The sequence below is a fragment of the Accipiter gentilis genome, chromosome 2 (assembly GCF_929443795.1).
Source record: "Accipiter gentilis chromosome 2, bAccGen1.1, whole genome shotgun sequence".
In the NCBI taxonomy this organism is placed as follows: domain Eukaryota; kingdom Metazoa; phylum Chordata; class Aves; order Accipitriformes; family Accipitridae; genus Astur; species Astur gentilis.
The window spans coordinates 49,601,798-50,755,230 of NC_064881.1; the positions used below are offsets into that span (position 1 = coordinate 49,601,798).

Consider the following 1,153,433-nt stretch of genomic DNA (forward strand, 5'->3'; position numbering starts at 1 on the left):
TGGCTGCTGCTCTGTATGTCCAAAGAGCACATCATAGCTATCTCTTCCCTGCTTGGTGAAAAGCAAGTTTGGGAGAGATCTTAGGCAACCTCAGCCCTCCTTTTTCCAAGCTTCCCGTCCATTCTTCTGACCTTGGCTCAGTACCCAAACTCCCCTCAAGCTCTGCACACAGCTTGGGGGACCACCCAAGGAAAGCAAGATTGCGTGAGTATAAAACCCAGCTCAAATTGATCTGCAGGGTTTTTTTCTGTGTGAACAAGAGCTTGGAAAGAGAAAATACAAAAGCTCTACCTCCAGCTAATGCTGTACCAGAGGCAAACACTACATGAGATGTCTTCATCCTTTTGCATGTAATAAATATTCAAGCCACATGTCTTTAAGGCACTAGGTTAAGATGCTTAACATTTGAGTACACATCATTGAAATTTAGTACTAACTCATCTCTATTTTTAGTCTTAACACAGCTATAACATCTCCAGAAGCCTGACCACCCTGCTGTGATTAAATATCATACTTGTACAGTGAACTGCTGCCTTGATTTTAAAGCAGGTACATTTATTTTAAATCTCTGATCAGCATAGTAAACCCTTATTTTTAGTCTAGGCTATTAAAACAGAAGAGCCATTCTTCTCCTTTTTCATATTTAACCATGCAAAGGAATTGTTAATGGTGATTTACATTTTTATTGGAATTAGTTAGGACTTATATAAAGTTAATTGGGAGTCTTCATGCCTGTCACATCATTGAAGGTTGCCTGGACAATAAGGAAAAGTAATTCTGAAGTCCTAAAATATTGTGAGAGGGAGAAGAGGAGTCTTCTAAAGATTTAAGATCTGAAATAGCCAGACACAAAAGACAGGTGATGAGCACTGGAAGGGGAACAGGGGATTGGAAAAGTATGCTTATGGCACAACGTGAAGTATTTTTATTTCTGAATATCTATATAAATATTTTAAGTATTAAAATACTTATTTATTATTTGTATTAAAGGAATTCATAGAAACCTCTGTATGGGACAAATGCTCTTTGCAAATACATAGCAGGAGATGGGATGGTCAGAAAGAACATTGTCCAAGTAGGCAGGACAGAACATTTTGACAGAAAGAAGTCTTGTTAGATATATTTTATAAGTGGGGGAAATGAAGCAGGGGAAGACTGGATGGGGCAGACCTCCACACTGAGGCCCTTAAACTGAGTTGTTAAGATGAAGGTTACTAAATGTCAGCAAGGTGCTCAAGCTCCCATTCCAGCAACTCAGTATTATAGTGTGTCCAGGGTTGTCTTCTGAGTCGCTTTGACCAGATCTCACCCTATTCTGTTGCCTAGGCACAGTAATCCAAATTAGATGCTCTTAGGTAACCTGTCTGTTCTTCACTTTCCTCTCAAGAAGCTAAACAACCTCCTCCAGCCCCTGTGTTATATCTGACAGCCACATACAGATGTCTGAGAGGCACCTCAAATATGTCTCAGAAGATACCAGCTAACTGTGGCTAGACAACTGAGTTCTACTCCTCCTGTGATTATCATGGAGGTTTCAACAGATATGTCGTCCACGTATAGATGTCTTAATTTGGAAATAAATTCTACCATTAGGGTTTCATTTGCAATTTTACATTTTGAAACTTGGTGTTTGTCACATTAAAGATCATGATGTACATATCATCTCCAGATTCACGTGTCTCACCATGTTCTGGCTGTTCTCTAACCACCACTAGGCAATCAAGTCTCCTAGCGATCCTGCAACATGTAAGTCAACTGTGCACAGAAGTCTTACATGCTATAGGGTACTTCAAGCAAGCAAAGGAATTATGCTGTGACTCAGTAATTTTGGGTAGAAAGTTCAGCTGCCCAAACACAGCCTCTGGAGTCACTGTGGACACTGTGGGTTATCCTGCTGCTGTTCCAGAACAGTGCAGTTCCTCTGCCAGTCAGATTTGGTACAACACATGTTTCCTGTCTGTAGTAAAAATCTGTCCATGCTCTTACCCCACAGTCATTTAACCAAACCTGGAATTTACCGAAGACAAAATGCAGTAAATTAAGAGGATGCACACAGACAGCAACCACAGCCCCAATGACTTGCAATAATTCATTATGCACTGCTAGATATGACCATCCCCATCTCCTCCAAAACAATGAAGTGATCCAGCCCAAATGGCTGGATCTCCTCAGCCTCTGCACTGAGTCTGGCCCCATCCACTCGCCAGTTTGGCAGAAATCCTACAAAATGGCAGGCTGTGAGAAAAAACTGTGTGTGGCTGGGAATTTCATGGCTATCACATCAGAGACTGCCTACGCAGTAAGCTGGGACTGGTGTGCTTTTTGCTACCAATGGACTAAAAACTGAGCACACAGCTGGTGTGTATTATTGCAGCTTGTTACAGCCAAAAGCTTTTCCTTTTCTCTTCCATCTAGTCCTCTTGTTTGTGTCAACCACCTTTTATGTCTCATCCGTCGAGAAAAAGGCATCTCAGAGTAGACACAATCATTTACTTTGTATTTGTACAATTGTCACGACTGCAGATGAGATGTCTGAACACTAACTCTCTTTATATACCAGTTATTACTGGTGGTTCCTCCAGGCACTGTCCAACCACAAGTATCTATATATTAATGCACACTGAGCAAAGTTTTAGGACAGGAAAAAGGACTTTAAACACTAGTTCTCCCTTTTTGTAGTTGCTCTGCCTAATCTGTCCTCCTTTGCTCTGAAACATTAAAATACAAGGCAGCTCCAGTCTTGGAGGGAGGGTGTTGTATGTGAAGAGAGTCCTCTTCTTTCCTTACTCTGTTGCAGATGTTCAGGTCAAATGTATAACCCAGAATGTTAGGGGGAGTTGGGAGGCCAAAACCAATCCAAAAAGTAGTAAAACCCTCTGATTATTCAGTTGCAAGATAGCAATCACAGTAAAATACTGGCCCAGTCATACTCGCTTGGCAGAAGCTTTTCCCCTAGCGTGTCTGCATTACAAGCAAATGGTTGGTAATGATTTGTGTGCATGCAACACTTCTAAATAATTAAAACAAACCTCTGTCTGCTGCAGAATGCAAATGTGCCAACAGACTAACCCAACCAAGCCAACTTTTTACAAGGACATGTAGTGGAGAGGGAATTATTAAACGGACATATAGTGATAGGACAAGGGGTAATGGCTTTAAACTGAGACAGGGTAGGTTTAGATTAGATGTAAGGCAGAAGTTCTTCACGATGAGGGTGGTGAGGCACTGGAACGGATTGCCCAGAGAGGTTGTAGATGCCCCCTCCCTGGAAGTGTTCAAGGCCAGGTTGGATGGGGCTTTGAGCAGCCTGGTCTAGTGGAAGGTGTCCCTGCCCGTGGCAGGGGGGTTGGATATAGGTGATCTTTAAGGTCCCTTCCAACCCAAAGCATGTTATGATTCTATGATTCTGTGAACTTTGTCTTGGCTCGGTAAATTCACTGCAGTGAATATTCCCTTGGAATGGCCAATTGCAAAGCAACAGCTCTAGGAAGCCAGCTGGACATCCTCTTCTTCAAAGACAAGTAACTGTCCTGCTGAGACAGCACTGTGTGTTGCCTACTGTAGCTTGAATGCTTGAAACATGTAGCATACTAAGGAGTTTTATACTAATTTTATACATCAACTATTGCTTGCAGAAGAAATGGAAATAGTGGCATGAGTTGATGTGGGAGCAGACCTTCATACACTGCTATTCAACTTCTTTACCTCTGAAAAGACAAAAGCCCCAAATTTTCTCCACTGAAAGAAACAGTGACATAGTTGAGACATCACTTGCGATGATCAGAACATGAAGTTTGTTATTTTTCACCTTCTTGGTGAGAAGGACCTACTTCTACTCTGAGGGACTGTATCCCTTCAGCTGGGACTATGTGCAGTTTGTGACAAAGCGAGGGCAACCAGGGAAGGCAATGGCAGATGTTTTCTTTGTTGACTTCTACCTAACACAAGAGGCAAACCACTGCTATTGGCATTTGCCTTGGGAGAGGGTAACAGCTGTTATCGGGCATTCAGCTATTGCCTAGAGATATCAGTCGTTCTTCCATTTGAGTAGTTTGGATAAGGTCCGTGTGGGAGGTAGAAAGACGTAATATTTCCCGGGTGAGGAGTATGACCCCTGGAAGAAGTGAAAGGACAAAGGGTGTGCATGTGTGTGCGTCTGCGACAGGTATTTTCAAAGTAACTTTGAACTGGCTTTTTGGACACAGCTAAGAAAAGAACCCTCACAGACAAACAACTCCCTGCAGAAATTAAATAGAAAGCTTTCATCTGCATGGCATGGCAGGAACAATATAATGTTTAATGATCTTTGCTAAGAATCACTGGTTCTTTATATAAGAAAGAAGCATTTTACTTTTCCTTGGTATTTGCTATTGATCTTGCCCCCTGTCTTTTTGCCCAATTTGGCACGCATTTGAAATTGTTCATTCATGTGTCTCACAAGCTTTGATGTCTGTATGGTTTTGAGGAAATTGCAAATTGATGTTGTAAGTGCATTTTCTGTATTATGGTAATTGCCTATAATATACGAAAGGACAATATTAAAGGAAAATATCCTGTGCGCAGTTGTAGAATTGTGCAGAACTCAGCACTCGGATTAGCATAAGAAAAGATTGGGGTTTTATAGTAAATGTGATAGACAACAGTTAGTTGGCCCAAAAATTAATTTCTTAAAATACATGTATAAGCTTCCATTTCTTCTAAGATCAAATGCAATCAAAAATTAGGTAGCAACAGCTTTGTAACTTTAAGAAACATTGACAGAAAATGAGAAGAGAATGATTTTCTTAACCTTAGATGCAATGTTCACCTTTCATCTCTTCCAACACACATCTCTAGCAGGCATTCTCTGATGAACATGCTGTCATTGTTAACTTGCTTCTATTGCCAAGGAAATCACTTGCAAGGGTAATTTAAATGCCAAATAGTCATCAAGGTTATTATAAAACTACAGGAATTAAGCTAAATCACTGTCCTTATTTTTCTCTCTGCAGCAGAATTTCTCACATCTCCCTCTATATCTCCCCATTTATTCACACGTTTTCCCTTAGATATGCCAAGATTTATTTCAACTAACTACAGACATCGAAAAGCTAGGCTTGGCTATCTAAGATTGCCTTTTAAACTCATGCTATTTTCAGCAGAGAAAGACTTAGAAAACGATAACTCACTTCAGAGCATAATTCATCCCCTGGTTTTATACGCTTCTGTTTTGGTGCGCTGAATTGCCCTTTGAAATTTCCTATTCCTCTGCGTTGTCTACAGGGTGAACATAGAAGACTCTCTTAAACCTTATATCTACCTCCTAAATGGTTAAATGAATTCTAATCTCTGGCTTTCTCTCTATTCAGGTCCCAACACAATGTGCTGCTTGGCTTATTCCCTCATCTCTCCACCAATTACCTACCCACTTAGGAACTGATCTCCTGGGTAATCAGTTCCCGTCCTCAATCATCACAGGAAGTCATGTCATATCACCCCAGTCATGCATTTATCAAACTCCCTCTTAAAAGTAGTTATGTGATCTGTACCCACTACTCCAAGTGAACAGCTGATCTGCATTAATCTTCTTCCTCTAAGGCTGCCTCTAATTCCCTGCCTAACCATATCTATGATTAGTTTATACCCCATTTGTCCTTTAGCATCTATCTCTTCCTGGAATTTACCTGCTTGTAGATATTTATAAGCAATAATTACATCCTCTGATAGCTTTCACTTTGCTAGGCTGAAGAAAGCAAGCTTTTAATTCCTTTTTTTTTTTTTTAATGGTAGTTACTCTGTTCTTCCATTCTAGTAACCCTGTTCTAATTTTAATACCTTTCTTGAATAATGCTAATGAGAGGTGTACGTTGTATTCCAGGTCTGTTACAACGGCATTAAAATTTCCCTCTTTATAATGAAAAATCCCACCTAAAACATCCCAGTGTGCTTTCTCCTGACAGCCTTGCTCTGGTGGGTCACAGCCATTATGAGCCAGCTATTACGTCTGTATCTTTCTTCTCTTTTGTTTTCTGCTGAGAAGACTTCATCTGATAACAGACCTTCAAAACTTCTAAACCTTCCTCCAAATTTCGAACTACGGCAGTTGTTCCAGTCTTTGTGGCCAGAAATTCCTTTTGTATGTTAACACTGTACTCCTCTACTTTGATAATGAATGCCAAATTTTTTGTCATCACTTACTTCTGCTGATATAGTCTTATTTTTGTGCCAATATCCTTAGTGAAAACAATAGATGACATGAGCTGCAAGAATTAGCTTTGAATAACTACAGAAATAATCTTCCTAATGTGATGATTCTCTTTTAATTATAAACAGTTTTCAAATTCCATTGCGGTAATTTCCTAGACTTTTTAGTTCCTTTGAAAATCTTCTTCTCCTCCATCTTCATAGTTTTCTATGCAGAATTATCAAATGTCTTACTGAGGGCTGAAGACATTCACTTCTGGAAAGAATGTGGCCTTTAAGAGTACCAAACCATGTTTGCTTTATAGATAAATCCATAGAAATGTTTTTGCAAAATTCTAAGTTAATTATATACTGAATTTTTAGGATGCGAACTTTAATGTGGAGCCTATAGCCACTTAGAAAGGGTATCTGGGCTTTTTAAATGACATGCTAGAGGAAAGAGTTCATATCTACAACATACAAACTCTCATCTTTCCAGTGTGTGACACATCTTAATTCATTTAGTTGAGAAGGGTTTTGTTGAAATGTTGCTGTGTTCTGATGACTAGAACAAGACAGAATGACTAAATTTTTCACTAGTCACCTAAAAGAAGATTGGATATATATCTTTTGGAGGCAAATAATAACAGTGTACTAATCTAGATCACACACTTGCCCTAACATTTCCCTTAGTTTCACCAAAAGACTTCCTGAACAAAAAGAACTACATTCACTTTATTTATTCATAATCCTACTGTTGCCTTCTTTGATCATCAATCAGTTGTCTCTGAATTCCACTAATTTTTAAATTCTCTTGACCAATTTAAACTTCATAATTCTCTTATTAATTTTAAATTATAAGAACCAAGACAATCCATTCAGGTCTTTTCTGGTGAAGAGCTGACTGCCTTCCTTTGCATTTTGGACAAAAGTTGCTAAATTCTTTCCTTCCAAAATAAGCCACGTAGGGAATCTAGTCTTGTTAACAACTTTGTGCTAGCACTAAATCTGTCCCAGTTGGCCTACAGAAAATAAAGTGTCACAGAATCACAGGATAATTTGGGTTGTGAGGGACCTTTGGAGGTCCCTAATCCAACCTCATAGGTGGTTAGACTAGACCAGGTTGCTCAGGGCCATGTCCAGTCAAGTTTTGAATGTATCCAAAGATCTTTTACCTATCGTGGCCATGGGATCTGTGAAATGCCCTATTCACTGGAACTCAAATAAAAGCATTGCCATTAGCTAAAAAAAACCCACAAAACAACACCACCACCACCCCCCCCCCAAGCTGTAGAAATTTAGAGAAAGCTAAGACAGAGAAAGCTCTGTCTAGCTGTCTACCTGAATATGACATATATATGTACATATCACACGTTATGTATATATGTATATAAAAGTTTAAGAAAGAGAGAAGAATCAGTGCTAAACATGAGGAAGAAAAAATGGAATCAGTGCTGTTCTGCATCTAAAACATATTTTGCAAACTTGACTGAGTTAAAGCAAATATGCCACAGAAACCAAATCCTAAATGTGCATGCACCAGAATCATGAATCTCTCTCCCTTGTGCTGCATTAAGTATGGACTTTTTTATGATCTATCTTTTTTTTTTAAGTCTTCATTTTACCTTTCATTAAACATTACAAAATGTGTTTCATCAGAAAGCATTGTTTTTTATGGCAACATTTCAAGCTCAGTAACTGAGGAGTCTATTCTGCATCTGAATATGATCTCCATTTTTCTTTTAATGAACTATTTTTATAGTGCAAGTGCATAAACAAATAAGAAAGTGAGCAGGCGAAGATGCTTAAGGTGCTTTCATAGGAACAAGCTTAATTAATATCCAGCTTTCAAGAGGAGCAATTTTGAATCTGTATAACTGTTTTATTTGCAGGCATTAAGAAGAAGCTATAGGGCAATTAACAAGACCTTGGTTCTGGAAAGCTAGTTTGAAGTCTATTGCATCAGTCTGAAATTTGAGCCTTCCATCAAATACTTCTTCCATGCAGCTGTTCGAGAGAAAGTTCATCAAAGTTTTAGCAGGAAGAGAAACACGGCTATACAACTCAAGAAGATGAGTGGTTCACTAAACAGTTTTGGCTGACCCTTGGGGGTTATTAAAACATAGTATCTCTGAGTGTTGGACTTGGGACTTGAGTCTTACACTTACATCAGACAGGCATAAAATTACCCAGTTTTGCAACAACAGCAACAAGGGGGGGGGGGGGGGGGGGTGGAGGGGGAAGGCAAACCCAGCTACAAAATCTGTCTGCTTAGTTTAAAGCTGATAATTCCACGTACCCCTGCTGTGTCTAGATGTACTGTCTTTTACGTGATTGTCTTGCCTTCCTCATGTGAGCAGACAGAGGAAAGAAGAGGGGGTCTACATTTTCTACCATCATTATAATCTTGACTGAGACTGAGTCGAGTCCCGCTTTGGCTAACAAAACCTGCTGTGGCTTTCTCCTGCATATCCCAACCTGGCTGTTAAGAGCCCTACAGACCACATCTATCTCCTATATAATTGCTAGTCCAAAGAAACTAGCTTGAAAAGGAAGGATTTTTTACTTTGTTTTGCAGAATTTCTCAGCTGTCAGCATCTGATTCAACTGTAACACATTCCTCTCTCTTAATAGGAAGGGTTTCTTTGAGTAACTCCCATTTGTTTCATTATGCTGTGGTGAAGGAGATTCATTAGTACTCCAAAGAGCAGCTTTGACTATGTTGTGGTCCTTAGCTTTTCTCCTCCAAGCACTGTTCATCATCAAGAACAGGGATTCCACTGAATTATTAGTTTCTGTTACACATAAGCTACTTCTACTTGGCATCAGAATATCTCTTTTTTTTTAGTAACTAAAAACTTAACTGATCAAATGAAAACACTGAGACATTTAAATTATTTGAAAAGAATAGCCAAAGATGCCTATAAAATCTGGGCTGTACCAATCAGATCATGATGCACGATGACTTCAAAGATATGACCGCATGAGCTTATATAGGAAGAAAATCTTTTCAAGCTTAATTACCAATACTTTTTAACAAACTTGGAAGTAAATCCAATTTTAACAATAACTAACTGCACAGTAATTAATCCTGGAACTTAAGCCAAATATGTCTTCCATACTGAGGACATCTGTGATTGTCTCCTTTGGAATTTGTTCTCTGTGCATCTTATATAAGTGTAGCAGAAATCTTCCAACTCTGATTCTTTTGTTTTATTTACAGCACATGAGAAAGCAGGCTTGGAAACCTGTCAACTAAAGTTTAGAGGGAACAGAGAAGGGGAAAAAATACATTTTAAAAATAGTTCTGATTAATTTGTTTCACTGAAAAAAAAAAAGCAATAGAAAAAAGAATAATCCTTGTAGTCTTCATTTGTACGTCCATAAAAGAGAAGACAGAAACATGCAGAATGTAGTCAGAGCAAAAAAGCACCTAAGAAGGATTTGTTTATTGTTGGATGCTCACTTTTGCTCAGAGCAATGGGAGTCTCCATTCTCTGCTCCCTGCAGCTAAAAGAAGCCCTTTCCCAAACTCCTGCTTCTTCCCCAAAGTTACACAAATCCTCTTCCACTTCCAAGGAAACCACTCCCAGCTCACGCCTCCCTTGAACACAACCCAGATCCTCAGTTATATATGTCAGCACCTACTGATCTATTTGGATATTTTAGTTCTGAAAAAGAAAAGCATCTTCTGATTTCATGCTGGCTTACCTTGCCCTCATCACGCTTGGCTTAATGGTGAAGTAAAGGAATATTTTTAGGTACTGTGGAAATAAATAGTGAGAGAATATGCAAGATTTCCACACTGTTCCTTCCTGAGTTAATGCTTAAATGCTTCTCAGAAGCCTGCATAGATCAAGGTTTCCCACTTACCCTTCTGCTTTTATATCTTCTATTTACTTGACTATATATAGTTATTGCCACTGAAAAAAGTGTGAGGCATCTAACTTCAAATGGTACCCTTAAATGGTGCTGACAGTGTACTTTACTTTACTTGCAAAACCCACAAAGCGGAACAAATAAAAAGAGCTGTTGTAAGACTAGCTAAAGATGTTCAGGTACTTGCCATAATCATTTTGCAGCTGGAGATAGGCCTGAAAGAACATTAAAGTTTCACAGCAGAGATGTGATGTGGAGCTGATCATGTCAAAAGGTTAAAAACATTTTTTTGCTTATGCTTCTGGAGAGCAGATTGTGCGATATGTATAAATCATTCATATTCTATTAAAATAGAGCTCTGATTCACTTTTTGAGAATTTCGACAGATTACCATACCAAAGTACACTTTCTGTCCAGCTTCCACTCCTCAGCTATCCGTCGTCTTTACTCTATTTCATCCTTTTCAATATGATCTCCACATCATTTTTGAAAGCTCAGCACTTTGCAATTCTCATTTTCTGGCACTGTCATTTCTTTCTTCTTTTCAAATAACTGTCAAAACATACTTCTTCACTTCTGAATGTCTTTCCCTTTTTTTGTGATAAAAATTCTATACAAACTGTTTTTGGTAAAAGAGTTCAAAAGTACTGCATAAATCAGATTCTTTTAATAATTTAATAATTTTAAAATTCTTCAAACAAACATATATTTGATCTCCCAGATTGTTGCTACTATGAAATTATAATGTCAAAAACATTCATGTAATTTACCAATGAAAATTAACAAAACTAGATTACATCATGGTAAGCTTTAAAAAATACTGATAATTTGAAATATTAAAACCCCATTTTTTAGATTGAGTTAGATTGGGAATTAATAACCTTGAGGAGGTAATATTTTAAAGAAATTCAGAGCATTATGTTGGAAAGTCAGGAACCTGGTTCCAATTCTGGTATTCTGGGAAACAGTTCTTGGGGAAAAGTTGGATCTGGTCAGGCTAATCTTTACATTATGTTAAAAATAGCTTAAGTCATCTGAGTAAAGACGCCCACATGTTTTATTGCCATTGGGCCTTGGGTCTTCAAGCACATTCATTTGTAAAGATTATTTTTGTGGTGTCACGTATTACAGTAATGAAAAATGCTAGTATTGTACATGGGCATAATATGAATGCAGAGAGAAATTCTATCGCATAAAGTGTCTGTCATTATTCATACTGAACATTGAAGTTATTTCTAGCGTGGGTCAGGCCTACCTTTTTAAATATTTTACTGCATACGTTTGACTAAGTAAAATATTCATGAATATATTTCAGAATAATCGAATCTAATTTAGATTCTAATTTAGAGCTTTTCTATTCAACAGGTCACACTCTTCATATTCTGCATACTTGTGAATTGGAGAACTGTTTCCCGCTCTGGAAAACATTTCTGAATGTTAAACAGATTGTACTGAAGAAGTACTACTCATTATTTTCCTATGAATGTATCTCAGGCATCCAAGCAGGATGCAAAAAAGCCAGGTCACGTGAGCTAACACATATGATGAGTAGTGATGATTTGAAATGAACAGTTTGCAAACAGTGCACAGATTGAAAAGTTTTCATCAACGGTATTTAGCAAAAGCTTATAAATAACACAGATATTCATGAAAGTCAGGAAACATTTCTGAATTAAAATGAGACTTAAACACATGAAGGTTTTGGGCTAGCATCTCCTCCTTAACAGATTGTACCTTTAACTCTGCTGGATCTCTTTTTCTCAAGATGGTGCTCAGTGTAGCGACTAAATTTAATAAATTCATGACAAAGGTTGAATTTCTTTTTATGTATAGTATGTGGGAAGTGAGAGTGATTGTATACCCCCGCATCCCGGTATCTAACACCACATTTCTTGTAATGGAAAGCACATGGACTTTCTAAGCCCCAACAAAAGCAAACAAATCAGAGAAAAGACCAATATGCATTACAGGTTGGTGTAGCCTGGCTTTTTTTCTAAGGCTCCATGAACTTGGAGGCAATGCTAGGTACCAGCCATGATAACGCTGCTACAGGCAGCAATTCTGGGTACGCGCGAGGCTCCTCTAATTTTAGGGATTGCTCCATTGCTTGAAACAGACCACTGAGATTGAAAAATAGATGAATGAAGGCAAGCAGGAACCTGAGATACCACAGGACAAGTGGTGGTGTCTCTTTTGTGTTTAATTCTGCTGCATTCCCCCCCGCCAGACCCGGTGCTGAGGAGGCAGGATCAGGCCAGTGCGCTGACTCTACCGTCATGGACACGCCAGGAGGCAATCAGGCACCATCCGAAAGCTGAAAAACCAGCTTGTTTCAGCAGTTTGCCAGCTTGACTTTCATTTCAAGGAGAAAGCAATGAATTGGGCTCTGTCAGAACTGACTTCAGTTTGGTCTCACAACAATGTGGGGACTGATGTGGCGATGGGAACACTAGCAATAAAACTGGTAAAGCGTTCAAGGACTTCTGAGGTTGTCAGAGCTTGCATCTAGAGCTGCAACTATTTCTTACTGTAAAGCTGATCAGAAAATCCTCCAATTTTTACGTAGATTTTGATACTATCACAAACTATAAATTTGTACTATCAGTTGTGCATACCTAAGCTTTTGTTATGTTTCTTTTTCTTTCTTTTTTTTTCTTTTGTTTGTTTGTTTGGTTTGTTTTTTTTAAGCCTGATTCATCTCTGAGTCTGACACAGTATTCGAGTTGGATGAAATGAAGGAGTTCCCCAGGAAGATATGAATAACACCCCTGCCTTCTCTCATTGTACAAGATCAGCAAGTATTTCTGCTGCGCCTCACTCAAAATGGTGCCAAGAAATGACAATTCAACCATCCATCCTCTGCAACAGGCATTTTGTAGAAATAGAAAATGGGGCTCTCCTCAAACATTACAGTAAAATAAATTGGATTGCCAATATGTATATCTGGACTGGGAAGATCCTGTCAACCACAGTGGAACAGAAGTATTCAGCATTTTAGCCATCCTAATCTGCCTCCCTAAATTTCTGTTACATTTTCACCTGGATAAAATATTTGCTTATGCAATCTCTGCTATGTGAGAAGGAGATCGAAGAGCAAAGTCCCATCTCAAGTTAATGTCTCAAATCCAACCAGTATGAGAGTTTTTGACCTCACGTGTGATGAACAGTACCTTATCACTCATGAATTTCTTCACAATGCAGTAAACTAACTCTAGAAAAGCTCAAAGTTTTAATCAATGTATGGAATTTGCCCAAGGTAACAGAAGCAGTCAGTGTCAAAGCTGGGATAAGAGTAAGGAAGCATATCTATGAAAAAATGACTAGAATGTTTTTTTTAACACAAATTTGCCATAAAAATTCTCCAAGCACTCAACAGGAAACTTTGAATGGATTCATTTCTCTGCAGTCTGGGGCAGAAACAGTCCAACAATGTTGCCATAAAATTGCCTTAATGCATTCTATAGACCTGCTTGTGGTTGTCTTTCTCTGCATGTGAGTATGTTTGTTTGCTTCAGGGTTTTTTATGTTACTGTTGACCTCATGTTCTTGAGGCTTCAAATCATTATTTATGAGATATCCTTCAATTTAAAATGAAAATTTGAAGAGCAAATCATACCCTTGATAAATACTTTCTGCTTCCAGAAACGCCTTCAAAAATTTTATGTGTATATATATATACACACACACACACACACACATTTACAGGTGGTAGGAATTAACCTGGCCTCTTCTAAACCGGTTAATTTAAAATGCATAAAACATCAAAGGAGCTCAGGAGAGAGCAAGCCAATGAATGTGGTGTTATATGCTCAGCTTCATTCTTCATCAATATTTATTTGCTTTCTCTACCCCACCTTCTATGACTAAAAGACTTTTAAAAGTCTTTCTTCATTTTAAAGATGACTCTGAACCAAACTCCCACTCCAAATGAGAGTCTACCCCTCTCTTTCCTGCATTTACCTCCAGAGTGCAGAAGTTGTTCATATCACTGCACTTAATTGCATAGAGGCAACGCAGTGAAATGTCTGTAGGAGACCTTCTAGTAATACCAATTTAGCTCATACAGAGTGGCCTGACAAATCAAATCTTCATTTATGGTGTCAAAGGATCCACCAGGAATTGTTTCTTTAATTTTGTTGCTATGGAAATACATGAACTTCTCCCCCTGAATTAGCAGACTTCATACTGCAATCATTTCTCATGTACATGGAATCTTCTCATCTTCAACACCAGTGACCTGCCTAGACCTGTCCCCTTCCTCTCCTCACCTACTTGAGGCACGGCCACCTCCACCTCTGTGTTTAGAAATAAGACATCCTTCAGGTTAAGAAGGTTGCATTGATACAACTGCAGTCAGATGCTGCAATTGCTGGTGCCGTTTCATGCTAGCCTAATTGAATTTTCCATGCCATTGCAAGCACCATAGTGCCTTATGTGAGAAGAGGTCCATGCATTTGTGATGATGCACATTTCCCTGGAACCTTTATGGCAACTTCCAGTTCAATGATTGGCTTATTTTTTCATGTCATTGCCACAGATTTGGGGGTCTGTGGTGAAATTCCTTTTGTGACAGTTTCCCATCAAGACAACTCAAGTTACAAGAACAGTTCTTATTGCTCTGTCCCATATAGGTTATGGCACTTGGTGGACTGAAGCTTCGGTTGCTTTCCCCACACAAAGTTGCACAAGGGCTGGTGTCTGCCAGCCTCGATTCATGTGCCCAAGCCCCCATGGGCCAAATCCAGGCTTTTAGATACCTCAAGCTGGTAGAAAACACTAAGTACAAGGGCTTAAGTGGGACCAAGAGCACATAAATCAGACCAGTGGCTTTCCAGACAGACGTTGAGAGGACGATATCTTTTGTTTCCTGACCCAGTGCCTGGGGAGGACCTTAATACCCAGCGTCTCCCTCTTCTTCTGGGAGCACACCAGGAAATTCCTAAGCTGAGAAACTTGGAGCATGCCCCAAGCAGGATACCCGCCCAAAGAGATAGGTGCTTTTCCAAGCAGCAATTAAATAACCCCTTTAGTCCATAAAAAGACATTTCCCTTCTATTTTGCTTATATTGCTCTCCAGTTCTTTTGCTGCTTATAGTTTCAGGTTTGTAAAAAGCTCCCTTGTCCTAGAAAAGGCTTCCCCAGCAGAGTGAAATCTTAGACTGAAAACAATTTTCAGATCTTTCCCCATTCAGTGATCTGGAGCATTCAGCAACATGGAACGTTAGTTTGTCAGAGGATTTATTAATTGACTTTTCTGACAAGGTTACCTAGTGGTTACAGCCACCTTTTAATGAAGGTGTCAGTTCTTACACTATGTAGAATAATGATAGACCCTTTTGAATGCCTGTTTCTGAATGAAGAAGGACAGTTTGACAGACCTTCACTCCAAGTAGCTTCAGGTTTATGAAGGGAGAGGTCATTCAGAGTCTGTCAAGGAACCAGCTGAACTTAAAGCTCTAGGATGCTGTCACTGTGAATTAACCAAGTTGTCTCAAGCAAAATCACACCATTTCCAGTGATCTATACCACAGAGAAGAAAATAGAGACAATCAACCCTGAAACAAACTACAAAACTTTCCCTTGTTTCATAGGTAAGCTTTTTAGTTCCAAGTTTTTAATCTTCTGTCCATCTTCAGAAGCTTAACAAAAAAACTTAACCAAAAAAAAAAAAAAAAAAAGTAAGTTTTCACTAAAAGATAAGTTCTTTCCACTGTTAAAATATTAAACACTTAACTGAAATAAAAGACTAATTTCTCCCATAGCGGCTGCTGTACAGCAATCCCTTTAAACAGTTTGAAATACATCAAGAAAAAAAGGAAAGAAAGGAAATTTAAAATACTTAGAGTGGAAAAGTCAAATGACTTTTCTTCTAGGAAAACTCTCCTTTATTCCTCTCACATGCACAGAGATCTTCAGAGGGAAGTCTTTTGTTTGAGTCACTTGCTAGCACCAGCAATATCTCTTAAGGCAAGAAAAAAAATCAATCCACTCTGGGATTTTAGGTCAAGAGATTTTTATTTTTTAAAAATGATTCCTAGGAGTTCTTTTGATGGAAACAAAGGAGCGAAGGGAAAAAAAAGTAAAAAAGAAGCCATACGAACTTTTGTCTGATCCTCACTCGTGCACTTGTGCCTCAGTTTAGCCTGCTATCTGACTGCCATGCCTTGATGCTAGTACTCCTGCTGGCACCAAGCTGTTTGGTTCTGGGTAACTTCCCAAGCACATTTGCCAGTTTTGTCCTTGAATTGGATTACTTCCAAAGCCAGATGAGACAGAGCCTGGAAACTGTCAGACACCTGTGAGCTGGAGCCCTTCTTCGTGGATTTTCTTTAAAGCTAATAAGGCTGGTCACACTTAGCTGCTTTACCTCCTCGGTCTGGTTTGTATCTTGAGTAGATGCAGAGCCCCGGGTGATACTTTACCCTTTCAAGAGGAAGGAAATGCCACCTTCTCTCGCGGCTAGGGCTCACAAATCTTCAGGCAATATTTAAAAGCACAAGAATGTCAATTTGTTCTGAATTCCTCGTGCTCTATCCACGGTGTCTCCAAGAACCCCACAAAAAGCAAACATCTCAGGTATTCACATTGGGAGGGTTATACAGGAGCAAAACTCCTCAGAGGGACTGAAACAGCCGTCGCTCCTGTCATTGCAATGCTGCAGCGGCCGGAAGAATTCACATATACTCTTCCTGATCAGACCTGCTGTTGCAGGTTGGTATCATCCAAACCCGGCTTTGCAATCTAGAGTATATGTATTTCGCCCAGGTCCTGGTTGTGTACATCACCGTCGCTTTACAAGTGGAGAGGAGAGGCCACTGGGGCTGAGTGAGGAACCAAAGTGGGACAACCCCTATTTTCCTCTCATTGCTTCAGCTGCACCTAGAGCCTACACCGCCACACTACCCTTTACCACTGAGGAGTCAGTCTCTATAACCTGCTCTGTAACTTTTTTCCCCAAGAAAACATCACCGTTATACTCTTAGAAAGGGCATTATGCTGGTGCCTGAACTAGTCCCAGATGTTATTTTTATGATACAGAAGTGGTGGGATGGAGGAAGAACACAAAAAGTTGAGCCATTGATAAGAAAATTTTCTTCTTCCAAAGATGAAGGCTAGTGAGCATTCCTGTAATCACCAGTAGGAGAGCTTTTCCTCCAGTTTTCTGAAAAAGAGATGAATGTGATATACTGGAGTCCACAGCTCCCTTCACTCCACTTTGCATTTCCCTTCCAGCCCTGTAAAACAAGCCATTTATTCTCTAAGATCATCAAATTTTTATTCTTTTAATAATCAAATTACCAGCAAAACTAAATGTGACAGGTCCATTTCCAACCCTTTTAATGATCCTCCCATTTTGCCATCCAGAGTTGCCTGCCTTTATCACTTTCTCCCTTGTGCCTTGGCTCTGACACCTATGAGCCCCAAAGGCTTTATTTACATTAATTAACAAGGAAGTTTCCTTCCAAGTGAATAGTCAGATTATCTGACTCTTGATTTAATGGCAGAGTCAGCTTTATACTGTGATTTACTGTTAAAAAATATGAACCAAGAGAAAACTGGCCTTTTGAAGTGCTCAAGCGAGCAGCAGTACCACTCCAAACTGGGGTATTTCAGCGCTGGCTGATGTCCCGCACTTGAACCAGGTACTGCAGTTTTGCAGTCACCCAGTTACTTTTTCCATTTATTTGCAGATTTCCTCTGCAGCCCCAGCTCCCTGCACAGGCCTGGTACAATTGCTCTCTTTGTGGCATTGCTCATTCTTTATCTCTGGGCAGCAACTTAAGGATGCAGCTTGCCCCAGAGACACTGCAAAACGAAGCTGTGCTGTAGGTGGTGAGGTGTGTTTGGAACAAAGGCAGAAGGGAGCTTGACAAAGTCAATTACACCGGATTTTATTATAGAGGGAGATTTTACAGATCTAGCAAAGCTTGCCTCTCTCATAGCCCAGCGTATTTGCTAGAGAAGCGTGTTACTTGCATGCATGCTTCAGAGGACTAGAGGTGGGGGAAGGATCGGAACACTCAGATGGGAGGCTCAGAAGTAGGTTGAAAGCTGAAGATACATATTTAAGGTCTCCACAAAAGCTCAACAGGCACAAATCCAGGCACTGCAATTAAGTCAGCATGCACAGTTACTCATCCATTAGTCACTCACTGGCTTCTCCAAATACATCGTGGCTGGAAGTCCCTCCATTCCCCTTATATAGGAAACTACCTATTACTGATGTATCTGCAAGAATTTTCTGCTGCCTTAACAGCTCAACCGTGTTAAACGACTTACTACTGGCACCCTTTTCATTAGGCGGGCCAATGAAGGTAGAGGTCGTTATTTGGTTGGAGCCATTTTTAGAACATGAGACCCTTCTTATTCGCGGACACATGTGTAACCCTGGCATTTCGTTCTCATCCTTCCATGTCTCCAACATAGGCAGCTGCTAGCCCTGAAAAATAGTTCATCGAATCATCTGTAGAAACAGCATCAATTAATATCAACAATTGGAAGTAAAGGTCTAGCAAATTAGGTAGGAACATTGTGAAGGTCAATGTGCCTGACAACATGTGTGCTCACTTCCCTCAACTTCCACCCCAGGACCAAAGCTATCTTGATGAATCTCCAGCACAGCATGAAAACTTGGGAGCAGGGTTCTCTGGTAATGAACACTGGTCAGAGATCCGATACATTCACGACTGCTTTTCACGATGCTGTTACAGACAGTATCATTGTCCCTTTTTCCCTTGCTCCGCTTGTATTCCTTCAAACATATATGGGAATTTCTAGAAGGGACGGTTTTGGAGCCATCATTGGTGTTAGGGAGTACAGGGGCCATTACAATGGAAACCATAATAAGTACTTACCAGAAGAGGTCTGCAAGAATACAGTATGTGCCCAGAAAATTCCAGCACGCACATCTGCAATGCATACTGGGAATGGGTGGAAAAGATAAAATATCAGAGGTATGGTTATCCTGAACATTGCTTGCTTAACTAACAGCTAACATTACCTTCAACCATAATATCTGCCTAGCAACAACAGAGCTTCCAGATTCTCCTAGAGCTAAATCTCAGCACAAGCTGTGCTTTTCTGGGTATCTCACAGAAAGGTCATTGCCAGTGGACACATAATGGGCATTAGCAATTCTGAACATTTTACCAACCTCTCTTAGAAGTGCTGCATAAGTCAAACAATGACCTGTTTAGCTGTGCTGTGCCCCTGAATGAGAAGAGCATCAACAAACTGGAGCATCAGTGCCTGGAATAACAGAATACCTTTTTAATGATTTATGATTTGAGCTAGCAAACTTACTAGCCAGATGGATCTGCAACTGAACAAACCAAGGCTGACCTGAGGCTACAGAACCTATGTCAGCACACTGCAGAAGTTTTACTGGAGATAGATCATATTATCTCATTGCCACATAATCACCTGGTTAATTTTTAAGACTTTTTTTTTTTTTTTCTAATTATTATCACTTAATCCAGACACTGTTCATTTTCTCACCTGGTGCTGATATATCAGTTTTCGGAGTACAAATCTTCTAATAACTTGCTGCAAGGTATTAAGCTTTATTATGTATTTTTGCTTCTGAGAACACCAGGTAAAATTTGCAAAGTCATGGGAGACAGATAGCAGACTGAAAAGGCAAATCATAGAATCAGGTTGGAAAAGACCTGTAAGGTCATTGAGTCCAACCGTTAACCTAACACTGCCATGTCCACCAGTAAACCATGTCCCTAAGCACCACATCTACACATCTAAATAACTCCAGAGATGGTGACTCAACCATTTCCCTGGGCAGCCTCTTCCAATGCTTGACAACCCTTTCAGTAAAGAAATGTTTCCTAATATCCAATCTAAACCTCCCCTGGTGCAACTTGAGGCCATTTCCTCTTGTCCTGTCACTTATTACTTGGGAAAAGAGACTGAGTCCCACTTTGCTACAACCTCCTTTCAGGTAGCTGCAGAGAGCGATAAGGTCTCCCCTCAGCCTCCTTTTCTCCAGGCTGAACAACCCCGGATCCCTCAGCCGTTCCTCATAAGACGTGTTCTCTAGACCCTTCACCAGCTTTGTTGCCCTTCTTTGGACAGGATCCAGCACCTCCATGTCTTTCTTGTAGTGAGGGGCCTGATGAGGAGCAATCTCCCTCTAACCAACTGGAATTGTACCCACAGCTTAGAAGATACATCGGATTATTTCAAAGTTGCTGTACCAACAGCTAATGGAGGAAGAAATGTAAATAAATTTATTTACATTTATTTATTCAGAGTAGTTAGCTTTTAATAGAATGTTAACTGGACTCTTTCTTGCAGAGCATATTTCTAACAAACAATTTTGTGTATAGAAAGAAGCAAACAAATTTCAAAACATCCACTTTTCCTTCTTCATTTTAACTTCTGAGACAGTATCTGAAGGCAACTTGCTATGAAGACATTCTCTATCTAAGGTTACATGTATGGACCAAAGAGTTCATATCCTTCCTCATCAGTTTGTCACCTGATAAATATGATGGGTTTTTGCTCATGGAATCTTTCAAATAAATGATTTTATTTCAGCATTACTCTGTTTATTCTTACTCTGCTTATAAGTTATATACTTTCATGTCTATGTAATGAAAATTTCAGATGAGCAAGTATCAAATGATGAATGCAATAAATTCGTCTGACTTTCTGGGCAAACATCCTGCTTTATTCACAAATCCTCTTTTGCTTTCAAGAATATGGTCTTCAAAATGAACCCCCTTTTAATCATTACTCACCAATAGTGTGTATTATAAGACCATGCTTTCAGGTAAACTGAGATTTACTGGAAAACCTGCAATCAGTTCTGCTGCCAGATTCAGGGTACAGAATCCCAGATACTCCTTCTGTCTGGTAATCACCGGACCACAAGGTGTCCACATCTTCTTGACTAGACAAAGGCTACGCTGTTTTGTTTCTGATGAATTGTGACACATTATCAAATTTTCAGGAACTTCAGCACTTTCTCTGAGTTCAGCTATTCAATTTTCCTCTCTTAAAACTGTCTTACTTGGAAATCCTTACCAAGAGGGATTTCCTCCTACTTGCTTTCCATTCCCCAATGTCCATCTAAGCTGTCCTTATCAAGGTCAGTTTTAATTAGTGAACTGAAGATTGAACAGTTTCATTAATGACCTAGAATTGGGAGCAAACATCATATTAATGCAGTGGATTGATGATACTGGAATGGAAGAGGACGCACCCAAGGGAGAAGGAGAATTCAGTGCTAAGGAGGACAAAAAAGTTATTTCTCTTCATCAAAAATATCCCTTTTTTTCGTCTTCCCCAGCCTTTCCTATCTTGTCTATGTCTCAGTTTGATTTTCTAATTCGATAGCTCCTTGTTAGACATACATCACACTTTATGTTTTATGCTAAAATACAACATTCGTAATCCTAAACCCTAAGTCTGGATTCAGCATGGGGTTTGTTGAGGACAGTAAAGCCAAAGGCAAGGTACTCCATGTAACCAACTAACATCTCCTAGAGGGAGGTTACAATGCATATTGGTGCAATATGGTGAAGCCACTTGTCTTATTTTACCCCATCTTTTATGCAGGTGCAAGGAAATATAAGGCCTATATAAAAAAATGGGCCCAACCCCAATCTGCAAGATCACTTGAAACCAAAGGTTTTGGAGCTTATCTTTGCTTTCCTTATTGTGAACTCATTCACACCAGTTTAAACCAGATGTAATACATTATCACACCTGTAATATGTTATCACATTCTTTTGTAGCTTTTCACATGGATCTTCCAGTGAAGAAGATGATGCCACAAACTGGAGAACAAGGAATAATGGAGTCCAATATATTTTGCATATCACCTGAAGATACAACCAACCTTCCCCATGCATACACACTTGGAATGAAATGTACATGGAAAATACTGCTACTACTACATTTACTCCTGCCTGTATTGCTGTTTCAACACAAGGTTTCTATGCATCACTATCACAACTAATTCTTTTCTATCAAGCCAAAGAGAAGCAAATAAATTAACTCCTTACTCTTCAAAGGAGGGCTTCTTTGAAGACCTTCTATATAACAGTGGACAGAGGAGGGGATGAAAGAATTTTTTGGCACAAACGGATGTGCAAGAACTGGTCAGGATTTTCTTAATGACATGCTTTGCACGATTACTATTCAATAAGGTTTCCCAGGTCTCAGCTGTCAATGAGTAAACACAAAGGTATCATATCAGGGTAGAAGCGAGACAAAAGGGAAACATTACCAGATAGCTAATTGCTTGGTAGGTAGGAAATTCACTGTGAATGTGTATGAAGCTGCAATTTGCTGCTATATCCAAGCTGATATGCCAAGATGCATCTCTTTCATATGTTCCTTTGAGAAAAATTTATAAAAAACTAATTTGAGAAAGACTAGAAAATAGAAAGCCAAGAGATTCTTGACACATTGTGAAGCATTATTTTTATTTTACAGCCAGACCTTCATTTCCCTCATACCCTTCCCTCATCACACTACATGACATCAAAATGATATTTGAGACAATGTATGCTGCAAGAGAGGAACATATATGATAACAACCAGTGCCTCAGCTGCCTCACTCCAGGTTTGCGTTAATAGCTATGTTTGGGGATAAGCAGGTTTGCCATTCAGCCCTTTGAAAGGCTCCTTTTCATGTCAAAAGCAGAGCATCTGAGTGCTACACTAGTAAGGATTTCAGAAATTCATCCAACAACCACAACAGCCTTATGACTGATGCTGTCCCACTTTTTCTCCCTGTCCATCCCTGTTTGGTGTAGTTGGAATGGCTTTCTGGCAGCAGCACCACTAAATATTTGAGAGGAGCCCCATTACTTCCACAGGATCTCCAGAAATCTTCCCTTTCATGCCTCGCTTAGACTCTCCAGGAGCTCCTCCAGGGAATATATCCATGTGTCTTACTTCAGTAAAAGCTGTTGCGTAACTTGGTAGTTTGAAAAATCTTTTCATTGATCCCAGATACTCTTTGCTTATCCAATTTCCTGCTCAACACCATGACCGTGGTGTGTGCTCTACCAGACTTCCTCTAATGAGACGCTTAAAGATTTGTTGGTCCCTGCAGCACTCCCAGCTGGAGGTAAGTTTGGTCTGCAATGAAAGACAATTAGTGAAGAGAGTTCCACCCAGCTTTACCGTAGGTGGTTGGATAAGAAAAATAAAAATGCTGCTGCAAAAGTGTTTCTAGTTTTTATTTTACTGGTTCATCACCTTAAACTTATTAAGGGGAGATGGATTCTTATTGTATTTACACAAAAAAATAACTGGTGCAACACCACAGCCACCAGTAGAGTGGCTCATGCGCTGCCTGAGAGAGGCACACAGAATCTGTCCCACCACAAACAGCTTAGACAGGAATACAGCAGAAATCCTTGAGACACAGTAACGCTGTGTATTACTTAGAGAAATATTCCAAAAATCTATTAATACAACTTGCCTTCAACGCACAATTCCTATATAAATGCACTCACACTCACCCCATTCTTCTCAACTGTGAGAAGTTTGGAATAAGCATTTGCTGGGTTTTTTTCCTGTTGGTGGTGGGTTTGTTTTATTTCCATACACCTTTGAAATTCTGGAACCTATGCTTATTCAATAAATATATCTGGCTGATGCCAGAAATGGGATAACAGAGCTTTCTGGAGAAAGCCCATGACCATGTGGTATCCTACTTGTACCTCCAAGATGCAAAGGCCAAGATTCACGTGTGGGTCCAGGGCAGAAACAAATTTCTGTAATGCTCCTCCTGCCTCTGTGTTATAACCACCCCTTGCATCTTGATTTACATCTAGTCTGTGAGCTCTTGATGGTGCAACCATTCTGGTCAGTAGTTGTACAGCACCCTTCCTAATAGCACCCTGATATAATTGGAGCACCTAAGGACTAACAGTATAAATATCTACTCATTTCTTTTCTAAGGTAGAATATACATTTAGCATTTGTATAATTAATAGCAAAAGGAGGTCTAGACATGATATTTCAGTGGCATTTTAACCCAGATCCATAGAATAGTTTTGCATGCAGCTGACCACTAAGCATATGCTTTTGCTGGAGAGAAAACCAGAAAGGAATAGGTATCCCAAGCTCACAAGGGACAGAGATGAACATCTAACATCAAGCATCAAAAATTCATCTTGGGCTACACATGATTTACGGGGAATTTGAGTTGACACTTTTATGGCCTTTTACAAATTTTGAAAACCCATATGCCTGAAGATGATATCTTTCTGAGTTACATGCTTTTGAGCATTATGAGATGCAATCAAGTCCTTAAAGCAAGAGCTAGTATTGTATGAACTTTTAATTTGATATTGTTGTTATTGTAGTTTAAAATGATAAGCCAAGCATAAATGAAAATAACATCCTCTGTTTGCTAGCTGGCACAGGATCAAAGCTAAACACTTTCCAGCCTGAGTCTTCAGAGAGTCTCTTCTTTTTTTTTTTTTTTTTCCTGAATGCTAAAAATCTTTATTCTCCTTTAAAATTTTTATTTGCATTGGAAAGATTAAATATGAGTTTTGATGTGCAACTGGATGATACAGAGACCCAACGGTTTTTGCTTTCCTGACATAAAATAAGGCTGTGGTTCATTTCATGTTTACTCTGCTTAGAAAGCACAACCTGGCAATTGAGGCACAGTCCTGGATGCCAGGTGGTAACCAGCTCTCCAGGACAGGCACATGCACTTCTCATCTTCCTAATGGCAATAAATGGGTGTCAGTTTTTCCTGTTCTATCATTCTTACCTGTTTCAAACTGTAACAGAAGACTGATTTACACAAAGGGAGGAGGAGGAGGATGCTCGTCCACTTACTGCTTGCATCTCCTTCCTCTTGTTCTTTGGAAACACTTGGGTGCTCCACTGACAGAAGAAAACTACTTAGAACCAAGATGCCAAAATTTTAGAGAAGCACAGTCCAGATCAACGCATGAGCATTATCTTTTCATTTTTCATTAGAACGTGAAATGTTGTAAAACTTAAACAGAGTTTCTGTGGGGAATAACATGACTGACTTTGCTGACAGTGACCTCAGTCTTGAAAGTGATATATTTGGAGCATTTTAAAGAACTTACTTCCCCCCCCCCCCCCCCCCCCCCCTCACATAACTGATTCTGGACCTTCATCCTACAGGACATGAGAATTCTGCTTTACTTCTCCCATTTCCCAGTATCCATATGGTTCTCTTCTGCACTTTCATCACTCAACAGTGGATGTCTTCAAGAGAAATGCTGTTACACAAATGTATATGCATACAAATCACTTAATTGCAATTCACAGTATTTAGGAAACAGGAGAATTAAGTAATCATAACTGTCTTTTCTAGCCTTAAAAATTGTGAATGAAGAAGTTTGCAAACTCCCAGTAAAATTCATAGTTGTGGCTGCTTTGGGGAGTCACAATAATTGCAATATTGGAATAAATACTGTATGCCTATATTTCAAATATTCCTTTACTCCAGCTCAGTACTAATCTTTCGCACCTGTAGAGATGGGTAGGAGTTGAACATATTCGTGGATAATGAGCTCTTCAATCATGTAGAAAAAAGTTATCGAAAAGCATCTGTAGTGGGACAACCAAACTAGACTGAGACACACAATTTTAGTGCAGAAAGATTGCAATAGCAATTGCAGAGCACTCTACAGCACTTGTACCCAAATCACAGTGAGCTGGAAACTATATCCTTTTGTTCTAACACAGGTAAAATCAGGGAGGTCCCCAGGTGTGTACTATGCAACAGGTCAGACTATCTGACTACAGTGGTTCCTTTGGATGTTTTAGTCCTGGAACCTGTGAGCTTGTAGTTGGTATTGTAACTCCAAGCATAAGTTTAGGTCCTTGCACAGCTACAGTAGATGGTTAAATCAGAAATTCCAGTTACGCTGCATGCAGCTGTGGTACTGGAAGGAAAGAAAACTCAGCCTGTGAGATTAGAAGCATGGTAAGATAAAAATGAAATGTTCTCAGCTACCAGGAATATCAATAACTGGAATTTACTCTGAGTATTTTGTTGATTATTTCACAACTTGAATTGCTTTTTTCCAAGAATACAAATGTGACTGGGGAAAAATTAAGTTAGGACCCCTCTAGGAGCAGCATATTGTCCTGCTCGCTTTCCTTGGTAAATTGACCTGACTCCAATTTGCAGTTGCATATTTGATATCCCTTTTTGTCCTGAAAGCTAAAGCCAACCTGAATTATTGTTTGACAGAATCACTACAATAGTGGCATGAATTTGTCTTCCACTGAGTATGAGGGACTGAAAAAATGAGCTGCCATTTACAGGGAGGATGTTACTGTATTTTAAATACAAATGATTATAATTGGTTACGCTATGATGTTATTACTTCAACAGCAACCCCCTGAAGTGTTAGAATTCCTTTTTTTCATCCAGTTTGATTAACCTGTTGGAAGAGGAATTTCTAGGACACAGACTCATAGAATTAATAACTTTGATGTATCATATTCAGAGGAACTGTTTCCACTTGAGGTATTCTCCAAGCATTTCTACACAGGCCTTACCAACATAGTCCCATAAAGGACACAAAACTTCAAGTTGTACAAAGCTTCATCTCCACCCCAGATAGTCAGTCTCTCCAAATGAAAATAATTTCATAAGATCAATGCCAAGGTGGTCTCCGTAATTAGATTAAAGTCCCCTCAGGCAGGAGAAATAAACGGTTCCTCTAACAAATGCTTCAAAACCACCATGGATGGAACATCTCTAAACAGTATACACTGTTGTCCTCTCCAACAGTGAAAATAAGATGATCACCAAACAACATGTAGACACACTGTGCACTGTGCTTGACAGGTTGGAGGCTATGTAGGGACAGTGGCTCATTAGAAGCTCAGTTGTTGGTCCTCTTTAACTCTGTTTTTCAATCAGTGCAAAGTTGTTTAGAAAGAGGAAAAATTTCTCATTAGTGACAACAACGAAAGCAGAACAAGTGGCCTTTTTTTGGCCTTTTGTCCTTCTTATAAGCGTAGGTGTCCCAAACGGCTTCCAACTAGTTTCAAAATATTTGTGAACACGTAACTCTCCCAGGGTCTACTTCTGCAATCTTTGACTCCGTGGAAAAATTAGCTGTATCCTGATTTCAGTATCTTTGTAGTTGAAGCTAATGCGGTGTTATGAAACGAAGACTGCTGTCAGTTTTGGGGAACTTCCAGATGACAATCTCCAGCGAGTAAGTGGTATCAACAAGTTCCTTTCCAAATGGCACATTTTATGCTCTTTGGTTTCTGAATAGTTATAAAAGGCAGGAAGGAATTTTGTAGAATGAGAAAGATATCTCTATAAAATATTACTGGGTAGCTGATGTGCAAATCATTAATATAAAAGATTACAGTTATAGGAATGTAAAGCCTTTCAACTAGGATATGAATAATTGCCAGAGAGTAGGATAGAGTTACAGAAAACTTTCCATCATCAAAAAGAAGCTATTATAGGTAAAATGATACAGAATATTGTTTGGAATTACAGTAAATTATACTGAAATCTTTAAATCATTTTCCTTTTACAATCAATTTATATCTTCTACTTTCAAATATGTAATTTTTGAAATTACAGCTTTTTGGAAAATAAGAGATTGCAAACTGAACAGGACTAAATTTTAAGAGGCGTGATATGTGCAAATATTTCATTTTAACTGGTGGCAGCTGTTTAAGGAAGTGAAAGGCTTATCAACTCTGTAATGGAAATAAAGCAGTCATTGAATACACCTCAGTGCCATGGCAGGAGGAGGGACAAAGCAAAAGCATCTGAGTTGAAGGAGCCTGAAGTGGCCCCTGCTGTAAACGTATAGTTAACCAAGCTGTATGAAACAGGGAACTATTCACTCATCTCATAATAGCAATAGTTAAGTGGACAGTAAGTGTGTTTATGTTTACAGAACTGTATCTTTCTCCTCCTGCAGAAATGTTCAGGGTTCCCGTTGAGCTGCCCTGCATCCGATCACTGTATTTCTGATTAGGACATTAACCTGCTGTTTCTACCGTACTCATGCGTGGCTTGCTTCAGGGGTCAGGAAGGACCTGGTGGGAGCAAACCCTGGGAGCCCTCTTTTTCACACCAAGAGGGAGTGCCTGAAGGGCACCGCATAACCATCCTTCTTCAGCCTCCTTTAACACCAATACACAAAACAAAGTTAGTAAAACCTCCAGACTAGACCCAAATGTGAAGCTAGCCTACACAATAGACGTTCTAGATAAAACCTAAACATTAAGGTAGGGGCCAGAACTGAAGTCACTGGTAGCTTTTGTGTGGACCTGAACTCACTTTCAGTTAGGACTTAATTGAAACATAAAATATTTAATCACAGTTCATTAAATGTCTTTGAACTCGTATTTGTCAGACATTCCAATGTTATGAATTTCCCACTTGTCATTGTTTAAAAACTTTCTTTTTCACCTGGTTGCCACAGAGAAAGATAAAAAATGACTAGCCCCGGAGCAGGATCCCAGAGTACACCGCATGCTGGGACTTTCACAATAAGTTTCTGCTCCAGGGATCATGGCAGACACAGTGAGCTGTAGAGCTTATTGATGGCATGTCTCTGCCTCCCATTATGTATTCCCTGTGTAGAGTTAGCGACAGATATTTGGCACCCTCCACCACCCCCACCTTGTTCTGTACTAACAGACAGGGCTTTCCACCCGCACAAAGATGATTGTCATGCTTGGCACCTGCTCCATACTGCTGTGGACCAACCAGATTTACTCATTTGGGGATCCAATTAAATCCCCTACTGCCTTATTGGATGAGTCATTTCATTTTTAATGACTTCTCCTAAGTTTCCTGCAGTTCCTTTTAACCCGGAGAGAAGAAAACAAAACAAAAAAACAACCACGGAAACCAAAGTCCTGGCACTGGGGCACTTAAGCTCCATCTGAGCAAGTGTCTTGCAGTCTGACCTCAGGGACACATTCTCTCAGCCTCGTCCCCTGAACTAACAATGGAGGTGACCACAAATCTCTTTTTAATGACTTTGAAGGCATGACCTAAAAATCTGTTGATCTAGTAGGAAGGCTCAGTCTGATTTTTCATTGGTTTGGACTGGGCCCAAAGGCAGCATGGAACAGCTAGATGAAGATCAACCGAGAAAAAAAGCCCAAAGACCTGACTAAGAGAAGGGTAAAGCAGTTCCAGTATAATTCCCACTGAAGTCTCAAATCAGTGTTGCTATGAGAAAAATAAGATGCAACTGAACGCCTGGGAACACCCCACTTCTCCTTGTAACTGTCATTGTAGATGTTTTTTTGGCAATGACCAACTGTGTTGACTTGGTTTGAACCATGTGCACAAAAAGTCTACAGACAGACTAATTCCATATCATCCAGAACTACTCTGGTGCTTCCAGTGTCTATTCACATTGTATAAATTTTAATCCTGTTTCTTTCCCAGCTTTCAGGTCTAGAAATCTATCATGAGCTTTTATGCATTTTCCTTGAAATGTACAAGTTCACTTGAGCTTCCTTTTTTGATGTTTAATTTCATTGCACCTCTCCATGTTGTATCATGAAGACCATCACTGTCCCTCTCAGAAAGTTACCTTAGACAATGTTTTCCTAACCTTCTCAGTAGCTTTTACTGTAACTGGACATTTCCATCTCAATCACTTCTTTTTAGAATTTAAAATCATTCACCCACTTGCCCCAGCAACCTTTTCATTCAGAGCCTTTCCTCCTCACTACAGTTTTGATTTCTGGAATACAATAGCTCTTTTCATTGCAGCAACCTGAACTTCCATAGACCTCTTCCACGTGTCCTCTGTGCGCTCTCATTTCAAACCTTAGCTGCGAATGCTTTCCGCCACTACTCTAAACTGCCCTATCTTTTACTTCTTTTTTTAATACCAGTTGGCTTCCCTTAAACCAGTAAAGCATTATGGGATATCATTTGTATAAAAGACGATTGTTTCTTTAAAGTTATGCCCAGTTTTAACTTGGTTCAGGATGGGGGTATTTTATGCCCAGGAGCTCATGATCTGAGGATGGATGTAGTTTAAAGGAGAGAAAGAGAACCAGGCACACAGCCAGTTTTAGCCTACTTTTGAGAGCAGGCAGCAGTACTTTATGCCAAGTTTTTGGACTAACTCCCCATCAAATATGAATAGGATCAGACTTTTCACTCTAGTGAATTTTAATGAGGTACATTTGCTACCAAATAATAAATACTTGCTGCACCTAATATCTCAGAAAGTTATCTACTTTGTCAGTCTTTGAAGCCTCTGCCTGGGCAGAGTATATTCAAATCAATTCATTTTAAGTAATACAGCACAAAGGAGTTTTTAAGATGTGTGTGGAAGTTGGGCCATTTATATAGAGGGCTGTATGTGGTAGGGCTCACGGGCAACAGTGGGAGTTGTTGATCAACAACTTGACAAAGCTAGAAGCATTGACAGAGCAAGAGCGGTCACGGGGGTGAGGAGGACTCAGAGTCGCGCAATGGGGGACAAGTAAAGAAGGGAAGAGTTATGCAGAGCTTTGAAGAGAGTGACAAGAAGGTTTAATGTGATGCACTGTTGAATCAGGAGCCAACAACCATCTTCTGCTGAATGGGGTTATATTGTACTTTCTCTCTGTTTTCAGCAACGGTTGTCACAGTTTATCCCTGCCACTGCAGTGCTATAAAAAGTTAAATATTGTTATCTAAACACAGAGGGAGGGAGGGAAGTTAGACAGGTTTAGAAATCCACTGTTATAAAACCAGCAGAAACTGTGCTGGAGAGAGAGCCTAAAGGGGAGATTGTTCCCAGCTCCCCCAAACCCTCCACCTGTGCCATTCTGTCCCACCTGGATGCTTTCTGCCCAGCTTAAACAGAGCCATTATAGGGTTATATATCACTCCAGTGCCTGCATCGAGAGGTTCATTTTGCTAGTGCTGCATCATCATCCTCATGTCAGCTGTTTAGTGGCACAGCGTATCAGTCAGATACATCATTGGAAGGGAGACGATTTGAGGATAATGTATGTAACAGATAACACAATTGCAAAGCTGTTGGGGCTTAATTACGGGATGCAAGCAACCACTGCATCTGCACCACAACCACCTGGGAACACAGAGAAATGAATTATTTTCCTTGTGCACGTCATATTGATGACTCTTTTCTATTGACACTCTTGATACTGGCAGTAAATTAGATTTTTCCCATTTCAGGCCATGCTAACTGAAAGGTAATTTTAAGTCTCTGCATATTTACTGAGTAAACTTCAACCTGGCAGCTTTGAACAAAAGAGAGAGAGGAGAGGAACGAAGGGGGTTTTTAAATGCCACTGGCTTCCTTGTGCAACAGACTGTTAAATCCTATTAGCAAAGTTTCCCCAGGAGTAGCTACAATAAGTGAGGGATGTGGTACTCTCGATTGCTGTGATGCTTAAATATCCAAACATTTGGTTTGAGGACAATGTTTTAACTTTGGGGGATAAAATCAGTGGGAAGACAAACTGTACTGCCCTTGGGGCCTCTGAATCCACCGAGTCAGCCCAAATCCTTCAGGAGAGTTTGGATGCTCTCACGATCTCAGAGCCTGATCCAAACATTAGAGATGTCAGAATAGTGCCACTTGAGCAGGCTTTCAACAAAGCTCTCCACACTTGAGTTGCCTCATTATTTAGCTTGCAGAGAGGTGGCAAGTCACTGACACAGGGATACCAGGTAAAGGGGGACTCTCTTTGCACAACGAATTATAATCCTGGTGTTGGTACATGAGCCAAGATATCCCGTCTCATTTCTGATTGCTTTTGCAGAGCTGGCATACACCGATATTTTTCAGGACTTTGTGTTTTGGAGGCCTTTTTACTTGTAAACAAGGAGTCACACAAGGAAACTTTTTTATTCAACTCTTGCCTTGTTTCAAGCATGACCTGAGCTGTTCTGTTTTAGTACAGATTTAAATTCAACATTTTTCAAAGGAACGGTTTGGCTTTAGCTCCATTTCAAGGGGAAAAGAAAAAAGAAAAAAAAAAAAAAAGGAACGAAAAAAACCCAACCACAACACAAAGTAATTCAGTTTCAAAAAAGATTTCATATTGACCAATTCAGTTCAGCTTCAGCTCAAGAAAAAACCATGTCTTTAAACCAGGTTTTCATTTGGGTTCAAGCTGAAGTCAAGTCTTTGCTTGTAAATTCCATTTATCTTAGGAGGGAGGCATTCATAAGGGGTAAATAAGAGAGAGTGCATAACAGTCACTCTAGACATAAAACTCCACTTCATCATTGTAGGGACAGTAACAGCTAACATATTTGTCAAATTGAGGATACTGAAAGCAGCTCGTAATTTTCCTGAAACTAAAAAGACTTCCTTCTATAAAAATGAACACAAAACAAAGACAACAAGGCATTGAGCATGATTATTTTCCAATAGCTATTAATTAAAAAAAAGCATGACATCTAATGGCATTGTGTTGGAAGAGCCAAACTAAATTGCTTGAAAAGATGAAGTGCTGCTTACTGAGTCAGATGTTATCTGGTGGTCTCTCATCTTGGTACTGATTTAGTTTGACCTTGCATAGTTTGGAAAAGCTGCCAAAACTCACAGCTTGGCAGTGGTATTACTGCAAGTGTTTGATAAATTCTGCTTCTTTTACCTTAGGCCTTCTGATTTACCATAACTGATTGATAATTTCTACCAATGTGGCTAGCTTAAAGAATTTCCAGTAATGGATGTGAAGGGAAAGAAAAGATCAAACACAGATTACCTGCAAATATAAAATAAACACTAGTCACACAAGGGCCTGAGGGAGAAGAGAGAGCAACTGTTCAGTTGTATTAGAAGAAACCTATATAATTTATGCAAACTGTATTTCATAGACTCATAGAATGGTTTGGGTTGGAAAGGACCATTAAAGATCATCTAGTCCAACCTCCCTGCTGTGGGTAAGGACATCTTTCACTAGATCAGGATGCTCAAAGCCCCATCCAACCTGACCTTGAGCACATTCAATGATGGGCATCCACAACTCTCAGCAACCTGTTCCAGTGTCTCACCACCCTCACTGTAAAAAATTTATTCCTTATATCTAGTCTAAATCTACACTCTTTAATTTAAAACCATTATCCCTTCTCCTGTTGCAACAGGCCCTACTAAAAAGCTTGTCCCCATCTTTCTTATAAGCCTCCTTTAACTACTGAGAGGCTGCAATGAGGTCTCCCCAGAGCCTTCTCTTCTCCAGGCTGAACGAATCCAACTCTCTCCACCTTTCTTCACAGCAGAGGTGTTCCAGCCCTCTGATCATTGTTGTGGCTTTCCACTCGATCTGCTCCAACAGGTCCATGTCTTTCTTGTGCTGAAAACCCCAGAACTGGACACAGTACTCCAGGTGGGGTCTCACGAGTGCGGAGCAGACGGGCAGAATGACCTCCCTTGACCTGCTGGCCACACTTCTCTGGATGCAGCCCAAGATACAATTGGCTTCCTGTTCTGCAAGCGCACATTGCCGGCTCATGTCCAGCTTCTCATCCACCAGTACACACAAGTCCTCCTTCGCAGGGCTGCGCTCAACCCAGTCATCCCCCAGGCTGTATTGATATTGGGGATTGCACCAATCCAGGTGCAGGACCCTGCGCTTGGCCTTTTTGAACCTCGTGAGGTTTGCATAGGCCCACTCCTCAAGCCTGTCCATGTCCCTCTGGGTGGCATCCTCTCCCTCAAGTGTATCAACTGCACCGCTCAGCCTTGTGTCACCTGCAAACTTGCTGAGGGTGCACTCAATCCCACTGTCTGTCATTGATGAAGATATAAAATAGCATCTGTCCCAGTATGGACCCCTGAAGGACACCTCTTTCTACTGGTTTCGACTTGGGCATTGAGCCATTGACTATAACCTTTTGGATGCCACCATCCAGCCAGTTCTTTATCCATCTAACAGTCCAGCCATCAAACCGATATCTCTCCAATTTAGAGGTATGAATGTTTTATTTCAATTCTACCTGTTTGGTTGCTGTATCACTGATTCTTCTACTCTTGTTTGATTTTTGGTTCCCAGACTGGCAAATTATACAAACCAGTTGTGTTCTTCCCATGACATTTATACTGCAAAGATTTTCTGCTCACTGCCTGCTCCATTCTGTTTTCTTGTTTAACACAACAGGTTTCAATATATGTTCTGATGTTGTTAGTTCCTTCTCCTTGCATCCTTACCTCTCTGTGGCTTGTCATGGCTGAAAACCCTAGAGTGCATCAAATCATCAAACAATAACAATGAAACTGTGGCAATATTTCAATATCTCGTTTGTTTTGAGAAAACACAGATCAAGATTCACCCTTTATCCTAACTTAGCCACTGAGTCTATGTGGCATGTCCACCTCAAAGATGAGTTGATGGATTATTTTTCTCAGGTCTATGATGATCAAAATTATGCCTAGCTTCTGTAGTACAGAGTCACAATAAAAATAACCATTTGCAGACATTGTTTTCCTATGTATGCTTTCATAAGTCTAGTTCTCAACCTACGTTTCCATTTATGACACTTTTCAGTATTTTATAGAGCCTAGTAGTGTGTTTGAACCCCGTTGCCCATTCAGAGTTTCCTTCACAGAGTACATTAATGTTAGCTGCAATTAGTAAATTTTGTTTACAGTCTGCCAGGAGTTCCATCTACTTGGCCATCTATACCCAAAGGACACCAGCACCTCTGAAGATAGGTATGTGCAGGAAAAACCCTTCAGAAGAAAAGTGAATGCATAATATCTCCATTATGTATCAGTTTTATGAGTGATAGAAAGTGCTCAAAGGGCAAGGTTTGAACTTGAGCAGAATCCCAAGCACAAAATGAGTCTCTAGGGAAATAGTTGTCTCCAAAGGCAAACAAGATCAAGACACCAGTCAATGACAGCAATTCCGAACACTAGAGCCTTGCTGAAGGATTTCATCACAGCTGGGAGACCTGAGCAAGTGAGCTGAAACAGAGTGAATCCCTTCAAAGTGAATAAATATACACAGTCATAGAAGGACACCTTCATTTCCTACATTGTTACTGTGTAAATTATGAATTGCATCAGTACATACATCCTCTACTTTACCATAATAGCTGTCTGGGTTTGAGTGCTTGCAAGAACCAAGCTAGCTGGAAGGAGTGTTCCAAATGGATCTGCAAAAATGGAAACAGGGATGAATCCTTCACCCCATACCAGATAAAGGGAAATCCAGAAGTCAGAGGTATACTCCTCCACTAGGCTGCATCCCAAATTCGGTGAGACCATATTAGCCAGGGCATGGAACAACCAGTACCAGAACGCCTCCAAATGTTGTGACAGTCCCTGTGTTTAAACAGCTATGCTTCAAATGTGTCTTTGTGAAGTCTTCAACGTAGCTTGGAGAGGTTACTTATTTTTTGTGTATGCCTCAGTTGAATTCTCATACTAGAAGACAGCAATAGTGAGAAAGCAAAATGTCTGCACTGTAACCTAGCTGGCAGCCCTCTGCCTTGTTACAGCCCTCAGGAGTTTCTGAGCATTGCAACCGGTCATCTTCTGGTGATTTTGTAACACTGGTAAATGCCTAGCAAGGACATGCTTCAGACAGTGAAGGTCTAGTAAATTAAGGCAGATTTGAAACACGTTCTCTAGAGCTTATAGGTTAGCGCTTTTTATTTTAAAAATACTATACGCTTCATCGCAGTCCTTCAATAACACACACAAAAACAAAATCAGGCAAATCAATCCCTAATGTGCTGGAATCATGCCAGTAATTAATCTGTTTAACTACTGGGACTGAAAGAACAGATGGGAAAATGCATCTCTTTTCACCTGAAATAGCAGTGCCGTATCTTCAGTTCACAAGTCTCTAATGGCTCTGTAATATTATTTTACAATTTAGTCATGACAGCTGTAACTCCAGTCACTGTAACTGACCTCTTCCATAACATATGATGATTCATTATGCTTAAGTCCTTCTGATATCTGGATCAAAAAAAGAGAGAAAAGAGAAAGGAGAAAGGAGAAGCAGAGACAGTTGTGACTGTTTAACCTGGAGAAGAGAAGGCTTCTTATTGATGTATATAAATACCTGAAGGAAGGGTGCAAGGAAGATGGAGCCAGGCTCTTTTCATGGGTGCCCAGTGCCAGACACAAGGGCAATGGGCACAAACTGAAACGCAGGAGGTTCCCTCTGAACATCAGGGAACACTTTTTTACTGTGAGGGTGACTGAGCACAGGTTGCCCAAGCACAGGTTGCCCAGGGAGGTTGGGGAGTCTCCATCCTCGGAGATACTCAAAAGCTGTCTGGACTTTTGCCATCCTGGGCAATTAGTTCTTGGTGGCCCTGCTTGAGCAGGGGAGTTGGACCAGATGACATCCAGAGGTCCCTTCCAACATTACTGATTCTGTGAGAAAAGAGAGGAAGGATAAAGTAGAAAGAGGAGAGAGAGAAAGAAAAAAAAACAAGAAAAAGAGAGGAAATAAGGAAATAACCAAGAAGAAGGAAGGAAGAAAGGAAGGAAGGGGGGAGGTGGGGAGGGAGGAAGAGAGAAAATGATTGAACATATCTGCTGAAGTAAAAAAACAAATATTACAATTAGGATCACCTGACCCCCATCTCATAGCAGGTAGTACATACAAACCATTAAAAACTCGGGCTGGTGCCTAGGCCAGCTGACCTCTGTCTCCCTTGTTCTCTCAGGAATTAAAGCTTACATCACGCAAACTAGACATTCATCACCTCCCATTTAAAACCTTATTACTTTATTCTGATTCATACTTGATCAATAAAATAAAAAGTACATTAACAATGAAAAAATACAGAAATATCTATTAACTTCCTATTAACCACAGTTCCTTTTTACCATCACTACTGTATGAAGGTACATCAAATTGCAGCCTACTCTTGATGAACAAAGTATTAGGAACACAAGAGAAATATAGCAGAGCACCTGATCATTAAACCATGACCATTAAGAACTATTAATGCCATAAGGAACCATCCTTCTTGGCATTAAAGAACAATATGTATGTTAATTCAACTATCTAAAGTTATTACGCTAAAAAGGTATGCATGGTTGAGTTCTTTATATAAGTAATAAGAAAAACCACTATTGGTTTTGGTGGATTTTGGAACGCTAGCTATGAAATCAGGACATTTTTAATCCATTGGTCCACATTTGTTGCCTTCAAGCTTCTCAGAAGAGATGTTTGGTCAGGTGATGTTCTATTTGTTTTCAAAATATATTAGAATACTAGGAAAATTCCAAGGAACTGGGGTAAAATGCATATGACCCATATTTAACAAAAAAACCATGGCTAATTACAGGACTAAATTTCTGTCTGACACTATCCTAGGAAAAAAATATAGCGTGCCTAATATAAGAACTGATTAATAAGGAATTAAAGATGGCAATATATAAATCAGAATTCAAGTGTAAGAACAGATCTTACTAAAATAATATAGTATATTTTTTCCTGAGACTGCAGGCTTGGATGAAAAAGACAATAATGTCAAAACAGTAGAAATCACTATGGTATTTGACTTTACACCAGAAACAACTTGTACAAGAACTAGGAGGATATGAAATGAATATGTAGATGTTGAACTTTTTACAATTGGTTGACTGATAGTCTTTGACGTGTAATTGCAAACAGAGTGTATATTTAGTTGGGTTTCTAAGCAGACAATATTGAAAAGGGAGGTCACTGAGACAGAGCTACCTAATAAGGTAAACAGAAAAAAAGTACGCTTTTATCAACTGTCAAGTTATACGTGAAAGAACAAAGAATAATGTATTAGACCCTTACCTCTTGGAAATTGGTGCCTTTGGAGATACATAAAGACTTCTGAGTGTAACATAGTCAGAAGGGCTAATATGACTCCTGGGTGCATAAATTTGAGGATTTCTGAGTGTAAGAACAGAAATTATACAGCCTCTCAATTTGAAAAGATATCACGGCTGTAAGATTACTCCTTCTAGTTCTGGTCTCTACACTTCAGAATGGGTATCAAAATATTAGGAAGATCACATGGGTAACTTAAGCTGCCCACCAGTTATCACATACAGAACTGAAAAGTGAATTAAACATTCCTCTATCTCACAGGCAATCACACAGAAAGATCTACCCTAGTCTAGACAAGCTCAGACAAGAAATAAGTCATGAACTTTCAACAGGCAAGGTAATTAACCATCAGAACAACTTACCAACAGATATGATGGATTTTCTATCACTGGAAAATTTTAAATCAATATTGGATGTTTTTCTGAGCGTTACATCACAACACAAGGAGAGATAATGGGCTTGAAAAAGGAATCAGTTAAAGCATGTCCTATGGCTTGGTCTATGCATTTCACACTGGATAATTACTATAGTTCCTTCTGGCTTTAAAAGCTGCTACGCTAGGGAAATAGCAACACATTGAGAGTCATAACTGGGCTTTGAGGATTAGCATGTAGCATTTTCCTGCTTAACACTTGAGTGGATGACTTGGGTGTCCTTGTGGTCAGACTACCTGATGAGACAGTGACTTGTAAATTCTGTCATTTTTACTGTTTCCAGTATATGTATATATATAGATATATCACTGTTTGAGCCAATTTTACATTTGCAACCCGATGTTGAAACCTTTGGAAAGGCTGGAAAGTAGAATCCTTAGTTTCACAGAGAATCTTGAGTATAATGTGAGGTCATGGTCCTTCAGCTTCTCATTGAAAGTTCTCCAAATGGGCTAGGGAAAGCTTAACCATCTGTTCAAGCTTTCTCTGTCATACATATTGACACTTGTTAAAGGCAGCTCTGCTTTTCCAGAACAGCTCCCTTCTGTGCGCTCATTACAGCTCCAAGCCAACCAAACCTTGTGAAACCCAGTTCCTTAACCAATCTTTACCACCTAATTTGGATCTCTTTCCCCAAGTATCCACTTCTCCTTTCGTTGTCTGAGACCTTGAGGAAAAGGTCATTGTATATCTTCTGCTACACATACCCAGCTGTTTATCTAAACTCATTTCACACTCCTTTTACCTGGTTATCTTCCCTGTTGAAGCAGTAAGGTCCTGGTTATAAAGACTAATTAATCAATAAACCAATGCAGAATATCTTATCATGAGGACCCTGGTTTAATTGTTGCTACAGTGCTATCAATAATTTAACAAAGAACTCAAGAATTTCACAGAACTCACACTGTGAGAGATAATGCAGAGCACATTAAAATATCTTTTTTTTCATATATTCATTTAAATCATATAAATCCACTCTGAAGCTTAAATTTTACTCTGTCAGAGGTCTTTTATTATGTTATTATGATCACATGTAGCAGCAAGAAATCAGTGATGGAAATCTACCCATAACACATGTTAGTTAATGGTTTTCTAAGTGCATTGAAAACTCAATCTTATTCCACAAGTTTATGGTGCCTCCACACTTAAGTCTTTATCAAAATATCCTTCCCATGGGCAGCTTCATGATGACCAGTCAGGCTTAGTTGCACTTTACTGTACATCTGCTCTACAGTGCTTAATATATTCTAAAAAGCCAAGAACATGACAAACAGTGATTATTAAACACCAGCCTAGGTGCAAAAAAAAAGCTTTATAGAGATTAATAAAACTACAAGGGTAATAAAGCAAGACCTTTCAACTCATGGAAGAGAATAATCCCTTTTATAAGATTTCTGATATTTAGGGCTATTGAGGCTGGAATGACTTTGTCTTAGATATTGATTTCCAAGTCTACGTGATTATTGCTCTTTAAACATTGCAGAGTCATACTGTGCTTTGCTGCAGACTCTAAACCAACAAGCAGTAGAAAGGCCACCTGAGTCCCAAAGCCAAGAAATACCATGTGAAGTCTTTTTTTCATCTTCAGCTGACAGATGAAACCTCTGTTTAGACCTCTTTCTTTGTCACAAGTAAAATTACATCCCACTTACCTCCCTTCCTCCCTCCAGCTTGTTATTCGGTGATTAGCAGCAGTCTTTGTAGACAACTATTTCTTCCTTTGTATTCATCAGTAGGAGCAGAGTGACTCACTCCACCACAGAACATGAAAGTCTTGCTAGGTCATCTGTCCTTTCCTGCACTGGAGCAGGAGATATAAGCTGATGCTCAATGCAATCAATGCTCAAATATCTCTACCTAGTCTTTTTTCAGCCTAATAGATAAGTTATCAGGGACGTTTCTCCTTAACTGGTGATTTAGAAGTTCTATTTTCACTTCACAATGTGTAGATGAAGAAGGAATCTGCCCAGTAAACATTTCAGGGAACCATGATTTCAAGTAGATGAAAACTACATTGTTGAAAGACCCTTCTGTACTGCCACAGTGGCCTACAGACAACTTTGGTCTGTCTTCTTAGCATAATGAGAGTCAGGCTTAGAAACCAAAAAATACCATGATGTCCATTAGCACCTGCTCCTTAAAAAGCCTGCGGCCCCAGCCTGGCATGCAGTGTAGCGTGAGGTAGGTGCCTGCCACGATGCCGATTGGGACCAGGGAGCTACACCAACATCCTACACACACACATCACACACACGGAGAACCTGCCACAGAGAGTGAAAGCTGCAAACTACCGTCAGTCACTTGCTTTTGTACAGAAAGCAAGAGTTTGCCATCTCCAAGACAAGACTGCATGAAATTCCAGCTGTGTTGTGCTCTGCACATCAACTCTCCCCATCGCCCTTGAAACTCGAGAAGAAAGGAGATTTTTCTTTGTTGTCCTTCAAGAGCTACTCTCTTGCTTAAACAGCTCTTTCACCCTCCCCTGAATGAGGCTGCACTCGCACAGCAGGCAAACGGAGATTGATTTTACAAGAATGCCTGTGAAAGCGAGACCCTTTGGCCATAAGGGGCATAGAAAGAGTGTAATAAGTATTATGGTCTTTTCAGTGGTCGTTACACAGATCCAGAGAAGAGAGGAAACTGTGTGGGATATTTAATGTGATAGAAAAAAAAACCCTAAGCCATTATTGATATCTTAATATCTGTGCAGTATTTAGCAGAGGAGTCTTACCACGCTTCACCCTCTCAGTCAGGAGAAATTACAATGCCATATGAATAATAGATGAAGTGCTATTTTGATGATGTAAATTAGTATTAATGCAGAAGATTATTTTAATAGTGTGCATAAATGGAATTTTCAGTGCTGAAAGGAACCCTAATTAAATCTGATTCTTTCAACCATTCACTGCTATGCCACTCAGCATTTTGGCAGGGGGGAGGCTGTTTGTTTTCTCTAACACTTATTTCTGTCTCCTCTTTAAATCATTTATTGTTATATTTAGTCACTACAATCAAAAAGTAAAATAAAAACCTAATGATGAGGTCAAACAAGAACCTTTTTAATAATGCAGAGCACGCTGCACTAGAAGGAAAACATGCCAGCACCTAGGGAGAGTCATACTGGGGACAGGCATGATTTAATGCTAGGAAGCTGGAGAAACTACTTTCCGTTCCTCTTGCTTGTTTTCCTGTAACAAAACCTCGGAATTTCATCAGCACAGAACAGCCAAGAACACTATTCCTGCAGAAAGCACAAGGGCTTTTGCTGCCTTGACCTTAGCTTTGCCTGTTGCGTACACACTTGTACAGTGATATGCATTCACCGTTACCATATAATTGGAGCACTGCGCTAGATCTGACTCAGGAAAATCAGGCAGTCATATAACATCTCTCAAGCATCTTTGTCCCACAGCAGCTTCCCATTCAGCATGCATCTACCTGAATCCCTGTTCGCGTAAGATTGACCATCTTATTTGGACTGTCCCTCTGCAAGCTCAAGCGCTTCTAAATTAAGTTTTCTAATCCACATGCAGGAAAAGAACTGCGTCAATGAGATCACCCAGGAATGCTTAGGATGGTGAAGAGCATGGCCAGCCTGTTTGCATTGCAGAAAATACAAAGCCAGGAAGATGTTATGATAATTTGATTACTCTTCTCATGCTCCATTTCTCCTCCTTCATAAGAGGTGTGGGATCAGAATGAATGAATAAAAGGTGTTTACTTACCTTAAAAGCAATTCTTTTGTTTGTTTTCTTTCCCTAGAATAAATGAGTGTGGGTCAACACTTCACCAGCTTCCAGGACAAGCCCAGGCAGCTCTACCTGCCTTCCTCTCTCTGAACAGGCAGAGCAGCTGAATCAGCCCTGCTGTGAAAAGGCCACATCAGTTATTGATAATGACAACAGCAGTAATGTTGTGTGTAGGCTATTTTCACTGCCGTTCTTTTGGGGCAGTGACTATATTTTAGTACATTCCTCATGAAATGGCTAATACATTCTGAGGTGTTGTACAGTACTAGATTACATGGAACCTCACCTTCCAACAACTGTAGATTGCTCTTCTTTGGAGAGAGATTATTCAGACAAAAGAGAAATCCTCCAGGTTATGTTCCCAGTGCTCAACTCTTCCAGACACTTCATGATAATAAAATATCCATTATTATATGTTCACCTTCTACAATGTGTCTTTTCTGCTATACTGTGAAGAAATACATTTGACCAATCCTGACCAAAAGCAACCAGCTGGCTCTACTCTCACAGAAAACTAGAACTGTAGTCAATGCTCCTTCTGTCCCTCTTTGAAAAACATCACAAGACATATTTTACCAGAGCTAGGATAATATTTTGGTTCTCCAGTGAGATTCTGATGTCTTGTGGCCAAGAGTAGGTCCACCAAAATCAATGGAAGGAGTAAGGGGGAAAAAAATGAAGGTCTAGAAGGAGAAATCCAGAAGCCAGAACAAATGTAAAAATCCAGGATAGTAATAAAAATAAGGGTTCCCTGTAGCTGCAAGAACAGTAGAGGTCCTTGAAATACATCAATCTCTTCAGCTCTGCATGTGCTAGATGTAGAGTGCAGTGGCTGGAGGCTACTCTACCTTATAGCAGGGGCCAGCCACGGTCCTCCACAGACCCTACTCAAAGGTGGTTTAAAGCTATGACTGCGTCTACATCCGCATGGAGGTAAGGTACGGTATTACTGTACCACCTCTCATGTGCTAGTCATTTCAGCAATATTTATAGCCATATATTGTGCTATGAAGCATAATAAACAATGACAAAATATCGATGGCATATTCATCTGAAGAATCATCATTTGCGTGTTTTACGATGGGGTTGTTTCATAATTTATTGCAAAATTTCTTTGTGCTGTAAAATGCATTATCCAATAGTTTCTAATGTATGGTCACAATACATTATTGCAGCACTGAGGTTAAGCTCAGGCGTTTATTACTGAGGCATTTTTAATCTGGCACAGCTCATAAAGGAGAAGTCAGGAGTGACTAACCCATTTTGGTAGAAATTTGAGTTAATGGAATACATTCATGAGAGCAATAGATGCTGTCAAACTGGAGGGGCCATTGACAACAGACTGTGGAGCCCTTGCATTCAGAAGAGAGAATTAGTTTTATTTCAAGCTGTTTTGCTTTTGTTCTGGTGATGTTGATACAGATATAAATGCCTATTTACAGAAAAAAAATAGATTTTTGAGTCACTCCCCTCAACAAAGAAGATCAGGAGGAGTTTAGGTTTTTGTTGTCTTCCTGGGGCCTTCAGTAACATCCTCACCCAGATACTGGTAGAGATTACCACCCCTGCAGGCTCAGGCATCCCCCTCCATAGATGCTACTGGTTCCTCAGACCTGTCAGCAGAGCGGACGGAATCAGTGCACCTCAACCTACCTAAGTAAAAAAGAGCTGGCTTAACAAAGACCTATTGTTCTGAAGAATTTAGAGAGCTACATCCCCAAGCCATGGAAAAAAGCAAAGGGCTACAGCCACTGTGTTCAAGCCATAGGTACTTGTACTGTCCACATCTACCCACCAATCAAGTCACATCTGTTTGTCCTCCTAAATTGCATTTTTCTACTAGAGAGAACATAACCTTGAAGTGTGCAGTCACTATTTCTGTCTCCTCTAGATCCCTCCCTCAAGACTCACCTTTTCAAAGATGTCCACAAAATGTACCACCCGACCACTGATGGCCAGCTCTAACAACTTGCTCCAGGGAGGCAGCATTTCTCACTCTACTGACACGTTACCTGCTCTCCACAGCACAGTTTTTTGGGGGGTTGGCGGGGGGGGGGGGGGGGGGGGGAGCGTTTCCCCATATTGATTGTATCCAAGCATAGAACTAGCCTAGGAGGATAAACATTTATTGACCAAGCGCCACCTACATGTTTCAGACCTGGGTGCAACTACAGCACACAATGAAGTGCAGAAAAAAGATCCTCAAGCAAGTCAGTAAGTTCACAAACCCCAGCATGGGTATATGGAAATGTCAGTTCAGGTCCAGCAGCAATAAATCTATTTCAACACCGATATCTGTGGATACCTCTAAATGTCTTCTATGACTTGCATTGTGTGGCTGGGGTGTGCCTCCACTGTGCTCGCCTTCAGGGCCAATGCCAGGGTGACATTTTTCAGTAAGACCTGCACTTTGTACAAAAATGGGAGGTTAAAATAATATGTAGCTAATAATTAACTCATTTTACATAATGTTAAATTTCTCATAACACTATATTAAAAAAATACAGTGCAGTCATAGACCTAAAGATATATTATTGGCATCAGTGTCATAAAAATTGCTCTCAGAGAAGCAATAATGAGAACTCCAGCATTGCATATTCTCAGCCAACTTTCAGGATATGTAATGTGTCACTGCTACTTGTCTGCAGTCATTAAAGAGGTCATCTGACAAGACAGACCTGAACTTGGACTTCAATATTTTCATCATGGAAATTTCAGCTTCACTCAGATGTGCTGACCTGAAACATGCACTTAATCAAAAGGGAGCTCCACTCAGAAAGAGAAAGCTGAGTTTTTTTCCAGTAATGGCTAAAAATATGGTTGATGTGGCTGCGCATTTAATTGCACATCTGTTTGCAAGGTTATAATTTCCATTCCAGGTCATTTACTTTCAAGACACTTCGAATCTGATTAGAAATTCTACGTATAAGTCTAGCAACCAAGAAGCTGGCGAAGAGGTGAGTATGTTGCAGCCGTAGACAGAAAGTCACATCTCAAAATCCTTCTTAGCATTTTCCAAATACTCTGACTACATCATCTTAGGAAAGTTTATTTCTTCTTTGACTTTCTTTTGAAAATGTAGAGAAAAGAAGTCTGGGTTGAACTAGGTTATCTATGCTTGAGCTTCATTCTGAAAGCCTTACTGATGAAATATTTTGTGTCAGTTTTCCCTTCACCTTGAATTTCAAGATTAAGGTCTTTAAGTTTGGATGTCAGCTCAACAGTGAAAGCCAAACTAGACAGCTGTGGAGGGCCACTGAGTTCTTCATACTGCTTACCTCTCTTATCCAAGAAGTTGCACATTTCTGGAAAAAGATTTTGAAATCTTTTCAGTGATTTTCCTTTTCTGTCGCACTATTGTGTGGAGAAGGTAGGCAGCTGTAATGTGCACTATTAAAAGATCATTTTAAAAATGTATGTAATGGAATCTGACAGGGGTGAAATTTGCTGTCCTCAGGATGGTCTGTGCTACCAAAGGACTCCTGTCAACCTTAGCAGGGACTTATGGGCTCTGGAAAGATAATTCTTTCCTGTGCAGTAGATTGGTATCATCGCTGAGGCAAAGGAAAACCACCAGCTGCCATTACTGAAACAAGTTGTGGAGTAAGCACTTCCAAGTCTTCCATCTACCTTACGAATAGCAGGAAAATGTTTCCTCCCAGTGTTTTCTTTTGTTAGAGTTTTAAACAGCTCTCCTTTGAAACTGTGCTATGTGAATATCATTCAAATGAGTACTGGCCTGTGTTGACAAGAGCGGCTGACTTGTTTAAGAGAAAAACAGTGAGCATGCATGCTTCTGAATTTTTCAGTTTCCCCTCAGATTTTCCTGTTACAACTTCAATTTTTCTTCCTGCCACACTCCTAGAAATCTGGATACTACACAGAACATTCAGAATATATATTTATTGTTATCAGAAAATAAGTCTGCACTTGCAAGGTGACCCTCTTCTACCAGCTCAACATCATTGCATTTCTTTTTGGAAAAGATTTCTGGTGCAAGACATAACTCTTGCAGCTTTAGGTTTAATTTCTAAACATATGAGTATGACCAACACCAACCGCAGACCTGGGGATATATCAGTTCTTCCACATTAGCTGGTCTCCTGGCTGTGCTGTTTAGAAGACTCAGCTGTGTTGAAAGGAAGGTTCTCTCGAGCCCTTGCTCTGTGCACATCACATTAGATGAAGTGTATGTAAACAGAGGTAGGACTAGGACCCCTTTGTTCAATTTCTGTTCCAACATTTCTTGTAACTTTGTCTGAATAGTAAACTAGTTTTATTAAAAGATATAATTAAGATTCTCTTTTCAGTGACGTGATATTTGAAGATGGGGAAGGCCTAGAGGCAACATGGACAGTGCTCTGGATGAGGTTCTGACCACTAGTTCATTACATGCACATTCATACATACACATTACATACACATTCATCAACAAGGCCAAGTGCTGGGTCCTGCACTTGGGTCACAACAACCCCATGCAGCGCTACAGGCTTGGGGAAGAGTGGCTGGAAAGCTGCCCGGCAGAGAAAGACCTGGGGGTGCTGGTCGACAGCCGGTTGAATAGAAGCCAGCAGTGTGCCCAGGTGGCCAAGAAGGCCAACGGCATCCTGGCCTGTATCAGAAATAGTGTGGCCAGCAGGAGCAGGGAGGTGATTGTCCCCCTGTACTCGGCACTGGTGAGGCCGCACCTCGAGTCCTGTGTTCAGTTTTGGGCCCCTCACTACAGGAAAGGCATGGAGGTGCTGAAGCGTGTCCAGAGAAGGGCAACCAAGTTGGTGAAGGGTCTAGAGAACAAGTCTTATGAGGAGCAGCTGAGGGAACTGGGGTTGTTTAGCCTGGAGAAAAGGCGTCTGAGGGGAGACCTTATTGCTTTCTACAACTACATTACAGGAGGTTGTGGTGAGGTGGGTGCTGGTCTCTTCTATCACGTAACTAGTGTTAGGATGAGAGGAAACGGCCTCAAGTTGTGGCAGGGGAGGTTTAGATTGGCTATTAGGAAAAAATTCCTTTATTGAGAGGGTTGTCAGGCATTGGAACAGGCTGCCCAGGGAAGTGGTTGAGTCACCATCCCTGGAGGCATTCAAAAAACACGTAGACAAGGCACTTCAGGACATGGTTTAATGGGCATGGTTGATGGTTGGACTCGATGATCTTAAAGGTCTTTTCCAACCTACATGATTCTATGACTCTATGATCATAGTGTCATCTTCAAAGAGAGAAAAACCTCCTCGCATTGCAACCTTTCCCTTAGCCAGGGACCCCAAGGGGATGGAGGCATCTAAGCTACATGCTTGATTCAGACATATGCACTCTACAGAGGGCACTTGAATACCCTCCTCTGCTCAAACACTACTTGGTTGTTTAATGCCAGGCTGTGTCTGACTGCCTGCCCCATGAAGTGATAACCTCTCCCCACTGAGTTTGCAGGGATCCTAGATGCCACACGCTTCCTTTTCCTCATCATGCAGGGTGGCAGGGCAGGGGGCACAGATATCCAGTTTTTCATCCTCTGACACCTAAATAGGAAATGCTTATGGTGTTTTTCCAAATCTTGGCCTTTGCCTTAATTTTTGCACCTACTGTCAGCAGAATGCTGAACAAGCCTCTGGAAAACCAAAAGGTGGGTATCCTCAACTAGGCACACCAATGGATACTTCAGAGATTACTTGGCCTTAGCTTTCTGCGTTTCTAAAATACAAATAACGAATGTAACTTACCTTGAGGGCATACTGGGAAGCTTAATTCATTAACTGCATTCATAAAGCAGAGCAGTATCTTCTGGCTCTTAATTTAAATTCAGTAGCCAATGTTAAGTTACTAAATCAATATCTAGAGATGTGAAAAAAAAAGATTTGTCTTTCAAAAGAGTTTGGGTCCATTCATTTCTCAGCAAGAGCTCTCGTACTCTCTCTACTTTTAATTGACTCAGTTGAGAATTGGGAACCAAACATCTGACCATTATGATCTAAATCTGTGTTTGTCAGAGCAAAAATCCAGCCTAAATAATGTGGCTATTATACTCCTCACAACAGCAGCTATCTATGATTAAAGTGTTATTCTCATTAACTTCATTATAAGCCTCTGCAATCAGAAGATACTTCACTGATGGGAACTTTCTGAGACTGTCTCTGCCCTGATTAAATGTCTTTGGTGCATTATTTGCAATTACATTTGAGCAAACATATATATACATATATGTGAACATTTCAAATATCCATACCATACTCTTACCTCTGTAGGGCCATGGAGTAGTTTTGTCTCCTCATATGCCACAGTATGTTGTGTTTTTCTTTCCTTTATTTCCTCCCTATTTCATGGAGCATCTGTCCGTAGCATACTTATATTATAGGAGGACTGGAAATGATCTGAACCTACATGTCAAATGTAGCTTTCCCCACCCCTCACCCCTCTCATCCTCTCATTTCTTTTTAGATGCCAACTTCATTCCTTTCAACTTCCTTTGAAGCAGTTGATGACTTCAGGTGATGCCATTGGTTTAACAAGGAAGCCTAAATCATTGAATATAATATCATTACCATTCTTTAGGGTTTCTGCCAGCTGCCTAGAGGGATGATGGAGGAACTGTTTCCTTCTTAGGTATATGTTGTCTCCTGGGATGCTTTAGAGGAAGATTTTACCTCTCTCTCGATCACTGCAGATTGCTACAGACAGGCATAGGTAATAAGTTGTCTCTTTGCTGGTGAGTCTCACTGACATGCTCACATCCTTGGGGGAGGGCATATGCCCCTCAGATCAGAGTGGTGGAGAGTGCTGGAGTTGGATTTTTGCCTTTGTCTGTAGCATTTTGCACTGCCTGCCTCGTATAAGAACTGCAGGATGTCATGGCAAAGCCCTTGGTCTTCTGTGCATGCTATACTATAGTGGTAGCATTTGATTTTTTGATTATCTGTCTTGGCACAGGCTGTTATAAATGGTTTATTGGCCTGTGAAGGCAGGTGGAATAAATGTTTTATAGACCTTTCTATACTACACATTTATGATATACTTGTTTATAATTGTAAGGAATAGAACTTGTTGAACCAAGTAGTCCAGTCCAGTGCTTGTATGTTCACTTTGGTGTGACCAGTTGTTTAATTAGCCAACCTCTTTCAATAGATTTTTCAGATCTCTGTGTGCAATTGATTTCTAATTATTGCTGCACTCCTTTGTGTGTAAAGATTACAGCAATCGAGACTAGTCCAAGTTCTAACCACTTGTTGAAGTGGTGAACTTGCAATACAGTCTGCATTTAGATAAGCCACTTGTGCCCAGTTAAGGAAACAATCCTATTTCAGGGAAGCATTTAAACCCATACTCAAGAATAATTGCTTGAGATGACTGGGATTATGATGGCTGGATTTGCAAGGATTTCCAAGACAAACAGGACACTGGGATAATGAAGTTAAGGCCTCCCCATGTTTACAGTTAACAGAGCACCAGGGAATGATGTGACTAGCACTTTGCTCAGATACATCAAAATGCAGGAAACTAATTAAGCAACCAGGCTTAGATTTACTGGGTGGGAAGGGGAAATTGCTGCCTTAGAAAGTATCCGTACTCCCGGCTGTTGTGCAACTCTAGGTGCTCATCTGACTTGCTGAATTTGTAGCACAGCTGTATCTGGCCTGGACCAGTGGTCACTTCCAGCTGCCTTTGTGGTTTTGGACTCATTCTGAGAGAAGATCTCTGAATTACTATGGGTTCCCTGCTGCTAAAGGTCCAACGGTTTGGAGAATGGCCTTACTTTTCCCCCATGTGTGATACCATGACAAGTCTCTTAGTCTCTTTCATTTATATTTTTCTCCACTATGCAATAGCCCATAACTCTACCCACCACTCAGCTGTGGTAAAAACAAACCCATTCATAAGAGTAAAAGCTACTTCTGTTTCTAAATACTCCCCCTCTTTCTAGATTGTGGAGAGGAAATGGTAATGAATATACCAGGAATCATCCTTGTTTCCTGCTTGGACTTTTACACTTGTTTTGACCCTTTCTGTTAAGATACTGGGTTAATACCCAGGCAATGCCTGGAGTCTCCAGTGGGAGGTTTGAATCCACAGCATTATTAAAATGAGCTGTAGTTCACTTTACCAGAAAACAGAAATTATTAAGGAGCAGACAGAGCATGAGGTTACACAAGCCAGTCTAACCTTTCTTATATTCTTTTAGTGTTAAAACCTTGTTCTCAGGAACATCTTTCTCATGCTCCTCTCTTGTCTTCCTCTTGGGAAGCCCAGAGTGCAAGTCAGGTGGTAAGAAGATTTCTCAGCAGGGTTTGAAGTCAACAAAGATCCAAAATCTCTAAAGCCAAAGCTGTGAAGACCTGCCAAATCTGCTCTTTAGCCTAGCTCTGCTAGAGGAAATTGTTACTTATCCTTACACCCGGCTTTCCATCTTACTTTCCTTTGTTTTCCTAAGCAAAAAAATCAAAAAGTTCTTCATTTACAACTGTGTAAGTGAGATGTCAGTGGCACTTTGAGCATTATACTGTATTAAGTACTCCATGCACTCCTCAACAAAATAGTTGAGAGAAAAGATCTTGAAAGGCTTTGTATTAAACAAGTGAAGACAAGAGGAACACAACACACTAGAGACACTGATAAACAAACAAAGGCCTTATCCAAACATATGTCTATAGCCATTTTCAAATGATTAAAGAATCACAATTTTTTTAGTTTGGAAGAATGAAGAAATAAGCGGTGTTTAAATCTTTAAAGAGTAAAACCTGTGGTCTCACCCTTTATTGATTCAGGTACTATTTATCTCCTTGTATATTTCACCGCAACTAAACAAAAATGGTTCCTATTATATTCTATTCCTTTTAGAAAAAATATCAAATGTATCCTGCCTGGGAGGAAAGCCAAAATGTTGAAAAGATATGATGAATGAGAGTAGACATTAGCTGAAGCAGGAACACTGAACAAAAAATGCAAGACATCGGCATGGTACTGCTTTTATTGTCACCAGTGAATCTGAAGGTTGACACTTATTAAAGAATAAGCACTTATTTTTTTCAACTTAATAGTTAATTCCATATAAACTGAATGGTGGCTATTTTTAATTAAACGTCCACCACTGCCACGAACAGTCCCCAGACAGACAGGCTGGAAACTGCAAAAGGTATCCGCAGAGACTGTTGTTGGTTGGTTCCTGAGATGCACAAGGGAGCTGCTCCATACTGGCTCCCAGAGCAGGAAGCCAGCAGTTTCTTCTTCCCCATGCAAGCAGAAATCTGTAGTCAAGAGAAGGATACAGAAACATTTTCCTCAGTGGAGAAATTTCCTGGGTCACAAATCCCCCAGTCATTTGAAAGTCAGCTCCCAAGCCCAGTGAAGTTTTTTGGTAATGTTTCCACAGACCTTAAGGTTTCATTTAGTTCTGCAAACATAATGAAATGCCTTACCATGTCCTAGACATCCACAGATATGACATGGGTCCCATGGAAGATTCATGACCAAACAGAGACCACGTGGGATGTGCCAAAGGTCTAAGATGGCGCTAAGTACTTAAGTTTACACAGTGGGCACTAAATGAATTACAAGCGGAGTTTTTCACCATCCTTTCACCTCCTAAAACTTGACCTAGACGATTTGCCAATCCAAATGAAACAGTTAGTCCCTCTCAGCATGCACCAGTAAACTGAATTTGCTCTGTCCTGCTCACAGTTATCTTGGCATGAATCAGTTTCCAGGCAAAGAGATGTAGCTGTGCTGGTGCAGTGCCACACCTAGGGTAGGAAAATCAGTCTTCCAAGAAAACCATTAGCATGCTCATAGATCCTAGATCTGGCACGTATATGGCCAGTTTGATGTCCAGGCAATGTGAGCTGGGCTGTCTGGACATTACTTCCTGATATTAACACCAGCCATTTCGTGTAAGAGATGCATGCCTGGAACTGGGATTAAATTCCTGCTCACCTTTAATCTCAGACCTTCAAGTCTGAACTTGGGTGATACCTGTTAAAATCAAGACTTCTGGAAGGACTTTTGTGGGTCTGTAGGCACCCAAATCTCTCAAGCTTGCCAAGAGCTCTTTCAGCAGCCTCTGTACCTCCACATCAACTACCAGCATGCTGGTAGTAGCCTGGGTACATTTCCTCGCTCTTGCCTTCTGCCCCATCTCCTTCAAGGAGCCGCTCCTTGCTATAATTTCATCTGCCGTCTTTGTGCAGCTAAGACATGCGGTTTCCACCTTGTGGGTGCTGGAAGGGTGAAAGGTTTCCCCTTTTTGAGGAGTGCCTGAACAGCACTATGCTTAGACAGGTTTCTGCAGGCAGGGTGTCCCCCCAGGGAAGTCTGTGGAGGAGCCCTCTCTTCAAGAACATTGAGAAACAGAACATCTAATGGGAATAAACAGCTAATTTTTTTTTTTTTTTAAGCATAAGCCCATGCTCAGAACGAAAGATTCATATGGATTATAGCTATAAACTGAGCTCTTCCTGAGCTTCTACATAGCTCAAGACAGCTCTGCCTCCTCCTTTGTGGTTCCCTCAAAACTGGTGGCAGCAGATCTATCTGCCCAAAGTGTCCTACCCAGACAGAAAGTGGGTAAATCTCTGCATCAAGTGGATAAATTAATCTTCTATCAGTCTGTTTTTATTAGCACTCTATCTAAAAAAAACACCCACCTGGTGCAGAACTTCCCTTAAGATCTAAACTAGCAACACATGGAGCTCAACACAAGCCAGCAAGAAAAAACATAGAGGGTTTAAGTTCCCTGGCTTCATCGAAAGCCGAGGAGTTGCTCCTGCATACCTGTACAGGCTTATTAATAGGGCCAACATCTGTGAGAGACGTTTTGGCTGATTCATTAGCTGCAGAATCATTGCCTGTCAAATCTGTGACCAATGTGGCCTGCGATAGCACACTCAGCCCAGGCACACTTAGCTCACTGTCTGGGACACATTTAAAGCTCTTTGTTTTCATTATGAGATGAGGATTTGCCAACTCTAGTACTTCTGTATACTGACAGCTTAACTGCTGATGTCAGATTTTGCTGAAAAATGAGTTAATTTATGATTGCATGAAATGTTTGTCAAAAAGACAAAACACTTGGATCTGTTGGCAGTATATAAAATTATAAATACTAGAGAATATAGTGACAGGAGCCAACATTTATTAAAATTATGTCCTGTAATGTTTTCAATAACCTCCTTCATTTGTTTGTTGTTATTATTTCGCATCAGGAGGTTTCTAAAACCATACAATGCAGGCAGCCAGAGCATGCCTAGAATACAGGTGGACAGCAAGCTTCAGCATGAAGGACTTGGGAAGGGGGACAAGTAGAGGTGGGAGAGAAGTCTGTCATTGCATTTAGTCATCCTCAGACTTCTCCACAGGTAAGTCCCACCACTCCTTCTGCCAGAGGTGCTGCTCCTTATCCAGTGACTTTCTGATGTCTTTACCATAGCTACTTGGATAGTAATCATGGAAGAGTAACACCAGGAAAGTAAAAAGTAAGCTGTGTCCCTCCTGACCTTCTGAAGACACTCTGGAGAAGTGAACCTCTTTGTTTTATTGCCAAGGGTCACAGTTGCATTTGGAGGCCCCAGACGACTCCTGATCCATGAGTCCATCAGGGATCTTGGTGAACTGAACAAGGTGGGGACCCTCTATAACCAGCTGTTCTTGACCACTCCCACCCACCTCCTGCTTGCTTTGGACCCTGGATTCCTCCAAGAGATAGGCTTCTCTTCAGATGTACTCCTTCTTTGCTCTTTATGTCACTGATCAGGACTCCACTGTGCCAGTCCTCATACATTTACACAAGAGGGGCCTTGCTGGAGTGAGCCTTATATCTAAAGGCTGGTAGATAAAGGGCAGAAAGGGAATTAGATGTCCAGAGAAAGCAAATAATTCACCTGAGGGTAAATTATGACTGAACTGGTGAGAGATCTTAGGTTTCCTGACACAAAGTTTAGCTCCGTGTCCACTAAACCTGCCCCTCTGTGGTTTTCTCCCTGCCCTAACCTGTCTTTCATCTTCATTCCTATCATATTCTCATGCATACTATTCCCCTTTTACCAATACCTTTCTCTCACTCTTAGGGGAATTTCCTGGACTTCATGCTCTTCTAACCTTGTTCTCTGCTTCACTAATGTTTTTTTTCCTGCTACAGGCTCCCAGTGAAAATAACACTGTGACTTTTGTTTCCTCACATTTTCTTTAGTGTTTGCATGTCTCAAGCTGCTCTCAGCCATGCTGGTCTAGAAAGCAACGAAGGGAAGAACCATGAGTATGAGATCAGCAGAATTCCAGACAGACAGCATGACAGAGTCACTCCACTGTCAATGCATGAGCCTTCCCACAGTGTTTGCTCCAATTTTCCATTTATCTTGGTTTTAAATAGATTGTCCAACCATTCCTCTAGGGGACTATAGCATATTGCTCAGCACTTAATCATTGTCATTTATTGGCAATGCTATGCCAAAGATGCAATCCCCTTTCCACGGAGCATGCAACCCCAATCAGGCTCCTCTCAAATCAGCCTCAAGTCAATGTCATGAAGATTTTTCCATGATTGAGATTGCTATGAATCCATGTATTTAGTAATACTAAACTCCTTTGTTAATCTGAACACTGGGAAAACCTGAAACCGTTATTTCTCTTTTTTTCTAAAATCTGGAGGTGGAAGCATGAGTTCTGGGGAAAGCCTGAGTGGAAGATATACACTTCTTTGCCATTTTGATTCCTTGCCCTCAAATCAGTTGCCCAAAAATAAGTGTGTAGTGACATCCAAGATGGCTACACAGGTATGGCACAGGACCTACAGGAAAGGCAGTTTTAGGCAGGATGCCTTAGGGACTGTGAAGTGGTCCTAGATGCCTTTAATCGGGCAACCAGATGGTGCCCGCTTTCCTGCTAAGTCCAAAACAGGAGTGTAGTAGGGAACAATTTCAAGCTTAGCTTATCACATTTCCCAGGCTGTTACCTCCTGCATAGCTAGCAAGGAACAAACTGGCATGACTGAGACTCCTCTGGTGCTTAGATTCCCACTTTCCTTTAACTTCTCCTGCTGAAGAGAAGGAGTAACAACTTAGTCTCTCAAAACATCATGTCTAATCCCTGTAGCCAGCTGGAGTGGAGACCTGAGCAAGGAAAACCATATATTCTGACAGAATGTTTTCTAGGTTTCTCAGGATAAACTGGCCATCACAGATCCTTTTTTGACTTGGAGGAAAAAACTAGGCAGATAAATGGCCAATATAAGGATGTAGTCCCTTGATCTTGAAAGTATGAGCAGTCAGGCAAGGAAACTGCTTTAGCAGAAAACAGAGATAGCTGCAGCAGTTAACGTATTCCAGTACTTAGAGGGTCACAGTAATGCTAAATACGCTTTCCTATTGGGACTATTGCCATGAAGGGGCACTCTGAAGACAACATACACAGTTTCTAACGTTTCCCACAGACAGTCACCTCAGCTGCTATTTGGGAAACTAAGTCATGGTATTCACCAGTGCTGCTCCCAATAGGTCCTCAGCAGTGTGTCAGTCACTTATGTTTTCAAAAGCATTTGTGATGCTGAGCATTTCTCATGAAGTCTAAATGTCTCTCCACACAAGCTGCTTTATGAGCGAACTTGCACTTTTCCAAGTGCCTTTACATTAATAGAGCAAAGATCTTCAGTCATTATGTCTTAAGACACTGTGGAGGCAGGGGTTTTTGCTGCCAACGTAAGAGTTGACACTGAGCAATTTTACTGGAGTTTTGCACATACAATACTAAGGAAAGATATTGTCTAATAAGCAAAGAAAATTAATAGATGCTTTTAATTACACGATGGATTTGTCATGATGTGGCAGGTTAGCCCTGGCTAAGGGCCAAAATTCCACCCAGTTGCTCTGTCATTCACTCTCCTCAACAGGACAGGGTGAGAAAATAGGGTAAAAAACCTCATGACTCAAGGTAAGGACAGGGACATCACTTACCAGTTACTGTCACAGGCAAAACCAGACTCAAACCAAGGAAACTTAATTGAATTCATTGACAATTAAAGTAAATTCAAATGGTGAAAAACAAAACCAACACGTTCCCCCCATATCTTTGCCCTTTCCCACCTTCACCCCTTCCCTCCCGACTCGTGTCCCCCCCGAGGGGCGGCGCCGGGGCTGGGGCCGGGGGTTGCGGTGGGTCCCCCCCAGCCCCTCTCGGCCGCTCCTCCCTCCTCACACGTCTCCCTGCTCCAGCGCGGGCCCTTCCCCGGGCTGCAGTCCTTCAGGGACAACCTGCTCCCACCCGGGCTCTCCACGGCCGCAGCTCCTGCAGGAAATATCCCCCTGCTGCGGCCCCTGTGGGGCCCTCCCCGGGCTGCAGGGTGGATCTCTGCTCCAGCGGGGTCTCTCCAGGGCTGCAGGGGATCCCTGCTGCCGGCCTGCACCGCCTCCTGCCCTCCTCCTCCTCCTCCTCCTCCTCCTCTGCCTGTGCCACCTTCGGCCCTTTCTGGAACCTGTTTTCCCCCATCTTGGCTGAGGGGCTCAGCTGTGTCCTGCGGTGGGGCCGTTGGAGCCGGCTGGGACCGGCTGGAACCGGCTGTGCCCGGCACGGGGCAGCCCCGGCCTCGCCTCACACAGGCCGCCCTGCAGCCCCGCTGCCAGCGCCTGGGCACGGGCACACAATACACATGAGAAGAAAAGTCTTAAACTTGTATGAAGGCATTTCAAGTTTAAGGAGAATTATAAATCTCTCCTAGCTTAAAAATCAATTATAAGAATATGATACTAGCTGAGCAAATTGAAGGAAAATTATATAATTAGAGGAAATTTACATTTCATGGATCTCACAGGACATTCATAACTTGGAATATTTGAAGACGTGTCTGTGGGGCCGGTTTAGTTTCACCTCTTCAAACTGTGGGCTCAGATAGATAAACTCTAGAGGTTCCTTGTTGAGTAGGTAGGTCAGAATCACAGAGCTCTTATGAATTTCAGCACGTTAAGGTCAGCAAAAGCTGTATGAGCCTAGGGCAAACATGAATAAGTACAAGTTTGCTTCTTAGCCAAGAAATAAGCCTGCTGCCCTTTGCTAACCCTCTGAAGCCCTCACATGGGTATGGCAATGAGGCAAGGCGGGTGACCACCACACAGCAAGTCCTCTTCTGCATGTGGACAAGGACTGCTTGAACTAAGCAGCAAGGATCACTCATAACAGCTCAGCTTGCTCCCCAGAGCAACTGTGAGTCAGATCCTTAATTTAGTTTACCCACTGGTTGGTTCCTGCTGTACTGCTAGGGTTCATTTGAGTTGGATGCATGGCAAGTTGCTAAGGTAGTTCTCAAGTGGAGAAAAAGCAAGTTTAACACACTTTGACAGTAGATTTTTGGTCCTCCTTGTACCTGGAAGCCTTGTTTGAAGAGAGGTAATAGATTGGCAGGACACTTTAATATCATAGTTTGACAAGCTGGGCATCATCAAGAAAGATCACAGATGCTAAAATCCCAAGGGAAGAAAAGCTAGAAATAAAGTAAATAACCCAGCAATGTCTCTTTCCTCCCTCACAGTTCTGACAACAAGGAAATTAGCTTTGATGGTTTTCAATACCACAACACAACAGAAACTCAAAGGAAACAACTCTCCTCTGAAATTTATCACAGTGCTCGCAAACTCCCCAACGTAGAAAGGGCAGGCTTCATCTGCCCGCTCTTTTATCTGTCTTCTGTGCAGCTGTAGATGTAAATTCTGCTTTAAAAAAAAAAAAAAAAAAAAGAGTTTGAGATCTTGTACCTCAGCCAAGATTCGATGTACTTTTCAACGTCAGCAAATTGGAAAATCTCAGTGTACGTTGGAACTTGAAATAAATGAGCTCTGAGATCTCTACCTCGGTGGGAGGATTTGTTTTGTCTTTTCTTCTTCTTGGCTGCTTGTGAGTATTATTCTTTTCTGATCTTTCTTGCCTCTTGCCTTACCATGTCACAAGAAAAATAAAAAAGCATTTGGTAGTGCAGTCTGTTAAGGAACACAGGAAAGAGGGCAAACTGACTGCCCAGCTGAAGGCATGACAAGCAGATACTTTCTAGTGAAAAAGGTGGGAAAGATACAGCTGCCTCTGCAGATGTCAGTGCCAAAGACCCATTTCCAGACACAGGAGCCTGGACTGCTTGCAGACAAACAGCTGCACTGTGAAGTGAAGTCAAGAGCAGGTATTAAATTATATAAGACAGGCCATAGGGAAAAGAAATGCCTCCCCTCACCCCTCATTGACCTTCTCTGTCCGGCCAAGACCGTCCCAAAGGTTCAGTCAGCCACTGTGTGGTTCGGGATGGCAAATCCTATTTTGGTGTGTGGTTTTATAGTAGAAACCTTGCACTTGGGAAAGTGTTCAGGGTCCCGGCAGAGGGGAAGGATTTTTCTGAAAAGGAGCTATAAAAGCCATGCGTGAAAGCTGAAAGCATCCATGCTAGGAAATAGGAAATGCTGAAGACAGATTAATCCCTCACTTCTTCAGGATCTAAGTGTCTTAGCGCAATATTCATTTAAACCCTCTCTTTAAGATAGGAGCTAGCGTTCGAAGAGACTGCTGGAAGTGCAAGGGTCTGCCTAGGATGTAGATGTGCAATCACATGTATGAAAACTCTGGGAATGCAAGCTGGGCCAGATCCTAGTCACTTTATTTCTCTGTCAGCCAGTTTTGCTCAATAAGATCTTGTCCCATAACTGTTCCCCTCTTATGCAAGGTTAGAAACCCTGCCTGGAGGAGCAGGATTATGGAGTTAACACCAAGCTGGGCAATGTCAAATTCTTATCAACTGTTTCAGCAATAAGAGGATGTTATTTTGAAACTGTGGGAAAAAACCACACATGAAAAACAAGCTATGGTAATGAATTTTAAGAAGTAATTTAATGCTGCTCATAACAGGGGAGCATAATCTCTCAGACTGATGAACAGTCTAATTAAGACTAATTTATGAATAATAATTCAATCTAAATAGCCTGTGCGTGTGTGCGTGTGTATGTGTGTTTGTGCAAATAGTGTGTCTGCCTCAGCACTTGGTAATCCTGTGAGTGTTTTGGCAAGGATGCTAATGAACCATAAAGTACAGAGATCTAGTTGTCTGACAAAGCTTCATAATAAGAACAGGAAATGAAGTGTAAAAAAGAGACTGGATATGAATGCATTAAATGATGCTGGTTTTTTATACTCATATTAAAAGAGTGAGCCACCAATGAATGGAATTGTACCAGGCAGCACCAGAGGTGTTTCAGATGCACTCTTTGATCATTCATACTCCTGAAGCAGAGAAGGTTTTGTTTGTCTTGCATTAGTTTTAAGAATCACACACCAAAACCCTTGTTGCAAGATTATTAAAAATATTTTTATCTGTCATAAAGCAAAAGCTATGAATTCCCTGAGAGGACAAATAAGGAAAAAAAAATTCCCCCTTATCATTTGTTGTAAAGCCATGGTTGCAGACCTGGCATCAAGTTTTTGTGTGTTTTGGTCTAACTGTTTCTAAGCAGGATTAGATTTATACTGCTGATAATGTGTAGAGCAATGTTTCTTGGCATATTGCAAAAGAAACCAAAAGAAGAAAATGTAGTGTTTTCCATTTCTTTGTTTCTTTGCAAGGAACACTCATTAAGAACTTTGCTGAGAGATTACATTGGTGTGATCAGTGTCCTTTTTTTTTTCACTCAGGCATAAGATGTATAAGCAGAAGAACATAAATAGCAGTAGGAGAGAAGAATTACCTACTTTTTACATAGAATGCTGGAGAAACCATTATGCAGTTCTCTGTGCAGTTTTCATGTCCACTTAAAAAAAAAAAAAAAAAAAAAAAATTTAAAAAATAGAAGGGATTTACTGGAGAGCTAAAAGATTTGTTTGGGGTCTGGCAATCATGTCTTCCTAAAAGATACCAGGGGTGTTTGATAGGAAGGTTAAGAGGCTATGAAGTCATTCCCTATGGGGGCATCTAACCTGACCTGTGGTGAACAGCGAGATCCCAAAATTGGCCAGCTCAGGAATCAGGATGGAGACTGTTGTGAAAACAAGTAATAAGGATTACCATTTGGAGCTGTGACTTCCATCCTTATTCCTTTAGAAACTCTAAGTGAAGAATCTCCTGCAGAATAAGAATGGGAAAACTGGACTTAATGCAGGGACAGAGGATGCTGGCTGCTTGCAACAGGGACATGCTTAGGAGTTGTTGGTTTAGCGCAGCTTTGGAAAGACACGCCAGTGGAAATCCAAACGCAATGTGATGAGACAGCACCAAGAAGTGCTAACAGCATGGTTCCTTTGTCCCCTGACATCTCAGGTGGGACTAAGTCCCAGTTGAGAAAGACGTGTCTACAGCTGTGTTTCAGGCCCAGACTCCCATTATAATCTAGTCCAATCTAGTCAGCACAGTGAATGGACTCTAAAGAGCAATTTGACTGACCAGTCAGTAAGTCGCTACTTTAGGATGAACTGAATTGCTCTTTTTGTCTAAGCAAGCAATTCAGTTGCCAAAAAGGAAGTGTGTAGAGCCACTTGAAGTATTTTAGGATAACCACACAAGGCTGACAGATATGACATGGAGAAACACTGCGAGAGCATGTCTAAGGTGGTGGTGGCAGTCAGGAGAGGCTTCTGTGCAGGTTAGATCAGGACTCATAATCCCTTCTTTCACCTCTGCTTCAGATCAAAATCTGCCACCTCCTTTTTGTAATAACTTGGGATCATCCAGTCCCACCTTCTTGCACACAAATAACTTGCACCCTCTGGTCATCCCAGACCTTCTGTCCTTCAGCCATCTGTCTTCTTCCAGCAATGTGAATTACCTATTCCCTCCCCAAAAAGGCTTTCATCCCACCTTCCTGCGAAGTAGCTTCTGGTCATACTCAGCACAGCCACACTCAAGTACCAGTCCAAAATCCAGCAAGGATTCCCTTGACCCCTCACTCTCCTGACCCCTTGTCCAGCCTCTCCTCAAGTCACACCTTCACAGCCATCACAGCACTTCTGCCAAGCTGAGCTTGCTCACAGCTGTGCAGGGGTAAAAGCATGTGAAAATGGGGAGTTATTATATTATTATTTATTATTATATTAAGCCCCAATAGGCAGCTGAGCACCACACAGGCCCTCACTCACTCCCTTCCAGTGGAATAGGGAGACAATCAAAAGGGTAAAAGTGAGAAAATTCATGGGTTGAGATAAATACAGCTTAACAGACAAACAGACAAAAGCTGTGTGCACAAGCAAAGCAAAATAAGGAACTCATTCACTAATTCCCATTGGCAGGCAGATTTTTAGCCGTTTCTAGGAAAGCAAGGCTTCATCATGCGTAATGGTGGCTTAGGAAAACAAATGCCGTAATTCCAAATGTCCCCCCTTCCTCCTTCTTCCCTCCAGGTTTTATTGCTGAGCATGACATCATGTGGTATGGGGTATCTCTTTGGTCAGTTGGGGTCAGCTGTCCCAGCAGTGTAATAGCTAAAACACCAGTGTGTTACCACCACTGTTTTCATCACAAATCCCAAACATAACACTGTAGCAGCTTCTATGAAGAAAATTAACTCCATCCCAGCCAAAACCAGTACAGAGTAAAATAAGGAGGTTTCAACCTATCTCCCCAAGTAACTGTCACAGCTATTTCATGGGTGTGGAAGAGGAAGAAGCTTTGAAGGAGGTAAACAGGAAAAAGGAGCAGTAAAAATACAAAAACCACATGAAATTTCATCAGTGAGTGCTCCTGCGAAAAGCCTTTATACATTTCATAGAGCACAAGGGGGACCAGGCCCTTTGCTTGTAACCTAATGCTTGAGAATCGTTAGGCTAAAAAAGCATCTATTAAGCTTTGGAGTTTTTTAAAGGGGTAATTAGGTTGCTTTTCAAGACCTTTTTTCAGCATTGTTTTCTATTATTTTGCTTGGGTTTTTTTCTTGCAATGTTTGAGACTTAGGCAGCTCTATAAAGAGATTCAGACAAATACAATACTCTTATAAAACTGACTTCTCTCTACTTAGTCCTCTAGCTAGGGAGTTACTTTCTTATATAAAATCAATTACAACTTTTTTGAAAAACTGATTGACTCTTCCAAGTAATCATAAAGTGAGTTACTCAGATTTACTTCATTTCAAGCCACATTCTTTTTTAGAGTTGCAGTGGAAAATGAAAAACAAGAGAAAGGCAATATAAATCAACCTGTAAAGCATTGTTCACATGCAGTAGCTCATGGTACTCAGCAGTAGCATCTAAAAATAGGCCACAAAATGGAGAGAGATATAAATACATAGACATATATAGAGGGAGATATATATATACCTTTAAAGTTTCAGCAAAAATTGTTCTGCCGTTTCAAACAATGAAGCTAGGGGGAAAAAAAAAAAGATGCACCTACATCATTTCCAGATTCAGACTTACCAAAAGCAGAGAACAGCTGGATGCTGAAGTGCTCGTTTTTTGAGGGAAGTGAGAAAGAGAAGTGACATGATGAGAAGATGTCATAGTAAGAGACTTCAGTGGCTGGTGACTGAATACCAGGTTGGAGTTATGGTAGGTAAAGTGAGAGCCAGCTCATACCATACTGGCCCCAGTACAGCACAAATACAGGGAATGCTCAGTATCAGCAATGCCCTGATGTTCTGCTTTTCCTAAAGGGCTGCTGTTATTACTGGCAGGATAAAACAGTTTATAGAAAGGAAATTATTCTGGGGAAATGCTGCTTGAAAGCATCTGCTGTTCTCATAGGGCATTGCTGCAAATAACTGCCTGCTTTATAACCAAGCAAAGGAATTTGGTGAATACAAGATTACAGAAAGTTTACAAAGGCATATTAAGATATGAGATAGGAACTCAGTATGATCTACAAAAGAGCCTAAGAAGGGAATTGTAGAGGATTAGGCACCCACCCTGCTTAGGTCCTTTTGCAAGTGCTGTGAGGCACCCTTATCCATCTCTGTATGCAGAAATCCCTTAGGAAACTCCCCAAGCTTTAATCATATCCCTTTAAATGAAGTTTGAACCTTGAATTTCAAGTTCCAAGCGCAGAAATGAATCATGAATGGAATTTTCCCTTCACTTTTCAGCTTCTCTCTGAGCCTTCCCTTCCCCCTCTCAGCATCTTCAGTGAGACACAGGCTGTACTTGCAGAGTACAAAAAGGCACTTTTTTTTGCTGGAGGAAAACAAGCAAAAGTGAGCCGTCAATGCAGGACTGCGTGTGTTCACTGATCTGACACATTTTGACTGATCTCTTTGTCCTCAACTTCCATTGAGATCAACAGAAAGTTTCTTATCACACCCTAACTGTTATTTACAAACAGCAAGCTTGGAGGTTGAAAGGCTTAAACATTTCCCTTAAATGTATATTTTGATTGTGGAAAAAGCAGGGTCCTTAGAAAATTTCACCAAAATTGCTTCTACTGTTTGAAGGAAAGAGGTAAAGGAAAGAAGCAGATTTAAAGTAACTTAAAGTAAATCTAGGGAAGTAAATCTTCCCTAGATTTAAAGTAATTATTTCACTGTTTTCATGATGATTCTCTCACACCTTCATGCTCACCACCACCCCTCACTTATCAGCACTGTCCCATCCACTCTCCCTATGCCTGATGAGCTGCCGTTTCAGCAGAATATGTTGCACAGAGTCCTTCTAAAAATCTCAGTCTAGCAAGCATGCTCCATCCCAGGTTTTGGGCCAAATTTTTCCTGATGGTGCTTCTTTTGGCTGGTAGAAACAGCTATGGGACTGAAAGCAAGGAGGCTGACACCAAGGCAGCCAAGAGGAGCAGAAGGGACAAGAACCAGGCTGTGAGTCAAAATGTGCTGAGAAGCCTGAGTACTGTAGGGTAGGGGAAGGGAACAGCACCGGGATGAGCAGCAGACAAGGTCAGGGCAGTGCCACAGTCCTGAGAACAGCAAATACAATTCCTTGAGCTATACCACTGCCCTGGGATCCTGCAGCTGCAAATGGGACACAAGGGAAAGCAGGCAGCCCACCTACCACAACATCACAAGCCCCCACAGAACTTGCACAGGCGGATGCCTGCTGGTCCTTTGCTATCCCACACTCCTAAGGTTGAATCTATCACCTCTCCTGTGAGACAGAGGACTACTGCAAGAAATATGGCCTGAGGGCTCCTGGCAAATTACAAATGAAGTTCTCAGATTGACAAGCTTAGCTAAGTCTGTAAGAGAGCCAGACACAGTCTTGTGCTGGGAGAGAATGGCAATAAAAAGCAATCTTGCTTTTATATTGCTGAGCAGAGGCAGTAAGCATTTAAAGAAATGCTCAGCCAGTAAACTGAAACAGTAACAGCAAAACACTATATTTTTGTCAAAATTCAAACCACCTCAAGAAGTAAATTAACACTAAACAGTTCTGAGTTCCTCACCCCACCAGAAATGATAGCATTGCCATATTTATTGTTTCAGTAAGCTTCAAATGCTGGAGCGAGGAGCCCTTAAAGCAAGCCAGGCAGTTTCAAGATGTGGTGGTTATAAGTGCATTAGTTGTGCAGATGGGTAGTTCTCTGCCTGAACTATTTTTAAAGACCATAAGAATTACTCATCTATGTTTAACACTGCTAGAAAAAATATCTGTCCAGTATATTTCAGACATCAAGACAGCAAAGGAAACTGGGGGCCATGGAGTAAGTACTGGGGACTATTTTGTATTCAGTTCTATATTCCAATCTAATATTTGATCCCACCTAGTTCAGTGATCAGTGAGAATAAATATTTCTTAGTTACACTTTGAAAGCTACTGTTATGTTATAATCTTTTTAAGAAAGTCTCAGCAGATAAGACAGGTAAGTTATGATAGCATTCATGATGGAGAAGGGCAAAAAGAAGCCCTGAGGAACAACAACTTCAATGCCAGAACTGAGAATAAGGATTGATGTCCAAGTCTTCTGTCTGCGGGTGAACCTCGATAACTCTGCCTTCAACATGCACTGTTGCCAAAAGAGCTGGTTTGGTCTTATTATCCCAAGAAGCACACATTTGCCTGAGTGCAGGTTTTGTGAAAAAAGGTCATTACGTTATGGGGAAAGTTTATACTGCCAGATAGCCAGAGTTACTGCAGGAAGAGCAAGTGCCCGCCTGGGTGCCTCTTTCACCTTTACCTCAATGGAGGAACCTGTTTCCTTCCAAGAAGCATATCAGCTTGGCATTCCTGATTTTAAAGAAATCTGGGGCATTTTTTAATCAATACATATAATACTTTATTTCCTTAGTGAGTGTACTGATTTGGGCTAGGATAGAGTTAATTTTCTTCATAGTAGCTCATGTGGTGATATGTTTTGGATTTATGATGAAACCAGTGTTGATAAAAACAAGGATATTTTAGCTATTGCTGAGCAGTGCTTACACAGCATCAAGGCTTTTTCTGCTTCCCACGCTGCCCCACTAGCAAGTAGGCTGGGCACGCACAAGATGCTGAGAGGAGACACAGCCGGGACAGCTGACCCCAACTGACCCAAGGGATATTCCATACCATACGACATCATGCTCAGCAATCAGCACTGGGGGGAAGAAGAAGGAAGGGAGGACACTGGGAATTATGCCATTTGTCTTCCCAAGGAACCATTACACATGATGAAGCCCTGCGTTCCTGGAAATGCCTTAAAATCTGCATGCCAATGGGAATTAGTGAATAAACTCCTTATACTGTTTTCCTTTTGTGCGCAGCTTTTGCTTTACCTATTAAACTGTCTTTATCTCAACCCATAAGTTTTTTCACGTTGGCCCTTCCAATTCTCTTCCCCATCCCACTGGAGGGGAGCAAGCAAGCGGCCGTGTGGTGCGCAGCTGCCTACTGGGCTTAACCCACCACAGTGAGTCAGGAAATCTTGCAAAATATTGATTGGGCATGAGCAGTCAAAAAAAACCTCAGTGAGATGCAACACACCATCTAGAACCTGATCTAGGTGGCCAAACTTTTCATCGCTCTGAAATAAAATAGTAGAGCCACTCCTTTGAACATGTTAAAGTAAGAAGATATGGCTTTTGAAATACTGCAGTTCACTCCTACCCCAAAATAAATAATTTTTTCAAGCAAATTCTTCTACTTATACCTAACATCCATTTTGGTGTCTGGGATCCTACCCTTTCCTACCTCATTTAGAAACTAGTAGGCCCTTGAGCAGGAGGCCAATAGGTGTGGGTCCCATGTCCTAAAGCTGCATTCCTGTGTGAATTCTGCTACCTCTAGCAGGAGCTACTGTGCCTACGAACTTTCTGTCAGAGCATTACTGGCATCTTTTATCCTATTCACATGGAAAATTGAGATCTGACATCTTAAACTTTCTTTTAGATTTGGTTGAAACTGGCCAGCAGGTTAAAACTTATAAGGGGTTAGGGGATACTGACTAACAAACAGCCAGCGTGTCCACACAACTACATTTCCTACCAATTTCAGTACGAGCTCTGACTAAAAATAAAATAAATGTGTCATGATTTCTACCCATTCTCCTCATTCTAATTTAGAGAAACTATTTTTGTCAGGAAAGTTAGGAGCTATCATCACTAATATCGAAGATCCCTGGGGTATCATTTAGAGATGAGTGACTGCAAACATCTGTATTCAGCTTCCCTGGAGGCTCAGACTCCCCTGAAAGTCGATATACAGCTCTCAACCTACATGAACATATTACTTGGTAGCAGTTAACCAAACAGCCAATCCATGGGTCTAATAAGCCATGACTACTGCCCCAGATTGTGTGGAGAGAACAGACATGGGACAGGCACTTCTATTTTTATTTCCAAACTTTTTCCAGATTAGGTGCATTTTGCCTTACAAAAAAAAGGCAAATTTGGTTTACTGTGGATGCATAGGGCAGTTGAATGAAGAAAGTATTAGGAGTTAGAGGCATCTAACCTGCTAGCAGTACTCCTCACAAAGAAATGAGTCTGTTCTCAGAAGATTATGAGCTTGGCTTACAATAACAGCTTTTATGAAATGCTGGCCTCTCTGCCCACAGGGGGACCTCCATTCATGCAAACTTTCCTTCATGACAGTGTGCTAGAATTATTTGATTTAATCTTCTCCTTTGTCTTTTCGAATGAAGGCTGAGAATTTCAAGTCTTGCTGTTGATTCTGGCAGCTGGGACTTGCTCTAAGAAAAACATCAACTATAATGTGACTCACAACTATGTCACAAAACTTCACAGGAATACCAGTGCCACCCTTCCAGCCTGCTTTGTTCAAGTAGCCATACCATTTTTTAAGACATTCAGAAGATGTCTTTTCTCCTGTGCCTCCATTTACAATAAATCAGACTAGAGCATGGACCAGATCGTGCTAGCCTGCATCCAGTCTTTATGATTTAGTCCTCAGGTTACCCCATAGCATGATTTTGATCCATACTAACTAACGTGGGCAGTGCCTGTGCCCACTTCATAGGACAGTGCAGCCTAACCACTAGGGTCAGGAGGTAGCATAGACTAGATGGTCCCAATACACAGCTGGACAAGAGGGCTTGGAAGATGATTTAATCATACGCATACAAGTTGTGCCATGCCAACTGCTCTCACAATCAGAGGCTGAAGCACTTTTCATTACCAGGGAAGACACAGCTCTCCAACCCAAATACAGAAAGTGCTCAAGAAGGGACTAAGCATCAGCTTCGCTAAAGCTTTTGATTAGGCAATACTCAGATTCACGATTTTCTTAATAAAAAGACCCATAAGTGTGTTCACTATCTTGTCAGAGAGCTGCCAGCCCAAATCTTTGCTTTCCTAGTCTTCTTGTATTGTGCAGGTCTTAAAAGCTTTCTGTCATATCACAACATTACAATTCACAAGATCTTTTGAGATTTTAAAAATGCATTGGTACTAATCTCTCTCTTTCCCACCCAGTCTCTCTCTCCCCTAACCTGTGTAGTTAGTCAGATGGTAGCTAAGGCAACCCTGGATTTATAGTGGGAAGTTCAGACCATAAAACGTCTTACAACTCTCTAACTCATAATATTTCTGTAAGAATCCGTGGCATAAACAAACCAGGAGTATAAGAACCACTCATAAATAATACAGCGGTCCTAAGCTTCACCATGAAGTCTTTAACGGGTTAAACAGAATCTCCAAATCTCCCTCCAGAAACCTTAAAGAGTGCCTATACTGTATTTTTGGTAATGGCACCTCATTTTGCCTTCAAACCCTGAACTAATTCTCCAGCTAGTTTATTTCCGAAATTCTAATTTAATAATGTCAAGCAAATGTCCTTGGAGGAATCAAATCTGCTTGCCATAAAAATTAAACCCCATAAAATTTGGGATTTTATCCCGCTCTTACCTAGTTATTGGACAAGACTTTCCCCAACAGCTAGTTTGAAGTCTGATGTCTTGCATGGCAGTAACACTAGAAAATAGAGGTGGGATCTGTGGGAGGTGAGGAAGCCATCCCTGTAGCGATTCATACAGTGGTGGAAAATATAGATAAAATGGATTTCACAAGCAGAATACGTTGTTCCCACGTCTTAAGGCAGCGGAGTATATACTCTGTTAATACCACAAGGGCAGTGCCCAAAGTAAAGGAAGACAAGTTCATTTCAGAAACCACTTGAGGCAAAAAACTTCATTCTGTTCCTGTCCTCCTCACTGCAGCTTTTTTGAGACCTGTTTCAGTATGTCTTGTGTGCCACAACCAGAGAAGCAGAAACAAAGCACGTTGTTTCCATTATGTGTCTGGACAGTGTCAGCCTAGAACTAGAAATGCTTGTCTTCTTTTCAGATTGCAAAAGAAAAGACTCAAAAGCAGGCAGAGAGCTGCCTGTGAAAGGTTATTCAAGGTTGTCCAGATTTGGAGAAGGGTATTGCTTTATAAGAAAATATTGCAATGCGTTCACAAGCTAATCCAGTGTGTATCTGAAGCCTAGGCACTCACTGAGCTAAACTCAGCAGTGTCTGCAGGTGACTGCACTCAATAATGTGATGGGACGCTGATCTCCTGCTGAGCTGGTCCTCATGCAGTCCAAGGCTGCCTGGACACAGCAAGGCACAGATTCAACCCAAATCTCCAGATCCACCTCAATCATTCTTCATCTGTATGCTCCTGCCTTATATTGCTCTCCCTCTGCTTTATATTTGCAGGATCTTTATAACTAGACACACTTGGTGTTGCCTTCTGATGCTAAACATTATTTTCTTTTCACAATACAGTCTTTGCATTTCCTTGCCCTAGAACAAATACTTTTGAGAACTGCAATCTATTCAGTGCTAGGGCATGGCTGTGTAGACAGACTTAGCCACAATTTATCTGCTGCCCCTCCAGATTCTTCCCAGGGTCACTGTTCTCATGACAGGAGCTTGTACGCCAGCAAGGGCCAGTTACCACCCCACCTGCAACATTTTCCCTCCCAAGGGCTGATGACAGCAAGAGCTGGTGCAGAGCATCAGGACACCAGCACACTGAGGTCATCTTCGAAATGCTTGCCCATTGTACTAACAACAGTGCACGTATGGAGGCCTGCACAACTCCCTTTAATGGATGAGAACACCATTTTGCAGAAAATACTGAAAAAAACCTGTAGTAGAAAAGCCTCCTGTTTTGATGACTGTGACAATACCCTTTCTATTCAAAAAACCCTTGGCTGAAGTTTGTTTGCAGAAACACCTGAGCTGGATAAGTCTTTGAACTCTGAGACATCGATGACACCAATGGTTTGATGACGAGGACTGCTGCTATGATGCTCTGTGAACCAGGGAAATAAAATTTCTGGGATCAGGCACAGAAACGAAGCTGTAGAAGTTGCTTGAGAAATGGAGCAGTCAGTGGTGTAATGACTTGAATGCTAGGGGATCATGCAAGTGGTGATGTCTGTGCTACACACAAGGAATTCAATCCCTTCTCCCAAATAAGGGGCCTTGACAGATTATAACACTACATTCTGGACAGAGAGATATTGTGTGTCTAATGCCTAAACTTTTATTGAAGTCCAGGATTATGAACTGTAAGTCATTTAGCCCACTTTAGATAAGTATCACTTTCAAATCGGATTATAATTTGCGAAGGCACAACATGTTCAGGGCAAAACTGTGTCAGACACCAAGATAAGGATTCCAGGAGGCTCCACTGCGTAGTAGCTTTTCAGACCAGAGTATTGGGAACATCGTAGTAACACATGCAATGACAATAGAGGCCTTTTTTAATTCAGCTTGAGACAAAGGTGATTTATCAGACATCCCAAGGCAAGAGCCACAGGGAACTGGGGAAGACTCTGCAACATGCAGCTCTTTCTGGTTGCTTGTGGTGCTTTGGCGCACACACACGTTATTAATGCAGCTATTGTTAAGTCTTATTTTCCCTCGTGTTGTGTGAAAAGCTACGGCATTCACCACTGCGCCAGTGACCATCCTTTGAACGTATTTTCATTTCTCACTTTTTCACGTGATGCATTTGTCTACGTCCAGTGAAACAAACAAACAGAAGAGCTGCCAGCCCTGACTCAGAGGGGTGCTGGATGCCACAGGCAGCCTCCCAGAGGAAGCGAGTGTGAAGGTTTCTCTAGCATGGCATGCAGACAGTCTCAGGCATGCTTTGCCAGCTTCACAGAAAATCCAGAATTTAAATGAAGGAAACTCAGGTGTCCCTCCTGCCCCTGCTTCTCTCAGAGACGTCGATGGAGTGAGTCAGTGATGAGCTGCTCTTGCTGCGTCATCACTGCAATCATTGGGGAGAAGCCCGAGTCACAGGGAGAAGCTTAAGCCATCGAGTTACTCCTCAACAGAGTGCTGAGGTGGGCAGGGGAGGATGACATTCAGCAGTGGGCTCAGAAGCAATTCCCTAGTAGGATTAGTCTGCTTTGAAGAAGAGGCGTCCCCTTCCCCTGGAGTCCCTTCCCTGCCAAGCTTTGCATTGACCTGCAAGAGGTTAAAGTCATCCACAGCCTGATAGGAGAGTTTTGGCTACGGTGTTTTAGTCTTTGATGCCATTGAAAAAAAGGATGAAAGTGCACAGACTCACAACTATGGTTCAGTTTTATGTCCAGCTAGGTGTGCAGACACAGGAAGATATTGGAAGATTTGGATCCAGTTATTGGCTCTGCCAGAGCTTTGAGTGAATTTGTTAAACCACTGACACCCAGTTTTTCTCCTATCCATGCAGGCACTTCAAGCCGTTGCTTAGGCATCATCAACATACCAAAAACCACTGATCAGGCCTCGCCTAACCTATGTGCCTTGGGAACATAAGTTTCCTTCAGAGACATGCTCAAAAAACCCCAGTATTTGTTTGCCAACTTGAGCTGATGAGCCATTCATTCATAGAGCTAGTCCAAAGCAAGACTATGGAGCAGGTGGCTGAGAGCAGACTGCCCTGCTTGTAGGTCTGAATTCTGAGTATGGCATTTGTGCTTTGAAAGTCCTACAGTACAGGAACACCGGTGAATGTTTAGGGGCTTGTGGTGTGTGGGAAAGAGCAGAGAAGAGGAACATATTGTTGGCATCATCTCTATCTTTCTAAACTCCACATAGTTATTCCGTGGAGCAGGAGACTCCAGGTGGTCTCGTGTATTCCTAAGAGGAAATTCTCAAGGGATTATTACCTGACTGAGTTTTTTCTTTATTTGAACCTGGATTGTTTCTCCTTGACCTGAGTTCTATGTTCTATTTTACTCTGGCACCTGCACTCAACTATTGAATTTTTCAAGGATCCACCATTTCTCTTGATTTATGAGATGAGACAGAGTGACAAGCCTGACTAATCACTATGTATCTCAGTCTATGACATCAAACTTTCAAAAAGGTCAAAGAGGAGCTGCCATGCAAGTCACGGTCCCTTACAAATAATTTTTACGTGGAAGCTGAATTTATATTAGCCAGCCCCACTCACAGCAGCATGAATTCCTGCCTATATTTGGAACGTGTGGGTATCACACCCTTCTGCTGCACCAGCAAGATCAGGGGCCAGAAGCACAGAGCCACAGTACCCAGTGTTTCTTCCTACTGTCCATGAATAAAAACCCCCTCCTGTTTGTTGTCTAAAGCCAGTTTCTTCTACAGGGAGCATCACAGTCCTGAAGTTTTCTGGGCCATTATAACTGGAGAACAAGACACAACAGGGCTGCTGTAGCCCAGTCTCCCCCTTCATGTAAGGGAAGCACTAATCCTTAGCCTGGGGGTAGCATGAGGATTCATTAACTCATGTTTACATAGTGTTAAGTATTAATTATTAAGTCAAGCTGCCACTGAAGGGAACAAAAGGCCTTGGCTTTCTGAATAATAGGGCAAGCTCTTCTTAGAAGACTCCCACAGCCTATTTGACAGATGCGCAGTGTGACATGGCATGTAGGAAACTGCAACCATGTTTTCCTTTAAGTCACATAACTAATTAAACTCATGAGTCGGTTCAAGCTTCACCAAATAGTGTAGTGCTTTGGAAGGAAAACTGCAAAGCTTTGTGAATAGCTGAAGCTCTGATGATGAAGATTTACAGATGAAAACTACTAAGACAACATCAGTAGTAATCAGATGGTGAGTATTTTTCTTTCGGCAGTTTTGTGTGTGTGTGTGTGTGTGTGTGTGTGTGTGTTAAAAGGAGAAGCACAAAGAAGTGAACGTTTTCCTTTTAAGAACAATTATTGTATCAACAATACTGCAGCATGCAAACCCCAAATAAAGTTAGGACTCCACTGAACAAGTTATTAAGCAGCAAAGTAAAAAGCCCCTATTCAGTGAGAAAGGTCAATGACTTCTACTCTGCAGCTGAGGAGAGCAGGGAGCACAGAGCATGGCTGCAGGTTTCCTTTTGCTTCACAGATGCTTGGTAACTTCATTGGTGGATGCAACCCTGTCATCACCAGGAATATGCCATTAGGCTAAAAGATAGTTTATTTTCTAAAGACCATCCCAAGTAACAGAAACAACTGAGACTGTGTCATACCAGTAGCCCAGTTTCTTTCTGCCCAGCCAGCCCTTTTTGCCCAGTTCTGGGGTTACCTCCTTTAAACTGAAAACAGTAAGTGTCAGGGGCCAGAGAAGATCTTGACCTGGCTGTTCTGTGTATACACCATGCCTCAGCACAATAGTTGACCCAGAATACTATAAAGGTCCATGTTTTACAGAAGAGGAGTATATTTCAACTTGGAAACACAGGGAGCAGCCACATATCTGGCTATATGGGCATCATTCTTGCTCTGAAAATTGTAAATGAGCTTCAGAGACATATCACACATCCATGTGAACACGACCATGGTCGCAATTTTATCACTGGACTAATAACATGCTTGTAATTGCTTATAGCCCCAACATAGCCTCTCCCACCAGCCTATTTATCTTCATATACCCACCCACCCCCTTCACCTCTCAGTTTAATGGCACCCCTGCAGCACACAGCAAAATTAGGCACAGTGTCAGCAAACTTAAAGAACACCAGCTCCAAAGTGACTCCCCGGGAAACTCCTGCACGCGTAAACTGCAGCTATCCAAGGTCAGATGGTAGCAGGGAGTCAGTCCTATTATTCTTAATCTTGCCAGGAAAGTTATAGGCCTCAGGAAGAGTGAGAGAAATGTCTTCATTATTATTATTCCTTGTTGCTTCTATCATTAGCAATAGCAAGTATGCTATACCACCTGCATTAATAATAGTATTAGCAGCAGCAATAACAATAGTAACAAGAGCATTATTCCTAGTAGCCATAGTCATGTGTTCAGCTTTACTCTTACCTGAAAAATAAATCCCTTAAAGCATCTCAGCTTAGTCGCACTGGCAAAACCAGTTAAGTCTGGGGAGGGAGGCTTGCTGGTGATGCATGTCTGCTTGAAACTAGTATGGCATCTCTAGCACATTTCCCATAGGTACCAATACACTATCAGATGGCAACAGCATTTAGTCAGAGCTAACCTGGCCAACACCAAGGATAGAAAACCAAAATGCACTCGAATGAGTGAGGGTGGAGCACAAGGAGATCTTCATTTGAAGCGTACAGGCTCCGCTCAGATTTACTGTCACCAGTTAACTGGTTCTGTAAGGCAACCACTTATGTGTAACTGATAGGTAGTAAAAAGAGTTATTTGATGATTATCCCATTGCCTTTCTATTACTGGCCTGACCTGATAAGAAGCAGCTCCCCTATCCATCACAGCTGTGACCGTTCTAACTGAACTCATTTTTCAGACCACTATCAGCCAGCCTTGGCTATTTTTACTCCTAGATTTATGGGGCAAATTCATCCCCTAAATTCAATTTTCTTTGATGAAAGCTTTTCAGAGGGGTTTTTTTTTTCATCCTTTCTCCATTGTCTGTGAGTTAAGCTTTACCTTCTCTGTCCCAGGTGTAAGTCCCAGAAGGTTATCTGCACCTGCAGGGAGATTGCATTGCCTTCCTATATTTCTTTTTAACTACTGAAGTTATTATTTTTCAGAAATAATGTTTTTCATTCAAATCTCACTGTAAGTTTCAGGAAGTCTTAAACCAAGGTAGAATCTATGTTTGTGTATGTAGGTGGGTTTTTTCCTCCTCCCCAATAGACCCTGGATCAGCTGGTGATCTGTGAGTTTCTGTAGAAGTGAGGACATCAGTCAATTACACACTGGAGGATGCTCACCATTCACTTGCATTACTGCTTCAATTATCCATTAATACCTGCAGCAGACTTGGATATTGCTATCTGTGTCAGGCACTTTGCATCAGTTTGAACAGCAGACTAAGACTGCAAGTGAAAAGGTAACTTCCACAGAAGGGAAGGGAGTCTTCAGGAAAAAAATTCAATTCCCCAATAACTCAAACACCTACTCAGTCAGATATGTCCTGTTCCCCCATCAGCCCTATGCAGTGATATTGCTGCAAGCCTATTTCCCAGAGCTGAGTTTGGCTCTTTGAGGGAAATTTAGTCACCTCCTATTGAAAAAGCTGAATACCTATCTTGCAGAAGGGAGATAAACAAGTTGCAAATGCACAAGTCTGAGTGAGAGACATGGTACTGATGACTCCTTGGACAATCCGTATTGCATTTGAAGAACTAGACTATGTCCTGGCTGTGTAAAAAATGCTTTCAAGGCCAAAAGCCCAGTCCTACCCGGAAAACACTCAGTGAGGGAGCAAAATCCAACATAGTCCAGACTTCTGCATCCCCAGACACCCAAAATCTGGCTTTGGATGTGAGGTCTTGGCTTTTGCTTGTCCTTGCTTACATTGCTGCTTGAATTATTAAACTAAATTGCTTTAATGATTCTGAGTTTCACATTTCACTCCTCTCAGGCACATAAACCTCAGTTGGTTTGGTAGGCTGGCAAGGCAAACACTGAAGGTCAAACCCTTCTCCAAACCCTCTTGGCACCACATAACAAGGCAGGGAAACTGAGAAGGGATAGTATCCAAAACTGCCAACCCTGACATTCAAAAGTCAGGAGCCAGCCCCTACCCCAGGGAACAGACTGCTGAATCTCCTCTGCCGTTTGCATGGGTGCAGGTGAATTGAAACAAAGGGCCAGATCAGAAGGTGTTAGTACTTGTAGAGACCTACAAAAATCATGTCAGACCTAGAATTTGTGACTTGGAAGTTTCCTGACATCAAAGTATGCCTCTTTCTCTTGAAGCTACAGCTAGTATTTAGGATGGATGGAGACCCTTCACTCAGCAGTGCTGGGTTAGGTACGAGGGAACACAAGCATTGCCTAAGCCCCAGGAGATCTGGCCTTGTCTTTTGCCTTCAGCAGAGTACAGACATTCAAAAGCAAAAGCCAAGGATCCCATGTGGTTTCAGGAGATGCCTGCAAAGGAGAGGTTTAATCCCTCAATTCTGAGTTTTCAACTCATTTATTTTTTCTAGCCTTTTTCTGCAAAGCAGTAGCTTTTGCCTTGATTTTAAACATCACGACTGCTTTTAAGGGAACAGATCTCAAAAAAAAAAACCCAAAGAAGTAATTATTATCTGCAGTAACCAGGTCACTTCTACTTTCATAGCAGTTCTCAATTCCTGTTTAGAAACTCATACCCTGGCCCTGAGTGGTGATCACCTGGCAGAAGAGAGCAGTAATGCACTGACCCACCACTCCAAACACCACTCCATTTATTATACTGTGGCTTTATAACATACTGCTGTGCTGAAACATTGTAATCCCCCACCCCCAAATCCCAGTAAGGGGATGGTCTTTGGGTCCTGGTACATCCCTCCCTTGTCTAACACACACACCGTTCATCACCTTGTGCACTGAGTCTCACCCACCACTCCCTGCATAAGGAGATACAGAGATGGTGCCCATCATTTCTTAACATCTCAGGTGCTCTGTTTCCCTGGGGGCTATTGCTCCAGTGAATTGATCTCTCTGCCAGGACATTCAGCTCACTGCAGGGCTAGTTAGCTGCACAACCCCTGAGGACCATGGGAATTGGTTTTACTATTCTGTAGTGTTGTGGACATTTGCTAGGACTAATCCTCTGCATTACACTGATCTGTTTCTCACTGAATAGGCTTTGACTGATTAAGGATGTAACTGTTTCTCACACTAGCACTAACTTTCTTAACCTTGGCATCAAGAAAAGTACCCAGACAGTCAGGGAAAGACCTAAAAACCCAGCAGCATATACCTCCATAATCAGACCCGATAGGCCCAGCTACTTTTGCTTTACTGGTAACAATATCTGCAACAAAACTGTATTATGAAAAAAGCAGGACTGTCTCTGTGGCAGGTGCTGCGCTCACTGATGCTGGTTCTCAGGCAAATTGAAATAAATGAACTGTAGCCTTCCCAAACCCAGACTATTCATGGGCTACACCCGTAATCCAAGCAGCTGGGCTCTGGGCCAAGCAATTCTTCCAGGGAGAGGACCATCTTCTTAGGACACAGTCTTAGTGGAACGAGTCTGTCCCTGCCATATCAGCCTGCTGCCTATGTCTCTGTAATGTTACTTTAGAGCCCTTGCAAATCCAGTAGTCTCAGCACAAAGCTCCTGGGTCTCCTGCACATCAAAGACCTTCTGGTTTAACAGTGGCCATGAGAAGATTCTCCTTCCTCCAAAGTACCATGCTGCCAGGCATCCTGTGGGGTGTGAGGGCACGTACATTCCCATTCTCTTGGGGTTTTCTGGGAATTGAGCGCTGTTGGAGTATCTCAGCAACTTCATTTTAAGGACTGGCACACCAAAAGGATGAAAAGATTTGGTATTAGCCTATTATCTCCACAACACTTTATTTCAGGCTGGGCTAAGGTAAGAGCAAATAATAGTAATACAAGATAGAATATGCAGTATAGGAATGGATAATACAGTTCACAGAGATGTTTCTATAAATAAGCTACTTTCTAGTCTGGCAGGTTTTAAAGTTTCTTTCACACTCTGTGATTCAGCTAATAAGCTGAAAGATGCTTCTCAGCCTTCTTATTCAAGGACTCACACAACCCATTCACCATCTGGCTGCCTCACAAAAGGCAACCCGTGCATAGAGCCCTTCACTCTTTTATAAATTAAGTTTGCAGTTTCTTCAGATCCAAAGATTTCCTACTCAATCAAGCAAAGTGTTGCAGCACCCTATCCCCACACCATGGCCCGGCCTCACTAGCATTCGAAAGAGTAATGTCTTCTGGATATAGCCTAGTGCAATTTCTGTTTGCCTAGATGGTCAATGAAGATATTTAATGAATATTCGTGTGGTCAGGGGATAAATTATTAAGTCACTGTAAAAGAAAAGGATCTTCCTCCCTGCAACAGCTATAGTCAAATGCCAGAGTGAAACCTCGTTATTCATCTTCAGATTCCACAGAGCCATGTAAATTGACAACCACGTTTTATCCAGCTAAATAAATGGTACTGATGCGTGTGGCCTACTGTTGGATTTTGATCAAGACTATACTGGGCTGTTAAGGAATTTGTGATTAAATGATCCATGAATTTTCGTTTTGAGGAAAACATCAGCAGAACCATGCTAGCCCCACCCTACCCCTAATCACACAGCACCCCAGTTGGTGAGGTTCTTTATGGCAAATATGAGAATGCCATTAGAAAAAAAATGGGGTCTGAAGAGAGACTCAGCCCCAGAGTCTAACTGGACAGAGACATTCAGTTCTTTGAACACTGAATGCAGAGCAGCCCATTACTGGCTCTGTGGGCATTATTCCTTCTTTGTTTGTCACATAATTTGCCAGTGGATAACTCATATGTCTCACTTCTTTTAAAGAGCCTTTTTTTCTCTAAAGTCTTGGAGTTTACCGTCCTTTCCCATTTTCAAAATCTCATTTGTTTAATTTGTCAATAGGACTGTGCATCAGCTAGAGGAGTTTGCTCAGGGCCGTGTCCATTCAGGTTTTGAATACCTCCAAGAATGGAGACTCCACAAAGTCTCTGGGTGACCTGTTCCAGAGTCTGCCCCCCCCCCCCGCATCTCCCCCCTTCCAATAGAAATGTTTTGTCTTATGTTTAAATGGAATTTCCTCTATTTCAATTTCTGTCATTTCCTTTTGTCCTGTCACTGGGCACCACCGAGGACATCTTGGACATCGCAAGATGGCTCCATCTTCTTTACTTCACCCCATCAGATACTTATACACAGGGATAAGATCCCGCTGAACCTTCTCTTCCTGAGGCTGAATAGTCCCAGCTCTCTCAGCCTCTCCTCGTATGTCAGATGCTCCAATACCTGAACCATCTTTGGGGCTCTTCACTGGACTTACTCCAGTATGCCCATGTCTCTCTTGTACTGAGGAGCCCAGCACTGGACACAGCACTCCTGATGGGTCTCACCAGTGCTGGATAGAGGTGAAGGATCACCTCCTTTGATCTGCTGATAACCTTCCACCTAATACAGCCCAAGAGGCTGCTGGCCTTTTTTTGCTACAAGGGCACATTGCCAACTCACGTGCAACTTGTTGTCCACCAGGACCATTAAGTCTTTTTCTACAAAGCTGCTTTCCAGCCACTTGCTCCCCAGCCTGTACTGGTGCCTGGAGTTATTCCTCCCCAGGAGTAGGACTTGGCATTACCCTTTGTTGAACTTCATGAAGTTCTGTCAGCCCATTTCTCCATCCTGTTGAGGTCCCTCTGAAAGGCAACACAATCCTCTGGTCTCTCAAATATACCTCACAGTTTTGTATCGTGTACATAATACAGGTCACCCAGAAATGTCATGCAGGACATCTAGTTCTACTCTTAGAGCCAGAATAGTGAAAATTAGATATCACAGAAAGTAACTTCAGGGGTCTAAGTTCCTTATTAGGTCTGGATCTGAGAACTGCTTTCCCTGTCATATCTTGTTTTTCTCCACTGCTCACTGAAAAGACCATATTTAAATATCACAGCCCTGGTGCATAGACTTTATTTCAGCCTTCCTGCATGCTAATATTATTAGTATTGATTTTCTGAGATTTTGCAGCAGAGATGGCAAAGGGGTCTTTCTGCCTCATGCTTTCTGCTCACACGTCATTGCTGTCGCAAATATGAAAGTTCCATCCCAGTTCTCCACATGCCACAAAAATTTACTAACAATGAACCTTGAAAAAAAGCCACCTTACAGCTCATGTCTTTTTTTTTTTTTTTTTAAACAGTTTGCTTGGTTTTCTATTTGTCTCATTGGCTTGACTTTGCTGATTGATGTTAATCTCTGCAAGGAGGCAGTGAGATTCTGCTTCTTCCCTTACAGCTGATCAGAGAAGGACAGCATGAGTGCAGATGAGCACTTTTGTGAATGTAGGGCACATTTCTCTTTTTCCTCTGCCCTTTGCAGGAGCTCCTCTAGAAGGACCTCATTAGGAATTCTTACTCGTGGCAGCTTCCAGCCATCTGTTGCTACAGAAGAAAGTGCTTGTTGAAAGCATTTCTTTTCCTAAATAGTTACTGAACAGTTGGTGCTGTCTGGTGTTTGTGGTACTCCTGTAGGGTGGTCAGTGTTCAAACAGGACCTGTCTAGACAAACACTTTCAGTCGTGCTTTTTGCTCAAGCACACCCAGCCTCAGGATCTGGCCAGATCCCAGTGGATGTCCATTGAATCTACAAATGCCTTTCCTGGAGTCGGAACGAGACTCGTGCTCTTTCTAAATTTCTTCTCAACAACTAAAGTGGTCTCGACCAAATGATTTGCAGAACTCAGACATTCCCAATGTCATGGATCGCTGCCCACCTCACAAGCTGTGGTTTCTTTTGCACTACAGAAGGTGGCGTTATTCCTATATTAGGAGATGGGGCTGTGCCAAGTGGGTTTCTGTCTCACTTTTCTGATGGGTTATTCTGCAAGCCAAGAATCTGTTTTGCACTCCCTGAGTGTTAGACCCATGGGGATCATTTAGCCCTTCCTGTGATGGGTTAAAAGGCTAGTAGGACCTGAGAGCCCATCTAGTGCCTTCCTCTCTCAGGAGGCAGGCTCAGATTATACTTAAACTATTCACTGTTGTCGTGGTTTAACCCCAGCCGGCAACTAAGCACCATGCAGCCACTCGCTCACCTCCCTCATAGTGGGATGGGGGAGAGAATCAGAAAAGTAAAAGTGAGAAAACTTGTGAGTTGCGATAAAACAGTTTAATAGGTAAAGCAAAAGCCACACACACAAGCAAAGCAAAACAAGGAATTCATTCATTACTTCCCATCAGCAGGCAGGTGTTCAGCCATCTCCAGGAAAGCAGGGCTCCGTCACATGTAACATGAACATCCCTGTTGGAGCGGTGGAGGAATGCACATAAGTCGACCCAATATGAGTGATAGAAGTGATTCCACTTTATTTGCACGGATAGCTCATATTTATACAGTTTGCGATAATTATGCCTACTAGTCCTAATATGATTGGTACATTGCTAATGTTTATTCATTACTAAAAGACACACACTTGTGGTTGGCAGCTACGCGTGTTCAGTAACTTTCTCATGAGAACTTCTTCAAAAGTTACTTGTGAAGTTATGCCAAGGTCACACCGTCCCTGTCTTTCTCCTGATAACAGCGAGACCAGCTGTTGTTTTTCTCCCGATATCAGTAAAGCCAGCTATTTTCAGCCAAGGCCTAGTCTTGCTGCTCAAACTGACATTCTTTCACACAGAACTCTGCTCGCACAACTTTTCCACAGGCCCATGTCCTTTTTCAGCAAGCCACTTCCCAACACATCCCCTCCTTCCTTCTTCTTCCCCCAGCTTTATATACTGAGCGTGACTTCATATGGTCTGGAACATCCCTCGGGACCGTTTGGGTCAGCTGTCCCAGCTGTGTCCCCTCCCAACTTCTTGTGCCCCCCCAGCCTCCTCGCTGGTGGGGTGGGGTGAGAAGCAGAAAAGACCTTGGCTCTGGGTAAGCCCTGCTCAGCAGTAACAAAAACACCTCCGCATTATCAACACTGTTTTCAGCACAAATCCAAAACATAGCCCCATACTAGCTACTAGGAAGAAAATTAACTCTATCCCAGCCAAAACCAGCACAACTATAATCAATGCCATTGTTTGTTTTAGTATCCCCTTCCAACAGAGAGCATTCACAGCCCTCTCTCTCAAACTTTAGATAGAACCACTGGGAAGGTGGTGAGCATCACAAGCTTTCTTCCAGAATTAACTAAAGAGGGAAAAAAGCTCAGTGATCAGTCACTGTTCAAAGCACAAACCAGTGGCTATTTCACAAGGGACTGATGGGAGAGGCACTGCACAGGACCTCTGTTAACAGAAGCGGTCTCAGGATGGCAGATAGAAGGGCTGGGAAAGAAAGAGAAGCAAAAGAAATACTGATGGTATGACCCTAAGAGAAACAAGGAGACATGTGGTATTGCAGTGGTTGCAAAGAGGTTATGAACTGAGCAAAAACACTGATACCTGCTGTGTTTGGAGAAGTGGTACATTGTATATTCATTAGGAAAATTCAGAAGCATCAATCAGTAATAAATATATCAATAAAATAAGACTGAATATAATAATAAAAACATGAAAGTAATAAATTAAGTACAGTAGGAACAAGAACAAAGGGATAGGAATACACCAGACTTCTTGGGCCCTGTAGCAGGACAGTCTTTGACTTGCAGAACTCAGAAACTCAGCTACTCTTCCTTTTGGTAGCCAGCTCAGAGTTATTACAGAAACTGGACTATCACTAAAGGTGAATTTGTAGGGGCTGAGTAAGGTCTGATCCACTGACTTTACAGTGAGGAAAGAGCTACAGATGCCTTTACAAAGTCCTGTGGAGATTTTCATTCATTCATTTGCCTCCACATTAACAGCAGAGACAGCGTTACTGAAATTTTGGTTACTTGAAATCTTGGCCCAACTTGGAAATGGGGAAAACCAGATATTCATGGGTATGACCCACTTAAAGAATAACCTTCAGGTTTACCACATGCAGACAGGGCAAAAAGGAGATCTCAATTTCTTTCCCATGTCACAGGCATCCCATTTCAGGCATGAGGCTGGACTAGATGTTCTCCTGAGGTCCCTTCCTAAGTGAATTATCATATGATCCTGTTATATTGTTGCAATTGGCTAATGATGCTTGGGCTACACGGTTTACCTGAAGAGGTGTCTGGTTGTCTGGCTGTTGTGGTATCAAAGGTCTCCAATTACTGAAGTAAACACTAAATACAGTGCTCAGTCAAGTGTACTGTGATATGTCAGCCAAGGGCAATACTAAAACTGAGAAGAAAGTAGCAGTGGGAAAAATTGGTCTACCTATTCACTATAAACAGAATCTATGAAATCGCAGAATCAGCTGCAAAAGGATGCAACAGAAGGAGAATCATTTCAGTTACCTTAAATACAGACTAGGCTGAATATACAGTGCAATAGGAAAAAGGAGGCTTCTTGAAGTGCTTGTGACAGGGAATCATAAAATAACAAAATAATTTAGGTAGGAAGTGGAACTTGATCACCTAACCTCTGAATAAAGCAGAGCCAACTTCAAAGTCAGATCAAGCTGCTAAAGAGTTTTTCCAATCAGGCTTTATTTCAAGGTTAGTACTGGGGCAAGCTGTTTCAGGGTTTGACCATTTTCATTGTGATTCATTTTTCCCTGGTACCTAATGGGAATTTTGCTTGCTGCAGCTTATGTCTGTTGCTGCTCACCCTTTTGCTGCACAGCTCCAACTACAGTCTGGCTCCATCTTCTCCATAACCACCCATATAATGTGGGAATGGCCCCATCTTTTTAGTGCTGGTACAGTTCTACTGAAAATCAATTGAGTTGCACTGGGCTAAAACAAAGGGACAAATCTAGCTAATCCTTCTGGGGATTCACAGAGTGTTGAAATTTTCTCACCCTCAGTGTAATAATTCCTCAATGTCCCTGCATCATTTCCCGACTTGCTTTTCTTTACACGTGGATCTCAGCATTGCCTTTCATGATGCAGAGAAAAAGAACTCTTTAATACCTCGTATCCCAGCATCTACTCTTGGTACCTCACTGGGATATTGCCATGGAAACAGGGAAAGTTTGAAATAAAGGCAAATACGCTTGCTCTTCTTATTTTTCAGTAGGGACTTCAAAATTTACTGTGGTATAAAACAAGCCATATACCATCTGCTTATTGAAAATTGAATGCAAATGTTTCTTTTCTTTCTTCTGGAGCTCTAAATCACTGCCACGGCATATCCCTTCAGAAGCATCCTCAGAAGTGGTGCGTGAGTTCATATAGTTTCTCGTCCAGAAGTTAAGTAGATGACAAATAGCATTGTCCTTCAGCCGCGGATGGCACAGATCAAGAACAGACTGAACCAAAATGGAAGGCAACATGTACTGGAGACAAGCAGAGCCATGAAATCAGCTGCTGGAAGAGAATGTAGGCTGTATAAGTCACACAGCCTCCCAGCTATATTTTGGGAAAGGTCAATTTTTCATGTGACAGGGGTGCGTAGGAGAGTCTTCACAAACATACCAGCATCATTTTTTCCCTCTGTGGTCACTTTCTCTGTGAATCAATTGAGTCAAGCACCACTGAACCAGAGAGTTGAGTCCTCTGTTTGCAGAGGCAGCAGCACGAGCCTCCCAGCTGATGTGACTGTGATTTATTCAAACTGCTTTCTAATAAAGAGCACCCGAGCATGGTTTTCGATAAAGTTGATGGAGATAAGTAGTTACAACATCTACCTCAGCTAACTGGAGGAGGCAAAGGATCTGTGCATGACTCCATTTCTCCCCAGTGCCTGCAGAGATCTGTAAAGGATCTCAGTCCCTCTTCAAGTTATATGCCACAGCAGAGACCTAAGTCCATCTTAGGAGGTGGCTAGAAGGAAGCTAACTTCTTTTCACAGCCCTCATCTCTCTCATTGTATTGAGATTTCCACTAAGGAAAACTTTTGGCATTCGTCTTGAACACTGCTTTTATGACCCAGACACTTGCCTCTCAACAAACTGTCTCTCTGAGGTGGGGTATTGCTCTCTGCACTAGTGTCAGTGTTGTGGTACACAGGGAAATTCTTCCTGACTTGAGGAGATAGATATTCCAGACCCACCACTAAGCCTCTGGCAGCTTTGCAGGGAACGCGCATGATGTGGCAACACTGATGAGTAGTTTCTTTGCCCCTGATTTCCCCAGCCCTTTCCCAAGTCAGCGGTCAAAGATCTTACATCTCTTTATGAATTTCCATGGAGTCAGGAGTCAGGTTGGCAAGGAGACTTTGACTTGCAACTGTCCTTACGTACAGGGTGCCCTCTTCCTCTAGAAGAAGAGGGAACAACCCAGCTCCTTCTGTCTTGCACTCTGCTCAGCATATAACACTGCTGAGCAGGTAACTCATGGGGCTGCAACCATTGCAGGGCCATCCATCTCCTGCATGACTTCACCTTTCCCTGATCTGTTACAGTAGAGAGGTGTTCAAGTAGAAGTTGCAACCAGATTGTGTTTTCTGTTGCTGTTTCTCTGGTAATCAGACAGTTACACTAATAATCATGTCCTTACAACCCTGGCTCCTGCTTATCACAGCCGCCTTTGAGAATGAAAGCACACTGTGCCCTGTTCACTCAGCCATCTGTCACTTTGCCGTCCTGAATGATTAATGTCTACCTACCAGAGCCTGCACACAGCTCTCCCTGGGAGGCAGTGAAGCTGCGTGTACAATGTTTTGGGGCTGGTGGAATCATGCCCGGTGGGGATAAATGTGTGATCATTACCAGGGAAGTCCAGGGTGCTACAAAAACTGTCCATGAGAGACTACGTTTTGCAGGAGATATATTTTAAGTGTACTTAGACTATGCTTCATTTAAGCTTCCTCCTAATTCATGGACATCAGGTCAAATCTTCATAGAATCCTTTAGGTTGGAAAAGACCTTTAAGATCATCAAGTCCAACTGTTAACCTAGAACTGCCAAGTCCACCACTAAACCATGGCCCTAAGAACCACATCTACATGTGTTTTAAATACCTCCAGGGATGGTCACTCAACCACTCCCCTGGGCAATCTGTTCCAATGCTTGACAACCCTTTTGGTGAAGAAATTTTCCTAATCTCCAAGGGATTAATTCTGCTCCCTGTCTCTGTCTTCCAGCTCAGGGGGCTGGGTACCTAGAGAACAACTGGTCTTACTATTAAAGACTGAGACAAGGGCGGCATTAAGCACCTCAGACTTTTCCTCATCCTTTGTCATATCCTTCCACTGCGTCCATTTGGAGCGACAGATCTATTGTCGCTGGAGAATTGTTGTTGATATTGAGAGACTATGCTTAAGTAGCCTTTGTGTCACTGCTGTTATATCTATGGGATATCTTGATTCCAGTGCCCCTTTGTGTTACACTGACTCAAATACAGAGCCACAGTCTTTTTCAGGCTGGGAGGGACCTCAGGAAGTCTCTAGCCCAACCTCCTGCTCCAAGTTGGGCCAATGCTAAATTCAGACCAAATTGTTTACAGCTTTTTCCACTCCAGCAGCACTGTGGTGGGCTAAGCTTGGCTAAAGGGCAAACTCCCACCCAGCTGCTCTCTCACTCCCCCTCCTCACCAGGACAGGAGGAGAAAATAGGATGAGAAACCTAATGATTCGAGGTGAAGACAGGGTGATTACTTACCCGTTACTGTCACAGGCAAAACAGACTCGAATCAGGACAAAATTAATTTAATTTCTTGACAATTAAAACAGATTCTGATAGTGAGAAATGAAGACAGAAAGATTAAAACAACACCTTCCCTCCACCTTCTTTCCCATTCCCACCTTCTCCCCTCCCTCCCGACTCGTGTCCCCCCCGAGGGGCGGCGCAGGGGCTGGGGCCGGGGGTTGCGGTGGGTCCCCCCCAGCCCCTCTCGGCCGCTCCTCCCTCCTCACACGTCTCCCTGCTCCAGCGCGGGCCCTTCCCCGGGCTGCAGTCCTTCAGGGACAACCTGCTCCCGCCCGGGCTCTCCACGGCCGCCGCTCTGAGCTGGCTGGAACCGGCTGCGTCCGGCACGGGGCAGCCCCGGCCTCTCCTCACAGAGGCCGCCCTGCAGGTCCTGCTGCTGGTGCCTGGGCATGGGCACACAATACAGGTGCTGACTCTTCACCTGCTGTGGACAATTGCTCTCCACCCACCCTTTTCATCCCTGTGGTGCCTTCCTTACATGCGCCTTCCCTTCTTGGAACAGATTTTGAATGACGATCTTCACCACAAACAGCCGTAAGGTGGTGTTCACTCCCTCTCTGACACAGCAGCAGCAGCAGTTACCTGCTTATGCTACTTGATGTACTGCAACAGTAGAATATGGGAGGGCTTTTTTCTCCATTAATTCATGATAACACTCCCAGGAGAGTGGTGCATATTAGCATATTAGGTTATAAACACTCTGGGGGAATAATTTGCCTCAGCATTGTCCCTGTACAATGCCAAGCTGAATGGCACCATTTTTGCTTGGCATTAAGAACAAAATAACATGTAATCATGAATATAAGACTAAAGTGAGAATAGAAGGCATTTTTCCCAGTCTGTCCGTGTCTGCCTTGAAGAGTCGTGTGTTTAAAACAACCTTAGAATCACAGAATATCTCAAGTTGGAAGGGACCCATAAGGATCATCAAGCCCAACTCCTTGCTCCTTGGATGACTACCTAAAATTAAACCATATTACTAAGAACACCATCCAGATGCTCTTTGAACTCTGACAAGCTTGATGCTGTGACCACTTCCCTGGGGAGCCTGTTCCAGTGACCAACCACCCTCTCAGTAAAGAACCTTTTCCTAATGTCCAATCTGAACTTCCCCTGATGCAGCTTCATTCCTTTTGCTTGTGTGCTATCACGGGTCACCAGAGAGAGGAGATCAGCACCTGCCTTTCTTCTGCCCCTTAATTCTTCTGTTTCCTTGGATGGTATTATTAACTGTCTTTGGGCATCCAAAACTTGCTAAGAGTTAGTAGCAGTTGAAATGGAAAGAGTGATCAGAATGAGGTTTGAGCTGGCTTCCCTATGTAAAGATCTTTGACTGGGTATAGGAGTACACCAGTTTCCTGCAGAGACTTAACTATAGCGGAGCAGTCCACACAGCTCCCCAGTAAACATGAGGTAGAATAAATGTCTCTATGTACTTGCCCAGAAACACACACTCCATCACAACTGACTGGAAAACTCCACGCAGCATGGCCATGGGCTGAGGAGAGACCCAAGGCCAGGTTTTACAGCTCACCTGATACGTAACAGCTTGTTAAGACATTAATTCCGTGATGGATGTGAACCCTAGTGCTATCTCTCTGACTGTGTGAAGAAGCTCTGGAGAGCTCAGGAACACCTCCAGAGCATTGCTTCCTTCAGACGTTCCACTAAATGTCCAGGCAAACAAAAGATGATGCTTTCTTTTTGCTGCAGCTCTAGACTACAGAATCCTTCTGTCTCTATAACTCATTCAGCCCTGGACCCTATCAGACTATCTCAAGGAGCATGGGAAAGTAATGGCAAGTTTGAAAACTCATCTGCTACAAGAAACTAGATGGTTACTCAATGGTGACATCTTTGCCCCTGATATCAACATGGCATGGATTTAAATGATCAAAGGCAGGCCAAAATCACCTTGAAATTATTCAGCTGTAATCACCACAGGCTGCATTTGGGATTCCATTTACCAAGTGGGCTCCCAGAGCCCTCCCTTTCACGAAAACAGCATCTGGTCACCTGTTGTTCTTCTTGTTAGTGGATCTGGCAGACTTGATTGACTTGTTTGTGTTCCGGAATCCTGACAAAACCACATCTTGCAAAGCCATATTGGCCTACAAGCTATTGCAAGGAGGTGGAGAATGTCCGCTCGACAACAAACACAGCATGATTTGTGTTCTAGATTTCTCTCTCTCTCTCTCTCCATCCCTCTTCCTCAGGGGGGCAGACACTAATCATTGCCTGTAACAGCACTGGGTGATTAATTTAAGTGATTTAGCACCTGGGGATTCACCTTCACACAGAGATCGATGGTTTGGATGTTTCCTACATTATCACCCTTACAGCAATTACCTCCCACAGACACTTGCTCTTGTGCTAATGAGCCAGAAGCTATTAGTATCCACATCTACCCTCTACATGTTTTATAGTTGCAGGAGGGCTCTTCTTTGGTGACCATATCTTCTGGGCAGGCAAATTTACAACATGAATGGAAGAGTCTTTTCTGCAGACATTTTGGGAAGGAGAAAATATAGGCAAGTTGTATTACCATTAGGAAGGGTATCATGAACATGAAATCAGAGCCAAGGAGAGCGGAATCAGGCTGTTGGTGACGTGAACAGTGCTGGGATGTACTTGCTCAGTGTGAGTAGCCCAGGCAGGAAGATCATACAGGTAGAACTAGCAAGGTGCTATAACTTGCACCAATTTGCTGAGTTGACTCAAATAAGCAAAGTTCAGCCCCACTATAGGCTATGCCTAGATTAAATTGATCAGTGCAATGCTGAAAAATTGAGGTAGGCTTTCTTATTAATTCTGACTAGTTAAATAATTCAGATTCTATTAATTGCTGCTTTAGCCCCTCCTTTCTTTTTCACAACATTTGCATTCAGCTGAGGTCTGTCTCAGTGATGTTGGGTTTTACACTACCACCAAACAGTTTGGGTCATTCCATCCCACAGGCTCTTGCACCAAAATACAGAGTAACTTAACCCATCAGTCCAAATAGTCCTCTTGTTTCCAGTAATATAAATTCAGTGAGCTGATTTAAGCTTTATTCTGAAATGCAGAGTCCATATCATGATAGTCAGAGCCCATGCACAGTGTGAGGAGAGACAGACTGGCACAGAAATACAAGCTGGGATCACTCGTACTGCACAGTGTTTCACAACGGCAACATGAGTCTAGAATGGAGGGAGGTTGCCTTCTTGCTCCATCTCTGCTCCTTGTTTCCTTTTGCTTCTTGGGAAAACTATTTCAACTCACATCTTCAAAGACAGAGACAGGGACAATATTCCCAAAGAAATCTTAGAGAAGCAGGGTGATTGCATGTCTTGGCAGCTCCCTTATTATACATGGAATTTCTTAGATTTTATGAAGTAGAAATAATGAAAGAAAGCACAGCAACAGCACTAAATGTGAACATCATCAAGAGTCATAACTCCTGGTTTGAGACCAAGGTCACTCACATTGTCAGTTGGCCTCTTTTCCTCTCACTTCTATGTACAACACAGCAAACCTCTGTCCTAAAACTCCACAGATGTGTCAGCATCTTGCAGTTTGTCCCTGCATCCTACTATTCAAAATGCAGCTGGTAGCACTCATCAGACACTACAACAGTGAAACGCAAGATAAAAGCTGTTGCTCGTGATGTGCAGCGCTGTGCAGCACAGGACAGCAGAGGATGGTGTAAACTGTTCTTCCTTGCTTGGAAAGTCAGCTGCTGGCTTTTGTCTAGAGAAGGACACCAGATTAAGCTTACTACAGTATGACACACTGAGGGGATGCTCTTCCTGTCCTATGGCACCAGCAATCTAGTGTCTCCTTTTTCACAGGTCCTCTCCAGCAGATTAAGTGCAAAGTAGATACAGGTCAAGGGTCAGGTCTGAAATTCCCTGTGATCAAGATGTACCGTATGTTCTCCTTTTATTCAAACCTAAGTTTAATGTCTCAGTTGTGGGTTGTTCTCTTTGGAAATACCAAGTTCTTTCATATGACCAGAACTTCCAGTGTGAAACTGGAGTCTGTTGTGGCACGAAACCATTAGTGTATGATGTATGTAGAAGCAATGTGGCTATCAAATGGGTTTTTTTCTTCCTCTCAACGTTGACTAGGAGGTAAAAGGGAAAGGTTAACCTCCAGGTAGAATCCATATAGTCTGAGGTAGTATAGGTCAGTAATTTCTATCTATCTCTGGCATTTCCACTCTCTTAGAAACCAAGCGACACACTCCCACCCCAGCCAGACCTGGAACAAATAACCGTAGTGCTAAGACAGGGCAGCTCACCTGAATCCATACCAAGTGTTAAAGCCAAGAGTTTCCATTAATAGCCACTATGTAAGTGGCACAGTACATTGACTTCATCTATAGGAACATTTTCTTCCTTTCCTTCAACAGTCAAAATTTCCCAGCAGTAAAATGCTGGAGCCAAGGACAGTCTGAATATAGGCAGCAACTAGTCTTTTATACCTCCTTCAGTGGTTGAACTTGGACCGATACACTGACTGCAGGTCTTCCAGAGCTTTTGTTTTCTGCCTTTTAATCAAATAATAGTTTTTTCCTGGCTCTGAATATCCTAGAAATATGCCTTTCTTTTTTTCCTAAAAAACATTTTTTTTTTTTTTTTAAATAACAGAAATAAAAATATTTCCTTCTCTCCATTCTAAATGTTTTGGTTTCTGTTTAATTGGGTATTGCTTTGTCCTGGGAGAGTGAGAAAGCACAACAGGGAAGAGCTCATTTACCTTTTCTGTACTGCTTATTATTTTGTACAATTCCAGTACAATTCCCTCATTTGTTCCCTCTCAAAAGTCACAGTTTTTACAATGGGCAAGCTGAACTGAAGACATTGCCTTAGGTGAGAAAGATGCAGAGATTTGGTCACAGCATGATTACAGACACAAACCCATTTTCAGCGACTGAAATATTTTGTTTGCTGTCAACCAAGCAGTTGATGTGTACTGAGCAGGCTCTTGCATTTGGCTGCAGGATGCTTAATTTCTTTCATCCTCTAAGAGAGGACCCAGGCACATGGCAGCAGCCAAACCCTGAACAATCAGGCATCTGTGACTTTGATTCAGATTTATAAAGATATTTATATGCCTATAGATGAAAGATTGGAGGGAGGGGGGGGTTCTGCCTTTTTTTTCCCCCCATCCCCTGAAGTCTAACATTCCTGTGGTTGTTAAGAAAAGTTCAGCACACAAAGTCTTCTTCAAATTCTCCTGGGCATGCTGCTGCACTACCTGCAGCCCTTTAAATTGTGGTCTTCTAGTCTATATTATTGATTGCTTAATTAATTACTCTAGAAGTTTTTTTGCTTGCAAAAGGCATGGATGGGGTTCAGTGACACTTTGGCTTGTCTGTGCATGCTGGATAAGTTGAGATGATAAAATATGTGGTCAAATGCCACTCCAAAAAAGAAGAAATTGTTTATCTTAATTGCTAATGGAGATGTTATCTCATGCAGCACAGAAAATACATGTGAGATTACTTGGGTATATTTATTTCTATTGTTAAAGCTGTTTTTCTCTTTTCTGTGCCATAAGAACTCCTGTCTTCACCATCAGAAAATGAAGTTTTTACAAGCATCTTTTGTTGTTGTTTTAATGTAGGCCAGGGACTACATATAGGGTGTGCATCACGCTGTGTCCCGACACACAGGATATGTTGGTTCTTCACTCATTTGTGAGTCTCATACACGGCAAGAACAGATGATGGCTATGATGACAAACGAATCTCACTCTCGTTATAACGCACAACAGTGACTTCTACCAAGTACTTTCTGCATTAAGGCAATGGTTTCTTCCTGTAAGAGTGCACAAGGTAGTTTGTCTCTGTTTTATCACTTCATGTCGTGGCAAATTTGCTGCAGTTTTTTATTCTAATGGTTAGCTATTCTCACTGTTCGTGTAGACATTTTCTTTCATCAAGGCTGCTGGAAGGAAATACAAAACCTCTCATTCTCTGTCACTTTGCAGCTGGGATCAGCTTCTGGCCACAGTATCATCAGAAAAAAAGAAGAGGGGATTCTTCCTATTGGTAAGATGTTTCGTAAATATGAAATACTAGCTCTGGAAACTTTTAGAATTCTTCCATGAGCAGCAGTGTGTAGAAATCACATTGTAAGGACAAAGCGAGGTCCTGTACCTGACTTCACTCGTGACTTACCTGGATAGCAACAACAGTACAAGTTGCCCAATGCTCCATCCCAAATGAGAAATCATGCTGGTGCCTCACACCAACACCTGCCAGCTGAAACCGGCACTGACACCCACTCCCCCTCTTTTTCTAGGAAGCACTGAATTAATAATTTTATGAGTGAAACACTGATCTCCCCAAGTCAGAAGTTAATGCTGTTCACTTTAGTATCCTAAGATCTTGGCCTTCAGCTCAACAAAGTTAAGGTGGGGGGACTCTCAACAGCTAATTCCAGGCCACCATGCACTGACTCCCACTTTTATGCCTCCCCTAAGTACTTTCCTTTTGCTTATTCTGTACTGTAGTCTTCTGGGAACAGCGTGGTTGGGTATTTGATGAAGGTTCATACTTCACTCTGCACGTACTTTTGTCAAAAAAGCTTTTATTGCAATGCAAAATATCTTCTGTATATGACATCTTTCTCCCCCACCCCCCCCCCCACCCCCCCAACCCCCTTAAATTTAATGAGTAATCCTTTCTGGGTTTGTACATTGTGATTCTGGTGTGTATGTATGAATATATATACATATCTATATATCTATCAATCTATAGATATTATATTAATACAATCATATATAAATCTGGACCTATACCATTTTATATATATACACATATCACTAGATATGTGTGTGTGCATATACATATATATACATTACATATACACTATATACACATATATGCACACACATACATATCGTATAATCATAAACATCTGTTGGTTGTCAAGGGACTTTTCTTTAACAAAATAAGTTCCATCAGTGGATTTTACTTCTGTAGTGCAATTTTACAGGAAGTTAACATTTCCACATTCAATATAAAAGAAACAATATACATTTGAAAACGTGCCATAGGATTTTTAATGAAAAAATTAGAAAAGTGCATTATTTTACAACACTACAGTAAATGATTCTTTTTTTTTTTTCTCTGTAAAGACATTGTAAAATATATACAGGGTTGCTTAGTGCATTCATTACAAAAGAAAGATGCAATCCCTTGCATAAATTACATATTGTACAGGGGTTCGCTGTCTACTTGGACTTGTAAACATTTGTGTGATACAGTTTTCATTCTTTATGTAAGCTGCAATACATCTTATTTTCATTTGACTGTTGTTGCATTCTAACTCCAGTACGGCATTCTAAGGCCATGTGTGAAGGCGTCCTCTCCCATTACGGAGAAGGCCAGAAAAAGAAATGAAAACACAAAAGAGTCTTTAATTTGGTTCTTTGTAAGTTATCACTGGTTTAACAAATTGCATCTTGATGCTTATGACCTGCTCTTTCTCTTTTGCTAGGACCAGCTCAACAACTATGTTGAAGTTAGAGGTCTGAAATGAGCAGAGAAAACAGCTTCCAGGAGGTAAATTCCCAGTGCAGTCTCCACAGCCAAGCAGCTCCTCTTTCTAGATGACCATGCTCCTAATACAACGTGTGCTGCACAGAAAATATATCAACGAGGGTAGAAATTTAGAGAGTTTTGCTCTATCTCAGGCTGTTGAGGGCCTTTAGAATGCCGTCAATACACCATCGGTAAGTCCGCATATGCACATTCAAAGAAGTACAAAAATGCACCAAAAAGTGTCAAGAGATCCAAAAGAGACATAGCATCAACACACACTCACAAACACACACATACACGCACGCTCCTGTCTGAGCAGGAAGGCTCAGTCTCCAAAGTAGGAATCACAATTTAATTTCAACATGTATGTGTGTTTGGAAGAAATCCAAGAATTTCCATATAAACTCCTTAGGTCCCAAATTGAACACTTTTATCCCTGTTTCTCATAGATGAACAGTTTGTTGAAGTAAGAAATTGCACCTTGAAGAGACAGTATCCACATTCTTTTGGCCTACTGGAAACAACTTTTAAGCCCCCCTCCCATTCCCCATGACCTATCCAGCTCCAAATAATTTCCTTTGCCGTCATATAACTAGGATCAAAAATTTTAGTCAATACTCTTCAATGGCAACAAACAGCCACACAAATCTTAACAAGTCAAGGGAAGAGGAAAAAGAAAACATTTTTTTCTTCCACAGTTCACTCCTGACCTTGCAAAAAAGGAACAGATGGATTATTGGTTGTATAGCATATTATAGGAAATTTACATTTTTAAAAGAAAGACAGATAAGGTTTGCATTCTAAAGAATGAGCAGTCTCTCATAATTTCTGCTTATTAATTAGTTGTTAAAAAGTTTTGTCATAGACAGGACTCTTTCTGAAGCATATACTAGTCCTTTTTTCATACAGGGTCAACCCAACAGTACTTACACACAAACTAACTTTGTGTGGATTAACCAAATTTGTTAAAGTCCAAAAAAGTGATGCTCAGAGTAGTACCCAGGAAATTACTTAATAAAGCCAACCCCTAGGTTAACAGAGTCTTAAACCTGTTGTAACCTGGACACTGGGATCCCTCTCTTGTTATGCAGGTAGTATACTTGTCCTCCAATATCTGAAGAATATTCCTGCACTAACAACTTATACAAAAAGTATCTGCCACAATGTAAATGCAGCTGAGCAGTCGAAAAGGAGGTAAACTGGCATGAGAAGATCACTAAGTTGTGTTGAGCATACCAGTTGTGTTGGTCAGTGGTGACCACACCAGACTCTGCTGTACTAATCTTCCTAGGAGAAGAAAAAGGGAACAGTATCAACAATGAAAAGGAATTTCCTACTGCTGCCTCTGACTGCAGTATCTCTCCACGTTGGGAATTGAAAAGATATGCCAAAAAGGAGCAATATAGCATCCATCTTTTCTGGAAAACATGTGTGACAGTAAGGAATTCTTCAAAGAAAAGAGAAGTCACATGGAAAGATAAGTCACCATAGAGCAACTAGGGCTTAGATGCTGAAGAACATGAAAGGAATCTACAGTGAAGATAAAAAAAATTACAACTAACTGTGAATTGCTAAAAGGATCTCTACATATATGTCTTTGCTCCTGTGATGCACTTGGCCAATCTTTTGGCAAAACAACAGCTACCAGAGCAACCAGAAGAATTTGTTGAGGTTCTGGTGGCCACAACCACGATGAATAGCTGATCCACAGATCCATTTGGATGAGTGGCACGAAGAAGATAATGAGATGTGCCCACTGCTGTGTGCTGAACAAGAAACTCCAATTCAGCCACATCACCGTTCAGAAGGGGGTCTCAGAAGAAGAGCTTCAAATCAGATTGATCAGAGAAATGTGCTAGGTACTTTAAAGGAAACATTAGAAGAAATTACTATGGAGCCATCTGAAAGCTCTGTCACTGAAGTTCCTTGTCTTAGTTGCTAAGGAGAATGCTGCCTTGAGCTCTTGCCCAGTGTGCAAGTTAGATATCAGCCCTGTCCTCCATCATCCTCACCCCGAGGCCAGGAAGAAATCCAGTCTTTTGCTCTGCCTTTTTTAAGCTTGCTCAGAGAAGGTTTGGGAGAAGGATATGCCATAGCATCAGTGTCCTCATCAATCCAGCTTGTGAACCAGAAACTCAGCTGTATCTTCCCCATTCCCCAGACGGTCCAGACAGGTTTGGACATGTATCCAGCAACCCTTCCTCCTAGAAGCATAATCTATCCCAGACGGCACAGCTGAGACACCTTGGCCATTGCACTACATGGGTACCAGAACCATGCTCCATCCTGAAGTACAGCCCCTCGCTCATCCATCTGCATCCTCCCATCTCTCTAAGACACAACACTGGTTCTTGGCTCTACAGGTGAGACAAAATCAGTTCCAAAGCCTATTTTCACAAAGACATTTAAGCACCTGTTTAGTTCAGTGGGAATTAAGAGCCTCACTGCATATATCCTAAAAGCTAAAATCCTTTCTTGCGATACTCCCATGACCAGCTCTAGTCAATATGCCAAGATGATGCCTGTCAATAGGACAACCATGGCATGTCCCCCACGTCAGCACTGATATTACCAAACAGACCTTTTGGAAATCATTTTGTAGACTTCTGATTTCAGACTCTGGGAGGCCAAAATCATTTACATACTCTACTTCAGCTAATCTAATTAAATACTGTTATCAGATTAATTAGCCTCTTAACAATAATGATGATTAAAGAGCTGCATACCCATGCTGTAGGGAGAGCCAGCAACAATGAATTCATGGTATTTCTCTAAAGGTCAATTTTGATTATGTTTTGACATGTAGAAACTGTCCAAACACAATCAATAGGAAGAGGCTTCTTTACTACACTGTGACCTCCTGAACCCATCTGGAGAAGCTTAGCATTTCCCACACATTTCTATGGCACAGCTCTGAGGAGATGCTCTCAAAGACAGGCAAGGTTACCGCAATCCAGGTCTTGCCGAGTGACAGTACGGATTTTCTGCAGGCAATAGGAGGGATGGTTTAATTGATGTCTTCCAAGGAATAGTAGAAGGAAGATGCTCTAGAAGACCAACTTTCCCTGATTCCTGCTTGACACCGACATCAGTAATATGGTCTCACCAAGGACAATCCACTCCACCATGAACCAGCCGTGGTCCATCCTTCCCACACCTCCTGCCACTCCTCCTTGGGAGGATGCTGGCAGGTGACTCGCAAACAGACTAAACCCAGACGACCCATGGCTCTTCCTTTATTTGAAGCCACGCCACAGACCACATGATCTACAGACAATGAGCTAAACCACTGTGTCTCTTTGCCTGCTCATGTGATTTGTGCTACCCTTTCTCCTGATGGTCTTCTCTCAAACAAACACGCTCCCAAATTCTCCTCACAGGCTAATGCACTGCATCCCAGCCAGGGAAGAAGTGGATCTCACCCATGCAGGTTTATGCACTTTGCATTTCCTATATGATTCCCTGCATACTGTTTTTAATCAATCTGTAGATTTCCTTTGTCAGTAGTAATTAGAGTGGAACATTTCCTTCCCCAGGGTGCAGTTCTGTAGCATAATGCTTTTCATTAATAGATGAGGGGGAAAGTACAGAATGTGGTGATCTTGGGTCTGAACATACGCCTATGAAATGGCAAGCTAATGAGTTAATGTCTGGGTAGGAAAGCAGGGAGGGCATATGGAGAAAGCCAGAGGGCCGCTGTCTGTGAAATGGATCTGTCTTCTAGCCTCAAGTATAGTGCTCTGGATACAGCAATTACTGCGAGCTGTTCCGCAGACCAGATAAACAATGAATCAAAGCCAGGCTAGTGGTATCAGAACTCATGCTTGAGGAAGATGCATTATAGAGCATAGTTTCAATTATTATATTTGCTAGCTCCACTTGTGAATTAGCCAGCTATGATAAATGTTATCATGCTGTTGTTTGCTCTGCATTTCTCAAAGTGAACTAAAAGACAACACAGCTTGGAACTGTGAATATTAACTACCAATAAAATTGCAGCATTAATCTTTCTTTTTCCCTTTTCTTTTTTTTCCCCCCAATCTGTTGTGGGTGTTAATGTATGGCAGCACTCCTTACACTGTCAGAATGCAAGGTGAGGGAGGGCTTTGGGATATTTATTCATTACAATTTTCACAGCAGGAGAGACAAATGAAGCCTGAAGGCTCCAGAGATAGTATTTCCAGTCTAAAATTAGCAGGCAGCTTTGGATTACTGGATTCCATGAAGCAAAATACAGTTGCATAAATTATACAGGTTGACTGTTGTCTTTACGTCTTTCTGCTCTCCATTAGGTTTAGGAAAGTTTGTTCATGGTAAACAGTAGTTGGAGACACTGATACAGTGTCTACCAGTAAATAGAAAAAGGCTCACATTCCAGTTTCACTAAAGGAGTATAAACCAGGACTCATTGCGTTGCACCCAAATCAGTTAGGTTACCAGATTGGAAATCTGTGTGAGAAAAAAAAATAGCCTTACAGCATTTTGATTTCTCTGTAGCTTACCAATTCACAGCAATATAAACCCACCAACTTCAGAAAATAGCCCAGCAAGAGCCAGCTCAGCAGCTGGAACATCCACCTAGGTTACGTGCAAACTCAACCATCAAGCATTTGCCATGTCCGCATTCTCCAGTGCACACAAGGAGGAACTTTGTGGAGCTCCCAGCGTAACCGGCACAGAAATGCTGAAAGCTCCTCAACTTGAAGATTCATGTTGGACTTTTCCCCCAAAGGGGTACTATTGTGTACATATACCTGACTTCGGAATTCGAGCAAAGGACAATAGTTTGACTGAGAATCAGTCAGGGGCTTTGGAGAAGCCTCTTTAGGGAAAAGGAAAAATAAGAATAACAATCACCATAAAATTTCCAATTAAATGAAAGACTTAGGGCCAGTCTGAACAAGTTTAGCTTCAGTAAAGCGTCCATGGGCTTCAGAAGAAGGTCGTGCCACCCCAGGCTTTAGAGAAGGAAAGAATTTGCTTATATCCTTGCATTTGCACTTGGGAGCACCAGTAAAGGAAATAGCATCACTAAAATAATATATCACCGGGACCAGCACTGCTCACTATGGGCTAGCTGAATAAAATCCTGGTTTCAATGAAGACAGCAGCAAAAGTCTGACTGAAGAATCAGGAACTCCACGAATCTCCTTATCAGCAGTAATCAGTGAAACACTGTGGTGTAAGACCTTGACTGAGCAGAGGACAGTCAGTCTCACAGAGTGATTCTACCTAGATCAAAGCACAACAGTCTTCACTATCACCTCACAGTAATTTCAACTAGAAATAACACAACCATTCCTTCTGTTGAGAACAATTTCTTTCTTTCAAACTTTCTTTTTGCCCTCCTACTACCTTTTTTGGGTGAAAGCTCCTTTGCCATGTTCATTATCTGCATCTTAAATAATTGAAAACTGCGTTTTGGCAAAGGGTACTATCAGTTTTTATGGTTTTAATTCAGCCTCTGCGCTCAGATTAACTAGCATAAGAGTCCCAGAGCACCTTCCATCTGTAATCAATTTCTCTGTGCCCAATGTCATTATTCCATTCATTTCAATTTTGGTGTATTGTTATGATGGCTAATCCTTTTCATACGCTTTATCTTGCTGAAGTTCCCAAAATAAAGTTTGATATTAAAGTTAGATGACAGGCAGGCTGGTCAGAAAGGCAATATTTCTTTTTCAGTTCTGTGAGTGTTAGGCATCTCTAGTTGATGAAAGTAGTGTGGTGTGATTCTCATTGTAATTTGTGCAATATTCCAGTCAATAATAGTGTCTTGTTGAAATATGCATTAAAAAGTCCATAACATTAGTGTAATGGACACACTCCAACACATCTCTCTGGTCTAGCTCCCTCATAAAGATTTTAAATGACTGCCTTAATTAGATCCTAATATTAACAGGAATATTACATAAAGCTGAATGAGGACATAAATTTCAGCTGAAAGCTACTTCCACCCAAGCCCCTGCCCTCTGGTCTGTACACACCAAATCGTTCTGGAACATTTTCATTCTCCATCGTGGTTCCACCGACTGCTCTTTTTTAAGCTTTTAGCAACAAATGATGCTTTTTTTCCATAACAAAAGCTTTCAAATCTGTCAGAGAAAACGAGGAATTACCTTGCTCCGGTTTGATTCACAATAATCTTGATTACTGCCCTGGCATTTCTTCGATCGAAGCACTAGGAAACTAATGAGACAAACTACATTACAGTAGATTAACTTGGTCACTTCCCTCTTTTCTTTTTTTTTATGATGTTGATTTTGTCCTAATGAGCTGTTACAGAAGAATCCAAACAGAAGTCTATTGATGAAGGTCACTGTACATCTTCTCCATTCATTAACAACCAAGAAGCTATTTTGGACCCTTGAAGTAACATCCAAACATCCCTTCTAGAGCTGTCTCCTTACAGTCATCTCTGTAAAGCGCATATATATATATATATATATACACACAAAATTCTGGCAAAGCAGCCCCTGTTAGATCAGTCGGGATCTTTCTTACACAGTAATGAAGACCAAGCGGACACTTGTGCCTGCATTGTTCTATTAAGTTTCCTCTTTCGTTTCCATATCACAGCATGCTCAGTCAAAGCTATTTTGGTGCTTCACTGATCAAACTGATTTTTCCCTTTGATGATAATATGAAATATGATAGGATAATAGGGTTGTTATATAATCAAAGTCGACAGCAGGGAGCTAAATTTGTGTTGTTTTGATGAAGAGCACATTAGTGTGACATAAATAGACTAATCTGATTTATTATTATTATTTCTAATGCTTAATAATAGGGAAGGGTAGGGGAAATGAGACTCTGGGGAATAAGAGTGCATCGCAAAGTGATAGCAGATGTCTGTGTGCTACGGAAACACAGGTTAGGTATTTTGGATATTAGGATGTCTTGTCACAAGCAGCACCACTACTACCTGCTTCTAGCTGAATTTCAAAAGCACGAGTGGTGAGAAAGAGAGGTTTTTCTGACAGAAATAATGTCTTAGTGGAATAAAACTAATAATGTACCAGAGAAAACATTCCGTGAAAAACAATGTTGTGGGAAGAAAACTGGTATTCACATAGGGCAATAAGAAGTCAGAGATAGAGCAGACAAAAATCAGCTCACCTTTCACTGACTGATTTTTCATGTGTAACTGAAAAGCTGGGATTAACCTTGGACAAAAGCTTCCCTGTCACGATACTGTCTGTTCCAGTTCCAGACAGCCCAAGTCATTATTCACACATCAGTCAAGAACCACAAAAACAATGAAGGAGAGAGGCATTTTGAGCTTGGTGTACTGAAGTGTACACGTGACAGTTCTTGTATTTGTGGCTGCTCACAAAGCAAAATCCTACAAGAGCTCATGCAAACAAACGTCTGAATGTGTGCAGGCTTGCAAAGGAAACATCTTGCCACTTTAAAATCTCGTGTGTTAACAAAAACATAGATTGGACAGAATTGTGGGTTCTTCAGGCAGAAAATAAAAATAAATAAACCTATTTTGAAATCCTAAGGAATGCAGATACATTTTAGAAAAACTCTTTCCAACATACACACTCATTACAGCTTTCAGACTTAAAAGTATCACTATGGGCATCTACTCTGGCTCCTTCATATCAACATACTAAAATTTCTTCAACCACGTCTATAAACTTCAACTAAGCTAAAGCAGAGCTTTTATAAAGCCACTGAGTTTTAATGCAAAGACTCTAAGTGGCAGATAGCCCATGACATGCCGAGGTAAGTTGCTCCCCTGGTTTAATACCCCATATATTAAAATTTACTCTTCATTTATGGTTCCAGAGGGAAGATTTAGTAACAAATCAGCTAGAGTATGTAACAGCTTTGAACTTCTGGGGTTCGACATGATTTATAGGACATTTAAAGATTATTTTTATATGCAGCAGAAATAGAATTTTCCTCTTTTTTTAAAGGAAAAAAAAGGAAAAAGCTAACCAATATTTTATATGATGTAACCTTTTTTCACAAAACTTTAAGATTTTTTTGCTAAAAGTCCTGCTACAGAAGTTCTCCTTTGCTAGGCAGAGAGAATTTCACTCGAGTTCTGCAAAATCCCAACCTTTTCCTGCTTTCCTCCAGCGTCAAATACACCCAGCAGGCGTACATGATACAGATGCATATATTGCAGGCATTCTTCTTCTTACCTCCTTAGGAGGAAAAGAAACCTACATTTACTTCCACTTCTGGGATACCACCAGCAGAGACGAAGAAAGCAAATTTTGACAGCACTGTGAACCCTATGGGCCAGCCTTGAGGAAACCAGCTTCTAGGTGGACACCACTGAGGTGGTTTAACACATCCCGAAACTGCTTTTCTAGGTATGCTTGCTTCAATACTTTTGCCATCAGCATTTGCCTCGGGACATGGTACCAGCAGCAGAGCATTAATGCACCCAGCATGCTCTCCTACTTTGTTGAAGGATGGTATCCCCACACATTAGGCTGAAAAAGTCCATCCTCGTCCATCCTCATTAAGAATCCTAAATTATTTCTTCACTAATCTTAATGGAGGTTTTCATGCCACAGCAATTTATAATCCCAAAGGAAGCTGCACAGGGGAGTCAGCCATGGACACTTGCTTTTCATTTACTTGCTGAAACACAGATATGGAAATTAGGAGAACATGAACATATTTGATATAGCTAATAACTTAAAGCCAGGGAGAAGAGAACAGAGGAGGAATGACATTCCTTATTTCTCCCTATTAATGCTCTTTATAGATGCCTCTTTGAAAGGATATCAATATCCATCAGCACACAGAGCTCAGAGCTGGGGCTTGTACAAAAACACGCTATCTAGTTTAAAAAAAAAAAAGGATTATTGCTTTTACACTGAGAGCACAAAATGGTAGAATCAGCAGGAGGTGATTAGTGCCAAAAAAAGATGGGTTTTGTATGGCGAATTAACACAGAAGGCGATTTAAAAGATAGGATTAAATCGGAGACAAAGGTGCAGGTTTATAAAACTCCCAGTCCTACCCGTGTCAAATCAAGGATAAATCTCCCAAAGCACTAAATCCCATGTAATCATTGCAAATTCCTATTGTTTTAAAAGGGAGCTGGATTAGGCCTCTAATTTGGTTCTGTAAAGTCTGTTTGGTCCAGATGAACAACCGAGAGATGGACAATCTCGAAGGAACAACTCTACGACATGGTCTCAACATCCTCCAGTACAACTTGCTAATGCAATCACTCCCAATGTTATCCTCCAAACACTGGAGTAAAACTGCTTTTGCCCATTACTGCTAAATGCATTTTGCCTTTCCGCCTAGCAAAAAAGCAGTATCACATCTAATCTCACAAGTTCCCAGTGAGCCAAACACAAGATACTGTCCCTTGAATTCTTCCTGAGACCAACAAAGGCTTTCCATTATTTACAAATCAAAAGCATTTAGAGACAATCATCTTTATGTTTTTTATTTAAAACAAGGAATGCCCTGTCACTATTATATAAGAAAAAATATACATCCACCTATTTATACCCATCCTAATCCAAGCATTCCAAAAAATATAATTCCTATTCATGCAGGTAATTGCTGCACAAAATAATAATAATAATAATAATAATAATTTTATAAATAAAATAAAAATAAAATACACTCTTTAGTTCCAACAATTGTCCCAATTTCTCTTAACAATTCTACTTGCAAATTGTTGGAACAGTTGAAAATGATAAAAGTAAATATAGTTAAATCAATAGGATTATTTGCTTTTGATTATTAATTCCATTGCTAGTTTTTCTTGTGTTTTTATTATGCATACCAGTTTTACAAAGTGCATGCTTTATTTTATTTTTTTTTTTAATTTTGAACTGGCAAGCTAAAATGATCCATCTTTTCCTGCCTTTTTTTAATGTTAATACAATCTAAAATCTAGCATTAAAAAATTTATCATGATACACCTGGTATATTGACTGCTTATGGCGCATGCGTGTCTTGGCAAAAAAAAAAACCCAACCAAATTGGCTCCCCTCCCTCCCTCCCCGTTCCTTTTGGAAGCAATCTAAAAGTTAAAAGCAGGCTGGAACACAATTGCTTCAAGGGAAAAAAAATGATACCTGATGCTTTAATTTTTGTCACATGGCACTAGTTGTGGAATTGCACGCGCGCACACACGCACACACACCCAACACACACACAAGCACGCACGCACGCTGCAACCTGCTCGTGAGGAAAATAGTTTATTAGGTCAGGAGTGCCAGTGGCACATGAAGGCTCCCAGCTGTGTGTGCAACTTTGGATTTGGTACCCACTTCACGTCACCTTGAATCCTCTGACATCCACCGAGGGGGTAATGTAAGGCATACTTTGCTGGAACAGTAATAATCCATGCTTCATGCTCAAGAGCTGAGTCTCAGAGGAGGACTGGCTTTCTCTACTCCCTTTGGCCTCGCTCCGTCTCACTCAAGGAACAAAAAAACCAAAACAACGGAGAAGAACTGGGGAAAACAAGGAAAGCAAAAGAAGACAAATCCCTTTAAATGGACTTTCGCCTTTTCATCAGCCTGTGGTTATCTGTAAAGCTGTGCAACCCAGGTGAGATGGAGCTGACAGGAGATGGGAAAAGGCTGTTTTTTAATGTGCTTGGCGAGATCTCCTCGATCTTGTAAGAGATGGAGTGAAAGTACTGGGGGTTCAGCTTAGAGCTGAACGAATTTTGGTGGGACACCACCCGGCTGGTGTACTCATGGGACCTGTAACACATGCAGGAACAAACTGACTGAAGGTCTGTTACTTCGGCCTTGTACCGCGGCCGACCACGCTGGGAGTCCTCTTGGATGTGGATAATCATGCTGTTGCGGTTCCCGGCCAGGGACGCCCGTTCCTCGGCGTCCCGCCTCTCGTCCTCGCTGTTCATGGTTAAGAACCTGAGAACAACCAGATTTAGAAATGCCCCAATGACTGTCAACCCCACTAGAATGTACATAAAGCTAAAAGCCACGTAGAGAGGCTTCTTTTGAAGGGCCCCTTTGGTCTGCAGGGCCACATAGTCTCCAAACCCTATCGTAGTCAACGTTATAAAGCAGTAATAGTAAGCATGGAAAAAGCTCCATTCCTCGTACTGGGAAAAGGCTGCTGCTCCAATGCAGAGTGTTCCCATGCAGGAGAAGAAACCCACAGTGACCATGTTTTCCATGGAGACCTCGGTGCTCCTCATCCCACAGCACTTTTTGATGCGTTTCAAGAGGTACTTGACAAAGGTGTTCATGCGCTCGCCCAAGCTCTGGAACATGACGAGTGTCAGTGGGATCCCCAGGACCGCATAGAACATGCAAAAGGCCTTCCCCGCATCCGTCCCTGGGGCAGCGTGTCCATAACCTGGGAGGGGGAATGAAAAGACAGGACAGTCAGTAAGGCAGGTGATGACCACAGCTTCCCCTTCATGCAAGCCACATGAATCGCAGAGACACTGATGCTGCAGCCAGATCCAAAGTCACAGGAACAATCTTCCTATCTCCTCGCTCACATCCTGTATCCGAAGCGAATAAGACACAGAACAACAAAGTTGTACACAGAGAAGTGGGAAAGATGAAAGAATGGGCAATCCATCCTACCTCAAATCACTGTGCAGACTCCTAAACAAGATCATATCACATTCATTCTCTAAAGAAATTTCACATCCATCCTGTACCACGTGCAATAGTGGTAACTTTGGAAGTAGGTGGACTTTTCCACAGTATTTTTGAGAGGAGTTTGTGTTGCCCTTCCCCAAAATGAGAGCACACTGATGGCATCCAAATTCTGTGTCTGCTGGCAGCATGGAGTTAACAACATCCACAGACCCACCAACCAAAGAAATTCCTTTTAAAACTCTTCCATACTGAACAAATCTTTCTACTGGACACCCTATGAAAGCTACTCACTGCTGGAACACCATAAGACTTTAGGGATTTAATGCCTGTTCTATCTTTAATTATTGAAGAATAAACAACTTGCTAGCTTTTTTTATTATTTTACAGCTTTTACAGCTAGTCTGGCAAAGGCAGTTTCATCAGGATGTTAAACTAATCCAGGACAGAGGATGTAGCATGTTTCACAGCATAGTTTACAGACAGTAAAGGCTAAGCCTTTATTCTAAATCAAACCGTAAGAGTGTGGGGCGCTGTTTTGAAAGTATAATTTCACTTTTTCACATCACACTGCTTTAAAAATGTACATTTCTTACAGCTGAGATTCTAAATGACAATACCAAAATCTCCAAAATAGGATGGCTGGGGACTCATCTGGCCATGGCGTGCGTTGACCATGTGGGTACCGCTATCTAGATGCCCCTTAAAGTCAATGAATAGAAATATGCACTTCACAAGTGCAGTTCCTCACATCTACACCTAGATGTCCAAAACAGGTCAGTGAGTTATTCTCAGGAGAAACCTACTCCTCTACAATCATTATAATAGAAATCTTGGGACAGAACTCAGTTCAAGATTAATATACCTAAAGTTTGGTATCTACGTGTGTGCTAGGTGTCCAAGCTCCCATTATAGTCAACAAAGATTTAGTGAAAACAGGCAGTAGTGAGTTATTTAACTGAACATCCCAAGTCTACCTTATGGCAAGATGAAATGACAGTCCCGACTGTTCCATTGACTGTATTCATTAGCTCCCCATTAGACGGACTAGACGTCTGTTGACTGCAGGAGAATTTAGACACCTACTGCACAGGCAGACAACTACACGCAAAGAGCCAAACGCAGGCATCTTAATCATGAGCAGAGCTCTACCTTCAGTGACTAGCTCCAATGTAGGTGCCTGCATTGTAGACACTGAGAGTTTATATCAGCTCTCCAGAAAGAGGCATCTAGCACCATTTGAGACCCTGAGATACCAGGATAACCATAGAGGGCTGGCAGATGAAACACGGGGCATACAGCAGACCCACACTCTTACAGATCAGAAGCTGGAGGCCAGACAGCACCTGAGATACTGCTGAGGCAGACCAGAAGTGCATGGCCATTCTCTCCAGACCATTGCGCTCATACTGCCTCAGCCTTGCCCATCACCTTTAGACTCAGGTCATGAACTTGCTGCTCTGAATTTGTCTGATCCTTTTTTTGAAACTGTTGACACTGCCCACCTCCTCAATTTCCTGTGACAACAGATTCCAGAAGTTCACTACCTGCTGTGTGAAAAGGCACTTAATAATTTCAAGCAAATCTTGTTTCAGCTAGTGCCCCTTAGCTCTAGTATTAAAGACCTACATCTACCTTATCTACCACCTTCATGACTTCAGCTAAAGACAGCTCTATCTCTGCTCTCAGTTTTCTCCTGTCTGAACTGAAGCCACAGCCTTTTTAGCTCATATAGCAGAAATCACATTCTCTTGATCATTTCAGTGTCCTTCTCTGGACCTTCTCTAGCTCTACCACATAATTTTTGAGGCGCAGAAACCAGAACTCTGCATAGCCCTCGGGGTGTGGGTGCACCACGGAGTCCGCAGTTTTGCTAGAACAAAAATATGATCACCGGGCAACCTTCAAAATGAAAAGCAACAGTGGACAAGGAAAATAAAATGAGAAAACCAGCAAGAATACCCTCGAGAAAGCAACAGATATTTCCTTAGCTCAGTTGCTAGTTGTTGGCAGATGGATAGGATGTAAAAACCAGTTTACAAAAGAAGCACGTAACTCAAAATAGGAAGTTCTTTTCAGGTTACAAAACAAAGAGATTCACCTGTTGTACTGGGCCAGGTAGTCTGTTCAACATAAAAAGCAGTTTCCAAATTACCTGGAAAGGGAAGTGTCTTCAATAGATTGATGCTGGATTTGTTCCACCTGACTGTCCCTCAATAAAGGCTATAATTGCCTCACATTACTAAGATCAGCTTTTGAACTACAGGGGTGTTAATTAAACTAGGGACATCTTACCATTTTATAGCTTTAGTTACAGCTGATAAAGAGAAGGAAAGCTTCAGAAAATGTGATTTTCCAGATGGTTGCAGAGATGGCAGTTGGTGGAAACAGCTTTCGCTTTTGGTTCTAAAGAAAATGGTTGGGGTGAAGAAAGATTTCTTTTGATATCACTATATCGCTCTCACTGAAGTTATCCACAGAGACAGTTTAGGGAGATTATAAAACATTAATATTATATGCTTACACACTATCTCACAATTGAATTTCTAAGATTTGTCACAGATTTGTAATTAACTCAGGACTCACAGCTTTCCCATAAGATAGGAAGATATCCATATCCCTGTTTTACAGATAGGAAAGCACAGGCACCGGCAGGCTATAATTTCTCTCCAATTCACACAGGTAGACAGAATATTCAGAAATTCTGATTTCTATTCTGCCCCATGTCATACTCACTTTCCACAATATCAGATAAATGTCTTTTACTGTATTTTCACCATGAAGTTGTGGTAAAGAAAGGACTTTATTCATGAAGCTGGAATAAGACTTTACAAATAGATTCATGTATAGGGGATTAGAGTCATATATTTCTCCAGTACAACATGGCTTTAAAGAATAGGCACCTTAATCATTGCCTTCAACACTCTGAAATGAGGGGTTTCAAAATACACCAAAGAAAGACTTAACTCTCCATTACTTTAGCATTACAGAATCTATCCAGCAATACACAGAACAGTGCATGAAAAACAAACTCCAGCAATGCATGTCCTCTGAAATTCAGTAAATCTCAAATTTAAAACAAGCCACTGTCTTCTTAACAACAGAGACTGCCTCCAGGAAAAATGAGAATGTCGGTAATTGCCAGAGGAAGAGGGGCACAGAGGATCATTAACATCAGGGAACAGCCCTCCGCAGTGCCCTCCGGGTCAGTCTCCAAGTAGTTGAGTTTTACTTGTGTCAAGTAAAGGCAAAAGCTGGAGCAACTGCCTTGGTAGCAGATTTCAGCTACCAAAATTCAGCCTAACTTCCTCTACATGAATGCCTCTGCCCTTTACCAGAGTATAAAGTGATGACTCCATGTGAACCATAGGAAACACAAGGCTTAAAGAGAAATAGAAAGGTTAAGCACGACATTGATATTTCTCACTCTTCTGTGGTGAAGAACAATCAAACAGAAGACCTTAAAATTAGGTATAGCAAATGCACCCCCTAACAAGCCATGGGGCTGAGGTAACAATGAGAAAGGTATAGATAGAGCTTTACATTAGACCACACCTAGGTGAATACCACCTGTACTACTCCAGTACACCAACCAGTTTGCTGAGGTCCCACAATACAGCAATATGACCACAGCAGGCAGGTTTGTCTTATATTTAATGAGATACAATTTAAATGATCAAGGACAGTCTAAATAACTTTCACCTTGATTGGAAGTGATGTCATTAGTACTCTCTCTCTTTTTATAATACCTCCCAGCTGCTTAGGCTTTCAAGACGGAGCTTATCTGGGTTGGCACCAAGAAGAATAGTTTGGCATGAAGAAATGTCATGTCTCAGAGTATTACTCCAATTCTGGACTGCAGAGCACCAATGCACTGCAAAAGCCGTCTCCTCCCAGTTATGGAGGGGCTGGGCTACAGATATCAAGCAGAACTGCAGGAAGGTGTAGGCAAGGGAGGCAAAGGGCTGACACCAAATGCGTACTCTGCTGAGGTCTTCCCTGCTTTTGATTTTTTCTAGGCCTTGTCCATTATCTGGTGGAAAAACTCTCAAAACCCATGTGCATATATATGTAATTCTAGAAAAAAAAGAGAATACTCTTTTCTTGTTTGCCAGAGTGTAGCTATGAAAGTCTGGGAAAAACCCACTCAGTCTCCTTCAAAGCTTATTTTTCCTTAGTGCTTTTCAGATGAGACACAGAAGGAAGCTCCTCATTACAATCTATGTGAGGTCCATTCAGGAGGACAACCCAAATACCTTTCTCTTGCTTCTAAAGGGATATTGTGCTGGGGTACCAGGCCACAAACAGTGTGTGCAGTGGAACACCATGCACAGCTACCCTGAATCCAACAGTGACCACAAGCGGATGGCTGGGGAAGAGTACAGGAATGGTATAATGATACATGACATGCCCCCCAAGTATTCACGTACCCAGCTTCATCATATGGAGCTCAGGGTTTTCCTAAGCCAGATACAGTTTCACTGGTTTTAGTAACACACAATGGATTTCTCTTCCATAAGCCTGGGCATTGTCCCTTGAATGTGTATAAACTTTTAGCACCTGCAACATCCTCTGGCAAGAGGGTCCATAGATCAACCATGTGTTCTTTAAAAAAATCACCATCACTTCTTTATTATGAACTTCTGTCCAATTACTATCATCTGATGTCCCCATCTTCTCCATGGAAGAGACCAGGAACAACCATTCCCTACTCCCCTTCTTTGTGTCACTCATGATTTTATAGACATTTTATCAACAAAAATGCCATGTCTGCATTCAGGCCCTAAGCAAGATCTCTGGCACTGTATAGCCTCATGTGGACAGACCAGCTTGCTTAGATCTACATCAGTAATCTTTGCACCATGCTCAGCTGCCGGGCATAGACAGCCCATGAAGTCTCTTGAATAACACTTTGCTTCTGGGGCAAAAAGGGTCTCAATAAAGAATTTCATGCTATTTCAACAATGCAGACTGCCCAGAATAAGTAAATCCATAACAAAAATAAAACTTCATGGGAAAAAATCCTGAATACTTTCAGTGTGTTGCATCTACGTAGTGACCACCTCCAAGACTGCAAGGTGATATCGACTCTAACATATTAAACTGGGACATGGGATGGATTCTACCACCCCAACCCATGATTGTCCACAGTGTTAAATCATTAGCCCAGCTCCTGACATGGCTTTACCCAACACCAACCAGCACTGTCCCAGGCAATTTGCATGCCTGGTCCACACATGGAGGTTAACGCTGGCCCGGGACCACTGCAGCTAAGCACCATTCTGGAGAAGTACATGTGTTTAGCTGTTAGCGGCATTCTCCATGCCATCTCTTCTGGCCTCTGTGTCTTAAAAAACACAGGTCCTGCTCTACTTAGAAGCACAGATGGAGACTGTGTGGTGCAAAGCACAGGGTGTTTTTCTACACTGGGCTCTGTCAGAGATTGGGAGAGGTTTGTCTCTAGATGTGCATTGGTACCAAGCCAAATACATGGTCAGTGTTAAAAAATAAAAATGAATTGTGGCAGTGGTAAGTTATTTATAGTTCACGTTCAGGCCAGTGTGTAGCTGCAGAGCAGCTAAGCCTCATTCACATTCACATTCAATATACAACAGGTTTTAGATGGCTTGAATCTCGAAGCAACATTCTGCGTTATTCATGAGGGATGCTTTATTTCTCTCAGGAGTAGGTTTCTCCCCTCATTCATCTACACATCATTCATTTCCGTGATGGACATTTGGGCCCGGTCGCCTCTGACAACAGCCTCCAGAAAGAAATTAACTACTCCATCCCCGTGACTCAAACCTTTCTTACTCATGCTGGCATCAGCCCTGGCCGTGAGATAATGAAAAGAGGATAACGGCACCTGTTACTCAGACGGGCAAACATAATTCAGATGAAAACATCTTCCTGATGTCACACACTTCACTTCAGAGGTTTATCTACGTCAGAGGAACTGCCACAAAGAACAGGGTGGCTCTCCGCTGGATTTGCTCCTCGTGTTTTCAGCGGGTTGAAGAAACAACATGGCCTTAGCGGTGCAGATGAAAAGAGGTTTCAGCAGGGATCAGGGAGATACTTCATCTAACTTACTGGTAGTAACTCATTTACCAGGACAAAGGCACTCTCCTGTAAGGAAATCAAGAGCATATCACAGACGCTGCTGTACCTGGATGAAAGCTGCTGTGTAACTCCACCAGCCTCCTGGCACATGAGCACCACTGACTGCTCCCTCTTCTCTCTCCCATGTCTGGAATCTCCCCAAATCCTGCTGCCTTTCTCCCCAAACACCTCCAGGACCCTCTTTTTCTTTCATTCCCTTGTCAGTTGATTTCACTACAGCACATCACCTGTATCACCTCTCTTATTCTGCACAGCTTTCCCTTCCATCCTTAAAGACGGGTGTCCCCTTCCATGCTCAAAAGACAGTCGCAAAGTCGGGCACATGGCTCCCTACAGGAACACCCAGCAATATGGGCTGATACCACCCCGTGTTGTGAAGACATGGACATCGTGTGAGAGAAGGAATGATGTGCCAACACCCACGTTCAACCTCAAATCCCAAATTCCTCAACATAGTTGGCATAGCCCCTCACCCTGGCTCTTCCCTGGTCTGGTATGATTGCTTCCACGTCCTGACTGCAGAGGTAAGGCCGTGCTACCTTGGAAATTACACTCTTCACTTGGCATTGCATCAAGACCTGCAGAAGACCTCCTGTTCTGGGCAGCAGGGACACAGTAGGCTTCCCTCACTTTATTCTCCCCACCACAAGCACAGACGTTTTTTCTTGTTGACCTTGGAACCAAACTTTCAAGATGTTCAGGGAAAACAGCTACAAAAGCAGCTCTGACCGCATAGGCAGGCACACACATATGCACAGGTGGTGTGTGACAAGGAAATGCGGAGGAGAAGAAATGGCTTCTCTCTGTGATCGGCTGACTGGCAGGTGAGGGCACAGCCAAAGCCAGCCTTCTTGCAGGTGGGAGGCCAGCCCTGACCCATGCGTATCTTGAGTCAGAACACAGACAACTGCTTCAGCCTCGGAAATTACCCCTGGCTCAGCGATTTCTGTAAGCTCAGCAGGCATGTTGAATCTACTGCCCGTCAGCAAACTCGGTATATGACAGCCCAGCAGCAGAGCTGCACGTCTTATCCAAAACAACTTATAAGACTGAAAAAAGAAAGAAAATTACTGCTGAGTCAGCACAATGCCAGCTTCCATGCCATTCATCCCTCCACCACATTTCCTCACTCCCTCCATTGGTTTGGTCTGCAGCCATCACACAATACCTCCTGCTTTATGAAATCCGAACCTCCTGCTCTGGTGCATTACTGATAGTAATTTTTTCCCTGTACCTTCTCTTCCAGCCACACCAAGTTGCAGTAGATACCAGCATGGTGAATGCTTTGCATTGCCCAGACTGCCTGTTGGCATCAATTCCCTCCCCTGAGCGTTAACCAGATGTTGTTAAACCATGTCCCATAAAAAGACAGAACCATAGTAAAACTATTACATCAAGCGTGCTTGGGCAACTGCTTAAGAACACAGCTCTGAATTCTTACAGCTATGATGGAGCAAGAACTGAGGCCATCACCTGTGACAGCCTTCAGGGTAGTCCTCCTGTGGGTCCAGCCTGGGAAGACAATATGTTTGTCACAGTACCTTAAATGATAGTGGTTCAAAGGCAGCAGTTTAATTTTGTGAAACACAGTCATGAACTGCCATCATCATTTCTGATTCAGGGTAGGACTTAGGACTTCAGGTTTGGCTGGTTTCATCTGAGGATCACATGCAATAGAGTCAGGCATTCCCCATAAGAAGTTGACCTTCTTGAGAAGACTTCTTTTGGACTCTTAGAGGATCCAGTCCCAGTAAGGCTCTCAGTAAGGTCACCTCCATGGGACATGTTGAAGAACTGTGTTTCAGAGGTTCTCAGACTGCTTAGACTGGGCTTTCCTCCTCCTTCCCTGCCTGGACTCCACCACCAGCAATACACAGGATGATCTTTCCTCTGTGCTGTTGGATGCCTACCTGGGGCAGTGAGGGACAAATCAGTTCCATTCATTGAGGCAGACTAGTTGGAAGTGCTGCTCATTCAGTTGTGTACCCATTGGAGGTGTGTACCTGGGCAGCTGCCACCTTCCCCACATCTGGAGAGACCTGGGGGCTTCTCTGTTTCCCCTGGAAAAGATCTTATATTCCTCCTGAACTTATACCCCTATGGGTCACAGCTCCCCTGTTTTGACAGATATTGCTTCTACCTATCGGAGAAGAACAGATTTAGTCACAACATTTGGCACTTTCAGATACCCACTGTGTTACTGCATGAAGGAGCAAGTTTACAAGTTTAAACGAAACCATAAGAAACTCTTCTTTCTCTAAATAGTAATGGGTTTATTCTAATTTTTTTATAAGGATGAGCCACCTATATCTATCTCTCTGCCCATCTGTCTTTCCTCCCCAATAGCTTTGAAGCTGCTCACCAATTTCCACCACTTAGAAGAAGCTGTAATGTGAACTTGATAATAATCTGTTCTGCTGGGCCTGCCATCTGGCAATCTGTGAATACACATAAAAGGGCCAAAAAATCAACACACACATAGTGCAGACTCAGCTGCAATGTGATCAGCTTTCTCTGGCCAGTTACAGGAAAGAAACAGGAGCTGGAGGTCCTGCAAGGTGGGGTGAGACATAGGGGCATGGGAGAGAACTCCAGGAATAGAGTGTCTCTGTCACCTTATAAGACCACCTGTGATGGAATACCTATCTGCCTATGAGGATGAGGGTGCAGATCAGAGTTCAAGAGAACTGGGGGATGTTTCAGAGTTCACAGGAAACGAGGCTTGACTACTGCTGCTGCTGCTGCTGCTGCTCAAGAAACGACTTGTTTCTAGCAAAAGACAAAACATGAAAATATTGCTTTAAAACCCAAAATATTTGAGAGTTCTGCATTTGTTTGTGTTTGTTGTTCTTTTTTTTCTTTTGCACATGAACCTTTTCCATGTTTTCCGTGTAAAATTTACACTATAAATGGACTTACTTAAAAAGTAAATGAGGCAAAGTGGAAATTTTCAAATGGCCACATGAAATCACTGACAATCTTCCTGCTCATCTCTGTGACACAGAAGACCTGATTATCTCAAACCTCCTCTTGTTGAACTTAGACAGCCTCTACTTTTACTGCTTAGATAAGAGATGTCTGCAATCACTGGCAATTCTTTTGAATGACAGACCATCTAAGGTAATTGCCACCTGGTGCACTACCCCCCAAGAAATCAAGGATGCCGACATCTGCTGGTTAATTTTGTCCAGACATGACAACGTTATCTCTACTCATCTCTGTGACCTCCTCTGCTTCAGAAAAGAGGCTGGGAAGAGGGAAGAGGTTCCTCTCCAGTTCTGTGAGCAGACTAGCATTGAAAACAGCAGTGATTTGGGTCATGTTTCTGGTATACCATTTCCCAACTCCTCCCAAAACCAACAACAGCTCTGTTCTGGATTTCCAGCTGGGTGGTAGTTGACAGTTGCCTGGACTGCAACAGAGCCTGGCCACCTTTCTGAAGAAATCAACAGCGGTACAAATCGGCAGCCAGGCACACCATCAGGAGAGCTTGTGTGCATCACAGGGACGCAGCAAGACAGCTCGGCCAACAAGCTGGATTCTTGTAACAGCAAGAAAAACAAACTTCCTAAGTCCAAGAAGAGGTAGGATGACCGTGACTCTTTGAGTTCATACATCTTGGGAGCTTGCTGGTAAGCACCAAATGATCAGGTTTTCTGGAGCCTGCACACAACCAGCTCAGCATAAAACCTTTGCATCGGGACTGGAGTGTGTTTTACATCTCTGCAGGCACTTAGATATGTGACTGCACAGAGCCCTGTAGCACTTCTGAGTCAACATTTTCCCATGCTCTTTATTTCTGACTGCCCCTGCATGCCTTTCCTCCACTTCCTCCTCTCCATTTTGTTCTCTGAAACAGAGGACTGACCTGAGGCTTAGATCACCCAAGACAAATCATGCCCAGAACAAGTTCTCAATCTGAAGAGAATCATAGCAACCACTAGGAAAAGACTTATCAGGTCATGTTATCCATTCCTGGGGGCTGGCATATGATTGTTCCCTACAATATATTCTCCAGGGCTTTGTCCAGTTTTGTTTAAATGATTGAAATAACAGGGTTTCTGCTCTCTCTCTCGGGAAATTATTCCCCTGTCTAGCAGATCCAGCTATTAGGAAGGGTTTTTTGATACACAGCCTGTATTTTTCTATGCTGTCTTTTATCACAGTGCTCTTTTATAGTCCTCAATCCCACACACCCCATTTCTCTCCATCATTTACACTTCTTGAAGATAGTCACAGCTTCATCCTTTAGTCAACATCAGCTATAAGTAGAGCTCCTTGGGGCAGAGTCCTGCAGCCATCAAAAGACAACATACCTAGACTGAGATTTTAAATGTCTCTTCAGAAGCAGCTCCTTATGGGGTCATTTTTATTGCACTTATTTGAGATCCCTCTTGCACTTCAGAAACTTTCAGGATCTTTGCTAGAGTTGTGCACAGTCCTCATAGATGCAGGACCATGGTAGCAGGGTTATCCGTTCCCCGGACAGCCCAATGTCCCCTTTGGGTATGTAGGTCTAACTGGACAACGCTGTAACATAATGATCCCATTGCATTGCAAACTTTTCCTGATGCTGTCATTTCTTTACACCCCAAAGGCTCCTTCTACCACACATACGTTATTGCAGTATTATTTTTCCCCAATCCCCTCTGTAAATGGCCTTCTTGGGCCATTTTAATCATTGTCTGTAACTGTGATTCTGGTTGCTCTCAGTTTATTGGCAATGATCTGAGACCTCTCCATGAGGGGGGAAGATGAAGGACTCGCCACCTGCAGGTTTGGCAGGATGATCCAAGCAGCAGTCTGAGGGATCAGGGAAATATACCTTAGGAAGAAGCATAGGGGCTCACATCTTAACAAGAGGCCAAAAATGAATGGGCTGCTTCTTCCTTTACTGTGCCATGATGACAGAAAAGGGGTTTGAGAAATCTCTGATTTCTCTTTGTTCAAAGGGTTAGTTCTTTTCAAACTAAAATCACATCAATTCTTAAGCATTCACAGGGTTAACAGGATTCTCCTCTCAGCCCTGCTGAATGCCTGAGACAGCTCTCAGTCTGACACTGCCAGGGCTCGAGAAGCTGGATCTCAACAAAAATCCTGTTAAACAAACATTACCGAAGGCTGGCAAGCAGCAGGGTGGCTCGAAACTTCAGGCACAAATCATTCCTGACGTAGTAATCATGTCCTCTGAACCTGTGATGTCATTATCCACTGCAGTCCAGAGAGTTCTGTTTGCAAATCAGTGTGACATCAAATGCTGTCAGAGCTGGTCTGGTAAAACACAGCACATCCAGTGAGAGATGTGGGGTGACAGTCAGGGAAGCAGTTCAGCTGTGTTTTATTTCATGCTGTATCTACTGCAGATTGTTCCCATGAGGAAGGAAAAAAAAAAGGATAGTTTTCAAACTTTTAAAATACAATAGACACATGGTATTTTGAGAAGATTCTCCTTTCTGGTGTTTGAGAAACCAGGGCCCCCCATCCAAAAGAGCAGCTAAAGGAATGGTTAGTGATTCCCACTGCGCTCAACTTCAGTTGAGCTAGAAAAACATGTCAGCAAATCAATTAGGAGACACGACTTCTACTAATACTGATAAAGTGGTACAAGCTCTGATCTAGACAAAATTATACAGAAACAAAAGCACTTCTTACAGGGTAGTCTCGGCAGGTGAACAGACTAGTGTGGGGGAACCATCAATTCCTCTTCCCTCTCCTTTGCTTTTCATTCTCTGTCCCTTCATGACCATGATAAGGAATTAGCCAGATGGACACAAGTTTTCATGCTTCTAGATCTTTGCAATTATAGACTTCTTTATATCAGTTACAGCATTTATTGTACCCTTTTCTGAAAAAAGCACTCCCAAACACGTCTTCTGACTCTGGCTGGCTGCAGTTTTGGCCAAGGCTCTTTTCCCTGCAGACACTCTAATTTTCCAGCAGCTTTATTAGCTGAAACCTGGCTTCAGTGATCTAACAGCCAAAGCAAGTGGAGTCCATCATAATTTCCCCCATTACATCACATACAGACCGAGCAGTGATTCAATTGGATTTATAGATAGAACTCATCAAAGGGGTACATGTATTTCATTTAAAAAAAAAAAAAAGGTTAAAAAAACAAAAAAAGAAAAACATTTTGTTCAAATGCTTTGGATTTTCTGTTGCTCTTATTCCCAAAACAGACTTATGTTTGAAAATACAAGCAAAGAGATATTTTTCAATTTTCCTTTACAAATTTTAAGTGTGTTCTGTCAATTGTCTTTGAAAGACTGAAATAATTCAACCAAAACACTTCTGTGAAGGACGAAGCTCAATTCTGACTGAGAAAGCATTTTTGGAAGTTGAAACCAAGAAAGTTAATGGAAATATATTGCCCAATTCTACTGTCCTGTACTAACTTTGAAGTACCTTTATCCTTGCACTTTGAAGACAGAAGAGCTGAGCTAAAAGCGAAGGTCAAAGTTTTGCAACATTGTTCAGGGTTCTTCATGGGAAGATTTGATGGAATTGTGGTATCAGGGTAATTACACCACTGGAGCTAGTTGGGTCTAACTCATTGGGTTGGCACTTTCATATGAAGCCACCTCATCGTTTTTTTCTCATAGCAACTTTTATCTCAAAGAAGCGAGCACACACCAGGAGCGTAGAGACTGCCAGTACCTTTCTCCACCAAGATGAAACCAGAGGCATTTCTCATGGGATGCTGTTTCAGCCAGCAGAAACTGTCCAGGGAAGTCAGGTGCTTTAGGAACTTGAGCCTAAGAGATATTAAACTCAGAACTTGCTTTCACATGCAATGAAAATCCCCTTCCTAAAAAGATGGAGCTCCGCCTCAGTTAGGGCTTCCGTCTCCACTAATGAAGCTGTAAGGCTGTCACTAAACTCATTGCTCTTACAGCTAAAAGTCTTCCTATTTTCAATCCAAACTTGTTCATGGTCTGTTTGTTCTCGTAAAAGTAAAGTCCTTAGCTCAAACAACAATCCTCCCTGTTTGTCTTCCCTACTCCCATAGATTAATAAAGATCAGCCATATCTTACCAGCCTGGGTGTTTTGGGTTTTTTTTCCTAGGATGAAAAAACCAGCCACTGCTAGTCTGTTGCATTAGACAGTTTCACAGCATTTTGCACCTTTCCAGCTTGAATTCCATTTTCTTGTACACCAACAATGCAGATACAGAAACACAGAAACTCAATGCTCCATTTACAGACTTTGAATAGTATTTCATACAATTTTAGACAGTTCTTGTAGACAGCACTGACACAAAACTTGAAATAAAGCACTGCATCTCAAACCTACCCGTCTTTGGTTCGCAGTACTAAAAATCCATGGGATCTTATTTTGTCTCACACTGATGAAAACAGAGTAATCTTTCTTGGTGACTATGAAGTCACAGCACTATAACTCAACTACACAAGAGTTCATGGTTTAACTAGAGACAAGAGTTTGAGCGAAGCTCCATGTTAGTATTGAACAGATGGATGCTAAAAAGAAAATTTCCATATACTGCAAGCATCTCTGCAACAAATGACCCATGAAAAGCAGGATGGGGTTTATGTGCGCTACTGAGTCTTGAAGCTGACAGGCATATCCCAATTAGTTATTCTAAAAGTGGCGTGGCATAATCTCCTCAACACATTTCCAGTTCCCAACAAATCCTTTTGCTGAGACCAATCTGAGATCTTTCACCTCCCCTTTTATTTCTTTATTGTTTACAGACATCTACCTTTTCCACGTCAGCCCTGATAAGCACACTGAGCAGGAAGATTGCAGGAGGCAGTAGAGTGAGACACCATTTAATGCACCTGACTAGGCATAATCAGAGCAATCCATCACTTCAGTTTTCTATTCCCAGCCAACAGGAATAGTCAAACTGAGTGGGAAGAAATGGGAAGCCACTTACCAAAATTTCTTCAAACCTCTACCCCTCACCATTTCTCTTTTGCTGGGTGGAAGACAGTGTACTACTATATTATTTTAATATCATAACCAAGTGGTTTTAATTTTATTTCATCCCTGAACTTCTCCATACAAGGTAGCTCGAAAAATCAGACCGACAAAATACTTCACGTGACATGTCTGAGCAGTCATAATCATAATTTGCACAATTTTTATACCTGAGAATCTCCATGGTGGTCCAAGACCCTACAGTGGCAGGGGCTATATAAAGGACACAGAGTAACACGAGATGGTCCCTGACTATTCACAATTCTCCTCTGACACTGGGAACTGCCATCTGCACTTTCCAGACATAGATACCAGAGAGGGAGAGGACCTAGTCATGAAGAATACAGGTCAGACCAAGAGCTTGACACCCCCTGAAAAAAGGCCATATAATGAGAAAAATTATTAATCTGTTCAACAAGGGCAAAAACCCACTAGGAGGATTATTTAAAACTGTTTTGGACAAAACCCTGGCTAACATCCTCCAGAACCATTCCTGTAGGGATTTAAGTCTCAGTTTCAGCTTCACTTGCAAGCTTTGAAGCTTATATAGATAAGGAGCAGCATTGCTGAGGGTCCACTAGAGTTTGTGTCTATGAGACATAACCACCCTCCATTGCACTACCCCTCCCATGTATGTCCTGTACTTCCAGTGTGGTATTATCTCACAGTCTTCAGTTTGGGACTGGAGTTGCAGACACACGCTCAAGTTTGGATTCTCAGTAAGGATCTTAGCACAGTTTTGTGGAAGTCAAGTTTCCTCAACTGCACATTTCAGGGAATCCATATATATCATCATGTGGTGGGTTGATCTTGGCTGGCTGCCAGGTGCCCACCAAGCCTGCCCCTCAGCTGGACAGGAGGAGAAACCAGGATAAAAAAACTTGTGGCTTGAGATAAGGACAGGGAGATCACTTACCAGTTACCATCACAGGCAAAAGAGACTCAGCTTGGGGAAGATTAATATAATTTATTGCCAATTAATAACAGAGTAGGATAGTGAGAAACAAAAGCAAAACTAAAAAACAGTTCCCCCAACCCTTCCCTTCTTCCCAAGCTCAACTTCACTCTTTCATTCCCAACTCTTCTATCTCCTCCTTCCCTCCCTATTCAGTGCAGAGGGATCGGGAATGGGGGTTCTGGTCGGTCCACAACACTTCATCTCTGCCACTCCTTCCTCCTCATGCTCTTCCACTGCTCCAGTGTGGGGTCACTCCCAAGGGATACGGTCCTTCATGAACTGCTCCAGCATGGGTCCTTCCCACAGGCTGCAATTCTTCAAGAACTGCTTCAGCATGGGTCCTTATCATGGGGTACAGTCCTTCAGGAGCACACTGCTCCAGCGTGGGTCCCCCATGGGGCCACAAGTCCTGCCAGAAAACCTGCTCCAGCGTGGGCTCCTCTCCATGGGCTGCAGTGTGGATATCTGTTTTGGCATGGTCCTGCCTGGGCTGCAGGGGGACAGCCAGCCTCACCAGGGTCTTCCCCAGGGGCTGCAGGGGAATCTCTGCTCCGGCGCCTGGAGCATCTCCTCCCCTCCTTCTGCACTGACCTGGGGGGCTGCAGGGCTGGTTCTCTCGCATGTTCTCACTCCTCTCTCCTGCTGCATTTTTTTTCCCCTTCTTAAATCTGTTCTCCCAGAGGCGCTACCACTGTTGCTGATGGGCTCGACCTTGGCCAGTGGTGGGTCTGTCTTGGAGCCGGCTGGCATTGGCTCCATCAGACACAGGGGAAGCTTCTAGCAGCTTCTCACAGGAGCCACCCCTGTAGCCCCTGGCTACCAAAACCTTGCTACATAAGCCCAATATAGATCAATAGCTATTTTTTATTTGCTTGCTTGGTTGCTTTTAAGTCTTGGAAGCAGTAACTCCACTTTCAGACTTGCTACCTCATTTGCTGCTGGGTGTCATTTGCTTTGCAAAACCATAACTGCTTTCACAGACCTGTTGTCACCAGCTTCAACTGCTCACACTGAGGCTGAAGCTGTTTCCGAGTCCTGAAGACCTCCTGACTTCCTGGGTATGTAACAGCAGCAGAATTATTAACCTGGGCTATGTTGTCTTTATATCCGCAGAGCACCGGCTCTCAGCCTGAAAGAACCTGTCCCAGGGAGAAGACTCCAACAAGCATCAGCACACCTACTGGGCAGCCAAGTTGCTTTCCTTACTAGGCAGATAGGTGGTACATGGCCTGAAGACAGAGCAGCTGAAAATATCCTTCAAAAGAAAAAATAATTCTTCTTTGACTACACTGAATCTCAGATAGAATTCTGTACCCACTGGTCTATCTCTCCTACCAGTTTCTTTCTACTTCTTTTCCATACCCTCTCCCTTCTTGTTGGCCATATCCATTCCTTTTCCTCCCCTGCTCCACCTACGTGTCACTCCCATGTTGTTCTCGTGCCTCTCCCCTACTTGTTTTCATTTGCTGTTGTCCCCTTATTTTCTTCTCCCATTTCAAACACCTCTCCTGCCCACTTTCATTCCCATCTGCCCTTTCTTCATTCTCCTCTGTCTTGACTATGGCAAACACCTGTCTCCTTAGGCAATGCACAACAGTTAAAAGAACTTCATAGCCTATAACCACCCTATACAACAGTTGTTCTATGACCATAATTGCCAACTATAAACCATCAGCCTTATCTCTGCAGTCAAGATTAATTGTGGCATGGTGCATTATAAAATTAGCCATCCTTGGCAAAGCTACTGGCCTTTAGTTTTCACAAGAACACAATTAAATGGCATTTGCACAGTCAAGCTAGAGCGAAGCTAAGAGGAGACAGACATCATGAAGTTATTAGATTAGGAAGTAAAACAACTACTCCTTGGTTAGATCAAGCGTTCAAACACATTATATAATGTTTCAGAGGGAATACAGGCTTGGGCACCTTCCCTCCTACCCCAGCCAAGCCGCAGGGAAATGCATTTAATAATAGCAAATAAGGAAAGTCGCTACCAGATCTTCAGACTTTGGGTTTGCTCATAAGGTAACTTGTGCCACACCAGCAAAAAGGTTAACTCGGTGGGGACTCCGGAGCAGGCACATAGCTTGCAGTCTTTCCTAATTAAACACACACGCACACATCATAATCAGAGCTGCTCCCTCACCCCAGGGCTGGATCTTCGGCTCGTATAAGTCAGCAGAATGCCCCAGAGGAGCTACTTTGATTTATGTTGGCTAAAAATCCAGTCCCAGAGCCTCTGTGTGTACATGAGGATGTGTTAGCATAACTGGTGAGTATCTGGGCTTAAAGAAGCCTTGCTCACACATAGATTGTCACCATGCAGTTAGACACTTGTATATGCATCAGTAGCAACTCAAGCCTCACTTCTTCTCCAAATCAGCTTTTGGTTAGTGATGGGCAATGCTCCAGAGATGGTGTCCACTAGCTCCATCCTGCTGGGGCAATCTCCCCCCCACTCAGGGATACAGTCCAAAAGCAAGCAAATTCGCTGAGCGTGCCCTACTTTGTCATCACAGAGGGCCCCCAAATCACCAATGATTGGCATGATTTTGGAAGAAAACTATAAAAAAACTGAACAGTTTCAACCCAACTTCCCCCCCCCCCCCCCCCGCCAACCTGCAACATGGTTTGCTCATGTAAATTGGAAAAGTTAAACATTTGTCCAGCCCCCTTTAAACACCTATGCAATGTCAAAAGGTGAGCATCAATTCCACTATTAGGAAACCAAGGATCCTAATGTGGTTCTTCTTTAGAGGAAGGGAGGTAAGAAACAGTGGCTTTAGGGGAAGATCTGTTGGAGTCTGTCAAGGCCAAGTGTCTCAGGCACTCAAATCATTACACAGTGATAACACGTTCCCTGGGAACTGGCTTCAACTTTTGATGACCCACACAAGTTTTAGTGTGAATCCTGTTCAGCACAGCTCTGTTCCTGCACCCACCCACAGCCAAAGGAGCAGACTGGCTTAATTTACTGCTGTTTAAAAACAGATGCTGGCCCTCAATTTATCTGCATCAACAGAAAAAATACCCCAGCTCCTCAAATGAAAAGCCCTGCAGGATTTTGCCTGCACAAATGTGAGATGGAGATTTGACAATAAAAAAGACATTTCATTTGTCTTATTAGTGGCTGACTACTGTGGAAGGTGTTCAATCAATTAGACTGATCTTGGACTCCTCAATTATTGATAGAGAGCGCTGGATTACACTCTCAAATGCTTTTAGCTTAATTGCCCAACCCATCACTGCTTCATTTTCCTTTTCTTATGTATATAATTTTTTGTTGTTGTTTTGGTTTTTAACTATAGCAGCTTGCCAGCAGCTGACCCCGTTACTTTGCTGCTGTTGCCAGTGCTGCTGATGCTGATCCAGGGAGCGAACGCTGAAGGCTCGGACGGGCAGCGTTCGTAGGGTGCAGCAGGCAGGCAATGCCAAAGTGGTGCCAGCATTCCCCAGAGCCCAACTGGGACTCAGGGTGTAGGGAGAACTATGAGAGAAACATGTATGGGGGATCGGGGTGCCCCACTTCCACCTCCAGCCCACTCTGTACTTTTTATAACTCTCAGTCCCTTTCCATGCCTTTCTCTTCAAACATTTGCTGCCCTTCACTTTGTGTCCCCTTTCCTTCCCTCTCCTCGCATGCAGAAACACAATACAGCACAGATTTGGAGCTCATCTTGGCCAGTATACCATCTCCAGCGTCATTTGGGTACCTAAATGGTCCTTCTTACCCCATCCTGACCAGCACAGTTCCCCCCAAACCCTCTTAACTTTCCTCTCTCCACCCTCAATACCTTCCAGCCTTTCTCAGCTCTTACACCCTCTCTCCCATTTTCCAGACTGGACCCATCCTCTCCCTCCTCCGCTTGCAGCCTGGAGTGGGCAGTTTGGTGTATAAATTAGCAGGATTTGGGAACACAAGCAAAACAGTTGAACGCAGCCAGCAGAGATAACAAGTGTCATTATGTGCAGGGCTTTAAGTAATCCAGTGTGCACACAAGCCCCGAACTGCACTGACCTTGACTGTTTAACTCTTGCTGACGTACTAGGACATTAGCAAAGACAGATTAACTGTATTCGAGCACGCTCCATATTTTATAGACTAAGCACATCTTAAATGTCTTTAGAGCATGGTTCCCTGCGACTCTTTTGCAGGCTAACCTAAAGCAGGGAGACAAGCGCAAATGGATTTATAAGGACATGGAGCTATTTCACAGCAAGAGAGAGGAAAGAGAAAGGAGGAAAGAAAGCAAAATGAGATGGGAAAAGGTATGAAAAAGAGATTAAATGAGCACAGAGGAGAGGTGAAAAAGAGAAAGGAGAATATGAAGAAAGAGAAAGGAGAGAGAACAAGACAAAGTGAGAAGGAAATAAAAATATGAGGAAAACTTGCCCACGGAAAATGGCAGATATGCAACGTGAATGCTTGGAAGAACAAGAACTCCTGGTGCCAGATGTGAAACGGTGTATTTCTGTGATAACAGGAACAAGATAGAATCAGTACATGGTACTGGGGGATATGATCTGAGAGAGAAATAAAAGCTGTAACAGCAAAACAGCAGTGCAGGCGAATAACACGGTAGCTCATAAGGATTTAAAAAATGAGGCCATGGTTATAACAGGATCCATCTGAATACAATTCATTTTCTGGGAAGCTGTTACAGATCTCTGCATTGGATCCAGACATGACAAGAGATCTCTGGGAAATTATTAGAAAGATAAATAATACTGGGAAATGTGTCATTTTGCAATTTTCTAGATGGCAAGTGGAGAATTACTGTTACTGGTGATACTTGAGCTCCATCCTTCCTGGATGTGATAGGCAATAGATTTTTTCCCCCTGAAATAGCACCGGAGCCAGTAAAAAGCAATTCTAATTTATACTTGGTTTAGATGAACAGTGAGGACACTATGGAAAGTGTTTGATCAAGTGTTCACAGTACTGTTTAAATTAAAAAGAAGGATAAGCAAAAGCAGGTATCCAAGTCCTTAATATCCGAAGCACAATGGTGAAAAATTAAAGGGATTAGTAAGTGAATCACTTGGTATGAAGAACACAGGGATGATAAAAAAGCAGCTTAAAATTTCTCCATGACAAATGCACAAAGAATATCAGGATTAGATTACAATACTTATTGCAATAGAACTTGCAACTTATTGCAATATTACAATAATATTTATTGCAAGGGAAGAACTGACAGGAATATTTAAAAGGAAAGGGAAAAGGACAAATCAACAAAACCATGTCTGCTAAGTTTCTATATGTGGGGGTAAGATGGGAACGGTGTGGTGAACATTACAACAAATAGAAGAGGGTTCTCTGGATGTGTAAGGAAAGAAGGCAGCTAGGGAACAAGGGTAGGATGAGAATGAGCCATATATAAGAAGAACACATTGCTTTAGTTTTCAGCAGAAAGGAGGCTACTTAATGCTCAGGCAAAGTCCAGATAGAGAGCAGCCACTGGGATAGGGAACTAGTAACAAGTCCTGAACAACTCCTCACATCCTCAAATGTAGAAACTAAATATCCCTGTATGAGAATTGATTAATTAATTAAATAAATAAAGTGCGGGGGAAAATTGCAGGTGTGTTTCTTGCTGCAAAAATTGCAGGTGTGTTTCTTGCTGCAATCTGGTGAGATAAATTAGTACACCCCAGAGGGAATCCCTCACGAAAATGAGGAATGCTGAAGAAGTAAATAAAAAATGTCAACACATTGTGTGGGATGGGAGAAGATCGGCCCAAAAAGAGTTAATGGCCATGTTTTATCACTGTGGTTAAAGAGATGTCTGTGGCAGCGTATGAGAAAAACAAGCTTTTAGTGCAATAACCGGTAAGCAAAGAAACGTCAGAGGAAGAAGCAGCTGAGGCAGGGGCAGAGATCCACAGATCTCAGCGGGCTGCAAACACGGGATGGTGGCCAGGCGACTGGCAGAGGCACCAAAGCCAAAGCCTTGCTGGAGAGAGGTCCCATCCCTGCAAGCACACGTGGGGCTCCTCACGGTGGGGTTGGTCTTAATCAATATTTCCATTTCTGGGACAGAAGTGGGATGCCAATGAACAGAATAGAATAGAACAGAATATTGCTGTTGGAAGGGACCTACGATGATCATCTAGTCCAACTGACCAAATTAGGGCTGACCAAGTTAAAGCAAGGTATTAAGGGCATTGTCCAAATGCCTCTTAAACACTGACAGGCTTGGGGCATCGACCAACGCTCTAGGAAGCCTGTTCCAGTATTTGACCACTCTCTCAGTAAAGAAATGCTTCCTAATGTCCAGTCTAAACCTCCCCTGGTACATCTTTGACCCATTCCCATGCATCCTATCACTGGATACCAGGGAGAAGAGATCGACAAAGTAGAGAAGCACAAAGTCCTTAGCTGCTCCTCACAGGACATTCCTTCCAGCCCTTTCACCAGCTTTGCTGCCAGCTAGCAAGTCATGAACACATCCGCAATAAAGGAAGCGTCACCAAAAACTAAAACGGGAACATCGGGAAGGTTTGCACGGTCACCAAGCACCCCTGACAATATAGCAGGCAAGGGTCTTTGAGGGCACAGGCTGCCAGCACCTTTCCAGGGGCCTGGGAAAGAGCTGAAACACAAGGAAAAGAGTGTCCTGGAAAGGTTTCCATCTCCCCAAACTCGGAGCACGGACCTGGCCGCGCTCACCTGTGCCACCCCAGCCCCCCCTGCCTCTCACACCCCCCAAGCGACCGGGCGAGCATAGCGGCGTGACTCTGCCTTGCAAGGCTGATCCCCGTTCTGCTGATGCGAAGGAGATCCGGAGCTGCCTTTGGACAGGTCAGTGCCGGCAGAGACAAACTGTACAGAAACCAGGAGATGCTTTGCTTACACCGAAGCACCTTGGAGAATGATTTAATTCACAATAAATCTCCTTTCTCAGAAGTGGCGATCGTAAGGGGCTGGGCTGTTCTTGCATTTAATTCCCCTGATTGACGTTAGTCCCAATTTACCGTGTTTCAAACACAGAACTCAGTCCAAATTTCCCTTGCTACTGCTTCACTATATCCTCCTAGTCAAACTTTTCTCCGCTTGAGTTTGCCACAGTGCTAGGACACATCCTGAGAGATTCAGTCTTATACTGCACTGTCCTTGGCCGCTGCCTTGGGCCAAGGAAAGTGCAGTCTCTTCACCACCAAGACACTTCCCCACTCTCCAGAAAGAGGTTCTACATAGCCCCAGTGAGGGGGAGCTGCTGAAAATATCTGGATCATCCCAGTCTGAGGATAAAGTCGCAGGTCCACCCCCTGGCAACACCACCAGATCTGGGTTGGCCTTGGTTTTTCACGGCCTCATTCCAGCCCAAGGGCCAGAACATTCTCTGCATTCTGGATTTGAGGTGCTCAGACAATAATTCAATAGGGGCACAGGTGTCTGTGGCATTAAAGCCATCTGAAATTATTTTGGCATAGTATATTAAGATAGTGACAAAGGAGAACCTGAACGAATAAATGCAAGTTTGGGTAAAAAAAAAAAAAAAAAAAAAAAAAAAAGTTTTGTTTTGTTTTTAAATTGAGCTTTTAAAAAAAAAATACCGGGTTGTTTTTTTGGTTTTTTTTTTAAATTGATCTTTTAAAAAAATGGACCACTTTCCCCAGAACATCTTTCAGAATTGAATACAGTTCCTGTCTTACTGGTTTGGGGTTGAATCATTTTGTATTACAGGCAAATCCACGCACAAACATACATCTTTTTAGCCTTTAACATGCAAACTGAAACTCTGATCTTGGCACAGCGCTCGAGGAGATGCCAGTAAAGGATCCCTCTGCAACTAGCAAAACCAGTTATAAGGCAGCTTGGTGTCACCACATGGCAGTGCAGCTCCCGACGCTATGACACCTCCTTATGGATGGAGTATTAGCACCCCAAACCCTCACATTCACACGCTTATCCTGAGAACCCGTGAAGAAGTAGCCTGATTGATACAGAGCAAATTCCTTGGCATTGTGCTCAAAATGTCAGTGCAGCCATGCAGGAGAGGTTTTCTTACACAGAGCTACTGCCAAGCATTTTCCAACACATTTCTTCATATTACTTAAGCTATTATGACCGTGACCCAAGGCATTTCCTGGGGACCAGAGAAGAGCTGAGAGTACCAAGCACACAGATTATTAACCCCAGACTGTTGTTACCTGCCAGCTTGAGCATCACAGCATACAAGGCCCCCGATATCCCTGGTCAGGGTCTCCAGCTGCTACCCCAGTGTAGATAAGTACTACGAAAGCTCATTTTGCACAAGCAGACACAGAAAAAAGGCAAAAAAAAGGAAAAGAAAAAAAAATTAGCACCCTCTGGCCCTTTTGGGGGATGTGAGGGATACCGAACGGACTGGGACAGAGGAAATGGTGCGAGGAGACAATCAGGGCTCTGGGGAAGGCCCAGGTTTCCTTTCAACACCTATCCTCTGCCCTCTCACACCCTCGTGCATTGCACTCCCGGGATGCCGGGGGAAGCAGGTTTGTGCCACGAACGGGAGCCACCTGGGACCGTGCTGTGCTCCTTCAGCTCGATAGTCCGTGTCGCTGCAATGCCTGGGATGAGAAAGCTGAGTGTGATAAAGTTGCAAGGGGTAGGGTGAGGTCTTCCACTGCCAGCCCTGGATTTTACACTCACCCTCAAACTAGGAGAGTGGAACTATTCGACAAGTGAATCTACTACCTGCACTGCTCAATGAGGCTTTTATGATATCCCCTGTCCCTCTCTAAGAGATGCTTAGTATACTCTGGGGTGTTGAGATACATTCATTTCCATTTCCAATTCTCTTTTATTCACCATCCATCTCCCAACTGCTGTACGCACACACTCTCTTCTTTCCACAAGCAAAGAGCCTTCCTCCCCAGCCCCGTCTTCATAAAAATGCCTCCCATTGACCTCCGACCAGCTGCTCTGAGCTTTGTTAGCACACATGGGGTAGGAGCGTACCTCTTCAGATTAGCCCTTCAGCTCCTCCATCACCTCAAACAACTTTGCACCTCCTTGTACTAGAGCACCTAGTGTCTCCAGTAAACACTGCTTTCAGCCCCCTTTTCAACAGAGACATGGTTTATTGTCCCCTAAGTAGCCCTTCACAGCTCCCCTTCTCAATCAGCACTGGGTAATGGTTTCCTGGGGACCATAATACTTAGCAGCACAGTAATTGAATGATATTATTAACAGCAGCAGCATCTGTGTTGTCTGTTTAATTAACTGGAGAGCAAATGAGGCCCTAAGAGTCATTAGTCTGATCCTTTATTGTTTTCCTAGTGATCTGCAGCTTCTCTTATTTGATTATTGGCTAAGGATCCCTTTTACCAAAAAATGCATTTTTAATAAAATAATAACAAAACAACTCTCTATACTCCTGAACGACGTATATTACTTCTCTCAAGCTGCAGATTAGCTAACTGTAAACTTCTGCTCTAAATATTCAAAATATGCCATCTCTACTGTTCCTTGAGTAGCATAACAGGAGACACTAGCCTACGTTTCAAGGAAAGAAGGAACAAAACTGCAATAAACATTTTATAGCTGTGGAGCTGGTAAGTGACGAAAGCAAAGCTCACCCCGCTATCAATCGTGGGAGGTCTGTAGGGGCTGGAGGAGGCAAGACCACCTGTAAAGACTGCTGGCCACCAAAGAAGAGCTACAACAACCCAGCACTGACGATCACAGCATTTCATTCCAAACAAAGAAGACATCGTCTCCATCCCCAGTTGGGCTGAATTTATGGGCAGTCCGATAGCAGCAGTTCCCATATCTCCACCTGGGAGCTTCTTGCATAGCTGGGACAGCCACTCCACAGCAGCCCAAGCCCACTGTGCAAGCAGTCATGCAACCCTGCAATCCTGTCATCACACAGAGGCAGGAATCGGATGTGGAGTCATCGCTCCTTCCATACCCATTTAGCAGCTGTCCTGGCTGGGTGTTTGGGCTGAGGTTCATTGCTTGACAGCTGGTTATTGGCTTCTCTGCAAGGGGCATATGGAAATTTCCATGAAGATGATCCCAACTGCAGTTACTTAGCTTATCAGGAAGCACAGGCAATTGGCATTAACCAATTTAGAAAAAAAATCCCATCTCAGACAGGAAGGAGATCTTTCTGTTTGCATGCCTAAGATACTTGCTCCTACGACGTCTGTAAGTTAAGTTAAGCACTAAAGGGTGTCAGATACGGTCATGTGCAGATCTGGGAACATACCACTATGTGTTATATATCCTCTTCAATGGCCAGTCCTGGAAGTCTTACCACTACACAGCTTTTCTTTAACCTAATATTGTGTAGCTGATTAAACTCCTGGACTGTTAGCCATGACGCCAACCACCAACGATCACAGTGCAGCAGGTATCTGTATGTATGTCAAAGCCTGTCTTTGCACCAGCGTCACACTAGCACCTTTGTATGCTCATGGACCTGGACGTGCTGTCTCTGCAGGTACTAACCTGGAGACCACTGTGTTCAGACATGGGCCTTAGGTAAGAGATACTGCCTCCTTTGTTGTCATCAATCAACACTACACACAGATTGAGAGGAAGGGCATGGCTCCATGGTTTTGTTCAGGTTTAGAGGTGTGGTGCTTGGGTAGTACTGTTTTACTGACATCTGCAGGTCTGGTAATCAACACGGGATCTTTGAACACCAAGTTCCATGCCGGCTGTTTTGTTCCAAGTCCCAAATGCATCTCGCTGCATAACATCATCGGTACCAAGAGGTCAAAGCATATGAACGTGACGCACTAGGACCAAGGCTGAGGCTTTGAGGAGAACTACGGAAGGAGAGCTGCCTGTAAGTCCATTATCTCAATGCAAAATCCTCCAGGAGTCATTGCGTACTTATCTGAATTGCCATTAAGGAGAAAAATAAACCCACTTCCTCTTGTGATGGCCTCATTCAGTTCAGTAGCATGTTTCATCAACCAACTTCTGCTTGCACATATTAAATGAATACAGAATGAAGAGTGAGCAGAACTGGATCCTAGGGCTTTACAGAGATTGGGAAAACAACCATGTCTTGTATGTGATGCTACGAATAAACAGGAAAATCAAATGAGCAGGGAAAGAAAAGAAAATGGAGTATCTCTTGTCACCACTGGACTTCTCTGTCTCAGGACAAATTCCCAACTGCTCCAAGATTTGCAGACTCAAAAGGGTTGTGGTTCTCTGGACATTTCTTTGGAGCTCCAGACTGATTCTTCACTAGAATAACTTCTTAGCTAGGGACCAGCTCCTTAACAATTACAGATGTCTCTGTCTCTGACTTGTTCACCTGGAAATTCTGCTACACTTCCAACCGAACAAGGGACTTATTTGTAATCCCTGATTTGCTGTCGTTCCCTCCCTCTCTGAATCCTGGTGCAACAGCTGTTGGCTGCCTCCTGCTCAGTGTATGGATGAAAAATAAATGAATGAACACATGAATTTTGTGGCTTCCTGTAAATTTAGAATATAGCAGCTCCTTCATACTGGGTATCACAACAGGCACTGTAAGAAGCCAAGAATGCTGCTGTTTCCTGATTGAAGTTGCCAGCATGATTGCTGAAAAGACCTTAGACATTTCTCCTTTTGGGTCTGGAGATCCCAAATATTTTTTAAAAGCATTTTAGAAAATTTCAAAAGTTGTGATGTAAATCTGACAGGTACAATCTTTCTTGTGATTCAGCTGGCAATTACCCCCCCCCCCACCCCCCCAAGACATAGCTTCCCAGCAGCGCTTTGGTACAGCAGGTTCCAGTATCGATTGGAAAAGGGAAAAAAAAAAAAGGTATGAGCTTCAGAGATGGTATGCTTCAGAGAAAAGCCTAAATGATAAGAAATAATTTTCTTTCAGGTCAGCTGCGAACCAACTAAGTGACCACAGAGAGTCTTGGCCTTCCAAGTCTTCTCTTTATGCCTCCATAAATTGGGAATAGTGGTGCTTGTCCATCAGTAAGTGAAAAAGGTTGTGGGATCTCTGAACAGCAAGCACTCGACATAAAAACGTTCCAATAAACCCTGCTGATTTGTGATTTTTCCCGTAAGAGTCTTCCTTGGGATAGCTGGTGGGAAGCCATCCCACTAGATTCTCCCAGCTCTTCTGTTCATATTATTTATGGGCAAAATAGCCATGAGTCCTCACAACACAGCTTCACATGCATTCATATCTCAACAGACCTGCTCACACATCACTCCTTTATCCAGATGCCCACTTGCCCTTATCCCTTCTGTGCACTTACCTAGTTACAAAATGCCAACTCAGTGCCATACATCTCCATGGGAGGTTGTTCTCTAAACTAACACATCTGACTGCAAATTTGTACTGTACTCAACCTGGATTTTAACCTTCCATAATTTCCCTCATTACTGCTAAGTGCTATGCCCTTTGACTAAGCCAAATCATTTTCCCTCCTTCTTCAGTTTTTACATCCATTAAATTTTTGTAGCTAGGTAGCGCAAGCCCTTTTACTCATCCCTTGGACAAGCTCTCCAGAGTTAACCCTCCACTAATATTTTGCATTGCCTTCCCACTGCTTTTTGTGCATTTCCTGGTAATCCACTTTTTTCTTTTTTTTTTTTTTTTGTAGTGCATAACAAGGTCTGAATATCTGCCCTTACTGAAGCTATGAGTGGGGGACTACCCTTTCTTAACAGGGTACAACACCTTCACTCTCTTCTTTTTGCTTGCAGGAAGTGTTGCACATTTTGTATCGTGGCACAAAGCCATCTATTCAGCTCCTAGCACCTACAGAGTATCTGGAGGTTATACCAAGAGTCCAGGGGGATTCACACGCAAGCTGCAAATCTCTAAGCTCATCTGCGTAGCATCTTTCCAGCTGCATTCTGCAGATTTGAAGACTGAACCATATAAAGAAAAGAGGAAAGAAGTAAACAGGGAAGAAATCCAGCTCTGTGGGAGGGATCCAGGACAGGCCCCTAGGAAGGTGCATACAAAGGATGCCCCAGCTTTCTACCAGATAATGAAACAGGTGGCCACGTCACACGCTGCTGAAGAGCCCAGCTATTGCCAACAGGCAATGCAGGGAACCAGAAATCTTGGCTCACGGTCTCTGCTCTCCATGTGAAGCCACTGAGCAAAACCACCTAATCCACTTAAGCACCAGTCTCATTTTATGATCTCTGGATGTAACAAGGTGGCAAGATCAATGGCCTCATTGCCCGTATTTGAAAGGTGCATGGGGAAGAGCTGCCTGACTTGGTTTTAAACGGTGTTCCTTGCTGTATTTGTTGAAAGTGGCCGTAATTAAAATGAGGAGAGAGCTATCCCCTACACACGAAATCCATCAGGCAATACAAACGCTATACTGGAATCTGCAGGACCTTACCCAGCTGGAGGTTGAATTTTAGGTAATTGATTTCAAGAAAACTTGTTCTTTGCCAAAATTACTATTTCACTGGCTTTTGTAGTCAAACGGTTTATTCAGCAGATATTTCTGGTACGTCTGTGGGAGGGGGGACCGGTAGAAAATAACTGCCCCACTGATGCAGAGCAGGGCTGAGCATATGCACGCACCATCCTCCTCCCTAACAGTGGTTGTGCCACTGGGTGTCACCTCCCATCACCACAGCTCTGCCTGACTGACAAATTAAGGACGGTGCTTCTCACATTTTCTTGTGTTTTGGCTGGAGAGCCATGTCACATTCATTTCTGCTCCTGGCCATGCAGGACATGGCCATCACAGCCTGTTAAGTCCTTCACACTCTGGCTCCTGGCAGTCTGATCTTCTCTGGCCCATCCGAGAGAGGGGTTGCAAACCAAGAGAGGACAAAGTCTGACTCAGGGAAGAGAAGGTCGGCCGGTGGCATGCTATGGCTGATGACACTGTCCTGGAGGCCCCTGGGATGACATGAAGTCAGTGAGTCTCCTGTTTTCTTTGTCTTTCCAGGGAGAAATGACTGGCAAGGAATCCCAGAGATGTTTTGATGGCTGGTCATGATCTCTGCTTCCTCCTGGCACATTCTGGCTAGCAGGTTTGGCCACCACTGTCTCCAAGTCTGTCTTGCACTTGTCCTATTTCTCTTCTCCCACCTGCCACTTTCTTTCCCATCTGTCCCTCCCTTTCCCTTCCCCTTTCCACAGCATACTCTGTGCTCCTAGAGAACTTTCCATGTGCATGAGGCATGCATGAATGACTTGGAGCTTCCTGAGGCTGTTGTGTGAAAGGTTTCAGCCCCTCCACGGCGCTGGTGAGCGGTGGCAGGAAGACTGGCCACTTCCAAAGACCAGTGCTGGCTCCTGCACCGCTGGGCTTTACCAGCCACTGGGGCTGCGTCAGGAAACCCAGAAACTCCCCACGTGTAGAACACTGACTCAGACACTTTGGCATAAAACCTGCTGGCAAATACTGCCTTTTGAGTGGGTGATTGATCTGTGTTCCCAACACAGGTCTGCCACATAGCAAGGGTATTTCAAAAGTGCCACCATTCCTCTAGATAATCGCAGTAAGCAGTTTCCTCTACCCAAGAGACCACCAACTCCTTGTTTTAAAATACTTTTTGCTATAAAGCAGACAGTCTCAGCTTTTGCTTTAGCCTGCTGGGGACAATGGTGCAGCTCCCTTCATCTTCTCTCTGTGGCCAGCCTGAGACATCAGGAGAGATCAGGGTGGAGAAGGCGAGAGTACAGCTACGCTCCTACCTTCCCTACCACCTCCTAAAAAGCACTTCCAAGTCTGTGATAGACAGAGGCAAGAATGACCGCGTTACAGCTACACATACATACATAGCTATATAAATACATATATATGCATATATAGCTATAGATACTGTAGGAACCAGCCTTGCTGCCAGCATCCCTCTGTCAACCAGGATCTGACTGTTTTTGCAATGAGCTCAAAGTCTTTAGCAAAACATTTTTCTCCCCATATGTCCACCCCTGTACTTCGGCAGCTCTGAAGCAGAAACAAGGTTGTGCAGTGGAGAGCATCAATAGCAAACGAAGGAGCCCGTGAGCCTGCGACAGAGTCAAGAGCAGAACCCCGATCCGACAGCTCTGCTGGCATTTAAATCACACAACTATCTCCTTCTGCTCAGCCACAGCCTAATTGTCTACTAAGCTGGTTAGCTTTGCTTTTTGCCCATGTCCTGACTCCATATGACTGTCTCTTGCATAAAGCAATATGTCCCATCTATTCAGCTTGCATTCAGATTGCCTCATCTCTGGTGTTTTTTAGGCTGCTCTCAACAACGACTCCTGATTTCACTCAGATTTACCAAATCGCTTCATAATGCTGAGTGCTCTTTGCTTGGTAACCTCGCAGCTGTCTCAGTAGGAACAGACTCAGGTCCTTAATCTTTGCTGATATATATAAAATATTTTTATAAGCCAGATGCAATGAACCCCAATGCGAGGTACTAGCCACCAGGTTCTTTGTAGTAGAAGAAATGTCTCTCCAGTAAAAAGCAATCAGTTTGCACATAAAGTCCCCCAAAAACTTTGCTGTATGTTACCACAGGGTAGATTTGGATTTCTAGTCTGTCTCTCCACTGGAAAAGCAGCAGTCCCATCTCTCCAGCTCTACCTACTTAGGTACTTGTTAGCACTTATCTGCACCACATAACACATCAAGGATGGCCATAAGGCAACCCTCAACGCTCAGCACCCTTGCCAAAATCTGCCAAATGTTGGTATTAACAGCCATGGAGGGCCATGGCATGTATGCTATAACTATTAATCATTTGTATAGCAATGGTCCCTAAAAGCCATGGGTATGAGCCAAGTCTCTTTAGGGCTGGGTTTTGGTAGGTGTTAGAGCATGGTATACTTTGGATTAAGTCACATAAGTTGTGACTGGCACACACAAACAGATGTTGGCAGATGAGGAAAGAAATTACTACTGTTTTCAAAGCAGGAAGTATCTTTTCCTGCTTTAAGAAAAGTTAGGCCAACTAATCTGGTCACCAAGGGCACCGACTGTGTGTGCAGAACTGTATGGTGAGTACACCCACTCTGATAGAAAACAGAACTTCTCTGGACAGGGAGGAGAGGAAAAAAAAACCCAAACCCTAGAGGCCATGGGTTGACAGTCGAACTGACCAATCCAACACACGTCAGGAACATGGAAGTGTTGACCTTTTGGCCAATGGGGGTTAAAATTACCACAGATCAGATTTGACAAGGGTATAAATGGGGCCCTGCCAGAGGACATTTTGAGTCAGTTCTCCTTGGAGCAGCGGGTCTGCAGTCAGGGACTCTCCCCTTGGGTCAGGATGCTGCCCTATGTAACTCCTTGAGGTTGAGAGCCCTCATCTTTTAGGTGAGTGATATGTGCATTTTGAGTCATCATTTCTAAGCCTTAAGAATTCTTAAGTCAGCCGTGTATTACTTCCCCTTACATCATTGAGCCTGTGGTTCACTATTGTTATCGGAGTTCTAACTAACTTTGTATTGAAGAATAAATCTGATTTTTAACACCTCTTGGATTTGATTGTGTGTGCCTCCATAAAAAGAACCCTTACCACAACCAGGATTAAAGATCTAAGAAGGGTTTGGAGAGCATTATCGTTGACTGGATGCTAAGCACGGGACTAAATTTGCCCTGGCTAACATTCCCAACACGTGGTTTTGGACTTTGATAAATGTTGTTACATGTCCACAGGGAAGGAGAGATTTGGTATTGACATAATAGCACAGAATTACATGACACGGAACCAGCGTCAAGCCCTGTAGGGGTGTAAAATGGGTGATCTCTCTTGAAGACTATGGAAGTCAAAATTTTGCAGAAAAAGGAAAAAAAGGCAGGTCTGCTTCCATATCATGCTTCTAGTAGCACCATTATTTGATGGTTCAAAGAAGCTCTCTTTATGTAAAAACACTTCCATAATGGGTAATCAATAGTTTGCCTGGCAGGGATGTCATCTTTCTTGATCTATGCAGAAAACATTTTGTGCTCTGAAATTCATAACCAGAAATGTTATTGCTGCCCTCAAAATTGGTCAGCTACAACTCTAAAAAGCTGGCCTCATCCACCGAGCAACAGGCTGCCTTGCACGCACATCAAAAGAGGTAACAGGAGGTAACAGACTGATTTCAGCACCTACCGTGACAGGAGAATAACATTTAATTTCCCTAGCCCCTGATGAGCCAGATTTCTTCCCCTGTCATATAATCTGCAATAAATAACCCATCAATATTTTCACCAGTTGGCTGGCTGCAGACCTGCTCAGTTTAACATATGCACTTTATTGTCCCCGTTGTATCGTTTGACATTAGTCCACATTTAAACCATATTTTCCATTGAAAATCTCACTCAGAAAAAAAGATGCACATCTCTCGCAATCTACATTAGCCACCATCACCAGTGACTCATCCCTTGCAGCAAACCGAAACAACTTGTCCTGGATAATCCCGTTTCATCTCCATTTCATCTCCATCTCTCTGTGCTCCCCTGCCTTTCTTTTTAACCATTTCACTGCTGCGCCTCTGGGTTAACTTTTGGGGTATTATACTGAGTAACCTCTGCATACTGACTGAAAGGTAGCATGATTCAAAATAGGGCAAATTTAGTATTTCAGGAGATGAAAGGAACATCACCACCATGCACCCACTAGCCCACTGTAGAAAGGGAGATGCTGGTCGTCTTCTGAAGCAGAGAATGTACCACTTTATCACTTGCACTTAGCAATCTAAAATCAGGAGTGCCAAGGGCAACGCAGGTCCCCTGCCAGGAAACACAGTGAATTTGCCTCTAAACACATCCTAATTTTATATCACAATTAAATGTGACTTGATCACCTTCACACCTGCAACAGACAAAGAGAAACTAGTGGCCAGCAGCTCTGCCTGCCACAGACACCTTCAGCAGATCACTTTTCTTATGCTGCATTAAAGAAGAAGAAGATGGCAAAGCACCCACATTTCCCTGCAGGCATCAGATGCCTCCACCAGCCTCTCGAGGCCCTCCCAGGGCAGAGCAAGGAGGCTGGGGAGGAGTGGGGAGATGTGCTCTTATTTTTGGAATGGGCATAAACTGAAAATAGCTTTCTGGTAGATGAGTACATTAGTGAAGCACGACTTACTAAGCAGGAGAAATGTTTCACTGAGACAAATCTATTGCCTCTGAAGTCTCCCTGAGAGTGAAGGAGCCAGCACCAGGAGAAGCTGTTCACACCGATATGTTTTCCACCTTTACCTCAGGTAACCTCTGGATCCTCACTGAATCTTGCTGGGGCTTTGAGAGGAGAGAGGACGTCAAGGCCAGGACCAGTACACTGTGCTCTACATGATTGATCAGAGACTTCCAGTTTGCTTAAAGTAGTAATTTGATGATAAAAATCCTAACAATATCCTGCTCCCTTCAACCTCAATACTCTATAATCTTATTTAACACACTGGGGGGAAAAAAAAAGAAATCTCGTAGTGAGCAGGCACCAGAGGGAATGTGGGCTAGAAAAGGATATTACAGTATCACTTCGGAGAGCACCATAAATAAATCTTTGCCTGAGATGGGTAGGCAGATCAGCGCAGCTCTCCACGCAAAATTGCGCTGTTCTACAAGACAGTGACTCATCAACTTCTCCACTTCTGATAATCAATCCAAGCGGGTTTTCATTACAACGAGGAAGAGAAGCCAGAGAAGGGAACCACTCCAAGCCTGGCTAGAAAACGTGGCCTTGCTGTCGGAGTGAGGAGTTGGGACACATGGGTCCAGATCCTGCCTCCCTTGATCATTTTCTGATGGATAATGTGGATGCTCTCCAAAGGATGGTGCTTGTAGCCTAGGCATCCAGTGCTGGGTTCCCCAATATAAGAGAGACATGGACCTACCGGAGTGAGTCCAGCAAAGGGCCACGAAGATGATTAAGGGATGGGAGTATTTGTCACACAAGAAGAGGCTGAGATAGCTGGGACTGTTCAGCTTGGAGAAGAGAAGGCTCAAGAGGATCTCATCCATGTGTATAAATATCTGATAGGAGAATGTAAAGAGAATGGAGCCAGACTCTTCTCAGTGGTGCCCACTGACAGGACAATGGGCACCAAGTGACATACAGGAAATGCCATTTAAACATAAGGAACTTATTTACTGAGAGTGGTCAACACCGGAACAGGTTGCTCAGAGAGGTTGTGGAGTCTCCTTGCTTGGAGATACTCAACCCCCAGCTGGATGTGGCCCTCAGCAACCCTGCTCTAGCTGACCCTGCTTGAGCTGGGGACTAGATGATCTCCAGAGGTCCCTTCAAACCTCCATGACTCTGTGATTCTGTGAGTCTCACCTCAGTTCACTGGCTCTTCAAGGATATTAATATCACCTACATAATGGATTTACCTCTTTAAAAGAAGATACACTTTAAATACCTGATGGGCCTCACTAAATGTAAAATCCAGAGTATTTACTCAGATGTCTATAAGTTTTTGAGACAACGTCTAGCCATGTGCCACCAAAGACCCTAGCTGCAGAGGTGGGGTGTTCAGAGCTCATTTTATCTCTTTTAAAGAATATAAAATCAACATATGAATTAAAGGTCTCCAGTGAAGACCCATTAGTCCCTGGAGGGGTAGCCCTCTGGAGGCTGTCCATCTGGCAAAGACCTCCTCTCAGACCACGCTCTCTCCCCACTGAATTACAAATTGTCAAGGTATCCATATGAACGCTTTTTGGAGTGCCCATCGCCATAGTAACCAGGCATTGTTCAGTATATCTCATGGACTACTCTGTTTTTCTACTGTAGTTAAAGGATGTCCCATATAGGATGCCCATCAAGATGGCTGATATGTGCAGACAGCCAGGTAGATTGAAGACTCCCAAGACAACCTGTCGGTCCTCAATTTATTGCCAGCTTGGGTTTGCTCCCTCCTGTATATACTCTCTAACAGATCTTTTCAGTTCTTTGACTCTACAATAGGAAGTTATTGGTTGCTTTTTATTTAGTCTCCTTTATGTTTTGGCTAATGATACCCACCATCTCCTTGTAGAACTGGAACTGGCTCCTCTGCTCCTTGCACTATTTTATGTTGCTTCTAAACTCAGGTTTGGGCAGGAATGCAACAGGCAGAAGCAAGACTTTAATCCTCATCCTTTGCAGACACCCTCATCTAATTGCCCTGAATGCATTACTTCATTTTTGTTTGTTTGTTTTAAAAATCATCTCCCTTAAGGCAAACATCACTATTTTGTCTCTCTATGAGCCTAGACAGGTAACTGCATCTCTGCAGAGCCCAGGATAAGTGTGCATTCTGCGGTTCTAAAGCCTGTTATCATTTTGCTTTCCTATTTCCATGATCTTCCCCTTGCTTAGAACAAAGAGACACTGAAGCCAGTTGGAGGCTTTCTATTGATTTCAAAGGCCACTGGGTTAGGCCTCCGATTCACAATAAACTCCGCACTCCAACTATTCACCTCCTCAGGCTGACGGCAAAATCCAATCATCCTTTCCCCATTTCTCTTTTCCAATTTTTTTCCCCCTAAGGTGGGAACTTTCTTCAATTAGCCTCCCAACACATAAGCCAGAAGAAGGGGACACCAGGCAACCGGCCCCTTCATCAGCAGCTTTTCTTCCTCAGAAGCACTATTGACTCTAAGGTTCAGGAGGCTGCTAGGGAGGAACCATGCCATGTGGATTAAAGGGAAAGCTACAACCAGGGCCAGCCGTGCTGTTAGTAAGCATTCACCAGCTTAATCCCAGCATCCCGGCAGGATACTAGCTGTGGCGAGTGAGTTTTGTGTTATTTCTGCTTCCCCTAAAACTTCCCTTGGATGCAGCACTCTGTACTCGTCACCTCGAGCCGATATGTGGGGCAGTTTATGGGAATTGGACAATAAACCAGAACTTCAGCTGGAATAAATCCTCAGAGCTTTGCTGAGGTCATGTAGTTATGCCACCCCACACCAGCTGAAGACACTGCTTAGATTTCAGGGTGCCCTTAGAAATAATTTATATACTGCACACCTGGGGAAATGATACCCCTGTGATGAGCTGGAGAGTTGTTAGGATAACACTGATGATTACAAGAACAGTGATACATGTGATGTTACCCCTCCACCATCTTATCTGGACACTTCCAAATGGCTACCACTGATTATTTTATTTTAAATCTTCCACACACTGTTTCCTTCTTTTTTTTTCCTCCAACACAATGTTTCTTCTTTCTTGCCCACTTGGACCTTCCACTAAATGGAGAAGGAAAATTTGACCAGACAGAAGTATGTAATACAAAAACTGCCACTCTGGGCCCTGGCCCATGCTCTTTGGCAGAAGAATAGGGCAATTCATACCCAGGGAAGGAGGGAGCTACATACAGCAATACATATCACTTGCTCTGGAAATCAGGTAGTTGATTTCAAAGGAGAAGCATTTATACATGCAGAACAGCTATTTAAGGATGTTCACAGAAGCTTTATGGCTGTCTCCAAGCTCTGGAGAGCTCAACTCATGATAAGTAAAGCACCTGGATTTGCAGGTGGGAGGATGCTAATCTAAACTTCATTTTAATACATTACAGCTCTCTATAATGTTTGCAGAACAGTTTCTCTGTGAGAGAGCATGTATAGAATGCATGTTAGAGGACGGGATAGGAAGAATTTGTCAGTAGACGTTTGCCTTCTACAATCCTAAGCCCCCATGCATTACTTTACCCATGACTCCCACAAAGAGCGTAATTCTCTCTTGCATTCTACAGGGCCACTTTGGGTCTTGCATGACATCCAAATCAGGTAGAGGATAATTTTCAATCAACTTACCCCACGAACTCTGCATAGATAAGGTCCTCTTCATCACAGGCAGGGTGAGAGCAGGAAGAGAGCAGACCCAGGTGGAGAAGCCACATGAAGCCCAGGGACTGCAATCCCAGGCAAGGGGAACAGAGCTGCAAGAGGACTGAGAGAAGAACAGGGCACTGCCCAAGAATGGTCTGTCCTATGATCTACACACTCTGTGCAGCATGGAGCAGCAAATGGAAAGCCAAGGAGCAGCTGCTCTTTAACTGCAGCAAACTACTGCAAAATCAGCTGGGTTATCCTAAAGGATATAGGGAAGGAGGATGATTATCCTGGTACACTGCTGTTGAAGGGGGGAGTTTCATATGACAACATCTCCAGAGGAAAATCCAGTTTAAAAGATTCCCATGCCCCCAACCACATGTTCCTCCCTGCCTGCCTTCATCCATATACACCACAGTTCATCTGTCCAGCACCCACGCTTTTAGAAGGATAAGTAAACAAATATGTTAAAAAAACCAAGTCAATCACATCAAGAGACTTCACCATAAGCTACTTACCTTTTCCTCACCTTTAAACACAGTGATATGAATTTTTTAAGCTAGCTACCACTTTCCTGTAGCTTATTTATCAAAGAATACCAGCTCCAGTGACCCAAGCACTGTCACCAACATCCAACCATCACTGGACAGGCTAGAAAGGCAGTAAGTGTCCCTATTCAGCTCTTGGTTTGCATGTTCACTTCCCTCGCTCCCCTTGACTTTGAATGCTGTCCATCTGAATCATCAGCTCTTCAGATGAGTGTTTTTTCCTTCACACCACTGTGAAACATGCTTAACCTTCAGTAGGGGCATAAAGGGAAGCTCAGATTTACATTTCTGGGTCTGTAACATGAGGCCATATCCCCCCTACCTACATAGTCTTCATGTAAGAGTGAACTATATAGTGACATAGAGCAAGAGTTCAAATCTAATGCTGCATCTCCCATGTAGAGATCTCACTGCTGTCTGTGGGACAACCTTGAAAACTGAGGGAAAAACCATGATCAGCTTCTTGTGCTAGGTATTTCGTGTAACAACGCTGCAGGAGCAGGAAGCTTTGCACCCTTGGCAATGGACTTCTGGCACTCCGGCACTGCATGTTGGGACAAGCTCTCAATTCCTGATGAAACGCATTCCTGAAAGGGATAAAGGTTTTCTGCTGTTAATTCCATCCCTTCTTGCTTCTGACTTATCAAAAATAAGTTTGTAAAATAACTACTGTGCCAGGTAGATAGGGCATCCTATAGGAGAAGTATGAATGAAAGTGCCAGGAACTCCTGAGGGTAACTCTGTCTTCCTGAAGACGGGACTGAGTGTTCACAACCACAGTGCTCACAAACTTGTCCCGTGGGCACATCAGTGGGGAACTGCATGAAATCGTGCCTCCCCACGCAGTGGGACAGCTGGCACGTTGGTGCACGCAGGCATTTTGAATATGCAGTTATCATATCATCTGCAGATCCACAAGCATCCGTGTTTTACCTTGATAGCCATTCTGCATTTCAAGCCATGATGATACGCATTAAACTCTCCTCCCTTGGTCTTTCCTTGTTGCAGCTCTAAGGAAACAATCTGCTTTTTTTCACCTAGACTGGCAGGACGAAAGAGTAGAAGGGCAGTAAGGAAAGGTCAATATTAGTTGAAAGCATTACATTCCTGACACCGACGGCATGTGCACATGTTCCACGTGTGTGACCGCCCGTATCTCTCCTGCCTGGCTCAGTTATGTCCCCTCTTAAAGTCCAAGCACTTCAAGGTAGACATCTCTAGCCAGGTGCCTCCTGGCATCCTTCCACCTACTCCACACACTGCCTCCAGGACAGCCTATGCACATGCACTTACTTCTAGGTTTATCCAGCAGGCCCACAGCAGCTTTATCCCCAATTAGCAAACAAGTATCAGTGCAGGGCAATGGGGCCTGGCTTTCTGATTTTGCTCAACTTCCTGCAGTTTAGAGTTGTCCTTCAGAGCTCCTCAAAGGCCAGGGGCATGATGAAAGTCACTGCCCAGGGTGTTTCTAGGATGCTCCGTGATGGGTACAAAATCACTGCTTCTTGGCTGGTTCCTGTAGCTTCCTCAGAAACCCCCCAAAGGCACTGCAGCATGGATTGAAAGGTGCAGTTTCAAAATGCCCCGTCTCCCGGTAACCTATCATCCATGGATCACTGACATGGCCATTAAGGCTTATCAAGTCAGTGCATGCCTAAGGAAGGCTCTGAGCCACACATCCACACACATGCATTACATCTGCAGATGAGAACCATCTTGATGTGATTAAGGCTGAACAGCAGTGACTGCTTTCGACCAGACCCTTCTTTTTTTCTAAGATTTTCAAATTAAACAGAACATTTCCAAAGGGGATTCATTAAAAGGAGAGACCGTTGCCTTTTAAAAACATATTGTAGTGACATTACAAAGTCCTTATCATTGCCAGTGCTCAGCACTAAGAGAATTATTCACTGGAGAGAAAAGAATGTGTTTGATTCATTTTAGAAATTACACATGATTAAGGATTACTATTTCTGGATCACTGTTGTTATAAATTTGCATAATAGCACTGAAGTGAGGCTCATTCCCCACAGAGCACCCCAGAAAGACCTGACCTGTCCATAGCACATGTGGATGCTAATGCTAAGCATGATGCAATAAGGCATGGTGAGAAACAGGCAGGAGCGGAGACGACAGCCTTGTTGAAGGGTCAAGCTTCTGCTTTCCACCCAGGGCTGGGATCCAGGAAAGCCAGAGTCAGTTGCTGGCACTGAATTTCTTCATGGTGTGGCCAGGATATTTTCTGTGTCTCAGCTCTCCGGTGATAATTGAAGGATGGAGCACTTCCCTGCCTTCTCAAGCAAAAGGGAGACGTGCTCCCTGTGTCACATTTGATCAGTGTCTTAAGTGCTTATTTAACATCCAGCTAGACCTTCCTTGTCCTTTTTGCTACCTTTGATGTTAACAGCAATAGCAACAGTGCTGCAGAGAAAGGAAGTGAGGCAAGAGGACAGCAGATGACTTCTCAGCACCAGCTGGAGGACTCCAGTTAGCCTAAGGCTGGGGCAGCAAGCACCCTTATGGGCAAAACAGATGTATCAGTACCTTGGGTGGTCACATCTTAACATGCAGGTCAAGTGGCTTCAGGAAAAAGAATAGACAGCCCATATTCAGTCCTCCAGCAGCCCATCCCCACCGATGGTGTGGGAGATCGACACCTCATTCACAGCAGGAGTCCTACCCATCAGCAAGCATCTCGCAGCTGCCTGGAGCTTGGTGTCCCTCCTATGCCAGCACATGCGTGCACAGCAGCAGTGTCCCAGCCTGTGTCAGCACACACGGGAGTGTCAGGTCACAGGAAATTTCTCAAGGCACTCTTCAGCTTTGGAGGGATTTCACTTTGCACCTCTTCAGGAAAATCAATCTGGAGCTTTGCTGCCTGAGAGCTGGGATGAACAGACCTGCCCGTGTTTCATTGCTGGGGTTCAAATGAGCTCAAAAACTGAGTCTGAGACTGAACCAAAACTGCTGGGTCTCTCCCAGCTGCAGTCACACACAGGCAAAGCCTCCCACCCCTGCCCAAGTCATTTCAGATTGGTCCAGGGCACCACACACTGGGCACAGGCAACTTTTAGATAGCTTACCTAGAGCCCCAAACTGCCATCAAATCTGAACCACTTGCAGTTTGGAAGGAGACAACCCACATCGCAATTGCTGCTGCGTGCAACGGATTTTGTGTATAGCAGTGCTTGTGAACAGGGTGGTATTTCCACGGTGTGACATCCCTTTTCATTCCCAGCTCAACATCAGTATGCACCTTGAATATTCACGGCCCAGGACATTTTCTTTCCTTTAGAGTACTGAAGTACTAGATCCTTAAAGTACTAGATCCTTAACTAGAAATATACATATAAGCACATACTACAAAAATATACAGCTACCTCCACAAAATTCTTTCACCACCAAGGTCCACAAACTGAAAATAGTTGTCATGCAGCCTCTGAACACTTCTCCTCTCTGAAACAAACTGACTTTAGCTTTCTTTGTACTTCTCTGTACCCATCACTTCATGAAAAGGATTAAAAGACAAAAAGCAAAACCAGAGAGTGGTAGATGAGCTCTTCCCTATGAGTATGAACCCTGTAGAATACATCCGTTCTAACTTACTCATCTTCTTTCCCTACAGATCAACCCCATCACTTTCTCTTCTCACCGTACAGAGGAACCACATGCTGCTGATGACTCTCATTTTTTTCCCTATTTGCGCTACCATTCCTCTTCTCACCAAAAGGGCGATCAGGACTCAATACAGCAGGTGGTACAGTTGAAGCATTAATTCATCAGATTATTATTAGCCACATCATTATTATTAGACACAGCTTCCTCCACCCATTCCTTAACTCAGCTGAGTGGTCTTTTCACCGCTGCAAGCCTCCACTGCGTACTGCCTGAATCCCTTCTTTCAGCTGTTGGCAATGATGTCTCGAGGTCTGAAGGGTTAAAACAAATGCAGAAATCATGAGCATGTAGGAAGTATTTAAATCAGTCCTCTTGAACAGCACTGCCTTGTGCTTGGCTACATTGAAATTCATGTTGGCAATTTTTGAGGTTTATTAGGCCTTTATGGAGTTGCTTTTATTCCTCGCTAGTCTTCACGAACATGATTCTGGGCGGACCTTGTTATTAACCTCTTCCCATGCTGAGAATTGAACTCTTAGCCCTCCTCTTTCTGTCCCTCTTCTTCACTGCTGAAGCTATGCCTCTGCACTCCTTCTCACTCTATAGTCACCAAATCCCATTAATAGCTTCTTGTAAGGCGCTTTTTCAAAAACATCTTGAAAATCTAAATTAACTGTATTTACCAGTCCTCCTTCATCTGCCCTGCTCTTAATCTTTCCAAAGAAATTGAGGGGTTATTAACATTAAAGACATAACTTATTATTTGTATTCAAGTGCTGCAGTGTTCAAAGACATCAGCAAAGATTAGGTGGCAATGTGCTAAGCTCTGTCTACACCAAGTGAAAGTCCCCATCTCTGTTTGTTCATGATCTTAGTAGATACAGAAATGCCAGCAAAAGGAACAATTTCTTACCTCGACTCTAGAAAATGTGAATGAAAGCATGCAGGATTTTACCCTTAAAATCCATGGAGTTTTGCTACTTTCAGTTTATACTTACCCTGGTGTTTTATTGCCTGTTTTTAAATTAATTTCTCAGTTATTCTTTCAGCAACTGAAGTAAGACTGAGAAGTATATAATTCTTTGGATCACCCATAGTTCCTATTAAATAGATGGATACATTGGCCTCTCTCCAGTCCTCCCTAGTCCAATTATTCATCATAAACAGTATTTATTATGAATAAAGCCCCATTTTGGTTAACAGAATGTTTGGGAACCATCCTGATTTTCCTTAAATGTATTGATTGTTTATAAGCACTTGGCAAATAGACTTTAAGTTATTTGCAAACAATTTTCTTTGACTCTTCACTTTTAATGGCTGGTTCCTAGTCGGTTCCCCATGTCCACGGTCTTTTGTAACTGCTTTATTAGAGAAGCCACACACTACACTGGAAAATCATTGATCAATGATAAATTGATTTATCCTCACTGGACTTTGGAGACTGGAAGATGCTTTCCCAAATCCTTTGGGGCTCTCAGTATACTTGCAAACAGCATGAAGTAAACTAAGCAAAGCATAGTGAAGTCAAGACCCCAGTCACAAACTCCCCAAACTTTTTTTTAATTGTGTTATAATTCTGTTTCTCCAGCTGGGTTTGATGCTAAACAGCATGGCTATGCATCTCCCATGTAATACTGAATTGCTTAGCTCTTTCAAGACATGTAAATTTTCCCCACTGCCCTTCTGGGACTTGGTCCCTAGGAACAAAACTTGCACCCAGCCAACTTCAGCAGGGTATAATAGAGATGTGCCCATGACGTGCTCCTTACTGCGCTACAGCCTTACAATGCCCATTTGTTCCAATGCCATGTTGATTTTGGCTCCCCCTCAGTCTCTTTGTTGCCCTCCCCCCTCTAATTACTCTATTGGCAAAGCATAAGCAAAGGAAAAAAAATCTCTAAAATGGGATCCTGGATTACCTGCAACCCCAGTATCAGGATAGTCTTTTAGTTGCTTTGATGTGATACGCTCACAGGGGAGACATTATGTCAGAAATACTCTGGCTCAGAGAGCTCTTCTTGTGGGAATAGTTCAATGGTACTCAGAAATTAAAACTCAGAAGAGGAAAGGGATTCCCTCCCACACATCTCTTCTCACCCTGCCGCCCAAACCCTTTCTGATTCAATATGAACACAGCTTTGGAGTGAAGATTGATGCAAACAAGTAATTGAACTCCTCTGCAGTCTGTTTATTGCCCATGATCGCCTCCCTTTCACCTTGACGGTCTAGTATTTAGAGTCATTGCAACTAGCCTGTAACTAGGAAGAAGGAGATGAATCAACTGTTTATTAACCCAAGCAGGAAATGAATTTGAAAATGATGCATCACTTGGAAGCCCACAAAGCTTTATGAGAAGCCTGATCACGTCTACATGAATGAAGCCAGTAGGAGGGGTCACCTCCTCTATGGAAAGCGGAGCTATAGTTTCTGGCTGCCTTGCTACAGAACTACAAGTCAGCAGTAGGAATGTTGTATTTCACATTCTTTTTTATATATGAATTCATCGATAAATTAGGGAGTATATTACCATCATTGATTTATTGTCATCATAAATTTTGTGTCTGCAGAATGGAAAAAAAAACAACAGTTGGGGACTTCATCTTAGGAAAAGTGATATTGTGCAATCTCCCTCAGTACTTCCTTATGGCAAAGCACAAAAGCTGAAAGGAGAGGGGGAGAGAAAGAGATATGGAAGCTGGGGAAATATTTGGTCTTGTTTCCAAGCTGTTCACTGCCCCACCAAATCCAAAAACCTTTAAGGCTCTGATTTATTACCATGTTATGTACCCAAGTTTTCCCCTGACTTCCAGCAGTAAAATCTTTGAGGTCTGCGGTCACATAGTTCAATGGAAGCCACGAAATCTGTGCTTTTATTAGCCGATACTCAATCAGCATGTGTTAGAAGACTTTTCAGCTGGCTATCTCACACCTATCTGTTTGATTTAGCCTGCAAGTAGATACTCCATCTTTCACAAGACAAACAGCTGCCTGACCACTACCAGGACTGCAGACCCTTAAGGAGACCCCAGCTGGCTTGGATTGTATCCTTTGCACCCATTTACTCCTCTGCCAAGCATCATGGACAAAATCTCCAGTCCGAGTGCCTTGCACACCAGCTGGAGACCACCACATTTTCAGTGCTGACAAGTATAAGTTGCCAGCTGATGGACCCCAAAGCATCAGCTGGATTTGTTTTTTTCTGTCATGGCTCAATGGTATACGGGTGAGACAGCGTGTGGTGGAAAGGGCTGCGCCTCAGAGAGGTAGAAACAACCTCTGTGTCCAAGAGCACATGAAGAGGTAGACCCAGAGATGTGGGACAAGGGACTCCCATTACAGCTACGTTCGTTCTATGGGGGAAAAAAAAGGCTCCCTACGCGCCGAGCTCTGAAGACCCTGCTCAGATTTTACTCTTTACTTGCACTGCCTTTAAACTGGAAATTTAAGTAGGTATGTATGGGGTCAACTCATCTCTCTCTCTCTGCTTTTGTATAAGCAAGTTTAAATCAGATTAGGCTTAAAATACGAGTGACATACCGTTGTCACTGGTGTTACAGCTCATGCAAGATGGCGGGTTGTTAAAGGAGTAAAATAGCACTCAGCCTTTCACTGGAGGATTTCCAACATTTTATAAACACCAGGCAATCAGACCTTCTGACACTGGCGAGACGGTGAGCCACTTTGGAGGGGGAGGAGAGTGCTTACACAACTGTCACAGCAAGTCAGGATCAGAACTGGGAGGAAGACATAGCTGAGTTAATTTTTAGCCTGGTCTTCCAACCAGTCTCTCCTCATTGGGACTGAGATGTTGGGAGATTCCTAGTTTTCCATCGGCCATGTCACCCAGGGCTTAGACAGGGCTCAAGGTATTAAATCTGTATCCTCAGAACAACGTATTCATCTAACGGAGCAGAGCTGGTGAGTCTTCCCTTCCTTCAGATGAAGAGAAGCATGCTCAGTAATTTTATGAAGAAGAAAAAGCATCAACGAAGAGAAAGAAATGTTAAGCAGTTACAGTGCCACTGCTATGCCAAAAAGATCCCTGCCTGATGTGGAATAGGAGATATTTAGGACCTTTCAGGATGAGATGTGTTCTTCATGTTTCCAGTGAAGCGCAAAGTTCAGCAGGTCCAGCACAGAGACCAGTTAGCCCCCACCTTCCTGCCAACCCTCCAGTGAGGCCTCAGCTCTGCAGTTTCAGAGCAAACGGCTCAGACATCCAGCCATATTCAGGATGACACCAAGTGGGACACAGAGATCAGCAGATCCTGGAAGAACGCTGCAGGGAAAGCAGACTGACCAGCAGCACCCGAACTTGCACTTCTGCAAAGGCTTGGCATCTCTTGGCTGGCAACTGAATGACGGGCTCGGGGGATTAAGGTCAACATTTTGCAGTCTGACAGGGGCTCAAGATGTTAGCTTGTGAATTTTTCATGGCCTAGACGCACCTCTATCAGAAACGCTTCACTGGCCTGGCCTGTATTAACCTCTTGATCTAGAAGGCATTTTTGTCTCATTGTTACCCTCCCTCCCATCAAAACTCATTTCCCATTATTCCGCTGCGCTACATGGTGCCAGTAGTTCAGACCTCTCCAGGAGACATCAGTGGGCTTGCAGATATTATTTAACCCCTGCTGGGTCACCTGCAACGTTGCTCGGTGTTTCAGCAGCATGAGGTGAGTCAGACACGTTGCGCTGCTGTTTCGGGTATGCTGCAAACCTCCCAGCAAGCCCACTTGGGACGGAGGTTGAGAGTTTGCAGCTTCACCCCTCGGATGAGGACACTGCCAGACCTGCTGGTTCTCCCACCACAGGGACCTCCCTTTGTCAAAACCCATTTACAGGAGCAAAGCACGGTGAAACGTCACTTCACAGAGCCCGTGTCTCAACACCAGCCCGCACATCCTTGTCCTGTAATCTGGGCTAGCTTCATGTTTCCAAGTGGAGCTCTAGAAACTGAGGTACCCTCTACTAGAAATTTCTCGAACAAAGATATTGGTATGGTCATACAGCTGCGGTTAGACAGATGTATTTCCTTCTTTACAGCGGGCGAGATCTGTTCTGGCAAGGGCTGCCACAGGTGTGAAACGTGCCCTCCTTCCCATTTGGAATAGCTAAAATCTGGGGTTTGGTGAAGTCTACATGTAACCCCAGAAAGGCCAGGCCAGGCTTTGGCTTTTGAGTAGCATGCAGGCTGAATAGTTCAAGAGCCACTCACATTTCAGGAAGAAGGCCAGGTGAGCCACAGCTTTCAGTAAATCAAACCCTTACATTTTACAAAGAATCACAGCATGGTGGGAAGGAACCTCTGGAAGTCATCTTACCCCACCCTCTTGCAGGGCCACCTAGAGCCAGTTGCCCATGACTGTGTCTGGATGGCTTTTGAACATCTCCAAGGATGGAGACCCTACAACCTCCCTGGGCAGCCTATGCCCAGTGCTTGGTCACACTCACAGTAAAAAAGTGTTTCCTGATGTTCAAATGGACCTTCCTCTGGTCCTGTCACAGGACACCACTGTAAAGAGTGTGGCTCTGTCCTCCTTGCAGAGTATGGCATCATATGATATGGAATATCCCTTTGGTCAGTTGGGGTCAGCTGTCCCAGCTGTGTCCCCTCCCAGCTTCTGGTGCACTCCCCAGCCTACTTGCTGGTGGGACAGTGTGAATAGCAGAAAAGCCCTTGACACTGTGCAAGCACTGCTCAGCAGTAATGAACACATCCCTGTGTTATCAACGTTGTTTTCGGGACAAATCCAAAACACAGCCCCATACTAGCTACTCTGAATAAAATTAACTCTATCCCAGCCAAAACCAGCACACCATCCCTTCAGGTATTTATACACATTAATAAGATGCCCCTTGAGCCTCCTCTTCTCCTGGCTAAACAGTCCCAGCTCTCTCAGCCTTTCCTCATAGGAGAAATGCTCCAGTCCCTTAATCACCCTTGTGGTCTTTCGCTGGACTCTCTCCAATAAGTCCATGTCTCTCATGTACTGGGGAGCCCAGAACTGGACACAGGACCCCTGAGACAACCCAGGACTCTTGAGACCAGCTCCATCAGACTACCCAGCAGAGCCAAACGAGTAACCGACCCTTGAGAAACGACCATTATTTCCCACTGTAAACTATTCCTGAATCTTCCCATCCCTTCATCTCCCAGGGACAACGATACATCACATGGCTCACAGGCTTTGCAGAACGATTTGGTCTGTGAGTCAGAGGATTAGGAAAATCTGTTGCCCCTATCCTGCAGCTTGATGAGAAGTTGAAGTTTCTGAGGCAGATTCAAGCATACTTGTGCTTTGTATTTACCAGTTGGTTAGAGTCACTTTAATTTTGCTGTCTGAGACCTTGGCTTTGTTGTGGGTACCAATTCTTGCGCAGATGCTTCTTTTAAATAAAAGGGCACCCAAGGCATTGGCAAGGCTATAATTCTGTCATCCAGCATTTAAATCAAAATCAATCTTTCCATCCCTTTGCTCATTAAACAAAATAAAACAGAAAAGAAAAGTCCTCAGGTTCTCCAGGTGTCTAACGTAGGTGGGAAAAGGAAAAATCATGAATGTCCTTGCTTTCATGAGTATCAGCTAACATTTTCCCCTCTAGTCCTGGCAAGCTTCCATCTACCCAAGGAGACAGAGATATGACTCTAATATTGAACCCATCCATGGCACTTCCCGGAGCCACATGCAAGGCTGAACATATGGACTGGATTCTGTTTTCACGCTAGCACACATGAGGATTAACCTCACCAAGGTCACAGAGAGCCTTAGCTCCAGCAATAAGCTACATGCAGTGTTATTTGATGCAGTGCCTAAATCACCAGGAAGAATTACAGCGCAACGGGACCCCGGATCTCCTACAGGAGAGGCAATCCCTTCCCAGTGCCATTTTAGCGTAAGAAGGGGTGAGGCATCCACAAGCTTCAGTCACGGCCACCAGCCTGTTCATTTTTGCACTACATTTGCTTCCAGTTTTGGTATGGATGAGGCTATGTCTGGTTTAGACTCTTTTCATTTTATCATGTCACACAAATGCAAAAGAATTAAGACCCATAACTGTGCACTGAAGTCCCACAGTCACAGGGAAAATTTGGTGTAGCCCCCATGATGCTTGCTTTCATTTTTATCTGTCCAGAAGGTTGGTAAAACACTACCAAAACCGATCACCTCTATGATTTATGTCACCTTTTCTGCCTGTGTAAATGATGGTACAAGGTGAGAACCAAGTTAGCATGCACTGATTTAGAAAGAATTCTCCATCAGTTGCACAAAAGATGGGAAGCTCTTCACAAACCTTGCACTAATCAGCACCCCTCAGATTTATTAGTGTCTCTGAAGGGTCTCTAATTTTGGCTCACCTTCCATTTCACATTTCCCTATTTCCTGGAATCATAAAGCCTCCAAGAATATTACCTATCACTCACCTCAAATCTATTTCCCCGTAATTCATGCCTAGTTCTGTGCTTTCCTGTAACCCCAGGTAGTTCAAGGTTGAATTCTGTAATAACTCTCTTCTAGTTTAAATACTTCTGGCACCCTAGTGTTGGTCTCGGGTCAGTTACATCTGAATGAAAATGTTTTCAGATATGTTACAAGAAGGGAGGATCTCTGGAAAAAAAATGAAAGATAAAGCCTTTAGGAAACTTGAATTTTGGGAATATGTTAATGAACTGATCTCATATCAGGAGACCTCTCTGAATTCCTGTTAAATCCATGGAAAGACTGTGTGATCGCAAAAATATCTTCTCAGCAAGCATTGCTCTATAGTAAGTAACAAAAAGCAGTGCCTTACAAATTCCCAAGTTTCATTCACATCAGTATCCTGCAGTTCTGATCCTTACTCAGACATCTGACCCTCTGATATTGCCAAAGAGCCCAAAAGGGACAGATTTTTTTAAAGGAGTTTTTCAGTATTTTTTTCCTCATTCAAAAAAACCTCAAAACAGATCCTAACCAAAACCATACGATTTTGCAGAACAACCCAAACTCTTCTGTTTACAGAGCACAGGCAAACCAAAGTCATAGAATCATAGAATATTTTGGGTTGGAAGGAACCTTTAAGGATCATCTAGTCCAACCCCTCTGCAATAAGCAGGGACATCTGGAACTAGATCAGATTGCTCAAAGGCCTATCCAAAAAAAAGTCTCCCCAGAGCCTTCTCTTCTCCAGGCTGAACAACCCCAACTCTCTCAGCCTGTCCTCATAGGAGAGGTGTTCCAGCCCTCTGGATCATTTTCATGGCCCTCCTCTGGACCCACTCCAACAGGTCCATGTCCTTCTTATGTTGGGGGCCCCAGAGCTGGACACAGTACTCTGGGTGGGGTCTCACCAGAGTGGAGTAGAGGCACAGAATCATCTCCCTCGATCTTCTGGCCATGCTTCTCTTGATGCAGCCCAGGATACATTTGGCTTTCTGGGCTGCGAGTGCACATTGCCGGGTTATGTCCAGTTTTTCATCCACCAGTAGCCCAAGTCCTCTGCAGAGCTGCTCTCAATCCCTTCATCCCCCAGCCTGTATTGATACCAGGGGGCTACCCCGACCCGGGTGAAGGACCTTGCACTTGGCTTTGTTGAACCTCATGAGGTTCACATGGGCCTGCTTCTCGAGCTTGTCCAGGTCCCTCTGGATAGCATCCTAACCCTCAGCCATGTCAACCACACCACTGAGCTTGGTGTCACCTGCAAACTTGCCAAGGGTGTCAGCTGATGATACTCCGCATAAAGATCCCCTTCCATAGAAGCACTTTTTGACATATCCCTAAAGATGTCACAGGGTGTCTCAGGCTCAGGACTAAAGCCGTTGTCCATCTCCAGAGGATCCCACACACCCAGCTTCCAGCAGTAGACTCCTGGCTGCTGAGGATGTCTTTGCCAAACCTACCAATAGCAACACAGGGCTAAAAGCATTTTTTAAAAGCCATTTTAAGAGGTGTTTACTGTGCAGAAATCTGGGGGAACTGATTCCAAGCAATCAGCATAAGATTAGTCCCTTAGGATCTCCAAATGTAATCCATACAGGGATGGACCAACTAGGTATCTTTGGGAGTAAGGAGGCTGAAAAATTGACCTGAGACTCAAAACATGCTAGAGGTTGAGTATTTATTTATTCAGCAGTAAAACCCATGAGGTCCTACAACAAATCTCCACAGTCTGCTCCAAAATTAATACACGTGTCATCCTTATATTACTAAGGAAAACAGATTAACTGTTCTCTCTTGGCCCATCTCTCCCACATACGCTGTTTCTTCTTACACGATTATAAGGAACAATCTTGCTATGACATTTCGACTCCATGATCATACTTCATGATCTCTAGCTACAGAGTAACAGCAATTAAAAATGGCAGTTCAGTTGCTCTGAATGTCTTTTTCACATGCTGAACAGAGAATAAATTAGTTTATTTGCTTGTGGGATGTAACTCCATCAGGGCAAACAGCCCCTTTCTCAGCACAAACTCTGCCCTGGACTGGGTCAGAACTGGTCCTGGGTCGGTACAACCAGCACACAGGGAAGGCAATCATCAGGAGAATTTCTTTATAGCAGACCTTGCTTTCCATTAGAAAAAGACTGAATCCAGCTTCGAGCCTTCCCTCAGAGCTCAATTAAATCTTCACAGCCTGAAGCAGCCAAACTGCTCCATTTGCCCATGAGTGTAGCTGTGACAACATCCTTAAAATCTTTTCAGCAACTGTTCTTGAAAGAAAAGACCACGTCTGGCCTCAGATTACCAGGGAGGATCAGACGTGGGCCTAATTCCTCTTTTTTACCAGCAGCTGGAGGGCTGAGATGGAGGAGGCCCCATCATATGGGTCATCTCAAATTGGCTTGAAAAAGCTGGTATGGACAAGCCCAACTGCGCAGGTTTCTCTGCTCAGAAGCCAAGCTGGAGCTCTTCAGAGTGAATGCCAAACTAAAAGCTGGGGGAAGATGGGGGTAGGAAGGAAGGTTTGGGGGGAGATGGCTACAGAGCAAGCGTGCTACTCCTACCCCATGCAAATGACAGAGGTGGTTGGGGAAGCAACTGGTGCTGATAAGTATGGTCGACCCCCAACCTCAGCCCTGTCCTCAAAGGACAATTAATCCCATCTTTAAGCTCAAACAACCTCTGAACATGCCTGTCACTGCTTATAGCCGTGCAGCACCGCCAGAGAAACGGGAGCCGGGGACAGGATGGCAAAGCCACTTAAATGGAGTAAAGTCCATTAAAATGCAACCGAAATAGTTGGCAGCCACCAAACAGGAGAGGCGTTCCCGCGGGGTAATTGGGCTTGGCTGCAACTTACAGTATTACACCCATCCTGTCTTGCTAATAGAGGCTTTGCTGATGCATATTCGATGGCTTCAGTGTGTAATACGTAACAATAAGCTGGGCTAATAATTCAATGGCTGATAAACCCAGCTAAGCAGGACCTTGGAGTGAATTGTTCTGAACATTAGCTAATTTGCCACTCGCCAATTCATCCAGAAAAAAAAATATGCATTATTGTGCACCACAGCACTTCATCACTTGAGTTAACAATTAGCACTTTTGGAGGTATTTCTACTCCCACAGAACTGTACCAACATTAACTAAATAATCCTCAGCAAGGATTCAGAAAGGCAGGCAGTGGGTACCGTTGCTGCTAGAGGAGGAAACTGAGGCAGCAAATTTAAGCCAGTCGCCCAGAATGACCCAACAAAACAAAGGAGAGAAGGAGCAAAACTAAGAGGATCTGCGCCCCAAATATACCCACTGAACTGGATTGTGAGGTCAGGGACTGACCTCTCAGGGAGGTTTGGCTGTCCCTCTAAATGCTCCTAGAGACAAAGATAAAGCCAGGACAACACCAGTGTGGCTACTCTGGTAGTTCTGACTTCTCATGTGGCTTCCAGGAGAAACCTTCTCCTTCCAGTTTTTGAGCACTACTTTAATTTTGCTGCAGGTACAGGAGGCTCTTGTTATAGGCAGGGGCAGATTTCCTGGAGCATAAAGCAGCTCTAGCTGCCCTCAGGCCCTTTCACTAGTCCTACAGTCATGAGAAAGGACCCCATGGTATGCAGCCATAAGGCCTGGGAGGCTTCCTGAGCTAGGCGGATAGTGCCAATAAATAAAGACTATAAGGTAAAAATGAATTAATCACACATTTGTCTTAGAAGCAGTGATTATTATACATATTAACTGGGGGAAGAGAGGCTGGAGAACAGCCCCATGGAAAGAGATCTGGGGGTTTGGGTTGATGGCAAGTTGAATGTGAGTCAACAGTGTGCCCTGGCAGCCAAAAGGGCCAACCGTGCCCTGGGGTGCATCAAGCCCAGCATAGCCTGCCAGTCCAGGGAGGTGACTGTCCCACTCTACACAGCACTGGTGCGGCCCCACCTCAAGTACTGTGTGCAGTTCTGGGCGCCTCAATACAAGACGGACATCAGACTATTAGAGTGTGTCCAGAGGAGGGCGACCAAGATGGCGAAAGGCCTCCAGGGCAAGACCTAGGAGGAGTGGCTGAGGTCACTTGATTTGTTCAGCTTGGAGAGGAGAAGACTGAGGGGTGACCTCATCGCAGTCTACAACTTCCTCAAGGGGAGCAGCGGAAGGGGAGGTGCTGATCTCTCTCTGGTGACCAATGATAAAACACGAGGAAATGGAATGAAGCTGCGTCAGGGGAAGTTCAGATTGGACATTAGGAAAAGGTTCTTTACTGAGAGGGTGGTTGGTCACTGGAACAGGCTCCCCGGGGAAGTGGTCATGGCACCAAGACTGTCAGAGTTCAAGAAGCATCTGGATGATGCTCTTAGTCGTATGGTTTAGTTTTAGGTAGTCCTGCAAAAAGCAGGGAGTTGGACTCAATGGTCCATGTGGGTCTTTTTCAACTTGAGATATTCTACGATTCTATTCTATGATTCTATGTCCGTGCAGGTACTTCTAGGACTATTCATCCCATGTGTGTGACTGGTTCGTACTGAGGGTTTGGAGGGGAAGTTAGGTCGTGGCTGACTGATACTCCTAATTGAAAGAGCAAACAGCAAGTATTGCTTCAATTTTAAACATCTGTGTCCTGGTTTCAGCTGGGATAGAGATGATTGTCTTCCTGGTAGCTAGTACAGTGCTATGTTTTGGGTTCAGTATGAGAAGAATGTTGATAACACACTGATGTTTTCAGTTGGTGCTGAGTAATGTTTAGTCTAAAGTCAAGGATTCTTCAGCTTCTCATGCCCAGCCAGCAAGAAGGCTGGAGGGGCACAAGAAGTTGGCACAAGACACAGCCAGGGCAGCTGGCCCAAACTGGCCAAAAGGGTATTCCATACCATGTGACATCACGTCTAGTATATAAACTGGGGGGAGTGGGGGTGGGGGGGAATCGCCACTCAGGAACTAACTGGACATCGTTTGGCAGGTGGTGAGCAATTGCATGTGCATCACTTGTATATTCCAAGCCTTTATGATTATTGTCATTTTATTATTATTGTTGTTATTATTATTACTAGTTTCTTCCTTTTTGTTCTATTAAACTGTTCTTATCCCAACCCAACTTTCTTTTCCAACTCTCTCCCCCATCCCAGTGGGTGGGGGGAGTGAGTGAGCAGCTGCATGGTGCTTAGTTGCTGGCCGGGGTTAAACCATGAAAATCTCGTAATTTTCACCTAAGATGTTAGTAGCACCTTCACTAGAAAAAGAAAAAAAAACACAAACAAAACCCCTTTGTCTTCGCTAGGATTCACTATTTCATTTCCTTTTTCCACCAAACACCGTTTTGCTGAAGATAGTAAAAATGTTCTCTTATGATTATGATAAAGTAGTGGCACTTCTGAATAGTCAAATCAAGGGAAGAAAGAAGAGAAATGAATCTGTTGATGAAAAGTTGAATGATTCAGACAAGGGAATTGATTATTTGAGTCAATTCCATCAGAATGTGAATGTTACTGTTGTTCTTCAATTTCACGTTCTTTTATTGAAACGTTATAGTCTGGAAAGTAAAATAAAATTCATTACCTTAACAAAATATCAACAGAGACCTAATTCTGCATCATTCCTGTGGAATTCTTTGATCATCTTGAACATGTTTTTTTTACTATATACTTAAAAGAAGTACTTTGGTGTACATTTTCTCATGACTCCTGGTACTAAAACCTCCTTGAGTTAGAAGCAGTGCATCTATGCAAAACACGGGTATTTTCCACAATGTTTTATGCTTTTTTATAGTTGTCGACATGAAAAGTACAAAAGCAGCACTTGCTTGTCCTGTTTTATCAAACATCTATTAACCGGAACATAATATGATTCATATTTACTTATTGACACATTCAATGAGGTACAGGGGGGTTTATTTTCTAGGTGTTTCATAGTCACTAAACAGGTCAAATTTAACCAGATACTGGCTAAGAAACAGCACATTTTGAATGTAGTATTTTATTATGAATGAGATCTACACATACTGGAAAGATTTTACATAGTATCATTGTCCTTTCAATCTAACACAGCATTACTACTCATGGCATTTGGCGGACTTAGCCATCAGTTATTTATTTCTTTTTTACACATCACTGCCTGAAAGCTTGTTAATTTTTTATCAGTTACCATAAATTTTGAAATTATACTTTAAAGAAAAAAAAGAAAGACACTCCAATTCCATCCCCACTGAACTTCATGGTTACAGAGAAGGAGGCATGTTTGGTGGTAAGAAATGTCAGACCAGCCAATTTCAGGTCAGGTCTGCTCTGGTAGATGTTTTATTGTAACAGGTGCCAAATCCTCTCTGATGTCCACCGCTAGGTATTATTATGCTGTCCAGTAGCTGCAGTGACCCCAGGGCACAACTCTTCAGGGGAGCTGAACTGACACCAAATGTAGTTGCTGAAGAACTTGCCCCAGTCTTTAGCACTCAAGCCATAAATCGATAAAAAATTCCTACATAAATCCCATTGATTAGAAAAGCATAATGTATAAAAATGTACATACTCTTTCCTCATGCTGATGGATAACCTCCTGACAGCACCTTAAGAGATTTACTTTGGGTGACACTCACAGCATGGAGCAGTCTCCACCACAAAAGATCCTCTTGCCACGTGAAACACGCAAGTATACTGAGAACATTTTCACTGACAGGGTTACTCAGGGCTTGAGCTCAGACATCCCAAATGGTCTCCTATTGGTTCCCACTCTGCCTCAAATCTGGAATAAAACAGTTTGCTATCAAGTGAAGAAACTCCTTACCGGACAAGAAGAAACCACCTCAAATGCTACTCCCTACCCATTACAAGCAGTTAAGTGACTTGAATCACATTGGGTGAGTGATTTCAAGCCTGTGCTCAAGCAGGACAGATACAGTCAGAGTGCATAAAATGAAGAGGGAAACACCAGAAAATAATCCTTGCTAAGTACATAGCCTATTGTAAAAATCTAGTCCAGGTGCCAAAAAGAAATCCAATAGAGAATCCATCAGTCTGTGCATGCCCCAGCTGAATACATAATAAATTTAGAAGGGGGAAAGACTATGTCTATGGAGTGTCAAGCAAAACAAATAGAAGCTGAGAAAGGATAGTCAAAAAGCCACCATGCTGAAATGGGAACTCTCTACAAATAAATTGGCATCCCCATAGCTCTCCAACTGCACTTTCCTTTTAGTTCACTGACTCACCAGGACTTGGCCAAGGCCTTGCTGACAATGAAAAGATTGCCGTCTTCTCCTCCTTCATCTCAGAGAGGCTAATGAGACCATCCAAATGTCACCATAATGTTAACAAAACAACATAAAACAGGCTTGGGCATGAGTACTGACAAAGCATTAGCATCTCCTCCTATAGTCACTTGCATGAAACTCATGTAACTGGAAGAACCCCTACAAAACACCAATTTAATGCCTGTATCATCCCTCTCCTCCACAGCACCCACTCACAAGGTTGACCAAAGAGTCCCCACACTGCAGTCTAACTGATGTTGCTGTCCTCTGCAGCTCATTTTTCTTTATCACAGTAACCCACCCTTCTGGGGAGGAAAGGAAGAGAAGTGGGATGGTAGGAGGAATTGATCCAAAATTCCCCAGCAAAATCAAAAGAAAAACACAAGCTTAATCAAGCACATCCCTCAAACTTGCAGTAGTCCTAACAACTCAGCCAGAAACAAGCGTTACCTAGAGACATAAGACTGCACTCCCAAAAAGTGGGAGTTTGGTTTGGCCAGGAATCCAGAATCAATAGAACATCCAATATGAGGATGTCCAAACACCACGTGAAGTGAAACCCAAGTACAACCACATCCTTCAAAGGACTATGCACAAGTGTGCCTTCTGCTTTCTATACCGTCTCTCCAATAATGGCATGTACTAAAACAGACAGCCTAAATGAGAAGTGTTTGTACACTCTCAGCCATCTGCAAATCTCTTTTAACCTGAAGTCTCTCCTAAAAAGCTAACACCAAAAATAAAGAAGTTAAAATTGTTTAAAATTATATTTGGAGAGTTTTCTTTCCTTTTCTGGGATTATTTTTTTTTTGTTATCCCAGAGTCCACAACAGGCTTAACGACTGATTGATCAGAGAGTACCTGGGGTTGCAGGGTTTTTTGCGTTGTGGATGGCGGTGGACACCTTATTCTAACAAACAAAATCCACCTAGGGAAAGGTAAACGGAGGGAGGGGGGCACATTCGCGCTGAAGATCAGAAATGCTTTACTTATCTACGGCTTCCTTGGGGAAAGAAATAAAAGGAAAAGAGGTGGAAAAATAAGAAAAAGAGTCTTTGAAACCCTGCCGAGGCTGGCGGGGAGCCGGGCGCCTGCGTGCCTCTGGGGGGAGCTCGGGAACCGCAGTTCGCCCCCCCCCGGGGCTGTCTCCATCTCCCTGTCTCTGCTGTGAAATGAGGAGAGGAGGGGAGAGCAGCCTTCTCTCCCCTTTGTCTCTCGTTTGAGAAACGTGCGTCCTCTTCCCCTGGAAATTCAGTTTGGAAACGCAGGTGTCTATTGCACAGCGTTTTGTCAGCTAGCTTGAAAATAAACAGAAAGACAAGGGCTGAGTAAACCCGTATCAGGCCCGGCAACGTTGTTCTCAACAACGGTCTCTTTGGGGTGCTATTAGTTGTACCTGTGTATGGGATCACACACAAAAGGGCTGGATCCCCAGCCAAGGCATCCCAGGCACTGCTGTGAGCACCAGCAGCGATCCTGAAGTTGGTTATCCACCAGCTCCTGTGTGATCTCTCAGAGCCTCAGGCATTTTGAACGGCTTCTGAATTAATTAATCTCAAAATCTTCTACCTTGGTCACTTGGCACCCGTCCCAGCTATTTCCATCAGTATTATCACTGAGGACTAGAGCAGTCTGTTCGTATGCCTCAGCGAAACACAGCTTCTTGAACACCTCTTGCTCAGAAAAGCCTACCGGGAATATACATTAAGCATCCCCTCACTCCATAGGGGAGGTGAACCTGTGACACTCCTGTCCCCATCCCCCTTGCCGGTGTGACTTTGGGCTTTTAGCTGTGATGGTCCTTGATGTTAGTTGAGCTGAGCTTGGGAAAAGCCATGTTTCTCAAGAGCAGAGGGAAATACGAAGGCAGCCGGTCAGCATGTTGCTCCTCCGTTGCAGCCTCAGTTATAGATGTGGCTTTCGGTTCCAGAAGTCCCCGGTTCAATGCGGTACTTGCTGACATAGTTGCACCACTCTTGCATTCACACTTTCATCAGGGAAGGCAAAATTAAAAACTAAAATCACTGATGAAATATAATTGATGTGAACGTTCTTGTGAAAAAAACAAGAGGTGAAAAGCTCACCTGTGACTGCTTCTCCACAGTACTCCCTGGCCCAGAAAGGGAGGATAACTAATTATACGAGTTAAAGAAATCCAAAGAAATGCACGAGAAATTATTTCAATGTTGGAAAGAACTGACCAACAAGGGGAGATTAAAACAGTCAAATAAATATATAGTTTGACTAAATATAACCTATGGTGAGGACTTTATAACAGTCTGTAAATACTGGAAGGATGCAAACACTTTACTTGAGCCAGTAAAACTAGCAAGAACTGAAGGAATTTATGAAACACAAAAAATTAGGACCTCACTGTAAATGCTGGGCCTATGCATCAGTGGAATAGTCTGTCAAGGAAAGTGATCTTTCCCAGAAAAAGCAAAGATTTTATTTACTACGGACATAGTCTCTCAGAACCGTCTGACATCTGCGAGGATTCAGCTGAAATCAGTGGAGGAACCTGCAGGCTCCAGCGTGCAGCCTCACACTAACTGCTTAACATAGCATGTTTGCAAATTGTAACGCTGCTGTTACAACTGATACTGTGCAATTTTTTAGCAGCTCTACACTAAGGGAGGAAAAAAACATCACTCTAGCTACAAAAGGAAGCAGCTCTGCTCTGCTCCTTGGTGAGAGATCCCTCGCTGAAGGTTTTCCATTCCTTTTTTCTAATATTCATCTAGATGGATACCCAGTCCCTTGCTGTCACCCCTATGATCCTCTGGAAGTGCAAGTGCTGGAAATAGTCATGAGAGGCCTGAACACCATCATGGCTGGTCAGGGAGCAGCTTTGCAGAAAAAGATCTGGGGGTCCTGGTGGACAAGCTGAAGAGGAGTCAGCGGTATGCCCTTGAAGCAACAAAGGCCAACCACACCAGGTTGCATTAGTAAAAGCAGAAGTGACGGGTCAAGAGAAGAGAGAGCTGTATACCCAGAGGTACATCGCAACATGAGAGTCAATGGTCACAAATTGCAGAGAGAGAAACCCAAGTTTCTGAGAGAGAGAAACTCAGGTTTAGGATAAAAATCTTTACAACAAACGCCCAACAGGGGCAGAGAAGTTGTGCGGCTGGTTAAAATTCTGCCTTGGAGATATCAAAACGCAACTGGACAAGGCTCCCTAACTCAGGACCGGGTCTGCTTTGAGGAGAGACTTGGACTGATGACCAACAGAGGTCCCTTCCAACCTAAGACATTCTGTGGTTCTATGCAAGAAGCTCACTTGAACCAAAATTGGGAGTGAAATCAGGAGCAAGAGCCCTCAGAAGCACAAAATGGATTTAGGACTGCATCAGAAACAACTCACAGAAATCATTCTTCTTCTTCCCCTCCTCATAACACCGTTGAAGACCCAAAACTGGCCCAGACATCCACCCAAAATCCCAGAGATACAAATGGAAATCTAATGCCACCTTTGCATGCTCCCCTCTGGGAATCACTCTCTGAGCTACTACTTTCAGGACACAGCACATCCCAACCTACAGATTCTGTAACATACAGGTTGGGAATCCAGATGATCCTCCGAAAAGAGGGAAAATAGGTACATACATGGGCTTTTCTTCTTCACCACAAAACAGGCACAGATGCATCAGCTTTTCACCACAGTAAACTTTAAATATAAGTGTGGGAACCAGGAAAATAAAGGTAGAAGTCCACAGTTACCACCATGTCGAAGTAAAAAGCAGCCCCTTCCTTCTCAAGGTGGCATGTCCCCAAATTAGGTCTTCTGATTTTGTTTAGAGCGACTGGTTTTTACTATTCGTAGCATGACAGGGTCACTGCGGTGGGGAATGAACTGGTATCTAAACTGGCTCACGTATCGCCAATAAAGCTGTTTCCATGTGCTGATTGCAGGATATTACTGGAGGCGAGAGTTGTGAGGGAGAAAGCACTGTTTGATTTCCAGAACCCAGCTGAGTTTATACAGTTGGCAGTAGGAAAAAAACCCCACAGTTGACTTGAAAATGAAGCAAACCCAGTCTAGAAGTCACTGAGAGGGAATAAACATGGAGTCCCAAGATGCCTTTTATAGAAGCACTTTACCATGGATAAACACACTTTGGAATGAGGCATTTTTCCAACTCCATCTTCTTTGTGTCGATGTTACGTTTCTACCAGGGGTTTTTTGTCAGTTAGATAAGAACTGGCTTTTGCTAAGTGCCCTCATCCCTACCTCACCAGGGACGTTTCTGAAGTCCTTACTACTTGAAAACCAACTAAGAGTAAATGACTCCGTATCATAACCCAGTCTCAACCCATCAGAAAGACGAACTGTCAGGCTCGTTCAGGTTGGCTGAGTCACAACATCATTGCTTTCGTCTCTGTGATGAATGTCAGGGATAAAAGAAAAAGCACTACAGTTACCTTATTCCTGCTCACAGGATATTGGAAAATGTATTAGATGACTTCGAATTGGCTGAAGCACAATACTGCGCTCCCTGAAGTCTTCAGTAACGAAGTTCCTACTTCAACAGCCATGGATATGTTCTGGGGGAACCCTTATCTGCCCATCAGGTCCCACCTGCCAGCTGCCTTCCTCACTGTCCAGGATCCCTACGACTGCATCCACAGCTTTTAAAATACCGTACAGTTTTCTTAGGCTGCTTTCACTGTTGCCTGGCTTACAAATGGCCAAAAAAGCTAATTTCCTCAAGCAGCCGTAATAATGTGACAGATATTTAGATTACCCTCTGGGGCTGCCCAGCAGTTACAACTCTTCCAGAGTGTGGGGAGCAGTCACTCTCCTGCCTACAACACATATCTGAAGGGAATTTGTATGGACAGACCTGTCCCTATCACTTGAGCCGAACAAGACATTCACTCTTCTCTCTTCCTCTCTGCCTGCTTAGATTTTACTAAAGGATGCAGATCTCAGGATGCACTTCTGAAGTTTCCATTGCATTTATAAGGACATATTAAGGACCCCGCACTCACTTTAGGAACAGAACTGATTGCACTGGGATTGTGCTCAACTTCAGCGCTGGAGAGAGGGTTGCTGCTTCTCCTGGGACACACACAGGACACCCAGCTGGATTCCTTTGCAGCAGTGAGGACAGATACTGAATATTCAGTAATTTTCCTGTATTTTTTATTAAAAGTGTCAATTCAGCCCTTGCCCCCCTGCTTGGGAATACACACTAAGAATGGCATACAGCATTTCTTAGGAGCAGGATGAAATTTCAGGCTGAAAAGCACCATCATTAGAGTGAGTGACGCAGCTTCATTCACGAAGGGCTTGAATCCTGGCATCCCACCATTAAGCTTCCAATAACACTATTTCCTTCATTCTCCCTTGGACTTACTCTTCTCTCTGCATCTTGCTGAGCCATTAGCAGAGCAGTAACATGAATCTAACCCAAGTCTACCAGACTAGTCCATCCACCTCTTGAATGCTTGCTCTCTTAGGAGCAATTACAAGGACAAAGAAGGACCACCCCAGAAAAAGAGACTGATTTGAAAACCAGGGGAAACCCACGCAAACACCATCACAACTGTGGTGGTAAACACAAGCAGCCACATTCTGCCACAGCACTATTACCGCACTGCCATGGTCTTCATTACTTGTGAATAAAAAGTCACAGGGCGAGCAAAACATTATCCTGTGCTAGGATTAAATACTCTCCGTTGCCTGTGAAACCTGAAGCCTACGTCTTTCTGGGAATGTTATGAATGTCTCAGGCTAGTGCCCAGTTTTGGAGGCTATTGAATAGCTCAAACAAGCATTATTTGGCACTTTTTAATAGCCATCACTGTTCACCTACCAGCAACAGTTCTGATACATAACAGCTGCCTGCTGTATAACTCTTCAGCATCAGACCCTGGGTAGATACTCCATGAACTAGACATAACATGGGCTAAGGATCAAAAAGAGAGTGAAGGAGCGGGGGATAGCTTGAGATATAGTAAAAGAAAAAAAAAAAAAAAAGAGTAATGCAAAGGGATTGAGCCTATCAGTGAATGCTAGAGCAAGAAAAAACGAGGGGATGATTTGGCAGCCTAAAAGTCTGCAGAGCATAAGGTTACTTTTTTCCCAAGATTGGCTCAGGCCAATTTATTTCTTACTCTACAAACTACAGCTTCTTTCCTTTCCCATTTGTCTAGCAGGATGCTTTTTATGTTGTTTTATTCCTGACCCACCAGCCAGCACTAATATTAACTGATTATAAGCTATCTTTTTGAGTATTCTGTAGTATGAGTTGGAGATTCTGTTAAATAAATGCCATTTATAGCCAGTTTGTGGCCACATAAGACAGCAGGCATTTCTCTGATATAGAAGACCTTCCACCATGCAGAAGACCACCGTTACCACATAGCACGCAATGGGGTATTTCTGATTCTACCTGATACCAATCAGCTCCACTATTACAAACCAGCTGCTTCCTCACAGCTCAAAGCACTTTGTAGCATAAGCAGCAACACAGTACAGCAATAACTTGAGAGGGTAATTTAGGCTGCTGCTCTTTCTTAAGTGTCTGGATTTTTACAGGCTGTCTACCTTAATTGTCTCTGCCCATTAAAACCTCTTTGGGGAGAATGAGCATGAATTCGTAAAAGAAAAAAAAATAATCCAGGAATTTGGAGAACAATAACAGGTGCAGACAGAAATTGAAATGACATATTAGTTCACTGGGTTTGAGTTGGGCTTTTAAAACCCCAGCCAAGCATCTATGTATTATGCACCACACAAATGTAGTAAAAGACAAGCAAAGCATTCTTTCTCAGTGTAGACCGCACATGTAGGGGAAGAAGGAGGCACTGTTATACCTATTTCACTTGTAGGAAACTGAGACACAGTCAAGTTAAGGGTAGGAGCAGTAAGGTCCTTGGGCACCCAGAACAGAGGTATAGCAATGTGTATGCTTTATGTGTCAAGTTCACAGAGTAAAATTCAAAACCTTGTCTCAGGAGCTTGGGAGATGTGGTTGTCACAGCTGCTAAAGTATTTTATTCAAATAAAAAATCCAGAATCAGTGCAGGGAACAAAAAACAGAGACAAAGAATTCCCCCTCATCTGATCACCATACTACAGCACCACTTGCTCCTACAGCACCACTTGCTCCCTCCCTTCTACTCGCTCTTGCTGGTTCCTTTTCTATAGAATAGATGATTTTTAACAGCACAGACAGAAAGTGCTCATTCCCTACCTCCTCTTGCTTCAAGCAACCTCTATTTATGATCCCTGGAATGCCTAAATATGTGTTAGGTGTTGAGATGATTAAGAGAGGGGTGGTTCTGCACACATGCAAAACTGCAACTCTTGTAACTGGAAGAGAGCTCAAAAATGCAAGGGGGGAAAAACCCAAAACAGCAGAAGCATCAGATTATAGGTTAGGTCACTGGAGCACCAAAGAGAGCTAGCCTGAGACATGAAGACATATCATCTACATCTCAAACCACCAGCAACTACAAGGCCGTGTTGATTTGGCTTTATGGCAGATGGGAGCTGGGAAAGGGAACTCACTGGGACATCCTCGTGTTTCTAGGGTCATATGCCCCGATTCTGAACCCAGGCTTCCAAGGAGCTGTGTCACCTTTTCGTGACTTATTCAATCCCCCAGGCTTGAATGAATATTGGATTATGCTGTTCCATCCACAGCATCTCCGAGTCTAGCAGAAGAGCAAGCACGCACCTTGCCAATGCCCTTCATGACTCCTGTAACTAATGCATTCCCTAAAGAGTCTCTTTTCCCTCTCCCCTTCGCATTTCCATTGCAGCTGGCTACTTGCCATAACAGAGAAAAGCAGCACAGACAGCACACCAAAGAAGCCCAGAGCCTGTGACAAAGCAGTGCAGAAGTTAACACAGCCCTGAGATGCCAGTCAGTTCTGCCATCTCCAGCCAAAAGCAATAAGGAAGCAAATCACCGAGATATTTCCATTCCACTTTTGAATTTGCCCTGGGTATTACTGACTTTTCACAGACTCACATAGATTGCTCTCTCCCTTATCAGCACCAAGACTCATCTTTCGGAGCTAGTCTGCCCGGTGTGCCTTTTTCGACAATAACACCACTAAAGCAATTAACATTTCCTTTTAAGTTTTTGAGTCAAGGTAAAAGCACTCAGCCTGCAGAGTGCCGCTTTCATCAGAAAGGGCTGTTGTGCTTTTCAAGGGGCACAAGACAATCATTAAACAGCTAAATACACCCAGGCACAGCAACAGCTTTGTAAGAAATAACTTGCACAGCGAGGTTTGGAAGGCAGCACATAAACAAGACCAGATTGAGCATCCTGGCAATGGACATCCTAAGAACAGATGAAGGAGGGCAGCAGCTAGCCATGGATTTTCCACCTAGGAGCTGAGAAGGAAATTGTAACCTCCAGGCAGCACGAAATAATCTTCTATTTCTGAGCTGCTAAATTTGTTGCAAGTCCTGAATCTTTTTGCCTGCAACAAAACAGAGCCACGGTATAGAAAAGGTGAAGAAGTACTGTCCTACCACACCCCAGATGACATCCATGCTCCTGATACATTTGGCACACCGGACCCAGGAGAGATGCATGTCACCATGTCCACCCCATGGCAGGGGACGTGCCATGGTCCTACCACAAGACAGCGCCGTGCCTTCTAGCTGGCCTCTTTTCAGCATGCTGAAAAGATGATGCCACGTGCCAGGCAAAACCAGTCATGGGGATGGCTAAAAGTGTCTGACACATGGGGATCGCAGGGAGCTATGTGCAAAGGATCAGCTGCACTGGGGGAGAGAGCAAGATGACAGCCAAGCCTACCCTCCACGTGCAGGGCTGACAGGCCAGCAGCATGTCTCAGCGCCAGCCCAGAAGGATCACAATCGAAAATAAGAAACACTTCATCTCTGCAGAAGGTGCTAAGGCAGGTGGGATCATACGAGGAAGAGATGAAGAGCTTGGCACGAGCCCTGGAGGGGGGCTGGGTGAGGGGGTGGCTTTGAGTGATGTGAAAACCTGGCTGCCAGAAGTTGGACTGAGATCCACCAACTCATTCCACACAGCTCCCCAAACAGACACACTTCCTTTTCTTAGAAGCACAGATGCCTATATATATTTAAATCACTGCTCTAGTCAGGGGTTGTACTAGCTGTAAATTTTGAAACTGGGGGGAGGGGGAAGGCACTGAAGATTCCAGTATGTAATTTTCTCTTTTTTGGCTTATTAGATTATACCCTTGTTTAAGAACTAACTGTTCTTTTACTTGGTGTCCTTTTGGCAACCATCTCTACCTAGCAATACGTGGGTGTGTGCACTCCCCCAAGTTCACTTGTACTTGCATAGCAAGTTCAAATGAAATACAGCTCAGAAATTGTACTCCCGCAGTCCAGGAGCAGGAGTATTTAGAGCAATTAATCACTAAAATGAAGAAAAGGCAATGACTGGCACTGTAGAGGAAGAGAAAAAAAATGTTAACTCAGAGCACTACTGAAACGTGCTCAAAATACACAATCCGGAGGGGAAGCAGCACGTCTGTCTCAGCATTACAATGACGGCAGCTGAGCATCACGGCAGCTTGGAGTTGTGTTGCTCACAATCAACATTCTTCTTCAGGGTGATGTGGCCAGGAGAGTGGATTTGGCCGGTTCCTTCTTCCCCGAGGTAATTTTGCTCTCTTCAGTCACACAAGTAATAACAACAATATTTAGTACTCCCAGAGCGTGGTTTAACCTAGAGAACAGCTCCAGGAAGGCTTACGTGGCCCTGCCTCCAGACTGAAAACAGAAGCATCAACGTATCTGCCACACATTTGCGATAGAGGCTTCCCTCCTTAGAGGTCTGTTTCAAGACACCCAAAGCTGGAAGGTGTCCACAAATCCAGCTGAAGTCATTAAGAAGTATCTGGGTTTGGAAAATTAGGATTGCAGATTATTGATTGACAACCTGGCTTCAATGCCGTAGGTCTAGCATTTCTACTCAGGCGTTGTCTAACCCTGCCGAGGTACAACTGTTTCCACAGCCAAATACCTCCACAGGTCAGAACAGTGGGAAGAGTTTTACAACTCTCCCACCAGAGTTTTAACCCCAAAGTTTGCTGAAAACTGTTGGTGACCATTAAAAAGAGCTGTGCTATTAATGAGGCTGATGCTAGGGTGCTAAACCTAGTGCAGAGAACACACAAAACCTGTAGATTCAGGCAATTCTGTGCTGGAATGCTTTAACCCTGCCCACGCTACAGCTTTGTGAGCTGTGTGAACCTCTTATGCTGTATTGGACCACATTACAGATAGCTGTGCAGTTCAAGTAACCTGGGAACGTATGGTAGTGCTTATCTCCGGAGGCTTAAAAAACAAAATACATAGCTTCAGATTCTTTCGGAAAGGACAGTGCATCCCGCATCCAGATCCCCATGACCACGCAAGGCATAAACAAAGCCCTCAGCCAAGTCCAATTACCACTAGCATCCCAGGGAAGGTCAATCAAGTCCTAACTGTTCTAAACAGCACTTCCATAAGCTGTGATGTTCTATACCTGCAGGCTACCCAACTCAGGTGGGATATCCTCACGTATCTTGAAAAAAAACATCAAAGGAAAGCAAGGTCAACACTTCTGAGCAGGACAATACCTCAAGAACTTCACCCTTCCCTCTCTATTGACTTCTCTTTTTCCCACATCTTCAAGCTTTTCATGACCACACAGCCCTGCTCCATGTTTCCCAGCTCCCATTTCTCATCACCCACTTCCCCATCTGCAATGCCATTTGTGCCAGCTGTGACTAGCATTTTTTGGCTTCTTCAAAAAATGTCTCCAGGCATTGTTCCTCACAGCATCTTGGACACAAAAGATGTCCCTGAACTACCCACAAGGCCAGTTATCTTTCTTGGGATAAATTCTTCAGCTAGTCAGTGATGGTGACAATTGAGAGCAATTAGCAGAACAGAACATATTATTTTCACTATTTCTTCTGCTTCCGTTCTCTTACTTGTTGCACTCATTTGTGTCTTGTTTCAAAGCAACAGAAATTTCTCTAAGGCAGTGACTTACTCCCATGTTTTACAGGTATTCATCAAGCTCCTGTGAATATCAACAAGAGTTGGTAGCTCATGAGTCAGCATGCAGAAAGAGCAGTTTTAACTTCTATGTACAAGCAGACCACCACCTACTGCAGGTTTCATTAATACTTCACATGGTGACTTACTCCCTCGGGAGTAACAGGAGAGGAAAATCTTCCAAGGGAAGTTTGTGTGACAGGTAGCTGAAGGGGTAGATTACCAGAGGACTTGGAGTTACCAGGCACCTGTACCCCTTTTTTTTAAACTGTCCTGAAAGGCATATTTTTCACTTGTTCTTCAATGAATTCACACCTCAACCAACCTGTTTTCTAAACCCATATTTGGCAGGTACGAGCTTACTTGGCTTGGAAACTAGCCTCCTAAGTGCAAAAGCTACTTTTGAAAATGGAGCTTTAGTTCTGTGGTCTTCTAGACACTTTTTTGAAATTACCCTGAATTTCATGCTGGTACAGAGCCCAGTGCAGCAGGGCTTGAATCCAAGGACAGGACCAATCATCATGACTGGCTCTAAGTTTCAGTGAGTAGCAAATCAGAAGAAAACCAACATCAAATCCAATTGCAGATATAGCTGTGCTATTGTCACTGCCAAGTGGTAAGGTACACAATTCACTACACAGAAATTCACCTTCTTCCCAGGTGGGTCTTACAATCTGTACTGAGTACCGCACCAGCAGCAACCCACTTAGGAAGGCTAAATCTAGCAGAGGTATAGCAGCATTAGGTTCTGATTTTGGAGCAGATGCACACCAGCATCTTGAAGGCTTCAGAAGATAGCACACAGGCACAAAGGGTAGGCTTGCATGTAAGGTAGGCACCTCCTCTGGGTTCCCCATATCAATGGCCCCCAGTCTCTTTGGAAGAACCCTCAATGATGCCAGATATGGTGTCTCTGCTTCACCTCTCCCATCCTATGCTAAACTCTAGTCCATGGCATCACTGCCTCCCTATCCTTTCCCAAAACTACTCTCTTCTTGTTACTTTAATGGACGAAAGCAAGGCCACTGCTGCCTGCCACTGCAACAGCCCTGGTGTTGGAGGTCTCACAGCTCAAGCTCAGCTGAAAAGAGAGATGGGTGAGAAAGAGGTGGGACTACATATGCAGCAGGGTAGAGGCTTCTGGCTACTCAGCCCTGACACAACCTTGCTACTGTTGTCATGGTCATGGCCACCAGCCAAACTGCAATAGCTGGCCCCTGACTCCAATTCCTGTTGCACTGGGACCAAAGAAGAACCGGCAGCAAAAGCTGCACCACCTCCACCTCCTGAGTGCTGCCACCTCTCCAACAGGCTTTTGTGCCCAGCAGAGCCTCCAGACACCTAGAGGAGACAAGCTCAAGCCTTGTGACTATGCTCACCTCCACTCATTCCAATCATAGAATCATAGAATGGTTTGGGTTGGAAGGGACCTTGAAGATCATGTAGCTCCAACCCCCCTGCCATGGGCAGGGACACCTTCCACTAGACCAGGTTGCTCCAAGCCCCATCCAACCTGGCCTTGAACACTGCCAGGGATGGGGCATCCACAGCCTCTCTGGGCAACCTGTTCCAGTGTCTCACCACCCTCACAGTAAAGAACTTCTGCCTTACATCTAGTCTCAATCTTCCCTCTTTCAGTTTAAAGCTGTTACCCCTTGTCCTATCACTACATGCCCTTGTAAAAAGTCCCTCTTCAGCTTTCTTGTAAGCCCCTTTAGGTACTGGAAGGCTGCTAGAAGGTGTCCCCGGAGCCTCCTCTTCTCCAGGCTGAACAACCCCAACTCTCTCAGCCTATCCTCATAGGAGAGCTGTTCCAGCCCTCTGATCATGTTTGTGGCCCTCCTCTGAACTCACTCCAACAGGTCCATGTCCTTCTTATGTTGGGGGCCCCAAAGCTGGATGCAGTACTCCAGGTGGGGTCTCACAAGAGCAGAGTAGAGGGGGAGAATCACCTCCCTCAACCTGCTGGCCACGCTTCTTTTGGTGCAGCCCAGGATACAGTTGGCTTTCTGGGCTGCAAATGCACATTGCCGGGTCACACTGAGCTTCTCGTCAACCAGCACCCCCAAGTCCTTCTCCTCAGTGCTGCTCTCAATCTACTCATTGCCCAGCCTGTATTTGTGCTTGGGATTGTCCTGACCCACATGGAGTACCTGGCACTTGGCCTTCTTGAACTTCATGAGGTTTGCACTCATGAGTTGAACTCATGAGGTTTCAAACATGTGCTTAGACTCTGTTACACTGACAATTATTACCTCCAAACTTAGGGAACGTTCTCAACAAAGTTTCCCAAATTAATGCCTTGCAGTCTCAGTGAACTGGTATCTTCTACCACAAAAAAAAATAAAATATTTCATCCCCAGACCTTCAACCAGCTCTGAAAAGGAGCTTTACTGATTTCAAAATGCATGTACTGCTTTCCAACTGGATATAGAGCAGGTTGATATTTGCACATGTGCTCCACCATTCTGCCCCTTGCTAAGACACGTATTTGGGATTAGTAAGTGGACCCAGTCATCAATCCATTCTCCCTGGCCCCTGCCTCGCTTCTTCAATTTCTTTTAATCCTCTGCTTTACTCCAACAAAGGAAGAAAGCGGAAATTTTCCACTACCCCAGTGTCTCGCCCTGAGCTTTCTGGTCCCTTCCTAGGGTGCTCTGCAGTAAATAAAGTTTGCACAGTGACATGGAGATTGGAGGATGTTTGCAGCTGAATAGAGATTGCTTTTCAAGCAAAGGTTGGTCCTTCATTAGATAAGCCCACGGGTGAAATGAAAGTGTGGTGACATTAGTGAACACCCTAGTAGAAGCAAAGAAAAGACTGCAGACCCACAGATGAGTCACGAAAGCTGTCTGTTCCAGTGCTCTAATTACATTGCTCATCCAAGAAAAGCCTCTTTTGGAGCCATGAGGTCAGAATCTGTTCTCCCCTAGCTGTAAATCCCTCATAACTCAGTGAAGTCAATCGATTCATATTGGTGTAAGCAAAATCAAGTGCAGTGCACTTGCACAGCCTTTGATCTTTGTGTCTCTCTCTGAACACAAGCTCACAGAATGCCATTAAAGAGACAAGAAACCTGGGCCCCCAGGTCTCACACACGCTGCAGGCACTCTGAGCAGCAAGATCGACATCAAGGACTGCAGCTGGGAAGTGAAGGAGAAGCCAGAGGAGAGACAAAGACTTCCGTCTCCCCTTCAAGATGAAAGGCTATGGACGTCCCAGAGGGCCTACGGACACTTGTAAAAGGGTTGGAGCATGTGACATTAAAAGGTTACATACAAAAGAAAATAAATTATCTATCTGTCTACCTATCAATCTACATTTCAGGTAGTACTATCTTTCTAATAGAAAAGCAAACACAGTGAAGCACAGGTCCTGTGGCTCTCCAGCAGACTCAGTGAGCATGCACACCTTTTCTGACAGACAGAATTAAAACACTAGAAGACTGAAGACCACCAAAACCAGACACTTCTGTTTCAGGAAATCACCTGAATGAAGGATTCCAAGCGATGGTCCATTTGTCCTAATAGATGTTTCCAGATTCTTCCTCTTCTTCAAAGTCTCTTACCAATGTGGTGTGCAGGAAAACTTGCCAGCCTCTCTTTGGCAAAGAGCTCTGCACTGTGAATGGAAGCAAAAGTCACCATTCAAAAGACACAGGATGTTCTCCCAATACCAAGTGTATTAGGCAAGCAACCAAAGATCGGCCCTGGGTCACAGGAGTATTTCCTGCTTTTAAATCTAACCCAACTTCCACCGAGACAGGTGATGACACAGTCTTCTGGTTGGGAAGATCACCAACTACATGCTTAGTCTGCAGTCCTGCATCTAGCTTCCTGGATCAATAGGGACATCAAGTTCTCAAAGGCAGAGGAGACGAGGTAGTGCCTTCAGCAGCCAAGAGCAGCTTGGCTTGAACAAATTCAATAGAGAAGCCTGCAAGAATAGCTTGAATATTACTGATTGTGTTGGAAGACGTGAAGAGTAAAGGAAGAAGGCCATGAGGTGTAGTCTGGAAAGCATAAGGACATTCCTCCGTCTAGGATTCCCTCCAAGCAGAAGAGCAGCTGAGGAATATAAAGCTTTTACAATGCAGCAAGCTGAAAGGCTGTCCCCTCTTGGACATCTTGAACCTAATGTTTGTTCTTACAGTCATTTTTTAAGTCAGTGGAGATGACTCAGGAAAAAAGAGCTTTTGAGGAGTTGTTTCTAATAACGTTGTAACACCCATGAATATATATCCATTTTGGATATTTATTTTTTTTTGGTTCAGTTAATGTTCTTTCAGGGGGTGGAAGAGGAAAACCTCTTCTGTTATTTTACATGACTCTGTCAGGCCTTCTGTCCCAAACCCTGCATTTAATATAACATCTCCAAGTTCTGAAATGAGGTTCTCTGGGTTATACATTTTCCACAGCACTGAAATGTGCACAGTATGATGGAGACAAAGACAGAGATATCTGTAATGGCTAATATGGAACTGTATTGATTTTGTTGGTTATATGATGTTTATTTACTTTTTTAAGCCCTGTTTGAGAACATTTTCTGTTCCTTTCAGGCTACTGCCACGTTTTCCATTTGCTACAGGAGCTAATACTGATGCTACACCGTGTGTGTGTGAATTTGTTGGGTGAGTAGGAGGGGATGCTTCCTTCAAAATACAGGCTCTCCAGACCAGATTCTGCACACATGCATCTCAGTTTAAAGCCAACAAATACACCGAAACAACCAAGTTCCACAGGACTTACAGAGAGCAACTGTGATCAGAATCTGTCCCAGTCTCTCAGGATCCACCATTTTTGTCTGTTGGGAAAGACGTAGGTGGTCTCTCCCACTCCCTGTTGATGGAAGGGGGTGGGAACACAATACCACATGAGAATAAAAAAGCAGCTTTACGGTGAACTGATATATGAACAGGAGTTAACAGGGTGGTGGGAAGGGAATGAATCAGCCAGTCCCAGTGAAGACAAAGAAATTTTTCAGACACTACCCTGGATCTCACCCACTCAGACACAGCATCTTTTCTTGGCCTCTGTGATACATCATGTCTTCCTCTCATAAAAAGCTAGTATTGCAGTATCAAGAAAACCTATAAAAATGACCCTGCCAGGAGCAGATCAACTGATCCTACACTCAAGCAGTGATGTACAGTCAGTCCATGGGTGCCAAGTGAGCCCAAGGCATCCAGAATTGTATGTGTGTATATGAAGCCCGGACCAACACTGAAGTCTAGAAATCATGGAACCCAACCAAAGTTTGGGCATCTGCACTTCCGGAATTAGGGAAGAATTCATCCAAGCTATGGAACAGGTAGAAATATATGGTCATAATCTCTCAGGTTATTTCAAGAACAGCATGTACCTATCTCACTCTCATGGTAAAAAACCCAGACTTGAAGTCTATGGAGGGGGAAGCAGGTTTTGGAATACAAAAATGGAGGCTATACAAAGGCTTAGAGGGCTCTTCTGGAAAAAAAGTGCATTTGGGCTTAAAATCTGTGTAGTAAATTATCTGTTCTCCCCTTGGTGCAGGCAAGTAATTCCTCTCACTTTAATGGACAATTTTATGGCTGCTAATAACATTTGTAGCTAAGATAATGACAAGGATAATCAAATCCCATGCTTGAGGGCATAAACTGATTGCTGCGGGGGTTAGCAACGAAATCACCATTGCCATATATTGCACAGGTGTATTATGGGATAGATTTCCTTCCTCCAAAGTAGAAAGGCATTGGTGTCTGCCAAGATAACAGATTGGATGATTGTCTGTGTTATGGAAATTGCTGGTTTGTATGCATGGGATTTAGGGAAAGAGGAGAAACCTTTTTGTTTCAGCATGACAGAATTTGTAACCCAAAATGCAAAATGAGTGGGGGTTGCAAGATGCATATGGATGCCTGTTCTAGCAGAACAGCTCTCTTAAAGGCAAGTTCAGCCTTGACCATAATGGAGTACACTGCCACATAGCAAATGTTGCTGTACATTTAGCATTGTACTCAGAAAGATCCATAGAGTGTATAATCCCAGAAGCTGAGGGCTGGGAGAAACCTCAATAAACTATTATTTGACCTATTTCAGGATGGTTAGATCCTCAGTCCATCACTTAGGGGTTACTCAACTCAACAGGCAGCTCCTGTATAGCAGCTATCAGCCATCCACTCCTAGGAATACACAGCTTGGAGGGACCTCAACAGGTAACCTAGTCCATGAGGCAGGCTGAAGTATACCAAGCCCATGCATGTTGGACAACTGTTTAACTTGTTCAGATAAATATCTTACTACTGGCACTTTGGAGGTTCCTTACAGATCACGTTACAGCTGTTTTCACAGCTGACAATGAACCCACATCTGCCATGCTGAAGAGTAAACCTTGGGTATACATGTAGAAAAAACTTACCACTGTCCTCTTTACAACAATCTTTCACATATTTGAAGACTTTTATTCTTCCTCCCTTCATATATTTCTTTTCCAGACTAACCATCTCTGTCCACTTCACACTGAATACAGGTCAGGTTTTCTCTTAGCATTTTGATTTTTCTCTTCCTTCTCAAAACATGGTGTGCCCAAAACTGGACCCAGTTTTCAAGCTGAAGCCTTACCAACAAAACAGAATTAACTACCTTCTGTAACTTACATCCAACTCTTGCCTTATTTGAACAATTCACACCATAGACTCATATTTAGACTGCAATCCACTTTATCAGCATGATGTTGCAGTACTTGCATCAAGTCAGTTCATATCATTTTTCTATGTGTACATTTGATGTCTCCTTCTGCAGTGTAGTACTTTGCACTTGTCTTTATTGAATTTCATCACATTGATTTCAGACCATTTATCAAAATCATTTCATATTATGCTCCCCCCCTCCAAAGTGCTAGCCACCTCTCTCACAATTCATATGTGTACTCTCTGTTCTATCAGCCAAGCCATTAATGGGAAAATTGAATAGTACCAACCACAAGACAGACCCTTGTAAGACTGTACATGTTATGTCCATCCAATTTGACAGAAAACTAATGACAAATATTTTTGCATTTTTTTTTTTTGTCCTCTTGTGAAGTTATATGGTGGCAGATTTAGCAGGGGTCAACTAGGTTTGTATTTTCTGCCCCACTTACAACCACCTGCACAGTCTATGTGCTTTTCACACGTGGTAAGTTCAGCCCCAGTGCAACCTCTAGTCCACAGTGCGTGTGCATCCAGACCTTGCACCCACCTGTGACAATTTAATCCAGTTTATGTTTTTCTACCGTAATTATGAGAACTCAATGCTATAATAATGCCACATACTTAATAAACATCACCATCTACTGCTCCCCCACTATCAGCTATCTGTTGAAAAAAAAACAACCCAGAGAAGTCCAATGTGAGTTACTCAAGAAAAATTTGTGTTTGTTCCAGCTTGTCCCTTGTTATCCCCTAGGTACTTTCACGCTGATTGTTTAACAGCTTGGTCAAATATCTTTCTGAGTATCAAATTAAGGTTGACTGAGCATTAACTCCCTATGTTCTCTCCTGTCCCTTTTTTAAAGATCGGCAGCATGTTTGTTTTTCCCTGCAACAGCCACTGGTAGGGCTGTTCAAACAGCAGCCATAAAAAACTGGTGACACTGCTGACAGTGAACAGTTGCTGCTTAGAGAAGAGGTTTGATTCTTATCCAGATATTCAGCTGGAGACAAAATTGTAGGATGCACTGATAAGCCCTCAGGGAAGCAGGAACCTTCAGCAAAAAAGGACAAGATAAACTTACATAGATACCAAGCAAGATCCAAGACAAACTTCAAACAGCCTGTGTGTGTACAGAACCATTAAAAATAAGGCAGGAGAAGGCTAGTCCATACCTTGCCGCGAGGCAGGACAGTATGGTATAGGTCATTCTTGATAGATGCTTGTCTATCCTGTTCTTCAAGACCTAGCAAAGAAGAGCCCACACCCTCCCCAGGCCATGTATTTCAGTGTCTCACTAGTATCATTGCTAGAAAGATTTTTTTCTTTGTAGCCACTAACGCTTCCTTGCTGTTGTTTCACAGCTTTTCTTATTCACCGTACCACACTCAAGTTCTTCAGGAACAGACCATAGCTTTGGTCAGATTTGAAAAGCTCCCCAGGCTGGATTCTTTTCAAAGAGATCATGGAAATTATTTTTTAACTGCTCACGACCCAACCTGCAGTCAAGTTTCAGCTAGTCAACCGAATCAGAACCACAGATGCTCAAGAGCCAGCAACTTCATTGTGATACCTATCATCAGATACTCAGAGCTAAGCTTGCAACCCATGCATCTACCGCTTCAGTACCACCAGCCTTTACCGTGGCCTATCCTGAGAAAAGAAAAACCTCCTGAAACCTTTAAAAAAGAAATCTATGTCATACCAAAATGCCAGCAGCTGACCTACCTACATCATAAGGACACTGACTTCAAACATCATACAACAACAGCAATGAAGTAAGACTGAGAATTTATGAACAATTCTTTCTGGTGCCAGTCCAAGTCAAATCAGAGCTAAAGGCAACCCATACAGATTAAGCTATAACAAGCATAGGAGCAGTATGAGGGTTTCTAAATGAAAATATAATTGGGGGTGGTTATTTGGGAAGAAAACAAAAATGAAGCCATTCTGAATCATACCTAGCACTTCTCAAGCATTAAAATAAACTCTTGGATGTGCAGTACATTCATGAACCGACTTGTAATACTGTTAATTTGCCTCTGCTGGCCTACATCAGTAGGTATCAGCTTATGCCGTTTCCTCTGACTGGCAGAGTGCGCTCATTAAGGCAAACACATTGCTACTAAAGTCCTAATTGTTTTGAAAACTGCCCTTTAAATAACAGGCCTTTTACTACTGGGCAGGATCTGTTTTAAGAGCAAATCAGGAGCTTAAGCTTTTGCTGCCAAAAGACTGGATGATCATGTATTTGTTTGTCAGACAAAAATACCAGAAAAGAATGCAAAAGCCGATAGGGCATCAGTACAGACTGAACAGCTACCATCTCCTTCCTCTTGGGATGTTCATTCCTACATGAAATAGCAAAGGAGGGGAGAAACTCTGAAGAAGAAAGTTTGAGAAGATCACAGAATTCTTAATATTATCAGTTGAAAGGTCAACTGAAGAATTCAAGTCAAATCACTGGGATTTCCAGGTGCTTCCAATGGCACAGATCCACTGTTGCTGTTTTAACTATCACTTGCCTAGAACTAGCTTTATCTCATTTCTAACACACCTAAGTAATACTGAAAAAAAAAACCAAACCTGCAATGATAACTCATATTTGGTGTCCAGGAGGAAACAAATAGTAGAACAGGGACTTTTATGGAGGATGTGTCAGAGTGATGCTGGGTAGATCCCTTCAAACTTTGGGAGAGACTCTCACTCCCCAAATGTTGGTCCCCAGACTTCCACATCCCAAAATATGCTTTTTTCCTCTTTGGTAGCCTAGGGCAATCCAGTTTTTTCAACAGCCTAGTATATGTAACGATCCTGAATAATGCTGAAAGGGCATCCTTCTACTGATTCTAGTCCTCAGCAGAAAATACTATATGCTTTATCCTGTAAGGAAGTCTTCTAAAACTCCTGGTCTACCTCTGGAAGCCCAAGAAGTTCCTGAAGGCCAGAAAAACTGTGGGGAAGCACTGAGACTTCAAGTCACCTCTGCAAGTATGAGGTGTTTCTCTGATGCAAGATTGTAATGGCGAGTTCAATCATCTTTATTTCATGAACAGTTTTAAAACATTTCAGATGCAGTATCTCCACATCCTTCTGGCTGCTGAAGTTCATTTTATTGCAGGTCCCCTAGTTTCCAGAGAAAAGGTAACCTAAGTACCACACTGCAGATTTTTTAAAATTATTACTTCCAGTAACACTACTTTCACTGAGTGAAGTCAGACCTGTTTCACCATACAGCCCAAACTATCAGCAGCTAACAGCAACTGTTCATTAGTTCAAGTAATGGAGGCCTAGACATTTGAAACAAGAGTATTCGACACCTTTTCCTACTGTGTCTAGTCCTGAAAAGTTCCAGATGGATGTGAAATGCAGCAAAGTGACAAGTCAAAACTCCAGGTGGTCACAGGTTTGTTACAATAGTTAATTTCTGATACAGTTCCCATAGCAATAGCCTATGATGGTTTAAACACATAGAAGGAGGACATCCTCTCCAGAGGACATCAAAATAAAAGAGAGTGGAAGAAGTAAAACATTCCATCTGCACCCAAAACATCTCTGTAATGAGTTAATGGTAGCGTGCATCAGAAATTGCTGACAGTGCCAATTGCCTTGGGAATAGATCTCTTTTATTTCTACCTTCCCTTCAATATGCCAAGAATATCCCTAAATTGGGAGTCTTCGAACACTTCCTCGCAGCTAATCTCCTGCACTATACAATTAGAGAGAGCTGCTGCAGGTTTCATTCATCAATCTCTGCCCTAAAGCTCTCTGTGAAATTTTCCTGTCTGAGAAGACTCACGCAGCTAGCAAAGGGAGCGATCCTCTTCTGTGACAGGAGAGCAAGGAGACAATCAACTTCCCATTAGATACCTTTTAACCCCGCTACTTGCCTGCTTTTCTCTGAAGCTCTTCTTTCTTGCTGGTGCAGGGAATTGAAAGGACAATATAGTCTATTCCCTCCTAATCATCCTAATAAGTAACAAATACATGAGCCCTTAACAGAGATATGTCTTTCACTGACATGCCCTAATCATCTCCATAATGAAAGCAGTTAAAACTGATACTGAACCCTTTAAACCAACTGATGACTGCATAAGCCTCTTGTGGCAATTGGCCAGACATTAAAAAAATGTTCACTTAACTCCTTAAAAAGAAAAAAAACTCCTAAGAAACTTACGAGGTTCTTCCCCCGAAACAGAAAAGGAAGCGTACATTACAGTTTACAAAAAAAAAAAAAAAGGCATCTCAGTGGATCAGTGGAGGTTGTTAACTGTCTGGCAGCAATGAAAGAAAGCAAAATAAATTAAAAAAAAAACACCAAAACAAATAAAAAGAATGAAAAGCATCAACATTCTTCATCAAGATTTCTCTTTGCTTGAAGTTTAAGGTATGCAGTGGGCATGTGGTTTAGCCTTTCACTTTCAACTGAAAAAATCAAAATCAGTATAAATGCCAAAGTCAACATACACTTTGACTCCATAAACTCTGTTTCCTTCATTATTAAAAAAAAAAATAAAAATCTTAAAACTGCTATTACAGGTATTTTCCAGGAGTTGGTTTTCTACAGAATACAGCTCCTTGCATTGTACAATTCATGTCAAATAATGGCCTGATTCAAAACTACTATGACTCAAAATGTTCTCTCCGTTATTTTCATCAGACTTTGGATCAGGCCTTAATTTCTGGGGTTTTTTTCCCTGATATCTCCTAATCCATTGTACTGGATTTGCATGACAAGGTTTTGGTAGTGGGTGGCTACAGGGGTGGCTTCTGTGAGAAGCTGCTAGAAGCTTCCCCTGTGTCTGACAGAGCCAATGCCAGCCGGCTCCAAGATGGACCCGCCACTGGCCAAGGCCGAGCCCATCAGCGACAGTGGTAGCGCCTCTGGGAGAACAGATTTAAGAAGGGGAAAAAAAATTCAGCGGGAGAGAGGGGTGAGAAAATGTGAGCGAAACAGCCCTGCAGCCCCCCAGGTCAGTGCAGAAGGAGGGGAGGAGATGCTCCAGGCACCGGAGCAGAGATTCCCCTGCAGCCCCTGGGGAAGACCCTGGTGAGGCAGGCTGTCCCCCTGCAGCCCAGGGAGGTCCACGGGGGAGCAGATCTCCACCTGCAGCCCGGGGAGGACCCCACTCTGGAGCAGGGGGATGCCCAGAGGAGGCTGTGACCCCATGGGAAGCCCACGCTGGAGCAGGCTCCTGGCAGGACCTGCGGACCCGTGGAGAGAGAAGCCCACATTGGAGCAGGATTTCTGGCAGGACTTGGGACCCCGTGGGGGACCCACGCTGGAGCAGTCTGCTCCTGAAGGACTGCAGCCTGTGGAAGGGACCCACGCTGGAGCAGTTCATGAAGAACTGCAGCCCATGGAAAGGGCTCATGTTGGAGAAGTTCATGGAGTACTGTCTCCCGTGGGAGGGACCCCACGCTGGAGCAGGGGAAGAGTGTGAGGAGTCCTGCCCCTGAAGAGGATGGAGCGGTAGAGACAACGTGTGATGAACTCACTGTAACTGCCATTCCCTGTCCCCCTGCACCGCTGTGGGGGGTACATAGAGAATTCAGGAGTGAAGATGTGCCTGGGAAGAAGGGAGGGGTGGGGAGAAGGTGGTTTTAAGATTTGGTTTTATTTCTTATTATCATACTCTGATTTTGATTGGTAATAAATTAAATTACTTTTTCCCAAGTCAAATCTGTTTTGCCCGTGATGGTAATTGGTGAGTGATCTCTCCCTGTCCTTACCTCGACCCACAAGCCTTTCATTATATTTCCTCTCCCCTGTCCAGCTGAGGAGGGGAGTGACAGAGCGGCTTTGGTGCGCCCCTAGCATCCATCCAGGGTCAACCCACCACATGCATAGACCCTCCCACTTTAATCAAAGAAACTGCCATAGCTACACCACGAACAATATCAACATTATTGTAGCTAATCAAGTCACAGACACCTGGTAGGGCATAGGTAACCCGGGGGAAGGACCTTATCCATACATTTTAACTTGAAGTCAGTAGATTCCATAGACTATAATCCACAGAAGGTAACAAATTCAAATTAATTTGCATTGCAGCAATCTACATATGTGAAATTTCGCAATTAGTCCATGGCTGCACTCAAAAATATCCATGAGCCAAAAAGAGATGAACAGGCCTTCTACACACAACAAACATCTGTTGCAAGTCCACAGTAACTTCTTAGTTCAACTTAGAAGCAGCAAGGACTCTTACTGATTAGTTCTGCATCACCAGCAAGTGTCCTTGCTAACATCTGTTACAGGGGAAGGGGATACTTCATGCGGCCTTTATCCGGATCCTGTCAAGGATCTTCAGTAAAATCCATAGAAACTGGGTACCTAAAAACCTAAAAGGCCTTTGACAGAAGACGCATAGTAATAACAGAGATAATTACTAAGAACTGTGTATGCTCCTTCATGTAATAAAGGTCTAGGTTCTGCTATTATTGCATGTCAGAAGACCTAAGCTGCAGGAGTTTTCTAAAATCACTTTGAATTCATTACAGATCTTTGCCTTTGGTTCATCTTCACTGTTTAATCTGGCTATAAACTAATGCCATGTGGTCTGAAAGACAGAGAAGTGAGCTGTTTGGCAATTAGAAATAGTTCCCAACCTGAATCTTCAGAAACTCATTTTATCTTCTTGTCTCTAAATTGAGGATAATTTTTACACAGAGGTGTTGTGAAGATGAATCACCTAATGTCAGTACAGCATTCTGAATATAAAGTGCTGTGTAACTACAGCTCAAAGCCATAAGCATGGCTTTCAGCATTTATGAAGGAATATGTCCTGGCAGTGAAGGAACTAAGCACCTCAGCTCAGATTGCCTTCAAGGGAAGACAACAGCATTCTGGTCCTTGCTTTATGCCAGACCAGCAGCATCTGTCCCAAAACCCATGGTGTCCAAAAGGCAAGGTGTCCATTAATAATTTTATCTTCAGAGCAGGCCTCAGAGTTCTGATGCTGTTCCCAGAGAAAGCAAAGGGGGTTTTATTCTTTATAGTTGAAGCAGGCATAAGCCCATAGCTATCAGCTAAACTTCTTCCCTTATTCTTAGTCTAGAACACCTCTTCTCCCTCCCAATTCCACCCTGTAAATTTCTGCTTGCCATCCTTGTATAAGCAAGATCATTTTCTTCTTCAGCTAACTTCTTTCCCATAAGACTCACCAACACCTCTAACTTGTAGCCTCGTTAGTGGGTAAACACTGATATTTCTATGTTGACACTTGCAAAGGTACATAAATGGTTTTACTGCATAGAAAAATAATCAGTAAGCAAAGACCATATAGTGGAGAAAATGGAATTTCAAAGATCTTCGGATTTCTATCTCAAGAAGAACAACATAGCCCAGGAACTATTAGAGCTCAAGACATGGAAAAAGGAAGATTCAGAAAATCATAGAACATACAGCTGATAAAGGCTTAAAGAGGTCAGCCAGTCCATCTTCTTCCCCAAAGGCAAAAGCAGCTGTAAATTCAACCACTCCTGACAGATTTTTGTCTAAACTCTTTTTAAAATGCTCCAACGATGGAGATTCCACAGTCTCCTTATGCAATCTCTTCCAGCACGCAACCACCGTGACAGGTGGAAAGAGTTTCCTCGTGCCTAATCTAAATCTCACTTGCCTCAGTTAAAGAAAGAAGTTATGAATAGTTAGGAGGAAATGAAAGAGCACCAGATCCTAAAAAAACTACAGGACAGTAATTTCTCAAGCCTGGTTACACTAAGGAAATCTGCTGACACCATCACCCAGCTGAGTAGCTAGAGGTTTCTCGATGCTTCCCCAAAACTGTTTTCAGACTTTTACTGGATATTGCATTTGCACTGCCAGTAAGCCATACAGTGGGAAGTAGCAGTTCAGCATCAGTCTGAGCTGTGTTTTTGCCTTGCTTATCAGTGATTTTTAAAAAAACTTTTGCTAATGTGCCTCTGGCAGGAATGTGAGGTATCATTGCAAAACCAGTTTTCAAGAACTCAAAAACTGTTTCTATGAACATGTGAGCAAAGTAGCCACAAAGTCCTCTCTGTTATAGCAGAACACTATTTTGGATATTTTATTTTTTTTAATCTCCATGAGACAAAGAATATAGTGTGAGAAGATCTTGCAGAATATTTTAGTTATGCAGGGGAGCAAAACCTTACACACAGTTCATTTTCACGCAGCTTGCTGAAGCTGACCTCCTACTTGCCTGGGAGATACCACCAACAGATATTCAAATCCTGATCATCCAGTATTCTCTGCTGAAGCTTCAGACCGTGTGAATGAATAGATTCATTACTTCAGTGCATCTACAAGCAATCTTGCTCTCTACTTTCATGTGAGTTTATTAATAATAGAGTGGCTTTCATCTACTTTGTGCTTGTTTGGTTTTGTGTATGAGATATGACCTTCATGACCCTGGAAAGTCATGAATGCAGCAGTTAATTGACCAAAGCATTGGTATCTTTATTCTCTAGCTTTCCCTTTTCATGTCTTGTTTTCTTCCTTTCTTTTTTTTTCTTTCCATTGCAAATTGTCCATCTGTCATGATTCCCTACTCAAAGCTTTTCAAAGGACTGCCTTTAAATATTACAATCCATCAAAACCCAAGAGCAGACTCAAAACAACAGAGGCTGGTCTTAAAGGAGGAGCAATACTGACAAAATAATTCACAGGTGAAAACACCTATGTCTTTTTCTAACTCAAATTAGAGACATCACAACACTACCAGCTTCGTATTTTTATACCCATTTTACAGAAGGGTAAAGTGATGCAGAGAAAGGATACGGAGACTTAACTACTGTCTTGGAATTGATTTAAGCATGTGTTTGCTTAGCTCATTAATGCAGGTTCAAACTCCCTGTCAGGCCACTGTCTGCCAAAAGTATGCAATCTCCTCATCTGGACATAGACAGTTCCTGAGTGTTTAGCTACTCAGTAGCCAAACAGCTGTCAACAGGTGGATATTCCATTCACCATTACAGGTATTGGACCACATTCTTAAAAAATACTTTGTCTGTGTTCACCAGGATAGTTCAGTCACTGCTTGTAGTAGCTTTGAAATTGAAAACAAAGGCCTAAAACTAGAAAAAGAGCCTAGCAATTGACAGTACAGTGTGTCTTAATTTTTCTCCCCTTACAGTCACTTCTCAGGAAAAAATAAATAAATAAAAATCCTCAATCTGTTTTTTGTTTCAGTTCATTTTAGGGTGACATAAACAGCTTTCAGTTCTTTACATTCTGCACAAGCCTCCAGAAATATTCAGTGTTTACTAGAGCTTGGTGGTGTTAAATCAAGTATGACTATCACCCTTTAAGGCCTAAATGATGGAGCGATATGAATACCAATAACACATTTTGACAGTGTTGACACCTGCTTATATAGAAGCAGTTTACTCACTCTTATAAACCTGTAGGAAAGGGCACTGAAACTTAGTAGGAATCCTAGGAATCACCTTTTATTTTCAAAAGTTGGTGTTTTCATCCATTGTATCCAGCCTCTTGATGAACTCTGTGGCGTACTCTACAGTGTATCTCATAAAAGACAAGTAGCTGGATGGAGAACTTGATTAAATCACTCTCTAACATCATTTTGGCTGTGTAACTGGAAATGGCTGTGTAACTGGAAATGGATAGGAAATGATACTAGCTAACTCTGGAGTGAGAACAATCCCGAAATAAACTTAGCAACTGTTGAGAGCCAAAACCAGCTTATTACTTCTTTTTGATCACCTAAAAACTTTCACAGAATTCAAATATGACCAAAACTTCGTGAAAGCCGAGTAATTTTCTTCCGCTAATGGATTTTAAGAGCAGACTCATCGAACGTTGTAGCACCTGTGGTTGTCAATTTTTTCTCGTTGGGTCAGGGTTTTTTTTTTAAAAAAAAAAAAAAGAAAAAAACCCCAACATTGCACCTGGGGAGTAGGAAAAAATGCTGTGTGGCAGGTGAAGAAAACTGTTTCCGTTTACTTGATCAGCCCTGGCTTCTTCGTTCAGTACTCAGCCTGACAAGCGAGCAGCAACCCCCCGCCACCCCCTCGTAACAGCCAAAAGCCGGAGAGCGGAGGAAACGTGAGAGCTGACCACATCTCAGCGCTTCGCCTCGCACGGGAGGCTTTCCGTTTCGCACCCTCCCTTCCAAACAGGTCTCCAACGAGGTGTTTCCACAGCAAGCACCGAGCCGCGGAGCTCGCCCGACGGCCGAGGGGAGGCCGGCGCTGGGCGGCGGGGAGGCGGCGGCCGGCGCGGCCGGCGGGAGCTGTCCCTTCAGCACCACCGCCCGCCCCGCCCGCCCCGCCCGGCCAGCGCCGCGCTCCCCGGCTCCGGCGGCCAAGAGGCGGTCTCCGCCGGGCTACCGGTGGCCGCCGGCTCGTGGTCCGTGGCCAGCGATAAACGCCTTCGATATAGGGAAAGCCACGGTAAGTTTCAAGCAACGCGGCGAAGAGGTAATCGCCTCAGACGCGTTGGCAGCGCGGCGATACCGGGGAGAGCAATTAAGTTGGACATAAAGGAGCCCGCTGTCGTATGCGTGTTGCTAGGCTTTGCGGTCCGCTGATTCCTGTCGTGCTCCTCTGAAGAGAAGTTTTGCGGAGAGAGGTGTACGACTCTAGATTAGGCAACGAAGGTTTTCGTCCACCCCGCTTTAAGAATCAGCCTGCGATGGTTAGTTAGACGCACTTTTGCAGGAGCACCTACTGACTACAGCACGCTCACTAACGCATAGACCCCCGCATGTGCTTCCTGAAGTCTGGCTGGAAGGTTTCAGCAGGAGAAGGAACTGTATGTGAGAGCGTACACACAGTCAGATAAAAAGTAGGAACCACCACAAAAGATTCATATGAACATTTAAGATCACTGCCCTGTGCAAGAAACACAGAGAAGAAATCTTCTCTTATCTTCCTGAGAAGTTAAACATAGAAAGTCATTTTTTCCCCCTGTGAACCAATTATAGGATAAATAAGAAACTGAAGAAAAACCTTCCATGCTCACTTTTACAGACTACCAGTAGATCAGATAACATCACAAAGCTACTTTAGTACTGAAGAGATGATAAGCAAAATAGAAGTGCGTTTGGCAAGATGCGGATAGTAACTATTAATAAACTTTTGAAAGATGGATCATATATCCTCCTGGAACAGAGTTTCCCAAATGAACAACCATTAAAGAATGTCTGTCTTTCTGCACCATTCTTTATTATCACTCTTCCTCCCAGTGGTTCCCCGTTGCTATACACATTTTAAATTTAAACAATTCTGACATCCCAAAGTGCCCCTGCCTACAGAAATGCATGCTATCCTCTGCACGCTGAGGTGCTCCCAGCTTCCTAAACAAATCCCAGCTCTTTGCAGGAGAAAATGCTGAAGCTTCCCAAGCAAGTTGTACTTGTTTCCAGGTAAAATACAATCAAAACAGCAAACTACTGTGAAAACAGCCCTTTCTACCTGTCACGACTGAGCTTAAGAACGCAGAAAGTATTGCAGCCACCTCTTGAGGCAGGAGTATAGGGCACCGTGAGTACACAGCCGTGTGTGTGGAAGCCTTGTTGTAATCCAGAGGGGCATGACAGTCTGGTATTCACTTTGTACACATAAATGACAAGAGACAGATCGAGGAAGAGAGGATCAGTGACCAAAGGAGGAAGGAGAGATCACAATGAACAGCAGGAAATCTACATCATCAGCCAAAGTTACATTCTACTTTATATTCTATAGCCTATTAATATATACATTTTATATAAATATATTTCATAACAGAAGAGGAAATTATCCCTTAAAAATCTTATCTTTGTAAGGGCAAATAGGCTTTATGCTGTCAGATGGTCTTTCAAAGGAAATTTTTTACTGCCCCAGATATAATATAGTCAAACATAAACATAAGTAGACACTGCTCAAAGGGCAGTGGACAGCACGTTCTGCTGAAAACTGTCAGCATCTTCAGGTGGCAATGTGCAAATTTCTTGTAACAAGCCCTAAATGGTAAAAAGATCGAGTCCTTCTGTCTTAGTAGGAGAGCTAGTCTTTTGTGTCCTGTTCAATATAATGCACTATCAAACCGCCACTGAGCTAGAGGGGTCTTTTCAGATCCCCCCAGATGTTGGGGGGAACATCTAGAAGTGCTGGGAGAAGAACGTTACCAACTGCCTCAGCAAATGCACCTTAATGAATACAAAACCAGGAAGAACAAACCTGCTCACCAAGCGAAAGCCAGAGTTGTAGCACAGTTCTGCGTGCACTCTGCAGCCTCTAGTTACCGTGGTATTTATTTTTATGGCAGGGAAGCAAACTTTATGTGAAACGCTTGGCTTTAGCTGCGGGAAGCAGAGAATTACAAAATGACAGCCTCTGGCTGTGTCCACTAACTGTCCCTCGACCGTCCTGGGAAATGGCACGGCCGAGAAGCTGGGCAGTGCGGCTGTGACAGTGGGCATCGTTTTGCCCGTCGGACCGTGTGCCCACAAAGAGGAGACGCAGCCTGTGACCTGTTGGCACATCAGACACTCCGGCCGCAATAAAAACTTCAGAAACGCGTCGGGAATGCCCAGGAGAGGCTCCGCGATGGGACCGCAGCTGTGGGAACCCCCACGACAGCCCTTGCCAATGCCGAAACAAAGTTTGCGAAAGCAGGACTACGCTTGGCTACATCAAGGGCTTTCCCAGCTGACCCAGTTCCTGTGCCCTCATCGTTTTCATTCTCATCCAACTGCCTTTTGCCTAAGTTTTCCCCAGGTCTCTTAAGCTAAGGTGCAAGGAGGACCACGGCAACGGGGCCTCCTTCTTCCTGAGGGGAACCCCAGGAGAGTGTCACCCCGCCTCTTCTCTTCTCCTCCTTGCCACCCAAGCCACAGCTCGATGGTAGCCACCTGGCCAGCACCAATCCCCCCACCAGGCCAGCCCCACTCCTCTCCAGTCCCACCCAGGGGACGCAGGCTCCATCTCCAGGGGAAGAGGTGCGGGACACGCCAAGTCCAACAAGTGCCCGTGAAGAGCAATGAATTACATAAGACGGGAGGAAAGCCAAAAAAACTCATGCAGCACTTAACCCTTTGCATGCCACACCCCCCCTTGCCCCGCTCCCTTTCCCCCAACCAGGGGGGCTTTTGCCTCGGTCCCGGCCCCGGCCCCGGAGGGCCTCCCCAAGGCGAGACACTCACCGATGGTCGTGATGACCGTGATGGCAAAGTAGAAGGAACCGGCGAATTTCCACTGGACGCCGGCCCGGTGCGGCTCGGACTGCATGATCACCAACTCCAGCTGCCGGTAGTCCTCGCTGGTGATGTTGTACTTTCCTTTGAGCCGGATCTCCTCGGCTTTGAGTTTCTCCTCCTCCCGCATCTCGTTGTCGGACTCCAGGGCATCAAAGACGGCGGCCCCGACCAGCAGGTAGGTGAACGTGCAGATGATGAGGGACAGGGTCCGCACGTTCTGCCTCTTCATGGCCGCCAGCAAGGGGCGAGTGAGGGGACCATGTCCCCCCCTGGCCGCCCGGGGATCCGACAGGCCGCAGCAGCCGCAGCAGGGGGGCAGCTGCCGGGGGGGCTGGCGGCGCCCGCCGCCGCCGCTGCCGCCGCTCCGGGGCAGCTTGCGCTGCGGCGGCGGCCGCTCTCCGCCCGCCTGCTCGGGCTCCTGGGAGGAGGAGAGGCACAGGAGGCTGCTGGAGCGCCGAGACCAGGTGCCCTGGAGCCGGGAAACTCTGCGCAGGACCTGCCCAAACCAAGCCGTCCCAGTGCGCAGGGCCATCCAGGGCACCCCAGCTCCTCCCCAGCACCGCGGCCAGGGGCTGGGGGTCCCCGCCGCGGGAAGGGGGCGCTGGGCGGCGGCGGCGGCGCCCCGCCGAGGGGCCGGCGGCCCCGGGCCGGAGTCCAGCGGCGGACGGGTCCCCCCGCGCACTTGGGGCGGCGGCGCGGGGAAGGCTCCCCCGCAGCCCGGGCGGGGCGCGGCGGGGAGGCGGAGGCCGCCGCCGTCCCAAGTTTCTTCAGGCGGCGCGGCGGGGCCGGGGGGGGCCGGGCGGCGGCAGCGCGGCCATCCGCGGGGAGGGCTAGGGGTGGGGGGACCGGCAGGGGAGGGCGCCCGGACCTCCGGCCCGTCGGGGGCGGCCCGCGGGGGCCCGACCCGCCCCGGCCCCGGCTGCCTCGGGGAGCGCCGGCCGGGCGGGTCGGGACGGGCTGGGCGCTTTTATTCCTTCCGCCGCGGTGCGAGGAGGGCGGCGGAGAGCCCGGCTGCTGCAGGTGGCCGCGGCGCGGGCAACGGAGCGGCGTCCGGCGCGGCGAGGGCGGCGGCGGCGGCGGCGGCGGCGGTGTCAGGCGGCGGGCGGGGAGTTGGGGGCAGCATCCCCGGGCGCGGCGGGCCGCGCCGCCGCTCCGGCGGGAGGCGGGGGCGCCGGGCCGGCGGCGTGGCCCTGGCGGCGGGGAGCCAGCGCCCCGCAGGAGCCGCCGCCGAGCGGGGAGGAGCGGCGCGGAGCCGCCCCGGCCGGCGGGCGGGCGGGCGGGGGAGGCGGGAGGGCAAGCGAGGAGGCGCCCGCCGGGCGAACCGGCAGCCGCCGAGCACCTGCCCGGGGCAGCGGCGGCGGGGCGGGACGGCGGCGGGAGCTGCCTGCGGCCTCGGGCTGCCGGGGAGGAGCGGAAAAAAAAGCCGGCGGCTTCCCCGGGGGAAGAGAGCGGCCCGGGAGCGCGGGGAGGGGGTGGGGGGGAGACTCGGCCCCAGGCGGACACAAAGGCAGAGATGAGGAGAAAAATTGGAGAGGAAAAAAAAAAAAGAAAAAAAAAAAGGGAAAAAAGGAAAAAAAAAAAAAAAGCTACTTTCACGGCTGCTCCCCCGGCGCTCGGGGCTGGGGCTGCTTTATTTAGGATGATTTTAGAACAAAGCCGTTAAGAAAAAGAGCAACCGTCCTCCTCCTTCTCCCAAGCTCTTGACATCATCTCGGGGAAAATCGAGCCCGCGCCCCTCAGCCATCGCCTGCGCGCGTGTGAGTGTGTGTGAGTGTGAATGTGTGTCTGCTCCGGCGCCGGCACGGGAGGCGGGAGCTCGGCCCGGCCCGCCGCGGGGAGCGGGTTAACCCCGTCGCCGCCGCCCTGTCAGGGAGAAGCCGCCGAGCTTCCCCCGGCGCGGTTCTTTCCCGCCTCCCCCGGGCTTGGCCACGCCTCGGCCGCCGAGCGGGGCCGGGCGGCGGCGGTGGTGGTGGTGGTGGCGGCGGCGGCGGCGGCGGGGCGGGGCGGGCTCTCGGCGTTCCCTCAGGGCCAGCCTGGAGCGGGGCGGGCGCCGGGCGTTCCCGCCCTCGGGCCGAGCGGCGGGTAACGGCCGGGGCAGGTGGGCTGCCCCTTCCACCATCCCCCTCCCGCCGCGCCCCGTTGCTGGGGGCGGCAGCGGGCGGGACGGCGCACAGGGCCGGGGCGGGCTGCGCCTCAGGTAGCGCTGCGCCCGCCCCGGGGGAGCGCGGCCCCACGCTGAGGTCTGCCTCACACAGCACAGCTCCACAGACCACCGCCCCCCTCCCCCAGCTCCGCGCACGCACGGCCATACACGCACCACAGCTTCACGCACCGCGGGCCCCACGCGCACACACAGCTACACGTACCACAGCTTCACATCGTGCCCTCACCGCTCCACACGGACTCAGCCCCACACACCACAGCTCCACACACCACAGCCCTCCCTCCACACACACGCAGCCACGCGCACCACAGCTTCGCATCATGACCCCCCCCTCCACACACACACAGAGCCCCCACACACTGACCTCCACACAGCTCACCACAGCCCCACACTCCACAGCCTTCCCTCCACACACACACCACAGCATCACATCATGACTTCCCCCTCCACACACACAGCCCCACACACTCTGACCTCCACACAGCTCACCACAGCCCCACACACCACAGCCCTCCCTCCACACACACACGCAGCCACGCACACCACAGCGTCACATCATGACCCTCCCCGCCTCCACACACAATGCAGCTTGACAGGCACACTGACCTCCACACACCACCCAGCTCACCACAGCCCCACACACCACAGCCCCACACACCACAGCTCCACACAAAACAGCCCTCCCTCCACATACACACGCAGCCACGCACTCCACAGCTTCACATCATGACTTCCCCCCTCCACACACACACAGAGCCCCACACACTGACCTCCACACAGCTCACCACAGCCCCCCCAGTCCGCGGCTAAACACACCACAGCATCACGCACACCAGAGCAGGCCGCGCAACAAATAGCCGCACGCATACTCCACAACCACACCACAGCCATCCGCACACAGCCCCTTCCCCAACGACGGCACAACCTCCCCAAGCACAGCACACACGCAGATCCTCACAGACGACACACACGCTGCCATGTTCCCAGTGGCTCAGAGGAGCCAGCCCTGCTCCGCACGGCCCAGCCCCCTGACTCCTGAGCTGCCACCCTGCTGAGGGGGCTGCAATCCCCACTGCTGGTGCTCCAGGCCCACTGTGAAGCCAAGGCTTCAGACCGGGGCCCCTCCCCACATCCTGCCCAGCTCCTCCTGGCACACCTCTCTCCCGCTTCACCATCAGATTTTCAGCAGCAGGCGTTGCCACAGAAGCCTGGGGCTGCTTTCGTGTACGCCTTGAGACAACACTGTCCCTTCTGGTGTCGCCTTGCCCCTGGTAACTGTAGGCCTCCTCCTGCATTAGAGCTGGATTTTCAACATTACTCAATGAAGGCTGAGCTGCTTCTGACTTCTCTGAGCCTCAGGTGATGTTCCCTCATTTTAGGTCTTTCTCAAATCCTAGAACCCCAGGGCTTGTTACTGTCATCCTCCATCGCTAAAAGCAACTCCATCCATTTCACTCCTGACTATGAATTTTCTAAGGCCTTTGGATGCGCTTCCTGAGATACAAGGGAGCAATGGGAACCCAGCGCCTTGCAAATGGATCAAATCTGCGGGCTGAGAAGGCAGTCTCCGAGGCTGAAGCCCTCTGAAAGGTGTACCTCAAGCTGAGCAGACAAAACAGGTCACAAAGCCCTTTGTGAAACTCTTGGACGCAGGGAGGAGGAGGAATTCATTAATTCAGCAAACAAGATTTCACCCAGGGCAAATTCTGCCTCACATCACCTCAGCATTACCAGAATCATTACAGCACCACGTGGAGCAGGAAGGTCTCGCCTGCTGAAGGAAGCCTGTACACAACAGCAACAGGGGGAAGGAGGGGAAAGAAGGAGAAAAAAGGAAATATCTGGTTTCGATCAACTCCTTAAAAATAGAAGTCTGATTACCGTTGCCCATTTCTGATTCCCCAAGGGAGAGCAGGAGAAGAAGAAGAATCTATAAATAGCTTGCAACACAGAGAATCCTATAGCAAAGTTGCTGGGAAAGATCAATAGCATGATTCAAGGAGGGCTCCAAATTACATCTCAGGGGAGGGAGGCGCTGAACGGAATTGATAAATGAGTTGCAAATGCTGTGTGTGTTGTGTGTATCTAATTAACGGAGGGTGACTGGGATCAATAGCAATGAAGGAGCTGGTCTAAAAATAGCGCTCGGGCAGGGATTGCAACCTGCGGGCAACAGCTTGGATGGAAATGTCCCCTGGAGTAATTAACCTTTAGCTAGAAAGTGGTGGTTAGCGTGGGATCAAAGTGGAGCCTGTGGGCAGCTGGGAAGGGATGAGGTCTCCGTGGGACTTCAGGGCACAGAGTAGCGTGACAGTCATGGAGGGTATAGGCATGGCCATGAGCTTGCAGCCTTCCTCTGATCAGGCTGCAGTGTCAAGCTGCGGATTGATGTAGTGGTTTCTGGAGAAATAATCTGAGTATTAGCATTTTGCTGGGGTTGCGGAACTGGAAGTATTTGTAGTTCTGTGTACTTGTAAAGGTTTCAACATTGCTTAGAGAAAAATCACAGTCATTTTTGAAACATCAATTTATATCTACAAGAATTTGGGTTTTTCTTCTTTTATGCTGACCTTGTTGCCAAGAAAGTATCCACCTCTGAGAACCAGTCTTTGCTCATCCAGACTCACCAACAGAAGTCCATATTTGAATCACAGAGCAAATAACGTCCAAAAAGACATGTCCTTCAATCCTTCCATCTACAGCAGAGCAGTCAAGCAAACTTCGGGGAGAAGTATTGACGTTGGACAGGATGATCTATGGCTCATCTCATGGGCTTTTCTGGAGCACCAGGCTGAGCTGGCATCACCCAAGTGAGAGGCAAAGACACATACATCCAGGAACAGAAAGTTCGTTGTCAGCCTGAGTGCAGGATTGGGACACAGGGTGTACGGCATGACTGAAAGAAAAGGAAACCATAAAGACGAAGAATCTAGAAAATATATCTTTGTAAAGCTGACATGGAAAGGATTAGAGGGGTAAGGGATGAGTGAAGAGCTTTTCTGTCTTTGATATAGATAGAGGTGGCTGAAAAGATCTTTCCGGGCCAAAAGTTTTCTCCATAAGGTTAAAAAAAAAAAAAAAAAAAAAGTCTTTTATTCTGTTGTTGATAGACCTACTGATTGTTGATAGACCTACTGAAGCAGCAAACCTTGTTTAGTCACCAAAAGGAAGGTTAACTCAAAGTGTCAACAGATTTCTTAGCTCCCCTCAGTTTAGTCTAACTTGAGGGAGAGCAAGCAGGCCGGAAAACAGCCCTGAGCTGTGTAGTGGTTGCCCTGGCTGCTGGCAGCTGTGCTAACCCAACATTTCACCTACTCTCTCCACAAAAAGTCAACGAGAGTTAGAAGTCCCACATTCAAGGTTTGTGGGTGCTGTTGTGTTACAGCAGCTCTCCTGTTTTACCTTGAGTTCACTCTGCAACGAAAGCAAGAGCTAGCTGCAAGGCAACTGGCTTCCAAGTTGCTTTTGTGGACCTCTCCAGTCGCTTCTGTTGACCTGTCGAGAAGTGCTTCTTGAGGGAGCTCTAATGTCCCTCTCTGCAAGAAGGGGCTGAGAGCTGCCAAACCACGAGCCATCTTCCAGCTGAACCACAGGAGTCCCAACAAACCAGATAAGGATAAAAAGCCCCCAAACCAGAAAAAAATAACAGAAAAACATGATCAAAACTAGAACTAACCTATTTATTTTTCTACACAGGTTATCAAGAAACCATTTTCTTGAAACAGTGGCACAAAGATGGTCAGAATGGCAGTTCTGGTTCAGGGCCAAGGTTCATTTAGCCCAGAAGTTTCTCTTCTGCAGAGGCTGTAGCAGACATGAGGGAGAAATGCAAACAGAACAAGTGTGTGTCATTCTTTTTCAGGTCCTTAAATACTCTCCCAACCTCAGGCTATTTTAATTCAGGGGATTTTCTGAGCCTCACTTAGTTGCTCTATTAAGTGACCCACGATGGATCTTTTTCCCAAGCACTTGTCCTCTCTCTTCCTGAATCCAGCTAAAATTTTTGCATCCTCAGCAAAAATTCTCATCCTCCACTAAGGAGGAGTTCAATGGATCTGTTCCTTAGAGCAGGAATAGCACTCCCTTTAATTTGTTCACACCAGGCTTCCTCCAATGGTCCCCAGCCCCTGTGCTGGAAGAGAGAGCAAACCGTGCAATTTATCCATGCCACTTATGGTTTGGTAGAGACTTTGAAGTTCAAGAAGGTAGACCCATTTTTGACCACTGTACCCCATGCAGGGGCCTAACATGACAGCTCTGTGTGGCTTCCCCATCTGTCTGCCACGGCAGTAGAGTAAGAGGCTCCTTGTATACAGGTGAGCAAGGCAGAGGTGTAGCCCTGGCTCACTTTGCCCTATAAAGTGTCTCTGGCCCTTTGGGGGGTTTCTTTGAATTACTATAATAAAAGATGCATGCGATGCATTGTCCTCAATGGGGCTGCATGCCCTAAGGAAGCAAAAGATACGTATCAGCACCTGATGGGTGCTGAAATTTGCTGTGGATATTCTTTTGAGTGACAATAGGCAATTATTCGTGGAAGGTGGTCCCACACAAGGAGTAGCTGTTGCCATGCTGTTCACTTGTCCACATGAGAGGAGTGCTTCAGATCTGTAGCAATTCCAGCACCCAGCGAGACTGGCAATGCATAAGAAAAACACTGCAATTTCAGTGATTAAGAATATCTCACCAGAGGTCCCCCATAAAACTTCATCCCTACAAGTCTACAAAACTCATTCATTAAATGATCTGACCATGAATGAAGACTGTCCTTCACAATGCAGCTGCAGCACCAAGGTAAATGTTGCAATTTTAAGAACTGGGAAGTGTCTCAGTTTAAAAATGCAATGCCTGACTCAAAGCCTATCATGGCCGTATGTATCAGCTCTGTTGGCCTTTGGATCAGGCTATTATCAAGAATGTGAGGATTATCACGACAAGTATTAGAGACTGGATTGTAAGGAGCCAAATTTCCCTTTAGCTTCACAAGCTTTCTTCACGTCCTTTGCTTCCACCAGCTGTGTGCATTTGCACAGTCACGGAAGTGTTTATGGACCATGGACTTACTTGGCTGACTGCGAGAGGAAGCCGAGCTCAGGTTACTAGGTGAATAGACCCGTGTCCTTAAAGCAGTAGCTCGGAAAAATGATGGAGGAGGGAACCTTCCCTGTGCAGCTGTCGTTTTATTCTTTGTACCTTTTTCCCATTGATGTTCAAAGGAGTGCAACCTCTGTTGGATACGCTGAGGCAGATATCAAATGATTCAATAGTGTTCCCTTCCTCAAGCAGTGTTTATGCAGAAGAAGGTAGAACAGGGGACAGATGCTTTAATTCTTCCCTCCATCCCCCCTGTGCCTGCAACATGACAGTCCTCCTGAAAGTAATCAGCAGTGACAGAAAACATGCACAAAAAGTCTCATTGACTTAGGGAGAGGGTGCTTGTGTGAAGCAAGTTCACACGTGGGAGAAAAAAGAACAGGATCAGACCTACGCTTTGTATTTTTCCCACACTCACTAATATTAAATCCACCTAGGTGGCAGGAATGTGAGCATCTGGTCCAACCTAAATAGTCTCTTCTGTTCTATTTTTATATTCATGTATAATTTTTATTCTGCAGAGCTTTTGCATGGCAGAAAGGGTGAGTTCACTTCTCAATATACAAGCCAAAGGTCTCTTCCAGAACTGCTGTGAAGGATTTGGAAGATGTTTCACTCAAACACAGAATTTATATATAGGCACAAAGCTTTCATTAAACATGAGCAGCTAAGGGGACAGCATCAGTCACTGATGGTAATGTATGCACGTCTTGTAGGCACACTATAGAGGAACAAGCTGCCTTGCAGAAATTAATACAGCAAAGGTGTTGATTATTGATGCATTTGTTACTGAATTGACTCCGCCTAAGTTTCCAGAGCCAATGTGACTTCCAGATCTATTTGTAGATTACCAAATGCTCACAGTGTGACTGTCGCTTTTGCATTTACTGCAGCAGATGCCTCAATGTAATATTTGATGAGTACTTTGGATGACTACCTTGTGTACCAAAACTGAATAACCCTGAATAAGAATAAGTCTTTGAGAACCTGGCAAAGTAGAAAGGAAAATCCCTGTACTGGTACAGCCTTCTCCATCATCACCAAAGGTAACGGAGCCACAAAGATCCAGAGCGCTGCGAGAGACGTCTACCTGTAGCAATGTGTACTGTGTTTTGATGCAACAAATTCTGAATGAATTTGTGGAAGTGTGCATTTTGTTAAAATTGCCACTGAAGAAGGAAATTAATTGTTTAGGGGGCTTCCTGGCTAGTGCAATAAGCTACAACTGTTACTAATGGAATGCTACTGTAAAGGGAAGATAGGAGCTATCATGAGTATTTGCTGTAGAATTGTCTTGTCCAGAAGAAAAGAGTCCATATTGCTTGGAATATTTAAAATAAGACTGAATAAAATGTGCTGATTTACCTTACTTCTCTGTGTTGACTGCGTAAGCAGCAGAACCTAGCTTTTATCTCCTTTGAAAAAATGGTTGATGTATACACATCCTTTTTATTTGAAAGAGATTGAGTGGGCTCTTCCACACCTCCTTCTGTTTTTTTCCTGTTTGAGGACACATGAATACACTCACCCTTCAGATACCTCCATAGTTTTCAGAGTGCATTTTGTTCTAACATTTTTCTGGCCTCTCTTCCCATCACGTATGACCTGACCAACTCCCAGTAATGCAAAAACTGTTTCCAGCCAACATTTTCCTCCTGAATAAACCATTTTTCAGGTAGGGAAGAGAGAGATTTACCAAAGCCATAGAGCAAGCTTCTGGCAGGTGGGGTATCCAGCTGCAGCCTTAGTCTAGATCTTCCACAAAGATGGACATCCTGTGGGGTGTCCCCACTGCTTCCACTGGCATCTCTTGCAAACCTATCTCAGTGGTCCAAGGCTTGAATACTCCAATTGTGGGTGCACCTTTGGAATGTACCTAAAACAGACTAGGGCCAAGCAAGCCAATCTGTTGTAGAGCAAGTGGAAGAACAGCATCATCCCTTGTTCTCCACAGACATGCTGGAAGTGTCAGCTTTATCTCACCAAAATCAGGCAGTGACTGGACTAACTAGTAATTAAGAAATTGATGCTAAATATTGTTATTACTGTGTCTGACTGTGTTGAAATGGAAGTAAGAGCATAACAATAGCTTAAACCCCAGCTAATTCAATTACATTTAGCTGTGCCAGAGCCTCTTACAGCTATTTTCCAAAATAAATTCCAACCTGTACATACGCACAAGGCTAAACTCTTTCTTTGAAAGGAAGATTATAGTTTTACTTGTAGAGATCAAGCAGGATATATACTCTAGTGAAAACCTTTCCTGAGAAACTCAGAGTCAGGGCAAAGGCAGTACCATCTCATGGAGAGAATTTCCCACCACTTCATATTATCACTTATTTTGAAACTGGAGGAGGGAGGGAAAATGAACCTTTAATAACTGCCCAGCTCTAAAATCAATTTCAGTGCTCAAGACAGCTTGTAAACACACAATATGCTTTGAAAAGGATTGATGCTGGGGAAAGTGAGGTGCGCATTTTCCTGCTGCTGAAGTCAAATAAAGCTTTTAAATAGCTTCCATTTTTGAGGGTGTGTAAATGGCTATAGTATTAACAGCCTTTCTCTGGTTGAAGATGAGGGATTTGATTCTCAGCTTTGTTACACACATTTAAATCAGGAGTAACCCACTGAGAATTGACCTGGTGTACATTTGTTATGAGAAAAGAATAGGACAAAGACTTGTATAAAAAATTTCTAACAAGGACATAAATTATGATGATTTACACTTTTGGGCCAGGAGTTGAGAGTCCTTTAAAACCACAATTGATTGATGAAGCCTCACAACATGCCTGTGATTCAGTAAGTACTGTACTCAGTTTGCAGGTGGTTGCTCTGAAGCACAGCATTGTTATATGGTTACAAGCTCAACAAATGAATTAGTGGCAGAGTATGAACCAAATGCAGGTTGCTATATCCTAACTGTCATACAGCAGTACTTTGGGACAGCATTTCTTCCTTGTGGTTGCTTAGTACAGGCCAGTCTGACTGACTGAATAAGGTTGTAATAATACCTAAACAGAATGAGACTTTCTGTGGTTTTGTCTCTCTTGGCTACTAAAACCGGTGAGTTAGGATTGTCACGGTGCTGCTGCCTTTATACCTGCATGGTGTCACATCAGTCCGAGACCCATAGGTTTGCTTAACAATCCATGCTCCATTTAAGTTGCTGAGGTAGGAGTTGAAAAACTGTGCTTACTAGTAGGTTTAGAGATGCCCGACTGCTCACCAGGTTCAGCAGGGCCACCTTGAAGGACCAGCCAAGACTAGGGATGGCTGCCACTGCTGCCTCACAATATACATGTGCGAAACAGAAAAGATCAGTGGTAGGGGCAGAATGCACAAAGAGAGCGAAGAGTATGACAGGGATGGTTGTGATGCAGCTGATCTAACCTAGATGGGGAGAAAAAGCAGACTGGAAAGAAGGTGCGGGGGACTGAGCAAGGAAGCGGACAGAGGAATTAGGAGCTGAGGATGTGGGGTTAGGAGGGAGATGGTTGGTGCAATCAGCCATTTGGCACTAGGCAGAAAAAAAATTGCAGTCAGAATTGCAGAAAATGTTTATCAGTGTCCACTTCAGCTGTGTCTGCAACTTTTCCAGCTGTCTGGAGATGCTGGCTGAATCGTCTTGGCATTTTTTCTTGAAGGCAACAACGTAGAGCAGGGAACAGATAGCACCCGCGTTTCAGTTTCCCCAGGAGAGCAGATAGTCTGTCATGCAGTGTTCAAAATCCAGGGGATTCTTGGGAAAAACACATTATGTTCAGTGAAGTTACCACTGTACTGGCAGAATAAAGTGGGCTCTCAGACCCGAATTGTGTTTCCAACAGGCATTGTGCCTTGAAGATTTCTGAGCTCATCTCTTGCTAAGGCTTTTTTCTTGCATGGACGTAACACTGCAGAGACTTTTGCTTGTTCTTGCACGTCAAGCTGATGATGTGAGGGAAAAAAAAGCCAGAGATCCACCAGCTCCACAGTTTTTTGATCCCTGCCTCCCTGAGTGCAGCTGGAGAATCCTTGTGTGTGCCGATAGCTGAGGGGCATTAACGCTAACACACCTCCCAAACAACCCTTCCCACCATTCTCCTGAAAAGACTGCTCAGCATACACTGTTCAGGAGGGGAAATTGCTGTTTAAATAGACTTTCCCCAGGATTAATTTTATGTCTACTCTAGATGCATTACCCTACTGCTAAACTAGAGTGGCAAAGCATCTTTGCAAGTATCCGCAGACGCCTGCCTGCAAAGCAGAGCTTTGCACAAGCTTAGTAGCTTTTCCCCATCAGCAAAACAAGCTGTCTGCTTGCAGCACACAGCTTTAGCCATATAACCGCACTGCTTTTAGGACTTGGTGCCAGCATAGCTAGACAGTCACGGTTCACACCTCCTCACACCCCCGGGCGATGTCGCTTGGCCAGCAAAAAGCTTGTGGTTAGCGTTGGCCAAGTAGCATGGCTGGAGCTGGCCTTGGCTCTCCAGCGTGTGAGCTCGGGGCAGTGCTGAGCTCTTCCTCGCTGAACCTGCTCTAAAGCTACATTAAATAGCAAGCAAGGTCACAGGTCAAAAGTCTGTGAGAAAATGGCAAATGGTATTTCTGGCCTGCTGAGTCAGGCAAAGGAGATGGGGAAGGAGGGGGTTGGGACTTTGTGATTTTCCCTGAAGATCATGTTTTGGCAAGGATAATAATTTCTGGCAGATTGAAAAGTCCCATTGGGCAGATTAGAAAGTCCTGAAAAGGCCTGTTTTGGGCAGATTGAAAAGGCAGAAATCTGAGCCCTGAATATGAAGCTGCTTGATAGCTTCATAAGACCACTTACTATCAATCTCATCCTCTTAGCAACTGTATGAACAGCAGGGCATATGATTGAATGTTTTTCATATAAACATTGTGAAATAAACCGCACTCCATTTCCTGCTGCAGGCTTCCTTCAACAGTAAATGTCAGGTGTGCAAGATAAAACAGGGGCTGAGATCCACTCCAGATCGTGGCATCTCCTGCATTTCAAATGTACGTAGAGCTGCCTTTCCACAAGCTACACAAGACTGAATTCATCACACTTTCCAGCACACTGCTAAGTAAAACAGAAGACTGATACACTACTAATAGTTGAGGCTTCTTATAGCAGCCTCATCTGTTATCACATCCTCCGCCATCGTCCAAATTCTACTCCCACCTTGCAGTTACTCTGGCCCTCATTCTCTGTTTATTTTGCTCTTCCTCTCCTGACTCCATACCTATTTCCATGCCTTTCACTTTCCTGGGTTCAGTTTGCCTGCTGACCCCCAATGCCACCAGCTCATGCAAGCCGTCAGTAAAAATCACTTCTGCCATGACACAAGCCAAAAGTTCTGGATGCCCTTCGTAGGATGCTGCCATAGGTCTGTGTTCCTGGCTCTGCACAGGTTGACTGTACGGCATGGTGCAACTCTCTGCACTCCTCTGGCCCTCAGTTTCTTCACATATGGGAAGAGGAGCCTATAACATGATGCCATAACCAAATATCACATAGGTCAGATGCTTGATTTTTTGTGTGCCTTGATGTCTAGTTAATCAAAAGTCTGGGTTTGGTGGAAATGGCTGGATTCACTAGGAGTTTGCATGAGCAGAGCCTGGGAATGAATGAAAAGATGTTTAGGATTTAGTCCAAAGCATCTATTATGAATATGTTATTAAATCCATCCTAGCACAACTTGTGTCGTTAAGGAATGGGACAGGAGCTCCAGACCTGACCTGGAGCATAGTCTGAGGGACCTAAGGATGGAGGGAGAATTTAATTCTATGTAAGATCACTATTAACTGCGACACTGTCACGATGCTTTACAGCAAAGGAGAGGGAATGATTACAGAGGGAGAGCAGGAGCCACAGAACAGCACTTTTATTTTTCAAAACCTTCCCATTCTTAGCAGAGCAAATGACAACAGAAGTTAAAACAGCACTTTCTGATTATCTATTCTTTATTTCCACATGATTCTTCTCTGGAACTGCAATTAGGATATTTATTTCCCTGTCTTGTACTTCTTCAACACAGAACATCAAATGATTTGGTAGCAGATAGAAAAACATGGCTCTTATCTCCGTATAAATATAAGAATGCATCCTTCTGCAGGGCTAGACACAGGTATTTGTGATGCTCGTAGCCACCATTACTCTATTACCTAAATGCCTCACATTAATGGATTTCTCCTTGCATCACTTGAGTGAGGAGAAATTCAGTGCAGAATTACTATCCTCATCTTACAGACAGAGAACTGCATCTTAGAGAAATTGCAGCATTGACTGGGAGCACGCAGGAAAACTGTGCAGATCAGAAACCTCAATCAAAAGCAATGTGGACATGAAGGCTATAAATAGGAGCCAAATCTGCCTCCCCATGTACCTCTGTCTAGTACCTATGGGGACCAGATTTCCCTGAGAATGCTCCCTGGCCAGGTGCACATAAACGAGATTTCAAACCACTGCATGATAATCTCAGTGCCATACTGAAATCTTTAGCTGACAGAAACTGGAGAAAATGCACAGCTTCAAAGCTGCCAACAATGTCAGTTTACACCTGGTGAGAATTTGGCCCGATTCATTCAATGTATCCAATTACACAGATAATAAACCACTAAAATTATCAGATATTATATATCTTTAATATAAGATCAAAGCCGTCTTCTAGACTGTAAGATCTCAGGGAATTTCTTTCTACTGGATTGGTAAGAACAGAAATTTTTAATGTGAGGCAAGGATTCTCTTTTTACAGTATTGCTACTAAATTTACAAGAAACAGGGAATTTCCTTTGTGAGGAAATGTGTTCTCATGAGAAATTACTTATGAAGAGACTTTCCTCCAGCTCTGTATTTCCATCAGATATCATATCGGATCTCCTGGTGAGCTTACTGATTAACAGCAACTTTCCCAGACCCATGTAAATTCTGGCTAGGGAATGACAGTACCAGGCTCCAGCTCTTAAGGTGATTTGACCTCTCAGCTCTTGGGCAAAGGTATTGACACAGCCCACTGAAATTATTCATGTCACAGATTTTCTTCTTGATAAAGACAAAAATGATTTAAAAAAAAAAAGCTTGGAAAATCTGGCTCTAGCATAAGGTATGTAAAGCAGGAGTTGATCAACCTTCAAACGTAGCCAGCGTTCCCATAGCACCATGTCCATCCAAGTGCTAAATGAACACCAAATAGTGAGTGACTAACATCCCTGCAAAGTCAGTAAATATTCTTACACCCCCTTTTCAAAATTGTATACCAGCACTTAGTCCCCCCGAGACACCAATGTTAAAATTCTCATTGATTTCAGCAGCACCATGAGTTCACTTAGGGAATTTAGATGATTCATGTGAAGTCCACTCACCTAATCAATGGCTAAAGCAAAAGAAGAACTCAACCTGTGTAGGAGGAGGTGCTTTGGTGCCAGAAGGGTTTGCAGTTGCAGTACGTTGGTAATTCTGCTCTGCTTCTGGTATTGAAGGGGTTGTGTAATCCCGTTTTTCTTTCTGTCTTAGAAACCTGTTTTCTGTTAACACTGTTGTTAGCCTGTTGTAGTTGTTAGCCTCTCACAATGAAAGTATGGCTTTATTTATTAAAAAAAAAAAAAAAGAGTCTGTGTGCCTCTTCTCTTCCTGTGGGAATTTGATCAAATTTAGCTTTACAAATGCAGAAATAATTCCATTCAGAAGAGAATCCAGATATATTGTTGTGTCTGTGATATCCAATGCTTTGTTTCAGAACTGCAGGAAATAGAGGCTCCATTTTCCAGCACCGAGACTCTTCTTCCCTAACTAAAGAAGCACATGAAACCTTTTCATAAAACCTCTCATCTTGTCCCAGCCTGAAGGCTTTTCCAGCCATCTCTGGCTCCAGGTCATGTCCTTCTAGTGTCTTGTCAGCTTTCAGATTGTCTCACCTTTTCATTCCTATTTTCCTTTGCACTTGCTCATTATCTCTCTCCTTCATTCTCAGCAATCTAGGCCTTGGTTTAGGTAAATGTCAACTTTTCTCTCTACTGGCATGAAATGATATTTTAACATTTATGCTCTTGCTTTGCCTCAACTCACAATTAAAATGATCAAATTAGCTATTTCATTAAAGTCAATGGCCAGACTGCTAACAGAACCCCTCTTTTAGTATAATTTAACATCAGCATACAGTGCAATGAAGGTGCCCAACACTTAACATAAGCCAGCATCAGCTGGAATAGATACCAGTTAGGTCTGAACCTAACTGAAATCATTTGACACCATTGAGCTGGAAAAGATTGTTTTACACCAGCTGCTGTAGTTTAAGTATCCAGGACCAAGTATTCTGGTACCTCCACTCAACAACATTACACAAATTGTCTTAGCTTCTGTTCCAGATGTCTGAATTCAGCACAACAGCCATTTGGTATGAATCAAGATTGCTTTAACCTACCTTTATACCCTCTTGGTCCTAGTGGTGGCCCTTAGTCTGTCTGCTCATGGTGGTGGTTAAAACAGATTCAAGATTGTCAATAGACATCCCACCATCCATGAATAGCCAGCAAGCAGCACTGCTCTGGCTATGACATCCTTTTCACCCATGAGACCTATCACGAGACCCCTAATATGAGCACTGGATAGAGCAGTTCATTTACAATTACTGTATTGACTCGGTGCCTCGGAGAGATCCATGAGGGTTATGGAAAGGCACTAAAACAGCTGTACTGTAATGAGAATGGGTCTGGCTACTGACAAACATGTGCCGAAAATTTCCTTGAAGGGCTAGGTTAGCACACACAGGAGAATAAGAGCTTTGGTATTTAACAGTTGTTTTATTCTTTGCCTTTGCAAAAATGAACCACTTGATACTGGTAAATTCTTTGCCTTGTCAGAAATGAACAAGTCAGTACTGATAACAATAACCAAACCACGCATGCCTTCTGAGGGATTTGGTATCCTTTTCTAAGTATGCCCTATAAAGAGTAAAGCTAATTTTATACAGACAAATCTGAATGTTAATAACCATACTGGGGTCTTGCTGTTCCCACTGCGGGAAAGGGGAGCTGAGACAGATTGCTGAGAAGTCCTTTGGACAGCTAAACTTGGTGTTCATACTGCCTTCAGGGGGTGGAAAACCACCACCCACATACCTTAAACCTGCATTAGTAAACTTTGTCCCTCAGGGCTCCAGCATCAACAAGTAGGCAGTGTGTAATAGTCAGGTGCTGTGCACCACTGGTACCATTGAAGGCCATAATACTGTAACTCTATATCCCCAATGTCTATGCTAATCTCATCTGAAAAATCCTCCCTGGCAATTACAATCATTACAGTGACTAGTGTAAACCACTGAATTTATCTTGCTATTACATTGCATATGGTATGGCCTATGGAGCAGATTTACTTCCAACAGAATAAATGCACTGCAGTTTCAATGGGACATGGTGGGTTTTTCCTCCTTTCCTTTGATGTTCTATATGGGAATCTTTCAATGCATTGGCAAATTGCAGAAAGTCATGCATACTTGAGACAGGTTATGTGAGCACTGAATGCACACACAAAAGTGGCAGTTAGAGTGAGGGCTGGGTATTTTGGAGGGGAGGAGAACTTTGCTGTAATAAGAAACATTACAGAGATAGAAACTATCCTATTCATTAAGTATGTCTCTGTTTACTTTCTTTACTTTTATGTTTTCATGTGTCCTATCTCAATGACATTTGTGCTGGTGAATTTTGCCATTAGAAGCTAGCATAATATCCCAATTATTAATTTTATAAGTAACTCAGCTTTGCACATAACCTTATACGGACAAGTATTGCTTCCAGCGTTTCATATTTGCCCTTATTAAAGCTGAAGACTTTAGTAACTCCTAGTGGGTGCTTATAGAAACAATGGAGCCAGATTCTTCTCAGGGGTGCACAATGAAAAGACAAGAAGCAACGGACACAGGTTGCAGTGAGGGAAATTTCAGCTGTTTGCAAGGAAACATTTCTCACAATGCAGATAGCTAAGCACTGGAACAGGTTACCCAGAGAGGCTGTGCTATCTCCATCCTTAGATATATTAAACTCAGCTGGGGGGAACCTCAAGCAAACTGATCCAACTTTGAAATTAGCCTTGCTTTGAGCGGGAGGTTGAACTAGAGACCTCCAGAGGTCCTTTCCAATCTATAGTAAACCCTGATTCTAAAATATATTTGCAAGAAAATGTTATTGTCTGGAGTGCTTAGGCAAAGAGCAATAGTGTTCATTTTAAATGGCATGAAAGACGGGCTTCTATACTTGAGCTCATGAGTTTCTTCAGCTTTTGAATTGAAGAGCTACCAGGTTCTTTGTGAATGACATCTTTTGGAAGGGAATGTGTAATGCACTTTGAAAAGCTTAAAAGAACAGCAAAATATAACTGAATCAATCAGCAGGCAGACTCAGAATTTGTTTTTACAGCTGTTTTTCCAGAAAGCTTTAGTCTGAGGTTTCCTGCCATGCAATGATGGAAAAGAAACAATCCATGTAACATATGTGTGTAGTCAAAGTTGCTTGACCTTTGTCAATCATACATTCATAGAAAAAGGTTCATAATAGATGGTGACACAGTGGCAGAAATTGTTCAGCACATAATTCCAATCATAGCCTATTCATGGACAGTTTGTGAACAGAAGAAAAAAAAAAAGAAAGCTAACATTTATCAGAGAAATTATCGATGGCAAATTACTGTCCCAACTCTGCCTGTTCCCTATCCTCCGTTAATGTTACCTTACCTCACAGATTGGAGGAAGGAAGGCTAATGTATTAGCCAGGGTACTGTATTAACTATCAATCAACAAATGAGCAAATCATTATATTTGCAAATTCTGCAAGCAAATCACTGTAAGCAATCTTCAGGAATATGCACATTGACTTCACTCTCATGTAACTCTTGGCATGTCTGTAAATAGAACTGGCATTTTCTAATTTAAAGTTTGATTTATCATCACTTCTGTGGTGGACACACATGTTTGGGTTTTTTTAAAAATAATAAGCTAAATTCTGTTCATTTAGCTTAAATCTGCACAAATATCTAGAATGTCATTAGACCACTAAGGCCTAAATTACAACTAAGTTCAGACCAAAACTATAAACAAGTGTGGTTTTATATTTTAGATGCATGTGTTCTATATAAGCCATGATTGCATGAGAACTTTAAATCTTACAAAAGCTCTTATTCCACCCTCCCCCAAAACTTGTTAATGACGCCAAAAAGCATGAAATTGTACTCTGGGATGCACAGGATGCACTGTGATCTAAAAGAGAGCTGCAAACTAACAAAAAAAAAGAAACTCAGGAAAGTTTCTTCATTGAATATATGGATCAAACAAACATCTGGATATGAGCCCCTTTCAACTGAATTTCCTCACAGGATCCTGGTTATTCCTGGGCTTCATGACATTATTGAACAGGGATGGGACTACCCACCATCTGAATATCAGGGTCTTTGATTATGCCTTTAGCTGAGCTCCAAAAATTGCAGCAAAATATTAATCTATTGGACTGTGTATTCACAACGTTGCAAAGAATTCTGAAGGGCTCTCAGTGCAGTTGGGGTTATGATATTGAATTCAAACAGAAGTAAGCAGCGCTCTGAGCCCCTACCTGGTACTCCTGAACTGCATTTCTCATCAGTGATTCATCATTGTCCTACGTTAGTTTCCTCTGCTCCACATTCCATGTTCAGCTTCTCTTTCTCACAGCTAGATCCCTGCACAAGTCCGCTTCTTTTCATGAGGCAACAGCTTTTCCAAGTGGCACCCAAATTTCCTTCAGCTCATTATACCATCCCTGACATTGGCCAGGAATGGATTCCTAAGAAAGAGAAAGAACTGAGTCAGCATGTGCTGATATTTGCCCAGCTTCTGTAAACTGACATCTAGGAATTCCTGACCCAGACATTGTGTCTATGTATTTAATAGTCCTGAGCAGATATTTTCTTCTATGAATTTGCCTAACCACTTCCTGAACCCATATAAACTTCTAGCATTTACAGCATCCCATGGGAAGGAATTTCACAGCCTAATTATACATTACACAAGGGACTGTATCCTCTTGCTTGCTCTTGACCTGCAATCTGCAGCCTGCTAGTTTCACTATTATCCCCTAGTCGTTGGACTGAAAGAGGACATGAATAAAACTCCTTTTTCATTTTCTCCATACCACTCAGGTTTTAAAAGGCCTCTTTAAATTCATCCTCTGCTGTTCCCTTTTGAGGGAGAAGAACCTTAGTCTTTTAATCATTCCTCACACAGTTATCCCTGACTGTGTCACCCTTTCCATGACTTTCAGTTCTACTGGACTTTTTTGAGACAGACAGGACACAACTCCATACAGTCATTAGGATGTGAGCAGTGTGGAGTTACACAGGTATGATGAGTTCTCTCTTATGCTGTCGGCTACTTTTTCCAACACCTGATTTGTATTTTTGACTCCTACAGAGCAGCACAGTTACATTTTCATGCAAAGTATTATTCTACCCTCAAAACTTTGCTCCTAAGTGATAATAAACAACTGCTCTGCCCATGCTTAGACATCTCTTAATCTCCATAGGCCAAGCATCTCCTGTCTAAGCTCCACAAAAGTTCTTTCATTTAGTTCACCTGCTCTTAACCTGGTGGTTATTCTTGCATGTTGATCCCACATAAAGTGGTAGATGCTATCTTCTGTCCACTATGGTAGAGGATTTCTGCCTTTTTTGCAGCTACAGAACTCTGATAGCTCTGTAGCTAGTGGAACATTTTGTTTGAATAGAAAAGATGTGAGAGCCTCCAGAGGGGCACAAAACTACTGGCACACTGTACTGGAAAGGACGAAGCAGCGCCTGCAAAACCCACACAGAAATGTTCACCTGTGTAAACCAGAAACTTTCACTATTGCTTTCTATTGAGCATGTATATAAATAAGGTTATTACACACCTTCCCCCACACAGACATGCACTTCTGAGAAGTGCAATTGCACGATCTGGAATGAAATGAAATATGGATTAATGATTCGGTTGCTGAGAAAATTTTGCATGGTTCATAATAGAGAGGGCAAAGACCAGCACCATCTGTGAATGAATCAGAAAAACAGTAGATGTGAAAGCACCTAACCAGAAGTAAGGCTGGGTCAGGTTTGTTCCTCTGATTGTCTCCTTGCCCACTGGTGGCAGTGGGAATAAAAACATACCTGAAAATTAAAAAATGCACAGGTTTTGAGAGAAAAAAACAGTAAGGCTGCCTAGGCTGAGTGAGCAGGTTGGAGCCCTGGGTCTTCTTGCACTGAGCTACATCTCCTGTCATTTTCTTCAGCTGTTCTGTTTAGTTCACGGCCCTGTTTTTGTGAAATGCTGTTAAAAAGAACATGTGATATAAGCAGCAATGGATTCACTGAACCACAAGGCAGGGCGACCACCTGAGAGCCCCTTCAGCTGCATGACAACAATTAATGTGGCATTATTCTAAAAGTCTTCTTTAAATGGATGCCACCACCTTCCTCACAGCTTCTCTGAGCCCTTCAATTTATGGAAAACAATCTTTTTATCATACTATAAAGATAGAATCCATGAAAGGTTACAGCTTAAGCTTATTATCCAGACAGATATTTCAATGTTTTGCAAAGGTATGCTATGTATAAGACTCACCTAAACTTAGTCCTATATATAAGACACAGAGTGAAGATTAATCTAAAATGGCTAGACCAAAAGTGGACGTTTCGGGTTTCTGTGGCAGGGTTTTTGGTAGCAGGGGAGGGGGGCTGCAGGGGTGTCTCCTGTAAGAAGCTGCTAGAAGCTTCCCCAGCTCCAAGTCAGACCTGTGTCTGGCCCAGGCTGAGCCCATCAGTGACGGTGGTAACACCTGTGGGAGAACAGATTTAAGAGGGGAACCTGCAGTGAGTGAGGGGAGTGGGATGTGAGAGGAACCCCTCTGCAGATCCTGAGGTCAGTGAGGAAGGTGGGGAGGAGGGGATGCCCCCACAGCCCGTGGGGAGACCAGATGGCAGGCTGTCCCCCCCCAGCCCACAGAGGGGACCGGGGGGAGCAGATGCCCACCTGCAGCCCAGGGAGAGAGGAGCCCATGCCGGAGCAGGGGGATGGATGCCCCACAAAATGGCTGCCGCTCCATGGGGAAGGCTGTGCTGGAGCAGGCTGGGACTGAAGATTGGCCTGGGGAAAGGACCCATGCCAGGGAAGTCTGTGAGGAACTGCAGCCTGTGGGAAGGACTCATGTTGGAGAAGTTCATGAAGGACTGTCTCCTGTGGGAGGGACCCCACGGTGGAGCAGGGGGATGGATGCCCCACAAGATGGCCGCCACTCCCTGGGGAAGCCCGTGCTGGAGCAGGCTGGGACTGAAGATCGGCCCGTGGGAAGGACCCACGCCAGGGAAGTTTGGGAGGAACTGCAGCCTGCGGAAAGCGCTGATGTTGGAGAAGTTCATGGAGGACTGTCTCCCATGGGAGGGACCCTATGCTGGAGCAGGGGACGAGTGAGGAGTCCTCCCCCTGAGGAGGAAGGAACAGCAGAGACAAGGTGTGAGGAACCAACCCCAACCCCCATTCCCTGTCCCCCTGTGCTGCCGGGGGGAGGAGGGAGAGAGAACCGGGAGTGGAGTTGAGTCAGGAAGGGGGGGGGGGGGGGGGGGGGGAAGGTGTTTTAAGATCTGGGGTTTACTTCTCATTATCCTTGTTTTGATTTGTTTGGTAGTAAATTAAACTGGTTTTGTTTCTTCCCCAAGTTGAGTCTGGGTTTTGCACACGCACATAAGTGGTGAGTGATCCCTCCCTGTCCCTGTCTTGGCCCACAGGCTTTTCTTTATATTTTCTCCTCCTCAACCCACTGGGGCCAGGGCAGGGAGAAGTCAGCGAGCAGCTTCGTGGTGCTTTGTTGCTGGCTGGGCTTAAACCACGACAGTGGGGCAAGAAATCTTCCTGAGCTCCTTGAGTACTTTCTGTACTGTTCTTCAAATCCAATTTATGCTGGAGCATACAGAGGTTATGATATAGCAGCCATCCTGGATAAAAATTTGCCTAAAAGTTTGGCCACTGACCATGGGAAGTATGACCATTCTGCAGGTGGCTCCAGCCTAGACTGTGTTGGCACTGGTAATTCTATGATCAGAAAATGGGCAAAGTAAATTCTCCAAATGCACATTTACCAAGGGATGCTTTTTCTCCTAATACTTTTGCAATACTTCATTTAGATCATGATTGTGGATAGCAGTGGGGAGGGTCATGAACCACAGTGTCACAGAGATTGCAGACCAGCCTTCTAGGCCTTTCAAAACACCTCAGATCCATAAAATATTTCAAAATGCTAGGCTTTTCTGTCTACATCTGCTGAATGGAGAGATGAATTTGGTGAGCTCAGAGAATAGGGGAGGAAAGTATGTGTCTGCCAAACCACTGAGCTGGCAAAGATTTTGCTGAGGACTTCAGCAACTTGCAGCTGGCCAAAGGCCTGTTATTTATCTAATTTACTGACAACAGTGTTATGTTATTTTCCTTCTTCAGGCATCAAGCTGAAGGGATATTGTAATGTACTTGGGCTGTAGCCCCATGAAAGACAGCAAAGATTTGATTGCTCATCCTATGTCTTCCCCAAAACTCTGGACAACAGTTTTCCACTTGCCCTAAAAGCTAATGGTTCTGGTAGATACAAATATGAGGTTAGCTTTTTTTATTGTATGCATTTAGGTTCCTTCACAGGTCATACAGGACATTGTGTCCTTGGGATTTCCACTGTGATCTGACTAGTAAAAGTACTCCAGAAAAATCTGAATTCTGTGAACTGGGCTTAGCTGGATATTAGCCAGTCAGAAGAAACTGAAGTCCTGGAAAACACAGGCAAGTATCTCATCCAACTATTCAGAGTGCTTACTGAAGGCTGGAAGTCTGTGTTCATTTCTCTTTTCTGTCTGAAAAGAAGGACACTGGAGCCCACATCTGCTATCCTTAAAAGCACCCTATCTCCTGCTGTCCATAAAGGCACCCTCCTGACTTCTACCCTTTGGGTAAGGTGAGGGACTGGCTCCATCCATCACCTCTGTTGAAGTTGTTCCACATTGCCATTAAAAAAAAAAAAAAAAAAAAAAAAAGAAGAAGAAAAAAACCCAACCCAGATTCACTCAGCATAGAGACAAGAATGAAAATGAAACACCAATTGAGTGATGAGTTAGGAGGGAAAGAGTTTGACGCTCCAGCTCCTCTTCAAAGGACTATGTGTTTTATATATTTGTGTGATGGACACTTCATCTTGCATCCCAAGGCTTCCCCACTCCAGCACTGCACCAATTACCTGCCAATCAGACTATCAGATTAGTACACACACTTTTTTTGGATGCCACCTCTGGTTTCCATAGAAACTGTTTTAAGCCTCATCCTCTCTCAATTAGAACTTTTTATAATTTCTCCACCCTTATGAAATCGTTTGTGGTTCCCATGGTAATCACTGAAAATTTGTTATCTCTCAAGTACTGCTTCTTAATCAGAGCCTTCACCAATAGCAATGTCCTGCTGGAGCAGTAAAAGGCAAAAGAAGGTTCTAAACCTCTTTTTGTGCAAGGAGTGTGTCCTTTACTCATCCATAAGGCCATGTACCACAAATCCATACTGAGCCTCCTAACTCTGACATCAAGGTTTTGGTCACTGTAGATTTCATTGTATTCACAGAACATGCTTCACTGTCCCCATTTTATTGATTGCAAAGATGATGCACACAGATTTACAGTGATTTTGACCAAGATGGTTCCATAGGTGAAGTTACCTCAACAAAGCTTGTAGAAAAATTCAGGTCCCCTTTGCTGAATTTAGCTCCTGTCCAGTTCCCTTTTCACTGGATCACAGCACCCTGCACTCTCATACAAAACAGGTTCCAATGGTCCGAACACCTCGTGTACATACATTTCATGTTCAGGTGTTTAAGACACCACGTAGTCAATGCAAACCAAATTTTTATATATATATATATACACACATATACATACACACACTACATTTATAACACATTTGATATACTTTCCTTCAAGCTTAGATAGTAATTTCCATCACTGTAAATATGCCAATGCATGATAATATGTCCTACTACAGTCCCAGACTTAGAAGGCTTGCTTTGACACTAAATGCTGATCTCAGCCCATTTTTTCCAAAAATCAGCCCACATTGCTGCTCCTCTATGACAGTTCTACTTTATGTCCTGCTCTGATCCTTTTATCAAGGTTCAGAAGCAAGGCTTGTAGATAGTATCCTCTGGCCTTTCTGACTCAACTCCAGCATTTCAGCAACTATCTTTATCCGTCTGTGATGCTACTGGACACCTTTCCATCAAAACTTCAGTTGTACTTCCCTCTTGCAGCTGATTCTGGAGTTCTTCCTGTACTGAGTGATACAAAAAAAATTAACTATGTTTAAAATTTTGACTTAATATAAAATACAGATATTTGCATGTATCTTCTGGATGTACAAGGCATCACTTGATGTGGTAAAATCCCATCCTCTCCTGTTCTAGTGAAGCCAGGACTTCACACAGGAGTTTCAAGTTGAGAGGGGACTACTGTAACCAGCTATCATGATTTCCAGCCACCAACTGCTGCACCGAGTTCCTTCTTCCTTGAACTAAGCAATATCTTTTGGAAAGACACCTACTCTTGACTGAAAAAACTAAAGTAAAAGAACACCATTTTTCCTCTACAGAACTGTCCCTAGTAGTTAGTTACTAGAGATACAGTTTTTGTTTGCAGTAAAATGTGTCACATGACACACATCAATCCTATAGAAATTACTATCTTGTGCATCCCTGTGTGTTCAATTCTCTTTTGCTCCTGCTCCCTCAGCACAATAAATCTTTACAACAGGACATCTCAGACACATCCTTTTTTTAGGAAGAATCTTATTGTGTTTCAAATGTGGAATTTCTTTCTCAAAGAAGTGACATTAATTCAGGGTCTGTGCTGGTAGGATATGATCTTGGATGTGCCTATATGAATATCATTATGTACTGGAGATTGCGTGTGTTGGGACCTCTCTAAAAAAGAGGAATGCCATCTGCAGCACTGCAGAAAGGGTTCACTGGTGGAGAAAATGACAGATAGTTAACAGCAACCTCGTGCAGAATTGCTCCGTTTGGTTCATCAGATCAGGTTATCTCCCATGCCCACAGAAACCCAAGGGTCATAGTCTGTTCATACCCCATGTCAGGAGTTGCTCTTTATGCTTCACAAGAAGATAAATTTTCAAGCTGGGATACTAGCTGCCTACCAGAAAGCTTCTTCAACATCCTGTTCTCTCCGTGCTTGGCTACAGTCAGAGATTTCCCATCAGAGGGAACTGTAATTATCTTAGTCTATACAGGTAGTAGGCTTTAGGAGCTGTTCATTAGTACTACGCAAGGTATCATTTTATTTTAAAGCCATATATAGCATTTAAAACAACAGAATCCTAGAGTTCAGACACATCAGAATTTAAAAGAAAGTTCTGTGGCCTTGTATTCAAAAAAGGAAGGCATCTTGAAGCATTTGACATTTTGGTGTGTCAAAAAGTTTGAATGAATACCTGATGATCACGTAACTGAACACTGACATCCATTTGATTACCAAGTAAAGGTATTTGGAACCTATAGCAGATCAAAGAGCAGCAAAAACATTTCATTTATATGTTGAAAAGCCAATGTGATGTCATATTCTTCAACAGCCTTGCGAACAAGACCTCAGAAGGAAACAAATTGCCATAAAGGCTTGTTATCAGCTTTATTAGACACAGACAGTAACCCCAGCTTGGAAAGAAAATAAGAATAATAAATAAAATAGAATTATTTTGGTGCTGCTCCAGAAAGTCAGTAACTCATCACAAAGAAAAATTCTTTTTTCCACAAAACGTCAAAGCTGCAAGTGGGTTTCAGCTGAGTCTAGTGTCTCCCCACAAACAACATGCTTTACAGAAAGAGCACATCTCTTAGAAAAAGGCATTAAGTGTCAAAAAATATCTCCCAAGCATTTTAAAGGCTCCCAAGGCCAAGCTATCAGAAGTAGGGAGTTCTAATAGATTTATTGGTATCATGCCCCTGGGCTCTGTATTAGACATGATGTATGTTTGTGTGTGTATGTGTTTTACAGTGAAACCAGAAGTACCTTTGCAATGGTGGTATGGAAAGCTTATGGTAGATCAAGGGTTTGCCTCCACTTTCCACATCTTAGGTACAGCTCTTGGAAAATCCCTATCAAAATGGACCTGTTTATACAAAGGGAGCTGTTTGGTGCCCACCATAGTGCAATGTGCATAGCTTGCTTCCATCAGCACAGCAGTCCTGCTTCCATCCCATCCCACGCTGCATTACTTATTTCTACCTCACCCAAACTCAGCTTTACCCCCTCAGAAGTACTCCCCAGCCTAATGCAAACAGAAAACAAAAAAGGAAATAAAGATTAGGAAATCAAACTTTTAATTAATGTCTCAAATGCCAATTGAGTGTTAGTTTCTTAAATTGCCTGTGTTTACCTGTGTAAGCGTTTTCTGGTCCCCCAGCAAGATTTGGAAATAAGAACTGACAGAGGTCAATGAAGCAGTAGAATATACACCTCATTGACATGAAAAAAAGGATATTGCAGCTATTGCTTACCTAGAGCTAAGTTTCTTCCAAGGCTGAATTAACAAAATGACAGTGCTCTGATTAGATTACCCTGTTAGTTTTGCACTAAGCTCACTTGTGGATCTCAGGTTTTTTCCGTGGAAAGGTGCAGGCACCATTATACCTGCCTGGTATGCAGGATCCTAGGCATTTAAGATCCAATACCCAGCAGACGGTGCTGATTGCCTCTAGCACTGCACAGGGAGATTGGGTTCCTCTGCATCCTTTTTTCATCCTTCCTTCACCTAGCATAGCAGAGTGGGAGGGTTCCTCCATCTTCTCACAACTGAAAGTCTTGAAGATCTCCAACCCTCCCTGAAGAAGCAACATAGGTCCATCCTCTGAAAGACAGGAGCAGGGGTTTCTTTGCATTTTAGAGCAATGCTGTACCACTCGCAGGTGTCATTTCTATGTTATTTACAGAGATGCTGGGACCTCTGTTCCCTCAAAGCAAGAAGTATAATCTCGCCCATGTCTGTAACTCCAAGCTTCAGAAGGACATGTCTCCACCCCTTGTGTCAAAAGAAGAAAGGAGCACAACCTTCATTGACCCATTGGGCAAAATCACGAGAGGGCTATGGTCTGCTCTGACTTCATGGGGAAAGGGAAGGTCGGGGTTCCTCTCACTGCTTTTGTGCCTGTTAAATGTGAAGTGTATGACCAGCCCCTGGAGGAAGATCATAACCTAATCTTGTGCTTCCCAGATAAGGCAAGGAATTAAGACTTTTTTCTGGATCCCAGACGGACTTTGGTGCAGATTCAAGCAGCAGAGAACAAGAACAGAGCAGAACTTCAAGAATCTGGAAAACATTGGTGTCAAATACTCCCTGATAGAAGATGTGTATGTTTCTAGCCAGAGTTGAACACAGGGGTTTAAGCTTGCAATTTTGGGCTTTGGTTCTTGCTTTTCATGTTTATATTCTTAACTACAGGAGACAACTACTCTTTTCACTCTCGAATAGTATCTTCTGAAGTCAGTGGGTTTGTTGAAAAGCAGATAACCTTTTTTCCAGATCAACATCTGAACTGGTCACCATGCAGCAGTCATGCAAGAGAGGGAGTAGGATTCCAATCACCAGTCTTAAGTCAGCTCAGGCTTCACAGGTCCTCTGAATTTCCCTGGCAGAAAGCCCATCTTCACCAGACTCTGCATTGTCTCAGCTGCAGCTGTAGCTAAAATCCCAGTATTGCAAAATCTGGGGTAAAATTCCAGTTCTGAGAATAAGTAAGTGCATATATACTTCCGTATAGCATGAGAGATTCTGCTCAAAATTACATGAGTGACTTTATTTACATCTGTGTCAGTGAGGTCAGAATCTCATCCAAAACATTCAGCTTTTTGTGTTGGCTAGCAAAAATGTTCACACTCTAACTAAATCTCTCTTATAAATCACCTTGACAGTCCTCATAATTCAACATAATAAGGTTCTTTGCAGAAAGAATTGTCTCTTAGCTGATGCAAAGGGATGGACAAGATAACCTAGGAGAGTTTTATGTCTATGAAAAATTCAATTCTTGACCCTTCTCTTATTCCTTTGTGACTCCACCCATTCAGGAGAAGTTATACCCTGAGCATTAAAGAGATTTCTCTCCATTAGCTCCCCAGATCTCTTTGCTAGTCAGTATGCTGCGGCATTCTCCTAGTTAACATATTGTCTCTTCATATTCTTTGCTTCAGGACTCATTATTCTACATTTATCTGCACCAAACTGAATTTGTCATCTTTTTGCCTAATTATTTAAATGATCTAAGACCTTTTGTGTCTAACTGTGTTGTTCTTCATTATTTACTTCTCCTCACCAATCCCTGTCACCTGGAAATCTTGCTTTCAATACTATCCAAGTCATGTCTATAAATAATAAAGCATTTAAAGAGCCATGGTATAAAACTCATAGTGAAATGCCTCTCACTTGAGACATGGAAAATAAACACAGTTTCTCTATGTTTTACACATATTAGTCTGATGCCTTCCTGTCACTCTCTGCTACCTGCAGCCTTCAAATGTAAAAGGCACACATTGAAGCTGCCAACGCAAACGTTAATTTATGAGCTGACTATCTCAGGGCCATAAATCAAAGGAATATTTTCCACCTAACTGGACTCCCTAGGTTGGAAAATAACCTTATGAGTACATTGATGGCTGTGAGACTTAGTAATTATGCAGATCCTTTCTGCCGACTCAATTGGCAGGGAACAGAAGAGATGTGGTGACTTTCTTCAGAGCTACAATTTCCCACCTAGCTGGAGAGGACCCCCTTCTCCTCACTGGTATGGTATCCTCTGGGATAAAGCCATGCTGGTCAGGTCAAGCTCTTCCTCATTCTCAGGGTAACATCTCTGTATAAAGCTTCTGAGGGATGATTTGGACTGCACCAAGTGCCAGAAAGAAATGTTCAGAAGTTTTTTCCAAAAAATGAAACTATATCACTGGTTTGGGCTACCTTAGCTGGACTATATTTAGCCACCCACCAACACCAGATCAGTGCAGAATCACTGCACTGGTCTTTAAGGGTATAAAAGACTAGCACAAACTTTGGACAAACAGCAATAAGCCACTAGGAAAACCAATCAAAAAGTGAAACATCTTCCATTACAGCATCTTTGCGTCTTAGTTTGTCCCTCCTCCCCTGCCTATAGGTATTCAATACAGAAAATCCTCTAACATGTTCATTCCTAATTTCCTGCTCCAAAAATTCCCTTTCACATGTAGGTTGGTGGGTAGGTGAGTCAGTCAGTAAAGCTACATCAGAAGATAACTTAGCTCCCAGTTCCATTCTGGATTCTGGTCCCTAGGTTGTTGACAAGGTATAAATAGAAGATCACTCCAAGCCAGGGCTCACCAAGATGAGAGACAGAGGAGGACCACTAGATCATGCCTTCCCATCAAAGTAATGGTAGATAGCTACAGGGAAGCTGAGAGCTCAGCATGTTTCCTCAGTAGCTCCCTTTGGCTGCTCCTGCCCTAGAAAGCAAGCAAGTGGGGTGAGCAACTCATCACTGGAAGCCTGTCTGTGTCCAGGTTATAGTTCATGAGAAGTTTGGAGCTTCTGCTTGACCTGAAGACTGGTATCAAGTCTCATAAAAACCTGATCTATGACCAGAAGCTCATCTAAGCAGGAAACACTGTTTTCTGGATAGAAAGAAAATCCATCAGGCGACAAGGCACCTGAATTTGAAAACAGAAGAGATACCTTTCTAATGTCTTTTCAAGGGAACCTGATTTACAGTCTTGAAAGACATACTCCAGCAAGTTCCATCTCCCTGGAATCTTCAGGACTGACATATAATATATTTTCCACTGCCTTTTATAGTAGAATTTTTAGTATTTCCCAGAGCTAAGTGGAGACTATCACCTTTCTACTAGAGTAGTTAAGACAGACATACTGGATTTGTCTACATTAGAGTTTTAGTTGAGATCAGGACTTGATTTGGAAGTTAATTTCTTAGTCATACTTGCTGCACCTTCCTTCTCAAAATGGAATTGCACATGAAATGTATTTAATTTTGGATTAAACTGAACCAAAAGATGTTCTCTGGGAATGCACCTAAGGCACTGGGAGCCCCAGATGGTGATCCATGAGATCAGTCTACAGATACGTTGATGTAAAACCCTCCACTCTTATACTGTGTAGGTTGTCAGGTATTCAGGCCAGGTTGCTCATTATTTTATTGCTATGCTAGCAATTTGGAGCTGATTTCTTATTACATTTTCCATGAAAACACACCTGCTTACACCTATAAGGTACTTGCCACCTCCTGCTGGTTTTCATACTGACATGTAAAATCCATGTCAGAAAAGACCAGAGAGGACATGGTGAAAGTGAAGAGTCTTGTGAACTTTGTGAAAGACTTGCGAGAGGAATTAGGGAAGCATGCTGCTAGTGGTGGTGGGAAATAAATAAAAAAGGATAAAGGAGTTGTAGGGAAATCCAAGGACACTGAAGGAGTGAAGAAAAGTTTGGATGCATGAGGGAGCCTGAAAGTGAGGAAAACAGTAGCAAGAGCTATGGGAAAGATCAAATGGCGGGTAGGGGAGCAAGTCCTCTTTTGGCAGCCAGAGAACAGGATACAATTTAAGGTAATTTCTGTTCCTTGTGAACAGACAAAAAGAGTTATTTTTACTTTCAAATGCACTGTCCTGTTCTGGGAGTGGACGGCACAGCCCTCCCATTTCAAAAGACAGGAAAAGACAGCCTGTCTTTCTTAGCCGACCTCATTAGTTTTTAATGCCTGTTTCACGAATGGAAAAGACTGAGCAACACACACAGACACACAGACACAAACACCAGACTAACTCACCACAAATTCTGGCCACTTCGACCCTCCTCCTATTCTTTGCTCTGCTCACACTGAGTGTCATAATTAAGTCAGGTTGCAAGGTCTTCCAGCGTAGAAGCTGTGTCATGACTATTAATTTTCTTTCCCTGAAACTCCTCAGCACATTTTGCAGTTTTACAAACAACAAATAAATAATCTTCACCTATACCTGTGAAGCCTGAGAGCAGGCAACAACTGCAGTAGAGAAGAGTAGATGTTGGAGATACATCCTTCAATTGTGGTGACCAATAAGTGATATCTTTCACCGTCTGCAGCAATCCATTTCAGTCTTGATTCCTCCTCAAGTTTCCAAGTATTTGATGCTACCAGTGAAGGGCACCTCCAAATAAAATGCATCAGCAGACAGTTTCCATTCCTTCCTTGATACCCTGCACAAACTCATCAAAGCCATGATGATCATTTACATCATTATCAGTAGCAATATTAGAATGACAATCATTATAAAGTTGCTAATGAATCTGTTGAGGCTGCTGGAAATGCCATGCCTAGAGCTGGCCAGTGCTACTGAATCATCAAGCCCTTCCACATGTTTTTTTAGGGCAATGTGTGGAAATACTGAAGGGACTGGCAGCCCCCAGGATCCACATGCAGCATCCATTCACAACTGAAGACTTCTTCACTCCTAACGCTCCTAATGGAAAAAGGAAGCAGGAGCAAAGCCCTACCCCTTTCTTCCCCTCCTCCCTTTTGCAGTTAGGGCTGGTAGAACACGCAGCAGAGACATGCTGTATCCCATTAAGGGTTGTAGCAGTAAACAGACTCTTCAGCAACACCAGGGATTGTCATGTTCTCGAGTGCAGTAGCTAACAAACAGCTGAGAAGTTTCTGGATGAGCAGTTCACAGAGGCTGCAAGAGAGGTTACCAATTTGGTCAGACTTCCCACTGTCTGTCGCCAGAGATTGCTTCTCCAAGGCTCTCACCACATTTCAGATGCTGCTCATTGAGAGTCCAGCTCCTACAGCATTAAAATGCAAACAGATGACAACTGAGAGACCAGGAGAGCACAAGGCATATATCAGGAGACCAGGGAATTTGCTGCTTGCGTATCTGCATCCTCAGTCTCTCACAAAATTACAGAACTTCCCATTCTTTACTGTCATCTGCAGCTGGTTTTAGGAAGTATCTCTGTGGATTGACTGTCCTTTCCTCTTTCATTGGCTCTTGGAAAGAAATGTCCAAGAACAGCTATTTCTTGTGCTGAGGGAGTAGATGTATGTCCGCCTCTAAAGGAATGGCATTTCTCTGCAAGCATTTCTTAGTCCAGCTTTTGCAGTGAAAGCAATTTCTTCTGGCATCTCTGCAGTTCTTGCTTTTCCTGTCTGTTGGAGAAGAGAGGATCATCCCCATGCTTGGCTCTTTCTGGAACTCATACAGGGGTCAGAAGCTGGGGAAGGAATTAAAATTAATTGAGCAAGCTTGGGAGAAAGGAGAATATAGAGTCTTGAGACACTGTTGGATCTTCACCAATTTCTTCTGGAGTGCCATTTTAGCTTCTTGAGCACTAGGTAATGGCCATCATGAAAGCAAATGGGGGAGGGAAGCTCAGTAGTGCATATGCAAAGAGTGACTACCTGCAGGCTTTCCTGCTGTTAAAGGCATATCCAAGCAATTTAACAAGCCTGTTAGACCAGAGCATCAGCAGAATTTGAGTCTAGGAAGTCCAGTCACAATATAAACTGATACTTGAATTTGCTGGTTGTATTCTGCCACCCGTTAGACATGTATTTTAACAGTAGACAATCCCACTTGAATTTATGTGAGTCCAGGTCTTATATTTCCTCCTAGAACTAATTTCCTTAATTATTCTCCAAATATTTAAAGTCCTTCCCCTTTTTTAAAACTACCTGTATTTGTTTGAGAGAGATTTCTTCTGTCACAGAAATACGAGTCTTTGTTTCAAAATGTCAGTTTAAATAGCATTGTTTCTTTTTCTCTTAATCCTTGCATAATAAAAATTTCCACTGGCGCCTCACTGCATCTGGCTAGCTTGATACTTGCATAGGTTTGCAGTTTCTTTCTTCTTTTTCTCATTCCATTAGAGAAGTTGGAATGGGCCTGAAATCCCTAGTAGCTTGAGTTAATTTGGGAAGAAATAGCATCAAAAATCCCACCCAGAAATGGTGGTAAACAAATGTTCAGGCAAGTAATTTCTCCCTCTAAATATTTCATTATGACAGATTCCCAGGATACATTACTGCTCAATCCCTACAGTACTGGACTAATCAGTTACTTCAGGCAAAATTCATCAGAAGTAAGTTTACCTGTCCGCAATGTAGATGTCTGCACCTGAGCTTTTAACCTCCCATGAAGAGCTAGTTGTGTTCCCATGGAGAGCTCAGAGTTCGGGATAGACCAAAGATATAATGAAATGTATCATATATGGAACTTCATTGACCATATGGATCAGCTCTGCCCTATCTATAAAGGAAGTGTCACTTTCTCAGATGGAGATGGCTGCATTGTAGGTTAACACATTTAGCCATATGTATTTTAGATAGTTGTACACCCAGTCCTGCCAACAAGGAGGTATAGTGAGGGAGTAGAGCACAGTCAGGGTGGGTGGCATTTTAGTAAAATGTAGCGTGCAGACTCCAATATAGCCCTTCTGAGTATGTGCAAACAGATATTTCAGCAGCTCATAACTAAAATTAATGGGGATGAATTTTAATACGAGTAGCAGAAGGCATATCCCTGGCACAAGGGGGACGTCATGTCTGCTGTGGAACATCTGGATGCTTGACTTCCCAACAAATCTTAGGACCTGGGCAAAAGAAGCAGTTTTTCCATTTCCTTGTAACATCTTAAAGCCAAAATATTTTTGCTGAAATTAAGGCATAGGTTTGGGGGGGGAAACTAATATTAAAAAAAAACACAAAACAAACCATCCAACCAAACAAAAAAACCCAACCCAAACCAGAAAGAAGTAGCTCAGAAATAGGAAGATGTAAATATTTCAGCCAATGCAGTTAAAGTTATTCCATGATTGTATGAAAGTCTGGCAAAACTTTTGAAAAGAGGGGTCATATAGAAGTGAAAGTGTTAGGTAGCTTTATAGGCTGCACTGTCAGCTCTGCCTGTGCTTGTTCTTGAATAAAGACCCAGCTAAGATTTAAAGCCTAACATTAAAACTACTTTCATTTGCTCCTTCATTTTGAGAGTGGTTTTTCCATAGACAAGAGGTTAATAATAAGGTACTGAAAAGGGTACAGAAGGTGATTGCATAGCTTAGATTAAACCAAGATTCACTGGTACACAATCGTTTGGTGCTGTAATTGCATTCAAGTATATCTATATTTGATTGCCCAGGTTTTCCTTTGCAGCACCTTTAAAAAGTTGTTTCACTATATGTGGTGAAGGTACCTATGAAATGAATGGGACTTGATATTTTAAAACGCTGTGTACTGAGCAAGCCGCTAACAAGGGAGATGCAATACTGTTTTATTATGTGTTTAATGGGATAAAGATCATCATAGGTCATCATAGTTAAGGACCTTTCTTAGCCTGAAAGAACATAGTTTAAAAAATAAATAAATAATTTTTACTGTGGTAAAGCCAGCTTCTTGAAAGTTTGTGGGAGACTTTACTTGCAATTGAACCCACCTAGGGAGCTGCTGTCTTTAGTTTTATTTAGTTCTGAAACAGCTTTTCATTTCAGGATGGGTAGGCAGGTGCTGTTCTCCAGCCCCAGGCATCTGACTACTGCTGACTGCTGTGGCATTTCCTTTTTCAGTGCCTGCCTAAACTTCCTCCAAGGCTTAACTGTTCCTTGATATTTCGTCGTTCAAGACTTTCTGAATTCTTAGTCCTAGTCTGACCAGAGGCTGTGCCTGTATACATTATGTACCCATCAGCTGGTGTCAGTAGGACCAATCTCATCTGTAGGACTGATCTTGTCTAGTAGGACCCATAGGCCTTTGATGCATGTGTAGTGGGGCCGTTGGGGGGACATATAGATAGGGTATCCAAAGATGTGGGTGAAGACCATAGCAAACTTTCCCTGCCAGAAAGAAATAAGAGGTCACCTCCATTTCTTTGAATCAATGCTTCATTAACCATGAATCTCATCACCTCCATGTCTTCAGTTTAGCCCCCATTCACCATCTCACTAACCTTGATTTTGAAAATGCTGGTAGGCTTTCCTGTGCCCCAAGATAAGCAGTCCTACCTAGTGTCCCATGCACATCTATTTGCTACAGGCCTTGCTGGTATCAAAATATGTAGGAGTGCAGGGATCCTGAGCCCTCTGTGCTACTCTGCATGGCATTTAGCTGCACAGATTCATCCCTCTTCATTGCACAGAACTCATGAAAGCAGACATGTCTGATTTACTTGGTTTTCCTCCAGGAGTGCATGTCTTTGTATGGGATGTTTGTTTATTGGCATCAGTCAGGAGGTTGCTGTCAGAAACAGTCAAGGACTTCAAGACAGTCTGGATTACCAACTGAGCCTGGGAAGTTGTTACCTGTCTCATAATTCTGTACCTAGTGATGTTTTCCAGAGTAATTAGTGAATAAAACTTTTTTTTTTTTTTTAAGGCTAATATTTTCAGAACTGAGAGACCCAAAACTTGGTATTTATCTATCAACATTCAGTTTGTACCTGAGACCAAGTGGACAGAGGTGTAGAAGGACATACAGAGCTGACAGATACACACCATTACATTGGGCACTAGCAGGTTGACTTGAGCCATGAGTGCAGTGTACCATGGAGGAATGCCAAAAGGATCTGCAGCATGCAACCAAATGGTTTATTTTCAATTTGGGGGGAAAAAAAAAAGTTATTATGGAGCTTCACAAGATCTGGGTGAGGTCTTGCCTTTTTAAAAAAGCTCTGTGATCTGGAAAGCTATGGTGGGAGCAAAGGGTTAAATGAATGGGCAACAGCAAGAAAAATGCAGCCTAAATAGATAAAAGGTAACACATGATGGAGGTGATTCTCCACTTTAAAAAGTTTAGCCCAAAATATGTCTTTGACTTTGTCAAACAATGTCACAGAGCCAGAAGTATTTTTCCCCTTTAACATTTTTCTTTTAGCTAAAATTATACTGCTACTGTATTATTTTATCACAATTGCTTTTTTCCTCTTTCCCTCTCTCTCCCTCTCTCTCTCTTGCGTGCACACACACAAAATCAATAGAAAGAAATATTGAAAATGCCCTATTTTCCCTCTTTTATTATAAAAAGGGGTTGCAGCATCCAGAGGTTGTGGGGTTTACGATTAACTGGCACTGCTAACTGGACCTAGACAGATAGGAACATGAAACGCAACAAAAGGTTGAAAATTATAACTAAATTTAGGGCTGTCTGAGCCTTGATTTTTCAATTCTGCACCCTTTTTTGAGTCTCTCATGGCCAGTGAAACAAGTTAATGGGGCTAGAAAATGAAAAGCCCTTTTTCTGTTTTGTCTTTTAATAATTTAAGGGCACCTCCAGCAACCAAAACAAATATATTTATCATCGCACACAAAGCCTTTAGGCGTGAACTCTAAAGAGGCACATTAGTGTCAATGCATCTGGTACACTGTCACTTTCCAGTTTAGCTTAACTCTTGCTTCTCCTTTTTTCCTAACACTTGTGTCTAAAGAGATGCTGTCTGCTGCTGCTTTTGTTTGCAGGAAAGAAAAAAAAAAAAATATACACCAATGCAGAAATCTCTTGGTAAAATTCAATAGTCTGGCTATGTAGAAGATCGGGTTCAACAATTATAATGGATGCACTTGATCTACGACCTATGAAATAACAGCACCCTTTCACTCCTCAGAAGTCTGTTTGCATGTGGGCAGGATGGTTTCATTCACTCTAAAGAAAAAATGATATAGATGCACAACACAATGTCCCCTTGAAGGAATTTTCTCAATTAAGTGAAAGTAATACATGAAGGATTAGAGCAGCAGCCGTGTTGTAGACAACAGGACTGCAAGCTTTAAGCTGAAAGGAGTGAAAAGATATAGCAGTGCATAAGTATCCTTGTGTTTGATATCTCTTCAGAAGTCATATTTCATGGTGGAATTATATTATGGGGCTCAGCTTGGGGCAATGTTTCTTTTGCATCATTACATCCAACAGCTCACTCTAGTTCATGAAGCAAGTCAAGTGAGCAGTAAACTGGAAAAATTACCGCTCTGCATGTTAGTAAACAGTCTTGGAAAGGTGGATTGCTGAGGATTCGTAAACCCATTTTTACAGATGGGAAAATAAAGGAAGAGCATCTGGGACAAGGTCATGTGGTAAGTCATTGCTCAAGGCAGACGGAGATGTCAGCACTTTTGGCTCCCAAAGCCGTGCTTTGACTAGTGAACCAAACCCTCCCATTCAGCAAGAAGTAAAATGTTAATGTCTGAAGAATGGGGTGAATTTGCCTTGATACATCCACAACACAGCAGGTTAGTCAGGGTAAAATCAGCACAAGTTGCATTCCCAGAAGCCAAAAGATGCTGAACTGCAACTGCGGTCTTATGAAAATCTGCAAGGGTCAGACAGTCCATCTGCCTTGGAGCATCAGGGGGACCTCTGCTAGCCTGTCCCAAAGTGGGTGGCCCACAGGGGAACAGCATATCAACATCCACAAGGAGGTCACTCTCCAAAACACAGGCTGATCTGCAGGGAAAAAAAAAATCACACCAAGCACATGTTTGTTTTCATCCAATAGACATCTGTGAGCAAACTCAACACAGTGCAGTCCTGGAGCCAGAACGTGCCTAGGAGGACTGATTTTACTGTCTTTAGCCCTAGTTTCCATAGTTGGTTCCCTTGGCTTCAGTGGCATCAGCCATTATTTACCTTATTGTCAAAGAGGCAGCAACACAGTTTCCCACCGGAGCTCTTTCTTGGACACCGTCTCACGGCCAGGCAGAATTATCAATCTCTTCTCCCGAAAGCTCTCTTCTCAGGGCTGGAAATCCTGAGATGCTGAAGGTCAGAAGATTTAAGGTACATTGGCAGAACTCTGTATCTCCATTGCATTATTCTGGGTTCTGGCCAATGCTATCAGTCTCTTGCCAAAAAGGAATAGCTATTATGGCATTGATTTTCTGCCACAAAAAAACAGGGAGAGTGACTTCTAGTTAAATACAACAGTAGAAAGTGCTCCAGCCTTTTACTGCAAAAAGGGCTGTGTCTGTGATGGCTGAGACTGGCACTAAAACCTTTTCAATACCATTTCTGCACACAGGAGTTAGAAAGAGCCAGTAGAAAAAAAACTATGCGAAGAGCAGATTTTAGAAGTTGTTACAGATTCATCCCAAATACCAGGGGCTCCCAGTGACAGCAAAAATGGTTAGAAAGCTAATAAATTGTGTTGGAATATTAACATTCAACAGTGGATTCAGTTCTGTAGACTGTATCCATCACAGATGGATAGAGCTGCACCACAGCAGTGATTTTTTTTCATTATGTCTCTATTGAAAAGAATTTTATCTGCTTATTAGCAAAAATAAGTCCAGTCCAGGCTGCCCCAAACACTTCACCTTTAAAAAAAATAAACAAACAAAGCCAATAGTGACAGTAAACATCAAACAGTCACTAAGTAATTCCTAAGCTTTGTTGACTATCCAGATCACTTGGCCTCTGAGAATATATTTTGTTACTGGATTTCTAGTACTCCCAGTCTGTTTTGTGTAAGAATCTATAAAATCCATGTTTTTGGTTTTGGCATGTTTTTTTTTGTAGTGCTTGGCCACAGTGCAGAGGAAGGAAAAGTAAGAAAGCACTGGAGAGAGAGACAGACTTGTCAGTGCAACAGAGGAGATAGCTAACCTGTTCTGAACCTTAAATAATCATCTACTTCAATTCAATTTGAGCCATTCAGGACGTGAAGGGTCATGTTTTATTCTTATTTCCACGGATTCAAAGAAGTCAGAGATAGCTTGAGCTCACATTCTCCAAGCTGAAACTGAACCTGAATTCATTGTATCCAAAAGCATCCTAACCCATTAAGAAAAGGAGATAATTCATTTCAAAATTCACAGTGATTTCTGCTGCTTGCGGTTTGCGAATAACATTGGACGTGTGCCACAGAACAGAGAAAACATGAACACAAACAGTGCTTAAATTCCCATCAGCCCCAGTTTAGGAGGGTGCTTCTGGGTGGCAGCGGAGGGGAGTTTAGCCTCTGTGGCCTGGCCAGTCCACGCCAGCAGCTGTCAAGGTACCATCTGCTGTGATTTTATTTTTAGTTTTAGTAGTATGCACATTTTCCCTCAAAGACTGAAACTAGTTAAATATTTGTTGCCGGTCCTGTGGCTCCTACAGAGGGTTTCTAGCATCACTGACCATGGCCAGCTGGGGACCAGTGACCAGGTCTCTGTGCATTAAATCCTGTCTATGTGGACCAAGGTACAGGTGCTGAGTCCCTCCTAACAGAGCAATTAGAGCATGCTGCCAAATGTCAGCATCACCCCAGCCTTCCCCGGTACATACGCTTCTTCCTTAAATCCATGGACACACTCTGGATCCAAATTATTTATAGAGATAATACAAGTAGAAAACTTGGCAAAGTTTTCCAAGAACAAATGCTGTCTAATACAGCATCTCTGTAGGGTGGCTTTGTCCAGGGCAAACAAAATAACCGTCTCTTAATTGCTGTTGTGCTTAAGTTGATCTACTCAGATAGTCAAGGCAAGCTGTGTTGCACAGCTCCTTTTCTCTTCCAAATAAAATTCAGTTTTGATTCAACCTGCTGCAATGCACGTATTTTCATACAGATATGGTTCCCATGTATTCCCTGGTGGTACTGGCAGCACTTGCACTGGAAAATGAATTGAGGTACTCAGGTGAAGGCTAACCCTTCTGAACGACTATCTGCAATGAAAGGTACACCTTCAAACCTTTTCATGCATCTAATATCAAATTTCCAGAAAGCTTAATAAAGGATGTGAGGAGTCGGTATCGCCAGCCCCAGCATCCCCACACACTTGGGCTCCCGGTGCCGTGAATGTGCCAGTGTTGGTGGAGGAGATGCAGAGCCAGTAACTCCCCTCTGCAAGGCAGAACCGGGGTGAGGCCAAGATCACCACCCAGCTCGACACAGAGGCCTCACATCTCCTTCATCCACAAGAGATGTGTTTCTCAGCCCCAGCTACAAAGGTTGATTCCTGAGCTCAGCCTGTGTGTATGACTCATGCTCTTAGCTCTAAAGGCTTTTAATTCAATCTCAGGTGTGCTAATCACTGGCCATCATCACCAATACACGCAAAACGGCTATATTAATCTAGTTACAACATGCGAAGGTAGAACAGAGTAATTTCTCAGTAATGAATCACAGTCATGGAGATTTGAACATGGGGTTGGAAAGGAAATTAAAGTTAGGTTTCCTGTATGGCTCATTCTCCAGCCCAGGGTAGACTTAGATGGGGAGACATTTCTTTTTGTTCATTCACGGTGGCAGATCAAGCACCCCTTCTTATTGACCATGCCCTGGCTTGGGCAGGGGTAACTAGATGATGCCATTCAAGATTGGTGCTGGAAGCTCCCCAGGTGCTGTTCTGCAGCGCCTATAGCACTCGTGTGTCTTTTGTCACACACATAAAGCATGTGCTACTGACTTTGGAAGTATTTAGACACAAACCTAAGGACTTTGGTAAACTAAAGGCTCATTACAAAACATGCAACTCTGAGAAGGAAGTTGCCATCTTAAATTAAACTTCATAGGTCCAGCCTGGCCATCACCGGGAGGGCTCTTCAGGAGCCCTGGTGCAGGAAGAATAAGGATATACCCAAGCAGCTAGTTACCTTTATAAGAACATAACAATTTATTGCTTTTTCTAGACCTCCAAATAATGAGCAACACAGTAATCTTATTAAAAAGGGCTTTAAGGGCATGACCAGCTGCCTTCAGTGTCAAGCATGACAGCCCTTGGAAGTGCTTAGTCACACTTTAACTCCTGTTATTATTTTCCAAGCCTGTATTTAAGTCAGACAGAAATGTGACTTTTCATCATCCAGCTCTATATGCCAGAATGTTTAACCATAACCATCCCACAACAGCAGAAGGGCAGGTATTGCATCTTCTTTCATAAATACAAAAGACACAGGCTCTCAAGATTTAACATTGTTGTTGCCTTCAAAACGTCTATTCCCAGGGCCAGCTTCTGCACTGATGTCCCTCGAATACATTAGGTGGAGAACTACCCTGAAAAGATTGCCTTTACAAACTATCACAGGACTCTGGAGCTACAGGGACCAATAATGCAGAGATATCTCTGGGGAGTAAACACAGGTTGAAGGCACAAAAGAAAGAGGAGAAACTCTTGAACATGCCACTGAAGGGTGACAATTCCTTTTCTGGATAGTGTCATTCAGCCCTAGCCAAGGGCTCTTCTTTTGATCTTACAAGGCTGAAGGAGGAGGAATGAAGCCAACAGCTCTGGGAAATTACAGTCCTAGAAAGGGGCAAGAAGATACTAGATTAACATACCCAAAAAGGAGGGGTAGGTATGAGAAGGGCTCGTATTATATTCATAGGTAATGGGCAAAACTTTGGTGTCACCATATGTTTAGAGTCTGTACTGGGTAAATCCCCTCTGCTCTGAAGGTTGTTGTTGCTCTAGCAACTAAAGGGAGGGAGACCAAAAAAAAGAGAGAAGGGGTGAAAAGAGATAGCCTAATTTATAGGAAAGTCCAGAAAATCAGAAAGGGGGAAAAGTAAACGGAAAGAACTACTGGAGTTTGGGGGGGGGGGGGGGGAATAAAAAAAATATAAATACATATATAAAATACAGCAGCAAGTTCTCAAAAATATAAAAAATAATAGCTTTCAAATTAGTGTTTTCACAGCTGCAGGCTACAGAGTTTATTGCTTGCAGTATGAAACCTAATGATGTGATAAAAAAAAATATCTGAAATCTCTTCTACCCAGCCCTAGACAGACTGACAGCCCTAGAGATCAATGTCCATTATTAACTTGCTGACTTCATGCACAGCAAGGCAGAGCATGAACTTCTCTGGTTCTCTTCAAATTTGGCTTAATTGGATCACCTGCAGGATGAGAGGATAATTTAGCATGCAGGTCCAGCCATATCTTCATTGCAACCCCGAGCCTAGAACAAAGGCTCTGGTTAGGAGGATGTGGACGTCTAAGGAGTGAGATGCCCTGAGACTATCTGTCCCTGTCTCAAAACCCTCTGATCACACAGGAGAGGGCAACCTATCCAGTCACCATTGATCTGAAGTGTCTCCAAGATTGTGGCTTAAAAGTGAAATGCCCATGTCAGACTTTTCAAAGGAATCCTAATGAGACATCAAAGGGAAAGGACCACGTGGGCCACACTTCTGCCTCCCAACCATTCTCCTTAGGGATTTAATCTAACCATACTGAAAGCAATGGGAGTTTTCCATAATTGCAGTTGGCACAGTATCAAATCTCTGTGGTCAGAGATGTGGTGGGGTCACAGACCACAGGTGATTCATTTCCCCCCCTGGTCATCACTCAGACTTGTCCTTGCACAGGCGCATCCTCCACCAAAGTCTCCTACTGGAGTTTCCCTCTAGAACATTAGCAAAGGCCTTGGTTTTCTTAACAAATTGGGTTTTTAAAAGAATTTAAGCCATCATATGAAATTTCACAGAATTCAGCTCGCTAAAGTAACTAGAAGAGCTATGAAGAGTTTAAACCATTATTTAGAGGGAATGAGACCATTCATAGTTTGGAAACTGGTTTCTTAAAGAAAGCAGCAGCTCTGTCACTTTGGCAGTGAGACAGCAGGGGGTATTTTTATCCCTTAACTGCAACACCCTCCACGCCCACCCCTGCCGTGGTTTTGGTCTCTGGCTGCCCAAACAGATCTGCTAGTACCAGTCTCCAGCCCAAGACCCCCGCATCAGTCAGTCCCTGCAGACCCTCTGGTCCCATCTCCGGCAGCTACTTGTTAGAACCTATTGAGCACAGTGTCAGAGTAATGAGGCAGGAGTTGTCCTTACTACCAACGACTCCATTATCTCGCACAATATCAGGGGTGAAAAAATGGCTGCTGGGTTTTTTAATGGTCTGGCAGAAGCCTTGTCGATAACAATTCTTTGCTTGGGTTTGCTGGAAATTACAGCCATCTCCTCTGTTCAACTCCATTTCTCAGGCTCTTGCAATTCTGCAGGAAATAGTTTTGAAACAGTTTCTCTGGCTTTAGGAAAAAAGAATAATGAAAAAAAAAAAAAGAAAATTTGTTGAACATGCCTTTCTTTTAAGAAGCAATAAATGAGACTCTCTCGTTTCTTATCTCTCACCCTCCTGTGTTAATATTTAGGAGTCAGTACTAGCAATACCGTCTCTGGTTCTCAGTTACAGCTTTGGATTTTTTCAACTGATCCCAGCACACTTCTGGATCCCTGACAGCAACTAACTTCACACATCTCGTCAGAACCCTGTGACACGGACTAATCTCAAAGAGCCAAGCAGCTGAAACCCTGCTTCTGTCATGTTTCCACTGAGCCGAAGTGTCGGCACATCCTGTTCCCCACAGTACCTTCCCCAGGTCCTACGCTAGGCCACACGATGCTCCTGAAGCCTCTTGGATCTCACACAAGATGCAATAATTGCCTAAAATCCCCTGCTGTAGCTGAACCTGTGCTGGTCCTTCCCTGCTGCAAGAGTTTTCTGTGCCACTGTTAACAGCTTTTTTCCCAATGTTATTCTGCTCTGTGAAAAAAAAAAAAAAAAAATCAGACACCCTGACTATGAACTGCTGGCTTGTTTAGTGCAAAACCAGTCTCAGCTGAAGCTCATATGAAGTCTCTCAGGGGCCAGAGACTCAGCTGGTTTGAATCTGAGCACTTCCTTTGACTTAAGTGGACCCATGCCACATTATACCAAGTGCAGCTGTGTTTTGGGGTATTTAACTCATTTCTCCTCCAGAAGTTGTGCTGGCCGTCTCCTGAGAAGAAGTTTTTCTTGCAACATTTCCCTTACTTTGTGCTTCAGGGTAAAGTAATGTCTGGCATCTATTATTTTAATGCTATCCAAAACTGTTGTGGGTGCTTCCCACCACAAATGGAAAGAGCTGGACTCTCTCTCACACACCTTAAAAGCTTCAGACAGGCAGTAAAAAAACCTGTCAGGCAAAGCTGTTACTGCAGGCAGTGCATCAGTGTGGTAGCTTAGTGTATTGGGTTTGCATGGCAAGGTTTTAGTAGTGGGGTGGCTTCTGTGAGAAGTTGCTAGAAGCTTCCCCTATGTCTAACAGGGCCAATGCCAGCCGGCTCCAAGACAGACCCACCGCTGGCCAAGGCCGAGCCCATCAGCGATGGTGGTAGTGCCTCTGGGATAACAGATTTAAGGAGGGAAAAAAATGTTGCTGGGGCACAAAAACTGCAGCCGGAGAGAGGAGTGAGAATATGTGAGAGAACCAGCCCTGCAGCCCCCCAGGTCAGTGCAGAAGGAGGGGAGGAGATGCTCCAGGCACCAGAGCAGAGATTCCCCTGCAGCCCGTGGGGAAGACCCTGGTGAGGCAGGCTGTCCCCCTGCAGCCCAGGCAGGACCCCACACCGGAGCAGGGGGATGCCCGATGGAGGCTGTGACCTCGTGGGAAGCCCACACTGGAGCAGGCTCCTGGCAGGACCTGTGGCCCCATGGGGGACCCACGCTGGAGCAGTCTGTGCCTGAAGGACTGCAGCCTGTGGAAGGGACCCACGCTGGAGCAGTCTGTGCCTGAAGGACTGCAGCCTGTGGAAGGGACCCACGCTGGAGCAGTTCATGGACGACTGTCTACCGCGGGAGGGACGCCACGCTGGAGCAGGGGAAGAGTGACGAGTTCTGCCCCTGAAGAGAACGGAGCAGCAGAGAGAAGGTATGATGGACTGACTTCAACCCCCATTCCCCATCCCCCTGCGGTGCTGGCCAGGAGGAGGTAAAGAATTTGGGAGTGAAGCTGTGCCTGGGAAGAAGTGAGAGGTGGGGGTGAATGTGTTTTAAGATTCGGTTTTATTTCTCAGTACCCTACTCTGGTTTGATTGGCAATAAATTAAGTTAATTTTCCCCAAGTAGAGTCTGTTTTGCCCGTGACAGTAATTGGTTGAGTGATCTCTCTCTGTCCTCATCTCAATCCACGAGTCTTTTGTTATATTTTGTCTCCCCTGTCCAGCTGAGGAGGGGAGTGATAGAGTGGCTGCATGGTGCTTTGTTGCTGGCTGGGGTTAAACCACAACTCTCTGTCAATTTGGTGAGGGCAAGGATCTGAGGGGGAGGGATGGCCAAACTCAAACATGGCATCTGTGTTGTGGGTTTAAGTTGTGTGAAGAACAGTGCTGCTTTAGACCTGGCAGAGAGAAGAAAAAATTCCTGCATCATCCATCTCAGCCAACAGTGCAGCATGAGATATTCTTTTATTCAAGAAGCAGCTATGAACCAGGAGGAGCAGTCTGAGAGTGGAATGCCTACAAAACGTCCACCTAGAAATGTTAATGCTATCCGTAGGATCCAGGGGAGTCACTGATTGGACATAATATGAGAAGAGGATGAATTTCTGTATGGCTCCAGTGAAAAATGGGAAATAGAGAAGGACAAAATGCATGCTGGTGGGATGGCCAGGAAAAGCAGGAGAGGACTGGCAGAGCAGTGTCTTTGGGAGGGCCTGGAGGCAAGGAGTATGGGACACATAAAGAAAGCTACTTGGAGAGAGGCATTGCATTGCAAAGGTCCTTAGCTGATGTTGTGTGTCTGCCATAGTGGGGAGAAGCATCCAAAAGGTGGCAAGGAGGGGAAGGTAGGAATGGGACCCCAGAAGAGGGCAAGGGAGCAGTGATGGGGAAGGGATTAAGCACGGAAAGCACAGATGGAGACACTTGTTCAGCAAGAAAATCTCAGCCAATGCTTAGGAAGCAAAGAGGAACCACTTTCAGGAGAAATACAGTTTAGAAAACAATGAAATAACTGAATCTGACAGTTATTTTAGCATTTTGAGTTTTTTGTATGATGCCATGATCACAGAATCATAGAATGGTTTGTGTTGGAAGGGGCCTTAAAGGTCACCTAGCTCCAACCCCCCTGCCATGGGCAGGGACACCTTCCACTAGACCAGGTTGCTCAAAGCCCCATCCAGCCTGGCCTTGAACACTTCCACGGGATGGGGCATCCACAGCCTCTCTGGGCAACCTGTTCCAGTGCCTCACCACCCTCACAGTGAAGAACTTCTGCCTTACATCTAGTCTAAATCTACCCTCTTTCAGTTTAAAGCCATTAACCCTTGTCCTATCACCACATGCCCTTGTAAAAAGTGCCTCTCCAGCTTTCCTGTAGGCCCTCTTTAAGTACTGGAAGGCTGCTAGAAGGTCTCCCCAGAGCCTTCTCTTCTCCAGGCCAAACAACCCCAGCTGTCTCAGCCTGTCTTTATAAGAGAGGTGTTCCAGCCCTCAGATCATGTTTTTGGCCCTCCTCTGGACTCACTCCAACAGGTCCGTGTCCTTCTTATGTTGGGGGCCCCAGAGCTGGACGCAGTACTCCAGGTGGGGACTCGTGAGAGCAGAGTAGAGCAGCAGAATCACCTCCCTTGACCTGCTGGCCACGCTTCTTTTGGTGCAGCCCAGGATATGGTTGGCTTTCTGGGCTGCAAGCGCATATTGCTGGGTCACGTTTTGCTTCTCGTCAACCAACAATCCAACTGCCTCCAAACGAAATAGCTTTCAGAGAGACTGTGACTGACAGGACTCAACAAAGGTTGATTTTCATATGAATAAGTTTACCTCGTTTTAAGCTCCCAGGCTAAAACACCAGCTACTTTCAAGGTCTGTCAAACCCTCTCTCCTGTCCTCCAGCTAGCAGGCTGAACACAATGTGTTTGAATGTCATTTCAGCCCACACAAAGCCAAAAAGAGCCAAAAACCATTTACTGTCTGTGAACCTCTGAACATTAACCATCTTTTAAGCTCGACAGAGTTAGTCTCTCTAATTTTAAAACTAGTTGCCACACAGCAGAGAAAAGTTGGGAATTCTTTGCCTCATCTTTTATTCTGTGTTTCTTCCTGAGTTGCTTCCTTAGACGGGGACAGACACCTCATGGGTGAAGTGTCCCATCAATTTCCAGGCATCATGTCTTGGATCCCAGTTCTCTTAACAGGGTTAAACTCAAACCATTATTAAGCAAACCAAATCCAACATGCACATGTTGCCAGACAAATTGAATTTGCTTTCACTCAGTTAATTAGGATAAGCTTCCATTCTCACATCAACTGTTTTGCATTCATGTGCAGGCACAGTCTCCTCTTCTGCTTCCTGCAATTGCCAGCAGAAGACTAGCAGATTTTCAGACATACACCTCATGGGTTTTTTTGTGGCTGATTCCGACCCAGATCCTGGTTCTCACAAGACTCTTTCTAGGCTTTGATATCTAACACCAGCCAGAGGGGGCATCACAGTTGTCATTGCCACATCTCAGTCCCTAAAAAAAACCCCTAAAACTCACAAACCCAACCAAACAAAAATCACCCAAGAAAGAAGAAAGGCAGAAAATTGTTGAAGAAGAAAACATCCTTCTTTTTTCACCTTGTCCCAAACAAACAGATAGCTTCAAACCTCTTGTAGGCCAGCACAGATTAGCTCAGGAAATCAGAAACAAGCCGTGGGCTAGAGAACATCCATCCTAGGACTTGGTGGTGCTGTGGTTGCTTGCTAATCAAAAGAGAAAGATTTTTCTGTGCTCTTGTACCCCCATCTCGGCAGCAGGGATAGTCACACATACCTGTCTTTCAATGTGCTTCATTATATGCTAATGCAAAAAGCCACATAAACATTATTATTTTATTATTATCTGAGGGTTTTTGTTTTCTGGATCCCGAGGCAGGCCCAAAGAGTGGTTATTCAAAGAGGGGAGCTCAGCTCAGAACGAACACCTTTCTTTTACAAATTTTAAACTTCATATCAATTCTTCACCTTTTTCTCCCCCTTCTCCCCTGCATGTTCTGTAGACCTGAAGTGCAATGTTATTTCTTTTAGCTGCAGAAAGGCCTGCAGAATAAGGCCATATTCCCTCATCTACCCTCACCAACTTAGCCCGCTTCTTTTAAGATAGATGCAAACACACAGGAGCCCAAAGCGCTGCAGAAGATGAATCTTAATTAGAGATATTTGGTTATACCAAGGTCCCAAGAACATCCTTACCTAGCGGCAACCTTTGTCTTTCAACTCCTTTTACATGTGTTTTCCTGTGAATCTGTTAAGTCCATGCAGCTGCTTAATCAAATCACCAAAAATGTGTTGAACAAAATAATCAGCTTGTGATTACATTTGAAGGGATAAATAACACATGACCAGCATTAATCACTCGATACACCCCGGGTGGGTGGCCGATTCCCAAGGACTTTCAATAAAATCTAGAAAGTGCTATGTTTTTCCTTGACCGCAGTTGCCTTCAACCGAATCAAATGGAATTTTTTTCTCATGTCTAATTTGTTAACACTGCAGATCTCAGAATAGAACTGACAATGCTACTAATAACAACATTTTAAAGTTATTATCCTCACTGAAGTCCTATAGGATTTTATTAGAGCTAATGCAATTCCCCAGACTCTAATGATAAAAGTGCACTTTTCAAATCATTTTACAGGCGTATCATTGCCATTGCTGTACTTATTGGTTTCCTTAAATACCAAAATATATCAAGGAGGAGAAAGAGATTGTTTTAGCAGTTACATTTCCCACAAACCATTGTATTGACCATGCTCTAGCATAACTCTAAGATTGATGGATTTAAATCTAGGGAGACAAAAGCAGGAAAGGTCAAGAGGTGGATTATTGCAAACTAGTTGGCAATCAATCCTGGCTGAAGACATGACTTCTTTTTAGTTCACATACTACAGAAAATCCCAGCCCCCATTGCATTTTTTTATGTTATGCTCACTGCTTGTCCTATTATGCAATGTAGTTTTAAGAAGTGCACCCTACAGATTGTGACTGCTTTACTAATATTCTCATCAAGCCAAAGTGTTCAGTTGTTGCAGCGCAGTGGGTGGAGGGGGGTTATAATTTTTAAAAATAGATCCTCAAGTCTTTTCTTAGATTGCAAAAAATGTCTTAAAAAAAAAAAAAGAAAGAAAGAAATCCAAGCTACCACACACTCCCCCGTTCATCTGAAAGTGATTTGTTGACAAGAATAGAAGTTTGGTTTCCAAGGTACAGTGAAAGAGCATAGAGACGGCCTGAGGTATTGGATAAATATGCCATATTTCTCAGTTACACAAGATGCTGTAGCTAAGGGGAGATGCAGAGGGGGTACCAGGATGAAGCTGATTGCCAAAAATGCCTGAGAGCATTTGTATGTAGTGCCTCGTGTTCGAAAGTGGAGTACAGGTGTGACTCACCCTGCCGAGACACGCACGCCAGCCTCTCTGCAGCGTATGGACAAGACACTGGGAGGCTAAGAAATCCTTTACGGCTTGCTCAGACAAAAGCTATGTGCCAGCTGCCCCTTGCATGGGGACAAGCTTCCTCCAGCTTTCACGGAGGGACTCAGTGGCACTTGCATTGTTCCTGATCCTTCAATGGAGCAGAAGCCTGAAGGAGTTTCTGGTAGCGCTAGTGCTTTTGCTGCAAAAATTGGTATTTAGAGAGCTGCAGTCCTGCAAGGCCTTTTCACCAGCCATTGTTTCTCATTGCCTGCAGAAATGCAGCCAAAGCTGCCAGATGGACCAAGGGACAGCCCTCAGCAGGGAGGGCTGCCATGCACACCCGAGGCTAGGGGAGGTTTGGTGAGAAGTTGGCTGTAGGTGAAAAACTCAGAGCCTTGGTGTGGCTGTGCCCTATAGAACCCCTTGCAAGAGAAGATGGATTTAATTACACTTTGCAGAGACCAAACCTGATGGCTCTGAGACTCCTGCTGAGCCTGGGGCAAAGCATTAGCAGTTATGAGAAAAGGGTTCGGATGAGCAGCCATTCCCCATACTGAGATGCTTTGTGGGGGTCACAGCCCATGGTGGATGGGTTTCACAAAGACAGGAGCCTTCTGAGAGCTGTTTTTCCATTGAGACACCTGTTCTGCTTAACCTGCAGACCAGAGGCTCTGAGATGGATGACAACCCCATTCTTCAGGTGCTGGGGTCAGGCCCTCTTGGTGTCCCTCTTGCAGCTTGGTCTTTGCCATTTCTCCATACAGGGTCCTCCTTTTTGCTCCTGTGGGCCCAGAGGGTCCTGGTAACCAACTGCAAAGGGGACATAGTCACTCCTGAGGGTAAGTGGAGCTAAACTAGATTGTGAATGAGCCAGAAAGGAGAAGTAAGAAAACAACACAAGGGCTGGAGAGAAGATAGCGGTGTCCTTCAGGCTACCATGCCTGGAGTAGACCTGAGAGGGCTCCAGCATGTGAAGTAAAGTCCAGATTAACTGTGTTGATCGGTATTTCTTGCATCACGGAGAGGTTCACTTTGTGAACCTGTAGATCAATTACCATTTGATCATCATTTGATGATTAATAAAACCCTTTTGTTTAACCCCATAATGATGACTTCTCTTAATAATTCACCTGTGACAGAAGTCTCAACTGCAAGTTGAGGGGACACGTTAAGCAGAGCAGCTATGGCACATTTAGCCCTAAACCCTCTAACTGTCCCCAAAGGTCACCATGCTGTTAGACCACATTCCCTATGGAGCAGGGCACTACTATCGGTCCTCCATTGAAGCTGAGCTGGAAATGTGAATGATTCACAACACAGATAGTATCTAACCATTGGGTTATTTTCCTTTAATAAACCTTTCCTGAACCGAACTATTTTTCCTTTCTGTGTCCCCACCCCTCATCCTGCTTCCGCAAATAAAGGCATTTCCTACTGCAGCCACGGGAACACTCCATCACTGCACCGAAATTTCCTACAGCCTTCCTGGCATTTGTCCTCTGAAATGCCTGAATATGTATGAAGGCTTTCATAAAGCTGAATTGCTCACTGAAAAACTAGGAGCAGAGATCAGCAAGATGTTGAAAAGTCAACCAACACATAGCTGGGTCGGGTTTTCTCCTTGTTTCCCGCCAGCATTTAGTGTAACCTCTGCAGGGTGGAGGGTGGGGAATGGAGAAGGAAAGGGGGGACAACGTGGTGTTAAAGCAATGGTCTGTCTCCCCCCACCCTCAGCAATCACAAGTTTCATAAGCTATGGGGTTTTGTTTGAAATCCCTAATTTCCATGGCATGTTTATTGATTTGTGCAGATAATGTATTGGGTAGGTCAATTAGTTTATTAACTTTCAGGAGAGTTACACTGCATCCTGATTATATAATTTAGATTTTTGTCACAGAACTATACTAGGTTTGGGTATTAAACTATCTATTTTCTTTTTGCTCTCCCCCCCCCCCCCCCCCCCCCCCCCCAATAGGTATGAACATGGGTTATCCCTGGGCGGAGGAATGTTATTGCTGCAAGCCCGGACTGTGCTCGCTATTTCACCCAGCGCATGGGGAAAGGCTGCAGCTCTGGTGACGTGGTAGGTGTTGTCACTTGTGTTTCACCCACTGGAAAGGTCCCACCCAAGCCCTGTTTGTACGGAGCGAGCGTGGGTCTCTGCTGTAAAGAGATAAGGGGGTAAAGGATGACACTGGGTGTTTTAGTGGTACCGCAGGGCTGGCAGTGCCCGCCTGGCCCATCAAAGAGCTGTGGGACCTGGCTGGAGGGATCACTGCAGGCGGCTTTCAGGCTGTGGTGTACAGCTCCTGGGGGAAGCAGCAGCACTGCACTTCAGTGGGATTTTTTTTTAATTTGATTTGACTTTTTCTTGCCCGTAAAAGATTGCTGCAAACACTGAGCTTTTAAATTAAAGGGAGTTAATGAAAGTGTACCTGTGATAACTATTACTGGATCCCTTGTACATTCAACAGTCGCATTAAGATGATTTCTTATTATCTCTAAATCCATTCCAGAGGCATGTTCTCGCTGTTACAGCCCTCCTGTGCACCATCGCAGGTGCGGGTTTGCTGCCCAGCATGGCAGATTAAAAAAAAGGCCAACTGTGTTGCTACAGCCCTGACTTGGCTTTTTTACTTTTTTTCCAAGACGGATGAGCTGGGGCTTACCAGGAACCCTGCTCAACATTTCCCTCGGATAAAGCATGTTCGTGTATCCACGTCCCCCGGGCATTCTTAATGCAAATGGAGACTTCACCTAAAATGAGAGGAGATCTTTCTTTTGTTATAAGAATAGCAATGCAGCTTTTGGCTTAGAGTGTGCCGCCTTGTATGAAACGGTATCAAACAAGACAAAAATGGAATATTGTGTTGGTGTAGCCAAGGCTGCTGCAACCACTTCAGTCCCCAGCATCACTTAGATAGAGTTTACTAGCAAGGCAGATCATCCAAAATATATTTGGTGCATTGTCAGTCACAGGTAGTCCATGGAATATGCATTTTCATACAGCAGCCACTTCATTTCAATTGAACCAGGCATTCATCCCTGAGTTCTCTCTGATAGAGCTGGTGGGTTTTGCCACTGTTTTGGTTTTGGCTTATTTATCTCCTATGTCCAGTTACCGGTAACAAGGTGGGTCACAAGCCAGAGGCCAGATTTGTGTCTCGCAACTTTGCTTTGTCATAGTTACAAATAAGTGGCTGCTAATTGTTCCTACTGTAGAGGAGATACTGAGGAGGTACAGAAAACCCTCCCCACTTCTTACTGCTACCATTTGCTATGGAGGGGGCAGCCTGACCCCAATTCATTGATTGTTGCCAATTTGCATTGCTTGGTTTCAGGGTGAGGGGGGATATTTCTTTACAGAGAGGGTGGTCAAACACTGCAACAGGCTTCCTAGAGAGGTGGTCGATGCCCCAAGCCTGTCAGTCTTTAAGGTGCATTTGGATAATGCCCTTTAATAAAATGCTCTAACTTTTGGTCAGCCCTGAAGTGGTCACGCAGTTGGACTAGATGATTGTTGTAGGTCCCTTACAACTGAAATATTCTATTCTGTTCTAATTTTATTCTATATTGGTTTTGTTGGATCCACAAGCACAAGGTGCACAAGGTGAGGGAATGACACGTGGCTGGGCAACGTGCTCCCTTGCTTGAGGATTGGGGTTGGTACACACTGCGGCCATCACTGCAGGATTGAACCGTATGTAGCTCCAGGACGTCCTCTCTTAATGTGAATTATAGTATCACCAAGACAGAGGCTTGAAAACAGTTAGGAGTCATCTTTGTATCTTCAGGTGGAAGTGAGAAATAAAGCTGCTGAAGTGTTTCCTCCTGGGAAAGAATGTGGAGTAAAAATAAACTTTGGGTTGAGCTAAGCAAGGCCGTGTCTACACATTTGTGAGGCAGTTGCCTCGGACTCATGGGCTCTGCAGGGTGGTCTGAGGAACACTGTCCTCCTAGGTACTCTGAATCTGCCCCCAGATGCCACCCACCTGGACACCAGCAATATTCAGGATGTCCCAAACAGGGCAGAGAGACCGAGACCATCACCACCGCTGCTTTGGCAAAGCACCACGCTGCCATGGAGCTGGGGAGGGCCTGTGCCAGTCTGCAGTGCTAGGACCTGATGTGCCCTTTAGTGTTTGGAAGGGGAGCTGGGAGCCACATGGCCAGCGCTGAGCAGGGAGATGTGGCATTTAGCAAAGCTTAACTTCTCGCTGCGTGGCAGCGCTTCGCATTCAATATTTTACATGTAGCACTGGGACTCCATATAAAGATGTTGTCACTAAGCAACAAAGCATGGATTTTGCAGGAGATGATAGTAAGGTGATACTAAATCTCCTTTCCTCTTCCCTCCTCTCCAATGCACTGAGGTCACCAGAAGCCAGAGCCTTGTCTGTGTGTTAGCTGGGAGCCGGTGGGAGGACTGATAAATAAGGGAAGAGAAGACAACAGTATCACAGGCTAACTCGTCAGATGTGTCAGGTCTGAAGGGAGAGCTCAGCCAAGCAGGGGTCTTATTCTTCTCCTAGTGCCTAACCTTGAAATAAAGCAGGCAGCAGAGCAGGGCAGGGGGTGGAAAAGCCTTGAGCAGGTGAAGGATGCACTTGAAAACAGAGGGGAGGACTTCAGTTGCAGCACACACCCCAGGACTCTCTCTGACCACTCCAAATCCAGAAACCAAGGGTTAGGTCAAAAGGACAAAATGGTAGGGTCTAGCTGCAGAAAAGTGGCACAAACAAGAGCAAGGTCTTACAAAATAAATAAATCTGATGTCAGAAAAAATACCCTGAAATGGAAAATCTAAGGAGGCAGGGGGAAAAAGAGGTTTGGAACCAAGCCTTACAACAGAGCCTTGAGCAGCAACAGCAGTAAGCAAGGCTGGTGCAGGGGCTTTTTCAGTTTTGATTGCAGACGTCTGCCTGGCCTGTGATCTGTGCCCAGCACTGTTGCTCTTTGCATTGCCACTGAAAGAACCAGCTGATGTCCCCAGCGCAATGAGCAGAGAGGCAAGCTAAACCCCGGTATTGGTGATGGGTGGCACATTTCCATTAACGTCCTATATATGCAAACAGATAGAGCATCACCTCCCAGCTGCCAAAACACTGCTGCCTTATCTACAGCGCAGCAACGGGCACGGGGAAAAGAGAGAGGGAAAATATGACCGTGGTCATTCGGTAACAGCTCAAAACGCCTCTCAGTCGAAAGTCTCATCAGAGCGGGTCCGCACAAAGCCAAGATAAAGCTGCAGCAGATTTCCCCCTTCCCCCGGACATTTTATATCAGCAATCCCCAGGAGACCTGTATTTCCCCATCATGTGGCTCCTCACTGGCACGTCGCGTGATGCCCTGCTTGCCTGGAAGGTCACTGCGCACCTGGCCGATGGTGTGCATAGCGAAAAGGAAAAATACTGGGAATGAGCCACAGTCCTGGTATTTGTAGCAGAGCAGCGCCGAAGAGCCCGCGTACAAACCTGGATCCCATGGATCTGCACCCTGGATGGGGACATAAAGGGGTTTAGTCTAGCCCACCTCCAAAGAAATAAGGCTCCTGTGCTCATGCTGTTTGCATGCAGAAGTGTCTCCCCGAGTCCTTTTAAACTTTAAAACACATTAGTTAACTTCATCTGTGTTTGACGGGACAGGGCAGGGGGATTTATCTCACCTGAATGCAGTGGTCTGCTAAGTGGGTGTCTCCATCTCGACTAGTCACCTTGGCCTCTCTTTATAGCCACTGGCCAAAAAAAGGCATTTCAGGGCAGAAACATGACTTTACTGATGCAGGGTGGGTGTTTCCTTACAGAGCCCCTTTCTCCCTGTGGATTTCCTGGGGAGCGCAGATGACTGCCCTGTAAATCACAACAGGTCATCATGTGCCTCCTGTTCATATCTAGTGGGTATAAATAAAGAGGCTTGTGTTAATAACATCACTGATACCTCATGTCGTTTCTCCCAACAGAGCTTGTGTGACCCCAAGCCCCCAATATGCACTGACCACAAGCTTTAGAGGATGTGATTTTATATTGAAACCAACAGCAGCAACATTTGGAGAGCTCTACAAAATGGAAAATCTGGTATATTTACCCAATATTTGTATTGAAAATAATATCCCAAAGCATTTGCATATATTTTGTCTTTTGTGCTAAATTTAAATGCTCATTATCCAAGGTCTTTGTTCTGCCACCACATGGAAACGGCTAATATCTAGATACAATTCAAATACTACAGACCTGGGCCAGGTTCCTGCAATGCCCTCCTCAAGAGATTTGTGAAGACACAGTCCTGGCCAGGACTTCAGCCAAGTGTGGAAAGACAGGAGCATCTTGTATCTCTTCCGCTAATAAAGAGAGTCTTGAAGGGCTCAGCAGTCCAAGGGAGCGAGAGCTGGGATGGGATGGGCAGGCTTTTTACACCTTTACACCTTCCTCCAGGTATTTGTTTACATTGCAGATGCCATGGTAGGGACGGAGAAACCTCTTACCTGGTCTGCCTTGTGCTGGGGGTCTGCAATGGTGGCATCTTCTCTGTTGGCATCTTCCGTGTAAGCAAATGCCCACAGCTGGCTCTAGGGTTTATTTCAATGAATTAAATTATCCTGTTCAAGTCTCATTTCACGGCTCTTCTGCTCTGCTGTTTACTTACTTTATACTCACATTACCTTTGCTTCTTGTGCTTTCTCCAGGGATCTGCAGGCTGGCAAGGTGACATACTTCTGCATCCCTGGAGCCCATACCCTCAACTGACACAAAACATATTTTCAGGCAGAGAGGAGCACATCCAAATGCCACACTTGTTCCATGAACCATCGTTAATTCTCAGGAGCCTGTGGCCTCTCTCAAGCCAGAGGTGAGGGAAAGCACAATCATTATTAAACTGGTGATTTAAGAGGTATTTTAATTTTTTTTTTTTAGAAAGAAAAAAAAATGAAAGGGGAAAAGTTCCCTGTTTCACATTTCTTAAGGTCACACTTCATATTAAGGTTCCATTTATAAAGAACACATAAATGCTTAATAGATGTTTAAGTGATTGATGAATCATTTATTGTATATTGCTATTGAACTGTTGGTCTCTCAAACTGTGACTTAACCATCTATATACCTGCAGCTGCCGTATATACAGCCATCGATAATGTTGGAACACAAAGTATTCATGTGCATAACGTGCTTACCATATCTAACATTTATGAATGCTTTATAAACAATTTATAAATGAAATCTTAATATACAGCGTAACCTATTTTTAGTGTCATGGCAGTTACATAACCCATTTGGCCTTGATTCATCTGTTAACTTTGGGCACCTCGCGGAGGTGTCTCTGGCTGTAGCCCTGTCCATTTCTCTCTGCATTTCTACCCTCCCTTCCTCCCACTACTTATTTACCCCTGTGCTGCCCCAAAGAGCGCTGCAAATGTGTCCGTCAGGGATGCTGCAACCTCACAGGCTTCAAGAGACTGTGCAGTGATTGAGCTGCACATCAATAACCCTCTCACACGTGTCTACACACACTAAAGGAAAACACTCCCCTGCCTTTTCTTTCCCCTTTTCAAGCCAAACCCATCGCACAGGTTCAGCCTGGGAGGCCACATGAAGGGGTCAATCAGGCAAAGGGATGGGGATGGAATGGCATCTGTGCTCTGGATCTGAGCTGTTGGGAAAGGAGGTGGTAGGCAGATGCCTAAACTGGACCATGGCATCACTTGAGCCATCGACCGGGACTGTTCTGGAAGAACATGGGCAGACTTTGGATACCAAAAGCCCCTGTTTCTGACACAAATTAGTGATGACATCCTCATAGCCATTAACAAGATGCTCATTGTCAAGCTGCTTCAATAGTTGGCCTGATTTCTTTCTGGCAGTGTCTACGTTGTTTTGTTCAAACTGAATACATGCTGAAAAGGGGCTGAAATCGCTCTTCTTCAGTCATGGTATCAGAGTACATTGGGCCATAATGAATTCTTCTCTTCAGAGGATCCAGTGCTCCCTCGTCACAGAAGTGGTCCTGTGCTTCCTCATTAACAAATGCCTTCCCTTATGCCAAGTAATTTCTGAACAGTTCCTGGGGAGATTCCCTATGGATGCAGAGATGGGGAGGCTGAGAGGACGAGGACATCAGCGCAGCCTGTGCTGGTACCAGCCCTTAGAAGAGGAACACTTGGAAGAAAAACTGCAAGCAGGAGGTAGATGAGCACTGGTCTCACCTAGTATGCAGCTACTGGGCACGGCCTTTGGATATAACATGATTTCTCAAGCAAGTCTATTTGTATGAGTTATGCCTCCAAAGTTCATTACTGTGGTTGATATAGATAGATATACACTGAGCACATACTGGCCTGGAAGGATCTTCTGCACTCTCAGACTCATTTTATGTATCTATCCCTCAGGTATTAAAATTACAGTGCCCGATTTTGGTGTCTCCTCCTTGTACCAGGGGTCCTGGGAGCAAGCGGTGATCCAAGAATAAGAAGGCCAATGCAATGTCATGAGACAGGGGCCTCAATCTCCACCTTTCAGGTTCAGGTGCAGATTGTGCATCTGGACACAGGTTTAGCAAGTTCCTCAGGCAGATGTGTGACTGAATTAGCTTCAATCACTGGGTCTATTAATGTGCTTAACATTAGGCACATGCTTAGATATCTTGCTAAATCAGGAACACATGGAAAATAAGTAATCAATACATGTTAAATGACATGTCACCTACATACAGCACAAGTCCCACTGGTGTTACGGAACTGATGCATCATGAATGTAGTAGGCTAAGTATCACTCCAACAAGCAACACCGGATGGTAATAAAATAGACAAGGTCCCATTCAACTGAAATATCTCGAGATGCTTTTAAGAGAGCATATGAGAAGCAATCTCCAGTTTAACAACTGAAATAGGGTTTGAAGCAATTTTTTCCCCCAGTAGATGACCAAAGTGTCAGGAGGGCTCTGGTAGAGATGCAGAGGAAAGAGACAGAAAAAGAAAGGGACATGTTGATCCTTTCTGTTGGAACCAACCAAAGACAAACAGAAGACCAGTGAGTGGTAGAGCTGGTGAGAAGGATGAGGTGAAAAAGAGAGATGAGAAACCAAGAGCTAAAATAGAAAGATGCTGGACAACCCAAGGACCCTGACCTAAGCCCCAGAATGGTCTAACCTGCAGAAGTAAACATGTATCATTGAACATTGGACATGAAAATTGTCCACATCTATGTGTCTTCTGTATTAAGAAAAGAGCATTAGTGTTTACAAACCTCTGCAAAGCAAGGATGGATGCATGGTCCCATTTCAGTGAGAGAGAAAGTGCCCACACCCAGGAAGGGAGCCAGAGGATCCAAGGAAGGGACAGTGCAGCTGGCTTTCACTAAGGAAAGCTTAAGAGCTTCTACGTTGGGAACCCAAACACAGGAGCCTCAGGACTGTTTGACAGAAGGAGCTCAAACAGGGTTGGACATGAGACGGTGCACACAAAACAAGTGGTTCCAATCAGTCTTCCCAGACATACCACCTCCATAAGTGGTCCTCCTTCCAGCCTTTGAGCTGTTTCTGTAGAGGATGGAAAGGATCACAGAACCATATAATCTTAGAATGGTTTGGGTTGGAAGGGACCATTAAAGGTCATCTAGTCCAACCCCCCCCCGCCCCCGCAATGAGCAGGGACACCTTCAACTAGATCAGGTTGCTCAGAGCCCCGTCCAACCTGACCTTGAACGTTTCCAGGGATGGGGCATCGACCACCTCTCTGGGCAACCTCTGCCAGTGTGTCACCACCCACATTGTCAGTATTAGGATATTGTGGCATAAGTAACCTTTCACGTGAGTGCACCTCTCTCCCCTCAGCTGACAGTTAATGGACACTGACATAGGAGCCACACTGTGAAGCATACATCTTTTACTAGCTCTGAGTTCATCTAGGAAGAGAAAGTTTGAGTGAAGCTGAAATTTCAGTTCCAGGGTCAAACACATTCTTTCAGAGACAGAATGCAGCATCAAGAGATATGTTATTATTACCAGTAAAAACACACAAGAACACTATCAAGAATTACAGACAGAAGAGACGGGCAGAGGTGTAAATAACACAAGATAAGTATTTATTCAGACAGTTAAATTTACACAACTTATGCCTCTCCAATGCATACATATATTGGACCAATGTCTGCTCTCAGCAATGGTGATTTAAATTAGGAATGATTTCATTCAACCAAGTGGGATCATATCAGATTTACATCTGTGTAACAATGCACAGTTTGGCTCATCATGTTCAAAATAATAGCTGGGTGGTTTGGAGAAATAAAAACAAGTTTTCAGTTCCAGAAAAGGAGAGCAGATCAGAAAAGTATCATCCTTTTTTCAAGCACTGCAAGGACCAAACTTGACAGCAATCCGAGTGAAAACTTCCATTAAAAAGAAAACTAAACCCAATGCAGTATTCTCATTTCAAGTACCTTCCCCTCACCCTTCTCTAAATTATGCTGACAAATATTCTTCTTCTGGACAAGTCACAAATGATCCCCAGAAGGAAGAATTTCTTGTGTTTCATCTCCCTCACCAAGACAAGTAGAAGTGTGAGAAAATTAGGAAAGATATCATAAATGCCAAAAGCAACTAAGCATCAAAGTTGACAAGGGACAGAGTGGTCTACTATATAATGAACAAATAGACCATTAAGGGTCAGCTCACACATAAGAACTTATATTTATGAGCACATATGGCAGATTTATAATGGCCTATTGGAAATATGCAGCTTGCCTTTGTTATAATAAAACCTGTTCCCATTCCAACAGCTTCAGCAGGCTGTGGATCAGGATCCTTTACAAGTAAAGGGCATGGGAGTGCTCCATCCCAGTACAGTCTTCACAGAACAATATCCTCTGTTCTCAGAGAATGCTCTCAAAAATAAGCTAGGAAATGATCCCTTAGCTGGGTAAGCTGAAGCATCCTGACTGCAACAGCATCTGCTTCACAATATTTTTGTTTCAAATGCAATGTGGTCCTTACAAAACCTTAGCTGTATTCCTAGCATCTGCAGATTACCTGCTGGGAATACTGAATAAAACCCAATTTGGATTTCACTGCAACAGTGTTGTGTAACATAGTACAGAGACACATGTCAAAAGCAAGCTTTTATGGAGAAGATTAACTGGTTCAATTCCTGCTCTCTTGGGATCTTATTCTTCTGTGTATATGCCTATGTAGTGACAGAGAATTCAGCCTCATGGCACAAACAGGTCATTCGAGCTCCACTAGCTCAAAAAACATTCCCAACTCAGCTGTGTGGACCCTCTTCCCTTGGGTGTGTCTGCCCAGAACCACCGTGCAAGTCTAAGGAACAGTTTTCTTACTCGACATTGCATGCTGGCAGGTGACAGAGCAGTACACCATTGCAAGTAAATCTTCAGTCAGTCTCAGATCTCCATCAGTTTAAGACTGAAGACTTCCACTCTGGCATTCAAAGCTGTATACAGAGCCACAGCTCAAGAGCAAACACTGATAACATTGCCACAATACAATTTTTTAGAGATAATACCCTGCATACACTGGAAATAGAGCTATCATGCTATAGCTATCGTTTCCTCAAATTAGAAATACATTTAGGATGCATACATTACAGTCATTTGCAAACATGCAATGAACTGAGTTTTGAGGACTGTCATTCCTACGGAAAACACCAGTCACACCTAAAAGTACAACTGGGGATGATGCAGAGAGCCAGAATGAGCTGGACGGACCAGGTCAGGCATGAAGTGGTGTGCCCACATTTGGATGAAGCCTAAACAAAATAAAAATCTGCAAAGAGGTTGTGTATCTAGATTTAGCACATATAGAGCTAACTGGAGCTAACTAGAGCACCCCTGCCACATCTTGGTGTATCCACCCCCGAAAGTATACTACCACCAAATTTAAGAGCTGCAGGCTGTAAATTTAAGAAAAGATTGAGACAGGTTTGAAACATATGGTCTGTGAAATAATATATTCATCGTACAGCTAAGACATCTCCCTGCTTTACATGGGGTAAATGTGGGTCTCTACACAAAAACATTATTCCGAAAGACAACAGGCTAAATTTTTAGTACATTCATCAACTACTTTTACGGTCAGGAATTCCATGGCCTTAATTGCCTAATAATTAAACTTCATCATTCTAAAAAAAGAAGGAAAAAAGCAACTTCATAATGAAGCCCAGTCTATGAGCATGAAAAATCTGATCAGAATAGTTTGTAAGAAGTCGTGCAAAGTGGTATTAATGACTAGCTGATTAATTTTCATGGCTCTTGAAGTGTCTGCAAATGTTTCAAGCGATTGTGATTGTATAAAACAGAACTGTGAAGCCCAAACTCAGAGGCAAGCCCTAGGCAACCCAAAAGTTGGCTTATTTCCTTTCTCAAGGACAAAACTCTTTAGCTCTTCATTGCCTTCTTTCATTTCTTGTTCATAGATCTACCAAACTAAAGGCAGAGACTTTACCAGGAGCAAATGACACTGGGCTCGGGGGAGGAAGAGAATAACTGGAGGCACATTTGCTATTCTTACTTTCAGTAACACAGGAAAAAGCATCACTACTGCTATTTACTACAAAAGACACCAAATACTCAGCAAACAAATGAACAAGAACAAGCCTGTGAACAAAACTAAGAGAGAACTATACCTCAAGGGTCCATGCCATGGGTCCAGCGTAAGCCAGGAGGAATTTCATACAGATATAAAACTCTTGTTGAAAAATGCTAAACCACAGTTATTCAGGTTGGAATTGAGACCTTCAAACACATGGTTAAATTCAGCCCTCTTAAATTCAGCCCTCACGACCTTTTCAAACCCACTGATATCAATAGCGTATATGAAAGTATAATGCATATATTAGCAGTTTCAAAGGCTTTTTGGAAACAGGAAAACTCTAGCATAGTTATAATCTCTCTCTCTCTCTCTTTCTCTCTCTGAAATTAGCTAAAGCAGCTGCCCAAATGACTATCAGCCAACTCAGAAAGTGTTCAGCTGTTCCTCCAAAGTAGGGACTGTGGCCTGGGGTTGGACAGAAACAAACTGGGGTCAAGCAGAGGATGTGCCAAGCATTTCTGTGCACTGTGGTTAATCAAATAGCACACAGTACATTTACAGCTTAGTTTGGACCGTAGGCTCCATAGCACGGATGTGGACACTAGGAAGGCAGAACCAGGAGAGAGGCAGCTCCCTGCTGCAGTTGTCTTCATGGAATTTGATATTCAGGTAGAAATCACCTGTGTAGAGAAAGAGAAGCGCTCCAAAGTACACAGAGTCTTTGGTCGGCTTCACCTGGAAAAGAGAACGTGAAAATCAGTATAATTAAATCATCAACAAAATAAAACAGTTGCACTTTGCAATTCAGTAGGTCTTTCAAATGATTTCAAAGCACTCTAGATTCACATCTCAGTATTGCCTTCACACAAAAAGGAGTAAAGATCTTGTCCCTATACTATTAATGGTAAAACTGGAGCACTGAAAATTAAATCCTGTAGTATTCTCTCATACAGCAAAGCTGTGGCATAGCTCAAACCAGAACACAGATCTTCAGGAGTCACTGATTCCAGAACAGAGTTGGTTTAAGACAGAGATGACCCAAAATCTATCCTTAGACTGCATTTATCAAGGTCTATATTAAAGGTCTGAATCATGTCTCTGAACTCATGTTAAACACACGGTGAAAAACCATTTAACAACTTAGCATTAACTAAATTCATCCCCACTTATTATTCAGACACAATCTGACTGCAAATTCTAATCAAGAATCTTTAATATTCACTATCATTGAAATAATTAAGTTTAGCAAGAAATATCCCACAAAAAGTAGCCACCCTGATTTAACTTGTCCGAATCAAATACAGTTCACACTGTTTCTACATTTATATTTCTCCCTTCATCACAAAACCATTTACAATCCATACCTTTACAACAAATAATATATTTCTGTCCATCATTTCAGCACGACACTTAAGTAATTTCTAGCTTTAACAATCCCATGACTGTTCATCTAATGATGTTTGAATTAACATCTGCTTCCGCAAGATGTTAAATCCAGTTTCAGGGTGCCTAGAATTGGGTTGAAGTTGCTGCAGATGCAAAACATGGAATCAGCACAAAGCCATTCCATTGGATGGAATTTATTCAAAAAATTGTGAAAAGGCGACTTCATCCCAGCAGAAATGACCCAATAAAGGGCACCTGATGTTCCTCAGTACTGGTCTTCCCTCAGCCAAGACCATCTTACCAGTTCCTTTCTGCTCTCTGGACCCTGAAACCATCAACTCAAGATATACTTATGGCACCATCCCTACTTTCACAGGTAGGTTTGTGCCCATGTATTTTCTTTTTACTTGAATACTGATTGGTAATAGGCCTTTCTTTGGTCATCTCCAAACACCTCAGTGTCCCTCATGTTACAGAGTCCAGTGTTGATTCCAAATGACAGCATGACACACCACTGGTCACCCAAGTTGACACCCAAGCCAAACAACAACAGAAACTCTGGCGTCGGATCCAGAAGCACTTAGCTGTCCAGATGTGCTGGACTTGATTGGATTCAGAGGGAGAAAACCTTTGCAAGGGACATCCCTAGGAACCCATGGGACATTACCACCTGGAACGGTGAAGGGATGAGGCTCTGAGACAGGTTATCAGGATTCTTGCCCGCTACAAAAAATTTGGTTATATGGTAAACTGGGCCATCAACAATGGGGTACTAACTGGGAAAGTTTCTATGGACACCCTTTGCTGAAGGGCATCTTGCCATTGCATAGGAAGACCAGAACAAGGATGGTGACTAGACCATGGTGGGGGAGAGGGGGAAGACAAAATGCTAGAAAAAGTTTCCAGGGGTGTGGTGCACCTCAAGAATATGCCAGAGAGCTGAAAATTGCCTGCCATCACCTCCAGTGAGGAAGGTTCTCCGTAGCTTTCAGATGTGAGGGGAATGAACTGTTTCCTTTTTCTCCTATTCTAGGTTTTTTTGGACCTTCATTGCTGGGTCCTTCAGCCAGCAGACATGCACCCTGTATAGTAGCCTAGGGTGTCACGCTACTTTGTTGAACCTCCCTAAACTGCTGCTCCTGCACAGGGGCCTGGCTGTTCACAAGCAGCAACATCATCAGAGCTGGCAGAGCCCAGGCTCCCTTTGGCTTTGGTGTTGAGCACTTCTGCTGACCTACAGCAAACTTGTAGCAGCATCGTATCATCCACGTGAGTGATCAGAGCAGCCACAGCTGTTCTCCTGACCCCTGTCCTTGGCATCTCCCCTCCTCGCTGGGTACAAGTTCTTGCCCTCTGGCATTGCGTCTGGACATGCAGAACAACATCAAGCAGTCTCCCCTCTTGCTTCCTTCCCCTCCTCCTGGGGCTGTCTGCCTTATTTCTGCCTCACTGGAACTGATGCGGACTTGCAGCCGGAGGAGGACAGAGGCAGGCACCAATGCCAGCAATGGGTAGAGGCAAACAGCAAATGAAGCCTCCTCAGGACTCATACCTTTTTCAAGCTCCCGGTCCATTTTTCCTAGTCTAGCTGCACCGTGAAGAAATATCTGTAACAGCATGGATCAGAGCCCTTGACAAACAGGAAGGTGGCTTCAGGCACATCGGCATCAAAACAGTCTTTTCACTCATTTGAAGTTCTGCCTACATGATTGCTTGTTCCTTCTGCCTTTACAGCACAAGTCTCTGCACCAGTCACGAGTTTCTTCATCATAAGTGAGAAGAGCCAGCGAGGCAGGTAGTGGTATGTGTCCTGTTCTGCCTGCAGCCCATCTCCCTGTGTGAAGTATGCACAGACCAGGCAACAACGTTCATGGTTTGGGGACTAGCCACATCTGTATGGCCACCTGTAGAACCACTACGGTAATCAACACTTGTGGTTTGGGGAAGAAACAGGGAAGCAAAAGTAGCTTGAAACCTTTGCACTGTTGAGATACAAGTGGCTCTGCAGAACTTCTTCCAAAATAGTAACTAACTTTGTAAGGTAAGGCTGCCTCTCTAGTGGAGCTGCCTACAAACATTCCCAGAAGACCACAAGCGGGAGCAGTCAGGTCAGTAGAGGGCCAGATCCAACCCAACTGGTATACCAGGCAGAGGACTAATTTTGAGGTTAAACCACCTACATTTAGGTGTCTCTCTGCACACTAGGCATCCAAGCTCCTACTACAGTAAGAAGACATCTTGTCAATGCATCCAGTGGAGCAAGCACAGAATGGTCTACCTAGCCAGCCTATAGAGTCAGGCTACACTTGCCTAAACATAGGCACCTCATGACATTTGGGATGACCTAAGGCACTGAGACATCTGCAGAGGGCTGGCAAGATTTACAGGATGATTTACAGGATTTCTGGCAGTAGGTGGAGGCCAGGTGGGATACACACAGCACCTAAATGATGGTAGACACCTACTTCTAGGCAACTGAATCTTACCCCTAGTGTCTATGTTAGTGTAAGCCAGGTTCTACTGGCTGCAGACTACATCTCCATTGACTAATTGGGAGCTTGGCTGGCCAGCGTCCATGGTAACACCTACTCATTCAGATGTCTCAGTCTGGAACCGAATACACCCAAATGTCTGTAAAGTGGATGTCCACATCTAAGCCAGCTGTTCAACACAAGGATTCACTGATCAAATGTAGAATAAGGTGAAATATCCCCACAACTCCATCAACCTTGATGACTTGCTTTCCACTGACTGTGAAGGGAACTCAGAGTGACTTGTTCAGATGTGTACACAACTCAGATGTTTCCTGCTGCATCTGACAGCACACACCATCCCACTGATTGCAATGCATGATCCAGCCAAGCTACGAGAAACACGAAGATCACATACTCGAGACCAAATTTGTATTGTCATTCGATCTAGCAGCACACAGGGCTGGTAGAGTCACCGCCTAGATATGTGCTTATATGTGTGCCAGTCTGGGATGCTGTTGAATAACTGAGTCAGAGTTGAAACAGATTTTACTAAAATTCCACCAAATTGTGGAAACCAAAGACGGGAAGCTTCTACCCCAGAAAAAAATGACTGAAGAATCAAGAAAAAATGCCCACATTACTCCTCTGCTCCACTGAGATAGAAGAAAAATTAAGTTTTTAGCTCCATCCTAATCCTTCCCTGACTCAGGCTACCATGTGGGACTGCGATTGCTTAGAACTAATTACTACTTATTTATACTGCTGTAGTACTTAGGGAGCTCAGTTGGAGATTAGGGCTAGTGCCAGCTCTGTTCGCTGCCCCAAAGAGTTTACAGTGTGAGTAAAACAGTGCCAAGAAAACTAATTTGTTCCAGATGGGCCACAGAGGACCTGCCAGAAGTGAACAAACGTTCATCGCAGCTTCTGAGCTGATTCAAAATGACCATCTACTGATGAATTTCTCCTCATCTCCCACTACCAATCACTTGAGCTAGTGTGTGATAACACATGCAGGAAAAAAACCTGCTTGAGAATAGTAATGGCAAAAGCAGGAACAACAAGGAAAGATGAATTGCTGGTAGTTACAGGAATCTCCATGGAAGATAATTTTGGGGGTTTTGATGTGGCAAGAAGCAAATCTGTCTGATCAACTACTTAGTAAAAAAAAGGCCATTGGTAAGAACAAAGATTTTTTAATAATATGTCTAAAGCTAAACTTCAGGTTGTGAAGTGAGATAAAAAAATAAATCAGTGCAATTTATTTTAATGGCTGGGGGTCCACCATGTTACCTCATGTTTCAAAACCCTGCACTGATCAAAAATGCCTACTATCTATATGATAACTGGTGAAGTAACTTTTTCTGTTAAATACAGACATAGAAAGGTAAGGTTAACCAAGTTACAAGGTGTGCTTAAAACCAAAGATTTTACTTAATTTAAAATGCATGGAAATCTCTCAATAGCCTTTAAAATTTTCAGTAAAAGAATTTGCTTTTTTGAAGTAGTATATCCCAGCAGACTCTTTGTGACACAAACGCAGACTGCTGCATTGAATTGAAGTAAGAGCACAAAAAGGTGAATAAGCACTCATTACGTTACTTCCATGATAAATCATCTAACCTGGTCTTAAAGCAACAAGAAAGAGAAATACGAAATCGTATGACTTTTACCCTTTAAACAATTTATATGCATACTGCAAAGCAGCATGTGCATGCTGAAAATTCCTGTACATAACCCCTGTCTTCCAGATAGCAGCAGAAACTGATTTGAAACTTTTTAGTCTGGAAACAAAAATAATTGTCATTTGCTGAGCATCAGGCTTAATATGAAACTAGCATTTAGGAAAGCAGAGGGGGGTTGGGTTTTGTTTGGTTTTTTTTCCCCAGAGAAATCTCATTCAGTTGAGCACCAATAATGTAGTTTCTGCATTGGCATGACAACAGACCACATTTGCAGGGTGTGAGAAGTATCTTCTCTTGCTGTAACACCTGATGCTCCCACTTGCTCTTGACCATACACTACTGATAAGCCAAACCATACGCTAGCTCTCCATCCTTCCTCCCACCCAGCTCAGCAGCGCAATAAATCATGTCACCACCTCCTTGCCAGTGTCAGTGTAAAGTCAGCCCAATTAGCTTAAACTGCTGACGAACGTAGTTTTTGCTAAACTGGCCAACTTTGAACGAAAACAAATGCTCAGACCATCTCTCCCACTGGGTCTGCTGGGGAAGAGAGGAGCATCTTCCCGCAGAGGGGCAGAAACAAGCAGCTGGGAAAAGGTAGCGTCTCAAGCCACCTCTGTTAAACAAGCCAAGTAATCGTGTGCCCACGACCTCAGTTTATAAACGCAATGGGCACATGTTTAATAGCTTCGACAGAGCAGCACTGAGTTACACTAGCAGGGAATCTGGTCCAGTGTCTTCAGCTTTCATTTACAAAGAAGAGAAACTCTAAATCTCTTTCATCTCACCCAACCATGAGCTACTTTGGTTTCTTAACCAGCAGCTGTGTGAATTTCTGCCAAACTCTGAGCATGAACACAATTCTGAGTATGTTTGTTCTCCCCTGAAGCATCAAATGCACAAATCAGGACTTTCTTCTTGTCCCAAAACCAGGTGTGGCTTTCTGAAATCTTTTTTCCATTGTTGAATTAGTTATTATGGGGGATGAAAGGGCCTCTGACAGCATTAGATACACTGTTTGAAGAATTTTCTTCCATGATCAGGGCTCTGTGCCTCAAAGAAATATGACTAAGCATTTTCTCTAGGAGCCTGTGTAGGACAAGTATCAATACTACATACCATGAAATATAACACTTCTTGTCTAAGAGTCGACATTTTCTTCATTTCACCTTTTTAGATGAAAAGGAGGACAAATAGCGGAAAACAACTCTATTTTTAACTTATCGGGGACTATGTTTACAGGAGAAATGTCACAATACTGAAAACGGGGCAAAAGCAGGGACCGTAACATATGAGAAGGCTGCCTGGGCCAGCACAAGAGATGTGACCTCCTGACTTTGTGCCCCGTAGGAGACTCAATCAGAAGGTAAGAATACATCATGCTGACATCTCCCTTTTCCCTCATTAGCCTGGAGGGTCAGGCCCTTCGGCAGCTGGGCACCCGAAGACTGCCACTCTGATTAAAAAATCCACGTTGTCAGATAGAGAGTCAAAGAAATCCATCTCTTGATTATTTCTGTTGACATATTTAAATAATTCAGCTAAGAATATAGTTAGCCCCCATTAAAATTCAAGCTGATGGTGTATTCCTCATTAGCTTTTTGAAATATTTTCTCCCCATGATGCGTAATTGAAAAATATGCCTGGTGACTATCCCTGTGGTTAACCTTTAATTTCTTTCTTACTAAGGTTCACTTATATATTCCGTTTTGACAGGTACATTTTATTAGCGATCCGAAGAGCTGACCTAAGCAAAGGTCCTAAGCACTATCCCAAAAACTCACTCTCTTCTTCATGTTTATTTTATAAGTTACCAGAAATACTGCTTATTCCACTCTGCAGTACTATCTGTATGTTTTTCACTCCTGGTTTTCTGTTGTTGCGGGTTTTGGGGGAAGGATGTGGAAGAGAGTAGTTTTATCTGTATTTTCAGTGTCTTGCCTTAGAAGCAAAAAGCTTCTAGTCTCGCATATTCTAAACAAGAAATTAAGACAAAAATCAAAATCTCATTTGTTCTAAAAAGGGACTTTTTTGTGTCATTTTAAGCACGTTTTCTATTTTTCTTTATGGTTTTATAAGAGTATGCTAAGAGACAAGGAAATGAACCAGCTCATCAGATCGGTCATTAATGTTTAGCATTTTCTTTCTGCAGTCTGTTGCATTTCCTCAGGACCTGACTAAAACTGATTTGCTGAGTTCCTTGGCTCAGCCTGGGGAATAGTTCTTATGGACTAAAAAGTTACTTAAAATCTATTACTGCAGGCTGCACTGGATGGCTCAAGGGACTGGCAATATGGTATTGAACCTTTTATCTAGGTTACCCATTCACATTTAGTCAGATCTGGAGTGACCAAAAGTTACTGTCTCTGATAGTTTACCAATCGTTTACATGATAGGAAATCACAGTTGTAAACCATTTCAGAAAGATGATTCTGTATCCCCAAACCTAGCAGCACCTTTAGCAATAGCTGCCATAATTTCCAAAAATTAATCTGCCTTAAAATGCACAATCAAATAATGAAGCCCTTTTCTACAAACGCACGTCTTCCGCAATCATGATACGTCTGATAGAAAGACTTACTGAATCGATGTAGAAGGTGTTGGATCCCACAAAGGTGATAGCATCTTGCAGCTCATAGTTGTGCACCCCATTTTGGTAGTCCTGGTAGGGCGTCATGGTGAGAGCGAAAGGCCCCACGCTGTGTTTGCTCCAGTTGGTCAGCTTCACCTCCAACGGGATGGGGTCTCCCACTTTGCAGTTCACCACGATATCACAGTCACAAAGCTTGCCGTCAACGAGGATATCTGCAAATCAAGAAAACAATTCCGCATTATGTTGGACTCCTGCTTTAGAAACTCTATTAATCTCGATAGGAAATTTAACAAGAAAAAGTAACCTCCATGAAACCAAGAGTACATGACAGTTAGCCCTAGGAAAGAAACCCCAATGTTGCAGTGTTGTGTAAGGTAGAGTTGCAGGGAAACCACTTGCAATAAACACTTCATGAAGGTCTGGTATCTGTTCACAGCTGTTGAAAGAGCTACGAAAAAACCAATTATGACCTATACACAGGTGCCAGAAGGGGGTTTTTTAACCTCCTCCCTTGAAGGCCAAAGCCATGGACAACTTCTCATGCTTCTCCTGCAAATCAACAGCATCAGGTGAAGGGAAATACAAACAGGAATCATCCATACAAATGGTAGCTAGACAGATCCAGGGCTGGATGCCCATGTTCACATGTTACAGCCAGAATAAATCCTCCTGTATGGAGGTGACCTTTTGGAGCAGGATAGACACTGCCAGAATTTGCAATGTAATACATATATTAAAGTCCAGATTATAAGGAAAAAAGGGATTTTAAAATTATACAGCAGTACTATGAGCTTGTTCACTCTTTGCGCTTTAATTCATTCTGGGATTTCTATTTTTAACTTTCTACTTTTCTTTCCCTTACTGGGATAGCAGAAAATATAAAGCCTCTAAATTGGTTACTGCTGGGACAATGACAGCCGGAGTAATGTGCCCACTAACCTTGTCCATTTGCTTATACAGAACCAAAATGTTTCATTACCAACACACTATGAAATTGCTAGTCCAATTCCCCAGTCTGAAAGGGTTCCCAGTTGTGCAGTATTACTGTATTTTTCAGATGAGGGTTATCTCTAATGCACTATTAATACAGGAACATTTCTATTTCACTGTGGGTTCATGTTCAGAGATAAGAGAAAGCCCTGGGCACATGTAAGAAAGCATCCTCTGTGTGAATACCTATCCCCACAATCTCATACACCCATGAGGCATTTCGATCACTCCAGCTTCTTCTCAGTTGCTTGCCTTATGACATACAGCATATTATTCCTCTGCCAACAGCATCAGATTTACATTAGTAATACCCCCTCTTCAAGAAAAGACACTGTTTTTATGCTTCAGGAGCTTTTACAGAAAAAAACATTTTACACCAAGGTGATTTTTTTTTTTCTTATTTTTGTTTTGTTGCCTTAGACAAAAAAACCTACAAAATAATGCATGTTCTTGTGATGCCCTTTAGCCTGGCGAACTGAACAAGCCTCAGTTTACCACCTTGAAAAAAAAAAAAAAAAAAAGCTAGTGCCAAAGAAGAAACAAGTTTGGAAAGGGACAGCCCCCATGCAAAAACTTTCCTTTCCAAAGGAGATGCGAAGTTTTTGACAACGAGAGCACTGGTGAGCCACACCTGAGTACTGTGTCCAGTTCTGGGCTCCTCAGTACAAGAGAGACATGGACATACTGGAGAGAGTCCAGTGAAGGGCCATGAAAAGGATTAAGGCACTGGAGCGTGTCTCCTACGAGGAAAGGCTGAGAGAGCTGGGACTGTTCAGCTTAGAGAAGAGAAGGCTCAAGGAGGATCTCATCAATATATGTAAATACCTGAAGGGAGGTTGCAAAGAGGACAGAGCCAGGCTCTTTCCAGTGGTGCCCAGTGCCAGGACCAGAAGCAATGGGCACAAACTGAAACACAGGAGGTTCCCTCTGAACATCAGGGAACACTTTTTTACTGCGAGGGTGACTGAGCACAGGTTGCGCAGGGAGGTTGTGGAGTCTCCATTCTTGGAGATACTCAAAAGCCGTCTGAACACGGTCCTGGGCAACTGGCTCTAGGTGGCCCTGCTTGAGTGGTGGGGTTGGACCAGAGGAGCTCCGGAGGTCCCTGCCAACCTCAACCATTCTGCGATTCTGTGATTCTGTGAAAGGAAGCTGTAATCACCATTGCATTTTAGGAAAGGGCCAGAAAACCTGTTTGACGTTGGATTTCTTTTGCAATAGCACACCCTAATGTTATGGGCTCTCCTGCCCAATATGATCAAAATGCTTCTTGCAGGATTGCCTGAAGATCATGGAGGTGAAGTAGTGGTTATAATGGTATCCCGTTATCTGGGATTAACTGACTTGCATTTTTCCAAACACAAAAATATGTGTGTGTGGACATTCTTTATATCAATTCATTACTTCATATCAGTTCATGTTTTCAAGCTTCTCCCTGAAAGGTAAGTGTTTTCATCTAAAAAAAAAAAAAAATTTAAAAAATCTTTTTTTTTGTGGTTCCTCCCGCCAGCAGGTCTTACAGCTGCATGAATGGTTAGCGCCCCAGCCCAGCATGAACTGGTCAGAAATACTCAGTAAGCTAAGTGGATGAATCTTTCCTTTCAAGCTGCTCATCAACTTCCCTTTTAGCTTTAAGATTCAATGCTCTGCTGTAGGAATTGTAAATGAACCCTTTGACCTCTGTCTCCACCTTTGTATCTAATAATAGCTCAGAGCATTGGTTCCAAATATCTTCATGTGAAAATACAAAATCCGAACAAGAGAGGCAATTAAGTCTGGCTCAACCAGATTAATTTTCCTTTGTATTCCTAAAAAAATTCAATTCATGTAGGATTGATTTAAGAGCGTGTGTGTGCACACGTGCTTGTGTACATATTGAGAGATTATTTCCTTCCCTCCCAGCACACCCTTCCCTCCTGCAGTACTGAAGCCAAGGATCTCAATGAGATGTCAGATGAGAAAACACACATGGCTGGCATGCAAAATACTATGGAAAGGAGTGTTTAAAAACAGTCCCCTTTCATCAGAGAGAACAGCTTGGTTTGACAGGCAGTTTTACTCACTTCCTGACACAGAAAACATCTCACGGACCATACGGATTTGCTTTAATATTTTCATCCATGAACAGAGGAAAAGCCATGTGTACAGGGTCCCATTTCTGCAGATTCAGCTCACTCACACAGATGGCATATAAAAGCTGAGACTGCTCACACCACTGCTGTGAGAGTGAATCATTATTGGCTTCAGTATACAGGAGCTCTGAATCAGAAGACACATTCACTAGGACAGAAGACAGTGGTGGCCCTATCTCCATCCTCCAAAGATTCAGATACAAGAGAAACAGTATTTCGGAAAATTGGAAGGACCAAGTTTAATGCAAACAGCATATAGAAATGACATTTAAAAGGTGGAAGCATAAACTGGCTGTCAGGGCAAAAAAACCACAAAGACCTAGAATTCTCCTTCTAATTAAAAATTAAATCCTTTTCAAAGTACTTTAATAAGCCAACAGAATGCTGCTTCCCCCCGCCCCCGCCACCTCGGTCCTTTCCTGCTCATTTACCTACACGTGTCCACTATGTTGGCATCCTTGGGTACCAACGTTACCCTGCAATGCTTGGTAGCCACAAAAAAAGGAATGACACGGTCTCTGCCATGCACCCATGAACAGGCACAGGACCACTCTATTTTATCTCTAAGACTTTCTCTAAGTGATTATTGTATCAAGGGAGAAAATGTTGTCCAACACATTTTGGAAAAGGCAGAGGATGGGGATGATACAAGCCACTGAGAAGGGTGATTGGAAAGCCTTGCTTTTTCACTGATGGCTTTAGCCGAGACTTTTAGGATCTCTGTGAATTAATCTTTTAGTTGGAAAAACTACTTCATGGTCCAGCTGATAGGTAATGCTTATTGACACCACAGTCAGTCTAGGAGACCACTATATGAAGATAATACATCAGAATTTTTATAGTGTCTTTCTTTCAGGATCTCAAACCTCTCAAAGAAAGGGGAATGAATGTTATTGACAGGAAGACAACCACTATTCCACAAGAAAAACATCATTTACCACCACCTGCCAGGTGCACGTCTGTCTACATCACCCCAAGGAGCAGCTTGGAAATGAATACCAAACATTATTAACATTTTGTGTTATTTACTCTGCTCATATTAACACACAGTAAGTTGTTCTTGCTACTTTGTCAAGTTTCCATGTAAGCACTCACAATTTATTGGCCCACCTGTATATGAAGAGTCCCAAGTCATGGCTAATTGCATTTCTGCACCCAACTCCCTATTTGCCATTGTGAAAGTTTAATTTTGGAAAGGCACAAACAAATACATGTTTAATCTCAGTGGAAACGCATATTTCAGCAATGTTTACTCTCCACGCTCAAGTTTGGGTTCATTTTAAAAAACAGGCTGCAGAGGAAGGCAGGGTGTTTGTGCTCATCTTTACAGTGGAGGATGGAGAAATTTCCATTGGATATTTGCTTTTAAACTGGATGTTGAATTCCCACATGATGCAGGTGCACTGGCCCCTGTCATTCAATGCAGCTGAGAACCTGGCTCAAGACTTTGAGCAAACATCTCACAGAGGCACGGCTTTGCACAAGTGAGTAGGTCAACAAAACTCAAGGCAAGAGATGCCCAAATGAGTAAATATGTCTCACATAAAAGGTAGAAGAGATCTTCAAGCCCAGAAAAGCAAGCCTTGCTTGGCTGTACTGTGATAGTTAAGGGAATTTTAGTCAGTCAACCATTTTTTATGCTGTTAGAACTGTTCCAAAATACCAGTTTTACTCATCTCAGTCTGTGAACCAGGAGAGCCGTGCTCTGAGGAAGGGAGTCAAGCAGCAACAACGCTGACATCTCTAGATAATGTCCATCAGGTACTTCGATGGAGGAAAGCCAAAGACCAAGAGACCAGGCCAGATTCGCTGCAGTGAAAGTCTCACAGAATGATTCAGTTTTTTTCCTGTGTTCACCAAATCTAAAGTGCTGATTAAAATGTCTGCCCGGGCCAGCTCTACTTCTAATTGACCTAAAAGAGCAAAGAAAGGGCCAGCCGTGCTGTCTGGAACAACTTTTTTCTTTTTTCCCGCCCTCTTCTGCAAGAATGTTTTTTTCAGAATTTTGCAAGGAACTTAACAATGCAAAGAGAATTCTTTTTTTTTTTTTACAAATTATTAATTTAGAAATAAGTTGAACAATTCTACTCATGTTTGATCTTACATATTATGCAGATGGTAGGAAGATCAGAATGGAGGAAAAAACCTGTACTACAGGCAAAATCTATGTATAGAGCAAGCTGATCCTGCTGTCTCCAAACAAGCAAGCTCTCTGTCCCTCCTCTCATGCTGCATATCAGGTCAGCAACAGTTTTAGCAACCTGTTATTTGGGGTTCAGTTGGCTGCTTAGAGAAGCTGGCAGGTAACATGTGGTTCTGTTGAGACAACAGGCTCCTCCAATTTTACTATGTATCTCCTCCAATATGTGAACGTAAACACTGTTTCTGTATCCCCTCGTCCCATTTGTTCTCCCTGGTGTAGATCAGTTGCCTTTCATTTTCTAAACCGTTCATGCAAATTATTTACACATAGAGATACAGCATTGGTTACATTTGTTTGTCCATTACAAGGTCCTGCAGTATTTTCAGAGCTGAATACATCCATACAAAAGATATTTCTATGAATATAAAAACTGTGCTTCCTGTCACTCTCATCATGAAAATGCTGAATGGTTTAACAACACAAGAGCCTCATAGCTATTTGCATAAAACCTTCTGTACGTGGTTTGGATCTGCTCCTCACACCAAACCTGAGCATCTTAACTTGGAATAACATCCTCATGTTCATTCACTGTTATACTGACACAATACTGAGCCAAATCCATCCCCTGCATAATTTCATTGCAGTCAATAGTGACAGAGCACAGAGGTATACAGATGTTTGTATTGTAACAGGTTCAAATTACACGAATATCTCACCTTGTCAACCACTGCTAGTCCTGTCCTAGAAAGTGCCCTTCTACTCAGAGCCTGCTGATCCAAAACCCCTATGGACCTGAAGAGTTCAGCTCCTCTTTGGGTCATGGCCCTTGGACAGGGATGAATAAAAAGTACAGGAAAAGATATGAACAAACTAGTGCAGCTTCCTGCAAGTACCAACAACCCAGAGACCTTCAGCTAACACAGGGGCACAAACCTGAAAACAGGAAAGTTGGCAGAGGATGGGATGACTGAACATGAATACAGGCTAGTGAAAGAGGCAACTGCTTGCAGAAGACCTCTGAGCTCCCCGATTCCTGGCAGACTTCCCATTCCCAAACATTTTACAATTGAATTAAGGACACTTTATTCGCTCCAAAAGCAATTAAAAAGAAAAACACATTTAAAATATAGTTCTAGCAACAATAAGCAATTAGTCTTTGATAATTGTCTGTGTCTTCCTATTTAATCACTCTTTTGCAGTGGGCAGTATACTGATGACAGATCCCGACTGGTTTGAGTATCATTCTTGCCAAATTGTTTTGAGTTTGTGTCTGTTCTTAACTCTGTGATGACAATGGACTGAGGATGCTGCACCATCCCCGTAGAACTCACTTGCGAAAGGATTTTTCAACCTTGTTCATTTGCACCGAGTAAGCTTTCTTCCTCCACATCAGTCTAATGTTTATGTCCAATTTTAATCTCTAAATCTATCCTTGGCAGACACGTGATCAGCATTCAATTTCAGTGCTACTTCATCTCAGCTGTAAACATTTAGATGTCGTACAACCTTCTTCGATTAACTCTAAATACCAGAATCACACTAGCTGAAAAGAAAAGCATGAACATGACTAGGGCTCTGGGGTTTGACTGCCTCCAACTTCTACTTGGGATCTTAAAACAGCAAACCTGAATGCACATCAATCACAGGTTTATTTAAGAAATCAGCTGTTCAGTTTAACCTCTCTGTTTTTGGTGAGAGTTATTTTATTTTGCACATGCCTTTTATGATAGACATTTCTCCTTCCCTGTGAAATTGCTGGCACACGGATGGCACCTGCTTGTCTCATTTCTCCTCTGGCAGCCAAGATAACCTGTCATTTGGTGATTTGTCCAATTTGCTATCAAAGCGAAAATCACTTCAGAGTTCATATTGCTTGTGTCCAGTCCTAATCTAAATGCTCAAAGGCAGACACCTAAAATTTCAAGTCTCAAAGCTCTGTGTTTTCCAGTGAGCCTGAGCTCTTTTTGACTTATTTTAAAATATTCCATGACATAGCCACAGCTTGCTTAAATAGTCTCATTTCTGAATGTGGGCCAACCCCTTTTTATCTATTCATCACAAGCAGGTTTGCAAAAGACTTCTTTTTATTATCTGCTACACAGCCAGAAGGTCAGGCTGGCATACAATGTATGACTGTGTTTTGAAATTTCACAATCCCAGGATTTGCATGTTATTTTAGGTTACTGGAAACTTTATTTCTATAGATTGTCTGTGGCAGAAGTACTTTCAGAGCATTCCTACCCTGCCTTTGGGGGGGGGGGGGGGCGCGGAGGGAAAAAACCAGCCCTATATTACATTTAAACAAAACTGATCCACACTAGGATATATCATATAACACTATTTTTGTATACTGGCAGCTTTGTGCAAAACTGCTGCAGGTCATGACTAACATGGCTTAACCTACAGCTTAGTGAAGGAAAATCACCTTATTCCTCACTGGTTGCATAATGAGACTTAAAATTTTCTTCTTCTTTCTGCCATTCTGCAATGACGGATGTGAGACAAACCTCTGCAGAAGAGATTTTTAAAGGTCTCATGCAAACTTTGTGGGAGTTTCTGACTTGTGACTGAAAAGTTAACAGTAAAAAAGGAGCCTGTATCCCTTACGTGCTGGTTTGGGAATCTGTCAGATCTCAAAGCAGTTTTAGTCTAGACACTACGTAGATTGCAGACCTCCAGGGAGTGTTACCCGCTCTAGAAATCAGTGATAAGGATGGAGATTGTGGCACATTCCCCATGGAGGTAGTAGTGAGCTAGCACATGGTCACAAAAGAAGTAATGCCTCCTTAACAGCAGAGACACAAACCTAGGCTCCTGTACTCAATTCTGGGCAGGCAAAGTCAATATATGGATTTCACCACACACTTGACTTACCTAAACTGTCACTGGCAATATGGAAGTGGAAACTATTTTTCTGGATTTTCTACTGTTTCAAGTGGAAACAGTATTTCCCACATTATCCATTCAACAGGCACACAGTGGTGCTCTGGACTCTCACATAGATAAGGGATCATACCTAACAGGTAGCTATTTTTTAAATTGCTAGTTAATCTCATCCTATGTGTAGTATAATTATCATATTTGAGGCCTGTATGATGAAATATGCGATGTACTGTCTGAAGCAGAAGGAACTCAAACACAGATGAGAAGAGAGATGAGAGTGCCGGTACCTCCATGCTTGTATGTATAGAGACACAGGGGCAGGATGCTTTAAGAAAGCAAAAAAGTGATACTGATTATTTAAAGAAAAATGATGGGTACGTTACCCATTTTCCATGCTTGTCTTAAAAAATAACTGTGAAATATTGCGTGCGATGTCCAGGCTGTAAGAATTTTTGTGTCCTTGTAGAGCAGTCAAAGCCTGGTACAAGATAATATATAACCCCCTATTAACAGGCAGGTAGATGATTTACCACATTTCAGTAACTGTGTAAATATGAGCACTAGGACACTGAGCCTCATGGGCCTCCTGTAGCCCAACCATGATTGAAACGCAATGAGCTGAGCTAAATGAGAGATATTAAACAACGCCAGGTACAAACACTGTATCGCAGCACTTTATGTACAGGGAAGGTGTGACGTGTGGTTACTAGACTACGTGTGGCTAATGTCTACAGACCAGAGTTGCTCAAAAGCAGAGGTGCACATTAAAATGGACATGTTCTTAATGAAGTTTCTTTGAATTTCAGTCACAGCATATGTCAGTCTAATGACTCTAAGTTGTTTTACTTACCAGTGGATTGAGTTAAATTTTTATTATTTTCCCTATGCAAGGTTAGTCTATTCTGCCACTTTTGTGTTAAGACATGAGACTGTAACCCAGGTTGATATGACTTGGAAAATATCAAGCCCTACTATGATGCTATGACTTCGCTATTATGATTGCATCTTTTTTCTACATCATGACCTGTCTCAAAATCCAATTTGAATCCACAAAAGAACTGCACTAATAGATACATGCAGATGGAAGTTTTCAGTCATCCTCTGTGACACAAATCCATATTCCTCCTTGTTAGATAGGATATGACACACAAAAACCAATCAAACTTACTGAAAACAAGAAATCTTTAAGCCTAGAGTCATCAACCCAAACAACTTTTGGCCTTTCTCTGAGATATTTCTGTTAATAATTTACTACTTGCTAAAACTGGACAAGCTCAAAACCTAGCTCCTGAATTTTTCATGAAGTCCTTTCCTTTCCATAACTGTCTTAATTTCAGAAATAAAATCAGACTCTTTCCTGCCAATCTTGGCTTTCTCTTGGACTTGATCTCCTCTAATGACTCACACCTCCAGTCTGTGATTAAATCCTGATGCCACTTTCTACAAAGCTCCAAATGTGACCTTTTTGCTGTGCGTACACTGCCAAACCCTTGTCTAAGATCTAATTGGATTATAAGCCTTAACAATTAAAATCTCTTCATCTCTGCTTTTGACACCTCCAACCTAGTTCCTTTCTATTCTACTGAAGACTTTGCTTCAAAGATCATCCTGTAGGTCTATTACACATGGCACCTTACATTGACATCATTGCCATCTTGTCTACTTTCTAGCTATAGCAGCAGAGCTCAGCCCAGGCTAAATCTCCACATACTGACACAAGTTTTCCCATTCAAGCTGAAACATGTTGCTGAGGTCATTCAGTAATACTCACAGAAACCTGCCGATTGCTACAGAGGTGGCAAGTTGTGCTCCCTGCTACCTACAGGCTACAACCTGCGTGCAAAACTACTTCTCTCCTATTAATCTGTTATACTATTTTCCCTATTCCTCTGCCCTGCTAACCTTTTATTTTTTCATATAACATATATACTTCTATAGCATATATATAGAATACTTACATATATACACATACATATGCATATATATAATACTAGACTATAAGCTCTTAGGGATAACAATACTCATGTTCCTAAGAGCTTAGCAGAACAACTTGTATGGCACCTAGAACTATGCAGATCTGTTTTCCTGAGATGTCCAGCCAGCACTGCTAGAGAACTAGAAACAATAAAAGAAATAGCCTTAAATAAATTAAAAATATCTGTATCTGTATATCTCAAATCTCAAGGCTATCTGGTGAGGCAAGGAAGTGAGCACTGTACCAGTTTTCCAAAAGGGGACACAGGTATTTTAGGAAGGAGTTAACCTGCCCTGTGAAGAGCAGTCAGGCAGTCAGGAGTTTTCACTGGGCAGAAGAGAATGCATAAGCTACCCAATAGAATTGAGAGGGGAAGGTGACTTCCGTAAGATAGAGAAAAACACCTTAATTGTAAGCTTTCAAAATCCCTATGCTGGCTCATCGAGGTACCAACTCCTTACAGGAATGTCTTACAATAAACTGAAGGTAAAACCTGAGGATTTACAGGACATGTAGGAAGGGAGAGAGAGGATAAAAGGAAACCCAACCATAACGAAAAGTAAATCAAAATAAAAATAAGGCTATTTAAAGGAGAATTCTTGGATAAAGGAGTTAAAGAGCCTAGAAACTGTTTCTTCCCCATCACCGTATTTTGAAGGAATGGATACTTCAGATATCAGCACAGTGAAATGCAGAGAAGATGAAAACTTTGCATTTAAATAAATCTACAAATTAAATATTGTGGGGGAGAGAAGAAAAGAGACACTAAGTTCAGCTAGAGAGAGTAAAAAATTAAATCCTCTTCATACCCAAGGCTGTGAGCCATGCCTTGGGCTTCAGCTGTCAAGTGCTACAAAGCATTCCTGCAAACCCCTCTCCTTTTAATTGGCCATTCCGGTGGCAAAAGCCTTCCTCACTCAAACCCTGCAACCCTGCTCCAGCCCGCCCAGCCGCTGGAAAAATGAGCAATGAGCAGGTGTCAAAGTCTGTCCTTTTATCTTCGACTTTTAAAAGACAGATACAATTATGTGCAAATCAGGGTAGTGTGGCAGCTGATTAGGTCTCTTTTCTAAGAATTATTTTCAGGAGGCTCTGTGTGCAGACTGGGCAGAGCTATCAGCTCATCTACAGAAACAGTTTTGTGTCTGCTCTACCTTCTAGAGACCCACAGATGCATAAGCAGAGAAGAGAAATTATTAACTCTTCACCCTCCGTGGCAGGCAAAGCAACACTGCATCTTCTGACAAGCTCTCACTGGTGCAATCTTTCAATGGTTTATGTCTTTCGAGATTACCTGCGTGTTCGATTTCCATCAATGGAATGCCTAAGAAACAAAGAGTTGTTGTAAAGCACAGGAAGTTGACAAAGTTGACAAAATTGAAGCTAAAAGTCTTCAAAATTCAATGTACAGAAAGACTTTATGGCTTCCTTAGTTGTACCTCTGAAGTCATGTATCAGTCTGTGGATTTACATGTGAAGCGATACTGACTGCACCTTGTTTCCTCCTACAAAACACGAACAAAAAATCCTCCCAAACCCCATCACCTCTGTACCTGCAGGGACCAGATTTTTAGCTTTATAAAAATCCCTGGCTTTATGTTACCTAGGGACCTGGCAAAAGGTATTTCATGGAGTTTTTATTTGGTGGTGCAGGAAAATATAGTTGTTTTTTAAAAAAACTTAAAATAAAAAGGAGGAAAGGAGAAAAATAGCTTTTGCTGTTTTGAACTAATCCAAGAAATGAAGCTACCCATTTTATATGCAAAGGCAACTTTCCTTGCATTCTTAATACACAGACTGAGGGCGCATGTCAAAGGGTCCCGGGTGCCACCCCAGTCCCAGAAGCAGTTCTGCCTAAGCAATAGCCCTGGGAGGGCAGTATTAAAAAATATCTCCTGCTGCCGTCTACATCATTACTACTGGTTGGATGAGTATAGCCTCCAAACTGTGGATAAGGGATATGCCCCTTAGTGCTAACTTATCATCCTTATATCCAAACCCGGAGAGGTTTTATATCTATCCCCATGACGTAAAACAGGAGAGAGGATCACTTCGTCCTGATCCTTTCTAAACTCCTAAAGAAGTAAGAATTTTCAGTGTAAGGGAATTTTGTTCCTGAAATTTTCAAGTCTCTAGCAAGAGTTTGGGCTATGCTTTTCCATAAATATTTTTGAAGTAAGAAAAGCTTATGAGTTGGTTGGGAAGTATGTAAAGCAAACAGTGACATATAATGGAAACTGTTCTCAAGAGCATTTGTGATTTCAGCAAGTACAGGGCATTGGGAGTTAACCACTCTATTATGTGGTTTGTCTTTTCCAGCATTAATTTGTGAAAAAGTCTATCTTTTACACACTTGCAATCCAAACAAAAGAACAAATTAAAAGAACTAAGCACACAAACCATGCAGGGCAATAGAGCATCACAGCCAAATGCTGCCAGTAATCTATATTCACATTGTATTACATGAACTGACCCAGAATTAACTATGGCTGCCCTCTCCTGGAAAACTCTCTAAAACAAATGAAGTTCTCTTTCATCCATTTCCATTAATGGCATTAGCATGCTTAGTGGCAAGACCACAGGAGAACATGACAACTGGATAAACAGCTACGAGGAAGCAGTAACAAGCGACAACAGAATTGAACTATTTCTTTTTCATAAAGGTCCTGAACAGATATTATAGTCCCCCTTGTAAACCAGGGTATACAGTTGAGCTCACTCAGAGAATACAAACTATGTGGTTCCTGGCTTAAAGTTTCAGAACGGATGTCAAATGTCAGGATGGGAATAAGAAGAAAATAACTTGCAGTCACTTCCTAGAAGATCTTCACATTCATAGACCTGACTGTGAGCTTTAGGAAACTTCACTCAGGAATCTTAGTTCCCTTGAGGTTGCCTGATTGAGCACTTGCAACTTGAGCCCGTGTGCTCCAAGAAAGGACTCAGTACTGGCACCAGGCTCGGCGGACCATAACACAAGAGCCTGCTGGTATGTGTCTGTGCACATCCAGAGAGCTCCTGCTTCACGCTTCAAATAAAGATGGTATTCCCAGATGATCTGAGAACAAATGAGAATGGGGTAAGGAGGAGGTAGCCACTTGCACTACGTGCTTGGGGAGAAGCAGAGGACATCCACCCTGACCTGGCATAGGTGATTCAAAAAGTTATGCTTTCAAGGAAGGGAAAAGTTGCATCCAATCTTCATAGATGTTAGTACGAGTCAATAAAATGTCCTGACCCATAGCCTCAGATGTTATCGCTGGAATACAGTATCAGTGCACGTGGCTTCAGCTTCCTGTCCATAGTTATATAGTCACCCATTAGCATACCATTCATAGGCCTTTTCTCTGAAGACATTTCTTGCTTGACCCCACTCAATGAGAATCTTAAAATCCTTCCTTGAGAAATGACAGAGCACATAAGATCGTAATTTGGTGTGTGTCTGTGACCTGGCTGGATGCCAGGTGCCCACCAAAGCCGCTCTATCACTCCCCTCCTCAGCTGGACAGGGGAGAGAAAATATAACAAAAGATTCATGGGTCGAGATAAGGACAGGGAGAGATCACTCAACCGATTACCGTCATGGGCAAACCACACTCGACTTAGGGAAACTTAATTTAATTTATTGCCAATCAAACCAGAGTAGGGTACTGAGAAATAAAACCAAATCTTAAAACACCTTCCCCCACGCATCCCTTCTTCCCCGGCACATCTTCACTCCTGAATTCTCTATGTACCCCCCACAGTGGCACAGGGGGACGGGGAATGGGGGGTTGGGGTCAGTTCATCACACATTGTCTCTGCAGCTCCATCCTCTTCAGGGGGAAGACTCTTCACACTCTTCCCCTGCTCCAGCATGGGGTCCCTCCCACGGGAGACAGTCCTCCATGAACTTCTCCAACCTGGGTCCTTCTCACAGGCTGCAGTTCTCCACAAACTGCTCCAGCGTGGGTCCCTCCCATGGGCTGCAGTCCTTCAGGCACAGACTGCTCCAGCGTGGGTCCCCCATGGGGTCACAAGTCCTGCCAGAAAACCTGCTCCAACGTAGGCTTCTCTCTCCACAGATCCACTGGTCCTGCCAGGAGCCTGCTCCCGCGCGGGCTTCCCACGGGGTCACAGCCTCCTTCGGGCATCCCCCTGCTCCGGCGTGGGGTCCTCCCCGGGCTGCAGGTGGAGATCTGCTCCCCCGTGGCCCTCCCTGGGCTGCAGGGGGACAGCCTGCCTCACCAGGGGCTTCCCCACGGGCTGCAGGGGAATCTCTGCTCTGCCTGGAGCATCTCCTCCCCTCCTTCACCAACTTTGCTGTCTGCAGAGTTGTTTCTCTCACATGTTCTCACTCCTCTCTTCTGACTGCAATTGTGCAGTTTGTTTGGGATTCCCCCCCCCCCCCCCCCCCCCCCTTAAATCTGTTCTCCCAGTCGCACTGCCACTGTCGCTGATGGGCTCGGCCTTGGCCAGTGGCGGGTCCGTCTTGGAGCCGGCTGGCATTGGCTCTGTCGGACATAGGGGAAGCTTCTAGCAGCTTCTCACAGAAGCCACCCTTGTAGCCCCCCGCTGCCAAAACCTTGTCACGCAAACCCAATGCATTTGGGAAGATCATTGGCCAAATCCAAGTTATTACTTCTCCCATAAAGGTATCACTGACTCACATCTAGTGATAAAAACGCACAGTTAACACGCTAATGTTGTAGAAGCACGATGAGATTTGGTGAGATTTAGATACCAAATTGATCAATAGAGTATCCCTGTTCAAAACAAACAAAACAAACATCAGAGGTGAAAAATTACTCACCTTCATGAGAGGTTTGACTTTGAAAGGGTTCTAAAAATAGTAACAATCTTAAACAGCTATCAGAGTAGGACAATTTGTTAAAGTGAAGCATCTCATTCAAAACTATGAAAAGCATTCAAAATCTATAAAGTTTGAGCATTTTAGAAGCTCAGTAGTAAATATTTACAGATGTAGAACTTTGCTATCTTTTCTTCACTGTTTTCCTCTCTCCACATTGCTCCTGACCATCTCTTAATGTCTCTTGCATTTGCCTCTGACAGCAGCTACAATGTACCAGGCACTCAATGAAAACAGGCAAAATCTCTGTCCTTAAATAATCACTTTGTCACATAATGACCAGTGAAATCTCCATGTATGCAAAGAGCCCTTTCAGATGCCACATTCAATTTGCCACAATGAAAAGTAGCTGTAAGAGAAAGCAGATGCTCCACAAGGAGTTTGCCAGCTGTTGAAGTGGTATGCAGATGCTGAGCACACTGAACGTCAAACATGCGACCTTTCAGTATAAAGGGAACTCGCTCCCCATCTTAAAAACGCTGAGCCAAGATCTTTGTTACCGTAAAATGCAGTAAGGTAACGCTACTCTTAGGTTTCTTACACAAGTACAGAAGCAACAAACCCACAAAACAAAAGACTGAAAGATTATAGAAAAATAGTGAAGAATTGTCTTTGACAGGAAAGATCAATTCCAGTTGTCTTTAATGAGCTGAATCATACAAACCCCAGCTGTAGCATCTATCCTCTTTTCTCCCAATTTTATTTGTAGCTAGGCTCCAGTTCTACATTCCAGAGCATGGCAGCCTCAAGTGAAAAATGCTTTGTGAGAGCAAAGGTCCATTTCCTCTGACACTTTTCTTTGAGATCTAATGTAAATGAATATCACTATCTTTTCTCTAAAAAGTAGGATAAAAACCTAATAAAATTGTTAATTACTTGAAAATCAGGCAAGCTTGACCTACTCTTACTTAATTTAAGTATTTGTCTAAGAAACGAAACCAGTATCTGCCACAGTGTGCCACACTTGTTATTAACAACAATCTGAAAATCAACTTCTTGAGGGGGTACGCTAGCTGGAATTGAATATTCTCTCACATCAGAGAACAACTACCAGTAAAGACCAACAGGAGATCTATTGGCACTTATAAGTTTTATTTATTTTTTAACATCTCAAAGTAATTCAGCAGAATGGACTGCTGTCTTTACCATCCCAAAGCGCCTCATTAAATGAGTTAATCAAGTATATTCTGCTAATGAGAAAACATGATTAAAAAAGTTCAGAGAAGTGGGAATGAGGAAAAAATTTAACAGAGCAGTCAACCTCTTTCCAGCCCTGGAACATGCCTCACATTCATAAAATGTAAGCTGTAGTTTGGTTAACAAAATATAAGCTGTAGTTACATCTTCTGTGAGTAAACAGTCATTACCCTGGTCAAAAATTCATAGGGATAATGTCTGTCCTGCCTACAGTTTGATGGTCTAGAAAGGAAGGGTCTTCCAGCTTTATGGCACATAAGATACTGCAATTAATATACATGACTGTATACCCTGATGGCTTTGGTGTTTGGGCCTCCTGCATTTCTTTGAATTTGGTATTAGGACCTTGCTGAACTCATGATATGTACAATAACCCATGTATATATCCACTAGGTTTATAGCGAAATACATGTAATCACTCACTCCAGGTATCAGGTTCATAGTTAAGATAGCTAATTAATTATTATTTGCTAGTAGCTATCTACACATACAGCTACATCACCCACTTTTTACCATGCTAGCTTCCTTTGCCCATTGACCCATACATGAGAGTTGCTGTAGCATTTCAAATCTTGGGCATTTTCATATATCCCTTGTCCATCCCTGTCTACAGCTCACTAAGTATAGAATTTTCTTCTAAATTATGCTTGTTCAGAAGGACTCCATCCTGTGCCAGTAACAGCTTTTCTACACCTAAAAGTACGAGGTCTAGTTATATCTGGAATATTTGTGCTTCACACTGAGATGGAAAAAAGGCTACGTTTGCTCAAACAACCTTCTGCAAATGCAGGAGTATTTCACGCACGTATTTACTCATGCATTGTGAATCCATGGAATCACCCCCCCCTCTCCCTCCCCCCAAATAAATCTAAATATTTGAAAGAAATCATGGCAAAATCACTTTGGAAAATCCATCTGAGATCAGCATGAGGTTCATTTTCTTGCAGTCCGCTGAAATATTTACACAAATCTGTTCTGTGATCTGATTTGCATGTTAGTAACACTAAGCAACAATTTACCTTACCTAGACTTATCATCCTATCAAAACAGTCCTAAATACTTGAATCCTGGATAAGAATATGCATTGTCTGGGACTGGGGACTGTAATGTTCTCTTGGATCATTTGCAAGCACAGCTCTTTATTGCTTGGCCATAGTATGAATTGCTATCAAATCCAGCAAACACCATTTCCCTCAATGCCCACTCACTGAGCCCTGGGTAGAATAAAAATATGACACAGACTGTATTGAGAGCCCTGGCAAACTATCTTTGGCTCTGACAGCTGAGCAGTTTCTGCTGGGCAGTCATATGAATGGCCTTTCTGTTGAGATTTCCAAGGGAGAACAATACAGCTGTTAATTAATGAAATAGCTCAAGTTTGTCTGCAGGTTGTTTATGCTAATAAGCAGAGCCAGTATTATGATAGTTGCTTTTCAAGTTACCGTGCTGCCTTGCAGAAAGAGACCTGTAGCAATGAAGATAACAGCGATTACATGAAATGAGTCCTAATACCTCTGAAATGGTTATTATTCAAAAAGATCACTCAAGTTAGGGGGTGACAAAAATTCCTTTCTTCTCCAGAGACTAAAAATTTGTTTACTTGCCTGATTGGTTTCTCTTATATTTCTCTCCTTTTTCTTCACTACATCACTGTCACAGGTCTGTTAAATTGGCAGCACCCAAACATGCCTCAGAAATGGTTCCCTACTTAAAGCTGGTATTGCATATCTAACATACCAAACCTCGGTGATCACTACACATTAGACGGTTAACGGGCTCAAAGAAAAAGACTCAAAAGAGCTTAACCAAAGTGGCAAAATAGCCTTGCTTTATTTCCTGGGCCATCATTCTGGTCATATAACACTTTCTTTGGATTCTGTCCCCAGCTGCCTATTGTCCACTGCAAAAAAAAAAATCACAGTTTCTACTTCTGATGGTCCTTAGAGAATGTGTCCCCATCTCCATCCATGACCACGGCCTTGTTCTTCCTCACACTCTGCCCTGCCACCAAGGTTGGTCTCAAATGTTCTCTCCTCTCCAACCTTCTCCTAAAATGCCGGTTGTACAGGTGATGGTCTCTCCCCATGAGACCACTAGGTAGCAATGCTACCTTACTTCCCACAGCAATTCCAGCACACCACTTTTGGGGACACTACTAGAAGATAATGGCCTGGGAGGTGACCAGAAGAAATTACCACTATTTCGCTTTCTGGCCATTGCATACACTTTCATAGCAGAGTTTTCCCAGACCTTTTGTCCCCAGGCTTGCAGATCGAGTGTTTTGTTCACTTGTTGCAGCTGCCTCAACTTCACTGGGGCAGCACAGATCTCTGCCATATGCACATGGAGTGCTGACGGTCACGGGTGCTCAGATCCCACTGCATCCAGGTTCTACCGCATGATACTTCCATCATCATAATACAAGTTCCCACTGAAAATCCAACTCAGCGCTTCAGAGAGAGACGTGTCTGAAATTAACTATCAAAGTCCACTTTTATCATATCATTGATGCCGTCATAGCCATTCAAGGAAGAGATCTCTTATTCTGCCTTTTTTTGTCTCAAAAATTTTATTAACAATGAAAACAACTAGTCTTACTAGTTCTTTGGGTAGCAAGGCAGAGAACAGTCATAGCACTCCTCTCCCCAGCAGGCAGAGATGGAGAAAAATCAGAGCTCTGGCGGCTTCTTGGCTCCACTGGAAAAAGCTACAGATGTCTTTTGCAGTACAGCTTTCTCCGGTAATCCTATATACAAATACAGCATAGTTTCTTCTCCATAAATTCTTTCCAGTCCCACTGAAGGAACTGGATAAAGCAAAGGAGGAGAAATAGTCAAAATTTAGATTGAAAATAAAGGTAATCTCCAATTGTAAGTAAGCCTATGATTGCTCCATGTATAGTAATTCTTCTAATTTATCCAGTCTAGTTGCAACTTCAAAATTATGAGACTTTCACAGTCTTCTGTAGGAAATACCTCCACAGTTCAATAAATCTTACTGTCAAGGCTCCCTAAGTCTCAGTCTAAATGTTCCCATCTTCATTTTATCCCATTATTCTTATAGCCTATATTCTAGCCTCAAAATAATTCCACTCCCACATTGTGCTAGTATCCTTCTAATATTTCCAGCCTCCACTACCCTCTGGCACAGGAAGACATTAGAAAATATACTAGAATAAATTAAAATTGTCAGAAAAACCAATGAATGCCAGATAATTTAAAAATAAATACAATTAGAGCAGTTAAAATTGGAGAAGGCCTATTAGATTACTGAATGCATCCCTGAATACAGAATGTCTTAAATTAATCTGATATTGAATGTGATCTAAGCCAAAAGGCCAAGAAGAATCTTGCTTATCTTCTTTAATTTAGAATTAATTGGCCTTTATACAATACGTCTCAAAATGCTAATACAGCAGCACCTGAAGATGTGTTAATTTATTTTTCAAAAATTGAGTGAATTTCTTTTTTTTTTAAAGAAAATGATGCGCTTTGTCTTACAGCAAACTTATCAACAATGTGAAGATCCTGGACAGGACTTAACTAAAGTTACCTGTCAAGCCTGTGCCTTCTTCAAACTGAGTGCAAAGGGAAATATCGCTGTGCCTGTCTGCAGTCAGGTAGAACTGCTGCATCCAACCTCATTTGAGCTGCAGTTCCAACAAACACACATGGGAATGCAGTACTGGAAGAATATTTGATTGTGTTTGTTTACCAACAGTGTTGATGCCAAGCAGCTTTGCCTGGCAAAAAAAAAAAAAAAAAGATGAAATTTGATTTTTAATAATACCACAACTCTGATAGGAACTGTGTTACAAGAAATACCATTTCAGGATATCAGAAGACAGATGGTCTAAACGAAACAGCAATACATCAAAATCTCAAATCTGTAAGTCTTGTGAAAGTTATTTTAAAGGGAACATAAACTTAAATACATATTCCAAAAGTCAAACCTTGGAGCATGACTGTGATCACCAGCAGCCCCACTTCAGTTAGGGTTTTTTTTCAGTTTTCTTTGTGTTTACACCTGAATTAGCTCAAGATACAAGTAATTTCATTTTTTTTCAGCAGAGGACCCTCAAGGAAGAACAGCAAAGTTGTTCCTAAAATTTAAAACCAACAAACCATAGTTAATCTCCAAAATTTCTAACAGGCTTCAGTCTGTTACAGTCTGTATTTACTTCTAAACATTTGTCTTAAAACCTGAAGAGCTGCTTTGAAAATATCAGACATCTCCATCTAGAATGAACTCCGTTTCTTTGAATGATCTTGATTCACAACTCTAGATGCAAGAAAGCATTTTCTTGTAACAAAACTCTTCATTGTTGGGTCAATTAAAAATAGATTCAAGAGCAAATAAGGTTCCTTAGCAACTTAAACAAAGCAGGAAAACCCACAGTCATTGCTAACCACTAGGGGAAAACCAAAGTGTCTCGTCTCTTTGCTAAATTACCTTGCTTTATTTTATTACCAGCCTCTTCAGGCCTGTTACACGAGAGACATTTACTGGCATATGTAAATGATTTCAGTAAGGATGCTCATTCTGCTCACAAGGCACAGAGAAAGCAAGGCTGAGTTCAGGTCTTCCCCTTTGCCTTGTTCCTGGAAAACTGGAGGCACGACGGGCTTCTAGTGCTGAGTCGGACCTTCTGTCTTCCTTTTTGTATAAGCGGCACATAAAAAGACATTTTGGTTTCTTTTCTAAATATTCCAAATGGGTGATGTAATGACTTCACCTGTCCTGAAAGACTAGGAGACATCCCACATCCAAACTACAATACAGTATCAATGATCTAGAGAAAATATCATTATGTTTTGCTTTGTGTTTCTTCAGCACCTGGTTTAAGATGGTCATTGCTTTGGTGTTCTGGTTTTAAGACACCAAGAACGGCAAGCACTTGAGTAACAATACTCTGCTTTTTAAAGAAAAACTAGTGTCTACAGCAACAATTGTGACACCTTTTACTTGGAGACTGTAATGAAAGAGATCTGATAGATTCTGAATAAAGAAAAATCCTTTTATTCATGATGATAAAAGCCTACAGTGTCCAGAATATCTTTTAAAAAATATAAAAGTTCTTTTTTTCAAGATATGCCTGACAGACTGTAGCTGGAAGCGTATGTCCCGAACACGAGTTCAAATGGTCACCAATCTTCAGAAAGTCAAAGGGATCAATTCAAATTTCCTGAATTTTAATGCAGGGCCAATTATTTTTAAAACAGGGTTGACTGGCACAATCTTGATAGCCATTCTAACTCTCTTGATTCTGATTTTGCAAACAGCGTCCTGAGTCATGGGCTGTGTTTAAGAAGCTGCATTCACTGTTGCCACACACTGCAGGAAAACATCCTAATTTTTTTGTTTTTTTTTTTTGTCACTACGAGTTAAGTGATTGTTATTTTCATATCAAGGTGAGAACTTAAAAGTCTCAAACATGTGTATGATCTTGCAGACTCTGGGGAGACTCTAACTGGCAAAAACAGTCGGGAGTGGCAAAGAGACCACAAAACACTGGGAAGAATCCAGCCACGAGTCTGGTTTATGACAATATATTTTAGAATCTTGCAAATATTTATCTTCTCTTCTGCTGGACAGCCAGGTTGAACCACGTTTTGTATTTTTTTTAATTATTTATGTGAATTCTATTTGGAGAAAGGGGGAAAAAAAAAAGCCCTGCTAATACGCAGAAGCTCTGCCATCCTGTATATCACAGTGGTTTCTGTCTGTGAGAAGAAGCATGTTTCTTGAATTTGTTCCTAATCTTTCTTAAGAGAGAAAGATGACTGAATCACATTGCCATCAGACCAAAGCAGAACTGTGCTGCTGATACATGTCTCTTCCTTGTGCAGCGTGCAACAGCTTTCCTCCATTATTATACTGAATACATAGCATCAGAGGGCTGAAATTTTGGTGAACAGAATGAATCGACTAAGCCCTGGAAACGACAGCAATGTTTTCCATCACCTGCTGGATAAAGAAAAGGTTACTTTGCTTCGGTGTCCTTCAGTAGCATTTTGTATCATTAAATGTTAGACTACAAGGACTGGTAGGAGAGAAGCAGATGGTTCATGCCTTTCTCCTATCTTTTTGCTTGTTTTCCAGGGGACGGTTGCCTTTTTGCTCTCCCCCTTAGCAAAATAACTAGTTGTGTTCAGCTTGTCTGCGGCTCAGGCTTCAGACTCATTTTTAGATGTTACCTGAAGGCACTTACACTAAGTAGCTCATCAAATGAAGGGTTTAATCACTACTATGAACAGGGTATCTAACTATCACTCCAGACTTAGAAGGCCAGCCTTTGTTTTTTTATCATCATAGCAGAAAAGTATAATCTGGTATAATTATTATTATTAAACACAGCTATTAACATAAAACTAAATTATCTTCTTTTCCTGACTAACCTGGGGGCTTCTTTTTCTCCAGCATTTTACCTGTGAATACATGAATACCACCACACACTTCACAGTCCCATTTTAAGTGATACTTTAAATTTTTAATAATTTCTTTTAAGGATTAAATTCATTTTTAGCCCTGTAGAGTTGAAAACTCAATAAGACTCACAAGCCAAGCTGCACGGGTCTGGCCATCACATAATGGGGAGAGCTCAAGGAAACATCATGCTGCAAAAAGGTGCCCTTCTTCCCCAGAAATGCCTGGGCACAGTGTTGCTGTGGGTTTTACATGGAAGACATGAATCCAAGAAGCTTATCAGCTGCAATTGTTTTCAAGAATCTACAATTAAAAGCACAATTTTCAAGAGAAACACGGAGTTGAGTGGTAGAAGATCTTTGGTCTACCTCAACTTTGAGCTGGATAAAGCAAGCTTCGCCCTCCCTCCTAATCTGCTTTGTAATGATGCTTGCACGGTGCAGAGAACTATTTAATCCTGCTCCAGCAGCCAGTGTGCCGAAATGGCATAGGAAACACGCAGCAGTCCCCCCCAGGTGCCCTGAGGGTTTGTTTCTGGATAAGCGTCCCGTTCCTATCTCCAGATAAACGTCCGTTCCTATCCGTTAAAAAAACAGGTGGAAGGGAGGTACTTTTAAGACAAATAGTAGGGCAAAGAGAATATTCTCCTACCAGCACAGCGTTAGATAAAGGGCAGTTTTCCCATTTCTCCCATCACTTCTGACATTTGCCATGAACATTAATCCTGTCGGTGGAACATCCTCACTGTTAGCGCTCTCAAATGCTCACCACCCTGTTGTACATTTTGACTAATAAAAATGAAAGCAAGCAGCACACCGAATGTATCCAGCAATTCTATATTGCTCACAAATTCCCCTGAATTAACATCTCATCTACAGTGCAATGATCTATAATTTTAAAGCCCTGTAGAAGCAAAATAAGGCACTATTTAGAACATTTTGTGAAGTTATTTCACATCAAAATAATGGTACATTTGCAAATGGGTTTTCAATCCCTAGATAAGTTTTATCCATCTGCCCCCAAAACCCATCTAAGTCTTCAATTATTTAGCTGATCCTCACCTATACAAAAGTATTTTAGCTCCAGTTTGCTATTTACAAAATGAGACCGTGATGAGAGAGAACCGAGCAGATTTCCATACCATGGCATATCTAAAGAAGAGGGGAAAAAATATTCCCATTACTTTACTTCCCCAATTAAGCTTTTTTTCTCTTTCTCTTTAAATACCACAATTCCCAACCCCCCTGGTGTGCTTCAAGAGCTGCAGGGAGAAACTCGGGTTGCACAAGCACGGGCTGTACAACTCAATTACCGAGACCTGAAGGAAACTCGTGTCCTCGGACAGTATCTCTGAGGTCTCACCATGAACACTGCCTGATCTGATTAGGAAACACTCAGCATCTTTGTGGCAATTACTAAAGAAAATAATTATGACATGACCACTGTCTTCCTTCAGATGGAAAAGCAGCAGAAAATGACAGGAAACAGAAGTCGGACAGGAGTTAATAAAACAGCCTTTGGCAAGAGAGGAGAGAAAAGCCGATTCCAGGAGAAGGTACAATTTTCTCAACTGGAAAACGAGGAATGAGTAGCACATTGCAAGCAAAGGACCAACAGGAAAAGAGTCCATTTAGTCATAAATGAGCCATAGACTCACCATAACAAAGCACAGCTTATGCTTGCAGACAGCTGCCTATCACCGTTTATTATAGGAAAAGAGCCTTTAATGGGTGCCACGATACGGTTCGTGGCTGCCCTACTGTTACACGTTTGCCCCCAAGAGATACCAGGTGACAATGCGTGAACAATCCTACACCTATTAATATTATGAATTAAATTTCCTTCAACACAGAAACCAATTTGAATCATTGAAAATACTCTGAAGTCCCCATAGGAGTTAGTCTGGCAGTTACAACAAGGAACTGGAAAGCGAAACTCTCTTAATTGCAGCCCCAATCTTAATCACTGATTTGCTGCAAGAATTTAATCATGCGACTTAACTGCCCTGCCTCAGTTTACTAATGTCTATAATATTAACAAGCGGCTCTGGAGTAATCAAAATATGGCAGACACTTTACAAAACAATGAAGGCGATCAGTATGGCACTTACGCAACACAGAGGTGCGAGTCTTAATTAATGTTTATAAAGTGCCTGAAGAACTTGAGAGAGCTGGTGCCGAGGGAATACAAAGTATCATTACATTTATTTTGCAAAGAGGTATGAATATGTGATTATAATTTTATTACCCACGCAGATTTATATGGAGGGTTTGAGCACAAAAGGAATTAAACTTTTTGACACTTTCTCTGCAGCGCAGGTTCATTATCAGAGCAGTGTATCAAATGTAAGGGATTTAATAACTTGCTCTTAAGATCAACTATGAAATCATACCCAAATCTTTACTATCTTCAAGCAATGTATAAGCAAAAAACTGTGTGTGACAAAAGTGTTTTAAAAGTCAGGATTGTTATGTGGATGTTATAGCATCGCACAATCTGAGTACTTTCAGAGCACTCATTTACTGTAGCAGCTGTAATTTCCCCTGTATTTTGATTATCTTGACATTTTCTAATCATGAGAGTTATAAATTTTAAAATGATATGGTAGGCTTGATAGGCTGCAGATTCACCCCTCAAATGAAGTTACTTTTTTTATTAAATGTTAAATTGCTTTTCTCCAGAAGGAGAATTGTATTTTGGTTAATTTTTGCTTTTTGAATGCTGCCACGGATTTCTTCTGATAATGCAGTGGTCTGAGTGACAGCAGAGATTTTTCTTTTCAATATTCCTGGATAAATATTGACCGAAGATGCGAGTTCTATCTTTCACCATTGAGATGAATTAGTTCAGGCACAATTACAGCAGATTTTTTTTAGTATAGTGTCTAGTATGACTCAAAAGTTTCTAAGCTGAGCTTAGAATTTGCACAGATTTTCTTCCTGAGCAGCTCTAGCATTTTCAGGCATTATAGCTAGGGTCTGAAATTTGGCTGGGGGTGTACAGTTGCCTGCATGTTAAGAATGATATTTTTCCTGCTCAACCCAAATTCCTGTAAATTATAAGCTTTGTAAAATAATGTATTTTGTATTCATAGTCAAGAATATTTATCCAGATACCCTTCATGTTCTCTTTACTGAGTAGTCCCATTTCCAGATATGGAAGGTTCTTCTCCTAAATTCCATGTGCAGCCTATTACCGCTGCAAGTGCTGTAGGTCAGAACAGCCCGGTTCCTCAGGAGTCCCCCAGCTACACCCAAAGCCACATGAGAAAGTTCAAATTAAGCGAGTTAAACACTCAGGAATGGTATAGTTATGGAAAACCATGGAGGTCTTCTCACGTCACTTAATTTGTGGGGGATGAGAGCCAAGAGAGGCTTTCAATAACTTTGTTAGCGAGATTTCTTGTTTCAGACCTTTGGTCAGACCGGTGCATGCACGTCCAAACCCTCCTCTCCTAGCAGATACACTTTTTACTAACAATCAAAAGCCAGAAGGAGCAGTGTTGTTCCTAACTCACCGTCTAGCAGCATTACATTCAATGCTGTTACTTCCATAAACAAGATAAGGGATACATTTTTTCAATCCAGCTTTCCCTAATTCTGAAACTTCAACATGCAAGTTTTGATGGTCTCTTGACTATTGTGTCCTTTCTTAAACTGCAAAAATAATATTTGCCAGAATAACTCAAGCAATGAGCTCACGAGATCTGTCCAACCCGAGGCAAGAAGAACAACCGACACTAACACTTCCAAGTTTTACAAAGGACATGTGTACACTTTCCAGCTATTATGTCTAATAGCTGTGAACCAACACAAGAGGCAGCTCTACAACTTCTTTGCTTTCAGACAGATTTATGGCACAACTGAAAGCAATTAATTAGCATGACCAGACTACATATCTCCTAACCTTCATTCTCTTTCGGAAACTAGTTGACTAATAATAATGGTCTATCACATGGTTTCGGTTATGAATTTTAACTTTTATTTTAACTTTTGACGAGAGAAAGCTATTTGGAGAGCATTAAGCCTCACTTCTTTACAGGTACCATTTGAAAGAATTTTCTTTTTTTTGTAATTATTTCATTGCTTAATACGTAGACATAAAGGATAAAAAAAGAAAACATTACTGCATGTCCTGGCAAGGAAACATCCGGATGTGGGATTGCAGTCCTCTGTCCTGGATCCACAACTCACACATTGGATAATCGTGTATAGGACTTCTCTGTTTTGACAGATACAATCTAAAGATGAAAACATATTCCAAGGCAGAAGGATTTGTAGCTTTTCAAATTATAAATGAGTTTTGGCTTTGAATCCCCTAACATCACAGGGAGGAATGTGACCACTATTAGCCCTAGTGGCATGACATGAATTTGGATTTGAAGCTCATTTTAACTCTCAGAAGGGTGTATTTGTGTACACTGAAGTCTTATTACCTCTGCTAAAATGGCAAATAAAGAAGGTGCAGACGTCGGGTGGATAACCAGGACTAAGATCTTCAACCATTATTCAGAAGACAATGCTTAGCAAATCTGCACTGAATACCAACTGACAGCTTAAGCTAAGAGTAACACACTGATTTCGATGCCGAGAGTCACGCAGGCCCTTTCAGCAAACACATCTGAAATATTCTTCCTTAGCCATCTTTTTCAAGAGATCCCAGGTTTAGTCAGGCTGACCTCCAACCCCTCCAGAAAGTCAATATACTGAGAAGCGTATTACTTCTACACATCCATATATCTCCCCAAGGACCTTCTAAAAAAAAGAGGTCGCATTGTGAAGTCTTCCTTGTTTGCGCAACTCATTCTTCCTGCATACATTTACAGTGACCAAGCTCTTTGTTTAGACACACACAGAGTTTCTCTCAAAATACTTTCTATCTCAGAAAGCAAACAGCAAGGCAGAAAAGGAAAACAGATTGTCAATGCTGTCTCTGCAGCAGAGCTGCTCTGAATGAATTCCCTAAAATACTTAACCCGCAGATAAAAGCTCTGATAGCAACATTGTCACCCAAGACCTTCAGAGAAACCAATGTGTGATGACCAAATGGTTATAAACACAAGGAGCTCAAAGTTAGATTGTCTTTGAAGTAATCAGATCACATCACTCTGTACTGTAATACAAATACAATGCCTTGGAGAAATAAAAGAAAAGGACTATTTTTCATTATTTTTTTGGTAGATGCTGGAGTGTCCTAGTAACAGAACCATATCCCTTAAACTAACTGCAAAGCTTATGGTGCTGAAGCCTCTGAAAGCCACCGCAACTACACATGTTTTATAGCACAGCAGAAATAACCTCCTCATTTTAAATTCTGTAAGAAGGGGAAGGTGGTTTAGAAATAAATCCATTTATGTACTCATTTCTATTCTTGGCAATTGAAAAAGCTCTACGCAGTGAAAAGAGGATGGTGGGTAATAGAAGAAATATCCTCTTATACATATGAAAAACCAGCAAGCAACATAAAGCATAGAAATATGCACTGGGCACCAACTCTAATTTATTTGGATTCTTAGGTCTTAATATTACAGCCATAATGCTTCATGCTGACTTTGGATATACGTGGATGTGTCCTCTTCTAAATTTTAAAAGAAGCCTTCCAGATAGTAGCTTTGTAAGAACAGCAAGGATACATACCTTTCATAGCTTGGTTCCTCGGTCAGACTGAAAAAGCTTTACAAAGGAAGGAAGTATCATTAGCCCTACTTAATAATGAGAAACAGGCACAGAGAGGTGAAACAATTTGTTTACAATTACACTATTTGCCAGATATATAGGTGGGAATAGGACCCCCAAACTCATCAGCCCTGTCCACTGTGATGCAGTCTCTAGCAACAAATTCGTTTCCCACACACATAAGAACTAATTATTTCCAAACTTCACAAAAGCAAAAGAACAACTTTACTTGCAGCTGGGCATAACAATTTTATTCAGTTTTCTGCAGAAGAATGTCATCTTTTGAGGTTTGTTTTCATTTCATTCATAGTTTATTCCCTTTCAGCTGAGGAACTAACAGACTCATCTCTCCTTTGAAGTTGCTTTCTTTTTCCCATACTGGTATTACCTACATAGACAATTCTTCTCTCCCCTTAAACAGGGAAGGGTGAATTGTAGCAGAGCTGTTTGGCATAGGTTTAGGATATTGTTTGCTACGTCTCTGTAAATAGCTGTAGTTCTGTAGTGTATCTATTTTTATAGCTAACTTTCAAAGCAACACAATAATAAATAATAATGGATTTTCTAGGAATCAACGGAGTGGAGACAAGGAAATATAGCCCTGTGCGAAGCAGACTTCGTGAAATGAGACTGACAAGAGGAAAAAGAGAAAGAGATGAAATCTTGACATCAAGGTCAAGAGAAGGAAGAGAGAGCGTGCAAGAGCGGAGACCCTGAAATTATCTTGCAAATGAAGGCCGAAGAGGCAGGTACAGAGACTAGAGGGAAAAAAGAAAGCGGTAAGTCTGTCAGTGACAGAGTAGTGGCAGAATGAAAAATAAGCAAGCAAAAAAGGAGACCTTGCTGGTCTTTGCATCAACATTGGCTAGATCTTGCAATTGGAGAAACACGAGGTAGGAGAGAGGCTGTAGGGATGAGTCACCGCTTGCACATAAGCAATTTGCACTATGTGCAAGAAGAGGGAACAGAGCAGGCATGCTGTTCAGTGAATAGCTATAGTATTGTGCAAACTGGCAGATGCCAACGGCACCCGCTAAAACTGCAATACACAATTGCACCCCGCTTCGTCGCTAGTGATCCCGAGCCGCAGAGGCAGAACATGGGAATGGACCTTCTCCTTTGGCACAGCAGAAGAGAACTGATCCTATTTATCTGTAAGGCAGCTCTGAAGCACTTGGCAACCACTTTTTTTATTACAGCTGCTCTGGTCAAATCTTTGGCCATCTAATCTACTACCCAACATGCTTCTGACTGACTGCAGGTAAGTTGGATGAATTTCTGGATCCAAAGAAACTTTATTTCCAGGGCCGTCTTCAGTCCAAAACATGCCTTTCTTCAGTTAACTAAGTTTACCATGTGACACTGACTTTCCCTGTGTTACCATTTCTGATTTAACCAGCTTCTTTTCCTACATTCCTTGAATGGTCTCTAAACCATTCCTGTAGGTGCTAAACCTACCTATCCTAAACTATGTTTAATCGCATACAATGTATGAATTACTGGAATTGAGCACTTGGCAACTGACCTATATTGAATATCATTTGCTGTTGAAATACACAATTTTGTTATTAATTTTATACTGCTCTCTTCAGAAGAGATGTTCAAAATCTCTTCAAAGTACTGTTTTAAGAGTAACACCAGCTATTCTCTGACTATGAGCCTGTGAAATCTTCTCCTTTGTCCAGCTTGAGCTGAAATCCAGACATTTGCTATCCAGCATCTGCCTGGTCATTCTCTTTTGGCTTTTCTTCCTTCACCCTGAAAGGACATCACATCACTTCATCTCTACCAACTGTACCAAAATCCTGTGGCCTATTCTGTCTTTGGAAGATTTCCAATTCTTTCAGAAAGCAGATTGCAGTGTACCACTAATTGCAGTTAAAAAGAATAGATAGCTCAAGTAGCTGCTATTTATTCATTTGACATTCTTAAACATACACTTAGAATACCTACAGAGTTTCAACAAAGCTTCAGTGAAGTCTAAACCTGCACTTAGTTTTTTATCCCTGTAATTTGCAGGTCAGCCTTGTGGTTTCTTTTATTGCCAATAATTAAGCAATTCAAGGCAGATTATTTCACTCATGAAAATTTACATTGCTCTAAGCAAATATGCTCTGGGAAAGCTGTGCTGCAAACCATTCACACTTGTTTTCTCTTCATGTAAACTCCAAGCACATCCCCAGAAATCAGGTACCTTGCTCCTCACTGCTGTGTGCTGCTTCGCTGATGTAAAGGAAAAGAAGGAATGTGGTTTCTCACAGACCTGCAGAATCACTGAGGCTGGTAGGGACCTCTGAGGATCAGCTAGTTCAACCTCTGCTCAAAGCAGGGTCAGCTACAGCGGGTTGCCCAGGGCCATGTCCAGCCAGGTTTGAAAAGCTGCAAGGATGGAGAGTCCGCAACCTCTCTGGGCAGCCAGTGCCAGTTTTCAGACGCCCTCACTGTAAAACAAGCTTTTGTATATTTAAATGGCTTTTCCTGAATTTCAACTTGCGCCCATCACCTCTTGGCCTTTCTCTGGATACCACTGAGAAGTCTGGCTCTGTCTCTACATCCTCTCATCAGATATTTATACACATGGATACAATCCCCTGAGCCTCATCTTCTCTGGGATGGCTTCTTCCCAGTATCTGAAGAAGGCCTTCCTCCTTATCTGGCATCTAATGGCAAACATCCACCACAGCATCACCTGCATTGGTCTGCTCTCTGAGCGTGACCCAGCAGCTCCCAGCTGGCTCATCGTCAGTCCCGAGGCAGAGCTCCATGAATTCCCCCTCCACTCTCATGTAAAGTGCAAAACCTGCCGTGGATCCTCACTGCCCTCCCCTGGCATTCCTATGATGTTTTTGCCCCACTTGGTCAGGCAGATCCTGTCTCTTTGTAGCCACCTTTGATCCCAAAAGAAGATCCCGTAGTCATAAAAGCCAGATCCTTCTTGTTGACACCAGCTGTGCAAATAGTTGCTGACCTACAGGGTCTGTCCACTCCTTCTCTAGCCCTTCCCCCTAAAGGAGAAAACCATCGGGGCCACATGTCCTCAACCACGATCTGTGAAACCGTGTAGCCATACTTGATATGCTCAGGGTTTCCTTGACTGTATCATTGATGCTCACGTGGAAGTGGGGAATAGCCCGAGGGCTGGACAGGCCTAAGCAGTCTGTCTACAACATCCCAGATCTGAGCCACCGGTAAGCAGAAAACATCCCTAAACAGCATGTCAGGCTGACAAATGGAGACTCCATCCCCCCAGGAGGGAGTCACCCACTACTATCAGCTTTTCTTCTCAGGCTCAGCTGGCTCAGACGCTTCACTGGACAGAGCTCCTGGCCCCTCATCTGCACCCAGAGAACTGAAGCTATTCCGTAGTTGCAGATGGAGCAGGAATCTTCCTCCCAAGGTCAGAAGTCACAAGCTTCTGCCTTTGTCACCATGGAAGTCTTCATTTCCCAACCTGATAAGCACAGGCTGCCAGCACATCCTTCAGTACAGTTGGGGGTTCAGGATTTTGTATCTTCACGGTCTTGGAGAAGAACCAGTCAATCTCTTTCTGGACCACTTCTGCACCAATTGCTGCATTTGGGAGCTGTGCTTTAAGGCCAGCTGCTATATAGGCTTCTGCATAGCACCTGCTGAAAAGGTGCTTGATCTTCCCTAACTGGGAGTCAGCTGGAAAAAAAGAAGCTCAAAGCACCTTGTGATCAGGAATAGCTGGCAGAGCTCAATAGAAGCTGCTAGAGCCTGCGGGAAGGCAGGATTCCTATAGCTATCCTTTCCCAACTGCAGCCAACACCCTGAAAATCCTTGAAGAATTCCCAGGAGTCCTCCAACAGCCCTAGAGATTCCCAGGAGATCTCAAAGGAAAGCACAGAAACTGCTCGTCTGTTGGCTGCCTCTTTTAGCTGCGCTCACCTCATGAGTTTACTACAATCCTGATGAATGCCGTGAACCACAGCGGCTTGTGTTCAAAGCATCCTTTTTTTGTGGAAGTACAGAGAATAGTACAACTTTACGGATAAACAATACACAAGCTACCAAGTGGAACTTCTTAGGCTGCAATGAGATGGAGTTGGTAAATCCTAGCCCATCGCTGGCCCAAACAATGTAAAATGACATTTAATGGGAAATACTGCAAATCTCTACCTTTCTTTTACATCATCCAGATTTCCTGATGCCTTGATTTTCCTGTGTAACCAAAGCTGTTACAAATCTTTATGAAAAAAATAAAATGGAAGTATTTTAATGATTTTCTTAAGGGAATGGGAGAAAGAGCAAAACAATAATAAGTTTGCAATTTTGAAATAATTTAAAACCCAGTTCTGAAATGCAAACTCACAAACATTAAGGGAGCACTATGGTAGATCAACGACGCATTACATAAACTCTGCAAATGAGGTACTGATTTGAAACTGCAGTAGAGAGGAGAGTATCTGAACTCTTCATGGAATACACAATAGTGGCAGACAAATGACTGATTTCTGTTGTTTAATGCTGACATAAGGTAAGATACTTTATCATTTGTTTGGAAAGAAAGCACTTGTAGTTCTCGTAGCAATAGTTGTTACCCTTCAAGGACTATAGGAAAAAATAGAGATCAATGCATTGCAGTGCTGTATTTACACATTTTTGCAGGAAGTGCAGAAATACCTAATTCTCATCCCTCTGTCTTCCCATTTATAAAAGAAAAAGTAATTCTGAGGATACTGTTTGCCTACAACTTCTTTTTCTTGTGGCTGATTGACTCAACATCAGCATGTTTTGTGAAGAGGAGGCTAAGGGCAATCTAATCTCAGCCAACCATTATACCAAGGGGGGTTGTAAAGATGATGGTGACAAATGCTTCTCAATCATGGGCGAATGGCCCCAAGTTGGAGGTTCAGACTGGATGTCAGGAAAAGATTCTTCACTTGCAGAATAGTGCAGTGCTGGAAATGGTCTTCCAGGGGAGCTGTCAAATCTCCAGCCTTAGAGGTAGTTGAGACTCAGCCCAGGCAAAGCTGAGCTGATGTAGTTTGGTGCTTTGAGCAGGAGGCCGGACTGGAGACCTCCAGCAGCCCCTTCCAAGGGGCATTTCGACCTTCTGTGATATGGGCTTGGTGGTGCCTGCAAAGATTTCTGCCCAGACTGCAGTATGCTCGTTAGTGCCTTTCCCTCATTCAAAGTCTCTCTCCTCTCCCCCAGATTTCACAGATTTTGCAGGAATTTCATTGTCACTGAGCTCTCTAGCCTTTTATCAAATTGTATAAAAAAATGGCAAACAAATTCAAAAGACGTTGGGGGGGATAGAGGGAGAAAAGAGAGACAGAAAGACAAAGATGCAAACACACTCGCTCTTTTTCTTTCCAGAAAGGAATGATCACACACTTATTTTTTGTTTTGCTCCCACAAAGTTATGCCACAGGGCAGATCACCACAGGCCAGTGCACGTGGGAATTCTTGTCCTTCTCAGTATGTCCTTAACACAGAGATATGAAGGCACAAAACCACCATTCATCTTCCCAACACATGTATGGTTATACGCTCCAGCACACTCCTCTTCCTGAGGCACATGGTGCCAACTCCGTCAGACATAATCCCAGACAAGGCAGACAACTGCTCCGACCTGGTATTGTTATTCCTGTGTTGTGGCTCCCATGTAACATTTCTGTCCATGACCCGATTTGCAAATCCAGCTGAGGATATAAGCCAGGACAGAGCAGATGCAACAGCATGTCATGACCTCTGAGTGGTATTTTTCCTAATGTTATTGACTGAGTTGAGAAAGCACGTTACAATGTCAGGCTCTCCAAGATGCTAAACAGAAATCAAAGTTAGCATATAAAACTGCTGAGTGAAAGATGTTCCTGTGCCTCACAAATACCAGCATTGTCAGCCAGTGAGTTCAGTGGGAAACATCTAGCTGCCCTTGTTGGGAAGTTGTCGAGGAGAGAATCTGGAAGTCTTACTTAATACTTCACGTATTTAATTGTTCTTTTCCACACGTAATGATAAACATAATGTGCACCCACACAGTGCAGGAACTGATGTCTCAAATACCAGCCATTACATCCACTGGACTGAGAAAAGATAATTTTGGCTTGCTTGGAAGAGATTAGCTGTCCATTTTATACTCCCAGGCAGGGATGCTGGCCCAATTGGTAAGGAAAAGACGACTTACAGGACTCCCGTGAGTCTTTTGAGCTCTGACTCCACCTATCATAAAATGTGTTTTATTTACCCCCACCTTTCACCAAAACCTCCCCAAACCTTCCATGTAAAATCAATACCAACAGTCCTTAGGGTTTCTTGACAACAACCTCTGTCTTGATAACAACCCAAAATGAGATGGACTGTTTGATCTTTCTTTGTTTCGCTATTTGACAAGGTTGTCTTTTTTCTGCCAGGAAAGTGAAAGCAGCAGCACTGTGAATGCCATTCATATAATTTCTTCTTCTGAAAGAAGTTCAGCACTATTTCTTAATGATGGTCAAGGCTTGGATACACACCATCTGCCCGCAGGCTCATTCCAGAAGCAGATCTCTATTGTCACAAATCCCTCACCCACAGCTGAACGTGTCCAGAGCTTCCACCTTAATCCTTCCATTTACAGTGGGAAGAATTCAGAAGTCTCGTTATGTTAAATCATTAAAAAACAGGCAGATCTTTTGTGCCTATCTGAAGCAATGTGAGATTGAGAGACTGACAGCATTCATTTTCTTGACCTCAGGGGCCCCACTCAAGGAAAAAAAAAACCTGATGATGTTTCCCCTGAGTTTGGCATAAGCTCAGGGACTAGCTCAGATGTAGCCACCCAACACTGGGCCAAGTGAATTCCAATGTAAACATTGCTTAATTCTTGGGCAGAGCAATCAGGTCCTCCCTGACGGATAACAACAGTACTTTGCTCATATTCTTGAAGACTCAGAGTATTAGTCAGCCAAAACCCACTGAGCCATTAGAAAAGCCACCCACTGACTTCCAATTTTTTTTTTTTTTTTTAATCAAGAGGCTAAAATAATCTTTGGCAGAGATATGCAAGAGAATTGTGTAATACAGGCTTTCTTCGACAATTTTCTTAGCTTTTCCTACACTTCTGGGTTGAAGCATCCTCATGTTCCCCCTTTTCCCTGTTCTTTGTCTCCTATTCTTATTTGCACAAGTTTTTTTATTCACCCATGAAATTCATTTGGCGTTATTGTACACAACTCTAAGCACTATGTACCAGATAAAGCAGGGAGGAAAAAAAAGAACAAGGAAGAGTGAACATAATGGACCCACATGGGACAACTAAAATCCATCTGTAATTATTATTAGCGCTAAAATTTTATAGCATGACAATGAGTTAAAACCAAAATACAACTACAAAAATGCAAAACAACGCAAAAGCACCTCGATAACAAGCAACCATATTAAAAAGATAAAGAGCAACAGTGAATATGTGGCTCCTGATAAATAAGTTCACAGGAATCACCATATCAGCTAAATACAATCCTACCTGCAATTACGTGGTCTTTTTTACTACAGGCTGCAGTGCTGCCCTGTTCATTGCACTTCTTCTGTTTTAAGGTTCGTCACTGAATACCTAGAATTTTCCCACTGTGCGTGACTAAATCCTTGCCCAAAATATGTAGGGGCATTGGAGAAACCACCATTATTTTTTATTCTCTCCTTATATTTTTTTCCCCTAAATTTTACCTTAAAGTAAACCAGATTTTCATGTTCCTCCATAGTTATTAAATTAGGAAATCAGAGCCAAGCAATATGTACACTTACATCCCTTTGGGTCCCCAGCTGTTTCAACAGCCTTCTTTAGTTAAACAGTGCAAGAACTTAGTTCCATACCTAAATTCAGGGCTGTATTCAGAATAATCTGCTCCCAGTAGCTAATTTAGGTATCATGACTGCTTTTCTCCACTGACAGTGCAGACAGCCGGGTCTGGCAGCGCTGGATTGTAGGTGGCCTGAATCACTGATCACTTTCTCAAATTCAGATGCTAAAGATAGGCTTCTGTAGAAAAACAGTCTGAATATGGCCCCACATCTCTGCCAATTTTTCTCCTATGATTTGTGTTTGCCCAGCTCTGAACCTCTCAAAATCTCATCAAAGATGTTGCAAGAAATGCGCAGTACTTCAGTGCCTCTTTCCTGGAACTTGTACCATAACCATGTCTCTGCTTCACAGTTTCTATCCTCCTTATTAGTACTTCCCTTGATTTGCATTAGGTAATCCCTGCTTGGAAATCATTTGTAGATCCTGTTCATATTCTATTTAATACAATTTACAAACTACTGCTTAGAACAGGGCTGGTGTTGCATTAAGTATTACTGACCATGTAATCCAAGCGCCCTCCAACATGACAAATGTGCTCTCTCATTCAAGCCATGGTCTCTACTTGCCTAAGACCTTTTTTTCTCTTAGCATCTCTTCAAACTTTCCTGCTTTAATTGAGTTCATTATTAATCCATATGCTTTCTATTTACCAGGCTTTGCTGCGGTCAGAGCAAACATAGTCAGCTGACTGACGAGAGATTTGGTCTGAAATACAAACGGCTGTGAGAATTTTAGCGCTTGATACTGCCAGCCTCTGTTCTAAGAAGTTATCCTTACTTATAAAAAGGGTCACCTTTGAATGCACAGCAACAATGCTGATAAGAATCTGCAGGACTGAACCTTATAAATGTAATTTTTTGCAGGTTATTTAGAGAGAACAAAACAAGCAGATGATCAGATTTAGCCATCTGTTTTAAAGGTAACTCTGCAAATTGTCTGGACACCAAAACAGATTATTAGCAGGAAATGGAGTTTTCTTAATATTGAATCTGATCCTGCCCTACTGAAAATCAATGGAATTTTGTCCCAGACTTCCATGGGAGAGGGATTTAACACGTTTATGCTCCCAAAGACCTGGCAACACATACAAAAGCAGAGCTACAGCAACTGTCAAGGAGAAAGCTCAATTTGGATAAACTTTGAATTTCAATATAAAAGCGTTCATGCTGGAGAAAGAAAGAGAAACATGGGAAGATAAAAATGTCAGATTAGAGTGGCATTGCTGAATGCACCAGTGGGAACATTCAGCTTTCTGCATGATCCGCGAAGTATAAAAACTAAGGGAAAGCAAAGAAAATCCAAAAGATTTGGGCCCACAAGAGTGTGGTTCCATGCAGAAATGTTCGCACGGAAAGAGTCGGTGCTTCTGTTAGCAATGCTGTGCTGGTTTTGCCTGGGACAGTTATTTTCTTCATAGTAGCTAGTATGGGGCTATGGTTTGGATTTGTGCTGAAAACAGGGTTGATAATACAGAGCTGGTTTTGTTATTGCTGAGCAGTTCTTACACAGCTTGAAGGTCTTTTCTGCTCCTCACCCCACCCCACCAGCGAGGAGGCTGGGGGGGCGCAAGAAGTTGGGAGGGGACACAGCTGGGACAGCTGACCCCGACTGACCCAAGGGATGTTCCGGACCATAGGACATCATGCTCAGCATATAAAGCTGGGGGAAGAAGGAGAAGGAAGGGAGGACATGTGGAATGTGGGCGTTTGTCTTCCCAAGGTACCGCCTGCCGACGGGAAGTAGTGAATGAATTCCTTGTTTTGCTTTGCGTGCATGCGTGGCTTTTGCTTTACTTATTAAACTGTCTGTATCTCAACCCATGAGTTTTCTCATTTTTACTCTTCTGATTCTCTGCCGCTTCCAACCAGGAGGGAGTGAGCGAGTGGCTGGGTGGTGCTTGGTTGCCAGCTGGGGTTAAACCACAACAAAATTTTCACTTTAGTGTCTTCAAACAAAAATACCAGAATATTTTACCACCGTCAATTAAGACTCAGAATTCTTCTGGGACACACATCCTTATTACACCCATTTTTACAGACTACAATGACACAGAGTTTGACTCATTAAAGGCCAGAAGATGAGTCAGCAAAGAAAAAGAACCCAAAAGCCCCAATCATCCATCGTTTGTGATAACCACTGAATAACCTCTCTCTCCTCCGTCATTAGTCAGCTTTGGGAATAAAGTCACTTATCTGAAACATAAAACTATTCCAAACTTGATGTTTGCCTTTTTTGAATGTTTGTTTTTCGCTATGATTGCCTCCTAACATTTCCCAGCCTCGCACACAGACTGATGCACTTAATTTTGACAGACACAAAATCCCTCTTAAATCTGCTGCAGTGTTTATACTGGGATGTATAAAAATGACTTTGTGAAACATAGTCTCGAAATAGAAAATGAGATTAAAAATATTTCGCACATGAAGACTTCTCTAGGCTATGAGAGAAAGAGAAGAATATTACAAACCTTATTCTCTTTCTCCTGATCGCCTAAAGGGGCCCCTACAGCAGAACTATTATCTTTAATCTTATGTTCTCTTTTCAGCATGTATTTTATTTTATTCTCTCTGCTAACAATACCCTGGCCTTTTAATAGCTCCTGAGTTCAGGTCCTAAAAAGATATTCCAGGAGAAGACTTCTCTATTAGATTTGCAAAGGTTTAGAAACAGCTTGTGTTCTCTCTGTGCTAACAAACACTTAGTGGTAAATGCCTTCTCAAAGAGAGTATTGCAGCAGTGATTTGGTCAGTGCATGAGCCAGTTTGCTTAACAAGCATGAACCTCCCTGGCCTGCCAGTATTACCGCAAAATAGAATCATTTTCCTAAATGGTTTCATTAAAGGGACATTGTGAGGCTGAATAGGAGATATTGAATGAAAATGGACAGAGTGAATTTTTAGTCATGCCAAACCAGTCTGTGGCATCAGTCACAAAGGTTTCACTGAAAAAAAAAGCTTCTATTGCTTTATTCAGAGATGAACACATTTGCAGTGATTCTGAAGGATTCGCTGCCACAGCCACTGTGGCCATACAGCGCTCATCAGCCATGATCGAGCCAATTTATCAGAAGAACCCAGAATGAGTTATTGTCTGACAATGCCAAGACTTACATTCGCTGTGGAAAATCATAATCATCCGTTGCTTCAAACAATTCCAGTTGAATTGCCTCCCCAAATTATTCATCCCATACCAAGCCATGATGGGAATATCAAGAAGGAAGAGCAAGCCGTGCAGAGCAACCGCAAGCCTCTCCTCGAAGGGGCGTCACACTGAGCAGCTTGGAAGGCAACAACAAATTCTGCATTTTAATGAAAATCGGGAAGAAGAGGGCCAGGAGAGCATCTTGTGGGACATCTGTTGCTATTTTTAGTGTACAATGATGCTCAGTAAGGGCATCCTTACTGAGCCTCCCATCCTTCGGGATTTCTTAATGTTCTCTGGAAGATGGGCGGATAGGGTCTCCTGAGGGAGCTTTACCTATACAATAATTTAACATGGGCCATGGGCACTAGGATTTTTCTTGCTTCTTTTTCAGCCTGAAGCCCACATTTGAATTTCTGGAAGACTGAAACATATGTCCCTAATGTCTTCAGGCTGGTAACAGTGTAGTTGAGTGACACTTAGCGGCCTGTGACAAAAAGAGTTGATGACCTGGCCTTAATTTTTAATGAATCTATATGTGCATTTCCACATAGGAGAGTTCTTTAGTCAGGTACAATATACTTCTTCCTCAGACCTGCCCCATAAAATAAGCACTATTACAATGTCTGTTACGTATAAGGCACGATAATGGTACTAATGTAATCATTCCCATCAAAAGGATTCATCTCCTCAAACTGCAGCCATGTACAAGCAAGATCCTCTGTAAGTTCATGGAAATAAATATGCTTCCAAAGGTGTCTCTACGTATCTTGGGCAGTTCTTGTAGGATGGGAAGAATTGCCCTGGGACTACTCATCTCACTCCACTGACAGTGGACAGAGCCCGGACTTTCAGGCAATTCAAATTAAGGGAGATAAATATCACCTATAGTATACAAGAGAGATAATTATGCACAAACTCCTACAGCCACAACTTTACAGTAATTCATTGGGATGCCTTTTTATTGTTATCAATATTTTGAAGGCATATTTCTAATGCCAAATCTGTTTTCAGATAGCATGGGCATAAAAACAGTTGAGAAACATGTGGGTGTTGCAAGTGTAGGTGGGCTTTCTGTAATTCATCTTGTTTCACATCCACTGTAAAGATAAATATCAACGCATGGCAATACTACTGGAAGTTTTTATCTTGCTGCTGATTTATGGCTCATTGGTCATTACGAGAAATCAATGACATGAACTTAGACTTCTGTGTAAGTAGTAAGTAATGCAAAAATATAACGAGGACAAGCAGATATAAACATTCAATGGCCGAGGGAAAATTAATAGTTTAGCAAATGCACGATGTTACACACAAACTCCTTTAAAAAAAAGAAAGAAAAAAAAGCAAGAGAGCAAAAAAAGAAAGAAAGAAAGAAAAAAGGCTGCCTTATTTCCCTGAACTCTCAGCCACCTTTCCTTCCAGCTTTCTCTACATTACAGATCCGACATGTATCTCTGTCAAGACAGCCTACGTGGTCGCGCTGTAAGGTACTGTCCTCCAAGCTGGGGCCTGAAACAAAACTGAGAGACCAATAAATCATGCTACAAAAGGGAACCTCAAAGACCACATAGTGGGCTCTTTTTTCCTTCCTCTTTTGATTTCCTAGTGCTTTGTTTTGGCTTTTTTTGCCTTATGTGATGCTTCTTGCAAAGGCATTTGGCACATCAAAAAAGCTCATAGACAAAGACAATTAATCCTCATCATCCTTAGTGTGACTTGCACTAACCAATTAAATTTAAAATAATTTTCTTCATGAAATGGGCTTGGATCAAACCCTAAGATTAGAAAGTGACTGAACTTTCAAGTTTACCAATAGTGAATTTTCCTGATATTAAGAGTTTCAGGATATGACCTCAAATCTATTGATGGGATCTCTTAATTCCATCCACTGATTAAATCTTCCAGTTACTGCGGTAGGGATGGCTTTTCTATAGGCTTGAGTCTGATGTTACTTGCACTAATAATATATTTGTGCAACTTCTTTACATCAGTGCAGTTTATGAATTAACAGAGCTGAATCAGGCCAGTCATTCACTATGTCTGCCTATCTAGAGACCAAATTTGATAATAGATTGTGCTCTTAGCAACGGGATGAGTGTTTTGAGGTGGATGTGTTATGGAAAAAACAACAAACAAGCTGGCAAGTGACTACAGCATAGCCAAGGGTAGAAGAAAGACTGACCCTTGGAGAGGATTTTAACTGAGCTAGGCACGAAGCTTTAGCTACACACAGGGCATATTCGTAAGGTATAGAAAAATAATACCTTGTGAAAATAAAAACAAATTGATATATCCTACCCAACGCTTCACTCCTGTTTTTAACAGATAAAGATCAATGCTAAAAATACATCAGAAAAAAGGCACTCTTGGTACCCAAAGGTTTCTCACTCTCTCACTGCCATAGGAAACCTTTCAGTGGAGTCTCTTTGCTGTGACGACAATCACATCTATAGAGGATTTAAATCTCCAAGGTTTTCAAGACAACAACCTTAACCAAGACTACATTTCTCACTGCCATGGCAATGCCAAATCATTGCCGCTGTGACAAAACCTAAACTTAGCTCTGGGCGAATATTCAAAACTTTCTGCTGTGACTTTTTTTTTCTTTATCTGACATGAGTTGTTGAGAGGCTGGTCAGAGCAGACAGTACCATGCTCCTTACTCCCAGTCCTGTGCTCTCAAATTTTAGAAGCAATTACTCCAGTCTGCACTCTGGAAGCGAGAGGAGAGACAGACAGAAAATCTCAGTAAAAACAAACTCAAAAGTGGGTGATACTTACAGAAAAACAATAATTTGACTAACATGTGGTTCTGAGGCAATTTCACACATTGCTTTCCAGGATCCAGGGGTCTCTGTAGCATGTTTTACGCAATTGCAGCTGAATGCCTTTTGTTCAGTGTGAACTGTCCAACTTAGTTCAAATGAGTTAGTTTGCCTCCTACATCAATACCTGCCAATGTTTTAGCATAAAAAGAAATGAGGATATTTGGGCTTTTTTTTTTTTCTTTTTTTTCCAGATGGCATCTGGTTGGCCATTGTGAAAATACTAGGGCAGTTGTTCACACCCATTTTGCATTTAGTCTAAATTAGCCTTTTAGATTTAAAAATACCCTAGATTTCCCCCATCTATAATTTTCTCCTTTGATACTATTTCTGAGCTGATGGAAATTTCAGTCAGAATGCTCTTAACCTCCAACAAATTAAATATTGGGAGAATATATTAAGCAGAACACAAAACCTAAATAGATTTTAGAAGAGTTGTATAAGGCAAGACGCAAACTGGAATAAAAGATGGAAGAAAAAATAAGATTGATATGTAAGACCAAAATCTGATTTAAGCCCAGCACTCGGAAAAGAGTACAGGATGCAGATCTTACAGTGTAACAAAAAAAAGGTAATGCTTAACATTAAAATAATAGTTTCCATTTCAACTTGTGTGGGCACAAGTAAATTTAAAAAATGTTATGCCTTCACAGTGGTAAATTAGTGCACTTTGCCCACACACATCTTTTTTTAAAAAAGACAGTGTGATCCAGAACACAATTTCCCTTTTGCAATGCCGAGTCACTGAGCCAGGTGTAAAGCTTTAAGGCTCTGGATTCTCAGTCCCGTGCTTAGACCCCAGAAATAAATTACATCACCTCTTTTTTCATTTTCTTAAACCCAACTTTAAAAACATCTACCGTCTCTAGGTGCCCTGTTTCATATTGTCACAGATACAAAATTTTTGTGGGTTACCTGCTTTTAAATCCTAGCTCTGAGCTCAAAGGGTGGCTGAAGCAGGTCTACAGAATAGGGCTGAACCAGAAAATAATTATTGATAATCAGAGAGTTTCCTGCTTCCACCTGGGATACAAGAACAGCAGTGACAGCCTTTTCCATGCCACTTCACTATCTACCTTTCCATTTGTGGCCTGAATCTGTATATATAACGCACATGAATTAAAGATAATAGAAAATCTAAATTCAAAGAGAGATTATTGAAAATCTGGTTTCTTTGCCAAAAATATTTCAGAATATTGCAAAGAGGTGAAACCCATGGTGGTGAGTCCTGAAGTCTAGCCAATATTTTCATTGACAATTTAAGTTGGGGGGGGGGGGGGGGCGGGGATAAATCTAAAAAATAAAGGAAAACCGACTCAAACTGGAAGGTGCTACCGATGATTGGGAGCACAGGAATTAAAATTCAACGGGATTTTGATAACAGCCCAAAGATCAGTAAAATGCAATTCACTGACGATGAGGACAGAATACTAATCTTCAGCAAGAGAATGTAAATGTAAATGTCTAGTGGCTAAAAAAAACCCACCCAAAAACCTGGCTTAGGGACCAGCAGCTCATGGAAGGCTCTCTGCTAGCAGATTGGCTAACCAGGCACGAGTGGCTTGTATAACAAAATACCACATTCCTCTGAGCTGTACTAACGTACGTGGGAAAGTCCGGGGGGGCATCGCTCTGTCGCAGGCAGCATTGCTGGCATTTCGACACGAACACCAGGTTTGGGTTTGGCCCACGCTTCGAGACTCAGAACAGGTCAGCGGGAAAAATGGTCAGAAGATGGCAACAAGAAAGGTAAGAAGCTTTCACCTTACCAAGGAAAAAGCTGGAGGGAGTGTGTTTACTTATGCTAGAAAACAGAAAAAGGCTGTGAGTCGGAAGCATGGTAACCAGCTCCTACGCAGAAAGGTTTCTAAACAGGATGGGATTGGAGACCTCAACAGGGCTCAAACATTCAACATGAATCTTGTGTTTATTACATCTTGAATGTCTGTTTCAGGTAGATTGTATTTAAATCTAAGTTCCCAGAGAGACATAAATTCCCGTTTCTCATATAAATTTTTAATGCACTTCCATTATTAAACCAAATTTCATTCCAAGAAGCTTTGCCTCTAAAATTAATCAAAAGATTTCTGTCGTACTCCAGATGAAGCAAACACAGAATTCCAGGAGCCTAACTCAGAAACCGGACTTCTAAAAATAGACTGTGCGGAGCCTGATTTGCTGTAAGTCGAGTGGGTAAGTCACATATCACATCTCTCTCGGCTGATCAGCATCGGTCAGGTGTTGCTTGAAAGGCAGCCCAAGAGGGAAAGCAAATAGATTGATTCAGCACAGAGCTCAGAAACATGCACTGATATGACAAGAGATAGCAGAAACTCCACAAAATAGAGTGATAACTCTATACATTTGAAAACAGAGTTTGACGTTGCTTTTGTTTTCCCTGCCTGTTTATCACTCTGCATCCAGATGCTAAAAATAAAACTTGTTAGTTATGAATAGGTGGGAGTTGGATCTCCATCCAAACTAAAAATATACCCTAAAATATCTCTCTGGTCTTCCCAATTTGGGCAAATTAATTCCTGTCAACAGCACAGTTATTTTGCATGAGCAAAAATAACAGCAGCTACAGCCAGGAACATAAAACCTCACAGCCCATGCTCAAGGTCTCTCCTCCGTGCTGGAGGCAAAGCTCAGCAGAAGACCATGGAAGGGCTTTCTGGTTTTGGAGACCCAGCGTCAAGGCAGAAATGTTCTGCACAACGGCACGCAGATGCTTCGACACAAGTCAACGAAGGGATAATGATCTCAGGGAGGTAACTGCGGGGCACAAAAGGTGTTTGCCGATACTGAGCAGTCATTTGCCTGTTCCTCCTGACTGTTTGTGGGTTACACAGAGCCACTGCTCACATTTGAGAGTCTCATGCTATGGAATTTGTTGAAAACAGGTTTAAAAATGTCACCCCAATCCTCTTTCACGATGCTAGTTTTGGTATGTGACAAATAGTGCAGAAATATCTAAATAAAGAGCAAGATACCTTTAGTGAGATCATCTCTGTCCCTGACAGAAGAAGGAATTTGGTCCAAAAATTAATCTTCTTATTAATTATTTGTATTAACAGAAATGCTGACACATCAAACAATTTCTTTGGCTTCTTATATGTTACCCTCAGGTGACAGCCTTCAGCACAGTGCCCAGCAGAATACTTCAAAGTTTTCAAAAAGGGGGTCAGATGCTGCTTTTGGGGTCCTGTCCCCAAGGCTACGGGGATGCGGCAGCTCCAGGCACCTGGCATTCAACCACTGAGCTTCACTCGCCACTCTCGCATCCTTTTCCTTCGACCATGCACTCGAAAAGGGCAGAATCATCCTTCAACACACTACTTCAGAAACAGAGAGGGGGGAAAAAAGAACATTCATAACCTTCACATTGAAGGTTTGTTCCACAGATGTTCTTTTGTAAGACCGCAAGTAAGAAGGAGAGTAAAAACGTCCATGTATGTTACTTTAATCTTACATCAGGAATATGTAACACCCTCTGTCTGACTCCATTTTGGCTAAACAAGACTGGCTTTCCTCAATGTATGAGACAGTATAGGAGTTAGATCACGTGCCTGGTTCAGTTCCAGCTTCAGTCCAAAGTTGCTCTTGACACAAAACCAGAGAAAACTTGGCAGTGTCACCTCTCGAGCTTGGGATCAGTCCCGAGCAAAATTCCAAATGAAACACAAGGTCCAAAATCTGCATGGAGCAAAACAAAGAAAACGCTGGCACCGACGCCGATGAAACAAGTGGCCAAGTTTTGCTGATATCCACACGGCGCTTCTCTTTCAGCTGTCCATAAAGAACTAATACTGCCTTGTGTGGGCTATTTGCCCTGTAACGGGTACCTAAAACCAATGAGAGGGATGTCAAGGAAAGGAAAACCGATGTCAGTTCTCGTAGCAGAGGTGTCCATGGGCCACCACCCCCCAGGCCACCGCACACAGAGGAGGTCGGAGCAAACCCGCACTGGGTAGTGCTGAAAATCCCAACAATGAGAAGTAAAAGGAAAATTTCAAGAATGACTAAATAGCTGATCACATCAAAGGAAACAGCTGAATTTTAGCTCATGAGGATGGGAGTGATCACTTCTCATATTGTCTCTAATTATGACATACGACTGGGGGCTAAGCTTTACTGAACATTCCCCGTGTGATTAGGTTAAAATCACTTAAACTGTGACGTCTTTGCTCACATCAGGTAGGATGTTTATGCACAGTGTGGCTACGCAGAGGTTGAAACAATGCTCCGAATGAGTAAGGATGCCAGAATTGCCTCTTGATGCTTTCCGTGATTCAGCCCTCGCTCCTCCCTGAGACGTAAGGCAGGACCTGTACCCACTAAAGTCAAAACAGCATCTTGCATGCCTAAGCGCCATGAAATCATTGCACGGGTGACACTGTAGGGATGCTAAATAAGCCTATGACAAGCTTTTTCCTCAAATACACATGCATTTTCATTAGTCTAAACTAAATGGTGACCAGGGGACAGAGTCAGACCTTTGCGGACAAGCACTCAGGAGGACAGTGCTGTCAACACACTGGCTTACAGATCGGGAGGAAATTTTTCATTCCCTAGAAGTGGGCAGAGAATCAATAGCTCATTTTTCATGTTACGGTTATTATGCCCAGTGCTCCACGGGTATTGTGTTATATACAGCCTCTATAGCAACGGCTTAGATTCCTCGCTCCTGTTTGCTCTGTCAGTGGCAATAATTGCAAAAATCCCCAGGGCTTGGGAGTGTTTAGCTCCGATTGGGAAATACAATAGTGGACCCAGTAAAAGTAAAATAATAGCCAAAGAGAGCACCATAGAAATATGAAAACAACTGTAGCACACCACCTTTCCAGTTCTCTTAGAGTGATTATCCCAGTGGCAACACAGCTCCTCAAAAAAGCATCCAGTAAATGGTTGTTTTTTTATTAAAAGTGCCTTTCACACCCACAAAAATTGCTCCTGAGCATTGTAGCAACATTACAATACTTCACACACCGCTGAGACTCCGCCTGTAGACATCCCCCACGTTCCTTGAGCAGCAGGTTTGGAAAAGCTGATGAGGACCTGGAGCATGACTCTCCCCTCCCAGGCCCACCTTCAGGCCAGGGCAGGAAAACCTCATCTCTATATCACAATTTTCAACTTCTGTCAATCTGCAAGTGCAAAATGGACATACTGTGAGTACAGAGCTGAGGGGAGGGAACGGGCTGGGATAAACTTGACAACACCCTCTACCTTAAACACATTTCTGTGCACCTGAAATAAAGCAGAGGACTTGCACTTTGCTCAAGGAAGGCCTGTGAATATGATTCTTGTGTATGCAAGAGTAAAATTTGGCTCCAAAATGTGTCATGATTACATGGAAATTGTAAAGTACAGTAAGGTACTTGCAGAGTCCACCTGACAAGTACAGCATCAGCATAAATATTAAAAATAATAGTAGTAATACTAACGGGGAATACAGAGCTATAGTGAAAAGCAGTACCTGAAGACTGGTGGCTGCAAGAACAAATATTGTCTGGCGATATACACCAAATTATGGATCCCCCAGACCACAGTACATAACAGAAAATTCTTTTTTTTGGTTTGCAAAAAGCCAGAGCCTCAGAACTGACAGCTAAGAGAAGCATACAGCAACAGCAGAGCCGAGAGCAGGCAGGCAATTAAATGCCCCCTGCAGTAGGGGGGTCTTTCAGGTAAGTGAAATGAGGCATTGAGTGTAAAATGGCTCGTTGGTGGCAAAGTCTTCAAGCCACGATGAGAATCATAGAATAGTTTAGGTTGGAAGGGACCTTTAAAGGTCATCTAGTTCAACACCCCTGCCATGAGCAGAGACATCTTCAACTAGATCAGGTTGCTCAGAGCCCCGTCCAACCTGACCTTGAATGCTTCCAGGGATGGGGCATCTACCACCTCTCTGGGCAACCTGTAAAAAAATTAATTACGAAAGCTTGTGTCAAGGGCTGATTCTCAATAGATCACAGTGAGGGACCTGCTCTGCTATGTACGAAACTCTGTCCCAGAACCAGGTTATCTATGAATGATTTAGCGCTGAGCGCCCCATAATTATGCAGTACGCAACGGGGGAGACACAGCGCCGCATCTGTCCACCCCTCTGGTCCCAAACACAAGCAGTGCCCTGCACCGGGCAGCCGGCTATCACGAGCCCACCGAGGTGCTGTCAGGGCTGCAGTATCGCTACGTCTAGGTGGGATTCTGACTGAGAGGCGTTCAGTCACAAGACTGCAGATGGTAGCCTTGTGCCAGTGGCTCCGCAGCCAAGAGCATGCACCAGGGGTCCAAAACTGCGGTTCCTCTCGTACTGAGCAGGATGACTATTGCAACAACACATCATCAGTAGGGTAAAACTAACCTGTCTCATGGTGGTCTAATCCCAGCTCATGTTCCCTATTAGTGGGTGAACAATCCCACGCTCAGTGAGTTCTGCTTCGCAATGATAGGAAGAGCCGACATCGAAGAATCAAAAAGCAAAGTCGCCATGAACGCTTGGCCGCCACAAGCCAATTATCCCTGTGGTAACTTTTCTGACACCTCCTGCTTGAAACCCAGAAAGCCAGAAGGGTCATGAGGCCCTGCTTTCATTGTCTGTATTCGTACTGAAAATCGCCATCAAGCGAGCTTTTGCCCTTCTGCTCTGCGGGAGGTTTCCGACCTCCCTGAGCTTGCCTTAGGACACTTGCGTTACGCTTTGATAGTGGTACCGCCCCAGTCAAACCCCCCACTTGCCGCTGTCCCCAAAATGGGTCACATATAGCACGTGCCAGGCATTTGGCAGCAGAAGCGAGAGCCCCCCTCGGGGCTCACCCCCCCCCCCCCGCCTCACCAGATAAGTGAAAAAATGATCAGAATGAGGGAGGCGGTTGAAGAAACACCACCTCCCAGCTTTCTTCGTGTTCAACGACTGACTGCCAACTTCTGTTCAGGGCTGATTTTCAGTACGGACTAGGGGATATATAGAGGAGAATCCTCTTCTAAGAGCTGCCCCGCAGAGACAATGACAGGATATACTGAGAGAGTATACCCCTTTGCCTTCCATTTCTAACCTCTACAAAAGTTCCTTTGAGAGCTTGCGTAGCAAATATGTTATTTGCAACACCTTAAATTAGCAACTGTAAAATTCCAAAATTTCTTATCTCTGCAAAACATACATATTCATCTATATTCTTTTATATACATAAATATACGTATCCATAAGTGTAAAGAAAATAAGAATATTTTATTTTCACCCAGATAAACAGTAGCAGGCTTGGAGCTAGACCTAACAAACCTTTGCAGCCTCAAAGAAATTTGCCTGGTTGTGTTTGCAGGAACGTAGAAAACTGTTTCATCAAATACCTTATAGAGGAGAAATGAAAAAACACTGGTGATTGAACAGCAGAAAAAAGAATGAGAAAGCTGGTGGGGTCTCATGTTCATTTTCTACTGACTATGTAAGCAAAAGATCTATCAATAAAACTAAAAGATAACAACTGCTAGGATAAAGCCGCACACACAGACTCTAATTCAATTAACCTGCAGAACTCCCTGCCAAGAGTTTCAAATCAAGGCTGATTTTCATGTGAATTAAGATCGTTTTCACCATATCACTCACTGGATTTGAAATGTCAGATTAGTTTATAGCACCAGAGAGTAAACTGATGGTTGCCTTTAGTCAAAAAACTGCAACAATGTTCTACCACCACTAAATGGTAATTGCCTTATACGTGTTTTCCCTCTGCTACAAACATTTAGCTATGGCCATTGCTGGAGCAATACCAATCTGGGCCTGAAAAGACGTTCTAGTATTTGCTTTATACACAGTGACTTAAAAAGGGGTATGCATATAAATAAAGGATATTAGAGGAAAGGTTTGCAGGCTCAGGAGCCAAATGGCCAGATTTACCACCAGCCTGTGCTGAAGTGGTAACACGTATGCTCAACCAGGTTGTGCTGCTGCAGTGTATATGGCAGGCAGTGAAGGGGGCTGAAACGCCAAATTTCATTTAAGATTCTCCAGCAGCTGCTGCAAAAGGAATTAGCATGAGAAGCAGAGCACAAAGCTATCAGAAGAACGCTGCACAACTGAATAGAAATTGAAGAAAAATGAGCTCCTTGTGAAATATTGCAATCACTTCTTTAAGCAATAAAGAGAGGGTTTGTTAAATAATAGACTAGAACAACTCCAATAAAATAAAAACTGTCAAAGTACCCTTTTTAAAGTTGCTACACAATCTTCCAATTTTGCTTTCATTACTAAACAGTAACAGATGATCAGATTTTATCATCATCTTGTCTGGACAATATCTTACCAGCATTTGAATACATTAGAAAATGAAAGAATACCGGAAGAAGAAAATTTAATATAATTACCACTTTCTGAAAATAGCTTGCGCATAACATTCACTTAATATAGCTCAAATAAAGTGAGAAAGAACTCAAGGATGGAGAAACTGTTTCCTATTTAAGACCAGATACAAACAGCTTGTCCTAACCATATCTTTGGCACCCACTTCCCTTCCCTGTGTGTTGAACCAAATGAGCAAAAATAATTGTGCCAAAAGATACGGCACGTTATTGCCCAACCAGGACCCTCAGCCTTAATTAGCCCAAGGATGATCTGGATTCACCGGCTACAAATCCTGAGTTAGATGAATCCTTTCCCGCAAACACCTTTTCCTTCACAGAAAAAGAATGAAAGGACAGAAACAGAGAAACTAAATTTGCACGGAATTGTGTCCCATTGCCACACAGCCCGAAGGCCTTAAATCTGTTCCCTCTCAGCTAACAGGTCCGCCCCTACGTCTTCAAAACCACAGCGCATCGTCAGGAAATCCATCCTTCTCACTCCCCCCCAAAAAAGGTCCCGATGCGATGTGCACCAGCAGCCATTGCCTTGTGTGGTGCTCTCCCACCTGTACACAAAGAATATGTTTTCCTGCAAGCAGGAGAAGGAAAAAATGCCCAATTTCCTGCAAAAGCTGTGCTCGTTGTCCCATGTCCTGTACCATCTCTCCTGCAATCACCCCAGCTCCCACCCAGTCTCTTGTGACCCCTCAAGGGTACAAGAAACCACCCCTGGCTCGTTGAGATCTTCACCTGTGCCAACCTGTAGGAACGTAATTATTTTTTGAGAATTCTGTCCTATTTCAAATACTGTTGAAATCAACCAATGTCTTAAAAAATGACTGGGGATGGGCATCTAGGTGGAAAGCATTGCAGACACTAATTTTCTTAGGAAATAAAGCTAAAAACCAGCTTCCTGCCTATACTGACAGAGAGAAGTCCCCCTTCCGTGCATCTCTAGCTCTATCTACAGCAATCCTAATTTATACCCAAGCTAAAGAAACAAGCCACAGCCTTAGCTACATCAATCATTAACATAGCAGCGGCTGATAACATAAGTGCACAACATATATGTATATCTGTTTGTCATTAGGACCGCAAACATCTTTTGGCCTTTTTTTAGTTCTCAATCAGCAGAGAAACAAGTCACAGTTTTGAGGAAAAGTTTACTACATTGGGGACTTTCTCAAAGCCTTTTACCACTGATTACAGAAAAGGTTTGTATCCTTTTCTCAACTAGTCTTGCTTCTGTTGGGCACAAACTGAAAGGCAGAATAGAAAAAAATGAAACAACACCTGGGTCACCGTATCTGCTCAGGGAACTGATATTAGAGTCTACTTTCATTTATTTGATATTGGAAAGGTGCTCCACTCTAGCAAAGGCAGAATGACATCCAGTGGTAGAGGTTTAACCTAGAGAAATTAGAATGGGAAATAAAAGATGAATCATAGGGGTGGTTGATTTTTAAAGGACGTGGACAATTCAAAGCAAAATCTGGTATCCTTTTGAAAATCTTGCAGTCCATCAAGCAGAATTTACTGGGTGTAGTGCAGATATTAAGAACTGAAGTAGTAGCATCTGTGATATTTAGGGACAGGATGACCACAGCGATTCTCTTTCAGACCTTTCAATCATCAGATCTGTGAAAAGGGAGTGAAAAGAATCGGGATGCCTTAAAGGAGAAAGCTATTCTGATGAAAGACTCTGGCACCAAGTTCTGCAAAGAGATTTCATATGCAGCTTGTATTTTTAGTATTTCCTTGATGTTTCTTAAAAATAAAAGACCAATTGCAGACCTCCCTGTGCCTTGGCACACGATGCCAGCAATACTATTGAGCACGCAGTGCCACAGCAGAACTCTGAAAACCTGCACTTGGTTTAGGGCTGTGCCACTGGTATGCTGGGCAAACTGGTGCCTCACTCCATGCTTTGGTTTCACCACCCATCAAGTATGAAGGATAACCCTGATGTCGTCTGTTTAGTACTTCAAGATCTATTGCCGAAAAATGTTCTACTAAAGTGATGTTCCTGTTAACCCAGGAAACTTTTTCACCAGTTAATTGTAAATCTTCAATACAAAAGATAACACTGTCATTTTTTCTAAAATAATAGGTTCACACTATAGCAGGTATCTGCTTTAGAAATGAAATACGGTACTCAAGTGAAGGCGAAACCCTTTGAAACGAGAACAAAACGCTCACTTTTTTTTTTGACTGCCAAATTCTTTCAACACTTTTCTTTTACTCCTCTGCTGAAATCCAGAATTTAAAAAATTCTAAATCACGTATCTCCAGTTTTATCAATGAGTGCTTTGGATTTTTGTTTGAAAGGTTGCTCACTTGCCACCCCCTGCTCCAAAGAGAATATAAAAGACTTCTGCTGCATTGATAATCTACATGTCAATTGTTAGGAATAAATTTCAGGCAAGGTTAGACGGCACATAACTTACTGGGTACCACTCTGCAGGATTGCAGGCAAGGTTACAGTAATGTCCTTTCAACAGGACAAATAACATATCCATTCACTACGAGCCAGTCCTGTCATGTTACCTCATTTTAATCAGCCCTTTTATGATATAATATTCATGTGGAAATCGGGCTAAAAATACCCCCTGCCAAGGTGACTGAAGACATCAAATTGAAAACTTTGGTTTGCATATTTTAAGATCAGGTTTTGTCCTGAAATAACGTAGCATATTAATTGAGTTTCATGTGGGGAAGAGAGAGAATTGAAAGCAAGGGGAGGGAAGGAGGAGAGAGGCCAGGAGCTATTGCCTCTCTGTCAATGATTAACCAGCCCAGGCTAAAGCTAACGTGATCTTCCTGCACTCCTCAGAAGCAGAGCACAATTATTTAGCACCTTCAGTTGCACTAAACCAGTGAAAATTAAAAAGCCAAATGTTGGGCTTGGATCCTGGAGCACAACTGCTCAGCAGCATTCACAAAAATACAGGCGGCCAAGTCCTTGAACTGGGTCCTGGGTGGGGAGGGGGACAGATGCGGCACACACACTTTCCCAGGAGAAGACAATATTGTTTGTGGGGATGAGCAAGGGGAGGAGGATTTCCTCTAGCTGTAACCCTCACCGCACAGCAAAAGTCAGCTGTCTAGGGAGGTGTCTTTAGGAAGGAGAAAAAGTCATCTTGGTCTATTTGAAAAAGATGTTTATAAAGGAAGGGGAGAAGCATTGACTCTGCGTATCAAAGCCATGCACGGCCACGGCATTATGTGGTCTCAGAGCTATTCCCCCAATGGGTCTCATTCTCAGCTTGCTCGGTTTACAAATCAAAACAAGATATTTCATGTTTGTTCAGCCTGCAACCACAGCCTGGTACACCAAAAGATCAGCCGGTGACCTTTCCCCACTAGCAGTCCACCCTCATCCCCACGCCGAGGAGCCCAGAGACACGACCGAGCTGGCAATCGCGCTGCTGATACGAGAAGCGGAGCAGGCACGCAGCTTGATCTTTCGTTCTCGTATTGGCTGCGCCACGCTGATGGCAATGAAAATTTGTATCTGTCAGTTTATTAAACTGATCTAAGCGAAAAGAATCACAGGGGACCGAGGCTCTGATAAGGACAGGGCAATCTCCAGACTGCAACCGCATGCTAAAGACAACCCCCTTCTTTTTCCACAAATCCTTCAACTAAGCGCACGTAACCTTTTGGTAATCAAACTCATCTGAGGTTCAGCGCGCTCATCTTCCACAGGCATAAGAATACATCAATATTATGCAGATCAGGACCAGTATTGGCAGTTCCATACCAGTGGTTACGTGAAGTTTTAAGCTGGTTTTCAAAAGGGCATTTTATCTAGAATAACTGCAGCAGTACTTGACTTTTTGCAGCTGAACTGAAATAGATGAGGGGCAATAGTAAGCATTGCATACAAAAAATTACAAGCATGATCCTTTTCTGCTTTTTTTATGTAACAATTCTAGTCTACTATGTTGCCATAAAAAACAGAAAAGAACATTTTCATTCAAAAAATACCCCTGCCATTTGGAACTGCACTTTCTCATTTCAAGGGAAAAATAGCCACTGCTTGTTATAGCCATTTTCCTTTTCCATGGGTAAAAAAAGAACTATCTGATCACAGAGTGCTGCTACTGAGCTTGAACTTTTCATAAGTGGCTACAAGGGAAGTTTCTCAGGGGTCAATACTGGAGCTGATACTGCTTCCCATCCTCACCTGGCTGACAGGATGCAATGCACCCTTAGCAAGTTTGCAGATGACCCCAAATTGGGGAGGGAGAGCTGTCAAGATGCTGGAGGATTTCGCCATTCAGAGAGACATCCAGAAGCTGGAAGAAGGAGCTGCCAGAAACTGCACAGCATCCTGTTATTTGGGAAGGAATAACATCAGTACAGGTGCCTAGACATCAATGACAGCTAAATGCACACCGGATTGCTTTCCTGAGAGCGCAGCCTGCAAGTCAATTGGAAGTGATTATTCCCCTCTACTCACCTGCCTCACCTGGGATATGATGTCCAGTTTGGGGACTCCCCCAGTACGAGACAGATGTTGACAAACTGGAATGAATTCATATGGTTGGGGGCTGGAGCACGCAGAGTGTGTGGAAAGACTGAACAAACTGGGAGAGGAGGCTCAGGGGGCTTCTCACCGTCAATATCCCTACATAAAGGGAGCTTACAGAGAAGACAGGGCCAGATTTTCTCAGAGATGCACAGCAGAAGAATAAGAGGCAATGGTTACAAGTTGTAGTGAAGGAAATCTTGATCAGAGACATGGGAAAAAAAATACCCATGCTAGGAGAAACTGTGGACTCCCCATCCTTGCAGAATTGCAAAATTTGCTGCAGGGAGCTTAGAGCAATCTGACCTAACTTTGAGGTCAGGCTTTCTTTGAGCAGGACGGGGGGGACTACATGACTTGCAGAAGTCCTTTCTAACCAAAAATTTCGTATAATGCTCAATATCTAGGTCTGTACTCATGCACGTTTTTGGGTGTTTTTTTTGTGATGGCTGTTACAGGAAAAGGCAGGCAAAGGGGACGACAGAGAGAGAGGGGTGCAACTTATACCTGGCACAACTTATCCACATCTTTAAGCGCTCCAGAAAAGGAGGGATGGGAGGAAACACAAAACCTACTGCTCATTAGAGAAGAGATGAGGTGGCCTCCCCCTTTTTCCTTTTTTTTAAGAGAAATAGCATCTTCAGCTTCCATGCAGCCAGGGGACCTCAGTATGACCAAAAGCAGCTGATTTGTTGAGACTGTCCCCAGTTTTCCCCCTGGGGGAACTGAGAAATAAATTACAGAGGGCAAGAGCAAGCACATAGAGAATTATAGACCTACTGTTCTTCATAATAGCAACTGTGCCTCTATTTCACTGTGTCATGCTTAGATCATTTTGAAAACTAGCACCCCTGCTATGTATCCTGCTGCACACTGTAAGCTTCTGTGCAGAAATACCGCTTTAGTAGCCGAAAGATTTTAGAAAATCACTCCTACTTTTCAAGTTGAAAAAACAGAGATCGAAGAACAAGGTGTTTTCGAGTGTATTGGGTTTGCATGGCAAGGTTTTGGTAGCAGGGAGACTACAGGGGTGGCTTCTGTGAGAAGCTGCTAGAAGCTTCCCCTATGTCCAACAGGGCCAATGCCAGCCGGCTCCCAGATGGACCCACCACTGGCCAAGGCCGAGCCCAGCAGCGACAGTGGTAGCGCCTCTGGGAGAACAGATTTAAGAAGGGAAAAAAAATGCAGTGAGAAAGACGAGTGAGAATATGTGAGAGAAACAGCCCTGCAGACAGCAAAGTTGGTGAAAAAGGAAGGGGAGGAGATGCTCCAGGCGCCGGAGCAGAGATTCCCCTGCAGCCCGTGGGGAAGCCCCTGGTGAGGCAGGCTGTCCCCCTGCAGCCCAGGGAGGTCCATGGGGGAGCAGATCTCCACCTGCAGCCCGGGGAGGACCCCACACCAGAGCAGGGGGATGCCCGAAGGAGGCTGTGACCCTGTGGGAAGCTGGTGCTGGAGCAGGCTCCTGGCAGGACCTGTGGCCCCGTGGAAAGAGGAGCCCACGCTGGAGCAGGTTTTCTGGCAGGACTTGGGACCCTGCAGGGGACCCACGCTGGAGCAGTCTGTGCCTGAAGGACTGCAGCCCGTGGGAGGGACCCATGCTGGAGGAGTTCGTGAAGAACTGCAGCCCGTGGGAAGGACCCACGTTGGAGAAGTTCATGGAGGACTCTCTCCCGTGGGAGGGACCCCATGCTGGAGCAGGGGAAGAGTGTGAAGAGTCTTCCCCCTGAAGAGGATGGAGCTGCAGAGACAACGTGTGATGAACTGACCCCAACCCCCATTCCCCATCCCCCTGCACTGCTGGCGGGGAGGAGGGAGAGAATTTGGGAGTAAAGTTAGGCCCGGGAAGAAGGGAGGGGTGGGGGGAAGGTGTTTTAAGATTTATTTCACATTATCCTACTCTGGTTTGATTTGTAATAAATTAAACTAATTTTTCCCCAAGTCAAGTCTGTTTTGCCCACGACAGTAATTGGCGAGTGATCTCTCCCTGTCCTTATCTTGACCCGTGAGCCTCTTGTATTTTCTCTCCCCTGTCCAGCTGAGGAGGGAAGTGATAGAACAGCTTTAGTGGGCACCTGGTGTCCAGCCAGGGTCAACCCACCCAATGGTGACGGATTCCAGAACTCACAGTTAGTGACAGAAGGCTTTAAGAAGAACAGCACATAGGTACAAACCTGATCACAAATACAAAGCAGTAGGCTAGTTTTATTTAGTTAGTCCAGATAATAATTTCACTACAGGCTACTCTGGGGAACAATGGCTCTAACTGTGCTGCAGTGAGACCTCCTATATTGTACTTTTACATGTAAGTAATTAAGCATCTGCACGCTTTGCTAAGTCAACAACCTTTTGACAAAGAGAAAGATTTACTCTAAGAGCAATAGAGCATGAAAAGGAAAAAATGTTTTTGCGATAATATCTTATTTTCAGTATTTTGCCTCAATAATACTGGTGTCTTAATGATCTCAAAAAAGGCTTAACAGAGAATTTACACATAGCAAAACTACAAAGTTTTCCTAAATTTAGACTATGTGGAGTTAGATTAATTACTTAAAATATTAAAGAGAAAAGCAAAATCATTGTGGAAATAGTCACTGATACAGTATGGGGAAGGACTGCACTCTGGCGATCAGGAAAGCCGAGTAACAAAGGAAAGGTAGCTCTTCAAGTCTTTGTTCCCCTTCTCCTGAGACTAACTGAGATAGTAATTTGGGTGGCAAAAGTAAAATTACTTTTCCTTTTTTTTCATCACAGAGTCATTCACATACCAGAAGAACAGCACTTATTTTATTTTGGGCTTTTAAGAAGTTCCTGAGGCATTAAGGTGATCTATGAAATACACATTCAGAAAGGAAAATTAAAAAAAACCAAACCAACAACAAACCCCAAAACAACAAACCAACAGTTTTATACCTTGCAGCATCCATCCTCAAAACTTGAAATGAAGTAAGAAGCAGCTGAATTCTGAGTTGGCCATTTCTTTGCAATACTTTCATTTTTTTTATGAAAGATATGTCCTTAGCAAAGAGGCATACCTAAATGTCTTTAATTTTTGATCCAAATTTAGCAACTGGAATTTTTACAGAATATATGATGCTATAAAGCACCATATATACAGGTCTTCCACACAGGGATCCCTAGTAAAAAGCTCCTAAAGAGCCAGTCTGAAAACAGCAATAAGGAAACAAACACAACTTCTTCATAATAACAGAGCACCTGAATGGCACCCCAAGGAATGCTATTTCTATATAGGTAGCAGAAAATGGAAAGAAAAATCAAAGTATAAAAATGAAATGAAAAGTTTCTGAGTTTTTTATTGCATGTATGCAAGCTATCATAACTCCTTCACTAATTTTAACTGGTGAGTCAGAGAAGTGCCATTGTTCTATTGACTAATCTGCTTGGACCATCAAAACAGCTTTAGTTCTGTTATTCACTTATTTTGTTAAGTGATTAATTAGTTGGGCTGTTGCATTCCTCTCCGCCTCCTCACCCTTTTTTTTTTTTTTTTAATTAAGGTGTCCAGGGACGCAAAGCTTTCACTCAAACCAGAGAAATTCTTTTGTTCTTTCATCTGTGGAAAGACATTTCCGATAACTCATCTCCCTAACAGTAATATCAAAGTGAGCTGGAAATTTAGGAAGAAAGATAACAGGAACATTTTCAATGACCTCTGTTAAAACTTTGAGACTAAAATTAGACATGCAGTTCTCAACAACTGATGCTGTAGCACCAATAATGTCTTGAAATTGCTTGGGTGAACTGAAACAATTAAAAAAAGGGCAAAAGCATGGATGCAATTCCTTCCCCGTGCGCTATTTTCTTTCCTGTACTCATACACAAAGAAGTGTGATGACCTTCATTTAAATTAAAGGATTAACACCACCATGGAACAAGTATTTGTTACTAAAGAGAAAGGATTTGTGAAGGCAAACCAGCCACCATCAATCTTAAAACTGTAGCCGACCCCAGCTACACATGCAGTCCTTGTTGAAACTCCTTTGTTTCAGCGTTAGAAGGACTCATCCTCTTTCTAACATGATCAGACAGGAAAGTTTATATCAAAGCTATAAAAAGTAATGACATTATAAGAAAACAGAGGCCTATTAATTTTTCCACAAGCTAAAATAGGCCTTTGAAGCACAATCCAAAATTAGACGCAGTAGGCACACTTTAATCCGTAGCACTCTGGGCTCCTACAACATACCCAGAATATTAAGAAAAGTATCCTAAATTCTTAAAAAACAGAGCAGTTACTAGCCATGCAGGGGAAAAAACTGGCAATGCTGGGTTCAAAAAAAGGGGGAGGGAAGGGGAGACGAGAAGAAAACCTCTTATTGCTGAAATGAAATTTTAGAAAGCAAATTTTTCTCTTCTATATTTCCTGCAGAATTAGCTCTTCAAAGGCCATCTTCTTGCTCTTTGGGTGACCTTTCCACTGTTACATTTCACTGCCTGCCCTGAAGGATATCTTTTTAATATCTTGTTAAATGGGAAGGGAAACGTGCAACGAGCAAAACACTCCAAAATGGAGGCACTTCTGCTTCAGTAAATACTTCGAGGATATATAAACTGCAAAAAAAGGGTCTCTTATTTCCAGAGGCCAAAGATATTTATAGAGTGCTTTCTATCAGTGTGGCGGGCAACTGGTTCCTATAGAGCAAAAGAAAACTAAACAAGTTTGGGTTTCATTGACTGCTGCACATGTTGTCAAAGAGAATATCATTATTAATACAATACCACTCTTTTAAAATACACCAATAGTGGCCAATCCCTTAAAGTCTTTGAACGCAGCCTGATATTTAATTAGGGATTCCAGAATGCAGTAGGAGAGGCTCCCCAATCAAGCATTAAATTAGACGATCGGTTGGAAACATCTTTTAGTATCACTATGAAATAATATGCTGATCCCATCCACCTATAATGAACAGAAAAACAACTTTTTCAAAAACATATAGAAGAAATTTTCTTTCTTATCCTCATTTTTCCTGCAGTGAGAATTTGGATATGCTTTTTCTCATTAACAATGGTTCCCTCAGTTCCTCCCCTTCCGTGGGACACAGCAAACTTGTAAGTCCCTTTTGTCTAAAAATTTCGTGCGGCATTTGCCGCAAAAGACACCAAATTAACTGTAATTAACTATTAAATAGTTAATTAATTAATTAAATGTAATTAACTCTTAGACTGCATTTCTCATGTATCGTATCTTTTGAAGAAGACCCTGGCTAAGATTAACAGGCAAGCAGAACACTGCTTATTATTTTAAAGGCATTTTAAGGGGAAAAAAATCAGGCTTTGATATTGGAACACTGCTTTAGTTAGAAAGTTTATTTAAAAAATAAATCATTGGGAAAAACAAGAATGCAAACCCCCAAGGTCTTTAACACACAGGATTTCTAACTCCGCGCTCGCATCTTTTCTGATATGTTCAGTAGCAGCAAGTGCCTTGTGTGGTCCCTTCTGCTCAAGTGTGCTTGACAGGAAGACTGTCAAGTTAAAAATTACTTTTCTGAAAAGATAACTTAAAAAATAATTAATTCCCACAAATCACCAGGACAGCAAGGGAAGAGAAGCAGGAAAGGAAAAGGGAAGAATTTACCACCTTGTGCACTCATAAAACGGATACTTAGAAACAGCAGGACAGTAAATTTCTCCAATTTCTTCACTCGTGTTGTTCCGTAGTATGGGAGTACCAAGCTCATGAAGCAAACCAGAGTTATGAACCCCGAGACCTCTGCAGCTCCTCTCCAGCACAGCCTGTCTGGCAATGTGGCTCCTCTAGTCTAAGACACACGTCAGCCTAAAAGCAATGCGGTACACCAGGCAATTCCCAGCCAGTATGCTGAGTCTTTACAAACCCATATTCCTCTTGAAATTGCAAAAGAGATGGCTGAGGTGAGGCAATACTGATAGAAAAAGCTCATCTTCCTCTTCCTCATGCTCCTACACACTTGGTGAACATTCAAGTGAAGAGCCTTGACTCACTAGAAATTTTATTGGCAAGCCTTTTGGCTTCAAATGACATTTCTTTCCCCTTCGTTAGATATGTCTATCAAGTAAAGCTTTATATTCCACCTAATGCCTTCATTCACTTGAACATTATCAGTTTAAGCTTTAGCTCCCAACCTTTTGACCAGACTGTAAAATAAACTTGTAAAGATTATTTCACTCTCCTCTAAATCAGTGCTGGAGTACGAGCTGGGTGAACGCAGCTTCCGACAGGAACTGCCTATGACAGCTTGTCAAATAATTGAGCATAAATGTAGTGGTACTCACCAAAAAAGTCACTTACTAACTTATTAAATTAATATTACTTTATTTATTAGTCACTCCTCAAGTATTTGTGAATGTAGCTACGAATAGTTTATTGAAAGACATTAAAATCCATGATAAATTATTCTCTTGAGTGACATGCCCATCCTACATATCTTAACATCTTTATGTTAACATTGTCACTGAACCTATATATCCTTTTGAAAATAAAACCATCTTCAGCTTTTAAGTCACAGGTCTCTGCACCTATGTGATTTTATACACAACCTTCAATAGTTTGAACTTAGGCTACAGATTTTAAGGTTTTCAATGTACGACATGACACGACATGACACACAGTTAATAAAATCTACATTTTTTGCTATCATCCTCGTTTCAAACACATACTGTACTTAAGCCACTGATGTACTGGCAAGCAAAAGCAAGAATCTTAGCACTTAGGAGAATATACTGCTAGTACAAAGAGACATTTGCTTGCAGTAAGAAATGATCTAATGTAAACTAAATGGTTTTTGAAGAGTTACACAGTTTAGGTTTCTAGCAAAACATAAGGCTCAGGTTTGCTCTCTGTGACAGAAGTGCCGTTCTACTAGATTTTGCTGCTGTAATATTTTGATGGGAATGTCACCCTGCACCCACACTGTGAATTATATGACCTACAGGCCTAGCTTTTGGATGTGCATCTGGATTGTGTCCTGGCTGATGGACACGGGTGCTCTGCTCCAGAGTCCTGGTCCCTGAAAACCTAAACCAGGGTCCTGTTGGAGTGCATCATGGCTCCTTCTCTTTTTGCAAACTTAACTGATTACTGAGAAACTTAGAATACAAATTTATGACAATCATAAGATTTTAAATTTTTATTAGTCAGGAAGCATTTTCAAAGGTGACAGTTTAAGCCTCCATTTAAAGATTAAATGTAGATACAGAGATTGTCAGGGCAGATTTGGGCATTTGGAGGTTTAGTAACGACAATATGCCGACTTTGATCTTTAAATGACCAACCTGAAATCACTATCAAGCACCTCTAGGACCCAGTATGAAAATGCTGAGATGTTTCCGCGCAGTTCTGTGTGAACCATCGTAGAAACAATTCTCACATACGGCCCTTCAGTATCACCTCAGCAGATGTGAAGGTGAAACCAAGAGAGGGATTATAGTGACTTCTTGGCTGTCTGGATTGTGAGGTCCCATCTATACCTAAACCTGTGCTGTCAGGCTTCCTTTACCTGCACCCTTCTCATAGTCCTGGATTTGCTTAAAATGAAAGCAACAATGACAATGATAAAAAAGAGTTTTCTGTTGTACTTGGCTTCCGAGGAAGAAAAGAAGCACAAAGAATGTGCACTTCCCTTATAACGCTGCGGGACTATCAGAAACCATTCACAGCGTGTGTAGATTGTACATCTCCACAGTCCATATCTTTAAAGCCCCATCTGGACAGTTTATTTTATCTTCATTTTTAGTGCAGTATAAAACCTTGTAAAAACCAATCCCCGGAATGGGGATCCGAGGAAGCAACACAAACCACCTGTGGATAACAAGACTTATTGTTTAGACTACAGAGAAAGGACAGAAATGGAAAACCATAAAAGTGATCCATGAGATTAAGTCTGCAAAAAAAACCTTATTCCTACAGGAAATCAGGCTTTCTTCACATACAATGTATTTCAGCATGTGTAATACCATTCTGAAAAAAAATTGGCTACGCTACTGAGCAATTTCAAGTGATTTTTTTGGGTCCAGTTGTACATCATTTCTGTTCATCATACAGATGTTGGAAACACAAGCAGCACCTACCCAATTTTTCAAAATGTCAGCTTTACTCTGATAATTCTTCCCATCAAACATACATGACTGCCACACAAATACACCTCCCCAGGTCATGAGCCTGAAAAGTGAAACCAGAGTTTTTAAAAAGATCTCACCACCATATTAATGACCTCTCCTCTCCCCAAAGGACCAATCCTCTACCACAAACAGGAGATCTGACGATTAGGGCATTCCTGAAGAAAGAAAAATTCTTACTTGTTCTTATTATTTGTGACCTCCAACTTAACTTTTAGCATATTAAGGGAAATGCAACACAGTGGAGGAACTAACTGTACATGCAAAATAAGCTCCTATGATTTACTGTAAAAATTTTGCCTTCCTTACCCCCAAATGGTACCCACTGTTAAAAAAATAATTATTATTTTATGAAGAAAAATAATATGTCATTCTTTCTACCTGGGGATACCCCAAAACTCAATGAAATTAATGGAGTTATGTGCAGAAAGCCAGAATGCACAAGAGTTTGCAGAGACCAGTTCAGAGATGAATGAGGAAGATTGCTTCAGTGCTCATTAATATGCTGCATTTTAGTTCATGTCTTTCTCTTTGGGTAGTCACAGGCACGGCATTCTCTTTCTTCTGACTTTATTAAATTCTACTGCTATCAGTTTTCCATTACTTTCCTCTCGGGCATACTCTTAAAGCCAACCAATACCGTCACATTCTAGCAAAACCAGACCAACATCAAAGAAGCCTATGTTTATGCCATATAGTCTATACAATCCAAACTTATCCTCCCAGTGATAGTATCACATCATCACACAGGGAGACAGAGGTTTGTTGAGCGAACGGGATGTCACAAGAGGATTTTAATTAGCCCACTGGAAAATCCATTCTCAAGTGGTTACAGAAAAGTGGAAAGATAATAGATATGAGACACTGGAGACGGATTATATCAGTTTTTCATGAAATTCATTCATATTTGAGTTCCTCTTTGCATTAAAACTGAACAGTCTTGCAAAATTTACTGTGACAGCTGTCCCCATTCACAGCAGTAGTCTCAGAGATGTCTCACCCAAATGCCCGTGCCAGGCCACAAGCACACAGAAGTAAGAGCAGCTTATGCTCATCTTTGTCATCACCCCTCTTCTCATCATTGTCAACAACTGGCGTCTCTTTTTTGGTGTTTAGATGATAGGTTCACTACATCTTCTCTGTTACACATGCATGCTGTGTCTACTACCATAAGGCTGGGAGCTCTACAATAATAGTATACCAGAAAAAATGTGTTCAAATGGGGCATCATAATTAAGACTTATAGTAAGCATTGCACTATAGCCCATAATTACTGCTAGCATAGGACTTTTGAGTATACAAACCCAAGTTTATGAAATGAAACACTGGGTTACCAAAATCATCTACAAGTGGTAGATGTTCGTTAGGTAGATACTACTCTTCCACTATGTATTTTCAAAATGTTAGGATAGAGATAGGAGAGTACTCAAAAGAAGAAACAAGTACTTACATAACTGATTCCATTTAGGAAGGAAACATATTCAGAGAGCACTGGGCAGAAGTTAGTTCATCCCCTGGCTGAATGGATAGAAGACTTCAGTTTCCTGATGTGTGTATATAATTGCCTTTATTTGCCACTATAAAAGTTATATTAAGATTCAGTTCAAATTTCTATTAAAATTCAACCAATCATGACGTCAAACACCACTGTCTGAATTTATATAGATGCCTAAAGGAACAGATAAAGGCTAAAAAGCATTATCTCCTCCAGTATTAGACAACAACAGTCCATCAGAGTCAGTTCACAAGTTTATCTCATAAAAAGTTCATCCCCTTGAAAAGGGCAGTTTAATATGTGAAGAGAGCAGAGGAAGAGAAACAACTCAATGTAAGAGGCCACAATAACTGACTGGGAACTTCTAAGGGGAAAAAAGGCAGGATTCTTCCCGTTTCCTCCACTGACTAAGCAATGGCTTACAGAAATACCATCACAAATCATCGGTGCAGCAGGGATTTACAGTAAGAGGAATCCTTCTAGGTTGGACACTATCCCTGTAGAAGTGTAGAATAAGCAGCAAAGTCTGTCATGGTTCCCCACATCACACATGTTACTGTATCTCCAAAACTTCTTACCTCTTACAGGACAATGAAAAAAGAAAACCGTAGACCTTCTGGAAATCCAAGAAGTTAATTTCTCCTCCAAGGAGAATTTATATAGTTCCCCTATTATATATTATATTACACAGTCTCACATACAGTTCCTCCCACCCATCCACAAACCACCACTCTAAAATCTAGCTGCTTTTATAAAATATGCCTGTGGCTACTGTTTCTTGAAGAAGATCCTAATGATGAGAGAATTTTAATACAAGGCATTGCAGAGAAAATACAGTGATATCAGGGAAAAAAGTCTGACTCTCTTCTCAGCCTCTCAGAATATTTTTATTCTAGATTTAAAGACACCAAGGTCAATGGCTTTAGCTGTACAGAGAAATTACTACATACTTGCAAAACAAAACAAAATTCTGATTAGTAAGGAAAGGAAGACAGGGCTAAAAATGCTGCCCTAATGCCAACTACAGAGGGATGGTAATGAAGAACTGGTCTCTGAGCATGCTGAGACACAGATCACCTTGCACAAAGTCCATCATTTGAAAATGTGCACTCATCAAACCTCCAGCACTGTGGTGCAGAGTGTACCATTGCTCTCAAAGCTGCCTTTGAAATACATCTTCCTATGAGGAGAAAAGAGCAGAAGTATCATCAGCTCTCTACACCTTACAGAGTTTCAGTATAAAACTGATGGTTCTGGGACTTTGAACTATAGTCTCAGCATTTCTCATGATAGAGGCTGGTAGCCAATTGCCCAAGTAATGTCTACAGAGAACAACCAGTAGTCCCCTGGAGATGGAGATATCGGAGAACTTCAGAAGACAAAACTGCTCTTCAAACTGGTGAGTAAGCCAGGACCGGGTCTGAAACTTGGGCCCAAACGTGGAATGGAAGAACTAGGAAGAACCTGCTGCTGGAAGGGCCCACCACAACAGACAACTATCGTATTATGAACTCATGCCTATACTGAAAGGAAGGAGTCTCTGAAGTTGATGTAACCCAGGGAAAATGGGAAGAACAAGAGTGCTGAAGCTCCCTGAGAAACATGTCAACTAAGATACATCTTAATCCGCTGCAGGTATGAAAGCCTGAGATACACTAAAGCTCTCAAAGTGCCCTTTTTATCATCCTTGTACATCTTTCAAGGAACAGACTCCCTGGATGGTGACGGAAGGAGAGAGGCTGCATAAGGAATGCCAAATGTGCTCCTGGATGGGTAGACTTGCTATGCAAACCCAAATACTGCTGCTCCCTTGATCTGTCAGGAGGCCTGGAGTGAGAGGAGAAAGAGTCCTTTAAGCCTGGACATCTTCTAGTCAGACCAAAGATATTATAGACGCAGATCTACATACCTGCACGGCCCAACTGTATCACCATGCAGCCAGCTTTTTCTCCATCCAGTTGACTGTGATTTGAGAAGCCCAAGTTGCCTGCCTAGAGCTGAAAGCAAACAACAGACTGGATAAAATGCAGAGGCCAGCTTGCCCATGGAGAGAGTGCAGCCTGGCAGAAAGAAAACCTGGAGAACCAATGACTTGCCCTGCTGCCTTGGAAGCGACAGCACATGAAAGCCCTTTGGCTGAGACCATAAAAGTAAATAAGAACTGAAAGGTCATTGCCTACCTCTTGTTTCCTCAGCTGGACACCCTTCCACCACAGGCACAGCGTATCTGGAGATTATTTTGCCTTACTACTGAAAGCTTCTACCTCTTCAACAGCCTGTACGCAAACTGGCAAGCAGACCACGACTGAGCTGCAGGTGCAGACTCCTGACGTTACGGATTATTAGGTTTCCTCCTGTTTGTTTTCCGTCTCAGCACTTTGTAATGCTACCAATTAAGGGCTAAATTTATAATGGGTGCATTTTTGTATAAGAAATTTACTCAACACTTCTCACTTGTAATGTGATTATTTTTTCTTACGGTGTCCTAAAGTGTTTTACAAAATTAAAAATTACAGCTAGCTCCAAGACGGGAATGAAATACTGAAACCTATTCTAAGCAGCATGGCATCAACCACCAATTACTGTAAAAAACTATTTATTTAATATGTCAAGGCTAATTGTGGTAGCCCACCCAACACTTCCAAATAAATAATTAACAGCTGAATTTAGGAGCATGAGGTAATCAAATTATCCACTGCTTATGAAATGTTAAAAAAAATATTGGTTTTATTTCAAAAGAGGAGAGCCTTTGCATAAAGAGCATGCTATTTCTGAGTATGAATGTATATGTATGTGACAGGAGAGGGAAAAGTTGGAGAAAGAATAATTCATTATTTACTTTTAGCCCTAATTTATAGAAATTTAGACAGACAGCTTATACAACAAGCATGCTACTTTTCCCCTCCCCCTGGTAAAACAGAACTTAAGGATCTAAGAGAAAAGTGGGAGAGCAAGTCTGAGTCTCTGTTACTACTCTGATATGCCTTTAGTTGCACCAAGGAAACTTTAAAACAGTTCCTGTGTGGTCCTATGGAGGAAACATTTTATACTATGAATAGTTAACTATGAATTTAATTCTCACAGCATCTATTTTTTCTGTGGAGTAACATACAAGTCTGTTCTCACTCTCAAATTGGCTTATGCTTTTGGATCAACAAACCAATTGGTTATTCCAACAATTCCATTTTTTTTTAAAAAAAAAGTCCTATTTTGATGTGCAGAGAAGATAAATCACCTTCTCAAAATCCCGAAGTCACTACTTGGGATAGTAGTGGTATCAAGTCCCATCACCCACCTGGATTGCCAATCTTCCTTATAAGAAGTCACATTAAAAAAAAAAAAAAAAAAAAAAAGACAAAAGGCAGGGCAGATTCATGAGATACTGCTGATGTAGCTCACGGTTAAATGATGCTTTTTGAAGTACACTAAATCTTTAGACATACAGCTCTGCAGATCCTGTGAGGTTTGTAAGTAATGACAGATCTAAGAGTGGTTTGTTGAAATACTGAACGTTGTGGTTTCACTCACAACAGCTCTACAAGTCAAGCTTGCATTTTACCACCCTTGCTAATACTGGTAAACCTTTGTCTTCCCCAAATATCAGCTACAAGTGTCTGAAAGGCTCATCTTCTCTCTTCACTCTGGCAGCGAGCTATGGTCAGGCTCTAGACAATTTTTCAGCATATTGCAGGGATTGTTCCAAGTTTCCACATATGTTTCTTCCAGGTTTTGCACAGGTTCTTAATAAAGGCACCTAGTCCTACTTGTATCAGGATTGTAACAAGAGGCAAACACAGCACAGAACCCGCATTACTCTTTGGTAACGTTCCTGTTCTCCTACTCACATGTATTGGAGTCAAAAGTCTGTTTAAGTGCATCTTCAGTGCTTCTGGATAAAGCAAATCCTGAAGGTGTCCCAGGAAGCACGGAGGTAACCAGCTGCCTTGTGAATGGGCAGTCTGATTCAGAAGAGATACAGTTCTCACATGGTTCCTAACTGCACTATTTTGAAATACAAAAACCTCAGACACATAAATAACATCCCAATTTGAAGAATAAATTCCATTAGAAGCAGCTGGGGAAAAAAGTTAGTTCTTCCTAACTTTTATGAGTAACTGAGAAGATACCTGAACTATTTTTAACATTCATTCTTTTCTCTTTTTTTTCCCACCACAGAAATTGTTGTCATTACCAGGTTAGGATGTCAACTCTTCAAGACTGCAAAAAACATGCTTCTCTCCAAATCTTTTCTCTAATTTCCTTATGTAATTTCTTGGGAAGGTGCATTCAGCATTACACTCTGAACGCTTTTAATGGACCAGTGCCAAGCAATTACTCATTATTTCCTAATGTTCCCCGTTTAATCAGATTTTTTTGTTGTAGTAGAATACAGAACCGAAATAACCTGATTTTCACTATAAGACTCTTTTCAAATATTTTGCAGGTTGGTTTCTTTCAAAGTATCACCGGCATCATGCTAAAAAACACACCACCACCCAAACCCTTTTATGCAATGCTGTTGGCTTGGAAGACGAAGCATATGGAACAGGCTACTCACTCGGGAGGTTGTCTTTGTGCCAGTGCATGATGCAGGCAAGAAGAGACAAGATTTGCTTTCAATTTTTTCCAACAAGAAGTTTGTAACTGATCCTCTCCACACAAGTCAGTATTTGCGGAGCTGCTCTTACCGTGTAAAAGTGAACCCTTGATATTTTACATGGATAAGAATGTATTTTAAGTATGCAAAATAAAAAAACTACAGCAACAGCATATCAGTGGATTAAGTTCACCTGAAGTCTTGGAGTTACATTGAAGACTTCCTAATCTGACTCCCTAAGAGAGGAAAATGAATAGAGTTTTTTGTAAGTATTACTTATAGCAATCCTTTACATTAAAAGACCTGCAAGAAAGCTCATCTTGAAAAGATCATAAATAGATTGATGTTATTTGGCTAATCCTGTTTAAGTATCTAAGATTGCAAGCTGGACTTAATTAGGTGACATTACTGTTACTGAGCCATAGTTACGGTCAACCTGTCTGGGAGAAGTATAAAGACCATCAAATGTCAGTTTTTAAAAGAGGCTCATGAAGAACATACTGCACAGAAATAACATTACAGCCCTTTTATTTCTTAGCAAGCACAGATATAATAATAAATAACGAGGACAGGGGAACTGATAAGGACAACACAGACCACTCAGAGCGCTGGGTTCATTCAAAAAAGCATTCTTGTGATACAAACCCATACAAATGAATACATCTGTATTTCTTCAAGTAGCAAGGGTTATTCTTAGAGAGTGGAAGACCTGCCATGAAAATCAGTAGTTTTTAAACTGATGTGGGAGGGTTATGATACAGATCCATAAAATCATGAGTGACATGCAGTAGGTGAGCAGGGAATGACTGTTCACAGCCTCTTCTATCAGAAGCGGTAGAGGAAGTCAAACAAAAGTAGCAGATGGCACACTGAAAACAAAGAAAGGATATGCCTCGCCACACAATCCACAGTTAAGCTTTAGAGTCTCTTGTAAGCTAAGTTATCAACGTAAAAGATTTCCTTGGGTTCAGAAAAACCTGGGCGGACACAAGGATTGGAAGAGAGAGTCATTGAGATCTCGTAAACACAGCACTGCTGCTTCTTGGGTGAGCCATAAACTGCTACGACAATCTCTATGAATTGCTGTGCTTACTTTATTCTTATGTCATTCCCTGGTATCTACCACTGGGTGCTGTCAGAGGCAGGATCCTGGACCAGATGCATCTTTAGTCTAACCCTGAAAGGCCATTTCTATGTCTCTGCATGTGAAGAGTCACAGGAAGTAATTAACTTCTGCTTCTAATGCCACGTTGCATTAAAAAAATTGCAAAATGCATAAACAGGCAACAAGCAGACAGAAAGAATTTACTTTTGTATTTGCCATTGGTAAGATTAACCCTATACCCAGAATGCTGTTCTGGTGGGCCTTTTTGAGACAGAATGCAGAACAATAGGGAGGCAGAAAAGATAAAAAAAATAACTGAAGGTTGGAGAAAATATTTTTCAGTGACAGCCTTAAAAAGCCTAATCTGTTTAGCTTGTCAAAAAGATTGAAAAAATTACTTGATTACTGTCTAAGTAGCTCTATGGAGAGAAAATGAAGAGCAATAAAGGACTCTCTAATTTAGTGGAGAAACACGTTACTGAAAGTAACGGCTGGAAGCTGGAGCAGGAGAAGTTCAAATTAGGCAGGGAACAGGGGGATTACTCCTATCCTGACCTCTTCACACGAAGACCAATGCCTTTCTACAATCAAATCTGTGTGTGGAGCACAATGGATTAGTAAGGAATGACAGATAAGCTCCCAGAACATGGGGGAGATCAGACTGAATGGTATCTTTTCGCTGAAGATGTTTATAAATCGCATGGACTTAAGGATATCCATTTGCAGCGGTGAGTGGGAGAGAAGGGAAAGACAGCAGCGAGCTGGGGCTTACTATGGGATAAGAGAGAGAAAGTCTCTTTTCAAAACTGAGGGAAGAGTCTGACAAAAAGGAGCACCAAGCAGACGGGAAGGGTGAAGCTCAAAAGCGTGGGTGGGAGGATGAGGAGTGAAGGATGTGAAGGGTGAATGCAAATAACTCCAACTAAAGCAATCCCTGAAGTGACCCAAGCAGTCAATGACGAGAGCGGCTTTAGCTGAGGCAGCTTGGGTAAGTAAGGGAATATGGGGAACTACTCCCTCACCTGAGATAGAGATGCAATCCCTTGTGATTTTCAGTATGTTCCTACTCCTCAGTCACTTTCTGAAGATAAACAGCGGGGGGAGGATAGGAGTCTGGGGTAACACATGCTCATAAAGATGTCCATGGAAGACAGAGAAGACAAAGACAAAGCATTAAGCCTAAAACAAGAGCAGAAATTATGGCTTTTCTAGACATCATAGATATAAAATAGATGACATCTGAGTTGTTTTGGAAAAACAGGAGCTCTCTGGCAGGGATCTAATTTTATTGGGTCAAAATAGCCATTAACAAAGAGTTGTCTACAGAAAAGGAGATAATTTCCCAAGGATTTTCCTTATATATAACGCTTTATAAAGGGACACCAAATATATATTGGCTTGTATTGAATGTAAAAGGGAGGAGACATCCAGTCAGAGATCTGCAAGAATTAGTTTTTCCATCTTCTCAGGCTCAGAGCTTTTCATAAAACTGATTCACTGCTCACTCTCTCACATATTTACTCATTTGGCAGACTAGTTTCCCCAGAAAGCTATTTCAATTCAACAATGCCTGTACAGCAGAGACAAAAGCTGGTAAACAGGGAACGATGGATGTTCGCTAATATAAGACACTGAGAATGGAATGGCAAACACCTCATCTAGACTTCTTCAAAACAAATACAAGAATATAAAAATATTCATTACCAACTAAGAAAGAAGGCAGCATCGAAAAACAAATGGGAGTTAAAGAAAGCCAGGGAGAGCAGTCTGAAGACAGAAGTGACGTGGAAGCAGAGACGGGTACGTCTGAACTTGCGCTACCACACAGAGATGCTGTCCCTCAGAAGTAAAAAGCAGTATGTTAATCTCTGTATCACGCAAGAGACAGAAGTCGAGAACAGTTTGCGGCTCTTGCAAGCAAAGCATGGGCCTGAAGGCATTGCTGCTGCCCCTGCTAAGCGAAAAGCGAAACTTAAATTACAACCTCTCATTCCATTACTGTGCTGTGTTTCCTATATCATTTTATGTCATTTTAAATAACTATCCCCAGTGGGTCTCCCAGCAGGCTGGTCCTTGGACCAAGAGATTTCACTAACAACTGTTTCCTTTGTTTTCCTATTCCAAATATAATCATATCGCGTAAAGTTATAGTTCCCCATGCAACTTTGAGGAATTTCTGTGAACAGCTCAGCAGTGGACGGGGTGAACTGGATAACATACAAGTCCTTCTCCAAATGGCTACCTTGACAGTGATTGGTAACCAAGAACAGACGCAGGGAAAGAGAGGACCATTAGGCTTTCTAAAGCTTTGTTATGTGAACTGCAGATTGTCAGGGCCTACGGCCCAGTCCACCTCACTGCCCAGTTCTCTAGTCCATACTTCATCAGTTCGTCTATGAGAATGTTATGGAAACAGTGTCAAAAACTGTTGTCCGGAAATCCAGGGTTGTGAATCTACTATTTTTTCTCGTCTCCTCAGGATCCTGAAGTCCACCATCCCATGGTCACTGCAGCCAAGGCTGCCCCTGACTTTCACATCCCTGACCAGTTCTTGTTTAAAGTGTCAGGTCCGGGCCAGTTGTGGCCACCCACCAGCTCCTCCATCAGCTGTGTCTGGAAGCTGTCACCAACGCACTCCAGAAGCCTCCTGAATTGTTTGGGCCCTGCTCTGTTGTACCTCTGGCAGTTTTTGGGGTGGTGAAGGTCCCCCATGAGGACCAGTGCCTGTCCATGTGAGGCTTCTCCCAGTCGTCTGAAGAAGGTCTCATCTCCCTGCACAGGCGATCTGTGTGGGGACACCCAGCACAGCGTGGCCTGCGTCGGTCTGCCCTCTGAACCTGACCCATCAGCTCCCAGCTGGCTCATCATCAGTTTGTGTTTACATCCTTCTGTCTAAACATTTTGCACTACTTACGGGTTTGTTTAATGTTTGGTACTAAAACAAGAGAGTGACAAAGTGCTCTGGTTTATCTCCCCTGTTTAGCTACGCTGCTGCTTCCTAACTGCAGTTGCAGGGACAATGTTTGACCTAAGTCAGCTTCAAATGGAAAATAAAAATAGAAATAAAAAAGGCTGCATTAAGAAAACCTTAAGAAAATACCTAGTAAGGAGTCACGGCTGGAAGTGTTTGTTGACCATTGATAGTTTGGAGTTTCCCTGACCCTACTAAAGTTCCTTCCTTTCTCCCAGGGCCATTCACTGTGAAATCAGCACGTTTTAAATTTGCATTTCTACAGCCATAACCATGCTTATAAACTCCCTTATTTTCCGTTGCTTTAGGAAATTCTGCAAATAAGTGTTGTTTTAACAGTTTGCATGAAAACATAGCAGTGACTAAGATCCATTACACTCCATTTCAAGCCCAGACACCTAGAGAATTAGCTAAATGTGCACAATTTACCTCCTACGTAAATGAAGATTATGGTTAACTCTGTTGAAGTCGAGTCAGTGTAAGGTAAGATAAACTGGAGTAAAGTCTAAAGCATTCATTTTAAAAAGTAGGAAAGACATAAAATAGAGTAAGCAGACCACAGGCTTTCTGCTAGAGAGCACTAACAACCACCTACATAAAGAAAAGTGGAGTAGGTGTGTGTTGGTTATTATTGATATAATTAGAATGTGGTTTTAAAAAAATACATTTTTGCATATGAAAAGTTACATATTAAAAATACATAACAGCAAGTTCTGTCATTTTTATTATATAATTGAAAATTAAGATCACACACCTGACATTTTTGCCGTAGATAAATCTCACAGGACACAGAAGTTGATTATTACAGAATTTGATGTTGCCTTTAAAGCTATAATTTCAATATTTGATACCTAAAAGTTGCAAAAAGATCAGAAGTTGATCTGAAACAAGAGACTGCTGAACCTTGCTTACCTTTTCTAAGGTGTTTTCACCTAAACAAGGTAAACTGAACAAAATAAGCCATTTCTTTCCCCAGTATCCACGTACATGAAAAAGTCTAGGATGAGCTCTGAGAGTCTTGTACTGCCAACACAAAGCAGAACTGGTAGGACGTAATGGAAAGGGCTGAAGGAGAGAAAGGTGGGGATTAATGGAGGTTAACAGATGAGTTCGGGGAGCAATGGCCAGCTGGCACTGAAGTGGACGTGGTAAAACGTGACAAGAGTGGCCTGCAACTGGTGCCAATTAAAAGAGATGAAAAACTGCTGGAAAAAGAATCAGGCATTAATTTAGGAAGCCTGACTGTGAAGTGAACATACACTGAGCAAGGAATGAAACTATGTCTGTGGTTAATAGAAAACACTGTAAATCTTATTAAGCAGGAAGTCTAAAGAGGCTTTTCTCTCGTTTTGTACCTAAGAGTCTGAAAATCATTGCGTTATTAGATTAGCTTACAGAAAGGTAGTCATTCAATATCCCAATCTTATCCACAGGGAAAAAAAATGTTGAAAAAGAAGATTTATAAGAACCATTGATGCCAAGGCCTATAATTGGAGAAAAAGGATAGTTTAGCCCAGAGTTGGGCTAACAAATGCTAGCCCAGGGAACTCAGACATTGAGTTCAATGGGGATTATAAAGCTTAAGAAAAGGTAGTACTAGTCAGCTATAGCTCAGTTTTTTCCAGAGTTGAGACAAGAAGTAGTTGGAAGTGCTGGCTGCAATTGTTCATACTTGCCGTACACTTGCTGTCTGCCCTTAATCAGTCGAGGAGTAAACGTTCATACCTAAAATCAGTTCTTACTCCTTCTTCCAAGTGGGACCAAGCAGCTGCACGAAAAGAAATGAATCAAGAAGGCGGTTCACACTTTCAAGATTTAGTGACATTGCTGTAGTCAAGGACTTGGGAGACCCAGGCTTCATTCCCTGCTCTGCCACAGTACTCTTGCACACCTTGAGGCATGCCATCAATTCTCTCCCCTTGCTTCTCAGCTGCACAGCAGAGATAAAAGTTCCTTCCTAATTTAGGAGAGCACTGTCAGCCAAAAACTTGGGGGTGCTCAGACATAACCACATTCTAAAAACTCACATCTTACAATTAAAAATTCAGGAAAGGACTTGTATTGAAAACAATGCTTAAACACAAGCTAAACTTACAGGTTTATTTAAACCACTATGGAATAATAAAAATTTAAGGGCACTTCAATTTCAGCACATTCTCATGCACTGTCCTGAACACAGATAAACTTCTTGAATACAGCCAAAGCATGTTCTCTAATTCCTGAAGACACACAGTTGTCAAAAGAAAAATTAGCTGAAAGGAGTCAGGAACTGAACTTCCAAATTAGTGGGATTTAGTTAGCATAGCAGAAACATGAACCTACCTGTAAAAAGGGGGTAAAAATAACTTGATTTCATACAATTTTGGTACCCAAATTCACATTGTTCTCTAAACTATAAATCAATTTACCACCTAAGTGTAATGAAAGCTAAGTATTTCATACTTAAAGCAAACCAAGCATAGTCTCAACTACTGTGACTCACTCGGATGAAACAGAAAAAAAGATCGTACACTTAGATTAAGTTTTCTAAAGCTTCAACATATCATAACCAATCTGCTTTTTTTCAGTTGTTGAAGGATAGCCTCAGCAACCAGATATCAAAATGGGAGGACAGTTAAATATTTTTCTATCTGCTCTTCACCACTGAAATTTAATCTCATATGCTACAAGCCAGCCATGAAGGTATTGGAGAGCTTCGTGTCCATCACTTTTTAATTGTATGTCTGTTGGACTTTTAACTTCTTGTAGTAAAAAAAAATAAAAATCCATTGAATTTATCTTAGCAATATTTTAGAGGTCTTTTGGCTATTTCCTATATATCAGCAAACATTCACTGCCAGGTTGTTTGTCTGATAGCCTCAATATCTTAACAGTTATTTTTATTCTTTTCAATGTTATGCTTTGCTTTTGGTTAGGAGTGCTGTTTTCTAAAGCTTTCTATAGCATCACACATGAACAAAACGGGGAAAAACACATGGACTTTCAACGATAAGCTAGCAAAAATGCCTTAACCAAATTGTTAGGCTGCTTGAATCCAAAGGGTTCACAGATTTTTTAAGCAAGTATCACAGCTCTGTATTAAGCTCTGCCCAATATCCTACATGCAGGCAGTACCTTCTAGCAGAGACATATAACATTTTACACTGCATTTACAGTACAGGATTTTTAATTGACTGCAAAAGATGCTAGTTCAAATGCAGGATGTCTGCACCAGTCTCAGTGGGGTTTTCTCTTGAAGACATCAGTACAAGGCACTGATAAAGTCAGAAGGCACCTCTGTGCCCCATTTACGATGCTACATTGTCGGCACTTGCTAAACAAGCTCCCGTAGTGTCAGGTTATGGAACAATGCTATATTTCTAGTATTTGAACATAAAACATCCTTCCTTATCTACGTACAAAATAGGAATAAAAAGGCCAATATGTAGTTTCCTTTTGGTAATACCATCCTTTTAAAGCAAAAATAATATCTTCTCAGTTGAGAAGTAGCAACAAGTTTTTGTTGTCTCCAATTTTTCTTCAAGTTCCTCTTATTTCTCGTTACCCACTCTTTGATGATATCATACTTATTGTGATTGATACAACTTAATAGGTTTTCTGCCAGTTCTGGTGAATTACCGACACACATGAACAATTTCTCTATACCATTAATGTCACAGATACTTGATTACAATTATTATGATATTTTAAAGGAGGCATGATAAGCTGTTGGGCAAAGAATCTATAAACTACATAACTTCATATTGTAGAAAACATTGGAGTTTTTTTCCGATTTCTTTCTATATGCTTTAAGAGGCTGATTTTCCTCTGCTGTGTCATTCTCGTTGTTTAAGGCAACAGGTTCTTTCATTATTAACAAAAGGTCTGAATCACTTGAATAGTCTGGAATAGTTAGCAGCCCCACAAAAGAGATTATGTGGAGATCCATCCAGTTTGTATTCCAAGCCCACAGGATTTCAAAGCATTTTTTCCAGCGATAATAATAACAGTTATGGAACAAGTTTTAATGTACTATCTTGGGATAAGTGGGAAACCTTCTGGTACACCCTAAAAAATATATCATTGAATCAAGAATGGTAATGTCCTGGTAACGGCAGCTCGAGAACATTTTCCCACATGAATCTCCAAAATTACTAGTCTTCCTTCAGCTGTCATTTATGTCTTTATATTGCCTACGTTTCATTCTTTATTATGTTTATCTTCCTTGTAGACATAGATCGAGACCATAACTATTTAAGGTATAAAGCGAGGAGTTATTTTCCTCTAAGATCAATCACAAAGTAGAGGAAAACTTGGAGGAAGAAAGAAAAAAAGTGCCATGTTTGTACATGTGCTGAGCAACACAAAAATAAAACAACAAAATGCCATGACTTGTTCATACAAAATACATGTGTTTTTTCTTATAGCACTGCTAAGGCACCTCTCACCCTGGTAGCTAAGCGCCAAGAGAAACACCACCAAACCACGTTGTCTGCATAAGAGCAGCGGTACCCCACGAACAACAAGAAATGGCTTTGGTTCACTGCCCAATTCCACTCATTTGCCTAATCTCACTGAACTACTGATTTCCCTTTCAACTTTTGCAACTTGAAAAGGTCATACAGAAAAATGCTGCCTCGTACATATGCAATGGTTGTTACCAACTTGGATCCCTTTTTGGCCCCAGTGCTGCTTGGTTTTGTAATTTTGCTTCAAATGTGTAGCCTAACATCTAACCCTAAACTGATCAGAGATGTAAATCCGCATATTCTCCTGAAATTCACTTAAAGCCACAAAATTCTTTATTCAAAGTTGGAGAAAAATATCCTAGCGCTGACTGCAAGTAACTCTGTAGTGTAGTCAATTGGCCCATTAGTGCATCCCAAGGCAGAACTGCATCATATCAAGATGACATTTCTTCCATAATTTTATTTCTATGACTTTCAAACCTGCAGTTAACCCTTTCAGTCATTTGCTCCTAGCAATTATCTTGCACTCATTTCCATTTTCTTAATCATAAGTTGACAGCATGCTGCAGATAAATTGATTCACACAGCTACACAATTCATTAATTCCAACTGGAAAGAGATCGCTGTTGCCATGCAAGTCAGCAGGACTCTTGATTTTGCTTGCTTTCCTCCTCCTCCTCTCTTTTTCACAAGCTCAGGCAGAAGGGAAGTATGCTGGTTTTGGCAAGGTAACTTTGGGAGGGATAAAAACAATTAGCAGAGGCATAACGTGCCTTCACAGAACAAATAAATAGAACAATCTTGCGTGTATACACAAGGAAGTAAAAAGATTTAACATCTAAGCCTCTCTAAAGGACCGTTATCTGTAGCGTGTCCATTCCAGAAGGGAAAAGGACACTTGTCGCAAGGTCTTGGCAACATCAGAGGAGTGGAAGAAAGCAGGATGACTGTCAACCATGTCCAAACCTCCCTTATGTGCTTCCCCATACATATACATGCTCAATTAGTCTCAGGTAAGGAAGCCCAGGAGCCCTTGTCAGCTTCACAGCAATGTGGTTTTCAACATAAATTTTACATCTGAGAAAATGAAAGAAAAGTAAGGAAGCCTCAAACAGAAAGTCATGATATGTACAGCTTATTAGAGAGTTAGGAAAAATTGTAGCGTGCAAAGCAACGGTTTCGCTGAGCTCTCTTACAGATGGCCTCCGTATATCCTGCTTGGAGTTTGAACATGTGAAATAATAGGAATTAGCATGAAGCCATGGTAGATCCCACATCCATATTTTGAGTCAGATCATTAAATCTGGGGCCTATGAAAAGCTTGAACGAAATCAAGATTCAAAGTCACAGAGGAAGCCTTATTTTTACATTTCCTAACTCCTTGAAGATTTGACTTTGCAATTCAGTCTTAACTTTCCTGCCTTAACGTACTTTCAGTGTCATTTCCAGAAATGATAGAGCCACACATTGACTCCAGCAGCAAACTGGCTTTTGGGTGTCTCATCACCAACACGTTTTAACAATGCATCAAAGAAAAGCTGACCAAGAACCTCATTGCTGAGATTTATAGCTACACAAATCATGGCCTCACCTTGAAAGTGTCTTGGATATAAGAAACTGAAATTTGCCTTCCATCTGCGGAAAATGATGTGGTCACATTATAGCTGATGATCCTATGCCCCACTTCACAGAATAAAGGCTTCTTAGCTGTGCTTAAGTAAAATGCAGCATTAGACTGCTGTGGTATTTTTAATGACTAAGAAAAATTACCAAAGGGAGTTCCCAAGTAGTAATGCAATTTAGGAGACTAATATTCACTTGTACTTTGAAAGAAAGCCATCAAATTATGTCAGGATAAAATACGCTGAAGAAATATTTGTAATGTATGTACACAAACAACTGACACAAACACATTTAAGCAAGACTGCCACCGGAGGAGACAGTGTTTGGGTTTAATTTCAAACAAAATCTATTCTAGGCGCTTGATGTGACCGTACAAAGGCAGAGGCTTTTGGTGGTGGGGACAGAAGACAAGGATGTTTAGTGGCCACAGGGGCAAAACAGTCATCAGTGACAGCCACTAACAAAGCTCTGACGATTTTACAGCAGGAGTCCATACTTTCTAATACGTCATTCACTCCTCAGATTTGCAGTGATTTAATTCTTTCTTAACTGCTTTCTAATTAAATCAGGATGTTATTTTTCCCACATTTGCTCTGCTTTAAATATTTGGTTAAATACTTTTTAATTAACCCAGAATATTATTCATGTGAGAAGTCTGATACTTCATTAATGATGCAAAGCAGAGAGCTGCTTTTCTTTCCTAAGGAACAGTCTCAGATCACAAGACTTTCAAAATTATAACCTACAATCTAAAAGTCTGAGATTTATTCCCTCCCTGTTGATCTTAATGAATAAAACCTAAGAATTAATTTTAAAATTTGGTATCTGGGGTGAAGAAACCTTCCTTCTTCAGAGTACCATCTCTAAAGATTACTTTCTCATGGAAAAGCTGTAAGAATTTCTGAAACTCTGATGTATTAATTTTCCAGTAATCAAGCTACACTGAAAATAGCAGTGAAAATTGACATTTGACAACAGTATCAACATTACATTATTTAGTGCTGACATTAAACAAGTAATATCTTTTGCTGCCACTGCAAAGCCTTATGTTGCATCTATCAAGCACTTTTCAGGTTCTGTATGCAGTCAAAATGCTAATCAAGTTAAATAGTTACTGGGTGCATCCTGATTTAACGTTTGCTTTGATTTCAGTACCTGCAAACTCTGCATTCAGTTATTAGAACTGAAGTTCAAAGTACTATGTGGTGTCAAAGGAGAGGAGAACAGAGGCCCCAAGAACCCAGTTATCATAAAAATGAAAGATCAGCTAGCAAGGGCCGAGAAATCAGTTCATTTAGACCCAAGTTAAACAAAAAACCCAGAGGCAGGGAGATGAATGTTGGGCCACACAGACTGTCCATTTGCAAGATTAAATAAAGATAATGGAATAACTATTTTTTTTTCTTCTGCACAAACTAAGTCAGCCTCTAATCTCTGAATACTACTATCATTATGCTTTGCTACATTAATATGCAATACAATACTTTTTCACTATTTTGAAGACTCTGCAGGAGTCTGATGGTAAATATTTCATTTTACAGAAGGCAACACTGAGAAAGGGATGGCAAGTAACACGCTTTAGACCACACAATAAGACAGAAGCTTCTATTAAGGTAATTGCTTCATCCTCAGGATATTACAGCATGTTAATGTTTCCCAATGAAAATTCAAAGTCTCAGCCCAAACGCAGCATGAAAACACAGCGCACAGACCTAGCTCCTGGACAAACATCGCAGACAGTATTCTGCTTAGATATCAGCAGAAACTGCAGAAAATCCAGTGGCCAGCAATGCTCTTCTAGCTGAACCATCACATTTCCGCAGGCTCTCCAGATACAACAGCAAGAATCTGCACCACCTGTTTGCAGTATAATGAGCTATTAGCACCTTCACTATAGTAATTTACTGATAAAACATGGCACGGCACAGCACAGCACAGTTCTTCAGGGCTGTAAATGACATTCGTGCAGTTGGCAGATGCTACCATGACCGGGCTATCTGCTCCCACAGGCGAATATTCTGCTACCCTGATTGTTACCCCACTGGGGAAAGTCACGGCCATCTAAGCAACTCCTATAAGGATCTCCATCTATTTTACAACTAATTTATGTGTTCCCCATTGAGAAGTAACACCATGCTTTTAACCACAACTGTTTGCTTGTTGATCTCAAAACACTCTCAAAGTGTAAGAGGAATCCTGCGATGAGCCAGAGCAAAACTCATCCTGTATCAGAGGGCTTGTTGGGGAGGTTGATATTGCACTTGGTCTAAGCACCCTTTTTTTTTCCTTTAATCAATGTTCATGTAAAGAAAATAGTCAAACATTGAAGACAAATGTGTCTAAATATTTGAGATAATCTGACATATAAAGTATTACCAGTGTTTCTTCAGTAGGCTTCAAATAAGAAAAGGCAGCCTGAAGCCAGTGACATGTTAACTAAGGTATTTAATGAAGGCTGAAGAAGGGAAAAGGCTACTACGAAGTGCCTCTCGCTGCCACATAGTAATCCACTGTCCAGCCACAAGAAAGAAGGAAATACAGTCTCAGTATTGCCCACAGGATGAAGCTAAGGCTCTGGTTGAGGGTGGGACAAAGGACAAGTCGTATTTTGGGGAAAGGTGGAGAAGGCAGACAAAATCCATCCTGAACAAGGAAAAGGAGCTGCTGCCTTAAAACCTAAGAGAAATCGGGAAAACCAGTGTGACTTAGAAAATATCTCTGACATTTGTCAGGGAAGGAGAGCTCCCTGGGATATTTTATAACAGTGGATAAACATCACTATGCCTCACGCCATTCAAAAGTTTCACAACATCTGGATGTCCATCCAGAGACCTCCACCGAAAGCCACCTCTGCGTGGGAGACTTCTCCTTTGGCTGTCAAACTTGGTCTGGAAGATCAACATAGCAAAAAAAAATATTTTCTGATCCTCATCCAGATCATCATATACCCAGTAGGACAACTCTCCCTATGAAAGGACTGATACCTTGATTAGTGTTTCTTACAGCTGATCTACACTCCACTGATCATCTTACTTTCTCCTCACTAGGAAAAAGGCAGCAATGAAAGGACAGTGCAAAGAATTTATAAGTTTGATGCCATCAAATTTTGTATTCCTTTCACTTAGATTAAGACTTTATCCAGGACCTGTTGCCTAAATATTATAGTCTAAATAACCTTGACATTTCGACTGGAATATGCGAGGTCATGCTGTCTTCTTAATGACTATGGAATAAAACATATCAAATACAAGACCAAATACAGAAAAAAACCCCTCTCTTTTTACCAGATCCACTCTCATCTTTCACAGATATAAATAAAGTGGAGATGGGCATTTTCTCCAAAAGAAGCAAAGAATAAGGGATCTATTTTTTTTTATTATTATTTTGGAAAGAACTCAAAATTACAAATCAGTGGCTCATTTTTGAACTGTACATTCATGACATCCTTTCTTTTCCTGATATTTTCAGAATACATTAGCTCAGCAGTATCTGTAGTTTGCAGTAGCAATTAGCATCCTGGGGAGTCAGCCGCAAATAACAAATTCATAAACAAAGTAGAATTAATCAAGTGTAAAATTAAAAATAAGGAGGAGCTTGCATAATCTTAGAATGACAGAACAGCTAAGAGAAGCCCTTGCTCTAGGCAAGGATTAGTCTGTCAAAATTATGGTCAAATATTTAACCACGCTTCTTTTTCCTTAATGGTTTATGAAATTAATGGAAGTTAATTATATAATTAAATAATAACTATATTATGGCCTGTCTAACAATTAAATTGGAACCATAATCACCTCACTAAACTTCAAGATGTCCTTGCAAGTTTTTCATTTCAGTAAGAGAAGGTACAGGGGAAATGCTCTTAACCATAAATGCATAGGCAGACAAAATAGTGGACAACAGTCTGTGGTTTCTGGGAATAAAATCCCCAAGTACAACTGTTCCTAAATGTAAAGATACAACAGGAAGGTCTTCTGTCATTACACTACTAGATTATTAAATCGGCAGCAAGTAAAAATCAGCCCATCTATTATTTTATACACACAAGATGGAAAGGGGCAATGTGTGAGAACACAGCACAGAGCTGCAATCTTATCCTCTGCTTACTGAAACCTGCACTTAATTAAAAGAAACACCAGGATAACTTTAGTTTAACCAGGCTCTACTCAGATAGTGCCCCAACGTCACACCTCTTTATCACGTGTTGGGTATTAGGCTACAGCAATTGAACCAGGTCCCACAGGGAACTGCAGTGGGGGAAGAGGCTGGACAGAGAGGAGAAGGCAAGGAGGTCACTTGTCTCATTTACCTTTTCTTACAGTTAATGGCTCACAACAGAAACCAGAACCGTATTTCTGAAATCCCAGTCATGCTGCTGCAATAAGTGACAACACACTTCATAGTCTGCTATGATTACATGGTAAACCAGGCCAAAAACATTGGCTAGCCCTCTACCTGGCTCCGTACCGCAGTCTCACCCTGGAAGGCAATTACAATGCATTTCCACTGATTCTTCTATGTCAACTATTCCTATTATCAGGGCTATAATTTCATCGGCTATAATTTTATTTCTTGTTCCTAGTGTATGACAATCAGGAACGAGTCCTCCTTAGGGAGGATATTTTTAACAGGGCTTAATATGAAACACAGCAGAGCCAGGGCTACAGCACTTCTGGCCAGCAGATTGTTTTCCCCAAGAACACCAAGCTAAGAGATGTTTTACTATCAGGAGGACAACTTGTAGGATTTGGATTTTTTTGTGAAGCTTACACATACTTTATGTAACAGCACTTTAATAAGCATATTTATAAGGAGAAAGCCACTTGGAAGAAGACTCCATGAAGTCTACTGGGAGGCTTGCTGTGGTAAGTCTAATTTACCTAGGAAGTACTAAAATACTGACAAAGAGAGAAACTTAAAAAAAGAAAAAAGAAAAAGAGAGACCAAAAAGAACAAAGATAGATCAGAGACAGAATCATCTAAGCTTGTCAGAAAGGCAGGTAACATTGTCTGTCTTGGAAACACTTCTACTTAAGTAGACCTTGCAAACTTACAGGAAAACTCACAAGTGCAAAGTTACTTACACCCTTAAACAGTGGCAAGATGAGGCCATTACTGAAGTGCTATGATTTGCTTTGCATTCCTATTTAAAAATAGTTTCCCTTCAGAACATCTTATTGAAAGGAAGAGAAAGGCTCTGAAGCATTATTTTCCTTATATTTGTGAGAAAAAAAAGCCTTTGTACCTAAGGCTGGTCAAGACCCATAGCATTTCAGGATGGCAAAGCCCTCTTAGATTACTGATCTCATACGTGAAAGCACTGAGAACAATTCTACAATAGCAGATTTAATAGATACAGTCTTAAAAAAGAAAAATCAAAGCAGTGTTTGTACATCTCTTTTATTCCCCGTGAACATTAAAACATTCACTAATTAGACTTCACAACACTCCTGGCTAGGTAACAATTACCACTACCATTTTACAGGTTGCTAACAGAGGAGATTCACTCACTTATTAGAAGTGAAAGGATCTCTATCAGGCCACACCATTACTCAAAAGGACAGACGCCACTGCAACCTCAAGTGCCTCAATCCACTGGGTGACAAGACAAGGTGCAATTAGTTATGCATTTGCTCTGATCAAAAAGAGAAATTTCTAAGGGACTGCGCTGCTACGACTCAATGTGCCAATATCTTTCCTCTTTGTAACAGCAAAATTGCGGTGAAAAGAAACAATTTTCTACAAAGCAAGTCCTAAACACAACAGTGCGGAAGCTATTTTTGCAGCTAATGCTCAATGTTTCGTACCGCCTCTTTATTCTTAAGGCAAAGGGTACATATTTCATCAACCGCAAGCTGAGAAGTGTATACAAAATGAAGAGATCTCATGCCTTAACATACAGGAAAGCAGATGAGTCACTTTAAATTATAATCAATGGTAACAATAATCTTACAGCTAAGTCTTGAAAACTGAAGAGATATTTCCAAAGTACTTTCATAAATTTTCATAAGGGGCATTTCTACCACTTAAACTAATACAAAGCAAGGGATCAATATTACAAGAGTCTCTGTATTTGACAAGGGAGATTTGAAAACTTTCCACTTGCTTCTGCATTTCAGTTCAACCTATTTAAATTCTCTCTGTTCTCACTGTCCTTCAGCCACATATAGTAATTAAATGAAGAAGCTCTAATTTATCTAAATATTTGCCGTATTTTATTATTTGCACAATTTTATGCAAGGTACGTATCTTAATAAGGGTATTTAAAGGATATTTATGAGCTAAACCAGAACTGATGGAGAGCCATAAATCCATGTCAGTCACGAGGAGGTATTTTAATTTTGCAGAGCCTTGTACTGACCAGGCCTGGCTTGCCAGGAAAACTCAGTACTGGGCAGGTGCTTCAGTTCTTGGCTACAAAAATACTTCATCTTCCTTCTCCTCACATTTCTTTCAGTCTCCAGCCTTCATTTTCAATCTCTGCAAAGTCTTCAAAAAGCAAAGTTGGGCTGACGGTCAAATCAAAAGCCTGCAATATCTGGAATATCCTGTCACTGGAAACAGCATAAAACCTTTCATATATTGTTAAAACAACAACCTTTCACCACAGACTGCTCCACTCAGTACGTGTTTTTCACGCCATTCGGGACATGACCCAAAAAGGCAGCTGGACCATCTCGGCTGCGGCAGGGAGCTCACCAGTGCCAGGCACAGATTCATGCTTTCAGTTCAAGTGTCCGTGCTTCAGTCTGTCATCTTCTGGCCAAGACTGTGATACTCTTATAAACAAGGAGACAGATTATAAGCTAACTTGATATATTGTAGTGATGGAAATGACATACGTGGAAACACATTTTTTTCTCTTTTGGCTGTGTCTCCTAATTTCTCTGCCTTCCCCCTGTCATATGTTTTTTTCTATTTATTCTCTTCCATATGTTTCTATATAATAGAGAAAGCACAAATAAACTAACAAGTACAAAAAAGAAAAGAGACATCTCTCTATAATTATAAATTTTGTTGTGCGATGCTTTGTTTCTGGTAAGCATTTGGGGAAACAGATTTTATGAACAGGTTCCATTAACAATAATGAGATAAGTTTCAAAAGTAATGCAAGCTGGTGTACTTCAGAAGTGCAGAGGCTTCAATTACAGGCTTCAGGCATTTTTTTCTTTGCTCTGCAATAACTAAAACCACTAATGTAAAGAGTAAAATCTGCAGCCTTCCAGCTTGCTTTGTGGTGTAACATAGTGGCCTTCGCCTACTTCCACAGTGACAAGGACCTACACCATAAATCTCTGTCCAGGCACACCAATGACATAGCGTTGCAGGGAAAGAATATACTGTACTGCTTCTGAAGCAGTGTCAATTTTTTGGTCTAACACTCCTGGTTCATTACCTCTGTATGGTGGTCACTAAAGTGCTCCGAGTAGACAAAACTACCCAAGAAAGGTTAACCGATGTCAAAAAGCACATTTAGTTTGGTATAAGAAACACAACAGAGGAGCATGCAAACTATCAGCACAGCCCAGCTTAGTCATTTCCACAGTATGAAATGATGGATTGCCAGTAATAGGTTTGAGCTTGCTTCTCATTAGGGAATTATTTTCGACCCCATGAATGCCTCGCGAAGGAGTAGGTAGGCACCTACGTGCATGGGGATTCCTCAAGCCAATGGAAAAGATAACCCAGAGGTGTTCGCAACCCTTGGATCCCCCGAGGATGCTGCAAGCAGCTCCTCAGTGTATCACTTACAAAAAATGTATGATAGCAACCCCAAATTATGATGTCCCAGGCTTTATTTAAAACATGGGGTCTGTAGAAGGTCTCTCCAAAACACCATTCAAGAGGAGAAAGGAATTAATAGTTCTTAGCTAATAGGATTAAAGAAGCCATTCTAATCCCAATTTGTAGTACAGGGAGATTAGCATGATATGTTCTGATCTGGGATCAAGAATCTGATTTCCACTCGACTTGCCCCGTTAGAGAGTTGAGCAAGAGGAGCTGAAGGCTGCACCCCGACCACTGCCTGATGAACCCTCGCCATCCCTGGGGCTTGGAAACAACCCTACATATGAACTTCTCATCAAACTGCCATCATCAGCATGAATTTTCCCATAATTTGGAGAGGGGGAAAAGGTTTTTGTTATTTAACATCTATTTACATGAAGGAACTGGAGAGAGAACAATAAGCCACTTTCTGCTGGGTGAAAACAAGTCAACCTATTGCAAATAAAGCATCCACCAAAGCCTTCTCAGTGTTAGACAGCCGTATCAACTACAGCATGTCACTTTTACCTCAGACTTGCTCACAAATCTGAGACTGGATTTGTCTTTCTATGCCTGCTATAGACTTGACAGTACAGAAAAGCAAGCATTGACTAAAGGCATTTTTATCCCACTCAGCAATGCACTTTAGAGGCTTCTTTGTGCCTGGTTTGCTCTTATCAAGAGTTACTGATGGAAGTTACTTCTAAGTAAGTTACTTCTAAGAAAACTCCCCATTTTCTGGGCACACCAAAGCACGGAGGTATGAAAGCGTCGGGGAGCTCTTTCCCCACCTCTGCAGGGTGTCAACATTTGTTGTCTGTGATCTTCTCACTGTCATAACCACTACCCAACCCTGCCCTTGAAACCCATTGCACCCAGCACCCTTCTCCCTTCCAAGGCGTCCAAAATGGGAACTGTGTTCTTTGGTCTAAGCCCCTTTATTCCACATCATCCCACCTCTTTTATACAGTGTGCAGTGATTTTGTGCAAAACATTCATTTACCTCCATTTTGACTCACCTTGTCCAGTATTTTTTTCCCTCTATCCAATTAGCCTGATGATATTTTCATGTAAGGATTTGCAACCAGGCTCTACTTTAAATACACAGGGTGCTAGAAAACACTTACTTGTGATACCTTAGCTAGACATAGTTCAAGCTATGCAACCTACTGAATTTTGCAGTATCTGGTATACCATACCTCTGCTTTACCAACATACATCTCTAATGCTCTTTTTTTCCCTCTAATTCTTTAAAGAATTTAACATATGAAGTTGGAAGTGCTGATTTTCTTTTATTGTTAGAAATTATTCAAGAACCTCAAACATACTCTGATGATATTGAATGAGACGGGTAGAAGCGTGCCAGCAACAAGCATCACTGTAGCTCTCTCTTAGTAGGCACAGAGAAGTTTTCAACTATGTACTGAGGATGAAGTAGATGCTGCTTTTGAAAAGCAAAGGCTTTGCTTAAGTCCATTCAGTAAATTTCAGGAATGTTATCATTAAAAATTAAAATTAACTTTCAGTTGCTTGGGGTCTACACTCTCCTTCAAGTGTTTTTAAATGTGGTGGTCCGATTTACATAGAAATTCTAAATTTTTGCTTAAGGATGTTCCTGTATGATTGCCAAGCCTTCCTTTAAACTAATCTCTCCTCCCTTCCCTTCCACTGTTGTATTTATCATTACTGCACTTATTAATTTTTAAAGGTTGCCCTTCTTCACAAGAGCTAAATAGGAAGAAACGGAAAGGTTGAACAATGGCAAATAATATAAATTGGGCAAACAATTTCCTTCTCCATCCATATCTGCCAAAACTCAAAATGCATCCCCTCTTTATGACTTCATGTACTGCTGGTCATTTAAAAGTGAAGTAATAATTTGTTCACTTGCATTTTAACAAACATGAGGAATGGCACATTGGCGTGGATGCTTCTTTTTAGTAGCGATCGCCAGTCATCTCAGTTAGCCAAATACGCTTTTTCCTCCTTCTGCGGAGACAGAAATCTCCTTGCTGGCCCCTTTTCTACAGAGTGAAGCAATACAAATTGAGACGAATCCTGTAACTTCCAAGCATTTTGTCAATTTTGAGCACCCTGCCAGTGATCAAAACCAAATGGTTTCCTACTAGAAATACCAGCTGCTGCTCTGAGCTAAGTACCTGCCCCAGTTCTTTTCCACAACAATATTGTTGCATTTATTGTTATGACATTAAATAAAACAAATTCCTGGACCAAGCCCCTCTCGGTGGTCCCCTATGGTGGTACTTTAATATAGGTGTGGAAAGCTGAATAGTCTCAACAGAAAAAACAGGTTGGGTTGTTTTCTACAAACTACTGTCTTCCAGATGATGTTGTGGGCTATGGGACTAATGTTTTGATACATTGTTTGATACAAAGCAGTCACTAAACTGTTAAAGTTCTACCTAAAAGCCTTTTTCTTTCAAATGCAATCACATTTTAAGTAATATAGTTAAAAAAACTATATGCTTTCTCTTCAGCCATCAGCAAACTTTCTTCAGAGGAACTGCAAAAGCTAAACCAAGAAGAAACTATTGTAAAACCACAAACAATTTCTGCTTAACCCTTCAAGGGTTGAATTATCCCTTGAAGACTCTAAAGGTATTCAAGCTGAGGGTGATGGTGCACTATATAATCAAGGATATAACCTGAGCTGTAAGATCTATTTGCTTGTGTTTATTTAACAATAAGAAAATTAATATTTCTGTCTACCATTCTGTTCAAAAGCAGATGAACAACTTTTACTCAAAGTTGAAAAATCATGTATTAGTCTTCGGGAAGAAATCAGGATGTGAAAAAATTCTCCTCGGAGGGAAAATTCAGAAAGGTTTAATGCTGCAGTCAAGGAATTAGGATGGAAACATTCAGGCAACCCTAAATGTTCAGATTTTCGCAGTGCTTTTTGTAACCAGTGTGGATGTATTTAGGTAAAATCTAATTTTCCAGGGAAATCATAAATGCCTCATTTTCATGAGAAGCCTGAGGGAGACTATATGTACCAGAGATAATACAGAGATTATATCAGGCATAGAATGCAATTTCTTTGGATATAAATAACATGAGGAAGTACAGATGAAATTTCATCAAGTATCACCTCCCTAGACTACAGACAAGACTACAACTCCTTCTTAAGGATATGTTGAGCATCTTTCTGTAACATTTAGAGGGCCCTCATTATACAGGATTCAAAACTGTCCTGACTGTCATGTTTTAAAACATGCTTCTCACCTGCAAGGTGGTAATGTGCTTTCTCTGGCCAGGCTTGAATAGTGCTATAAATTGTTTTGCAAAGTACTACATTGTGCTGGTAGGTTATAAAGTGCTTTATAGCACAGCTTTGTATCTATAGTTTATTGCTCAGTTCATCTCTGTAGCTATGAGGCTGAATGCTGTTCAGCCCAAAGTTTACACAAATTACAAGAGAAATCAAAATATTTCCATGTTTTACAAATACTAAAAGGAACAATCATTAATGGAGTGCAAATATAGATATTTTATCCATCATTAACAGGGACACTCCATTATTTCAAATAAAATATTGATGTTTCCTCACTCTCCCCTTTCAGAGAAAGGTTGCAGCCGAGCTGCTTTAAAAATACTCTTTCCTTTTGCTTTTTCAGAACCTCTACGATTACCTTTGAAATTTCTAGCTATAACGAATTACGGATGTGGAAGAACAGGAAAGTCCTGAGCACTGTTTCAGATCCTGGCAAACATATCTTGGAAATAATAGATCAGCCTCCAAACCACCAGCTGAGGAAGTGATAGAAATCCCATTGCTAGATCTCAAGAGTACATTAAAAATAAACCCTAAGAAAGAAGTCAGCTTTCCACAGAGGGGCTGGAGTAGGCCAGGTTTTGTTTCAGAGTCTCAAAAGTTCAGTTCTCAAAAACTGGTAGAACTCCAAATTTAATTACTTACATTAATATCCACTCTCTAGCCACACAAAGCTGGGATTTCCATTAGTCTCCCACTTCTTGTGAGACTGTTAACCACTTGGCTAGTGGACAACCTGAAATACATCTCCACCGGGCCGTCCTTACAGTAACGCATTATACAGGACACTTTGTATATGCAGGTATATGACCAGCAGAAGGGCTCATGTAGGAAAGGAAATACGTATTTAATCCATGTGCCACCAAGTATTTCTTTAAGACAGATAAGTCTTGCTTTCACCTCCGTAACATTTTGGAGGCCAAACTTTATTGTTTTCCTGAGGAACATGCAAAACAGATCAACAATTTTTATCTTTTTTTTTCTGCATCTCTCTACACAAGAATTTTAAAACCCATCATCTTCAGTTAGATTCAAATAGAATTTTTCTTCATGAAAACTCAAGTTTTTCATGTGAGACCTCCCCAAACTTAGTGTTTGGTATGTCTGGCTCTTTCCACCTTTCTCCCTCCCCCAACAGAGGATCAACAGACTTGGGAAAGCACCGTAATAAGTCAAAACATGAATGGAATAATGTCCTCTTCTGGCCACTCGTGAGAGAATTTTTGTTGGGATGATCCAGTCTGACTCACGCATAAGGTACCTCCCCCAGGAGCTTGAGACAAATTTGCAGGAGTCTGTGCAGACAATACACCCCCTCCCCAGTCTTCTCAGGAGACCTACGGAGATGCCCATCCTTCACTGCTGTCAACACAACGCTTTGCTCATTTCCAGGTCTAATGACTGAAACATCAACCCACCAAGTGGCAATATATCACATTATTCCTCCAGTGAATTTAGAAAGGAAGATGAGATAGAAGACGAGGACCAATGTTGAGGACAGACCAATTTTGCCATCACAGAGTGATCAGCCAACACAGCATCCAGAAGGTATAAAGTTGTTAGAAGAGCTGGTTTGTCTTTTAATTTTGGCCCTTGTGAGTATCTAACTGGAGACAAAGATGCATAGTCATGACAGTTTGTGGCAGCGGTTCCTAAATACTTCCAACCACAAATTCACTTCTCTGTGCAATAAACCCACTTTCATTTACACTGCCGGGCTCCTTCCTCAATTCTGAGAAAAACTGGTCTAGCAACGATGCAACAGCACAACCCATCACACTCACAACTCATCTCTGCGATGCTGTGCTACCAACAGGTTCCCGCCGGGGACCATAGGTCGATTCCTCAAAGTTTGACCTCATCTGTTCTCCAGAGGTTAAAGAGCAGAACCGTAACTTAAATTCCATAAACTGACGGAAAGGTCCTGACTCAGGGCAGAAAGTATGCGTGTGCGTTGGAGGGCAGCACAAATTGTCATTGGTACCTGGTTTCTTTTTTATTATTTTACAGGTTTTTAGTGGATTTTTCCTTCCCCTCAAGCTCTCACTTGCCATTAAATATTCTCTGATATTAGGACTGCATCCCCCACCTAAAACAAGACCTGAATGATTTGCTGGACAATGTTAGAGTAATTAAAACAAGTCCAAGCAGAGAGAACAATGTACAGTGGCCTCTGCCTTTCCTGCAGCCATTTGATAACTGTGTCTGGTTTCAAAAGAAATTTTAAAATTCCAGATGCAAATTTTACACACATGAAAACACCCCATGTTGATAGCAATTAGCTGATTTAGATGCAATAAATCAAAAGACAACTTCATATAAATATTTTAAACTAATTTCTCCAAGGTATGAGTAAAGCCAATGGTTCAGTAAGACTTTATAAATTTCCTTTCTCTACCAAAGGAATAGACTTTTATTGAAATTAATAAATAAGACATGGCAGAGATGCATTTTCATCTTCAGGGGAACAGGTGAGACTGTGTGAGGGTTATGAAGCTATTTTGTCTCTTGGCAAGTATTTCCAGAAATGCCTGCTCTCTGGTGCGTTCATCTTTGCTCAAAAGACCTGGGAGAGCCTGGCCCTGGAGAAGCGACAGTGGGTGGCAAGGACCACCTGAGCCGGTAAGACAGATTTTATGTTCCCGTTTTATTTTCCACCTACTGTCAAGCAGCTCTGCTAACGAGAAGACAGAACAAACTAGAGGAGACAACAACCAAATTTTATGCAAGTTTATTGCCTAAATATTACTTTTGAGTTTTGTACTAACAGACAATACAATAACGGGGTGTGTTTATTTATGGAGGGGAGACTGCGCTTAGTTCAGCACTACAATAAACTGAGAGACATTGAAGTGATAAATCAGGAAGGCTTGGTAGAAACTAAAATTAAAAGTAAGCCTCACTAAATCTTAAAAATGGGATGGCTACATAAACAACTTGATGTATAGTTTCTATTGTTGTTTACAGATAATAGAGTTATCTATTTTCTCTAGCTATGAAGTGCTTTCTGTATTAAAGTACTACTGCCATCGTAAAACACTTGTGAAAATTAACAGCCAACTTCTCTTCTGCACTGAATATTAATTATTATATGAACATTTCTTGCCACACAGCTTTCAAAACACCCTCTCTCCTAGGGTACTTAATTTCATGCAGAAAGCAATTTTTGATCAACCTACACATATTAGTGAATGAAGAGGACATGGTGCATTTAACTGCCTGCCTGAACTGTGGGAAAGCACTCCCCACTGTGAGTTACTAGACTTGAAATGAAAAATTAATTCAGTCTTTTATTTATAAACAAAAATTGGTCAAAAGACAGATAAGAAGTGATAATGGTAGATGGCAGTGGGTTGTTTAATAAAAGCTAGAGCTGTGAGGCACATGCTGGACCTGGATCTAGCTAAAATGAAATGGTTTCATATATGTCATCAAAGTGAATATTGCCAATACTGTCAAGATGGAAAAGCTTAAAATACAGATATGAATATAGAGTGATCAGAATTAGAGTTACAGCAAGCATTACATGTGAGGGGGAATAATATCAAAAAGATATTAGAGAGAAAAACCTTGAAAGCAGCAACATCAGAGCCCCCAGAGAAACAACAGACAATAACTCAGACACAGCCTTACAACTGCCCAAGACAGAAAGGTCGTCCGGTTGCTTACAGAATACATATTTTAGCCCAGTCCAGACACATGTTAGTTATTCCTGTTTGGCACAGTGGACTTCACATCAAAACCAGTTCATAAACTTCAACAGATCTCTGGGCTGGAAAGGTTCAACAAGATTTCTGAGCACAGTCAACATTAATAATTCAAAAGCTGGAGTGCCTAAATTAGTATGAAAGATACTGCAGTAAGCGCAGCTTGGCCAAATAATAATTAAATGACTACTGAAAAAAAGAAAAAAAAACAAACCACATAAAAAGACTGCACTGAACAACTGCTTCATTCGAGGAAGGCGGGGGCAGGAACCAGTAGAAGTGCCTCTAGCTACTGGATCTTCTGCTGAACATTTCTATATTGGTAACAGGGTGAACTAAAAACTCTACTAGTTATTTTCTCTTTTTAGGCCCTAGCCCTAGAAACATTTATAAACAGCACTAAATCTCTCCTTGTACACATCCAAGTTAAGGTTTCTGCGAAAATGCTTCCAGGATCCTAACTCTGATTTCTCCATTTCTGCTGAAAGTATACACCATTTTTATAAAGCTGCTCATAAAACACAACCTGAAAACTCATACCTTATTTCCCTAGCAAAAGCAACTGAAATGATGCTTCATGCTGTAAATTAATTTAGTTGTTGGTTCCTTTCACTTGAATCAAATACTCAAACCTCTGTTATATTATTCTCATTTCCTTCCCACTTTGAACTGACATCAGACAGTCCACATAAAACATTTGCACAAAATTATATTGGTCAAAACCTTTAAGAAAGAAAAAGGAAAAAGATATCAGCTTTCTTATGTTTTTATCTATAAAGCCCCTGTCTTGTTCTTGATAGTATGCCTATAAATAATTAAAATATATGAACAGCAATAATAGCAAAATAATTTCCTTATTAGGCTTGAACTCCACTTTCTAAGTATATTATCACCATGATGAGCCTCTATTTATCTTGCCTGTGGTAGTACTTTATAATGATTACATAAAGAGGTCTATTTTAGGAAGGTTATATCTTTGATCTCTTTTTATATACATAGAAATCATCTGCAACTGACAGATCCATTGCACTTGCACATGATATTCTTCATCTGCAAATAAAATATTCTATATAAACAACTGAAAGAATCATTTTGTTTCCTTTACAAAAGTGCATTCCTGCTTCTCTCAGCACATATAAATTGAATCCATACTGTGAAAATCAAAGAGGGTATTGATTCCTTAGGCAAGCATGTAGAATTCATCACACAGTAAGTTTGTTATTTGGATTTTTTTTTTTTTGTTAATCAACTGCCACATAAACACATCTATTTATAAATCCTGCCTGCAAACAACGAGGCATTTCTAAGGCAGGTACAGTTTGTGTGAATTCTTCAGAAAGAAAGTGAAAAAGATAAAGGAGGCTTTTTTAGCTGCCCTTATGGAGCAAGCACACAGTCAAGCACTTTGAAGCACAGGACTGACTTCACAGCACCGCTGACCCTGCCTTGCTTCCACCACCACTTTTCCCACCAGGCACTCCATTCCCTCTCTCTGCAGCCTTGTTTTACATATAGTCACTTCATTTTCCATGTATTGTCAGTCCTGAAAAAGTCCAGGCAGTTATTGACAGACTCAATTTCCACATGCTCTTTCCTTAATGTCTTCAGGTAATGCCTTAAATAGCTTGTAGTCATTATATGCTTCACCTGACCATAGTTACAATGATAGTTACTAGACCACAGGGAAGATCTACGGGAACAAAGCTAAGATGCTGCCTTCTATCAAAATTGACCAGGATACCTCCAAAGGAAGAAAGATGACAAGACCACTACGGAAAGGAGTGTTTCATAGGCCTGCCAAGGACCAAGGTACCAAAGAAGCAGTATCATCTCGGTGTCTAATCAACAAACGTCCATCAGTCACTAAATAGGAAAAAAATTAAGGTGAGGAAAAACAAGAAGGGGAAGGAAAAGGTATTTCAAAGCAAGAAAAAGAAATACATTTCTGAAAGGGAACTACCCACAGCATCAGCCAGCTAACGTCCATTGAGGATGCTAATCTCTATTTCGTGATTAACAAAGATAAACCCATATTGTGGCTTTTAAAACTTCATAACAGAGCCTCTGTATTGCTTTGGTAAACGGATTGCCATGAGCTTTGATTCCTGAATGAGACAACTCTTATCGGTTTCTCAGAGTTTCAAACGGAAGTCTTGGAGGGGCTACACTGTTTTATTTTTATTCATACCATACAAAAGACAACCCCTGATTTAAGTCAGATTTCATCACTGCATAAAATGTGAAGAATTGTTGTTAGGACGGCACAGGCTCGTGTACACTAGTCCCAGTTTGATCCCGATGATCTGCAAGCAGTTTGCTATGATTTGATGGACAATATTGACGAGACAGAACAAACGCTGCAAAGGACTTATTTATCTACAAATAAATATGTATCTGCCACCAAGAACACATGACTTTGTCCGATATAAGCTCTAAACTCGAGAGACGGGGAAAATATGGTTCTGCTCCCCACTGGGGTACACTCTTTCTGCTGGAGTGTGACTAAATCTACTCTGCTGGCAGGCTAGATTTAATAATGTTCTTCTCCTTCCCAAGAATGTTATAAAGCTGCATTAACATCCTCAGGCAAAAGTCTCCACACAAATGAAAAGGAATATTGTTTCTATTTTAGAGATGCGATAAAACCCCGTAGCCAGCCACCTACATAATAAGTATTTCCACTTGTCCTGGTTGCTGAAAAACCAACATTCAGATTGCCTCTAAGTTTAGAATAAAGTAGTATGAAAAGTTAAACACTCGAGCAAATTTAGAATTGCAATTGCCTTAGTTAGAGTACAGTCTTGATTTATCACCTGATTCTTACCAGAAATCTTTCTGTCATCTTTCCAGAATGAGTACACATGACCACACAGAAGGTTCAAGGCGTATAGCAAATAATATGGATCATACGGATTTTGGAGAAGAGATCCTTTCGTGTATCAAGCCCTCAACACCTCAATGAGACAAAATCCATAACCAGTAGCATGGAAAAAACCCACCAGAAAAAGAAATCTAAAAAATCACATCAGCACTCACAGTGCAAGCCCAAGGAGTCAAAGGAGCAGACGCAAACTGCACTTCCCCAAATCCTTTAAATTCATCTTCCTGTTTTGGATCTCTTTGCTCAACTACCAGAAAAACAGACCCCTGAGCTCATTCACAGAAACTTTAGGCAAAGCTCTGGTTTTATTGTTAATGAGGAACATGAAAAAACAACTCATTGCTGACGCCTAAATACCGTGAACATGAGCAAATTTAAAATAAGCTAAGCACTGGTATCTACAACAGCAAGAGCTGGGCACGTTACCAGCATTTGCTGTACAAGTTTCTGACTTACAGTTTTACTAATAGGCTTAATCCTTACCTATTTCACTTCTCTTTTTCAAAGCATAACTGTAAAACAGTACCAAATGTGTAAAAACACAGTAATTCCCAGTGGCCTTATTAAAACATTGGCAAGGTTGCAGTAAAATTTGCTGGAGAGGCAGCTCTGCAATGTTATATATTACCATGTGGTGGAAGGCCACCTTATCTAGAAAAAGGCAAGTACATTGAGATGATACCTTCATACCTCTTCTGACTGATTACCTGCTCAATAATAAATACATTCATATTTTAAATAAATATGGAAATTGTAGATACCTTCATTATTTCTTCATCTCCACCAAGAAAAGCTTTTCTATAAAAGAAGGATATAGTACTGGGCAGAGATTCACCAAAATCTTTCCAAATGCTATAATGTCGTAGTGGCAGCACAAACTACCCATAAAACAACTTACGCTGCCAGTACTGAAAACAGCACATAAAATCCAGGAAACTTACAGGAATTACACCGGTACTTACATAAAAGCTTAGTACATATTCAAATTCCTAACAACATCAGAAAGCTTCATCACTGTCACCAAGCAGGAAACATCATATGCAGGGCCAGTGCTTAGGTGACACTTTACAAGCAATAATAATCCACTTGAGTGACACCTTAATAAATGGCTCTTAAATTGCTGGGGAATAGATGCATTTCTAAGATTCTTCAGAATGGCTAAATAATGTGGTGAATTCATTAAAATGACCTGTCTGAAGTTCCTGTAAGTCTCTGTTTGGACAGTTCCTGTAAGTCTTTCTGTTTACCTCTATGATCTTTGATTCTCCACTGTACACTACGTGCTCGGCAAATACACCCACGTAGGCAGGGGCATGGCATTGCTGGGATGCCGTGAGATGCTGTTCTTTGCAGAAAAGGAAGGTAGTGAAAGGGGTGAAATCAATAAAAATGCTGGAGCTGATTTCAAGCTGCAGCTGTGCAGCAGCTACATCTGCATCTGGTCTCCTGCTTCCCCCACGCAGATCCAGACCTGATGCCTGGGCTTCCTGGCTTGACCCTGGAGCTGTCGCACAGCTAGGGATTTACTGGGCTGTGTGGGACATGGAGCAGCGGCTCTGGAGCCAATCCTGACTTGCTGCCCTGCATCCTGGCTCAGAGCTCCTGCGTGCCTCGCCATCACCATGGCTCCCTGTCCCCAGTGGAGCCACCGGCCATCGCTGCACCCTTTGGCCTTTGGAGTATATCTGCTCTCACTCCACGTCAACAGGCACCTGAAGTTCTCACAAATCTTTCTGAAATATTGCTACTGTAAACAAAGCAAACCCAGGGAAGGAGTATCAGGATCACGATGTGACACAGCAGTTAGTGCCTTGTTACATGACTAAGGGCTGACTGATGTAGTCTGCTCCTTAGAGGTGATCTCATTTGAGTGAGACAACAAACCTCAGGAGGTAACATTAAACACTACCTGTGCCTGTTCTTGGAACAAAGAGTTATCAACTTGAATTTTAATTCTTATTAAGAGCAGCATAATTGCTAGCAGGAGAATGAATAGGTCCACATTTCTGGTGGTCCTCTGATTTGTATGAGAGGTAAATAACACCATTTCCCCAAACAGAGACATTTACAGTGACAGAACTCTGACATTGTACAAATTAAATAGGCTTTTATCATAACAGACTATAATTTTGCTGTTTTAATTCTTCAGACAAATTTAGAAGTCAAGTAAGTTCTGCTCTGTTAAGGCTTGCATAATTTTTTTTGCTACTGGCATTGTTATCTGTCCTGGCCCAGCTAGCTTTCCAGGAAAGCAAGCAATGTACAATGGGGACATCTTTCCCATAAGAACCAAATGGGTAGAAACATTAATCCTTGAAGCTTTTTGAGAAGGAGCACCAACATGGGCACATATCATCAACCCATCAATGTGCCAATAACAATATTGATCCACTGAGCAAAAGATCTTTTTATTCTACACACGGTACCTGGTAACAAAGATGGAGATCCCACTGTAAACCTAAATCCAAAATGGATTCTGAGTTGCAAAGAGCATTGCATCTGGACAGTGGGACAACTTGGTGACAACTGTGATTCCAGATCCTCCAGTCTATTTTTGTTTCTAGCGCAAATGTTTAAACCTTTTCCTGTGACCCCAAGTGGCAGTAGATAGCCCTTGCCCAAATGTTAGTCCAGATACAGAACATGGAAAATTCAAACCCATCTCTGAGATGAGATAACATTAAATCCATAAATTTCTTTGAAAACTAGATTCCCTATTCAAAGAATAATTCACAAATGCCTTGAAGAATAATGATTCAATGCCATGCACATGGAATTAACAGGACAACTCTATTCTTGCTCATTTGTGGCAATTTCACGGTGAACAGAGATGAAATGTCTTCCTAAGCTAAAGAGAGGATTTTCCTAAGATTAAAAGTAATATGTAGCTTTAAGTGGGTTAATATTTATGTTAGACCAACGTAGCAACTCTAAATACACAGAGAAATGTAACTCAAGCTTTGGAGAAAACTGCAATTAAAAAATGAATTAAAATCAAATTAATCTTTGCCCTGTCCCAGTGTAATGCTTAAATTGCAATTATGAAATCTGTAACAGAAAAAAAATTTAAATAAAGAATAAATTACACATATAGCTGAACAAAGGCAGTGAAAGCTAAAGGAGAAATGCAGCAACTCAACAATAAAAGTGCTTTGCTTGAGGTCAAAGCTTATTATTTGCACTAGAGTTATTTGGACCCATCTGCATAGCTGAAGATGACACTTTTACAGCAAACTTGTGAAGTTTTGAATGAAGCAGACTGACATTTGGGAAAGGATATTTCCATAAACAAATGTTGACACGTGACAGATGGATACAAGGGCTATTTGAGGACTACAGTATGCATTCATATTATACATACCACGTTTTTCTTTACAGGCTTCCTAGCAACAGAATTTCTAACTAAATCCATAAGAAGCTGCCTGCTCTCTGAAGGACTCAGTGCCCTCCCCCCAAAAAAGCATCTGTGGGGGCAATTCAAGAAAATCATTCAAGAAAAATATTAAACAAATGCTCCTCCTGACTAGCAGAGGAAGTACAGGAGTGATCTGAACTGGTTCAGCTGAAAATTTTTTTCATATATTTTCCAGACAGGATTTGTTCCAATTGTGTAGCATTTTGTTTTATTAAAGCTGAGCCCTGAAAACATTGTCATTACCTGTGAGAGGACAAAACCACACATGCTGAAGGTGTGATTCCTCAAAGGTTTTACAGGGAAAATTCAGGATCTTTGGGCATGAGCCAGGTAAGCACCCTTCACTGGCCACAGGCAGTAACGCTGAAAGCTGCGAGCAACAGTAGGTGTCATACTCGTTGGTGGCCTCTGTTTCAGTTTTTTAATTTTCTGTGCCTGCCAGCAATGCTGGAGGTGTTGTCTGTGACCGGTGGCTTAGACATCATGAGGTTCGAGACCTAAGAGCTATGTGGAGCCACCCTGGAGGACAGGGCAAGGGGGAATGCCCAGGGACTTGACTTTGGAGCAGTGACACTAACTTTAAAATAATCAAATCACTCAAGGTCTTCAAGGCATTAGACAACGCATTCCCCCGAACGACAAATATATACGTTCCTTTGCAACTGAAAAAGAAAAGTGCTGTAGAAAAATCACTGGGGCATGATGGTAACTTCCCTCATTTGCCAAAGGAACAGTAAAAAATAAAAACCCAAATCATTCTGCTGCAATCTGGTATTTCTGGGATTTTTCTAGATTTCAGAATGAAAGATATTAGACTTGCACTGGAGATGGTTCTAGTAAGCTTTCACCCTGATTCCTTCTCACATCTTTAACACGCTGCAGCAGACACAACACTTGAAGCCATGACTTCAGCACAGAAAGAAGTTCTGAGAGTATCCAGGACAATGAAAACAAGATAGGAAAAAAGGATTATTGCTAAATGCATTTATATTTGTAGCAATGAACATATTGGGTTGTTGCCTTCGGGTTTATTTATTAATTTATTTCTATTTTTTTCTTTTTTTCCTTGAAGCCTACTAGGTTTTTATGGCTCCTTAACATACACAGCTCAAATAAGTAGATTCTGGGTGTGAAAAACACCTAAGTTAAAACCATGATCTGCCACTGACTCAGTAACAGAGAAACAGGCAATTTCCCAAAGATGAAAGCATGCATTTTTAAGCCATAGAGTGTCAATTTATCAGCAATTATTCTGCATTCACAGACATGTCATGAGGATCCCTTAATGGTTTAACCATGCATCGGATATGTGAAACTGTGTAAGTGGCAAATACTACTATTACCACAGTGTATATTTACTTAAAAATCTGAAGACACAGAAATGTTCCTCATAATCTCCCCACCTGTGTTTCCATCACCAGACCTTGTAAGACACATGCATGCACAGTCCTCTAGCAGCATTGCTCAGACAGTGTGCAATTCCTAACTGGCATCTCTTCACCCTCCGTTTTAACAAAGACATTGTTTTAAAATGCCTTAATTTTCATTGTCCAGTCTGCACTGAAAATTTGCTATTTGCGAAACAGCAATTTGCCTGGACATCAAAACCTTCCAATAGCTAACTCATGCTGTACTTGTTCTCATTTCCACTCTGGATATCCTTTCTACAGCGTTGGGACAATGCTGCATCCCAGTGCCAGTTCCAAAGGCTTTTGTGTGTTCCTGTTACATTAATATATATAGCAGGAATCCACACACTGTTAGTTTATCTCAGAAGATACAGGGATCAGAAAGCGTATTTTTTTCTTCCAATCAAAACTAACACATAGAAAATATGATGCTAAAATCTACACTGCACTCATACAGTCTAGGAAAACCAGATTTCTGCTGGGTAGACTGTAGTCTTTTCAAGCATTGTCAGCCAAATTAGAAATACAAATCACTGAAGGCAGTGTGGACACAGATGGATGTGGCAGAGTAGCATATCCTTACCTTGGAGGATTCATTTACCTAAGTTCTTGCTATTACTTCAAACACCCAATTTACTTACATTAGAGCCAGCTCAGTTTTTCTGCTCTAGTTTCGATAATTCATGTACTGGTTTGGATATATTATTGGGCATGTTTTCACGGGTTTTTTTTGCCATGGATTTGGCTGTCTCCCTTTATTGCCGTGGGGTTTTTTGCCATATATTCATTATGATATGGATCATAATTTTTAAGAAGAGAATCTATTACTCTGTAGTTTGCTGAGATATTTCTTAATCCCTGTCACTAGGAAACCGTAAGTTTTCATATTTAAAAGATGCAAAAAACCTCACAAACTTCTGGAATAATTTATTGGATTTATGCCACTTTATGCTTTTTAATCACAACGCCAATGACAGATGCATTCATCTCCTGAATGCTGACTGAGCTCATGACACAGCGGTATTTCATCTTAGACTTCTAACGTCATAACATTTCCAACGTTTAAGACATCTATCCATCTCCGGTCACTCACCTAGCAGACACTCCTAGCTATGTCAAGTAAGTCTCTCTGCAGTAATGTTTAACTTTTCCTTGATTCTTATTATATAAAAACAACTTTTAGTGAAGATGTATTTGGCTACTTTACCACCGGGAAAGGAAAGTAATAAGGAATGGTGCATTCTTGACTGCTGCATACCTTCAGGGATCAGGTTAATAAGAACAACGAATTAAATGGAACAAAGAAATGAAAATCCATCTGCTGTTGGGAAAACCAAGCCTCATAGCCCTGAATCCCCCAAAAGAAACTGTACAAATTTGTTTTCAGAATTAACATCAAAGGTTGTGGGGAAAAGACACATATGAAATCAAAATATGTACGCATCACTGAATTTACCACGGTGTTTACCTTGTAAACTTTCTGGGGAAAAGAGCTGTGATTTCTTTTGCAGAATAGTAGGGCATATAGCAGGCTCAAAACCCCAATATGTCCCCAAGGAGAACTTCAAAGACATTAAATCAAAGTATACATTGTTGTAGTTTTGATCGCTTAAAGGAAAACATATGAAATAAAATTGATTTAATGTACTACTAATATCAGCTGCAATTATCTGGATGGTTAAATTCAGCTTACTGGCAAACACATTTGAAAAATTATTCAAATTTACTCACCTGTCTTCATCACAATATTCTGAACCAAAATGTCAATCCCTAGTTTAATTTTGCTGATAAAGAAATCAAGGCACAGTTCAATGGCTTGTTCAAGGCCCGGTAAGACACCACTGAGAAGCTCCTATTTACACCTCCCACCACTGGATAACTTGTCTCCTTAGTATGGAGCTCAGTAAAGTGCTTCCATCTCAGATTTTTTTTAATCTCTTTCTCATTTGAAATATCAGAACTGGAAACTTTTTTTTTTTTTTTTTTTTTTTTTTTTGGTGCTCCAGACCAGCACTTTTCTTTTTCCTCCCTCTGACAGAAAAATCCTAATTATACTGTATTGCCTGACATCACACATAAAACTGCATCTTCTTACTGCATTCCTTTATGAGCTTCCTTTAAGCTGAACTTACAGTTTACAGCTTGGCTGTGAAAAATTTAACTGGAATAATTTCTTCCTAAGGTGACAGTTAGAAAAGAAAAAATAATTACAGAGGAACCACATGGACTTTTAATTGACTATCATGACAATTATATTATCCCAGGGATATTCATTTGAAGAAAGGGTCCTTGCAATAAGACATTAAAACAAGTATACTGTCTATGTCTTGAGTATCTTTTATCAGAGGTTCTCAGTGCATCTACAGTCATTCATTAATTAAACTGTAAGAACCCCCAGTGTCATCAAGCAATTACTGCTTATCTCCCCTTTGTAAATCTCAAATCAGGGACAGGGACAGATAATTTTTAGGAAGACTTTAAATCTGTCCTTCCCAACTGACATTACTTTTACAAACAAATTAGGTTTCCTAGTTGGGTATTTGAGATACTTCTGAGTTGTATGTGAAGCAGAGGGAGATGTGAAGCATGAGCTGGTGCACACAAATGATGTGAACGCCCAAGGCTACTCAGAGTCAAAGGCACTGCAGAGAAGTGAACCAAACGAGTCCTGAGACAAATTCTAATCCTCCCTACCTCATAAAATGCACAACAGCCCCATGTTTCAGATTTCCTTTACAAGGAAAGTTGAAATAATGGTTGAAACTGGTAATTTCATTCCTTTACACAACAGGTTGCATTTTTATGTGCATTTTTTGGCCAGCATGAATAATGCTTTCCTTAAGCAGTTGTTCATGATTATCACCTGGTTTTGCCTTGGATGCAAACCTGTCACAATATCTTCTAGTTGCTTTAATGTCATACCCATCTCTCTGGTAGGATCAGAATGGACTTCTGACACCAAAGATACAAAGTACTGCCTCCTTCAAACAAACCAATGACATAAATTCTCCTCCTGCCTGTTACCATTCAACTTTACAAAGTATTTTAGATGCAGTTTGTATGCTGGATTCTACATAAAATAAGCATAGTTATTAGAACTAAAGATGCAGAATTTCTTATTCATTTTGTTTTAAATGTCCAGGAATTCTGAAGCCCCTGTAAGAGTCCTGTGGTTTATATAAGAACATATTTCTCATTTCAGTTTAACTTCAGTTAGAATTTTGCCACAAATCAGAAGTAAAAAGAGACAGAGTAGACTGCCTTCTTCTGCAAAGTAGGAGTTTTAAACTTATCCTGAATGAGCAGAAGTATTTCTATGGGGCAGATAAGTACTATAAATGCATTACAGAGAAGTTCCAGGACACAATGGGTTGTATATAATGTAATAGCCTTTTCAATTCAGGAAGCTGAGATTCATATCTACATAGGACAGAAGCAAAATTAATTTGATGGCCTCAGCATAGACCTAATGGACCTAATTAACATTCCAATGCTCTTTTAGGAACAGTACTTGAGTAATTTCTTAAATGAGAACCAAAACGAAATAACGCTGTAAAGCCTGAGGTGGGAACAGTCATTTTGGTGCATGATTATGTTTTCTAGAGTAGAGGGAACAGGAATGCATATTAATGAGAACGCAGGGTTTGTAGAGAGAAGTAATAGAAGAGATGAGGTCTTCTTACAAACTTTACCTCATTTATATCCTTAGACTACCAGTCCATCATGGCTACAACAAGGTTACTACAAACAGTTCTTTTTCATGTGAGTAAATGAGGTCAAATAATGGGAGATTTTTTTTAATCAAACATGGCTATGGAATTTAGGAGACAACAACTTATCATAGTTGTTGCCTTTGAAAACTTGTAAAATGTTACTAAGGTCCTCTTTTGCAAACAGTCTTCATGCAGCTGCTTGCAAACAGAAACTCATCAAAAGTTGAAAAAGAGTCAGGCCACCTCTTATGTACTGTTGTTGTACTGTTTGCTCCAACTTTCCACCTCTTACTTCCAGAAAATAAGGAAGCTAGAGAAACTCAAGTTTTGTTTCATCTTAAGTGTTTTGAAAGATACTGTGGATGAAAATGTTTTACCAGCATTAAGCAAGGCATGACTGGAAACCAAATACCATAAGCATCACCCAACAGCAGGCTCCAGATCAGATCTAAAGTTATTGGTACAACTACGATACCTCAGCTTGCACTGCTAAGAGGAAACCAGTAGCAAGGTGGCTACAGAAAACCACAGTGCTGTCAGAGGTACTGCTGGACATCCACGTCCCTCAGGTGTCATTTCTTTGGCTGTTTCTCAGAATGACAGCTTTTCCTATCAAGATTTGGTTGCCTTATTTCTTCATCGTCAATGACCAGGCATTGAAGCTGAACTTCAGGACATTTTAGCAGCTCATCTCTCCTGTCTGCTACACTTCAGTGTGATTTTTCTAGAAAGATGTGGTTTTCTGTTACAATCATGGGTGAAAAGAAAGAGCTCAAAATTAAGTACCTAGGTTTTCTTTTACCAGTATTAGCACCACTGGCATGTCACAGCCCACACTGTCTGCAAAGCAAGACTAAGTTAGCATACAGCTGAGTCACCAAAGACAGAGCTGAAGCATGAAATAATCTGATTCACCAGCATTCAGCTGAGTTATTTACAGACAAACAGCATTACATTGTCACAGAGGGCACTAGACTGGTCAATGGAGTGAAATCTTAGGAAAGGCATTTCCTTCTCTCTGTTTAAATTTCTTATCTACAAAATGGTATTAATGCCACCTGCCTCCTTATGGAGCCCTTTGAGTGGTACATATAAAGAAAAAACCCATAAAACATGTTACTAATCTCAGCATGAGTTATGCAATTTTAATCGAAGGAAAATATTGAATTGGAGAGATCATTTCCCTTGTTTTAGGCTAAGGGAAATCATGGTCAGAGTATAAGTGAGACAGACAATGAAAATGAAGTTCCTTCGAAAAAAACAAATATAAACAATTCCCATGTTACCATTCTCCTCATAGTTTTAAAAAAGGACATCTGAGAAATTTCACTTGTGTAACTTTGATGCTAAGCAATCAATCAGCTATGCAATAAACAGATCAAAAGTGGTAACTTCGCAGAGCCTGAGTGAATCAGTGAGGTGATCTTGTCTTACGCTTAAGCCTTAAGTAGCCACTTGGCACATGCATAGGACAAGGCCTCTGTTCCTTCTTCTCATACAGAAGAGAACTGCCTCGTATTAGCAGAAATGGAGATTTCTCCATCCTTTAAAACACTTCACTTCATGCCTCTCTATTCTGTACAAGGATACTATAAACTCCAAGAGAAAGAGAACAACTACCTTTGTTGTTGCAAAATAAACAGCAGGGAGCTTCCTAGGTTTTCACATCCAACAGCAACAAATTTTAGTCCAGCAGACCAAAGACACACTCCTGCTATAGTGACACTCAGTGAAATACCAAAACCATTTTCAACACTGTTGACTCCTATTTTAAGTTCCATTGCACTGAACTGCATTATTGTGGGAAACAGTCTACAAAAAGCATGATACCAAGCTAGTCTCTAGGGCATCAGCAAGTGCCTTTTCATGGACCTCTCTACTGAATGTGGTGGCAACACATGTGAAGGCAGCATGAGAATTCATTGTGTTATGGAGGCTTGCTGTGATACAGACATCTGAGCTACTTGAAAGTCCCAGCAAGTCTTTGTCTGAGAAAACAAGTAAATAGCTCTTTTTATTTGGCCTTTATTGGAATAATTGATGTTGCTATAGAGAACACAGTCATAAATTTGATCACCATTCTCTCAGAAAACCAAAATAATCTCTCTAAAGAACAGTCTGAAAGCAAGTACAATAATTTAGCAGATAGATTTAACACAATCATAACCACAGAGTGAATATACCTTGTAAATTAAGAACCTACATATCTAAATCTATACATTTAAAAGGGAACACAAAGTTACCTTTGCTCAAAGGCAGTTCCAAATATCAAGTGAAAACAGAGATTTCAGTTGTCAAAAACTTCCAATGCTGACTTTTGACAGTTTGTACTTACATAGGAGAAAACCATCCCAAGAAACTGAGGTTCCAATTAGACGTCAAACTTCTTTATCTGAGAATTTAGTGGCCAAAAAAATCTTTCGGTTATGGGCACAGTAGCAGAAGGAATTCAGGGTAGATTTTTTTCTACCCCAAATAACGTTCAGCAGATTCTCACAAAACAGTCTTGTTATCCATCCTTTTGAGTATATATGCTAGTGACTCAATGGAGAGTTGGGTAACCACCCTGATATACACTTCTTGCCCTTGTTTGCTCAAGCTCTGTTTTAGGAACTGCTTGCTGCTCTCTCAGAGGTGGACTAAGTTCACAACTTAGACAAAGACAGGTTGCTCAAGGCAGCCTCTGCTGGGGAAGCGAGCCACAGGGCTACTTATACTCTTTTTTTCCTCCTGATAGCAATTCAGTTAAAAAAAAGTTAGAAGGTGCTCTAGGCTGCAAGGTAGATTTGAACCTATCATTATCCAGACAAAAACACCTCAACTGGAGCTTTCAGCTGGTTCTTTAAAATCTCTTCTGTCAAGATGGGAAAATGTAACAATCTCCCCACCAATATGACTCAGAAACCTGAAATTTCACTTGTCTTTACATCCTCTGTCAAAATGAATCTACATTTTCAGTACATGAATAGAGACTGCTATTGTCAAAGCTCTCTATAACCATCAAAATGGCATGTGCATTAGTCACTGGAGGAATCTAGAAGGCTCAAAATATTGGACAGGTTTGGTAAGCAATATTGATATTGTGATACATATTTTCATACTTTCTTGGATTCCTTACCAAGGCCGTTAACCTTCAGTTGCTGACAACTATGACCCAGATCCACTACATTCTAGTGTCTTACTTAGAGTGGAAGGAATGGTGCTTGCTTCTTCCTCCTACCCGCTGTGACAAGGAGTAGCCAATAGCACTAAGTTTAAACAATACATGTTAAGGGCATTGTGCTTTTTTAAAGCATTATAAGGATAGGATTTTTTGGCAGAAGCTACTCATATAGATCAGTAATGTAATTTCATGGTAGTTTATGTTTGTGGAAATCACTATGCTGAATTGCACACAAGACTCATCTAGTCCAACACTACCTCTGTACCAGCTACTTCTGAAGGAAAGGAAAGAGCTTCACCTTCTGGTACTGTGGAAGGAGGACAGACAAAAAATGAGTAACACACCCTTTCAATTCTTCTGCCTCGGTCCCAAGAAACCTGGCATTTAAGAAAACTCGAATTTTCTTACAGAGGGCTGGAAAACGGTACCAAGCCTTTTGAAAGCTTCTTCACAAAACATCTCTGAAACATAAGGCCAACAACAATTTTCCATATCTTTACCCATTTTCCAAAAGTTTCTCAGCTTTCTGAATGCCACTCAGGTTCATATCAAGTGTTTTAATGAATGTTTCTCTGCAAAAAACCATTTCTTCCCAACCAGCAGAAAGAAGCTGGGAATCACCCCCTCAGCTTGCCAGTAGCACAAAGCAGGATTTTTAAGGGTCTGCAGACATTACTTGTAGAAGATCAGACAAGAAGGAATGAATTCTCCCTGGATGCACCAGTGGGAATTGCATGTCAACACTTTATGAGGAATCAAATTCCCTTCATTCACTACAAATCGCATTATATCGTAAGGATTCCTGTATGAAACAGTCAGTCATTCCTCAAGCAAGATCTCCATTTGCTCTTGCCTGAGGTAGACTCTGAGTCAGATCTTCAGAGCTGAGCTCCTGGGTGCTTAGTGACATACAGGCAGATGAAGGGCAGATCCCCTTAATTTCAACAGGAACATGACTTGGGCCCATGACTTCTTCCGTTTAGAACCAAAATACATAAATAAGTATTGAGGGCAGTTTTTTAATTGGCAGCTTTCTCTGAAGAGAAGCCCAATCTGTTAGCAAAGTATTTTTGGTAAAAACTCTCCAATCTCTTTACCCTTATAGGGTATAAAATCAAGTTTGTAGCTCTAGTCTGGCCTGCTTCCAAAACTGGAACATCTGCAAACTTTAAATCCCTTTTTACTGTAAACTCAAAACAGGCTTTCCCAGGAAAGAGTTTGCACTTATTCTCGAAGCCACATAGTACTAAAAAATTCAAAACCTGAAGCGTTAACAATACCTTTCCCTGAAACTAGAGTGCTTTGCAAAAATGTGAGCAAAAATAAGAGTGATATCCAAGAAATTACAATTCTGCTTCACATATGGGATCTTGATTTGTAAACAAGGACCTGTGACTTTAACAGATGATTCAAAACCCAGGAAAAAACAAAACAATAACTGTATTTCCTGAGGACCCCCCCCCAAAGCTAAGACATTTATAACTTCTGGACACTAATGAAACAAACAACACGGATCTCATCTGTTTTTCAAGATGTTAGAAAGAGAAAAAAAAATAAATCCCAACTGCCTTTAGCTTTCTCTATTCTATCCAATGAGCACATTATACACCTTCTCACTTCAGGGTTAACCCTTGAAAGGGAACACTGCATATTCATGGGTCTCAAAGCATCTTCGAACAGGATAATCTGGTTACCTTATCACCTCAATTGATAGTTCATTTCTGGGCCTCTGCTGCAGAACTTAAACAGGCCAGCAGTGCATAATACCAGAAACAGCCTCTCTTCCCTTCTTTCTGCCACTGTACTTAATGCTGAAATAGACATTTTGCCCCACAACAGTAAGAGTTACGCTAGGAGGAGCAACACTGTCCTCAGTTTTAATCACTTGATGTGCACCCTGACACTGTTGAAGGGCATTTAACACACACTAATTATGACCATCCCTACTTAAAATTGTTCAGTAATTTTAGGTCATCAAGATACACGTGAAGTACAGCAGTGCAGGATCATCTGCACTGTAGACCTTTATGTCTACAGACATAAACCAAGGAATATACCATTAAGTGACTGTTCCAATTCAAAATATGGCAGAGACCAAAGCCAACCTAAGAGTATATTAAGAGACTATGTTAGGTGCATTGCTTCCCAGTAAAGTCTGAAGTACAATAATAATAAACGGGCCTTTAAAAATTATTTTTCTTTTTTTCCATTGCCAGACTCAAAGTACCTCAAAGGGGAAAATGTCCCCCTCTTTTACAGACATAGAAAGTTGTATTCATACTGTAGGGCAGAGAAAAACTTGGAAAACAAGGTCTCTTGACTCTTAGTCTAGCACCCTATCCACAGGAATCTCTTAGTCTAGCACCCTATCCACAGGAATGTCCCCCAATACTAAGGATTGTAAACACAATAAACCATTGAGGGTCAAAATTAAAACATATGTTGAGGATCATCAATTAACCTGAATCACTGAAGACTGTTGAATCAAAGGACATACACCAATGTCCTTGAGATAAGGAGCTTTACACCATATTCTGATATTTATACCCTTTAAAAGCAAGATTGAAGAGGGAGGGAGGATGAAGGCTCTAGGGAAAAACGGGCATCTGCTCTTTTTCACACATATATTAATGGTCAAAATGTTTGGGACTGTGTGCATGAAGTGCATGTAAAACATGTCCAAGGGATGAGAAAGGGGGTTAGCTGACACAGAAACACACTTCTGATATTAGCAACTGTGAGCTTATTTTAAAATTTGACTAGAAAAAAACCTCAACAGAACCTTAAATATAATGTGGTAGAAGGTACTCATAGTTTCTCACCAATTATGTCCCAATGGCTTCCGCCACAGAAAGAAAAGCATGATAACTGAAAAAAAGCATGCATACCTGCCTTTGGTGTAGTCTTGTGGCACAAAGCCAGACATTATACCCAAACTCAGTTTCAGTTTTTTTCCTTAAGTTATAATTACCACCAGTGCTTTAATTACTGCATTTTGCAGATGACCCATACAATAACCGTTGAAAAAAGTCATTAAAGCTAATGAAAAATTCAATTCCAAAGACTTCACTGGATTGGCTTCTACGTTCAGCTTTTAGAGTCTTGGAATAAAACACTTTGACAGTTTACATCGTTAAATAATTGAATGTCATATAAATGTCCTCTTTTAGTCATCATTCATTTAATTATCTCCACTGTTGAAATAATGCAATAAACCCATGCTGATCAGTATGACTTAGCACTTAGAAGCACAGATCTAAGAATACAAAAACAGTTATAGTATTTTTCCTCCAGAAAGATCAATTTCAACCTCAGTGTATCTTCCAATATACATGATTATTTGCTCCTACTGTTGGGTTCACCATTCTACCTGGACTATACGGCAAATATATATGTTACATATAAAAAAGAGATTTGCAAGAGGGTAAGAACTGCTGAAATTAATTAGGGATTGAAAAAGAAAAGCAGCTGTTAAAAAACAGATCGATCTTTTCTTTCTTTTCTCTGTATCTCTACAAAGAGATTATTTTCTGTTCTCCGGTAAGTCTGGAAGCCAGTCACCACTTGCCAACCTTTTATCTCTGGAGTGTAGTTGGGATTTCTTGCTTAACACTCCATGGTAGCAAGCTGATCACGGTTAGCCCAGGTGTGGGATTTGAAGGTAGAAATACTGCTATAATTTTTTTGGAAGTGTACATTTAATAGAAGCCAATATTGGAGTTTGTAACATAGTGGTACCTGAGATATTCTTAGAACGGATGACACGATGTATGGAAAACACCGTATTTCATGTAACACTGTTTAGTAAAGATTAGTAAATCTGTATTTTATGATTCATTGGTCAGTAATGATTTTCACATTTAATACAATTTTAAACAGCAGTATTAAATCCATATACCAAAACATTTTAAACTACATTCACAGACACTCACAAATATGGATATACTTAAACATGTGTCACTGTTACAGGTTTCTGTTTGCAATATAGCAATTCCATATGTGAAACAGAAGTATTGTTTCTCAAGGCCGTCAAGTCACTTTCATTTACATTAAAAACTATCATGTACACCGATGTCTACCAAGAAGAATCCTCAAGCTTTTAACATCCACAAGGGACATTTCTGCTTCTGATTGGTTGTCCAATTGTAATAAAAGAAAATCATGACATAAATTCCCACCATTTTCTTTTAAATATTGAACATTCCAACTTTATTCATCCTAATCTCTGTATTGTTGTCAGCAACTAACACACACTGAATGCAGAGTAACAACAAAGTTTTAAGGAAAGCAGGTTCACTGGTAGCATGGAATCAATAACCAACCAAGAGTCTGAATTCTTATAATCTTCCAATATTGTACTAACTCCAATGAGGTGTGAATGAAAAAGAATTAAAGGAATCCTACATCCTTCTCTTTGATCACTGCAGACTTGTATAGAAGGAGATCTCAATTTAGAAAGAAAATAAACCAGAATGAATAAATCAAATCTGTATTTACAAAATGTCTTGACATACAATAGGCACAATTCTTACCATCAATAAACATTGGCTTTTTTAACCTCCTCTGGAAAACTCAGCCTATGGCATTAAACTTGCATTGAAAAACAATATGAACTGTAGCATGCTTATTTTCAATCTAAGTCATGCAATGGGATGAATCATGTTCCTGAGAGTGGAGCAGAAAAGCTTGTCACTTTGAAAAATGATTACCCATGTGTGTTGGCTACAATCATTTCATACCAAGAATATTACTTAGTAATAAAAAGGAGAACAGGAACACACACTTCATCCCTCTAACTGAACTTCATCTTCTTCTCATGGTGTAGGCAGTGACTATTCCTGTCAGTCTGCCTGTTACACATAAAGGAATTAGGGCATTAGGAGTATTAGCAAAACATTTAAGTTCAGAGAGCAATCACACCCCTGAGGAGACCTGACACCAGATCAACCAAATATTCTCATCCACAGATCACACTGTCACTTCTACAGGTTGCACCATCTCTAACACGTCCACCCACGTTAGCTGTAACTCAGAGAGAAAACAGATTTTCTCAGAACTTGCAGTGTGACCTATACAACACACGCCACCAGATTCCCCCAATTTATCTGTGTTCACACGGGAATGACTTTTAGAAAAACATCAGGTGCGGAGCGATGGTAAATCCAACACCCTTCATGTGAATGCTCCTGTGATTAGTGAGTTATTCTCCCCGTTAGGAAAAGCTAACCAATTCAACTCTGAATATATCTAGCTTCAGTCTCCAGCTGCCGGATCTTTCTTTGCCATCACCAGTTTTTCTTGCCATCACCAGTTTTCTGTTCCTCAGAAAGATATGCACAGATTGTAATCAACATCTCATAACCTTGTCTTCTTAAAACTAAATGCACTGAACTCCCTACCCATCCTCTTAACATATTTTTCTAGTCATCTGAGCATTTCTGAATCTCATTCAATTTTTCAAAACTATAGCTATTTTTCTTTGTAAAAACAGGATTGGTGGAATCATGATGATCTAAAGATATAAGTAAATGAAAGTCTGTTCGTATATTGGGAACCTATATAGCTTTAACATAACATTTTAAAATCTTTGTTATAAAACTTTTAATTTACAAAAAAAAGAAACATAAAAATAACTTACAACTGAAAATGTATATATTTTATATATATATATTTGGATTACCATATTCATATTTTATCAAGATTTCCATATTGCTGTTACATAAGATAACTGAAAAATGACTGAATTTAATGCACTGTACATGATGTGTGCTACCTTTGAACAATGAAATTTTGCTGGTTAATGTTTTCCCAAAGGTTTCTTTGTAAGGAACATGGGCCAGTTCAGAGAAGAGGGGATATGAAAGACCACAGTAATTTTAGTATTGCTGTCACCTAAACAATTAGACAGAAGAACTAAAATAAAATTTAGCTAATTGTAAAATGTAATTATCTTTGAGAAGCGTAAACCAGCATTAATTCTTCTAAGTGCTCAAATAAACTTAAATGGGTTTCTCAGACATTTTCCAAGTAGGCAAGTAAAAGAGAAAACTGGAATATTAAAATGAAAGAGGAGAGCATCACAAATCAGGCAAACAAAAATGTAAAAGTTTCTTCAGGTAAACATTAACAATCTTCAACTCATAAACTGTATTAGTGCAACTGTACTAGTGCTGTTCTTATTTTTGTGATTAATACCACCTTGGATGTTATTAGCGCTCAACTTTGCTTCTACATGAAATATATCAAGCTTAATTGATGTATTTTATCTTCCCTGATGTTACTGAAAATGCGGTCAGTAACTCGCTGGTTCAAGAAGTATGAACTGTTGAAGTTCATACACAGTGCAATGGTGCAAATAGGCATGGAGCATGTCACGAAGGATGGGCGTAGACAACCTCAGCCTGGCAAACTGAAAACATAGATAGCAGGGTAATCCTCTAGTCCAAATCAACAAGTGTTCCTCACTTGGAGCATTTACAAAAGAAATAAAATCAATAGTAAAAGAAATAAAAATGTCCACAGCCTACCATAACTAATCTATAAACTATTTTTATTCTGGCCAGGCAAGGGATAGCTGATTAAAAGGTACACATCAAACACATGCATCTAGCATACGTGTGCCACGCCATATGGGCATAGACGGCCTATAAAACCTGAATCTTTCTTTGATGTGAATTTCTTTTAAATCTAAAACATTTCTGACATCAGGGTATTTGTCCTGTCTTAATGGTAGTTTCAAGTGATGAACTTATTTCATGACATGAATACAACAGTAGAGTAGGAACCAACTGGAACCTTTTAAGTTTACATTTTGTAGGAGTAATGTAAATCAAGTAACTCCCATTATCAGTGTCATAAGTAGCTCTAAGTTCACTCATACCAGAAAAATGCTTCAGATAATCAACAAGCCAAGCAAAAATATTTCTGTTTTATAGAGTTAGCAATGCAGTTGCTTCCAGATTTGAAAATGAGCATTTCGGTGCAGTGAAATGAAAGAGGCAATTGGAAACCAATTAGCTGAACTGAAAATGGAAATGGTTTCAGCCCCAGATCTGCAATCTGCACCGAGACTTGCATCAGCGTTCTTATTTTATCTTACACTTTGAAATGGGCTTCACGTGATGACGAACTGCAAACACTCCCTGGTTTGGTACAATTTGAGTATTTTGATATTTATCACCAATGCCAGCAACAAAACCACCACTGATGTTTTTTTAATTTACTTGTTTCCTAAGTTTATAGATCTTTAGGCAGATTTTTTTTTTTTTTTTTTTTTTTTTTCCTATTTAGAGATAGGAAATTCAGACCAGGATTTTCACCCAAGGCTGCTCCTCTATGCTGTTAAGTTCTGTTCAGATTGAACACGTTAATTCACCAATGGGATCTACCACACCTAACATGGCCAGTGTAATGACAATATAGAAGCCTCCTTCTTGCCTCCCTGGAATTTGGAAAGGGGATGTTTTGGGATGGGAATGGGGAAGAGGTTAGTTCCCACAGGTCAGGCTTCACACACCATGTTAAGAGCAGGACATGAAATATATGTATTTTTTTGAAGTTGCAGAGATCTGTTAAGTCAGCAGCAATGTGGCCTGCTTGTTCTCAATAAACTTTACTGAAGGAGCTTGCTATCACATACCAAAAATAAATATTTAGGAAAATTAGAAAGAAAACCCACTCTATAGGTTAGAGGTATGCTGCCAAGTAGCCTCTCCTCAAATTAGGGTAATTAGAATCTCTCATATTCATACCTCCATAGATAAAATACATATGAGGGGATTCTGACAATGTCCTGGTGTGAAATTCCCCAAGTTCCCACAGGTAACATGCAGGTAGAAAATCCTGTAATGTGTGTCATCTTTATTTAGCAACATATCAGCAATGTCCAATTATGAAAACTGCATATAATTGAGACCTTTTACCTGGCCCCTTGTATGGGGTGTCCATGCCCAGGTGCTGGCAGGGAGGCTCTTCAGGCAGGGCCTGTGTGAGGCGAGGCCGGGGCTGCCCCGTGCCGGACACAGCCGGTTCCAGCCGGTCCCAGCCGGCTCCAACGGCCCCACCGCAGGACACAGCTGAGCCCCTCAGCCAAGATGGGGGAAAACAGGTTCCAGAAAGGGCCGAAGGCGGCACAGGCAGAGGAGGAGGAGGAGGCGGAGGGCGGGAGGCGGTGCAGGCCGGCAGCAGGGATCCCCTGCAGCCCTGGAGAGACCCCGCTGGAGCAGAGACCCACCCTGCAGCCCGGGGAGGGCCCCACAGGGGCCGCAGCAGGGGGATATTTCCTGCAGGAGCTGCGGCCGTGGAGAGCCCGGGCGGGAGCAGGTTGTCCCTGAAGGACTGCAGCCCGGGGAAGGGCCCGCGCTGGAGCAGGGAGACGTGTGAGGAGGGAGGAGCGGCCGAGAGGGGCTGGGGGGGACCCACCGCAACCCCCGGCCCCAGCCCCGGCACCGCCTCTCGGGGGGACACGAGTCGGGAGGGAAGGGGTGAAGGTGGGAATGGGGCAAAGTTGAGGGGGAAGGTGTTTCTTTAATTGCTGTCTTTGTTTCCCTGGATCGACTTTAGCTGTCAAGCAATTAAATTAATTTCCCCCAGTTTGAGTCTCCTCTGCCTGTAATGGTAACTGCTGAGTGATCTCCCTATCTTTATTTTGACCCATAAGCTTTCCCTCTTATTTTTCCTCGCCCATCCTGTTGAGGTAGGGGAGTAACAGAGAGAGGCTGGGGGGGCCTCTGGCAGCTGGTCAAGGTCAACCCACCACACCCCTCCTCAGGAAAGAACTGCTTGTGCGTTTCTCTGAGTAGTAAGTAGAAGAGGATTTACTAGATATTAGTTGGCTACTAGATAAATTTAATTCTGTGCGTATATCCCTTCCACACACATCTAGAGTTTCAGTGTCACAGACTATATACTGAATGCACATGGTATTCTTCGGAGACTATCATGTGGCCATGGGCAGACAGAAATTTTCCATATGGTGTTGCTACTGTACCTATAAAAAGGCTTTAATGAATTCTGACTTCATACTGTCACATAAGAAGCATGGAAATGTAATGCCTGCCACATTTTGTTGCTCTCAGCCTCTCCCACAGTCTGTCCTCCCGTGTCTCTTCCTCTCTTGTTCTGCACCGGATGGCTGTGCTCACCTCTAGCAGGTGTGTGAAAACATCCATGGCCCATCTGTTTGATTTTAAATCAAGGGGTTTTTTTGAGCTGTTGCTCATGTTGCCCATTGGCTCTTGGAAGACTAATGTTGCTTTACTCCCTCCTTAAAGCATTTCCTTGGTGTGATGCCCACGAAGGTTTCACAAGGGTAATGCTGTTAGAAATGTTAGAGATCACTGCCTATCGCAGTGAACCACAGTATCTCCTTGTTTTTTTGAACTATGCCCAACTCATTCAGTTATTTTCTTTCATCTTTTTACACAGATGGTTATTTCTGGACACTGTCTCCTGTTTTGGCCTGTTGCTTGCAGTGCACCAGTTAGTCAGCAGGACTAGCAGGATTTATAGGTTGTATGCGAGCAGAAATAATAAATAATAATTAACTTACCAGGAGTTTGGGAAAATAAATAAGCAATTTTGCCATTTTTCATGGATCATATTTTCTAATTTACTTTCCCACATTAGTACTTACTAACTCTACTCTTTCAAAAACCAGATACTATGTTTTAGGTTTCTCCTTATTTTCTTCTCTCTTTTAAAGTAAAAAAATATGAATTTCCTAATATTATAACTAACACTATTTCTATATATTAGATAAAGACACATGGAAGTACAGTCTAGCTTGAAGATACCAATGGGTTTTTCACTGTCAAATAGGAAAGATTTGTATCTGTGCCTAGTGGCTGGCTTTTCAAAATCCTCACCAGGATTCATTGACATGGACAGAAAAAGTAGTACTATTTTAGGTTGCTGGAAGGAGGCTGTTTGTTAGACACAGTGAATACTTTACAGTTGGTATACATTGCAGGGGCTGTTGACCAAATGAACCTTTAACGGAGAGCAATTTTAAGCCCAGTAAAACTCAGACACATGCTAACTCCTGCAGAAAAGAAAAATCTTAAGAATTAAGGAGAAAAACTCTCTACTAAATCACACAACTCCTCACTAAACATGTGCAAGAATCCTTCCTACAGCCACAAGAACACGGAGAATCCCACAGAAGGACAACCTGAATATTGCAGACATGCAGTCCATTTAGAAGCTCGTAATGATCTCACCTCAAATTTCACAAACGCTGTTCAAAACCAGAAATTACTTTGAAATCCAAGGAATTCCTTACCTCAGGTATGCTTTCTTTCACAACTTTAGTTTAATTGTAATACTTATCTCTGCGTGCGTACTCTATTTTCACATATGCTCTACCACTTGATCAGTGCTAAATGCACAGAATAGAGGGGGTGAGGGTTGTTAATTTTGTGTTTCCTGGATCCATACTTCCATATGATATTTTACCTGAATCGTCTAGTGTGGCCAAATGTGTCATGCAAGATATTCTGCCTAGCGAGCGAGGTGAAAGAATTCCAGACTAAGCAATCAACTGGAAGCAAGAGAAGGAAGTTATGAGGCCAAGACAGTTTTAGCTGAATATTTCATTTTGGGGTAGGAAGTAGGCTGAGGAGTTCAAGCATATGAAACAGAAAAGGGTTGGTCCATATTCTCCTATGATTTTTTCCTAAATAGCCACAAAGGCCTTGCAGTGATGGGACAATCACCACCCCTCTTGCGAGAACCTACCACGCAGCAAGCCTCAACCGAAGAGGCTGCCCAATAGGAAGCATTTTCCTTTTCCTTTTGCTCTTAATTACATTCCTATGCATCACATAAAAATGCAAGGCACACAATGCAGAAAAGCAAGTTGTAACAATCGAAAGTAGGTATTACAGAGGAACCAAAAGCAGAATTGTTACTGAATTTATAGAAATTCAATATCATACATTACAGCTACCTTTAGTAATGCTCTATAAAGAGCCCTACAGAGCTGTCAACAGAGGCTTCAACTCAGGAGACCTCATTTGTTTTGGAAATTATCTCTCTTTCTCTGAGTAGCATCTAATTACTGGGACACAGTTCAAAATAAACTATAACAAAGAAAGCTACTCAACTTCAAACCTGCAATAACACCGACATCTCCAAAGATCAAACCTCAAGGGGACAAAGAAAAGCAAGCAAACATCAACAGTTTAGCAGCCAGATTCATTTACTTTCACATTTCCAGCAAATAAATTAGTGTTTTAATATTCCCTGGGCAAACTACAGTAGTTGTGCAGTCAGATTTCAAGACACACTCAAAATCGTTTCCTCCTCTCAGTTTTGTGTTTTAAACAACCCATCATTGGGTCTGATCCAATAAAACTAACCTGCATCCTTCAAATATCCTTTAAAAGCAACATGCTGGAGTCTTAACGGTAACTTCATGAAAGCGACGTGTGTTCTGCTCTTCCTTCTCACAAAATTGTGAACCAAGGGCTTGTTCACATTTCAGTCTTTAGTAGTCTATGTGTCCCTTAAATCCTGCCCTCAGATGCACTGGGGAATATGACACAGTGTTCTGGGCTTCCTAGAAGCAAATTCCATTGTGAAATTTTATCTGTGACAACAAACATTCCCCAAATTAGTTTAATCTACAAAGCAACTATTTAAATAGATTTCTTCAAATGATACTGCCTTTTGGAATTACCAATCTTATCTCATTTATAGCTTATACGGTGCCTCCATATTTCCTTTAACATTTAAGTATTTATATACTAGTATTGCTCTGGTATGGCATACATGCCAATGACTGTTAGCAGGATGTAAAGCAACATTTGGATTGGTAGTTAGTGCAAACCTTGCCTGACTTCTTAATAACTATAAAGATTTTATCATTATGTCATACTAAAGCGTGCTGTATGGCTGGAGCTGTTCCAAGGTTGTATTCTGTAACTCATACTAGAGCTAGAAAAAAAACTTAGCTCCTTAATACAGGAAATAATTAAGGCAGAATTCAGCTGAGCAAATGTAGCTGTTTTTACCAGCTTCACATCTTCCTATGCTCCCTTCAAGGTCAACTGGGGAGATGCAGGCATTCTTCCGTCCTGACCCAGACAACTATATAGGCCAAGAAACTCAAACCTTGCAAGTGCTTCTTACTATCCTTTCAGTACAAAGGCAGCCTAATACAACAGGATGAGATACAGAAATCTACATGAAGTAATACGAATCCTGTCCTTATTGTTTCTGTTTGAATACATCTTCCTTTCATGGAATTTTACCTGAGATAATTAAAAAAACCAGTAATTTTTCTTGGATGCTTATACAAACACACAAGAAGTCTCTCAAATGAATGCAAGGCTGTTATTCACTTTCTTCTTAACTACTCAAATCACAAACCCTGTTTTGAATGGAATAAATTTGTTGATTTGTTTGTTTATTTCTAAAGCCTATAGCAGTGATATGCCTCTCATCCAATAACCCTCTTTTGGGCCTCTTTGATGCCAAATGGTGGATTGGTTCTGAGGGTTCTTTTAGGATTTTGTTGTTGTTGTTGGGTAGAAAGGGACAGGGAAATAGTAGCCTGTCATAACGTAGCATCATCAAACAGTACAATGTGATGTTAACCTGCCATGCAAGCTCTAGTCAGGTCAGGAAGTAAGAAATTATACACGCAGTCTTTCTTCTTTCGCAGCTTTTATGTCACCATGCAGATCAGTGGGAAAGTATCAGGCAGAAACATTTATCATTTCTGCAAGGATAATATGAGATTTCAGGTTCCTATATATCAGGTGAAGAGAAGGGACTTTGCTGCTGTTCGTGATGCAAAGAGGCCAAACACCAACCCATCAGTTTGGCTTAAAATAAATTGAGCAGGATACCTAGTTCAGATTTATCGATGTTTCCTTCAGAGTTTGTCCCTGATTCATAGACTTTGCATCCAACAGGTAACATGAATACCTTCTTCTTCTCTGACCTCTTGTACTTCCCAGGACATATAATTTCATTCATTCCTCCTACTGAAACTCCACTCATTTGTGTTTGGCCACGAATCTTCCTGCCAGGGAGTCTGGAGATGAAGTTTATAGTCTTCCCTTTCCAAGAGGTCACATATGAATCTCTCCTGGAAGATGCTGGAGATTCAACTTCCTAAAGGAGCCCTGATGGCCTCAAACAATAAATATGTATAAACAGATAAAACTGACCAGCCAGGCAAGAACCATGGCAAGTCTCACATACACATGGTCAAACTCTTTTCCTCCTCAAAACAGTATAGCCTCATCCATAGTGTCATTGCAAGCAGCTCCTAGTTACTCCACTCTCCAAGACTGACAATGTGTATGGTGTGTTACTGACCACCAGCCATGCCTAAAAGAACTGATGGTGAAATCTTTACAGATATAGATACTATTTTCATGTTGTCCTTCTCATTTTCTCTTGAAGGAAATGGAAGGCCAAGATGCAAGGGGTGATTCCTCAGCAGGAGCCAGCTACTCTAGTTCTCTTATTTGTGTATTTATCAGGCAAAAAGCTAAAATAACCCATTGGAACACAGGGGTAATGGGCTCATAATAGACATGGAGACTGATGCCTTTGATTTTCTGGCTTTCCTTCCTGAAACATCTGCTGGTAAAAAAAGCTTCCTGAGAGAACTCAGCAAAAGGACTGTATTCCTCCAAAATAAGTGCAATTGCAGATATAATTCAGAACTGGAAAAATACATTATGGACCCAAACTGTTACCCAGAAATAATTATTTAGTGGTTTCCAATATTGTTAGGAATTTCCCTCTACATGAGAAAAACTAGCAGCCAGGGCTACTAGGAGAACTAATGGAGGCTTTAAAGACCCAAAGTTAAAACTGTAGAAGCAACATAACTTGCCCCACTATAGTCCCTAAAAAAGCTGATTTACCTTTTTAAGGACCTATGGACCTGAGCACACTGTAGAAGTCTACAAATGAAGTTATGTGCCACAGTTAACAGCATTAATAATAGATAATACAATACAACAAATAATACACCATACTTACTGTAATAAATAAAGCACAAATCCAAGAGGGTTGTTTGACAACCTGCAATAACAACCCTACTTCGTTCAGAGCAGTGTGAGGAAGGACCGTATTGTGGTCATTTCCACAGGGAAATTTCCTGCATGGCAAAAACCGAAGCGGAGTCTGCAATTGCAATGCCTATTTTGGGACCCTGTGGCAGCAGGAGAAGGAGAGAGACTAGAATCTTTACATCTATATTAATTATTTCTTATTTTTATTCCCCCTCAGTCCTAATGTTGTTTTTATGCAGCTATTTGCATTTATTAACTTATAATTTATTTCAGATAACTCAAAAGGAAAATAAACATCTGAACGCCTTGTACTAATGAAAGTGAAAACCAATATGACAACAAAACTGCTAATATGATAAAAAATTTATATCTAACCAAGGCAGAATATCAATCCCGCTGTTTCTGGCTCACATTCAATCTTATGAAGAGACAGAATGAAGATTTTAAAAAATATATTCATAAATAACGCACTAACACAATCCAATTAGAACAAAAGTTTCTTTTTCCAGGACCAAAAAAATATCACCAAGGACTCATGCTAGGAAGAGTCCCGATGCTCTCAGACATTTTACTCCTTCTGGGAATAAAGCAGAAACTTCACCGCATTGCACAGGATCTTTTAATGACAGCTAAAGCAGTGGGCATGAGCCATGCTGGGAGAGCATTTCTGCCACCACAAGTGCTGCCCAAGACAGCTCTAAAAATGCCTTCCTATATGCTTCCATTTGCCAGCCCAGTTAAAAGGAGGATGCCAGGGCAAAAGGAGCCTAACCAAAATCTCAGTCTGAAAAATTTGTAGATACAGGAAGGACAAGTGGAGTAAACAACAACTTTTTCCCCATCTATTTTCACAAATGGAAGTATTAATGGACAAAGAGGAGTCAAGAATAGAAAGTGCTCAGGCATACATTTACTGCATTTGCAGCCAGTGACAATCAGGTGCCTTAACTTGGTCTCATCATGACTGGCAAATGGTCACAACCAGCTGACAAGAAAAGCATAAAGCCAGGAAAAATCTCTCACCTCCCCAGGTATAAGCGGTTCCAGCATCACTTCCATCATTTAACATCATTTATTTGACTTGTTGATGTCCACAGCTATCTACCTGCACAATAGCACAGTTGCAGGCAAGAAACGAGCACTGTTCTTCATTCTCAGAGGCAGCTAAACAGTATGTACAGTACTTCCAGGGCAATTAAGTTACATGATGCTCTAAAATAAATTCATTTATTAAACAACACCATATGTCACTTCCCTCCAGCTGAAAACACAGCATACGGTTACTTTGTTAAAAAACCAAAACCTGCTGGAGCAAATAGTATTAGATGTCACTAAAAAGCTTCTTTCTTTGCTGCAATATGGGGTGATAGTGTAATTGTACATTTCGGTAAACTTTAACCTCCTCTCTGAGCACTTGTTCAACGTCTCTCTCATTTTACTCTCCCACCCGCAAAATGTCTGCTTGCATAAGTTCTCACCTCCACGTTTCTTCCCTTGCCTACAAGCGCACTCATTCAGGGGCTAGCAGCGACTGCTTTGCAGCTAACGTGCAAATTCAATACGAACATTGCTGCATGGTCTCCCAATGCAGCCCCCAGAGCTCACAGCCAGAAGGGCACATCAAACACTAGGAACGGGTGAATTCTTTTCCCTCCCACATCTCCTCTTTCCACATCTGGGAATGCCACTCCCAACCTTGTGCTCAAGCAGCCTTGCAATACCACCATCCGCTCTGCTGTTCGCTTTGCCCTCAGCATGGCATCTGGATGCTCAGCAGGTCACATCACTTCCCCGCTTTGCAATTTACTGAATATCAAACACTCTTCCTACCAGCCCAGCTAAATCATTCATCCTTGCCCTGATCATCTCCTGCCTCAATTACTGCGACTCCTTCCTACCTGGCATCCAATTCCCACATGCTTCCTTCCTTTCCAGCCTGTTCAAATCACAGCTGCTAAAATTATCTTCCTAGTCTGATAGTCTGGAAACATCCTTCCCTTCCCCCCAAGATACATAAGCTTTTACTTCATGGAGTCCTCCCCTCCCACCTAACCCATCACGTCTAACAACAGCGCATGCATGTTGTCAGCTCTTGATCCTTGCCTTGTATCTTGGATTTCATTTTTTACTGTGGCCCTTTGCTCTTTCTTTAAGCCACCAAACCCGCAGCCTTTATTTTCTCCTCACTTTCGTTCTTACTACTTCTCCGTTATCCTCCCTCAATCTTCCACAGATGAAACTGCAGAGTATCTCTTACTGCAAGGTTTTCCATTAAAGGGCTTTTCATTCTAGGAAAAGCTCAAGAATTTCCAGAAAAATTGCTTTACATAAAAAAGTGGAAAATTTAACATGTTATAATCTTAAAACCAGTGCTTTATAACAAGAAAAAAATTTGGTTTCTAAAAACTCTTCCTGTTTTTCTCCTTTGCAGAAATCATTACCTGGATAACTTTTACTGTTTCCTTTGGGGTTTATAAGGATACACATTATGATATTAAGGAACATTGGCAACATGGCTTGGCAATTTAAAAGCAAGCTCAAGTACTTTAAAATCCATAAGACACACACTCTGGTATTCATCTTTTACAACCGTCTGTTAGTAGCATCCAAACAGTTTTTTAATTTCTGATTTCACCATTCTGCTAAACTTGCAAAAATTATAAAAAGGAAAAGAAACAGTAAGACGCCAGGAGCCTACAGTGTCACTGCTTGATGCTGGAGTTGGAAGGCGGAGATGTCAACATCTTCCAAAAATACCACTCCCTATTCACTCCCTACCTTTACTCCTCTGGTAATGAAATGGATACTCTATGGAAGGGAGCAATTACAAGTGCTGTTTCTCAAAAGAAATTCCCAGGGAGGGTCACAGCTCTGAATACCACATGGTATCTGGCAAATAAAATATGGTCACTCAAGTGGGAAACAGAATATGGAGAAGAGAAAAGAAGAGACATAAAACAGCCTCTGCAAGAAGAGAGGTCCCCAACGAGCTGAGATGAGAAATTGTACCTCCAAAACTGAATGACGGAGACAGGAGGAATTGGAAGTACAGTCTCCAAGCTAGAGATAAATACGTTTTAAAAGCTACAACTAAGACAAGACCAGCAAAATAAAGATCATTGTAAAAAAAAAAAAAAAAAAAAAAAGAAAAGAAAAGAAAAGTGCCCTACAGAGAACATGGAGGATAAGAAAAGCATGAAAGAATAACATACAGTTATAAGGCTTCCAGAGGAGAGATCCTATTAAATATTAAAGCAAGCCCATTATTCCCTTCTGGCTGGTAAGAAATACACTGAACACTGTAGATACAAGATCACCCACCAATTTAGGGTGAAGGGGGTGGAAATAAAAAACAAGTTATATTCTCAGAGCTTCAGCACACCTTTATTTGGTGCCCCTTAAAAATTATGAACAGGTTTTTCAGAACTAGGAGAAAAAGATAAAGAAGAAACACATAAAAACCAGAACTGGATACCAGCATGGCTGTGATCAAAAGCACCCTTAATTGATAAAGCTTCCAATCCTAAAAACCAAGGATTGAATGCTATCTGACAAAAATCTCATTAGCCCTGGAATTAAAGCACAAGCAGATATAAAACTTTTTAAAGAAAATAGAGAAGTGTGAGAGAAACCATGTCTCTCTAACAACAGAAGACAATGTAGAGAAAATAATAGGATACTAAGCTTAAAGGAAAAAAAGGGACAATGAGGCCCATCAGTTCATTAGGAATAGCAAAAAATATCCAATAACTAGTTCAGAATAAACAGTAGAAGGTTTTGGACATGTTTTATAAAGGATTATGTGGAGCAGATACATCTCCTTTACACACAAGACAACCAACCATCCTATGGATTGACATCAGCTTCAGTAAGAAAAACAAGATGAGAGGATGAGGCTGGATAATGCAATTATTTATGAGTTCATATCTGAATTTTACATGCTTTAAAAGATCTTTAATTCTTTATTAGTATGTTTCTTCTATAAAATTTGGCAAAGTAAAAATATTTAATTCTCGCACAACTAAGAAAGGACAGTTGCACTTAGAAACTGGAATAATGGCTTGTTATATAAACCTGTTGATAAAAATGTTGATGCAGAGGTGTTTACCACCAAAATTTCAACAGGTACAATAAAAGCTGTATTAAGTGGATTTATGCACTTAGAAAAGGATTTACAGTAGACAAAAATACCCCTGTAGGTAATCGTAGGAGGTCCTTTAAGCTGCTATAAAACATGCATAAAAAATTACTCACTGTGATATAGGCATTGAAAAATACTAGTGGTTTCAAAGACTAATTAGATAAATCCATCAAAGAAAGTTCAGCATGACCTAATAAACACAAAGTTGTGGATACAACCTCTGGCTCAAAAAGTGCCTAGGATGCAGTTTTCCAAAACTAGAGGGGCACATATTTGGGAAAATGTTGTTTTAAAGTTGACATTTTATACCCTAAAAAAGACTCATAGTACTGGCCACTGTCAGAAAAAGGATCCTGGGTCAGGGTAGGACCTCTTGGTATGCTTATTCTTTCTAGACCCCAAAAAGCTGAAGAGAAAAGAAATGTTTAAATGCTATATGAAAACATTTCTTTTTCAGTGTAACTTATGGGCACCTTTTTTCTGATTTGTATAAAGGCCTTAGACCTCCTGGATGGAAATACAGGAGGCTAAGGGTGAGATTTTTTGAGATGTGACAACCCACCAGCTCAGACATAGGGGAATGCTACTGAGAAGTTCAGCAGGAAAATGTAGAAAATGGCTTGTTATTTATAGGTAGGCAGCAGACAGAGAACAAAAGTGGCAGAAGGGCATCTCAGTTCTGAAAAATTCAGATCACTCTGACTAGAAAATAAGTGAAAACCCACTTCCTTTTCAATGTGCCTTCACATCCCTGCCTAAATATGAGAAGTTGTGATCTTCTCCTATCTCCCTACTAACTAACAGTTTTAAGGAAGGTATGATCTGACTCTTTGTGGGCCAAATCTTCCTGGGGAAGTACACAAATAATAGACAGTAACCCAAATTGGATAAAAACTTTTCTTTTCCAGTGTCTTCCAAGCAAAAATGAAAAATAAATATGGAAGAGATCTCTATAGACACCCCTTTCAGGGACTGAAACACACAGACCAATAGTTATTTTTCTCTGCTGCTAGACTACAAACTTTTCAAATGTAAAAGAGATGAGCTCCCTCCCTCGCTGTAAACTTTCTTTGTGCTACGTTCTAAGAAATCCTCAGAGCTGAAAGCATACCTCAACACCATCTGTCAGAGTCGCCAACTTTCTGGACTATGCGTTGCAAAGACTGAAATGCAGCCCAGCTCTGTGTTTTAAGGCACTTCGAAAAAGATCCAAACATGCTCAGGGTTTAAATGTGTTTGTCACCTACACAAAAAAATATCAACAGTAAAACAATGCATAAAAGCTATCATTTTTCATCCCACGCAAACGTTTGTCTCTAACCACATGACCTTGCAATCTCCCCTATTCAGCCTATAATTGTCTACATTGGAAAACATGCAAGTTTTCTATTTCTCCCCAAAATGCAGTAAATTACATTCAACATATCTGCAGATTAAGAACTCCATACATTTCCTTTTTATTTTTTCTCCCACTGAACCTCCAGCATCAGGTGACACCTTCCAACAACAGTTGGGCTCCTTAACCTTAAGAGTAAATAATTTCTTTGATGTGGGCAAGTTTTCTAGAAGAGATAATCACCTTGGTTAGACCAACTACCATAACTAGCTTACACTGGCATCTAAAGCTCTTCCTCAGATCCTTAAGTAAAACAGAACAACAGCAATAATGATCCCATGAGCCACAAGACTGGCCTCATATTGAAAGACACTGAGAAGGCAGCTTCTACCAAGGTTCCAGCAAGTGCCGAATCTTCTGTAAGAACGTTTGCACCATCTGGATTGGGAAGGTTCAATGAAGTTAACGAGGTGATCCTGTAGAGTTTGGCGGTCTACATTTTCTTAAACTGGTGTCTTGCCATGATGTAAGGCTAGGACCTATGTTTTTCAAGAAAACAATGGAAAGTTTTGGGGGCATAAAATAGGAGAGTAAACCCATCAGATTTTCCATTTTGGCTGAAGGATCCCAATGCCGAGTCACTATCACTGAGCAAATTTCCAAATCATTGCTGGCAAAAAGCTGGGAAACCATTCGAAACGGCCAGATACAGGACACCGAGGGACCATTAGCCGCTGACGTAAATTATGTACATCAGAAAGAAGTGGGAACAATGACACACAAGCTATCTGAACAACTTGCAGCAAAACTGTGTCCAACAAAGGGATTTCCATTTTGGTTTTATTTGTGCTCCAGATAATCTTTATTTTATTCAAATCTACCACATGCCACCAGGCAACCGCTTACCCAAGAAACACGTTATAGTCACTGCTTAACATTACAGGACTTTTTTATGTGAGATGCAAATACATTTGGATGTGTGGGGTGACTGATACACTTCACTCAGAAGATTTTACTGGGCTCTTCCAATCTGATCTCACAGCCATGTGTTGAAAAGCAATCTAAATTTACCCTAGTTCAAGTACCTCTGCTGTGACAGTCAAGATCTGGAAGTTTATTGCACTGCCTATGGCAAAGCACAGCTCTCTGCTAATGCGCCCAAGCAGTAATCTTGTCCACATAAAAAACCCACATCCCCTTGACAGAAAGATTTTAACAAGCACCATTTACACAGCACAAATATGTATGATTTTAAGGGTTACCTCTAGGCGTTAGATGAGTCAGCTAACAGAGGCAAATTTTTTGCTGTGGGAACTTAATTATGTTCTACGGCCTCTATACCAGATATCACAGCCAATCTTCATGACCACGCGCTTAAGACTCTGGGTGCTGGTAAACACGCTGAACATAGCAAGTGTATCTAAACTTACATATTAAAATTTGCCTGCAAAGCTACTGCGGATAAAAACATAAATTGGCTGTTAATCAAGACAATGAAAAGAAGGCTAATTTTGTATATAAATTCATTATTGGAAAGAGAACAAGGGGGAGGGATTTTCAAAGTTTTCTACATTTTCTAGCCATTACTGTTTACTTGGAGTGACACAAAAAGCTTGACTTCTACACCTGGATACTCATACAGCAGTTCAGGGAGTCACCAGCAGAAACGAGAAATTGAAACGAGAATTTCTCAACCTGTAGAATAAAAGAGTCCATTTCAGATACCTGCATCTTGTCTTCTCCCAGTCCAGTAGCTCCACTAATAATTCCACATTGCCAGAAATAAACTTTTCCTGTCATGGATGAAGCAAGGTCTAAATGAACCTTGGGCTGAATTTGTGTTTCCTCAGGAATTTGCATGCAAACTGGTGGGATACACAAGTGGGAAAACTGGGACAAAAGGAATAGCAATTGAGGAGACATCATTAAACACGCTGTGACCTTCAAGGCATGACACTGACACAAATGTCACTTCTAAAAATTGAATTCTGTCACTTATGAGCAAAAAATAGTACTCCTTTTTTGAAAAAGACACTTTACATTTAAAATAGTTTGACTGCAGCACACACTAGAAGACAGGACATACCAACGACCCAAGATGTCACTGAAGTGAGGGCAGCTTTGGAAAGCTGAACCTGCTTGTCAAGTTTGATAGCAAGGAGGTGAATTCTGGTCAAAATGCAGTCTTCTCTCATCAGATGAGTTTCAAGAGTTTCTTTGTATGACAGATACAGCAATTCCTTGTTTTCACATCAAATCCATAAAACGGTGTGAGAGTTGCAGTGCTCTTAGCTTATTTTAAGCTAATTCAAGGGACCCAACAAAAATTGCTGCAGAGATGAAACAGCTATCCTAGTCATTTTAAACCATTTGTGAGATCTGGCAATTGATTAAAAATCTAAGCTAAATACCAATGACTGACACAGGAAATACGAGAAGGAGACATCTTTCAAAAATTGGAATTTCAGAACATGTTTTAAAAAAATAAAAATCCTTTTGCTCTTACTTGTAAGTGAAAGACCTGGAGATGACCCTTCAGAACAACATGCTTTACTTACAAAGAAATAACGTTTTGTATTTTTATATGAGGCTAAAACATATCTAAGACTGAAAGTCTACAAAGTTGAAAGGAAACATATGGCTGTCTTAAACTGTTATTAGCCTAATTCAACTTTATCATTAGCTCAACTCAGAGGTTAACACATTTCATATTTCACATTACCCAGTCATATCTGTAACAGGCATGCTGAACAAATATCATATAAATCACAGAGCCTGACAAGATTTAATAGAAAAAGCTGCTAATTGACCTACAAATATAATGTATTACAATGCATCAGCTGGTGTTGCCACTTTCTTGGAAACAGTGGAAGAAATTAGGATAGTTGTCTAATACCTTCTTTCCAGTTTTCTACATGACCAGGGGATGAATATTCAAAACATAAACCCAGAGAACCAATCCAACATTCAATGTTTTACATCTGAGTTATACTTCAATAACATGTTGAAATTTAGAGCAAGATTCCAACACCTTCCCCTGTCCTAATCATCTCTGATCTGTCTGAAGCAACGGTTCACCTCTTTGACAAGCACACTTACGGTTATTTTAAAACCACTTTTTTGAAACCCAGCAGTTCTGCAAATCCAATTTGCTTTGCATCACATTCCCTCTTTGCTGGGGGAGGCAGAATTTAATATTTATGATCTCTGCTCCTGTAAGGGAGTATTTGCAATTCTTCTGATACGTGTTACTGGGTTAATCATCTTTTCTTTCTGAAAATGTAAGTATCTTTTGTTCCTACAAGGTAATGAAGGAGCGTTACTCATCTTCATAATTAATCTTGAATTTTAATTAAACCTATTAACTGAACATGTCAAGTGTTTGTCACTTTCAAAGCAGCACAAAAATTACACTTAATAATAAATGTTACTTATTCACATATTGCCCTGGGTTACATTGCAGCCACAGTATCTATAACAAGATCCTTATGCTATTTTATTTGATATTAATATGATTTATTATGTTATAACAAATGTATTTTATTCATTCCTCTGCACCACCAGCAGCACAAGGATAAATTTCATTGTAGAACATGGTGGTGTGTTCTGCACAATACACCATGAAAAAAATGAGCTTGCAATGACGTATACATACTTTCCCTTATCTTCCTTTAACTTTGCGTAATAAACTCAAAATGCACTATTTATGCATCTCTTATTCTGCAACCAGACTAGTCAAATGTACAACTCACATGAATAAACATAAGGATATAAGAAAGCATCTGAAAGATCAGAGACTAAATTAGCAGGGTAGGGATATCCTTCCCCTGTGTTATTTGAATATCTAATAAAAGTACATGATATGAAGGACACCAGAGATGAGAAACAGACCCTGCTCTGAAAAATATTCCTAGAAAAACAGCATTATGGCTTTCCATGCTAAGAATCCATAATGCCATACTTAACACATCAATTCTGCTTTCCCCTAAAAGCTAGTGCTTCATGATCAACCTGGGATCTAAAAGGGATCTAAAAGTCAACCTATGTTATCATCTTCTCACATAGCATCACCAGTACTAAAGATCTCACAAATGCAATTCTACACCAGCTACATCACACAGCCCTACAGTTCTTAATGCCTCCAAGAGACTTGCACTCAAGACACCCAAAATATCACCAAATACCACCAATTTGGGCAAGAAAGCCATTCCCCAGATAAAACAGTGCCAGGAGAAAATTGCCCAAGAGTCAGAGGACGGATCCAAGGCTGAAGAAAATGTTAGATGTTGCTAGCCATGTCCTCACATTCCAAATATTGGTGAACTTCTACAGCTTTGCCTTTGCTAATAAAAATATGTCATGTCAATGAAATATTCACTTAAATAGTTCCTCTATTCCCTTACACCATTTTTTTCTTGGGAAAATGGCAAGACCACCACTAGTGTTCATAACATGAGGTGTCATGATGGATACAATACAAGTAACTCCATCGAAGGGAACAAAAGAGCATGTTTGTCAACAATCCCACACAGTCCTTTCAGTAAGGTTATAAAAACCTCATGACGGTGATGCACAGGCATTAATTAGCTGGCTGTCTTTGGTGAACTGGCTTCCAGGGTCCCGAGTAATAAGAAGCAGAAGAAACACTTCCAAGTGAGCGGATATAACTAAGTGACAAGCAGAGCCAAGAGTAACTGAAGAATGGCATAAAGGTCCTTTCTATGTAACTGGGTGAAATCAGGTATTTTCTTCTTATTATTTTATCTGATAAGGTAACTCTAGCTAACTTAAATAGCAGTCAGCTCTCTCCACGCTAGGATGTAAGAGTATCAATATCATATTGGTTTTCATTACTGTTAGTCTGTAGGGCAGGAGAACAAAGCACATTAACATTGTGATATATGGCTGTTAGAAATTAATGCTTTCACTTGTGTTTTGATGAGTTTTGCAGAAATGTAAACATGGAAGCTTTTTAATCAATAGGGTGTGGAAATGGAGTATTCCCCCCAGGTCTAAGATTAAAAAAAAAAAGTAAACTGCTTACACAGCAGACTTTAGATATGTTAGTATAAAGCACCCTGGTTTACGCTGTTAAAAAGTGACATGAACAGCAAACAGGTCTCTCTACCTGGGAGGCTAGGTAAAGAAAAATTACATGAAGCGGCCTTTACATTTCTTATATTTTTGTCAGTCAGCATCATCCCAGCCTTCTGAAAGGCTAGAATCCAGAAACACTAAACATCGTCCATCAGAGACACCACCATAATTCACAATCTTAATGAATATATTCCTGTTCCGTTACACAGATATCGATTTACTCTGTATTATAATAAATGTTACGGAAGCTTCTTGACACTGATCAGCTTGCAAGCTGGTAATCAAAGGGAAACAAGTATAACGACCAAATCTATAAAGAAACATTTTTTACAATCAGCTAAGTGCCAGAGCAAAGCATGATGATGCCAAAGTCATGGAGATGAGGACAATCATACAACAGATGGATGTTCATATGGAAAAAAAAATCCAGCTAGACCCCTTCCTCTACCGATTAACAAAGTACTAAAGCTGAGGTGGCCATATGGAAGCACTTTAATCTGCATGCTTTGGAATTTCAGTGACACACATGATTTGCAGAATTACAATCATATGCATAACTAGCCCTTGGAAAGCCACTGAAATAGTAGAATTTGAAAAAAAAAAACAAGCATTGCCTTATATCTAAATGAGAGTACAATAAACAAAAAGAGAACAAAAGGAGTGGGAAGTGTTTAACACTAAAACTAGATGAACATGCCTGGGTATAGAAATAACAAGCTTTGGTCAAAGAGAGAACTAACTTTCGGCTGGCAAAAGCAAGATTCCCTCTGCATTTATTTTCAAATTAACTCCCTGACTCAGGCTCCAAGTAGCAGAAGTGAGAGAGGACAGACTTGCACTAGCTGTGGCAAGACACAGTGAAGGAACCCCAAGAGGAGACACTGCTGGACCAAGGGAGATGGGAGGGAGAGGAGGAAACCAGACGCTTTGGGTAGACTTTCTCGCTTGCTCCAAGTGATAGTCACACATCCTCACTTGAGTGCAGGGGCACATTGCACATCTGTTTCCCCAGATCTCAAAATTATCAACTCGAACTTACATCCCTACATAAATACTTTAGCTATTTTTTCTCCAGCATTTCCAAAACTTCCTCTAGGAGATTGCGCAAGCTACTCAGGAGACTCCTCAAATTACTTTTGCTCAGTTATTTAATGCAGTTGACAGTGGCCTTCTGTGACCACCCCAGCACATGCATAATTTATTGCTATTGATATACCTTGACTAGATACAAAATATCTCTTCAGTATCCTAACGACATACAAAAGACTTCTGCATAATCATTTCTGTGGGAAGGTTTCTATTGGCTATTAATAGATGTCTTATGTACAGGCTGATCACTTCTACAGCAGGAACAACGCAGGAGAGTCCTTGGGACACTCCATCCAGGCTGTCAATCAACCCTGTTGGGCATATGAATTGGACGAGGCACAGCAGGAGCTGCTGGGCAAAGTGCCCCTTTCACACCACTTGTGCTACAACCTGGCAAACGGCAACCTCAGAGCACAAATTCATGCAGAACAAAATCCAGCATCCTCAAGAAAGGCTAAAAAATGGGTTACTTTTTTGTTTTAGCTATCAGACCATCAACATGCCTACATGTAACGTATTAATTGTAACTTCTTGCAGTTGATAGGTTTAATTGGGCATTTAGTAATGCAGAACCAGAAGTATTTTACCAATCTGTCTTATATAATTATTTAAAAAAAAAAAAAAATAATACTGTCCACAGAAAAAACACAGTACAAGCAGCATTTATTCTCAAAGTAACTGCAGAATGGTGAAGGCAAAACCCCTCATCTCTTGCAAGTGGAGGATAATAGTTTAATCATGTAACTAGTTCAGAGCAACATCCCAGGACTTGCTCTTTGTTTCCAAATATAGACTGACTTGAAATTTGTCACAATATTTTATAGACACAAAACTGACTTATGAAATTCAGACCAGTACGACTATGTTTGGAGAAAAGTAGATAAAAAGACAAAATCTACACATACAGCCAAAAAGGAAGTAATGATTTGCTGATCACTGTGCACAGAAAACTAATAACTGAAATACATACAATTAAGTTAATTCATATTTCCAAAAAAAAAAAGAAAGTATACAAACTAGAATGATTAGATGACTGGAGTTTGTCGCTCAAGATACAAATTCAGAACAGTGTAAAACTTCAAGGGATAGACGTTTCCCCACTTCCCCAGGCAAGCCAATGTGCAGAGAAGCACATTTGTTTCTGGTGGACTGATACCAAGGATGTAGAGAAAATGTTACAGATCAGCCAGCCTTATAAAAATACATACCAGTAACACTTCACTTCTTTTCCCCCTCGTCTTAGATATTCATTTAGAATAAGCAAGCAAACACTTTTTAGGCTACAAGAATTTTGTTACATTTTGCTCCTACAGAAGATACTAAGCAAGGATGCTAGAACGATGATTCACTTCAAGAGAAGCAGATGGATGTTTTTGGTCTGATTATCTGATGTTGTACCACATACCAATGCTGATTAACTATTACTACTTAGCATATGAAAAGACAAAGTCCAGAAGCACAGCCCATTCATTACTTTGCTAGTTCACATGTACTTTAAATAAATATTTTAAAAATGCTGCATCCTAGTGGCGATGGATATGAAAGAGTAATCATCAATTTACAGGCCTAATTATGCTTACTCTTCTGCAAATGAGATGAGGGGTAGAATTGAGGAAAAATTTTCCCTTCATGCACAAAACCATGCAGAAGGAATGCAACACCCAAAGGAAGCTGCCCCTAACTGATCTACCTTGAGAAATGACAGATAATATATACATACACACACACACATACATACATACCAAAAATTACCCTAAAATCTTTCTCCTCTCCCATTTCTTTGTCTTCCACAATGAACCTATTCCGCTCTGTAAGAACACCTAGCTGGTCTGATAAAATGTCACCAAAATATACAGAATTACACACGTGTAGTTTATCCTCAGATCACGTAGGCTGCACACCAAAGACATGCAAACACGTGGGGCTGATCTGCTGGCCAAGCCAGCCTGAATTTATGCAGTGTGCAAATGCATTCTGCTGGTTGATATGAAACAGTATAAATGTGGTGTGTGTACCTGTACACTCATGGGCAACTCCTTCTGGTAATGAAGGCACAGATGAGAGAGATGAGAAGTGTGAATTTAATGTAACACAATAATTAAAAAAAAAGCCCTTAGGTGAGAATATCACCAGGTGAGCTATATGCCTCAAGAGGGTTTTAACCCTGAAGGATTAAAACGTGTAACAGATGCATTTATTTATTTGGGAGGTAGAAAGGAGAAGAAAAAGTGGTTAGAGGTGGAGGAATCAATACACGCTTTACTATAGCTGTAAATTAGTGTACTGTCTCACTTTCAATTCAACCCATTCCACCCGACAAGCCTATGTACATTTTGAGCTTCTGTTGGTACAGGGGACAGAAACAGTCATATAGTGTTATCATGATCTTTTAAATGGGACAAAGGAAAAGCCACATTCAGGAAATGTTATCTATGTAAACAGAGCACTGTGACTCTGTATCACAGTCTTGCCTCCAAAAGTACTTTATTTTGGAGATTTTTATGGCATCTGCCTCATTAGCCAACTAACATTATAAATCTGTGCCTTGTGATTCAGGAGCCTGAAACAACACAGCTTCTGCAGACCTCCTTGAAAATATAGGATCAGCCCTGAATGGCCAAGTGTTCCCCACTCCTCCTGGGGTGCTTACATCAATGATATTTTGAATATTTAATTTCTTGTACACCAAGCTGATGTGGGGAGGATGAGCACCTTCTGAAGATGACTCAGCACCGACTTTCTAGGGAAAGGTGTTCTGATATTCTAGTGATGACAGGAATATAAAGTGTAGGCACAGAGGTATTCACATCAAATATAAGGAAATAAAGTGAAGCATCTAGAACAAGATTAAGTGAATAGATTAGACAGACAGCAGAGTCTATTTTTAAAGTTCTAATAATAACCACCTATGAGAAAACAAAATACTAGCGCTTCGGGAGATCAGAACTAACATCAGCTGTCCAGCGTGCTCCTGAGCTTTAGGGACACCAACAACACGGACCGAGAATTTAAAACCGTTTTGGTCATACTTTCACACACTTGAAATTCTTGCCTTCCTGATACAATATAAACTATGACAATGTCATTCTGTTGCCACACTTTTCCTACCAGTTATTAGCATTTGCTTTATATTTTCTAACTGATAATGCCGAGAAAGTTCCAAGATTACATCTGCCTTATTTGGGCTGGCTTTGCAATGCACAGAGATGTAGCAGTTTGATTATAAGGAGACCGTTATCAAAATAAGAGATGTAATCACTAAGCACACAGCAGTTGCTTCTTCACATGGAGCAGCATTATGGATGTTACCCCATTGCGAGTACAATTTAACACATATATTTTACTACTTGTAGAGCCTGCAGAGTCTAAAGAAGGGGCAAAATAAATGAGAAAAAAAATTTAAAATCTTTCCACCCTAACTGCCAAATTCTGAACTTCTGTTTCTGTTCCCTGGAGACAAGCAGTAGTATTTCTGGTTTTGCAGAAGCAGCTCAGAAATGTGTGAAATATAAGACATGACTGGACAACATCCATGCAGCTCCATGCTGTATTTTAGTCTGCTTCTTTTTCCATCCAGAACAGAAGGGCTCTTGCAGAGCTTAAGGGCAGGTGATCAATGCCAGGTGAAGTGCAAACCTCTCCCATCCCATGACACAAGCTGAACAAATAATTAGCAAAACTGCAGCCCAAGCACTGAGTGGCAAGTGCCTCGTGAAGCATTCTCCTCTTTTTCCAGATGGATTAATTTTTCAGGATAACTTGCTTTTTTTTTTTTTTTTTTTTTTTTTTTTCCAGCAGGGAAAGAGTGGGGACAGACTTCCAAAAATAGGCTAGCCTGTCACAACTGCTAACTGTCACGCGGTGCCGAGACTGGAGCTGATCTCTTGGGGAGGCTGCTGAGAACAGAGGGGAGTAAGGAAGTAAAGAGAAAGAGTAATTCCTCTTTCCATAGCCCAGCCAGAAAGAAATTGAATAAGCAACCTGCAGTCAATCACAAATAATATATAAGCCAAAAATCAGTCATTCTGAGTAAAAATACATAAATATATCTGTTTATCAGCAGTTATTAGCACAAGTGCTATATTCTACAGCATCAAAAATAATGCCCGAATGTACTCTCTGTCCAAGGTCTCATGGGGACAAATACAAGATTATTGCCTATTTAAACAAATTGACCCAGCAAATTAAACCAAAATGCTCTCTTTAAATTCAATTTTCAAACGCTGTCCTAAAAAGGCTCCTGTCCGTGTAGCCTCTGCAGTAAATAGGCACACTGAAGTCACAAGATGACTAGAAAAAATTGTTTAGCCTTTTGTGATATAATGTACCATTCAGATTAAATAAACTGAAAGCATATTTAGAAAAAAATAATAATAAATGAACCCATTTAAATCCAAGCAAAATTTGCTCAGCACTGAATATTTAAAGTTACAAGAGAAGGTAGGGAAAAAACCTACAACTGCATCATTATTAAATGGACAAGAGTATAATCTCATTCAACAGTGATCTTAGCTCTGTGCATCTAATGCATTCATTTCATTAAGAGGTCTGAAGCAGAATATTTGAAAACAGAAATCTTATTAAGAAAGTCTTCATCATCCTTGCTGGCGTTTTTCCTTCCCGCCGCATGAAGGAAATGTATTTTGTCTGTATAATCTTTGCCAATAATGGACTAATTTTTTTTCATTGCCTGCCTTAGTCACATGTTGTTGTGGAACATTAAATACTCACTTCGTTAAGCTGCAGTACCAGGTGTTTTCTGATGCATCTGTGTAAGATGCTAATAACGCAATCTCAGCATCAGGACGAAAAAAAATGACAACATAAAATTTGATATCATCACTAATTCATGAATTTAATTTCCCTTTTTAGGTCTAAAAGGCAGCCCACTTGTGCACAGCCAGCAATAGGTTTCTGTTGTGTAGAGTCATGAAACATTGATTTAATAAGACTGACAAATATTATTTAATTTTTTTGAATGGTGACCATGCTTAGAGGCCCCAGGAATGACACAGCCGTGATTTTAGGTGCCGGGTACAAACAATGCTCTGCCTAAAGGCCATCTCCTTCCCTTTCTTCAATGTGCTTACTTCTTTATTTATACTTCTGCATAGCACTATTATGAAATATAACAAATGTGGTAGCTAAATTTTATTATTATAATATTTCTTGAAGCCAATATAAAGCACTGCTTTGCTCAAGACCTGAATGTGCAGTACAGACACTATTTATTATCACTTTCCTTGGGCAAATACTCCAGCGCTGCTCTGGCACTGCACACCAAGAGAAGGCAGCTCCCGCGCCCAGAGGCCAGGAAGGGCCAAGAGAGCAACAGCTTCAACTCCTTCTCCTCAACGGCTGAGTCAAAGCAAGTTCTACTAAACGTCTATGATAATCCAGTAAAATGAGGCTGATTTTCTAGGGAACAGTGATGAGTAAGGACTGTGCTAAGGACATCATGGATAACCGAGGGCTCTAACACAGGTGTATCACAGCTTTTTCCTCCCCTCCAAACTTAAATTATCAAAATAAGAGCCTACTTAAAGAAATAAAAAACGGCAACAATTTTTGTTAATGTCAAATATAAAATAAAATTAATTCCAGTAAACCACTCTTGAACTGAGAGTCTGAAAACTAGTGTATGAGAAATACAACACACCTTCTAAACAAGCCCTCACCTGAAGCACTTTCCTCTCACGCGGTAAGTGTTTATGAGAGCTTTTATGAGAGCTTTTGTAGGGCTCATCCATATCATAACAGATACAGAGATAACTGTCGGAGAGAGTTCACTAATAACACACTTGCTGTAAGCCAAAAGACCGTGGCGAAAAATCACACAGATCACAAAACAGCCGAGATATGAACAAAATAAAAGTTTCCTCTGGGTATAGAAGAAGAACTTCATCTGCAAAGAGAAGACGACTGGAGTCCTAAGGCAATTATTTTGTTATCTAAAAGTGGCTTTGAAAGTCAGACATTTTGCCTGAAAACCCAAGCAAAAGCAGTGTTTAGATGGCTGCATGTAGGTATGTTGCAACAATTTTCGGATACTAACACCGTTCTAATACAAGTAGCTTGCTGAGAAGCAAGACATTTTGTGTATACCACCAGCTCTTTGATGGTCTCCTACTGAAAAATGAGACCTAACTTTAAATAATCTTCTGGTTTTATGTTAAGGATACCCATGAAATATTGGTGGGGTAATAAAAAGGAGGGGGGAAAAAAGCCAAATGTTTCTAACAGAAAGCTTGTAAAAGACCGTATCTTTAAAGCAACTGATTCTGCGCAAAATGGGGCATTTGGAAACAATTACCACAATCTTTTCCCTGATTGGAATCTACTTAAAGGTACTTCTCTCAGGCAGATGGCAAAGAAAAAATACTGAATGTACAACATGGCCACTTTCTAACTTATGTCCTGGAACACCTTGGCAGCCTCAAATATTGGCACATCCCATGACTTCAGCTCAGGGACTGACCCTCACCAAGAATATCCAGCTTATACTGTCATCCTCATGAAACAGCCGGCACCAACAAACAAAATTCATTGCACTGGTGGGGAATAACCTCTCGATTCCACATTTCTGGGTGGAAGGGCAGGATGGAAAAGAGGACTCTGGGATACTAAAGCTGGGGACACACAAAAAATCCTCTTCTATTTATTTTCTCAAGTCAAATCTAAAGGGTTGCCAAATTGCTTGGATACCAACGCACATTTACCAGAGCAAAATACTGATTCATCACCCTCACTGGATTGTACTGCTGGTCAATACCATTTGCCAATTATCTGCTCCCACCTTTCCATTACTGAGATAGCAATGCATGTATCACAAAGGGGTTTGAGTGTGTGACAAAGAGTTTTGGCTACTGACAAACAGTGCTGCACAATTTACAAAACCAGAAGGTTATTTCAAGACAAAATTGCCATGAAACACTATCATTTAAATAATTAATGGCTATGCTTGCTTGCTTGCTTGATTTCTTTCTCCTAAAATAATTTTTCTTGCTTTCTGTCAGTTGGCAACAAATACGTCTTAACATTTGCATTTCAAGCAAAAAGAGAAATCCAGACAGTTGCTCCAAAAGGACTGGAAAATGTACTGTAAACTCTGATATGTACAAACTGACCAAAACCATCCAAACTTAGCCAGACAGGGAATGCATTAGCAGTTTGTCAGAAGTCCAGGAGGAACCCAAACTTCGCTTAGAGGATTTGGAAATTGCTCTTCTCTCCCATTTGAAAACACTGCTCAGCTGCATCCCAGCCTGCAACATCCAAACACTCAGATCAAAATGGAGCACCTCGTTCTGCTCACTCCCCATAATCCACAGCAAGAGACACGAAATGTCCTTTGCATAAATTATGACCAAAATGGCTCTAACAGGGCCTAAGTTTGGTGGTGGCGGTTTGGTTTTTTCGGGGTGGTGGTGGCGGCAGGGGGGCATGACTTATTACCAGCAGTCACTGTGGAAATCATAGGTCAAGTATTCAAGCCAAAAATGGCCATCCAGGCATCATCAAATAGATCCAACTCTCATTATTATTCAGTGTAATTATGAAAACTAAAAACTGGCTCAACTGCTACCAGAGTTTATGTTTGCGAAGACTTAATATCTACCTGGGACTTAAGAAAAAGGGAGACACGGCAAGAAACCCTATTTCAATTGCTTATACCATTAGAGGGAGTGGGTAAATTTTCAACAACAGATATTTGCCCTGTTAGTAAGAATACAAAACTACTGCATGTGTTTGGGCAGAAGGAAAAAAAAAATAAACACACACACACACACACCAGGTTTTGTACAAATATTTGGCTACGAAATGCCTACAAAACAAACTGGTCAAGCATTTTGTCCAATAATATAACTTGATTTTGCTGCCTCATGGACTCAAAGCATCTAATTTAGAAACCACCTCACTTGATTTCTTTGAGTACCGTGGGCATTTGTCAGAGAGGTCCCAGGTTGAAAGGCCACAGCTGTGGCATGCTCTGCTTCCTTCCCAAATGGAAAGGAGAACACAGCAAGGCTCCCTAATCATAAAATTTACCCTAAAGGCAGCCTCACCATCCCTTTGCTGCAATGCCTTACCAAGCTAATAATAAAAGAAAACACGGTAAACAGACAACACTGCTCGGGAATACTCTTGGATTTTTATAATCTAAGATAATAGATAATGTTAAACATGGTTGCTCCACTGATTTGCTACCGCAACATCAGAGATCACCATATATAATTTACAGTGCATGCAGGGCACTCAAATAAAGGTATGCGATAACTAATAAATGTAAGGCATAGGCTAAGAAATCAGATTGGGAAAGTGGACATGTGAATTATACAACTTCAAGTATACATAAACAGATATGTATACATGTATATACAGAAGGACAATATAGATCTTCACACGCATTTCTACTGTTGACTCTCAGCTTAGATGCTGCCGTATTTGAGTGGGATGCTTTTAAGAATAATGTCATTTTATCTTTGTCTCTAAGACAGTATCCTTGTGAAAAGAGAGAAAATATTCAAGGAGTTTAACTACTTTTTTCTCTTTTTCTGAGCATTCAGCAATCCCTCAGTGAATTAGTTTCACTGCATTCAAACAGGCAAAATAAATCCACCACAGGCTAACTCCTAAGATCCTCCCACCCACAAATGAATCCTAACTGTTGCCCACTTCAAAGCACAAAAGAACACTAAATAGAAAACCCACAGACTTTCAGGTTACACTGAAATGAACAGAGAAGTAACCCTCACAACTATTTTAACATATGGGGAACATCAGAACCATAGAAGAAAGCCACAAGATACAGAGACACTGCTGAAAAATATCTCATTGAGAAGTTCTACAAAAGATTAGCAAAAACAAAATTGAGGAAATCCAGGTGTAAGAAAACAGATTTCTTATCCATATTATTTAAACTGGCACAGTACTTTCATTATGAATATATATGAAGATCGGTGAACTTGTACACACAGAGGGTGGATGAGATGACCTCCAGAGATCCTCCTCTTTCTAACAGAAATTTTTCTATGGAAAGGAAGCAACTACATCAGAGGATGCAGTGAGAGTGGTAAATCCCCGTGGAGAAAACATCTTCCTAGGTACTTGAATAATTTATAGCGGTATGATGCAATGGTCACTCCAGGAAAAATACTGCCATACTCAAAGATTCTACGAATTCAGAAGTTTTAATCATTTTATATATTAAGCTTATTTTTCTGCACTAAGGCAACCTTTCAGAATTAAAAAAGCTTTCACAGTATCATATCAAATGGATTATTTTAATGGTCTTTCAAACACAACGCCAGGCAGAGACTCGGCTTACATAGCTTTGAGGGAAGAAAGCAAATTTAGAGGCAGCTCTTTTTTTCTCCCTTATATTCCACTTTATTCCAGAATATAACACCAGTTCTAAGGGATTATAAATGCCTATTTTTGGGGTCTCTAATAACAGTGTCTGCAGCCTCATACAATTGCTCTTTGCATTCATGTCCGTAAAGATGCACCAATTCAGAATGGCTTTTTTTCTCAAAACCTAAAATAAATTCAAAGACAAGCTGGCAAGATTCAAAACAATCCTCCCTGAGCTGTGATCCTACATCAAGACACAAAGATAACATCCTCAAACAAGAGTTATTAAAGCAAACAGGCAGAAAGCAGTCCTGTCATTAAAACTCGGAGGACCAAAGCCATCATCACAGATAGCTGCAGTACCCAGGCGATGACAAAGGTGTATATAAAAGCTCACACAACTGTGAGTGTACCCAACACCTCAAAATTCCCCAAACCAAGCAGGACATAAACCAAAAGTAGGTAATAAACCCTGCCTTTGGGTAAAAAATGTGGTATATCTTCGTGTATGTGCATATTTATACATGCACACACCATAAATTCAAGGAAAAAAATCCTACCAGTTTCTGTCATGTGCTCTACAACCACTGCTCACTTTCACAACATCCGTTTCTTCATGACTTGTTGCCTTTTTCTACTCCTGTGAAATAAACCCAGGGACAATGACAGTACAGATCATAAACTAGTTCTTACCTGGCTAATGAGAAATACTGGTAGGAGTTCAGCCTGAAACCAAACTATCCCTTTTTGAGATGTTCTGCACACAGGTGCCGCTCGGCTGTTTTCAGCACCTCCTGTACCGGGGCCCATTTTAGCTTGCGAAAATGGCTGCAGACTCCAAACCCAACAACTCCGGGACAGCCTGGCAAACCCGGCAGTGAGATTTCAATGATCACGTTCCAGTCTTAAAATACGCATCTTCTGCTGTGTTCTGCTATTTACGAGGACACTGCTAAGGCTGACTACTCGGTAAAGCAAACCTGATACATTCAACCAGCCTCAACTAGGAGTTTATCAAGATCTTTAACCAAGTGATAGAAATTTACTCCTTGGATTATTCTTTCACATACACTGCATACCTGAGTATAAGGATGGCTTCAAATTCAGCGACAGAAAGACCCATCTCTCATGCACCACACTCCTCTGAAGAGTTACATCATCTTTTTTCTTTCAGGTTCATAAAAACTCTGGTCCCACTGGCCTCAGAAGGACGACTTAGGCACGGACATTAAACATGCCCTTCAGTACATTGCAAGAATACAGCCAGTGATCAGGACCTTGCAGCACGGCAGCGCTTCCTGAGGCAATATTTTTTTTTTTTCTATTTTGTTACCTAGAGAGTCAATCAGTGAATGTAGTGATTTTCCTCTCAGGAACTGGACTTATTTTTAAAACATGATTAATGGGACATAATGTAGTACCAGCTTTTACACTTGACAGAATAAAAATTCAACCGAACACGCTCTACTTTAAAAAATGCATAAAGGTAACTAGAGCAAAAACAAAGCAGTTATGTTCTACAATGTCAACTCAGGTCTGCTCTGAGAAAGCATTAGCAAACTAAGATATATTTAGTAAAAATTCAGGTGGCACTATATGTCTGATTTATTCAAAACCTCATAGGAAAGGAATTAGGAACTGATAAAGAAAGACTTTTACGTTCATCCCTGCTTTTGTGCTTCCTGAAATGTTAGCAACCATGGCTACCAGACGTCAGTAGACTCTCATTGTCATCACCAAGAAATACCAAAATGTAATATACTCCCATCAAACTTGTTCTTAGTATTTTTGGTTAGGTTGTTTTTTTTTTTTTTTTTTTTTTTTTTTTTAAAGAAGCTTCACATTCTTCGGTATCAGCAGGAACAACAGAAAGGTGCTCCCATACATCCTACCTATTTTGCCTAAGAACAAGTGAAATCACCACTTCTTAACCTGCAGGGCAGACAAAAATTAGAAGTTACAGTGCTAAAAACTGGGCAGCATCAGTCTTAAACAACCTTAAGACATCTGGGCCAACACAATCTATGAAAAGAACGATTAAGCCCCTTTTCCTCAGCGCCCACTTAGTTTGGAGACAAGAAAATCAACAAACAAACAAATGTAACCCCAGTGAGATTTAAACAGTGGTTGTAAATGCTGGGAGGTGAACTTTGATCACCCTCAAACACATCCTGTTTTTCCCATTTCAGCCCAGCGCAGTGTTGTGTTTGTGGGATAACAGGCTGTCTGTCTCCTCTCCTCCCTTCTCCCAGAATAAGTGTCTGCAGCAGCTTAATTATCAAGTTACAAATAAACATATTCAGCTTGGTGCATACATTCAATTACAGATAATGAGCTCTAGACAAAAGCTATTGAACTATAACTGATACTCTACGAGCCGGTACACAACAAGCAATGATTAAATGATACGGACTAGGGACAAGAAAAGAAATTTTTATTCTTCCCTTGAAAAGCATGCAAAGCAAGGAGATTTTCTGGGCAAAATCTGACAAAGAGGTAATTGTCCACACCTATTATTTTCTCCAGTCTCGACCATTTTTCATAATATTCCAGTGAAAGTTCAAGTGGTACTCAAATTTTTCACTCTTAGTGTTGTTGTTTCAGTGAGATGTTTACAAATAAAAGCTTACAGTGTTTGCTAAAAGTTGAACTTTATAGTACCACAAGGATGCACCTTGCAAATAAAAGCTAAGACGAAGTGAAGCCTGAAGGCACATTTTGGTAACTTCAGTAACTTTAAAAATCTGTAGTGATAAACGAAATAAACTCCAAATATTAGAAAGTCAGGAAATTCAGACTTAAAGTTTACCTTAAAGGAAATGAAAACATCAAAAGTACAGACAAGGAGAAACGAAGTCAGTGGAAAACTCTGACGTCTGTCCAATGCGTCGGGCACGGTCAGGAGCTGCACAGATTAATCTTCTCCAGCTTCGAGACAATTTACAAACAGCACATGTACTGCTTTGAACACATTATGGCTACAAATGGCTATGAAAATGTTTTGCTCTCTAAGGTTTATGAAATAAGGGAGTGGTTTTTACATTACCCCTTTTCCATATAAACTGAGTTTTCATTTGCAATGGCATAAGGGTTCAAGGGTTCCTCATGCAAACCTTATCATAAATACAGTTTCTTTATCCCTTCAGAAACGACTGTTGCAATGTTCCATCTGAAAGGTTTTCTGTAATCCTTCATCCTGGATTTAGCTTATTCAGATTCTAAATATAAAATAATCTGGAAATGTTAACAATTGCTTCTTCTCGGTATCTGTCCAGTGGTTGCAAGTTCAACATAATTTTTCATTTTGGTCAAGTCAGTTCAGACTGCACTCTCCTGATAGCACAAAATTAAAATCTCAAGTGCTGCATCCTACTTCCAGCACAGCAAAACTAGGAGCACAGACAAGCAGAATGATTACAGATCACAGGGGGCTTTTGCAAGAGGTGTATCGCTTTGTTACCTGTTGCCAGAGGAAAATTGATTTCTCTAACCACAACCTGTGCCTAGCTTTCAAAAGACCGCAGCGATGACCTACAAGCATCCCAGTCAGCCCCCGGTTAACTGGGAGAGGTGGGGAGCAGGCAGCACTGAAGAGTGGACAGGATTCAGCTTTCAAAGTCTACTTCTTCCAAGTCAACAGGATGCTGACAACTTGCTACAGCTAAAAGTGACAAGTTTTCCTCCCTTTCAGGGTAAGTGCAAATAAGTGTGACCCACCAACAGTCAAGGGAAGTTCACCTAAGACAAAAGGACATTTTCCAGTCATTCTGGAGCATGTTACCCTCACAAAAACCAGCTACTTTCTCGTCAGTGTACCCCACCTCTCAGATAGCCACCGGAGTCTGAAAATACCGCTTCTTGAAAATAACTGCTTCAATAACCAATCCTCAATACAGTCCATATACAACTTTGCTGCACCTCCTCTTGGAGCCATCACACTCTGCTCTCAGGGGGTCAAGGCCAGACGACTTTCTTCCCCACCCTTACTGTTACAGCTGATGACTGGAGTTGTACGTGGAAGTGGTCACGGCACCAAGCCTGTCAGCGTTCAAGGAGCGTCTGGACAATGCTGTGGTTTAGTTTTAGGTAGTCCCGAGGAGCAGGGAGTTGGACTTGATGATCCTTATGGGTCCCTTCCAACTTGAGATATTCTACGATTCTATATAACCCTTCTTCTGTTATGGCAGACTCTAAAACCAGCAACCGACTGCGGTCATCCAGCTCTTACTGTAGGGATGAAGAAATTATTCTTGGAAAATGCAGTCTGGATGGTTAACACAGTGAAAAAAACTGGGCTAGACAGCAAAATCAGGTCAACAGAAAGCAGAGTTTTGTGTGAAAAAAAGTTGAATTTGCTTCATGTCAACGTACTAGCCATTGGTTAATGCATGGCAGTACTCAATGTATCAGACTTTCTAATGAGGTGGGAGCCAAGGAGTCTTTTGCAAGGATGAGCTTTGGATTTATTTTCACAGGTTTTTTTGTAGCTTAGGATCTGACTTGTTTCTTCAAATGATCTGCTTCTCTCTCTGCCGTATCAATTCCTTGCTAGTGCTCCAATCCTGGCACTAGAGACATTTGATGTTTATTACTTCGTGCCTGGTACATACTGTATGTATGGCCTTCCAAGAGCTGAAATGCTGAAATTCAAATGACGTAGCTGGCCTCGTACAGGCTGCAATTAATCTCAGCCATTAGTGGTTAGCAGTTGGAGAACAGATAATCCAACAACTCTTTATAAAGGTCAGAGATTGGTATTTGGAAGGATGGAGATCAAGGTATAGAAACTTCTGGCGAGACCTTTAACACCCTTCTAGACAAGTGACATCTGAGCTGATATGCTCTTGGCAACAGCCTCTCTCTGAATGGGAGATGGGACTAGATGACCACCATGGGCCTACCAAAATGTCTATAACCCTACAGAAGCTTAAATTCTATGAACATACGAACATTTTCACAAATATCCAAAACCAACATAAAAAATCCAATATCCACACAAATTATTTCTTCCAGCCTTACACAAAAAGCTGCTCTAAACAGAGAAACATGTAATATGGAAGGTCAGGAAGACAATGCAATTGGTAAAACTGCAGAGGAGATTAACCAGACAGGTCCTTTGGCTCTGTTGTTACTGTTCCCAAAAATACTTTTTTCCTATGTTCATTCCTAAATCTTATCTGAAGGCTTGGTTTAAATTCATCCTTTTGGTCAGCCACATTTAAACCTCTGTTACAGATTGAGTTAATTGTGATGTCTCCATCTCTCTACAGTATATTTCTGAAAATGATTTTCTACTTATGACCCTGCTGTTAGCATACTCCAGAAGAAAAAAAATAAAAACAAACCACAAACTTGTTACTCTTGATAATGTGCAAACACACAAAAGAAAAATCAATATCTAATAGTGTCATGGTTCCGCTATAATTGACATGTTCTTTTAAATAAAGAATTATTATGACATAATTCTAAGAACATTTGTGCCTTTAACAATCTCTGTTCCCAACAAGGTTGCGCAGCTTTTTCCTTCCTCAATTCTTTCATGTAACCTAAATAAGACAGAAAAGCAATGTATCTGCTCAATGAAATTACAGGGTAAATTCCAGTAATTCCTCCAAAAGCAAGCCACAGAGGTGAACATCAAAGCTCTGAAGTATTAATGTATTTCCTGGGACAGGCAGTGATGGGCAGAGATTGCAAAGATGCTTGTTAAAATTATTTATCTTGAGCTAAAATCTAGTAGTCACCAATGAACCAAGTCACAAGCATGCTGAAAACTCTTCCCCTAGTCTCACTAATTATCTCCACTTTATTCTATTTATAAATTGTGTTTATTTGTGCATTGCTTTTCATGTATGCAAGAGGAAGAAGTGGAAAACAAAGAAGACGGTAGGAACTATGGCAAACCAATGTGGCATTTATTCTGCTTTGAATAATATGCAATGATGAACAGAGACAATGAGCGCCAAAGTACTGTAACTTTGTCAAGAATTGTGTTTCCAGCTCCTGGTCACTGTCATATTTTCAGGATGCAATTTTAGAAAGGATTTGGGGTCATTATTGTAAAGAGTGGGAGAAAATTCACATGCAGTGTATTTTAGACTTTATTCCTAGCAATAAGATTACCATTTAACCAAAAACAACCTACCAGATTAAGTCTTCTGCTACTGGAACAAGACAATGTCTGATACAAACACTCCGAGGATGAAGCAAATCTATAAATGAGCTTCAAAACCTCTGAAGCTCTATGGAACCAAAAGCAAAACAAAACCACAAAAGCCAGAGGACAAGGCACACAAATTCAAGTGAGGTGCCAGCAAATAAGATTTGGTATAGGATTTGCATGGAGTCACAGTCTGGTGGATAGAGGTTTAGGGAAGGCAAAGAACTCTTTTACTCTCAGTTTAAGCAAAATAGTCCTGATGAGGAACCTATATGAACTTAAATGTAAGCCAAAGAGTGCTATGAAATATGTTAAGAGATCCCATCAGAGGAAGAAAGGTGATTAGATGAAAAGCTGAAAAAATGAGATGGGATGACAGCAAAACAGAGGATGTAGAGCTTGACTTGAGAAGTGAGGCATGCATAGACCTTTGAAAGCAAAGCCAAAGCTCTTGTTATCTGATCGGGTAATGAACTAGAATGCATGCGTGAAGTGTTTGATACGGTCAAATACCTGAGTGAGGAAGTTCACTTTAGTGATTTCAGTTCATATGATATCAGAAGGGTACAAAGACTGTCAAAGGGGTCAATTAAGTGAATTTATGAGCAGCTGAAGGACTCTACCATGAATCTCTCCAACAACCTCAATTCTCCAATGTGTTTTGCGTCCTGCGTCCAGTGCCTGGGCAATACACTGAATTCAGCTCATTGAAATGAGCCAACATGGAATAAATATACCTGAGACATGTACCTGGACTTCTGCAAAGCATTTGACACTGTCCCACATGACATCCTTCTCTCTGAGAGACATGGATTTGATGGATGGACCACTCGGTGGATAAGGAATTGGCTGGATGGTCACAAAGTGTTGCAGCAAACATCTCAACGTGCAAGTGGAGACCAGTGATGAGTGGCATTCCTCAGGGGTCGCTATTGGGACCGACGCTGTTTAACATCTTTGTCGGCAACATGGATAGTGCGATTGAGTGCACACTCAGCAAGTCTGCCAACAACACCAAGCTGTGCGGTGCAGTCAAACGCTGGAAGGAAGGGATGCCATCCAGAGGCACCTCGACAGGCTTCAGAGGTGGGCCCAAGTGAACCTCATGAAGTTCAACAAGGCCAAGGGCAAGGTCCTGCAAGATCCTGCACATGGGTTGGGGCAATCCCAAGCACAAATATGAATAGCTGGGTGGAGAATGGATTGAGAACAGCCCTGAGAAGAAGGACTTGGGGTTTTTCGTGGTTTAACCTCAGCCAGCAACAAAGCACCACACAGCCGCTCACTCACTTCCCCCCCACCCAGTGGGATGGGGGAGAAAATCGGGAAAAGAAGTAAAACTCGTGGGTTGAGATAAGAACGGTTTAACAGAACAGAAAAGGAGAAACTGATAATGATAATGATAACACTAATAAAATGACAACAGTAGTAATAAAAGGATTGGAATATACAAGTAAAGCGCAATGCAATTGCTTACCACCCACCGATCGATGCCCAGTTAGTCCCCGACAGGTGGTCCCTCCACCCCCACTCCCCCCAGTTTACATACTAGGCATGATGTCACATGGTATGAAATACCCCATTGGCCAGTTTGGGTCAGCTGTCCCGGCTGTGTCCCATCCCAACTTCTTGTGCCCCTCCAGCCTTCTCGCTGGCTGGGCGTGAGAAGCTGAAAAATCCTTGACTTGGTATAAACATGACTTAGCCACAACCGAAACATCAGTGTGTTATCAACATTCTTCTCCTACCTAGCTTACAACCATAGCACTATACCAGCTACTAGGAAGACAATTACCTCTGTCCCAGCTGAAACCAGGACAGGGGTGTTAGCTCACGAGAAGCTCAACATGACACGGCAATGTGCACTTGCAGCCCACAAAGCCAACCGTACCCTGGGCTGCATCAAAAGGAGTGTGACCGGTCAAGGGAGGTGATTCTCCCCCTCTACTCTGCTCTCATGAGACCCCATCTGGGGTCCTGCGTTCAGCTCTGGGGCCCCCAACATAAGAAGGACATGGACTGTTGGAGTGAGTCCAGAGGGGGGCCACACAGATGAGGGCTGGAACACCTCTCCTATGAAGACAGGCTGAGAGAGTTGGGGTTGTTCAGCCTGGAGAAGAGAAGGCTCTGAGACAACCTTGTAGCAACCTTCCAGTACCTAAAGAGGGCCTACAGGAAAGCCAGAGGGGGACTTTTTACAAGGGCGTGTAGTGATAGGACAAGGGGTAATGGCTTTACACTGAAAGAGGGCAGATTTAGACTAGATGTAAGGAAGAAGTTCTTTACTGCAGGGGTGCTGAGGCACTGGAACAGGTTGCCCAGAGAGACTGTGGCTGCCCCATCCCTGGCAGTGTTCAAGGCCAGGTTGGATGGGGCTTTGAGCAACCTGGTCTAGTGGAAGGTGTCCCTGCCCATGGCAGGGGGGTTGGAACTAGGTGACCTTTAAGGTCCCTTCCAACCCAAACCATTCTATGATTCTATGATATATTTCTATATCTGAGTAAATGTATCTAAGAAAGGTCAAGATCTTTGGTAGCTTGTTGCAGTGTAGTCACAACCCTTCGGAATGAGGAATGAAAGCTCTTTAACAGCCCCTGGATGAAATAACACACAATGGTAACTTCAGATGAAAAACAAAGGCCAAAAGCAAAATGCATGTGTGAAACAGGGTAATGTTACTCCCCTTGAACTGGATTTGGGGGATACTAGCACCGCTGCATGGAAGAAGTGTGCCCTGTACTGCTCATGCTCATGAAGAGAAGAATTCAGATTGCCCAGCTACTGTACCCCACAGCTTCTGCCATTAATATACAATCATGTCAAATTCTTAAATAAGGAATCTTAAATACAATTTCTGTCTTTTCTGTAAGAGTTACATGAGTCAAAAAGGGATACAGCAAGTAAAATACAATAAAACCATACCCACAGCATCTTAAAATAACTGATTTCAACTTATTATTTAAGTGTGCACATTTAATTTTAAAATAAGTCCACATAAGTGAAAAAAAAAAAAAGATGGGGCAGTCCTGTTGTTTGATGTAGTACTAGAAGGCAACTATAGCTGGATCCACAAAGAGAAAGAGATGTTACAATATTCCCTCTCATCATCTAATTTCAGTCTAGCTGAAGTCACCTGAATTGGGAAGTGTGAAGGACACCTGGGCAGATGAGTTGCTGTCACATGGACTCCACAGACCCAGGCAAGATTCAGAGGAGATATCAAGCTCAGCTGGGAGGAAATGTGGAGGTGACAGGTGCATCTTTACATCTTGCCCCTCGCTGAGAGCAAAATCCTTTTAAACAGCAGGGAAGCGGTTTTATTTCCCTGAAAGCCACAATCCTGATTTGTCTCTGAGTGAAATGCAAGCATCAGCCTTCCTAAAGAAACAGTCACAGTGTGAAGAACTGGTTATACCTCGCTTCATCGAATCACTTGGGTACTCCCAAAATGTGGGAGTCTGCCTCTCCCACCATCCCCAGCATGAAAACTCTGTATCAGGAACCCCACACTTCTCCTGTTGCATCTGTTTGGGGATCAAAAAAGTATCAATTAACTCAAGAGAATAGGAGAAGACGTGAAAACGGCTGTGATGCACCGTATTACCTTCCAGATGAGTTCCTCAGAGCCAGGAAGGTTGAAGAATCTCCACGTTGTGGGTCACGATAACAATTTTGCTTGCAAATGCATAAGGCCAGTCTTCCAAAAATAATGCAACTAGTGTGGTTAACCACTTCCTTCAACAAATCACTCCAAATCATTCAACAACTTTGTCCAATCTTCTCTTTAACGCTTCTGCTAATAATAAATTCACTGCATATTTCACAAGTAGTTCGGCCACAAAAATATCCACTTAAATAATCAGCAGTGAGATCTCTCCACTGGTACACATGTATTATTCATTACTACGTAATCTCAACAGCTTGCTTAACATGCCAGGGGCTTCTCTAACTTCCCACAAAAAGGCTGACAGAGAACTTTTTTCCCATTTTTAAGCACACACAAATTACGTTTAGTCCATATGCTAAAGCCTTCCTGCTTCCTCTTCCCCCAGCCCCTAAGCATAACAAATGACAGGAAAATCCATCAGATAAAAGTTTGACTAAATGATTTCTCAATTCGTCACCGGACCACAGTTTCAATCTGTTGTTAGAAATGGATGAACCTGAAAGTGTTTGCACTCTTCCCTTTCTATGTGAATAAAAGACAAAACAACTAAAATAAAATTTTGACCTGTTCTCTGCACAGGAATTAAAAATCTATCATATATGATAGCAAAACCTCTCATTTTTGCTTCAAGAGGCAGATATTTAAAAGGGACAAAACCTTTAAACAAGTATTTAGAATGTGAGTGCCACAACAGTGGAAGGGGAAGGAGAGAGTAACAGATGAGAAACTTCAGCCTGTTATTTGGGGCAATCAGCTGGGCACAGGCATCTTTTTCAAGGACATGTCTTTGGGTGAAAATAAATGAGTATTAGCTGCACTAGATCTCAGTCACCTAGTAGTCACCAGATGCCTTTTCCCTGCCGAACGCTGGAGCTCTCAAATGCAGCTTCAACCGCAGTAATGAGAGCTGCCAGTCCCGGGACAGCTCATTTCTACTTCCTGCCCATTCCTGCAATTGTTTCTTCTTACGGTGAACCCATCGTATCAGGTACACTAAACCAACCAGAGTGTCTTCCCTGAAGCTCTGTAGTAATGATTCCTGCTATTGCAAGTGAAACCAGGCTGGGAAAGCAGAACTCTTTTTGAGAGACAGCCATTTTTTTCCTCCTTTCCTTATTTTCATTATATCTTTGTCCTCCCCAGCTAGAATTACGCAAGGGCTTGTCTTCAGTTCAATGCCCTTGCAATTCAAGTATGCCATGTTATTTTCCCAGGGATAATATGCTTTTTCCTTAGCCAATAAGGGATGAAGGATTATGGGTTGCCCAAGAAAAAGTCTTTTCTTTCCCACCCCTTTTCATCACTTTCTGGTAGCTCAAATAAAGGCCAAACCAGTATTTTCAAATAACTTTGTACATGCTGACAATCTGTCACATCCCAGTGTGGCTGAGCTGTACGCAAGCGTGTGAGGAATGACCCTACATCTCCAGACTGCATTTAGTGTTCTGCTACACCAGCAAATCGCTCACAATCACATACTAAAATTGTATCAAAAAAACACATGAATTTGATTCAACAGCAGCTGAACAGCTGAATAGCAAGGTACCAGTTGTGTGCAGGCCATGAGAAGAAGCATGCAGCATCTTCTCAAAAGTGTAAGTCTGGACTCTACAGGCAGATGGCTTTACAGGTTTTCTTCTTATCAATTTATTTTTAAATTCAAAATAGCTATGGGTGATTAGCCATCCATAATGCAGGATGGCTTTGAAATAACAGTTATTCTTCTCATTCCACTATAAAAAGTGACAAGAACAATACTTTACATTTTTATGTTAAAGTACGTTACGGAAAAATTCTACTAACCTAAAGAATATTGCACTGTGTCTAACTAAATCACTGCTTCCAGCAAAGAAGCCCTTCAATGACATCTCAAAGCCATATGGCCAATCAGGCAAGAAAAATAAAATATCTCTAAAAATCAGGGCTTGGATTTATGGTTCTTCAATTAACAGCTGACCAACTTCTTAATGTGGTATTAAGAAAATACTCTAGTTTGCTGTTAAAACTATTTCTAGTTTAAAAAAATCTCTGGATGATTATATTAATGTCCTCCAGTATTAGACATATGGGTTGGAACATCTTTTTACCACATAGGACGATGCAGGTCGGACCCTAAAGAAACATGTTGTGAATATCACAACAGTAGCAAAAATAAGTGGGTCTATAACACACCTTGAGAACTGCCAAGAAAGTATGATTTTTATGAAGAAACGCAATCTTTTTAACCATGACTTTTGATGTCGTACAGCACTGCCCCGTATCTCCAACCAAATGCCATTTTTAAACCCTGAGGATATATTTAGCACAACATACATCATCCCACTGCCGTCATTTCATTGAACAAAGCACAACACAGGATCGTGCTAAATGATGCATCCTCAGCTTGTGTCAAGAGCACAGCAGTGAAAGGACTGCAATACCTATGAAGTTTAATATGTAGTCAAAGTTAAGTTAATGAATAAGCAGAAGATAGCACGATAGTTATCAATGGATTTGAACTATGAAGTCAAGAATAAAGAATGGAAACATAAAATATGCTGACATACGAACTGTATCTGTTCCTGACTCATCTCTGCTCCCCTGCCATTCACATAAGGCACCATCTGATCTTTCAAGTTTCTGCATGCATGATGAGCTCTTGGCTACAGCCTGGGCTGGTGCAGCCAAATCTTTGCAATTCCACCTGGGCAGGACAGAATGCAAGTTATCACTTCCGACTGGCACAATTTCCTATGCCCAGAGTGACCCTGCATGACAACTATATGCCTCATTACATCAGCCAAGAAATTAATGTACATCACCAGCCCAGTACAGCTTATTGCCATCTCAGTAGAAGCTTGAATTCAGTTACCGAAATTCAAAACAACTGATGAGGTTTTTGGAGTTTGTTTTTTTTTTAAGGGCAACATTTAGCAAAGAATAAAATTTAATTGTTTTGGCCATGAACTGCAGATGTCTTTTGTTATTCTGTACTTGATGTCCACCACAACAAGCCATTTGTTCATCTCACCTTCCTCCTAATAAACTACCTTTCTGACGCTGTGCTCTCTGAAGCATGGTCAATCATCTCATACTGGTTTGTAAAGGATGAAGCCCCCTTTCCCCAATGAACTTGAGTGCGCATCTTTTTCTAGCACAAAGGAGCATCAGAAAGCAAAGCCAACTAATTCAGCCTGCACTGAAGGACAGTACCAAGTAAGACAGCTCTTGGCATTCATTCACGTATCATTGAAACTACACTGTTGTGGGGTTTTACCCAATTTTTTGAAGTAGGCTGTAGAATATGGGGTTTACTCAATTTTTAAGTAGTGTATAGAAGGTACTGAAAGACACACTTCAGAGGGGTACTTCACCATCTGATACTGCTGATCAAACTTAGGGGATAATTTTGCGCAGCACTTACCCACAACAATAACTGGTCTTTATGTTGAACAATCCAAGCGAAAATATCACCTATTAAAACAACAATGAAAGTTGGAGTAGAACGTGTAGCATAGCTACAGGCTTGCTCACTCTGCTTATGGGCAGGGTGCAGTAGTCCTTGATGCACTTCAGGTGTCCACACCGGACGGCCACTATTTTCCACACCAGTTTATTCAGAGCTTGCTTTGAGACACCAAATAACTTGCCAAAGCAATGCCAAAAAACCACCAGAGCAAAGAGCAGAACTGCTGAAGCTTGGTTCCCTAGGGACATGTGTGCTCTGCTTCTGTGCTCCTCTCCATCATAAGGTCACCTTCATTAAGCAAAAGCGATTAAGCGCAGGGGTTAATTTGGATCTATAAATTGGCTGCTGCCAAGCACGACACGAAACAGGCAAATTCTCGAGCCTCTTCCCAAGTTTGCTAACATTGGGGGTCTCTCTTCATTTTTTGTAAAACTGGAAGATCTTTAAATTGCATTTGAGTAATCCTCCACTCTTTTAAGTTTGGTTTAGGTTGCCCAATAGGTTAAAAATGTAGTAGGGGGTGACAGAGATAAGCACAAGCACAGAAAGCCTCATTCCACAGGAATCAGTCTAAAAATACAAATAAATGCAGCGAATAGCAACTGAATTCATAGCACAGATGTGCAAAAATTGGATTTTGCTCTCAGCTGAGATAACCGCCTAAAGACTTGACATCAAATGAAATCCATTCTCCCGTAAATCATCTTAGTCAGAAAATACATGTTCCTCTCAAAATATATTTAGAGAGGAAATGGTTAATTTGGGTTTATTCCTTGAATGCCCCAATTAAGACATTTCCACTAAATAAGCAAGGTATTTCTGTATTGATTTGGGGGATTAGCGTTACCATTAGCTGGATGCACAGGTCATCCAGTCCTTCAAATGTAAGGTTATCAAGCCTAGATTAAAAAAACATCCATCCATAGACTTTTTTGAATTTTTACTGTATTAACTAAGGGAAAATGGTTCTCTTATTTCTCTCCATGACAGGCATTTTATTTCCCTTGTGCGTTTTCAGAATACATATGCTGTGGCCTTTGTTTTCTTCTAAAGCTAATTAAAGCTTCAGTTTCATTTACGAAAAAAAACCCCCACAAAACCAAACAAAAAAAAGAAACCCAGGCTATTTTCATAGAATTATCTATTAAAAACCTACCACATCCAAATCAAGCATTTTCCAACATAGCAAGGGACACATCATGCATGCAAGCTCATTTTTGGAGACTGTCTCCATCCAAAGGACAAGCCAAGCCACTCGTCCGCCTCTCTGGGCAAAGCTGTTCTCATCACCAAGAAGGTGCTGGTCCGTAACAGCTTTTCTAGTATGAATTCGCTAATTCTCTTCTTCCCAAAAGCTTTGCTTATGTTTTGCTATTATTACTAGACCAGGTAGCGAAGGTTACTCCATACAGATTGTGCTGTGCTAATCCGGGAGTTCACTTCAGCATTTAGTTAGGGTTTTTTTTAAGCTTATAACGGTGCTTCAGATAATTCAAAGAACCTAGTAGTTTCATGGGACAATAACATTTCTGCAGTGAAATATCCCCCTGTTGGCTTTCCAAGCTGGTGGTTTGTCTTTGCAAATGCTAGACCTGCATATGATTTTTATGAAGATTTGGTAATGTGTCCCACTCTACCATAGTTTGCTCAAAGTTCATTAATTTGGAAACTTTTGACATGCATAGGAAATGATCGCTAAAGGCCAGGTTACCCGCTTCCATTCTGCTGCGCTCCCTGCTGCTGTACTTGAGCAAAACCTCAATGTCTTCTTACCAGCGCTTGTTTTGCAGCGTTTGCTGGGCAGCAGTGCTACTGCGGTCTCCAGCACTCCCACGCTTGCTTATTTTCTGCCTATTTGAAACACCGCTGATACACCCAAGGGACTTTGAACTCTGCTCTTCTTGTAAGCAAGAGAAGTAAAACCCAAACTACCAAAACAACTTCATACAAATACAGAAAAAAAGCCAGAGCATGGAGATAGTATATAGTCCAGGCTCTTACCCATGGAGGGAGAAGACGGAGCATTGCTACAAGTGCCCATATATCAGCACACCTGAGGTTCAAATGAAAGTCTCCCATCTCAATTCACCACCTCGCATCTTGGCAATCTCCTCACAATGTAGCAAGGGAAGAAGAAGAAATGCAGACTCCAGGGGTGCAACATCTGAATTTCAATTGGAAGATCCACAGAGGAAACAGGGGATGGCATCAGGGTGAAGAGTAGAAAATCTCAAATAGAAGGAAAGTGGGAATGAGAGGATAGTCTATTTAGAGAGAGGAAATACTCTGTACCAGGTATACTGCTAGAAAAACAAGCGGAGATAGCAGCACTTGCTATATATACTAATTATTTCTGCTACCAAATAGCACAAAACATGTAAGACTGAAAACTAGTTCAGGGTGCAATCTAGGCACAGGAATCGTCTTCTGATCTTGACTGCCGGTTCCTTCAGAGAACAAGGACTCAAAATTTCAGGACACGAGAATAATTTCTGGGGACTCAGACTGATGCCTGTGGCTTCAGATACAGGATGTGTTCATTGCAGGAGGGTTGAAGGGCAGAGCTTGCCTGACAGCCTAAGGCATATAATTTTTTTCCTGTAGCGCAAATGCTTAGATTTGCTACCCAGAATGCCTAGATTTGCTACTCAGAAAAAATGTTTTTTTTATAAAGCGTGGCTTGACTTACTCTGAATCCAAATGTATTTTCTGTTGTTACACTACAAAACTGAACACTAAGAATACAGCAGCACCGCAAGATAAGAGTGCAAGTACTGCATGTACTATTTACCTTGTGCAGTGTCTATGTGTGTCACATAGCATCAAGATGACATATAGTTTTCTACCTTATTCTGGGAAGTATTAAATATTTAAACCATGATTGAGCCTTCTGTCCCAACTACAGCAAAGTGGGATTTCCCATGAGATGGACTTTCTCCTTCTCTTACCAATTCTTTCGTGATCCCTTTGCTGAAGAAGCCTCCAAGTTATTCATGCTATCCTTTCGAAAGCCCTGACTCCTGTTTGGAGAAACGCCATGATGCACATAGCATTTTACAAACAGATGACAGCACTGCTTTGAGAGTAATGTGCTGAGATGAAAACACTTCACCTGTGTTTAGACAATAAACACTCCCCTTATCTCATCACAGTAATTCAGAGCTACACATGCCACAGCAGCATGAAACGTATCAGACCATTAATCCCTATTTTTAACTATGACAACACATTCAGATTTTTTGTTTTCTGTATTGCATAACCACCTTGATTCCATTAAAAGTTATCACAGAAGTAGGTTTTCTGAGGTTAGCTTAGCCACAGTTCAAATAAATCACTCAGATGAGCAGCCCGGGTTGGCAAGAACATAACACTGTACCTACATGTACCATTCTTCTTGCTTCACTCTACATATATCTACTAATTCTATCTAAAATAAGACTTTGCCCACTTCCAGGTCTTGTTCCACGCCTCTCTTGCAGATCCAAAGAGGCACAACAAGCACTTCAGAAGCTTGCTTTTTTTTTTTTTTTTTTTTACTTTTTTCCATAGAAAATATTCAATTTGTCTTCTTGGCCCCACAGGGGTAAATGCCATCAGATAAGTACTCCTCTTTACCATCGTCTCAGGCTATTGACAAAGCAATTAATGCCAAAATTCCCACATTTTATAAGGACGTTTACTGGAACAGGTTCTGAAGCACTTCAAACGCTTCAAACTGACTACATAAACTGTAAAAGGAGTTCTGCCTTTCCCTTCATATTTACAAAGTTCTGCCTATATAAGAAGAGCCAGGGCATAAGCCATGGTGACATGCTGAATTTCAAGGGTTGGATGCAATGTGTAGAGGACAGACATGTCTATGCAGAAAAGAAACCATCATTTTTTCTTGGGAGTTTCCCTGTGTCCACAGGGGAGTTAAAGCAAAGCCTGCTTACTTCTTTCAGTCATTGGTATAAAATGGTGATTGTGGAACAGAGGAAGACATTCCTGGATTAATTCTAAAGAGAAAGTCCCACCCCTCTGGACATTTACAGAGGGTTAACTGACTTGTTTTGGGTTCCTAACTCTAATGTGCAAGAAAATCCCAAGTTTTTCAATAAAATTCAAAGGAAAAATAAAAAGGCTTTGATGTTATGTTTAAGCATCCAGATAAACTGCCTGATATTTTGAAGTCTTGAGCATCCAGCAAGTCCCAAAATATTGTTTGGCACTGTATCAGTCATAATTTCTACATGAATTCAGGAAAAGAACTGCATGGGGGTTGCAGTTTTTCTTGGGGTTTGGGTTGTTGTTTTTTTAAATCCTTGGGCAACTTCACTGTACAAAATATTTTTATCAATCATAATTTAACTTTGTAATATTGGTAACATCGATTTACATGAGTCTATTAATAAACCTAAAAAACCCAATGCCACCAGTGGAGTCCTTGTGATTAACACACTATTGTCATCTTTCTGAAATTTAAAGTTGGTTTGGGGCTGCCTTCCAAACTTGAAAATCATTCAGGCAAAAAGCAAGCAACACAATAAGATCAATGCTCAAACTTTAAAAAAAAAAAAAACAACAAACACCAAACTAGCAATAAAATGTACATGACTGTCAAAGAACATTAAACAGTCTGTAGAAATGGAGGTTCCAGGGCATGTTGCCATTTACAAATTGCTTTATTTAAGATTAGGTGATACACAAAAAACGATTGAAAGCTTGCCTGAAAAACCCCATATTTTAAATGGATTTATCTATTCATGTAAACACTGCCTTTTCAAAAACACCAGCTTGTGTAGAAGTATAAATGAGCAATATGGCAATTTTACGGTTGGACTCAATGATCTTAAGGGTGTTTTCCAACCTAAATGATTCTGTGATCCTATGACTGGTACTGTGCACCTACGGTGCTTCTCCTTAGCTGCCAAAGATACAGGACCAGAACAGTCCTCCAGCATCACAGCTTATGGGAATGACACCGAAGGTTAGCAAAGACAGAGGTACAACTCTTACACTAGCTCTATGTTATTTTCCTATTAGCAAAGTAATAAACCCAGGCAGAGACAAGAAAGAACCTCTTTCATAAGGGCAGAAGTTCTGGAAGGGTATCAAACCTCTCTTGGTCCTTACTTGGCTCCCTGGGTCACTAGGCTGGTCCCTCTTACCTTGTCAAAGTAAAAACAAATGAACAGAATGCCTAAAAAGTCTTGAAATGAAAAGAGCTGCACTTCAGTTTATGGTTTCCACAGACTTAAAGAGAAGCCACATCTGTCCATTTGACCACCTGGAGCACGTACATCACTTAAAACAAGTTAAAGCACCACAGTCATATTTCAAGGTTGTTTTAAGTTAAAAGTTAAAACTCCGCCTTTCTAGTCAGTAGAGGCTTACGATATGGCTCCCACTACAGGAGATGCTTCGACGAGCAGCACCCTCAACCTCAGTAAACAGATGCCCAGTGGCCATAGTGAGAGCTCGCACAACCTCAGGTGGAGAAACCTATACTGAAGGTAGCTATAGGTTGGGAATATGAATTTTCTTGCTGTTTTCTTTCAGATTCAAGTCTCATTTCACTCTCACTTGACAAAAACCTCTGTTCTCGCTCTCCCACATGCCCTGTCCGATTGCTCTCCCTCCCGGTAAGAGTCTCCCCACCCTGAAGCCCTGCAGGAGCTCCCTTGGTTCCCTTCAAGCCTCCCTAAGCAGCACCTGGCAGATGAGGAAGGGGGAACATGCTGAAACTAGTTCTGAGTAACAATCTTCCTGCCCAGCCAAGTAAATTGGCTAGATGGAACAGATAACACCATCCTCCCCTCCCCAAGAAAGTGTGCTATAAACCAAGACGACCCACCAAAGACTTGCTCCAAAATCTACAGCGGCCCTGCACTGGTGTTAGCAGCAGAGCTCCACATGTTTAAGCTTCTACCGGATCTGAAGCTAGAATGCAATTTGTAAGGCGACACAATCTTTTTATAAGACCAGCTAATATCTTTCTACAAGACAAACTTACTTCCTTTCCTCCTCTTCTGTGGTCCTCACAGAGCAACAGACAACTGCAAGCTGGCCACACACTAGACACAATTGGTCTCAATGAATCTAAGTATAATATTCAACTAGACGAGCTGGAAGAAGAGGATAGCTAGCCCCAGCAAAGCGTAGGGGTACAGCAACAGGGCTAGTGGTGAGAGGTTAAGTCAGTCCCTGCAAAGGAGAGAGAGGCAAGTGGATGAAGCAGCTCTCTGCTGAGGACTGAAATGGCCCATAAAACTAGTACCTCAGAGAAACCTTTATTTCCATCACCTGCCAGGAATTTTCACACTCAGGTTCACCTTCTGGAGGTATTTTGTGGAACCCTCTTGGAAATCAGGAGTAAGGAAATGGTTTGTGACAATTATTCTCCCACTAATGAATGAGTGCTCCTGTCTGACCAACGGTTTGTGATGAAGTCCTGCTGGGCGAATCTCATCTTCCCTCCTCCCCCAACTTCTGCAAGGCACTACGCTCACTGGTAGAAACACATAGTAAGGGATACACGCTCAAAAGACTCATTTCATGATTCTGCAGATAGCACTAATGATAGTTGTTAAGTTGTATCAGCAAGCTGTATTCTGTTCTTTTTTTTATTGGCACTGACATGAAGTTTCCATTTGGTAATGCATCTGCCAGTGCCGGGGAGGTGTCTGAAAGGTGGGAGAGAGGGTAGTTCCCCTCTTCCAGCACACGAAGCAATTATTTAGTGATTTCAATACATATTCCAACGTAGGGCTGCATGCAATCACCAGCTATGGTCAATGGGACCTTCTGTTTTGTGGCGTGCCCTATTTCTGTGTGTGTTGCAGCTGCTCATTAAAAACGCAGCTGACTTCCCTGGAGGAACATTGTTGGTAGGTGGAAGTTGTGTTCAGGTATGCAGTGTTTTGCAAAGCATGTGTTTTACATCATCCACAGCATCTATGGGACTGTTAGCTGTATAACGTACATACAGACACTTCTTTCTAATATTAAAGTGTTCTATATGGTCTTAATAGGCTAACTACTAGTAAACAGCATAGCAGTTACATACTAGAAAAAATAGGTTAACTCTTAAAAATCTTTAGCTCCCATCTGCTTTAGATGCTTTTGCTTCACTTTGTTTCTAAATAGGCAAAAATAAAACTCTTCTTTTTTCCCCTGGAAATACTGGTAGAAACTTTATTCTGTTTCCTTTTATACTAAATACTGTAGATAAATAGCCTGAGAACAAATAAAAAAAGAAAAAAAAAATTCATCCTGTGATCCTGGCTTCTGCTGACACGAAACTTCTAAGAATATGCATTTCCTACTCACAGTTCTGTTAATTCCTGCAGCAGTCTTATGTTATGTTCATTAACTTCCTTTTAACACTGCTGTAGATTATTTCCATGCAGTCAGGAAAAAAAAAAAAAAAAAACAAAAAAGGTGCAAATGGAGCAGAAAACAGAGCAGGGACTACAGAAGTTTTTTTAGTTTACCAACGAAGCTCCAGGAGTGGTAACATTTTCAAACAAATGCAACACAAAATCCTCCTATACTGCAGTGTAACAATCAATTTGTTTGCCTAGAAAACTTCTAAAGCTCTTGTAAGGGAAGAAAAAAGTAACGCAGACAACAATATTGGGAGATGGAAATTCTTAGTAAAAACTCCCTACAGCAAATTGCAGGCAAAATAGAAAGCTTCCAATGAAAAGACCACGTATTCAATTAAAACAATAATTAGCAACCCCGTCCTTCAGCAACACCCTTTCGCATGAGTTTTCATGCAGGAAATCACCAAAATGAAGTACCAAAGTTAGGGGGTTTTGCAAGAACTGTACTCAAAGAGAATACTTTCAGCTAAAAACTGGAAAGCCGTAGGAACTTGGAATGCTCCAGTAGTACCTTACTTCAGAAGCAATCAACTTACTCTCAACCTGAATGCATAAACTGCACAGAAAAACTATGAATAAGACAATAGTTCTATGAATATGTGTACAAATTCAGCCATTTTCACAGCAAGAATGAGAACATATAGACATTTGAAAGAAAGAGGGAGAGAGGAGTCTATAGACATACAGAAATACATTATAAATAAAGGCACAAAGAGTGAGCACATCACCTCTGATACTAGAACCTATGCCCTTGTTACCCTAAAATAAGGTTCACCGCAAAGATGTACTTGATTATAAATGCGACAAGTTTAAAAGAAATAGCTTCCCTGAAAAAGAAATCTTTAATAAGGACAGATGCTCTGCAGATGCATCAGTGCCTGTTCATTTTTCTCCCTTCTAATTAAAAGACCATTCTAACTTCTGGTATATTCCAGAGGGTTGCAATGACATGACTTTGCACACGCATCTGAACAGGATATCACATCTGCATAACGGTAACTTCTCCTCAGATTCCAATTTAGTCCATAATGTATTACACGGCAGAGATTCATTCAGCTGATTTCCATAATGACAACAGTAGCTGAAAAAAAGTACTTGTCTACTAAACTGAAACGTGACGTCTATATCAAGGTAAACATCTAAGTCCTCCAAATACTTTATTGGCAGCCACACTATTTTAGCTTCAAAATACATTTTCCCCAATAGCAGCTTTTATTTCATTTCAAATCCATCAGCTTTTCTCGCTTCTAATTCCCAGAGCTGCCCCTTCAAGTTTTTAATCTTACCTTCCTAGTGTGAAAGTGCTGTAGACCAGCACTTTTAAACACAATAATGCAACAGTTTTTGAAAGCTATATAAATCGTGTGAAAGACTATCCTATTAATTCCCTTTCTCATTACCAATTTTTCTCTTTTATTTACAGGGCTTGGGCACTTCAAAATTCAGTTACTCTGAGGGAAGGAAGAACTTCAATTTCACTGGGACCTCCCCTCTGGGTCTTGACATTTTCAGAAACCTGTTGGACAATAACATTCGGGTCAACCCAGACATGGAAATTATGCTAAGTCTAAACCAGATCAATTCTAGTTTGTAGCTCTCAGATAATGACTTTGTGCTCAAGGCACTTTACAGATACACTAGCAAAAAAAAAAAAAAAAAAAAAAAAAAAAAAAAGAAAAAAGAGAGAAATCTATCTTCAGAGTATCAGACTGGTAGTACTAAGAGAACCGTGGCTGGAAAACAGGAGGGTAAACTGATTAAAGAGCGCCAGAAGGTAAAAAAAGCAACTGCTTGTTTTATTCTACTTACAAAGACCAACATCTTTTTGCCAGGTAGGAAAGAAATGATTCCGTGAGCTGTAAATAGACACCTTTCCTGTTTTAGATGCAAACATCTACAAGTAACAGACACAGAGGAACTGAAAGCAAATATTTATTAGAATAACATTGTTGAATTCAGCTAATTAACTGAGTGCAAGCCTAATGTTTTATGGGACTTCTGTTTTTTAAAAATGAATTCTCAGAGGAGGAAAAGGATTAAGATGGTGCCACATGCCATTAATGAGCCACTGCTGAAACGTTTTATTTGTCTTCTGCTCTGAGTTAGGAGGACTGACTTAAGCTATCTGGAAGTTATGAATATTAAAAATAAACTAAAAAACTTGTCTCTAAAGCAGCAAGTTCTTGCTGACATTACAACCTTTTGCACCGCTCTGATCTGGGCCACAGAACTCCTCCAACCATCTGGATAAGGATTTCCCTAGACCAACCTCCTTTTCCCTCTACTGGTGCAGTGGCAGCTGGAAACCCTCTAAGAAAAGAAGTTTTGCATCTCTCCAAGTCCCCTTAAAAGAGATGACACACATAAAACCCCTGTGCTTGCCTACTCAAGATAAAGAACTGATTTTGCTAGAATATATGATCTTACAAACACGAACATCTGCAAGGGTGGTCAACTTACAACACCAAGTAACCTCCACCAGCATGAAGTACGATGCCCACCCAACCTCTCAGATTCCCACTTTGAGGCAGTGTCCCCATCTCACATATCTCCCTGACTTCAGACCCTGATGGCATTCAGTGCCTTTGCAACTATCTAGACACTCCTGAAATTTCACAGGCTCAAAAGTTTCTTGCCTGTGTCCCATCCAAAAATAAACCTTCAAAGATTTGAGTACCCTTGGGCTGTGCTCAATTCCTCCTTGTCACACATTCTGGTTTGCCGAGAGAATTAATTGACTTTGTGGAGCATGAAGAAACAGAAATGGCAATATGTACCTCAATTAGACTCTATTTTTAAAATCATTTTTAAACTTCATAAATTATGAGACTTTAAGGACTTTACCAAGTTTGCTTGATTCACTTCAATCAAATAAGGTTAGGGACTCATTATATTGTACATGCAGCAGTTTAACAATATTAAAATACACCATCGAGTCAATCTTTCTGTAAGCAGATCTAAAAAGCCCTGTAACTTGCAACTGGCAGTCATCATTCTGGTTACGCTGTAAGAGGCCTTCTTAATTCCATTGGTGTTTAAATTAATGAGCCAAAACACATCATAAGTTGTCTTTTATTGCTGTCAAGAACAACGATATAGATTCTCTTATTTAGCCTTTTGTGACTTACTGGGATCCTCCAAGTGTCTGAGAAGTGTTTGCTTCACTGAACAGTAGATTGAGACTCTCCCATTTTTATGTTAGAAAGACACAGCACATAAAGTAACAACCTTAAAGCCTGCAGTCAGAACCCACTGGCTCTTTATAACCAAGCTTAGATCAGTTCTTAATTATTAGACATTTTTAGCATGGCAATGATAGAGGATGAAAGCTCCAACTCGGAAAGAAAATGCCACCTTCTGCCAGAAAACTGAGACTGCTTTGCCATGCTCTGCCAGTGCCTAAAGGGAATATAAATGGATTGAGGATGAAACACATGATGCGTCACTGATAAAATATTCTGGCATCACAAAACGACTGGGAGCTACAGCTCCACCAAAAGATCAAGAAATGTGCAAATAGCAGCTTCATAAGAAATCATTGCCTTCCCTCCAATATGTGGTGACAAACTCCATGACAGCATTTACTTCATGCCACCAGCTTCATTAAATAAATCAGACCATCCTCATCCACCCACAAAGCCAGCTCCAGAAGTCTATGGAAAATATTGATTTTTCTTGACCATGTTCAGGTCAAAGATGCAATGCAATAAAATAGCTTAAGACAACTACTCCCTTTCCAGCTTGTAATTAGAGCCTTGAAACCGTGTTTCTAGGTCCTGGATTGGGATCTGTTGTCAATTCACTTTGACCTTAGGCAAGCAAATTTCAACACCCAGGAACTTGCTGCTTGCTGTAAAACAAGCACAGTTAACTTATGTCAGAAGGCTGGTTGTTTGGCTTTGAGACTTTTTGCTCTCTTAAGTTTTAATGACTGAATAAAATCCACTTCAGTTTCAGTTTGTTAGATAAAATGCATCCGCAAGTAAAATCATTATATGTGAAAGTTTATGCATCTGAGGATCCACGCTAGGAGTTGAGTCCTTGGGGAGAGGAACAGGCTCTGCGGAGCATGATTTGCAGAAACCACCCTGCACCATCAGTGGGAGGAGTTCTTCTTGCATTGCCTCCTCTGGGAGGACCCACATATTTTCCTGAAAATGGGTAAAGCTTTGAACAGCAAAGAGACACAGTTAAGAAAGTTAAATCAAGAAAACAACAACTAGTGATTTTGATTACTAGTTTTAGGTAAGATGCAGAATTATTTCCCTGCTATCGCAAGGACCAAAATCAGCCAGAAAAATTTGATACATAAATGGTAGTGAGCTGTGAGCCCATAAAAGGTACTCCTGCTGTGCAAATCAAAAAAGCAACGATGGTAGCCACTTCATCCCACTGTGATCCACAAAATGTCGTTTGGCATAAAGGGATACAACCATTAGAAATACTTTATAGTGAAATTTAATACTCTCAGATCTAACTTATATATTCAATATTTAATACATGGCAGAGATATTAAAGCTCATTGTGCCAGACCTTCCATATAGCTTAGAACAATCTTTACGGAATAGATACAGAACTGAATTTTATTTTTTTTTCTTTCCTTGTGGAATTACTTGATCCTTCTTTGATTTTTATTTTTTTTTAATCCTTAGCAGCGACCACAGTACAAACACCACTCTTCTGCACTCCAGACTGCAGCTGATACCTGAGGTAGGTGCACCACACAACAGCTACAAAGAGAACTCTCCATTCACACTCTACGCACACAAAAAGAACAAAAAAAAAATTTCATCAGGTTCTGAAAGATATTAACATGAAAAGAGTGCACTGTTTTAAGAGGAGTACAAGAATTAAAAATTTGCTCGCCTCTGTTGAAGAGTCTTATTTGGTCTTCTATTGCTCTGCAACTTTAGACAGTGACTTATGGGGGGAATTCCTGTGTGATTCCAAAATTTGGAGGAGAATCCTTTTCGCTAAAATCATGCTCGGACCAGTCTCGACAACAGCATCAGGTGTTCCTACCTCTCCAGACTGGATGAAACAGGTCTCTCAAATGTTGTAGTAAGTCTTCCAAATTCAAACTGGCAGTTTGTATTAGGATCAAGCAAACGTTAGCAACCGGCATTATAAACCCAGCCTGTTCCACCCTCTTTCCTCAGGTTGTCCACTTTCATTTTTTGGACAAAACCCTGAGCTTTGTGGCATTTCTATTATTACTGCTTTCTAGCTTAGGGGCTGAATATTTAAGGCATAGCAGTGTGCCTTTATGAAGTGTCAAGCATCCTTAACTACCTTGCACATAATAGATTCACAAATTCACACAAAGTCCTTGAAACATTTGGAGTTTGAGCCTCAGCTTTGAACCAAGGAGAGCTATCATCTTGTTTCCCACTTCTGAGAGTACAGCCCGTGACAGCAGTGTGCTGACTGTGCTTGCCTAACTCTGTGATTTCAAGGTGATTTACTTTTTTGGGGGGCACCGTACATCCACCTGCTGAGAGTTAAACAAAACTTCCATCTTTCATTACTGTTCTGGTAATCACACAGCTCTGGAAGGAACCGTGGTTCACATGTACCAAAAATATCCAGCCTATCACATGGAAGTAAATGTTTTTTCCCTCTTTCTTATGGAGAATAGAGGAATAAAGGGACAGTTCTTGAGTCCTAAAGTTGGTGCCAGCTCTCTATATTTTTTTCAGGTTTGGGTTAATATTTTCCCAGCGGTACTCTACAGAGCAGCTGCATCCCAGATATTGTAAGCATCAGCTATGCAGATTCTCAGGAATATTTTGAAGACAGAAATGCTATTCAAGAGCGAAATTTCAAAAATACAGGATTTTAAATCTTCAGATCTCATTTTTGCTAGGTACGATACAAGATGCACATTCAGGTCGTTAAACTGTCTCTCTTCAGAATATATTTATAGGAATTGTAAGAGCAAAGAGTTCCCGCAGGGAGCTTGATTCCCATGGAAAAACACCTGCTCCTCCAGCCAGCAGAACAAGCCACTTACTTGAGCTCTTGTGAAACCGCATGGTTAACACGGGGCTGCCACTGCCTCGTTTCACACGTAAGGTCAACCCCACCACCCGAGAAGTGACAGGAGTGCAATATATAGACGTGTGCATATATATACGCACACCCCAAAGCTAGCTTTAATCTTGTCACCAGGGCCCAGACTGGCCACAGTGGGGTTGCACCATGGGCTCATTCACCTCTGTCTCCCATAGCAGGATCAAAGCACAGCATCAGCAAGAGCACACGGACAAGACCTCCTCTTCTATTTCCAAAGCTGAAGCGCTGCCGAGTGTGGCCTTTCGTACCATTAAAAAAAACTCTGACTGACCAACCAGAGATACTTTTTTTTCCAGTGGTGAGAAGACACAGTTCGATAACGCAACATTTCATTGTAAGCAAAGTGCTTTTTGGCTTCTCACCCAACAGATACTGGACACCCACATGCTGTGCAAACTCTTTATGTCCTGGTGTAAACAAGACCATTTCAATTTGCAACGGATGTAAGATTTAAAATGGCTACCAGCAAAAAACGAGCAGAGAGAGAGAAAATAATACTGCATCACCTAATGAAAGAACAGCTCCGAAGTCTGTTCTTTTGGGGTTCTTTCACTGTAACTTGTCTTGAGCACTCTAAGCCCAGAACCTTGTTTTCATACCTATCTGGAAAAAAACCTGCATAAAGCACTACTCATAATGTAACAATAAGGTATTCAACTTACTAAAACTGTTCTTTTATTTAGCTCTACGAAACTCTAGGAAAATCAAGAGGTCTTAAATACAAACACAGATTCCAATTTACTACACTGCAAGTAGGCGAAGTGCTGAAGGAAAAACAAGAACATGCTGAAACCTACATTTTCTTTCAAACCATCAAGATTTGAAACTGATTACTTAAAAAAAAAAGTTACTATTTTATAAAGTTTGAAATCAACAGTAGAAGCCATTGTAGAAAAGGCTGGTATATAGCATCGCCTCACTATTTGCCTGCACGATGCAGTAGGAATTTGTGAATTAGCCCTGGCACACAGCAGTGAAGGGATTTTTATCGCTATCCTTTCTCTTATGGCTTGCTGTGTGTTACCGTACCTAGTGACGTTAAACGGATGTAGGACAGACATGTTTTCTGGTATATCTGGTGCAAAAGCACATGTAGAAAATGAGGAAAATAAGAATGTGCAAAGGTTAAGGCCAGGTTCTTCCCACCCACACAAAGTATCAGCTAAAAAGTAATAGTAGCCTTAATTACAACAGTCATCTTAAAATACTACGTAGATTGACAAAGACAACTGAAGGACAATCGAGGGGGTCAGCATAACAGCTGGATGAAATCCTTCTAACAGGCTGCTGGACCGGGCTGCCTTGTGTGCTGGACTCACGGGGTCTGCAGGGAGAGCTGGGGCTCCAAGGGGAGCCGGCATCGCTCCAGCAGTCACCTGCCAGGAGCTTGTACCTTCTCCGGGTGAGCTGGGCACTCCAGCACCTCCAAATGAGATGAAGCCTCCCCTTCCAATTAAAAAAAAAAAAAAAAAAAAAAAATCCCGACAACTTATTGCAACTTTCTTTAAACCTGGTCCTGGTTGTGCTGAGGGAAATGTGAATAACAACTCTCTGACTTTTAGGAAAAAATCTGTTTTCAGCTGAGCAATAGATTTACACAAACTACATAGCCAGTCTCTGCAAGCAGAAGAGCTTCCAACCTCTCTCTCCTTCTTTCTTTTTTTAGAAGAAATGTGAGATTCTATTTGCTCTCTGCTTTTGAAACACAAAGGATTGCAAAGCTTCAAATCAACAAGAAGAGAAAGGAATAACGACTGAAGCTGCATTTTATTGGCTATACAAATACACACACCCACACACATATATTAACACAGTTTAACAGGTTTAGCTCAGTTTAAACTAACTAGCCATTCTTTAGCTCAGAAGAACTGAACAATCTCTTAGGATACCTGACAAATTAACTTTACAAGTAATTTAAAATGAAAAAACCAAACCAGACTCAAGCACCTATCCCTAATGTTTCCACGGAGTCGGTAAGCTCCACTCACTGATTCAAAAAGCCATTTTGCTGGTGCATACACACAAGGAATTAAACTAATGTTACTTTTACAAGATGCCATTATTTGAAGGAACTTTTAAAATCCAGAGCCTTCGGAAAATCTCTCGGATTGCTAACTACCGGCATGACCAGGCTTAGGAGTTCTTTGTTTTCCTGTTCTCTCATTTATCCTTAGATACTTTCCTGTAAACTCAGCACGTGGTTTCTGAGGAAAGGGTAAAAATAAAAAATTTCTGTTGCTCCTTCTCCAATCTTCTGCAGAACCTGAAGCATAACCTCACCACTTTCAAATCAGATGTTAAATCCATAGTTTACTACACATCCTGCTTCCACTGTTAATTAACAGCTCAAAATAAAGGCATTCATGTTCTGCAACTCTGCTGGAACACAATTATAAAACGCGACGCTGTAGAAAAGCCAAAGGTACTGAGCCACTTGCCATTACAAACTGCCAGACTGGGTGTTACTAAAATGCAATACCAAAAAAAGCAGGAAAGCAACCAGTGGTTCCTGTTACCGATGCCAACTTGCCTATGCAGAAAATATCTCCTGGGTAACTGAACCTTAGGAAATATTTTGGGGACCAGTATGAAGACATCTATTGGAAAGAGAGTAAAAAACAATTGGAAATTGCTAGTAAAATGAATCAAAGCAAAGGAACAGCTCTCTACAGCGTTAAACCCTTGTACTTTAGTTTATTCGTCTCATACATAGCAGCTACAAAAGGCAGACTGAATATTTATCAGTGAACTGGAACAGCGGCAGCTTTGCTGTGCCTCTTCCATTTAATATCATCATGATTGAAGGAGTGGCTCAAGGGGGGAAGAAGTATTATGAGAAGACCTAAAACCTTGGGAAAAAGAAAAATCAGTTTAGTCATCCTAATGGACAATGTCAAAACCAAAAACTTTCTGGCTGATATTTCTGCCAAATATTATTTCTCTGCATAAAAGTAAAAGCTGCATCCCTTTCTGTATGCAGCAGACATGTTGTTAACCTCTGCATATTTTTCAAATTCTTTGAAGATGGAAAAGCCAGCTATTTCCTAATAAGATGGTATTCTCTGAGGAGTACTGTAATGAGTGTTTTCATAATCATGTGACAAAATTCAAAAGTAATACTTCTCGTTCAAACTATAAAAAAGTACCTTGAGCACTCTGATTTGTATCTTCGTATTTCACTAATTCAACCAAATACATGACTTGATTTTTCTTGAATAAAGAATAAATAGAGGTATGGGAAGTTAAACAATACCATTTTGATTCCATCATCATCCAGAAAGTCATTAAATAAATTCATCATTGCAGACTCTATTTAGCAATGATTATTTCTAATCCCAAAAGAGCAGGAACTGACTTTCAGATCATGAGGGGAATTGAAAGCCAAACAGCAGCTGAGTTTTCTTGAGCTGCAGCTCACCAAGATGCAAACATGAAAATTCAGCACGATTTGGTGGCTCCATAATGCACAATATGTGAGTTTAAGGAAAATCCTAAATAAGGTGTCTTTCAGAAAGGATATTTGTGTTGAAAGTAATGGAAACTACTTGTTCCTAATGGTTTATATGCAAGAAAGGAATCCAAGGGAAGTCCTGTCTGTGGTACTACCAATCGGCTGGTTTTGACAGCACGATAATTTCCCCAATAGTATGTTCTCCATCCTCCCTGTACTTCTGTGGCTTGAATTTTCATTTTCCTGCTATAGTAAGAGACAGCATTGCCTTGTGTGCTGCATTTAGACCTTTCTGCATCTTTGCTTTCCAGGGTTATTTGAACTAGATCTCTACTTTCTCACTATTGTCTACAAAGAAGCTGTCCTTCAGGCAGAGGCATCAGCACTATATTTAACAACAAACACTTCTCATGTCAAAGATTCAATAGCCTAAATTCTCTTTTATCCATGTGTTTACCCAGATAATCTTGGTATCTGCTTGCCACACATAAATGAGGCCAGATTAAAAGTCTACATTTGGATTAATTCAAGCAAGGTGCTCCCAGAATAATGTTTCCATCTAAAAGATCAGAATTAATTAGTCCAAATTTATTTTAATACATGAGGAGGAAAAGATTATGTTTCTGATCCTCCCAAATTCGTTTTAGTCACTTAATGTGTGCCTCACAAACAAGCTGGCACTCACTGACTTTGGGACATGGCGTTACTCTCAAGGATTTGTTAAGGACTAAGTCAACGATTCAGATCGAAGACAACATCTGGCAGCCCAGGACTCTGCCGAAGCGAGGAGGCTGCCTCAGACAGGGCAACAAGCTGTTGCTACTGAAATTTAGCTGCGTCCATGCACTCAGGGCTCAAATCCTGATTTGTCATTAATAGGACAATAATCAGAGGGCCAGATGTTACCATCCAGGGGAATTTAAGCTTTAGCAGCATGCTTTGAATAGTAGAACTAGTTAAGAAGCAAATCTATTTCTGAAAGGTAATACACGACACACGGTCAAGTTGTGAAAACAACTCTTAAATCCCCGTGTTCTTCCTCTTTTCTACATGATCTTTTTTTCCTTCCCCGTTAAAACCATCTTCACTCGGCCCTTCTGTCCTACGTCATTTCCCACACCTTTGCCCTAATTCCTTGACGGGCATGTTTCTTGGCAAAATCTATTATTTATAGGAAAGAGCCATGAGGACAGAAGACAGGGATGAATCGATGAGATATAACACAGGGAGAGACAGACCCCGCTGTGCTGCCAGCACTCCCTGTAGCGGAGGCAGTCGCTGCCAAAAAGCAGAAAGAGCAGAACTCAACTGCTGCTCATTGTAGTGTTCAGTTTGGCGATGTAGTTTATTTCATCATTTTAAGCAATGCAAGCAAAGTTCTCAGAAACGCTACTTATACATAGCTACAGTTATTTAGCACTCCGGCGTGTCCCTCTGGAGCCTTTCAGTTATAAATAAGCCTATGAAAACTAGGAAGCTTGGAGTTAGGGTTGATGCTGCCTTCAAGGACCAATTTCATCCTGGTTTCTGTGGCTCCCAGTTGACAGTGGGAAAGAAGAATTACAGGGAAACAAATTTCTCCAATTCTTGAAGCTCAAGTCAGGACCAAGCGTAACTCTGGAGCCTTTTTAATCAAATACAATATTACATCTCATATAGGAGTAATCTGTAAGAAGTTGTCCTGGTTTCAGCTGGGATAGAGTTAACTGTCTTCCCAGTAGCTGGTAAGGTGCTGTGTTTTGAGTTCAGTATGTGAAGAATGTTGCTAACACACTGATGTTTTCAGTTGGTGCTAAGTAGTGTTTAGACTACAGGATTTTTCAGCTTCTCAAGCCCAGCCAGCAAGAAGGCTGGAGGGGCACAAGAAGTTGGGACGGGACACAGCCAGGGCAGCTGACCCAAACTGGCCAAAGGGATATTCCATACCATGGGATGTCACATCTAGTATAGGAACTGGGAAGGGTAGGGGGGGATCGCCGCTTGGGGACTAGCTGGGTGTCTGTCGGCGGGTGGTGAACAACTGCCCTGAGCATCATTTGTACATTCCAACCCTTTTATTATTACTGCTGTCATTTTATTAGTGTTATCATTATCATTATTAGTTTTTTCTTTTCTGTTCTATTAAACCGTTCCTATCTCAACCCACGAGTTGTACTTCTTTTCCCAATTTTCTCCCCCACCCCACTGGGGGGTGGGGGGGGAAGTGAGTGGCTGCGTGGTGCTTCGTTGCTGGCCAGGGTTAAACCACGACAGAATTCTACTCTGGCTTCCTGTATTATATAGATGAGCATGCTGTCCTTTAGACTACTCAAACCACAAGTCTACCCAAACGTTACGATTAAGAGGTAGCTCCAGTATTTTTGTTTTATTCCACAGGTTTGAAACCCAGCTACCTCCTCTACCGCACAAATGAACTCGGGGGAGTAGCTAAGCTGTAACTGCAATGAAAAGGCACGTGTTTGCTTTGGTAATTAATGCTCTACACAAGAGCTGGGCAAAAGAAACCCTCTAAGACCAAGCTTAATGTTTTAATAGAGGCCATTTTTCTTAGTTTTACCTGATTTGAACTTGCAACTGCAGCAGGGCAAAGGTGATGATGTTGTGTTGCCTGTACAGGCAACTCCCTAATTTCTGGAAAGCTGTAAGACATCACTGGGCTACTTTAAGTCAAATTCAAAGACAGACTTTTGTTATTTTTTCTGAAAGTATTGAGGCACGTACACAGACATAAAAACAGTTTGCTGTTCAGCTCTTGCATAAATTAAATAATAACAGCTAAATTATTTCTAATTTATCCATTGAAACACTCCATTGTCTTTCAAGGGAGTTTTGTAAAATGACTGAGCATTATTAAATGTCTCAGCACCCGTTTTATCCTGTGAATGTTTAGATTTCAGAAGAAAGCTGCTGGTAACGTTTTGTTGATATGTCAAAAAGTTCTATGTGTTGTTTTATAATTAAGCAAAATTTAATACTGGGTAATCAAAGTATTAGGTTGTTGAACATTAAGCTTCTCCCAAATTCTTATTTTCAAATAAATCAAAACTCTAAATAAACCTAAGTTTGAGGCTGATATACTTCCAGTATAAATACTGCATCCTCTCTTGCAGATTCCAGATGTTTGCAAGTACATATAATCATTAAAAAACAGACTACTGAAGCACAACACAAACCCATGACAAATCAATGGTTTCTGGTATTCTGCCTCAATCCTTTCTGTCAACCACAACTACTCAATCACACACAAAGTAATATGCCTAATCCTGCCAAAAGATAGATGTATCTTTTACATTTTACTTATTTTCATAACCTTTTGCTGCTAGCAGAAAGACAGAAAGGTAAACACCCGGAAAAAGAGTCATTTAGTATTCAACACGTTTGTGTACATGTGAAGCCAGCAGTTTAGATGTTTTTATTTGAAATGTTGTCTCCCAACTCTGCTGATGAAACGAATAGCAAAGTGTCATGATTGTGACAGATTTTTAAACAAGTGGGTAATCACGTTTTTATATGCAATTCTTCTACATTTATGAAAGAAGACTAAAGAAAAGGAATACTGAAATTCAGTTTGAAAACACTTGTGAAAGCTAACTGAAATTTGAGAGCGAGCTGCTAAAAACACAGGAAGCCAGGGAAGAAGTTTTAGTGTTAAAAAAAATAAATCAAATATTATAAGGAATAACCGTGTTATCCTCTGTACCACACTGGAATAATGCTCTATCAGCAGTAAATAAAACAGGAACTCTGAAATGTATGGGCTTCTGCTTGCACAGCTTCAGTTAGACACAGAAATCAAGGTGTGGGCTGAATTTCACTGAATCAGTGGATTTACACTGACATAAAAATGCAATGAGACAGAGCTGAATGGGAACTATATTCCTGCAGGCTCAGCTATTTCACCTTCTCTAATAATTCTTATAGACCATTGAGTTGTTGGCATATTTTTTCTCACTATTAAGAAATACTGACAATAAGTATATATATATTTCTTGAAAATAAAAAATTTAATTTCTCCCACCTATATCACTTCCCTACATATTTTTCCTGCATCACGTTATGACACGTCTCTTGCCATTTTTAATATTTTTTAAAAGCTCATTTTTCATTCCAATTGTACCTCTTTTCAAAATAATTTTTTGCAATGGCAAATCTCCAATGTGAATATTGTTAGGGCTTGAGTCCACTGACTTATCTAATTTTAATGCTTAATTTTAATCATATGAATACTCTCCCTGAAATTTAATACATATGCTTAATGCTGATCATAGTTATTAATAGCTTTTGTATCAGGCACTGCCTGGGAACATTAAGAGTAAAGTGTCATTCTTCAGAGAGACATATAGGACTAAGAGATGACCCATATTTTGCAGCACACTCTCTGTATCACAGACTAATTAAAGCAACATCAGAAGAATAGCAACCACCTCAAGTTTTGTTTTTCATTATTATTCACTACACGTTCAAGGAATCCAATTGTTTCAGATTCTTTATGAATTAGACTCAATATATTGTAAAACAGCCCTGAAAAAGCCTCTAGTTAATTTGCCTAAGGTAAACAAAGAAAAGCAAACTACTTTAAATTCTTCACCTCTACACTTACAGCAAAAAGGCAAGCTAGCAGGTTGTGCATATTGCCTAGCATCTTTTCATGGCAAGGTTTCATGATAATCAGTTTCACAGAAATTGGAAATAAAAAAGATTAGCAGACTTCTGCATCCACTCCCTTGAAATACTGACAACTTCTGCATATTCTCCGATGTTTTCCACCAGAGGACCCAGTCCCATTCATCTGGGCATGGAGACGACTGCTAAAGGTGACTTTTCATGGACCAGCTGGTGCCTTCTCAGCAAAGTGCTTAATCAAAAACCGCCTGGGGGTAGGATTCAGCTCAAGATTAAGACACCTAAATTTAGTCATCTGCACGTAGGTACGTCCACATGCAGTTGGTGTTTACAGTCCCATCCCAGCGAACGGAGATCAAGCTGCCATAGTTGATGGCAGGCAGGAGGAGCAGCTGGGCAGCCAGTACAATATCGCTTCCAGGATCCAGGGAACTGCTCCACCAGCTCCAACCTATTACTGTCTAATATGGTTCAGCAGACACGCGATCATGCTAAACAGTCCTTTTAAGATTTCTTATATAACATACACATCATGCATACTGTAACTTTTTACATACATGTTATAACAATGTAACCTATCATACCATGTATTTGAAATTTTTCATTGATAACACAGTTTTTATATATTTTCATATGCTCCAAAAGCACTGTATTTCTGGCAACCACTCTCACTACGAAGTCTGTAGATTGATCAACATCAGACAATAAATTACGACAGCACCCATGAAACATATACGCACGTCCAACCTATTTGGATTCTGACCTGGTTGTTCTCTTGCTATTAAATGTAATACTCGACTTAGCACCTTCTTTTAAAGACATAAATGTACCCCCTGTGTTTCACATTGCATGCTTGATAAAGCCATTTCACTTCTGACACTTCCACTTGAGTAAGAAGCCACAATTTAATACCTTCAAAGAGCAGCTGACACCTTGTGGAAAACTTTAAAAAAAACCATTTCCTTTTGAAGGAGATTTCATAATATCAGGTATGTTTTCTGCTGGCTTATTCATGATATATAACACCAAACTACTTCTTAAAGCAACACCTCTTTCAAAGGCCTTGTCCCCAAAGAGAACAGCAGTTTCTACAGCAACCAGTTGTGAAATCTTAAGTCCAGTATTAGCACATAAATAAAGCAGAGTGTGAAGAAAAAGGTTTTTTTCTACTAAAATTCTTCTGTAGTGAAGAACCAGAGAAAAACAGCCTCTACAAGTAAGTCTAGTGGAAGAGCTATACATAAATATAAAGTTTCGGGAACTTTATTAGCTACATCAATTTACCACAGATGTCTTCAGGACTTACACTGCATCTGAAACATCCTCACCCTGTGTGCCATCAAAATGCATAATTCTCAAAGTCTGTTCTTGTATCACATTTACCTCATGGATTTTCGTTCCTCAGTATTTTAATATCTTTCTTCCTGATTCTCCCCTTTTCATTTTGGCGTAACTAAGCAGAGTTGAATCTCCCTTGAGGTTCAAGTGTATGAGCAGTGTGTCACATAGGAAAAAACCCACATTTGGAGGACGATCAGAAATAGAAGGACCATCACTGTGGTTAGAGAGATGGCTTCACCAGAGGGATACACATAAGCCCAAACTGTCCGTGTGTGCCTGGACAGTAAGTTGAGCATCCAGATGCAGATGAGATGATAGCACTGAATGAGAAGAGAACGATGCAGGCTGCTAGAACATTTGCAAGGCAATCATGGGGTTATACTTTTAAACAGAGATTAAGCAGCTAATTAATTGATTAATCAAAACAATTAACTAGATGTCAAATCAGCACAGCAGCAGATTTAAACAGTCAATTAATTCATATATTCAAAAGAACAGTAAATAATTAATAAGGAATTAAAGAGTTTGTTAATTACGTGGCAGTAGATTAGTTATGCAGAAAACTAAGTGAGAAGCAATTAATTAATTATGCAGAGAATCAAATGAGCCACAAAATATTTATGCAAAGAATCTATACAAATGGGCAGTATAAAGGCAGATGGGTGGCAAAAATGCTGAGATACGTAAAAAAAAAACATTTAATAAAGATCAATTACTGGCAACTGTAGTTAGCTAAGCTATTAAGAAAACCATTTGAATCAAGAATGAAAGTCAGGTCAGAAATCAAATGAGTGAGGAGAATTAGGTTATCAAATAGATCCTAAAATAAAGATTCATCCAGACTTTGGGAGTTATTGACAGTTCCAAGGGGCAGGTCTGGTTTAGAAACACAGGTCAGTGAAATTGAAACAGACACCAAAAATACACCTTTGCCGCAGTATTTTACTACCACAACCTCGCCATCCGCCTTCCCATCTCCTGTTGCTTACTGCCCCACTGCTGTACCCTGCTTTGTACCCAGATTAGATTTCAAAGGTATTAGGATTCACATCTTACTCTGTAAATTCTCATGCATACAATTGTAGCATTAGACAAAAATAATACTCTGCATGAATGTTATCTCCAAAGTTTAACTCCCCCAACATGCCTTCATTAAAATTGTAAGTGACCTGCATAACGGATTTGAGAAATAGGCTCCGTTTACATTAGTAAAAGAGAGTGAGATGTACATTATGGCATCAATGTAACTAGAAGGTAAGTTACCCACCTGGGATGCTACAAACTTGCCCAAGCAGTGCCATAGTAGTCAACTGCAGATAATATTAGGGCTCAATAAGATAATAGTATAGTGTCTATCCATACGAGATATTTGATTTGAAATGCCTGTTTTATTACTCAGATGATTGAAATAATTTTTAACACATCAACTAATTCTAACCTTTGCAAAAAAAAACCACACGGACTATTTCGGTGTTGCAAAGTAATGCAAATTTTAAAAGACAAGGAGGTGAGGATTGGATGCAGTAGGTACAGTTAAAATCAGCTCAAACTCGCCCATGTTTAATGTTCATGGTGCCACTGGCTATCCTAGAGGAGAGAAGCACAAAGACATCCTTCATTTTCAAATCCAAAAGGCAGTCTGGAGATCTGAGAGTTTGTCTATGTATAGAAATGCAGGAAAACTGTATGTGCTTCAATGAAAAAAAAAAAAAAAAAAAAATTAAACCTCAGTAGTCGAAACAGATTAAAGCTGCAAATAGATTCAGGCAGCACCGGTTCAAGGCTTCCTAACAGTGTATGCCTCAGAGTATGGCCGCTCTAAGGAAGACAAGACAAGGTTTATCTGCTTGCAGGACAGGAAAGACAGATGAAGGACTGTGACACAAACTGCTGGTTTTGGAAAGCCCCTAAGTCTCCTCATTCACAGTACGGCTGCTGTTCCACATCCCATGGGCCATTCCTAAGTGACATCAGCTGGCCTGGCAAAGGATGGAGAGGAGTGATGGTCGGGGTTTTCGGTGCCCTTGGCTTTACTCCTCTGAACAATTGAGTCTAGTGCCTATTCCTACAGTCAGTCATGGATAGTGCCATTCAGAGGTCAAATGGCATTAGTCCTTTCTAGCTTCACTTTTCCACGTGGTCTTTATTACAGAAACGGGATTTGGAAGCAGTGAGTACAAACACCCATAGCAGGATGTCTCAAATTGGTCTGCACACTGAAAAAGGTGAGAACTGCTGCTGCCACTGATGATATCCCAAATCATCAATGTTAATTCCCAGCCAATATGGCCTGGGAAAACTCTTTTCTAGAGACGGTCCAAATTTCCATATGCAATGTAAATACTTTTCACTCTTCAGGCTCTACCAAGATCATTGTCCATCACAGCACTGCAGTCCAGGAAAGGCTGTTTCCACTCGTCTTAGGCTCCATGAAGCTTCGTTTTAGCTTCTTTAGTTTATCAGCAAACTTCCTAATGAGCAGGTGGCTAGGCCTTACTTGTTTTACTTATCTTTGTATTTCATAATTCTAATTTTTATATAATAGCACTAACATACAATTATTTGGGGTAAAATGAAGTATTTATGAGTATTTATGGACCAGTTTTTATGATAATGATACAGCACGGAAGAATACAAGCCTGGTATGACAGCGGAGGCCTTTGAAAGCTGGGACACGGGATATGGTGTGGAGGACAACAGGAATGGGAGAAAAAAGGCCACAGGCAGACACTGGAGACCCAGAGCCATAAACAACTCATCAATGGTAATTCAAAGAAATGCAGACCTGGGAGTGGGAATAGTTTTAGCAGTAACAAAGAGATCAAAAAACGTATCCAACATATGTAGCTAATATATGTAAAATATACCACATATAGCAAATACAGTTACACCATGCAGTTGCACACCAGTTAAGAAACAGCAAGGAGAAAAAGTGTATCTGAAAACACAAAACCAGCCTCAAGTGGCCTGAAGAACTGGTGGATGCTAACAACTTGCTGCAAACCCTGGCTGCTTCTTCAGGAATATGGGTACCATCAACCTTAGGACCCAGAACAGTAAGAGAAGGACGAGCATAACAGCAAAGAAAGATTCTATTTACACATATCTAGAGAGTATGTGTAGAACAATTCAAACTTAGTTGTTATTATTATTGAGACTAATATTCTTTAAATACACTGTTAAGATTTCAGTCATACCAGCAATAAATTCTTGACTTCATAAATAAGGGCTGGTTTTTACTTTTGTCCACAGGGAAGATTTGTATTGTACCATTCCCTTGGAAAATCATGTCTTCACCTAACTAAAACTTCAAATTACTGAGAACTGGATCCAAGGTCAGGTTTCATCAGCCTCCACGGAGGGAAAATCAAGTGAAAAATATGACTGCTTATGTCCCCATGGAGGGGTTTCCAAACACTCTCCAAACCTCCATTTTCTATCGCTTCCTACTTTCCTGCACAGAAAGGAAATTCATTGGAAGCAGATGAATCGCTTCTCTTTTTACCCCTTTCCATACAGCAAGATACAGACTTTTCTAATGGGAAAAAGAACTGCTAGTATTTTTCCATCATTGTGGAATTTCTCCTAAAAACTTTTGTTCAGAATTCTTAAATAAAGAAATCTTTTCAGGAAAAATAAACCTCTTCCCCTTGTGTACACACACAGAGCTTCAGAGAAGATGCCGTAACAACCTGACCTGAGTTCTGAAGCATTCCTCCAAAATGAAATGCTTCAAATGTTGTGTGAAATTTGGGATAGAAGCACTATTTATTAGAGAAACATTTCACTGTCAGAAACAACTCAGAGCTTTGTGAATCTGTACAGAGCAAAAGTGAAACAAACGGTGACAATAAGCCACCATATTAACCTCATTTGATTTAAAAACTAACCTCCCACTATTCTTTCAAGAAAAGTCTCAACAGAAAGAGACAATTACCATAACTGAAAAGGCCATTGTGCTCCCTTCATAGCTGCAACGAAAACCACTGTTTGAAACCACAGCTTTATCAGCCAGCTGTTTTCTGTACCTTATTCTCCTCGGCATGGTTTACTGCTCAGCACAGGTTTCCAACTCAGGATAAAACCACAAGAACGTTGTGGAAGGCTCTAAGATGCATTAACAACTTCTGTAGCATTAGGTGGGACTTGCCCTTCAAAGAAAAACTTTATTTCCCTCTAGTGAAGAACAGCCTTCTTTTCCTCAGCTCCTTCATATGCCACACAAAGACAATTCAGAAAATGTCACTTTTAATAGATGGACCCACAATTTATCATGAAGTGAAAAACACCTAAATGCATGTATTTATTGTGAAAGATATCAGAAATGGACGGGTCTTCTTGTATCATCTTGTTGGCCCTTGAAGGTCCAGGGAGGATGTTTTCTTGAAGTAATTTGTCAAAACATCCATTTGGGGTGACTACCTGATAGGTTACATATACTGCTGTGAAAATCAAAACAATTGCTATTTTTCTGAGACAAATATGCAAACCATCTATTTAATGGTGTCATAAGAATATAATATGCAAGCTCATCTTGTTATCTCAAGGCACTTAGCATCAGAATTAGAAAGTATATTCTTGTGAGTGTCCTCTCTCTCAGGACTTCCTCCAGGCACTGTGATGGCCCCTTGCTCTACAAGATGCCAAGTTGTAAATAAGAAAGAAAATAAAACCAGTAAATGATACTTAAAATAGTATTAGAGACAGAGTAAAATAAAATGCTTGCCAAGCCGGGAAAAAAAAGAAATCAATATTATTTAACACATTTCTAGATTGCCAACCACCACAGCACATAGGAGCTTACAACAATAAAAATACAACTTCAATACAGTACCAACACTGAGCAGCAACTAAATCGATCAAAAGCTAAATGAAATGCATGAAGCTTTGGTTCTAGCTGAGAAAGCTCTCCTGTCCTCCCAGCGCAGACTGCAAAAAAACAAGAGTGGGCTCTGGCTAGAAGTCTTAATGGTTCCAGCAAAACTAAGGAAAGCAAAGGTACAGCCAAGGTTTTATATCCATTGTTAATACTGAGGAGAAAAAATGTTATGAAGTGGAAGAAAAAATAATTAAATGTACAGTATTTCAAAGTGATTTGAAGATAACAAGAGATCTATTATATGCAAATGCTCCGTAGTATGATTTTTCAAAGGCCTCTCTGAATTAATCACAAGACCCCACATTGAGAGCTAGAAATATATACAAGAGGCAGGGACAGTCCTGAAAGATTTTCTTCCAGGAAAGTAAACCTAAAACATAAAATGAAAAAGCCTATTGCCATCAAAGATCTTACTGTATCACTTCACTCTGCCTAAGGACTTACTTGGAGCAATAAGCATTTCCTATATTTACAACTGAAAGAAGTTAGCTAACTGAATTTTAAGTGAAGAATTATTTTCTTCCAAGCGTGCATTCATTAGTAAATAAGAAATAAGAAAAAATCATTGGATGCTTTTCCATACAGTATGCTTTACCCGACTGGGAAAGAATTTTTGGTTTTAGAGTAAATATAGCTTTCTACGCATACACTTGGTATCCCCCCCCAAAAAATACTTGTCTACGTTGGTGTGACTCTTAGCAGCTCTGAGCACTTGAGCGAAAGGGGGAGGCAATCTTAACCTTCTGATTTAGATAAGAGCTGACTAGGTTCCCCAGATATCTCTGTTACGAAATGATGTTCAGACAAATTCTGAGGACTTCTGATATTTTCCAGATACTCAAGAGGCAATTCAGAGCTACTGACTCAATTTGGCTGTCCAGAAATTCCACCCACAGTGTGTGCACATCACCTACATGGCCAGCAATTCCGAAGCACCCGTCGAACACACACAAATAACGTCCAAATGTGCGTGTTGATATTCCAATGAGTCCAGAGCACATGTGAGTCAATACGCAAACGCTACATAATGTACAATGACATTTCTCTCCAATAAATCCTGGATAGGAATATGTAGACATGTGCTATACATCTGATATATACATTCCAGCTGTTTCCTATATTCTGTGTTGCCAGAGACTCTGCTGCTCTCTTCTCTGTCTCTGGCAGTTGCAGAAGTGAGAGAAAATGTAGGACAAACAGATCTACCAAAGGGCATAGATCCATATGGTACAGAGAAATATGGGAGTCCACCAGCATCACCACAAAACAACAAACTGAAAGCACTGCAGGAGACTGATACCTCCAGAAAGAGTTAGGAGAGAGGTATGGTGGGAAGGATCATAGCCAGGGGAATCTCCAAGTTGAGGTTCATAAACCCGAAAACTGAAACCCAGGCAAAAGGGGCCCTAATCCTAGTCACAGCAGTGTTTTAACCAAATTTAAGCTCCACAGGTCACTATCTGTTTCACTGGATGAAATGTAATGCTTTCAGCCCTTAAGCTAAATGAATGTGTGAAAATGATGAATTTTAATATTGGGCCTGGCAGTGTGACCCAACTCGTGGCAGTGTCGTCTTCTCGCAAACCAAAACTTGACTTGGTAACATATAGAAGCAGATCATCTAACTCTCCGGTGCTCCAACGGGCCTCAAGACTTTTCTAGTTAGGCAGTCTTTATTAATACAAAGGAACATATGAGCCAAATGCTTTTATTGCTTTACTAATCACCTTTATTGATATTTGCATGAAACCTGACTGTTTTCTCAGTCCATCTGTTCCTGCTGCTCATTTATGACGTGAACTTTTAATTTTGCCTTGTTAGAACTCGCTCATATGGAGGTAATTATGTCAGCAAAAAACAAAGGATCATGATTTCTAATGGAGAATGGGAAGCAGAAGCTACTAGATTTGCTATTAACGTCATTTCTAATAATCCTTAAATAGAACTGCTTGTACATACAGACCTTTTCAGGATGTATTGACTGCATTAAAAAGTCAAGTAAATGTTATGTTAAACTAAAAAGCAAATCTTTTAAGGAAAGAGTAAAAATATTACTCTTCTAACCCTTCCTGAATACAACCAGAGCAATAAGTAAAGATTTAGGGTGTTTAGAAGACATCAAGCTAGTTTAACTACCTACGTATGCACTTCACAAGAGCCACAGAGACATTAGACAACTCCTCATCCATGTACTTAAGATATAAATACAGGAACCACAACTCTTCACAGATACTGTCTCTGCAGATCTACAATAGAGTTCCTCACAGATGTTATTTATAAATTGACTGGGCACAAACAGAAGGTCCCATTTCTTTGTTGGCTGGGTCCCATCTACTTAAATAATACCAAAATGTGTGACCTAAACTATACTGGAAAACTTGTGCCAGCACATCTTTAAAAAATACTGTCGTGGTTTAACCCCAGCCAGCAACTAAGCACTACGCAGCCGCTCACTCACTCCGCTCCATCCAGTGGGATGGGGGAGAAAATCGGGAAAAAAGAAGTAAAACTCGTGGGTTGAGGTAAGAACGGTTTAGTAGAACAGAAAAGAAGAAACTAATAATGATAATTTCCTATTAGTAGCATGGCTAACCCAGTGTATACTCAACCCTTGGTGTCTTCTGGCACAAACACATGCTTTATCTGGTGAACTGCTGGTGTTAGAAAGAACTTCAGAAAAGCTGTTATATTAGGAAATATTACAGATGTTGGTTTTGTCTGTCTGAATTGAAAACTGGGCATTGTGTAATGATTTTTTTTTTGAGTTGTATTGCCCATACTCACCACACTTCAAATAGGTACAGTGAGGCCAATGGGGATCAGAGTACACGTCCACAAGGTAACATAAAAGGAGCACAAGATTTGCCCAAACTGTAATGACGAATGACACGTGAGAAAGGAAACCAGAAAGCCCTGACTACCTAAAGTCAGACTAGCTCACCTCGAGATGGTCAAAAAAGCCTTGGCTGGAGAAACCAGAGTATCGGTTGTCCAGGTCTCACGCACTTCTATTCATCAAGGTTCTGCCTCAACAGCAAGGTTGGAATTTGCTCTCTCTTGAAGCCAAAGGGATCGTATTATAACTCTGACCGTAGGGCATAGCGGGAAATCCTTTCCCCTACGTGCAGAATACATTGATAAGAGGGTGCTTTCCCCTATAAGTTTGGTACCTTTTGTGGAAAGTTTAATTACGCTAGTCAAGAAAGGACAATTTTTGACAGGATAAAATGTATCATCTCATCTATACCAACACAGGAGTAGCTATCCTATTAAAACCTTTGTAATGTAGACTATTGGTAATGTGCCTCATCGTACCACGGTAAACTTAAGATTCAAGCTTGCTTCACACATTCTAATCCATCTGCCCAATTTTATTTTTGAAATAAAGAAATATATTTGAGAAGGACCTGAAAATTCCCTGGGCTAACATCAGGCCTGTTCAGGAACCTATTAAATAAACTGTAGTTTATTTTCATTGGGAAAATAAAATTGTATGTGTGAGACATCCACTACTTCGTGGGTAACTTTCATATATTTCTAGTGTGAAACTAATTTCAATTTGCCAAGATAAATGCCTTGATTTTTCCTCTTTGCTTAGTAACAGTGTGCAGAGTAATACAAGCTGGGAAAGTTGGCATTTTTCTTTGAGCAAATTCTACTCAGCAGGATCCAAATCCTTAACTGGAGAAAATCGGCATAATTTCTTGAACATTAGATGCTCAAGAAACATTCAGAGTCTCACCTTTCTGAGAAGTTCCAAAAAATTAGACTTTTTATTATTATTATGTTACCCTGCAGAAAGCTAAATTTGATTAGGGTAATCAATATTGCTTGGAAATCGTGATACATAATACCACAGTAGCTCTTTCCTAGAAAACTGAGAATGGAATGAATGAAGGAGGCATAGCCGCAATGCAGTGCTTGTTCCAACAGTGAGACCTGCAAACTTCCCTACCAGTTCTCTAAATAGCAGCTGTGACTTCTTTTTCTAATTACAATTCACTCTCTCTCCCCTCCTCCAATCCCAAACTAATTTTAACATAGCTTCTTGTTAATTAACTACGTTAATTGGTAATGCTTCTTGGCAAATTTAGCAGGTTTCTGCAAGCACTGGCTCTAATATCTATCTCTAAATGCATATTCATCCTGATAAAATTCATGAAAAATCCCTCCCTCCACTCTTTACATAGTTCTCCTAATTCAAAAATCTATCTTCTTCTCTTACCTAATGTCTGGCTGTGAAGTCCCAGAAAGTTCGGAGAAAACCACTACTGAATAAACTATAAGCCAGAAATTAAATAAGCACATCCCATGCTATATAGCTCTGTTCCTCAGGATACTTTCTCCTGAGGGTCTTTGGATACATCGTAGTTACTTAATTTCTTAATTTATTAGGGAAAAAAAAATAACATGCAAGTGAAAACTAATTTCATCAAGCCCTGCAAATACATTATTAAGTGCTGAATCTTCTCCAAGGTTTGGAATTTAATGAATTAAGGAGTCCAAGTCATCTGTAATGGCATGGAGCTCTGCTACATGCAGGTGAATTTAGCAACAACCATTATTGAGTCAATGGAAGCCACTAGGATTTAGCTTCATTGAAAACTGTTTGTTTATTTGTTTAGCTACTCAAATACTGGTTTATCCAGGCACTAAGCTAACCATAAATATCAAAATGCTGGCTTTAATTATTTTAAATTATTTTTTAAACACTGATCTGTACATTACAGCAATGGAACCGAACTACGTCATGACAGTGATGTTTTCAGCCAGATTTTAGAGAAGGAAATCTTGCATCACCTCCCCTTTGATTAGCTAGCATCTCCTATCCCAAGAAGCCAACACCTTGCATTGAGAAAGTGCTATGGAAAGTACTCCTTTGCATGGAAGTACATAGACTGTATTGGAAATGCTTGCAGTATATGTTACTGCGTAACTCAATATTCAGGTTTTGTGATTTGAATGAAAGTAAAGAAACTACAGTAGCATAGCCTCCACTCCTGTCTTAGTCTCCTTCCTCTTTCACATTGCAAGCAATCTGGAGCAAGACAAAGGGTTTTTAGGAAGCTACTTTCTAGAAAAGTGCATGCTTTCCTGCAATACTGTTCACTGCAGGAATGATTCTGCAATACCCAGAAATGGGTAACCTCCCCCAGAAGTATGGAAATCACTCCAAGCTGTGATTTCAATTTGTGATAATAGGTATACCCAGAACAAGCCATTCCCCCTTGCCCCATTGCTGCTGTACTCAGTACAAGACTACTTCCAGTGCGTATCTGCAATGAGGTTTGTTAACCGTAGCTCTGCAACAAGACTGGTGAGAAAAAAAACAAAGAGGACTTGAAAGCATTTGAAAGTCATTCTAGAATAAATTCTGCAGCCACATAATACTGCACAGGGTCCTGGGAAACAAGAGCTGCCAACTCAGCTAACAGTAACTGAGTAAACAGTAGAGTGAAACTACTGGAAAATAGCTGCTAATAGGACTGGGAAAGAAAGTGCCAACTGCATCTGTAACAGGAATCATATCCACAGCAACACATCTGCTGGACCTGCAGCATAACAAGTAGTTCACAAGTCTTAGTCTATAGAGTAATGAGTAGTTCTAAAAGCTATAAATCTTTCAATCATTCATTACAAAGTGACAACTTACCACGTCAGAAAGGTGTCATCTCTAATTTGTCTCTGCACCTCTCTAATAAGACACTTACGTCTTGATTTTAATGTATGCCTAAAAAAATACCATGTTTGCACTCTCTTCCTATTTAATCTTTAAAAGGAGTTTTCATGATTTTGTTTACCTGTTTAAATTTTTCTTAGTGGAGTTCAGAATTACTACTGAAGCTTTCTCCCCTCAAATCCAGCACAGACCCTTCTTTCAAAAGCTCCTGCAGAGAAAGGACTGAACTAGCATCAATACAGAAGGAAGAAACAATTGAGGAATAAACCCTACTCTGATTCAAGACTATCTTCTGCAAGATCTTCACGGCTCATCAGTCCAAAAACCCTGCCAAGCTTATTCAATCTGTTAAGATCCTAACCTACAGCACTGGGAAGCGTAGCCAACTGTATTAGCAAACCAAAATTAAGTGTTAGTGAAAGTAACAAGTACACAGAAGAAGCTAACAGCAATACATCCTCAACCCAAACACGAACAGCAGCTGCGAGTTGCCAGAAGTGTGTCACAACGGCATGTGGTTCATACTAGACTTCCAGAACAATTTCAATATACAGCCATTAAATATTACATGCCATTTCGCATTACAGAAAACCTCTCTAGCTTTAGGTATGTTATATTCACTTAATAAACCTCAAAATATATATTTCCACACTGGAGTTTCTCTCTGCCAAAATTCTAAGAAATGTACCAGTCTTCAAAATTAATGTGGACATTTCTCTAATGAGCAGTCATACAAAACAATTTTTTGCATAAACAGTATTTCACGCATTCAGTTTTTGTTATTTTTGCTTTTAGCTACTTCCAAGAAGACATAAATTCAACCCCTAACACTAATAAGCAGAGCCTCCAGGGGTTCCACTTAAATCTTCCTAGCACAAAAAGTAGACAAGGAAAGAAAAGCCAGTGCATACGGTTACTCTCATATTCAGTGAGATTCCCTGAATTTAACTATACATGCTTAAGTATCTGCCATATAAAACCATATCTTCGCTTGCAAAGAACATGCTGAGTAACCACTGCCCTACACCTGATCTACTTGCAGGAATACCGTAACAACTTGTATTCAATGCATTTGTACTGTGGCTAGGAACAGTAACAGCAGCAGCAGCCAGGGCAGGACCAGCAAAGCCCGACTCCAGCTCCGTAGCAAGCCTGAGTGCTAATTTATTGGACAGCTTGTGTGGAAACTGGACCTTCCTTCCCTGTCGTTACATATCAAAGCTTGACAGAAATAAATGCAAATAAACCTACAGTACTACAACCACCTCTGGCTCTGAACAGCATGGTCAACTACAGATTCGTAGTCAGCTCTGCCTCGTAACGGAGGAATGTTCTTCACAATTGTTTTTTAATTTTTGTAGAAATACTAAGAGGTGTTCACTTTAAAATGTATGTGGCAGCTTAAGTACTAGAATGACACAGCAGTCACACTTGCAAAGCAGCAGTGTTGAAGACAGGGCACCCTGCCTGCCATCATTTCTGTAGGAACTTTCCTCAGATTGACAGAATTTGGCTTTCTCTTTAAAAAAAAAATAAAAAAATCAGCAATTAAATATGTCGATGCATCTGGTAAACAGCTCGCACGACGGCCATTAAAATCCATTGCAGGAATACTACTAAAAAATATTTCAATATAAATTTTTGATACACCGTGTTTTCTATAGTTTTATTCTGCCACAGTAGCATACACTATTGTCATAGTTTCAGCTGGGACAAAGTTAATTTTCTTCCTAGTAACTGGTACAGTGTGTTTTGGATTTAGTGTGAGAATTATGTTGATAACACACTGATGTTGCTAAGTGGCGCTTATCCTAAGTTAAGGATTTTTCAGTTTCCCATGCTCTGCCAGCAAGCACAAGAAGCTGGGAGGGAGCATGGCCAGGACAGCTGGCCTAAACTAGCCAAAGGGACATTCCATACCATAGAATGTCATGCTCAGTATATAAACTGGGGGAGTTGGTCAGGAGGGGTGGATCACTGCTCGGGTACTGGTCAGCGGGTGGTGAGCAACTGCATCGTGCATCACTTGTCTTTTCTTGGGTCCCATTTCTCTCTTTCTGTTATATTCCTTTTTCATGATGATGATTATTATTGTTGTTGTTATATTTGTATTATTATTGTTATTTATATATGTAATATTTATTTTAGTTATTAAACTGTTCTTATCTCAACCCATGAGTTTTACTTCTTTCCCCAGATTCTCCTCCCCATCCCACTGGGAGAGGGGAGCGAGTGGCTGTGTGGTGTTTAGTTGCCAGCTGGGGTTAAACCATGACAACTATCATACTACTTAAGGAAATAACAGCAAAGGATATTAAATTCAGCAGCACTGATCAGGCAAAGTTTGGGCTTTGAAAAAAAGGATCATAAAACTGAAATATGTCAACATTACTTCCTTCTGATGGCCAGACTAGGGCCATAGAGCAAACCAACAAAGGGAAATTGCACTTATGTACATCTAAATATGGGGAATATCAGATGATCAATAGCTATTTGCTTGCTGTTTTTCTGTCTAAAGATACATAACACAGTAATGGCTGCAGCAAAAAAATCATTGCACAGCTTCATAAACTTTCCTAAAAAAAATTGGCATTTTGCATTTATGAGCAATACCTCAAGGCTGATGGAGAGTCATTCTTAAATCTCCATTTAATCCACAAAAGAGGGGCTGTGCAGGCCATGGCCGTGTGAACCTCTCACAACCTGTGGACGCAATGAGCCTCTGTCCTAACCAAGACAAAACCCCAGAGCAGATGAAGGGAAGTTACTTCAACACTTACTCAAGTCCCTGCTCTTTCTTGGTTGTAACATGATGGTGCTGAGAGCAATGTGCAGAAGACCAAGAGAAGACCACCAAATTCTTTACATACATATCACTGAAAAGCTTCTAGAAGAGAAAGATGGTTAGATATTGCAGGAAAAAAATTGTAAGTTTGCTACAAATATAGCTCACTTACTTAACCAGGTTTTCACAGCATGGAAACACACAGGGGACCCATGCAGTTGAAAAGATTAACACATGATCTGGAAAATTATTGACTAGTGTAGGGATGAATTTTGCTGACAACAGAAAATTGTTCAGAATAATCAAAATCAAATGCTTCCTGTGAAAAATTGTAGCATTGCATAAACCACCTAAGTGATGGGGCGATAAAATGGCAGCTGAAATGCAAAGGTCTGAAGGCTGTATTGGGTTTTCACGGCAAGGTTTTGGTAGCGGGGAGCCTACAGAGGTCCCTTCTGTGAGAAGCTGCTAGAAGCCTCCCCCATGTCCGACAGAGCCAATGCCAGCCGGCTCCAAGATGGACCCGCCGCTGGCCAAGGCCGAGCCCATCAGCGACAGTGGTAGCGCCTCTGGGAGAACAGATTTAAGAAGGGGAAAAAAATGCTGCACAGCAGCAGCTGGAGAAAGGAGTGAGAACATGTGAGAGAACCAGCCCTGCAGCCGCCCAGGTCAGTGCAGAAGGAGGGGAGGAGATGCTCCAGGCGCCGGAGCAGAGATTCCCCTGCAGCCCTTGGGGAAGCCCCTGGTGAGGCAGGCTGCCCCCCTGCAGCCCAGGGAGGGCCACGGGGCAGCAGATCTCCACCTGCAGCCCGGGGAGGACCCCACGCCGGAGCAGGGGGATGCCTGAAGGAGGCTGTGACCCCGTGGGAAGCCCACGCTGGAGCAGGCTCCTGGCAGGACCTGTGGCCCCGTGGAGGACCCACGCTGGAGCAGCCTGTGCCTGAAGGACTGCAGCCCGGGGAAGGAGCAGCAGAGACAATGTGTGATGAACTGACCCCAACTCCCATTCCCCGTCCCCCGGTGCCACTGAGGGGGAGGAGGTAGAGAAAATTGGGAGTAAAGCTAAGCCCGGGAAGAAGAGAGGGGTGGGAGAAGGTGGTTTTAAGATTCAGTTTTTATTTCTCATTATCCTAATGTGATTTGATTGGTAATAAATTAAATTATTTTTTTTCCCAAGTCGAGTCTGTTTTGCCCGTGACGGTAATTGGTGAGTGATCTCTCCTGTCCTTATCTCAACCCACAAGCCTTTCATTATACTTTCTCTCCCCGTCCAGCTGAGGAGGGGGAGTGACAGAGCGGCTTTGGTGGGCACCTGGCATCCAGCCAGGGTTGACCCACCACAATAAACCACTTAAGTGATGGGGTGATAAAATGTGGTAGACGGCTCTATAAGAACTATAAGAAATACGACTGCTCAGCAGACAACACAAAAGAAAACAGCACCTAAGACATTAATAAAGAATGGGATTAAAAGTAAGAGAGAAAACGCTAGTGTGCTACTGTACAGAAATTCATGGTGTGCCTGTATCTCAGGCACTGGAGGCAAAGCAATCTCAAAGAGAGCAGAACAAGAAAAAACCAGGATGACCAAAAAAAAGATGAAATATGGTACTTTTAACTTGAGAAAAAACTAGTATTTTGATTCTACAGCTGTTAAAATAGGATCCGATACAGATGTATAAAATTGCAAATAATAAAATAAAGATGATGAGGGAGCAATTCTTTCACAGTTCTGTGTGACACAACTCAGGCATGAATGAAGTTTCTGAGTGACAAAGGTAAAGCAAACCCTAGAAAATACATTTCAGACAGCGCAGCTGAACTGTGGGACTTCACCACCACAGGATACTATAGGGGCCAAGAGTATAGAAGCTTAAAAAGACATTAGGCTAATTTGTATAGCATAACAGCATTAGCAGCTATTAAGTTCATCGTAGCTGCAGATGAGAAAGTCCTGAACCTGCTTTTTCCCAGAAGCTGGGAATATAAATCCTGGACACGTATATATGGGAAGGAAAGGATCACCTTGTATTGTCCCTGCTCCGCACGCTCCCTTCTGAGCCACCAGGCACTGGCTGGGATTAGAAGGCAACTGAGGGCCATTAGAAGACAACTGGTGGGGCAGATAAATCTGTGTCCTCCGCTTGCATGGCTGCTGCCGTAGGTTATCTGAGCAGGTGAACAAATGCCTGCTGAAGGGCCCAACTGCTCAGAAGATGAACTAGAGTGTCCCAAGGGGAAAACAATTTAACTGGAAAATTGAAAAGCCTCATTACACAAACCCCCATCCTTCTCCTCCCTCCTTTTGCCTGCAAAGGAGAATCTGACTTTTGATTTACTAAGTAGTTCCCTCACAGTTCCTCCTAGTTTAAGCACTCAACTGCTGTGCAATCCTTTTACTTTCCTATTCAATTTACTGAACTTCAGATATCACAGATATCTCTTCCTGCTCCTGGAGTACTTCAGATGGTCACTTCTTCTTTCCCAAAGAATATTTAAGGGCAGAAATGAAGTTTATGATACCAAATTGTCTAATGCTTACAGTCTGTTTCTCTGTAAAGGGGATCATTTCTCCATGCAATATTAAAGGAGAAATATAACAAATAGCAAGGGCTGGATAAATTGTCTCCTCTCCCAATTTAAAATCTACAGCATTTTACACCAAAGTAATTTTAACTGAAAGGAAAATCTAAGTGGTCATTCATCACTGGGAAGAAATGCTGTTATTAGTCTCTAAGTCTAACAGCTGATGCCTGTGAGAGACCATCACTGCTCCCAACAAGTCAAAAATACTTTTTTTAAGTATTGGTATAAAATTCTGGTGCTTTGTACTTCCATTTTGACAACTTCCAAGAAAATTTTAAACCTGTGATACACACTTAAGAACATGAATACCCTACACATCATTAACTTCTGTTGACACTTCATCTTTTCCCCTCTCTTCCTTTAATAATATTCTAATTACAGAGGCTGATTTTAAAGTATCATTTTTCAAATCTTAGAGTACTGCTAATGCCTAATAGGTCTGCAAACACTCTTCTAAAGATTTTGGTGTTTGTTTTTACTGTTGCAGTTGAGCTTAGATGCTCCAACAATTTGTAGGTAGTTTGTAGGTAACTGCTTCAGAAAGATGACAATTAAAAGACAGTTACTTGGAGACTGCTCAAATTCCCGTTTTTTCCTTTTCTTTTTTGTAATCAATGTGCAAATTCAGGAATTTAAATCCCAAAAGAATTAGAAAGAATGGTACATGTATAAATAAAACTGACAGTGTGGTTATGCCCCTCTCTTAAATAAATGCCTTTAGAATAAATAAATGCCTTTAAAATGCACCATTATAATTTGTCTATGGTTTTGTCGGCATCGTAATGGAAATCTATCTTCTGAGGGGATCTGAATGTCACAAGGAAAGCAGGCATTGGCCTGGCTAGAGGGGAAATAAAGACAAGGGCAGATTGCTAGGCAGGGAAAAAAGACACGAAGCTTGATGTAACAAAGGTGATGGACACTCCCTAAAAAGCTAGAAACAAATGGACTATGAAAAAATCAAAGTATATGTAGAATAGTGTGTTTCAAACTACAAGAGGAAAAAAACCTTTTTAAAGCCAAGGAGATACATTACAAGGCAGTAAAATGAAAAGGAGGAACTTCAGAGGCACACTTAAAGCCTCTCATCTGATGACTCGAGCTGACATCATCTTTGGAAGTCCAAGTTCACTATGAAAGAATTCCAGTAAGTGTTTTAGGAGTGAAATTTGAAGTATTTCCCTCTAGTAACATAGCAAACTTATTTCAATTCATAAAAACCACATCATCATTCAACACATCCAGTACCAGTTTATTTATATGGTAAGAACAAGGTCAACCAATTTATAACATGGATAAGAAAAAGACCTTTTTGAAGTATATGTTATCCACTACTAAAACAATTCTGAGTATAGTTTCCAACTTGAACAGTTACTTGTTTCAACACTGTTCATCATACAACTTCAGAGTTCATTTTATCAGCGGTCTTTAATAGGAGAATATCAATCAAGACACAAACTTTACTGCACGTGCTAATAATTATGTATTAAAGGACTAGAGAAGAGGCACTGAGCTACACTAGACAAGATGAAGGTAATGTCTCTCGAAAGACTTAAAAAGCACCTAAATGTCTATAATAAAATTGATGACTTCAAAAGTTTTTATATTACTAAAAGATTTTAAACCACAAGCCTTAAAGTTTTATGCATACATTTGATGGCAGAAGGTTAAATGTAGTTGCAAACTCTCGTGGTTTCATACGCTCTCAAATGCAAAACAGCCAGCTATGTAGAGACTGCTCTGAAGGATTACTACCTAACATCTACATCCTAACAAAAAAAGGAGAAGGCCTCTTATATGTGATTATCATAAGTAATGAGCTTAAAAAAAAAAAGAAAAGAAAAAAAAAGGCTGTCAAATCACATCCAGCTGCAGTTTTATCACACTGCATATTCTGAGTTAGCATAAGGACAAAGTCAGTCCTTACTTAGGAGGGTGAAGAAAAGCCCTGATGTAGAAGAAAAGATTGATTGATTGATTGATTGGAGTTTATGCTATTCAAAAAAGGAGTGTTCATAAGTAACGACCATGCCACTTGAAAAATGTTGAAGTGCAAATTCTCCATTTCAAAACAGCCCTAAAGAGGCACGTTTCAGAAGTCAAATCTTATCTCAAGAGAGACTGTACACAGATACATTTTAAACATTCACACAACGCAGAGCTTTCCACAGCAACCAAAGTGTGTCTATTAATGAAAAATCCTCAAAATCCCAAACATTATTTGAAAAGCACTATAGTTTTCAGAACAATCAGGCTATAGCTTGTAGTCATTTTAGAGTTGATATTTGTATGTCACTTCTGAATTTCATAAACCACGATTTCAGAGAAAAAATGTGATATTGTCAGTATAGTTCAGAGCAACTACAACATTATAAGAATAAGCAAGTTTTACACATATTTTCTGTATAGTATAACAGTATAACACCGTAATAATTTTAAATGCCAATTAAGAAAAAATACTAAAGACATCTTATTCCCTAAATGCAGGCAACATCATTAACTACATGAGCTTATGGCTAGGCCATCTTAACATGTGACATCAAAGGTAAAATCCTTGTTGTCACTCAAAATCAAATTCTTACCAACTAAAGTAAAACCAGGCTTTCATCTCTGAGAAGATCAAACCCCACCATGGGATGGATGATGTGTACCAGTACACAGAAACATTCAACACCTGAAGAAGCACTCAGAAATACACTGTCCAACATTCAAAAAGAAATTAAAATGGTTTCAAGAAAATAATTCTCATTTTTTATCCATATGAAGGATGGTGGACTGAAAGCTCAGCAGAGTGTTAGTTGCTGCATTTTTGCAAAGATAATTAAAAAAGGAGCAGCAGGGTCAAGTTCCCCTTCGCCACAGCTACAGTCAAGTGTCTCCCAGGAGTACAAACATTCAGTAATTAAGAGGGTCTAATCAGCTCCCAGGGCCCACCTCACCATTTCATTTTCTTAAGACTGCCAATAAAGATGCCAATTACAGCTAAATATACCAGAACAAGATATGCTCTTGTGATGTACAAAGAAAGATCACAGTTGATTTCAAATTGGTCACCAAATAGCTAATACACTGTAAAGGGCTTTCATCACTTTGATTTTGAATACAAAAGAGTAACTGCATAAAAAAGCTTCCAGAGCAGTTCTACAACAACTCAGCCAACTCTGCAAAGTTTGGAAATGTGGTAAGTACATCATTTATTCAAAGAAGTAAATAATATTTGAAAAGATAAGTATACTAAATTTCTTAATTCTCCCCAGAATATCAGTAGTGGAATCACTAACCCATACCATCCGAAATGAAACTGTGAAAATCGAAATGAGATTATAACCACAGCATTTCACCTTGCCTTCTCCAGTTAGCCTAGTCTGTTCTGAAAAATCAAAAACCAAAACCCCCATGTCTTACCTGCTCTACTTGTGGCCAAAAGAAATCTGTCTTTACACACTTGGCAATTAAATATTGAAAATAAAAGGTACTGACACTGTTAGAGCTTCATCCCCTTGGCTCAGTAGCTGTACAAGTAATGTGCAGAGCCTGCAATTTTGCTTTTACAGAAGGAAGTCATATACCCCTTAAGGCTGCCACAGCACAGCTGCTAATTTTGAACACCTCTCTTACAACTGGATCAGTAAACTCCAAGTGGGGATGAATAAATAAGGTAGGTGGTGGATTTTAAAAGGCAAGTGAAACAAAAATAGAAGGATCTTTTTATAGTAAGAAAAGCCTGGGGGAGATCTCACCACCTCTTTTCCCTGCTGAAAGATGCTATTTGCTTTTTAATTAAAGCTTTTTCGGTTTCTTTTTGTGGCCCAATTTCCTCTGAGCACCAGCATGTCTGTGGAGATGAAAAATGCACAGAGTAATGAATTTTAGATTTGGAAGAAGTCAGCTCTAGAAATAAAAAAGGCTTCCACACATAGCCAAGATTTGAAGGTGAAGTGATTTAATGGCTGACTCGACTCATTATAATTATCATTATTCATGTTGTGGTGCCACCCAGAGGCTCTGCGTAAGGCACCGTACTAATAATATACTTTCAACAATAAATCTGTTTGCAAAACTATGCAAGGATTTCAGAGACCAGGCAGACTTTAAGCAATAGGAAGAGCAGATGCATGGCAAGAAGATGGGAAATGAAGCTTCAGTAGACAACTACCAACACGTTAGCCAATATGGCTTTGCTTGTTTAAACAGGAAAGTAAACTCCTCTGGAGAAAATAATCTGGCATAGGTATCTGTCCCAGGGAGCAAGGGAGAGAAGCTACCAAGAGTGACACATCCCTCAAATATTGCAGCAAGTTACCCACAATAGTATGCGATGAACTGATGATCTCTTACTCCTGTTTTATGTACCTTAACATTTAAATAGGTATGGCAGAAAAAGCACAGAAAGAAGGAAATACAGTATACGCCAGCAAGTTCAGGAGTGGCGGGATGTTCAAGGATGAGTAGTGAGGAGCAAGAGGCAAAAAAACCCAGAGAGGGCATGATGAAAGGCACTTGGAGCAAGTGAGGTTGCTGTAGAGCAAATGTGAAAGGCTGGTATTAAATTGCCAGTCAGCAGCGTGGATAGTTTATAACAAGTCAAAGCAAAGGAAAGATGTGTGATAATGCTGGTGTAATGGAATGACAGGCAATTTGGTGCTTCAAGTCAAAATCTTCAGGCTTTTAATTTGTTTCAGATTATTCCTTGCCAAATGACTATGCTAGGCTTTCTTCGTAGCAAATTTAGGAAAACTCTTTGCTGACTGCTGCCAATAACCTTTCTTATCCAAGAAAACCCACTCTTTACATAACTTTCTAAATTAACAATTAAAAATAATTACATACAAATTCGGATTAGACATACCCAAACAAGATACGTGCATCAGAGTGGTAGGATGGGGCATAGCTCAAAAATGTGTATAGAGGAGGAGGAGGTGTCAAGTTATTGTCAGCAAGAACTGGTTTTTATGATGTCTCAAATTCTGCAGGTCATATCCTTCACTGTGTCAATCACAGAGCTCATGCAATCTTCTCACCAAAATTTAGCTGCAATACAACTGACATGCAACACAATTTTGTTAAATTGACGGAAATCTGACCCTATATGGCTATGTCCTGGAGAGCTCTGCAAGGCTTACTTATGTTTAGCAGTTATCCTCAGACTCTCTTCAAAGGATATTCACATCTGTTATGTAAACAACAGGAATTAAGTTGCTTTAACTTTTGTGGTAATCAGATCCAACTGAAGGAAACAATAATTACACTAAAAGAATTCTAATTATTACACCAAAAAGCATGTTATTTCACAAGTACCGTGGGTCTCAGTTGTAGGACAGTAAAGCAAAATATTCTATATTTGCCATGAGAACCTAAACTCAGCAGTAGTGATATTAACGTATATTTTCTGTTTTTCTCCTTTGAATTTATCGCTGCTCATCATTCACAAGGTTTTTTCAGTCTGTATTTGTGGAATGAGAAGGCTATCAAGTACCAAAAATCTTTAAGAGCACATTTAACCTGACCATCCTCTATGTTTATTAAAGACACACGTCCATTTATTCTCAATGGCACAGCGCTACCGGTTAAATAAAACATAACTGCAGTCAGTAATTCCCAGTCAGCCCTGTAAGGATACAAGGTCAATTATTTCATCCTTGTAAATTAAAGGCTGGAAACAGCATACCAAATAACTGAAAGCCTAACAACAGACAGGCTGTTTTCATTACACTTCATATCAATAACAGTTGTCAAAATGAAAAGAACTGAATTCAAGCTTCATTTGCTTCCTACAACCCATTAGTAAATGTGTAAGTTTCTGTTTTGATAGGCGAGGGAAGCCTTTATAGTCTCATAAATGTAAAAATAAAAGATCTAATTTATTCAGTCATCAACAATGGAGGATACAGCTTGACAAGTTTATATGCCTGAACACACACCCACCAATTAAAATGGTGAGGATGGATGATCACATAAATTTCTGGTATACTACGTATGACAACCTTGTGAGACTGTCATGAAAATTAGAAGATCCTGATCCTGAAGAAGACATCTGCTCCATCTCCTTTCCCCACAAGAGGATCTTGTTAATTCATGAGACATTTCTCTCTGGTTGGATCTCAGATGCTTCCATGGTAAAGCCACCACAGCCTCCCAAGACAATCTCTTCCATAACTTTGTGACAACTTTCTTCTTTTTTTTTTCCAAATACCCTGGATAAATCTCTTTCCCTGCAACCTTATTTCAACATTTGTTCTAACCAGAAGCACTAATAATCTCTTATTTTTGTCCTTCTTTTTTTACAGCAGAGGTGTTGGTGGTTAACCCCCGTAGGCTGCTAAGCACCACAGAGTCGCTTGCTCACTCCCCCCTCAGTGGGATGGGGGGACAATCGGAAGGGTGAAAGTGAGAAAACTTGTAGGTTGTGATAAAGACAGCTTAATAAGTAAAGCAAAAGCTGCGCACAACCAAAGCAAAATAAGGAATTAATTCATTACTTCCCATTGGCAGGCAGACGTTCATCCCCAGGAAAGCAGGGCTCCATCGTGTAATGGTTACTTGGGAAGACAAACGCCATCTCTCCCAATGTCCCCCCCTTCCTCCTTCTTTCCCCAGCCTTATACGCTGAGCATGACACCATGTGGTCTGGAATATCCCTTGCGTCAGTCGGGACCAGCTGTCCCGGCTGTGTCCCCTCCCAGCTCCTTGTGCCCCCCCCAGCCTACTCACTGGTGGGGTGGGGGGAGAAGCAGAAAACGCCTTGACTCTGTGTAAGCACTGCTCATCGGTGAAACATCCCTGTGTTATCAACACTGTTTTTATCACAAATCCAAACCATAGCACCATACAAGCTGCTATGAAGAAAATAAACATTACCCCAGCCAAAATGAGTACAAGAGGTAACATATTAGAGGGCTGCTATATACCTCCTGGTCTACTGTCAAGTTGAATAACCCCAATTCTCTCATTCCTGCCTCACTCAGATCATGCTGGGTGGATGTCTAATCATAACCATGACTATACTCTGAATTCCCTATAATTAGCCTGCACCCTACTGGAAAGGCACACCAGAGAATCAACAAAGCGCTCCCACCTAAACTTAGTAGTTTTCCCCTGTTCCTACAAGAACTGTATTTTTCAGTACAGCTCTTCAAGTACTTTTGAATTTTAATTCTGTATTCTGACACACTTGCAACCTTTCCCAGCATCCTTGCATCTACAAATTTTGTAAGAATGCCTTCTAGTCCATCACCTGAGTTGGTAATAAAAATACTAATCAGAAACAATCTTTGCTGAGCTCCATTCAACATACCCCTCCAGTCTAACAATGGACCACTCATGTTTTCTACAGGTAGTTTTCCAACGAGTTCTGCATTTGCTATACAGCAATCTAAGCCGTGTTTCTTCAGCTTAAAGTGTCATGAGAAGGAATGTCAAAACCCTTACTAAGCCTCCCCAAATACATCATCTACTAATTCTCTCTCTCCATAAGGCTTGCCACTTCCTCCTGAAAAAGTAGACATTTCTTTTCGACTACCTCCTGCTCACTGATCTCTATCCCCTTGTTTGCGGGTATTCAGGTCTTTGATTAATCTTTTTTAATTCATAAGAATAACAATGGGTTTACTCTGTATAATAGCTCCAAATGATGAGGTGGACAGACCAATATATCAGAACCTGTATTACTACCAGCTGGATGAGCAGCACACATACCAAATTCACTAGAAGTGCCAAACAACAATTCCACCTGGAAAATTTAGCTGTTTGAGAGAGCAGACAAATGGCACACACTATATTCCTTACAACCCAATCATGGGAAATAGGTTGTTGACCACTTTAAAGTGTGAGTGCAGTGCTCATTCTTGGTGGACTTCAGGTTTATGTCTCCTTTTGTGCAGTGCATTATGGCTCTGCCATATAAGACTATTTTTAAAAGACAGTAATAAATGGCTTTGTAGGAACACTGATGTTTTTGTGAGTCAATGTTTCTTGTCTGCCAATGACTGTAGATCAATCCAGTTGAGTGTACAATTAACAGCCTACTTTTCCAAATACGTACCCTCACAAAAACTCAAGTTGATATAGCTGTCATAAAGAACACGATACACCATACCTAAACAAAGTACTATATAAAAAGATACAGATTTATATTTTCTAAACAAACAATAGCAAAATACAGCTACCTTATCTGAAAGCAAATATGCACGCAGACAGCTGCTAAGTATTCTTGAAATACTATTTTCTTTTAATGCCCTATCTTAACCAGATTCTTAGTAAAAAGTTCCAAATGTCTTTTAGCTAGCTGGTTTGAAACAGAAAATCAAAAGAATGAGAAGCAGTATAGCAGGAGTATAGCAAACAGGTAGCTATAGCCAGGTTCAAAAACTGGGATTCCCTAGGTGAGTGCAGCTCTACATTCACTGTAGAGAAAAATCAGCATGAGAACATTAAGGAGAAATGGAGAATGTTATTGCAGAATTATTTAAGAACTTCCTTCTTCCTGCCTGTATACACATCATCTCTATGAGCAGAGCTTTATGAAAATGCAGGGATTTTAGAAAGTGCACAGATTTTAGAAACTGCAGACTCCTTCCTGAGACAGAAATTCAGATGAAAGTGAGAAGGAAAACATTTTGTCCTGCTTTTGTAAAATTACAATTCACACTTTTAAGAACTAACCAAACAAGAATTCTTCGTTTCACATCACAAGCAAAGATCTCCTTTAACACAGCTCACTCAGCAGAGCTTGCAAACCCAAAAGGAAAGGAAACTTTAGCTTTTTGTTAGGGAATACTGAGAAGCGTGCTAACAAAGTCTATCTTCAAGGCATGAGTTTTTGCTGGAAGGATGATCAGCACCACACTTCCCACTGCACAGGTGGTCAGAGGAAGTCTATGAAAAGCAGTGACTATTGGTCCCCAGTTGAGTTTTCTCCATACTTATTCCAGAGTGGTCAAGAGCATAATAGTCTTTTATAGCATAGTCTTCTTAACACCTCCTTGCAACAGTAAAAAAATACAAAAATTTGAGTAAAATGCCAGGAAGATCAGTACATTTCACTGTAGTCATAAGAAAATGCCAAATATGCTAGCTGGAATTTCAGAGGTTAAAACCTCATCAGGGAAACTTGACGCTTTTAATAAAAAATTTCAAAGGCTGACCATAACAACCCATCTTTAGACATCTTTCCTTCTGCTCCCAATTCTTTCCTTTACCCGAAGCAAAAATTGCAGCGAAATAGAACAACAGTTTGACATATTGCAAGACCATTAAAACCCTAACAACAATCCTTCCTTGGATTATCAAGAAATATAAAGAATTTAATCACTCAATACTTGCTTAGGATGACCAGTGACAGTGATTTGATTCTCATATGTGATGGCAATATCTCATCAGGATGGGTGGGAAGAAAGACTTTACTGATAAACAGTCGTATTTTTCACTAAATGTTTTGTGATGAAAGAAAGCAGGCCCAAAGAAAATAAATGATATCCCATCTGTTTAAAAGCATACAGTTATTATCCAACTGTAACAAATCTTGTTCAGATCCAAAAAATTATACACTTTAGTACTTCTCCCTGTGCTATAAAAATTAGTACCAGGGGAAAAACAACTGACACAAAGTAATTTTATAACAGTGTGATATTTATAAAAAATTAATGTTTCTGCTAATTGATTGGCTGGGGGAAAATATGGAGACAATCCAGCTAAGTTTGAGTTTGATGACAAAGCTTGCAGAGAAAAAAGGCAAAAATCCCTGGCTCACATTTGCTCATGTGTATCAGGTTTCGTAATAAAACAAGGTTTATTCAATTACACGGTGTCCCAATGAATTTGTCCCTTTCTAGAATTTTTTTTTTTAATAGTGTTAATTATTCCCACCAAATTTGACGAAATGAGTAGAGGTCTTAATAGTATAATGTTCTGAACAGCTTCCTGAAAAATGAATGCTAAAAAGCAGAACTCCACTAATTCTCACACTAAGCTCAGAACTCCACTAATTCTCAGACTAAGCTAAAGGCAAGAAGAAAACAGCCATCTTCTAGCTACTAAATCCAACACTCTTTATGCTGTTAGGAAGAACAAGATTTGCTTTACTTTTCAACTAGCCCCCTCCATCTAAATCAATCTCCCTGCATCTCCGAAATGTCATCTCCCATCCTTGGTCAAATCTGGTTGACATGATTCAAAAAAATAAAAGTTAACCATGTTAATATAAAAAGATTAAAATATCTCTCAGCTCAATCTTTCATCTCTTTTCTTTCTTTTTCTCAATTTAAGCTCATCAAGCTCAATAGCAGACCGTGTTTCCTTTCTTGTCATGGCTGTGATGATTGTGAATGAATGACAAAAATGTACATAATGAAAATGTGGGGTTGAAGTCTACAGTAGACAGGAGAGTGATAACATTCAGGGAGATTTAGCAAGGTTGCAGGAGGCTATATGCAGGGAAAAATGCATCCCCATGTCTTTTCTATTCTCCTCCCCTTTCCTTCATGCCTGATACAGAGGGAAAGAGTGAAGTATCTCTCAGATCCATACCAGAATAGTCGATCTGGGTGAATAATAGCAAGTCATGAACTTGAGAGGAGAAAACTAGCCAAAGTTGGCTTATGTGTGCATCTACAGAATTTCAATAAAATATATACTGTATTTTTGGCATGTTAAGTGGTTTTTAATAAAAAATACTTTCAGTTCCATACTTCAAATACAACTTTTAATATGGCTCAAAATAGCTGTATCTAATAGTACAAGAGGTTTGCTCCTCACAGTTCCCAAGAGTCCTGGACCTCTTAACTGCCCAGACCAGCAGCATTACTACAGGTACAGCTTCGCCCCACTACACGGCTGCATTTCTTCCCCAAAACATGCACACCACAATTTCGCTCCCACATGTTCTGACATGGGCCAGAGGATACAGCTCAGCATCACTTGTGCAGAGCACTCTGGCATACTGTAAGGTAAAGCAAAGATAGCATGACATGAATGCAAATAAATGCCGTTATAGGCTTTTGGTTATGTTTTCTAAAGTGCCTGGAACTGAAATGGCAGATACCAGAGCTGGTTTAGATCTGAAACACTGTCTGAAAGTTCAGCTTACAGGCCATGGCAGCTTTTGTGTTCCATTTTACTCTTTCACTTGGGGCTCAGCTGAAAAAGAGAATTAATATTTTGAAAAAGTAAGAGGGAAAAATGCTTCCTATGTCGTTTTTAAAAAATCAACATATCAACATCATAAAAAAATAATTTTCTAAATCTATGTTGAAGCTTCCACTTTATAACCAACAGAAAAACTAGAGACAAGATGTGGGACTTGAAACTTTTCCTCTGCTGGCTTTCTGCCAGTTCTCTCCTCCTGTGCTGAAATTAGCACTAACTAGATACCTTCTGTTAGTTATCAGTGATACATCTTGTATATTCATTTGGGGGTTCTTTTTAAAGTATTTATTATCAATGTATTTTACTGCAATTATGTCTCTCTCTTACGCTAATTTTTAAGATATCATTTGCATTTCATTTGTCATTCCATCATCACAAAATCCTGTTTATTTAGACCCATATTGCTATGAACTATGATAAGTAGTTCAAAATAAATTCACTTAGCTAAGCTATTTTACTAAATGATTGCAATTTGAACATTTTTAAAGCAGTCTTGAAGAAAATGCTACAATTGCTCACTGCAACGGCAGTCTACAATAAACAGGCAAATTTTTCTGAAAGCAGAGCTTCAGAGTGAGGTCGCATTTGCCAATACTCTGCTTGAATCTAGGAAAGAAACCTTACAGAACTTTCTATTGCTCACTTCCCTTCCCCAGTGATTGATGGTGACCTTTCTGCCAATGTACAAGATACCATTTGCAGACAGGAGATTTCTCCCCTCAGCATCCTACAGCAGGTTAATAATAATATTTTTGTGTGCATTAAACACAAACTACCCATCTACAGCATCCCATTACACTTCACACTTCTAGTCCCAAACTGTTCTTCCACCTTATGACATATTCTCAGTTCAACAATTTCTGTTTTGCCTTTTTTTTTACCAAGGGGAATTCATGATGCTAATGAACACTTGCAAAATAAAACCCACAGTCTAAGTGTTCTCTCATCCTACCAATAACTGACAGCTTCAAGTCACTGGTTCAGCATCCTGCAAATTGCTAAGGGATTATTCCAACTGATGCTACGTGGGTATGTCACGAACTATTAGACTTCATACAATACACATAATAGACCATCATATTTAAACATAATAGCATCTCATCTTTGACCTTTGCTTTGTCTACACAAGCCAGTTGACCTAGGATAACTAATGACTTCCAAACCTGTGGAGCAGAGAAGCGCACCCTTATTCAGGAGCTGAGATTACCAAATGACCTGAAAAATTTGCAGAACTATGTGTTTCCCCAGAAAAACTGTATCACCAGAGGAAGCATCCACCAACATAGTTCGACTGTAAAAGACTGTCACTTGAAATTCGTCACAATTAAAAATACCGTTACAAATTCATACTTCAGAAAACAAGTCGAAATTATACTCTCTTCTTCCAGATCTTATGAAAATTACCTTTCAATAATAAAGTAAATATTGTTTTCTCTAAGCCATCTCACCCTTTGCACAAATCATACAATTTGCAACAGGTCTGCATGGCTGGAGCACTGCAATAAAACACCTCTGAGCCTTTACTAAATATTTAGGTTTTATCACAAGCGTTAAGAACTGGACTGCTTCATAATGAAAATATGATTTCTTTATCTTGTCCCTTTCTGACAACTTAGGATGTAAAGAACATACTGTATTCTGCAATAATCCTTTTTTCTGTGCTATGCAAACTTGCCAACGCATATGCAGATTCACCGCTTTCCCTTTCACAACCCCTACAGATAAATGGATATGATTTTTTATTCTGCAATTACAGTATTTACAACTGTGGTTGTATTTGACATTTACTTCAAAGCCAGGGGCACTCACAGCCACCCCCTTCCACCTTATCTAGTCACCAGGCCCTGAACTGAAGGAGCTGACATGTATAAATTAATTCAGTCTTTCCTAAGCTACAAGAACCACCTGCTTTGTGTCTCCAGATCTCTCTCCTTATATGAGAGCCCCTGGCAACATCGCTCAACTTCAAAACTATCCATTCCCTTTGCTACCAAAATCCTCAGTAAAATACATTGGTTGTCTGAAACCAATGAATAAAAACTATTTCCATTATTAATGTACATCTCATCCATTTCTATTGCCATCAATATTTGAAAACTTTTTTTCTTTTTATTTTCCTTTTTCCCCTTGCAAGAGCATACATTTCCTAGGAGTGCAAACACTGACAAATTTAAGGTAAAAATAATAAAAAATAGATGAACACATAATATAATGGAACATTCACAGGGATGAGTACAAAAATCTATTTATAATTTATTTATATTTTATGAGCAGGAATATTTTGTTATTTGCTTTGGGAACCAGGACAAGCACTTTACTTGATGCCTCTTAAAACCAGCACACATTAAACAGAAAGAGACTGAACCAGCTCCCGCACTCATACTCCATCCCTTGACTTCACTGGACCATTGTTTTTACTTCTACTGATGCTTACTCCAAGTAGCATCATTTTAAGTTTCTAAAACAAAATGGCACACACATCTTGTTAACAAACCACGCATTTTCTAGTCTAATTCTGAAAACTAAAATTTCCCTTAATAGTGAGGATTTCTTGGAATTCAGATGTGCAAAGGTCTCAGTATAGGTTTTTTTTTTCTTTTTTTTTTTTTTTTAATTCTCCTCTTCCTTTTTTCTTTTTCTTTCCCTCTTTATTTGCAGTGCTGCAGCTGCACAGCTTAGTGTGTTCATTAAGAAACATCCCAATTCTCTACCTATCCCACTGTCAGATGTGAGGCTTATGTAGCAGTGTGGGTAAATCTGTTCTCCTGTACTTAAAAAAAGTGTCAGAACGTAATTGAAAGCAGAGGACCTGTCGCTGATGTCAAAATCCTAGTATATAAATTCAGGAGTAGGGAAGCCAGCCAGTAAAGTTCAGTAATCTAAAGTTGAGTTCACCAATAGTTGGGAAATTTCTGAGTGTTAAAAAAATCTTCAAACTGTTTTTGCAGACACTGCCAGAGAACTTTGTACATGTGTTGTATTATCATCTCCTTAACTGGTAATGACATTAGAATCAATCTGGGAGTGGCACTCTCTGAGAGTCATGCAATTTTAAACCTGGAAAGAAGAAAAATACACTTTTTTTGATGTTTGAAGAATGTCCCTATTTTTTACATTGCCTGTCGGAGAAAGGCCAGACTTTGTTCCAAGCTTCCTGAGCAAGGTATGTGAATAAAACGCAGGTGTATAGAAATAATTAACACTCAAGACATGAATCTCACAGCTGAGAAAAGCTCTGATGGGAAACAATTGGTTGAATATGGACCCATTAAAGATGCCACTGGCAAGACCAAATTTCAAAGCACACGTTCATGCCACTGGCTGTTAACCTTCAATTTTGAAGGGGAACCCTGCTGAGATAACCATCCTATTTGTCCACACTGTCAAGGAGCCACACAGATGGCAAGTATGCTGTTTAAAATACTGCCAGTTTTATAAAGGTTTCCAGTATTTTAAGACCTTTTTCTGGGTACAGTATGACTAATAATGAACCAGAAGAGGATGCTTACTTGACACCAAAATAAAATCACTTCTGCTGTCCTTCATGTGTTGCGCTGCACATCATTGCAAGCAGCAACACCTAATGACTACCTAAAAAATTCAGTACCAAAGGTTTGGTGCTGAAAAAAAAAAAAAAGACAACTTCAGCCACTACCAAAGACATCTTTGATAGAGATTTAAAAGTAACTCAAAAGTAATTGATGGATGCTTTTGTAGAAAAACTTACCATGATACTTAAACTAGGATAGATCTCGCTTGAATTCTTTTCTAAAGTAAGGGTTGCTTCATACATGGGAATGGACTAAAAACTGACTCACAAGGGTATAACAGAAGAATCTTTTTTCCTGAAAGCCTCTTCAGTCTAAATTCCTTGTCTTGGATGAAATATTACTATAGTAAATTGTAAACTTGCAAGAATATGTCATAGTAATAAAAGCTCAATTTGTTGTAAGAGCTAGCAGAGAAAGCAAGGACGAATGCAATTGCAAATGAAGACATGAAGCGAGACAGGACACAACCCTCAGAACTTCTGGTGGAATTACCACCGATACTACATTTTCCTACAATATGAACTAGAAATTTACTTTAAATAGAGATCGCTCAGAACAGCTAGATGAGAAAGAATGAAAACAGAGGTTTAAACAAGTCTTGCTGCCTTCTCTAATTGCTCTTCCTTCTGAATATCTCTCTTTTATTTCACCTTTCTGAGTGGCAACAGACTCAGTCCATTCCCATCTGAGCTACAGGCGCTGGCTGAATTTCTCCTCCCTTTTCCAGCAGTCTCTATTCAACGAGGTGCCCCTCTGCAAAAGGAAAGTCTTCAACTTGAGCCCCTTTCTCATTCAGAGAGGAGTAATCTTTCTCTGCCTCTTAAAGGACTCCATGTTGCTGCCCAGCTAAATCTCTTTAACCAATCCTGAACAAATAACTTCACATTAGAGCTGCACAACAGGACTGCTTTAAGATCTCCTGAACCCATAATACAACCAGCTATCCTCAACCACCTCTCTAGTCCTGGTTAATTCCCTGTAGAATTGGCATCTTTGCTAACAGCCCTCCTGGTATTGAATTTGCAAACTACATTATGAAATCTTAAATTTGGGCAATGCCAGTTTCTATCTGAGAACTGCACATACATGTTTGTGGTACGAATATAGTACAATATTCATTCTATTGCAATACACATTTTTTCATTGAGAAATATGTTACAAGCACTCTATGAGTCCTTCCCATTTCCTTAATTTATGTTAAAATCTGCAACCAATACACTTATTTTCTCTCCCACACTTCGTTCACAAGCATCATGAGCACAGGGCATTGCAGAGTTTTATGTGCCTATCGCATTAGTGTCTGAACATTGGACTTGGCTGCAGACGTACGTGACCTAAGGAGGAAGCAGAGGTCATGCGGTCACTCATTAATGTTCTGAATGAAAATAAGATGCTGCCAAACAATTTTATTTGAGAGCTAGATCTGGTAGGCTGCTGGTTTATCATCAGCAGGTTCTGATTGTGAAACAGCTGCCTTTTGCTTAACTTAAAAATCTCAGGAAAAAAATGGAATGTTAAATTGAAGAAAAAGTAACCCATCACCAGTGAGCAATTTTTTGTAATAAATATGATTTTGTTGTCCCCAATTTCCTAAAGTTAGGCAGGTGCCTAGATTTAAGCCTTGCACTAAACCACCAGATTGAACTTCATTTGATAATTTCATCAGATTTGATAAGTTTGATGGCAAAAGTTAAAGCAGAAAAAATGCCAAAGGAGGCGAGGGTGAGTTAAAAGCTAAGGTTTGGACAGAGTTACCTGCTGTTTCCCTCCTGTGGGCGGTACGAAGTATGGTACAGCAGTACCACTTCATGCCCTTCTCTCCCATATATCCCCTAAACTTGAGCAGTCAGTTGTATGTGGTTTCTAACACATTTCAGGAAGAACTGATTCTTGATATTACACATATTTCCACTTTCAACTTCAATTCTGTCAACTCACATCCTATAAGAGGAAGAATAGGCAAAAAGGTAGATGTAGAAATTATTTCTACTGTGGACACAGAAAGCAATAGTGCATAGAAGATAAGCTCTCCTAGTATGTCATGAAAGAATTTGGTACAGACAGAAACAGTAAAATAAACAGCTTAAAGTAATACCTTTTGTGATAGTTTTGCTGCAGTTACAGACTGCATAAAGCCAACAAAACAGCCTAAGACAATGCAAGTCATGGTGCAGCTCAGTGTGCATCAGGATAAGATGCCTGAATGAGCATCCCTAAGAAAGAAGAATTAGCTCAAGTGTGACACTGCATCTGATTTTAATTCTGATTTTATTGCAGGTCTCCTTCAGGATCTGTCTCTACAGATCTGTCTCCCATTTATACACAGGGTAGAAAGAACTACACACTCAAATAATAATTTATAAATCGGGGAAGCAGTGAGAAACTTCCTAAAGGTCAATTTTTCTGCAAGAAATACAAGGGCAAAAGCAATTTTTTCAATAAAATGAGAGAAGGGCTGGTCTTGCAGGATAAGGCATAGAATGAGGAGCTGGCAGATAAGGACTTTATTGCTGTGTTCCCGATTTCTTGGAGCAGAATTTGGGAAGTTTTTGATATACAGTGTCAGAATTTTCCCTTACAAATATCAGCAGAACCCCCAAAGGACTTGAGGTCTGGATACCTTTAGTTTCTTTAGGAGACACTGTGCAACCTAAAGACTCCGTGATAATATTAGCCTGATGCTATAAAATTATTAAATAGTTCTTACCATGAAAATTTCTGCATCATTAAGACCTCTCTGTCAAAGTGCATTCACCTTTGTTGAAAAGACCTCCACTGCGTTTCTCCCAGACCAGAGACAAGTCAGTTTTATTTCTTAATAGGCAGTCAGAAGTCAAAAGAGCTATGCAAGGTCTATGGAAAAAAAACTTGGAAATTTATGGAGGCAGAAACAAAAATACAAGAATTTGGCAACTTATTCAAAGTAAGGTGGTAGCAGAGCTAAGTAAGCAGAGCTTCGGGCTCCCCAGTCTGTGCACAGACTAAAGCACAGCAATGCCCCAAACCTGGAAGGTACACATGGGAATCATGTGAACAACCCATGGAGTTCAACATGATTACTTCTAGGTGTAAAATTACTCGATACCCAGTATTTAGAGAATTAAAACTTAAATTAGCAGGTAAAACAGTCCATTATGAAGCATTTTGTAATTAAACATGTATGCCTTTAATACACTTTGCATAGTATGGCTTGCACTAATCTCTACCATGGATGGTTGACATCCAGAGTGGGTGAACAACTGAAGTCTAGTAAAATACACCTAAACTGGGTCCACCCTGAGGAATTATTTAGAGGGAGAATGGCTTTATTTAGTTTGCTTTCTTAGGTAGGACAGCAAGTACAGAAAGAAAAAAAAATTGGATGTAACAAAAAAAAAAAAAGCCAAGTGAAGCTTGACTCAGTGTATATATCACTTTACACTTTGTTTTTAATAATTGTTTAAAAAAAGGTTTTCCTTGAGAATTACTTTGCTGAGTTTAGTTTTATGTTTCTTACTTTTCTGTACCCACACAATGAACTGCAACAAATACTGTTGCCCACTCATTCAGCCAGAATTAGCGGAAAATTAAAGTACATAGTGAGCTGGGAAAAATGCAGTTTATCTCCTCTTCTAAAACAAGGTTCAAGAATACTAAATTGGAATGTATAACCAAAACTATTGAAAAATAAAATTGTTAACAAAATAATGAAAATACTACGTCATAACTATAACTGCATTAAGTCATCAAACTACATGCTTAGAGAAGCCTTGCCTTAAAAAAAATCTGGAGAGAACATATTAAGAAAAGAGTAACTCTCTTCTTTTAAATTATTTTTGCTAACGGGTGATGGACTACTCAAATTCCTTTTCCAATTTAGAATCAGAGAATGGTTTGGGTTAGAAGGGACCTTTAAAGATCATCTAGTCCAACCCCCCTGCCATGGGCAGGGCCATATTCCACTACATCAGGTTGCTCCAAGCCCCATCCAACCTGGCCTTGAACACTGCCCATGACGCGGCACCCACAACTTCTCTGGGCAACCTGTTCCACCGTCTCGCCACCCTCATTGTCAAAAATGTCTTCCTTATGTCCAAAGTAAACCTACCCTCTTTCAGTTTAAAGCCATTACCCCTTGTGCTACCACTACATGTCCTTGTAAAAAGTCCCTCTCCACCTTTCTCTTAGACCTCTTCAGGTACCGGAAGGCTGCTACAAGGTCTCTCCGGAGCCTTCTCTTCTCCAGGCTGAACCACCCCAACTCTCTCAGCTTGTCTTCACAGCAGAGGTGTTCCACCCTCTGACCATTTTTGCAGCCCTCCTCTACACCAGCTCTCACATGTCCATGGGTCTTTCTTGTGCTGGGGACCCCAGAGCTGGACGCAGTACTCCAGGTGGGATCTCACCAGAGCGGAACAGAGGGGGAGAATCACCTTCCTCGACCTGCTGGCCACACATCTTTTGATGCAGCCCTGGAGATGATTGGCTTTCTGGGCTGCAAGCACCCAATTTCATACTCTAATGAATACTTTTACTTTCTATTCTTATGTGCAACACCATGTGTTTCATTTTTGTAAAAAAGGCATTGCAAAATTTTTTTTTTTTAAATTCTCTATGAACAACAACATGCATAATGCTTCATGTAAAGAAAACAACTGTTAAAATACTGATAGCTATTACTTCTGGAAAAAAAAAAGGTCTTCAGAAAAAAAAAAAAAATCTCCCTGGGATTGAATGCTTGTTAATCCATTTGATTTGTGTTTTCAGAAACACTTGTGCTAGCCATCACGTACAGATGCATTGCCAAACTGGAATAAAAAGCTGGTTAAATTCAAATGGATTTTTGCAATTAACAGCAAAAAAAAATTAATCATTCCAAAACATATCATCTTCAATACTGTTCCAAAACGTGGAGATACTCCTAATAAGTTTCCACATTCTTCTCTAACAGGTTTTAACTCATGAAACTGCAATGCACAACTGAAAGTGGCCCATAAGGGAAAAAGTGCCAACACATGAAAACAAGTTTTCCATAATCTCATCAGCAGGCAAATGCCACGGCATCTAAAATTAAGAATAACTTGACATTTCTGAGCTAAAATCAGATCACTGCTTGTTTTCCAGATGATCTGACTTCCCAGATTGCTCTTCCTATCTGCTGTATGCTGATCCCATGTACTGCAGTGCATCACCAAGTTCCTGACCAGCTGAGATGTGCTATGCAGGCTATTCTGCAGGCATTACACTAAATTAAAATCAACTTGAAAGGTTACAGTCAAGAAAGCAGGTATGTCTTTAACAGGCACAAACTTCTTTTTAAGCTTCTGTGCATCACAGAATAAAACTGAAAGCAAAGTTTGTAGCTAAAGCCTCACTTGGAATAGCTTAAAATTTTTAATTTGAAACTGGCAATTGTTCTTATGGCAAGATTTTATTTAGGTTGATAAGTATAGTTAAAAAACCTCCCTGTAAGCCTAAAAGGTCTGGAATATTCCCCCACCTAGTGATCAAATGGCTGGGCAAGCATTACCAGCTTCTGCAGATTTTTACATTTCTGTTGAAATAAGCAAATACTGTGTTCCTCTTGGGCTGAAAGAAATCTCTTATAAATCTGCATCATAACTCTTGAATTCACAAGTTCTCGTGGATTTGCCGTTGGTCATACTTTGGCTCAAAAGGAGTACCATGCATTAAATTATATTAAGAAGGCAAAATTTGGGGCTTCTAACCATAATTTGCTCTGAATCACCAAAGTGAAAACCAGGAGCAGCTACTCTAACTGCTGCACTGGGCAGTGCGCAAGGAGAGCTGTGATTCATTTTGACCAGGGAAAGAAAATAGACTTTTTTCTGTCTTTCCCTTTTTTGCCACTTTGGAGAAGCTTTCAGGTCATACCAAGCATACCAAACATTTGGGAATCCAAAACTCACTGTTGCATTTCTATCACAATTTATTTTCTCAAACATGGTGATTTTATTATAATAAAAGTATAGAATGAAATTGCTAAATGATCAGAATTAACTACAAAGATTTTCAGAAACATCTAGAGGTTTGATTTGTTTCACGTTCATATCTTCTACTGTTTACTTTTTAAATTTAATCTGGAATGCAAGCAGACTGATTTTTATTTTATTTTATTTGCCACATTGTTAGGGATCCTAAACATATATAAATTAACCTTCTTTCTTCCTATGACTTACCCTCTTTTTAAAGCAGAATTCCCATTTGTGATTTTTTCTGCATCACGTGAGATTTCAGGTATCATAACACATGAAAACATCCAATTGATGTTTCTCTCCATCCAACTGAAACATTATACATTGTTTTTTATGCAACTTTCCCTTTTTCCTGTTCAGTATTTGTCCTTGTTGAAGCTTCTGGAATTGAATTTTGAGATTAAGGCCATACTAAGACAAAATGGTGTTTCTAAAAGGCTTTGTCATTGAAGAGAACAGCAAAAATTTTCACCTCAGGGTAATCTGGAAAATGGAAATAAAGACCTACGAAATAATTTTAAGGAACACAGGTCAGCATAAATGTCAGTATTATGAATGGCCAAGTAAATAGATTGGGGAGAGGGAAATGAGGAAAGAGTGGGTACTTAATTATGGATTGTAATGAAACATTAAAATTCTTTCTGACGTGAAGGGTGATCCTGTTTGTTCGCTGTGGCTGATGAATGCCACCAATTTTGGTTCAGTTTCACTTTGCTCAAGGGCTTTGAGAAAATTTCAGCAACAAAACCCACAGCAGTAATGTCATTATGGCCCTTTTCTATTTCTGAGTTGGAGAATCATGAGGGTATATAATAAAATTCAGCCAAGAAAGAGGTAAGAAAGGTACTTCAGGTGATCTAGAGACAATCATTCAAGAAACAGGTGACTGAAAAACATCCTATTAACAGCATTTGCAGACATGTATTATTTAGATAAACTCACTTTATTTAAGACATGATTATAACCTCTAATTATTATGCAATTCATGTATTCAGCAGAAGCATTTATAAGCTAATTTGCTGACTTTATTTGTAAGTGTTTGTACTGAGAGGGTCACATTAGTTTGTTCACCCACAGACTCACTATTAGGGAAGAAAATCTTTATTTCATGGTAAGCCTATTAAAGGTTTTCAGGAAAGGAAAGTAAAATTATCCTAACTATTCTATTTTTAAAATATTAAAGTAAATCAAGTAGAAATCCATTAAACAATCTGTTGCCAGTTTAGAGCTCAACTTCCATATTTCTGGCCTATTTTCTGCATTGCTTTCCCATTCATCCTTTGTCACATATCTCTAGCATGCTTAAGAATATTTTAAATACCACATGTACAAGGCAATTCCAAGCAAAAATATCGAGTCCTGGCACTGCCCAAGATCTCAGAAATACCAGGACCTTTTTCTTTCTTCGCGATATTTCTAACTTCCTATTGAGTTTTGAACATTATTTTTTTTTAATTCTCAACAGTGCATACATCAGATTTTGACAGAGATGGTAAGTGTACCTCATAGGATTTATGAACTACTCTTTATGAAATGTTTGTAGAGTTCAGTGCAAAGCTTAAGTAAGCAATACAGAAGTTTTAATCAAACACATTATGAATTTTATACATTTGCAAAGCAGCTAGTTAGAGCATATTTTCATCCCTTAAGGATTTGCTTATTGCAGAGTAACCAAAATATTCATGATACTTAATTACTTTCATTAAAAAAAAAAAAAAGTCCTTCCTTTGAAATTTTCATTCATTTCAATATTTCTTTAGGGCTTTCTTATATCTTCCTGATACTCTAGATTGTTCCATTTAGTGAAAAGCCAAAATACTGTTTTCTTTGCAGTAAGTATATATCCTATTTTCAGCTTTGGAAGGAACAGAGGTGTGAGTCAGGTCGTAGGAATGAGGGAAACCAGTTGTAGGCTATATCCCATTTAAAGCATTATTAGGCTATCTCTGTCTTCCATCTGTACCCCCACATCTACTTTATGTTGGGGCATTTACACTTACACACACAAGATCTGAGCTAAGAGACTTGGTTCCTCCTTAAAGACGACTCAGAACCCTTGGTGTCCACACCCAAGCCTCAGAAGGCACTGAGAACCTCAGGTTCTGGGCCCCACCGGAGAGCTGGGGGTGCCTTGCAAACTCAAACCCAGCAAGTTAAAACTACAGTGAATCCTTCCTTTCTTTTAATATATGGCTTTAATATAACTATATTAAAACTTTAATTTTGTATGCATGGAATGGTAAATAACAGTGCACCATAATCAATTGTTATTATTAAGAATGAGCTGCCTCTAATCTGTGTAATGGAACCACGCTCTTGCTAATCCATCAAGCACTTTGCCAAGGACACTGCAGGGACACTAAAAGCACCAGTTTCACCATGGTAGTACTTCTACTGAGCATGTATGCACTTGTCGGTGTAAGGAAAGAATATGATCTGTTGTGACTAACAGCTTTCATCTTCAGAAAGAAAAAAAAAAATCACTGCACAGCAAAGTTCCTTCCTATTGATCAATATTTTTACCACCGTTAATGTATGAAAGCTCTAAGGTTTGCAGCTATCCAGACCTGGGCCCCAGCACAAGTTTCTCTCTGAATTTCAGTTCTTGACAGGCAAATCAAGAACGGAGGACTTGATTGCAATGTGACACTGTATACAGGGCAGAGCAGAAGCAACACAAGTACAATGGTCCACTGAAACCACACCTTGTCAATCAGGTCGTCAGATTATTGTGAAAATCTTTTTACTAGCCAGCATCAAATTCTTTCAAAAATTCATTGAGAACATGTTTTTTCTCTTTGAACTCTGTAGGAATCATCTGTGAGCAATAAAATCATATCGCCTGCCAGAAAGGGGGAAAAAAAAAAGCATACTTTTATACTGCTCATAGCATTGCAACATTTATGAACCAGTGCGCTTTGGTTAAAGCTGCAGCATTCAGCTTTTTCATGAAGTATGATGAGGTTTCCATAAATTGCAGCCACGTCTCTCCTAGAGGGATATGAATAAAGTCTATTTATGGAATATTCAGCAAGTGGATGCAGGGTGAAAATATCACTTCTGTCTTCAAAGACTAAATTAGCAAGTTTCTGTATCCTGGATTCCATAATCTTGTCCGTAAGCTTTTTTTCTCCTCCAATTTTTTTTTTTTTTGCACAGTCACACACTCATCATGTGAGCTAAACTGACCTGCACACAAGCTCAGTAATTTTTTTGTACACATACATAAACACACATGCAATAGAAACACTCTAAACATAAACACATAAAAGTGTCTAGAAATAGGAACAGCAACAAACACATTTTATAGAAAAATGTGAAAGCTGAGACAAAAAATATGAACCTCCTCGAATGAATACCAAGATGATTTGGGTAAAGGAACAAAGACCACTAAATCTTGCAAATACCCTGTTTAATTTTCCTTCCCTTGGTCACTTCGATTTAGCTGGCAGGAACAGAAATCTGTGCCCCAACGTGACAACCACAGGTAATACTAATAGCAGTAATAATTGTTCACCCAGAATTCACTATGCAGTAGAATCCTAGTTTTCCAAGGAGATCAAATAGCCATTAGTCTCATGCTTTGTTTTTACTTGACATACACAAAAGAAGTATACTCCTGGACAAGGTGGGCATAAATAATTCCCAAATTATTTTTGCAGAAAAATATAAAAGAATGTACATACTTGGGAGCCAAAAGCCCTCTTCCTACAACTTCATGCACTTGAGTCTAGCTAACAGCTAAGAGGTTGAGTGTACGTTGTTTCAGAATAATAGTCAGCAGTGTGTTTTAAGTCAGTGATCCAAATACTGACAATACTGAAGCAAATGAACTACTGTCTTCAACAGAAAATTAAAATTTTAAAAATCACCTGTTTTGACAATGCCTGAGGCTGTTAAAATTTCATGTGCATTTTCTCTCTTGAAACGATACAAGAAATCTTCAGTTGATAGGATGTTCTAGCATAGGTTCTATTATTAAGCCATGTGAAGAGGCATTGGTAATTATTACCAATTTTATTTTAGGCATCAGTACAGAAAAGCAGCTGGAAGACGTTCTTTTAAAGCAGTTCTCTCAGTCTTTCCGGACTGATGTCCTACAGATAAAATATAACCATCTTCCCAAAGAAAATGTGTGGGTTTTCAATACCACAAAAGGTCAACCACTCTCACAAAATTAAGTTCTTCGAAGTTCTGGTGTTCTTTATAGGAAAAAAAACACTAAATAATAATAGCATAATGAAGTTAGCTTGGCAACTAGCTTCCAGAAAAGAACTAACTCTCTAAAGAATATGTTAGAGAAAAAAATCATTAAAATCTCCAAGATGGAGATGCTAATGGGAAACATTCTCAGGGTACTCAGGAAAAAATGTGAGTTAAAATACATAAAAAGCTATTATATTTTCTCATAGCTTAGATAAAAATTAGGAAACCTAGGAGTTAGTACTGGAAAGCTTGAGCATAGCATAATAGCATATAGAAATTTATTTAATAATGACAAATAATTCTAGATGTTTTAACCCCACAGGATCAGATTCCTGCCTGAACAAAAGAACTGAATGGAGAGCAGCTTTCTTGCAACAGCTTTAAGGCAAACTGTTCTGGTTTTAGCATTTCCACAAGAGAAACAGCTAAGACATATTGGTCTCTGTGTCCAATAAAGCCAGACATAAGCCCCATCAAAGAAATACAAAATATACTCCAAACCTGGATGTGCAAAGGGCATGCATGCACAGTGTTGGAGGTAGGCAAACTGCATCACTTCTCTGTAGTTGCCTGCACATCCTTACATGCCTGTTGCAATTCTGTACACCATCAGTACAAGACGACCAGAAAATTTTATGATGAGAGAGAGCAGAGCTAGGCAGACCATTGCTGGCTCCCTCCTGTTGCATTGCGCAATTTCTTTATATATATATTAATAAACTCTATTTCTAATAGCATACATCCCAAAATGCAGGGACAAGAAAAATACAAACATGTAACTAAATACCACAACTTTTCCCACTGTGCTCAAGTAAATCTGGATTATTTTCACATAAATGCGCTGATCAGTAGGATAAGCACTGAATACAAATACATGCTGATCTGAATTTGGGTTTGGTTTGGTTTTTTAGAAGGAAAGATCATGTTACCACATTTCAAACCAAGATGATACCATATACTTTAACCAGATGAAATGAAATGCTGAGAAGCTAAACCACCAGTCACAATTTTAAATACATATTCTTTTAGAAGAAAAGATGACACGAGGAGAAAAGAGTTATCTACCAAGGTGATTTTCTTTGTTAATCTTGCACTTTGTTAACATCTTAACCAAGGCAACAGATTCAGGGCTCCCTTTCTAGTAAAGCTATTTAACTTTCACAACTTGTTTTCCCTCTCATCATCATAACCCTATGTCATTCATCTCACCTTAAATTCTAAATACAAATAATGTAATTACTGAAGAAAAACCACAGTGCATGTAAGAGGCCTTTGCAGGTATTTATAAGCAAGTTAACTAGAAGAGAGAGTTGGGGTTGAAACATGCAGTCCAACCTGCCTCTAACTCATGGGTTGACCTGGGGAAGTTGCATAACAATGACAATATCCCTCCCGCCTGGCCTGGCCTGGCCTTTCTTTTTAATATTAAGATTGGCCCTGGCTCTGACTGGGGTCTGGACCAGGTGATGGCAGAGGTCCAGTCCAGCTACATTGTATTGATTCCATACTGTACTGTTTAGTGCTTTTCAATGTTTTTTAAACTTTCATAGCTTGCTCACAATACTCCTTTCAACAAAGCCAAACCAAAACCAAAACAATTTATCCAAAATATAACAATAGATTTACAATAAAGGTGGAAGACAAAACCAGACGATCTGAGACCTGGAACTTCAGGTTTTTGTCATCAATTTATTTCTTCCTTCTCACTCCACCTTGCTTTAGTGCCTCCACCTTTAATCTAAATTTGTATTCTGAAACTATGGGTTTGTGGTATTTAAGTGCGTTTGCAAAGCACTTCAAAAGTGAAATCTAACTACTAGAAGAGATTTCATAATTTAAAAATATCTATTAAAATTTTAATACATGGCATTTTTCATTTATCTTTATTCCAGTAAATATTTGTTCAAAAATATGCAGCAAGAGTGCTAAATGAAAGATGTTACAGGGCAGTCTCTATACAACATACAGAAGAAACTAGAAACAGTGTAAATACTGAAAAAAGTGTTTCCATCTGTCATTCAGAACAAACTTCATACACAAATAACAACTATGCAGACCTCCACACACTCTCGGATCACTATGTGGGTAGCAAATTTGACTCCAGTTCTGTACTTCCAGCCCTCTGGGACAAAGCAGAAACATCTGCCTTTATTTCACCTGCCAGTCTAACAGTAAGTTTTAAGATAAATCACCACCTATGAATAATTAATACTGCTTTCTCAGTTAGATTTATGATTATTAAGTCATTATTTGTTTATTTTCACTGATGATTACTCTGTTTTCCCTTCTTGCATTTAGTCATACAACTCTGGAGAAAAATGAAACTTCAGATAATTTTCAAATTCTGGTTAGAACTGATCAGTCAATTCTTAAGATTTTTGTATTTTAAAATATCTAGCTGAATAGGTATACGCATCAAAGGATATTCTGCAATGGGGTTTCATATGCAGAGAACCAGCCTTGGATTACACAGTGCCCCAGCAGTGGAAAATCTTAAGGTTGGTACGCTGAAGCCCAGAAAGAAGGGCATAGGTTGTAAGGCACAATTTTTAATGAGGATCACATAAAGAAGGGTTGGGGTAGGGAAGAAGGAGATTCTACTTCCTTAGCAAACTATTTCCTCTCTCTTTTGGGGAACTGACGATCTGAGTCTGCAATTCTCAAAGCAATCAAGGCAATCTTCCCACCAGCCATTCAAATCACTAACGCTACAGACAACTATCTGCATTTCTCACCGGGTTTGTCTTCTGTCGGACTGGTGTGTTAAATCAGCGCAGGGAAGTCTGGCAAGAGGCAAAACTGGAACAAATTAGGTAGTAAAAGTGCACAAAGTAATTGAGGAAATAATCTGGAGGAAGACTTGGCAGTGAGGGGAGAAAACTGTTTTCAGAGAGATCAATTCCTTAATTTGACTTACCCGGCAGCTATACAAACGCTAAAGCCAAAACCCAGTACGCAACCGGGAAGAGGGGAATGCGCAAATACTCCCTTGTAGCAGCCCACATCTTAGGTCAATTAAAAGTCCTCCTCAAAATCCTCTTGAGGAAGGAGAAGGAAAGCAGTGGGCTGCAGGATCAGGTGGACACTAGGAATTTGACATTCCATCTGAAGTTCCTCTGAGCCTTGATACTGAACTGGGCTTGGAATAAACTGAGCATAGATTTCTGGATGCTCTACCTGCAATTAAAAATAAAACCTCTTCCTAGAGGTGGTTTCTTGCAATTCCAGGATGAGGAAGGTCTTTGGACAGAAATATTGCTGAGATACTGGGGAGGATATTTGGAAGTCTTCATGTGCAGAAGGACATAAGTCTAATGCCACCTCATTGCCAAGCCAGTAGCAGCTAAAGGGAGTAACAAAAAAAGATTTGCTAAACAACCAAATTACAAGTGAAAGGACTACTCTGACACACTGATGTGTAAATAAAGATACTGGAAGTAATTCAGTGTAGAAAAACATTTGCTTTGCTTATTAATCAGGGATACTGCCGGAAGCAAAATATAGTCCCATAGTTTTAGTTTAATTTCAAAACTCGTGTGAAAGTCACACGTTATTAAACCCTGAATAGAAGACACTGTTCTGACCAATCATTTTCTAAGCGTTATTCACCATCATTCATTCCTAGTGCATTTTAAGCCAGTATCATAAATGAGTCATTCACTGGTTAAACCGGGAGGCTGCGAGACTGAGCTTCCCACTATATTACTGTCTTATTTTGTAGCCTGAGGCAAAGTAATGATCTTTTCTCAGTCTGTCTATATGTAATATGCACATTATGCTTCTTACAGGGATATGATTTGCTCACTGATGATAAGAAACATTCCAGTGTTTTCAGAAATATAGCATCATAAATTCACAAGAGGTAAGCAACAGAGTGAAAACAACTGTCTTCTCATACCAGTGCAGTTGGACAATTTAAAAGTTACAGCAAACTTTTTACCTAGAGATATGCCATTCCCAAGTATCACGCTCTCCAAGTTTGGGGTTGTTTTTTTTTTTTTTTTTTTAAAAAAAAAAAAAAAAAAAAAAAAAAAGAGCAGCTTCCCAAATCAGCTTCCAGCCTTATAAACATAATGTTGGCCAGAAGAGAAAAGCCAGAAGTTCATCCTGCCCTCAGAGAAAGATACCCATTTGACTGTTTCAGGACTTCTAATCTGGAGCCAGAAGGGATGAGATCTTCCACATCATCCCACGAAACCTGAGAGACAATGGGAACAGCAAGACTTGATCTGTGTCAGCTCAGGAGGACAACAGGAGCCAAGAAAAATGAAGGAGATATTGGAGAGCATCTTAGCACAAGCTGAGTGGGAAAGCTGATGTGGGAGAAGGAGTTCAGGGAAGGAACCAGATAAAATGGTGAAGATAGGATTTGCTTCTGCGGTTAAACAGACTTGCTCATTTATTTTATCAAAATGCCACCGGAGCCTTGGTTGGTGATGCAGTTGCAGAGACTGATAATAACATGTTCCTTCAGATATGCACAGTACGAAAGAGGAGCTCTAGCAGTTTTGCAGGAGAATTTTGCAACATTTTCTTCTGGGAACTAGTTAGAAACTGGAGCTATCAAAGAGGCTATCTGCTTACATAGTCATGTTTCTAGCTTGTACTTTGCTTTGTTCTTAGATGCAATGCGTGATGTCCAAATTAGACATCTTCTCAGGCTTTGGCTCCCCCACATCATACCTACATGCTCCTTTCATGTTTTTAAAAATCAGTTTCGGTTATTCATTGTAGAGTTCCTAGACTCAGAGTTATTGGGTGAAAAGGCAAAATTATTCTTGCATCTTCAACTTTTTACTCCCTAGGAACAGATTGATTATTTTAGAAGTCACATGTACTCTACTCTTTGACGTAATCCCTTCAGAAGTGTCGAGGAATGTTTTGGAAGGAATTTTTTTGGCCTACTGTAATGCAATTTGGCAGAAACATGTTTTTTCCCTGATGAGGTCTCAGCTTATTTATCTATGTTTATGTTGAACATAACACAGAGAAATTCTGTGAATTAACAAAACAAATATATGTTTCTACGTAGTTATTTAGACCTCTGTACAGAACAAGCCTGTAGGTGTATTTATGCAACAAACAAATTATATATGTGGGTAGGCAATAGAAGCAGTACCTTTTATCACATCTTATCTACATTTCCAGCATGTCAACAGCACACAAGTCAGAATCTTGAACAAAGAGGAAGGTCTTGCACTGAGACCTAGCCATTTAATTGACAACAAGAACAACAAAGTTTATTTCCAGAAATGTTTTACCCTTAAGTATCCCAATTTAGATTTTGTTAACATAAATTGCACTGGATCCTAAATGCTGAACTGCTATATAGAAAGAGATGCAGTCAGACAAGGCTACTATAGCTCTTAATTCCTTCCAAATCTTGAATGGTACCCAACCACAAGCAGGAAACCACAGCAAAAATGTGGCTTAAGACTCTTCCAGAGATTCATGAGAGCTTTAAACAGACAATAAAACAAGTCAGCAGTTACACTTACCATCCACTAGCAGCAAGTCACTAGTAACACATAAAATACATCCATTTAACAAATAGGACTGCAATCACAAGTCATCCTAGCTTTGTATTATGGAGACAGCATTAGCATCGACAAGACTCCCAAAATGAGAAAATTTAAAGGACAGGACAATTAAAATGTTAGCCACCGCCTGAGGCTTTATTTGCAAAAGTGTTCTCAACATTGCTACTATCAAACAACTGCTGCTTCAGAGTGAAACGTTAAGACCTAGTACTTTGTTTTAATTTGAACTGGATCTACAGCATAGGCTCTGTACATACAATAAACTGAAGTCACAGATTAGCTCAAGTAGATAAACTGAACTCTCCAGATACTGCTCTGTACTAGCCAGAAAAGTGCAGTTGAAATGATGAGATTTTCTGATGTGCATACAGGTTTGCACAGGTCTCCACGCATCTCTCAGTGCGAGTCAATCTTTCTCTAATAACTATCCTTGTATTTCAGTTGTTGTGAGGAGACTTAAACTGAGATTCCTAAACTGAAACTTCAGCTGTGTCAGGAATCGTTATCCTTTTATATAGTAACCAGGAGCCAAATACATTTTGTGATGACAGATTGCAAATAAAAGGACTTGCAGGGCCATCAAATGTGCTCGGAGCATAGCTACAAAATGCAGCATAGGTATATGAGGTCAGAACTAGGTCACATTTCCATAATTCATAAAATTTTCCAACTTTCAAATTAGATGCAATCACACAATAAATCTCAAAACATGACAGTAAGATAAAAATTCCCCTTGGTTAACAAACAAATCAAGAAAAGAATATAAAAGTCTCAGATACAGCAGAAAGGAGAAGAGATAAAACCTCTCTCACAAAAAAACATTTTCAGAGAACAGTAATTACAGGCAAGTATTTTTGTCTTCACTACAGATACAGCTTTGACATTTCCACTCTCTCATGGAAACTATGTATTTAAAGTGAAAATATGAAACCAGTAAAAGGCAACTGTCAATTGCTGCATGTTCGTTGAATCTCTGTCAATAAAGGCCAGCATGTCTACTTTGCAATTACTTTTAACCTATCTCTGCACATGGAAGAGATCCAGGGGAGAATTTAATGAAAACAAAGTGTTTTAGTAAGTCACTTGCATTGAATTTTACAAATTTACAACAAAGTTGAATGTCAATAGATACCAAAATTTACCAGTTGTCAACTTCATGTCAATGCATGACCAAGCCGGAATGTTAGTGCATTAGACTCCAAAAGAGCTGCCTTTGTTTTTACTAACCAAAGCCACCAATGGCAAAAAAAAAAAGAAAAAACACTTCATTTCTCCCAAGAATGCTTGGCTAATAAAGCAAATTAGGTAGTATGTGAACAGGTAACTGTAAAAAAAAGCAACTTAAAAACAAAAGATGCCATAGTGATTGCAAAATTGCAACAAAGATACCACCATTAAAGTAATTAAAGCTGGTCTAAGCCCAAATAAGAATTAAATAGTCTAAGAAAGCAAGAGAGAATGCAGCACAGAGAGCAAATCTACATGGGATTTCACAGGACTAGCAAGTACAAAAAGCATCAAGATTAACTAGGGAAGCTGAGGAAAACCAGAGTATACATCAGGATTTCCACAGTACTTTAGTAGCTAGAACAGCAAAATCATATGCATTTTCACACAACATATCAACAATTGATTTAATAACTCTTTTATCGGTCTGTGACCTAGAACTTAGGGGGGTTTTCCCTCACAAACACCATGACTACCTCTACAGGCCATGAAAGCTATAAACAAATAACTTAATAATTTGCAGTTAAAATAATGGATTATGAGATTACGTAATTTTTTATCATATTCTCTGCTGATTCCTTCTGTAGTCTAGCAGTTATAGAAAGAAACAAAAATGATCCTAAATTCTTTCTTTTGAAAGAAAACTTTGTGCCACCACCAAAATCCCAGGAATTTCCAGTTCTTCCAATAAGTTAAATCCATCACTGATGTTTGTAAGGCTTCTCTTTCATTATGAAAGTGTGTATACATACACACATCATGAAGTGAAGAACTCGGAATAAATTCCTCCATTCCAAATACTATGTGCATATCCTACATATGAGCAACAACCTCCCAAGTCAGCCTTAAGCCCCAGGTACTATCCTTCTTTTTATAAGTCAGTCATGCATATTTGAAGATAACAAATCAATAAAAAGAAAAAAAAAAACCTGGCACCACAGGCCCTGAATCTATGAAGAGCAGATACCAACGCAGGTTTAAAGAGTTAGAACAGGGATGGGCTAAGCCTTTTGAATGGCACCAGGACAGCTTCTGACAGCCCCTTCTTAGGACGTTCTCTTCCACATGAAGACTGGCTGGTCACAAAGGTTTCCTCCTGTGTAACGGAGCCTCTCTCCACCTATCGTCCCTGTTCCTCACGGCCTTCCTCAGCCTTGTTGCTGTGTTTCATGAAATGGTAAGCTAAATTAAGAGCTCATCACCTCAGCAGGGAGGAGAAGAAGCTGGGCTCCCTCTTGTCCTCTTCTGCCCACCCCTGGCTCCTCACATGAGCCAGCTGCTCCTTTGCCCCAGCTACAAGGCATACTGATTCAACTGCCTAATCCACCCCCCGGCCCCCGCAAAAGATAAACTACTATTTGGTTTTTTCTGTTTGGGATTTTTTTTCTGCTGTTTTAGTGAGGTGAACTGAGTCACTGTGCCACGAAGTGACAGAGCCAGAAACACACGAGTTTCTGCCTTGTTAAGAGTGAGAGATGAGAGATGAGACATAGTGCGACTAAGAAACTTCTGTCGGTTTTGATAGGAACCAGCCATTTATGTCTTGTCTTTTCATAAAGCCATACCCTCCCTTCCTCCGTCATTCCCTTCAGCCAATGCCCATTTACCTAAATCTCATCCAATGACAAACAAAAATAACTGTAGAATTGAGATGTCTTCAGTTTTTCCAATTCTTTTTTGACGATCCTTCAATTTTTGGTATATTTCTGTATGAGATCCAGAGGACAGGAGCTGTCTATTAATGTGAGCTCACTCTGTGCTGCTGCCTGGCATGATTCTAGGAGACAGAACAACCTCACAGTTATAACCACATGGACTAAGTCAAATACTGCCTACAGAGAAAGCTTGGAAAAGATAGTGTTAAAAACTAGTTTGGGTACACAGAAAGAGTAGAATTAAAGTAACTTCCTGATATGAAGGAACCTGTTTTAAAAGGTACGTGATAATGGACTCCATGTGTCGGAAGATGAGAACAACTTCCAGCAGCAAGACCTCGAAGAAATTCTTAGAGACATACAATTAATTTCATTATACCCTGAGAAGAAAGTGTACCTATCAGTGTATTATTTTACTCATACTTTTCCTATGCTACATAATGTTTGGTGAATAAAAAGGGTTACATAGCAGCTTATTATTATTAAAATATGATGACAGTGCCTGTGTCTCCCCAAGCAGCACAAAACTCCAGACTCATACCCTCTGAAAAATCTTTCCATTTTTATAAGCCATCTGTCAACAGACCATTTCTTCTTCTGCCTTTCCTTTGATCATCCAGCCCTAATTTTCTCAATGTGGCAATTAATCTCTTTTCCCCCTGATTTTTATATAAAGATATTAGAAAACCCTCTGAAGCCTCCACATTGTACACTTAGCTAATATATGCAGGCTTGTATTCCTATAATTATCCCTTTTTTCCCCTCCTTTCTCCCTTCTCCCTTTTTCATATCATCCATCATATCCTGTTTCAATAGGACCACACGATCTTTTTGTGCTTGCTGAGTACCTATCCAGTGTGCTACAAGGTGTCCTGTAGCAGATATAATCACCACCACCCACAATTCTGTTCCTCAAATTACCAGTAGAGATCTCCAGGCTCTTTTTTCTTTGGCAAACTACACGTTGATATTATGTCTTCCGTTCATGCAGTACATTGCGAAGAAAATGAATGGTGTAGATGTCAGGCAGAATAGTGTGTACTTAAAATTCTTCGCTATTTCAGCAGATTGCCTTTTGCTTGCATTAGGTCTTATCCCCTTTAATAAAAAAACTTCCTAGAATGAATCTTTTGACGAATACGTATTGAGATAGTCTTTGGGAAAATAAAATCATTCACTTAAGGAGAAGTAGAACATTTCATGTGATTGGATACATCATCCTTCCCCGAGTATTCATTTCATGCACAAAATCCTTTTGATGCTTTATACCTTTAGTGTCACAATAAAGAAATCTTCTTATTACTGAAGAACGATAAGAGAGTAAACAGCAGCTGTGTGATAGCACTGATGTAGCAGAACATATCCCCACGAGGATTCTTGACCTTTCAGCCTCGGTTTTCAATGCTGCAGCTAAAAATATCTTTTCTCCACTGACAAACATTACAGCTACATGCTGCAGAATAGCAATGAGCAGCTTTATGCTCTAATGGCTTTACTATAAATAGAATCTCTTCAATGCTAAAAGCTCTTCATTAAAAGGATTAGTGACTACAACACACAACAGGAACAAACGATACCAAACCTCAGGCTTTGTAGCACAAACTGATTTTAAATTTACTAGATTTAGGATTTCCAAACTGTGTAATTTAGTGAGTAAAGCAAAAGGAAAAAGAACTCCCTCCTCCCCATGCAACGTTTTGGAGAGCTGTCTTTGATATAAAATTAATAGTTTGAGGAATTGGCTTCCTAGTATTCTCATTTTCTCCAGTTCAATGCCAAATTGACTGTATAATGCAATGTCAAAATGAAGTACAAAGTCACAACAAAACTGATGTCGGTACTTGAGCATAATAAATGATCAGTTATCTGCTACTGCAGAAAAATTTTCTGTCCTGCCCGGTTTAAGATAGGGACGCAAATTCTCACAAGGCTAGGCTGCAGCTCTGCAATGCTCAGCTATATTGCAATAAGAGTCACTCTCAGTGACTGAACTAGGAGGGTGACAAAGGCAGGGACGACGGGGAGACAAGCGGAATGGGAATCCTACTCACTATTTCAGGATAAACACTTCATAAAGCCACCATTAGGAGGTACATTTGAGATACATTGGCAAATATACCATTAGACTGATGTCTCACAAATACTGTGCCACAGGAAAAAGACCAGAGACAAGACATAAGCTAAAGCAGAAATAAGTAAGGCACATTTTTTAAGTGATGAGTTATCCTAACATAGCAACAGCGAAAGACTGACTAGGAAGCCAGAAACTTTGAAGATCATTATTACCTGCCAAACATGAGATAAATTGACCATCTACAAATATCAGAAATAACAAGCTTGCCGAGTACCGTGTTAACAAAACCATGTCTGAAGCATTCAAAGATTTTTAAACTTCCCTGATAAAAATTGTCGTGTATGTGCAGTCAATCAATGAAACACAATCCCCTCCAAGACTAATCGTATTTGAAGACACACAGTAACCCTGCACATCCACTGTGAAAGGAAACTATTTCATTCTCAGATGCAGTTTACTTGCTCCCACCTTAGCCTGGGCTACCAATCCATCTTTCAATGAACTATGCCTACAATTAGCAGTGCTTACAATTAACAGTGCTTACAATTAGCCTTATAAGTGGGCTAGTACATATTCTAAGTACTAGTCAGCCCTGGGCCCATACAAGCAAGACTTCAGCCTCTAACAGATGGATATTTCTTGCAGCACCTTGGTATATACATGAAAATGTTACTCAAAAATACTCCAAAAAACACCACCATAAAAAAAAGTGATCAGAGAATAAGTACTGAAACACCAGAGGGTATATCAAGCTTTCAAACCACTGAGGTTGTTAAAGGATCATCTGTCGATGGATCCATTCTATGTTTTTAATTGACAGAACAGTGCACCCCTTGATCGCCCATCAATGGATTCCACTTATGGTCCTTTAACTTCTTTTTCTGTGGTTCTCCAATTATGTTTTTGCTTCACCATTTTTAACTTGTTTGAACTAAAGCAGATGTGGTAAGTTAATTAAATTTAAAAAAAAAAAAAAAAAAAAGCATAGTTTTGATTAGTTGGAACTAATGGCACATTTAACTATATTATGGGGCTTCCTCTTTTATATTTGTTTATTGTTAGAGAACAGAAATTTTATCAAACATAAACCAAGTTTACATTACCAAAATAACTAAGGATGGCTTTTTCCCCTCTGACATTTAGACAAATGGCAAATTTTTATTCCCTGCAAAATTGCTAATATGCAGAACTACATACTTTTTTCATTTTAAATTAGAGGATTTGCTACTAACATGCCATATGCTGTGTGATATGTTTAACAGAATGTTACACTTCTAATTGCATACCAATCAAGGGCTCATATTTTCCAACAATTAGCGGGGTAAAGTATAAATTTCCTAGTGTCGTTGGTGCTTTTAGGCATCCAACAGAGCCTACAATATTTTAATCCACACGTCTTCAAAATCACAAACATGATTTGGCTTCAGTAAGAGACCTTCACACACAGGAGACTGAAAAGGAGAGGATAGGGAGAGAGGAGAATGAAAGATGCATTTCTACTCAGAGTACCATCCTTTTAACTTCCCAGGATTTCCCATAAAATTTCTAAGATATTTGACCCCAGAAATAGGGTAGAGATCTCAGGTGGGTTTTTAGGGGGGAGGGGGCTAGGGTTTGGTTTATTGGGGGTGGTAGTGGCAATCCATGTGTATCTATTTATAACGCCTTGACCTTCCATAATGAGGTTTCTCGGCTAACAGGAGTTGAAAGGAAGAAATATGCAGCTATTTCTGACATCTTAAGGATCTTATAGAATGGGCTTCTCTGCATATTTGAAAATCATCCGGTTTCATGGGTCAGCCCAAGAAACTAAATATTCTGTATTCTTGCCAGTTATAGCTAGTTTGAATAGGGTATGGGAATGGAAAAATCGGGAAACAGCTCTACAGGTAAATCTCGGTTACTTCCACTTTCTTAGGCAGTAGAAGGTATCCAATCCTGATCTTCACCATACAGCTTCAGAAAGTTTCAAAGACATTTTATGCTGACATTACCTTGCTTTTTATTTGTGTCTATTAACTTACTTGCTGATATTCAGATTTCACTAACAAGTGATGAGTCTTCCCATCATATCATTTATTATTTATGATGGAGCAGGAGTGAGCTACTTAATGAATAGCAAGATTACTCCGATTCATTTTAATCCCCGTTTCAAAATAGAGAGAATTCCAAATGACTTTTCACCTAGACATTATTACATATGAGTAAAATTTTACTGAGCAAAATATTTACATGTGTTTATTTCAGTGTTTGAAAACTTTAATAAATTAACTTTACCATCAGAATATGAAGTAATGACAATTAAAGACTGGACACAAAGATATGCATATCTCACTGCATATAAAGACAGTTTTAATTCGCTATTAATTGCCATATACCGTGCACTCAAATTTAATTTCTCATGAAATGGTAAGGCCAATTCCACTTCAGCACTGAAAAGATATGAACCTGCACTTACATCTCCTGTTTCTTCAGTGTTATCTCAGAGCTCAGAAAAGCCCTTCATACAGTCTCCTCTCCAGACATTAGCACATCAGGAAAAGCATAGGAGTCATCACTGCAGTATTTCAGTGTAAAGTTTCTTCCCAAAAGTAGTTCAAAGACTTTATTGCTGCAAGTTTGGGTATAAATAGTACTATCCAACAGAACTACCCAATGATAGCCAAAAGACTGGCGTACTGGGAATATGCATGTTGTTAGTGTGAACTTTCATGAAAAATGAAAATAACAGAACAATCAAGGGTCGCATTTGGAATCTGTGCAACTGAGAAACATCCACTATCCCATATAGAATACAGTGAGTTTCTAATTAGAAGAGTAATCTATAATGTGAGATAACTGAAAGCACAGACAACATGCTTCAAAAATCCACTGGAGCAACATTTTAGTATCTACAGACAATGAGATCTGAATAAAATGCAGTTCCTGGGCTAAATGAAATCTCCGGGTTTCTGTAATGCTTTGGTCCCTTCATCTTTAAATTTAGACATGTAACAATTTTCTGCCAACTTCATACCACCGAACTATCCAACTTAATTTGACTACAGGTTTGCTGACTATTATGGCATGCTGTATGGCAAACGAACAGCTCCACAGACTGAAACTCCAGATGAAAGATAGAGGTAAACGCCATCTGTGATATTTTACATAAATTAGGTAACACTACTGGATTATTACCAAGTTGCCAGTGCCAATGCAATACAAAAGATACTTTAAAAGAGAACAAGAAGGATTAAGAACGATGCTATACTCTATGTCAGAGTTGTTCTTAATCTCACACAATACATTGCCTAAGAAACAATTTATATTAAGAACAGCAGGAAACCTGTGAAGGTTAGCTCTGCATGATGAACAAGTAGTTGGATTTTTTCACTCTCAGAATAACAGAATTTCATTGTCTGCCACTGTGCCTTTGAAGAACAGCTTCCAGATTATCATCGCCAACCTCTATTACAAGCTGCCTCCCCTATCAGGCATGTATCGCTACATGTCACAGTCCCGGTTTGCCTCTGCTCATTTTTACTTGACTGAATTATGCACGGGTTTCTGAACAGACCTCCTGTACCACAGCCATGTACTGTGACAGCTAGAAAACCAAAACAATTTCTCATAAGCAAGCAATCTTGTATTGTCTCATTTTCATTCCTTGCCTTGTGTCATTCTTGCATATTTTTTACCTTTGTGTAGTAAGTGTAGGCCCAGCTTCACCCCTTCCCTCCTGACTCGTGTCCCCCCGAGGGGCGGCGCAGGGGCTGGGGCCGGGGGTTGCGGTGGGTCCCCCCCAGCCCCTCTCGGCCGCTCCTCCCTCCTCACACGTCTCCCTGCTCCAGCGCGGGCCCTTCCCCGGGCTGCAGTCCTTCAGGGACAACCTGCTCCCGCCCGGGCTCTCCACGGCCGCAGCTCCTGCAGGAAATATCCCCCTGCTGCGGCCCCTGTGGGGCCCTCCCCGGGCTGCAGGGTGGGTCTCTGCTCCAGCGGGGTCTCTCCAGGGCTGCAGGGGATCCCTGCTGCCGGCCTGCAACGCCTCCCGCCCTCCACCTCCTGCTCTTCCTCCTCCTCCCCCTCCTCCTCCTCCTCCTCCTCCTCCTCCTCCTCTTCTGTCTGTGCCGCCTTTGGCCCTTTCTGGAACCTGTTTTCCCCCATCTTGGCTGAGGGGCTCGGCTGTGTCCTGCGGTGGGGCCGTTGGAGCCGGCTGGGACCGGCTGGAACCGGCTGTGTCCGGCACGGGGCAGCCCCGGCCTCTCCTCACAGAGGCAACACCTCGGCATGGACACCCCATACATTTTGACTTCCAAGATTTTGCACGTGCATGTGCTGAAAACCGTAATTACTGTGTAATGAAAACTAAACTAAATTTGAAATTCATCTGTATATCTGGGTTTCTTATCAATTGTTGAATTTCCAGCTAGCACACCAAAGGATACTACAAGAAACACATCTTTGAATCTACATTCATAAGGGCAATACAGGTCACCTGGATAGACAAATGCCAGTTTGTCATTCAGAATGCAAGCCTAGATAACGGGAAAAAAGCTGTTATATATCCGACCATTTAGTGATCGAGCTGCAGGCATCAATCCAATTCTTACTAGACAGCTACCCAGGTGCAGGGCTTACAGCCACAAATGGACAGTTTTCTCAGCATCAGGGCAAATGACAGCAGGAAGGAGCCTTTTCTTCAGAAAGCATCTTCTATGGCAACATCATCAGCACAGCCAGGGGAATGTCACAGACCTGGTGAATACGACAGCACTCCAGCTGTTTGGAGAAATGACTCCCAAAGTCATATGAAGCATCTTCCTTAGCATTTGCTAAGAAAGACTTTAAGTGATGAAAAAAACTAATAACACAGGAATTTCATATCAATGGACAAAGTGTACTCCATTTGAAATATTATAGATGCTTCTTCACAATATGACATTAATCTCTGACAGAAATAAGGCCTGATACTACTTTACTACACTATTGGTCATGGTGTTGAGTACCTGAAACTTGAAATTTTATCAAATTAAATTCTGAAAGTTTTGGTGGTTTACTTATTTTGTATTTACTCAGAGCTATCACATTATTATCCAACTTAAACATTCAAGATCCTGCCAGAGACAGACAGACAGTAGCAACTTGCTAAACACTTTGCTGTAGCCAGACACCAACAAATTTCACATTGGTCTTAATACATAAACTTTGATATGAGCCAGAAAATTGAATAAGCTGTATTTACTCCGTCATTGCCTGTTTCAAACTTAGGTTTGTGAGAAAGGCAGTGTTGATTTCAATAGCCTACATCATGTAGTGTGAATTACTAATATTCACTACAATTTTGGTGATTAATAAAGGGCAATAGGTAGTCTTGAAAATGAAAACACAGATTTACTTTATTAAGGCAGAGATCATTAAGGATCCATGTCAGGAATAATGCTACTGAAGATCTAGACTTGTCATGCAGATCTAAGATAACAAAGACACACTTTACAACAGCCACAGACAAAGGCTACTGAGATAATTACGGGGTGGGCAATAAAAAAAACCCCTATGCTATCAAGAATACTAGGAGAGGTAGTCGTGACTGCTGTCTTGAAATGTACAAAAGAAGGAGCAAGAGTAAAAAAGGCAAACATCAGAGACTGAGAAAAGCTATTTAAACTAAAGAACAATATTGACATGAGAACAAAAAGGCTGGAAATGAGTCACAAATAAATTTAATCTCAAAATTCCTATTCGCAGCAAGGTTCTCAGACGGAGCTCAGCAAGTTTACAAAAGGCTCCCCAAACAAAATTATATTGAGACACCTTCTGCAATCTACTTCTGAATTAAATAACATAAAGATGTATATTTCATGTTATGATATTAATTTAAAACAATATGCGGACAATACAAATCACTATCTAATAAGTACCCATAAACAGAAGTAATTTCCTTCAAATACAGCCTGTTTAACAAATAATAGTTCATAAATAGTGAATAGTGAGCACATTGCTGATTAATACCTTCATTAGGAACAGATGTTGAGTAACTCACTGGTTGCTCCCTCAAGTTATACAAAATTATAGTCGCTAGGAAACCAGAAGAGGTCATTTTGTCTCTTTAACAAGCAAAGTTCAGGATGTTCACTCCAACTGACAGCTGTTCATTGATCTTATTTTCATCCAAATCTCAAAACTTAAGATTACATTTCTCACTCATTTTTCATTTTCTTTTGTTTCACTACCACTGTTTGGCTATCTCATTAGTGAGAGAAACCTGCATATTTTCTTTCTGGTAGTGAAACATATATGGGAAAAACTGTGACAGTAAAGCAAGAGGTGAGGCAGTTATTGGGAGTTAAATGCCATGAAGCCCACTAGGCAGGACAGTGGGGGCACCCATCCCTCTGGAGTCAGCTCCCATTTTGGGGGGTTTATACATGGTCCTCAATTTCTGGGCAGAATGAAGGTGCTACAAATATATCTCATTTCAAACAAGGGCTCTGAATCCATGTGGCCTAACGTTTAGGTGCAAAATCGTGTTTACCCAGTCTACCGGTCTGAGTTATGAGTAAGGCAAAGCCCAAGCCAAGAAGCCCTGCCAGAGCTGAGCTGCTGATCCCCCCACTCAGCAGCGCTCCAGCTGGAGTCTGGAGCTTGTGTGCACCATAAAACCAACTCTGAGACTTCAGGTCCCACTAAAACAAATTTACTAAATGCTCCCACAGCTGGGAGCGCTGCTGGAGGATTTCCAACCAGAACCGTTCAGAGCTGGTGGCACCCACTTCTGTTCTGAAGTTGCTGATTTATGGTCTCCAACACTTTTAGTACCTGGGTTTTTCCTTTAGCTTGAACACTCCAACCCCATCATTCACTCAAGACAACTGACGGTTGACTGTCTGTCAAAGCACAGAAATGTAATTATCCCTTAACACTTCTTTTAATTATTGACGATTGCTGTTGCTGCCTTTTTTTCCTTCCTGAAGTTTTCACCAATTATTTCTCTCAGTGTAATTCCAGACACTGCAGAGACATTTTACCCTTTCCATATACTACTAACATTTTTAATTAAGATCCTTCATTATTTCATCTCTTGCGTCTGGCCTTGATATAATGTTGTGTAACAGCTCTGTATATGTCTAATATTATTGAGCCACAACTTTATATGATACTATACAAAATATAATGAGTAACAGAAAACAACTCAGGTATCTTTTGATGAAAGCCCTTTTGTACAAAGCCATCCTACAGAACACATTTGCTCAGCTCCTCTTTGATATCTTAAGATGCAAAAAAATTAGCCCTTCTCCTTCTGTAACTTTTTCTAATGTATCCATAGGTAATCAGAAATGTTACTGAAGTGAGCCTGAATTTCTGCCTAATAAGGAAACAGATACTAAAATAAAAACTCTAAGTTCACTACTGAGTATACAGTATCAATAAGCCCACAGATTCACAGCTCAGGAAAGATTTTCTGTTTGACTGGCTTCCTTCATAAAATCAAATCAATTAATGACTCAAATCAATCAAATGAAATTAAATTCTTTCTGGCCTAAAACTGTACAACCTTTCTTTTAAAAATTATTTTACAATTGCTTAATACAAAGGTCTGGGATACAAAATAAAAACAGAAGTAAAATTAAGTTCTGTCATTTTTTTACTGAAGAGACAATGGGGAGAAGAAATAGGCTATGAAAAATCACAAAATGGAGAAAAAAGTCTCTTATGCTAAGACATAGACAATTAGCTGCCAATTTTGAGAGAGAGAGTAAAAAGGAGAAAGGGAGAGAACATGAAAAAGAGAGTATTTCAGTCAAAGCTTATGTTTCTTCATACAAAACCTTCTGTTCTGGTCTATGCTTGTACTGTCGAGGTTTTGACAGTTGGAAGCTATTAATTTCAGTATTACAAGGCTTATTGAGGTGGATTTATGTTCTTTACAGTCATTAATTCACTTCTGCTTCCTCGATGAAATAAAGGACTAGTTCAGAATGAACACTGAAAATTAAACCAACTTCCCTCCCCTCAAAATATCTGTTTGCCAGAGAACAACTACTGATGATAGGTCATGCTGGCCTTAACTGATGAGTCAAAACGCATGGGGGTGAGGGGGAAATACGTGCAAATACTTGGAAAATTTTGCTTTTAGTAAAATAAAAAAATAAAAGGAAAACTTTCCATTTAACTTGTTTAAGTACAAACTTCTTTAAACTACAACAGAGTACGTTTGCACTTCTACTGAGAAGTTGTAATGGTCCGGTCAGATGACACACTTTATTAGTAAAAAAGAGTCTGATCCAAAGTACAATGTCATCAGTGAAAAGACCGCTTTCATTTACAAAATTCATGGCATTCAGTTCCAAGCATATGCATTATTTTTTCAAGTGAAATAAAACAAAAGCTGAAAAAAATCAGAAGCCAGATAAGGGAAGATTCAGCATATGCATTCTGGAATAAGGCCTCCCTTCTTGCTTACACCCCAAAACCAATTACACATTGAACCTGTCCTACATAGGCTATTCAGAATATTCCTCTGCTACAATTAGCATATTTTCCATTTCTCATTCTCTACACACGTAACTGTACAATTCATTTAATTGCTGGGCAATTAAAATCCTGCCTGATCAAAGCATCTTTCTTGCCTCTCTTGTTAATACATACATCTTCTGATCTTTTTTCCTTTTTTCTTTTTTTAATTGTCCACAAGCTGAATCATATTTTTAAAATTTTTATTCAAATGATATCTTCTGTGTCCATCAAAGTAATAGAAATCTATTTCTCTGCAGATTCAATGATACTTTTCACCAACTGCTTTACAAGACAGCTTTTTTGTCTTTTCAATCTTCTTCTTTACAATTATCTCCAGAGCTCTTTTTGAAAGTGTAACCCATTTCCATAATTATTTCGATAGCTTTTCATTTTTTAATTGGGATGTTCAATTAATCTATTATTCAATTTCCTTCTAACAATACCTAGAAAATTAAGTACCTTGCGTAACTGTGTAACAATTTATCATCATTATGGTGTTCCTCAATCACCTGTTATGGCTTAACTGAAATGTCTTAAGCAATATTCCTATAAAGAAGTAAATGATGCACAGCCTTTTTAGTTTTTGCTTTAAAAATACAATGGTTTTGTAAATGAAATATTGAAAACAAAGTCACTCACTCACTCAACATAACAAAATGTATTAGACGCATGTGCCTGAATCAAGCTTGAATTAGTCAATTTTCCTGCTACTCACAATGTCCTGTTTATTTTCCTCCTTTTCATATCTGATTAAACACCATTATTTGGTATTTTCCTCTCCGCCAGTATTTCTGCTGTAACACTGTGTTGAAAACCTTAATGGTCTTTAAAGAATCTAGACTGCATTTAAATAACAGACAGTTTCTATTCAGTATGCTTTTATGCCAAAAGTTGCCCTACTTCAGCAATTTTTTTCCCCTCCTTGAGACCCAGTCCTCTGATGGATTCCTGGAGATCAGTCAACTCCTGATTTTGCTGAATTAAAGAAATGTGTCTCAGAGATACTGCAACTCAAAGCAAGCAAGACTGTACTAGATGTCTAAGTAGTGAACCCAGAACTCACCTGCCATTTACTCAACTTTTGAGAACTGATCTCATTTCATTCAGTATAGTATCTCTGTAGCATAAACCCAACAATAAGTCCATTCCTTGATCACCTCCAAACCGACTTTTTCCTATTCTGGTTTGATTTGAACTCTTCCATAAGAAGTTTCCCAGGGGAAGTTTCATTAGAGACTTGGACAAATGTCACATACACCTTTCTTCATAGCTGAATTACACTGGTAGCTCAGAGTAACACTTAATCAAATCCTTTCCAATCACTTCAGACAGCTGAGCTTCTAGCAGATTTCTGTGTTACTAGTCTCAGAACAGATAACCTTCTTTTCTGGACTACTTTTCATTCATTTCATTTATGGTACTTTGGGTTTTGAGATTTTCGAAAGATTATAAGAGATACAGAAAGGGACTTTTGATGAAGACCTGTAGTGACAGAACAAGGGGCAAGGGTTTTAAACTGAAAAATGGTAGGCTTAAATTGGATATAAGGAAGACGTTCTTTACAATGAGGGTGGTGAGACACTGGAACAGGTTGCCCCAAAAAGCTGTGGGTGCCCTATCGCTGGAAATGTTCAAGGTCAAGTAGGATGGGGCTTTGAGCAACCTAATGTAGTGTCCTAGATGTCCCTGCCTATGGCAGCGGTTTGGACTAGATGATCGTTGAAGGTCCCTTCCAACCCAAAGCATTCTATGATTCTGTGTAGTAGCATGATCTCCTCCTGGAGAGATGGTCATGTTTATCTTTGAGCCATCAGCATATTGCATCAGTTTATTCCTCCTCCTCATACCTGCTTTCCTTTTTTTCTTCTTTTTTTAAGCAAAAATCACTAGTGACTCACATTAGGGAAACTGGTCCTAGACCAATACTTAGACAACTCCATCAGTATTTATTACTCCATTTCCTCTCCCACCTCTTCTCACAGCTTTGTTAGAAATGCTGGACCTGCAGTTTCAGCTGCCAGTTCTTTCAGAAATCTGATACAAGTGGCACTCCACCCAACCTGTCTCAAGCTACCTGTCTTCACATAAGAGGTTTTGTTAATTTATTTTCACTTGAGGGTGCTCTCTTTATCCTTAGCATCTTTTCTTTGAAATCACTACTGGTCTGGTTATGTCTGAAACCCTTTCTCTTCAAGTTTTTCCTTTCAGTTTAGAGTAACCAAGGCTTCGGCAAGAATCAGAAAGAACAGCTGATTCAAAACATATCACACAATAGCATGTTTTGACATGCGAGAACATTATTCCTGTGCCAGATGCCCTAGTTTTATCAAGTTAGTCCATTTTTTCAATGTACTACCCCAGTCCCTTAACACTTCCCAGTAACTAAAGCACGTTGCTTGTTTGACATTGCCAAAATATCCTCCAAAACAGCCCGCACACAAGCTGTTACGATATGAAAGTGTTCCCACCTCTCTTACATCTTAAAAATAAAAATTAAAAACCTGAAGATTTTTCTAAATGGATGAGAAAGGTTGGTTACCTAGTAAAATCCATTTACCACCAGATTGTTTCTCGATTTTGGTCTTCCCGTGAATCAGACTGTGATTCTCTACCTTACAGACAGCTTACTCTTGAGATTTTCTGGCTAACACTCTTGGTTTCATCTTTTTAATGATGATAATGGCCAGACTACTGTAGTTCTACAATAGAAATAATTAAATAATATTTTAGTTTGCTGAATGAACAGAATAACATTCATAATTTTTCTGAAGGGCAGACCTTCATATACCCTGCTGATCTCTCCATATTTCCAAGCTCGTATCTATATAATCTACATGCTCCTGTGGAGGGCCTATGAGGGGTTTGTTTACTAAAAGAGAAAGTAAAACTATTTCCTCACAGCTCCCCATTAAAACTAGCCTTTGAACAAACATCCAAGACAGCCTTGGAATTTCAAATATGGGGGAAGAGCAATATTGTAGGACTGCCCTGACTAAAGCAAAACTGTTAACAATGATCATGTCTGCAGAGATCTGGCTCTTTTTAACTACGTCCTTGGGGACAACAAGCTGTCAGGGTGTCAAGGCGGCATCCAAAACACAGGCTTAGAGGTGTCTCACTTCCTCATCTATTCACTAAGAGATACTTTAAACTCTCTTCCTCTGTATTCAGGATGCAGCGATTTGGCACTGCTGCAATCCCTAAGAGTTAATCACATAAATTGTGGAAAGAAAGATTTAATTATGGTCTAAGGTCAGACTGGAAAATGCGAAATAAAATGGGTGAGTAGTTTCAGTAAATAATTTTAAGATCCATGAAATATATAAGCTGTGAAAATTGATTCTGATTTGGTGCTCTCTAAAATGTACAATGAATTATAAAGATAATTTATTTTAAAAGTAATGCTTCCATAAAATGTTTTGTGAAACTTAACCAGAGAGAACTTCCAAAAAAGCTGTCAGGAACCACATGCTCATAGAACATTTCAAAATACTTTTAAACCTACCTCTCCTATTGATTCCAATTACCTGTGAGGGACAACTTAAAACCACCCTTCAATTTTGAGGTTTTGATTTTTTTCTAAGTACAATATGCCTACATGATGCAGGCAGACACACAATTTATTGTGAACCCACCACAAACTGTGTAATGTCCTCTACCTATAAGTAAATAATTAAGACTTTGGTTACTAACCATCACTTTTCTTAGTTATGATCTGGGCAGAATTCAGCAGCAGTGTTGTTAGTTTTCCCTTAAATCACATACTAGAAAATGAAATGCACTGCATTGCAAAAAGGTATCCATGATTAATTTAAACATTATAAACTGTCTTGAAATTCATGTTTATGATGAAGGAAGAAGTGAAGAATGAATGAAATGAGTGAATGAAATAAAAGAATGAATGAAAGCAAAAAGCTATTTCTGGACTTTTCCCACAGTGAAGCTTGACAAATATATGTTTCTTAGAATATTATTGAAAATACCATCTTTAGAGTTCATGTATAATCACTGATTTTCAGTTATTCAGTTAGTTTCCATAGAGAAAGAAAAGTATTTGCCCCATATATTAAAACATTTAGCACTTTTAGGTGTCTACAGTTCTAAATTCTTAATTCAAATTTCTCTAATAAATCTTCATTCTTACACTTATGAGGATCACGAGGAAAAGTTATCTTTACCTTGTGGCTGCAGGCCCTGAAGGAAGTTCAGTTTATTTTGCTTTATGTAGGAGAATTTAAAATAAGTTTCTGTTGTGACATTTGTGTACAGCATGTAAAGTGTTGGGCACCTCTTGCTTAAGAGCTACTTCTCATTTGAATGTAGGGATATCCTGAGTCCAGCCTATCCCAGGTTCAATCAACAGCCTATTTCAAACTCAGTCTATTTCAAGTTCAATAACAACATTCTCTGCATAGCATTTGTACCTATGATAATTTTGCTATGAAATGCAGAAAAGTACCATCAAACTGATAAGTGTTCGGTTTCAGAATTTTGCTTGCTTGCAAAACTTAGCAACATAAATCAAATAAAGATTGAGAAAATATCGCACAGCCAGCAACTACAAATGCCTCCATCTGATCATTTCCAAATCTAACCACGGAATTTGCACGACATATGCCTTTGAAGAGTCTCGGTTCTCCTCATTAAACTTTGCAGGCTATGTTTCCTTGATTTGATGATATTAATATATTCACCTTAAAACCACATCTATTGCTACATTTGGTTTGTTGCCCAGCAGTAAAAAGAAAATATGTCATAAATTTTAAAGAACATTGAACGTGGTGGTGTTGAGCAAGATTATGTTTTTCAATTACGTGTGATTTACTAACCTGCCTAATAGACAACTTCATTTTACAGAGATGTCCTAAATCTTAAAATCAATTTTAACAACATATTAAGAACTCTCACTCTAGCCTTTGACATATTTTCTTTTTTATGATTCCTCATTTTAAATACTTTTCCTTTCCCCAGTCATTTAATTGTATGAAATCACAACCAACAGTGTTCACTATGAGCCACTTTTTTCCTCTGACAACCTTCAGAGCTGACTTCTTACGCTCAGACAAAAACTTCAATGCCACTAACATTTAATTCTACTCTTTGCCTTGCATTTAATGAGAAAAAGACAGGATTGTCAAATTTACATGAAAAATTATTTCAATATGCTTTTATAATTTTAGAAATTTAATATTAACTCTAATATGAATTAAACATGCCAAATTTAAAAGGAATTTTGAAGTCCAGCTTTTATAAATTTGAACAAGAGCCAGTCATTTTTTTAATCAAAACCATGTTAAATATTCATTCATGTTTCACTGTGAGCACTTATAATAAAGTAAACCCTTCAATGTAACCATCAATATAGCAAAAGGCTTGAATAATCATAGAATCAATGTTACTGCATAACACTAAGGCAAAAATTTTAGCCAATATATGCAAAGATTATGTTACAATGATGGCTAGCAGTAAAGGGCTCACTTTAAAACACAAGTTACTCAACAAACAGAAAAGCAAAACTCAAAGCAAAGCAAGACTGTGACTACAGTGTGATGACTAAAAGGAAAAAAACATCTGGCTGACACTACAATATTACAATATTTTTTAAGTACCTTCTTATCAATGACATCAAAATATTGGATGCGGCAGGATGAGAAAAGAAAATCTGTAGATTATTGCCTTATTAATTATATACATTAAGATTATCGTTCTCTTGTAGTAGAGATGTTAACAGTCAAAGAACTTTTAACATAGCTTGCATACGTTTATCTCATTATTGGTACTCGTTACAGATCACTACCACTAAAAGAGCTGATTCTTGCAAGAGAGTTAAGGTCAATCACTTCAGACTATCAAGAGGAAAAAAACACAGGGAAGACAGAACTCGCATTACATCTTAGATGATTTCAAACACAACACTTTTCCATGCCTATAAGAGTTGAATAGGAAATACATTCTGGCACCGAAAGACAATTTAAACTGCGAAAGACAGTACATCACATTGTCTAAATACATGTGTACGCACACACACACACTCGATTGTCCAGACATTCCAACAACTCCTTATTATCCCACCTACCAAACTGAAAAAACCCAATCATTTAATTCCTCCGCCATCCCACACATTAATAGAACCAAAATTAGCCTATATTCCCATGGTATACCTTCTGAAGGGACTGCAGTAGCTTTCCTCATGATGATTGCAGGTAGGGCTACCTGGCTACAACGCTGTGAAACCAACTAGCAAAGATTTAACTGCTGAATATTTGAAGTTATGGTTAATTAAAAGAAACTAAAATGTCTCCGTTGTTTTTAATTTTCATTTTTTGCTTTTGTTTTCAAGTGAAATCAGGCATTTAATCAAAATGTCCTTTTCAATAATCTCTGCAGTAAGCTACAGCTTCTACATGGACATATTTTTTGTGTTACACAAAATAGATAATATATTCAATAGTCATTTCAGATTGAGAAAATATTAGACAAAAAAATAAAGTAGACTTCTGTAAAACCAGTATTTTCTGCCACCAGAACTTTCCAAAAGGAAATATATACAAGTTGCAGCAAACCAAGTATTTGATCTGCCATAGCATCTCCCTTTCCCTGCTTTATTTAATGCATAAAATTAACAATCAGTCAAGAGATTGTGCTTCAAGAGCATTTGCAGTTATGAGGCAGAGAACACCACAGAGGTTTGGCTGGTGTTGATACATTCTGAAAACTAAAGTAACCGGGATTCTTTAACTGAATTAAGCAACAGCCTGAGAAATTACCAACTCCACAGGCGATCCACATTGTACTGTAAATCAGTGCTATGTTCATGTTTTTCAGCTAGTGCATCAAAGTACCTATGAATATCACCATTTAGGAAGAAATACCAGATACAATCCTATGACTCTAAAAGCCTCTTTTGCTAACAAAATAGTGGAATTTGGCATAAAAAGAAAATTAAAAGAAAACCAAGGAAACAGGAAAAGAAAAAACCTATGGTTTTCATCCTTAAGGCAATCTCCCATGCAAAAGTGCCACGGGAAAATTTTCAAATACAGAGCCCAGTTTACAAACCTGTTGAAGGTCAATGCCACTCCGCAGAACTAAGATGACTCTCAAGTGACCTGTCTGAGCTCACAACACGCATTTGATACAAACCACTTGTTTTACTGATAAGGTCTAGGGCAATCATAGCCAAAGCCAGTTGTACAAGTAAGTGCTACCAAATACTTGAATCCTCTGAAGAACAGAGGCCAGATAAGCATGATTTCAGAGACAGAATATTATGGTCAAAGTTCGACATGTTTACAACAAACAACTTCATACCATTACCAGTTTTAATCTTCTCATCTACAAACAAAGTGCTTACGAGTTTTAACATATGAGTTGAGGATGGTCCACAAGCTTAAAAAAAAATCCAAGCATTTAAAAGAGAACACAAATACTAGAGTTTGGGGTCATTTTAGTTTTGATATTTAACACAGAGAATAGTGATGGATAATTGTTCCTTAAAATTGGTCCTCTCTAGGTCATCAAATTAATTAAAATAAGGAGTATAAAGTTAAATTTGCTTTAAAAGCAAAAGCTTTCAAAACTATTTTCTGATGAACTGGGGACTTTTTCTAAAACTTGTAACTGGCATACAGGTGTTGGGGATAGAACATCCCACATTCCAAAGCCTCTGAGCAAGCCTTATTAAGAACCTCAGACAGAAGTCACATTACTACGTCTCTTCAAAATTAAATTGTTGGAACATCATTCTAAATACAAAATTAAGAGAATTGATCTTCCCCACTACACAGAGTAACAACATTTTCTGTACCTAAAAAGTTAGTAATGCAAACATCTAGATCACGATAAAGAATATATCACAAAGTGTATTACAATTCCATATGAAAATATTTTAGAGAAATTAATTTAAAAACATACACTGTCAGGCAAAGGGAAAATTTAAGTAGCAGCCACCTCTCATACAACACAACTAGGACTCCAAATTACAGGGAAAAGTGCATACTCAGGTTTCATACAGTGATACTTAATATAAAATAGATTAATTTTACATTTATCTTCAGCTAAGTAAAATATTTAAATGAAAATAAAATTCCTAGCAAATTCTCCTGTATCACAGGTTGTCAGTAAATGAAAACATTACCATTCTCCTGCTGCTAAAAATTACAAGCCAGGACATCCTCTAAAAAGATCATCAATAGATTTTGACACTACTCACCCCACTGGAGAGGAGCCAACTGTAGATGCTCCAGGACCAGTTGATTAAGAACGCCTTCCACGCTTGCTTCCCCTTCACGCTTCAAGGAAGGGTAAATTGGAATTAAGGAAAATTTTGTTTCAGAGAGAAGAAAAGCATGTAATACGTACAACTTTTATTATCGCAAATCAAAACTGCAAGCTAGAGATTCATCAAAGGTTATTGTTATATGTTTGGTTTATTAACCCATGAATTGGCTAACAATAATAATTTGAGCAGTTGATATCATCAGAATATAAAAATTTAATTCCACTGAGGAGTGTTTAAATAAGAAGATGCAAAGGTAAAATGTACCTGAACCACTGTAAAACACAAGGGGGGAAAAAGTCTGGAAGCTGTAAAAATGCAGAACTATGTGGTGCAGTATCAGAATTCAAAATGACAAATTAAGAGCAATCTGAAAACAAAAAGGATAAAATTTAATAGGGCAATACAAAACAGAACAAAAGTGGGCTAAGATAGCTTTGAATACCGGCTCAGTGCCAGTTCTGTGAAGGTACAGGGATGTTAGACAATGCAGTGACAGTGGCATTATCAAGGGCAATAATCATACCAGAACCGCACAGGCACATAACCTGCAAGCTTCCCTTTCTACTCACTCCTGTATGAGTTCACTAACAAGCTCAGCCTGAAACGAGAAAAAATTAGGAAACTGTTCTTACTCTAAGAACAGTGAAGCACTGAAATAAACCGTTTGGAAAAGCAGAATCTCTACTTTTAAAGGGCTTCAAAACAGGTTATACAAGTGCTAAAATAAAAGCATAGGCAATATCCAATGTAACACAAAGATAGTAATATCTGTTTAAACAAATTAATAATAATTTCATGTGATGCATCAATCCAGATAGCATGCATTTGTAAGAGGAAGACCACTGGACTTCTTTTTTCTAATTCCCTGACTTCAGAAAGGCACTGAATACAAAGGGCTTGGAAGCAGATGCAAATGTCAGCACCACCTTGTATTTGGCCAAAGCTGCATTCAGTGGCTTTGGTGCAATTTTGTACACGAAGCCCCCATCTCAGCTAGGTTGAGAGGAAGAAGTGGAGGTGGAGCAAGCACGGCTCCTTCACAGATGCACATACAGCATGTGAGCTTCTGTGTACTTACACTGGAACTCCTCTGGCAAACCTTCTATCATCTTTACAGCTCAGCTCATGCTTTCCCCGAACAGCACCACACAGAAACAAATTCGAGAGAGAGGCAGGATCCTCTCTGAGACCTGAAAACACTCCTTTTCCAACTTCATAATCTTCAAATGAAACAACCATAGGTGAAGTGGTGTTGCACGATAATTAAGGCTAAGCTCCTAGCAAGACTGATCAAGGTTTCAACTAGCAACTTCCAAAAGTACTGGAACCATGTTCCTTGAAAATAGATTTTTTTTTAAAAAAAGAAGAATATCTGAGCTTTTATAAACAGCTCCTAAATTTGATCAGTCCTTTTTCTGCAAAACTCTGGAAAGAGAGGCACATCATCTGACTGATAACATATGTTCTCATCTATGTCATTTAAAAGAAAATTAACAAGCACTGCAGATAACTAATTTCTACCACAGGACATAATTTTACAAGCTCTCCATGAGATTTAAAAGTCTTGAAACCTCAGATCAAAATGAGATCTAACAATTAGTGATTGAGACTCAAAAGCTCAACGAGATGACAGAAGAGGAAAATCAATACATTGTATAGCTTCTCACAATTTTTTTTTTAATTTTTTTCGTTATATCCTGAAAAATGTCTTAAACAGCTTGCTTTTTTCCTAAAAGGACTAAAAGTGAAGAATATATAAACCCCAAAGAGTCTGAAAGCTGTAAACACCATTAAAGAAAGCACCTATTTGGAAAATTAAAGGCAGCAGAATATCACCTCTGAAAAGCTTTTCTGCTGAAAAATAAGACCCAGGACACCAGCACAACAGAATAAATTCCATAAACCAAACTATAGGATAGAGAATACATAATTTGGATTACTTCGTAGAAACAGCAGATAAATAATACTGTTATCACATCTTTAATGTAAGGAATATAAGTGAGAGAAAACACTAATAAAGAGGCAGTATTTAAAAGAATTTTTAGAACAGAGTGGCTGCCATTAACTGTAACGTTAAACTAACTTAACTGTAATTTACTTACAACTGGCTCACAGTGGTGCCTGGAATATTACAAATTTTTACTGCTTACAGCTCCGTGGAAAGCTTAATGTCTCAGATACTATTATAAAACGACTATAAAATAGGTGATTCTCCTTACTTTATCATTGGTAAATATTATCAAAGCAGATGCATGTATTCACAGGGAACTACAGAGGGATCTGCACAGGCTGGATCAATGGGCTGAGGCCAGTTGTATGAGGTTCAACAAGGCCAATGCTGGGTCACAACAAGCCCATGCAGCGCTACAGGCTTGGGGAAGAGTGGCTGGAAAGCTGCCCAGCAGAGAAAGACCTGGGGGTGTTGGTCGACAGGCGGCTGAATATGAGCCAGCAGTGTGCCCAGGTGGCTGAGAAGGCCAACGGCATCCTGGCCTGTATCAGGAATAGCGTGGCCAGCAGGAGCAGGGAGGTGATTGTCCCCCTGTACTCGGCACCGGTGAGGCTGCACCTCGAGTCCTGTGTTCAGTTTTGGGCCCCTCACTACAAGAAAGACATGGAGGTGCTGGAGTGTGTCCAAAGAAGGACAACAAAGCTGGTGAAGGGTCTAGAGAACAAGTCCTGTGTGGAGCAGCTGAGGGAACTGGGTTATTTCGCCTGGAGAAAAGGTGGCTGAGGGGAGACATTATTGCTCTCTACAACTACCTGAAAGGCGGGTGTAGTGAGGTGGGGGTCAGTTTCTTTTCCCAAGTAACAAGTGGTAGGACAAGAGGAAATGGCCTCAAGTTGCACCAGGGGAGGTTTAGACTGGATATTAGGAAAAATTTCTTCACTGAAAGGGTTGTCAAGCACTGGAACAGGCTGCCCAGGGAAGTGGTTGAGTGACCATCCCTGGAGGTATTTAGAAGAGGTGTAGATGTGGCACTTAGGGACATGGTTTAGTGGTGGACTCGGCAGTGCTAGGTTAAGAGTTGGACTTGATGATCTTAAAGGTCTTCTCCAACCTAAACCATTCGATGATGCTATGATTCACAAGGAAAACACATTTTGAAATTTCAAATTCAACACAGCTACAAATTCTGAAACCAAATGTTTCTTAGATTGGGTGCAAAAAGTATGCATACCTATACCTCAACTCATAAAAAAGTGACATACCTACACTTCTTAAATCCTGTGTCCAGTTTTGCTTCCCTAGTTCAGGATGCTGAAATATGGGATAAAATTCCCTGGAGGGTTACCAAGATGATTAGAGAGCTGGAGCACATAACATATTAAAAGAAGTTGAGAGAACAGGGTTTGTTTGGTCTTAAGAAGAGAAGGAAGCCTAAGGAGAAATGTTATTGCTGTCTATTATAGTGGGAGGGTATAGAGAGGACAGAGCCAGACTTTTCTTGGAGGAGCACAGTAATACAAAGAGGGGCAATGGACACAAGTTGCAGGACAAGGTGTTATAACAGATCTGAAGAGGTTCCTTACAACCTAAATTATTCTATAATCAATACAACCTTGCTGTCTTCAGATTACTCCACAGAAGACCTGGCAGTGCCAGTGGCATTTAATGCAGTATTCAGGCTGCCCCATAGGTATGGCAAAATAGACTCAGACATCATGTAAAGACCCAACTTGTATATACTGATTCAGAAAAAAATGCTTTACCTTGCCAAAAAATCCCCCAAATACATAGTTTTTTAACGAGTACCCAAAATCTTGCCCACAATGTTCACTAAGCATCTAGTCCAGCTTAAGCTCTGCTGCCAGACTCAAAGACAAAAGTCATTGAAATTCACTGAGAAACAGTACAGTTGGTATGGTCTAACCACTCCTAATAGCATGGAATTTTGCATCATTGATCTTTGTCTCCTGACTACCTATCAGGTAATTATATAAAATTACTCATTATAGTGCAAATGCAAACTGAACACTAGCAAACTCATCACCTTGGAGACGAAAAGCAACCAAAATATGCAGTAATAAAATGTCAGAGGCAAAAAATGAGAGAAAAGTTTAACTCAAGAGTTTGCCTATTTTCAAAGACAAGCCTTTAGAAGTCAATGAAAGCAAAGCAGCTGGGAGAGGAGTTGCCAATGTACCCTTTCAGATAAAAGAGAAAAGTGTAAGAACCTGAATTTAAAATTCATTGAAAAAATTGCCCAGATAAATCGAAGCGGAGACTGCCAAAGTTAAGTTTGACCCTATAGAATCGATCTACTTAACCAAACCTCCCAACATTTTGCTGAAATCTCACTGTGATTACAAACCTGCTCTTCCATAGGAGTCAGATTGTTAAATGCCTTTGTTGACTCAGGCCTCGTTTCCAACAGTCAAATCTTTGTTATTAACAACACATGCATCAGCCAGGACTGAAGCAGTTGACTTCCATTTTCCAGGGCAACTGTTCACATTTGGCAGTTCAAGACATTTTCATTTGCACAATGAAATGAGTTTCAATGGGGGCCTCAGAGCCAATGAACACACAACCATCAGATGCTGTTTAAAAAAAATAAAACCCAAACCCTAATTTTTCACAGTCGACACCTTTATTTCATGTTTCTTTAGCAACAGATTGTATATGATATAAACTGTATCATACCAAAACCTGAATGACAGTCAAATGAACTAGTTATTTCCCCAAGGAAAACTTTGGTCTTTTATACTATCTTGATTGTCTAATGTGTAGCTGGGTACCCAATATTGTAACACAGCATGTTATCTAAAATCTACTGCTAAAAAAGACAATAGATTTCAAGAAATGGTTTCTATCCTAAAGTTACTCATGTTTTTTCTCTCTGCTATGCAGCATTCCATATCTGGCATCCTTCTAAAAAGATTTTCAGTAACATATTTCTCAGTTCCTTTGCACATAAATATGGGTGGAAGCGTGCACACAATCATACACAAATTAGCAAATGTTCATCAATAAAAATTATAATAATAAAAAACAAATTTAAATTATTAATGATCACAGATTACTTGTAGCCGTAGCCTTAGTCATATTTTGAGCTTTCTGCTTGATTATTATTGTGGCACTTTATTATTAAGACTACTTACATGCAGTTATTGAGGTTCTTCAATAGTAAGTTACTTCTGCAAACAATTGTTGATGCTAAGAAGCTGCATAGAAATGTAAAGCTCCATCCAACTAAAGTAAAGGAAACCTTTACTGATGTACAAAAGTTCTACAACATGCAATATTCTCATAACTGAAGATTCATAATTATGGTCAAGATGAAGTCATGAAAAGCTGAATAGACAAACAGAAAAGTAAATTTCAGTAACAGTTACTGGTATGCTGTCAGGCCCAGACAACATATCAGATGAGATGACTCAAGGTTCTGTCCAATACATAATAATTTCAAAATTTGGACTGGCTACTTAGATGATGAAATACAAAAACATTCATAAAATGTATGTATTTGGAAAAGATGTCAGTGTTCACAACACTAATAAATGAGTGGAAATTATGAAGATCACTTTAGATGAAATTCAATGAAGAAAACTTCCGAGTATCACCCTGGAAGGAATCAACAAATCTATAAATGGAAGTTAGGAATAATTATTCAGTCAGTTATGCTGGACCACATGCAAAAAAGTCATTCAGACATGGGACATCTGCAAAAGAGGTCCAGAATAGTTATCAGAGCAAGCATCGTATCTGAAGCTTGGAAGGTATAGCTTTTATTCTATGAGAAACCTTACCTGAAGTATTGCTTCCAGCTTTGGATCTCACATATCGAGAAAAATATAGCTATACCACAGAATAATACCAGCAATATGACTGAAAGAAAATGCGCTTTGAAAAAAAGTTCGCAATTAGGTTTAAATATAGAAAAGAAAAAACTGAGGAAGGAACACACAGAATACAATTTCAAAAATGTAAGAAAACATTGCAAATAGGACAGGCTTCATATCAATCACAGAAATTAATGCTGAACTAAGGAAAAAACCTCTAACTATTAGAAAAGTTAAAAATGGAACATGGTATTTAAGGTGGCACTGGAAGCCTCATTTTTTAAAGGCTGTTAAAAGCCAGGTTTGCAGTATTTTCAAGAAAATGACTAAAAATGTTACAGTTCTTATTTCACTGGAATAGTAATTTTTTCACAGTACATTAGAAAATGTCTCTGGCTGCAATCAAACCTGGGCAGAGCAGGAGACAGGGAGAGGAAAAGGAGTTTATAATCACAGAATCATAAAATGGTTTGGGTTGGAAGACACTTGAAAGATCATCTGGTTCCAACCCCCCTGCCACGGGCAGGGACACCTTCCACTGGACCAGGTTGCTCCAAGCCCCATCCAACCTGGCCTTGAACACTTCCATGGGAAGGGACATCCACAACCTCTCTGGGCAACCTGTTCCAGTGCCTCACCACCCTCACAGTGAAGAACTTCTGCCTTACATCTAGTCTAAACCTACCCTCTTTCAGTTAAAGCCATTTAAAGCTATAGTGATAGTCACTACATGCCCTTGTAAAAAGTCCCTCTCCAGCTTGTTTGTAGGCCCCCCTTTTGGAAGGCTGCTAGAAGGTTGTCCTGGAGCCTTCTCTTCTCCAGGCTGAACAACCCCAACTCTCCCAGCCTGTCTTCACAGGAAAAGTGATCCAGCCCTCTGATCATCATGAGTTTAGTTTTTAGCAGTCATTCCCTCACCCAGCCCACTGCACGGCTGAACAAATCACAGAATAATTTGTATTGAAAGGCAATTCTGGAGTTACTGTCCAAGCCTGTGCTTAAAGCATGGAAAATATTGAAATTGCATCAGGCCTCATCCACAATTTTTCAGTATCTTAAAAGACATCAATTTTACAGCACTTTTGGACAACCTGTTCCATTATCTGAGCACCCTCCTTGTGAAAACAATTTCTCCTAGTACCAAACCGGAATTTACCTGGCTGCAACTTGCTACAGTCACCTCGTGATATGCCTTGCTTGAAGAGTCAGAGGTACCTTGTTGACTGCTGCAACTCTTGGGCTTTGAGAAGGTTGCCCCTGGAGGTCCATTAGCTCTCCTGGACCGCTCTGCTCCTGAGGGCAGCCTCCTGTGCAATCCTGCCTAGCAGTTCCCCAAAGTCTCCTCTCCTAAAGTCCAGAGTCATTATCCTGCTACTTGCCTTCCTCACTTGCCCTGGGATATTAAACTCCATCATCTTGGGATGACTGTAGCCAAAGTTGAAATTAAACCTCACCCCTCTAACTGGATCTTCATTATTTTCAAGTAGCAGAACCCACACAGCACATGCCAAATCAAGCCATCCCGCACCTGTACACAAAAAGTGTCCTTAAAGCACTCCAGAAATCTCCTAATCTGCATTTGGAAGAGCTCCCTCAGTTTTTAAAGGAAGAGTCCATCCAGCTTCACTTCTTGATTCAATGGTCTGTAACAAACGCACGCTGCATCGCCCTGTTGGACGACTGGTCTTGACCCAAAAGCTTCCAGCTGGCCATGACTCATTTCCTAACAATTCCCTGGGCACTTCATCATCTCTGCCCAACCTTCCTAAAAAACCCATCCCCACCTGTCAGTGCACCCTGTTCACGCAAACTACCCACTATGTCTCTGAAATCCCAGTGACACCAGAGCTCTGCAACTGCACACTGACCTCTAATTCGTCCTCTGCATGCTTTTGCAAGTTCAGGTGCAAGCATCTGACACGGGCTCCTGATCACACCTCAGGGTAGATTTGGTGATCCTCACCCATCACTTCCTCCTGCCCATGCTTCCCCCTTCTTGCACTGCTCTACAGGCTTTGGGGTCCATCCTGTAAGGTACCAAGTCTAAAGCTAGACTCATTAAACTAGCAAGTCTACTGGCAAAGATGTTCTTACCTCAGTTCATCAGAAGGGTGACAAGAGGCACCCAGACCTAGAGGACAGGGAAAGAATGTTCATTAAGCAGCAGCAAGAGCTACAACAAACTGAAGCATAAGTAACTTCTTGATGCTACCCCTAGCTGAACCTTCCTGTACTTTCTATGAAAAAATCTCTTCCGCCATCTGAACATTGATAAATCTTTGTTTATTCTTCTAAAAATGAGGATCACCCACATGTGAACAAATTCTCTGAAATAATTCTGAACATACTTGAATTTCTGAAGTCAAAATGTAGATGGCACAAATCAATGGAACACTCTGAAAACTAATAATCTACAGTGCGTCTAACACAGAGTGTGTAAAGACACAGAGAGAAGTTTAACCTGCCCTTCATCTTCCACATGGGGAACATGACATTTCCTAACTCAAGATGTTGAAGAATTCAGGCACAAAGTAACAGTAAAAAGATGAACATCTTAGAGCACTCAGCTAGAGACATAGCACTATAGAAACTTCAAAGTACATTTAGGACAGATGTCTTGATCCACAAGTCAAAATACACAGAAGGTCCCTGAAGAAAATACAAATTTCTTTTTAAAATATTTAGAAAATATGAAGAGAAGTATAATTTGAAAACATTAGCCACGTTAATATTACATGTGCTCCGTCTGTTCAAATCCTGTGTTAAAACAAACCCCAGTTGTTAAGCTGATACCAGATGCCATCTAACAGATGCTAAAAAACAAGACAGCATGTTCTTAATTTAAATTATCTCAATACAACTATAATCTCAAAGATACGCTAAATTACATTACTTCAGAATTTTTCGTAATTGAAACGGCATGGCAGTAAGCTTTCTCATAAAAAGGTCTATTTTCCTAATAATTTTCATTCTATCAAAAATGTACAAAGGTCAAATTGAATAATACGCTGTGTTGTCTTCACCTTCTGCCTTCAGCCCTCCAAAATTATATTAAAATCGATCAAGTTTTACAATGCTTTCACAAATGAAGCACTGAAAATCTCATCACTTGAAACCCTGAATATTTAAATGGATAAAGCCATGGAAAATGGACTTTCCATACCGGAAAATACTTTTGGTGTTCCTCAAGACATACAGATACAGCCTGAAATCCTCATCCTTCGTGAACTATTTTTGGCCCTCACATGAGTTCCATATGACTAACTTTTCACTGCAGTCAATGTACTCCACAGACTTAAAATTTGAAGCCTTTGTTTATGTGACGGTTTCATATGGTATCAACCAACACAGTAAAAATTTAAGGAATTGCAAGCTAAGTAATATAGCCCTTCCCTTGTAAACAACATAAGATTACTTATAAGAAAATTGTCTGAACAGTGTTCCTTAAAACATACATTCCTCTCTCAGGCATATACTTAGCAGAGAAAGGTTAGCTGGAGAGTTCAAAGTCATTCAAAGATGGCAGATAGCAAAGAGATCACCTGGTCTTACCATTCAAAAGACTTTTGCAAAAATGCCTTCCCTAGTAAGAAACAGAAGCAACTATATCCTTTTGTAGTTTTGCAAATACTTTTTATCTCTTGGCTCCATTTAGGTTGGCTTCTGAAGGAAAACAAGTCCTATGCAGTTAAGACATCCATCCATTTCTCCATGTGTCTGTCCATCAGTAGGTCTGAAATAAACTCTGCTGGTCAGTGTCAAAGTACTCTGGTGGGAAGACAGACGTCTCAGAAATTAAGTTTCTCAAACTTAGCAGAAGTGAGAGAAATTTTTTTTTTTTTTACTGGTTCACATCTAAATGTTGCCATAAGAAATAAAAGGCTGAGAAAGACGGACTCTACTTGGGATGAAATCTGGAAAACAATGTACATGTTTCTTAAAGAATTTTTAAGCACATGTGCAATCTGTTGCCTTTCATTAAAATGGTTGTAGTTCTAGGAACACGGAGAACATGCATAACAAATCTTAAAAACACAGAAACTAATGCTTGCACTGCATTTAACACACAGAATTCATGCATTGTTCGACTGGTTTCCTAAGGTACTGACTTACATGTCAGCCACAATACTTTTGGTATCAAAGTTGGGTTTAAATACAGAACGCAGAGTGGATGTAAACAGTGTTGCTCAGCAACAGAAACGAATGAGGATGTATTTTTACACCCTGACAAAATTATTACAACTACGCATTGAATTCCAGTGTAAGAATTCAACTATGCTATGAAAGAATATAAATATCTTTCCATAACACAGAAATTTTCTAAGTGAGTTCTGGTTAAATATTGACATTTTTGCATAAACGGAACTCTTTCTGAAATGTTGCTTAGGGAGCCTGGATGGAACCAGGCACTAGGAATTCTCATTTATGTCTCAAGTCTTGCCTTTGACAAATCCTGTGCAGCTAATTTAATAATTAGTAAAGAAAAATCATTTCAGATCACTAGATAAAAGTACAAATAAAAGCACAAAAAGATAAACCACAATTTGATTGCCACTCTTCCCTCATTTCCTGCCACCCACTATCACGCAAATTTGAGGATGATCTGAGCGAAAAATATAAATCTTCTGCAAGATCCGAGTACCAACAGACGGCTTGGGGGGCTGTTAGCTGCACAGAACATTTCCCTGATGAAAATCAAGAAAAAGTGTATTTTTGACAAGCCAAGCACAAGATTTTTTATGGAAATCATGAAATTCACAATGACACCATTGGTTTATTTTAATTCTAAATTGAATGTAATTTCTTTTAATAATCATAAGGCAGTACTTCACTGCATTTAGAATGATTATGGGAATTTTATGTTTAGAATGACTAAGTCATCACACAAGTCCTTTCTAAGCCTTAAAAAGGCTACTCAAGATTAGATATATTACTAGAATCTGTATAGAGGACTTGGAAATAAATTATTCTAATATGTTCTCAAATTTAATTAAATATATGAAAACACTCTAAATCCAGCTTCATGTATTTCTTCATGATTCAGTTACTCGGTATGGGGGAGAACAAAAAATTCAACCCTACAAAACTACTAATCATCAATCCTAACTATACTTCCTCAGTTCCCTAAAAGTTGGGAAAAACACACAGGGTTTGTGGCAGGCTCAATGACTCAGAAAAAGCCATAATAGTAAGACCCAAGCATCATCTAAATAATATACAGCACAATTAACCTTAAACAGTCTATAATTATGATAAGCTTCATAGTTCTAATTACTTTTCTTTTCAGTAACACTGCTATAAAGTGAGTTGAATTATAAAATAAAATGTGTCACAGGGTATCTATTTATATATTTTTAAAGCAAGTATTTATGAAAGGATATAATTTTCCAGCAAATATCCAGCTTGCTGTTAATCTCCAGACCTTTTGCTTGTTGCCTTTCTTCTTCCAGCTGCTTTGCATTCGCAAACTGTGTCCCATCAGTAGGGGATTCTGGGAAGCTCTCAAAATTGAACTTGTCAACTTGGATAGCCATACTGTAGCAAAGGGAAAGGAAAGAGAAAAAAAACCAGGATTTTTACTCTAAAAACTTTAAAGATATTACTTCTGCAGAAAATACAGAACACTGTGAAACCAAGCACTACAATATTAGTATATTTGTCTCAGTGGCATCTACTCTGTATACTAATGATATATAAGCCATATGATTTATGCTACCAAAAACAAAAGTCTAAGCCTACTGAAGATATTAAGATTTTTTACAAATCATCAATAAACATCTTAATGCCTTTGTGAGTGGTACACAGGACACCTGTTTTGCAGTTGCAACCAGTCGACCTTGCTGTGGTTCTGCAGAGGTTCATCTACCTTCATTCTTGGTTTGTAATAGCTCCTGGTGTGCTTAAGACTTGCTGAAAAAAGGCAACAAGAGTGGGCCAAATGCTGATGAACATACTATTTAAAGCAGTTTATTAATCCCAACCTACACACAAGTGAAGCAAAATATTATATACAAAAGTGTCTTCTGATGTGAACAGTAACACACTTAGAAAGCCATGTGCACTGCCTTGGTTTTACTTTCTAAATTTTCCTTTAAAAATTTCCTTAAAAACCTCAAGGAAGGAAAGACAAAATAACCACAGTACTAGGGCCTAAATGTGGTCCTTGTCTTTTTCTTTAAGAAGATCTTCCATCTTGTTTAATGTATCTTCATTAATTACAGGAAATATTATTTCAATATCATAGTATAATTCATTGGCAATAAATGGTTAAATAATTGCTTTATTAAATGTACAGTAAGGCATAAAAGCAAATTAAATATATTACACTATAATGCATACTAAATACTTATATGTTAAACTAGAATCACTAATCTAATATGAAAGGGAATTCAGACCAGCTCACATCACATGAAATGTGGTTACAGCAGATCTAATATTCTGTGCTGCCAAAACAGCTTTAATTTCCTGAATCGTCTGAAATAGAAAAATAATTAGGGAAGAACTAAAATATATTGCTCTTGAGATGACTTTGCACGTAAGGAAAACAGAAGACCAAGAAACAGCTTTGAAAACCATTCATGATGAAACGCAACTACAACCTAAGAAGGGATATAGGAAGGGCGTTTCACAGAAACACCAGATTACTATTATTCCTTTATCTATTTCTACATATAAAGAGGGAAACATATTCTATAAATGTTGCCAAAAGGAAAACAGCAGTAACAAAAGTCAAGAAAAAAGGGCTTTGAAATCCCCCCAGACCAGAAGAGATTTTCTGTAATTAGCATTAATTTACGAGAATCTTGACCCTAAAAGAAACTGGGAGAAAATACACGGCAATTATAAAGACAAGGAATAATCTAGAGCTTGTGAAGTTTATTGTGGAAAGATGAATTTGAATAGGCCCATCATGCTTCACCCTGAGCAAAACCTGACATCTCAGGAGAAGCTGTTAATGTTCCACGACTACCTTCATCATTAAAAAGTACAAATACAGCACTGAGACAAAGGTGGCAGAATTACTGTTTCTATAAGCTACCTCTTCTGTAGACTGTATCTTTGCTGATCTTCACATCTAAAAATTAAAAAAAGGCAGAGGAATTAATCTATTCCTCTCTAAGGGGTGTTTTTGTTTTGGCTATTTTTCCCGACAGCAAGAGATCATTAAGAGTTCTTCATTTGCATGCAAAGACCATCAAGTGCTGGGCATATAGAAAAAGCTAAAATGAGCAACAAAAGCGTATCACAGTAACTGCAGGAATCAAACCAGAAATAAAGAATGTAATGAAAAACACCTAGATACAGTCTGTAGCATGGATTTAAAAAGAAATGTTAGGCCTGAAACTATGGCTAACAACATCAATTCTTACTGGCATTGAAGTATGATTTGATTCTGCAAATGCAGGTTGAGTTTCCTGGATTTTGCATAGGCAATGCATGTGAAAGACAGAGACGCAACTGGGACATTAAGAAATCATTTTTGCCTTTGTTTCCGAGATCACTTCATCACTCTGTGGTACCTGAGCAGATGCAAACCCGGTACTTGATTTCTATTATATAGACAGTACTGCTTAAATTTTCATATAAATACTCACAGTTAGATACCTGTAGTCATATTTTGACAACAAACTGTCTTAGTTTCTGACCAGTCAAACATATTTCGAGTCTGTCTCCCAACAGACCTGGAAAACAACTCTCATCTAATTATTGTGCCACACTTTTCTAAGTGAAATATATTAGAAAAACATTCCTGCCTAACAATATTTCATATGTAACTGAGGGCATTCAGATTGCATTCTTCTGTTAATGGATCATTACTGGCAATATGGTAATTTTTTTCCTGGAAATTAAATATGCATGTAAGCACTTTTTCCCCAACAGCCTACAATAAATCCACATCAGCTTCAGGAATACAGCCGAGATTACTCTTAACAATGGTTCATTGTACAGGTCTGCTTGAAATAACTTCTATTAAGCTCTCACGTATGGAAAACTTTAGTAAATAGGGCTCCTAGCACTCGGAACCTCTACCAATTTTTCAAATTTTTTAACCAAGTTTTTATTTATACTGTGTATGCTGTATTCAGCACAGTGACACCTTATGTCACATGAGAAGATACAGCACCCCAACAACATACTTGCCAGCTAGAAAGTGAAGAGGTCTGAGTAAAAGAGAATTACGGAGGAAAAATATCACACAAAATAATATTATGAATACAGCTAGAAGCAGAATATAGGAAAGCAACAAACAGAGATAAAATTAAATTTTTCAAGACTATAGTTACACTCAAAGTAAAGCATGACAAAATTAAATCCTAGCTCTTTTTCTTAAACATAGATGCCTTTTATCACCAGTATTCTGCTTCCTCTTGTGCTAAAAATATTTGTATCGAGTTTTGTCTCTGCATTTTTTATCAATAATGTTGCTTCAGTATTTATTCCTCAGCCTATGGAATGAGTAGTAAATTGGAAGGCTTTACACAAAAATCAAAACAAAAAATAAATACCGTAACCTAAATCAGTCACTCATCCTTAAAAATGTACCCCTACACAAACACAGTTTCTTCACTTCACTTTTAATATGAAGATTTCTCCCATCTCAAAAGATGCATTTCACCAGTGAGGTGTTAATAAATGGATGAACAATTCCTGAAGCCAGTTGACTGAAGGAGAAAATGGATAAGCTGGACATTGGGTGACAATCACCAACCAAAAAAAGGATTTCTGAGTTTTTAACTGATCTATAGAGAACACAGGGGCTTTACCCTCAAAGAAGCAGAAGACAGTGGAAGGCAACCTCTTGACCACTGCCCAACTTTGCCGCTGTGCTGCTGTATCAAAATAATGAAACCAAAATGGTTTTTAGCTGTAAAAGTCCTTCTCCACTGAAATTACTGTAGTAATCTACAGTTACTTTACAACCTATGTTTCTTGTCAAGAGTTCTCCGCACCTCTTTTCTCCTCAAATTTGTTCTTGTTTGTTGTGATATACAAGAATCTATAGAATCTATATAGAAAGCAGTAAAAAAAGGCAATTCAGGTTGAAACAGCTAGGATAATGATGGCTCACGTTGTGCAAGGGTAACTGTATACACGGTACCTTGCCCTTCACAGTAGTTACATATCAGGGAAACCATAAAAGATCTTAAACCACAGAAGTTTAAACATATAATTGCTTCAGGAAAAGGGACTAGAATTTCATTTTAACCTTCTTTGCCTCATGGGTAGCTATCCAAATTTCCTATAAGGAGACTTTTCAATAAATCATGAGATATTTGTATAAAAACACTGCATTATGCAAAAATATTTAATAACCAATCCTGCAAATGCAAAACAGGTTTTGTTTCTCTCTGGCTAACCTTGCCTGTGCGGGAGGAGGGATAAAGTAACAACAGTTTTCATGAATAATGAAACAGTCGTGTTTTGAAACTACTGGGTTTTGTCATGAAACGAGCCCAAGCCGTTGTGACAGCTACTCAGACAACCAAGCATTGTCACAGGGATGCAAATTATTCAAATACAAATTAAGTGAATGAAGAGGGAAAGGTCAGCTCATTGGCAATGCTGATGATATGTCTGCACCGTATCATCTCACGTCACCTGTCAGGATGACTTGCAGGGAAAAAAAATGACAAACCTTCTGATGGTGCAGCAGACGTTTCAATGACAGTTATCTAAAGTCCTATTAAAGTAACAGTCCAGAATTATTAAAGACATCAGATAGTTCATTTCACCACTTCTCGTAAAATGAGTTTCAACTTTATTGGGAATAGTACTCTGTCCCGACAACAAAATGCACAACAGAAAGGGCTTTGTATCAAGAAAAAAAACTTCCTGTAAATGGCATCACGACTACTCCTGAGCCAGTGACTTGCATATCCCTCTTTACTGAAGCAGTGTCAGTTAAAATTAAGCAACACCGACAGTTTCACAGAAGTGGCAAGCAGCAGATAAAATTCATAGGTGAAAAATTCAGTAAGGGAGTATTGCCTGTAGTGCTATAAACTCTTGCCCTTGTTCCTGGCAGGAAAGCGGGCACGTCCCAGGCATACCCTATTCCCCAGTGATGTATCGTGGCTCTTTTGATGTCCTCATCTCTTACAAGAGAATGAATCTATAAAGCAAAATTAAATATGTCACACTCTCTGAATAAAACAGGGTTAAAAGCAGGCATGGTATTAAAAGAAAAGCAGCAATCTGGTTAACATAACTAGATTTCATCTTTCATTAAGTAAATAAAATACTGCTGCTTAGTCTGGAAGAATAAAATCTAGAGATAGCCCTTATTCAATTATCTTTAGGAAGAAACGATATAACAGGAACCCAAAACCTCTTCCTCATGGCTAACTACCTATTTAAATGCTATCATCCACAGATGAGTTTGCAAGCTGTTTCCATAATGAAGCCGAAAGGAGGCAGTTGGAGACTTTATTCAATACTATGCTTCTTGTTCATCCTCCTTTCTTATATAAAGTAGACAGTAGGGACACAGAGCCAGACCATATTACTACTACTTATGCAAAATGCTTATTTATATGAATAATCCCTGTATAGTCAATGACACTAAGTTTCAGAAAAAGCTAGAAGTGAGGAAGATACTCTTGTTCTCACTTTCATGAGGAAAAAAAAAGAATGCAAAAAGACAAGCTTACTTAAAAAAAAAGAAACCTCACCTGATTCTGCCATTGTGCTATCTCAGAAATAAAGTTTTTGTAACATCATGTTTCCAGTACACATAATTCCACCCTAAATACAAGTTCTGCAACTGATATAAAAAATGGTCATGACACCCCAGTATGTAATAATTTATATGCAAAGAGCACCTCAAGAATCAAATCTCTTATGAGATGAATACGTATGTATCACTAGATGAAAATGAGAAAGTCAGTTGATGCAAATTAACATATACCTTGTGTTTACTTCTAATTATTTCACTGTTTTAGAAGTGCAATCTATATTTCGTTCACTACTATAAAATGCAACTGTAAAAATAAGTAGCTCAAGCGACCCATAAGTAATGATCTCTCCTCCTGGCCTAAAACTGACTTCATAAAGGAAAAGGATTGCTTTAATATCTGAACTATGCAGAGCAAAAGATAAATTTTTCCATTAGTCTTGGAAAGGTCAATTAAATTAAAAAATTTGCATTTAGAACTTAATTATTTATTTAAAATAATTGAAGAGGAGATAAAAGTCAAACTATAGTGCTGAAGTCTGTAAAATTCAACAGCTTATACTTATCTGATCCACAACATTTCAGATGATAAAAAGTTAAACTAGGAAAGAACAGTTCCACTGTATATAACGTAATATTTGAAAATGGAACAGTGTTAAGAGATAGTTAGCTACATAAATCTTCTCTTTAAATGAGATTATACTATGCATGCTGAGAATCTAGCTTTTTAATTCCTAACTCCAAATCTGAAAGCCATAAACTGGAAATGAAGAGACATAACAATTAACTTCAACTTGCATCTTTTTTCACTTGCCCATTTAAATAATTTGGACTTCTATGGCAATCACCATGCAGCAAAACTGTTAGCTACTTAATGAAATAAGAAAATTAAAATAATAATAATAATGGTAATAGCCTACTCTATAAATATACCAATTCCTATAGGGGGCTTAAGAGACTAATAATCAATAGTCATTCACTCCATCAGGAAACCTAGAAAAGCGTAAACATGATAATACTTCAAGATGGAGTGGAATATCCTCCCTTTATTTATCACATCTGAACTATGAAAGGATTGTAATTCTGTCATTATCCAAAATAATGTCATGCTGTACCTCCTACCTCTCTCTCAGCGGAATATTAATAATCAGAGAAATAAATTTCAAAAGATATATGTTCATATTCAGTTGCTCATTTGTACAGTTCAGTATAGCCTTTATATAGCAGGAAGTTCAAAAGAAAACATATGTAAATTAAAAACATGGAACTTTGTGCCAGATATAACGAACAAGACTAAAAAAATTCATTCTAGAGTCATGCCTAGTTATCATTCCAGCTCTCTCAATCTTCTCAGGAAAAGATTGAGAAGATTGCCCACCCCAAAATATAAAGAGAAGAAATAGAGTGGAATAAGACAAACAACTCTGTTATGGTCAGAGCATCTTTTCCAGGTAGCCTCAAATGGAGGAACCAGGTACTCACCTGCTGCAACCCTTACAGAATCATAGAATCATGTAGGTTGGAAAAGACCTTTATGATCATCGAGTCCAACCATCAACCATGCCCACTAAACCACGTCCTGAAGTGCCTTGTCTACGTGCTTTTTGAATGCCTCCAGGGATGGTGACTCAACCACTTCCCTGGGCAGCCTGTTCCACTGCCTGACAACCCTTTCAGTAAAGGTTTTTTTCCTAATAGCCAATCTAAACCTCCCCTGCCACAACCTGACGACATTTCCTCTCGTCCTATCGCTTGTTACTTGGGAAAAGAGATCAACACCCACCTCACTACAGCCTCCTTTCAGGTACTTGCAGAGAGCGATAAGGTCTCCCCTCGGCCTCCTTTTCTCCAGGCTACACAACCCCAGTTCCCTCAGCCGCTCCTCATCAGACTTGTGCTCCAGGCCCCTCACCAGCTTCGTTGCCCTTCTCTGGACACGCTCCAGCACCTCCATGTCTTTCCTGTAGTGAGGGGCCCAAAACTGAACAGAGTATCTTTCTTCTGACTCTGCACACAGCTAGCATTAAGGAACATGGGACAAAACCACCAAGTGCCTTCACCTTTGGAACACCCCAAAGAAACCAGGAACATTGGTAAGGAGCACTGTGATCAGGAATTACCACCAGATCACTTCACAGCATGGTTTCTGTCCTGTCCCAACACTAATGGTTGCTGCTGGTCCCAGGGCACAGTGGTGTGGTATGGTACGAGCGGAGTTGAGTCTGTGTAAGACCTGTGTAGTCTGTGTAGGACACCAAGACACTCACAGGGGTCTCACAGCCTCTTCAACATGATAAACCAGGAGCATCAACTTATTTTCTCTTTAGAGAAAAGGCTTAAAAATCCCCAATAAATCATGCAATTGATGGCAATGCTCCTCTTCTAAAGGAATATGACCATAACATATTGCACACACCTGAAAAGTTATCTTCAGAGAAGATACACTAAGATCCTAGTCAAAACCAAACTCAGAGTGCTCAAACCAAAACAGAGTGCTCAAAACATCAGAACAGCCTATACAACTGAGAAATCAGTCATACATGAAGCAGTCCATCTCAGTGATTACACAATAGGAAATGAAGTGATACAGAACTTTACATACAACTTTTTCATAAAGGAACCGATTCAAACATTCTTTGGGTAAAATGCTAGGATGCACGAACACTCAGTGTGCAAGTGTACACATTTCACCACAGACTGTCACTTCAAGATATAATCAGACTTTACAGTCACAGTGAATTATTAATTTACGATCTACTTGCTTGTCTTCTTTTTTATATACAAAGATAGCATTTGGCCTTTTCCCAGAGCACTGCAGTAGATACAGATTCACCTCAAGATGATTTACTGTGATAACCAAATTCTTTTCCAAGTCACTGTTTTCCCAAACAATTTCCCTTCCTAGATGTATACATCAATCTACCTATATACTTCTATCACGTGTGACCTTCACATTTCCAGGATTTCTTAAAAATGTAACAGCTGTTCAGAGTGTTCCTTGGTTGGTTCCTTGAATAGTCTTGTATTCAAGTTAGCCCAGTCCACGGACTTTAAAATGTTTATTTTGCCACAGCCTCGTTGATTCTTTTGGTATATAAAGGAGTTATTCAGATTTTGTTACAGATTCTGAAGTCCCAGGAGCAAAATTTGTGAGTGACATCATACTTAAACTAGCCTGCAAACAAGCAAAGTTAGGAGACAGTCAGGACATAATCAGTTGAAGAAACCAAAGCACCAGTACAACAGCAAACATCGCCCACCACAGCCACGTGGTCCATGAGTTTTGACCCACAGAGCTTATTTTGTAACTAGTGCCAGGAATAACATTCACAAATATGAGTGGGGGCACAAGAAGCTTTAATCATGCTCCCTAAATCTTAGCTCCCAGTAAGTAAGCTTCACCTGAGGAGGCATACAGGTTCCACAGCAGCCAACTGCTCAGCACTATTAATAAAAGTTATGTACATCTCACTCACACATACACATACACAAAGTTTTCACCTAAACGGTATTTTTCCCAAAACCACTGTATGCATGAGAAGTTTATTTAATGCTTCCTCTGCCAATAACACCTAAATGTGTGCTTAGAAGCATGCTCAGAAACAAGCTCTTTTCAGAAAACAAACTCTCTCATTGAGCAGTGCAGCAGCCTGAAAGACCACATTGGTCTTACCAAGTCTCATCAACAGTTCTATCCTTAATGAACATTAATGTGATAGCCTCAAAGTATTTCCCCTCTGCCCAGGAAATAATGGTTAACAAGCCAAGGTGTTGCTTCTATTGCTAATTATACTCAGCCTTTAGCAGTCCTGGGTCTAATTTCAGCAATATGCAGAGCTAGGATTGTCTTCACTTGTATCTCATCATGTTTATATTGATTTACCTTTGCACACTTTGCCCCACATACGGCTGCGTTGCATTAGTGGTCTTATTTGCCTTATTAGTATAGCAGAAAATTAGCACAGCTCTAAAATACCTTGTTATTTTAGCCCAAAACTTCCCAACTGGAAATCACCTTATCTTACCAAATCACTGCCCTGCCAGTTGCCCTCTTCTTCAGCGAGCCATGAGCTTGAGCACCCATGGGAAAGGGCAGTGAAGCTGAATGGCCACGAGCCTCAGATCTGAACGTTACAGCTAGACATTCAGTATTTATTTCATTATTAAAATGGAAAAATACACATTTTGGAGCAGTTCCCTGCCATATTAACCTACCTCAGTCAATTAGGGTGGTAGAGACCACACATTACATGTGGAGAATTGATTGTGCAGCCCTGTTTGCACGCCTGCCTAATGTCTGGGCAGTGACACAACCATCTTCAAAGAACTAAAGCAAATTAAAAAAAAAACATTAAAATCAACCTAGATCAAAGGGCATTTTGCTCTTCCTTCCTATGGTTCAGAAATAGTTGGAACATAGTAGTTTGAATTTTAGAAAGGAAAAAATTCACCTGTGAGCAAAGTCATGCTTGGGAAGCTTTTGCAGAATATGCAACTAGTGTAAAGGAACTCAGAGGTAAAAACAGGATTTTGGGTACCACTAATAAACCAACATTTCTTACCATTTTCATATACACAAATTTCTTACATGAGAATACATTTCTTCACTACATTTGGAGGAAGAGGAGGGAAGGGGGTTTACAAATACTAGAAGTTATGAGCAGTGAACTAATGGTTTCTTGAGGTACAAATACTTTGGTTTTGATAGACTTCCAGAGCATCATGGCAAGCACAAAGCCCCCAGCTGAGGAACAATTTAAAACAAACTCCCCAAATTAAGACCTTCCAATTAGAAGTTCACACTGATGGTATCAGTATAAACATGCTACTAAACTTCTTCAAAATGTTCATGATTTTCAAGAGAAAGTATTGTTCTTAAAATGAGGAATATGCTATCAGGACTAAGGAGTTGCATAATTTTTTCATCTAAGTATTTCACTTGAAATAATGCTTTAAAAATGCCTAGCTTTAAAAATATATATTTTTAGATTAATCTTTTCAGTGTTTCATAACCTGACAAACAATTATTACAAGTAAAAAAATGAACTTGATAGTATTTAGAAGGGTTTTTTAGGGTTTTAAAATATGTAAATGTTGAAGGTGGGGTTTTTTTCAGCATTTCTTTTTAACCTAGAAATTTAAAAAATCTTTTCATTCATCTAAATCTAAATTTTATGGACTAAGAAAAAATTCTAATCAAAATTCTGTGAATCTCTGTTTCTTTGTAGTATTCCTTTATAGATAATAAAAGCTCAGAAGATGATGCTACCTAAATTTCTGCAAGACAATTTGCCTCTAAAAAAAATGCAAACTGCGAGCTACATTTCAAAGGTACCAAAATAGAAAACAATGATTTGAGATCTCTCTTATGAAAATTATGTATGCTTTCTGCTCGAGGACTAGATTTTTGCTGACTATAATAAAAACATATGTAGGCATATCTAGATTTAGGCATACAATTCAAACTGAATCCCAGGTTAGGAATCAGTCTTATTCTCCACCTTTAGTGGGGTAAAAATCAATATATTTTCACTTGCAGCTTATGAGAGAGTTGAAATTCACTCATATATAAATCACCAACTTTTTTTTTTTAAACCATCCTGTCCCACCTGGTTCCCAGTTCCTGCAAAGAAGCCAAAACCCCCAAGAAACACATAAAGGGGCACACACATTCATACACACACAGTGTTAGGGCAATTTGACAGTATTAAAAAAAAAAAATTCTTTCCCATTTACAAAGCACAATTTAACATAGCAAATCCCAGAGTCAGATTATCCCAAAATGATCAGCTAGTACTACCAGACAAATTGTACCCCAGAATTGTGTAGTAGTTTTATAAACCTTCCCATCCACAGGTGAGAAGCCCCCATGCTTCCGATGTGCTAATTTGCTCTGAGTTATTGAAGTATACAGGTATAAATGGATTATAGGGTTAATATTAAAACTGGAAGCATATACTATTAAAATGGGGTTTATAAATCCTATACTAAGGAAATAATACTGTAAATATACTAAGCAAAGATGACACAATCTGCTTTGTTCTGAAACTAAGCTTTTTACACAAAAGATTTCCTTTTATATTGCTTACTAGTCTCCATTTCTCTTTTTCCATACAACTGAAAAAGAGACGCCATCAAGCACTAAATCAAGGAATAAAGCTGCAGAGGTTTTTTTACTCCCATTTATTCCCATTGAGCCTCCCTCAGGGATACACAAATTGGAAATTGCTAAATTATCATCTAATAGGCAGAAACAACGTAGGCGAGACCAATTAAGTAAAAGGCAGAAAGTTGTATTACACATGTAATTAAATGAAATTCTTTGACTATACTACATTAGAATCATTTCCCAAAAAGGACAAAACTTGACTTTAATCAGCACATGACACATTGTACGACATGCCACTAAAATTGCACATTAAGAGTTTTGATATTACTAAAAAGAGCAGTTTTCTTAATTGTAAATCAAGTTACTTCCAGGTGGTAGGAAACGGGCTAAATAGCAGCATTCCTTCCTAAATATACAAGACTCTAACGATGCATAATTGAGTAAAAAGTCATAAAAGAGAAGTTTTCTTTTTTTTTTTAGCAGTGTCCTGGTTTCCACAACAAGCAGTAATAGCCTCCAAATAGGTAGCCACATTTTTCCAGTTGGACTGTTCTCTTACAGAAATCCATACACTACCGTAGTACACAGGAAATCACTAAATCAAATCACCGCCTTAATTGCCAACTGTAACGTGAGTGACAATAAGTAGGGATAATGCTGGCTTGTTATCATGAACATCATCAAAAAGAATAAGGCAGTGTGTGTGTGGGGGGGGGGGGGGAATGCAGTGCAAACAATTCTCATTTACAAGCTTTCAGGCTCTTCATCTCTAGCCATTGAGGCAAAACTATTGTTCTTTGCAGCTCATGAGGGCCCAGAGTCCTGTCCTGGTGCCACTGCATGGGCATTTTGGTCCAGTCCTTGGCAGCTATTTTGGGAGCTGGAACACAGGCAGGGATCAAAACATACTCCATAAGGCAGATGCAAGTGACTCTCCAAGGCTACAGAAGCCATAGGAGGAGGAGAAGCAACACTTACCTCTCCCCATGGTGCTTTTTTCACTTCCCTTCTGAAAATTGTCTAAACCAGTCAAAAAGTACCTTCTTCCCATTTTGAGAACAATACAATAGGATTTAAACCAGTAACTGTTCATCTAGATGATAATGAGAATATCAGATATGGATTAACAGCTCTAAGCACAAATTGCCTTTTGGAATTAAATTAATTATGCAATTGTGCAGCAAACAAAGGGGGCAAACATTTTCACAAACCTGGGACAACCTGTTGTCCTGGTTTCAGCTGGGATAGAGTTAATTGTCTTCCTAGTAGCTGGTAGAATGCTATGGTTTTGAATTTGGTATGAGAAGCATGTTGATAACACACTGATGTTTTCAGTTGGTGCTAAGTAATGTTTAGACTAAGTCAAGGATTTTTCAGCTTTTAATGCCCAGCCAGCAAGAAGGCTGGAGGGGCTCAAGAAGTTGGGAGGGGACACAGCCAGGACAGCTGACCCAAACTGGCCAAAGGGGTATTCCATACCATGGGACGTCATGCCCAGTATATAAACTGGGGGGAGTGGGGGTGGGGGGTTGCCACTCGGGGACTAAGAGGGCATCGATCGGCGGGGTGGTGAGCAATTGCATTGTGCATCATTTGTATATTCTAATTCTTTTATTACTACTGTTGTCATTTTATTAGTGTTATCATTATCATTACTAGTTTCTTCTTTTCTATTCTATTAAACCGTTCCTATCTCAACCCACGAGTTTTACTTCTTTTCCCGATTTTCTCCCCCATCCCACTGGTTGGGGGTGGAAGTCAGTGAGCGGCTGCGTGGTGCTACGTTGCTGGCTGGGGTTAAAGCACGACACCTGTATACCCTAAGCCAAATCGGTATTTTCCTTCAAGTAATTCCTAATAACTCACTTCTTATCTCTCTCTTTTTATGTTCTATTTCTTTACACAATACCATTTCAATAGCAAATCTGTGACCTTCTGTCTTGAGAAAGTTCCTATCCTATTGGAAGACACTTGCCAAGCACGCTTAGAAACCCTAGTTAAATCATCATCATTATTTCATTATTGGAAATGTCAGTTTATTATTTATTTCATACATGTACACAAACGAAAATGGAAGACTCGGAAAGGAAATAAAGTGACTTGCTTTCTCAATTGAACAGTATGGAAATGCAGAAAACAAAAAAACCACGTGGTTTAAATTGCCTTAGGAAAAAAACCTAACCAGTTTCTATCAAAACAACAAACAGCTTACTTTTAAAGATACTAGATTTTTTAAAATGTTAATGATTCGTATAAATCAGTTCCTGTGCATAAGGGATCAAAAATAAGTGAGTTTGTCTAGTTGACAGCAGCACTGAGAATAGCAAGAGGCAATATAAAAGACAAAAAACAGGGCTTGTTTTTGTAAGCATGTTTTCAGGACAAGTAGTACAGCCATAACCAACTTTCTAATGTCACTGTGTGCTTGAAAATGTCATTGTACAGGAGTCCCGCCTGCACAGCCTCCCAGATAATGCCAGATAAAAGACAAGAAGCTCTCCCTCAAAATTACAGATGGCCAGCTCTTTCCAGAACAGGAGACCTAACATCAAAATACAAGAGAGAATACAAGAAAGCAGTTGACTTGAACCCACACAGAACAGTTTGGGAAACCAACACTAAGGAGTACTGACGTAAGAACAGTCCTCATCTAGATTTAAATTCCACAATTCAAACCTGTTCATATGTACTTATTGCCTGTTGGCACCATTTTATCATCACTCACTAATCACTCCATAACTTACTTTCATGAAATTCTCTTATTTCATATTAAACATGTTGTGACTGAATATTCTTAATTAAGTCCTGTCCTACACAAGTCACTGTGAATTCAGAAGGAAACTAAGTGACAGTCGAAATAAGCTGCTAGCGATGCCCACCTTAGGATAAGACTTCCACCAATACATTGAGGGGAAAAAAGGAAATACTGGTAAAGTATGATGCATCCATTGTGCCTGACTCTGTTGGGCATGGCGGTGTTACTGTAGGATGAGATGGGGTAAAGGCTGCTTATGAGTAATACAAAATACATTAATAAGAAGCAGTTTAGAGCATTATTTACAGAACACAGCACAGCCTATTATTTAAGCCTATGGATATTTTTAAAAACATCTCAATGACTTAACACAAACTTCACTTTCCAAATTAACTTTAGTACTTAACAAACCTAAATATAAATAAAAAACAGGACCTCAGCTCATGACTTCAAGCATGACACATATGCTCTCCTATCTTTAAATTAATGTTTCTGAACTTCTTAACTTTCACCTTGCATTTCATTTTACATATATACTTTGCTTTTCCCTCCAGTGAATAATGAATAATATACAATACAGAGTGTAATGCCTAGGAATAAATCTAAACTGAATTCAGGGGGGAAAATGCAACTAAATTGTTCCATTCACGTCAGGATCCAAACCAGTAAGATCTGATCAAGCAGATAAAAAGACAACACTTGTAACAATAATGGATATCAAATACATAAGCAAAAAAAAACCCCTAAAGATTTGCAAGTGCATGGAATTAATAATGATGACATTTACTAAATCTACAGATGTCGCTGCATTCTCTTACTCCCATTTCTTCCAAATTTCAATAGATTTAATAATGCAGTTTGTTTTCTAAAGGTGAAAATTTTGATTGTTTCATGATTTTTTTTGTCATAAGCCTTTCTAGAAAAATAAATTACTCTTTCTGACAGCTTAGGAAATGTAGGTTTACTGATCTCAAGGTACAAAAACATTTTGTGTTTATTTCGGTGAAGAAATCATCTACTCTCAATCTCAGTTCTATTAATAATTAAAATTATTTTTTGTAACACAAAAGTTTTCTCAAAAATATAGACAAATCTTTATATAAAACTTTAGCCCTGCCCGTAAATCCTCATTGCTTAAACTAAGTTAACTTGAGGAATAACAACCCTTTGTTTAATGTGCACTTACACGCTAAAAAACGATCCTATGGTTTATTGGGTCAGTGAGTCCAAATCAAATTTCTTTTGTTTATCGTTTAATTCCTCCCTTCCAGTCTTCTAATCCCCACGCTCAGGTTATTAATGTTTATAATTTTTTTTCCCATTCATCACTATCAATAACAAACTTTTCCAAAGTCTCTGCTATGCCCAGAAGAGGAGGAAGTACAAAGGAAGGTCAGAATTTGGCCAAGTAATTAGAATTCCGTTAACATTTCTGTAGATAATACATGGTCCAGACTATAATGAAACCCTTTATCATGCTCTTCCACTCCAGTGGCTAAACAGTTTTTAACATTTATAAATACAGAAAAAGAAGGTTATTCACCAAAAACTGGAAGTTCTTTTAAGATGTCCTGGTTCGCTTGAGTGTTTACGTATTGGTTACACACTCATATATATGACGTGAGCTACTTTTTTAGCCTAAGCCTTATCACCTCACTTAACACCTCACTCAAGGCGTGACCCATCCACATGCTGCTGAAAAATTACCCAAAAAAGGATAGCGTACTTCCCTCACCCCCTTCAACTTCTCTCATTGTCCAAACTAAATTAAAAATAAAAAATGGGACTGATAAAAGGAAAAAGTCAACTGACTTTTTAAACTGCAAGTCTTAAAGAGTTTGCAATCAATTCCATCAAGCTCTGTGTTGAATTAGTCTCTGGCCTCTCCACCACTGTTGAGAAGAGACAAATTGCATCTTTTCCTGCTGTCAACAAAATTGTGTCTAGCTGATTGGGGGTAAACTCGCTGTTGCTCTATGTGGCGGTATGCTCCCCGGCCCCAGCCTGACCTGTATTTCCCGTAATCCTGTTCAAGTGGTGGTGGTCGTAATGGATGCGTCTGGTCACGATGGCTTCCTCCAGCTCAAAGTGGATTTGGGGGAGACAGATAACTACACAATAGCCAAGCGTTAATTTGAACAGTGCACCCACCTAACCACAGTACTGGTCAATGTCTGGCTCAAGCCAAATTCAGAAGAAACTAACATCTATTGTAGGTATGTAAATATGACTAAGCCAATTACCTCACTCCATAAATATTGGACAGCCCAGGGCTCATTGAGCTCCTGCACGGCAGTGGGCTGCACGCCAGGATCTCCCCTTGAGAAGGGACGTCTCTCAAGGTTACTCCACGAGGTTGAGAGAGTCCTTGCCGCACCAGATTCTCGCTAAGTGATTAACAGCGTGCTAAATCTTGAAATCCTAAGTGATAGAAATGATTCATTGCACACATATAATCTTTTAGACATAAACCACTGACCAAGTCTGGGACTAGGTCTGGATCCAGCCGCACCTGAACTCCCTTCTGAGAAGGAGTTTTGAACGCAAGGGGGGTGCTTTCTGAACATCGTGACTCAATGGGAGGGTCTCCCTGGCAGTTTTGTCTGACCCTGCCCTCTATGCAGTAAATAATCAAGTGTACATTGCCATCAAATCTTGTTAAACCACTGTCGCATTTATTATCAAACTTTGTTAAATTGCTGTTTTATATCAAAAAACATGTCGCTACTTCTCTCTTACGACTGAAGGGGCGTCAATCCATCCATGACACTCTGAGCCACTCAGTTAAGTGCAGAGATGCTCTCCAGACCACAGACTTTTGATCTGAACTTTGGGGCAATGTTATAACTCAAAAGACCAAGCAGCTGTTGGAAACTTACTCCTGACGATATGTATATTATTACCACAGCAGCTTCAATGCATTCTTCCTAAAGTATTTTCAACAAGAGCTGGAACTGAGGGAAAGCATCCATCATTAGTTACAACCAGTGAATCAGGAGCACAAATCAGTGAATTAGAAACACATCTGATCTGGGCCAGTACAGTACCCACAGCAGAGTCAAATCTCTGGTTGGTATCCGACACAAATGGAATTCCAGACATGTTCAGTGCTGAAAATTGGGTAAAGCAGATGATCTTGGATGTTAGCTCTTTTATTTGGAAGCCAGAAATGACTCAGACAAATCAAAATGCTTTGTGCTTCATTCTACATTAGTTTCCTGACTCCATATCATACAGCCCTGTTAGTACCCACCAGGACCTGCAACGTGATCGTTGCCGATATAAAAGCAGCGCAGAGCTCCAATGCACTTACATGCATCAGAGATTTTGTGTCGTAACCAGGGAAAAACCGTAACAGGGTAAGGGCTGAAGATGAAAGGCTCCTCTTTGCAGATGCTGGCCATGTCTCATCATCAAACAAAAAGCATGGCTCAAAATAACTCGAGTAAGTGAAACAGCTGCACAATCATCTCTAGGAATCTTTGTACCTGTTTGAAGTAATGATAAAAAGTAACTCCACTTAACTTGAAGTGTGCGTATCTACTGGTGCAGAGACTGCTTTAGAATTATAGAGAATCCAAACTGCACGTCCTTGTATTGACAGTGGTCTTGACCTATGAAAAACTGATTCCATTTACACAAGAACATGCAAAATATGAAAAGCACACCCCCCAGAAGATAGATAGAAACAAACCAGTTCTCATGAAGTGATAGAATTATATGTCAGCTGCAGTTACCATATTTAACTTGAACCATAAAAACTGTTCACTATTTTCTGAAATTCAGAATAAGTCTCTGTCCTCTTTTTCTCTTTGTTACTAGAAAACAGCTGCTGTAAAGCTCCATTCTTCTCAAATGAGAGGAAACCTAGTGGGGAGGACATTTAGTACTGTTTCCAAGCAGGCTTTCATGAGGAAAGTTCCTGAAAAGGATGGAGAAAAGCTGGTGGGCAAAGCAGTTATTCTTACTGGCAAAGGATCCAACAGTAGGGTTCACTTCAAGATAAAAACCCTGTACTGCTCTCTACCCAGGTGTTTAAACACCCATTAAACTCAAAGGAGGAGACAAAGAGGATGGTCCCTTGAAGATCTGGGATGCCATGAGGATGACCACTACCACTGTGTATCAACAAATGCAGCCAAAGCAGATAAGGGAGACTGAGAATCCCCTTGTAAAGCTAAAGATCATTGCTGGAGCTCGATTAGGGGGTCAAACAACAAATGACAGCTTTTGTAAAGTTAGTTCAAGCCTCAGAGGCACTCATTAAACACAAGGAACTGCATCTCCCTGTTCTCCAGCTCTTCCACAATGGGGTTCCTTGTTGGCAGAGTACTTTGCCTCTTACAGATTCTGAGAAAATACTATCTAAGCTGCAGGACATGCCCATCGCATCAACCTGTGATACAGTAATGGCACAGGTTTGCCTTAATTCAGTAAATCAACTGTAACAACAGGTATGCTGTAAATAACATGTTATGGATCAGAATAATTCCAGGTATCTCAAAGATGCAGATAGACAATATACTTCTATTAAGATAATTTCATTACCAAGATGTGAGAGACTGAAAGAGTTAATGTCTCAAATATTGCAGTGGGGCAAGTTCTGCTTAAAGACGAACTCTGAGTAACAACACACCCTGCCCAGCTAGGAACCACAGGCGAAAAGCCCATCAGCTCAGACTTCAGCAACAGGGCGGGGAGGGCCGTGCTGGAGGGTGCACAGCTCCCTGTTCTGATACAAAGATCAAACAACAGCCACATCTGCAGGGAAGGGAAGTTACTCCCCAAACGACCCCCAAGCCCAAAGGCCCACACACTGCTCATTAGCCTGAAGAGTTCCAGCACCCTCCCAAAGGAGGGGCAAGAATGATAAAAGGACACAAACTGAAGCCCCAGGGGCGCAAGCCCACTGGAACTGGACCCCTCGGCTGACTGAACCAACGCTGGACCCAGGACCGGTGAAATCTTTCTCTCTTCCTTTTTCTCTCGCTGTCTTCTTCTCTCTTTCCTTTCCTTTTCCACAATCCCTACACCTCATCCCTTTAAGACATAAAACCGTTGACCAAGTCTGGGACTAGGAGTGGATCCAGCCGCCCCTGGGCCCTTCTCTGAGAAGGAGTCCAGAAAGCAAGGGGGTCTGCTCTGAACCTCCTGACCCAACAGGAGGGATCTCCTTATTCCCTGAATTGATGTATATGGTTACCCTGGATTACACAGTTTACAGAAGTAGTCTCATGCCAATTCCTGTTGTGAGAAACCCCCGCCACCCACTGTCATGCCTCCCCAGTTCAATTTCCTTCTGTCATGAGTAAAATCTTTAACTGATCATTTGGTATCCCTTCACCTTAATTTAGCCTGAGGGAATTCCAAATTAAACACAACTCCCTGGTCTGTCCAGCCTGGGTCGTGACACAAGAAAAAGCTTCCAAGATGTTCTTGGGAAGTCCTGGAAGTTTTAATGCTGTGGAAGCTCCAGGGAAAGACTGAGATTTGCCCGGAACTGTGCAACGTGGGGCTCACTGAAGAACACTGTGACCTGACAGAGAGCTGCAGTAAGGCATCGATGGCAGAAACGCTCACAGCCATTAGCACCACCAGAGCAGATGAAGACTATTTTTTTTTCCTTCGCTTGAGGCTGATAAAGGCTGCTTGACTGAGGTCTGCTCCACCCCACACTGTAAATACCTACAGGGCCATGAGGCACTAGAGAAGGTAATTCTGCTATTCATGACAGAGCACTAACCAACGACCTTCCTCAAGACTGAGAATTCTGAACCTTTTTGTCTTTTTCATTTGAAAAGAGGAAATCAAGAAAAGAAAACCTATGTGCTTTGGGATCAAACATCAAAAATTTAGATTGAGAGGTAGAAACAGATTGAAATGAGTGAGACCGTCAAAGCCCAACAGCTTCAAAGTTGACATCCAAAACTGCAAATCACCTATAAATATTTTTGTCTAAGCATTAGGAACACAAGCAAGGCAATATTCTAAAAGGGACAGTAAGGAAACTAGAAAAACACAGCTGCAATGTCATGCTAAGAATGACACAGGTAGATGAAGCCTCCTTCATGAGGGACCCACGCATTTTAAGGACATTAGTTCATTCAGTACAGGAGAAGTTAAAGTATTTGGTGGCAAGCAGCTGGAAATGCACACATCCTTGTTAGAAAGTGTACATGGGGCAATCACTCAAAGACAAAAAACCTGTATTTATTTTTAAAACAACCAAAAAAAGGGTCAAAAGCAAACTATACAAAGAGAACAGACATAGTTCCTATAAAGCATTATTTCGACAGCCAGTTTTCATTAATAGAAAAATACCTGCAGATCCCAGACCTCGATCAAATAATGTGTGCGGAAGCAGCAAGCTATTTTATGAGATTCCAAGACAAGCTTCTCTCAATTCCATCAGGGAAAAAAAAAATTAGAAAGACAAAATGCAAGTCACTGCATGGTGAAACTGCCCCTGTTCCAGTACCTTACACATCAGTCTTTCTCTGGCTCAGTCTTAATTGTGGATTTATTGAAAATGTAGTAATTAATGTGGGGATAATTAAGGGGTGGTTTGGGATTTTTTTGGTCTGGTTTAAATTGCTGATCGGTACATTCAATCTTTAGGCTATTTTATGTATAGCTGGGGTTTTGGTTTTATCCTGAAATTGCATTGTTTTTCAAAAATATCTAAAATGTCAGAAATGAATACCCATTAAAACAGAAAAAGATAGCATAAAGATGATACACAGTACGAACTATACCTGTACTTTTTAAGGGAGAAATCCACACAGCCAGAGCAAGGCAGCCAGAAACCACTTCCCAGCAAACATACAGTTGAACTGAATCATTAAGCCAGCACAGTGCTTAAAAGGATAAATCTCAGGTTTTAAGTGCAAAATAGAATTCAACTTTAACTACTGAGCCAAGACCACTGCCTCTTTAACAATGTTATAAAAAGCTACTTGGCTTTTCAAATTCAAAAAAGTCAGCATCACATAAATATGCTCACAAATGGTCTAAAAATAACTTTAAGCTGCCTACCCACAAGGTCAGAAGCAGTAGATGCAAAGAACTGAAGCTCTACAAAGAGCTTCCAATAAGGAAAATACTATCGACAAATGTGAAAGTGTTGCCACTGGTTGACAGCTATTTCTATACATTTTTTCAGTGTCAATTTACACCAAATTATACTCAAGCTAAAATGGCTCGAGATGTAGGTGCAAACTCAAATATGCAGTTCTCATCAGTGAACCACTCTACTGGTGTTCAGAGAATACTTATGTGAACTTATTAACCGAAATTAAACTCTGGTGCATGTCCTTTCCACTTTTTACTAATTATGTACATAGGGAGAATAAAGATAAATGTATTTGAGATGCACTAAGGCAGAAACCAGTAATTTTCAACAATTCAATGTAGTCTAGCGTGCCTCGTTACTATGAATGCAAAGAACATATACAATGTTGATCATACTACATCAGAAACGTTGTTCTTGTCGATATTCTAATGCATTCTTCTCCAGCTCCTGGTGGAAACTAAATCAGCCGTATCTCAGCACAACCATTACTTTAACATACATCATGCTTCTCAGAGTTGAAAAATATAGTGGAAATAGTGATAATGATGGGGACTCAGACTTCCTTGAGGTTTTGGGGGGGTGGGGGGGGGGGGGGGGGTGTGGTTTTTTGGCTGTGGCGGGTCTATACTGGGTAGAATATCGTATCACAAGAGAGAGCGCTCCTCTTTGTAGACCTTGAAAAACAACCTAACAAGACCATCAGTAAGTGTGCTCTGAACACCAGTGAAGTGATTCACTGATACAACAATTTAGGGACTTCAATGATTCTACATCGAGTTGAGTTTATCTAGCTTGCAAAAGATGAAGGACTAAGTCAATCCTCCTGGGATCTGAACCTCTGATTTAAGGAGTCTAAATATTTCAAATCTGATGTTTCAAGCATTCTCCCATCCCCTCCAGCTATACTTTTTTTCTTACTATGCTTTTTTAAAACTTTAATGTTTTCCCTAGAAATGGGCACAGAAAGTATTTGATTACCGAAGGAAGAAGTCATGGGCTGAAACAAAGCCATATGAAATACTGCAGCCTGTCAAAGGTGATAAGTGCCTCTGATTATCCTTGACTGCATTCCCTGGGCTCAGCATTTCATTAAATAGCAATGCTCTCTTTTAAAAATAGATTTACCACTATCATGTCCTGAGGTTCTTTCATGTTTGTAGCTAAAGCTATGTACAGAAATACTACTTTCCTCAGTAATTATATTTGATTTTCAGTTCCAATGTTACTGATAAGATTTTTTAAGTTTGGGTAATATGACCTTAAACAAGTCAAAATCACTAAAACAGATTTTTCTTTCTAAGATCTCCCTTCAACTGGATGAATGAGTAACTTCCTGTGAGAAATTATGAAATGCCTTAGAATTATATATGAAATTAAATGAGGTGAATTTGGCTGTTACATCCTCGAAGAAGGACAATACAGTCAAACATTGATGCATGTAAAAATAAATTGGTTATTTGCTCTATGTTAACAAAATTCTTCTAGCACATTTCAGGATAGGAAGTGTCGTCAGCACCTGCTTAATAATGCCAAAATCTGTACTTTTTTACTGATTATGATAGTTTCAAGTAAAGTGACTGACCATGTATTAGAAATAAGAAAAACCATATATTTATGTGGGTGGAAATCTTAAGAAAACATTGAAAAGAGCAAATATGTTTTCAAATAAATCTTTTTTCTTGATGTATTCAACATAAATGGCTCTGCTCTGTAGAATACTTATCTAATTGGGGACAACAACAGGAAAGACGAATTGATTTACTGTTAACTGAAACTCAGAAAACAATACTTTCCAGAAGACGTCAAATTTTCATTTTCTTTCTTCATTGGTAGAAGACTCAACAAACATCAGATGAGGTTAATGCAGCACTACCAGAAGTCAGGACAGAAAGAAAAATTAAAACACAGTACTGTCTCTGAGAAGAAAATCTAAGTTACAGCATCCCACAGATAAGCTTTAGAGTACTCCCCAACTACAGATTAATTATTTATAGGGAAAACATGGTCAGAATTACCTAGTGCTTCCTGCAAGTCAAGATGTTCTGCTAAATTGGAAACTCTAACTCAAATATTGAGAACTTTTGAAAATAGTTTTGAAATGGTCTACCATTACATTTCTGATAAGAAGATACTCAGTCGTATTCTAATGAATATTTCTTAAGAACACAGTAACTATAACTTACCCTAATAGATCAAATTACTAAGTTATATATTGCAGATTAAGGACTACCATTGAAAAAGATGAAGAGGTGAAAAGAAAGGAATGATGTCTGAGCTGGTAAACCAAATCAACAACTGACTGATTTTTCTTTGAAAATAAAGCTAAGGCAACAAATAAAAGGAAATTACATGGCAAAAAGGTGCAGTGTTTTGTATTCCCCTTTTAAAGTAAGTACAGCAGCATTTTGGAATAAAGACCTCTTGCACCACTATTTCCTAAGATGTAAAAAAGCATGCTTCTGTGGCTCCACCGCATCCTACATCAATGGAGAAAATACTTAAGCTACAGGTTGAATTTAAACTCTTAGAGAAAAAAAATTAATAGAGCAGGTATGATCATTATTCTTCTTTTTAGTCTAATTAAAACCTATAGCTTGAAAGATTCTCCAGGATCACAGGCTCCAGCTTCCAGCTGCGATAAGCCATATATCATGTAATGCAAAGTCCTGCCCCAGGAGAGGAATAACCCCAGGCACCAGTAGAGGCTGAGGCTGACTGGCTGAAAAGGCCCTGGGGGTCCTGGTGGACAAGTTGCGCATGTGCCCCCAATGTGTCCTCGTAGCGAAGGCGGCCCCGGCAGCCTGGGCTGCGTTCAGCACAGCACTGCCAGCAGATCAAGAGAGGCGATCCCTCTTCCCTGCTCCGCACTGGTGAGACACATCAGGTGTCCAGTGCTGAGCATCCCAATACAAGTGAGACATGGACATACCGGAGCAAGTCCAGCCCAGGGTCACGAAGACGATTAAGGGATGAGAATATTTGTCATATGAGGAGAGGCTGAGAGAGCTGGGACTGTTCAGCCCAGAGAAGAGAAGGCTCAGGAGGATCTTATCCATGTGAACGAATACTTGATGGGGGCAAGGAGAACAGAAGATGGATCCAGGCTCTTCTCAGTGGTGCCCAGCGACAGGACGAGAGGCAATGGGCACAAATCAAAGTACGGGAAATTCCATCTAGACATAAATTCCATCTAGACATAGTAGAAACCTTTTTTACTGTGAGCGTGGGCAAATGCTGGAACAGGTTGCTCAAAGAGGTTCTGCAGTCTCCGTGCAGCCTGTGATTGTGTATGTGATTCTGTAATCTTACTCATAAAATTATTAATTCTGTCTTCAAACTATTTAGGGACACTGGAAGGGCAAAAAGCCAGTCTAAAGGTTATTCCAGAATGTCTATCCTCTAATAGTTCCACATTCCAGGTTATGTTTACTAATAAATAATTAGAAAGCAATGGGAAAAAATCTTCAACTGATAATAAATAAAATATTCCCAAATGTTAAAGGGGCTGAAAAACACAGCACAAAACATTTAAAAGATTGCTCTACAGGAATAAATATTTATGTCATCTGCAAAACGAAAGCATTTCTGTTTATCAGGTGAAGTTATGCAGAGTTGGGTTGTTTGGGTTTTCTTACATTCAAGTACTTGAAAGATTGCTTGCATAAGGCATAGTTAGCTCAGAAAACATGTTAACGCAGTGGAAGAGAAATGTACACAAGAATCCGTGGGATAATTTCCTGCTCATTATCTCTGCCCTCACAAAAACTGGAAGTTTTCTTGTACACTTCATTTCTTACTGTTGTTTCAATTAATTTCACAAAAATGAATTCTCTGCAAGGAAATCTCCAACCTTCAATTATTCCCCAAACCTACACAAAATATTACCTGAAGGGAGAGGGGGGGAAAAAAAGGAAAATTTTTTGCTTCAGAAATCTGTTCATTTGAGATGGTGAGCGGCTTAAGGTGAAGGGGTAAGAGGAAAATAGAGGTAAAACTGGGGAATAAGTGGGAGAGAGAAGAGGAGCAAGATGCAAAAGGGAACCCCTAAGGAATTTTATAATGCTGATTTTTATACATGGCTACTTAAAGCACCCATATTGATACAAGGCAGACGTAATGCATATGCCAGGTCAACACCTAAGTACAAACCAGTAGGTACATCTGATGAACACAGTCTGCAGAATTTAGCACTTTAGCACCCAGGAACAAATAGATAACACGGAGACAAGTAAACTCGTACAGGTATGCTGTTCTGAATTGCCAAGCGGCTTCCAACGTGAGCTCTGAACTTAATCTAATGAGAGTTTTAACAGTAAAGCCCAATCATCGCAATGACTGTGGAATTGCATTTTACTATGGCTTTTAATTACTAGTGTTTAAAGTTGCCAATTTACTCAACAATGTTCTGTATCAATAAAGCATATTATTTACTGAGTACTTAATAAACAGGAAACTGGGTTCTAACACGAATCACCTGAAGTGCTAGACATCTACCACGCAAGGAGGAGGCTGCTGGTTCAGAGAGTCGTAAGTAAAACTAACCATAATACACCAAGATAGCTCAGATGAAACATGCACCGTTAAACTTCAGATAGATGAAGAATTTGCTGTAACAGTAAAACCTTTATTGTCTTTTTATTTGAGAAGGTCATAGAAGTTAGTGCATCTAAGCTCAGTATTGTTTATCTTCTGGCAGCATCCTGAATCACTAAGACTTGGGATGCAACATAGGCCTTCCTAAATTGAGGTGCAGGGATGACTTTCTGCTGGATTCAGAAAAAAAGAAAATACTCTTTGATTATTCTCTCAGATTGCCGACTATAATGCAACAGATCAACCTGCAGTGCTTATAAAACACTTACAGGAACTAGAAATAGTATGTTCAGCATGTGGCATTCATTCACGCTTCATTTACAGACAGCTCTCCTCCACCAGAATTGTAAAGCTTCTTGTTCTCACATTCTCTTTTTGAGACCTAAGCACATATCTGACTCTAGTATCAAAAAAACCCATTGACAACAATCACTTCAGTAACACGGACTACTAAAAGCTCATCAAATCTGTACTTTCCCTCTACTATGGTTTCACAGAGGATTCTTGGTGAAATTCAAGGTCTCAAGCTTTATTCCTCAAAATGCTCCATGTTATAGCAGTAACTATCTGTAATTCTTTTATTATGTAAATAAAGTGAATTTCAGGATTATATTAAATGGTTATAACGAAATCAGAGCTTGAAATGTGTGCGTTCGTCAACCAATTCTTCTTGTTCATCTCCTTCTACATCCAAGAATATCAAAGGAGCCCTACTGCTCCTTCAACAGCAGCAGCTCCTGTTGGATTAACAGGCTGAAACACTGGCTGCCTTCATCAGCACTCCTGACGAACCAGGATACCTAAGAGACTTCACAACAAGAAACTTGAAAGAGTCTATACTGGTTTGAAAAGGCTTGAAGAGTATAAATAACGTCATAGTAATTAATTAGTGTCCTGTTGTCCTGATTTTGGCTGGGATAGAGTTTCTTCCTAGTAGCTGGTATAATGCTATGGTTTTGAATTTGGTATGAGAAGCATGTTGATAACACACTGATGTTTTCAGTTGGTGCTAAGTAATGTTTAGGCTAAGTCAAGGATTTTTCAGCTTCTCATGCCCAGCCAGCAAGAAGGCTGGAGGGGCACAAGAAGTTGGGAGGGGACACAGCCAGGGCAGCTGACCCAAAGTGGCCAATGGGGTATTCCATACCATTCCATACCATTCCAATGTCATGCCCAGTATATAAACTGGGGGAAGTTGGCCAGGGGGGATCACTGCACGGGAACTAACTGGGCATTGGTCGGCAGATGATGAACAATTGCATTTTGCATTACTTGTATATTCCAATCCTTTTATTATTACTATTGTCATTTTATTATTGTTATTATTAATATTACTAGTTTCTTCTTTTCTGTTCTTTTAAACTGTTCTTATCTCAACCCACGAGTTTTACTTTTTTTTTTCCCGATTCTCTCCTCCATCCCACTGGGTGGGGGGGAAGTGAGTGAGCGGCTGCGTGGTGCTTCGTTGCTGGCCGGGGTTAAACCACGACACCTGTCTTTACCGCGGCTACCAAGTCCTTGACCAGTCTCATTATTACTTTCATCTAGAATTGTCATCATGTGATACTAAAGGCCAAAGTACTAGAAATAAGGTGCAAATTACCAAAATAACTAAAACAGTTTTCTGAGGTTATGCCAGTATGTTCAAAACAAGTTATTTTACATTAATTACTACTGATGAGTGCAAGCAGAAAAGGCAGAACTAATGGCAGGCCATGTACCTCAACCATTAAATCATTGTAATTCAGCTAATTTGGGTATTTCTATTTACTTTCTGTAACTTTTACTTCTGATTTTTGCACTTTCATTTCACTAGCTACCAAAAAACAGCACAAAACTAGAATACAACTCTCCACCATTATCAGGCTTTATCTGACTTATGACCATTTAATTCCTTATTGAATCTTTCTTTTTTTAATCATACCCAAAATGAAACGGATTCTTTGCCCTCTGAAGACAAATATACAAATTTGCTGAGCAGCATAATAAAGACTATCATGTCTTACAGACAATACTCTCTGTAGGAGCAAACCTTTCCTTTACCTTGACAGATGCAATTCAAAATGGGGCACAGTGTAAAATCAAAATATTGAAACTGTCAAATGTAATCGCTGTTCTGGCACACCATGCAAAATTGAACCTTTATTTTATAGACAAGAAAGATGTTTTATTGCTTTAGCAGACCAAGGTCTCGAAGATGACTCAGACTTACCCTGAGGAACGTAAGAGTCTAAGGCAGCAGGATAAACACAAACCACACAGACAAAAGCCCAGTCTTCTGGTGTATATTAGAGGTGAGTCTGCAGCTGAGAGAGTATAATTTTTCTGTTGAGAACTGGAGAGGTTATAAGCATAATTCTCCTCTTGGTCCTCTTCCTTACTAACAAGCACTGTGAAACAAGAGTGTTGTGTTTTTAAGCTCAAACTAAGATAACTCTTCTTTCCTGAACCCTTCTCTCCTCTGATGTTTTTTGCTATTTCAGCAACACTAACCTTCCTGATGCATGGGAAGGTAGGTTTCTACCTTCTCACTTCTTTCGATTGTTTCCTTATAATGCAAGTTTCTTTCCACTCTAAGAGATCCCAGCTCTTTATCTTCTATACCTCCTATCACTATCTCTATGCCTAAATCTGAAATGACTGTGTTATCCAAACTTACTATTTCAAATTAATTTCCTCAGATCAGTTTTTGATGCTCTCCAACCTAATCCCCGCTTCTTCCATTTAACATTCTTAACAAGGATTACAAACATCTCATCAAGATCAAATCTGAATGTCTGCATCATTATCACTTATAATACTTGTGCTGTGTCTGACACAGCTGACCCTTGCTGCTTTTTATTTGCATTGCAATCGAGAGAACAACACTGAATTCCTACTAGAAAATGTCTAATTTGTAGGAGCTTTGCCTTTTTATGTGCTTTCCTGTCTGGTTTGTTGGGCTCCAATTTCAGTTTCCACTTCTGATCCAATCACCCAACCTAGCCAAAGCTCTGTCCTTGCTCTTGTCACACCACTACAGTTTTTGGCATGAACCTCCTGGTCTTCTGCCTTCAGCCTCACTTCTGGCCACGGACACACCTTATTTCCTAAGTTTGTAGACCATTTAGGTTCTCTGATTTTCTAAGTTTCAGGTCAGGTCAGTCCTGAACAAATTTTTTTGATCAGGCACTTGCTTAATTACAACTTTTTCCTTTCTGAAAAATTGGGTTTAATCCAACTTAATCCATTACCTAGACACAATATCCTGAAGATCACATTGTCTACTTGGGATTTCTTAAAATAGAACATTATTCACTTGCTGGCCAAAGGAGTTCTGTACCTGTACTATCTTTTTGCTTACCTGGATAGTATAAAAGCAGTTTAATGACAGCAGAGGCTCCAGTGTTGCTTGTCAAAGAACTTTGAGCATATTAGTGCTTTTTTATCTTGTGCATGCTCTTACTCTTTTCTAAAACTGTTTCTGAAATGTGAAGTATTGTTTCTCCTAGGTTATATAATTTATTTCTTTATCAGCATGTTCTGCACATTATTCAAGACCATTCACAATAATTAGTTTTGCTTTAAACACCAAGAGAACAAGATTGGCTTTGGAAATTTGTCAGACTTATTTCTGAACTGAAATAAGGAAAAACATTTTAAAAGTGCAATGAAACATGTGTGTAACAGTAGATGATGATTTTAAAAAAAAATCTTAGATCAGCAACAGAATGCTGTCATAGTATGTATTATTTATTTTAAATTATTTTAAAACCCTGTAGATGATCATTATTTCTGTGCAAGATCATTAGTGCTGTGTAAATGTACTACACACTACACTTAGATGTGAATAAATTTCATTTGTACGGTCTGAACCAGGCTTGAAAAATAGTGAATTTCCAAGTGATTAGCTCTCAGCATGTTTGTTCTTCAGTAGATTCAGAAAAGCATATTCTATTTGTTAGTTTTTAATGCAATGTAATTCCAACTACAGAATTGTAATTATATACTTTTTCATGGCATTAGTACTGTTGATAGTAGATATGGAGCTAAACTATGACATGCAACACGCAGCCCACAGGTAGTCTGCAAGGCACTGCTGATCACTTGGTAGGCTTGCCAGGTACCGACTGAACTTTTGGGAGCCTAAATCAAAACCAGACATGCTTCAATCAAACTGTTCAATTAGCTCATCAGAGTAAAATGTTAATTGAAAATTACAACTTTTTCTCAGATTCGGCATATGCACCTTGCGCAGCAAGTTCTACTGAAATAATTTCCTTCCGGCTTTAGCCACAGGATTGTGGCTAAATCAGTATTTAATTGGACCTCACACGGTCATTTTTGTGAGACATGCAGTGGAGGTACCAAGGCTCAATCTTTCACCAAAAGATGGTACGAAGATCAGGACTGCAGAACCTCTTCCAAACGTGAACTGAGACCCTAACACGCATTAAATTACTAATGGTGTCCAAGCACACTGGCACTGGGGGATCTTGCACACCTAAGAGATGACAAAAAATTACGTTCTATCTTCTTCAGTTTACTTTTCATTATATATGCAATCATTTTAACTGAAGTACAACAGAGAATACGCTATTGGGTTAAATTTTCTAATGTGAGCAATAGAATGCCATGTCCCCGGAATAATTCCTACAATTTATACCATTTCAGCTTAAACATTTCCACAGTACTCCACACCCGAATAAGCATAAAGTATTAAAAATAAAAATAAATTTCTACTATAATATCCTATATCTGAAATTCCTTTATATGACTCCATATCTGTCATGCAGTTTCTACTATGCCATCTGAATGGTCTTAAAATAATCCAAAGTTCCAAATCAAGCAAGGCAAATACTCACTACTTTTTAAACTTAGAAAAAAAAATATTAAAAATTGCTTCTTGTTCCGCCAAATCATATGTACTTTACATATTTAGTACACATGGCATATAACCAGAACCTGTGTTCTGTTGTAGAGCTCAGACAAAGCATCAGGGTCCCACCTCTACTGCAGTATCCTGACACAAACTGAATGAGTTTAAGTAAATCAACAACTTTAAGTAAGCAGATTTGATAACATGCTAGTAACATTGCTGTAACTTATCAGGTATTAATAATAAACAGTTGCTAAACCATCACACACCCTTTTAATGAACTTGTGCTATATAGAAACTTATAGAACTCGTGCTCCATGAAAACAAACGTGTGACTCTGATTCTGTGATTCACCTGCTCAGAGACCCTTAAACAAGTACATCTGCCATGCATTATTGTAACGTGGTGAGGTTGTCAGGAAGCCACATCTGGAACACATTAGTTACCAGGATACAGTATCTCGACAAAGGTTGAAGAAAAGCAGGGATGCCTCCTGTTGGAAAAGCAGCTAACCAACCATTATATATTGATCACATATATATTAACTCTATAGAACTGTGAAACAACTTGTTGCAGTTGCCCATGACCGAGAAGAGAGATGGAGTCATTTGTAGACTGTATGTAGGATTGCAATAAAGCAAATTAGCTGCACAGATTCCTCTGCTTCAGAAATAGGTATGCAGAATTGATCACCGGTACTCTGTAATGCTATACATGTAAGTATTACCTCACCATCACTAAAGGAAAATATACTTCTAATGCTTGTGCTTCCTCTAGTATCCCACCTGTAAGGCTTAGCTGTAATTTGTATGCAACACAAGTATCTTCTAGTAAATAAAGTAATTCTGAAAACCTGTTACCTTCTTTTAGATAAACAAATTTTACTCTTGATCAGCATCTATTCAGTTTTCCTTCACAGAAGGACACAAGGTATTTGTATTTTTTCTTCAATAAAATGAAGCAAAACATTTTAACTGAGAGGAGGGTACAAAACAATTTAAACCAAACTCAAATTTTATTTTAACGGTACTGAGGCAGAAAGATATCTCTTAGAATTCAAAAAGAGTTAAAAGCCTAATAAACTTTGATCTCAGAAATCAGACATCAACCAGAAGCACAGCTGTCATTTGAAAATTACAAATGTATTCACACTTAATAAGTTAACCTTTTAGTTATGAACCTCTAATTAGTTTCTAATTACCATATACCACTAAAAGAAAAGTCTGAACTGAACAAGTAACTTCTGATTTTTCAACATACTTCCAACATTCCTCAAATAAAGGCTAGGAAAGTTAAGGGATACACAAGATGAAAAAATTCAAAAGCCTCCAGTGTGAAAAATATATATATACACCTCTCTATATATGTGTACTTATATAATCTAGAAAAGAGTGAGGCACCAATCTCTGACACAGGTCAGACCTGAACAGAATGGATTAAAGGGAATTGCAGAAAGCATACCAATAAAAATGGAGATGGCAATACAGATTTTGAGAAGATCTGATCATGATGAAAATTTCCTATTAGATACTTGAAAATAGCAAGGTGTCTGCTAGTGTAAAGAAAACCTGTGAAAGAGATAGGGAAAATGACACCATGAAAGCAAGGGAAAGAATCTCCTGCTTTTTTGGATCTAGGCAAAAAAAAAAAAAAAAAAAAGGTAGATTTCATGTCCAATCATCAATGCCAACAAAGCCATCTTTAAAAGTGATAAAGAACAGCTCAGAGAAACTGAATATAATACTGGAACTATTTGTTATCTTTGAATGGCCAAAAAAAAAATAAAATAAAAAAAATCCATCAAACAAAACAAATCCTTTTTAAAGATGTTTTTTAAAAGAGACAGATTTGAAAAATAACTGGGAAAAAGTCATTAGGCTGGACCCCAGAAGGACCAATCTTTATCAGGCACCATATTTCCTGGATCATTGTCAGTTAAGGGAGGACTTTCGGCATCCTACACAACTCACTCAGCTGCTCTGTGGGGAAACTTCCTACTCCTTTCATCATTTGGGATTGAGTCCCATCAGAAGTGGAGATAAACGCTTGGACTTCTAAAAACTGCACTTCAAAGACACAGGAGCAGAAAGCAGATAGCAGCTTAAAAGAATCATGTCTTAGAAAACTCAGTCCTTAACAGAAAGAGTACACTTAATACTAGGATTCTGTTCTTTGTCAAGTTACTATATTCCTTAAAGACAGTATAACAAGTTATCTAAGGTGGAGATGAAAACTCAGAATCTTTTTTAACAAAAGTAAAACAGAAGCACAGGAAGTATTTGGTCAAAATCCTTCCCTCTGAGAAATTTTAGAGAACACTACTTTTAGTCAAAGAAGTTATTTCATAAGCACAAAGAATCATAAAGTCTGTTTCATAAGGATTTGTGTTCTTTGACTTTGCTTCATCTTCTAACCTCAGACTTGATTTCTTCATGTTCCCTGCCAAACAACCAAAAAGCTCCAGGTGTCAAATCAAATATATATTCACTAAATTCTGCTTGTCTTTCTCAGAATCGGGGCAGTGATTTTTCTCTTTCCCCTCTACTCATCAGTGATGTTGGCAAAACTTTTAGGAATTAAATCTATCTTTGAGACCTCTAGTCTTCAATTTACTGGTGAATTCAAAACTTAGTAGTGAGAGAACAGAAAAAGCAATTGCATCAAACTTGTTTTGTTAGAAAAACAGACTCAAAAAGGGAGCTTGGAAAGGTCAGGCAGAGCACTAATCCTCACCATAATGACAAGATTCCAGATTCTGATAATGAAAACAAAATCATAGTGTTTAAATTGTATGCATGGCATCACAGCACATGAAGTTAATTACCTTTGGCAGGATTTAAGCCATTTTTTGGTAAAATAATCAGATTTAATCACAGCTAAGTCTTGAGCGTCAGCTTCTGTCTGTTTGTAAAATATCTGGGAGGTACCCAGAATCATGAATGGTCTTCCCACCACTTCGGTCCCTTGGAGAGGCCGTACGCTACTGTCCAACGAGGGAGCTCTCTCTCTGGTGGTCTGGTACTTTCTCCAGGTCTGGCAATCAGTAGTAATAGCCCTCAAACCAACTTTTGTAGATTAAAGATGCACTTAAGAATCTTGAGATATCTACAGTACATCTTAGTATCATATAGCAATAATGTTTGTATAAAGACAAAAACGCATGAGACAGAGTATATTACAAAGACCTAGTTATATTTTTGACTAAAGGCCAGTCTGCCTCACATCAGTCCCTGGGATGGTGATGGAAAAAATCTATCAAGGAAACCATTTCCAAACACACGAAGGACAAGAAGATGACCGCGAGTAGTTTGCATGGATTTATGAAGGCAAACCCATGCTTTAACAACTTCACTGCCCTATACAATGAGGTGACTAGCTACGTTGACAAGGGGAGAGCAGAGGATATTGTTTCTACCTCAAAGTCACCAAAGCCTTTGACACTGTTTCCCATAACATCATCATAGACAAGCTAACGAACTAGGATAAAAAATAGCTGAACTACTGAGCCAACCGGGTTGTGCTAAGCGGCACAAGGTTCATTTGGAAGTCAACCACTAGCAGCGTATCTCGGGGTCAATACTGGGTCCCATGCTGTTTAACATCTTCATTAATGACTTAGTGGATGGGGCAGAGTGCATCCTTAGCAAGTTCACAGATCATCCAAAACTGGATACATCTGAGGGTCATGCTGCCATTCAGATGGACCTCAACAGCTTGGAGAACTGGACTGAGTGGAATCTCATGAAGCTGAGCAAGAGGAAATACACAGGCCTGCACCTGGGAAGGAATACCCCGGGCACCAGGGACTGTGGGGACCAAACAGCTGGAAAGCAGAGAAGCACCTTCGTTTCCTAGGGGACAACAAGCTGACCAAAAAGCAGTGATGTGCCTGTATTGCAAAAAAGGCCAGCAGCATTCTGGACTGAATGAGGCAGCGCTGCCCACAGGTTGAGGGGTGATCCTTCCCATCTACTCAGAATTTCTGAGACATATCTGGAGTGCTGGGTCCAGTGCTGGGCAAGCCAGTACAAGATATGGACTTGGGGGACTGAGTCCAGCATGGGGCCAGTGAGATGATTAAGGGACTGGAGCATCTTTCATATGAGGAAAGGCTGAGAGAGCTGGGACCCGGTCAGCCTGGAGAAAGGCAGGCTCAGGAGAGATCTCATCAATGTGTATAAAAATGTGATACGAAACGAAGATGAGGGAGCCAGATTCTTCTCAGTAGTGCCCAGTGACAGGCCGAGAGACACTGGACACATTAAAACACCTGAAATTTGATCTGAACATGAGAAAACACTTTTTTTTTAAATGTGAGAATGGTCAAGCACTGAAACAGGTTATCCAAAGTGGTTGTAGAAGCTTCATCCGCAGAGACATTCAAAAGCCAACTAGACATGATCCTGGACACCTGTGCTAGGTGATGCTGCTTGAGTAGGGGGGGTTGGACTACCTGACCTCAAGAGGTCCATTCCAAGATAAACGATTTTGTGAATGATACTGTGAAAACATATTTCATTAATATTTTTGATGGAGTATTCACATCTGAACAAAAATGGTCTCAGATAAATTTTCTGAGTATTTAAACATATCTGTTGTCATTAATAATACAAAGAAAAAACTTTGAATGACTCAAGCTGTCAAGAGCTTATGATTTATACTGTAATGCATGAAGATAAAATTTAGTGTCACTTTAAACAAATTAGGTTTTGTTGCAGATTTTATTAGACTATTACCCTCCATGAGTTTTCACAAACCTCTTAAGGTGAGTCACTCATGAATTGGATTCCTATGGCAAGAAGACACAGAAATGTGTTAACTGCACGAGTACTCCATTCAGTTTCTAAGTGTGCTTAGTTATCTGGAATTACCTAGATCTAGGATTTAATACAGACTGCAAAGCAGATTCTGAGAAACAAACTAAACGCTCATTGTACACTAACTGAAATTCTTTTAAAATCAGGTATGTGACTAACTTCCATTGAAACTCACTGTTACTTTAGATTTTTCTTCAGCACCTTCTGCTTGTCAAAGATTTGGTCAGTGTTTTAGTAAAGGCAGTCTGTCCTGTGGCTTCCACTCTAGGCCAGCCTTCTGCCAAGTTATCACAAATAGCTCGTCCTAAAAATCTCTCCCCCTGCAGTCAAACTCCAAGACTGCTTTCTTATGTACATTGATCAAGATACTCCAACACCTACTTGGTCAAGAACATGCAGTATTTCCGAAACTATGCTACCTGTTTGGATCAGTCAGGATTCAATCTTATTGTTAGAGATAGTTTTTGTTTCTGTTATTTCCCTCTTTTCTGGGGGATTGCACAAGGCACTGATTGTAGTGGTCTATGGATGAAAGAGTATTTTATGAAGAATAAAATGCAGAGTTCATAACTCAGTACAATATATTATATTCTATCACAGTATCAAAAATAATTTTTATAGTTCCCCCAACAATAATAAAATCAGTATCTATGACGTATTAGATACATTCTGTATGCCTAACTGAAAGATCTGAGAATGCATTTGCTGCTGCAACTTAAATTAATAATTTTTTCCTTTTCCATAACTTTGTATTATTCTTTAATCTTTTGCAATTACTGCAGCAGCAAGTATAAAACCTAAGTGCTAATCAGAATCACTTTGTGTCAGGGAGAACACACACACACAAAGACATCCCATCGTCAATAGATTTATGAACAAAATGAAGATATAAAATTGCCGAGAACAAAAATTACAGTTAATGGTCAACACAATAGAAAAGTCAACACAAGAAGAAAAACTCTTCAGTATGTGTTCAGCTAGAAATTCTTTTATGCTGCAAATGAGTATAATTTGCTATATAAAGTTTAAGTTTAAATGCCTTAAGAGCTTGAAAAATTTTAACAGCATGTAAATGCTGTTTTCTTCAATCCATATTTAATTTTAGATTTCCAACACGGCTCTGGCATTTCCAGGACTGATCACAGGAAGAAACAATTTGTCTTTACCAATACTGTAATCTTCTATGTGACTGTAAATCACCATTTACATTTCAGACCACTATTGCTGATATATTTAAAGTAAAAACTTCTGGAAATCTTCAAGCTGGTCTTTACACATCCCAGCTCTTGGTATCACAGTGTGTATATCTACATTCAGGTACGCGGTACATGTTCAGCTGCTGCCAGGGCAGTGGATTCAGCACTCAACGGCAACGGCTACGGCAAACCCAGAAAGGAAGGTTTTGCTTCTGCTCTTGGCACTTTCCCGCTGAGTGACAGCCAGAAAATTGCTTACCACTTGTCTCTCAGGCCCCAAATGACAACATACACCTCTTTTACAGCATACTTAAGCATATGGACGAAAAACCATGCGAGACGGACTTTGTTATTGCAGTTCACTACCTGTTACATTAAATGACTGAAGTTTCAAAAAAATGAACAAATGTCAGTTCTGAATTCTGCTCCTGTTCAGGCACACCAAGTGAGGAATATAAGAAAATCTAGAAAGCTCAACAGTATGTTAGGCATTGCAGCATCAAATACATAAGGAAAGAGAATGCTGTTTGTACAGAAGCACATTCAACTGGCTTCGCAGTGACAAAATACCTATTTCATATTCCACAAAACTCTGTTATGTTCATTTTAAACTATATGAAAGGCAGACTTACTGTAAACAAGACATAAATCCTGTCCACCTGCTTAGCATAAAGTTGTCCTCCATCTTATCCTTCAATCTGAAGGAGGAAAATTAAAAATGCTGAAAGCCAATGACAATCTTCCAGAGCTTTCCAATTTGTTTTTATATTGAAAAAGAGGCTTCTGGTCAAAGTTATACACCAGAAAAAACAATGCTGAATGAAATATACCCCTGCATAGCCCCTGAGGAGGTATATCGTTCCCAAATCCCCCTCCCTCCCCCCCTTTTTTTTTCAAATTTCCATAGGGATTTTCCTAGCTTTGTAGCAAATTTCCATTCCCAGACATAAATTTACAGTCCTTGTAAATTCCTTCTGACAAATCATGGAAAGAAAATTAAATTGTTCTAAGAAGTTCTAGTGGATGTATTCTTGGGCTTCAAAGCAATTGAATGCATCAGCGTTAACGTTTCAGAAGAAGTCAACTGTGAATAAACAATTCTTACACCTTTAAGTTTGCTGTGACCTAAACTTACGTGCTGATCTACCTCAAGACTGAACTGAAGATACTAAAATGAGAAAGATCAATATTTAAAAGTTGTGAAATTTTAAGAGTTTTTCTCATGTATCTCAAAAGAAAGAAGAAGGTCAAATGACTGCTGGCTGCAGCTTTGGGTGAACTCTGCCGTGCAGAAATTGGCTGAGTGTAAACAGTGGGTTGAATGTGCATCTGTATCCTTCGCCTTACTGAAAAGCTGAGAATCCTCTGCCCCTTCCCTTCCTCTAATGGCATGGTTTGATTTGCTATCATGTTGCCTTCTTTATGGCTACATTTTGTACCTTATCATAGCTGCAAGCACATTTCTTGCCCTTCAGCAGAACTGAACTATTCCTTCCACCTTGTCAAAAGTCACACTGCTTGACAGCCCCCCATTGTACCTGCAACTTCTCTTCTCTGCTGCTCTGTACCCATGAAATGAATACTCTGGGACGACTCATCAAGTCACTCACTCCTTTGCTGTCTCAGTCCTGAGCCTGAAAAATGTAACTGAAGTCTATCAAGCAATTAAATTTGAGAGTTCGTAGCCACTGGAAATGTTGTAGCAGTAATCCTCTAAAACACCTACAGGAAATTAAACGATGATATCAGCCTATGTATAACTTTTTAATTCAACCTGCTGTACCAGCATATGCCATGTAACTGCATTCGTACTAATATAGCCCCTGTCCCAGGTGCTAATATAGCACAAGGCTAACTCTTCTTATTGTGCAATCTTCTGTTTATTAAAGACTTCCTTTAAATTAGCTTTTCAGGTACTTCAGGATATGGCTTATTTCCTTGTATTTCTGCTGGTAGTAGTATCTGGTAATAAACAACACGACTAATATTTGGTAGTAAACAATAGTAGCAGCCTGCATGAACCAAAACCATGTTTCAAGATCATCTGTGTTATTTCATATCAAAATATTTGAAGGACAAAACAGATAACATATTAGTTAACAATTAAAGTTATGATTTAGATTTTTCTGACCAAGTACTAAAAAACAAAATGTAGAGTTTAGTTGCCAATTAGTCCTGCCCTGTAAAGCATTTTCTCACCCACAGCCATTCTGCCAATTCATTCCGTTTAGGATCTGTAACTTAAATAGAGGAGGAGGGCATAAGTTAAAAATAGCAGCAGCAAAAAAAGCCAATTAGTAAGAATTGCCACAATAACCTTTGTCAGGATAAATTTAAGGTATAAAGCTCAGAGATAGTTACTGTGGCAACCACAGGCACTTGCAAGGTACCATTAATGAGAAATGCAGTATCTGTCACACAAGGAAGTAGATGCAGCAGCAGCCTGACAGGCTATTTAAAGACACTGTTTTCTTCCCTGCCCCCTTTTTTCAAAGAGCAGCAGGAAAGTAAACTGCTACACAAGGAGCTTTAATATGTGTATTTTTTCTAATTTTATATTCTCTTTCTACTTCTTCAGTCACTGAACTGTTAAGACCTCAATGTAAGCTTTATTCAAATTGAACAGCTTAGATTTACTGACTTTGCCCATGGTTTGACTACTCTTTGCAAAATAAATTTGGCTCACGCAAAATTATAAATTTAGCTAATATAAATAATAATAAATTTAGCTGATAGAAAAACTTCAAGCAGGAAAAGGTGAAGCGTTTCACTTAGGTACCCAAAAAGATACAGCCACAGGACTTAGGTTAAATAATAGTTTTACTATATTGTGAAACAAGACGTTCTGAAACTAAGACAAATATTTGTAAAAAAAATTGTACAAATTCTGTTATTTGCCAGTACAATGTGCAGCTGTTACCTTTACAAAATATATTCTACCAGTTGGAAATTTTCGCAGATACATGTCTGGTACTTTTTCCAAATACACACAAACAACTATTCAGTGTGAATAGCTTTAAAAAATGAGGTTTCTCCTTTTTTCTACACAAAGTCCATTTCACTTCCATTTCTAGTGTTTACAAAAAGAAGCCAATTTCATTCCCATCAGGACCCTAAATAACACATTTTTCTGAACTGTGAAAAAATAATAAAACATGTACTGTTGCAATTCCTTGGTATCCCACCTGGAGCACACTGCGTCCAGCTCCGGGCTCCCCAACACAAGACCAACCCATGGATCTGTTAGAGCTGGTCCAGATGACGGCCGCAAAAATGGTCGGAGAGCTGGGACACCTCTCCTATGAAGAAAGGCTGAGAGAGCTGGGGTTGTTCAGTCTGGAGAAGAGAAGGCTCCAGGGAGACGTTATCGAGGCCTTGCAATATATAAAGGGAGCTTATAAGAAAGACTGAGAGAGACTTTTTACCAAGGCCTGTAGTGACAGAACAAGAAGCAATGGTTTTAAACTGAAAGAGGGTAGATTGAGATCGGACATGAGGAAGAAATTTATTATAATTAGGGTGGGGAGACACTGGAACAGGTTGCCCAGAGAAGTTGTGGGTGCTGTGTCACGGGCAGTGTTCAAGGTCAGGTTGGATGAGACTTTGAGCAACCTGATCTAGTTGAAGGTGTCCCTGCCCAGGGCAGGGGGCTTGGACTAGATGACCTTTAAAGGTCCCTTCCAACCCAAACCATTCTATGCTTCTACAATTTCAAACTACACATGGAAAGTTTTATTCAATACTACTACCGTTCTCAAAACCTGGGCCAGCTGAAAGTGGTATTTCAACTATGCTGGAACCACAGGAACATGCCTGGTTTATATACAGTGTCACTCACTGCTCCTACCCTCACTGTTAATGCAGACATGGTTCACTAAAACTTTCTCTTTATACCATTCTAGTTTTTTCTTGATTGAGTCTGGTTTTGTTCATACCAAACTGAATCTTCATGTAGTAGAAGTATCCTACTAGAAGGATCTTCTTTACGAGCTCAGAAATTATTATCAATAAATTATTACTAAAATATTTTGTTACCTTTATCAATCCCAAAGAGGCAGCTTCTCTCCTTTTAAGCACTGCAAATTAAATACTAAAATCTTTCTTTAAATAATACATCTCCTAAAACCAAAGCGCTCAAGAGAACACACTGCAAAAACCAGATCAATGGTAGCTTGTGATTTAAATAGGTTAAATGCGGTCTTGGCAACTTAGCAGCCAAGCTTTCGCACTGGTATTAGCAGGTGTTAGATCTCCTTGAAGCTGTGAAAGCTCTGCCAACCCATCAGGAGATGCACAACTCATTAACAGCATTTTGATATAAAAGACAGGGCTGAGAACAAAGATTCCCTGATGAAGTAACCCTGGAAAGAAACTTTGGTGATCAGTATGTATAATTTACATGTTAGGCCCTCATTTGTCAAAGTCAAAGGCTTTAGCTGAGGTACATCCATGGCTGGGATTTTAGCACGTGTGTTTCACAGTAACTATTAACAGAATTAATATTCTGCCATGTGTTCTGTGGAGTTGACATATATTTCAGTTTGAACTAAAAAAAAGACAACAAATAAACACTTCAGGAAAAATACAGATGACCTAGTAAACTGTTATAGCAGGAGTAATTTAGAAGGAAAGATTTCCTCATGCAAGCAATGACTCAGTAGATTCTTTCCAAAACAAGATTAGTTTCTGGAGACTTACACAGCAAAGAGGAAAAATTCTTTTAAATGTAGTAAAGGCATGTAGCCACACAAACCACTCTATTCTCTTATACTGAGTATATCTAGTTTAAATACATATCTGAATTTATCCAGATTATAGTTTTTAATTTTGTCATGTAATTTATAACACTTTCAGTTGATTTTAAAAATATTAAAGCAAAGGTTGCTGTTCCTGCGTGTCCACTGCTTTCCCGTCTCAGTTAAAGGACAGACCTACAACTAGCTGACTGGCATCAGCACAATTCATGGGGAAGACGACGCTGAAAGGAAGACGAAAAAAAGCAACTGGGGAACAGAGAAACATCTTAGAGTATCTGAAGAATCTGAAAGAGCACTATTCATCGTTGAGCAAAATCTCCATTCCATTCCCAAATAATCTAGCATAAATAGGCTCCAACCCCTTACCAGCTCCTCTCCTTAAAGCTGCACTTCAGCAGTGCAAATCCTGCATCAACTGCATGTTTGAGAATACTCCAGAAACCTTCAGGAGTCAGGAAGAGATCTGCAGACAGTAGCAAAACCTTCAGCGAGAAGTAAATAATTTAGTTCATGAAGATAAGAATCGATAAACCAGTTTCCATTTAACCACCTTACCAATAGTTATACCAGATAGCAAAACTTTAATCCCATAATTAAAAGGGGGGGGGGGGGGGGGGGGGGAGAGATACTACCAATCATCTCAGGCTATTAAACTTGAAATAGTTTTATAATTCAGTCTTCCATTTACAATGTATGCTTGCTTTTATTTTCTTTTTTCTCCCCTCAAGTGTAACAGCATCTACATTCCTCTCTCATATTAGGTTCCCTTTTGAAATATTTTCTTCCTAGCACTTCCTTACACCTTAAATAGTTTTCAAGTATCACCTTCTGATTTGGTAAGATCATACCAAAGAAGTGAAAACGTCCTACCCTGCACTGATACAATACATCTGTTCAAAAAGATGGTTGGTTTGTATTTAACTACTGTTGAACCCTGGGCAGTGTTTTCATAGATGTACGTATTAAAAACTGCATCCAATTCCTAAGAGGTAAAAGATAGCTCTGAGCTCATCATTCACTGTTTAAAGTTTGGATTCTTTTCCACCCTGCTCATCACTTTGGATTTATTAAGACTGAAGTTCACCTGCCAATTTATCACCTCGTCCTTCTGTAATTCCTCGCAGTCAGCTTCCCCCTCTACAGCCCAGAGTTTACTACTGGGGACCTTCCCAGTTCACTGCTCACTCCTCTTCCCACCCAGCTTCCAAAGAGGCTGAGCAGCTCAGGGCCCAGCCCGGATCCCAGAGGGGCTCCAATGATTACTTGATCTCTACAAGTGATCATTCACTCCTCTGTCACCTTTCTTTTAACCAATGAATAACTTTCCCTGCTTATCCCACAGCAGCTTGGATTCTCTATCTGCCTTTGGTGGGGAACTGTCATATGTCAATAATTATATTAATTAGATTCTCCTTACGCAGCAATTTGTTAGCTTCTTAACAGAACTTCAATGGATTTATGAGCTACATCTTCCCTGCATAAAACTGTGTTTACTCTTTCCCAATTCAGCACATTTATCCAATGCAGACGGACACAAAAACCCTGAAATAAACCTGTAATTAACCTTCTTTATTATAAGTCACCCTCTTTCCTGAGGGTACTCATTCATGATTCAACATATTAAATCTGGAATGTTTCCATAATGTTGCAATCTTTCATAGCCTGAAAGCACTATAGAAGACAAGGAGTAATTTAAAAAGTGAATATACGGAGGTTTTTAACACACCTACCACACTAGACAGAAATCAAAGTACTACAGGATTCAGATTTAGAGTTCTTCTCCCTCAAGTAACAGTCCTTCTGAGGGCCAGAAAATTAAAGCACTCCAATGATCTTGTTTGGGAACTGTCTATTATTCTTTAAAAATCCAGAGCTAGAGCAGAATTCTTGATTTTTATTACAGCTGTCAACTGTAAGAAAACAAATTAGAAGCAGTATGCATTTGTGAAAACTAAGCAAATGCACTTGAAATGCTGCACTGTGGACTAAGAGCATACCAAGCTAATGCAGGTAAAGTTCTCCCTTGGGAAGATCCAGCCATCAAAAGAGCGGGCTGGAGTGGAGAGACAAAGTGGCTGAAGAGGAAAGATTATGGACTTAACATCACCCCATTCCCTGCCAAGGTTATACACTTCTATAGGGCAAATCGTACATCGCATTCAAATTTACCAGAATATTGTTGAGGTTTTTTTAATTTAGAACCTACAAATCCTTGCATTATTCCAAAGAAGGCTTCAACTTTTTGCCTATGATCCCAGTTATAGTAGCATCAGGACAAAAAAACAGAAAATAAAGACTCCACTTCAAACCAACTTCTGGAGACACCTTTGTAACTGCAAAATGAAAATGTCGTAAAAAGCCAGCTTTATATACTATAGCATTTACATAACATCTTTCAGTGATCTGAAAAGATCACTGTTGTGAGATCACTGTTCAGATCACCTTTTGTTTCCAGTTAATGAAGGAAGAAGCAAACGGATGTAAGGACTGAAGAATATATTCAAGCTGCTGAAGCACTAATTTAAAATAACTGTTCTCTTTGAAGGAAAGACTCATAAACCAGCTATTATAATTATACGTTTGATCATCTAAATAAATTAATAGGAATTGCGTATTTTCATTTCCAACTTCAGGAAATCTACACTGTACCATTATGATCTTTTACAGAACATCAGAGAGCAGGCAGAAAGCCAAATCAGTGCAACATCAGAGTGTAACTTTAATAAATCCTTTGGCCATTAAAGCAGACATAACTGGCAGCCACTCAAGACAATCTTCTTTCATCCCATTAATGCAGTCACCATGTCACCACAGCCGCAAAACACAGCAAGTGCTCCTAAATACAGAGAGTGCTATAGGCTAAATTAATCTATTTATCTACAGATATTGATCAAACCAGGTGTGACCTGGAGCTGTACCTATACCCAAATGCTCACTCTTTTACTGGCAGCATGAACAAAAATGTCCTGAAATGTGTTAGGTAGCTTTTTCCCTGAAAATAAAATGACGGTTAATTAGGAAATGGACTAAAACTATTCAGTTATCTTCACCATTTGAACCTACAACCTCTAAAGGTTCTACACATGCAGATACCCTTCACTCCCTATTTCCACATCTCCAAATACTGTATTAAAGCAATTTAGCAGGAAAATAAATTCCATGGCAATTTTTCATCTGTTACATGAACATATAAGGCACCAGGTTTAAGGTGTGAATGAACAGAAAAACTAATGCATCTAATCGGACCTATGAAGGAGGAGTGTGCAAATACACACTACCCCTAATAACACACTACTTAAAAGTAATATATGAGACTGGAGGCCAAGAGCCTTACCATAAACTGGCACTATGTCACCTGTAGCAGCAGAAAAATAAAGCAAGAAAGGCTAAGGAAAGGAATTAAACCTCGGGGGGTGGGGGGTGGGGGGTGGGGGGCAAGGAATGACAGAATACGACAAATGTTGGGCTCACAGAAGTCTTAGAGGAGAACAGTAAGCAACAGAAGAACCAATTCATATGGTCATGTGCCCATAGCACTGTTTGCTTTGGGAAGAACGAGCAAGTTTATCAATGTGCAGGCAGATTTTCAAATTCAAGAATGTTTTAGGTTGGAAGGGACCTGTGGAGGTCATCCAGTTCCGACCCCTCGCTCAAAGCAGCACTAACCTGGAAGCTGGCCACAAAGCCCCACAGTTGCAGCACAGCAGCACGGAGGGTGATACTTCTTTTCTGCAACCCTGCTCCCATCCAGGCACGCAGCATTGCACGACAGAGCTCCCTTCGCCGACCATGCGTTAGGCGGTGCCACATTCAACTAGATAAGAATTATGAAATAACCTCTGCAATAACAAAGTTTGCAGCCTACCTTGAATTTACATTGCAAGGCAAGTCTTACAGAAGTTTGGCCATGCCAACGATATTAGTAGAGCTGCAGAAACGCACTTCCCTAGTTCTCTGTGGCCCCTCTTCTTAACTTATGGTTGTCTATCATCATTTCACTTCGTATTCCTAGGCTTCTAACTTGGACTTTTCTAAAAGAAGAGAGACAGAACTGCCTATATCAGGTGCACTGACCACTGAATAGGTTCAGGACAAAACAGAAATTTTGATTAGGTTTCCATCTCACAGAAATACTGACAAACGTTGGTAGAAAAAACAATGTTGATTAATACTACTTAACTTTTTCCTTCGACGTTCAGAAAACCCACTAGAAAAAGAATGGACACAAGCCCCAAATTCCCATGGAATCATTTCTTCCTGTGAATATTGGTATTTTTTTATTTAATTTCAAATGAGGAGACTAATGCCCAGTGTAAGGTTGACAAAGTTCACCTTCATTCTCCACTTTTTTCCATGATCCATCAATGTTGAAACATGATTTTCTAAAACCACAATATGAATCTATTGGCTTGAATATGTGTGAATTAAGGGCAAGAACGAGCCATTTCAACTATGACTTCCTTCAGGAAGCAGTATTTTTTCCTGTTTAGCTTGTTGCTCCACTGTTATCCAACAAAAGAAATATCTATGAATTTTCTTACATTTTTACTTTTTCTTCCACATATCTTGCACAAAACTGAAAACCCAATAAAAAAGTATTAGCACTTCAGCCAATTTTTTAATACGCCTGCACTTTGTCGAATGCTTCCACAAATGTGCCTAGCACCCAAAGATTTCAATAAATAAATAATTTTTCCAAGTATTGAAAAAAGTGAAGGAAGGAAAAAGTCTGATTTCTTCTATGAAAAAAAAAAAAGCTCTTTTTTAAAAATAATTTCTAAATCTGAATTCTGAAATAAATTATTCTGGCATTTTTCAAGAGATAGCTTTTAAACCCTGCACTTCCTAGAACCTGTGATCTACTTATGTTTTAAGGGGAAAATGAAGATGACTGTTTTGGATTTTGAGTGACTTACAGATCATCTAAAACTAGGATAGCAAACTCATACTATATCTGTCTGATATTTTGTATAAGGGCCAACCTATCTAGCCATGTTTATGCTGTACCCTATTAAACTTAATAAATCCTGTCAGAGACAAACTTGGCCTGCACTCACAAACCTCCTGATTCCCTAGCTGCATACACAAAATATTAGAAATAGTGCAAATTGGGTCTCCTGAAGTCAAGCCAATGTTCAAAGAGGTCAGAAAAATTGCCGTGCCGGCTAGATCCAGCGAGTATGTCATCCCCGATTTAGGAAAACAGTCAATTCGCTTTGGTCTACTTTTGAAGACGTGTGAAGAGAAGAAGAATCTTACAAGAAGTCATGTAACACCAAAATAGTTGCCTACCCAGTATAGCATCCTCTAATTGATATAATCAATACATTGAGTCTTTCAAATGAAGCTGGGCGAGGGGAAGGGAGAAACAGCTAATACAGACCAATCTGAGAAAGCCTCCCCAGAGTGAAAGTCTCCGTACCAGCAATTACAGAAGGGAGGTTTATCTGTGTTCCAAATATGTGTGGTTTTAACAGATATTCTAAATTCAAACGCAAATCATAGGGAAGAGATTCTTTTGTACATTGCCTATAGAAATATGCCATAACTATATTTTCAGAACAAAGGGATGATATTGCACTGGGGAGGGAATGGAGGGAGGAGCAGGCGTCTATTCACATATTTGTTGCTGTAAAACCTACAAGGGCATTTGTTTCCCCATCATCAATTACAGTGACAGAACACTGGAAAAGGTCTTCGTGTTGGAAAGTATGGCAGTTCCAGGCAGGTCTTTAGCAATTCCGCTGAGGACACCTTAGAAGCAAAAATGTTCTTTGCCTCCACTTCTCTGTGAGGGAGATTGCTGAACAATTCCCTGAGGCCTGGGAATCTCTTTATTTCTGGCCATATTCATAGACAGCTCAAAGCTCAATTTTTCTTGGTGTCCTCACCTCCCTTAACCATTAAAAGAGAGCCCTTCTCTGCCCCTGACTTCGTAGAATACATTAATAATCCCTTTTAAATTTTACTGTGCTTATCAAACCAAAGGCAATGTCTACATTATTTTCATGCGTTATCTGCATCTTCTACCATTTGATCTCCTATTTCTTGCATACATGTGACCAGAACTGAATGTCATAACTCTCACTTATTACTCCCTATTTCTATTTGCCTGTCCTGTTCTCAGATTACATTTGGGTTTTTGCAGTACAGTTCCACTGAGGACTCGCAACCACCCTGCAATCACCCAACATGCCTTTGCACCTTACCAAAGAATCAGAATCACAGAAGAGCCAAGGTTGCAAGGGACCTCCAAAGATCATCTGGACTAACTTTCCATGGGAAGCATGTCCCGTTCAGCAATGGAATTCCTTGAGTGCTCCAAATCTAAAGCGGTCTGAACCTGAAATTTCTCTTTATTATTCCTTCTATCTCTCTGTATTTTTTTTATTATTCTGTTTATTATTTTGCCAGACTATAATTTTTGCAGAGTCTTCCTCTAACTTCTCCAATTTTGCAAAGTGCTTTGAAATAAATATGAACATTAGAACTGGATCATACTATGGATCTGAGCAGTGCTAGATATATCACCCTTCCCTACCCAAACAAACATTCCCTTTCCAATTTCTTTGTATAAAATAACAAATTATTCACTCAAAATTATGTAGTATATTTAAAGATTGATTTGGCTATTAGGAAAAAAGGCAAGCCTTAAAAAAATTAAATGTGTCTTTAACAAATGTCAAATAAAAGACAAAATATGATTACCCTGAAAACAGGAGGTGATTTTCTTGTTTTAGTTAATACAACCTTTGATATTTTTTAATTTGACTTGAAGGTATCTCAGAAACTTCCAGCTTGCCGTGGATTTAACATGAAGACCCAGGGAAACTGCTGTGAAATGTTATTTTCTCTTGATGACAGCATGCAAAGCCTTAGTCATAGCAGCTTTGTCTTTAAAACATAAACTGTAACAGCAATGTAAGGAAAAAATCATTAATCTCTCATACAGACAACATGCCCTGTCATAAACAAAGGCACAAATTAAACACTGACTTGGCAGCTATGAGAAATAGCAATCATGATTTACTTAAGCATGGACAAAAAATTTATTAAGGGAGCTTATAGTTCAAAAAGGGGCAGAATTTTTAATTCTCATACCCTTTGGAAGAGCACTTACTTCAAAATCTGTTCAGTAATTACGTGCATTGTTAACTAATACTGCAGAAATTGCAGTATACCACATCACAGGCTTCACAGCTCAATTAATCAACACATTTAAATAAAACAATTAAGCAGTAGTCAATGGCCCTCATTAATAGTATGCACACAAAGGACTTTTAAAAAATTCTTTACTTTCCATGGATGAAAGAAACACCACACTATGTGATGAGAAGTATAAAAATGAAAATAAGAATTTGTTTCTTTTATTATTCTTGACTCATTAGAACTTGACAAAAAAAAGTATTTAAAAATAGGTGAAGTCAATACACACAAAAGTTCACTTATCAAAACTGAGAAAAATACCCATACTTCTGCTGACTTTAAAAAAAAAAACAGCAAAACTTACTATACTGGATATGTATAAGTAAACTCATTCATTCAACCCTATAAACCTGCTAAAAGGCAGGAACTGCTGACCCAGTGAAAGGCTTGGCAGTTCTTAACTTATCAGTGTTGACATTGCTATTGTAGTATTTCTTTAGCCTATTAAAAAAGGGGGGCCAAAATTCCATCATATTATTTCACATCAGCACTCCCATGGGTCACCAGTACTTGTCAGAACTTGTAAATTTTGCACAAAAGTCTCTGTGATTTGAATTAGCAATAAAAGTATTTCCTCATTTATGATTGCATGTACCAGTGATACACCTGTCCAGAAGCTTCAGGGCTACTTAGTATTCTCACGGAAACAGAGCTCTCAAAAAATTTTAGAGTTCGTTCCAGCATCTAGTGGACAAGATATCCCCTCTGGTGGGGAAGATGCCTGGCTCATTAAGAAATCCTTCACAGCTCCTCCATGCCTGACCCTTTTCTCCAGCCTGTTCTTACCCAGGTCCTGTTTGCTCTTCATTTCTTAAGTCCTCACTCTAGTGTATTCCTGGTCAGTCCTGAGCTTTAATCTCTTAGTCCTCACACCAAGACCAAAACAGTCTGAAAACTCCAATGCTTAAAAGTGTTACATCTACAGCCACCAACTGTGGAGTCTCATATACATGGAAGGCATTAACAACTCAGTTGTATTCTACCACAAGGATAGATGAGACGACTGATCTACTCAGACCATCACCGTGATAAATCTTCCACTGACGATGATGTTTGTCGTTCCCGAATGCCAGACACACCGTGCACAGAATAGAAATGTAAAGGCAATGCAGGGTATGTTGTACAAAATGAGATATCCTGGGGCACATAATGAGATAAAATCTATTACCATAAATTATGAAGTGATTTACGCATAAATGAGGGTTGTCATGAAATTTAATTTTAATGGTTTGATAATCAAGTAAGAAACACAATAATTACCATACCTAAGTTTTTCAATAAATTAAAATCACTGCTAGTGGCAACACTTTTTTGTTAACATACATAATACAATTCCCCTCCAAGAGCTGTCTGCTATATTCTTCCATTTCAGAACAACCTGTTGAATGCCACTTTACCGTGATAAACAAGTTGTTTTACTGCTGATTACATCCAAAACATTTCTCCATTCATAGCAAAGCCCCTTCAACAGTGTGCAGTTGACTACTTCAAGAAACAGCTTTGCAGACAGGAGGCTCTGCCAGTCTAGAAAAATACCTGAAGGCTGAACTTTCCAATAGCATCTATCAGAGAACTTGTTTCCCTGATCATCCTGTGCAGTATGTTCAACGAGGTAGATCACCAAAACATGCTAACACTACAGTGTGCTCTATCAACATATGGGTTTTTTTAAAGTGAAGACATTGCCAACATCTCAGCATCACTCACTGCAGCCAGAACTTCAGCAAAGTAACTTGTCTGACAACTTTTTGTTGGGACACCAGCTGTCCAATGTATTTCCCTGTGTATATTAAAGCTTAAAAAACTCTTGCAGATGTAAAGCAGAAAAAAAATATATATTTTTTTAATCTAGTTTTGTAATGAACCCTAAATTTATTTTCAGGAGTTCAACCAAGGACCCTACAAAACCCTTGCACCTCTCTTTTCTTCAACATACCACTTCACAGGAGAGGGAGGGCAAATTTCCTTTCTTCTCCTTCTCTCCTCCAAATGACTCAGTTCTCTCTTCTCCCCACTGCAATCGTCTGAGAGCGGAAGACCTCAAAATAAAACATATCACTAATTGTCCCACAATGGGTCACAAAGGACCATTTCAAATCATATGGAAACCAAAAAGGGGAGTATGAATATCACCAAGTAACATCTTGGGATACAGGGGAAAAAATGAAAGGCTGATCCTTTCCATTTGTGTTTCTGCAGAACATAAAATGATAAAAGACAGAAAAATGAGTGAAGAAAATAACCACCAAGCCCAAATTATCTTTTCTTACTATAAAACGTCAGGGAGCAAAGCATGTGTTCGTCTACCCTAAAATAGAAGGAAGTGTTGCTTCTCAGAAACACTGCTTATATACATATCCAAGAACACTTACAATGCACACACAAAATATTCCCAATCAATGGCTTAAAAATTGTAAATTGTAAGCTTGAGGTTTTCTGAAAACTAAAATGATAATCTCTGCTGGTCAGCAAAATAATCTTACTGTACAAAAAGGCATCTATTTTTCAGATAGTATTTTAATGGCCTAAAGGACATCACTTTTCCTTAATAGTATAATACCATTTTTTCATACTGCATGCAGTATTATTGGAACAGCTATTATTTCCCTAAGTTAACTGAAGCAAACTCCACTTCAGACCCTAAAGTAGAAAGGGTGCGTAGTATTCTACGCATTTGATCCATTTTACCTAAACACAAATAAGCTGGAGAACAGGAGGGGGCTGGAATGCACCAAGTAATATGGATGCTATAAGATGGATACCACGGACTGCCCTGCGTGGATTCAGCAAGATTTGGCAGTGCCAGTACTGATCTGCTGATGATCCCAGACTTTTTTTGGCATTTCTGCTTCCATCTCCTCCACCTTCCCCATTTCCAGCACCCTGGCCAATTGTATATCTTCGTTATAAATCCATTCTGTTATAGAGAGTGCTTTAATAAGTGTAGCATCCAGAGCCTTCCATCGCCATTCTTCATTTTACATAAAAGCAACAAACGAATCCCCTGCAAATTGTCTCTCACCAGGCACAGGAGGGCAAAACTTATATTCTACAGCGATGGCTCCACAATACAGAAAAGAGAAGCAACACATCGGAGACTTCCAAGTTATTTTACTTTCTAAACATACAAAGTGGGAAGCAGAGGCAAGTGTAAGCAGGATGCAGCATTATCCCTCTTTGTGGGTCTGTAGGCAGAGAATATGAAAACACTTATAGTCTCCAGCAATAAGAACAGAAATGAAGAAAACAATTTCCTGCTATCTACACTTTGTCAGGACAGGAGATTTTGAAATGATGGTGATGAATGGAGGGAGAGTAAATTACAAAAGGAAGCGAGAGTGACCAAAGCTGGCAAAAATGTTATAATTTAAATAAAAGTCGAATGAGGAAAATATTAAGAATGAGGACACAATCAAGAAGGTACAGGGAAGGGCAAAAAAACCCCTGAACTTGACTGAAGAGCCTCTCTTTAAATATTAATCAGATATTAACAATAATTTATGTCCAAGTTAAAAATGATAAAAGGAGAATCTAAGAGTAGGCCTTGTTGAAAAGCATTGTGTATTTGGACTGAAAACACTTGGTTCAAACACAAAGTCCTGAGAATGACTGTCCTGTGTTAAAAAAGAAAGATCCAGAACCATTGCTCAAAAAAGGGGAAGACTTCTGATTTTTTTTTTTTTTTTCATTTTTCTTCTTTTCTTTTTTTTCTTGGTAAGATTAACAAAAGCCCTTTGCTAGGAAGGGGAAGCTAATTTTAAGGCCCACTGTATGTTCCACCTAAGTTTCTGTAGTAGATCCATCAGAATAAAAATTAAAAATCTAAGCAACATACGAGCTATATATACACATTGTTACAATTAAAAGCACTTACCATTCAACAAATAGATAACAAATTAGCTTAGAACTGATAGAAAACTCAGTGTAATTTCTAACCAAGGGTAAAATAATAAAATATTTTGCAGTAAGAATAAAAATCACTCTCCTTAAGAGGTTTAAATACTTGCAACAAATACACAATCTACCTTGATAAATGACTGTTTCAAAAGACTTATTGAAAGCGTTTATATTCATTACAATAAAACGATTTAAGGATATTTAAACTTAAATTATTAAATCCATAGGAAAAGAAAAGTAATTCAATCAAGGAGATGCAAAGTAATTTTATAACCTTATTTGTAGCATTTCTATCTGTCACATACTATCCCAAAAATTGGGAGTGAAAAATTTTGAGGAGTTTACCAACTACAAAAATGATGGGAAATAGCAAGAGGCATAAAAACAAAATTACAAAACAATATGGATAAGTACATGAACATTTTGGTGAGTATTTAGACTGCTTTTAAAAAAAAAGAAAAAAAAGCCAATTCTTTCTAAATAAAAGGAACAAGCATTGTATGTTACTGATATGTTTGACCATTCCTTGATGAAGTAAAATTGAGAAAATTCAGTCTTTGCATCGATGTATTTTCTTGTGGTTGTGCTTTCTGAGTCGCTAAGGCAAAAATCACTCCAAATTTGCTGCTATTGTCACCTATTCCGTACCTCTTTTTGACAATTGCATGCCTTGCAATTGATGTGGTTTTACTTTGAACTTAATATTCAGACTTAGATTTGAAGACGTGAAAGTATCTCTCTTTAAATGTTTATCAATTGCATGATCTAAGACTGCAGCACAACTCTCCCAAAGAAGACAACTGTGCAGATAGCCCATGACCAAAAAGAAACATTTCCTTTTTCACAGCTTCATCTTTTTAAGATGAAAATGGTGTCATCTAGATGTAATGATCATCTAAAGGAGATAAACCAAGCAACCTAGGGTATAGCCAGCAGTAGGAATCCTAGGTAGATATATTATGGCAAATAATAGTTATAGTTAGCTACAAAATGATTTTACATCACCATAGTAAGGCTGTAAGAGCCAATACAAAGAACAGCCTACTTAATCTAAAATATTTTTTCCTCAGAGACTGTGATTGCTTTTTCTTCAATTCTATATTTCTTTCCTGCAGTTTTCTTTCTACAAAAACTGATTAAATGGCTGGGAAACCACATAAAGAAAAAACTATTTAAAACTGGGAAAGGACTAGTGAGATCAGGTTTTAACATCAGAACTACATTCAGAGCACATGAAAATTACATTAAAACATTCTAAAAACACAAGTTAAATGAGCTGTACACCTCAGAACCAACTATTTTGTATTCTGTTATTTTCAGTACTGCCAGATTCATAGCCAAAATAAATTCACTTGAGATATTGCTAGAACTCAGTGACACACCTTAAAGAATGTAAACCTCTTATATTCTTTGACATGTGTACAATGTTTAAAAAGAAAAATAGGCCTCAAATATCATGAATTGTGTATAAATAAATAATACGGTTGAAAACAGGGCCCTTTTAATACTGAAAGCACTTACCGCTGACATTCCCCAGCATGCAGAATTAAATCTTCGTTATTCCTAGCACTGATGGTCAACTCATGTTCTGTAGAATTGAAGACATCAAGAAGTAGATGGCATTGCCGGGTGCTGTTCAGATGAGGGGGAGAAAAGAATAGCACAATTTCAATAACACACTGCAGAATTATTATACATCTAGCAGAATTAATATTTATACATAAATATATTTGCATAAATATACACACATTCACATACATATGTTTTATACCCTACTCCAATTATAGGAGTATCTTACTTGTTTACTAAAAATAACTTTTTTTAATAATGGGATTTCTTTATTTTTTTTTACTAAAACTAGACAGAAGCGGATATCCTAAAGAGATGAAGTTCCATGACAATTACAACCTGCACAATATTAAGTCCCATAGCATATGATCATCTGTATATATTCTCACTCTGCAGCTTTCAGATTCACTTCTATGGAAGAAGCCACAGATTTTTTTCAGTTCTTTGGGCATTCACATGAAACAATTTATTATTTCAAGTTACCTTGACATTATGTTTTTAAGAAACAAATTTACAAGCAAAAATTTAAATCCTTGCCCGCTGTCAGGAAGCAATTCTATTTACTACGACAGCTGGTTTGTCTACAGACCAAAGCAAGCTGGCAACTAGAGTACTTCTCCATTATACCAACTACTCTGAGACAGACAACTCTGTCCCTTCTGTAAGAAAGGCAAGCACAGGGACCTCTCACAGAAAACCTTACATTTGTTAGCTACTATCCTTCAAATCCAAATTTCCCTAGAAGTATTCAGTGTAAATATACCAACTGCATTTCTGGTAACGTTAGGAAATAATACTGACAAAGCTACAAAGAAGAAACTTTATTGTAAGTTTTTATTCTTATTAACTTTTCCTCCTTGTGAAACTAAGCACAAATAGCAGCATTGAGTGATTATAATATGATACATACGGAGAAATATCAGAACCAGACACTAAAATGCCAAATACAACCACACAGCTGCAATAATGTTTCATCAGTCTACTCTGAAATTCAAAACTTCCTGAGAAGCTACTTAAAACCAGAGAAATATCCCAGCCTTAAGCATCACTACAATTTAGCTTTAGCTATCAATGAATTCGAAGTTTAAATGCACATATAATGAAATTAGGTGACTTGTGAATTACCGGAAAAAGTAGTATAGCCATTGTACAAAGGTTACAGATAATTTCATCCCATATAATTGCTAGCATAATCAATAAGTAGGGAAAAGTAACTCGTATTCGGTGTCAGAAGTAGAAGCCACCAGCAGCATTAATTTGAGAGAGTTCACTTGAAATCAGAAGCTCCCCAGAAGGGAAGAAAGAGGAATATGTTGGTAAGGTGAGAGTCGTCAGAGCCATCCTTCGAACAATATGCATATTCAAACTAAGATACAGCTGTGTGTCTCAGGCAACCAAGTATATTATCCTATTGCATAATAATTTACAATTAAACTCAAATGCCAGCCATTCCAAAGGCAATTAAACTAAAGAGTTGCAAGAGTTTAAGAACTGCTCTTCCACTTTGGAAACAGGTTCTCTGGTTCGTAATACAACTCTCTTCAGAAAGTCAAGAGATACCATTTTCGGAGCAGATACAGGAGGCACCCTGTTGGTACCTTGCAAACCTTTGCGATGGGAACACTGTAGGACAAGCACAGGAGGTTAAGGTTCAGGTCACAAAAGTGACAGCAATGTCACATGCAGCTAGGCACTAAATGACAAGCAAGCACTGCTTGGGGACAGTAGCACGTCTCTTAGCAAAAGTAAAAAGCAAAAGTGGGGGTGGAGGCTTTTTTAATATATATTTTAAGGGGTTTCACTCTCTTTGGGTAAAACCCCAATGAATACTGAATATAGAGAAGAATGCATGAAGGTAGCTGAGTGCCTGAAGCAAACATGTCAAAACTCAAGAATTTAGAACAAATAAGGAGGCATAGCTCATATTAGAAACTCCCTTCCTTAACAGCTCACAAGAAAGAAATGACTGGAAAGGCAGTATTCGAGGCGGTAGCTATCCTGTTACCAGTAAGGAATGAAAAAGAGAGAATTTTTAAAAAAGCCTGGCTTCCATCTCATCGTTGGGAGTGTGGGACAAGACCTGTGAAGACAGAGCAAACTTCTGCCTCTCCAGTAGATACGAAGTTACAATCTTCAAGAGAGAATTCTAGTGTAGACTACGTTTACAAAATTCAGCACGGAAGGAATTTTTTATTTATCCCATAGCAAAACCAAACAATTGTCTGAAATAACATTCAAGCCTTCTGCAATACCTTTTGGCAGCAGAATAAAAGTTTTGTAAATAAAACAATTCATGCCATAAATATAAAGGACCTATACAAGCAGCAGCCCTTTGGGACTAAACACCATCAATAATACTAAAAATTCTCAAATATGAACTCTTGGGCTACGCAGTGAAAATTATTCATCATCATGACGTTTATTTCATCCTCTTCAAACACTACACAAAATAGACATATAGGGGAAATAATTATTTCCTCATTAATTTTAAGTTAATTCTCCAGGGAAATCTTTAATTAAAAAAAAAAAAATCAAAGTTACAGAATTATTACAGTACTTTGAAATCTTCTAAGAATAAGATACAGGTATAAAAAGATTGAAGGCAACATTAAGACTCTAGAAAAAGATAGCATTAGACGTTCAGAGTAAATACAGGACAGTGCCAAAGACTATTAGAGCAATGAAAACCAAACACAATTAAAGGTTATGAAAATATTTGCATTAAACCAGTAAGCTTCAAATACTGGAAGCTGTATCCAAGTAAGGAAACCAAGACAAAGCGTAAGTTTGGCAAAATTAGAGGTAACAACATAATAAATTTTAAAAGGAAAAAAGAAACCTTCAAGTTGTTAAAGAGCAATTTGCTAAAGATCTGAAAAGTAGCATGATTTTTTTTTTAATTTTTTTTTTTACAGATGCTACAATCAGTAGGACTGTGTCGAACTGATGATGCTGAGATACCATCTGGGTTCAAGTGGAAGTTCTGGGAAAAGAAATAATTAGCAAGCAAGCCAAATTAACTATTTGTATTAGTTTTCACTACAGGTGAACTTACAGAGGGCCATCCTTTGCAAGACAGAATTAAAGAACCTATTTCAGAGTGTCAGTAAATGAGATTTGAGAGGCAAATGACATTCATGCAAGTGTGCCAAAGGAACTCCAGTCTGATTTTGCTGAACTACTACATATAAGTCCAGTCAGAAATCTGTTGCTTAAGGTAAGCTCTTTACTAGACAATTTCAAACTTCATGTTGCTTTAGGCATTTTAAGGCAATTGAGTAAATCTTAGACCATTAACTCTGGCCTCCATACTATGTAAATTAATTTCAAAAAAATAAAGTGCTTTAGCTTATAAAAAACTTAAAACATTCAAAATAATAAATGGATTTAAAGATGATTAAAGTATATACCATAATGGCCTACTGAAATTTTTGGCTGAGAAATATCAGTCATTAGCCACTGATTCCTGGAACTGGGAAAGACTATCCCACATTTACACAATTTCTTTTTCCTTTTCCAAACTATCCACCACCATATAATAGTTTACACTAAATATTTAGTGGGTTGGATTGGGAGGTACAGAGTGAGTTACTGGCAAAAAAACCACTTTGAGTAGATTTCGAGTCCTCTAAGTCTGTTTAAGTAGATGTGAGTTACCATTCATTCCAGAGTAAGCAGAGAACTCCATCTTCAACATTTCACACAATGTGCAGGGTCATCAGTGGCTTCCCAGTCTTTTTTGAGGTTTTGGGTCATTTTGCTTTTAGTAGCTCCTTTTTACAGTTTGGGTCAAACACATCTAAAATAAGTCAGTTTGTGTTTGGGTGTTTTGGTTTTGTGGGGTTTTTTTGTCCTCCAGAACATCTATTAAGTTTGCATGGTATCATCACACATAAACACACACAAAATTAAACTGTCATTTTGTTTTAATCCATATATTTATAGACTTACAAGCATTTAAGAAAATCATATGAATCAGTACAGAGTTTCCCACTTCTGCAAAACCTGAATAATCTGCTCTTCATGGATTATTCTGGAAGATACAGGACAGAAATACACCGTTGCACCGCAAAAATCTCCACTCCCATATATCCACATTCCTATCTCCTCATCATACACCCCCCAAACCACCCAAAGCTTTCCCATCTGTCCATCCACCACAGTGGGCAGTGCCATGTTTTTTGCTGGCCTTAAGCACAACCATGCGAATTGGTACAGAGAACAGAGCAGGTAACTGCTGAGTCCCTGCTTCTGCCTTTCCTCACAGGGACATAAGTTAGGATACCTCTTCTCTGTCTGGTTACCAATCTGCAGGAATATATTGAACTTTTCCCTGAAGCTGGCTGAAATCACTCAAAATTTAGCAAGGGGAGAGGGGGAAAGAGTTAAAGTGAACATATAAATTTCATTCCCTAGGAAATAAAATATAAAATTATCCAGAAAAATACAACAGACACCACAAACACAACGTCTGTCTTTTCCGAATGGAATGATACACAAATTATTGCATTATGTTAAAAGTCCAAATCAAATGAAGATGAATTAAAGCTGTACTGGTCTGTATATAGACTCTAGGATAAAGAAGAAAAGTCCTTGAAAGGGTTTTACTCTTCTTTCCATCTGTCATTTCGACACTAATGGAAAGGAAATAAGCCTGGGTCAAACAAACAGTTTCAGAGCCTAAGTGGAAGAATACTAAAAATCACAACGTGCAAACATTTTCCATTTCAGCTATCTTCCTTATTTGTCCATGGTGCTTCCTTTAGAACTATCTACCATAAATCTCACGGTGAAGATTTTCTTTTGCAAGTAACACAAAAATCTATGGATCAGAAGGTTGTACATGCAAAAATCAGAATTACAAAGCAAGTTATTTTCAGTTGGGTGATTTATAATCTGAAGGTCTTAAAATAACATGCAAAATTAATTCAATACTCATTTCAAACACTAAAAAATAGTAGTTCTTAATCTTTTCTTGAAAATTGAGTTAATTCAACAGTGTCTTGAAGCTTTATTATATAAATTAATTTCTGTTATCCTCTATTGCAGAATTCAGGATATAACACAAGCGAAAGTTAGTGACATGATGAATCATGCTGTATTTAAAAAATCTTACAGTGACAGTTCTGATTCCAAAAATAGTCACAAAACTGGGGCTATGGGAACTTAAGGCAAGAGACATTTACACCGCACTCTAGAAATTTCTTTCAGCAGTGTTGTGATTACTTTTCCAATCCACTCTGAAATGACAGAAGAGGATATTCTTCAGTAACATTTAACAGAGTATTAAAAACAAGACGCAGCAGCCATGCTCTAATGACGGCTCACTTCGGTGAATAATCTTACCACAGTTCTGTTTCTAGCTTAGTTTTAAAGTCAGTTTAAACAAGAAACACTCAGGGGGGTTTGGCAAGTTATCTGCATCCTGACTCAGCTCAGCTTCCTCATCGACTGAAATGATGGAGTGTTTTCACATCCACACTTTTGTTTGCTTCTTTTCCGTTTTCTTTAAACAGGTATCACTGCTCAAAATGAGACAGCAGAAAGTGAAGAGAAGCATTAGCAATGATGATAGGCAACGGCATGCCAGATGACAACCCTATTCTCCAAAATCCACTGACAAACACAAAGAGCAACATAGCAAAACAATGATCTAGAGCATCTTTGTCGGTGCCATTGTGTTTTCAGTGGGGTTTTGTAGTGGCTTAACCCCAGCCAGCAACTAAGCACCACGCAGCCGCTCACTCACTTCCCCCCCCACACCCACTGGGATGGGGGAGGGAATTGGAAAAAAAAGTACAACTCATGGGTTGAGATAAGAACAGTTTCATAGAACAGAAAAGAAGAAACTAATAAGATAATGGTAACACTAATTAATTGACAATAGTAATAATAAAAGGATTGGAATATGCAAGTGATGCACAATGCAGTTGCTCACCACCCACCAATCAACACCCAGTTAGTCCCCGAGCGGCAGTCCCCCTTCCCCTACTCCCCCCAGTTTATATACTGGGCATGACATCCCATGGTCTGGAATACCCCCTTGGCCAGTTTGGGTCAGCTGCCCTGGCTGTGTCCCCTCCCAACTTCTTGTGCCCCTCCAGCCTTCTTGCTGGCTGGGCATCAGAAGCTGAAAAATCCTTGACTTAGTCTAAGCACTGCGTAGCACCAACTGAAAACATCAGTGTGTTATCAACATGCTTCTCATACCTAACTCAAAACCATAGCACTGTACCAGCTACTAGGAAGACAATTAACTCTATCCTAGCTGAAACCAGGACAGGTTTCTTTAATTCAATTTAATTTTTATTAAATTCTCTAAAAATTAAGCTTCCGAGACTAACTTTAGATGATTAAGTCAGATTATCCATCTTCCTGTATAAAGGTCTTCGCATATACTCCAAGAACTGTCCTCATCTGACTTCTCCCAGTTGTAAACCTTTTCAATTATGCTAAATATTCCCAGCACATCTATACATATTTGCAGATTTATGTTCTCACGTCTTCATGTGCCAAAGCATACATATTTAACATTTTGATCTCAAAAATCAATCCTCTCAATCTGTAAGCTACTTTTTGCTGCTCTTCTGTGAACCCACTGAAACATTATACCATTAGCAGAGTTTAAGGTTAGCAAGATGATTTAACTATTGGATGTAACCTCCCACGTGTCATGGGTTCCCACTCAGTAGAATCTATATTGAGCTCAATGGTGTGTGTATAAATAAAGAATACATTCTAGAAAGACATCCAGTCCTGAGCACATTAAAAAATGGTTATTAAATCCACTGCTTGACAGACTTTTCTAATGTTTTATCAGTCTAATTGATCAAAATGAGGCCTTTATTTGTAGTTGAATTTGCCTGGTTTCCATTTTGACTGGGGTTTATTACTATTTTTCATTTAAAAAACAGTGAATTTAATACTAATTATTTTCTCCATGTAGAAACAACCATTCATTTTCCACAGGTCGTATCTTAGCCTTCCTCCAAAAAGAATGCTCTTTAAGCACCCAACCAAAAGAGTTTTTCTCCACCCTTCAAAGCTCTATGACATTTGAGCACTGAAGTAATGAGAAACAGAAGACTAGAAACAGGCAATGAGAACAACAGAATGAGAATCAACTACCTACTGACAGGCAACTTTTTCTAGTTGCCTGTCAGTAGGTAGTTGATTCTCATTCTGAAAGTAGCAAATGTCAACACTTAATTTAAAAATTCGGCTATGTAAAACCCAGAAGTATTTCAGAAAACATTACAGAACTTTTTTATCATGTAATGAACATGGTGAAGAAACATGTTGTTTACTCTTTCCCTCGTATGATTTGTAAATATATAATGATTGGGATTTCTAACACAAACCTGGCTGCTGTGTTGCAACGTGTTGTAGCAAAAATGTGGGCAACCCTGGACACTGGAATAGAAATTCTGAAAATTATGTCCGATTTCATTAAGAATCAAAGTTTTACCCACCAAACTGAGGACCTCCTGAGAACCCTCAACATATTCAGATTATTCTTTTTCAGTCTCCAAACACTTCAGTGAAACCAAGTTGGAAGAACCGGATCCTAACTTGAAATACAAAACAATGAATGATCTTAGCCTGGGGAGCACACTTCAGGCTTTATTATGAACTGATGCCTTCTTTACAAAACCAAAACATTTCATTAAATGATATACATTAATGGTACAAAGGAAAATTAACTTGAACCTACAAGTTAGATGAACTGACACTTTGAATTTAACAGTGTCAGACCTGCTGCAGTTCCTTTTTTTTTCTTCTCCGACTCAATTACAAGAACAGAGTCTAAGCCTCTGCACTTGCCAAAAGGGATCTGCAGCTGATGTCTCGTCAGCTGTACAGTAGTTTTAAGATAGGAAGAAAAGTCTGCTGCCTCAAAAAAATTAAATAATTTATGTTGTTCATCATCTTGAATTTGTATGTGGAATTCACAGGTAAGAATACTATTACACACCTGGCCCAAAAGTGAAGGTGATATCCCTGTTGCACTGTGGATTGACTTCATCTACAAATTCAGACTGTCTAGCCACCTTTGTCATAAGCAAGACCAAGCTTTTCTGACCTTTGTAGATGGCTCTTTTTTTAAGACACTTTTGTATTGACGGCATAACGGCAAGGGACACAAGGAGACTAACAGGCACCTTACAGCATGCAGAGCACACCTTACTTGAATTCTTACCAAATGTGTGGAGTGAAGCAGCATGTTTTCTGGCATTTTTTCATGCTCTCTGCTCTTTGATAAAGGCAATAAAGAAGGACATTCAGTGCCCGCCAAAATTGGCAGATAATGCCTTTGAGAGAGTCAACACATATAAAGGAGATGGTTCAAGACAAGCTAGCTAGCACAGGCTTCAACGGCAGACTTTCTTGGAGCTAACCGTATGTCAAAATAAAGAAGCGTATCACATGAAACTGTAAACAGAACGCTTCCCTTACACTGAACCGTCCACATCGGATCTCCTGCTGGCAGTCTATAATCTGCTAGTAACTGAACTGGTTTGAGGCCTGAAATCACACCAGTAGTTTTGGGGCTAAGACCGGATAAGGAATCAATTAACATGCTATGTCTGGTTACAGAAGGCAATGAATACAATTTCACTATATAGATTTATCTGCACTGTGTGGTAAATAAACCAAGCAAGTACATCCCTGAAGCCCTTTAAGACTTCAGTCATCTGCAGGTCAGTGACCTGTAGGACAGACTGGGGAAAGCTTTCAACATTAACTCATTATCTCTTATAACCTACATCTGGGCTGCTTTAAACACCTGCATTCTTGATTACGCATCATGGGACAGTCACCTCCAGGCAAGCACAAACAAGCAGAATCAAGGATTACAGGTAACGTGATCAGAGGCAAACAATTTCCTAGCACAAGGTTGTTCTGCCAGTCTTTTTGGATGCAGGCAGCTGAGACAGCATAGGTTGAGATACCCAGTGAAAAACCTCGGAGCAGATTATGGCCATTTACTGACAGAATATCACCTCTTCCAACAGGAGAGCCGATATCTGAATCAGAATTAGGCAACAGATTGGGCACTGCAGCATGTTAAGGGCTGCATCAAGCTACCCACGGATGCCTCTACAGACCAGCACAGAGAAAGGTTAAAAGGACCTCTTGTCAGGATTAAATGCATCTTAAGATATACTGAAAATGCAGTTAATGAAACTTCTCTCTATAAAGCAGAAACCTGTGCATGAGTGGAAGACATAATTTTGGCTAGATATTTAGGGAAATAAGAAAAAAATAAAATCCCCAGTTGTTTCAGTGATATTTCCCCTGCATATCTGCTCAAGCAGCTAAATAAAAGAAACACCAATTAAGTTTGGAAGACTTTTACATAAACCACAAACTTTATTTTACAAGTGGGGGGGAAAAAGTGATTTCATTTACATTTTTGCTGTTTTTTTCAGTAAAGGCCTAGGGGAAGAATCAATGTTCAATTTTTTTTACTTTGCTTAGCCCAGCAGCTAGTAGCTATTGTTTCTTAATTTTGCTGAGGTAAAATGTGAAATAAAACCAACAAAAACATAAAAGAAAGGGGAAAAATTTAATCCAGAAAATGAAAGTAATGATAACTTTCATTCTGAATTGACAGCTGAGAAGGTAAATTATAAAATACAGTTTCTCATAATGACTAAACAAAAATAGCTCAGTGCCTCAGATAGAATTTAAGCAATGAAATCTCAGCTGTAAATCAAAAGGAAATCAGATTCAAGAATTTAACAGAGCAAGTAAAAGTACAAAATTTGACATTATTTACTGTCATTGAGTCTCAGATATCGGCAGAGATTATCCACAGTCAAAAATAAACTTTGTTTCGTTTAACGATAAATAGTTATCCTTAGCAGATTGGAAGATGACAGATTTTTGCTATTTTTCACTCTAAAATATAATATCGAATTACACATGATTTCTGATGAAGAATCAACACAGGGAAGCACAAGACTAACAGAATGGTGTTACTGATCACTAAAGCTCATAGTATGGAACAAGCAACAAGGGATAATAAGCACTTAAAACCAAAATGCAGACAATATATACTTAATGTAACAAAAAAAAGATTTGAACACTCTTTTGACAAGTCTTGCAATAAAACATTTCTGAAAAAAAATTAAATATTACAGTTTTTTCCCCCAACCCAGCAAAACTTTTAGGCACCCTAATTAAAAGCAGTCACATCTTTAACTACACCTTCAATCAGCAAATCACTTAAAATAAACTTTCCACTGACTTAAATGCTGATCGGTATGATGAACAGGCAAAGAATGAAGCAAATGCATCCAATATGAGCTGAAGCACTTGGTTATATTGGAGCCACTATATATAGCACCTGCTGCTATAAGACTTGTGAAACTGTACACAGCTGAACAATGCAGAAACTCTACCTTTGAATTAGCACCTCAATCTATTTTTAAAGATTTCAGGATTAAATACTTTCCACCCAGAGTAAATTCCTGAGAATAGATTGACAAGGCAGGGGTAGGATAACCTTGTCTTACACAAACCACAGCTGGGGAAACCTAGCACAAAAAGCCAGCTTACCAAAACAAGAGACTTTCAAATAAATGTACCATGTTATATTTGAAACTTTTATGGAAGCTTCACACCCAAGCTACTCTGTGACTATAAGAAAGGAATTGCAGTGAACCACAGAGCAGTCGTGCTGCCCGTTTAAAAGTATACGTAGGCAGAGTACAAAGGACATTTTGGACACTGAATGAGGAGGACTATGCATGCAAATAATAAATGCAAACCAAGTATTTTAACCTGTATCATGAATCTTCTTGAAAGCTATTTAAAGTAGATGCTGTGGTACTTCCAGGCTGATCAAGAGAGATCACTTATTAAACCTTGAAAACCTTACAAAGGCCTAAGAATGTGCCATTGCAGGGATGAAACTCTGAACATCATTATAAGGTTCCTGGAATTTTGCAAACAGCTGTTCCGGATACTATGTTCTGGCTTTGCAAGTAGCATTAGATTTACTTTACTAGAGCAGTTCCTAAAAGAATAAAATTATGCGTATTACGCTACACTTTCAAGCAGCAAAATGCTTGACAAACTTGCTTACCAATAAAGTCATAGAGTTTTAGGTCTCTTTTAAAAGAGCTGGATGCAATCTACCCATTTAAAAAAAATCTTGTTTGTCTCATTTTTAAACAATTTTTACAAAATCTATTTCAGGGTTTCGTTATTTTTGCCTAGCCTAAAATTCCCTTGCTATATGTGAAGGTCATTATTTACTGTATTACCTGCTGTGAAAAACAGATACCTATCGTCTTGGCAGTGCCATTTATGTAATGAAAAACTCAAGTCCCCTGTCAGTCTTTTGCTTCAGCAAGACTAAGAGTTTATGCTTATGTGAAAGCATAAGTCACATTTTATCACTCTTCTTGTTCTAGACTTTCTCTAACTTGCCTACTTTTCTTCATGTTTCTCCAAGTTCAAGCCCCAAACTTCTCTTGAGGCTTTACTTCTTTTGTTCACAGGAACAAAAGAAACACTTCATGTTTTGCACACTATGTTGCTGTCCATCCATCCTTTGACATTTTTGCAATGGTATGATACTGGTGACTCATCGTTTCTTTGAAAGTGAAATACAATCCCAGTATCTCCTAGACATATATTCTCTTCTTGCCTATCTTTGGGTTTAATTTCGGAAGTCTGTCATGAAAAAGGTCCTAGGACCAGTAGGAATCTCTCGGATCAATTAAGTTCACTCTCAACTATTATTATTAGTAGTATTACATAACTGCGATGAAATAATTTCAGAATTTAAACCAAACAAAATGCTTGCTTGCACTATGAACACTAGCTTTCTTTTCAATAATCCTCCTACTTGATAGTTGGTAGCTGATTATTGCAAGGCGATTTTTAATAAAAGCATATTCATGTTCAATTTGTAACAATTTTTTCTTGCACTAACTTCATCCTTCATCTAAAAGAGTATTTCTTTCTCCTTGATATTTATACCTAAGAAGTATTTACACACTGAAACAAAGTCCATTCTCAGTCGTCTTTCTTCCCAACAAACCCAAGCTTATTTATTCATCTTTTGAATGACAGCTATTCAAAGGCCACCTCTGGAACTCCCAGAGTTCAAATACATCCCAAATATTTAAAGATTGTAGAGTATTTCACTATTAGCATAGGCGAACTTACATTAATAAAAAATTGTTGATTAAGGATCAGAAAAATCATTACCTTACAGAATTCATTTTTGCAAAAGGGGCTTTGCTTAGGCAGTATGAAAAGCAATGAAAAATTAATAAAAACATGCAGAATAGGAACTGTGTATTTAGCAGCAAATAAAGACAATTTTAGAAAAAAAAATATTAAAACTGATTGCACTCAGTGGCCGATGAATTTTAGGCAATCAGATTGTCGTGATTATGGCATTTGACCACCATCACGTGTTGCCATGATTTTAAAACTCACTACAATATGTGAAACTACTCTGTGGCTTCCAAGAGAAAGCAAGCACCAAAGGACAGAATGATTACAGTTTATTCCTCACATCCAAAGACGATCATTTACACATGCATTTTGGGTAAGATTCTGTTAGACGAACACAAAACAATGTAGTGTACAACACACCACAACAGCCAAGAGATACAGAAAGGAGTCATCAAATTTTAAAATAAACAGGAGATATCCTGTCTCTGGTAAAATAAACCATCATGAAAAAACATTTGAACCTCAGAAATTGTCCAATGCACGTAGATTGCTTTAATCATGGTCTGCAGTTAAAGGAGGTTAAACTCCTAAATGAGGAATTTTGAAAATTTGTTCACATAATTGTTTACCTACATGTTGCTGATCATATCGAAAGTTTCCAGCATGGTCTTTAAGTTACAGCCAACATAATAGAGACAATGAGTCAAATATACAAGAGTCAAAACAAGGCTTACCTTGTTGCTGGAAGGGTACTAACACGCGTAAAGAAAACAGACGGCTCTACTTCTACATGAAGGCCTAGTGAAAGGTTCCGGTAATATCCTTCAACATGTCCTGGTCCACCAGAGTACTTAAAATTCAAAATGGCTTCCAGCGTCTAGAGAAATAAAAGTGAATTACTTATTAGGTATGTTTCATTACTGTGCATATCACAAGTTCAATTAAAATAGACCACAGAAGTGATTTACCAACAAAGTTTCTATGCCCTCAAGAATTTGCTTTCCTAGCACATCCATTCCATTATCTCAAGCAAAAAAGGCAATCTAACAAATAACTGCATCTTAGGTAAACAGTTGGGTTTTTTTCCTAATCCTTTCAAAAACTAAAGAGTACAGAACAAAGTCAGCTGGACTTCTCTACATAATTCCTCTCCATACCACACTTAACACAGAAAAAATAAAGAGCTTATTTTTGCTTAGAAAAGTTTAGGGTTTATTAAATGATATGCTCTTTCATAGTTTTGAAAAAATATTCACCGCTTCATTACCTGCATAATCAAATGGAAAACCTTTAAAGGTTTTGGGTGTGAACAGATAAAGATTATACAAAACCAAAAGCATCTGGTATCTCAACAAGTCACGGTAAGCATATGCTTACCTCTATTAACTAACAGCTTAAAACAACACTGTTAACTAGATCTAGTGCATGAACCTTGTATTTCTTTGATGTTCATTTTATAGAACATGATTGGCTAGCAAATATTAAAAATGAGGATGATTCCCTAGCATTAGTCTTACACACTCAATACTCCCAGTAGTAGTAAGCCTTTACTTCTGTGATGAAATTTTGGGCTTCATGTCTTTTTCCTTAATGAACAGCATGTGGGAAGCTTCCAAGCATCCCAGTCCCCATGCTATCAGTGTTCAAGCTCAGAACAAACCTTTGATTCATTCAAAGACACTACATACCACCTCTTCTTTCATTACATTCCTGAAACACAGTTTGCTGGAAGCAAGGCGAGAATTTGGGACGTGTCACTGGATTATTTTTTTTCTCAGCTCTTATTCTGGTCCCCAAGCAGCTGCTATTGCCACATCTCAGAGCAAGGACAGAGGTAGTGACAGACCTCTACCCTGACAGACACATTACCATGTTATGTCTAGAAGGACAGCCGTTTCTTAAAAAGATTTAGAAACAGCGCCTATCTCCTCTTTGATTGGCTTTTAGCTCATTCTTTATTAAAACAAACAAACAATCCCCTCCAAAACCAAAAAAAAACCCAAACCTCAAGTCAACAACTTATCCGGGAAACCAATTATACTTATCAGATGTCATCAATCCTCACAGAGAAAAGTACTCTCCCTCTCAACTGAAGACTTACAAAACAATTTATGAAACCTCCTAATTTCTAGCTCTAAGGAACAATCTAAGGATTTTCTAACTTACAAAAAACCATTTATGTTTGATGTCATTCTGTTTCTAAGTCTGGCTGAAGGAACAGAAACACAGATACAATCAATTTCTTAAAATAACCACAATCCAGTCATTTAAAGAACACCAAAATCAAGAGTTCAATGTTTTCCTGCATGTACATGCTTACATGTTTTGCCTATTTCCAGTTTGCTTTTAAGTAAAGTGGGCTAACTCCAATTCCTAACTTAGTTTCATTAAAATTCATAAGAGTCACCTCGTAATACACATTAAAACCTTCACTGGGTACGCTGGACATACCCGTATACTCTGCTTATGTCAATTCCTAATTTGTAGTTAACTAACTCAAGTTTATGTTATGTCAGGAGAGCTAATCAATATTAAATACAAAAATCAAAAAGCGCAAACCCATTCAAAACATACTTCATTCTAATTAACCAGCTGGACCATTTAATAAAAATCAGAGCCAGACTCCGTAAGTACAGGGATCTGACGCTACTTACATCATAATGTGAGAATGGACTTCAATTTCAATTAGGAAATCTGTGAAAACTCCAGCTATACATGTTCTGTATTATTGCTGTACTGACAGTATCCTGCTTGGGAAAGCTCCTGTGGTATGGAGCCACAGTTCATTCTACACAGGACCATGGCACAAAGCTGATTTATTAAGCCCAGTACCGTATAATTACAGGTAAACACGTAATAAATGTTAGTTTGAAAGGTCACAGAGCATTATCATTTCAGATGCAAAACACTTTGTAACATCCTATACCAAATGAAAAACCTCCAGAAAAAAGGCTAAAAAATACAACCATTATGTGACATTGATGAGCAGGACTGTTTAAGGGCATCATCGTAATCTTGGTCCCTGTTGTAGTGAGGCATTTGTCAAAGAAAACTTGCTGAAGACGCTGCATGTCCCCCACACCCCATGCCAGAGAACAGGGAAAAGAAAACCTAATGGTCTTCTATTAACGTAGACAACAGGAGAACACCTCTTCTCACTCAAAATGTAAGATCTAACTGGGAACATTTAATACTGAGGACACAGAGATTTTTAATACCTCTGAGAACCACAGAACACCCAAACCTATAATCTTTCTCTGGCCATGATAATTTGCGGGGTTTCTAGGAACGTACACTTACACACAAAGATAAAACAGCAGGCAGACTTTACATCAGGACTGTAGATGTATGTGTAGGGAGGAATATGACTGAAGGAAGTGATTTCTTCAGGAGCCTTCAGGTGATCAGAGAAAGTTTTATTGCTTAGGATTCATGTAATATGAACAGAATGTTAAAAAAAACAAATTCAATCCTCCTTAAACCCCTCTCCGCACATGTACCTTGGAAAGGACTCCACATACAATATGAAAGATTGATTTTCTATCTCCAGGATAGAAAAAAAAAATCCTACACTTTCATAAACTTACAAACCTCCAATTTAAAACAATTTACCATTCTCTCCCACAGCACCTGCAAAAAAGAATGGTTCAAATGGTACAGCCCCTGATTTAAATAATGTTGTATACTTACTCCAGTGGCCTTGTCAAACCTACACAAATAACAGACTGAGCTGCAGATTCTATTCATTTTTATAAATACCAACAGAATTTATTAGATTTCTCCAAACTGCTTCACTGCAGACCAAAAGGAAACAGCAGGGTGTCACTATGAACATAATTTTGCCTGCGGATGATCCATAGAAAAGAAAAGGAAGGAAGGATAGAGTACAGTGACCTCTCACTCAGGGCAGGCAGCCAGGAAAAGAAGCCTATTGTTAACTGAACACATCTGGAATTCAGAGTATCTACGGACTGGGGCGGCGGGGGGGGGGATTCTTATTTCTAAGCTGAGTTGCATTCTGGAAACTCAAGGGTAAAAATATGGGTAGATTGTTTAAACTATATGATGACTTGATAAATTTTTTACTACTTCATTGGTACTTCCTTCTATTGATGAAGAAAAGGAAAGAAGATGATGAAAAGTGTTTCTGCATGTAAGTTCCAGATGACAAGACTCTTATGCAGTGGTACCAGACATTAATACCACCTACTATATTGACAAGAAATATTTTACAGATAAACTATCAAAAAATTACCATTTTGGTTTCTCCCATGCATTTTTTCCTCAAACATATTTTCTGCATAGAGCAGGTACCAGTTGTTTGGCTTTTTTTAAAATCATTCTCTCCAGTCTGCTCATGGAAATGCTTCCCATATTCAGAATTAAAAGCAAAATTAGAAAAGGACTGCTACTTGAATAACACTATGCCACTAATGAAAAGCAAAACATTTGGCATTCAAGTTTCCTAAGTGACAATAGTTAGTACTCCTCTGCCAATCCCTCAGTAGTGACTCTGTGTGAACAGCAACACCTTTCATATACTGATTTTTAATTGCCAATTCAAACAATTATAATCTACAACTCAGATCAATTATTTCTACCAAACTACTACTACAGTACTTCTTAGCAAGAAGTACAGAGTAAACTCTAAAGAGAATTTCCATATAATTCTACAAAATATTGCTACTTACGCAGAACCTAGACCATTATGGATTGAGAACAGGTCTCCCCAAAACAGCTAATGACACAAGAAATATATAAGTGAAGGGGGAAAGAGCAGTGATTAAGGGGATTTCTTGTGGTGCTCAATATGGTGCTCAACCCTTTCTGTATGCTTGTTCTCTGGTAAGAGGGTTGACTGACTACCAGAGTCAAGAAGCTTTACCCCAAAAAAGTGTTCAAAGTTATATGTAGCAAGGAGCACTATTTTGGCTCAAAAAATGGGCTTAGCCCAAGAGTATGTTAAGGTAACTGTAACTCAAGGATATAAGAATCCACCTGCAGAGACACAATCATTATATGCTGTATGTAAAGGAAAATAAACATTCCATAGAAGAACACAAAATATTAGCTTAATTTAATATTAGCAACTCTCATAATTAGACTGTTTTTAAGAAAAAAATCCTTCAGAATATGAAAAACATTAGGAGTCATTTTCTTTTAAAAGAGGGAATAATTACTGAACAGCAACATTAGATATAATCAACAAAGAAACTACAAACAATAAGAACAATATACACTGTAGGTGAATTAGTAGTTAAGAAACTCAAATTCATACTGATATATTGTTAATAAGTAAACAATCCATAAAATGTTCATATATTTTCCTCCTCACTGCTGAAAAACACTTTTATGCATCTAAATTTTTGGTTTTGTAAAATTTACAGTTGGAAACAGTTCAGGTCCGGAGCTCCTGGGTTTAATTCTTACGTCATCTATCTTGCTTAGTAGATTTGTTTCTTTATTCTTTGTTTCTTTACTTCTAAGCAATTATACTAGCAATAACTCTGATTTTATCCCCATGTGTATCTTGCTACTGGAAGAACCAGAAGATTCTGTTTTATAGTATTTCTTCTTACAGTATTGCATCACCATAAATACTGCATTTTGTGTTTCAGATAGCAAAGCAAGATTTTGTCGTCAAATTTTTTTCAAACTGGAACATGAATTTTTGAAATATCCATTATCATTGTTTTCCATAATTAAATTAACAAATTGTACTTTGTAAGAAAGACTCACGTATGCTGCATTTTCAGGTCTTTTCTAAATCTCCTTAGTATAGTAGAAATGACACTAAGTAGATCTCAACATTTCATACAAGATGAAATGCCAGTACTTAGATATAGGCAGCTTGCTCCTGAGACTCTGCAGATACTAACTGCAATAGCTGTGAAGAAATACCAGAACATACCATTGCAGGCTCCCCATTAAGATATAACATTTTTAAAAAAAAAAAAAAAAAAAAAAAAAGGCAGCATGAAGACCAGACTAAAAATATATAAATTCACACTATAATCTTTCAATTTTTGTTTCTGAACTGCTTAGAGAAAACATTTCTTACTAATAAATATAATTTCTCATGGGATTAGGGCTTGAAATTTGAAAAATAACTTATTCTAGGTGTCTAATTTTCCAATATACCTTCCTTAAAAAAAAAAAAAAAAATCACTTGCCCAAGAGTAAATATGTTTTCTTCCCAAATCCCATCATGCTCCTGAGCTGCTTCCCATGCAAATTAGCATTAGCAGGACATGCTCTATGCATTAATGAGTGTTTAACCATTCTTTCTGACTTTCAGCGCCTTTTCTCACTGGATGCCTTTTGTTTTCTGGTTTGTTTGAGTGGGTTGGTTTTTTTCCTTAAACAGACTATAACCCCCCATTTTGTTAAATTGTCTGCCTCCCTCCTTCTTTCCTCTCCTTCTCTGACCATTCCACTCCCATATTCAACTCTGATGGGCAATTAGTGATACTCATCAGTAATGAAGAGAAATAAAAATGTACTAGTTCATCAGTTCCACCTTACAACAGGCACCAGAGAATCTCTCTCTGCAAGATTAATTTCTCAATTTCTCCTATTGGGTGCCATGCTTAAATTCTTTTAAGAGCTTTGAGGATTGTGTAAATAATACACGGATCAGGAATTTCAGCTGCCTAACTGCAACTAATTAAATTATCTGGCAGTAACAAAGAGAAAGTTTCTCAAATTAACCACACTCTTCAACAGCACCAGGTAACCCTGACAAGAAATATGCCCGTAACAGCAGCAAAGAGATGGCCAGCTGAAAGTGCGCTCAGAGTGCCAGCGCTGCTGACGCAGGCGGCGTCCCACTGCCTCAGCTCCGTGGGTGCAGAGATGCAGAGCCGGTGGCATCTCCACCTGCTCCCCCATTCCTCGCTGCTTCTGGGCCTTGAGGCTGAGTTCTTCTCAGGGCTGGTGTATTCGCACAGCCCCGCAGGGCCTCCGTGATGCTACGGGCTGCAGACCACGGTTCCAAACGGTGCATTCAAGGTCTCTTCTGCTCCTTGCTGCCTCAGGCCAGTCCTATTCGCTCACCTTCATTCACCCCCGTCTGTACAGCACACAGTTACCACGGAGTGGAGTAGGGATTTTTTGCCCTAGTCAGACTAAATTTTTTATCTTTCTTTCTGTATGTGGCTCCATACCTCAATTTCCTATCTTTATTATCGAAATTACCTGGCCAAACCCAGAAAGGTCCACTCTTGGAGACTGCAAGCTTTCAAATCCAAGCACGTGGGATATGCTGCTCCAGCAACATGGTTCATACAGAAATGCAGTACATTGAACACAGTTGAATCTTTTTTCAGGGAAGACCAGAACGTAAGCATTGGGAGGGAAATGGAGATGCCTACGTAGCTGAAAGGAAGATGGGACTCAAACAGGTCAAGCTTCCAGTCCTTGGACCAAGTTGTGAATGCCAAGACTGCGTCTATGTTTAGAGTTGAGCTCATGAAAAAATTCAGTCCTGGCATTGAGAAATGCACATATCTCTGCCTATGTATTCATTTGACTGTCAAAATTAATTTAGTTAGCACTTTCTTGAGTTTCAATTTACAATAGTCTAACAAAAGACAAATAGTTGTGATTTTTGCTTCCTTCTCCCATCATTAAGTCTACCGTCTATGATCCCACAGGGCAACCTGACAAAGGATGAAGTCTGTATAAAAATCAGGCTTAAAGGATAAAGTCCGTATAAAAAAACGAGGTTTAACAGCAGTGTTGGGAGAAGCAACAGGTGCCCTTATGTACATAAGCTGAATATCCTCCTGCCCACTTGTTCTCAGGAGGATAAAAGAAAAAAACACACCCCCACACACCACTAAAGAGGAAAAGCAGAGAAACTGCTGACTAGCCAGAGATTCTATAATTTTCCTTGGGAAGACAAAAATCTCCAGTCTAATAGGAAAAAAACTCCAACTAAATGTCAGTAGTGTTGTGTTTTTATTACTCCCCATTGAGGAGAGCTAAGCAAAGAGCAGCGTTACTGAAGTCTGAATGCTCTCACGACATACTTCATGGTTTCTGAGATACACACGCTTCTTACCATTGACTCTTTGGACCGGTCTCTTACTGCAAAACGCAGACCACAGGGACTTGGATGCTGATATCTTCAAAGCTTCTTCCATGTAAGAATCCACACCATTCCCTCAAATATTTAGACCTTCCTTTACTTGAAATACTGGTATTGAAAGGACATTTGGGAGGAGAAGTGGAGTATATCACTTGTGATAAGGAGAGCACCAAGCCTTTACCTCACAAGGTTTATTTCAAGCTGACCATTATTCCAAAACTGAAAATAAATTAGTCCTCCCTGATGTCTTTAGTATCTGGCACAAATCTTAGGCTGCCCAAGAAAGTCCACAATAAGAAATGAAGATCAGAAGTGGAATACATGAACAACCATATATGAAATTTTCTACCTGTAGAAAACACCGTATCATGGTTCATAAAAAGTAAATTATATCATAAATTGAATTTTTACATGAAAATAATCAATGGAATGAATGCACAGTGATACCATGCAATTTTGCAGAAAGAGATCTATTCATTGCTCTCTCACTGGAGAATATTAGTCTTTTCACTTATGGCTAGCCTGTCTGATTTTCTGATACACAAAATATACTTCAGGTTTTCCGTATTTTTATAAATGACACAACAACTCTCTTTTTTCTTTTCTTTCCTTTTTTTTTTTTTTTTTTGCTAAAAAATAAACCCTGGGTTTTTGAGAAGAAATTAAGCAGCCAAGAAAGGACCGTAAGTAGCTATACATTTCTTTGAATGCAAATCATGAAGCAAATCTAAATCTACTGGAATACTTAACTGATCAAGGTAGAATTCCTAATTTTCCCCAAATAGGAAAAGGAGACTCTCCCAGTAGATATTGTTCATTAAAGCACCAAATAGTACAGTAAATGATAGCAAGAGTCCTGATACATGCATTATAAAAAGGATATGCATATGTAATCATCTTGTGATGCATATGTAATCATCCTCTAGAACCAAACTGCAGCAAGCATTCTCCATACTAATTTTTCTCTTCTGTATTCCATTAAAAATATACATGGCAACTACAAAAGCTATGATAAAATTCTTAATAACTGATTAAGCAATGAAATAAATTGTGCCACTGCATTAAGTCAGACCTTTTTATGTACAAATACAAAGCCCACGTTGTTATTCCTGTCAAACTACTTTATCAGTCTAAAGCAAAATTAAATATAATATTTAGCACATGTGTTAATCAGGCGAATTTACACAACCAGTCTATTGAACAAAGTGCCTGTTGTGTTCATGCTCTAGTGCAGTTTTACTCAAGTACACCTACAGCATACACACTGACTTTCAGCAGCAATTTTCGCAGTACACCAATGTTTATGTAGCTCATCCATCTACATTTACGTCTAGTTAAGCTCCTGAACAACGAAACTGCTGCATCCCTTTGTAAAAATAGCACAATGGCAGTGACAAGTAGCTGTAGCTAAATATAGCTCCTGCAGGCATATGCCGGGAATTAAATAGTACATTTTACCCCTCCCCAATCCTAAATCAGTAAGCTTCAACAAGGAATCTCTAGTGAATACACACAGGAGCTCCATAAATCCCCCTTAAGCTTACAAGGCACATTCTGAATCTGTGCTAGCTAAAAATAGCCATGTTTATATTGAGAATGGAGATGTGAGCAGAATAATATTAAGTTTAAAGGCAGGCATGCTATAGTCATTCCGCATTAATGAACAGGGTGAATCAAAGGTCATTCTAACAAACATATACAGATTGACAGATAAAATGCAATATACAATATACAGCAACCTTTTACTGAAGAGCATTCATCTCACATTAAACTGTGCACTTTCTAATTGGCTATTGCAGTCACACATTCAGAAGTTATTTTGTGTGCATTTTTTAGCTAGAACGCAAGCTGTTACTTCCAAAAGATAGGAGAAAGAGGAGTATATGGCATTATTCCTCTGGACAGTATTCCCTACTAGAATTCAGTTCCCCTCTGGAAATATTCAGGAAATATAATATATAATCCTTCTTGTAATAATAATCACAGAATTCGGCTTTCTTTAATTAAAGGCAAATTGCATCCAGGCCTCCAGGGCAGTACTATTGCAGCCAAATGCCCAAGTGGCTGATGCATGTTCTTAACTGCCCCAAAGGTTATACCTCTCTCAATTTAGATACAAGCACTGCTGACTACGGCTATCACAGAATCTCATTGTTGGCTGAGATACAGATGGGAGATTAAGTAACTTTTATGTGGACCATTCCCATCAAGAGTTTTCCGTCTACTGACAGAACCTGCCTAAATTGCAGAACCTCCTAGAAAAATGTGCGCTAAGAAATCAGGCAGCCCTGCTTTCTGTTCTTGGAGGACTCGAAGGAATGGAGGGGCAACTCATCACACGCATTCCCCAATAACTTCTCTGATTCTGAAATCCAGCCCTGGTCCTGAAGTAGGAAGGTACAAAAGGAGAGTAAATGCAGGAATAGATGTTGATGAACAAATCACACACACAGATGCCCTTCAAAGGGGAAATTTCTGTGTGTGGAGACCAACAGCTCAGACTGGTTCGCCCAGCACTGGGTGTGTAACATGTTGGTTGCTGTAAAGAAGCACCACTGTATTTCCTCACTGAAACCTGCTCATTACACCTTGTATCAGGGTCCCCAAGAGCAAAGGCACGAGATGCTGTCAGATATCTTCTCACTAAAAGAACACACCCATGAGAGTTGGATAAAACCAACTCTTGGGCATAACGGTGCAATGAACACGTGTCCAGGATAAACACCCCACATGTTATGAAACTATAACTGAAAAAACAACATCGTATCAAAATAGTCACAACCCCAGAAAGAACATCAGGAAAAAAACAAAAAGAAGTGTTCCCCAGTTAAGAATGACACATCTGATCAGTGTTGCTTTCAGCCACAAGCAGGTCATCTCACTTTCGAGAGAGCAAGCACACTGCTTTTTTTAATTGCTATCCACCACATCTTGCTACTGCAGACTCAGCAATCAAGTATTATCTTTCCGTATATTTTTTGAGTAAAGCAAGTGAGAATTTTAGAAAGCTGTATGACACTGTTAAAGTTTGCAAGTGTCAGTGCAGGTTTTCTTCTCCAACTCTCCCACCCAGGAAGGTAATCAAAGCAACACCACCACGCCTGAATAGGCTCATATGCAACAACCTGAAAACTCTGGGTAACACAATGAAGTTATCCAGTTTTATTTTTTCATGCCAAACACTTCTACACTGTTTCACACTTCCTCAATGCTGGCCCATCCCTCCGCCGTACCCTTCTACCATGTCCTTTGTGAGAAAATGGGATAAGACTGCACACAAAGTGGGGTAAACACAGAAGAAACTTCCTGTTTTGCCCTCTATTCCTTTACTTTCTGTTATTTCTAATATTCTGTTTGCCTTTTGCATTGCTACTACAAATTAAACTAACACCTTCGTAGAATGTCTCATACCTCTAAAATCTCCATCCTTAATGGCAACGGTTAATTTAGAGCCCATCACCAGGTATATGAACTTAAGGTTGCGTTTTCTTCATGTGCATTACTTTACAATGCACATGTGGATCAATGCTGACCTTCATCTCAAATTTTAACAACCCACCTCGATCACAAGATGATCCTTAAAACTTGGGTTTCATATATGCTACCCTTGATGAACCTTGATGCAATCCTAATCACCCTAATATCCAGATCCTTTATGAGCATGCTGAATGGCACAGGCATAATACAGATCCCGACCAATTATTCTGGAGACCACCTTTCAGTGAGTAAATGGGCCATTTATCCTGCCTTTACCCAGCTCTTGCCTAATGATGGAACCTCCACTTTTACCTCACAAAGCATTTGTTTCTCTCAAAAAGTCTTTTGTGAGAGTCTTTTTAGAAGTGTTTTAGGAATCAAGTAAGCAGTATCAATGCTTTTCCCTTTGTTCACGAGCTCAGCATAGGCTTCAAAGAATTCTGACAGATTTGCTTAGCATGACTGCCCTTCATAAAAAAACATTTCAACAGTATCCCAACATACATACCTTATTATTATTAACTCTGCTGTTACATTTCTGGTTTTACTATCTTTACCAATAATAAGAATAATGTATTAGTTACTCTGCTTCCCCAATGGCGATAAAAACCTGAACTTTTCAAAGTTCACAAACTTTTTAAACATCAGAGAATATGAAGATTATATCCCAGACAAAGAAGGAACAGTCACATGCATTCCCCTATGGGTGTATGGTCTGACACAGGTCCAAGACCACCACCATAACCCAAGTAAGCAAAATTTAGAGTTTGTATTTTACAACATACAAATCTATCCCATACAAAGGGCACACAAAAAGTACAAATGGTTTCCTGAAGATCTCAAATCCATTCACTGTTCAAAACAGTCTCCTGAAGAACCCAACTGCATTCACTGTTCTTATACTTTTTATTCATAATATGGCTGTATTGTACTCTAAATAAAAAATATACCCACAACCTCAAAAGATAAAACAAATCCTCCTCTGCAATAGCTCAAGTACCTTAAAAAAAGAAATAATGCACCAAGCAAATCAGAAAAAAAAACTACTCTAACACAAAAAAGATCCATGAAACTGAGTGATCAGAGTTTTACATGAGAGCTCTTTGGTATTCTTGTGTTAAACAATTCTCTTTTTTTTTTCAGGAATTCCTGTGATTGGGAGGGATAAGCCCAATTAAGTGATTTTTCAAAAGTAGGAGCAAGAGAAGAAAGATGTTTTATAACAGGAATGCTTGAACAACTTAATAGATCTGTTTATTCAGCATATCCATTAACATATAAATATGGAAGACTGAGTACTTCAGATTTTTCAGCTGCTACTTGGGTTGGAAATAGAGGCTTTAGTAGCACAATCATTTTCAGAATCAGTAAACTTATTGAGCTAAATTTATCACTGATTTAATGAATTTTATATGGAATGAATATTGCACATTCTTACTCCTTAATATGATGATAAAACCTAACAGAATAAAAAAAAAAAAGAGTGAAATTGGTTTTCAGGGATTAATGCTTCAGAAATTAAATTTGTTCTATAGTTTTGCTAGAAATCAGGTCCTAGAGTTGTGGCAACACTTTCCATTCTAATGCATCTTCTTTCTTTCACTGGGCATGCTTTCCGAAAGCTAATATGCCAAGCAACCAAGCATTCACTCACGTTATTAAACCATACAGTTCCCTTAATAAACTCAGTGTATGTGACTTCCTCAAATGTTTTTCCTCAATATTGAGAATATGGACTTAGCTCTTCAGTAAACACAAGATGATAATTGCAGATATGAATCAGAAGTAGAGATGACACTAAAATTCATTTCCTCTCTTCCCTGATCCCATTTTGCCATAATTCAGCCAGATAAACAAGGTCCATGCCAGTAAGCTCCAGCACCATTGCCCACTCCAAGTCCCACCTGCACCAAAGATTCCTGAAGGCTGAGAATACACTTTAAATTCTGTGATGTTACAATGAAAACAGACAAATTTTACAAAGGTAAAGGTCTTAAAGGAGATGAAGGGCATCACAATATGTTTTCTCAGAAATATAGATTTATAAAGGGCTAGTCACTGACAATTTGAACAGCGTATGTCAGACGAGGCTGCAGTATGCATTTATCATTGATTTCTGAGCATGATCTCGCAAGTCAGACAATACTTGGACCATCATTGTTTTCAAGCTGCCACTACTTACACATCTGTTTTCTTCACATAGATCAATTATGCTTTAAAAGTAACAGAATATCTTATAAAAAATAACATTTAAAAAAAAGCCTAGATGCACGTTGTTACTTTTGGGTTTTCCCCCTCCAACAAAATACATTCTCAAAAGTCAACTGGAGGTCATTATCATTAGGTCCAGTAACTCACCATTAACAAGAGAATTAATCAGCAGATTCAGAGATCTTTTCCTGAAGGAAACATGATAAATCTAATTCCCGAATCTAAGTCGTAAAACCATCTAAAACCATCAGATGCTAATAAACCAGGAGAACTCTCCACTTTCTAACAGAAGGAACAGAAGATCTTCTCTCTGTGTGAACAGGAAATAGTCTCTGATTCCCTCCTTTTTCCTCGGAGACACTCAAGAACATTAAACATATCCCACCACCTTCCAACAACTGCTTACACAAATAAAATGTCAGCAAAAAATTCTTTCTCACATTACTCTCTAGGAATCCCCAGTGGTGAACTGACTTAAACAAATTCTTAAATTTAAAAGATTTTTGCAAAATACATATATATGCATTTTCTATACAAATAAAAATATATACATATTCAAGAAGCATCTGGATGACGCTCTTAGACATATGGTTTAGTTTTTGGTAGTCCTGCAAGGAGCAGAGAGTTGAACTCGATGACCCTTATGGGTCCCTTCCAATTTGAGATGTTCTATGAAATAGTATAGATAGATATAAGGTACTGGTGCCTGATCTTTAAATAACTATTTTGATTCTATTAGGGATGCTAACTTGATTTCCAATCTAAGTAGTTAGCACACATTTAAAAGGATTACAAATACTTATTTAAAAAACACACTGAGTCAGCTCATTCAGAGAACTTCATAAATATGCAGCAGGAAACTCCCAAACAGTGACTCATAACTTCAGAGATTTAAAACAGATAAATAATCATTAATTTTCCAACTGTTACTCATATTCAATTAAATCCTAAGCCAAAACCATCCTGTTTCTGTGAATTCCACTTGACCATCCATTAAGTTCTACAGAAATAAGAGCTCTATGGGAAAAAAACAACCAAAATCAGATAACTAGGAAGAGTGCCAATTCCTAACAGCTTATATGGAAAAACTATTTCATATAAACATACATTGAACAATAATTATTTCCCTTACAACTGATGCATGGGTGGATTTTGTCTTTACCTTATTTAACAATGACTGACTGATTTGGGAAAACAAACAAACAGACAAAACCCCCCAACTTTGACAACTTTTTTTCACCGGGAGGAAAGAAAAATGAGACATCATCTGAGAACTTGCAACAATCTCAAAGTTTCTTCTCCATAAAAGTCTATTAGTGTATACGTATTGAAAGTTGCAACTCAACAATCCTGTCATGTTCCCGGTTAGACAATGCACTGACATCCTCTTGCTACCTATTCTTACAGAATTATGACAGTTAGAATACATGTTTAATGGCTTACTGCTAAATATCATCACAATGCTCCTATTTTGTCTTGAAATGAAGAAAAGTATGTTTTCAAATTTTAACAGTATTAAAAATATGTCATTACTGTAAACATAGTGACTTCGGTACAATGAAGAATACCTTGTAAACTCATTTTTGCAAATCTTCATAAAATCCTGGCTTTTTTGGTAGACGATTTAGTAATCATTTCACCAAAAAGCAAGGTAACGGATGCACAATGTAAAAACCGTATAAATGCAAAGTAATATAATCACATGATGAGAAAAATCAAAACTTCTATCCATCCCATTCGTCACTTCAACGACAAAACTGCTGCATGTGATGCAATACAATTTGTAGAGATTAATTTTAAACAGAAGGGTGGGACACCATCCTGTACTTCTGAAAATGTACAAAACATACCCGACAGCCTACAATTAATTATTTAGCCTAAAGAAGGATATGCTAACTACCTACTAACTAAAACCTATTTTGAGAATTTCTCTGAAAGCAACTTAAGTCCACAGGACATGAGGAGTGCACCATCCATAGAACTGAATGGAGCCCTGACCCCCTCCATTCTGTGCTACATACCCGCTTCCCACAGCAGATCCGGACACTGTGCTTGCTGTACGGGGGACCTGCATGCAAACAGGCCAAATACTTTTTAGTTATTGCAGCAACACTGGCTAAAAGTCAGGAACAATTTTTGGTACGTTCCCATTCGATTATGCAAGAGGCAAAAAAAATCCAATATCCTATTCTTGGAAAATCTATATGCAATACAAAGTTTTGAGACAAAAAAATAAAAAAGGGGGGGCAATTAAAAGAACTGTGATGGAATCATGATTTTTTTTTTTTTATTCAAATTGATTCAACCTGAATGATGGTTCTTTGCTTCATTCAAAACTAAATTAATTTTTTTCTCTTCAGTTTGTTGGGAGTTTTTGGGTGTTTGGTTTTGTTCTTTTTTTTTAAGACAGAAGTAATTACATGAAAATTAGATTTGGTTATTTAAAGTATCAAAATACACATTTTCAGCCATTGAAAAGTCCTCCTATGGCTTCTCCCCCTTTTTTTAATGATGAATGATTAAAATCAGGTGGTGGTTCAATTTCATCTTTGCTAAAAAGAAGTGCTCTCTTCCGATTCACGAACTCATTCCTTACTGGGAGAAATTAAGAACACTGAATCTTACGCACTCGTGTTCTATTACACATAGGATTTTACTGAACAGAGTTAGGAACTGCAATATTTAAAAGTCATTAACTGTTTACCAATAAATTTGTATTATACTCTCCCTAATAGAAGGTAAATAGTAGTCAAAACTTGATTTCAAAGTCAAGAAACAATGAAGCATAAACAGTTGACTACATATTCTTGCATCTAGATGATAAGTGTCACACCCTGCTTTAAAAAAATAATAAAATTATAAAGAATCAAGTTGTTCTTGTCCATCTCTAACATTTTAATTTTATCACACCAAATGGTAAACAATCTGTTTGGCAACTTATGATCTATTTTTACCAGGTAACATGACGGTAACTTTTTTCCTATTGAAATAAAGACACATGAGAGCTCAGTTTAAATATCTAAGCCTCACAGCTTTAATATAGGAATAGTGTAAACTACTCTTAAGGACTCTAATCAAGGGTTGATTTGTAATTGTTTGCCTAAGGAAACCTATCTGCATTCAACCCATAACAGAGAAAAATGAAGTTATATGGATTTAAAAAAGGAAATTAACTTTTCCAAAGCAGACAAGAAATCCAAATGAGTTCTGAAATAATTGACTTATTTAGAGTTATATGTAGTATTTCAAATATTTGGTACTAGAATTGTACCACGGCAACTGCAGTAGGCACAAAATGTTAAAAAGAAACTATTCAGGTTTAAAATACAACAGGATAAAGTTAACCACAAAATTATGATGGGACCTCAAATCAGTCAAAAATTTGAGATAGATATATCTAGACTTCTCTCTCCTAATAAAAGCCTCCCTTTCCACCACTTAGAAGTTAGAATTTTCTAAGAACAGGCACTATTAAAAAAAAAAAAAAAAAAGAAAAAACAAATGAGATGGAGAAGGATTTTAAAAGCTTTGTAAATAAGTTTCCCCCGCCTACTATATTCTTTCACATTTTCTCTTCTTCACTGAGAGGCTGGTTGGTCACTGGAACATGCTCTCCAGGAAATGGTCACAGCACCGAGCCTGTCAGAATTCAAGCAGCATCTGGATGATGCTCTTAGTCATATGGTTTAGTTTTAGGTAGTCCTGTGAGGAGCGGGGAGTTGGACTTGATGATCCCTACAGGCACCTTCCAATTTGAGATATTCTATGATTCTGTTATTCTATCAGTCCACCTTCATGACTTTGTACGAGCTCTGCACAATCCACTGTTTGTCTTTATGGGTGCATTTTCAGGTTTTGGTTTGTCTGGATCAGGAAGATCATTTTGTGGTCAATCTCCTACTTGTTCTTATTTATTGAGTCTTTGCACACATTGTGGAGTCATCCTGAAGCACGCAAAAACTTGATTATTTCAGGGTGAATTATGAAGGGCTGAATTAGGAAGTATCGCCAGCAGGTCAAGGGAGGTGATCTTTCCCCTCTACTCAACACTGCTGAGACCCATCAGGAGTGCTGTGTCCAGTGTTGGGCTCCCCAGTACAGGAGAGAGATGGGCATACTGGAGCAAGTCCAGCCCAGGGTCATGAAGATGATTAAGGAATTTGAGCAACCATCATATCAGGAGAGGCCATGAGAGCTTGGAGTGTTCTGCCTGGAGAAGAGAAGGCTCAGTGAAATCTTATCCATGTGTATAAATACCCAATGGGAGGGTCCAAAGAAGATGGAGCCAGGCTCTTCTCAATGGGTTCCAATGGAAGGACGAGAGGCAATGGGTACAAATAAAATACAGAAAATTCCCTTTAATCATAAGGAAGAGTTTTATTATTGTTAGCATAGTCAAATGCTAGAACAGCTTGCCCAAAAAGTTTATGGAGTGTCCGTTCTTAGAGATACTCAAAATCTGACTGGACATGGCCCTGAGTAACCTGCTCTAGATGACCATGCTTTGACCAGGTGTGTTGGACTAGACCATCTCCAGACATCCCTTCCAACAGAAACGGTTATGGGATACTAAATTGGAAGGTGTACTCCATCTACTACTAGGCATTCAAGTCTATAATATCAGATTAGAGACAAAATAAAACCCCCCTGTCCCTCCTCAAAAGCATTGGTAGCATGGACATCCTATCTTTAGCAGCAACTGTTCCACTTCAAAACTCTGCATTTTTTGTCCACATTACTTACTAATGTAGATACAATCCATTCTGTCTCCGGAGCGAGCTGATGATCCAACTCTTGCTATTCCCATGAGTCTCCCTGGCTGCTGAGGTCTAGGCTTCCTGACAGCAAAGCTGCCATCCTTTCAGCCATTACTTTTTCCCCTTTCTCACCCCTCACTTGCAAATATTCTTTCCCTCTCAAGCCTTCTGATCTGCTTCCCCAGAAGGATAAAACCTCTTCCTCTTCAGAAGGTTCAGAACAACCCAGCACACAGCAGCCAGGACGTAGCAAGCAGGGTCCTTCTAGCCTTCTCTGCTACCCAGCCATACCCTTGTAAAGCAACATAGCCTACAGCTACTCCTACCTGAATACATCTGCGCTGGGTTGTATAACACAGGTGAATGACTACGCATTTTTAAGTATTATAATCGACATGTGCTACCACCTTACCACTTTACACTAAGAAAGTACCATGGACAACAGTCTGAACCATTCTACATATATCCTCAATTAATAAAAATAAATCGTTCATGTCCTCGGGTACTGCACTGTAGCATTTGTGCTTGAATTTATGGACTCCATGTCCATCGCTGCCTTTTGTTTCTCTGCTCTTTTTTAGTGTGCTTCATTAGAGCACCTGGTGATGTAGAAGAATTCACAAGCCTTTCTCAGCATACAGCAGTCTGCAGGTCAGGCTTCAGCCATCTGTTTCACTGACCATAAACCTCCAATATTGTGAGGGGAAAATACAAGAAAGATTTTTTTAAAGTTTGTTTCTTAATTTTGCTCCTGTTTAATTCTTTCCAACTAAATGAGATTAAGGAAGAGACCCAAGGATAAGATGAGAAAGTGTTCAAGTAAGATTATATAAAATCATAGTACAGCTAGACAGCATTTCAGTGTGTTTCTCCTTTTAATACTTCAAATCCTATAGATAGAAAAATGAGAAGGAAAAATGGTAAGACGACTCTTAGAAATTTAAATAAAAATGGGGTTGCTTTTGACATATATAAATTCCATCTTTTTCATTTACAATATTGCCACTTGTCTTGAATTTTGTCACAGGAGACTCCCAGTTTTGATAGACCTGTCATGTGCCCTGTCAAACAAGCTCGCAAGATATTGTAAAATTTGTAGAGGGAAGTATCTTTCTGTTGTGGTGTGGTTATGACAGCTCTATGAATGACGTTAAAAAAAAAAAAAAAGTTGTTCTACAGAGCAAATATGTGGCAAGTTATTATACACTACTCGCCCTCTGCCCACATTACGCAGACATTTCAGGCCTTGCTCTCCCTTGCTCTTGCTTCATACAAATTCAATTCTTTTACTTGTTCATAAACTAGTTTAAAAAGATAAAGAAAGGCCAACACAATATACAACTTAATTGGAGAGAGAATAATTAGGGGCTCTGGCCATTTTCTATATAGTGGAGAGTACAATACAAACTTAAACAACCAAATGTGCTTGAGGTGGCTGTATGTTTTCACTGATTCCCTCAAAATTATACCACCATATTATATGCACTCTCACATTTTGAAGTGCTTCTTTGAAATGTTTGATGCAAGATTCAATGCCTGAACATACAAATATGAAACAAAAATAAATCTTGGTTTGCACTGAGAGTTCTAATACAAACCCCCACCTTAAAAAGTTAATGATCAGTACAATAATGTAAAAAATAGATGCCTTTTTGTTTCAGATCTTTTGCATCAGAAGATCCGGCTCCTGGCTATCACTCAGTACTTGCTAGGATGCAAGTATCTTCTTCAAAAATATTTAAGACAGTGTGTTTTTAATGGTCATTTACTGTTCTTTCTTTCAGTTAAACGAGACCACTATGCAACATGTCTAATGCTTTCCATAGGTGGACACCTGCTCACCTAAATTTACTGAGATTCATTAATATAATCTAAAAGCAAAGAGTCTTATATTATAACTAAGACAAAATTTGACCGATGGAATAGCCGGCAGAGAAAAGTTACGAGTTTATACTCGTAAGTGGCCACATACAGTATCCAAAACAGGATGCCTAGAGAACAAAGCAAGAACGCAAACTACTTCCCAACCCAATCTCCCAGTCACAAATGGTGTGAGATTCCTTGAAACAAAGCTGAATTCTATGTATTTAGTAACCCCCACTGAACCTCTCTGATCCTGTTCAATGTTTCTCTGAATCCAGAAAAACTTTCACCATCTCCCTCCTTCAAGTGTTTCTTCACATCTTCAAAGAGCTCCAGTATGTGGAGCATATGGACTGTGAAGCACTGACTTCAAAAGAAAAATAAAAAAAGCCTTGTCCCCAGTATATCGGACATACTCATGTGTCCACTAATTCTGTATTGCAATATCTATCAAAGTGTCCAATAGAGACATCAGGCTTAGTAGTACGCAGTGTCCCAGATCTGGATTTCTCAGAAAGTACTGGCATCGTATTTGCCATCTATCAATCAATCAATCCTCAAGCACAGAGATGGCTGAAAGCAGGAGGTGACAAACTACAGTTGACAACCATTACAACACTTCAGTTCACAGAGGTGCTCTTGTTGACAGTAATACTAGTTTTGTTCATTCATACCATATTATTTTCCACATAAATTTGGATCCTAACAAATATGTTCTCAAGGCACTTTTGAAAGATGTCATCTTCCTTTAATGTGTTCTTTTGCCTTACTCTTTAGACAGGCCAATTTCTTTTGCCCTCTTCTCAAGTCATTCTTGATAGGTAAAAGGCTCTTCCTCTGGCAATATTTTTGTTCTGTGCTTCTGATACGGTGCCCTCAAAAAGTTTCCATGCTAACTAGCAATATTTAACTCTCAGCTGCTCTGTTTCTTTTCTTTTCAACAACTTTTCTCATTTTTATGAATATTTGCTTTAAGCAGCTTTAAGAAGCCGTGCACTACTTTACTGACAGTTGTTGCTGTATCCAAGATCACTATTACAAGGTGGCACTTTGGCCTCACATTTTGAACCAGGTCATACATGTTCCCCAGGAAAATGTCAAGAGATTGACTTTCTCTCATTGGCTTTCTAATCAAGTGCTCCACAAAACAGTTATGTCTGCAAATTTAGTGTCTCTCATGTCCCAGTGCAGCACTGGTCCAATTTCCAAGCGAAATTGGTCCAGTTTCCAAACCCCAAGTTGGAGTCTTCTCTCACTGCTGTATCCAAAATTCACAGCCTCTCTAATTTCCACTAAGATCCTACAATCCCTACCATCCTGCAAACCAGGCCATAGTGTGGATTCATTACCATCTTCCTACTTAAGAGTGAAATTTCATACTTGGAATTCTGTGTTCTTTGTTGCAGCTATTAACAAAGAAATTCAGTGCTACTCACTGACACGGTTGATTTATTAATCTGACTTGCTTAAAATTTTCCCTAATTCATAGCACTGTACCACTATCAAAAAACCTACTGTGCATTCTCTGAACTGCCCACCATTGTAATGCAGAGGAAATATCGAGAAATTTTATATTATGTTAACAAATTCTGTAAAGTGATGTTCTGCAGTTTATAGGTATGCTAAAGAAAATGGTCTGGTACAGTACGGTACCGGACTTCAAAGCTCAAATATCTGCAGCCTTGTCTTTTAGACTTCCTTATCCCACAACACAGTGAATATTCCTCACTTCTGGAATACCTGTCCTGCACTCATCTCTAAGGCTAGAACTATGTGATAAGTAATAAATTCAGGATTAACCTAATATATTTTAAGTCATTATTAATGGAACCCACTAATCTGCCTGGGCTTTTAAGTGCTATTATATCAGTCAAAACATAAGAGATGTGACAGACAATTCATGCATGCCAAGTTCCAGGTTGCTGATTTATCTATAGATGTGGAATGTTTTCTTCTACTTCAATCAGGCTAAGAAGTTGCTGTCAAATGTTTTAACGTATAGAAAAACTACTCAAAAAAATTCAGCTTTGTACTGCTGTAGATACACAGCACCACACGGAGGATAGCACAAGAAAGAGGAGAAAGAACTGCAGTTTGATTTTCTGTTTGATCCTTAAAAATCATACCTTTGAAAGATAAAACCTCTTTCTTGTAAAAAGCCCGACATTCAAAATATGACCTGCAAATGTTCTCCCTTCAAATTTTCTGAATATTTTAACAGCAAATTGGTCGTTAAATTCACAGCTACACAAAGTAAAATTTGGTTCTGCTATTAAACTAGCAGTTCCTTTGAATGATCATGATGGATGGTGTAGTGTTTTGAATAACAATATTTTCATGGTTTAATTACACACATATTCAGTGGAGCTCTCAGATGTTTTTTACCACATCACCTCACAAAGGATCTGGGTTTTCACCATTACTGTATGCTCAACCTGAGAGTCTAAGGATTTTTATCATAAACATCTGACAAGAAAAGAGGCAACAACGGGGGAGAAAAGAGCATCTAAGTTTGGGGTGGAAGTTATTTCTTGACTGGCGTTTTTTTACGTTATTTTTTCTGGTTACTGGATGAATGGTGTGTCTGTGCCCAGGTGTTGGCAGCGGGGCTACAGCTACAGCGGGGCCTCTCTGAGGAGAGGCTGGGGCTGCCCCGTGTCGGACACAGCCAGTTCCAGCAGGACACAGTTGAGTCCTTTTTGATACTGCCCCTCACAGCACCCTTCTGGACAAGTTGTCCAACTGTGGGATGAGCAGGTTCATGACGCACTGTGTGAAGAACTGGCTAAACAGCAGGGCTCAAAGGGTTGTACTGAATGCGGCTACATCTGGCTGGTGATCAGTCACCAGCAGTGTTCCTCAGCGTTCAATTCTAGGGCCAGTGTTGTTCAATATATTTATCAACAATCTGGATGCAGGAGTTGAATGCACCATTGCCTAGTTTGCTGATGATACCAAACTGGGAGGTGCCGTTGACTCGCCTGAGAGACAGGAGGCCTTGCAGAGGGATCTAGATAGATTGGAGGATTAGGCTACGATTAATGGGATTAAATTTAACAAGTCCAAATGTTGGATTTGGCATCTAGGACGGAGTAATGCCAGGCACAAATATAAACTGGGAGAGGAGTGGCTCGAGAGAAGCCCTGCAGAAAAGGATCTGGGGATGCTGGTTGACAGCAGGGCTCAACAGGAGTCAGCAGTGGGCCCTGTCAGCTGAGAGGGCAAACCGCATCCGTGGGTGCATGAACCACAGCATAACCAGCTGGTCAACGGAGGTGATTATCCCGCTCTATTCAGCACTGGTGTGGCCTCACGTTGAATACTGTGTGCAGTTTTGGGCCCTGCAATTTAAGAAGGATGTTAAAGTCTTTGAATGCGTCCAGAGGAGGGCAACAGTGCTGGTGAAAGGGCTGGAAGGAATGTCCTATGAAGAGTGGCTAAGGGCTTTGGGTTTCTCTAGTTTGCAGAAGAGGAGGCTGAGGGGTGACCTCACTGCTCTCTACAGCTTCCTGAGGAGGGGAAGTGGAGAGGGAGGTGCCGATCTCTTCTCCCCGGCATCCAGTGTAGGACGCATGGGAATGGGTCAAAGCTGTGCTGGGGGGTGGTTAGACGGGACGTTAGGAAGCATTTCTTTACTGAGATGGTGGTCAAATACTGGAACAGGCTTCCTAGGGAGGTGGTCAAAGCCCCAAGCCTGTCGGTGTTTGAGAGGCATTTGGACAATGCCCTTAATAACATGCTTTAACTTTTGGTCAGCCCTGAAGTTCTCAGGCAGTTGGACTAGATGATTGTTGTAGGTCCCTTCCAACTGAAATACTCTATTCTATTCTAATCTATGCTATGCTATTCAATTCTCTCAGCCAAGCTGGGGGCACCTGGGGGAAAACAGGTTTCAGGAAGGGCCGAAGGCGGCACAGGCAGAGGAGGAGGAGGGAGCCGAGGAGGGAGCAGCAGCAGCAGGAGGAGGAGGAGGAGGGCGGGAGGTGGTGCAGGCCGGCAGCAGGGATCCCCTGCAGCCCTGGAGAGACCCCGCTGGAGCAGAGACCCACCCTGCAGCCCGGGGAGGGCCCCACAGGGGCCGCAGCAGGGGGATATTTCCTGCAGGAGCTGCGGCCGTGGAGAGCCCGGGCGGGAGCAGGTTGTCCCTGAAGGACTGCAGCCCGGGGAAGGGCCCGCGCTGGACCAAAATCAAAGCAACATCTTTGTTGTTGCACACCAAACACTATTTGCTGTTACTGTCACAACACTGACACAACTGGACAATTTACATACACAATAAAACATCAACCCTTATTCTCTTCGCTACTTTACAAGAACAAAAGATTCCCCACAATTATTCCACTCTCTGGCAATGTCCAGTCTGAGTTTTGCCCATTGTCTCTCCCACTTACTGCCCTTATCCCCACCCATGAGCTTCTACATCTCATTCTCTCCCCATATGGTTGCAGGGGGAGCAGCTGGGGAGGTGTCTGGCAGCCAACTGAGGTCATCCCACCACACTGGAATTGTGGATACAAATGTAATTTTCATTTAAATTTTTCTTCTTACTAGATCCCAAACAGATAATTTGTTTTTCTCTTACAGTGGCCTTACAAAAAACTGCATCCAGACAGAAAATAGCACTCCAACACAAACTCCCTTCTCCCCTAATTTGTTCATTTTTATGAATTAATTTCATTCAATGTCATAATTTTAAACAACTCTTGAAAGAGTCCAGTGTACTTGCTAATAATATAGTATATACTGGAAATGACCAGAAAAACAAGCACAGAAGTTCTGATCGAGGATCATAATAGGAACAGAAAAAGGCTCATAAATAAAATACAGCATGTAGAATCTTAACTTTTTGTTAAAACAATATATTCCTGTACTTGTAAAGACTGTAAAGTACTAAATCTTTCTGAGTCTTCGACACCATTGCTCTCTTCAGTCATTATATCTGTGTAACCAAAAAAGTTAAGGATTCAGCACTTCACAGACGTCAAACTGACAAGTTAAAATTAAGAATAATATTGCTTTCAATATTTACTTCAAATTGTCTTTCCTAACGTCTTGCCACTGAATCCTGTATTTTCTGTCCTTTTCAGATGACTTATTCTTCTGTCCCAACCCATGTATCATCATGGAGAACTGCTGACTTGGTCTAAAGGCAAGCAGCTTGTCAGAAACATCATCAAATCTGAGTTAAATATAGGTGGTAAACCATGATACATGTGCCACTTAGATTGTACTCACCCTTACCAGTTCCAAAAATTAAAGCAACTACTCACATTCTATATTTTTAAGAATGGAGGCGTTGTACATTGCACATAGTAGAAGTCTGCGGGAAGCAGAAAACAAAATGTAGAGGGGGCCAAGTTACAGAAAGATTTTAGAGTTGCATTTGAGTTGTGGAAAAAAGGAGTATGCAGTTTAAAAGTCTATAATACAGTCTAAAGAAAGGAAATCCTTCACCTTTCAGAAGGTAGCACTCTTTCTATAGGTCGAGGCACTGACATTATATCCTAGTATAGTATTTAATTAAATTGCTGAAAGCATTATACTTCTGATGAGACATAAAACTGGAACTCTGGCCCCCATTCTTAAAATGTGATAGTTTTCACAAGCAGAGAAGTGTTAACCTTCATGTTTTAGCCAAATTTCATTTGGATAATTATATTCCAACTAACTACTCTGGTAATTTCAAATGTCTAAGAGTCACCAAAACAAATTACAGTACACCTTAGCTCTCAGACCAGAATATAAGGAACTAAAAGTCACTGAGATAAACAGCAATAGATTGGTAGACAATTCTAAATGTCAGCAAAGCAATTTTGTATAAGATATAAAATGCAGTGGAGAGCTAAGGCAAAATTTTTGAAAATTATGCTGACAAGTATATGGGATCTTTTGTAAGAGTCACATGCACAGGCTGTGGACAGCATTCATTAATCCACAAAACCTGAGTTTTAGTTTAGACAGTGACTCCTTTTATAGCCTTTATTTACTAACAAAAGCTGTCCTCCTGTTAAGTACAGTTGCTCTCCGCACTTTGGCCAAAGAAAGCCCTATTATATAATCTCTGTTTTCAGACACAAGGGAGTGAAATAAGGATAATTCTTCCATATTGCTTACAAGGAATACCACAAGCGCAGGACAAATACTACATCAGAGGGAAACAAGTAAACAATACAAGTAGTAAAAAAAAATAATACAAAATATGCTTTAATGACTCACTAGGTGCAAGAATGAAAAAATTACCTAAAACACCCTTGAAAATGGGTGAACTCAAAGCAACACGTCTGCTTAGAACTTACTAGGCAAAATAAAAAAACCTACAACAGACTTGTTTTATTTCTTAGAAGAGTTAAGGCTACAACATCAAAGGTAAAATTTCACGCATTAGAAAAGCTTGAGAAAGAACAAAGTAGAAAGTGGTATTTTCATATCACTGATATTTTTCATATAAGGAACCGGGTAAGTTCAAATCAACTGCATGCATCAAGACACTGCAGCGGAATAAGGATGTTTTCATTGTTTAAAAAATGGAGAAAAACAAGGATTTTCAAATAAGGAAACAAAAAGTCAAGAACAAAAAGAAAATAACAAAATTCTCTTTTTGAAATAGAACAGGAAATTTTAGCACTTACACTATAATTCTTAAGATATCAGCCATTTGATATATTTGAAAAAGAAGTATAGAAAGCACACCAGGAAAATAAGAAAATATTTTCTTAGTAAATTTGTTTACTTAAGATCACTTTCAAGATACATATTGCATTGCCATTGATGATATAAAATATCCTACTAAAATAACCTATCACTCATTTTAAAAATACATGTAACCACTGAAAACAGTGCTATAGTACTTGACATCCAACTAACACCCATTATTCAAACCATAATCATTTTGCTGAAAAAGCTTGTAAAGCCCTCTCTGAGAAGTGTATATACTTATCCCAGAGTATATTTATAGATATATTGTACACTTTGAAATACTAGGAGTGTGTCATGTTTATCTTCTGGAATAAATTAAAACCTAATGTAATAATCCAAAAGGTTGATTTCCTTTAGGAGGGAAGAAATTATCACTCTGTTTTGTGACTGATTCTGTTCTTGATGAACCTCAGACTTACACTCTACCACTTCCATTTGGTATCACATACATAAAAGCCATCTTTAGAAGGACTTCACTAAAATTGCTCTACTTTTTAGCCTTTGCTGGTAAGCTCACTCTTCATCAGACGTGAGATTTACCTTTTCCCTTAGCCAACTTACCTATATTTTCCATAAGTAACACCTTGTCCTGTGAAACACTTCAATAATATGTAAATAAATAAACAACATATTTTAATCCTGGCATACAAAGCTGACTTGTAAAAGAAGGAGCTAAAGAGAAGGCTATAAACAATTTTTTAATATATTTTTTAGCTCCCTCTTAACACTTCTAACAAGTTATATTAAACATTTGCAGCATGACAGTGAAACTGATTGCTCTGCAATATGATATCTCCTTGTATAAGCATTTTACATTTTTATTATAGTCATTTTAAAAAGGCATGTTAATGCTTTATTTGTTGTGAATGCAATTCATTCACCTGAGACTCATAAAACGTACCCATGCACCACTTAGGAAAGATGAATTTCATAGTGCTTTCTTCCAAGTCCTCAATGGAGTTCTTCCATTCTGACAGTATATTTACAAGAAAGCAAAATGATTGTGTTTGAGGTGCTCACCTTGATACCAAAAGTATGACTTCAAAATTAGATACTCAGACTCACAGAACTTTGGTCTTTGTAGAACAGCTTTGTGCTTGTAAGTGAGCTTAGATAAAGGCACAAGAGAATTCAAGAACCCCATTCTCTTCTACCCATATGCACTTTCACAAGGTTTTTCTGACCAATTCCAAAATGGCTAGGGAATTTAAAATTCAGGCAATGAAAACAATACCTAGACTATTATTAATGTAATAACCAATTAATAATGGTTAATCACTAAGCAGGCTATTGAAAAAATATCTAACTACATCGTTCATCAAATTAAAGTTCTCATGCTGTCATGCTATTTAAAAAGTACTTGTGTTCAAAGGAAGAGTTCAGTTAGCTCTTCCACAGCCATTCCTGTACTTTAGACCCGGTGTTTGCTTGACGTTTCACATCACAAAAACGTAAAATCTTGGAGTAAACTGAGTCCCAAACCTATGTAAGTTTGCTGAATTGTGACATGGTATGTTACACTGCAGAAATTACAGTCTAAAGCAGTATTGTACAGGCCAAACCCAAGCAGTACCATGCAATCTTGCACTGGAAGCAGCATGTTAATGTGCAGCTCCAAAACCCAAAACAACTGAGCAGAAAAGAAACAAGGCTCAATGAATTGGCCAGAATATTAGTTCTGAAGCATTACACCTGTCTCCCGTTCTCTGGAGAGATATGGTATTATTATATATGACAAAAATCAATGTGCATCTTAAAAGATTAAGAGACATAATACAATATTGAGAAAAAAAACATCATCTGGAAACTGTTTTTTTTATGCTTTTGTTGAGCAAGCCCATAGCCAATAAACATTGTTTCCAACAACTGTAGTGACTGTAATATAATTTAATGTCAGTACAACTCCCAATTAGTCCTCTCTCGAAAAAAACACTAACACAAGCTGTCAGAGGGACACCAAAATTGAAAGAAAAATAAAGTAAAATGCCTTAAGAACACCCACAGAAAGGAAGTTTCTTCAAAGTTATGGCCCAGAGGCAACTACCACTTTACAGAATAGGATAGCAGCGTAAGCCACTGAGCTAAAAGAAAAATAATAAATAAATAAATAAATAAAAGAACTCAAAGAAACTTCCTGTGAAAAATTATATTCAGATGGCCAAAGCAAACAGATTTTTGCAGAGGATTAACTGAATGTTCCATCCCAAGACAACAAAATTCAAGACGTACAAAGTCTAAGACAGAAAAACACTATCACATGTATACCACACACCTAAGCAGAAAGAACATGGGGTATGCATTGTCTATATACACCACCTAGTCTATAAACAGGCTCCAGCCTTGAGCACTTAATGGTGCACAAAAGTCTACATTATGAATGCGCATTTAGATATTTTCTATTCAAAGCCTGCTTAAGCAAAATTTAAATTTTTCTATGGTATAGGTAGAATCTCAAGAAAGCTTCCATTTGTTATATGTTGTATTGGTTTTGTTTGGCAAGGTTTTGGTAGTCGGGGGGGGGGGGGGGGGGGGGTTACAGGGGTGGCTTCTGTAAGAAGCTGCTGGAAGCTTCCCCTGTGTTCGAGAGAGAGCGAGCCCATACCAGCCGGCTCTGAGACGGACCCGCCGCTGGCCAAGGCCGAGCCAATCAGTGATAGTGGTAACACCTCTGTGATAACATTTTTAAGAAGGAAAAAAGTTGGGACGGGGAGAAACTGCTGCCGGAGTGAGGAGTGAGAACATGTAAGAGAAACAAGCCTGCGGACACCAAGGTCAGTGAAGAAGGAGGGGGAGGAGATGCTCCAGGCGCCGGAGCGAAGATTCCCCTGCAGCCCGTGGGGAAGCCCCTGGTGAGGCAGGCTGTCCCCCTGCAGCCCAGGGAGGGCCACAGGGGAGCAGATCTCCACCTGCAGCCCGTGGAGGACCCCACGCCAGAGCAGGTGGGTTCCCGAAGGAGGCTGTGACCCCGTGGGAACCCCGCGCTGGAGCAGGCTCCTGGCAGGACCTGCGGATCTGTGGACAGAGGAGCCCACGGAGCAGGTTTTCTGGCAGGACTTGTGACCCCGTGGGGGACCTGCGCTGGAGCAGTGAGCTCCTGAAGGACTGCACACCGTGGAATGGCCCCATGCTGGAGCAGTTCGTGAAGAACTGCAGCCCGTGGGAATGGCCCACGTTGGAGGAGTTCGTGGAGGACTGTCTCCCGTGGGTGGGACCCCACGCTGGAGCAGGGGAAGAGTGTGATCAGCCCTCATCCTGAGGAGGTGAAGCGGCAGAAAATAACGTGTGATGACCGTAAACCCCATCCCTGTCCCCCTGTGCCGCTGGGGGGCCTTGGTGGTGAAATCCGGGAGGGTAGTTGTGCCCGGGAAGAAGGGAGGGGTGGCGGGAAGGTGTTCTGAGATTTCGTTTTATTTCTCATTACCTTGCTCTGGTTGATTTGTAATAAATTGAGTTAATTTTCCCAAACTGAGTCTGTTTTGCCCGTGACGGTAATAGTGAATGATCTCTCCTGTCCTTATCTCGACCCGCAAGCCTTTTGTTATATTTTCTCTCCCCTGTCCAGCTGAGGATGGGGGAGTGATAGAACGGCTTTGGTGGGCACCTGGTGTTCAGCCAGGGTCAACCCATCACATATGTGCAAGTAATTTAAACACTTTTTGCTTCTTTATGGTAATAACTATGTACCTGATTATTTCAGCAACCAGAAAAAAAAAAAAAAAAAAATCTAATCAGTAAAGTTGATTGCAAGCGCAATACTGTAGCTGAGTCCACTAATCCTAACTATGTTCTTCGAAACCAACAAGCTATCACCATTTTACACCTGAAAATCTAATGAAGGCTACATTAATATTACTGTGCACATAATGCAAACATGTAGCTACACAGGAAGAAGTCATCTGTTTTTCTAGATTATCTGGTGTAATTATGTACAAGAACATCGTGAACTGACAAGTAAATTAGATGACCACTGAAGTTTTGGACAGTAATTTCAAACAACACTAAACAATTTACAGGACACCATGTGTCTTCATATAATCCCAGACTACGTTAAAAATGTTTAACAACATGTAAAAGGATTAACACCTACACTAAAATATATACCTTGGCCTCAAAACTCTGCAGAAACACTAATCTCATTGGCTACACCTGGAGAAGTGTGACATCACTAAAAGATGTATTATATTAAATCTTTCCTCCCCACAAGAAAACATCAAAAAAGCAAAGCCAACACAAAAAGCAAGACTTTCCTTTATACGTTATCAAATGCATCAAGAGATTTCAAGCTTAAGAATGTTTTATTCAATATTCCATCCTCAGTAAAAAAAATATCCACTGTTGATAAAAAAACCTTTGCAACTTAAAAATTACTGACTTACAAAGGCGCTTTTTGGTTCAGAGTTTATGGGTTATAATGTCTTCTAAAATATTTATAATTTTAATAGTAATTATGAAAAAATGTTTTCATTTGTAGTAAATCATTTAATATATTCTATCCATGGTGACAGCTTAATAAGATAACTGCTCAGGCAACTGAATAACCAGCTCCATGTATATCACTGTGCTACTTCAAATTTTAAAAAATTCAGTCTTCTTTGAATTAAAATGTCTCCATCAATATGCCAATTTCTATCAAAAATAATAGAACTAGTGCTCAGCGTGTATTAAATCTTTCACAAGTTGTAAAAATAAATTTCATAAGCATATATACCGTGTGTGAATAAAATAAACCCTGCATCTTCACACTTTTTCAGTACACACTGCTAACTCCAAGTATCGGTAGTTGAAAATATATGTATAGGCAACCAATATATTCATGTTAGCCATCTTCACCTCTGCAAGGAACTGCTGTATGTAATAATCAATGCATTCAACTTTTCATTTTAACAATATCTAGGATCTTCAGAAAGAAACAAAAGGAAAAGAAAGAAAGGGAAAGAAAAGTGGGAGAATGTATTGCCTAATTTCATAACTCTGTTTAGCTGTGAAGCTTTACAAATTGTAATCGATTAATGCAATTGAAACTGACCATGGAAGGTTGAAAAAAACAGAGTGAAATGGAATTTATGAATAATTAATCTATATATTAAAGGCCAAACTATTTATTTAAAGGACTCTATGTTAAACTCAGTTTCTGTAATCAATACAGTTATTGGTCTTCTTAGTTCAAACATATACAGTGCATTTCATGTCAAGTACTGCATATGTCAGCATTACGTACTACTCTGCCAGGTAATTAACAACGTCTATGGGGGGTTTTTTATGCACAGTATTCCACGTTTCCTACCTCTTGCAGTTTGGTGAAGCAATTTAAAAAATGTAAGGGGAAAAGAAAATTGATTTTTTTTTTCTTAAGCTCCAATCAGTATAACATGCATTTATTTTCTCAATTCTTTTATTGCTTTGTGACCCTCCTGCCATAAAGTACTTCAATCTATAAAAGCCTAAAGAAGAAGAAAACATGCCTTTTTGAATAAAGCCTTCAAATAAATTACAACTACATGGCATCCAAAAAAGAAAGTAAAGGCGTTCTAAACTCTGTATCGCAGACGAACAAGGAGTTTGTCCGAACTTTCTCAAACTGTATGCTAATAGTGCTCATTGACCTTTCTTCTTACTCTGACTACTTAAAAGCATTTTTAAAAGAAATATCATAATTACAGAAATTTTAAGAATTCTACTGTTGCTAAAATCAGTTTGTCGTAAGTTTCACAAACTAGTTCATTACACCTGACAGTTGATGGCTAAAAAGCACACAATTATATGATATTATTCAACTTATAATCAAAGTCATTCTGACATTAAAAATTTGCCAAGTCAACCATACATCTACAGAAGTCCAGAAGCTGGTTTAAGGTTTTTGAATCCATGGAGGTACTCTGAGTCTGCTTCTTGTATGGACTACAGGTTTTAGTTATAGCATTGTTTTTTAACAGTCAGTTTTGTCTTCCATCTGAAACAGCTTGGTGACTATAACTGAAATACTCTCCACTCCAGGAAATTAATCTAGCTATGCTCAACCAGACATAGCAGATCTTCAACTTGAATCAGATTTTCCCTGAAATGACAGTGTTAGACGTCTCTCCCAAAGTCAACATACGAACTAGGGATTTAGTTTTGAATTAAAACTCTAGCTACTTCCTATTTAGAGTACTTTCTCCCAACTTGTAAGACTCAAAGAGATTCAATAGAAAAGATCAAATACCAGTTTTTGAGTAATTAAACGTCTGATGCAAAGAGGACAGGAAGCTTCCACTGGGGATAGGAAAACCATGAAAAGGAAGAGCTAGCACAGAAAAAAGGAAAAGCTTTCCACTGCTTTCTGCAATTGCAAAGGCTAGACATGTTTAAATACAGATTGTGGAATTTCCTTCACAAGATCTTCTTCCAGAATGGCCTAGGCATTGCTTCTCTGTAACCTGACCTTTGAGGCAGCAAGACAGAGACTAGATGTTCTCTTAAAGTCCCTCCCAGCTCTACTTTCTGTGATTTGTTTAGCATCTCCAGTACAAACATGGACAGGAAAATTTATTAACTGGAGCTGGAATATTTAAGTCAGTCAGTAATGAAACTGAGTACAAGCTAACTGAAATCCTACTTTCTCCTAGAAATCTGCATTCTCTTCAGGCAGAATAGGAAGTTTTATTAAAAGGTTCTGATAAAAAAAACCCTTATCATAAAGCAGTATTATGAACTGAAGCTATTTTATTTTAATGGCATACACATAAAAGAACAGCACATTCACTTTTTGTTAACTAGGAATTTTAAAATAATTTAGGTTTTACTGACTTTCAGATATCAGCCGCAGAAAGAACATCAATGTGTTCAGCAGCTACAGAACAGATAACCTTGCCTCTTAATGAGAAGAAAGAAGACTGAGTATAATGAGAAACATTTTGTAGTAATGCTGTCTCTACATCAGTAACCTACTGTTTGTGAGGAAATCTGTAGTTTTCAAGTTCTAACCTTTGAACATATTACTATGCTGAACATTTATAAGATCAAGGAAACATCAAGTACCAGGAAGCATCTCATGAATCTAAAATTTAAACAGAAAAATCTAATGTTACTGATAACGTTAACTACCAATTCTATAACTTCCAGTCAGTGAATGACTAATACAACCACCATAACTAGCATGCACGTTTTTCTCATCAAATATAAAAAAAAAAAAATTTAATCTTTAATGGGTAATAAATTATCACTGAGTAGTCTGAAGATATAAATGCTTATCTAGAGCTGGGACACTGTCTTTTCTTACCTGTTATTTTATTACTAAAACCTATACAGTGGAAAAATAATTACAGAATTTTCAAGATGAGACAGTATAATAATGCTGTTAATAAATACATACAGAGATGTAACAGATATTTGTCTAATCATTCCTATACAAAAAGTTCCCAAATATGAGACAAAAGATATTACTCTTTACACAAAAGATACCAAAACTTTTCAAATACAGCACATTACCACAGCCCTATTACCGTACTAATTCTTAGCCTAGAAAACTGCACTTTCACTATTTCTTCCAATATATAAGGTCAGCTCTGATCCTGCTTTAAAGTAAGTCTCCATGGTGCATTCATCTGTGCTTTCAGCTATTTTGTGAATCTCAAAGTAATTAACCTTTATTCAATACATTTATCATTCACTGACAAGCGTGGCATTTCTCCCTCAAGCCTTTCCTGATAAAAAGTGCTACTGTTGTAACTGTTACCAATAATGTATGCAAACAAATACTGTTAAAAGGTAGAGCAATACACACGAATGTAAGAACAGTCAAGCAAAAAGTAATTTTCACTAGCTCCCTCTGACTTCCCTTTTTTGTAATTAGGTCAGAAAATAACCTTCTTTACAGATAATTCTGAGCACAAAAAATCTGTAGGGCTATTTTGGTAAATTTTTTTTAAGTTTTAAGAATATGCTTTTTTTTACTTTTTTCACTACCTCAGCAGAACACAGTAATGTTCCCAATTTTTAAGTCAGTTTTTCAGCAAGTTTCAAATCAAAAAGGGTTTTAACATTTCTGGCACATACCATTTTAAACATTACTCAATAGCATTTTTCTAGTCATTCATATTCACAGAGGTAAATCGGAAGAACGATTGCCAACATAAATGTATGAAAAGTCTCTGGCATACCTCTCTGTGCCTGATACACCACTCAGTGGACGGGCAATATTTTATTCTTTTTATATGTATTAGACTACATATAACTTCCTTCATCTAAGATGAGTCTTTAGAATTACCTTCACACTGGAAGGCCAGTAGATTTTAGAACTAATGAGAGAAAGAGTACCAGATAGGGGCCACAAAAATAATCCGAGGGCTGGACACCTCTCTTATGATGACAGGCTGAGAGAGTGGGGGTTGTGCAGCCTAGAGAAGGGACGGCTCTGGGGACACCTTATTGTGGCCTTTCAATACTTGAAGGGGGTTTATAAAAAAGATGGAGAGAGACTTTTTATCAAAGTCTGTAGTGACAGGACAAGGGACAATGCTTCTAAATGGAAAATGGGTAGATTTATAAAATCAAAGAATCATTTAGGTTGGAAAAGACCTTTAAGATCATTGCGTCCAACCGTTAACCTAACACTGCCAAGTCCACCACTAAACCGTGTCCCTAAGTACCACATCTACACGTCTTTTAAATACCTCCAGTGATGGTCGTTCTACAACTTCCCTCAGTAGACTGTTCCAATGCTTGATAACCCTTTTGGTGAAGATAATTTTCCTCAGGTCCAATCTAAACCTCCCCTGGCGCAACTTGAGGCCATTTCCTCTCGTGCTATCACTTGTTACTTGGGAGAAGAGACCAGCACCCACCTCACTACACCCTCCTTTCACATAGTTGCAGAGAGCAATAAGGTCTCCCCTCGGCCTCCTTTTCTCCAGGCTACACAACCACAGTTCCCTCAGCTGCTCCTCACAGGACTTGTTCTCTAGACCCTTCAGCAGCTTCCTTGCCCTTCTTTGGACACACTCCAGCACCTCCCTGTCTTTCTTGTAGTGAGGGGCCCCAAATTACACACAGTATTCGAGGTGCAGCCTCACCAGTGCCAAGTACAGGGGGACAATCACCTCCCTGTTCCTGCTGGCCACACTATTTCTGATACAAGCCAGGATGCTGTCGGCCTTCTTGGCCACCTGGGCACACTGCTGGCTCATATTCAGCCGGCTGTCGACCAGCACCCCCAGGTCCTTTTTTCCACCAGGCAGCTTTCCAGCCACTCTTCCCCAAGCCTGTAGCGTTGCATGGGGTTGTTGTGACCCAAGTGCAGGACCCGGCACTTGGCCTTGTTGAATCTCATACAGTTGGCCTCGGCCCATCGATCCAGCCTGTCCAGATCCCTCTGTAGAGCCTTCCTACCCTCAAGCAGATCAACACTCCCACCCTACTTGGTGTCGACTGCAAACTTACTGAGGGCGTGCTTGATCCCCTCATCCAGATCATTGATAAAGAAATTAAAGAGCACTGGCCCCAATACTGAGCCCTGGGGAACACCACTTTTGACCTTCCGCCAACTGGATTTAACTCCATTCACCCCAACTCTTTGGGCCCAGTCACCCAGCCAGTTCTTTACCCAGCTGTACTGGTTTCAGCTGCGATAGAGTTAATTATCTTCCTAGTAGCTGGTACAGTGCTATGGTTTTGAGTTAGGTATGAGAAGAATGTAGATAACAGCGACATCTTCAGTTGTTGCTAAGTAATGTTTAGTCTAAAGTCAAGGATTTTTCAGCTTCTCATGCCCAGCCAGCAAGAAGGCTGGAGGGGCACAAGAAGTTGGGAGGGGACACAGCCAGGGCAGCTGGCCCAAACTGGCCAACGGGGCATTCCATACCATGTGATGTCACATCTAGTATCTAAACTTCAGGAGTGGGGGTGGGGGGGATGGCCACTCGGGGACTAACTGGGTGGCGATCAGCAAGCCACTGCATTGTGCATCATTTGCATATTCCAATCCTTTTATTATTACTAATGTCATTTTATTAGTCTTATCATTATCATTATTAGTTTATTCTTTTCTGTTCTATCAAACCATTCTTATCTCAACCCACAAGTTTTACTTCTTTTCCTTATCTTCTCCCCCATCCCACTGGGTGGGGCGGGGAAAGTGAGTGAGCAGCTGCGTGGTGCTTAGTTGCTGGCTGGGGTTAAACCACGACACCAGCGAAGAGTACACCTGTCCAAGCCATGAGCAGCCAGTTTCTCCAGGAGAATTCTGTAGGAAACAATGTCAAAGGCTTTACTGAAGTCCAGGTAGACAACATCCACAGCCTTTCCCTCATCCACTAAGCGGGTCACCTGGTCATAAAAGGAGATCAGGTGAGTCAAGCAGGACCTGCCTTTCATAAACCCATGATGACTGGGCCTGATCACCTGGTTTTTCTGTATATGCCATGTGATGGCACTCAAGATGATCTGCTCCATAACCTTCCCCGGCACCAAGATCAGACTGACAGGTCTGTAGTTCCCCAGATCCTCCTTCCAGCTTTTCTTGTAGATGGGCATCACATTTGCCAACTTCCAGTCAACCGGGACCTCCCTGGTTAGCCAGGACTGCTGATACATGATTGAAAGTGGCTTGGTGAGCACTTCTGCCAGCTCCCTCAGTACCCTTGGGTGGATCCCATCTAGCCCCATAGACTTCTGTATGTCTAAATGGAGTAGCAGGTCACTAACCATTTCCTCTTGGATTATGGGGGCTTCATTCTGCTGTCTCTGCCTTCCAGCTCAGGGGTCTGGGTACCCAGAGAACAACTGGTCTTACTATTAAAGACTGAAGCAAGGAAGGCATTAAGTACCTCAGCCTTTTCCTCATCCTTTGTCACTTTATTTCCCCCTGCATCCGATAAAGGATGGAGATTCTCCTTAGCCCTCCTTTTCTTGCTAATGTATTTATGGAAACACTTTTTATTGCCTTTTACAGCAGTAGCCAGATTAAGGTCTAGTTAGGCTTTGGCCCTGCTAATTTTCTCCCTGCATAACCTCACAACATCCTTGTAGTCCTCCTGAGTTGCCTGTCCCTTCTTCCAAAGGTCATAAACTCTCCTTTTTTCCCCCAAGTTCCAGGCAAAGCTCTTTGTCCAGCCAGGCCATTCTTCCTCCCTGCCAGCTCGTCTTTCAGCACACAGGGATGGCCTGCTCCTGCACCTTTAAGATTGTCTTCTTGAAGAATTTCCAGCCTTCCTGGACTCCTTTGCCCTTCAGGACTGTCTCCGAAGTGACTCTGTCTACCAGGCCCCTAAACAGGCCAAAGTTTGCCCTCCAGAAGTCCAAGGTAGCAGTTCTGCTAACTGTCCTCCTTACTTGAAGAATCAAAAGTATCGTTTCATGATCACTATGCCCAAGACAGCCTCCAACCATCACATCACCCACAAGTCCTTCTCTGCTCACAAACAACAGGTCGAGCAAGGTGCCTTCCTGTATTGGGTCTGGCTGAGATGGAGTTAGTACTCCCTATAGCAGCCCTCATAGCACTGTGCATCAGTAGCTAGAAAGGTGTTGATAGCACACCAGTGTTTTGGCTACTGCTGAGCAGTGCTGGCACAGCATCAAGGCTGTCTCTCCAACATTTTTGCCCTCCCCTCAATGGCAGGCTGGGGCAGGGCAAGATCTTGGGAGGGGACATAACCAGGACAGCTGACCTAAACTAACCAAACAGATATTCCATACCATATGACGGCAGCTCAGATATAAAAGCTAAGTGAAGAGAGACGGAAGGGGGGGGCATTTTTGTCTTCCGGAGCAACCACTACGCGTACTGGAGCCCTGTTTCCCGCGAAGTGGCCAGACATCGCCTGCTGATGGGAAGTAGAGAGTAACATCATTTGTTTTTTTCTTTGCTTTCGCGCGTGACCTTTGCTATCATTTTATTAAACTGCCCTCATCTTGACCCACGAGCCTTTTGTTATATTTTCTCTCCCCCGTCCAGCTGAGGAGGGGGAGTGATAGAACGGCTTTGGTGGGCACCTGGCATCCAACCAGGGTCAACCCACACTTCCCTAGTCGGCTCACTCACCAGCTGTGTCAGGAAGTCATCTTCCACGCACTCCGGGAACCTCCTAGACTGTTTCCTCTCTCCTGTATTGTATTTCCAGAAGACGTCTGTTAAGTTGAAGTCCCTGTATTGGGTTTGCGTGGCAACATTTTGGTAGTGGGGGCGGCTACAGGGGTGGCTTCTGTGAGAAGCTGCTAGAAGCTTCGGCTACATATGAGAGAGCCAATGCCAGCCAGCTCCAAGGCAGACCCGCTGCTGGCCAAGGTCGAGTCCATCAGCAACGGTGGTAGCACCTCTAGGATAACATATTTCAGAAGGGAAAAAAAAGTTGCTGGGGGAAAAAACTGCAGCCAGAGAGAGGAGTGAGAACATGTAAGAGAAACAGTCCTGCAGACCCCGAGGTCAATGAAGAAGAAGGGGAGGAGATGCTCCAGGCACCGGAGCAGAGATACCCCTGCAGTCCGTGGGGAAGACCCTGGTGAGGCAGGCTGTCCCCCTGCAGCCCAGGGAGGTCCATGGGGGAGCAGATCTCCACCTGCAGCCCGGGGAGGACCCTACGGCAGAGCAGGGGGATGCCCGAAGGAGGCTGTGACCCTGTGGGAAGCCCACGCTGGAGCAGGCTCCTGGCAGGACCTGTGGATCTGCGGAGACACAAGCCCACGGAGCAGGTTTTCTGGCAGGACTTGTGACCCCACAGGGGACCCACGCTGGAGCAGTGAGCTCCTGAAGGACTGCACTCTGTAGAAGGGACACTTGCTGGAGCAGTTCGTGGGAAGGACCCGTGCTGGAGAAGTTTGTGGAGTACTGTCTCCTGTGGGAGGGACACCATGTTGGAGCAAGGGAAGAGTGTGAGGAGTCCTGTCCTTGAAGACAAAGGAGTGGCAGAGAAAACGTGTGATGAACTGACCATAACCCCTATTCCCCATCCCCCTGCACCTCTGGTGGGGTGTAGATAGAGAATTTCAGAGTGAAGCTGTACCCAGGAAGAAGGGAGGGATGGGGGGAAGGTGTTTTAAGTTTTGGTTTTATTTCTCATTACCCCACTTTGGTTTGATTGGCAATAAATTAAGTTAATTTTGCCCGTGACGGTAATTGGTTGAGTGATCTCTCCCTGTCATTATCTCGACCCACAAGCCCTCTGTTACATTTCCTCTCCCCTGTCCAGGTGAGGAGGGGGAGTTATAGAGCGGCTGTGTGGTGCTTAGTTGCTGGCTGGGGTTAACCCATGCCAGCCCCCCGTAAGAACAAGGGCTAGTGATCGTAAGACATCTTCCAGCTGCTTATAGAATATTTCATCTGCCTCTTCATCCTGGTTGGGTGGCCTATAACAGACTCCCCACCATGGTATCTGCCTTGTTGGCCTTCCCCCTGATTCTTACCCATAAACACTCAATCCTGTCGTCACCATCGTTAAGCTCTAGACAATCAAAACACTCCCTAACCTACAGGGCTACCCCACCACCTCTCCTTCCTTGCCTAACCCTTCCGAAGAATTTATAGCTGTCCATTGCAGCACTCCAGTTGTGCAAGTCATCACACCATGTTTCCGTGACGGCAACTATATCATAGTTTCCCAGCTGCACAGTGGCTTCCAGCTCCTCCTGTTTCTTGCCCATGCTGCATGCATTGGTGTAGATTGCCTTCAGTTGCCTTGATACCGCCACCTTTTTGAGGGGAGAAGCCCTAATTCCTACGTGACTATTCTCAGGTGCTTCTGTGGTTTCTAACACATCAACAACCCTTGCATCTTTGCTGCCGCACGCATCTCCATCCCCTACCTCCACCGAGATGGCAGACCAAAGGACATCGCTCACACACTGTCCCTCAAACATAGGCACGATGCCCCCAAGCTCATCTCTAGCAAACCTAGTTTTATCCCTTTCCCCCTTCAAGTCTAATTTAAAGCTCTTTCAAGGAGCCCTGTTAACTCAATCTAACACAATCTAACCCAGTTTAGATTGGACATAAGGAAGAAATTCTTTATAATGAGGGTGGTGAGACACTGGAACCAGTTGCCCAGAAAAGTTATGGGTGCTCCATCATTGGCAGTGTTCAAGGTCAGGCTGGACAGAGCTTTGAGCAACCTGATCTAGTGAAAGATGTCCCTGCCCATCGCAGGGGGGTTGGACTAGATGATCTTTAAAGGTCCCTTCAAACCCAAACCATTCTATGATTCTCTGATTCTAAATTGCCACAGTGGTATTCACATTAGAGACCTACATGAACTCACATACCAAACTGGTTAACTACTTCTACAAACTATCTGCAAAACAGGATGTATAACGTGCCTTTTCTTTCTTTTTAAAGGAAGGAGATTCTCAACAAATGATAAAGGAAATTACAGATCTGTAAACTACTTCTATACTGGGCAAATGGGGAGGAACCATAACAAAAAATAAAATTAGTGCACAAATGGATTTAAGTGATACATCAGAAGTGCTCAAATGACTTTTAAGGGCAGGAACAACATCTGCCAAACCTATTTTCCAAGGAAGTCAATGTCAACATGAATAAGGATGAGTACGTCAAGTTTTCTAAAAGCTTCCTAAAAAGCACTAAAGGAACTAAGGTACATAGGATAAGAGAAAAGGTTTTCCTCACAGAAAAATGTCAATAGTAAACACCATACAGGTACAAAGAGACACTTTTAAAACAGTGTAGGGAAGTACTACCATTAGGGTCAAGATGGTCCTGTCTCATCGGATGCTGTGCAATACAGTCACATGATCAGAAAATGGGGTTCCAGGTAAGTGGTAAATTTTACTAATAATACGTCAATAAACACAATCACTGGTTATGTATTACAGCTTGATCATTGTGAGTAGCTCTGTGAGAACATCTGTTAAGTAGTTAGCAAGTTCCAAAATGAAAGATTCAATAGACTGAGACTCTTCAGGTAGATAGAGACTATTGAAAGGCAATATGAATACAGTCTATCAAATAATAAACACTGTGCAGAAAATTATTAGGAATGATTATGCTACCATTTGGGGGGGGGGGAGAAGAGAGGCTAATTGATATTATTATTTGGCAGACAACAAATTCTACATTAAAAAAAAAATAAATTCAGCAGTATATTTTGGAGGCCATAAACTTAGAAAGGGATTTGAAAAATTCATGTAAAAGATGCCTAAGTGGTAGGTTTTAAATAAGACTGATCAGCTGCACTGTCTGCTTAATGAAGCCAGCAACCAACTAAATGTTGAAACCTGAAAAAAATGGAGCAGAAAACAACCTTTTCTTTTATGCCATTTTTTCACATTATTTCCTTGAATAACTTACATTACTGGTGGCTCATATTAGGGATACAATACCAGGCTAGATGGAGATTTCCTAAGTACAGGTGTTCTTACACCTTATTCAGAGCCCTACTTTCAGCAACTTTCTTTTAAAGGGTGCTTGACATAGGAAAGTCAAACCATTAATAAATACACAAACACAATGGCAAGTAAAGAACTTCTTTTTTGTAATCCTGCAACAAGGGAAGAATCACATCACAAAACTAGTAGGTAACAACCAGAAAGACCGTTATATGGCATTATAAATAAAAGTAGAAGTTGAATCTACATGCCGAGGTTTGAATGTTTGCTTTTTTGAAAAGTTAATCTTTAGAAATTCAAGGCCATGTTTCCCAGGAGAATGCAGTACATGACCTCTCAAAACAATATATTGTCAACTTCAGCTTAGCTTTACATATGATTTAAGAACTGAGTAATTTTACTGATTCCCAAAACTTAGCATGAAGAGAGAGCCAAGGAAGATATCAGACTGCAAATAATGCACAGTACACACAACTTCTCATGGTTTTGCCTTCATTAATGGAGAGAATGGATTATTACTTTTTTTCAAGTTTACCATTTTCTGTTATAGCAATAGCATGCGTAAGTTTTCTTCAAAAAAATTAACTAGTAAATAGCATTTAAATGGGATTTTCCTAATATTCTTACTGATTACATAAACCAAGTCCCACGAACAAGACTGAAATTTCTATATATGTGTGTGTATATATATATATGTGCATGTATACATATGTGTATATACATCCTTTGTCAATCTAGATAACCAAGTAGCAAGAAAAGGCAATTGAGAAGTTACTGTGTATCATGCTTGCTACAAATTATTTTCCACACTAACTAGATTATAATCTTTAAACTGGAAATCTTTGATTGCTATGTGAAGCCCCCACAGCTTCTCCCATGGTTCCATACAAACTTATTCTACAGACACTGTTTACATATCTAGTAATCTGTTACTGCATCTAATAAATACACAACTTAAGCATAGAGGAAATTACTTAAGGGCTTGCTTGACAACTCCTAAAATGGTAAATCCCACATCCTTCTGCAGGACTGCTTTAGATATCCTGGCAAATGTCTGTAACAAAACAGTTTCAGTGAATTTCAGCTGTGCATATAGTAGTAAAACTTTTAATTCTGAAGGACAGAGGCACCCATCTGCCTGGAAACATACTGTTTTGCTGTTTGCTTAGCGTCCTGAATAGGGATGCCAAAAAGATTGCTAAGGCTCATGTACTACCCTGTGGAATGATTTCTGGTGGTGACTTATTGATGTGTCCCCCTCTTAAGGGAAGGTGAACCTCCAGGGTGGAATGAGTTGGATATTCGTGAAATCTGTTCCATAATAATTCCCTAAGCAACATAACCTGCAACCTTAGATATAAGCAACACCAGGGGAGCTTCGTATGCTGACTCTAGAAGAAACAACAGGGAGGGTGGAGCAGAGTGGAGACACTGTGGCCAGGCTCTGTTATATCACTGCAGGGAGAGGAACAAGAACAGTAAGTCCCTGCATTGAATCCACTGGAGCAAGGAGATGAAATAATGGGGGTTCTGACAATGCTATTGTCTTTCTTCTGATTTATATCAGAAGTGCCCAGTTCTGGAGTAGTGATGTGCTAAATCATGTTCTCTGGGTGAACTTTGCTCATTACAATTCATTATAATAACAAAACACACCTCCACCCCAAAAGCTACCTGCCTTCAAGGTGCAATCACCCCTCACTGAGCACGCACTCTGAAATTTCTCTAGTATATACCTATAAAAGTAAAGCGAGGAGATTTTACCCCAAACATAATAAAGGTTTATATGACTAGAGTCACTCAAGCTCCACCTAAAAATAAGAAAATATAAAAGGGCTTAAGAGAGGAGGAATGCTAGGGAAGACATCACTATAGACAACTTGAGAGGACATCGCTGACTTCTGGGATCAGTCGACGGGCTGAACCTCTCTTCCCCCCCCATAGGGACGCCTATTGGGTAAGATTCAAACCCTCAGTTATAGTGTTTCCCCAGGAAACTTAGAAATCTCTGTAGAGTTTTTCCACAATTTAGTGTGCTTGTAGTTGTGCATATTATTATTTGCACGTGCTTTGCAGACAGTGAATTTATCAATGGCAGTCCAAAAGAACCTCTACTCTTGCTTTAATAAACGGTTCTATTTATTAAAATCTAGCCATGATAGTTCATTGAACGCAACCAAACTCCATAAGTCTGACCATGATAGTTCATTGAACGTGACTAAATTGAAAGTACAGTGCATGATTAGTTCATCTGTAATCGTGGTAGTTCAATGTATTGAACGCGACTAGACTTATAGTGCTGAATTGGACTCCACTCAGAATCTAAGCCTAGCTGTCCCCAGCCCCTCTGATATCTGAGGACAAGCTGGAGTGCAAGGGGGTTATCTTCTGCCAAACTTTACCCTTTAACACAACCACCCTCCACTTCTTGCTCCTGTGGGCACAAATGATGCTACAAAGGGAGACTTAGAGACAACTTTGTCATCCCATTTTCCTAGTGCTGCTTTTGAAACATTCATTAGAACAGGGTTTGATGAGAGGATCTCAAGATAACCAAGATTAGTCTCATTTACTTCACAATTCATTCCCCATACCTGTATGGGTAGATCACTGGGAACTGCAGGACTTCGCTTCCCCTGGATCCTGCCACTCAGGAGGACAGACACACTGGCAGAAGCGGATGTATCCAGCAGATCACCATCTGGCAGCATGTCTGGTTTTGGCAGCTGGACTTTGGCTTCTATGGCCATAGGACATCTTAGAGGAACAAGAACTTCACAGACACAGGATCTACCTGACGAAGCAGGGCAAGCACGTCTTTGCAAACAAACTCTCTTCCCCAGTGAGGAATGCTTCTAAGCTGGGTTGACTGCAGGATGGAAACCAAAGCCTGAAGAGAAGTGGATGACAGGATGGTAGATGAAAAACAAGCATGGAATGGGGTACCAAAAGAGGCTTTTGCACTGCCCTTGAGAAAGTAGTGCAACCAGGGGCTGATAACAAGTGTCTGTAGACAAATATACACATCTTGGGAAACAAGCAGAAGGAATTACAAGCCTGTGCCTAGCAATAGACTTACAATGTATTTGGGATTCCAGAGACTTAGAGGGATACCTCACACAACCAGAGTGTTGCAATAAATGAAAACAGGCACTCTGAGAAAGAAATGCAGAATAGACAAGACGGAGAGAAAAAACTTGAATACGAAGGCTCAAATACATGGAGCTCTGCTACAGAAAGAATGACCAGCCAGGATCAAAGAGAGACTAGCAAGAGAATATTACGGTGGACATTTTAATACAGACTGCCTGACCAAGAAGTGGACAAAGCCTTATTTAAACAAATCAAAGACATCTCCCAATTGCAGTCCTTCTTCTAATAGAGAACAAAAAACTTTCAGCATCCACAAGGAAGGTAACATGGCGGGACCCAGGAAATCCAGGAGATTTCTGGAGTATGAAAGGGATAATTTTTTGTCACAGATGTTGGACAGGCCTACTTTCTCTAACCTTGTAGAAACTTCTGTCTGCTTAAAAAAAGTACTGTTGCTGTATGTCAGATAAATTACTTTTACCTTGGTAAAACAAATACTTTTTGCACTGATCTGCTTACACAGCACTTTTGAATAGACAGAGTATTCTTGGCTGCTCTTTTATCAAGAAAAAAGATGGATGTCCTTACGTTAAGGCTATAAAAATTAGTTCTTTATACTTATGACTCAGAGCTTTCTGAAGAAGCTTACTCCTTTTTCTCATAATGGAGCATTCAGCTTTCATCAGCAGTGCTACCACTAATGATCCTAAAACTGACAGTCTAAAAAACACGATGAGTCCTTACAAGGAGTCTAGTAGCAATTATCTTCTCTTAAATATCGATAGAGCAGATAGATGCTGAGCTGGCCACAAATTTTCAGACAAACGAGAACTTGCTAATGATGAATCCTTGAAACTATGAGGAATGGGACAGTGGGATAACCAATCATTTGCAGGATTTCTCTTGCAATATAACAGTGCCAAGTTCTGCTAGAAAATAAATGTAGCAGGGAATTCAAGGTTTCTAGAAGAGAGGATGTGGATTCAAAATTTAAATGTCACTATCAGAGGATGTACAGAAAAAACATTTGAGAAATCCATTAAGTTAACTTGTGACCTCAAAGAAATCTGACCTAATAATCCATCAGTCTTCTTTACCAGACCAGGACAAAGAGAAAGGCCTTTGTGACACTAGGCAGAACATCCAAGAGCATGGCCTGTATCTGCAGGGTGAGAATCATGTTCCTCCTTACTCTTTTCCAAAGACTGGGTATTAGGTGTTTTAACTTGCTCCACAGCATTCAGGAATTACAGGATTTGATCCCTTGGGAAGACAGTTATTGTCAAGATTTAAAGGCAGGGCCATGATAAATACAAATACTAGTGTATGATTCTTCAGATTATGGAATAATGATAAAAAAAATTAAAAATTTCTTTACAGACACTTTCTGAAAAAGAAAGACAAAAACGATGGTCTTCTGTAACCATTGATATTTTGTTTAAAGGAAATAAAAAAAAACCAAAACCAACAAAAAAAATAAAAGAAAGAAAAAAAAAAAAGGCAGCAAATCTGACTACCAGAACTATATTTTTACAAAGGGAAGTTTTCCAAATTCATATATGTTACATATTTGCTACCAGATACCAACACAAGTTACAGTCACAATAAAAAAATTCAACTGCTGTTAATCTTATGTAAAACTACACCGTACCACAAGACCTTACTACTACAGCCAAAAAAAAACCCAGAGAAAGAATAGTTGAGGCCACTTCACCCCTTCACAGTATACATCTTTCTTTCATTCACAGGACATCAACTGTTATTTCTTTCATACTTGATGGAAGCATGAAATAGAAGCTTTCCCACCTACGGCTGAGCAGGCAAACTACAACTCCTTTGCACTTGATGGCTGGCTGTGTCACTTCTCTGCAACTATCTGCCCAGCTGTGTTGCTTCCTTTCAGTTCCCCACAGCACTCCCCAGTTTCCATTCAAGGCTGAACTACGGTGAACATTTCTCAGTGTTGCATATTTGATGTATAGGACATCTCTCTAAATAAACAAGAACAGGAAACCATCATTTTGAACTAAAAAGAGTTTTCTTAAGTTAAGAGTTCTCTTCATAATTTTGCATGTTGTATACCTGTTTTTAAACAGATCATGAAAAAGAAACTAGACAATGCCTGCCAAGGAATATTTTGCAGATTAAATTACTACTTTGTGTAAATACTATAAAACAATTTTAAGTGAGAGTTGCATACAAATGTATGATTTCTATGCACACACGCGTGGAATTCTTGCTGCACAGCTCCATTAAATGGAATTGGATACCCCTTTATGAAGTTAGTAATGTTTTCAAAGACTAAACAATATTTAGAGCTTACAGAGATTTTTATATAACTTCATCTCTCTTTTAAATTTTAATTCAAATACAGGGGTTCTACAAGGTATTTGCTTGAGAGACTTGCGGGCATTTAACTGTTTAAGTGTGACAAAAAACTACGTCTACCAGAACATCTTAGTACAATGTGGATATGAGCAGTGTTGTCTTCCACACACACTTATTGATAACTGAGCTATGGAAATTATTATTTCTTAAATGAAAAGAAACTAATATGTCAAGCAGAAGATGAATGACAGCAACTCAATCTACAAACCATATCTTAAGAATCTGTCTGTTGTCAGTCAAGAGAACAGGAAACTGAGATACACAGATACAAACAAAGTTGGTTTTAGGACTCCAAACAGAAATAAAAACTATTCTGAAAGGTAATGCTCTTTCCAAAAGGCTATATATGTGTTCTATGCAGAACACTAAACAGAGAAAGGTACATGTCATATCACAAATACACTCTTGGTAACTGGAATTCAATACATCTGAAGACAAAAAGCCACAAAAATGACATTTGACATCATCTGCTAAAGCCAGCATCTCGACAGTAAAATAAAAGTAGAAAATTGCATTTTAAATGAACGTTGGGAAATATGATTGAATGCCTCTTCTTTCTTCATACCCCAAAAGTAAAAGCAATAATCTAAGCCAAGCATCATATGTCTTAACAAGTAAATGCAGCTACACCTTCTTGAAGAAACAAATTCCTACCTTCTAATTTTTTCCCCTTAGTCAACCAGTGTCATCTGCTTCAGTTAGGATGAGTTTCAGCCAACAAGCTCTCAGCCAAAACCCAATTTCAGTCACACACTGATCATCTAAAAAACCTGACCATCTGTGTTTCATGAAAGGGAGATGTAAAAATGAATATTAGCAGCATATTGACGAAACCGCAAACCAATCTGTCACAACCTCCTTTGCAGTCTCACATAAAAGGCAGGGTTGGCAGGAATCTAAAAAATTCCATGGGAAAACTTCTGGAAGAGAGGAAACAACTGCTTCAAACAACTCAGTTGTCTGGGAGAAAATAAAAAGGGAATAATTAAAGCATGGTTCTGCCAAACTCTAAGATAACGTGAAGATCTGGCAACCATCTCTTATGGCCAATGAAATTGAATACAGCACTCATGCTTGACATCTTCTGTTATTAATACAGTATTATTAAGTAATAAAACCAGTGTGATTTCTGCATGTTAGGAGGAAGTAGATGAAATGTGTTTGAGAACTTAACAATGATCAAACTTGTTTTATGTCCACAAAGGACTCCATAATACTCCATAATATGTAGAATCAAAACCAGCTGCCCCTTGCTCCCAGCAAAGACACACTCTTGGCTCATATTAAACTTGGTATCCACTGCGACTACAAGGATCATTTCATCAGAAGAACTTTGCATTTCTCCTTGCTGAACTGCTGAAATTCCTATAGGCCCCTACCTCAAGTTTCACAAGGTACTTCAGGACTCAAATCTCTACACCTTACAATGTCTACGAAACACTCAGTATCATCCATAAATGTGCTGAGGATGCATTGTGTTTTACCATCTGGATTGTTGATAATGGATGATATCAGCCTCAGTATCACCAAAGAACCAGCCATTTCATCCAAGATGGCAATCAGGTTGGTCAAGCTTGAGCTGAGGTTGGTAAGTTCACACTGACTGTGCTCAATTACATACTTGTCTTTCACATATTTGAAAAAGGCTCCATAATCTTTTCAGAAACTGAAATGAGGCCGAGCTGAATCTGCGTCTTCATCTTTCCTTTAGATGTGCACAACATTAACTTTTTTCCAGTCATCAGGAACATTCCCGAGTTGCCAATATCAAATCTGCTTTTGTCCCTTCAATACGAAAACCACCATATCCTTCAAAAGAAATTGCATCTTTCCAAAAATCACATCTGGATGCCATTTATGGATTGTTATTCAACAATAAGGTAATTCTATCCTTCAAAGTTCTCCTCTTTATCAACACATTTTTTTCATGCTTTCCAGCATCATCTTTAAAAATTTGTGGTTTTCACCATAACTTCACCCTCAGACATTTTTTCTTTCTTTTTCTACATGTGCCCAGGACCAAACACCAAGTTCTTCCACTTGTTTTAGGTGCCTACATGTACAAATGCATACATATACACACACACACAGAGGTATATATAATCTCCAGTAACTTATGTAGGCATATATATATATATATATCTCTAGAATTTTGGGCATGACAAGACAACAACCAGACAACAGTGAAGTTCTTCATTGTCCAATAAAGCCTTTTTTGACCATTCATACATGTTCTCCTGCTGTCCTACTAAATGAATCTAATGTGACAATATTCCTATCTCATTTAAAAAAACTCAGCCATTCAGAAATTCCAACCCTATAGACCCCTTCACTTTGCAGCATATTCTCTTAATACTTTTATTCCAAGCACTTCTGGAACATGGGCAGCTTTAATCACAGTCACCTTCACTGTAATACATAATAAAGCTTTGATAGTGTTACACGATTAAGAGCAGCAAATCTCACAGATGTAATACATTTGAACATATTTATCATGTAAAAACTTTTCTCCTGCCAATCAATTACTTTTTCTTTTCACAGAATTTAGAATCACTGTTAAGCACTGGTATGACATTTTTCCTGCTCATCCTTTCTTAATCTGAACACAAGTGCAAAACCAGCTGAAAAAGTCAGTAGTACTTCTATCTGACTATGCTATCTTCTTCAAAATATTAATCTTTCCACAAATCTTCCTACAAAACCAAAGTTCTTTATTTTCAATTTTTAAGGCAGGCGTGATCTCTAATTCACATCAACGTACAGTAGAAAACTGATACATTCAACGACAATGATGATGTAATAAAAAAAATCTTGATCTTTTTACGATTACAGTAGTTGTATAAAAGTCAAGACAGGGTTTGGGTTTTTTTGATCTGTACCTAATGAATTTAAAGGCAAAGAAAAATTAACCGCTGCTGTCCATGATTCACAGAAGCCCTTTCCCCAACTCCACAGAAGCAACAGAGTAAAACTAGACTAGGTCATCTCTTTCCCAGCACGGCAGATGACAGCACATCATCCCAAAACCTGTATCACCATTATTCAGAGCCTTTTACTGCTACTCATGGCCCTACGGTCCAAATCCCTGCAAATGTAACAGCAAGACCAAAACAAAAATAAAAAAAACTCCAAAGCCCTGACAGCTCCCCTACCATGCAGGTCTACACCCTCTTTTCTAATCTCTTTATTAGGCATGCTGCAATGCTGCAGGCACAGTACAGTGCAGTCACTAGAAACATAGTTTATTCAAATGTGGGACCTAACGTCCTCACTCCAGTCACACTTACTTAAAGCCTCCTCAGTACTTAGACAAAGCAAATAAAACAGTTGAGTCCCAGACTCGGAATTATCGCTTAGCAAATATTTACCCAAAAGTCAGAGACTAAGAAAGCTGCAGGACCTTGGGTCACTTGCGTCCTAGGCCCAAATGAAGGAGTATCCAAGGCTTACTTCTTCATGATATCCAGCCTCAAAAGAGACTCAGGTGCTTGCTGTGATGCCAGGCAGTCATCTAAAGCCACTGCTGCACGTTTCCAAAGGAAAGAGCATCTCATGAACCCACGCTTGGAGCACAACACACAAATGTAAAGCCATGTGAAACTTTTCATATCAAATTTCTCCTTTAGGTAGATGAATCTCTAATTTAGTAAAATTCTGAATTTCTTAGAAGGCATAACATAAACCTCATCAGCACAATAACTTCGTATAGTACCAAAAGCACATCTACTCATACTTTACTTAAGTGTCTATACATTAGCAATCCAACATGAAACAAAAAACAGTAGTCAAACTGCTTACATTAAAAAGACATGCCAGTAATGCAGTTAAAAACCTTCATACAGTTTTCTTCACACCCAGACTTCAGAATATGTAATACTAAATAAATTATTGTATTTTCTTAAACAAGTAAATACACTGATTTTAATTATTTCATGTGCTTTTCTGCATGTATTATTTCTTTTAATATCATGTCTAGCTTTCTTCTTTCTTGCAGTGTAAAAACGTGTTAGCATATTAAAATGTTACTAAGTGTGTACAGATGTATAGCTTCTATTTGAGCAGCTAAGGGAATGGTAACCATGGCACTGCTTCCAAGAATAGAATTATCATCTGTAACAGCACTCATGCTGTGGCAGTTGACAGAATGGTTATAAATATATCTATTAGCAGCCTGAGCTGAATCTTTAAACAGCACTGTAGGGACAGCAGTTGGCTAAAAATAGCTTGACAATATTGCATTTGAACACTTGTCCTCAGAAACACTGTCACATACACATAGCGAATTTCAATTTTTTTCTGCATGAAGCTGAAAATGAACATCTGTGGCACACAGGAGACAGACAGTATGACATTTTTTGACCTCCCTCCTCCCTATAACACTACAAATAAAAGCACAACAGTAAAAATCTTGAAAAGGCTGCTATAAAACATGAAGTAATGCCTAGAATTCAAAATACACGAAGCAAGGGCAGAATCAAAAATTATTTTACAAGGAGAAAAAAAAAAGGAACACATGGCAATCAACAGCACACAAATCATCTGTCTGAGCTGCTGGAGCTAAGCTTCATTCTAATATACATCCATATAACTGAAACAAGGAAATGATGGTTACACAGTTGTTACTAACAACTGTATGAGCTACCATTCAATATGAATAAAGGAAAACTGTCTGAAAACAGATTTCTAAATTCAGTAGTCATGAATTCAGACATACATTCTCAAAAAAAAAAAACCCTTTTGCTCACTACTTTTAGTATTTTCATCATCTTAAGTCAGAATCTTTGTGATCACAGTTGGTAACACTGCAGTAATACCATTGTGGCCAGTTAGGTCAGCTGATGAAAAACAAACAAGCTTCCTTTATTGTTCAGGGAAATGTTTACATTTCTTTATCAAATAAAAATACAGACTGCTAATTTCCTAATAAGCAACTGTACACCGGAAAATGTGGCCGTTCAAAAAAAAATCGTACAAAAGATGAAGGTCTTTACAAAGAAACATGTGCTTGCACAGTAAATAATGTTATATATCCTTGCAGCACCTCTGAGCAACCATTTAGTGTTTGAGTGCCCTCTCTGTGAACAAGAATATTCCTAATATTTGACTGCAATTTCTTATATTCCAGCTTGTGCCTACTGCTTATCGTTCGGGTGGTGCCCAGTGACAGGACAGTGGTAATGGGCACAAAGCAAACGCACAGGACAAGAGGCAATGGGCACAGACTGAAACACAGGAGGTTCCCTCTGAACATCAGGGAACACTTTTTTACTGTGAGGGTGACTGACCACTGGCACAGGTTTCCCAGAGAGGCTGTAGAGTCTCCCTCCTTAAAGATATTCAAAAGTCGTCTAGACTTGATCCTGGGCAACTGACTTTAGGTGGCCCTGATTGAGCCAGGGGGTTGGACAAGATGACCTCCAGATGTGCCTTCCAATCTCAGCCATTCTGTGATTCTGTGATTATTTTTTTACTGTGCACTGCCAAGATGAGCCTGGATCCCTCCTCTCTACACCTTCCCATCATGTAACTCCCTTAGCCATCTGCACTTAAGACTGCAGAAACCCAACTCTCTCCTAACTCTCCGCATATGCCATGGACTCCAATGCCCTATCCAGCATGGTAGTCCTCCACTGGACTCACTCCAGCATGTCCATGTCTGTCTTACACTGAGGAACCCAAAACTGGGCACAGTACTCCAGACGTGGTCTCACAAGTGCCGTACGGAGGGGAAGAATCGCTTCCCTCAGCCTGCTGACTACACTTTTTCTGGTACGTCCCAGTATAGATCGGCCTTCACTGAAAAGGCACACACATCGCTGATTCCCGTTCCACCTGTTGTCCGCCCAGTCCTTTCCTGCAAAGCTATTTCCTACCCAATCAACACCCAGCCTACATTGCTGCCTGGAGTCATATCGTGTAAGTATTTAATTTAATTTTAAAGTGTATATGTGTGTATTAAGTTTGAGCAATAGGGTTTTAAAAGGTATTACCTACATTTAAAATGAGAAATTAAACAAAGTTTAAAGTACACTGAATTTGTGTTCTTCAGCAGTAAAGGCAAGACCTTTGATGTATACCTGCAACTGCAAGTGAAAACAAGACCCTAGGACAGAAAAAGTATCTCCCAGCCAAAATGAAATACAGGTTATAGAGCAGGCTTATATTACACTTTCCATCTTTCTTGAAGATTATTTAAGGATGAACTACAATTTAAATAGAACAACTTCTATCAGTTGTATCCTTCTTAAAGCCTTATTTTTGGTAAGAGAATGTAATCTGGCATATAAAACTTAAATACAGAAAAAGTAAACTATACCATAGCATGAGACTTTAATATTCAGGGAAGGAAATTAAGCTCTCAGGATAGTTAGAATTGCTCTTTTCATGATCTTTTCATTGATCATGGCAGTGAACTTAGGCTGCAAGGCAAAAAGAATTAACACTTCTACCCAGAGTTGTCCATTATCAAGGACACATCAGTTCCTCCTTTAAAGTTCCAACACTTCCAATCTTTTTCTAGATTTATCACACAGGAATTAGAACACAGAGCATACATTACGACTCTAAACTTCTGAAAATTCATGTAAATACTGGCAGTACTACACCCTATCTCTCTAGGATTTTTGCATATCTGCCAAGTGATATTAACTGCCACTAAGATTTTTACTCAACCAGTCAAAGTGCAATGCTAAGGAATAAAGGAAAGTCATGTCAGATCTGGTTAGATATTTTTTCAAACAGAAAAATTCATGACAAGATAAGCCTTTAGAATGAGCAATAGCTTGACTGATAGCATTCTTTTAAAATGTCATTTAGATAACTGATTCTTACAAATAAAACAAAAATTAGATGAAACCTCTGTGCAATAGAAAGTAATTTTTGTTCGACTTAACTTCAATATCTACTACAAAATTGCTTTTATTCCAAGGGTGGTAAAAGGTTCGATAACAGTTCCAGTAAACTTCTGCCACAAATTTAAACACGATACTATGACTATTACTTTATGACTCTGCTCCAGTATAAATCTTTGCTCACGTAGCATTTGACTCTGATCAGAATGACTGTTTTCCTCAAATAATTTGTTGCATGTATTCCCTTAGAAGTAAAAGCAGAATATCAAAAGTTGTCTGAATTTATTGCAATTTAATCAGATAATCTAAAATTAATCGTTAGCAAGTATCAGTTGGATGGCTCAATTTACATAAATGTTTTTGCTTGGATAAACCAGCAGTTCCTAAGCACTAGCTACTGAAGCTAAGGAAAGATACAGTTAAAGTTCAACACCCAAAAAAAATCCCAACCCAAACCCCACTGTTTGATATAACAACTTCAGAGAAAACTAACATTTATTCCAAGATCTAGATGACTATATTTATGGTTGTCTTGTGTAAATTTCAGTCACAGTGCCATCTGGTGACTATTTATACTCATACATTTTAAATAGATGGTATGTTTTAGGCTCATCCAACCACCTCATGTCATCCATTACCCTCCATTAACCAACTCCTCTTGTCTTAAGTTTTACCTGAAGGCGAGGACAGAAACGATTCTCTATGAACTGGAATGGTTCAAAATTTCCAATTTGCATGTTCCTGCAAACTTAAAAGTGCACTAGGAACATAGTGGACTTTAACCACCAAATCATATGAATATTGCTATAAAATAATAAAGTTTCTATTGATGGAAATGAACAGCATGATCTCAAGAATGAGATGAATGGAAGGGTATGCTTTTTGTTTCCTTTTCCCCAGAATTTGGCCACTAAAAGCCAGCTATGCAAGGACAAACATTGCTGAACTTCGCTTTTCAAGTTCTGTTGCTAAAATTACCATAGCTTTCATTTTAAAATTGGTGGCAGATAAATAAACTTAGTGAAGATAAATCCGAATATCAAGTATAAAATTTATTGATCAGTTTACTGTGTTCATATATGAAAAATTCAAATAGACTTCCCAGGCTCATCATATATTTTATCTCTTTTAACAATTTATATAAGTGATGAGCCAAGTTCTGACACTTTGATGAAGACGGTAATATGGGAGAAAAATTTCTCATATTGGTGTTGACCTTTATTTTTTCCTCTTTCCCAAACTCACAACAAATATTCCCATCATTATTCACCCTTCACCCCTTTCCACAACAAAGTAAGTGACAAGACTGTAATATATTGCATATCCATAAAAAAGGACCATCAAGGGAAATACCGTACTATACTTGGTAACATTTTTCCTTACTACAGACACGCTGTAAGAATAATACCTGATTGGAAGTTAAGACAGTAAAAACAATTCAGTCAGAAACTGTTAGATAAAAAAAGATAGCTATTGAACAAAAATTACAAGTACACTTCTCTCTCTCCTTCCTTCTTGAATAAAAAGATGGCATGTAATACTACATTTCTTCAAGTTTCTCAGTAGGAGTAAGCACATCTGAACTTCATATGAAACAAACTGTGCGTACCTGATGAGTTAGAAAATTATTATCATTGGTGCTCATGATCATTAATACTACCCCAATTTCCAGTCCAATATTTCTTCTACTATTAAATATATCCACAAGGAATCACACATGTAAAACATTGTTACTTCAGATGCTACCATTCTCCTCCAAAGTAGTAACAAAATGCTTCGACTATCCCATAAGAAAAACAGCTGAGATGCTCAAAGAGAACAACTATTTGTTATTTTCCTGTGGAAGACATTGTTACATTCCATTTTAGGTAAGAAATTTCAGCAGGCATGCTATTCGCTGTACAAAATGGGAAAGGCTGTGGCCAAAAAACCAAATCCACTGCTACTAATAGTTTCACTGGAAGAAACTGCAATGATTCCACACGCAGTAAGTAGAATTATTGTGAACAAACTACGCAGGTCAACAATTTCTGATTAAGTTTTCTTCCCTAAATCAAATTATTAAAAAACTTGCCATTAATAACTGTTATCTAGAAAGCAGTTCACACCCAAAGATACCAGTTTTGTTTTTCAAGGGTAGTAGAATCTATTCCTGACAACAATGAGCATACACAACTATTTGATAAATTGAGAAGGAAAAAAGAACCAATCTTTCTGAAGGAATAGTAATTCAACTCACTATTCACTTAAATTAATATTCTAGAGTGACATAGAATCATTTTCTATTCACTTGAATGAACTTCATTAGACAGGTGACTGGAACTTTGTCTCATCTACGCTGGGTAGTCCTGTATCACCATATTGCCCTAGCTAGTAACGGGCCAGAAATTGTGTTTCCGTTGCATTGTATTGAGCTTGCAAGGCCTCAGGACTGAGGTTTGTTCAGCTTGCTCTGAACCTTTCCTGACCTGGTTCCAACTTTGTTTTATGAGGTTTAGCTGCCACAACAATTTGTCCAATTGATCAGGATACTATGCCTAATTTGTTTTACTTTTGTTGGTACAAACATAGTTTTATACAGATAGTTGTCAGAAGCAGTTACTCCATGTAGAATGAGGTATTTACGAATAAGATAATGAAGTAGTGTAAAGAAATACAGGCCTTGCATGACGACGGATGCTTTGAGAGGTGGTTGCAGCACAGAGAAGTATAGGCATGGCATGATAAGAGACAGGATACACACGCTTGACACCAGAAACCCCAGACTCACCAACAGTCACATAAAGAAATGCGGACCCAGAGCTGGACAAAAACACTATTCAGAGGTAACAAAGATCCAACAGATGTAAAAGGCACCATATATAGTGAATTTGGACATTAACATGGAGCTGCAGACCAATGAAGAAAAAAGCAAGGTGCAAAAACACATTAGCAAACATATAGAAAGGACCCCAAGTGTATCCTTGGGAAGAAACCATCCATGTCCTATTCTTCCCAGTGAAGAACACCAGTAGCTGACAATTCACCAGCACTCAGAAGAGACCAACCTTACACCCGGAGGAAGAGTGGGAGGGTAAGCATAGTTTCTACCCCATTTCCTAGTGCTAAAAAGTCAGTTTATAACAGTTCAAACTGTATTAGTATACTTTCTGTAATGATTAGATCTGGACTAATAATGATTAAAAGGTTAAGATTGCAATTGTACTAATAATAAATTATTGTCTTAGATATGTTAGGTGTACTTTCTCTTTGCCCATAAAACAAGATTTTGAGCACAATAAAGGATAGCACCTCTTGACAATTTGACACCTGTGGACTATACCTTTTGTGACTCTTGTGTTTGTGCATATGTGACAATTTTCTCAACAAACCTGTAGCCACAGATATCAGATTTGTATTCCTGTACTTCATGCACTCTTCCCTGTTGCCATACCACTGTTAGTTTTTATACCCTCACAATATATGTGGAGGGATCTTATCAACATATATAAATTCCGGAAGGAAGGGCACAAAGAGAACAGAGCCGGGCTTTTTTCAGTGATGCCCAATGCCAGGGCCAGAGGCAATGGGCACAGACTGAAACACAGAAGGTTCCATCCGAATATCAGCAAACACTTTTTTATCGTGAGGGTGACCGAGTTACTGGCACAAGTTGCCCAGAGAGGTTGTGGAGTTTCCATCCTTGGAGATACTCAAAAGCTGTCTGGACGTGGTCCTGGGCAATCAGCTCTAGGTAGCCCTGCTTGAGGAAGGAGTTGGACCAAATGACCTCCAGAGGTGCCTCTTTGAAACTCAACCATTCCATGAGTATCATTCTGTGAATGATGCCATATAAATAAATAGCTAGATAAATAAATAGATGCCCTTGGTATGTTTCCTTGTACTCCCTGAGCTGTCTATGTTCTTCTGCCTTGTCTTAAACCTACAGTTGTACTTTAGGCAGTTACTGTTCTCGTTTGTGCTTTGCAGCTCCTAGCCAGTGAATACGATTCAGTAATGCAACTACTGATTTTCCTTAAAGAATTAGAACCTGAAATTCAAATGATTTCATATTTTTACTTATGTTTTCCACTCTGATAGCTATTATTATGATGTAGAATATAACTAGCATCATACATTCTTGAGACTTTTTCATGTACTGGTGAAAAATGCCACAGGAATGCTACAGATCACTCAAGAGTAATGCAGAAAGACGATAACACAGCTACAACACACTGATTCTGAAAAATGTCTTTCAATTTTCTCCTCTTCAGCACTTTGACCTTGAAGTTCTTTGATGAAAAATGGCATGGAGCAGCCCACACTAAAATGGAAGAGTGGCCTCCTAAGAGAGTATACTGTCCTGAATCAGGCTGAGTAAGGTCTTGAAAATGAGACTTTTGATCCAAAATGACTGTGTTAAGCCAGTACGACTTCTACTGTCCCCAGAAATATTTATGTAAAGAAAGCACAGTTAACAGAAGATTCTGGCCAAGTCAACCTTGATGAAGTACACTTTTACAGTAAGGGAAAAATCTATTCAAAATCTCTTTCCCGCTTGATTCAAGCTGCACCACTCAAAGCAATTGCCCTTACTACACATGCCAATGCACTAGTAACCTGCTGTAACATGAAATTCCCTCCCAACAAGAGAAATTTACCAGAAACCTTCATTCAAACTGCCACATCCCAACCACTACCTATCATGTAAGCTTTCATAAGTAGAATATTCAACACAAAACCACAGGGTAAAAATTCAGTTCCCAGAACTCTTACAGTGTAAGGACTCACATAGCTTCTCAGGACTTAGCAGAAAGTGAGAAGAATCTTCCTACAACTATATATAACTATACATGTATAACTTCATGTAATTTATTACTCAATAAAAACAAACTAGTCCCCAAATCCATACCAAAAAAATAACCGTGGTTGGTTTTTTTTATTCCACCTTCAAATTAAAACTACAAAATAGGAACACTGGAACACCTAGTCAGGCAGACAATCGAAATAGATTTCTGAAAGTAAACACATTCAAACCCTTAACTTAAGCTTTCACCTAAATAAGAATCTTCAAAAGTAGCACATTTTCAAGCATGTGTTAAACAGAAACAGCAGCCGCCAACTTTCAATTCTAAATGAATAAATTTGTAAACTTGTTTAGAAAGAAGTAAATTAAGAACTGACAAAAATGACAGCTGAAAGTAGTAGAACAGTCACAGTATTTTTCTCCTAAATATAAATCAAGTAAGACTGAAATATCTTCATTTTCATTTATAAAAACAAGTTATATTTGTCTTTGTTTAAATCTACCTACTTGTATACAATCTTAACTGGCATTAATCAGTTTAATATTGTTTTTCATAATGTTGAATTAATAAATTTTACCTTGTAATTTCCAAGTTACTTATAGCTTATGTGGCTCAGAAGCTCAGCCATAAATTAGAACACTAAAAGCACTGATACATATATTTAACAATAGTAGTACAATTTTCCAGGGAATATACCACATAATTATATGACAAAAAGGAAAGGACATAGCAAGACAACATGCTTGTTACATCAAGCAACAATCTCAGCTTACTAACCAGGTAGCCTTCATTAATATCTCTCAAAAAAATTAGCAGGTTCAAATATCTCTGCTCCACATCCAAACATTGTACTTACTCAAATATATCTAATGTATGCTCATAAAGCCTTGCTTTCTTTGTTTGTTTTTTTGTCCTGCAAAGTGTGTTGTTGCATTTTTATATGATCAATCGTGCAAATATTTGAATCACTAAGGGAAAGTGTAAGTGTAGACTACTTAGCCTTATAGGTGTACCCTGGGTATTAAATACTTCTCTTCTGTAATGGGGTCTAAGAAAAATAATCTTTCTGAACACTTTTCCATATTATATACTCTAAGCATTCCCAAATTGTTTTGGTGAGTTATTTTCTTCAGGTTTTTTTGGTATGTCCTATTGAAGTCCCAGGAACTGCACACACTCATAAAGGCATTAAAACTGATCATTTCAGTCCTTTTCATTGCAATTATTTAACACCTGATAGATCAATTACCTCCAATAGAAGCAAAGATGTGTCTGCTAAAGAAGATCACTCTTTTCTATTATTTCGGGAGTTTTTGCCACCATTTCATGGTTCAAACCTCCCATACACATGCACGCACACGTGCCATGTTATTTAAATTAAGTACTCCTGTATGTGATATATGAAAAATACAGTACTTTCAACGGAATGTGAGTAAACTCTCCAGATGAAAGATGTGTGTGCATTTATGACAGAAGTTCGTCATTCACAATTCAATCCATTTTGTGATATTAATATTAGGGATGTGTGTTAAGATCATATATAAATTCCTTCCTTGCAATATTAAATTCACATTAGGAATTCCTGCTTAGATTGTATGTAAATTTCTTAACTTAAATAAAAACATAAGTTGTAATTCCATGCAGATAACAAATCTTTTCAATTCCCAGCAGCCATGTTTTTTTAGAGTCGCCTCTTTAAATCTATCACAAGTTGGTGGTAGGAAAGGTAAACTCCAGGTTTCAAAGCATAGTGAATTTAGGTATCCTTTAAGATTTATTTTTTTTTTAAATAGCATGAACTCTCAGTCATGGCCACAAGAAGCCCAAGAGATGAGTTAAATTACACATGCCTTCTCTAGCTATCATTAATTATTTCTGTAACTTGAACTTAGCTTTATCTTAAACCATGTATTAATGGAAAATAGAAATCTATTAAAAATTAAACTATTATCTTTATGGGTAAATGTGGGGAAATTTCATTTTGGTGACACATTAAGAGCCTTGACTTTCAATCAGATTTCTTTAAAAAAAGGCTCAGATTCCAGCCAAAAAAAAAAAAAAAAAAAAAAAAGGAAAAAAAAAACCCACCACCAGAAGTTGCTGGGATGCTGTGATAATTTAAGCTGAATTTTATCCAAATAGCATGCAAGTTTTAGTAGGACATAAGGATTAATGCATTTAACACTTGCCAAGACTGCCACAACACTGAAATGTCCTCTTGAATTAATTTCAGAACAGGTGCATCACTACATTTTCAAGAATGAGCACTGACATACACATCAATTCTAACAAGATTGCTTTCAAAAGGCCAGTGGCATAAATAGATGCAGTTATCTATGGGTGTATTGACACAGTTGACATTTTTAACATGACATTGTTATCACAACAGTGATACAGAACTATGTAAGTTTCAGAGCCATAACCTCTTCTTCCTAGTTCCTAAGTGTAAAAGTAAAGGAAAAGTGAAAACCTACCCAGAAGCAAGCAAAAAAACCTATTCAGTCAGGGGCATGAGGGCAGATATGTTGACAATTCACTTCTGTTTATTTGCAGTTAAATAATTTTGTTTATATTAAAGATTAAAACTTCTAGCTGCAAGAAAAATCTTAATTCTTTCCATGAGATCATACATTACTTTTCACTTTGTGCCCTCAATATTTATTAAAGGTGCAGGATAGCCATTTGCCATAGATTATATGACTATAAACTGATAGAAAGACCTAAATAAGTGTTAGTGGCAGGGAATTAGGGGATTTCCTGAAAGAGAGAGAAAAAAGAAAAAAATAGTAGTAACCACAATTATTTTAAGAACTTGGACATTGTCACAGGCTATAAAAGGCAAGTAATATTCAAATTTCAGTGGTTTTCCTATTTATTTTCATAGCAGCCATAGTTATTCGCACTTTTGTTTCACACAATTGTTTGCTACTGAGTTAACCTGGCTAAAGCAAGGATAAGCACACAGCAAAACAGTACCTGAACTGAATACAATGAGTACATAAGAAGCATCATCCTAACACTGTTAGTTCAATGAGAAAGGTGCATCCTTGCCTCATCATATATAAAGCATTACTGAAATTATCAACCGCGTATGCACTGGAGTCAAATATGGAGCAAAACTTAAGGTATAACCCAATTTAATATGACAATAAGCTGAAAACCCTTTCGTATTCTTCCTGTCTTCTAAATTTTGGTCCCTGTTTCTCTTACTGAAAAAAAGATTATTATTATAGATATACAGAATACAAGACAGAACAATAATATTCCTTAAAGACATACAGATATCCCTCATCTCTTCACCTTAAAATTAATTTAGTAGTAGATTTCACAGAATCCATATTCCTTTCAGTTCAGAATTCCCCAGATAAATCTCATCTCCCAGAAACCCAGGGCTTCTCATGCCCTACATTGAAAATCCACATTTCATATTCTCCACAACTATAGCCAGCTACTCCAGATCTGAACCTACTCTCCAAGTACAAATGCTGCAGAGAAACCTGCAGCGTAACTCTAAAACTGTAGTATCTATTTCCCATTTAATCACTTTTGAATCAAACAGAGCCCTGAACAAAACCCGCAGATAAAACTGCAAGGAAATGCATTTCTAGTTACACAGAGGGAAATATGCAAATCTCTTTTTAAAATCTGCTACTATTATCATAGAATCACAGAATAGTTTGGGTTAGAAGGGACCTTTAAGGTCATCTAGTCCAACCCCCCTGCCACGAGCAGGGACACCTTCAACTAGATCAGGTTGCTCAGAGCCCCGTCCAACCTGACTTTGAATGTTTCCAGGGATAGGGCATCGACCACCTCTCTGGGCAACCTCTGCCAGTGTGTCACCACCCTCACTGTAAAAAATGTCTTCCTTATATCCAGTCTAAATCTACCCTCTTTTAGTTTAAAACCATTAGCCTTTGTCCTTTTGCAACAGGCCCTACTAAAAAGTTTGTCCCCATCTTCCCTTTTAAGTATTGAAAGGCCACAAGGTCTTCCCGGAGCCTTCCCTTCTCCAGGCCAAACAATCCAAACTCTCTCAGCCTTTCTTCATAAAAGAGGTGTTCCAGCCCTCTGATCATTTTTGTGGCCTCGCCTGGGCCCACTCCAACAGGTCCATGTCTTTCCTGTGCTGCGGACTCCAGAACTGGACACAGTACTCCAGGTGGGTTGTCACCAGAGCAGAGTAGAGAGGGGCAAGGTTTTCCTAATTCATAAAGCAGCAATAAAATGTGAACCAGCAAGCTAGTCAAACAGGCAGAGAAGTATGAGAAATTTCAGTTTACACTAAAATTCAAGGCTTATTTAATGGTCAGAAAAATAAAAGGCCCACCGTAAATCCAAACAGGTAGCCACGCAAATGTGAAGGAGTAAATTTTTAAAACACAGGAACTAAATGATCAAAATAATATGTACCTTCCTTCAAAGGAGGAATACAGCAGGGATAAAAGAAAATACATTAGAGAAACTGTGAAATTGTGTGGAGATGTAGCACTGCAAGATACTCGCGTGCCAATCCATCACATTTGTTTAGGTTAGTCCAAGGCTAACACTTCAGTGTGGCTGACAAAATTTTAATGAAGTGTTTCACTATACTGGAGACTTTAACCATTTGAGCACAAAGGCCTAAGAGTTCCTCATTTTACAGCACTCTGAATTCTTCTTTTCAACTTCTTCAAAAAAATCTTTTGTCTCAGAGAGCAAGTTTACAAAGGGCATTTTCCATTGTTTCCCTAATCCTCTGACCTGAAGGTTTTGGTTTCCAAAATCAAGCTCCACTTTTATAAATTTCAGATTGCCTGCACGGAAAGCATACTGAATAGCAACTGAGCAGTCTCCTCTCTTCCCTAGCATATGCAGAAAGACTTTCTACCTCTTTTGAAGGCAATTAAATCTTCATTCACTGAAAACATTGCAGTAAGTTTTTACTTTTTGGTCCTTTTTTGCAGGGACATGAGCCTGGTAAGAACACATCACATTCACCAGATCAGATACTTTATACCAGTGTTAAACCAGCTTGAGGAGAAAATATTCAGTTGAGTTTTGTTTGTTTGTTTAATAAGGAGGTCAAAAAGTTTTAACAGTAAATTTAAGTACAGCCATTATTTTGGTGATTCTCAACTAACTCACATTTGAATATATTCAACTACATGAGAAAAACTGAATTGTGAACCCTAAACTGTATGCCTCATTATCTTGTAGTCTAGAACATACACACCATGAGTATTTTGAAATAGGGAGGTTTTGTTGAACCAGGAAAGGAAGGTAAAAATTCAGATGCAAAATGAAAATGCACTATTGTCTCAATTATAGACTGAGGACTATTCCCATTTGATATTCTTCTACCTATCCTTAAAAAGCCTAATGTTCATACAGTTTGATTTTCTTTCTGAGTAAGATGGCAAGCCTGTCAGCTGAACAAATGAGGAAAAGAGAACATGAGCTGAGTCTTACTAACTTTCACACATTAGGCTAGTACAAGGTACTCAACAGATGGCAAGATTCCTGAAAAAGAAAGCCAGGGTTTTGTACATGGCAAAGCACTTCAGTGAGTAGAAAATACTATGAGAGATGAGAAGAGACAAAAAAAAAAAAAAAAAAAAAAAAAAAAAACAAAAAAAAAAAACAAAACACAACCAAAGGGCAGAAAAGCTTCAAACAGCTTATTACAAAAATATTAACCTACCCAGCAAACACAATTCTAGAAACAGGTAAACACAGGCTAGTGTTGCAAAACAGTAAAATACTAAACGAAAGGATAAGGCAGGGGTATGCATGTCTGAAATTACAAACAGAAACATGTAGATATAGAAGTGCAAGATGATGCTTCTACATCAATGACATGGCCCTTGCTCTTCCGTATGCTCTTTATGAATAGGAGACACTCTCCAGGTACCAGAACTGATGTCGGCCATTTCTTCTGTCACTGGACAGTAGCAATTATGACCGCTCTTTGCTGTTCTGAAGGACAAACACAGCTATTTCAGGTTACTGCTGTCAAGTTGTCCTTCTGGTATCATTTCCCATACATTCCTCCCTGGAGTGAGCTGGATATCAGAATTACAGAGATTAGAGAAGCATCTGTTAATTCTGTCCAGAATGCAGAAGGTGTTTTTCTCACAAAGCAAAATTATTAAATTGATGTCCGGATTCCTCCTCCCTTTCTCTTTCAGCCAGTATCTCCTAGAATTTTGTTCCTGGAATATAAATACCCTATCTTATGCCTTACTGTTCCAGGGCAGATTCAACACACATAACTAGAAGAGCCTAGTGTGATGTACATGTCACCCAACAGGGCTTACCCTGCCACTGAACAGTGCAGAGAGATGCCACGTCCTCTTTTGCACATAGTTATGTCATCACCTCAAATTTTCAGGAAGAAACAAGGTCCCGTGTATATAGTATATAAAGGGAGAATGTCCACATACTCATTGTCCTACTTCTAAATTCAAATGCCAAGTGCCTTCACAAAACATGCACTGAAAAAATGCCACTAGGTAACTGTTAGAAATGGTCCTGACTGGTTATACAGCCTCCACTGTTATCTGTCACTCACACATCCACAGCAGTTACCTTTTATAACAGGGACTTTTCAAAGCAAGTGACTTTCACAAAAGAGGTCAGCTACGCAGGGCTGCCTCTACACTAACAACTGAGGATTCGATTTTTTGGTTTGTGCGTTTTTGGTTTTTCCCTCCACAGAAATCATAGCCAAAGTTATTGGTCAGTTAAATGCAGGGTTATGACTGCTCGAATTTGGGGACAGATTTTTCTTTTCCTCCACTGACTTCTCTTAAGTTTAACAAAAAGCACTCTGAGTAATACTCACTGAATTAAGTGGCATAGAACATGATAATACAGTTATTATTACTATTACTAATTGTTCAGTTGAAAATCTAATGATTGCCTAACATTTCAATTCCATTCTATCTAGACTAGATCATAACACACTTGGCTACCAATTACAAAGAACAGTTACAATTCAATCAAACTATTTTACTCCTTTTGTAGCAGAAGAATTATCTGGGTGAAGTTATGCATCATAGTTGCATGATAGTACCACCACAAAGGACACCCAAAAGGTTAGTTCCACAACTGCAACATTAAAAAATGTTCATTATAATTTGTAAAACTTTACAGAGATACAGCCTGTATAGCAAAACCAGCACTTTTGGGGAAATCATCACTGAGCTGTATAATAGTGCTGGAAAATTAGTATTGTCCTTCCTTCTGAATTTGACATCTGTCATACACAAAAGTTCACAATTAAACTCTAAAAATAATCAGTCTCACATGATCTCATTTACAATAACTAGAGAAAAGATACCTAGGACATCAGGTAGGACAAGAGGTCCTTTACTTGCTTCAAAACCCAGTGCTGGAAACTGAAGGTAGACAAATCAAGGCTAATGGTAAAATGCACTCTTGAATGGCACATGTATGCCACCATTAAAGTAACTGCTATAAGGATGTAAAAAGTTTTCCACCACAGAAATATTTTCATAAAATTGGATGACTTCCAAAAATGTATGTTTCAGCTCAGTATTCTTGGCTTGATGCTGGAATCTCTGAGGTAAATTTATCAGGATGAGATTAGATGGATCATCTGTAGGAAGTTTTCCGCCAGGGCTACAAGAATAAATACACCCCATCTGGAAAACATTCCATCTTTTTCTATTTCAACTCATTTGCTCTCCATTTGTAACTATTCCCCCACTATGCTCCTATTCCTGGAGCAGGAGCTAACAATACAGTCTATAGGTGGCTACCAAGCAATCAGATAAATTCAGGGAAAGGGTTTGGATTGACCACAGCACTGCAATGACCAAGCACGATGTAGAAAAATACATTAAGGCACAACAGAAATTAACATGGAAGAATTAAAATAGACACAGATAATGAAGAGCATCTAAGGAACCTGAAGATGCACAAGTCCATGGCACCCAATGAGATGCATCCACAGGTCCTGAGGGAACTGGCGGATGAAGTGGCTAAGTCACCATCCATCATATTTGAGAAGTCATGGCAGTCCAGGGAAGTTCCCACTGACTGGAAAAGAGGAAACAACCCCATTTTTAAAAAGGGAAAAAAGAAAGACCCAGGGAACAACAGCCTAGTCAGTCTCACCTCTGTGCCTGGCAAGATCATGGAGCAGATTCTCCTGGAAACTATGCCAAGGCCCATGGAAAATAAGGTGGTGACCGGTGACAGCAAACATGGCTTCAACAAGGGCAAACAGTGCCTGACAAATTTGGTGGCCTTCTACGATGGGGTTACAGCACTGATGGACAAAGGAAGAGCAATGGACATTATCTACCTGGATTTTACAAAGCATCTAACACTGTCCCACACGACATCCTTCTCTCTAAATTGGAGAGACATGGATTTGACAGATGGACCACTTGGTGGATAAGGAATTGGCTGGATGGTCACACTCAAAGATTTGTGGTCAACGATGGTTCGATGTCTAAATGAAGACCAGTGACGAGTGACATTCCTTAGGGGTCGGTATTGGGACGAATGCTGTTTAACATCTTTGAGTGCACCCTCAGCAAGTTTGCCAATGACACCAAGCTGTGTGGTGATGTCGACATGCTGAAGGGACAGGTGCCATCCAGAGGGACCTAGACAGGCCTGAGAGGTGGGGCTGTGCAAATCTCATGAAGTTCAACAAGGCCAAGGGCAAGGTCCTGCATATGGGTTAGGGCAATCCCAAGCACAAATACAGGCTGGGAAATGAGTGGATTGAGAGTAGCCCTGCAGACAAGGACTTGGGGGTGTTGGTTGATGAGAAGCTCAACATAACCTGGCAATGTGTGCTTGCAGCCCAGAAAGCCAACCGTATCCTGGGCTGCATCAAAAGAATAGTGACCAGGAGGTCAAGGGAGGTGATTCTCCCCCTCTACTCTGCTCTCATGAGACCCCACCCGGAGTACTGCGTTCAGCTCTGGGGCCCCTAACGTAAGAAGAACATGAACCTGCTGGAGTGAGTCCAGAGAGGGGCCACAGAAACGGTCAGAAGGCTGCAGAACCTCTCCTATGAAAACAGGCTGAGACAGTTGGGGTTGTTCAGCCTGGAGAACAGAAGGCTCTGGGACAACCTTCTAGCAGCTTTCCAGTACCTAAAGGGGGCCTACAAGAAAGCCGGAGAGGGACTTTTTACAAGGGCGTGTAGTGATAGGACAAGCGGTAATGGCTTTACACAGGAAGAGGGTAGATTTAGATTTAGATTAGATGTAAGACAGAAGTTCTTCACCATGAAGGTGGTGAGGCACTGGAACAGGTTGCTCAGAGAAGCTGTGGATGGCCCATCCTTGGAAGCATTCAAGTCCAGGTTGGATGGGGCTTTGAGCAACCTGGTCCAGTGGAAGGTGTCCCTGCCCATGGCAGGGGGGTTGGAACCAGATGATCTTTAAGGCCCCTTTGAACCCAAACCATCCTATGATTCTATGATAATTATCCATAGGAAACAAGCACTGGGCAATGGGCAAAATCTAGAAATGGCATTTGGAAAAGTATCAAGATGCTGAGCAGAGAAAACCTCATGTTGAATTTCTCCAGCAGTGAAGAATGTGGGATTTAAAACTTTTTGGTTTGCATTCTTAAGAAACAGGATTGTATCACCTGTTTCTCACCCTAGTCACGGTAAGGAACATTTCATAGTTATATCAAAAATATTCCAAACTGTGCATCTTGTGCAATCTTGGGCAAGTCATTTATTGATTGTTCTGGACTGTCAGCCACTACATCAAATGGCAGCAATAGTAATAAAATTGTCTATTACTTGCATTTGCATAGTGTCTAACAAAAAATGACTGGGGTTATATGGAGTAACTTAATCCTAATAAAGTTACTTGTACAGTACTTGAAATGTACTGCTCAGTTTGCTAGTCATTTTATATGAAGATATAACATAACTGAAAGCAAATTTCATAAAATTTATATAAACTCGCAACTGCCATGAAGTAATCTAGAAGCTGCCTTCCTGCTAAGAATCACTGTATTAAAAGCCATGCATTTTAATTGCTTCTTGTCATTTGTCTTCTCTTCTTACTCAAACCTATTTCAGCTAAATCAATAATATGTTTTAAGACTCCCAAGTTTAAAATTAGCTAGTCATTATGAGTTCTCAACTTTTACAAATATAATTGCAGAGAATGATATATTATGTTCACTGTACTTAATGGCTACAGACAGTTATGCACAACCAAGTCACTTAACAGTAATGTTTATACTAATACATAATCAAACTACAGATCTCTAAGTCAAAGGGCATAAAAAATATTCTAGGCACAATCAACATGCACCAATGTGAAGGATTAATTTTTTCACAGTAATAGTCATACTACTTTACAACTTCTACCACCAGAGAACAAGATTTTTATTCCATTTAAACACAGTAACATTAGCAATTTAATTTACTCTAAGTTTACACCTACGGAAAATCAGGTCTAAACCAGTCATAGAGAAAAATCTAAGAAAATACACTCTATTTGATCAGCCTCTCCAAACTCCTGCATTTTCCACTCTTCCTACAAGATTTTTTTCATCAACTCTTTCTTCCTCTCTCACATCATCAGTCACTGCAATACACAGCAAGAACAGCAGTTTAATGACAGTGCATAGAAACTAGTTTCATAAAATGGCCAACAAAATATGAGTTATAACTTGGATCTATTTCACGTAACACAATATTAAAAACTGCATTTAGTCTCTCTTTTTTCCCTCTTGTACTAGGATTTTCCTCTCCCCTATTTTTTACAATTTTAGATAATTTCTTTTCCTGGAAATTTAAGGCTTTTAAAGTCAGACTTGTCCTACTGACCCTAACAAAGAGTCAGCCTTTAACACTGATCAGTAGAAAGTCCTAAAAAAATAAATAAATAAAATTGGAGTTCTCTTAAGCAATCCCTCAATGAGAATATTAGTCCAAACCATCTTACTAAAAAATTGCAAACTATGACATTTAAAAACTCTTTTACCCCATAAACAGTAAATGTGGAGCTTGCCGTGATGATTATCCAGTCGTTTCCCTAGGTGAAACAAAGTTGGTAAAGTAGATTCTGATGTGCCCTTTCAAAAAAGACTTGGCATCAATTACAGCTATCAGATTCTATGTTTCCAATTTCTTCTGCAGAAAACTACCACACTTGACCTACTCTTTTGAAGTCCCCACAGTGATAAATTACTAAACTTAATTCTCTTTCTCATACTCCTGGGTAAGGTTGCTATTAAGAATGCGACTTCTAGCTAAACAGAAGATCTGCAGTCTAAAGATTCTACTTTTTTTATCAAGATGCTCTTTAACTCCTTTGGCTAGTTGCCCAAAACACAGAACAAACCTCCAAGCATAACTATGATCTGTGCCTGTGATGGAGAAATCAAGAATATTTTAAGAAGAAAGTTTTGCTTGCAGATTTATTTATTCTCAAATTGAGGGGAAAAAGAACTGATCTATATATTTTAAAAAGAACAGAATAAAAACTGAGCAATTTTAAACTAATCAAGGATATGATGCTAAGAAAGTCCTGCATACGGTACATGGCATCTATCTCAGCCTTCAGAAAAGCTATTCGTCATTATTTGTCAGTGCACTGGGTCCCTCTGGTTAAAAGGCCACAGGAAAAGATTAAATTGATAAAATTTATGAAATTTCAAAAAAGTTCCATCAAACACTGGGCAAGAAGAGATTATCATATGCAGGATGAGCAAGATTTAAGCAAAAAATTAACATGAGGTTGAAATCAACTGCAGCAGCAAATTTCTAGATCATTACATAACGTAATGTAATGACCATTTCATAACGTAAGAACTAAATTTTAGTGATCAGAACAAAAAGCTCAAAAGAGAGGAAAAACAACCTAAATTACCCTTTCTTATCCACATCTTCTTCCATATGTTCAAAGGGGCTATTGGTATATGGCTCTAGACAAGAAGGGTGAATAAAAACTGCTAATAGCAGCAGCTACATTAATGAATATAGCTAGGATGGAGACACTGTTTGCTACCACTAGCTAGTAATGAAATTAAAGCCTAAACAGGCATTTTTGAATGTGAAGGAAGATGATCAGGATGCAATTCCTGCACAGCATCAAAAGTGGCATTACATTTGTGGAGTAACTCTTCCACTTACCATAATTTGGAGGGCATGCCTCCTCTCTCACAAACTACTCTTCCAAAGAACACATCATTTTTATCCTAAATGACTGTTTACAAGCTCATTTGGTTAAGTCTATCACATCGAGGTGATTTTTTGAGGTAGGCCATTTGTTATTGTTTCAGGGGAAAATTTATAACAGCAATACAACATCATTATTAGGATCTAAGTCAAAGGAAATAGAATGTATGTTCACGATGCTGCATGTAAACTCACATCTCTGACTAAATCATTCAGAAGTTAGAAAAATTATTCCTCCAGGTAACAGTCTTCCGGAACTGTAGCAAAGTAGTCTCACTTATTTTTCAGGGCCAAAACAAGAAGCAACGACATACAGCAAAAGTAAACAAGACATGAGTAGTATTTATTTGGTATGTGATTTACCTACAACATTATCCACTAGGCTCTAAAGTTACAAACAGTTATAACAGCTACGATGATAAGGGTGAAGAGACCTTAGTATGGAGTTATAAATTAAAACCTACAAGCTGAAAAGAGAGGAAATGGAGGAAGAAAAGAGTGAATTAAGCAGTACATGAAAGGCAAGCCGGAGAATTGCAGATGGAAGGCCCTTAACATTGCTAAGGCACCTATGGAATTGCACAAGTTCAATTATGGTAGGACAAAAATTGTTCAAGCAAGTTCTTAGAATATTGATTAAATTACAGTGCATTTAAAAGGATTAAGATTTGAATATCTAGCTAAAAATGAAAATGCAGCCATGCATCCGAACTTACATGAACAACTCCCAAATGCAAAGCTACTGAAAAGAATGTACAGATACTCAACTGAGGACAACTTTATGTCATACTAAGTAGCAACAGGTTTTTGAAACAGACAAAATAACTGTAGTTTCAGAATGAAATGAAAACCATGATTCCATCTATTCCTTGTATTCAGAATTTTGCTTTACAGAAAATAATAACCCAAATCCATAAAATTACTTTTAATACACTTCCAGCTTTTCTCAGTTTAATGCAAGATATACATTACATTGAAACTCTATTCTTATATTGTGTAACGTTTTCTTCTATGCATAGATCTGAAGGTTTGAAAAAAATTCTCTCCAATACTGTTCATTAACTGGCATTACCTTGTCATAAGCGTCAGGAACAATAACATCCTTAAGGCAGATTACAGTTAACTCTAGTAAGACAGCACCTGTATTACACTCTCTGCATTTAATTTCACACTCACATAGGCTGAGACAAAATCTTGATTATGCTTTCGAAAGCATATGAACAACTCCACTGGATCAATTTATGTAGGCACTGGAGAACCTTCCCGCTGATCAGAGCTGCCCTCTCACTTGGTCTCCCCAGTTCTATTTTCTGGTGCATTCCAGATTCTGCCACCATGTTCTCCCACGAGAGCAGCTGCCTTCCTCCCAGCCAATTCCACACTTCTGGTTAAGTTAAAACACTAGAAATCATCATCATGAGTCTAGTAAAAGTGAGCACAGCAAAATTCTGTTAATCAATACCCAGAAATTAAATGGGTGAAAATACTCCACAAATCTTTGTAAGGATGAAGTGTGGAAATACATCTGGCCATAGAGTTTATAATATCCACAATATGCAGAATTTCCATTACAATTGAAATCTACATATCAAATACTTGAAAGAGTCTCTACTTAGAACAGTACTTGAAAGTCTCTTCCACATTTTCAGGTAAGTCATTCTGGAAGAATTCTTGTGTTGCAGAGGAAGATATTCTACACTTAGGAATAAAAGAAATCTTTTAAATCTTACCTACAGCTTGTTTCACAAACATACTTGAGTTCACTCTGTCCAGAACCTGATATGACTGAACATGAGTCAGTTATGAACTGGAAGACATGTAGTCAAAGAAGGACAGCGCTATGAATAAAATATGCACTGTTCAAAGAAAGGGTTTATTAGCGGAAGCATAGCATGATAGCCAATATACTACAGGGCTTCTGATTCAGACCTGGATGATAGACTCTCATTTTAGGAGCACGTACAATGAATCAAAATCCACCTGCAGAGGAGATTAAAAAACACTTTAAATTGGACATTCAGACCAAATCCAAAGCGCGAGCAGGGAGGCTGAGTACCGACAAAAGGCAGTTCATTCTTGTGAACCAAGTCTAATAAGTAGAGCAAGTCTTCAGAGGGCTGAACAACCGTACTCTTGGTGCTGAAACATTATCCATTAGGCAAAAGCAATCATGAGAACTACTGCAGAATCTCTTGATTGCCAGAGGATCCACAACACAAGCAGTAGAAATGTACACAGTTTGAGAAACAAGTAAATAAGGCACCCGAAATAGTCTTTGGTCTAAACCCCGTGTCTGACCTACCTCATCTGTTCTCACTAAGAGAGGAAAACTAAAAATGCAAGGAGTCACAAGAGCAAAATTGAAGTATATATATGTCCAGAGGTATTTTGAATTTGTGGCACTTGACCATGTGGCCCATAGCAGTTTACATTCTGTCCTCTGGAAGAGCTGTTGTGAGGAAACATATCATCCAATGCAAGCAAAGCATTCAGACAAACATCTCAATTTCTAATTATTCTTAAAATTTCTTACAGGGCTGACTGGACTTTCACCACCCTGTTCTAAACATTTGTTCCACCCTCCCTTCCCACTTCAAGTTTCCACCTCAGCAAGTCTTCACATAAGCCCATCTTTTCTTTTTCTGCATTACCTTAACCCAGTCACCCTCCCCGTCATTTTTTCCTTCACTTTCTATATGCCAATGCCCTCCTACATAACCCACTTCAGTATTAAGAATTTCTGCTTTCTCATCATAATGTCATTATGGAAGTAACCACCTACTGCTGTTTTATTTGTAGAGAGAACTTCTTAGGCATTACCATGACCAACATTCCAAAGTAATTTTCGGACTTCACAGTGATCTTGGGGTATTCCCATCCCCAAATGGGTTCATCTACTGTTACCTTCCAAGTTACAACTGTTGCTCAGACTCATTTTGTCTGAAATATTTCCAATGTGGCAGCATTGGAACACTGTGAACACAGGTAACGGATATATGTGGGTGACATCTGCTGTTGATACTCACTGACTATATTAATGACTCAAATGTAGTCTGGCAAGCTGATGAAAAACTACCAGAAATTGTTTGTCTCAAGAGATCCTGACACGTCCTAACTATAGCAATAGGATTTTATTGTAGTTGAGTAACAAGGCCAATGGTGGCCATGGATGACTCCTTGGGGAAAGGAGATCTCGTGACTGCAGTCTGTTACTGTTCACGTAAGCTCTGTTTGTGTTGATGTCAACTTTAATTTTTCTTTATTCATATTTAGACTAGAGAGAAAAATAGATGAAGTGTGGTTTATATAGTAGATTGCACCTGCTGCAACTACCCTTGATGAGGGATTTATTTGGGTGTAAGTAGACTATCATCTCTTGCTTACTGAGCGACAATGAAAAAAGTCTGGAGAAAATGGTGTATTTGATAGGCAGACAGTGAATCTATCCAAAATTTTTCTATCAATACTATAAAAAAATTTTAATGCTTCTTTCATGTCAAATAAAATGGCAAAAATAGGAAGTACCTCAAGTTGTAAAATGTGTTCAATTGAAATTGCAGCTACTACAGTGATAATACTGAATGTAAAATACCAGATGAGACGAATGAATTGAATTTATTCAAATCCAGAGGGAGTAGCAAAGTTATTTTTCCCATGGCTCTGGAGAATAGCGTTAGTAAAATATTTTTCTTTGTGTTCTGAAGTACAATCCTCTCTAGGGCACAAGAGTGTGTTCATTTCTTGGTGGAACAATTCACAGAAGAGGAAGAGGGTTGGTGAGCAGAAATAGTGCTGAATACTCAACTAACTATTTATAGAACCCAAAAGCACTTAAAGGAATATAAGCAATGCCAAACTGCGCAGGGAAGGAAAGTTAAGAGCGTTTAGACCCAGACTGCTCAAAAACTGCAGGCTTTCATCCAAATCCAGATCACATCAAATTTTGCCAGGCAGGTACCAGCTACCAAGAATCCAGCTCACTATTGTTTTTGCAGAACAACTCTACTTTTATTATTCACTTTATCTCAAGGGACACTGCAATTCTCATCCAGGAAGGCAACAAAAAACATCTTGCTGATCTGGAAAAAGCTTATTTGCCTTATGGCTCCAATCCGTGCAGACTTCACGAAATGTGACTGGCTTTCTGGTACTTACCTCACAAATGTCAATTAATTATTAAAAAAAAGGTATGTATTATTTTAATAAAAATCAACTTGGGAAGTGAAAGAGCTTCGGGATTTTTTATCTTCTCTTTTACAGGCTTGAAAGTTATTAGGGAAACAGAGACACAGACTTGTGTCTGTCTTTTTTTTTTTCTTCATAATACTTGACGTGTTTCATACTGAAGGAGAACTCAGGGCCACAGAACTTACAAGCATAGTATTGAATTCCAGAATAGGACACTGTGCAAGTAGAACATCTAACTTGGGTTATATGTTTGTGCCTAAGATCTCATTCCTAAATTTACATTTAGCCAAACAAAAAGAAGGAATCTAAATTTCAATTGTGCTCCATAGATTGATCATGTCCACTAACGTAAGCAGGATCCAGAATTATTTAAAAGTTTTTAAAAAAAAAAAATATATATATATTTCCAATTTGTACTGTTTAAGGGCTTAAACACAGAACAGATTTAAAGCTTACAGGAAAAAAGGAGTTTGAGCTTAAAGCATCAACAATATAAAGTTTATCTCAGTTAACAGCATACTTTCATAATAGAAGAGCAGAGCCTGAGAACTGCATGGAAAAAATCAAATTAAGGCCTGTATCTCACTTTAATACACTGCTGACCAAATCAGAAAAGATACACTAAAGATGGTGTATTAAATTACATTAGCACTACATACTGTATTTCAACACTTCATACCATTTACTGATAGTGCAGGAACAGAGTAGTTCCATGAGATTACTGAAACCTCTCAAGTTTCTGCAGTTGAATCTCTGGAATTACAGCTCATGAGCAGAATGCAGAGGCAAGTTCTCCTGAACATAAAAGTTCCAAAACAAATAAGTCAGCCAAGGCCCTTATAAACCAGCCCTCAGTCTGCCAAACAATGGCCAGTAATCAATGTCTATGTTTAACAACTTAAACCAAGATTTTAAAAAACTCACAATATGCTTTCAAAGTTTTCTTCACCCAGTGAAGAGACTTCTACTTTTCAACTCTTGATTTGGTCTTTTGTCCAGTTAGTGTCATGTAGCATTTCTTAATCCCAGAAGATTTATTCCAAAGAAACCATGGACATTATGTTGAACCGAGATATCTTGATGAATAATTCTCCTTTTCACCTTTAACAAAAAGGAACTACCAATGAATTACAATTACGTGATGGTAATCACTGTGACTTTATGGACCAAATTTGTTTGGATCAGACTGATCTCTAAGCCTCAAGTCCATATGTGGCATGGAGTAAGAGTGTGTTTCTTCCATCACTAAGAACCAGACTAAGCCAAATAATCTCAGCTTCCAAGCCTGAAAACCAGTACAGAAATCCCTAGGTTAAAAATAACACATTGTTTGCTGAGAGATGATGATATTTGTTCAAATTTCTCTCTGCAGCTTTTGCATTAAGACATAAAATAGTTGAATATCTAAACACACTGCAGTGTTACTCAAAAAGTAACAGATTCAGCCTTAAAATAGACTATTTCACATACCAGTGTAACCACAGCAATGCAGAGCTAAGCAGGGGCTAACTCACTCTGCCATACAGATGTACCCTAGAACGACCAAGACTTTTAGACAATGCTTACCACAACTACTCAGTAGTGAACAGTAGAAAAGAGTACATCTGAACATAATATTACACCGTGATATTCCATTCAGCTTGAGGTTATAAACAAGCTTTATGATGAGGTCATAAAGCAATTTTTATACTGAATTTATGAGATCATTATAACAGTCATTTTCAGAAGCCGGTGACTAGTTTATTAGAAGACAGCCTGTAGCAAAATTGAAAATGTAGATTGCAGAGAAGTTCAACTGCAATACTGGCAATATCCAAGACTGAAGCACAAAAATTGTAAGGCAAACAAGTAGGGAGGGAAGGTTTAAGCATTAAGACTTATAAATATCCGAACAAGGACATTTCAGAATCAGCAACAAGAGAAGCATTGATTTACATTAATTTTCATTTCCAAAAATTCAGCTTTATTTGAAGACTAGCTTAGGCACAGCACGCAGGATTGAAAAATAACTACTCCTCCTCAATATTCACAACAGATACTTATTGCTAAATCATGAATAAACGACAGAATAGCATTTTCACCACACATACAAATTGTTTAAGATCAATCTTGTTTCTTAAATTAAAAACTCCTACTTGCTTCTTACATTAGTCTTTGTCAAACCATTTTAATTGGCTTGACTATTACAAGATAAACCTTAAAACATAATCAAGCAATCATCCCAAATGGCACTGTGTAGGACACAGGCAATAGTCCACAAGTGCTGAATTATTCTGCAGCAACACAGAGAAACTGAAGTATCTTTTAAGGAGGTTCTAGGGAACTCAGAAAGATTCGTAAGTATCAAATATTTTGAGACTCTGATTCAAAGAGACCCTTGGATCATCTCTCCTGTATATATCCCAGCTTGCTACATTTTAGACAGCAATGTTCTTACTGAGCAAAAGCATTTGCATTTGACTACAAACATATATATTCATGTACTCTGAAAGATACCCAGGCTAAACCCAAGCAAGTCAAAACCAAAAATACAGCAAATTCCTCAGAACCCAGCCAAGAAAACCGGACCAGAACACATTCTAATTGTATCTTTAAATGCCTAATTGACTCAATTATTTACAATAACTGCCTGATAATTTATTTGGAATTTGTCTAGCTCTTATTTTAAGCTATGGGTGGTTCTCACATTTCTATCTACTAAAGAGCACTGTCAATGTAGAGAGAAGTCACAAACAGAAATAAACAGACAGTATTAAACAGAAGAAGTAGACAGCAGGGGAAAAAGCTAGATATAATACCTTATCACAGAAAGACTATCAATCAGATGTAATATAGTCATCTAAATCGACAAATGCAATCTCTTCAGTTATGATAGGTAATTTCTTCTGATCATTTGCCCAGCTATCTATGTCCACGTACATAGAGACTTAATTATGTGGATAGTCTGGTGAATTGAAAAATACTTCTAAGATATTCTAAACACATCTGAACTTCATAAGCATTTTTAATCCAGGTAGATCAAATTATTGGTTTATAGTAATTTAATCGGGACAAACTGGGATAAGATTATAATTTATGAGTATATTAACATGGTAAAAAGAAATGGAAGTTATAGAAATGGTCATTTGTTAAACTGGAATGAGCCATGGCAGTAAATCACTCTACAGATGGTGATACCTTACTGTGGTTTTCTCTGTCCTCATCTACAATAGACTAGTCTTAGAAATATTGGAAAAATATAAGACATATTTTTCCTATGATGGATGTTGTCTGCAAATACATTATGAGAATGATAATAATGCAAGTAATTAGAAATATAATTTTGTAGACTTCCTCCAGAGCTTTATCCTGTTGGCTACTTTAACACCCTGCTTTTATTTTTCCTCCTCTATAAATCATCTCATCTAAACATTACCAAAAGTGCAAGGTTAGTGATTAAGCCTGTTTTAGAATAGATGTTAACACAGTAAATTGTTAATTTGGGGCATGCTATGGGAGCTGTACAGCAGTGATACAAATCAGGCTCAATACACAGACAAATTTACTGAGCAAGGAACCCCTTGATGCTATTGCAATGTGTGTTCTCTATTGATCATAGTTTTGATCACCTGCAAGGTCTTTCCATCACAAAATACCAATTAATTAAATCAAAATTTATTCCATAAACCTAATAAGAGAATCAAGCTTGTGCATTCTCACCAGACTGTTTCACTATACACTGTTAAAAACCAAGTTCTTGCTTTACAGCTCTCCAACATCCTTGTAATACCATCACATAGATCATTGTGAACCTGCAACTTCTTGGTTGCCAGGACAACTGGCTGACAAGCAAAAAGTGCACCAAAAGGTTTTTTCATGTATTTGGTGCAAAGAAATTCTGCATTTCTGGATTTTTAGTCTGATTTCAAAATAACATTCCTCTTGCTTCCATAAGTCAGAAGTGTCTATAGGTCAGACATTCTACACAAAGTTCTAAACTTAAAAATTAATGCTGGACATTTTACTCACTTAAAAATCAAATTGTTTCCTCAATCATGCTGATTTATATTTATGAGCAATTGGGAAACACCTTGCTGTGTCATAAAATACAAAGAAAAGCTTTCCTAATTTTTTATCACCTTTCATATGCTGTCATCATGCTTTTTGTACTGCATAATCAAATGATGATGAATTAGCAGTGCTAATGGTCCAAACGTACTTAAAAATTAATAGCTTCACCTGTTTATTGATCAAATAGGATTGTAAATAATCTCACTGGGAAGAAAGCAAATTCACATGCAAAGCAAGTTACTGTGAAAAGCAAAGACTATTTTTCCTTCTCAAAGACATGCTAAGCCAAATATTGCATTGTAAAACACTCAATCTAAATTCTGACTGAATGAACTAATGCAGAACACAGATCCGTGTAGGAAATGTATCAAATACTACAAGGCATGCAAAACATTCACCAAAGCCATGGAAGAGACCAGTGAAGGGCTACAGTACATTTTTTACAATCTTTGTTATCTTCATCTTAAATTATATGCTCTGGCCAGTATGAAGATGTTCTTATTTCACTGCTCAAGACAAGAAGTTTACATCTTCAACAGGTAAGATCTTCAACAGAAAAACAAACAGTAGCTTACTCCTGGGAAGACTCTCTCAGTGCACCTTCTACCTACACAACTGGTCTTTCATCCTGCTACTTTTCTTTAGGCTCTTTTAACTAGTCTGTTTTATTACTTATATGAACACCTCTAAAAGGCTTACTATTAGATGTGTGAAGATAAGAATTTGATCCCAAAATGTTTAGAAGGTAGAAATCATTCCATACATGTTAATATAAGAAAACAAAAAATTCATGGAGAAGCACCTTCCTGCAGTGTATATAGCTTAAGAAAGCAACATGAGGTGAAGAATTGACAGTTCCTTGACTATACCATACTGGTAACGAACTGTTTACAATTTCTATTGTTAGCCTGATCTTATTTCACCTTTTTTGTTTGGTTGTTCTAATATAACAATCCAAACACAGATCATCAAGCTGTCTTAAAAAAAAAAAAAAAGGAAATATTTAATAATAATATTTATGAGAAAAACAAACCTTTACTTTTTAATCACACAACAAACCATAACACAGTACAATGAAAACGGCATCTTTTACTTATTTTGATGTCAATGACTTACCTTTACGTGACTGAAGTCACCAACTTTGCTGCTTTCTTGTGGATTAATAGGTTTAGTCTCTACTCTTGGCTTGACAACCTGCCGAAAAGGACTGGAGAGCGGAAGTCCACTAACACTGATTCCATCTGGAAACAGAATAAATAAAATTACTTTTGCTTGTCTAATGTTACATTTTATTCCAACGAATCTATATCCGTGTTATCAGAGGGAGAGAAAACACGCAAAAAGAAATACTAACATTTTATACAAAGAGGCAAAACAAAAGGTAAAGATTATTATTCTATATTTTTCTCTTGAAGCCAAAAAAACCCAAATGGGAATACACCTAAAATTCAGTGAAGGTCACAGGAAAGGAAGGTAACTGCATTTGGAACATCACACCAGAGATGTCAGAGTTAATAATTCAAAACTACTTTTAATATTTACAATATTAGAAAAGAACAAAGATAAAAGGTTCTGCTTTTCCATGATAGTGACCCTATCAACTGCTTAATATCTTTAAACTAACTTTCAGTATGAGGCCTGAGGATTCCTTTTGCAAGTATATACTGTGGAAAAAATAGAAAAATAGAGAAGTCATGTTTTGTACCACCTACTGATGTAAAAATATATAAAATATTTCTCATGTATAACAAGGGCATAATGGAAACGAAGGTTTACATTGTAATAGTCAAGAAAAAGCTTAACAGAAATGGATAGCCTTAGAGGAATGTCCTCAGTTTGGTATTTACTAGCAGTCTGTGTACTGGCATACAGTATAGCAATAAAAGACAATATGACTACTTAGTAGTATCTTTTATTGCTGAGAAGCTTGTATAACTTGAAGGTAAATAAATGTACTGCAGCCTATTTGGGTTCCTCAACCTACCAAAGGTACATTGTAAGCACAAACCATTAAACTGTGTGAAAATTACTGTTGAATCAAAAAAAAAAGTCAGAGGAACAAGAAAATTAAAATAACGAAGCTTTAACATACATTAAAACTAGAGTCATAATTTGTTATTACTTAGATTTACATCCAAAGTCCGAAGAAGAACAGGATTTAATTCCTTTACGCTGTGCAAAGCAACTGCAATCCACAAACACCAATTAAATACAAGCAAAACCTCATATATGGCAGCAGACACATATATCTAAACATATGGGAAACACAAAATTACTACACAAAAAACGAACATTATTCCTTTTTGGAAATTGCTCCTATCAAATTATATTTGCTAGTATCACATTCTGATTCAATGGATGACCTCGAATCTAGACCTGTTGAGGATACAATCCTCAAAAGAAGAAACCAGAAGAACAAGATGGAGCACAAAATGGTTTTGCTTCATTAAAATCCAACTTCACAGGTATCCAAATTCGAAAACAAAGGGCATATCCCCATATTTCTTTACTTCCAATTTCCTTCACTAACTGAGTTTTAAAATGCACGTTACTTCAGCCTTAAAGGCACACTATGATAAACATCAGATTTGAAGATGCTGGTTCAGGAGGCTTACTAGTCAAAAAAACCAAAAAACAAACAAACAAAAAAAAACCCAAAAAAAACAAACTTAAAAGTTTTTAATTTACAACTATCTCATAAGCACAAAAAAAAAAGTGAAAACAAATATTACTGTTTCTCAGGAAATTAATATTTCCATCACCAACTGTCATCAACATCATCCACCTCCTAAAGTCAATAACCTTTACAGATTACAGCAAAATACGTATTCACATACACTGATGTACTTCACATGGGCAAAGCCTAACTTGATGCTGTATACTTGTAATGGTTTTGGCTGGGATAGAGTTAAATTTTTTCACAGTAGCTTCTATGGGCCTGTTTTGGATTTGTGCTGAGAATAGTCTTGATAACACAGTGATGTTTTAGTTACTGCTGAGCAGTACTTACACAGAATCAAGGCCTTTTCTGCTTCTCACCCAGCGAGTAGGCTGCGGGTGCACAAGAAGTTGGGAGGGGAACCAGGCCAGCCTTCCTCAGAACAGTGGGTCTGCAGTCAGAGACTCTGACCTTGGGTCGGGACGCCACCCAAGGTAACTCCTGCAGGTTAAGAGCGCTCATCTTTTAGGTTAGTGATATGCACATTTTGAGTCATCATTTCTAAAGCTTAAGAATTCTTAAGTCAGTTGTGCAGTATCAATTTCCCTTTATTATCACTGAACCTGTGGTTTACGAATGTTGTCAGAGATCTAAACGATTTTGATTGAAGAATAAATTTCATTGAGTTTAACACCCATTTAATTTGATTGCACAAGCCTCCACCACAGGGACACAGCCAGGACAGCTGACCCCAACTGACCAAAGGGATATTCCAGACCATATGATGTCATGCTCAGCAATAAACGTTGGGGGGAGGTTGGCAGGGGGGGTCACTGCTCGGGGACAGGCTGGGATCGGTTGGTTGGTGGTAAGCAATTGTTTTCATTTGCATCACTTGTCTTTCTTGGGGTTTATTTTCCTCTATTTTTTTTTTCTTTTCCTTACTTTTTTTAATTATTAAACTGGTTTTATCTCAACCCATGAGTTTCTCACTTTTACCCTTGCAATTCTTTCCCCATCCCACTGGAAGGTGGAAGGGGGGTGTGAGTGAGCAGCTGTGTGGTGCATAGTTGCCAGACAGCGTTAAACCACAACATTCTCAAGGCTTCCACTGACTTCTGCAGAGGATTGCCGAAAGCTGAGTGAAGATGTCTAAGATGCCATTCTTGCAGTTGCCACAGTGTATTACTGGCTCCCCCAAGGGCCAAGGTACTACTCTTCGAAAGATGGTATCAGATGCTACCACTGAAGTCGAAGGAATGATGAACTTGCAGAAACAAATCTCAGTGCTTTAAAGGAAAGAAATTTTAAGGAGGGAAATTTAAAGGAAAGGAAAATTATTTTGGTGGTTCTGGTGACCTTCACACAGAAGCAAAAGAACTAGTAGCTAAATCAAGTATCTATCCATTTTTGTGTGAAGTGCATGAAAAATTACCTTTTTTCCCCTTCAACTCACAGCACAAGTTGTCACATTTATGTTTAATGTTCATTAGATATAAGTCTGTGTAACAGTTAGGATGGACTTTGCCACACCTTATGTTTTGGTGCATGATTTTGAAGCAAATATCATCATCATCATCATCATCCGCACTTACTCGGGTTTGCAGAGCAACTTCAGTGCATGCAAGCTAGATTCTTTTTGCAGTAAACAAACCAAAACTAAAGACTTTGGTCCCAGAGTACAAGTACTGTACTCCAATCCCAAATAGCAGCCCTTCAGACAAATTTGTATCACACATGTGGAGGGGATATTTTATCCAGAGGGCCAGAATAAGTCTGGCATCAGGTAGAATACTTGAATCGCACCACAATGTAATGCAAGACTGAGCGCTTCTACCTACCAATCTATTTCTACTGCATCATGTAAATGTAGATATAGCCTTTAGTTACTAAATCCAGCAATTCTAAATAAGGAATTATAGTGAGATAACCAGGCAGTATAAGCATAGAAAAAAAGCTGTGTGTGATCAGACATTATATACTACACATTTAAGACCAAGCATTTAGAGTTTCATTAAGATCCAAATACAACACAGCCCCTAATGAATCTTCAGAACCACACAACTTGCAGTCTACCTAAATTAATCAGGGTTGCCAACCATCTGATGGAACTACTCTTTGCCAGTCAGATTACAGTATCCAGCCACCTTCAGATAGACAGCACAGATCAAGCATGCCTCAACGGACAGTCTGCAAGAACTTAATAGTGAAAGACTAACACTGTATTTTCCAACGTTATATCTTTGCTCAAGCATACTGTGAAAGCATTGAATATCCTGTTGTATATTGCTGGGGGAGAGCAGAAGAGGCAGATGAGAACACCCTCCCTGTGCAATGTAGCTTTACTAAAAATGAGTCAAAACTTACTGTGCGTAAATGTGTTTATCCATGTGCAAACACTGCTTTGGACTGTTCAGTAGCAGATTTTTTAATAAGTTACTCTTAAGGGACAGACATTGAAGTGACTCACATGGGCTTATGAAAGAGAAATACATCATGTAATACCTGTTCCATCTTTTAGATGCCATCATGACGTCTCAAATTCAGACAACAGTAGTTCCAGTTACACCTCCCAAAGGTTTGTATTTTGATTATTAGCTTGTATGATAACCCATGGATTTTCATAGAATGGTTTGGGTTGGAAGGGACCTTTAAAGATCACCTACGCCAAACCTCAATTCACCTTCTTTTTTCACCTTCATTGCTGTTCTTTTCCAGGTTAGCTAGTTAATGACTTATACATTAAAACAAAACCACGAAAAAAAACCACAAACCAACCCACACTGACCAAATCCCCAAACCAACCAAATAAAAAAAAAAAAAAACAGTATCAAAAAAACCCCAACAGCCCTGAGAGTAATCAGAGCACGAAGGCACATTGTACTACTTTGAAAGGTATGCAGCATTAGCCTGGTTCCTCATTGTTAGAATTATTCTTCTAATATCTATGAACATTCAAATTAAGAGTGTTTATTAATATTAAATATTAAAAGGTATTTGTTCCATGTGGGTTCACTGCAGAAAAATCAGCCAGCAGCATCTAACTGATAAAAAATCAGAAGGGGTAAGACTGAATAGGGTAGCTACAAATGGGAAGACAATCATGAGTTATTATATGACTATCTGGAAAACTGGAAAACACAACTGCTAAACTTAGTAGTTTTTATTCGTATTCAACTAAAATTGAGAAAGCCTTTTCTCTTATAACTACATTAAATCATGCATTAAGCTAGCCCATGAATGCCAGGGAAAAAGGAGATGAGAGCACGAAATAATTTTGTATGTGCTAACAGGTATTTTAGTTCTAACTTGCACAAGAAATAACGAGGTATTAAACCACTCCTAGACCAACACTTACCATCTCTTAAAAGCCAACTGATATTAAAGCAAACATACTTATTAGCCTAAGCTTTGAGGCAATAATACACTAGTTAAAAGACAGCTTGCCAGCAAAACTCATCATAAATACATTCAATCACAGGCTTTGAAATCTACTCTTTTTTAATGAAAATAAAAAGTTTTACCTCAGGAAAAAATATTGTTTTCAAATTGATGAATTATTTTTACCAGTTCTATATTTAGAAGAAAAGTTGACACTGACTGGTGCATAAAATTGCAAAGAAAAACTGAAAAGAACCAAGCATTAAAAACTGCACAGCATTAGTCAGATTTTCCACCTTATATAAGGCACAGGTTTTCCTTTCTTTGAGAAACGAATAGATAATACTTAAAACAACATCTTGGACAGACAACTAATGCCTTGCTTAATTTTCTTTTAAAAACCCATTCTATTTTTGTTTTCTTAGGGCAGGGGCAGGGGGGAGACAAAGGTTAGTTTAAACATTTTCTTTGGGGAAGAGGGAATTCTTTAATCTCTAAATTGTACCTGCAAAAGGAGGTATAGCAAAGGAAACACCAATTCTGCTTCAGGCTAAGAGGAAGGTCTAAGGTAACCATCGTAGTGGTCAAACTTTCTGTTTCAAGTCTGTGGCTCTCAAACTTTGCATATAACACAGAGCCCAGTGCCAGGCACTGTGCTATACTTCAAAGGACTCACACCTTCACAACTTTGAATGTAGAAAGGAACTTCTCTGTGAGAGGACAAAAAAAAATTAATGTTCTGCTGCAAGCATTTTTTTATTATTATTATTTAGCTTTTCCTGTCCTTTGACCAGGCAGCAAAGTTGGCTAAACATTGTCCAGCTCCTCTACAATACAATGGGGAAACACATTCTGTTAAAAGCTCTGGTAGGCTACAGAACTTAATGATGGCAGAAAAAAATAGGTAATTGAAAAATTTAGACAATGAAGCAGTTCACCAGAAGTTATAAATTACTTGATATTTATATTTTTTGAGACTTCATATGTTTTATTTTCTCTCCTGAAGTTTAGAGATATGAAGATGCTAAATCCTCCACAGTTTTCTTTCGTCATTCCATACTGTCAAGCAGCTTCAGCAGCCTTTCACTATAAAAAGAACAATTGTCTTTCTACTCTGTCCAGAAATCTTCCTAATTTCTAGAATCCACATTGATTATTTCCATGGTAACAGCATATGACCAACACTTTTCCCATGGTAACTGCAAAAACACAGCTTGCCTTTCCAACATTGCAGTCACTGCTGTCACAACAGAGGAAAATCTCTTACCGGCATTTCCTCTCTCCTCTCAAATGTTAAGTAAATTGTCAATTTAATTTCATTAGCCACTTTCACAGCACACTGCACAGAAAAATCCCACACAATTCGGTATTTGAATGAGGGAAAGTTTACTAAGGGGGTTAAACCTGTAGATTTACAACCCAATGACTAAGCACTGAAGAAAGAGCTGGCATGGGACAGCTTCCGTGCCATTCTAATCCACAGCTCCCTTGTAACACTGTGCTGTGCAACAATCACTGACCTGATCCAGGTGACAAAAATATATACTTTTCAACAGGTGCATCACAACTACAGTGGTCTCAAACCCTGTGGCAAGGAAACCTGTTAAGTAACCTTACCACTGAAGCCAGGACACTACAGAAGTTTGTTTGTATTCCAAAGCAGTCTACAGGTAACTGGCAATATGATGTCACAAGAAGTGCAAAACAGCATAAGATTTTACATTGAACTGCTTCTTCTCTGCAGAAGAAATACTTATAATCCAATAGCAGTACAAACCTGTTTACTACTGTTTTCTAAAGACACATGAAACGTACCTAGTATTATATATTTGGTGTCTGTGCCCAGGTGCCGGCAGCGGGTCTGCAGGGCGGCCTGTGTGAGGCGAGGCCGGGGCTGCCCCGTGCCGGACACAGCCGGTTCCAGCCGGTCCCAGCCGGCTCCAACGGCCCCACCGCAGGACACAGCTGAGCCCCTCAGCCAAGATGGGGGAAAACAGGTTCCAGAAAGGGCCGAAGGCCGCACAGGCAGAGGAGGAGGAGGAGGAGGAGGAGGAGGAGGAGGGCGGGAGGCGGTGCAGGCCGGCAGCAGGGATCCCCTGCAGCCCTGGAGAGACCCCGCTGGAGCAGAGACCCACCCTGCAGCCCGGGGAGGGCCCCACAGGGGCCGCAGCAGGGGGATATTTCCTGCAGGAGCTGCGGCCGTGGAGAGCCCGGGCGGGAGCAGGTTGTCCCTGAAGGACTGCAGCCCGGGGAAGGGCCCGCGCTGGAGCAGGGAGACGTGTGAGGAGGGAGGAGCGGCCGAGAGGGGCTGGGGGGGACCCACCGCAACCCCCGGCCCCAGCCCCTGCGCCGCCCCTCAGGGGGACACGAGTCAGCAGTGAAGGGGTGAAGCTGGGAATGGGGAAAACGGGGGAAGGTGTTTTAATTTTGCTTTTGTTTCTCACTAGCCAAATCTACTTTGATTGGAGGTAAATGCAATTAATTTCCCCAAGTCTAGTCTGTTTTTCCTGTGACAGTAATTGATAAGTGATCTCCCTGTCTTTACCTTAGCCCATGAGCTTAACCTATTTTCTCCCCCTGTCCTGTTTAATATGGGGAGCAAGCAAGCAGCTGGGGAGTGGGGAGAGGGTGTTTGGCCCTTAGTCAAGGTTAACCACCACATATTAAAAAAATATAAAAACACTATAACTTCTTTCTCTACATGAGTAACAGTACGAATTAATAACCCAAGAGATATGTCAGAGTTTTTGGAAAGTACACAACTTGAGCATAAAATATGAAAACTAAATGCCCCCTCAACCCATTTGTTTATTTTATCAATCCTTTGCCTGATAGAAATTTCAAAACAAAAATCCTCTTGGTAGGCAACCTCTCCTAAGAATACTGTAACAGTTTTAAAGTACTTTCAGCATGCAGAAAAAAGAGAAAAAAACAACTCAAGACAGAAAAGAGTATGCTTGCCAAACCAGAATATGCCTTTTTTTTTTTTCCTAGAAAAAAAGAATGATCTTGTATTCTTCTGAAAGCAGGCAGAATTCTGGAAACTTGCTGTCTGCAGCAACAAAGAGGGGAATAACACAAGAGTAGATAGAGTTTCAGGCAATATAATCCACTTCAGCCTTCACACTATAGGTGGGCATTAAGATGCAGTTCCTCCACTCTCTCAAAAACATGCTTAAGACTATTATACAAGAGACCACAGGTAGCAGTACTCCAGGCAAAGCTACTAGGAATGCATCAACTCTCTGGCTCCCAGGAGCAGGGCAGAGACTACACATAGCACACTAAGCACTTCTCTGAGACTCCACTACACTTGAAGAGGATGGTAACAATAGCAAATGCAGTATAAATAAGGATTCCTTCCTGAGGTTGGTGAACTAACTAAAATAGAATTGGAAGTTAAATTTAGAATAAGGGTGAATACAATGAAAGGGAGCAAATGAAGTGTGAAAAAATTCATAATCAAAGACTAGAGATTATTTATACATTGTACATTAGATGCTAAAATAAAGTGTCTCAGTAAGGAAATAGTGGAAAAGGATGGCAGGTCAATTAGCCTGTATGTGCCAGTAATAGATTTGTTGCTATTTACCTCATGTCTGTCTTACCTATTTACATTTTAGAGATTTGGGGCCTGAAATACCTCTTATTACATGTTTGTATAGCAGCTGGTACAACTGATATAGGCTGAGGTCCTATGGCACTTATAAACTGTTAAAAAAAAAAACCTGTATCAATCAAATTGTAAAACAAGTTTATTTATCTAGATTAAAAGGCAGTTGGAAGAGAAAAAGGCACCTTATCTTCTGTGAGCACTAAAGCTGGAATTCAAGAACAACTCTGTAAGAAAAGTTCTCAAAAAAATTAAGAATATTTTTGAAGTAACATGGTGCTAAATTTATGGAGGACACAGAAACATTTGAAGTTAAGGGGGGCGGGGGGGGGGACACCAACCAAAAAAAACCCCACAAACTCATTTACTCAGATTAACAGTGCAATCAAAGTGAAAACTAACATCTTCAAACTGCAAAGACAAAAAACTTCATAGAAATGAAGCCCCTTCAAAAAAATATTCTGAATGATTAAATGTAATAAAGGCAACCAAGTATAGTAACATGTAAATAAACATACTGAAATATCTCAGAGGACTTCCATCATCATCATCAGTAATACAATTATCCTAATAGAGTCCTCTAGGCTAATTAGTTTTTCAGAAGACCTGTCAAGACTACATTTAAATTCAAAACCAGGTATCTTTCTAACAAATAAATATATTGTCTATATGCTATGTAAGTGTAAGAACATTTTTAGGTAGATAAAATCTAGCCATTTAAGCAGAAAAGCAACCAAGCGAGTATGAAACATGCAATGGTCTTTCATACCAATATTAAAAAATATTCAAGATGACTGCTTTTAGAAATATGTTATTATTTCTTTGCAACCTTTTCTCCCCCAGAGAAGGGAAGGAAAGACTTAAGGCATAGGTTTGCTTCTCTCTTCGCACGTAATTAATTAGTTCCTTTGATGAGTTTATGAATTTAAATATTCTTGCACCTGTCTGTAGGTTCTCTATACACAGAATGAATGAACATAATGAAGTACTCATTGTAGATTATTTCATTAACTTTGCAAAACATTATCCCCATGTAACAGAACCTTTTTTAAAAGACTGCTTCCCACTAACAAATTACCATGAATAATGCAATCCAGAAAGAGCAGCTATTGTTCTTTTCCCACTTAGTGTCAGGGAAATACTGGATTTCAGAAATTAAAAGTATAATGACTGGGAAGGAGAATTCATCATGCTCATAATGTGTGCATCCCATTGACTGCTTTATGTCACTTTAATAGGTGACAGAGACCTTACTGCTTAAGCTCTTTAAGCCTTGCTGTACCAAGCAGACAGTGTGCTTCCTCCTGTCTTACCAAGTGTAACAACCTTAGAATCAACTTAAATACACACACTGACTTTCCTGACCAGAGAACCAGGATCATACGGAGAAGGAACCCTGAACCACCCAGCTGAGGGACAGGACACCCAAAACTTCATTAGCATTTGCAGCAAACAGATCTCCTACAGGGAATCCCTGAATCTTGGTCAACTGCCTTCAAGACATAAGCCTGGTCATCTTAATCCTAATTAATGAAGTGTCTCTAGAACATCTGTACAGCTGTTCAAAGTGTTTGCGAAGTAATTAATTCCAAAGATAATAAACCAAGGAAATCTAGATTGCGACATGAACCTTAAATGTCATGCTTTGATGGGATGTGCATTCATTAGGCTGTTTTTGCATAAACCCAATTCCCAGCATGGAAGCCTATACAATACAGACAGAATGGCATGTTCCTGACATCACAGCTAGGACCTTACAAAAATTAATGACTGGGCAATGAAATGTCAAATGAAAATCAGCATAAATAAATGGGAAAAAACAACCCTAAACTTCTATGTGAAATAAGAGGCTCTCAGCATACCATTACTGTTCAGGAGCAAGATCCTGGAGCTATGGTTCACAGATTCATGAATCTACAAACCCAATTTTCAGCGACAGTCAAAAAAGCAAATGACAAATTTACATTATTGTGTCATTAGAAGGAGAGTAATATAAACCAAAATACAATTGTTGGATCACTACAGAAATACATAGATCACCTTTCAAATAGCATGTACAGCCTACCTGAAACATATAGAGCCGAAAGCAGTCAAAAGGGACAAGGCTGATCAATGTACAGAACTGTCTCCATAAGAGGGACAACTAAGCCCATTAAACATATTCTGTCTGTGAAAGAGACCACTGTGACAATAACAAGTGGAAATGTATACAATCATGACTGTATGTACGATGTTTAGAAGATGTACTGTTACCTGTTTCTTGCAATACAAGAACCAAGTAATATCAGAAGGACACCAGTAGGTGCAAAGCTGCTAGAAGTAATTTAGCTGCAATTCTTCTTGCCACAGCATGTTGTACAGTCCTGATGCAGAGAGTGAAGAATTTTATGAATGAGAAACCTACTGAAGATGACTAACAATGCCTAAAAACAGAGAAACCATATCAGGCTCTGGAAGTTCCTAAGCGAACAACCGTTGGGAGCCCAAAAGCCTAAAGGAAAGTAGCATGTATGTTCATGATTCACCCTATATTCTGCCTCGGGCATCTGCTCTTAGCCACTATCACAGCCAGGATATTGGACTAGACGGTCATTGAGCTGATCCTGTACAGCCACTCATGTGTTTTTGCTTCCTTTAATCTAGAAGAACATCTAACATTTTTCTTTACAAGACAGTATACCATCAACACACAAGAATTAGATCAGCAATTTTGATTGATAACTTAGTTTACTTTCCAATTGGATAAGTGTATCATCAGAAACATCAGTAATTTATCCTTTCTGTACTATGTCCTGATTACAAACAGAGTAAAAGGAAACAATTTCAGCAGCAAATGAAAACAGATCAAAGTAACAGATGCCCCGCTAAGGGCATTACTTTTAAAAGGCAAAAGTATTTTGATCATCATTGTAAATCTGGTCTTCAAAAGAGAAAGGTACCATAGCTACCATATGATTAAAAGTCATGCCATAGTTGCCATTGATTTTTCTAGCTCTTTACTGTTCTTCAAATCAGGATCCTACCTGCTTCTTTAGAAAGTACAATATTTGTAAAGTTAAAAGCAATATAGAAAAATTACAGTAGCAAGTAAAAATGTCAATGTACTTAGCATCTCTAATAATACTTTCAAGGTACACACAGAACATAGCACCCAAAGATAATGAAGTTCTAAAGAAACACTAATGGATCCTACTCCTTTATCATCACTGAACAAGAAAAGGTTGAATTGCTTCCAGGCTTCAGTTACACAACCTTTCAAAGAAGCTGTAGGCAGAAATAACAAGGTCGTTCCAAGATTTTGTTCACATGTGGTCACATAAAAGTTAGATACAGGTAGAACAAAAGAAGCCAAAATCCACTATCGCACAACTGTTCAATATCAATACCGAGAATTAAGTTTGTTATCTTCCTGTATAGAGTATTTTGTTTGTATCTTATTTTATCTGAAAAACTGCTGGGCAACTACGGCTTCAGAATCCCTTCGAAGCTTCTTTGAGACAGGGCAAATTTGGAAGTTACAAAAACGAAATCAACAGAACCGGCACTAAAGACAGTAATGTCTAGCTTGATGCCATGAAAAGCTGACATCAGGACTCAATAGTCAGGATGACAGTAGGTATTATTTATTGCAGAGCTGGGCACACGGGGGATCGCTCCTCCTAATATGCGTGCGGCATCAAGTCAGTTACACAATTTATATGCAAGTTATGCATACATATTCATAAAATAATTAGCATATTCATGACTTTTCTGAGAACTCATTAACATAAGTAACCACCCATCTCCGCATGCACATCATAATCCTTGGATGGGTTTCAGGGACACCTGTGCAGTCTTGAGGCATCCTTTGCCTCTTTATCTCATAGCGACCTTGCATTCCGTTCTCGAAGATAAATTCCATTAAAAGATTACCGTGTGCTTACATATCTGTCTCACAAGACAATGTTTACATAGTTCATTGCTGCTGCTTGTTAAGAGTCTTGTCTGGTAGTTTTCCATCAGGCTCAGGCTTCAAGCTTTTAAAATACTGACTTTCATAATTATTTTTCAATTTATATTGATTACATTGATCAAGTTCCTTCTCATTTCCATGCCACTGATTTCTTTCCTATTAATGTTAACCTGTCAACAAATAAAAGCTAAGTTTTCAAAGTTCAATTTAAATTTTGAATCAACTGGCCTACAGTCTTTCTGTATAATACAATAGATTGAATAATTGAATTATGATCTAATAAAAGCTTTTATAAAATAAGCAAGCAATAAGCCATTGGAATTTCCATGGAAAAGACAGGTCATCTACAGGGTACACAAGGACCAAGAGTTCAGGGATCTGTAAGTAATGCAGTATCATCTGCTCCTGAAACAATAAAATCATTCTACAGGTATCATCGGATCTGCTCCCCCACCCCCCCAATTCTGTGAATTTGTAGCACAAATTTGTGCTGTATGGAATTACAGTTCCTATCAAGGGCATTTCTCAAAGCCTCAATTCCTTTGCAGCTGTGTTTTCAGGGTAATGTCAGGGTGTGGTCTTCCTCCGCTATCAGCTTTTTCAAAAAGTTCTAAAGTAAACATTAGTGTAGCAGCACTATGGGTTTTGTGAAGTTAAATCCTAAAATACTTCTATAATATACGTATTTTGTACCAGGGAGGTTTAAAAAACAAAGAAGCCTTATAATCTTTACTACAATTACTACAATTTCTGTCTAAATGCATTTGCAAGATAACTCACAGAACTCAGCTCTATTCAACTTGAATAAGCTGTACATATAATCCTGTTACATTTTTTCTATACTGAAAATATATATTTTTTTAAAGATTAATTATACTGATAAAGCATACCTGCAACTGGATCCTGGGAAACAGTCCAAATAATAATGATTTTTTAAATTTCTTTATTTATTTTTAATACGGGAATATCTTGTTTTGTCAAGTTAATTCAATCAGTGTAAATATAACAGGCAATTGAAAAAATACAGAGTACAGCAATTACTCCAGTGAGACTGTGTGTTTATTATAAAAAGGAAATCCTTATTCCAAGTATCTGGTACTTGTAATTCCAGATAATTCTAATACAAGCAAACATTGTGGGTTTTTTATTCAAAAGAAACTATGAGTTTAAGCACATGAAACTTTCTCTACAGTACAAATATTAGGGGGATTATGCCCTAACATTGCAGTATGTCACTTCTGGCAAAACAGCAGTCAGCCACGATTAAGACTCCTACAATCTGCGTAACTAAATGATCAACTTAATGTTATTTCTCTTTAAACCCACTGATGTTTGCAAACTATTTTTCTTTATCTTCATAAGATAAGGATACAAAGAGACACATAAAAAAAACCTCTGTGTCAAGAAGGATTTAAAAAGATAGCAAGACAAGATCTCATGACAGGGAAGTTTGGTCAGACTATCATGCCCACAGTCATCACAAAAATTCAGTCTCCAACCCATACAGCTCACTGAACAGTTGTCTTTACATTAAAAGACACAAATATGAAAATACACAGCCACATCACACACCATATTTTAAAACAAGTGGCATAACAACTGGGTGTTTCTCAGAAGCACATACAACCCTCCTAAACAAGGAGAAATTAGAAACTCACCATCACTGAGATCTTGCAGAAGATTTTCTTGGCATGAGAAGTCCAGCTTCACTTTAATGTTTACAGTAAATGTTGCAATCTTTCCAGGTTTTAAAGGAAACTGGGAGAGGGTATCTTCTAGCTTCCAACTCAAGAAGTCCCCATACAGCTTCTCTATATTAAAATAAGGAAAAAATTCAGAAGCATAACCACTGTGTTAAGGAAGTTTAAGTTTATAACTGTTGCACAGAGTATTAACTGATCTGTCATTTTTTGTTTATATACTAAAATATTCAGAATTAAGGCATTAAAAATGAATGTAATGCTAGAAAGGCATTAGAGAGGTTACTGACATTGGCCTGGAAGCATGTAGATCACAAAGCTCAAAATATGATACTAAGCTAAGAACACTACCAGAAGAAAAATATGGCACAACAGACAGCATTAAATATACATTTGAATACTTGATAACACAGCTTGAAGGGGACCTAAAAGTTCATACAGTTTGGAATCATACAGACTCCAACTTGGAAATGGCATATGAATGCACAAAACATTTCATCAAAATATTACACCAAAATAAATCAGTTGCAATTCTGAAACACGACGGAGAAGGCTAGGAAGACTACTAGCTTTCATTTTTTTATAAAATAAAAGTCCTTTCTGAAAACTGAGAAGCATAAATTACACAAGACCCAAATATTAAGGATGCTGCCAGACAGGATTAGTTCATGTTAAAAGGTATTTGAAAAATTATTTATCATTGGTCCATATGAGATATGGCACCTGTAATTATTAGCTCCTCTGCCCTAAGCCTGAAGAGCCAGAAGGTAATATGAGGAAAAAAACCCAATATTTACTGTTCATCAATACATTGAGACACTTTATCCACTTTATTCAGTCTCCTTATTACTCCAGTAACATCAAAAGATCCATCTTGAAACGAAGAAGAGCAGAGGGTTAAGTCCACTTCAGGAAGAACATTGAGTTAGTTATCTGTTATTTCAAGCTCTGAAGTATGCCAAAACCAAAAGTCATGGACATTTAAGTACCTTCAGCAGAAGCCATCTAAAAAGTGATATTCTGTGAACTTTATGCAAGAGCAAATAATTTTTTTTAGAATGACAGAAAAGGTTGTTACATACTAGCATGGTACAATAGAAGTGACTTCTTCCTGAATTAATCTTATTTCAGTTATTAAATAAACACAAAAAATATCTGCTAATGTCTGATTTCTTTTACACACTTCATGAATGATCCGGGCGGTGGAATCAATCTCCCAGTGTTACACTTCTAATCCATTGTACAGGATGGAGTTAATTTTCTTTATAGACACCTATATGGTGCTGTGGTTTGGACTTGTGACTAAAACAGTGTTGGCAACACACCAGCTTTTTGGCTATTGCTGTGCAGTACTTGCAGAGCATCACGGGTTCCTCTTTTCCCAGTTCACCCTGCCAGCAAGTAGGTCAGCAGTGGGCAAGAAGCTAGAAGGCAATATAACCTAGGACAGCTGAGCCAGACTGACCAAAGGGATATTCCATGCCATAAAATGTAATTTTCGTTTGTTTTTTCCTCCTCTTTGCTTATTAAACAGCCTTTATCTCTACTTACAAGTTTTCGCACTTTTGCCCTTCTGATTCTCTTCCGCACCCTGCTGGGGGAGAACATGGGGGCAGTGAGCGAGCAACTGGCTGGGGGCTTTGGTTCTGGCCAGAGTCAACCTCCCACATTCATAAATTCATTAATATTTGCAAGACCATAGAATGCTAAACACTACAGAAAAGTCTATTAATACATAAAATAAACATGATGGTTTGACTGGGAGAATCCTAAAAATATGTTAATTTAATGTCACAATGCATACTATCTCCAAAGTACACTGAAGAATCCTTCTAAAGGATCATTTAAATAGCATCTCAGCACTGCTTTGCATAACACAGGGACCACTGAAAGTCACACAGTTCATCTCTACTTTGTACCAGGCTACTGTATTTAAGAGCAAGTTAGTGTATTGGCATTTCAGAGCCTTTCCAAAACCATCATCTAAGACCCACGTGTGAGAAAACGGGGTGGGAAGACTGCCTCGACAACTACAATCTAGAATTAAGGATCTTTCAAAAAAAGTAGTTAGAATTCCAGTCCAAACTTTGTTGATTTGTACAGAAAAAAATGCATCTAGGGAAGAAAAAAAAAAGTTAATATTTTTTCATTAACTTCTACCTAAACAATAACTGCTTTGCCTCAGATGTATTTTTCTCACAGACCATCAATTGTTATCTTGTGTCTTTTCGCATCAAATCAATATTATGGACTTCTTTATAAGAATAAAGATGAGGTAGAAACAAAAAATCCTCCTAATAATTGTTTCCTTAAAGTCACCTGCACCTCATCTAATGATTTAGCTGTAACCATATCACTGTTCTGATTTTCTTCTATTTTCAAGAAAAGAAGTAGCTTAACAAGTACAGCAATCTCTACACCCTTTTCCCCATAAGTAAAAACGTAATATGCTAAAGGGATGTTTTTCCTCAGTGTAAAGAAAGTATGACATATCCCAAGCACTTGAGTGTATCTTCAGTTTAATGAACAAATTGTTTCCAAAACGTATTTTCACTAAATATGAGATTTATTTTAAGATATTATGAGTGAAAAGACTTTCCAAGTGAGAGTAACCCTTGTAGATACTCTCTGACACCTGTAATTACAAGACAAGGTCTAAATGCTTGAGCTAGAAGTTAAGCTGTAGAGAAAAATCTGGTTTATGTTTATCTGACAATGGTTTATAGTTTAATAATGTTTTCTTCACCTTGTTCAGTAATCATTATTACAGTGACTTATACTATGGCATGGGTCTTCAAACTTTTCAGTTCAGCATGAAAGAGCCTTATTTGGGGCATGCATTCAGCTGTTTCCAGAGCCCAAAATTTGTGTTTAGCAAACAACTGAAGTTACAAGCGACTGTTAGTCAAGAATTTAAATTAGTAACTTGTTTTATCCTTCTACTGGATACTAAGTCATTAAAATCTAACAAGTATCATATAACAGCTTGCCCACAATCTATCTTTGGGTTACTCTAACTTATAATAGATTTTAAGGTCTAAAAAAAAAAAAAAAAAAAAACAAAAACCCAAAAAACTACACTGGCATTTTGTAGAGAAACTCGATGGAAAAGCAAGTCTTTTGAGATCACAAGAACCTGAAGTCCTCAATTCTTTTCAATCTTAAGTTCCCAGGTAAATCTTCCTTTTTTCTATGGCTTATTTTAATGTAAGCACATCTATAACATTCTTTACTGAAATAATGTAATTCTTTGTTGGGGTATTTAACTTCACACGGCTCTTAAAACAATTATTAGAAACCATAATCTTTTTGTACCTTCCCACCATCATAAATTCATGCTACTGTATAGCACAACACCTATTAGGACTGCTACCATTTTTCTCAAAATTATTTGCTCTTAAGATAACCAGTGAACAAACAAAACCATAAAATGATAAATTTAAGAATTACTTAAATAGGAACAAATTCAAGTTAGACTAGCACTGTGTATTAAGTATTTGCTATATTTGAACATTAATATCGCAATTGCATAGATTGCAAACATGTAGATTTATGGGCTACCAAGTTTTTAATTTCTTTTTTTCTCTTCATAAAATGCTTTATAGAACAACAGTGTAGACAAAGACATTTCTTTCAATAAAAATGTTTAAAGCTATTAGCATTAAATTGTTCTGCAAATTACATCCACCACTTGATCAGATTCATTTCCAGAGAGTTTATCTTGACTAGATTTCAAAATCATTTTGGGAAGTAGTAATGTCAAAGGCAAGAAACCCAAAAGGACCTCATGAAATTAAGTGAGTAGGCAAAAAAATTGACTTCAAAATACATAAAGGTAAAATAATGCAACTAGGAGAAAAAAGAAAAAAAAAAGAAAAAAAAAAGAGCTATGCCTGGTATGTTGAACTTGGAAGTGGTAATTACAACTCAACAAAGAAACCATAGAGTCACCATTGACTCATGGAATCACCATGGAATCATCAGCTTAGTGAGCAGCAACAGGAAAAAAAGAAGAAAAAAGAACAAACACAAAAAAACCCAAACCAAAACAAGAAAACAGGTCATCATTAGGAAGGATATTGAAAGCAAGTCAAAGAGGGGGCATTTTGCCACTATATAAAACCTTGGTGTGCTTACATCCTAAATATTGCTTGCAGATTTGATCTCCGTACTGCAAGGACGACATACTAAAGCTACAGACAGTCCAGAGAAGGGTAACTAAAATGATGAAGGGGTGGAGCAGCTGCCATGTGAGCTGAGACCCTTCAGTCTGAATGGCTGAGCAAGGGAAGATGACTGCAGATTACAAAAATTACAAAGATGGCAGATAAAGCAAATGCAGAACTGTTGCTCACTAAATTCCCTGGCATAAGAACTAGGAACACTTGATAAAACTATCAGATTAAAACAGATACAGCACTTCTCTACCCATCTGGTAGTGGAATTCTGAAATCTGTTGCTACAGGAGGCTGCAGAGGCAAGCAGTACCAGCAGCTTCAGAACGGGATACGCGAATTCATGGGGAAGTCCACAAAGGGCTACTTAAAAAGGAGTATGTATGTACAGCAACTACTACAAACACAACAAAAAGACCACAACAGTGGTGAGACTTGCATGCTGTCCCTAAGCAGCATCCCCTAATGTCCTGTGACTACTGAGCTAAATTCTTGCCTTTGCCTTTCTGTGGGAGAATAGGACAGGATGGGACTGAATCCTCTGTTAAGCATAGCATTATGATCTGCAGATAGCCTCGAAACTGCAAACTGAACTTAAAGCATCAGAGAAGCTATATATACGTGGAATAGTGTCCTGAGCACAGTTGTGGATTCTTGACACACACAGATATGCAGAAAACCAACCAAACAAAAAAACAGGGGATAAAGAGATGCAGTTCAGCCTGGAGGTCCAGTTAGATGCTAGCAACTCTAGAATTTAATTAAAAGTCTTGGAAAACTGGTAGAAAGGGTTTTAACACAAAGACAAAAAGAAACAAAGTAGAAATAAAAAGGTAACAGACTATAGCTGAAAGGTGAAGTCTGGGTAGAATACAACCAAAACAACTGCTGCTTCTCAAGCTGAGCAGTTGAAAGGAAGTATAAATGCAAGAGCAGTTTCCAACCAGCACAGAACGATGAGACCCAAGTACTCCACATGTCTGAATTCAATGTGCACAAAGGTACACTAAATGCAAGTATGATCAGACACCTGAAGACAGAAATCTGATGGGCTTCAAGGTAACAAGGCTCTTCAGATTTCTATGGTAATCTGCACATTTGATTCTTGATGCCTCACCAGCTGAAGTATATATTCCTAGCAGAATACATAGGACCTCAAAATCGCTATCAGTTCTAAATGCATAGGCATTGGCATTCATTGATCTTAATTTCTCCAAGTGCACAAAACTCTATTAAAAATGAAAGTTGTGTATTTAGCACTGCAAAGTAACCACCACCTTTTTTTAAAAGGAGGAACTGTGGGGTGCGCACACTAGAATTACAGGGTTAAAAGCACTAATAGTTCATCAGCTCATAGACAGTCTACTGGTATTATTATTACTTTTCCTTTGAGACTGGGGACAAACAGCCTTTTTCAAATTGAGGAGACAATCCAGAATACTTTTAATTCAGACCTAGTAGATAGAAATTAAATTTGCAGGACTTGGTATGGTCTTTACAATGTAAGTGTATGTAGCAGAGCTTCCTCTAGGCAATTAACAACTATCCCTAAAAGGAGGAAAAAAAATTGCTCTAAAATCATGAACCATTTGACATTTATACTATGAGTGGAAAAAAGAGTTGGTAGGAGTCGTACAAAATCATGATCTTGGTCAGCCAGTGTGAGCATAGAGGAAGAGACTTGAATTGAGAAACCCAGATAGTAAAACCATGGCAGCTAGGCTGGGGCTGGACTACCAACACTCCTTGTTGTCCTACTTTCACAAGGACATTTGGACTAACTGGAGAAAAGGGTGCCTGTATTCGTAACTCTCTATAGAACATAACCTGAGTCCAATTTGAAAGACTTTACAGTTTTGTTTGGCAAGAAAAGGTAAATAGGTCTATTCCAGGATATTCACAGTTCTTAAAATGGTTACCTGGACCTCAGAGCAGATTTTTCATCTGTGGTCTGGCACAGCTAAACAGCTGAGACAGTAAGCAGATGTGTTCAAAGACCATGGGAAGAATACAGCTAGACAAGTGAATTTATTTCTCTGTGTTTAAACTCTAGAGGTCAACCACTTCTAAGAAAGATCAGTTAAGGTTTTGCTTCATTATCCAAGGTCATTCAGTGTGTGCAGCTGGTGCTCACTACTAGAGCCTAATAATATGTGAGGCTGGTAAGAAAGCCTGGCACACTCTTCCCAGTCCTTCAAGTTTGAAAACATCAGTGTTACATTTGCCCCTGAGTGGATCAAATAGCTGGATTATCAAAGCTTTTAGAGTGCACCCCCTAACCGAGACATAAGATGTCTCTGACAAGAGCTGACTGGAGAGAAAGGATGGAAATGCATCCCCCTTTGCACGTCATCATTCTAAAAAAAGTATTAGACCATCTGACCTGGTGAGGGACGATACGAGGTGACATAGAGTTAACCTTGACAGTATACATATGATGTCCAACCTACAGACACCACAGCCTGGTACACAGAGTGGTACAATCAGACATTAAAAGACATGACAGACATGTTTATTGTGGCAGCATGACAAGTCCCTTTTGCTGATTTGCCTCAGGATCTGTTCCATAATGCATGCCTGCTAAAGGACTTGAAAACCCTGTGATGTCCTTTATGAACTGCACAGGGTGAGCTGCAATTTCTGCTCATTTATCTGAGGGCCAGAGTGGAAAAGCTAAAGAGCTGCACCTGAAAGAAATAGAAGAAAGGAAGAAAGGGAAGGCAAGTTTGCAAGACTGATCTTCAGAGGTTCTCATTAACAAGACACCATTGAAAACAATATCAGAGAAGTGGGCTTCCTCAAGAAAAGCAACTGGCTATAGCTAACATGACGAAGGAGGGAAGTAGGTCACTGCACTGCAACAGCTAATCCCATCCAGTAATTTCAACAACAAAGAAAAAGAGAATGTTTGCTATTCACAGCATTCATCTTTGTGCTAAAAGTTGTGGCCCCAGAAACAGAAGGTAAGGAGTTGGAAGGCAGACAGGAAGGCATGCAGCAGCTGCAAAAGATTTACGAGCAACTGCCAAGACTAAAAGAACCAAGGCAAATCAGGTGAAACGAAGAATGATTGAAAGCTCTTTGTATTTGGCTGAAATGGACAACAACTTCTCATGGGCTCCCAAGCTGACAGGCAAGCTGTGGCCATGGCAGATGAAGATGCCTAACAGCTTTCAAGGCGACCTTGAGCAGTTTAAATCACAGGCACATTCCAGCTGAGGAGCAGTAAAGAATATCCAAGAGACAACTTCTTAATGCACTACAAATTGTTCACGAGCTTCTGCATATGCTCTAAACTTGATACATAATATCAAGTCAAGAGTCTGTGTTGCTATTAGAGATGATTTAATGTCATATCCACATTATTTCCATGCAAGTAGCATTCACTGACCAAACTGAGCTGCTGACATCGCAAATCTTCAGTTCCCTGTTGATCACCAGAATCCCATGTCATGTGTTGCACTGTACCATGACTCAATCCTTATGCATTTGTATCAATTTACGATAATAAGTAAAATGGAAGAGTCCATTAAAAAAGGCAAAGGTCCTTCCTTTGCAAGACCAGCATGTAATCACATTTGAAATAACATAATTATTACATTCTTGATGTGGACCATGAGTTCTTTTGCCATGGATAGAGTTTTTCAGCGCTTTATATTGTACCCACAGCACACAGTCATGTCAAAAGTCATAGTTATTTACGTATGTGTTTTCCTCCAATAACGCGGTTCATCTCGAGCATACAGTTCCAAAGACAGGGGTGCATTTCACTTCTGTGAGACCATGCAAGAAACTGAAGAATCTCCTTGACAGGACCCTGGATAACCTAATCTAAAATTTTGCTTTCAAAAGAAGGCTATTTAAGATGATTTCCAGAGGTCCCTGCCCACGCAGAATTCTACGATTCTATGATTCTGATGGTATGGCTCTCACACTCTGAGAACAATCATCTGGTGCCTCTCAAAACTCGCTCTCATTTCTATTTTTCCAAAATGGCAATTTAAGTGTTGCATTTTTTTTTTGAGTATGCATACTTATAACTTACTCATCATAAATTTTCCTTTTTCTGATAAAGACAATTATGATCATGCTTAATAACATCTAAGAGACTGTCAAATACACAGAGGCTTCATTGTAAACATTTTCTATAGAGAAAGAAAATGAAGGATGAAGTAAAATTAAAGTTTTACTGACTTTATAGCTGGGTATAACAACTTTTTTCATTTTTCCCCCATTATTTTAACAAAAGTTGTAACTGAGAGATGATGGTTTTAAAGTTTACAAGAGTCTCTTTTTCAAAATTCTGAACCAATTAACTGCATAATGTTAGGTACGAAGAGTCTGATTAACATCTGATTCAGAGGCCCATATATTCCACCATTTAATACATTTCATTACATAGACTTCACCATTGAATATGCATGCTGTATTTGGTCTTTCCATTACATACATACAGCACCTAGCACAGTAGGAGCACGTTGGGATTACTGAAATAAGAACAGTAAGTCATCATAATTTTCAGCTTCTAAAATTATTCTTGGTAACAAGTCTCAGACAAAAAAAATCTATTCTTAGATGATTGGCAACTTCTATTCTCTCAGGTTGCAAAGAAGAGGATACTCTGTTAAAAAAATCAAGAGCTCGAATACAGAAATGAACAAAAATCACCAGGTATCACACTGCATTTTAATACTCTGGCACTGACAGAATAAAACCTGCAATAAAATAAAGTATTTCTATTGTAAGTAAAGATTATCTTGCTTGTCATCTGCAGTTCTTCTGTTAATATCTTCTTCATAGTGATGCCTCAGAGGACAAACCAAAAACAATAAACACATCACAAAACAAAGGCAAGATTCACCTGTCAGACTAATTCTTAATACTAATATGTACAGACTATTTTAAGAGAAATAAGTGGAAGCAGGAGGCGTACTGTATTTCTTCCATGCCTTCAATTCTTCTTTAACTCATAATAGCTTATTTTATTTATTGCCTTGTTTTTTAAAGTCTTTTATCAAATTTTTTTTTCTTATTGCTCACTAAGTGAGATAAAAGTAGGCTTATTTACTTCCACTCCCTCAAGCAGGACTGCATTACTGCTAATGGCAATTTATTTAATTAACTAATCAGTGTATTTAGACATAAGGAGAAAATAATTTAGACCCAAGATTCTTGCTTTTTACTAGTAATTGCCTCAGGATTATTTTTTTCCAAGTAACATTAAAATGAGATCTAGATTTCCAAAAAGCAGGTGACCCTTTGACACACAAATGGTTCTACAATTTCTTCTTTTTTTTTCTACATTTTTTCACATTCGCTTTCATATCTCTATTCCTACAATAAAACCAAACAATGATTCCAGTTCTGTAACAGGGATTATGATACTTATTCTAAACTGACCTAAAGTAAGTATAACACAACTAGTCTCCTTTTATCAGAGAAGAAGTGATCATTATTATTTCTAAATATAAATCAGCATACACACCCTTAGTGTTGACTGTTTTCGCTGTGACCTCTAGTTTCTCCAGCGGTTCTGTTCCAATGTTTTCTAACTTAATGATAAGCTGTTGGGTCTCTCCATTGTAGAGCTGTACAGACACATTAGTGGAGATTTCATCCCCTGAAGAAGGCTGAAGTGTATGAGCAGACCTACAACATGTGACACACAGACAAACAGAATATTATGATGAAAATGTTAAAAGCCTGTCCAAGTTATATTGGACAAGCCTGTCCAATGTATTCTATTAACTATTCTTTATTCTTCTATTAACTGTTCTATTCTTAAGACTCAAACTACTACTCTGCAGTCTTGAGGATAGTTGATATAATTTTCAATTCTCATTTTAGCCAGCGTCATTTTTTATAACCATTGAGGACAAACATTAATATTTTATGCATAAGACAAGTCCGACTTCAAACAATATAAAATATGTATTCCTAACTGAGAAAGCTTATTAAAAATTTCTGAAAAAAACGTAAAAAAGGGAAAAGAGAAAAAAAAAAAGCAAGAGCAGGTCATTAGAATGAGCAAACTTGAAAAAAGTGATATCTGATCTATCACATGTTTGAACACAAGGGTTGAGTAACAATGAGTATCAAGAGCTGAATGTAAAAAGAAAAATAAAATTGAGGCGAATAAGAAGTTGAGTGCTACACAGGAGAAACCAGGGTGAGAGTCCTCTGCAAGATCCTGAAGTCCATACTGCACCCTGCTCGGCCTGTAAAAACTACAAAAGTGAGAATAAAGTCAACTGGTGGAAGAAACCTCAGAAGAGATGAAACCTTTGTACTCACAAGAGAGGATACATTATCTTACATTGCTAGGCATTCCTAAACTCCACCAACATATGATATGTGTGGAATGAAGAAAGAAACACCTTTAATGACAGATAAGCAGCACTAACTGTTTTATGCAGCTGTTCACCCAGAAACTGTTTTCTTAAGGGATCATAAACAGTACCTGAAATATGAGGTAAGATATACTTAGTAGAGCAATATATTGTAAAAATAACTTAGAGATGAAACAAAAATTATTCTACATTATACATGCTAGAGAAAATGCATGGGGTATCTAAAGCATCAGAAACATGAGAATTTATTTAAACTAGTATCAAGCATTTCATTTTAAATTAACAAATGTGTCAAACTAGTCAATTACTGAAATAGCAGATATGCACAGTGCTACAACAACACATCATTGATAAAGCAGAATTGAGCAGTATTTTACATATATATATATATATGTGTCTTGGGATAATGCAGTTCTAGTGGACAGCAGAGGGCATAAAACTCATAGGAGTGGATCCTGTAGGAAATTCACTGTGTGAAAGGTGAAATAGTGAATATAAATGAACCCTTTAGAACATGAATGAGAAATGAGAATTGCAGAACAAGACAGATGGGCAGAGGTTCAACTTCTGACTGTATTTTTCATGCTAATGCAAAGTGGTCAGAAGGGATCAAGGATACAAGGGCAAAAGCTACTGAGACTAATGACCGATAAATCCGTTGGTGAACCCAGGTTCAGTAACTTCTTTTGGCAGGTATTTCTGCTACCTTTCCTTTCTATCCTATCCTTCCTTAGCACAAGATAAGCAGCCTCCACAAACAAGAGCAGATTTTAGTCTTTCAGAATGCACCTATTACAACAAGTACTTAAAAAATGTATTTTTTAATAACTTAAAATTTACTGTCATGTTATCATTATCATTGCAGCACTCTGAAGTTTGGGCATTTGGAGTGACAGGAAAGAAGGAATTTCTTGTCTCCCCCCATACCTAGGTAAAAGTATCAAGGAATTGCATACTAACAACTCAAACAAATGGTACTTTCAATGACTGTGTATCAATGTACATCTGAAACCCAAGCCCAAGCTAATCAGCTTACACATCCTTCCCTGTAATGCAGCTTCTTAAATTAAAAACCATCTCAATTCTTAAGTACTCTATAGCCAACAGCTTTGTTCTGAACTTGCAAGACCTCAGGACTGAGGCTTGCCATGGGGATATTGGTAGATGAAAAATTAGGTAGGAGCTGACAATGTGTGCGTTCAGCCATGAAACCCAATTGTATCCTGGTCTGCATCAAAAAAATCCTGGCCAGCAGGTCAAGGGAGGTGATTCTCCCCCTCTCCTCTGCTCTTGTGAGACCCCACCTGGAGTACTATATCCAGTTCTGGAGGTCCCCAGCACAAGAAAAACATGGATCTGTTAGAGCAGATAGAGAGGAGGCCATGAAAGTGCTCAGAAGGCTGAACACCTCTGCTATGGAGAGAGGCTGAGAGAGCTGGTGTTCTTCAGCCTAGAAAAGAGAAGGCTCCAGGGAGACCTTATTGTGGCCTTTCAGTACCTAAAGGGGGCTTATAAGAAAGATGGAGAGACTGTAGTGACAGGACAAGGGGCAACAGTTTTAAACTGAAAGAGCATAAGTTTAGGTTGGACATAGGAAGAAAATTTTTTTTACGATGAGGGTTGTGAGACGCTGGAACCAGTTGCCAAGAGCAGCTGTGGATGCCCCATCATTGGAGGTCAGGTTGGATGGGGCTTTTAGCAACATGATCTACTGAAAGATATTCCTGCCCATGGCATGGGGTTTGGAATAGATGACCTTTAAAGGTCCCTTCCAACCCAAACCGTTCTATCATTCTGTGCCTGCTCTGAACTTGTTCTGACCTGCCTGCAAATCTGGTTTGACTTACTGCAGCAGCATTTATATAGATAGTAATGGAAAGTGGTTGTTCCAGGTAGAATGAGATATTTATGACTAACACAGTGACACCGTGTACAGAAACACAGGTCTGGTATGATAGCAGAGGCATTGCAAAGCGGAGACACAGGATGCAGCAAAGAGTAGTACTAGCATGGGATGGTAACAGATGAGGCATATACTTAGCACTGGAGGCCTCACAGCTACAAACAATTCACTAACAGTCAAAGAAACACAGACATGAAGCTGGGCAAAAAGAACTTTCAGGGGTAACAAAGAAAAAAAGAATCTAATATACAAAAAGGCACCATATATTAAATTTGGATGCAATGTGGAGCTTGAGTGAAGAAAGGACAAGGCATAATAATGTGTTAGCAGACAAAAACGGCTTCAAGTGTTTTCTAGCGTGTGGAAAAAAAAAAAAACAAAAAACCACCATCAACATCATATTCCTCTCAGTGAAGATCTCTATATGCTGACAACTCATTGTACCACCAGACTGAAAAGGCCAACCTTAGGACCCAGAGGAGCAGTGGGAGGGCAAGCACACCACCAGGAAAACAGGTAGAAAATAGGCAGTGTGTGTATAGCAATTTTAAGTGTATTATTAATAGTGATTCTTCTTCTGTATAGAGTATTTTTCTCTCTCTTTTTCTTTCTTCTGTAATAATTGCATCTGGACTAATAACAGTCTAATACAGGAATCATTAAGATACAGCCAGTAAATTCTTGGCTTTATACATAAAGCATGTTCCCTCTTTACCCATAAACATGATTTTGAGCATTATGGTATTGCACAATTCTTTTAGCATATTAGAAAGTACTCATCAAGAAAGCCACCTATAATGCCTGGTGCACTGGGATGCAGCTTCAAAATTTTCTGGTTCTCATGGAAATGACGGATATTTTTCCATATGAAGTCTTCCCCAATTTTATTTACAAATTTGTCATTTTCTTCCCTCAATTTTCTTACTTTATAGGCTTTTCTATTAGGATTGTTTTACTCAGTAGTATAATATTTTTATATACATGATACATATACATATGCACAAATATATACATAAATACATATAATGATAAAAATATATACTAACAAAGTCATTCTCAACCCACAGCAAGCTTCATCAGTGCACCCTTGGTAAGTTTGCAGTCAACACCAAGTTGGGCGGGAGTGTTGATCTGCTTGAGGGTAGGAAGGCTCTACAGAGGGATCTGGACAGGCTGGATCGATGGGCCGAGGCCAACTGTATGAGATTCAACAAGGCCAAGTGCCGGGTCCTGCACTTGGGTCACAACAACCCCATGCAGCGCTACAGGCTTGGGGAAGAGTGGCTGGAAAGCTGCCCGGTGGAAAAAAGGACCTGGGGGTGCTGGCTGACAGCCGGCTGAATATGAGCCAGCAGTGTGCCCAGGTGGCCAAGAAGGCCAATGGTATCCTGGCTTGTATCAGAAATAGCGTGGCCAGCAGAAGCAGGGAAGTGATTGCCCTGTATTTGGCACTGGTGAGGCTGCACCTCGAATACTGTGTGTAGTTTGGGGCCCCTCACTACAAGAAAGACATTGAGGTGCTGGACCGTGTCCAAAGGGCAAGGAAGCTGGTGAAGGGTCTAGAGCAGAAGTCTTATAAGGAGCAGCTGAGGGAACTGTGGTTGTTTAGTCTGGAGAAAAGGAGGCTGAGGGGAGACCTTATCGCTCTCTACAACTACCTGAAAGGAGGTTGTAGTGAGGTGGGTGTTGGTCTCTTCCCCGAAGTAACAAGTGATAGCATGACCTCAAATTGTGGCAGGGGAGGTTTAGACTGGATATTAGGAAAATTTCTTCACTGAAAGGGTTGTCAAGCACTGGAACAGGCTTCCCAGGGAAGTGGTTGAGTGACCATCTCTGGAGGTATTTAAAAGGTATGTAGACATGGTGCTTAGGTCATGGTTAGTGGTGGACTTGGCAGTGTTTGGTTAATGGTTGGACTCGATGGTCTTAAAGGTCTTTTCCAATCTAAATGATTCTATGATTCTATTACAGCTTCTGCTAAATTGAGCTTATTAAATTGACCTTCCGTAACATAGATCAATAAAATTTTTTTTACAGTTCTAAAAAGACACTATGGTATGCCAGAAAGGCCTAGAATTATTCTTGGCAATATGACTATCACCCCCAAATTACTATTACAGCAATCAACTTTTAAAGAAATGATAAAGCGCTATGACTTTTCAAACAAGCCTTGTCCTTCAGTTTCACCCACAAAGAAGGCAATAAATATGGTATAAGATTTTCTCAAGTACTTAAAAAATAAATTTGGTGAAAAATTAAGAAATGTCATCTTGATTCCAGTAGAAGGAGCTATAAAAGCTAACATGCTGATGGTTGTCAGTGGAAATGTAAATGTAAAGCAAGTCAGCAAGATGCAAGGAGAAAAATTGGATCCCGATCTTATCCTGCTGTCTGTGAATTAAGAGTGTTCTTTATTTAAGTTCTTCACTTCAGTTCTTCACCATGTCTTTTGAAAGTACATCATTCTCCAGAGAACCCAAAGGATAAACCACTGTTGACAGGAGTCACATGAGGCAATTTGCTGGCATCAGAGAGGCTGGGAGAAGGAGTAAGTGATGGGAAGCAGGGACCTCTCTGGCATACTGCAAAGTAGCCAGAAGTGCATCTGAATTCCCAGGGTGTTACAGGAACTAAGACTGAGTACTGAAACTAAAGCATCTGAAGAAACTAAGAGTAAATTTAACACCAATGAAAAAGTAAGAACACACCAATATACAAAGAAAATCTCGTTAATGTTCCACATTATCAGCTGAACATATATCCCAAAAGTGCAGATATTATGCTCATTTAAGAATAGTTGCAATTCTTTCAAAGTCTTTCATGCCCATCATGTTCTTTAATTTATTCATAGCTTTGGCTAGCTACTATTAATGCTGATTACAGCTAAACCATATAGACTCCATATCTAGCAGAATATTTATAGGGAATTTACCAACACATAACTCAATTGCAGTGTTTTTTTATTTTCCTGTCCTTGTCAGGATATTACTTATATATCTTTGTAACACAATGCCATCAACACAGCCCATTCCACATTAGAAAAGTGGAATTCCACATGGAAAAATCAGAACCAAACTGGTTCCTTTGCTTTACTAAGTAAGCCATACTGAAGAACACAACCAAAAAAAAAAAATTACATATATACACACACATATATATCCCTTTGTGTCATACAATACTGATGATCACCCTACTAAGCACCATAAATGGAGCTGAGATCTTCCAATGAATAAAACGATCCCTGTGGTACTTGAGCTATCAAGGCAGTAAGTAACAAAAGGCTGTTTCCTGATCCATAGTTAAACTAAGAGTTAAAAAAAAAAAAAAAAGTAAAACTGAAACTCCCTATTTTTACAAATATTTGCAAAATGGTAGATGGATGGCAAAACGGTAGATGGATGGCAAGTCTCTGAGATATAGTGATCAACATGCCACTTAGTAGGCGAATGCTCTGAAACTTGAAAAGTTCCAAAAATTGAATTGAATCAGTGTCTTACCAGTTCTTTCTAAAAGAATGGAATTAGTCAGCCACACTCCACAAAAAAAAGCTCAAAAAACCCCAGAACACCCATAAAACCCCCACACTACTACTGTGTCCTTTTTTGGTGAGTGTAAAAGGAAGTTATTTTCATTGATTCTTCCTGTACTCTTAAACATATTGTTTCTGTAGTATGGTATCAAGTCTGGGCCCCTCTTGAACAATGGAAATACTGATATATTGGAGCAAGTCCAGAAGAAAGTTATCAAAATGATTAGGAGGCTAGAGGACATGACGTATGAAGACAAGTTCAAAGAGCTGGGGTTGTTCAGTTTGAAAAAAAGAAGAGGGGATTATTTTTCGTCTTGTGAGTGTAGTCAGACATTAGAACTGATTTCCCACAGAGGTGATGGGAACACTGCCCTTGGAGATAATTAAAACTTAACTAGATCATGCCCTGAGCACCCTGATCTAACATTTAAGCCATATCACTTGTCAAAGCTGGCCCTGCTTTGAGCAAGACCCTGGACCAGAAGACCTCCAGAGGCACCTTTTCCAACCTACGCTACTCCATGGATTACCTCTTCAAGATTTTATGAACAATTAGCCTTTAAAGGATTCAGTCCTTTAAAAGTATGACATTAATAATGAATAACCATTACAGTCCCTCAGTTAATTAAATAACAAAATATTTTCTATGAAATTCCAAGGTTTCATGCAGTAAAACAAAAAACTTAGATTTATATCCTAAAGTAAATAGTACAGATATAGTTTATGTCTTACTTTTCTAAAGCACTGATTATATACTCAGATGAAGGAGTTTTTATTCAGCATGTGACTAACACTTAAATATGATCAAATAAAATCATCATTTAATTCAGTTTCTCACCTTGGAAGGGAGGTACTGATCTGCAGCCTTGGCAAAGCTGGAATTACTTCAACAGTACAGCCGTTGGTCTTCACCCCTGGAAGACTGTCCAGAAGGCAATCACTGAAGACTCCAAAAACTGAAGTATGGTAACCTGATTTTTAGAAGAAAACACCAGTGTGTTGTGATTCTTTCTGTTTTCTGAAAGGTGTAAAATTACTAAGCTTACTAGTCAGATCTTGCCAACATTTATGCTACGCAAGCCACCATCTTCTCTACAGGAGAATCTTCTCAGGACACAAAATATGTAAAACATTTTCAAACTCCTTAAATAAAAACATTTATAACTACATGATAACATACAAACAACACACATGCACGCCTTTGTATCTGTGACATGTAAAATAAATAAAAAATTTTAAAAAGAGTCCATGATTTCTACCACGCGTTGTGGTTAAGTTCTGCAGAATCCTTTACAAGATCAACATCACAAGTCATTGTACAGAGACCACTATTTTATACTGCATCACCTAATCCACTGGTGCACATAAAACTTATTACCCTTCAACATACATTAACAGTTCCCTATTTCCTCAAAAAAATTATTACAGGGAAGAGTCTCAACTCTTCAGAAGGTATTCAGAAGGTAAGCATAAAAGAATCCTAAAGGAAATTAATTAGGAAAAAAAAAAAAAATATATGCATGCACACACAGACACCTGCCATAAAGTACCACAGCTTATCTGCTGGAAGTTCAATTTAGTAGGAAAGTACCTTCCTTACCAGGCGATATATATAAGCTGTATCTGAAGAAAAATTTGATACATTGACACACAAACAGCTGCCAAGTGCAGAAATCAACTCCTCTACTTGCAATACATTTTTAGCATGTGAAACTAAAAGCAGACAACTACAGCACAAATGTTCTGAATGCTTTGATGCTATTCTGTATTTACTGAAATAGTTTCTGTGAAAAAAAAAAAATCAAATGAAGAATCATTTTAGGAGCAGACAGAAAAGCACTTAAGAAAAATTCGGTGAGAACAGAGTTTCTTGAAGTTCAAAGCCATCTTCTTTTGGTGTTTAGCTTTATTAAAAAGGTTCTTTGCCTGTAACTCTGTATTCCAGGAACACATACCTAAAATTTTGTGTTGGTAAGATTATTCAGTTGAATCTATCATCTTCACATATACCTCCTTTTCTAGGAGACGGATCTGCTTGCCTTCTACAAAAGCTCTTTAATTCTCTTTACTTACTACAAACACAATTCAATTTAGGCTTATTAATGAAATGGTATCTCGACTGCAACAGACTACACGCATTGGTTAAATTGTTTCTACAGAAGCAATCTGCAAAAATTTCTGTAATCTTACATGAACACAATTAATTAAGAAAAATGAACTGCAAGATTATCTTCTGCATTCTCCTGAAAAAGTTCAAGTAATCCTCCTCAGAAGCTTTCCAAATGAAAGTGTTAATAAAGGGGAGTTCAAGTTCATTATCCTTTTCCTCTCGTACATAAGATATTGTAAATATGTGTTCATTACTGCTGTTGCAACCAAGTGATTTATCAGGCTATGTTTTTAATGAAGTCTAGTATAGAAAACAGATCTCTCTTTTGTTTTTTTCTGTTATTTACTGAGGAGAATTCAGAGTGGCAAATATATACATGGCATACAAACCGAGGTAATCCAGAGAGATGTAAAACATGTGTATGCTTTGCTAGGAAGAGAACAACTAAAGACATCCCTTACCATTGACAGTGATCTGTCCAGTAGTTTGAGGAACACCAACAAGAGTTACCGGATAAAGACCAGATTCTGCAGGTAAAGAAAGGGCTGCAGGAAGAGATTCGAATTCTACTCCTGTTGTCAAGAGACCCTGAAAAAGTCATATTACATAGATAAATCCATTTATGATATACACATACATTTTTATGATATATACTTGTATTTTAATCCCTTGCATTACATCACCCAAACTTTTACAGTTTATTCCAGTTTGCTTATAGCAGTTATTTTGGGGTTTAAGTTCCAGTGAGTGAAGCACGCATCTAGAATTATGGCAAGATTTCTATTCAACAGTGAAACGTGTTTCAGGATCTGAGATGGGAACAATGTATGAAAAACTAATAAAAATTTATACCCAAGCACAGTAAAAAGAATGAGTGATACAATCTGTGTGGTGTTGGTTTGTACCTACATTTAATTGTATCTCTGACCTTAGTTATACATTTGCTTATATTTTGGACAGTGGAAATCAAACATCAAATACCAGTCTTGCTTAGCTTTAATTAAAGTTCCTGGCCAGAAAATATTTATCAATGGGGAGAAAAAAAATTTAGTATTTACAGATAATGGAGCAAGTCTAGCTTTACTATCCAACCCAAACATTTCAATGAGTTGGAATAAGGCATTCATTTTGCTAAATTGATCCTCTATCAAGCCTAGATGCCTGCAGTTAGACTGTATGATTTACTCCCTTAGTGCCAGAGAAATCTTTTAGCATCCTAAATTTAAAACATGGGACAAAATAAGAAATGAAGCAGAAAAAAAAAAATATTTAACAAACTTTTAAACACGGGGCGGGGCGGGGGGGGAGTAGCTCAGTTAATGAATTTAAGATGCTTGAACACAGAATGTACTGTTGCAAATAAGAAATTTAATGTTGTAAAGCACATTAAGTCTAAGTTACCAGCTGCTTTTCTATATACAGATTTTTATTTTTATTTTTTAATAAAGATGCCATCCAAATATCTCCATCAATTAATGCAGTAAGTACAACTGGATTAAACCTCAACTCCATGAGGACGCTTCACAGGAAATCAAAACCTATGAAAGAGGTAAAGACAGATGAAAAAACTCATGGTTGGAGCCACAGAAAACCACAAATCGACTGAAGACTAAACAAGGAGTTCAAGAAGCAGCAACATTATCTGCACAGTGCCAGAATACCAGCATTGCTTCCCTTTGAAAACATCTATGACTGCCTAGTTTGTAATTCAATTGGGTTTTGAATGGTGCACCTCTAATGCTCGTGTCAGCTGTAAAAGGCAGACTAGCCCTCTTATGTTTCCAAGTCTCAATTAGAAATTAGGAAAATTGATACTCGTATAACAAGTACTTAAAGAAACGTAAATGGCACCACCGGAATAAGCCAGCTAATGACTGAAACTTGACCTGTCTTGTACATTAAGTCTTTAATGGCCTGATTTGCATTGGGACTAACCACCAGCAAGTCTTCTTCAAGCAATTCCTAGATATTAACCAAAATCAACCCACTAGCAGTCAAAAACTGAACTAAATTAAAAGCCATTATCAGAATGTCTTCCCTCCTCAGAAGGCATTGTGCCTTCTGGAAAATTAACAAATAACTATCTTTTACATAGATGCTACATAGCAACTAAATAAATGCTTTGTACCTAAGATTTTTAACAGCAAAGTCCTAAACACACCAGAAGCTTAAGAAAGGAAGCTGAACAAGTTTGTCACGTTCTTGATTTCTCTTCTACTGAAGATCTGAAGTCATCAAGATTATAATATACCCAAAAGCTATAAAATCCTTCATTCTAGCAACTACTTCTTTGTAGACCTGACCCTGTTGAGACAACACTTAATTCAATCAAAGCAACTCTTGCTTTGCGGAAAGGTACGTTAGAGAACTCTATCCTTAATATTGCACAAAATTCAATTTCATCATTTCACTTGAGTTATAAGAAAATGCTGTGTTAAACCCTCATTTCTACTGAATTCTAGTTTTCCCCCAGTTTCACATGGAGACTTCAGCTATCAGAAACAATCCACAAAAAAGTAAGTAAAAACTAATTCCATCTTCCTATACACTCACCACCCAGTGCATCAGACTGCATGTGATAACTGACTGCATGATAACTGACTGCATGTGACTGAATGTGAATCCTTCCAGTGGGATTCACCCCACAGAAATGGGGTGAATATTCACACTTTAATACTGAACTAGCCTCAGTCTTCAACACAATCATTCTGCTTGTGCTTTGGCTGAACTAAATCTTAGAACATAAACAAAAGGTGATGCCATACACACTCCAAAACTCACTTTTAAAACAGGTACAGAAGGCTTTGTAAGATTATTTCAGTCCTGAAAGGACTGAACTATCACTTGGCCAAATACTCAAGTATATTTGAATTATTCTGGATTCACCTCAACTAAATACGTTCATCCAAGGACTTAAAGTCCTAAAAAATAAATTACAAAACAAACAAACAAAAAAACCTCCAATGTCTTCTTTAGTATCAGCTATAGCAAATGTAAATAAACAGAAATGACAGGGATCCCTAAATATTACCTAACCGGTCTCCCTACCCTGAAGGAAAGCCAACTCCACAGGAACCATTCCCAGCATGTTTATCCAGGAAGTTTTGGAATTTCCCTCAGTGGTAGTCTCTAAGAGGGGATTAAGTAACTTAATGCAGTGGTTAAACTTGAAAGCCTTTCCAGTTCAAACTTTCTCCTAACAACCACACTGAACTTAAATTTCAACAATTAATACACACCACTACTTTTCCACTCCTAGCTAACTCCCCAAATTAGCCAGTATACCAAATGTCTATAAACATATACAAAAGACTATGAAATGACACCACCATAGTCAGGTCACTTTTCTTAAATATGGAAAGCTGCTCATTAAGACATGGTCCTAATCATTCCATTTTTCCTTGGGGCAAGGGAGAGATGGAAGCAATGAGTAAATAAAGCTTTCTCCCATGTTCTTACTCCTTTACTTCACATTTTTAATCAAGCTGGATGTCAGGACATACACTTATACATTCATTTCACTTCTTGCAGTATAACCAGTCTTACGCTTTTACTTAATATGAATTAGTCCCCCATCCCAGCAATTAGACATCCTCCACTATCAAGCTGGATTGAGGGGGTGCATGGGAAGACATTTCCCTGAAAGCCTTTTAGGGTCCCGTAAAGGAAAAAAGAACCTCAAGGGGGACTATAAACCAGCATAGCCTAAAGAAGCACACGTAAAGTAGCCATGTGCACACATATACAGGCTGCTGAATGACCCCAAAGCTGCCAGTCAAAACCTCACCACCCAGCTAGTTTTGATCTATGGCACCTGTGAGCTCCCTTGTTGCAAGGAATTGAGGCTTGGAATGGATCAGACCCAAGTAACACTGAGGAAACTAAAGATCACAACCATGGAGGGAAAAAAAAAAAAATATAGGGAAATTAACTGAGAAAAATTAAATAAATCAATGGTAGTATTTTTAAAGGCTAGTGGTCAAGGCTTAGGAAAAGCATTGATCACAATCCAGCTGTCAGAGAAAGCATCTTCCTTGCCAAAGGATTTAAACTGAGTATGAACAGCAAACAAAATCCAGACAAAAATCAAGATAGAGACAGTAATAGACAAAAAGGCATGTGAATGTATATGGAGTACAATCACCCAAAATATGCACATGCGTATGGACAAGAAGCAAGAGTTACTATTATGAGAAATTGCTAGTATTGAAATGATTTAATAACAGTAAAGCAAATTTTTTTAAAAAATGCTATGTACAGTGTACATTGTTCCCTAACCACTGAAATTATATCAAAATGACACACTCGGATCATGCTAATCACAAACACAGCAAGTTGATCACAGATAACTGCTAAAGCAAAATAAGTCCTCAGCACAATGTATTTTTCTTATAATGCATTAAGAATGCATTCTCAGTCTATTCTTTAACAACAAAAAACCATGAAAATGAAGAGCTTTTCTAGAGAACAAATGAAATGCAAATGCCAAAACACCTGCACTAAGCACATACTATGCCTGGACTAGAAATTAAAGAGTCTCAAGTGTATTACCACACAAAGGAGAATACAGCATTCATTTCTCTCATTAAGAGAGTTTTACTATTCAGTAAAACTTCAAGTTTTTAAAAGACACTAAGAAAGCATAAAAACTCATCAAAATGGAAAAAACCCCAATATAAACCTCAACTAGGCTTCAGAGTTCCAGACATAAACAAATCAAGATACTTACCTTTAAACCTTAACCCCCACAAGTAAGTTTTAAAAGACAATGACATATCTAGAATGTCTGAAAGACATTTTCCGTATTGCTATTTGCTAGATAGCAGAATTCAGCAATATTTGCCCAACATTGCCCTCTGGCGCCTACACATTTTTTAGATTAACAGTGACAATCAAATCAAGGCTGAAGTACTGTCATATCCTTTACCTAAATGTATCAGATGCACACAAAAAAAGGGGGAAGGGGGGGGTAAGTGTTAGATTTCTTTCCCCTAGAGTCTTGTACCTCATTTCAAGTAATAATATTTAGTAATCTTTTAGTAATCATTGCTCTTTCTGACCTTATAGGAAAAGTTTACACATATACAAGGTCTCCTCCAGGGAATATATGAATCACACACACAAGAAAAAAAACAACCAAACACAAAAAAACTTTTATTTCCTTGCATTCTTATAAAACAATTTAAATTGTCTTAGAGTGAATATATGCATGCTATTATCACAGCAGGTCTTTCAATCACTTCAAACCTCAATGTAGTTTTAGAGAAACAAAACAACTGGCATGTAAATGGTAGCATTTGGGGATGCTGTTAAAATAACATGAGTACGTAACTGCTTTTTTTAGGCTTTACTTACCAATCCTGAAATGTAATCATTCTTTTTTTAAAGTAACATTGCTTTCCAAGTTAGTTTTCACACTGAACATACTTTATACAATGTTGTCGAATACTTTACACAAAAATTGTCAAATATTTATTTAAAAGGAAATTTTCCCTATGATTTCTAATAAGGTTATTTTAGGCAGACCTAGAAAATACCAAAGATGACCATTTTTATCCTTCTCCCCCCACACCTTCTTTGTGTACATTCTTGCCCAATATAGCTTCAATTAAATGTAGCATATCAGTAAGTAAATATTCTCTCAAGATGGCAGAAACAGTACAAAGATGTGAACTGCTCACAAGAGCAGCTCATGGAAACAATTTGTTCATAATCTAAGTCATGGGACTTATTATACATAAAGATTTATCAAAATTTGAGATGGTATTTTTAAACATCAACATAGAGCTCTTTGCTAATAGTGTAGTTTTGAAGTTTACAAACAAAATGTAACAGCCATTCCTACAGCATCATTAATCAAAATACCACACTTAAATTGTCTTCAAATAAAAACACGCTCCAAAAAGAAGAACTACAGAACAAAGACTTCTTGAATAATGACTTAATACTATAAATTACATTATGCCCATGTTTTGGGGTAGTATTTTTTAGTTTCTCAATATTAATTTATTAAACACGGTTTACACTGCTTTGTATATATTGTAGCCTTCTTAGAACCATGACTATATTTTCTCGAGTAAGTGCAGAAAAAATGCTTTCACTCAATAAATAACATTGCCTCAGAATTTCTCAGTTGTTTTTCACTCAATAAATAACACTGCCTCAAAATTTCTCAGTTGTTTGTTTTTTTTTTTTTCCTTTAATATGAAACTTGAGAAACAAAGAGGAAAAAGTAGTTAAAATCTTAAAGGACTTCACAGCCTTTGCAGTGCATCTTCACATGCATTTTATTTTAATAGTAGGTCTCACTAGACTGTACCATGATTTACTGCTTGAAACCTTTGTCCCAAGATACAAAATAAATCCATCAGAGATTTCCCAATTTTTTTTTTTTTTTTTTTTTGAAGGCCTGAAATCTGAAGGTCATTTTTTCCTGGACAGAGAAAAAGGCTTAGTAACTGCAAAAGAGATAGAGGCCATCATTCACATACCTGAACGAGTCTATAGAGAAATCAATATTCCTGGGAGAAAAAAGCGGTATATAAGCTTATTTACATCTGAACAAAACATCTCCTGTTAATTTGGGCTCCACCAGGTTAGCAAAAATATTCTGCCTAATCCATTGCAGTCAAAACTAGTCAGGCTCATTTTTGTCTCTCTATCATACTCTTGATTTAAGGTACCTTCTAAGTTTTATTAAAGCACTTCCTCTGATCACCCTATGATCTCTCCTGCTTTACTTTATTGACTAAAACACACAGTTGTTGGACATAATCACTTCCATATTCCATGATGAAACATTTCCATTTGTCTTTTTACAAGCACTATTGCACCTTTCAATGTGTCAGCCTTCTAACTATATGAACAATACAAAAACATGAAATAGAGTAAGACAGAGAAGTAATACAGAAATAGGACACACATGAAGAAAAGGTATCTAAATAGAGTCTCAGATCATGAATATGCATGACAGAATAAACAGCAAGAACAACAAAGATGGGCAAGAGATTTGAGAACAGTAAAATAAAACAACAAAAAAATCCGCTTTCAGACAGTACAGGACTTATCATCTGAGTAACAGTGATCAAAGTCTTGTCTCCACAGTCTCATGTGAAGTCTAAAAATTCAATTTCTTTTACTTAAGCATACCTCAATTAAACTACATGTACTTAGCATTAATACTTCAAATAATGAAAAAAACTAGAGAAGCCGTTCAATGGGGAATCGTTCTCCTTAACAACTTGTGCTCAATACTAAGTTATTTACCATCACAACTTTCAGCCATAACAAACAGGAAGACACATTAGGAAAAGCATCGTGATAACAGTTTGGATCGATGCTTCCAGCATTCATTTAACATGAAACAACTAAGCTAACAGAACAACAAATCATAAATTGTAAGACGAGGGAAAGGGGAAAATTAGAAAAAAGGAGTAAGACTACCGATTTCAGGACAGTTACATGTTAATGAATGGTGAACCGTGAAAAGGGTAAAAAACAAAGGAAATCAAGCAATGGAGAACTCAAAGAAAAACTGGCAGTCATTGGAAACAAGCTTGAACGAGTACTCATACCGCAAAGGTTAGGTGCCGAGTCAGACAGAAGGAAAAAAGATGTGGGACAAACAAGCTGAAACTGCCACTAAATGACAGAAAAGAATACACTTTCTATGAAAATGATGCTATGAGACTAAGTACTATGAGAGAATGTGATACGTGATGAGAAATCAGACAAGGGGGCATGGGAACTGCAGGCATGAGTACGTTAATAATAAACCAAAACATTTTACAATATTAAACAACGCTTTGAATTATTAAAATAAAAACAAAAGAGCTTATTCTTGTGATAAAGTAATAGCTTTTCCCACATTCTAGAGAGCTCACAGATGAGACTGGAAAATCAGAACAATTTAGGCTGGAAGGAAGTGCTAGACGTCCTCTTGCCCAGCCCTCTGCTCAAAACAGGGCCAACTTTGATGGTCATTTAGGTTTTTCACTGTCCTATACACTCAAGTTTTGAACATTAATAAGGACGGAGATCCCACGTTCTCTCTGGGCAACCAGTTCCAGTGTATGATAACCCTCATGACTGGAAAAAGGGAATTTTTTATTAGGAAAGGTTTCCATCACTGCAACATGTTCACTGACTCTCACCCTTACACTGGGCACCTCTGGGAAGAATATGGCTCCATTTTCACTGCATCTTCCCATTTTGGAATCAAGAAAAGCAATAGGAATTACCCCAGTATTCTTCTCTTCTACAAACTGAACAGATGCAGCTCTTTGAACCTGTCCTCATCCATCATATGCTCCAGCTTGCCAATCATCTTGGTAATACTGCTGGACTGATACCAGTATGTCAATATTGCTATTGTACAGGGAGCTCAAAACTGGCCTTGGTTCTAAAGGCAATGTCTCTCAAATGCCAAATCGAGGGGAATAATTACTTTCCTCAACTTGCTGGCTACAGTCTTGATACCATAGACAAATTAAGCAAAATCAACTAATTTCTACCAAAGAGACGACATTAGCGCACAGCAGAATTTCTCAAAGCATTCTATTTATGGAGCACTGACTAAAGAATTACATTAATCAGTTCAATTATTTGTATCTAGTTTGCAAGCTTGCTTCCTCTTATGCTTACCAATGAAACTGAAATTCAGTATTAATTCAAAGATAGAACACTAACAGTAAAAAGAAGTATTCACGCTACTACAATTAATTTGCTCAGGGAGCGGATGGAGTGCACATCTATGCAAATAATTGTATTCTGAGTCCTTAAGTATATGTAAGCACTCATAAGAAATTTCCTCATTAAGAAATTAAGAAATTACCCAAAGTCAGTTTTTTAAATATATAATTACACCATTAGTTACACAATACAAATTAGACTATAAAACAAAATGTTCTTTAATAAGTTCCTATATAGAGTCCTTTCCGATGCACAGCTTTACAATTACTTTTTCTTTTCATTCCTAACAATGTGGAATACTTCTGCGAGGGTTAGAGAAAATACTGCTGAAGAAACAAGTGTGTTGGCTCCCAAGAATTAATTTTATTATGCTATTCGCACAATCTTTGGGCATGTTCATTTCCCATGGAAAAACGCTTTATTGTATGTGACATATTATCAGTAAATTAGGTCAAATTGTTTGACTAACCACTGCAACAGACCTATCAATTAAAAAACATACAGAAATCCTGAGCAAATAAATATACGCAATATATATAAGCCTTACTTAGTCTAAAGAACAATGGGCTCTAACAGATAGGATTTATTTTTTAAAGCAATATTGAGGGTAAAAATATTTAACATAAAGGACAACACTGGATTAGGACTGAGTGGAGATTAAGTTGGTTTGGTAGTTAGTGGTCTTTTAACCTTTAAGTGGATAACAATTAAAAAAAATCCTGTTGGCATGAAGAGGGGAAAAAAACCACAATTTACTTTGTTTCAGGATACACTACAAGCAGTCGACTGAAGTAGTAGAGGGCGTGGGCTTGATCCTTCAAACCTTACGTGCTTCTCTGGTATTTTAGCCTTTTTTGACTCCCTCCTGATGATTTTACCTTACGGTGTTTTCAAATAACATATATCACTGGGAACAGCAGATCCACAGGCTGAAGCTTCTATTAAAAATAAAGCTTCTCAGAACTATTTTAATTCCTCAGATTTTTTAAAATGTGGTCAAAATGGGAATTTGAAAAGCTAGGAAGAATGCAGATTTTTAAATTACAGTAGCAAGTATACACTAATTAGTAGGTTTCGTGACATAATTATTACTTGAAAACCAGTATATGTAAATTATATAGCACAAGTTCTAGTCAAAGCAGAAAGGTACAAAATTAATTCACAGGTCACTAACAGTAAAGCATTTAAACACTCTGAGTGGCAGAGAATTTCATTTCAATACCTCATTACCAACAAATATCAGAAAATTGACAGTATTGCACTGTTAAACTGAGGTTATAGTGGGTTAAACAATTTTTTAAACTATTGGTTTTATAGAAAACCACATTTGAAAGTCCAATTTTCAGAAAAATAATGGAAAAGGGAGATTTAGGAAGATACTTACCATGTTTTCTACTCGGAGCTCAAAAGGCATAGGGTTGTACACCATCAACTGAACTTCACATACATCTCCCTGGACCCACTGGAAGTCTACATGAAATGATTATAGAATTAATGCAGGAATTACCTAATCATAGTGTTATAAAAAAGTAGCATCAGCTGAGCTGTCAGACTGCTGTATTATCTTTATGGTCTAAATTAACATCTTTGTATAATCTTCACAGCCCAAGTCCTATTCCAGTGCATTATGGGACACAAGCTACACATCCCAGCCAAAACAATGCGTTAAAGGACCGGAAGCATTCATTAATACAGTAATAGTACTCCAAAGACACAACATTACAATGGCAAAATTAACTCAGGCATCAATTCAAAACAGTACTTAAACACATCCTTAAACACTTAAAGGCTTATATACTTGGAGCTAGGTACAGAATACACATAGCCTTGGATATTTAAGCCTCAGATAAGCAGTAACCAGATAAGGAATGAAAACAACAGGAAGAAGGAAATTAAAAATAATGGAAACAAGTCTTCATATAGAAACAGCTGATGATATGGAGTAAGTAAAAGATCACTCTAAATTAAGAAGGAAACAACTGCTCACCAGCAAGATGCCACCTCAGTTTCCTCCTCCTAATTTTCTTTGGGAAACAGTAATTAATTTGGGAGATGCTGTGGGAGGGGAAGATGACACTAGGTTCTACAGATAAAAATTTTTTTGAGGTTCAAAAAATGGAGACTTAAGCAATAACAAAAATTATTAAGTAACTTGCACTTAAGAAAGACAACGAACAAAAATAGGTCAGGTAATAAGATGTACTTCTGGCTTATATCTCACTACAAGAGACAGAGGTTCAACTTTAATGACACTTCACCCTGCCAAGTTTAAAATTTTGTTTTGTTTTGTTTTTTAATTTAAGGAGACAAGAAGTTTATGCAGGGGAGGTCAGCAGCAGAGACACAAGTTCTGAGGAACTGTTCAATGCTGAAAGGTTATTTTACATCAGCACTTCATAATCTTTTCAGCCCACAAGATCCTGTCTAACTTCCAAATTTCTCATAGTTAACCACATGCACCTAATGTTCAGACTTAAAACTGAATGTGACAAGATTCTCCATTCAAGCTTAGGACCTGCAGTCCAAATAAACAAAAGGTGGTTTAACTGTATTTGTTAAGAAATCATGAATATAAGCTAACCTATAATATACATAGATTAACGTTTACTAGTTTACTCAATAATTTTAACATACATTACCAACACTTTTTTACTAGGATATTAGAAAGCATCCGGTAAAAAAAACAGGATTATTAAGACTGTCATTCACAGCTGAAACCATCTGTACTCTAATTGTACATTCACAATGGTTTACCATCTGATTACATTTTGCAAGCAGTATTAGAGAGCTCAGGGGAGATGCACTTAATGCAAATGTTTAACTCCCATTAATGCTAGTGGAAATTAAAAACATACATTCAGAGATATTAACAGGTTATATTACTATGAAACCTGAAAAGTAAAACTGTTGATTAAAACAAAACGTTCAAAAGAACAACTGTATGAGATGTTCTGTAAGTTTCCTTTTATTTAATTGCTTCTAAGTGTCCATAATGACTTACACATTCTGCAGTCCCCAAAAGAATCAGTTACTCCTCTGAAGAGGTATTGTACAGAGCTTCAAAGTTACGTAAGCACTGAAGCCCCATTGTGGTTAACTGTATCAACACAGGCACTTGTAGTAGCCAAAGTAAACACTTCAGTCCTTCTAAATAAATTTCCACATTGTAAGAACTACAAGAAGACTGGAATGTTCTTTCTGAAAATGATTTCAATGCAACCACGTAAAAAGCGATTCTGAAAAGTCAGTGACCAGAAAAACGTGTTGGAAACTCTTGATTTCATCTAAGTATTACTCTGAACTCAAACTATAACTTTGCCTGATGCTTTAATCTCTTTCCTTCCAAAATTGAGCTTAGAATCCTTTACGTTTACAGACACGATCCCTCCCTCAGCGCAGAAAACTCCCTGATCTACCTCCTTAGAACAGTACTGAAACCGCGTGAAGCCGACGGCTGGCAGCACAAGCAAGAGGCAACTGCGGGGTGCTCAGAGGAGCGCCAGGCTTTCGAAGCCCCCGCCGGGTGTCTGAGGGGGTTTCTCAGCCCACCAGACCCTTGGGCAGTGCGAGGGGAGGGACCGGCCGCTTTGCGGTCTCACCACAGAGCGGCGGGCGAGACCTGGCCGGTGCCGGCTGTCCGCGCGCCCAAGTCAAAGCGCGGGAAGCCGCAGACCGCCGGCTCTGGGCAGCGCCGCAAACAGGGCGCGGGCACAGGGAGCGGCGCCTGAGGGGAGCAGCGCGGGCAGGCTGCGGGGGGCGCAGGAAACGGCGCCTGAGGGGAGCGGTGCCAGCCGCTGTCGCAGAAAGGGCTGCGTACTCCGCCGCTGCTTGCTCTGCTTCTCCTCAGGCTTGGGCTGCTGCCCCGACCCATCACCCCAGCTAGCTGGTGGCTGTGCAAGCCTACCCAGCGGCTGGAGGTCTCCGGGGAAGCAGAAGGGCGGATTAGGCAGTGCTTTGAGGGTGTCAGCAGCATGGTGGTAGAAACCAGGCAAGGGCTGTGCTCTGCAGCAGACTGGAACGGGCTACCACCGTGCCACTGGAGGCAGCCACCCAGGCAGAGCTTGCTGTCAGGGCAGATGCTGTCCAGGTGGAGGGCTGCAAAGACTGCGCCCCTGCCTCCTGGGTGCAGGAGGTGGAAGCTCCACCTGTGCAAGGTGTGCTCTGGTGGGCTTATTCAGGCAGCAAGTGGAGGAGCTGCAGGAGGAGGTAACAGCTGGGCTACACAAGAGTATTCTTTGAGGCTTTGCAAGAAGAAATGCTAGGGCCCCACGGCCCTGACCTCCAGAGACTACTGGACAAAGAGCTTCACCAGCGAACTGACAGCACCTTGGAGCCGTTAGCGCCATGGTCTCTTATGACCCATAGGAACAGGATGTCACTTTGGTCTCCTTCTTGTTAAGTACCAGCCAGCAACAGATAGGAAGCCTCGGCAGAGGACAAAAACCCAGGAGCAAAATCCAGAGGGAGAAGCCGCACCAGCAGCGCTCAGTGAAAGCTGCAAAAGGACACAGCAAGTGCTAGTAGTGTGTGACTGTTGAGAGGCGCTGAGGCAGCTGTCTGCCAGCGTGGTATACAGTCAGGGGAGGTTTGCTGCTTGCCAGGAGCCAAGATGTGGGATGTCAGAGGGAGATGACTGCCCCAGCTGGTTAAAAGCACAGACTGCTGTGCCCTACTTCTTTTCCATGTGGGCACCGATGACATGGTAAAGCAGAACCTGGGCAAGGTCGAGCAGGACTTCAGAGCCTTGGGGGTGCAAGTAAAGGGACAGTTGCCCAAGTGATTTTCTTCTCTGTCTTGCCAGGCAGAGGTGGGGGTACAGGCAGAAGTCGATGCATCGTGCAGATCAATACATGGCTTCCTGGCTGGTGTTGTCAGTAGGGCTTTGGTTTCTATGATCACGGGAGGTCCTTCAACAAATACAGCCTGTTGGGGAGAGATAGGATCCACCTACCTAGAAGAGGCAGGAGAATCTTGGCTAGCAGATTGGCTGACTTCACGAATCGTGCTTTAAACTAACAAACTTGGGGTGTTGTGTCCAAAGCTGTGACACCTGCATGTTCATAGGCAACAGGGTAGGTATGTGAACCTACCAGAGTAGTAAGGAATGCTCCCCAACCCTCTCCAAAGACAAGATTCCTAAGTTTTATTGTTTCCAGTCAGAAAAGCTTATCAAGCTGAAAACTGAAAACATGTCCTCAAGACTTTCTAAAGGGTTTTGTTTCTTTTTGGTTTGTCAGTAGTACTGGATTTCCTTTGCTGTAACAATAATTTAACCAAAACATGGCTTACATATTTCCATGTAAGAAAAACACAGTTCATTTGTTATTGCTGTTGTTTTAAATTAAATGCATGTCATTAAAATATTCTCATTAGTTTCAAAGTTTATTAAATTTCTCATCTTCTTTCAAAGGAAGTCTCTTATTTTGTATATTATTTTGTTTGCAAAACTTTGAGTGAAACATTAGTGGCTTTTAAAAGTGAATGCACTGCGTATATACTTCAAAAGGCAAATGCTTTACAGGATCACAAGCAGTACAGACATCTCCTTTGGCTAAATAAAAACCTAAAAGGAGAAACTGCCCTGTGTAATATAAAACTCCTATGGTACACACAGCACATAAACAAATCCTAACTTAAACTGTTTCAAAAAATGCAGGTGCCTTTTGTATCCATCAAGGAACAAGAATACTGCATAATACAACTGTTTGACAGGATTAGCAATAAGGTTTTATTTAAATTAAAAAAACATGACAAGTTATACCTAAGAGATTAAATGTTAAAAATTTAATTCTGATTATTAAGAGAAATAACATAAGCTATTTTCCAAAGAAATATTTCTGTAACGGGAGAGCACTTCAAGATGTTGCCACACATCTACATTTTTATAATTTCTTATCCTTTACTTAATTCTTTTTTTTTTTTTTTAAATTTCTTTTCCTTTATCTTTTGAAATCAAAGTAGTACTGTAGCAAAGTAGCAGTAAGCCATGCCCATCCAAACTGTCAGATAATAATCCATATCTCTGCATATTACCCAATTCCTCATGTTTCAACTATTTATTGAAAATACACATCATCATAAAACAAATTAGAAAATGGGCATGTTCTTCTCAAGGGTAGAGAGAGAATCATCTTAATCATAATCAGGGGTTCACAGCACAGGCAGGTTAAGTCCAACATCTAACCTAGAAGACTGTGTGGAAAAAGCCCGTAGCCCCACATGTTAGAATGAAGAAACCGTACAGAGAGATTCTCCGAGTACCGGCTCTGCAGAGCAGGCACAATCCAGATGAACAAGCCAAGTAGTTGCTACACTGCTGGAGAAAATTAATTTTAAAAGTACATGAAAGAGGACTGTTAGAAGGGTAAAAAAGGAGAGAGACAAAAAAAGGAGGTGTCCCAGGGAGCAGTGCAATACACTACAATACAAATACACTACCACTAACAAGAGAAACTGAGAATATAGGAAATGGAAAGCATTCCCCACCTTTCATATGCATTCATGCTTGAAAGGTGCAGGGAGCAGGGGACAGAAGTTCAGGTGCTGAGGAGCACACCCGCTTGTTCTACTCAAGTTTCTGCCCTAACTTGTTCCTGAGCTACCTATTAGAAAAGTAGCTGGAGCCACTACCTACAACGACCTGCTAGATGTTGAGTATTTTACAATTCAAAGCATGATACAGAAAATCTAACAAACCTTGGTGACATTTCCAAGTATTGTTTTTCTACTTTTTTTTTTTTTGGGGGGGGGGGGGGGGGGGGGGTACTCTGTACTGAAATCAGTGACATAAGGAGGCAAGTTAAGAAAAACAACATTCTGCAAATTTCTGCATTGAAGTTTTTACAATCAGTTCTGTCCATTGTCACACAAGTCCTTTTTGTGCTGACGCTAATGCTTATGTTAAAAATTGTCATGCACGTGATATGCACAAAAGCAACAAAAAGGACTACCAATATTTGTAACTTAATAGAGGATTTTAAACAAGCCTTGTAATCTATTTCCAATGGCACAATTACAGCACTGAAGAGCTTTGTAATGAATGACATAATCCTCTAGGAAAAGATAACTAGTATTCCAAACATTGCTTATAAGGCTTTTTTTGATTTTTTTGCTGAACTGTCTTTAAGAAAAACTGACTAATCAGACAGTTAATAATTCTGAGTTTATGTTAAATCATAATAGGATATCAATTAGATGCATCTGAAAGAGATAAACTGAAAACCAATTTTAAAACCCAATGGTCTAACATTGGGATTCTATGGGTGATGAACTACCACAGTCCAGTTTACTATGAATTTGCATCTTTTGTGCAAGAAACTGCTGCTCATTCATCCCAATTTCTTCATATTCATGATGATACCCTTATCAGAAAAGGGGAAACAGTGCATCTAGCTCAGGGCACCACACATGGTAACTGGCTAAGCTGGTTGCTGCCAAACAGAATGTGTCAGATCTAAGTTTTACCTGATTTCTCTTTTGAGAAGGAAATAAAACTAATTTATATCCTCTGAAAATCAGTTTTATCATCTATAAGACTTTGAAACTGTCCCACGGAGAACAAAGCTTTGCTCCTTCAGAACTATAGGCTAAAAACCAGATTATTTCAAACACAAGAAAGTAATGTTCAGGTTTGCTTTCCTTGACCAAGAAGGATTTTCTAATTAATAAAACAATAGAAAATACTGCAAAACGTTCTTACCTATTTTCTTATTTCTTTCTTCCCCACGACTGTGCGCAATAATTGGAGAATATATGAAGGGGCTTTTGGTTGACACATTCTGACCAAGCAGACTTTTCATTTTGTGAGGTCGAAGACTGGTCGGGAGGTTCAAAAGCTTAACAGATCTGTTGAGTAAAAACAATTTTAAAATATTTTATTTGTTCTATTCTATTTTATTTGATAATAGATGGTTGTGTTAAAAATGAACTGATAAATACTAAATTACAGTCTCAGTAGGTACTGATTAAAACACCTGGGATGGAAAACATGAAGTAACACTTACAGTACAAAAGAAAGTAATACCAACTCAAGGAAACTAAAGACAAAGTTTCAGAAAGCTCTCAGAAAACAAATACCAAAGGAAAAACATCTTCTGTAGAAACCAACAAAACCCAAACTATCCAGATCGGTGATCTAAAATCCAGCTATTTATTTCCAAGTTAAGTGCAGATAACAACAGATAGACCACAAGTCCAGTGCAGAAAACAAATATTTACCTTAAACCCAAACTAGAAGCTAGAATAAATTTCATTGGACAATGTAAAGAACTTCTCCAAGGTGAATAAAACAGACCTTAAAACAGTTAAAACACACAGAGTTGCTTCTAGAAGGAAGGAAACGTCCCAGAAATTTTGGTGGGCTTGTTGAATGACCAGAAAGCAATTACAAATAGACAGAAAACAAATGATTTATTGGACTATATCCCTGTTAGACCCAAATCCCTACAATACCATGCAGGGAAATCACTAGCCTTGCAAAGCTGATGGGAAATGAAAAGACTAAATATTGGGCATAAGAACGAGCAATAAATCAGTGGATATTCAGTAGAAGTAGCAGCATTATAAAAGCCTGTAAGAATTCTAGTTACTTAGAGTCAGGAAGGAGCGAGGAAAGGAAAAACAAAAGGTGAATAAAGGCATCATTCAGCATCATAGCTATTTTGCTACAGTCTATTAAGCTTGAGGTATTTGTGCTTCTAATTAAGAACATCATCAAGAGACGAGAATCTCCCCTTTATAACCACTTGTGGATTAAATCTCCAACTTTTTTAAAATTTGGTTTTCAAGTAAAAAAAAAATCCTACAGAATAAAACTACAGTTTTTGCCAATTGCTAGAGGCATCCCACCACACCGAGGTAGACAAGCAAGAATGAAATAAAATGCTTACAAAATTTTCCAGCAGTAAACATTTAAAAGATACTTAAAAGTTATAGTAGGCATGTACCAAGACAAACAACAGAGTCTAGCTAAAATCCTAGGAGACTTCTAAAACCAATTAAGAGGCCAAGTGCAAGAATGCTAGAAAACCCCAACTTGTTTAAAGATTAACTCCCTTCTTCCCCCCTTTCCTACCCAACTCCCACAGTAAAACTTATCTCAGTGGAATTCTTTGATAACGCCATAATAAACCAGAGAGGTTATAAGTGTTACAGTACATGATTATGTTGTCGTGTTTTATGAAGTTTTTCAAATAGTATGACAAGAGCACTTGAGCACTAAGAAAGAAACCAGCCTTCCTCAGCTGTAAACTTAAGTGTCTTCACTTTGAAAAGCAGATAGGTATTCTTTTACATGTTAAGAGTTTTGCATCATCTACAGGATTTAAACTGAAATAATTCACTTGCCAAAGCTACAGAATTATACTTAATTTCAAAACAATAAACTATTACTGAGAACATGAAAATAATGTTAAGTCCTCAGCACATTAAAGAACAGTTGTACCAATATCCCACTAATAAAAACCACATACATACAAGAAAACAATTTAAAAATTACCCAGATCATTGAAAATAATGTGCCACTGCTGAAAAATAATGAAGCTGTCTGTGTAGTGTTACTCTTACATGTTATCCCTGATACAAGACACCTGATAAGAAGTTACTAGATAACACTAAAAGTATTTTGGAACAAGAAATAAATCACATCTATATATTATCTGTTGGCGATGCTTAGTGTCAGCTATTTGTTGCAATCATATGCAAAATAACAGACAACAAGCCTGAGGAGTAAAGAGAAAGTATGACAGATTGCTGGATATTTCATATTTTGAAACCTCTTCTGATAGAATTTTGTGACAAATTAGAATGCAACTTAGAGCAAAACATGTAAATGATACTTATTTGAGCAAACATTAAATCTGATAACGTGCTAATCAAAAGGAATTTTATTTTATATATAGAAAGAAGTGCTTTAGCTTATCCATCATTATATAAATAGGGGTGGATAACCTTTTTAATCTTAATGCATGACAGTGGAAGTAATGTTCTTCAGCCACATAGTAGAAAGCTATACCCTCACAGGTCATACATAGAACATTAATTCCTGTGTGTGAAAAGCTTCAGTAACATACATTTTCTAGCCCCTGGCCCAGCCCAACTTAATTCAAATGAGTGACAATTATGAATTACAAAATAATTTCACTAGCTACCCAGAAGATCAAACTCTTGTATTTGGAAAAAGTTGTGTTAATTAAAAACAACCTTGCTTAGAGGGGAAATGAAGAAAATTTTTAAAACCCCATTCTACTAAGTAAACAGAGGGAAGGAAAAAAGTGGGACCGCATAAATTTAAAGTAGTAAGAAAAGTATATAAGGACAACCAAAAGACATCAGTGGTGAAAAGGAAGAAAATTCTTTCTTCTGTTAATTATATTAGTAAGAAAATTAGTTTTAACACAGGTAAATTATGAAAATTGGAATAGCGCTTCTATTAGAATAGAAAGACAAAAAATTATTCTATTTTGTATTACTGAAAATACTAGATATGATTTTACAGTATGCTATAATAGAATACTTTCCAATCCAACATGCTTTTAATTTCTGAAGCTTCATCAAAAGAAATAAAAATTCATCAAGGAGGTTTCGAGATTGGACTACAGTATTTGAAATGTCAAAAAAAAATTCCAAAAGCTAAAAGAAAATACGTTAAAATATTATAATATGTAAAGCACGTCAATAATAGACCAAGCATCTATTAAAAGACGATACACACAAAGAAAAGACTACAAAGAATAGCATACTTAAAGGACTGCTAGTTAACATGAGTAACGGAATATCAAGATTTTGCCAAACCAAATCTCTTCTATTGCTTTGGGGGGGGGGAGGGTTAACAGTGCAACTATGTTCCAATTTCACTGTGGCATTTCAATGTTTGACAGTATTTTGATTAAGAAATCTGCATCCAAAATAAGCACTTCACATTAAATGGATTAAGAACTAGTAGACCATGAAATGCCAAGAGTAAATAGAAGTCGTCATCGTCAGTAAACGTGTATGTTTCTTGAGGGCTCTAGCATGGCTTGAGTAGTAAGCTTAGGTTATTTCAACATTGATCAAAACCACATTTCCACACATTTATAATTTATGTCGCAAAAATTAACATTATTTATCTCAAAGAGCTCTGCAGTCCTGCATCATGATTATTTTCCAACTAGCCGGGCAACTCTACAATACTCTAGGTCTGCTACGTAGATGTAACTGGAGGCTTTAGATTTAGATGCATCTAACATTTTGTTGGATTATGGATTTTTATCACTATAACTTTTATAGACCTTTCAAAAGACAAGAAGGGGGAAGGGGGAGAGGAGCACAAATGGCAATTCCTAGCTGTTAAATAATGTTAATATTTTCAACACTCCAAGCGCAACCAGGTCAGCACAAGCTGATAGTGGAAATGAAGCCCCTGGATGGTGAGCAATTTCTTAAAGCTAGCCCTAGAAATAACAAGTAAATATAACGTGCTTGTCCCCTTCTCTCAGCATACAAAACATTTTAAGTGAGGCAGAGCCTTTCCCATTGAAGTCTCGGTAATCTGTTGCCAAAGTTTTGACTGGCCTTTATATGCATGACTCCTATAAAAAAAAGGATTCAGTTGGCATTTCCCCTGTCTTCAGACTTGAATTTTCTTCAATATTCAGCATGGAGAAGAACAAGAAATCGTTATGGAATACGTTCAGTACAATCCACCTCCTCCATGGTTTAAAAGTTAAGCAAAAAGCAAAAACCGGAGACTAATTCAGGATTTAACACTTCACAGCTAAACACATGGCTGCTTTTTTAGCACAAGGTAAGGGTTAGACTCAAGGGAACTTTAGCATCGCATTTCTGCGCCTATTTGACAGCCAAGGCAGACAGATACCATACACAGTCAGATTAAGGAAGGTAGTTTTGGTTTTATACTGTGTAAGACTTAAGATTATTCCTAGAACAGAGATCTGCAGGAGGCACTAAATGGCTGACAGAACTCTTGTTCCCAAAAGAAAATATTTTGCCTTAAAAACGTTTTCATGGAAGCTTTTGCTCTAACTTGTCTTTATAATCACATTAACTCAAGTACTAGAAAGGACTATACAAGTTTGCTTAATTAACTTCAAATTTTTTTAATACTATTTAATTTTTATTTCTAAAAAAAAAAAAGGGGGCTACGTTAAAATTTGCCCTAAGTTTGTTGTCTAAAAACTTTCAGGAGAAGAAATACAGGCCTCCTTCATGTATTTAGCTGGGAACCTGCCTTCAGAATGTATTGACCAGGGAACTCATCTAACACACAGACACAGTTAACTGAACTTTTCTTTGGGCATCTTTAAGGTCAATGAAAAATGAGTCAATACAGTCCACATACTCCAGTAATTCAACTCATCCTAAAGTGATATGTAAATTAGGTTAGAAAAACCTGGAAGTTACTATCTACGTGTCTTGACTACAAATATGAGCTAGGATAGTCAAATATGACTAGTTTAGCTCTATACATAGATTTTTTTTGTGAAACTAAATCAACCCCAAGGTCAGCTGATAATAAATTACTCAAATAACTTTCCCGCTGTAATATGTAGCTTTGGTTCTAACAGTTAAGGTTGGGGGAATCACATGACCACATTACACATTTTCCAGCAAAGAATTTGATACCAGCCGCAACTCCAAAGTACACACTGCACCACTGAACAGGCAACACAGAGCAGGTATCTGCAGAATCATCCTAGATGATTTGTCAGCACCAACTGAATCCACTGAGGGGACAATGCTGGAAGACCTCAGGGAAGGTGCATTTTTCCCCATGAGTACACATTAAAAGTGCAGTGACCCAGGTGGCTAGTCAGTGCACAGCTTCCTACTTGGTCCAGCCAGGAGAAAAAAAAAAAAAACACTGTTTCCAGGACACCCCTGGAAACAGTGTGACCATTCTGATTCCGCATACAATTCCATCTGACCACATACAACCATATGCTCCAGTCAAACCTACACCTTAAGCGAGCACCTCCCACGCAACAAACTGTTAGTGTGAACAGACCTACCGTGTTAAATGCACTACAAATAGTTAGACAAGGTCTCTTTCTTCAGTAAATGTGGAAGAAAAATTGCTGAAGTTAGAACATAGTAAAACTAGTTGTCTCATGAAAAATGGTCATAAAGTAAAACATTCATTTTCATTTTAGAGACTAAAAGTAATCTGAAAATAAACATAATTTTCACTCTTTGGTTATACACTTTATTATCTCTTTGTGATACCAGAACTCTTGCTTCATGAAATGTTTTATGACATCTCACTGAGAACTCAAATCTCTATGAGAACTCTTCAATAACTTCTACCATATTTTTTCTGAATAGCAATTATCTTTCCTTCAGAAAGCCACTTCTTGACAAAGATTTTCTTTTAGCTTTTTCTTTTATTATTGATGCCCAATGGCTGTATTCTCTCTCTGGCTCTCTCTAATGCTTCATACTAGGCTTTAATCTAAACAAGGTATTATTCATTGGACTGACTGCATGATATGCTTTGGCACACAGGCACAAAAAGGAACATAGATTTAGAATAGGCCAGTGAAGGTGCCAGCCTGAAAATGCATCATCTGGAAAGGAACAAGCTACAAAAGGCATCAGTTCCAGCTGAGCTCCGTGCTCCACAGATGGAAACAGCACCCAACTCCTGGACCTCCAGTATGATCAGGCATTGAACTTAAATCTCAGCTGCAATGACAAAATACTTTTCTTCAATTGTATCAGAAACTCTTGAGTGACAGTTTAAAAAAATAAAAAGCCTCTCTCCTTCTGAAACTAAAGGCCACAGAAGGTATTTTCTGCTCAAAGGCTCTATTTTTGCCTAAGAACTTTTCAAAACAATTTGACATTTTGACATTTTTCCATGTTACTGTGAACAACTTACGTAAACTGAGAAGACTACATCCTTCCAGTATCCTTTAAATTTTGACAGGTACTGTGGAAAAGTTAAAGATTGTATTTTGGAGTCTTACCTCACAATAGGCAATTTGGTGAATGGAACAGGAGGTAACTTCAAACCGTCTGGAAGAGTGATGAATTCCATTGTACCAGGGCATTTTGCTGTGTAGCTTTCCAAGCTCTGTGTTACATCTTTCTTTTCTAGAAAATAAATTTGTTTAAAATAAAATCAAAAAACAATTTCAAACTTACGTGTAACAAAAGTTTATGATGAAGTTATAGCCTAAAGTTTTACTTGTTTTTTTTGTATTTATACAAAATAACTCTAATGGAATGCCAACTCATTTTTGCATACAATGCTTAGAGTTATGCTCCAGAAGCCTTAATGAATAGATCAAATATAATTAAGTGACCTTACGCAAGACAGTTTTCTGGACTTTTCAGAATTTTTGAAGTGTCACTCTATACCTACTTTTTGTTAGTTTTTCCATTGTCAAAATACAAATATCTACAATTTATCTAGTAAATCTACATATCCAACACAAATGGCCTTAAGCACGTTAAGGTTACTAATAAATAGCATTGTTACGTGAACAAGCCCTGCTCTGAAACATTAGCTGAAACAATACCAAAGCCAAAGAAGAGAAACAAATTACTTTTGATGTTACCTTGTGTTAAAACTACCTTATTCTTAAAATAATGGTACTATAGTATGCTACTAAATCATACAACTGGTAAGAAAATTTTTCTTTTTGCTTAAATTGCTTAAAAATACAAGAACATTCAAACAAAAATATGTTATTTGGGTTACCTTCAATAATGGATAATAAATGCTTATGTATTTTATCAAAAAAAATTTTCAGCAATGTATACAATTGTGTCTCCAGAAAAAAAAAAAAGTCTATTTGGAAATATACAGCCCGAACACAAAATTACATTTCTGTGATGAAATGGGAGTCTGCAAACAGAAATAAGCCTGAGAGTGTGTGTTTAGAGGGGAGAATGAGATAGGTGAAAAGTCTTAGACCTATATTGTTTTAAAGCACCGTAAACATTCCTCCATATATGTGCTACCAATAAAAATAACTAGTCAATAACTAAACTGTTTCTAGAAAATACTTCAGAAATCAAAATACTCAAAAGAGAAAAGGGAAGAATGATAGCAAATACTGCTTTCCAAAAAAACTGCTTAGACACGTGTATTGAGTTTATGGGGCAAGGTTTTGGTAGCAAGGGGTGCTGTAGGGGTGGCCTTTGGGAGAAGAGACCAGGAGTAGCTCCATGTTGGAGAGAGCCGGTTCCAGCCAACTCCCAAAATGGACCTGCCACTGGGCCCATCAGCAATGCTGGTAGCATCTCTGTGATAACATATTTAAGAAAGGGTAAAAAATGCTGCGTAGCAGCTGTGAGAAAAATGTGAGAGAAACATATCCTGTAAACGACGCCACTACCCAAAACGCCACCTTGGGCCTTGAAAGGCACAAACATGATGTTTGTGCTGCCCACATCAGTCCAGCTTAGTTTGTAAGCTTCCAAGGCCATGAGTACATACTCTTTCAAAGCAAATAAACATTAACTGTAATCGCCTTCACTCTGAAATTAATGGCACATAACTGAAAAATTCCCTTGCTTGTGTCTGTGTCTCATTGAAATGTCTCTTGAACCATTCACTACATTTAAATTTTGTGTAGGAAATGTTCCCAAAAATACATTATTAGGCATACACATACACTCAGATCAGCACAGAACAGCCAGGAATTGTAGTGGTTCAAGACAGTATATGCACAAAAATTTCAGGCTACAGCATTCAGGTTGTTATTTGCCATGTTATGTGAGCAAGGGCACATAGTACAAGTAGAATCCGCTGAGGTGGAAAGCATCACAGCTACCAAGAATGATGAAGACAACACTACCGTACGCGCTTAATTCTGCTTGAAACTGGAGGTCTGTCATTCTGAAGAACTGGCTTTCATTTCCTAGTGTGGAACAGTCAATTACTGTATTCAAAGAAAGCATGCTGCCACTTGCAAAAAGAATTTGTTTATAGATTTGAGTTGCCTTTTTATTTCACAGTGAAAGCTCAGCACGCTTTCCACGAAGACAAGGCTAAAACAAGACATTTTTCTATGCCGATATTGGATGAAATGCAGTTTAAAACATGCTGCTGCCAAGCCAGCAGTTCTATTACTTTTTACTTGGCACCGCATCTCAGCTGAGATGCTAAAGGAATCCACATCAATAGGACATATTAAGATGCACTCATGATGCAAAAGAGCAAGAGCTGCATGATCTTGCCTGACAGCCACTTCTGAAAGAAAATGTTGGAGCTTTTCTCTGTTGACTGAGCACCTCTGCTACCCGATCTCTGTGGTATGAATGAATGATACAAATTTCTCTACTTAGTGAAATTTGCAAAGCCTTATAGTTGCCAAAAACCTGCTACAGACTGCTACTTTCAAACAGCTCTGAATTCTAGCACCTGCCTGGCTGTCCTCATATTTTGACATAATCACAAACTGCACAAACCTCCTGGGAAGATCTATTCAACTACTAAGTCTCCTGACCCATAATTTGGAAGACTGACTGTGACTGAAACAGTTACCACCGTACTTATCTTTCTCTTTGCAAAGAAGAGATAGAAAACAGCTACTCTTGGAGGTCTTTACCCACCTATTGCCTTCATGCTTGTATACATCGGCAGGAAGGCATTCACCACTTGATCCTTTGACCTGTGAATTCACCTCAACCGCTTTAAAAGCCTGCACTGCAGCTGGAAACACTACTGCATATTCGTGTAGGTATTACAGAGACTTATTTATTGAGTGAGAAACGATGGACTATTTCCTCACCTGGAACAACTACATTCATGATTTATTTTTTTTTCTACAGTTTCTCTCCAGACTTATTGAAAGATCAGGATCATAGAACGGCTGCAACCAATAAAGCTGAACAGAGCCATAGTCAGTATTGCCACTCGAGCACATACTTCTTAATTTGTTTAGTATACCTCAGTACAATTTCCCCATTGCATACCAAATTCTTTTCATTACATTTTTTTAGCTGCTTCTGACAGCTGAAAATTTTGCAAGTCCACCAATATTCTTGCTAATTTTTTGCTTAACTACTTCATATCAACACCACGAATGTTGGGTTTGTCCCAGAGCTGCTTCAAAACTTCTAACATGAGAACACAAAAATCTGAAAGCTTCAGTTGCAAAGTTAGAAACCATTTGTGACTGAAAGCTCTAAATGTGAAAAAGAAAAGTCTTTCTGCTAATTTCACTATAATGTGAAGCAGTATTTCACAATAAAGGAGCCATTGAAAAATCAGACCTGGACAGGAAAGAAGGTCAATTATAGACTAATATTTTTAAAGCACTTCAGTAACTGTGATTTAACAGTATCACACAAACAGCGTTTCATGCCTTGGCAGATAACAGAGAAAATTAGAAGAGCACAGTTGGTATAACTGTACAATTTAGCTCTTCAATACTTGAAGAAATGTAAAATATCTGTACTCGGTCACTGTGACGGTCTGACAAATTATAGTCAATGTCTCAAACATTCATTAAAGAACTTTGGTAGAGAAGAAGGCCTCTGCAGAAGCGCTGGAGTTGTGTGAACAGGACAATGTGGCCGGAGGAGAGGGCCCCACGGAGGGTGGGACCGCGCTTCTCAAAAGCAGCAATTCCTTATCTTCAGCAACCATGAGAAGGAGCACAGCACAAGCGCCTGGAGGAGGGGGCCCCGCAGAGGACAGGACTGCGCTTCTATCTGAAGTGGTCATGCCAGCAGGGGGAGGAGAGAGAGGCAACTCCCCAATGAACCCCCAAGCTCACCGACTGACTCCAGAGAACCCCAGGAAAGTGAACTGCGCGTCGAGACCACCAACTATAAAAGAAGGGAGGATGAGTTCTCGGCACATGCTCTCCAGAACTGGATCTCTAGACTGGCTGTACCAGTGCTGGACCCAGGACTGGTGAAACCCTTTTCTTTTCTTTCTTTCTCTCTCTTTTTTCTTCTCTGTTCCCCAGTCCCTATGTCTCATCCTTTTAAATATAAACCATTGATCAAGTATGAGACTAGGAGTGGATCTAGCTGTCCCTGGGCTCCTTTTTAGAAGGAGTCCAGAAAGCAAGGGGGTCCGCTCTGAACCTCATGACTCAACGGGAGGGCTCTCCTTCTGACACAGTTTCATGTTCCTTTTTCCGCTCCTTTTTCTACACCTCCCTTCTCTTGTCAAACAACGGCTTAATGACATGATGCAAGGTTCATATTGATAAGTTCACTTATACTTGGGCAAGGTTAGCTTGGCTGAATAAATGTTGATTGTTGTTTGAACTCCCCTGGTGTCGTTCCACCTGAATTCTGTCAAAGGAAATCCAGAAACCCAAGTCACTCCAACTTTGGGATGAGACAGTCTCAGTCACTACCTATTAAAAACTAAGTCAAATATTAAAAAGACAACATTTGTTCTCTGGCAAACAACTGGTTGATCTGGTTTTGATGAAGTCATTGTGTCCCCTGCAGAACAACCTACAGCAAGGTAGAATGAAGAAAGGGAACATTCTATGTCTGACCTGTCAACTACACTGGAAGACAAACAGCCTTCTATTTCCTTATGCAACTTGCTAAACTATTGAAAAAGGAAGTTGGGAAACAAATAGCTAAAAGCCTTCTAACTTCAATTTTCCCTTGGTGATAAGCCCAGAATCAACATGTTAACAAAAACCCTAGTACCCAGGGGGGTTTGTGCTGGCTGAGCTTTTTCTTCCCCCTTGAAAACAGCAAATAATGTTCACAAAGGAGAAGTCCAAGGAGACCTCCTGCAGCAGTCAGCCCCTGAGAAGTGGCAGACAACTGGCCTACCCAACTCTCTCAGGAACAAAGAGTCAAACATCTCTTTGATAAGTTACTAGTAACACATAACAAGACAGAAAAGTCAGTCTGACAGCAGAAAAAGCAAGAGAAACAGTAGTTTCTGCACCCAGAAACATAGAGATTTCCTTCACCAAAAAACAAACAAACAAAAAAAAAATTGCTTGGTGAGCCCTCTTACAACTAGGGAAGAAAATAAGTCAGTGTCTGCTGCCAGGGAGATCTTCAGCATCACCCTGCCTTCAAGACACAGTGTATTCTTTAAACTAAAAAAGAATTTCAAAAGGGCACAAATACATTAAGACCCTCACAAAAGCTGAAGTAGAAATTGAGTATTCATAGACAGCAACCACTACAAACTTTTTACCTTGAAGTTAATCACTAGATTATAGCATGTATGCAAAAGTCTTCATGACCTTTCAGGTAGTCCCTCAACTCCAGTTTCACATAGATGCAGATGGATAGTAAGCAACCTATTTGTATACTCAGTACATCACTCTTCAGTACCACAAGCAAACTAATGTTCTAAGTGAAGTGCCTTAGCAAGACTTGCATGATCAATCCACTAATTCAGTATTTCAGTTGTTTAATTCAGCAGAACTGAGCAGATCTCCTCTAATTTGCAGGCAAGCATCACCTGTTTTTCCGTTACATTAAGTCTGATAGGTATTAGATGACGGCATTTTCTACAGTTTTAGTAAACAGCATCTCTAATATTTTTCTGAAAAATACATGGAGCGAGTAAACACGACTTCAAACTGCTCAAAAATCTGATACTTGAACAAGTTGCTTTGAAAGCAACACAAGGAATGCTGGGTTTTCACTCCAGTATTCTCTACTGCAATAAATCTCAGCCCTTTTACCTAAGTTTTCATACTGCCCTGAACAACTACATTTCAGATTCCTGCCTATATTCTTTAGGTCATCAGTTAGACAGGAAGCACGTGCAAGCTGACTGGCCAACTGGATGACAAAATGACCAAAGCGAGTGAGAATTAATGGTCTTTTTTCCCTCTTTTAGGTCTTTTGCCTCCTCAGGGCACTGTTAGGGTCTACCTTTTCTATGTATAAACAACTGTCATGAGACTGGAACAAAATTAACAAATCAACATCTCTGATCTGCTCTCCACACCATGTTTTGTCATAGACTCAAAAGCTATTCTTATGGGGAAAACCAGAGAGGCACCGGCAGACCACATATTACATGAATCCTCCTTCTTTGAGAAATCAAGGAAAATAAATCTCTGAATACAATGGAGACTAAAACTAATAAAATTCACAGTCTGACATGGAAAAGAGCTGGAACAACAAGAAAATAATTAATCTGTGCTACCCACAGAGCTAGACCCACTTTCATGAACAGATCATCATGAACAATATCCAAGAAAGTGGCTCCATCCATACAAAGATGAGAATGAGAGCAAAAAGGATTCAGTTATTTGTTGGGTAACAGCTCATCTTTGAAAAAGAAATTATCAGCTTTATTACTAACTTTGGGGGGGGTGGGGTGAGAAGATAATCTTTTCAACATAGACAAAAAGAAGAGTTACATGTGTGTCAGAATAATGTTTTCTGCTTTTAAGATAACCACCACAAAGATAGAATGAGCAGATTGACTAAACACACCACAGTCTTCTATGACAAGATTTTTAGTAATTATATAAAATATGTACACATCAAGTCACAGCCAGTTTGAAATTCACAGCTAGCGCAAAAATATTTTTAGATAAAAATCTCATGAAAAATTGTCATAGCTGAAGTCAGAGTTCAGAAACATGCCATTAAAATTTTAGTATCTAGTTCTCCACCATATCTGAAAACTTCAGATGTCTGTGTACTTTGAATACTACAAAAATATATTTTGTACATACAAGATCAGTATGTAAAACACTGAAAAATATTAATAATTTTTTCATGTTACAAAATACCAGAAGATCTACCTCAACATAAAGTGGAGTAAATTAAGCATAGATAACTTACATCATAAAAAAAATTAAGGACTGCTGCAAAGCTGCTTCTGAGCAAATTAGGCTTTGTAAAAATTTACAGATAGAATGGGATAAGTGTTAAACACATCTGATTTTGTATTTTGGGTGGAAGAGGCACAGAGACAGAAGATGGCAAGAACGACACGCTCATTTCTGTAGGACATTTTTTCCAATATACTGTTATACAAAATCACAGGAATTTGGCCTGAGGGGATTATAATGATTGAATGTTTCAATGCCTCCACTAGTAATACATAGAGAAGACACTCTTGCTTGAGAAAAGGACAGTTTAATTGTTTAAAAACCTAGACAACTGGCTGAAAACTTCAAATGAAAACATCAGCTCTCTCTACTAACACATAGTTGAGTTTTCCCATCCTTTTGAAAAAATGTTTCTTCAGTATCACTCCTAGACCTTACTCTTCTTTTCTTAGCACATCCAATCATACTCAATGGACATCATGTGGGGAGTTCACCAAAGTACATGGATGACCTTTTTTAAACATGGATATTTGGTTTTACATATAAAGAGCTACTTTCAGTAGCAGCCTTGATTCCGGTGCCTTCATTTGGATTTGGGCTAAAGAGAGCATTATTGAGTCTGTTAAGTGTCATAAAACTCATTCAAATGTTAGTAACATAGCTTCCTTCAGTACAAAAATATTAGCTCTTAAAAATACAGCACAAATTCTTCATGTCTTTACATTGCCAATTAAAGTATGTCTTCCCCAAACTAATCTTTTTTTTTTTTTCTGGAACACAAACTTTGCAACTTGTCTTCATTTGAACACTTGTATCTCTTCCCTCAATTAATCAAATCAGGCTTCTTCAAAAATCAGAGGTAACTGCATGAAGACAGGAATTTTGATCTAAAGCTCAGAAACTTCATTTTGTTCATCAATGACTTAAAACAAATTAATAGGAAACTTCTGTCATAAAGAAATGTACTGTTTTACTGTAATAACCGATCTTCTGTTTTACCTAAGAATTTGGATATGGTGTTGACTGGAGTTTTTCTCTGTACCTCATCAACATCCAAGTCTAAACAAAGGTAAATCATGTGTGAAAGACTTTCAGGTTTGTTTATAATGCTAGACAATTTGGATCAGTCTTCAATTTATTCACAGTACACAATTTTTTCTTTCATATAATATATGACTAAAAAATGTCGGTCTTCATATTTTGTGCTACTCAAATGAATTTAAATCTTTTATTACTGTTGCTAGTTTACTTAGTCCCATTTATTTATTCCACTTCAAAAAAAAATTCACTGAATTAGGATCTGAACTAGAGTTATTCAAGAAACACAAGGATAAGCAGATTATTATTTGAAACAGGTAAAACATGCATTGGTATTGTGGTTCTCTTAGCAACCTTCACTTTCTAAATAGTCTAAAAGACATGTATTTCAGGAAAATAAATTACACCTTCTTAATAAAGCAGTTCAAGTCAAGTTATTTAATAAGCCACTTGTCTCTACAAAACACCAGTTCCAGAGAGAGATTTTAGAAGAATAAAACAAGCTCAGAAAAGTTTTACCCTGCTGCTACTATTTTGAATTTAAAATAAATAAAAAAAAAGGGGGGGGGGAGTGTTAAAAAATCAGGGAAAAAACAGCGCTGGAGTTTTATAGTACACAACTGAAGAAAACACAGAACGAGATGAAAAGCAGCAAAATTCATGGTACCATGATGAATAAGAAGAGCTAAGTGGCTTCTAAGAAGCTTCCTCCCACATTCATATACAACCTCTTAAGTCTTTTATTACAATATGTCAGAAAGCATTTACATTCAAGCTTTTCTTAATATATTCATTCTTATACTATGTTGTGCCACTGGTATACATCGAACACATGAGGTGACAAGTCTGTTCAATTACATTTTTTTTATATATATACACACACAAATATACTTTTTTATATACACATACACAGATAAGATATGGCACCACGCTGAAGCTGTAAAAAGATTCCCAACTAATGGCTAAGAACCTACCATGCTTCTATAAATATTCCCTGGTAATTATATTGAATATTTCAGTCTCCATCCTGAAATCAGTTAATTTTAGTACTATAAGACCAACCAAACTAGCTCCCTTTTGAAAGATTCATTGGTTAGGCAAAAACAGCTTGCAAGTACTTTGTCAACTAAAATACAATGGAGTGCATTAAAACCAGTTCATTAGTGCCAGTTAAGTAAACCTCACTTAAAGTCAAAATTTTACATCAAGTTTTAATTTGCATTATATTCTCTGTTCAGTCTGATTAAAGCTTCATTCTTTTCAGCCCTTGAAATCAATAACTTCTACCTTTCCAAAAATTAAATTACACTCTATAGAGGACCCTAGGGAAAATGCTGTCTTAATTTAAACACAGCATTCAGGAATAACGTTCCTTATGACTACAAAACATTGTGAAGTGCTGACAGGCTACGTCTATATTATCAAGTATTGCAGCATAAAAGGAGAGAAGCTGTAGAGCAAAGCAGTTGGTGCCTACATTACACACACTTCAGGGGACTACTTGTGACAGTCAGCATAAGCAGACCTTCTAAGAGAAGGTTTCCAACACAGGATCTCTTACTTTCCACTCTCAAGAAACAATATCACAATCAAGTCTACTCTAGAAACTCTTTTACATAACCCTGGCTCAGCAACAAATTGCGATATTGCCATTTTTGCCAGTTTCCTAATAGCTTACAACTGTTTGGAAAAACAAAAGCCACATGACTAATAATCTCTTTCCTCAAGACCATAATCTCATTCACTTACTGTTTCTTTCTATCTCTTCTAATCATTAAATAAGTAACCAATGTACCAAAAAGGTTTGTGGTTTTTTTTTTAATTCAGGAACATTGTATTAACTAAATCACACTAATTTAAATGCTCCATCACTCCTTGGAAAAAAGTCATGCTTCAAAGATGTTCCAACTCCTTGCCAGTAGATCACAATTATCCATACACCTACTATTATTTAATATAGTTTCTTATAATTTACCCAGTACAGATTTACTGAACTCCAGATGGGTTCATAGGATAGAATTTGGTCTACCTTACTTCAAGAGAAGAGTCGATGACTGGGGTCAGGTGCAGACACCTAGTCAGTACTGAGATAGCCATATATGTGTAAAGGGAGAGATGAATCTTGTCAGAAGAATCACTGGGATGGCCAGGATCATTAGGGTGACTAGTATGCAGACATCTACGCTGGAGGTAAACCCACCTCAATGAGAAGAACTTCCATCACTCTCTGAACTCTTAAAAAATGCAGAGATGCATTTGCCATTTGTAATTTTAAAATGAGAATGAAGACAATTTAAGAAATGCATTAATTGCTACTGTTAGTAGTTCAACTATTCAATTTTAAAATTCTTTTAGCATCTTTGAACCTTATCTGGTACCTGAAATTTATTACTACTCATTTTACAGTTCAGATCACTCCCTACCATAAACCATTTCTAATTACACTTTGAAAGAATTCCACAGATTTATTCTCAAGGATCAAGCCCTGGAATCTTCCTTCCTAAAAAGAAAGCCTTGATCAAAATTTTCTGATACAGCTCAATCTTCCCTGAGTGTCTCTTTTTATACCTCAATTATGTTTCAGTTCTGGCAGGCTTCCTGCTTCTAATATGTTTGAAGAAGTTATTAGCTTTCATGAGTTCAGCAAGTTATGCCTCGAAACCTTTTCTGGGCTTATGTCGTCCGTCCGTCCATTCCCTCCCCCCCCCCCCCCATTTAATTTCTCAAGATTGACATTCCCTTCTACTTTCTACATTTGGACACCACATCCACTTTTATACAGGAAACTTCCCCCCCCCCCCCCCCCAGTTGCATTTATTTTGCTGTTTAACCACCCTTGCTTTTTTTCTTTTATTTATGTGTGTTTTAATGGAGAAGGAGAATACACTTACAGAGAATCGACTATGACAGCTTTAAGCAGTCTCTATGGTACCAGCAAACAAACATACCACTCCTTTTACCTTCTTCCCATTAGCTTCTTTACTTTTATGTATCTCCTCCTTTCAAAGTTTAATACTACTGTCAAGGTGGTTTGTTTATTTTAAAATCAGGCCTTCATATTTGTTTATCCTACATTTTATTTCTAATAGTTATAATTGTGTTTCCTGTGACCTAAATATGAACAACAGGAGGAAAAAAAAAAAGAGGAAGAACACTATGGCAATAGGCAGAAGGAACGGCAAATGGGAGCAAAGGTGACCAACCATTTCAAACTAAAAAAAATGAGCTGAAGCTCTCAAGAACTCTTGTGACAGCAGTCTAAACAGGGAAAAAATGATAAAGTCATAGCAAGACATAAACAAGAGAACAGGATATGGCTAGGTGAACATATGGTAACAAGTTGCTCCAGCAGTCCATCAAAACAAGAGGTGGTTTTAAATTATTCCATGCTCTAGAGTAGCAGCAATTACTTATAGGTTTATAGGTTATTCTTGTTCCTTTCTCCAGTGAAATGCTATTTAGTCAAATCTGTTTGGGGAAGTATAACTCACCAAGTGCCCATGCAGCTTGATTTCATTTTCCCAGGTGTTTGGGTAGAAATTCAAGACAATGTTTTAAGTAAAGATCCTCAGAAATTGAGTTTGGTCTTTACTGCTGCCAGTCTAGACTTGGCAGAAGGGTTACACTTAAGGGCATTTACATATCCGCTTTTGGTCTAGCTGACAATTTTTACGAGCCCAGTTTAATATTCTTTCTTATTTCCTATATTTCTACATAGCAATTTGAAATTTAAATAGCACCAAGTGAATGCATATGCAATCTGTTCTATAAATAAAAATGTCTGTGAAATACTGCATAGTTTCCTCTTTCAAGCTGTGAGATAGAAAGGCATATTTCAAGAGCTGTCAGACGCTATGTCTGACATCATCAAATTACAATCAGACCAGGCTTAACCATAATTTCTAAAGATAAACAAGGTTTGGGGATTTTTTTTATTTATTTTTTTTCTTAGATCAAGCTCATCCCTTCTTTGCAAAAGGCACAGACCTCACCCCAGCAGTTGATATGTCAGCCATCACCTGAGCACAGCAGTCTTGAAAGGAGGATGAAAAGGTTCTGAAAGCAATCTCGGATTTTTGGCATGCAGTATCTGGTCCTCCAACTACCAACAACTCTAAGCTGTCAAGGCATCAAAATTGTCTGCCCAGCCAACACTGACAAGTCCATCACAACTTATCTAGAGGATGAGGGGAACTGAAATAGCATTCAGCATAAATTTTGGCAGGAATTCTTCATCAAGGGAGGATGATCTCAGCACTGGCTGAGAATAAGCATCTTCTGGAAGGTGAGAGATTGTTTTCATGAGAAAACAGCCTGGAGCCAAACTTAGAAACCTCTAAGGTTTGCATGGCATGGATCAATGTGTCATATGATTTGGAAGTGCCAAGTAATAGCCACTACTGCAGTAGGGATAGAATCCTGCCACCACCATGGAGTTCAGAATCACATGAATGACATTTAGACAACTAAGGATATTTCTGAAAATTCAGCTCAAGACCTCTGAAAGGAACAAAAACCTTTTTCTTAGGTAAAGCTATGTTTTTATCATCCCACTGACCAAGTGTAGCCATGGCATGCAGTTGCTATCCGAGATAAACCATAAAAACAACTCCTGACCAAGTAATGATCTCAGGCACTCCATGGTATTTCCTGTGCAATGCCTATATGGAGCTATATAAAGTAGGCATAGTGAAAATCAAAATCCACACACAAAAATCCCTCCTAAAAGGATACTGATGAACTCTGTCGATAAGGTTTGTTTCTGAAGATAAAATATCCAGCTACAGCAAGGAAACACCTTAAAGACCTTCATCACATGCAAGACCTCATCTGTCCTCTTGTTGAAAAGTGTCATAAAAAGTCTTTCACTAAAGATTTCATGTCTTTCAGCAGAATCAATGACTGTGGCCAGGGTGATGAGTATCCACTCTGAGGAGGGCATGCCTCTATCAAAGGGATATTTGTAATGAAGCCCAGGATATAATTTTTAGTTTGCTAGGGCTAAACCAAATTTCTTCATGACATTAGTAGAAAGATAACCAAGCTAAAATTATTCAAAACCTTATACTCAGTAAGCAAAGAAGCCCTGCAAAACTGGAACAACAAGCGTTTTATTTGCCAAGCTCCCAGACATCTTGTGGTCATGGCTGTGGAACTTAGCCTATTTATTTTTGGTCAGTGCTGCTGCTGAAAAGACTAAAGGCAAAGGTCATCACAGAAAGACTGAATTATATGATATCCACTATTCTGTCTTTCTGGTGTTGAAAGGTAAACATATACATACATGAGAGGCCACATGGTCGTTCTTCATATTGTTACTGAACGTGGTTCTGTTTCTGAAGAGAATATTCGTGTTAATCTAGGGAATGATAAGAGCAGCAGAACAGACGTTTTAAGACACCAAAGGCCATGCTAATGCTGTAACAGTACCTGCGCTGACAATCCAGTTGGATAGAGATGCACCTGAAGGGTCCCAAGAGAGCTCAATCATGTAGGCTGTATCCAAAATCAATAACCATGATGGAGAAAAGAAAAAATATGGAACATTGCCATTTGTCTTGTTACCTTTGCCTGCTGACTATCCAGGACCAACAGGTAGAACTGGTGTCAAAAGGCCAACGTGCACCTTCACTTTAGCCTCCACAATCTAAAACCCCTGCCAAACTGCCTTGGGAACCAACCTCTGTCCTAAAGTCAAGTAACAGAGGATGCAGCTGGAACTAACAGTGGTAATCCAACGATGTAAGAATCAACCACGCACAGGAATGACAGGAAGGCACCCTAGGACATTTCAGGAAGTACCTCTAGATAGTGTTCTCTCCATCACCTACTGTTACTCACCTCTAGAATAAAGACATCCAGAACACATCTAGTCAACAGATGAAAAATGACTGCTGCATGTTTAATGCAAGCAAGAATCATCATAGAATCAGTAGTGTTATTAATTAAGTACACAACAGACAGAGCAGTGGAGATCTCAAATGTGAAGCCTGTCATCTCACTAGAAGGCTGAAAAGAACTAAAGCATAACAATAATCACAGGACAGGAAGATCTTAATGGCAGAGGTATACTGAAAAGCACTGAAAAGAGTATGTTAATTCCCAAATAATAAAATAGACAAACTTCAAAGATCTTTAATGAACTGACCTCATCCACAAAAAAAAAAAAATAAAAAAAAATGAAGCATTGCTAGTTTCATCCCATACCATGAATGGTGAGAAAAGGTCACCTCAGTGCACTGAGGTCCTTGCCACCAAAAGCAGAACAGCAGGCATGAAAGTTAGAAACCTACTGAATGTCTGAAAGAATGTGAACTTGCAGGGGTGACAGACATGCTCTCTGTACGTGGTTTCTGTGTGAACAGTCACATTTTGATAATCGCTGTTTCCAAGTAACTCTGTGTTTAGACAGGCCCTAATAGATGAGCTAACTCAGAATCACCTGCACACATTACAAATCACAGTCCTTTTAAATACCATGGGTATTATCAATAGAGATCCACAATAGAATATTGGGGGTTTTTCCAAGTATCTGACCTTACCCAAATCAAATGCAGTGTGAGCTGTACACCCAGTGTTATACTTCAAAAAGCATTATGCAAAAGAGATAGATTTAATTCCAAGCAACTTTGCAATTGCACATTTTAATTCTTATTTAAAGAAAGAGTGATTCTCAAGGACTTGTTAACATTAAAACATAATGGCTTGAGATTAGAGAGCTTTTACGCAGAATTTGGTACCTCTTTTTGCTAAGCAGAAGATGGCATTTTACATATTTATGTAACTAAATAGCTTAATTTTAAATCAGACTCTTCGCTTCCATGTTGTTAAAATAGTGACTGACATCTCCCATTTACTTGATGACACTTTTTATTCAGATTTGCCAGGCTGCATGGTTGGAAGTTGTAATTCAAGTAAACATATACAGAAGCTGTATTTTAAAATAATTAGCAAGTGTCATTCAATTAAAATATAAGAAAATTTTGTTGTAAACACCAACTAGTTTTGACTACGCATTTGGTTACCACAAATAAAAGCAAGAGCTTCTAATTAATAGATCTTTCATTATAACTACTACATCTCATCTCCTGAACTTCTACTGGAAGTGATCAATTTTTTCTGTTTTCTGAAGTCCGAGTATCCGAACTTCAACTGAACTAGTAAATGAACAGAATTAGATTAACAAACTAGAACAAGAGACTATTCCTCTTCTGTGCCTAGAAGCAGCTAATCCTGAGACAAAAATGGTTAGGAAATCAAGTTCCAGTGCCAAATGTTTAGCTGGTAACTTACTTTCAGCTTAAGAGTTTTCACTTCTATTTATTCTGTTTTTAAAGATGCTCTGCAAACTACCTGAATTTCAAATGCAAGTGTAGGATTTAACATATACTATCAATTACAAGCTTTAAAAATACAAGGTTTATTTGATTTAAAAAAAAACACATTCATGGAAAAACTCTCTATGCAACACAGAAAAAATAAGAAAAACTTAACATTCTTGAACTCCAATGCTGCTGTATTACTTTAGATAAACTGAAAATTACTGTATTACTAATTAAACCTTTAACTGGTTAGGAAAACCTGAAAGTTTCAGTCATGTGACTATCAGAGTTACTAATTAAAACACTTTTAAAAAGTTCATAATCTAAAGGAAACAGTTCACAGACTTAAAATAGTAAGTAGCATAATCCTACGCATTCAAATCATCTTGCTTTTGTCCTTTACTACAATCCAAGGTTGAAAGGGTTTTGTTGGTTTATTTTTTCCTGTGGTAAATGGACCCCTGCACAACATCACATGATATCAATCTCAGAAAACTTACCAAAAAAATTACGAGCCAGAAATACATTTCTGGCACTGTCATCCACACTCTAGCTAGTTTGGAACACCACTAACCGTGTCTGAGCAACATGCTATCAATAAAAGACTTCAAACACAACAGCAAGTTCTATTTTGGATGTCTTCAGGAGAGGAGGAGAAAAACATTCAGCTACTTTTCAAACACATGGAGAACATTTAGTTTGATTTTTCAAAGACAGTAAATATCAGTTATCATAGGTCTTATGAAACTGGAAGCTCTACTCAGACATACAATGTCTGAAGACAAGAAGCACAGAAGTTGCTTCTCATTAAATGTGGACATGCACAGTAGAAGAGTTTAATACCTTGTCTTCAGCCAATCTTTTCCTACATAAATCAAAGAAGCTTCATTAAAAGTCCTGGAAGATCCAAGGACCTTTTGAGAGTAAATAAGGTCTACAGACAGAACGATAATTATTCCAGTTTATTAGTTCCTTTCAGTTCCTCTCCTTCGTCCACTACTGATTTGATCCACTAAACTGAGGGAATTCACTGGCAGGCAAAGACCTAAAGCTCACCAGCAAAGTCACCAAGGAGACACGTTTGGCCATAACTAAAGGAGAAAAGAAAAAACAACTACACCATTTTACTCCTGTCCTCTTTATCATAAACAAGGGACTAACTGAAAAAAAAAAAAAAAAAATGCACTTTCTACCTAGCTTACTGTGAATCAAAAACATTTTTGAAAACCTTTCATCACTAGTTCAGTCTCATTAACCTGGGTGATAAACAAACCTGTTTGAAATGTTTTTCCTAACAAATATAATACAAACATAACACAAACATAACAGTTGTCACTTTTTCCTTTTCCAGGTGATTTTGTAAATGCTGTGTGGCCCTCCCCCGCAAAAGGGTCCTCACACACATCATTAGCATTTCTGAAAATCATCCACAGATACCTTCATTCCCTTGTCATCCACCGACAAGTTTAATAAATCCCACTTAAATTTATTGTGGAATTTTTTTTTTTTTTTTTTTTTAAAGAAACCACAGAAACTTACAGAAACTTAAGCCTACTGTCATAGTTAAACACTGTTTGATTCAATTCCGTCACGTTCAGTTTCTACGAGTTCCTTGTCTCAAATACAGAGACAAGAATCGTGCCTACTCCCTTAGATGAATTCTGTATCCCCACTACAAGTGTTTCATCAGAAAACATATTTCATCAGAAAACTCATGGTAGATTCAGTCTGAACTACCATAGAGTCTTCTTTTCTGAATTTACTTTTCAACCTCAGCTCCTCTCAATATCTTCATTAATAGCACTTACAAAAGCTGCTAGTATTTTTAAATAATGCTTCTTTGTTTAATCCAGATGCAAATTAAGCCCTCTAATCATATTCTTAATATTTACAGAGGAAATACAGCATTAGGCTTGAGGCAGTCAATTTTCAGGTGGAAAACACTAGAGGAAGTTTTATATTAGATACTACACATCAAGAACATCAGAACACTAATATTTAAACACTCTATAAGTGATTGATTGCCATCAACAAGCTACCTCATGCATTCACAGAATTCCCTAACTTCTGTGCTCTCCAGTACTTCTCAAATTAAGGATATTTCAAAACAGTTACATTATTTGACTGTAAGAAAGTGCAAATATCTCTTTCTTTTAAAAATCATACCTTGATCAGAAAGAAAATCCAGCATGGTCTGGAGAAGGAAAGACAGATGCCTGACACACAGAGCAGGATTGCCCATTCTTCTGGAAGCATATACAAGTTCATGAAGCAAACGCATCTGTACTGCAGCCCATCCTCTATGAGTTCCTATAAAGTAAGCAGTCATTCAATACTTTTTAAAGCTGGAAGTCATCACAAACCAATTGGTTTTGGTTTTCTTTATATACACTAAGCAGTAATTTAATGACACTTATAAAAATCACCCAATGGAACTAATAATAACAAAATCCAATCTTGTACTCAAAACAAAAGAAAAATTAGGATCTTTGAGTTTGCATGAATATTTAAATGTGAAAGCAATTTTTGTTTTATAAGCTTGTCTATCAACTAATAAATTTATCATCAGAATTCAGAAAAAGAAGTTTACACTTCCCATGAAGTAAAACCAAAATGATACAGAAAACCTTTAAAGTTTTATTTTTTTTTAAATTCTCTGAACAAGAAATGCACATGAGATTTCATACGGAAACTTCATTTTTATCCAAATCAAGTACTTCTTAGCTCTCTTTAAAGATCAAGCAAAAGATATTTTCTCTGAATGCTTTCCTGGCCATTAAAAGTCAGTAAAAAGCAATAAAACTACAGGACATGAAGCACATTTTCAGTCTTTAAAAACTAAGTTTCAGACTGTAAATTATTTTGTATTTGCAACATATCTATGGTAACAATAAATAGATCATCACAATGTAACTTTTCTTTCAAAAGCATAATATGCAGTACGTTTCATGAAACTTAACCTGCTTTTAGTAGTAAGAAAGAGCAATATTTTTTAAATAACAGATATTTCAAACTGTGCAGTACTTCATAAGCTTCTAAACAGTCTTCCTTCTAATACTACCCTTCAGCATTCAGCAAACTTTTCTTGAAATATTTACTGCAACCAAACCTTGAGAGTTTATATTTTGCACACAAGAGTCTCATTATTTTTCATGTGTGAAAGGTCGTTCTTATCAAGTAGCTCTTACAGTTTACAGTGATCTTCCCATATGTCTCTGAAACAGCTATTTTAGGAGCAAAATCTGACAAATCACTTCAGTGCAACATAAAGGTAAGGTAAAAACGAAAGATAAACACCAATCACGTCACTTTTGGGGTTTTTTTAATCATCACTTCTTGCAGAACTTCTGCAACCTCTTCTCCCAACACAGTCCCATCCCAGTCCTCTCCTTTTCCATCATAGGCCACAGCATATTTTTTCCAGCACATTCCCTCTTCCTAGACTCTTTGTACCTTTCTGTCTAGTCCACTTGGCATTTTCTACCTCCTCCCACACACCATTTCTTTCAGTGACTGCTAAAACCACACCAGTTTAAAAAAAAAAACCCAAACAAAAGTAACCATCCACATGTACAGTGGGTCACCTACATGCCTGTTTAGTCAACGGAGCTAAGAGAGGCTGGAAAATATCACCTAGTGGCTAGAAAGATGAGTTTTTCCATATTCTCCCTTGACTGAACTGATGAGATAGCTCCATTATTTCAACGGCTAAGTGACCTAGCATATACGGAAACAACTACACTTACAATTGAACTTACAAGACAACATCAAACTGGAATGCTAACAATAGTCAACGTACTCTCACAAAACAGAGAAGAATATTCCAGCTGCTGTTCATTCATATCTGAACAAGTTCAGATTTTTCATACTGGTGAACTCCACCTCCTTTCCAACAATACATGCTCGGCCCATTGCTTGCTGCTTCTCTCCTGCAGCTACAACATTTAGTGAATGGTCCCCAAAAATGCTAGTATACAAAAGAATGCAAGTTTTTGAGCAACATGGAAAGGTTTAGTCAAAAAGAATATTAGCTGTCTCTTCCTTTAGAGGAAGAATGCAGCATAGTATACTAAAATCAAGACAACTTTTAAAATTATTACTTTATATACAGCTTTAGATAACATTGATAAAATTGTTGAAAAATAGCTTACCTAAAGAAGGGCAGCAAGCAGCACATAACTTGCAGAACGAGAACACAGTATTTAACAGCTACAAGAACTGGCATGTGTTCTTATGGACTATTTTTCCTTTGGTTTTTAATAAATGCAATAAAATAGTAATTCAAACGATATATAGCATCTAAAAACCGTTGAAATGTCTTAACCAAATGCTAGTCTTACAGATAACATCATTCTAATCTAATTTATGAAAAGTGTGACTGACATATTTGACAGTGCAGATACAGATATAATTACATTATATGGATGTATATGTGTCTATATACAAAAACATGTAAAAGAATCTTTCATTCTTTCATTGTAAGATCAAATAGCAACAAATACCAAAATAAATACATTTTCTGATACACAAATTGAAAGCACTTTAATTGAAAAAATACTCGAAATAAAATATGACCTTTTTTGTACTAAGAAGCGTATAATCAAAAACAAAGACATTTTTGAAAAAGAGTAGAAATTAAGCTTTCGTAAATAGAACATAATTATTTGCTGCAGAGGAATACAACACCACAATCAGCAGTGGCTCATAGAAATTTGAAATTATTGAAAGCAACACTAAGAAACAGTGAAGGTACAGTGTTACAGAACTGCTCTATTTGTCACAATTAGTTCCAGATAGGCAAATTATTTTGGTTTCATTTGAAATCTCTCAAGGAAATTATAGAAAGCCAGTTGAGTGACCTACTATGCTAATCCATAATTTCCCAGAGACACTTACCTTTGCTGAAATCTTTAGGATCCAATGATAAGCTATAGCCAGGGAGAGTTTCCAAAAGCAATTTGTAGCAGGCCCTCCACCCAGGTTCTGGGATGCTAGGTGCAGCACACTGCATTGCCGCTATACGCTTGAAAAAAGCAGACTTTCGGTGAAAACCAATACGTTCATACAGCTCAGAAAGAATGCTGTAACGCTGGATTTTTTCTTCTTCTGAAAGCTGAAATTTAAAGGGAAAAGAGAAAAGGATAGTTTTTAATCAAAATTTTAAAGCATACATCCGAGTTTAAAAAAAAAAAAAAAACCAACAAAACCCACACAAGAGGAAAACAAATGTAGTAGACCTATCTCCAACGCTACAGAAGGCCAGTGATTTTGCAAGTAGCCAGTCATGACAGCTTCCACTGCCAAGAAAACTTAAGCTTGCTTCAAGTTCAACAGCTAACAAAAGCAGAAAAGATAGAGTTCTTTAGCAACTTTATTTGTCAGCAGTACTAAGTAGTAAACAGTCAAAACAGTCAACAGCTAAACAGCTCCACATTTTATGCAAATTATTTAACAAGATGTTTTTATGTGCATAATAAGAATGCAAAAACATACTACTTCCAAAAGGTATTGATTTACCAACTTAAGCATTTTCATCCCTTTAAGATTAAATCCAATTATTAGTCTTGAAATCTCAGACTATGAAAGCAAAGAAACTACTGTCTCAACTTTTATATGTCTCTGATCTTGTAAACCACAAAATTTTCATTCTATGATACTATACATATGCAGACTGCCAACTAGTGAGAAAGGATTTAGTGAAAAATTAAGCCGTTAGGCTTAAAGTTGAAACAAACTTGATGAGTGACTACCAACATGTGCTTTAGTTTATCAATATATTGGCACAAGTCTCAAGTAACCATTCTTTCCCCTCTGCTTTGAATGACAATCTTGCTTTGAAATCAGACAGCCAAGAAGAAGCTGCCGCAGAAACTCTGGAAACTACCAACTAGTTCCAAGGCTACATCCCAGTAAACAAGCACTATTGAGTTCTGAAAGTGGACCAATGCTGACACCTAGTGCACAATATCTGGCATGCACAACCAAAAGCAATATATTTTAAATTAAAGCTGTTAACACGTTTTGCAAAGGCGTTCAAAGTGACAAACTTCATACAAAAATAACACTGAAGGACAGAAACAGCATTTCTGCAAATCATTCTTCAAAACTGAAAGTATCAATCAGTGGATTCTCTGCATTTAACTTCAGATACTTAAAGCCTTGGGAAGTCAAAAGATGCTAGCCACACCAGTTAATTTACAAGAGCTAATTATTTCTGTAAAAGTTAAGCTTCAAAACATCTTTTAGTCACTTAAATACTAATATGATAACAAAAAAATAGTCTGTTTTCAATAGTCATTTCTAATTTTGGACGTAGAGATATAAGAGACCTCAAAGAAGCCTAGAGTTTTCAGAAGGCACCATGACTTTATCTGATAGTTCAAATCTTAGTACTTCAGGATATAAAGAGACACAGATAGAGGGACAAAAAGAAAATACAGAACAATTTTAAACCAGTTTATCAGAATCCCCAAAAGCTATCATTCAGCAAGAACATGAGGTGTCAGATTAAGACTACCTACTCTAACAGAAAAGAAGCTGCTCCACCTTTTTTTTTCTTTTTTTCCATTTATGTCATTTTTAAAATGTTACCAAAATAAAAACATATGGCAGCAGAGTTGAAAAGGGCATGACTGCATAATTGCGTACTAAAGTTAGAAAAACTTAAAAAAACACTATCAAAAGCTATTCCTCAAATACATAATACTGTCGATGTTCACACACCTATGGAAACTTAAGTTTTTAAGATGAGAAAAGACAAGGTTATGCTATTTTCGTAGACAGCAATGCTCACTAATAACTGGAACAACTATCAAAGAGGCAACAGATTCTCAGAAAGTTTTATTTTTATCCTATCCAAGTAAGTTTTTAACACTGCTACCTAACTTGTTGCTTAATGATTGTCCACAAAGTTACTCAAATATTTTCTGCAGTTGCAGGAAACTGTTTTTTCATCTCCACAAAGACAGCAAAATTGCATTTTCCCTCAGCACAAATAGTTACGTGCTACCACCCAGGGATTTAAAAAAAAGGGGGGGGGAGAGAGAGGAGAAGAAGAAAAAACAAACCACAGATAGTCCAAGTAATTAATGCTGGGAAGACTGCAGCAGGCATTCTGCAGGCTGTTACTGTAGCATTCACAAACATCTTTCCTGACTTTACAAATTTATAAAAGCTTAAAGCGGCTGCAAAAGAGCCAGCCCCTGAAGCACAGCATCTTTTCCATTTGGTTAATTTTCATCTAACTGTTATAACAAACCAAGTTAGCAATTGCACCTGTAAAGGCTATAGTTCACTATCCAAGCAACTGAGCCAGTTTTTTCACAGGCTTGTTTCAAGAGGGTAGCTTTTTATTTGTTTTTTAATTATTCCTTACTATATTAAGATTTGATAATCTCACTTTCTTTATAATTAGATGTTACAATTTATCCCTTATAACTGGATGCAAAGATAAGTCTTATTACCCTGCAGCTCTCCTATAATCAGAAAACACCAATTACGTAACATTACTACCCTGGGTAGGAGACCAAATATATGGAAAGAAACTAGTTTTCCTGTTTATCAGAGGCATACACTTTATCCTGTTAGGTGTTTTTTCTGCTGTCAAATATTGGTTGTGCTGATGTTCTCTCTACCGGCAAGACAAAAACACTGTCCTAGAGTTTGTTTTCTTAACCCCTCACAGGATGACTCCTCCTTTGATTTAGTCTGAATTATAACTATCATCTGCTTCCATGCTATATACAGTAAATCTTGAAAAGCTATAAATGTAATTCCCAGCCATACCCCTCTTTATGGAAAATACATTCCCCAACACTGGAAAGATTATCTTACTGCTATTTCTCATAATAATGCTTCTAGAAACACTTCCACCCAAGCAAATGACAAAATAGTAGATGTGCAGTTACAAGCTAGATGAATGTCATCCTTGATTGAAATCAATAAAGGTGAAGAATTGTTCACAGCTCAGCAGTGGGCCTCAATGCCCAAATAATCAATATGGTCAAGGTGTTGGTATGTTGTGGTTTTTTTAAAGCAACTACATACTGAACTTCTACAGTGCCATAATGATAATAGCAGATATAGCTGACATCAAGAAATGAACAAGTGATCATTAGGTATACAAGGTACAGCAGAAAATTCAGTGGAAAAGACCCAACCCAAACTATTAATATGATTTTTTTTTATTTTAAAAATCAATTAACACCAATATCACTTGAGAAGAAAAATGATCATGCTCCTTAATATCCCATTTAACATTTCTCTTTTTTCTAGAACACATCTACTGAGTACCATCATCATCTAGTTGGATCTCTCATGTTGTGCAAATGGTAGACTTACACTCAGTGATACAGACTCATCGTAGAACAGCCAAGGCTGGAAGGGACCCTTTTGTGAGAAAGGGAGTCTAGGTGAGATTACGTAGCACCCTGTCCAGTATCATCTTGAAAACCTCCAGCAATGCAGACTCCACCATGTCCCTAGGGAGGTTATTCCAGTGTATGATTGCTCTCATTGTAAAAAATTTTTTTCTTATATTGCGATGAAGCCTCTCCCAGTGCAACTTGTACCCATTGCCCTTTGTCTTCTTCATGTGGCTCCTTGTGTGGAAAGAGCCTCCGTCCTCTTTGTAGCTGCCCTTTAAATACTGGAATACTGTGGCGAGATCCCCCGTGAGCCTTCTCTTCTCCACGGAGAAGAGACCTAACTCCTTCAGCCTTTCCTTCCTCGTCAGGCAGGTTCTCCAGCACTTTGATCATCTTTGCTGAACTCCTTTGGATCCTCTCCAGTCTGTCTGTGTCTTTCTTGAACTGTGGGGACCAGGACTGGACACAATACTCCAGGTGCTGCCTGACAAGGGCTGAGTACAGTGGGATGGTCACATCTCTTATCTCAGCTAGCAATGCCCCTGCAGATGCAGCCCAGGATCCAATTTGCTTCACTGCTGCAGCAGTGCATTGCTGACTCCTGTTCAGCTGGTTGTCTACCAGGACGCCCAGGTCCCTTTCAACAAAGTTGCTCCCCAGCCATGTAAAGATCCTAGCTTGTACTGGGCTCTTTGGTTATGTTGTCCCAGGTGCAGGCCTTTGCACTCGTCCTTGTTAAACCTCATACAGTTCTTGCTAGCCCACTCTTCCAGCCTGTCCAGGTCTTTCTGTAAAATGGTTCTTCCCTTCTGATATGTCCACCTCACCACCCAGTTTGGCATCATCATCAATCCCATCATTCAGATCGTTTTTGAAGATGTTGAACAGTGTGAGGCCCAGTATCAATCCCTGAGGAACCCCACTTGCGACAGGCTGCCAGCCAGAGTAAAAACCTTGGATCACCACCCTCTGAGTGCGGCCTGTTAGCCAATTTCCTACCCATCTTGCCAGCCACCCTTCCAGTCTGTTTCTTGCCAGTTCGTTCAGCAGAAGGCTGTGGGAAACAGTGTCAAACACTTTGCTGAGGGTTGCTAGATGAAATCTGCATTAACTCCCTAAATTCTGACTGAGCTACAACAAAAATATGTAATATATCTGATTTTTATCTCAGGGTTTTCCAGACAGTGGGAGATCTGGCTTTATATTTTATATAGCATGACAATGCATACTGAGGCATGCTTTACGTACACAAAGATTTATTTGTGGGGTCAATAGCTGATGGCATACATCAAGTTCAAAGGTTCTTTAGGGGAAAAACAAAGCAGAGAGAAAGAGACCAGAAGAAAAGCAGTGGGGCCTCCAGAACACCCTTCTCTCGTTCTCTCCAACGCAGCAGGCGACAAAAATGATGATGCCTTCTCACCATGCTTTTTCACTAGATGCATTTCATCAGGACCCACTCAAACCCTTAGTTGTTTCTATTTGGGACATTATTAGAGCTGGCTGGGGGATGCTTTGATCAGGGCACGTGCTGCATGCTGACTAGCTGCCAAGCTTTGTACTTGGGTATTATTCGGTAATACTTATCAACTATTTAAATGACTTCATACTTTGCCATTCACTAAGTCTTATTTTTTCCTCTAATGTAAAGTGAAAGTTTCAACATTGGTGGTGTCAGGGAGGAGAACAGGTGATTCTCACAATGACAGTAATTGCTTCCATTAGAAAAAACAACATAACAACACTATTGGAGTTTGCAGGCCACAAGAATAACAGTGCAAGAACAACAAGGGAAAAATACTGCCACAGCAGCTTACATGAGAGACTACAGAGCTGCCAGCATAAGACAGACTACAAAATTAAAGACAAGGACCTTAGCATTGCAAGGATTATGGCAGTTAAGGTACTCTGCAACAAAATTTATGATTGTTAGGATAGCTTATCAATTAATTAATTTCTCATTTATGTTGGGTTAGAAAATTTACTCCACAAAAAGGATTCTCTGCAAATGAAAGTATTCTACCTCCCTCATAAATTTGCTGTCCCCATCTGGGCTTAATAAACTCAATGGTGTGGACTTAAACTGCTAATCTTACCAAGATGTAACGAGCAAAAAGGAAAAATGGTAAGAAACCTAACAGCTTTTTGTGAATTCTTTCAACCACAGCAGTCTCTCTGTAACCAGTGACACCAAGCCTGAGACACTTTTAAAGTGTTAGTCTTGTTCTGTGCTGGTACTGAGCATTTTTCTCACAGTTCCAAATACTGATTTTCTCCTCTGAATTCCTTTCTGATTTGGCCTAACCAAAACTTTTCACTACAAAACAAAAATTCAATTGATTAACAACACTAGTCAGACTCTTAAGATCACTTTGCAACAGGTCATTCCTGATTTGCTCACAGTTTCACTGAACAAGACACAATCAAGGGGGGGGGGGGGGGGGGAATCCATTGCAGATCTGTCCCAAGCAGCTATTTTTCCCTTGTACATCGTCATAACAGAACAACAATGGGATTTTTTTCCTTCACAAGGGAGAATAACCAATGTAGTCTTAAATCTCAGACTAAGCCCTCGTGTTTTTAGATGAGCCCTAAATACCTTTTAAACGAGACTCATGGATGTGAAAATCCTCAGAAGTCCTAGTGAGAAAGAAAGTAATGATACAGAAAATAAACTGGAGTCTCCTGAATCTAAGTCCTTTCACACTTCAGTATAATCTCTCAAATGAGAAGAGAGAAATAACTGGACTTTCCGCACTGACCTGGCGAAGGTTGATGTAAACTGCATTCTGAAGAAACTCAGAGGCTTCCATGCTCCTTTTCTGTATTGCCAGGACTCTCACTGCCTTCACACAGGCTTCCAGTTCAATCACACCAGCATTCTTGTACTTGAAGAGGGAGAAAATTAAAGTAATATTGAAGTATTGCACCTGTTAGATTTTATAAGTATTTTTGCTCAACACATAAATCAGCTGTCACATCTTCCAAACCCAGCAATTCCTTAATGCTAGTGACTATACTGAAATTATCAACATAAGCCCAAGTGAAAATTAAGGTGTTATCTAAAATGTTATTATGCAAAACAATGGTTTTCAGCCTCTTCACTCAGTTTTCTCATTTTGAGACACAGCACAGCTTCAGTCTGAGAGTTCAGACGAGGAGAAAAGGTGGGAATATTAGTATAATTTTGGATAACCTTATATATATGATGGGTGTGGGTAGTGTGTCTGCAGCAAAGAAATAAATTCTATCTTCACAGTGTAACAGGTACGTAAGCAAGAAGGTCTGTTTTACAGTAATTCATCAACACTTAAACTGTTCTATCATGATAAATGAAGAATTAATTTTGCCTTTTCTACTTATTACAAAATATGCTATATAGCACAGGAAGCTGTAGCAACAGAACTTTAGTTTTACTACATCGATTTTCTCTTTAGTTAGAACTATCACTGATGACGAATTACAAACCATTCTGAGTTTTCTAGTATCCATTTACAAAACATTTTCTGTAAATGACTGTTTCAGTTATTTAGCTTGCTTAAGAAAGGCAGGAGACAATGTAGATGTGTATTGATCTGTTTGAGCTCAGACAACAAACACAGGCAATTTTCTAAACAAACAATCTGATGTAGTTATTTCCTCAAACACTGTTATTGGATATTTGAGTTGGCCTATCTCCTGCTGAAGTTAAACTCTGTTCAGGTATTTATCATGTTTGAGATCTAATGGGAGAAATAAAGCTCAGAACGAAACGCAAGTTACTCCAGCAAACCAGTTACATATTCCTCTCTTGGGCATTTATATCAACAAAAACAAATCATTGGAGATTAAATGCATTTTTGAAGATGCTACAAAAGTTTCCTAAGCACAGTGATAACATAAAAAATATGCAGGAAGTGCTGCTTCCTCAGCATTAGAGCTATGAGTTACTCTATCTGTAGGTACAGACAAAAGCTAACTATGCTTATCTTGAACAGTTATAGATCAGTCCTAAGACAAAGCTTTTTGTTATTTGCAAGTGAAGCTGCACTGAAGCATAGTTATTACTTCCTGACAACATAATGTATATTATTATCAAAATATAAATATCCTGCCCCTAAGTCCAACAAAGTCCAGTAATCTTATACTTCTAAAGAAATCATACTCTTTCTAGATGAGCAACGTACCCTTACAGAACATAAAAAGCTGAATGCATACTTGAGATTTATTGTTATATTGATGGATTCAACTTTATCCGAAACTATCCCCAAAACTCCCACCTTTCATTGTTCCTGATCATAAATTAGCTCATGCACTCAATTTATCTTGTTTCATTTAGAGAGTCTCCCTTCAACACAGACATGGAAATCCCACATCATATTTACATAGCTTAGTCTAAAGATACTTTCAATAGCAAACAAGAGAGATATCTGAAATTAAAAAGTGATTAAAGCATAAATAACTACACTGCAATACAATTACACTTACCTTTAATTTTGATGTGGATACTGAGCCACTAATGCCACAATATGAAATAATTTTTTTTCTCTTCATATTATGAATACAAACATCAAGCTACCTTATTATCTTATGCTCTGAGCTTTTGCACAAAAAAAAAAAAAAAGCTCCAGTAGAGCTGAAAACTGTTTGATTTTTCTAAACCCTCTCTTAAGAATGTTTGTCCTTCACATTTCCTCCAGGATCCTGTACCCCTCCACATGCTCTAAATACTAAATTTCCAGACTCTAAACTGAGCACTTAGTTCAGTAGTATAAATTATTCCTATTTCTTCCATTATCGTACGTTTTACAAATTTTATTGCACATGCTTTAGAAGATCCTCTGAAACCAAAACCACAGTAGTTCATTATTCACAAGAATTTCAGTGAAGTTTCTTAAAAATAAGTAGGATTACCTTGCCATAGTAAGAAATGGCTTCTTTATATTTATCTATGATGTCTTCAGGGCTAAGACAGTTCTTGGCACGTCCTATCTCAGCACTGGTATCTGCATTTATACCATTTGAAGTCAGCGCACCTATGACAGAACAGGGTAAGAAATGAGCAGAAGGACTTTTAGCAAATGCTAAATATCTAAGAAGAAAACTAGGATATACTGTAGGTTTGACCAAAGCATCCACAAAGAATACTTGCCCTACCTAGAAGCAAATCATGCCCTACCTAACAAACAATAGCTCTGTTTTACTACGCTATTTTAAAGAGTACAAGTGATAAATTGATTCCATCATAAACCAGCAAACAGGAAATAATCTGGCATTTACTGAAAAACAAATATATTCATAATCTTTTACACTTATCTGAATATTTAGACTATGAATAAAATATTAGGTTGCCAAAATTAGATTATGGCCACGTCTGAATATGCAATTTTAATCTTTGAATTATTCTACTTAAAAATTGTACTTGTGAAGCACACCTAAGGAAAAAAAATGCATTTTTTTATAAACTAATTATTGGAACAGTTACCTTCTCCAATTATTTAAAATAAATACTTCTCTTCCCTATGTCTAATCACAGAAAACCACGTGTTACATTGTAACAAAGGCCACCAAATCTGAGCCTTCTGCATTAAAAAAAAAATTACCTGAGGCTCAGACTAAACAGTAAGAAATTGCTTTTCTTAGATAAGAAAGAAGGCAAGAGACAGAAAGAGTCTTTACATAATAAGGGATAAGAATCTGAAACAGAAGCCAAGGAAATCTGGGGTATTACAAAGAACATGAAAATTTCAAAGGTTTGGCAAGGCTCTATACCTTTTTCCTTGTTAGTTAATCTGTAGGGTTATACTGTAATTTATTTCTCCAACAGGTTTCTCTACTAAGATGGCAAAGAAATCTTCATGTTTCAGAGCTGGACCTAACTCAATAGACAGTTAGAAACTACTGTGAAAGATACTTTCTACTCTACATACTCAGAAATATGTTATTTTACATGCTCAAATCCTAAAAGAGCTTTTTTATATGTTTATCAACCTTAAAGAATCATACCAAGCACATCTGTAGATTAACACCTTAGGGATTTTATGGAAGTTAAGTGCAAAATCTTTTTAAGTGATGACTGAAAGAGTCACTTAACACTACAAGACTACATGTGACCACTCAGGTTTGTCAGTTTAAAACAAAAAAATAAAAATCTTCACTACTCATTAGAAGAAACAATCTTGATTAGAATTTACAGGGAAACAATCATAGAACTAAATCATTTATTTTGTGCCAGTTACCCTTCAGTCTCTTTGCTTCCTGAAGATTTATAGCCAAAACCTGAAGCATCAGGAATCAGTACTAGTTTTGGCAAGTGGCAGTAACTATCTGTACAAATGCAGAACATATGCAAGTAATAAAAGAAAAGACTTTGGAAACATGCATGAAAATAGTGTACCTGGATCAATGAGAACTTCTTGTGCCCCTAAAAGGAGGAACAAAAATGATTTTTTTTTCAGCCTTAAATATAGCCAACAAAATAAGCTCTTATAATGTTTTATAACTAACATCAGGCTTGAACAAAATTATAAGATTTATTAGGATCATCATTGCTATTTTGAAGGACTACCAATTATAATTCAAGTAGTCACCATATGTTAGATTTCATTTTGTTAAAAAAATAAATGTAAAAATCCCGTAAACTTGCAATGAATTCCAAGACACATTGAGAAGAATTGAAGAATTTTCAGTGTATAATTTAAAGCCATATCCTTTTTCTCCTTTTTCTTTATTCTTGTTTTAGTTGGCAAGTTTCTGTCACAATCCACTTACTATATTTTAAGATCAGGTCCTACAATACTTAAATCTCCTTGTGGGACCTCATTTAGTCTACACAATACTCTAGGATAACCTTTTCAAGTAATTTTATCCCTTTCAATTGTCATTAATTTCACTCCATCAAATTTTCTGAATAATTGAGTCACGACAACCCAACAAACCAGACTACTCACATAAAATAGTTGCCAAAAGTATTGCAAAGTTGGATTATCAGATATATAACACCTTGTTGCCCTAAATTTTGATTAAACGTGGCAATAAAATTTTTAAGATCAAGGGTTAAGCAGTCAAAAACAATTGCTTTATGAGCGAGACAGGACCTCCCTTCAGTTGATTTGCTCAGACTCCAGACTAGTAAAGTAGAGATTTAGAGCTAGGATCAAAAAGATACTCCAACACTTCATTCAGGTGTCCTAATTCTTCTTGGGGAAGAAGGTCAGGTGACAAAATTAAAAGCTTCGCACTTCAAACAAATAAAACACAATAGAGAAACCCAAAACAACTACTAAGCTAACCATAAAGCAATATAAACTCAGCTTATTCAACGTACAAATCACATAGCCAGCAGATCATGGCCAGGTTCCTGGCCAACAGGCACTAAGCAACTCAAAATCTTCCTTTACGCTGAAGGCTGCAGAGACGAATCCAGCTGTTCGAGGGGATACAGCCTAAAGCTCTCCCCCTACAAACAAAAGGTTTTAGGAATGCAAGTCAGACTTTTTTTAACACATCAAAGTTCCCTTTTCATAATTGGCAAGATTCTGCAGTCCAAGGGCTCATGGCAATGACCAAGGAAGAAACTCGGCTTTAGAGCGGGCAAGATTCCATGTCTCCTTCCATCAGACAAGTACTTTAAACACTATGTTATCGACTAATTCTCTTCTGAATGAACTAGTCCTGTCAAAAGGGTTTCAAAAGAAGCTGAAGGGTACACCGACAAAAAAACCCAGACAATATTCTGGTGGATACAGATAGGTATGAAATATATTGCAATGCTGCTTAGTAGGGAAAAAAAAACCACACCAAAAAAACCCCCCTTGAACACTGCCCTCTTAAGCTTGTGCTCTGTATTATACAAAGAGTGACGATATTAATACTTTACTTTCCAAAGATGTTTCTATATAAAGCAGACACCACAACATTTTTTGAGCAGCCAGGTCCTGTGCTATAGCCTGAAAATGCCAAATGGTGGAAGTCACAGGAGAGTCAAGAGAAAGACATTTCTCTTGACCACGTCTGGGCACAAAGGCAGTACCAAGAAACCTTGTCATGTTAAGGCTGAAGTACAGGCACAAGAAGAGGTGCAATTCCAGGCACATCAGGAAGCAATAAAGGTAACTCACATCTATATGTCTCGAAAGTAGGCACGAATTGAATGTCAGTTCCAAGTATGGCATTTCTTGATTTGCGCAGAATTTGGAAACCCCTTTTGTTTCTGGCCTTATCCTACAGAAAGATATGCTGGAATTTGTTCCCCAGATTAAATACTGTCCTCACAAAATTAATTATAACAAAGTAGATTAAAGACAAACGTGCAGTTTGAAAAGATTTATATGAAAGGCACTGCAGAGTCAAAAAAAGGTACTGAAAAGAAACTTTCAGAAAACCTTGTAGGAAAAAGACATCACAATAATAGCTGTTTGGCTAGACAGAGTTCAGCAGTTCAGATCTCAAAACATTAAGAGATCATAACTGGAGTTAGGGAACGGTATCTAATGGACCATGAAGTAACTTTTTCATCTGCAAGGGATGACAAAAAAACCTGTAATCAGTTTTTCTTCACACAAAAGTCCTTTGAAAAATCCTGTCACATGAAACTAAAACATTTTTAAAATACAACCACACTAACAAGTTTGCAAACAGGACTTTGAATGACAACAAACACAGAGAAGCAGCAATAATATACCCAAAATCTATATTCAATTATTCTGATAGCTGTGATTTATTTGTCACCTTCTTTAGTAACAAGGAGTACTCATTACAAACAAAAAGATTGCAACATCTACTGTTAAATATTCATTGAAAAGTAGACAAAGGTCAATAACTGTGTGAAATTATACTGTAACAGCCAACATAAAACTTACTTATAGGTCATGGGACCAAATGCACAGATTTTAATGGCTAGATATTATATGAAAAATCAGTATTCTCTCCTGAAATAAGGTAATTTTACTATCACAATTATCTGGTGTCAACATACACGGTTTGTAATAAAGATAATACAAAGCAAGTGCTTACTAGATTGTGACTTATAGATGAATAAAGATGGGTGGTTGGAGTTTTTAGATGAAGGAATTCATTTTGATCACATTGCACACAAGAGCACTTACCACCACCACTTAAACCCAGCTCCTGTTTGCTTCAGTTCTGCATAAGAACCTGAGTATATACATAGAAACAGCTGTACTGGGTTAGACGAAAGGCCCATCTAGCTTATAATAATCAACACATTTTTCTTTCACCACCCTAGCCAGCCTCTCTTGCAAGCCATAGAAACTTTTAGGAGCCTTAACACTGTGTGGCAAGTATTAGGTTATGCGATTAAAGGCTCATCTCCACAAACACAAAGGAGCACAGAGGAACAGTGACAATCAGCTGAAGCCCAATAACCTAATCAGAGCCAACAGAGCTGTGCAGGGGTGAAACCCATAAAGATCAGTTAACATGAGCAGCTCTCTGGATCACCTTACAGACTGTGGGGTTACCGCTTACAGGGATATGGGGCTGCTTATAGGATACAGGAAAAGAACATCTTGGGATTGCACAAGATTTCTCATGGGATGTGTAGGGGACAAACCAAAGACACGGAAAACGAAGGATCAAGGCAGTTTACTGAACAAGCATGATAAAACAGAGGGATAAGAGGAGTGCATGTGTGTGTGTGTAGGTCTAAGTACCAACAACTGGAATGGGGCTATGGGTCTCGGAGGCTTCTAGGTCCAGATGCCAGTAACTGGTGCAATCCAATGGCCAGCTACTGGATGGATCCACACTACTAACAGGCTTTCATCCTGATCAGACAGAGAGGGGAGCAGGATCAGGCTGCTAGTGCTGTCTGTGTTTATACGAGTGCTGTGTTTTCTGTCTGTGTTGGTCTGCGTGGCTGTGTATACACTCAGTGTGTGTGCATGGGCATCTACATCTATTGGAAATGCACACTCAGCCTCATGGCTGGCTGGACCTGGGGGCATGGAGTTGCAGCAGCCTTGCCTCTATCACTCTACCAGATCTGGTAACTACTAATGACAAGGAGTTCCAGGCCATACCTATACATTGGATAAAGAATAATTCCTTTAATTTGCTTTTCCATCTGCTAGTTCTATTTGATATCTTCCAGTTCTTCTATCAGAAGAAACAGTGAACCTCTGATCCCTATCCATCCTCTTCCACAATGTCCACCATATTAGAGCGCTCTCTCATATTCCTCCTCAGCCATCTCTTTTGCAAAACTCATGAGTCCTAGGCTATTCAGTTATTCTTTGTAAAGAGACCATACCAAGGTCATCTTTGTTGCCAATCTGCAACCTCCTTCCAGTAGAAAAATGGGACATAAGGAACTTGAACACCCTTTTGAGAGGGAAAACTGAAATGTCATACAATATTCCAGATGCAGGTGAACTGCAGACTTAATAATATTTTCTATTTTTTTCTCTCTGTTACTCTCCTAATAGTTTCTAAAATATTTTAAGCAGACCATTTGTCAAAGAATGTCTATCATATCACTGTCAATACAATCCTTATATTAGTTACACAATCTGAGAGTTCAGAAAAAGTATACTAAATCTTAAAAATTATGTTGGTTTATTGGTATTTAGTTAAGCAAATTTACTTATTATATGTTGACTTTTAATAGCAAAACACCTCTGAATAAAAGTACCTAACTTATTCTTAATATGTGCACCTCTGCCACATCATATGTACTTCATGAGATACATCTGTATCTCCTCCAGCAAAATTCAAACTAACACAGACACTATTAACAATCAGATGAAGAGACCAAAAGCTTTGCAACTCTATGCAAAGCAGGCACATTGCCATTAACACCAAAACAGCAGAAGAGTTATTAATGTAAAAATCTTAAAGAAATACAGGTCTCCCCTCCCACCCCCTCCTCCAGTTTATCCTGTCATCGGTGTAACTTTACACAGGAAGTAGGGAGGAAATTTTCAGATGTTCAGTGGTGGCAAACAGAGTAAAAAATGAAACTGCATCCTTACCTGGTCTGTGCCTGTTGCCTGCCTCAGCAGAAAGAGAACCTCCTTGTGCCCTGCGAGATCCAACTTTACCTCCAGTACCACCTGGATAATGATAGATGACTGATGCTGAGCATAACCCCTCAAGAGCAGCTGTAAAGAAAAAAGCCAACAAATTAGTAGAGATACTTGCCAGAAATGAAGTATCACGTAGTAAAGTGTATTTAGACAACATTAAGTATGCCTCAGATTGGAGACCTAGTCACAAAGGTCATGGAAAAGCCTGAGATACTCAATGTCCTTTGTATCTCTGTTTTCACTGGTAAGGTTTACCCTCAGACCTCCCAGGTCCCCAAGCCTACTAGCAGTCTGTAGGAGTATGCAGTAGCCACGGTAGAGAAAGACAGACATACAAAGCACTTAATCCAATTGGACCCAAATCCACAAAACCAGGTAAGATGCAACCATGGATGCCAAGAGAGCTGGCCAATGTGAGGCCACTGTCTTACCACCTCCAATGGGTCACGTCAGCTGGGGGAGGTTTCTAATGACTGGGCAAAGCAAAACATCACAAGAAGGAAGTACCAGGGGTCTACAGGCAGATCAACCTCAACTCCCTGGCAAGGCTATAAAGAAATCCTTCTGGAAGCCATTTCCAAGCACGTGAAGGACAAGAAGGTGACTGGGAACAGCAAACATTGATCTACTGAGGATAAATCAGTCCTTGGCAACCTCACTGCCTCCTAGGATGAGATGATTAGCTCAGTGGACAATGGAACAGCAGTGGATATTGGATATTTTGACTTTCATACAACCTTTGGACATCATCTCCCACATCATGCTTATAGCCAAATTGATAAGATTTGGACAGCTGGCCTATAAAGTAGGTGGAAAATGAGCTGGATGGACAGGCTCAAAGGATTATGATCGGCAGGATGAAGTCCAAATGGTTGCCAGTTACTGGTGGTGTCCCTGAGGGATGAATACTGGGAACAATACTCTAATGTCTTCATTAACAGCCTGGATGATTGCATAGAGCACTCCCAGAAAATTATTGGGTGATACCAAATTAGGGGAAACAGTAGGGCAGGCCTTCAATGCAGAGAGAACTTGACAGGCTGGAGGTATGGGCCAACAGGATTGTTCAAGAAAGGCTCATGTATCTCAGATGGGATTAGCCTATGCAGCAGTGCAGCCTGGGAGCTGACCAGCTGGGAGGCAGCTTTGCAGAAAAGGACCTGGCGGTCATAGTGGGCAACAAGTTAACAGCAGTTGGTAGTAGGCCCTTGCAACAATGGTGGCCAACTGCATACTGGGCTGTAACAGCCACAGTGAAGCAATTACTCCCCTCTATTCTGCATCTGAGAGACCCCATCTGGAGCACTGTGTCCAGCTTTGGCCTCCCCAGTTCCAGAAAGACATTGACATCCTGAAGTGAGTCCAGTGGATGGCCATCAAAACGGTCAGGGGGCTGGAGGCCATGACACGTCAGGAGCAGAGAGAACTGCATTTGTTAAGCCTTAAGAACAAGAGGCTAAGAGATCTTATTGCCGTCTGTAAATACCCAGTGGGAAGACACAGAAGAGATGGAGTCGGATGCTTCTCAGAGGTGCAGTGATTGGATGAGGGCCACAGGAAAGCTGGCACAGGAAATTCTGGTGTAATGTAGGAACAATTTATGTTTTGTTGTTGGGAGTTTTTTTCAAACTACAGGCAGCAAAACATTAGAACAGATTGCTCAGAGTTTGTAGAACTTCCATCCTTAAATATACCTAAAACTCAACTGGACAGGTCCCTGAGAAACCTGATTTAACTGGATGTGGTATGAGCAGGAGATCAGATGTGGGTACCTCCAGAGGTCACTTCCAATCCAAATCACTCTGAGTCTAGACGTATAATTTGGTAGTCCAACAGATAGGCCTTAAATTATGTAGATGCCCTGCAGAAGTAGAAAAGTTCTCCTTTCCAGCTTGAAGAATCCTAAGCCATTTAACCTTCTGAAAGAGTAGAAGGAAAGAAGTAGAAAGTCAGAAGGTATTATGGTTTTCATAATATGTAATGTACAGAGCTATTAGGAAGCTAAATGGATTTCCAAGTAGAATGAGAAAGCTAAAAGCCAAGAACTGGAGACAGCAATTTTCCTAAAAGGGTATGAAACCGAGAAGCAGAAATTGTGCTCAAAGATGACTTGTATGTCCAGTAAATAGAAAAAAGCAGAACGGCAAAAAAGAAAAGGAAAGGAGGAAGGAAAAGTCAGGGAAAATGTGAAGCCTAGGAACTCATGTGAAAGGAAGTAAGTTATGCTCGTGGAAGTTAAACACTTGTGGCTTTGGCAGATGTAAAGACAAAAACCTTCTGCTAACAGTCCACAGTAGATATCTGCAAGCAAGATTTTTTAAAGCAGCCGTACAATCCACTGAAAAAATAAATATCTTCCAGAGAAGTATTAAAAAGCCACAAGTTTTTTTTCTAAGTACATGCTCTACTATAATAATACACTTTATGTTGCAGGTTGTCTTAAACACATTTCTTTCTCATGTCTTAGTAACTAATTTTTATTACGACTTAATTTTCAGTCACACCTGATATTCAGATTTTGGTCACCAAAATCATTTTCATAATACAGAAGAGTTATTGAAGATAGTTTGATTTACTTGGGTTTAGAAACTAATTATTTGATTCACTATCATCAATTAATCCTACCTCCAAGCCACAGAAAGTCATTCACAGACCGCAGAAGTTCCACCGCCATGTGATAATGCACCAAGGAATCTTGTAACATCCCAGCTTGTAAACACAGGTCACCAACATGTTTCCGCATCCGGCCTTGACAACGCTTCTTATAGTGTCTGCAAAATAAAAGGTAAAATTTGCAGTTACTTCCAAGAAACATTTACTTGAGGTAATAAACACCTAAAGTCAATTTTCTTTTCTCCTTAATAGCAGATCAACATTAATTTATTCTGTTTCTCTGAGCAAACATCCAGTATGAATTCTAACCACCATAATATGCAAAAGAACCAACATTTTGAGGAGATACTGAAAAAAACCCCAATGCATCACATATGTTGGCTACACAGCATTTATGCAGATAGAGTTACAAAGTTAAAAGACTGCATTTCAGAGCACTTCAATAGCCTTGTCACAAATGAAATAAAACAGAATCATAGAATCAGACAGGTTGGAAGGGACCTTGAAAGATCATCCAGTCCAACCTTTCATAGGAAAGGGAGCCTAGATGAGATTATCTAGAAGCCTGTCCAGTCACATCTTGAAAACCTCCAAAGCAAGGTTCTTGTAACCCTCAGGGGGTATCTGGTTGCCTTTCCATAGCTGGTATGCGTTTTTTTTGCTTTTAAGTACACCCAAAAGCTCATTATTAAGCTAGGATGGTCTCTTGTTCTGCCTTCTTCCTTTCCCTTGGTAGGGAATGGACTGTTCTTGTGCTTCCAGGAGGCTGTTCTTGAATAACTCCCAGCACTCACAAGCTCTTTTGCTGTCCATGGATACTTCCCATCAAATCCCTCCCATCTGGGCTCTAAGCATATTGAAGTTGGCTCTTCTAAAATCCAGGGACTTTGTCCTGCTACTGGTCTTCCGTGTGCTCACCAGGACCTTAAACTCCCCAATGTTGTTGTCGCTGTATCCAAGGCTACCATTGGTAGTTACGCTGTCAAACAAGTCTTCTCAGTTTGTGAGCAGTAAATCTAGCACTGCACCATTCCTAGTCGCAGGTCCAGCATCTATAGCAGGAAGCAGTCCTCAATGCAGTCCAGGAAACTGACAGAGAACTTGTGCACCACTGTGTTGCTTTCCCAACAAATGTCCATCTAATCGAAGTCACCCATGAGGAGCAGGTTCTGTTAGCCCGAGACCCCCTTAAGCAGCTGAAGTAAGGTTTCATCACCTTTATCATCCTGATTGGGAGGCTGGTAACAGCTATCTGCTATAAGATGTCCCCTAGTCATGATCCCTCTAATCTTGATCCAAAGGCATTCAATAGAACTGTCATGGTCTCCATAGCTCAGCTCCATACATTCAAATTTCTCTTTCACGTGAAGTGCAACTATATGACCTCTTCTTCCCTTCCTATCTTTCTGAAAGAGCTTGTAGCCATCCACTGTCATCTTCCAGTTATGTGAGTATTCCCACCATATTTCTGTGGTTCCTATGACATCACAACTCTCAGAATGGGCATGGAGCTCCAGTTCCTCCTTTTTGTTGCTCAGACTACTTGCATTGGTAGACATGCACTCAAGGTGGCTGAACTTAGGAATCTTGTCTTTGGAGAGGGTTGGGGAGCATTCCTTACTACTCTGGTAGGTTCACATACCTACCCTGTTGCCTATGAACATGCAGGTGTCACAGCTTTGGACACAACACCCCAAGTTTGTTAGTTTAAAGCCCGATTCGTGAAGTCAGCCAATCTGCTAGCCAAGATTCTCCTGCCTCTTCTAGGTAGGTGGATCCTGTCTCTCCCCAACAGGCTGTATTTGTTGAAGGACCTCCCGTGATCATAGAAACCAAAGCCCTACTGACAACACCAGCCAGGAAGCCATGTATTGATCTGCACGATGCATCGACTTCTGCCTGTACCCCCACCTCTGCCTGGCAAGACAGAGAAGAAAATCACTTGGGCAACTGTCCCTTTACTTGCACCCCCAAGGCTCTGAAGTCCTGCTCGACCTTGCCCAGGTTCTGCTTTACCATGTCATCGGTGCCCACATGGAAAAGAAGTAGGGCACAGCAGTCTGTGCTTTTAACCAGCTGGGGCAGTCATCTCCCTCTGACATCCCACATCTGGGCTCCTGGCAAGCAGCAAACCTCCCCTGACTGTATACCACGCTGGCAGACAGCTGCCTCAGCGCCTCTCAACAGTCACACACTACTAGCACTTGCTGTGTCCTTTTGCAGCTTTCACTGTGCGCTGCTGGTGCGGCTTCTCCCTCTGGATTTTGCTCCTGGGTTTTTGTCCTCTGCCGAGGCTTCCTAGCTGTTGCTGGCTGGTACTTAACAGGAAGGAGACCGACGTGACATCCTGTTCCTATGGGTCATAAGAGACCATGGCGCTAACGGCTCCAAGGTGCTGTCAGTTCGCTGGTGAAGCTCATGTCCAGTCGCTGGATCCCTCTCCACACACAGCCGAGAGGTGTCGGCGGCCCAGAAACCCCCTCAGACACCCGGCGGGGGCCTCGCAAGCCTCGCAGTCCCCTCTGCACGCAGCAACCGCTGCTCCTGCCAGCGTTGGCTCTCACGGTTTGTAAAGAGTTGCTTATGTTTGTGAAGAAATACTATCTTTTTAGAAATGTCATGGTCCTGAAACAGGTACATTTTTCTTTTAAAGGGATGATTAGTGAAAGGCCACTATCACTTCAGGCAAGAACTGACGGGGTTTCTCTCGCTACTCCTTTTTTTACATACTAAAATAAATGGTGAAGTTCTTTCCTTTCCCAAACAAAATTTATAGCCAAGGCCAATGCAGTCCTACTGAAAACACTAAACAGACACTTTGGTACAACTGAAAAGGCAACTTGGGCACAAAACCATGCGATAGAGGCACTAACCTTACAATTTAGGTTTTTAGTAAGTTGCAGCTAAAGAAATGTAACAGATGTAAACTAAGACACCCAGATTTTCAAAGCACCTCATGATTTAAGACACAGTTCAGAACAATGCTGCTCTCCTGAGTCCATCAGCAGTCCTCCTGTTCTCCCTCCTGCAAAAGCATTCCCTAGCAAGAATGCCCTTGACCTACCTTATAAAATTGTTTTCTTAGAGAAGAATTAAACATCAACTTCAATATTTTATTCATTTATCTACATTAGTCCAATAGTATATCCTTTTGTTCTAACAATCTCTTTTAAGTACATAAATATATAGAGAGGCATACCATTTCACTGTCCTAACTTCACACCAAGGGAAAAAAAAAGTTTTCTTTGGATGGTTTAAACTAAGAGTTATCTGTCATTCTTTATTGTACACATGATTTATCTCCAAAGAAACTGGTTAAGACAGGTTTCCAAAAATACGAAGAACCACATCAGATTGACTGTCATAGTTCTTTTAGCTTTTAGTAGCTGTAGTGATACTTTTTCAATTAAGACCAACAGAATATCTTTTTAAAAATTACCTAGTATATTTGAACCTAACAACGTTAAAAAAAAAACAAACAAACAAAAAAAACACCACCAGGGTAACATCCATTCTCCAGATGCTGAACTCTTATACCCTAGAGAAAGATTTGAATACAAGAGGAAATGCCACAATTACGGAAAAAATAGGGTTTGAGGTAGTGGGGGGGATTCCAGCAAAGAACTTCCCAGATGATGCTAGAGATGAATTAAAGTATGACTGAAATGATCTCTCGTAACACATCTAAACAGACTGTCTTCATGAAGTCTGTAATGTGGAAAAAAAAAAGTAAAAGGGGAACAGAACATACGAAGTATAAGAGTAGGAATAAGCATATTAATTTATTTCCTTTAGATTTTAAAGCAGAAATGCTAGAAGAAATGATAATAATGAAAACAATTACTTGTTACTGGTTTGTTTGCTTTTGAGGTTCTTGGGTTGGGTTTTTTACACCAAAGAGAAGCATCAAGTTCAAAAGATAACCACTGCGTTCAGCCACCAAATAACAAAATAATGTCTTATTCCTTGTAGTTGGTTCAAAAAAAGAATAGTTCATCAACAAGAAGAAGAAAAAGTAACTGATTTATATGGATGGAGGAGAGAAATTTTAAAAGGTTAAGATACATGGAAGCACATACAATGTCCTTATAAAAATTAAATAGAAAAGCAATCAGAACCAGTGTCATTGTTTGCAAGAAAAACTGGAAATTATAAAAGGAGACAAGAAACATGTCTCCTATTGTTCCTCTCCATCCAAAAATGTTACAAGTAACTTCTATATAAATGGTCCCACTTTTCTGATCTACTTTTCTGGATACATTGTATCCACAGTTGATGTGAAGATGATGACATTAAACTAAGCTAAATACAAGACAACTCTTGATCTTTATCTTTCAGATGTATTGCAGTATTTTTATCTTTTATTTTTCAACAAGCATGTAATTTACAGATCTTTTTAAGGAAAAAAATGCAAGAAAATTCAAAGTGAAAATTAAAGCTGCTCTGCATGAACTATGGAAGGGCACCAAATCTTACCAAAAATTTCAGTCTAAGCTTTGGCTTATAGAGAAATACCTTAATCAAAAAGTTACTTTGTAATCTTGAATCAGTATTGTGTAGGAGAGTATAAATTGTTTTTAAATCAGGTTTTATTAATCTATGCATTCCAGAATGAAATTAAGATTATAAGTGTTATATTGCCTTTATTTTTTTATTTTTTTTTAGCACAGAATAAATACTGGAGTTGGAGAATTGTTGTTTCCTTACACAGCTATAATTCCTTTCAAAGATGCTAACACTTCAAATTTCCTCCCTCTAGTCTTTCAAGTAAACTCTGTTTATGGACAAATTACATTTCTTATTCTCTCAAAACTGTAGTTTTTAAGGGCTTTCCCAGATTTTCCAGATTGCATATGATTAAGTTCATAAATGGTCACATAACAGAAGAAAGAGAGAAGGTGCCAGACTCCTAAACCAGAACCTAATACCAGAATCATTTCAATCGTACTGCCTTACCAACAGCTCTTCCTAACCAATATCTAATTTTGCTGCCAATTTATGCATATGTCAATATATGCAAAGTCTGAATGCATCTATTCACTTAAACATCAATAAACATTGTTCATACAAAATGCTTCTCTTTTAGAAACTCTGCTCATTTATAAATAAACAGATAATTTATTCCTGGTGATAAAGAAATTTACTATTAATTATTCAAAGACTGAATTCATTCCACCCACTTTTAGGCTCTGAAACGTGGTGCCAAGACAGGAGCTATCTCCTACAGTCCCTGCAAGCCTGCACCATCCTCCTGGAAGATGTTTTCCCCCTAATTATAGAGCAAGTTTGCACTGTACAAATACATATACCGTGTCTTAATTTAGTGCTCACAATTAAGTACAATGAATTGAGGCTTCCCCCCCAATTACTGCAAGTACGTCCAAAAAGAAAAAAGGCAAAGATTTCATTGAAATGAAACCCATTCTCCACAGACAGCAAAATTGAATTTACTTCATATTTTGGAAGCCTGTTCTGAAAAAAAATCTAGTATCTACAATATCAGGTCGATAAAAACATGTCTAAGTGACTGATGTTTTCTTCAGTGCATACTAGAGTGCAAATGTAATGGAAAAAATCATACACGCATATATATATCAGCATAAAATTATGATTATTCATTTTAATATCTAGTTTTGCTTCATGACAAAGCTGAAAGTGAGACGCTTATAGATAGCTTCTTTCTAATTTATTTTTTATTAAAACACTGTTTAATTATTTTGGCTCTCTACCGCTTAATCCTATTGATGACACGAAATCCATGTAAGTCAGCTGCTACTTTTTCTAGGATAAGATGACAACCTTTTTCTAGGTCAGCTCCTTGTAGTATCCTACTGCTAAAAGCTGTTTCTATTTTTCCTCTAGAAGATCATTTAAGACATTAAGTTTCAAAGACACACCCAAGTCCCACCCAAAGACACACCACAAACCCCTTCTGCAGTGTGATGCACTCCAAAATATCCTGAAGGAAGGCACTGCCACAGAATGAAGGACCACACGTGGAACACTCCATAGTGTCAGTCATCCAAACTCCTCTTCAGAACGTCCTCTCCTCAACACACATACACATACAGTTGACTATAAAACTAGTTTAAAATCTTATTCTCTAAAGTTAGTTGTGTTAATTTGGTACCTAACACACTCTTTATATTCTGTTCAGAATAATAACCACAATCATTACCATCAGTGACCACTACTACTACTTCAAACTGGAGGACAATAAACCTGTTCCAGGAACCAAAAAGCACTACTCGACCCCATTCCCATTTCTACCTCATTTGCTATATGCAATACACGCTTTACCCTTTCATCCCCAACTCTTTTCTAGGATCCCAGGATAATTTTATGGAAAATTCAGAGCAACAGTAGTATATTTCAAGACAGAATTTATTTTCACTACAGACCATCCAGCCCCAGATTTGAAGGAATTTCTGGATCCTCAAAATTTCAAAGTGGCTAAATTTAAAAACAAGAAACATGCAAAATGAATTTGCAAAAGTGTTCATGCAAAATGCTTCAACAAAAATTTCCACCAAATTCCGCTAATTCCAATTAGCATGCAGAACTATAGATATCACCAATCATAACATTATCCAGACTTGAAAGACACAGCTACGGCATTTGATCGACTGCCAGAACTTTTGAATTTGGAAACCAAACACAGGCAGCAACAGCTTCATGGCTTTGGAGTTTAAAAAATAAAGCAAATTCCGGAGGCCAGCAGCCGCCTAAGCAAACTATGTGTGTCCTACAAAAAAATTCAGCATTGCTACCAAATATAATTGCCAAATGCGCCAAAAGGGGTCAACCACAGTCGTAAGGCTCCAGGCAGCAATTATTTTTGTGTGTACTGAAAAATAAATATAAAAAAGCAACACTAAAATATGCAATGAAGGCAGAGTGGAAAGGCAGTACATGGAAGAAAGCTAACTATTTTTAAATATACGCAATCACAGCCTACCTTTTTAGACCCAACAACAAACTCACAGGGCAGTATGAGAGAAGATAAAAAAAAGAAAGGAACAAAAAAAATTAGAAAGACAGAGAACAGAAAGAAAATTAACAGCCACATACACATACTAAGATACCATAAACTTTGATAAATCAGTGAATAAATCCCATCTACGATACTGTGTAGAGAAAGACACATCTATAAATAGAGCCCTACTTTCTCATCACTCAATAGTATTAAATGGATGCCTTACCAGTATTAAAAAAGAAAGAACCTAAGACACAAACTGATGTGAACAACATTAAAATGAGCTTATCCAAGTAGATTTATAATCATACATGAGTATGTTTATTTTTTTAGCTGAAAACAGAAATAAAATAGAAAAATTAAACAAATGGGATTTCTGGTATTTCTGGCAAGTATGTTTCCTAGTTTCAATTTTGTAGGACCTTTGTATCATCATGAGAACATGTGTTTCCATTCTTTTCAGTCTCCCTGCCCCTACAAATAACTATCAAGTGCAACTGATTTTGGAAACTTTTGCAATTATCTTCAGCAGCCCTGTAACCACATAAAAATTTTACCTAATTTACGGATGAAGAAACAAAGAAAAAAAATAACAGATTTGCCAAGATCACCTACTGGCTGAGCGCTCTAACAATTAAACCAAGGTCAGACTCCCAGTCCGACAACTTCTATTAAACAGGACAGTCTTTCTTCAAAACTTCTTAGGACTTAATCCCACTATTTTTCATACATCAAGTTTTCTACCAGCCAAAAAAAATTCTTCTACAGAAATAACGTAGTGGTTTTGTGTATATTGTCATCTCAGCACGAGTTCTGGGAATGTTCTCTCTTCTGCTCATTGTAAAAGCAACTTGCTAAAGACAAAGATCAGCTCCACTTTTTCTGAGGATAATCTTACTTGAAATGCAGCATAATAATCCATCTTCCTAATTTATGAACTCTGCACCTTAAAAGAAGCCACTCATGTTGCAATTATTACGCAACCAAATTAATGCCAGCCTTACCAACTGGGTGAGAGAGATCAGTTCTATGTATCTAGTCCTGATCATAACATAAGTATGAACCTTAATATTTTACAATAAACTGCTTGGATAAAAGTCTCTTCTAAGATACAAAAAAAGTTCAGTAGTTGTAATTAGTCTTCAAATCACGTGACCATGATTACTATGTCCCATGTAACTTCTTAACATATTTTCACTCAATATATCAACCCAGTTCATTAGCTCAAGGTTACAGCTGCGGTCTGCATCTAATGAGACCTTTGCTACAGACTGAAATTTAACTTCAATTTTAGAAGTTACAGGAAAAGATATGCTTATTTAGCCTAAGCAGACATCTGCAACTACAGCAGCAAAGACATATACTCTCTGTTACAAGCACAGAGGGAGTGCCTTCTCTTCCATCTATTTAATACAGAATATTCGTGCTTTTTAACCAGTTAGCTGCACACTGACTGGGAGGTCAGGATACATTATAGACAAAAAATTTTAACAAAAGGAATGGAGGGTATATAAAAGACTAAGGGAACAATCTTTGCCTTTAACTCTTTAGAAACTTCCACCTGTTCTAGAACAGGCTGTTTCATTTGCCTCAGTATCTCAATAACATCATTTTTTTATTTCATACTTTAAACTCATTATGCTGACATAATCAAAACCAACAAAGTAGCAATAGTTATGCTACCAGATGTTCTCATATCCACTCCATGCATTCAGACAACCTTTACAACCTCTCCCTGAACAGAAATATACAACACTGCATCTTGCAAAAACAGAAACTGGACTCCACTGAAGAAGGTCCTTTCTAGCCCTGTATCTCCCCATTGCGACTTAATGCAACGCCTTCCCCTTAATTAGGGAATCTGTCACTGCAAAAGAGAACATGCTACAATAAAAACCATTTATTGCAACCCAAGTAGTAAAATGCAATATACTACCATTTCACATCTAAAGACTTAGGCCTGAAAGTGTACGTTAGTTTATTAAACTGATCTTAGTTCAACCACATTTCATGGTCCTGGATTTCTGCTAAGTAGAACACAGAAACAGAGATGCATCATGCTGCATGACAGGTGCCTAGAAAGGTCCCTGAGCAGAGAAGCTCAGGTACACTACGCAAATGTATTTCTAACTCAATCAAGGACAACTCCTTTTCTGATGTTTACTTGGGATTACATAAATTTCTCCTTTGTGTTACAAAACTCAAAAATATTTTTTAAAAAAGTCCAGGCATTTAGAGTATTTTCTTATTCATCCACGCAAAATACTAAACTGAATATAAAGATCTTTGAATTCAGCTTGCTTATGCTATTCATATATAAATCCTAAATTTTAAAACAATCAGAAGTACTAACTCCACAGGAAAATAAAGCTGAAACACTTTCTTAATACTGAACTGAAAGAGGAAAGATGAGAATATTTAACACCTTTCCTTTGGGCAGTTAAGTGCAGCAAACATTTAAAGTATATCCATTGATCTAGACTTACTGAAAAACTATTTGGTATTCAAACCACCCAGCAAGGTTGTGTGCATACCTGAACCAGTGATTAACCCTGTATAAACCCGTATGTTTACAGAACCAGGGTCATACTCCTTCCACTTTGCAAAGAACTCAAGCATCACACTAAATCCATTTCAACTCTTCAGTGCAACAGCATAAAATACCTTCTTGGATATGTGTGGACAAACATACTGCCTGTTATTTAAGCTCCCCACGACTTCAGAACTTCACCAGAAATACTTAGCCACTAGCTACAACACAGCCACTGCTTGTAAAGAAGTAATTTATGCAAGGAACTGACTTCCAAAGTACAATTTGGAAGCATGCTATTTAGAAGACACAGTTGAACAGCATAATTAATTCTGATTTTGAGGTTCTTGGTCAAAACTCATAGCTTTCTTAGCTAATTGGAACAGGAAATCTCAGCCATCACGTTCAACCAAAATTCATCCAAACTGTGTAATTAAAGCCAAGATTCTAAAAGGGCTCATTTAGTCTACAAAAGTTTACCACCCATGCAGAGTACAAAAAACAGTAACAAACTTATACCGCTAATGTAAATTGAACACTGCAGGGACTAACCAGAACACTGAAAGAGTAGCTTGAGTAGGGAACAACATTAGGTAAGTAAGTCAGAACAAGTTCAACTGGTTACCAGCAAAGAGGACGAGGAGCAGTGGAGAAAGGTACTGTTGGTCCTGCAGGCAACCGGAGATAATTTAATGGAGGGCTTCAAACTAATTAGGAACTTAGAATACTTACTTCCAGTACATCACATTCTTATATAGAGATTCTAAGGCTAAGATTAATTATGCAGGCAGAGCTGATTAACATGATCAGAAGGTTTCACAAACCTGCCTGGGCAGCTCTGGACAACCCTACCTGGATACCTATGAGCTTTTACACACAATAACCATGGCTGGCATCCCTACTAGAACAAGACCGACATGAAAGAAACTATTCCCATCCATACTATGTATTTTGATGGGGCTTCCACACCTCTGGTTTTTTCCAAGAGAAAAGTAAGATGGTTGTTTCCATCCTTTGGATTTGACTGCAAACAGCAGAATCAAACAGATTTTGCACCTGCCTGTAGCTAGCAAGCCAGAATTACTAATCCCCAATACAAGAACTATGTAACACTCAAACCTGAAAGCTGAGCATGCAAATGATTATGAAGGAAAGATGGGGGGTGGGGTTGGGGAATCAAAACCTATAACATACACAAAACCAAAGAGAACAGTTGTGAGAAGGATGGTAACAAAACAAGATGGGTCAAAAATACCAAATAATTAAATAAAAACGAAAGACAGAGAAAGATGCTGGACATAGTCACCAAAATAAATGGTCACTGTTTCACAGGATGAAAAAGTAGACAAAGGCTTAGGGAAAAAAAACCACAGTAAATAGGATTAGTCAAATACTGCTCAACATACCATAAAATTATTTTCATGAATATTAATTGAATTTCTTTATCAATACTATATATCTATGAAACATTAGAAGCTTTCCAGCATAAAGTCTCTTTATAGCAGAATCTATCAAACCTTTCCTGTGACTTCTTCCTACTATTTGATTCGCCTCATAAATTAAATAAATATAAGCTCAAAACATCAAATATGGTCAGATTGCAAATTAAATTCTCTTAAATTACAGCAGACATACACAATAAGATAGGGGCACGACCTTTGCGTAACGAAGTACACTTTGTCCTTTCTAATAGGCTTATTCTAAAGGCTAGCAATTGCCACATGTTTTTTCAAGACCTGCAAGCTGAAAAAAATAGCTGCTTACCTACTATCGGTGTCCAGACCTACAAAATCCTTCTTCTCAAAAGGAACACAGAGGAGCGGGATCTTGTCTCCAGACTTATCAGTGGCTCTGTCAAGCCGCTTAGACTCCAACACTATGAAAAGGGATTCGATAAAATCTTCTATTCTCTTCTCCACAGTTTCACATTCATCATAACTGGGATAAAACGCCACATCTGTGCGGGGCTGCTCTGCAATCTCTCCTTGAAGCCCAAAGACAAACAACCGGGAATCATAGAGAGTAGAACCATACATTTCTTTTTGAAGATGGAATTTTTCAAAAGTCTGAGGCCAGTCCTTTGCAGAAGAACAGTCTGTAATAGTTATCAGCCCCACAACTTTCCGGTGTGTCTGAAAATCCCCCCATTCATTGTTCTCTGGGGGATAATGGTGCCTGTAACGGATATACAACACACGCTGAGAGTCACGCACATTAACTTGACTCACTGCTGAAATTCGCTTGTAGATCCTGAAAAAGCTCTCTTCGGGTACAATGCCAATCGGCTGAACCACAACCAGGAGAGTCTGATGGTCCTCAGCACACTGCATGTAGTCAGGAACACTCATTTTGCATCAAATGCAGGCTAGTAAAAGAAAAATGTACATTATTTTTTAACATTCAGAAGTACATACGGTTGCTGAATCAAACCAGGACTTTGATGCTAAACGCTTCTGCATCCTGTATATACGTGCTACACTACTAATACTTTCTTCCATCATTTTACTAAATCTTCAATCATGCAGCCTACTGACAAAGCTACACTGTGCACAAGGAGTGTTCTTAGTCACGTATCAGTACGGCCACCAACAAAAACCTATAAATTAGGTTTTTTCCAAGCGAATCAGTTTCCCATTCACTGTGCAGCTACAGAAGCCAACCTCACACGTGGGGCAGCAGAGAGTCTCTCTCTACCACAGCCACAAAGTAAACGCTTGCCGAAGCATCACCTCAGAAGAGACGTCCTTTGAGGCTCTGGCTCTCCAGTCTGTCTCTACAACACGCCTTGGGGAAATACGGAAAATTGTGTGAGGTGCGATGTAGAGCGACACCAGGTCGGAATGACCAAACTTTACACAGCTATCAGTGCTCGCACGTGGCCAGGCAGAGGAAAATCGGGTCCAGAACGCCTTTTTTTTTTTTTTTTTTTGAGAAAAAGTGAAGTCATTATTTCCTGAAAACACATGCAGGTTCATCAGGAGGACCAGGCAGTGTTTTCTGCCTTTATATTTAAATATTTAGAATTCCTTCTCCCCTGGGCTATCTAAAATTGATCACGGTACTGCAGCTGTGCCTTAAATGAAGACGCAGAGCTTAGCTAACCCCTCACATCTCCTGTCAGACCTCCCGGACCACACAGATCCCTTGGTAGATTTCAGCTCCAAAGCACCCTCTGAAACTCACCCACAACCAAACCAAAGCAAACCAAACAAAAAACCCACCCCCACCTCCACCCTCCCCCCAAAAAAAAAAGCCCCGCAGCACAGCTTTACACTGACACTATCGGTTTTACCAAACAGAACGAAGAACAAGAGTTGTGATCCCGGCAGCGCAGGTGGGGGGAAAGCAGCCGTTTGAGGAGGAGGAGGAGGAGGAGGAGGAGGAGGAGGAGGAGGAGGAGGAGGGGCTCCCCCGACTACTGACAGTGCGAAGACCCGGTAAATTCCTCCCTCCCCCGCTGCCCGGCCCTCAGCCAGAAGCGCAGGCAGCGGCAGGGCAGCGCTCTGCCCCCGCCGCCCGTTCCCGCCCGCGGGCGAAGTTTAGGAAGGGGGGGAAAAAAAAAACCAAAAAAAACAAGAGACGAGCCCGGAGGAGGTACACACCATGCCCTGGCAGAGGGGGCTGAGGGGCAGCGTGAGGAGAAGGGGAGCCGCTGTGGGGAGGAGCAGAGTCTCCGGGTGAAGGGTTGGGGAGGGGGCGACCGCCTCAGGGCTGGCGGACAGGTAGCGCGGCGGGGAGGGGGTGGTGAGGGACACTCACAGCCGGGACACGAACCGCCCCCGCCTCCTCCTGCTGCCGGACGCGCGGGGCGGGGAGGGGCGGGGCGCGGCGGAACTGACGGCAATGGGCTGCTGGCAGCCCCGCCCAGGGCCGGGGAGGGCGGCGCATGCGCAAAGGGCGGTGGCGGGCCGGGAGCCGGGGTTGTTCGTCCGCCGCGCTTCTCCCGCCGTTTACCTCAGGGAGGGCGCTTGTGCCTGCAGACGTGAGGCGTTCCTCAAAGGGGAATTCGTTAAAAGGAATGAGCGCCAACCGGCGGGTGAAGTCGGTCTTGGGTGTTTTGTAGCCTCAAGGGCAAAAATCCTGAAGGGGCTGGGAAGCGTAAGCCTTGTGTGAGAGTTAGGGTGGGTTTCTAGTGGAGGATAAGGGAACCTCATGAAGTTCAGCGAGGCCACGGGCAAGGTCCTGCATATGGGTCAGGACAGCTCCAAGCACAAATACAGGCTGGGCAATGAGCGGATTGAGAGCAGCCCTGAGGAGAAGGACTTGATGGCTGATGAGAAGCTCGACATGAGCTGGCAATGCGTGCCTGCAGATGTGGAAGCCAACTGTATCCTGGGCTGCATCCAAAGAAGCATGGCCAGCACATCGAGGGAGGCGATTCTGCCCCCTCTACTCTGTTCTGGTGAGACCCCACCTGGAATACTGTGTCCAGCTCTGAGGTCCCCAGCATAAGAAACACGTGGACCTGTTAGAGCTGGTCCAGAGGAGGGCCATGAAAACGGTAAGAGGGCTGAGAGAGTTGGAGTTGTTCAGCCTGGAGAAGGTGGCTCCAGGGAGACCTCATTGCAGCTATATTTAAAGTTGGCTCACAAGAAGAATGGAGAGAGACTTTTTACCAAGGCCTGTAGTGACAGCTGTCCTGGTTTCAGCTGGAATAGAGTTAATTTTCTTTCCAGTAGCTGGTATAGTGCTTATGTTTTGGGTTCAGTATGAGAAGAATATTGATAACACACTGATGTTTTCAGTTATTGCTAAGTAATGTTTAGACTAAGTCTAGGATTTTTCAGCTTCTCATGCCCAGCCAGCAAGAAGGCTGGAGGGGCACAAGAAGTTGGGAGGGGACACAGCCAGGACAGCTGACCCAAAGTGGCCAAAGGGGTATTCCATACCATGTGACGTCATGCCCAGTATATTAACTGGGGGGAGTTGGCCAGGGGGAGATCACTGCTCGGGAGCTAACTGCACATCAGTTGGCAAGTGGTAATTGCATTGTGCATCACTTGTTTTGTATTCCAATTCTTTTATTATTACTATTGTCATTATTGTTATTATCATTATTAGTTTCTTCCTTTCTGTTCTATTAAACTGTCTTTATCTCAACCCACAAGTTTTACTTTTTTTTCCCTGATTCTCTCCCCCATCCCACTGGATGAGGGGAGTGAGTGAGCGGCTGCATGGTGCTTAGTTACCAGCTGGGGTTAAACCACAACAACAGGACAAGGGGCAACAGTTTTAAACTGAAATAAGGTAGAATTAGATCAGATGTAAGGAAGAAGTGAGGGTAGTGAGACACTGGAACAGGTTACCCAGAGAAGTTGTGGATGCCATGTCCCTGGAAGTGTTCAAGGCCAGGTTGGATGGGGCTTTGAGCAACCTGGTCTAGTGGAAGGTGTCCCTGCCCATGGCAGGGGGGGTGGACTAGATGATCATACACGTCCCTTCCAACCCAAAACATTCTATGATTCTGACATCCTAGATACAGCAGCAGTTCTCAGTGAGAATGATATCTCATATCTTGGTATTTGCAAAATACCTTTGAAATCACTCTTGAAATCAGGCAGTATTTAAATGAAAAATAAACAGCATTTTATTCCACTAACTACAAGCTTAGGAAAACGGTTCTTAGTTTTGGTGAAGAAAACAAAGCATTGGCACATCTCATTACAGCAGCTCTCTAAGGCAGATTCTCAGAGCGTCCTCTGGTTTTCACTTGGGCAAGAGTTGACAGGATGTAGCTGCAACTTGTCAGCTCAGGACCCCAAATAACATCCTTCCAGCATTGTTTTCCAAACAGCAGTCATCTTGAGTGGTGCCAAGCCTCTCCATATTTGCCTCTCTTCCCATTTAAGATCCTACTACATAGGACTGCACCCTTAGGGATTTTCTGTACTCTAAAAACTTGATCATCAGTTGAACAATGTTATTAAATTACGAGACTTCTATTCATGAGACAGTCTGATAACGCATTTGCTGTTGACAGCGGGAAATTCTTCATGCAGGCAGTCCAAAGAACATTGCCATCTCATTTATCAACAGACAGCTCATGGAAGTGGTGCAAATGTAATCCTTCCCCAAAAAAATGGGGAAAAGAGTTCCATTGCCTCCAAGTTTAGAAAGTGTACATCTTTAAATTTTGTAAAACATAAATTTTAGAAGTAGTTATACAAACATTTTTGGGATGTTAAAAAATACATTTAATTACCAGCTTTAGATAGCAACTGTCATTTACTTATGTTATTGGCAATGTGGCTCCCCAAAGGTCACTATTAGGGAGCCCTTCTTACAAGTGTTTTGCTGGGGAAAGATTACAGAGCATGGGAAGGGCCACTTGGATCACAAGCCTACTTCCAACACACAAATATTAAATGTAAATGTAGGCAAATGAATGGCCTTAACCCATTTTAGGGGACTAATTAATAACATGGTAAACAAATATTTCTCAATGACAGGTCAGAAACTTCAGCAAAAAAAAATGGAGAGACACCATTTTAAAGGGAGACACCTGAGAGCTAGGTGTTTCTCTTTAAAATGCACATTTATTAGCTTTACAGATGCATGCGAAAACACAAGAGACGCTGCTAACTTAATTCTTTGCACACTGCTGGTCTGCCAGCTATGGGGAGAACTGGAAATCAACATACAGTAACCAGACATTTCTTCTATAACTTTACTTCATATATATCTGTATATACACACAAATATATGCTTTTTTATATAGAGATATATATATATAAAACCCTGCTTACAAAAATTTGGGAGTAGATGCCTCTGACAACCTTTTCCTCATTCCAGTAGTTTTTTCATATTCCACAGTAATGCAGGAGAGCAGATATATGGTCCTGGTTGCCACCAACTCTTCTGACATGCTACTATTTCTCCCCATAGAAGAGATCTATGTGCTGGCACTCCACTCCCCATGAAGCTGGATGGCCCAAGTATTTTATACATTTATCAAGGCAGATCATCAATCAAACCATCTTTTTGTTGTCCAAAGAGACAACAACGTCAAGAGAAAGGAAATTTGTATGATCTGTTCTTGCAAGCCCTCCCCTGCCACCTTTCCTCTTCAGCCAAAGCAAGAGAAATGGAAACTGCTCTCAGCCTCAGTTTGCAAATCCTCTGGCATGGGAGCATTCTCAGCCTCTGTCTCTATTTTTCCAGTACAGACGCTTGTTGGAGTAAAAGTGGACATGTCATGACTTAAAGTAATGGCACTCCAACAAAATAACTTAAATAGAATTCACAGTTTTTGAAGACTTTGGATGAGCAATTGCATTTAGATAGAATCATAGAATCATTTAGGTCAGAAAAGACCTTTAAGATTGAGTCCCACCATAAACCTAACACTGCCAAGTCCACCACCATGACCCTAAGCATCACATCTGCATGTCTTTTAAATACCTCCAGGGATGGTCACTCAACCACTTCCCTGAGCAGCCTGTTCCAGTGCTTAACAACCCTTTCAGTGAAGAATTTTTTCCTAATATCCAACCTAAGCCTTCCCTGGTACAACTTGAGGCCATTTCCTCTTGTCCTATCACTTACTACTTGGAAGAAGAAATGACCACCCACCTCACCACAACCTCCTTTCAGGCAGTTGTAGAGAGCGATAAAGGTCTCCCCTCAGCCTCATTTTCTCTAAACAGCCCCAGCTCCCTCAGCTGCTCATCATAAGACTTCTTGCTCTAGACCCTTCAGCAGCTTTGTTGCCCTACTTTGGACACACTCCAGCACCTCAATGTCTTTCCTGTAGTGAGGGGCCCAAAACTGCACACAGTATTCGAGGTGCAGCCTCAACAGTGCCGAGTACAGGGAGACAATCTCTTCCCTGCTCCTGCTGGCCACACGATTTCTGATACAAGCCAGGATGCTGTCAGCCTTCTTGGCCACCTGGGCACACTGCTGGCTCATATTCAGCCGGCTGTCCACCAACACCCCCAGGTCCTTTTTTCCACCGGGCAGCTTTCCAGCCACTCTTCCCCAAGCCTGTAGCGCTGCATGGGGTTGTTGTGACCCAAGTGCAGGACCCGGCACTTGGCCTTGTTGAATCTCATACAATTGGCCTCAGCCCATCGATCCAGCCTGTCCAGCTCTCTCTGCAGAGCCTTCCTACCCTCAAGCAGATCAACACTCCTGCCCAACTTGGTGTCGACTGCAAACTTACCAAGGGTGCACTCAATCCCCTCATTCAGATCATGATAAAGATATTAAACATAACTGGCCCCAATACTGAGCCGTGGGGAACACCACTTGTGAGCAGCCGCCAACTGGATTTAACTCCATGCACCACAAGTCTGGGCCCAGCCATCCAGACAGTTCTTTACCCAGCTGTCCTGGATTCAGCTGGGATAGTTAATTTTTACAGGAACCTGGGAGGTGGGGGCATAGCTGGGGCAGCTGACCTGAACTAGCCAAGGAGCTATTCCATACCATATGACATCATGCTCAGTATATAAATGGGGAGCGGGCTGAGGGGGCTCTCTCAACTTTCGGGGGGGGAAGTGGCAAAGCGTCGGGTTCCGGTGGTGAGCAGTTGCACTGTGCATCACTCTTTTTGTATATTCTTGCATTAGTACCGTTGTTGTTGTTGTAACTTCTCTTTTTTGTGTGTGTCGTCCCGGTAAACTGCCCTTATCTCAACCCTCAAGGTTCCTTTTTTTTTTTCCTTTTTTCTCCTTCGATTCTCCCCCCTATCCCACCAGAGGAGGGCGGGAGGAGTGAGCAAGCGGCTGCGTGGTCCTTTGTTACCGGCTGGGCTGAAAACACGACACCAGCGAAGAGTACGCCTGTCCAAGCCATGAGCAGCCAGTTTCTCCAGGAGAATGCCATGGGAAACAGTGTGAAAGGCTTTACTGAAGTCCAGGTAGACAACATCCACAGCCTTTCCCTCATCCACTAAGCGGGTCACCTGGTCATAAAAGGAGATCAGGTGAGTCAAGCAGGACCTGCCTTTCATAAACCCATGATGACTGGGCCTGATCACCTGGTTTTTCTGTACATGCAATGTGATGGCACTCAAGATGATCTGCTCCATAACCTTCCCTGGCATAAAGGTCAGACTTGTAGATGGGCATCCCATTTGCTAACTTCCAGTCAACTGAGACTTCCCCAGTTAGCAAGGACTGCTGATAAAGGATTGAAAGTGGCTTGGTGAGCACTTCCGCCAGCTCCCTCAGTACCCTTCGGTAGATCCCACCCAGCCCCATAGACTTGTGTGTGTCTAAGTGGAGTAGCAGGTCACTAACCACATCCTCTTGGATTATGAGGGCTTCATTCTGCTCCCCATCCCTGTCTTCCAGCTCAGGGGTCTGGGTACCCAGAGAACAACTGGCGTTACTATTAAAGACTGAGGCAAAGAGGCATTAAGTACCTCAGCCTTTTCCTCATCCTTTGTCACTTTTTTCTCCCTGCATAACTTCATGACATCCTTGTAGCCCTCCTGAGTTGCCTGCCCCTTCTCCCAAAGGTCATAAACTCTCCTTTTTTTCCTGACTGCCAGCCAAAATGCTCTCTCCAGCCAGGCCAGTCTTCTTCCCTGCCGGCTCGTCTTTCATCACACAGGGATGAAACTTGGCCAAATTTAGGATGGAGGGGACAGAGAGTGACAGTTTAAATAAAGAGAATAACCGCTTTTCTCTGACAGAATTTTACCAGGAATTTAACTAGGAGCATTTCTCACAGAGAAGCGATTGCTACATCTTATTTCTACAGTATTGATGTGAGTACTAACTGGATGGCAAATGCTGACATTGTATTTGGTTGTGGTATTGGTGATACCAAAATACCTTAAAGATTTGGTGTCATGTAAGCACAGCCACTGCTCAGCATTATTCATGAATCTACCCTATAGCATTGGTTGGAGAGGGTTTGAGAAGCACTTTTTGACATAGTTCATCTCAGCAGCTTATTGTTTCACTTCTGCCCTATGAGACAAAAAGGTGATGACAATCTGTGACTTGCATTAATTAAGATAGTTATTCCTAAATGTACATTGGAGTATCTATTATTTTATCATCTCTAGAAGATAATTTAGATTATGGCTCTGTAAATGCTGTGATCTACAGCTTTCTCATTGCCATTAAGCTACTCAGTCTCCTGAGATCCTTCAGAATGAGGGCGTATAAGGTTCTGAATAATTCCAAGGGCTAGAGCAACTCTGAAGAGAAGTTGTCTAAGTATGTATCTCTCAAAAATGGTAATGGAAGATTAGACATTGTGTTGTCTGCCTAAAAGCTTGGCTTCCAGTTATTTATTTTTTATTTTGAAAATCTTCATTGCTCCAGCTAGTCCAATGGAGGAACTTCTACACTGAGAGCCTCCCCTGAGACCTCCAAATGTTTACGTATCTTAAAGTGACCATTGTCAGTTCAGTCATTTTCTGTTTGCATTTGTTCATTAACATGTAATTTACCAACTGCTCAGATTTATCTCGTTATTGTGAATATGATGCAACCTTCTTATCCCTACCAAATAACACTTCATCAAATACCCTCAGAATAGCGTTTTTTGCTTGTGCAAGAAAATGCTTCTGCTTCATCATGAACTTGCCTGGTTTTAGTTTATAATGCTGGTTTTGTATTGCTGTACTTGAAATTTTAAAAATTTAGAAGTTAATTTCTTTTGTTACAGTATGCATCTTGTGCTAGACACCTCTTTCTTTTAATATAACCTTACATTTATTATTGTCTGTGCCAACTGCTTATGCACATATTGTGTTTCTGCTTTGCCAGACTGACTTCAGCTCCTTCCCTTGTTTGCTGACACAGGCAGATTTTTTCCTAGTCCAGCACTTATCCACTGTTCTTTACACACTAATGGTAGATTTCATTCTTTTTTGTGATTACAAATCATAAATAATTAAATCTCTAATTATTCTATTAACTTCTTAAATGTGTTTGAATTAGTTTTAAAATGTCACTCAGCAACATAATGGCCAGTCTTTTTTGCTATGCTCTGCTTTTGTGTAAAGAAATTGTATGCTTCAGGGGGCTTTTTGGCTTTGCCAAGCAATTTACAGCCCTCATATTCCCTCTAGAATAAAGGGAAGATTTTCAGTGCAGCTAGAATTCCTCATGCTCTTTCTATTACAGAATCATAGAATCACAGAGCATCTCAAGTTGGAAGGGACCCATAAGGATCACCGAGTCCAACTCCCTGCTCCTCACAGGACTACCTAAAACTAAACCATACGACTAAGAGCATCATCCAGATGCTCCTTGAACTCTGACAGGCTTGGTGCTGTGACCACGTCCCTGGGGAGCATGTTCCAGTGACCAACCACCCTCCCATTGAAGAATCGTTTCCTAATGTCCAATCTGAACTTCCCCTGACGCAGCTTCATTCTGTTTCCTCATGTCCTATGGCTGGTCACCAGAGAGCAGATCAGCACCTCCCCTTCTGCTGCTCCCCTTGAGGAAGTTGTAGACTGCGATGAGGTCACCCCTTAGCATTTTCCTCTCCAAGCTGAACAAATCAAGTGACCTCACCCACTCCTCCTAAGTCTTGCCCTCGAGGCCTTTCACCATCTTGGTCGCCCTCCTCTGGACACACTCTAATAGTCTGATGTCCGTCGTGTATTGAGGCGCCCAGAACTGCACACAGTACTTGAGGTGGGGCCGCACCAGTGCTGTGTAGAGTGGGACAGTCACCTGCCTGGACTGGCAGGCTATGCTGGGCTCGATGCACCCCAGGGCACGGTTGGCCTTTTGGCTGCCAGGGCACACTGTTGACTCACATTCAACTTGCCATCAACCCAAACCCCCAGATCTCTTTCTGCAGGGCTGCTCTCCAGCCTCTTGTCCTTCCATTTGTATGTGTAAGCAGGATTACCCTGTCCTAGGTGGAGAATCCAGCACTTGCTCTTGTTAAATTTCATACGGTTGGTGATTGCCCAGCTCTCTAGCCCATCCAGATTTCTCTGTAAGGCCTCTCTACCCTTGAGGGAGTCCACAGCTCCTCCTAGTTTAGCATCATCGGCAAACTTAGTTAATGTACATTTGATTCCTGTGTCTGGATCATTTATAAAAACATAAAAGAGCACTAGCCCTAAAATTGAGCCCTGAGGAACCCCACTGGTGACTGGCTGCCAGCCTGATGTAACCCCATTTACTATACTTGCTCTTTTTCCAGTAGTATTCTAACTTCTCTCAGTAGCTTTTGCAAATGCAGCAGATACTTTCTCCAGATTCTCTTCCATGGTGAATTCTGATTATGTCACGTTTATAATTATTTTTCTACCAATATCATACAATGAAGATCTGATACACAGAAGTACTTTTCAATCATTCAACATTCTTTTCTGCTTTCAGGTTTCTCACTAGTACGTGTGAATAAGTTTTCATTTGAACAGACTATTTATTGGAGCAGTAAGTTTTACTTCTGTCGTTGCTGTATTTCCACTCAGTACAGGACAGTAGAAGTAAATTAGGGAGTCAAATTAGTACCTTACTTCAGTTAAGTTCTGCTTCAGATTCAGCCCATGAATAATTTTTTTCCAGCGTAGTTCAGGTTCAAAGCACTGAGAGTTTGTACCAGAAATCTGGAATTTATGCACCCTGCCTCACATTTAACCAATTAAAAGGGTAGTGCTATAGGGTGAGACTGCAGCTAGGAAAAGACTTTAACACCATCCTCCTGTTCTCCTGCCGGAGCTTGCACAGTACCTACACTGCTAACAGAGCGCCTCAGTTTCTCTTGAGTTCCCTAAATATGAAACAGAAGTTGAGAAGCTTAGAGAAATCATGGCATTGCACTGAGAGTACAAATTACAGTGGGGAAGTGAGAGACAGAGGTCAGGGGAAAGAATCTAATCTTTCCTTCTTTTCCTGGGAAATTTGTGCATGTGCATACGCCACCCAGACACACATATTTACACAATGAAGTAAAAAAATGAGACTGCTGCGAGGAAGCGCACTGATGTCAGTAACAGGAAACAAATCTTCACTATGGGACGAGAATAGCATCTCTGGTCACTCCTTTATTAGACCTAATTTAGTTAGAGAGCTCAAAAATACCTGCACTGAGCAGTTTCTTACTCAGGTCTGCAAAGCACAGCAAAAAAGGACTCCTCTAGCACAGACTGGTGAGGGAAGTGAGAGTAGAAAAGGAGACACTGAGATTTGATGCTGCTCTGCAGTTTGTAATTAGTACAAACAGTCCCTATACTAAGCGGGGCATATTAGGTTTTAGGCAAACTGTTGTTCTGAATTTACCAGAGGAGAGATTTATTTAACCTGTGTTCTCAGTCAGGTTTAATAAAGAATTCTTAATAACAATACCAATTCAGTTCTGATTCAAGAGAAAAAATTCTAGTATGAACTGCTCTATGGGTTTGTTTGTTTGTTTTAACTAGGAACGGGTTTCATTCCATTACTGGTATGACACTAATTTTGCAACTTCAAAATATACTAAAAAAAGTTAAATTATTAAATATCAGTATTATTGCAATATCATGGTACTCTCAGAGTGTGTGCACACCCACCTTATGCTATACAGCTACATCGCAATTCTGCCTCCCGCAAACTAAAGCTGTGTTAGCAGCATGGAGAGATGCCTTAAGTTTGCTGTGCTGCTCCTATTCTCATCAGTTGAAAGCTGTCATCTGACCAGCGTGAAGAAGAAAGAGTTGTCCCACATGTGGCCCTTCAGGGAGCGATGCACAGGAAAAAACGAAACGTCTGATAAGGAGGTAGGACCTAGGGGAGAAGAAAGAGCAAGTCCTGGTTTGCCCAGACCACCTTAAACTGCATTGTCCACAGCTGAGTAAAACGACTACAGGCATGTCCCTAAATCCTATGGGAGCTATATGGATCCGAAATCTGTATCCAAATAGCTCACTACCCTCAGAAATCTTGGCAGTCTGATGGGGGTTTTATGTGCCTGTTGAAATCATGAAAGACCCCAGTAGTATTTACAAGAAATTCACTGCCATAGTAATGTCAACTGTTTCCACAAGATGTCACAAGACGGTAAGGATCAAGGAAGAAACTGTGCCTGCTAGATATATCCCTATAGCATCACAGGACATTACGCTTCACTTCAGGTGTAACTTACACAGAATGGCCTCACAGAAGTTATAACCTCAAGGGAATTATGCAGTTTAAGAGATGTAGATTATCTGTAATAGCTAACTGTAAAACATGTCTCCTAATACAGTAATGTTGGAACTGATGCCAATAAACACATCACTGTACTATCCTTGCACTAAGGTGCTTACGACTGCTTAAGGTGCTTTTATTAATAAATCGGTATTATCTGTAGGAAAGCCTTGTCCTTGTGTACTGGGCAAATTCTATAAAGCTAGCAATATTCAGTTAACAAACTCCCTGTATTTTCCATCCAATATGATTCTTTATGGGTACATCCCTTTCTGCCCTAAATTCTACGTGAACTATTATCGTGTACTGCGGAAAAGCTCCTGTTCTCCTCCCTCATGCTAAGTAGCCATCAAATTAGTGGCCTTAGCAGACTTCTTACCAATACAAATGATCAGGCATATTGTTTGTGAAGCATGCTGGAGAGTTTTATTCAAGCCACTAATGAAATGCCAACTACGCGTCATCATTTCTGGAAGCGCTAACTCACTCTCAGTGGGAGCATGGTAGCTCTGACCCGAACAGGCACAGACAAACTTCTGGAGCCAACGCTGCCAGTAGCAAAACCCCCGCTGCCTTCCGCAGGCCGAGGCTGACACATCATCCATCAACACGTTACAGGCTACCTGCACAGCAGACGCACAGGGTAAATATTCCGTAGGGAACACGTTAATAATAAAGACACAGCCCCGTAATCACTTAATAGTTTACGTGTGCCCTCCGCACCTCAACATACCTCTGACAAGTGTCAGGATTACCAGGCGGCATTCCCTTTTGCTGTGCTACAGCAGCAAAAGAGGTATTTAGCAGCCCGTAATTACAGTTTCGAGTTAACGATTTTGTAGCCACTGGCCTATAAATGGAATATATATAGGATGAACCTATTTGCCTTTAAAAACAAGTGCCCCGGACGCAGGTGCCAGCCTGGGGCGAAGGCCCACGCCGAGGGGCTGAGCGAGGGAAGCCCCGCGGCTCCTCCCGCCTGCGCTGGGGCCGGCACCGGCCTGTGAGAAACGCGGGGCCGGAGGGGAGACTCGGCCGCCCCGAGGGACATCCCGGGAACCACGGCGCGTCCCGTCCCCGCCGCGAGGTCGGACGAGGGAGCAGCTGGGGACGGACGCGAACTGCACCGTGGAACTTGTAGTTCTCCCGCCGAAGAGGCGGGGAGCGCGCTGCCTCACGGGAGTTGTAGTCCCGCCGGCACAGCGCCGGGTTCCCCCGCCGGCGGCCGGGGACTACAGCTCCCAGCGCGCCGTGCCGCGCCGCGGCCGCCCATTTCTGACCGGGTTGGGGGTGAAGGGCTGGAGCCGGTGGAGGGGGGAAAGATGGCGGCGAGGTTGAGCGGCGGCGAGAACCGGCTGGTGTCGCTGCCCCTGTCGCGTATCCGCGTGATCATGAAGAGCTCGCCGGAGGTCTCCAGCATCAACCAGGACGCGCTGTTCCTCACCGCCAAAGCCACGGTACCGGCTCCCTCTTCCCCTCCGTCTCGGCCGACCCCGCTCCTTCCCCGCCGTGCTGGGCCTGTGCCCCCCCTGAGGGACCGCTGCCCCCCCTGAGGGACCGCTGCCCCCCCTGAGGGACCGCTGCCCCCTCTGAAGGACCGCTGCCTCCGGGCTGGGCTCCCGCCTCGCTCCCCTCACCGCTGCCGGGCCACCCCGGCCGCAGCCGCGCCGTGTCAGTGCCGACCTCGCCGCCGGCGAGCGACCCCGAGCCCACCTCTCTTCCCCTTCTACCTGTGTCTGGCAGTCGGCGGCCATGAAGCGTCGCGGTTCAGGCTCCCGCTGTGCAAAAGGAGGGGGGGGGGGTTGTTTGGGCGTCGTCCCGTCCAACTGAGCTCCCTGAGTCTGTGAGGGAAGCGGGAGTTTTTTTTCTTTCCACCGCTGTCAATTAGTATAAATTAGCCCGCGTGAAAATGATGCCCTGCTGCTTTCTGATCCCAGCTGTCATTTGCTGGGCTGTGGAGAGTGTTGAAGAGCAGCACAGATTAAGTTGTGTACCAGAACCCCAAGCCTGCAGTCCGTGCTCCAAGGAGATGCAACCATATCCTGACCTTGAGCTTTTCTGAACTTAGTGAGTCTCTGCACAGAGTGCCCAGCATACGTACAGTTAAATATGGTGCTTGTGCCTTTAAACAGGGATTAAAGAAAGCTCTGCCAACTATATATGTGAATTCATAGTTTGACTGTTTGCTTTTGTTTTCACTTTTTAGGAGCTTTTTGTTCAGTATTTGGCTACGTACTCCTACAAACATGGCAGAGGCAAGGAGAAGAACGCTTTAACTTACAGTGACCTGTCTCATACTGCAGAAGAGTGTGAGACCTTTCAGTTCCTTGCAGGTATCTGTAGCATGATGGTAAATCCAGTACGTAATTTGGAAAATGAAATCTTGCTGTTATTGAATTGTTTTCTGAGGACACAGTTCTCCTACTGGTCATTAATCTCCTGTATGACGTACAGCTGGAACTCAAACTACATCACTGAAAACGTTTCTTTGTGAATGGGGATTTTTCTGGTACTTCAAAATTATACAAGGCTAATTAGTTATCGGCATATTGCCTTCAGTATTCCTTAAAATTCCAGCAACTCCACCTGAAAGCTTTCAGCCTATAAAACAAGATCACTGCACATCTTTATGTGAGAAGTTATGTGGCCCCAAAATTACACATTTAAATCTTTAAGTCTTGTTTCTCAAAGTGATTCATCATAAGGTTCCTCTCTCCTTTTATATATATATATAGATGCACACGTGTGTGCGCGCATATACTTTTCACTGATACTTGGATTTTTGTTGTAATATTTTGCTCAAGGATAAAGGTTGAGAATAAGATACCCCTAGCCCAGTCTTTCTCTGGGTTCCCTGTGGACAAACCACATAGTTCTGCTTTGTCTCAGGTCCATCACTATTGCCCTGAACAAGTACCTTACCTTAATGCAGAAAAAACGTTTCTACAGGACATAAATGAACTACCTGGCTTTTTGAATCTGTCCAAGGCAGCTGAGTAGTTGAGCACTCTATTTTACATCAAATAAATAACATACATGAGCAAATAGTAAAGACAGTTGCCAGTAATCAGTTGTAAAATGCATTCCTTATCTTCAGTCATTTGTACCATAAGCGGGTAATTCCCTCTTATTCTTACAGCTGTATAGGTCAGACTAACTTACCTGGTTATTCACTTAATAATGTTTTTAACAAAGCCTCTTTTTTACTTCATTTCATTAGTGATATGGATGTAACAGTATCAATGAGGCAATATAAGTATTCAAACTGACTACAAAAGAAACAATTTTACTTTCCAGATATCTTGCCAAAGAAGATCTTAGCTAGCAAATACCTAAAGATGCTTGAAAAAGAGAAGCGAGATGGAGAAGTGGGGGAAGATGAGGAAGAGGATGAGGAGGAAGAGGATGAAGACAAAGCTGTTGATGAAGATGTTGGATCTTAAGGCCAATGGCGAACTGCTTCATAGTTGATCCATTTTCTGTTGTATAAAGGATGTTATTTTTGTGACTGAGAATCCAGATGCTGGATATATTTATATACTGAGCCATCTGCTTTTGCTTTGTTTAAGAAGTTTAGAAATTGAACTTTATACTTGTTGAAGAATGGAATTCTCCCCTCAGAAACATGGTGGGGTAGGAAGAGCTAATGTATCTCTGACAGCAGAACTTGCTCAAATGATTTAAAATTACTTCATCAGACAATCATGATACAAACATAAAATTTCTTACGGGCAGCTTTCAGTCGAAAAGCTCTTTCACCCTCTGACTAGAAGGGAGTCCTTCCCAAGCTTGTGTTTCTTCTCAGAGTGGAAGATGAAGTGAGGGGAGGTGTTTTACACAGTGTCTACTATCCTCAGGCTTCTCCCCCCTGGGGAGCCAATAACTGATCAAACCCTCCCTCGGTTTTCCGGAACAATGCCAGGGCATTAGCGGTGGACCAAGCCCATTAAAAAAGTCTTCTGTAAAAACAGCGATTTCTGTAATGCAGCCTAAATAGCTGTGTCGGCACAGAAACAGGGTAGAGGATGAGATCCATTCCAAGAGCTAATGTGGTTCTGCAGCTGTGGTGGTAAAAAGTACATGTGTTAGATAATGATGTAAATATGTACATCTAGAACCTTTTTCTCTAATGAACTTTACTTTTGCAGTTTGTCCATGGTGTTCTACCAAAATGCATATTGAAGTCTCTTAGATGTGGATTGTTGAGAATGAGCAACCCTTTTACTGTTTGAGCGACAGGGCTGGATTTTTCATTTGGTTTTGTTTGGGGTTGGGTGTTTTTTTTACTATAGAAATGGTAACCGTCCTGTGTAGAACTTTATATGCAACTTTTTAAAATAAATGTTTTATATGAAAAGTGACAACTGATGCAGACTTCCTATAGTTCTTTCAAGCTTCAGTCACGTACATGATTGGCATACAAGCCTGGCATGCTTACTGTTAATCTTTCCAGGAGGGAAGGGGGACAGAAGGCGAAGCGATGCTTTGAATAGTCTCGATCAGCAATACTAACTAGATCTAGTTTGCTTTGGGAGTCTTAGCTGTGTTAACCAGCAGTCTCTGCTGATACGCGGTCAGTCAGAGTGAGAGAGAAGTGACTAAGATCTCTCCCTGGATGTGAAGAACACCCCTAGTGAGCATGGGAGCATTACTAAGAACAAAACCTCCCACTCCAAAAAGCTGGGCAGCGACCCGCCCCGAATCAGTCAGGAAGGGAGATGTCTCAAGTACTACCCTAATTTGGATGGCATGGTAAAGCGTTACCAGGAAACTGTCCACCCTGTCAGTTTAATACGAATGGCTTCTCTTGGGTTGAAGGCACAAATAACTGAACTGCTCTTAAAACACAAGGCAGAAAAAAGCTCTAGCAAATCCATAACCTGGCACACTCCAGGTTTGTTCTAAGAAAGCAAAAATGGGGGTTAGGCAGGTAGGATCGGAGGCTGGCAGAGGAGTAAAGCTACTGAGCCACACAACAAATGCTCTTATTATTTTAAAAGGTTGAAGTATGTTGCACTATAAAAATTTTTCCCAAAGTTACCATAATTCAAAATTGTATTGTATGAGGAATGCTGCAGTGAGTGCTAAGTGATGCTTTATCCCTAGAGGAGTTCCCAAGTGGGTTTGCAGAACTATACTATTGTTGAAAGAGTTGTTTTGCCTTTTTTTTAAATATTATAATTAAAAGCGCATGGAGGCCTGTGGGAAACTGAGGGCGGAATGCTGTATGGGGGGAAGGGGTTGCCTGCAGTAGGGTATGTAAATCGTGTGGCATTGCTCAATAGTTGGTGGGTCTAGTACTTGCCAGCTTTTTTGGGGAAAAAAATGCTACTTGTAACTCTAGCACATGGTAATTCTGTAGTGTAAACAGGGTAGAGTGCAACAAGATAAATGATGGGCGAGGGGCTATAAACCACTGGCCATCACACCAGTTGCATTGAAGAGTCACAGAGGAACAGCCTGATCCCAGAGCTGGCATCTCCACCGTTTAACTCACTGGTACTATGGCTAAGGCCAAACAACACCTGGCCCACAGTTATGTCAGGTGGGTTACAACCGAAGAATGCAATTGCCTCAAACAGCCCCAGCATAGAAGTCTTTACGATGGGCACATGTATTTTGAGGTAAAGACACCAGGACTGGTAAGTTTTAGGGTGTACAGGTTTATAGAAACTACAGTTCTGCTTAGTTTTGAACCTGGCATTTTCCACCACCAATTCTGTCTTCGCAGCTGATCCAATTGCCCATTATGCAGAATCCCTCTGAAAAGGTGGGGGTTTTTTAAGCCAGTCCTGGTGGCAGGCGTAGGTTATAAGGGACAATATTGGTGACTTGGTGAAAGACCCCAAAATAGCCACCAGCCCCAAGTAACTATCTGTCTCCCACCATTCATAATCTGCAGGTGCTGATCATTCCTGGATTTTGGCACTTTGGTTCAACTGCCACTCGGCTGGTCAACTGATTGTTACTACTGACATTTGGTAGGCAACACAGAAACTCTGCTTTTAGACACTCCCAAAAAAAGAAGAAGAAAAAAAAAATCCACAACACATTCTTCAGTCAGTGCTCTATGGACTACCTCATCACCCTGGGGATGGAGGAGAGTCTCAGAGCAATCAGCCAATGTGTCCCGGACAAAAACTGACACCACAATCCACTACATGTGTGCCTGTGCTGACACAATTTGGAGGACTGCTGTCCTGGGACTGAAGACAAAATGTTTTTACTGGGCCATGATAGATCATGGCCAGTCCTGTGATGGTTAACTGAAGGAGGAAATTCTGCTGCTGTGGTAAACGGCCAGTGCAGTGCTTGGCCATATCCACGTACCTGGGCTATGTTCACAACTGGCGGAGGTGTCCCTGGTCAGAAGTAGCCCACGCCAGCAGACTGCCATGCTTCATTGTCCCGCAACCCAGCCTCATTCACAGCGGAGGGGAACGTGTCCTTTCTGCCTTGGACCTGCAGCCCAAGCAGTGGCTACGCAGCCTGAGCTGAACCAGACTGCTTGGGAAGAGACCCGGTACGAACCATGTCCTCACGTTGGCCCTGGCAGTCGCTTTCTCCCTGTAGCCAGGCTGCAAAATGATGTGGGGTGCACCTGGGGAGAAGGAGCAAGCAGAGACGACGAGTTATGAGGTCCTGGCTCTACACAACTGGTGTCTTTGAATGTCAGACAGAGGACGCGATTAGGAAGGAAAGCACAAGAAGGAAAAATCCAGCTGGAGATGGTTAGGTGGAGGAGCCATGCTCTTTAAGGAAGGACACCCACAAGGAAAACCAGAAGGATGAATCACTCCTACGAGTGTTTCTCCTTGCTGCACCCTGATTACCCCTGGTCTTGCAGTGCCTGCCCTGATCTCCCTCCACACAGCCCTGATGGCGCTTTGTTTCCTCTCAGCTTCCCCCTCCTGTCACACTTAGAGTGTGTCTACACCAAAACTGATACAGATATCAAGAGACACCCGTGTATGGGGTGTCCATGCCCAGGTGCTGCCTCTGAGGCGAGGCCGGGGCTGCCCCGTGCCGGACACAGCCGGTTCCAGCCGGTCCCAGCCGGCTCCAACGGCCCCACCGCAGGACACAGCCGAGCCCCTCAGCCAAGATGGGGGAAAACAGGTTCCAGAAAGGGCCGAAGGCCGCACAGGCAGAGGAGGAGGAGGAGGAGGAGGAGGGCCGAAGGCGGCACAGGCAGAGGAGAAGGAGGAGGAGGAGGGAGCCGAGGAGGGAGCAGCAGCAGAGGGACCCCCAGGCCGCAGGAGGGTGGCCTCAGCCCCGTGAGCCTTCTCATCCTGTTTTCTCCCTCTGTCCTGGTGAGGAGAGGGACGGAGCAGCTAGGGGCACGGCTGGCCCCAAGGTCAGCCCCCCACAACCAGAAATACCAAACCAGCACCTTAAGACTGGGCTACACACGAGAGAAATACATTTCAAGCGAGATCAGACATGCGAATAGACTAACCAGTACGGCAGGACACTAGCGTAAGATTTCAAGCGACGTATCCCAGTCTGCTTGCAGCATACCTTTGTCCCGTTCAGTAAAACAAAAGCCACATACACAAGCTATTACAAAGCTCCAGCTACAAACCACATCATTTAACGTGAACTTCCTCAGGCTGGTCCGAAAGCGACTGAGGAGTCTTCAAACAAAACAAAGCAGAGCACACAGCCTGTGTCTTACCCTGCAACTGGGTAATTTGCCTAGCACCCACTGAACTCTATAGCTGAAATGACTGGGAAAGCAAGAAAAAGCGATTGTCTCGGACTTCTCCCTTTACAGCTCAGGGTTTTCGTCCCCACCAGCACCAAGCTCTCCATTGCTGTGGAAGGTCTCAAGATGATGCACAGCTTGGGCCTCTGTGTTCCTTCTGCTTTGCCACAACTGCCCTTGCTGACTTTGAAGGACTTTTTATTCCTCCTGCCAACCTTTCAGGCAAGGAGCTTACCGCTCATGGACCGTGCATCAAAACCATGAGTACTTCAACCACCGTGGCCTGGGCTGACACAGCTTCTTCCTACATCCAAGAACAACCTTCCTTCAGGTACCGGAAAGCTGCGATCAAGTCCCTATCTATCCGTATTTAGTATGGGAAACTTCACTATGAACAGTTAAATCTCAACAAAATGACAGGCATCCTAAACGGGGTTGTAGTAGAAAGCAGCCAGCTTTGCTTATGAGACACATTGCTTTTCCTTTTTTTAGTTTTCAAAGTTTGCAGTTGAATTGCTGAAATGTTCCTGCGCTGCAGGGAAGCCAGCTGCAAGGCAGGAAGCTGGTGGTACTACTAGGGGTATCTCAGCCCATTTAAGGTGTTCAGGGATTTTAGACAGTGGAACACAGGCCAGGGTACACTTCCCAGGATAAATCTATTATTATAGATTTTTTTTTTTTTTTCCTACAATACTAGCTTGTGAGATCCTTCTCTCCCAGCCAAGGCTGCTCAAAGGAAATGAAGCTTCCTAAGTTTGTAAAAATTACAAAAGAACTGTGCTTACCAAGTATAAATTACCAATTTCATCCCTCTTTGAAGTTTCCTGTGGGATGATGAACATATTCTGTCAATTAGTGAGGCCACAAGAACTTGAACACCCGTCTGGGTTCATTCAACCAGGGTCCTTGAGGACTTCAGAGCTGCAAAAATTTGCCACAGCCATCTCCGAGGCCTTGCATCTGCCAAAGCTTGTTGCCATCAAAACCAGTTAAGTGGTATTTGTTTTCCCCAAGAGCTTGACACACAGCAAAACCATGTCCGATTCAAAGTAGTATTTCAAAAACAAGGGAAAAAATAAAGCTCTGCCTGAAATGGAAGAGACAGCTATGACTTTATTTCATATTACTGAATAAAACTAATCTGTTTTTGCAGGGTTAGGCTCCCAACAGGAGCTCCTCAGCATACTTGCAGTTCTTTTTGACACCACCCTTCGCTTGATGCTTTATATTAGATACTAAATGCTTACTTTTCTATTTAAAAATTGATTGCTGTAGATACTCACTCAGAAAGCAACAAAAGGTAGGATTTCAGGCAAGCAGTTTCCAAAAATGCTGACCTTCCATACATAATTTCAGGATTATAACGTGTAAGATACTCAGTTAAAAGCAACACATATTGCCTCTGGAAATCTGGGCACAGAGCAGGTGAGTGCCCACAGAATCACCTGAAATGCACCTAAGCAGTATAATACAAGAGAGGGTGATGGGACTAGGAGAACTTTTGGGCTCTCAGGCAACAGAGGTCTTCTCTCTTACCACAAAATAAGTCTCCAGACCAGCACATTGAAATTTGGATTACAATTTGATAGAGGAGAATTTGGTATAGCGTAAGGATCTCTGCTCCAGTACAATCTCCCGTCTGCTGCTGGGGCTTTTAACAACTGGTTCTGAGCTACAGACTGAAGCAATCAATTTTACATCACATTCTGACCTCTGGCAGAGAGAAAAACACAGCACCAATGCTGAAAAAATAACTGCTCTTTGCATAGTACACAGGGACTTTTTAACCCATCCCATCTCCTGGGATTTCTCTATTTAGTGGCATTCAGCAGCTCCCCACTCATGAGATGTCCTCCCACTGCTCTTCCGTACTCACTATCGAAAATTATTTAGGCCATGAATACGTCCCGTTGTGTGCTCTCACGGTGCACAAGTAACTGCAGAAAACAGCCAAATTAAACAAAAAGACATCTAACAGAAACTTGTAAAGATGAAGAATTTTATTTTATTGACATACTATGAGGCAAAACAAAATTGACACCATACAAAATAACTTTATAAAATATCATTCACATCATTATTTTGTCAGGAATTACAGCATTCTGAGCGTGTTACAAGTCGTATGTTTTGAGGTGAAAAACACTACGCTAAATCTTTAGTATTAGTTGTATATATACAGTAAGAAACCAAAACAGAAACTGTTAGGTTTTTCATGAGTTTATTGCAAAAGTAGTGCAAACTATTTACCTTGCAAGCTGTAAAACAAACTTGGAAAAGGACCCACCTAAGCTTAAAAACATGACAATAAATGCTCAATTTCACAGCCTTTGAAGCTTCCTTCAACAGTTCTCAACAAAGAAATTCCCCATCTCTGCACATGTTTAGATTTTTACTGACTCGGAAACGAAGAAGTAGATGATGCACCCACACTAGCAAGCGGCCAAAAAGCAGGATGGATCCCGCTCTGACACGGGGCGCAACTCTTACCAAAGCCGGCATTTGGGCAATTCGGCACACAGCGTGGCCGAGCCCATGTCCTGCCGCTTCTCCATCACCCCCAAAACATCGACCAACAGGGCCAGTTTGGTTTTCCTCCATTAATAAGCTGCCCCTCTCCACACTCGTATTTGAGAAAAGAGTCAAGAAAGCAGTACGAGCGAAAAAAAAAAATAAAATGAAAATTAAGAATTAGGAACATGTATTGTCTGTTTTAGAAATATAGTATCCTTTTCCTGAAGTCTATGTAAAGCATATTTGCTCGTGATCCCCCTCCCCCTTGTGTACAGAATGCAGGGCAAATCCCATCCCGAACTACCGCGTGAAATCAAGGAAGGATACCACATTCTACGAGATCAATAGAAAACAACGGTCTACAATGCTACCAGGGTCCCCCAAAGCAAAACAGGTAGCTAGTAATCTACTAAAAAAAAATAATAAAAGCAAACACATGCTACATGAAAAATGTTAAAGGAACAAAATGCAGCATATTCAGGCTCTTTTTTTTTTTTTTTCTTGAGGTACCTATATAAATATTACCTTCTGCCCAAAGTACTATTTGTTTTGTTAAAAAACTAAAGTCCTTATCATGAGCCAATTGCAGGGCATACATTATTATTGAGAAAGTGCAACCATGCTGATAATTTATATGCAGCATATTAAAGGATGATTAGGCTTTAGAAAATATAGCTTAAGTATAGACCTGATGGAGCAGTTTTATAAAAAACACTTAACAGAGGCATTTTCCTTTTGTTCGAGTCTCTCTGTAGCAGAAAGCCTTAGGAAACAGCTTTGAAGTCCTGCCATGATGGAATGTCAGCACTTTTACAATTCCATATATAGATTTTTCTTTAACATTTAAACTAAATACCATTTTACAGAAAAGATTCCCCCTCTGTATTAGGTACTGGTAAAAAGTCAATTTTTTTTTTTTTTAAACCTTCAAAAAATGATAGTATATCACAACTTAAAATTTTCCAAAAAGGAATTATCTTTAAGTAAAAAAGGTTCACATAGTAGAAAAACCTTACACATAGTTGTAAACTGTCACATACAAAACTGTGGAAAAGTCACTGACATTTTATTCCCTTACCCTTACACATGTATCCCTTCATTTTATATATACACATGCACACACACACACAAAATTGTGTACTGTATGTGTGTGTATATATGCATATATAGATAGATACAAACAGAGATGTATATATCTAGGGTCAGGATTATATATTTCAAAAAATTCTTTATTGGGTATTTCTCTTTGCCTTGGTCTGCTGTGATTCTGTACATTTTATGACTTGATAGACTGAAAAATATTTTAAAATTTGCTAAAACTATGTTTTGTGGCTTTTTTTTTTTTTTTTTTTTTTTACACTTTGTGGTTAAAATTCATTTGCTGTTTTTAATTAAGAATATGACTTTTGATTGTTATGCACTGGGAAAAAACACAAAGGCACAAAGAATAAAACTCAAATACAATATTGTTGTCTCTGAACAATAAACCCAGAGGTTTTGGTTTGCAGAATGCCGCCTCCGAAGAGGTCAGTCATCACACACAGTTTGGTCGCTTTTGCCAATCTCATCGACAATTTGAGTAAATAGCACCCAACTGTTTAAATGAGGTAGATCCAAATCGAAAAAAAGAAAGCTGGGTCCCCAACACTTTATTTGCCTCTATTTAAAATGTTTTAAGGATTATATGTCAGTCGTAAGAAGTGGAAACGATGGCACTATCTGAAGCAAGCACAGAACTCAAGAACAGCTCTTTTTCAACGTAAATATACGTGTTAAATTGCAATCCTCCTTCAGGCAGAGATATCCTAGCAGGGGGAGGGAGGAGAATATGTTAAAAAAACCAAAAAAAGTTGATATTTGTGAAAGCCTGTTTTTGGTAGACTGCCAGAGAAATGCCCGAGGGCCCAGTTTCTGTAGAGCAACAGTTGACAGCCAGTGCCTAAAGAGCTCAGTCACAGTATTACAGATCTACAAGTTTCCCTTTATTTCTCAGGTGAGAAGACTTCCTTTTCTACTAGTTTAGCTTTATAGGAACATCCTACTCTCATTAAACAGTATTTTTGCATACTCTTGAGAAAAATTCTGACAAATTTATCATTTTGTTAAGGCTTAATTTGAAGTGGCATCGCCACACAGCATCATGCAAAAACTACTTTAGCAAGATACATACAATGTATTTAAACTACACACACCTACATGAAACCTTATCGTTTGAGTAACATAAAGCGACACAATTTATGTAGCAAATTCTAAAATGGCATTGATGCATTTAAAAAAAAAAAATATATCAATTGAGGGTATTTCTGTGTCTGCTTTTTGCATTACAAGTGCTACTCTTACCCAAACAGCACTACATCATTTATATATTGCAAGCACAAGACAGTTTAATACAGATGCAACACACATACAAACTAGTCAACATACACTTAGTACCACTTGAAATGAGGCCCTTAACATCTTTTTTTTCTTTTTTCTTTCAAAAAAATAGCAAACTTTAAATCGTCATAAAAACATTTTGATTCGAGGGAACATTTACAATATGAAATTTCTGAATTGGTTTTTGGTTCTTTTTAAGTTATTTTATAAAAATAAAAAAAAATTGAAAACTATTAAACAAAAGATTAAAACCTTAACAGATGTCAGTTAAATCTGCAATGTACCAAAATTAAGGAAAAAAAATAATATGGATTTAATCAATACATTCTGTTTTCCATCTCACCCTCCCAAGATCAAGTTAACCACTTTGCTGCACAGAAATCTAGGACTGGATCTTTATTTATGAACTGCCCTAAATTTTGAGATTTTTGTGATTGTACAAACTACTGAAGTACTGTGGAAGCCAGTGAAATTGTGCTTATTATTTCCAGCAAAACACTGCCTTTCTATCTTTTATAAACAGTCCCGCTTTCCTTTCACTAACATATCTGTGTGTATACACATATATGGATATACATACACACACACATATACATAAAATCTACTAAGCTTTATCAACAAACTACAGAAAACAAGCGGTAACACTCTTCAGGATAGCACGTAACTTTGCCAAATACACTTCCTCATTGCACCTCATTTAAAATTTTATTTTCCCAGATACATACTTCTGAAACTTACTCCTTAATGGTTTTTTGTTTTGCTTTAATTTTGTTGGTTTTTTTTTTCTCCTCTTTTTCTTTCTTTTCCTTCTCCCCTGAACAAATGCCTTACTTTCCCAAATGGTCTACTGGTAATACTTTGTTAAGGAAAAGCATGTAATATCTAACCCTTCCCCCTCATGTACTCAAATTATTTCTACTGCCCAAAACCAAGTAATAAAGAATTGAAAAAATGCAGCAATCTCCTGGTGGGAGACATTCTGGGGATTCAACATTGATAGACAAAACACTGACAAACAACTGAAGATCAGTTACAGATTCAAGTTGGTCAGGCAATTAGAGACATGTTATTTACTTTAAAATAAAATTACAAAGTTGTCACTTGTAAATGAGATGAGCAATTTAAGGGCTCAGTCATGTTAAGTTCCATGAGAAAACATATCAGGAACAACAAAATTAGAGTCAATATAGTTTTGGGTTTTGTGGTTTGTTGTGTTGTTTTTTTGTTTTTGTTTTTTTTTTTTTTTTAATAGCACAGAAACAGTGGGAGCACCTCACAGCTAATGCAGAATTAACTTTGGTGAAATCTGGAAACAAACTTCTTTGTATGGTATGTTATGTTGATACATGATGGGCACAATCCTACCCACAACACATGATCAAGCGTCCACTGAATGGCTGAGATTCCGGGGTGCCCATAGAGCACAGGCCAGATCTCCTTTGAGTCAAGTACACGGCAAAGAAAGATGTGCAATTTCACATATACTGGCATGAGTGAAGCTTCCTCTATTCATGGATTTAAAAAACAGGAAAAGCTGATAAATACAGAATAAAGTCCACATTAATTGTATTTTTTTTTTCTGACGGGAAATCTAACCTAACAAAGCAAATACAAAGAGCACCAGCCAGGGGATTAGAAACTCCCAAGCTTCCTTGCTGACCTTTTCACAATTCATGCCTGCCAAGCACGCTCAAAAATCCATAAAATGGCCAGAAAAGTTTAACTTCATATTTCAGGGACAATTCCTAGGCTTGCCCAGGTTAGTAAATATCTGTAATCCCTGCTGATGATTATAGTAGTTATTCCAGCAGGTATTTTAGTTGTGCTTAGAGACTGGGGGGGGGGGGGGGCAGACAACAAACAGTAAAACTAAAGCAGGCTAGTGCAACAGCACATCCAAAGTGGGGAGGAGGAGAAAACCTGTGTACCCGTAACATGTAAAAACGAACACGTGCTTTAATACAGACTTATAATGCAAATACTAGGCTCTTCAAAACAACATACGTAGGCTGGTTGGTTGAAGAGTAGCCACAGGTAGTTTTAAGATGCAAATGCTGAGGCAGTCCATGGACAAATTCAAAGCAATTACTCTTTTGAGGATATTTAGATGGGAGGAAGGGAGAAACCAGCCTTCACCTTGTGCTGTGGGTCCACTTTCTGAGCACTGCCACAGGCAAAATTCCCAAGACTAGCTCTCGCCAACCTCTCACACCTCCAAACGCAGAAAACACCCCTGTCCTTGCTCCAAACCAAGTCCAAAGCCCTCTGATACGGAGGGCTGAAACCAGAAGTCAACTTGAAGGAACTGCCTACCAATATTCCCCTTTTGGGGAAGGGGCTGACGGACACGTGTGGGGTGGGGGATCTGCAGGGGGCTGTGCCACAGCTCTGGCTGCACTCAGGGGCCCCACGCAGGGAAGCCAGAAGGAAAACCAAGAGAGTATTATTTAACTGTCACGTTAACAAGTGCTTAATTAGCAGTTTTGCAAGAAAATGTTTCCCCTTGCCTCCTTATCTCATTTCCACAAGGGATGGCACAGCGCTGATGGCATTTCTCTTCCACGTAGGCATGACAAGCACCTAACACAGGGCTTTTTCCTCACTTACAACTTCCCCAATGCTCCTTTGGGTTTGCAGACCTAGTCTGGAAAGCACACAATGTTATTCTTGTCATTTTACAACGATATGCTCACAGAGAAGTGCATTCAGCATGCCTGCACAGTGAAGCCCCTTCTAGGCCACAGCAACGGCAATAGTGTCTATGGATCTATAATACAAGATGTAGTGAAATGTTTCCTGAAAAGCAGCCATTTAGCCTAGAACAAAACCCTATACGTCATGCTTTTGGAGGGAGGTTTGTTAAATTATAACTGAGAACTGAACAAAATTTTCAGGATTTTACCCCACTCGGTTCTTAGTGAGCTTATTTACTCAGTCACTCACCATTGCTCAACAAGAATCGGCTTCCAGAAAGTCAGACCTTCAGTAATCCTCCCTGCCATCAATAAGCTACAGTAGTGTCTACACCCAAAGATTAAGGTAATGAAATTGCAGGTAGCATATAACCCCAGCAAACTTGCTTCTGAGATGCCAACATCCGTAGCATAAAGCCCAGTTACTTTTAAATAAAAAATAAAAAAAGTCTGTAACACTGCTATGAAACCACACCAGCGTGTTGTGCTTAAACAGGTAGTATTTCTGTCAGCAGAGTGGTTAATTATAAAATGAGGAAGCTTGTTTGCATTCACTGTAAACAAAATATGATGTATTAACACAGTTTTCTACAGTTTCATTTCAGGTCATTTAAAGCACCTTTAGTCTGCATGCACTTATTTCAAGGTTGAGTTATGGCCAAGACTTTGCACATAACTGACACTAAATACTAAAAATGTGAACATACTCAAGTTTGGGGTTCATTTTTGGTGTTTTCTTTTGTTTGGGTTTTTTCCCCATTTTAAAGTTTATGATGATCTGAGCAGGGAATATAGTATTTTCACTGTTACAGTCTCGTGTCAATCTATCTAAAAAATATGTTAAAAAAATATTACAATACATAATTTTTGCCTCAGATTCAAAATATATTTCAAGCACCTTCATGTCAGTTTCAGCGAAAGCATGACATTTTTCGGCCAATAGCTGAAGTACAAAAACATTTTTCATTTGGAAACAACAGTATACAAACTCAGCAAGAGAAGGGACAAGTTAGAGGGAGTCGCTGCTATCGAGTAACCCTGCACAAAAACGAACGTGCCAGGTGTGCAATTTCTGATGCCTCCTTAATACCTTGCATCAACACAAGCCACATCTACGCCTTGGGAAGACAGAAGGAGTGACGAGCAGCTGTCCAAGATCACAGCATGGCACCACTAGTTCTCCAGCAAGAAAGAAAATAGTACAAATACAGTTTGTTTGGGAGCATTTTGGCTGCTTAGTAGTAGGTTCACTTTAAAAATGAATTCATCTGTGGAGGAATACAGGAGGTAGCCTTTAACTGCATCTGCTTGCTAACTAAAGAATATTACAAAACCACCTTTTGTAGTGATTTGGCCAAGCCATTACATTCATATTATCACTTCAGGCAAAGAAACAACACAGAAAAAGCGGCTGGAACACACTAAATGAGATAAAACAGGACTACGTGCCACACCAAGCGCATGCAAACCCCGTTCCCTATAACTCTGGATTGAAACCATCTCAGAGGAATGCATCTTTCCAGTCATTAACCCTCAGAAACAGGAGGCAAAACTTGCTGTTTCGCATCCTAACGCTAGACGACGGGGCTGGAATTTGGGTCTCTCCTGTCCCCAAGGATTACAGAAGCAAAAAGCAATTACTGATGGATAGGAGATCGATGGCTTTCTCAAGTGGGCAATCAGAGAGGCAACGCTCTTAGTTCAGAGCATTAGAACATCTACTTCATTTGACAATCCCACACCCACGGAAGAACAGAGAGCAAGACATTGTACCTTGGATCCCAGAGCCCTATTATTCCACTAATTCTGCCACACGGACCAGTTCTTCATATGATACAAAAATCAGATGCTGGAAGAAGCAAGGAAAACGCATGACAGCTACAGTTGATAGTCCAGATATTACATTAATGCTATGAGTGATCTGACGGTGATATCAAAGATTGGCATTTGAACATTGCACAGACAACAAGCACACTGGTAGCTTAAAAACTGTCTTTGTATCCTTACGGTGTGGGAGAAATGTGCATAGAGAAGAGAAGGAAGAAATACTTTATAAATACAGACGAACCCTAACTATTTCCACTGTAATAAAGCAACTGTGCCCTTGGATTCATACCATAATGCAAACAGAAAGTATAACAACATTTAAAATCAAAGCTCATATCTCAATACTGTGAAGTATGGCAGTATTCCTAAAGATAGAAGAACAACAAGGAATGGTATCCACAGCATTTCAGTATTTGCTATACATAGCACTATTTACAGTATTTTCAAACAGCTACAGCAGATGCAAAAAAGAAGTCTTACAGTAAAAAGGGGGCTTAAAAAAAAATATCAGTGCAATTACCTTGTACTTGAAGTTTTCCTTAGAAAAGACTGCATGTATGCATCAATAAGCATGTTACCAAACGTAGTATAAAAGTAAAAAAACCCAACCAAACAAGAACCCCAACAAACAAAAAAACCTACTGTCCTGCATTAGAAATTGAGAAAGCCATACTGGCAGGACAAATACACAAAAAGAGATGCTACTGTAGGAGAAGAGTATTAAAAAAAATAGGAAAAAACATTTTATTACACTGGTATTGAGTGTGAAAAATACTGAGAAATTTTTTTACATTCCTTTGTTTAATGTGTAAAAGATCTCTTTTTTAAAAAAAAAAAAAAAAAAAAAAAGTCCCTTATGGGTTATTTATGCCACCAGAGATGCTTACTGGATTACGTCAAGAGACAAGTACGTCCATCTAAATCTCCAAAGGTCCCAGTCCTGCATTTCTAGTACTTACAGTCTTGAATAAGCACGACCTGGAGAACCAACCTGTTCTCACTTCAAAATATCAACATTCTTCCTCAAACAGAAACAACCTGCAAATACACTAAAAAACTTGGAACAATCCCCTAAATTTGGCTGGGGGGGGTGTTAATGCAGACCTTCCTCCTATCCTTGCTTTCAAATGTTAGAGATTGATTGGCCTGAGAAAGATTGGGGTTTCTACAGCTGAGACGCACACGACCACCGTATTTGAGGAATCTACTGCTGTGGTAAAGAAAACGGCACTGGTAGCAACGCGCAAAGCCCTCCAGACCACAATCTTCTATTTAATAGAAAGCCTTTGTGCACATATACCTATGACTTTCGATAAAAACTTCAGAAGCATTTTAACTCAATTAGAAGCTTCAGTCTTTTCAGAAAGTAACCTGGGCACACAAAAACCTACCACCACCCCCCCCTTCAAAAGTTTAAATTTAAAATCCTTGTGGAAACACTCTCTCTCTTGTCTTAGTTATAAAAATTACCTACTAACATCTGAACACGACTTATGTTAAAAATGGAAAAAGGCTGCAGGAGTTATTGATAAGAGTCAGAATTAAAACTAAACCTTCGCAACCTTTTTGCTTTTACAATCAGGAAACATTGCCTGGGGGCCTGGATGAAGATCAAAAGTATTTATTACGGATTTCTTGTTTTAAGCATAAGTTTCCTGTAAGTTTTCCGTGCTGGCTCCAGCAAATTAAGACACACCACCTTTCCCTAACAACTGGGGTAAACAACAAACTCACCCAAAACTTGACAGATCTAGAAACGAGGAAATTAATATGCCAAAGCTTCTGTAACATGGAAGATCATAGATTGTAATTCAGCAAGCCAAGAAGGGTTGATGCAATTTTGTAACCCAAACTAAGCCAAAATAAGGAGTTCTAATAAAAACAAGTGATCTCACTCCATACATCAGTGCATATATATATAAACTAAAAGTGTTAAGATTGCATAGGTCTATCTTGAATGCCAAACTCGTGTAAGGCAGAGACAAATCCACCTATTTCCAACATTTCACAACAGGATGTTTCCTCCTGAGGATCAACTCAGCTGTTTCCTGGGTGCTAGAAGAGGTGGAGTGGACACATTATTCTATTCAGCCACTGGAGCAGGAATTTCCAAAACCAAGCAAACCTAATTATTGCATTATATTTTGTACATTTTAAAAAAAGACAACTTTTAAGTATTTTGTTTGTTGATACTATTTTTCACCTCCCAACAGGAGCATTTTGCACTTGCTGCTGCTGGTTTTTGGGGGTTTGCCACAGAACCACATGCTTTCTAGAGATGTCCAGTCCAGCACCCTGCCCAAAGCAGGTCCAGCAAGCTGAGAGTACGTGGGGACCTGTCCAGCCAAGTTTGAGCCTCTCCGAGCACAGAGATTCTACAACCAGTTTCAGTCTTTGAATATTTTTGTTTCAATAGTGTTACCATTTCCATAAAAAAAACCCAAAACCCAACAACCTTACAGAAAACTAAACCATAGCAAGCATCTTCATCTCCCAAGTACACTCCTTTAAAACAAAAGAAACACTGCAGTACTGGCAGTGGTCAGTTTGTCCATCACACTGGTCATGCCTGCAATGGGAATAAGATATTTTTGTCACTGGGGTGCAATTACTATCAGTTTTCAGACTGCTAAGCACTAGGAGCGCCTGCGCCGATGGCTAAATTCAAGCAAAAGGTCATTGCCAGAAACGTAACGGAGAGTGAAAGGAAGGGATGAGGTCCTGCCCAGTGCTCTTCTGCAATGAGAGTCACGCAACTCCTTTGCACAAGCTCAAAAAAAATAAACAACTGCCAGAGGGTAATGCACATTTGGTTATTGCTGACCTGAGCTGCATAGTGACTTAGTGGTTATAACTGTCTACCTCAACTGTGACTTCAACAGCAGGAATGCGTGTGAGAGAGAGACATCTTGAGCTTTGTGTTTACCTGAGATATCGCTGTTCTTACAAAACACATGGGAGGTAAGGGAAAAAAAAAAAAAAAAAAAAAAGAGTAGGGTTTTAGGTGTTCATGGTGGGTTTTTTTTGACAGGACATTTTTGAATACATAGTTTATATTAAAAATATTCCCAGAAAGATAGCTGCTGGACTTATAGCATGTTGTACATTTCAAAGTATATACTTAAATATTTTTTAGATAAATGCTTTAAATTATTCACTAATTCACCACTTGCGGGGGTGGCAGGGTAGGGGAAAGGAGGGAGAAATCAAGCCATAAAGAATTAGCAGTATTAGAGGCTTGAAAAGACCTGTAAAAGGTAAAAACGTCTCTAGCCTGAAATGCATATAACCATCCCAAGTTCTTCATGCTCAGGGAAGGAAAGCTACACAAAATTTCTGTTCATTCCAACAGGATGCACAGACAACAGCTACACTCAGATGAAAGGTCTGCCTAATACTCCTCTTCTCACAAAAAGGAGCTGCGACGACTATTGCAGCCCAAAGAATACATCCTAAACAGGATGCAGTGAAGTCCCACAGTCTGCTTCAAAAGAAAGATTTGAGGTCAAGACAGATTCCGCCCTCCTCGCCCTGTATGACCACCTGTGTAAGTAATCTATTCCAGATCTGCACAGAGAGGAAAGAGGAGGATGAATTTCACATCCAAGAAGTCTCTGCATAACGAACGACAAATAAACTAAATGGCATCTGAAAATGGGTGATCTTTTTCCCATTTGTTAAGAATAATTCACATAAAAAAATATTTCTTATGCAATACTCTGCCACATTAAAATCTTCACTGAAATATGAAACCTCTCAAGCAAACACACAGAGAAGTGCAACATACCCATCATGGAAGGGTTCTGCAGTTTAGCGGTACTTTAGGGAATGTATGTACAACCTGGCTGGAACACAGAAAGGCAGACAATGCAACCTGGAATTTGCTTTCTGTTATACCAGCATAATCTAAAATCTGGATTTACATAACTATGACCAAGAAGGAAAATCTGACCCAACAGCCTAATCACCGAATTAGAACAATACAAATACAATTAATGTATTAATAGGTTTTACGTTGTTATTTCACCTAAACAACACTGACAACCAACACACTGCTACAAGGTGAAGATCTGAACTTGCACAAAGTTATGTACCTAAAACTCTGGACGCAGCAAAGGTTGGGCACTTTCTAGCTTATTCAACAGCGACTGGTTATAGTCTATCCTCTATATGGCACAGACCTCTGTATTGGTTAAAGCTACTCGCCCATCTCTGTGGCTAGAGGTAAATATATTCAAAACAGTGACTGAGCATCTGCTAAGAGAAAAGGGAAAAGACAAAGCAAAAAAATCAGTGGAAGAGAATGAAGTTTTAAAAACCTGCCTCTTAGCATGTTATTTCAGTTATCCTGTGAAAAAATAAACAAAACCAAGTCAGCATAAACAAATTTCCTGGGCTTTTTCCATTTTCTTCTAAACCTGCTTGTGGCATCATAATTAGTGCAATGGTTTACATATGTATTATGGTTTTTTTATGAACCCAGTGTGCAAACTAACAGAAGCGTTTGTCTAATAATTATCAGTTTTAATTAATGCTTCTCCTAAGAGAATGGCAAAACTCTCACATTTACTATGGACCATATGCATAATGAAGAGAGTTTCACCTCCCTTCGTAAGTAAACTTCAGTCTCCTAAGATTTATCTTTACTGCATAGATTCTCTGACTTTTGTCTAAATTACAAACAGCGAGCCACTCTCCTCGATTAGAGCTCCTGCTTCACCAATATTCAACATATAAATAAAATACAATTGTTTTGTGCTTGAACGAACGTAGAATGTTGGTCTTGTGTGCGTCTCTGAACTGCACAGGTAAAACCTGCTATGTTGTGTGCACGCTTAAAAAGCCTTTCTACAAACTGCAAGCTATACAATATACACTGTATGTATCTGAACTGTCACAAAGTCAGTTGCATATTTTTGCATTTGAATAGTAATGTCCCCACAATAAGGTTTTAATTTCTAAATCCAAAGCATTCTTGATATGTTAACAGAAGTATAATGAGCACTCCTTAGTAAATAAAAATAAATAATAGCATCTAGTCTATCACATTAATACTGTGAAACATATATAAAACTTACATTAACTCAAACAGTGAAAAAGGATTGTACTGTATTTATCACCACAGACCCGTATTCCTTAGAGACTTTGGAAAGTAAGTGTCACAGTCCTGTATGACAAGTTCTAAAGTTAGCTGTCAGTATGATTTAAAAAAAAATTCTTTACAATTTTTTTTTTTAAATGGCACATTTTCTTTTGCCAATCTAACTGGACCTATTAAAAGCTTAGGTACAAGTTCATTCTCTTAAAATTCTTTAGTCTATGAAAAACATTTTCAAATGCAGCACAATAAAAAACATTCAAGAACAAGCTTCAGAAAATACATTTGCCCTTAGACACACAGAGAATAATCTTTGTAAGACAGTTGAAAACCAGAATTCTGTCATTCTTTTGAAAATAAGAATTTTGTAAATGCATCTAGAATAATCAAGGCTTCATAAACAGTCAAAAAATGCTTTGCTTTCCTTTGTATTAAAAGCTAATTCACAGCATTTTAGCCCATCAAACTTTAGTATTAAATAGATCTTTCCAATTTATTAAAAGCAATTCAACGAATAGCAAACTGAATGAGGAGTTTTGTGGGCTGGGTTGTTGTGGATTTTCTTTTTCCCTAAGCCCTGAGATCACAGCTCTTGATTTAATTATAAAATATGGGTCTGTTTTATACCAAGCAGCTTAGAGATTTTTGGCAAACCACATTTCCAACAATAGTGGGGGTTGGTACAAGAATGCAGTTCATAATCAAGTCTGAAATTCTGGACGGAAGGCTTTCTTGCAAATGGGAAAGAAAAAAAAAAAATCAAGATGCATCACTCATTGCTGGCTGTCACTGTAGCTTGGGCAACTGTTGGTCTAAGTGCAGCTGGTCTCATGTGAATCCAACTCTGTATTGTACTGAGTTGCTAAACATTAAAACATGTCAAGCAAAGTACATAGTGCGCAATGTGTCCTGATGAACTTGAACTGCTTTAGCAAGTGCTTGATGATCTCTGCCATTACTCTGACCGGAAGTGTGGCTTCCTTCAGCACTGAAAGAGAAGGGAGGTTGGGGGGGCAGGGGGGAGAAAAAAAAGAAAAAAAAAAGAAGTTGGGGAGGAAGAGAAACCCTATTTAATCTGCCTCTCCTTGCATAGAATGTTTTCATAGCATTCATTTCTTCTGAACACAACAGTCAAAAGTTAATTATCCTTAAAATACCACTGAAGTTCTGAAACAGAAAAAAAAAGCACAGAAGCATACAGGAACATCTTCTGGTTTTTTTCCACAATATAATTCAGTGGTAAGACCAAATTTACCCTCAAACTGCTAACTGAGGGTACTGCTGACCTCAGAATTAACAAGCCTACTTCCTTCCTGCTTTCTTTCAAATTCTGTAATAACTCAAAACTATGCAACTCACCTATCGTGTTCTTTATCCACCAGATGATACCTGGCTCTGAAGGCAACCAGGTGTGCGTAATACGCTGGTGCTGGGATGGAAACAGAACGAGTACAGCGTACGTATGTATGACACAGCTGGTAGGTAAGAATCTGCAGTTCATCTGAAGAGAAACGATTGTCATCCCAGAGGACATGGTAATGAGAAGGTCTGCTTGTTCCCTGAAGGCAGATCACACAGGACGTCAGCATTTCAAAAATATCTCTTTAAATTTCCACCTCTATAGGTGAACTGTAGTATAACCAGATGCTTCCTCAGAAATCACATGTGAGCAATTCTACATACTTCAGCAAATTTTTCCTTTAAAAAGGCAAACAACTTCCCTCCTTGCTCCCCATATAACTAATACCTTTGCATTTTTGGATAGGATTGCATTTTCTAGAATTTCATCCCACTTACTGAAATTAAATGATCTTATTGAAATGCACTTTCATCTTGTGAAACTTAGATCTGACCAAAAGCCATCATATAAAGTAGCTTTAGGCAAAACATTAATAGCCAACAGCAAATCTAACTTGTGACCCTGTTGAATATGCTTTTTTTGACAGTATTACATTTTGACTTTCAGTACTGTTGTTGTTTAATAGCTTCTGTTTCTGATTGGGAAGAAGAAATCACAAGAAAATGTGGAACTACAATAGCGCTACCTAAATTTATTTGTTGTTTCTGAGGAACTGGATGCACATTTAAAGAGAATTTAATGCAAGAGGCAGCTATGTAAAATAATCCAACTACCTTGCTACCATCCAAAGCAGTACACAGACAGGAGAAGCACAATAAACTGAACGCCCAAGGTGTGCTTCGTAACCACTTAGTTTCATTATTTCATTTAGATTTTAACAACAGAAGAGCACTGTGGATGGCACAGATGAAAAGCCAAAATACATAGATGGAAGTGGTACCATTTGTCTCTTGGGCAAAGAATGCGGGGAAATACCAACAGCCAGTGTTATCTTTGGAAGTTAGCATCCCACACAAAATGCTGTACCTGAATACCAGCATGACTACACAGGTAAAAGTCAAACTCTGATGGATGGGTGATTTTTGTGTCCACTGTGGTACCAGCTGGAATGTTTCCACTTTTTCCAACCTGTGTGAACAGAAAACACATATATAGTAAGGCACACAAAGTTTTTTCTTTTCAGCTATATAGAAAGGAAAAAAACACAAGAAAAAAAAAAAAATCTGTAAAAAGCAGTAAGTCAAGAAAGAATGAGCAAAACTGAAATTTTGTTAAACCTGAAAATCTGGAGCATCTTTACAATGGAGGAAAAAAAAAGACAAGCTGCAAAATCTTCTTAGAAGTTACCTACAAAGATTAGCTCTTCTGATTAATGTAAAAAGAATTTCCTGCAACTGATTTGCCAAATTCTTTTCACCTTCCCATTCCAGGGCAGGTTATTCCTCTATAACTTTTCTTGCTTATACGTGAAAGAGGACAATCCGTAGTTGTAAGACAGGACTCTTCTTCCCTCAAGAACACTTTACTTCAAAGCAGAACTTAAAAATACTCTTTACTTTAAAGCAATTTAGCAACTGTAATCTTAGCATGTCATCAATATAAAAACCACCTTCCTGTCAGCATTAGAAGTTATTAATTATTACCTTGAAACCTAGTGGGCTTCAAATGCTCATACAGAGAAGCCTGACAGAAGGAAAAAGAACATGAAAAACCCTATCTGTGAACAGAGGTTAGGAACTCTTCATTTACAGCAATGACTCTATCCTAGACTTGGGGAGTCTCCTCTCCACCCAGAAACGTGGATCAAATATTTCTACACGTACTTCACATGCATACAATAACAACTATGAAAGACTCATAAACAATTTGAGATGTTCAGTACTACAAATAATGTGTTGTGACATTTGATATGCCCAAACCGAACTCCACCTAAGACACTAGACACCCAAGATAACTTAAAAGTGGTGTTAACAGAAAATAAAGTATTCTTGTTCACATTAGCTAACAATTTCAGTGTCTACTGTGCAGATGTCTACATCTCAGCTGGTAACCCAAGAGTCGCTCTGTAGTTAATGGCAACCAAACTAGTGAACTTCCTAGCACTAGGATCAGATGAAATGTGTCTTTAAAGTGTGTTCGGAATACTAAACAGATCTCCATTTACAACGAAGAGTGCCTGAGGTAACTGTTCCAGATGTAGACATCTACATTATAAACCCTACACTACTCAGATCAGTCTCAACCCTTGAGGATCTTGAGACAGTAAAAAAACTGAGAAGAAACCTGAAAACTTTGATGAACTTAAAAAAGGATGGACAGACTTGTTGAAAGGCACATCCTGCTCATGTTTCATAAAAGCTTCTTGCCAGTTTATTATATGGGACAGAAAATGAAGGTTTTCCTTTCCAGGCAGAAAGATCTCACCCACTATGTTATGTAGTTCTTCAAAGAAGACTTACTGCTTAAATAAGCAGTAACTAACAGGTAACTTGGCTGCCTGCTAGATACTTGCCAGTCACAACTAGAACATACCCGTTCATTTTTATCTGTACAGAAGAGTCTGGTGTGATGCCTTTTCTGCACAACTATAAATGTAATTCCAGGCTGGTAATCCTTTTCTAGTTTAATGCATGCTTCTCTGATAGCCAGCAATTCATGATGGAGAACCTGAATCATAAACATAAAGATGTATGATAAGTATGAAAGATAAGAGTAACCTGTAAGATAGCTATCGTGTTCCTTCTTGCATTGTCAAGAATAATGAGATGTCAAAGCATGCACGATCAAACCTTAATTTCTTCACTTAATGAGAACAAATTAGATCACCAGTATCCTGAGCCAGGCAAGAACTGGTTCCATATTTGTTCAGCTCCAAGCATGAGGTTTGGACTAATAAGCTGTATGTCAAAGTCTTTTTAACTGTCAAATACAAATGAACATTTAATTAGGCTGTTGGATATACAACAGCCTAATTATTTTTCAAACTAGTACAAGGGATAAAATCCAGAATTGCTCAACTGCATGCTCTTTCCCAGCTTTGTGAAGTCTCATGCAGGACGACAGGCATCAATAAAAACTGAGAGAGAGGGAAGTGCAATAAACCAAAAAGCAATGATTTAGGATGTGGGTTAATTATAAATTAAAAATTCAGTGAAAACCAGTGATAAATGGGAAAAAATATCAGAAGTTCATACAAAGATTATTTTAGTAATTCAAGTTTACTAAGTGACCTTTACTCCCTTCCCCTTGGATTCTGAGAAGTTGACTAAATTCTGTGTCTTAATTTACATATAATAATACTGGAAAGGAAAGTGTATGTAAGTATCTTTAAAATATATAGAAAAATATTTCATAAAATATAGTACTTGTAAGCAAACAAAAAAGTACAAGAAAGTATTTGTTGGATTTTATCGGGAATGAATTCAAAGTGACAGTGTGAAAAAACAGCATTTATTAATCCTGGTTTAAAAAAGCAAGAAAATTAGCTTACACTTAGTTTTTCTTTATTGTCCAAGTTCTATGGGATACAGTTTGACTAATTTATCTTGGTCACAGATGTTGAACATACTCAGGTGCTAAAACTACACTTTATAATTTTGCAAAGGGAATATTTTAAAGGGGAAAAGTATTAAATATGAAAACACTGTCCCTGCTCTGCTTGGTTAGAATCTAACAAATTTGTTGAGGGAAGATTTGTGGAGGGTATACTTCTTTTCATAACTCCGACTACATAAAACTACATTACTACCAGAAAACTACATAAGTAAAATCTCAAAAAGAAAAATATAACCTGTTGAAACTGCCCCTCAGAAACACCGTCTCTGTAGAAGATTATACGAGTTGGTTTAAATCTAGTTGATTTGTAGAACTGAATCAGCAGCTCCCTGACCATGGCAGCCAAATCTTGGATGATTTCTTGGCGGTGCTGCTGGACCCGAACAGTGGCACAGTATCGATTAGGATGAGCATCCATACTTCCTACAACCTGTTGAAAAAAATGCATAGTAACAAACCAACCTTAAAAGCACTTTAATAAAGGTATTTCATCGAGATAACTGCACTATCTTTTTAACAGCATCTTGTAAACTAAGGGGTTGACCTAGCAAAGATGTAGTCAAAATCATGAAGTGCTTGGAAGACCTTTGAGTTTAGTCTACCTGTGGCAACATACCCTGCTTAAAGAGAAAACTTTTTTTAAAAGACTAATTTCCTATTTGTACCTACATACAGTTAAAAACAAAATACAATTTGGAGCAGTGATACCATGAAACCATAGATTTAGTTAGGACTGCAGCACAGGAATTTGAACTCGTGAAGACCAAGTCGCTTTCTGGCACACTGTGGATGAATCCATAAAATTGAAATGGTGAGGCACCACAGAAATATCCACACCAAAGAGACACTGCTTGCTAAGGGAAGGGATTTTTCTGTTTATGAAACATCAAAATTCATATATTGTAAAAGTGGCATGGGACTTAAAAAATAATCAGACAAACAGAAAAAAAATATCAGAATTCCATATGTCAAATGTCACAACTAAGCACATCTCCACCTGGTCTTCCCTGGACACACGTGTTTAACATTTTAAAACAGGTATTTGTTTATTTAGCACCACAGGCTAAGATACTGAACATGCTGTCACCAAAGATCTTCATTATTAAATAAGCCAGAGCAGCCATTACAGGTGTTTGACATAACACAAGTCAAAGGCCATTCCCTGTATTTAAGGAGTACATTTCCAAGAGATTACTGCATTTTGTGTCATCAGGAAGCTTGAATCCCCCAAAACCACAACTGAGCTAGCTTAGTTTCCTATCAGTAACGGATAGATTCTTACCATTTTTAACTGCTGAAAAAGCAGATTTAAACATGCACCAGCTCATTACAGGTTGCTGACAAATAACAGCTAATAGAAGAGCTCCTCTGTGTATTAATAGCTGCTCAGGCATTTTACAAGCTAACACACACATTTAAGTAATTAGTATCAGAGCAAGCTCTCCAAAGTTTCATTAGATTCCTGCACAAAAATTATTATAATAGTACTATAATTAGGAAATCAGGAGAAGTGGACCACAAAAGAATTTAAAGTAATAAAATGCATTAGAGTTGAGCAGCAGGAGAGAGCAGGGGTTAAAGATCATTATACAATTTACTTACTGCAGCAATGGAAGGTTTTTTTCCATCTCCAGCTGGCGGATGAGTTACATCTGCACCAAGGAATATGACAGGCTGTTGAAATACTGGTGGTCTGATAAAGAGAAAGCAAGTTTGTAAAAGCAGCAAGGCTTATGCTTAATAAAGTGCATTATAACTCAAGTAAATAGCACTCTATACTCTTGCAGTAAATTAGTCAACAATTTGCACTTGATCAGAGTTGGTCACTCATACTGTGACAGTAATTAGAAATTCTGATTAGGGTTCTCTTTCTAAATACTTAGGCATATTTTTAAAGCATAACTAATTGTTGCGTTTCATTAAAAGTGAGTAAAAAAGCCACCAAGCTTTTTTTTTTTAACTTGGAGAATTGCAGCCTTTATTAATTAAACCATAGAAAAGAATAACAGTTGATTCCTTAGCAACAAATGGCACCTGAGAAAATTAAACGACCGTGCTCATATACACATGCTACAATTTCATTTCTGAGCACAAAACTAGTGTTGGTAAGGAAATACAAAAATTGTGGATATCATAGGTTTGGGATTTTTTTAAACTACGCTTCAAAGTTTTAAACAAACCTTTAGGTTAAGATACCGATCCACTGCATCAAGAGTGGAACACCAAAACACTACGTTGGATGTTTTAAGCTTCAACTCTATTCCTCAATAAAACAATTTTAAATAGGAAATCTTAGGCCATGAGAATTTTTTGGTGTTTATGTGGGTGTGTGTGGGAACGGTTATGTAGACAGATTCAGCTGTTTTCAGACCTTCTCTGAAAAGGAATTTGAAGGTAATTATAACAATGTAACTTACAATGCAATCATACAAATAAAAAGCTGTTCTATTCCCATCCCCTCAACCAACAAATAAAGAGTTCTGTTTTAAATACCCCAAACCTGCACTTTTTCAGAACACCTAGGTGTGTGTAGTTGTGCCATATTTTTCCACCCCTTAACTCCATTTTCATGGATGCATCGTTTATTGGTATAAAGAACAGAATTCAACTTTCTGGCCACATTGTTGTCAACACATGAGACTTTATGTTTATGAATCCAGCATATAACTACTTATACGGTGTGTGTGTTTGTTTTGTTTCCACAGCAGTATCTTAAACCCCTTTTTGAAAAACAAAACTGAAAAAACAACAGCAAAAAAACACTGTGCCTTTTTGAAATGCATGCTCTGTAATACAATGATTTTTTTAGTTGCTTTAATAGGAGTCTCCAACAAGCACATTACCCAGGCTGGGTATATTTAGTTCAATAAACAGAATTTAACAAGACAGACAAAATATATATCCCTTCTGATAACGTGTTCTTTTTTTTCCCTCCCTAAGTACTTGCTGGATTATTTTTCAGCAGCTGCCTTCTGACTAGCCTAAATACAAAAGTGAAAATTTCCTTATCTGTGCAAAACAGATTGTTGACTTCTTTGAAACAGGCTCCCAAGAACGATGTAGCAGGTTATTCCCTGAGCTCTCTCCACAACTTGAAAAGCAATGATTGTAAAAACACCATCTTTTTAGTGACTTACAAACCTAGTTGTTCATTTTGCTTAAAGTAACTTTATATATCTTTATGCTAGCCTTCTCTAGCCTGCAGAGGTAAGACAAAACAAGCTGTATTTTGTTCGTTCTTCGATTAGAATTTCTTGTCACCGATTTGTCAATAAAATTCATGAAAAGTTTCAATTCAAGAACGTTTGTTTTAAGATGATACACACACCAAATTTAGTGTTTTACAGCAGGGTCTCTCCTTTTTTACAAATAACAAGATACTTATTTCACTCCCATTCACCTATATATATACAGGACTTCAGTGACATGTCAGATACAGAACTCAACAGTATCAAAGTAACTTGACAGAATACAGTCACAGTATAACTAAGACTTATCAATGTAATACTAATAAGAAATTGCAAGGTAAACTGGATCTGGAAACCAGTTAAGAGTTTTCTGCTCCCAGCTTTTGGTTTTTTAAATGCCTATGTAAGTTAAGACATACCCTCAACAAAATGGAGAATCTTGACCACAATTAAATGATAAGGGAAAAGGCACTACTATTCAAGATGGTCTCTAATTGTTTCCGAAAACTCACAAGCAAATAAAGTATTTTAAACTTTTCATTCAAATGAAAGTTGTATACTTCAATGGTCAGATTGCAATAACAATATTTTTATTATAAATTTCAACTGGAACAAGTATTCCTCTCCAGTCTTTGTAACTTAACTTGCAGGACTATCTATTAGAAGCCAAAAGATAGTTCATCTGAAGAGTCGCTTATGCTACCGTGCTATGACTACAAATAAAAGCACTGAGTTATCTTAATATGACACACATTCTCTTTACAATACAATACCCTCTTCCTCTCTGAAAGATGGCTTACCTTCCCTGTGGCAGTAAAATATTATTTACGCCTCCTAATTTGACATTTATTTTTAAGCAAAGGTTAGACAGAGTTTGCGGTGTTGTTCTTTGCACATTTTTCATCTGAACACACTGTGTAGCCATTCCCAGCACAGTGTCGCCAACACGCTTCACTTCCGCTGCAAAACAAAGAAAAAACAAAATACTTGCATATTGCAAATCAAACGATGTAGGCGACGTTAATTCAGTGACAATTAACTAAGAGTTTAAAGTTTACAGAAGAGTTTAAAGTTTAAAGAAACAAGAAAAAAACTAAAACCGAAGCCCAACCCCAGCCTCCAGTAAACCTCCTCCCAGTTCCGAACTGTTCCACCTGCCAACTGCGCAGTAACTGGGTCCTAAATGTAACTATGGGCACTGTTGGCTTAGTTTAACAAAGATTTTTTTAAAAAAGTTACACTAATTGTAATTTTAGAGCTAGTGTTTTATCAGCAGCATGGAAAAACTTTTGGCTAATAAAGTAGGTAATGTGGATAATATTAGGATGATGAGCACTTGTTTCATTATTAAACACTGGACTAGTAATGCAAACTTAATAGTAACATGTTGAGTAATATTCAGCCAACCAGTTTATCAGTCCATCACTGCACGTTTATCACTTGCATAAAAAGTGGCCAGTTTAGCAAAGGATGTCCCATAAAAACTCCAAAACAAACTCGTTAAGACCTGTACTATTCAAAAGGTAAAACAAATCCTATTGTTACCAATGAAATTGAGACTTAAAGACTTGAAGAGAGCCATACTCTTACACTCAGGAAGAGAAGAAATTTAGGCTCCAAGACAGGGTCAGAGAAGATGAAACCCCACCTTTGGCAACAGGAGAGGGAAGGAGGCTTTTTGAGGAGCAGGGTGAGAAGAGGAGAAAAGACAAGACAAGAATATGGAAGAGCGCAGGGAGAAAATACAGAGCAATGATTAGAGGGGGCAGAAAGAACTATAATTAAAGATAATGACAAGGAAAGCAGATGAGAGTGGTACCACATCCTCTCAGTGGTTAAGTAAACAGTCCCCTTTTCATGCCAAGCAGGAAAGTGAAAATGTCATTTTGCACTGAATTTCTACTGAACAAATTAGAGATGAGCCACTTCCTTTGCAAGGCTGAAGTCAAGGGGGGGGAAAAAGGTACTATTTTGTTAAGATTCCTTTTTTAATCTCTCTTTTTATCTTATAGGAGATAATTTGGGGAAGAGAAAGTTAGGAAATTATTTTCTGCTGTATTAAATTGGTGAGAGTGAGGGATGGGATAAAACAAATCTGCAGCTGCTTGGTAGATCTGAGCCACTAGAGAAGAGAGAGTCCATGAAGCTATGGGACAAAAATAGTGGCTGGTGCTGCAATTAGGCAAGGTAAGTGAAAAAACAGGAAGGCAGGATAGGAAAATGAAGTCTTGGCTATAGGAAGATCTAGTTAGAACCAAAATGCATAGTTACATGGTTCTTGAGGTCATTGCTTCTTCAATCACTTGGAATTTTCAGCACATAAATTACAGTAAGAATATTTTAATCCACAGCATATCAATTTCATCAATTTCACAAAAGCCCTGGTTTACCTTTCTCACTCACAAACTGCATCTCAAATGCAACCAACGGGAAGAACGTGGAAAAGCAAATTAAAAGCACAGACAAAAATAATGAAAAGAATATAAAACACCACGCAGCACAAGAATAAAAATAATTTATAGCCCATTTCCTAAATGGAATTTATATAGTTAAACCAGAATCAAACTTCTCTCATTAGATACTTCACCAGAAATACATGGTATTGTGACTGAAACACACATGCTCATGATTTGCACTTACTGACCATAGACTGGCGTTTTTCCTGGTAAAATTACTACAACAAGCTGCAGCCCAGTGTAAGTGTTCTTGAGATGTCTGAACATGGGCTCCACACTGTCAGCTCCCTGCGCGTATTTACAGAAGCACGGCTGCCCCTGGATTGGCATTCCTGCATCTCTGGAAATTTTCCTCAGTTGTTCTGTAAAGGACCTAAAGGATGCAAATAGATTAGATTCTCACGTAGCAAAATCCATCTTGATTTTCATTCTAATTTTTAATGTAACAATCCTGTTGAACTTGCAGAGTTGCGCTGTCCTAAAACCTAGGAATTTACCCCAAATGCATCTTGAATTGACTGTGCCTATGTAGTCACTGAAGGAAAGATGGGAAGATGAGGAAATACACTGTATAAATAACACCATTACTAAAAACTTCATTTCCAAAGCAAATTCCACCTTATTTAATATTTCTACAAGATACAGTATAAGCTACTTTTTGCAAAAACACTACAACAATGATATTTTGGATAGCCCGCTCTACCATACTTCCATGTGGTGTCACAGTGCAGGTTTATTATCCTGGTTTCAGTTGGAATACAGTTAATTTTCTTCTTAGGAGCTGGTATAGTGCTGTGTTTTGGATTTAGGTTGAGAATAATGTTGATAACACATTGATTTTTTTTAGGTGTTGCTAAGCAGGGTTTATATTAAATCAAGGACTTTTCAGCTTTCTATACTGCCCTGCCAGTGGAAGCTGGGAGTGCAAAAGAAACTAGGAGAGACAGAGCAGGGACAGCTGATGCTAACGACACAAAGGGCTACTCCATGCCATATTATGCCATGCCCAGTATAAAAACTGGGGGAAGTTGGCTGGGGGTACTGCAGCTCAGGGATCAACTGGACAGCAGTCAGCAGGTGGTGAGCAACTGTATTGTACGTCCCTTGTTTTGTATATTCTAGTAGTCGGAGTAGTAGCAGTTATTTTCCCTTCCCTTTCTGTCCTATTAAACTGTCTTTATCTTAACCCACGAGTTTTACTCCCCCCCCCCCCCGATTATCTCCACATCCCACTGTGGGGGGGTGAGGGGAGTGAGCAAGCAGCTCCATGGTGCATAATTGCCAGCTGGGGTTAAACCACAACACCTGTAGAGCAGAGTACTTGGTGCAGAAGGGACCAACATCCACACTACATGTGTTTCTGGGACTTTTTTGTCAAAAGTGGCTGTAGTCTGGGGGGGAGATGCACATTGTACATTCAGACTGCTCCTTGATGCAGAACATGGTATGGCAATCGGTGACCATCAAGGAGCATCACTTCAAATACGCACTCCTCATCCAAACTAAAAGACTAGTGCAGATGCACCCAGAGGTGTCCTTCTTTCTTCTTTGGCACTTGGTTTCATGACCAGCACAGTAAACATGATTCCAGGTAGCAATGCCTAACTGACACAAATGCTGACAAAGCCCCTTTTGTTATTTTGGAGTGGATGCCCCAATAGGTGTCTAAAAAGTTGCTTGTCTTCAAAGGGTGCCAGATAATAGAGTCTTACCCACTGAGAGGGTGCGAAGATTTAGTTTCTTCCAAACCTATTGTTAACTTTTATGAATCATAACAGTCTGTGAGCTTCAGCCCTGCAGCTTGTGGCTTCTTGCAGATTATAGGCACATTAAGCATTTTCCCTGGCAAAACAGGCACTCACCGCTATAAGCAGAGTCAGTAGCAGAACATGCAAGTCTAAAAATGCAGAGGTTTTGAGCCTTTAGAAGTCCATCTCTAAGTGTGGTGTCTAAGGGGAAAGTTTCTTTCCCTGTTCTGGAGAAGTAAAACCGGATGATTTTGAAGAGTTTTAGGGATTTTGAAGGTGTTTACTCTGACAGATCTACAGTAGCCAAGTTCCAACTTGCTCAACAAGATGCAACAAGATTCAACTGGATGCAGCCATATTTTTAGTATGAAGGAATCTCCCTTCACAGTAAGGAGAAAGTCTAAGCCATCAAATAATATTATTTTGGCTCATTATGTTGAAGACGTCTGCCTCTCTCTCAAAACTGACTAACTTCTCCTATGCAGCATTTCCACTAGAAGCAACAGTGTGGAAGGGAAAATTCTCTGGCAGCAAGCATAGTTCCTGCCATGTACCTGGAAAGAACAAGTCCCTAGCTTTACACAATGTGAAGAAAAGCAAAAGATCAGACTCCCACTGTTCACTCACAACTTGTTAGGGAAAAATTCCCGAGCTATTTGGCAAATTATCTAAAGGAACACTGTTATGGCAATACCATTACTATGAAAAAATGCTGTCTTTCATGCACCTTACACAGGGCAGCTGAGTCACCTGCTAGGGCAGCTGTAAGAGCTGCACTTGCCCATGCATGAAGGGAAAGCAAATGCGTGCAAAAGAAGGAATTAAGACAATCCATCTACACAAGCATGCACACTTTCCCTGATCTGAGAACGATAGATATCACTTTTAACAATAGTCTTTTCAACAATCATGTTCCATCCAAATTTGAAAGTTTCATTCAATGCTCAAAGTCAACAAAACAACTAGCCCTATTCATCTTGCAAATACAGCAACTTGCACATGATGGTAACTCCAGAGGGTAGAAAGTTTTAGACAAAAGTTGTATTGCTTCTTTAAATTTTCCTTTTAAATAAGCTCTGCACAAATAAATCTATTCTGTATAACCAGGAAAAGAACCTAAGATGACATACATGTTAGCTTTCACTCTTGACAAATAGTGATAAACACCCATCAATTACCTCATTTCAGTCATCTTAAACTCTGTCCTAAGGCCCCACTGGTCAGAAACCTGCCATACGGCATAAAATGCTTTTGGTAAGTCTGTTTTGGAGGATTTCATGATGCTAGTGTTGAAATCATATTGGCGTCATTCAAAACACAGAGACAGACCTTCAAAAGCACTGTTAAAGATGTACTGCCATATGTTAAACAACTTAACAAAATATATATTCTAAATAAATAAATAAATTAAATTATGTTATTTCCATATATAATAAATAATAAAATCACCATTTTATGAAACACACTTACTTCAGATGAACTTCAGTGCATTGGCGCTGGGGAGCAAAGCATGCAATTGCCCAAACCTTTATTTCAATTCCAGTGTGAAACTGTTTATTCCTCATGTCCCAGACTCCTTGAACTGGTGTAGCAATTGCTTTATTCTGGAAGTGGAAGAAAAAAAAATACCACAAAACCAAAACACTAATGCAAAAATTGATTCATGCTAACAAAAATCAGTTATGCTTCCAATTCCCTCCAACCAGCAGGCTATTTATATTCTCAGGTCTTTCTCTCCACTGTTCAAACATCTATCCTATCTTATAAACATCATTCTATCACTGTAGCAAGACAGCTTGCTAGCCAGGTGAAAAATAAAGCTCATATTATTCTATTTATTGTTGATAGTTTCCTTTGGTTGTATAAATCATCAGCAGAGAGAAATTACATATGGGTAGTAAGTCAGACTAATGCTTGGTATGTAATGTTAACAGGAACGTACATCTCTACAGTGACTTTACAACCACTCAGTGAACTTCCCAAAAGCAAGTTAAGTATTATCGGTATTTTACACATCACTAAGTAGAGGCAAATAGTGGTTCGATGTCACTCACACAATTCTAGAAAAAATGTGAACAAGCTGACAAAAGATGATCAGTTATTCAACTTTGACCTGCGCAACACTTTTTTCCTCCCATCAAGCAGACGTTACTGTGATGGGTTATTTAGAGGACAAGGGATATAATAAGATGACTAAAGTAATTCTGGTGATGTTAATTACCTTAATAAGTATTAGTATCCTGTATATGTTTTAGACAAGTTACCATGACGTCTGCCTTCTCATTTAGCAGCAACAGCTAAGATTTATAGAAATTTTTCAGGACACACGCACAAATTTGGCAATTCATTTTGCAGAGTTGTGTCTGCTGAAGGCAGTACCTCCCCCGCTCCGACTTTCCATCATTCATCTGCCATTAAGCTCTTGTTCCCCCTGTTCCCCTGCTGCCAGAACAGTTCATGAGAGCACTCTCCCTAATCAGGATCAGGCAAAGACAGCTGGGTTATCTTAACCTGTCAGTGAAGGAAGGTTTGAGCTAATCTGCCCAATATTGTCTGAAGAGCTTTAGGTAAAAAAGATGCAAGATCCTTTCCCATTGCGGGTTTACGGAGGTAGCAGCCCAATTTGTGCATAGGGACATAAATATCATCAGAAGCCTCCACAAATTAAGTTAAGTCATCCCAGCTACCAAAGCTTTCATCTTGCATAAAAATAAGACACATTATATAACTGATAGAAAAATCCTTTTCTCAAGCTTTTTTTAAAAGACAGTAGGAAGATTGTGTCAGAAAGGCCATCTGAAAAACCATTGTAAAGAAAAAAACCTGTGAGTAAATACTCCAACAGGAAGACATGGCTCTAGAGAAAAAACATGTTGATAAAGATAATACCTTAAGATAGCTGTCCTAAACACAGCTGCTCCACCCAGGACACTCAAAACCAACCAGAAGTTCAGGAAGATTTCAGAGGTAAGAGAGGAAAATGTGAACAGTAGTAATTGAAGTTGTCTCTGTTCTCCTCCACACATTGATTTAAACCACTATTGGCAGGTTTCCTCTTGCAATACACAATAAAACAGTGTGCAAAGACAAAATACACAAATTTTTCTCTGGAGTTTACATAAATGCACTTCTAACCTAGCTTTACTTTTGGAAATAAAGAAACAATTGAGGGAGATGCAAAATGGCCAGTACATTTAAGGACTTTCAAAACTTACATGTAAGTTCTAAACATTACACCTGTGATGACTTTATCCCATTACATCCAACATCATTAATTTAAAACAACCATATTACAGAAGTTATCGCAGCTGGTAACGGAAGATATCACATATTGTACAGTATCTGTTGAACATACCCTGCCTCCATAGAGGATTGAAGGAGGCTGTAGAACTCTGCCGGTCACATCTGTCATTTCATCTTTGACCATTATTCCAAATTCACGAACGTAAGGGTCGGTATTAAAACTGGCACTCCGCATCTGAAATTAAAAGGAATTAGGTTTTTCTTACAGAAAAAAGAAGTTCTTTTTATGAGATCTAAAACTTTCTGGGATAACCCATACTTGGGCACATACCCCTTATATATGGGTGACGCCACACATCCAGAGCCTCTGTTAATTCCACTTAAGTGGAATTGCCTCAAAATTTGAGATAAAGCACCAAAAACCCACTTGAAAACCTCTTGTGAGAATGCATTTCTCTGATTAATGGAGAAAGGCTTATAGAAACACGCTCATAACCTCTGTGTAGCACACAAACTAGTCAGTATCTGCTAATGGCAAGAGAAAAATTAAGTCCATTACTATGCTTCACTCATCTTCAACAGAACACTCACCAATTTGCTAATCTCTTCTTGACGGTCAGGTGCTGATCTGGCAGTTGCTCGAATCATAGTGGAAGTTTGATTGTCAGTGAGTTTCTTTATGCATCTTTGTCCTGCCACTATGTTGCACACCTAAAATATCCCCGCACAAAGGAAGTTAAAAAACACAATGCAACTGGTTTATGGTTTGGGCCCACCCCCCACCCCGTTGCTGCACTACTCAGTTTCTCAGTTTCTAAAATTGGCTACTCAAAAAACAGTCTGTCAACATTTGAGCCTTTTCACCTCTAACCTCCTTCCCCCATTCCCAGAATACAGTATTATCTAAAAGTTTACTTGCCTCCAGAGGAAGGTATGTGTGTTTCTGCTCCTGTCCAACTTGTAAACATGGAAGGTGAGGATAGCGTAAAACTAATTTGTGCCTGTCCTTAAAATACTGAGCTACAGTGCATTCAACTGTTTGTCCATTCTCCTGCTGAAGTGGGAATCTATTGGAAATCAAATATGAAAATGAGCCATTACTTTATGTAGAATACTTTCCCACACTTGCTCAATACACTTGGCACAAGTTAAGCTCACTGATGATTTAAGCTATCTTGCTGAAATGATATAAGTGTACTTCTATAATTAAGACTCCACCATTGGAACTACCACGTGTCTTCTAACAGTACCACAGAAGGCTATTTCTCTAACATTGGTAATACCTGATGCTGTAACTTAAGTTTCCTAAGAGTGGGTGCCTTAGAGAAAGACTAATGTTTTCTGCTTATTTGGGAGACTTGCAGTACTACATTTTATGATACGCCACGCACAGAAAATAGTAAGCCTACTCTAAGAGTTGCAAAACCAATTACTGCTTCAGAAATGCATTTCTGTCTGTACATTACAAGCATATCTCCATATATGCACACACATTTGCATATACTTACATCAAGGTGGCACAAATATTGTCTTTTCATTAATATAATATATCACTGAAAGAGCATGAAACAAAGCCCAAACAATTAAATACCAGATTTAGATACTGATCAGTTATCACCTTGTATAAAAGTTGGTATCAGTTTTGTTCCTTATATTACTTTCTTAAAAATGGGAATAAATACCTCCATATTCAAGCTATCTGCAAATCTCTATTTCTCCAGAGGAGAAATAGATTGGTAATAAGCAAGATTAGAAATATGATCCCAGTTGGCACTACTTTTCTACTCAACAGTTCTGAGAAACACTACCCTACCAATAGGGCTCCCTGTTCTTCCAACGTTGAAGAAATCCGTAAATGAAAAAACAAACAAACCAACCCCACAGAGTTAAAACAAAGTGATTGGTTCAAATATCATGACATTCATTATAGAATAAAAATAGAACAAAAAGAACAGCAAAATTAGGAAAACACTTTGAGATGTATTTTAAAAGTGTTGACCAAAGAAAGTATCATTTTTCAGGACAACTTTTCCTATGTCAGTAAGGCAGCCAAGATATAAACATAAGTTTAAAAAGAAGCAAAATACTTTACGTTTGGTGACTTGCTGGTCGTCTGGTGACATTGCACACTCTGTACTTCCTTTTCATTTGTCCACAGTGTGTTATCTCCACCTTTAGACCTAAAAATTGGAAAACACGTATCACCAATTCTTCCAAATCGAGGTGTCAGCCCCTAAAATGCTACACAAGACTACTTAAACTCTTAAGTAAAATTAGTCACTATGTAGCATGTTCTCCAAGCACCACAGGTTACACCAGACAGAACTCAAAAAACCAATTTATAGTCTTAAAATTCAAAAACCCTGAGCTTCAGCCAAAGTTCCACAACGAATTTTAGAGACAAGATGAAACCCGAAAGCCCCAAGAGGTTGCAGATGAAGTTGAGTGCATTCAGTGAATTCCAATTCTGCACCTCTAAGGAAGTCCAGGATGGCGGAAAGAAAAAATGGGCACACAACCTCCTTGAAACAAAAAGCTTTTTTATACTTTATGTCTAAACATATGGTGTCTGTGAGACCTCCAACTATTGCAAGAAACCCTCAACTAATGAACTGGGGCAGGAGAGGGGGAAAATACCCATACAGCCTCTAGGAGCCCATGGGAATGAGGCCATAGGGCTTTATTCTTCCTTTAAGACAAACATCTGTTGCAAACCCCACCAGCACAAAAGCCAAGCCCACGTGAAAAGCCAATAACTTCTAGAAGAAAAAAATTATCCACCCCAAACCAGCACAACAGCTACCTGTGAAGAAGTGTTTCTAATTTACCATTACCCACAAATATAAGCTTGAATGCAGCATTTTCATTTATATTACTTTCATGCTCAGGCAGAAACAGATGTATGTGGACTCGGAATAGGAAAGAGGCAGCTGTAGAGAAAAATTCCTCACATACCTGCACGTGTATATAAACTCAGGCTCCTGCTGAATAAGGTGCGTATTTCCCCTATCTGTCAAAAGCACTAATAACTTGCCAAACAGACTACTTTCTCCACATCATTTATTACATCTCGAAGTGCCATCTATTATAAAACCTTCAATAAATATCAAGTTTTCATTAATACCTCTGAAATCTGTATCACGGTATTTTTATTAAAAGATAAACTGTTACCTCAATACCTCAATTTACAACTAGCTTTGCTGCAAATTTAAGATGACTTCTTCTATCTGAAGAATGAAAATCCTCACAGAAAAAAAAAATGACAATAGCAGCCAGCAATCCAGTGCCCCATTATTTCTTCCAAAACATTTACAGCCAGTACAAACTAAGGATTTATTTATACTTTTCTTTGTAACAGAATTCTAGTTGGGCAAAGGTGATTTTGTGGAAACAAGGAAGCTGCGTGATAGATTTATGGAGTTTTTCTTTTTTAATTTGCTTGCTTTCTATCTAGCATATCATGGAGGAAAGACCTCGATTTTCCAGAAGAAACCTTCAGTGAACAAAACCAGTAATATTGCTCCTTCCTGCTCTTTGATTCAGTCATTACGTATTAGAATAACTGTAATTTACTTCCAGGACAGTAAATGTATGGAATATACCTAAGTATGCAAAAACACATTGCTAAATTATTGGTAAAATCTGGAATATGAAAATCTTGACATTAGCAATTGGAAAAATGCAAGATCAGGTAATTTATAAAAAAACTTAAATCCCAGTCTTTGTAAACAATTTGAAATCATCAAATTAGGAACTAGAATATCTTTGTCATGGAACTGGGACTGGCACTACCAGGTCATTTCAAAAGTAAAAAATGTGAAATTTTTCTATTTCTAACTGTTAACTCATATTTAGAGATGGAGGTACTTTAAGAAGAGTAAAGCACTACAGTATATATAACTGCTAAATACAATAAAGCACTACTCATTTAGGAAGATAAATTGGTTTTAAGGATACTGACATAGTAAGGGATGCTACTCTACATGCTAAAAGGAGAAGATCTCAGTAGCACTTCTCCACTGAAATGTTGCCAGATGCCAACACACACCAGTAACTTTGACATTACACAATCAAGTGGTGGTGAGGCACACACACACAAAAAAAAAAAAAGGTATGTCAAGAGAACCTATTCTTAAATGAGGAGAAGCTTGTACAAGTCACAAGCCAGTAACTAATCTCACTAAAACAGTCATCCATCTGCTAGAAAGTTTTAGTTCAGCCCATCACTTACGAGTAAAACATATCATCTTCATTGTTTCACTAAAGCCCTTTCATTAAGGGCAAAGCTAATTAAACTGCCCTCTATTTGCCACAGGCAAAATGCACACACACATATAGTTACCACAGATTCTTGAATATGTGATAATTTACTTATGTGTATACCTGACCCTTAAACGTGGCTGGTTCAACAAATAAACTCACTTAACTCCTTGTACTAGTCACACATCAAATCTAAAGCCACATGCTTCCCTAAAGTGACCCAACTTTGCTTATATTCACAAAGTGACTCTGTCAAGCTACAGAGATTAACCGTAGTAAGAAAAAAAGACCAGCAGACTGAAACATAACATTGATCAGTAGAATTCTGAAAGCCTTGAAATACATGTAAGTAATAAAATGATTCTTGCCTCTTAGTTTTGATTTAAAAAAAAAAAAAAAAAAAAAAAAAAGGTATGTGCACTGTTTGTTGTGACAGCTGTCTCCCAATCAGGCAACTGCTATAGAAAACATTTTGAACATGTAGTAGTAACATATCAGACAGAATAAAGCAGTTTTATGTAATTCAATTATTACCTTTTATTTCTTTGGTAAACTTTACCCTTTGGGAATCTGTCAGAGGTTTTTGTTGTTCGTCAATACTTTTGAAGTCCAAAACTTCACATACAAACTCGATAACTGGCTGTGCTTTGTAAAATGCTGTTGCAGATACTGTGGACAAAAACGTTAATGTTCTATTACAACAATACTGAGGAAATTTCTAAGAAATCCAACAAATGGAACTATATTTTTGCCTTTCCATTGAAAGAGAAAGAAGGAACAAGAAAAGATTTTTATAGGACCTACCATCAATATTTAACATCATTTTCCATAATGAAGGTCTGACTGATTGATGGAAGCCAAACCAAACTTCTCTGCCACCCCCCAATGGATTTGAGCACCCTTCTGATGCTGTAAAAAAAGATCGCCCCACAGGAGTATATCTGCAATAAAGAAAATAAATTCAGATCATAAAACTGAAGCAAAAAAAAATTGCAATAAAGCCATAACTAATGCAAATTCCTATTCACAAAAGCACAGAAATGTCAGTGATTCAAATTACCAATAATCTGAGATTCCCGTCAGGACTCAGGTTACACGTCTCAAAATCCAGCTAGTTACAGTAAGAAACAAGCTACTACTCATGTTTGTTTAAATTTATTTTCAGTATACTCCTTACTATACCTACTAATTCAAACAAAAAGCATTAATAACTTTTTTTGTACTCTATTAAAAATTCAGCTACGCTTCAGTAAGAAAATAATTTTAAAACTCTGCTATTAAAACAACAACAATGTAATAATCTCTCCCTTTACTTGTGCATAGCTGTCTCTGAAATCCATGGAAACTTTGCACGGGTAAACAACTGATCTAATATATTTTTGATGCCTCTCATCTTGGTAATTCAGTACTGCACACTTAGTATCAAACTAATCAAAACCAGCGCCAATATGTTTCTCTGAACAAAGATGTGTGACTAACTAGTCTGGGCTGTTTTCTATGTTGCAAAACCTGACTAAAGTGATTTTTTTTTTTTTTTTTTTTTTTAATCCTTAATGTGAGGATAAAGTCAATGTAATATAAGGCCATTTAAAGATATTTACATAAATTTAACTTATTTTCTCTCTTTAGCCCTTCAAAATAGGAAAGTTCAGCCCTATTAGGCTTTGTTCTTTACTTTCCAATTAAATCTAATTTGAACAGTGGTCTTAAGCGACTTGTTTCACGGCAGCAGAATTAAACCCAGTATCTCTTGGGTTTGACTGCAAATGCTATAGATCCCACTTGCTTGGAAACAAACCCAAATAATTTTCAAGCTTTTCTTTTCTATAAAAATAGCTATACTGGGCGACATCTATATCCCCCTAGCACAGTAACCTTTGTACAAAATTGGCAACCAACATCTGCCCAAGGACACATAGGCACAGGGTAACAAGTTTTAAAAACACCCTTACACGTCTACCAACCTCCAACTACTTTCCATTCAGGGAGGGCTTCCTTCTCTGAGGCCTACAGAGAAATGGGGTACAGGTGAGATGGCAGGGCACCCCCGACCTGAGAGCACACAAACATGGAACGAGTCTGAAGACCAGTGGGGAAAGGGACTTGTGTCCAGGCTGGAGGCTCCTAATTCCACCAGATGAGCAGAAAAGCACCGTGTTGCCTCTTGCCCGAGTATGCCATCTGCCAGCTAGCTATTATTTTGGTTGAGCTATGAAAGCACATCCTACCCAAAAAGCCACTGAAGCGATTCAGATAACAATGCAGCCTCCTAAACAACGTCACGGTCTTCCCCTCACCTCATGGAAGGCAAGTGCCTCATCACTACATCCAGTGCCTGGATGGTTTCAAACGGGACACTTGGCAGCCGACCAGAAAGAGCATCATGTAAAGCCTGCAAACTCACACAGGACATCCACTTTATAGCCACCTTAAATATTCTGTCCTTTCCTTCTCCCGGCAGCGTGACCTCCAGCTCCACCTGCAACAATGCCAAACAACAAACCAAGATGATTCTTTCCATTTAAAGGGGAAAATGGAAGGGGCTTGGAAAGGACGATGGATTCCTCTGAACAGCGCTATAAAGCATGGGAAGAGACAAAAAGCAATGATGAAGAAACAACATACATTAGGTACAGCCTCTTTTTACAGCTAGATCTTTCCAAAGGTGTATTTCAGAAAGCTGGTGTGCTTCCCAACTGGCACCTATCTCCCTCTTGGAGGCAACATTAAAAGTGCTTGCACAGAACTGGGAGGTCTCAGTGAAGATCCGATAACCTGATTTTGGATACCCAACACATACTAATGCATCACCGCTCATGTCAGCTCCTGCATGCCTAAAATAAAACGAGGTCTGTCACTACCTGCCAAGATTCATGAATTTCTGGTATTCACTCTCTAGAGCACCAGAGTACTTTGTATACTATTACTGTAGACATAGTTCAAATGAGAGAAATAAAATCCACAAGGACCTTTCAAAAAGAAAATAAAACACACACACCTCCACCCCCCAAAACAAACAAACAAAAAATCCCACAAAAGCCATCAGCCCAAAACCCTCTGATTTTATACCAAAGAAAGAATAAATGATGACCCCCAAGTACTAGGGATGCCATCAGGCAGGAAACAGGGGCACTCCTTTGACGCATTATGCCCTACTTTGAATTTTTTTCTCTAAGAAACTCTGGCGAACTACATTATGGTAAATTACTTTAGCCAATTACTTCTAATTACATGTGATGCTGATCTCTCCTCTGTACTAAAACAAAGAAAGCCTGAGCACTGAAGTTCATAAACCAACTAAAATTAAGGCTTGTCTGAAATGATTAGCAGTTCTGGGAGCGACTACAAAAAATAACAAGACCAGAGTATCCTTTGTGCTGGATATAAACAAAAGCATTGCATTTTCCTGTCCTAGGGAGCTTACAATTTAAATATAAAAGACATCCACTTAAAAGACAAACTGTAATTAGTGGGCCAGCAAAAATAATACATGGGTAACGGTGAGCTAATATATGCAATCATCTGGTCTTTTGCGATAGTTAGCTTCTTCACTCAAAAAATAGGAAGGAAAGATAAAACACAAATAATAAGCCTTACTGTACCCCCCAAAAATGACAATTTATAGTAGGCAGTCAAAATTAGTATTACAGCCACATCTTTCCTCTAGTACAAACATCATTCACCAGGAGACTCGAGCAAAGGAAGGAGCTGTATGGCTGCGGGAAGGCAACAGGAACTGGAGTCTGGTAATTGTGGGGTCGCTGGTCTGAATCTGGCCTGTAAGATTAACTCTACTGAAAAGCTGTGCAAATAAAGGAACAGGTTTTCAGCTGACACAGCTTGAAAGCCTTCTATGAAGGCTTTTTTCCCCACTACACCATCAGAAAGTCTTCAACTTGCACCTCATTTACAGCAGATGGAAGATGTCTGTTGCACCCAAGTAGCATTTTCCTTTAAACTTCTCTTCTCCTCCAAATCAAGTTTCATAATTTCTATTATTCCTGATACTGTTAATAAGGAACTGATCTGATTATTAACAACTTTGGTACCCTTAATTTAAAAAAAAAAAATTAAAAATGCATTTTATTTTTCCCCCCTCCTGGTTTCAATTCACAAACCTCCTTCGCCATGATGGAATGGAAAAAGATAAGTAACAGGACTGCCTGTGTTGCAGTATCTGTGTCCCTGGTGGAAATAAAAGACCCAGGATTGAAGAATTTCTATTCCAGTTGCTAGACTGCAAATACCGATTAAGTTTAGCATAGCTGTGATGGTGAATTCATACTGCTGAATTTGGCCCAAACAGTTTTTGCTGCTGGGTCTAACTCCACTTCAAAACAGTTGAATTAAGAGTCACTGCTCAAATAAGTAAGGTTTAAATCTAACTTTCCAGGTTTCCTTCCTTTAATATCTCACCTGAACTACATGCTGTGAAGAGTTTATGTTTAAAAAAAAAAGAAGATACATTAGGACCAAAAAATGTGTCCTTAATCCACATCCACAAGATCCCCATATACTCTTAGGCACTGCTAATCACAATTTAATCGCTCAGTAATATTTTATTTATCCCACTCTATATTTTTAAGGGCAAATGAACACACTCACGTTTGAGAGAGTAAGCAAAATATGGAAAGTTTCAAGACAAAGTAGTTTCAAATAGGAATTTTACCATGTACTTTACTATTAGGAATAAACTCTAAAGCCAAATTTAATGTTTGATTTACTACAGTTTTACCAGGTGTAATCCATACCCAAAGAAAAAATTTACTATCTCAGCCACCAACCTACTACCTGCTAGATGCATTGCTAAATTGCAACACAGTGGAGATAATTTTGTAGCTTAAGGAATTAAGTGAAAGGGAAGTTACTGTAGGGATGTTAAAAATCATTAAGCCTGTGGAAAAATTTGAAAACCATTCTTAAAAAGAATAGCTCTTGTAGCTTATGTAGTCTGATCAACTCAAACAAGTCAACATATCACTGTTTAAAAATAATAATAATTAAGCTTGACCATGTGTTTCTGTGGAATTCTCAGTACTCCTTTTCCTCTATAAAATATATGCAACATGATTATTCTGTCCTGTTTTGAGAATACGATATAGCTTTTCTCTATTAATCTAAGAGCTTTTCCTTCCCAGGGATTCAGAGGAAAACAGATGCACAGTTTCCAATCAAATATCCGGGTACCTATCTCCCATGGACTTGTTTGGGAATCTCAAGCTATGGATGTAAGAAAGAGGTCTGCTTCTGTCATGTACAGAGTCATTAGCAGTACTTCAGATAGACAAAGTCAAGAGGAGTAAGGTTGTGGCCATAGGCAGGATTAACACTCTCCTTCTGAAAAAAAAGAGAACAGCAGTAGGATTTTTGTATCAAACTGCAGCTTGGTTCACTCTTAATTACTCTTTTTCTAATGAAAGACTGCTTAAGATGTATGTTAACATACATCAGTTGTTCTTGAATCTTGCTAGGTAAGAAAACTTTCAAGTTCAGTTAAAATTTAATTCTAGCTCTTAATGGTACAAGGACATTTTAGGGCAATAACACAGTAACGCAGCGGAGGTGACCTGGGCTTTCTCTTGGAACCTACGAGGAAAGAGGAGACTATTAATCTTCATACCTTGACAGTGTCCTATACATTTCTTTCTGCTCTATGTATACAAGTAAATACTAAGAAATATTCTGTTAATATTTACACATTGCATGTTTGTTCCAAAAGGCCTAAAGAAATGAAGGAAGGAAAGAGTGAAAACAAGGTACAATAAGGAAGGAATGAAAATAGGTATGATAACCATGAAGGCCAAGCAGAAAAGTGTTTATATAATAGAAGAAGTTATAAAAGAAGCAAGGTTGTCAGCAAGGACACAAAAAAAAACCAAACCCCAGAACAACCACCACCACCAAGAGATAAGGACAGAGTGCATTAATTAAGTTAAAGAGCAAGGGGGGGATAAAAATGTTGGCAATTTGGTTTCAGCCTTCTGTTTAAGCATCAGTTCTTCCACTACTGATGTACCCTGCAAGTAAATCAAGGTCTTCTTCCACTTAGATTAAGCTTCATCTATTAATCACTGTATGTTCATGAATCTTTTCAATATGATCCTAAATGTAATCAGATGTGCAGTAAACTTGCTACATTTGTTATGTACAGAACAGCCAAAGAAAACCCCAAAGAAACCTAATCTAATTATGGTGGAGGAAAGTCCTAATACCTACAAGCTTTAAACTGGTTTAAACCACACTTAAACTAATTTAGCACCATGTAAAAATTTCCCTCGTTAAGTTAAATTTCCCCATGTCTGATTTAAACCAGCTGAAGATTTATCTCTGTTAGCTCTTTCCTCCAGGGTAATAACATTAATATATGTATGGCAGAACAACCAACAAAGTCCTATATCCCATGGGAAATAGGGAAAAAAATATGTGTTTATTAAAAACGAGCTTAAATGTGAGCCACAGATGAAACTATCTGAACCATCTTGTGCTGACCTCCGCTAAAACCGGTTTCCTCAGTGACCGCCTTTTGCAAATGATCGTCACTCTGGCTAGATAATTCTGTCCCACCCAAAATGGTTAACATCATGAAAGTCAGCCTTTTCCCAGCTGTACATGACAACATTCATTTACATGGACACAAAGGAAATGGGGCATCAAAAGCATTTCCTGCTGACACACTGTCACTAGACTTCATTTTTACCATGTATGATTTAGTATCTGCGGGCTTTAAAATCCAAAGCATAAAGAATCAAGTCCTATTTGGTCAGCAGGCATTCAGACACAGAAGGAACAGGAGGAGGAGGTCATCTCATCCAGTTCCCAATGAGAGTAGGGTCAACTTGCATCTCACAAAGTCTCATTAGATCCAAGGACTAATGTGATCCCAGTTTGTTTATCCTCCAAAGATAAACAATTTTTCATTTATCTTTACTTACTAAATGTATAACTTCATACTTGTCATAAAATATTATTGTCAGTCATCCACAAGTTGGAAAGTTTTATAGTTATAAGATAACTCTGCATGCATTCAGAGAAATTGTTTAAACCCCTAGGAGACTCATCAAGTATTATTCCACCTTTGGCAAATACTTTGCAATCTTATCTGTCAAATCTGTAGGAACTGGAATACTGTATGTGAAAGCAATTAAAAAAAATCAAATCTCTAATACTTTTAATGATTCCTTTATAGTTTTCCCAGATGTTACCTTATTAGTTAATGAAAAATAATTAAGACTGAGTAGAGACTGACCTTTACTGTATGACATTCACTTAAATACATTTGGGGGAAATAAAAATTACACATATGAGATTAAGAGCTTGATTCAGGTAGAACTATTAACTATGCCAAGCACTACACAAGCATACAATATGAGACAGCAAAGGACAGCATGAACATGAACTATTTTATAGCACACTGCTACTGAATTTCAGAAGACTTGAGCTCTCTTCCCAGTTTTATAACAACCACATTTCCACATTTCTCTGTATCTCCCCTTCCCTCTTACATTTTACTTTTGTGCACTTAGGTTGTAGTCAACTTCTATGGGATACAACATTCTTCACCTGCACCCACAGCAAAAGGTTAAAATGGTCTCTGGGAACTACCGTAGTACAAACAAGTAGGAAGAATGACTGTATCCTCAAGTGTTCCATCTAAATAAAAAAAGCCACAGAAAATTCAATCTGATATTAGACCACAGATGTGTAGGCTAAATTATTTTATAGGGTTTGTGTGTTCGCGTGTTCCAGCACAGTCCCTTCTGCTTCACCAGTCAATGAGCACAGATGTGGGTACTCTTTGCAGCTACAACCAGAGTGACCAAAGAGGTCACCGCCCCACATATAGAGCCAGCAAACAGAACATGCGAGTCCTCTTCAATCGCCCCAGGGCTAAGCTAGCAGGTCTTAACCTGTGCAGTTTAAATTCATTTGGCTCTCATGTCATAAAGGATTAGGGAAGAGGTTCCATACAGGCAATGGAGGGATGGAGGAGTTTCTTTCAGCTAGTGGATAGCAAGAATCAGCTTACAGTGGGCTTTGATGAGATTAACGAGCTGACACAACAGCTTGCTGCTGCCCAGAGGGGTGCTTCCACTCCCCTCTCCCAAACTCAACTGTGCTTGCACTTTCTCCCTAGTGCCACTACGGAGCTTGTCCACTGTCTTGGGCAGTTGATCCAGCTCACCAAACCAGCAGAAACCACACAAGTGGGGAGAAAGAGAGGGAGGAAAAGAGGTATACAGGAATGGGAGCAAGCATTTTGAGGGCAACAAACTCACACTTCTGTCCTGGCAAACCACACGCTGAGCAAAGTGGCAACAGAAGGAGAAATCTATTCCAGAAATATAAAATCAGTTTCTATCAGTTATCAAAAAGGCTCTGCAAATATTACATTAAAATCTCCAATTAGAAACTTCTCTATTTAAAACTTACTTTATCTCTCCCAATGGGAAGTGGCATAGCTGTATAAAGGTTTTTTCTTCCATCAAACACCGGTTTGCGATCCCCAAAAATCTGGGTTTTAAAGTGCTGAACCATATGCTCCACTATTTCTCTGAAAGTACAAAAAGATTACGTTAATTCAACTTTTTACTTTTAAAGTAGCAGATGAACTCTAATGCTAATATCTATGAATAGAGGCACTAGGCAAATGAAATGTTTGTCCACTGTTGGGCATTAAAGGCAAGATTTGACTGATCTGAATTAAAACAACCTTTTCACAGACTAAACTGTTTTCTTAAAGCAGCTATTTTTAGCTTTTTCAGATTGAAACTTTCCTTCCTCTTTTCTGTGATGTACTGAAAGTGGTAAAGTGAAAGCTCATTTTGAGCTTGAGAGAGCATGAGAGGTGCTTGGTATTCCCTGGGGGGCTTCTGCTCCCCTGTCCTACAGCCCTTTCTGCAGATGACCTTGGGCCAAAAGCTCAGCAACCTGAGAAGCTTTCAAAAAAAGAGAAAAAAAAAAAATCATTATCCAAGCCTACAGCCTTAGTGTAAGGACAATAGTTCTATGATGACAGTGATATCCAAACTTTTTGCATCGCACTGAAAGAGTACTTTTAAATGTAATTTTTTCATGTAAGCAACAAAATTGGGATCCATCCAACAAACCTGGGTATACACATTCACCAGAACCTGTACATATTAAAAATACATATTAATTTAATTAAGCATAGCTGGAATTAGGTTGCACATTTGTATGAATGAGGTAACCACTCACAAAGCTCTTGTCAAACCACAGTGTTTACACACTGGTCATGCAAAGCAGTTCACCAGCTGATGAGAGGTCTGTTGGAATAATAACACCCTTTGATGCCAAAGGTCTTTGGTCCAAATGTCCCGAAGAGACATGCTTCAGGCTATCTGTATCACAAGTCTGTAAAATCCAAAATCCATCAGCAGTCTGCAATACGCTGCCTACAAGATCCTTAACATACAGCTTGGGGCTAAAGGGCATTAAGAAGTTAAACTGACACAGAAAGGAAACCACAGCATACTCTTTCTTCAGCATCATTGTCAACTAGCAGCTCGGAGAGGCTGCAGCTAACTATTTCATACACCTTGACTTGGAAAGGCAATTAACCCAGCATACGGTTAGATATTATAGTGATGCAAAAAGCTGAGATGAAACTCTGAATTCATTCAAGGAAAGAATGAAGACTGGTTTAATTCAGTTTATTTACCGTGTGACAAGGCTTTAAGACAAGATGCGTCCATTGAAAGAAACTTGCCTGACCTCCTGAGAAGTACGAATAAAACTTGACCCCACAATTTCTGCCTCAGGTCTGCAATGTCTGACTAAACAAGCACATAATTTGGAGGGTGGGAGGAAGGAGGTATTTTTCAACTTTGAGTTAAAGATTGAACAATGGAAAACCCATTCTTTTACTGAGCAACTTCTTCCGATTGTGAGCTACTTTATATAAAAATGAACACTTCCACTTAAGCTTCATACCACATTTAGCAATGGTATTTCTCAGCTGTGGGTGGAGATATCTTAATGAAAAGTAAGTTATTTTTCCATGTGAGGTTAAAAGAAGAGTTATCTACCAATTCACTAATTTCAGCCCTTTGGGACTACTATTCTACCGAGATGATGCAAGCACGTCTAGAACTCAGGGCCAGCAACTGCAAGCGAAGTTCATCTTGAACCTTGTACGAGTCCTGTGAATTGTGAATTAATTAATTGTCCTGTGAATTAAGTCTTGTGATAAACCGAGGGCATCCACAGTGCAGAGCCAAACTCACATTGCCCACTCTGCCTATTTAACTATCCAAATAGATCTGGCCTTTCTGCAACATGTGAAGAATTGTAGCCAGACTGTACTGATTTGGCACAGCAGCACATCATCTCAGCTCTGTGTTTTCCAGTCCTGCTCCAGCTCATGTCCCGTCTGTGTGGAACTTGCATGTACACTGTACGCATCCCTGCAGGGGGTCTGCAGGGTCACAGTCCAAGCTGTACTAAGTCCTAGAATAAAACTGAAGAACACAGCTGGGACAGATGAGGGAGTAGCGTAAATGAAAATAAAATCTCCCTCTATCCTTTCTAGAGGTTACAACATATAAAGTAATGATAAAAACTACTTACTATAAATATACATCTGAATCATATGACCAAAATACTAGAAATGTGTAAGCCAGCTGAAAAAGCATCATTTAGAATTGGACTACACGTGCGAACTGCATAATCCTATATACATATATATAAGCACACACAAAAATGTAGGTATACATGTAGGACTGAAAGGTCACAGCTCACAAAAACCCAGGTGCAGGTGACTGCATGTACATCTACAGGGTAACACACGCAGGAATAAGCACTCAAAAGAAACAGAACACACACTTCATTAAGTGAAAATTAAATTCATTTCTCGACTAGCCTAAAAATTAAATTTATAAGATTACCACAGGAAAAAAATGGGACAGCAAAGCATAGAGATGCTGCTTTATGAAAATGCTATCATTACCAACTCTTTAGTATAACAGTGGATAGAGCACTCCAATTTATTAATTCACATTAAGAAAACTTTGGCTTTCAGGTGGCTTTTTGACTCCACACTTTGTTCGTGCTCATGACTACATATTCCACCCATGTGATCTTTTTTTAACAAGGAAAGGTTTTACTCTTGAATATATAAACATGCCATTCCGATCCTCTACAGTCGAGATGTAGGTAGTTATGAAGATGACACTTGTGGTTTCCAGTTAGTGCCAAGTCTTGTTCTCAAGTTTCACTTCTGACAACACCACTCTTTTTCAAGTCAATGAGGTTGCCACACTGTGACTAATAGGGCACATATGCAAAATGCAAGACCTAATTGCTTGTTTCCTTGGCCAACCGATCCATGTTTTCACCTTGCAATCTGTTTCAGGAGCATATCTTTCCCTTATATAGCATCGACTGATGAAGGATAATTTCTTACCTAATTTAGTCCCTCCACAATCCTCTCACAGCAGCACAAACAAATGGGGTTTGCCTCCCCTTGTCAGTAGGGCAAGGTGGGAAAACAAACTGGTAACACCAACTCCCTGCTGAAGAGCTTGTCAGCCAATTGCACTCCAATATTTAACCAAGCAATACTAAGAAACATATTTATCAAGTTGACTTATACTGACCTAGCTCCACCAGAGTCAATACAGTTTATCTATCTGTCACCAGTGGCTTTAATCATCAGCATCTTAAGATGCTGACAAGTTCAATCAAAATAAGGGATGATTAGCACTGAAATCTTGAATTGGTACAGAAAGGCTTGGAGAAAGAAAGTGGCTTTTGAGGGATATGCAAAGTTGGAAGCCATCAGTACAAACAATGACTAAAGAGAGACACATCCTCCAACCCTCAATGAAGACAGGCACACGGCTCCAGCATTTTCAAAGGAAAACAAGACTGTAAATAAACTGAGGAAAAGCAAAGCACAGTATTACCTGTTAACTCTTCTGGGGCATTTTTCTGGCTTTATATCCAATTCGTAATGGTAGATATCTATTTTAGGAATGTCCATTTCAAAGAAGTTGGCCTGCAGTTTGATTGTTCTCCCAGAAGTGCCAAAATCTGGTCGAGGAGGAGGTTTAAAGGCATATCCCTGTATTGGTGGTGGCAATGGCGGAGGAGGTGCAAGCACTGAAAAAAGAGAAAGCACAAATTAGCCATCAGCTGTAACAAATCGACAGTTAAACAAATTTACAGGCTATTTGACCAATAAAGCACAGCACATTTAAATCTGTAACTTTTTTTAAACAATCCAAAAACTGAAAAAAAACCCAGCCTATCAGGAACCCATGAATTTTGATTGTCTTCTTCCCACACTGGTTCACCATTTGCTGTATTTCCTAGCCCTGATTACTGAACAAAGTCTTCAAATGAATTGCATTTTCCTATACTACAAGTCAGCTGGGTTGGAATTTGAGCAGCCAAGCAGGCACTGCTGGGAAAGTGAGAACCAGATCTTTGCTGCAGGGAAGAACCTCAATTTCAAAACAGACACCGAAGCGAATCACCCTACCACATTTATTTGAGCAAACACCTATAAAATGGAGTTTCTACCACTTAAACCACCTTTGAGATCACATTTGTATGAGCTGCATGCATCTAAAGTGAATACAATGCAGGCATTTTCAGCTATATACATTTTGCTCTAATGACCATACCGCACAGCTTGCCGAAGAGGGAAATACAGCACAGGAGCTGTTCCTACACATTGCACCTCTCTGGAAAAACACTATGTATTAGAATTAAACTACACCCTACTGGTTCCTTTAAACAGAAAGCAAACAGAGCAAATAGTCTACCGCTGCTGTACCGTATTCTTGAGCTCAAATGCCAACCGTAGATCAGACAACATGAAGCAGAAGCATAATAGCTGCTTGCGGTTGTTTCAACCTTGGAAACTCCACTAAAAATTCAGAGAAGCGCATAAGGTACCAACTTGAGTATTCAAAACTCCTGCAGCATCAGTACTCAGGTTTTCCGTGGTCTAGAGAATAACAATTTGCAGCAAAATCTTCACATGTGAAAGAACCCAGGAGGCTTCTCATTACTTATGTAAGAATCCAGGTGTGGTTTCCTGGGATTATCATATTCAGTCCTCTTGCTAGCACCAGAAACAATACACATCCCTTCACTAGCAGATCAGTCACCACTTTTCCACCCTCACTTTCCCTACTGGAAAGCTGTTCCAGAACTGTGATGCTCTAATGCTCAAAAACATCCTTCCATTTTTATTTATTCATCGTCAGGTTATACTCCCTGACCTTCAGATTAAGTAGTCCTTATTGTATTTTTAGATTTAAACCAAGTTCTCATTTAATTCTTAATTTTAGGCTATACTATGTCTGTTAGTCTCTTCTGATAAACCAGGCTTCATTCTCATCCTTGCAGTCATTTTTCAAGCTAATGCATTTTCACCTCACCTTTCCTGAACAAGACCAAGTGTTACTCCACACGAGGGCCCATCAGGGTCCAGCAGAACCACACTTGTGCTTTCATCTCTCAGTTGGAACCACTGGGTTAATGAGCCCTGAACTGCATTTGCCTGTTGTACCACTGCCTTATACAGCAGCTCTCAGCCACCCAGTGACCAGTCAGTACGTGTGTGCCTCGGTTGTTTATGACTGATCATCTCCCAGTTCACTGTTAACTCCACGCTACATGATCTTTAATGTATCTATTTTTTTAACCCATATCCATTACCCTGCTGCCTTCTGTATGATGCTCAGGACCTCTTTTTTCTGACAACGCCTCCTACACTCTATGACAAAGTTTCCTGTATTTATTCCTAACATGCATGCAAAGATAGTTAGTGAAATAACAAACAAGACCATTCACACCCTTAGTAGCATCATTTCCCCGCTTTACCCTTCAACGCTCCCCATGGGCAGTTTCCAACTCGTCAGTATCTCCTTATTTTTACCATTCTACTAGCCCGACTTCCAGCAACCATTTCCCCACATACCAGATATTTCACCAGAATCCATATAGTTTGGTTTGACATTGAGAACATGATAGGGGTTATGGTAGTTATTTTATTTATTTATTTTTTAAAATCTTGGGTTCTCATTTGTATTATGTTTGGGAAGCTTGTTTCAGATCTTCTTTTGCAAACATATTGAGGCATACACCATCTTGATGTCATGTTATAGAACTTCAATTTGCCTTTTTTTTCCCTCCCTTTTAGAAACATTGCCATTAAAGTCTGTGATTCTCCAACACTAACTTGATCAATATGTTAAAGACACTTGTTGCTAAAGACTTGCATTTTCATGACCTAAAACTTCAGGGTTTTGTAATAAAAGATTATTCTCTCTCCTTAATTTAAGTACACCAACTCCTTCAGTTTTGCTTTCAATGGAAATATAGCAATTCTCATTTGAATATTATTCTGATTTATCCATCTTGCCCTTGCAGTGTCAACACCTGTACTGAGAAATGAAGCAAAGTATCTTCATAGTTTTCAGACAATAGCTCTAGACTCTTATCTATACCCCAGTCCTCACCACAAGCAACCCATCTGCCTCTGCATCTGACCTTTCCTATTTAAATCCCTGAAGGCAAGCTGAAATACTTAGCTGACTCTAATTCTGCTCAACCTTTAGCATTTTTTTTTTTTATTTTATTTTTTTTTTAATTTCTGCACATCTTGACTTCTACGGCATGGATTTGTCATCTTTTCCCCTACACTTACGGAACCTCTGCTTACTTCAAATATTTTTTCTGAACATGATTAACTCACTCCGGTGGCCCCCGCAGTCACCATATCATCTTGCTTGGTATGACAAATTCAAAGTTTCTGTGTCATTAAGTGGAAAGAACCCTCTACTGTGGGTATGAAAACTAACAAAGTTATTTATAGCATTACCACTACAACTGGAAAGTAACATAAAATACTCCCACAAATATTTATATTTGCAATATGACAAAGGTTTCTATTATCTACCTCTAAATCAGATCAGGAGGATGTGCACCAAGCATCTACTTCTGCTCCACCAGAATACTGCTTACCATCATTTTCCCGAAGAAATCTGGCTCCCACCTATGATTTCAGCCATTGTGTTGCTTAATGCTTTACAGCTCATCACTGTACATATTTTTATTTTCATCTTTCTGTAACAGAACATTGCCATTTGAAAACCATGTCCTAGCCATTAACATTATTTTATGATTTTTTTTTTCTGTCCTTGCATGATCCCCAGAGCACCACCTATTCAAAAATATTTTAATTTTCTGCCCAGGCTCCTGGCATTTGTATTTTAACATTTCCGTTTCTTGTTATCCACACTCTGCATTCTAGCCGCATTATATATTGCCTTACTACTATTACCTAGTCAACTATTATCTCATCAATATTAAGTATTTCCCTTCTCTTTGCTGTCTATTTTTATGCCTTCTAACATTTCTGTATGTACTGCCACATCCTAATTCCCCTGCCCTTCCTTCTTCCGTGCCAGATTTGGTACATCACGACAAGTTTTCAGAAATAAAAATAAATAAATAAATAAAAATCTTACAGGATTTAGAAGTACAAAGACTAGCATCATGGAGGGTGGAACCCCTCTACAAGCTATTTGTCCTGCAAAATTAAGTAATTCTGTAATTAAGTAACACATCCTCCTCCCGCTGTATTAAAATGGCATCATTTACTACTTCTCACAGGAGCATAACAAATCCATATCTATAAGTGTTCAGGGATCAACACAACCACACGTTGCTCAACAACATCGTTACCTTCCTCCACTGGAGTTTTAGTGACAAACAGTAAATAAAAGTGAAGGCATATATTCAGTTTTGAGAATAAGATGAAATGCTGAGAGAAGTACAGGCTCCTGGGGAAAGATGTGATCACTGTTTTACAACCTGCATGTCTGATGGAGGAAAAAAAAGAACCAAGCTGTGCAGAAAGCAGGACTACTACCACCCTGTATTTTCATTTTAAACATACTTTTCAATTATTCTTTTACGATCCAATAAAAAAATAATTAAAAAAAAGGAAGCTATTTCTGGCTCAACTCCCTAGGCAAACTTATTTAGGGCAGGGTGTTGCTTCAAGGAGATAAGTACTGTTTATTAAACAGCAGCACCGACCCGATAAGCAGTCAACCTATATTTTTGCTACATAAAACAGATACATACGCATTAACTATAGAACTGAGGGATGTGAACTGAACTTCAAGGGAAAAAACTGAATATTACAACCGTTGATCTGAATTCACTTTTTGGACTACTGCCTCAAATTAAGAATGCAAAATCAAACTATCTTGCATGAAACCTATTGCAGCAACCAGCTGTGTAGAGTCACAAAATACTGAATTTGGTGAGGATAAGAAAGGATAGACGCTTACTACTCTTTTTTTATCAAAGAAAAAAACATGAGCCTCAATCGTAAAAGATAATTGCTACATTCAAAGTGATTCAGCTGCCCCAACTCCTTGTTGAAGCACTCCTAATTCCCATCACTCGCTCACTTTTAAATGTGACAAAAGCTGTACAAATACAAGAATGCTTCTTAGCACAAAGGTTCCTAGTAAAAAGGTTTTGCAGTGTGATGAGGTGTGTTACAGAGGGTATCACTGGACAGTGGAGCTCAAGGTGACACCCTGCCCAAGGAAACCTGCCAAAATTAATACCCCAACACACATTATTTGCTCCATTCCTGGTTTTTAGAGACTCCTTCATGAACACAGATGATGGTTTTGGAGAGACAGTATTTCAAAGCGTTGGAAAATCTACATGCATACCTGGATTTTACTTTTAAAGCGCTGTCAGGGGAAGAATGAATTAGAAGAAAGATGAAAGACTAATAAGATAGAGCACCCGTGTGATAACTATCAGAAGCTCCTCACTCATTTGCTAGATGGTAATATGAATAATGAGAACGTTTCAGCCTTGATATGATGATTGAGACCATCAAGAGCCCCATTTTAAAGGTGTGAATTAAGGTAAGCTGGGTATTGAATAATGAGGTGCCAGTACACTGTCTTTAGGCTTATTTTTATCATGAAAAAAACAGACTTCCTATTATAATTCATCCAATTTACATAAACTAAATGTTCATAGTTATCAATCATAAGAACTGTAATTTCTACCAAAAAAAAGGAATCTGGAAAAAGACAGATAGTAGAAAAATAACCGTCTTGTGGCAGTTTGCTGAAATAAAATTAATAATCAAGTACAATTACTCTGTCAAAAGACAGTGGCAGGGAAAAGGTAGTGGTAGAGGAACTCTGCACAATCACAGAAATGCTGCTTTAATACAAATACTGAATTTTGCAAATTGAAAACTATTGCAAACGCAAGGCACGCTCCTACTCCAGCACGTTACTATGGATCAAAACTAGAGATAAGAGAGTGACTCAAGGAGTCAGCTGGCCAAGACTCTCCTAGTATTTAAAGGTGTGGAATGAGCCACGCTCTTGAATGAGCATGGCTCAGCTCATCTACTCCAAAATCCACACAATTATGTCATGACGATTTTTCAGGACCATTTAATTTATAACCGTTTTCCAGACTTAGAGCGTTCATTTCTTTCGTCCTTCATTCTTCATCATTTTTTAAAGCTTAACTGCTGGTCTGCTTAGTACCCTGGAAGCACTGCCAGTCAGCACTAAACTTGCACATTGAAGTTTTTTTAGCAAAGAATTATGCAATTTTAATGTGCAGTCAGAGGCCTAATGAGTTACTAAATAAGGGGCCAAACTAGTTGCATCTAAGGGCTTGTCGACACAGGAAATCGCCTGAGCATAATTATACTAGTGTAATTATATCAATAAGTTTCCTTGTGTGGCAAGTCCTAACACATACTTAATAATCAGGTGGTGTTTTCACAACTCAAAGCATGTTTTAGCATTGGGCTAATGCAATCTGTGTTTGTCAATAGGAAGTCTCTCTAAAATGATTTTTCTAAAAATACAGTCTCTAAATGAAACTAAAGTGAAGACAGGAAGCATTATTTGGACGCTTCACTTTCAGTAAAGGTTTCTAGTATCAGACAACAGAGCAGCTCTTCTGGATCATGACTACAGGTGTTTTCAGATATTGCTGTGCAATAACAGATGCATTTTTCAAAGTATTCTAGATACACTGATTACTTGATACCCAAGTATTTAATAAAAGAAGGCCACATTTCATGCTAGTATACAGAATTTTAATTCAATATGAAATTCAGTTCTCCTGCAGCACTTGATTTAATCTACCTTGCTTGCCAACCACAGCCTCACAGGCAGCACAGACTATACAACCACTGTGTGTATCCATTGCTGCCTCCAGGTCAGTTACTGATTCCATCACACAAAGAGGAGACATCGCTCCTTGGAAAAAAAGGGGTTTATTAACTTGTCCTCAACTAGCGATCAGCTGTTTTGCCTCCAGAACTGCAGGAAACAAAAAAATGACAAATGTGTTCATCATCATCAGGTTAAAAAGAACCAAGACTGGCAAAGGAACAGACACATCTGCTTGAAAGGGTTCTCCAGCAGCTGCTGTAGAGGTGCTCAAGTATCAGGAACATAGAATAATACAGGTTGGAAGGGACGAGGTTGACTTGTCCAGTCAAGTTTTTAATATCTTCAAGGACCAAGTTTCCACAACATCTCTTACAACGTGTTCCAGTGTTTGATCACCCCTGTGGTAAAATAAACTTGCCTTACGCTCAACTGGAGTTTCCTGTGTTCCAGCTTCTGTCCATTGCCTCCTGCCCTGTTCTGGTGTACCTGCCACAAGCCTGGCTCCGTCTTCTCCATAGCTTCCCCTTAGGTAGCTGTAGAGAGCCAGATCACCCTTTAGCCTTCTCTTCTTAAGGCTGAACAAACCTGATTCTCTCAGCCTCTCCTGGTGTCACGTGCTCCTTCCCCTAGCCACCTTGGTGGTGGCCTGTCACTGGGCTTGCAAATGCCTAATTCCCCCTTTTGGGAGTGCAGTTTGAAGTGGGAGAGTGGGAGACTTGGGAGAGGGGACACCCCATGGTGGGGGAGGCAAGATTTCCACAAATAGTTATTCAAATATCAGTAACAGAGGGAATTCAGAAAGAATGTGGAAACATCCATTATGAATTCTTAACAGGATCTGCACAGAGTTTTAATGTATTTTATTTACATATATATATATGGTCAGAGCAAGAAAAGAAATACAGGGAGTTCAGCCTTTTCTTTTTAGGACCCAACTGAAAAAAAAAAACTTTGGGTAGTCTTCAAGTTTTCTTACAGTCTGGGTTTTATAGAGAAGTTTAACTTTTACACTGGCTTTCTGTTAAGAACTGTTAAAGAAAGATAGGAGAAAGGCTGGCAGTGTTTTCTAGGAGATAAGGAAAACTCAAAGCTGCAGCTCATAGCCCCTTGATATTACGGGGGTAAAGGAATCTATATGGAACCTGTTATGTCTGTCTCTGCTGCTCATTAAACGTGTTTTAGAGTATGGAAACAAAAAGTTCTTCAGTCAAGCTATAGCATTGTTGGATTAGATTATGCACAACAAATAAAGGTAACAGACTTATCTATTATCCCCAAGAACTCAACAAACCATGAGGAAAACACTGGAGGAAAGCAGAAGAGATTATGTAACCAGAACTTCAGTTAAATCTAGTATCTATTACAGCATCCTCTTAGGTATCAACTATCAAAGGTTCTTTACTAAGGTGTGACTGCCAGATTTAATGAGGTTTTCTGCTAATAATGCATCCTCTAGAAAACCAGTACTTGGTAGAGCCCAGTAAATAACCTGATAAGCAATTAAAAGGAATGGAAATAGATAAAGAGCAAAAGGGAAAAACAATTCTTCTTACCTTTTTTATGCAAATAAAGTATATGTAAGACTACTTAGGACAACTCCTTTAACCACTTCTTGAATCCCAGTATTCCAGGAAATTGTACAGCACGCAAAGTGGTCACAGGACATATCAAAATCAACTTCTGAAGTTGCTTGTCCTTTTACTTGATAGCAAAGTGAACAGGTAACACTGTTAACGATGCTTTACAACCCTGTTTTATTTGTCCAGAGCCACATTTCTACTTTGAAAGAGGTTGCAACTCTAGCTGTATACACCTACGCATGCTTCGGCACATGGGTTTAGGTTGTCACTTGTATCCATCCATTGGGATCACTGGATCTGCAGATCTCCATTTCCTTTTCTTAAAGCTCAATCTCACCTTTTCCTCACTTATCCCTCCTATGTCTGAATGCTGGATTTTTACCATCTTCATGCACCAGAGTGCCTTCCCCCTCTGAACACACACCTCCTCATCTTTCTCTTGCATTCGCCATGACTTTCCTAGACACGTATCACCCCACAGCTGGTAAACAGCTATTTTCCAGGAATGGCCCCTAAAATGCTATCCACAGTTAGATCACTTGGGGATGGGGTGTCCCTGGTCCCCATCACATTCAGTCTGTTCCCATACTTCCCTCAAGCACGTGCTCATCCCAGGCCACCACATGTCTCCACTTACACTCATAAGCCAACCCTTTAAGACACTCAGCTCAACTATCTTCTTGCATTCCCCTTTTTTCCGCATGTGTTAAATTTCTGTTATTTTTTATCACTCTGACCGTATATAAACTGTGCCTGGATCCTGTCAAGGGTTCTCATATGATGCCTTTCACACAATTTTTGATGGAGCCCCCCTCTAAAGGTTCTTCTTGTCTCTCAGTGAGCAGCTACCACACTTCATAGCCACAGCACGTTGAGTAAGCTGGGGTGGGCTATCAGAGCTATGGCTGCTTCAATACTGATGAGCAAAAATAAAGGAGCTGTCCTCATATTTGGCCATATTTCAAGTCCCACATATGACTATTGAGAAGTTTAGGGATCCAACTGTGCCAGATTGCTTCTAATTTCTTAGTGTTGTAGTAGGAAATTAAATACTTTAACAAGGAGTCAAAGTGTTAGACAAACAGCATTACCTTCAACCCTGTAATCTCATTACATTCAGTAGACTGAATCCAGACGTGATTTTTATTGAATAATTGTCACTTTCTGCAAAAGAATTCAAGCAATGTTAACTCTCAAGTCAACCCTTTTATCTAGCAAAAGGTGTCCCTGCCCATGGGAGGCGGGTTGAACTAGATGATCTTTAAAGGTCCCTTCCAACCCAAATCATTCTATGATTATTTTGTCTGGAATAAATAATCAGTTACAGATCTATAGCTCCCTTGGTTATCCTGGTTACTTTTTGACCTCTGTAAGATAGAGATGTGATCTCTTCATAGTGCCAGAATCGATATGATCACAGAGACCAGAATCATTCCCAGACACCGATAGCGTGAGCGGGCGTTGCAGTCAGAGATGAAAGGGAGAAACAAGACATCAATCCAGCTTGCTTTGTAAGTTATGACCACATTTCAAATAAGATGTGAAATACTACAAGAACAAAATGCCAGAGAACCAAAGAGAAAAAGATCAATGCTCTAGCAGAAAGCAGCAGGCAAGAAGCTAAGAATGGTTCTTTCTAACCCACAAGCTTCTTCTTGACAATGTCAACTAGCAAAAGACACCGAGTGTTAGTCCTTTCTTTTTCCTCCCACGTTTTTCTTGCAGCCTAGACCTTCAAATTTATCCACCAAATTTTCAAATACTAACAAGCTGGTTCTCACCACTCTACTGGCCACCTGCAGGTAGGTTGAGTGGCAGAAGAGCACTATCAGAGCACACAAGGAGCATACAGAGCGTAAAATCATCTATCCTTATTGTTAAAAAGCCAGGTGGCTTAACCAATCCCTGTATTCAAAACTGTACAAAGTACTACTGAAATCCTTCTTAAGGGATGCAGAGAAGTGCTTTTAATTACAAACTGCATGTTGAGTTAAGTCATGCAAATAGTGAGCCTCATCCAAACAATGGAGGGGATGCTTATGGCTTACCCACAAGTCAGCAACCCAGTTTGAAGTTAAATGTGAATTCAATCTACAAAATAACTCCATCTTTAGGCAAACCTCTACTCAATGAAGGGGGAAATGGAGAACATTTTTTAGTGTTATTTATCACACTTGGCCATAGTGATTCATTCACTATTCCATACCTTAGAAAACGATGTCGAACTAATTCCCGATGCCTTTTCTAACAATGAGAAAAAAAGAATATAATAGTATTTTCTGCATTTGTAAAGAGCAATGCCTCCATTCAATACAATCTCTGTTCTTTGCCACTCCAAAAGGCCTATGTAGTGAATATACTCATCTTCTAAGAGAAACAAAAAACACCCACTAGCACCTAGTCCTTCCTTCATGCTGCTTCTCCCCTACAGAAGGTTAAGACCAGAAATTCTGTATTTGTGATCCCGCATTACCCTTCCCTTTACCTCTTGTTTGCTGAAATGTTGCATTTAGGTTAGGAAAGAAACATGCCCCCCCTCCCACCCCCGTATTAGTTGACACTTGGAACTGCATAGGTATGTAGGAAACAGCATAACCCACCCTCCACTGCCTTTACTTTTTAATATTTTACCTTTTTTTCTTTTTGGGTTTTTTTTTTTGTTGTTGTTGTTTGGTTGGTTTGTTTTTTTAAGTCACTACAAGGCTAGTAAAGCATGACTTCTTTATACATTAGTACTGACTCTTCCAATAATATTTACTTCAATGCACAGACTGAAGTTTCCATCAAACTGCTTGGTATGAATATCAGACAAACAAGCACTTGCATTCAGTCCCGGGGAGAGCACACAGAGTCATTCCAGCTTGTGCCAGGTGCAGAACTGAGCTCAGCTAGGGATAGTTAGCCCCAAGCCCCCCCCACATTAAATACTTCAACACCTTCTGCACACACAAACTGCCACCAAACAACACCGTTAGTACTGTACACCTCACCACGACACTCTATTGCCTCTATACCTTGAGATCTCAGTATTCCATAGATTTTTTTCCCCTTAGAAATAGTAAGAACTGGTCTCTCTATTATAGCTCATAAGCAGACACTGGATAGATTTAGTCACCTGAACCAGAGTCATAGTTCTCAGCTTAATGGTGCTCCCCCAACCTTTCTACCAACACCCTTCCCTTCCCTTCCTCCTCCTTCCAGATCCCCTGCCACTACATCCCATGCCTCTCCTCCGGCCTTCTCTATTATTAGAGATGTTAGTGCCCACATGCACACAAGCTCCACTTAAGCTTCACAACCTCTAATGGCTTGGGCTTTACTCTGTTGCCCTGGCATGTCTTTTTAGTGTGCTGTGCCTCACCAGCTCCTGGAAACTGGTGCCACAGAGGCCCCAAATCCACATTCCCTGTGGTATTCACATTGTATACAATTTAATGAAACACAGAAATGATTTGGCCTCAGCTTATTAAAGAAATAAGCTAGGATGGCTGTATTTTGAGCTTTGCAAGCACATACCCCCACAAACTTTAGCTAGCAATATTTTTATGTAGAACCTAAAAATAAAAATTTTAAGTTGTCTTCATGCCCAAGATATTTTTTAATTTACGAAACTCAACTGTTGAGCTATAACTCAGAAGCAGTCATTCTTTCCTCAAAAAAGAAATCTTTCCCCATACCCACACTGGATTAATCTGCAAAAACATGAATGTTCTCATGGCTTAGCTTCAAAATAGAAAAATTCACAGTTAAGAGCTGAGGTTATGCTGTATTTTATCATTTTAGATAGTGAAAGCAGCTGTAGAAGCATCTTCAACATGCGAGAGATCCAATAATATCTAATGCGGTTTCAAGAGATAGGGCTGTGGTTTTCGGCATCGCTGAAAAGAAGGGTAAAATGCAGGTTCCTAATAATGGAGTAACTGAGATATGACGAGAGTGTAGGCTTTCAGCAGAACTCCCCTATGAGAATTTTTTTTTTCCCTATTGTATCTCGGGTTTTTTTCCTCCACCTGCTTCTTGTAAGCAACTTAAGTTCTCATATAAGTTGATACAAACCAAAACTCAGCTGTGGCACTGTGCCATGCCAGTCATGGGAGGAGACCACAAATAATGGCATTTTCTTATAGGGAAATCCAACTACCCACATTTTTTTTTCTCTGGAAATAATGAATTTAGTAGTGTTACTATCAAAACTTTACTCCATGTGGCACTTAGTCCTGTAAATTTCCATGTTTAGTCTGTGCATTATTTTAAGGATTCTGTGAAAGGTAAGTTTAAAGAACGGGCACATACAAGTTTCCTACAGAGAGGCCTATACCTCCACTGAAATTTTACATTAAAGGGGATTTGCAAGTCAGAAACAATTAGGGAAGAAAAAAAATACCACTACAGTATTCTAATCACATAACAAGACCCAAACAATAAAGCTTCACTTCCTTGCCCTGGTGGGAAATTTCCTGTTTCCGAATGAAGCTCTCACTTCTTAAACAACGCACCCTTACGCAAATATTCTGAATCCATACAAATTATTCCTAAGAATTCCTTCATTAAACACTAAGGCTCTTCCCAAAAAGAAACATACTGGTTCAGCGATGCATTCGTTCTTCTGTATTGTCATTTATACCTGAACTTGGGTTTCTTCTCTATTTTATTTTTGTTTTGTCTGTGGTTTGGAGGGTTAGTGGTTTTTTGGGTTTTCTTTTTAAACCTGTATCTCTCATTAGCTTTCTCGAAGAAATACTCAAGTCAGAAGAGCTGAAGTTGACAAGTACTATTGTTTGACAAACCTTACATTTCACTAGTAGTTAAAAAAAGACAAAAGCACAAACAAGAAAACCCTGCTCTCCCAAAGTCCTCAGACTTGTCCTCCACATGGGAGCAAATGAAGATTTCAGAAACAAAGGAGGAGTATGATGGGGCAAAAGAGCACAACCAACAGAGGGATTGATTAAAAAAACAGTAGAAAGGGAGCATTCACTGCAAACCACAAGCTGTATGAAAGGACAATGAAATAAGTTCATTATCAAAGGATAAGTGAAGCCAAGAACACAGCAACATTTAGATAGGAATTTACCCTCCGTATGAATAGATGCCTGTCCTTTAATAGTAAACACTTGCTAAACAAGTTTCAGAAAGTATATAATGAGGCCCCAGTAATAATTATATTTTAAAGCCTTATTCATCTACATGACAAGTTTAACTTCAAACAATTTTTAGATTGATCTAGCTAAGCCAGTGAAACCTCCCTCTTGGGAATTCTTCTAAAATTGGCTTATTTAAAATAAATCTAAATTAGCACATCCACGCACACTTCCTACTACTAAATTAAAATTTAAATTTCATTATTTTCTCACATTAATAAGCTCTAACATAAATTTCATGAGTGAACTAAGAACACAAAAAAAAACTACCACTAAGACAGAAAGTTCTAAAGCTCCAATCTGTGAAATTAGCAGCTCGAACAGAGCCACCCACAGTATCTAATACTGCCTGCCAAGTCAGCTCCTTGTCTGGCCAGAAAAGAGCTACATTTTTTTTTCCTAGACTACATACAATATCATCAACTTGATTCTCCATAAGCAAATCTGCACTGTAAAACTAACATAGTTTCAAAATATATTTTTAAAGCTCCCCAAGGCGACATGCTGAGATTAGTTTATTCCTCAAAAGACTGAAGAGTTAATTTTTGCTACACAGCCCCCTGGTTTCACCCACACCCCAACACAGGTTGGAAGTGACATACCAAGACATAAAATTCAGATACTGTTAAAACACATAGTCTTTAGACTTATACATACTTTACAGAATTATATGTAATGTGATTGAATTTTTCACACAGGTAAAGAGTTAACATTAAGCATATTCTCCACATTCCAATTATGAAACAACTTGTACAAGGGAATGCGATCAGGCTGTTGCCAGAAGAACTGTTAAGACAGACGTGGGGTCCAGAACAGTGTGGACGTATGTAGTTATTCTGTTATCTCTGAAGAGCTAAATATTTTAACACTTCTTTCAAAGATTGAGACTTTCACGACTGCAGAGCTATTGCGGCATATATTAGCGCTGGCACCCATGCCTTAACAACTTCACTTCAGGCCGTAATAAGCTCACATAAAACCTAAACTGGTGTAAGACAACCTAAACTGGTGTAAGACAGGACTAGCACTGAAAAAAAAGTCCTGCCTTCACACAGCTGTTCAGCCTGGCCTATGATCCCAAAACTTGCGTTATTGTGAGTGTTCCTGCAGAGAAGCAAAGCAGCTAAAACTAACTAGGAGGGGGCATTAAGGCAAGGAATGAAATGGACTTGGGTTTAGTTTGGATTGCTCTGCCCAACAGTGCACAAGGCAGCCTCCCACGGTAATGCCTGCATGACCATTTCTTTCTGCGGCAGGGCTAGATTAGGCTAGTTTATGATGAATGTAAAACCACAGGCTGACACATGGACAGCTTTTAAATCTACTTTCAGCAATGAAGAGGGGTTTTTTCAGTTGCCCATTTAATGAATGTTGAATGGAGACTAAAACCTACAACAAAGACAAAACACAACTGAGCAGCACTGTCAAAAAATAGGACAAACAAATTACAACAGGAGAGAATGAACTACTCATGCCACATCTGTGTTAAAAAAAAAATCAGTTTCACAAACAAAATTTGGCAGCACTGTGGACAGCTCAATGAGAACTGAATTCAAAAGACAACATTGATGGGAGCAAGAGAGAAAAACATCAAAGCCAGCTTTGGACTGACTTGATTATGTCATTATCAACAGTACTTTCCCATCTAAATAAAGATGAAATAACACTCATGCTAGGGTTTTTTTTATTTAAAAGCACCAAGTTTAGTCTGAAAAGGGAATAGTAAAAGCAAAACAAATTAAAATAGAGAAGTTAAAATGAATTGCACTAACCTATGGTGCTCACTAAACACACTGAAAGACACCACCTATTAAAACAGTCATCACTGTACAAAAATAGGGGCATCACCTCAGTCTGAGCATTAAAAAACCCACTTCCTGGACAGTACTAAAAAGCCTCTTCGAAGCACCACTTCTTAGAAATGTCTACCAAAGATAACTGTGTACTAACAAATTACAACTCTGGTGTAAAACATGAGATAGACTGGACTTGCGTAGTGTATCTGGGGATGATGCTATTCAGGCCTGTCTTTTACTTTTCCCAATTTTGATAGCATAAAATGGGTAAGGAAATGTTTAAGTTCAACTTTGGGCGTTACAATAAATGGGAAAAGAAGACAAAAAAACCCTTGCACTGAGTTGGAAAATGCTGCACTTCCCTAGTCGAGAGGATAAGAGATGTTTTACATTCTAGTGGGCTGCTTTGTGTGTACATCAGAAAGGATGCATGATACTAAAGCAAAATAATTGGACAATGCATGGAACAGATCCCTACCCACAGCCACTACGGTTAAACCTACGTAATATTTTCCACCAGCTATTTTTTTCTACTTCATAACTTACCAAAAATAAGATGCTGGAGGTTAACTTCTTAATTTTCAAATTTAGTAATAGTTTCTGTTAGTCTGAGTATTAGAAACTCTGTCACTAAAAATATGACCCAGTATTCTGCTAAAAATTGAAATAAGGGAGGCAATACACAACAACATTTTGACAAGTCTTACAAGTTTTGTAGAGCTATTGCCAGCACATGCTTAGCCAACAGGAACTTTCACTAGGCATGTAAAGTTCCTAATCAGCAAGAGCTGTGTATGTTAGCAAAGTCAATTTAGCAGTTAGAAGTTTACCACGTTCATTGGCTTGACCCTGCCATTTCTGGCAGGCCAGAAGCATTTAGAAGGGCTGTCTTACAAAATGGAAAAAATCTTTTCCTCCTATACCCTTCAAAGTGAGTAGAAGAATAGACCATCATATGATAGTCTAAGACCTATCTCCTCTTACAGAGTTAAAGCACTTAAATCCCTTTCCCACCCTCCTGTGAAACAGCAGAAGACTGGAGACAGTATACAAATTGTGAAAGCGGGACTTTCCTGGAAGGCAGGAAGGTTTCGCTGTTCCTCTGTACTTTCTATATACATTACAACACACCACAAAGTATGCATGAGTACAAGATTCTGCAAAAGTGAAAAATTTCAAGACAAAGGAAAAATAAGTGTACAAAATCCTACGTAACTGCAGAGTCAGTAGGAGAATCAGTGCTGAGAAAAGTGTTTCACTTTTCATATAGCAAATAGTATAATTCAGTTCACAGAGGAAAGGTGAAAGTTTGGTTCACACATATGACAACATCAATCATCTTTCATCAAATGACTACCTCCTTTTTAAGCCACCTTAAGACTACATAGCTAGCTGAAGCAACGTAATAATATACAATCTTTTTCGTCCTTAGGAAAATATACTGGCCATGACAACAATACGCTTGAAAAAGTTATGCTGCGTTTTGTAGGTTGTAACGTTGTCAAATGCAATTTAAATTTAAGGAAAAATTCTCATGCAAAAGGGAGGAGAGCTGAAGCCGTACATTAAGTTCTCATTTCCTCTTGTATATATGGCGCTTACAATGAATTTCAACATAATTTACTGTCTAAAATTAAGCCAAAGAAACTGGGCAACTGATACCAGTAGAGCTAGCACAGTAATAACAGGTCCAGATCCATCTCCAAAAGAATACAAAAAGCCCTTCTAAGAAGAGAAGGGCAGACCCTTGACAAGAGGTACACCGGAGTTCTTTCTGCTACTGGGGCGCAAGCTAAGAGGATGCTGGTGGAGTTAAATTCCACGAGATGAAGATGTTGCCATTTCTACCACCCCAAATAAGGCACGAGCACACCCTTCCCTGCACCCCATTTTAGGACTAAAGAGTCCTAAAGAGAATCAACATCAGTACCCACACTGAAAACCAAGAAAGACTTAGAACTTTCAAGAGATTGTTAACAATTTTAAAGAGGTAACTTACAACTAAACAAAAAGTAAGAAATAACCTCTGTTTTACTAGTTTGATAGAGGGCTCAAAGTTGTTTCTTGTGCTAGGAAAAAAAATGGTCATATTTTACATGCAAAGCCATATCCCCCTTCACAAAGACACTCTTTTTCAGACAACTGCTGCTTCAACAATGAATTAAGACCTTGAGTAGCAGGCAAAAATCAAATATCCTTTCAAAGAATAAAAAGAGATCTATAGCATGCAAAGTTTAGAATTTATAAATATATGAATACCAAGCAGAGTAAGTTACAGAAGTTTATGCAACTTTTAATCAGTTCTTTAAACTGAACAACAGTATTTTTATTGTGCCACTTTGACATTTCTCTGTCCTTCTAGAAAAAGATATACCAAAATGTAGCAGTATTAAACTTCTTTTTCTTAAAAAAAAAAACAAAAAAATGCCCTCTCATATTTTCAGATTTTTTACTTTTCAGTTGCTTGAAGGTAAAGAAAGTGTATGGGTGCAATGTTTCAGCAAATTCAACACCAAGTCAAGAACTCAAACACTATTTGGGAAAAAGGAACATGGATCATAGGTTTCCTAACCATGAAAACAGTGATTTCATGATATCCCCCTCTTGTATTAAAAAAAAAAAAAAAAAAAGAAAAGAAAATTAAAATCTTACCCCTGATGCAACAGCATGTTTGAACAAAGTTTCCACGTTCAGCAGCAATTTTTTGAAATTAGTCAGATACAGCCTCCTAACTTGCTTTATACTGTTTCCAGAAAAAGAATTAAGATTAAAATAGCAAACCCTGTGGCAAATTGAGCGATTACATTGGCAGGAGGCCAGCACCACAGGCACCCTCAGAACTGGGTTGGCTGCGGCGTCCAGTCTGGCGACGGGAGCTGCAAGAGCAAAGTAGCTTGTATGCATCAGCAACGTTCAGAGAAGCAAACGGCGGCAAGATCTAAGTTACAGGAGATATGAATGGAGCATTTAAGCGGTGTCAAGGATGTGCTGACAGACATGTAGAGGCTGGAGCTCTTGTGCATTCACGGCAGCTGCAGCTTGGTGAATGGCTGTAAACCACACTTCTTGCTCACTCCTCTGAACAGGATTTCAGCGTACATTCATTTTATAGGTATCAGACTGACGTATGTAAGGGGACTTTCACTGGCAGCTCGCAGGCTACACATACCCTTACACAAGACAACTAAGGATCCTGCTGACAGTCCCTGTTTCCAGACTGGTTCACAGTACAGTCCCACTCTCTTGAAAAAAACCTCTACTCAAATGCCCTGCCTTATGATTAGGTGTGGAGCAGGAAGCTGTTTGGACTGCTAGAAGCCACTGTGCTGCTAAGGCTCTCTGTGGATGATTTCACAGGAAGGAAACAGAGAGCCTCACGATGTGGAGAACAACTTGCAGCTCACTGTCGTGGTTTAACCCCAGCTGGCAACTAAGCACCATGCAACTGGTTTGCTTACTCCCTCCCACTCAGTGGGACGGGGGAGAGAATAAAAAAAAAAAAAAAGTAAAACTTGTGGGTTGAGATAAAGACTAATAGGACAGCAAGGAAGAAAGTAATAATGATAATAATATGACAGTAATAATAATCAAAGAGTTGGAAAATACAAAACAAGTGATGCACAATGCAATTGCTCACCACTCGCCAACCGATGCCCAGTTAGCTCCTGAGCAGTGATCCACCATCCCCAGCCAACTCCCCCCAGTTTTATATAGTGGCCATGATGTCATATAGTATGGAATATTCCTTTGGACAGTCTGGGTCAGCTGTCCCAGCTGTGTCCCCTCCCAACTTTTTGTGCCCCTCCAGCCTCCTTGCTGGCTGGGCATGAGAAGCTGAAAAATCCTTGACTTAATCTAAGCACTACTTAGCAACAACTGAAAACATCAGTGTGTTATCAACATTATTCTGGTACTAAATCCAAAACATAACACTGCACCAGCTACTAGAAAGGAAATTAACTCTATCCCAGCCAAACGAGGACATTTGTACCTCAGAACACACACCGTCACTCCCCAGCTCTGTGCAGGGGGGAAAGGGCTGAGCCACAGAGATAAACTAGGAAGTAAACAAGACAGAAGATGAACTTGGCTGGAGGGAGCAGAATATCAGGAGCCTGAGACACACACCAGTAACATGTAGCAACCTAGGACTCAGTAAATGTATGGTGTTTGTTCTATCAAGAGCCTAAGGTGAAGAGAGGGCTGTTCTGGTAAGGGGAAAAAACCCTTAAACACTGAACGTGGGTCCCTGAGGGTAAACAGCAGCCACCACCAATGCCGGTGCCGTGGAAGTAATATAATTTTGAGTGAAAGGGAGAGCGGCAGGAGCAGACAGAGAGCAAATAAAGGAAGATAAAGAGACTCCCACAGGTAGAACTACTCTCAGCATATACCCTGGCAATATTCTCAATGATTTAGCTCCTTATATATAGCTTCAAAAAAGATGTGTCAATAGGAGGTGAACATAACAGCCTTAGATACAACAGCACAATCTGAGCACCATGATTACCTGTAAACTGAAAGTATACCTGTAACTGAGCAAAAGAACCTGACACTAGAAGCTACCAAATGATTACATCAATAGTTATACGGAGTTATTGGTACTGAAACGTGCAAATGGCGTTATACATGAAAGCAAAATCTTGAACATCAGTCTGGATACACACAGCTGCAGAGACCTATCTTCCTGGTGCGTCTAGTACGAGCCTTTGTGCGCTGCAGAAAGAAAAGCAAGAAAGTAAAAACAGAGGAGCTGTACTCTAAGAGGAAAATAATCATCCTGATTGTCCTTCTTGATTCTTGTCCCTTCAAGAGGGACAGAGAAAAATCAGAGAAAAAAAAAGAAGCCAGCACCTAACAGTGGATCCTAAGATACGAATACTCTTAGAGTAGAAGCATTTGTAAGAGAAGCAGTAAAAGACATTTCAGCTACAGGTCCTGTATTTCACTACACTATTCTTCGCCAGGTTACCCCTCTATGGGAAAAGAATTTATGCAAAACTGTTGAGAACTGTAATATAAAATAAAGTTCCACTTATTTGGAAACTTTTCCAGAAGAAAATTAGGTACCAGTCACCCAAATACCATAGTTTGCACATAAGAATTCTCACCACAGAAACAGCCTGACACTAAAAGGAAAAAACACTGTCCCATATTAACTGCACAAACTCCCAAAGTATTAACCTATCTTTCCCTTAAATAACATTAAATGACCCTGAGCGAGTCGGTAACTTTTTTCCACGTTCATCTTTGCTTTGCTCCCAGATTTCATTACACGACAAAGCCTGAAGACATCTAATGAAGCCGATAACCTCTTCCAGCCCCTACCCGACATCTGGATACGGTTTACCTACATCTAAACAACACACACTAGAGAAGTGCAGTGGCTGACAAACACGCTGCTAGCAAAACACGGCCACAAGCGGCCTGAACTTCTGCGCACGGCGAGACGGGTATCCCAGGCTAGCCCAGGAGGATGCAGCCTCTAACGAGGATCTGGGAGGGAAGGAAATGGAGACCCCAGTCCATACCGCACTGCCAGCAGGAGGCTGAGTTGGCAGGAACAGCCGAGCGCTGGCCTGGGGAAGGCAGCACGTAGCGCACAGCCCGAGGGGACACCCCGGGGACTGGCCGGCGGCGGGGAAGGGGCGGAGGGGGAACGAAGATCTCTGTCGTCTCCCACCGCCCCAGCAGCCACCGGTAGCGGCTACCAGAGCCCCCGTGAGAGGACCTCTCGCCCCATAAGAGGGGAGCAGCCTCCTCGCCTCGCCCTCCCCTCCTTCCCCGCCGCCTCGGGGTTCGCCTTCCCCCCCTCCCCTCCTCAGGTCGGGGCCAGCCTCCCGCCGCAGCAGAGGGAGGGGAGAGGAGGGCAGGGGAAGGCGACCCTCCCCTAAAAGGGGCCTCCGGACACGCAGGCTCGCTCGCCGCCCTCCCCGAGGTGGCGGCAGCGGCCTGACCCCTCCTTCCCACGCGAGCGCGGCCGGCCGCGGCCTCAAGCCAGGCCCGAGCCGGGGCGGCGGGGTGTGCGTGTGAGTGTGAGAGTGTGTGTGTGTGTGTGTGTGAGTGAGTGTGCGCGCTCGCGCACGGTTCCCCCCCCACACCACCACCACCCCGCCGGCCGTTGGCGCCTCGCGCCCCGCGGAGGGAAAGGGAAGGGGAAGGGGAGGGGGGGGGGAGGCTCGTGCCGCCTCCCGCGCTGACAGACCGCCTCGTGCGCCAACGGTCACCCACCCCCCCCCCCCCCGCCCCCTCACTCTCACACACACACACACACACGCGCGCGCGCGCACCCCTCACACACGCACGGCCGCCGAGCTCAAACCCCGCCGCCCCGAGAGAGAGAGAGAAAGAGAAAGTCGTGCTGGCGGCTCGGGGGAGGCCCGGAGGAGGGGAAACAAAACCGGCCGAAGCCTCACCGGGTCCGGCGGAGGTGGCTCCCGGGTACATGTCTCCGTGTGCGGCGGCGGAGGCGGCGCCTCTCTCCAGGTCCCTACCGCGGCGGCAGCTCGAGGGGAGGGAAAGGGAGGGGGGGGGGAGGAGGGAAGGGAGCGAGCCCGAGCCCCGGCTACGCTGTCGGGGAAAGGGGGAGGAGGAGGAAGGGGAGGGGAGGGGGGTGGAAAAGAAAAGGGGAAAGGGAAAAAAAAAAAAAAAAAAAAAAAAAAAAGAAAAGAGGGAGGAGGGCCGGGCCGACGCCGGGAAACCAGGTTACTCGGCGGCACTGAGGAGCGGGGAGGTGGGTGGGGAGAAGGGAGGAGCCGCGGGGTCACGGGGAAGGGGCGCTCCGCCCCGCTGCCGCCTCCTCCGTCCTCCTGCCCGCCGCCCCCGCGGCGGGCGGGAAGCGGGGCGGCCGGCCGGCCCGCCCGCCTGAGGGGCCCCGCTCCCCGCAGCCCCGCCGCGCGGTGGGCCCGGGCCGAGCCGCGCGCCCACCGCCTCCAGTCCGCCAGTTGGAGCTGAGCGCCTTTCTGCCGCCTCCTTCTCCACCCCCGCACGAATTTCATCAACTGGATGAAACAGCCCTTCCCCAGCCCTGCCGTCAGAACCCACGCACGTTGTGCTTTGCTCTTCTCAGAGCCTGCCGATGTGGGTAATCAGACACGAACCGTTTGTAGCAGGAGCCTTTCTAGGCCCTGGAGTCACCCACCGGTACGAACCGTGGCTCCTCTTTACCAAGGGTTTGCCGTAGGCAGGTGCAACATCCATAGTCGAACAAAGCGCATGCTGCAGCCGGGGCTGGTGGAGACGACTTGTGTCTTTCAGTGAAACCTTGGAAAATAACTGTGTGCCTCCAGCTCGCTCTCCACTACCTCTCCTTAAAGGCAGTTTGCCTAGCTATGCGTATTTAAAAGGGATGCTGGAATGGCATCAGTATTACACGTACTGCTTGATTTTGAACACCCTGTTTACTTGAAAGTTGGATGTGATTGTTTCACTTTTGCTCCTCCCCAACGCCCTGTGAGACAAAGACAACACTGCTGTGAAAACCTCAGATCAGCCACCCCATGGATCTCACACCTCCGTACCACATCCACTTTTTGTTGTATCTATGAAACCCAGCTGCGGTGTGGTACCTTACCGTCTCGCACAACCAGATAATCTCTGGCTGTATGTATGTGAAGTTCAGTATGGGGGAATACCAACTAGCAATAATGTCAAAGAGGCGTGGTATTGGTCACTATGATGCACTGAGACCCAGGAGATATCAGTGACGATTCCTGCAGGAACTATCATCCTTTTGTAATTACATCATTGGTACCTCTTCCCTTCAGGAGGAGAAAGTAAAAAAAAAACACACCTTAACCCTGCTAAGGAGGCAAAGAGTGTGTTAAAGATGCTCGCTTCCACTAGAAAGTGTTACCTACAGAATTACAGTATAGCAGCTATGATCCATACTTTCATTCACTTGCTCCATTTTGATGTGGAAGCCTTTAAAAAAAATAAGGCGGTTCTCATCCCAGAACAGCCAAGCCCCTTCAAAGTCAACAGAATTTCTTTGGTAAATATTATCTGCCAAAGGACGAGGCGAACATACGGCTTGTAGGGTTCATCAAACCAATTAATATCCTCCTTCATCAGTTCATATTTGAAGTGATACAGAAGTGTCTCACTGTTCCAAAGTTACATCAACTATTTGTTTACTCTTCCCTTTGGGTCATACTTGTGGATAGATGTTCAAGGGTTGCTATTAACAGCTCAGCTTTCACTTCAAGTGTACTGTTCCTGAAGCCCTTGTCATCACTAGAGTTTCCACTGGAGTGATTTTGGATTTGTCTGCATTCCAAGCTCCTCAAGTTGCTGGAAAGTAAAAATTTACCAGTAACTATAAACAAATAAAGGACAAAATCATGGGTCAACTTCAGTTCTAGAGTAAAGCCAAGTAGCTGTAGCAAAATTATAAAGGTAAACAAGGGAGCTGGCAAAGGGGTTGCTGTTTTCCTCTCTGTGAGGAGTTGGGTAACATTTTTGCACAACCACCAATAATTTCTGGTTTATGCTATATAACCTTACTAGAGGGTGAAAGGGAGGGGGGAGGGGGGGGGAGGGAAATCCCCAAACCTAAGAGGCAGAAGAGAATTATCTGAGGGAAATTTGGCCTTTCTGCTGTATTAGATAGTACTAAATGCTGATGTGACAGGAGGAAACCATGCAGTTCCTTCATTGACATCTAATTTTTTTGATACTATATTTAAATCAATCTCTTCAAACTGATTAGGAAGATAACTCCCTCTAACATTACACATACTATCATGCCTTAGACCTCTGCGTTTAAGTACAAGAGAGCATAAAAATACACTGATAGGTTTCTAGAAAAGTCCACTTGACTAATTTGGTCACCCTGAGTAGCAGCACTGAAGCTAACCTCCATCGGATCATGTTCAGAGACATGTGGAATGAGCTCAATACAGACTCCCAGGAAAATGGCCATCTCTGTCCTATAGATGGACAAAAAATTGACTGACTGTTGGACACATAAACACAGATAATTCTGTCTCACCTTTCTACACCATTCTTCTTGTGAAATCCTGTCCTGAAAGCAACGGTCAGTGAAGATTACATGGTGAAGGGATGTACCCACATGGAACTTCATTGGATACCTCACACAATTGCAAAAGAGAAAAAAAAAAGTGGATTATGGTACTCTGCTAGCATTTTGAAAATAACAAGCTAACAAGCAACAGAAGATAGGTGAAATATAAGGGGAGGTTTCACAAAACAGTAAACACATATCCCACACTTCTTTCAGGCTCCACAGGATACTCTGCGATTGATTTCAGAAATTCCCTGGAAAACAGAGATCCCCAAAACAGCAATTAATACCTGGAACATCCTAGAGTGCAATATACTCATATTGATTTAAAGCTGATTTTTGTGGATTTAGCACTTCATAAGCAAAAGGGCTTATCGCTGTGTATACATGACTGCAGGCTTGCACAATCAGTTAAATAATAAATTAGTTAAATAGTTTTATTTAAGCACTGTTTTCTTGTGTAGAAGTCCTGCTGTTCCTGCAGGTTATTTTCATGCTACTGCACACTTCCAGCACTATTTCTGTGTTACTAAGGAAAGGAGAGTTACAGCTCTCTTCTACCACTTCTTGAAGTAACAGGACGCACACTCATTTTGGGCCATGTCACTTGCTTTATTTCTAATGCTTTCTGTCACCAACAAATAATGTTTTGGTGCACAGGGAAACCTAATTATGTCTTACCAGGCAATTTCACCACAAAAAGACCTCAGTTTTTGAAAAGGTTTGGTTTTAAAAAGTGGTTTGAAAGCTCTGTAAAAGCATTCTTTTGTACATGCTCTTTAAATGCTATATTAATGACTATATAGTAGTATAAGAACTGCTTAAACACTTAAAATCGGGTTTCTTTAAAGAAAAGAAGGAGTGACTGTTGGACACAATACCTATGATAACTGCTGGATTTCAAGCTGACGTTCCCCAGAACTGATATGTCTCAAATAAGGAATTATTAGTTTAAAAAGATGAGCATTTTCTAATAATTTTGGAAGAAAAGATGGTATTCAGGAACAGCTATTAAAAATCATTTCTATCAGGAGGAGCAATCTGGGCAAAATATTTTATATGCAAATAGGCTACTGACAAACAATATGGCTTTTCTTTTGATGAGAAAACATACATTGATCTCACTAAGTAACAACCCTTCCCTCTTTAAGTTAATTTTAAAAGCCCACAGTTTATAAATCCCTTTTAGTCATTGATAATGATACAGTGAGAAAAATTTAATTCAGAGCAGAAAGATGTAAATTTTATTCTTGACTCTGAGGGGATTTAAGCTTACATTTTCCATCTCTCAACTGGCCTAACTTTTAAGATCATAGAATACCAGGTTGCAAGGGACCTCAAGGATCAGCTGGTCCAACCTTTCTTGGGAAAAGCATGGTCTAGACAAGATGGCCCAGTACCCTGTCCAGCCAAATATTAGAAGTGTGCAATGTTGGGGAATCCACCACTTCCCTGGGGAGATTATTCCAATGGCTGATTGTTCTCATTGTGAAAAATTTTCCTCTTGTGTCCAGTTGGAATTTCCCCAGGAGTAACTTGTATCCATTACCCCTCTCTTTTCCATGTGACTCCTTGTAAAAAGGGAGTCTCCATCTTCTTTGCAGGCACCCTTTAAATACTGGAACGTGGTGATAAGGTCTCCCCTAAGCCTTCTTTTCTCAAGGCTGAACAAACCCAGTTCTCTCAGTCTTTCCTCATATGGCAGGCTTCACAGTCCTTTGATCATCTTTGTGGCCCTTCTCGGGACCCTCTCCAGCCTGTCCACATCCTTTTTGTATGGTGGGGACCAAAACTGAACACAGTGTTCCAGGTGTGGCCTGACAAGTGCTGAGTAGAGTGGGATAATGACTTCTTTACCTCTGCTGGTGATGCCCTTGTTGATTCAACCTAGCATCTTGTTGGCTTGCTTTGCTGCAGCAGCACAGTGTTCACTCCCATTGAGCTTGATGTCCACGAGTACCCCCAGGTCCCTTTCCACAGAGCTGCTCCCCAGCCAGGTAGATCCCAGCCTGTGCTGCACTCCTGGATTATGTTTTTCCAGGTGCAAGACCTTACATCTGTCTTTGTTGAACTTCCTAAGGTTCTTGTTAGCCCACTCTTCCAGACTATCCGAGTCTTCCTGCAGGGTGGCTCTCCCTTCCAAAGTGTCCACTTCCCCACTCAGTTTGGTATCATCAGCAAACTTCACCAGGGTATGCTTGATCCCATCATCCAGATCACTTATGGCGATATTAAATAGCATTGGGCCCAATAGCAATCACTGAGGGACATCACTTGTGATAGGTTGCCAGTTTGAAAAGGAGCTATTATTTACCACCACCCTCTGGGTGCAGCCTGTCAGCCAGTTCCCCATCCAACACACAGACCACTTGGCTAGACTGTAAGGCATCGGTTTCTCTAGGAGGAGGCTGTGGGAAACCATATCGAAAGCCTTGGAGAAAGATGTTATCCTGGAGTGTGTGCATTAGACTTCTCACATATTCTGTGTTCTGCTTTATGTAAGAATGTAAAATGAGTGAGATCAGAACAAAGTGGAGAAGACCATGGCTCTATGATATAATGTGTTCACATGGTTACAAAGACTTTGAGGGTTCTGATCCCCTTCCCAGGGTCTATTTATTATTTTACAATTACTGATTTAATTACAATTAATCTGTGGTAGAGGGACCAAAACCTGCTTTTTGTCTTTCTAGAACCAGATGACTGTCCTAATTACTAAGCTACAAATCTACACTCGATTTCTTTTGCCAATTGAATTGCAATACTTATTTATAAAAAAAAATTCCAAAGTAGTTGTTATTATTATTATTATTATTAGAGTACTAACTAACTTCAGTTCACTCAAGAAAGACTTAACTTTTCTAGGTGATCACAGCCAACAATACAACAATTAAACACTATCAAAAAGATGCAGCACCACCTATTGGGGATATGTTAGGTATGCTGATTATTACAGTTTTAAGTAGTAAAAGAGTTTTGTTCTTTGTTGTAATAACCTAGTAATCAGGAAAAAAAACCCAAAAACAAAAAAAACCCCCACAAAAAACCACAACAAAAACACAGCTGGGGAGAAAACTAGTTTCCCAAAAGAAGATAAGGGAAGCAAATACTGTGCCTGAGACTGTTCATGAACAAACTTGGAGAAAACAACTTACTGGTCTACAGCTGTTTTTTCAAATTCCAAAAAACCCCCACCAGACTCAGTATGGCACAGTAGGCACAACTGCAAATAACAGTGGAAAAGAGTTGGAGGAGGGGATGACTGTTCTGGTTAACAGCACATAAACAGTGACTCAAATGAAATCAGGCCAATGTGATTATCTGCCAACACCTTCCCTCCCTTGGGAGTCAGGAAGACTTTAATCTTTGGGTGAAGGTGTTGGCATGAAACATAGAATCATTTAGGTTGGAAAAGACCCCTAAGATCATTGAGTCCAACCATAAACCTCACTGCCAAGTCCACCACTAAACCATGTCCCTAAGCGCCACATCTACACATCTTCTAAATACCTCCAGGGATGGTCACTCAACCACTTCACTCAACAACTGGGTTTTTTCAGTGCTTGACAACCCTTTCAGCGAAGAAATTTTTCCTAATATCCAATCTAAACCTTCCCTGGTGCAACTTGAGGCTGTTTCCTCTCATCCTATCACTTGTTACCTGGAAAAAGAAACTGAGACTCGCCTCGTTACAACCTCCTTTCAGGTAGTTGTAAAGAGCAATAAGGTCTCCCCTCAGCCTCCTTTTCTCCAAACTAAACAACCCCAGTTCCCTCAGCTGCTCCTTACAGGACTTGTTCTCCAGGCCCTTCACCGGCTTCGTTGCCCTTCTTTGGACACACTCCAGCACCTCAATGTCTTTCCTGTAGTGAGGGGCCCAAAACTGAACACAGTATTTGAGGTGCAGCCTCACCAACGCCGAGTACAGGGCAATCACTTCCCTGTTCCTGCTGGCCACCCTATTTCCGATTCAAGCCAGGATGCTGTTGGGCTTCTTGGCCTCCTGGGCACACTGCTGGCTCATATTCAGCTGGCTGTTGACCAACACCCCCAGGTCCTTTTCCACCGGGCAGCTTTCCAGCCGCTCTTCCCCAAGCCTGTAGCGCTGCATGGGGTTGTTGTGACCCAAGTGCAGGACCCAGCACTTGGCCTTGTTGAATCTCATACAGTTGGCCTTGGCCCATTCCATCCAGCCTGTCCAGATCCCTCTGTAGAGCCTTCCTACCCTGTTGATGATGATCAACAACCTGAAGTTCATTAGTATGGCTAATTGCTAAAGCCATGTGGTATAGGCTTGTGTAGCCAAATGAGGATCCTCCCAGGGCCAAAGAACAATTTAGACTATTTAAACAGTTTAAACAAGAAAAAAATAACCACTAGAGAAAGGGAACTGTACAGAGATTAAGGTGGACTGTAGTAAGAAAGACAACCTAAAATGGCTTATCTACTTTTAAATCCTCTCACTGTCACAGAGTGATTGCTCTTAGGAGACTGTGGTGTCTAGACTATGGTGTCTACACAGAAGATGCAAGTAATTCCAGTCAATACAAAGCTGATTTAGAGGCTAAGGGCAACTTGCTTTTTTTTTTTTTTTTTTTTACTTTTCCATCAGGCAGTCATATCTTTTCTCCTTTTTGGGTGTGCAAATGACTTCCCTACCTGCTGGTCTTATACCTGGCTAAGTTTTTAAATCACGCGTTGTTTCCTGTTTTGAAATGTTGTCTTCATGTCACAGATAAAGACTTTGCCATTTTGCCTATCATCCTACTTGTTCTTGCTTTCCTAGTATCACAATATGATGCAGTCTTCTAGAACCACAGAACAATCACTAAGCAGACTCTAATGCTAACTTGTTTTGAACCCAAACATACACCTGTATAAGCAATTCTGTATCCAATGTCTGGTGAAAATACTATTATCCTGCTATTATCAGGCCATAGGCCTTATACTAACTCCAGAAGGCCCCAGTCCTGGTTTGTCAGATCTGTTACCAACTTGCATAAGAGCTTACTGTGTGAACTGGACCTTCATGCCAGGGGTCTTATGCTGTGATGTTTAAGTGTGGGATAACAGCAAAGGCCCTGAAACTATGGGTGCAGGCAGAAGGCAAAGGCCCCCAAGCCATCAATAACTCACTTATGGTCAGTTATTGGTCACAGAAAAAGTGCAGCCTTGACAGCCGGCAAAAGGCTGTTTTAAGAAAGGAAGAATCACCTCAGTTCATCCACACCTTGCTGACGTTTTCCTTTCTTGGCTGGTAAGTAATGCACAAGCATGTCCAGCCATATCTCTGCCACTGCTTCTTACCATCCCCTAAGTGTAAAATATCCACCTCAGGGATGTTTCATACCCAAGTTCTTTGTTTATCATGAAGACACTCCTGAGCTATCCTGTAACAGCTTGCTAGCAATGCAGTTTTATTACCATCCTAAACCAGAACATTGGTTTTCTGGACCAAGTCCCAGTAACTCATCACCCTGGAAGTAACTCACTACCCTGGAATCATAGAATACACAGAAGCATGTACATTTTGGGTTTTTTTTTTTGTTTGTTTGTTTGTTTTAAGCCCCCATCTATTTGCTATAGATTCATCTAGAATGGAGACTGTTCTGCTGCAAATTTTTAGACCTTACCCCTGGGTCTCCCTCGGAATTAAGATTTATTAACCAGCAATCCTGACTGGATAGCTAGGCTTCAAAAAGCTTTGGGGAGCAGAAAAACTGGTTTTTAGCTTACTTACTACATAGCGATTTGTTTTCATCATAACTTTATTCTGAGCCTCTACAAAGCAACCTTATCAGTGTTACTCAACAGATGTAGCAAGACAGCCATGAAGCAAGGATGTAGGCAAATCTCATTTAATCAACTTTACCAATCAAAGCCTAAGCTTTTGTGAATGTCACATTTAAATTCTAGGTTTTCGTATTTTATTTTTTAATAATGCTTCAGCATTTTTAATAATTTTTAGCTTAAGGACTATTATGTCAGAACCAGTACCAGTGTTCCTCCTCTCTCTGGTAGGGCCCACACAAATTTGCATTCCTACTTTCACCACTAAAGCAGAATAGAAAAGGCTGGCCCCCATCATTCACCTTTCTTCGTATCCACAAGCAATAGGAATGCTTGCACAGTGTCCCCAAATGTATTCAGGTTCAGTACAACAGCACTAAACATGCTGATCATTGCCACAAGAATCTCTGGAATACAGAGAACCTGCAAGTTCAGTGAAGCTAGATTTCCTCTACTGTCTAAAGAGTTCACTGATATGTAGCTACTATTTAAATCCTGCAAAATGTGTTACTTTCTGTTTAAAGCAGGATGTTTTCAGTGAAGCAGATGTTTCAGATGCTGAATCTAACATTATTGGGTTTCCTAGCTGGCAGTACCTTTAGACCCAAAGTAATAGCTATCTGAGCAGCTCCTTATATGGGCTGGTCTAATCTTCAGTTCCTTTCTCACATATATAAATGTAATCTGGTGTGGGATCCACTTAGGAGGGAATCTTTCTTATTTGAATAGCTTGGGTCTCCTGCAGCTTTTTTTAGCCTGTTGACAAGCTGTACATTTCCAGAGGTGCTGTAGTAGGAGTTACTCTGAGATCCTGATGCCCTTGAACAAACTCCAGTTTCTGCTTCCTGATATTTGGAACATAGTTATATACTATATATGAACTTCCTTTATAAGCAAATTATGACTAGTCTCTACTAAACCCATAATTCTGTTGTTTGTTTGCACACATCAGTTGCTCATTTCCCAGGCCACCACCACTGGCAAGTTCATTTGATTGAAAAGGAATCTTTTCTTTCCATGTTGCTAGTTTTCAGTCAGATCATCTCATGGACCTATCGGCGCAGCTCTGAGTGCTGTTGCACGGGAGGCCATGGCAACACTGGAGTGAGGGACAGATGAGGCAGGTTCATGCGAGTCATTTGTGAAATCCCATCCTCAAGCACCTAACAATGACAGAGGTTCCAGGGTATTATGTCCTAATGGAAGGATGCGTTTATTTGCTACTTTGAGTTAGGTACTAAAAATGTAGACATTTGCCCTGTGCCTTGTATAGGAAGTTTAAGTAAATGCTTAAATTCAGAGCTGGTGACCTCACTAAAAGGGTTAAGCATCCACAAGTTAAGTGCTGCAACACTGCATTTTTCATCTCCAGCAGTAAGGAATGTCAAACCTTCATTTAGTGAAACTTTGAGTTGTTTCTGATCATGAGGAAAGGATGGATACAAGAGGTCAAGTCTCTTTTGCCTACCTCAGTTTTTACTTGTAATAGTCTAATAAATCCTCAGAGTTTTATGAAGGAGCATTACAGTAGTGCGCTGTTGGATACAATTTGCTGGTAATGGAAAATTGTCATTTTAGGATTCTAAGCTTTCAGGCTTTTTGCAAATCCTTGAATTCTTTTGCTCAAGCTTATTTTTGAAAGGTCCTCCAGAGGAGCTTCTGTCTGGCATATCAGACCCTCTATTCCCCTCAGAAGGGAGTCACCTACAACTATAACCTGTCTTTTCTTCCTCACGGAGGTGGTCATGATACAGGGGGCAGGCCTTTCTGACCTTGGCAACGTGTCTGGTGCAGCGGGATCATCATCCACATCATCCATTGACTGGCGTTCCACATCTACAGCCCCATACTTGTTCCACCCAGGAAGGCAAGGTAGGCAAGGAGGGCATTCACCTGCCAACCTGAGAGTAGACTTGCCTCCATTCACTCCTGTCCTTTAAGCTACTGCCTTCAGCAGTAGGGGTGGGGGGAATACAGCATCCCTTGATCTTGTGGGTTTTTTTTCTGGTGGCTGTTCCTGTTTCTGTCTCAGGGAGTGCAGAGCATGGTTGCAGCAGTCTTATCTCTTTCTCGGACTCCCTGATGCTCCTTAACCTTTCTGCTTCCTCTTGTAGCTCTGCCACCAAGCTGAGCAGATCATCCGCTTGGGCACACCTCACACAGCTGTTCTTGCTACTGCTGTCCATTACCAGTGAAAGGCCCTGCCACTCCCTGCAGCCTGAGACCTGGATGGCTGCATGTTTTCCTGGGAGCTCTGAGTTGCCACATCTGTTCTAGCGAGTGCAGAGGACGTGGCTTTCTGCTGGGTGGATACCATTGCTAAGCTCCTTCTGGGAGGGTGATGACCACCAATTGAACTGACCAGCATTGAGCTGGTAGGGCGATAATGGCCTTCCTGCACCAACTGCCACACTAGTGTGCCCTAGGCTGCTTTTTATAGGTGTGTGGGGTGGCCACAGTTGCTCTGGCAACACCCAGGCCTTGTCAGCATCTCTTGCGAGGTCTGTTGGCTCCCGGTGGGTCTCTGTGGTGCCCTGGCAGTTCCCTGCCTCAGGAACCTCCCCCCCCATATGGCAAGATCTGCCACTCTGCTGTGGACTGGGCCAGCTCCGGGGCAGCTCACATCAACAACATTCTGAAAAATGCTGTTTATTTTAAGTAAGTTCGCTCTTGTCTGGAAGTGGGTTGATTGCATATAAATAGAAAATAAAGCTCTGTTTTGGTGGGGGAGATATTTTGATTCAGTCAAGTACCCATGTCTTGCTCAAAATAACTATTTTCTCATGCTCCTTTTGAAAAAAATGTTTTCAAACCCATCTCCCATCTTTCTGAAGGAATGACAGACATGCACATCTTGCCAGTTCACCATTTAAAATAAAAATACACAGTCCTGACTGATTCAGCTGCATTTGACTCAGCTGAAACATCTCCGTTGCTTTCTGTTACCTGGACCACAGTTTGAAGGGGGCTTCCTTTGCCGAAAGAACAACAGAGCACGATTGATTCAGCCCATCGTACAGGCATCTTCTCAAAGGTCTAAATCCATCCCGTGTCCCAGGACTGAGCAAGCGGTATGGCACATAAACTGTACGCTGCGTGACTCTCGAGGGATGTGCATCTGTCAAAAACACATAAAAATCAGAGAACATTTATTTTTCATCATCTGATTATTCTTTCACAGTGAAATGCTGGAATCTGTTAAGGCTCATAAGGTTACAAAGTTATGCAGAAGTCGGGAAGCGTGAAGTTTTCACAAAGGGCTCATTCTACACCCTTTGGGTTTTAAATTTTTTTACATATACGCATTACAGAAAATTGTACATTTAGCCACGCAATGACACCCTAAACAACAGCAGTGACTAAATGAAGAACATGGTACATATCGACTTTTTGAGAACATTAACCAAACTTGGCAATTCTGTGTTCTGATGTAAATGTTATTAGTTTGTACCATCTCCATCGAAGGTCTGGGGACCCTGCTGGACACACAGAACAAGCAGGGCCCAGCCACTCCCGTCCACCGCGTTAACCGCTTGGTCAATCCTTACGTCAGCCGTGTCAGCTCTGATGAGTATTGCGTGTTATATTTTCTTTTTTCTTTTTGGTAGTTCACAGTCCATATCCCGTCTCTTGCGTATAATAACAACGCCTCGTGAGACTATTTTTTTTTCTGACAAGAAGAGAGGGGGACACAAGACCCCGACGAGGAGACAACGTCTTTAACGCGGCGAACCCCGGAGCTCCTACAGCCGCGGAGAAGCCGGCAGCGTGCCTGCCCGCCCGGCAAAGCAAGCGCCCTTCCAGTGAGCCGGGCGGCGCCGCGCAGCGTCGGGACACGGGCAGGACCCGCCTCGGGGGCCGCAGGGGGAGGAGGCGGCGGCGGCGGCGGCAGCGGCAGCGGCAGCGGCAGCGGCAGCAGCAGCGGCAGCAGCAGCAGCGGCGGCAGCAGCAGCGGCGGCGGCAGCAGGCGGGCGGGGATCCTCAGCGCCCCCCGGCGGCCGTAGGAGGCCGCGCGGGCCGGGCCGTGGGCACTGTGGCGCTGCTACGCCCATCCGAGCCCCGCCGACGCTCCCGTCGTCCCCCGGTACGCTGCCATTGGCGGAGCGCTTCCCCGACGGCATTGGTCAGGGCTGCCCTGCCCGTCACGGGTTGGACAGCGGCGCTGACGACGCCGCTGCGTCTCGGTTCGCCGGGGCTGCGATTGGCTCGGGGCGCCATTATAAAGGTCCCTCGGAGGCAGGCGCCCCTTTTCCTCCCTGGCGGCCCAAGGTGCTGTGTCCTTCAGCTGAAGCTAAGGCCGTCCCACCCCGGCGACTGGCACCGCGCCCCTTCCCCCCGCCATGGCCTCCGTCTCCGAGCTCGCCTGCATCTACTCCGCCCTCATCCTGCACGACGACGAGGTCACCGTCACGGTGAGTGCGGGCCCCGGCCCCGCCGCCACAAGATGGCGGCGAGCCGCGGCATGGCCGGCGGCGGCGCGGGGCGGGAGGGAGCGGGGCCGGGCTGGCTGCTGAACGCCGCTGTCGTTGCAGGAGGACAAGATCAACGCCCTCATCAAGGCCGCCGGAGTGAACGTGGAGCCGTTCTGGCCGGGTCTCTTCGCGAAGGTGGGCGAGAGGGGAGCGCCGGGCCGGGCCGGGCTGGCGGCGGGCGAGCCGGGGGCTGGCCGGAGGGGGGTCCGTGGGGCAGCGCGGGGGGAGTGCGGGGAGAAGGCGGGGGCGGCGGGAAGCGTCTGGGGCTGCCGGGGGCGGGTCACAGCCGAGCGAGGGCTCCCTGGCGGTGCCGGCTTGGGCAGTAGATCCCTGCGCGTTTGGCTTTGAAGCGCTGTTCTTGGCGACTGCAGAAAGCGCCGAGTTACGCCGACGGCGTTGGTGGGAGCGAAGCAGGCTGGTGGCTTGTCGTCGTGCGGCTTCGTCACCGCACTCATGGCATGACCCAGCAGGTGCGCAGGACTGAAGCGAAGCTGCCCCACGTGCCCTGTGTTAACGAGACTTTACTGCCGCTTGTTCTCCCTAGGCTCTAGCTAATATCGACATCGGAAGCCTGATCTGTAATGTAGGAGCTGGTGGTGGTGGTGCTCCGGCTGCAGCTGCTCCTACTGGTGGTGCTGCGCCTGCGGGTGGTGCTGCCCCTGGTAAGTGGGCTTCTGTGTCTGACATTGTCCTCTTCAGCTGCAACAAATACTTGGGTTAAAAAGCTACCCGTTGTCAGCTTGAGAGTCAGCTCGGTGCTTCCCCTTGCAATTCTAATGTGGTTTGTGCTTCTTAGTGTATATGTGGGTGTTCTAGAGCAACACAGACCCTCCCCTTTAGAAAGACTGTAACAGAAATAGCGTGGCCAGCAGGAGCAGGGAGGTGATTGTTCCCCAGTGCTCAGCAGTGGGGGAAGAGGAGAAGAGGAGGCTGAGGGGAGATCCGATTGCTCTCTACAAATACCTGAAGGGGGGTTGTAGTGAGGTGGGTGCTGGTCTTTTCTCTTCTTCCAAGTAACTAGCGATAGGACGAGAGGAAATGGCCTCAAGTTGCGGCAGGGGAGATTTAGGTTAGATATTAGGAAAAATTTCTTTACTGAGAGGGTTGTCAGACATTGGAATAGGCTGCCCAGGGAAGTGGCTGAGTCACCATCCCTGGAGGTATTAAAAAAGCGTGTAGACGGGGTACTCCGTAACATGGTTTGGTGGGCATGGATGATGGTTGGACTCGATCTTGAAGGTCTCTTCCAACCTAAATGATTCTATGATTCTATAAATTAAGGCTGGTTCTGTATATCATCAGGATCTCCTCCTGATGGCTAAGGAGAGCACCTGCTTTGTAAATCTTTTTAGATTTGATCGGAATTAATTTTGAAGGCACAAAACCAGTTTCCTAGGAGTAGAAACACTAGTCTCCTTGGGTTGTTAGCTTAGCTTGTTAGGATTGCTCAGGTCTTGCTTCTTGATGTTAGTCATAGTATGTGAAGTCTTTTGTGGCATGTGACTCTCATGAGCTGATAAAATGGAAACATCCTGATTCCTTTCTCCTTTTCTAGCTGAGGAGAAGAAAGAAGAGGAAAAGAAAGAAGAGTCGGAGGAATCTGATGATGACATGGGCTTTGGTCTTTTTGACTAATTAGTTTTGTACCTGTCTGTAATAAAGAACATTTAATTGTACTCTTGTCTCTTACGTGGATGCATGTGAAGGGCAGTGGGTGAAGGATGACCTGTAGGTACCAAAACTGCTGTCATCACATGTTAATCTATGGTTTTCCAGCCTTCTTTGTTGGTTCTTCATATTTAACATAGGCATAGTGCAGTGACAGTTACAGCTCTGAACTGCATTTATAGTGTATGGACAAAGGTGGAAATGTGATCCCAGTGAGCATGGGATGTGGTAACGGCTGGGCAGGTACAACATGTGGTCGTGTTTGGCAAAAGTGCTACCACTTGCTTGGTGCTGCAGCCTCTTGCTGAAGCTGCAGTGTGTCTAGTTAACGCTCTGGCCACAGAGCAGCTTCCATCTCGGGCAGTTTCTAGTGATGGGTAATTGTAACAAGCCCAGGGGCAGCTTAGGGCTGTGGTACAGGAGGGATTATGTGCATTTCACAGTGGAGGACAGTTGTTGAGCAGAAGAGTGGGGAAAATGCTGCAATTCTCAGGTAAAGGCTCTTGTGAGAGGCTAAAGCTAGGATACTATTTATTCATGAACAGCTGTGATGTAAAAGCAGATTGAGTCTTGCAGTGCTAGGCACCAAGCCTAGGTTGTATAAGGTGTGTAACTTTTTTTGCCTTTCCAGAAAAAAAGGAGCATTTCTGAAAACTGCTTTGAAGATTGTCTAACTTTGCATATGAAAGGAGTAACTTAAAAGTATGTATTTCTAAAATAACTTTTGAACAGGACTTTTCCAGAACAACAGAACAAGGTAAGGGCTGTCCCTACAAATGTGTGTTCTGAAGTATTAAAATAATGTGTTAGCAAAATATTCCAAGTGTGTAAGAAGGACTCCAAAGTTGCGTAGGAGGGTTGTCCCACATCTAGGCCAAAAATTGATGCACTCTGCACTGTCCCATCTTCCCACAAAACTGGCGCTCATTTGTTTTTTGAAAGATGCAGGCACCCACGGCAGAACTTACTCCACACAACGCCCTGCTGCTGCAAACTCTCTACTGAGCTTCCAGAATAGTTCCTGCAAACCACTCAACTGCTACATGCCCCTCCCCCCTTTTTAAAGAAACCTTCCCCTAGGAAAATTGATTTTAAAAGTCTAAGGGAGTGTAAGGAATGACACCAAGTAGTTACAGGTCATTTACACAGATGGTAACACTGATTTGGTTCCCTGTGCTCCACACCTGGAAGACAAACTGTTTTCTGGAAGACTTTCAATCTTGGATGCTTACTGTTGCTCCTTACGTCCTGCAAAAGTGAAATTCTTAAAAGCTTGTGGATTGGGGTGGGGAAAAAACATCAAGCAGAGAAAGCTTGCAGTGGTTTCTTCTGCAGCACGCACACGCACAAAATAATATAGCCAGAATTTCACTGGTAACACCTTTTTAATAGGTCAAAGTAACTGTACAGTTCATTATATTCTTCCTGAGAATAATTTATATCCCTCAACAGCAAAAAAGGGAGTGTGGTTTTTATTTTAACAGAACAGATGGCATAACTGGAAAACCAAGGAAAATCTAATTACACTGCTCTACTGTAACTCCTCCCAGGCAAGATAGACAAAAGGATGGGTTAGTTAACTACAGTGGGTTTAAAATATTTAACATGGCTTTAATCTGTCTTTATAAATTATATAAAAATGGGGGACATGAATGGTTACAGAACTCCTCTAAATGCAGCTCTGAATTGCTCTGGTACAAAGCAGCATTTTTGCTTCCAAGGAAAACAACATTGCTACAAAAGAACTGGCACGTTATTCTGGTGAAAAAGACGAGAGTTTTCAGTTGTGTTCTACAGCTAGTTCCAAACAAATGCTTCACACATTCACATAAAAGTAAAAGGCAGGAAGATGAAGAGGGCTTTAGTTTGTCTTGAAATGACTGAAGTCTTGAAAATATAGCTTTTTATTCTTTCTCTGTAAATTGTGATTAGCATATTGCGACGTAAGTGTTCTAATAAAAAAATTCCAGTCTGGATAGTTCATATACTGTGGGCAAGAATTCTCAGCCCTGAGGTTTCCCCGAATTCTTCACTTCACAATATCTTTCTCCGATCTGCTGCTCGAACAGTTTTGGCTCCGAGACCGTAACCCTGTGGCAGCTCTAGGCTAAGCGTGTCCCATGCGATGGTATAAAACTGAATTGCGCTCCATAGCTGTGATTTCCCGAGGGCTTTTGTACAAACTTCATCTTGTGATAATGCCACTTTTTGAATCCCAGACCAGCTTGGCTTTATGATAAAAACTTTGTTAAACTTTTGTAATGAGAGAGAACCAACAGCGGTCAGTCAGGTCTGCTGAAGCAAGAGGCGCTGGAAAGCCAGGACTACACTGGGTTAATCCTCACTGCTGGTGGAAGGTGAAGTAACATCCTTTCGCAAGCAGAATTCTTCCCTCAGTACTTAGTGCGGTCTGGACTGACTGATCATTTTCAGTCTGGCTTGATCAATAACATCCAGCAAGTTTTTGGCATCCACAGCCAGAGCATGAGCGGCTGTCAGCATTTGCTTTTTGTACTCCTGCTGCAGGCTGGTCATGACGTACTGCTGTGCCAGTTTCATCTTGTTAATGAGCTCAGCCAAGTCCGAGTTCAGCAGCTTCTGTGCCATCTCAATCTGGAACAAGAAGATGCAGTCAACTGTGCAAGTTCTTAGAAGCATTGCACTCAAAGCAGCGGTACTACAGAGCAACAGCGCTATCCACCCTCCCTCAGTAGCTCCTGCTGGAGATTTCTGATTGAAGCTGGGGCCGTTTCTGTGGGCACCACACGGAGCAGATGGAATTTTGGCACCTGCTGCTCTATGCTGTGTGGAGATCAAGAGCAGCCTTGTCAGCTGCTGAGCCACCCACTGTTAAAAGGCACCAAGACCCAAATTGCTAACAGTGGATTTTAACCCATGTCTTTCAGTTAACACCTCGCTACAGGTTTCCAGGTCCCTATTATCACCACTCTTTTTATTACTGTTACTGAAGTAGCTTGAAAAAACAAAACGGGTCAAGAAGCCAGGTACAGATTACTTAGCAGAACCACACAGCTAAGTCAGGATGATTCTCTTAAGATGGCACTTACAGAACCATTCTCTGGTGTTCTCATTATCACACTCATTCAAGGTTTTGGAGGAAAAAGGTTTTACTCCTGACTCGTGAACTTCACTGAAAGACCTCCATCACTTCTCATCCAGAACTAGGTTACTACAGGATATCTTCTCATCAAAACCTTCCAGCTCCAACAAGCTATGCTCAATTACCTGTTTAATGACTTTGTGTGCAAGCTGTAGTTTAATGAAGGATTACACTTGCACTAAGAATTAACTCCCAGGTGGTCTCCTTGCATCAGAATACTGGTTTCGTGTAAGCCCTGCTAATGGGGTTTATGTTGACTTCCTAGGGGTGCGTGTTGTACGCTCTTCAATTATATCCAGTTTGAGCGTCTTCACTGAAGTCAATACAAGCCTATGTCAATGCAGCAATTCTAGTAAAATTTATTTCATGTAGAATTATAACCCAAGAGTTCAGACTGAGGCTTACTTGAAGTGTAATGACTGAGCATCAGGTGAGTGGAGCGCTACGTACCTCTCTGTGGGTGCTTGCAGGAAGCACTGGGAGGGTCTCATCTACTGTTGCTAGTAAGGTTCTTAGCGCCAAACCAACCTCCTAAGAAAAAAAAAAAAAGGAAATAAACTTTAAAAACTTGGCAAGAATGGATGAGAGATTTGTAGGAGTGCAGGGAGCAACAGATACACTTAATTCCTCTGCTGGATAAGAAGGGAGTTAGAATATGGCTGAGAGACTTTTAAAGTCCCACCTGCAATTCTGTGTTTCCCCATCAAAACAAGATACCACAGGGTTAATAAAGTTTTTCTTAAAAAATTGAAATGTCGAGAAGATGGTGCAGAACTCACTGCCCCTGGGTAAGCACAAGCAAGCTGGGGAATAAAAGCACTGTTGCCCACAATACTGTTAACAGTATGCAAAGCTCCAGCCCTCTGGCCACAAGTTACCTGCCCCGCAAATGCGAAAAGCTTTCCTACATCCAACTTTCCAGCAAGTTTCTCCTATGCCACTTGAAGACATTCAGGAGAGAAAGAAACCACTAATTTTTGGCATTGCCTCCGTACCTTTACCATGGGTACATACTCCTCCGGCGGAGCTGGCTGTATTTTACTGGACATTTCTATGACCGCTTTCACCAGCCCAGTTACATTCTCGTAGACTTTGTCGTTGGAGCGGTCCAGGTTGGCCGTAGGAGGAGGGCTGATTTCCTGTGGCTGAATCTGGAAGCAGAGAGGGGTTGTTTAACCTCCTGTCCCCAGTAGATGGGGCTCAGCAACTTCCCAACCTCTGCAGACCGCTGGGAAGGCCTCATATTCGCAACAGCCCCCCGCCCCGTCCCGCTGGGTCCCCTGTCCTGGCTGAGCACTCTCACTCCCGGACCTGAAGGAAGTTTCCTTTAGTTCTTCTGACAGCCTGATCTGTGAAATGACACTGGGCAATTTTTACCAGGATTTCCCTGAAGAGCTTCCAGTATATCTCCCACAACCGAGAAGAAAATAATTTGAGAAACGGGGAGTACAGAGTGCTTTATACATCTAAGTGGTTCACTACTGATGGACAAATTCTACTGCTAAGGCAACAGGTTATCAGATCCTTCATTCCAGAAAGTTGTTTTGTGCTCCAAAACAATGTCAGAGTACATAGTTAACATACTGATACAGTAAAGAGAGAATATTGCAATACATATTACTTTTTTTGTTAGTGAAAATTCACAGCAGATTAACAAAAATGGTGTCACCAGTACAGGTGGGAAACACCAAATGTTTTCATACAGTATGTTTCCAATAAATCAGAAAAAACCCAATGGGTTAAAAATCCTGTAGTCCTTACTCATGCAAAACTTCCATCAAGTCAGATATGTCTGGAGTTAAAACCAAGACAGACCGAAATAATCCTGGGTCAGAAAGGAAACAAACTTTGAAAATTTCCTATGTAAGGTCCTCAGTATCTCTGCTCCTGAACTATAAAACTACAAGCATCCCAGTTCCCTGCAGCTCTTCACTGCTATGGGATGCCCAAGCCACACTCGGTGGGAGCAGAAGGTTAAAAAATTGATTACTTCCTACTGGTCACACAGCAGCCATCCACCCTGCTGATCTGAGATGGCTCACGGCATTTCAGCCCACCACACTGGGTTACTACTGGTTCTTACAACTGGTCCTAGCTACAGAGATGTTTTCACCTGAGGTATCACCTGAGATACTACCCTGATGAAACCTTGTCTAAGGAAGGAGTGCAGGATTTAGTGCATGGTGATTCCATTTTGATGCATTTCACTAAGTGGGTACTGGCAACTATTACAGAGATCGATTCTAGCGTATTGATCAGAAAAAACCTTAGGAAAAAGAACATTGTAATTGCCTCAATCACCAGGGAAAGGCTGTGATTCTAATTGGTTTCAGCAATCGAGAAGTTAAACAGTCATCTGGCAAAGTCACATGCAAAGACATTTTGGAATAGGGCACGTACACACACGCTCACGCACTGCTTACCCTCCATGGCTATGGTTGAGCAGAATGTGGGGGAAGGTTAAAGAAATTTACCAAAAGAAGGGAAAAAAGAAAAACAATATTAATAAAACTCAGCAGGAAAAAAAACCAAACCAAACCCAAAACATGTGTAGCAATAAGAGACCAGTTAAAAAGCCTGCAACAAAAATGCATCCTCAACAGTATCGGCAGCAGTCATTCATGTTAGCTCTTGGTCCGTTTGTTACGGAAGCACCGTGTGCTGACGACCTGCTGTGCACTCGCATAGGAAGTGGAAGTATTTGCCATGCACCCATGCTCACTTTTTACTAAATACATGGGGAAGAGATCATGCAAAGCTTAACAGGAGCAAGCCAGTCTGGCAAGCAGCAAAGTGGTGAATGGAGTAGAGGGCCTCTGCAATGGTGGGAAACCCCACGTCCTGTGCAACCCTGGTCCCTTTACACAAACAATCAACAGATTTAAGAAAATGTTGTATTCATCTTTCTGAAACTTTTTTTTTCTTTAGAAAAGTCATGATAGGAAATACATGGTCATCTAACTGTGCAGCTTCTGTTCGCGATGACTCGTCAGTCGTGGTGTTAAGAAGTACCAAGAACCCGTTCTGCATGGATTATACCCAACCCATGTAACTCCTACAGCCAGGCCCTAACATTTCAAGAATATGGACATTTGCGTTTCTTAACGCTCAATTTTCTGTTTGTTTATAACCAATATCAACACTACTGCTCTGCAGACTATGAAGTCAGGAGTTTCTTTGTGTGGACTGGCTGACTTTGCCTCAGCAAGTAACAGAAACCCATGTATTTCCTGGTGCATGCCCTAAAGGTTCCTGAGGGCAAGCAGTTCAAATCCTCTTCATTTGTATTCTGCCGAAAAGGGAGACTGAAATGGGTGTACAGAAAAGGGAGTCTGAAATGAACCGTAGAAGCATCTTCAGTTTAAGACTGCACACATTAACAAAGCTATTATGCTATCAAAAAATAATGGGCTGTTTTCTTTAAGGGGCATAAACCAATCCAATTTCAAGAAACTCCTGACAGAAAAAATAAAATCGGCCCTTCTTTTCTACTGAAGAAGCTATTTAGTACACAGATCTTGTTCACTTATTATTACTGATGACTTTGGCTGCTCAGGTTTGTTTGTTGTCAAAAGGATGTATTTCAGAAAACATTTTTCATGTTCCAGTATCAGCATTTAGAAAGGAAATTTTAGAGAAGCCAAGTTTAGTAACACATCTGTTACTGCTTTTTGAAATTTTCTAAGGCTTGGCAGCTTGAAAAGCACTGGCATCAGTTTCTAATAAGTAATCCTACTCAAATTCGCCACTGCTGTCTATTTACGCTGATTCTTAAATATTCCAATAATCTCAGAACAAGACTGAGACAGGCAGGCAGCGGCTGAGATCGATTTGTGCTGAACATATTGCTTCGATGGCAAGTTTTGAATTTCATGGTTAGATGAACTGGATTTTTTCTGTATTTTCTTAAACCACCTAAAATAAGCATCACTTATCACAATAGCTGTGTCTACCACAACACGGATTCCCGTTCTTTACTACAGGCTTGGCAGGGCTTACGTTAGCCAGAGGTTCTCCTTCCATGAGGAGCTGTACTATTAGCATTAGCTGTTGTATTACAGCAGGGATGGCCCTGGTGTATTTGCAGAAGCCTGTGCTCTAATGCAGACCCCATCCTTCTCCTCTTGGGAAATAGCTGGAGCACAAATACATCACCTCCCTGGGTGCTACTGATGGCATCAACTGACAGAATGGGAGCAGCAGCAAGAGTGATCCTGCTTTAATGCTCTGGTCAGTAATACTGCCGTCAGACCAACCAGTCTTTGTGGAGGCATATTGGTCTAGCTGCAAAGGTAGTGAAATAATAAAATGGCGATGTGTATAGATCAGCTGCATTTCTGTTAAGAGTATTACTGAAAGAGAATTCCCAGCCATGATTCTATCTAGCTGCTGGAAACCGCTAGCATCAGAAATAGCTCCGCTGGATCCCCTTGGGAGGCCCTGAGGTCACTCAGGTTTCTGTTTCCTGAAGATTAGAAAGGTAACAGAGTCCCAAAGGCAGGGAACAACAGCTAGAGGCACGATTTTAAAAGTGACTGACATACTAAAGAGGAGTTCCATTGGCACCAACTGCAGTAGGGGACAGGACGCTGTGTTTCACAGCACCCTGCAGCATCTCTCTGCTAGAAAACAGTAAAGTTTAGGTTTTGGCTTTATTGCGTATTTACTGGAGATGAAACAACACATTAGAAGGTGTCTCAGTCACAGGTCAGACAGCCCATTTCTCCTCTTCCCTCGTTCCTCAGAGCTAGTAGGGTTTTAGGAGTCTTGCTGCTGCAGCAAGAGCTTTTTGGGGCACCACAGTTCAGACATGTCTCGCTTCTTTGTGACTGAGGACAGAAGACTTTGGTACTACCCGAGTTAACTGGGAGCCCTGGGTATGCTCCTTCCTGTTTAACAAAACTGCTGAGCAGGGGCGGCTGAGTTCATACGGAAGATCTCATATGCACTTCAAACTAGAAATAAGCTCACCTGGGAAAGGTTCTACATGAGGACCATGCTGAATCACAGTAACGGAGGATATGAGCCTACCAGCAAACTCCCCACTTCCCTGGAGAGCTGCCAGTGCATGTTTGCCCCATGACAACATTTACTTGGAAAGCAAAAGTGACTAAACTTCCCATGGTCTCTACTTCAGGAACAGCAAACTATCTGAGAGTGGTAATGTTTAATCTTCTGAAGCGTATTTCATGTGACACTGAGCAACGTACCTTCACACCTTCGTTGTAGCTGTCCACAGGGCTGTTCAGGCTTGCAAGGCTGCCCAAATGGCTGGGGGCTCCAGGGCGGGGAGGTTTCTTTGGCGGAGCTGCGTGATCTGGTTAACAAAACAATCTGCATTTTAGAGGACCAACTTATCAGATGTACCTGCATAATTTTGGTCTGTCAACACTACAAAGGCTACACATGCTTTACTGTACTAGCAGAGGAAATGTATATCCTTATGTGTCTTAACAGTAAATCCATTGTTTGTAGCAGCTACACTTTAATCTCTATTTCTACTGAAGAAATGGAGACAGAAAAGGTTGTGGAATTCATCAAGTTTTCCTGCAGTTATGAGAACATGGCTGGTTTAGTAAGATGCTTTGAAAATCACTTTGTGGGGCAACTGCTACTCATCTCAGTATACCTACCCCAGACCCGAGAGGTACTCACCCCCTCGTACCTCAGCTGAGTGCCACACATACTGCGTATGTCTGGGAAAATCAGACTTCTTCACGGCAGAAATCCTGGGTGTGATTCACTTTGAGATTGAGAAACCTAAATTTAGGTGTCTACTTTCGTTTTACATGTCTGAACTCCACACACATGGTGAAGTCCTACACAGTGACTCAGCTTCCTCTAGATACTTCCTGCCTGTTGATGAAACGCTTTCTTGCCTTTGCTGACTACGCCTATGGGGACTGCACAGGGAATTTAAACACACAGTGCACTGAAACATCTATGTGTAGTTACCTGGAATTGCATCTACCCCTTGTATGAAAATACTGGCATAAATCTTTATTCACTACTGCTGCTAGAAGACTTATAATCAAGGATTCAAGATGACAATATATGAATTTACTGCTTACCTGGTTTACCCACAGGCTGATATATGTGCTGGTTACCAGCCTATAAAATAAAACAAACATTTAGACTATTATTACAGTACTCACAAATTTCATCAGCACAATCCAAAACACTGAGAGTAGCCAGTTCTCAGCACATTTCCCACCAGTTAAAAATACATCCCTATTCACCATCACTAGCTAAGCTCCTAACTACAGGTATATTATTTATAGAATGAGAAAATAATTTTCATTTATTTTGTATTGCTCACAACAGCCCTGGCCCCTACATTACAGTTTATCTTCATTATAAATCAAACGTGGTGGTATATTCACAATTATTTTTAGCCTGTATTCAGAGAGCAAACTGTAGAAGTCGTGGTGGTAAAGAAATGGCAGCGCAACAATTAGAAGACTAAAGTATTTCTGCACTGCTGAATGGTTTCCATAAAGTTAACAGATTTCTAAGCTGCTTTACTTTTTGCTTTTGTTGCAAAGCTCTTAGTCAAGGTCAATTTGCTTATTCATCTGGAAGTATTTAATAATAGATTGAAGTGACTTTCCTTGATAATTATGTTTATACATCCTTCATGCCAGCCTCAGTCACCGAGGTAAGCAGCTCCAGTGCCGGCATGATCGGCAGCAGAGTGCTCTAGCGAGGTGCACAGAGGGGTTTCCTGAACCGGGGGAACCCCGAGGGAGCAGAGAGACCCACCAGGAGCCCACAGCTTGTGTGACAGCGGCTGAGGAGACCTGGGCAGGGCCAGGAGCGACGGCGGGACATTTAAATGCGGTGCAACCGCCACTAGCCCTCAGTCACCAAGGTGAAGAGCTCTGGTGCCAGCACCATCCACACCTATAAAAGAAGCCCCTAGTGAGCGCCGCGACCGGGCTGGTCAAACGGGGCATGGCGTGGCAGGGTGCTGTAACTCTGCCGGTTTGACCAGGGAGCAATGGTATCTACCCAGCAGCAGGACACGGCCTCTCTTAAACTCTGCACCATCCTCGACTGGCGCAGCTTCCCAGGCTGTGCTCCGGTGGAAGATGCTGCCATCCGGGTGTCCGTCTGCAGGCCGTGCCCTGCTCTTACACCAGTACAGGACGGCAGCAGTGAGCACACCTGCGGGGGGTGTGCCCAGGGAGAGGAACTCCTCCGCTGAGTGACAGAGCTCGGGGAGGGGGGGAGTAGGTCCAGGAGTGTCAGGGAGTCTGGGAGGGAGACGGACTACGGGAACTGCACCCTGCCTTCCCTGGGACCGGGCAGACAGGACGCAAGGTGTGGAGGATTCCCTATCCTCTCCCCACCCGGCAGAAGGCGGTGACTGGAGGGATAGGGGGCAATGGTGACAAGGTCCTGCCTGGTGCAGCAGGCACATCTCCTCCATGACTCCCCCACCTTCCCAGGTGCCCTTGCATTATAGGTACGAGGCTCTGCAAGTGGAACTCAACAACGATGAGAATGATGGTTCATCCAGGTTGGAGGTGTCGCCAAGGTTAAGTTGGCCTATGCCCTGTGTCAAAACTGCTTCCATAAAGAAAAAAGGACGAGTTATTGTCATAGGAGACTCTCTTCTGAGGGAAACAGAAGGCCCAAAATGCCAACCGGACCCACTTCTTAGGGAAATCTGCTGCTTACCTGGGGCCTGAGTTAGAGATGTGATGAGAAAACGTCCTACCCTGATATGGCCCTCAGATTGTTATCCATTATTGCCTTTTCATGTAGGCAGTGATGAAGCTGCAATAAGAAGTCCAAGGGTAATCAAGAGTTTTCAGGGCCTTGGGATGACTGGCTAAGGGATGAGGAGCACAAGCAGTGTTCTCCTCTATCCTTCCAGTTGCAGGCAACGATGATGGAAGAAACAAAAAGACTCAGCAGATCTATACCTGGCTCCATGACTGGTGTCACTGGAAGAATTTTGGGGTTTTTTTTTTATCATGGATTGGTCTACACAACACCAGGCCTGCTGGCGACAGATGGGGCACGCCTGTCTCCAAGGGGGAAAGGATCTTTGCACAGAAGTTAGCAGGGCTCATTGAAAGAGCTTTAAACTAGATCTGAAGGGGAAAGAGATAAAACCAGGCTCACTAGAGACAAGCCTGGGGGCGGCACGCCAGCGTTTGAGGGCTGGTGTGCTAGCAAGGTCCTTCAGTCTGTTCCACGATGTGCTGAGTACACTGGAGCACATTTGAAATGTCTTTATACTAATGCGCACAGCATGAGGAATGAACAAGGAGCTAGAAGCTTTGGCCCAGACCCAGAGCTGCAACATCACTGGCATAAGTGCAACCTGGTGGGATGAGTCCTGTGGCTGGTGTGCCATGGTGGATGGTTATAGGCTCTTCAGGAGGAATAGGCAGGGCAGGCAAGGCCGGGGGCCAGATGCCACTCTATGCAAGTGAGGGGCTGCATTGTATGGTGCTTACAGTTGGCGATGACAGGGCTGACGGCCTCTGGGTAAAGATGAAGGGGAAAGCAAATAAAGCAGATGCTGTTGTGGAAGTCTACTCAGCCAGGTGTGAGACCTCCCAGCCAGCCAGGATAACGACACCAATGAATTATTCTACAAGGGATATCTCTAGATCAGCTGCCCTTGTCCTTATGGGTGATTTTAACTTCCCAGACATCAGCTGGGAATATCATACAGTGGACACAAAGAGGTCCATGAAATTTCTGCAGCACATTACTTCTTGGCGCAGGTACTAACGGAGCCAACTAGGAAAGGTGCCCTCCTAGATTTGTTGTTTGTGAACAGAGAGGGACTCGCGGGTGAAATAGTGATTGGTGGCTGTCTTGGTCACAGTGACCACAAGTAGTTGAGTTTCAAATCGTTGGAGATAGAAGCAAAACTTCAACCCTGGATATGGAGAGAGCAGACTTCGGGCTGCTGAAGAAGCCAGTTAGTAAGGTCCCCTAGGAATCTGCTTATGAAGGTACTGGGGTCCATGAACATTGGTCACTTTTTAAAAGCCATCTTTTAAGAGCACAGGAGCAGGCAATTCCAGAGTGTCAAAAGCCAAGCAAGCAGGGCAGAAGGCTGGCTTGGCTGAGCAGGGATCTTCTGCTAGAACTTACGTGGAAAAGGAAAGCGTACAGACATTGGAAGCCCAAACAGGCAACACAGGAGGACTACGCAGATGCTGTTTGCTACTGCAGGGAGAAAATTTGTGCAGCCAAAGCTTGATTAGAGTTCAAGCTGGCCAGCACTCTGAAGGAAAATAAAAAGGACTTTTTAAAATACATTAACAGCGAAAGGAGAATCGGAGATAATACTAGTCTGTTGCTTGATGAGGTTGGTCACCTCACAAATAGGGACACAGACAAAGCGGAGATGTTTAATGCCTTCTTCACCTGTGTCTTCAACACTGATGATGGGCCCTGGGACCCCCAGAGCCCTGTGTTGGAAGACCATGACTGGCAGTGGTGGTGGTGGGATGATAAACTCCCAGCTGACTCTCAACTGTTCAAGACTTGCTGCTCCAGCTGGATGCATGTAAGTTTATGGGGCCCAAAGGGATTCATCTCAGGGTACTGAAAGAGCTGGCTGATGTTACTGCAGGACCTCTCTCCATTATTTTGCAACAGCCTTGGGAGTCTGGAGACGTGCCAGTCGACTGGAAGCTGGCAAATGTACCAATTTTCAAGAAGAATAAGATGACCCTGGTAATTACAGGCCTGTCAGTCTCACTTCACTGCCTGGTAAAACTATGGAAAAGGTTATTCTGGGAATTATTTAAAAACACTTGAGAGACAATGCAGCCACTGGTCATAGCCAGCACTGGTTCAAGAGGGGAGAGTCCTGCTTAACCAACTTAATTTCCTTTTATGACAAGGTCACCCATCTAGCTGACCAAGGGAAGCCAGTAGATGTGGTTGGTTTGGGGTTTTAGCAAAGCTTTTGATAGTGTCTCTCACAGTATCCTGCTGGACAACATGTCCAGCACACAGACAAGACCATAATACATTAGGTGAGCAATTGGCCAATGGATCAGGCTCAAAGAGTTTTAGTAAATGGGGTTACATCAGACTGGCAGCCAGCGACCCGTAGGGATCCGCAGGGCTCAATATTAGGGCCAGTGCTCTTTTATGTTTTTATAAATGATCCAGACACAGGAATCAAATGTACATTAACTAAGTTTGCCAATGATGCTAAACTAGGAGGAGCTGTGGACTCCCTCAAGGGTAGAGAGGCCTTACAGAGAAATCTGGATGGGCTAGAGAGCTGGGCAATCACCAACCGTATGAAATTTAACAAGAGCAAGTGCTGGATTCTCCACCTAGGACAGGGTAATCCTGCTTACACATACAAATGGAAGGACAAGAGGCTGGAGAGCAGCCCTGCAGAAAGAGATCTGGGGGTTTGGGTTGATGGCAAGTTGAATGTGAGTCAACAGTGTGCCCTGGCAGGCAAAAGGGCCAACCGTGCCCTGGGGTGCATCAAGCCCAGCATAGCCTGCCAGTCCAGGCAGGTGACTGTCCCACTCTACACGGCACTGGTGCGGCCCCACCTCAAGTACTGTGTGCAGTTCTGGGCGCCTCAATACAAGATGGACATCAGACTATTAGAGTGTGTCCAGAGGAGGGCGACCAAGATGGCGAAAGGCCTCCAGGGCAAGACTTAGGAGGAGTGGCTGAGGTCACTTGATTTGTTCAGCTTGGAGAGGAAAATGCTAAGGGGTGACCTCATCGCAGTCTACAACTTCCTCAAGGGGAGCAGCGGAAGGGGAGGTGCTGATCTCCTCTCTCTGGTGACCAATGATAAAACACGAGGAAATGGAATGAAGCTGCGTCAGGGGATGTTCAGATTGGAAATTAAGAAAAGTTCTTCACTGAGAGGGTGGTCGGTCACTGAACATGCTCCCCAGGAAGTGGTCAAAGCACCAAGCCTGACAGAGTTCAAGGAGCATCTGGATGATGCTCTTAGTCGTATGGTTTAGTTTTAGGTAGACCTGTGAGGAGCATGGAATTGGACTTGATGATCTTACAGGTCCCTTCCAACTTGAGATATTCTATGATTCCATGGAAGATGAAAATCTGTTTGGTCACAACCAAATTAATACTTTACACAAAACTTGCAGTTGTCGTGTCATAAAAAACATTACAATCCCAACAGTGTCACATTTTATGCAAACTTATCTGTTCAAAGGATTTTCCATTGCAAAGTAAAACACTGAAGGCAGTTAGAATTTAATAGGTCTAGTACTGAAACATCTCTAAGAGGTATTTATTTATAAAATAAGGACCATTTTCTATAAAACCAGAATACTACTTTGCATCAGACCTAAGGAAGCTGCTTTTTCAACACTCTAAAGATGATATTCAGACTGGCTAGGATTCACTTTTAAAGCATGAAAACACAGTATTTGCTTCAATGCATCTTCAGCTCTGGATAATGTTATCATAACCACCACCTACGAATGTTAATTCATTTCATTTTAAGCAACTGTTTTTGAACATCTTGCATTCTGTATTTTCAGAAACACACCCCGGTAACAGGGACAATAGCAGTACACTTACTATTCCTCAGCTTCTAACTCCACCGCCACCTCATTTCAGTGCTAGACGACTGACGATACCAAGCATCTTGCCCAACAGCATGCAGAAAGTCTGCAGGAGATCCTTTGAGCTGAACTGAAAAGCTCATGCCTTGACAACTCACTCATTTTTCCATTAACAAACTGGAGGGATACTCACAATTGTAGTTCAGCATTTATTCAAAGCTTCAGCCTAGCATTTTTAGAAATTCACGTTATGGTTTTAAAATTACAGGCAGATCTGGTAACGGCTGCTATGTCTAAGGTTGCCTAGCACTTCAGGCTTGCTTTCAGCTGCTCGAAACTTTGCCAAATTTTAACTGCATGAACTGAAAATTCCCACACTAACTCTCTACTTCAAGCTAATTTCTATCCGTTTTCTATGAAAAACTGTGGCAAGAAGTGTAACTTTCAGAAAGTAAGGTTGCATAAAAATGTATTGCATAGGGAGAAATCTGAAGGTCCTTTAAGTTTCGTAAATGATAATTCTATCAACTTAATGCTTTAGAGCAGAAACGTGATGGCTAGAAATAAAGAAGCACCCTGCCTACTCCAAGTCTGTAACTACAGACTTGAAAAAATAATCTAATTTCACTTTCAGGAATCAGGAGGAGAAACCAAAGATCCAAAGTCCTGAAACTCTTCTGCTGTCACCATGAAACTCTGAAACATACTGGCTGATCATCTCACACCACTGTCATACATCTGCCATCTATAGTTAGAAAAAACATCTGCTTTCTGCCAGCACCATCAGTCATGTCATTAACTTTGACTTGTGTTGTTGACCTAAATATTTCAAATCTGATAACCCTGGGGGAAAAGAAAGGGGGAAGAGAGGAAGGAGAGTAAAATTCCACTAAAACAATTCTTGCATTTTTACTTCCTGAAAATTGCATTTTAAAAATGTATGTCAAAAGAATGTGCACAGTTATACAGCCACATGCTCATCAGTTAAGAACTACTAAAATGTGTGTGGTAACTGTACCATCCTGTAACAGGATCGTGTATTAGTTCTCCTCCCTCCCAGCGGCCCCAAACAGTGCAGATGGTCAGAGCTGCTGTGCTTTCTACTCTACAGCTTTCCAAGTGCCACAACACCTAATCAAATAAAAAGTCACTTTGTAGGGAAGACGTAAATGACTGCAGTGAACTAGATTCTGTCCTCACCACTGTCACAGAAATCTCTGTGTAATGCTGGGCAACTACTTAATCCTAGTCCTCCTAGAAATGACCACTGCCTATTTCTCATCCTCTCAGCGAGAGATTGATATCGATTCACAGAAGCATTAGACATTTCCCGCTGCAAATGAAGTCAGTCAGAGTTATGTTCTGAATGTATTAAGAACTATAAAAATGCAAAATCAAATTCTGGAACTAGAAATGTAGTTATCACAAATTAGAGTCTCTTTTAAAACTCATTTTGTCAATGATCACTAAGTGTTTTCTTCACAGTCTTTCAAATGGGGTGTGAAATTGTACCACCTTGTCTAGGAAGACAGGACTTCCCCTACAAGCAGTTTGGGATCTGGGTGTTGTCTTTTTTATTCTTACCCCAGGCAGTCATGCTGAAATCAAGCAGCAGTCAGAGAAACTAGCTGGCTGCAAGAAGCTGTACTTCAAACCCATTGCCACTGATGGCTACCTGAATCAAACCTTTGACATCACTTTGAAATCTCCTGGTTATCTCAACCCATCTTCATGAGTAGCACAAAAATGCATCAATACTTTACTTCTCTTATATAAAGATGCAACAATAGCGAAGACCTATCAATAACTAACAGTCGTCTTCAATTTCATGGAAAAAAATTTAGTGGCTTCCAGACAGGAATATCTCTAGAGACCACGCTGCAGTGTGTCATTCATATACTCATTCATGATTGTACTTTGGCTGCAAATGCAGGAAGAGACCCTGAATTCTTAGGCAGTGAAGTAATACTGAAACCAAACTAGGTGTTTGCAATCGCATCCCAGAAGAACTAGGAAAGTGAATTTAAAATATTAACTTTAAACACTTTAAAGGGGATCCCTGGGGACAAACAGCAGATGAAGCATCAGGTTTCTATCATTAATAGTCCCTAGCCTAATGCTGCCCCCACCTTTGGATCAGTATGATTCAGAGATTCTGATGGCAATTAAACAATTGGAGTAATGTTTTTAGTTAAATAGACAGGAGCTAAACCAGTAAGAAAGAATACCACAGCTGCAGCTGTTGTCTGGCAATAAATGAATGGTTATGGGGTTTATTTTTTTTGTTTCATAGCGGATCATTTACCTCAAACAGATTTCTGGGTAATACAACAGTAACATTTACATTCCTTGTAAGAAAACCCTTCAGATATATAAACAACTGCAAAAAGTTATTTTAATCATGCTTCCTGTTGACCGAACTTTCAGAAAAGTATCCACATTCTTAAATAAAAGTCCCAATTATACAGCACATGAACATTTAAAAATTATTGCAACATATTTGTGGAAACTTTTTAGTATTTGTTTCAACAGCAGCTTCAAGGGGAAAAAACCCAACAAACTCCAAATACCCCAAACTGCTGCATGAACAACTTTGCCACAGCTGCTGTTCCCACAGAAGCTGAGCCTCTTGGAAAGTTGTAGAACCATGTAATAATAGTGGAAACGTTTAGCAAAAACTTTAAATCCTCTACCATAATCAAGACAGCGAACAGCCTGTTCTACCAGGAAACTGGAGAAAGAGTTGGGAGATGAAAAGATCCCACACATACTTACTGGGCCCTGGAGACCTCCATCCTCTCGGTCGATGCTGCTTCTGGAAAGCCGCACATCGGGTTTCTGAAACAAAAATTAGAAATTTCATCCTGTACTCTGCTTACCGATTCACACAACCTAGGCTTAAAGTCATTTTAAAGACAGGAAAATATTGTTAAAAATTCACACTGACAAATACAGATGTCATTTCATTCCAGTCTATACACCCCCGCTGCTGCAACTACGCGCTTCTGCAGCTACTGAAACTCCTGGCAGCTTTCTCGACTGCTTCTTAACCACCCATTCTCAGCACATGTGTAAAAATGCTTGTTATAAATATTGATAGTACCATTTCCCTAACACAACATTGGAAAACCTGCATTTTAATTTTCTCAAAAGCAGCAAAATTTTTTAAAAAATTGTTTGCTTCCCAACAGCAAAATTTCAACCACGGGATGAGAAACGCTGCACATTAATTCCCACTTCCTGCCTGAGGACAGCTTATATGTACTTGGCTGCCTCGCCAAGCCTGCAAATGGGGCCAATTACTGGAGCTCTTTAAACACTGCATTTGGATACAGAAAGCTAATAAAGACATCCAGATGCACTATTCTCCTGAAACAAGCAACAAACAGATTTCTATTTTATATGTTTTAAGTGAGATACAGGAACCCGGCACTCGGTTGTTTTAAAAAGTAAAAATAAGATCACACCAATTATTTTCACATAGCAACCAGTCATTTTTCTCATCTCCCCAGTAAATCCAGGTACGTTGTATTTGTTCTTCGAGGACAACATTAATTACATGGAAAGACAAAGGAAGAGTGGATGTGAAAGAAAGGTTAACACTGATCTGAAGAAACAGGTTCAGCAGAATGAGAGTGATTTTCTAGTGCACCAATTCCAGCACATAAAAACAAAGAGGATTTCTCTGACTCTTCAATTCACTCTCCTAGAAGACTGCATGAGGAGTTAATGAAAATGGATAAAACACATATCTACATCAGTGTAAATACAACTTCCTTTTTATGTCTGTATGTATATATACATAAAAAGGACACATGCAGCATAAGAATGAACATTTTTTATTTAGAGAAATGTAGGCATGTGAATACTGACTGTAACTAAACTGACCCCATGTTTTTTCAGGGTCAGTTTTGGAGGGCAAATATATCTGTTTCTTTTTTAAAGCTACTCCAAATACCTTTCCTTCTTCTAGAAGCACTGAAGAATAATTCCAACTCACATATCCTGTTAAACGACCCTAAAAAGCCAGCAGGGCAGACAGAACTTGCAAAGATACACTGATACTGATCTTCTATCATTAAAAATACTCCAGTTGTGCTGGTAGTCTGTCAGAAGGGCTTATACTTTGGATTTTCATTCAGTCTGCCGCAGACTGAGGCACAGCCAGAGACAGTTACTGCCTGAAAGAACTTGCAGATTAAATATACGCAAATCATACTAGACAGGGAAATATTTAACCCCATCCTAAACATGAAGAACTGAAGCAGACACAAGCAAGCAATTTCACAATGTTTCTCCAGGAATGTGTGACAAATTTTATGATGAAACCTACCACTGACGAATCTCCAGTTTACTTCCTTTAATATGATGAAGTAATTTTTTCTGATTAAAGTTTCATTGGATACGGGTATGTTAGGTACTTCATTAGAACCAAAGTAAGTCATTATTCTCATTATATTTTTAAGCTAAAGCAAATAGCTATCCTTGTTTATCTAAGCATATGACTAACTACATTTCTATTACACTTATGTTCACACTTTGCCTTCGTTTCGTGTTTGTTTCTAGCCAGGGAAGTGCTCAAAGACTTTGGAAATAGTCAGACTATTTTATCACAGGGGTCTTTAATGCTCTTCGCACTTTTAACAACTTATTACTCCAGAAAGGCACCCTAAATTAGATTCCAAAGATAAAAAAATATTGAGCATTTTAAAGGATTCAGAAGCACACAAATACACATTAGTCCAATAACAGATTTTTTTCTAGTATTATAAGAAAAAAGTTAAATTAACAGACATAATATCCGTCTCTTCCCCTCCTTGTCTTGCTAACAAGGTCCTCCCCTTCAGCATCTAAACTCTCTAAATGCCCAGTTCTACCACCTCTCATCACAGCAACAATTCAATCACCCATGCCACCACCAGCAGCAAATGTGCACCATACGAGTGGACTTCAGGACATCACGTACATGAACAGTATACAAGGACCTAGCTACAGTCTAAGAATCGTTTCACAGGAAGGTTGTAAATACACACAACATGTTACTAAAATGCGCATTATTAACTTGACAAGCACTTGCTTCACCCATTGCCAACAGAAATACCAAGTCCTGTTGACTAGCCCATGCAAGCAAAGCCACAGAAGGTGGTGGTGTTGCCCAAGCATCTCCAAGAACGGGATCTGAAAACAAAGATACCATATGCCAATGGGTAACGGCAAACCAGAGGGTCCACAAGCAGCCTGTAGAGCTACACAACCCACCTGCATCTCTGTGATCTGCATGTTTACATCTTAGCAGTAAGGACTGAAAATATTTAGTGGTACATAAATGCAAGCCCTTTCAACTTCTCCAAACATTTTCCTCCTTCTGCCACATCAAAACTTGGACAGTTAGGAACACAAGGAACAACAGAGAAATATTCAACACACTTTTGTGTCCAATGACTAAGAAGAGGCCCAGTTATATTACTAGTGACTTGAGTGTGTTCTAATAAATTCTAACTCCCATTTTAGTAAATGATATTCTGATTTATTCATTTGTGTACCTGTGGAAATTTCAAAAGACAAACTATTTTACAGTAAAGATATCTAAGATCAAACCCCCATTGTATTTTTAAATATGATTTAGCAGCAATTCTTATGCTTCTGCAGTGGCAAGAGCTCTAATTTTAGCCCCTCATGCTGGCATTACATAGCAATGCATTGCTGAATTTTTAAAACTGAGATCCTTCAGCTGTGTTTAATGCAACATTCTCTAGGTCAAAAATAAGCCTCACACCAAAACTGACTTGTTCTGTACTTTACACACCATCTTACAGCCCCAAAGCACACCCATCTATCTTTCCAGTCCTTTCTATGGCCTATACCTCCACCACAGCCCTCTTGAAAACTGCAGAGACTCCTCAAATGATTCTCCCATGCTGATACTGGGCATACCATTAGATATACAGAGCTTCTTGGCTGGACAAGAAACAATCCTTTCTGAGAGGCAGCTAAAGGGGCTGGAAACTGAGTGGTGGGTGCCAAGGTGCTCAGCGTGCGCATGTTTATAGAGAACATTTCTGGCACTTGTTGGAGCACGACTGTATTGAGGGTGTATATACAACAGGGAGAGGAGTTGGAGGGGGGAAAACCCTCAAGACATCCACTTGGTTGTGAAGCTCCCAAGTTGAACATAGTGAGTAAGATGTATATCTACAAAGGCCCTGCTTAATGCTTTTGTGCAGCATAACTTAGGATTTCAGCTTTACCTGAAAAAGTTGTCACTTGTGAGTAGATTTTTTAAGCCTTGAAGCTAAACAGTGACCGACTGTGATGACGAATCATCTTCAAATGTGTTTCATACTCATAGTGTGATGGGACTTCTCGAGCGCACAACTGTAGTGCTCTGAATTTTTTTTTTTTTGTGAAAGCACCAACCGTACTAAACTAAAATGCAAGTTTAAGCAAGGTCTTTTCCACTTACCATTATATTCATTACAGATATGTATTTCAGGGAGGAACTGTATCTTATCAAATGTTTATCTTGCAGAAAATCAAGATCCTTGGAAAGTAAATGGATTTTTTTCAAATAAATAGTCTACTATCTGAAATCTTTGGAAACATCATGAGGACTTTTCAGACAGGATGCATATGTTGACAAACTGGAACATAATCTACTTTATTTCCAGTATTTCTGGTCACTCACTAATAAAAGAACATGTAAGTCTTGGCATTCTCAGGACATACCAAATAGTAATGTCTTGGTGGGATTTTCTCAGGCTAAAAATTAAAATCTTATTTTAGCAACAGTTCACATCAATTATATTTGAATTGCAGTTCTCAGTGTCAAAATAGGACAAAACCACAACTATGTGGGAATTTCAGAAAAAAACCAAACCCAAACATGATAAGGAAACTATGCGAGTTATTTCTCCTCAACCTATCACAGGAAAGGACTATAAATTTCTTAGCAGAACACTGCTCTGTCTTCTGAGGAGTTACTAAAAGGCATGCACATAGATATCTTTATTTTATATCATAAAAAACAATGCCACATACCATCAATACAGCCACAAAAGAAAGGTTCAACTGGAAACTAAATATAAAAGAGGAAGCAGGTAATTAAACAGGCCCCAAAGAAAGGCATTTTGCAAAACGTTCAGAGATAGTTAGCGACAGTGCCAAAAGTTACAGCATTAAAATCACTAACTTCACTACACTGCTGAACTTAAAAGTCACCTTGAAAAGACACAGAATGACACAGTTGCTTTCCCACAACTCCTGCGAAGCAAACTAACTAGCTACCAGTTCAGCAGGCTCTCTCATGGCATCATCACCATCACTGGTTCCCTATCTGTGGTTATAGGTGATTCTCCTTTTGGGTCAAACTGCGTATTAAAATACAGAAGGTATAATCTCTCCTAGAAGCAATTAAAAAAAAAAATATCAGGATAGTTTGGGGCAGTTCTAAACTTCTGTCAAAACCCACAAATAAAAGCATCCTCAGGGGCCTTTAAAAATTATTTTAACTCAATGAATTAACTGATTTGCTTTTAAATTAATTCTACACACGAGAAGTCAGGGCTGGAAGATTAAACATACACATACTGTGGCCCTAATGGAGTAATTTGATCCTTATGAGCTGATTCTCTGTGTGCACAAATACTGTAAAGGAAAGCCAGCACATTGGACATGAGTGCAAGTATCACAGCACGCATGCCAGACTGCAGGGTAATAGGCCAAATGTTTTAGTTACAGTGAGCTGCAAGTGCCAGCAGAAGAGAGGCCATTCGCAATTGTGGAGCGCTGCTTTTGAGGATGGAGGCTGTTCGTTCAGCTTCTATATGCTATGCGCTATGTACAAGTAAAATCTTGATTAACCTTCATCAATTTTTTGGGGGTGATCAAAAAATAACACAGGAGAAAGTGCAGAATGAGAACTTCACTAATTTCTTGTGATTCTGCTTGTCTGCTGAGGTCTAAACATCACAGGATATAAATGATCAGGGAAAAACTCAGTCCTCTGGACTGCAGCACCTAAAAAAAACCTAACAGTAAGATTCCTTACACAGAAGGCCCAACAGACATCCGTTTGATTGACATAATGTGTTTGTACTGCAGCCATCTCACCCCTCCACCTGCATATGCCCTGGACACAGACTGTCTTCTATAGTTACCTGTATCAAGCTTGAAGTGCAGTAATGCTTTGTCTTCACTTCAGCTTCCTCAAAAATAATTCAGAGATTTCTGTCCTCCTTCCTGGAGACGCTGATATCCAAAGCACTTTTATCAAGAGAGCATGAAAGCCCACAGGTTTTATCAGTGTCCATTAATGCCACCAGACTAGTATGCAACATCCTCTCTCTGGGTGGGAGGGAGTGTCAGTCCTGGAAAAAAAGTCCCCCAAAACCACCCCCTGCCTCCCCCCCCCGCAGTTCTCTTCTCACCTCCCAATGGATATATTTGGTACAATTTAAAATTAAACACTTCTCTACTCTTCAGTTTTCACACAACAGAATTGTCTTCATTCAGAAGCTTCCCATGAAGACAGAGCTGATTGTTTTCTCTTTTTACAGCAGAATATCTGAATTCTGGATTCTGTTAAGGCTGCAGCTTGCAAACAAAATTCCTACCTCTTTTCAAGTATTGACTAGTCACATGTTCTCAAAGGACCAGTTTCAGGCAAACTGCTTACACAGATAACAACCTCTCCAAAGACTCGTAAATTTCCATTTCAATACCATTGCAATTTAATTCTTCATCTGGGGCGTCTCTTCTAGCACACACAGCATCAGTGCTGTTTATACTTGTACTAACATGCTTTGAGTTGTATTTTTTTTCCCCATAGAAGCAGCAATAAATTTCAAGTCATGACCAAGTTGGTGTTACTCTGGGGAAACAAAAATGGTACTAACAGAAACCCCACTGAGGATTTTTCTTCTCCTTGCAGTGTCTTACATTAAATGATTTGCGCTTGCTCCCCTGTGAGTGCAATTCTCAACAGCAGAAGTGAGATATATTGTAAGAGTCTGAAGAATGTGTAAATAGAGCAGCTTTTGAAAGTAGCCAGTTTAAACTGAGAACACTACACTGTATGGTTACGTAAGTTAAAAATTAAAATCTGGCTCCACTCTCTCTATTGTTCTCTGCGCCCAAAAGGAAAAATATTCTGAAACCTGCCTGTAGCAGGCAAGGGAGAGCCCGACTTCAGCAAACCATTTTATCAAAATCTAAAGGTTAGTGCAGAAAGGTGTCTCAAAGCAAATGAGACACATGACACCAATTTTGAGAAAGTTGCTTCTCCTCCCTAAATCACATGGAGTGAAATTAGGCAAGGCCCTTCTCCCAAGAGAAGAAATGTCACTAGTCACTCACTAGAGAACACGGGCCAAGGAGTCTGTGTGCAATATATGGATTATTTCTACACTGGACCTGTGTTTGGACTCTTATGTGTGAATTGTGGATGTCCTTCAGGAGATCTGCAAGGCCTCCAAGAGTGACTCCCCACAATGACTCTTCTACCGTCTTGATTTCTTCAGGGCTAAACCTAGAAAACCACATTACTTTTTGAAGAAACACCCATCTATAAACTGAAGATTCCGCTGACATACATCCTGCTATGGGTTCAAATATACCCTGTGGTATACCCTGTCCGAAATCAGGTCACAGGCATTCAAGTATAAACCCCAATGTCTGTATAGTCAAAAAGTTCATGCGGTAAAAAAAAGAAAACTTGAAGTCTCTCATGGATTCCAATTCCTCATTTTGGCCATTTAAGTTCATGCTTACTTCCACTCAAACTTTCTCTGGTTTTTGCCTTTTTAACCCTCTAAAGGTTTACATCAACCAAATATAGTTCTGGCAAAGCTGCAGAGCTGTAAGGCTGCTCAAGTTCATCACCTAGTTCTCCTTTGAGTAGGGGGTGGCAACAGAGATGGTGTCTCCTCACAATAACAACTAACATTATATAATGAAAACAGTAATTCTTTTCCAAACATATGCTAAGACTATTACAGATCAAAAGAAAAATCAGCAAGTCCCTCCTCAAGCAGCAATTTGGGGGATGGTAAACACCCTAATGGTCCAGAGGCTGAATTAAAACAGAATAACAAACACTACAAATAATTATCACCTATTCTGCAGAAAAAGCCAGAAAGTTCAGAAAGGTCAGAAACTTTTCTGCAGAAAGTTCCCACAAAATCTACTGCCACCTGAAATCACAATGCCTTATTCTCAGTAAGCATATTAATTTCACAAAAAGTTCTTGACCATCGTGAAAGTTTTAACTGACAATGGGATCAGTTTGACCTCCTGGGCTTGTGAAAGTCACAAGCAACTGGTGCCACTCAAGACTGGAAAAGCTAATGCCTAAATTAGGGAAGAAATTTTCCTTTCCCCTCCCTCTCTTCAGCTTGTAATAAACTGGACAAAGCAATCTGGGTACAGTGGTTTCTTTACAGTCATCCAATGGCAAACCACAAATTCCCAAATGCACTTACAAGGAAACCAGCCAAAAGCAAACTTCAACATCCTTTAATCAAAAGTAACATCTCAACTCTGGCACAAAATGGATCTTGGCTAGAACATGCGCTGGACATGGAGGCATCTATCAGTAGCTCTCAAGAGCTAGTAGAGATTTATCCTGCCTTGATTGTCTTCACAGCCATCAGCTGTTCTGAACAGTTCTGAATACCATACATAACTAAAACCCTGAGAGACTAAGGCAATTCAGTTGGCAAGAAATAAGGTCCTGGTAACATTGTCTACATACAAGATCTGCTCTCCATTCCCGCTCACTGGCTTTCTGTAGATTAAAGCATAAATTCTTATTTTCAAGGAACTCAATGACCTGGCTTCAAGATCCCTAAAAGACTGTTAGAAGTTCTGTAAGACAGTCACGACCAGCAACTTCGTTATCTCAAATAAGACTAATTCATCCATACAATTAAGACTTTCCTGGAGACCAGCTCTAGACAGTGCAGAGAACTCTTACAGAAACGATAGAGCATTATCATCATCTGCTTTTACATAGAGAGCATATTTATTTAAACTTACCTCCTGTAACAACTATGCCACCTGCATTTATACAGGCATGTTTTGTAACTGTGTACAATATAAAAGGCTTCCAAACCAAAACATTCCTTGAAACATGCTTAAGACCAAACATGTGACTCATGTTTGTCACAACTCATACCAAAACACTGTCAATTATCCACCTGTCAAGCATGGCTCATGCACTCACAGGCTCCCCAGCATGAGCCTGTACAGAGTAATACACTACTACCATTCTCTGCTGCATCTGTAGCCATCAGTCTCGAGTAGGAGAATTTTAACACAGAACTTGAATTTTGACAACCGGGAAGCCAGAGTTGAACTACAAAACATACAGCAGTGGCACTGACAACAAGGAAACATGGAACTGCAGAGAAACAGCAACAGAAGATCCCATTACCACTGCATTTCTTCTTGCTCCTCCCGATGATGTTCTCAGCTTCTTCTCCACCTCACAGAGCTCGCTCTTAACTTATTTCTTCCCACTAATGTGTCTCGTTATTCCTCTAGTCCAAGACTGCTTACAACTCTTACTACAATCACGGTTCTTAGATGGCTGATGGTTATGTTACCCCTTTTTTTAGGGGGTAAAGTATGCACACATCTATCTCCTTAAGAACAAACAGCAATCTCTGGATTCCCACATATAAATACTCAACTGGATAAAATGAGATTCACTAAAAACCACAGCTGTTCCAGGTATGTGAAATACAGGACTCACTAGCTGAACACTTAATTAAAAAACTGTTCCCAAACCTACATTTTGGTAGTGACTCCTGTGTTGAGTGAATGTTCTCATTTCACAGAAGTGACCAGCCTTAGCAAGCTGCAATAAAAAAAGAAAAACTAGAATGAATTAAGGAGCACTATGAAACAAAGTATTACCAGGAATCGTTCCTCTTTTTCAAGCCAACGCTGGTCTTCTTCCATCTCTTGTTGTTGTCGTATCAATCTCTCCTCCATGAGATGTGTGGGTAGAACCTGGCTCATTCCTCTTATGTCCAGAGTGCCTGAATCCTACAAAACAGAGTAAGTTTATTCAGTCTCACAACAACTTAAAATTTTTATAAACAGCTGCAAGAACAGATTTTTTAAAAGCCCAAATGCATAACAGCAGTCAAGCAGAGTTCCTTCAACTCCATATAAACTGAAGCAGACCATCAGAAGAAACTATTTCCAACTACAAACATTTTATCTGCCTTGCTCCTAATCACTGGAACCAAAAAGATTTGAAAAATTCTGTTTTGTTTTTCAGCAACATTGTAACTTCATATATTGCACTTCATTTAAGTTGGACAACAAAAACACATTTATCAATTTCATTTTCTAGGTCTTGAGCAATAATGTAACTAGCCAGTTGTTAAAAGCTGCGAGATACATTTCTACCCGAAATAAGTACGCTTTTCAGTTTTACCTGGCACTAGCAAAGCATGTCACAAAAACATTTTTAATGGAGTTTTTACCAAGCTTTGACGCATGTCTTAAGCTTACAATACTCCATATACCATATCCCAACGCTGCCTGGAAATCATTAGCAAGTAGTGTATAAATAAGTATTTTTAAAAAAGCCGAGGGGAGTTTGGTAACAAACTTCACTGACATTGGTTTTAGGCAACCAACTTCCCAAGTTTTTGTGAAAACTTTGGCTGTGACTTATTATTACGAACACGTGCAAAGTATTCCTGTGCTTCCACCAATACTTTATTCAAGCACGACATAGTTAGACTAAGTTGTTTCTGGAGTCGATAATCTACAGGGATGTTGAACTACTTGGGGCTACAACCCTCAACTATATATGGCCAAATCAACCAAGAGTAAGCAGAGGCAAATTGAAGACTTGGACACCTATCTGCTCATCTTTATTTAAGGGGTAAGTCTCAGTTATCACTTAAATGTTTGTAAGAGGCACAGAGAATAGAGCATTGATTGGAGAGGGAATGGATTTAAGACAGAAGCTGCACAAAATGAATCTTTGTGGGAGGATAAAATGGAATGAAAAAAGTATAAAATACTGGAGGAGAACTGAAAAAAAATGATGAAAGGTTAAAGGGAGGATTAACTTGATGTTCCTTGCAGCAGCTCTGTGCAATCATGACAGGCTGAAAAGCACCTAACAGGAATACAACTCAAGAACAGTTTTGCAGACCATTTCATTTTCTGTTCTGGCTAAGTTACAGAGAAGCTTCAGATACTTTAGCTATGCTGGATATCTCCCACAAGAAGTATTTTTAAACCGTAATGATATTAAATATTTTTACATGAATGTTCCCATCTCTATTAACAGCAATAAGTTTCACTAAAGCCTTCTTTTAACAAACGCAAAATATTTGCTATCACTCAGTTAAGATACAAAGTAGTAGTAACTTCATCAAGAATTTGTATAAGAGTACACTGTATGCCCAACCTCACATAGGACAATTTGTTTCAAAAAGAATAGAATTTAGTTATGACTCCTATCCCACTGCAGTAAGGCAATTAAAAAAATACCAAAGAAACAATTTTCCTACAATAATCTCCAAATGTACCTAAATAATAAAAAAATCTATTTACTTTACAGAGCTCAACAACAGATGTGTCAGTTCACAATACCTCCATGTTTGGTTGCCACACTGATATTTCCTGAGGCCGATGGTTCCAGGAATCTGCTTGATCCAAGAGAGAAGCCTGCCCAGGATAAATGCTGCCTGCCATGGCTGGTATCCCATGAGAACCAGGGTAGCCAGACACCTTGGGGGTGGGGTGCAGGGTGGTGGTGGAGACAAAAGAAAAAAAAGTTATATTAGTAAGATCTATGCTTCCACATAATTAATAGCTTCCCCTACACACACCAAGGGAGTAAATATGAGAGCGCAGAAATGACTCAATTCAAGCAGTCACTGAAAGGTAGGACGGGAAGCAACATCAGAAGAAGGAAGCCAAGCCAAAATATGACACAAACCCTCTTTTTTTAAGTCTTTGAGGATGCCTATCAGAACAATAACTACTTGAGAATATCTATATATAAATATATAGAAATATTACTGTAACTTTTGACAATAACTATTTGAGGATACCTATCAAACCAGCAGCATTAGAAAGTGTTTTAACCTCTGCAGTCAAGAAGATCAAAGTCCTCTCATGAACTAAAATAAATCCATTGATACATTTGTAAGAGGACACATGCAGAACTCATATTCAAGTTACTAGGAGCCTGCAAACATCGCCCTACAGAGCCATATAAAAATGTACCCCCTAGTGTATGTTACAAACTTGAGTGACAGCATGTAATAAGTGTGCTTAGCTGCATGGCCTGAGAACTTCTACACAGGAAAATCAAAAGCAGTTTTTAATGAGCCTGAAGTACTCATTAGAATAACGAACACCTCCACCTCTCCATGGAGAAAAAAAAATCTTGACCAAGACTGCTGTATATGACTGTAGCTTTGAACAAGCCCAAGAATGCTTAAAGTACTTTCATGACAAACTTTTGTTTTACATTTCTTCAGCAGTGTTGGGAAGAAAAGCAAAACCTGTGAGTATACGATGTGGTAGATCTAAAGGCAGATATCAGCCAATAGAAAATATAAATGTTTCAGAGAAGCATCAGGGAACAGAGTATCAATAAGCCTAAGGAAAGTCCACCAGTTAATGCCATTTTATAAGGCAAGTCATTTTGCGGCTTAGGACACACATTCATGTGAACACCACATTCTTTCAATAAATATGAAAATGTCTGGTGTGTTTCACTGCAGTTTTAGGAATTTGAGCACCATATCAGATATGAAAATATTTGTCATCCTGAGTAAATCTACCAGGCTAGTTTGGAGTTTGTTCTGATGTAGTAAAACAAAAAAACATTTAACAGAACTGAATGAAAATAAACCATGTGACGTGAATCAATCCCACTAGCTGCAATTGAGTTATAAACCCCACATATGAAAAAATACATGCACAGTGTTAAATGTAATACCTGGTAATGATTTGGCTGTACCATATGCTGTGGACTTGGATAAAACCCTTCACTGGATCTCGGACTGGGGTAACCAGGCCTACTGGGCTGTAAATGTAAAGGAATTTTTAGAGTCTTTAGAAACAGAAAACTAAAACCAGAAAATTACTCCTTGGCGAGACAAACATTTACAGGTAGTGCATCACAAAAGCAAGCTCAAAAAAACCCCTGAAATAAATATTCTAAACTGATTAACATTTTTTAAAACAACTAAAATTAAGTTTTCCTCCATTTTTGCTTGGAAGTGGATGCAGCTGAATTGTTTGCTAGGTATGTCAACGAATAATGCTTGCTCTGTGAATTCTTTGTGTATATTTAATTGCTTGCACTAAATGACCTGCCCTGTGCTGTTTAACTCCAGAGAGGACATCACCTAGGAACATAATTCTTAAATCAAGTTTCCTGGTGCAAATATAGCATTGTTCCTAAGTTCACGATCTGCAGTACATAAAGCTTTGCTATTAATTTGTTGTTTCTGTGACTGTTCCCAAAAGTAAATTCCTTCTCTTCAGTCAGAACACAAATCAAACTGGTTTGTTTAGTATAAGTATTTCCATGTGTTATTCTGAGGACTAAAGTTAGTTCTGATTAATTAACTTCTGTGTAACTAATTGCCTCAACATGGAAGGTGCTTTTGATCATATTCTGAATTCCATGGTCGCTTCATTATCCATGCTTTGTTTTGCAACCCATTCCCAGCCAAGGAAAAACAAGACACAACTAGCTCTGATTAGAAAGGACAGCTAATGACCAGCTATCAAGAGTCTTTATTTGATTGTCTGTCTTTACCCCTTCAGGAAAAGGGCAGTACTTTACACATAAACAAACAAGATGTATAATCACAGGAATACATGAGAAAAGTAATCAGAAATTTGGACAGCACTATTAAAAAAAATGCACGAAAAGGAGCCTGGTTTTCTGCACACATTGAACAGATCATCCTTTTGCCAGAGTAGGTATAGAAATATCACACTACTGAGAGAAGTTACGTCAGAACAATACACTTTTATCTTCCAAGCAGAAGTATTCTATTGTTTTGTTTGGTATTAACCTCCAAAGTTATATTTGGTTTTGGTTTTTTGGGTGGCTTTTTTGTTGGTTTTTTCTTTGATGAGGAACAGTGCTGCTGGGTGTTTCAGCAGGAGAAATATCAACGAAAGAGGGGAAAAAAAGCCCCCAGACCTCATAATTCTGCAATGGTCTTCTTCAGTCCTTCTGGCAGTTAAAGGCGACCATCACATTACTTTGAGATTGCAGAATTTTATCACCATGTTATGAGAAATGTCATTATCATTCTGTACTAGGGTATCTTCTGTCTTAGGTTTCTAATGGAAACCCCGGTGAGATACAAGTAATTTCATAGTACAAATTGTGATATCTGTGAATTATTTGAGAATGTGTAGGAGTTTAAGGTTATAAATAAAATGGAAGTTAAGACCTACAAATACCTGAAATTTTTATAATAAATTATTGGAAGAAAAAAATCAGTTGACACCATTAGAATAACTTAAGAGATAGTTAAAATCTCCTATCTATGAAATGCAACTTGTTCAAATGTCATTAGTATGCACACACATATTTTACACAAAAATACTATATAAAAAAACCTAACCAACGCCTGTATTGCATATACAGTGAGGACGTATTGACTTCCTCAAAAAAGATATGCAGTGGTAGAATTAATTTCAATCTTTTGTCAAGTGTTTCAGTTTATACATCACACCCAAAGCTCTAATGATGATCATTTCTAATGCAGTGTAGCTCATAAATTACATTAGTAAAAGGTACTTATTCTATTTGGATTAGCCCCCAAGCTTCAACACTAAACAAATTCTTCAAAGTTGTAATAATTAAGTAGCACATTGTTCCAATTTATGCAGTTTATCTGCTTCTGTAACGCAGAACATTGTCTGTTTATATACACACCAAATCCTGCTAGTTAATCTCAGATGACTAAACAGGTTGATGGATTGTTTGCTGTTTTTAACTCTGAAATGAAAGCAACAATTCCACTGCCTGTATTTCTTGGTTGCCATAAAACTATCAAAATGCAGAACCAAGCTTGGAAATCTATCAGGCAACAACCTGGGAATGGGGAAACAAAACAAAATAAAAATAAGTTGCCTTCCTATGACTGTTGGGGGACATGTGCAGCACAAGGTGCCACACAAGTACTATTGAAATCATTATCTGTACCAGGGTTTGTGTTTACAGATACAAGAGTTCATCACAAATTGATCAGGACACGGGTAATATTCCACAATACAGTGTTGCCTGCACAAAATTAAATTCTTCAAAATACAGGTTCAATCCTTCAAAGTACAAAATAACTCCGATGAGAAGCAGCCAAGTTACTGAGACAAGAGTGCTCAGCAACTGGTGAGGTTAGACTACCACAGCTGCAGAACACATCAGTGACATCCAAACAGGACAGACATGTAATAAAATTAAGTGTAAGCTAAAACAAATAAGGTCTTTGAAAGCAAACCCCCAATTTTCTGTCCAGAATAAGGAAAATGCAGTTAGTTGATTTCTATCCTCTCACTGATCTGTTATAAATAAACTTCACACTGGAATGAGAACTCACTAGCTAACATTTCATAGGACTGCTACAAGAAAGAAGAAAAAAGAAACAGCCGGGATACAATTTTGTGGCAACTATGCTAGTCTTTTACAAGTTAAACAACAAGAAACAGAAAATTGTTAGTGTGCTATTATAGCATGGATCAGTTCTAGTAATAGGTCAAGTAGAGTCAGGTCATTTCAGGCAAGTATTAGCAGATGATGATAAAATTGGCCAGAATGGCTTTGTTTGAACAAACCCGTCAAAGGAGGCTTTTAAGAAATAAATGGAATAAAAAGGGGTTTTTTTGTTTGTTTTTTAAACACACATAATTTGCAGTCTTAGCTACCTTGGGAGGAGCTTCATCTGATCCTCCTGAGTCCCAGGACACTGTGACTTGTCGCCTAGATTCCATTCTCATTCGTTCTTCTTGCTGCAGCTTCTCTTCCTCCAGTATCGTACTAAGAAAAAAGTATTATGTTTAAGTAAAACTCCAGTTCAGTGTCTAACAAACCTCTCCCCAGAGCTCTCACATTTTTCAGACTTATGAACACTATTCGACAAAGCGATTGAGCACAGAACCACAAACTTCTTTTACTTATATTGCTTAGATTTCTGAAAACCAGTATCAGGAAGAAATACTTCTGTAGGATTATCAGCATGCTTTTAACAACAGAAGAAGCACTGTGATTTTAGAAAGCTGGGGTTGATCTTGCACAATTTTTTTTGCTTGTTAACAGTTCTTTTGATGTATAATTACACAGAGAAATCCTCAAAGACTCAAGCACTTACTTGCATGAAAATTTCTTTTTCCCAAGAAAATATTCTAATGAACTGCTGCAAAGGTTCAAAACAAACTGAAAATGTTCTTTACTGAAACTCAACAGAGCTTCAGATCACTGGGATTATTTTTTTTTAACAAAGCAGTCAAAAAACATTTTACTATGTCTTCAGTTCTGACATTTTAGCCTAACCAGGAACACATTCAGCAAACTAATTTAGCACAACAGAACTATCTGACAGTATTCACTCAGCTTCTAAACATTCAGGTCAAAAGGCTACATTTTCAACAAAGAACAAGACAGTAGTAAAACTAGTTCGCTACTTACCACTGTTCTGACTATTATAAAGACTGTTTGAAGTTCAACGTGATACTGCTGCCCCCACAGCAGCCTCCTCCCAGTTCTGCTATGTGGATTATTAATGTTGGATATTTGCCATTTGAAAAATACTCAGAATGAAGCTTTGAAATAGGGAGCTGAAAATTTGCTGGAGCTGCACGCTACATGGATAGTCTGGAGATGTGAGTAGGGCAGATTATTTACATATTGCTATCCCCAGTGTAAAGATAATCCTGCAAAGGAGCTATTCCAGCTTCTTTATCACTCAAGAGATTCCAGAAACAAAGCTAGGTTCTGAGTTTAAAATCTCCTGCTCAGTCTGCTAAATAACCACCCAGAATTACTCATGCAGGGGGATGAGGTCAACTACAGCAATCTATTCTAATCTTGGAACTTTACTGCTTATTTCAAGAATAAATTCCTGCTTGGTTGGAGACAAGAACTTTGCTTTTCCTTACTCAGCCAGAAAAAATCTATGCCACTTCTAAAAAGCAGAGAAGTCATCTTGTCTCACTGCAGCTAAACCAAGTTTGTAAGTATTGCTGCAATTTCAATCCATCACTGCTGAAGTAGCACAAGAATGTGGAACAAAACCAAAATCAGACACATTATTTGCAAAAGCCATCCTGATATAACTACCACAGAAACATAGCTAGAATGCAACAGAGGGAACTAAAATGAGAAAACCTTTCTCTTTTACCTTTCTCTTCCTTCAGAATAAGGAAAACGCAGTATTTCCTACCTGAACCCATGAAGAACTAGCCAAAAACCACTGCTTTAAAGCTAGGTCACACTTCAGATATTCAGCATGCATTTTTATGTAGCTCAAGTAATCAGCCAACGTGCACCCATAGCCATGAACCACAATTATGATCTTTCAAGAAACACCTCAAGATTTAAAAAAAGAACGCAACAAAACACCACAAAAAAAATCCACCCAGATATTGCATGAATAGAACACAGATTTTTAACAAAGCTGTTGATACAGTAGTTGCTGTAATCTGAGCAAAAGAATGGAACAGAAGTCAGCTAAAAGCAGCTTACTAAATTTAGAGATGGCTTATTGACAATTTGGGGCCATGAGCATAATTTGTCACAGCACAGTCCTGTTTTTCCATAAAAAGGAATGAAACACCAATACCTATCTGCCTTGCTATCAAAGCCATCTCTGTGGTGTCACGGTATTCAATACAATACCTTTAACTTCAACCGTATCACTGGAAACGACAAATTTCTACTGAAATTACTTGTTTTTCATAACATAGGCTCAGCTTTTTGCCTTACAACTCTAATTCATCCCACGTTGCTCTCTTTGCCTGTGTCATCAGGAGGTCCTTTCCCCAGCAACCCAGTAAGTAGCCTGGTCAAAGGCTGATCGGCTGCAGAATTTGTACTGGGATGCCCTTGAGTACTGCTGACAAGAATATAAAATAGAAATGCCTCAGAAAAGCATTACTTGAAAGAACACAAAGAATATAAATGACTCACAGAAAAGTCTTTGTTTTTACAAAGGGAAGACCAATCCATAGACAGAGTAAAAGCATGCCAAGAGATATTTTTGACCTTTTCTCAGTGCAGCTGCTCAAGTACTCTGAACAGTTTATTAGAATTTACAGAAGGTCAGGAAAGTCAGATCTAGGCATATTTTCCCAAACTGCACATATTTTTAGCAGCAAAGAGGAGGAAGTAGAGAAGTAGTTCTATTCATATGATTTCCCTAGCAAATCTTGAGGTAGTACAGACAAACTTAACTCGTCTTCTTGGCTAGGGTTAGTCTGATGAAAAATCTCAACTATTAGAAGTTTGCATAATTGAAAAACTTATTTAATTTACAAATAATCTTTTTACTGAAATTGGCCTGTGACACTGAAAAGGAAACATTTACTGGGAGCTTCAGTGTAGGAATATCTGAAATACTAAAATGTATCCATATGTTTCAAAAGGCACAGCAATACCAGTGTTTGCTGCTATGGGTGATGTGGGAACCTACAGTAAATGCTGACCCTGAACAAGCACCAGCTTTTTTTTCTCTCTGTGGTCTCCGGCCACCAGAAATGCAAATGAACATATTTTTACATACTGCCCTAATTTAAAATCACTTTCATATGGATTATATATTATTCTTAATGGTCACTGTCAAAGAGCAAAAGGCTAATGAAGCATTTTGCAGCCTCCATCATGTATTTCAAGTATGTCTTAAAATATTTTTTTTGCAAGATGCCACAAAAGGAGAGGACTCAAACTGCCCTCACTCTTACCAGTTTTGTTTCTTTTTTTTTATAAGCAACGTTTCAGGACCTACATCAAGTGCAGTCACAAGAAAGCTCAAGTCCAGTTCTCATCAGTTAATTATCTCACTGTTTTCATAAAAAAACAGACTTTAAAAGCATGAATCAAAAAAGTAATCTTTTCTTCATTCTTTTTAGAGCTGTATTTAATGGGACCTGCAGCGCTAGGATGCTAGTGGGGTCATCCACTCTGTTAAAACCTGTGCATCTTCACCAGTGACCAACAGAGGGCCAGACTGACACTCTTACACAGCAACGATATTACTGCTGCTTATTTTGCTCTTTTTAGGGGAAAGGTACTTTAAAAAAAATTCATTCAACGATGCAGTAAAAATATCATGCAATTACATTAATTTGAAAGCTCAAAATTAAAATCCAACTTAATCTCCAATGCAAAAACCCCCAAGTTTTAACAGAATTACCAACCAAAGGGAACAACTTGCAAGCACAAGCCTGGGAGCTGATTTATAAGAAAGCCTTTGAGTATACTGGTGATACCTTAGCAATAGACACCTGCAGCATATTAAACACAGCAAAGAATAAATTAAATTTAATAATACACGTATGTATGAGATAGTCTATGGTTATAGGGACTGTACAAATATAGTATAGTAAGTGTATGGTTCTAGTAAGTGGCTAGGAGTCATTCTGAGGAGAAATGCTGTAAAAGTGATATTGCGTGATTTAGGTACAGTAAACTCTTTGCGAAGGGCCTCATACTATTTACCATGTAGTGCAAGACTAAAAATCATCAAGGCAACATCTGATCCACAGAATCTAATTCTGGCCCAATCTGTGACAGAATTGCAGGAGTAGCAGGGTAGCACCTCACTTTCCTCACTTATTCTCACTAGATTCTACCACCCCCAAAAATTGAAAAAGGGACCTAGGATGCGAGGAGGAATTAAACTTGGAAATGCACAATCCACCCATTTGTTTTTGCGTTTGCTGAGAAGACTAATGCATCCCTATCCACTCTGGGCACATCAAATGCAATAAAATATCAAGCCTTACGACTACCCTAATAACGCGACATAAATTCTACAGTAATCAGCATCTTTGCATTGCACAAGCAGCTGCAAATAAAGTTTGTGCAAAGCAGATTTTACTAGGAAATGGGAAATGCATCAAATAAACAAAGAACACATGAAATGTTTATGCTCCCATCAGTGCTATTTCAGATGCAGAAAAGAAGTTTTTTCCCAAAGCCACTTTTTCTCATCAAAACAGAGAGGAACATTGCAGTGCTGTATCATTGGCTTCAAGCAAACAACTAGTCTGCTCTCAGCTTGAAAAGACTATCCTGGATAGGATCCAGAACGAGCAGCAGCAACACCACACAGAAAAGGCCACCAGGGAAATGGCTTGTTTTCGCAAGTTCATGGGAATTTGAGTTTTGAAACACAATCTTTCCTAGCTGCCTGAGATTGCCTCATCATAAGGGGATTGGCAACCTTTCCAACAAGAGGCTGACTCTGCGAGTAGTGCAAAGAAGCCCTAAGGACAACCATGCTGCCTAACTTCCAGGAGATAAAGGTCACTGGTTTGGAGTGGCAGAAAACTTTTTGCTTCAGTGAGAGTAAAAACTGGGTTTTAGGGTTGCTGTGGCCCCAGGAGACAGCTTGTTCTCTAAACAATGCTTCGAATCTCTTAGCATGACTAGAGGAGCAAAAAACCACCCCCCTCAGTGCGTTTTTCATCTGGAACCAGAGAATCGTTTAGGTTGGAAGGGACTCCTGGAGGTCTTGAGTCCAATCTCCGGTAAAGCTGGGCTCATGCATGGTGAGGTCAGGTTGCTCAGAGCCTTTTCCAGTCCAGGTTTGGAAGTCTCCCAGCACTGAAATTCCAGAGTCTTTCTGGGTGACCTATTTCAGAGCTTACCCATGCACACTGCGAAACATTTTGATTCTTAACTAATGAGAATTTGCCTTGCTGCATGTTTTGAGTGTTGGTTCTCGCCCTTTGGCTGTGCATTTCTGAGGACAGCCAGGCTCTTGGACACTGTTCTATCCTGTTTATCTGGCGATACCGTTCCACGTCTTTCACTTTTTTCCCCCTTCCCCCTCCAAACTCATCCTGTTTTAAATGCTGCTGCCGTCACTCTCTGTCTGAGTACAGCCTACATTCATGTCAACCCTCAACACAATTACTTTTACTCTGGATTTACTCATCCTCTACCCTTGCTGGTGAGATACTCTCTCTGCCTGGGTGTACACACCATAGCCATCTACATAGTCACATTTTTTTAGGGCTTCATTCTCTTCCGTGCTGGTCAGCTGTAAGTTATCAGTACAATCTTACTGTAAATGAGAAAGAACCCTATTCTTCCAGAGCCAAAAAAAGAGAGAAAAACTTAATTGCCAATTTCCACCTACTACCCAAAACAGACAACTGTGTCGTATCTTTTCCTTACCCAGCCCTACCATTCCTTCCTTTGTGGTTAACCCCACACAGTCAATAGGATGGTAAGTTATTTGTGAGAAGGGCTACATCTTCATCTAGCTATATAAATTATTAGTCTACACAGGAGCTCCCAAAGTAACAGACGGTGGAACAGTATGAAATTTTAAGAAATAGGAAGAATTTAAAGGTAGCTAAGTTATCCATATAGCAACTCTGAAACAGCATCATAATTATATTAAAAATGTCCCTTATTTTAACCACCTATGAATTACCTTGTGCCATGAACATCCAGCGACAGCACAAAATGGTATTACGAAAATACAACATGCCACAAAGCACAACTTTGAAAGATGTAAGATAAAACTGAAGAATTTGGCAATGAATTACAGCAAATCCAAGAGTGGATTACAATACCTACCTATACTTTGAAGCTTATATTGACTTAGGCAAAATAGATACTGAGCACTCATAAAATGCCAAAGGTGGTCACAAATATCCAATGTGCCTGCACAGTATCTCAGTGATGTTTCAAAGTTTAGATATCACTCCCATTTTGTGGCTGGTGATATGGGAGATATGGACACTGGAATAAATTATTGCAGAATAAACTAGGGTGTGAATTTAGGGTGTTTATCTTCCCAGATAAACATAGTCTATATTCTGGTTTACAAAAGACAAAAGAATTTCTAGTTAATGATGTTGCATTTATTGCAGGCTCTGCAATTGTGCATACACAGCTGCCACAGCACTAGTGTGCTACATATGTTATGAAAATAACTTTCAACAGCACTCACCTGATGGTTCATTTATTTAAGAAAGCATACATTTCTGCCCCAGAGCTATCCACTGCATGTTTGACTAGGTAATCGCTACAAATTCTTTCTACCCCTCTCCCCAAGGGTTGCAGCATACATAGCTAAAATTATAAACAAATTGCTAGTAAAATCTGGAGGTTTTCTTGGGAGAGAAAGAAGGTGATTCATACTTCCAGTTATTATTTTCCCCAACAGATAAGGTCCAGATTTCCAAAAGGGTAGCAACAACCTGGCCTTCTGAAGATAAACTTAATATACTATGTCTTGCATTTTCCACAGAAAGAAAATACTGTAGCAGAAGATACAGCAAAAATAAATATTTCTGAACAAGGAAATGACCTTTCAAAAGTATAACCCTACCTGAGTTGTGCTTTAAGTTCAGTAAACCTGGGTCGTCTACTAGGGTCGTATGCCCAGCACTTGGTCATAAGGCTGTAGAGGGTAGGAGGGCAGTTTGGAGGCATTGGGAGCCGCTCACCGTTCTCAATTCGCCCAATCACATCATTGTTCTTCACTCCCTGGAAGGGCTTTACCCCATGCATTAGGATCTCCCACATACACACACCTGAGAAACACACACAAAAAAATTTTCCCCAGTGTGAGCAAATGACAAAACTTCTTAAAAAAGAAACAAACCCCAATTTTGTAGAGCCAAACAATGCAGTTTCTTCTGAAACATATAGCTAGGGAATCAGTTTTGACTTACCAGCTGGCAGCAGAGAGGAGTGATGGACAGTAGGGTTACACACGCACTATCAACCTGAACTATTTATGAGGAAGCATGACCCACAGCTGGCTCACAGCAGCCTGGCTTCACATTTAACTACCTTTTGCCTATTATAAATCAGAATGGTTGCTCATATTCAAATCTACTTTTTTATGAGGTAGAATGAGCTGTTTGCTTTTCCCTTTGACTAGTTTCAACTGACTTGTTTCAACATGTAGAGCGTATTTTCACTTTGACGGTGTTTTAACACTGGCATTGATCCAAATTTTTTGTGCTGCAGCTATGTAATAAAACAGTTTCTGTTGAAACTGTGTTAAAAGCACAAAGGGAAAAATGGTTTGTCAGTTTAGGATTGGCCAGAATGTTCCACGGACTTCATTTTTCTAACTCTGACTGTACTAAAGTTTTCTTCAAACCATTATAAACCTGCTAAAATTCACATATCCTTCACTTAAAAACATTCAAATTTTATTTTGTAAAGAGGGTGAACTCCTAGTTGACTGTCCTGCTTTTATTTCAAGTCTCATCATCTTTGTTCCTTTACATAGCCTATCTTTTTTCTGTCTGTCCAGACCATGAGTCTGGACCAGTCTGATCACAGGTGATCAGATTCATATAAAAATTTGCATATTTAGGAAAAAAGATCAAGGCTTCAGGATATTCCCATTTACCTTTATTTTTACTCAGCTTCTGGTCATATTTTCTAAGTTAGCAGGAGCTATGAAAGACAAATTAAGCTGGAATCTAGCATTAAAGATCTGGAAACAGGACATCATGTAGGCTCATCTATGCATTAAGCAAAGAAGCAGGCATATCACCACAAAAGAAAAAGTGAAAATATAAAATAGTAACAGCAAATAACAATGTAATAACAAAAAGAAAGCAAAGGGAAAACAACAGTAAAAAAATCATCTCCGTTATGACTATGACCTAATTTCCTTGTACCTTCATTTCTGTCAGTTTCTTTCTGGAGGCAAAAAGGCACATTAAACTTTAGGCTGAGTAGAAAAAGCAAAGGAAAATATAGAGATGGAAAATGTGGAAGAAACCAGATTTTCAGAAAGTACAGTAGAAATAGTGCCGAATAGCTGGGAATTATTCATTTACAGTAGTTAAAATGAAACACTGAACTTCTCCAACAGGACGCTTAAGAAACCCCACTCACTTACCAAACATCCACACATCGCTAGCTGAGGTAAACCGTCGGAAGTTGATTGACTCTGGAGCCATCCATTTGATAGGCAATTTCCCTTTGGAAGCTACAGGGACAGCAAGACAAGACAGGCTTTTATTCCTACTATTGAGCTCAAACGTAGATTTTGTTCTCAGTGAAATAATTTATAGGCAAAACCCATCTCTGGTGAAGCACTTCAACTATCAAATTTTGTATAAGAGATTTCTGCACCGTATCACCAGTTCTACTGGTTGTCCTCTATCTAGAGAGAAGAGCAGCACTTTGCCTAAATATTCAGACTGATGGAGCTTCTTCAAGTTTTAAGTTAATTCTTATTTCAAGATGCAACTATTGCAGTTAAGGAAGTACTGGCACCAAATCTGAAACTGTCGCAAATCTCAGCAAGGGAGTAGGTGTTTTTAAATGATTCATAAAAAAAGGGTAGGTTGTTTGGGCTTACATAAAACAGAAAAAAGAAAGAACAAGAAGCAAATAATGCCCCAAGCCTCCCAATAAAGCCCTCAACAACAAACCCCAAAAGTACAAGAAATGATCATGTCAAAAGTATTCCCCCTCTCTTCTCAGCAATTAAAATGACAATACGTAGCTCACAGTGATACCAGACAAATGAAGTGAGGAAACATAACAGAGTGTAAGGGGACAAATAAAGGATATTTTAAAATATATGACTGAAACTAGAAATATACTGAAGACTAGATTTATGAATACATGGTTTCATAATATACACCAAATTTGAAATGCTACTGTTCGGTACCCTACATGCAATCTCTATTCTCCTGTTCTATTTCCCATCTATCAGGTACTGCAGGACATCTCACAGCTGCTAGAGCCACTTAAGATCAGTATTCTATCCAAAATGGGGGGAAAAGTAGGCTTCAAAGACTTTCTTGTACTCAATCTCCCTAGTCCAGTGGCATCTGAAGTATGCAGCATCAATGACAGCACAAACTCAAAATTTATCTGTAGGTAACCTTGAACTCATTGTGGGTTACCTATATTATGCCATGAATACAAATATCTCAAACAGGCCTCTAATGTGGATAATCTTCTAAAAATCATGAAGAAAGCACTACAAGCTTGTCCTAAAGAGCAGAATTTTACCTACACCTGAATTTCCTTTTTGCAACTTAAAACAGACCTTGTGATTCTTCTTCTGAAGCACACATGTAGGAATTTACTGCCATCTATTAAATTGTTGAATAGTTTGCCTTTTTATACAAATATAACAGTTAGATCAAGAATATCTGGTTAATTCCTTTTGACAACAAACTCAGTACTGTGAGAAGCAATTGTGTTCTAACTGGCCTGCAAGAAGGATCCAGAGTGTCAACCTACCTTTATAGTAAGTACTGTCTTCCATGTATCGAGATAAACCAAAGTCACCTAATTTCACACAGTCAGTGGCAGATACCAGCACATTTCTAGCAGCAATATCCCTGCCAAACAGAGTAGACATTATTTCTAGTCAATTAAAAACTTCAAGTGGTGAAATATAATTTGAAAAAAATTATTAAAACCCCGAAGTATCAAATGCCTTTGAGAGGACTGAATTATTTTTCTAGTCACGGTTTGGGTGTGCAAGTACAGAAAAAGATAACTACATATTTGTCTTCTGATTCTCAGAAGCTTGCAGAAATGCTGCAGTACATTTGATTCTTACAAGTAATAACTGTTGTCATCAGTGTCAACATCAGAGGAAAAAGTTTTATCTTCATCATTTAAATAACACAGGCTAACAATTTTTGGCAATTAGAACTGATGGAAAGAAGAAAAACTGCCTCCTGACCCTGCAAAGGTAAGGAATTACTTTAAGATCTCAGTTGTGTAAGAGGCTTCATAATAATGAGGTCAGTTTTTAGTGATGCCACAGGGATTATGAAAAGACTTGGGCATTCTTCTCTTGCAGTTTCCCAGGTGAGACAACCCGCTTTATGTGTCTGTTGATTCTGGATTTTGGCAGGCTTGACTAAGTATCGACAGATTTAGCTTTGAGCAGTGAAGTAAGTACAGCAAACTGAGTGGTGCTACTTTCTTCCATTTCAGTTTGGTATGAGCAAGTTTTATTTTGAAATTTTATTGCTAGAGTTAAAATAAACAGCTACTTGGCCAAATTCAAGTATCTGTAACAATCATAAGGGCCTGTTATTTACAATTTTTTTATATACGTATCTACATATATACACATACCTAATACTTACACATAGATGTGTTTGAATCTACAATATATACAACACATAGAATTTAAACATTAAGTACATGCACACGAATAAAATGTTCAAGTTCAAAAAGAAACGGTACATCATAATTGGAGTGCTGTGAACTTCTAATTGCATACAATTAGAGGCTAAAGCCAGTCTCTTCCCCTTAGAAAGCCCATGTTCAAATTCAAGGGAATAAAGTTCAAAACACACCTAGAAGGGAATTTAGGTTCACTTTCTAGTTAAGCAAGTAGTAGTATTTTGTAAATATTTTGTTTTCTTTCTTCTTTACTTAAGAAGGTGGCTGCCCCTTGTTTTGCTTTTCTTCATTTAGAAGATTAAAGGTGACTCGCATCTTTAAAAAATATTGTAACCACAAAACAATAACTCAGCTGAAATCTATTCTGAATAAAATCCGGCACTATCTCCAAGTCAATCTAGGAGTGAGCCAGCAGGTGTCACTCTTGAAAAGGGTGTAATTTTGGTGGCAGCATCTGAAAAACTGACGTACTAATACAGAGACTGACATAAAACAAGCAAATGGATTTTAGGAGTTTCGAAGTATTGCTGCTACACATTCATCATAAGTCAAGAAAAAGAAACACATAAGGAAGTCTTTAAGGAATCCAGCTATGTCTTGTAAGCGTTCGTCTTCACTTGAGCAAATGTAGCCAGAATACTGCCTGTCAAAAATCTGGTTATCTATGACACCCTGTATTCCACTAAAATTTTAAGTAGTTACATATAAAAATATACACATACATGTATATAGATATATATGTATAAAATCTTACCTATGTACAAATCTTTTGCTCTCTAAGTAGGCAAGTGCTGTGCTAAGCTGGTAAGCGTAGAGTATCAGAGAGGCCAGATCCAAGCTGTATTTTCTTACTTGCAAAAACGACCTCAACTTTTTGCACAAAGAAGGAAAAAACAGAAGGAAGTTAGGACAAAAAAACCCAACAAATTTGAACAAAGCATATATCTAATTATAAAGTTTATACAAGTATCAATGGGTATGCCTGCCCTTAACACTGGAGAGAAGAAAAGAAAAACACTTGCCATGAAGAAATCTGGGTAAAATTTAAGCAATTTTTCCACATGAAAACAGTTAGCCAAACAAAAAAAAAAAATATTTTGTTCATTGCTTTCAGGTTCCTTTTGAAGATTGAGAGCGTATGCTGCGCTGTTCCAAAGTAAAGCACTCCTGGACTTTTTATGCATTCTTCCCTTGAGAACTGTGCACGTTTTTGGCCTAAATAATTTCAGAACAAAATGGTATGTAGCCAATCCAAACACCAATTATAACAGTATTGTTTTGGAAGCATTAATTTTAATCTACATTTGCTAAAACAACTGGATTTAGCTCATGGTAGCAAATATCAATACAGAATTTTTATAAGCTATATTTGCAGTGTAAGGCAGTTAGGACTGAACAGAAGGTGGCACTAGAGTCTCCTTATAAATTAAAACAAGGCTTTGAAAAGTGATTAGGGCACTAGAAAGGAAATCTGTAATTCTTTGACAGAAGAGGACTTCTACACTACAGGTTTTTCTGCCTTTTTTTTTTCTTGGACAATGTATTGCAGTTTGATAATTACAATAATTATCTTACAATGCAGTGTGAAACATCACTTGAGCTCACATTTTCAGAAACACGTGGCTCAAAGAAAACAGATCTATTATTAAAACTAAGATCTAGTTTTGTTTAAACCATTCATCCAAAAGACATAATAATGAGGAAAGCCATCTTATCTAGGGTCTCTGCTGAAGAGACTGTACAGAAAAAAAACCCACAAGAAATTCAGTGTAAGGGAAAACGCAATGTTACTCAGGAAGAATGAGAGATGTACCACATGATTTCACTTCTAGAAGGTATATTTGCAAATGCTGTTTAAATGATACCGCATTATCATCATCTTGACACAGGTCATGCTCTCACTCTGGAACAGCAATTGAATTCTCTGAAAACTGTGATTAAATCACTTTGGTATGAGCTGATGCAGTTCCCTCAGTGGAGAAGTTAGATCAAATTCTGCCACTCCTGTTTCTGAATCTGTAATTCTACAAACAAGTACTTTATCACATCTGAGGAGAGTGCCTTCGCTTTAGTACTGAGAAGTGATTTTTTCAGTATTTTGTAAAGGTATCTGTGAGCTTAAATAGAGAAGACCAGAGTCACATAAGGATTTTTCGTACCTCTCCAAGGGTACAGAGCTCCATGATTATCCAAACTGGGTTTTCTGTAATAACTCCAATGAGTTTCACAATGTGAGGATGATCAAACTGACGCATTGTTACTAGAAGGAAAAGAAACAAGTTGGTGTGTCACATAAAACCTTTTCTTAAAACAAAAAGTCGGTTAAGAAGCATTTAGTCTATGACCAGAAAATATAATCACAGTTTGGGCAGGACTTGAAACAACTGTTTGGAAGCAATATCATCTGGTCATTTAATGTTCTGTGGGCAGCATGAAACACTGCTTGCTTTAGTAAACTCCTGTGGAAGGTGCAAGTCAAGTCGGGTTCCCTGGCTCTTCTGCCCTGGTTGAGCGTAACATAAGTTAACACAATGACCTATCAATCCAGCGTATAACCCATTAACCTGTGCCTTTCTATTAGAGGAGGAAGGACAAAACAGTATGTATCATTCAATGCCTGGAAAAAATGTGTGACAGTTTGACATAGACGAAAATCTCACTTAATCATTACGTTCACATCTCATTTTATTTTCCATGGACTTAATTAACTTTTCAGTCTCAGCAGTGCAGTCACAGTATATTTTATGCAATTAGACATACAAATCATAGAATCATAGAATGGTTTGGGTTGGAAGGGACCTTAAAGATCACCTCATTCCAACCCTCCTGCCATGGGCAGGGACACCCTCCACTAGACCAGGTTGCTCAAAGCCCCATCCAAACTGGCCTTGAACATCTCCAAGGATGGGGCATCCACCAATTCTCTGGACTACCTGTTCCAGTGTCTCATCACCCTCACAGTGAAGAATTTCTTCCTATATATCTGTTATCGGTTTGTGTGGTGTGGTTTTTTTGGTAGCGGGGGAGGATGCCACAGGGGTGGCTCCTGTGAGAAGCTGCTAGAAGCTTCCCCAGCTCCAAGTCAGACCTGCCACTGGCCCAGGCTGAGCCCATCAGTGACGGTGGTAACGTCTCTGGGAGAACAGATTTAAGAAGGCGAACCTACAGCAAGTAGGGGAATTGGAATGTGAGAGGAACCCCTCTGTAGATCCCAAGGTCAGGGAGGAAGGCAGGGAGGAGGGGATGCCCCCGCAGCCCGTGGTGAGACCAGACGGCAGGCTGTCCCCCCCCAGCCCACGGAGTGGAGCGGGGGAGCAAATGCCCACCTGCAGCCCAGGGATAGAGGAGCTCATGCCGGAGCAGGGGGATGGATGCCCCACAAGATGGCCGCCGCTCTGTGGGGAAGCCCACGCTGGAGCAGGCTGGGACTGAAGGACTGCAGCCCATGGAAAGGACCCACGTCAGGGAAGTTTGTGAGGAACTGCAGCCTGTGGGAAGGACTCATGTTGGAGATGTTCATGGAAGACTGTCTCCCACGGGAGGGATCCCAGGGTGGAGCAGGGGATGAGTGAGGAGTCCTCCCCCTGAGGAGGAAGGAGTGGCAGAGACAAGGTGTGGTGAGCTGACCCCAACCCCCATTCCCCGTAGAGAGAACCAGGAGTGGGGTTGAGGCGGGAAGGAGGGAGGGGGGAGGGGAAGGCGTTCTAAGGTTTGGTTTTGCTTCCCAATATCCTTGTTTTGATTTGACTGGTAGCATTTTAAACTGATTTTGTTTCTTCCCCAAGTTGAGCCTGTCTTTTGCCCGTGACTATAATTGGTGAGTGATCCCTCCCAGTCGTTGTCTCAACTCATGAGCCTTTCTTCATATTTTCCTTTCTTTGTATTTTCTCCTCATCCTACCATGGCCGGGGGCAGTGGGGAGTGGGCGAGTGGCTGCGCGTTGCTTTGTTACCGGTTGGGCTGAAACCACGACATCTAATCTAAATCTACCCTCTTTCAATTTAAAACCTTTACCCTTTGTCCTGTCAGTACACTCTCCAATAACAAACCTCTCCTCCTTTCTCATAAGCCCCTTTTAAGTATTGAAAGGCTGCAATAAGGTCTCCCTAGAGCCTTTTCTTCTCTAGGTTAAACGATCTCAACTCTCTCAGCCTGTCCTCATACAGGAGGTGCTCCAGCCCCCTGACCATCTTTGCGGCCCTCCTCTGGACCTGCTCGAGCAGGTCTATGTCTTTCTTATGCTGGGGTCCCCACAACTGGATGCTGTACTCCAGGTGGGGTCTCACCAGAGCGAAGTAGAGGGAGAGAATCACCTCCCTCAACCTGCTGGCTATGCTTCTTTGGATGCAGCCCAGGATGAGATTGGCTTTCTGTGCTGCTAGTGCACATTGCTGGCTCATACTCAGTTTTTAATCCACCAATATCACCATGTCCTTCTCCACAGGGCTGCTCTCAATTCACTCATTGTCCAGCCTGTACCCACATTTGGAATTGCCCTGACCCACGTGCAGGACCTTGCACTTGGCCTTGTTGAACTTCATGAGGTTTGCATGGGCCCACTCCTCAAGCCTGCCAAGGTCCCTCTGGATGGCATCCCTTCCCTCTAGAGTATCAACCATACCACTCAGCTTGGTTTAATCTGCAAACTTGCCGAGGGTGCACTCATTCCCATTGTCCATGTTGCTGACAAAGATGTTAAATAATACTGGTGAAGGGGTCTAGAGAACAAGTCTTAGGAGGAGTGGCTAAGGGAACTGGGGTGGTTTAGTTTGGAGAAAAGGAGGCTGAGGGGAGACCTTATTGCTCTCTACAACTACCTGAAAGGAGGTTGTAGCGAGGCGGGTCTGTTTCTTTTTCCAGGTAACAAGTGATAGGATGAGAGGAAACAGCCTCAAGTTGCACCAGGGAAGGTTTAGATTGGATATTAGGAAAAATTTCTTCACTGAAAGGGTTGTCAAGCACTGAAACAGGCTGCCCAGGGAAGTGGTTGAGTGACCATCCCTGGAGGTATTTAGAAGATGTGTAGATGTGGCGCTTAGGGACATGGTTTAGCGGTGGACTTGGCAGTGAGGTTTATGGTAGTCCGCCCCCTCAGCTGGAAGGTGAGGATGAAGAGCAGAATATACTCCCCTGAATCCAAGAGGAAATAGTTAGTGACCGACTACACCATCTGGACACTCACAAGTCTATGGGACCAGATGGGATCCATCCAAGAGTACTTAGGGAACTGGCAGAGGTACTTGTCAAGCCATTCTCCATCATCAGCGATTCTGGACAATGGGGGAGGTCCCAGAGGACTGGAGGCTTGCCAGTGTGACTCCCATTTACAAGAAAGGTTGGAGGGAGGATCCGGGGAACTACAGACCTGTCAGCCTGGCCTCGGTACCGGGGAAGATTATGGAATGGTTTGTCTTGAGAGAACTCACATGGCAAGTCCAAGACAAGCAGTGGATCAGGCCCAGTCAGAATGGATTTACAAAAGGCAGGTCCTGCTTGACCAACCTGATCTCCTTCTATGACCAGGTGACCTGACTAGTGGAGGAGGGAAAGGCTGTGGATGTTATCTACCTCGACTTCAGCAAGGCCTTTGACACTGTCTCTCATGGCATATTCCTTGAGAAGCTGGCATCTCATGGCTTGGACAAGTGTTCTCTTTGCTGGGTAAAAAACTGTCTGGATGGACAAGCCCAGAGGGTTGTGGTGAATGGGGTGAAATCCAGTTGGCGGCGGGTCATAAGTGGTGTTCCCCATGGCTCCGTGTTGGGCCCTGTTCTGTTTAATATCTTTACCAATGATTTGGATGAGGGATTGAGTGCACCCTCAGCAAGTTTGCAGATGACACCAAGTTGGGAGGCAGGGTTGATCTGCTTGAGGGTAGGGAGGCTCTACAAAGAGATCTGGACAGGCTGGATCGATGGGCTGAGGCCAATTGTATGAGGTTCAATAAGGCCAAGTGCCGGGTCCTGCACTTGGGTCACAACAAGCCCATGCAGCGCCACAGGCTTGGGGAAGAGTGGCTGGAAAGCTGCCTGGCAGAGAAAGACCTGGGGGTGCTGGTCGACAGCCGGCTGAATATGAGCCAGCAGTGTGCCGAGGTGGCTGAGAAGGCCAACGGCATCCTGGCCTGTATCAGAAATAGTGTGGCCAGCAGGAGCAGGTAGGTGATTGCTCCCCTGTACTCAGCACTGGTGAGCCTGCACCTCGAGTACTGTGTTCAGTTTTGGGCCCCTCACTACAAGAAAGACATGGAGGTGCTGGAGCGTGTCCAGAGAAGAACAACGAAGCTGGTGAAGGGTCCAGAGCACAAGTCTTATGAGGAGCGGCTGAGGGAGCTAGGACTGTTTAGTCTGGAGAAGAGGAGGCTGAGGGGAGACCTTATCGCTCTACAAATACCTGAAGGGGGGTTGTAGTGAGGTGGGTGCTGGTCTCTTCTGTCAGGTAGCTGGAGATAGGACAAGAGGAAATTGCCTCAAGCTGCGGCAGGGGAGATTTAGGTTAGATATTAGGAAAAATTTCTTTACTGAGACGGTTGTCAGACATTGGAATAGGCTGCCCAGGGAAGCAAGTGGCTCAGTCACCATCCCTGGGGGTATTGAAAAAGTGCGTAGACGGGGTACTCTGTAACATGGTTTAGTGGGAGTGGATGATGGTTGGACTCGATGATCTTGCAGGTCTTTTCCAACCTAAATGATTCTATGAGTCTATGGACTTGATGATCTTAGGGGTCTTTTCCAACCTAAATGATTATATGGTTCTGTAGATCTACCCTCTTTCCATTTAAAACCATTGTCCCTTGTCCTGTCACTACAGGCTTTGATAAAAAGTCTCTTCTCTGTCTTATAAGCCCCCTTTTAAGTATTAAAATCTTGGTAAATAAAATGTATATTCCAAACAAACCACAATTATTATCTTTAGGGGTCTTTTGTGCTACTCTAACTCAATGCAATTTACAATGTTTAGAACATGGAAATGTAGCTTCATTGATGCAAAAATGAAGCGGGAGTACAGTTTTAATTATCAAAGGAATGGAAAGGCAATTAACACAAATAGTTTTATATCATATGGTCTGACCAGTTTTAAACATAAACTACTGTTGGAAAGTACTTCTCAGAGATTAGTTCAATCAATGTTAGCTGACAAACTCCCAAATTCAGAAAGGTAACAGAGTTATTACATCATTTTGCCATCCAGCTTCTAGAGGTAAGAGGAATGAAGTACTTGCAGAAAAGAGCAATTTACCAAAAAGGCAGTGGAAGATCATTAAAAATCTCCCCAAACCAGGTGGTTTGCATTTTATGCATTAACAGTAATACACTGCTACGCAAAAGCAGACAGGAATGAAGAGACGGGTGCTGCTCGTAACCTTTTCTTTCATCTACTTTTTATTCTGAAGTGCTCCTCCTTGCAAAAATCAATACTAGATCTTTTCAGCATTGAAAACTCCACCACAAGCAAACAACTAAAACCCAAGAATATTTTAATGTTCGTACTATTAAAATATTAGGAAATAAATTTCTTAATTCACTGAAATAACCATCTCTGCCTCTCCAGATATTGGATTTAGGCCTTTTGAAGAGTGGTCTTAAAAACTAGGAGACAGTATCTTCTGCAAGTTTGCAATCTGAACGCAAACAAGAGGAAGGTAACAGATGGGAATTAGAATAAAAAAAGGAAAGAAGAAATAGCAAAATTATTAAATCAAAATTGAAAAGCACTATTATCAGTCTACTATGTTGTCATTTCCTAATCTGTCAAGCTCAAAGCATAATAAGGAGCATTCAATGAGCAATTATCTTCTACATTGTTAAGAGACAGCAGTCTACCTTTGACTGCTAAGTTATTACTATAAGCAACCGTATTTACTTTTACAACAGCTAGAAATCTAATGGAAAAAATTATAGTAATTTAAGAAAAATCTGACATCCAAAAATAAGAAGCCATTAGCTATGAACAAAGATTTTTCTGAACAATTAGAGAAAAATCCTTCAACAAAGGAATACTGAATAGAAGTATACTGTAACATCTGGCCATAACCAAATAATTTATTGATATAATACAATACCTTTATGAGATTTATAGATGTACAATAGCAGAGGATAATAGGCAAAAATTAAGGCCTAAGTCTCATATCTTAATTTGCTTACAAAACCAAACTGTAGAGAAATCAGTAACTACAACATTCTTGTAGAAGTTTTCTGTTAGTATTCATCTCAACAAAAAGCCTTTCTCCATGTATGAAATGTCCCGCTTGGGGAATACAATATTTGTGGGCAATTATTTAGAAAATTGGTTTATCCTATCATAATTTTTAATTATGAATTGTCAAAACAGATCTCGCTTAGACATAACATTTTTAGCAACTTCGTTAAAAAAGACAACCACCTGACCTTCTAAAGTAATACACTAGAAAAAGTGCTTTTTTTTTTTTTTCCAATTCATTAAGGAGAAAGAAGAAAATAAGAGGATCAGATCCCTAGTATTCCAAAACTGGTTCTGAAGCCTTACAGGAGTCAAACATCACTGTTCAATTTAGAAAACCAAAGAACCACATATAATCATACACATGGGCAATGCAAGGATGTAAAGCAGTCTTCCTGGCACATACTGCAGGAGAGGAAAAGGTCATGTTATACAAATAAAAGATTTACATTAGTATCACAAGTATCTGGCAACAGATGGCTGCAGTCTTTGCAAGGACCAGTTACAGGAGCTACCCCAAAAGAAATACTTTAATACTCACAGGCTTCTTGTAAGAATTTTTCTCTAACACTGTCTGAGGTGCAGTTTTTACATGTTTTGATTGCAACAGCCATAGCTGGGTTTTCCTGAAAGACATTATTGAGAAATATCTGAAATACAGCTCACCAAATACAGTCCACCGAAAGTTAAAATTCTAGCAAAACTGCTTTAAAGAAAATTACTATTAATTAAAATATCTTTAGTTAAGAAATTACATTTTGAAAGCTTCAGAGTTAAAATATTAATTATAATCAAGACACCTAGTGTACAACATTTACATCTAATGCACCTAGGAAATATTTCATCCGTTTTAAACTACGTTAAATCGTACAAAATTATGACAAAAGATACTAAGTTTAACTGAATAATACTGTAAACTTTTTGCATTATTGAGGATGGTAAACTCTTGAGAGGATTTCACAATTGCACAGGAAACAAGTACATATATGGCTAAAAACCACACTTGGCTTATGCTAGCAAGCAACCTAGAAAGCCACATAAAGGGCTTTTTGTGGCTCTTGCAGAGCAAAGCCTGGCTATAATTTTGAACTCAAACTACAAAGGAAAGTGAAACAAAGATTTTACATATTGGCTTCACAATCAATTACACCAAGGGCTTAAAACAGAGTTAAACAGAACATGTATTCAAAACCAGGAATAGATTTTAACATCTGATTGAATACTGAAAAATGAGAAGCACTGAGACAGCCCAAAGTAGGCCTCTTCGCTCAGGCAGCATCTTTCATCTTCTCTTGCTTTGGTGTGTTTTTCAAATACCCTTTCCATAAGTTACAGACAGCCCAGAGAAGCTGCAAGCGTTTTTGCCCTGAAAAGAAGCTTTAGGTGTTTGAGCTTCACTAGTATTCAAAACACCATGACTTAACTTAGAAAATAGTATTTTTACACCTTAGAAGATATCACCCATACAAGTTCTTAATGGGTTGAAAGCAGATGAAATTTTTTAAAATTAAGCTTCTACATTAGGATATAGGCCTGCTCAAGGACTAGTATGCCTTTCTTCCAACTGGGCAATTGGGAATTGTGCATTGTTTAATAAGAATATTACAAAAGAACCTGTTCCCCAAAAGGCTACAGGGTTGATGTATGTCCTCACCTAGTTTTTAAGGCCTGTGAGAGCTGAAGATTCACAGTTATGCTGTATATCTGCTCATGCTTGCTCTATTTTAAATCTACTTTTATAGACAAACATTATCAGAATTAGAGTAATATTTATATTGTGCTTAAATGTCTATTTTCTAAGTTACTCACAACATAGCTCTTCAAGTTGACTTTGCAGGAAAATATTGATTAAAACCTTTTCTCATACATAAGCTTGACCATAAACTGAAAAACTGGGGGTAAATTAAGATGATTTTATTCCCTTCTGAAATCAGGATCCAATAATCAACACTGCATGAGACCTCTGGAGGCCTGCCAGACCCTCTCCTGGTGTTACAGATCAAGTTTTTGAAACCTCTCGTAACCAACTTCAGCATCAAAAGAGTTTCAGTGTCTGCAACCAGCAAAGACTCCAGACATTTTGCAACATGAATATAGGAAAAGGCCTGATATCAGGGTTTTTCTGATCTTTTGTTTTCTTATAAGGAGATAAAACAGTGAGGGTGTATCAGATGTGCAACAGTTTGTGTACTGAGCAGCAAACACTATTTTAAATGACACTCTTGGATTAATGCCACAGTAAATCAGCCTTTAAAGACAGTCTTACTTGAATTGCTTACATCTGAGCAATAGAATCCTCTATGTATACATACATTTTCCATTCAGTATCCTATAAATACAGACTGGTTGTGGTACTTCAGGAATACCTAGTAGTAAGCAGCATTTGAGGAGAGGTGGATGCTGCACAGTCCCTAGAATAAGAACTTTCCAAGTGCAATGAACAGGGATAAATGAGATTTTTCAGATTCAAATTTGAGTTAGCAGAACAAGAGGCCAGAAATCTCCCCTATATTTTTGCATGCGAGCTAAATATATATAAGGATGGAAACATTATCATGTTATTGTAACTAACCTTCTATCTATTGTAAAATTTCTTCCAAAAGTGTAAGTTACACTCTGTGACTAGTACATTGAAATTTAATAATACCTTGCTGTTTTCCCTTCACATATTCAAGTGTCTTAAATGTAGTAAAATTTTATTAATAAAACTAATCAGCAGGTTGCCATTTAAAAAACTCATACTAGACACAGGACAACTGAATAAAATTTGTTTTCCAATTGAAGAAAAAGAACGGAGAGAAACACCATTTTCAAAACAGTAGTCCCCAACAAAAGGAGTCTTTAACTGGTTTTACAGAGCACTAGATTTATCCACTGTGCCCCAAGTTCAGTGAAACATTACTCCTCAAGTACTCCTGTTAACTTGGATAGGATTAAATAAGAATCTCCCTTAATGCAAAGTATATCTGATCTGCTTTTCTAAATGAAGATATCAGAACAGACTTTAAACTTGTCTGACATAGATAACATTTATCCTTACTTCTTTACTTAAATATTGCATTAAAGATTTATTTATTTAACCCACTGAGCCCAGGATGCTAACCAGCTGTTTCTGGGAAATACTGTTTCTGAAGTTAGAATTAGATCGTTGTCCACATGAATTATTACATCATCTATTGAATATCCAGACAGTTTCTTCAAATGAGAAATAAATCTTCATTTTACACTTGAAGTTGGTTGAAATGAAACAATTTTCCAGCTTTCTCTTGCCTTTTTCCACAAACTTAATTTTTCATCCATTTAAATTGTTATCATAATCTTTGTGGCTGCAGTCTAGAAAAACACATAAGCATAGCCTAAATCACACAAGTCCTGCCAACCTCACTGGTTTCACTGAGGTGACTCTTGTGCATTGGGGTTTTGCTGGATCAGTGTCCAAGTATTTTGTATCTTTTCTTTCAGGAAAAAGCAGTAACTTTATTAACATAAAAGCTTCTTTGCGAAAGATATAGTGAGGTGGTCACTGGAGAAATAGACACATTTGTTTAACATTTTTGACCCTCTATTGTAGGCTACTGCCCTTCCAGCATAACAGACTAGAATTTCTTCTCCGTATTTCAGCAGAGAAGTTAGATCAGCTTATCCTGACCTAGCTGGCAGCTTGTGCAGTGAATACCGAACCTAAACCCAAGTCAGGCTGAATACTCATAAATATGGTTTTAGACTTTGGAAAAGGTTCTAAAGCACTGAATGCTCAATAGGGGAGTATGGCCAAAGGGATGTGTGCTTACCATGCTTGGACATGCTGAAAATGAAGAAGAGAGTGTATGGTTGGGGTTAAAAGCAATGACTTCTAATTCCAATTCAGCCAGTGGTTTTGATACAGTCCTGAATAATTTACTTGGCTCTTTTGATTCCTTTCCCGATCTATAAAAAATGGCGATATAGGAGCAGAGAAACTACTCTTGAGCTAGTTTTGTACTTATCTGAAACATAGGAAATATTCTCTACATGCTGATTATTCTGAAAAATAAATCACAAAGTCAATTTTTATTTGTTCTGGAAGATCCAGACCAAGGCACCTAAGGAATAAATTTATTTTTTTATTTTATTTTTTAACTAGAAAGGGTTCATTGTTTGTTTATTTTTATTTCAGAAGTGATGCTTACCGGACTCATGTAAACTCCTTGGTGTACATCTCCAAACTGTCCTTCACCAATGCAGCGCCCCAGCTCAATTCTCTCCCTCTGAATTTCATAATCTCTGGCTATAAGAATATAATGCACTTAAAACATTAAATTTCTGATGAACGGCAAAGAAATAATCCACAAGATACAAAACTCAAAGTAAGTCACTCAAATATCTCACGTATGAGTAACTAAGATTAACATTTGCTGCACACCAACCTACACAAATGCTGTATACACACAGTGGAAACCTCTTAAACAGATGTTTGAACCAAAGCAATAAAAAAGGAATTGTGAAATCTAATTTGCTAAATTAACTACTATGCATTATTTATTTCAATGCAATAGACATAACTGAATACTTCTTAATTATAGCTAGTAAAAGACAAAGAACACAAATAGCCTTGGGCAATATCGATGATACTAAATACAGCCTTAGCGCACATCCCTTTAGATGTTTAAGAGAACTCCACTATGTGGTATTTTAGATCTTGGAACCATCAAATGAGCCCAGAGAATTTTTAAAGAGGTAACTGCAAGAAAAAATACAGAAACAAGAGCATGGCAAATAAAGATAAAATGAAAGAGCAAATTTTTGAATGCACTACACCTCTATCAGTGTGTAATTGAAGTAAAATTGGTATGTTTTGTGGACTTATGCAATTTTGTTAACTTCGTGGTTTAACAGACTGAGAATATTACTGATAAAAATGGCTCAGTACTTCAGCAAAACATTTAATCAATTGCAACTGAATTACTTCATTTGCAATTTACTTTCTAGCAGACATGGAAAAGTATTTCAGGAATAGCAGAAAAGCATGTGCAGTATATGTTTTCACCTCTACTTTTGTTCAGATTTAAAAAAAAAAACAAACTAACCAGCTTAGGACTTGATTTCATTAACACTACAGAAATAACGTGATCTAGAGCTGGATAACAAAGTGATAAATGCCTTCTTCATTTCTTTAAGTACTGCATTTTCCTCTTTAAAATCCCAAAGCTAACTGGTTTAACTATAAATAAATAATGTTTATTAAATGAAAGTGAATAGTAAACTTAAAAATTCCACATCATTCCAAATTGCAAGCATACAGGGATGGGTAAAGGGTCTCCTGTTACCTTCATCTATTCCATAGCTTTCTGCAGTGCAATTAAGAGAAAAATCAAATGCTTACTTAGATATAGCTTCTTAAAATGAAGACAAGGACAAACATTTTTTAACATTTTTTTAAACAATGAAGAAATACACTGATGCAATTTTAAGTTTACATTAGCAGAAGTCACAGGTCTGTTCTTGTGATCTTTACTGACTCAGTCCTTTGAGAGCTGAACACTTGAGTCCACTTCAATCCACCAAAGCACTTAATGAATTTCACTTCAACAGGCCATCTCATGGGCTTTGAATTGAAGGCATACTTAAGCGTTCAGCATCATCCAGGGCTGGGCCCACAAGTAATTACTTCCATGAATTTAAATGAAAAGATTGGGGGGGTGGGGGGGTGGGGGGAGGGAAAAAAAAAAAAATCACACAAAGTTAATATGTTAACAAAAAATAAAGGATATGATTTATCACAGTACTTTTTGATCCTGCAATTATTTTAGTAGAATCATGTAGTGACTTACTGCAAGACATTCAAAACACATTGTTCATTTCTGGAAAACATATATTCTTGCTTTTCAAATATTTATATTCAAATATATATGTTTTTCAAAACATATATTCTTGCTTTTCAAATCTTTTCCACAGTAGTGGAAACTATGCTGTAAACACTGAAGTGATCGCAAAACATTCCTGCCACACAGTAAACTCTAGAAATCCTTACAGAGATTCATGGTTCTTCAGCAGAACATGGTACCAGTTTAGCACCATCCTCCCCTCTTACACTAACCAAACCTGATGGTTTGCAGGTCTGCTTATCAACAGATTGTCTACTTCTACAGAAAACCTTGGTTGCCAAAACGCAACTGTAAATTCAGAGACATAGCTTTTAAAATCAGAATACTAGACTTTCACGTTAAATTAGTTAGCCGTGACAGTTTAAGATTGTATTATGATTCAAATATGCCATAAGACAAAATCCTTGTGGTGACTAATGCATCTTTTTTTTTTTACTTCAAAGATGAAGACTCAGAAGAACTTTGATTTTTTGTTTTTGTTCCTGAAGTCTTTCATCTTTAACAAAATTGCATGTGGTACAGATGACTTTCCTCTATCACGGAATTCAAAAGCAGCAAGACTGTCATAGAGCAAGAGTGAGACACAGTTAGACAGCAATACACAGAAGCTTTCCAAATTGTTTGCTCTTATCACAGAAATCTTATCCATTCTTTCTCAAAGCGCTGTGTTCGGCATCACAATAAAAAAAAAAAATCTACGTCTTGAGACATAACAGGAATTTCACTGTAAAGTCACTGACAGCAGCAAAACAGAATTTGGTTTATCTGCTTCAAAACCTGAACTTGAAAAACACTGCACCTATGAGTTTTCAAAACACTGTAAAGAATGTTTTCTTTGCACACATATTACTTAAGGCTGAAATAGAAGATTCAGTCCCTGCTAAAGCAAAGAAGCTTTTGGATAGAGAAGTTCCCAAGTTAACTACCATACTTACTTGATGGCATTGTATAAGTATCTTCTTCATCTATAATCTCTGCATAGTCATCTGTCTCTGTAAAGGGAGGAATTCAAGAGTTTCGGGAAAAGCAGATGAAAACAATTGTCCAGAACAGTATCTCAAATTTATCAAGGCTGATATGTCACAACCCCCAACTTCAACATTGCTGGGACGCATTTACAATAGCATGAATAAAACTTGCTCATGCATAATTTATGGTATGATAATCAACTCAGTGCCAATTATACTACATCACATAGATGCATTCAAGAAGGAATAAAAGGAAGATTCATTTATATTCGAAAAAGTTTAAGTTCTGTAATTGAAACCCATCTAAACTGTTGACTTAAAAAGAAAACCTTTTTAACAGCAAATTCCACTGCAGTAAGGAGAAAACATTATTAAGAGATCAAATTGCTTTACCTTCAATGAAGTGTGAATAATAGTTTGCTAGGTTTTTATGTCAAACGGGCAGAACAGACAGTAAAGATGTTCCAGGGCAGCATTTACCTACTGTCAGTGTGGCAAGGTGAGTTATTTTCCATAGACTCTTCTAGAGCATAAAGATCGTTTAAGTTACACTCTCGCTTTAAACCCATTTTTCTTGTAGTAGTCTCAATTTTCCCTGTTTAGTGGAAATTCACTGCCAGTTTTGCTGACAAGAATCAACATCTCATGGACAGTGTGTGAAAACAATCAGTTCTCAAAGTTTTCAGAAAAATGACACTGTATTTCTTCCTCTGTTTAAAACTTATGACTTTTACATTATCTGTTCTCAAAATGATTTAAATGGTGTCAAGTCATATCAGAAGGTCGTTCTCTTGCTCTGAGGAACTTCTAGCATGTCTAGGTCATTTCCTAATGGTCAGACAAATTTCTCCAAGGGTTACAAAACCAGTCTACAACAGTGAGATAATTTTTCACTTGAAGGCTGTTAAATTCTCCTCACCAACTTTAAATGCATAGAGAGGTTCTCAAAATTGAGTAATTTCGAGCCCAGTATGCAGTTTTCGTGGGTTGGTTTCAGGTGATCACATATTGGGCCACCTCTGAAAGGCATGACTTACTCCCTCTTTTTTCCCCATCTGCCCTGGAGCATATGTCTATTCCTACAACTCCCTGGCATCATTTCTTGAGGTATGATTTCTGAACAGCAAATGGGACAAAGCCACAGTGAGAATGGAAAGAAGGATGGGATGATCCCTTTTGGCAGCAGCCCTCAGTTCAACCAACTTAAGCCAACTCTGAAACCAGAGCAAGGCTCATAAATATTACACACATACATAAACAAGAGGCTTAATTTTCATACAAACTGAATATTCAACAATCAGGAAACTACAGGCTGTTTATAACCTTTGAAGTTCAACACACTTTAGTGAGTAAATAATCCAAACTTCGTACTACTTAAATAAAATTAAAGCTATTTTTCTTTCAAACACCTGTAGGACTATACCATGTCTTGAAAAACCAGAATCGGCAAATTCTATACCATTTAAATTTTTCTTAGGCAATTTCTATTTAGGACACAGCAAAACAGAGTCACCTAATGAAAATTCAGTAAATTATAAAGACAGTGCACAATTCTAAACAGGCAGCATACTCCAGAGGCACTAATCTCTCTCTTGGTATTTTTTTTCCTCCCTACATTATGAGCTGATGTTTTTTGTAGAAAATAAGCCCAAATTTGATCTAAAAAATAAGCATCCACTTGAAAGAAATCATTATTGTGACACCAATGTGATGGAGATAAATCACTCTGTTTCCTTGTAATATTGTGGTAAGATGGTTTTAACTTTTGTTAAGTATGATATATATCAACTATTGTTACAAGCCAGTATTGGTGGATACCAGAAAGTTCTTAATCTATGTTAAAAGAAGGGACTGAATGAAAGGTATTATAAACATATTTGAGAAGAATTTAAAAAGCTTGGAAACTAGAACTGGTGCCACACTGGTCTTTAAAAAACCAAAACATTTTTCACATTAGATTATGGAACAGACCTTGAAAAAGGTGACAAATGGCTTGGCTTGTTCACCTCTCTATTTTAAATTAATGAAGTTAGTTCATAATAAAAGTATTATCAGAACACCGCAGAGCACTTTACATTGTTTTGATACATTGCCTAAAACCATCCTGAAACTAAAAGGGTCTTCAGTCGTCCATCCAAATAAATTAAATGTATGCAATTAACTAAACAAATATTTTTTGTTACACATTTAACACTATGGAGAGGAATAGATACTAAGAATTAAAAAAATAATTCCTATACATGTCTGGCATTGTTTCTGGGAATTAGAGGAAAATTCAATCAAGGCATTAAAGTGATGCGCTCAAAGTGTTCTGCAACAAAGATAACTGACCTCTCTCACATGCAGTCTTTAGCCCATGATTCGAGTCATACAGTATGAGACTACTACCAAGTCTGCTAAGACTATGACTATCTCTGCTAAGAGATATTCCAGAACCCACACAGAGCCTAAAGCAAAACGCAGCTGGGCAAGGCTCTCCAGGCTACTTTACCAAGAAGGATGTGCTATAGCAGTCCAGGAACTAAGCACTTGCAACAAAGAAGTGATTCCAGGAGATGTTCTATCTTCGAGGCCCTTGGTAAGTCTAGAAAAACTAAGATTTAAAAATAGGGCTCATCACTGCTGCTCTCTTGCACATTTTAAAACCAGCACTGAACCTTTTCACCTGTTGGTCAACCCCAGATTCTTCTAAGATGGAAAAATGATAGGTTACTTTTGGACAAAGATACACTGTTCGTGGTACAGGTGAATGAGCCAATTTGAGCTTTACTAAATCTAAATGCATTTATTAAACAGTAGAAAAAAACATCTTAGGATATTAAATCCATAATAGCTAATCCATGATCTTAACCACCTGTTTGAAATTCCCCTTTTCATGATTTTTTCCCGTTTAGCAGAGCCTGTAATTTATAAAAGATAAGCACCAATAAAAAGTTATGTAGGGTTAGTATCTGAAATACAGTTTCTGAATTTATGACAGAAAAAATATCCTTTGAGTTTTTAATGTTTAAGAAAAGAAAGAAAACTGGGGTAGTATTATCTTTGATTTGTAGCTGAAGGAGAGAAAGGAGATGAGAAGTTATACACCCCTTTACTTTTTGCTGAGGAAGGCCACCAGACATTATCTCTACTTCTTCTTAATGCCTTCCTTTGCATACTGATTTATGCCCTTTTAGTACCTCCTCCTTACAAGCATAAAGATACAACCACTATCAGTAGTAGCAGTTTGATTTTTTTCCAACATTAGATGGAATCCTCTCAAAAAATAGCTAAAAATCTCCTAAAAAAACCCAAAACCAAAACCAAACTTGTTTTCAGAGGCTAGCAAGTCAGTATTTTTTAGAAAAAAAAAGAAATAAAGTCTGGACAAGTTAAATATTTTAGAATAAGTTTTGAAGAAAACATTAAAATCTGTCTTTAAAATTAGCAGTTTGAGTAGCCAAAACCTGATTAATATTTCATGTATTCAATCTACATTAATCTATCTTGTATAGCTTCTTTTTATGCAAGGAGCCATAGCGGACTACAGAGCACTTTGATGCTACCATGCCTTGCGAGCATCACTTAGTAGACTCATTTCTCACGTGTTACATCCATTGATCTTACCCACTGAGCAAAAAAATTTTGATACAAACATTTCAATCAAACTGAATGGACACTCTTGCAAACCTATAAACCTTCTTTGCATCATGCCAGAACTCTCATTGCAAACGCATGCAATACCACATCCCTGCATGTTTGAAATAATTTTTCCTTTCCCAGTTCCAGTTTAGCAGAAAGTGTTAGTTACACAGCCTGTAAAGTACAATATTTATCAGCTAATGTCCAAAGCAGACTGCTTTTCCATACTAAAATCTGTATAAAATTTATTACTGAAATGTGCATTAAGTGGTATATGGATACAAATGTTGCATATCGCACGTTAGTAACACACAGACTAGAAAACATATTACCGTCCCCACTAATTTCATCTGCAGATCCAGGTGGCATGCAAGGAGAGAGAAAAACAGAGGGGGAGAGAGAAGGGACAGAGAAGGGGGAGGGGAAAATATACTATTAAATTCATGAGTAATCCAAAAGTATTCAGACTGCAGTTATATTATATACCTGACTCAAGAGAAACTAGAAAAGTAGCAGAATTTAAGACTTCTCACCTAAAACCCAAGGGACAAAGATACGTTCTAAGAAGCTTGTATGATGAAACAGAATTAATGACCTTCAAACATGAATTTACACAAAAATTAAATTTGGGAGTGGAACTATTTTAATGCACTGTTAAGAAATGCCAATTTCTGGTTTAAGTCAATACTTCACTACAAAACAGATCTCCTACAGCCAGATGAGTCAGTTCAATTTGACTTTACACACACACTTATGACTTTGGATAACTAGAGTTGGTGTTCACCCTTTCAAAGGAAATGCACTCCTGTGCTATCACTAACACGTGAGTAAGAAATGGAACCATCTAACTGGTAATTATACAGAGCATACTGCAGTTACATAAAGCTGAGATTTAAACAAGTGGCAAACAGAGAAACTCTACTGGGAAGCTGTTCAAATGAGCACCATATTCCATGTTTATGGTAGCGGCCCTATTCCACACCAATACCCACAGCACAAGCTGATGCACTTTAGACATTATTTATAAATAAAAGGAAAATAGGCATTAACGTTGTAAAAGTAATGCACCTATTACTCCAATTCTTCTTACCCCTAACAAAGCCAAACTGGTCCAGACCAAATGCTGAACCAGTATGCAGCCAAAAGCATCACTGTAGTCAATACTTAAATGAAAGTGATCTTAGCTGATGCTTATTGTTGCTATTCTATTTCATTCATAAGCATGCTGTATCAGGGGTCCAAGAATGAAGTAAAAATATATTAACCAAAAACCCCATAGGTATACAGGGGCTGCATAGATGTACAAATGAAATTATTAATATGTTTGTCATTGTAGAAGATTATGATGCTTAAAACTAAGTCCCCCATAAAAATGGGGACCAGCAAGTTTATGACACTGCATGAAAATCCAATTCAATAGGAGGAAAGGTGTAGCAGAAATGTCATAAAATTATTCTTGGAACTCTGTTTACCTGAGGCTAAAGTAGTTTAAAAACAGTAACTGAGTTAGTATATTCAGCTTTTGGGTTAATAAGGCAGCCTATACAAAGAGCAGTGCAGTACCCTTAGGCGGCGACTCATGGGAACAGAAGACGAAAGGGAGAAAGCGTCTAGCTTTCTTTACTTTATGCTGACAGTGATTGACTCCTTTACAAAGAGGCAAGAAAAGGAAAGAGAAAAACAGAAACAAATTATTTGAAAATAAAAGAAAAGAGACTGGAGAGAACATCTACAATGAATGAACATAAAAGTATAGGTTTACATTACAATTCTGGACTGCAAATGGATATATGAATGTTGTTGAAACTCTAAAGCATTATTTGGTATTTTCCTTCAAATTCCTTTCTACAGCAAAGTTATTTTAATTTTTAAAAGTGAGACTTGAATCTGTTGAAGTCAGCTTTTGCCAACTGTAGATACCATCCACTGACAACAGAAAGAACACTGTTTATCCCAGAAGCGTAACTTGCTTTTGCAAGCTCCCCATCTAAGTTCTATTAGACTGTGCTATAAGTAAATTCTGATTTAAGTGGCAGTCAGCAGACTTAAAACGTGGACATATTGATTTTCTGGACCCTTAAAAGAACTTCACACAAAACAAGTATTTCACATAGCAGGGTAACATAGAATAAGGAAAAACACAGTTTCTTTGTCCCACTGAAATACAACACTGACATAATATTTTATGATCTGAAATCTGCCACTAGTTTTATCCCCAGTGCAGATCAGTCTTGCCAACTGACATTCAAGCTCTCCAAGGATCTCTGGGTGAACGCCCCATGGTACTGTCCTCACCGTCCCCTCTCCTAGTCACCTTACTGCATTTAATTAGCAAAGCAGTTATCAGGAGGAGAGATTTTTTGAGTAGGAGAAAATACAAAGAAGCCACAACTGATTTCACAGGGTGAGAAAGTAGGACACAAGACAACACTGAGAACCTGAGGATAGCTGTTCCTTTTATTTCTCTTGTTATTTGTTCACTCCTCTCTGCTTTCCTCTTTTCCCTCTCTCCTCTATCTCAGGAAATGTGAGAGGTGGTTTAAAAAGCCAATCAACTAAAAACCTCTGTCTTGTTGCTGGTAGTCCTTCACAGTCAAAACTGGAGTGAGGTCAAACCACCTTGAGTTACACAGGCTGGAGGTCCAGGTGTTAAAAGAGAAGCCCAGTACCACAGAAGCAGCATACTGGCACAGCACACTACTCAGTGGTGGGAGGAGAGGGGAAGGGTGGAAAAGGAGAATTACCTTTTAATAAAAATAACTTCACATTTGCCATAGATTCTGGAAACTTAAGAACCATCAAAGCAGCTATACTTACACAAAAGCACCACCTTATACACAGTTGTGCAGTTTTTAATGGCCGGATTTTGAGGGATAATGTGCAGAATTTTTTTAAAGGTGTATTAAGTGTGTTCAATCACTGTTCAATCACTGTCCAATCTGGAGGCTGCATGTTGAAATTCATGCATGCAAATCTAATGGGTAACACACTATTATGTACAACCCATTCTTTGCTAAGACAGCAATTTTAATCCAGAGTTGAAACAAGTGGGTGATATTTATCATTGTATCCTAAACATCAAAAAAGTACCATTGAAAAAACTGCTAGGGTTATTAAACAAACAGGAATCGTTCATCAATTGTAAAAAAGTGCATGTCATTGAAAATGACAGAACATTAATCAGATTCAATGCTAAAAACTAGAACAGGTGCAAGGAGGGCAAAATTATTGAGTAAATTAGTGTATCAGTATTTCCATGTATACCACATTACTGCAATCCTAGAGATTTATCTTCCTAACATCACAAGGCACAATTTTCAGCACTATCATTCTAACAAAAACCTGAAGTAACATTCATAAAAAGCTTTAGACATAGTATGAAACAAAAGAAAAAATTACTAGAGCCATTTTAAGAGACGACTAAAAAGGTACTGAAATGAGAATAAAGGAATCCAATACTCCATACTGAAACAGAAGAACAGGTATAGAGTCACTGGAAGCAATGCAAGCTATCTAAAAGGGAAGAGATGTTTCAACTCTTGACCCGTCTGCTCAGGCTACAAAGCTAATTTAAGCTTGAAATGCTGAAATGCCGTTTACTCTCACATTAATATATGGGTAGCAGAAGCTGACTGAAACCTAACTAACCTATTTCATATGAAGGGCACATCGAAATGACAAAGGTGGTTTTACTTCATGAGGTACATGTCACGATGCCCTGAGATACGCAGTCCAACTTGTCTTTTGCATTTCAAAATTTGCCTTTACGATTTGTTGTATAAAGTTTGTTCAACTATTCTGCCAGACTAAACGGAAGACTACTTTGTCTTAAACTTACCACACCGTCAAGTCTAGCTACAAAAGAAAGTTTATTTAGGTAAAGAGTTGATTCTAAGTTTAAAAAACAAAGACGTTCCACCACTTCCTCAGGACCTTATAGAGTACCTGCTTGAAATGAATTCTACTTAGAGATTTCCACCATTCCACACCAGCTTCCAGCCAGGACACCACTGCCATCTACCTAAATGCCCATAAAGCTCAGAAATGCTGCTGAAGACTTCACTGGACTTCTTTTTTTTATTTAGTTCCTCTTCTCAATACTAAATATTCACTGAAATTACTATGTATAAAAAGAACAAATCACTTGCTATGCAACAGACTACGTTAGAAAGGAATTGACCAGGACAGAGGGCAGTTACTACTGGAGCTCCTCGTTAGGACCGTATGAGCAGATAACCAACACTGGAAGGCTGAAACTGATAATGTCCCATTCTATTTTAGTCATACATTCCCAAACCAGTTTGAGGAAAAGCCCTGAAAAAAATCTGTAGAAGGAATAAATCTATTTGTTTTCAAGCTTTTGAAATCAAATTAGTACTATGCAGTTGTCACATCAAATATGTTTATACATAAACAACAACCTCCCAAACCTAATACTTCATGGAACATTTCTTTACTCATATGACAGTGTCATTACTCGCAAAGCAAAAGTGTCTGCTGATATCAAATGAATGGATCACAGAGGAGGAGTGCAGGAGGGGAAAGAACTCTTTAACCAACGACACAGACTGATGAAATCAATGCAGTAACTTCCTAGGCACTGATACAGAGGAAATCTGTTTAGACTGTCTCCACTGGTCTCCTCCATTCTGGTCTTATGCATGAAAAGAAGCATTTTAGTCAGTCTAAAATACAAAAAGATAAGAACACCGGTCTATTCAACTGTGATAGGAATCTGAAATATTGTAATTTATTAGCATTAAGGGTATTTTTAACTGTATTATCTTATTAATCAGTGGAATAGCTGGGCGAGTTAAGAAGCAAGTAACTCCCTTCGTGAACTTGGAGACTAATGACCTGCTCAAGGTTTTTAAAATTAATCCACAGTAAACCTTAGGCTTGAATGTCTCCCAGTCCTATGACCATATGGCAGAGCTACAGCTGTACAGAGCTTTTATATTCCTCTAATTACTTAGTAATTTGAATGTATAACTATGTAATTTATGCTAAGACTTTTAGTCTTTATTTTCAGAAGTGAGCTGTAGAGTACGACATAACTGAGCTAGCAGACACAGTCATAAGCACTCAAGATACAATTTTTCATCTTAGAAATCTACTTGCACATTTCAGCATTGTCTTTTTGAGTCACTTGATAAAATGAACATGAAAAAAAACCCCAAACAACTTTATAACCTCAAGCAAAGAATACCCTTTTCCCCTACTAATTCAAATTGAACTAGGAAATGCAAGTCTTACACAAGAAACTCTTTCAGAGTTGAGTGCAGGGCAGACCTTCATTTTGAGCACAGGAATCATGAAACAGAGCACGCACTGTGCTTTGCAAGCAGAAGTGATTCAATAAAATTGTATTCGTCTTTCTACCCTTGCTCACAGCTTTGCTTGTGATCAGCCCGCATCACTCACCTGTACATGCAGTCCCTTTCATATGCTGACATCTCCTTCATTAAGAACATTTTAAAGTGGTGTAATACTGAAATCAGGTGAATATATTTTTTTTTTTTCCTCTCCTGTTTGTGTTTCGACATTTGGCTCCTGCTATATTTCCGTTTGTTCTAGGTAACCTACTGGAATTCTCTCTCACAGATTAACTATACCATATAATTATTTTCTGCATGCTAAAATCTCACTTAAATCATGCTTATCTCCTTCAAAAGAGAATTTTTTTCATTCAAACTGAAATTTCAGCTCAGTGGTCTGACTAAATTCGCAACTAATTCAAACAGGATCTGCTCCTAAGTAGCACCTTAGAGAACTCTCATGCCACTTCACCACCATGATCAGGAGTTAACCACAGCATGCAATTTAAGTGTAATGATATCATACTCTAAATCAGTGATTCTAAGGCAGAACCTGGAAACTTGCTGAGAAGCCCCTCTTTCAGGATGCTAAAATCCTTCAGTTCCTATAAGGAAGCTCTCTCCAAGAGACCCAATTTCTCCTTCGCAGGACATGTTACTGGATATATCTAAACCATGTGGTACAGTTATAATTTCTCACAGAGTCACAATAAGCAAACAATTTTTCCCCTCTATAGAGAGACAATGGTACAACAGCATTATTAGAAACTTATGCCATTGTATTACCATGCACTTAGAGCTACATCTGTTTTTACATTAAAAGGCTACTTGTGTTAGTAACAACAGCCATGCCAGCTAGGGAACAAGATGACAAACAAATTTCTCTTTAAGGTACCTATTTCCCTATTAAAGGTGTGTGTCCTGGGGTCCGTTACGTAGATGGCTTGAACAGCCTGCCTTAACATCTGAAACAGCGATCGTATTTTTAAATACCTTTCAATTTCCTTCACCAAGTAAGCACACACTAAAGCTGCAAAACCAGCACCCACTTGAAACCACGACCAACCCTGTGGCAGGCCCTAAAAAACCCCTTCAGGCACATGCCTTGTACTGGCTCTGGCAGTATGTCTCATCTTCTTCCTTACTGTCATCCTTCCAGTTGGAGCTCCCTCCCCACAAACACGTTATTTTATTCAGCAGTACCTGAATATCCAAATGCCAAGAGTAACTGCTTAGAATCACAAAATCATTTAGGTTGGAAAAGACCCTTAAAGATCTTCAAGTCCAACTGTAAACCTAACAATGCCAAGAACCTAACATTGCCAAGACTTGTTCAATACTCTGCTTGTTCAATACTCGCTGAAACAAGTCAGTCTGAAATGTCATATTCTGTAGCACTGCATGTAAATTAATGTTTGAGCTATGATTAAAAAAATTTACGTCCACAGAATTCTCTAGTGCAAAGGACTTAGTCAAGGGTTGCAAAAGCATATTTATTCTTCCTAGTCATATTTATATAAGCGACGATGGGGCAGAAGAAGCCAAAGAACTCTGTGTCAGAAAGAATTTATGCAAAAAGGGAGCAAGCACACTACAGCTTTATTGATTTAATTTTATAAAGAACTTTTTATACTATATAATTGACTAGGTAAATTATTATTTTTGGAAATATGTGTATCAGGAAATATATGCATCACCTTACTAAGGCTAATACTTGCTATTTCAAAACAAACTGCTGGCCAAAACAAGTTCCTGTAGACTAGAGTAGAGCATTTTAACATGGTGACTCCAAGCAAAACAGCAGGAAATCTAGTCAATAAAATTACAGTAAACTGGTATGCTGCTTCTTACAAATTTGATATACTATTTGCACAGAGCAAATAGTTTAGCCTTACTGTTTCCCGAGTGTACACTCTTGGCTAAATACATCGAATTCTTTTTTAATGTAAACACAGAAGTAGAGGGAGAAGGAGTCAAAAGTTGGAACTATCTACCTATTAGCTAAAACGCTCATTGATTCTGGTGAATCACTGCAACTCAAACGAAAACTTCAAATGTATACCAAAGAAATCTAAAATCCAGCTAATTTAATTGGGCTTGTTATTTATATTTATTTATAAACCTACACACACGCAAATGTAAAATTTGAGGGATAGAATTATTACTATGCTTTAAAAAATGGGGGAAATCTCACAGGCATCTTACTTGCACACAGTGAAAGACAGTGCCCACTGCAAGGAACATCTAATTTGGAGAAGGCAGGCAGACAAATAATACCAGAAGAAACAGGAACAGAAGCATGCAGTAAGAGGTGTGTGGTGAAACCTGGTTCAGTGGCACACACCCGTAAGAGAACACATCTTGGCTCCCAGGTCCAGCAATCTGCTGCTTTGGATTCCTGAAACCAACTTCACCCTTCACTATTTTGAAAAGGCCTTTATTTAGAGAGAAAAAAAAAGTATTTAAAAACTCTATCTTTGTATGCTTTGGAATATTGAAATACTTGGAAAGAACAAGTTTTCACTTCACTAGGCCAGAAATATTGCAGAAAGACAGACAAGGCGTCTTTCATTAACAGGCTCATTTTTAAACCTACAAAACTTCAGACAAACACCTGAACTTTTAGACCACCAAACTGTGTTCCACACTGGGTTTTGGCTATTGCTGGTTTCCCCAAATTGTGGCGGGGAATTCAGTGTGAAGCCATCCTTTAGAACTAAGGGCATTAATACTATAAATATGTCTGACTGCTTAATTTTCCTGCCGAATGTCTATCTCAGATTTTTGCTATTTAGCTTTAGCATCAGGAGAGGTCTAAACAAATGGGAGCAATCTCACTGAAAACAAATGGCAGAGTTAATTTATGATTTAAACCATCAAAGGCGTGAAAGACGTTACAGCTGTCAGTAAGTTATAAAAGCTCGTCTTGTTTGAAGCCCTTAGCTCTAAGTCACTTAAATGTCACCAGAGAAAAGCTCTTATTCTGCAAACCAAGATAGCATCACCCACAGCTGGCTTTGCACTGGATGCTGTCAGCTGTCAGACTCTGCTGACCTGTAACTCTTGGGTTAACTGAACATTATGTACATCTGTTGCCTGTGCTGTTCCATACTGATGGATCAGTTACATGTGACAACAGGAGTGACACTTCTTCACATCTACATGAAGTATTAGTTCATTTATAAGAAGTTGATTCCTTTGGGGACTCAGATTCTTCCAGAAAGCACCTCCCGAGGAAAAACCCTTACAATGCAACTTCATCTCAAAAATCTGTCTGTGGTTTAAATATACTGACATCCATGACACACTCAATGCATTTCAAATAATCTTGGGGCAAAAAAACCCAACAACAAAAAAGTATATCTGTGTTCTATGTACCCTTATTATATTAAAAGAACAACAAACCCTTGAGACTGAATAATAAATGCAATGGCTTGAATCACTCCAGTATTATGTCACTGTTTCCAGTGATTTGTAAGACGGTATAAAAAACAAGCATTAAGCACAATGATTTCATTGTAAGAAGATATAAAACCTTATTACAATACAAGAAAAATACCTAATTGGTTTTGATTTTGGTATTAGAAAGAAAGGGAAGGACATCTTCTGGTTTAATTTTATTCTTTTGCTTATGGCATCAAAAGCCAGCTTTGCACCTTACAGCTTCCGTGACATTGACTTGAACAACCAGCTCATCTCCAGCATTGCTACTTCTGTCTCTTCTGTGGTGCCACAGCAAAGCTCTCATTTGCCCATCATTCACCTTTATGTGACTCCCTAAATGCCAGAGTTGTGGAATTACAACTAACTTCCCTACATTAATATCAAAACACTACTTCAAAACAGCAGAGAAGTGAGTTGTGCTCTGAGACACAAGAGTATTTCAGATATAATGCATCAAGCAAAAGACACCTAAAGTTGCAAAGTCAAAGTGACAGCAATAAAGGATCATGAAGCAAGTGTTTATTACTGCTTTTAATAGTAAAAGTATATCAGCATTCTCAGAAAAATTGAAAGGGTGAAAATTTGAGGTGGCAGGGAGTACAACTTTTTTGTCCCAAGGATTAGCTTTTTTTGCATGAGTGGAGTGATTAAAAACCACAGCATTAATCACTTAAGAACTTTCAACTTTTTCTAACAGCTAAAATGAGCCACACAGGCAAGAATGCTGACCATGCTTCATCTACCTTATCTACCGTGCTTGCTTGATAGGTACTGAAGGAAGAAGAGGTGCTATTTGACTCCGAGAGGTAACAGTAACTGATGAAGCTCTATTACACCTCTGCAGCTTGATAGACATTTTAATTCCAGATCCTCTCATCTATTTTCTTGTGCAAGGTCTGTTTACTTAGGCTTCCTATGCCATGGGGTGAATATCAAACATCTTTAAAAAAAGGTTAAGGGTGGGGAAAGAAATCTAAAAAGTAGGAAATTAATCAAATATCTACATTTCTTCCCTCCTTCTTGTATGAAGTATGTTGGGTTTTTTAATATGTGCTACTAAGCGCTCACATAAATGTTAAAGTGGGGCTGTAGCCTCCCCGTAAGTCAGGGGTGTACACTCCACTGGGTCACAGTATTGGTTCCTGAAGTTCGTGGCCAAATACTAGAAATCTGTAGGAACATACCATAATATTAATATGCTTTTGCATTGAGAAATTTCCTTAATAAGTATTATGTATAAAGATTTAAAATTTATTTTCTACTAAGACACTGAATCAATCCCTCAAAAGGATTTGTTCTGAGATTCTGTAAAAGAAAAATGTTCTCTCTCAAGTAAAGAAACTTAAAAAAACCCACAGTAACTAACAGAACTCTCAGAAGCCTATAAGCTATAGAAACATGTATTATCTCACATGCTCATCCTTCAATTAACTTATGATTTTCAACAGCAAAAATTAAGTGCTTTGATCTAAACAGCAGCTACAAAAAACCAGCTATTAAGTTTCTTCTTTCTGAAAAGTGACGATTAATATTTAATTGCCTATTTTCACTTTTCAAAGTTGCTCCTTCATAATTAACACATACTCAGGTAATTTAAGTTCTAGCCCACAATATTCTACTTCATTACAAAGCTAAGTGAAAATATTGACAAGGAGCTTTGCTTTGAAGTATTCTGGCCCTGCATTACTGCACGGATATGGCTGCTCTCACAAGCGACACTACGTAGGATAGCTGCAAAAAGTTTCTCTTTAGAAACTGCACTACAAAGGCAGCACAGCTATGGTTTTGGGAAAGTCAACAGCCATGCAGCAAGAAGTGAGCTAACTGCGAGTGAAAAATCCACCTAAACATCTCCTAGCTTTATAAATAAACTTGCAATTTTTTTTATGAGCCTTACCTGACACAGAGACTGCATGTGACCTTACTCCTTGCTTCTCATTGTTGGCCAGCCTGTAAAACAGAGGTTGGAAGCGCTGAATGCTGTACATTCTTCACGGTCACATACACTGGGAATTCATCCTAACAGGGCACCTACTGTAATTAGCAGGGCCAATCCATTTCGCACAGTGACAGATTTTGAGGGGGAGAAAAGTCAGAAAGGAATCTACCATTTCAATCCCATCTAGGGGAGTAAGAGCAGAGAGATTGCATTACAGTTTTCATTAGCGTATTGATTCACAACGACAGCAAATTTCAATGAAAAAAAGAAAACCTAACTTTTACAAACTTCTAAGAACAATCTGTGCATGTCTGAACTTTGTCAATGTACGTAATTTGATGGTGCTGCTACTGTCTATATTATTTACTGGAAATAAAATATGAATTAAGTTTTTGTTTGTAAATTACTTTCCCTGTACAACTTTGATTTGATTTACACATCAAGTAAATTAAGAAAAACAATTAAATTAATTAGCTATAAATATTAATTAGTAACAAATTCCAATGAATTCTTCTAAATTTTTTTTCATGTACATATATAAACATGATTTTAAAGGTAGGACAGCAAGAGTACTGCACTTTGTTCTTTCAGGTATCTGGAATTTCATCTGGTAAAGGCACATCTTTCCAGATGCAAGATTGGTGTAGCCTAGTAGTTTTATATATTCAACAAAAGCCCATTCCTCTGCTGCCAGCCTAAGAGCATATGTGGTGCTCCTGTTTGAACAGACTCAAGTGTACAAATTCAGTTTTGGTAAACTGTCCCAAAAATGGGAAGAAGCTTTTCCTTCAAACCTTATTTTATCCCAGAAATCCTTACAAATAAAAACAGGATAAAATTTATGTAATTAGAAAATTATTCTGTGTTTCTCAGTTGTATCTATTTAAGTAAAAACATATTTTCCTCTTCCATAAGACTGCACACTAAGTTTACAATTTTACTGCTTCCAGCCTCAACTTTCATGTCCTTTTCCTCCCTGCATTTTAACTCCTCTCCCTCTGCACCATGAGAAAGCTACCTGGCTAGTGAGGACTGCAGCAGGACCTGAGAAGGAGGAGCAACCACTAGTATCTAAGTGGCTAGTTTTTTGCAGGTTCAGGAACACATTGTGTTCCATACTCCACTGAACAATTACAAAAGAAGTAGTAGTAGTAATAATACGAATACTACTACTACTACTTATTATTATTATTATGCTAGACTCCTTCCAGGAATCAAGGAAGAAACAGAACGAGGTGGCTGGGTCAAAGTAGGCACAGTCCCTGTGTCCCAAAGGAAAAAGGAAGAGATAAGACACTATAAACTGCTAAATTTCATTTGGTCTTTCAACAGTTATCTCCTGCTACTGGATACTGGTGACACTGCCCAACAGGGTTCAAGGAAAACAATGTGATGAGATGTGGCTTTAAACTGGGTCTGACTACGGCTATACAGAAAGCAGTCAGATTGTAAAAAAGGGAAAGAAAAAAAAAAAAGTGGCTTGGTTAAAGGACTGAAGGTTAGGAGGCCGTAATAAAGAAACTGCACATGCAAAGGGAAGATGACCATCAAAACTTGCCAGATAGGATAGAGACCTAGCCACTGACAGCAGGAGTGCAGAGAATCAACAGGAAGAATTAATAGGCTTGCCTACCACTGAGTTATGGACTACCAACTCCAACAACATAAGAAGTATTCTTCGTTCAAACAGCGCTAAATCAGAAATCTTTTCTTATTTATCTTAAAGTTTGGGAAGGAGAAACATGCAGAGAGGTAACTTAGCATACTTTATAAGAACTATAAGACCGCATGTCTCAGCATACCTTGGATACAGTATCACCATACAACCAGCCATAGGAAAAAAGGCAACTCCATTTGCCTGAATAGATTAACATTTTCTACAAATCCACAATTACTATTGGAGAAGAATTTTTCTACATTACTATATTTAAAAAAATAGATTAAAAGGTATTTGTTATGTAAATGTTATTCTTTATTACATTGAATCTAAAGATCCCAACTCAGAATGGCACTACTATGGAAATATTATTAACAAAAAGTGACATGACAGATTTATGAAAGGAGACAAAAAAAAATATTTTCTGTATTTCACATAAGCAGAAAAGGGGGCAAACAGGAAAAACAAGAGCATAGACTGAGTCACAGGTTGAAACCAGAATTCAAAAACTATTTAGCCTCACTCTTATAATTAAATTTACTCATGGACTCAAAATAAATAGCCTGAATCCCAGTCAATTCTTTTCCAAAACATCCTTCTTCTGTTACTGTCAAATATGATCAATGCATTATGCACTTTTTTACTCAGATTTTATTTCGGGTATCTTTATAGTTTAAAATACTGCTGTCAGTCATTTATGCCCCATGGCCCCGAATCACAGCCTTCTATTTGTCCTAGAACCCAAAAGCAACAATAAAAATTAAGCATGTATAAAAAGTCCTAAAGCATCACTTAAGCAAAACTATTTTTCAAAACTTTTTTTTAAAAAAAAAAGCATAAAACTTACTTTGGTATAGATGGTAAAGCTCTTTCGCCTTCTGTGTAAACAAGAAAAAACAAGATTAAATTTTTTTCAAGTTTCCAAATAACCTCTCTCAATATGCAATATATAAATGCCTGAAACAATAATCATCACAATCTCTCAGGGAAGCTTATATTGATTCAAAAGACTGTTCTATACAAATATTAAGAGCAGAATATCAACACAAGTCCTTCTAAGCAGGGATACAGACCTTTTGGCAAACTCTTGTCTGAGAGAACAACGTGTACAGAATATGGAAGATCTTTTTTATTCTTAACAAATAACTCCAATAAATCACTTGCAGAAGGTATGACAGTATCTCATCTCTTTAGTAAGAAATGCTTTTGTTTTATCTCCACGATGCGCTAAGTGCTAACATATGAATAAAACAACTGAAGACAACCTGGGACTTCCACTAACACAACTAAAATAAATCTTTCAACCGCGTAACTTATCATATTGATTTCACATTGGGTTGACATTATACAATAGTAAAACTTAGTGGCCAGAGATGAAGTTAGCTTTTTGTAAACTATTGTCAAATCCTTGCCAATCTTTCTTTGATAATGGTATTGTGTATAAAAGCTTGGATGTACATATTCAAGTTTTTTTTCCCCTATTGTATTTGATAAGACACTTGGTATCCATGTGGGGAAGGATGATGAGGAAGCGACTAATCCTTTAGTAAAACATGGATTTACAGTAGATTGAAATATGCAGGGAAGGAGACAAGGTGGGCAATTAAAATGGGCTTCACTCTCTAAATCACAGTAGCACTGATAAAGTGACCAGAGAGAAAACAGAACAGCCACACTTTTAGAAAATGGTGACATACACTGTTTACACAAAATCATGTAAATTCCAGTTTGTTTTTATGCTGCATTAACATTTCTGAAATTTCCAGACATTACAGAAGTAAAGTACAATCTCACCTTTGTGTACTATGGGACTGAGTAGAGAAATGCCCGATACCCAGAAGCCATGCTGACCATGGCAAACTACAGTATTTTGTTACAATATTTTTGCTGTCTAAAGGTATAAGATCATTTGGCTCACCAACCTATGTCTGTTTTGATCTGTCTGATCACAGGTGTTGAAAAGGAAGATGCAGGAAAGAAGGGAAACAAGAAGCTGTGATTTGCAAGATGACCTACAGCAGCTTGGCACAGTGACTAGAGCCCTGAAACTGGAGGGCAGAGGAAGAACAGCAAGATTATACAAGAAGCATGAGGTGGGAGATACAGGTATTGTGGTATGTTAGGGTAAATGATACCATTTGGGGAAGGAAATAAAAGGCAAAGATCCTTAGAGGCAGTGTGGAGTGACAAGTATGAGCTCAAAGTCATAAAGGTGACAGCCTAGCAATAAAAGACTGGGGGTTAGGTAACCAAAAAAGAGAGACCGTAATGGGCAGTAGAGGGTTCACACTGGATGAAACTGGACAAAAGACATCAGGCTCGGAGAAACTGGCAGAAGAGTTTTGCGTGCTACTATGGAGGCCTCCCTAGGGTTGTGAAGAACACGCAAAAGAACCTTAAATTCCACCCGATATCTACATCAGCTGTCAGTCATTATTCGTGAAAGCATCCTGTGTTCTAGTTTACATCAAGTTATGCTGCTACTACTAGTTATTCCAACACTGCTCCTACATTTGGCAATGGATTTAATGGTTTAGATGTTGCTGATGAATCAATCACATGTGTTACTGATGAAACATACTTGCAGTCTGTTGTTTTTCAAGATTTAAAGTGATACAAATATACAAACCTCTGTATTAAAATAACTTTAATAAATTGCACTGTTAACTTCCCCATTCCATCCTTTTAAAGCAAGATAACAGATGCACAATTAATAAGCAGCTATTCAAAATTATTTTCCCTGCTCTTTAATATGCAGCTCCATCACGTGTTAACTGCATACTATTCAAAGTGTATTCTAAAGATGGAACTTCCATTTCCTTTGGGTTCTTTTGCGTGTGAAGCACATCAGCATCATATTTGGGGCCTTCAGAAACATCAGTGAATGACTGCATAACACTTGCAGGGCCACAATGCTTCCTATGTTCAAAGTACTGACCTCAGCTGCATATCAGACTGTTTCTCTCTCTTGCAAATGTAGACCCCAACCTCTTAAGAAAGTAAGAAGTACGACAGTTGGCAACTGCTAGTGTATGGTGAAGTCAATTACCACCTAGCAAAAAGGATCTAAGAGAGATAAAGATAGAATCTAACTTTCCAGTGCAGTCTTTTAATTTTCTTAATGAGAAGAACCCTATTCTGTTCCCTACAAGTCCCCACTTACTGAACAGCTTCCTATCGGTGCAAAATATAAAGCATGGATCATAAAAAAACATCTCTTTCACAACAAAATCCTGATTCTATCCTAACAGTAAACCTGTTCTTCACATTTTGTGAGATAAGGAGAACATGAATAGAAGTGGAATTATGTAGTTAGTTGAGGAGTAGCAGTATGATATAGTTAATGAGTAGACTGTGACAAAGATGAAAGGAATTGAGATGGCTGGAAAACTGTCAAGAGGAAATGATGGCGATGGACAGAGAAAAGCAGACTCTAACCCAAGTTACATGAATGTTTGTTTCCAGATTGGTTGGAAAACCAGAGAGCATGCATGGGTCCAACTAAAACCCAGTTAGATCTGATCATCTTCCTTTTCACTGTCCTTCGCCAAATTCCATGAGGCATGACTGATTTTGCTCTCAGTAGTAGCAGAGCAACGCACTGTCATGCACTGAACAGAACTGGGTCCTTGTCCTCTGGAATGATGAGGGTGGGAGATGTGGAAAACGCATGCTTAGCCCTGGGGAGACGGAAGGAGCACATGGCACCGATCTTAAGCCACAATCTGATGTATGCATTGACCGGCTACCTGGACAACACCCCTCTTTTGGCTGCTGGAGATATGCCTCAAGGGGAGAGCCAGATATGTACAGGGGAAACTGGAAAAGTAAGTATGTGCTTAAAAAAAAAAAAGGCCAGCCAGAAAAAAAAAATCTACTATTGAATAGTATTAAAGATGCCCCCCCTTTCACTGGAGAATATTCAATAAAAATCCATCTGCATGGGACTACTGTCAAAATGGCATATCAAAGCTGATCTTATAGATGCCTACGTGCCCTCTAGATACAAACTGCTCACTTCAGGCAGGGTTTCCCAAGTTGTTGCTCATCCATTTACAGCTTATATCCCAAATAAAATAACGAAATATTCATTAGTACCCTTTTAGGTCTGAAGTCAAAATTCATTACTAACAGCATCACAGTAAAAGCATATGTTGTTTTTCACAAGTTGAAACCCACAACATTTTGCCCAATTCTGTATTCAGTTAAAAAAATGGGATATGCATGATAGTACTGGGGTGTCCATGCCCACGCACTAGCAGCAGGAGCTGCAGGGCGGCCTGTGTGAGGACAGGCCGGGGCTGCCCCATGCCGGACACAGCCGGTTCCAGCCGGCTTGGAGCAGTGGCTGTGGAGAGCCCGGGCAGGAGCAGGTTGTCCCTGAAGGACTGCAGCCTGGGGAAGGGCCCGCGCTGGAGCAGGGAGACATATGAGGAGGGAGGAGTGGCCGAGAGGGGCTGGGGGGGACCCACCGCAACCCCCAGGCCCAGCCCCGGCGCCGCCCCTTGGGGGGACACAAGTCAGGAGGGAAGGGGTGAAGGTGGGAATGGGAAAAACAGGGGGGAGCGGGGGAAGTAGGGCGAAGGTGTTGCTCAAATTTTCTCTTTGTTTCTCACTACCCAAATCTATTTCAATTGGTAATAAAGTAATTTTCCTCCAGTCAAGTCTGGTTTGCCTATGTTGGCAACTGTTAAGTGATCTCCCTGCCTTTATCTCAACCCATGAATTTTCTCATCCTATTTTCTGCCCCTGTCCTGCTGAGGAGGGGGAGTGAGCAAGCAGCTGAGGTTGGCTGCTGGCCAGGGCTAACCCACCTTTTTGGTGCCCAACACGGGGTTTCAGGAGTTCAAGGCAGCAACAGTAATTGAAAGAGATAGCCGCCAAAAGTCAGACAGGGAGTGCAATAATTGTGGGGAGCTTGGATGCTGGTGTTGGCAATGTATGGCAATGTATTGTCATAAAGCAGTGATGGGACAAGGAGAGTTTTATTGTGCATATACTGTTCTTTTTTTCTTTTGTGATGATGATACTTTGGATTTGGATGTTGGGAATTTTTGTTGATATAAGTGAAAGTCCTAAAGATGTGTGATGAATGTGTATTTTAATGAGAATTATCAAGTGTGTGTGACACAGAGGCAAGGGGTGGAAAGGTGCAGAGAGAGCTGTGACCGGCACAGGGCAATCCCTGGTCTGTTCCCGCAGCGGCCACCCCTGCAGCCCCGCTGCTACCAAAACCTTGGCACATACACTCAAGTACCTTCCACCAGTCCCATAACACCTGGCTCCAGGAGATGTGAAAAGAACTCTCAAGTATTTTGATTTACCACAATGTAAATTGTCCTCACCTGATTGAAATTATTGTGAAGCAAAATCACTGAGGGGTCAAATTAGTGAAAGTGATAACATTATCCTAAGAATTAGAATACATGCTGCCATTCCATTAAAATGAAAACAGTGCTCATGGTTAATTTGTGTGAAAACAGAAAACAATTATTTGGAGAAATTAATGGATTATTTAATTTTGGTATTTTGAAACTCAAAATTCTGAGTTTTCATTTAGCTGCAATACTTGCAGATTTAAAGGGAATGTTTCAATGTAAAGGTGAGTTCTGGTATAAAGGAATGACAATCAGATAACTATTTCAGTTGCTCAGGTGTTTCTTTTCCTAAGTATTTTTAGCCTTTTATAAGAGTTTTGACAATTCTGCATTACCTATAAAGCTTGTTTAAAGTGATTAATAGATACAAAATTCAGCCACTAGACTTAAGATCACAGGGAAGCTACTTAGTGCATAGTCCAGTCAGTAAATAGCCACTTAATAGCCATTTAAGTTTTTATCTGTTGCTTCGTTTCTGCTCTTTGCCTGTAAGTTAAGTGTGATAATGGAAACACAAATATCAAGTTTAAAGTTTCCACATTGGTCTAAAGGGACCTGTATACCAAAATATTTATGAAAAATAAAACAAACTGAATGGAAATATGCCAAGTACTATCCAGGTCTTAAACATTACCAAGTGTTCTCACCAAATTAAGAGAAACTGGATCATTAACGGATAGCGAGAGAGACAGTATCATAAAAACACAGGTTCTTTTAGTAATCAAGAAGGCTAATTTATGAGGAGAGTTGCAATAAACATGTAAATTTACAACAAAGAGGTGATGGGAAAGCTCAAAGAGGGGAGAAAACATCTGTTGGATCGAGTTGCTACATGATTTGTTTCTGATGTGCCTTAGATAATCAAAGCTCACTGTGGGAGGGATCTGGGAATGCAGATCATGGTGGGGACAGCTCTCCTACAAAATGTTTAATTAATATGTTGAGTACTGCTATGAACTTCAAAAAAAGAAACCTCAGACAAAAGAACTGTACAATTTATTTTAACTGGAGGGATTCTCTTCATGTTTGCATAAAGAGGAGTGTTCCCAAAGTGCTATATAGTTCTCTTAACTCAATCACTGCTCATTTGCTCCATGTTAAAATACACCAATAAGAATATCACACAATAAACACACTCCATTAAATGCATTGATTTATTTTGCGTTCATGCCTACCAGCAAACCACAGGGCAAGGCATACTTGTGCAACACAGAAAAATCAGAAATCTCGCCCTTCACAGAGCTTAGTGAGTCTAGAAGATGCAACAGTTGAATGATAAGCAAGTCAGGTTAGAGGAAGACAAGAATTATAAAGAAAAACTACAAATAGAGTGGGTGAATTTTTATTGCCACCTACGGCAATAAGTTAGGACCCACATGCCCTGCTAATCTTAGATGGCAGCTGCTTGTATGCATCATGAAATAAGTAAGTATTGAAGAGGACATGGTAAAACCTGTAGAGATTTTGACTGGGAGCTTCTCCCTTGCTTGGGCAAGAACAGCAGAGGACAGCAGAGCAGGGTTTAGCTGAGAAATGGAAACACACATGACTGGAGCACAATCAGTGCCACAATGCACAGCACTAGAAGCTTGCACACTGGACGAACAGAACTAAGACTTGACGAAGGCCTTGACTGGCTGCAGTTGCTGTTGTGAGTGACAGAATTGGAAATCAGGAGGCAGTAGTATTTTGTGGAGTTAAGAGCATTTATTTATATATAGGTAAGAAAAGAAAAGCCATTCTAGTAGCAGAGGAAGAAGCCGATAATAACTAGCAATGCAGACTGAATGGACCAAATTTCTGAAATACTACCAGTGCAGAAGTGGCAAGAATTGGACATACTCTACATGTATGTCTCTAAAGAAAAAGTAGAGGACAGAGACAGAGCTATCCATTAACTTAGTATGACTGAGAGGTGGGGAAAGGTAATGTGTTAAGATACCAAAAAGTTTTAGAAGCTCAGCTTTGTCTATTATAGTTCAGGCTGAAAAACAGCCAATCCACGGCATATTAGAAGGAAAGTTTTACGAGTGAATAACAAGGATTGTTAACAAACCCCAAACCATGATTTTTCAGAAAAGAGGCGGCACAAAAGAATCACCCACAGGTATAGACTAGTCTAGTGAAATGAAAACCTTGGTTTGTGATGCCTATTTTATTTTTAGAATAAACTAGCATTATCACTGATGCTAGCTTATCCTTTTGGTGTCAAATTTTGGTGCCAATGGTTCATCATCACCGAGTTGTGCACCAGGTTGGCTACAAGAGCAGAGTTTGTGTTGAGGCAAGATTTTCCTTTGTATGGAGATAAGGTTGCATGACTAACACAAATTCTAACAAAGCTGCTAATGTTGGAGCTAAAGGTCAGTCACACGCTACGGGTCAGAAATAACAAACAAACATGCAAGTTTAAGAAAAATTTGAACAATTACTAAGTGCTATCAAAACATCTAACACCCTACAATCACATTTCTCCATTACTGAATGACAAAGTTTCAGTTTGGGCTTTTTTTCTGCCATGCACAGGCAGGATGCTATATAAGGACCTGGGAAAGACCTGAACTATGTTAATAATGTTACCCCATTTGAACAACTACAGACCAGGGAAAACCAGTGGCACAAAAAAGCAAAAATGTGGCTAAAATGGGACTCAGCTTCAGATTGGAGAGCTTCTGGGATAGTTTGTGTACTTTCTTGTATTAGAAATAGAGAAGAAGGAAATAATTTATTCATTGTTTTAGAAACCAAAGAAGTTGGTTTAATTTCCACGAGTAAAGATTAGTACAGGAGGACAGAAATTTCCATTCTGAAGCAGCTTTGCTTGGATGTTTTTCAATAAAGGTGTCTGAAATTAGAAAAAACTGAATGAAATTTGATTAAAATCCTCTCTTTAAAGCTAGGTGTACCTCCACCCTTGTCTTGCTGCGTCCAGCTTGTGGGTTGATACAGAAACAACTGATCAACACTACAAAATGCATCTCTGCTTTAGTCTATTTTATGAGAAAAGCTCATGAGACTTCTCTCAAAGTTTGAGGGTTTTTTTCAAACAGAGATGTTTTGGGTATCTAGGAGGAAGGCAGAAATTTTTAAAAATTATCACCAGTCAGAACCTTATCCACATGCATACTAACCAGCCTCTCTGAACTTCCACTTGTGTATGAGGGAATCACATTTCAAGATAACATGTCCCTGTTAGGGGTGCCTGTAATTACAATTTACTTCTGCTAGTTAGGTTTAGAATAGTGTAAAGCAGTGATTACTGTAAACCAGTCTAAATTATCAGCCATTGAGTAATTTTTGATGGAGTGACATTTACTATCAGTGCTTCTCATAACAAAAATACCTATGGTCCCCCCCTGAAAGACAAGAGCCTCCAAATGAGGGTTTTGCTGCTACCTTGTGTCTTCTATTCAAGTCCAAAAGAAGCTATCAGTAGATATGAGCATAGCAACTACCAGAATGAAACACCTCCTTACCTTTCTGTGGCCTGATAATAAAAGATTGCGTAGCTCCATTCACCAGTCGGCAATATCCGTCTATCAAGTCAGCCATATTCTCTGCAATGGTTAAGGATGGTGCTGTCACTGTCAGAGGCTAAAGAAGGAAAAACACAAGGCACCAACAAAGAGTTATTATTGTAGTTGCAAACACTGAGTAGAACAGCTGTGTCATTGCATCAGAACTTTACACACACTTGCAAACAGTAAACAGAAAAATGTGGGTGAGCAAAAAACAACCAGATTCTTGCTTTACTTTTTATGTAGAAAATTTAAAACACAAGGTTCAAAAGCACTGATGATAATACCCTCCACCCAAATGTAATATTAATCTGGGCTTATTAAGTGGCTTGCTAGCTAAACTTTCAGTCAACCACTGTTCCTTACAACTGCTATGACTTTTATGGCTACAATTATGACGATTCTGAAGAAGCTGCTTATTCCCTAAAGCTTTTACAGGTGGTATCTTTTTTCCACCCTTTTGCGACAATTTATTCTTTGCCCTAAAAAGTAACCTTCCCAATTTAAAAAAAAAAGGAAAAAAAAGATGGACAGTGGAAAAAGAGATGAGATATACAGACAAGCTATTAATCTTAATACCACCAACATCATCATCCTCTGCACAGAGCTGCCAACTTGCCTTCAATCCTTCCCTACCACAGTGACTGTTTTCCAGTGCATTGGAAAAGACCAAGCAAAAAAATTTGACTTCCCTTCCAGCTTTGCCTCCATGTAATATGAGGGAACAAATTTTCCCTCTTTCATATTTCCCCTTTTCACAAAAGTGAAATTGCTCAGTTTCCTCTTTAGGACAAAGCATGAGACACATACACAGGCTACTATTAAGTTGCACTTGAGGGCTCAAATTTTTCAATTAAGCTTCTTTTACAAACATCAAAGTCTACAAGCACCAGATGCAAAACCTAGAACATGTACTGAGCTCTAAATCTATTTTAAAAACAAAAATATCTGACTAGCATAATAACGACTGCTCACGCTTAACTTCCCTTTCCCCTTAAAGAACAAGAAAAATCAAGAAACTGCAGAATGCCCGGCATGCAAAGTGTTAAAATATAATGCACTGGCGGAGAAGCAAGAGAGTTTAACAGTAACTGAAGTCTTTGTACACATACACAGATAGGCAGTGCCCAGCTTAAACATGCAAGTAACAAAAGTGAAGTACACGTTTAGTATATCATAATTACACTGACAGTAGAAAAATCCAGAATGAAGTTACAGACAAGAACAAAAGTATGATATACAGAATATCTTCATTAAGTGTAGGAAAACCAAAGCTAGTAAGTTGATCACAATTGTCAATATCCTACCTCAGGTGCACCTGCTATCTTGAGTTGCAACATCCCTTTTCTGTCCTTGTCTTCACTGTTTGAATACTGAATAGTCTGCACTTGATTAAAGTCTGCTAGATGAGTTGGCTGCAGAAAGGCAATAGAAAAAGTGGGGAAAATTTCAAAATTACAGCAAAATACTTTGCCTTTATTCCTGATGTCCCAAAAGCGCATGTAGACTTTGATCTCTAAATTATACCTGCAGAAATCTGTTCCCGCTTCCTCCTGTAGTTTCGTTAGGCTTTGGCTAACAACATATACAAATATCCAAAGTATTTGCAAAATGAAACCAAGCACCAAGTTTGCCTACAGAGGTCAGTGTTGAGTAACTGCAGATACAGGCTAAACTACACAGTGGAAACAAGCCTTGGAGGTCAAGACAGAAAACTCAACAGGTTAACCACACGGAACCTGCACTCACAGCATACTTAACGTACCTTCAGACTGCTGTAAAAGGTATGTTCTTAGCTGGCTATGCATTCCTGATCTCCAAACCTTTTCACTACCTCTGAATTAATTTCAATAGAAGCTGGACATAGGCTCAACTTAATTCATGACTGTAAAGGTCCCACACATTTTGCTAGAACAACCTGTCTGAACGTAACTTCCTTGCACCACAGAGGTGTACAGGAAATACTGTAATGCAGTCAATATCAGGCAATGAAAAGGCTATTAAGGGTATGAAGTAAAGCAAATAAACCAGCAATGACTGCACAAATGCTAAACACTAATTGATTAAACAAGAGAGAGGAGAATGATTTAGAGTAATTTTCATGTTTCATTGTTAAAGTCAGCACTTATGCTTCAAATTCTGCAAGTGAGCACTTTGTTGGGTACAAAAGCCAACAAATTCAGTGCTAAAGTTGACAGTTTCTCCACTTAACCCAACTGCATCTTCTCTGATCCCAAATCATGAGTTAGTATCTGAGTAACAGCTGTGTATGCTGAATTTCCCAGTTCTTCTGTGTTTAACTCGAAGATTAGACTTGCAATTCCCCTCTGTGTGAAGTTCAGTTCACAACAGGTCATGGTTGTTAAGATGGTAACTGAGAAAACAGAAGCAGACTTACATTTGCACCCTTGTCTGTAAGGTAACTGATTCCTTCTTCTGGGCCAATTGCCAGTTCCACTGAGATAATCCAGCTTGACTTCAGAATTGAAGGAGAAAGGACAGAATTTCAACAGTAAGACAAGACCTTGCTATGCATGGAACGCTACCCTCCAACGTTATAATTACAGGTTTTAGTAATTAATCTCTAGACGCTTTTAAACTCTTCAAACAATTGGAAGTATATTAAAATCAAGTAATTCTGTAAGTAGCAAAACTCCTAGGGACTAGTTTCCTGGGGATCTCTGCTACTCAAAAATGCGTTTCCATGTGTTTTATCATAGGTCTACATGAGAACTATATATTTCCTGTACTTTCTCTTTTCTCATGGACACTGCTGTTAATGTTCTAATTTCTACTTGAGTGTCTATTTTCACAAAGCTTGCAGACTTAAGGCCCTTTCTCAACATTTTGTTGAAACTGGTAGAGATTAAAAGGCATTAGAGGAAAATTTACAACCGGAAGAAGCTGAGAAGACTCATTTCCTCACAAAACCAACTTAAAAATTGCATGACTTTCACAAATGAAGCACCAATAAAAATATTTAATAATGTACAATTCTTACCCTACTAATGAATGGTGTTTTTATAACAGTCAACTGAGAAAGTTCTAAATCAAATCAATAAATATATTTTGTTGTTTAATGAAATCCAAATCATGTGTACATCAAAACAGGAAACAAGCAAGCAATTAGTTGCAGAACTGAGCAAAACCAGACTCATAACTACAGCACGCATTCCGGCAACTGCCACATTCCTCTACTTACACCGAGAGCGCACTTGAAGCATTCCTTGTCAAATCTGTACACTGGAGAGAGGATCTCAAAGAATTTCAAAATACTTTCTTCTCTATTGAGGTTGGCAAATTGTCGAAATGTTTGCTGGATTAATTTTCGTAGTGTTTTGGCCTGTGTATTAAAATGTTTAATGATCAATTATTTTAAATCTAATCAGTGATGGTGCATTTTAAGAGTTTCAGTCACTTACTAACAGTTTCTTCATCAATGAGATGCAGACAATTCTCAAGAAAAAAAAGAAGCTTCAAAATGTAAGTAATGGTTCTGCCTTCCAACTTCTGCTTGGGAACAAAATTATTTCTGCTATATATTATGAAGGGAATATCTAACTAATAATGTATTGAATAAATAATAAAGACAACATGTTAACCTTTACAGGAACTATTTTTTCTAGATTCTTCATATCTCCCAACTTCTTAACTGTGTACCAATACAAAAACACAGCAACCTACACCTTCATACTAGGTTTTAAACTTAAATCACCAGTCTCTTATCTTGTAACAACCCAGCTGTAGCTGCGTCTTAATCCCTGCGCACATTATCTTAGACTATCCATAGTATAGTGGATTCTTAAAGTCTGATAATATGCAAAATAACTTCCATATAAAAATATGAAATTTAAATAGTAAATTAAAAATTAATGTAGAAAGTAACCAAACATTTAAATGAAACTATTTGAACTCCATTGCATATCATTTTATTAACTGTTTTCAGAGTAGAAATAACCACTTAGAGCAGGACAAATCATCCTCCCAACATCTGCGACAGTGGGACAGAGCAAGACACGTAATTGCATATCCTGAAAAAGAAAGCACGTAGAGGATACAAGCGGGCTTTCAAAGAACTGCATTTAAAAAAAAGAAAAAGGATAACTAAACCAAGACTTACGAAAAGTATCTGTCTGTATATAACGTATAATCCCTGGGAAGGCTGCCACTCATATGAAAATAAAACAATCTGAGAAGCAATCTCTTTAACATGCCCCAAAACTGAACAAGCAGTCAAGAATCTTGAACAAAAACATCTGTTTCTAAACACTAGAATTCATCTAGACAGAAGTGCAGTTGCCTTCTCCTCATCTGTCCTAATCATAAGAATCACAGAATCATTTAGGTTGGAAAAGACCTAAGAGTACAGGTATGCTCTGTAAGTAGTGTAGGGCCAGGTGACCCACTGTTTCTACCACGTAGTGCCAAAATATCAAAACCATAAACATCTGTTCTTTTTCCCTTTGTCAAAGCTTGACCCATGTCTAAAGTGACTGAATGTGGTTTAAAAAACCTTAGTAATACCCATTTCCAATACATCTTCCAACTAACAACAATGATAGAAGGCCAAACCATGCTTATTTTTGCAATATGTCAAGGTTGAGACAGGTATTACCATTGTTCCTCTACCAAAACATATCTAAATGTCCTGTTGTAACAGCATTAAACCTCTTCATTCTTTCACCTTGCCTGTTAAGAGCTCCAGGCACTATACAAATATAAACTTCCTTTTGTTAACACTTCCAGTCAGATTAGGCATTCATTTTTCGTAAGCCTTTAAAGAACATTCAGAACTCTAAATAGCCAGAATTTTTTAAAAGGAGTGTTCACAAAAGAGTTACTCTAATAGCAGTGATCCGAGGTGTTGCATATTCACATACAAAATGATAATCAGTTTTGCAACAATACATATATATGGGTTGAAAAAACCCCTCGGCTTGACACAAACTTTTTGTTATGAAGTTAACAAGGAAATGTACCATTTTCTTGTAACTGCAAACTACTGCGTCACTTTAGCAGAACCTTTTACCATCAGGTGGATCACTACTCTAACAGGCTGCGGATACTTGGGTAGGATAAAGAAAGCATCTGGCAGTCAGGAGACCTCCCTACTGCACCCAGAGCTGCCTCAGACGTTATCTTCCTTTTTACTGGGAAAAGCAACGTTAAGGGAACTGAAGACCTTAGCCTTAAATGAAGGCCTGGCTAATACCAGGAGGAAGACACTAGAAAAGAAAAATGGCTGCTAGCTCAAGTTGTCCCAAGTATTTCGGCCACTCAGTTGTTGAAAGATACTTTATTCTGCCCATAGTTTGTTGTCCTGGCCTTTTTCAGCATCATCTTGACTCCCATGCATAATGGCATATGTTATTTGGCTCATTAAGTCCACCAAGAAGACTTACTCTTCACTTCAACTTTGAGATCATTAGTAAGGGGTAAAGAGAAAGTCAGTTAAAAACCCCTACCTCTTCCATAAGGGAAGAGAGCCATTTATGAGAAATACCTGCAAATGACAACTTCAAGGGAAATGCACTGAAAATTTGCTCTTAAAATATTTCCTAAGAACAATTTTTTTTCCTCTGCTTTTGCTCAAAGCATGCTCTAGAGTGACGGTGAAGACTCCTAATTTCCAAACTAAACACAATCTGGCTTACATCCATCTCCCTGCATCATTCATCCCCCCCCACCCCCACCCCAATTGTTGGCTTAGTATAAGTAGATTTTTTTTTTTCCCCCCAGTGGTGTTTGCATGCTTGATATAGCTACATACAGACAGCATGGCTTAGCATTCACATCACCATCAAGGCACCATCTACTACGCCAAACACAGGAAGATTTCTTATTCTTCTCCGGTGAAGTAATGAAAATGGCAGGCCTGTTGACTCAGTAACTGTTCCTCTGTACTTGAATTAGGCTGATTACTCATTCTTGAACACGGATAAATTCAAGTATTTGCAGTATGTATGAGACATAGTGCATTGTCCAATGACTTTAATGTTTCCTCCTGGAGACACCTCCCGAGACACCTCCTAGGACAGCACTGGCTTTCTTTTACAACACTATCTCTTACAGACACTGTAATCCCTAATATATAAATGTCTTTAAACTCTTCTTTTTTATTTATTTAACGAGCTCCTTAAATAAAGCTGAACTTTCTGGTTTAAAACCCCTGTATATCACCTCATACTTGGCACTGTTAAATATGTTGATTTTCATTTTTCCAGCCTTCTGGTCTTCCTATACATAGAATGATAGTCTCTGTATAGCTGGCATCTCCTAAATGTGTAACATCAACAAATTTGATTACCAGTGCACTACACTCTACACTTTACCTCACTAATAGAGAGAAATAATTAATTTTATATTTCATGGCCATCAGGCCTCCTTTGCCTGCAAGGTCAAAATCATCAGTCTTCACAAAGTGGGAGAGTCATTTAATCATTGGAATCAATCCTACAATATTTTTAATAGGGATTTAACTTTAATTAAAAAGCAGACCCATTCTTCCTTCCCTTGCTCTTCCTCTTCATATGTCCAACCTTTTTTTCATGTCTTGGCAAGGTTCTACTCAGCTTCACCTTCTGGCAATTCTTGCTACTTCTTTCTGCTATTCTCTCCGTTTCATGATTTCTAAAGAGCAGTTCTCTTTGTTGGTCAGTTTTCTGGCTCCGTAATACCATTTTTGAGACAGTTACTCATTCTTTTACGTCTGGAGCCTTTCACCACAATTTCTCTCATTAGCAGAGAATACAGTTTCAGATTAATTGCTTAAATTAAAATGCAGAGGGATTACCTAAATCCACTTGACTTCATTAGCTTCTGATTTTCAAAAGTCTTTTGAAACAAAACCCCTTCATGACAGACATTTTCTGTTTACCCATTTAAATCACAATGTAGAAACTTTCTAAATCTGAAGTTGAATTCTATCAGTGCTTACCAAAACACCGATTTATGATCTGTACTTTTACATATGAATTCTAAGATATATTTTACCAAGACATTCATAAGCAGACTGCTATAGCTGTAAAAATACTTGGTGACCATTCTTAATCCCCCTTTTCAAAACATGTCAAGAAAAATTTGCATTTTTTACTCTGGGAACACACAGACTTCAATGGAAGAGAGATTCAACTAACATTTATACTCTTAACTAGGATTATCATAAGTGGAAAATACTGGAAATCTTCCTTGAATGAGTCGGATAGTCTTGAGCAAGGAAGGCAGAATATGGTTTATTGAATTGCCACTAAAAATATGCTGCTTTCTTACATCTCCCCTTCGTCTTTCTCCAGAAGTCTCATGTCTTTTTTTTTTTTTTTGGGGGGGGGGGGGGGGGGGGGAGGAGGATACTAGAGGATCTGAGGACTTCTTATGAACTTCTCTCCACAAGGTTTGAGAGGCAGAGGTATACCTCTCTCACAGTAGTTCAGCACAGCCACGTAAATCACTATCTTGGTTCTGCCAGCTGCACACCTGTACTACATGGATTTATATCTTACCAATTTGACAGACAGGTTTGATAATTTTTCACCAAGACAGCACAACTGCACAGCAATTCACTTATGACTATATGGTGAAAAAGATAATGCAATTTTCAGATTTCTGATGCCTTTTTTCAAGTAGTATACAATTGACTGGAACTATAATTACCTTCACTGAATCTAGTAAACTCTTCGGGAAAAAACGTCTTAAACCAACATCTTTCCTGAAACAAAAACATACACAGTATTAATATAAAAACAATTGTGCAGTATTTTGCAGCACTATAATTAATTTCTTTTTAAATTTTGACTCACTTTTTCCTCATTTTAAGCATCTAATGTTAAAATTCCCATCTTTTTATTGCAAGTAATCTCACTTTTTGCATCTGTAAATCAGGATCCTAATTCTGTCCATGAACTCAGGTTTTGCACACTGATACACATCGAGCTCACTTTCACACTTATACATAGGGTTGCAGCCCTGGTTTGAAACCCAGAGACATAGGGATTAAATATTTTTGTGGCTCAGATGTGCCTAGCTTACATCTGATGTGTGTATGTATCACTACAACTAAATATTAGCTAAGAGAGAGGCCTGAGAAGTTGCCAGAGGTATGTTAGTGCAGAAGAAAATCATTGTACAACCAGGTGTAACAGATGTTGCATGACTGTGAAGTAGGTGTATAGTATTAGCAGAAAATTTGCACAAGAAAAAGGAAAAAACTAAAAGAAAAAATGTAAATAAGAAAAGGACTTCTATCCTTCCCTCTCAAAGGTTTTACTGACTTTTTTTCCTTTAAATTTAAGAGGTTAGAATCTCTTTCAACAAACATGCTTATCTTCTGAAATAAGTATGAAAGCAAGCTTTCCATGACTGCATGCTTTGAACATAAACAGAAATACATCTGGAGTTCTTACATTTGGCAAAGAAAAGAAAAGCCGTTAGTGAGCCTGAGATATACAGTGTGTATTTACTGCTACCTAACAGCCCAAGAAGAAAGCCAACATTAAAGTCAACCAAAAAAGCTTACTCAAAATAATAAAACAGGGTATTTTTAAAGCTCCCTAAAGACAAGTAATATACAATTTCACAAACCATACTAAAAACATCCTCAATTAAGAGGACCAGAACATTCATGCACAGCAGCAAACACTGGCATCTGTGCAATGACAGTAACCTGAAAGATTATAAAACTTCCATAAATGTTAATTCCTTTTATGCATTTCTTCTCAAATGCAAATTATATACGGTTTATCATCCCACACAGTTAAGTAAATCTAACACACTATTACCATCTAAATAACATGCAAAGATATTTTGACAAGGAATATATTAGTTTAACATTAAGCATTTGAGAGCGAAGTGGTGTTTTCAAAAATGAAGCACCCTACATCATTCCATCTTAACAGTACCACAGCACACGGCTGCAACAACCTGATTTGATTCATTATTAAAGAGAGTTGTAGAGTAGCCTTTTGTACAGATCTGTATGTAACAAAATCAGAAAAAATCTTATGCAGAGTACAACAAAACACAACTCAATAAAATTTGTTAATAAAGCATATGTTGTATTTAACTGAGATGGGAGATTTATTTACTGGAAGAGACTTTAACATAAGAAGCATACAGATTTAATACCATAGTCAACAACAAACTACAGATACCTATAAATAAGGGAATAAGCACTGGAAATTGGAACATACAAACAGTTTTAAATGCACAATGCTACAAACTCCTTCCCTTCTCAGCTGCAGTGCGTGGGAGTAAAATGGCTAGCTCGGGATACACACCAACTCAGTCCTCCAGATTAAGAACTCAAGACATCTGTTTTCTGATTGCCAGTAAGAGATAATTAGCAGCGAGATCCTGGTTCATACAGTTCTACTACAGCTTTTTATTTAACCTCATCTACTCCATCCTACTTGTGGGCTTAAATGTAATTTTTTTAACTGTATAAACTTCAATGGGATTAATAAAATACCAACTACGGATAGATGATACTGCTTGTCTTATAATGATAAGCAGCTTTAGGCAACATGTATCTTTATTTCTATTTTTCATCTCAATTGAAGTTACAACAAAAAAGTAATGTTAGATTAACATAATAGACTTTAACATGCTTTTTACAAAATTGTGGCTGCAGCTGTTCCTTCATATAGCTCCCATTTTTGTACTTGTAATTATCCCTGTTCTATGCTAACAGGCTTCACACTTATTATGAAAAAATTCTTCTTTCACTACATGAAGGCCCAACTATTAAAGGCTACTTAACAGTTTGATTCTATCTACCATTTCCCATCCAGATTTGGTCTTGTATGAAAATCTGATCAAAGATGAATATACATCAAGTAGACATCTGACAAAGACAGGCAAGAAGCAATCACACCAAATGCAAAAAAGTGTCATTTAAAAATTGCACTCAGCTGGTTAAGTGCCTCATGATGTACTAAAACTAGCAACCCCCCCTCCCCCGGCCCAAACAAACAAAAAGCCTCACTTGAGAAATAAATTTTACTTATGTAGATAAACCTTTATATGCTATTAAGATGGTAAGATCAAATGAGTACATTTTGGAGATGGCTGGCACTTTTTGCAGACTCTTACTAGCTTATAATTCTCTATAGCCACTTTAAGGTGCTTTTATCCTTCATCTCTCCCAGCTAAATCCCATACAAAAAACATTCTGCCTAAAAAAAAAAACGCCCCAAGACTTAAAAATGATCTTGAAGTGCACAATTCTACATTTCCAATTTTGCATGGCATTAAGCTGCTAGATTCTGCATATCAGGGTTTTGTTTCACTTTTGTCTTTCAAAGCAGCAATTATGTTATTTCCTACCAAAACAGTTACTGTTTGGAAAACACAAGCACTGAAAGAAACAAGTCGCTGTTAAGCTGGAAGCAGCCCCATGCCGAGTCCTCCAGGAACTCTCATCTGTTACAATTATTAATTAATACTTTGTGTCACCTGTTATGACCCTTGTTTCATTTGCCTCATTGTTTCTAAAGTTGTTAACCTAATTGCTAATGTTCGTAGCTTATGAGCTGCCAAATAACTGACTTAGAAGTACCTTTCTCAAGTTCTTACTGGAACATATGTAAACTGCAACCACTGTAACTCATGGTACTTTCAAAACTTTTTTGTATCATCTTTTAGCCTTGTCTATCTGCTCAAACCATTTATCTTTATTAGTCCAGTCTCGTTTTGTTACACATTTCCTCAACCAGGATATTTCTACTAGTGGTTACCAACAGAAAACTAAAGTCCTTCAAAACCCCCCCTAATTCAAACAAAAACAAAGCTTTAAAAATTCTGCACAGATAGAGGAGCACTATATAAATAGCAGGCACTATAGAAATAAGCAGGCAATTCATTAAAGTTATCTTTACCTATTAAAAGCATACCGTTTCCTGAAAAATCCTTGTGAACTTATTCATTGTGGTGAAAAATCTTATCTTCTACCTCCAAATTCTCTAATTTCACACTCTAAAAGTTAGCACACATTTTATCAAAAATAAAGTAAAAAACAGAGACTTCACAGCTACACCAGCCTTTTATCCCAATTTTATCTTAAACTGTAGAGCATCTTTTCACAAGGATAATTAGTAGTGAAAAGCAGATCATTGGTATATGAATGTATGAAGCTTGTTCCACTAAATTGATACAAATAAAACCAGTTTTCAATCCCTGAAGTTTCTAAAGGACTTTGGATCGTCTGGACTAAAGCCATTTACTATACAACATGATTAAGTAACCAAAATACTTTCAGTGTAAGGATGTTTCTTGGTCATCTTAAAATCTGTGACACACAGATAGCTAACAAACTTCCTAACTGCAAGGTCACAATTCAGGAAATCCATGTACTGAGCAAACAGAAATAAAAACAGTATCACAAACATTTTCAAGTAACTCAAACTTTACCACAGTTGAGTCACAACTGAAGAATGCAATGATGCACAGAAAAACATTTAGAAACAAAATCACCTTAGAACTGGACTTGATGAACCCATAAACATTAGCAAAATTGAAAGACTTCATCAAAAGCCTCCTGATCCAAGTTTAAACAACTCCAACCCTGTTTCCCTGGACCAGAGCTAAAGGTGCTCTTTCTACTTCTATACCTCAATAGGTTTCATCATCCTTTCCTTATATTAAAGCACTCAAAGATCTCAACGAACTTCATGGAATAAAAAATTACAACAGAAACGTTCTGTTATTGAACTGAATTTAATGTTCCTGATTAAGAAACAGTTCACACACCTCCAGCTAGAACACAATACTTACTCTAACACTTCATAGTTGGACTTCTTTTCTAATGCATTGCCTCTCATCTCTCCGTAGGATCTCCTGAAGTCAGGAAAAATATTTGAAAGCAACAATTATTGGATGATCCAGCCTAGAACTACAACATCAATGTAGTCAAATCTTTCAGACTTACCATTAGAAAATATTGGCAGAATGTTTTTATCTCAACAGATCAGATTTTAATTTTACAAAATAATTTAATGTATGGAACATTACACAGGACTATTGCAGTACTGCATTTTCAGAACTACTGTAATCCAGCTTAAGTACACTGCTACCAAAAGAAGTGACCTAACCTGCCCTTCAACAGCTCCTTTCTACCTCCAACGCTATCTCCTTCCTTTCTAACAGCACTTGTGTCTCTGCATTTAACAGGTAGAACCAAAGGAAGCATGGAATGATGAAAACTAACAGTTTCAAATCAGACATGTTCATATAAAAAAATAAATTAATAAATCGAGAATGAGTAGCTGTTGTTGGGAGAGGGCTGGGCTCATTGTTTACACTGAGAAAGTGGACCAGTAATGCTCATGGTAAGACAGTTTTAGTAGTCATCTACTAGAAATAGCTCATGAAAATGCTTTGAAGAGCCACAGCATGAGAACCATAGAAAGCACGATTTGGATGATAAAATAATCATGGATTATTACACTCATTACATCTTTTGAAATAAAGCACAAACAATTTTCTAAGTGCAATAAGGAGTTTGCAGTTACACAAAGAATTTTTGCTTCCTCTGGGGCTACCAGCAAAACTTACAGTGAAGACATCAGGTTCTCCTACGATACCTAGGAAATTTCATAAGCCTAAACTTTGTTTTATTTTGGAAAATAAGTGTTCAAAGGACATTTTTATTCTCTAACAGGTTTACATTTGCCATTAATTTCTTATCTATTTTACTTCTCCCCTAATCTCCCTGTGTGAGACAACAGCGTAACTAAAGCAAATGTTTCAGGCTGCAAATTCTCCATGAATTAGCAAAAACCAAAACATGCATTTCAAAAGCTGTGCTGGGAACCCTCTCAAGGATCTCTTAATCTGATAAATTTATCTTTATTTTCCAGCTGTCTATACAGTTGACAAGAACACCAAAACCACCCAAAAGAATCCTTAAGATTTAATCATTTGAAAACAGCACATTAAAAATTAAGTAAATGCAGGGAAGAAAGGTAGCAGCATTTATCTTTAATTACATTCTTTAGCTGTAGGATTTATATATGCACAATGACAAGGCTATTTGCTAAATAACACCACAGATGCATTTTTTAAGTTTACTTCACTGTACTCTACAGGCCTTTGAATTATTCAGACTAGGAATTCGCCCAAAAGGCAGTATAAAGATGCAATTAATTAAAATACTAAAATTAATGTTAATTTTAAAATCACTAGAAATTGGTTGCAATACAGTCTATTCAGTTTTTCTTCAAACTATTTTGCAGCAAAAAAGTCTTATGATGTTTTATGCAACTATAGTGGTCAGGAATCGATGAACTATAAGCAGTTTCAAAATTAATGTATACATTCTGTCATAAACATGTTGAATAATAAATGAAATTATCAGCTTACCGGATTTCAAGGCAACCTAGTTTCAAAGCAATTTCCTGGTCCACTTGATCTGCTATTTCTAACATATAGTCATTTTTCACCTACAGCAAAAGAAGTAGGTACGCATCACAGAAAGATCAGTTCAGTGCCAATACAGACTAAAATACTGCCCAAATAACTTTAGAATAATTACGTCTTAAGTTTAATTTTTTGGAATGACTATTCAGAGTGCATGAAGAGAAAAAAGAAGTTGTGTTCATATTCTCCACAAATGTGCTGCAGTTTTGTAAGAAAACCATTTTGACTGCAACGAACTTCATTTAAAAATTCCTTATCTACATCAGTATTACCTATGTTTTATTGAATATAATAAAAATCTTCACAGGACGCTGAGCAGATGGTTGCACCTGCATTCAAGATACGTGAATATACACTGCATTCTTGAACCATCTTGGTCAACAGTTTTTAATTTTGTAGGTGCATCTAATCATGCATAGAAAACAGACAAATGTCCGTGCATTACTGTGAAAATAAAAATAGCAGTAAGAAGAGTAGTATGTGAAAACCATACTACATACTGACTTCAAATAATGTTTGAACTAGCAAGAAGAAGAAACAAGAGTGAAACTAGATGCTTACCATCTACAGTAGGAAATAAAACAGGCCGAGGAGTGTGCTCTGACCTGGATGAGGCCAAATGGTCAGCCCCCCGAGAAGGATGGTTGCGTCAAACCAGCATATTTGGACCATTGCTGGCGTGCATCGTCCCCCAGCTGTGCTTAGGCACAGTCTATAAGAGTGATAAAGTGGCATGTGCAAAAGCTGTACCACAGAGCATGCTAAATATTCAACAAGATGGACTATGGTGGGTCAAAGCTTCATCACAGGTCCTGGAGTTGTTTTATTTACCAATATCAATGTAGGCAGAAAGCCTACTTTTTAGGTAATACTTTCATCACATTGAAGTAATTTATTCAGTTACTAACCAAGAAAAAAAAAAAAGACAGTAAGAGAGAACAGAACTAGTGCTGAAGAATTTAACTCTTGATCCTGTCTTCTGTGCAACAGGTGTTTTTTACCAGTAACATACCTCTACAGAAGTACAACTTTTCTTTAATGTCTCAAGTTATCCTCTGTCTTATGAAATCATAAACTTGCTATAGAGATCCTGAAGTCTAAGAACCCAAAGTTGCAGAAAGTCCTGAAGTATCACAAAAATCCACAACTGACTTGCAGATGAAAGAGGAGATTATACATTATGAAAGCAATACACTTTACAAAATGCTTTTTTTTGAGTGATGACAAGCTGTAAAAAAATTTTTTCAAACTGCTACTGCTATAAAATTCATAATTTAAAAGATAAGTACAGCAACAGATTCAACAGCTGGAGGTCCTCTCCAGTCAGCACCCTCCCAGTAACGCATGAGCATGCACTCTCTCACCACCAATGTGACAGCTGGATCCAGCCCTAGACTACAAAGCAACAAATACATAAGACCTTCCTAGTTAGGAAGGGCATGAAAAATTCTTGTTATTGAAAGATGTGAAAGAAGAAACACACACAAGAGTGAGAATATGAATTATTGCAATAGCTGCAACATCAGGAGAAAGTTTCTTGCATTTGAACTCATACAGGTACTCAACATGACAAAACAATAAGCTTTTAACCCTTCCCAAGCCAATTCCTACAAATACTAATGAAGACAGGAGAAGAAAAAATTGTCTTTCACTATCATATAGTTTGCTATTTGTATACACACATGGAAATAGTCATTCTGTATTCCCGTGGCAGTAATACACGAAATACGTAGAATTAAGAATTGTCTTTTTCTTCATTATGCTTACAATTGAAAAAACCAAACACCTTCTCATGTGAAACAACATTCTATTTGAGTTTGGCAACATTTACAAAGATGTGTCTCATTAAAGGTTAAACCCCTCCCCCTCCCCCCCCCCAAACCACAGACTCTATATATCAGGTAATTACAATGGCTGTAAATGATATAAACTGAGAGAAAGATGCATCTTCCAGGAAGTCAAGATGTTTTGATTCTGTATTTTTGTTCAGAACCATGAAGGTCCCTAAGTGCAAAGAGTCCTATGCATTAGCCAAGTAAACAGTCATTGCTCTAATGGATGAAACGTCTTCTAATTTATGAAATCCTTTACAAACAACCCTGTATAAATTAGAGAGAACTGTCAGGACAAGAGGAAATGGCCTTAAGTTGTGCCAGGGGAGGTTTCGATTGGACATTAGGAAAAATTTCTTCACTGAAAGGGTTATTAAGCATTGGAACAGGCTGCCCAGGGAAGTGGTTGAGTGACCATCCCTGGAGGTATTTAGAAGACGTGTGAACGTGGTGCTTAGGGACATGGTTTAGTGGTGGACTTGGCGATGTTAGGTTAATGGTTGGACTCGATGATCTTAAAGGTCTTCTCCAACCTAAATGAAATTAAATGATCATGTTATCTATTTATTCGTAAGATACGGCAGACATTCCATTCGTCTGAAAGACTCGGCAAAGAAGGCACTGCAGAAATATTTTCTGCAGGGGGAATTTAAGGTCCTGTTCTTCAGCATCAGGTTTAAAGACTGCCTAATAATACGAAATGACTGAAGAGTTCTCCCATCTGAATCATCCAGAATCGCACAGGGAAGGAACCTCTGGAGGTCCTCTGGTCCAACCCCACCACTCAAGCAGGGCCACCTAGAGCCAGTTGCCCAGGACCGTGTTCAGACGGCTTTTGAGTATCTCCAAGGATGGAGACTCTACAACGTCCCTGGGCAACCTATGCCAATGCTCAGTCACCCTCACAGTAAAAAAAAAAAAAAAAACAACTTTCCTGATGTTCAGAGGGAATGTCCTGTGTTTCAGTTTGTGCCCATTTTCTTTGGTCCTGGTACTGGGCACCACTGAAAAGACCCTGGCTCCATCCTCTTTGCACCATCCCTCCTCTCCAGGCTGAACAGTCCCAGCTCTCTCAGCCTTTCCTCAGTGGAAAGATGCTCCAGGCCCTTCATCATTTTCATGGCCCTTTGCTGAACTCTCTGCAGAAGCTCAATCTCCCTTGTACTCAAAGTCATTACAACACCTGGAGGCATTTTCAAGAAATTTGGCAATCCAGAAAATTAAAAAAAAGCAAAAAAAAAAGCAGAGATTTTGAGTAGTATCTTATCTCAACTACTGTCCATTTACAATTACTCTTCATTCTACTGCAGAACTGCACCTGTCAGTAATGGTATAAATATTTCTCTAAGAGAAAATCTTCTATAACCAAGATTTGTTTAACTTTAAATCAGAACTACCGTCTAGATATCTTTGTAGTAACTTCAACAGAAAAATGAACAAGAACTTCTGTTCATCAGTAAGTATATGAAACCTGTGCTGCATTAAAACTGTCAGACCCAAGCTCAGAGCACTTAAATCGGGAAAATAGTTTTCAGGTTCCCATGTTATTACCGTAAATAACCCCTGCAGTACACATAGGTGGCAAACAACAGGACAGTACTCCTTGTCTGCAGGTCTACATGGGGATATTTGACAAATAAGAAACAAATTGAAGATGCAAATTCTATGTGAGTTCAGTTCTTACATGGATTCCCATATTCCATAAATGTATCAAGTTAAAAGAACTTGTAAGCTTACTTCTTGATTATATTATCCATAGTGAGGTTTAATGAACTTTAATCATACTTTAAATACAAGCTGTCATTTTATTCTCCTACCCCTTTTCTGAGAATTCATCTTCATGTATATGCCAAGTTACTTCACCTAAAAAGCTAACATAGCTGTTCACAAAAATCCATTAGCTAGCCCACCTTACATCTGCCCAAATCAAATATCCATTGGCTAGTTCACTTATATTTAATTAAACATTTTTTTAACTATGCATTCAATTTTTTGAACCATTTCAACAATTCTGCATCACCAGGAAATTTCAAAACTGTTATCTACCCATTCCTCGAGGTATTCAGAGACCAAAAAAGAACTGGCTGTAGCAAAATATTTTGTCAATCCTGACATATAAAACTTCCCCTTGCAGAAACTATGATAATTTGAGGCTACTAGTATATCATGATCAAATATGTATTCATTTATCTTCATAGTTCATTGCCTCGTAGATACCAGTACAGAAGGACTTCATTTGTTAAACTAAACAGCTTAAGAACATCTTCAGTTTCATGCAAACATATTTTAAAATGCTGCTAGCCTCAAGTAACCACTCTTCCATAAATAAATAGAGCAACATTACCCAAACATTTAAAGTTTTGGTGTTTCATTCCTCTTGCCCTCCGGCTTGTGAGCTTTTGTAAATTCTATTCACATCTTCCCAACTTGACTCTGCAACTACAAGCACCAGAACTTGACTACAAAAATTTAAAAAACCCTTCCCATTCCAACAATTTGGAAGAAAAAATAAGTATTGTGAAAATTCTCAGCTTATTTCCAAGACAAAAGCGAGACATTTTCATCATAATGCTGCAAGCACAGTTGCCTACTTGGGTGCATAATTTTGTTAGGGTGACAAGCAGAAAAAAGGGGGGGTTTTTTTTGCACATCCCAGTCCAGAAGAGATGGACAAACACAGATATTCCATAAAGCTGGTGTAAATTACATTGTATTCCTTCCACCTCACATTTTAGCCAACAGAGATTCTACCTTGCTGATTTATTGCGGGGGGTGGGGGTGTGGGTGTGTATGTGGGTGGGTGTTGTTTCTGAAGTTCCCTGGTACAGTAACGTGGAGTTTCAAGTCTTTCAAATTCACTACAGTATTCAACCTGAGGAGTGAGATAAAAATGCCTTTATGCACCTAAGAAATGAGGTAAAAACAGAAAAAATAGCCTCCATCAGTGTCCACAAGTGACTAATAGCAGCGTTCACAATATCACCCATGACATCCTCTCATCAAAATTAATACTTGCACTTGATTATCATAAAGCACTACATATAAATTATATACACCTATTTTTTTTTGTGTTTAAACTTTGGAAGGTATACAAAGAGATTATAAGCTTCAGAAGGCCAATGGCCATAATCTTTTGGTCTAATTAGACTGAGCAGTGTCCTATTATGGATAGCAAAGGTAAGAAACTGATAGAAGGAATTAATTTTATCTTGGTTTTTTTTCAGAAACCTGTCCATACACCCTCTTCTTGAAATATCAGTAAGTCTAAGGAAAGAAAAAAAAATTACGAAAAAGTGGATTTGATTTCTACTCCCAGAATACTAATGAGAACTTCTCTTACCATCTTTAATTTTTCTCGACTATTTTGTTTGAGATGGCATTAGATCAATGCATGAACTAATGCTTGTGCAAAGATTAGGTAAGAAATTTGCAAGAGGTCCAGCACAAGCTGCATAACCTCCTAAGGAAAAAGCCCGAACAAATTTTAAATGGAAGAGACGCAAGAGAGAATTTAATGGTAATTAAGCACACTGCCACAAGGAAATGGAATAGTTTTCCTAGAAGTCTCTTGTGTTTGCTCAATTATTACTTTTATTATTATTGTTGTTAATATAGTTAAATGAGAGAAATTAGAATAGTTTTTGTCTGTTTCAGAGAAAAAAGGCCCAATCTTTAAAAGCATAAAGCCTATATACACACAAAGACACAAAAATGAAACTCTGGCAAATCTAAAGAATTCTACCTTTTTTTTCTGTTTACTACAAATTCAGAAGTATGTTAGGAAGGAGGATGAATCCTGATCGGTGGGTTTTGGAGATACTGTTATCTGTGAGCTCATGTTACACCTGCAGAACTGCCCTCCTTGGTGGTATGTGCAGACCTTTACTTACGGCTTGGATGTTCAGTTAACAGTATGCAATGCCTGGAGGAAGGCTGAAGAGTACGTCATCAAGATAGATATACTCTTCAAGCAGATCAAGTACCACTGCTGTTGTTCTGCTCCCCATTTTAATTGTTCAGAATGGGATCTCTCCAAAGGCTAAACCAGAAAAAAATTGTAGGATGCTATTTAATATACCTTAATTTTACCTAGTTTGTAAGAGAACACTAATTTATATAAACTTGTCATACAAAACTGGTTTTGAAAAAGCCACCCCCAAAAAACCAACTGGCCAAACAAGAAACAGCAAAGCAGCAACTCATACTGATTTCCACCAACCCAACGAAGCCTTTAAAGTACTCCTGCTACACCTGTGTGGCACTACTTCAGTTACACCACATACTAGAGACCAGATGCTCTGGCAATGATGAGACTACATGAAGCCTGTAGTCATCTCAAATACTTCACTGTCACAATGTTTTAGCAATAAAAATACATAAAGATTAACAAGGCAAACACTCAGATTTACACTAGGATTATGAATTCAAGTGCTATACTGCTAAAAGCCTATATAATTTTCATTTGGTAACAATCAAAACCCCAAAATATTATGTTTTAAGTGAATCAGTTTGGTTTATGTTGCTTGCAACACACTTGCTTCCACTCACCCATTTTGCATTCTAGCAGAATGTGCTTATCTGAACTTGCACAGAAAAACACATTGGAAAACAGTTTAAAGGAGGATAGAGACAAAAATAATTCCTTGCTGCAAACTATGGCGTTGATTTCAAGCACCTTTCCCCTCAGATTTCTTTCTTGTAAATGTTCTAACAAGTTTAAATCAGATTTACAGTCAAGCAGGTGTACACATGGCAGGGGAGGGGATTAATCTATTCAAGTTATATTAAACATGGTATAATGGAAATGCAAACTACTTCAGGCTTCTAGATGACTACTACTACAATGTCAGTACTGGAAGCAGTAACTGTACTTGCATTTGCTCTCTCACGGGCTGGCGACTAAGAATTAAAGTGTGACCTATGCTTCACATTTGTAGTTAACTTCTTGGTCACGACAGCTCAAGCAGTCTACTACAAAGAATGGATGTAATACGTGGAAAACATTAACACCAAGCATAAATGCACCTCTCAGAGGTAGGAAGTCTTTTACGTGTTCTGATAAAATAAAGTGAAAGAAAACTGTCACTCCCCCCTCCCAACATACACTACATGTGTTCAATGAGTACACGCTTTGAAAGGGCAGTCGTATTTAAAATAAACAATTTAGAAGTACAATATAATCCTATGCCATAACATATTTCCTGACATATTAATGTCCTGATATACAGTGAGAATCCACTTTATTTACCTTCTAGTCTCACCAATATTTTTAAATATTTTTGTTACTATTTTTCATTGATTAGCCAGAACAAACATCTCGCTTACGTCTCTAGTCTTTTGAGCATTAGAAGTTCAAAGATATTCTTAAATCATACCAAAGAAAGCAGGTGAACACTGAACCATGAACTAATAAGCTTTTTCCACAAGGAAAACCGGCACATAAACAAAAGTGCAGTTTCATTTCTGATGTCAGACTTTTAAAATATTTGTTCTTTTACTTGAATGGGCAAATTACTGATGGTCTAACTTCTCAAAATTTACTAGGAAATAATGGGCACTTTCCTAGCTGTATAGATGGCTAGCAAATTCCAGCCAGTATAATTAAAAAAAGACAGAGGAAAGCCCATGTTTGTGAAGATGGCAAAATTAGAGAATAGCCCTATGCTAGCACACATGATTTAAGAAGAAATCTATCACAGGCCTCGTATTTTATATACCAGCTGCTACTTTCAAAAGCCATCTGCTTCATTTTTCTGCACATGATTTTTTTATGCAGCTGCAGTATTTCAGAAAAACATTCACTCAGGCTGACAAGCTATCTTGCCAGTGCAGTTAATAAAAACACCATGCTGGATTTAATTTTTTTTTATTAAGAACAAGAATAAAATCACTCTGAATTTAATACTGAACACTTTCCAGGAGTTTAGGGATTTTAAAAAAACTACTTGCTGTGTCTTAAAAATGTATTTTAGGTTTAAATTTTTTAATATCCTTAGAAATTATTAAATAAAATTATCAAACTTTGTTGAATTTTCTTTTCAAGCATAACTACTGTGGAAATTCTTTAGCAACAGTACTATCAAATGGTGTTTCAATAAGGGCGAATACCAATAATGAGCCACTACACTGGCTTTCCCAGCTCATTTAATGTTACCAAGACATTTCCCACAGGATAATCTCCAATTTTTCAGGAGGACAGTTTAAAAATGAGCAATCTATTTCTCTTGCTGTACTTTCAATGTCTATGACCTACTTAAACAACTTAGTCTTCTTTTTCCCCCCTAAATTGGCATTGCTTTGAAAACGGGATTTAAAAAGCACTTCAGTGATTAAGTACCCCCTAAAGAGTTAAGTGCATAACCAAGAAAAAAACCCCACAACTGTGTAAGATATTTAGATAAGCAAACAAAGAAACAAAATGTCTTCTGTACTCCATTTAGTAAATGGCATAAGAATCATAATTATAATAGTTTAACAAAGCATGGAAAACAAAGATTCACATTACACCATTTTCTCCTTATCTATCTGTTCTATCCAGATATTTTTAGCTGGTGTTTTTATATTCAGAAATGATGTACTTGTGCTTAGCTAGTGGCATTTATCTTAACAAATACCAGTTTCCTCTCAACCTTCCTGTATCTGCAACGTTTATTTATTCATTCTCCTTTTTAACAGGTCAGGTGTGTTCCAGCACCTGTGTTTAAACATTCAAGTTTCAAATACCTGAAGGTATTTTGGTGTTTGGTTTTTGTATGTAATAGCTCACCCTCAGCCACCACAGAAACTGCTCGTAAGGATCTTCATTTTACACTAACACACAGCACTCTGGCAACATTGGTCCTATGAAAGTACAGTGAAATTTTTCCTACAATTTGCCAACTTCTGTAACATGAAAGTCCAGAACGCCTCAATATATCCACTGGGAAAGCTGATCTTCAGCAACTACCGATGGGACCAAGGTAACAATTGAAGCATATACCACATTTGTTTTCCCCACAATTTCACGTTCAAAACGAACAATGTTGCTCTGTGTTCAGAATATTCCTGTTCAGACTGCACTCTGCAGCAGGTACCACACGTTAAGTCCACCAAGATCCACGACACAGCTCTTCTGTGATACCCTATCAGACATATTTATCTCAAATATTCTGTGGTTTCCACTGCAATCTTTCTTGTAGCGTTAAATACGCCACAGAAATGCTGTAGCATAGCCCAGGACAGATAAATTATTAGATGAATGCAGAACAGCCACCCAATATAATTGCTTACATCTGTAATCACCAAGCTGCAAAAGGAGATGGCTCCTCCATCTTTTCACAGCAGAGCCCACCCTCATTTACCAACAGCAGGTTCCTGTAGGACACTGAATTTTCTTCACTACAGAATCAGAATAATCAGCTTGAAAGAATAGGGTCTCAAGCCACATTACTACAGCTTCAGAAATCTTACGCAAAATTAACCCTCAAAGATTTGTGCCTCATCTGCTTTGAATGAAGTACCATATGCACAAAAGCCCAAAGCATACTTTTAATGTCATCACTATTTTTAGGAGCCACCTTAATGATCATAATGGTAGTTTTTAAATATGCACAGGAGACACACACATATGTGTTTCCACCCCTATTTACCCATCTAATAATATTAGACTTATTATAGAAGATAAGTCTACATTAGGGAAAATTAAGGCTTTGGCCTCTTCTAGTGGAGTTAAAAGCACAGATTCAGTATCAGGATAACATTCATTTGCCATCTGCCCTCAGCTGCTCCTCCTTCTCGTCTTCCAAGGTCAGAGTCTCTATATTATCTAGAGGTGATCTTTGACATCTCTAACTAATTTTGGAGGCTCCTCTGTTAATAATAAGGGCATTAGAGATGGGGTGAGGGGGGTAATCAACTTCTGACAAGGCATTGTTAGGGACAGAATGGCTAAAAATGATCCCTTCTGTCCGAGTGGGCTGATCTCCAGATGTCACTGCAATATACACTGCTGCCTCTCACATCTTCGATAAAGTAGGACTATACTCCTGGGAACCATATAGTACTCAACCTACTAAGCGTGCCTTGCTAACACCTAATTTTATACTTCTCCTCTGACAGAGAATTTTGCTTTTCCAGAAGAAATGACTCCAAGAATCAACTTGAGTCAACTTGTTGTGGTTTGGTTTTTTTTTTGGTCTGATGCATGTTATATGCAACCTAATACACTACTGATACACTAATCTGAATAACATTTTGTTCAAGATTACTAACACAGACATATCCATGCATCAGTACATGGAAACCTGTCTTGAGCATTTTAAATGTACTGTATCAAATTAAGAGTAATTCACATATGACTGCAAGAAAGCCCACAAGCACTATTTTCACCGCTCTGGTTGACAGGTGGAAATTTTAAATCAAAGCATCCATTTTTCTTTGGACTGGGCTTGGCTGACTATTTAAGAGGTATTTAGGAATACGAGTATGTTTTGCATTCCTATCAGACAGCAATGCTAACAGAAAGCAGACATTTCACACAGAACATTCAGAAGATACCAAAGTAGCTACACAACTATACAAACAGCAAGATCTACAAGAAGAATGTCAGCATAGTTTTGAGAGTGTAAATCAACTTTTATAGTTAAAACATGAGTACTATATGAGGTATTGTGAATTTCAGCAATTTCAAGAAACCAACACCTTGTAAAGGATATCTCGCTTATAATTAGTTTTGTAAGCTGCAACGAGCAGACAGGTGATGTTCAGTTTCATTTATTTAAAAAAAAATAAATTGTATATTTTTAAGCAGCTGCAATTCTAACATTTATTACCACTTCCCCGTAGGGCACAGTTTGTGTGTCAACCATTAACTCTTCCTGAAAGATCTTTTTTTTTGTTTTAAACAGGCTGCCAATTATCAGGAACAATGCCAGCTTTTCTCCCTGTGTCCTTGATTTTCTTCAAAGCTTTTCCTGTCAAAGTCATTTGCTTTAGGTCTCCTATTTTTGTTAGGGTATAAGAGATGTTGTTATTTAATTAGGTTAAAGAGTCTAATTCCCAGTCTGCACTTCAAATTATATCTCATGCACCTAAGCCTTATAAAACTTTAATCATTAAGTTACTGCAGTAATTGCCTGGACTTAAAATTTCCTACATGTTGGGGGACAGTGTTACAAAAATAATTTAATTTGCATGATGCATTTATCCGCCACAATATAAAAGAGAATTTTCATTTAAGGAAATACATTTTAAGTGTTAACATTATCTTTACAGACACTACAGAGACAGAACAAGAAAGTACCATTTGTCTAGAACAAACTATGCTTCCTCTTTCTTTAAAGAATCTTTTTTTTTTTTTTTTACAAAACAAGTATCACTTTTTCTTTTTTTCTTTTTTAAATTTTCTTATGAAAATGAACCTGCATTGTACTTGTCTGATGAAACACAGAATCTCTGTGGCCCAGAATTCAGCCCAATTTTTGCAGAACATCATTTATCTACCCTGACTTTGAGATCATCCTCTCCCTGCTTCCAACTCCTTCTCTGGTGCATTACACAAACTTTGGCTCATTTTAAAAAGCAAACCCAAAGCACGGTCGAGTCCTGTGGTTTCCTTTATTACATGTATGTACACCTCCAGGTCAAAACTCCATGCTGCAGGCTAAATAAGGCAGGACAGAGGAAAATTCTATGCTGATAAAACCAACCTTTTCTTGCTCTTTGGGGTCTACAAAAACCCCAAAAGTTACTTTTAAAGTCTTGTGTGTGAAGCACAAGGACAGCAACAATGGAACAGCTGATGCCTAAGAGCTGGGTCGTAGTACCCCCCCAATACAGATGCTTACTCCCTTTTCATCAAGGGATAAACCATCTCCAATTACTGGAGGCTAACACGTTATTCAAGGATAAATGTGTGCAGGCTCTTGTCCCACAATAAAAGGAAGGCAATTCAAGTAGCTTACGTCTGATTCTCATTACATGAATGTCTTTAAAAGCTGTATTCTATCTTGATGTGAGATATGGCTTTCATTCCTCACTCAACTATTAAGGCAAAAGAGAAGCCTGTCCCCTTTATTTCCACCTCCCAACAGCCATGTGACTGGAACAGAAGGAAAGGAAGACACTCGCAATGAATTTCATCAACACTTATTTAAAGCAACTGGAAATGCTCCTAAAAAGTACAGGAAAAACATGAAGTCTAATTTTCATTACTCGAAAAACTCCAATTTTTAATTCTCCTTTTGTACCTTTATGCTTGTTTCCTCTGAAGTTTTCTTGAAAAATGGTAAAAATTCATACAAAATACAGGTATCTTTATTCTTTTGAGATATACAAAACGGTCAACAAAACAAAAAAAAAGGAGGTTACTTGTTGATAAAAATTAACTTAGTGTGTTTTTACTCAGCAATCCTGTGTACTTCATGTTTAAGGTTTTGGGGGCAGCATTAGAGTTGACTTTGGGGTATACAATACAACGGGACACAATTGAAGGCTGGCACGTAAAACCTATGCAGCAAGCATCTGCCAACTGTGCAGACAACCATAAATCTGGCATTTCCTGATTTTTGAATACTTTAACCTCACAATTCAAACAGCCCTGGGTGGGATCCAATTTGCTTAATTTGGCTGAAATTGTAAGCAGTTGGGCCCAAGGGAATAATGCAGTCAATGGAGTATCACCACCTAAATGCTCCACTTACTGAAAAAAAGAGAAGACACTGCTGAAGACCTGTCACCCACTACCTTTGACACCTTCCAACGGAGGCGGGGGGAAGATACAATTCTAACATTAGCCTGTTGGTCAGAGCTCTCAACTGGGATGTAAAATGCCATGTCTTGAACACACAACTCCTCCAGTCAAGAGAAGTGGCCTAAGCATCAGCCTCTACCCCATCTCAAGTCTCAAAGCTGAAGCACACAAGATGCTTCAACAAACCGCGTGGTATTAATATTAGTATGACTAATTCTGACGTTACAAATAAGTTGCATGATTCCCCCCCTCACACACACTGATTTTAATCCTTTGCTGTACAGATTGCAAGCCAGGGGCACTCTTAGGAAAAGTCTTGTTAAGTGCCCTGCTTTTATACTTCCAATTAGAACAGCTTACGCCCACTGCAGATGGCAGAATGACCGCCACCGATTACAAACGGCTCTATGTCAAGCTACAAACAGTTCTGGTCATAGGTTCTTGATGTGTTCAATACTCTTGAAAACAAAGAATACCCCAAACAAAGAAAGTTCACAGCATCCTTAAAATAGTCAAAATTAAGGAAAAATAAAAAGAAAAAAAAAATCACATATTAAGTCCAAGCTGAGAAGACTTAAATGCTTGCACCAATTTATACAGGGCAATGCACTCACTGAAGTGAATGGGAGTAGTCATGCATGTGAAGTTACAACCCTGTGCCAGTTTTCAGTTTAACAGCCTGATAATTGCGGTTTGGGTTAAACTGTATGAATAAACCGTGTCTGTTGACAGCGATTAAAGTAACATTTTGTTATCTTTACAAATGTTCTGTGCTCTTCTGGAAGATGAAGATACTTGAGGATTCAGTGATCAAACTTTCAGCTTCTTTTCCAACACTACTGCTGCTCTGCAACTCAAATTAAAGAAAAAAATCACATTTTCTAAAACCCATGGACAATTCATGGGTCACAGAGGTCACCATATTTCTTTTGCTTCTCCATGAACTTATTTGATGTTGTACATTTTTAGTTAAGTCAGACAATGTGTTGATTTAGTCACGGGCAGCATCTGGTCCCCAAAATCTTTTTTTCTCATTTATAACACGAGGCAGCAATGTATTTGACTTTTACATCTACAAAAGCCAATGTAATTACAGGAGTGTTATTCTGTTTGTAAAATACCATAACTAGGTCCTATGTTCATTATCTCTAACATGCATTATTTCTGTGCAGAAAGCTCAAGATATGTATGCATGTATGATTTATGTACATTCTGTTGCTCTTGCCTAAATACAGCATGATGTGTCTGAGAGCTGTGGTTAGCAAAAGAGGATGTTAAAATGTTTGCAGTAACGACAGTGAGAAGGGAACAGAATGTGAAAAATTGTCTTTCCTTGTTTTTCCACATTCCCTTGTCTTATGATGCAGTGTTACTGCTCCAATTCTTTTCCTGCCTTCTTTTCATAAGTCAGTGGTGTTGCCTTAACACTTTACCAGATAAAAGTAATTGTCCTAATTTATTCAAGAGGGCAAGTGAGACTTATGGAGCAAAATAGAATCATGGGCAGAGAATGACAGCTGTGTAAAGTTGTGCACCTGATTTCCATAACAATGGAGACCCAAATACCTTGCAGCACCCCAGAAAAAAGAACAGTGACTTTTGAAGAACTGGATTTAGAAATACCTCATGATAAAGTGGAAAAGAGGAAAAGAAAAAAAAAATTATATGGTGCGCAGAGCAAGGAGACAAGAACCTCTCATTTTCATTTTAGAATAGAACTAGGATTCAGGGCATTGTCAGATACACACAGCTGTCGTTTTTGCGTATCAGTTCCTGATGACCTTCATAAACCTTCTTGCTATTCTGAGCTGTTTGTATCTTTTTCTAATGAATTCCCCAAATTTAGTAAAAATGCGTTTCTCGGAAAATGGTAAAAAAAAATATTCCTCTGGCTTCTTAAAGTACTTGCTTGAAGGAAATAATTCTCTTAGGCACAAATGAGAGGACACTGCAGGCTTCCCAGCTGTTGAATAGGTAAATGATGGAGTTCAGGAAATTACTTTGGACCTCATTACCTACTTTTGCATCATGGGAAAGACAAAACTCCTGTGTTTAAAACCAGTATGAACAAAGTCATTTGCTGCTAGAGTAAAAATGAACATGATTTTATTGTTTCTACAAGAACCCCTGGCAGTACTAAAGAGTCACCAAAATCCAGACATTTTTCGGCTGAAACAAGCATATCACACAGATCAGTTAAACTAGAATGCTAAGTCCAGGTAAGCACTGAACTAGAGTTGTCTTCTCGGAAGTCAACTCTGTCATGTATCAACACAAAAATTTCATCACACAGTAAAAAAAAATCAGAAGTCATATACCTAAGGCAGAATGTGTGTGTGTACAATAAAGTACAGAAGGCATTTAAGAAATTAGTATGAGCATGTTGATTCTATATGCTACTTTCAGATGAAGTACTGGACAGAGGAGAGGATTATGTTTTCCACTTTGTAGATGAAATTTTTATCAGAATTACTGTTTCCTGGTTCCTCATCTGCAAACATGCCTGTTCACAAGGGCAGAAGAGTGCCACGCTTTGGACCAGCTCCAGTTATATCCTAATTTTAGGGGGCATCGATCAAGAATTATGGTATGCCCCAAGCAAGTAACCTAAAATCAGGAATTTTGAATCTGGCAGAGACACAACAAAAAGAACAGTAGTTCATGGGAATAGTTTACCTTGCTAGAAGAGCACTTCCTATTGTTGTTCCTTCGGCACTACAACATGCATGACATTAAAACAAAATTCCTCTTTCAAAGCAAAACTCCAGAGCTTTCATGGTATAGTTCCTGAGCTCTGCCATTTCAGCTGACTTCACAAGCCCTCCCCGCCGCCTCTTATTCCCCTTACTCCATCTCTATCATGACAATAACCCATAAAATTACTCCTTTAAATAATCTAGATTAAAACTAATCCTCCATATGGTACTATAAATTATTGCTTAAAACTATGATAAAAAACCATATCTCCTTCACCAACTTGTCACCATTACTAACACAAACTGTTAAACACTAACAATATTTCAGTGTATGAAGATAGACAACGTACCATACAGGCACGGGAGAAGAACCACCTAACATGTAGCAAATAAGTAACTTTAGGTTTGAATTTTCACAGATGCATGGATTCTTACAGTTAGGGGACACTACAACCATTCTAGTCCAGACTCCTCTAAAAGATAGCCCCATGAAGTTTTACTTTGAGCTTGCCAGTCTAAAAGCAGATTAAAATTATTTAAGTCAACAAAATGAAGACTTAGGTGCTTAATTTATAGAAATTTTCACTACTATGCAGTTTTACTAATCAGTAAGATACACTCAAATCAAGAAAATAACGTAACAATATGAGTGGAAAAAACATTCCATGGTTGTAGTGAAACTGCCCACTTATTTGCGCTTCCAAAAATAAAGAAATTCAGCAATTTAATAAAGTGTGAAGTAACTATAAGAGGCCAGCTGGACAACAGTAAATTTTATCAGAGTTAAGACGACAACTGCAGAATTACCTTGTCTTTGGAAAATATTCCTCACCACTTCTCACGGAGAAAGAAGCCATGGACTTCATGCCCTTTCTGCTTTATATATGCAACCTTAAATTTTACCAATTTCTGTTTCTGCAGTAATACATTATCCACATAAACAAATCCAGAATTTGCCAAATTCAGCTAAAGCAGCAAAAATTCAGCAAAAGAGAAAGTGGTAGAACTGAACATACCTGCTGATAGAAAAAATTTAGAGTTGGTTTGTCCTCAGTGAACTGGTTTAGAAATCCTTTTGGCAAATATCTAATTCTCAATTCGTATCTGAAAAGCAAGAAAAAGAGAATTATACTGGTGAGACAAAAATAATAATTGAGATTTCCTCACAAATAAAAGACGTCTTCAAACATTCTTAAAAATAAGGATAAAATCAAAACAAACTCAGAAAACTACAGGAAAACCTTCTCTTTTGACTACTCAGAGAACTAAACTGGAATGTAGTACCTATGATTTCATAAAGATGTTTACAAAGCAAACAAAACCCTGCTGCCTTCTTGAAGCTTCAGTGAGGACTGAAGCATCAACACTTCGAGCAGATAAGCTATCAGGTCCAGATCCATGGGAAAGGAGGCCCCAATTAGGGGACAACAGCAGAAGAGCTGCCACAACAACTGATGTGACTGACCCTCTGGCAACAGCTTTTCTCTTTGGTTATCACAAAGCACAGTACTTAGATCCCACTGCTCCAAGTAAGAGCAGCAACCAATGTTACTCACCAGGGAGCAACATCCTACACACAAAACAAGGGCTTACTCAAGGAACGTGACTCTGCTCCTTCTCTGATCAAGTGCTGTAAATATTCACATCTGAATGTTCCAAGGGTTTTGAAGGGATTTCTCTGTAAAAAGGCTTCCCACTTCCTTATTCATCATCCAGATGCATGCAAAAGCCAAATGAACCAGTTTTCAACATGACAGTCGTATTTTTTGAGTTCACAGTACACCACAGAGTAAGGGAGATTCAGAATTAGCCTTGATCCATGACCTGTGCCAAATTTGTATGCTTTCTCAAACCCTAAACTTATTACAATCCCTAAATTTAGTATCCCTGCTTGTTCTGCAGTAACAGCCCACAGTGTTTGACACACACTGCATTCTTCCTCCTCTAACACATTCCTGCAATAAAATTCTGATAATACATGTCCTCATCCCTTTGGATATGCCAATACAGCTTAACCTAAGTATAAAACGCTTTACAGCCCTTCTCCAAAATAAGCATATTTAACAATCTACTCATGATGGAAAGAGCAAATATTGCAATGTTTCAATCTGTAGGTTTCAGCAGAACAAAAACTTCTTTTCAGCAAGTGATTTGGCTGTCTGTAATAAAGATTTATATGGGTATTTGGTAAAAAGTTACTAGGAGTTACTGCTGCTCAGGATTCCACTGCAAGCAGAAGCTGCAGTATTCTTTGCTTTGAAATCATTGAAAATACATTGTCCTGTTAAAAATCATTAAAATAAGGCAAACATATAGATAGGAACCGCAACACATGCAGACACACTGTATACAAACTATGAATACTTAGAATGACATTTTTTCATAGTATGGCAAGTTTATTTCATAAAGGAAAATGCACGCTCAGTCATCTCGCGCACAGAAAACATGTTGTTACACTAAAAACAGTCTTCACACTGCAGGACATACAAGAGAGGTGGAGAACACCTGAAAGAGGGGAGATTTAGATTGGAGGTAAGGAAAAAATTTCTTACGATGAGGGTGGTGAAACACTGGAACAGGTTGCCCAGAGAAGTTGTGGATGCCCCATCCCTGGACATGTTCAAGGTCATGTTGGATGTGGCTTTGAGCAACCTGGTCTAGCGAAAGATGCCCCTGCCTGTGTCAGGGGGTTTGGACTACAGCATACTTAAAGGTCCTTCCCAACAAAAAACATTCTCTGATACGACGACACAGACAGGTATAAACAAAAAGATTCAAAGTCACAGTTAAGACAAACTCTCAAAAGTTACTCTAATTGAGAAGGCACACAGAATCATCTTCTATGGCTGATCAGCTTTTACATTTAATGATACATAGCAGATATCTAGTTATTCGCTGAAATTTTAGATATTAGCCAACTTGTACTTGCAGGCATTTTAAGTGCTAGGAAGAGAAAGCAGTGCGAGTACACTGTCCAGAAGCAGAAAAGCAGAGCCTGCTCTACCACCCGGCTTCTGCCATATCCCTCAAATCTACTGCTGAACACCACTGCAGAGACCAATATGAAATAAAACAAATCCATGTAAAAAATTACTTGTTTGCATTTTTTTTAGCTCTATGACCTGCTGCATTTTAGTTGTCTTTCTACATTTTGAGATTAAAACCACCACTAGTCTCTGAAAACTGTCCTTATCAATTTCTCATAGTTTCCCTGGTACATTTTCTCCTCCTATTCTCTCCTTGTCCTTTATCTGTTTCTATTTAAATTCCTCTCCCTGGCAGAAGGTTTCCACAACATCTTCCAAGCCTCACTGCATGAAACAGCAAGCAGGAAAAACAGTATTCAAAAGTGAAGACCCAACCTCTGAGCAAAGAAAAGTTGACTGACCAGATAATTGAAGGTGACTGGCTAACTGGTTATCTGTATTGCAGTACCTCCCAGTTAATTAAAACGCTTTCATCTTTTCCCACTGGAGCTCCACTTTGTCAGATCACTGGATGTTAATACAAAATCTGGTACCTATTTTATTACTGCTTTGATAAATCTTTATGAGGGACTAGCAAATACATAGCAAAGGTTGACATGCAACTCAAGGGCATTACCATGGCACAAGAGAATTTATAAATCAGACAGTGAAGTCAGCTAAGGACAACTCAGGATCTTGCAAACTTAAAACTGGCCACTTTTCCTGGGCACAAAGCTACAGCTTTACCTAAATGGATTTCTACATACTTGGTTTGTGTACAAGACAGAATACTAGCACACAGTGCTTCCAGGGGACAGTTAATGGACAACAGATTTTCAGTGATTTCAAAGCAAAGAAAATTAAGTTAATAAGTGTACCTACCCTAAGGAACTGTATTGGGTGCCCAGGTGCCAGCAGCTGGGCAACCTCTTTGAGGAGAGGCCGGGGCTGCCCCGTGCCGGACACAGACGGTTCCAGCAGGACACAGACAGCTCCGAGTGGCGACCATGGAGAGCCCGGGCGGGAGCAGGTTGTCCCTGAAGGACTGCAGCCCGGGGAAGGGCCCGCGCTGGAGCAGGGAGACGTGTGAGGAGGGAGGAGCGGCCGAGAGGGGCTGGGGGGGGACCCACCGCAACCCCCGGCCCCAGCCCCGGCGCCGCCCCTCGGGGGGACACGAGTCGGGAGGGAAGGGGTGAAGCTGGGAATGGCAAAGGGGGAATTGAGGAGGAAGGGGCTGTTCTAACGGTTGTCTTTGTTTCTATCTAAATCCATTTTAATTGGCAATAAATTAATTTTCCTGAATTTGAGTCTGTTTTGCCTGTGACCACACTTGGTTAAGTGATCTGTCTTCATTCTTGACACACAAATTTTCTCATCCTATTTTCTCCCTGTCCTGTTGAACAGAGGGGGTGAGAGGGGTGGGTGGGGGTCTGGCAGCCAGCCAAGGTTAACCCTCTACAGGGTATCAAGTGCCTAACCAAGGGGACCTTCAAAATCCTGGAAAGGAAGTGTTATGATTCAATGCATGTGTTTCAGACATTTAATAATAGATACTGAAGATGGGGTTGAATTATAGAATCATAGAATAATTTAGGTTGAAAAAGAACTTTAAGATCACTGAGTCCAACCATCAACCCAACGCCACCATGCCCACTAAACCATGTCCTGAAGTGCCTCGTCTATGTGTTTTTTGAACACTTCCAAGGATGGTGACTCCACCACTTCCCTGGGCAGCCTGTTCCAATGCCTGAGAAATAAATTTTTTCTAATATCCACTCTAAACCTCCCTTGGTGCAACTTGAGGCTATTTCCTCTCGTCCTATCTCCAGCCACCTGACAGAGGAGACCAGCACCCACCTCACTACAGCCCCCCTTCAGGGTGTTGTATACAGAGAGCGATCAGGTCTCCCCTCAGCCTCCTTTTCTCCAGACTAAACAGTCCCAACTCCCTCAGCCGCTCCTCATAAGACTTGTGCTCCAGGTCCCTCACCAACTTGGCTGCCCTTCTCTGGACACACTCCAGCAACTCAATGTCTTTCGTGTAGTGAGGGGCCCAAAACTGAACATAGTATTCGAGGTACGGCCCCACCAGTGCCCAGTACAGGGGGACAATCACCTCCCTGCTCCTGCTGGCCACACTATTTATGGTACAGGCCAGGATGCTGTTGGCCTTCTTGGCCACCTGGGCATACTGCTGGACCAGCACCCCCAGGTCTTTTTCTGCTGGGCAGCTTTTCACACTACGCAAATGAAAAGAATCCTTTATTTGGTCTCCCAATGGACTAAGAACAAATATTGACCAGTAGTCACTCCACTTCAGCAGCGTACGTATTGTCTCAGTTGCCCTGATCTAGACCAGAATGTAGTACACCTTTACTCTCTGGGATTAAAAAAAACATGTCTTCTTAACTGATGAGCTATGAGAAGCACTGGCTTTTGCAACAGGATCTCATGAGAAAATCAGGTAAGGCAAAACAGCTTTGCTGGGACAGACACTGACAGCAACCTTCATTACCTATTTATAACCTAATCTCTGACTACGCCTATGGGAATGAAGAAGCTGATTTCCAAAGGCCAACTCAAGGATGGGCTTGATTTTCAATATCCTCTAAATCCACTGTCTTTGAAACACAGCCAACTGACGAGGATGACAAGTCCCTTTCCCACAAACCAGGTCTGCTTTCTGAGCAAGCATCCCAGCTGATTATCACCTCCCTTTTGTTTGATAGAACTATTACTGGAAGACCGCTATTTTACTTACTGCTCTGCATCTATACTGGGGTACAGAAGCTCACTGACACATACTATGGGCCTCCACTCAGACCAGCATAAAGGTGGGGATCAATAGAATTAACAAATTATATGGTGAAGTGACCTGTCCACAGCATAGCATACACTACTGAGCAGTTCTAGGAGCTTCCCTTTGAGTAATAAGCACTACCTGGGCAGTTGGTAGAGCCAAAAAAGAAAGGATGATCCAGCTCTTAATATTCTGTGGCCCTGAAGGAAATAATCTCACCAGTCCCAGGCATGTAGGTTACTTCCAGCAGGTTCCAATTCAGTTCACATCAGCAGAAAAGTAACCGGAAAGGAGAAGATGGGAACAAAAAGGGCAGACAAAGGAGGAGCCTTGAGTGAGTTTAATGAACTGAATCAGCTCGCTGAAGGATTAGACAAGCATTAAGGCTCATAGGAGAAAAGGAAAAGGATTGGATAACTGGAAGCAAGAGAGGGGATAAGCCAGACTGTGGCGAGGAGAGGTACAGAGCTGTTAGATCAACTTAGTCAACTCATTAAATCATTCTGCAGGTGGTCTGCCCTTTGTGTCAGCGCCAAAGCATTTGTATTGCAGCTATCAAAACTTACAGTACAGGACTGCTAAGCATAGGGGCTTCCTTTGGGGCATCTGCTACCTGTTAGAACCAAAGCATGAATGTCACCTGGTTACAAGGACCTACTTTACCTACAAACCTTAACTAGAGAACCAGAAGGTGTCTACCCTGTGGGGAACACAGTGTGTTCTATGACACACAATTTGTCACTTGAACCTCTTCGTATTTCCCTTATGGGGCAAAAAAGACCAGCAAACAGAACAGTGCTTTGGCACATACCATTTTTAGAGACAGAGAGGATAGCTGCTGTGACTGTTTAAGGCACAATATTATAAAACATAGTGAGGGTTGATGCTATCTATGATTTAAGAGTCCCACACAGAGATAAAAATGAAGGTTAAGGGAGGAAGGCTCTTTCACCTTTCTCCCTCATGCCCTCAGAAACATCCAGACATTAAAATAATGACAAATGAAGAGGAATTTCTTCATTAAGAAGTGAGTTTAATACATGCCTTGCTAGCAAAAACACTAAGAGGAAACCTAAAGCAAACAAATCCACCCCAGTATTATTGCCTTCCCATTAAAAAGCCCTGGTTTTTTGTTTGTTTGTATTTCACTTGTCATCTAGGATCATCTCGCATGCACAGGTATACCCTTTATACAAGCAAATGCTTAAAGAACAATTAACAATTTATGCTACTGTAAAAGAAACCTAACAGCAATAGCGTTACTGGAATTCAGTAATGAATAAAACCCTCAGACCGCAGTTGGAAGACTACAGTTTCTCTAAAGCAACTACATGTAAGTACACTGAAATTATACAATGCTTCTGTAGTGCTAAATCTTGCATAACTCAAAGTAGTAAGATAGTATTACCCAATGTGACGTAAAACACAGCACACTCCAGAATACTTATTTCCTGAACAAACTGCTACAAACAAATAAGCAAGCAGTTTCAATAATTATAACCGATCATTTTTGGCACCATGATTTAGATACATTCGGAAATTTCTGATGCCGATTCTGATTTAATTTGATACAGTTAACTAGCACTAACATTCTTCAAGTAAACGTACAGTGAAGATCCAGGCACAGTCAATAAAAGGCTTCTATATGACCTTTAGTGCCAATCTTTCTTCTTTATAGGAAAAAATGAAGTATTCGGTCTTTACTGATTTTTTTTTAAAACAAACAAACAAACCCATAGAAGACAGTTCAAACATTTGCTGTCTCATGCGAAATACAAACCTTTTTACAGCAAGAAGAAGGTCAGAGTACTATATAAAAGTAAATGTGAGGATGGGGAAAAAAAGGCTTCCAGTAAGCAATGATTTCCTGTTCATCTTTTGTGACATAATTGAGGTTATCCACTGGCAGTTTGGCAAAGCTAAATTGTGTGTGCTCCTGCAACCAAACTGTCTGCCATAGGAAGAGGGAAGAAAATTTGAAGTGACAGAATTTTAGGTGACCTTGCCCTAAAGCCCACTATTATTTACTCTTTCTAAGCTCTAACTACAGCTATATCATCTGAAGCAGAGCTGTATCCCTATTACTCCCCTTCATTAGCCCATCCTCTGCAGGATTGTAAACAGCACAGCATCAAACAAAAGCTGAGTATACGGGAGACAGATTTTATCCTGGTAATTTTTGTGTACAACCTACTGACAATCAGTGTAACTTCTAATATCTGGATTAGTCCACAAGAATGTCCGAGATCTAATTTCTGAACAGTGTGAATATACAGCCCTTTTAATTTGGATGATTAAAAAACCCCAACCATACAAGAGGCAGTTACTGGTTTATTAACACTATAGGAAGCTTTTAATTTAGGAACATTCCAAGACACCTCTCCCTTTACTACTCTAAATATTTTTACAAGTACTGTCATATGATCTTAAACACTCTGTGTTATGGTATTACAAATATGACAGCAGCATTTTGATTATGCACAGCAAATCTCCACAGGTTTAAAAGGTATGTCAGGCTGCATGTATTCGATAAAACTTTAAATGACACTCTGGAAAGGTATTGAATAATTTACATTTTGCCATAGCTCTTTCATGAGTATTTATAAAATTCCTTTCCATAAACTTCAAAACAATATCTAATTTTGCTTTTGAAACTAATTAACTTTGCTCTGCAATGTGTACAGTGCAAGTTGCACTGCTTAATAAAAATGGAACTGACACTTGTACGCTATGTAACATATTTCCACAGCATAAATTATTCACATCTTATACACAGCACTACTATTATGGAAAGGATTCAGGAATCCCCTACTTCCTAAGCTGTGATTTCACAGTATTATCAGTGAAAAATTTATTGTGAGGTATGGAAGGGAAAATAGCGATGCATGTCCCAGAAACAATAAAATGTAACATGCACAGAAGTGCATGTGCAACTTTTCTGAAACCCAAATTTTAAACATTCCTTATTTGTTTGAATTTGTTCCCTTTGTTAAAGTCAGACCCCTAAAGAGAATTTATAAACTGAAGAATGCCAACTGTGACATCTGCTAGTATATAACAACTCCATTTGAAAGAAATTAAGTATAGACTATTTACAATAATTTTGCAGAAGATATGTGTAGCCTTTAAAATAACTAGCAACCTCTGCACAAATTGTCGTTGTGAATATAAACCATAGAAAAAACATGCACAAAACTCCTGCAGTGAACTAGTAAATATAGTAATCTACTTTTTGGTGTTCCCACATGAGTTTAGTGCTATACGTGGTTTAATGGTATTTTAAAACTCTGAGCTCCCCATCCTCTCTAGAAAACTATTTTGTCTTTCTGCAAATAAACTTTAGTTTCCTCTTGTCTTTCTGCCAACAAAGTGGACAATCTTTCCCTCCTTCCTCTCCAGCCCACAACCTCTCCTGAGCATGCACCATCAGCTTACTCTGCTAAAAAGCTGAAGAAAACTCAGCCTTCAACAGAACACAGGTCATACCACTTTTATCCAACTAACTGATATCATGAAAATATCACAGCAAATGTACCTAGGCTATGAAAAAAAAATTAAAAATTCTGCAGTTACCTTTCTGTTTTTCATTCCTCCTGGAATAACTGGAGAAGGTCCCAGTTAGAAGAAACGCAGGTGTCACTCATCGCTCTGGGCCTCAATTCATTACCAAATAAATAGTTTTACAACTGAAAAATTTTACAACAGCAGAGGGATAAACTGCTCTATTCACTGCATTTCACTGTTTTCAAATCACATTTCTCTTACTCAGTCTCTCCATAAATACAAGTACTTAACAATATATTTTTGTTTTTATTTAAATAGTAAGACTTATCCTTTTAAAATTGCAGCAGTGTGCTTATAACACAAATAGGAATAGTGTTGCTGTCCTAAAACTTTTAAGGCTGACAAAACCTGAGATGGGGCTGGTTCACTAGATGTATCACGTTTTGCAGATTTTCAGGACAAAGGACTAGGAGATTTCTGTTCCTATTTTATGCCTTCTTGAAATCCCAGCTTACACTTATATGTTCTCTTCAGTCTGCAGGAAACCCACAAACAAAACACTGCTTACAGCTCTTTCTGAAGACTTTGGTGGTCCGGGTTTTCCCCCCCTCTCCGTTCCACCACCTCTATTCCACCACAAGATCTTCCTTAGTAAAATGAATTATAGAGTAGTTTAAGACAAGGCAAAGAGACTTATATGACTCGATTTTGACACTGAACAGATTTATACTCTTACTTCCATTCTTCTGGAGGGTGGGCTAGTTCAAATTTCTCTCTCACATTGGACACCCCCATGTCCAGGTGTAGCCAGTGAACCTCCTCAGACTGCAGATGGCTGAGTCGTAACCCATAGCAGGCCACATTTTTCACTTTGTGACTGTCCACAATCTTCTGAATTATGCCCTAAAACAGAGAAACATACACTCCTTACAAGCCGTAAAATGCAATATGTATTTTTTTTAAAATTTAAAATATTACCATGTAATACGCTATACAAAATACTAAGCAATAAATCAGGTATCACCTTTATTAAGAATACTTAAGATGTTCACCTGTAAGCTGCTATTTCAGACAATCATTTACAATTTCTGAAGTTTCACCGGCATGGCTTCACAAAACATCAATAAATACGTTTCCATGCTTCTTATCAGAATTAAGCCACTATTTCCTCTACTTAAAGCAGAATAACATAAAAGCAAAAAATACAAAAAGCAGATTTGTTGATGAAAGCAAGATGTATTTGTTCAAAAAAGACCACCAGCAGCCTTTAGAAGTCACTCTCCATCTACAACTGGAAAATCACCTTAGACTTTCATCCTATTTAGTGCCCCAACAGCCAGGATTTGATAGGTCACATCACAGCCCCTTGGTTTCCTTTCCACTCTTCCCTCTCCCTCCTCATTTTCTCCTGAGATTCAGCACATATCCCTTATAAAATGGAGCAAGACACAGTTATTTGGGAAGATTCTCAAACAAAACAAATGTCCTCCTTGTTTGTCCCGAGGTAAATTTCAGAGTTTGAGGTTCTCTTGCCCAAAAAAGGAACCTTAAAAAAAATCGTAACAGATTGCCATTTCCCTTCCATGTTAGACCTTAAAAACCTCAGAAAGGTCTAATACACTGTAACTGAAATTCAAATGTGTTAGTAGAGCATGGATTAGCAACCTTTCAGGTGCAGCATGCCAGGCTGTCCTGCTCTTATCCAGATTAGAAAGTCAGCGGGAGATCAGAGCTGCTCCCTCACAACCCAGTAGAAGGTAAGCCTTGTCTCTCTGCAAGGCGGCAGACCCCCGCCAGTACAGAGTTTAGAGCTCAGCAGGAGCACAAGCTATCACTGCTCCCAGACACTTCTTTCAGAATTCATAGACCTTTGTTTCTGACCCTGTAATGGTCTGAAACTTTCCTACTGAAAATGCTCATGTGCAAGTGTGTATATACATACACATATATATGCACACAGATGCACAAGCTGCTGATTCTTGCTCAGAATTTCAGGAAACATCAACACGTAGCCAGTGTTAAGCACTACAGGAGCCAGAGGTGGGCTACTCGAGTGAGCTAAGCAAAAGGGTTTTTTACAGGATAACATTGTTTCCCAAAATTTATTATTTTATATCCCAAAGAAATTGTTTAAGACCCTGATTCTGCAAATTAAGCAAGCAGAAAACTAACTGCAAAGAGGGAATTAAAGAAGCACTAAGTCTGAATAGAGGGGGAAGATGACACATGTAGGAGTGGAATCATGCTTTTGGTGAGGTGACAGTGAGCTGTTAGATCAGCTCACACATCTTATCAAACTGCAACTTTTAAATAATCTTCCAGAAGCAACACAGTGCATAGTAAAATGTAAAAAAAAAAAAAACAAAAAAAAAAAAACCCAACAAAAAAAAAAAAAACAAAACTTTCAAGCCTACAAGAAGGCAGCACAAGCCGTGTTTAGTATGTTCATGGGAGTCTGAGTCAGAAGAGGCTCCATCAAGCCCAGTACCCTGTCTCCAACAGCAGTGGTATGAGCATCCCCAGAAGCATTATTCACTTCAGTACCAGTAGTGCCTCCCAACACCCTTGTCTTCTTCCATGCAGGATGCTTGTGGAGGACTGTATGATGTGGGAGGGAAACTTCAAAACACACTGGCAAGTCAAAGTTTTCAAGCAGCCCTACCAGCTGGCAGCACCACACAGACTAACCAGCAACAGCTGAGTCCTGGCAGTCAGAAGGTGCCCAAGTTGCTGGGACAAGTGTCTGAGGCAAACAAAAGTAACCTCCCTGCAGTACATTAGTAAAACAACTGAAGGAGGAACCATAGTGGCCACAGATGGATGCCGGGGGAAGAGGCAACACCAGGCAAGCACATATGACGCTTCCCCTAAATGCTCTCCTAGCCTCTGACTGTTTTTATCTGAGTGGATTTCCTGAGCCAAGCACTGCTTCCATCATTCATCAACCTTCAATGAAACACTCCAGTTACTCATCCTGTCTCCTTCTTAAAGCAGTTAACTTTTTGCAGCCTTCCCCAGCAAGTTCCAAAGCTCTATTATCAGGTCAGTGAATGGTTTTAAATCTGAATTAAAGGTATTAAGCACAGCGTATAAAACTTGGTTAAGTTTATTTCTTGCTTGTATTTCAGGGTCTTTGTATCACATACTGCAAAAGAGAACTTTTGCCCGTGTCCCAGGAAACACAGAACAACCACCAAGTACTCTCAGAAGTGACAGAGGCACATTTAACCTCTTCTTCACCCAAAGGACAATCTCTGCTTAGTTAGTAAAGCCTAACATTTTGGCAGGCATGGTCTCCTCTAAAGGGAACGCTGCCAGCTTTTCTATATGCAGAAGAGATTCATTCATTTTCATCTCTTTCTGCACCCTGCATAGAGTATATAACATGCAGTGTTTGTTTTTGGAAATCTACCCCTTCCCCTGTCTCTGATGTTGCCAGTTGATAATGAAAATGGGTGTACATGTTCTTAAATGTTAAGTAATGCCAGCTGTGATAAGAAATGGCTTTAGAAAGAAAAAAAAATTAAGGCAAAATTATCTATAACCATGAACCACCAAGAACACTGATGCATAAGGCTCAGCTGAAACCATTAGTGTTTACTCAGGAAAGAACCAAGCCAGACATCTCAGAACCTCTCTGATTTTCAGGTTGGGATTTCGAAAGGACTGAAGGAGGCAGGTGTCTTAATTCCCATCAAAAGCAAGTGAGATTTTTAAGCCTCTTTCCTTTTTATATCATCAATCAATTCTAAACCTACCATAGAACCAAAAATAAATAATAATAATGAAGTAAATGTATTTTCTAAATTATGTAAGAAGGGTACCCCATCCCTTCCAGCCAGGTAGTTGGTATTACCCCAAGAAAATAAATAGCAACGATTAGTACATACTGCAACTCAAGAAAAAGTCAACTAAATGTAAACATTAAGGAGATAGCAGCAGTAGTGCAAAGGAAGTCAAGTGCAAGTATTTGAAAATACATTCTTAAAACTTACACATGCCCAGAAAGGAAGAAGCGATGCTTTATGTGAAACAAACACGTTAAGTGGCTTCTCTCTGTTCAGGAATGCCACAGAGTTCATTCCAGATGCTAACACTCCATAGTCAGAATCAAAACATGGAGAAACAAGGAAATGTGGTGATTAAGACACTCAAAATGGCTGGTCTGCAGGGGAAGCGTCTCAAGTAAAAACATCTATTTGCTTTTTTACTTTCTTATGAATGAACCAGAGAAGTTGAATTTAAGATATTTAGAGCCACACCTTCAATCAACATAAACCAGCACCACAACAGGGCGTTTCATTCAGCAACACGAACTCTCACCATGGGAAGTGCAGCATATAAACAGTATAGTAAGTTCCCATGCAGCAGGACAAGGTTTGTTTTATCTGGCTGCTACTTCCAAACAGTACAAGATTAATCTCAAAAACTTGCACGGGCACCACAGCCATAACCGGGTCAGTGTATTTAACTCCGATCGGGTAGTAAACAACACACAGAGCCTCCTTGGGTTCTGGGCAGCCTCCGCAGACCCAGTGGAGATGCTCCGAGTGTCAAAGCCACCGCCATCACTCCAGGACGGCTGACGGCTTCTCTGTCTTTCATGGTCACAATGTGAGGAGCCGTGCCAGAAGTATGCCTGATGTTCTTCGTGGTGGTGATCAGAATGCTTAATCAGAAGTTTCCAGACAAACAATTTAACAGCTTAACCACTGCACAACAGCGACTAAAACATCCTGCTGAGATATGTCATGACAATCTTTTAACTGGAAGCATAGCCAAAGAAATGTGAAATCTCTCCAGACGTGACAACAACCAGCATTCTAGCTCAGGAAGCTCCTCAGATGCATTCTTAAGTCGAAAAAAACAGGTAAGGAACACCAAAGTTTCAATCTCGATTACAAATTTATGACCTCGCATTAACACAGCTAGAAATACTCATAGGAGAGCTTGACTCCAACAGAAACCTACTCCAAAATGAGATTTCACTTTGGGTTTACACAGAATACCTACATGAATATGAATTTCTATGAAGAGTTTTCATGTGTCTGTTGTCATTCTCATAAATACCCTACAATTGTAAGGGAAGTCACACAATCATATGCCAGTTGAATGCTGTTTACTGTAATCATGTTTACTTTAATTAGGTTTCCAGAGCTAACATTTACACCCTGAACATAAAACAGGCTAGTACAGCTGAGCAAAAGAGAATGGGAAGCCCTTGGAGGAATTTCCTAACAATAACAGGTAAGTAACAGGTCACCTTTCCCTCCCTTTAACCAAGAGGAAAGAAAAAAAAAGAGATAGCACTCATTTTTACTCATTTATCTAAAGAATCCACAGATATTCAACACAGCTATTTTGAAAAATAGATTAATATTCTCCCTATATTAGGAGAATACATCCAAAACCAGAATTTACAGTACACTGTATTTAGGAGGCTGTTAAAAAATCAAGACAGACCAGAGAAAGGCCAAAAGGTGCAGAATACCCTAGACTCTCTCCGTACATATCAATAATACCTTGTGCTTCTGTAAATGAGTGAAAATGAATTGCCTGCTTGTAAATTACTAAAACTGATGTGCTACTATGGATAAATTGAAGTTGGAATAATATACTCCCAGTGTGACTACAAACCTAATTTCCCTATTTAGTAGGAAGGAGAAAGTGTCTTTTACTAGAGAAAGTCTTTAAAAGTAGCACCTCTGACATAGGGACACAGTGTTCATGTTTGTGAAGCACTCCAAATACGTCAAATGCTATTTATATATCAAGTATTATAAATCCTGATGAGAGATTTATATAGGGACCTTAAATGAAGAGTTGGACAACAGCAAACTACAAAACTCTGATGCAAATTGATTTATAATTTCTATAAAAGAAAAATCCATGCCCTCACAACAACAAAATGCAGATTGTCCTCTGATGACACTATGTCTGACATTCAAAGAGAAAAGCCCACATCCCTCTTTTTATCATCATCATGCTACTTCCTCTCTCCTGCACTGATCCAGCCAACACATTTGTACATCACATGATAAACTAGATTGGGGAACTGATCCAGCTGAACGAGAACTCTGTCACTGAAGCCCAGCAACTTATATTGAAACTATAGCCTGACAACACATTATTCTGATGCCTAGGATTTTGTCACCATGCAAGCCCAGAGACGCCATCGACTCAAGCAACACATCCACGTTAAGTGCCTCAGCATCTTGCACGCTTAAGCCATACACACACAGATCAGTCAAAGTGCCTCCCCACATCCACACGTCATTCCACAGGGAACCTCCGAGCACATGCTGACAGCACTAACAAACACAGAGCTAGTACAGCTGTGCTTTCCAGTCTCCTTGGCTGAATCAGCACTCCTCTGATCCTACCGCACGCTGGTATAGCTTCCTAAATAAACATAACAGTATTTTAAATGTTGACAATAAGTTTAGTTTTCCAGATGCTTAACATATAGAACTTGCTATCCCCTACCCTCAATTGCACTTGCAAAGCTTACAAGCTTCCTGGGATCCAGTCCTGTATGGCTAAACCCTAATCCAGGCTGTGCTCTTGACTTGAGGGGCAGGTGCTGATTTCCTCTCTCTGGTGACCAGCGATAGGACACAAGGAAATGGAATGAAGCTGTCTGACAGAGAAAGTTCAGATTGGACATTAGGAGAAGGTTCTTCACTGAGAGGGTGGTTGGTCACTGGAACAGGCTCCCCAGGGAAGTGGTCACAGCACCAAGCCTGTCAGAGTTCAAGGAGCATCTGGACAACGCTCTTAGTCACATGGTTTAGTTTTAGGTAGTCCTGCTGTGCTGGTTTTGGCTGGGATAGAGTTAGTTTTCTTCATAGTAGCTGGCATGGGGCTATGTTTTGGGTTTGTGCTAGAAACAGTGTTGATAATACAGGGATGTTTTTGTTATTGCTGTGCAGTGCTTACACAGTCAAGCCCTTTTCTGCTCCTCACACCACCCCACCAGCGAGTAAGCTGGAGGTGCATAAGAAGTTCGAAGGGTGAGACTGAAAGAGTTAATGTCTCAAACATTGTGGTGGGTCAAGATCTGCATAACAACAAACCCTGCACAGCAAGGAACCACAGGTGATAAGCAGGTGGATGGGCACAGATCAGCACAGGACATCAGCAACAGGATGGGGAGGGCTTGCTGGAAGGTGCACAGCTCCCTGTTCTGATGTGCTGTTCTGATATGCTAAGCAGGGAAGCTCATCATGTATGGCCAAAGATCAAACAATGGTCATGCCTGCAGGGAAGAAGTTACTCCCCAAATGACCCCCAAGCCCACCAACCCATTTCCCAAAGGTTCTGAAAGCACAAACCCTGCATGACACTTAAGTAGCCTAATAAGCTCAAGTGCCCGTCCAAAGGAGGGGCAAGGATGATAAAAGGGCACACAAACTGAAGCCCCACGGGCACGCATGCACCCACCCGAACTGGACCCCTCAGCTGACTGGACCAACACTGGACCCAGGACCGGTGAAATCTTTCTCTTCTCTTTTTCTCTGTCCCTCTCTCTCCTTTTCCACAATCCCTACACCTCATCCCTTTAGATATAAACCGTTGACCAAGTCTGGGACTAAGAGTTGATCCAGCTGCCCCTGGGCCCTTCTCTGAGGAGGGTCTGCTCTAGAGGAACCTCGTGATCCAACAGGAGGGATCTCCTTATTCCCTGAACTGATGTATATGGTTACCCCGGGTTACAGGGTTTACAGAAGTAGTCTCATGCCAATTCCTGTTGTGAGAAACCCCTGCCACCTACTATCATGCCTCCCCAGTTCAGTTATCTTCTGCAATGAATAAAATCTTTAACTGATAGTTTGGTGTCATTTCACCTTAACTTAGCCCAAGGGAATTCTGAATTCAACACAACTCCCTGGTCTGTCCAACCTGGGACATGATAAGAGGGGACACAGCCAGCACAGCTGACCCCAACTGACCAAATCCAAAAAAATAGCACCATACTAGCTACTGTGAAGAAAATTAACTCTATCACAGCCAAAACCAGCACACCTGCAAGGACTCAATGATGCTTATGGGTCCCTTCCAACTTGAGATATTCTATGACTTGAAGCCACCTGTTGATGTAGGTGTTTTCAGAAAAATGTCAAAGGGCTACTTATACTGTTCTTAAAATGTTATTTTCCATGTGCGTCTCATCCAAGGTGTTATGGGTTTGTGTGGTGCAGTTTTTTTGGTAGTGGGGGAGAAGGCCGCAGGGGTGGCTCCTGTGAGAAGCTGCTAGAAGCTTCCCTTATGTTCAACAGAGCCAATGCCAGCCGGCTCCAGGATGGACATGCCGCTGGCCAAGGCCGAGTCCATCAGCGACAGTGGTAGTGCCTCTGGGAGAACAGATTTAAGTGTGTGGGGGAACCCAAACAAACTGCAATTGCAGTCAGAAGAGAGTAGTGAGAATATGTGACAGAAACAACCCTGCAGCCCCCCAGGTCAGTGCAGAAGGAGGGGAGGAGATGCTCCAGGCACCAGAGCACAGATTCCCCTGCAGCCCATGGGGAAGACCATGGTGAGGCAGGCTGTCCACCTGCAGCCCAGTGAGGACCCCACGCTGGAGCAGGTGTATGCCCGAAAGAGGCTGTGACCCCATGGGAGAGCCCGTGCTGGAGCAGGGTCCTGGCGAGACCTCTGAACCCCTGGAGAGAGAAGCCTATGTTGGAGCAGGTATGCTGGCAGGACTTGTGACCCCACCCACAGGGGACCCACAATGGCAAAGTGTGCTCCTGAAGGACTACACCCCATGGAAGTTTGAAAAACTGAAGCTCGTGGAAAGCACTCACGTCGGAGAAGTTCATGGAGGACTGTCTCCTGTGGGAGGGACCCCACGCCGGAGCAGGGGACGAGTGAGGAGTCCTCCCCCTGAGGAGGAAGGAGCGGCAGAGACAAGGTGTGAGGAACTGACTGCAACCCCTGTCCCCCGTGCTGCTCAGGGGGAGGAGGTAGAGAAATCAGGAGTAAAGTTAAGGCCAGGATGAAGGGAGGGATGGGGGGAAGGTGGTTTTTTAAGATTTAGTTTTTATTTCTCATTATCCTACTCTGATTTGATTGGTAATAAATTAAACTAATTTCACCAAATCTGGTCTGGTTTGCCCGTGAAAGTAATTGGTGAGTGATCTCCCCTATCCTTATCTCAACACACGAGCCTTTCATTCTATTTTCTCTCCCCCATCCCTCTGTGAGGGAGGTGAGTGAGCGGCTGCATGGTACTTAGTTGCCAACTGGCGTTAAACCAAAACACACGTCTAGAAGTTACTCTTCTCAGTGACTGAGGTTAGACTGAGAAGCCTCTTGCCCTTTTTCAAGATAGGCAATATCTTTCTTGGGAAGTGTTTGGAAAACAGGAATGCTGCAGCAGATGATGAGGGATCCTCATAAATAAGGCTTCAATACCTTATTCCCTGGTGGTGCAGTAACACTGCAGTGCCAACAAACAGGCATTTCCTTTCTTCCCCCAGTCTTCTCAATTGCGTCAGTCTGCAAGACGATGCAGCTAACAAGATTGCAGAACTGATCTGGATTAAAAACAACACTACGACAATCATTCATTCTAACTTGGACTGAGTTTGCCAAACAGTCACAACACCTATGCCAGAACAACTAAGGTGGCAGCATGAGAAAACAAACAGCAAGAAGGAAACTGGCACAGCTGCCAGAAGAAACACTTGTCTAACTAGGATATCATTTGAATTGTAGACCTTTGCAGTAGAGGCTCTTTCCATTCCTCCACTGCAAACTGCATGTCCAATCAAATGCTCAGGTCTCCTGTACTGCTGGGTGAAAGTACAGCAACATGATATGGATTGGATGGGAGAGGCAAACCAGAAAAAAGCAAGCAACAAATACTAACACAGTAATGCAGTTTAATAAACTGCTTTAGTGATGTGTCAGCTGAATGGGCTTCAGCCCTTCTCCTCCTAAAAAGTTCAAATTAGGGAACTGACTGGAATACACAGTCTTCCAACCCTGCGCCCATGCCTTCTACCTGTGAAAAATAAAATTCTGCAGATGGGTAGGGAAGCTGATGAATTTACTCTGGTCTTTTTCTGTGATGTAGGGATGGGAGACAGCCAAGGCATGCCCCTTGACTTCAACATTTTTGAAGTTCAATATATCCTTATCCTTAGCTAAGGATGTTGTTCCTTTTTTTATTCAGCTTTTTGGCTTCTCATTTTGTCAACATTAGAGCAGCTGATGTTTCAGGCTGGTACTGCTAAGAAAACTGAGAAAAGGGCATCTGAATGATGAACAGGTTAAGAGAGCCCTGGATGCTGTATCTCAAAGACTTCTAACCTTGCTTCTCTCTAACTCCAGAAATAACAATAAAGCTGACAGCTAGAAGTTTTAATGCTATCTCTATCCAGTTTATGTTTTAGACAGTTAGTCTTACAAAATTGGAAGAAAACAAACCTGTATGAGAATCAAGGTATGATGCATGTCTGGCAATAACCTGGTTTTAGATTTCTGTTTTTTATTTCCACATAAATAATGCCATCTTTACTTCTCACGACTACTATTCATGAATCAAGGATAAGCTTTAAGGGCTAGAAGTTTAAAAGAAGGTGTAATGGATGCAAGCTGGGCACCTCTGGCATGGGAATGCAGACCATGGAGCAGAACTGCACTTCAGTGAAAGCCATCTGTAAGGGGCTCACAGAAGGTTTCCAAATGTCTGTTTTCTAGAAGACCCAACCCTTCCATGCCCCCTCAATCTGCTAAATGCAGTACACTCATTTCTCAATCAAATATGGATACAATTCTGTTTCAACCACATCTTCTGGAAACAGAAAGGTGATTTACTTGCAACTGCTGATCAAGATGGGGTGGCAATGTTTACTTTCAGGGTGCACTTGAGACCAAAGAAATTCCATCTCAGCAACACCCACCTACTTGCATGCCACACCTGAGGCTGTGAACAGGGCAGAGCATGCCCTGCATCCTCTCCAACCCCAAAGCCTGGAAATCCCTCTTCGTGAATATGCACGTAGACAACACATCCAAATGAAGCCATAACAAGATAAATAGGGAACATAAACAACCTTTCTTCCTCTGGCAAATGTATGGCTATCTATATACGGACTCGAAGTAGGAGACTACTGTTTGCAAATTCATAAAAGCCTTTTTTTTTTTCTTTTGGAAACAAAGCATGTCTTCACTCTAATACCAAAGGAAAAAGGGTAAAAAGAGCATGCCAGTTCTCTGAAATCCAAAACAGCATTTCCAAGAATTGAAAAGCTGCCCTTGAATCCATTGCAGAATACAGACTCATCCCTCAGAGGAAACACTGTCTTTGAGGGACTAAATCCATCCAGAATAAGCAGAGGTCCACTCCCAGTTCTCCTCAAAGCAAAGCCTATGTACAGCCATGCTGTTGTCTCAGTTAAAAGATATTTCAAGTCAAATAGCAAGGGAATCATACCTTTAGTACCTGTAGAGCAGAAAGCTAAGTCCTGTTCATCTGAGTTTAAAAATAGGAGGGTTTTTAATGAAAAGGGTTTCCCCTCATGATCAAGGATTTGTGTATAAGATGTACAGCTGAAGCACTGTTTCCACTCTACTCTTAGGAAGTCATAGAAGATTTTTTTATTATTAAAGGGAAAAGGGCCTTTCCTCACTTCTTTGACTATCAAACACATCCTTTCCATTAACAAAGGCAAACCTGACTTCGTTAGAAACAGATGGTGTTAGAAATTAGAAATCGGGAAGAAAAAAAAATATCCACCCTTACTCTCCTTTGGTATTAGTACATTCTACAAAGTCCTCTGCTTTACCAGCAGAAATACCTTTAATTGGCTCTTCTGGAGATTTCAGACCAAGTCTGACTTCCTTTGAATACTGGAAAGGTTCCTCTGCTATCATCCCGGAATCTGTGCTAACTAGGGAGTAGTCCTGAAAAACCTTTTTTTCCTTTCCTTTTTTAATTGCAGAGCCGTCTCAAAGACATTCACCTCTGCATATTCTTACAGAGCTCCTTGGAAACAAGCCAAAGGCCAAACCCAGCACCAGCCTCCTTCTCAAGTTTGTAATTCAGAAGAAATGGAAGCTCTATTGCAGACTGTCTACTCCACAAAATGGGGGGGGGGGGGGGGGGGGGTGGGGTGGTAAAACTAAGGCATAAAAACCTTAAAGACTATTTTAATCTTAAATTATTCGGCTTGGTCGAACAGCAGTCATTCCAATGGAATGTAAGCTTGTACTCCAACAACGGTTTACTGTTTCTAAAATAAATGTCAGGACATGGTAATATATCAGTGCTAGATCTTTACTACGGAGTACCTGCACATTCAACAGTCATTGTCCCAGATTAACAAAATAAAAAAAGAATCAGATTTGTTAAAAAAATAAAGTTTAACAGCAACCCATCATGTTCTTCTATTTCAGGAAAGGAAAACAATACAAAAATCCCGTTACTTTTAGAAACAACTGTCCATTAAATGTGCATATAAAACTAAAAGTAAGGCATGCCTGAAGTAACTGCTACTAGCCTGTTCTTTTGATCCTGCTTTTATAAAAAATATGACACATTTTTGCTTAAAACAAGGATATGTAACTCTGCAAATTGAACTCATCACTGCATTTCTTACAAGGAGTGTAAGTTTTGGATCCTTAAAGCCTGTAACCACAGGTATTTCTGAGCTGGAGAAACCAGAGATGTAATCTCTGCTTTTGTTTTGCAAGTTCCTACATAATTCTTCAGAAAGATAACCTCTATTTCAAGTACCATATAAAGAACCCTAGGCTTTGCCCACAGTAGAGGCTCACAAGGTTAAAAACCTACCGAGACAGTTTTTCTTCCCTTGTACCAAGTAATACACTTTATGAAACAAATCAATCACATTAGATATATCAAGCCACTATAATGAAGCCAGGGAGCAAAGACGTTTCAAGTGGCACCCAAAAAACCCTATTCCATGTAAAATAAGAGTATGCTATTGAGGATAATTATTCCCCTTGTACCTCTAATCCGTCTGCTCCCCAAGTTAACCCTAAACACAGAGATGAGTTTATTAAATTGACAAGACAGATTTTCTGATCATCATCAATGAAAATCCTTGAATTTCACAGGTCCGTGATCACTGTCACAAGATCTATTCCACTTAGGAATCCTGTTAAGTCTTTTCAAATGCAGCCATGCCAGAAAATAAACAGTAGGAAAGAAAAAGAAAACATTCAAAACTCTTTAGTCTTTTTTACTTGGTTTTCTCTTGCAAAAAGGAAACAATAGCACGCAGAAGGAGACAACAGGTCTCCTTAACTCTGACAGCTCTCTGCAGATTGGAACTGAGTCTTTGTAGTGGAATTTGAAGTACTGTGCAGAGAATACAAATTTTGGAAGGAATGAGCAGATGGGAACCTGTTTCTACAGTAAGAACCTCACAGAAGAAAACAACCCCACATACCACCTACCAGCATGCAAGACTCTGCTCTTGGAGAATAATTAAAAAAGCAGCAAACCACGAAGTTTTAAAAGCGTTTGACATGTTAAATTGAGCTTCATTTCAGTGTAAATACCACAACACCGCAAAAACTGAAAAAGTGTAGTAAATGGTAAGTAAAGGTCTCAGCATTAGACAGAACGCATGCTTCAGAATAAACACTGTTTTTTCATGCGTACGTAACATTTCCCCATACCTCCAAGATTACAGATACTTAAGAGTTATTCTTAAAAAAATCCCAGCCTTTGGGTTTTTGGTGTAGCCTGAGGGACAACATTGTACAAATACAAGCAGCAGGTGACTGGGGTGGGGGGAACAAAAGGGACTTACTGAGGGGAGAAAGGACTCTTTAGGCTCAATTTCCCCACACTGTGGGGGAATGAGTTTCCAAACAAGACTTTTTGTTCTTTTTAAGTCATGTACACATTACATTTAAAAATTTTAAACATGTAAATACACACATCTTACATTTAAACATGTAAAAGAATGTTTGGGTTTTTTTAACATGAAAAGTGTCATTTAATGTCACCTTCATGTCAGCTCTCATCCCTGCCATCCTGCCATGAGGTGTCACACAGGCTTTTGGGGAGTATAAAGTGGTAAAAGTCAACTGACATACATCAGTAGCAGTTGCTAGACTGATAACCACTGTTGTAAATTTCAAGCTTCTGTTCTACAAAAATGGGAAGAGTTGTCATTTCTTTAAGATAATACACAGTTGTACATCAGGTTTTTTGTTCTCAAGGAAAGTTAGTAGCACCTAAAGCTTTTTCTGGTTACTTACAATATACAACAGGTAAAGATTCTTTTACAATAAACCGCAAAACTTCTCTGTTTGCTTCCAGACTTTTACCTCCCATTTTTTGGGCATGAAGTTAACACTTAACCTGAAGACAGACTTACTCGGACATCAGTAGCATCTCCATGCCGGATAATGCTGGCCCACGTTGTCGGTTCACTGCTATTTTCAAAGTAGTGAAAAACCTTTAAGACTCGTTCCATGGCCCCTGGGGAACGCTCCATCCCAGTACTGAGGTGCGTCTTTGCACTTGAACTTGGTGTATGATTCAAGTTTGGATCAAGGTAAGCTGCTGCCATGGTTTTGCTAGATGCTAGGTATCTGTCATATTCTAGGAAAGGGAAACAAAAAATAAATTTATTTTAGTTATACCTGACTCTTACACCGATTCATACAAAGCATTTATTGGAAATCCATAAAGACTCATTTTTTAAAGGACATGTAGTTGCCTTTTTCAGAGTCCCCTCCTAAAACAGTTATACATCTACAAACATAAAAAACCTACCCAGAAGACTACGAGAGAAACCGCAAGCCCCTTGGAGCAAGTAATCTGAATTTGGACAACAAAATCATTAACAGAAGTGGTATCTTCAGGAAGACTTCTTCCTTTAGTTTCTCAATGGCTTAACACAGGCCCCTGCCAAAGACTTCAAGACCAAATAGCACCTTCCAGTTTTAACTGGAGTTCCCATCCCTAAAATCTGCCAAGTCTGGTCTTGCAACAAGCCTCTAAAGATCAGCATAAGGAACTGGAGGCTTTCCACTAAGAAGCCGCACACCAACACCAGGCTCTCCTGTTTAAGGCTAATACATTGCCACTTCACTTGTTTTATACTATTTGGGGGAACCAGTGCGACTCAAAATCATCCAGAGCTAAATTAATTATTCACTGAGGAACCATTAAGACCACCACTGTACCTCCTCTCATCAACCACTAAGTACACTGGCTGAGTTTTATCATCGACTAGCCTGGTTTCCAAGGGATTTCCAAGTCTGGTGGCAAAAGGCATGGACCATTGTGTGAGTCTGCATCTCAAAGAAAAAAGAAAAAAATTGCCTCTTGGCTACTGCTACAAATTAGTCAGCCACAAGCAGATGGTGTCTGAGAAATCAATGCAGTACAAGGGAAAAAGAGCAAACAATACCTCCTCCCTTGCCTGACAGTCTCGAGCATCATTCCAGTCTGCTGGGTGGAAAGTGCAAAGAACTGCAGGGCTTTGCACCAGGCCTTGGACAAGTGCACTGAGCTTTCTGTACTTCCTCCTCCTCACAGCGAGCAGCCAGTGAGGAGGCAGTTTTGGAAATCTGGAGATGTTAAAAACAAAATAAACTTGATCTTTTTGGCATAGTACTCTGAATACCTTTCTGGTAGTAAAGCTGGCCTGCGAAAGGGGGCTGGAGGAGAGTGAAACTGCTTCAGTACTGCTACTGAACGCCTGAGCCTTAGTCTATTTCATTGCGAGGCAGAAGAGAGACCCACGCTTCCAGCTGAGTTCCCGTAATGCTTGGCTGCCCCTCAAGAGAGCTTCAGCTACCAACCAGCCACCCGCCATGGTGCTCTCTGCTGACCTCCCTGACAACCGGCTCAGGAAACTATCACGAAAAAAAAAAGGTGATTTGCCTTTTCCTTTACCTATTAAACTATCTTTATCTCAACCCACAAGTTTTCTCACTTTTACTCCTCTGATTCTGTCCCCCATCCCACCAAGTGTGTGGGGCTTAGTTGCTGGCTGGGGTTAAACCACAACACAGGGTTGGCTCAAGTTTTATACCACAGCTGCCTGAAGTTGGCATAGGTGTTAAACAAGCACGGAGGAAGAGAAGCAGAAGCAGCTGGTGGTCAGGGGCAGGAGGGGAGACTGTCTCCCCTCCAGCAGCAGCTAGCCATTACACCAGTTCACCAATACTGTCAAACCTCACCATGAGCTCAGCTAACAGGAATCTAGCACCGGCAGTATCAAGGCTTGAAATCTTCAGACTGTAGATAACGTTTACTAGAGGCTAAAACCAGACTTTAAGTTTAACAGAAGGATCTTAAGTGTCTACCTAATTCAGACCCACAAGATAAAGAAGAAACAAACAGCCCATCTGGGAAGTATGTCTTTACCTCTTGAATAAATGGTTGAATTGCATTCATCCAACAGAACTGTAAGAACCTAAAATTGGCAGTACTGGGTCAGACAAAAGGCCTCTAATGTCCTGCCCTCAGGGAAGATGGTAAGAGCAAGCCAAGGAGACACTTCTCCCAAACATTCCCGCAGTGCCTGACCCTTGAGGGACTTTCCCCACCTGCCAAGCACTAGCTTAGCTTCGTATCCCTGTTGCCTCTGTCTGAAAACTCAAAAAACCATTATAGCTTTTGTACTTTGCTTTATTGTACTCTTTTCTGGCAATCACTACAAATGTATTAAGCCAACCTTATGCCTGCGTTAAAACCTTTCCTCCTTTCCAGCCTACACCAACAGATACAGATCTGAAAATGCTGGGAACCTCTCAGCAACACTACTCTTGACTTATCCTCATCAAAGGAGCTTGTGAGCTGTTTTTGTATAAACCTCGACTTGAAAGCTGAAGAAGGTACAAAAAACTGCCCTGTGGCACACAAATACCAAGATCACACGACTGTACATGCTCTAACTGCAGGGCTCCTCTCCTGTAAGGTTAAAATAGCCATCGTGAAATTCCAAACGTCCACAGAGTGGGGAGTTTCATCAGGACAAATTTGCAGATTAAGCCTTTCAATAGCGCAACTGCTAGGAATGAAATGGCACTTTTCAGGCTCAGATGTGGGCCATTTAACTTCTTTATTATGTTCTGCCTCCTTCAGAAAAACCCACCCTACCTCAAAGTCACTAGTAAAAAATGCTAAGCTTTATTTCAAGCTTATGTACACAAACAGCAGGAAAATTTGCTACAAACTAAAGCAAGATGAGTAGGTATTTTAGTAAAGGAGAACTAAAAGAAAGCCTGCTTTCTTTTAATTAAATTAATATTAATTCACCATATTGCACTTGCACTCCCTTAACATACACATTCATCAGGTTTTATTTGGCAGAAAAAGAACACGGAGAAAAGCTACAGCAAAATACCAAAACAAGCATTTAGAAGATGTCCGACCACAGACTTAACATGGACAAGCTACATCCCTTGGGAGCACAAACAGAAAAGCAATGAAAGACAACAGTTTCTACATACAGAAGTGCTCTTAGGCAGCAGAATTTCCATGGACAGACAAATCACTATTACTTTTTTAATATTCATCACATTGAGGAGAAAATGTGGAATCAAACATCAGACTGACTATACTGGGTACAGGGTACTGTCAGTTTTCTTTGTGGCACAAAGGTTTTTAAAGGTAAAACAACCTCCTATGCAAAATTAGGAAAGCATTTTTCCTTCAGAATTTGATCATCATTGGGTTCCTTACAACTTCTTTAAAAAAAATCCCAATACTTACTTTATGAGGTACCAAAAGAGCAATAAATTTGATAGCTAAAGGTCTAGAAACACATGCCATACCTCTGGTTATGGACCTATTAACATTTCCATTAAAACCAGCCCCTGAGTTTGAGTTTGTAATGTGACTGTAAAATTCTGCCCCAGGCCAAAACTTTGTAAAACATAGCTGCTCTTGATGCAAGGATAGTTAAACAACTGTTTTACAAGATCTGCTTGGTTGTTTTATGATACAAGGAAAGCTAAGATTACAAGACTAGGATGCTTATTTGGGCTCTTCTAAACTCAAACCAGACTGGTTTGTAATCCTGCCATTACAGATCTCAGTTTAAAAGAGCAGCTTTAGTCCTCTTGGTATTAAATAGATAAGTAGTATGTCATTAAGGAGCAGAAATAAGCTACAGTCAATGAAAGGAAGGTAAGTTTAGATTAGATGCAAGTAAGAAATTTTGTACAATGAGGGTGGTAAGACACTGGAACAGATTGCATCTGTGTATGCCCCAACATTGGAAGCATTCAAGGTAGGACAGAGCAATCTGATCTAGTGAAAGGTGTCCCTGCCCATGGCAGGGGGCTTGGACCAGATGACCTTTAAAGGTCCCTCCCAACCTGAACCATTATACGATTCTACATTGTGTATGGAGACTTAATTCTGCTGTATTTTATTGGATATTGTGGTGAAAAAAGAGCTGGGGCACATCCAGACTAATGGTCTAAAGTCAAGTGTTGTCAAACTTGTCTGTATATGAAGTTGTGTGCCAACTATCCCTTTGAGCTTCCAAGGGCAAAGACTATTGTTCTCCCAATGCTCACCTTGTAGAAAAAACACCTATATTTCTCAGTACTGTAAAGACTTATTCCAAGCTTCAGGGGAGGAGTGAAGCAAACCAATCCTGCCCAAGTGATATTTAGTGGGTCTGCTAAAATGCTGCAGTTGTTACCAGACTATGATGCCTGTTATCGTTCAGATGATTTGCTCTACCATGGTGGAGTACCTGAGGTTTACGAAAGTGTATGGGAGACAGTTAAACGAGATTAGAAGATAAAGCTTTTTAAAAAAAACCCACCCAAAACACAACAACAAAACAAACCCAACAACACTACACTTCATAGCTTCTCAAGTCAACTACAAGAAAGCACTGTTTACCTTTTTTGTGCTCCTTTCTGTTTTTATACAATTCAGTTTTGAATACCTGCTATTTTCATTATTTAGGTACCAGTTACATTAGGAAAATGCAATAAAAGTGGTTTTTATTTTCTAAAAAACCACAAAATGATAACTAATTGTATCCTTCTAGAATTCATTTCCTGCTCAGTGTGACTCCTGCTGACACATCTTAAGAGCACTGCATATTCCACACATTTGCTAACTATATCAGGAACAAAGTCAGTATTATGACTTCCAGTAGCACAATCAAAGTTCAAAGTCACATTTCACTACCAGATCTGAGTACTTAGAAACCAAATCATTTCAAGTAATGAGACAGTCAAAAATCATTAAAAATATCTACAGCAATTAACTAAAATTTTATTAATAAACTGATAGAAAAGTAGTCTCATAAGGGAAATTGTTTCAATGCCAATAATGTCTTCGACATTACCAGTTTGATAATACATTCAAAAATAATTAAAAAAATAAACAAAACTGTCCCTCGTACTAGCATTGGCAGATGGCCAACAATACAGTATTAACAAGTTCATGGTACAAGGAACCAAGCTGTAATTATTCACACTGTGACTTCATTTTGTCCTTTGCAGATACCATGAAATTTTATAATGTTGCTCAACCTCCATATTCTGATCCCCATCTCAGGCTTGAAAGCATCGACATCTATGAGCTAAAGACCCTTCCAGGTCACATTTCTGCAAAATAACTTGGTCCATCTCAATTCAAACCTATAAAAATCTGTAAGAATCTATAAATCTTTTTTAAAAATATAAGAACCTATAAAAAAATACAATAAAAATTCAGAGTTCATTTCTTTTTCTGGTCCTGGTGTAATAATTCTACAAGACTTAAAATACTTTAATATTTTAAAGTTATTAAAAGAAATACAAGCCTTTAGGTTACTTGCGCTCTCAATAAATAGTGCTGCCTTACCAGACTGTCTGGAAAGCAGCTTTCCAGAGAAGGGCCTGGAGATCTTGGTGGACAGCAAACCAACCACGAGGCAGCAACATGGCCTCGCAGCGAAGGAGGCTGCCCAGCCTCAAGGGCTGTGTTAGGCAGAGCATTGCCAGCAGGTCAAGGGAGATGATCCTTCCCTTGATTCAGCACTGATGACAGGGCATTGAGAGCGCTGTGCCCAGTGCTGGGCTCTCCAGTGCAGGAGAGACATGGACCTAATGGAGACAGTCCAATGAAGGACCACAAACACAATTCAGTGATTTGAGCATCTGTCATACAAGGAGAGGCTTAGAGAGCTGGGATGGTTTGGCCTGGAGAAGAGAAGGCTCAGGGGGACCTCACCAGTGTGTATAAATACCAGTAAAGACAGGGCCAGACTGTTCCCAGTGATGCCCAGTGAGGACATGAGGCAAAGGGTGTACAGTGACAAACAGGACTTCCCATTTAGATGTAAGAGAAAGCTTTTGCACTACATGGGTGGGCGAACACTGCAACAGGTTGCCCAGAGAGCTTGTAGAGTCTCCATGCATGGAGATACTCAAATCACAACTGGACACAGCCCTTAACAACCTCCTGTAGTTGACCCTGCTCTGAGCAGGGGGGTTGGACCAAACGATCTCCACAGTTTCCTTCCAACCTCAGCAATTTTGTGATTTGCTGATTAAGACTAAATTAAGAATTTATTTCACACTCTAAATTCCTTAAAATTATCCATAATACATCTCACATCAGACAGTAAACATATCATGAATTTCAAGCTCAATCCATTTTCACAGCTTGTATTAAATCCTGCCGTAGCTCACCTTTAAGGTATTAACTTGACTATCTCAACCTTACAGAAAGTAAGGATGTTAAGTTCAATTTTAACTATGTTCCCCATGACAAAGCTTGTATTTTCAGGAGTCTGTGTTAAGAGTCAGCACACCATATTGCTGACCGCTGGTATGCCATCTCCTGATATATTAAAATAAGATTTGGTCCCAATACTTGCTGTTGGGACATGAAGTGCATGACTCGCTAAAATCCTTCTTAGAAGCACTGATAAGACACGTTTCTTCTTAGAAAACAGTCATAGTGTATTCAACTACACGTTGATGGTCACGTGGCATGGTCGCACCAACAGTGCAACCGGATGGAACAGTGGAAAAAACAAAGCGGCCAAAGCAGCACCCCCAGAACACACACATGCCGCAGGAAAGAAGCAGCAAGCATGCTAAGTGTGCAACAAGGGTTTTTTGCATTCACCTGATGTTAACACCTCGTTACACATTTAAGGATGCAGATTTAAGGATGAAACTTTGAGAAGACCATTAGGTTTGTGATTTCAAATTAGGGACAAACATAGAAAGACAGGAGAAAGGGTATTCTCTCTCTTCCAGCTAATACTAATGTTCAAAAGCAAAAACCAGCAATCCGTTGTTCCACCTTAGACACCTTTCAGCTATATTCACTCTTCTTGGTAATATTTGCTATGACTACATCCCAGAATGCATTTATTTCTCTTGCCTCTTCTCTGATTGCTTCCCGGTCACTGCTCCTCCAAATATATATTTTTTTTAAGTATATTATTTGCAGTGAAAAGTATTTATCAAGGCCCTCAGATGAAAGTATAAAGCAGCCTGGCCAGCCACATTAAAACAATTTAAAAACTGAGTTCTTAGTATCTATTTTAGTCCAAATGGACACACTACATATTTCAATTTACTGAAATTTCTATTTCACACTATATCAATATGAATTGGAAGAACAGCCTGGTACTGACAATTCCTCTGAACACTTTTTTTCCCTGAAGAATATTGCCTAGTTAATAACTCTTTGTCTCAATACAGTTAAAAGCAGGAATGCATAGTTCTTCTTTCTTTGCAGAGTTAAGTATTTTAGAAATACACTAGAAAAACAACATGAAAAAATAATACAGAACAAAGTCAAAACAAGTTTAGCAATACAAGTTGCCGACATGGGAAAACTTATTTCAATTATATCAATGTTTTAGGAGATGGAACATTCAAGGGACCGTGAAGGAGGAATTCAGAGAAAGCATGAACTATGAAACCCAGATGAACCAAAGCAATATGACAACCTTGGGCCTGTTAAACACAAGGCAAGCACATCTCAGCAAAAATCAAATAAATATATGTATCACCTAAACTAATTGAAACAAGGGCATATTCCATGCACAGCTGCTATTGACGCAGGCTGTCATAAGGACTTGTAAGTCACTTTTTCAAAGTGCTACAGAAGAGGTAGCCTGTCACTTGGGTAGCACTGTACCTTGGGATGAAGAGACAGATAAAGTTTCAGGGTACTGACAATCGGCTGAACTATCTGTACTGTCAAGCAGCAATTCAAATTTACCAAGATGTCTTGTACTCTGTCCGTCTTGCGACATTCAAAATGGTACCCATCCTTCTCATTAAGAATCCCACAGGATTAAGTCCTGACATACCTTAAACACTCAGCTTAACCCAATTTTGTTGTAACGTTACATAATCTGCACTACCAGATATTCCCTTTGGAGTTGGCACCAATTTCTATTTTTAATATTAAAAAATTTAATAGTGAGGAAACATCAGTTGTGTTGGGAATACAAGAAAATCAGTCTCTGTATATGCTTTAATTAGAACAAGGTATCCAGATAGATACTTGCCTAGTTTCTTAACAGCACTCTGAACCCTCACTGTAGTCCCTTGGCACCACTGAAATCCAAGTAAACACTAATCTCCCCTCACACCTTCTGTTGCTGATCTTTTGAATTTCTCTAGCAAGTTATAGAGAATTATAGTGGTGCAGTTTTCTTACAAAAGGCACCACACAAATGAGCAAGTAGGAATACCATATTTTTTTAAATAAAATTCTATCTATTTTGAAGTAGCAGTACCAGCTGGCAGCAGCCCTTCTATGAACATCAAAACAAGAGTGAAGCAAGCCATATGAACTCAAGTAATCTTTTCTAATACTACTTACTGAAATACTGCTCTATGGAGGCTCTACATAGCACAAGCTTTTCTTCTAAACAGCTTTAGATGTAAATAGAAGCAGTGAGCATTTACCGTCTTTCTAGAATAGTAAAAACTAATTAGTATTAGAGATTATGCAAGCATAGTTCTCAGAAATTAAAAACTAGATGTGTTTGAAACTAGAGGCAGCTAAGGGAAGTAGTAAGGTATTCTGGCCATGCACTATCACAGCTCAACATATTTGGGTTTGGCTACCATTTTATTTTAAACCTGCCTTTCCTAGTTTTAGGGTGCTGAATGATACCATCTCAGTCCTGTATTTCAAAACATTCGTCTGGACAGGCTTTTAATTTTGAATCTCTCTTAACACAGTTTTAACCAGAAGCACACATCAGATAAAAAGCACTTAAGTGCTCAAAAGGAACAGAGCATGACAACAGCCATGTTGTTGCACTGCACAACAATGGCCTATTACAAAATACAATGACCTGCAAAGAAGTTTTACTTAAACCTATTCTGGCTCAAGTGTTTTCCAAAGCCAGTAACTACAGCCTCTGGTAGCTGGAAATGAAGATTCTTATTCAAGTGATTGAATGGAAATTCAGTGTAGGCTGACCATAACAAGTACAAGCTTTTTAAGATTATGCTTCTGTGTATCTCCACACACACAAAAAAATCAGTGATGTTCACAGTTGCGGTTGTTGGAACTGGGCACATACCATGTGTCTGTCTCCTTGCATTCTCACATAAGATCTTGTAGAGCAGAGTAAATTGTGATACTCCCTTGGATCCCCTTAGGAAGCAAAGCTCTTGGCTCCTCAAGAACTCGAGACTGTGTTTGAGGACCTAAACACCAGTGTCCTGGTTTTGGCTGGGATAGAGTTAACTTCCTTTCTAGTAGCTGGTATAGTGTTACTTTTTTTGATTTAGTACCAGAATAATGTTGATAACACACTGATGTTTTCACTTGTTGCTAAGCAGTGCTTATACCAAGTCAGGGATTTTCCAGCAAGAAGGCTGGAGGGGCACAACAAGTTGGGAGGGGGACACAGCCAGGGCAGCTGACCCAAAGCGGCCAAAAGGGGTATTCCAGACCACATGACATCATGTCTTATATATAAAATGGGGGGAGTTAACCAGGGGGGATCGCTGCTCAGGAACTAACCAGGCATTGGGCGGTGACTGGTGAGCAACTGCATTGTGCATCACTTGTTTTGCATATTCCAATTCTTTTATTATTATTATCATTTTATTATCATTATTATTTTCTTCCTTTCTGTCCTATTAAACTGTCTTTATCTCAACACAAGAGTTTTACTTTTTTTCCTGATTCTCTCCACCATACCACTGGGGGTGGGGTGAGGGAGCGAGCGGCTGTATGGTGCTTAGTTGCTGGCTGTGGTTAAACCATGATAACCAGCCCCATCATTCTTGAACTAGGCATTTGTTTCTCCTGAACTCTTCACCTACTGCACCCAAAAATAGAATAGTAAGCAGAATGAGCTTATTCAGTCAAAGAAGAGGAGCAATACCTTCTCAAATGTGGCATCTGATTTAACAGTCAAGTCAAAGGAATAATGCCTGGTAAGAAATCAGTTGGTGGCCTCCAGGATTCATGTACTGACACAATCATGAAACAGGCACAAGTCCAAGCGTCCAGTATGATGACTAATAACTCTCAGTACTCCGGTTAAGTCAACCTAGGAGCAAATAGATACACACTATATGGCCCATTTTAAGATTTTTATTTTTAAAAAACCAAACCCAAAACCTGACATAGCCTTAAAAAGGCAATTTAAAACACTTAATCCACTCAAAACAGTGCATCAGAGCCTGCTCCAGATTTCTAGAGTCAATACCAATGATTCCATATTGCTTTGTGGCAGAATAAGACTTACGGGTTCTTTACCAGCGTTTTCATCCTATGTGGATCCTCCTAACATGCTCTGTAGGGCTGAACCTAAACCCAGGACCTCTGCCCTTTCACTCACCGCCTCACTGCAGCTGGAATTCTCCCTTGGACATAGTCCCTGTCCCCACACCCTCCCCACAAAACTACGGACTTCTGTACTGTGCATTGCACATCTACTAGGAGGGGCATTCACTATCTTTGTTCTTTTTAATACCTATGAGGTTTATGCTACTGATTCTTCTGGGGGTTTCCAGTGAATGCTCCTTTATGTCTTTGAAAAGAACGGTCAACACTGGAAAGTTCTGAAGACAGGTATCATCCAAGAAAACACGGCCCACACCAAAGGCATTTTTCAGTCTCTTACCTCCAATGTACTAACACAGGCCTACTGAACCTTCCTTGAATTTAGATGAATTAAAGAAGCATGTTTAATATACTACAGGTCCTGAGGTTCAATATTTGCATTGTACTGAGGAATAAAGAATTTCCAATTTTAAGGGAAAGCTGTCACTTAATTTAATTGGGATATAAAGTGGTTTCAGAATGGGGGTTTCCTCAATGTGCTGTAAATGGGGTCAGAAGACAGACAACTGCTTACCAAACACCTCATTTTAGAAAAACTATTTTAGCTTTTTTTTCTATAATCATTTCCAATATGTATGTTGGATCAGCCAAAGATTTAGCTTTGCATGAGACAGAAGCCATCAAAAAGGTTAAGACTTCTGAGTTGAGGACTGTAACAGGTGCAATTAGACCATTCGATTTCCAACTGAGTTGCTAGTTCCTTAAGTTTTTAAACAGGGAAAAAAAGCCATTCCTAAACTAGGTATTAACCAGTTGAAATATGTTTACTTCAGGGCTTCCTTCAACAAAGCTCTCTGAAAAAGAAAATTAATACTTCAAAGGATAGAAAAATTAATTGGAACCCGGAAGAGCTGGGTTCAATCCCCTACAGCAAGACAAGTTTTGTCAACAATTAAGCTTCATTGTTTTTGTCACTTCAAATTGTGGAAGAAATCATGCAGGAACATCTCAAGAATTCTCGATCACAGTATGTGTGGCACTGTTCTCCCCTCCCCTCCATCCTCCCATGACAGGGGGCATCCTGGGTCAAAACTACACCATGCTTTGCAATGCACAGGCAGTAAATACAACACCACCTTTGCCACACCAAGCTTCAGCCTGTTCCATTAAAGCAATTGTTTGTCTTTCATCTAGTCCATCTCTTCCCACCCGAACAAATCCAGGTATTTATTAGTTACTGACAGTTATCTAATTTCGAACAACTCAGAATAGGGTCAAAAATAATCAGGTAATTCAATTGCTGCACATTTTGATAAAGCTCAATAGTAAAATTCTGTCTTCACACATTGTTTGACAGCCCATCAGCTAGCTAATGTGCACAAACATGACAAACATAGGTCCAAAACCACCAGTCTGTGCTGTCCCTCATCACATGAGGGTATCAAAGGACACAAGGGATGATTGGTGTAGTATCTTCACGGTCAAACTATGGCAAACCTGAAGAAATCAAGTAAGCAGGTCTCACTACCTCCACATGAAGTCATTACACCTTTTAATAATATATTTGATCACGGCATTAAGATGATTCATAAAGATGAAACTGTTACTTTATTGTGCCTTTTTATTCTGTTAGATAATTTCTCTGGAAACAATAAATCAATTCCCCACCACACCATAGTGATGAAATATGCAATTTGTGCACAACAATCTGACCATTTGCAGAAACAGCAGGTGGTACTAAATTAAGTTGGTGTTACACAAACAAGACACCTCCACAAGCCAACAATTCACACAGAGCTATCAATCCAATCTTCCTTTGATCCCTGTTAAAACATACAGAAATATTAGGGGGGGGACTACTTAACCATGCAATTTTTTTTAAAGCCCGAGTTTTACGTGGCCTGAAAATACAGTCTCATACAAGAGGATCCGGTAATTAAAACACTTTTGCTCATGAGCGTCAGGAAATAAAGAGTTTTTAGATATTTGCAATATCTGCTCTTAGTATGTTTAAGCTTCTCTAAAAATATGTACTTCATAGTAGCTAGAGAGAAAATAGAAAAACAATCTCTTTCAACATGGAGTACATGTGCTTTAATATGTATGAAAATACATACATTTCTGCACAAAACCAGACTATTGTTCACTTGTGGTCACACCCCCGCCATACTACAAACAATTTTTTCCATGCAGCAGTTATTTCACAGGTCGGAGGCACCTACTGTCACTCAAACCCTTATGCAAAGTGGTACAGTAGCTAGCTTGAGGAAAAGTGCAAAGGTATAAAATATTAAGTACTCCAACCAAAGGAAACAGTATTTAACTACACTGTTAAATTAGCTTGAAATTGGGTCTTTAGGATCTTTGTAACTTGGAAGAGGTTCTGTCAGTGCTTACTAAGGGCAAGGGGTGGGTGTCTAGTATCTTCAGCATCATACAATCCCTTGCCAGCAGAGAACCCCAAGGTGCAGCAGAGTAGAAAAGTCAACGGAATTTCCACCACATCTTGAGTACTATCCAGAAAGTCCAGAAAAGTGCAACTAAAATGCTGAAGGGGCAGAACAGCAGCCATGTGAGGGGAACTTAAAAAAGCTGAGACTCCAGCAGAGAACTTGATTGATATTTACAAATTCCATGATGACAGATAAACTGAACCCTAAACTAATCCCCTAACTAGTTTCAGTCAAAAGATCTTTTCTAAACAGGAGGTAGCGTACAGCAGACTGTGGAGGCAGATGGTAGCAGCAAATTCAGAAAGGTATGGAAAAGAGGTGCCTGAATGGACATTAAAAGACTCTCTAAAAGTCTCCAACGCAATGGATGCTGAAAAAAACCACAAGGAGGATTGACTGCAGACAACAGCCAAGCTCACATGGTCTCCTGAAACAGTCACAAATAGGAGATGCTGTCAAAGAGAGTAAACCACTGATGTGATTTTTTTTTTTTTACGTTACGAACTTCCATAAAAGCTGAATCTTTTCCTTCTACTGTTGAAGCTGCAATATGACCCTTAGCGCTTCCAGAAAGTTCAGATGAAAACACAGATATACCATCTTTGTGAGCTTTCTCAAGCCTTATGTTTCATAGACTACATTTATCAAGTCAATAGTTGCCAGTTCAAGATGATGATATCCAGGCTTAGAAAAGACTGACATCAAGCCAGAAAACAAACAGAAGTCAAGCAACATGTACACTGTATATTCTGATCCTTATAAGGATTCATATAAGCATGTTTAAAAAAAAAAAAAGATGGCCCATCACTCATGCAATATTTCCAGAGGTTTGTTTTTTTAAAAAATGTCAAATATTTTCTTACACACAGTTCAAGTTCTCATGTATAGTTTAATGTTCAATATCATTAAAGGAATTTAAGTCTGGTTTCTCAAATCTGCCTCTGTAAGAAGCTAACAAATTGATACATGATTATTTCTGAAAAATGTATTTGTACAGAGGTTTCAGTTAATTTTTCAAAGGCAAGTTGTCAGCACAGGCTGTTGAACCAACTTAATATAACCAATTTGTCCTTGCTGCTGCCAAAGCTGTGGAGGCTTGCTACCCCTTTCCTCCCTGCCAAGCATTTCCTCATCCACTCTTCCTGACTATGCAGCCCTCGCTTCCCTTCTGCGGCCTCCTGCTGCTTCTTATTAAGACAGAAGAAATCAGTCCAGGCTTCTTTTTTCTGTTTTTGGTGGGAGTTTGGGTTTGGTTTCTTTGGGGTTCGGGGGGGGGGTGTGTGGCAGGGTGGGGGTGCATCCATTTAAATGAGGTGAAGTGGCTCAGAAAAGCTCTAAAAAGCTCTGGAGCCAGCACAAAGTAAACGGCAAAAGCACATGGCCAGTAGTAGGGAGGAGGAGGCTTCCCATTTTTGGCAACTGCAAGCTGGTATGTCTGCTCACTGCTCTTCTTGGACTACACCTTGTAGGGGGGAAGGCAGTGGGAACACAACACCACAAAAAAACCCAAACCAACACGACTGGGAGATAGACAGAAACCATCTTCCTCCAAACTCTCAAAAGGTGGAGAAATGCAAGTGTTGTGTTTTGATGAAATTGCTGAAAAAGTACAGCTGTATTAATCATTTGTGGTCCAATCTAACAGCTCTGAGCTCCTGATGCTAAACTATTACATAGCATTTACTGATTTTCAATACCTGGGCAAGAGGGGGGTAAAGAGGGGAGAATGAGGGAGGGCAGAGCACTGGTAGGAAAGGAAGAGGAACTCCTCCATTGTAATGATTAAAGAAGGGAAAAATAATTTGGTTAAAATACCAATATTAAAAATCCAACTTCAACTTTTTTTTCCTCCCTCTTCCTTTAAAGCCATTTATCAACTATTAGCTAGTACCCAGGTAAGTTTGACAACTAAATGGGCACATTTGAAAAAGAGACAAAGAATCTTTAATAGTAACGTGCTGAAATGGCACAGAAAAATATCCAGTAAGTGGCAGAGTGGACAGAAGAAGGAAGAAACATGAAGACAGAATAGGGAGGACCTCCTGATAAAAATAACACCCTCAAGGCAGTAATGAACTTTTATGGTGTTCAGCAGCAGGTTCAAAAATGAGAGTCCAGCTTCCTGGTTGAAGTAATACTCACCTTTCCAGTGCCTCACCTACCTCACCACAGAAGATCCTGCTGATCTACGAAGCTCCTATGTACATCTCCTTAATAAAAAGGATGAGCGGTTCTTTAGGTCACCTACAGACCTATGTCATCTCTACTCCTTACCCTGCATACTAAACAAAAAAAGAATGGCAACTGCAGATGTTACATCTTAATCATGAAAAATAAAATTTTTACAGTAATGGCTCTGCTGAACTTAAAAGATTGGTTTCTATAACACTTAAAAGGTTGTTTATAATAGAATAAATATAAGGCCTCAGACATACATTAATTGCTTACCATTAATTTAAGATTATTCTTGTATCGCCTGGTACAGGAACAACACAAGAAATTTATTTTGTAGTGAATTCTCCATTTGAAGTGTTTGTAAACTGGACAATTACAACTGCTCTAAGTGCCCAGTGTTCTTCTGATATACAACTATCTTAAAAAATATAAAATCAATCTGATGCCATGTTATGCAACGTGCACTTTGATGGTATTGTAAAATACATGTGAACAAAGAATAACAAGGTATGGGAAGTGTATTTGTGAAATACTGAACACATCTGCAAAACTGTTATCACAACTTCGTATCTCTAGAAACTTTTATTATTAAAAGTTGAGGCATCTCCTGACTTTGGGGTCAGATTAGATAGTGCATAAACTGCTGGCCTTGAGGCACAATCTTGGGGGGCGGAGGTGGGGGGAGCCTCATTTACTCCAATTACAATTTTCCTTCTTTTAGGAGCAGAGTATTTACTAACAGATTAAACAGTAGTTCTGGTACTAGAGCAGGTTTTATTATTTGATCCATTTTTACCAAAGAAATTCTTAATTCAAATAATTTGGATAGGAACAGAAGTTGATGAAATTCCTGGGGAACAGGATAAACAAGTAAGGCTTGTTTGTATCTGATACAAGGCAGACAGTGACCAGCACCTGTAATCTGCACCAAAATCAACAAAGCATTTGATAGTTAACTATCATGGCACCATCTACAGATCCTCAGCCAGGGATCAGAATTTAAAGAGGTGGTAGAAGCACCACATTACCTGTTAAAAGTAACTTTTTGGCCAGAGAACATTTGAACAGGATAGAACAAGTAACTACAATGAAGTGTAAAGGAAAAAGGTTAATTTGAAATATGCCTGGCACAGTCAATGGCAGCTTAAGCAGACCTAACCTCTAATTATTTCCCAATGTTTTGTAAATGTCAAAGTATGCTTTATAAAGATGCTCAGCATTTGCCTGAAACATGATTCTATTGCATTTTAATCAGCTGCAGAATATTTCACTGAGCAAGTGAAGTGAGTTTCATAGATGACAGGCATTCAAAGAGGAAAAATGCATTTAAAACGCAGCTATATTCTTCTGCCACAGACAACTCTATTCACAAGAATGATGGACACCAAAAGAGAAGCAAAGGGCCAAAACAGAGCTTGTCAAGCTTCAAGAACACTTTTGTTCCACCTGGAAAACATAGTGGTAGGACATTATGCCTCAGGTAGCCTTGTGGGACACTGTCCACACTGCTCTGCTGCTGGGTTTTGGCAGATGTAGTGCCAATGTTCCTTCTACACAAATGTAAAATGAGACATTAAGAGTTAATAACATTTGCTTCGAAGTAGTAAGCTGCAGATTATTTTCACACTCCAGAAGGAAATGAGTTTTCCCACTTCAAAGAGTGAATAGAATATTTTCCTAATATAAAGAGGAGCAAAGAGCAGCATACTTGATGAGACTGGTTTACACTACCCCTTCAAAGTAAAGAAAGACCAATCCTCTGCACAAACACCCCCAAGCCATCATCTTTGACTTATTGCAGACTATGTATTTATGAAGTTTTAAGAAGAAAGAGCAAATTCTGATTCATTAATTCAACACTAACTCCTCATTTAAGATGTCAGTTAATAAATGAACTGAAAAGTCCCTCTCCCACTCTTATGAAAGCAAGAACTTCTGCTGCACACACTGTTTTACTGCTGTACTTCATAGCAAGTGAGATACACATGAAAAGGCTGTTGGTGCAAGAAACAAAAAAACCTTCAGGTTTTTCTGCAAAAGTGGCAGCACAGCCGTCCCCATTTACTCACTTATTTTAACTACCCCCTACCACGTACTTGCTGAAGGTCAGAAAGCTGCATTTAAGATCTGTTTATTGGAGTTCACATTTCTACGCCCAGCTCGAACTATGGAAGACTTACCTCACTCCCAACCTGAGATTGATTTTTTTTTTTAAACTAAACCAACTGAAGATTCTTAAATTTTTTTATTAATCAAAATAAACTTGCAGCTCAAAGATTTCAGAGATTAAGACAACCGATACCAAAACCAAACAAAAACTGGTTTCAGTTTCTCTTTATTTCACATTTATGATGTACTAGGTTACTTTTTAAAAAACATCTCTTACCCATTTTCCCTTGCACACAGTAATTCAGTCGTTTTAACAGTATTTAAAAGGAAAGGACATAAAAAACCCTTTTTTTGTTGTTTGTGGGGTTTTTTTGTTTGTTTGTTTTTAAAGTAGTTCACTGGTGCATCTGCCTTCGATTGTTTTGTTTTCCATCAACTGCAAAATACTTGATATAAAAAAAAATCTTGAAGTTGTTTTTATAAATCAGACAAAAATACAGAATAAAAAAGACCAAATCCTTTACTGCTTATTTTCCAGATGTAAGATGTAATTTTAGAACTGGATTTGTTCTTTCAGAGATTAATTTGAAAAAAGAGAATACATTGCTGCACAGCATGTATTCCATGTTAAATGTACAGATTTACTTTGATGTTTTATTTTGCTTTAGAAGGCATTTAACAAAAAGTATACACCAATATAATGTATTTACAAAGAAATTATTTTGGATAGGGTTTTGTCAATTCTTCCAGGATATCTTGCAGGAGAGGCTTAAATTCCTTGTTTGTTTGTTTTAATGCAATGGAATTAAGATTAAAGAGAGATATAAGAAATTACTTTGGGAATATTCCTAAGAACATGTTGTTTTGACAGAAAGCTCTGAACTTATAAATCAAGTTATTATAACATTTATATAATCTACTCTTACAAGCTAAACAAAACAGTTCATGGTGATAAAACAAACATCATCTCTGTAGCCTGAAAGGAGTGAGAGGAAAAGGGAAAGAACACAAAGAAGTAGTAATCAAAGCCAGAAATAACAGTCCATCTAAAAATTCAGTGCCAAACTACACCGTAGCACCACTGTCAAAGAAAACATACGCCATAATTAACAAATCAACAACCTAAAGTATTCAGGATCCACCCTTCTTTAGTATGGCCTCTAAATTTGCAAAGCAATGACCATACCTATGCATTTCCAGGAAAACAGCAGTTTTGAATATAGAAGTGTATTTATGTTCAGGTGATAAGCACTAGAATATGTATGTGCACACAGGTAAGGAAAGAGGAATCATTCAGCAGCTGAAAAGACCTGGCCCTACCAACCTGTAAAAAACTGCACAGTCGGTCACAAAGGACACATTCTATGAGCAACTTCATTGCATTACAGTAGATTGACTGTCTTTGCAAGAACAGAAGCTTACATCCTCTCTACTGCCAGCTCCGAGAAATATTTTTCCCACTGGAGGAAAGGAACAAGAAAGCATTTTTATTTCCAGCAAAACTAGAGCAATTTTAATAATCTGAGTGTAAATTGGATATAAAGAGCAAGGAAAGTCTAATAAAAAGGGAAAATATTCCCTCCAAGAATTTTATGGTAATAAGTTACAAAAAGTTACAGAGTAACTCCTGCTTCATATGATTATTCCAGGGCTGAAGCATCATGTATACCACAGAAGGAAACAAAACTAAAATTCATTGTAATTGTCACATCCTTGGTGCAGGTACCATGCACGCTAGTGAAAGGGAATGGCTCCCACTCCAAATGTAGTGTAATTCTAAAGAAATTAAGTTTACTCAACTTCTTCTTTATGTTCCTATCACTGAGCAGGAAAATACTGACTGGCTTAAGGCATCAGTGACTGATTCTTTTAAAAAAAAAGCATTACAGTAAATCATTATAGCATATCAACAGCTATAGGTCCACAAACACACGCTACGGGCGAGGACACTTAACAGACAAGTAAAACCATTTTCAGTTGAGGTTTGGGTTTGTACCTCCAGTCTGCCCTCTTGCTTTTATGTCTCCAAATACAGTGTGTTCATACTAAACTTCTCTGAATTGCCTAATATCATACTCATAGAATCATTTAGGTTGGAAAAGACCTTTACGATCATTGAGTCTAAAGAAGTCTTACCGAAGAAAGATAGAAGATATACGAGTGCGAGTTTCAAAGCTGGTTTAATTTCTCATTCTCCTGAAGATGCACAAGCCATCATGGCTATGCAAACATGTACAGAAACCTGAGATACTGAATGTAAACATCCTTAAGTTAGTATTTTGGGAACCTCTGAATGGTAAGCAACTTCTGTATTCATAAATATGTACCCAAGTATGATCCCATCTTATAACCAGTTTCAAATATGTAGCTTCCAATATGAGGGGTTTTCCCTCTTTGTGATGAACTTTACTTGTTCCTGAGTCTCTTAAGCCCATCCTGTTTCATTTTATTTTGGCTGAACAGGGATTTTAACATAAAAAAACCAAAGTGGAGATAAAGCGAAATTGAACGGAAATAAGTATCTGCCATTGCTTTTCTATGCTGGGTAAACATTAGCTTTAAAAAAATAAATCACTTATTTGACTTGCCGCAAACTTTCTATGCAACAAGTCCTCAAATTCATTTCTATTAGCTTAAAAAGCAGCCATCAGATTTAAAAAAACTTCACACTGGGCTGGTGATGAACACATACTCATTATTTTTGCTTTGTCTTTAATTGCTAAACCGTGAATGAATGTTTCAGAAAAGCAATTCTCTGCTTCAGTATTTTCTCCAAACAGAAGTGAGCTGGGTATCACAGATCAGGTTAAGGACATGCATGACTTGAAGTATAGGCTGTGACCATCACTGCCTTATGCCAGTATTTGACATTCATCACTTAAATGATGCCGGTGTCTAGTAACACAGCATTACAGAAGCACTTAACTATACTTTCTTCTCTCTCCTCACTCTTCCTTAAGGAACCTGCTACGCTTTTCTTTAAATTGTTGAACTAATGCCCTGCAAGAAGTACTGCGCAGATGCTTACAGCCATTTTCATCATTGTTCTGCACTATAATATCAACTTCCTCCAATCTACTGCTACTTTCCATTCAAAGTTCAGCAACTAAAACTATTTTCTACTTAGCATCTAACCAGGAAACATAAAAATAAAATGTTAAGTTAGAAAAGAATTTCTCTTATATAGTAGTCCTCCTTAGTATATATTCTCAGTGAGCAACACAGTTGTTAACTAGAGTAGAGATACAACAGAGATGTAGTTAGATGAACTCTTGGGAGAAAAAAAAAATCAGATACACTAAACCCCAAAAAGTAGTATTAAAGAGTAAAACATTCTAGTTAGATCCACTGTATTTACAGAAACACTCAATATACATTACTCCCCCCTGCCCCACCCTCCCTCTCTTGTAGGAAATTTTGCTAGAAAGGGCCCAATAACACTGCTCAGAGGAAGGAACAGTGGCATCACTGATCAATACACAGTCTGGCCCTCTGCTTCCCACAAGACTCAAGCTGCCATGCAGTTTAGTCACACCTCTGGCCAAACCATGTAAATGCCCCACTTTTCCTACAGTATGAAATGGGAACAACAAACATGACCTTTCTGTGTAAAGTGTTTTAACTAGTGGATAAGGTCGTGGACACAAACAGGGTGTGCTTGTTTATGAATTCAGATTATTCTTATAACCAGCTGATCCCCACTCATACCACTAACAGTCACTGCTCCCTTGCAGAATAGACTGGACACAGAAACAGTATTAACTACTTTCCCTTCCAATTTCAGGAAATGAGCCATTTTGGAGCAGAGAGATTCCAGAGTTTAATTTCAGCACAAACAACAAGAACTTTGAAAATTCCCAGCTCGGAAAACAACCTGAAGGAGGGTTTATCACAGAAATTATTAGGTAGCCACAGCCATAGCAAGTGCTGCTGTTCTGACTGTAATACTTTGGGTTTCATCACTGAGGTATAGCGTACTTCAACTGTACAAACATATCACATCAAGAGTTCTGAAAAGAAGCAAGATGTGACAGATGAGAGTAATACTCCAAATGAATTCTTACCGCACCTCCAGACTGGCAAAAGATACTTAAAATTACGTTTAGATGTGCAAACCTGGTACTTTAAGTATAGTGCTCAACACTACTGGCCAATGCAGGTCACAGCTCATTTCAGTAAGACTAGATAAAAGCACCCAAAACCAGCAAGAAGTTCGTTCAGTATCAGATCAAACTAGAACCTATACAATTCCCAAAATAATTTTGGAAGAAGGAACAAGTAATGGACATTTTCCTATCCAAGCACTGATTATGCCTTGTGTCCATTTACTTAGTTTATTTTATATTATATACTCTATAAAATAGCGTGTGTGTATATATATATATATATATAAAAAATAGAAAAGTAAAAGCAATGTGGCTGAAGGAACTTAGTAGCAACAGTACGAAGGTACAAATCCCTCCGTTCAAGGGCAGAACAGGAACACTGCAATGACATTCTCCTACCTCTGTATAAGAAAACCCCTGGCTTTAAGTCCTCCCATTATAACTAGAGGAAAAAAACCTTAACATTAGAGAGCATAGATTTACAACACATACAGAAAAGCCTACCTTCTGCTAAAACCTACAGTTAGTTGATAAAACATCAACACATTGAGCTGACAGGCAACCCTGCTATTTGCCCATCCCACCTCTATGCCAGAAGGCACAGCGCTCGTAACAGCTGAACAGGTTAGGGTGCAAATCATCAATTTCTTTGCCACTTGCATGATAAAAGTGGCATACCAATTAGCACTGCACCACCAACACTGTTGGGTGAAGAACAGATATACAACTCCCTGCCGTCTGAGCGGTACCTTCAGCCTCTGGTAAAGGGGTGGGATGGATATCTACAGCACATGTATGCTTCCATTTTGACAGCTATATACAACCATAAATCACAGACCTGTTAAGCCAGCCTTTTAATTCTGCCAGTATAATTCAAGACCATTGCAATCAAACACCTCAATGGACAAAAAGCTGCTGTTCAAGTCAACTGGCAGTGCAGGTTGTATGGGAATCAGCAGTTATGATCACACTGAAAAGGCTGCTCTACTCTTAAAGTATCTTTGTTGCAATTCTTCAGTTTATCTTGACCAACCATCATGTCACAGACTAGACAAAAGCCCCTTTGAGTTGAACACACTAGGATTTCAGGAATACAATTCCCACTAGTATCTCCCCGCAACAGCAAGGACAACAGATCATTGCCGAGTTGCAAGCGTAATAGCAGAAAGCCTATGAGAAGAGCTTAAATCTTATTCCCCCTTATCTTCAGAAGCCAGTTGAGAAGCTTCAGGAATACATCCAATTCCTTCCCATCCTCCTCCCTAGAAATAAAGACTGAACAGGACTGCAGGCCATTACTCACCCTGCAACTATTTGTGATGAAAAAGTTCTTTGCTACAATAACCTTCATATGCTTATTAAGGGAGAAAACTGAACCAGTATGGGAATCCATGACCAAATACTGGTAATAAAGTAGTCTAGCTTCATCAAGAAGTAGTACTGTGTACATGCAGTAAAGTCTGGTTTACTGACAATTCTAAGTAGACTTGCCTTAGGCCAAATTCTTACAGGAATTAAAAAAAGCATGCAATGGAAGGAAGGCACTACAATTCTTCACTCGTTAGTCAGACAACCCCAGGGTGTCACATACTACAAGAACACAACAGTGAAGATGATCTGCATCTTCTACAAGGTTGAGAAGCAAAAGCTTTCCATCATTGTTTTGGACATGTTCAAAATTATTGTATCTGTACCTCTTCCAATTCTGAAGGGAAACTGCCACATCCCTGAGGGCCCCTTCAGCTAACTCAAGATGAACCATCAAACACTGGATGCAGAGGTGAAGTTAAGACTATTCAACTTCCTCTGACAAAACGAGACTTTTAGTTCTACAGCATGTCAAACTGAAGTCAAAGTTTAGCTTTCAGTCTTTAGTATTTCAGTTTATGCTCTTCATCTGTTGATGTGACACCCTCTACAGCTCTTCACTGAAGTGTTTTCACTTGCTGTGAGCAGTCGTACCAAGTAATGGCAGAATTGAAGGTCACACTGATTTTTTTCCTGTACTTAAGATGAGGAGACTTAGGCCACAGAAAGATCTGTTTTTCCCTAGAAATTTCAATAAAGCAAGGGACAATACTTAATTTGCAGAGTGAGTCTAATTTAAATAAAAAAGACAAACCAAACCCCTAGTATTTATGGATCAGAAATAATTGGCAAGGGAAACACTATTTTGGAAGGTAGTGATGGTGCTTGGGAAAAGTAATAAGCAATCTCACTTCTGGCAAAGAAAAAAGCGTTGGTTATCAAATAAAAAGAACAAAAAAAATGAGCTTCTTTACAGGTTATTTTCAATTAGATGACTCAGCAGGATTGAATTCCACCCCAGAAATACTTTTCATAACATCTTTCCTAAGATACATTCAACATCAGAAGAGGAAAATCCAACCCTCTTCCTATATGCCAGTAAATGAAGCATCACGTAAGTGCTGGGCAACCACTAGTTAACTCCACAATCTCAGCAATCCCTATCCTTTATAACCTGTCAGAAAAAACCTGGCATCATTAATTCTCAACATGGATTCAACAGTAGATATTGCAGTGATCTCATTTATTTTGCAAGATGATGAAATCTTCATGAATGCTGCAATATTTTTATAACTGCTATAATCAAATACATTTATGATGTGCAGTACTTGTTTGTTTTCATTTAACATTTACAAAGACATTTCCTTATGTCTTTTGTTTGCTGTGCTAGTTTATAGAACTCAGTAGCTTGTATATGCTTGCCTACTGTAACATGATAGGTGTATATTAATTTAAGATGTCTCCAGTTTTTAATAGATTACCCATGAACAAATCCATATCAGGTCATGAATTCAAGGGTACTAGTGAGGGTTTTTTCAGACTAATAATTAATGAAAGCTACATACTGTTTGTTGACACACCAAAATTTTTTACAAGACATGAATTTGCAACCATTCCATTTAAGCAACACTTCAGCAAGTGGAAGGATTGAAACTTATATATTTCTTATAAATTTAACACCAGTCAGAAAAGCTTATTTCATTACAATAATCCTTCCAATAAAAGCTGTGCATAAAGATCAGTTACCCAATGAATTGCATTTGCTAAAAAACACAAAAACAGGTAAGAGATCATCTTCAGTATCTAAGAATGCTTATTTCTAAATACTGAAACTGTTTCCAGGCTAACAGGGTAATGAAAATGATCCTGAGAGAGTGTGTGTGTGTATTTCTGCATGCCATACAGAAAATAAACACATATATACACATAGAATGTAACTTGTGGTAAAAAAAATCAAATATAAACTGAATAAGAAAGCTATGAAGGCCAGAAACTCATTTAACTTTTCAGCAAAAACACATCATTTCAATCAATGCACCGTTCTCTTAAATGCTGAATTCCAGACTTTGCTCTTTAGCCTTTTTCTAATGCATCTTCAAAAGGATACTTAAAACATTTCATTTTCCTTGCATAAGTTTTAGTTTTTTTCCCAGGCAGCTCAAAATTTAATTCCAGGCTGGTTCACTGGTTCATTACTAGGTGCTACAATTGATAAGATCACACATCTCCATTACACAAGGAACACCAAATGCTTCCCCAGCGCTTGAAACAATCACTTTCCTGTTTTGTAAAAATATCTCAAGCTCCATCTTCTATTCTAGTAGTCTTTGAATAACAAACAAATCACCCTAATGGAAATGCTTCAGTACTCTCATAGCTGCATACTTCTTATACATTTTGACAAATACCAACACTACTGCATGTTGTACTGTAACACTGAAGGGAAGAAAGCCCCCTGCTTTTCCATAGTATTTTCCACTTTTAAATATACGCAGGCAATTTCGGGAATTGTTTTCAAACTGCCTTTGAAAATTAGTGGTTTGATGAGACTAATGCTATTTTTCTTTTTTCTACAAAGATTTCCAACAGAAACACAGGCACACATGAATTGAAATAACAGATGCTTTAACAGTTTGCAAATCTCACACCTTAAGAAGCCGCTAAGTTAAAGTTTAACAAAAGTTTAGGCAAATTTATAGTTTGGAAGGCAATGGCTTATATGTCACATCAGTTGATGTAGCCAATGTAGTAAATCAAGAGCAGACTGTCAAATGACAGACTAGATTTTTTCCCAGTTGTTATGCCCTCAGAAGCCAAGGGAAAAGCACTTCACAGCGTTCCTGAACTACACTTATAGATGGGCAAAAAGTGCAAGAGTGGGTGCTTCCCTCCAGTCACCTCAACGGAAACTCACTACAAAAATGCAGCAGAACACTCATGCTTTCCTAATACACAATACCTATTATATTTCTATGTTACATATACAGTGTCTGTGTCAAAAAAGTAAGAAATCTTGGTTTAGGGGCCATCTACCTGCCTACCTTCATGGTATCAACAACTTTCCCTACTCTGTTTCTACCACCACATCCCTTTTAGTGACTACCTATCACCTAAAAATCTAAGGATCTGTTGGACTGAAAATTATCACTGGAGTATTCTACTTTTAGCAAAACAGTAGACTTATGAGAAGGAAATGAAGGAGAAACAGCATTGAACTTTTCTCTTATGTATCCAATTATCCTGCTTATACTCAACAGATCACCAGCAGGTTCCATCTGAACACACCTCCTGAAACAGCAGGGTTCATCAGAAAAAAAACCAAACAACAACAACAAAAATATTTGGAATTGCTTACCATTTTAAAAAAGATTGCAAAGTTAATAGATTGCAGTAAATAGGGTGAAACTCTTTCCCAGCTGATGAAATACATTTCACAACATAGCTAGCTTAATTTTTTCTTTTTTTTTTCTTAATCAAGACAAGGTTTTTGACTGAATTGGGCTTGCTTATTTTAAGACAATATAGACCTCTTCATGTTAGTCTGAACAGCTGAATTCAAGAATCACGATCACCCTTCAGTAACTACTCACATGACATACACTTAACAACATCACGTCAATTTATTGTTCATAAATTATTAAACAGAGCTCTTTTCATGGAAGATATTCATGAAGCTTCCTCCTTCTTGGGGTGGGTAATTTACAGCTATAAGCAGAGCTATCCAACTATCCTTAACTGTTATATTTACACTTCTTTCACTGAGTTATTTTGTACGCTTAAAATGGCACGCCACATAAAAGTCAATAAAAATGGTCACTAGCAAAGGTATCTAAACCAAAGTACAATACATTACACCATTAATAATCTTACCAAAGATTAGAAATGTTAGTGAGAAGTTTTTAATGATCCATGACTACTTTCCAGTCTACTGTTACAGTCAAAAAGAAAACACCCCTGTATGATACTGGCACAAATTTTCAGTACTTAGCTGGAAAACAAGTACTGCCTTCTCAGGGACCAAGACATCGACTTCAGCATCCCCTGAAATTGTAACCAAGCTTGAGGCTGTTTATTCCACAAGACCAGAGATTTTAAGTTTCAAATTACTTAATAAGATGGGGAGGGGGCAGCCAAAAATGTCTTGCTCCTATCACTACTAAAGTAATACAGACTTGCTTGCCGAGAAGAAAAATGCCAGTAAACAAAATGCTTTCTCTTCGTTTGCCAATCAAAATACCCTCAAATCTGGAGTATGCAGATCCAGACTACATTATCGAATTCAGTAACACTACTAAGATTGGACTTTATCTTAAAGAGGAGGCAAAACCTGGCAACACAGATTACACAAATACTTTATAAAGAAAGCAAGCATCTTATTCTCTGATGCAGTCATACAGGCAGAGCACAGAATTGGCTGCAATTAGGTCATCATGCAGTATCACTAAGATCGAAGATTTTAGATTTAAGAACACAAAAAAAAGGTAGAAGCACACTCCATATGAACACAGACTCAAATATTTCAAAGCATTTTCAAAGAACAAACCTTTGCTGAGATCACACCTAATACACTAAAAGCTCAATCTGTCACAATCAAAAAAAGAATAGACTATTTAGAAAGAAATTATGGTAAATAAAACATATACATCAAGATCACATTTTAAGACATTATAAAATACTTCTAAAAGTTTTATCAATTTTTGCTGCAGGTAACCTGCAGCTCTAACAGAAAAGCCAAAGAGCCAGAATAGAGCTATCCAAACTAAATGTTTCTCTCATTAATATATTACCTTTCTTTGACTGTAGATATCTCACAGCCCTTATCAAAGTAGGCCAGATCCGTTTCATTTCCCTAAGGTTAAGCTGGTGAACAGTATACAGAGTATTCATCAACTAAGGAATGACCACCATTCAATGACAAATATAGCACAAGCTATTTTTCATCTGTCCTATTTTTTTTTTTCTTGGAGGCTGAGATGTAGCTTTTTCTAGAAATCACAATTGGCAGCCTCGAAGATGCTGGTGCCTTTGTCCTCTTATGCAATTCCTGGTGTCCCCCTTCTCCCCCCAACAGGAATAAAAAGAGATTACATGGCTGCTCTCCATTTCGGGGCAGAGGAGGCTGGATAACCAATCTTCCCTGAAGTTATGTTCTGAGAACACTTCGCAGGCTACCAGGGGAAGAGGGAGGGATCGTTTTTCATTCATTTTAGTTGCTGGAGTGGGTTGGGGGGAATCGATACCTTTTATCATGGCCCAATGCAGCCATCTTCTGCAAGAACCAGCTAGCCCTGCTGTAGTCATCCTCTGGTGCTGGAGCAGAAGGGAGAAAACTGATATCCCCCATGCAAACCAGCCTTAACAACAGATGGTAACAACTTGCTTTTTCTTTGAAAAGATTTTTCTTCCCTACTTTCGAAAGTTACTCTCTGGGAAGCACGTTCATTCTGACCCTCACAGTAGTCCAAGGAGATAAATCCCAATTTCATCTAACACTTCCGTTATCCAATTTATGACACACAGCAGTAGGCATCGCTGTTACTCCCTTCGTGGTAAACAAGTTTTACTAAAAGCAAAGCACAGCTTTGTTTTAGCTTTGTTTCCAGCTACTGTTACTCACTGTTTTATTAACTATTATTCCCCAGCGAGCTGACCGATTCTGTACTTCATGAGATGTTACCGGGATGTGGCGTTCAAGTTCTGTAATTTCTTCTTTTTAAGTTATTTCTACTCTATGTGCTACTGTAATATGTCAGTGTGTGGCAAATGTTGGTTTAGCCTGAGCAGTTCAGCACGGTGCAGAAAGCATGCATGACAAAGACAGCGTTAAATGTTCCTTCATATGTCCTCCAAATAACGAGACAATAAAAATTCTAAATAAGTTTACTGTTATTTTTTCCAAGACAACTAATCATCAGCTATGCCTACCAAATCCTTAGTTCAGATACCTTTCCCCTGAACTTCTGAAGTAACTGCCTCTGTCTGTGATCCAAGATTACGGTGATGCAATACTTCACTGCCAGTTTCTCTTCCAAAAAAGAAAGTACATTGAAATGAAAGCGAACACGAGGAAAGTTATGCTTACAATCAGCAACACTCAACCTTTTGCAGTTGTTTTCCATCTAAGGAAGATTTGATTCTTTGGCTACTAACAGTACAGGGATTAAGCTCGAAATTCCGTATCTTCATATACACACTCTCACCCACAACACCAACATACAAACACCTTCTAGATTATAATAAGCTGAATATTAATGTCTTGAGATGCAAGTTAAGGTAATCATGTGAGTGAGTTTCACATGTCCATCTAATTATTGTCAAGCCTCAATCTCAAGTCAAACCCTCTCATTGTAATAAATGCATACTTTGTGGCTAGTTATTGTCTCTTTTGGGAGAATAATAGGGGTGGCAACTTTTAAGACATCAAGTAGAAAGATGTTAGTCTTCCACTGTAAACGCTACCTACGATCAGCCACTTCTTCCAAAAGGTAAGTGAAAGCAGAATTACACTCCCCGTGCTTTCAAACATACAAAGATAAAAAACAAAGCCGTCAGATCCTCACATCAGTGGAAGTAAAAACCAAACAGCTCAAGCACTCTTTCATTCCAAGTAATTCTGAAAAGCAAAGGAGCGAAAAAAAAAAAAAGCATTACAGCTGTCAGGTGAAAGAGAATCCTGCGGACTGCTTCGCATTACAAGCGCATGACCAGAATAAAACCATTTTATTTTCCAGCTTTGCTTTTTCCTTTGATAGAAAAAAACCTATAGACCCACAGGTGGTAAAACATGAAATGAACAGGGGAGGAAAAAAATAAATATAAAAAAAGGTACGTGTACCTTTAGCCCAGCATATCGGGAATGGGCTACAGCCGCTTTTCTCCATATAGACAGCACCTGCTCGCTTCGGGGCCTGCTGGCCTGCCACTTCCAGCAACCACATACACACGACCGTACAGAGATTCGAGCCAGGCTTCGGCATACAATGTCCCAATTCAGCGCTCCAGCAGTATGCGGTCCTGCGGCGGGCTGGGGTGGGCGGGGGAGAGGCTGCGAGCCGCTTCAACGTACTCGGTCCAGACAGAAGCAAGGAGGAGAACCGCTAACCTTCCCCGGGCGTGCTGGGCTGCCTTCACCTGGCGGCGGGGGCGGCGGGAGCGCGGCCCCGCAGCGCGCCCCGGGCAGCGCGCTCCGGCGGCGGCGGCGGCGGCGGCGGCGGCGGGGGGGGCAGGCCGCGCCGCTGCTTCATCTTCTCACGCCTCGGCGACTGAAAGCCCGGACCATCCTTCCCCGGGGGTGAGCCGCCGAGGAGGGCGAAAGCAGGCGGCGGAGTGAGCGTGGATGCCCGTACTCCTGCCTTCATTCAGGAGGGAGGCGGGGAGGAGGGAGGGGAGGCGATTAGCAAGCGCCGTATTAATATGCTAATCTCCCCCTTCTGTTCAATTCAGCCGGCAGCCTCCGGTTTACCGAACTGACAGCCGCTCCTGAAAGCGACTAAGCCGCAAATCAAGCCTGACCCGGGTCGCGGCTGGCCATGCGCTTCCCCCGACCATTTTCCGTCGCTGTTGTTTCAAACTCACGCCCCGGGCACCTCCTCCCCGCCGGCCCCGGCCGCCCGGCGCCCGCCCCCGGCTCGGCACAACGAAGCCCCCCGCACGATGCCCCGGCCGGGGCCCAGCGCCCGCGGCTGCTCCGCCGGATCGCACCTTCCCAGCGAGCGCTCGGAGCCGGGCATCGACCGCCTCCGTGGATTTTGTATCTAAGCCTTGGACACGGCCGCACCGAAAAGAAGAAGCCGACACCCTAAAAGCGCACGAGAACTTCCATAAACTTCAGCAGGAATGGGGGTCAGACCTACAGCACCACCTGCTCGCCTTCGCAACTACGGGATTATTGATGGGAGAACCCTGGTAGCGTTCCTTTGCCTTGAATAAAGGGCAAATATCACAGCCCGTGGCAGTAATTACTCAGTACCACATCTAGCCCTCCTCTAAACCCAGGGCTTCTTTACACACTTGTAATCAGAAGGCGAAGGTCACCGCAAACGTATACACTACATGCTGCCTGGCATTTGTTTCTTCTTAACTTTGCAGCACGTAACATCAAAACTGCTTACAGCTATTTTATTTCTTTTAAAAATGCGAGTGTAAACATTGCAAAAGCATACGTTTAAAAACACACATCCAGGCAGCATATGTATATGGAAAGAAAGTATCTTTTGCTAGGAGTAAAATGGATTTCACAAAAATTCTAAAGAACTGATTCAGCTAAAATATGTATTTTTAAAAAAAATTAACAGGAACAAGACTCACACTGATCATTAAAGCTCTTTATATATTCCATGGTAATCTTTTCTCACTCCCAGGCCTCAGCAGTAGGGAAGGCATAAGGCTTATCCAAGACTATAACCAAGAGGGAATTAATCTAAAGCTAGCAGCCTTCAACTTAACCTCTCTGCCTACTTGTTACAGCACACACTCATCTACAGCATATGTTTAATTACCATTCTTTACCTATAATACTGCCATCTTCATTTCTCAATACACTGGCTATGCAGAACTACAGCGCTGTATGTCAAAACTCTTGATAAATACAGTTGCTGCTTTTTTTCAAGTATTGCTTTCTTCTCTATTTAAAGGAGAAAAATATTCACACACACAAAAAAAAAAAAAGAAAAGAAAAGGAGAGAGAGATTAGGCCACAACCAGGCCCATCAGATGTTCTGCATCACTGCTCAGGCACAAAGCTCTTTCTGGGGCTGAAGAAAGCCAAAGGGAACTGAAGACATGCCTGGATGCCTTCCTCCCCCCCACCATAAAGTTTTCAAAGCCCCTAAGTGCTACACAGACAGCCAAATACTTCCAGCAACAAGGTCGATTCTATTTACCGTCAATAATAAAGCAAAACATGTTCTAGTAGTATTTCAAACACAAATTACTGTATTTGTGCATCTGCCACAGACACAAGATAAGGTGCCTTTCTGGTTCAAGCTGCAGCTCACAGCACAGGAAAGACGCTTTTTTTTTTTACACATCCAGCTCTGCCACGGGCTTCCTTGAGGACCTTGAGCCAGTCAGCCTCGTTTCATTACAAAACAGAAAGGTCCAGATATTTCTTTAGTTTTCTCCAGATTGGTCTGGTTTGTGCTTTGAGGTGTAAAATATAAAAAGCCTGTGTTTCTTCCATAAAAATAAAGTGTTTTGCAGAAAACTAGCTAAAAAAAAAGGGTAGGGCCTAAATTAAGTTTTATTCATGAAAACAAAACCCTTTAAATATCAACTGGTAAGTGCATTACCAAGGAGAATTTTAATAAACTGAATGAGTGGACCTGCATTTTTCTTTATACTTTTAACTGATGAGACTAAAATAGATTATCAATCCAAGTGTCAAGAGATACTGTCTGCTCATTACAGCTATCTTTATTGATAATACAAGTAGTATAATCACTCTCCTCAAGGACATACCTTCTTGTTGTAATATTAGGCTACAAAATGAAGGCAAAACCAAAGTACTACATCGCGTGAGAATTTTTATTCAATTTTAGAAGTTATCCAGTATTTTACACTGAGTATGTTTTTCAAAATAAGCCCAGTGCTTCCTTGATGCCAATATTTTTTTTAAATCACTTAATTTCTATTTGTTATTGTAAGAAGTAACCAGTAGGCAAATGCTCATTCTCTTCTTTCAAATAACATGATCAGTTTTTCTGCACAAAAAAAGCCAAAAGCATAAAATTTGTGTTCTGGAGAAAGTCAGAAACCCCAAACTTTCAGTTGCAGGAAGGAAGGGGAAGCAGGGATAGAGCAGAAGACAAGGCACAAAGTTAAAAGAAGGAAAAAAACCCAAACCCAACAGCAGCAAAAAAAAAAAAAACAACAACCAAACAAACAAAACCAAAAAAACCCACACACAAACAAAAACAAACAACAACAACAAAAAAAAACAAAACACCAAAAACTGGAAAAGTTAAATGTCTCTAGTATACTCAATACCAGTATTTGCAACATTTTATAAGTCTGCTCATCAAGTAGGTATCTGAGTACCAATTATGTAAAATAATCTGGTTTAAGTAATGCCAATCAGATAATAACATTTACTGAGGTAAGGAACATCTGTCAGAAATTAGGACTGTGCAACAGGAATATTTGCTCTTGCGCAAGATTCTATGCTGACATACACTGATAGTATCTGCATAGTACTCACTATGTAAGCAATGATGCTAACAGGTATAAAAGAAAATTATAAAAATATTTCAAAAAATGCATCCGTTTATACTAAGAACATGTAGAAGTACTGGCCGTTTCCCTAAAATACACATTCTAAACAGAAAAAACTCAGGCTACCTGAACAGTAACAGACAGGCCAAGGTCCTCAGCTAAGAAATGGCATTTTGCCTCCAAGGAAATTCAAGTCAAGACTTTTCTACTGTGACTGTGACTTTGGTTGCTCAATTTCAGCTTGGTTTTAAAGAATACTAAATATCAGCATCAGCTTTTTGAAAGCAAGGGGGAAAAAAGTCAGAAGCTTTTGAATTGTATCAAGGCATTTAGTTTTGTTTTCATTTTGCCTGCAGGGCTGATCCTGTCTCCTAGTGAAGTCGACTGCAAAAAATCACAAAGCCTTGCGGAATAAAGTGTTAAACAGTTTTGTACTACTGGGAGGCACATAAAAGATTGTATAATTTTTTCCACTCAAGCTTACCCAAACAAAAATAAAGATCTAAAATGCCTATCAGATGAACCAGCAAAGCTTGGCTTTCTCTAGGGTTCTGTCTAGAGGCTGAGCTCCTGTGGGGTGTCTGGGATATCTAATCAGCAGAGAGCTAACTACAGTTTCTCCCTCAGCGAATGGCATCATTAGGATCTCTCTGCTATTCAACCAATTATTTTCACATCAGTTAATATCTCTATTCATCAAATTTTGATCAAACTGGCTGGCAAGTTCAAGTACTGTTGGAAAGGCGAACAGGACAGAGCCAAACAGAGAACACTTTGCATGATTTTGATTGCCCTGAGAAACCAAACTAAACTCAGTATTCAGAAACTTTGTGAAGCAAGCAGACAGATCTGTATCAAAGCAGCATTTGACAGCAGAATAAAGATGTTTTTCAGTTCCTCTTCTGCAACATCTCAGCTACCACATGAACATACCAGCAACAGAGATCTCCTTCCAACAGAGAGAAGAGAGCAGCCCATTTGCTTGTTAAGACAAAAATGAAGAGCTACAGACTAGAGCATAGCAATCACATCATCATCATTATTATTTTGGACTTGATCATTCAGAGCCTTAGCCACTTCATGGGCTACTGTTTATTCCTCTAGTAGTTAATAGAAGCTGAAGAACAAATGCATTTATTTTAAGAAGATCTGCATATTGATATAAGAGATGGATGAACAACATTTCTTCATCGCATTCATTTTGCTAATAAAAAATGAGAACTCCCAAACCAAGTTTGCCCTCGGGAAAACTGGAGGATTTTTTCTGTAAAGCCACAAATGCTTTTACCGAGACAATTGTGGAACAGCCTGTAAATCTAAGAGTGCCTGATGACCATTCTAAAAATTAAAACATGCTTATTGCTCACGTGACAATCTTCTGCATCCTAATTCATTTGCTTTTCCATGTTTGTATCCAAAATTCTGCAAACATGCTCTCCAAACATTAAAAGTGCACCATAATCTTCATTAATCTTCATTGTCTCAAGCTTGTTCCTTATGTTTTTTTTAAATTACTATAATTATTTTGTGCGTGTGTGCATAATATTATAAGAGTGGAAAATATTATCTGCCCTAAGTTTCCCTTTAGCCAGAGGCAAACAAACATCTTCTCCTTTGTTCACAGGAACTATTGAAAAAATGGTGCATCGCCGTTGTATCAGATCTGAAATTACAGCTCCTGAAGTCTACCTTACACTAAGTTCAAGTTTGCTAAGGCTGTCTTGGAAATTTACCTTGGATTACCTGGTCTCTGAATCCATCATCCTTGCCCACTAGCAACCCCTTGCCCCTCCACCCACATCTTCTCTAGCTTGCAGTCTTCTCCTGAACACCCTTTGCCAAAGGGCACAACAGAGAACAAGGATGACAGGTTCCATGAACTCAAAGGATCTCTTACGACTGAGAAACCCAGTCATCATTATACTGCCACCAACAGAGATGTTCTTTCCTATTTAACTATGAGCATTCTGCCAGATAAAACTGAAAGACAAATGACATTTTACTTTGAGTGTCAAAATTCAAGCCCTGTCTTCCAACAGAAATAATTCAGCACAACTGAGAAGCCACACTGTCTTCCTGAATTCATTTTACTCTGCAATTGGACAAACTCAATTCCATGCTCTAGATTAGATTAGGCCATTTTTCTCCTGAAGGAAAAAGGTAAGGAGGACTTACAAAACAAACCTTAGAGAATCAATAAAAAAAAAGACCAGAACAAAAACAACAAAAAAATACCCCAAAGCAAACTACCAGTAACATCCATTGCCTGTAAAGCTAAGTGCTCTTTTGTGAGGTTCCCATCAATCAAATGAAAAATTTAGATTTGTGATTTTAGTCTTCATTCTGAACTTCTAGTGCTACCCGCTTTAAGATTTCTTGCTCAGAGAATGCTTGGGATTCGAACGAGTGCGACAGACTGAAGCTCACACTTCTGAACTTCAACCTGGGGCAGTCAATAGCCAGGAAGAGAAGAAAATACACTGCAAGATTCACACAACAGTGCTTCTGCTGACCTGAAGAAGATACCAGTATCCCAACATAAACTCATTCTAGAATATAAACTGCTTTGGATCTCTGCTTAGGACATTCTTCTGGCATAAATTCAATCTAATACTGAATTTATTGTTATCTTCCTCCATTTGGTGAGCTTTAGAGTAGAATACATCTAGGGTATTCCTGAAAAATGCAATTTTAAAGCAACACTATCACCTTCTGGGCCACAGTCAGCTAATTAGCCTTACTGGCCTCTGAACTAGATTTTAAAATGGCAGTTGCCAGAATTTTCTGCTTTTATTTTCAAGTCTCAACCTATTGATAGTAGTGAGGTGGCAGGGGGAAATAGAGCAGGATGTTGGGAGAGGGCAGGAGGAACGTAGTGTTAATGAAGTTTCCCATCCTTCCCCTTCCCAAAGGATCCTCTGATGTTGAGCAGCAGAGCAGACAGCATGCAGCCTCCTAGCCCATGCTGTTAAGACAACAGATGTTAGAAGGACCACTAAGTTATTTTTATTATTTCATAAATAAAGACTAGCCATTTTTTAAACCCATATGGGTTGTATTACTTTTCAAGCATGAAAGTTGTAGCAGATTTTCTTGTGGGTGGACTAACCTGCTCATATTCTCCCACTTCCTTCCTTTACTTTTTGAAGGCTTACTGTAGAGAAGTGTAAAGTCAGCACCATGAAAGCTGAGAATGGTTTAAAATTACTCCTTCCTTAGGGCACTGATTCCAATCTTATGCCTCTTCATGTCCTAGGCTATTTACAAAAAAACCCAAACAACAAAACCGTTGCTATCCTCAAGACATCTTTGAGAAGTTCCTTCACAATTCCCGTGCTTAAAGCAAAAATCTGCTTCATGAAGATCTGGAAAACTAAGAGGAGAAAAAAGTGAACCCTACGCATCCCGCTCCTTGTTTTACTGCAAAATAAAGTCTAATAATTTTCCTCTGTGACAGCCTCACTGTGCTTACCAGTTTGCACTGCTTCTCTTCGCACTGCTTCTCTTCAATCTTCTCAGATAGGGAGAAAGAAGAGGGGTGACAGGAGAAGGACTGAGACAAAGCTATACAGAACGGTCACCAGAACCTTTCTTGACCTTATAAAGCTTCCTCTCTCTATGGGGAAAATCTTCTATTTATGAGGTTAACATAGTAGAAGGTAACTGAAGAGGGAGGACCCCACCCCTTTGATGCAGTTTAAAGGAAACACATTCTGCAAGGATTACTTTTGTTCTGTGGAAGGGATCCATGAGTGCATCAGTTGACCTTACAGATGCTTCTTAAAACCCCTCTTCATTAAATCAAGGGCAACCTAGAAATAATTAGTCACATCTTCTAAGAGGGATATAGAAAAATGAAGTTGCTTATGAGTCAGCAAGTCTCTTCAGTGTCTGTTCATATCTGGGCTGCTTTCTCTCTCATCTAATAACTGGTTACACAAAAGAAAGTAAGAAAGCTGTGCAGCCACAGAGGGTCCAATTAATTTACTAGAAATGGTATAGTCTGAACATGTCTCCCTTGTCCTGCTTCTCCATTTGCTTAATACAAAGTTAGAACAGCTTACCAAAATACTTTGTGCTAAAAAAGATGTTTACAACTAAGAGTTGTACCTGATTTATGTCTCACTGCACCTCAGAAGAAAGTAAGGAATTTTCAAAGGCTCCCAGTGTTACATAAAACACAACATAATGTTAGCAATTCCTCAGACTTCCAAACCATTAAATGCAATTACAAACTGAATAAAAAATAATCCATGAGCTCACAATAATGCAACATTATGCCATTTATATGTAAAAACACACTGGTGGAACTGTTAACGTTGTATTTCTTAGTGAAGGATGAGCATGCATAAATCCCCTATGTATAAATAAACACTTACAGGCTAAGACAAATAGCTATCTAACTTTAAAGTTCCAGTGTTACAGAACAAATCAACAAGCTAGTGTTGACACCCTTCAAGTCTGAGAAAACAGAAAATTAATTTTTAATTTTTACATAACAACTTTTTAAAGTTTTATAATACAAGCATTAAGCCTGCTCTATTAACCAGGCAAATTCTGTGTCTGACCTATCAAGCAAAGACTAATGTATTTAAATACCAAGAAAATGCTGTTAGACACAAATTCCCCTTTCCCTCTCCACTTAGCATAATTTGGATTCAAAACTGTTGCATGAGAAATTCAAAAAATAGAGTTTGATGTTTTGTTTAGGAGAACCTCTAGTAGAGCCCAGGTGTAGCTGAGCCTCTAAACCACAGAAAATTTAATTCCTATTCACTTTAATCAATCCCTCTCCCAATTTTATACCAAGAAGGGACATTCACTTTACAAGAGCTTTCACCTATATCTCTGCTTCATGAGAACAGCAATAAACTTTCAAGGAGCATTTTCTCAGGCAGTCATTTTATGCTCTGTTATGGGAAATCAAAGGTCATCTTCAGCTAACACAAAACCTGTTATTTGATGCAAAATCCACCACCTTAAATAGCCTCATTTGTTGCTCCAATTACACAAGACAGCTTGTAGTCAGCACAGTTCTGTTGAACAAGTCATGTTTACCTGCAAAAATGCCTGCAGAGGGGTATGAAAGGGCTCAGAAAACACAAGAATATGTTGCTTAGTTTTAAAAAGGCTTCCAGGAGCTCACCATCAAAAGCTCAAGTTAGTTTAGCTAACCAGCTGTGACACTAGATGAAACAGCACTCAGTATTTCAAAGACAGCAAATATCCCTGGCCTTCATCCTTTTACAATACATAAATATATAAGCAGACCAATACAACCAACTCTGTAGCTCTGATTTCAACTGAACATTAAGCATACAAAACTTTAACCATTGACCTGAGGACAACTTCAGCACAGAAGGAAATGTTCTGATGAAGCTAAAAACACATTCAAGAACACTGTTATAAAAATTAAACTAGGCAAAGATCTGCAAGACCAACTGATACAGCTGGAAAAGAGCTAACTTTCTGGGCACAGCCCTTCTTCAGATTTAGGGGAAGGGATATTTAAAAAGTATCCTATGTCTTCAAATGGTAGATAAAACATCAAAACCCCCACATTTCTGATGGCAGCCTGAATGACCTACATTTCCAAACACCACAGCAGCAACATTGTCAGCACATAACAGCATCTGACAGCACCAAGAGCTCATCTCTTGCATAGTACTGAGCTGTCAAGCACCACTTCCAAAAAACCTGTGGTATTGGTTTCCACAATCTCAACTGATGTATTTCAACCAATACACAGTACTGAAGTTTTTAAGAGAACAAGAGACTGGGACAAAAATCAGTGAATGCATAAACAGAGGAAGACTATAAGCCTTGTCCTGTCACCAAGACATGGAAAACAAAGTGTAGTAAACTTAAAGCAGTAGTAGAGAAGTTCAAGTACCCTGAAATGAAAGCATAGTAAGAATTTTTCTATTGAAGATGGCAGTTTCACAGCTCCTTCTGATTAGGTTAAGTATCTCCACGGAATGACTTAAGTCTAGTCAATTCTGCCTTGGGGTAGGACAGCCTTCCTTTTAACCCTCAAATTTTGAAGGATGCCAATCATGAAACAAAGCCTGATCACTGTCCTTCAAATTTCTACTTAAAACTGTTCTTAAAGAAATTCTATACCAAAATCTCAATAATTCAGTTACTGATGTTTCCAGAACCTCAATGATCATGACTACCTCTAATATCTCACTGTATCGTTTGGCTCCCCCACCTTTCTCTCATGGTAAGGCCTCAAGTTTCAGTAACACCTTTTACTCCTCCTCTTGGAGAATGCATAGTTGACCAGGGAACAGTCAGTAGCAATTTCAATGTTAATCAATAATGTGTTACTTAGACTAAAAGCCTTAGTTGCATTCTGTTTTCACTAGCAGTTCAGCTGCTCTTCAAGTACATGGAAGTTTGCTCTACTATGACAGAACCATTTTGCTGGAGCTGTCTGTAAAGTGTCTGCAGGACAAGCAAAAAAACAGTCACAACCATGTGTGCTTACAACCTGGTCCAGCCAGCCTTCACAGATTTAGTTAAAAAGCAGGTAAATCTGAATCACAACATAAAGGCTATTAATCCTGGAAATACAATTCCAATATTTCTCTACATTAAGCCTTTCACAGAAAGAGTTCTCACATATTGCTGGGGGGGGGGGGGGGGGGGGGGGGGGGAACACGACACTAAAAACAAAAAATCAAACCATGTAAAACCATTCCAGCAAGTAATCTGAATGGAGACTGACTAGAAACTTTAAACATTTTTTTAAAGGGATAATTAGTGAATAAAGATATAATCTGGAAAAATCTTTGTGCCGCAGTTAAACAATTACTTAGAATTTCTTAAGAAGTTTCACATCCATCTCAAGATTAATTCCAGCCCACTAATGGAAGCACAAGCATTTAACACTCCACTTCTGTTATTCTGACCCCTTGTCAGAGTAAAGTCCTGAGGAAAAATGTGCTTGCTATGAGAACAGACTTTTTTGATGTTGGGGGGTTTTTGGGTTTTTTTTGTGGGTTTGTTTTGTTGTTGTTGTTTTATTTTTAAGTTTGACCCTTCCATATGAAAACCCTGAAGAATATCAGCTTTATGCCTGACAAAATAACTTCTGCAGTTTTTCATATTCAAATCACTGATCCCAGGGGAAAAGGCCTGCAGGAAACATCACAGCTATCATAAGCTGTTTGGATATTCTGAAAATAAGAAAGGGAAGGAGGGTGGGGGGAAGAAGTCATAGGTACAGTATCTACCATTTTTCTTACTACTTCCTTTTTCCAGTCTGCTGCTGAGCAAAAAAAAACCTTGCACAAATAAGTTTTTAGCTAAGTACACAAGCAGAGCAGTGGGCCTATACATTAAGAGCTGTCAAGGATGTCAAAACAAACTAAATGAAGCTCATGTAATTATTTATGGTCATTTTAGGCGTAACTTATAACAAAGTAGTTGATAAATGCTCAACCATGCAATGTTTTTCCTCTTGGTTCACTGTAGCCCATGATGTTCTACTTCAAACAAGCTTATGTGTATTTTGGGAGAAGATCCCAAGCCACTCCCAACCCAGGTCTCGCAGAACAAAGAACACACTCAAACAACTAACATTTTATATAAACCAACTACACAAGATCCAGCTCGATTTTCAGAATCTTTCTTTCAGTAGCACTGTCATCCCCACCCTTCCTTTACTTCATTGTTGCTGCCATGAAAACCTTAGGTACTAACATACTCTGACACTGCAGCAACCATCTCCAACGCACTCACCCAAGAAAGCTTCGGGTCTCATCAAAACCTACTGCTAATTGTGTCCAATTCCACTAAAATTAACTTACTGACAAGATGGAGGGATGGGGAAAATATTCCTTTCCAATAACTTCATGTTTTATCAGGAGGAAGAAACAAAAAAATAAAAACCCCAAAACTAAAAACTAAAAAAGAGATATAACATCTTAAAAAAAAAAACTATCAAGGCTCAGTTGTTGCTCAGTCATTTAGGTTGGTTCTGCATTAGAACACTACAATATGTGATGCAAATATAAGTGGACATTAGACCAATGTGATGTGTGGGTTTAACAAACTTATACAGAAAACCATTAAGTGTATTATACATCCATGTTGAAAGAACTGCAAGAGTTGAAGGGGTTACAGAAATTCACTGAAGCCATACTTTCTGTGGAGTAGTCTTAAAAAAACAGAGTGAACACATCATGGACATAAGCAGGATATTGCTCACAGAACAGGAAAAACCCACATGTTCATGGACCATAATTATTCATTTCTTCAGTTTTCAAAATTTCATGTTTTTCTTAAGTAATACTGCACCAGAACAACATACTTTCAGTGACTGTGCATGTTGTAAAGAAGCAACAGAATCTCTCATTAATACCCTGATGCCCCAATTACAGCTCACTATCCTCGATTTGAAAGGCTGGCTCTGCTCTTGGATTTTTTTTCTCTCCTGTAAGAGAAATTAGATGAATTCTCCCGTCCTCTTAGCAGATACCACCCCTCCCTTGCCTATACAAAAACTTTTATAAACTCAAAAAAAACCCCACGCTACAAAAAAATAAATCCTGTAGGTTCCTAACCTCTTACCAAATACCCTTTAAAAGTTCTTCTAAAGTTTGCAACCATACAATGTCCCATGGTAACTGAGCAGGGGCACACTTCTTAAAGCAAGTACAGCCAGTCTTGCAATATAAAAGCAAGCTGATGCTTGTAAAAGCAAGCTAATGCTTGACTATAGCACTGGAAGTTAGTTCACTGTTTGCACACACCAAGTACAAAACAGACAACAGTTTATATATACTCTGCTACCATCAGGATGTTTCATTCCAGCAGGTTTGCTATATTGAGCTAGAACAGGGACACTCAGTCATGTCTTTACAAACGTACCCATTGAAATAAGTGCACCAGTTCCACCTCTCTACTGCAAGCCAGTGGCAACCTCCACTTGTGAGAAGTGGAACAGCATTCACTACACAGCTACTCTCCAAGGCCAAGAATCGGTGTCTCCTGCAGAAACATGAGAAACATCACATTTCTGTAACCTTGGTGGAGTCCAGACAAAATTCTCCTTTAGAGCTAGGTCAAATACATCGCTTGAATAACCCTTATCAATGGTCCCTTCAGATTTTCTGCACTACCATTGCCAGCCAGTTTGCCAGCAAGAACATACATGTGGGTGTATGCTGTGCAATGAGCTTTCTTCACATCACTTACGGACTGCCTCAACTGAATTTGAACTGCCAGTCTGTAGACACCCATTTTGTTTCAACAGAATGAAAGAGAATATTTAATGGCACAGAACCCACAAATAACCATTTTCAGTCTTATTCCTTCAACTCCAAACCAGGTAAACATCTTCTCATAGCAAATAAGCATCGTGTTCTAAGCAAAACATTACCACAAGTTTGTGGGGTTTTTTGACAGCATGTAGTAACAGAGTTCTAAATCCTGCTGCAATTACTCTGATATTACTACTGATAAAAATCCATAAAATTCAATAGCTTCTGTCCTAGGTAGTTTCCCCACCCAACCCACCCCAAAAATACCCAAAGAATTTCCAGGGTTGTTTTCTATTTTGTCCAAAAGCTTTGTCAAAAGCTTGCCTTTTTTTCTTTTTTTCTTTTTGTTTTTGAGAAGAATGCCAACTCTTCATATGTTTAAAATAAAGCATTGGACAATCCCCCTTCCCTGCACCCCTAACTATGCAAGATACAAATTACCCACCTCTCAAATGGAAGACTAACAAACCTCTTCCTGGAAAACCTGGCAGAGGAGTGTCAACAGGTGCCCATATGACACTGAAGCTCAAGTTTCTTGTCCATGATCCTCAGTGAAACAATATATACAATCTTAGTTATTTCTAAAACAAACTTTCCAAACTAGGAATAAAATTAAGCACACATCTAAAAGAAGGGAGAAAATGTACAGATGACTTAATTCAAAGCTGGACTGCATAACTGGAATTAGGATATTTCAAGTCATCCAGAGTGGAGCAGCACTGGTTCTCACCCACATGTTTTTCTGTCACTCACAAAAAGAAGTTGTTCAATTTTCCCTAGGAAGAGTATCATTATCCCTCCAAACTGCAAAATTTCTATTCTAAAGACATTATTTGTAAAATTAATTTCTAACGAAGCAGATAAAAACTTCCAGTTTGTCCTAAAATAGCAATGAATTAGAATAAAGGAGGAAAAGATCTTACATGCTATATATTCAAGTGATACAATTTGTATATGAAGCACCCTTGACTACTGGAATTCTTCCACTGTGAGATAACTGTATAGGAGTAAGCAAGAAAAAGCCTCACAGCAGTATCTATGTCCCCAAAACCTTGGGAGCCAGAAGTACAGACAGGAAATGATAGGGCAATGTGCTGAACGGCTACATTTTTTTGTTTGTTTGTTTTAATCTCTCAGACTATTAACCCAGCTTGTTAACATTTATAGGAACATTGGGCACAGAACTTGAAGCACCTTTCATGTCAACTCTTACTCCCTGCTTCCTCATGCAATCATGTCATAGTCCCATTAAGTGATAAATATATCCGATTTCACCTTCTTTGATCATCAAAACAGACTAAAGCAGTTATTAGGGGTGCCACATCATTCCCAATACTCCTGATTTACATCCTGATTATTTTTTTTTTAATCCTACTCTCACTACTACCTATTGAAACTTCTTTCTTTCTACCCCATCTCCTCCTATTTTCCTTTATCCCTATACATGCTCCCAGAAAAACAATGGTCTGCAGCCAGGGCAAGTTTCTTAACTATATATAAACCATTTGATAGACCGTCATAGCAAACAAGGGAGGTTCCTGACAGCTGGAAGAAGGCAAATGGAACTCCTGTCCTCAAGAAGGGCAAGGAGGGCAAGTCTAGATAACTACAGGCTGGTTAGCCTTACTTCCATTCCTGACAAGGTGATGGAGCAAATAACCCTGGAAGCCATTTCTAAACATATGAGGACAAGAAGGTGATCAGAAGAAGTCATCGTGGATGTATGAAGGGGAAATCACGCCTCATAATCCTAATAGACTTCTATGATGAAAGTACTAGCGTGGTGGACAACGGGATGTCGTTTCTCTTTAGCAAGGCTTTCAAAACCGTCTCCCACGACAGCATCCTAACAGTCAAATTGATAAAGTATGGACTAAATAAATGGACAGTGAGATGACCTGGACACCGTCTGGACTGTCAGGCTCAAAGGGTTATGATCAGCCGCTTAAAGTCCAGCTGAAAGCCAGCCACTACAAATAAGCTACAACAAATAAAAGATTAGTAAGAACACCAATTTATAAAGGAAAAAGAAGAAATTCTAAGTTACCTAAATTTTAGTGAGGTGTTTAATATGTCTCATCATCTCAACACTACTATATAGCACACTGATAAAGATGTTACCTTTTTCTTACCAAACCATGCTGTTGCTATTGACCTGCGAGGACATTAGCTATAAAATACAGATGGGAGTGCAGGGTAGATGGCAGTGTCAAAAGCACAGCCAAACTAAGCATAGTTTCACTAGAAAAGCTTGCAAATAAATAAAGTCAAGATTGTAGTTGTCATCTCCCCACCTCTCCAAAGAGTTCAATGCAAAAAGACAGATACCTAACAGTGATAGCTTACAAAGGATAAATATATCACTTTTCTAAGTATCAGAGATATATAACAATCAGAACATGCATTTTATGAGGTACAGGTGATTAGTTTATTAAAACTACTCAACAAAAATTTAAAATAGGAAGATTTAAGACAGAAATAGCAAGGGAAACTTCCTCAAAGTTACATTTCAGTTTTGTCAGCAATAATCTCATCCAGTAGTAATAGAAGTTTTGTGATATAATATTTGGAAATCTAGAAATAGCACTTACCACCCTGTCAGTGAAAAGAATTAAAACTATAAGACACATTTGTGTCAAAAGAAGAAAAGCTTTCTCGCATCTTCTGAACCTCAAGGGGCATGCAGAAAGCTATTCTAACGTGGTAGCACTAACATTTCATAAATTGAGTAGTTTTTAGTTCTATACTCTTTCATTTGTAGGAGTACCTCATAATTTAAGTGCAAACAAAAAAATTACAACCAAAACCATTACAATTATATGAAAATTAAGTTTACTGTTGGATAAAATCATCATTCTTAATAAAATTTGAAAGATTTCTAGAAGAAAAAAAATTCCTGATTTTGAAAGGGATTACTGAAAAATCCTACTTCTAGTGAAAGAGACTCAAGTGCAAGTTTCATTGTGTAATCCTTTAAGCACCATGTTACGCATTCTGACAAGAGAGGAACCATTTACGGTCTTACTGCAGCTTGTATTTAGTTCTTATTTAAAACTGAAGTGACAAATCAAAAAGCCACTATTTTGTACTTTTTTACTTTTGACTACATAGTTACATTTTTTCCCCTGTTAAGCAGGGACATTAACAACAGTTCTCTGCTCATGTTGAGTTTGTTCTCAGCTGCATGAATAATCACTGCATAATTTACTACCCCCTTTAATACATGTGAATATTTATTTTAAGATACTCTGCACATCCTCAATTCTGTCAGTTCCTGCTACTGCAACTTCATCTGGCAATCTCTCAACTGATTTTTAATTTTCCATCTTTTAACATCATAGAAGTACCCATGCCATCATTGGTTTTTTGTTGGGGTTTTTTGTTTGTTGTGGTTTTTGTTTTGTTTTTTTTTTTAATTCTAGTCTGAAAAGCTATGTTGCATTTCAAGTTGCTGTATTTAGGTTCATCACACAGGATGTAGATTTAGGATGTGGAAGATCTAATTACACAGCACAGCATTAAACACCTCACCTCATATGTGGTAGGTAAGAGAAAAAAGAAGCAGCAGGTTGTTTTGAGGCAGGTTGTGTGCTTCTGTGGAAGGTGCCAAGAGATTAATCTGGTTTTATTAAATGGATCACTATCAGGCCTTATGTAAAAAGCAAGGCCATACACACTAATGGAAGACTGAATGAGGACATGTTTTTAATTCAGGAAGAACAACTGCTTTAGGTTGAGCTGAAATTGTGTAACAACTTTTTTTTAGTCCTAACTGAGCAATTGAAACTAAAACTAGTTCAAAAACCATTTAGTATTTCAAGGTAACAGTGACTTTATGTGGATGGTGCTTACCTAAATTGTATGATATACATCAAAAAAATGTACACAAAACCAGACAGACTTCAAATATACTGCATATCTGGAATTAAGCTACACAACGGTTACTCATTTCCTATTAATTTTTTGATACCTTATGCTAGGAGACAGGAAGATTTTACTTGACTCACCAGATGTTCTCTGAAGGAGAGAATCATCAAGAACAAACATCTGCATCTAAGATTCCATTCTGGGATAATGTTTAGTTCCATTTTTAAGCAAAACCCCAGTATATACTCATTTCTTGTATTTGTCTTTATTCTCCTCTACCTATCTGTCGTGGTTTCAGCCTAGCCAGTAACAAAGCACCACAAATCCGCTCGCTCAATCCTCCCCCCCGGCCACAGTGGGATGAGGAAAGAATATAAAGGCAGGCTCGTGGGTCAAGACAAAGACCGGGAGGGATCACTCCCCACTTATGGTCACAGGCAATAGACAGGCTCAACTTGGGGAAAAAAACAAAATCAGTGTAAATTTCTACCAATCAAATCAAAACAAGGATAATGAGAAGTAAATCCCAAATCTTAGAACACCTTCCCCCCACCCCTCCCTCCTTCCCAGCTCAACTCCACTCCCAGTTCTCTCTGCCTCCTCCCCCGGTGGGGCAGGGGGACAGGGAATGGGGGTTGGGGTCAGTTCCTCACACCTCACACCTTCCTGCTCCACCATGGGGTCCCTCCCACAGGAGACAGTCCTTCATTAACTTCTCCAACATGAGTCCTTCCCATGGGCTGCAGTTCCTCACAAACTTCCCTGGGGTGGGTCCTTTCCCCAGGCCGATCTTCAGCCCCAGCCTGCTGCAGCACGGGCTTCCCCAGGGAGCGGCAGCCATCTTGTGGGGCATCCCTCCCCCTGCTCCGGCATGGGCCCCTCTCTCCCCGGGCTTCAGGTGGGCATCTGCTCCCCCGCTCCCCTCCATGGGCTGGGGATGGACAGCCTGCCATCTGGTCTCACCACGGGCTGCGGGGGCATCCCCTCCTCCCTGCCTTCCTCCCTGACCTTGGTATCTGCAGAGGGGTTCCTCTCACATCCCACTCCCCTCACTCACTGCAGGTTCCCCTCCTTAAATCTGTTCTCCCACAGGTGTTACCACTGTCACTGATGGGCTCGGCCTGGGCCAGGGGCAGGTCTGACTTGGAGCCAGGGAAGCTTCTAGCAGCTTCTCACAGGAGCCAGCCCTGCAGCCCCTCCCCTGCTACCAAAAAAAACCCCACACCACACAAACCCATAACACTGGTATAGTTCATTGGCATAGCTTTTTGCTTCCTTACTATTTCTTGATTCTGGTAATGAATACTTATTTGCACTACAGGATCAAGAACAAAGGACTAAGTCTAAAGAAGAGACACCTACATCACACAGATGCTATACCTGTTTTAAATTCAGAGGATGACAAAATGCAGGAAGCATTGTTTTTAATCTCAACAGTGCCAACAGATAAAGTTTAACTGTATTTACCAAAGGAAACCAGTCTTTCATTCCTCCAGGCATACTGTGAACACACTCATGTTCAAAGATAACTTCATATATAGACAGGCGTACTGTGTTCTCTATCTGGCTTTCAAATTACAGTATTTTAGCAAGTTGGCCACCAAGCCCCTACTGGTTCACATTCAAAAAATTCTCTATGCTCATATCCATGGCCTCAACCACAAGGTAGTAAAAAAACAAGTTACCCATAGACTTCAAATCAGTGATACAGATAGGATAACTCTCCTGAGTAATGATTTAACTAACAACCTAATCAACTAATGCATTCAACAGCACACAAACAATCCTTCTTCACATGAAGATTTTGCTATGAAATCAAAGCGAAAAGGCAATGTTCTGGATGACTGTGGTATACCACTGACTAACAAATTTACGTGTAATATAACCTCAAACAAGACACTACAATAAAGACCATTCCAAATAGTCTCCTCCCTACTGCAAAATCTTCAAACATTGCGAGAGCCCCCACATTATGATGCAAATTTAAGAGTACTAAAACCAGGTGGCAAAAGCTAGAGCATTTTTAGTGACATCTGTTCTCCATTGCTAAAAGCGGCACCCAGAAAAAAAGATAAAAGTTCTTCAAAACTTGAAATAAGAAAATACTGTTATTTATTGCAAATACAAGTTCTGATGATTAAAACTTCCCATTTGAATGTAGAACTTCATCTTTATTCAAATGTATTATATCTTTTATCCTGGCTATTTCTCCAATTTGTCAAATTTCTTTTAAATTTTAATCCCCTCATCCAATGTGCTTGTAACTCTTTTTGTATTGGTGCTACTGACAGATTAAATAGGCACATGAAGTCTATCATCATGGTCATTAAGGGAAATATTGTAATACCACAGGGCAAGTCAGACTTCTGTGGGACTCCATTTGACACATCCTTCTCTTTTGATAATATTTTAAGCATTTTTTAAAACAGGTTTCTTTAGTTTGCTTATCAGTGAATACTGTCAAATTCCTGCTATAGGCAAGCCGTGGTATACAGCTTTTCTACCCTCTGTAAAGGCCTCTTGCCATACCATGGAAAAAGGTTACCTTTTCAAAACCCTTGGCAAATGTTTGCCTTCTTTCAGGTACTTTAATGACACAGCAAAAAGTACAATTAGGACACTCACACACACATGCCAAATTGAAAATAATAGTCTCATTGTGACTCAGATTCACAGTACCAAACTCTTCAAGTCCCAAATAGAAACTCGGAAGAAGTTTCACCACACATCATTGTTTTAGAAGCTGCAGAAAAAAAAACCCAAAACACAGCCACCCTTATCTTCCCATCAGCCTGACCCAACCACCACAATATTTTTCCAATATTCTCCACAAGTACTCGCCTTCCTGACAAACGCTCTCAACACTCAAAATCATTTTAAAGTTGTTCTCCTTAAAAGAGAACTACTTCTACATTTAGAGTTCTCTTCATGCTTCAAGCAAACATGATTTCTTCCAGAACAGCCACCCTAAAGTTCGTGGTGAAAGAGGACAGCATATCAGCTATCAAGCTTTTAACTGAAATTGCCATTTGATTCAAACAAGAAAGAGCAACTACCTCCAGAGCAGATTCGTATTGACTAAGTACCGTTACACTTTAGATACACACTTGTAAAAAGGTATTTTGTGGACAGATACGAAGTACATCTCAGTAAGAAGAAATAAAAGAATGGATACATAAGCAAATCACCAACGCAGAGTAAGGGCAAAAGGCAGCAGGCCTGATAATGAACATCCAATCCTTTGCTCAGCCAGGAGTATTACTACACATACTACAGTTAGGATTCTAGAATTCACATTACAAGTGGTGAATGGATGGACAAAATGCTACAGAACAGAAGATATCTTCATTCTGAGCTCTACGCCATAACTTGAGCCCACAGCACAAGTGAATTTATAAAGCTTAATACGTGGATCAAGATCAAATGTATCAAAAATAAAACCTGCTAATTTTAAAAATCAGGTCAATGGGGTTGGGTTTTGTTATTTTGTTGTCATTTTTCTGTGGTTTTTTTGGTTGGGTTGGTTGGGGTTTTTTTTTTTTTTTTTTTTCATTTTTAAACACCACTGATAGAAGACACAGCATCCAACAGAGCAGAGGGATATTTCCAGCTCCAGCACAAGCCACCTGTGTCCCCAGCGAAATGAAAATGTATGTCACCTTCCCCACTACCACCTGGGGAGATTCCTTCCCCCATAAACCACCCATCCACATTTCCTTGCACATTGTCCCTCTGTTCCTTCCCCCATAAACCACCCATCCACATTTCCTTGCACATTGTCCCTCTGATTCACCATTAATACTATTTGCGTCTGCTCCTAATCTGTTCTTCTGACAGCTGCATCACACACTGTGCGGAGTCGTTTTAAGCATTAACTATATCACATGCATATTTAACAACTGCATATAAATATATCTCAGTTACCTCCTCCCCTTGTCAAAATACACTATTTAAATGTAAAAAAAATCTGTACCTCAACAGGTTTTGTTTTGACCTCAGATCCCCACATGACTAAGTACCATGACAGTGCCAATGAGAACCGATATTCTGATTATATAAAAGCATGACTATATTGCAAGCAAGCCCTGAAAAAGCTGCCTGCTGTCACATCAAGACATAAATGAAAGAAGAGAACTTACCTGCTGGCAAGGGAAGTCTTGAAATATCTGTAACGATAAAGAAATACATTTAGAAACATAAGGAAAAATAGCTCTAAAATTGCATTGGCATAATCATTTTTTCTGCAAGTCTGTACTTATTTAATGAAGTACATTATCTGAAACAATTTGCTAGCTGCTAGGCATGCCACATGCAAATCAAATGCATTTTCCTTGTCTCATCCTGTTCATTAACAAGATTACGTTTTGCCCACCTAACTGAAGGACAAAGATTATACTGCTAGGCAATGAGTGTAATTACTACAGCAGAATACAGGTCACTAAGTACAAATTAAAGTGTCACATACGGATTTCACCATTATCACCTACATAATTTCAGAGCTGAAAGTGTCAGGGTGAGTCTTTGTATATGAAGAGGACATTATTGTATGTTTTCTTTATTCTTAAACCTTTAGAGAAAAGGTAGCCAAGCTTACAAATGGGTACGTATCAAACAGAAGAAATAAAGGAGACTGATTTTTGTCACCGAGGCACATGAGACGCGGTTGCTGCACATTTTTATATTGAATGCCAAGGCTGTCTTGAGCTGCAATCAACTTACAAAAACCACTGCCTCAGTCTAAATAGGTATTAAAAAGTATACCTATGTTTCTTTAAGGTATAAATGCATATACATTAAATTTTCCTAAATAGGTAATTATATAAACTATAATTCATTATATTCCTTCTGCCTGCTTTTCATAAATCTACTTGTTATCTCAGTACATGTGATCGTAACTGGGACTTGAAGTGCTGATCAGAGTTCAGAACAGAAACTAGAACCCACAAAGAACTAGAAAGCAAGGATTACTCAAAGCCTGTAAGGACAAGGACTAGGGACACACATCAAGGGGTTAACAAAAACTGAAATAAACACAGGTATGGGGTGATGAGAAAGGGGAACTAGTAAAACAAATGAGTAAGAAACTGAACTGAACCCAAGAAAGAGGTCTGCACAGTTGTTTGGTTACAAAGAGACAGCAATGTTGAGTAATAAAATTGTTGTATTGGGTACAAAAATCCACATGCAAATTGAACTTTACCCATAGAAGTAGCAACTGGAACAGATTCAGAGATTATCAGGGCAGATGGTCACTGCTTTGCTACATATTAGAAGAAATAACAAGGCTTCATAAATTTATTAGCCCCGCTCCCACCAACACATTCTTAACATCATGCTTGCTTTCATTTACAATCCATGTTTGTGGCTGCAAAACATGATAAAATTTGAATACCAGAGAGAATTACACCTGAAATTCAAAGGCAGCCTACTAAAAATTTCAAACATGAACTGTAGTACTCTGAGGTGACAAGGAAATGGCAACACACAAAGCTGAAACACAGTTAAAACAGAAAATGAAAATAGCAATAGGACACCACAAAAAAATAGAGAAAATATTGCATGCTTTATTCTGGAAGAATATATAAAGTTTAAAAAGATAATAAGGTACATTTAAAAGATGCTCATCATGCTGTTTGCTTACGAACAAAACCACCTTATCTAACAAGAAATGTCTTGACATAGGAGAAACCAAGATAGGAAGAAGATGCATAAACTGCAGGAAGGAAAAACCTCAAGTTGCCTCCTGCAACAGCTCCTGCACAGAATCCAGAGCAGCGCATATGGAAGGGAGCCTTCTTCCAGCAGGAAAATATGTTGCAGTGGCAATTATTTGGAAAGTTAAATAAAGAGAAAGGTTACATCTTTCTGTCTGTTTATATATGTTTGATAGTTTTCGTGCACTTTTTTATAAGTCACAACAAAATTCCTGCTTGTCACTAGAATACACAATATGAACAACTGTAGCCACTCACCCGACCAAGACAACTAAAATTGCAGAGTAGAAAATAACATATTTGATTTTAATTTTCCTACAGTGATAGAAACTAACCTCTAAATTCCTTTTCTAATTAAAGAACATTGAAAATTTTAAGTTACTACAAAAAATTAGGAGCTGTGTTAAAATTTTCTTCTAATTCTTGATGTATTGGAAATATGTTATCACAGCATTTATTATTCTTGAAGCAGACTATTTGGTTAAGTGTGCCTACACAATAGATTTCAAGAAAATAACGGTAAACATAACCACCAGAAAAATACATTATCATGTACACACAGATAGGCAAAAAACATTAATTTACATTCCAGGAACTTAGCTGTGCAATTTCAAACACCTCCAGGGAAAGCTCTGCAGCTAAGACACATACATATTTTTAACTTACAAAAGACTTGATCATATTCTAGTGTGTGTCCCTAACACCTGGACCACTTTTTCCGCTGTGATCTCTCCCCACACATGCACCAACATTCACATAGATCCCATTACTGCACTGGGACCTACCTAAATGGGCTACCTACATGAACAGCACCATTACTGTATTTAAGTCAAACACTGTAATGATTTCTTACTTCCATGTTCCACTGCAAATTAGTTCCATAAGTGCATTAACTGACAAGATACTACACCTCTGGGACAAGTATACTGAACAACTTCCTGCAAGTACACATTCTTCTAATACAATTTAGTGTAAGAGAGACAATTTTCTACGATTAACTGACACACACTAGATTTAAAAACAAGCAGGACAAAAGAAATTGAAGCCTGAAGGTCATATGCAATTTTGAGTAGACTGATAAATGCACTTTACAAGTTATTTGTATCATATTTTTCAAAGATTTCCCTTAAACAGAAGGTCCTCTATAGGCTAATGCATCTTAATTCTGGCAAACACCAGCCACTACAGAAATATCAACTCATTATAGCATAAATGAAGCAAACACTGTCATGATTCCAAAGATAAAAGTAACAATTTCACTTTTGTGTGTATGTGTGTGCGTGCCCAGACACCACAACAGTAAGTGAAATGTTCATTACCTTCATGTGTTTCTGTTAGCTGCAGAGTTACATCAGGAACTCTGGTATTTCTTACCCTTGCGTTTATGCTGTCTCCCCAGCTCACTCTCATCTTTTCTGGCTTGAAACTTCCTAGCTTTACTCTCCAAATATGTTTTTTCATTGAACATCTAACACTGAAAAAAAGATTAGTGGATTCTGGCAATATTTTTAAAGCTTCATCCACTGAGAAGTAAATTAAGACTATGCATTTAGGCAGGTACTCTTTTCAGATCACATTTACAAACTTGCCTTCTTTGCTGTGCAAAACATTTCCCTTTTTGAAGGACATTATAGCATTCAGATCTCTATACAGGAGAAAGTCATTCAGTGCTGAGATTTGAAGGGAAAAAACCACAAGTTAGGGTCCTAATCTGGTTTGTGACTATGAGGAGAGACTTGAGAGCATTTGGGGGAGCTGTCCTGTTAGTGAGGATTCCCTCACGCAATGGGGGTCTGGACTGACTTTTCTCCCACAGCTCATTTCCTGAATGCATGTGAACACTGTCACACAAACCACATTTACAGCTGTACAACATGAACCAACCTTACATTTCCGATCTGCTCCAAAGTATTCTTCAAAGTGAAATTAAAAATTAATAAGATTTCATGCACTTCTGGTCCTACTGATACTTTCAAGGGATCAGCCATGTTCTCCATTTATATTCTTACATGTCTTACCATACTACTAGATAGGGAGCAAACTGTCAAGTTTGACTAGGCAGAAAGAAAAATAATTTTCGGACCCTATTCTTTACAGACTCTTACATACCTTGTAAAGGTTACCAGTTCTCAAGGAAACTGTTTTTACCCCAAATAGATATTGGGAGGATGGAGCAGATGGCCTCAAGAGGTCCTTTCCAACCAAGGTGTCTGTAATACCATACGCAGATGACAATAACAGAACAGGAAAGGAGCTGTAATAACATTAGAGGTGCTACAAAATAAGAAGGTTCCTCAGCCAAAGAAAACTTACCAAGTAAACCAATTATCTTTATGAATTCACTGAGGAACAAAAAAAAGACTGTATTTTAAAGAAAGAATACTACTATTACTTCTCTACCCATTGAGATGATTTGGGGCAGTATAGTCCTCAAACAGGCTTTGTGGACCCTGTCACAAATAGCTTTTCCCATGATTTATGGATGCCTTGAGTACCAGATAGTTCTAACACTGTATTTGTTTTTATGAAACTATGCATTTTGCATTGCAGTCTCCTCAAATGTTTTCTTGGAAATGGAGCCGCAACTTTAAATCTTTCCAAGAGTAACATCTAATCATTGAAAACAGGAATATTTTGTGAGCTTCATGTTCCTACCTCAAGGTAAGATGAGAATATGGCCTCATGGACAACTACAGAGGCTTAGACTCTCACCCCATCTGCAGCACTGATCCCTTCCCAGAGCTGTGGTAAGCAGCAGACCACAAGAAATTTAATCCTCGTCTCCTGTAGCAGTAACTGACTGACTCTAGCCTAACAGTATTCCCTTGAAATGAATTTAGACACTCAGTTCATGAACAAATCTCTCATTCCAGTGAAGAGTAAAGGCTTGCAGCACACAAAGAACCACAGACCACAGTCTCCAGGAAGCCGAGTAGCACATATCATTTGACAATGATCCTTCCAACTGAACGAGGAATATGATCACAGACACAACATAAGATGCTATTTTCCCATTTATCTACCGATATGAAAACCATTTAGGAATACATGCACATACTCAGCTTTTAGTCTGTGTGACTGATGCTGAGGAATGTTGTCTTGCAGACTGGATTCAACAGCCTGGAAGTCTCCCTTCCTATTCTTCTCTGGCAGGCTAAAAAGGCAGCTGGATGTTCCTCTAATCTTTAATGATGCTGAGATCTTATAATCTATGTAAAGATCTTTTTCTTTTTTTTAAAGAGCAAGTAACTAAGTAGAAAACACAAGTCACCTTTCAAAAAAACTGCTTTGTAAAATTACATTTGTTGAGAAACTGAAGGATTTATCCATGATCACCCATCTATCAAGCTAAGACCTTGGACATATGATGAATTCATTCTGACAACACACCCACTAAGGAAAAGCTGTTAAAAAGTTTTGTAACATGATTAAAAGACTGCATAAACCACCAATTAGATTGTTTCATATATGTGGGTTTTTTTCCTTCATCATTAAAAGTGCATCCTTTAATTCTAACCTAAATCTAACCTACTTCTAATTTAGCAATCTGCAGAGCTGAATGTTAACAGCCCTTTATTATATCATTTCCCATTAAGGCTACCTCAGGGCAATTTTAAAGAGCGACTCAAAATCTTGTATTAGCTATGTAAAATGGGAGGTACAAGTGGATCACTATAAAGGCCCATTTTTCTAAATCTTTGATCATCCTTACAACTCTTTAAATGCTCAAACTGTTCTTGCTTTTAGTAGCTTCCCCGATTTGCAAACACCAATACCTGACACAGTATTCATATGTCAATCATAACAGCACTAAAAATACTATTTGCTTGCTTAGATGGAGTTTTTTCACCTATTGACATATTTACTGCATTTGCCTTAGGCACAGCAGCAGCTGAATGTCCAGCATTAACTGCAAATTTTTATCTGTTAACACAAGAAGACATGGAGTAGGACAGTTATAGGACAGACACCTCCATTCACAAAAATTGCCAGCATTTTTTTGTGCTTTGGCCAGATCAGAAATACAGTGTACAAAAACCACACATCTTTTGTTTACAACTCTACTTCACAGGAGATCCAACGTTACACTGTAGTCCTTTATTATCTTTGTTTAAATCTGTGCTTCAACTGCAAGTATCAGCAGTAATGATTTAATGCTTTCATTTATGTCTGTTAAAAAGGTTAACTAGCAAGCAGCCAAGAATGAACCACTATGAGACCCTCCTTGGGAAACATGCACAGCCTATGTCATATTTTTGAGAAGTTCTGCTTAACCAGTTACTAGTTTTAATGCAACCAGCTGCATCTGAAACACAAAAGCAACACAGAACTAAGGCAATGAGAAGTTAGAGGACCAACTGAAGTTCCAACACAAAGGTTTTTTTCAGATAAAGTTTGGTTGACAAAATAGGTACTAGACATATTTACAGTATGATCACCACCATATGTGACATACCTCAGATAGCTTTAAACACACATGAGCATAATGTTATTACAGCAGTACAAGTGTCAGTGCCAGCTAACTTGTCCTGTACCTCAGGAACACGTTCAGTTTACATCTGCTTCCGTAACTGACAAATTCACAAATCAGTAGCTAATTAACTGTAGCATTCTTCTCACTGCCCCCAGTCTTCTGTTTATACCTGCCTTCTGCTTCCCACCCACTGTGATTTAAAAACAACAGCAATATTTAGTCTCCTTAGTTTATAGGATCTACAAAAAATCTTTCAACACTTTCCAATCACAATTTCCCCTCTCCCACTGAGAGAAGTTCCTTGTAAATCACTCTGCTTATGGTTCTTAAATACTAGGGTTTGAAATTGAAAAAATCCAAATTCTGATCAAGATGCTGAGAGTAATCCACATGCATTTTACCTCATCTCAGCTGAACTAGAAGGGCATGCACCTGGAAGCTTCAAATTCATTTACATGACATCATTGAGCATGTCCATAAAGTTATCTACCCAGCCACCAGTAGCCAAATTTTAGACCAGGCATACTCAACAGTAAGATATTAAACAAAAGAGTTCTGGTGGAAGCTACATTCAAGGAGGTTAAGAAGAACAAGAGAAATTACTCAATCAGTACTCAGGGCAGTAGGATCAATCTCATTACACAAAGTTACAGAACATGCCAGTATCTGAGCAACTCAGATACAAGTTTATTCTCAAAATCTACACAAGTACTATATATACCTTTTGCCTATGGAGAGGAGATGTATGGATAGAGAATAGACTAGAGCAGGGTCCCCAAGAGTTGGTTTTACTCAGCATCACAAAATGGGTAGGTGAAATCTTCAAGTCTGCAGGTGATAACGAACTCTTACGGGTAGGCAAAAGCCATGCCAATTGGAAAAAAGAATCCAGAAGGATCTCACAAAATGCAGTAAATTGCTAAAATACAGCAGATACACTTCAACATGTAGATCTGGTATAATGCATCTAGGGGAAAAATATTCTGAGCAATACCTCCTTAACCACTTAACACTTGCACTTTCTCCAGTTCCAACTGCAGGAGGAAGGCTGAATCACTGTTTTCTCTGAAATCATCAGCTCCAAGTGTAGTAGCTGACCAAAAAAAGGCAGTAAAACATTGTGTGTCATTAGGAAGTGTACTGAAAATGTGGTACTTAAGCATATTACTGTATAAAACAAAAAAGCATCCACATCTTGTGTTCAGTTCTGGTCTCTGCACCAGAAGGAATACAAAGGGGAGTTAGAGAATGTCTAGAGCAGGGCAGCTGAAGTGATCAAGGGATGGAGCAGCTGCCATGTGAGGCCAGACTGCAAAACCTGGGAAGACATGCGGCTCACGTGAATACAACCACAGCTTGCAAAGGCGGGGGGGGGGGGGGGGGGGGAGAAAAAGGAAAAGCAAATCAATGCAGCACAACTGTTCATCAAATCTTGCCAGTATGAGTAGTAGGAGACATTTTAGGAAACTGCTGGGGATTAGCTTCAAACCAGTAACAGTGCCTCTCTTCACAGCTAGCAGTGAGCTTCCTGAGGCTCCTGCTAGGGAACGGTGTGGAGGCAGGTACCGTCAGCAAGGTCAAAGATACTTTGCTTCACAGGAGGTTGACAAGGAAAGGTGACAAGGACCGGTAAGGGAGGTACCAGCTGGCATCCCTGACACAATGGGGATGGCCAAGGACATACAAGGCCAGTCTCATGTGAACAACACCTTCCACTGCCACAGAGCCACACTGCTGGGCCGGAGGGCCACTGGTCTCATGCAGGAGCATCTCTTTATCAGAAATAGTGTGGCCAGCAGGACTAGGGAAGTGATCATCCCCCTGTACTCAGCACCTTGAATACTGTGTTCAGTTTTGGGCCCCTCACTACAAGAAAGACATGGAGGTGCTGGAGCTTGTCCAGAGAAGGGCAACGAAGCTGGTGAAGGATCTGGATAACAAGTTTTATGAGGAGCGGCTGAGGGAACTGGGGTGGTTTAGCCTGGAGAGGAGGTGGCTGAGGGGAGACCTTATGGCTCTCTACAACTACCTGAAAGGAGGGTGTAGTGAGGTGGGGGTCAGTCTCTTCTCCCAAGTAACAAGCAATAGGACAAGAGGAAATGGACTCAAGTTGTGCCAGAGGAGGTTTAGATTGGATATTAAGAAAAATTTCTTCACCAAAACGGTTGTCAAGCATTGGAACAGGCTGCCAAGGTAAGTGGTTGAGTGACCATCCCTGGAGGTATTTAAGACTTGTAGATGTGGTGCTTAGGGACATGGTTTAGTGGTGGACTTGGCAGTGTTCGGTTTACAGTTGGACTCAATGATCTTAAGGGTCTTTTCCAACCTAAATGATTCTATGATTCTTGTGTTCTTAAAGTCCCTGTCACAGCTCTATGAAGACGTAGGGCAGCCACAAGCTTTAGACATAAACTGTAAGAATACCTACTCAATCAGAAGGGCTGTTTTAAGAATATGTCAGCAACATTGTAGGAATGTTCTTATCCTTTAATGGCTTACTGCAAAAAGAAAACTGTTTAACTCTGAACAAGCCCAGGAAACTTTAAAACAGCTTAATGTGTTTAAGGAGGGATATCTGGTTCAGATCTATCAGGAATATCTGCAGCACTATGACCCAAGATCATGTGATCCTGATGGAAATACTGTGACTTTTTATGAACCTAACAATTCAGGCCCTCAGGCAAGCTTAGGGAAAGCTGTAGACATGCACTCTGTATGTGTCTAGCGATCCCCTATTTGTACTACAGAGTGCTTGTTCTTAAAAGTGGCAAGTTCAGTGGAATTTTTTTCTCAAAAAACATTGTCTTGACATTGCTGGCTGTCATTGAATTTCCCTTGTCATTTTCCATGATGGACTCATGACATGCAGTATGCCACCACAAGTCACCCATATTTTCAAAAGGTGACGGGATTTTATAGTTCCTGTACTCAAATACAAAGCACTGCATGCCAGTAAAGCTGTTTTGCACTCTAGGTATGACAGGAACTCAGCAAGACCATGTAGATGTTTCAGAACATAAAATAAATGTTTTTCCAGGTACAGAAAAGAACACAACCAAGAACAGGAAAGAATTAGGGAAAAAAGTATTTAAGGCAAAATACTGAAAAATTACTCAAATGGAGCTACAGATCCCAGACTACAATGTAAGAGAAAGCTGCTTTCTTGGGTGTTTTTTTAGGGGGGCATAAGGGGCTTGGTTTGTTTTTAAAAGGATAACTAGTTAAAAAGATTTAGAGTAACAGACTAAATGTAACACCCACCCACCCCACACCCCCCCCCAAAAAAAAACCACCCGAAGTTTCTTTTTGGAATACTAAAACAGTATTTTGTAAGGTTTTTTTGTTTGGTTGGTTTGTGTTTTGGTTTTTGTTTTTTGTTTTTGTTTTTAAAGACAAATTCTTAGAAAATTGGGAGACTCATTTCCCTTCATGTTCCACCACTGTAAAATTATGCTGTTTCCATGCTTATAGCCCACACATGGATTCCATTGTTAGAGCAGTTTTTCAGAAGCTAGAAGTAAAAGTTCTAAGTTTTTTCATTTGAAGTTATAGAACATTCAAGATGAGTGAAAGAAGGTTGAAGATAATCAATGCAGCCAGAAGGGAGGGAGAGGGGAAAAGTTTGAAGGACAGCTTTTCAGTAAAGAACACACACACAAAGTAGTTTGTCAAAAGTTTAACAGAAGATTATCACCTTTGCACATACATAGTACTTACCTAAGAAAAAAGGGCCCTTACTAGTTAACAATTACATGCATGAAAAGACTAACTAACTTAGTGCTAAAAAATAAAATGTTTTATTGATCTCAATGGGATTACTGCAAGGCATTCAAAGCCAGCCTGACAGCAGCTGCAGAAGTTTTGTTCTGTACAGGAATCTGCCCAAATAAACAAGATGAAATCTATTTTTAACAAGAATATTTGTGTTTCCTTAGTCTAATAGCAATACTATGGATGGAGAAAAATTTTGCTGCAGTTTGAGCTTGTTCCCAAAGTGAAGCATAATCCCATTACAACAAATGGGCATTTCCACAAGCATATGGCTTATAAGGGGCATATGCAGCCAGAGCTACAGAAAGCCTGAAATCAGTTCTCCAGTGAGACATGAGTTTTGGATCTTAACGATGTAAGAAATAACAGAGAACTGAGGACAGCACGCTCAGTGTCCTAGACAAACTTGCAGTAAATTTACCACCACAAGCAGAGGGATAACCCCTTTAATGTAATCTTGTTTCAGCAAGTCTTACACATCTTAGGGTGTATAAAACAGAGATTACAACACTTCTAACTACTGTACTGTTTGGAATAACAACATCCTGCAAAGTGTAATTCTGGTGGTTTTTTTCTTTTTGGAAGAAAAAGTCAAAAAAGCTTTCCGAAACCTAGGTCACAAAGGAATATTGTTTCAAGAACCATCTAGACTGACAAATAATTTATTCAAAGAACAGAGCAGACACAGGGCAATGAGAATTAGCAAGGAGACAAAACCAAACATTATTATTTCTGTTGTGGCACAAGCATATGTAATCATCTTTAAGCCAAAAAAGACACAGAGCCTACCTCAGGGTCTTAAATAGGAATTTAGGGGCAACAGAAATAAAGACAACAAATCAGGAAAAGGCAAAAGAGTCCTTATAGAGCTATATATTATGCATTCATCTGAACTGACATAATTAATTGTTCTTGCTATGTTTCATGATAGCAGTACTTGTGTTAAGTTGGTTCCCTCCCCCCCCTAAATACACAGCAGATGTGCCAGCAGAAATAGAAAAAAATCTTTTCCTTAGCTTCTCCTCTGTTTCTCTGTCCCCTTTCATACACTTTTCCAGATGATAAAGAGATAGAGGACAAATGAAGACAGCAAAAAAAGATGACAAGCAAGGTAGGGACAAAACACAGGCAGAAAAAAACAGCAAAAGAAGAAACACACACACATATACACCAGGACAAAGAAACCAAAAGAAATGACTGGTGAAAACTACATTACAAAGGAAAAAAGGGGTAGTGGGGGAACAAAACTGCAGACAGAAGAATTTCAGTACACAACATGAGACGGGCTTTCTTCTCCTAATTGGTTCTGTCATGTAGCCGTCGGAGAGCAACTCTCAAAAGACAGAGTCGTTCATGTAAAAGGAAAACCCCCAACATGTCTGTTCTGTGCAAGAACATGATCAAACAAGAGACCCAGTTGGCTTGACAGAACACAACATGCATGCAACTTCCATATTCTGTTTTCTGTGACTTCCAAACACGGCCATTACTCATATCAGCAGTGAGCACGTCACGTAGTTTGTTTCTAATACAGTAGCACACAAAGTCTAGCATATATGATTAATGGATTCTCATATCCACAAATCCACTGAAAAACTTCAGCTTGGCATCATTAAGATTCTATCAGTCCTGAATTACAATTTAAGATAGTATTTTTTGCCTTAATCTGCTGCTCTATTTAATCAATTTAATGCACAGTAAAAACTTAATTTGACAAAATCGAAAGTGTTATTTCCCTCTGCCTCTGGCATGAAACAGATTAAGACCACCAGAAATACTTGCAGAAAGATTTAAGATTCATTACATGTTAGGTGGCAGACAAACATTAGATATGCTATAAACTCTATATTCTGTAGACTCAATACTGTGTCTAAGAGCTGTAGGTTTTAGTTAACACTGCCATTACCTCCCCAGCAGCTAACCCAAGCTGCACTTCCTACACAAACCACGACTGCCATTTTTAAAGTCAAATCTCAAAATATTTCATACAATACTGACAAACTCCACAGACACGAGGGAGAAAGAGCAAGGACAGCAAAGACAACTCTCAATTTATATGCGCTTTACATCTCATATGCAGGTTCCTCGCCAAAACCAGGTTGGCTAAATACATTGGCTCAGAACAGAACAAGTTCTAGGTCCAGGTCCCTGCTGTCTCAGATGAGATAACAAGCAGCTTACAACCTTACCCAAAATCTATCAAGGTTCAATTTAAACTGATTAGATTATCCACAGAATATCAGAAGACAACGACGGAAGGCTGCTGTATAAAAATGTTTGGGAGTCCACACAACAGTTTGAAGCTAGAAGTTAACACATTACAGGAGACGCGTCTACTAGCCAGCCCTCTCTGGCAGCCCCACAGCTGGAAGTATCCAAACGGTCCTGGGGCAAGACTGGAGCTGGTTCTCCAAGAAGCAGCTCTTGTCATCCAAGGGCCAAGGCTGTGGCATGACGGCACTATTTGTACTGTGAAATGAACACTTCTGCCTTCAGGGCTGTCAAACCAATTTTCCTCACAAATAACTAACAAGCTAATTTTAAGGGCAGCAGCAGGGAAAGGAATCCTGACAGAGTGCTGTTCACAAGACATGCTCATTACTTTCTTAGCTAAAAATCACCAAGTCCCTTAATAAGTCTGACTTACCTTAGATTGATAAGTATTTAAGTACTGCAGAGTATTACACGTCTATTTAAAATGAATTTTAAGGCTATCATGACTTATTAGGAAAAAAATACTTTTCCAATACAAAATGCATCTACTATTAAAAAAAAGTCTGAAATTTACTATTTCTCCTGGTGATGTTAAGAAACAGTGCTGTTTCACTTGAAAGGTATACAGTGACATATTTCAGTAACAGCTTTTTCCATTTATGCAAAGGGATCATATAGTATATACACTTGGACAATTACATCTTAATTGAACTTGCTTTGTTGATATATAAAATGCAGTACTAACAGTGAATACATACGCTGCTGATGTATAATGATTCCTTATCAGCAAGCCAAGTTAGCTGTAACACGCATTGGCAGAAATAAAGAAAATCATGTAGTCCTTTAAGAATAAACAGAAAAGAGCCACAAAAATCATAACTATATAAGCATATTTGGTAAAGCCCTGTGTAGGTTGGACTTAGTGAACAAAAATAAGAATTCAAGACCACAAAGCAGCATACAGAAGAAAAGCGTGCTTCTGCCTCAGCAGCGAGTGCTAGGAGACTGTAAAACTTAAATCTTTTGTACCACAACATAATCTGTAGGAAATTACAGCAACAATAATAAAGCCTAAACCAAGAAAAAAAACATTGTTAAGCTTTTTAAATTCTTCACTGATATTGTAGTTTATTCATTACCCCACCATTCCATCTGCCTGAAAATCCAACACCAGCTCACTTCTTTCGTTATTTCAAACAAACATAAATTATTTCAGGACTATTCTCTAAAAAGCTTTTCCTTTTCTTATCATTCATTAGGCATGGAAGAAGGAAAGACCAGCAAAAAAAGCTATCCAGCTTTCTCTGCTCCTGATCCAACTTGGACGAATTCAGATGCCACCAAATCCCATAAGAGTGAGAACAAAGAATTAAACTTGGTCACAGCGATTATCTAGAACTGAACTGACAGTTGTTTCATGCACTTTCCATCTCAGTAACATGAAGATAGTGAACATTTTTTAATTACACTATGATCTAGTTTTCAATTTATCATGTATGAAGTGTCAGGTACTCCTAGCACACTAAGTTATTTAGAATCCTTTGTAACAATATCTTCTATCCCCATAAAATGCAGAATACATATGCAATGCTTATTAAAAAATTAATCAAAATATTGAAATAACACTGAGCTCATAAAGATCTCTTTTCCCCCATCTTCCCTCTCTGAATTGCTTATGAAGGTATCCTAAAACTCACCCTCAAAAAAATCATTTGAGTTCAAGCTTGAAGCATAAATGAGAAAGAAAATGGCTTAAGGTCCAAATTAAAAAACCTTATTCAAATTGCCAATAATTATTACAAAGAGGCTTATTTGCAGTGCAAGCTGTTCAAGATCTAATCAGGTTCAGAGTGGACACGAACTTAAATTTGCTCAAAAACATTAAAATAATTCTGGCACAAAATCATCCAGCTACTGCACAAGGATGCCAGTATTTCAGGAACTTCTGAATACATACATCTTTGCTGATATGCAGAAAGAGATCAAATTAAAGAACTGTAGTGTGCACTTATTCCAGTGTCAGCTCTGGTACAGTTAATATTTATTTCATCATTCTGCAATCTAAGCATTTGTGACAGTACAAAGGAATTTCGGGCTGCATATGCTAACAGCATGTCACGGAATTGGAGTTGAAATAATTTCTACTTTGTATTTGTCTGCCGCAGCCCCACATAAGAAGAAATGCACAAGTTCTTAATAACAGAATACTGAAAGCTCAGAGCAAACTAGAGGAAGCTCAAAGAACGAAATAATTCTTTTCAGCCTAAATCAACAGGGATGTTAACCCTGCTGCCACATGAATGCAATTTAAGTAAGTCCATTTATCTCCTTTCTCCCAATTCCTGAAACATAGAGCAGTGACAAAAGTCACGAGGCCAGAAGGAAACATATGGAGTGTGTCTCTATTTCTATAGCTAAGAGAAAATCCACAGAAATCCTCTAGAGGAATTTGGCGTAAACTGGGCAGCTCTGACCTCCAGAAAGCAGAGCAGTAACTTTTCATGTCACTGTAGCAGATCTGGCTGGATTAGGTCTGTCAGTGGCCTAAAGCATTCCCCAGTAACCCAGCAAGGCTGGAATCAGTGAATCAGAGAATGGTTTGGGTGGGAAGGGACCTTTAAAGATCTTCTAAGTCCAACCCCCCTGCTGCAGGCAGGGACATCTTCCACCAGATCAGGTTGCTCAAAGCTCTGACCAGCCTGACCTTGAACACTTCCAGCAATGGAGCATCCACAACTTCTCTGGACAACTTGCTCCAGTCTCACCACCGTCACCATAAAAAATTTCTTTTTTATATCCAATCTAAATATACCCTCTTTGAGTTTAAAACCATTGCCCCTTGTCCTGTCACTATGGGTCCCGGTAAAAAGTGTCTCTCTGCCTTGCTCATAAAGCCCACTTTCTATATCACAAAAGGCTACAATAAGGTCTCTCCCTTCTCTTCTCCAGTCTGAACCACCCCAACTCTCTCAGCCTTTCTTCACAGCAGAGGCGTTCCATCCCTCTGACCATTTTTGCAGCCCTCCTCTGGACCAGGTCTAACAGGTCCGTGTCTTTCTTGTGCTGGGGACCCCAGAGCTGGATGCAGTATTCCAGGTGGGGTCTCACCAGAACAGAGTAGAGGGGGAGAATCACCTCTCTCAACCTGCTGGCCATGCTTCTTTGGATGCAGCCCAGGATATGATTGTCTTTCTGGTCTGCAAGCACACATTCTGCAAATGCATTATTTTTTAGAGCTGACTCACATGGTTTTTTTCTATAGTGCAGTTATATGTCTCCCTGATCAATCTACAGGTTAAAAAAATAAACAAACAAAAAAACTACAACAAATTCTCCATAGCTGGAGAATTAGCTGGAAACATCTATTTGGTACTGGTCTTCAAGTACACCGTCCAAAGGCTTTCCCATCCTGAGAGTTCCTCCAAAACTGAAACTCTAGAAAAAGATTAATTTTTTCCTGCTATCCCATTTAGCCATGTGAATCCCATTCCCTTATCAGATGTTTTTATAAAAGTTTTCAGACTTATTCTTACGTGAGCAGCTGTAAAGAGCACTTCACTTTTTACAGCACATAGGAAAACCAAAAGCAATGCCAGAAAGCTTCCAAATTTAAAAAGCAACACTAAGATGCAAATGAAGGGCACAGCATGGTGCTTAACAGGATATCCGAGATCACAAGACTGCTTTACACGCTTCCAACACAACTCTACCTTCTTAAAATATGAAAATACTTAAATACACTGTTTTGAAATACCAAATTAAGAAATTAAAAAAAAAATCGAGAAACTTTTCTGAATAGATTAATAAAGCATTATTTACTACACACCCATATACTCAACACCATCAGTGTTCAGAACACCCTGGAGTAACGAGAAAGCACAACAACCATCAGTGTGGCCCCTTTATCCCAATGCACCTGTACACTAGCAAATCGTTCATGAAACTCATCCAACCTGCCATTACCTGCCTCCTGACAACCCCCCAAGCCCCAACCCCACCTCCTTGCTACCAGATGGGAAGAAGCATCCCAGTGCTCTGGGTGGTTCGAAGTTCCAAGTGCACCAATTTGGGGGACACCATGTGTGCATGCTGATGTCAGCAGCTCCGTTCAGCTGTGTTTTGAAGCTTCTGCCTCTGTGCCAAGTTTGGCAGGAACCAGCTTACGGCCAAAAAAGTGTGGGAGAGGATAACAGAAAGATGGTATGCAGCACAAGTCTAATTATTTAGGAAAGCAAGGTAATGACAGGCAATACTGTCATTAAGAACATGACCATAGAGAGAGGGGAAGTGTGATATCAGGGAGTGGTGACTTGTAATGGTTTCATCCCATCCAAAGGAGTTTCTGTGCAGGGAAGGGGATCATCTGGTCCAAACTACCTCTTAGAGAGAACATACACAAAAGAGGCTTATCCCAACGATGTACAGATTCCATATTTTTTATGTCACTGGAACTCTGGATTTAGTATAGAGCTCTAACTCTTACCCTATTCCTTCAAGAAGTAGAAGAGTAACTGGTGAAAGTCTCACACCACATACATATGCTTATATGCCCCCCAAAGCAGGTCTTCCAGGTAGCTTCAGCTTGGCTTCTCTTCAAACCTGAAACTGCTGGTTGATGGAGTCAACCTACTACATCCAGTGTCCTAAGGCCAACATGGCTCTCCCTCCTAACATCAGCTTTTTCAATGACATCTCAAAGACAAAAGAACAAACAAGGAACTCTCACTGTACCTGCTGAAGAGTTAGAACGGTCTCACTGTGTTAACTTTTATCAGCTCATCATCACCAGAGAGAAGACTTCAGATAGTAAGCAGCTTGTTTCAACTGCTGAACTCAACAGCTGCCCTCTATGAAACAGTTCCTGGTGGGCTTTTAAATTTTACATTATGACCAAAACTAGAGACCTGGTAGACCTCCACCCCAAGACCCTTTGAAGATAGGTACATCATTCAAATGAAAGGCAATCAATTGTAACATTGATTAGGAGCTGAATGAACATGGATCCAAATGCTTTTAAGTAGCATAAAATATTAAAAATAACTCATATGGCCTCATACCACAGCCACAAAAGTTTATTTTTAGGGACAAAATCCTCTCATTCAAGAAAACCATAACAGATGATGAAATTTATTTAATTCACATGTGTAAATTGTGAGAATAAGCTAGCAGAAACCTACGTTGGGAACATTCATGGACTGGATTACCAGGCCTGATGACTGGCTGAATACTGATGTTTGTGACTGAAAGCTCCAGAAAATTGAGGTCTGACTTTAAAGTTTTTAGGAAACTGAATGCCATGGATATGGACAGTATGAATGATAAGAGTGTGGAATTTCCAAATATTTTACATGCAAATAACTTTACTTTCACATTAGAAAACTTGTTAGGAGTAGCTTATTTCTCATTTTGTTCTATCCTTATTTTCCCTTCATATTCACAAGCATTTCAAAGAGTAACTTGCACAGCAAAACTAGCTCTCAGGTTCACAAAATCGGTTAAATATGTGAACCACATGTGTAAAACATACAGTAAGATGCCTTGCTTTCAGGACCACTGTGTGTTAAAGCATGGAGTTGGAGATCAATTAACCACAATTCAGAAGTGCCTTGAAGCCTAAAAACCAGCAATGCACAAATCAATATTTAATTTGCAGTGTAGGAGTTAAAAATGTAAGAGACATTATCTACAGAGTGTATATATTATAAACCACAAAATGAAATAAATACCAATGTGCACTACTAACAGCCTCAGCAATTGTATACTATGAATATTTCAATATAATTTCTTTTAATATCTCCTGCTTTTAACAAAAATTTGGGAACAACCACGCCATTTAAGCTACAAATGGCACATGTGTGCCATTATTTGCATAATCCAAGGATCCAAACCCAAATTTTTTTCCACATATTTCTCTTTCTACCGCAGGGAATATGGTAGGCTTGGAGAGGTTTCCTTGTCCTTAGGCTGCTCACATCCCTGACTGCTTCCCTCCTTCAAATTTCTGCATTCTTCAGAAATTTGAGATGTGGTGGACAAATCAAGACATGTCCTTGCTTCAAAATACATTTTAGGCAATTTTAACGCTACAAGAGAGCAGTAAAAATAAGGAAATGCAAAGTTACCAGAATTTCCTGAACAGACTGCCTATGACCTCAATTAGTCATCAGACCAGCTATAGAGAAAATATGGATGCTTAAAGAGATTAAAACCAACATTGACTAAAATGTGCCAATCTGCAGAAATTTGGCATTGCTGCCACTTAAAAGGACTGAGAAAAATAATAGTTCTACCATCCCCAAAAGCAATAAGTCTTTTGTTCAGTTTCTATAATTAACTATAAATTCTATGAGAGCAGAAATTCTAGACCTGAGGTCAAGCTTTGGGCCTTCCCTACAAATTGCTTTTCAGATGTTCACAGGTTCCTGCTAATTTCTCTTAAAAATTATTTCGAAGAAAGGGGGAAAAAATAAGTTCATGCTAAAGTAATAAATTTAAAGTAAACTCAACCCAATTCACCCAAATAACATCGAAATTATTTTTTCCTGACAGAAGTATTTTACAGTTCAGATGAAAATTTAGGGATAAAATATTTCTTTTAAAAATACAAACCAGGTGAAGAACTGGAAGAAGGGATTACGTAGTCTTGTACTTAAAAACAGATTAGCCTTCTGACTGCTCACAACCCTCCCTCCCACCTTAATATTTCCACACTTTGCCCACTAAGAATTACAGAAACGCACAACTTGCATTAGAAAAGCACTAAATGCTAAAAGAATAATTAACTCTGTATTTGTGCATTTCAGCCAATTTTTAAATCTGTGATGCTCCCCCAAATATAGCCATCACAAATTTTCTTTGTATGATGATACCTTCAAGTGGAAGTTTTAGTAAAAAAAAGCTAAACCAGCATCTTCTGACTCGTATTAGTCATACTGTTTGTATATAGCTATTGCAGTAATGGTAGCAGCATTCTGTGCAGGTTCTGCTGTCATCACTATGGATACAGAGACCAGAACTATATTAAGCAATGTAACTTACTGTTTTCCTTACATCGTTCTTTCTCCTTTCCAGCAGGAAAGCTGCATTTATGTTATGTCTCCAAAGCTAAGTATTTGTTACCAAAAGCAACATCAAAAATATTAATTCCTTGTATTACTATCGAGATTCCGTAATTTTTATGTCACTGGAACTCTAGATTTAGTATAAAGGTCTAATTCTTATCATGTTCCTTCAAGGAGTAGAAGAGTAACTCATTAAAGTCTCACACCATATACATATGCTTATACACACCCCAAAGCAAGTCTTCCAGGTAGCTTTGGCTTGGCTTTTCTTCAAACCTTATGAACAGGAAACCTCTGAACTGAAGCCCAGATTTTACCACCACCACCAGATGTCCTATTCTTCATTGACTACCTACATCTACACAAAATTTCCTGGAGAGAGCAGGCCTCTTAAAATAAAAAAAGAAAAAACCACCGAAAAAAGCCTCCCCCCAAAAAGATGTAGAGGTCATTGTTTAATGACCACCTTCATTTAGGGTCGCATCTGTTTAGGATTTAGCATAAAGCTAGAAGCAGAAGAACTCAGGCTGGATATGAATATATCCTGTGCTCAGGAATTTTTTTAGGTATCAGAGAAGGATTAATATATAACCCCTAACACCACATAAAAAGGAGATGCAAGCTAACATCCTGTTTGCTCGTCTGTTTTTCAAAAACAAAAATTATTTGCAAAGGCTTCTAAGGTAAATTACTCACCCTAATAAGAGTCCAAGTCAAATTTATATATAAGGTGATTTGTTAAGAGTTAGCATACATTAAAGGCAGAGGAGTACAACCTGAACTGTTCTGCTTAAAATAACTATGATGCAATATACTTCAGACTCCCAGGAATATTATTACTAGCAAAACAACACAACAAGACTTCCAGAAACAGGGGAAAGTTAAAATACATTGAGTATTACACTATGAGAAAAAGCCTACCATTCCTTTTGGACATTTTTCTTGTCGAGATCATTCAGCATAAAGGAATAGCCTGAAAGGAAGAACTCCATGATCACAGCTGCCTCAATTCCTTTGGACCTATTATGATTCTGCCAAGCTTTTATCATCCTATCCTGAAAGTTAAACCGAGTAGACTAATCCTGAAAGAGGGAAATGACAACACAACCACCTGCTTACAATACATACAAAAATAACCTGGAATGCCAAACTTGCAGTCCTGTTGACAACTATGACTTTTTAAGTGCCCTTTTCCTTTCCACATTCTAAATACTATTTTACTAAAATAAGAGCTGAACTTTTTTTTTTTAATGAGCATCTTGGTTAGCAATTTAAAGACACATCTTCCACAATACAGCTGGGAGTGTGGACTGTGTTACAATATATCTTCCACATGTTGTTTAAGGGCAGTATTTCTGTGGTACCTGGAACAGCTATTATTAACTTCTGTGAGGTGATAAAGGCTGCCTCTTGGTACAGAGCATTGTATCTCACTTAATGCATTCATTTATGGGTACAGTTATAGTCCGTTATTGCCTTTGCATATCCTCTTCATCCTCCTTAATAAGGAAACACTGTCCAAGCTGCATTTGTCCACAAACTTGTCCAGGGAATTCAAGTTGCCTGCTTTACTTCTTGCCACAGAAAATAAAAAAAGTACTGATTCATAGCTACCAGTGAGAAACAGACAAAAGAAATCCCATCACTTCTGATAGTAATCTACTCTATAACCAAGATAGCAGTGTATGTGGACAGTACACAATACAATCAAAACCAAACCACTATCTCTGCCAATTCCTGCTTCTGTATATGGATTTAATGAAATTCAACCACATGAAAACACAGCATTATTTCCAGAACTTAATAGTTTCGGAAAAAATCGCCATCTAAAGAATTGTGATATATTGTGAAGACTTACGCAACTTAAGATCCCGAAGAAGAGAATAAGCAAACCAAATTATCTACAAGCATCTAGACATAAAGGGGGAGTCAGGCTGATTTGAAAGGATTTATACTGACTGTTCACATATAACTGGTAATGTGTCTTATAAATACACAAGAAGGAAAGGCATCACATCAGAGGCTTCTAATGCTGCATTGTATAGTTTTCCACCAGCTTTACAACTAGGTAAGAATAACCAACCTTGCATATATAAAACGAGATTACTAACAAGGCAACAAAACCACAGAAAATCTGGAGGGTTTAGTTAATCGAAAGTGAGCAAGAACTATTGAGACTACTGAGAGAAGAGGAAAAAAATAAAAAACTATTATGTTGGAACTTGTGAACAAGGGATGCCAAATGTAAGGGAGAAAAGTACTGTTTTCACTTTATACAATCCTGATAAGGGTTAAGCTAGAATATCAGGTCCCATTTTGAGCACAGCACAATATTTATAAGCCCTGAATTTCCTGGGGAATGAAGTTCCCTGAATCTCAGGCACTGCTAATTAAAATACATTTCAGGAAGTGCACTGAACACTGCTTCTCTTCAGAGGAAGTTCTCCATAAATGTCTGCCAGGAAATAACCCAGATCCTTCCTTTACTACAGCACACACAAACTAACCTTGGCAACCCCTGGGTTGTCACTTGCTGGTCCTGCTGCCTATCAAGCTGGCCAATATTTTTTCCACAGTCTTTTATGACTTGTCAGTCCGTTTGTATCCACCAATTTTCCTTTTCTTATAAGGACACTCATTACAACCTGGTCTACAACTACAAGTCAAGATGCTACACCAATAACAAACACTATCACAAAGGATAACAGGAAGCCTGGCAAGCCTAACTCAGTTTACAGGTAAATATTGAACTTTACAAGCCTTGAAAAGATTATGGTCTGGTTTGAATTTTGGTCTTTCTGATGCTCCCAGAAAATCATTCAAGTTTTCTTTTTACGAGCAGGAAGATAACACACTTCAAGATGTAAGGCCGATGTGGAGTTGATCCACTAAGTGTCTGAAATCTCGACATCTGGAAAGTTAAAAAGTTGACCACCTAGCAGTAAGCAGCACATTGTCATTGATTATTTTGTGTAAGAATGGTTTTGGTGAATGATTCGGCATATCCTGCTGCTTTTAGAAACTTTCCTATGCCAGTGTTAAAACAGTCTTGTGCATTTCCTGCAGCAAATAAACCAGTACAGATTAACCTGTTAAGCAAAATACAGGATCAAAGGACAATTACACATTACCAGTGAGCAAGTGAAGTTTTCTCACAGAAATATGAGCTACAGCAAACTTCACTGCAAATATAGCCCTGCATTCCCAAATGCTACAAGTCTATTTTTAGAGAAGCGATAAATACATTAGTGGGATGGAACAGAATAGCCATAGTGGAACAGAGTTAGTTTTGCTTTTTAGACCAATAAAATGAGTTGCATCCACCTTCATTACAACTATAAACAAGAGCCTACCACCATAAGAGCTAAAAAACATGTATAGGCATGCTTGACTTCAGGTACAAGAACTACTCTTACTGATTTGAACATGTCAACACATTTGCACAAATTTGAACAGGTATGTGTTTGCAGGGCTGGGATGAAGAAAAAAATTAGTTGCCCCAAGACAAGAAGAAGAATGCATTCCATGAAAAGGTCTCAACATTTCCAAGCTGAAACAATGCTGCAACGTGCAGGCAAAAGCCCTAACGCATGGGCAAAAGCTTCATGGATATTTAACCAAGTCAACCATTCAGAATTCTGCAATTTAAACAGTCTGGAAAGTAGCAGCAGCATTACATGGCTATTCCTGGCATCATCAGAATGTACTACTACAGATCCATCCAAGTCTTATTACAAAGGAATACTATTTACAGAGTCAAACTTTGTTTTCTGCTTTGTATTTCCCTATTTGCATTTACCAGAAGGGCTCGCAACCAAAACAAATAACTTGTTTTGGTATAAAGACGACCTTTGGCACCTCCAGAGAGAAGACCAAAACACTACTTCATTCTACCTCAGCAACATATTCAGAGATAATCTAGACAGGCTGAAGTTTTCTTAAACTCCTCTGAGGGATGAGACAACTGAGAATATCACAAGCACTGAAATTTACTTCCCCCAGCCCACTATGTAAAAAGACAACAGTTGCTCTGGGGACAGGCTGAGGAACAACAGCTATGCTGAGCAAAGGCCAGGACAGAGTTCAGAAAGCCATTAGGCACTACATGGCATGGTTTGTTTTTGTTACAGTCAGGTTTGTTGCTTTTAAAACTCACGTGATGGCTGCCAATTCAGGTAGAGCACAGAGCCCTTCACAGTAAGGCCCCAGCCAGAGAGAAGAGCGTGTTCTGCACTAAACCACTGGTGAACTCACACACCCTTGTGAACCCAGCCTGTTTGGAAGAAGTTGAAGTTTAACATAACCTTGGTGGAAAAGTAACTCTTTCTCCAATGCCCCCAAAGTCCAGAGTAATAAATTAGATAGCAGCCCAGCAAAATTCCACTTTCAGAAGCCAGGAGGAGCTATAAGCACATAGGTGTTATTGGCAAGAAGCAATATACATTAATTATCTTCACACTCGAGAATAGACAGGTTACTCTTTACAGTTTTAAGTGCGAACTGAAATCTTTTGAAACAGATTTTGTATCAAGAAGGGAAGAGCCCTGAGTGTATTAAAACAAGATTACAAGCATAACATCCAAAACATACAGAAATTATAGATCTCTAAAGATTTTGTTAGGGAAGCGTTTCTTACTGTAAGAGATAAAGGAACATTAGTTTATCGATCCACCATACTGTTTTTAAGTTAATGCTATGCTGGATACAAAAAGGTTGCTCATCAAATACTGGTTAATTTCAACTGAAATAAACCCATGAAGTTGGAAAGTATCTGATGTCACTTGCAGTAGGGGTGTACTCAGAAGAACATCTTTTGGAAGCTGCTGCTTAGGTGGAAGTGCTAGCACCACCTACCGTCAATGGCTGTCCAACATCTTTGAAAATACACACAATAAACACCCGTACAATTACATGTACTTTTACCTACAAGCCCCTGCACCAATTCAGTGCATAAAGACTGGCCTGAGGAATAAGTCAGAATTATAAAGCTAAATGAACTGTTGCTCATAATCCCTCCCTACTGATATATGTCTTCTGTATTGGCTAATAAACAGAGTAAATAATCAGCATCAGGAAGAAGACAAAGAATACTTTATGAGCTGAAGCAACTAAGTGTCATCTATGCATTCAGGGTTTCTGGATAAGGTTAGCAGAGTCATTCAGTCAAGTTTTCCACAATCGCCATGCTTTTCTCTTTCATGGACACATACCTTGATCTCTAGGGGGTTAAATACAGAACTGCCAAGTACTTTCAGGTGCTATTCAAATCAGTGAGATAATCTGTTTTGAGTGCAAATTTTAAGTGTTACAGCTAGAAAAATGGCATGTCTGAGCAGGGACCTAAAGTTGAAACCTTTGATCCTAAATTACTCCATCCAATACAGATACCAATAATACCATAAGATGAATGGGTAAAGCCAGCACCACCATGGCAAACTTAACAGGAAGAAATCCATCCTGTAAGAGAAGGGCTTGAAGAGCGCAGTGAACAGGCAAGTGTATTTATGGTACCAAACAAGGTAGTGGTTCTGTGGAAGAAAGTACACGACTGTATAATAAGACAACTATCATGATACACATAAGAGCTTAAATTTTTGCAATATGAATACAAGACTTACGGTAACAGTTTATAAAGCAGCTGGGTAAGCAAGAGATTCAGAACATTTTTCTGTCATTTCCATTGGAACTGTCATTCCAGTATTTGCATATATAATACCAATTTCAGAGAGTAAGTAGCACTAATCTCTTCCTCCTACCAAATCCCCAGCCAGACAAAATACACATACTTCAATGTAAACCTGACAAGTCAAAAGTACTTGCAATTTACATTTAAGATCTTATGCTGCTGCTTCTTACTTGCCATTATATTTCACAGCCTTGTTATTCACAGGGCTAGTTTTCTGTGAAGCCTTATCTAGGAAGGTACTGCAAGCTATTTACCTAACAAACTAATAAATACTTAGTTGTCATGGTTTTACCAGGATATGACTCACTTCAGCCTTTTACAAACCATGTATTCCAAAGAACAAATGGCTTCAGTTCACAAAACATAGAAGTGTGCTTTTTTGCCTATGACATCACGACAGTCATAGCTGTTCCTTTTAAAAGGTCAAACAAAAAGAAAGGAAGCATTAAAAAAAAAACCTGAAATCATAGGTCTGATTTGTAGGCCTTGCTATATGATAAACTGAAGGGCGGCAGGGGGGAAGGACCTGTTTTGCCAGCCCCCACACCCCCCCTTCTGGATTTCCCAAATTATTAGTTTTCCATGTTCAAAAAATATTTTTAAAATGTCTGGGTTTCCATCTGAATCATAAATCAGAATTAACATGATACATAGGCAACAAATTTTAGTCTTAATTAATAAAAACACCAGTACTGGTGCTTTTTGTTCAAACTGAAGTACTTTGGGGTTTTTTCCAGTTTGGGTGACAAAACTGAAGACTACTATTTTTTAAACCACTGAAATTATTCCTTGAAGTGGTGAAAGCAGATGGAATTCCTTGGAGAAAACTAATTGCATAATACAAACATCATCCCATACCAGAAAAGGGAAGGGAGAAATTAGAAAGGAGAAGCAATTAGTCACCATAAACTTGAAAACTGAAGTTTAAGAAAGGCTGACTAACATCCAGACCATTCATGAAGTAAGAAAGAAGTTAAGCAAAAAAGCTAAAGACATCTACACTTGCAAATTTAAATAGTCAGGAGATGCTAAGTGACCATCTGCTGTTTCATGAAGGTGAAAATATGGAGAGATCCTGGAGAGGCAATACTCTGAAGCTGAACTGCAAGGTAACAGTTTGAAGTCCCATTAGGGGCCTAGTCCATGTGAAATGCTAGCAGACACATCTCTTTTGTTCTCAAATGCATTACAGCCCAGGCAAGGAGAACATCAACGTAATCTAAAACAGGTGATATAAAAGTCTTTAAATAAGGCTTTCCACATCAGCAAGTTAAATGCAAGAGTGCTCTTGAAGTAGCAGGAGATGAATTTTGTTACCTGCCAAAGCCTGAGCAATTGAAAAAAGAAATAATGTAATACAGGCTCCCAAACCACCAACCACAGGGAAGGTTGTAGAAAGAAAAAACACACAAACCAGAAAAAAAAGAAAAAAAAAAGGATCCAACAAGTTATTCTAGCCACACTCAAATGTAAGAATATTCCAAACATCCATATATGTCAGCAGCAATAAAAGCAAAAGTCAGGAATACCAAGTATGCTGAGAAATAGAACTGAAATTTGCAAATATAACCATTCACCCTGGGAGAAGGAGAGTCACAAAGAATCCAAAAAATAGGAGACAGAAATAGATTCTTGTAATACAAAGAATACTGTGGTTACCCAACTTCTCTACTCCTGCTTACAGCTAAACTACTTAAGATGAGGCCAAGTGCCCCTACAGTGAAGATTTTGCTCCAAGACAAATTTTTATGTACCACAGAAAAGCAGAATGTGAGAATAAAGAATCATTAACATTTCGCTCCAAAGCCAGCACGTTGGTCTGGTCAGAGAATTTCCAGCTAACTAGTTTTGGTAGGTGAGAAAACACCTTACGAATTCCTCCCATGCATGCCAAGTTACTTGCACAGGTCTACCCACCTCTGTACCCCTCAGGCTGAATGGAAGGGCCATAAATGGGATGTCAGAGAAAGGCCAGTTCTAGGAGGCTCAGGGAAAAAGACAAACCAAGAAATTCTGTTTTAAGACCTATTGTTTAAAAAACAGGATTTTCAACAATAATTACAAGGAAACAACAACAACAAAAAAGCAGCACAAAAAAAATCTTAACTTGAACATTTTTACCCAGAATAAAACCCTGTGTATAAGTGAAATCATTAGCTGTTCCACATACCTTAAATAGACTTTCCAGCTCTCAGTAGCAGGTGCTCAATACAGGATGAAACATGAAATCTGAAATGAACATTTAGAACTTATTAGGATATTTTCTTGACTTAACATCAAAGTAGTCAAATATCCAAAAAAACCTTAAAGTAAATAACTTATATTCTTATTATGAAGACAAGACAACCTTCCAAAGGAATGAGCTGCAGTACATGCCCTACTTTACAAGTGCAAATTATTTAGCTGGAAGTCCTTGGAGCGGGGCGGAAGGGGGGAACAAACAGAACTCAAAAGAGATACCTTATAAAGCAAGTTGCCAAAAATCTTGTAGATCCCGTGAAGGTAAACTAAAAATTTCACAACTTGTAAGGTTTTGATATTTTGAAGAAGGAGGAGGGTTAAAGAAGGATTCTAAAGTGAACCTTTAATACAGCTAACATATATTTAATAGCAACAACAATTCAGTGAGTACTAAAAACCCTCATGAGTAATTCAAAACATTAGCAGCACCCAGATCTAGAATTAGAAAGAGTGCTTTCCTGGGGAGAAAAAAAAATGTGTGGGAGGAAGTAGCAAAAAGCATTTATTTCCTCAGGGTATGCACATCATAAGACAGCCAAGCCAGTTTTTAGCTGAAGTAACAAATACATACAGATATACCTCAACACATACACATAGTACAGTGTCCAGAAAGAGTTGTGGGTTTTTTCTTTAAAGGAAATGATCAACCCGAAAGAATCCCAGAGTTGAGTAATCTACAAAGCTGGTTTTGCTACTTTGCTAGTTGTTTTTGCTATTTTGCCTCTCGAATATAGTATATATACACTATAGGGACAAAGGCAGTACCAGTAGAAAGCCTAAGCTTACACATTAAGCACTTAGCACAATTTTTAAGAACTGTTTCTGAACCTTTATTCACCTTAGCTACTTAAGTTTCTCACACAAAAAGGCCACCAAAAGATTTCCACAAGAGAAGAGAACCTGATGAGATAAAGTAACACAAAAAAGCTAAAGAAGAAACTGTGTAAAATTTTTTAAGTGTTCATCTAAGCTATAATAAACTGAAAAATTAAGGAAACCGTAAATACTTAAATTTCTACATGAAAGCCACAGAAATGAGCCACAGACACCTGAAACACACATCCATACCATGAGGAAAAATATCACTTGAGTACTTAAACTGCTTTTATGGTGGCATGTAAGAGGACCAGCACTGCGTTGAAATACTAATTTTAAAGTTAATACAGAATCTGTTAAGTCAGCCGGCCGTCCCGTTATCTCTACCAGACTGAGTGGCAAACAGCTTTCCCCAGAATCATGTCTGCTCCGAATATTTTTATGGAATTAGTCATGATTTGGGACAATTTGTGAACATACCAACAATTAAGACAATGTGAATGACATCATAAATCCTTCAGGAAAAGGGAAATTGCTCATGAGACTGCTTCTCAGATTGAAAAACCCATGCAGTTATTGATTTTAATTAAAGATGTTTTCTGATATGGCAAAAGCTACTTTTAATTTCCAAGGCAAACCGTAATGACCTTCCCCCACTCTGGGAAGTTACGTCAATAGCACCCTTAAAGCATTTTGCTAAAATAATGGTGTGTGTCATACCATGGGACTTACACGCAACATCAAATATGCACCAAACAGAAACACTAGAAAAATATTATTTTAATTGCTTAGGCATCAATAATGCAAACACTTACAAGCATGTTAAATTTTCCACACAAGTTACCCCACTGATTTTCAATAGAACTACCCATGTGTGTAAAATTCAGTGTACAAATGCATGCTAGTGTGATTTGATGTTGGATGGCAACCCTCGAGCACAAATAAAGGGCCTCTTTTCTTCATTAGCTGCTAAGAGAGTAATGCAGTCAGAGACGATGCAAACACAGGATCATTTCATCTCCCTTAAACTAACAGCCGTTTCCAGGCATACCTTCCCAAGATTTGTTTTGCAAGTTACTTACTGATTGACTTCATTTGTCAATTACTTAGGAAGCAAGCAGTGACAAGAACTCTCCTATGCTCAACTCAAGTTTGACCAGTTATAACACTTCTTAAAACATCAATTAGTCTTGTTCTAATAGGGATAAATGCTGAAAGCTTCTAAAGTGGTCAAAAGGAGATTAAACATAAAAAGATGTTTGGGTTAAACGAAGTATTGTACTTTTATCTCAACTTTTTTAAAAAAAAAGTATATCTCTTACAGAATGATTTCTTTAAAGTAAAAAAACCACCCAAATATATCTGCTAAAAAAAAAAAAAAGGAATTTTTCACAGCTTTTGAAATTTCTCTACCTTTCTCCACATGGGTATGGTTTTCAGTAAACTGACAATATTTAAATGTTAAGTTTAACATTTTTTGTAGTGGAAAACTATTACTTTTTAGACTTTTTTCCAACTGGCTGTAAGTCATCCATTTGGTCCAGTTTTATTTGTTTCCTTTTTTTTTTTTAACTCAGTTTTATCTATCATGGTCTTACCTTATATTCCTCTTTTAAAAAAATCACACATAATTCTACCTGTTTTTCAATTAAAACAGAGCATCTTGTAGATCTAAACCTCCATATACACTGTGCAAAATTTTAAGTTTCATCTTCCAGTATCATTCTCCAGCGTGACTTCTTCACCAAGCGTACCGCTGAAGACATAAGCCAATTACTAGTATCCAAGAATAAAAATCTTAAAATATCTTCTAGGCACAGAGCTTGTTCCTCAGCTACCTTTAAAAGCTCTTTGATCAAGTTCTTCAAATTTGTCCTCTTCGCTCTTATCACTCCTTTAATTTACTCTTCACAAATTCCTCTCTTCCTAACCCTCTCCCAGATCTTCCACTCCATTTCAGTACAGCGATTCATCATCTTAAGCCTTACAAAGCTAAAGGTGGACCACTAAAGTTCAATGTTACTTGCTTCACTTCCTTCTTCTACCTCTGATGCGCAGCAGCAAAGCAAATAAACAATTCAGTGCAATGCAGCATTTTTATCCTTAGAAAGCATTTAACGTGATCAGATCTGGTCTCTAATGATGCCCCTTTGGCACTACAGTAAGTCACAGTAAAACTCCACTAAAGATCACGGTAGACAGGAAAGACTTCAAGAGCTCTGTCAGTGCAGGGCAAGAACAGTAACAGCAATTTCTGGACACAAGTAATATTTTCTTTAGCAGAGATGAGACATAATTATAATGAAGTTGTCTGCAATGTTATTGTTCCTGCCAGTGGTACACACAGGTTTTTACGCAAGATATAGGAGAGTATCTAAACAACTGTATATACACAGCTTCTCAACTTCTCAAGCAATGAGGGTAACGGACCTGCCTGGAGCACTTTCAGCAATAGCACCAGGAAGAAACTTATGCAGAAGAATAGTACAACACAGCCCCAAGCACAGTCTACTAACAAATGACCTATGGCCTTCAGCAAAGTCCCAGAACAGTCAAGGCAGTTACTGAATTCTAGACTGACTCAAAAGCACTATTTGCACAGACACAATACTGTAAAGATTTACTAGTCTTGAAACCCTTAAGTGTTTTGGGATAATTGGCATACAAGCACTAACTTGATCTTAACATTGCTTAGGGGCTTGGACACCAGAAGAATGTATTCCATAAAGCAGAATTTGGAACAGACTCACTGGACCCAAGCACAGACCGTAAGCATGTCACCACAAAACATACCCATATGGCCACGGTCAGCCCCACCACCAGTAGTTCTACAGGACTTTTAACCAGATTGTTTTAACTTCAGTGGGTGAAGAAGGGCAAACTTCAGCAAGATCTCAATTCCATATCATATTAAAAACACCAAAAAAATAAAGGAGTCCATACTTCCTACCACCACCCATTCGTAAGCACCATCACACAAAATCTGCTATAAAGACAAAGGTTTAACAACATAGAACACAAGTTCAACATAACACTTAAAACTGCTGTAACAGACTCAGTCCAAAAAACTATCGTATTTCAAGTGACAGCTGTGCATTAAGTACTCGCATTATATGCACATGGGCACCAGTTCCCCCCTCCCCATTTCATTTTGACTATGCTTCAAATCCTCTCTCAAGACTCACTGCTTTCATCTTGCCTTTCTAAAACTGATACCGACTCAGCAACCCACAAGGTCTTGCCTTATTTTACTACTTCTATCAACGTCAAGACTAAGGTATTAAAGCAAGCGTGCTTTATTTTCACAACTTGCTGCAGTCCTCACCCTTCCCGTACTTCCACTCTGTGATGTCTTGCTTGGTATAATATGACCAATATTCCTACTCCCACTTGAGAATACCGTAGTTCAAGATCTATTTCAACAGAAATAACAAAGGCTTTTTAAAGAACGAACTTGAATGCAATCCTCATTTATCTCCAAAAAGCCACATAAATACATTATAGAACTCCAAAATTTGTTTCCCAGGAAGGGAAGCTCCCGTGTTCAATACTCAGATTATGAAACAGTTTAAAGGTTTTGTTTGCCTTTAAGAGAAGAAAAAGCTGATTCAGTTGTAAAACGGAGCCAATGATACACACCCCTGTCTTTAAGAATTCCCTCTCCTCTTTTGATGAAAAGAGAGCAAGGCATAAAACTAGCTTTTGAAAGCACTGAAACAGCATGAGACAAGCAGTACTGCCATCACACAAAGAAACTCTCCCCCTTCTACTAAGGCTGAATAAGCAGGGGCTTGTAACCTGTGACACAACTAAACTTTCACTTCATTTAAATCCCCACCTGAGAATTAATCATCTGTGCTGCACACCATCTTCTTCTAAAGTTGCCTAGTCTCCTAAAGAAATACACCTGGTTGTTTATTGATTTCATGTAGGTAACAAATTTCCATCCACAAGGGGATGATATCCAGAGTACTAAAGCTCGCTTTCTTACAAAAATGAAACACTGACATGAGCTCTAGGCAGAAGATGGAACAGAAGTGTATTTGGCATTATATTCTGTTCCTGTTTGTTGGGGTTTTTTTTACTCTATTCTTCGTCTAAGTTTTACAGGGGCTCTGACTATGGTATTTTTTTGTTTCTGTCCACAACCCAAGAAATACAAGTAATAATCTAATATTCACAAAGCATTCAAGAGATGAGAGTCCGAATAACAATGCTATCCTCCTCCTTGAAGGAGATCTGCCACCCCACCCCCCACCAGCCAAAATCACATAATTTACAAAGACAGCACTAAACAAGAAATCCACCTAAATCTGAAATTATTAGATTGTCCTGATAATGAAGATTCAGTATCTAGTCTGACTAGGTGCTTTTATAACTGATTAAACAGAACTTAATACAAATGACAAGAAAGAGGCTTCCTCTTGCCTCCATACCACATAGGGTTGTGGGGTTGTTTTTTTAAAATGACTTGTACTTCCCCAAACCATAACAAACAGCTTACAAGTTTATACACATTGCACAGATGTACACTCCTAGCTTCACCTTTCAGTTTAAAGGCTCCCTGAACTCAGATGTAGCACTAAAGTGTTAATTCCAGCAGCTTCTGCCTCTAAATTTTAACACAGTGTTAAAAAAGCTATCAGATCAATGAATTTATTCTTTACTTTCATAAGGAAAGTCTCAAATGCAGGGTGCGTCATTAATACTAGTTTCCAGCAGAGGCTGTACTGAGTACAGCCAGCCATGCATACCACATTTTGTCTCCATACACATTTTCACTAAAGATTACCTAATTCTGTTTCCCAATCTCAGTAGTGACTTACTCCTTCCATGACAAAATGCTGAGAAACATTTTGACTTGCTTTAAAACAGATTAATTTGAGTTACAATTAAGAGGAAGCCTATTGATGCAACTTCAAAATACAAGCTATCACATTGAAGAGTGAAAGATAGACATAAAGTATAGATTCACCAGAAGTTCCTATTAATCTGAAAGCAAAGCTCAGTTTATTAATATGTAATAAAATGTAGTCATTAATTAAAGGGCAATACCAAAAGGAATTTAAAAAGTCATCCTCTAAGGCCACCTTATTAACTTGCTTGCACAGTTTAGAAGTCTTGCATGTTTTCTTCCATGAAATTTCTAAGTACATGACAAAATGGCAACTAAGCTAATTGTTTTAATATCAGTAACCAGTTTATAATTCTGTTTTTCAAGCTATATCTAGGTAACATCTGCACCTATAGAAAAGCATGACAGTTCCACTTATGAAAAAGATCTTCTCTCCATGACGTTTACAGCCATAACTGAGAACAGCATTCCACAATGAAAATACAAGATGCTTTGCCTGCAACGGATTTACATCAAAGCTCCACAGTCTCAGGCAATAGCTAATAAGGTAACAGAGAGGACTTGCTTACAAGAGCTCTGAGAAACTTATCAGTTGCTGGGGTTGCTGTCAACTACGGTTTGACTATTGGCATAAACCTGAAAATAATAACCCCACATTCTTTACCTGTTAGCATCACTAAAATCAGTGCTGAATAGGACTCAAGAGGTCATCTTGTCAATCTGCTACTCCTGAGGTAGGGATAAACAGCACTTCCTTTCTGACAGATGCCTAATTTGTTCTTAAAGATGGTCAGTGACAAGAATCCCTCCCTAATCTATTCCAATGGTTTGTTATTCTTAGAATTATAAGTCTTCCTCCCCAGGTAACCAACCCAAGTCTTCAGACCTACTATTTAAGTCAACCAGTTCTTGTTTTAGTCCCCGTATGCCTTTATCTTCTTCATTCTTGTAGTAGCCTAATGCACATGACTAACTTAAGACTACAAGGAGATAAAAAGTTAATATCTGAATTTGTTCAATTCTTGTGTGTCATAGTCTTCAGGTATCTTCTACTACTGAAAGCATCCAAAAGAGAGGAAAACCCTTTCTCAATGTACAGTGCCTAAAACTGAACAGAGCATTCTAACTAAATCTTACCAGTACTGAATTCAGTAAAAAAACTGCTCCAAGTTTTTCCCCCCTTGCTACACCCCTTTTTCTGCACCTGCAGAACAAGATTAAACACAAAGTGAGCACCAACCGATCCATAACTTGCACATCCCAGCTTACTCAGCTCTCGCAGAACTTGCAAAGTATGTTCTGAGCAGGAATTTCAACAACAAAATCCAAAGTGTACTAAACACAGAGTAGGAAGAGAGCCTGTAGAGTTGAGAGGCACCAGAACAAGTACAGAAAACAGCCAGCTTTGTGATTTATACAAACTAAAGTAAAATGACAAGATAATTAATAAACCAACTGGAATCTAGAAGCCTTTATGATATAGTGCTTAAGCTTGAAATAGAAAGAGAGAACTAATAAAAATTCAAAATTACTTCTTTAGCCACTAATTAACAGTGTTCCCATAATGGTACTGTTAACACAAGAGTAAGAACAGGAACTGTAATTTGTAACATTTGCAAAGCGCTTCACTGCAAGCGAGACCCTTACACGTCAGAAGTGTGTAAAGGTCTCCTGGGTGAAGGCTGGCAATGGAAAACTAGTTAAAAATGTAACAAAATTAAACAGTCTTCAATACAATTAAAAATGGGACTTAGAGAGTAAAACCCTCCAACTTGTGGCTCATCATTTGGGATGTGCATTTTTACATACATATTATCAATCAGCTTTCTCCCCCTACTCATAAAATAAAATGCAAGTGCATTTCATTTAGTAAATGCAAATGCAGTTCTGAGTCAGGCATCATGAAAGGTTAACAAGTACACTGACAAACGTGAATTAATTGCAGTGACCATACCAAGGTTCATTCCAAGCGGTCAGATGGCACCTTAAATGAATAACTTTGATCCAACATCATAGTTTCTACTTTTCTTGAGGGGTACTTCAAACCACTCTACAGAAAGCACTTCAGAATTGCCATGTGTTTATGTGCCAGTGGACAAAGCCTGAGCAAAGCACTGTCCTTATTTTAAAGGGGAATAAACAACAGCCCGGCAGTTAAATTAGTTCAGCCGTCAAAAGGAAAAAAATAAGCCACAGAAGAGGTAGAAAAAATTCTTGCCTCTCCACTCTCAATTCTGCGGTTGCATCAGTGTTTCCTATCTCTTTCCACCACTGGTTAACAAAAGCAGTGGTATCAGACACGAGAGGTCCTAGGCACTGGCAAAAATACAAGAATACCTCCATCAAGTTCTGGAACTTGCTGGGGAAAGGGTGAAGAAAGGGAGATAAGGACCAATACACAACTAAAGAAGTATGAAGTTTAACTCTTTACAAAGAGTTAGTTCAAACAACTGAACTATGAAGGTACCTGTTACACGTTACTTTTGTGTGCTGCTGCCTAGACTGGAAAATCAATTACAAAGAAGTATCTCTACCTTTAAACAGCTTCCACTACAGAAGAGCATCATTAAAGCAGCAAAGGGGATGTAGGAGGAGACCGCTAAAACCTGAAGTATAAGCAGGCATAAAAGAACTGCAAGACCATTCAGCCACCAGCAAAAGGAATTTCTGCTTGAAAAAAGTGTACTAGAAATAGCGGGGGAGGTGGGGGTAGTAAACAACTCAGTTAACTAACCAAAAATAAAAAGGAACTGTACTCTTAAAGACTAACTTTATTTTTCTCCTTTCTTTCAACTTTTACTTGAAAAAAGTGGGCAACAAAACCTCCAGTATTCTAAACCAGAACATAGACAATTTTTTTCCCTCAACAGACAGAAAGATTGCAACTACCTAGTCCAAAAAAGGAAATCAAGAACAGATACCTATGTGAAAATAAGAAAATGGCAGTAGATTTTATGCTTTCACGCTATCTTCATAGACAAAGAATTTAAAAGATTGCCTAAAATCAGTAAGAGGAAATTCTCTTTTAAAGATCACAGAATTTCTGAATCTCAATGCTACAGAGTATTACTGAGGACAAACTTTCCTCAGCATTCACACTGAACATAAAAACTACAACAGAAGGATGAAACAGGTATTGATTGATGTAAGTCTCCACCACCACAGGGTATAACTCAGACACTGGGATTTGTAAGTCTCTTACTAGTACCTTCAGTAGCAGTAATCTTGAAGGCAATGCTAGGAAATTAAGTATCAAATGTTGATGGACCAGAGACCTTACTGGCTGTTGTACGTCCCATGGATTGATTATATCAGCAAACACTCCTTTTAGCATTAAGAAAGGCCTGGGAAAAAAGCTAGGTACATGGTTAAAGAGGTGCATTCAGACCTGCAAAACATATCATTTAGCACATTCTCAGCTTCTGCTAAGCTAGACTCCTGCTACCCCCTTGCAATCAAATTATTTGCTATCCCAGCAGCAAGAAAACAGGAAAGAGTAGCAGCTCCTCCTTCCCATATTAAAAAAAAATAATAATAAAAAAAATCAGCTGCTGCTTCAAATCCTTCCCAGGAACTTCAATGGGACTGAAGGAAAAATTATCTTTGCCTTCCAAAGATACTTTATAGCCTCAGATGGTCTGCTCCCTCTCCCCTCCCCCAAAACAAAACAAAAGCAGGAATTGCACATTTTCATGTGTGGGTAAACAATGAAAACCCCGAAGCATGGCAGCAGGAAACAGGAGTAGTTAGCAGTCAGTAGAGCCCTCTGACCTCTTTCTTACTGTCCCAAACAGTAAGAACAGTTTCAGCTCTACCACTACAATCTCTGCAAAGGCAATGAGAAGTGCCTCATTTAAGGACTCTTGTCCTTACAGTCCTACACTGCCTAAATGCTTCTAAATCTATTGTTCATCAACATACTTAGAACAGCAGCAGTGGCAAAGAATATGTAATCTCCCATTACTGTCTCCAGGACAACTGATACACAAGTTTTGCTTATACACGTTTGGTCAAAAGGAAGGAAATTAGTCCAGGGTCTTAAAATCAGTTAAATTACGGTGCCATGGGCAGGGAAAGGGTCAAGATTAATCTTAAAGATTAAGCTCTAAACTGACCTACATTATACTCTATGATAAAGTTGGAACCCTGCAGCAAAATGAAACCGACTTGAGTGCTCGTCAGTTCCCCTTTCCAGGAAAAAAAAAAAGAAAAAAAGTAATTCAAGTAATTCTTCAGTGCAATAGGAAGCTAACAGAAACTGCTTGAACTTTTTCTGTATGCCCTTTCCACACTGAACACAATAAAAAACAGGCAGAGGACCAATGCAGAGAGTTAGAAGGCAGAAAAAAAGTCTTGAAGTCATAGGGGACAAAGGAAATCCAATACAGGAGAGTTCTACCAGTTCAACGTGGACTGCTGCAGATCTGAAGAAAATTTAGATGTACCCACAATTAACACTGATGCAAGCGAATCATCAGATGTTCTCTAACAAAGCCTGTTGCCTTCAGCTTCTGTTATTTACCTCTTCCATTCTGATTTTTACTAGACAAAAATTGCATTCAAACCTTGTAACCTGGATTTCAGAAACTATTCTCCAACTTCTTCCTAATCTACAAATCACTGACACCACTAGTGATCTGCATCTCCAGATTTCAAGTACTGTCAGAGCTGAGAGCGTTCAGTTTCTCTGGTTCTCCTGCCATCTCTGAAACTATTTTTTTTCATATACATGATTCCCTGTGTCAACACCCTCCAACAACACATCCTTCTGACATAGCTTTCAAAATGTTCCCTTGCAAATTTTAGTAGTTCATATACCTTTCAGCACAACACACCTGGGTAATCACAACTGTCTCTCTTGTGTCTGCTTTAATACAAACAGAGAAAATCAGATCAAGCCATCTGAAGTTTTTTGTGCTTTTGCTGGTTTGATTTATTTTGGGAGGGGCGGGGGGGGGGGGAGGGGGGGTGCAGTTGGGTTTGGGGTTTTTTTAATCATTTTCTATTCATGAAGACCTAACACTCAAAGTCCCCTCAGCTGCAAGACTTGCATCCCAGTGTCAGGAACACTAAATGCTGAGCCAGCAACAAACTCCTACCTTAGTAAGCTTCTGTGGTAGAAAGAACACAAAGCTACAAAGGAATGGGAAAGGGAAAATAAAAATTTAAGCCTACAACACAAAATCTGCAGGTTTTTAAACTGTTCAATCCCTAAATAGCCACTTCCTCCAACAGTTCATCTGATTACCCATCAACCACTGCCCGAACATGGGAGAGCAGGACTTGAAAAACAAGAGCTTTTAGAAAGATCTACTTGATCATCTCCACAGAAGTTCCTCTCCCACACCAAAAAGACTATTTAAAACCAGATATCTATCTGGATATCACGTTTTCCATTTAACTTCCCATTCTTTCAATTTCACGTCTTTCTAACAGACACAATAAACCACATTCATTGAACACAGTGGTACAACACACAGGACTTCCAAGGTTCCTAAGGGGCAGTCGCATACAAATGAAGAGACTCACTGGAAATTGCCAACAATTTACAAACTCTAATCTTGCATTAAAGTGCATTAAGTCATTAAGTTCTAGGGTTTTTTTCAAACACTTAAAAAAGAGAGACAACTACTAGTACAAAATAACTATCCTGCAGAAGTTACCATTCAGGGAGACAAGAATCATTGTAGTTCAGGTGCTAAATAAGTATATTCAAAATTAGAGTTTTAGAGTGTTCCTAAACCATTTCTGCTATCATTCCATACAAGAGCTCGAAGTGATACAGTAAGGATGTTTGTTGCATTTTTAAAAATCCTGACCTCTAATTAAAACCTTTTCAAGAAATTAAGTCAATACATCCAATACATCCATGTTTTCATATTACTCAGCAATGGTACTTGATACACAAGATGAAAGGAAAAACAGATTTGGTCTGGAAACCACATCCGATGGAGCTAAATATCAGTCACACACCTGAGTTTTCAGTGACAGTTGTCTGAAATGAGGACTCTAAAGCTTACTGGTAAGAAATAGCTAAAACCCATGTCTTCACTGCTAGCATCCCAGAGTGGTAGTTGTAACACAAGACAAAAAAAGATCTTGGGTATGAATTCTAGCACAAGAGTGTCCTTTTTAAATACCTTCTACCAATTTATTGAAATTTGTCCAGAATGTGAGAATACAGAGGCACTTTATGCAATAATTCACATCAAATGTAAAGCTACAAAAATTCAATTTAAGACAAAAATATCATGTAAGACTAAAAACACACAAGATTTGAATGTACAGATTTTACAGCAAAACTGCAGCCTACTTACAGTTACCAATATTCTGCAAAACATGACTATTGTTTAAACACCAATGCATGTAGCTGTCAAAAACCTGTAGGTGAATACACATACAAATATTTAAGAACAACCAGCAACACAATGTACTTCAAAACTGTGCTTTAAGAACAGAGAAAGTTCTCTGTCAGACTGAAAAAGATTCTTCCACAAATCTTAAAGAGATACAAAAGGAATGGGAATAGCCTGTATTGTTACTATTAATGTTATATCATCCAAAAGACCGTATTGCTACACATGGCAATGCTTACCAGGGGATGAAAAAAACCGATCATTTTGTTATACAAATGGCAAGAAATAACTTCTTGTTTCTTGAGTTACCCTCTCACTGAAAAAAATCCACCACATTTATAGATGCATTAAAATATAGAAGACAATCTCCTAAACCACCAAAGCCACCTGGTTTACTACTTAATCTCCAAAAAGCACTCCTGCTTTTCTCTCCTCTTATCATCCCCCCAAATATCTATTAGCTTGGTGGAATTTACAAAACCAAGATTTCCCCCATTCAACTATTAGTCATCATGTGGTAAACCATTATATTTAAAAAAAAAAAAAACACCAAACCTTTCTACAATATGTAGCATACTTTGAAGCACAGTTAGATCACTAGATATCTAGATGTTGAAACAATTTTTAAAGCTATTTCAGCAAATTACACATTCAAGACACAAGAGTGCTATTCTAAGAATAGTCATTTCTGGATTAAGTACTCCAATACACTGCTAGTTGATTGCTATGTCAACTACACATGCTTAGTACTTTTAATAATACCTAAGGCTGAGGCCAAATAAAGCTTAAAGCTTTTGACAAATAAGTACTATGCCATCTTCCTTTTATGTGTACTTTTTAACCTTCCCACAAAATAAAAGGTCAACCAACACAAACATCAATCCAAGCCATGTTCTACAAAAACTGGATTTAGGACATAATTGCACAAAAGACAAATTAATTTCAGAACAAGTTTTTCTCTTGTTGAATAGCCTGTAGAGTTTACAGTCCTGTGAGAGAAAATGTTTCCCAGCAACTAGTGTCTCCTCCCTCTTTTGGGGTTGTTTTTTTGTTTCTTTTGTTAACAGTACCTCAGATTTTAGGTCGGTTAAATTTATTGCATAGGCTCCAATCTCAAAGGTACACATACACATTCTTTACAGAATCTCAGCCATAAACCTTGTTTTAAGGAATCCAAAGGCTGTGGCCCCCATCCGCAAATCACACCATTCAGGCAAAGGTGTTCCAACAAAGATACAAGGTAGGATAACAGCCTGATTTCAGAGGTAACAAAAACAGAGCCAGGTGGTGAAAGAAGTGGTGGAATTTTAGACATGGACAACACCAGTAAGGTAACAAGCTGTTCCAAATAACTATGTAACATTTAATATTTTCTGGCCCCTATCCAGTTATGCTCTTGACCTTACTCAGATTTAATAAAATCAGAGATGATAAAGGCAGCTTTGAGGAATGTGGGACTTTTCCAATTAACACAGGGGCGAAAAAAAAGATACTAAACAACCAAAGACCAAAAGGAGTCTGAATTTTTAAGGGACACTGCGATACCACTTCACTTTTAAGCTAACATTTACAGTAAATACTTCAATATGAATCCCCAAGTGTTTCTCCTTTCAAATGAACTTTTTGTTCAACACATTTACTACAGCACTACTATTATCCTACTCAAAGTGCCAAAAACTGAGCTGCAGGCTGACACTGCAAGAGTGCTAGGGCCAACAGGATACACTCTGCTTTCAGAGCACTTCAATAAGACTGACTGCAAGTCAACTAACATAGAAACAATATAGTGAACAGTCTTTCAGCCAGGAAAGAAAAAAAAAAAAAAAACAACCAGCACCACACCACGGAAATCAAAGAGAAAGACTACCCCTTGTTCCAAAAAAGCATCATCTGAGTAAAAGAGGTTTGAAAAGAGAATGGATGTGAAAATTGGCAATATACAGCATACGCTTCAAAATTAGTCCCAGGGATTTGAGGAGAAAGATACTCTGTTACAGCTGCAGAAGTACAATTCTCACCATACTTCAAAATCGGGGTTACAACCGAAAAAAAGAGTATCAAATTTCTTCAAGAAGTGCAAAGGCTCCTCTATCTAATCCAACTTCTGTGGCACCAGCCGGGTGGATTAAAAGCCACCCTGAGGAACACTTGCTCCCCCTTCCCCGCTCCAGATTTAGGAGGCTATCCCCGGGTTAAAACGCATATGTGACCAAAGAGCTGCCCCTGCCTCCCTCTGGATTACACGATCGCACAATCCCACTCTCCAGCAAGCGCAGTAACAGAACCAACAGCAACAACAACCAAAAAAAAACCCAAAAAAACCACCCACCCCCAAAACCCAAAACCAAACCCCCCCCCAAAAAACCCCAACACCCGCAGAAAGAAGAAACCTCAATCACTTCCCCTGCCCTCCCACCCAGGCTCTAAGAGACAAACCACAGATTTACCCGCACGCCTGGAAAGAGGAAGGGGCAAAGCCAGGCAGCCCGACTCCGGCAGCGAGGGGGACACCACCTCCTCCTCCTCCTCCTCCCTTCCCTTTCCCTTTGTTTACTTTACGGACCGTCCCGCTCCGCCTCGCCGAGCCGCCAGCACCTCACCGCCTCCCGCCACATCCGGTGGGACCGGACCGGCGCGGCCGCCCCGGCCCCAGGGAGCGGGGCGGGGGGGGCGGGGGAGGCGGCCGCCGGCCGAGCCTCCCGGGCGGGCAGGGCGGAGAGGGGCGGCCGGCTTCTCCCCGGGAAAGCGGAGGGGGAAGGAGCAGGCGGTGCACCAGATGACCTCTCCCCGCAGCCTTCCCTTCTCATCCCGCCCGTCCACCCCCCCGCAACGAGGCTCGGAGGGAAGCGGCACTTGCCCGGACCCCCAACCCCCCGTACCCGTCGCCTTCTCCCCTCGGTCGGCCGGAGCCCTTCGCTCGCATCCCGGCCGCGGGCTGCCCTCACAGCCGCGGGAGGCTTCACCACCCACCCACCCCCACCCCCCTCCGGGCGCGGGCACCCACGGCGTGAGTGCGTGTACGTGTGAACACACGCGTGCCCCGGGCGAGGGCGGGGGGGGGTGGCGCGATGTGTCTCCCGTGCCCCCTCCCCAGTGTCCGAGGCAGCCCCTCCCGAGGGATACAGAAGAAACGGGCGGCTCTTCCCCTGAGGAGACGGGGCCGCCGAGCCGGGGGGTGGACACACCACACACGGAAGGAGAAGCCGCTGCCCCCACACACACCTTTCCATCACCCCCCTCTCTTCTCCCCCCCCCCCCCCATTACGTAAGTTAGTGCCGTTGGGGCCGCTGCACCTCACTCCGCCTGTGTCCCCGTCCCCCGTCCCCCCCACCCCAGCCCCTTCCGTCCCCTCCTCCTTCTCCTCAGGCAGCCCCTCGCCGCCAGCACTCACCGCGCTGCGGGGCAGCAGCCGCCTCCGGCCGGCCAGTCAGTCCCCGGCGGGCGGAGGGACCGCGGCGAGCTGAGGCGAGGAGAGGAGAGGAGATAGCAGCGGACTTGTCCCGCGAGCGCCGGCTGCAGAGGCCGCCCGCCCGCCCGCCCCGCTGTAGGTGGGTCTGCGCGGCGGCGCGGGCAGCTGCCTGCCTGCCTGCCTGCCTACCCGCCCCGGCCACTCCAGGCCGCTCCCCCGCCCTCCCGGCGCGCTGCACCATGGGATGCGTGGCTGCCCTCTCCCTCCCTCCCCGTCTGGTTCGCTCCCCACACTAACATGGCTGCGGGGGATGGAAGGGGGGGGGGGGGGGGGGTCAGGCTGCCGCCCCTCAAACCGGGGAGGGGAGAAGGAGGAGGAGGAGGAGGAGGGGGAGCCGCCCCGTCCCGCCTGCGCAGGCGCGGCGTGTGGGCCTCAGGTGGCGCGAGCCGCTCGTCCCCGCCGCCTCGCCATCCTGTGAGGGGCGGCCGCGGCGATGGCGGCGGGGAGCGTCCTGCCTTTTCGCCGGCCTGAAGGGCGCTTCCCTCCCTCCCTCCTTCCCCGAGGCAACGCAGATCTTGAAGGGCCGATGGAAAAGGGGGGGGGGGGTGGTTAACCCCTTGTCTTCGCTCCGCTTCTCAGAAGTGGCTCTCCGGCTCGCGTCCTCCGTGTGTCCCTGTTCGTCTGTGACCGGGCGTCCCAGCTGCCTGTGAGGCGTGAAAACGCCTCAGACGAACTCGTTCTGTGGCCTTTTTTGGGACCTCTGGCCTTGCTTCATTTCCACGGTGGCACCGGTTGGCACGATTGTTCTCGTTTCAAGACCGGGATAGTCTCTTTCAAGCAAATCTTTGCATGCTTACTTATACGTGACCACAGTGCTTGTCAGTCACTGAGTATCGTTAATAACGCAAGTCTGAAACAGTCATTTTGAAAGTCCCTGCTAATCTATCACTGATCCTCTAGTGGCAGTTGAACTCGGTTCTTGCCCTTCTGCGTGCCCCAGGCACCCTGACCTCGAGCAACGCACGAACCTCCACCTCTGGAAGTTGGCGGTGCCTCTGGAAACTGAAAGTAGGGTGCGTTTCGCTTTGGTTTAGGTGCAAGGCAGCTGGTGGAGGACTAATCAATATAGTCAATGGCAGTTGGAATGTTACTCATCTGAACAAACATGGGTAGTTTACTTTAGGGTAAGACAAGTCACACCCTTGAACTTATTATCTATGTTTATTAGTTTTCCAAGCACTATAAGGAAACACGCGGGAGACATGATAAACAAGTAGGCAGCTAGATCGTAAATACAGTTTTTCAGGTCAATCCCACCTAAATGTCCCAAGCCCCTACAGGGGCCAATCCATCAGGTAAGCTCTGAACATGATACAAATGCATTCAGCACCATATCAAAATAAGTCCTAGAAACAGTCTTTTAAACAGCAGTACAGTATTCCTATTCATCTTTTATCGAAAGTCTTGGCCATTAGAGGAGAGAGTCCTTTAACCAGCAGGCTGTAGGCTAGACAGAATAGCAGATACGCTCTATCCTTTCTACTAAAGCTGGACCACTATGCAGAAATGAAGGAAGGAAGGAAGGAAGGATGATTTCAGTTATTTTATAATTATTGGTCTTGGGATCGCTATTGATGCTCTTGCCAGAAAAGGCAGAAATGTGCTAATTAAAATTACTGATGACAGAAAGTTGGGAGACATCAATAAAGAGGATGTTCACAGTAACACACAGGAAAAATTGAATGCTCTTGAGGACTGGGATAGTAAAAATGGACGGAAATGCATGAGTAAAACAGGAGTATATTTTCTGGTAAATACACAGGGAAGAGGTGGTATAAATACTGGAAAGAGAAAATGAAAGGGAAAATGGAGCTTCATAAATTTTTATGATATGGTTGTTAGCAATAGCAGGGAATTGCACTAAATGACCCTTCCAAGCATTTGATCCCAATTATTAGCCATTTCTCCTTTATCGCTGCCTTCATCCAAAGATGTCAAAGTGCTCTAGCCTCTGAGCAAACTTGTGAAGAAGAGAGTTATCCTCATTTTTTACACTGGAAAGCTGAGACAGTATTTGAGTTGCCAAATTCACACCTTATTCACTGGATGAACAGGCCTGAAAGCAAATGGCTCCTCTCCAGGGCTATATCCGATGCATACAAGATAATAGCAGTACCTACTTTCTGTCATGTGTAGTATATCCTATTGATTTTATATACAGGTTTAATAAACATTCTTTGTTTAGGTATCTTTTAAAATCTCCTCGCTTTAATAAATAATTACTATTCCTGTGTTTTTATAACTTTATCCTCTGCAGGTTCTCTGGGCAACATCAATGTTCCAATTCTCTCCATTTTACAGATTGAAAAATTATTAAGAGATATGTGGGTGATTTATGGAAGAGACAGAGGAAAGCCAGAGCAATGGTAGAACTGTAAATCCGATTCTTGTATTTCTGCTCAATCTTTTAGTAGTTACACTTTTTCGTATGGAAAAGAAATATGCTGTCTGAAGTCCTTGGGAGCTTTCCCATTGGTTTTAACGGGATGAAGGCAAGCCCAAAATAATTACCAAACTGACGGTTTGTAGCAATTCCTGAAAAGTCTCTGTTTCAGGTCCTGGTGAGAATTTTTCATGTTTGTTTCTTGTTTTTTCTTCATCAGCAAAATGCTTGTAAAAACAGAAGCCTTCAGCAACATACTCATTTTGATAAAACACTTGCTGGGAAATCTTTCTCACATTACAGAATGCAATTTTTAGTCAAATGTACAGGATGTTCCAAAAAAGCTGGTGATTCAACCTCTCAGGTAGGAGAGGGTACCTGTGTTGATGTCCAATGAAAAGTTGCATGATTATCCAAAAATGATAGTTTTAGCAGAAACTCATGAGACATGAGTAGGATGATAGTCATGGCTTCTGTGGGAACTATAAGGCATCCAGATTCAAATCTTTGCTCTGTCTGTAGGTGCATTCTTTTCCCCTCCAACTTCAGGGTCTCATCCAAACTAATGGCCTATGAGAAAGGCACTTCCAGAAGCTCATCCATCCTACCTATTGAGAATACAATGAATCGCTCTCTAATTACCCTGTTTTTTCTCAATTGACTGCAGGAGAGCCTAGGTAATTAGCCTAAATCTTTACATAGCTAAACTTTTATAAGTTGTGACTTGCACCTTTGTCTTCTAAGATTCTTGTTTTCTTCTGATTCTTGAGAACTTGTGCAGAAAAGTAAAATAATTTTCTTGCCTGCTCTGTGTACACAAGGGTTGTTGGTGGGTGGAAAAAAGGCTATCCCCCATAATTTATTATCAAATGATTAATAGAGAGGTAAGACATTCAGTTTAATACTAATGGTAGTATTTGTCCAGTCCATGCCATTATCTCATTCAATTTACAGTGGTTATTAAACCTGTGTTGCGTTGGTATAAACAAAAAGGTACGAAACTTCATTATAGCGTAGCATGCATTGTCTTTTCTTTTATTAAGTGACGGAGCCAGAGGTAATGGCTCTGAAGAGAACTGGTTCTTTCCGGTGTTTTGGAGCACAGCTGCAGACAGGCATCTTCAGCTTTTCTGCAGGATGGTAAATATTCATTAAAGCAACCAGAGTAATCAGGCTTATGAGACACAGGTAGCTCCAAACTGCAGGGCTACTTCAAGCTGTGACAAGACAATGAAATGCAGGGGGATTGGGGAAAAAGGAGAAAATGGCAAGATGTTTAGTATTTCACAAAATACACAGTAACATTCTTCATCGTAAGAGGAAATTATTTTTTTTAAAATCATCTAGGTCAACCTCAGATGAAGAAGTCTTCAACTGCATACATAAGGAGTCTACATAGTACTCTGACACTGGTGAGGGAAAAGTATATAGTAAATACCTATTTTATAAGTAGATAGAAATAAAATGGCAATGCCCATCTTATCACAGTTACAATCTGCTGCAAACCCGATGCTGCAAGTTTTTCTCAAGTGGGAGTCGTCATATTTAGTCACTAGGGTCAGCGGCACGGGTTACCTTGAGGGTTCAGGTCCTACATTTAACAGTGAATAATGCCACAAAGATGGAGGATGAATGTTATGGCCATTAGGGGCACAGTGGTAGTACAGCCTCATGGTTAGAAGGTACAAACTTGAACTATTAAAAGCACCAAAATGTTAATAATGTTAATATGCACATCTCTGCTTCTCTCTGGATTTAAAAAAAAAAAAAAAAAAAAAAGGCAATTATATTAGCATTTCTGGGCAGTGTCTAGAGTAGAAGCTGAATGGAAAGTCACCAGTGGAGGTTTTTCTTATTTATTAAAACAAAACAAAACAAAACACAAATTCTTAAGAAATACTCCAAGGGAAATCAGCAAAATTACACAGGATCAGGAAGGAAATTTCAGGTAGAAAATTTGGTGTGGAAAAAAACTAATTAGCAGCTGGGGGACCCACTTGATGAGTTGCTGTTATTAACTAAGACCTCCAAAGCAAATGTTAATGTGTTAATTAGAGGCAGGGTAATAATGTCCTAGATTTCCCAGTGGGAAACAAAAAACCCAAAACAAAACAAAAACAAGGCAATTTTTTTATGGATATAACTGGCTGAAAACAAACATGGCAGCAGGGGAACACTCCCAATACTGCTGCTTCATTTTCTGATGTGCTTTTGCAGCATTGCTACCCTAATGGTAACACAGACCCCCTTACCCATGGTGACTAGGTGGGAGAATGGGATACAGAAGTTTCTAGAAAATCAAACAAAATCTCTGTCCTGACTGTTAGCTTTGATCTCTAGAAAGAAAGGAAAGGTCCCACACTGGCTTAGTTAGACTGGTTCCAAGAAAGAAATGGAAATTAAAAGGAAAGAGGAGAGATTAATTTTCTGTCCTGTTGGTACAAAAGGACAAGAGAGTCACGAGACTCTCAGATGGAGCCATAGTGTGGTGGCATGGGAAGTAAAATTCATGATCTATCCTAAAGGGCTGTTCTTCCAATCAGAGATTATTTTCTTCTCATTTTATTTTGGCTTCCAGGATAGAAATCAACTTTTTCTTTTTTTTTTTCCAACCAAACCACAGACAAACTTGTAGCTGAGCCAAAGCATATGTTTTAAAACTGCATTCTGTTGAGACCAAGCAGCATAAAGGGATGGAGTTCTTATGGACATGTAGAAACGCTTGAATTCTTTGACTTACCTTCTGTAGTTTTCTACCATTTTGATGCCTTGACCTGTGTTGCATGCTTTTCTCAGAAAGGCTCAAGAGAGGAGGGTGTTCAGGAGTATGCACTATTGGCGGCGCTAGCTTGTGGGACAGGCAGGGTTGGAGCCACGGTGCTTACCTTCCAGGAGTGCACTTGGTGGCTTTCCCTGTAGAGATGCAGCCTTTCATCTCTTCCAGTTCTGAGCCAACCCACGGTCCTCATATTTTCATTCAGTCAAACTGGTATTGAAAAATCTCTCTTCTTTTTTTTTTTTTTTTTTAATTTTTTTTTTAGTTTATTTTGTCCTTACGCAGTTCTGGTTCTTTGTCATTAATCAGATCAAGTCAGCTTTTTGCAGGAACTGTGACAGTAGCGTCATCACTCTGTTCTCTGTCAAATCGCTCCCAAAATCCCTTCAGCTGCTTTGGTAAGCTTACACTTTTTCTGTAGAGCCCCTTGATGTGTAAAATGTATGCGATGTTTTGATCAAAGAAGTTCTTGTACTTAATGCAAATTTCAACACACTTACAGCAGTCAGATGTGAATGTATAGATCTAATCCTCCTGATCTCCACTGGGCCCATGGGACATCAGTCCAGCTAGCAAGGAGGGCAGGGATGATTGGCAAGGAATATTTTAACTTCTTTATTTTATTTCAAGACTGTGTTGAGCCTTATCCATTTGTGATAAGATTAACTAATGTTCTGAACGCCTATTGTCTAAAAGGTTACAATGACTGCATTTGGGAAAACATGTCTTTTGTTCTTCCACATTTTTTTCAACATCTGAGCAAATGTCCAAAAAAAAAAAAAAATCTCCTTTCTAAAATCCTCTTGGACACTTTAAATGGCATTTTAGACATCAGAGAAAAAAATTTTGTAGATTTATCTTCAAACACAGAACCAAATACATCAAGTAGGGAAACTATTTTCTGTGGGTATTAATGGTCATTGCTGACCAGCCTCATATTCAGTGAATGATTTTGAACATATGTGAATATTGATTCTTCTAATGTTTTATTTTCCAGTCTCTGTTTATTGAACTGTAGTATCTACAAATTTGTTATCAACCTAATTTTTAATCCTAGGTGGAAGGAGTTCTGATGAGACAATGTGACAAGTCATCTTGGAACCTGTCCCGGAATTATGAAGACTTTGATACTACTTTGATTTGGATTTTAGGAGTGCGATATAGGACTTGTACTTGTTCCATATGCCTTTCGTCTGGGCTATAGGGTTCTCCTCATCTTCCCTAAAATTGTGGCCCTGGAAATTTACTCTTTCTCTCCTCTCTAATGAAAGAGTGGGGGATAGGGGCTCTAATTGCTCCATTGGACTAGGTGTCATTGGCTTTGATAGCTGTGTTGCGCTGGGGGACATGGTGAAGAGGACATGTTCTAGCAGTTATGGGGCGGGGTGTGACAGGGGGTTTTGGTAGCAGGGAAGGGGCTGCAGGGGTGGCTCCTGTGAGAAGCTGCTCAAAGCTTCCCCGGCTCCAAGTCTGGACCTGCCTCTGGCCAAGGCCGACCAAGTCAGCGATGGTGGTAGCACCTGTGGGAGAACATATTTAAGAAGGGGAACCTGCAGTGAGTGAGGGGAGTGGAATGTGAGAGGAACCCCTCTGCAGATACCAAGCTGATGGAGGTGAGTGGTGGAACAGATGCCCACTTGCAGGCTGTGGAGGAGCCCACGCCAGAGCAGTCAGATGCCCCCCAAGATGACCGTGACTCCATGGGAAAGCCCGCGCTGGAGCAGTCTGTGATTGAAGATCAGCCCGCGGAAAGGACCCACACCAGGGAAGTTTGTGAGGAACTGCAGCCTGTGGGAAGGACCCACGTTTAGAGAAGTTCGTGGAGGACTTTCTCCCGTGGGAGGGACCTCAGGGTGGAGCAGGGGACAAGTGCGGAATCCCCCCCCTGAGGAGGAAGGAGCAGCAGAGACGAGGTGTGAGGAACCGACCCCAACCCCCATTCCCCATAGAGAGAACTGGGAGTAGAGTTGAGCCGAGAAGGAGGGAGGGGTGGGGGGAAGGTGTTTTAAGATCTGGGTTTTACTTCTCATTATCCTTGTTTCAATTTGATTGGTAGTAAATTAAATTGATTTTGTTTCTTCCGCAAGTTGAGCCTGTCTATTGCCCGTGACCATAAGTGGTGAGTGATCCCTCCCTGTCCTCGTCTCCACCTATGAGCCTTTCTTTATATTTTCTCCTCATCCCACCGTGGCTGGGGCAGAGGAGTGAGTGAGCAGCTTTGTGGTGCTTTGTTACTGGTTGGATTTAAACCATGACAAGTACTTACTTCTGGGGTGGGGTGAATCTTACTATCCTGTATCCTGTTTCAGGGGCAATCCCCTTGCATTACATTTTCCTCTTGTTAAAAAGAGTTACTTTAAGTTACAAGCAAGATACCGCTGACCTGGATGAATTCATTTTACGATCGCTGCATAGAGAGTCCCTGCTGTCTACATGAAGTCATTACTTGGGAACCACTGAATGAGTGACCTCATAAATTTAAGTCAGCCAGGAGGTAGAAGGCTTCTGTCATTCCTCTAATTTGTTCATCCTGTGCTGCTTCGAAAGCTGGAATAAAAATGGAATAAAAGAGGATTGTAATTTTCTTGAGTTCAGGTCCTTGCTCTTCAGTTGCCTGATTAAAAACCGATCATTTATTCTCATTCTGCAGAGAAAGGATACTGCTGTTGCACAAAGTTTTTGAAGAGAGCCTCTGCAATGGACAAAATATGGACCCAATTATCATAGCAGATATGTTTAGAAGACAGTGATGCACTGGAAAATACTTTCTTTGCAGGATTGTTGAACTTGTGAATATCCTGTTCTTTATCCCTTCAGTACACTGGCTGACATTCATTGGTGTATATGCATTTGCAGTATAGAAAAAGAGAGATTTTTCTGTATTGTCTTCTTTTCCATGTTACATACACATGCATACACAGTTCTGCCTACTGGTTTTCTCAGTACAGGCACAACAGCTTTGTGTCTTTTGAAGGCGTTCTGTGAAGTGCCTTTGTATCTGACTACCTCAATACCACACCTGAGTTTATTTACTTTGTAGGAAGAATATTGCACACACATAAAAAAAAAAAAGAAAAAAGAGAGAAGACCTGTGGTTTTGACTTAAATCAGTGTGTTTTGCTCTGAGGACTAAATGAGTTGGTTGCGGCACATGTGGGAGTGAGTTCATACTTTACAATAACCTCTGAAGAACAGACCACATTCCTTAACAATTGTGTTCTTATATATCTTCATGTTGTCTGCCATTTCAGTTTGATGTAACAAGCACTGAAAAACACAAATATTTCTCTTGGGCTCCTGTATTCTGAAAACAATTGCTATAACAGAAAGATTGCAGCCAGATGCATTTCATTTTGCACAAAGATTTTTGTTCTTTGTGGCAATCTAACACTCTTGTATCAAAGTCACTATTAGTTATAGAAAAGTGAATTGACAGCAGCTGAATCATCTCTAACACAGCTTTTAATCCGAATTTGTTCTTGAAAATGTTACTCCGCCCAAAAAGAAAAAACTGTAATAGTTTTATTTTTTATTGAACCAGTTTTAAAAGTATTACTTAGCTTTATAAAAGAATTACTGCATTGAATAAAGGCTGCTTCGGGATCAGCAAGAGAGGAGTGTACCAAATTATGGACGTCTCTTTCTAAAAGAGTCAAAATTTCTTTCTTATGGATGTCCGCCTCGCTAGAAAATTATCTGGCTGCGTTGGTATGCAGGAAGGGAAAGAGGCTTGTAAATCAGATCTGGATTATTTCTTGTTATTTATTTAGAAACATTTTTTGCACATCACGATATTAACTTTGTAAGAATATTACGTGTCAGCATAATACATATACAGGATATTTAACTGGCAAAGAATTTACAAGTTAGAAGAAGCAGTGCAGAGTTAGGTCTTTTTTTCTGCTCTGAACTTCATGTGGGGTTTAGTGTTATTTCTTGTTTTGATGCTCCCGGTTCTAGCCTGTAAAAGAGGCATAGTGATTTGATAGCTATGGGAAGATAATTGAGAGTTACAATTGCGGGAGGTTCAGAAAAGAGGTTGAAGCTGCCTGAATATTGAAGACAAAGTGTGAAAGCCGAGGTTTTTTCTCTTTCTTCGTAAAGCTGTTGTTTTCCCAACCCTCTTATCTGTATCTTAGAAAAAAACTCCTACAGTTTCAGTGAAGGGCTGGAGTTGTGCATAATGGAGAAGCAAAGATTTCCTTACTGTTTTGTTTTGATGTTGCTAGATCAGCTCCTGCGTCAGACTTTTTTTTTTTTTTAATCTGTTTATGTTAAGCTAGTTACAGTCTGAGCTGCTTTGTTTATGTACCAAGCAGGTGCAACAAGTGTAGAGATTTTTCAAGCTCCTGATAGCTACCCCAATGCCGTCTTTCACTATGATTTAAATCAGATTAATGCAACCAAAATGTAATAAAAATAAGTGATAAATTTGTAACAAAATATGGAATAAATATATAATTAAAAGATGAGATTTCATGCTTAAAAAGCAAATTCTTTTCTGTGAGGTACATATTGGTTGCCTTTTGCTGTAAAGAGAGGAGCCCTGCAATTTTTCTGAAAACAGAAACTCACAGATGTTGATGTCAAGAATAGAAATAAAGTCCATCGCTTCTAACTAGATGCCAAGGAAAATCTAAGTATCTGCAAAGGATATTGTTTTCCTTAAGTTCACATTGAAATCATATGTAAATATTCTGGGAAACGTGATATTTTGGAAATATTTATATATTTTGTCATTGTTATGATTTAGTAAGGGAAAAAAGCTCCGTGAGGATATCAAGGTATTCCAGTAACTAGCTCAGAAACTCGGAAGCAGCTGCAGAGCCATCAGTTAAAATTCCTGGGTAGGCAAACAAAGAGCCGTATGCTGTTTGCAGCGTTTCTTCCAGATATTAACATCCACTTGGCACGTATACTTCTCCTACCCTTCCTATAGCAAGAGACCACTTGTAGGCTTTAGTTTTATATGGTTATCTGTACATGTTAAAGAGTATCAAGCTCTGTTAATCTTTATAATGTTTTAGAAGTGAGAATTCCAGAATAATTAGAAGCTTTCTAGTACATTGAAAAGCAATTGTCTTTGTTAAGGACCAGTTATGCCAACAGCCATAATATAATATGGTTTGTGCACATATATAATGTGTGCATTGCAATAATGTTCTTACATGCATATGCACATGATTATATCGTGCTACTGGGAGGGGAAAAATGCATACGGTAAATGTAAAGAGTATATGTAACTAGTGCAGAAAGTAGGATTTCACTGTAGTGTTATTAACTCTAAATTAAAACAACAGTACATTTTAGAGAAGTTTTTAATTTAGCATGGTTTTAGATGGCTAGTAATACACTAAATAGATTTCTAAAGACTTCCAAAATTTTTCAGTAGAAAAAGAGAAACAACTTACAGCAAATCCCTTCAGAGAACCTGGCTCCTGGTTCCATTTTCAGTTTGCCAAGCTGTCCTGGTTTCAGCTGGGATAGAGTTAATTTCCTTTCTAGCAGCTGGTGCAGTGTTATGTTTTGGGTATAGTATCAGAATTATGTTGATAACACACTGATGTTTTCACTTGTTGCTAAGCAGTGTTTAGACCAAGTCAAGGATTTTTCAGCTTCTCATGCCCAGCCAGCAAGGAGGCTGGAGGGGCACAAGAAGTTGGGAGGGGACACAGCCAGGGCAGCTGACCCAAACTGGCCAAAAGCGGTATTCCAGACCATGGGATGTCATGCCCAGTATATAAACTGGGGGGAGTTGGCCAGGGGGGATCACTGCACGGGAACTAACTGGGCATTGGTTGGTGAGCAACTGCATTGTGCATCACTTGTTTTGTATATTCAAATTCTTTAATTATTATTATTATTATTATTATTGTCATTTTATTATCATCATTATTATTTTCTTCCTTTCTGTCCTATTAAACTGTCTTTATCTCAACTCATGAGTTTTACTTTTTTTTCCCAATTCCCTCCCCCATCCCACTGGGGTGGGGGGGAAGTGAGCAAGCGGCTGTGTGGTGCTTAGTTGCTGGCTGGGGTTAAACCAGGACACAAGCCATGCACAGCTTTACTCAGCCATGTTATAAAGCTGAGACCGACCTTATAAATTTTTTTAATCAATTCTGAAGTTTTTGTTTTGTTGAAGACAAATTGCAGCTAACTTTTTTAACCATAATACTGTACAACATGCTAGCGTCTTTTAAGTACCACTGGATCATGGTATAAATTAGTAGTCTTCTTTTACAAAAGTTTATCTTTTAATAAAATCAGTTATTTATTTTACAGTTGTTGCTATTTTGATCTCAAATGCATGTATTCAGTCTTAGAGTTGGATTTCTCTTTTTGAGTTGAAAAGTTTCAAAACAATTATTTAACTTTTTCTAAATATACTCTGTTACAAAAAAACTAAGTTCCAATGTTTTGTGCACAGAATTACTATCTTACAAAGCTTGCCTTAATATGGTACCTGAGAGATTTAACCACTGAACTGTTTGAAAGCAGTGTCACTGTGCATGTAGAAAAGATAGAAATATTACATTTAGATAAAATATTACATAAGTTTGGCAATAGAGCTTCTGGAATTTCAAGCTTATTTCCCTGCAGTGGAGAGAACACCCTTTCTCTAGGGCTGGTGAACAGTTGGAGCAGTTTTATTTACATCTAGCGGAAATTACGAGAAAGTTTGCAGCCCTCGTTTTTGCGTGGATAGATCCAGTCCTTGCACCACTTCAGTCAGTCTTTGCCTGAGAAGTACTCCACAGGAAACAAAAACTAAAAAGAACAAATTCAATAGCAATAGTAGTGTTATTTTTAAGCTACTGTGCTGAACAATGTCCCCTCAGTAAAAATAATACAAATACTAGACAATTGACCACAATAAATGAGGACTGTTTTAGAGTCCATTATGCTTCTGTTCTCTTTCTTCCACTGCAGCTGTAGTGTCAAGTATTAAAATTACTGGAAAGTCACCTGTGGAGTATTTGATGTCCTTAAATACAGGCTTGGTGATGTTTATTTTTAGGCACATAGACCAACAATCTTTCATTATTTTGCTTTTTCATTCTAAATTAAAGTATTTGTCTTGAATTTCAAGAGACATACTTGATACATTCATTCATGAGCTAAAATAAACCAAAGTGAGCTCACAGAGGAAGAGATTACTATAGGAGAATGGCTTTTACTACTGTTAAACTGGCCAAATATTTGCAGCTTTGCAATGATTCATCCTTTTTCCTCTCTTGTTCAGCAGAATTTTGGAAGAGCAGACTAAGGAAGGAGCTAATGATACTCGTAGTCCAAAAGATGATCAAGTCCTTTTTTGGTGATTAATTTTATCTGAACCAAATCCTTCGTTGCCATAATGTGGCCACAGAAGTGAGCCGAACTGCCCCTATTCATCCCAACTGAGGAGCAAGCCCTTTATCTTATGCTTTTATTCATATTTATTCTTTACTTTTAAATAAATGCTACTATTTAACATCCATTATTATTTTTATGAAAGGAAATACTCAGGCCTGGGGACCTGTCCTGAGAAAAGTATGGCAACACATAGATTGGAACCATCCTGCAAAGAGTGAGGTTTGGACTGAAAGGAAGCTCATGAGTCATCAGCGCAGTGCCCTGCTATCACCAACCACCTCGTGGCATGAGGCTGATCCTGAATTGGTCAAATTCAACCACAAAACAGTTAATTTCCCAGTCCTACTCAAGGGTGTGTAGTAAACTAGTCATGGGTGAGAAACCTTCTTTCAGTCTCCATCCCACGTTTGTCTGTGATGTTGTGTTTGCCTTTTTCCCCAGGTTGTACTTTAGGATAAACAGTTCCTTTTCTTCCCTTCCCTTCTTTTCTCCTGTTCTGTATCTACAGGCAGCAGCCAGTTCCCCTCTCTCCCTTTAAGATGCCTCCACCCTCTTAAATAGCTTAGTTCACCATTCACTTTTGGGTCCTCTCCCTTGAGCATCTGCAATGCAAAAACATTTGTTCAGGCCCAGCTGTCTTTGGGAGTCACTCAAATACTTCTTTCTGAAATAAAAACTAGCTGTAGCGTTTGGGTTTGTGCACTTCAAAGACCACTCACAGGGGATCATACAAGCAGTTCTATAGGTTTATCTCCCTTTGTCCTATACAGTCCTCCAACACCCTTTACACCCTCAAAAAAAATTCAGTTAGGCCTCATGGCAACTGGGAAGAGCCTCAAGAGCACCCAGTAGATGCATCAGTCTGCTCTAGAAGAGGGTTTAGCCCTGAAAACCATGCATGTCATAGAACCGTAGAATGGTTTGTGTGGGAAGGGACCTTTAAAGATCATCTAGTCCAACCCCCCTGCCATAGGCAGGGACATCAGAAAGCCAACTGTATCCAGAGCTGCATCAAAAGAAGCATGGCCAGCAGGTCAAGGGAGGTGATTCTCCCCCTCTACTCCGCTCTGGTGAGATCCCACCTGGAGTACTGCGTCCAGCTCTGGGAATCCCAGCACAAGAAAGACCCATGGACCTGGTAGACCAGGTCCAGAGGAGGGCCACAGAAGTGGTCAGAGGGCTGGAACACCTCTGCTATGAAGAAAGGTTGAGAGTGTTGGGGTTGTTCAGCCTGGAGAAGAGAAGGCTCCAGGAAGACCTTATTGCCACCTTTCAATATAGAAAGGGGGCTTATAGGAAAGATGGGAACAGACTTTTTAGTAGGGCCTGTTGCAACAGGATGATGGGTAATGGTTCTAAACTAAAAGAGGGTGGATTTAGACTAGATACAAGGAAGACATTTTTTATAAGGGTGGTGAAACACTGGAACAAGTTGCCCAGAGAGGTGGTAGATGCCTCATCCCTGGAAACATTCAAGGTCAGGTTGGACAAGGCTCTGAGTAACCTGATCTAGTTGAAGATGTCCCTGCTCATTGCAGGGGCGTTGGACTAGATGACCTTTGAAGCTCCTTTCCAACCCAAACTGTTCTATGATTCTATCTTTCACTACATCAGGTTGCTCCAAGCCCCATCCAACCTGACCTTGAACACTTCCAATGGTGGGGCAAAGGATATCACAGCTTTGCACTTCCTTGCGTAGGGGCCAGGGATCATTCACTGTGGCAGATGCATTTAACATCCTTAGTATTCTCAGGCTTGCAGTTTCCCTGATGAAAGAGAGTCCTTTGGGCTGGGGTTTTAAGATGCTGAGTCCTCAACATTAATACTCAATTAAAGTATTCCCATTCCTTGCTTTTTACTCCAGCCCCATACAGTACCAGTAAAGATGCTTGAGGGGCTGGGTTGGGAACAGGACTGTGGAGCTTGTCTGGCTTAAAAAAACATGTTGGGATTCTCAACCATTATACACTTTTCTTAAATATAATGAAAAGTTGTAAGATAAATGCACATAAACATGCATATCACTTGTGGAAGCCAGAAGGGAGGCAAAACCCTTGAGATTTACTTCCATTTATTTACTTTTCCTCTCACTCAGAGTTAAATAGAAGAACCATTTTCTAATAAAATAAAGGAATATTTTCATTGCTGATCCACCTCTTTATGTCTAAACGAAAAAACACATTCCGACCTTTGAGTCCAGAATGTGCAGAGGGCAAACACTGCATACGGGCAATTGAGACCATCAGAGTCATTTCCAGAAACGCTGTTTTATCCACAGCTTCTATCAGTGTGTTTCAATAATACCTGCACTTCCGTGATGTTTCATCTGAAGAACTCAAAGCACATTATAGGTACAGGTTTAGCTAAATTGATAGTGGTCTCTGAAAGGTAAGAAGGATTCCCATCTGCAGGCACGCCAGGTGGTACCTCAACAGATAAAACATCCCACTCAAGGTCAGAAAAATGAGTCAGTGGCAAAGCTGGAAGAGAACTTTGAGAGGTGAGTTTAATACGTACTGATGGCAGCCAGCTGCCTTGCTGCAGCTGTGCTCGGGGAACATTGATCTTATTCTTGTTGATAGGAGTGAACTTCTCTAGACAAAGAATCGCACGTAAAACCAAACCATTTATCAGCTGTTAAGAGGAGCAAACTGTAAAATATTAGGCTGTCACAACAGTAATGCAGGCAGCAATTAGTAGGCACTAAAGTGGTGATGTTTTTCCTCTCCATCCTTGATGCATCTTTCCATAAAGCTTTGTTCCTATGTAAAACTATTTGCTAGACTCTTAGCTTGGTAAGTGCATATTCTGTTCCTGGAGTACTTCAGCCTGAAAACCCTTCCACCACTCATGCTTTTTTAAAATTTAGTATTCAAGGATCTTTCCATTTTGACATGCTAGTCATGTTTCTGGAAGCAGCAGCACCTACCTTATAACTAAGTCCCTAGAGGCCTGAAAAGAGAAATGCATAGCTTCAATACCTGCAGTGAAATTGCTGTGCCATTAGAGGCAATGTGCAAACGTGGCCTATAGGAAAATTAAAAAAAACAATGAGTTAAAAAATTTTGGACAATTCCCTTAATATATGCTTTAACTTTTGGACAGCTCTTAAGTGGTCAGGCAGTTGGACTACATGATCGTTGTAGGTTCCTTCCAACTGAAATATTCTATTCTATTCTATTCTATTCTATTCTCAAAAAAGGAAAATCCAAAAGCCCAAGGTGTGGATAGCAAAGTATAAATCCATACCCTTTTCCACCATCCATCTATTTCCATTGGAGTTGTACAGTAACAGTAAAGGGAGAGTAAAAGCTTCAGCAAGGTGCCTTAGACATCTTTGATTCGCCCAGCACTATATTAGCTATCTGCTGGTGGCACTCAAAAGAGATAGCAAAACAAAATCATAGCTTGCATCCCAGATGGGTAAATATAAAAAGGACTACAGAAATGGATAAGCAGTATTTCATCTGCCCACTGCCAGCTATAGTAGAGATACCCCAGTCTTCTCTAACTATAGGTGACGGATGAGTCTTCTCAAAGACAAAACCCATCCCACCTTGAGGTCATACAGGAGAATGTATAAGAATTACTAGATCATCAAGTCTGCTAAAATACTTAAGAGGGTGAAAATGCATTTCCCCATGGCTGATCCTTGATTTTATGTGATCTTGAAGAGCCTTTTTTCTTCATCCTTTCTCACAGAAGAGCACAAGTAGCTTTGTCTCCCCTGCAGGGACCTGAACATATTAAAAGGTCACTGCTAGATCAAAATGTATACGCTTTTTTAAAAAAAAGTATTTCCCTCAATTCCCAGTCATGCTATGTTAAAGCTGTAATAAAAAACATGCACAGTTTAATTGCATGATTTTTGTTTATCATTCATCTTTGCATACTGAAAACCAGTCATTCTTCTCCCATATAGTCACTTGTTCTTGCTAGTTTTATACTCATTGAAGCAGTAATAGTGCCAAAGCTTGCAAGGAAATATTTAAACACTAATTAACTTCTTAATTCTGTGTGTGGGCAGGCCCCATGTTTCCCTGGGAGCACAACTGATTTTCAAGATATTTATTTGGGATTTCAGGGTGTTTGCATATTGTGTATGGCTCCCTATGTACGTGTTGGTATGTGTGTGGGATGCCTCTGGCCATATTTGCCTACAGCTGAGCCCGCACGACATTCCCCTTAGAACAGGCAAGTTTTCCAATACGAAAGTTTTAAAAAAACAACCCTCTCTCCTATTTTATTTCCATCACTAGATAAAAGGCAGCAAATTGCATGGCTATCCCATAAAGCCGTATTACGGTGGCACAATAAATGCATGTCACTCCTTCTGGCTGTCGGGTGCTAGGGGAGATCAGTTTTCAGCATCTGTCTAACAGAAGTTCAGCCTGGAGCAGTCACCCTCTACAGAGGTTTTCCTTTTTTATTTTTCCAAAAAACAGATCTGCACGGTGTTATTGCTAACGCTAATCTGATTTTCTCTGGGAGGTGGTTAAGCATGTGGCTAGAATTTGTATTAGCGGTTACTAAAATTGCTTGTGTTTCCATACTCCCTTCCCATTCAGCTTCCTTTTTACAAGTCACCTCTGCTGTGGCACGTAAGAAATGGCTGGAAGAACAATATTGAGACTCTACACTGAAACTGCATATAAAATATATGCAGGCTGTGTGTTTCTCCGTGTTGCATGAGAAGCCTTCACAGAAAGTTTGTTGTTCTTAATGCAGAATTCAGCCCTCAAAGCACTAAAAAATACTGCCATTATGAAGAGATTTTAAAATGGTTTGTTTTGAGCAACTACAGAAATGGCTGTGACTCAATAATCCAGTTTATAATGTAGCCCTTTCTACCCTAAAGCTGCCTGGATGGAGCAGGGGTGAGACAAGCCTTGTGCACACCCGTTCGTAGCAGTTTCTTCTCATCATTAAAGACCAGGGTACATCCAGGGGAAGAAACAGGCCACAGCTTTGTAGCTAGAAATCACGGAGAAGCCAGGGCCATTCATGCACGGTTCAGGTGGCATTGCTGTCACTGAACTTCGGGTGTGCTAATTTCATTCCTTACTGTTTGGGGGAAAGACGTAGGCACTTTAGGGACAAGAAGGGTATGGGAGGCACCTACGCTACAGAGAGCTGAAGTTGGGAGAGATGAGTCCCACCCTTTGGGACTAAACCTTGTTTCCAGGCCCAAAGAATGCCGAGGTAGCATTGAAGGACTTGTTCTTTCATGCCTGCCCAACGGGAGACTGGAGGCACTTAAGAATAGATTAAATCAGCCCAGCTGGTGTTATCTTCTTCATATATTCCCCTCAGAGCAAGAGCAAGGTGCTGCACGGACCCTCCCGTTCTGCTGCTGCTGCAACCTCCAACACGCAGACTCCTACAAAGACTTCTGCTCACCCAGATGTTTCAAAGTACAGACGTGCCCTATTGCAGGGGAGAAAAGACCCATCTGTGACTTTTAAATCAGTTTTCCCTTTGATTTGCTTCGTTCTGTGTGATTTGTCGTAACACTGCAAAAAGAACTGTGCATGTAACAGATTTCCAGCAATGACATGGGTAAAGCCGAGCATTAACCTTAAATGTTTTTTCTGCTTGTTACGTTGCAGTTAATAGTGTAGAGTTATACTCCCTGTGAGTTGAGAGCAGGAAATTACATAGTAAATGTTAGTAGAAGCTGATGTTTAGGCTTTTATTATCACTTGATAAACCCATGTAAATCCCATTAACACTGAGAGGAGTTGTATGTGTATATCAGGGGAAAAAAGAGACCATTTGCTCTCGAGTGCATGTAACTAATTAAAAATTTAAGAGCATATAGTACATAATTATATTGGACTGTAGGTTAATGCTCCTGAATGAAAAATGCCAGATGAGCCGAAATGCTTATACAGAACAAGAGAAACTCTGGCTGCCTCTGTGCAGAGAGCCAAGTGCTTTCCGTGAATAGCCCTTGTATTTACTGCTCAGGCTCGCTCTACAGTTGGGGGCTGACGGAAATGGGCATATCGCCGGCTGTGACCTTGGTCAGGATCTGCAGGGCAGAAAACAATGCAGGGAAAGACAAGAGGACAAGCCTTGGCACCTACAAGCCAGTTTCGCATCCTCTGCTGAACTTATTTCTGGCAGTATTTTACTTGCCAATGCAAGCAGCGGGCAATGTCTTAATCACCACCTTTCTCACCGTACGCCAGCCTGTCACAACCATCAGAAAAGCTCAGGTTTAAGGCAGGCTGCTTTCCTGGGAAGAGTCCAGTGCCAGAATACTCTAAATGCCCGTTGACACCCAGCCTCCAGAGCGGTTTCAGTATATGTTCCTGCAGGAAGGGTGTCACCTTCCTATAAGCAAGAAGCTACCAGCCACTGGTATGGTCCAGACAGGATGCTCATGGGGTTGCTAATCTAGAGTAGAAAACACAAATCCATACTTTCTGCTTCCTATGGAACTATGTTTTATTTCACAGGACTGTCTTAGAGCCATATTAGAGTTAATATAACTGTAAGTAGCCAGGAATCTTCGTTAAAGACACAGATAATTGAAACAATTGTGGCAATTACACAAAACAGTTATCTGTCCCTGCCCAAACAAAGGCATGTGCAGGACATGTGGGTGGACAATGGCTTCCATACAGCTGAAAAAGAAGCCCCAGACCCTGGCACAAAGATGATAAGCACAGTCCCAAGGAAAAGAACCATGAAAGAGATTTTTCATTATTTGATTCTTCTCAAGGTTAAGGAAAACAAACTTCCAAATTCTTTGTAAAAGAAGAGCATGGGACCAAAGAAATGCCCAGCTCTGCTACAGGTTTCACATCCACCTAGAAAAAACTCCCAGGGAATTAAAACGTCATATTTAAGTTAATATATGCTCCTGATAATCCTTACATTTCATGGCAAGATGGAAGTGCTAGAACACAACTTTTTAGTGCGACTGTCACCTTATTCCCATTTCCTTATAATCCTTCTATGGTTTCAGAAAGCCCCAGCAACACAAAAAAACAACCTTTAAAGTTTCTGTCATGTGATTTACACTCTTACAGCCACTGCTGTTTTGAATTTCACATCCATTCTTGAAGTGAAAGTTGAGCTGATCTTTTTTTTTATGATAAAAGAGCAGCCACTGAATTAATAGCAGGTCAGTATGACATATATTAGAGCGTGGTTTGGCATTTCTGTTGAGAATCTCCTGTCATCTTCACCACCACCCACAAATGCCATAGCAACCACATTGCAAAGGGGCTAAAATGCATGCACAGTTTAACGTGCTGTTAAATGAATGCACTTCTTGTTTTACTATTGTGATGATGAATTCATCTCAGCTGCAGTCACTGATTAGTAGAAAGCTTAGTTCCCACTGAAGAGAAAATAAACAAACAGCTCCGATTTTGCCTTTTTGGAATTTAGCAGTTATGTAGAATTCAGCTGTGTGGGCAATTAACTAAAAGGACCTCAAATTATATGTTGCACTTGCACTTGCACATAAGCTTTTAGAAGTGCCATAAGAAAGTAGTCTTTACGGTGAACACAAGGTTCAACCAGAAGACGCAACAATTTGCTGAGAACTTAATACAGAACAATACTTGTTTATTCACCAGTGTTTGAATATTTAAGTAGTTCATGCAATTATTCTGAAGTATAATGGCCTGAGTTTCAGTGGTGTTTTGTAAAGCTTGTGCAAGTCAATAATTTGCTGCGATTAAAAATATGCAGCTAGCATTGTGATTGCTTGCAAAATACAGGAACATTGTTTTTAACACATTCTCATAATGTGTTAAAGATGCTTTAAAAGTGTGCTAAAGCATCCAGCTTGTTCTTCATCATGTACTTTCTTCACAGTTTGCTCCCCCATGAAAAGCTACCTCCAACGGTGTGGGCTTTTCTCAAATACTGCCATGATCCCACTCTGTTACACCCACTTCCAACTTCCCCATATCCCTGTAAATCACTTCCAGGCATTAATTATTCCATACTCTTTGTAGGGATCATTAGTCAAATATTTCACTCAAAACACCAGCTTACATAGTGTTCACAGACAGCTCTAAATCCAAGAACAAATTGTTCCTGTTACGTATTCACCGGTTATTTTTCTCCTCTTTGTGCTTCCAGCTGTCTCCCAGTAGAACTGAAGACGAAAACCCACACACGTGAAACGGGAGGGACTGCACTCAAGTCAGTATCTGCAGCCAGATGGAGTCAGTCTGGTGTTAGCCACCCCTTTCTGAACTTTGTTTAACTGTCATGTTTGGCTACTGGCCTTTAACGTAATGGGATAAGAGGTCTCCGAAGGGGTCAGGTAGGACGATGGAAATAAATGCTGCTGAGATATGGGCCCAGTAAATAACTGTTATTTTCAATGTCTTTCTCATGTACAGTGTTCCAAAGCGTTGCTGCTCTCCAGCCTTTCCATTTTTCTCTTGTTCAAACTGGTCAATGCGTAATCCTTCCTTCGTTTTGGGGGAGAAGACACAGCAGTTGTCTTGCTTGAGCCTGCTATCTTTGTGTCTTGGTTTAGCTTCTCTCTTGAGAGATTAGATGAGAGCTTTGAAAGTGCTTGTTCTGAGACAGGCTACGCCACCAGATTCAAATCTCTCAAACAATGCAACATTTCTTTGGCACCAGGATCAGAACAGAGACAAAAACCACAGAATGAAAACAGAGCTGGAAGATCCTGGACCCAAATTCTTTGGTCACATTCACACTTAAAATCTGGTACACAACAGGCTCCCAGCCTCTGGCTTGACTGGATAGGAGGACCTGTCGGAGCATGCTGTAGCTCTTGGTTGTACCAGGCACCTGGATTTCTCTTTGAGAGGAAGGTTGGTGTGTGCCACCTATGGTGGCAGGACATGGCCAAGGCATGCACCTGGCATGGGAACTCGGACCAAGTCTGGTGGCATGGGATATTTCTGTTGGCTAGACTGAAGACAACTTCTGATATTGGATTTCTCCCTGGAGGTTCTTGGTTCAGCATCCAGCCACCACTTAGCCTTCTTTGACTAGCTAAATAGACTAAGATCCCTAAATCTCTCCCTGCAAGTCATCTTTCTCAGCCTTGTGTACGTTCTTCCATCTCTTTCTTGAATTGTCTCCAGGTTTTCAACCTCCTGCTTGCTTTGTGGACGCAAAAGCAGGGCACAATGCCTCGGCAGCAGTTTCGGGAGAGGGGGAATACTCTGACAACATAATCCTCCTTTTCTCCCTGGATTTACTCTGCTTATACATATACAGATTGGGTCAGTCCATGAACAGTTGATTATTCAGTATGACTTGCAACCCTTTTTTGGTCATGGCTTTCCAGTGTAGAACTGCTGCAGCCCCCACCAGGCAAATATCTTCTTTCTCCGATCTTGTGACTGAACCTAGTTGTCCTTGCTTACCCTTAGATTACCAATTACCCATTTGTACCAGTGACCTGTATTCCTTCTTTTTAACATTTTCCCAGCCTTTTTCATCTGAAAAATTTGTTGATAATGATTTTAAGGGTTTTTTTCTAAGTTGTTGATGAAATACAATAGCATAGAGCCAAGAACCAGTCCCTATGGGATCTCTCCAAACACACACCCACTCAAAGAAAATTTCTCTGGTTATAATTATATTTGAGACCTGAGGTTAGCCAATTCTCAATCCATTTAATGTGTTTTACAGTGGTTTTGTATTGTTTTAGTTACTTCATCAACATGCTGTACTGTTACAAGGCACATTTCTTACAGAAGCCTAACATCAATTCCCTCATCAGCTAAGCTTGTAATCTAATGCAAACTTCCCCTAAGCTGCATTAAAAAGATGGGGTAACGGGAGATACCTGCCCCACTACACAGCAGTGTAGCGCAGGAAGACCCATAACAGCGTTAAACTGCCTTGTTTGGGTATCAGTAGCAAGGAGGGCACGCAAGAACAGTGCTATATAAATTATCTTTGCCCCTTGCTCTCCCCTGCAGCCTTGCTCTTGGCAAGGTGAAAAGCTGCTGCAGACGGTGCTGGTGTTTCAGGCTCTCTCTTTGGAAGCCGGTTACATGATCCACTGAGCGATGTCCTGGAGGAGAGTCTGTTTTCCCAGGACTAATGCCACCCTTTGTAACCAGAGACTCTCCTGTTTATAATTCCATAAAGGATTTGTAAGCTGAAGGTGTTGAAAAAAATTTCTGGCATGTTGGAGGTAACCTCAGCCTTCCGTTCAGCTATCAACAAAGTGCAGCACCTCTCTGGTTTCTCAAGCACTTGGAGGGCAACACGGGTGGAATGAAACTGAAGCAGGATGTTTATCCCCTTCTCCCAGAGTGTTTGGTGTGATTTTTATCAGGGAACAAGGTTGATCAGACTGTCTTTCTTTTTTCCAGCTATAGCAGCATCTTGAATGATACACTTCTAATGTATTTGCCCTGCTAGAGATTAATGGAATAGGGTTTAGGTCATGGTACATATCTTTAGTTACCTTTAAGTGGTATGGTCAGTATAAATTTAGTCATTTCCTTGGCTGCAAAGAGGGCAACTCAAAGAGTTATCCTTTTCAAAGATGCCTTTTGAACTTAGAGAAGGGACCCATGGAACATCAGAATGGAAATTCACATATTTGCAGTAGCCTTGGATCTCTTGACTTCTCCAAAAGGTGGACAACCCACAAATTATATATACACACAAAATTATACTATTGTAATCTGGATTTAGATTTGGGAATGAACAGGATGTTAATGAGATAATGTCTAGGCATGATATGGTCTCACTTCTTGGCACAAGAATGCATAATAATGTCTTCTACATTGTCTACTTAAAAGGACAAACGCTAATGATATCTTTCCAGTATTCCATACCTATTTATTTCTATACATTTATTAGGATTAGATTATTTATAATTTCAACATTTCTTAGTGTACATAAATTCCAATTTAATGCTTATAAATAACTTGAATATAAAGCTTAAAGGGCAATGAGAAAACAGGAAACACTGGAGCAGAGGGAGGTTAACACATCAAGGGCAATGCTGTTCCACTGGAAACTTTATCTGCTGCCTAAAATGGACTCGTTTGCTGTGAAGTCCAATAATGCTTTCAGGTTCAGTTTGATTGCCAAAGCGGGGATTATTCAGCAGCAACAGCCAGAACAAAAACCATTACAGGAACAAAATAGGAAGGCAAGATGTCTGCAACCAGGCTTTAATTCATGCTAATATGCACGAGAATGCAATTAGGGGAGGCTCTGAATTGCAGGAATGCATGCCCGACGACATGCAAATCTCATTTCAACAGGGGCAGCCACCCAAGGTGGTTAATAGATTATCTGCGTTCTTATCACGCAGCAGCAAACTATTTGGGGTGGAGTTCATTAATATAAATAAAAGAAAAGGAACATCAGCTCTGAAAGGATGAGTGGGTGGGTCAGTTATGAGATGGAGCAATTCCTCTCCTGGTAATACTCTCGCTGCAACCACCTGTAGCTGCCTTTGCTGTTCGGAGAGTTCAGCCCTGCCGAGAGCAGGAAGCGTGAGGCAGAAATTCTGTCTGAGCTGCATTTTTTTCCTCCCTTGATCTGCAGAAGGGATTGAAAAAAATTGTTGCTGCTGCTAATCGTTAATCACTCTGAAAACAAACCTGGCCTTGCAGAACTAACTGTGCAATCAGAGCACTGGGGAAATTAGGGAGAGGAAGAGAGTGTTCAGATGGTTTCTAGATGCTCAGATGTCTCCAATTTGGGGTTTCCCATATTTCGCTTGTGTGATTATTTTGTAGTCTCATAAATTACACTGTTGAGAAGCTTTTCTTTTTGCACAATCTGCATTTTCCTTTGGACATACATCCAAATACTTCAATTTATTATTCCCTGCTCACTTCTGATTGTAATAGTGTCCGATTACTGTCCCAATCTATCTGCTGATTCAGTCTACTCCCACTGAGAATGAATGAACCTGCATTGTGCTACCTATCACAGGTGAAAAATCCTGGTTGTAAAGCCTCCGCACTCATCACCAGCACCAAAGCTTCTTGACCTTCACTAGGACAGCCCAAGAGCACTGTAGAAACCAGGAGGTCCCAGTATAAACAGGTGAATGCAAGTTAAAGGATGCCAGTTAGATGTTGAAGTTTCTGTCTGGACTGTTGGCTTTTTACATACTTTGTATCCTGTGATACCTCTGTAAAAGCGTCACTGAATTGGAGCATGAGGTTCCATTTGCTGATCCCTATCTAGGCTCCTGAAGATGGAAGGCAAGACGCCCGGGTGGTCAGTGATGCTGGGAAATGGCCACGATGCAGCCTGCGTATGTCATGGTCCTATTTCAATCCCACATTTGCTGTTAGAGGGAAGGTGGCTGCAAACTCAGGGCAGGTGGCTGGAAGTCCTTCCAGACCCACCTTCAGGGCATGCACCTCACCTCCATGCTCAGTTTCAGGCTCTTTCACTCTTCGAGGTTTTCAGAAGGTGTAAAAGCAAATACCAGCAGCTGAATTTTCCTGACACGCTCTCAGCTGAAACTCCTGAATCATCTTTTTTAAGGTTTCTTTAGCTGTCATTTTTATACAGACATGCATCTTTTGAGTTTCTCCTTTGGGTCTTTGCACTGGCGTGATGTTGCAGGACTGCTGGTTGCGAGGAAGGTGTGGCTGGCATGAGCATGTGCGAAGGAAATGGAGAGAACACTTTTTTGGAGAGGAAATAAAGGTGAACAATCACATGGACCTTCCAAACACGTTGAAACACAATAAAACGTAGATGGTTTCAACTTTGGCAGTGAAGGAGTAATGTTGTTTAAATGCAGGCACTCAAAGACCATCCAAATAATCTCCGGAGAGGAGAAATGATCCCTATGGTCTGCTTTGCAGCTTGGACATGCCTTGAGTCTAGCAGCAAACCCTCCCTTGTGCATAGGACTGCCTTGCCTTTTGGTATCTGGCAGGTGAATCGCTCCCTGCAGTGGGCTGTGTGTGGGATTTTCCCAGCTGAAACTTTGAAGTTGGCTGGTTTGCCCATTCTGTGATGTGGTGATGTATGTTTATAATTTGTGAAGCACCTCGGGGTGAAAGGCCTTCTGTAAATGCTGTTATTCATCAAGAAATAACCGGGCCTGTCCTTTAAATATTAGCTGGCATCATTCCCAAACCCCCCCACCACATTCAACTGTTTATTATTTTTACTACAGCGGCGCCCAAGGATGAAATGAGAGTGGGGGTCCCTTGTGCTAAACGCTATGTGGATATAAATGTCATCTTCTCAATGACAAGAGAGGAAAAGGCTGTGGGAAGGGAAATGTTTTATACACTGTGTCTGAGATTCTTTCTTTCCCAGCTCAGCAAGGATGATTGGAGGGCAGAAGGTCTCTACATTTTTCCTCAGACCTGATCTAAAAGCGGGGCCCTACAATGAGAACAGCCCCATCAAAGCATCTGGACTCCCTTTTTCACTGGCGAAGGCGAAGACTCATCCTGGGGGCAGTTCACCTGAGCTGGTTCAGACACCGAATTTAAGATGAAATGAACCACATCCTTTGTGAACCCGCTTCTCTCCACTGATGAAAAGAGCAAATCATAAAACAAATCTAGATGTAGATACTTATAGGTGAGTTGAATTTGGCCGCTGCAGGTTGGGATGAGAGGAGCACCGAGGGAGAGACTGGGTGCTACCTGTGGGCAAACTCCATTATATCATTCTGTAGAAATGGAAAGGTCCCTTGAGATGTGTTGCCTCGACCTTGGGGCTGAGTCACACACCAAACTCCAAGACCATCCCTTTGTCCTTTGTTTTAGAGGAGATAAAGCAATCACAGAAGATACGAACCTTCCCAGCTAAAAGTAGTAGTGTACTGGTGGGAGTATGTATGTCCAACCAGAGTGGAACAAGTAGAAATACCGTTGTGAATTAGATGTTGTGTGTCTGACAAGAGACTAGTCAAAACTGCAACAGACCTCCATTTATGCCCACAGGAATGTAGCATGTCTTATAGCAGGCCAAGGACAGTATTCATGTTAAAAACAAACAAAAAAAGGTCTTCTGTGCGAAATTAATACTGAGTGTTAGTGCCTTGCACAGGGATTTGGACTCTCTTGGGCTTTTGGGCTGCAGCGCTCTCAGCGTTATTTCCAGGGCAATTAGTATCCTCAGTAAAAGTCCACCTGCTTACAAGCCGTGACGGACCATTATGGGTTTAATTCAGATGATTAGCTAAAATCCAGCTTCCAGAGCCAGCACTTTGGGGCTGGAACTTGTGCACGAACAGAAGTGCCTGTGGCTTCCCTGCTTCCTGGCTCCTACTGACTCAGAAAGGCTCCGGCAGAGCCTCTCCTCCTTTTGGCATTTTAACGTCCAATTTTGGCAGGACTCCACCGTATCAGCGGTGTATAAAAATACAGAATTAAATAAACATAACAGAAGGAAATAATTATGAACAGAACACGAGCCCCTCCCGAGGAAAACACTGGGACAGCTTGTTTAAAGATCTCACCTCCAATCCTTTTACCTGTTTCTGCTGCCCATTTGTTTGGGTTTTACACATGTGCAAGCTTTTTCATTAAGTTGAGACCAATTTCTTTTGAGCTGGGCCCAGGCTTTTAGCAGCTGGTTGGGAAAAAATGGAGATATTCTTCCTGCTTGCATTGAGATTCGCTTTGGGGAGTTAGTCAGTCTCCACAGTCCAAAATGTCCTGGAACCATCTACTCTAGAATAACACCGCGTTGTGATGGTTGGAGAGTGTTCTGTGTCCCTGTCAGCATCTGATTGTGCTGAATTTCGTGGCTAGATATGAAAGAATTTGTTTTCTTTAGGTCTGGGCTAAATAATTGCAGTGACTTTTTAACTCTTCCTGGGCTGGTTGAGGGTCTCTAAGATGTTTTGCTCTGCCAAGGGGGAACTGCTCCCCACCAGGGAGAGGAGTCCCAGTACACGGTGCAGTGCTGGTTTGAATTGGTCCCGTTTTCTTCTTGCTGTGTGTATGAAGGGTGTTTTCGGAGACTTTGAGGAAGTTTTGATTATTTCAGGAATGGTTGCCTCCTACTCCTGGAGTAATTACTGCTGCACCTCCTCCCTGGCCTGTTCACGTATGCCTGGACCAAAAAGCTGCCATTGGTAAGGTGCTGTTTTGTACCACCATGTGTGTCTTTCCAACTCTAAATCCCGTGAACCTGCCAGTGCTCAGCTTTGTGAGCAAATACCACTGCAGATACACTGCACCAGGTATATCAACAGAGACAGACTTGCTCTGTTACCTATTAGCTTTGTAGCACTAAAATTTGTCGCCTCAGTAAAAAGTGACATTAACTTATTTTCCCATTATAGTAATTTATACTTTGGGCTTTGTGGTGATATTAAAAACACCCAACAACCAAATGTAAACATACCCTCTGACTCAGTCATGGTGTACTTTAAAAGGCACAACCTATAAACATCCTTTCCTGCTAAGGTCCAAACAAAGGCAAAGAGCCTTCCTCCGAGCAGGACACCATAAGATTGACTTTGAACGTCTTCTGCAGATGCTATAGAGTCCCCTGCAGCTCTCTAGCTTTATCCTATTTCTTCTATGAATTTTATTTATTATTCCCCAGATGACTGACAATGCTTAATAGCATTCCTCAATCATGCTGCCTGGCATAGCAAGGCAGGGGCAGTTATTTGCCTAAAAGTACCTACCAAAAGGTGACTGGCAGCTTTGTTTTATCCATCAAGCCAGATCATGTGCCCAAGCAAATTGTCTAATTTCCGTTATCAGGGCTTGAAATTCGGTGGCTGTATGAACACTTTCCTCCTTCATTCTTCATTTTTCTGAGGAATGTGGGCAATGACAGGAATTGCAAATGCTTGTTAAAGAAATTTGATATAATTGCCAAGATGGAGTGAGAGGCGGCTGCCTTATATGACTAGAGTATTAAAACTACTGACTACAACCTGTGTATGAACAGTAGTGTGTGCCCAAGAGAAAAGGCTGAGTGGGAAGGAGACCATGACCTGTTTAGCTGTTAAATACAGAGATATTAAAGCTCTAACTAATTAAGTTAGGGGGTGTAGTGAGGGGTGTGCCTGTAAAGGGGATTACAGACCATGAGTTCACATTAAGAGGTGAGTTGCTCCTGGAGCTTTTATCTGTAATAAATGGAAAGAAATACTGGGTAATGGGAGATTTCAATCATAAAGATGTATGCTGGAAGTCTCATATAACCAGAAATAAATCTCTTTGAAGTTTCTCAAATGATGTGTGATCATTTTCTAGCCCAGAAGATATTACACCCAACACAAGATAACAGTATTTCAGATTTCATTCTGACAGATTGGTCTGTGCATTGGAAGCTGACAGTATCTTAGGAACATATGGCTGGGACTCCATTTCAATAGAGGCAGAGGATGGACCGACGCGGTAATGAATATATTGGGTAGTTCAAAAGGGATAATTTCCCAGTACTGAAGCAGAATATGAAAGAATGAAAGTTGGGCTTTCTATAAGAGGATTTTTAGCAGCTGACCAACAACCTTGATTTCACAGTGATGCGAGAGGGCAATTTTGATTAAAACCGCATCCAGCTAAAAAGGGAGAATGTCACATACTATGAGATAAATGACTTAATAAGCTGATTGGGACAAATAAAATCTACCTTAAAGCAGACAGACGCAAAGTTAGACATGACAGGAGCCACGCTGCCAGGGCAGGCTGGAGGGCAGTGCAGAGGTGAGCTTTTGCCTTTGGTGGCTGAAACACTGCATCCAGTTTGCATGTTCAGATTTGGAAAATGTTGAAGACTGGGCTGAGCTGGTGTTGGTGGGAGGGAGAAGCTAGAGACAGCCTGAGGTCCACCGATAATGCTTCATGGCCAGATTTGGGAGCTCCCTCTGTTTAGTTTATCCAAGAGAATACCAAGGGATGATTTGGTATCTGTGCTTATGTACTTTGTGGGGGAAGCACCAGGTAATTGGAGGTTCTTTAATCTTGGGCAGAAAGGCATGACAGCAGCCAGTGCTGAGAGGTTAAAGCTGGAAAAATTGAAATGAGAAATAAGAGTTTCATTAAACATGGGAACACGATAGCAGGCCAGTGATGGACTCTCCATGTCTTGATAGCTTTGGATTAACATGCAGCAGTGTTCTGCATAGTGTGGTGAATTAAAGAGTAGGTTCCTGGGCTAAAAACAGTGCTAGAGATGGACACTGTGCTGTGTGCTCTTGGGAAGTAAGCTGCTGGTTGTTCCTGCCTTTAAAAAAACTGAATCTGTGAGAAGCTGGTAAAGGACACTGGTGGTATTTTATTATACAAAGTCTATTCAATGTTCCGTGCAGCTTTCTGGAATGACGCAGCATTGTCTTTCACAGGCGGCAGACTCAGTAGGGTGCCGGGAGAGACTGGTTCCAGCAAGATACGCTTGGGGAACGTTATTCAAAGGCTCTCTGCTTTTGTATTGAGCTTCATGATCTATCAAAGCGCGGGTTGGAGCCAGTAGATGGGAATTTTGGGTCCGGGAGTCCTGTCATGCTACTAAGGAAAGAGAAAAGATGTAATGAGGATGTTGGGCAGAGAGAGCATTGCTTTGGTTCCTGTTGTTTCCTGATTGCCATTTTCTAGATAGATGGGGACCACATGTTGACTGGCCCTGGCAGCTGTGTGGTCCTTGCATTCCTGCTCTGCCTAGAGAGAACAGAAACATCTTGGCAGGAAGCGAAAAAATGGCCAGTTCTGCCAAAGTCCCCCAGACACCTGAAGACAAAGTGGAGCACATTTAGATCTACCCCAACATATGGCATGAAGCAGAAGTAAATGTCTTGTTCTCTGTGGGGACATAAGTTGAAGCAACTCCTTGCTGAATGAGTGACATGGGAGGAGGATAGGAGAAGGCTGGAGAATGGGAAAAATAAGTTCAAAATCAGAAATACTGTGAAATGGCAAAACATTGCAGAAAAGTCTGGATTTTTTTATGTGAAGCTGAGTTTAGCTATGCCACTACATCCCCCTCAGGGGACCTGTATCCTCGTCTCAGCTCTGCTGAGGCAACAGGCAAGTCACTACCATCCCGTGTCTCCATTGCCCTGGCTGTAAAATGATATTTTACACAGCACGTTGGCATCTCCTGTGGAGAACAGCTTTTTAAGTGCTTGCTGTTATGATTATTTTATTATTCCAAAGCAGGAGAAAGTAGTTTCTTTCCCTTCGCACCAATAATTGAACTTATCCAAGAATGACACATTGATGGGCTCTGGAAAGGGAGCAGGACTGATGTCTAAACTGGACTGAAATTCAGTCAACAGCTTGTAGCATCTCTAGGAAGCTTTCTGAGTACTTATTACTGTGTCTTCTGTCTTCAAAATCATGAAGCTCTTTGATTTAAGACAGAAATCTGTGAAGTTTTTGCAAGTGGTCAGATGAATTTATTTCTTAGGAGTTCTCAGGTAGCCAAAGTTTTCTTATCTTTTTTTTTCCCCCAAATTGCAGCCCTTTTCTTGATCTCACATATAATACTGGATAATCTGTCTTTTATTACAGTGCTTTCCCAGGGAAAGAAAGGATAAAAAAACATTTAGGATCTATCTAGCATTTCAGAAGGACCATTTCCAAGTGAGTTGATAGGTCTATTTCAGCAGAAAACTGGAAGAAGGAGCCCTGACCTTGCTGAAACTCATCCATCTGCATAGATCTGTTTCTACAGGTGTAGAAATCAGACCGCAATAAGAACTTGTGTGCTCACAACTCCCTCATGGTCATCATGCAGAAGAGTCACTGTGGTAAGGGGTAGTGAAATATTTGTTGCAAGTCATTCTGCAGCTGCCCTGGATTTGAGAGAGAGAGGAGCCCCAGAAGACTGAAAACACCACAAAGTGCAGCATGGAAATAGCTCGCACAAAAAGCTTGGCTGTGGCTGTGGCTGCGGCTGCGTGAATCAGTTCATTTGAACTGCCCAACATACCCAAACTCACTTACTCTGGCCTAACACCACTTGTTATATTTCTAACATGGGAAGGGCAGGGGTGCTCTTTGTCTGTAGTATTACGAAAGTCAAAAGAAAAAGGGAAAGAAAAAACCCTTCAGCTCCCCGTAGCTAATCAGGTATTCACCTTGAATGAGTACTAATGAAACAAGCACCACATCAAAGGGGAAGCTGGCTCCAGCCGAGAAGGTTATTAAAAAATTTAACAGTACCAGACGGCCCCCAACCAGTGTAAGTGACTACATTTTACATTGTTTTGTAAAAAGAAATGAAGCCCTGTGCTTGCCCTCTCAGCTGCCACCTGCTTTGGGACTATGGCAATCAAAAACAGGCATTGGGGAAGCCATCCTTGCAGGCAAGGATGATTTTTTTTTCTCAATGACTCAGTATTTCTCTTCCACTCTTCACACAGTCAAGTTACCACTATGTACTAATGTGGGCCAAAAGCACCAGGTGCTGACTTGCTTTTTGATCTAACAGTAATAGCTAACTCCTTTCTGTCATCAGGGTAAAAATATGTTAAATATTCTGAATTAGAAAGGAACCAAAACATCCCACCTGCAAACAGTGGAAGAAAAATAAACGTGGTTTTGTGGTAGCAATTCACTGGTAACGGGATACATACAGTTTGGTCTCCAGCTGTATACAAGTTTAAGACGAGATAAAGGAGTCCCAAGCTGGGATGAAGCCACCCCTGCGCTTGTAGGTGGCTTCTGCTGCCACAGAATGGATATTTATATCAAATAGTGCTGCAGGTGAAGAGCCCAACCTGCCTCTTTGCCAAAGACAAAGACATGGGCATCTCCATATCTCTCCCAGCCTGAACTGCAGGATGATGCTCCAGAGATGCTCTTTGTAATAAGTGCACTGAGATTTTTTGGTGTATGAAGGAGTCTTTATTACTACCATTGTTGTCCCACAAACGGAGTCAAGGTATTTTCAAATTAATTTCATTGATGTACATGAATGGGTGCCTGCCTCAAGACAGCACATCCTTGTCTCAAAAATCCTCACATTTATACACTTAACTACTACATATTATTTGTTATTTTCCTTAATGATTGGTTCTTTCTTCTCTGCCCCTCATGTAAATTAGTGCACAGACTGTCTTCTTCCTTCATTGTCATCTTTTGAGTAGGTGGTGTCATTTGAGTAGGGGGTCAATGAGTCAGTGGTTGTGATCTCCCTCTGTAGGAATTACCTTTTACCTGCTTCTTCCCTAATCTTGGCAGTTCCAAGCAGTTCTTCAAGGTTTATTGACCAGACCACAATCCATTACTTTTTATGACATAAACATAAAGCCCCATTGTCTAGTAGTTAGTTCTTAAACACTAAATCATGTCTAGTTATTGTTTCCCTATTTTAAATATTAACCGATGGGGGGCTGTACACAGGATTTAGCAGCTCCCTGGTTATTTCAATCATATTATACGTATTAATTGATAACACCATCACTGGAGGATTTTCCACTAGACTTCAATAGCATAAAGCATACCCGCATGCTTGCACACATGGAGACTGGGGTAAAAATTATTCTCATATTAAAATCTTAAAATCCTTAATTTTTCTACCATTTTGGACTTCTGTTATCTGACATGACTCCCTTTGAGTGCAAGCTGAAAGCATCCAGGGTTTTCTCTACAAATAATGGCATAGACACCCCCACCTAAGGTGATGCCTAATGTAGGGCCATTGCTTTAGCCAAAAACTCCTCTGTAGGTCATCATCAACATCTAGATTTCAGAGTAGGCTGATGCCAAATGAATCCACAAGATTCTGCTCCAATGCATATCTGAACCATGTGATCTTAACAAAATGACACACTAAAGTAACCAAATATCTCTCAACTCCGAAACAAACCCTCTTACGTTGCAGTTTTAAAGGTACAAATTGGTTGTAAAAGAATATGCACAGGGAAGTGAAAACACTGTGTATTTTATCTCAACAAACCCAAAACCTCGAAAACAAAAAGCCAAATTAATTAATAAACTGCCATTGGGGAAGATGTGTGTTGCCACATGAGTTCAAAAGGACAATTTTACCAATAACAGGTCTTAGATCTGGAAATGTCCTTGACAAACCTTCAAGCAAGGCTGCACCATGGATAAGCTGATAATAGCGTTTGGGTGCGAACAACCAGATGCTGCGTGGTACAAGTGCAAGGGCAGTTTTTCTTGCAAGGGCTGGAGACATGCAAAAGGGGTGTAAAAAGAATGTGGTAAGGAAAAGAAAGTGGGAGCTCTACTGTAAATGTGGGGGCAAAGAAAAATGCCTTGCAGTGCTCTTTGCAAAGAGAAATGCCTTCAGCTGTTGCCAAACTCCCACCACATAAGATTCCAGGGGCTGAAATGGTAGTCCTGAAAGTGTAAGTTTGTAAATTCACACCTTTTCTACTATATCGGGTTTCTGCCATTAAAGTGCTGGTGTAGACAGAACAGTGGCTATACAAAAGTGCATCTTCTTGCTTGGTGTGTCTGCTTTTGTGCCAGGACTGGTGGCTTTACTGAGTAAAAGTGTGTTTCACCCTACAAGCAAATATTGCCAGGCTCTCAGCTGCCACATGGGCTACAAGGCCGGCCATTTGCAGAGGTTTTGCTGCTGGTGATGATGTGAGAAGCACAAGGAACAGCTGGATCCCTTAGATTTCAGGCTGTATTTACATCACTCACAGGGAAGAGAAATACCTTTGATTCAGAAGTGTTTGAACATTCAAAGTGTTCAAGGTCAGGTTGGACATGGCTTTGAGCAACCTGATCTAGTGGAAGATGCCCCTGCTCATGGCAGGGGGGTTGTACTAGATGATCTTTAAAGGTCCCTTCCAACCCAAAGCATTCTATGATTTAATGCTCAGAGCAAATTAGACCTGCAAGTCAGAGTCCGACCATGTCAATTGTACAGTAAGGCCTGTGCTGGAATTAAAAGAAAAGATCCTTTATAATTAATTCAAACTTACGTCCAAGCGAAAGCATCTCTCTTGGCTTTGCAAATGCATATCACTGCCGAAAGCACACAGGATGGGAAGCTGTGGTCAGAGCGAATCAGCCTTGGGTGGTAAGGTTTGTAGAAGGGAAACTTCACACATACAAGTTACATGGCAGAAAGAGTCTCTGCTTGTGGTGGCTGTTTTGGGAGTTTTGCTTGCTACTATTTTATGAAAATGTCTGTGCCTGTGAAATGGAGGGAGAAAGGCTCCAGAGCAGCTAGAGGAGGCAGCAGGAAAGCGCCAAGCACTGCCTCTGGGACAGACGAGACAAAATTTCAAACAAAAAAAGGCATTTCGGCACTGAGTGCCAGGGAGGGAATAAACACGGAGTGAGCAAAGATAGTCCCTGGCATTTGTGTCTTGCCTTGCCAGGGAAAATGGGAGTTTAACTACACAAATACACTGGATTGTGCCAATTTTACCTGGCTCTGTCATCGATGTCTTTTCCATCCTGAGTTTTGAATAACCACGTGTTTCATACTAACTGAGCCTTAGGTCATTTCAATCTTCCCACAGTGTTGCGGTTTACATGGTTCACCCTGTTTTCCTGTGGTGCAGATATGTTGATGCCCTGACTGGGAAAAAAACCAGGCCAATGTACTTCAAAGTATTTAATGTATTTATCCACTCAGTATCCAGCAAGGTAGACAAATGGGTTTTCCATGTTACAGAGGGGTATAGAGTCTGGGGTGGGGGCAAGTGTTATTAAGTGGTACAGAACTGCATGCAAGATATATATTTGTGTATTACTGTATGTGTGGGTTTTCCTAAATGGATGGAGTGGGCTTAGAAAATGTTAAAAAAACCCCACAGCCAGGAAGTCTAAAATTGTGGCTTAAAAATTACTGCAGCTGACAAAATTACCCTTTTAAGTAGAGGAGTCAGATTAGAGTGATGGAGGGAGCCCCTCAGCCCAGGATTGGCATGGACCTCGGTGGAGACAGCCTTTCTGCGGCACAAGGGGCCAAACCCCAAAGGTCTAAGAGCACTGTGAACCCCATCTTGCAAGAGAGTTTGCATTTCCTTCACCTCCTGGGCTTGGCAAAGCAGCTCCCACAGACTGTGATGAGCCTCACCCAGGAAAGCCAGATGGGACAACCCATCTTACTGACCTTACCGGAGGTTAAGGAAGGAGCCCTGACCTTGAACATCCTTTCTCCAGCTGTGTGACCCGCCTTTGTTTGAGAACTTTATTGTTCAAGTCCTGGAGAAGAATAGGCTGTCGCTGGGAGCAGATTGCAAGGAGAAAATTGCCACACAGGCGAAAACTGTCCTCATGTCCTGTTTCCAATAGAACCACATTTTTTTGACTGCCTGGTTTCAATAAAAAGTCCAGAAAGAAAGAATTGAAGGGGGCATTGCTTTTCATGGAGTGCCAGCACATAACTGCAAAAAGTTGCTGTTTTTAAAGAATTGCATGACTAGGGACAATGCAGGGTGCTCAGGGCTGCACAGATGTGCCAGATTCTACACCAATTCCAAACTGATTTCTGCTTCTTACTCTTCTCCTTGAAAATGTCTGGCCTGGGCATTTATCTTCATCTTCTAAAGCTTCTCCTGATGCTGGCTATAGCAAGGACACAGTGAGCGGAAGCATTAGCTGCAGCTCGGCTGCTCGACAGGAGTGTTCAGTCACAATGGTATTTCTTTATGAAGATATCGATCCTGGCACTTGACAGACTGCACGCAGGCATGGAGGCTGGTGCCGTTTCCCTTTGGTCGGCACAAGGTGACGGTGTGGTCAAGGTGGAATTGCACCAGCAACTCTACATCTTCCGCTTCAAATTTCACTGAATTTGGGCACGCTCTGTCTCTTCTAATAGCCTCAAAATAACCCCGAGAAAAAACATTGCCAGAATATTATACAAAGTCTTGTAGAATTTATGACTGTAAAAACACCAAGCATACAGATCTGTGCTATACATAAATCATATGTTAGGGTTTTTTTCTCATCATTTATCCTTTTCTCCAGTGAGCACTCTTTGCTTTGTATTTAACTGCTGTATTCGGACAAAATTAAAGCACTTCTGGGTTTTGTACTCACCATCACTAAAACAGCGAGTCCCGCAAACATTTCTGCTTTGCACCCCATGGTAGCTCCTGCCAAACTCCCTTTGCATGTCTATTCACGCCACAGAAAGTATCACACCTTTTAGCATCTGGAGTGCGTTCGTCGTGCGGTCAAGGAGCTTAAACTCCACTATATAGGAGCTTTTTGCATTTCAAATGCCACTCTTATTTGGAGCTTTTAGCCAAGACTTTACAAGCTATTGACAATGTGCTGACACCAGAAGCATTGGCAGGGAGATGTTTTGCCTCTGTTGGGGTGCCAGGAGGCTCTTCTGGTAGATGCATGGTCCGTGCTGGCTCCCTTCAAGGCTCAGCAGGGATGTCCCACAGACACAGGCAGTGCTGGGACAAGCCAGGATCCTGTACCCCACATCCCACTGTATGTTCTGCAGGATGCTTTTCCTCCATGTAAATATGAGAAGACTTCGGAGGAAATTTCCATCAAATCTCTCTGTTTCATCCATCCTAGAGCAGCTCTTTTTTTGTGCTGTTCTACCAGTTTGCTACAGAGGCATCGATGAGGAGTGATCGTCAGAGTGGTCTTCTGCATTATAAGCACAGAACAAAACAGTTTGGTGTCTGTGGGATCAGTTGGGAGGCTCCTGAGGGCAATGACAGGAGAGGCTATAAATACTACAGGCATTTGCCCCAGTTTGGGGCCAGATGGGGTAATGCAAACCCCCAGTGCCAGTGTGGTTCTTGTCCCTCTGAGTTCAAAAAGCTTTGCAAAAAGCCCTGGAAAAACTTTGCAGAAGCAGAAGAACAGACAGCAGAGGGATTGCTGCTGGGGGCCCTGCAAAACCACTGTTCCCACTTGGTGGGTTATTGCCACAAAACATACCAAAGAAGTCAGTTGTTTTGAGAAATCCATAGCCATAGGTGCCACTTGGCCTTTTAACTCCCTTATGGTTTCCCACCCTCCATAGCCCATCTTGAACCACTGTATAAAACATACCCCCTCTTTAGTGTGTTGAACCGCATGGAGGGAGTGGGAGGAAGACTCCTGCTGCGTACCCTGGACCACAGATAAATGGAGATGATAATAATAGTGATAAATAGCAATAATAGTAGTGATAAATAGCAAAGAAACAGGGCCATGGGTAGGTGGTAACAGGCAGCAGATGATAACTCTGTGCTTGGCCTTTCTCAGTCCAGGACACAAGCAACGTGAAGAGCCTCAGAGGCAGCATTTTTTCATACACCATTAACAATGTGCAGCCTCAGGATGTTTTTAACCTCTGTGGTCAAAGAGGGGCAGAGTGTAGGAGCTCGGGCAAAATATTCAGGATGGCAAATTGCTGAACTTCTTAGAGGCAATGGTAAGCCTTAGGGATGGTGAGGCTCTTAGAAGAAGAGAAGACAACGCATGAGGGAGGTCGTGATTGGCTGGACCTCATCTTGCTGGGCTCCCAAAAATTCTGACTTTAGGGAATGGCGTGGGAAGGTGTCCTGCCATAATGAGAGAAATAAGACAGCTCTGCCTTGAAATGTCTGGGCAAAGATTAAATGCTACTTGCTGGAAAAAAAAAAATGCTCTGATACTGTGCCAACAGGCCACATAGCTGTTCATGTTAAGATTAATTCTTCTCTCTGTAAGCTGCATGGGGCCCTGTGCCTGCCAATTAGCAAGTTTGGGGAATGCATCTTGTGCTGCCTCTCCTCTCCTGCAGCAATGCAGACGCTTGCTGTGCCACTGCCCCTGATTGGGCTGGAGCATGTTCTCTTCAAGAGGCCGAGAACTCATTGCTCCAATTTTTTTAACGTGATTTTATTAGTTCAAAGCAAGCAATGCTTGTTTTAATTAATGAATATGTTTCTCTTTTCTAGCTTCTTGGCTTACTGCCTGGTACTGCGTTTTCATGCCTTGAGAATAAAATGTTTCATTCAAAACAGAATCCTCTTTGTCCCTGTGTGTGGCCACGGCTTGGAGAGGTGAGGGAGCTGGGGAGGCAGCAGCAGTTTCAATTCTGGGGGTGGAGGAGGAGGGAGGGAGAAATGGCCAGGATTACAGAAGATCTGCAAAGAAAAGGCAAGTTTTGTAGCACTCATTGCACTTAACTCTTCCAATTTTCCAAGAGCCTTGCTAAATCCTATGTACGCAAATCCTCACCTTAGCAGCTTTCAAATATTCTTAGAGCCACTGGTGTGAATAAAAGTGGAAATTGGCAGGTATATAATCCTAGCCAAATGCTATGTACCTGCAGAGCTTGCTGCAAAATTTTTGAGTAATGATGTGGCACATTTAACTTGTGTTTGCTGACCGCTACTCGCCAGCATCAGCTGTTTTTCACAGTTCTGTCTTAGTTTATCAGCCCTCCTCAATATTCGGCTAAATTCCAAATAAAGCAGGGGAATCAGCTGGCAATTCATTTGATGTGTTACATTTTTTTCTCCACACTTAATTGAGCATTCCACTTCGAATAATCCTCAGCATTAGATTAAATCTCTATTGATCTCATTTTAATGAGCTCACCACTGTGACCAACAGCCCTTTCTCCCATAGCAGATGGAGATGTGGCCATCTGAATGCGCGGCAGAAATACTTTTGTTTCAGAGGACTGACACCTTCTCCTCTGTATGACTGTCCTTGGCACCCCATTACCCCTGACTCTGCAGACCCAAAGCCAACAGATATGTCCTATTCTTTGCACCATGCCTTTCTGAAATTGCTATTGTGGTGAATTTCTGTTTAAACAGCTGCCAGTAATGTCCTGCTTAGAGATTTCATTTCTAAGCAGGCAATATCCACGTTCATCAGTATGAAGGCAGGTAGCCGAAGGCTGTATGTGAGCTCTCTCCTGTGCCGCAGGGAAAGGAGGCGTGCTGGAGTGCTTGCAGCTCCCGACTGCCTGCTTAAGGGGATATATTACAAATTCAGGTCTGGGGCAAATCAATTTTGTGAGCTACAGAATTGATTCCACTCTTGCATTTCACCTTCAGACACCTGCATTTAAATTTCCACTTGAGATTAAAATACAAAATGAAGGAAATCTCCCTTTCCTTCCTTACGAGGAAAAAAAAAGTGATTAATGAGGGTTTAAATCCTAGTGACAAACAAATCCTAATGACCCAGCACTTCTGATGTCAAATAATTTGCTGCACCATGGCATTTTGTAGACTTCATGGACCAAAGGATCTTTAGGGTCAGCTAATCACACTCCCTATCTAACAAAGGTCATAGGCATTTTCTTGGTGATTTTTGCATACAGCCTAACAGCTTGTATTTGAACAGAGTTTAACTCTTTTTGAAAGACCTTGATGTAAAGATAGCAGCATGGGCGTGTTCTTGGGGGAGAGGGGGAGCAATGTAGTGCTACGGGAGAGACAACTAGTTTAATTGAAATCTCATTCCCACATGGTTAAGAGCTTGTATCACCAAAAGATGTCATATACTAAATTATATTTTAAAGCTGTATGCCCAGTTTGGTAGCATGTGGTTTTGTGACAATTGGCATTGCTTAAACACAGTTGAGATGCAGACATTGAGGCAGAGATGTTCGCTTACTTTTCGCATAAAGTTTGCAATGTGAATTTGCAGATACTGCCCATAATAATTTTCAAGTTTGGTTATTGCTTGCTTGCTTTTTTCCTCTTTCTTATCTACGAGAGACAATATGTCTTGCATCAGCAGACTATGATTAATAGTCATGATGTGTAATGACATTAATTAGCAATAGCTATTGCTAATGATTAATAACAGCAGCTAAGTGAAACCTTGGATGTAATGATTTATTTTGTTACTTTTATTGAGCTGTGCATCTGGCAATATTGTGATGCTCTAACGTCTTCAGGGAGGAATGTCTGTCTGGGGAAGTGAAGAGCTGAGAAATGCTTTGAGCAAAGCAAGTATGTGGACTTGTCTCTCATTATTTCTGCACACAGTGACCCACCGGGAAATTTGGTTGCTTCAGTGGGACGGAAGACAGGAGCTTGTCATGCAATGCACCATGCAGCTTCAGCACAGGTCCCCTATTGACCATGAGCTCCAGAAGGGTTTGGAGAGAAGGCTGTAATTACTCATGTTGGAATGAGAGATGGGATCCTCTCTTGTGAGGTGTCACAGGGTTCATAACACATAGAAACCTTGTCTGGAGTGTAGGAGCTTTTGTCCTGGTGCTTATCTCTGTTTGTCCACCTGGAGAGGAATTGCTCTTTCCTTCCACAGGACATTGAGGCCTCACTTCAGAAATGGTGAAATGAAGCCATGTTTCAATTACCAATGAAGTCCTGCCTTAGAGGCCAAAATGTAAGTTGTGTTGCATAGGTTTTATATAGCTCCTTCACAAGGAAACACTGTTTTAATGTCTGTAATATGTTTTGACATTGGATGGGAGACAAGCCAGAAGCACAGAGCATTAATCTCCAATGTTGCGAGGAAGAACCTGAAACAAATTCCAGCTCTGAACATCCCTGTGCTTTGGTAAAACTCATGTCAAATTGGAAATGAGAATTCACAATATGGGCACATAATTGTTGTTCACTACCCAGCTGAAAGGAACAGAAAGGGCCCCTCTTTACCATGGCCTTAGTGCCAGTTCCACCTTCTGGGAGAACTGAACTTGCATTTAGATTAAAGTACAATTATTCCTTTTTCCTCCTGCTTCCTATTAATTATATGCAATTTACTCTAAAAAGATCTGTTACTGTGCTAATCTTAGCAATCACCATACTGCAGCAAAAACATTGCACAACACTCCATGTCTGTAAATGCTTCCAGAGATGAAATTTCAAATTAAAAAGCAGCCACAAAAATATCCTGGACCACTTTTACAATTTCCCTCTGTGGAACAAAGGTTTCTAAGAAGAGAAACATTTTCCTTTCCTTATTTATAGTCACTTCTCCTACCGCTGCAGTTGTTCTTGTGGTCTATTCTTTCTAATTTAAGTTGCAGGCAGCATGAGGCAGTACCCAGTTATTTGATTTGTCTTGAATGAGCCAAGCAAACGAATGATGCAGCTGTGTAATAATAGTCAACTTGTTCTGGGCAGGGACTTACAGTCTGGCTTATACAGAAATGTCCAACTAGTTTGAAGGAAGTGTTGGGCAACAGAAAGCTGAGTGGATGGAAACTTTTCAGTTAAGAACTAGTGGTTGGAATGCAACCCCAGGTAATTGTAATGGAAAGATGGTTTCTGAGCATTGGGAGATCCCATAGTGTTTAACATGCTACAGATGAGAAAATGAGTACATAAGGAGATGTGAAAAGGTGAAAACCACAGAAAGCACCACTGCCAAAGTTTGGCTGACATGAGTCACAAGTTGCTCCTGTACCACAGGCTGGCTTTCTCTGCAGGCTTCATTGAAGCTCACAGACAAGGTTGTGAGAAGTAACCCTGACCTCCTGTGGCCCACATCATAGTTTCTCCAGGGGGACTGGGCTAGCAGCAGTCAGGTAACAGCCACCAACAGTCACAAAGGACCAAGATGACCCTCTCCACTGACATCCAAGGAGCAAAGGCCTCAAGTATCCTACACTGGGCCCAGTAACTTGCAAACCAGTTCAATCAACTGTTTTAGAACAAGGCACTTTTTAGTGATCTTTGTCAAGTGCTTTGAAGACAATTACAAGAAACATCAATTTTTATTGCCTTTGCATCTGCTGATAGCCTGAAAGGTCCAAAGGATAGAGCCAACAAATTCTTCTTGGTTAAAGAAATAATTCTGGTACCAATGCAGTCCAGCCAACCCTGCCTAAGCAGCTACCGCATCCTGAAAACTGGGCATGGGATTCATTTGACTATATGTGGATCTACAGTGTGGGTCCTGAGAACTCATTCAGGTCACATCAGTAGAGTAAGAGGCACCAGTCAGTTGAACACAGGGTGTAATTAATCTCCCGAAGAAGTCGCCTGCATTTGTTTGGGTGAATGACACCCTAGACTTAATGTCAATGATTAGACCTCTTCTAACCATGATAAGTACCCAGACTATTAGTTCCGATCTAGACTTCTTGGGTGACTTTTAGTTGCCTTAACAAAGGCGACAAGAATGATGCTGGCTGCCATTGCAGAATGTGCAGGTCTCCTGTATGTTCAGTGTCACATCTGCAAGCCCTGTATAGAGGTCTTGGGAGACACAGAATATCCCATATGGCACTAGGTATTTAGTACCTAGATAGGCAATTGAATCCCAACCCTGCATTTTGTGGACTAAGGTGATACGAATCATATCCTAAGTGTCATTGTCTGATCTGAAATAATCTTCTTCAAAATTCCTTCGAATGTCCCTAACTGAGGATTAGAGAGGGCCCTTAGGGTGACAAACCAGCTAAGGATGGGTTTAGTGAATACTGCACTTCTCCCCACACTGCTGAGTCCCAGAAGAAGCTTTTGAAATCCAGGCTGACAGAAGGGGCCCATTTTGCAACTCATGGGCTGCACAGAGGGGAGATGTTCTGGCGCAGCCATGTGCTTTGTGTTTCCTGTTGGTTCATTCTATCCAAACCCCTGGCTGGTTGTGGTGTCATGTTGTCCATACAAAATGCCTTGCTCTCCCCAGGGAATGCAGAAACACTTCAACATCCCTCACTGGGCTATTGAATTAATGGGGGGACCAATTTTTCTGAATGCTTTGTGAGTCTCTGCTCTGATACATAAAAATAGATTGTTTAGTGCCTGGAACATAGCTACAACTACGGAGTGAGAGTTTGTGGGGCTGCACATTCTCTGATCTGAGCTTGATGATAAATGAGTACATTAGACTTTGCACTGAATTTCCATACAACAATGCAGCTGGTTGACTCACAAAAGTAATTTGAAACCAACTTTCAAATTTATTCCCTTTTGCTTTTGGTGCAGTCTGGTGTGCAATTTTTCAGTGGTAGCACTGAGCTAAGTAAGCTCAACAAGGGTTAAAAGAGCTTTAAGAAAAAAAGGGAGTCACGTTTGGTCAGGTTGTTATTATCCCAGATCAATCCCTGTAGGATTTATTGGGCAGCCCACGGAAAGTTGTACTGGCACAACAAAGTGGGCAGCATGAGGAGATGTTGGGATTGCTCAAACTGGCATAGCAGCTAGAAAAACTGTTTGCCAGCCTATGGCATAAAGGGAAAGTACTCCTTTAAAGTGAAACCCAGTGGAGTGACTTATCTACTCACTGACTTACCTACTGCTGACTTATCCACCCAGCGCACCATCCCCAGTGCAGTAAAAAAAAAGACAAGATAGTAGAAGGCCAGGTCTTTTTTAGCTTTTGTTGAAAAGTACTTGATACATAGAGATGTTCATAGAAGTGTGTTCAAGACTTTTCGGTAGATAGTATGGCCAAATGTTAGGAAACTCCTCAGTGTAATTCATGTGCACAGAGACAGAAAATTAAAGCTAGAAATGAAAATGAGGCAAAGAAGGACAAAACTAAATACCTTAATGATTAGTAAAGCTTCAGTATCAGAAAGAATATCATAGCCTTAAATCTAGTGACTAATAAAATAACAACTTTTGATTTGAATGTCCAAAAAATGCCTACAGATTTCATATGTGTACTTTGTTAGATTCTCAACCTAAGATCACTACATGAGTCTGATTTTTAGAGATAGCATAAGACTTGTCTTCTCAGAGCTAAGCCCTTTCACACCATCTGAAATAGCTGATCCCGCATCACTGGGGACTTCTGGAAACTTAGGAGTTCATGGCTGTGACTCTCAAGTGAACTAAGGTAGCTTGGCATCTCCTTTTCCACTGAACAAAGTGCTGAGCCCCACTAGCTGCCTGTAAAACCTCAGCCTGTGTTTCTTATTACCACTATATATGGAGTCTAGCCCCAGTTTAAGTGTAATACATTGAGCTTATTATCCTCATTTTCCAGCACGGCAGAACTGAACACAATTACAAAGCCTCTTAGAGGTGATTTGACTATGCAGACACTCTACAGCCTGCTGATTTTTCAGCCACATTTAGTGCCTGTTGAAGAACAGAAATCATTCTAGGCTGATATTGGAGCCATCTGGTGATGCCTTTTTCAGTCCAGTAAACACTTCTGGGTTCAGTTTAGAGGATGTCAGTATGTAACAGCTTATTTAAGAGCCAAAATGGATGAACATAGACTGGGTGACTATGAAAAACAGATACACCTTGGGAATGCTGTATGAGCGGAGACATGCAAGTGTGAAGCAATGATTATTCCTAACACTAATCCCTAACAGTAGACAGGAGAAACCTGAATAGTTTCTCTTCAAGCATGGGTTGGGGGGTTTAATGGAATTTCAGTGTCGTCTCTGGAAATGACAGCAAGCCTCCTATTTTGTGGGATGACTTGAATGTAAAAGTGGATCTGCATTGAGTGGTCTCCTGCTGTACCGCTTGGAGCAGAATAACACCATTGATCAAGCAGGCTGTGGAGGGAGATGCAACATTTAAAGGATGCACAATGTCTGTTTTATATATCATTAGGCCACATTGCTCCCCCACAGGTGTTCTTTATCACCACGCAAAGCTTCTGGATCAGCACCATGTCTGATGGAAGCAGGTCACCCAACGCACCTTCTTCCCACACCCCGGCTTTTCTTTAGACTTTTCCCATCCGTGATGGGACCAGCCTAACTCCGCGGGACTGGCAGCCTCTCATAAGCTCATACCCGTGGCTGGCTTTGCCGTTGGCAGCTCCTGAACTTTCTGTTTCAGGCCAAACTAATTTATGTGGACAATACAACTCAGTGTGGGCAGCAATTTAGAAAAAACCCTCTTCTGCCAGTGTTTCTAGAGAACAGGAAGGTCTTTTTTTTATTAGTTTTTCTCTTAATTGAAGTGCATCTCCGTAACTTGTATTGACACCGCGTGTAACTCTGACAGTTACAGAAACCCATTCGCTAATCAATATGATACATGCTCACATATCCAGCTGCTCACATCCCTCCCTGTCCCTCCAGGTCAGTTTTTCAGGCAGCAGATGTGTCCCTGTCACCCCCTACTTCTGCACACTGATTTGGTACGCTTGCTTTCTGCATCAACGCCTGCAGCAGTGCAAGGCCATGCTGAGAGCGGGGAGAGCACTGCAGCCCCTTTTCCTTCAGATTCCTCCCTAACAACTGCCCTTTTCCCACATATCTCCAAGCGGTGAATCAATAGGAAAAACTTCCAGAAAACATTAAAACAGCATCAGCCAGATATTCCCCTGGTCCCTTCACTGCCAGACATTAGAGGCTCTCCCTCCTCCCTGTCTAGCAAACCACTACATTGTGCCCATGACTAAGCCACATGCTGGTACTTGTTGCAATCAGGAGCTTCACCTGGTGCCCTTCCATTTCTCTTTTACCAATGGTGACCCTTGTGCTGTCAAGCACTAATTAGATTGCAAGTTCCCCAGGTCTGCAGTCCTGCCTCTCAGTCTGTGCTGTGAGGCATTCGCATACTTTCAGGTGATGTTAAGCCATAACTAATACTTTTAAAGTTAACTGCTAGAGGACAAGGTTTCGAGATGGTTCTCAGACATTTCATATTATGAGCCATATTTTATGGCAGAAATTAATTCTCACAGTCATTCATGACTGCATGTTTCTTCCTCTTACAGCCCTTTGCTTCTTCCCTGGCATCCACTGTTGTTCTCTGCATGGCATAGTGGTGTTAGGAGGCTGAGAATGAGATTTTATTGTATTTTTTATTCTAATTAATGGGTAGCTGTTTTTGGAAAGGATGGTCAGGCTCACCAGGCTGCACGTTTCCACTACATCCGTTGTGCTGATCCTGCTGCATGCTGGCACTGGGAACTACACCAGCAAAAAACCTTCTGTGGCATAAAAACTGGAGGGCTCCGTGCTGGTTTAGCTCCCTGGACTGGCACAGTGTAGGTCAGGGACATAGTGGTGCGGTGAAATGAAGTTGCAGGATGCATGCCGGGGTCAGGGACAGCATCAGGGAGCCGGACATCCTTCTTGGCAGTGGTTAAAAGTAGGTTGGCTCCACTGTATAATAAAATCACAGTTACCTAGACCCCTACAGAGCTGTGTATCCTGTAATGGCTGCCCTTCAGTACTAGTGTGAGAAGTGATGTATTGCAATTTGTTCAACAAATGCAATCTCTTTCCTTCTTCAGAAGCTAACAGAGCAGGTTATTATTATTGTTGTCACATTTATTTCATATTTCTCACTTTTTTTTTTCAGTAAGTCATGGCTTACCAATTATCTATTAGCAGCTCATGGCAGATGGGCTAAACTGAACTGCGCTGTCAGTATTGACTGGACACATGAATCAAAAGTCAAATTTCTCTTCTCTGCCTGGAGAAGTTATTCCAGAACTAGCTCTACTTTGCAGATATTCACAAATGACCTCCACATGCATTTCCATAGCAGGCAGCTACTCCCTAGGCATTTCATTCAAATTTGTATTTATATGAACATTCCTCACTGTGAACTGAGCAAAAGGCAAAAAGTAGCAAACATGAGCTGGAAGCTAGCAGAGACCGAGTGACTGCAGTTCAGGTATTCTTCGTTGTGTACAGCTGTACAAGGTTTGCGAGAAGAGTCAGTGAAGCTCAGTATATTCCAGATTTTCCTACAGCAAACTCTGTGTAACTGAGATGAATCACAGCTTGATGATACAGGGATGTAAGTGGCAGCTCCAGCATTTTCCATCCATCCCCTGCTATTGCTGCTTGTTTTCATATGGCCGCTTATTTTCATCTCTGCATTGCTCCCATAGATGTGAAACCATCCCTACAGCTGGACAGAAGCTGGGATCTTAACACAACACTGTGCGTTTTCCACAGGAGAACTTCCTTTGCTGCCTCTGGCTTTCAGGGTAGATTTCCATGCATGAGTGAACAAGGACAGCTCTTTGCACTGCAAAGAGGAGAGACTGTTCTGCATATTGGAATTTATCTCAATAGATATCCGGAAGAACAGAGCAGGCTGGGCACAGGAGATCATCACAGCAGCTATATTTCAAATTCTCCTTTCTCCTTTGCTGTCAATATGCCGGTGCATACAATGTATGCTTTGTACAGGTCCAGCATAAACTGAGTAACACAGGAGTAGAAAAGTCTAAAATTGGAAACCAAATTAATCTAATATTCTCCTAAGTAGGACAGTCATGATTTACAAGGCAGTTCGTTCATTTATCAAGCTCCTTATCAAAACTACCTAAGTTTTTACCTACTGGAAAGTTCTTTTAGGACATTTTGGAGGAAGTTGTCCTGCATGGGCATCTTCTCCCAGAATAAATGGGCAAGGCACCAATTTCTCTTAGGTGTCACATTATAACTGGTACCTTCATACTAACTTCGGGATGGTTGCTTGAGAAGAGTGCCTAGAAGAGACTAAAGACTTTGCATTGCTCCTGTTTCTCTGGAGGCAGAGTACAAATAAATTAGCAAAAGGAGATTTCGTATCATTGTTTTCAATGAAGGAGCAATTTTGCTGACAACTCACATTTCAGATTCCATGACCATTTATTGTGGCATTTTCATAGCAGCTATTCTGTGCCTGTGCTGGTATTTTAGACTATGGTCTGTGTTATTTTAATGGCTTTTCCATTTATTCCAAACAATGCATGGAAATTACTTATTTTATTCTCATTATCATTCACCTACAGTCAAAGTTGTAGGTGGATCTTGGTCTTCTGAATTCATAAGGCTTGGCGTTTTGTTTAAGATTTTCCTAAGAAGTCCTTTATTTTCCCTTTATGGTCACTTCTTGATATATTGGGAAGGGGTTGAATCAAAACTCATCAGAGCCTTGTGTTCAAAACTTCCTACAGGATATGCATACTCCTTACTGAAGTTAATAGGAATGAGGTGTCCAAAGTCCTGGTGAATCAGATAGCATTTAGACTACCTCTGCCCTTCCTAAGGGAATGAGATAAGCAGCAAAGTGAATCCTGAGGTCTGCCAGCCTACAGATCCCATCTTCCTTCACAGCAGGTGATCTCAGGAACCTTCTGAACAAAACCAGAGGCTTCTTGATTTGGTAATCTGAGAGCATCCCAGGGCTGCTGGGAGAGAGGCAGGAGGCATGGCAGGCAAGCATGCCATGCTTCCCTTGGTGCAGGCAGGTAGAAGCTCTTCTCCATGACAGGGGACAGTGTGGTTCACACTCGAAGTACTGGGAAGCCGTAATATAGACTCCTGAGGTCATTTATATAAGGACACATTGGGTTACACAACCTTATGCATCACACCCAGCACGTACATGCCTTCAGGTGTCGCGTTTGTGCTCACCTGAATTACTCAGTCTGACGAAGGTTTGCTTCCTGCACATCTGTGTTCCTGCCAGCAGTACTCTGTAATGTGAATCACTCTGCACTGTGACAGCTGGTTCCTACCAGTGTCTGCTAAAACCTTTACACCTCTTCAACCTTCCCACAGCTTTGTGCTGCAAGCCCAGTGCAATATATGGGAATGGGTTTTGTGAAAAAAGTCAAAGCAATACATTCCTTGGGGTAGCTCAGGGCTCCAGAAAGATCTCTGCAGTCAATGTAAGTCTCAAAAGTGCTAGTGTTTCACTTCATTCAAAAGTTTTTAAAACCTGGAAAGGGATGAAATGTACTCCTCATGAGAGGGAAGCATGCTTGTTTACCCTTCAGTGGTTTATTTTTGAGGAAATGACCACAAGGCCCTTCTTGAGCTGTTCAGCAGCTGCTCTTTTTCCATCATTTATTTTGCTTTCAATATTTTCCAAAATTTAAAGAAGAAGTCACAACCCCACCACCCCAAGAAGAAGAGCAATGTGAGACTGGTTAGACGATTTAGCCAGTCCTCTGCTTTCCCAGGCAATCAGTGCAGATAAATTGATTGATGAATCTGCACTCTCAAAACCAAAAACCATCATTGAAATGATCAGGAAATAATTCATGTTGGCTTATTTGATGAAACCAAATTGTCACCTGCGTGAACTTCCCTCTTAAAAGGGAGGGGGAGGTTTGGCTGTCTAGGAGCTATAAATGTGTTCCTGATTCACTGCACAGAATCATTTCAGCACACGCTAAATAACCGCTTTCCCTTGGGGACTGACTGCAACTGGCAGCTGGCAGCAACTAACTTGTCTGGTGCTTCCTCCCCTCGTTTGGCAGAAATCCCATCCCCAGGTTTTTAGGGGATGCGGTGAGAAAGAGGCATTTCCTGCCCCGTGGAGATGTAACCAAAGGGAGACCAGTGCTCATCTTGCATTTCTAACAACGTGGAGAGGACTGACTGCAGCAGGGAATTTTGCTTGTAACATTTTTGGGTAGCTAGAGGAATCCTGACATGGGGAAATGATGCTGCTCTCTGAGTATTATGCACTCACTTGTATATCTGACTGCAAACAACAATAAACACTAAGAGGAAATTCTGGAAAAAATATCCCAACTCCTGCTCTTCCGGCACCTGAAAGTTGCAGTCTGGAAAATATAGATCCAGTGGGAGCACCTTTGTCCCAGCCTTTCATATTAACATAAGATCTTATCTCTTTCAGCAGCACAAGAAGCTAAGTGCAGATTGGTATTGTACTGCTGCTTTGTAGAAACTAGTGAAAAATATTGAATTAGTGGGCACATGGGTAAACAGTGATGTGCTGTGGAAAAGTCAGCATGGCTTTTATAAAGGGAAGTCCTGCCATATGGTCCCACTGGAGTTCTCTGAAGGTGTCAATGAGCCTTTGGATAAAGGATATCCTGTTGACACAACCAGCTTTTATTTCCTGAGACCTGCAGACAGCATCTCTCACTAAAGGCTTTTAAGGAAAGTCAAGGCATAAATGGGAAGGTCACTGGATGAATAAAAAAAGAATGAATAAAAAATCTAGGAAACAGAGAGTGGGAGCTCATGGTCAGGTCTTGTGGTAGAGGTTGATCAGCAGTGGTGTCCCCTGGAGATATGTGCTGTTTGCTTGGCAAACTCACGCATGAGCTGGAAAGGAGTAAACAAACAGTGAAGTGACAAGGTTTAGTCATGATACAAAACTGCTCCGGATAGTAAAGATGAGAATAGACTGTGAAGAATTGCAGAGTCTCAGTGACTGGATGGTGAAATGATGCACAATGGGAAAAGCAGCCCTCAGGTCACATGTGGCCCTGAGCTGGCCATTACTGGCCAGCAGTGAAAACTTGGGGCTATAATAGACAGTTCCATGAAAATGTCAGCTAAGCATTTAGTAGCAGTCAATAAAGCAAATAAAATGTTAGGAATCACCAGGAAAGGGACAGAGAACAAAACAGAGAATGTTGTTACCCGACTGTATAAATCTATGGCTCTTCTAGCTTGAAGCCTGTGTGCAGCTCTGCTCTCACTTAAAAAGGAAACAATAGGACAAAAAAGATTCAGATGAGAGTAACAAGGATGATAGGAGTACAGAACTACTCGATATAAGGAAGAACTAAATAGTTTCACCTCTTCAGTCTAAGAGATGACCAGGATAAATCTATAACATCATGAACATCATGGAGAAGGTGAAGAGATTGATTTTTCATTGCATTTTCCAATAAAAAAAATAAGGAAGCAGCAATTTTAAGTAGGAGAGGACAAGCTCAAAGCAAAGGGAAGGAAGTGACTCTTCATGCCTGTAGTTAAACTTTGGAACTTCCTGCCACAGTGTGTTGTGGGAACTAAAAGCTGATGTGGCTTCAAAAGCATCCCTTCAAGCACCCTCTTCAAGGAAGAGAGAGAGATTGAGGGTTATTAATATACCGAGCCCACCTTTTCAGGAAGTCCCCAAACTGCAAATGATGGCAAACTGGGAGTCTGCTTTGTCCAATTCTTACTCTCTTCCTGAAGCATCTACTTTGCTGATGTCAGAGAATAATTCTTAGAGACAACAGAGACTGGTCCTCAGGCTGCACTAAATCAGGGAATAAACTCATGTACTGACCATCAACACCTTCACAGTGGTTTGAGTATTGCACATTTTTCTCAGCATTGCTGAGCATTTAAGACCTCAAGGATCTGGCCTAGGGAGCAGACAAAGCAATGATATCAGACATTTGGGTGCTTTTTTCTTTTTTTATCTTAATTCCTAGAGCCTGTGCTCGCCTCACTGTCCTTTGGCCTGTTATCTCCAAATTTTCCTTTCTCCTCTTACGGGAACACCATTTGCAGTCATTAGCAGTTTAAGGATTTTGCTACTATCCAGGCATAAAAAAGGTAGAATTACCACAAAAGACATGAATTCTTAGTATATTATTTCAAGTGCTATATTTAACTAAATTACCCCCTCTTTTGGAATTGTTTGTTATTCCTTTGGTGATAGAACAGCATCCTGTTTGCCTGCACGCATTGCAGCTGCAGTTTAGTGAAATCCTCATGGGTTTCTTGAAATAGCTTTATAACTGAAATCTCCCAAACACTGCACTGTACTTCTAATTTATTTCGCCAGATCCTAGTATGAACCAAGACTGTTCCTATCACATTGTTGTTGTTCTTCACAACGCATGCCCATAGTGTTTGTTTAGTGCAAGTGCATTAAAATACCCCTGAATTGTGCAACTTTGTCTTTACCAAACTATGTGACTCAGATTGGGCAAATTCCAGAAGGTATGTTTGCTTCCATAACCTTAACTCAATTATGCCGCACATCCTATGTGAATAATCCATTGTCAGCCACAGGAAATGTGGATCTCGTTGAACTACCACAACCTGATTACAGACAATGATCCATAAACTGGTAGTTCTGAGTAATATTAATCACTTTCCTGAACATTTGAGTTTAGATACATGGCTAGGTAATTAATTCAGCACTAATAAACTTGGAGAGTTTGTAAGTGTTAAGTTGTGCTACTGTTATGGCAAACAGCTACGTGTTCTAGTAATATTCCTTGCTTTCTATATTCTACAAGTATTTCTCTTCCTTACAAGGAGAGACTGGGAGCTAGGACTGCTTCTTGCTTTTCAGAGAGGTGACTTCACATTGAGGTTTTGTTTTGTAAACACAGAATAGGACTGTGGCCAAACTAAAGCAGGCTTATGGATTA

The 1,153,433-nt window shown here is 40.2% G+C and overlaps 6 protein-coding genes across 27 annotated transcripts; 2 read left to right on the forward strand and 4 right to left on the reverse strand.

The window, feature by feature from the left end:
- Window positions 1-103,846: 103,846 nt before the first annotated feature.
- On the reverse strand, window positions 103,847-192,058 carry KCNK9 (potassium two pore domain channel subfamily K member 9). Its single transcript, XM_049819784.1, has 2 exons — window positions 191,323-192,058; window positions 103,847-104,717 (listed from the first exon to the last, which is right to left on the reverse strand). Exons 1-2 carry the CDS (start codon window positions 191,906-191,908, stop codon window positions 103,876-103,878), a joined length of 1,428 nt encoding a protein of 475 aa, XP_049675741.1. The 5' UTR covers window positions 191,909-192,058; the 3' UTR covers window positions 103,847-103,875.
- Window positions 192,059-250,906: 58,848 nt separating this feature from the next.
- Window positions 250,907-773,329, reverse strand: TRAPPC9 (trafficking protein particle complex subunit 9). 5 transcript variants are annotated; one of them, XM_049819680.1, is made up of 23 exons: window positions 773,282-773,329; window positions 771,287-771,887; window positions 760,029-760,174; window positions 757,350-757,478; window positions 752,753-752,779; window positions 751,270-751,391; window positions 749,139-749,264; window positions 742,907-743,123; window positions 740,177-740,320; window positions 722,877-723,003; window positions 716,609-716,754; window positions 710,294-710,379; window positions 700,680-700,806; window positions 698,947-699,079; window positions 691,812-691,975; window positions 682,110-682,262; window positions 667,963-668,087; window positions 587,635-587,777; window positions 574,652-574,762; window positions 520,577-520,730; window positions 509,340-509,430; window positions 261,514-261,737; window positions 250,907-254,125 (listed from the first exon to the last, which is right to left on the reverse strand). In XM_049819680.1, the coding sequence occupies exons 2-23, from the start codon at window positions 771,868-771,870 to the stop codon at window positions 253,946-253,948; spliced, it is 3,459 nt and encodes a 1,152-aa protein (XP_049675637.1). In that variant the 5' UTR covers window positions 771,871-771,887; window positions 773,282-773,329; the 3' UTR covers window positions 250,907-253,945. The 5 variants fall into 5 exon arrangements, with proteins under 5 accessions (XP_049675637.1, XP_049675629.1, XP_049675620.1 ...); XM_049819672.1 differs by lacking the exon at window positions 773,282-773,329 and adding an exon at window positions 773,125-773,215; XM_049819663.1 differs by lacking the exon at window positions 773,282-773,329 and adding an exon at window positions 772,815-772,912.
- An 11,551-nt stretch (window positions 773,330-784,880) lies between these two features.
- On the forward strand, window positions 784,881-787,975 carry CHRAC1 (chromatin accessibility complex subunit 1). The gene is made up of 3 exons (XM_049819868.1): window positions 784,881-785,075; window positions 785,825-785,951; window positions 786,916-787,975. Exons 1-3 carry the CDS (start codon window positions 784,941-784,943, stop codon window positions 787,059-787,061), a joined length of 408 nt encoding a protein of 135 aa, XP_049675825.1. The 5' UTR covers window positions 784,881-784,940; the 3' UTR covers window positions 787,062-787,975.
- Window positions 787,976-795,161: 7,186 nt separating this feature from the next.
- Window positions 795,162-859,090, reverse strand: AGO2 (argonaute RISC catalytic component 2). Of its 3 annotated transcripts, none has more exons than XM_049819723.1 (19): window positions 858,790-859,090; window positions 837,566-837,761; window positions 834,072-834,192; window positions 827,939-828,120; window positions 826,446-826,582; window positions 826,176-826,310; window positions 823,474-823,561; window positions 822,301-822,448; window positions 821,973-822,092; window positions 821,494-821,616; window positions 819,609-819,742; window positions 816,579-816,763; window positions 814,735-814,894; window positions 812,349-812,439; window positions 810,982-811,176; window positions 809,724-809,858; window positions 808,218-808,319; window positions 807,191-807,390; window positions 795,162-806,819 (listed from the first exon to the last, which is right to left on the reverse strand). In XM_049819723.1, the coding sequence occupies exons 1-19, from the start codon at window positions 858,818-858,820 to the stop codon at window positions 806,711-806,713; spliced, it is 2,592 nt and encodes an 863-aa protein (XP_049675680.1). In that variant the 5' UTR covers window positions 858,821-859,090; the 3' UTR covers window positions 795,162-806,710. The 3 variants fall into 3 exon arrangements, with proteins under 3 accessions (XP_049675680.1, XP_049675670.1, XP_049675689.1); XM_049819713.1 differs by having other exon boundaries at window positions 827,939-828,123; XM_049819732.1 differs by lacking the exons at window positions 827,939-828,120; window positions 858,790-859,090 and having other exon boundaries at window positions 837,566-837,688.
- Window positions 859,091-871,401: 12,311 nt separating this feature from the next.
- Window positions 871,402-873,336, forward strand: RPLP1 (ribosomal protein lateral stalk subunit P1). Its single transcript, XM_049819880.1, has 4 exons — window positions 871,402-871,600; window positions 871,721-871,795; window positions 872,205-872,322; window positions 873,216-873,336. The coding sequence occupies exons 1-4, from the start codon at window positions 871,529-871,531 to the stop codon at window positions 873,293-873,295; spliced, it is 345 nt and encodes a 114-aa protein (XP_049675837.1). The 5' UTR covers window positions 871,402-871,528; the 3' UTR covers window positions 873,296-873,336.
- Window positions 873,337-873,959: 623 nt separating this feature from the next.
- On the reverse strand, window positions 873,960-1,101,138 carry PTK2 (protein tyrosine kinase 2). Of its 16 annotated transcripts, none has more exons than XM_049819633.1 (36): window positions 1,101,026-1,101,138; window positions 1,085,536-1,085,594; window positions 1,058,585-1,058,611; window positions 1,008,571-1,008,797; window positions 994,944-995,110; window positions 985,954-986,041; window positions 969,624-969,703; window positions 968,037-968,099; window positions 963,921-963,975; window positions 959,473-959,613; window positions 958,669-958,746; window positions 957,578-957,685; window positions 956,229-956,346; window positions 948,222-948,252; window positions 945,676-945,728; window positions 936,580-936,663; window positions 935,349-935,366; window positions 931,363-931,419; window positions 929,870-929,890; window positions 928,733-928,830; window positions 925,105-925,189; window positions 918,524-918,624; window positions 917,119-917,234; window positions 915,462-915,562; window positions 914,101-914,190; window positions 912,565-912,769; window positions 905,927-906,038; window positions 902,976-903,062; window positions 901,616-901,753; window positions 899,912-900,043; window positions 890,771-890,833; window positions 882,521-882,560; window positions 881,660-881,769; window positions 877,445-877,600; window positions 876,900-876,980; window positions 873,960-875,941 (listed from the first exon to the last, which is right to left on the reverse strand). In XM_049819633.1, the coding sequence occupies exons 4-36, from the start codon at window positions 1,008,763-1,008,765 to the stop codon at window positions 875,729-875,731; spliced, it is 3,285 nt and encodes a 1,094-aa protein (XP_049675590.1). In that variant the 5' UTR covers window positions 1,008,766-1,008,797; window positions 1,058,585-1,058,611; window positions 1,085,536-1,085,594; window positions 1,101,026-1,101,138; the 3' UTR covers window positions 873,960-875,728. The 16 variants fall into 16 exon arrangements, with proteins under 16 accessions (XP_049675590.1, XP_049675591.1, XP_049675599.1 ...); XM_049819634.1 differs by lacking the exon at window positions 1,101,026-1,101,138 and adding an exon at window positions 1,100,081-1,100,098; XM_049819642.1 differs by lacking the exon at window positions 1,008,571-1,008,797 and having other exon boundaries at window positions 1,101,026-1,101,137.
- Window positions 1,101,139-1,153,433: the final 52,295 nt, after the last annotated feature.

What these genes read in the sequence shown, in the direction of transcription:
- KCNK9 (XM_049819784.1), bottom strand. Translation starts at nt 191,908, where the DNA reads ATGGCCCTGCGCACTGGGACGGCTTGGTTTGGGCAGGTCCTGCGCAGA. An exon ending in CACGGTCATCACGACCATCG is followed by an intron (nt 104,718 to 191,322) that starts GTGAGTGTCTCG and finishes TCCCCCTCCCAG; the next exon opens with GTTATGGACACGCTGCCCCA.
- TRAPPC9 (XM_049819680.1), bottom strand. Translation starts at nt 771,870, where the DNA reads ATGAGTGTTCCTGACTACATGCAGTGTGCTGAGGACCATCAGACTCTC. An exon ending in ACCAAATTGCCTATTGTGAG is followed by an intron (nt 716,755 to 722,876) that starts GTAAGACTCCAA and finishes TTTACTCAACAG; the next exon opens with ATCTGTTAAGCTTTTGAACC. An exon ending in AGAAAGAAATAAGAAAATAG is followed by an intron (nt 710,380 to 716,608) that starts GTAAGAACGTTT and finishes CATTTCATGTAG; the next exon opens with ACTTCCAGTGGGTCCAGGGA.
- CHRAC1 (XM_049819868.1), top strand. Translation starts at nt 784,941, where the DNA reads ATGGCGGCGAGGTTGAGCGGCGGCGAGAACCGGCTGGTGTCGCTGCCC. An exon ending in TCCTCACCGCCAAAGCCACG is followed by an intron (nt 785,076 to 785,824) that starts GTACCGGCTCCC and finishes TTCACTTTTTAG; the next exon opens with GAGCTTTTTGTTCAGTATTT. An exon ending in GACCTTTCAGTTCCTTGCAG is followed by an intron (nt 785,952 to 786,915) that starts GTATCTGTAGCA and finishes TTTACTTTCCAG; the next exon opens with ATATCTTGCCAAAGAAGATC.
- AGO2 (XM_049819713.1), bottom strand. Translation starts at nt 858,820, where the DNA reads ATGTACCCGGGAGCCACCTCCGCCGGACCCG. An exon ending in TGCACTGAAGTTCATCTGAA is followed by an intron (nt 816,764 to 819,608) that starts GTAAGTGTGTTT and finishes TGCATCCTTTAG; the next exon opens with GTCCTTTACAGAACAACTGA. An exon ending in GTGGATAAAGAACACGATAG is followed by an intron (nt 806,820 to 807,190) that starts GTGAGTTGCATA and finishes CTTCTCTTTCAG; the next exon opens with TGCTGAAGGAAGCCACACTT.
- RPLP1 (XM_049819880.1), top strand. Translation starts at nt 871,529, where the DNA reads ATGGCCTCCGTCTCCGAGCTCGCCTGCATCTACTCCGCCCTCATCCTG. An exon ending in GGCCGGGTCTCTTCGCGAAG is followed by an intron (nt 871,796 to 872,204) that starts GTGGGCGAGAGG and finishes TGTTCTCCCTAG; the next exon opens with GCTCTAGCTAATATCGACAT. An exon ending in TGCGGGTGGTGCTGCCCCTG is followed by an intron (nt 872,323 to 873,215) that starts GTAAGTGGGCTT and finishes CTCCTTTTCTAG; the next exon opens with CTGAGGAGAAGAAAGAAGAG.
- PTK2 (XM_049819541.1), bottom strand. Translation starts at nt 1,038,071, where the DNA reads ATGCCGAAGCCTGGCTCGAATCTCTGTACGGTCGTGTGTATGTGGTTG. An exon ending in CACCCTCCAGAAGAATGGAA is followed by an intron (nt 986,042 to 994,943) that starts GTAAGAGTATAA and finishes CTTGCTTTTCAG; the next exon opens with ATACGAATTGAGAATTAGAT. An exon ending in TAAATTTTTTCTATCAGCAG is followed by an intron (nt 969,704 to 985,953) that starts GTATGTTCAGTT and finishes CTTTTGCTGTAG; the next exon opens with GTGAAAAATGACTATATGTT.